General features: G+C 35.7%; 8 protein-coding genes, 1 long non-coding RNA gene and 7 pseudogenes across 26 annotated transcripts; 7 read left to right on the plus strand and 9 right to left on the minus strand.

Moving 5' to 3' along the window:
• The first annotated feature begins 16100 nt into the window (after positions 1–16100).
• PLEK2 (pleckstrin 2) lies at positions 16101–46407 on the plus strand. The gene is made up of 9 exons (XM_079127124.1): positions 16101–16375; positions 29796–29960; positions 35192–35373; positions 36810–36901; positions 37205–37392; positions 37631–37732; positions 40007–40090; positions 42888–42966; positions 43854–46407. Exons 1-9 carry the CDS (start codon positions 16334–16336, stop codon positions 43979–43981), a joined length of 1062 nt encoding a protein of 353 aa, XP_078983250.1. The 5' UTR covers positions 16101–16333; the 3' UTR covers positions 43982–46407.
• On the plus strand, positions 25248–27504 carry LOC306653615 (sorcin-like; annotated as a pseudogene). Its single transcript has 2 exons — positions 25248–25269; positions 26980–27504. The product of its transcript is annotated as a sorcin-like (transcript).
• EIF2S1 (eukaryotic translation initiation factor 2 subunit alpha) lies at positions 44913–69517 on the minus strand. Of its 2 annotated transcripts, none has more exons than XM_079127129.1 (8): positions 69368–69517; positions 65125–65366; positions 59599–59678; positions 57246–57397; positions 51027–51133; positions 49884–49981; positions 49067–49210; positions 44913–48084 (listed from the first exon to the last, which is right to left on the minus strand). In XM_079127129.1, the coding sequence occupies exons 2-8, from the start codon at positions 65363–65365 to the stop codon at positions 47959–47961; spliced, it is 948 nt and encodes a 315-aa protein (XP_078983255.1). In that variant the 5' UTR covers position 65366; positions 69368–69517; the 3' UTR covers positions 44913–47958. The 2 variants fall into 2 exon arrangements, with proteins under 2 accessions (XP_078983255.1, XP_078983256.1); XM_079127130.1 differs by lacking the exon at positions 69368–69517 and adding an exon at positions 69070–69322.
• Positions 69518–69898: 381 nt separating this feature from the next.
• On the plus strand, positions 69899–87236 carry ATP6V1D (ATPase H+ transporting V1 subunit D). The gene is made up of 9 exons (XM_079127162.1): positions 69899–70139; positions 74264–74381; positions 77535–77614; positions 79276–79343; positions 79667–79711; positions 81440–81543; positions 82798–82864; positions 84443–84521; positions 86376–87236. Exons 1-9 carry the CDS (start codon positions 70099–70101, stop codon positions 86515–86517), a joined length of 744 nt encoding a protein of 247 aa, XP_078983288.1. The 5' UTR covers positions 69899–70098; the 3' UTR covers positions 86518–87236.
• Positions 87237–90657: 3421 nt separating this feature from the next.
• On the minus strand, positions 90658–181093 carry PALS1 (protein associated with LIN7 1, MAGUK p55 family member). 8 transcript variants are annotated; one of them, XM_079127104.1, is made up of 15 exons: positions 180934–181093; positions 150659–150752; positions 144145–144432; positions 134525–134733; positions 125188–125265; positions 124463–124609; positions 122460–122621; positions 121701–121778; positions 107556–107739; positions 106828–106899; positions 106420–106491; positions 103839–104006; positions 102867–103069; positions 98076–98186; positions 90658–91919 (listed from the first exon to the last, which is right to left on the minus strand). In XM_079127104.1, exons 3-15 carry the CDS (start codon positions 144407–144409, stop codon positions 91743–91745), a joined length of 1926 nt encoding a protein of 641 aa, XP_078983230.1. In that variant the 5' UTR covers positions 144410–144432; positions 150659–150752; positions 180934–181093; the 3' UTR covers positions 90658–91742. The 8 variants fall into 8 exon arrangements, with proteins under 8 accessions (XP_078983230.1, XP_078983227.1, XP_078983232.1 ...); XM_079127101.1 differs by having other exon boundaries at positions 144145–144687; XM_079127106.1 differs by lacking the exon at positions 180934–181093 and adding an exon at positions 162465–163133.
• Positions 181094–193244: 12151 nt separating this feature from the next.
• Positions 193245–226222, minus strand: GARIN2 (golgi associated RAB2 interactor family member 2). 2 transcript variants are annotated; one of them, XM_079128653.1, is made up of 8 exons: positions 225578–226222; positions 223288–223441; positions 220631–220830; positions 219488–220040; positions 216149–216396; positions 204774–204802; positions 200997–201071; positions 193245–194017 (listed from the first exon to the last, which is right to left on the minus strand). In XM_079128653.1, the coding sequence occupies exons 1-7, from the start codon at positions 225745–225747 to the stop codon at positions 201058–201060; spliced, it is 1368 nt and encodes a 455-aa protein (XP_078984779.1). In that variant the 5' UTR covers positions 225748–226222; the 3' UTR covers positions 193245–194017; positions 200997–201057. The 2 variants fall into 2 exon arrangements, with proteins under 2 accessions (XP_078984779.1, XP_078984778.1); XM_079128652.1 differs by lacking the exons at positions 193245–194017; positions 200997–201071 and adding an exon at positions 202028–202128.
• LOC306654053 (cilia- and flagella-associated protein 97-like) lies at positions 197539–200237 on the minus strand. The gene is given in 5 exon segments (XM_079127271.1): positions 197539–198792; positions 198794–198833; positions 198835–199316; positions 199318–199525; positions 199527–200237. Coding segments are annotated over 5 exon segments (1572 nt in total). The 5' UTR covers positions 200144–200237; the 3' UTR covers positions 197539–198567.
• Positions 226223–238387: 12165 nt separating the features above from the next.
• GPHN (gephyrin) lies at positions 238388–947545 on the minus strand. Its single transcript, XM_079127200.1, is given in 27 exon segments — positions 238388–239301; positions 240370–240466; positions 249070–249173; positions 252620–252684; positions 256898–256971; positions 270943–271030; positions 292916–292934; positions 292937–293036; positions 354175–354328; positions 355290–355348; positions 356857–356976; positions 361505–361560; positions 370453–370545; positions 391017–391154; positions 442338–442380; positions 482716–482757; positions 489401–489472; positions 491659–491715; positions 506475–506609; positions 523370–523642; positions 527819–527885; positions 562462–562556; positions 589372–589410; positions 603612–603704; positions 633651–633708; positions 768805–768883; positions 947341–947545. Coding segments are annotated over 27 exon segments (2418 nt in total). The 5' UTR covers positions 947405–947545; the 3' UTR covers positions 238388–239167.
• LOC306654170 (very-long-chain enoyl-CoA reductase-like) lies at positions 614010–615328 on the minus strand (annotated as a pseudogene). The gene has a single exon. The product of its transcript is annotated as a very-long-chain enoyl-CoA reductase-like (transcript).
• LOC306653616 (transcriptional adapter 1-like) lies at positions 639630–646990 on the minus strand (annotated as a pseudogene). Its single transcript has 2 exons — positions 646985–646990; positions 639630–642152 (listed from the first exon to the last, which is right to left on the minus strand). The product of its transcript is annotated as a transcriptional adapter 1-like (transcript).
• Positions 668850–678891, plus strand: LOC306654001. Its single transcript, XR_013761855.1, has 2 exons — positions 668850–673245; positions 677013–678891. It is a non-coding gene; the product is annotated as an uncharacterized lncRNA (long non-coding RNA).
• LOC306653954 (forkhead box protein N3-like) lies at positions 673485–676005 on the plus strand (annotated as a pseudogene). The gene has a single exon. The product of its transcript is annotated as a forkhead box protein N3-like (transcript).
• LOC306653992 (translation machinery-associated protein 7-like) lies at positions 754558–762727 on the minus strand (annotated as a pseudogene). Its single transcript has one exon. The product of its transcript is annotated as a translation machinery-associated protein 7-like (transcript).
• Positions 822073–838053, plus strand: LOC306653990 (cytochrome b-c1 complex subunit 7-like; annotated as a pseudogene). The gene has a single exon. The product of its transcript is annotated as a cytochrome b-c1 complex subunit 7-like (transcript).
• A 13079-nt stretch (positions 947546–960624) lies between the features above and the next one.
• CCDC196 (coiled-coil domain containing 196) lies at positions 960625–972858 on the minus strand. Of its 2 annotated transcripts, XM_079127146.1 has the most exons (11): positions 972796–972858; positions 972027–972228; positions 971773–971925; positions 970422–970518; positions 969665–969715; positions 967696–967773; positions 967417–967500; positions 966827–966886; positions 966290–966431; positions 961249–961307; positions 960625–960946 (listed from the first exon to the last, which is right to left on the minus strand). In XM_079127146.1, exons 2-11 carry the CDS (start codon positions 972071–972073, stop codon positions 960827–960829), a joined length of 891 nt encoding a protein of 296 aa, XP_078983272.1. In that variant the 5' UTR covers positions 972074–972228; positions 972796–972858; the 3' UTR covers positions 960625–960826. The 2 variants fall into 2 exon arrangements, with proteins under 2 accessions (XP_078983272.1, XP_078983273.1); XM_079127147.1 differs by lacking the exon at positions 972796–972858 and having other exon boundaries at positions 972027–972275.
• An 87325-nt stretch (positions 972859–1060183) lies between these two features.
• On the plus strand, positions 1060184–1061098 carry LOC306653278 (AKT-interacting protein-like; annotated as a pseudogene). The gene has a single exon. The product of its transcript is annotated as an AKT-interacting protein-like (transcript).
• The last annotated feature ends 92335 nt before the right edge of the window (positions 1061099–1153433 follow it).

Consider the following 1153433-nt stretch of genomic DNA (forward strand, 5'->3'; position numbering starts at 1 on the left):
GAGGACTTGCACTCTCTCCTAAAACGGAACATTCCCCACACTATCTACCCAACAAGGCAAGTTCCATCCATTTCCATATAACTAAAGATCTCACAGTCATGGCTCCTCAGTTCTTTACTGAACTCATCATGGAAAACCCCAAGGATGTAACTCCAGTCTTTTCCCTTCTTTAGCAACCAGGCTAGAGATCCTGTTAGACCCAATAATATTCTCCCTTGTGTGGAGAATTTTCTAGAGACCGCTGTTCTGATGATCTGTCTATGAAAGGTAATCTGAGAATCATACTGAATATTTAAAATGTTAGCTATCGAGTGCATTTGGGTTTTTAACGTGTTATTTTGAGAAAACCACTTAGAGATGTTTTGTTTCAGGCAGCATAAACCAGGCATTAAAATGTTCGCATTCCTAGTATTAAACTTTGTTTCCCCAGGCAAGACAAAGCAGTTGAGCTGGGTGGGATGATGTCCTTTCCTTCCAAGTGGGACTTGGGGATATTAAGATAATGAGAGGGAAGTTTCAGGGAGGAGGGAATGGAGGGGCACAAGGCCTGCTCTGCTGGACAGGGTTGGGCTAGGACCACAGGGGAATAGACGTGCAGACATGAGGATCTGCAGTGGGTGCACCCTTGCTGAGTGGATAAGGCCCCAGGGAGCAGCCAGGCCTGTGGGCTTCCTGCCATTGGGAAGCAGAGACCCTGTTCAAGCAGTTCCTGGCCCAGGGCTAAGATTGAAAATGCTAGATACTGAGACCTGGATGATGGGAGGGAAAACAAGGGTGGAGCAGGTGGGTAGGTCCGCTTCCTTCTTTCTTTACTGTCTCCAACATTTTAGATTCTGCGTCCCCTACCTCACCTTTTTTATTTTCATTTTTTAAAGAAAGCACTTAATGCCAGGCACAGTGGTGCATACCTGAATCCCAGCAGCTCAGGAGACTGAGGCAGGAGGATCACGAGTTCAAAGCCAGCCTCAGCAACTTAGTGAGACCCTAAGCAACTCAGCAAAACCCTGTCTCTAAATAAAATATAAAAAAGGTCTGGGGATGTGGCTCACTGGTTAAGCACCCCTGGGTTCAATCCCCAGTACCAAAAAGAAAGAAAGAAAGAAAAAGCGGCTGTTAAGCATTCAGTTCCATCAGACCATGTAGGTGGGAAAAGGGAGGTGGATTTAAAATCCATTAATTTCTCCAGCGATTGCAGGACTCACCAGCAATCCCCAATCCAGGGCTAACTTGCACTTGGATGCCACTGGGTAGGATGACAGCTCGCACTCACACTTGCCGCAAGGAAAGGACACACACTGAGATGGAAAAAAAAAAAAAAAAATAGAATGGGACCTGAAGGAAGCTGTGTGGGACCACACCCTTCCCTTCTGCTCTACCCCTCCAACTGCAGCAGTATTTGCCACAACTCTGTCCCATCTTTTCCCTGACTTACCACTTCCTCTTTCCTGTGCTGTGGGTACCCAAAGCCTACTTCCCTCTGAGTCCCCCAGTTCTGGCCATGGATACAACCCCATCCCATGCCTGTGTTCCCCCCAACTACCCACTCCTGGCTCCTGCAGAGCTTCCCCTGCAGCCAGCACTATAGGTGCCTGGCCTGCGCTAGGAGCTGGTGAGCAGAGCCCTAAGACGCAGCTCTGTTATGAAGACGCTCTCAGCAGAGGGAACTGGAGGAGTGGTTGGAGGTCAGAAAATAATTACAAAACCGTGTTGTAAGTACTATCCTAGTAGTTTGTACAAATGGCCAATTTTTAAAATTCAGTCTCAACAGCAACACGCCTTCCCCCAACCCCTTTTTGTCTTTTTCCTTCTGCTTGGGATAAATGTGATGTTGTTGCTGTGGCAACAATACACTAATAATGGAAGGAAAAAAATGAGAAAAGCCTAGATTTTGAGAGCAGCATAGAACACTGAAACAACTTGGAGATCATCCCCTCGACTTTTTTTTTTTTTTGATTGGGGGCGGTACTGGGTAATGAACCCAGGGCATTTGACCACTGAGCCACAACCCCAGCCCTTTTATATATCTATATCTATATCTATATCTATATCTATATATATCTATATCTATATCTATATTTTTTTTTCTTTTTTTTTGAGCCAGTATCTCACTAAGTTGCTAGGCTGTCCTCAAACTTGCAATCCTCCTGCCTCGGCCTCCTGAGCTGCTGGGATTACAGGCGTGGGCCACCACATCCGGCTCCAACAAGTATTTAATTAGAAGTTGAGCTCAGCAATAAGCAGTTGGAAGAAGAAAGGAGAAGATGCTCGGAGAACATAGGGTGCGGTTGCCCCTCCACATTCTCAGGTTCTCCATCCACAACAGAACAGAAACATTTTGGGGGGGGGGGAAATCTACACTGAACATATACAGAATTTATTCCCTAAACAATACAGTATAACAACTAAACAGCTTGTACATTGAATCAGATATTATAAGTAACCTGGAGATGATTTAAAGCATATGGGAAGAAGTGCATGGATTATATGCAAATATACCATTTTATATGAAGGATTTGAGCAACTGTGGATTTTGGTATCTGCGTAGAGTCCTGGAACCAGACCCCCATGGATATGGAGGGACAACTATTCATATATTGTAAAGGTTGGGAACCAAAAAGACCTGCCTGAGAAAATGAACTTTAAGCTGGGAGCTGAAGAGGGAGGAGGAGGAGGGATGAAGTAGGCAGAAGCTGGCCATAGCTGGGGGTACAGGTAAGAGCCATGCATGCAGAGACCCTGGCACAGGAAACCAAACCCACCGGAGAGCCCCGGAGGAGCAGGACGGATTTGAACTGCTTTAAAACTTGTCTTTGGCGCCTCCCCAAATCTGTCCCCCAGTGCCTCCCACTCTTGACCCTGCTTCCATACCGCCCCCACCCCTGCAGGGAACCCTGAGTTCTGGTAGTGCTTCGATTAAACCCCTGGGGTTCCACCAGACCAGCCTTTCCTTCTGCTCTGCCTTTCAAATGATCCTCCCCCTTTTCCTCAAAAGCTCTGAAGAACTTCACTTCTTTTTGTTTTTTAATTTATCTTATTTATTTATTTCTTAATGTGGGGCTGAGGATCGAACCCAGTGCCTCACCTGTGCTAGGCAAGCAGCTCTGTCACTGAGCCACTACCCCAGCCCCAGAACTTCACTTCTAAAAGAGAGCAAAAACCAACCTGTAATTGGGAGGATTCAGACAGCAAGCAAAGGATTTTAGGCAGAAGGAGGGCCCTGGATATCACAGCTCCCACCCAGCAACTTACCTGCCTCCTTCACAGGAGGCCTGTGGGCTCTACCTGGGAGGTGTCTGGGACAGGTCAGGCAGGTGGGCCAGCTACTCCCTTTCTTCTCTAGATACACCAGGAACCTCTGAAGGGCTCCTTATCCCAATTCCTCACAGCAGTAGTACCTAGGGCTTTGTGGGGGGAGGGGTTCGGTGGGTGCTGAACAGTCTTTCAAGAACTAACTTTAAAAACTCCTAGGCAGGAGCCAGGTGTGGTGGTGCATGCCTGTAATCTCGGTCACTTGGGAGGCTGAGGCAGGAGGATCAAAAGTTTGAGACCAGCCTCGGCAATTTAGGGAGACCCTGTCTCAAACAAAAAGAAGAAGAGGGGCTGGGGATGTGGCTCAGTGGGTAACTGCCCTTGGATTCAATCCCTGGCAGGGGTGGTGGGGGTGTCCTAAGCAAGCCTGGGGCTATAGCTCAGTGGCAGAGTGCTTGTTTACATGCACAGGACTTGGGTTTGATTGCCAACATTGCTACCAAAAACCTATACAAATGAGGGGCAAAGATGAGCTAGAGCTCAAGCACAGATCTTACATATGTAAATGCTCAATCCAGTCCCAATTTCCAGTATTTTGTTCTACATGTCTACTCCTATTCATTAGGTTATGGGGTCCTGAGTTTCAATTTGGAAAGCATGGTGATTCTTAACGGTGGAGATCTGTGTCATCTATTTTGCTAGCCACTGGCCACATGTGGCTAAGTTCTAATTAAAATGAAATGAAATGTATACTTCAGTTCCTCATGCTAGCCACATTTTAATGCTCAATAGCCATTAGTGGTATTGGGCAGAGCAGAACGTTTCCATCAGCAAAGAATGGTTTGTGGGCCAGCACTGAGAGAAATAAGACCACGTGTGAGTAGGAGATCTGTCTATTTTACTGGTCATCCTGTTTAGCTGCTGGGTGAGGCAGGCACCTTTGGGAGTGAACACCTATGTTAACTTTAAGCACCTTCAGTGAACTTTCTTTTTGTTTCAGCTAAAACTTTTTGAAGAAACTTTTGAAGAATCAACCAAGGTCACTGAAGCCACTCTGAATCACTCTTTTAGGTGCCTAGAGTAAACCTGGCTCATTGTGATACTGAGCTGAGCATGCCCAGAAGCATTCATGTCCATCATCTTCTTTTTGAACACACATTTTGTGACCTTGAGCTGAACATGCCCAGAAATGTGTCCACCATCTTTCCTTTATGACCTATGACCTGAAACTGAGCACACTCAGAAGTGTGCCCGCCCCAACATGTGCTTTCCCAATGTAAATATGTATAGCCTCCCTGAACAAAGTCCCCATCTTTTCTTTCTTTGGGGAGAACACTGTTTTGAGCGACCCCAGTGCTCTCTTTACCGTTGTGGGCAATACAACTTTCTTCATTCTTTTATCTTCGGGTCTTCTGGAGGGGAGGAGAGCCAGGGACAAAATATAACCCCTGTTATGGTTTGGATGTGAGTTGTCCCCCAAAAGTTCATGTGTGAGACAATTTAAGAAGATTTAGAGGAGAAATGATTGGGTTGTGAGAGTCTTAACCCAACCAGTGAATTAATCCCCTGAAGGGATTAAATGAGTGGTAACTGAAGGCAGGGAAAGTGTGGCTAGAAGTGGGTCATTGGGGGTGTGCCTTTGGAGTACAAATGTTGTATTTGGCGAGTGGAGTCTCTCTCTGCTGGCTGATCATCATGTGAGCTGCTTCCCTCCACCACACTCTTCTGCCATGATGTTCTGCCTCACCTCAAGCCCTGAGGAATGGAGCTGCCTGTCTATGAACTGAGACTCTGAAACTATGAACCCTCAAATAAACTTTTCCTCCTCTAAAGTTGTTCTTGTCAGGCCTTTTAGTCACAGCAGTAAAAAAGCTGACTAAAACAATCGCCAGAGCACACTCCCAGTGACCTACTTCCTCTAGTCGTGCCCTACCTGCCTCCATTACCAACCAGTAATCCATTCATATTATTAATCCATCAAATGGATTAAGCCACTGATTAGATTATAACTCTCAAATTCTAATCATGTCACCTCTGAATGTTGCTGCATTGGATAACACATGAGCGTTCTGGGAATCACCTCATAACCAAACCCTAACAGGAGGTAATCAGATCATGAGGGTGGAGCCCTCATGAGTAGGATTAATGACCTTATAAGTGGAGACATGGGAGAGATGATCTTTCTTCTTTAGTGTGAGGATACATAAGAAGAAAACCAGGAAGTCTGCCCTTATGAACTGACTCAGCCAAAACCTCAATCCTGTATTTCCCAGTCTCCAGAACTGTGAGAGAGAAATTTCTGTTATTTAAGCCATATAGTCTATGGTATTTTATTGCAGTAACCCAAGCAGATTGAGAGTGGGTAAAAGAAACAGACTTTCCAGGAAGTTTGTTCTACAGAAGATACACAAGGAGGGGCCTGGGACAGTTCCAGGGCCTGCAGCACATCAGGTCTGCTCCTGCTGAGTGCCTGAGTCTCTTGCTGGGATAGCATTCTCTCAAGTTGTTCCTAGTTTTTCTTCTTTTTTTGGGGGGGGGGGGGCGGGGGGGTTGGTACTGGGGAATTGAGCCCAGGGGTGCTTAACCACTAAGTCACATCCCTAGCCGCCCCTCACAACCTTTTTTTTGGGGTACCAAGGATTGAGCTCACGGGCACCCAACCACTGAGCCACATTGCCAGTCCTTTTTTGTATTTTATTTAGAGATAGGGTCTTTCTGAGTTGCTGAGGGCCTCACTAAATTGCTGAGGCTGGCCTCAAACTTGCAATCCCCCTGCCTCAGCAAGTTATTCCTGGTTCTGAGAAATGTAGACTACTCAACACCAGGACCACTTCTCAGAGACCTACACATGGTGGGTGATAGACTTCCTACCCAAGTCTACTTCCAGAAGCCAGTAGTATCCTGAGCAAGGAAAAGCACCCCAAGGTACCCCAGAGTAGTTTAGCCCTGTAGCCCAGGCAGGTCCCTGGAGTTGTCTGGCCCTCTGATATGCCTCTATCTCCTGCAATGATTGATTGATCCAGTCCGTCCTTTGTTTTGTTCAGTTGGAGCACCAGACCAGCTGTGCTCATCTGCCCATTGGGAGATCATCTCCACAGAATACAATGTACTATGTCAGTGCACTTCATAAGAGCCCATAATCTGGAATCAGACCTAACAACCTTGGCAAGTTAGTTCACCTGCAAATGCAAAGTGAAACATCTACCTCACAGGGCTGCTGGGATTCATGGGGAGTTAGCACGGTGTCCCAAATATGGCAGATATTATTACTATTAAATTGCACTGAGCACGACTCTGGGGGTACAGGTAGGGGCTTCAGAAGAGGGGCCCCTGAGGTGGGTCTGAGGAATAAATAGCATCCTGTTGGAGAGGGAAGTGGGCCAGACCGTTCTGGGAGAATGATCGTCATGCTCAGTCCTTGGGGCTCCCTGCTTGGGCTGGACATCTTAATCCTCAACCATCTCTCCTGTCCTAAGCAGATCACCAGACATTTGAGGACTGATAGAGGGCAGGGGGATGCAATGGCCATGCTCCTGGTGCTCTGGTTGGGAGTGAACACAGCTCTGAGGGCTGGATTGCTCATGGTGCCATCGTGCCCCCTGCCACTCCAACATCTTCAGAAAAGTGCAGTTTGGGGCCAAGGGCAAAGTATTGTCCTTGATATAAACTGACTGATGGTGGCTTCTAGAAGGGGAGGTCAACCACCACCACTCTAGCACAGAGTGCCCTGATTTGGAAAAGTAAGAGCTGTTCCGTTTCTCAGAATGAGCTCAGAAATTCTCTGTCAATCTTTGAATAATAGCCATTAAAATACTAACAAGGGTAATACTTTTTTAAACTTGCAGGGTTTTTGCTATCCGTTTCCTTTCACGCTGTAGAGATAACTCATTCATCCAGATTCACTGTCTGGCAATGCCGCTCACAGGCAAACCAAGGCACAGATTCAGAAATCAGGTGACTCAGAAATCAGGAAAAAGCCCGGACCTGAGCATGGTAGCTCACACCTGTTATCCCAGAGATTTGGGATGCTGAGGCTGGAGGATGGCAAGTTCAAGGCCAACCTTGACAACGTAGAGAAACTGTCTCAAAAATTAAATAAAAAGGGTTGGGAGTGTAGTTCAGAGTTACCTCCATCAAAAAAGAAAGAAAGAAAGAAAGAAAAGGAAAGAAAAGAAAACCTGGAGAAGCTGTTTTGTGTGTTTTTCATTTTGTGTGATGATCAGTCAGGTGTGGTCAGGAGAGGAGACACAGAATAGGTGCAGGCAAACAAAGCTCTATAGGCAGGAGGCTCTGAATCACATGGAGCCACATAGCAGATCACAGGAGGCTCAGCAGGCAGAAGACTGTAGTGGGGAAAAGACATAGGCCAATGCTTTTATTAGGGTTCCCACGGGAAAGGCCAGGCAGGCAGGGTACACAGTTTGGGAGTGGCTAGTTTGAATACTTTTAGAGGGTTCTAAACTATAGGGTGTCTCTAGTAGTCTGGTACCTGGTCCTAGGATGATTAAAGCAGAGGGACATTGCCTCCAGGGCGTAGAGGCCAGATAATAGAGGCTGGTTTTGGATTGGTTGGTCTGCATATCAAAGGCATATTCCTTGCTATTTCTAAGAATTGACTAGCCCTGAGAGAGGCTGTCTCTCCACAGGGTTTGGGGTGGGGTGTGTGTGTGTGTGTGTGTGTGTATGTGTGTGTGTGTGTGTATTCAGTGCTGTGGATGGAACCCAGGCCCTCCTGCATGCCAGGCAAGTGCTCCACCACTACACTATACCCCCAGTTTTTTAAGAAGTCAAAGCATTATAACATACAGAAAATTTTTTCAAAAAGGAAACACCTGGAGAGCCTCACACACCTCACACAGATGCCTCATGCAGATGCCATCTATCATTACTTTAAGCACCATTCTAACACTTCAGGTTATTTGTTTGAGTCTATCAGATGGTAAGCAATTTACAGAGTAGCTGCTGGAGGTGGGCACTCTGACAGCAATGAGAAGTGGCAGTTGCAAAAAAGGAGAAGACAGAAAAACTGAAAAGCAGACCAGGGACCCACAAAGCACAACAGCCTGGGTCCACGTCCGAGGTCCAGTGTTTGAGGAGATGGCTGTTCCTGCATAGTCCCATGCTCCTACCGATGGCTCAGAGCACATCTCCAGAAGTCCAAACAGGTGAGTGGTCTGGGTAAGGATCGTTGCTCCTGCAGGGTTACCTTCCATCCATCCATCCAAGTCACACTCTTTCTCGGCACTTCTGAGACATGCCGTGTCACCTCCTAGCTGTCATCCCCTTTTCTTTTTGCCCATTAAGAATGCAGCCCAGAAGGAAGAGCTCTGGCTTGGGTGTCAGGAAGCCTGAGTGTGATCTCAAGTTGCTTCATTCACCCAGCAGTTATTCTTCTACCATCAGGCTCAGTTTCCTCCTATGTAAAAGAAAATGATGCCCCACACAAGCTCACAGCCTGACAGTCAGGATGTTCAGGAGAGGTTGGGCTGGGCAATGAAGATCACAAGCATTTCCATGGATTTACCATGACCCTGGTGCTTTCCAAGTGCTTTAGGTGGCTAAGTTTGTCTAGTCCTTTCAACGGTCCTTTGAGTGAGGCTCAGGCAGTTCCACAGGTTCCTCTCCATTTGCCAGAGTTCCATGCTTGTTTTGATGTGCTCCTGGGGTTTTTTTGGTTTGTTTGGTTTCCCATACTTTTTACTGGTGAATTATAATTATACATAATAGTGGGATTCATTGTTATATATTCATGCATGCACATGATATAACAATATAATTGGGTCACTATTGTGAGAAATAGAAAGTCCAGTAGTCCGTTTTAAGAAGGTTGTATTTAGCCTTAATTGGGACCTAAGATCCAAGGGTGGCCCTTTAAATTATAGCCCTCCCCTTTGCCAGTTCCAATTTTATAACTAGCCAATCGAGTAGATTGTAATCCAGAGCTCCTCCTATCCCAGTAAGGCGCAGAGCTGCTTTAAGAATAATAAACGAGTGATTGCTGGCACACGTGTGCTTGCTTGCCTGACTTTGCAGAAGTAAATCTGCCTTGCAGAGCTACTTCTGAACATGTGTTTGATTCCTTGTGGCACCCGGGTATTTCTAGCACTAGCATTCCCGTTTTTCCTCCTAATTCTCTGCTGTTAATGTCTTGAAATTCTTGAAAATTCAGAACCAGGGGCGAACATTTTCAGTTTGCCCCAGGCCGTACAAGTTATGTAGTCAGTCGGGAGTTCAAGGTCTTTCCTTTAGAGAGCTCGGTTACTTGCCCAAAGGCATTTTAACTCCTTGCCACTCAAGGTGTGGTCTCTGACCAATGGCATCAGCATCACCAAACAGCTTGTCTAAAGTCCCAGGCCGGCCCAGACCTCCAGCATGTCATTCCATCTCTGTATTTACTGGGAGCATATTCTTGTTTGCACGGGAAAGATTTCAATTCCCGATCTTCAAGTGAGATTACCTTCGCCCTACTTGGAGAAGGTGGGCTTCTAAAGGCCACAAGTTGCAGAACAGCTTCAGCGGATGTCCACAGGCAATTCAGAGCCCCAGCTAATTAAGTCCGTCTACTCTCACTAGGGCGGAGACTCGGACGGAGCTAGCAACGAAAATTGAGGGTAAAATTTAAGGAGGCAGTACTCTCCGGGCCTCACCCTGCACCTGCAGGTCTCTGAGAACTTGAGCCTCCCTAAAGTTTGCGACCAGGGCTCCTCTTTGCCTCGCCCGCCCTAGTCGCAGACTTTTGGGGAGAGTGTTGATGTCTCAATTAACTGGCGCTTCTGACCGCTTGTGGGACGCCTGCCCGCGCTGTTCCGCAACTCTGGGTCCTTAGAAGCGTCAGTCTCCAGTTGGGAATTCTTGGTTAGAGCGGCACCTGTAGAGGAACTCCAAGAAAAGGCGTGATTGCTCAAAATCAGAATTCAATTTTCCTGCCCTCTCTTCCCATTCTTAACCCCAGAAACTCTGCGGCTACCTCCACCCCTCGCGCGCGCTGTAGTTCACAGCTCTGCGTTGGACGGAGTTGGTGCGGGCTTCACCCTTTAGATTGCCGGCAGCAAACTGCTCCACCCAGCAACAGGCAGCCCCTCCCATGGGCGGAGCTCGGTGCTCAGGCACCTGGACGCTTTTACAGGCGCCTCAGCGTGCAGGTGGGAGGCCAGCCTGGAGACTGGCTGCGCACCAGATCCTGCTCCAAGCCAGTCACCACAGCCGCGAGGGCGGAGCCTCCCTGGTGAGCCTCCTTGGGGTCCTCCTCAGCAAAGGGGCCGATCTTCACGGGGCTCCAGAGCCCTTTCCTAAGGAGAGCTGAGGACATCAGGGATCTTCTAGGGCCAAAGTTCTCAGCGCCAGCTAACCTTCAAACCTGCCTGGAGAGATTTATTTTTTCTTTGTCTCTACCTCCCCTTCTCCCTCTCTTTCTTCAGTAGTTCACATGTAGGTTATAAGAGAGATGTCTTAAAGTGAGAATTTCCTAACCCAGGAATCAAAATCTCCTGGGAATGGACGCAGTTCCTGCAACCTTGCCATGGCATGGAAAAAAGCTTGTGCTCTGGAAAAATGCAGTCCTTTATGTGCGAAATCCCCTCTTGCTGGGGAACCTAAGAATGCAGCCCTGTGCAGACACACTTCTTGGACTGTGGAGCATGGGCTGCACTTGTTCACCCTCCTACCCGAGTCCCTTTGTGCAGGGAACAAACTGTTTTAAGTGGTGACCTGGGTAGGTCTGGTAAAAGTCCTGCTGGGGATTCTGGCGACCAGCCCCGTGGGAGCCTCCGAAGCCTGGAGAGCAGATGTGACCAGAGGCATACTCTGTGGTCACCACACGTCATCATGGCCACCCCACTCTTGCTCTGGGGTTCTGCATACATCCCCAGGCCAAAGTTCTCCTCCCACTTTTTGTTTTTACCCCCCACAAAATACGCTTCCAGGAATAACATTTAGGGAAGGGTGGAGGAAGTGCAGGGAGGGAAAAGAGTCTGGAAGGAGGGGAGAGGCCGTTATCTATACCCAGCAGTTCAGCCTAGTGTGATCACAGGACTGAGTCACCCAGTCACCCTGCATCCTGCCCCACCCCCTCCACTTGTCCTTCCCAGGAATTTCTTCTTCCTGGCTAGGTTCTGGCGGGGGGGTAGGTAGGGTTGATGACCCTAATGGAGAAGCAGGGATTCTGGGGGTTCCCTAAAGGCTCACTGAGCATTCTGGAAAGTAACCACCTTCTCAAGATGTTCCAGCTCTTTCAATAGAATGGGAAGGAGGGAGATGTTACAAGTCAGGTAGTCCTGCTGGCATTTCCTGTGGCACCAATGTGTAAGTGGGTACTGGGATGGGGAGGTGAGTGGGTCAGTCTGCTTTCACTAAGTTCTGTTGTGTTTACACTGATGTGTGCAACCTGGAGTCCAAGGCCTGTGTATCGCCCATGGCAGTTTGTGCTTTGTACTTAGGACTTACTTAGTGCAAGTCTCCTGCTCTGGCGAATGAATTGATGGACGCTTGAATGGTTATGGATGTCCTTGACTTACAATGGAATTATGTCTGAATAAACCCAGTATAAGTTGAAAATGCATTTAATGCCCTAACCTACCAAACATCGTAGCTTAGGAACACTGTAGAGTATACTCTGTTCCCCTTGTGATGGTGTGGCTGACTGGGAGCTCACTGTGCTGCCCAGCATTGACAGAGTACCCTACTGCACATGGCTAGCCTGAAAAAAGAAAAAAATTCAAAACCCAAAGTGTCTATTTATTGTATATCAGTTCACATCGTTGTAAAGTCAAATAAGCCGAACCATTTTATTTTTTGGCCCAGAGGTGGGGTTCGTTGCTGGGAACTGAAACCTACAGCTTCTGCATGCTAAGCATATGCTTTACCATGGGGCTACACCCTCAGTTCAAGCCAAACCATCTTAAGCTGAGTATGGGCTGTAGATATTTATGCTGTAAAGGGGCAACTTGATGGATGGCCTTGAGCAAAGCCATGAATTAGGCAAATTTCTGTTTCGTGTTTGTGGCACTTCTAGCTCTTCTCCTCGTTGACTGTGCCCTGCTCACCACTCCACACACCTTCCCTTGCTGGGTATTGAAGCAGGGTCTCACACATGTGCTCTACCCCTGTGCTAGACCCTAAGCCCCTGTGAGATTTTCTGTACCTTCAGGGAGCCAGACTCCACACTCCCTCCTTTTCCTGGGGGTGTGCCCTTGTCTGGGACTTCCACTGCCCCTTCTCAGCAGCTTCCCAGTTCCGAGTCTCTTGCAGGAGTCTCCTATAGTGGTTGTCCCTAGGGAGTGGGGCAAGGAAACCAGGTCAGAGGTAACACCACCTATGCAAATAGGAATGGTCCCTGCTGGTTCTGAGAAAATCAGCAAAGGTTTCTAAAAATACTGTACTTGATGCTGGTGTGGACAGTGACACTGGCATCAAACAGCTGTGGGGATATCAGGTGGCATATTTCTAGAAAGTTTAGTGCTAAGCATCAAGGACTTAAAAATGTATACCCTTGAACCTAAAATTATACTTTAAACATTTACCTGAAATAGAGATGTGGCAAAATGTTTATCCATAATATTTATCATAGTATTTTTTACATAGTGAAAAAGGAAACTCAACCCAAATGAAAGTGATTAAATATATTATGATAGTTATAACATAATTTTATGCAGTCATTAAAATTATGGCTTTGGATTATTTTAATGATCTGTTAGGATTCTTATTAGCTGTAAGTGACAAAGTTAGTATTCATTTTTTTTAGAAAGCAAATATAAAAAAAAAAAATGTTCTTATAAAAATACCGATCATCACCAGGCATGGTAGCTGTAATTCCAGAGACTTGGGAGGCTGAGAAAGAAAGATCCCAAGTTGGAGGCCAGCCTTAGCAATTTAGCAACATTCTGTCCCAAAATAAAAAAAGCTGAGGATGTAGCTCAATGGTAAAGTGCCCCTGGATTCAATCCCTAGTAGCAAACAAACAAACAAAACCCTGATCATCTGCATGAGAGAATTTGAGTGGTTTTATCAAATTTTTTGGTATTTTTCTAAATTTTCTATGATAAGCACAAATTTATTTAAGTATTTAAATAGATTGAAGCCAGGAGCACTTTACCACCAAGCTGTACCCCAGCCCTTTTATTATTATCGTTTGAGGCAGGTTGCTGAGGCTGGCCTTGAACTTGTGATCCTCCTACCTCAGCCTCTTGAGTTGATGGAATTATAGGTATGTGCCACTCAGCACAAATTCATTTTTATTGTCTTAGGAATTACAGAAATTTGTTTTGAAGTCTTTTCTGGTTCTGTAGACAGCCCCGTTCCAGGCCTCCATAGCCACCCTCTTACTGCAGTATTTTGAAGCTGTCACTCCTAGGGGAAGTGCCCCTTTTGCTAGGAACCAGCCTTGAAGTACACAGTTCTGGCCCTGGTTTTGTCACTAACTGGATGAAGACCTTGGACAAGTCATTTTATTCCTCTGGGCTTTGAGGGGGGTCCTCCCTTATAAAATGAAGTGTCTGGATTGAATGATCTTAGGGATTAGATTGTGATTCTGGGATTTTGATGAACGTATGGAGTCAAAGTATTCATTGCAAATAAGGTTCCATGATTTACCCTTCTCCACTATATATACCTTAAATTGAGGATGTTCACTTAAAGCTAAAGAAATGACTCTCTTAATGGTGGAATGTAATATCAGTTTGTGAATCATCTTCACCCAAACACTGACCTAATGGCTTTGGACACACAGCCAACACATGCTAGTCATTACTGGTCCTTCATGATAAAAAGGGAGAAGGGCTGAGAGAATCAGGAACCCTTTTAAATCAGTTGCCAGCCTTGAGAGGTGTCTGCCTGGCAGAACAAGACAAGTTCCTGGGTTTGGAACTTCCTTCCCTGCTGTGCTCCCTGTTCACTGCTGTTTGCTTCCCTCTGTCCATCCTCCTCCCTGTGGTTGAGCTGGGCTTATGTCAGCACTGTTCCCCGGTAGGCTGGTGGCCCAGCCACCACAGCCTAGGGAAGGAAGGGGTGTGACTCATGCCCCAAGTCCAGTGAGTCACAGAGTTGGCTGGACCAGGGGCTTCCCTAGGAGGAGAAGCAGGTTCTAGGCATGCAGAGGCCTTAACTCGCTCTTGGTGGGAGGGTGCTTTCTCCCTTTCTCATTTCTGTGAACTCATTTGAAAATTCTTCTTGCCAAAGACACCTTTTGCAAATGCCACCTCTTTTAAGCCTCAGAAAGTGGAACCAGGACAGCTTCTGTGAGGAAGAAGGAGCTGAACAAAGCCAGAGAGGATTAGAACTTCCCAGTCCTGGGCTTGAGCCCAGCCAGCTTTCAGAACTGGGACAATTCCTTGAGAAGCAAATGCATTTGTGGCACCCTGGAGCTGAGTGACTTTGGGCAAGTTTTTTAAGGCTGAAAAACTGAGATGATAAACTCACCACATGGGATTGCTGTGTATTAAATAAAATAAGTAAAACCTAGCACCTACTAAAGAAAACAGAATGGAAACCCTGTTGCTTTTTGACTTGGAGGTCCAAAAGCCAGTAGGTCATTGCCCTAACAACACAGTGCCCTGAACCCTGCCAGCTTTCCCTGGGGCCAGGCTTGAACACATATGTCTGTTACAGACTCACAGGGGCAACAGTGGGGCAGAAGGCCCAGCATGGGAGCATCTGGAGTGGATTTGGAGGCAGCTTGGGGCTGGTTTTGAAAGGTACCCCTGCCCTTCCACAGGCTGGGGCCCCTTCTTCCATAGTCTTCTCTTCCCTTCTGGGCATCTGAGGGCCTTTCCCCTGCCTGGTGAAAAGTTTGACAGGGCCCTTCACACTGGAGTGCAAATGAGTAAAGGTGACTGCTCCAAGACAGGTCCCTGCTACACGTTTCCTTTTGGGGCATTCTGGGGATTGAACCCAAGGGCCCTTACCCCTGACCTACATCCCCAAGCTCTTCCTAACCCTTTTTTTTTTTTTTTTTGAGACAGGGTCTTGCTAAGTTGCCCAGACTGACCTCAAACTTGCCACTCTCCTGCCTCAGCCTCCAGAATAGCTGAGATTACAGATGTGTGCCCCTGCCCTCTGCTTCATGTTTCCTTTTGTTTCTGGTGCCAGCATGGCCAGGTAGGGTATTGTTGTTGATCCTGTTTTGATACTTGATAATCTGTTCATTGCGAATGTTTTTGCTTTTTTTTTTTTTTCCTTCTCGTGCTGGAGGTTGAACCCTGGGATGCTCTGTCACTAAGCTACACCTGTGGTCTTTTTTATATTTCATTTTGTGACAGTCCAAGTTGCCGATGCTAGCCTGGAACTTGCCGTCTTCCTGCCTCAGCCTCCTGAGTTTTTGGGATTGCCATCACCATACATGGCCATTAATTTTGATTTTTAAAAAATTATCAAACTAAATTATTATTTATTTACATTATTGAGTTCCTTGGCTCCTCCTTAAATTTTGTCCCTAATGCTGAATTCTTTGGTTCTCCCTTTTTTCTTTCGGAGAGTGGATGTTGACCCTAACCCTCTCCCGCCCTCAATACTGTGCCAGCTGCCTTAAAGTTGTGACTGTAAGGGGAACTCTCCTGTACCCCCACCAGAGGCCCGGAAAAACTTCCCATATCAGTTCCATCCTATCCATTCTTCCCACTTCCGTGTCCGCTGAGTTCAGGGACTGTTCCAAATCCTTGAAATCCTTTCAGTGCCGTTTGATTGGATAAGTATTAACGGAGCCCACTATGCCAAGTGCCAGGCGAGCGCCGGGTTAAATCTGGGGCGGAGGAAACTGGGCAGAGACTGGAAGAGTTAGGGAGCGCAGGGCACCCCAGGGGCACCCTGCCAGGTCGGAGAAAGCTGGGGCGGGGTTGGCAGACTCTGCACCTAGGACTAATCACCGCCCCCGGAGCACCTCCAGGTGGCAACATCAAGGCAGAGATCCTAACCCGGCCCGACTTCCTGCCCCGGAGGCCCCGCGGTCTCTGGCTCTGGACACGCGCCAGGGAGGCGTCGCCCCGCGGTGTCGGAGCGGCTTCCTGGGCGCAGCGGGCGCGGGCTGCGCGGGCGCGGAAAAGCGCAAAGCGTCGGGACAGCGCACCTGGGGTGGCCCGGGCGAGCGGGCGGCGACATGGAGGACGGCGTGCTCAAGGAGGGTTTCCTGGTGAAGAGGGTGAGTGCTGGTCCGATGCGCCCACCGCGGGCCCCGCTGCTTCTCACCTGAGCCGGTCCGGGCGCGCGCCACCGGACCCGCGTGCCGGGGTCCCCATCGCCAACCCCTGGGGTGGGATCGGTTGACTCGGGCCCTGTTCCGAGAGCTGCAAGTCAGTGGGGACAGTGGGGCGCACGTAGGTTGGACGTTGGCACCAAGGCGGAGTAACGCTTTCCATAGAAAAGAGCGGCCGCGGCAAGGCCAGGCGAGGATCCCGCTTGCTTAGTGCGGTGTGGGGTCCGGCAGCGGGTCGGAAGCGGGAATCTTAAAACCTACCGGATCTGGGAATGTAGCACAGTGTGTTTAGCAAGCACGAGGCCGTGGGGCTCATCCCCAGCACCGCACAAACAACGCAGGACAAAACAAAACAAAACATATTAAAATATTATGAATAAGGGGTGGTGGATGGAGAGAGGATGGTTAACCGATCAGGGGTACAGTTGGAAAAAAGAACAACTTCTAATATTCTATAGCACAATAGGATAACTGTGACTGACAACAATTCAAAATTTGGGAACTTACCAACTGTTCCCAACACAAACAAATGACCCATGATTGAGGTGATGGATAAGCACCGTGATCTGATTATTACACATTGTATGCATGTATTGAAATGTCACGTTGGACCCCATAAATGTGTACCGTTATTATGTGTCAATTTAAAAAAGAAAAAAGTTATGAATAGTGTATTTAAATATAATTTTTTTTATTTGGTACTGGTGATTGGCAACCCAGGCCTTGCACATGCTAAACAAATGATCTACAATTCAGCTACACCTCCAGGGTAAATACAATTTATTAAAACGACATGGACGTGCTCTATAGCTTAACCAGGAGGGATGGGGAATGCTGTGTTTCTTTAGCACTTACTGAACCATTCCTCAGATGTTGTCTTGTTTAATCCTCTGATGGTACTAAAGTGTGAATAGGGCCACATTGCCCACTTTCACCAAGGCGGAAAGCAAAGCTCAGAGTGGTTAAGTAACTTGCTCTGAAAGTAGTGAGTGCTGGAGCCAGGATCACATCCACTCTGGTTGGCCCTCTCTGTCTACTGAGCAGCAAGTACCCTGGGTGTTATGGCAATTGAGGAAAATAAGGATCAGAAAAATGAGTGCTCAGAGCTGGTAGTAGCTGGGACAAGAACAGCCATTCCCCAGTATCACCCCATATGGCCAAACAAAAACAGGATGCTTGGGATCAAGGTGGAAAATTTAGCCACAAGAGGTGGTATCTATTTTGAAGCATTTTTAGGACTGAGGTTGTAGTTCAATGGTAGAGTGCTTGCCTAACATGTGCAGGACCCTGAATTTGATCCTCAGCACCACGCACAAAATTTAAAAAAAAAATTTTAACATTGATATTATGGTAACTGTTCTTGCTAACATAATAACATGCAGATAAATGAATCTGGGACTGAGCATTTTTGCTCTTCTACTGAGTTTTAGCTTTGGGAGGGGGTAATGAGGGATGAAGGAACTTTCCCTCTTATTGCTTTTCCTGGTCCTATCAGCCCTGAAGGCTCAAATTGTTCTCTTATTCCATTTATGGTGTGTCCACCTTGTGTTGCACAGTGTTTGATACTAGAAGGCAGGTGTGTTATTTGCTTAAATATGTAAGGAGGATAGGAGGCTGATGCAGATCAAGGGTCAGACTGGATATGAGCAGTCCCAGAATTCCATGCCCACTTCATACCCCTGTGATTGTGATGACCGACCGGTCCCCTAGGGTCTGGGAGGTGGCTACACAACCTGTGGAGGGACTTCTGCTTCTCCCTGCAGCTTGAGGTGGTGGGATGAGTTGGGTGGTGAGTTTTGGTCCAACTGTTCATCATGGGGCCCTGGTAGGGGCCTATGGAGAGGGGAGTTCACTCAAGGTTAGTCCCCCTCAGACGGGGCTCTGTGCCAGGGATTACCTACATGATTTCCTACCTCTGCCATCACACTGAGTCAGAGGAGGGCTGCAGGGAAAGCCACAGAGCTCACAGGATATGTGGGGAGAAGGATGTGCACGCATTCTTTTCTGGATGGCCTGCTTAGCAAAGCCAGGGTGCAGAGAAGTGAGAACCGAGCTCCCCCCCAACCCCAGCCTACTGAAAGGAAGGAGCTTGGTCGAAATACCCAGGTCTCAGGCCTCATTTCAGCCAAACCCAAAGTCTGGGATTTGAAGTCTGACTCTGAGGGAGTGGAAGCCACACCTTTTCCTGCTCCAAAGAGGGAGGTGGCCTCAATCCCCCTGCTATGGGCACCTCCTGCTGATCTGTCCCAATCACCACTCACCGTGGCCCCTTATCTCCCAGGTGGAGCAGCAGCCCCTGTGTCCACTGAAATGTACAGGACTAGGACACAGGAATCTGAAGGTTTAGCAGGGCTTACAGCCCAGAGGTGGGGCAGGGCCCAGCTAAAAGCCAGAGTGCAGAGTAGTCATCAGCCTTCAGCAGGGGAAGGGCCAAGCTGGAGACAGGCAGGGGCATGATGGATTTGGTTCCTAATCCCGCCCAGACAAGAAGGAAATGCAGGGAGCTCCCAGGGCTTGGCTATCAGGAGAGTGAGGGGGAAGGAGGCAGGAAGCCTGGGCGTTGAGACTGTAGGTAGGCGGCAAGCAGAGTTAGGGACACTTTGAGGCATTGCCACAGGGCTCTTTATCTTGAACAACCGTTGCCTGTTTGTTAACATGTTTTGACCTGGGAATTTTATTTATAGGACTCCATCCCAAGGAAATACTATAAAAGCTCTATGAAGAAAGTCTTAGATATGTTTGAAAAGAACCTAGAAACTACCAATATGTCCCCCTAAATAAACAAATGATTAGTTAAATTATGGTAATGTTGATGTTAAAAAATGTTTATGGTAGGGGCTGGGGATATAGCTCAGTTGGTAGAGTTCTTGCCTTGCAAGCACAAAGCCCTGGGTTCAAATCCCCAGCACTGCAAAAAAAAAAAAAAAAAAAAGTTTATGGTGTTAAAATCCAACAAGTTTTGGACTAAAAAGATACATGATAGGAGAAAAGAAAAGATATGCATAGAAATAAAAAGACCAAAAGGAGTTCTGGAGGCTGGAAGTCCAAAATCAAGGTGTTGGCAGGGCCACACTCCCTCTGAAACCCACTGGGGAGAATCCTTGTCAATTCTTGCTGTTCCTTGGCTTGTAAATGTGTCTCTGCAATCTCTGGGTCATCACATGTCCATCTTCTCCCTGCATGTCTCTCAGTGTCCAAACTCTCCTCTTCCTCTAAATGTCAGTGGGAGTTCAGGATGCCAGGATTGGCAGAGACAGGGTATAAGAGGGATGCCACTGGAGGTCTAGACAGAGAGAGTCATGTCCCTGTTTATGATAAGTTGCATTACCATGAGAGCTCCCTCCCCTGAGGACTTATCACCATGACCATTCCCACCACAGGTTTGGTATTATAAAATGACCAATGAGGGTAAATTAGACAATATGCTAATTAGGTTTTCCAAAGCAACCGATGGGGGAAAATTGAACAATATTCAATCAGGTGCCAATCAGGTCCTTGTAGGGAAGAGAACGCATCACAGCTCAACATTGTAAGACACTTATTTCCAGACATCAGGCCCTCGAGCTTCTCTCTTGCTCGGCCCACTCCGCTCTACCTTACGGAGTGCTATTTCCACCTTCACCTTCAATAAATCTGTACTTTGCCTGTTGCTTGTGTATGTCTTGCTCATTTCTTTTTTTGGGACATCAAACACCTGGACCCCAAATGGACACCTTGATGATAATATAAGGACTCCAGTCATACTGAGTTAGTACCCACCCTCATCTGGTGTGACTTCATCTTAATTTGATTACATCTAGAAAGACTTAATTTCCAAATAAGATCACATTCACAGGTACTAGAGGTTAGAACCTCAAGGTATCTTTTTGAGAGACACAATTCATCCCATAATAAGTACCATCTTTGCTTTGATGGGGAGTTGCAGGGCCTTGGGTAAGACCTTTTGGGGTCCCTGTTTCCTCATCGTTAATCCCATCCTACCGCCCCCTCCTTTCCTCTAGGAGGGCTTATGGAGCTCTGAGCCACCCAAGGCTCCAGCTGGCCTCTGGTCCCAGCCAGCTGCTTGTAAACAAGGTGCCTAAAGAGTAAGGCTTCTCTGTGCTGGGGGACAAATGTGCTGGTAGAGAGAGGCCTGGGTTCTTTCTAAGCTTATACCACTGTTTTTAGCCTGACCCACTTTGTCTAGTGACTTTGGACCAGCTACTTACAACCATACACACTGTGTCACTTACTATAGATCAGGGACACTGATGCCTTCCTGCTAGTTTTGTGCATATTCCAGCAGCTTCCAGCTGAGCTTCTTTCACTTGTCTATTTCTATGCCAGGCTGGAGCAGCGCTGCATGCCTGTAATAATCCCAGAGGCTCAGGAGGTTGAGGCAGGAGGATTGCGAGTTCAAAGCCAGTCTCAGCAACTTAGTGAGGCCCTATGCAATTTAGTGAGACCCTGTCTCTAAATCATCAAATATAGAAAAGGGCTGGGGATGTGGCTTAGTGGTTAAGCACCCCTGAGTTCAATCCCTGGTACCAAAAAAAGAGACCTTGTCTCAAAAAAAAAAAAAAAAAAAAAAAAAAAAAAAGCAACAACCAACAACAAAATGGGCAAAATGGGTTGGGGATGTGGCTCAGTGGTCAAGCACCCCTGGTACCGAAAAAGAAAAAGAAATCAGTGCTCTTTTTCTTTTTTCTTTTTTTTTTCTTTCTTTCTTTTCTGTTTTCTTTTTCTTTCTTTCTTTCTTCTTCTTCTTCTTCTTTTTTTTTTTTTTTTTTTTTTTTTGTGAGGGGAATACTGGGGATTGAACCCAGGGGCACTTTACCTCTGAGCAACATCCCCAGCCCTTTTTATTTTTTATTTTGAGACAGAGTCTAAGTGGGTGAAGCAGACCTTGAACTTGTGATCTCCTGCCTCAGGCTCCTGAGTCACTGGGATTACAGGCTTGTGCCACTGTGCCTGGCCGGAGTGATAGTTTTAACATGAGAATCTAAACCTGTTGTACTTCTGCTTAAATTCTTCAAGAAGTTCCCTCTGGTCCCAATATTAAAATCAAACCGCAACATAGAAACCCTTGATGATGTGGTCCTCATCACTTCCCCTATCCCTTTCCCAAAGGCCTTGGAGCCCAAGATGTATAAGCCTATGGGGAATTTCCCTAAAGCATTAGCATTGGTTTCTCGTTCTGGGGATGGAACCCAGGGCTTTGCTCATTTTAGGCAAGTTCTTTACCACTTAGCGGCACCTTCTTCCTGGCAGTGGTTTTATGCTTAGCCTGGCTGACCAGATGACGCCACACAGCCTTTGAACTCAGCCTCACAAATATTAAACAGACAGTTCTCAAAATAAGAAATACAGATTGTCAACAAATATATGAAAAAATGTTCAATATCATTAGCAGTTAGGAAAATGAAAGTCAAACTACACTGAAATTTCATCTCACACCAGTCAAATGACAGTCATCAATAATACAAATAATAACAAACGCTGGAGAGAATGTGAAGACAAATGAACACTTTTACACTGTTGATAGGATTGTAACTTAGTATAACCACTATGAAAATCAATATGAAGTTTTCCCAAAAGACTGTAATCCCAGTGGCTCAGGAGGCTGAGGCAGGAGGTTTGTGAGTTCAAAGCCAGCCTCAGCAAAAGCAAGGCACTGAGCAACTCAATGAGAACCTGTCTCTAAATAAAATACAAAATAGGACTGGGGATGTGGCTCAGTGGTTGAGTGCTCCTGAATTCAATCCCTAGTACTATCCTCCCCCCCAAAAAAAGACTAGACATGGAATCACCATATAACCCAGCTATATTGTTCCTATGTATGTATCCTAAAGAATTAAAGTCAGTATAATATAATGAATTACACATCCTTACCCATGTTTGTAGCAACACAATTTATAATAACCAAACTATGGAACCAGCTTAGGTGTCCATCAATGGATGAATGGATAAAGAAAATGTGGCATATATACACAATGGAGTTTTATTCAGCCATGAGGAAAAGTGAAATTATGTCATGTACAGGAAAATGATGGAACTGGAGACCATCACGTTAAGTGAAATAAGTCAAACTCAGAAGGTCAAGGGTCGCGTGTTTCCTCTCATATGTGGAAGCTAGAGAGGAAAAGGAAAAGTAAGGTGAGGGAGGGAAATCTCATGAAAATCACAGGGAGATCAGTAGAAGAAAGGGACCAGGGAGTGGGAGGGAGGGAGGCAGGGGGGATGATATTGGCCGAATTATATCATTTTATTATGTACATGTGCAAATATGTAACAACAAATCCCATCATTATGTACAACTCTAAAGCACCTATTTAAAAATGTGGGGCAAAAATCTTTAAAAAATTTAAAAAGACAGCCCCAGCATCAGCAGGGAATGTGACTAACCCCCACCCCACCCTCTTCTGAACTTTCTCGTCCATCTGGACTCCTCCTTGGGGTTAGGCATCTATCAATTGCTTATTGTTTGTAATAAATTACCCCCCAAATTTAACATCTTTAAATAACAAGCATTTATTGTCTCACAGTTTCTGAGGGTCAGGTATCCAGGAAACCTAGGTGTAAGATTTTGGCTCAGGGTCTCTTCTGAGATTGCAAAGTATTGCCCCAATGAGGCAGTCACCTGAAGACCTGACTAGCAGGAAGGTTCACTTCCAAGCTCACTCCCAGGCCTAAGGCCCTCATCTCTCTATAGGGCTGCTCATGACATGGGAGCTACCTGAAAAGAGAGAGACAGAAGTGGGAACGAACTAATAAACTGCAGAGTCTTTTATAACCTACTGTCAGAATGCCCACACATCGTGATTGGTGGGGCATGCCTATGATCCCAGTAACTTGGGAGGCTGAGGCAGGAGGATTCCAAGTTTGAGGCTAACCTCAGCAATTTAGCAAGGCCCTAAACAACTTAGCAAGACCCTATCTCAAAAAGCAAAAAGGGCCTGGGATATGGCCTAGTGGTAAAGTACCCTGGGTTCAGTCCCCAGTACATCATCCTCATCCTCATCCTCATCATTATCATCTATCGTAGGAAATGATTTACACTACTCTGCCATATTCTATTAGTCACACAGACCAACCCTTTAAAATGTGGGAAGAGGGCTGGGGTTGTGGCTCAGTGATAAAGCACTTGCCTCGCATGTGTGGGGCACTGGGTTCAATTCTCAGCACTGCTTATAAATAAATAAAGTAATTAATTAATTAATTTTTAAAATGTGGGAAGATATTCCAGAAGGAGGGAATCACTGCGGGTCTTGTCAATCATTTGACTATTTGGCTGTTCTGCGTTTCTTTGAATTTTAGAATTGCTTTTTATAGTTTTGTGAGGAATGTCATTGGTATTTTAATGGAAATTACATTCAGTCTGTATATTGCTTTTGGTAGCATGACCATTTGACAATATTAATTCTGCCTATCCAAGAACATGCCTTTCCATCTTCCAAGGTCTTCTTCAATTTTTTTCTTTAGTGTTCTGTAGTTTTCATTGTAGAGATCCTTCATATTCATAGTTAGATTAATGTCTAAGTATTTTATTTTTTTGAGGTTATTGTGAATGGAATAGTTTTCCTAATTTCTTTCTCAGCAGATTCATTATTTGAGCATAAGAAAGCCACCAGGTCTCACCAAGTTTCCAAGGCTGGCCTTGAACTTGAGATTCTTCTGCCTCAGCCTCCCAAGTACCTGGATTACAGGCATGTGCCACTGCCCCCAGCAACTCAGGTTTACTTGTGAGGTCAGAGAATTAGGCTGGAATGCTCTACAACCAGGAATAGTGCAGCCAGACACAGCACCTAATGACTCTGTGTTAGTATCATCTCTATAAGAAGATAGTTCTACTAGAAAAGTCATTGCTGAAAATCTTTGACAACTGTAGGATCTGGGTGTCAGAAGAAATGGTCCTACTATTACCCTTGCCAGAAGTTCCCATTTCCCCACATTTGTCTGCTGTCGGCATGTATCAGTGCTCTGCCTCAGATTGACAGAAGCTCGGTCACCTACCTATTCTCTAAGTGCAAGGGATTCTGGGAAGTTTAACATTTTGTCCAGGAATGTACCGCATCTCTCTATCTGCTTTTTTCTGCTCAGCATATGGTTCCATTTTTCTCCCCTTTCATCCTCAGCCTCCTTTCTCTTTTCCCTTTTGTATTAGTTTGCCCTAGCTGCCATAACAAAAATATCCCAAAGCAGGTGACTTAAACAACAGAAATTTTTTTCTCAGAGTTCTAGAGCCTGGAAGTTCAAGATCAAGAGTGTTGGCTGGTTTGATTCCTTCTGAAGATTATCTGCTTGGCTTGCCAGTGGCTGCTTTCTTGCTGTGTCCTCACATGGTCTTTCTTGTGGAGCAAAGATCTCTGGTATCTCTGCGTGTGTCCAAATCTCTTCTCATAAAGACGTCAGTCAGATTGGATTAGTCCCATTTTAACTTAATCAGCTCTTTAAAGGGACTGTCTCCACATACAGTCACATTCTGAGGTACTGGAGTTAGGACTTCAGCATATGAATTTGGAGGCATGAAAGCCAGCATAAAAGACCCCTGTTTTAAGATTTAAGATCATTTTGCCCTTTCTTCTCCACCCGACAATAGCACCTGTACCATCTATTTACATGACGTCCTCCTCTCCCTACCTCAGCTACTACCTTGGGTGACAGTCATTTGCTGCCTTGAATTCTTTTGCATTCAGATGCCCCAGGCCACCCTGGCTAGTGCAGGAGTGTCAAGATCGTCTCAGTCGGAGATCACAGGCAGTGGGATCCAGAGACTGGCCACATAGAGGGAAGCAGAGAGCCCTAAGAGCTGATGTAAGACTTTTTTGTTTCTTTAAACATGTCTGCTGGTGTTGTGTCGGGTAAAACTGCCAATCCTCAGACTGCATATACACATTGTCAGGGATCAAGTGAAGGAAACACCCTTTGGTGATAGGGATTGAACCCAGAAGTGCTCTACCACTGAGCTATATCCCCAGCCCTTTCTATTTAAAAAAAAAAAAAAAATTAAATATTTTTTTTTTAGTTGTAGATGGACACAATACCTTTGTTTTATTTATTTTCGTGGTGCTGAGGATCAAACCTAGTGCCTAACATGTGCTAGGCAAGTGCTCTACCCCTGAGTCACAACCCCAGCCCCCCCACCTTTCTATGATTTATTTGGATGCAGGCTTTCACTGAATCGCCCAGGCTGGCCTTGAACTTTTGATCTTCCTGCCTCAGTCTCCTGAGTAGTTAGGATTATAGGCCTGTGTCACAATGCCTGGCTCCACAACTTTTTTTTTTTTGGTACTGGGAATTAAACTTAGGGGCACTCAACCACAGAGCCACATCCCCAGCCTCTTTTTGTATTTTATTTAAAGATAGGGTCTCACTGAGTTGCTTAATGCCTCATTAAGTTGCTGAGGCTGGCTTTGAACTCTCAATCCTCCTACCTCAGCCTCCCAAGCCACTGGGATTATAGACGTACACCACGGCACCCGGCCTTCTACAACTTTTTGATTACCTGATAGCTCCCATTATGTGCTGAGAGTGGAATGGAATCATAGACCACAGATGTGAGAACTGAAGGGCCTTTGGTATTAATAAATGCTAGGTAAGGGAATGAGTGAATTAGGGAAATGGTCTCTGATCCATATAAAGCTCATCTCTCCAGGTTAGAACATGGCTCTAAATTGAGCTCTGCTTGGAAATATGTCAAGAAGTTGCTCTCCTGTATACCAAACCCTACTTTCCAGTCCCTTAGTAGCCATTCCCCAATCCATTGGCATGATCTAGAAACTAGTTCTCTGCCTGCGCCTGACTATGCTGACCATTGGTTCTATTAACTGCTTGAGAACCTCCAAAACAACCTGCCTTTTATACGTGCCGCAGCTGGTTAGGCTGGACTGTTAGGTCCCTTAGTGGTGTAAAGTGATTGAAGCTATAGCTTTAGAGATTGCCCAGATCCTTTGACTAGAAATATTCTTTCTAGGAATTATATCTTTTTTTAAAACATATATTTTTAGTTGTTGATGGACCTTTATTTTATTATTTATATGTGGTGCTGAGAATTGAACCCAGTGCCTCACACATGCTAGGCAAGCACTCTACCACTGGGCCATAACCTCAACCATAAGAATTGTATCTTAAGGAAAGAAAATCAGAGATGCAATCAAAATTTATATGCGAGATATTCATTGTAGAATGGTTTATAACAGCAAAAAATTTGAAACAACCTCAGTTTCAAACAGTAGGAGATTGGCAAATAAAGAGATTGCACAGTAGTTATAAGGAATATTTCAGGGCACGGTGGCACAGATCTGTAATCTCAACTACTCTGGAGGCTGAGGCAGGAGGATAGCAAATTCAAGGCCAGCCTGAACAACTTTGCAAGATTCTGCCTCAAAATTGAAAAAAAAAAAAAAAAAATTAAAAAGGACTGGGGATGTAAGTCGGTGGTAAAGCTCCCCTGGGTTCAATCCCTAGTACAAAGAGAAGAACAAGAAGGAGAAGGAGGAGGAAGTGGAGGAAGAGGAAGAAGAAGGAAAAGGAGGAAGAGACGAAGAGGAGTTGCTGGGGTGGGGAGGTAGGGCACGGTCTGCACCGAGGCCTCCCTGGTGCCAGCAGTGGGTACTACCCCAGCGGGTATGGAGGGGCACCTGGAGGGCCTACACTTTCCGGACAAACCAAGGATCCTCTGTGTGGTTACTTTGCTGCTATCGCAGGACAATATGAGCAAACAGATGCCAATGAATTGCAGAGATGTCTGCCACAGTCGGACGTTGCTGGAGGATACAAACCTTGTAACCTGGTGACTTGTCAGCTTAGGGTTTCAGTGACGGATAGAGACAGGTTTGGTACAATGGGCTTCGATGAATTGAAAGAACTCTGGGCTGAACAGATGGCTGGAGACAGCACTTCATCCAGGATTTAGGTCACTCCCCAAACTGAATTCAATAGCAAAATGGTACAGCACCCATGGGAAGATCACCTGGGATGACTACATGGCCTCTGTGTTAGGCTGAGGGCTTCCGCAGAGAGCTTTCGAAGACAGGCAACAAGGTGTTGTGATTTTCTTTTAGGACGATTTCATTCAGTGTATCATGACTGTCTAAGAGGAAACTGGACAGACCTAACATTCCCTCTGGAGTTTGCATTTGCTAACTCATTGCCTTCAGTAGTGTGTGAACTTACACGGCCACTCCCCCGACAGCTAATGTACGGGCTTATAACCTTATACACAACTGAGGGTTTGTTTTTCGTTTTGATAACAAATTCTTTGGAACTTGATAAGGTCAAGTCTGTTATACCAACTAGAACTTCCATGAGCCATTATCAGTCATCTCTTATTTTCCTGCTAAAGCTCTTTTATGTAAATTTGAGTGTGCAAAATGTTTAAGTCATATTATAGACTTTTCATTATGAAATGTGAAAAGCTTTAATGAGGCTATAGCTGTTATCTTTCCTCTCCTAGAAGAATGTGGTTGAAAGTTTTGTATATGGAATATTCTTATGAGATGGTGGAGACCCGTTTGGATACAAAAAATAAAAAAATAAACATGGTAATCCATGTCAGGGTTCACCTTAGTAGAAATTTAGCACAGGCTTTGACTGATACATATTTTGATTGCCTTATGAATGGAAAGGGAACATTGAATGATTATTTTCTGTCTCTTTAAAACATGTTGATAATTTGAGTGGCAAATACTGTTCCCAAGTCTGTCTCTGTCATCATCCATTCAAACCTTTGTTAATTAAACTGAAGAATCTTCTATAATATAAACTTAACTGTGTAAAAAGAAAACTGATAAAAAAAGACTAAGGAAGTATATGAAAATATTAGCTATGGTTATTTTTGACTAATGGAATGGTAGATAACTTTAATTTCCTTTATACATTTCAGTATTTCCCAAATTTTCTATGTGTATGCTTCCATTTCAAAGTCAGAAGATGTGTTTTTAAAATGATGATGGTCCATTTTGACATGTCATGTGTTCATGCTTTTAAAAATACATGTCAAAAGGACAGGAATGAGTGTCTCAAAGTGTTGATCTGGCCACCACATTGTAAGGCAGGTCATGGGTTTGTTTTCTTCCTTCCTACTACTTTCTCAAATATTCTCCAATAAAGAGGTTGTTTATATATATATATATATGAAAAAATAAATTTTAAAGAAATTTAATGGTGTGAGAAAATGCTCAGCAAGGCTAAACACGACTAAAATTAGAAAAGAAAACTACATGTAATATGGTCTTTGTGTATGTGTGTGTGTGTGTGTATGTGTGTGTGTGGTACTGGGGATTGAATCCAGGAGCATTTTACCAAGGAGCCACATCCCTAGTCCTTTTTGTTTTATTTTTTATTTTGAGACAGGGTCTCTCTAAGTTGCTTAGTGCCTCACTAAGTTGCTGACGCTGGCCTTGAACTTGCAATTCTCCTGTCTCGGTCTCCCAAGTCACTGGGATTATAGGCATGTGCCACTACATCTGGCTTGCAATATGATATATATTTTCTTCTTTTCAGAACTAGTTGAACCCAGGGCCTTTCACATGCTAGGCAAGTGCTCTACCACTGATAAATATGGTCTAATTTAAAAAAATAAAAAAGGGGACTGTGGTTGTGGCTCAGTGGTAAAGCGCCTGCCTAGCACATGTGAGACACTGGGTTTGATCCTCAGTACCACATAAAATATAAACAAATAAATAAAGGTATTGTGCTGAGCACAGTGACCATGCCTGTGACCCCAGCAGCTTGGGAGGCTGAGGAAGGAGGATTGCAGTTCACAGCAGCCTCAGTGAGGCCCTAAGCAACTCATTGACACCCTGTCTCTAAATAAAATACAGAAAAAGCTGGGGATGTGTCTCAGTGGTTGAGTGCCCCTGAGTTCAATCCCTAATACCCCCCAATTTTTTTTTAAAGTATTGTGTCCACTTATAACTAAAAATATTTTTTTAAAAAAAGAAGTGAAAACTAAGAGGAAAAAGGACCGAAAGGAAATATCAAATGTTAACAATGGCTGTCTCCTAATAGCAGGATGATAGGCAAGTGACTTTTTTTCTTCTTAATACTTTGCAGTTTATCTCAGGATTCATGATCAGGGAGCGGTGGTGGGTGCAGCTCCGTGGTAGAGCACTTACCTGCATGTGCGAGGTCTGGATTCAACTCCAAACACTACACAACACACAGATTCATAACCAGAAAAAGATTAAATGGGAACTGGAAGGTCAGTGCCAACGGTATTTGCTGCATACCCAAAAGAAACGACTGAGATCCAAAATACGGCTGGTCTCTCACTGAACAGCTGTTTCCATAGCGCGTCTGGTGACCTGAGCCACAGCACACGGGGCCCTGAACACGGTATCCTCTCCTCAACCGCCTCACCTCGGGCTCTCCTCTCTGTTCATAGGGCCACATTGTCCACAACTGGAAGGTGCGATGGTTCATCCTCCGGCAGAACACGCTGCTGTACTACAAGCTTGAGGGGGGTCGGAGAGTGGCCCCGCCCAAGGGCCGGATCCTCCTGGATGGCTGCACCATCACCTGCCCCTGCTTGGAGTATGAAAACCGTCCGGTGCGTGAAGGGCCCTGCCGCCTGGCTCCCACCCCAGACACCCCCACCTCAGGCCTCTTTGGGGAAAGTGGTGTGGTGATGGGAAGAGCTGAGTTAAAATGGAAAGACCTGGATTCAAGTCCTGCCTCAACCATCTCCCGGGCCCATGACCTGGGGCAAGTAGTTTGACCTCTCTCAGTCGTCACTGTCATCTGTAAGATGGGAAGAGATAATTACACCCAAACACCTCACATGGTTGTGATGGGGATGTGAAGTAGTGGTCTGTTAAGACTCTTTGTGGGAGAGGAAGCAGGCACTGTGTGAAGGTGAACAGTTACTGCTCTCTTGAGCTTCACTATGAGGGCTTTCATTCCCCCTGAGGTTTGCATGTTCCAGAAATCAGGGGTGGCTTCCACCCGCCCATAAAAACCATATTTCAGGGGCTAGGGGGTGTAGTTTAGTAGTAGAGCATTTTCCTAGTACTGCAAAACAGACTAAAACTTATTAGGGCTGGGGCAGTGGCGCACACCTGTAATCCCAGTCCCTTGGGAGGCTGAGACAGGAGGATCAGAGTTCAAAGCCAGCCTCAACAATTTAGTAGACCCTAAGTAACTCAGTGAGATCCTGCCTCTAATAAAAATACAAAAAAGGGCTGGGGATGTGATGCAGTGGTTAAGCACCCCTGGGTTCAGTCCCTGTACCAAAACAAAACAAAACAAACTTATTAGGAAAGCAAATGCTGTTATATCCTGTGCATGTACAAATACGTGCCAAGAAATCCCACTATTATGTATAATTATAATGCACAATAAAATATGGAAAAAAAGAAAAGCAAATGGTTAATTTTATTTTTATTTATTTAAAACAACTTTTTGTGGTACTGGGAAATTGAAATCAGGACCTCCTGCTCTACTGCTGATCTACATCCCACACCTTTTTTTTTTGAGACGGGGGTCTTGCTTAAGTTGCTTATGCTGGCCTTAAATTTGTGATCCTCCTGCCTCTTGAGTAACTGGGATTATAGGCCTGCACACAACTTGCATAAAAAGGGGGTTTTACCATTTTCTTCTTTCCTTCTTTCTTTCTTTTCTTTTTGGCACTGGGGTTTGAACCCAGGGGTGCTATAGCACTGAGCTATATCCCCAGTCCTTTTTGTCTTTTATTTTGAGAGAGGGTCTTGCTAATTTGCTGAGGGTCCACCTAAAATTGCTGAGACTGGCTTGAACTTGCAATCCTGTCTTTGCCTCTAAATTACTGGGATTAGAGGTGTGCGGCACCAAGCCCAGCTCTTCTTTCTTATCATGTTTTTCTCCTTTGAGGTTTCCATGCTTGCAATGTGCAGAAAAGAAAGAGGCCAGAGGCAATGAAGTCAATTAAGGAACTTTCTTGTAATTCCAGTGACTTGGGAGGCTGAGGCAGTTGGATTTCAAGTTCCAGGCCAGCCTGGGCAACTTAGTGAGACCCTGTCTTGAAATAGAAATTAATAAGGGCTGGAAATGTAACTCAGTGGTAAAGTGCCCTGGTTTCAATTTTCAGTACCCTGTCCCCCGAAAAAAGAACCTTCTAAGTATGAGAAAATATTAATGACAGTTGATTCTGGTAGTGGATTTACTGGCATTTGTGATCTTAACCTCTGTATTACTTTGTAATGTTGAATTTTTCTCAAATAAGAAAATAAAAAGTTATTAAAAAATTCAGAATTGGGCATGCTGGCACATGCCTGTAATTCTAGCAATTCCAGAGGCTGAGATAGGAGGATGGCAAGTTCAAGACCAGCCTCAGCAATTTAGCAAGATCCTAAGCAACTTAGTGAGACTCCCTCTCAAAATGTAAAAAAGTATAAAAGAGGACTTTGGATGTGGCTCGGTGATTAAGCACTCCTGGGTTCAATCCCTAGTTTGAAAAAAAAAAAGAGAGAGAGAGAAGAGACTTTAGGTCTCAGTAAATGAAACCCATGAATTCATAGGTTAACTTGCTGACGTACTGACTCTTTTGTGTATGCGTGGTATGGGTATTAAAGCCAAAGGTGCTTTACCACTGGTCTGTACCCCTAGCCCTTTTAATTTATTTATTTACTTATTTATTTTAGTTGTATATGGACACAATACAAGCCAATTTATTTATTTATTTATTTTTATGTGATGCTGGGAATTGAACCAAGTGCCTTACACATGCCAGGCAAGTGCTCAACCACTAAGCTACAACCCCAGTACCCTACCCTTTTTATTTTTTATTTTGAGACAGGATCTTGCTAATTTGCTCAGGCTGGCCTTGAACTTGCAATCTTCCTGCCTCAGCCTCCCAAGTAGCTAGAATTACAGGCATGTGCCACCATGCCCAGCTAACTTGTTATCCTGCTATCTCTTAATAATCTTTGGGAAACAGTGGAGAGCAGAGGTATTGGTAGATGGAATGTAGATGGGAAAACTTTGGTTTAAGTTTCAAAAAAGAGAATCTGGTTAAATTGGAGTTATGAACATCATGTTAATTCTACAAAAAATTTTCAAACAGATTTGTTATCTGCTTAGTTCGTGAACACTTGGGCTTGAAGAGATTGAGAGTAGTCAACAGATCCACTAAGAACAAATCATAAAGCATGTGTAAAATTAGGGAAGCCATAAAAAAGGTGTGTCTGGATTTTTTTTTTTTTTTAAATTTCTAGTCTCTCCTGAAATTCTTTTCATTAAGACGGTGAACTGCAGACTGACCCTACAGGTTCCAGATCTGACAGAACTCTGTTCTTCGATGATAGTGATGAGTGAATGTTATCTTGGAGGAACATCTTCATGGTGTCCCTGGGCAGTGAGCCAGCTTATTCACCACTCTCACTATTAGTTTAGATGAAGAATATTAAGTTTGTAAGAAAAATAAGTTGGGAGTTAACATTTGGGAAAACAGAATCAGAATGAAATAGAATGTTTCAGAAGTGGTAGACCTGGTCTACTCAGATGATATTCAATGGAGTCAGATTGAAAGATCCCACAATTCATCAAAGAAATTCCTTCGATGCCCATTTAAACTGCAAAGTGCCAGGCCAGGTGCGGTGGAGCACACCTGTAATCCCAGCGGCTCGGGAGCCTGAGGCAGGAGAATCAGCAAAAGGAAGGCACTAAGCACCTCAGTGAGACCCTATCTCTAAATAAAATACAAAATAGGGCTGTGGGTGTGGCTCAGTGGTTGAATGCCCCCGAGTTCAGTCCCCAGTACCAAAAAAGAAAAGAAAAAGAGAGAGAAAAAAAAAAAAAAAAAAAAAAAAAAAAAACCAAAGTGCCAGGTGTTGCAGCCCACACCTGTAATCTCAGTGATTTGGGAGGCTGAGGCAGGAGGATCTCATGTTCAAGGCCAGCTTCAGCAACTTAAATAAAAAGGACTGGAGATGTAGCTCAGTGGTAAGCCCCTGCGTTCATTGCCCAGTTCAAAAATAAATAAATAAAAGATGGAAAAATGACCTGCATGAAAAAATGACCTGCATGAAAGACTCTACACTGAGTATGAGACTGTGGTACCTGGAGCTGCCCACAGCTCTGTGCTCTCAGGCGGTAGCCTCTGGTATGCCGCACCCCTCTGATCCTGGAGCAGCGTATTCCATTCTGTGGAACATCTGTGAGAGTGCTCAATATATGCAGAACATTTAGCAAGAGTGAACTAGTTGAAGGATTGGGGATGTGGCTCAATGGTAGAGTGCTTGTGTAGTATGCCCAAGGTCCTAGGTTCAATCCCCAGCACTGCAAAAACAGAAACTGGTTGAGATGAAGTGTAAACTATATCATATCATAACATGGAGCACAGGGTAGGGTTCTTTATCTCATGGTTTTTGCAGGGAGGGGTACTGAGGATTGAACTCAGGAGCACTGAACCGCTGAGCCCCATCACCAGCCCTGTTTTGTATTTTACTTAGAGTCAGGGTCTCACTGAGTTGCTTAGCACCTTGCCATTGCTGAGGCTGGCTTTGAACTCATGATTCTTCGGTCTCAGCCTCCCGAGCTACTGGGATTACAGGCGTGTGTCACTGTGCCTGGCTGTCTCATGAATCTGAAGAATAAAAATCATGGACACATGCTGGAGCTGGAACTCAGTGGCAAACGTTTGCCTAGCATGTGTGGGGCATTGAGTTCGATCCTCAGCACCACCTAAAAATAAATAAAATAAATGCATCGTATCCATCTACAACAACAACAACAAAAAAAAAAAAAAAAAAAAAAAACCAAAAAAAAAAAAAACAAAAAAACCTTGGACACAAGGGTGAGAGCAAAGTAACAGAATTTATTACAGTAATAGAAAGAAAGCAGAGCTCCCAAAGAGGGAGGGGTCCCAAAGGAGGAATACCAAAGATTGGCCCTTGTCTAGGGGTTTCTATAGATCTATAGGTTTAAGGAAGTCAGCCCCTGCCCAATCTTGGGTAAGGCATTTATTGTCCACGAAGTATTCATGCAGCCTTCAGTCTAATCAAAATATCAATCAGGGACTGGGGTTGTGGCTCAGTGGAGAGCGCTTGCCTAGCACGTGTGAAACACTGGGTTTGATCCTCAGCACCACATATAAAGAAATAAAGGTCTACCGACAACAAAAAAAATCTTTAAAAATATATATCAATCAGGCACTTTTCCCTCGCTGGAGAGGCATGCACCCCAGTCACGTAGGTCCTTATTTAAAAATAGCCTTTTTGTAAGTTTCTTAGCAAATATCTGCAGGTGCTCTTGGTGCTCTGCTGCCCAGGAAGTTCCCCAGGGGCCCTTCTCCCTGTCCTCCCAGCCTTGTCTCTTCCTCCTGACCTGGAGGAATGTGTGAATGACCTGGGAATGTTTAAGTCAGAGAGAAAAGAGGCTCAAAGGGAGTGTCACTAACAGTTTTATTCAAGGTGGCCATTAGTAAGAAACAGACTCAGGTTCATCACTCCGGCATCTGTAGCTAAGGGGCAGAGCTGGGGTTTACGCCCCATTCAGTCTGGCTGTAGAGGCTGAAAGCTGTCATGGAGGAGAGACTGTGTGACCCCAGAGGCAGAATCAGGACAGCGTCCTGAAAATAGTCCTCGTGCTAACTAATCTGCCCCAAGGGGAAAGCCTGCCTTAGGAGGAGACCATCAGCTCCCCATTGCTGGAGGTGTCCAAGCAAAGTCTCAAAGACCATTGGGGAGAAGAGAAGGGGCCAGGGCTTTAGGCAGTCACTGGCCTCCCCAGCCTTGGCCCTCATTTCTGCTGATAGCATTCTCTTGCCGGCTCTGCCTCTGGGGGCTGGTCTGTTTCTTCCCACAGCTCCTCATTAAGCTGAAGACCAGAACTTCCACAGAGTACTTCCTGGAGGCCTGCTCTCGAGAGGAGAGGGACGCCTGGGCCTTCGAGATAACAGGAGCTATCCACGCAGGGCAGCCAGGGAAGGTCCAGCAACTCCACATATTAAAAAACTCCTTCAAGCTGCCCCCTCACATCAGCCTGCAGTGAGTGCTGTGCCCGCCCATCCCTTCACCCTGCCTGGCCTTGCTGCAGCCTCTCCTGTGTGGGGGGCGGGGGCGGGTCTTTCGGAGGGCTCTGTGGTGCCACTGAGGCCTGGCTGGTACTGCTGTGCGCTTCAGGGCTCTCAGCTGTCCCGATTGTACTATTTTCATGACCTGGAAATAGCCTGATCTATGGGCCCCACTCCTATGTCACCGCTTGGAACTTTGCCACTTGTGCCACCTCGGTGAATGAGGTCAAGACCTCCCAACTCCATTTCAGACAGGTGCTCAGGGCTGTGTCACAGCTTCCTAGGAATCTCTACCAACCAACCAGGTCACTAGTCTCATTTGTAGCCTGCTGGCAAGAATGATGTGTTCTGGTAGCAGCTGCAGTCTTGCTGGGTGGGTGTTCCTTGTTCATTCATTCAAAAAAGTGTTATTGAGAACCCCATAAATATGCATAATTACCATGTATCAATTTTTAAAATTAGAAAGAAAAAAATAGCTGTTGAGTGCCAACTACATGTCACGTACGGGTACTTAGCAGACATCAATGGGAATAAAGAGCATCCCATCTCAGCGGTCTTCCAGCCCACATATATACATGGGGAAAGATCTGTTGGTGGCAGTAATTGTTCCATAGAGCAGAAGGAAAGCTGGTCAATGGTGGAGGTGATCAAGTAAGGGTGTATGAAAGGAGATCTGGTTTTGGAAACTTGCCCAGGTAGCCATACTGTTACACCCATCACAGATGAGGGATGTGGCAGTGATCAGTGGTAGAGCAATTGCCTAGCACGTGTGAGGCCTGGGTTCCATCATACACACACACACACACACACACACACACACACACACACACACACACACACAGATGTGATATGAATCCATTCCTGGGCTTTTAACTCCATGCCAGTCATTGAAATCTTGCTTGTGCACCTTCTGTGGGTCTAGGGGCTGCTAAGCCATGGCACCTGGAGGGAGGAATGGCAAATCGGGGTGGGTTGTGGCTGGATTCAGACAGGTGCAGCATAGAGACGGAGCTGGAAGGGTTTGAACTGAATGCAGCAGATCATAGAGAACCAGGTAGGCCTCTGAACACTCCTAGGTTTTGTCTTTGCAGTGCTGGGGATTGAGCGTAGGGTTTTGCACATGCTAGGCAAGTGCTCTACCACTACGCTATACCCCCAGCACTACTTTTGGTTTAGTCTTTAGTCTTACTACAACAATAATACTAGTCTGGTATGGAAATATTAGAATAATTAGGTGCCCAAGAAGAGAAATGTCTGAGAATTCTGCCTGTCAAATTTTGATGCGTAATTGAAGGCCCCCCTCCCCTCTGGGGTGTTTCACCTGCTTTATTCCCTCGCAGTGGCTCTTGGGCCCTCCTTGATGCTCTTGTGTGATGAGGATCTCTTCTCCTTTGCCTTCCTTCCATTTAGCCGCATCGTGGACAAGATGCACGATAGCAGCAGTGGACTCCGGCCAAGCCCCAACACAGAGCAGGGAAGCACCTACAGAAAGACCTTCCTGGGTGAGCCTGTCCATCCCAGGGGTCCGGCTAGGTGGTGGACACTTGGGACACTTGGGACCCGGGGCTCAGTGGAGTGTATGACCAACCCATATTGAAACCAGAGCTATTTGCTGAGCAATGGTCTGGCCTGAGGTGGCCACATGTGGGTATGGCCACAGCTGTGTGGGCAGGTGCAACCTTCAGTCTGCTCTTGGGTAGAGCCCGAGCCTGTCTAGGAGGAGGGCGAAGGTCACGGAACAAGCACCCTGAGGAGGTTGGGTTGTAGCCCACGGTCTGATGGGTGCTGCGCCTGCCCTAACGCAGGTTCCTCCCTGGTGGATTGGCTCATCTCTAGCAGCTTCGCGGCCAGCCGTCTGGAGGCAGTGACGCTGGCCTCTGTGCTCATGGAGGAGAACTTCCTCAGGCCAGTCGGTGTCCGGAGCATGGGAGCCATTCGCTCTGGTGATCTGGCTGAGCAGTTCCTGGATGACTCCACAGCCCTGTACACTTTTGTAAGTTAGGGAGTGGGCTCCTCTTGCCACCAGGGGAGAGGGAAGGAAGCAGAAAGAATGGGCATGGGGTTGCGGGGGGTCCACAGCCACAGGGAGAGGCCCAGGGCTTGGGGGACAGCTGTGTCCCCAGGGAGCATGGGGCTCTGGCATTAAGGAATTCCCTTTCTCCTCGCGGCCCTTGGAACCTGGGCTGAGGCTATTTTTTGTAGCAGGGTCCTTGCTCTCTCCCTCCCATTAGGCTGAGAGCTACAAGAAGAAGACAAGTCCCAAGGAAGAAATCAGCCTCAGCACTATGGAGTTAAGCGGCACAGTGGTCAAGCAAGGCTATCTGTCCAAGCAGGTATGATTGCCTTTGCGCAGGGAGGAGAGGGACACTGAGAAGAGGCAGGAACAAGAGGGAGGGACTGAGAATGCTAGAACGCACCCATTACCAGCAGAGTCTGCGGAAACAGCCACCCAGCACGAACCATGGGAAGCAATTCAATCACGTGCTTACTCACGCACATGCACCAGGGATGAGGGTTATTCTGGAAAAACATAAACACATGTAATTATCACAGCATTAGAAAGCAATTTCTGGGCCCAGTGAGGTGGTGAATGCCTGTAATCTCAACAACTCAGGAGGCTGAGGCAGGAGGAGTGCAAATTCAGAGCCAGCTTCAGCAATTTAACAAGGCCTTAAGCAACAGGGACACTCTTGTCTCAAAATGTGATACACACACACACACACACACACACACACACACACAATGGAATATTACTCAGCCTTAAAGAAGAATGAAATTATGGCATTTGCAGGTAAATGGATGGAGCTGGAGAATATCATGCTAAGCAAAATAAGCCAATCCCAAAAAACCAAAGGCCAAATGTTTTCTCTGATATGTGGAGGCTAATTCACAATAAGGAGGGGCTAGGGAAAAATAGAGGTACTTTGCTTTAGACAGAGGGGAGGGAAGGGAGGGGAGCAGGTATGGGGGTATAGGAAGGATAGTAGAATAAATTAGACATTATTACCCATGTACATATATGATTACATGACCAGTGAGATTCTACATCATGTATAACCAGAAGAATGGGAAATTATGCTTCATTTATGTATGATGTGTCAAAATGCATTCTACTGTCATGTATAACTAATTAGAACAAATTTTTTATAAAAGAGTCTGGGGGTGTGACTCAGTGGTTAAATACCCCTGGGTTCAATCCCTGGTACCAAAAATTGCACAATTGTCTCATTTCACACGTTTGTCACCTGCTTCTTGCACAACAGGATCCCCATCTGCTTTTAGATTGTTTACCATGCCCCAGACCCCTGTGTCTGCTAAGCCTGACAGGAGTCCTTACTGAGGGAGGTAATAAGGCCCTGGAGGAGCATGAAGAGGGTCCAGGAGAGACTGAGTGTGTTTCAGGCTAGAGGCTAAAGCAGGTTTGTGGTCTAGGGTCTGAGGCCAAAGAGAGTCTCTCTCAACACACACATGCAGATTAATACTTCACACATTTAGTTTTTATCATGTGCTATAATGGATCACTTCTTTTTCTGATGCAGAATGGAATGGTGGCTTTGCTGTATAAGTATGCACATGTAAAAAATGCACAAATGTACATGCAGCTTTAGTTTGTTTGTTTGAACTAAGTTGCCCAGTAAAAAGCAGGTGGAGGTTGGTGGCCTTGGGTTCAGGTTGACACTTGCTGCCCCTGTCCCTCTCTTTTGTGCTGAGTGGTGTCAGGATAATGCAGTCTCCTTCCTTTTGATGCTAACTGTCCTTGACTCTGTCAATTAAATATAGGGGTGATTTTACTGGAGGCTCACTTACAGGGGATCATTGTGGGGGGCCTCTCTGCCATGTCCTCCATGGATGAGAAGAGGGTTAATTGCCGGAGGATGATGTTGGCGGTATATCACTCAATTACTCAAAAAAACTTATCTGCTCAATATACACACAAGAGCCAATCCTCTTTTTAAATGAGAAGGGGGCCTGATGGGTCTGGCCATACCAGCTCTGGACTCTAACAACAACTCGTCCAACTCTCCTTCATTTATAATATACAGGTGAAGGGGGCCAGGACCAGGAGGAGCGAAGTTAGGGAAGCCATTCTTTTAGGGAGAAAATTCCAGGAGACAGGGAACTACTCTCATGCAGCGCCACATGCTCCCAGCAGTTCCTAGAAGCCAGGCCTCTGCGTCCCAGGGCTCAACCTAGTCTGATTCTGCTAAATAAGGATGGCTTCCCACAGATCATGTCTTGGGAATCCTGTGACACATTGCAATCTTCTGGTGTCCTGTGGACTGTTTTTATTTACTTTTGTTTTTTTGCAATATTGGGGATTAAACCCAGGGGTGCTTTACCACTGAGCTATATCTTTTTTATTTTTTATTTTGAAACAGGGTCTTGCTAAATTTCTGAGGCTGGCCTTGAACTTGTGATGCTCCTGACTCAGTCTCTTGAGTTGCTGGGAATACAGGCACGTGCCAGTGTGCCCGGCCTACTTTTTTTAAATGTTGTTTCATTGGAGTAGGCTGGCATGTTGGGGTTTGGCATTAGATAGGTGCAAGGAAGTGGGAAGGAGATGTAGAGCTGTTGCCAAGGACCTTTGAACCCTTTCTTTGCTGCAGGGTCACAAGAGGAAAAACTGGAAGGTGCGACGCTTCGTTCTGAGGAGGGACCCCGCTTTCCTGCATTACTATGACCCTTCCAAAGTGAGTGCCATGTGCTCCCTGGGGGCCCTGCTGCTTCCAGACACCTCCCAGCAGAGCAGCAGTGGTCGTACTCCCCCACCCTCACCCCTGCAGGACCAGCTGCTCCTTCCTGAATCACAGGAAGGATCCACTCACTGCACCCACTTTCATCCTGTGGGAGAGGAGCTTCATTATTTTGAGAAGAAAAACATCTTTTCCTTTCCCTAAAACCTGCTTTTTGTGTGTGATTCCCAGCCTCGTCCCCCTTGTCCATCTCGCCCATGAATTCTGTCTTCTTCAACTCCTTGTTCGTACCTATGCTTGTGTGTGTGTGTGTGTGTGTGTGTGTGTGTGTGTGGTACCTGGGATTGAACCCAGGCATGTTGTGCCCCTGAGCTACATCCCTGGCCCTTTTAATTTTTCATTTTGAGATAGGGCCTTGCTAGGTTGCTGAGGCCGGCATCAAGCTTGTGATCTTCCTGCCTCAGCCTCAAGGGTCACTGGGATTGCAGGCATGTGCCACCATTTCTTTTCTTTTGGTACTGGGGATTAACTCACGGGTGCTTTACCACTGGGTTACATCTCTAGCTCTTTTTACTTTTTAATTTTGAGATAGGGTCGTGCTAAATTGCTTAGGACCTTGCTCAATTGCTGAGGCTGGTCTTGAACTTATAATTTTCCTGCCTCAGCTTCCTGAGTTGCTGGGATTATAAGCATGTGCCACCATGTCAAGCTACTACATTTTTTAGGTTGTATGTAAGCCATAATTTACTTGTTTTCTTATTTTTTAATTGATCTAAGAATTGCTTGCTCTGAGTTTCAGATAATAAGTAGTGCCTCATGCTGAATTGATCTAATTCCAGTCAAAAGAAAAATAGAATGTCCTTTTAGTCAGACTGCCTAACCTTGTTTTGGTACATGTAAGATTTTATTGTTTGAGATAATGAAGAGTGGTTGGGAGCAGTGGTTCACACCTGTAATCCCAGCTACTCTCCAGGCTGAGGCAGGGGGATCACAAGTTGTAGGCCAGCCTGGGCGACATAACAAATAAAAAAGTGCTGGGGATAAAAAAGTGCTCAGTGGCAGAGTGCTTTCCCAGCATGAAGCTTTGGGCTCAATCCTTAGTGCCCAAAAAACAAAACACACAAAAAAATAGTGAAGTGTTTCAGTCAGGAACCTGTACCCTAAGCCCAGAGCTGGTAAAAGAGCCCTTGGTACTCTGCCAGGCCACAGGAGGGTCAAGGCTCAAGGAGGGACATGGCAGGAGGACTGCCTGAGGGGTCAACCAATTGAGCCTTCCAAATGCACAGGTTGAAGCTGGGTGTGGTGCACTCACCTGTAATCCCAGAGACTCAGGAAGCTGAGGCAGGAGGATTTCAAGTTTGAGGACAGCCTCAGCAATTTAGTGAGGCCATAAGCAACTTAGCCAGACTATCTCAAAATAAAAAATAAAAAGGGCCGTGGATGAGGCTCAGTGGTAAAGTGCCCCTGGGTTCAATCCCCAGTACCAACAAAACAACACAAAACAAAACAAAACAAAACAAAAAAATCAAAATCAACCAACAAACAAACCTACACACATTGATTTCAAGTCTACTTATAGAATAAAGGTCAAACTTCTTTGTGGCTACTTCAAATCTGGTTTTTTGTTTTTGTTTTGTTTTTTCTGCTGCTGGGAATGGAACCCAGGACCTCAAGCATGTGAGGCAAATGCTCTACCATTGAGCTACACCCTTAGCTCATCAAATTTTTTTCACATGAGGGGGTAAAAAAAATCAACAAATGAATAAAATAAACATGTTGGTTTTGCCTTAACTCAGTCTAGCCCAGCCTACTTTGACCCTTGATGAATTTATAGGAGTCAAGTCAGCATCCCTTAAAGACAATTTAATTTCCTTCACTTTAATTTGCTCCCTGGCTTTGCCTTTACCCTTCCTCCTGCTTGGGCTCTCTGCTCATTCCTGCGCCCAGGGCTCATTTCTCAAGGCTGATCCAGGTCCTCTCTCCATGACTGCTCTTGTTCCGCCCCTCTAGGGGTGGATCTCCTCTTCTTCTGAACTTTCCCTTCCTTGGCAAGTCCAGTATTAACATCTCTGGCATTGTTACTTAACCACTTCATTTTTGCCCTATCTCTTGCTGGACCCATCACTCAGTGTGAAATTGATTATTGATTAATTGAAGGACTCCACGGGGCTGAGGCTCCTGGTGTATAAAATTGCTCTGAATCAGAGATAGGATAAACCAGTTTTGCTTCATACAGTTTCATCTCAACCACATACCAGAGACTTGTATAACCATGTATAATATGCAGGAATATCAGTTTTGCAGAAATAGAACTGTGTTGTTTTCTTTTTTTCCTGATTTCTTGGCAAGATGAACACAAGGGGGTTAAGGAAGTCAGTGCATGCTTCTCCTGGTAGAGTACTGGATCAGAGGCTCTGTTTGGGAGGTCTCCAGGAAAGAGGCAGATTGATATTCAACTCTGCCAGACCTGATGACAGGAACATTGGTGGCTCTGCTGCTACTGGGTATGAAATGAAGAGGCCCAAACTTCCTTACTGGTTCCTGTAACTTGGCCACATGATGCTCAAGTTCAGCCTCATCTTCTATTTCAATTTTTTTCCCCTCCCTCAGTGCTGGGAATTGAACCCAGGGTCTTTTATACGCTAGGCAAACACTCTACCACTGACCTTTTTCCCCAGCCCTACACATAACTTGGAAAGACTTTTTAGCTGGCCTGAGGATGACTACAGGGGAGTATAACTCTTCCTTTTTGTGCATTTACAAAATTCCTAATTAGGTCTCCTTTTCTCTGCAGGAAGAGAACAGGCCGGTGGGTGGGTTTTCTCTTCGTGGTTCACTCGTGTCTGCTCTGGAGGACAATGGTGTTCCCAGTGGTAAGGTGCAACTTCAGTCCTGGCCTGAAGATCTCAGGTGTCTTCTACATTTCAGTAATCCCCCCCAGTATCAACATCTCTGGCATTGTTACTTAACCACTTCATTTTTGCCCTATCTCTTGCTGGACCCATCACTCAGTGTGAAATTGATTATTGATTAATTGAAGGAATTCATGGGGCTGAGGCTCCTGGTGTATAAAATTGCACTCCGTGAAAGACTGGGCTTTGGGTGCTGGGTAGGGCTTTAATCAATGAGACAATGAATGTAGTCAATTTCAGGAGGAAAGGGCACCAAGGGATATTCTTAGAGTTTTAAGAATACAACTCAGTAATTCTCATTTTAAATATTCTTTCCCCTCAGTTTCTGTGCTCATTGCCCATAAGCTCCTACCAATGAATAATATCTAAGGCTCACACAGTGCTTCAGTTAGTAACACTTTCATTTCTGTTATCATATTTACTTCTACGAGAGTCAGCTATGGTAGGAAGATATTCCCATTTTGTGGATGTGGAAGTTGAAGTCATACAATTTGAAGTCAAACACCAAATTCTATGCCTGCTTTTAACTTACACATACTGGATTCTTGGACGATTCTTTGAATGACACTGTTGGTCTATGGCCAGCCTAAGAGGCCAGTGAGAGGGTTTCTAAGAAACCCTGATTAACCACTAGCAGGCCTTAAAGTAATGAGTAGGGAGTAAGAAAGGGAGGGAGAAGGTGAAAGCATGCATCTGGTAGGATTCCCTAATCATATACCTAAGTACATAAGAAATACTTCATTATTTGTGTTCATCCATTTCTCAGCCAACTTTCTTCTGGTTCAAGCTAAAAGTAGACATAGACATTTAATCACTGATTTTTTTTTTTTTTTTTTTTTCCTGTCTAGGGGTTAAAGGGAATGTCCAAGGAAATCTCTTCAAAGTGATCACTAAGGATGACATACATTATTATATTCAGGCCAGCAGCAAGGCTGAACGAGCAGAGTGGATTGAAGCTATCAAAAAGTTGACATGATAAGACACTCAGGGAGCAGGACCAGGATTCCTTCCTCCTACCAGATGATATGGACAGGATCCCTGGAGAATGGGAGTGTGTTAAGACAATGTTGGGCTGGGGATGTAGCTCCATGGTAGAGTGCCTATTTAGCAGGCACAGGGCTCTGAGTTTAATTTCCAGCACTAAAGAAAACAACAAAAGTTTAACATTATATATTTTGCACTGCTTTGGAGTAAGAATGCTGAAGAGTGAATTCCTCAGGTGACAGTGGTGGTGCTATTTCCTCCCCCATCTTCCTGTTACCAACCTGGAAAGCTAGTAAAGCCATTAGGCATCCGTATCTTGACTCCTGCCCATCAGGACAGACAGCTATGTCCTTGGATCCTTTCTGGAACTCTTAACACTGGTCATGATGTAACATTAAATAAAATTCTACTCTCAAAGTAGCTTTCTCTGAAATGTCAACATTTTATTATTTTTTTGGAATACAAATCAACATTTGTTTCTGGTTCTAACTCCTGTACAAAGTTTTATAGTTTTCAAAGGTTTTTCATAAGTATGGAAACATTTCAAGTGATCTGTCATTAAGACTCACTTTTTTTTTTTGCTGCTGTACTGAGGATCGAACCCAGGAACATTCTACCTCTGAGGTACATTACTAGCCTTTTACACTTTTTGTACTGGGGATTGAACCCAGGGGTGCTTTACCACTGAACTATATCTTGTCCTTATTTTTTGAGACAGGGTCTTAGTAAGTTTCTGAGGGTCTAAGTTGCTGACGCTGGCCTAGAACTTGTGATCCTCCTGTCTCAGCCTCCCTGGGGTTATAGGCTTAAACCTCCATGCCTAGATAAACTTTGGATTTTAGAACAAACATTGAGACAAATCAGCACCAACAAATTCCCCAGTTGGTAAATTAACCTAAAATAGTGAAAAGTCTGTATCATAGTATTTTTAAAGAACATTTTTATTATTTTCAAATTTATACAGTGATCCGGCACAAGCCATTGCCAGTGTTCTTGCCAAGTGCAAGTACTTGGACTTCAGTGAATAAATAAAATGTAGCCTATATTTAAGGAGAGTGGATACTTCTGTAGTGCGTAAATAAAAACTTGTCCTCTTGGACTGATCTGTTTCCTCTTAATTTTGTCTAGAATACCTGACGTGAAGGATCAGGGAGTTCAAGTGCTGTTTTTTTTGTTGTTGTTGTTTTGTTTTTTTCCTTATTCCCACCCTTCAAATAAAGCACCACTTTCCATTTGGCATTTTGCCAATATCTAGAGTCCCCAGAATTACTTTTATTGCTTTTTTAAAAAAAACTTTTATTGCTTTTTGAGTATTGACAGGTGCCTATCTGAATTAAACTACATTTGGTTTAATGGCTGCCTGATCTCAAAATTGGCACAACGGTTCCTTACTTTATATGGGAAATAGAATTTCTAAGAACTGGAAAGTAGATGGCCATCAGCTTGAGGCAAATCAGTGAAACTGGTAAGGTACTAGCATTTAAACTTCTTAAAAATCCCTACCATTTAAATAGTTCTTAATGTTAAAATGGGTTATGAATGAAGTATGCCAGCTGAGTAATAACTCTGCTTAGCATGGTGGTGATCAACATGCCTCTGTAGCTACCTAAAGTGCCTGATCATTGTCTTGTAAGAATTATTTGCTATAAAATCGATACCAAAAAAAAAAAAATTTCGAATCTTCTATTTCCTTTTGGACATTTTCAATTAATGTATGCACAAACGAGACCCAACCTGTTGCTAATTTTGTTGTAAGAATTAACCACTTGACTAGAGGTTGAGGGGGAAAAGTAGGTAACTGTGAATATTTTTAATGAAAAGGCTTTGACAGAGCATCAGGATTTGGGTAGGCTGCTCAATTGTCATCGTCAATCCTATTTAAGCTGTTCAGGGCTGTGTTGTTTACCTTGTCCTCATGAACCTTGTCCCTGCTTTTAGGTCAGCATATATATACTTTAGTCTGTTTTCTTCCTCCTATCAGTGAAATACTGATCTTTTCTTTGGCTAGGGTCAACAATTTACAAAATTGTTGCAAAACTGAGCAAAAGGCCCACATAGGATAAAAATCACTCACCACAGAAGCCACCAATATTTTTCTACAGTTATGGCTTTCAAAGTATAAAAATTTCAATAAACAAAACAAATTCAATTTCCATGCATACAGCAAAGGAGCACCTTTTGTATTATGGTAACATTTTGATGTTATGAGTTTTTATAACGTTTTTTGATGTCTCAAATATAGAAATAAAAATTTTGTGTCAATCTTTAGTACATCCAGATTCTCTATTTCCCATGTGGCATGCTGGATGGCAAACCTTGGAATGGGCCATCTGAAGTTCATATAACCTGCTAAATTGAACAAAGGGACAAACCTTCATAATTGGCAGAATAAATTCTTCTAAGAATCTTCTAGTCAGTCCCCCTTTAAAAAAGAGATAGGATCTCACTTGTTGCCCAGGCTGGCCTCAAATTCCCAGGCTCAAGCAATCCTCCTAAAGCAGGTTTGACTACAGGTGCACACCATAGCACCCAACTCCAAAAGCTTTAATGAGTTACATCTACTCCTGGGTCGACTAGGGTGGGTTAAGTTTGATGTATGCATTTTTTTTGGCACTAGGGATTGAACCCAGGAGCACTTTACCACTGAGCCACATCCCCAGTCCTTTTTAATATTTTATTTAGAGACAGAGTCTTGCTGAGTTGCCTAGGGCCTTGCTAAGTTGCTGAGGCTGGCTTTGAACTTGTGATCCTTCGGTCTCAGCCTCCTGAGCCACTGGGATTATAGGCGTGCACCACCACGCCTGACTAATCTATATGTGTTTTAATAGACGTTCCTAGGGCTATCAGTAAAGTTCTATAACTGGTACCTCAAATACCCTAAGAGATTAAATCTACAGAGACAAACACACCAAAGTAACTCAAGATTTTCTACACCTGACTACTGTAACTTCAGATGTGTTACCTGTGAAATTTATTTTGTACATATGCCTTTATAATAACTAGCTCTTAAAGATAAAAATGCTGAAAATGTAAAAAAAAACAATTACAGTAATTGCATTCAGGCAGATCTATATTCTGTTATAAAGAGAACCAAAGATCTAGGTAGTACCTAGCAGATATTTTAAAGGGGATGAAAAAATATCAAAAGTTGGATAATGATATCCAAAATAAGTAAATTGAAGAAGCAGCATCTTTAAAAACAAATATACTTTAGCATCTTGAATCATAAACTCAAGCCAAGTAGCTAGCAGACCAGTAAGGATCCAGTGTCATAAACTCTCATATTACAAGTTGCCATCAATCTCTAATAGGTAAAAGGCACATAACAATGTAATTCTTTAATTGCATTTTAAGGCTTTACACCCCTAATAGTCAATATCACTGTAACTGAAGTTAAAATTACTTTTTCTTAAAAAGATCCTTTGATCTTTTATAGATCCTTTGATTACCTGCTCTTATATTTCTGCATCTAGACTAAAATAAAGATAAAAGAATTAGGGTCTTATCATTTGGAATGCTGTTAACTGGTGACAAGAAGGAAGAGGCCTATAGTTAAATATCCCAGAAATTTATTTGATGTTTGTTTGAATACATTTTTTATAGAAAGATTGGGATTGTTATTATTTGCTTTGGGTGCCCCTGGTAAATCTCAAGGAGACACTGAACCACAAAGAGTGCCAATCTGGAGACATCAGAAATGGAAATCACAAGCCCAATTTTAGGACCTTTCTAGGCTCAAAGATTTTCTCTAGAGAAATTGGGCTGCTCCCTTGAAAAATGTGTTGGGAGTTACTGTGTGAAAACAGCTGACATTTAGGAGGGCATTTCATGTTCTAGTGTGTTGAAACATTTAAATACTTGGAAACAAAAAATATTCAGCTTTGAAGTTTTCAATACTTTCAAGTCTAGGGTTTATAGCCAAGAAGGGCTGCTTCATGTTCCTCAAATTGGACTATGCTTCCCACAAAGTTAATCTTCAGCTTTGGCTTCCATTTCTTCTGCATCATCATCTCCATCCACTTCTGCATTTTCTCTCTCAAGCCTCTCCAGCTGCCTTGCAAGTTCAGTCTCATCTGTATCTGTGACCACTTTGGGCTGTGGAAACAGGCATAATTTCAAAGTGAAGTCATTAAATAGCATACAGATTCAATGTCAATACTATCACTGCTTAGTGTTTTAACTCTTTCCCCGCTCCAGTATTGGGGAGTCAGACCAGGGCCACTCTATCACTGAGTTACATCCCCAGCCCTTTTCTAAATTTTATTTTGAGACATGTTCTTGCTAAGTTTCCCAAGTTGGCCTCAAACTTGTGATTCTCTTGCTTCAGCCTCCTACATAGTTGGGATTACAGGTGTGTGCCTGGCTAATTTTAACTCTTAAAAAAATACTTCCCTTTCTTAACAACTATCATATATGTTTACTTTTGACTGCTGACTTGTAATTAAATTCTACTAGTTAAAAAATAAGAAATTTATGAGGAGTCCAAGAAAAAGAAGTACATATTAAAAAAGAACAGTATTTTCTATCATCTTTATAATCTAAAACTAAAAATTAAAATTAATCTCTGTGGCTATTGCTTTTAAGACCAAAAATATCCTGAAAAACATGCATCTTCTGGACAAAATAAATTACTATTCCTTTCCAGAGAAAGAATACACATGTATATATGTATGGAAATTAGGTCTCATTCATATAGAGCTGACAAAACAGGAGCTTATTCCTATTTTTGATTCTAAGGTTCAATTTTAAACATCCCACACTCAAATTCTAACAATGAATTTCTCATTTCTATTGTCTATTTTTCTCCCTGTGGTAAAAAAAACATCCATTATCATCAGTGAATGTAGTTCTGAATGTCCATCCCAGGATGACATTCCAGTGCTGATAGTTTTTATTTATGTATAAAACCCCCTTTTAGGAATGCTCTGAATCAATGATCATATTTTATATTTAGCATATTTATAATCTTAAATATACTCAAAAGCCAATGATCAGGTATTTTGGAGCACAAATCATTTAAGTGACTTAAGTTTCCTAAAAACTTTAAGAACAAAGTAAATCAAAGCACTGATCTCACCTCCATTTGAACATTGAACACACCCCTCTTTTCCTCGATCTTTTCTTTGATAACGGCCATAGCTTGATTGAGGACAGAGAGGCCTTCTGTCCTCTCCAGGGTTGTCGTAGTCATCACATACCGAGGAGGAGCTATTAGATTAATCTAAAGAAGATAAAAATTCAATTATGAACATACCTGTACAAAGCAACTACTAGGATGTTTGAAGATTCTTTTATTAATCTGCTGCATTAACAAATCATCTCAAGACTCATCTCTCAATTCTGTAGGTTAGCAATTTGGGGTTTTATTAATGTAGCATCCAGGTATGATGATGACATAATCCAGTATTATAAATAGTCCATTATAAGGCTATGAAGAATTAGGATTTGGGGTCTATGGTGGCTGACCTAACTATATTATCATTAGTACAATGGTGCTAACTACCTCTAAACTGATGAAAGAAATCCTTTTAAGAGATTCTGAATAATAGTCATACAGTTTATTTTATTGCTAATGAAAGATGCAGATCAAATCTCATGAAAGCTGTGTGTATGTAGTTGAGATTATGTTACTCTTTTCATGGTGCTAAGAACATTTTGGGCACTGTAACTCTTTACTGTTAAAGAAGTTTAGAATCCCTGGCATTTGTAATAGGAATCCTTGTCCACTACGATACAGTAGCAACAACAAAAAGCCACTATGTAGTAGAAAATATCACCAAGAGAAGTCAACAAGAACCACTGCTCAATTTTAAGAACATAAAACATCATCATCTTTGTGCGTAGTGCTGAGGATTCAACCCAGGGCCTTGGGTGGGAGAAGACTGATAACTCACCTTGATGGGCATTGTTTCTGTAGAACAATTCAAACCTGCTCTCAGGGCTTCTTTTACAGCATCAATACCTTCATAACCATAACAAGCCACTTCAATATCTAAAATTATAAAAATTTAAAAGCTGATACCAAAAAATTTAAGAAACATTTAAAGGTTTAAAGAAATCAGAGATAGAGCAAATGCATTAGTATTCAAATGCTTATGAAAATGTCCATCACCCTATCATTTAGAAATCAATCCCAGCTATAAATTTTCACAATTAAAAATATTTGGATATGCAGTAAAACTATCTTCTCATCTATATTAAGCCATCTAATAACAAAACTATAGAAGACAAATTTAACAAACACTTCAGTAGCAATTTGTCTAGAACTGCTTAGAAATTGCTGTTTGACCTAACAATTCTTAGAATTTAGTCCTAAAGAAAACTATGCAAATAAGTAATTCATCCCTACCCCTGGTATAGGTTCTTATATAGTATTTGTATAGGAAAAATATCTCAAAATAAATATTTCCAACTATTATCAACCATTCAGTCCAGAATCATGGAAGGATACTTTCCTATTGAAATAATTTGCTTTTTTTTCCACTCATGGTACTAGGGATGAAATCTAGGGTCTTGCACACACAGGTAAGTACTCTACTACTGAATTACAGCCCTAGCCTAGTAAAATACTTTAAAGTATGAACTAAAACAACATAATAAATTCCTCCTTTAAAAAGGGGCTAACTTCAAGTTAGATGAACTCATATGACAATATATAGTTTATGTTGACTCTGCAGAAGCAAAAATAACTTCTTGGGCTGGGAATGTGGCTGTGTAGTAGAGTGCTTGCCTAGCGTGCAAGAAACATGGATTTGATCCCTGGTACTGGAGAGGGGGAAAAGCATCCCCCAAACCTCAAACTTTCTTGTTATATATTTAGAAAAATATTTATAGATGTGGAAATACACTCTTTGGTAAGTTTAATTAATTAAGTTTTTTCAAACATGCAAAATATTTTAAAAAATCATTTAGAAAGTCAATGATTTTTTGGGCTGGGGATACAGTTCAGTTGGTTAAGTGCTTGCCTTTGCAGCACAAGGCCCTGGGTTCACTCTCCAGCATTGCCCAAAAAAAAAAGGAGAGAGAAAGTCAATTACCTGCTCGAATTTTGACAGCCTGTGGGGTCAAACGCCTATTAATGTTGTTAATGAGTACTTCCCGTTCATCTTCGTTTAAATCTAAACTATCCAAAATAGATGGATCTCTAATTAAAACAAACAACAACAAAGGTCAAGGTTATAATACTGATAGTTATGAGCCATAACACACTATGCCACAGAATAATGCATGTAACAATAAAGCACTGGCCTCAGTGTCAGAATTAGAGTTGAAAAGCAGGGCATGGTGTTACATGCCTGTAATCCCAGCAACTTGGCAGTCTGAGGCAAGAAGATCACCAAGTTTGAGGCTAGCCTCAGCAACTTAGCAAGATCTTGTCTTAAAAAAAAAAAAAAAGGAAGAAATAATGGCTGTAAGAACGGTAATACCTTAAGAAGTAAAGGGAGAACAGTTACCAGGAAGAGTTATGATACATAAAAAAGGAATGGCATGAGTAAATATCAGGTCTATATAACATGGGATCTGGTTAAAGAACGAGAGGTGACAGAATTTGGGTGCAGGGACCCTTCACTTAGCTAATACAAAGTAACAAGAAGACAGACTAATAAAAATGTCTACAAAGCAACAAGATGACGAAGGAAGACAAATGAATACAAAGTTGGCATATGAGATAGATGTTTCATAGAAGAAACATCAATTATCAATACATTTGAAATGCTGTTAATAACAATTTGCATGCTCACCAATAATCAGGAGCACACAAATCAAGATACCAGCAAAAGGGAAAAAAATCTTGAGACACACCAAATGTTGGCAAGGATGAGAGAATATAGGAATACAAATTAAAGAATAAATCTGGAGAGTAATTTTGAAGATCAAATCAATATAAAGAATGTGTGTGTGTGTGTGTGTGTGTGTATACAAACCCACACCTATACACATGTAATCTGATGACCCGACAATTCCATTCCTATGTACATATCCTAGAAACATGTACACATGGAGACACGTACATGGATATTCATCGCAACATTGTTTGAAAAATGCAATGAAGGGGCTGGGGCTCAGTAGTAGAGTGCTTGCCTCTCACATGCAAGGCACTGGGTTCAATCCTCAGCACCACATAAAATAAACAAATATGGATATTGTGTCCACCTACAACTAAAAAATATTTTAAAAATGCAATGAAAGAGAAAATGAATTAAATATGCTTAATGTGTTTTGATACTGGGGATTGAACATAGGGGTGCTTTATACTGAGCTACATTTCCAATCCTTTTTATTTAAAAAAAAAAAAAATTTTTTTTTTAGCTGGACACAATACCTTTATTTTATTTATTTACTTTTATGTGGTGCTGAGAATCGAACCCAGTGCCTCACACATGCCAGGCAGGCAGCTCTACAACTGAACCACAATCCCAGTCCTTATTTTTTATTTTGAGACAGGATCTCACTAAGTTGTCCAGGCTGGCCTTGAACTTGTGATTCTCCAGCCTAAGCCTCCCAAATCATGAGGATTACCAGGTGTGTGCCATTACGCCTACCTAAATACCTCTTAATAGAGGAACAGATAAAGCATAGTCTCAAAATGAAATATTTATATGGAAATTAATATAGATGTAGAAGGTATACATCTCTAACAATCTGAAGAAATTCTGCTCAGTAACAGCTTTATAAGGCAAAATGTGAGCCACAGAAAGATACAATAGATTAAATGTTAATTCACAAATTATTCTACATAACCTTTATGGATATGTAGAAAAGGTTGCAAATCCCTTACCCAAAATTTTTACATCAGAAGTATTTTGGATTTTTTCAGATTTTGAAATAACTGCATATACAGAATATGGTTTCTTAAGGGAGGGGATCCAAGTCTAAACATGAAATTCAATTATCTTTCATATATATCTTGCACATATATCCTTAAAGGTAATTTTACACGCTATTTTTAGTGTACCTGTGTTTTCACTGCACCCTGTCACAGGAGGTCAAGTGTGAAATTTTCCACTTGTGGCATCATGTCAGTGCTTAAAGTTTCAGATTTTGGGACAGTTCAGATTTTTGGAATGAAGATGCTCAACTTGTATACAGTGACACCATAAAAACAAAATGATAATGATATACACTAATAATTTCAGAATAGTGGTTACCACTGATGAATGAAGGGAATGGGTCTAGAGAGGCAAAACACTTTCAATTATTTCAGAAGTTTAATTTCTTAATTAAAAAAAAAAAAACCTGAAGCACACATTGCAAAGAATCAGCATTAGTTAAACCTGAGCAGTTGCTACACAAGTTGATGAAGCAAGAGAAGGGTAAAAGAGAGTAAAACATGCTAAGGCTTAGTGGTAATGGAGGAGGTGCTGTAGACAAAAGCTAAAGGGTCAAGCTAGAATCAAGTGATGACAGTAAACCAAAACACATGCTGACTGGCTAGGTGTGGTGGTACACACCTGTAATCCCAGCAACTTGGCAGGCTAAGGCAAGAGGATTATAAGTCTGAGACTAGCCTCAGCAATTTGGAGAGACCCTAAACAACTTAGCAAGTCCTATCTTAAAATAAAAAATACAAAGGAGCTGGGGGTGTTGCTCAGTGGTTAGGGTTCAATTCTTAGCCAAAAAAAAAAAGAAAAGGGGCTGGAGTTGTAGCTCAGTGGTCAAGCACTTGCCTAGTACAATGAGGCAGCACTGGGTTTGATTCTCAGCACCACATAAAAATAAATGAAAGTATTAAAAAAAAAAAAAAAGGCGGCTGGGGTTGTGGGCTAGTGGTAGAGTGCTTCTCAGCATTGCACCTAAATAAATGAATAAACTAAAGGTCCATCAACAACGAAAAAATATATATAAAAATAAATAAAAGAAATACACTGACTGGGCCTTGGGGTGTAGCTCTGTGGGGCAGCACTTGTCTGGCATGTGTGAGGCTCTGGGTTTGAATATTCAATAAATAATTAAAATATACAAATAAATAATTTTTAAAAAACGTGGTTGGGCATGGTTGGCATGTTTCTAATCTCTGCAATTTGGGAGCTTGAGGCAGGAGGATTGCAGGTTCCAGGCTAACTCTGGCAAACACAATGAGAAACTACCTGAAAACAACAACAACAAAAAAAAACTCAGTGGTAGACTGTTCCCTGGTTCAATCCCCAGTACACAAATAATAAATAAAAATGTACTGATTGAGGAGTGCAGAGCAGAAGGATAAAACAGTGCTTAATGGTTAACAGAAGAAAACTCTGGATAGAGGCCACAATGCCTGCGGTTGAATATTGGCTCTATGATTTGTTTGCTGTGTGACCCTGAATAAATAATTTATCTTTGCATCAATATCCTCAACTATACAGTTGAGATAACAATGGTACTAAACCATAGATTGTTAGAATTATATGAAGTTAAATTAGCTATTATTATTATTCTTACCTTCCACAATGTGATTAAAAAAAAGTCACATGAAGGTAAAATTGGAATGGTGTGCTTGGGGGCTTCTAATAGACCCAAGTCTTGCTCATCCACTCTGAGAGTTTATAAGATCAGCACTTCTTGGCAGCACAAAGGTTGGGAAGTAATCTTAGAACAGTGGTGAAACAGCTCTAGAGCATTAATATTTAGCAAAGGACAAAGAGGTAAAAGAAGCAGAGACACCAAACTGCAGAGACATCAAAGTGTCTAAAGCACTAAAGAAAACAGTGCTTGTTGTGAGTAGAAGGAAGGTCAAAATGTTGGTTTTTTAGTATAAACCAAAAAAACCAGAAAATATTTTTATGCTGATGAAGCAAAATCAATAAAGGGAAAAGATGAAGATCCAAAAGAGGGAGAACAGATCCTAAGCAGGAGTTGGGAACACGGTTACTAAAGATTAGATTGAGCCAGGAAGGAAATGAATTCTAGGAGCATAGAAGAAAATGACAGGTGGGACAGAGATTAAGTATGTTCAGATAGTGAATCATAAGTAGAGAAGTGTTATGGTTTGGATATGAAGTGTCCCCAAAGACTCACATGCTGAAGGCTTTTGGTCCTCAATGCAGCAATGGAACTTTTGAGAAGTGACTGGATCACAAGGGTTCTGACCTTATCAGTGCAAAATAACTTGAAGACACTATTGGGAACTACAGGAGTGAGACCTGGTTGGAGGACAGTCACTGGGGGGTATGCTCTTGGGGACTGTTTCTTGTCCCTGGCCCCCTCTCTTCTCTCTGCTTCTTTGGCCACCACGAGATGAGCAGCTTTCTTCGCTATAGCCCTCCAACCACAATGTTCTGCCTCACCTCAAGTCCCAAGTCATGGAGACAGTGAACCACTGGCTAAAATCTCTGAACTCCTTCCTCCTCTGTTGTTTTTCTCAGGTATTTGTCACAGTTATGAAAGGCTAACATGAGGAGTCCTTGTGGAATGGCTTCTATTTTCTTTATAAAATAAAATAGGCAGTGAGCACACCAGCTACGAGTGAGGGAAGAGAGGTAAAGTGCGTTTATGACAAAGAACATAGAGAAGCTCTAAAACCATAAAAATGGGAGAACTGACAAGAAACAGAATGTAGGGTAGCAGTGAAGACCCAGCAGAGGTTGGAGACCATGAATATGCAGTGGCACCAACTTAAAACTGATTTTTCCTAGCAGTACCCAGAAGTCTACAAGTATACAGAAAGCAGGAACATCAGTTCATGGCTGGATGTAAGAGAAGGGAAAACAGGGCAAAAGGCAAAAGCTCATGAGATTGGTTCATGGTGTCTACACTGGATAAGAAAGAGAAAGCAGTGTAAAGGGGGGGGTTCAGCCACGTCCAGCATGGATGAGGGAAGCGATATCTGTTGGAGGATGGTGCGGGCTATAAATTAATTAAAAATAAGCACAAGAGCCAATACTCTTATCAAATGGAAAGGGGTGTGACAGACCGGGCCATACCGGATCTGGCCTCCAACAAGATGGAGAAACCTCCCTTCCCTTTATTTATAGTTGAATAGGTAAAGGGGCCAAGACCAGGAGGGGCTTCTTCTGTGAGGAACAGGATGGGGTGGAGTTAGGAAAGCCATTTGCTTAGAGAATTAGCATATTTTCAGACAGTAAACCAACTCTATACAGGGCCACCTACTCCTTGGCTGTCTGAAACAGTCCTCTCATGACTGCCAGTTCCTGGAGTCAGACCTCTGAATCCCACGGCTCAGCCATGCCTGATTCTGCTAAACATGGATGGCTCCCCACAAAGTACAAAAGGGTTAAAAGACAAAAGAAGAAAAAAAAAAAAGGTTTAGAGTCAGATTAATATGTAAGAATTTAAGAAAACTGAGTAGGACTGACTGCATGGGAGCCAGGATAGAAAATTACTAGCCAAAAGAATAGAATGTGCACACAGGCTAAGGTGGTGCACACTTGTAATTCCAACTCTGAGGGAGGTGGAGGCAAGAGAACTGCAAGTTCAAGTACAGTCTGGGCACCTTAGTGAAATAAAATAAAATAAAATAAAATAAAATAAAATAAAATAAAATAAAATAAAATAGGGTTGAGGATGTGACTTAGTTGGCAGGGAACTTGTTTAGTATCATATGTGGGACCCTGGGTTTTAATTCCTTGTAATTAAAACACACAGGTGCACACTAATAGAACATGTGGATTAAAAGTTTTAGAGGCAGAGCAAAGCCTGAAGATAAAAAGGCCCAGAGTGAAGCCACATGGAAGACTGGCTAAAGTGGCAGGGGTTGAAGGTCAAAGAAATGAGGTAAAATAAATAAGAAATTATAGTTTTAGATGAGATATCCACACTGGTCATGAAGTCATCTATGATAATAATGAAATCAGGAAATAAAAATGTATAATGAAGTAGTGTCAGATGAAACCAAATGGACTAAGAACTATATCTATTGTATTTAAAATTACAAAGACTTGACCATGTAGGATTGTCACAATGCATGAGTTTTTGTTTAATTTTTTGGTACCAGGGATTGAACCCAGAGGTGCTTTATCACTTTGCCATATCCCCACCCCCTTTTTAAAAATTTTAGTTTCGAAGCAGGGCCTTGCTAAGTTGCTGAGGCTGGCTTTGAACTTGCAATCCTCCTGCCTCAGCCTACCAAGCTGCTGGGATTACAGGTGTACGCCACCATGCCCAGCTAGCATGAGCCTTTTTGTACATAAATACTTTTATCTAAATATGGAAAGGACTTAATAAATGGATGTTGTTATTAAATGCCAGGTTATCAACCTATATGTATGCCAGACCCAGCAGCTGATGTATCAGTATAAGCAGAATCAACGTGTTCTTACGAGACTGCATGCTTAAACGCATCATAGGCACCATAACCAGGTCTCTTATACTTGTCATCAAAGACCCAAGCAGTCCTCTGGAACAGGCTTTCCAGTTGCTCATCCTTGGTATATTCTAACACCTCAGCAACATGACGAAGAATGCTATAAACCTAGAAACAGAATGAAGAGCTCAACAATTTCAAGAAAAGAAATCTGTAAAAACGTAATTGCTACATTTCAGTAGACAGCAAAATTTGACTATAGTGATTCTTTAACAAAAGTTCTCCATACAAGCTTTCTAGAGTTATAAAGAAATATTTACATGAACTCAAGTGGGTATAATACAGGGAGGAAGTACACAAGTTATGTCCTAAGACTTGGATTAAATTTTGACAATGGGACCAATTAATACCTCTGAATTTGTTTCATTTGGGAAAGGGAGGTATTACACAGAGCTCTTATATGGATCAAATATGTAAAAACATACTCTAAATGGAAAATTGGTATATAAACATAAGTTATTATTCCACATGAAAACACAGAAACCAATTGTAACTTTAAGATTTCTTTTTGCTCTGCTATCATTTAACAATTATCCTTCAGTATCACTCACAAGACCACTTTTCTAATCTCCTAAGAGAATAGAAAAAGTATCTTCAAGGGTTTTCATGTTAGTTACTTGTGAATACTGAGTAAGGAAAGGTACTAATATTGGTTGTTTCATTTATCATCTTATCATCTTCATAACATACTCATTTTATTGAAACAAGATGGAGTCTTGTTGTATTGCCTAGGTTGGCCTTGAACTGGTAAGCTCAAATAGTTCTCCTCTTGAGTAACTGGGACATGCACCTGTGCTGGGCAAATACTTATTTTAATAATATCCTAGGGAGACCAAAAATAAAAATAAAAAAACTGTCCTAGAATGTTTCTCAAACTCAGTGGGACCTGAGATTCTGCATTTCTATTATGCAGTGAGGTAATGCCAATGTTGTTCATCTAAAGACATTATGAATATTAAGGTCCTATTAAAAAGACTTTACTGATGGTATTTTCAAAGATATAAACCATAATAAATTTTACTGATGTGTGAATGCATTAGTAAAACAAAGAGAGAGTAATCTGGATAATAATTTGATGGACATTAGATTTTTTTTTCCTTTTACTGAGATTAACCAAGATTTAAAAAACTCAAGCATTACTTCCTTGGCATTTTAATCTTGAGGACAGGAACACATGGCAGAAAAGAAACAAAAGATACCAGTGAAAGGCACAGAAGAAACTATAAACAATGCTGTTAGGAAAGGAGGATCTGGGGCTGGGGGTGTAGCTGAGTGGAAAGGGTATGGACTTAGCATGAACTAGCCCTGCAGTCCATTACCAGCACCACAGAGAGAGAGAGAGAGGAGAAGAGAGAGAGAGAGAGGAGAGAGAGAGCGAGAGTGAGGAGAGAGAGAGAAGAGAAAATCCTAACAGCCTCATTCCTCATTAACAGGTTCCTGCTTTGACATTTTCTATTTGTCTGTTACCTTTACAGAGAATAGTGTTGAATGACAAGAACTGTATGTTACATCATCTTAATCAAAAATAGGCTAAGCGGGCAACGTGTTGATGGCCACATGACTGTAATCCTGTTACTTGAGAGTCTAAGGCAGGAATATCACTTTTTTCACCCTAGCTGGTGCTGGAGATCAAACCTAGGGCTTCACACATACCAGGAAAGTACTCTACAACTAGGCCACTTCCCCAATGCCAGGAAATCCTAAGAGCAGCCTGAGCAACATAGCAAGACCCTATCTTGTAAAAATAAGATACAGCTGGGAATGTAGATCAGTGGTAGAATGTATGCCTAGCATGTGTAGGGGCCTGGGTTCAATCTTTGCCAGTGCAAAAATTAAAAAATAAGCTAAGCCAGCTGATATCACCTGGAGTTAATTTAACCTAAAATGGTTTCAAAACACTAACTTCCAGTACTAACTTGAGAATATTAGATGGTGATCAATGTTTTCCAGTAGTGGCAAGATGAGATAAATAACACTGTAATTGTACTTTTTTGGAATTAAAACTTCAAATCAATTTCCATGTAACACATAATTGGGAATATAATAGAGTCACAGTAAAATGAAGGTTTTTATTTTTCATTTTCTGCCAAGAATGATACATCCTAGTATTTATTAAACACAGTGGACAAACTGACCAGAAATGGACTTATAGGGGTGGGTTCTAGCTCAGTGGTGGAGTGCTTGCCTGGCATGCTTGAAGCACTGGGTTTGATTCTCAGCACCGCATATAAAGAAGTAAATTAAAAAATAAAGGTCCATCGACAACTAAAAGAATATTATAAATAAAAAAAATTTTTAAATGAACTTACAGTTTTGGATTTTGTGAATTTGTCTTCACATTTGATTGCTTCCTCTGGAGAAACTCTTCTTTTTGACAAATCGATATATCCTATGAGAAAATTTTGAAAAAAAAATCTATGTTTAAGTGCAAGCACACCCTTCTGTCCGATTTTTTATAAAAAAAATTGTTTGATTAATAATCTTACAAGTATTCCCCACTAAAATTGTATAAATAAAAACTGCATAAGAAATAAAAGATGAGATATTCTGATTTGTTTTCAGAAATGCCTTTTAAAATACTCTCTATTACTTTGGTGGAGGAAACTAGCTAGCCAAATGCCTCTCCTTCCCTCTACTTTCTTCCCTAAATTTTGAAAAGCAGAAAGTTACTGATTTGACTTAGTTTAAGAAGTTAACCTCAACACAGCTCACATACAGACACAAAAGGAACATATTAAAATTGTCACCTAGCAAATGACTACTATATCCAAGTAATGATTGGTGCTTTACTTAAGCACTTACTAAACCCTTACAACAATACTAAATAGATCTTTTTTCTATGTTAACTTGTCAAATAGTTAAAATGTGACTGGGTGTGGTGGCACATGACTGTAATTCCAGCAGCTCAGGAGGATGAGGTCCTAAGCAAGATCCTGTCTCAAAATAAAAAAAAAGGGCTGAGGCTGTGGCTCAGTGGTTAAGCACCCCTGGGTTCAATCCCGGTACAAAAAAGAAAAAAAAAATTTATAATGTGGTAGAAACCCACAAACTTGTGCCTTGTTAGGATTTCCAGTGCAATGCCAAATAACAGTGATAAGAGAGAACATTCTTGCCTTGTACCTTATCTTAGAGGAAAATCTGTCCATAGTTTTTTCCTAGACACCCTTTATCTGATTCCCTTCTATTTCTAGATTGCTGACTTTTTGTTAATGAACGGGTATTGGTGTTGTCAAATGCTTTTTTACATTTATTAAAATGAATATGACTGTAATTCCTCTGACATTGTTAATATACATTGACTATTTCAGATTCTGAGCATTTCTTTCATCAACCCCCCCCCAACCCACTTATACATAGTAAAATTCACCACTTTAGTGTACAGTTCTGAATTCTGTTAAAACAAATAGTCATGTAACCACCACAATCAAGAACCATCAAACCTCACATCACTGTAAAAAAACCGAACAGGTTTCGTTGTGAATATAAGTTTTAATTTTATGTGGGTAAATACCAAGAAATGATTGCTGGGTTGTACAGTATATGTACTCATTTTTAACTGCCAAACTGTTTTCTAAAGTGGATGTACCATTTTTGCATTCCCATAAGCATTTCTCATCTATCAGGTCGGTCGGTCTGTCTGTCTGTCTGTCTGTCTGTCTATCTAGTTATTTATTTTTTGAGAGAAGTGTTTCACTGTATTGCCTAAGCTGGGCTCAAACTCCTAGACTCAAGCAAAACTACTGCCTATCTATCTATCTATTTACTTATTATTTTTTGAGAGAAGAGTTTCACTGTATTGCCTAAGATGGGCTCAAACTCCTAGACTCAAGCAAAACTACTGCCTGAGACTCCCAAGTAGCTGGGACTACAGATGCATACCACTACATGCCTATCTTCATTTTGTTTTGTAGTGCTGGATATCAAACCCAGGGTCACTGTTATTAACCTGTATTTCCCTAGTGACTAATAATGTACAACATCTTTTCATGTGCATATTTGCTATTCATTTTCTTCTTTGGTGAACTGCTTATTCAAATCTTTCACTCATTTTTTAAATGAATGACGTAGACAGATATTTTAGGTTGTTAAACAGTTCTTACAATATTCTGGTTTGTCTTTATGCTATTCATCATTTGGTCAAAAAAAAAAAAAAAAAAAAAAAGACAACCCTTTCTCTCTTAAGTCTGTACCTTGTTGATCATCAAGTAATTGTATTAGTAAGAATATACACCAAATTTTTGTCCTTTTTTTTTTCTCTCTTTCTCTCCACTACTGGGAATTGAACCCAGGGATGCTGTTAACACGAAGCTACATTCCCAGCCCTTTTAATTTTTTATTTTGAGATAGGGTCTGAGTTGCTGAGGCTGGCCTCAAACTTGTGATCCACTTACCTGAGCCTCCAGAGCAGACTAGATTATAGGTGTGTGCCACCATGCTCTGCTGAAGTTTTGAGTGTTAAACCAACTGGCATTGCATTCCATATACTCCACTTGGTTATGCTTTACTATCCTTTTACATTTTTATGCATTGCTGGGTCTTTTTTTTTTCTGTTGACTTTCAAAATTTTCTTTGTATTGCTAGGGGTCAAACTCATGGCCCTGCATGTTGGAAAAACACAACCACTGAGCTATGCCCCAAGAGCCCTGTTTATCTTCTTAAAGTCAAAACATAGGTAACTGTAGATCTTTAATCTTTTCTAACACAAGCAATTAAAATTATCAATTTTCCCCAAGACCTTCTTTAATATATGGTTTATTTAGATGAGCTTGTTTAATTCTGCAAATACTTATTTTTTCCACTCAAGATACAATGATATTGATATCAAACTAAGTTCCTGTGTGATCCAAGAACATACTTTGTAGCTAGGTGTGGTGGTACATGCCTGTAATCCCAATGACTCAGGAGGCTGAGAAAGGAAGATGGTGAGTTTGAAGTTAGTCCCAGCAATTTAGTGAAACCCTGCCTCAAACTAAAAAATAAAAAAAGGACTAGGGATAAAGCACAGTTGCAAAGCACCCCTGGGTTCAACCCTCAGTACTCAAACAAAAAACATATTTTGCATGTACTATTTTGACTTTTTTTTGGGTATGATTTCAACACTTCTGGGTACTGAAATCATGGTTCAACTTATCATCTATCTTGATGAATATGGCATGCATGCTTGGAAAAAAATGCATATTCACTTTCTGGATGTAATGTTCTCTCTAAATATCAATTAGGTCAAGGTCTTTACTGATTTTCTTTTTTGGGTGTAGTTGTTCCATCAAGTGTTCAGAGCCTCTTTAAATCTCCAACTTTGATGACAGATTTTGGCTTCTTATTTAAAGAATCTCTATTCAGCACACAGACGCTGATGACTGTGCTGTCATTCTAACAAAATGACCCTATATGATTAAAAAAAGTCCCTATTCACTCTGGAAATACTGTCTTTAAGTCTACTTTACCTAGTATTAACATGAGACACCTGTCTCCTAATGGCATTTTGTACATAGTATTTTTCCAGCCACTTATCTTGAACCAACTACAATTCTTATAAACAGCATTAATGTTGGGTCTTGTCTTACAATTCATTATAACAATCTGTCTTTTAACTGGAATATTTGCTTCATTTAATGTAATTATTGATATAAATGGATTCAGGTCTACATTTTAGGTATTTGTTTACTTTTGTGTTTGTTCCTCTTTTCCTGTAAACTTATATTTTTAGAACAACCATTTTTTTCCTTTGGTTTTTTGATTACTCCTATGGTTTTGTTTTAGTGGTTGTTCTAAAAATTACAATAATGTATTCTTTTTAGTTTTGTTAAGAGTTAATCCTGGGCTGGGGAGATAGCTCAGTTGGTAGAGTGCTTGAGCATAACGCCCTGGGTTCCATTCCCAGCATCACCAAAAAAAAAAGTTAATCCTGCTCCACAGCAGCTCATGCTTGTAATCCTAGCTATTCAGGTAACAGGCAGGAGGAGCACGAGTTCAAGGCCAGCTTGGGTAGAATAGTGACACCTTGTCTCAAAAACAAAACAAAACAGAAATAATCTATTTACCATTCATTATATCTCCTTGCTTTTGTGTTTTAGTTGTCAAACATATTATGTCTACTTTAAACGATGTTCTATGTTTTCTTAGATTCTATATGTCTATTTGGCATCCATAATGAAGCCAATTGTACAATAGTTTCTCCTTATGTTTGGATGCCTGAAACTATGGATAGTACCAATCCTTTAATACATGCACACATTATTTACATACATGTGCCACACAGAGATATTTTGGTCAACATTTGGTCAACTGCACAAGTGGAAGTGATTCCATAAGACTAAAATATAAACTAGGTGTGTAGCAGGCTACAGCATCTAGATTTGTGTAAATCCTGAGAGTACAAATAAGACCAACAACTAAATTCATTTTAAAGAAATTAAGAAGAGGAAAAATAGCATTTTACAATTACGTATTTATCATTAGCCTGAAGAACTTTATCATTTAAAAAAAAAATTTTTTTTTTTTTAGTTGTCAGTGGACAGAATACCTTTACTTATTTATTTTTATGTGGTGCTGAGAATCAAATCCAGTGCCTTACATATGTTAGGTGAGCGCTCCACCACTGGGCCACAACCCCAGCACCACTTTATCATTTCTTACAATGCAGCCCAATTCAGCAATTGAGTCTCTTAGTTTCTATTTACCTGAAAATGTCTTTGACTTTCATTATTCAATATTACCTTAGGATACACAATTCTCATTTGCCAATTTTTTTTTTCTTTCAGTGGCTTAAAAAACATTATTCAATGCCCTGGCCTCTATTATTTCCAACAAGAACACCACAGTAATTTGCATCAGCATTCCCTTGTATGTAATATACTATTTTCTTCTAATTATTGCCAAGATTTCTTTTTCTTTCCTAATTTGGTGTGCCGAGACACAGTTTTATTAGCATTTATCCTGTGTGAAGACTATGAAGCTTCTCTAATTTGAAAATTTTATTTTTCTACACAAATACAGGAAACTTTGGGCTGTTTTTTTTGGCCGGTGGTGGTGGTGGTACTAAGGATTGAACTCAGGGGTACTCAATCACTGAGACATATCCCTAGCCCTATTTTGTATTTTATTTAGAGACAGGGTCTCACTGAGGCAATAGGTGTTGGCATGGATGTGGGGAAAAGGGCACACTTATACATTGCTGATGGAGTTGCAAATTGGTGTAGCCACTCTGGAAAGCTGTATGGAGATTTTCGGAAAACTTGGAATGGACCCACCTTTTGACCCAGTTATCCCACTCCTCGGTTTATACCCAAAGGACTTAAAATCAGCATACTACAGTGACACAGCCACATCAATGTTTACGGCAGCTCAATTCACAATAGCTGGATGGTGGAACCAACCTAGATGCCCTTCAATAGATGAATAGGTAAAGAAACTGTGGTATATATACACAATGGAATATTATTCAGTTGTAAAGAAGAATAAAAATTATGGCATTTACAGGTAAATGAATGGAATTGGAGAATATCATGCTAAGTGAAATAAGCCAATCCCAAAAAAACAAAGGTAGAATGTTTTTTCTGATAAATGGATGATGATACATAATGGAGACAGGGAGTGGGGGGTAAGAGGAGAATGGAGGAACTTTGGATTACATAGAGGGATACGAGAGGGGGTGGGGGTATAAAAGATGGTAGAATGAGAAAGACCATCATTACCCTATGTACAAGTATGATTACTTGAATGGTATGAATCTACATTGTGTACAACCATAGAAACAAAAAGTTGTACTCCATTTGTGTACAATGAAACAAAATGCAGTCTGTAAAAATAAAAAAATAAAAATTTTTCTCACTTACCTTTTTCTTTGTCCACTCTAATAACAACCACACATTCATTCCTGCCAATTCGGATGAGTTTGTTTATAGAACGGATACGCCTTCTGGATAATTCACTGAGAAGAATCATGCCTTCAATGTTGTTGTATTCCAGCAAGCTGACATAAGCTCCCATTTCAGCAATGGACCTTACATTCACCATCACTACATCTTCCACCTCAGGAAATTTGTGTTGATAAAATCTACAACTTAGACCTGGCATTCTGCAATTTAACCAAAAGAATCAAATTAAGTGTCCAGTTAAAGTAAAAATTGACGTCAATTTTCTACATCTTGCCAATGAAAGTAAACAAAAGATACAATAATTATTAGTCTTCTCATCCCTTTGAACTTCTTAAACAGTATCACAAAACAGATGGGTATCCAGGAACTAAGCTTTCATATTTATTTTGCTCCACATTTTTGTAAGGCTTGGGTGAATCTTTGCCATCAGTTTTAGAGGAATCATAAAAAATAATGACCATCTATAAAGTACTCTGAGATTAAAGGATGAAAGGAATACCTCAAGAGTAAAATACTATTTTAACACCACCACTTTAAGGAATATGAAATGATGGGAAGCATCACTACTGTTATAAACTTGTCAGCAAAATCCAAGCTACTCTTTCTTCAAGTCAGCTAAGATTGCATGTTACTATCCAGTAAGTAAAGGGAAGAATTTTCTTATGACTTAACCCTTACCCAATATACCAATGACATACACAATCTTTTTTTTTTTTTTTGTAGTGCTGGGAAATGAACACAGGGTCTCAAGCACACTAGGCAAATGCTTCATTCCTGAGTTAAATCTCTAGCCCATTACTACTTCTTAAAGTCAAAATTAAAGTATCATGTGTCAAGGAAACCAAAACCTAAAACAAAATGTTTGACAATTTTCTTTCTTTTAAAATACACTTGCCCCTCTAATTTATATTTTGTTCAGTATCTAATTTTGAGAACAGGTTTACAAATCTCTATTTACTACAGAGTTCAAGTTTCTCTCAACCTGTAGGCTACTTTCAGTACCACATTTTTTAGGACCCATAAGCTGGAGTCATATCATGGGTAGAAGAATATTTGAACAAAGAGGCTCTCAAATTAATAGTGGCTGATGATTTTCATGTTTTTTGTTAACCTTAACTCATTTACTGTTGCCAGAGTTCAGAAGACAGGCAGTTATAGGACCTAAAAGGCCTAAGAAAAACTGGTGAAAATTTATTTAATAATTTATTTTTGTTAATGGGGAAATATGGCTGCCAATACCTGACTTTAGGCAGACTACCTATATCCAGCATATGGAACTCCACAGTTATGCTATAGTGTAGTATTAGAACTGCCACCTGGATTTCATATATATTCCCCTACCACTGGGAAGAGAACTGTGGGACTTACATTATCTTTCCATTACTTACAGGGTCCTATGTAATCTGGCCACTGCCCATCTCCTTGAGGTACCACTTTCTCCCTTATTTCCCCCATTTTATAAACAAATTGAGGTACAGAAACAACTTCCTCTCTCATATACTGATATCTATAAAATTGGGATACACAGTCTTTGCTTTTATAAATCAGGATACATTTTCTCTCAATATTACTGGTAAATATGTTGCAGTAAGAAACATCTTACACAAATAAAACACATCAATATACATATTCAGTGTTGGTAACATATACCACATATTCCTGCAAACTATTAGTATCAATCTATCCTGTTTAACAAAAACAACATATGTGGCAGAAGTAATTTTCTTGTAGTTTGACAATGTAGGGATGTAGCAAACAAAGGAAGCAGACACTCAATGGCCAGAACTATCCACTAAGAAACAGCTGAAATGGTTGTTTCATTTAAACACAGGGCTCTTTCAGGGTTGGGGGAGAAGCTGTTGTCAAATATCTGTACATAAAGTAATTGTATTTGAGACTTTAGGCTCAAATCACCAAAATGAGTGATGTGGAGCAATTTTTAGAGTTTTAACAGGTGTCAACTACATTTTTTTTAACCAAGTTTCTCCGAAAAGTAAAGGTGATGCTTTTGGGGAAACAAGGTTTACTTTGATGGTTAAAGAACATAGGAAATTAGGAATTGCAACATACAGAATAATATAATACTGCTGATGGTATGTTATTCACAGCAAAGAAGGAAAGTAGCTGATCACTGCATAAGAATCTATATCACAAACCATCTTAATACTGTTTAATAGATTTTGAACATATCATCTTATGAAATGCTAGTAACTTTTAAAAAATGAGTTTAACTAGCTTTTCCCCCTCACTCAGGAAAACAGAAACCACACTAGATATTTACTTAGCCCTTTCTATCATTTTCAAAACATTTACATTTTTGAATTTGGCTTTCAACAGGTGTCAAGTCAGGCCAGCAGCCTTGTGAATTTTGGGAAGAGCCCTGAACATGGGTTCAGTCCTTGTTCTGTCCTGCTTACTATCTGTGGTTGCTTGGGAAAGTCATGCCCTGTGAACTGCTTTTCTCATCTATGCCACCTACTCCACAGATTTGTTGAGGGTATCAATGAAAATATATGTAAAAACATTGTGAAAAGTATATTATACACTAAGATTCAAAAAGGCAAAGGAAATATTGTGTCCATGTTATAACTTAATCTGTTAACTTTTTTCCCTGGCATCTACTATGTAATATGCATTACTGATGTAAGATTCTTATTTAAGGAATTAAATATAAAGTTGGAAACAATCGAGTAAGCAAATAATTACAATATACTATAAAGGGAGCAGAGTGAAGCAATCAATTAACAGGGAGTCAAGGAACAGAAATATTAAATGAATTCCTCAAGGATAAATGCATACCAATTACTAAAACAAAAACTAAACCCAAGTCTTCTGACATTAAATCTGCAAGTGTCTTTAACCCATAAAGTCTAAATAGGCCAAAGTACTATACAGTTGTGTGTTCTAACATAAAAGACATCAACTATCTTCCAGAAGATAATAACCAAACTTCATGTTAATTTCAAATACCTTGCACTGTCAGTAATTTTGCCAAGACCAAAGACAGTTAGGACTTTCCCCTTAAAGGAGGCCATGGTTAAGTTACTACAATGGATACAAGTTGTTCATATTCCTTTCCAGTGTATTGTGTTGGGAAAACTTGTCCACCTCTAAATGCTTACTAGCAATGCTTGGTTTGTAAGTGTTATACAAACAAAACTTTCAATTATTTCAATGTAGTTGAAATAGGAAGTACCACCAAACTCTACAAATATTACTGTACACCAGACAACTATATCTTTTGAGAATCAGCAACTGTAATTTTGCATCACATGAACTAAGAAGCAGCAGTTCAAAGAAGTAACTCCAAACTTAACACACACATAGAGGAAAACAAAAGTTAAAGGGTGTTTTCCTTGAATAATGACTCATTCGAGAGAAAAGTCAAGAGTTCTTTTGTTAACTCCTTTCTCCAAGAAAGATGTTTCTTGCTTAATGAAAACTAAAGCAGCCTAAGTTTGGGGGATAACTAAAGGGACCTTACAACGTATACGCGTTTAACTCTAAAGTATTCCCTAATTTTGGGCTTTTAGTTGTGCAAAACTCTTAAGACTATAGTTCTATTCTCACCGTTTCCAAAATATGACAAACTGATATTAACAATATTCAAGGAATGATTCATTCTACAGAAACGCACAACTAGAGCGCTAAGGCATCTTAAACTTCAATTTTAATTATCAAATTAATAAACTAGTCTACGACCCAGCTCTTTTCCGCATGGGAACCCATTCTACTGGTTGCCTGAGAGTCAAGTCTGAATTCCAGAGAACTGGGAAATTTCTGGTAATATCGATGGGCGGGAGGGGTGAGGAGATAAGAGAATTCTCAGACTAGGAAAAAGGCAAAGCGCTCAGCGCCCCGGGGCGGATGGGGTGGCAGGGCGTTCTCCCGAGGTCGCCCCACCTCAAGGCATGCTCTCTTTAAACAGACTGAAGAGGACGTAAAATCCACTTGGCCCACTTTCCTTCACGCGATTTCTCCGCTGATAGAATGATGGCTCTGCATACAGGAAGACCGACACCGCGCCGGAGAGGAGGCCCTGACGGAATCAGCGGGCGGTGGCGATGGTGTCCAGACACTTCCCGCGCCGGGTCGGGAAAAGGAGGGGGAGTTAGTCCGGGGCCTACCCTCTCGACCACTGCTGTCAGTAGACACAAACTAAAGTGAGTTCTTGGGTAAACCGAACTGCGGGATTAGTCACCTGAGGTATGTGTGTGAATCCCGCACTAAATTTCCGCGCCGAGCTCTTTAGTCCGAGAGATCAGACTTGGTAGACCCACACCAGCCGCCGAGCTGCCGCAGCGTGCGCTTCGCTAAACTTCAACGCGCATGCGGAACCACCTCGCACCACGCAAGCGCCGACGGAAGAGGCCTTTCCTTCTTCACCGATCATAGAGTGTGCATCCTCCAAGGACCAGGGAGAGTGTGAACCACATAAGGTTCTCAAAAGTCCGTTTCCTAGCTAGCTGTAGATTTTTATAAGGAATTTCCGAGGCGTGAGAAACGGGTAGGACTCTGATTCGTTATCCTCGAAGGACGAATCCTCTCCAACTTTTAGCTGACCATGAGATGGCGCTGTGACTAAAGACGACAGATGGAGGAAAGAAGGAGTGTACTCTTTCGCTTAGCACTTGAAGCAATTTGCTCCGCTGCCGGGGAGCTGGAAGGGGCGGGGCTGGGAGGCGAACCGGAATTCCGTGATGCGCGCGCCTTCACATCCGGGCATCGCCTATGTCCAGCCCACTCCCTCAAGTCTCAGACAACTGGAAGCGGAAGTGAAAAATGGGTATCCCTGCTACCTCTTAGCAACACAAGGGGTCATGTGACATAAACGGTGCCTCCGGTAGAGGAAGGCACTGTGGTGGCCAGTACTGGAGCTCTTGCAACCGCAATTGCCCGGCCGGGGACCGGAGCCCAACAGTCATCGTCATAATGTCGGGCAAAGACCGGATCGAAATCTTCCCCTCGCGAATGTAAGTAAAAGAATGAGAGGAGTGGCTCTCTTAGGTTCAGGAACGCCTGCCTGGAGCGCGATCCCTCCATACTCTGGAACACCAGCGAGGTTCCTTGTTCCCCAGGCTAATCCTGAGCTCTTCCCCAGGGTCTTTTCTTGAACCCACAATTCTCCTGAGTGAACCAGATTGAACAGAGCCATCCCAACCGGTAGGAAAAGGCGCCCGGCCTGCTGGCTTTTGTGGAGGTCCGCAGTCTGTTCGTTAGTCGAGTCATTCATTCCCTATACCCTTGTTGAGCCACGCACTGGATTTATGTAACTCAGCTGTCGCCATCTCTGCCCTCACAGAGAACACCGTTTAGTGACGAGACGGAAAAGTCAGGGGGGTTTGATAAATGCTCTGAGAAGGGACGTTTGTGCGTTATGGGAAGCATATAGAGGGTCCCTTAGCCAAAGTCCGGATTGAATCGAGTCGCCCTAGCTCGGACGTCGGATTCAGTCATGAATTCCCTTACTCATTTTCCAAGATCCTGAACTTTCAGCAGCGGTGGGACGATATCTCTTCGTTTCTGAGGCAGTCCTTTTGTACTGTTACCACTGCACCTTTTCAGACCTCTATTAAGATGGCTTATCACGTTGTACGTGGATATTAATTTACTGCATATCGTTTTTATCCCAAAAGCCTGGGGGCTTTTTCTAGGATGAGAGAGCATCTTGATTAAATAGTCCATAGAAGATCCACAGAGAATATTTCTTGAACCAGCCCATGCTTTGAAATCTGTTCAATCCTGCGTTGCCTTTCTCTGTTGCCCTGAAATCTTTGTCAAGAGAAAATGGCATCATATCATATATGTGCTTGGCCAGTTCGTGAAGAACATTTTAAAGTTTTCTCAAACGTGCTTAACAACTTGTGAGAATAAAGATTGTTCTTTGTGCTCTCTTCCTTTCCTTCCTTTTTTGTCAGTGAAGAAGCAGAAAATAAGTTTTGATTCTGACGGATCTTTTCATGATGGTCCTGTCTTTTGGGGGTGTTCTTTCTCATCTTCTTACAGTATATGAGGACCCTCAAACATTTATATTCAAACTCCAAATTTATGTGTCTGCCAGTGTCACTGTAACTCTTAATGAAATGAAGGAAATTTAAATTTGATCTTAACTTTCACCCCACTGACTTCCTTATGGTTGATTGTACTAGGTAGGAAAAGAACTAGTTGTGGAGAAAGGCAATGCCTGTGAAACAGATAAGGATAGTACTACCTTGGGGGAACTGCATAACTGCCAGCACATAATGACTCCTTCCAAATCTGTGCACTGAGAAACAACCATTACTTTGATCGGTATAAGGCCATGCCCTAGGATGACCTCAGCTCCCTATTAAAATACTGGCATGGGGTATAGCTCAATTGCAGAGTGCTTGCCTAGCATGCGTGAGGCTGTGGGTTCCATCCCCAGCACTACAAAAATTAAAAATATGCTTGCCTGAAAAAGCTGAAAGCTGCTAGGAGAATTAAATATTTGTTCTGTCCAACTCCTGATCGATAGATCCATGACTTCCCTTTTTTAAAAGCATTTACTAAAAAGGGTTTATCTGTAAACCTTTAAGAAGTGTCCCTCTGAAGGACCTGAGAGCACGTCTTTGAAATGTAATCATTAGGAAGGATAGGATCTCTTGTCTCCCAGACTCTCTGGACAGAACCCTAATTGTCAGCTAACAGACACACCAGGCCTAATTGCGTTTGCACTGACCAAAACTGTTATTTTTCACTTCTGCCACTCAAGGTCCATTCCCTCATTCTTTTTAACACACCCAGTTACTTATACACAAATCAAAATGTAGCTCAGTGCTTTCCTGCAGTGACACAGTGGTTTCTGAATAAAATCTTCCCCTACTGCTTTAGCTGATGTCTGGCTGTGTTTATCTTTGACAGTAGTCAGAATGTTAGCATGTTGTGTTTTTACTTTGGAACTTTCTGAGACTAAGAGGCAAAAATGGACTTCTTTGGGCCTAGACAAGAAAAATGTTAGGTTTGTGAAGGTAAAAACTGCTATTTGGGAGCACTCAACTTGTGAATTGAGAGGAAAATCATGTGCAGGAAGTAAATATTTTCCCCAAAGCCTGACAGCAAGTTCTTTGTCATGTAGTCAGATGTCTTTGATTCAGCTGAAAACAAAGTCATTGTCCTAGCTGAAGCTGAAGGTCAGACTTTTTTTTTTTTTTTTGTAGTCCTGAGCCGTTCTGAAACATAGAAGAACAGGTTTTAAAAGTCCTAGGCTAGAAAATACACCAGTGACTTCTGTTTCATCAACAGTCCACTTACAGTGTATCCTCTGAAATGTTGCTTTCACTTACTTATGTACCAGAGAAAACAAAACAAGTTTAGAGTGGAAGCAAAAGAGGTATGAAAGATTTGGAGAAGTCAGGCAAATCCAGGTTTTCTACATATCAGTTGTAAGTGCTTGGACAGGTCACTCATAGAGACTTCTGAAATTAAAATTTGCCCCTTTCATAGAGGTGCCGTCATCTAGCAGAATATTAAAAGTAGCAATAAATTAGGATATCAAATTATCATTAAAATTGTAGCTGGGTGCACATCTGTAATCCCAGCAGTTTGGGAGACCAGGACAGGAGGATTGCAAGTTGAGCTCACCAACAATTCAGTGAAGCCCTAAGCAACTTGGTGAGACCTTGTCTAAAAATAAAAAAATAAAAAGGGTGGAGGATGTAACTCTGTGGCAAATTGTCCCTGGGTTGAATTCACAGTTATCCCCCCGTGCCCCGCCCCCCCCAAAAAAAAAAACAAACCTATCAACCAGTTCACCTGTGTACTCTAAACTTATTGGAATCAGCAGTACTAGGATTTTACTTAAATTTGATCCCACTCTTTGAGCCCCAATTCTGGTATGTAGTGTCAACAATACCATGTATTAAATGTACACATTGGTGTGGGTAGCTCCTGTTCAGACTGGAAACTGAACCAGCTTCACTTCAGTCAGTGCAAAATCAGCCACTGCTAACTGCTTTGCAAGGTGAGAACTGTTATTTGCTGTTACTTTGCATCGTTAATGTGGGGCAGGACTGAGGGATTGTAGCTTAGTGATAGAGCACCTGCTTAGCATGTGCAAAGCCCTGGTTCAGTCCCTAGTACCACAGTGGGGGAAAAATTAAGGTAGGGTAGGGTGGTAGTATTTGGGGTAGTTACCTAGGTTTGAGCCTTTTTTTTTTTTTTTTTTTTTTTTTTTAAATGGTACTGGAAATTGAATCCAAGGCTATTCTACCATTGAGCTATATCCCCAACACCTTTTTTAGTTTTTATTTTGAGATAGGCCTCCCTAAGCTGTTCAATCTGGCCTTGAACTTGTGATCCTTCTATCTCAGCCTCCTCAATAGCTGGGATTAGAAGTGTGTGCCACTGCATCCTGCTTGAGCCTTAGTTTCCATTCTTCCACTGTTACAAATAAGGGTGGAGTACTCATCCTTAATCTTGAACTTTATTTTTGTCGGTGCTGGGGATTGAACCCAGGGCCTCGTGCTTGACAGGCAAGCACTCTATGAACTGAGCTATATCCCCAGCCCGTTGAACACGTTTTTGTACACATGTGGGAATAAATCTCTAGGACAAATTCCTCAAAGTGGAACTGTTGGTCTTGAGGGTAATTGCATTCCAAATTTTTTTTTAGGGTGCTGGGGGTTGAACCCAGGGCCTCATGCATGCTTGGCAAGTGCTCTATTATTGAGGTAACCAGCATCCAAATTTTGTATGTATTAGTGAATAGATTTTTTTTCAATCCCTAATACATCTCTAATGGAAACTGAAACATGATTAATTTACAAGTCAAATAAGCATTTAAACTATGCTGTCATAAAATAAATTTCCTGATAGTGCTTATTATGATTTTATTAATACTTATTCCAAATATTGATTATGGAATTGTTTCTGTTGTAAGTGAATGAACTTCTCATTTAAGGAACAGTAATGGTAGAAATTTCTAGTATTGAGAAACCAGTTAAACTTGTAAGCTACAAATTATATATTTTTTCTCATCACATCAAAAGAATAAAGGATTACTTTAATACTATGTTGCAGAGGTATTTTATGTCTTTTAAGTAATGACAATGAATGTTGTTGTTTATAATTTATGTAGGGCACAGACCATCATGAAGGCTCGTTTAAAAGGAGCACAGACAGGTCGAAACCTTCTGAAGAAAAAATCTGATGCCCTAACTCTTCGATTCCGACAGATCCTGAAGAAGATAATAGAGGTAGAATGAACTTTACTTAAGCAGTATTTATTTTATAAATATCTAAGGATAATCGAGTACGACTCTTGGCATTTTCTTGTTTCTTTTTTTCTTTTTTGGAATTGGAAATTGAACCCAGGGCCTCGTGCATACTGAGCACATACTTTACCTCTGAGATACAGCCTTATGCCCTAATTTTTAGTTATTTTAGTTAACTTTTTTTTGCTTTCAAAAGTAAAAAACACCATTATGATGAGTATAATACTAGAGAAATACTAGCATACATACATATAAAGATTTTAGTTTTGTTCATTGAATTAAATCCAAACTCCTTAATAAGCCTGCTAAGCTACAAAACCTCACTTGATCTGATCTGTCCCCTGCCTGCCTCTCTGACCTCATTTGGAACATTATTTCTAATGTCCTTCAGGGCATATTAACTTTTTCTTCTCCCTAAAATACTCTTTCCCCAGAGCTTCTTAGGAGCGGCTCACCTGGCCATTCCAGTCTCTTTGGAGAGGTCATTGCTGATTACCCAATTTGAATGGCCACCATTTTTACTACTGTCACAACTCTGTATTTAATTATATTGTAGCATGTACTACTGCATGGCATTTTCTTACTTGATTGTTTTGCCCCACTAGACAATACAAGTTCCAGAGTGGATGGCCTTTGTCTTTTCAGCACTATATTCCTAGTGCCTGGAATAGTGCTGGCATATAGTAAGTTTTAATTCAGTACTCTTTAGGTGAAAAAATATGAATACATACTTGTATAAAAGAATAAGGGTTCTCTTATATCTTTCCTTTCTCCACAATGATCCTTCCTTTGTTTTCCAGGGGTAGTTCTTGACACTGGTATATGGTCTTTCATCCCCATGTCATCTTTTTGGTAGCATGTACAAAAAGTATCACATGTGTAAAGCACCTTTTAAGAGTATTGTGTATACACATGAATGTTTTCTGATAATAATAAACATGCAGAAGTTATATACATATATAAAATTCTGTGATATTTCCTGGTCTGCTCCCTTCTCTCCCCTACCCCATGGTGGCAGAACATGGACAGCTTTCTGTATCAATACATAAAAATCTGTCTCATTCTTTATGATAGCTTCACAGTACTTCATTTCATGGGTAATGGAATTTAACCTTACTTTTTTTTTTTTTTTTAAAAGGTGCTGGGGGTTGAACCCATGGCCTCATGCATGCTAGCAAGTGCTCTACCACTAAGTTACATTCCTGGCCCTTTTTTGAAGAATGCTATTTTTGTGGCAATGGGGAGTGAACTCAGGTGTGCTTTATCACTGAGCAATATCCCCAGCCCTTTTTGCTTATTTTTTATTTTTTCATAAACATTTTATTTTGTGAATTATTTTAGATTTACAGAAAAGTTTCAGGGATAATATAGAGAATTTCCATGTATCCCTCACTCACTTTTAGTTTCTCTTAATGTCATATTTCTGGATATGTTGGTCAAATCTAGGAAACTAACACTAGTATATTACTATTAACTAAACTCTAGACTTTATTAGGATTTCACCAGGTTTTATTTAATTTCTGGTTTTTGTCCCAGAACCAATCCAGGATACTGTGTCATGTCTTTCAGTTTTCTCAGTCTGGGTTTCCTTTTTTTCCTGACCTCTTCAAATGCTGCTATGAATCAAGCATTCACATACTGGGTCTAGCATTCACTTGGCCACCTGAATGCCTTTCTCTGCTCAGTGGAGCTCATTGTAGTGAATACAGATGTAGGTAGTGAACCAAGGTTTTCAACAGCAGATCTGAGTGGTCAAAATAAAAAATAGCATAGTTGAAGTAGATTGATGTCATCCACTGATTTCAGAGGTTTCAGTCTGCTTTTGTCTAGCTCCAATGCTCTGGTCCTGAAGTGAGACAGAACATTATGGCAGAGGAATGCTGCTCAGCTCAGAGCAGCAAGGGAGTAAAGAACTTTTTAAAAAATTTTGAGATAGGATCTCATTAAGTGACCCAAGCTGGCCTCAAACTCCTGGGCTCATCTGGTCCTTCTGGCTCAGCCTTTTAAGTAACTGGGACTACAGGTGTGAACCACCATGCTTGACTCACAGATTTTTAAAACTTTATTTCTAATATGTCTGGATCATTTTATTTATTTATTTTTGGTGTGGGGGGGCAATGTAAGGGATTTATCTTTATCATTTGTAAATGGATGAACCGTTGAATGGGTATTTATTGTACTATATTCCCATTTATATCTGAGCATCTTTCTTTTTTTCTTTTTTCTTTCTTTTTTTTTTTTTTTTTTGCAGTACTGGGGATTGAACCCAGGGGTGCTGTAGCACATCCCCAACCCTTTATATTTTTTTATTTTGAGACAGCATCTCACTACATTGCCATGACTGGCCTCGAACTTTCAATCCTCCTGCCTCAGTCTCCTGTCTCTTGGATTATAGGTGTGTGCCACCACACCTGGCCTAGGCTTGTTTTCCTATAAAAACATTTTGTTCTATTTCTTATCTGTTCCATACCAGATGTATTTCCTTATTGTAGCTGTAGATTTTTAATACTTGATAAGCCAACTCCCTGCCCATCTGATGCAGTTTTTCTCCTCTTTCAAAACAAATTATTAGGTATTTGCAAGTATTACATTTTCTAGCTGTCCTTTAGAATCAATGTGGCATTAGGATTTTTGACGACTCTTTTTTTTTTTTTTATTGTAAACAAATGGGATACATGTTGTTTCTCTGTACATGGCGTAAAGGCATACCATTTGTGTAATCATAAATTTACATGGGGTATTGTTGTTTGATTCATTCTGTTATTTTTTCCCTTCCCCCTACCCGATTTTTGACTCTTAACTATGGTGAATTTAAAAGATTAATTTGAGCAAATCACATGTACATGTTTAGGAGCAAGATAAGTCCCTCAGTAAATGTACAGTTTTTTGTTTATTAATGCATATATTCTAATGTTTTAATTATAAAACTCATGGTTTTGCAACATTGTTAGTGATCATAACTAAAACTGTTCAAAATTGGAAATTTTTATTTGTTTATCATTATCAAATCAACATTTATTACTGATATTACATACCTAGCATTAAACAGGATGGCTATTAAAGGCACTTAATTTTAACATAATTTTTCCCTATAAAAAACTTGGTTGAATCTGCTGTCGGTTTATACTTTTTCAGACTAAAATGTTGATGGGTGAAGTGATGAGAGAAGCTGCCTTTTCACTAGCTGAGGCTAAGTTCACAGCGGGGGACTTCAGGTAAGATGACATAGCAGGGTGGTTTAAAACAAGTTACTGCTTTCAGCTCATAATTTCATTAATTAAAACCATTCTAAGTTTAAAAATGTATATGCATTAAAGACAAATGACTTAGTAATATTGAGAAACACTTAACCCCTTTACTTTAACTATTACCATCCACAGGTGTCCTATGCAGTTGCAGGCACAAGATACTTGATTTTTATAGTTCATTTTTATTTAATGTGGAATCATAAATATTTTTTCCTTATTTTCACATGGCTCTGTAATCTTTCTCAAGATGTACCGTGATGTATTAAACTTTTGGTGGTTCTTTGGGTTGATTTTCAGTGTTTGGAATATTAGAGAAGATACATGGTTATATATTTTTGTTCTATTGAATTATTTCCTTAGGCTAAATTTTTGAAAATGGAATCTATTAATTACAAGGCAGGAGCATAGCGGGATGTGGGGACACACACCTGTTATCCAGTGACTCAGGAGGCTGAGGCAGGAGGATCTCAAATTTGACGCCAGGCTTAGCAACTTAGTGAGTCCCTAAGCAACTTAGTGAGACCCTGTCTCATAAAAAAATAAAAAGGTCTAGGGATGTGACTCAGTATTAAAGTGCCCCTGGGATTGATTCCCAGTACCAAAACAAACAGCAGCTTTATGACTTTTGTCCTATCAGTATATTCTTTAGAAAGCATACACAGTGGTTTGAAAGTGGGTTATGTCACTTGAAGTATTGGTTATTTTCCAGATAACCTTGTGAGGTAGGTAACCATTGTTATTCTCAGTTTAAGTGAAATGTCTTCCTGAAGTCACATGGCTCGTTAGGGACAAAGGTGGAAGTTGTTTTCAGAACTTTTTATTTAGTTTTCTTTTCCCAATGACATGATGGCTCCTTAAGAAGGCAGCATCCCTGGATGGCAGGCCTTCCAGCCTGAAGGCCGTAAGGCCAAGTGAAGTTGTGGGCTTGAACGTTTGCCAGTGCTGGTAGGATAAACAGCTTGCATTGAATCTTTTCAGGGAGGAAATCAATAGTAAGTATGTTTTAGAATGGATATGGATATCATAAAACTTTATGATAACAGATAGGGAGTCAGCTGGAGCCTGAAGGAAGTTAGGGTAAAGAAATATGAACAACAGCTTAACCAATTACATAGCAAAACTAAAAGGAAAGAAAGTTTTCTTGAAATTACACTAGCGGACTGAGAACCCCTAAAGTCACATATCCATGTACTCACTGAAAATTCAAGAAATCCATGTACTTTAGAATCATCCTTTGTTGTTTTCTTATGCCTAATGTTTTAAGTATTGTTCATTCTCTGCTTTCTGAGGCTTTCCTATGGTAGCAAAGATTTTTCCCCTTTCCTGGCTAAAAGACAATCATCAGAATTTACTTCATTGTGACATCTGGTTCTTGGTCTTATTTAATATTGAGACTAACTCATTGGGTCCTTGCAGATTGATTTTTTTGTTTTGTTTTGTTTGTTTTTTTGGGTACCGGGGATTGAACTCAGGGTACTCGACCACTGAACCACATCCCAGCCCTGTTTTGTATTTTGTATTTCATTTAGAGACAGGGTCTCACTGTGTTATAGTGTGTACCACTGCACCCAGCTTGTAGGTTTATTTCTAAAAGGAAAACCTAATAAAGGCTTTGTCTTCTTCTGCAGCACCACGGTTATCCAAAATGTGAATAAAGCCCAAGTGAAGATTCGAGCAAAGAAAGATAATGTTGCAGGTGACTTTTCAACTCTTTAGAACCCTTGGAGGAGAAAAGGTGACATTTAAAAATTAACCATTTATAAAATAATATCTTGATATGCCATTTTTTTCTTATACTTAGAACAACTTGATTGACTTTACATGTTAAAACTAGGATCAGGTCCTTATCGCTGAGAATTGAGAAGAAAGGTCTCAATTCATTAATTGAAACCAATTACAATTCCATACTTAATCTCTTGACTTTTGAGTATTTGATGAAAAAAGAAATATAGGGAACAGTGGTTAAGAAACAATACTTCAAGACCATATTTGTATTCTTTAATGCTTTGTGTTTAACAGGTGTTACTTTACCAGTGTTTGAACATTACCATGAAGGAACTGACAGTAAGTGTGACACTTTTTTTTAATTTATATATCTGTGATCTCTTGTTTCCCATTTATTTTTTAAATTAAAAAAAAATTTTTTTTTAATTTTTTTCATGGTGCTGGGGTTTAAACCCAGGGCCTTGTGCATGCTAGGCAAACACTCTATCACTGGGCTGCATTCCCAGCTACCTCTTTCCTCTTCAAATGAACCTGGTTCTGGAAATGATATTTGTCAGACCTTCTTAGAGTTCAGAAGTTCCAATATTAGAAACTCTCTTATTTGCTAAGGTCACAAAAGTTAATCAGGTAATCAAAAAAGCACTTGGTAGGAGTCAGAAAACATTGTGCATCTTAGAATATTTCATTTGCCACGTGTGGTGGTGTGTGCCCATAATTAGCTACTTAGGAAGCTGAGGCAGGAGAATCACAAGTTTGAGGCTAGGCTGGGTAACTTAGGCTCACAATCAAAATAAAAAAGAATAAAAAGGACCAGGAATGTAGCTCAGTGATAAGGTCCCTGGGTTTAATCCCCAGTACTAAAAAAATTTTTAATTTTAATTTAGATATTATTTGCCATTTAAAAAATATTAGGCCTTTTCTATGGTTATGAATACACTGATTAGACTTCCGTGATGTCTTTCTGCAAAAATGACACCTATACTGCATTGTTTATAATTTCATTTGCTTCTTTGTAAACTGGAATAAACTCTTAGATGCTATGCTGTAATCTTTTAAGTTGTAGGTAGACACAATACCTTTATTTTATTTATTTTTATGTGGCACTGAGGATCAAATCCAGTGCCTCACATGTGCAAGGCAGGTGCTGTACCACTGAGCTACAGCCCCAGAGCAACTATGATGTAATCTTAATGCTGAATATTTTTTTTTTTTTTTTAACCAGGATTGAACCCACCAGTGCTTAACCACTGAGTCATATCCTCAGCCCTCACTAAATTAGTCTCACTAAATTGCTGAGGCTGGCTTTGAATTTGTGATCCTTCTGCCTCAGCCTCCCAAGCCACTGGAATTACAGGCATGCACCACCGTGCCCAGCTGAATGTTTTTTACAACTCCTTTCCAATATTTTGTACTTGTCTCACCTGTCCCATTTCTGATTTGGTAGCATTTTTTGTCTTTCAAAAGTAAAACTGTTTATTCTTCATAGAAACAGTATTCTTTCTTTTAGTACTCATACCTCAATGGTAGTTATGAAATATGCAGTATTGATTATGGCTTATATGAAGAATTAGAGCATTCCAGAGAGGCCCCTCTTAATGCAGAGTCACTGTACTGTGGGCATCAGGCAGTGTAGTTTCCAAAGGGAATAGGGGGTGTAAATTAATCCAGCAAGCTAGTCAAGTGGAGGGTGGTCAGAAGTTTCTCTTCCAGGACTGGGGTGTAGATGAGTAGAAGCATGCCTGGCGTATGCAAGGCTCTGGGTTCCATTCCCAGCACTGGAAAAAAAAGTGTTCTTCGCTAGCTTTAGATAGACTAGAATCCTTGTGGAAAAACGATTTAGCAGGATGTCTCCACAGCGTCTGGGAGTGAGATGGGCACTTTGTGTTTGCACTTAATAGGAATTAAGAGAATTTGTTTTTCTATGTTTGGTGTTTTTCTGAATTATTTTTTAGGAATTTTTTTGTTATTGTTTTACCTCATATTTTACTTTTATTGTATGTCTTTTAGGAATTTTATGGGAGATTATTTACTGTCTAATTACAAATGTTGTCTGACTGGTTCTTTCAGGTTATGAACTAACTGGTTTAGCCAGAGGTGGGGAACAGTTGGCTAAATTAAAGAGGAATTATGCCAAAGCAGTGGAACTACTGGTAGAACTAGCTTCACTACAGGTAAGTAGCAGCAGAACTAAAGAACTCCTGTATGTTTGTTTTTTTGTTTTAGTGTAGAACACAGTATCTTTATTTACTTAATTAATTTATTCATTTATTTATTTATTTTTACATGGTGCTGAAGATCAAACCCCGTGCCTCAGGCATGGTAGGCAAGTGCTCTACCACAGAGCCACAACCACAGCCCTCCTGTATGGTTTTTACTAGGCTAGTGGAGACATTCAGAGATTGTGCAGGAGCACACTGCCCTTTGTGCTTTCTGCTTTGACTATAATCCTGTGTGAAAAAAGCCTGATGTTTTGATTTCTACAATGGTGGCTTCTGCACAGTTGTCCCTACTTCTCATTATTTACGAAATGTGTGTTTTGTGTTTTGGTTTTACTCTATTGGTGAGAACAGCAATGGTCAATACTAGTTTGTTTTGTTTTTCAAAATACTTTTTAATCGTAGTTGGACACACCACCTTTATTTTTTTTTATTGTGGTGCTGAGGATAGAACCCAGTGCCTCCCACGTGTCAAGCAAGTGCTCTACCATTGAGCCCCGCCCAGTATTTTATTTTTAATTTATTTTTAAATTGTAAACAAATGGGGCACAACTTGTTTCTCTGTTTGTACATGAAATAGAGGCTTTTTTTGTGTGTAATCATACATTTACATAGGGTAATGGTATTTGGTTCATTCTGTTATTTTTTTTCCTTCCCCCCACCCCTCCCACCCCTCTTTTCCCTCTATACAGTCCTCCTTCCTCCATTCTTGCCTCCCTCCCACCCCCCCATTATGTATCATCATCCGCTTATCCGCGAGATCATTCGTCCTTTGGTTTTTTGAGACTGGCTTATCTCACTTAGCATGATATTCTTCAATTTCATTCATTTGCCTGCAAATGCCATAATTTTATTATTCTTTATAGCCCAGTATTTTAAATCCAAGTATAACATGATTTATACCTGAAGCCTTTTTTCTTTTTGTGGCCACTTAATGTACATCTTGGTTATTAGTGAATGAGTCTCTTCTCTTGTCACTTTTGTCTTTATATAGGTGAGTCTGAAGTAAACACATTATAATAACGTGGAAATAATGGTTAACTCTGTGGAAATCTCTCACAAATATTCTGTTTTTTTTAAGCATGTTGAAAAGAAGTTGTCTTTTGGGTTCCTAAATGTTTTCTATAGGTACAGTCTGAGTGGAGCCAAGTGTACAGGTATGATTAGGAAGACTTTGCACTACATTACTTTTTTGTTCTCTTAATTTAGACTTCCTTTGTTACTCTGGATGAAGCTATTAAGATAACTAACAGGCGTGTGAATGCCATTGAACATGGTGAGTCAAAACTCTTGTGAGATGCTTTGTTCCTTCACTGGTCCCTCCCATCTTGTTAGGCAACTGCTAGGACTTGGGCTCAGTACTGAAAATTGCAAGGTGAATAAGACATTGTGCTGCTCACAGCGTGAAGAGAGAAATGTCAGTAGTATCAAAAAGTGTAGTGAAGTGAGAGACCTGTGTGTATGATCTGGGGGAATGACGGAGGAAAGTGGAATTAAAAATTGTAGAATGTCTTATTAATTTTGGGTCACACATGCAGTTGGTAAAAGGCCAAAGCTATTTCTCAAGAGCCTTAATGTTTTCTTTAGTTCCTTCTAATGGTTGAACAGTGTATCTTTTTGGATATGTTAAATATGTAACTTTAAATCCATCTCTTTGGGCTATCCTAAAAGTAAATTTCCCATTTGATGCGTTTATTTTCTGTTTATTTCATTATTTTAAAAACATGATTGCATTGCATTAACAGTGCTTTTTATTCAAGAAACTGTTTCCATTAAATAAATATTCAGTTTTAAGGCAAGAAAGGAGCAAATTTTGAAGCAAAAAGATTCCTTTGGCACTCTGTTAGTGTTTTAAAGGAACATATTTTAAAAATTCAGAAACTTTTTTTGGTGGTGCTGGGGATCAAACCAAGGCCTAGCACATGCTAGGCAAGCACTCTATCACTGAGCTCCATCCCCAGCCTAGAAGTACATTTCTTTACTGCTTGCTAGTGCCAGGGCACATGGAACTGCAAGCAAAACACAGTGGTATGGTTAATAGTTTTCACCTTCAGGCAGTTCCTGTTCTAGAAGTAGAGTAGGCAAATTCTATGTAAAATAGAATTTAATGACTGTTTTGTGGTTTTAGGGATTGAACCCAGGGGAACTCCTACCAATGTGCTACATCCCCAGCCCTTTTTATTTTCTATTTTGCTGGCCTCGAACTTGTGATCCTCCTGCCTCTGCCTCCTCCCCAGTTGCTGGGATTATAGGCATGTGCCACAATTCCCTACTCCTCTGCTCAGTTTTTTTTTCTCTTTTGGTGTTTTTTTTTTCCCTTCTTGGTACTTGGATTAGACCCAGGGGTGCTCTACCACTGAGCTGTATCCCCAACTCTTTTTATTTATTTATTTGTATTTTGAGATGGAGTCTTGCCAATCTGCTTAGGGCCTTACTGAATTGGTGAGGTTGGTCTCAGACTTGTAGTCCCCTTGCTGCAGCCTCCCATGTTGCTGGGACTACAGGTGTGTGCCAGCATGCCTGGACTCTGCTCCGTATTTTTAACAGTAGATTAAAATTATACTTTAAAATAACATCTGTGGTACAGTGTTACCTATTCATGTATATTCATTATATTCATGTTGGGTCTATTATGGTGCAGTGTGTTACCTATATAAAGAAAAGAAAATAGACACCAAAATATTTACAGTAGTTAACTTTTGGGAGGTTGGATTATATTTCATTTTAACTTTGTGTTTTTATTTTCCAAGTTCTCTGCATTAAATGTGTGATAGTTTTATAATTAGAAAACTGAGCACTGATAATTTGAAAAAAGTGACTTTGAATTTCTCACATACGTATTTTTAAACTCTAGTCATCATTCCCCGGATTGAACGCACCCTTGCTTATATCATCACAGAGCTGGATGAGAGAGAGCGAGAAGAGTTCTACAGGTTTGTTGAAACTGGCAGTTACTGATCATTTTTTGTTTTCCATATTCCAAAGGCTCAATTTGTTGATTACCTTGTACTTTATTCTGATAAATAAGAAGCAAAAAATAATACAACATACTTTTAGCTGTGGTTTTACCTTTCATGGTTTCAGGTATCTGTTGTCAATTGCAGTCTGAAAATATTAAATGGAAATTTCCAGAAATGATCTATAAATTCTCAATTGCATGCTGTTGTAAGTTGCATGTAAAATCGCATGCTGACCCACTGTCAGGGGGTGAACCATCCTTAACCCTAACCCTAACCCTAACCCTAACCCTAACCTTACCAAGCTGTCCCTTAGTAGTCATCTCAGTTCTCAGATTGACTGTTGATTGTCCTAGTAGAATAATGCTTGTGTTCTTGTGACCCTTATTTCATTTTATAATGGCCCCAAAGCACAAGGGTGTCAATGCTGTAATTCAGATATGCCAAAGAGAAGCCATATTATTATTTAAGTGAAAAGGTCAAAGTTCTTAGTAAGAAGATCAGTTACTAATTTCTTATTGTACTTAATTCATAAATCAAACTCAATAGGTATATATTTTCAATTCACAATTGGTTTAATCTGTAGATATGAAATTTGTAGACACAAAGGGCCAACTGTGTAAGAAAAAGTATAGTATACAAAGGACTCAGTACTGTCCAGTTTCAGACATCCAATGCATATGTTGGGATAAATGCCCTGCACATAAAAGTGGACTACTGTACTGCCAAAGGCTGTGGAGACAAATCAGTATCAGGTTTTGCATGTATCTTAAATGTGGCATCTCCAGAAATTGAGGCCTTTCAGAGAAACTATTAAGACCTGATTATTCTTTAAAATGAAACAGTGGTTTAGATTGGGTATCTCCTGCTTAAAAACTGAGGAAAGAAACTGGAATTATTTAATCAGCAAATACGTATTACATGTTGAGTAGGTTCAGGAGATGGCATAAAGTATTTGGGGCATTTTCAGATAGAATTAGCAATTTTTGGAGAGAAATGATGCATATTCATGAATTGGTTATGAAGATTTAGAGCCAGTAGGGATAACTATTAAATTGATGGCGTACAGGGTCAGCATTCCTGGTTCAGAGAAGTTGGAGGGGTAGGTAGGTGAAAGGAGTGTTTAGGGAAGACATGCTGGTCTTAAGACCTTGAGCAGCATCTTCGTATGATGTAGACTTACCTCCAGTGATGTTCAGCACTGGGTGATCCAAAATTTTTTTTTAGTATATATATTTAGTTGTAGATGGACACAACACCTTTATTTTGTTTGTTTATTTGGGGGTTCCAGGAACTGAACTCAGGGGCACTCAACCCTTGAGCCACATCCCCAGCCCTATTTTGAATTTTAATTAGAGACAGGGTCTTACTGAGTTGCTTAGCATCTCACTTTTGCTGACACTGGTTTTGAAATTCAATCCTCCTGCCTCCCTCCTGAGCTGCTGGGATTACAGGCCTGCACCACTGCGCCCAGCTTGTTTATTTTTATGTAGTATTGTGGATCTAACCAGTGTCTCACTCATGCTAGGCAAGTGCTGTACCACCGAGCTACTACCCCAACCCCCTCAAATTTTAATACATATCTAAATGCTCAAAATTTGTTCCATTAGGAAATGGGTTTCAAAATTTATTTAACCTGAAGAGGACCTTGTGAAATCAGCTTATACCTTAAGTTAGCATATTATACCCCAAATCTTCTTCAATGGGTTATAAATTACTCATATTGAAATTAATGGTATCAAGTTTTGTCCTACTTAGGGTTATTATTATCTTTGTTACAAAACTAGAAGAAATCAAATCTACTTAATAGTGAAGCAGTTTATCTTACAGATTAAAGAAAATACAGGAGAAGAAAAAGATTCTCAAGGAAAAATGTGAGAAGGACTTGGAGCAACGGAGAGCAGCTGGAGAGGTGATGGAGCCTGCTAACCTTCTGGCTGAGGAGAAGGACGAAGATCTTCTATTTGAATAATCTTTCCTGCTGTTTTTTCAGAAACCCGCACCACTGGTTCCAGCTTAATTCAGTGTGTAGGTTTGATACATGTGGCTGTTTTTTGGCCTAAGAATTTCACTAGTCATTTACTGGGGTGTCCATTTATGGGATTACTTTTGTGGACTCATAATTCAGTATTTGTCACAGGTGAATGGGATTTGTAAAACTTACAGGATTTCTTCTGCTGAAGTGTCACACTACTCCATTTACAGTGTGTTACACATGATCTCTTTACCAAGCACATTAGGACATACCCCTTAGGGAACATTAGTGGTCTTAGGCCATTTACTGTGGAGCTACCTTTGTTCCTACCTACAATCCTTGGCGATGTGCCTGATGTTAGTGCAGTCCTCCTTGTTTCACCATGGTACTTCTCTGCTCAAGCTTTATGAAAACCTTCACTTCCTTGCATGACAGATCTCTTGTCTTGTCTGTCATGGGACAGTTCTGCCATTTAAATGTGTGTTATGAACAGAGTAAAATGATTTAAAAAGTAAGTTGTTCCCCTTTTTTATTATTAATTTACTAAGAATAGTAGCTGCATTCTATGCTGTGATCATGACTATATTGCCATCCATAAATCTTTCTCTGCTAATGTGTATTTTTTTTAACTCCCTCTATATATCGATGTTTTACTAAAAAGTTTCTTTTGAGACAATTTTTGCATTATGCAGTCACTAATAAATGATTGCCAGTGAGTTAAGAGGACTTCATAATGATTCTTTCCTAATCAAGAAAAATACAGATCTCCATTGTGGAATGAATAATGTGACTTTTTACTATTTTATAAGCAATAACAGATCAGGTATGAAGATGAGGTACTTGGCTACCACAGGTGATAACTGAGTTTTTAGTACTGCTTGATTTTGGCCTGTTTATCCATGATTACTCAGCCTTTCAATCAGTTCCAGGCATTTTGGGCATGACATTCATGGAATAATTGTGGCACTAGCCCTATTGTGTTTTAATGAACTATGGTAGGCACTATTTTATTTGTTAGTTCACAATAATCCCCATTTCATGGAGGAAAAAATTGAGGACAGGGAGTTTAAGAAATGATCTTAGGTTAAAAAGCTAGAAAGTGGTGAGGTAGGGTTTTTCCAAGTTGTCCAGGCTGGCCTTGAATTCACCATTCTCCCAGGTCAGCCTCCTGAGTAGCTAGAATTACAGGTGTGTGCCTTGTTTCAGAATTTTTACACCTTAACTTTTACCCTTCATGCCTACCCTGTGTTTAAAACTTAAGCTCTTTAAAGGTAAAATTAGGGCCTGTCCTGGAGATGATTTGTAGAAAATCTGGCTCACAGAATAAAATCTTGAGTGTAAATTCAGGGGTGATTAGAAAACCAGTTACTGAATTCACAAGTATTTTAAAAATAGGCAACACTGGCTATTTAACTTCTAAAATTCCTTGACATCTTGGTGAGGTAAATTCTATATAGGAGATGGGGAAATGGAGGCTTAGATGGGTCAAACAGCATAGCTACAATATAAGTCAAGTGTACCTTTTTGTGTGTGTGTGTGTGTGTGTGTGTGTGTGTGTTTTGTGGTGCTGGGGATGTAACCCAGGGCCCTGTGCTTGCAAGGCAAGCACTCTACCAACTGAGCTATCTCCCCAGCCCCAGTCAAGTGTATCTTGATTTCAGAGGCTTGGTGCTTAAACAGTTTTTCTAGGAGACAAATGAAGATGGGGATAGGGAGCCAGAATTATTTGGTGAATTTTCATTTAGATAAATTCAGTGTTTCTTAAAGCTCTGGAGTTTACTAACTTGATTAAACTGCCTATAAGGACTGCAGATGATCTTATGGATTAGCATTTATTAAAAAGAAATCAAGAGAAAATAGTGGACAATTTGTTGTGTGGAATTTGATCTGATCCATAGAAGGGGATAGATAAGGAAATACGAGTTGAAAGCTAGACATACAGCAGGTGTTTATATGAATTAAACTTTTTGCCCATATATGATTTCTGTCCTTTGGGAATATGGAATGGTCTAGTAGAAAAAGGAAAAATGAAGTATGTTATTATTTGCCACAATTCACATGCTATCCTCAGCTTCCTTAATTCCTTGGTTAGATTTAGGATAAATTTCCCCTGGAAACTTTACAAGTTCACAGCCTTAAGCTGTCAATTTTTTACTATTTACTTTAACTACTTAGGGAACAGAACCTACTTTACTGTGCCAACAGAGGGCATTCCCCCACAATAAGCACAGATTGAAAGGTAATTTGTATTCCACCCAGAGGTTCCAATAGTATTACTTTTGGCAAACACTTGGAAGAAGAAAGCTGTCTTTATATGTGTGGAAACCTTGAATGGAAGTGAATACAAATATTGTAAGACAAAGTACTCAGTGGCTTTTTTAATTTGAAATATAATTTTACTTTTTATTTTTACAATATGGTGTGCAGTATAACATCTCAAAATAACAGTGCGGATACAAGGTACAAGAGTACAAAGGGGGATTAACGACAGACATCAGAATGGTTACCTTCATTAAGGCTATAACCCTGGTTTCTATTTTCCACACATTCACAAAATTACATTCAAATCATTCCTTATCAATACTTATTCCTTAGGCCAGGAGAAATGGGAAAAAAATCCAGACATTAAATTTCATAGAAAGCAAATCTGGATTCATCTAAATACTATTCTTCCACTTGTTCTGACTTAATGAAAATTTAAGAAACAAAGACAGATACTGGTTTGGACTTCCCAAGTATATTTCATTAGCTACTGCCATCATTTCTATAATAAGTGGTTAAGACTTCCATGACTGCACTTTCCGATCAGAACCATGAAGGGACAGAAAATAGAATTGGCTAGAATGGCTGTACAACCAGATGGATAGCACAGCTTTCTTCCATGTTCTGTTGAGGAAGTCAACACAGCAGTTTTCATGATGTTTAAGGACTGTGTTGAATATCAGCACATTTGTATCACTAGGATTTAGGAAAGTTCTAGACAAACATTTCTATCCCTCTACTTTTGCTGATGGAGAAAATTATAGGACTTCACTGATCTGGAAGTATCTGTCAACCTTAGAGCTCCTAGAAGTACAGCATGGTGGCATGGCATGTCCCTTGGGATAGGATCTGCTTATGAAAACCATGTGTCTTGACAACATGGGGTCCTAGTGTGGCCCTACTATCAGCAGTGGCACAACAGCCTCTTACACTACCTAAAACCTTACTCAAACTTTACATGAACTGTCAATATTTTCAATCTTCAGGTTAAAAACAGCTGTCAGTTACAATATGCAGTTTGCAAAACTCCACTGTTGACCACAGACTACCTTTTGTACCTGAGGAGAAAGTAAACTGGAACTGAAAAAAAATTAAGTGCTAAGTATATTCCTTGTTTTTCAATGCAGAAAATGGGTGTGACCTTTGCATTTTTCCTGCTACCAGCTGGAGTGTTTTAGGCCTGAGGAGATAGTATATATAGCATTCCTTCCCTCAAACCAGGAATGTTACTTCTTCCTAAGGAATATTATCTTGAAAGTGTTTTCAGACAGGACACACTCCCCAACCAACTGAAGAGGCCATGCAAATTTGAATAGAAAAAGGCAACATATAAACTGTCTACATTTGTTCAAATAAAATCATGAAGAGAAAAAAAAATCATATATACATGACACCGAGACAAAATTCTTATTAATAACAGTTGCTTATGTTAAATTAAGTGACAAGTCAGTATCATTCCAGTGTTTGTTTAGCTTTGGGAACAGGAAATGCTGTAGCTAACATCATAAAAACAAAAATAAGGCATTCACATTTGAGGTTGTTTGTCACACACCACACTACATTAAAGGCATGAAAAGACTACAAATTAAACTTTCCATGACAATTACAGACACTGAATTTTAAAGCTACAGCTACAAAGACAGTACAAAAATCCCATTAGCTTAAAATTTCTTTTATGCTTTAGCAAGTTGTTCAATTGAGTCCAGCGGGAGACCTTGTTAGGATAAATACCTGTTTCTATGTGCTTAGTAACTCTTCCCCTCCAATGTTATTTTCCTAAAATGTTCGAATGACTTTCAGTTCTTCCTTTCCTTCTGATCTCAAAGTCAAGTGTCATGGTATTCCCCTAGTGTGTGTGTGTGTGTGTGTGTGTGTGTGTGTGTGTGTGTGTGTGTGTGTATATATAAAATTTTATTCCAATGCAGAACAAGTGTTATCAATGACCATTTGTCATTAGTATACCTTACAGCAGCTATAGTCCTCAACAGAATTCCAGTTTGTTACCTATATATGTAACACAGAATAATACTGTGCTCATATATAAAAATGCAAAAAACTCAAATGTACTATGTTCTCCCATGTATATAAAAAATTTCACATCACGAGGAAGAAACTTTTTTTAACAGTCAACAGTTTGAATGTTTGCCATTCATAAAAAGTATAACAGATACACCTATTGTATTCCTCATATCAGAGAAAGGAAGCAAGACTATCAAATCACTTGTGACAATTTAACAAAAAAAATTCAGAAAATTACTATATCTTTAAAAAGATCAGTGTGTTTTGTATACCTTTCACTACATTAGAGTCTGCTGAGTGTGCAGTCTAATTCACAAAGTTTGAGCTAAAAAACTGGTGCTTCTAATGGAATGTTGTTTTTTAAGAATTAAGAGACATATAAAGGAATAAAAACCTAACAAGCAGTTCCAAACCAAAGTGACACGCACCATTTTTCTTCTTCTTCTTTAGGAAAGTATTTCTGATTTCTTAACCAGTCTCCTAAGCAAATACTGCTTCTGCTCAGTGCATAGAAGCATAGGCCCCAAAATATTCCCATGACGTCATTTAAGTTAAATGTTAAATAATGTCAATATTTATAACTATTTGAGACATGGAATACTGTGTATATACATACAAGTTTTTCACAGAAATATGATCAAGCAAGCAGAAAAGATTTAGTTAGGTGAAAACAACAAAGTTTTTACCAGGATAAAATGGAACTGCTCAGTTGAAAGCTTTCATTTAAAATCTCCAAATGAGGCAAGAGTCCCTAAAGCCACGTGTAGAGAATAATGTTGTGCACAAATAGCCTAAGGGGACTTCTCACTAGTTTAAAAAATCTAACAGGTCTGCAGTTTATCCTGCCATCTTCCACCCTTATCCTCAATCTTGAAGTATTGGAGCCATCTTCCTATTGGCAGTTTGCCAGATCAAGTTCAGTCATGCCACAGATGTTTCCTTCATCTCAGCCAAGTGGATGGCACCCACTGAGGTTCAGTATCGAGTTTATTAATTAATCTAAGCAATTCCTGATAAGCTTTATCAAGATCTGAATTCACAATTGCTGTGTCGAAGTAGTGGCCATTGTTCTGCTCCATCTCTCTAGTCTTCTCAATGATTTCTCTCAACTCTTCAGGCTGCAAACAGAAGTAAAAAACCAAACAACAAACAACAAAGAAAACTCTGAGGTCATACAGGATGAGTCAGATGGCCCAAGAACAAGATATGCCCTTAGATCGCTTTCTTTGTTTCTCAAACACTTGACCTCAAGAGTTCCTTTCCAACCTCTCAATGGGCCACCCTGGTTTCCTTTACTCTTCACCTTCAAAACATACACTATGAATTATTTGGAATTCTATATCCCATTTTATACCATAATTTAGGTTTTCATATATTTCTCTCACCCCCCACAAGAAGATAATAATGTATAGAATGTTATTTTGAATTCCCTAGAAACATTCTTTTTTTTTTTTTTTTTTTTTTTTTTAACATTTTTAGGGCATCGTAACTTCTTCCTAAAAGGAATATTTTCTGTAACATATAGTCAACTTTTCTGGGTGGAGCAAGGATTCAAAATCTTTCCACTCCTTTTTTTTTTTTAAATATTTTTTAGTTGTAGATGGATACGATACCTTTATTAACTTATTTATTTTTATGTGGTGCTGAGGATCGAACCTAGTGCCTCATGTGTGCAGGGCAAATGCCCTACCACTGAGCTACAACCTCAGCCCCAAATCTCTCTACTCTTGACTGGTAAAGAGTGCCTGCTTTTTATATCTGAAACAGAGATAGAAAAACATTATGGGGAAAAGAAAAGAACTGATAAAACAGGTTATCTTTTTCTTAAAAAAATCTTGGGTCAGCCCAAGAACTAATATATTTTGGTGATATATATATTTTGGTGATATATATATATATATATATAGTTTTCAATATACAATGGATATATTTAAGATGCAAAAAAGTATCCTAACAGTTTGAGACACTGTTACTTTAAAGAGTAAAGGAACAGCTACTTTAAAGAGTAAAGGAACAGGCTGTTTCACAAGGATAAGCAGGTGGAAAAGCTATGTGCAAAATTCATCAAGAACCCTGTGACCAAGAAAGTGAAACTTCCCACAGATCATCTTTATCAATGAAGATAAACTCGGACCAAATGTCTTAAATACAAAAGTCACACACTAACCTGTTACATCGCATTGTTCTATACAGAAACCTATAAATCCTATAAAAAACATTTTATAGGGTCCCATAAAATTGCTTAAGTTTTTACAGGTGTCCTATGTATAAGACTATGGGACATAATGGGTTAATACTATATTTGAACCCACAAAACAACTTATGTCATTCAACTGAACTAGTTGTAACAGTAGGAAAACTGAAATTACCATTAGCTTGTCCTAAGGCGGCTTTGTGTAGCTCTCTGGAATGCCATGCATCTGAATATGGTACACAGAATCCTTTGTTCCCTATCAAAGGCTTTACTTCACCATCGCAACTGAACGCAATAACATTTTTGCTAAAACTTATATCCACTCAAAGTTTGGGATCACTTTTTAGCAAATTTAAGGCATTATTTCATCTTATGCAAAAAAGGATTATTTAGTACTTTATGTCTGAATTTCTTGTTTAAATTACAATTTATGACCAAGCAGAAATAAAATATTTTAGCTCAAAATGTTCTGAACTGAAAAAATTAGTCTATAGACAAAACTATTTCATACTGTCAGTTAACTACTTTCAACTCCTCCTTTCTAAAACAGATTCAGAAATTCAAAGCACAATTAATTAATAGATTAAGTGGTTACATTTTGCATCACTTTTTAAGCTAGTGCAACTTCATTATGTTAAAGATTTGTTTTCACTCAATACTTCCATCATCTGAGTAACAAAGCACCATTAGAAAATAGCACCACCAAAAAAAAAGAAAGAAAAAAGAAATAGCAAAGAAGATAGAAACGTAAGTGGAATAAAAAGACAATTAGATACACTACCTTCTAACCAGCAACTAAGGAATACACATTTTTATAGGTATGCATGAAACATTCATTAAGACAAAACAGACAATGGGCCATAAAATAAGGCTCAATGAATTTCAAAAGACTGATATCTTTCAGGGCCTATTCCCTGATTACAATGGTTGTAAATCAGTAAGATATTTTTTAAATCCCCAAATAGATGGAAATCGAATAACATACTTCTAAAAAATCCATGGGTTAAAGAAGAAAGTGACAAGGGAAATCAGAAAATATTTCTAACAAAACGATAAAAATGCTGGGGACATGGCTCAATGGTAAAATGCTTGCCTGGCATGCATGAGGCACTGGGTTCAATCCCAGCACTGCCAAAAGAAAGAAAGAAAAAAAAGATAATAATAAGCTTTCATCTTCAGAAACTAAAGCAAGTGCAAATTAAAGTCATAGTAATTATAAGAATAAAATAAAAGCAGAAGTGAATTATATAGATAAAAAAGACAAGCCCTCCAACTCTGTTTTCCTAAGTTTTTTGGTAATTCCATTTAGTTTCTATATCAATTTTAGAATAATCATTTCAATTTCTACAAGAAAGGCCTGTCAAGATTTTTATTGGGGGGGGGGGGGTATAGGTAACAGCTTCTTGAGTTATTAAGCATATACCATACAATTTCATACAATTCACCCATTTAAAGTATCACTTAAAACTATCACTTAATAGTTTTTAGTATGGTCACAGAGTTCTGCAATTGACACCATGATCAATTTTAGAACATTTTACCACCTACCCCTATCCCAAAAACCAAAACCCATAAACCATTAGCACTTCCCCCCACTCAACCCCAATCTCTAAACAGTCACTGATCTACTTTAGGATTCCACAGATTTGCCTTTTCCGGACATTGTACATAAATGGAATCAAATAACACGTGGTCTATTGTGTCTGGATTCTTTCAATTAGTGTAATGTTTGTAAGGTTCATCCATGTTGCAGCATATAGCAGTACTTTATTACTTTTTATTGTCTGTATTTCAAGCCTTAAAATGATGCTACAGTTATAGAGACAGTGTGAGATCAGTGTAAGTACAGAATAGAGTCCAGAAATAACCAGTTCATTTTCAACATAGGTGCCATCATAATTCACAAGGAAAGGACAGTCTTTTCAACAAACAACACCAGAATAACTGAATATACACATGTGATTAAAAATAAAACCTCTACCCTTACCTCAAACTAAAACTAAGATTAATTTAATATACATCACAGACCTAAATATAAAAATTAAAACTAAGAAGCGTTAAGAAGAAAATGTAGGATAAAATCTTTACAATCTTAGAGGTAAATATTCTAGATATGCACAAAAATCATTGACCTTATGAAAAAGAAAAGTGAACTTTATTAACATTTCTGATCTTCAAAGAATACTGTTAAATAAAAACAAAGACCTGGAGATAATAATTGTAATACATACCTCTAATAAGGGACTTACATCCAGAATATATTAAAAATTCTTATCAGAAAAAAAAAATTTAAAAATGAGAAGGTTTGAGGTATTTCACAAAAGAATATGTCCAAATGGCTACATGAAAAGTCATCAGGAAAATGCAAATGAAAACCATAATGATACCATTTCACATCTATTAGAATGGCTAAAATAATTACATATAGCCAGGAATGGTGGTACACACCTGTAATCCCAGTGACTTAGGAGGTTGAGGCAGAAAAACTGCAAGTCCAAGGCCAGCCTCAGCAACTATGCAAGGCCCTAAACAACTCAGTGAGACCGTGTCTCAAAATAATAAATAAAAAGGGCTGGGGATGTGGCTTGGTGGTAATGTGCACCTAGGTTCAATTTCTAGGACAAAAAAAAAAAAATTATATATGATAACAAAATGTGTAAGAATATGGATCAATGGGAACCATCACATATTGGTGTACAGTTTTTTCATATAGTTAAAATATATGCTTATCATATATTTCAGCAATTCCACTTCTAGGTATTTATCCAAGAGGAATAAAAACATGCTCACCAAAAGAGTACATGAATGCTTAGAGCAGCTTTGGTTATACTAACTCAAAACTGGAAACAACTTGAAAGATTTTCAACTGAAAAATGAATAAACACCTTTGGGTATATTTATATCACAGTATATTACTCAGCATTAAGGAGAAATGAACTACTGTTAGATGCAATATGAATGAATCTCAAACCTTATGCTGATCAAAAGCCAGACACAAACTTAAACATATTTTATGGCTCCATTTATATGAACTTCTAGAACAGACAAATCTATAGGAAGAGTAAGCAGATAAATGGTTGCAAAGAGAGGAATGGATGAGTAGTAGCTTCAAAGGGGCATAAGAAAATTTCCTAGAGTGACAGAAATGTTCTAAATCTTGACTGTCATACGTGGGTAAACATTTTGCCAAAACTTACTGATCAAATGAATTATACAATTAAAATACATATGATTGAAGTAAAGTATACATTAATCAATTTAAATTAGGATGTTCTAATTAGAAAATCAAGTATACTACATATTGGCAAAACATTTTGATATTAAGTTCTTGCTTTGAAAACATATATAACGTGGACCTTTCTAGATTTTGCTCAATTTAGGACAAACAATTCAATACAAAGTAGACGAAACTTCCATGAGAAAACTGCCAGAGACCAATCAGAAGAAAGTTGCTTAACCTGCTTTGGAAGTATAAAATCTATAGTATAATGCTGAATCTTTATATATGCTAAAATACAAAGATTAGACCTTGTGCATGTTACACAAGCACTCTATCACTAATCTATACTCCAGCCCCTTAGTGTGCATATTTTCCTTCAGCAACCATAGTGTTCCTGGTCTACCTAAGTAGTTTTTGGACGCTAAATTTATATAGAATTAATAAGTTTATTTCCCTTATTATATTGTGATCCTTCTCTAGAACAGCCAGTAACCACATCTCACATTTTCTTTACTGTTCCAAGTGCAAAGGACAACAGAATTCTGACTCCAATATTTTGAATTTACAAGTATGCTGCAAAAGTGACAAAGGGATGAAGTTCTATTTTAACCAGTTAGCCTACTTAGCCCAGACAAAGCAACCAGAATTATGCTCAACACATAGGAGGGAAAGTCCTGATGTCTATAGCTTAAGACATTAAAAAATACTATGTAACATACAGATTGAATAGAAAATGTTAAGTAGATGTGGAATGGAAAAAAGATATCTTGGGGCTGGGAAAGGAAGATTGGTGATCATGGCAGAAGGCTAAGAATCAAAAGAAAAAAGTATTATAGTACTTTTGATGACTATGTAAGGAGGTTTAGAGGTACAGCAAATGAAATGAGGCAATTTTGGTGATCCCTCTTTCTTTGCAGTGCTGGGGATCAAATCCAGAGCCTCAATATGCCAGGCAAATGCTGGACCACAGAGTTATATCCTCAGCCCATGATCCCTGTCTAAAATAGATATATTTAAGAAGTAAGTACCAAAAAAAAACGAGGGGGGCTGGGGTTGTGGGTTAGTGGTAGAGAGCTTGCCTAGCATGTGTGAGGCACTGGGTTTGATCCTCAGCACCACAAAATAAATGAATAAATAAATAAATAAAATAAAGGCATTGTGTCCATCTACAACTAAAAAAAAGTTGAACAAAAAAAAGAGGAAGAGTATTACTTTGATATACAGCAAGTCACTTGACATAATTTTTATTTTATGTATTTAATGTCATTGCCTTCTGATTGATGTTATCAGTATATTATTAGTCATTTAATTGTTAATAACATTTATTATAACATGGACTACCTACACCATACCAGCACAAATCTATATTAATTAAAATTTTTCTGTTCTAGATTATGTAAAAAGACCCAAAGGAGAATAAAAACAGAACAGAGTTAAAGGGGGAAAAAAAAACAGAAGAGCCTCAACTCTGGTACCCTACAAATGTGGGACAGTGAGTGAGTGACCCCTAAGAATATGCTGAGAGTTTTGGGGTGGAGGAGGATGGCCCACAAATTCCTCTTGGAAGTGTCACGGATTCATATGAAGAAGATTAAAGAAGTTTTAAAAAGAACTTCAGAAGTTACAATACATTTGGAGTTAACAATAGGAAATATCTGGGGAACAAGAGCTTCCTCTGCTTTGGAGGGCTGCCATGGTTTACCAGTGGCAACTATGACAATTTTAGAGCAAGAGATATCCTTGAAAGAATAATCAGTTTGAAGCCTGAAGCTTATATAGCTTTTAAGCACTGGGATAGATGAGATTAGGACTGTTTTGTGTTTATCTTCCATGAAATAATACAATAGTACATAATTTTACCTTTGGATTCTTGCCTTCTTTGGCCAATAATGCCCGAAGTCTTTCTTGTGAAGGAGGTGCAATGAAGATAATATATGGTTTCAAATCTGAATTCCGGAGGGTCTTCAAAGACTGTAAAGAAAAGATACCTGAATTTTAAAAATTATTTTCATCATTGAACTACTTCTTGATAATATACTTGAAACATAATGTGATCTTTTTAAAAAAACATTGATAAGTATTTTTAAATATCCTCATGACAATTCACAGTATTTTAAGATCATATTCACTATAAGACTATACTACATGGTTATAAATTCATACATATTATGTTAGCTTGCTCTTTAATGTAATGAAATATAAGGGAATGATATGTGACACTAAAATATCCTTCTAAGACTGCCTAGAGATTATAACAACCAAATTAAAAATCCATTTTGGAGGAATTAGAATCAAGACAATTGTTTTTCTATGTGCCAGGTACTAAATACAAACAACATCAGAGAGAAAAATTTCAAATATACATGTCAAAAAAAATTCTAGAAAAGCATATCCAAGGAAAAGCAGATTGTTTGAATGGAAAATTTCATTTTATTTTTACCATTGTATCACCATGTATCCTCCACTGAAACATTCTACCAAAATGGAGATAACAGACACATTAAGACAATATGCTTAACTATTCTGAGTTCTTTGGTAAAACCTGTTAACCCAAATAATACAAAGTATTCGGAAGAAATTTAGTAAAAAACATTTATACTTCTCTTAAATCATATATTCACAATCGAAACAGTACTGCCTTAGTGCCTTTGTCCACTAAAGAACAAAGAAAATCTAATTACTGTTTTAGGGTGGCCATTTTAGAGTCAATTTTCCTCTATGAATATCTCTTGAAGACGCCTTGTGGAGTAGGTCTCATGTATCTTCTAGCTGAGGGGCTACCTACCATCAGCCCATCTTGTTGGTTTCTCCAGGTGACTTGCTGCCTGACCTTGCCCAGCTTTCCCTCCTGCTCCTATAGCAGTGCCCCTCCTGACCCTTGTTCTTCCCTGCCTTGGGGCACCTGTGGCCATGGCTAGACAGTGCTGGCACCCACTCAGATGTGCTGGGGAGACTGCCACTATACATACATTGTGCTCCTGGCCGTTTCTTGGTGCTTCAAGCAGAACCCCAACAAGCTATGATCACCTGGATCCTGTGGGTACACAACCAGGGGGCCCAGATCTGTCCCTGAATTCCAGAAAGCTGGCACTGTTGGGTGACCAAACCCATGCCACCATCTCCAACTATATATATTATATTATATATAATATATATTACTGTAAGATGCTGTGGAGTGGCTGCAAGATGCTGTTTACCTGGCTGCTGAAGGCCTTCCTGCACTTGGGAGGCCACTAAACTGCCCTTTTGTCCCTGGACCACCATGGAAGAGGCATCCAGTTGGTGTGCAAGCTTAGCACCCTCACCACCTGCACCTGAGTATGCATCAGCAGAGGATATGCCCTTCACCCAGGCCTGCAGCAGTGCCTACTGACAGCAGCACCCTTGGAGCTGTGGCTCTCATTGGTCAGCCTGCTGGTCAAAGGCATGATGATGCTAGAGGCTGTGATGGAAATCCAGATCATCACTGATGTGGGCTTGCTCTGGTGGCAGAACTAGTTAGGCTGTGCTTAGCTCATGCTGGGGTCCAACCCCACACATTCGGACCTCAAGGGCTGGCTACTCAGTCATAGGGTGCCCAGGGAGAGGGTAGATAAGCAGCCACCAAGGTCCTCCTGGAGCTACAAAGAGGCCAAGTGCAGCCACAGTCAACCAGTCTATGGGTTAGAAGAGGAGCAATTCCCTTCCATCCCCGTATTCTGACCTGGCCTGTGGGAAGGAGTCACTCATGCACCATAACCAGAACCCTCCTGCTGATGGGGGACACCCAGTATTCCCAGTGGGTGGAGTGGGAGGTCAGAATCTAGAAGAGCTCCTTTCAGTCTAGAATTCAGGGGAGGTGAGCAGGGAGCCTGGACCTTGTAGGGGAGACAGAAGCCTTGGCCTGTGCGTTCCCCATTTAAGCACAATTACATGATGTTCAGTGATGCCAAAAGAAAGGGATGTCCTTGTCCCCAGCCATTTCCATGGGCAACAGTGACCAAAGTCATGAGGGGAGTGAGCCACAAAGGTAGCCAATTGGACAGTTAGGCCCTGGAGCAGGTTGTTCCATCTGTTACTCTCAGCCTGGCAGCAAGGTGGCTGGGCACACCAGTGCACCCACTCCTCTGCCATTTGGGCCCTAAAGCACTAAAGGCCAAGTGGAAAACCCCCATGGCCCATAACAAGTACATCTCAAGTTTACTTTTGTAAAAATGTTTTTTTAGACGCAATACTTATACTTAATATTTTAGGTTAAGCATATGTGATACTTTGGTTTTAGCGACGGTCATTACCCTTTGTAATTGTTCCCTCTCAAAGTCCTGTTTTTCTTTAACTTTCTTGGAATGCTTCCTTTTTAAAGTGTGCTTTGCTGAATGCCCCTCAGGGAGAGGCTAGTCTCTCCAGATGAGTCTGGTTTCTCTTATATGTACATGTGGCAATCAGGCCAGTGTCTGAGGTTGAATTTAGGGGTATCTGAGCCAGAACAACTGGGGCAGACAATTCTGGTGGTTCTGCTTTCACAGGCACCCACTAAATGGCAGATGTATTACCTTAAACAAAATATGATGTAGGGTTGGGCCTACTTTTTCTTCTAGTAAGCACAGGGTCTCTGGTTTAATGCTTAGGTCTTTGATCCACTTTGAGTTGAGTTCTATGTAGTGTGAGACATAGGGGTTCAAGTTAATTCTACTGCATATGGATTTCCAGTTTTCCATCACCATTTGTTGAAGAGGCTATCTTTTCTCCAATGTATGTTTACAGCACCTTTGTCTAGTATGAGGTAACTGTATTTATGTGGGTGTGTCTTTGTGTCTTCTATTCTGTTCTACTGGTCTTTATGTCTGTTTTGGTGCCAATACCATGCCATTTTTGTTACTATAGCTCTGCAGAATAATTTAAATCTGGTATTGTGATGCCTCCTGCTTCACTCTTCTCACTAAGGATTTCTTTGGATATTCTAGGCCTCTTTATTTTCCCAAATGAACTCCTAAAGCTCAAAAAGTACAATCAAGAATCAACAAATGGATGGTATCAAATTAAAAAGCTTCTTCTCTGTAAAGGAAATAATCAAGAACGTGAAGAGACAGCCTATAGAATGGCAGAGAATCTTTACCATCTGTACTTCAGAGCATTAATTTCTGGGTTATACAAAGAACTCAAAAACTTAACACCAAAAAAATAAATAACCCAATCAATAAATGGGCAAGGGAACCGAACACACTTCAAAGAAGAAGAAATACAAATGGTCAAAAAATATTAAAATAATATTCAACATCTCTAGCAATCAGAGAAATGCAAATTAAAACTACACGGAGATTCCATTTCACTCCAGTCAGAATGGCAATAATAAAGAATACAAGTAACAATAAATGTTGGCAAGGATGTGGGGAGAAAGGTACTCTCATACATTGCTGGTGGGACTGCAAATTGATGCAACCACTATGGAAAGCAGTATGGAGATTCCTTATAAAACTTGGAATGGAACCACCATTTGATCCAGTTATCCTACTCCTCAGTCTAACCCAACATTTAAAATCAGCATACTACAGTGATGCAGTCACATCAATGTTTATAGTAGATCAATTCCTAATATTCAAGTTATGAAACCAACCGAGGTGCCCTTCAAAAGATGAAGAAAATGTAGTATATATACACAACTGAGTATATACACTTAGCCATAAAGAAGAATTAAATTATGGCATTTGCAGGTAAATAGATAGTACTAGAGAACGTCAAGTGAAATAAGCCAAACCCCAAAAACCAAAGGCCGAATGTTCTCTCTGATATGTGCATGCTAACCCACAACAAGGGAGGATGGGGAGGGGAAGAACAGAAGTCCACTGGATTAGACAAAGGGAAATGAAAGGAAGGAGGGGAGGGGAACAGGAAGGACAGTGGAATGAATCGGACATAGCCCTGTATTTGAAAACATGACCAGGATAACTCTGTATCAAGTACAAGAATAGGATCCCAATTAGAATAAGTTATACTCCATGTTTATATATATTATATGCAAAAATACATTCTACTATCATATATAACTAAAAAGAACAAATAAAATAAAACAAAAAACATCTCTTTAAGGAACCACTATGTGGCCTGAGTTGACATGAGTAAGAGATTCAATCACATTAAAGAAAGTTCTATGTTGAAGCTGAACAGTCTAGAAAAAGTTAAAAAAAAAAAAAAATTCCATAACAAACACAATCTTTAAAACCTAAAATTTCTAAAATTTTAAAAAACAGAAGTCTAAGAATCACTGGTTAGTAAATGTAAGTTTTTGCTTAGTCTCCCAAACAACTGACACTGAGGTTTCATTATTTACCTAAAACCATTCATTGTGACACTTGTTACTACTTGAACAATGGCATTTAAAGCCCTAAGAATGACCTTCAAATTTTCTACTTGTTGTCAGACTGGAATTGAAAAGGATACTCTTTTATAATCTCTAAAATATTCAAAGTACTATCAGTATCATACTCTATTTTAAGTTTCCAAAAATATATATGTACAGAAAATGAATCTATTTGATTTTACATAGCAAACTGCTAGAAAAACAGTGTGAGGACTTAATTGGGCTCTGTCATTCTTGGACCAAAACAGAGTTCTTACTGGATTAGTCTGCAAAACATGCCAAGTTCAACACCCCAAGCCACAATTCTTCCTCACCTGTGTACGAAGACTTAGGAGACATATTTTGCCAGAGTTGATCACTTGCCGTACAGAATCTACGCTGGTTCCATACAAATTTTTCTCAAATTCCCCATGCTCAATGAACTTTCCAGCTGCTATATCTGCCTCAAATGCTTGCCGTGAAACAAAGTGGTAATCTCTACCAGCCACTTCATGATCTCGCCTACTCCGAGTTGTATCTAGGTAAACAAAATTAGATAAGATGATGAGCATGGGTAAGAATGAGGAAGGGGGATAATACATCTAAATCAAAAATAATTTTTACTTTTTAACATAGATTAGGAATTAGTGAATTGAGGAAATAAGAGCCCATGTGTTTAACATTGTTCTTATTCCAGATTGAGTTTATTCAAACATGAATAAAAATGTTTGTAGTATCTTAATAGTTAAATTTAGTTACCTTAATTCATTTTATGTTTACATTTTAAATTACTTCATCTTGTACTTAAAACACTCATTCATCTTCTCCTAAAATTTATTTCCATAAGATTAGACACTACAGTCTTAAAACAATTTTAGTTTTCAGAGATGAAGTCTTAATTTCTACCTTCATAATCAGTTATATAGAACGAGGAGTTGATTATGAAGAGGGAATTGTAAGTGGTCCAAACTGAAATTCATTTAGAAAATAATTACCATAGTGTAAGGAAAATGTAAATTTCTCAAGAATTATATGGAATAAAAATTTGTCAAAATATTTTGTTAGGGGCTGGGGTTGAAGGTTAGTGCTAGAACACTTGCCTAGCATGTGTAAGGCACTGGATTTGATTCTTAGCACTGCATATAAATAAATAAAATAAAGGTCCATCAACAATTAAAAATTTTTTAAAAAAATATCATTGAAGTTCTTCTTTCATTGACATCGTTTCAATGAAATAAATGAAAATTCCCCTAGTTAGGTACTGAGGTGGTAAGCTGACAAGCAAATGGAAATGTGTCCAAACTTACGAGGAACTGCAGATGCAAATCTATCCTTTTCTTTGTTCATGAGCCTTTGACGCAATTCATTCTGGCCACAATTCTGTGGACCAATCAAGATGATAGGTCTTTTCCTATTTGCTGGCTGATGATAAAGTGACATTTCCTCATAAGTTAAGATCTCCTCATTGTCATAATCTTTAGGAAAGAAAAAGTTAAGCCCTTTAGACAGAATTATTGCATGTCATAAAGATATAAATACCTATAGATCGTCCCTCCCAAATTGGAAAGAAGCACAATTTACTGTCATTAAAATGCTTAACTTATTGCATTATGATAGAAACAGAATGATATAATATCATGAGCATTTTCCCATTATTATATTCTTGCCAGGATGCTATGAAAATAAATCAGACAAAAATATATTAATCCTTCTACAAATTTTTACAGCTTGTTTCATACTGTGTTTGAATGTCTAATACAATTCAATATACTGATCCTTACATAAAATCACCAGTTTGGAGTAAACAGTTTGACAGAAGGTAGGGTGCCAAGGGATAAACTAAAGAGAATATCTGTCATTTTTGTAAAATGCAGAAACTAATACTCTACTTAAGGGGGTTGTTTTTAAGATCAGTCATAATGGATATGCTTAGTAGTAAAACAGCAGGCATAAACATTTACATGTAGTGCTAGAATATTTTCCTACAGTTGTATCACTTGCAAGTAAGTCAGGCTTATGCTATCCATACATTCTGCATTTATATCTACTTTATTTTGGAATACTAACCCAGAAAATGACTCAAGATGAGACATAAAATATCATGGGTGGGGTAACATTCCTGAAGTACACAATCCAGATGAAACAGCTATTAAGTGGTACGAAGAGAGGTACACAACTAGCAGCCTACCATGTCTTCACTCATGTTATTTCACCTAACTGGGAAGGGACATCAAATAGGTAGTCAAACTCTTTAGTTATACATTCTATTTTAGATTCAAGGACTATGTTTGTCTTGCAAATGCTCAGTACAGAGCCTGGCACAGGGTGAGAGCTCAAACTATATTTGTTTAAATTCCAGCTCAACTGTTTAAACTGTAAGAATTTAAGTACATCACTCGAATATCTGAACTTCAATCTATCAATTTGTAATCTCAAGGAATTTACTGTGAGAACTAAAGCATATAGATGGATGCTGCCATGGAATAGAGGAGATATTATAAATGGTAGCTATTTATTAAAAATACTAATGATATCATTATGAAGAACAAATGTAATTCCTTCCCTTTTCAAAATGCTTTCTCTACTTTGAGTTCCTTCTAACATGTACAACCAATCGCTACATTTTGATTTACAGCAAAATAAATCTCTATAGGCTTCAGATTTATCAAGTTTTCTACAGTATAGTCGCTCTAAGAGCTAGACCAGTTAATTTTACACTGTTTCAAAAAAATTAAACAGATACTAATCACAACTATAGAGATAAAATAAAAAACTCAATATTTTATTTTAGAAAAAAATTAAAGCTGATTGACTCAGATTTAGTGTAGTATGAAAGAGTTTAGTAATCTATGACACTTTATCTTCATTATTTTATGTCACCCCCCAAAGATTTCACGTTATAAACTGTGTGTAAGGAGTGCTTTCATTATTTGCTTCTTTCTAACATGAAGCAAAGCAGAGGTAGTAAATTCAAATGCCCATGAAGACCAACCAAGAAGGTAATTAAATAAGAAAATAAGATTGCATTTATAAAAAACTAGGAGTGATGGAGATTGCTGAACTAGACAGCAGGTACTCAAATATAAGAACAGCAGCTATCATTCAAGTCCAGCAACTACAGTCAATTAGGAATACAAGCCCAGTGTTAATAGAGCTCTTGATTTTAAGAGAAGCTACAAGTTCCACACTTTTTACTCTTAGTAATCAGTCAAAATTAAAAAAAAAAAAAAAAATTCCCGTGAACCTGACTCAGCCAGCAAGTAGTGGGCTCTGTGAAATGAATTACCTCTGGGATGTGTGCCATGACTGACAAAATATTTATTTTTCACTTTAGACATATTTTGTAAGAATTAGTTACAACCAAGCAATAATTTTGAAAATAATTTAAATTTTAAAAAAATTAAAGAAAACCCATCAATATAACACCATATATGCTTAATATTACTTCACTTTTTGGCAGGTGGTACAGGGATTGAATTCAACGTACTCGATCACTGAGCCACATTCCCAGCCCTATTTTGTATTTTATTTAGAAACAAGGTTTCACTGAGTTGCTCAGCACCTCGCTTGCTGAGGCTGGCTTTGAACTTGTGATCCTCCTGCCTCAGCCTCCTGAGCTGCTGGGATTATAAGCATGCACCACTGCACCTGGTTAATATTCCTTACTTTTTATAACAGTTTTTCCCAGAATTTAAAACATCATATTATTCACAGGACTCTTAAAAGAAAATAATTTATAAATAATGACTTTCTTAAGCACGTTACATTTAGGGTCAATACAGGACTAGGGAAACAAACTTATTGAAAATACCATTTTCATTTCTTTCTAGCATTAGACTTAGACCCCTTTCAGATATAACCCCAGGTATACCTGAGAGTAGAACTTACCATCATTTTTATTGGCATTATATAAAACCTTTTTCCTTTTCTTTTTATTCTTCTTTGCACACCACAGTTTTCCTGTTGAGAAATTATAAGTAAGTGTAAATGTGGTATTTGTTTTATTGAACAAAGGTATACATTTCAACCTAAAGAACTGTTTTTCATTTAAATTTGTACTCATGACACTGTTCCTAGAACTATTTTCCAAAAGTATTTAAAATTTTCTATTAATCACACTTCTCAGAGACAATCTTTAATAACTTATTCTTTACCATTCTAAGATAATCAGTTTTGCCTCTTACATCACACTTCCTATGAATACATGTTTCTTGACAGTTCTGATATGCAAGTTTAAATATGGTTCCAGATGTAAACCAAGACATCTCTTATTAATATCAAGTAAAAATGTCTAACCTGATTTTTCTGGCTCCTTATCTTCTTCTATGGTTTGCTTCATGGCTTCCCTTTGCTGCTGAAAGCTTTTCCCTTAATAGCAAAAGGAAAAAGAAGAATAAGATATTTAAGGTAAAAGGGTAAAATTATTTTTAAATTTTTACTAGAAGTAATTTTTCATATCTATTTCCTTGCAAATCCTTCTGCTACCCATTAGATTAATGATGTTAGCTATCATACATAAGCCTCCAAATGTTTAGTTTGGATCCTACTCAATTAGTCCTAATATATCATTAAATTATTATATCATCTATTATAAAAAATAATAAATCAACATTAGAAAATGTAATAGTTCAACTTCCAAAAAGTTTTGGATCTTATAACGGCTTTGGTCACTTAGGATTATTTCAAAAATTAATTCTAGGCATTAGGTTTATAAAGGAAAATGTGGATATTCCAAGGCATATTCAACACATTCTCTTGCTTTTATTATTTGTAATCCTTCCTTGTGTTTCTATGTATGTGCACAGTAATGATTTTTGCTTTGTACCTTTAAATTACCAGTGATACAAATAATGGAAAACATATTTTCCTCATAGGACAAAGATTTTAGTATAGGAGTCTTTCAAAATGACTGGCCTTCGATCCTTGTTCATGCTAAACACATGTCCTACCACTAAGCTATTCTCTTATCCCCTTAATACTATATATTTTTAATACTATATATTTTCTATAATATTGCTGGTTACCTGGAACGAGACCAGCAAGAGGCTGATTATCTTCATCCCCTTCCCTGTAGGCCTGCCACCAGTTTGGATCTTCTTGACTGATGACATGAAGGATGTCTCCTTTTTGAAAAGACAGTCCTAACTCTCGACATGGAACATAAGGATCATCTGAGGGGTCATAGTCAAAATGAGCTTTAACATGGATCTAAAAAGATAGATAAATAAATAAATAAATAAATAAATAAATAAATAAATAAATAAATAAAAAGCTACAATAATAATAAAATGGCAACACAAAATTCTATAAATATAATTGTTTATCAGTGCACAGAAATGAGTTGAGAGAAGGGTATTTAGTTAAGTAGCCGTATTTTGGGGCAGAATTTGCATCTGTTGTCTTCTCTCTGTGGATTGTGAATACATAGAGTGCCCAAACTACTTTACCATTAGCAGCCAAAAAGCTATTGTGCAAAAGTGCCTTAGAAAGCATGAAAAGCTAAAGAAATGTAATACAAATAGTCTGACCTGTGAGAACAATGAGACTTCAATAAGGTGTGCAATTTCTAAACCACTGCTTATCAAAAAGGTAGATTTAAACCTCACTACCTCTCATATGAGCAAGTGTTGGTTTCCCTGGGGCTGCGTAAATCTCCATCCCACTCTCCGTGCAACTGTACCTTAATCTCTCTGCACTTCTAAAGGTTAATGAAACAAATACCCCAAACTGCTAAAATTACCTATGATTATAATCAATATATGTATGAATACTAAGTAGGCTTGAAATATTATTGAAAGTACAAGCTATGATTTTTGCCAACATGTTTTCTGCATATGAGAATAAGTCAAAGAATTGTGCCATGCTATTTAGCATAAGAGATAGTTAAGAACTCACATGAATTTTATGGAAATATAAGCTATTTCCTAAGCCATTTTTTCCTAAGCCTCTGTAAAACATAACAAAGTACTCTTACTTCTGTGGAGGCATAAAGGAATTAATATTCTCTTTAATTTTTAATTCCTATTTAACCTAAAAATGTGACATTTCCAAAATCTGTAAGAAATGTACCTTCATCTAATGAAATTTAACATCTACACGAAATGAGCGTTTCTGCCCTAGATACGTTAAACTCCAAGTCTGAGCTCAGTAAGCCAAGCAATAGATCAATAGCCTAAGAATTTTATAGTTCCATTTCTATCCAGGTGCTATTTGACTTTTCTTACATCTTTTACCTTTACCATAACTGTGGCTGTATATCATAAAGATATTACTGGTCTGCCTCAAAAACCACTTCAGTGACGTTAGCATCTTTTTAAGCACATGAAACACTGACAAAATTGACTCCTCTCAATCCATGATAACAGACTAAATGAAATTTAACAAAATACCTTTTAGTCAGGTGTGGTGGTACATTCCTGTAATCCTCACAAGTGGAGAGACTGAGGCAGGAAAATGACAAGTTCAAGGTCAGACTCAGAGCATCTTGTCTCAAAAAGAGATTGGGATGCAGTCAGTGGTAGAGTGCCCTAGGTTTAATCCCCAGTGTATCAAAACAAATACTCTTTTTTTTTTTGGTACCAGGGATTGAACCAAGGGGTATTTAACCACTGAACCACACGTTCAACCATTTATTATTTTATTTTGGGGGTTTTGCTAAGTTGCTTAGGGCCTCACTAAGTTTCTGAGGAAGGCCTTGAACTTGCAATCTTCTGGCCTCACCCTCCTGATTCGCTGGGATTACAGGTATGCACCATTATGCCTGACACAAACACACACTTTCTAAACCATAAAGACACACACACATATAAATGTGTATCAGTATAATATCAGTATAATAATGTTTCATATAATTAGTTTAAAAGAAAAACTTTCCGTTCAATTTATTAGAATTATTACAGAAAAATTAATGTTTCTTCTTTATAGCTTTGATAAATTAAGCAATGAAGTGACCCAGTATTGGGTTTTTTTAATGGGGTAATTTGGACTACTGATTCAATTTTGTTAATCATTGTTGGTTTAATTAGTTTTTATATCTCTTCAAAGTTCAGTGATAGTAGGTTGTAAGTACCTGCATTATATAGAGCCTAGAATCCTAATGAAAAGCAACAGCCTCTATTGGCCAAACTATATTGTTAGAATGTATGCATATATCAATATGTAACAACATATCCTATCATCATGTACAACTACAATACACCAGTAAAAAATAATTGGGTGGGGGAAGACATCCTCTTTCAGAAATTTGGTTTGAGGTATCATCAGATAAAGGATATTTCTTAACTATAAAAAGTTATTAACTAATATAAATAGGAGATGAGGAACACTCTGAATATACAAATAGCAACACTGAGAAAAATGTACAATAGGTAACAAGTAGAACTTTTAAATATTCGTCTGCTTTTGGCAGTAACTTTTCTCTGACATATTTATGGAAGTACAAAAAAATAAAAATAATTCTAAGTGTACATGGCACAATAAATTTTCATAAACAGAACACATAGGTAACTAGCACCCAATTCAAGAACCAGAATATCACCAGCATCTCAGAAGTCCCCACCTTCTCTCACGTGGAGTCACTACTCACCTTATCCCCTCTCCAAAGGTAAAAATCATCCTGAGTTCTAGGAACACTGATTCCCTTGTATTTTATTTCATATAAATGAAATTGTGTGTTGTCTCAGGTCAAATATGGTTAATATATCTTAGTATTCTGCTGGTATCTAACTACAGGCCTAAGTAGCCTTATTCTTGATGTGAAAATATTAGAATTTTGATGAAAATCTTGAGCACTTTGTCAGTACCAAAAATGAATTTTAGAAAGTTACGTGGATTAGTAGTAAATTAAAACAGAGTTGGGAGATTCATTAAAAAGAGTATACATTACGCTATGTATATGAATGGTTACATGAATGATGTGAATCTACATTGTGTACAACCACAGAAATGAAAAGCTATACCCCATTTGTGTAAAATGAATCAAAATGCAGTCTGTAAAAATAAAAATAAATAAAAATTTGAAAAAACAAAAGTATATTTATAATCTTGGCATGAGAAAAGTATCTGATACAAGAATGATCTAGAGAGATGCATTTAGAAAACTCTGCTGGAGTCCATTCCTGCCAGTTAATAATGGTTTCAGAATTTAAATAATTACCTTTTAGCTAAAAAAAGCATCACTTGAAGTAGTGGAGGGCTCATTTAAAAAGTTTTTTTAGTAGTTACAGATGGACTGCATGCCTTTATTTGTTTATTTTTATGCGGTAGTAAGGATCAAACCCAGTACCTCACATGTGCTAGGCAAGCAGTCTGCCACCAAGCCACAACCTCAGGCCAGGAAGGATTGTTTTTATCAGGCTTTTCAAAGATCTATCAAGCCTAAGAATTTTATCAAATCACTTTCTGAAAGCAATACCTAGCATGTTGTTTTTCAAAGTGTTTTGCTACATCACATGCCTAAGATATTTATTAAAATGATGAATTCTTATGCCACACTTCAGACTTTTAGATTCTGCATTTTCATCAGATTCCTGAGATAACTATTAGGTAAAGAAATCATTGAGAACTACCATCCTAAGGGAAACTAAAAAGACTAGTGAAGAGGCAACATCTAGGTTTATAATCTTTGCCAGAGGTTAAAAAAAAAAAAAAAAATCCCCCAGAGATACTTTTCCATATGTTCCTGTATAGACAGTTCTCAGCCTATCTTGATTTAAATGGCTTGACACAGAGTCCCTCTTTGTGTCAGGTGGGAAGAGGAGTTCAGAAAACGTGCTTTCCTTATATGACAAGTTTATCTAGTCCCATCTAAAATGTACCCTAAAATTAAGAGCAAAAGCAACACTGAAAAATTAATAATAAGTTCTTAATTTTGTCCCAAGCAAAATTTATTTCAGGTCAGGGAATTTAACTATGTGAATGAGTTAAAGTCTGGATACTGCCTTAATATGTACTATATAATGTCTGCCTACGTATTCCACTGATCAATTCTTATCAGTTGTAGAAGTTACCTCCACCAATGTTCCCTGTTAGTGGCTTATTTTGTTTTCTACACAAAGAAGAACAAAGTCTTTTATAAATGAAAGAGAGAAGCTGAACCCCACAGGAAAACACCAGGGTCTAACAGTACTGTGATAAATTCAGTTCAATGTGTCTGCTCAAAACAGTGTTTTTAAATCAAATGAAATCTTCGGTTTAAATTTCAAACTACAGAACTGTTTGGACAAAATTATCTCTGGCCCAACATTTTATTTCTGTATTTTTTTTTTTTTTAGTACCTGTAAGCTGTTCACAGTTGAAGCCTTAAATGATGAAAGAGAAATAGGGTAAAGGGATAAGGATTCATTTTTTACATCTTTCCTAAGGCACAAATATTTTAAAATAATTTTCTTTGTAATTTTTCTTTCCATATTTCTTATTATAGTAGATTTAGCTTTAATTTTCAAAATTACTTGTAATTTTTTTAAGAGAAAACAGTATAAGCTAGTCAAGAAATGTCTTTGCAGCACCAAGTCACAGTTTTCAATCACCTTCAACTGACTCTGGGATTCCTCCTCCTCATCTACCAAGAAAGAAATTTTCTTTATTATTTGTTATCTTCCTTTTTTTTTTTTAATAGGAAAGTTTGGGCTGTCTGTAGGATATCCAGTTGATATTTACTAGACAAACAGATATATGAACCTTAGAGTAACAGCAAATTTAACAGAGCAACTGTCCTAATCTGAAAAGGAACATTCATCCAATATACATGGAAATTCTCTACATTTTTTATTTTCTGATAAAATTTTCATTCATAAAAATCTTCTTCCAAATGAGAACAAAATTAAAAAGGAGATTGTATAATACTAATACATTTTATTTCTCTGATAGTAAAACAAATGCATCTCAACTAGTCTTTACTACCCACATTATCTTTGTACTGCCAGAGACAAAGTAAATAATATCTAATACTTATTGAACACTCAACAATCTATGAATTTTCGGGTACATATTCCATCATTAATAAGCAGTGTGATCCCTCCTTTATTTCAATTTACTCCTCTGTTGTATAAAGGCATTAAAGTAGATGAAAAAAGTTTCTTATTAAAAAAAAAAAGCAAATTATGTCTTTATATTATTTCAATTATAAGATAGAAAAATCTAAAGTTTTACAGACTTGTTTGGGAAATCTGAACTTTTAATTAAGGCTGTGTGAGAGAAGGAAGCTACACAGTTTGAACAATATGTACATTTTCTAGGACAAATGTGATAGTCACCCAGAAGGGAACTACAAAGCTTCCAGACTCTTGTCCTACACTACTAAAAAAGCAGCCACTGTTTTGCTGTGTGACACAAAATATATTTAACATCTCAGACAGTACTTCTCCTGATCTAGCTTATTCTGGCTATGTATGACATTATAATTTGGCAAGTGATTATACTGAGGTTGTGGATAATGCCTATTTTGTACATCTATGTTAAATACATGCTTCTTTCTAATACCACAAAACATAAAACATAAAGATATCTTTTGCTGTTCTTATTACTGATCTGTACAATAATTTTCAATAAGCTCATTTTAATTTACATAGACACTAATTCCATAGATACTTATCCTGCACATTGACACCAAAATTATGATTTTCTATCATTGTTTCCTTTGTGGAAAAGCTTTTTAATAGTTTTAATAATAGAAGTTTATTTAAGCCAGTTATATTTTGATAAAATCTTGCAAGAGACAGTATAAAATCAGAGTTGAAAAAGGAGGAAAGGAAATATCTTTTATTGGTGAACTATATCTTTAATTCTGATGGTAACTCATATGGAATTCTTTTTCTCACTAATAAATTATAAGAAGTTTAAAAAAAAAAAAGAAAAAGGAAAGGAAGGAAAAGAGTAGAAACACTACACTTCACTCTTTTTACTTTGAAAAGATCCCTATTAATCAAAAGCTATATTTTGAAAGAAGTAAACCTGGCATCACTTCTCTTTTCCTCTTTCCCCATCCTTTCTTTTTATAACTATTTCATTTGTTAGTTAAGTGGCTCCTAAGACTGCTCACAATGAATCTATATTTTCCCACAAACCCTATAATAGACATTTCTTTGATTTTCAGATTAAACAACTCTTTTATTCTAAATAATGAAAGGTGAGAGTTAAATAGTCACTGAAGGATAAGTTACTGTATTCTTACACTGGAGCAATCTGCATCCTAAATTCACTCATTCAATATTCTAATTTTGGATAAAATATCCAAATTAGTATTAATGTAACACTTAGATTAATTTTACATATTAAAGATGTGGCTTTTCTTTTAGAGAATTCCAGGCTGCATGAATTGAAAAAATGTTGATAAAATGTATCTTAACCTCTGATATTCATTCCTAAAAGACAAAAGTTATTTATTCAGGAGGGATAGATTATTATAAACTTTCAAGAAAGAGAATATTACAACCCTCCTCTCTGTGCACAGTTACTTTTGAAGTTTGGGGCTTATTCCCAGGAGAGAGATGTGAAAAGGTACAATGCACAGAGAATCAGACTGTTTGAATTCAAAGAACTCTGTTTTTCTCATTTCTCTTTCTACAAATTGCAAGCAGAAGGTTGGTTGCAGATGCAATACCAACTTCAATATGTTCCATAAAGAATAAGGGGAAAACATGGAATGATAGCCAAAATACAAAGCATGCCTGTGATGAAATACTGAGAAAAAAATGAAATGGTGTTCTTTCTTAAACCATCATGGTTTTATAAAGATAAAAATAACCACAGATGGAATAAATCAGGCTTCCCTGTTAATCAAGCACTTTAACATTTTTAAAGTTTGACATATAGTTCATATACTATACATTTCATTTGTGTAGACAACTGGATGGTTTTCAATATATTCACAGTTACGTAACTATCACCACAAAACAATTTAAAAACATTTTTATCATCCCCACCAGAACAACCTGGTACTGATTGGCGATCATTCCCATTCTCTCCCAACTCCCCAACCTGACATGTAAGGAACCACTAATCTACTTTCTATTTCTTCAGATTTATCTATTCTAGGTATTTCATATAAATGAACCAATACATGGTCTTTTAAAATTTGTTCTAATGAGTTATACATGACAGGAAAATGCATTTATACATTTTGATAAATCATATAAATGAAGTACAATTTTTCATTATTCTGATTGTACATATTGTAGGATCACATCAGTCATGCAGTCATATATGTACATGAGATAATGTCTGTTTCATTCTACTATTCTTCCTACCCCCCTTCCCCTTCCCCTTCCTTCACTCCTCTTTACCTAATTTAATGTAACTATTCCTCCCTAGTGCCCCAACCCTATTGTGAATTAACATCCATATACCAGAGAAAACATTCAGCCTTTGGTTTTTTGGGATTGGCTTATTTCACTTAGCATGATATTCTCCAACTCCATCCATTTACTGGCAAATGCCATAATTTCATTCTTCTTTAAAGCTGAGTAATATTCCATTGCGTGTGCACACATATGTGTTTGTAAATATATATCACGCTTTCTTTATCCATTATCTGTTGAAGGGCACTTCGGTTGGTTCCATAGTTTAGCTATTGTGAGTTGAGCTGCTATAAACATTGATGTGGCTAGGTCTCTGTAGTACACTGATTTTAAGTTCTTTGGGTATAAACTGATAGCTGGGTCAAATGGTGGTTCCATTACAAGTTTTCTGAGGACTCTCCACACTGCTTTCCATAATGGTTGCATCATTTTGCATTCCCACCACAACATATAATGTACCTTACTCCCCATATCCTCGCTAACATTTATTGTTGCTTGTATTCTTGATAATTGCCATTCTAATTGGAGTGAGGTGAAATCTTAGTTTTTATTTGCATTTCTCTAATTGCTAGAGATGTTGAACATTCCTTCATATATTTGTTGATCAATTGCATATCTTCTTCTGTGAAGTGTCTTCAGTTCCTTAGCACATTTATTGATTACATTGTTTTTTGGGTGTTAGGTTTTTCAAGTTCTTTATATATCCTGGAGATTAACGATCTTTTTTCCAATGAATATTTTCGGTGCCTTTGTCTAGTATGAGATAACTCTATTTATATGGGTTTGTCTCTGTCTTTGATCCTGTACATTGGTCTATGGGTCTGCTTTGGTGCCAATACCATGCTGTTTTTATTACTATACTTGGTAGTATAGCTGGAGGTCTGGTATTCTGATGCCTCCTGCTTTTTCTTGCTAAGGATTGCTTTGACTATTCTAGATCTCATTTTTCCAAATGAATTTCAAGATTGCTTTCTGTTTCTATGAAGAATGTCATTGGGATTTTAATAGGAATTGCACTGAATCTGTATAACACTTTTGGTAGTATGGCCATTTTGACAATATTAATTCTGCCTATCCAAGAGCAAGGGAGTTTCCTTCCATCTCCTAAGGTCTTCTTCAATTTCTACCTTTAGTGTTCTGTAGTTTTCATTGTAGAGGAGGTCTTTCACCTTTTGTTAGATTGATTCCCAAGTTTGTTTATTTATTTATTTACTTATTTTGAGGCTACTGTGAATGGGGTAGTTATCTTTATTTCTCTTTCTGTGGATTCATTACTGATGTAAAGGAATGTGTTTGATTTATGGAATTTGATTTTATATCCTGCTACTTTGTTGAGTTCATTTATTAGTTCTTAAAGTTTTTTGGTAGAATTTTTTTGGATCTTTTAAATATAGAATCATGTCATCAGCAAATAGTGCTGAACAGTTTGAGTTCTTTACCTATTTGTATCCTTTTAATTTCTTCTATCTGATTGCTCTGGCTAGAATTTCAAGGACAATGTTGAATAAAAGTGGTGAAAGAGGGGCATCCTTGTCTCGTTCCAGCTTTTAGAGGAAATGTTTTCAATTTTTCTCCATTTAGAATTATGTTGGCCTTGGGGTTAGCATGTATGGCTTTTATGATGTTGAGGTATGTTCCTACTATTCCTAGTTTTTTTTAGTGTTTTGAACATGATGGGGTGATGTATTTTATCAAATGCTTTTTCTGCACCTATTGAGATGATCATATGATTCTTGTTTTTGAGTCTATGGATATGATGAATTACATTTATTGATTTTTGAATGCTGAACCAACCCTGCATCCCTGGGATGAACCCCACTTGATCGTGGTACACTATCTTTTAAATATGTTTTTGTATGTGATTTGCCAGAATTTTATTGAGAATTTTTGCATCTATGTTCACCAGGGATATTGGTCTGAAGTTTTCTTTCCTTGATGTGTCTTTGGTTTTGATATCAGAGTGATATTAGCCTCATAGAATGAATTTGAAAGGGTGTCTTTGTTTTCTATTTCATGGAATAATTTGAGGAATATTGGTGTTAATCCTTCTTTGAAAGTTTGGTGGAACTCTGCTGAGAATCCATCTGGTCCTGGGCTCTTCTTAATTGATAGGTTTTTGATGGGGTTTTCTATTTCATTACTTGAAATTGTTCTGTTTAAATCATGTATGACCTCCTGATTCATTTTAGGTAGGTCATATGTCTCTAGAAATCTGTTGATGTCTTCAATATGCTCTATTTTATTGGAATACAAATTTTCAAAGTAATTTCTAATTATCTTTTGTATTTCAGTTGTGTCCATTTTGATAGTTCCCTTTAAAATCATGTAGTTTAGTAATTTGGGTTTTTTCTCTTTTTCTCTTCATTAACGTGGCTAGGGGTTTATCAATTTTATTGATTTTTTTCAAAGAACCTACTTTTTATTTTGTAAATTTTTTCAATTGTTTCTTTTGTTTCAATTCATTGATTTCAGCTCTGATGTTAATTATTTCCTATCTTCTACTGTTTTTGGTTTTGATTTGTTTTTCTTTGTCTAGGGCTTTGAGATGTTCATTTATTTGTTGACTTTTTATTCTTTTAATAAATTAGTTCAGTGCAATAACCTTTCCTTTTAGTACTAACATCACAGTGTCCCAGAGATTTGGGTATGTTATATCAGTATTCTTATTTACCTCTAAGTATTTTCTTTTACTTCATCCTTGATTTATTCTAGTATCCATTTGTCATTTAAAAGTGTATTACTTAGAGGGAAAAGAGGGTGGGAGAGGTGGGGGGAAGGACAAAATAACAGAATGAATCAAACATCATTACCCTATGTGTGACTACACAAATGGTATGCTGTTACTCCATGTACAAACAGAAACAACATGTATCCCATTTGTTTACAATAAAAATAAATTAAAATTAAAAAAAAAGTGTATTACTTAGTCTTCATGTGTTACAGTAGCTTCTATTTTTCAATTTCATTGTTGATTTCTAATTTCAGTCCATTATGATCTAATAGAATGCAGGGTATTATCTCCATTTTTTTGTATGTACTAAGAGTTGCTTTGTGGAATAAGATATGGTCAATTTTAGAGAAGAATCCATGTGCTGCTGAGAAAAAAGTGTATTCGCTCATTGATGAATGAAATATTCTATATACGTCTGCTAAGTCTAAATTATTGATCGTATTATTTAGTTCTATAGTTTCTTTATTTAGTTTTTGTTTAGAAGATCTGTCCAGTAGTGAGAGAGGTGTGTTAAATTCACCCAATATTATTGTAATGTGGTTTATTTGATTCTTGAAATTGAGAAGTGTTTATTTGGTGTACATAGACGCTCCATTATTTGGGGCATAAATATTTATAATTATTAAGTCTTGCTAACATGTAATTCCCATCAGTAGAATGAAATGTCCTTCTTTGGCCCTTCTGATTAACTTTGGCCTGAAGTCCACTTTTTTCTGATGTGAAGATGGAAACCCCTGCTTATTTACGCAATCCATATGAGTGACATGTTTTTTTCCCATCCTTTCACCTTTAGTCTGTCGATGTCTTTGCCCATGAAGTGCCTCTTTTGGAGAGAGCATATTGTTGGGTCTTATTTTTAATCTAATCTGCAAGTATATGCCTTTTGATTGATGAGTTTAGGCCATTTACATTCAAGGTTATTATTGAGATATGATTTGTATTCCTGGTCATTTTGGATTATTTCTGAGTTTTAATTTGATTTAGTTTTTCCTTTGACTATTCCTTTAGTATAGTTCCCCACTTTACTGATTCCCCCCACCCTTTTTTTTTTCCCACTTCTTCCTCATGGAATATTTCATTGAAATGTTCTGTAGTTCAGGCTTTCCAATTCTTTTAACTTTTGTTTATCACGGAAGGTTTTTTACTTCATCTTCAAACCTGAAACTTAATTTTGCTGGATATAAAATTCTTGGGTTGGCATTCATTTTCTTTCAGAGCTTGAAATATGTTGTTCCAAGACCTCCTAGTTTTGAGGGTCTGGGTTGAGAAATCAGTTGATATCCAGACTGGTTTCCTCCTATATGTAATTTGCTTTTTCTCTCTCATGGCCTAAGATTTTATCCTGATTCTGCATTTTAGTGTGGGTCTGCTGTAATTTTGTAAATTTAGGGTCTTGTAAGCCTCCTGTATTTTATTTTTCCATTTCATTCTTTAGATTTGGGAAATTTTCTCATATTATGTCACTGAAAAGACTGTGCATTCCTTTGGTTTATATCACTGCTCCTTCATCTATCCCAATGATTTTTTTAAAATTTGGCCTTTTCATGTTATCCCATAATTCTTAGAAGTTCCAATCATAGATTCTTACCATCTTCTCTACATGCTCAACTTTATTTTCAATATTAAATATTTTGTCTTCATTGCCCAGGATGTCTTCCAAATGGTCCAGTCTGTTGATGAGGCTTTCCATTGATTTATAATTTGGAATATTGATTCCTTCATTTCAAGGATTTCTGGTTGTTTCTTTTTTTCCCACAATCTCTAACTCTTTATTGAAGTGATCTTTCACCTCCTGTATTTTCTCTTTGATTTCACTCTTTATACCATTTTTACTTCACAGATGAGTTTAACTATGTACATTCTAAACTCATTATTGGACATTTCTTCTACTGTGTTGTCAGTGGATTCTCTTATTGGGGCATCTTGGTTTGTCTGGGGCACTTTATTCCCTGTTTTTTTCATATTGCTTGTGTTTTTTTCCATCTAACTGTATGGATCTGAGACAGTACAGATTCTACCCTGTAGACCTATACTGTCCCTGAAGATTTACAGTACACCACCTTTAAGAGGGAGACCAACGTCAACAGCACCCAGTGTAAATAATACACAGTCCCAAATCTAAGAATAGCTCCCCCCAAGGCATCTACTTTCCTCTAGCTACAAACAGAAATGATGAGTTCAATCACTGTCCACAATATAAACAGAAAATTTGCTAAAAGGGTTTACAATTTCAAATGGTGGATCAAGAGAGAACAGAGATAGTGTATGACATGATATTTATGAGGGAGAAAAGAGAGAAACTAGAAGTAAAAATCCACAGGAAGAATGGAAGAGGAGCCATCAGAGATTGGCCATAGGTGGAAAAAAGGTAGAAAGGGAATCCAGGAAAACAGACGAGTAAGAGAAGGATACACGTAAAGAAAAAAAAATTAAAAATATAAGAATATACAAAAGAACTGCAAAACACCATGCATATATCACCATCCTCAACAAATTGATGCATGAAAAATACCTTGCTCCAAATATGGTGGAGAGAGATGTGAGAGAAGAAAAAAACAGAAATAAAAATAAATCTCAATGGAAAATTGAACAACTGTTTCTGTTGGTATTCAAAAGTTTCTCAGCTCTTTGACTTCTCACAAGATTGCCTGGCCCAGACTGGTCCTGGCAGACCCAGTCACTCTCTCACTGATCTGAGCTTCAGATGTCCTGGGATTGGTCATGTTGCAGTCCCAAGATCTAAATGCCACTGGAATTTGGAGAGAGAACACCAGGGATGAGCAATAATAAAAAATAGCAACCAAATGGTGGCAACAAGCACTCCCAGGAGGAAGACCCCAGGCGCAGACAAATTCGCAGGCACTCTGACACTAAACCTCCAGGTGCTGGCCCATGTCCCCATATAGCAGTGGCTGGGCCCCAAGATGGCAGCAAACCTGCTGGCATCCCAACATCCCAGTCCCTGGCTAGCATCTCAAGATGAATGCAGCTACACGCAACCAAACCTGGAGTCTCCCTGGCAGTGAACCTCTAGGCAGTCGTGGAAATAATAAGTGTCAGGGGTTGGTGGCAGCAAGCAGAGGATCAGCAGCAGCTGCAGTCACTGGTGGCACTGGCAGCAGGTGGGGGATCAGTGGTAGCAGTGGCCTCTAGCACAGAGAGAGAAGACCTCCAGGTGACATTCAGGGGTGAGGGACGGCAGCAGCAGCTATGGCAGCAGCAGTGTAGACGGCAGCAATGCCCGGAGAAAAGATCTCTGGGTGCCTGCGGCAGCAGCATCAGAAACAGCTGTGCCCCTAGAGGAAATTCTCCCGGTGACCGCAGCTGGGCCTGTGGCAGTGGCGCCTCAAAATACAACCTCTGGGTGATGGCAGTGGCATCAATACATGGTATTTTGACTGGCTTCTTTTACTTGGCATAACTTTTTCAAGTTCATTGATGTTGTAGCAAGTGTACTTATTTTAGACTTTTATATTATCAAATAATATCTCGGATGAATAAATCAAACTTTTTTTTACCTTTATCAGTTGGTAGATATCTAGGTTTCTTTTTACTTTCTGGCTATCATGAATAATGCTGCCATGACTATACATATACAAGTTCTTCTGTGAATGTATGTTTTCATTTCTCTTGGATATATACATCAAAGAGTGAAACTGCTGGGTTTCTATGGTAATGAAGTCCATCCTTTAATAGAGCTCAATAAATGTTTAACATACAGAAATATACTCTAAGAGTTACACATAAAAGTACTTTTTCTCCTATACTAAGTTAAATAAACCCACTTATTACTTGAGAAAAAGATAAAGTTCAATGTTAAAAATCATAAAAATTATGGGAAACCGAAATATTTTCTTTTGATTTTAAAAATGTTCAGGGCTGGGGATATAGCTCAGTTGGTAGAGTGCCTGCCTCGCAAGTACAAGGCCCTGGGTTCAATCCCCAGCACCGCAAAAAATAAATAAATAAATAAAAATGTTCAGTGTAAGTTTGAAATGTTGGTTATTTTATACTTATTGAAATAAATACTGAATCTGCCTTTTTTACTTGAGTGTAAGAAATATTTATAGTGAAATTTCTGATATAGGTAAGTAACAATAATCATGAAACAATAAATAATGAACATTAAAAAAATCACTTACTACTGTTTCCTTGGCTGGAGGAGGCTTGATCTGTTGACTGGGAATCAGAACAAATGTCAAAGTACCCTGCATATCAGACTACAATGAAAAGATAAAGTTATTTTTAAAACCTGTATTTATGAAAATCATTCCATAATACTATGATCAATACTGCCCAAACTGAACTATTCTGGAACTCCTCCAAAGTCTTATATGCAAATATCCACAATTTCCAGACGACTTGTCTATGTCATTCATTCTGTTTCTTAACTATATAGAGTTTTACTGCTAGGTTCCCTCTTATTGCCCAGTACAACACTGACCGCTTCATTCAGCAGCAGCCTTCATTGACCTCCAAACCTAACAGGAATCACTATAACTTCTGGTACTTAAACAGCTGTAAGCAGTGCACAACCTAAAGTTAGCCAATAAAATGGGTTAAAAATGATGATAACAGGCACTCTGCACCAGGCATGGTGGTGCATGCCTGTAATCCCAGAAGCCTGGGAGGATTAGGCAAGGAAGATTGTAAGTTTAAAGCCAGTCTCAGCAATTTAGTGAGGACCTAAGCAACTCGGCGAGACCCTGTCTCTAAAAAAGGCTAGGAATGTTGCTCAGTGGTTAAGCACACCTGGTTCAATTTCTAGTACCAAAAAAACCCCAAAACGACAAACAAACAAAAAAAACAAACAAACAAGTTTTATTCTAAGTCTAACAACGACTACAAAAAAACCAGTTTGTTAAGAGGTATCAATTATTCTTTTACCTGTATCAACTTACCAGCAAGTCAAAAACCTCGTTGACATCTTTTCCCCTAATTTCAATGCCATTAATCTCCAGAACTTCATCTCCTTCATGTAAGAGACCACTTTTCTCTGCAGCACCTCCTTTTACTATCCGGCTAATGATGACAGAATCCATTTCATTACGAACTGTGGCACCCTAAAAAACAAAACAAAACAAAACAAAAAAAAAAACCTAATTTAAAACAGAAATGCAATCTTTTTATTAAGAACTTCTTCATTTTTAATGGACAAAGAAAATATGGTACATATACACAATGGAATATTACTCAATCTTAAAGAAGAATGGAATTATGGCATTTGCAGGTAAATAGATGAAACTGGAGAATATCATGCTAAGTGGAATAAGTCCATCCCAAAAAACCAAAGGCCAAATGTTTTCTCTGATAAGTGGATGCAGATTCATAATGGGGGTGGGCAGGGAAGAATGAAGAACTTTGGATTGTACAGAGGGGAGTGTTGGAAGGGGAGGGGAATGACGGAAGGGGAGGCGAGGGCTGGGTGGGGATGGGAAGGACAGTAGATTGAGACAGACATTATTACCCTATATACATGTATAAAAAATTGTTTTAATAAAAAAAAGAATTTCTTCATTTTTAAATTATAATTTTTTTCTTCTCCACAATACTAGCCTTCAATTATCTTGACAAAAAAAATTTACTTACATAACTAGAGTAATAATTATAATTAGATTTGAAAGCAGACTATTTTCCCCACAACATTTCCTGCTTCAGAAACACTTAAAATTCTGAAATCAAGCAAACACTTGAAGCGTACAATAGCAGAAAAAAGCACTTGCTTTAAAAAAAGAGACTATCTATAATTATATTTGTTGTCTATATGCTGGATTTTATTCAAATTGTTTTACTACATGTAGGCATGATTAATGAACATGACTTTTAACTACAAAGAGCTTTTTTAAATTCAAAACATGATGAAGGAATGAACTCCAATCTGGTTGTTAAATGTTAAATACTAAAGCTTCATTCCATTTACATTGATATGTATTAAACAATATTAGTATACAAATTAGAAGCACAACTGAAAAATGTGCTCAAAAACTGGAAGTAAAAGATAAAGAATAAGGTTTGTTCTCCTAGTCTTTTTATTTTATCATTTTCTCATGGCTTTTCCAATTTGTATTCTCTTGGTGGGAGAACTAACTACATAAAATCCTATAAAACTACATTCCTTACTTCATGTGCCACACTACTCAAGACACAATCTCCAGACATCAGGATTCAAGAATATTTCTCTGATTATGACAGAAAGAAGCTTAAGGTAGTGATAGTCTGAGAAAAGATATTTGAAAAGTTTTACATATAAAAACTGTAAGACAAATATTAAGGAATATAGACTTTTTTGAAGAGTAAACAAGAAATTGTTAATAAATTCAATTGAATTAAAAGATTAGAGTCTCTAATTATTGTTTTAAAAAATAAGTTGGGAGAATAATGAAATAAATTACTTACCCCTTCTTTGTTCCTCAACAAATATTTCACAAGCTATCATGTCAATCAAATTATGGATGAGTAAAGTACCATTACTACTAGGTTCAGTAGTGTACACCTGTAATCCCAGTAACCTGGGAGGCCAAGGCAGGAGAATACAAGTTTGAGGTCAAACTGAGCAACTTAGCAAGACCCTTAGCAACTTTTAGTGAGAACCTCTGCAGTTTAGTGAGACCCTGTCTCAACATAAAAATGAAAAAAGGACTGGGGATGGAGCTCAGCAGCAAAGGTTCCTTGGGTTCAATCCCCAGTACCAAAACAAACAAAAAAACTGAACCCACAAAACAAAAAAACCCAAAATACAATTAACAAATTTTTCTCAACTGAATAAGGAGTTTAAGATGGGCCAGAACACAGAAGAACTCCAACGAATTACCTCAAAAAAGAAAAACCACCAAGAATATTTTGGGTTCTTCCAATACTTGCCATATGAGAGATCTTGTGCAGCTCAGAGATGTAGGACACTTACCAATGGAATATCACGAGCCTTTTCTATACGAACTATTTTTACAGTTTCTCCTCCATACTGGCCAATGCTTTCATAAACTCTTTCATCTGAAATGGGTTCTAGCTGCATTTCCTGCTCAGCAACCTTATCATGGGCCAACAAAAGTGCCTGTTTCAAAGAAATCCACAGCATTTTAAGTATTAGCATATTTTATTTCTATAAAGAGATTTGAAACCTTACTATATATGTAGTATTCTGATTATTAATCTTTAAAAGTGCTATATTTAGTTGTATGTGCAAACCTTCCAACTGAAGTATAGATGCAACCCTGTATCTTTTGGAACTGCTGCTATGAAAGATGTGTTAAGTGTATCAGGGCATACTCTGAAATGGATTATGAAAGTCCAAAATGCTTACTAAACTTCATACAAATAAAATTAATGTAAAGGCATAATTACTCTAGATAATTAAAATTTATGGAAAATAACCTAAATTTAAGCTTTTATCCAGTTTTGAAAGAAAAGTTGTTTGGAGAATGATTAATGTTAAATACAAAAATTTATAATCCAACAATATTTATCAATTTGCAGAGGAGGTTGCAGACATCAAGACTGGCAAGATAATGTCTGAGGTCTCTTTCAACTCTAGAAAAGTTTGATTTTGGAAAAAATGAACAAACAAACAAACAGAAAAAACCAGATAAATTCCAGAAAAATCATATATACAGTGCTCTCACTGTTTTTTACCTGAATATGTGGAGTACTCAGCAAAGCAGTTAGTTCTTGTCCTTCCTTCTGATGAACTGGCCTCAAAATGGTTTGTACCTAATAAACAAAAATGGAAAGAAAGATGTTCCAATCTTACAGGTATAATCATCATTCCTTATTTTAAAATAAACACTAAGATTGTGGTATTTCTATCTATGAATAAAGTACTTCTGTCTTGCAATTTCTCCTAACATACTTTAAAACACACTAATAATGATTACATAAGGGAAGAAAACTTTTAACTTTGCTATTTTAGTTTTTTATAACTATATTTAAAATCTGAGATGACAAAGAGTTACAGACGAAAAAGACAAATTTATATGTGTATAATAGAGCAAATACCATAACACAATGAACTGCATTAAAAAAATTTCCCCAAAGTAGGACAATCTTTGAACTCCTAGGATAAGTACCCATCATTATGATAAATTCTAGGGGATGGCAGAACTTCTGTTTCCTCATCTGTAGGATAGTATTTATCATTTAAAGGTTCTTCATAGACTCATGAGATAATCTCAATATGTGTCTGCATTCATGCTCCTTCTTTCTTTCCTAATGCTACTTGTTTTTTTTTGTTGTTTTTTTTTTTTTAATTTATCTAGCTCAATAAACTTTTGTCTATTTTCTTATTCTTTTCAAAGTACCAGCTTTGGAAAGTTGTGAATTCTATTGTTCCTTCCACTTAAATAATTTGCACCTTTTTTTTCCCCATTCTGGGGACTGAATACAGGGCCTTGTGCTTGCTAGACAAGTACTCTACCACTGAGTCACATCTAAATAATTTTAATTCCCTCCTTCTGCTTTATTTCCCTTTTCAGTTTCTAATCATTTGAGCTGTAAGTTCAGTTCATTTCCTCTGCACACTACTTCTTCCCAAAAATTACATCGGGTGCTTACGGTCAAGACCTGATTCTCCCCCCTTTCTATCTCCAAACAGAATTACCCACCAAAAAGAGCATTTTGCAATAATTAGAATAACAAAACCGAAATATCACGATTAATGAAATTATATACAAGTAAATATATATATATATATATAGAATTTTTAAAAAGAGTAAATCATGATTAAAAAAAAAAACAGTAATTCTGTCCCTTTTATGGGACTTTTATCTAAATTCCCATTCAAATCTAAGAGATGATAATTTGGGGATTAATTTTCCCACAGGTATATCAAAGCAATATAGTAGTATCAAAACCAGCCTGTTCTCTAGTTTTGGTACCTAGAAAAACATGTATCCAATAGTGGAGTTCTCTGTGTAAAACCAAAATAGCACTGCAAATATTATCTTAAGCCCATTAAAATCTTATGAATGGACAAAAGCCATGATCTAAAATTATGGATAACTAAAGGCTGATGTTTAAAATACTATGTTTTCCTTTTTAAACTTTATCAAATTTACTTTAATTTAAAAAGAAATCTATAGTCTCTGACTGTATACCTTTTGATTGCTGGAGGAAGCAACTCTGAAGAAGAAAGACAACTTTCCATTTAAAATGTACCAAAGGTATACAAAAGACACAAGTTAATTCAATAATAATATTCTGTACTAGACATATTTTCCAAGCTCTACTTTTAAGTCAGTTCCTAATTTCTATGAGATCTTCTCTTTTGAAGACATTTAGAATTCCTGTAAGTACTCAGTCCCTTCCCCTATTAACCAAATTTACCTATCCTAGTGTCAATGTACATCATCAGACTACTTCTCAAAGGTCTAAGGAATTAATTCTGTTCTTATATCTCCTTTCCATTGGTTTACAAAAATGCTCCAAAAGTTTAACTTAAAAAAATACTCTTCCCTACCTTTGTACTCTTCTGTAGCTGTACTACTATTTCCTATTTTGTTCCAGATGCAAGCTTCTTTTTTTACTTTAGAAATAATTTTTAAATTAGAGAAATGATATATATTACATGTGATAATCAGAAAAGGAAAGATACAAAAGGAAGATCTTTTATTATACCTAGGGATAATCATCTTGGTATATCCTACCTTTATTTTTATACCTGTTTTTACCAAACTATTCACCTTGACATATATATCTGACAAAGGATTATGTATATTAAGAACTCTTAGAATGCAGCAAAACTAACAATTTGATTTTCACAATGAGAAAATGAACCAGTCATTTCACGAAAGACAGGGAAACAGCCAATAAATATATGGGAAAATGCTCAATATCAGTAGTCATTATGGAAATGCAAATTAAAACAAGATATTACTACACAGCACATAGAATGATAAAAAGAACTATACACTTGATAGAATGATAAATAGGAAACAACCCAAATATATATCCCTATAACAGGTAAGGTTAAACAAACTGTAGGATAGCCATACAATGAAATTTTACTCAGTAAGAAGTTTAAAAACTACTGGGGCTAAGGATTTAGCTTAGTAATAAAGTGCTTGCCTAGCATGTGGAAGGCTTTGGGTCAGCGAGGGGGAAAGGGGAGAAACAGTTACAAACTACTAATACATGTACAACATGGATGAATCTCAAAAACATTGTATCAAGCAAAAGAGGTCAGACATAAAAAACTACATACTGTCTCATTCCATTTATATGAAAAGTCCACAGACTGCAAATTCATAAAATCAAAAGATGATCTATGGATGGTAACACGGCCTGGGAAACGGAAGAAGTGGTTATTGTCTACAAAGGGTCATGAGGGAATTTTGTGGAGTAGTGGATGTTTCCATAACTTGATGTGGTGATAGATTTTACAGCTGTGTGTGTGTGTGTGTGTGTGTGTGTGTGTGAGAGAGAGAGAGAAAACACTTTGAACAAAATAAAACAAAGTGTATGTGGACTATATCTCAAGAAAGTTGATTACTATGAAAAGAAAAAGCACCTATGATTTTGAGAAAATCTCTGTCATTCCTTACTCTCATACCAAAATTCAAGGTCATTCAACTCTCTTCTATAAAAGGGCCTATTATTTGTATACAACCTACATACCTTTCTGCCCCGATATTTTAAATCATTTCCAGATTACTTATATTACTTAGGGAATGACAAGGAAAAAAGACTATGTATTCAGTTCAAATGCAAATTTTTTAAATGAGATTGGCTGAAGATGTGAAAGCAGCTGATATGAGAGCTAACTCTGTATTATAATTTCTTTATACTTTTTTTTTTTTTTTTTCCCTGTGCTGGGGATCGAACCCAGGACCCTGTGCCTGTAAGGCAAGCGCTTTACCAACTGAGCTATCTCCCCAGCCCCTTTTTACTTATTTTTTTTTACCAAAGATAATGCTATTCATACTTTCATAACAGTATTTTTAAACTACTTTGACTTGGTACTAATAATTATTAAAACATTTTACTTTCCCATCATCATTAAATATCATTTTCAATTCTAAAATAGAAATTTGATCATTCTAGTTCTCACTGACTCTGTCACTTGCAGGATCACCTCTAATCTCCTTAGCATTAAATATAAGGACTTTCATCATCCGATTCCTCTTTTCCAGCTCTGGCATTACTCATGTCTTAACCTTTTTGTTCCAGAATTAAACTGTTTGGTGTTCCCTATAAATGCATTCTGTCTATCCACAATTCTGTGATTACAAACTAGATGGTTCAGCTACCTGAATTGCCTTATTCTATTTGCTTAGATAATATGTACTCATTTTATAAGACTGAACACATCTGATTTAAAATTTTGGAGAGGACTGTATCCTTACTAGACTGAATTCATTTGAAGATAAAATGGTATTTTATTCCACTTTACATCTGATTGTTGGCAGAATGCTTAGCAAAAACAGCAATCAAGCCAGGCATGGTGGCTCAAACCTATAATCCCAGTGACTCAGGAGGTTGAGTCAGGAGGATTCCAAGTTCAAAGCCAGACTCAGCAATTTAGTGAGACACTGTCTCAAAATAAAAAAACATAAAGAGGGTTGGGGATGTGGCTCAGTGGTTAAGTGCCCCTAGGTTCAGTCCCTGGTACCAAAATTCAAAACCAACAAAATAAATAGCACTCAAATGTTTGATGAATTCAGTGAAAGGAAGAGAGGGCAGGAAGTCCCTCCTTAAGGTCTCCGTTACATTCCCCACATAAGGACAATATGTCCTATTAACTTTCTTTTTAAATATTTCTAATTCCATATCTAAAAAGGTAGTTGAAATCTTATATCTGGACAATGACAAATAGCCTCTCTGCCTCCATTCTTGACTTCACATACCTTCTACAATGTTATTAGAATAATACTTTAAATCAGAAGTCTGTTTATATCCAACTCCAGTTTAAAATTCATCAGTCTGTTTATATCCAACTCCAGTTTAAAATTCATCAGGGGGGGGCATGATGGTTCATACCTGTGATCCCAGCAACTTGGGAAGCTAAGGCAAAGGGATTCCAAATTCCAGGTTAGCCTCAGCAACTTAACAAGACCCTGTCTCAAAATAAAAAATAGAAAGGGCTGGGGATGTAGCTCAGTGGTAGAGTGCCTGTGGGTTCAATCCTCAGCACCACTCCCCACATATATAGCAGTCCTTCAGTAGGTGTGCATACACATACATTTCTCTTTTTTAATTTTTAATTTTTATATGGTGCTGAGGATCGAAACCAGTGTCACACATGCTAGGCAAGTGCTCTACTACTGACCTACAACCCCAGCCCAACATTTCTTGCTCTAAACTTTTCTTTAGTAACATTTTCCTTCTAGAGAAACTCATAAAAATATAAATTAAAAATTATTTATTTATCTACCAATTCAGTGAAAGCCTTAACAATTTATATATCATATCTGACTGGAATATATATGTGCAAATGTACAAATCATACCTATATTTTTCATTATGATACCAAGATTTCTGTTGTTGTGTTCTAAGTAACTAATTCGACTCAATCAAATTGGGACAAATTCCTATACACCTGTCCCTTAACTTTGTATTTCATCACTTCTTCTGGTATTATTGCAGTGGCTATTATCTACAGAAAAATGCTCAATCCTAGTGATGAGTCTGGGTATCTTTAATCTTAATGCAGTCTTAAATGGTAATGTATTGGCTGTTTCACTATTCTCTAAGATGTTATTGGTTTCCAGCATTATTCTTTGTCAAGCTAACAAAATTTGCCTGACCTAAGAATTTTCATTGCAAGGAAAAAGTATTAAATTTTTTCAGATGTCTTTCTTGCATCAAACTGATTTCTCCTTTCAACTAGTTATTTAATTACTTTTAAAAATTTACCAAAGTAGATCAATCATAAGATACAGTTAAATTTATTAATATAACTTACTTGGCCATCAGGACCTAGATTGCATCTTTTAAGATCATATCCTACCCTTTACTCATTTTTTTTTTACACATAAGGGAGTTTATTAAGCAAACAGAGTGTCTCCCTGCAGGGTAAGAGAGAAAATGACAGGAAAAGAGAAAGGAAAGAGAAAGAGCATGCACTAGAGTACTAGAGTAGAAAAGCGAGGAGGAGAAAGAGAGTCGGGCGAGAGAAAAGCAAGAGAAAAGATGGCAGGGATGCTATCCTTAAGCAGTTTAACCCTGCCAGGCTAACAGGGAACCAATAATGGAGAAGGATACTTGCAAGCTAACTGATGAACCAATAGCTAGGTAGGATGTTCACAGACTGACAAGTAGTTGGAATGTGGGGAAAATGGCTGCAGCGGAAAGGGCAGGGAGAGCACTTTCAGACTGACAAGTTAGGTTGTGATGCAAAGGGCAGGGGAACAGCTTTATATTACATTCCCCCTTTTCTGTTTTTATAAGAAAATCTTTTGTTCTCCAGTTCTTTCCCGCCTTATCTCTCCTTCCTGCCTGAATGACTAGGGCTCACGTTTTGCACGTGAGATGCAAAACGTCCATTCTCCCAGGGGCAGTCTTCAATTTCCAGACTTCCAGAGGCAGATGGTTTTCATGGACTTCATTTCCTCAATTTAACTGATCCCCAATTTCTACACTAACTGCCTGTACCCAATTCTGGCTTAACTCCTTTACTGCTATAGGGAAAGGGAGTGATGACCGTTCTGGCTTCTTGGAGCTGGAAGGGGGCAGCATGGGGCAAGCAGTTTGGAGTTCCCTTTTCAGAAATCGGGTTAATGGAGGGGTCCATGGTAGAAGTCTGGATGGGGAAGAGCAGGCTGTAAAGGCATCTGGGGATGGGTGCCTCAATCTGAAGTCCAGTGTTGCATGCAAAAAGCGGAGCGTCCAGGCAAATGGAAGGTCCGTGTCCAGGGACACTGGGGTGTTGGATGGGGTTCCATTTGCCTAAGAGGCAGTGGAAGGACCCATCCCGACTCACAGTACCAATGTAAGAGATCCCACAGAAACCACGCCGGACACAGGAAATCACATAAAGGAGTTTATTAAGCAAACAGAGTGTCTCCCTGCAGGGTAAGAGAGAAAATGAGAGGAAAAGAGAAAGGAAAGAGAAAGGGTGCGCGCTAGAGAGAGTGGAAAAGCGAGGAGGAGAAAGAGAGTGAGCAAAAGAAAAGATCCCCTTTACTCATTTTTAAGAACTATGTCAGGCTTTCTAAATCACTAACACTTATGTGCCTCTTCTTTCTTAGAATTCCTGGTAATTTCTCAATCAACTTTCAGGACTCAGCAAATTAAATCTCCTTCTATGCTTCTTCCTCATTTCTATCATTCTCCTCATCACCAACACACAAAGAATTTGGTACATCTCATTGTGCTACTGGCTTGCACTGTACTCTCTTTAAAGATGTTTTTGGATAAGCAAAAGTTCACTTAATGAAGCCCAAGTTCTTGATCTTTTCTTTATAAAAGCACTATAATAACCAAAAATTATGTTTTGTGTTTATTAAATACCCTAGATCATCAAAGATTTAATCTGGATCTTAATATAATAAGTTTTCCTAGACTTTATTATTATATAATGTTTAACTGATATTTTAAAATTGTAAAAACAAAGAACACTTTCTAATGCCTCACTAAGTCCTTGAGTTTATCACTTAGATTAAATCCATTTTAAAATGATACAACTAAAGTATGAGGTAATTTCTTCTTTTAAATTTCAGATTGTTGTAATTATGAATACTAAAATGTAAAATATGGGCAGATGAGCAGCCTAGTAAATCTTATGTCAGTCACAAAACCTCACCTTTAATATCCAGAAATACAAAATGGGGCAAAGGTAGGGAGCATAAGGTGATAGCTAAGATTTTTTTCCCAGTAAAATAAAGGCAATGGGTTGATTTAAGCTTTAGAACTTTGTTATCAGATTTAATAATCCTGTTTTATGAGGACTGTAAGTATGTGCTTTTCTCATAAATGTAATGTTCTGAAAGTCAGGGCTATTTCACAAGCATGCACTGTACAACTCCAGGGGAAACCATTCACATTTTAGCACAAATATATATTATGGCCCTGACTAGGTTAGTCATTTGAACTCATTTTAAGATTACACCCAGTCCAAGGTCACTATCATTTCCACATATACCATCACCAACAAAAAAATTCTCAAGTATTTTCCATGGTGTAAGTTAACTTTTCTCAATTGGAGCAATTTTGAACTCTCTTGCTTTTCTCATTCTCTCCTCCAACCATTCAGCAAAAACAAAGGCTAGCTAGGTAAACCTTTTTTCACCTAACTGGTGGAAAGGGAATGATTACAATGATTTATCTGGGATTTCTCTCAACTCCACACATTTATTTTTATAATTACATTTATTTGTGAATAATATAAAATCGAAGTAATACTAGTTATTTTAGTCTCTGTAAAAAAAGCTATTTTCAGAAAAACCTTTAAATATGTATAATTTAAAAATAAATAAGTATGATTTTAAAAATAAATAATCTTGCAGATAAGTGGTCATTTTTAAAATAAAAAACTAGTGATAATTCTTTGTGTGTGTGAGATGCTGGGGATCAAACTCAGGACTTCAAGCATGCCAGTTCTCTTCCACTGAGCTATACATCCCAACCTGATAGTTAATCAAACATACTGCAAAATTAATTTCAACAATAAAAAATGAGCGTAAGGAATAAGATTCTAATAGTTCTTTCTTTTAAACTCTGGTGGATGGAAAGTTTCCTCTCTGGGAACAGATCCCTATCATTTTCTCCTAGTTCTGTGTAACACTAGACTTCTCACCACAGCTCTTCATGTTGGGTCTCTGCCATCTTAGACATCTCAATGAGGAAAATACCTCCCTTTAGGACCACTCTGTGCTAATCTGAAAATTATCTCCTAACCTAATGCTTAGGTCTGTAGTTTTGGAAGTCTTACCCTCCCTGCAGTCCACTTTCTGTCTCATGCTTGGATTCAGTGAAACACATTTACTTGACAGGTTTCTAGAATTATTATTTTTACAATATCAAAATAACTTAAAATACAAGAAGAATGACATAATATCCATTCCCCTACAACAAGAGGTGGTTTATTTATATCCTTTTAAAGTCTTTAATTTGAAAGATATTTCAAACACTATCAACTAGTATCAAAACCTAGAATTTAAAGTCAGCATGTTAACAGAGAAAACTTTTACAGTACATTAGAATTTAATAAAATTTGGAATACCCACAAAAGTTTTTGTAGGGAAAAAAAACTTCAAAATATCTACAATTAATAAATCTTAGGAGTTACACATTTATGACTCCTGGTTATCTCAGTTATAATTTTATCTTATCAGTATCAGTATTTTATAAGTATTCCTTTTTCTGAATTTATAATGTACAATGCTCAAGATTAATATAACACACTTTACAGTATTAAAAAGTTGCCCTACAAACGGATGAAATTGGAGAATATCATGCTAAGTGAGATAAGTCAATCTCAAAAAAGGACGAATGATATCGCTAATAAGTGGATGATGACACATAATGGGGGGAGGGAGGGGTTAGTGTTAGGGTTAGAGTTAGGGAGGGGGGCAAGAATGGAGGAAGGAAGGACTGTATAGAGGGAAAAGAGGGGTGGGGGGAAGGGAAAAAATAATAGAATGAATCAAACAACATTACCCTATGTAAATTTATGATTACACAAATGGTATGCCTTTATGCCATGTACAGAGAAACAACATGTATCCCATTTGTTTACAATAAAAAAATTAATTAATTAAAAAACAAAACAAAAAGTTGCCCTATAGTAACTGAAATAATTTTTACTACTACTAGTACTATAATTTTACACACAAAATTAACTTTCTACACAAAACAAAACTCTGACTCTGAACTAAATATACATATTTTTTAGACAAAATGCACAATTTTTCCTATCACAAAAAACATTAAAATGTAATTAATTTAAATAAGCTTTATAGGCACATAAGTTATTTTCCAATAATATTGACTTACTATTACCTTGAGATATCAACAAGAAGTTCAGAATACATACCTCTTGTGCAAGATCTTGTGCATTGGAAATAAGAGGAAACGGAGGACTGGCCTTGTTCATGTGTACTGTGACAGCATTGTGTATCTTAAATGCATTCTGAAAATCTTTATTTTGTACAAGTTGTAAGAGCAGTGAAATATCCTCCTGGCTCTGAGAATCTACTAAAGTATGTTGGATATGTTTAAGTGAAGAAAACAAGTCTTCCACTTCTAGTAGGAGAAAGCAAAGGTATCGAAAAATTAATTGTTTTTGTTTTAATTCAACATGTGTTTTAAGATAAAATTTCTTAAACCAATTTAAATCTTCAGGAAAAAACAAAACCTGCAAACATTTTTGAGTGTTACAACCTATGTCATTTTACTGATTTTTAAGTAAAGCTCTAAAAACTGTACAAGAGATTAACTTGCATCTTTAAAAATGTTTTAATTACAAACTAATATAAACTCATTATAAAAATAAATGAAGGGAAGAAAACAATAAAGTTAAAACCATCAACAGTTCCATCTCCTAGAAATAAATTTTTTTCTTAACATTTGAGATATTTTCCTATTTTCATTTAAAAGTACATTGGAATTGTTTTTTCATATCACTAGTCTTTTGAAACAAATATAATGATTCCATGATATTTTACTTGGCTTAACTATAATTTATAATGACCATTATACAAAAGTTGAACATTTGGGTTGCTTCCATTTTTGCTAGTGTAGATAACAAATATTTCAGCATATACTAATCATTTCTGCACATAAATCTGAAATATTTTATTAAAATAGTTCCTAGAAACGACTTTTACATTAAGATTCTGACATTTTAAAGGTCAAACAGACTTATAGGGAGTTTTTGCTAATTTAAATTCCATTAGTAATATTTTTATAAACAGTCATCATTTTAAAAAACTTTGATTTCTTTGATTAATAGGGAGGTTGAAGTTTATTCACATTTACCAGGCACTTTGTTGTCCCTAAAACTCTAATAAATATGTAAATCTCTTAAAATTGTTCTTGAAGTTCTCAGCATGTGTATGTTTATCATAGGTCTACTAAATAAAAAACATATACATATAAAACATATACATTTTTCCGGGAAATGTTTATTCCAAAATGGTTAAGAATCACTGGTAGTCTCTTCCCAGTGTGTCTATGTAAGAGCATTAAAATAAAAAGTTATTACATTAAAAGTCATCACTTTTAAATTTTTTTCTTGACTTTTAAAATTAATAATTTTTTTCAGTATACCTCCCATTCTCTTTCCCCCATTCTTCAATAAAGAAAAGTCCTACTGAGGTATTGACTGAAATTAAGCCTATAAATAAACCTAGGAAAAAGTATAGTGTGTTCATATACACAGTCATATGGAAAAAGAATCTCCCCATTTAAGTCTTTTTGTTATTTCTTCATATAAAACCTACCGAATGGGGATGGGGAGGATGGTAGTGTGAGACAGACATTATTACCCTATATACATGTATGAAAAAAAAAATTTTAAATAAAAACAATAAATTTAGAAAAAAATAAAACCTACAGAAATCTATTGATTAAAATGTTTAATGAACGAGTAGAACAGATTGTTACCAAACACTCAAAAATGTTTCAAAATAGCATTAAATACAAGGAGATATGAATAAAACCACATGTAGCTGAAACAAATTAATTACTTTAGAGAAAATCTGAATTACCAAATGATACATGCCCTGAGATAAAACTGGTATGTACTGACAAATAAGTCTAGCAATTTTAAAGGACATTAAAAGTGATGTGGCTTCTGTCTTATAAGATGGCATATAAAGTAATAAATACCTATGGCATTAGTCTTAATGCTGATTATGAAAAGTGAAATGAGTTCATTGTTTTTACTCATTAATATATTCTGCAAGGTTTTTTCCCTTTGATATTAAGAATAATGTCATAATGAATATAATTGGTAACACTGATGCAGGGATTCATGTTTTGATATAAATTCTCATTCATATTTTGATTTCATGTAAAAATTCTTAATTTCAAAGGTCAGAATACTTAGTTGTAGATGGAAAACAACTTTGTTCCTAAGAGGTACATCTTATAAAGTACTTCATAAACTGGGCAGGGTGGCTCACACCTGAATCCCAGCAGCTCAGGAGGCTGAGGCAGGAGAATCACAAGTTCAAAGCCAGGCTTAGCACCTTAGCAAGACTCTAAGAAACTTAGCAAGACCCTGTCTCAAAATAAAAAATAAAAAGGGCTGAAGAGCAGTGGTAAAGTGCCCCTGGGTTCAGTCCCCACTACCAAAAATAAATAAATAAATAATAAAAATGAATAAAAAATAGTACTTCATAAATATGCATTATTCCAGAACAGTTAATTTTCCACCCAGAGAAATGTTCCATTTTGATGACTATATTTTTAACTTAGAATAAAAATTCACCTAAGTTCTTCAATATTCTATCTAATTTCAGAGGGAATTTTAAAAATCTAATCAGATCCTACAGTAAATCAGTACTATCAAATATGTACACTCTTCTGTAATTAAGATGAAGACAGGGGACTAGGGGTGTAGCTCAGAGGTAGAACACTTGTCTACTATGCCTGAGGTCCTGAGTTCATTCTCTAGCACCACAAAAGGAAAAGATGAAGACACCCTACACAAAGACAGGACAGACTACCAATAGAAGAGATTCCCTTTCATAAATAACCCCATATACAGACAAGAGACAGAAGAAGAAAGAATCACATACAGAGAAACAGATGCATGGAGAATTGCTGAGTTACCGTGAAATACTGACATAACTAAGTCAGGGAGTGGACAAAGAAGAATGAGGCAGAGAAGCACCAGAGCAAGGCAGGATAGGGATATGTGATAAGAAGCTGAGGCAGGCATAGCAAATTTGCCTTTGGTAAAAAGTTCTAACTACAGCAATTTTCCTACAAAGAAGGTCTTTATATATAGTTTAAATTCCTTGCCCTGCAGTTTGATCTATTTCTTCTTACTTGATTTTCAGTAGAAATTATTCTAGGTTCCATCATGGTCTCTAACATTTCATATAATATTTAAATTCTGATCATTTATGTTCAAAGAAAGGCTAAATGATCTTAAAAAAATCAGTTTTATTGGCTTTGGAGTACAATTAATCAGATAAATATAAACATATGCAGTAGTCTACAAATCCATCCCTTTAATTCTCCAGTCTTGCCCTCTCCAGAGAATCTAAAATGTAAAAGAACGAAGATTCTAAAACAGGCAACAAAAAGCAATCACCAAGAGCTAATCTATATGAAAATTAGATCTTCAAATACATAAGACTCTGAGCAGTCATATGGGAGAATTTTTTGATTATATAGGTAAACACTAAAATTACCTAAGGAAGCTAAGGCATCTCCATCTCTGGAGATGTTTCAAAGCAGATCTATTCTGAAATGACTTCTATTCAATCAAATACAAAAGCTTCATGATTGTTTTCTGGACAAAATTGAAATCCACATGGTAAGGAAAAAGTCCTAGAGTCAGAATGTCTATATCTTAGCAAATGATTACTCTTTAGTTATATTATATGTTACTGCAAAACCCCTCAAGTCTCTGGAACCTTCTATAAGATGAAGGGGTTTGAGGTGGGCATGGTTGAGACACAGCTGTAATCCCAGTAATTTGGGAGACTGAGGCAGGGGAATCTCAGGTTCACTTAGCAAAATTCTGTCTCAAGGTAAAAAATAAAAAGGGGTGGGGATGTAGCTCAGTGGTAAAGTATCCTCAGGTTCAAGCTTCAATACCAAAAATAAAAAATTTAAAACTAAAAACAAATTAAAAGGTTGAAGGGGTTTGATTAGAATAGAATTTCTTAAGCATCATTCACACCTGCATGAAAAAAATATATAATTTATTTCTAAACCCAGTATACACACTCTTCTTTTAAGTAAAAGACTTATGTATTCTAATGTGAATATACTTCCTATTTTCTATTTATTCTAGTTCATAAAAAAGACTGGGTGATAAGATGACAAATATTAAAAAGACACTGAGAAGTGATGGTAAGCATGTAGAGAAACTGGAACATCCATACATTGCTGGTGCAAATATCAAATAGTACAGACACTGTGGAAGAGTACAACAGTTAAACACAGAATTACCATGTGACCCAGCAATCATACTCCTACGTATATATCCAAAAGAATGGAAAATGGCTGTTCAAACAAAAACTTGTATATAAGTATCCCTAACAACACTATTGACAATAGCTAGCTAAAACAAGAAAACCCAGATATTCATCAAAAGTTGAACAGATAAACAAAATATGGTATATCTGTACAATGGAATATTACTCAGACATAAAAAGGGGGAAAAAAAAAAAGGAATGAAGTACTGATTTATGCTACAACTGGATGGACCCTGAAAATATAATGCTAAGTGAAAAGAGGCTAGTCAACAAAGGATACATACATATTGTGTAATTCCACTCACGTGAAATTCCCAGAATAAGTCAGTCCAAGGAGACAGAAAGTATATTAGTGATTACTAGGGGCTGGGAGGAAAGGAGAATGGGTACAGGATTTCTTTTAGGGTGATGAAAATATTATGTAATTATATAGTGGTGATGATTATAGAACCTTCTGAATATTCTATAAGCTAATGAATTGTACAAATTTAAAGTGAATTTTATGACATACAAATTATACCTTAATAAAGCTATTATTTTTAAAATGAAACAAAAAATTACTAGTGAAGGTCAACAAATTAATTTCATTAATGATGATCTCTCTGGTAGCTTCTGGTTCTTATAAAAATTAAATTTTAGGGCTAGAGATGTAGCTCAGCATTTCTAAGGCCCTGGGTTCAATACGCAGCAACACTAAACACATACACACATACATACATTTTCTTCAAAACTGCACTGTGTCACTTACTTGCATATAGTTTTTTCATTTGGTCCTCAAAAAAGTCCTGAAACTGAGGCTCAGAAAAATTAACATGACCAAGGTCAATAGCAATTAAGGGACTGATTAAAAAGTACTCAATTCTGACTCTGACATCCCTACAATGTGATTAAAGTTATGAAAAAGTCTAATTTTTTTTAGCTTTATTCACTCCAGTTTCCTTCCCCTTTGTCTTCTATTTTCTCCCTTATGCATTAATAACCAAAATTCACACATACACACATATAGTCCAATGGATTCTTTTAATGTACGCTTTGGGTTAGCTCCAATTTTAGCAATTTTACTAAATCAGAAAAGTCTTAAATGATCTCAACACTTAAAACATTAAACCTAGTACCAACAGGTTTAATCATTTCACTTTCAGGAAGGAGATGTGTTGGGGGGACCCCATAAAAGTCCCTGAAGGAACAATAAAGTTTGTTTGGAATTATATACAGCAGTTAAGCAAATTCTGATAGGTAATATTCAAGATTTATTGGTTGTGTAATTTTGTTTATTGGTTTTAAAATAAATAAATTTTATTTATTAAAAACAAGTTTATCACAATCAGACAAAATTCCAGTATATTCCATGGTCAATCAAAAATCAAAAGTTAATGTCAGAAAGAAATGTGGAACAGATGTTTTACTTTAAAAATGTCAAGATTCTTTTGAATAGTTTGAAGATCCAGAGACATTTGAGGGGGAAAACGTGTACACTAAGACTAAGACATGTTATTAAAGTTATGAAAAAGTCTCATTCTTTAGCTTTATTCACTCCAGTTTCCTTCCCCTTTGTGTGTCTTCTATTTTCTTCACCCTAAAGTATTTGGTATAAATTAGAAAAAAACCCTAGTCACAAATTTCAAGAATCCCCTTATTAACCACAAAACAGCTCCTCCCTCTATGTGCTCTTCCGGATGTTTCTTCAAAGGTATAATACACATATAAGCATATATATGATAGATGGCATCTCTCCCTGGTTCATTCCCTTTAAATATTCTACTATATCTACTTATCCGCATCCCTGATCCAAAATTACTTAACAGTGAACACAAAACAGTGAAATCCAAACATGGAAGTATTTGATATTTAACCTATTCTATCTCATTCCGCCCTAACTTGAAAAGGTAGTTTGCTTTGATTATGGAAGAAAACAAAGACAATATTTTATTTGCAATAGGGAAGATTTAAAACTAATGCTAATTTTAAGGCAGCCTCCTTAATATATAAAAATTTTATAACTAAGAGTATTATATTATTCATTTGAAATCGCATTCCCAAATCGCAATTTTCTAATTTTTGATAAGATTTTAAGTAAAATTCAGTTTAATACCCTCAACACATTGCCAAGTTTAGCAACCACCATTGCTAAACTTCATTAAAAACCACCCAATGCTAACCATCATTAAAAACCACCCAGTTAGGGTTTGGGCTGTAGCTCAGTGGCAGAGCACTGCCAAGGAGGTGTGAGGCATTGGGTTCGATCCTCAGCACTGAATAAAAATAAATAAAATAAAGGTATACTGTCCAACTACAACTACAAAAAAGAAAAAAAAAAAAAAAACCCCAGTTAAAGTATCTAATCTTGCCAATCATACTTTAAATTCCCAAAAAAGTACTGTGTCTACTTACAGATAAATGATGTACTGTTTGGAAACTGAAGGCTCCCTCTCAAATAAATCAGTTGCCACATCCTTCCCTCATTTAAAACAAGGTTGCTGTTTCTACCGTGAAAAAGCTGAGAAGTTGACTCTTGTCATGTGTGTATTAATCAAAACACTGACAAGGAGACACAATTTTAAGGGAGTACTTCTATGTAGTTTGATGTGTTAGCAGATTATGAACAGGAAAACAGATGTTTGGCAAAAAGGTTTTTTATTTTAAATGAAAACTTAAAACTGAATATATCTAAAAACTGAGGCTATGACTGATAATAACAATCTTCAACTCTAAAACTTATGCTAGTTTTTCTTGTATCCTATAATTAACAGTTTTGTACTGAATAGATTAATAATAAATATATCTTATTTCTCAAAATATTCAATCTTCCATTTAAAAAATGAATTACAAATACCTGGTAATTTCAAATAACTTCAAAGTAAAATATGTAAAACAGCCTCAAGCTCAAGGACCACACAAAAGTATTTATGAAAACCACAGTGGATTATAAATTGGAATAAACAGCTGTCTTCTAACCCTGCAAAAAAAGTCAGCAATGGAAAAATAGAGAAAAGTGGAGCCTGGGGATGTAGTTCAGTGGTATCCCCACTTGTGTGAAGCACTGTGTTTCCATCCCCAGTACCACACAAAGAGAGAAAAAACAACAACAAAAACAAACAAACAACAACCAGAAGAAGATGCTGAGAGGTTTAGTGGTTGCACAATTACATTTGAGAAGCTAAGGTGAGAAGATCACTTAAGCCCCCAAATTTGTGACTAACCTGGGCAACAAAATGAGAATTTCTTTGAAAAATTTAAAAAGAAAAACAAGAACACCAGAAAGAAACAGGAAAAAGAAAAAAAAAAAAAAGAAGACAAAATGATCTTGTTTTCTATGCTTAGGCCAAAAAAACCCCATATTTCCCCTAAGTGAATTTGCTTTTAAGCTATACTTGTTTCTTTACTGTAATTATATGAATATTGTTTATTCGATAAATATTTATGTCCTATTCTGATTCTATGTAATGCAGATGGACAGATGTTAATCTTACAGGACTTAGAAAAGCAGAATCAACCCAGGTTGGATATATTGTACAAATTTCCTTCAATAAAGAATATTTACAGAATATTTTAGGGAGGGAGGGAAAGAGAAAGAAAGGAGTGGTGGAAAACAAAAGCTACTAAGAGGCAATTAGGACTGAGGTATTTTCACTCTTAAAAAAAAAAATCCCTTAGGGAGAAGAACATTTAATTCCTTCATGCCTGTAATCCCAGTGGTTTGAGAAGCTGAGAGAGGAGGATATCCAGTTCGAAGTCCGTCTTAGCAAAAGCAAGACACTAAGCAACTCAGTGAGAACCTGTCTCTAAATAAAATGCAAAATAGGGCTGGGGATGGGGCTCAGTGGCTGAATGCCCCCAGTACCTACCCCCTACCAAAAAAAAAATTCCTTCATATAGGGCTGGAGCTGTAACTCTGTGGTAGGGTCCTTGTCTAGTGTGCACAAGGCCCTATTCTGGGAGCCACAGCTCTGGTCTGGTGAGTGAAGTAAAGGCTCCACTTTTTGCAGTACGTATCAACTCCAGATCTGGTGAATTCATACCTTGTTCTACCACTTATAAACTTTGTGTCTTAAGCAAGTGATTTAACTGAAGTTCAATTTCTTTATCCCTCAAATGGAGATTACAGAGTCCTCGGTTAACAGGATTACCCTGGTTATTAATACGTGGAATGATGTTTGCTACAGTACTTCTTATGGAGCTCAACAGATTTAAATGAATGGCAACATGATAACCATAACAACAAAACTCTCCTTCCACAAAAAAGTGAAAGCATCTCTTTCACATCTAAAAATAGGAAACCACTAAGAAATAAAATATTTCATTTAGCCTAGTTAGCCTAGTTTTAAAGGGAACACGAATTAATGTTTAAGGTGGAGTTTTTCAAACTGACTTAGCTTCTAACACTAGTTCAAGTGAACACCAGTATGTGGAGGAAAACTGGGCAGTAAATTCAATGATCAGTTTGAGAATATATGTTTGATTCAGTTATCAATTTCCCTATATTCATAATGCCTATTAACATTATATAAACTCAAAGAAGTCCTGGAGTGGGAACTATTTAACTTACTGAAGTTTTCTTAAGAATTTGAGTTAGATGGTCACAGAATTTACATATAAATAAGTAAATCCCGGGCTGAGACTGTGGCTCAGTGGTAGAGCACTTGCCTAGCATGTGTGAGGCACTGGGTTCAATTCTCAGCACCACATAAAAATAAATAAAATAAAGGTATAGTGTCCACCTAGAACTAAAGCACTTTAAATAAAAAATAAATAAATCCCACAAAACTAGCTTTATTTTTTCATACAATGAAATTTAGAGACAGTATAAGGAATCTGAGTCATATTTTATGTGTATGATACCACATGAATAGCACTTGTTTATCTTACTGAGTCATTAAATCAAATACAATTTAAGCTGTATTCATTTTACTACTATTTTGCAAACTTTAATGAAATCAGAAATTCAAACTCTGAAAATTGCTTTTAGTATTCTGATGTAAAATTTTGTGAGTCTGATATAAAATATGAGTTTCCAAACTTTAAATATTAACACGTATATAATTTTTTATATCTAAAAACATGTTGTATAGCTAGGCATGGTGGTGCACACCTGTAATCCCAGCAACTTGGGAGACTGAAGTAGGACAATCTCAAGTTCAAGGCCAGACTCAGCAACTTAGTGAGGCCCTTTCTCAAAATAAAAATAAAAAAGCGATGGGGATGTATGTAGCTCAGTGGTAGAGCACCCCTGGGTTAAATCCCTAGTACCACAAAACAAAAACAAAAACACTATACACACACATGTTGCAGCAATTGAACATTTAAGCCACATATTTGCACTCTATGTGACTAAAAGTAAATAATGATGGTTATATGGTCCTTCCAAGGAAAGAACTGATCTTGTCTGGAATTCAAACTGCCAGTGCTTACATTCTCTTAAGCCTTTGCTCTTTCCTACATACACTCATACTAAGGCATATATAAACCAAAGCAAAACATTTCTGTTATGTTTACTTACCTAATATTTTCACAGTATAATGAGGACTTTCTAAGACAATTCCTTCTTCCGTGTCAAATATAGGGTTATCTATTCCAGTCTTCGGAGGAATTTGGGCTAGTTTCTTGAGTCTCATGGAAGAATTAAGGTCAAGTTCTTGCTTTTTCCCTTCTTCCTCTCTCCTACGTCTCATGTCCTCCTGCTGTTGTCGAATACGCTCCAACTGTGCACTTCGTCTTACTGGCATCATCCTGGTGCCCAAATCTCCAGGGCAGTCAACAGCCATCTCTCGATGCTTGTGGTATTCCTCTGGTGATGCAAGACCAACATTTTTTACTTCGCTGTCTGATTCCTGTGTAACATGCCCATTCATATGGGATGTTGTCATGGTTATCTATAAAAACCTGTACCACTTTTTATAAATCAATTTTTCCTATAAAGCCAATTTTCTTGATTCTGTAGTATAAAATCCATGTTACTTCAAAAAAAAAAAAAGAACACACACAAAAAAAAAACTTCTCACATCACATAATAATGCTATGAAAAAGTATCCATGAGGGAAATCTAAGGGGAAAGATGGGGGAGAAAAAGTATAAGAATTACAATATAAAAGCAGACTTTACATAGCCCACTTTCATTTCCACAAAATACAAAAAATGTCTATTAAGTATATAATACTATTTTGCTATGTAGATTAAGTACATTCCTTTCGATTTACAGTTAATGCTGAGAAAATCAAAGTGCTTTAAAAAAAGTCACCTCTCAAGAACTTGAAGTACACTATTCAATCTAATGGCTAAGCAAAATGATATAAATGCAAAGTTTAGCAAAGCAGGAAAGTAAAAAGCTTTGGGTACTAATTTTATAAAGAATAGTTTGCTTAAAGTATAAAGAAGTATTACATTATCTTTTCAAAGTTGCCTCAACATGCTACTTTATGCTCAGTTAATACACATGGAATTAGTTAACTGCTAAAGTCTTTGATAGCAATCAATCAGGCACACAGTAAGTCATATTGGTGGCTCCCTTGGAATATAGGCAGTACTGTGAAGAAAAATTAATTCATTCTGGGGAATTTTTGAGATAAAGAAGTCCCCAAATGAGAAACTTCAATTAGTAGCAAAGGTATCTAAGAATTAAACATTATAGTAGAAAAGAACCAGGTAGATTATCTGTCTTTGTAATTGGCCATATTTATAAAAAGAAGTAGAGTTAACTTTTAACAAAGATTCATTTAGAGAAAAATCTATTAGTACTCAAAAAGTATTTGAAGTCATACTGTACAGGAAAAAGAACATTTTAAACTTGGAGACAAGAAAACTAAATTTTCATTTTGACTCTGCCACTTCATGATTTAAGACCAGTTTTTCTGAATTTCAGATTCACTTAAAAAATTTATTCATAGGATTATTCTTAGTTTTAAATAAGATAAGGTATGTAAGTTATAAAGTGAAGATACATATACTAGTTAGTAGTATTAACTTGTTTCTCCTATTTAGAAAATTGGGGGGGTTGTAGCTCAGTGGTAGAGCGCTTGCCTAGCATGTGTGAGGCACTAGGTTCAATTCTCGGCACCACATAAAAATAAATAAAGGTATTTATTTACAACTAAAAAAAATTTTTTAAATTCCCCAACATACTTTAGATAAGAAAAATATTTTACAGGATGACACTGGCTTTTCATCAAGACATTTCCTGTGCATAAAAGTAGGCAGACTGTTTACACATGTGTAAACCCACACATTAAATCTAATTAGCCTTCTTTCACTCAAGGCTTTAAAAATATTTATAATAATAAACCTACTACCTCCTTGAGTTGAACATCATTTCAGTAAAGAAAATAGTTGGAGCAGAATGCCAACTAAGCAAAAACAGTTTTTAGATGATATTCCTAACATTAGTCAAACTTAATAAAAATATGTCACGTCACAATGAAAATAGGAACAAAAAACAAACTGCTTAAAACAAACCTACCTAGGCTACTAGGACAACCACTAAAGCCAACAATCAGGAAAACAAAGACAAATTACATGTGGCACTAAAATTCCATTTTCACAAGAATTCTGCTATAGTCTTCCATTCAAACTTTAGTTTCTTTATTTATAACTATGTTACCTACAAATAAGTGCCTCATTTACCATTAGTTTATATTATTTTTTTCATTAAAATGAGAGCTATTAGATTTATGCTATGTGATGCTGAGCTTTATGTTGATTATACAAATGCAAATTCAGCTTATTTAATGGTTTCATTACAAGCAAGCAGAAATTTTTATAGGAGTTACCCTAGTGCTATGCTTAATTTTAATTTTTAAAATCTAGGAGTATACCTATTTCCAGAAAATTAACTCCCAACCTTCTTTATTATAATAATTACGAGATTATTAAAAATCAAACTTAATAATGAATAAAATATTTTAACATATATGCTAGTCTATAAAAATTATGATCTTAAATTAAAACTCTTAAAATGTTTAAGAATTTCCTAAAAACTCTTAAGAATGTGTGAATATTCACTATACTAAATCATGAGGGAAATTACAGACCATGCAAGAGAGACTAGGCCAGGTGATCTGGGTCAGAATTTTTATGGGTAAACTATTATTATCATGCTTATCTTTCTGGATCTAGTCTTTTACTCTTAGAAAAATATCTGCAACCTGATATTAATCCACTTAAAATTTCATTTTGGTTATCTCTCTTGGTGTTCACAGTACACTGGGAAAAAGAGTAAAAATAAATAAATAAATAAATAAATAATCATTCCCCTGTTAGTCTCTCCTCACCAGATTCAAATGTGTTTGACAGCTATTTTTATACCTCTAGCACTTAGCATAATCATGTCACATAGAAAATGCTTAAGAAATATTTGTTTAACTAAACTTGGAATGTCACAAATATACAGAGAATATATAGACATCTACAATTTAGTCTGTGGTGAAGAAAGACCGAAAACATAAGGATACATTTTTTTTGCTGCTCCTTTTCAAAGTACAACTAAAAATTAGCCACATAGAGGAGGGGTCTATTCCAGACAGACAGAATCACATGACCAATGGGAAGGAACAATAAGAAACAATGGCACTATCAGAAAATAACAGAATGCAGTAAAGCTGGATGGGACAATGGGAAAACATCCTATACGAATAACAATAGAAAAGGGAAGTAGGAGGGCAGACTGAAAAGTTTTAGAACTAAAGAACTTTATTCTGAAAGCAGTTAAGTAACATTAAAGGATTTTAAGAAGGGGATGATAAAATCACATTCAGTTTTATAGAAATATTACTCCCATAGGATAGAGGGTTGATTGAAAGATGGCAATGAGACTAGTTTGAAAATACCTGTAAGAAAAGGGGTCCTGAATGAAGAGTGAAAATGAAGAAAAATTACATTCAAGAAATATGAAGATTATAAATCAATGGAACTCTGTGTCTACTTCATACAGCAGGACAAAAAGAGAAAAGAAAGAGGTAAGGATGAAAAGGAAGTAGTAGTACCAATTATAACAATAGCAACATTTACTGAATACTTCTTTATGTGTCAGAAATACAGTAGTCTGCCCTTATTCAGTTTTGTAGTCTGTGGTTTCACTTTTTTGTGGTTTGTTACTTGTAGCCTAAAAATATGAAATGAAAAATTACAGAAATAAACAATTGTAAGTTTAAAACTGAATGAATTCTGAGTAGTGTGATGAAATCTTGGACCATCTTGCTTAGTTCTACATAGAATGTAAACTGTTCCTTTGTCCAGCATATCCACACTATATAGCCATGCTACTCACTCATTAGTCACTATTATACACAAAAGAATAAACACAGTATATATAGGGTTTGATATTATCCAGGATTTTAGGCACCTGCTGGGGGGTATCTTAGAATGTATCTCTCAAGGATAAGGAAAGACTACTGTGCAATAAGCATTTCGCACAGTATTCATTCATGTAATCTTCATGACAACTTTATAAGCAAGCCCCAAAATGCACATTTTGTAGATGAGGAATGGGAATTGAAGTAGGCCTTAAAGAGGAGATGGAAGAATAAGGAAGGGCCACATGAACAAAGGCAGGAAGACAAAAGGTAGGCAGGAAAAGTACAAATAAGGCTAGTAAATAACTTATGAAATACCTTAAAACTTACTTCTGAAGACAGCAAGAAAGTCATTAAATGTTTATAAAAGACAGGTGATTTTTACATAAATTTAACTGAACATTTACCCTTGGTTAAGTACCAGGGTTATAAAGATAAAATCCCTGCCTATAACTCTAGCTACCAAAATTTCCAACAGGGACCTAGAAATTAATGTGTACAGAACTAAACTCCTATTTCCCTCTAATTTGTTCATACTTTCTTTGAACCTATTCCTCTGTTTCCAATTCTAATTAATGCTCTAACATCCACCACGCAGTTACTCAAGACAGCATAATATTTAAGAAAACAGTTTCTAAACCTAGCATGGTGGCTCAAGCCTGTAATCTCAGGGACTTGGAAGGCTGAGGCAGAAAGATTGCAAGTTGAAGGCCAGTCTTAGCAACTTAGCAAGATCTGGGGCAACTTAGGGAGAGCCTGTCTCAAAAGAAAAAATAAAAAGAGTTGGGGATGTAGCTTAGCAGTAAAACATTCATCGGTTAAATCCCCAGAACCCAAAAGAAAAAAGAGAAGAAAATGGTTTCCAGAATCAGATTGCCTAGGATCTAGTCTTTGTCTATTCTCCTTTTAAGTCTTAGCTCAAATATATCTGTGGAATTCTACAATCCCTAACACATTCTTAATTAAGATAGATTACAACTATTTATATCTTTGTCTTTCTACTCCATTAGACTAGAAAATCCTTGAGGTCAGGACTAGGCTGATTCAACTCGGGTTCTACAAGACAGCCTATGTCCAGGACAAGCAAATAGAAGACTTCAGGATATAAACTCAGGCAGTCTGACCTCACGTCCATTACTCTTAACCACTATCCATGGGTTGCTAAGGAGGTGATGTCATGAAATATGACAGAGAATAGAGAAGGAGAATTAGACAGAAGAGAAGAAAAATAAAAGGGAAATAGGGGTTTAGTTCCAGACACTTTAAGTCCAAGGTGGCTATAGGTCACACAGATTAAATTATCTAATTAACAGGGATCTGTTTTATTCAAATCTATAGCCATGATAACTAGTAAGGAATAAATGCTTAATCACGTATATGAACAAATCATTCCTCTGTTCAGAACCTCTGGTAGTTTTAATACTATCTAGAGAATAAAGTCTAAACTCACAAGGTAAATCTAAGCTTTTAACAGTCTTTTACTACTTTCCTGCATGAGACTTTTAATTTAGCCTCTTCCTTTATAGCTATACCATACCTTTTTTGTTGTTTCCTGCCCAAATGCTATATGAACTATATCTCCTTTCATTTTCTACCTTCAAGACATACCTCAAGTCCCTAATTTCTTCAAGAAATCTTTCCAGACTTCCTTAGTTAAACCACAAGCTTACCATAAACAATCCAAAAGACTACGTCATGTTCACAAGCTAATTCATGAAGGCCATGAAAGATCCTAAACTTCTTAAAACAAATAGACAAACCATTATGCTGTGATCCATAGTTTTTGCATTAATATCATTATAATTTTTAAGCAGGCAATCCACAAATACTCTAGTTTGTGTACACACACACACACACACACACACACACACACACACATTCAATATATATCAATAAAGAGTAAAAGTCCCAGTCCAAAAGGAACTGCACTCTCCCCATCTCTTTAAAAAAAAAAAAAAAAAAAATCTGTGTGACAATTCAGAGGCTGGTAAATGACCGAACAAGAGAAATACCTCCTGATGGAATTTACAAGTTACTGGCCTAATTCTCCCCTTTCAACCTTCCAATGGTACATTAGATAAAGGAAAGTTTCAAAGGCCTACATTGCAAATTCTCATCAGATTTCCTGCTCCCACTCCCAAAACAAACATAAGAAAAATAAATCTCTACGCAGTTCACAAAGCAAGAAAATAAATTTTCAGGTTGGCAGGCCAAAGCTGTTTCAATGATAACTTCAAACTAGTGGGGGAGAAAGGGCTTTGCTTGCATGAATTGGTTATGGGTAAAAGGAAGTTAAGTTAGTGTCAATAAGTAAAAATGAATCAGATGGTGAGGACTGAAATAGTTTAACCAGAACAGGCCCACTGAAAACTCAGTACCAACAAACAGAATCATTTGAGTATGAGCTGAGAAATAAGACAGGTTAGCAGGAAAACAATTTCCAAAAACTCGGTAACTTAATTTTTAGGCAGGGGCAAATGGAAAAGACATATTCCGTATGTATTATTATGTTCACAGTCTATACAACATCCAGAACTCTTCAAAAATTTTTTAAATTCATCCTTCCTCCACTTCTCCAGCAAATAATGCCCCTTGACCAGCAGCTGGGAAGTCTCATTGTAAGTGATCAGCATTCCTCTGACATTCTAAAAGGCTGGACTATTTGTTTCCATAGAAACAGCTTTGTCAGCTAACACAGGATTCAGGCCAAGAATAGTGAAAAGAACTTACATTATGGAAACTGGAAAAAACCTTGTCTACTATCCTTAGTTTCTTTTCCCTGATTTTTCACAAAACTCAGATTAACCAGATTAATTTTCTTACTCTGTAAAATAAAAAAAAAAAAATCAGATGATTAATCAAGTGTAAAAATCTGTTTTTGAGGGAGAGGGAAAGGAGGAAAAGGTTAGTTCCATATGATATCCAATTCTGTTTGCAGAGAACTAAAATGTCTTAGGACAGAGTTATAAAAATTCATCATCATCTCTATGTCTAACAGAAAATAATTAAAATTAATGCTGTATATTATTAGTGCTGTTGGAAATGTCAAATGATGCATTTATATTGAAAACAGTCTGGCAATTCCTCAAAAAGATAAAAAACAAAGGGAAACCATATGTCCCAGCAATTTCACTCCAGGTAAAAATCAAGAGAAATGAAAATATACTTCTATACATATGCACACAAATTTGTGTAAAAATGTCCATAGCAGTACTATTCATAATAGAAAAGTGGCAAAGATCCAAATGTCCAACTGATAAAGGGATAAATAAAAAGGTATATATTCATACATGAAATATTATTAGGTTAAAAAAGAAAGAAAGAAAGAAAAAAGGTACTGAAACATGCTGCAACCCGAGACGAACTTGAAAACCAAAGTTAAGTCAATCACAAAGGACCGTACATACTGTATAACTGTGAACTGTACACATGAAATAATGGGGGAGCCGTAAGGTATGTGACTTATATTTCAATAAAGTTATTTAAGAAACACAATGAAATACCACTAAAAACAATAAATTGGCACTGGAGAGGATGTAGAGAATCTGGAATCAGAGAATTTAAAATGTAGAGCCTGGTTGGCAGTTTCTTAAAAAGTTAAGTGTATGCTTACTGTATGAACTAGCAATTCCACACAAGAGAAATTAAAATATATTTTTATTTGTAAAAATCACAAAGATCTGTAAGGAATATGCATAGCAGTATTATTAATAAGATCTTAAAAGTGGACACAGTACCCTTTAAATGGTGAATGGATTAACAAAATATGGGATACTATTTAGCAATGAAAAAGGATGAACTACTGAAATAACATGGATGATCTCAAAAACAATGCCAGACACAACAGTACATATGGTATGATTCCAGTTATATAAATTTTCTAGAAAAAGCAAAACTTGTACTTTTATAGAAAACAATCTGGTGGTTTCCAAGGACTAAGGGTCAGAGCAAAGAATGACTAAAACAGCAAAGGGGATGTTTCATGTCAAAGAACTATTCTAAAATTAGATTTTAGTGATGAATGTGAAATTACATAAAATTTATTAAAACTAAAATGGGACCCATGGACATGAAATATTCCTGAAATATACCTGAAAAAAGCTGTTTTATAAAACTCATTAAACTGAACACTTAAAAGCAGTAAATTTTAGTATGTTATACCTATTCATCTGATTTTAAAAGAAAACAAAACCTCAAACTATACACTTAAAATGACATCCTGTTTCATATAAATCATACATCAAAGAAATAATTTTTAGAAGACCATTGCATATTCCAAAAACCAAGATAAATGCTGACATCTTATAAAAGACCCTGTCATTGTGACAACATAGATAAAACTGGAGAATTCTGTGCTAAGTGAAATAAGCCAGGTAAAATATCACATGTATACATAATCTAAAATAACTGACTCAAGGGAAGGTCAGAGGGCAAAGGAATGGGAAGATTATGGTCAAAGGGTAAAAATCTCAGGACTATGAGAGGAATATATATATGATCTATCACATATCACAAAGTATTTTCCATTTCAAAAGAATAAATTTGAAAAGTTTTCACCATTAAAAAAAATGTTAAGTATTTGAGGGGATGGATATGTTAACTAGCTTGATTAATTATTCCATATTGTATTCATAAATCCTAACATCATTTTGTATCCCATAAATACAAATGACTAAATACTGTCAACTTATAATTTAAGAAAATATTGAGCTTAAAGAAAAATTTATTCCCAAATCACCTTCACCTTGGCTTTTCTGAAACATTTTTGGATGCCTACAGTTCTTAACCAGGGTGACTCTGCCTCCCATTCCCAATCCTAGGGAAATTTAATAATGGTTGTACACAATTTTAACTGCCATAACCTGGGGAAGGAGGGATAAAGCCAGAATGCTTAACATGCACAGGACAGCTCCCCACAACAAAGAATTATCCAGTTCAACATGTCAATAATGCCAAACTTGAGAAACTCTGAGTTAAACAAAGGCAACCCGGTCTATATTATATTCACTGAAGCATTCAGTCACTCAATATTTAGGATGTTGCTCACACAAGTTTAGTGAAGTTTCCTTGCTGAACATCTAACAGTGGTATTTTAGCTTATTGTGTTTCAAAATTTTTAAGAAATATTGACTTCCAAATAACTAGTTAACAATGAAACAGAAAGATTCTCAGATATCATTCAATTTAGAAAGGTATTTAATTTAACCATTAAATGTTCAGGAAGGAACTTCAAGGGTCATCTTCACAATGGATGGGAAAATAAGAGCAGAAACTCTTTCATATTTTTAGCCTTTAAGTTTTAAAAGTTGAAGAGAACAAAAGTTCTGCTCACTTAAATGTTTCGAAAACAAAGTTGTTCATGGTGGCACTCACATGTAGTCCCAGCTACTCTGGGGGTTCCAGCAGGAGAATCACTTGAGCCCAAAAGTTCAAGGCCAGTCTGGGCAATGCAGAGGGACCCTGTCTCAAAGAAACTAACAACAACAACAACAACAAAAAAAAACCCTTTAATTAGATTCATTCCTCTTATTTTAGAAATGACAAAGGAAGATCCAGAAATTTTAAGTCATTTGCCAAAATTATACAAATATATAACTATTCTGATCACCAACAGAACAGTTATAAAACAAAGGGAATAAAAACAACTGCCAAATAAATTGCTTTACACTGTCTATTGGGGTCTGAGGAAAAAAGCAAACACACTTTCAGTAACATATTCCAATAAATGATGGCAGTACCCATCAATTGCTTACAATCTGGCTGGAAAGGCAAAACACATAAAATGACAGTTACATTAAGAATGGCCCAAAGAAAAACCAAAAACAGATTTAGACAAAACATTGAAGGTCATGAATGACCATTTTAACACTATCATGAATACTGTGTTATGTACTTTAAATCTGATTAATTCTCAAATAAAACTACACGTTTAAATACTATTAATATCCCAGACAAGTAAGGAGGCAGGTTTAAGGAAGCAAAGTGGTACACAGAATCTCAAAACAAACATTTTACAGTTATAGAAGGTACTTAAATGATTACATGACTATATAAAGGGCTTCATGTCCATTAAACCATATAGCCCTTACTATCTTTATTATACTAATTTTAAAGTAATTATTATCCTTATTTTACAGAGAACAAAAACAGGGTGATCAATTTTAAAGGTTTGAGTGATCAGTGATAAAGGTAGTGGTAGTAAGAAAAGTGAAAATGCAGCAGCAGTAGTTGGCAGGCAATGGTGCCAAGCATTTCCCATATATTCTCTCATTTAACCCTTCCAACTCCTCAATTAATCTCAGTTTACAGATGAGGTTAAGTGCTGGGTATGATGGTACATGCCTGTAATCCCAGGGACTCAGGAGACTGAGGCAGGAGGATCTCAAGTTCAAAGCCTGCCTCACTTAGTGAGGCCCTATCTCAAAATTTTAAAAAAAGGATGGGGATGTGGCTCAGGGTTTAAGTGCCCCTGGGTTCAATCCCCAGTATATCTCTGTCTCACACCACACAAAAAGAAAGAAAGATAGATGAGGTTGTTTCTCAAGGTCAGAATTCTAAGTGGCAGAGCCAAGACTCATCTCAAGTCTGAATGACCCAACAGTAAGATAAAGAAAAAAAAACTACTGATCATTAAGATTAATTCTCAGTAAGATTCTCAGTTCAGTTTTTGATACCATTCTAAAATTTTTTTAGGAAAAAAATATTTAAAGGATAAAATTCCATAACATCTTGCTTTTTAAATTTTTTATTTGTTCTAATTAGTTATACATTATAGTAGAATGCATTTATGCATATTGATATATCATTCATAAATGGCATATAATTTCTCATTACTCTTCTTGCTTTTTAACACTTAAAATTTAACTTTACCGGGAACAATGGGGCTGCACACTGGATCATCCTTCACAAATCTGAACAATAGTACTATGCAATGTAAGAAACAGTGAGGGAACAAAAGATCATGATTCTTTGTCTCCCTTACCCCACTACCCATGCTTGAGATGTATGCAACCACTGTACCACTAAAGTACATCTTCAGCCCCCATGATATTTTTCTTTTTTTAAAACCAGATAATTGGGGCCCCTATATACTATGTGTATTAAAGTAAAATATTTTGCTTTTAAGCAGTGTAAGTTTTGTATTTGTTCATATCAAACACAAAGTTCAAGGTCTTTGGAGATATTAAAGATCACACTCATGGCGGCAATCGGTTAGAAGCAAACAGTACCAAAGGTATCAAATGGCTGGTTACTTGAACTGCCCTATTATCACCTTCAACTCCTCAATAATAAAAGATTTAATGCACCCAAAGGTTAACAAAGTTTATGAACAATATATTAGTACTAAAGGTAATATATAACATTTTTGAATTGCCTAGAAATGAATTTTAAAATGTGGTTTAAAATGACTGCATAGTGACTTTCCATATATGGCTACTAATAAGAATATATAAGGCCTAGTTGGAGAGTTAAAGCAGTCTAAATAAGAACAGGGCCAATGTAAGAGATAGAAGATAAAGCCAGAGTTGACTCTGACTGCTAAGCTAAATTATTAGGATTTTCTCCTGCAAGCAATGGGAGACAACAGGTTTCTGAAAGCTAAATCTACACTGTAACCAGAGTTGACTAGAGGAAAATGTAAACAAAGCAGCCAAAAAAGACAATGTTTTAATATTTTACACATGGGAAGATAAAAGTAATAGTGAAAGGAATAAACATTGTTTCAAACTATTTATTAGAAAGGATAATTTGACAGGACTTGGAAACCAGGAAATATAATGTTCTATCTATATATCTATATACATACATATAGATAACATATATATACACACATAAATATAATTCTAAAGTACTCAGTATAACAACTGAATCTGTGAAAATTATGCAACCTTAAAATAGGAAAATTCAGAAAATCAGATCTCTCCTCTCACCCCCAGGGAGGCAGGAGAATGAGGATAAGAATTAGAAAGGAGATGGTTAATTTCATTTTTAAAGTATTGTATTTAGGGACTAGAGATACAGCTCAGTTGGTAGAGTGCTTGTCTCACATGCACAAGGCCCTTGGTTCAATCCCCAGCACCCCCCCCCCAAAAAAAAAGTGATAAAGCATTGCATTTAAAGTGGGAGTTTTAGCAGGCATTTAATTGCTAGATAGGACACTAAGGACACAGGACAGATATTCTCATTTTCCAAATAGCACAGAAAAGTTAAGTCACATGACTAGAATAGGATATAAACTAAAATCCAGATGGGTGAACCCTTATGTGAATCCATAATACTATGTTACACTTCTATCAAATGATTTCCTGCTCATTACATGCTTCCTTTAAAAATCACATAATCACATCATTTCTTTTGCCTTTAAAATATGATCAATCATTTCCTTAAATGATTCATACTATATGTTAATAGCATGTTTATTTTAGCACCTGATTGCAATAACATCTATTGCTCATTTACTAAAAACTGAGTTAACCAAGTAGCAGACACGAACAAGTGGAGAAATGAAATGTGAACTTTCCTACAGAACATGAAAAGTGAATAAGCTATCAACATTCCAGTTTCCTAGTGATGCTATTTTTAACAATAAACCATTAATTTGTATCTTGAAAAATGAATATCCTGAAAGTACAACAGAACTGCCTGTTAGAGAAATTAGCTATCCTCCTGGTGTAAAATTTAAGTAGCTTGAAAATCATACCTATAATGTCCCTAAATACATTTGTAACTAATTGTATCAACTGACATCAATTCTACCTGATAATCTCTCTCTCTCTCTCTCTCTTTTGGTGGTATTGGGGATTGAACCCAGGGCCTTGTGCATGCTAGGCAAGTACTCTACCAACTGAGCTATATCCCCAGCCCCTGATAATATCTCAATATACCCTAGCTTCTTTGTTCTCATGCCACTACCTTAATCATATAGACATTATTTCTTGCATGGATTTTTTTTTACAAATTGCTTAACTAGTCTTGCCAACCTCAATCTCTCTCTGTCATTTTATATACTATAGCCAGCCATATTAACATTCCTGAAGCACCCCTATTGCCATGGCAATGTTCCAAGTTTTTGTTGCTTTTTCCTTTTGCAAACTACTATTACCAAAGGTTTATTGTGTACCATCCATTCACTGGGTTAAGCACCTGGCATGAATTATCTCATTTAACCCTCAACATATTCCTCTGTTCACTTCTGTACGTTGACTTAGCAAAATATGTGATTTGCCCAATGTCAAAAGCTAAAAGGCACATCTGGTCCTGGAGTGTGTTTACTGCACTTTAACAATTATTCTGTAGGAGAAATTTCAAATTCCTTAGTCTGATGTTCATATGGCTCCTTTTGACTTAGTCCTAGAATACTCTTTCCACTTTATTTCTCCCTCCTCTATCTCTCAAATCAAACCACATTTGCTATTTTCCATACTAGCCCTGCAATTTCCTACCTCCACAGCTTTCATATATTATTTTATACCCAGAAAAACATTCTCTCCATTTCTTTAATGTTAAATTTCCCTCCTCCAGTGTCTTATGAAATCTTCTTCAAACCCACCTGTTCACAATCACAATCTACCCTTCCAGTATACTTAAATATCTCTTCTTCACCATACCATTTATTTTCTACCTCGAAATCAGAATGTTTACTAGTTTTATCCACCCAAGTAGACTGCAAGCCCTCTGGGGCTTAATTTGTGTCTAATTCATATCTAATAAGCTTATACTATGTGCAAAATAGTAGTTCCCCCCTTATCCACGTTTTTTACTTTCTGAAGTTTTGGTTACCCACAGTCAATAAGAAGGGTTAAGTATAGTATAAGATGTTAAGGGAAACAGAAACAGAGATCACATTCATATAACTTTTATTACAGTATACCATAATTTTTTATTTCATTATTATTATTGTTAATCTCCTACTATGCCTAATTTATAAACTAATCTTTATCACAGGTATGCATATATAGGATAAAACAGTATTTATAGAGCCTGATATTATCCACAGTTTTGGGTATACACTGTGGATCTTAGAACATGTCACCAAGGAGGGACTACTGTGCTACAAAATATTTTTCTAAATGAAAATATTTTTGCTCAAAGAATGACTTTTTGTGGGGGAGAGGGGAAGCTTCTGACTATAATTGTTCTCATTCATAATTTTACACACATAGTTAAATCAATGTGATCTGCTGAGGGATAGTAAGTTGGTCATAAAACTTAAAATACGGGTTGGGGAGATAGCTCAGTCAGTAGCACAAGGCCCTGGGTTTGATCCTCAGCACCAAAAAAAAAAAAAAAAAAAAAAAAAAAAACAACTTAAAATACATTCAAAGGTCGAATATTGTTTAACAGAGATATGCACATGAGAGGTTGAGTTATGGCCATTCTTCTCTGATCAAACACGTACTTTCCTTTAAAGCAATGAAGAGCTGATTCCCAGCACAACAAAAATAAATGATGAGGAAGAACAACTGCTTTTGTTTAAATGTCTCTTCTGGAGACAATATTCCCAAGACTGGAAGAAACACAAAATCAGCAAAATGAACTGAAGGTTAAAGTAGAAGAGTCTTAAGGTTTAAATCTATTTATGAAACATAGATATTCCTAAATTAATATGAAGTAGAAGTGCATTTAAAGGATCATACTAATTAGAAATGTGTTTATCCCCCCCCCCCCCAAAAAAAAATAGTCCATTATTTTTTACATTTCTTTACTTTGGCCTAAACTAAACCCAAGACCATAGCAAACAGAAACAGAGTATACATATACAGAAATAAGTTATATGACTGGGAGTGTATCTCAATGGCAGAATACATGACTAGTAAATGTAAGGCACCAGGTTCAATTCCAAACACCAGAAAGAGAAAAAAGGAAGTAAAAAAGAAATAGGGTATAATATTTGTGACAATGTTAAAAGTTAAAACCATACATACCTATTTTCTTTTGAAAGGAAAGAATCACTAAATAATATCAAGGCAGGAGTCTGAAATCATGCAAGTTTAAGGTTCCATGTTGAGCCTCCTACCTATTATCAATATCTTTTCCATACTACTTACAGACAGAGCCTCAGAAGGACCTATTGATGTCTCTGATTTAATAATCAGATTTTAAAGCACTTATTTTCTGTACTACTTACTTTGTGATTAATATGTCCTATGTGGCATTGTCATATATTATTTTTTGCCTATGAGTACCAACCTTATCTACTAGTAGTTGCATATGAGTAACAACCTCAATCTACTACTAGTGGCTCTTCCAGCCCCTGCACAGTGCTGTGTATGCTCACATTATAAACCTGGTACCTGTTGCATTAAATCTGAATGAGTATTTAAACAATGGGTGGGGGATATAAGTATTACTTCAAAATATTTAATAACCCAAGGAGAGTAATGTCTTCAAATTCATTAATGACAATAATAAGGAAGTAAACTGATACAATTAATCACTAGCATGGTAATAACAATGTTTTTCAATTACTTTATATACTCGGACACTGATACTTTAGTATTGTCTGTACAACTGTGTGACACACAACTATATATCCAAATATAGTTTTTGTTAAAAAACAAATATACCCATAAAACTTACTAGAAGACTAATTTAATGCCTCACCCCCTCTACTTGAGTTCTGCCTAGAGAATCAATAATTTTATTTGATGCATTGTAGTTGTACATAATGGTGGGATTTGTTGTTACATATTCATATATGAACACAATAACAATTTAGCCAAAATAATTCCCCACAAACTGCCTGCCTTCCTCCCTCTAGTACCTTTCCTCTATTGATCTCCCTTTAAACTTTCATGAGATTCTCACCTTTCTTTTCCTTTTTACTCTCTAGCTTCCACATGAGAGAAAACATACAACCATACAACCCTTAATTTTCTGAGTTTATTTTCCTTAACATAACATTCTCAAGTTCCATCCATTTTCCTGCAAATGACATTTCATTCTCCTTTATGGCTGACTAAAACTTATTTGTGTATATATACACCACATTTTAATTTTCCATTCATCCACTAATGGACACCTAGGCTGGTTCTACAGTCTGGTTTTTGTGAATGGTTCCGCTGTAAATCTGGGTATGTGCATATACTTATAGTATGACGACTTCAATTCTTTAGGATAAGGGCTCAGAAGCATATAGCTGAGTCATATGGTGGTCCCATGTCTAGTCTTTTGAAGAACCTCCATACTGATTTCTATGGTGGTTGTTCTAATTTACAATCCCACCAACAGTGTAAAAGTACTCCTTTTCAGAAAATCGCTTTTAACTCAGTTATTTTCATCTTGAATTTACCTCATTTCTAGCAACATGCATAGAACAGACCACATGCATGTTATACATATATATACACACACATACATATGTATGTATATGCTACTTCCTGTGACTTTTTCAATCACAGTTAATATCTGCTGACCATATTCTATGAAAGATGAAAATTAACTCTCTTATATTTACCTCATCCAATAAGTTTATTTTAATTCCTTGTTAAAATACTAACATATGCCCACATTCTCTGGTAGAAGAATCAATATTCAAACTAATCAGGTAATCTATCTTCTTTGTGTTTGTATGTGGGATAGCTTTTGAAGCATTCCATCTTCCTTTCTCTACTGGATATTTTCTCTCTGCTCAGATTCATTCATCATCCTTCTCTATCTACTCCAAATTCTAAAAGGCTGCTTTCAAAGACTTTGTAACCTATGTTCTCTTATCTTACAGAGGAAGTACCCATCTACTATGGGACATACTCACTGGAAGAAAGGAAAAAGCAGTTGGGTTCTTCATTCTCCCAGCTTCCTCCTGTGGTCTGGCAAAGGTTAAGTCCTTTAAGGTCACAGTTCCAATCAAGTGGACCAACTTCTATAGTTACAGCTCTAGGTAAATTATAGTAACCATTCCTCCCTTGTTCTTTCAGGATTGAGCTTAATAGGCTTCCTGCTGTTGCTAAGCCTAGGCTGGTTCAGGGTCCTTTGTTAAGTCCCTTATCATCACCTACACCTTGTTGAACAGTCTTTTCATTAAACTCTTCCATTACTGGGGTTGAGTTTACCATCAGTTTACTGCATGGAATCTAACAGAACCAGGCTCCAATCTGAAATCGTTCTCTCAACATATAGCATCATTTCTTGGAGTCATCATTTCTTAATCCTCTCCTGGGAAATTTTCCTCACACATTCCCCTCTTCCTGAGAGTCCTCCAAAAGCTTCCTGAGAAAAGGGTATATGAGGTAAAATTTTTGAGATGTTGATTTACTTGGTAATAGAGAGATAACATCCTTGAGATATGCTTTTGCTTCCTTGCCCCCTACTTGAATTTCTCATCCTTTTGGGGGGTGGGGGGATGGGGAGTGATGCTGGTAGTTGAATCCAGGATCCTGTACACGCTAGGCAAGCACTCCACCACCAAGCTATATACCCTGACTTCTGGCTATCTTTTGTTGTATGTCTCAAGTAAATATAAATAGTGAAATGGCCCTCTACTTTCAACTAGAGAACAAGAAAAAATGGTTGCAAATATAGTTATTCTGCTATAACACCTTGTGTGTCTGTGTGAGTGATCAATAAAGTTCACCCAATACTAGAAACTATACAGGGAAACAGATTTTATATATTGTGGATTTTTTTAATCAATGTATTTTTAGTCTGTAGGGTTTAAATATGCATATTTTAGTTGCAGGTGGACACAATACCTTTATTTTATTTTTATGTGGTGCTGAGGATCGAACTCAGGGCCTCACGAGTGCTAGGCCAGCACACTACCACCAAGCCACAACTCCAGCCAGGTACTGATAATTTTATAAAACAATACAATGTTTTGGGAGGGCAATTTTGAAATACCTATCAAATATTTAAAAGAAACCACTGATAGGTTGGGCATGACAACACATGCCCATAATCCTAGTGACCTAGGAAGCTGAGGCAGGAGGATCACAATTCAAAGCCAGACTCAAAATAAAAAATTAAAATATTAAATAAAACAAATTAAAGGGACTGGGAATGTAACTCAGTGATAAAAGTGCCCCTGGGTTCAATCCCTAGTACCTTCCCGAGTCAATAAAATAAAATAAACCACTGATCAATTCCTTTTCTAGAAATCTGTATAATGTATTTTTATAAGGATATCCACTATACCATTGTTTATAATATCAAGGAGGAAGGCATCAATAGGATATTGGGTAAATTACAGAAACTCTATATAATGGAATGCTGTGTAGTGTTAAAGTTTCATTGTCAACAGCTAACTTGGTAGCTATTAGCCAAATGTGGATGTTGAGCAGATGAAATGTAGCTAGAATAATTGAAGAACTGAAGTTTAAATTTTATTTAATTTTAACTAATTCAACAAATGATACTTTATTCCATTATTAGAAAACTTAAATATTTTTGGAATAATTTGGATGAGTTCACTTTTTCAATTACAAATATAATAAAATCTAAATATAGATCAAGCATTGTCATATTTTAATGAGGGATAGGTTCTGAGAAATGCTTCATGAGGCAATTTTATTGTGTGACCATCACAGAGTATACTTACACAAACCTAGATGATATATATCATTTCAATGTGGCCTTTGGGCTCAGTGGTAGAGCACCTGCATACCATGCACGAAGCCCGGGATTTAATCCCCAGCACCTAAAATAATAGTAATAATCATAATAAAATAAACCTCATCATGGCCCTTTGATGCACTCACCATTCATATAATAAACATGAGGTGCATAAGTCTACTGCCAGTTTAAGATATACTATTTTACAGTAAACTTTTTTATAAGTAGAAGGATATACATTAAAATAAAAATTAAAAATATAGTACACCATAGCAAATACATAAACAGGTAACAGTTGTTTATTCTCATTACCAGCTACTATGTACTGTGTGTAATTGTACATGCTATACTTTCATATGACTGGTAAAACAGATTTGTTTATACTAGTATCACACAAATTCATGAATAATGGGTTGTGTTACAACAATGTTACAACATCACTAGATGATAAGAATTTTTCAGCTCCATTACAATTTTATGGGATTACTGTAATATGTGATTCATACTGACCAAAACATTGCTATGTGGCACATGACAATATTTCTTTTTTTTTTCTTTTTGGTACTAGGGACTCAGTGCCGAAGTACTGATGAGGTCGATCCCTAATCCTAAAGGGGGAAAAAAGATGCAAATTATCTCATTTTTTTTATATTTAATATATGTTGAAAAAGTAATTTTGATACATTGTATTAAATAAAATATATTATTAAAATTAACTTCACCTGCATTTTACTTTTGTGGGGAAAAGGGTCAAGGGACCAAAACCAGGGCCTTACACATGTTAAACACACTCTAGCATTGAGCTCTGCATCCAACTCTTTAGTTTTTTTTTTAAGTAGTTACAGCATGAAGCGCTATATGAACTGACATTAAACAAAAGGAAGCAAAAAAAAAAAGCAAACTTTAGAATAGTATTTGTATATAATTCATTTTGACAAATGCATTTTAAATGTTTGTAAAGGCAATAACAAAAATTGTGGAAGAATATGCACCTTTTAATTAAAATCCCTGAAAAATGAGAATACCAGATCTCATTAGTATCTACTTTCCAACTTGTGTATTATTTCGATAGCTCACACAAAAAAGTAAGTGTTGCCGCCACAACTTTGTGAAAAAACACAAAGACGTTACTTTTTAAAAATGAACATACAAACTTAAATTACAAAGAAATCACTAACACTTTAAAATATGTCAGGGCTGGGGGGTGTGACTGGTGGCAGGGTGCCAAGTGAGGCATTGGGTTTGATATTTAGCACTACAAAAATAATTTAACTTCAGGTTCATGATTCTGACTGTATTTATTCTTTTATCATGTGAATAACTCACACTGACAAAGAATCCTAAATACCCAACTCATACAGCTTTTTTTGTTCTCAATGTATTTCTTACAAATATTTTCCTCCCAATTATTTTTCCCAATACACGTTTCTAAAGTTTTGGACCTCTAAAAAAAGCCTTACAAGATACTCCAACTTCTCGTTTACAGCTTACTAGAGCAAAAAATATGCTCCAAAGGTCAGCAGATTAGTAGATGATTACCTCTACCTAGATGGCTTATTGGTATGCAAATAAAAAAACAGGCAGGGAAATGGGAAATGCTTTGTCACTGATGAAATACAAAATAACTTTAAAGTTAGAACAAGAATATTAAAGAATATTAAGCAAAATTAAAACTAATAAAGATTTTATATCTGAAGTTACCTATAAATTAGACTGAGCAGGGGCAATGTAGGGCTGTGCCACCAGAACAGGAAAGGGAAAGAATCTGACAAGGAAGACTGATGAGAATGCAAATGTCACCAAGTTTAGAATCCAATGAACTTTTATACCGTGGTACTGTGATCACTGAAGATATGAATAATGTTATGTCCTTGACCAGATTTAAAGGGGAGGAAAACATGTGGGGATATCCTCAATAACAAGAGACAAGAATAAAACGTCAATGTACAAAGTTACTAAACTGTAAATCCTTTATGTTTAAAAAAAAGGGGGAGGGATAACTAAACTACATTTTCATTCAACAGTGAAAGTACTCACTTGGCACAAAAAAACCTGGCCCAAGGAAATAAAAAAAAAAGCTCCCAAGGCAATCTTTATACTTAAGAAACTTAAAATCTAGCATGGAAATCAAATTAGTAAATAACAACAAAAACCCAATTCAACTGTAATACTGTTTGATAAGAGCTGTACTAGAACTGTAGAAAATGCCCCAAGGGTTACCTGCAGAGGAAGAGTATCCTATAAGTTGGCCTTATAAAAACTATAAGGCCTAAGAGATAGGAAAGACATTCATTATGAAAAAGAAAAAAATAATACAAATATATTATTAACATTGGTAAAATTCAATGCTTTATCTAAACATAAGATTTAAATCACCACAGTAAACCTTAACTCTGAAACTATGTCATTTTACATGTAAAGAGCAGGCTGGGGTGGAGATCAGGGGCAGAGTACTTATCTAGCATGGATGAAGCCCTGGATTCAATCCCCAGTACTACGAAAAAAGAAAAAAAGGGAAAAAAAAAAATGTGCGGTGAAAACAACCTAATAACAAAACAACTCAGCATAATGCTTGAGAATCAGAGAAACTGATAAAGCTGACTAGAATTTTATCTTGCTACATAAGTAAGTAGTTTAAAGTAAGGCAGCAAACTGCTTTCCCACATTGACTTTCACTATTATTTCAGAGATGAAAAAGGGTTGACCTCAATATACAATTACTATTATTCATCACTCAGACTATGACAACCAATTCCACACTTCTATAAAATTACTAAATCAAAATTACTAAATCCAACAGCTCATCACTACTATTACAGTTTGGATATGAGGTATACCTCAAAAGCTTCTGCATTAATGCAGGATTGTTTGGAAATGAAACCATCAGACTATGAGATATGTAACCTAATCAGTTCATCCTAGTTTGAAAGAACCGATTGGGTGGTAACTGTAGGCAGGTGTGACACAGCTAGAAGAGTGGCTCACTGGGCGTATGCTCTGGAAGGGTTCACCTTTCCTGATACCTCCTCTCCTCTCCCTGCTTCCTGGCTACCATGGTGTAAGAGCTTTCCTCTACCATGCCCTTCCCCAACATCCTGCCTCATTTTGAACCCAGAGCAAGGGTCAGCCATCTGTGGATTAAGACCTCTGAAACCACGAGCCCTAAATAAACTTTTCCTCTTCTAACTTGTTATTGTTAGGTATTTTGGTCACAGAGACATAAGGTTAACTACCTCATTCACAAATCAGGTTTGTTTTCTATCCATCTCTTATCTAATATTTATGATGTGCTTAATATACACCAGATACTATGCCTACCATTCTTTTTTTGCTGCTGTTGTTACTGGGGATTGAACCCAAGGGTGCTGTACCATGGAGGTACATCCCCAGTCCTTTTTATTTATTTTGAGGCAGGGTCTCCCTAAGTTGCTGAGACTGATCTTGAACTTGCAATTCTCCTGCCTCGGCCTCCCAAACTGATAGGATTACAAGCATGGGCCACTACACCCAGCTTATGCCTACCATTCTTGATGCAACATCTCAATAAATTCTCAAAGAAGTCCTACTGTACTAGGCAGTACTAACTCTCTCCATTCTGCAGATAAGAAGTCAAGCTTTGAAAAATTAATTTGCCCAGAGTCGCACACTATTCTACAAGGCATTTCAGCGAAGTGCGACAGCCTCTTCATAGTCTATACAGCCACTACAATTGTACTACAATGCCTCATGGTATGTGCCTGTGGAAAAGCAAGATAAAGCCATTAGCAAATTCACTCTGATAAGTTTATGTCTTTGTAGAAAAATTTAATCTAGAACTAATGAAAGTTAGGTCTTTGCCAGGGATGGTGGCACATATCTGTAGTACTAGCTACTCAGGTGACTGAGGAAGATCACTTGAGCTCATGAGTTCAAGACCAACCTAGGGAACAGAGTGGGACCCCATTCTGCTATGAAAGAAAGGGAGGGAGGGAAGAAAAAGAAAGAGGAAAGGAAAGAGGAAAGGAAAGAAAAAAAAAGTTAGATTTCCTCCCAATTCAATTTACTTACAGCAAACCCAGAATAAACAGAACTGTTTTTAGTCTCAAATTCTCAACTTCCCAGAAGTGACTAAGATACAACAGCCTCTGATATTAAGCTCACAATCAAAGCTAAAGTTTTGGGCTGGAACATAGCACAGTGGTAGAGCTCTTGCCTTGCATGCATAAGGTCTTGATTTCAATCCTTAGTATCTTTAAAAAAAAGTACAAAGCTAAAATTTAAACAAGCAAATGATAAAACTACAAACTAGAACCAAGCATGTGTCAATCTGATCTTCTTTTCACTCTCAATACTTTGGACACTAAATGTGTGGATCCCTCTTCCTCATACTAACTAATCTCCAATCCTGCAAACAGCAACTGGATATTCCACAGTTCAATTCCCCCATTAATGTTCATAATTTACTAGAATGGCTCAGGAACTCAAGAAGGCACTTTACTTACTGTTACTGGTTTATTATAAAGGATATAATTCAGGAATGGCCAGATGGAAGAGATACACAGAAGAATTTTTGGTTGGGGGGGTGGGGGGTGCTTCTTCTATGTATACCACCCTCTCAGTTCCTGATATATGTACTAACCCAAAAGACCTCTAAACGCAATTGTTTAGAGTCTTTTCTGGTAGTCTTCATTTCACAAGTATGATGGATTAAATCACTGGCCATTGGTGACTAACTACCCTAACTTCTTTTACCTCCCCAGAAGTAAGGGATGGGACTCAAAGTTCTAACCTGTAATCATACCTTGATCCTTCTGGCTCCCAACCTGAAGTTATCTAGGGCCCCAGGCAAGAAGCACCTCACCTTGCAACAAAAGATACTCTTATCATTCCTGTCACTAGAGAAATTCCAAGGGTCTTAGAAACTCCATGTTAGGAACAGGGACAAAGACCAAACATATTTCTTACTGCATCACAACCACATTAAACATTAAGATACTAAGATTAAAAAGTTATAGCTCCTACCCTTAAGGAGGTTATTTACAATTTAACTGCTCAATATTCTTCACTTTAATTCAAGTATATTTTAAACACTACGTCAAAGATGATTTTCTTCAAAATGATTCTAATCTTATCAAGAAGACCATGTTAAACAAAGTCCTTGAGGCATGCAATAATACTAAGTAGAAAAACAAGGGCTTGGGGTAAAATAAACTGAATTCTAATCCTTGCTATCACTTACAATAGGACTTTGGGTAAAATACTCTTGAGTCTCAATTTCCTTGCAAAAAGTATAATACTGATAAAGACTTTAAAATGTCATCAGTAATCTTAAGAAATATATACAAAGAATACAGCATAGTGTTTAACAGAGATGAAGCAAGGGATACAATTCTGGAAAAGAATTAGGAGGAAGCAAAAGGTACTGGGATTTGATCAAATGAACTAACAATCTTGCTCTAAAATTTAGTATAAAAGGATAAGGTATAAAGTATAAAAAGATAAGATTTTTTAAAAGATGCCTACAAAAAACTACTGTTTCCTTTTGTCAACTGCTAAGTATCTATTGATTACCCTTAAGTAAATCATTCTGAAAAACATTTGCAGGTCACTTGTATAGGTCCTAGATGAATCCCCTGGTTCAAAGGATCTGCACCTATTTTCATGAACCCATCCCCTGCAACAACATATATATACACACAACTGTGTTGTGTGTTTCAAGAGGAAGGGCCCAAATGACAATCACATTCACAAAATAATCTCTCCTTTTTTTTTTTTTTTTTTAAATGTGGGGTGGGGTACAAGGAATTGAACTCCGGGGGCAGTTGACCACTGAGTCACATCCTCAGCCCTATTTTGTATTTTATTTAGAGACAGGGTCTCGTGGGGTTGCTCGGCACCTCCCCATTGCTGAGGCTGGCTTTGAACTCGCAAATCCTCCTGTCTCAGCCTCCAGAGCCACTGGGATTATAGACTCTCACCACCACACCCAGCACAAAATAATTTTTCAATACTAGAATTTTTTATTAAATTAAAATAGTTAAATTTACACGTCCATTAAGTATAAGGTAGAGTTCATACAGTTTTCAATGTGAGGCCCTTTGATTTCTAATACCAAAAGAAGAACTCCTTTAATGTGTACATTTTCTTCTAGATTTTTGGTCAGGAAACAGACTGTGTCTGGAACATATTTAAGTAAGTTCAAAACAATGGTTATAGCCTTTGATAAGCTACAAATTCATTATGAGGAAGAATATAAAACAATGCATAGTTTTCTAAAGCAATGGCAGGAATGTGAAGGGTTCCTAAAGGGAAAAAGTTTGGACAAGTTGAATTTTAAATGAAATAATGAACACAGATTCCTGAGGAGGAGTTATTCAAGACTATATTCAGTGACTTTCAAGTTGCAGGATATGACACATCTGTGAGCCATGAAATGGATTTAGTGATTCTCAACCAAATTTTTTTAAAAATATTTTTTAGTTGTATATGGACACAATGCCTTTATTTTTATGTGGTGCAGAGGATCAAACCCAGTGCCTCACACATGCTAGGCAAGCGCTCTACCACTGAACTACAACTGTAGCCCCTCTCAAACAACTTTTTTTAAAAACTAAATAGAATATAAAATCAAAATACACCATGTGTAACCAAAGATGTTGTTTCAGGAAAACTTTAATGCAAAAACATAAATGAACTGGTTCCCTATGTAAATATAGTTCTTATTATGGGTCTGGTCAAGAATTGGAATGCCAAAGTTCTAGGTAAAGGGCATGGCATGAACAAAGTCTGAGAAGAAGAAATGACCAATCATACTCAGTCCTCCATATCTGCAGGTTTTACATCCATGTATTCAACCAACTGTAGAAGGAAAATATTTTAAAGAAAAAAAACTCCATCTGCACTAAACAGGTACAAACATCTTTTCTTGTCACTATTCTCTAAACCATACAGTATAACAACTACTTACACAGCATTTACATAGTATTAGGTATAAAAAGTAATATAGACATAACTTAAAGAACATGGGAAGATGTGCAGAGGTTGTACACAAATACAGCACCGTTTTACATAGAAGACAAGCACATCCAGAGATTTTGGATGCTAATCCCTTATAGATATCAAAAAACAACTGTATATGAAAAGAACAAAGAAATTAATTTTGACTGCACATATAAAGGAGCAATCAAAAAAGATGACTTGGCGGGGTGCATGGTAGGGACCCAGATGTTAAGATGTTAAGCTGAGGCTTCAAAAGCTACCACTGGGTCTGGGCCCAGTGGCACACACCTATAATTCCAAACCACTCAGGAGGCTGAGGCAGGAGGATAGCAAATTCAAGACTAGCCTCCACAACTTAGGGAGACCCTGCCTCAAAATAAAAAAAAAAAAAGGCTTGGAGTATAGCCTGGTGGTAGAGCACCCCTAGGTTCAATCCCTCATAATACAATAAAAAATAAAATGAAAAAGCAAACACTAGGCTTTTGAATAGGTTTTAAATTACCTTAACACATTATTAAAAGACAAAAATAGGTTGTTTGATATCTTTGATACCTAAATAATATATGCAATACACTGTGTACTGCAAAACAATAGAAACATGTACACGCTTTAGTTTTAGTTTTGGGACTAAGGATTTAATCCAGGAATGCTTTATCACTGATCTACATTCCCAATCATTTATATTTTTATTCTTTTTTGCAGCAGAGTCTAAGTTGCCCAGGCTGGCCTAGAACTTGCAATCTTCCTGCCTCAGCTTCCCAAGAAGCTGGGATTATAGGCATGTACCACAGCACCTGGTGAAATCTATACTTTCTTAGGTATTTTCGATCATTTTGTTTCTACAACCCTTTGAAGATTTTCTAATTAAATATTTAAATTATCTTTAAATGTTCTGACTTTGCCTAATTCCTGTCACAATCTACAAAAAATAATTTTATAGCAATTGACAAGCTTATTCTAAAATTTATATGAAATCAACCAAAAAATTTTTGAAAAAGAATAAAAGTAGAGAACTCACATTACCTGATTTAAAGAGAAGTAATCAAGGTTATGCAGTATTGGCAGAAAGACGGACACACACATCAGTGGAACACAAGAGTTCATAAACAGATCCACACTGATAAGAGTCAATAATTTTTGATTAATAGATGGGGCAATTCAATGGAGAAAAGACAGCCTTTTCAACAACCAGCTATGGAACAAGTGGACAAATTAAATAAAAATTCAACCTATACCTCACACTTCATATAAGAATTCACTCAAAATGGATCATAAATCTAAATATAAAACTATGGAACATGTAGAAGAAAATATAACAGAAACTCTTTATAACTTTGGGTTAAGCAAACAATTCTTAGATGAAACATCAAAACTGAAATCAATTGAAAAAGTTAACAAAATTGTTCTTCCTCAAAATTTAAACTTCTATACTTTATATACTATAATTATTGTCATTTCCCCTACTAATTTTTTAGCAGAGGTATGTGGGCTGTGGTTGTGGCTCACTGTTAGTGCTCACCGGCATGTGTGAGGCACTGGGTTCAATACTCAGCACCACATAAAAATAAAATAATTGTGTCCACCTAAAAAATATAGGCCAAAAAAAAAAAAAAAAGGCAGAGGTATGGAAACTAAGTTCAAAGGGCAAATCGGTCATGCCCTGTTTTTATAAGTATAACAACACAAGGAAAAGATGTTTCAGTCAAGGACAAACCACATATAAAACAGTGATCCCATAAGACTGTAGTAGAGTAAAATTCCTATAATCTGGTGATGTCACAGTTCAATATATTACAAGTCTATGGGGATGCTTGTGCAAACATAACCTGCATAAAAAGTATAACACATATATATACAGTACTTATTTGAAAATGATAACAAATATCTTTTATGGTTTCTGTACTTACAATGTACTTTTTAATGATTATTTTAGAATGTAATCCTTCTACTTATAAAAGTGAAACAGTACACTGGGTTAAAACTGACAGCAGCCTCATGTATCTCATGTTCTCCACATCTCTTCAATGCCTCAAAAGTGACTTACATCAAGTGACTGACTAACCTATGCCATCTAGATTTTTCTAAGTATACTCTATCACCTAACTACCTAACACATTTCTCAGAACATATCTGTCATTAAGTAACACACAACTGTAAAGTTTAATTAGAACATAATCATGTTCATTTGTCTGGCTACCTTTGTACTCTAAAAGCAGAACTGAGTACTTGCAATAGAGACAATATGCCCCACAAAGCTTAAAATATTTACAGAAAACAGTTCGCTACTGCCTAAAAGGATTAAAAGGCCAAGGAATTAAGGGATCTCAAAACTTCAATATTTAGGGTCTTAGAGACAATTGTTAACTGAAGAACTGTAAAATTATAAACCAAAAGGCCAAACTACATGCATTTTTATAATCTTAATAATAAGCCCAATTTTATAAAAATGATAAAAACTAAACAACTTGATTATAAAGTTTCTAACACTTTATTCTTCATAATTAAACTGTTTTTTATGGGAAAATTTCACAATTCAAAATGTATTTAATGAGAATGCACCCACATTTTTCATGAAGGAACTTATCAAGTATAAAACAAAACACTCTGGCTTTTCTTACAGGCACTTTATTTTATACTTCATTTCACACTTTTTGATTTAATATCATCACTGAAATCATTCCACTCTGACCACGTCAAACATTGATGTGACTAATGAAAGCTCTACAGTTGATTTCCTACTGTAAGGAAGAACGTGTAGTTATAATTATAGAAATCCACATATTCCTTACCAAGTTTTCCCCAACACTAATTTTCCTCCCAGTACTGGGGAATTAACACAGGATACTTTACCACTAAGCTGCATCCTCATCTCCTTTATTCTTTGAGGCAGGGTCTCACCAAATTTCAGAGACTGGCCTCTAACTTGCAATCCTCCAGGGTCCTGCCCAAAGCCTGGCTTACTTCAAAGCTATCAATTTGAAAAACAATAGTACAACATCACAACCAGGGTGCTGAGAGTGATACAGTTAAGATACACTTGCTCCTTTTAAAGTCACACCTACTTCCCTCCCACCTCTACCACCTTCATAACCCCTGGCAGCAACTATCTGTTCAATTCTATAATTTTGCATTTCAAGATGTTATATAAATGTAACCACATATTAACCTTCTGAGATTGGCTTTTTTTCATTCAGCATTATCTCTGGAGATTTATCCAGGTTATATAGCATGTATCAATATTTTGTATCTTTTTACTACAGACTATTATTTAATGGAATGGATACACGGTTTAATCATTCACCCACTAAAAGATATATGGCTTTTTTACTATTATGAATAAAATTTCTATGACATGTATGTAAAACCAAAAGACAGACAATAACCACACAAAAAGATTCACTGAGTCCATTCACATACTTCGTTGAAATAAACTCTGCATGAGCAATGTTTGATTATAGTAATACAAATAACATTTTCTGCCTTCACTCAGTAATTTTATTTATGTTTTTAATTATTTATCCCCAAGCCTATTTTATTTTGAGACAGGGTCTCACTAAGCTGCTGAGACTGGCCTCGAACTTGAGATCCTCCTATAGCAGTCTTCTAAATTGCTGACTGTACCACCTTGTCTGGCCTTTTAAACAAGAATCCTCCAAGTCTCCAAACTCCAATATAGATCAAGAAAATTTAAGTCCTACTAACATGTAAAATTTAGGTACCAGTTATTGAATTATCCTGACTCTTCTCTACTTTAGTTTATAAAAATCTTCAATTTTTGTTGTTTTGTGTTTTTTGGGTTGTTTGTTTTAGTGTTGGGGAACAAACCCAGGGCCTCATGCATGCTAGGCAAGTACTCCACCATGGGAGCTATAATCCCAACCCTCCTTCTTCATTTAAGTATTATTGTATATTTGTTTTTACTTATTCATTCTTGCAGTAGAAGGGATAGATTGCCCAGGGGCAATCGACTACTAGGCTACATTGCCCTCCCCTTTTATTTTTTATTTTGAGTCAGGTTCTCAATAAGTAGCTGAGATGGGCAAGATGAACTTGCAATTCTGCCTCAGCCATCTGATTATGTTAGTTTTTAAAAATCCAAAATGATTTATTTTTAAATAACCTCAGAGTTACTCCCAAAAGCATACAAGGCTAGTTCAACACTGAAAAAAATCTGTATAAATGATCATGGAAAGGGAAAAAATCTATATGATCTGAACAGATGCAGAAAGGGCATTTGAAAAAATTCAACATTCATTCAGGATTAAAACAAAAGCAAACAAACAAAAACTCTCAGTAGTCTGGAGACACAAAAAAACTTCCTTAACCTGGTTAAGAGATTTCACAAAATGATCTACAGTTAACATATTTTAAAGATGAAACACTGAATACTTTCCCTTAAAGATAATAATTAAGATAAGAACTTTTTTTCTCATCATTTTTTTTTTCAACATTTCACTGGAAGTCCTAGCCACTGAAATAAGCCAAGAAAAACAAAAATAAAGAAAATTTAAATAAGGAAATGGAAATAAAAGGTTTATAGACTAAAAAGCAAAAAAGTTTCACGATGGGGCTGAAGTAACTCAGTGGTAGAGCACTTGCCTAGCACATGAGGCACCAGTTCAATTCTCAGCACCACATATAAATAAATAAAATAAAGGTCCATCAACAAAGCCTCTCAATTCATATACAATATGATTATCTACTTAGAGAATCCCAAGAAATCTACAAAACAAAGAAAGAAAGAAAGAACAAAAGAAAGAAAAGAAACCTCCCTAAAGTTCAGTAACAACAACAAAGTCAGGCTACAGGGCATAGGGACACACACATGTAGTCCCAACTATATGGGAGACTGAGGCAGAAGGATTATTTAGGCCCAGTCCAGGTCAGCCTGGGCAGCACTGAATAAAAAATTTAAAAAAAAAAGTCCTTTATAACAAATCAAAATATACCTAATTCAAAAACTGCAGGATCTATATGCTGAAAAATATAAAACCCTCAAGAAAGGAATCAAAGACCTAAAAAAATGAAGAGAAATACTGTGTTCAGACTCAATACTGTTAAAATGTCAGGTTGATCTATGGATCAAACATAATCCCAATCAGAATCCCAACAGATTTGTGTGTTTATCAATAAGGCAGTCTAAGAATTCTGTGGAAAGGCCAAGAAACTAAAATAATCCCAACAGTTTTGAAAAAGAATTAACCTGGAGGGCTCACCTGATGTTAAGACATTACTGGCAAAAGTATAAGTAAACAGATCAACAGAATACAATTGTCCATATCTTATGGATTTTAACAAAGAGACAAGGGTAATTCAGTGAGAAAGGAGGATATTTTCAAAAAAAAATCAGGTAGCAACAGAACAAATAAACAAAGTTCTATTTGTACCTCTCACATTATAAAAAAAAAAATTGACTTATACTGGTACCAAAATAGACAGGTAGATCAATGGTACAGAATAGAGGACACGGACACAAACCCAAATAAATACAACTTTCTAATACTAGACAAAGGTGCCAAAAATATGCAATGGAGAAAAGATAGCCTCTTCAACAAATGGTGCTGGGAAAATTGGAAATCCATATGCAACAGAATGAAACTAAACCCATATCTCTCACCCTAAATAAAACTCAACTCAAAATGGATTAAGGACCTTGGAATCAGACCAGAGACTCTACAGATTATAGAAGAAAAAGTAGGTCCTGATCTTCAACATGTCGGCCTAGGACCAGACTTCCTCAACAGGACTCCCATAGCACAAGAAATAAAAGCAAGAATCAATAACTGGGATAGATTCAAACTAAAAAGCTTTCTCTCAGCAAAGGAAACTATCAGTAATGTGAAGAAAGAGCCTACAGAGTGGGAGAATATCTTTGCCAATCATACTTCAGATAGAGCACTAATCTCCAGAATCTATAAAGAACTCAAAAAACTCTACACTAAGAATACAAATAATCCAATCGACAAATGGGCTAAGGAAATGAACAGACACTTCACAGAAGATGTACAAGCAATCAATAAACATGAAAAAATGTTCAACATCTCTAGTAATAAGAGAAATGCAAATCAAAACCACCCTAAGATTCCATCTCACCCCAATTAGAATGGCGATTATCAAAAATACAAGCAACAGGTGTTGGCGAGGATGTGGGGAGAAAGGTACACTCATACATTGCTGGTGGGGCTGCAAATTAGTGCAGCCACTCTGGAAAGCAGTGTGGAGATTCCTTAGAAAACTTGGAATGGACCCTCCATTTGATCCAGCTATCCCACTCCTTGGCCTATACCCAAAGGATCTAAAATCAGCATACTACAGAGATACAGCCACATCAATGTTCATAGCTGCTCAATTCACAATAGCCAGACTATGGAACCAACCTAGATGCCCTTCAATTGACGAGTGGATATATAGAAACTGTGGTATATATACACAATGGAATATTACTCAGCCATAAAGAATGACAAAATTATGGCATTTGCAGGCAAATGGATGTAATTGGAGAATATCATGCTAAGTGAGATAAGCCAATCTCAAAAAGACAAGGGACGAATGATATCGCTAATAAGTGGAGGATGACACATAATGGGGGGGAGGGAAGGGTTAGTGTTAGGGTTAGAGTTAGGGTTAGGGAGGGGGCAAGTATGGAGGAAGGAAGTACTGTATAGAGGGAAAAGAGGGGTGGGAGGGGTGGGGGGAAGGGAAAAAATAACAGAATGAATCAAACAACATTAGTCTATGTAAATTTATGATTACACAAATGGTATGCCTTTACGCCATGTACAAACAGAGAAACAACATGTATCCCATTTGTTTACAATAAAATAAAAAAAATTTTTAAAAAAATTGACTTAAAACATAAAATACATTTAAATGTAAAATATACAAACAAAATATGTAGAAACAATGTAAGAGAAAATCTGTGACTGTGAATAAGGCAAAAAATTCTGAGCTGCAATGCCAAAAGGCACATTCATAAAACTAAAAATTGGTAATTTGGGCTTCATCAAAACTTAAAACTTCAAAAGACACTACTGAGAGGATGAAAAAGTAAGCCACAGACTGGGAGAAAATCTTGGCAGACTACTTATTTGACAAAAGACAACAAAGAATTCTCAAAATCTGGCACTGGGGCCAGATTTTCAGTGGTAGAGTGCTTGCTTAGCTCGCACAAGACCCAAGGCTTGATCCCCAGGATCCCACCCCGAAAAAGAACTCTTTAACAATAAGAAAACAGGGCTGGGGATATAGCTCGGCTGGTGAGTACCTGCCTTGCAAGCATAAAACCCTGTGTTCAACCCCCCGGGGGGGGGGGGGGGGGCGCACAGGAAAACAACAACAACAACAATCTAAGCTGGGCAAGATGGTGCATGCATATAGTCCCAGCTCAAGAGATTGAGGCAAGAGGATCCCTAGAGTCCCAAACTTCAAGGCCAGCCTGTGCACTGGTGTCAAACGCAATCAATCAACCAACAGAAGATTTGGACACTTCACCAAAGAAGATAAAAGACGGCAAAGAAGCATATGAAAAGCTGCTCAACATCATTAGTCACATGGGAACTGCAATTAAAAACCACAAAGAAATACGTATTATAATAGCTAAAATTAAAAAGATTGACCATAACAAGTGCTGATGAGAATATAAAGTTACTGGAACTCATACATTACTAGTGGGAATGCAAAGTGGTTCAACTGCCTTAAAAAGTTTGACAGTGTTTTCATTTACTATTCTGCTATCACAAATTACCACAAACACAATGTCTTTAAGCAACACAAACTGAGCCAGGCAAGGTAACACACACATGTAATCCCAGGGACTCAGGAGGCTGAGGCAGGAGGACTGCAAGTTCAGGCAGGCCTCAGCAACTTAGTGAGGCTCTAACTTAGTGAGACCCTTTCTCAAAGTAAAATAAAATAAAAGGGTTGGGGATGTGGCTCAGTGGTTAAGTGTCCCTGGGTTCAAGCCCAGGTGCCACAAAACAAAACACCCAAATATTGAGTTTACAGATCTACAGGTTTACAGAACTCTCTATATACAGATCCATAGGTTTACAACTGTGGGCTAACATAAAGGGGTTGCCAGGGGGGCTTTCTCTTCTGCATGCTCTAAGATTAATCCCTTTCCTAGCATTTTCCATCTTCTAGAGATCACCTTAATTTCTTAGGCCTCCTCTCCTCTTCAGAGTCAGCAACGCTCCATCTCGCTGACCCTATTTCCACTGTTACATGTTTTTCCCAGACTCTATTCTTTAGCTTTTCTCTTTCCTTTTTAAAAGACAATTCTGATACTTGGGCCCTCCTGGATCGTCTTCCTATATTAAGGCTGATTAACAACCTTAATTCAATTTTGCCATGTAACCAAACATATTCACAGGTTCTAGTTATTAGAACTTTTTTTTTTTTTTTGGTACAGGGATGGAACCCAGGGGCACTTAACCCCTGAGCCACATCCTCACCTCTTATGTTTTATTTTGAGATAGGGTCTTGATAAATTGCTTAAGCCCTCACTAAATTGCTGAATTTGGCTTTGAACTTGTAATCCTCCTACCACAGACTCCTGAGCCAGCCACTGGGATTACAAGTGTGCACCACTGCACTTGCTAGAACATCTTTAAGGGCTATTATTCTGCCTACCCCAGACTGGGTATTTTGTTTTGTTTTGTTTTGTTTAACAGTTAAGCAACTTTACCCATATGACCAGCAATCCCACGTTCAGGAACTTATGCAAATGAAGACAAGTTCACACAAAAACACTATTCACACAGATTTATAGCAAATTTATTCACAGTCACAAAAAACCTGAAAACAACTCTAAAGTCCTTCAACTGGTGAATGGATAAACAAATGATGGTACATCCATATAAGGAAATACTATACTCAACAATAAAACATAAGGAACTGTGGATTTGCTCAATGACATGGTTGAATTTCAAATACACGCTAAATGAAGAAAAGCAGAAAAAAGGCTAAGTACTGTATAATTCCATTTCAATGATATTCAAGAAAAAGAAAAATCATAAGGAGAAACAGATCACTGGTTCCCAGGGATAAATAGTTGGGGAAAGTTGAATACAAAAGGGTAACACAAGGGAATTTTGGGTGATAGAACTATTCTGTATGTTGACTGTGGTAGTACAAAGTCAAACATCTTTTTTAAAGGAAGGAAACATAATTTCTCATTCAAATTGGCAGAAATTTTAAAATCTGACAATACCAGTTGAAGGCAAGGATGAGAAACCACTGCTGGTAGGAATGAAAGTCACTACACCTTTAGAGGGTAATTTGGCTATAACCAGTAAAGTTGGAAATGAACATCAACCCATTATGAGAAATTCCCCTTACAAATGGCATGTATTTCCACCACACATGTGCTCAAGGAGACGTGCATAAGAATATTCATTTGAAACTGTTTGAAATACTGAAAAAAGGAAAAGGAAGCCAGCATGGGGACACACACCTGTAATCAGTTACTGTGGAGGCTGAGGCAAGAGAATCTCAAGTTAGAGGCAGACCTCAGCAACTAAGGGAGACCCTGTCTCAGAACAGAAAGGCCTGGGAATGTAAACCAGTGTAGAGCACCCCTGGGTTCAATCCCCAGTACTCCACTTAAAAAAAAAAGGGGTGAAGGGGGATGCATAAGGGAAAGAACTGATCCTACCAATCACATTATTTGGAGAAAGTAATATATAAATTTATTAATAAGATAAATTAAGGCCAGCACTGAAGTTGGAATATGGAGACAATTATTTGAGCATTTAGTTCCAAGTCCATCATTAGCTAGCACTCAAACTACAGGCTACTTAATTTCTACAAACCTCAATTTTTTTTTTTTTTTTTTTTTTTTCGGAAAATGAGGATGAACTCTATAACCACTACAAATGCTTCCAACTCAATACTTCTGTGATTCAATAAGTATATAATCAAAAATTATATTCTAAAGCACATATGTCAAGTTACCCTTTTTTTCCAAACACACTAAAATCAGAAAACATAAAAGAAATAGAACATCTTAGTGTACTGATACATAAAACAGACCAAATTTCTCAGTATAACTCTGAGATTTTTTAATAAAGATAATTCAGGAAGGTGATACAAATAGGTGACTCACCTGAGTCACCCTCATGTAGAATTTATATAACCTCTCTTATTTTAACATTCTAAAACGAGTTAATATTATTAATGAGCCCCCCTTTACTTGTCAAGTTCAAGTCTGTCTTAGCCAAGTCATTCAAGCAAGCCATACATGGTAAGTCACTCAACTTTTTTAAAACAATAATAAAATAATCCTTTTCATATTTTTGCCTGTTTCATATATAAAGTGTTTACATTTTAATAATTTCTGTATACTCCAATAGTTCAGACAGACTTTTAAAAGCTGTATATGTTATGTCCACAGAAATCTCATAAAAAATTAGTAGTTCATATTCAAGAAAGCTTATTTAATAATTTTCATTATCACCAATACTTAGGCTTCAAAGACACCAATAACCAACACATCATTTGTTCCTATCGCAGAATTTAATAGGTTATTAATGTCTGGTATAATTCAAAAGGGTAATTAGGATACGCTCATTAAAACATGATATTGTTTTTAATTAGAAATATTAACACATGTCATCTTATGGGTCAGATCAATACTTCAATCAATTTTTGTTATACAGGCTTTCCAAATCTAAATTCTTAGACTTCTAAAAGAGAATCAGGACGAAACACATATTATATAGTACTTCATAAAGGGCCTGGAAAAACCTTTCGACCGAAACTTAAATTCCACACGCCTTACTGTATCAATCAACTAAACAGAAGATGAGTTATCATTAGGAAGTTACATAATTTACAACAGAGATCGTCTAAAGCGCCTTTCAATGAAAATAGCTTACGATTTACAGGCTTCAAAGTTTAATTTACAATCTCAGAGTAAATTATCAGAAAGCATTAAGGAAATTGTTTTTCTTTCAAAGTGGTCACAAGGAAGCAGGAACTGTTTATCTGTTTCAAGAACGCCAGGAGTAGCAGAATACCAGGAGCTGACTCAGTCTGTGGAACGCTGGCTACATTCCGTCTTCTAAAGGAAAGTGTTTCCCCAGCCGATTTCCCGACCCGGCCAGGAAGGCGTCCCGGGAGTCGCCAACTCCTGGCCGGGGCTCAGCGCGCAGACGACTCAGCCGCGCGCCCCCCAACTCGCCGGGGCCGGCTGGAGCCCGCGCCAAGGTGCGTCCCTGGCCAAGGCACAGGGAGCCGGCACCGCGCAGGCAGCGTTCCTTTGAGGGACAAAGGTTGGGCTCGCACCCGCCGCAGCCGCGGATCCCACTGCCAAGAGCGGGCGGCCGGTCAGCCTGGGATCCAGCCCCAGCCCGAGACCTCGGTGGGCGTGGGGGAGGGAACGAGAGGACCAGCTCTGCCGCCCCTCCCCCTCCGCGCTCCAGCGGACCTGTTGATTAAGATCTCCACAACCCAGCTGCCACCGGTCCGCCTCTTACCTCCGCGCCACGGCGCCGCCAATCCTCGCGCCCCAGCTCCTCCTAAGCACTGCAGAAGCCACAGCCTTCCAGTGGCCCTTAAAATACCGGATAAAGAATCCAGAAACTCCCGATTCCCCACCTCAGGATCTTTAGTCTCCACCCCCTCCCCACCGCCAGCCTCCTCCGTCGCGGCCGTCGCCGCCGCCAGCAACTCCAACTCGAGACCGCGCGAGACCGGCCCCCGCGGCCGCCGCGAGACCGCGCACGCGCCCCCGGGCCTCTGGCGCAACGGACGCGCCTATCCCAGTTCCTCCCCAGCGCGCCCCGCCCACTGTCAGGCTGAGAGGCTGGCGCGGTTCGCCCAATCCGGAGCCCGCGCGAAGAGAGTGTCCTCTCATTGGTCCGCTCTGTGACTCCGTGCGGTCGGTCGCGCGCACTCGCGCGCCTCTAACTATAAAACGCGAACCGTGTCGCGCTCTCAGGAATTGGGAAGCCACTTCGAGGTTGAATCCGCGGTTAGGTTATGTGAGAACTTGCTGTTTTCCTGAGGCGGAGTCGGGAGCGGCTAAAGCGCTACAGCCCTGTGGCCATTCTGTCCCCGGATGATAGTCATCTCCTGAGGAAAATCCGATCCCCCTTGAGGCGACTTCTCACGTCCTGTCAGGCACGTCGCAACACTGGCTTAAACACAACCACGACACGTACACCTGGATGTGGGTAGTGTCCCACGGAAGAATTCCCTGATTCCACAGACGACTCCGAAAAGCTGCTAGCTGGGACTGAGCTCTGCAAACCAGAAAGGAAGGATGCCAAGGGCCACAGCTGTTTCACAAAAAGTCTGTGGAGTGGATTTAGTTACGTAGGCCAGAGCGTGCCTGCGCCGCCCTCTGAGTAGGGCGGGACTCGGGAAGGGGCTGTGAAAGCCAGTCCGGGGGAAACGGGATTCCGAGCAGACTGAAATCGGGTCTCGGCAGAAACACCGTACCAGAATACTTGCTTTAGCACTAATTTTGTTGTTGTGGAGATGAGGTCTCACTATGCTGCCCAGGTTGGTCTCAAACTCCTGGGTTCAAGCGACCTTCCCACCTCTGTCTCCCTAGTAGCCGAACCGCAGGCGCACGTCAGCCAGCTTGCCTCAACGCTTCTAATAAAAGCCTCCAGCTTGCTTCAGCTCTTCTAATAAATACCATAAAGTGTGTTTTGATAATAAGCAAGAACTCTACAAAGCATCTGATCCGACTTTGAATAGTTCTAATATTTGCTAATCAAACTCCTATTAAGCCAAAATCTGCCTGTTACTTCAGATTGATTCCAGATTTCCCAAGGGTCACACCATGCTTGCATAACCCTCACTGGAAGCCTTCTGAATAACAGTTATCATGTCTTTCCTCATTTTTTCTTACTGTGTTTTTAATTGCCATTTCCAATGTCCCCAGGTCCTTCCCAATTCTTTCACATTCTTGCCCTTAACTCTCTTCTGGACACCTGTGGGTTGTTAGTGTTCTAGTGAACTGATGTGCTCTGAATGTAGCAAACCATGTCTTTTTTCAAGTTGCTTATAAATGTCAGGTAATACAGAGCCAAAGACAGAACTCTGCTGCAATGCCACTAAAGACCTTAATCATCCTGCCATCAAACATTCCTCAATAGACTTTGAGTACAAAGGGACAACCAACTCCAAATTTATTCAACTGAACTGTCTCTTCATCTATATTCCTCCACAAAGATGCCATGAGAATTTGAAAACTACAGGTAAAAGTTCTCCAGGTTTTCTTAGAAACTGTTAGCCACATTCAAATAGGAAAAACAACAACGAAGATTAGTATATGTAACTTATTTGTTTTTCCTAGTTTTTTCATTTTCTTTTTTTAAATTTATTATTATTTTTTGTATTAGAGACGGGGTCTGCTGAGTTGCTTAGGGCCTCACTAAGTTGCTGAAGCTGGCTTTGAACTCCCTATCCTCCTGCCTCAGCCTCCCAAGCCACTGGGATTACAGTGTCTTAAATACATAAAATGCATTAAAAATACATAAATTTAAATATATAAAATAAGCCAAGAAGCTTCCTCTAGCTCCTCAATGACTTTTTCTCCCTCTAGTTCACAGTTTCTCAACCTTGGCCCTATTTACATTTAGGCTGGATTACTCATCTTGTGGGAGTTGTCCTGTATGTTGTAGAATGATTAGCAGCATTCTCAGCCTCAGACCTCTAGATGCCAATTGTGTGTTCCTTTCCCATTGTAACACAAAAGATGTTTCCAGACCTTGCCAGAGGTCAAAATCACTTCCTGGGGGGTCAAAATCACCTCCATAGGTATGGATCTCTGATCTGTTGAAAGAATGATCTCTTTAGATAATATCTCTTCCTCACACCTTCCAATATCCTGGTCCAGGCCTTTTTCCAAATCACCTCCATTCAAATGAACCCCTAGGTAACTAGCCTTGCTGCCCCAGTTGCTTAGATTCCCAAGTTATAGGATCTCATTCTAATAAAATGATGATCACTTACTAGTGAGAAACAGAGCAGCTACTGATCCAAATTTATGGAAATTTCCTTTATAAAGTGCCATAAAATATTTTTACCTCCTAAAGGTCTTTTCATTTTAAAAGATGAATCAGTAATCCACTCTCTGGTGAAAAGCCATTCCAGAATTCCCAAATCAAACTGGTGTTGTATGAAACAAACAAAAAATGAGGCTGGAAGAGTGGAAGGTAGAGAAACTAGAGGCAAGGTGATTGGAGTTTCGGCTCGTTGCTAATAGTTCTGTGATCTGGATGTGTGATAATCTTCCCAGGCCTCAATTTTATCATCTGTAACGTAACATAGGTTTTGTTTTGTTTTGTTTCTGGTTTTAAGATTCTGGTACCCTCTGCATTTGAAGTATAACATGGATAGCATAGGAGGTTAAGAGACTATAATATTCACACCAAAATAGAATGAAATGGGTCAATCAGTGGTTTAAAAACCTCCTGTCTAAAGTGTTGTTTATCCTTGTCACAAGGCAATTGACCTGCTGATTCACCCTAGCAAATTTGTAACCAAGTATTATGGGTGACTAATGAAAGCCAAACTGTAAAATCAAGTGAATGAAGGGCAGTAACCATAGTAAAAAACTTTCTTCCTTCTGGGCAATTGCTTACCTGTCATCTGCCAATATCCCTTATTAGATATTTATGTAGTAAAATGTCATGCTGTTTTACTTCATTAAAAGTTGGACAGAGCTGGGAGCATGCGTGTAATCCCAAGAGGCACTAAGCAACTCATTGAGACACTGTCTCTAAATAAAATACAAAATAGGGCTGTGGATGTGGCTCAGTGGTCAAGTGCCCCTGAGTTCAATTCCTGGTACCAAAAAAAATAAAAAAATAAAAAAAAAAAGAAAGTAAGTTGAGAGAACATATTAAGATTCAAGATTCTACCATTCACTGTTATTGGCGAAATCTTTCACCAAACTATTATATCTCCTCTTTATGACTAAATTCATAGCCAAATCATTTATAATTGTATGAACCAGATAATCAGAGATAATATGAATTAAAAGCAGAGTATTCACTGCTTCATATATAAGAGAAGTTATGAAACAACAAATTGACAGGTATAAAAATTAGTAAATAAATACTTAAATTTTAAAATAACAAATTACAAAAAGCAAATCATAAGCTTTTCTAATTTAATTGGATTTAATTAGCATTGTTAGTTCAATATTTTATAATAGTATCTAACCTTTTCTAGATTTAGCTAAAAATATTATGTCTCTAAGCTAAGAACATTACACAATATTACATGGAATAGAAAGTTCCACTGTCTACAGTTAACATCAGTAAAATTTAGTACAGGTTAGTGTTATTCAACTGAATTGACTTTAATACATGTTCACTCATTAGTAAAAAATATGCTGGGTTTTTTGTTTGTTTGTTTGTTTTTGTTGTTTTGTTTTATTTTGTTACTGGGAATTGAACCCAGCAGCACTCAACCACTGAACTAGAACTTCAGTCCTTTTGATTTTTTTTGTTTTGAAATGGGATCTTGCCACATTACTGAGAGTCTTAATAAATTGTTGAGGCTGGCCTTGAATTTGTTATCCTGCCTCAACCTCCTGAGTCACTGGGATTACAGGAATGAGCCACCTACCCAGCTATACTGAACACTTTTTTGTGCTAAGTATGATGCTGTACGAATTGAAACATGTGACAAGGGACAAGATAAGGCAAATAAAATACAAGGGAAAGTATGACAAATATAAACCAGGTGCTCTATGGAGTCAAAGATAAGGTCTTATATCAAGAGGAACCTTCCTAGCTAATTGGGAGGGGAAAGGTAAAAACAGAATAAACTGCAGTGAAACTTTATACATGGCTTTAAAAAAAGAGAGAGACCTGAGGGCAGGGTGAGTTGGGAAGGTATTGGTCAAAGGATACAAAATTTCAGTCAAATAGCAGGAATAAATTAAATAGGAGGAATAAATTAAAGTAATATATTAAAGGAGGAATAAACTAAAGAGACAACATGGTGACTATTATTAATATTGTGTAGTATACTTGAAAATCACTGAGAGTAGATTTTTGTCAATTTAAAAATTTTTTTTTAATTAAATTTGAAATAAAGACACAAACCTTTTTCTGAATTTCAATGGCATGATAAAGATATAGCTCAGTGGCAGAGTGCAGTGTGGTCAATCTCCAGTACCAAAAAAAAAAAAAAAAAAATCTAAAATTTTAATAACACGTACACATAGAAAAGATACTTGGGCTTATAATGGGAAAATAAGTCAATAACCACCTCAGGACAGTATATAATACTTAAGATGTCACTCACTTTTCACACTTTTATCAGTTTCTGAGTGGTCCTTTTCCAGACTGGGAATATTTAGATATATAACATATGGTTCATGGGAATTTTATTTGGGAGAGAAGGGTAGATAAATTTGGAACTCTGAAACTTTTCAAATGAAGAAAAGATCAAGACTGAATGTCAGAAAAGAGGAAATGTCAAAAAAGAGGAAATTAAAGTTTGTTGTTGGAAAAGACTGCAAAATTGCTTGTGTTTTTTTCTCACCAAGCTCCCAAGCAAATTTCCATTTTATTTGTGTGGAAAAAAATCTCAACTACTGCTTTAACTCATATTTATATGTGAATACCTGTAAATGAGTTTGAGTGTATCTGGCCTGACTGCTAAAGAATGGGACTGTAATGCCTCTTCTATTCCCTCTTGAACCCATTATGATTGAAATTTAACTCCACTAATGCTTCACAACAGCTTTTGTGCTGGGCATGGTGGTATGTGCCTGTAGTTCCAGCTGGAACTACAGGCACATACCACTACAGGCACATACCACAAGCTGAGACAAGAGGTTCATTTGATTCTAGGAGTTCAAAACCAGCTAAGCAACAGGGTGAGACCCCCTCTCTCAAAACAAACAAAAATCAGCTTTGTTGGGCTGGGGGTGTGAAAAGGTGCTTTTTTAATTTGTATGAAGCCCTGGGTTTTCCATCCTCAGCACTGCATAAAACGAACAACAGAAAAAGGTCACCAATTTGGTAAATACAATGGTTAATTTGGTATCCTGACCTGACGTGATCTGTCCGCAGTATCTGATACAGTTGATCATTTTTTCCATTTTCTTCTCTGAGCTCCGATACAGTTGATCATTTTTTCGATTTTCTTCTCTGAGCTCCTGAAAAGACTCATGTTTCTCACTGGAACTTCCTTCTCAGATTCCTATTCTGGTTGTTCATCTCCTTGAATGCTGAAAATTTGGGATGTCTCAGAGCTCTACCATTAAATAATTTACTTCTGTCTGCCTTCATTTGAATCCCACTCACTAGCTGTCCGATCAGAATAAAGTCACTTAATTTCTCAGAGATTCAGTTTCCTCACTTGTAAAATGAAAATAATAAAAGTAGCTATTATACTAAGTGAATTTATATGTGAAAAGTGATTAGAAGGAGCTGGATGTGGTGGCACATGCCTGTAATCCCAGCAACTGGGGAAGCTGAGGAAGTATTGCAAATTCAAAACCAGCTTCAGCAAGACCCTTGGCAATTGAGTGAGACCCTGTCTCAAAATTAAAAATAAAAAGGACTGGGGATGTAGTCCCATTGGGTTCAATCCCAGTACCCCAAGGGGAAAAAAAAAAAAGTAAATATAATGAAGTGATTAGAACAGAATCCAGCAAAATGTGCATTAACTATTTTTATCATCCTATTTTGTTCTTTTGTGTGTGTGTGTGTTTTTTTTTTTTTTTTTTTTTTTTTTGTATGTGTGTGTGTGGTGCTGGGGATTGAACCCAGGGTCTTGCACATGTTGGGCAGGTGCTCTACCTTTGAGCTATATCCCCAGCCCTATCATTGTGTTATCACTTACTCTTTCAGTGATTTCACTTGGTCTCATGATCTCATGGTATACACTGTTAACTCCAAATTTATCTCTAGTCTGAACTTCTGCTCCAAACTCCAGAATCATGTGTTCAATTGTCAGCTTAAGTTCTCCATTTGAATTTCTAATGAGCACTGCAAATTTAACTGTCAGAACTATTGCTTTTTGTCCCATTTCCAGATGATCAGGCATACTTTCACACTGCACAAACAAATTCATCAGGAAATATATCTATCATCAAAATATATCCAGATTTTAACCACTTCTCCCTAACCCATAATCATCTTTTGACTGAATTACTGCAATAACTTCCTTTCCAGTTCAACATAGCAGTCCCAGTGATTTCCCCAGCCTCAGCTCTTTCTTCTCTTTCCTTTTCTCATTTCACATCAAACACACAACCATCATTGTTTCTTCTCATATGTTCCAGTAGCTTCTGCCTCGAAGCCTTTGAATTTGCTCTTTCTTATGTTTGAAATGTCTAGTCTCCACATGGCTACTCCTTCTCTTCCATTAGGTCTCATTCCAAATGTTATCAGTGAAGCCTGTCCTGCTCTAGATAAATAGCGACATCTCCCACACCCTACCTCCCAGCACTCTCTCACACCCCTATCGAATTTTATTTTTCATTGGACTTATTAACCACCTAAATACTATATGTTTATTATCTATCTCCCAAACTAGAATGCAAGCTCCATAAAGGCATGAACTTTGTCTATTTTATTCAAAATTATTTATTTTTATATTCCTTGGCATCCAATATAGTACCTGATACATGGATGGTAATCAACAAATATTTGTTGAATGAATTATGAGTGAAATAGAACATAAGTAGGTAGAATAGGAATGATGAAAGGGTCAAAGGGAAGCTTCAGCTTTGTCAAATATTTGACCTATGACTATCTCATTTTAGGAACATTTTCTACACAAGGAGTATTGCTGTTGTCCCCTGGTCCCCTTCTCCCATCCAAATACTTACCAGATGTAGACCCAACTTATCTTCTGAGGTTAAACAAGATTGAGTGCATTCAGACTGATATGTAGACTGTACCCTCATGTGACAGGAAGGAGATGGACATTGGCAAATGCAAACAAAAAACTATTTGTCCTTTACTACCTCTTTCCTATGCTTCACAGGTCACACCAGCTACTATAATAATTCCTCATCTAATTGATTCAGCTGAGAATTAGAAAGCAAAATATCCCCTCAAAAGACAAAAATAGATATTAGTTACTTACACTTAACTCGTACTTCAGAACTTACACAAGTTTTTGACACTTAACAGATTATAAAGGCTTATGTATGAGAACCTTTAATGACTGTGTGAGATTGGAGCATATACCTGTATCATGGGAGAGACTGGGGGATCAGCTGGAGGATGAGAATTTCAGATTACAGAGTAGGTATAGGAAGTACTTCTAACTAGGAACTTCTAAGAACTGTCAGTGGAAGCAGATATATAAGAACTCACAAATCTTTTACAGAAAAGTTCTAACCTTCCCATGTGGTAGATTCCAGTGGAATTGGAATAGATAAGCCTTGGCCCCCAACCAGGTTTTTAAAAGTATATTTGTGGAGTGAGGGGTCTGGAGCATCAAAGTGGATCCCTTTAGAGCCATTAAGGGAAAAGGACACTGGTTTCTTTTCCTTTTTTTCAGAGTAATTTTGAGAAGAATGCTTCAAACCATATTTGGGAATATAAACTGTTCTAAATCAAATAAATGTAAACAACATACCAGGGTCTAATTAACCAAGTACTTATTGAAAGCTTTCAGGCCTCATGGCTTTTGGGTAACATTTCAGGCAAACACAGGAAGGCAGAACAACAAACAAGTCTCTCAAGCCTTGTAATCTCAGTTCAGGGCACTGGTGAGCTAAGAACAACTTGGCACCAATAATAAAAATACACCAGTTTTTCCTTTTAAATTTAGAATGAATATAGGAGATGAATATACCTAGGATCTTGGTAAAATGTGTGAATTTGATTTAATGAAGAAATGGAGTGGCTTCAAAGGGCATCCTAAACTTCAGTTAACATCATTTTATAAAACATTTGGAAGTTCTCATGTAAAATTTATCATATTAGAATTAGGGATAAATGAGATTTTGTGTTACAAAATTATGTACATACAAATGTAAGCTCTCCATTTGTGTGTGTCAGGAAACCAGAAGCAATTTAATTGGGTGACTCTGCCTTAGGGTTTCTACTGTGGTTACAAACAGGATGTCAACTGGGACTGCAGTCATCTGAAGGTGTGACTGGGACTGAAGGGTCAGTTTCTAGGGATGCTCACTTACACGGTGGTTAGCTTAGGGCTGTAATTCCTGTCATTTGACCCTTCCTGCAGAATGTAACAGCTGGTTTCCCCCAAAAGAATCCAAGAGTGATCCAGACAGAAGTAACAGGTATTTTTTAAAATTTATTATTTATTTTTTATGATTTAGTCTCCACAAAGTTACACACCACCATTTCCACTTTATTGGTTAGAAGCAAATTACTAAATCTAGTAAACAGTCAAGGGAAGGTGAATAGGCTTCACCTATTGCAGTGAGGAATGTCAAGTATTTGTGCACATATTTTTTGTTTAGTTGTTATTTTGTCTTGCTTTCGTGGTCCTGGGGATCCACCCCAGGGCTTTACACATATAAGGCTAGGCATTAGATTTGAACTACATCCCCAACCCTGAGGATTATTTTTATCTGTGACTTTATAGCTTTTTACTCTTCTCTACATAAGAAACCACTAGGATTGGGTAGATAAAATCAAATAATGCCCAAATCATTATCACAATCCATTGTCTGTGTCCACATTCATGTCTAATAAGATCTGTATTATCTACTTTCTTCCCAAACCCTCCCATCCCCATCTAATTTGCCCATTCCAATCTGTTAGGAAATATATTCAAAATTGAAACCTCACACTGGGATTTGATTGACAGCAGTGTATACTCATGCTGTCTATCCAGCCATAAAGTGTAGGACACCCCTGCTTTCTCCTGTTACCATGCAGTGCTGGCAGCAGCATTTCTAGTACTGGGAAAATAAGCACTGTCTCTGTGGCATAGGATCCTGTATCAACAGTGGTGACTGAAGAAGAGTGTTCTGCTAATGTCTTAGACTGTTTATATCCCAGGGCTCTTCTAACTCAAGTACTTTACATTTAAGGAGTGATTTTATATCTAAATCATGAAGATCTACTTCCTGGGATGATAACACTTTGCATCCATATGCAACAGTCATGTAATGGGCTTATTGGTCTTTAGTTGAACTTTTCTACAGTACTGACATTATCAAGACCATTCCACCTCATCTGATAGATACATGTAACATTAATATCTGGTGTTTGTATGTATCACTCATTTATACATTCATGTGGAAAATATCTGCATTTTATTTAAAGATTTTCAAAATATAGTTCTAATTTTTGTTTTTAAAGTAGAAAAGTAATGAATATATTTCCCTTATAGTATTGTCTCATGAATTATATTTTAAAGCAATAATTGTGTATATTGGGCAGCACAAGTATTAATCATTTCACAAGCACACATAATCTATAACACAGTACTGGTCTAAGAAATCAGTATGCTGGGCTGGGGAGATAGCTCAGCTGGTAGTGTGCTTGCCTCACAAGCATAAGGCCCTGAGTTCGATCCCCAGTACTACAAAAAAAAAAAAAAAAAAAAAAAAAAAGAAATCAGTATGCTACCCCATGAATTACTTTTATAATAGGCTGATGTGAGAAATATAAGTAACATAAAGGGGTATCAGTATAAGATTTACAAGCTTAGGTAAATTAAATGGAAAGTGTAATGAAACTGTCCTGTGAATTGAATTGTTAAAAAGAATAATGAATATTTCAGAAAGTTATGGGATATTTATGAATTTTCTTTGAACACAAAACTTTTAAGAAAAATATACAGTATATTATTAAGATGAGCAGGTTTGTATATTATTTTTTAAACCTGATGAAACTATTTGTCAGCTTCCTGTCATTGTGACAAAATACCTGAGAAAAGTCAAAGGAAAAGGCCGATTTGGGCTTACAATTTCAGAGTATTCAATCTCCGTTTGCTTGGACCTGTTGCTTTGGGCCTGTGATGACACAGTACATCATGGTGGGAGTATACAGCAGAAGAAACTGCTCACCTCCTGATGGCCAGGAAGCAAAGACAGAGAGGGAGGGGTGGAAGTGACCAAGGTTTTACTGTCCCCTTCAAGGGTGCTCCTCCAATAAATTTAGGCCTAACCTCCTAAATGTTGTACTACCTCTCAGTAGCATCATAGGTGAGGACATGAGTGAGCCTTTGGGAGACTTTCATGATCCAAACTATAGAACTTCAAGATTAGTCTATGAATATATGGTATTGGCTTTTAAACAATTTATTGAGGTATAAATTAAGTGCAATAATACCACCCATTTTAAAGTATTTAGTTTAATAAATGTATACACCAATGTAACTACTCTCCCAAATAAGAGATAGAATGTTTCCATATCCTTAAAAAGTTTCCCTATACTACTTTGCAGTTAATATCCTCCCTCCCACCCCCTTCAGTCACTAATTTATCAGTTAGTTTTATGTCTAAATCTTCATACAAATCATATAGTATATACTCTTTTTGTATCTAGCTCTTCTTTCACTCAACATGTTTCTAAAATTCACTCATGTGTTATAGCATTTATTAGCAATTTGTGGCGAAGTAGTTTCACTGTATGAACGTTCCACAATTTGCTTAATTACTTATCTGTTTGATGGTCATTTGGATTGCTTCCAGTTTTTTTTTTTTTTTTTTTTGCTATTATAAAACTGTATGACCATTTCTGTGTGAGTCTTGTTATAAATGTTTTCATTTTTGTTGAGTAACTGCTTAGGAGTAGAATTGTTTGGCTGTATATTAAGAATGTCTTAACTTTGTAAGAATCTCCCAAACTTTTCCAGAGCACTTATACACCTTCCTTTTGAAGGATTCTTACTAGATAATAATAATCAGTCATAATGACTGTCATCACTAAAGAATCAATTTGTTACAGATAATCTGTATCAAGTAAGCAGTTTCTACAAGGGGCTACTATCTCCAAATTAGAAACTGTTGGGTTATACATATTCCTGATTTTAAAATGTCCCCAGTGGTAGTCTCTTCTTGGTTTTATGGAAATCATTTTTGTTCCTGATTATGGAGGTGGGAAAGACATTCCTTCCATCTTTGGAGCAGCAGGGAAAGGAGGAAGAGGAATCCCCTAGACTGTAAGCCAAGAAAATGAGTAGAGGATTTTTCTCTTAAACAGTGCCTGTCCAATGGAAATATACCATAAATCACATGTTTTGTTTGTATATGTAGTTTTGTGACAAATTATTTAATAACTATATTTTAAAAGTTTTAAAAAGAAACATGAAATTAATCTTTAAATATTTTAAGCTACTATTTCAGGGCTGGAGAGATAGCTGAGTTGGTAGAGTGCTTGCCTTATAAGCATGAGGCCCTGGGTTCGATCCCTGGCACCCCCCCCCCCCCAAAAAAAAAGCTACTATTTCAAAAATATTTAGTCAATGTACAACTTATTAATAAGGTATTTTATATTCTCTTTTTCATACAAAGATTCAAAAATTTGATGTGCTTTTTACATTTACAGTAAATCTCAAATTAGATGCTAAATTATCAACGGTTGACATGAGAAATGTCATCCTACTGTGCTGGGGATGTACCTCAGTGTTAGAGCACTTGCCTAGAATATGTGAGGCCCTGGGTTCCAGTCCCAGAATGGCAACAATTTTTAAAAAGTAGTCCTACCAATGATAAAGTTGTGTTTAATTGAAAAAATCCTATAATTTTTTTGTTTTCAAATTTAAATTTAAATAATTAAAAGGAATCTAAAATTCAATTTCTCAGTCACACTAGCAACATTTTAAGTGCTAAACAGCCGCATGGGCCTAATGGCTACCATGTTGGGCTGCATAGTTAGTTCTAGAGGGTTGTCTGTGGGACAGAGAAGAGAAGATGAGGTGAGAGATAGTAGCTTTGCAGTTCAGTTCACAATATAAATGCAGTGTTGTGTGAAATTTGAGTTAAATAAATTTCTATAGTCTTTTAAGAATCTAACTACCCTTATCTCTAATTTAAATGAATGAGTTCTAATGTGAATTGCAAATTTACTTTTAAGTTTTCTTTTTTTAAATTTTTCAGTGTTGGGGATCAAATCCAGTGCCTTGAACATGCTAGGCAAACATTTTACCACTGAGCTACATGCCTAGCCATATAGTTTCCTTTTAATTTTTAAAATTGAAAATGACCCTATGGATTCAGTAAATACCACCTCCAAGAACTCAGCTATAACACAAAGATGGAACATAGTCCACACCTTCAAAGACCTCACAGTGCCCAATGTTACAAACAACACAGTGTTGGGCTTATGTTTCAAATGAGAAAAATAAAACCATAGAGAACAATATGTAATAAGTTTTTCTAACAACCTCAAAGAAAAGAAGCCTTATAAAACAAAAGCTGAGTTTATAAATGGAAAACTGTATAGTTTTGCATAGTTCTTTAACTTCATTAAAATAGATATCCACAATTAAAATAGTTAAGAATTAAGAAATTAGATTGACATGAATGTGATTTCTTAATGGTTAGGCGTTGCCTTTATTTCTGCCACTCAGAAGACATTCTGTTTTCCCCTTGCATGGTCTTGTCCTGAGGTGTGCTTGTTTGGTTGGGTGGTTTGTATTTACCTGACCAAAAAATAAAAAGCCAGTTCATTTAATTCAAAAGTTCTGAAATACAGAATTTCTATATTTTAAATGCAGAATATTTTTAAAGTTATTAATTTTAAGACTCAAAAAGTAATACAAGTAAAGTAAGTGATTGAAGAAAAGTATAATTATATTTATAATACAGCTTTTATTTATAGTATAAAAATAAAGCTCCTCTGGCCAGATTAGATTTTAGTTATTTACTTTTAGTGCTGCTTATAAATGATGAACAGGACTCTAATACTGAATGAACTACATAGGCCTCATTTTTTTTTTTAATTTAGAGATTGGAACAATATTTAAAACCTCTTAAAATTTTAATTTCTTAAAAATTTTTTAGAAGCTATGCCCATTCAAGAACCTGAACATTCAAGATATTAAGATTATATGTTTTTGTTCTTTAAAATTTATTTAAATGTTACTGAATTATTTGCAAATTTTTCATCTAAGCTGAACTACATCCTAAAATTTGGTCATGAGATTTACATATATCATAATATGCTTATATAACTTTCACATTATTTCAGCTATAACAAGATGAAGATTTTCTTAGTAATAATTTTTGAGCATTAACAAATTTTGTCTTTTCCCATTTCAGTTTAAGTATTTAGGAGCCACTATTTCAGAAGTCAAAAATGAAGTATGTATGTCATTTTGCCCATTCTTTTTATTTGTGAATTTCTCTCAGTGAGACCTAATCTTCGAAATTTCATTGTTATAGAATATAGCAAAGAAAGAAATCATTGGAAAGTATTGAATTTTGTTTTGAAGATTTCTTTCTAAATTCTGAACTATACTGAGATATGACAGGACTTGGAATTTTCCTAGGTGGATGTGGAGACCACCCTGTATCCTACCCCATCACTGTCCACCAGCACAAAACAAGCTAAAGGGAATATTAAAAGCATTCTTTTTTGCGGGGAGGGAGATTCTTCAGGAGGAAAGAGATGACAAAAGATTAGATACAGACTAAAGAATATCTGTGCAGTCAAGGGATAATTGTGTATGGACATTTGGTTTTGGGCCACATTGTTCTCCTTTAAAGTGCATTCCCTTCAACCCAGGGTGTGTATCTTGATGGAGCTCTGTTAATAAACTGAGTGCTCAAGTGCTAATCTGTTTTGGCAATGAAGTGGCAGAAGAGTGGGCAGAACAGTGGGCTCCTCAATTCCACCAGCTGGACCATGATAAGATGGGCAAGTGGTTCTTGCTGAGGCCATGCCTGGTTTACCAATCTTTTAAATTCTGTGAACTCAGTGCTTAAACATACCTGCTTGCATGCAGGCACACAGAGTATTAGCTATGATAGGGGAGACAGAAAAACCAATGACTTTAAAGTTACATTGCTTCCTCTCTCTGTTCCTAGGTTGCTGCTACCATGGCTAAGAGAAATTTGTAACTTACTGCAAAACTGGTGTTTCAAATCTTAAATACAGCAGAACAGGAAACCACATATACTTGTGTAGGCTATGGATTGTACAAAACTACAGTTTGAATGGTGTGCCCTATGCAATGCAGTATACAAGCTGCACAACTGTACGTGACAACCCTGTTGGTGTTCTATAAGTATTTTCATAATTTGGGTATGACAGGAGGAGGGGGGGTTTTCCTCATATTTTTTACTGGTGCATTATAATTATACACAATGGTAGGATTCATTGTTACATAATCATACATGCATAGGATATAACTATATATTTTTTATTGGCTCTTTTTAGTTACACCTGACAGTAGAATCCATTTTGACATAATTATAAAAGCATGAAATTTATCTTGTTTTAATTCAGTCCCCAGTACCTCTCCTACCCCTTCCATACCCCTAACCCTTCTTCCCTTCCATTTATTGATCTCTAGGTCATTAACCCATAATTATTTTTTAATTGATTTCTTGTGGATGTATACAATGGGGAGATTCACTGTGGTATATTCATGTATGTACATAATAAAGTTATGTCGTATTCATTCCACTTTCTTTTTCCCATCCCTCCCCCCTTCCCTTCATCCCTTTTTCTAATTCAATGAACTTCTATTCTTCCTCTCCACCCCCTTGCTGTGTATTAGCATTCACATATCAGAGAAAACATTCAACCTTTGGATTTTGGAGATTGGCTTATTTCACTTAGCATGATAGTCTCCAGATCCATCCATTTACAGGCAAACGTCATAAAGTCATTCTTTTTTATGACTGAGTAATACTCCATTTTATATATTTACAACATTTTCCTTATCCATTCATCTGTCAAAGAGCACCTAGGTTGGCTCCGTAGTTTAGCTATTGTGAATTATGCTGCTGTAAACATTGATGTGGCTGCATCACTGTAGTAGTACTCTCATTTTAAACCCTTTGGATATATACTGAGGTGTGTGGGGTAACTGGGTCAAATGGTGGTTCCATTCCTATCTTTTTGAGGAATCTTCATACTGTTTTCCATAGTGCTTGCATCAGTTTTCAGTCCCACCAGCAATGTATGAGTGTACCCTTGTCCCCACATCCTCGCCGACATTTATTGTTACTCGTATTCTTGATAATTGCCATTCTGACTGAAGTTAGATGAAAATTTCAGTGTAGTTTTAATTTGCATTTATCTAATTGCTAGAGATGTTGAACATGTTTTCATATATTTGTTGATTATTCATATTTCTTCTTTTGAGGAGCATCTGTTTAGTTCCTGTGTCCATTTATTGATTGAGTTTTGTTTTGTTTTGGTGTTAAGCTTTTTGAGTTCTTTGTATACCCTGGATATTAGCACTCTATATGAGGTGTGGGTGGCAAAGATTTTCTCCCATTCAATAGGCTCTCTCTTTACATTCTTGATTGTTTCCTTTACTGTGCAGAAGCTTTCTAGTTTGATGCCATCCCACTTATTTAAAATTTTTTTAGTTGTCAATGGACCTTTATTTTATTTTATTTATTTATTTATTTATTTATTTATTTATTTATTTATTTATTTATATGTGGTACTGAGGATTGAACCCAGAGTCTCACACATGCCAGGCAAGCGCTCCACCACTGAGCCACAACCCCAGCCCTGCCATCCCGTTTATTGACTTTTTAAATTTTATTTCTTGTGCTTTAGGAATTTTATTAAGGAAGTCAGTATGAGCCAAATGCATTGGAGTGTGGGCCTAATTTTTCTTCTAGCAGATACAGGGTTTCTGGTCTAGTTTCTGGGTCTTTGATTCACTTTGAGTTGAGTTTTGTGCAGGGTGAGAGATAGGGGTTAAATTTTATTCTACTACATATGGATTTCCAGTTTTCCCAGCACCATTTGTTGAAGAGGCTATCTTTTCTCCAATGTATGTTAGTGACACCTTTGAATAGTATGAGATTACTTTACTTATGTGGGTTTATCTCTGTGTCTTCTATTCCATTGGTCTTCATGTCTGTTTTGGTGCCAATACCATGCTATTTTTGTTACTATAGCTCTGTAGTATAATATAAGGTCTGGTATTATGATGCCTTGGTACTTGCTTTTTTTTTTTTTTTTTTTTTTTTTCCTCAACAAAAGTACAATTTATTTTCCTTGTTATTTACATTTTAGTTTTCTATTTCACACTCTATAAAGACTAGCTGGAATTTCTAAAGCATTCTTATTCTAAATCTTCTCCCTTAATAATACTAAATCATTGCACAATATGCTAACAGTATCAATTAAAACACTGTTCTGACATACCTTGGGAACTGCCTTTTGGCTCTTCAAACTGGTGGTGCTACTTTACGGATCTAACAAATCCTTGTTTTAGCTTATGACACAAATGATCTGGTCTGCAGAAAAACTAGTCAGTCACAAGGCAGCAGACTGGATTCTAATGTCCACTGCCTTTGTCAGGATCATTAATAGTATTTTACATAAATGTATAAAATCATAAAACAGGAGCTTCTAAGTCGAACTTTCTAATATTCAGTGTGAGAGGGTTTGGAATGATTACTCAAGTTTTGAAGACAAAACTCAGTACACTTATACAGAATTACTAGGCAATTACTTGTGAATTATTAAGGATTGCCTCAGTACAAGCTTCTCTCAATCTGCTCATCAACTAATTCAGTTCCACCTATGAAAACAAATTTTAGGATGTTTCATAACAAAATGTAACTCTCATACAATCAGGTTGTGACTCATACCATAGAAGTTGGCATAAAAATTGAAAAATAAGTCAAATAAGAGGCAAGCTCATGGCTTAAGGTGTACAAGAAATTAAAACAATACAAAATGAAAACTATATATTGAACATCTCAGGCCCACCATGCAACAATACTATCACTGCTGTTTTATCATCATGACAAGTGAATCAATTTTTATACTGAACATATATCACTAGTATTTCTCTGTTAAATCTGTATACATTTCATATAAATACATACTCAGGGCAAACACTGGTTTTACATTAAATTTTCTTTTTGACAACAATTTTGCACTGGAAAACAAAAAATTGCTGAAAAAGTATAACATATTTATACATAGAATTATAGTAATATACAAAATCTTGTCAAAAATTGGATGAACAATGTTTAAAGTAAAAAAGAATGTTTATAACCAAGCAGTGCGGACATTAGGGGGCTTAGGTCTTAGCAACAGGTTGTTAGTTGTATTAAAAGCTGATCGCTCAGTCTTACAACTGAGACCACTGGTAGCACTGGATGTCTTGGAAGCTCCTCTTAATGGGCTGTATTGACCAAGTGCAGATCTCACTTGTCTAGAGGATGGTGTTGAGCTGAGATAACCCATATTTCGATGATAGTCCATCAGCTGTTCTTGAACGTTTCATACCAACTGTCGGCTTCACAGCTTCAAGACAAATTTTCTCTTTCAATCCTTTGTTGTTCCTCCTGTCTATTGAGAGCACTATGATATAACTTAGGGGTATGACCAACTGATCTTCTGGGAATTGCACTTTTGCTTCCTGGTTTTTCAGCCTGCCTTGACAGTTCTTTCAAAAGCCTCTGATTTTCTCCATCAATCTTTCTCACCTCTTCTCTTGTGAAAGAGTAGTTTTTTCTAGGTACTACTGAGGGCTGATCAAAGTGGTGTTTTTGTGGTACCTTTTTATCTAATTGCAGAAAAGCTTTTAAAAGATGATTCAGATCCATTGTGTCATGTAAGACTTTTTGATTATATCTGTGATCTAAATCAGAATCTAACACTGGTGACTTTGGGGCAAGATTAGGTCCATATTTTTCTTTCCCTTTCTTGGCTGTTTTCAAATATTTTGAACCATTTTTTAAAATCTCAACATCTTCATATACCTCTTGACTCACATTTTCTTGCCTTTTAACTTTTTACTTTTTGGTCATTTGATGCACCCAATTCAAAAGACTGAACAGGGCTAATGTCTGGAGTTGATACAGGAGTAACATCTGTCACAGTATCTTCAGATTCCTCTGGGTAGTCACCAATTTTTGGCTTAGTTCTTGAATGCTGTGTTCCTGCTGATTTTATTCTTGACTTATATTTCTGTTTTGGTGATAAGAGGGTTACACCAGATGTGTTTCCTTGATAATGGACGGGAATGAGATTTACAAATATCTGATACTGCATCTGAACAGTCTGTACCTGAACTTGAAGATGAGGAAGACAAAGAAGAGGAAGAGGAACTTATTTTGGAATACTTTTTGCTCACGCTTTTTTTGAAGTTAGTAGATGATTTAGCTGACCTGGACTTCACATGATGTTTTTTGCCATCATCACTGCTTTCCTCTCTATCAGTATAGTAATCATCTTCACCTTCTTTTACAATTTTGGGGATTTTATTTGGAATGGGCAAGTGTATTTTCTGTCCTGTTGCAGCATCACTCAGTTTTTTCGAGCCTGAAGAAGTGGTCAATGATGAAGAACTGGTATGTAAAATATCATTCTTTACAAGTTGTTCATCTGGAGGAATTTTTGCTTTTCTTTCATTTCCCTTCTCAGTAAGATAACATTTCTTTGTTTGCATTCCAAATTTCAAGTTTTTATTTTCTGTATTCTTATCTATTCTCTCTTCAGGGTCATCATTTTGCTTTTCCACAACTAAGTTACTTTCACATTTCTTTGCTTGTTCTTCAAAGTCACTATCAAAGAAAGAATGGTCTACTTCACCTTCTGATATATCTTCAAACCGATCCATGATGGCAAAAATATATCTGGGAGCCGCCGCTACTACAGCTCTCACGCGGCGCCAGGGCGCTTGCGACCTCGCTTGTTCACTGGCATTCACGCGCTCCCGCGGCGGCGCCGGTACTTGCTTTTCTCACGAGGATTGCTTTGGCTATTCTAGGCCTCTTATTTTTCCAAATTAATTTCATGACTGATTTTTCTATTTCTATGAAGAACACCATTGGTTTTTTTTTTGTGTGTGTGTGTGGTGCTAGGGATTGAACCCAGGGCCTTATGCTTGGGAGGCAAGCATTCTACCAACTGAGCTACATCCCCAACCCCCATCATTGGAATTTTTATGAGAATTTCACTGAATCTGTATAGCACTTTTGGAAGTATGGCCATTTTATAACAATGTAATTTGATCAATGTCATTCCCTAGTGTTTCCCCTTTCTTTCGGCCCCTTCCTTCCTTCCTTCCTACTGGTCATGAGACCCTGCCCCCCATTTCTTTTAAAGGAAGAGGTCTTTAAGAAAAAAGATTGGGAAAGAGCATGAAGTACCAAAGATGTGTGAGTGAATGAGAAGAATCAGTATAGCAGTAGCAGCATGTAATTCTTTTTCAGTGTCTTGCCAAAGCTCCCTCTGCTCCTCCTCATGCTGATGTTACCCTTTTGACCCATAATGAATTCTAAGACAGAAACCACTACAAACTCAACATTGTGTTCCACCTCTTTTGTAAGAGTCACTACTAATATTCACTACTACTATTAAAAGATTCCACTCATTAACAGTTTTTTTCTGAAAGTATCAGGTTTTTTTCTGAAAGTATCATATCTATCATTTAAATCTATAGAGACTCATAATTTTTAAAAGTTACTTACCTTTAGGTTTCCTACACAATTTTTTGGCGACTTTGTCTTTTTCTGTTTTACTTTCCTTTCCTCACATCCATTCCCCTGAGAAAGGGGGAGACAGGTGAGGCACAGGGTCGAGGAATTTAGAAGAGGTTTTGATATGAGAGGATAAAGATGGAAGGAAAATGGGTAATAAAGTGGGGGAAAGTGGAAGAGATCATCAGAGAAGAAGTGAGAAAGAAAAGGTCAAAAGCAGGAGAGAAAAAGGCACAGAAGGAGAAAGAACTTAATTTGGGTCTTAAATTCAAATTATGTTCTAATCACCTCATCAAAAATGTCTTCATTCTTTCTAGTGGTGTTCATTGTTAGATTTCACAAACCTGTTTCCTTTTAGGGGCATCCTTCCCCTTTTTATTTTTAGCCCAGGCTTCATAAACAGGGAATGAACCTGACTGGTTAGTATTCCAAGGAATATGATTTGTAATATTTCAGAGGAAAGTGGAAAAAAGATATAGGGGTGGGAAGGAACCTCCCAATATTTCATAAGTGTTTTTCCTCTCTCTTTATACTTTGTCTCATTTCTATTCATCCTGGAAAAATACCATGGGATCATAGATAAGCCTATTGTTCGGTCTCACTGTAAAGAAATCAGAAAAGCTAAAGAGAAATAAAGCCTACGAAAGCAAGAAACTAAAAGTCAAGAAAGGAGAGAGATGGACTTAGATCCAGAGAGACAAGTTCAGCCTGGGACCTGTCATGTAGGTACATAGTCATGTCATAAAAAGAGTGTGTTTGAAGTATCATTTTACCCAAAACTTTATGTTAAAGAGATAAAAAGTAATTCTCTCATACTGCTGAGTAGTGTGAGAGATTTATTAAAGATCATTGACCCTAACTAGCATTGAATGTTAGTCAGATATGAGTGTAAAACTACCAGAAATTTACTATTTTGGGGAGCAATTATTATTCCAGTTTCTACCTAGAATAGAAATTGGAATTACAGACTCATTTTTAGTCTATACTTAAGACTAAATTTAATGGAATGAAAGATTAAGATTTGGCTTTTGCAAAAGTGTATGAATGGGGAAAATGATTTAGAGGAGGGTGAAAAGGGGGAAAGAAATGCTAAACAGGGGGAAAACTGAAAAACTATACAAGCCTAAATGAGAAAAAAATACAAAGATTGGAAAGAGAGATGGAAAGAAATGAAAAAGTACATGAAAGAAAACAAAACATGGAAAATAGTTAATGCTTTGTGGAAAACCTGTGTGCCAATTTTGTATATTGTACCATCCTTGTTATTTAACAAACTCAAAGTGAAGTTTGCTGTTCATTCATTGTATTTTTGCTTAGCTCCTGATTTCCAAAGCCCTATTTCAAGCTGCCTGCTAGATTTTAAAAGACGGGCCATCAGGGCCACAAACATATTAGCTTAAAATATCAAAACTCCCAAAATGGCCTTGAGACGGAGATTCATGCCCTTTTTATCCCAGCACTTGAGCCATGTGCACACATATTTTATGGTTAAAGAAACTGAGGTCCAGAAAAATTAAATGTTCATGTAACAGAGGAGATACAGTTAGATTTCAAAACTGGGGCTTTTTTCTGACTTCAGTGTTTAATAGCTGATTTTTCATCCTTTCCAACCTTCTGCTGATTTCCTTTCCACAGCTCATTTTATTTACTTACACTTCCTAGTCATGTTGTCACCCAACCATCATCCCCAGTTTTTTTCGCTTGTCCTCACAGGAGGCTGTCAATAACTTTTGTTAACCGTGTATTTTTGCTCTTATTTTCGTTCAGACAGCTTCTTATGTGGTTCAAGACTTTGGCACCCTTCACCTGAACTGTTGTAATAGCTTCCTAACAGGTCTCTGCTTCTGGGCCTCCTCTGACAGAGATTGCAGTCAGTGTGTCATCTTAAACGTGACACCAATTTTAACATTTCCCTATCTTTTAGCAGTTCCTCCTTAGCTACCTAACAGTTGTATAAAATTTCTTAGCAAATATTCCATATCCGGCTCCTGCCTTGCTTTCCAACTGCATGTCTCCCTATTCCTAAACTGAACTGAACTTCCCTGAACTATCCTATTTGTTTCACTTAGCTCACATTATGCCCAATCTGTGGTATCCTCATTTCCCCTTTCTTAATGCAAAAATTGCTGCTTCACAGTTTTGTGTTATTTTTTTCTCCTGAGCTTAAAATAGTCTCTATTTTAAAGTATATACAACATTATGAATTATATTATTTGTACACATCTTAAGGCCAGGTAACATGTCCTGTTATTTTTTAATATCTCCCAGAGCCTACCAAAGTGCCTTGTATGTAATATAGTCAGTCACCAAATACTTGTTCAATTTGAACAAAATTGAGTTTGTGACAGATGATAGGTGAAAGAATTAGTCATATACAGAATAAAGTATCAATATCCTACATTAATTTCAAATTTCCACGGCCAAATAAATGAATGCCTCAGAATGAATATAAATGTACTAAATATAAACAATGTTACTTATAAGACTGCCAAGGAAAATATTTACCTGTACTAGATAACTCTGAAATTTCTAAACATTATCTTGATTCTTTATGAATACAATTTGGACTAGAAATTGACAGATAAAAATTCTATAAACTGCAAAGGAAATTTGTATTTTTTTAATAAACAACATAGTATTTTCCTACCATGTTCTCAGATTCAAACCTATAATTGGAACATAGGCCTCATATTACCATGAAGTTTATCCAGTACTTTTGGACACTAATGTCCAAAGGGAAAGCCTAAAAACAAATCACATTTGCACAAAACCTATCCTATAATCATTTGCTCTTTATTTCTTTTTTGTAGGTCTTATAAATGTGACTACAAATGCCTTCAAATATTCAAGCTTTTTGAAGTATTTTTTTCCTCTCCACTTAAGCCAAGTTAAATGTTACTTTCTTCCATAATATTTGTATATGTGTATGTGTGTGTGTGATACTGGGAATTAAACCCAAGACCATTCTGAGCTATACCCCAATCCCTTTTATTTTATTTTTTTATTTTGAGGCAGAGTCTCGCTGAGTTGCTTAGGGTCTTGCTAAGTTGCCCAGGCTGGCCTTAAATTTGTGTTCTTCCTGCCTCAGCTCTAGTGTGGCTATGATTATAGTCATGCACCACAGCACCCAGTCCTGTACTACTATTTTATATGCATAACTGAAGCTGAAGCCTATTCCATCTCCCTAGTTAGAAAGAAACTTGGAGGTGGGTTAGTAGCCAGCAAATGGAGGGATTCCTACATTTGTCTGTAAGATAACTTTCATGTCAAAAGTTTGTTATTCCAGGTTATCTTATTAGACAAGGGATTATGTAAAGAAAAAACTGCTCTCCCTAGATCATTAAATAGTATCACCTGACAGTGAGTGAAAGGCTAAAGATGTAAGCAGGAGAAGAAGAGTAGCTAACTGATTTTAGATTTACCAAAAATTTAGTTGTGGACAATCCCCCTTTCAAATCTGCAAGGATAGGAGATCCTATTATTATTGTAGTTTGGATTCTTCCTGCTGAACTAGTCTTGGATTAGTTCATGCCTGATGGGTTAAATTCAGGTAAATGGAAAACCAAATGCTACCAGCACAGAATAAGAAATGTGAAGCAATGCCTGCCACTTGAAAAGTAGTGTGAGGATAGGCTTTGAGAAATTTTCTACAGTGTAGGACTCTCAGAATGGATTGCTTTCCTCTTAACTACTCTTTTTATTCAAGAAGCAGAGGCAACTCCTGGACACCAAAGATCACAATGAAACGTGATAGAATTTGTTCCATACCTGAAGGATGTGAATGAGGTCTCGTGCTCCTGTAAAAATAAACAGTACATTTCAAAAATTTTCCGTCATAACCACAAATATTTAGAAAAGAATTACTATGTATAAGATAACTAGTCATTCTCTAAATGCTTCGTGGGTAATAATGAGTCATGTTTAGCAAGCTGAGGCTGTTATTGATTATAATATTAGAGTAAAATTATTTCTTTACAGATTATCAAAACTGTAAAAGCTACAAAAGCATATTTTATGTAATAACATACAATCTTTTTTATTGCATTTCTTTCCAGTCACTCAATGAGGTTGCTGGCATCCCCAGTCCTGCTGCCTATTAGCCCTTCCCTCTGGGCAGAGACAGATACTAACTGCTGCTACTCAGGGGATTAAGTTAATAAATCAGTTTTATTGGGAATATAAGGTCTCATAGAGATCTGAGGAATTCTGGAATGGATGGTCTGAGAAGCCACCAATCTCTGTTAACTTCTTCATCCCTTGCTAGGGGTGACAACAATTGGGAATCTTGTAGGCAAAGAACATACCTTATGTATACTTATTAATATTTCTTATGGCTTATTGGATTAAACAGGAGATTAGTGGTCAGTTTTTCAAATAATTTAACTTTTAGAAATGACTTTGGATAAAGAAACTTCTTTTTTAGTACCCCTGATTTAAAAGAAAAAAAGTAGCAATAGTTAAAATACTTATTTTCTTAATGTCATTAGCATGCTAAAATATAAACCTAAGTCATTTAATTTTATTTTCTTTCCTCCTTGGTTTTTTTTTTTTCTTTTTCTTAGAGCTTTAAGGTTTATAAGTCATTTAATTTTCACCAGATCCTTGTTTATTGGCCAGATTTTCAATAAATATTTTTGACATATGCTGCTTGAGTAAAACACAGAGTTTGGGAGGAAAAGTTACATAATTATGATCCATTTAAGGGATCAGGCAAATATATCCAGTTCATTTTCTACAATTAATCTTTTAGGAAGTAAGTTTAAAATAGTAATTTTCTGAAAGATTCAAGATGGCAGACTAAAGGAAGGCTGCATTCCTAGTTGCTCTGTGGCTCAGGATTCAAGTAGAAGTACTGTACTTCTCTGCAAGGTGGGTGAAAAAGGGATTTCACTAAAATTCAATATTGGATAATTAGCGTGTCTTAGAGACTCAGAAATTTGGGTACATTAAGCAAAGAAGAAAGACTACATTGGAGTCAAGTTGTTTGTGACAGCAGTGGTAGTGGCATTGGTTCAGCACAGAGGGAAGGGGAACAGAGAGCAACACAATGGAAAGATTTACTACAGAAAACCCTGAAATCAGAAAAGCAGCCTGTCCTTAGCTGATCCAGAGGCTGCATTGTGAACTGGTGCTTGAAAAGTGTCCTTTGTTTCCCAGCTGGCTGTTTAAGCTGAGGTGGGAGCCATCCTGAGGTAGCCATGCTACACCGGCTGCTGTGGGAGCTGGGCAGATCTGAGCAAACATGGCTACACTGTCCTAGCAGGTGCCTTCCACCTTCTGTAGAGCCTAGGGAATACCTTGCAGAATGGGAGCAAAACAGGCACAGAGAATATTTTACTCAGGGGGATTCAGTTGGAAAAGTGAAGGGGAGCCCAACTCACTTCTTTTGAGTCTGGTGGCTCACTTGACTAGCTGAAATGGTCAGGTATCCGAATGGGCAGATGTGAATATATTCAGGGACTAAGCCTGGGAAACCTTTAAAGACTGCGTTTGTGGGCAGCAGACGGGTGAAGGATTGGCTCCCCAACCCCACAAGTGGAATTCTTGAGAGGCTCCTGAGATTCAAACTCCCAGCAGAGATTGGCAATTGCCACACCCCAGGGGTTTGTTGATCTAATCTCTCCAAAGCAGAAACCACTCAGGCAAAGCGTCTGAGGCCTTATTAGACCTACGCCTTACCTGTTCGAACTCCACTCATGGAACTCTGCAGCAGCACCCTCCAACCCTCCCTGGAATGCATTGATCTGGTCTCTGCAGACAAAACTCCACCTGACAGTACTTCCCTTCCCATTCTACCTCATACTAGGGAGAAGAGAAGGTGAGAATTATTTGAACTAGTTTCAGTCTTAGGCCACTCCAACTGGCAGGTTGGTGAGCAACACAAAAAAGAGGAAGTGGTTAATAACCTCCAGTCCTTGCTCTCAAGAAGAAATGGAAAGAAAAACAGTTGGCCATAGACAGTGTCCATCTATTCTCATTGACTATTTTAACCACCTCAGTTGAAATGATTCCTTAATTTTTTATTAAAATCTTTTTTCTTTTGTTTGTTTTTGTTTTTGTGTACGTGTTTGCTATGCTGACTTTTGAGGTTTAGGGGTCTTGATTAGTATTTTTTGTTTTGTATTGTTTTTCATTTGTCAGTTTCTCTTGTTTCTCTTTCTCTCTTCTGCTAACAGACAAATTCTATTGTTCTTTCTTTTATACCTCTTTACTTTGTTATTTCTATTTTTTCTTCTCCTTCCTTATAACCATCACGTTACATATTTTTTGCATTCTTTCTGTTCACTTTTTGAATTATGAACTCTTTTCTACCTATCACATTTTCTTTTCTCTTGATTAACTGTATTCTTACCATCTTTCAGCACTAATTAGTTTATATAACTCCTGTCTCCTCCTTAATGTTGTTGCAATTATTACTGCTATGAATGACATAGTTGACACCTGTTATTTACTTTAATGCCGGATATAGTTCATATTTACTGGTTTTGCTGTTGGCAATTTCTGGCCCTACCATTTCTGTTTTGTTTTGGGTTTTTGGCAATTAACATTGTAGATGTCATTGTAGAAACCAAGGATTGAGTTTAATGCTGTATATTCTTTGCATTGGTTGTGGTTATGTTCTTTGCATTGGTTGTGGTTATATTCTTTGCATTGGTTGTGGTTATTGTTTATTTTCCCTTATTCTGTGAGGTGCTAGGAACCTACAGTGTCTCTACAAGTTCACAGGGTAGAAACTTTGCTGCTGAACTAAACTCAACTAAAAGACAGTGCACCTTGCTCTATGCACAAATTAATGACATTCAATCTTCAGCTATACTTTAATATAAGGAATAGAAGACATGAACCCACGATGATGACCAGGCCCCAGGTAGAAACAGCTAGGTGTGAACCCCCAGGTTCTACCTATGGATAGTCATTGCTATAGCAAAAACAGAAAGAAATAACACAAAAGCTCTTGAACACCTATAAGGGGTGTCAATTCAGATCACTCTAGGACACTTTAGGAAGTGAAGACTGTGCCCTACAAAGGTCTACACATAGAGTGGAAGAGAAATCTCTGTCAACAGATGCATAAAACCCACATGAATATAAGAATATAAGAAATATAAGAAATGAATATAAGAAATATGAAAAAGCAAGCTAACCCAATGCATTCTAAAGTTCATAATATACCAGCAAATAACCTCCAAAATATTGAAGAATATGAAATAGCAGATAAGGATTTCAAAAGAATCATTATAGGACTGGGGATATACCTCAGTTGGTAGAGTGCTGGCCTGGCATGCACAAGGCCCTGGGTTCAATCCTCAGCACCACAAAAAAAAAAAAAAAAAAAAAAAAAAGAATCATTATAAAAATGATCAATGAACTCTAAGAGAACACAGAAAAACAACTGAATGAATTAATGAATTAAGGAAGTCAGTACAGAATATGAATGAAAAATTCAATAAGGAGATAGAAATCATGAAAAAGAACCAGACAGTAATCTTGGAAATGATAGACCCAATAAATCAAATAAAATGTCCAGTTGAAAGTCTCTCTAATAGAGTAGACCATGCTGAAGACAGAATCTCAGAGCTGGAAGACATCCTTGAATATTCAGGCAGTACTAAAGGAAAAAAAAGTAATCAGGATCAGAATATACAAGAAATCTGGGACAACATTAAGGGACCAAATTTAAGAATTATTGGAATTGAGGAGGGCTGTGAGATGTGGGCTAATGGAATGGGTAAACTCTCCAGAGAAATAATAACAGAAAAACTTTCAAACCAGAGAATGAGACAGACACCCAGACACAGGAGGCATTCAGAAACCCAAGCAGACAAGATCAAAAAAGGTCTCTATGACACATTATAATTAAAATGCCTAACATATGAAGAAGGATTGATTTTTATAAGCCTCAAGAGAGGTCACATTTAGAGGCAAGCCAACCAGAATCACCTCTGATTTCTCAGCACAAACTCTACAAGCTAGGAGGGCTTGGAATGATATGTTTCAAGTCCTGAAAGAAAATAACTGTCAACCAAGACTATTATATCCAGCAAAGCAATCATTCAAAATTGAAGATGAAATAAAAACCTTCTAAGATAGCCAAAACTAAAAGAATTCATGTGACTACTAAACCAGCACTTCAGAACTTAAAGAAATACTGCGCATAGAACAAATAAAATACAAACCTTACAGCTCACAAAAGAACAAATCTAATTTGAAGTGTAGCTAAGCAATGAGAACAGGACCAAATTAAAATGACAAATAAATAAAAATGGCAGGAATTAATAAACATCTCTCTGTAATAACATTGACTGAATGGTCTCATCCCTCCAATAAAAAGATATAGACTGGAAAAATGGATTAAAAAACAAGACCCAACTATATGTTGTTTGCAAGAGATGAACCTTAAGTGGAAAGGCAGCCACAGGCTGAAAGTGAAAGGATAGAAATTTATATACCATGCAAATGGAGCCCCCAAACAAGCAGGATTAGCTAAAGTAGATTTCACACCAAAACAAATCAGAAGAGACAAAGAGGGTCATTTCATATTGGTAAAGAGAAAAATCTAACAGTAGATATAACAATAATAAATATTTGTGCCCAAAATGTGGGTGCAACTAATGACATAAAAGAGACACTACTCAAATTGAACTCCCAGATAGACTCCAGTACAATAATACTTTGTAATTTCAACATACCTGTCTCATCATTAGATACGTCATCCCTGATATAAACTCAGTAAAGATTCATTGGACCTGAAAAATATTATAAATCAAATGGACCTAACAGACATCGATAGAATATTTCATCCAACAACAGCTGAATATACTTTCTTCTCAGAGGTTCATGGAAACGTCTCCAAAATAGACCTTATTTTAGGCCACAAACTCTTAGCAAATATGAAAAAAACTGATATAATTCCTTGTCTCTTATCAGATCGTAATGGAATGAAATTAGAAATCAACATAACCAAACCCTGCAGAAACTATATAAACACATGAAGACCAAACAATAATCTTGAATAATAAGTGGTGATTGAAGAAATCAAGAGAGAAATTTTAAACTTAGACTGAAATGAGAATGGTGATATAACATACCAGAACCTCTGGGACACTATGAAGGCAGTTCTAAGAGGAAAGTGTATAGCTATGAGTGCCTGCACAAGAAAATCAGAAAGATCCCAAATAAACAACCTAATGGGGCACCTCAAGACCCTTGAAAAGAAAGAACAAACTAATTCCAAAACCAGGAAGGGAGGAAATAATTATGATCAGCTCCCAAATCAATGAATTTCAGAATAAAAAACAATATACAGGATCAATGAAACAAAGAGTTTGTTGTTTGAAAAAATAAACAAGATTGATAAGCTATTAGTTAAACTAACCAAACCAAAAAAAAAAAAAAAAAAAAAAAAAGAGGGGGGGGGAAACCAAATTAATGAAATAATTAGAAATGAAAAAGGAGAAATCACAGAAATCTCAAAAACCCAGCAGATCATTAGGGACTATTTTGAAAACTTATATTCCAATAAATTGGAAAACCTAGAAGAAATTAATACATTTCTTGACACGTATAATCTTCCAAAATTGAATCAAGAAGGCACAGCAAACATAGAAGTGATTCTGCCTGACTTGCTTCTAACAAAAGAAAAAGAAAGAAAAAAATAAATAAAGCAAGCCCAGGAACAGATAGATTCTCAGTTGAATTCTACCTGACTTTCAAAGATGAACTAATCCCAACACTCCTCAAATTATTCCATGAAACAGAAAGGGATGGAACACCTCCAAATTCATTCTATGAAGCCAGCATTATGCTTACACCAAAACCAGAGAAGGACACATCAAGGAAAGAAAACTACAGACCAATATCTCTGATTAACTTAGATGTAAAAATACTTAATAAAATATTACCAAATCATGTTCAAGAATATTTAAGAAGATTGTATACCACGACCAAGTTGGTTTTATCCCAGAGATGGAAGGATGGTTTAATATATGCAAATCAATAAATGTAATTCATTCACATTAACAGAATTAAGGACAAAAATCACTTATTAATCTCAATAGATGCAGAGAATGCTTTCAATAATATTCAGCACCCATACATGTTAAAAACATTGAAGAAACTAGGGATAAAAGCAACACATCTCAACATCAAAAAGGCTATGTATGAGAATTTCAAAGCAAACCTCATCATAGTAAATGGGTAAAAACTGAAAATATTTCCTTTAAAACCTGGGACAAGACAAGGATATCCAACTCTTACCACTCCTATTTAAGAGAGTAGTAGCAGAAATTCTAGCAGAGCAATTAGACAAGAGAAAGAAATAAAATGAATAAAAATAGGAAAGGAAGAAGTCAAATTATCACTGTTTGCAGATGATATGATACTATACCTAGAAGATCCAAAAAAAAAAAAAAAACTCCACTAAAAGACTGCTAGAGCTAATAAATTTGGCAAAGTAACAGGTTAATTTTGTAAAATTAACATACAAAAATCAATAACTTTCCTATATAACAACAATAAAACTGCTGAGAAAGAAATCAGGAAAACAATTCCATTCACTATAACCTCAAAAAACAAAAATAAAAACAACAACAACAACAAAAACACCTAGGAGTAATTCTAACCAGAGAGGTGAAAAGGTGAGAAAAACAAAACAAACAAACAAAAAACTGTATAATGAAAACTATACGGCACTGAAGAAAGAAATTGAAGAAAACCTCAGAGGATGGAAAGACCTCTCATGTTCATGAATAGGCAGAAATAATAGTGTTAAATGGTAGTAGTACCAAATGCAATATACAGTTTCAATTGTAATCCCCATCAAAACACCTATGACATTCTTAACAAATTAGAAAAAACAGTCCTAAAATTCATTTGGAAGAATAAAAGACCCAGAATAGGCAAAGGAATTCTAAGCTAAAAAAGCAATGCTGGAGGCATGACAATACCCTGACTTCAAAGTATACTACAGAACTATAATAACAAACTGCACGGTACTGGCATAAAACCACACACAGACCAATGGTACAGAACAGAAGACAAATAGACAAGCCCATACAGAAGATACAGTCATCTGATCCTTGACAAAGGTGCCAAAAACATACATTGGAAAAAAGACAGCTTTATTTTGGGGGTGGGGGTTGATACCAGGGATTGAACTCAGGGACAGTCAACCTGTGAGCCACATCCCTAGCCCTGTTTTGTATTTTATTTAGAGACAGGGTCTCACTGAGTTGCTTAGCACCTCGCCATTGCTGGCTTTGAACTCGATCCTCCTGCGTGTCAGTCTCTGGAGCCCCTGGGATTACAGGTGTGTGACACCACTCCCAGCAAAAGACAGCCTTTTTAACAGTAGTTCTGGGACAACTGATTATTCATATGTAGAAGAATGAAACTAAGCCCTTAAAAATCAATTCAAAATGACCTCAGAATTAGACAAGAAACGACACAACACCTGGAAGAAAACATAGGTCAACACTCCAGCTTTTAGGCTCAGGCAAAACCTTTCTCAATAGTACACCTAAAACTCCTATTTAAGAGTTAATAATACCAAGAGTTAATAAAGGGGACAGCAAAGGGAACAATTAGGAATGTGAAGAGAGAACCCATCAAATAGGAGAAAATCTTTGCTAGTTAACTCTTCTGACAGAAGATTAATATTTAGAATACATAAAGAGCACAAAAAACTTTACACCAAATAGCAAATAACCCAATTAATAAATGGGCAAATGAATTAACAGACACTTCTTAAAAGAAAAAATACAAATGGCCAACAAATACATGATAAATGTTCAACATCATTAGCAGTTAGGGTAATGCAAGTTGAAACTACACTGAGTCAGTCATGGTGGTGCATGCCTGTAATCCCAGCAATTCCGGAGACTAAGGCAAGAGGATTGCAAGTTCAAAGCAAGATCCTGTCTCAAAATAAAACAAAAAGGGCTGGGAGTGTAGCTCCGTGGTAAAGCACCCCTGGATTCCATCCCTAGTACCAAACCAAACCAAACAAAAAAACCAAAACCTCTAGGGTAAGTGGTATTTACCCTGAAGAATTAAAGTCATCTTATTACAGTGATACATGCATACCATGTTTACAGCAGCACAATTCACAATAGCCAAACTATGGAACCAGCCTAGATGGTTGAATGGATAAAGAAAATGTGGTATATATACACAATGGAGTTTTAGTCAGACATAAAGATAAATGAAATTGTGTTATTTGCAGGAAAATGGGTGGAACTACAGACCATCATGTTAAGTGAAGTAAGTCAAACTCATGTTTTTTCTCATATGAGGAAGCTTGAGAGGAAAAGGAAAACAAAGGTGGGAGTGGCTTTCCTGAAAATCAAAGAGGGATCAGCAAAGGAAAGGGACCAAGGGCTGGGAGGAAGACAGGGAGAGGGAAGTGCTGGGGAGTGATATTGGCCAAATTATATTGTTATACTGTGCCATGTACAAATATGTAACAACAAATCCCAACAATATGTACAACTATAATTCACCAATAAAAAATGTGGAAAAATATAGTAGTAATTTTCTGAAGAGTTTGTAAATGAGTATTCATATAGCCTGTGCCAAAATCGATCTGGTGATTTGAATGAGATTAATAATAAAAGTTTTCAAGAGACTGAGGGTATAAAGTAAGTATACCTTAAAAAATAGGTGCAGATTAAAATGAAGCCTACTATTCTCTTTAAAACAGTCATGTAGCACCATTGTTAAGGTATAAGAAGGAATATAAATGCTTCATAAAGTAAATCCTTCATTTCTAAAAGACCTAAACTGACAGTATAGAAAAGTTTAAGTCTGTATTCTCTTTATCTTGTCTAGATTTAAATTGCTTTATTTACATTCTAAAGACTAGTGAATCTAAGGGCCAAATTGAACAAGCTCATTGTTTAATTTTTTTTTTTTTCAGTTCTCCAAAAGTACACAAAGTGTCATTGAAATTCATGGTCTTGGAAAAGAAAAATAATCTATAGAACTTTTCATCAACCTCTTAGTCCTGGCTAAATCCTAAATCCTATAAATGTCCCTGGAATAGAGTATCAGTGAATTTCATTCTGTTCTTAGAATATTAAATCTTTTATTCATAATTACCATTCTTTTTTGGGGGGAGGAGTACTGGGAATTGAACTCAGGGGGCACTTGTCCACTGAGCCACATCAGACAGGTTCTCACTAAGTTGCCTAGCCTCTCTGAATGGCCGAGTCTGGACTTGAATTGAGATCCTTCTATTTTAGCCTCCTAAGCTGCTGGGATTACAGGCATGGACCATCACACCTATTTTTTTATAATTTTATAATTTCCTTGAAATACCCTATTAAGATGTTCATTGGTTTAATATTAAATACATAAATCAGTTGAGGATGTCTTTTCAACTTTGCTGTCTTAAACTTACTGACCCAGAAAGAAAGCCTCTTTTCCTTTTTCAAGTTGTCCTTTATTTCTAACATTTAAGTTTGTGTTTTTAAAATCAGTCATCTTATCACCCTCACTATTTGATTTTTGTTGCTGTTACTATTGAAAAATACATTCTTTTTTCAGTATTCTTTTTTAATTTTTTACAGACTGCATTTTGATTCATTGTACACAAATGGGGTACATCATTTTGTTTCTATGGTTGTACACGATGTAGATTCATACCATTCGTGTAATCATACAGGTACACTTTTCAGTATTCTTTTGGTTTGTTAATTAAAAAAAACTTGTGAGGCCTCTGTGATAATGCACACACTACTACCAACTACTCTGGAAACTGAAGCGGGAGGATTACAAATTCAAGGTCAGTCTTGGTAATTCAGTGAGACCCTGTCTCAAAATAAAAAAGAAAAAGAACTAAAGATGTAGCTCAGTGGTAGAGTGCCCTTAGGTTTGATCCCTAGTACTGTAAAATGCAAACAAAATATATAAATTTGTTACATATGTCTAAACTACCATAACATTTCTGCTCTGTTATATTTATATGATTAATATTAACCATTTCCTTAATTTTACACTGAGCTTGTTGTGTTTTGCCTGTTGAGATTCTAAGAAATTAGTATTTATTATAAGACTAAACTAGAATTTTCTTTTTTGTATTATTTTTGCCTGGCTTTAAAATCCAAATAGATTGTTTGCTTCATGAAATTGTGAAAACAAGAATCATAATATTTTTTCTATATTTCTATATTAAAAGAAAACAATACATAAAACAGAGACAATTCTTAAAGTGTCTAAAAAACTGTCCAGGAAATGTCAAATTATGTCTTTTACTTAATGAGAGCTTTTTTGATAATTTTTTTCTATTTCTTCAGTTCTCAATTTGATTGCATCAATTTTGCTTTTTAAAAATTTTTAACCTAATTTAGCATTTTCAAGTTATTGAAACAAAATTGTATTTGGCCTTTCTCAATACATTTTACTTCTTACATTTTTCAATTTTATTTTATAAAGGAATTAGCCAATCCAATGGTTAGACAGTTTTGTCCAGTTTTATTGCTCTTTTTGAAGAATCAACTCATCTTTTTAGCACTTCAAATTATTTAAAAGTTTTCTAGTTAATTCCTTTTAGATATAAATATATGAGCGGGGAAAACAGGAAAAAAAATATATATCTACATTCCTCGTTTCATTGTTACTAATAGGGGTCTTGCTTTGTTGCCCAAGCTGGTTTTGTTTTGTTTGGTTGGGTTTTTTTGGCAATCAAGTTTGCAATAAAGCTATTGGAATTACAGTTTTTTCAGATTTTCATTAGTGCAAAGTATAGAGAAATATATGAAATACATAGAGGCTGTATAGAGAAGAAAATATAGAAAGGTATAAAGATAAAAGAAAATGTACCCATAATTCCTCCAGAACTCAATGTCCCAGCTTCAAAATATAAACACTGTGATTCTATTCTATTTTCTAAACACAGGCCACCAGGCCAACAGCCAGAATATCAACTGAGTGGTGTAAGAAACTGGTTTAAAAATAAAAATTATCCAAGGTCAAATCAAATGTGGATAGTTAAGAGTTCACTATTATCATTGGGCAATTACACTGTACCTGTCCCTGAGATTCTTCAGAGACAAATGGCTCAATTACAGGGACTTTAAAGCACGCACCTATTTACATTGCTTTATATCTTAGAAACCCCCACGACATTTTCTTGCCTTACATACCTGGAGTCTTCCGCCTTGAGAGCTGTGTTTTTCAAATCAGTCGTCTTTTCTTCAGAGGTTTTGTCACTCACTTCTTTGGATATGTTTGCCTCACTTCTTACTGGAGTCAAAGTAGTTTGAAAACACCTTTCACCTTGGAAAGTCAGTGTTATGTCTGAGATGGTGACATGTTTTGAGGATTCTTTGAATTCGCTCTTACTTTTCGTATCTCGTAGACATCCAGGCTTCACGATGTTTTCCACTTTTTCCTTTGAAAATGACAAAGCAATAGCAAGTCAGGTAATAGAAGATTATGATATAGAAATATCATGGAGTAGTATCTAGTACAGTAATGTTTCATCCACATTTACCAAGTCTCCACAGGAGTTAGAGGCAGTCAGTGTGAACCAGGGCCTGCCCCACTACAGCCTGACAGTACATTCAAAAGCTCATGTTGTCATGTACACCAATGTTCACCTCACATAAAACAAGCAGCACTTAGAATTATAGCATTTCTTGTCTGTGAATTGGGGGGGCAAGGAATGTTTTCTGGAAATGCCAGTCTATTAGTCTAAGAGCAACTAATAGATGACAGAGGCTTGGGGCTCATAATACTAGGGTTTGTTTTTCAAAAGATTTAGAGCCTGTATCTAAAATCTAATACCCTAAAATCTCTCCCCATTCTCCTAGTTTCCTGGAATCTGTTACTGTACCACTTCTCCCACTCACAGATCACATCAGAACCTCTCATTCAGGCCTCAGAATCATCAGGTTGGTGAGCCCCAAAGCCTGTGTTAACATCCCTCACATCTGCACCTTCTTGCTCCCATTGCCCCTACCTGGTCCATTACCTCTATTATATTTCCTTAAAAATTATGTAGTAATCTTATTTTGAAAGATAACACTTTCTTTTTTCCCCCTGAAAATGAAAGCTATATATATTTATTATAGAATATTTGGAAAATCCTCTAAGGAATAAAGTGAAAGGTAGAAAACCATTCCTTGCATGAAGCCACTGTCCAAAAATAGATGTTCCTCTAGCACAATTAATTCCCATCTTTTTGTTCATTTATTTATTTTTTATATATCTGCTTTTACATCATTTTGAAGTTGTCGCCTATATTTTTCACCTAACATTTCATTACTATAAGCATTTTCTTCCTGTCATGGATAACTGTGTAAAACCACTTGAATTTTTCCTAATTAAAAATTATTAATCTTTAATGTAGGAAACAATTCAAAAAAGCATAAATAAGACATAAGTGGTCCATAATCCTATAATCTAGAGATGAACTGCTTATTTACAATATGGCATATTTTTTCTCTCTCTGTGTGTGTATAAGTGTATTTTCGCATCCTAGAGAATATATTATTCCCTTTTCACCCAAATTTATATCATAAACATTTTTCCAGGTCAAGAAACATTCTTCAACAATTGTAATAACTACAAAATAGTAATTAATTTAACAAATTTTTACTGAGTGCCTATGATCTTGTCAGGTAAACAAGATAAACATGACACCTGCCCTTTGTAAGTTCAAATGTATTTAGCTATTTCTGGTGGATGGTTAAATTGCTTCCATGCTTTCATTATTATAAGCATGGAAAACATAAGAGATGATTAATGTGTGTGTGCATATGTGGGGGACCCAACCCAGAACCATGTGCATGCTAAGTATGCTCTACCACTGAGCTATGCTCACGGCCCATAACTAACATCCTTGTAATTAAATCTTCATTTCTGTCAAAAAGTACAAATATTTTTTTTTTTTTTTTTGGGTGCTGGGGATCGAACCCAGGGCCTTGTGCTTACAAGGCAAGCACTCTACCAACTGAGCTATCTCCCCAGCCCCAAAAAGTACAAATATTTTTAAGGTTCTTGATTCATAATCATTTCAAGAAAACTGACCCAATTCTCATTCACACTTTGAATCTCTACAAATTCCCAGCTCACCACACTTTTACTAATGACGGTTTTTATTCTTTAAATTTTGAACTTTTTTTTGTAGTACTGGGGATTGAACCCAGGGCCTTGAACATGTCAGGCAAGTGCTCTATTCTGAGTACACCTACAGCATTTTTTTTTTTTTTTGAGATAGGGTCTCACTAAGTTGCCTAGACTTGTCTCACACTTGTTATCCTCTGCCTGTCTCAGCCTCCAAAATAGCTGGAATTACAAATGTGCTACTGAGGCTAGGTCTGTGTCTATTCTTTTAATTAACAGTTATATGGGTTAAATATTTTTTTGAGGAGCTCGGTGCATGGAGAAATAGGAGATGCTGGTCAATAGGAGGAGCAAGTTCTGATATTCTATTGTGCAGCATAATGTCTATAGATTGTAAAATAAGCAAAAAAGAGTATTTTAAATATTTCTAGTATTATTTATGCACAACTTCTGTGAAAACATCTGTACTCACCCTTTCATCTATTTCTATTGTGAACCTAGTGGAGAAATTTTAGCAGTTTTCTTCAGACTGATCTCTTTACCTATAATGTATCCTGTCATCAGATTGATCTTCAAAACAAACAAACAAACAAACAAAAAACAAAACACCTCCTTCACTCCCTTATATAGTCCTTAGTTAAGGTTTTCAGAGTGAAGTCTCCATTTCTTAACTTGGCACTCAAGGTTTACAAGCAACTTTTCAATCCTATGTTCTAATATTCTCCACATATATTATGCTCCATCCTACTTGAATTAACCTGGACATGGCTCTGTGTTTTTCAACCTCCTGGACTTTGCCTAGTGAAGTTTCATTCCTTCCTTCAAGTTACTGGCTACTTCTCTAATATTTAAAACATATATTATATTAATATATATAAGTATATATATAACAAATATAAATACATAATATAAATATATATAAAATAAATATATAATATAAATATAAATAAATATATAAAGATATATTATAAATAAATTAAAAATATATAAAACATATATTATATGTATTAAAAAGTCTTTTTTCTTTTAGTAATAGCCTCATTTTAGGGGTGAAGAAATGGAAGATCATGTAGGTTCAGGGAGTTAGCCAAAGTCATACAACTAATATGTAGCAGGTTAAGAATCCAACCCAAGTCTTCTGACTCCACATTCTCAGTTCTTTCCATTACACCATAGCTTTTGGGCACTGGCTTATGTTTGACAGTAAGGATGGTCACTGCCTATTTCAGGAGATTATTACAACTCCAAAGTTTAAAAATGAGGTCTTAGGGATCAGGTCTCATTTTTAAACTTTGGTCACTCAGAGAAGTTTCCATAGCATTTTAACAATTAATGTCACCCAACTGAGAATTATGACCTCATTTATTGCTCTAATGATTGATTATTAAAGAATGAAAGTCTTCCATGTCACGTACCTTTTCCTCTAGTTTGGCCCTTATTATGTCATCATTTTCAAACACCACGGTGACTCCTGAGACATTTGAGGCATCAGAGATGTGTGTGTCTTCTATGGCTTCTATGACTTCTGTGACTTCTGTGACAATTTTTACATCTGAGACCTCTGGGACCTCATTTTCTGGAACATCTGTCACATCTGTGACATCAGTGACGTCTACAAATTCTGAGAAATCTATGCTCTCCATGACATGAATGGCTTCTTTCCATGTGTACACATGTGGGTTCTGTATAGTTGAGAACTCTGTAATGTCCATGATGTCCATGGAACCCGTGATATCTGTGCTATTTGTGATTTCTGAAAAACTTGAGACCTCTGATGCTTTGGGAACTTTGATTTTCTCACGATTCAAGAGGGAGATGAGGTCCACCCACTGAGAAAATAAGGCCTCCTGTTTATATGCAGGAGCACAGAGCTGTAAATAGTAGGCTCGGCCACTCACCAACTTCAATTTGAGGCGCATATTCTTAGCATCGTGCACAGAAAGAGTAACAAACTGCAGAGGGAGAAACCTGCAAATGAATGCAAATGTAACATTATCTGGAGACCTGGTTGAAGACCTATAAAAAAGTCTTTCCTTTTATATTTTATAACAGCTTGAAGAGTGAGACTCAGAATGACAGATTTTTTTTTTCCCAGATAGTTCTGAAGAAGGACTCCTGAGAGTCATCTCATCCTAATCATATGCCTAGACCTCTGATGTACTAAAAATCATAATGTCACCTATTTTTCATGAGAAATTATCCATTTTAATTAACTCCAAAAAAGTTGTGTCTAGTTTAAGTGATTTGCTCAACATTGTAGAGCAAGTGACTGGCTGAGTCAAGACGAAAACTAATTTTGATGGCAGCTAGTATGTTGCGTGGGGAGGAGGCATGTTCTTGGAAGGTTGTTTATTATGAGTCATCAGTTCTTGTTACTTAGGTTTATTTATTTATTTTAAAATTAACAAACCATGTTCCTCAACTTTGAGAACACTTGCCTTAGGGAATGCAAATGAGAGCTACTTTGGAGTAATCCTCATCAGCGTTTCCATTTTCAGCTCCACAGGGATCTTGCATATTTTCTAAGAGACTCTTGACCTCTTCTCTTTGTAACTCACCTTGTAAGCACCAACTTCCCTGTAGAAGGGGATGTCAGGAGACTTTTAAACAGGGGTTCTGAATGTTTTTTAGCAGCAGGTGTCAGATGTGCCAGCAGCATCACATTGGGAGTCTTCTGGGTGGAACTTGAAGAACAAATGCCTACAGTCACCCAGTTGGCTCGATTGTGGAGGTAAATGGATTCGCCTCTTCTGTTGACCTGAGTGCGGAAAACAGAAAGATGAATTTTAGATGAAAGTCAGGACACTGACAGCCTCACTTACTGAAACAAAGAGCAGTCAGGCAACAAAGGGGAAATGAATCATGATATGTTCATTCCTTTGCTCATTTGGGTTAATTTTCGGAGATACCATAGTGAAGAGACACAGTCTCTCATCTGTGGGGATCTCCCAGGGAAGACAAACATTAAACAACTTAAGTAACTAATTATTACTGTAGGAAGTGTTACCAAGAACAAGTTCTGAGAACATTTAACAGGGCTTCATACATGCAGAGAACACACTCTACCACTGAGCTATATCCATAGTAATATAACTTAATTTTTAATAATGGCTGTGTTAAGCCGGGCATGGTGGCATACGTCTGTAATTTCAGCTATTCAGGAAATTCAGGCAGAAGGATTTCTTGAGCCCAGGAGTTTATGGCCAGCTTGGACAACATAGCAATACCTGTTTCTAATAATAAATAAATAAAATGATAATAATGATGATGATGATGATGATGGTGATGATGGCAGGACTTAACAAACCAACTTGTAAACTTCCTGAATACTTACCAATAGGCTCACTCCAGCCCACCCCTGGATGTGGGGTCATGGAAATATCCTCTGAGGAAGGGACTTCTAGCTGACACCTGAAGAATGTGGGAGGTAAACTGACTAGTAGAGTAGAGAAGTTTCTGGGCATAGGAACAGACAGTATATGTAGAAACCCCAAAGTCCAAAAACCTTGGGCAATAACATCTCTGCTAGTTAGCAAAAGAAGAGACTGGAAAAGGGGTAGACAGAGATGTGAAGGAAACCAGAAAGGAGCTACTCTGCTTTCTCAGTTGTATGATAACTGGTTCAATTTAAAAATAAATCACTTATAAGCAAATATATTCTCAAAGAGGTTGTGATCCACACTACTCATGATCTATCCAAAGCTGGGCCTCTTCTCTTCCTGATTAACAGCATCCTGGGTTTGTTCATTATCCACCCCTCAGAGATGGTGAATCATTTCTAGGGTTAAAACCCAATTAACTTAAACTGACTTAGGACCCCCTTCTCCTTGCCCACGACTAATTTCAGCAGGGGCATGTGGAGCAGACCTGACCAGTGAGAAGCAGGTGGGGGGCCTCCTGGTGGCTCTGGGAAGGTTTCCTAGTCCTCACAAGAACACAGCAGGACAAGATTTTTCTCTTGTGTTCCTGGAGGCTGTCACTGCCCTGACTGAATGTGATGTCTTGTGAGAGCAAAAAGGGAACCTAGGTCACCTGGAGTAAGCTGGCACCCTGGGCTCTTTCACTCCATTTGAAATCATTGTGTGTGTGTGTGTTTTTTTATTGTTGTTTTGTTTTGTTTCTTCATTTGAACCCATTAAGTCAGGAAACTAAGTAGCTTGCTGCCAAAGACATGGTGACCAGGAAAGGTTGTGCATCTTGCAGGGTATGACTTTTTACCAAATTATGATGTGGGACTGTGTCTAATCTGTAGACGGCTAACTATTTCCCCAGTGTAGGGCAAGTGTCATGCAATGAGATACGCCAACAGTAATTTGAAAAGGGCGTATGAAAAAGTAAAATAAAATATTATTAGTAGGAAAGAAGTATGTAGAAGGTGAAGAGCATCAGATCATGAGTTGTCACTGAAACAAATGTTTCTGGAGGCTTCACTTCCTGCTGTAGTATACTGGGTCTGGGGAGCGGTCATGCTAGGTCAGGAATCAGTGCACAAAACATGTGTAGGAGAGATGAAGTCTCCTTACCTTTGAAGAAGTGTCTGTTATCCTCCCTGTCACCCCTCTGTGGAATCAGCTGAGTAGCTGCTGGAATGTACTGGAGTTAGAGCTCAGTGTGGACTGTTAGGCATTGACGAGGCATTTCTCTGAAGTTAGAGGTATGGCCCATACCACTGAGCTCCTCTCTCCACTTCTTTGACTGAATATTCTAATGTTGAATGTTAGAGGGGAGTTAGCACAGCTTACAGATGCACTGATAAGCAGTTTCATTCACAATGTAGGCACAGTCTTAGAAAAAAGTAAGCTTTTCTCCCTGATACTAGCTGAGTTTAAGATTCATTTTAATCCCTAGTTTGTTACAGATGTTTTTCTTTAAAACATCTAGTAAGTCTAAGAAAAAAGTAATCTGCATGTTTTCCTGTGACAAAATGTTCTAAAAGTCACCTTAGTGTGACTTTGGGAATATTATGTTAGAATGACAATAATGGCAGCATCAGGACAGAATTACTAAGAGTTTGTTGGGAACATTTGAAATGAATTATCCTTTAACATTGCTATTATTTCAGTTTCTTTGAAGTCCCCAAACTGTTCCCTTTAATATTAGCACACATTCTCTTACCATATTTAAAACAAGTTTCCTCCCAACCTTTTCAGTTGTCTTTGAGAAAATTAAATACTGAGGTTATTGGTACTTAATTCAGGGCCCAGGTTTTATTTACCTGAATAAAATTGCTCTCTAACATGGGAGGAGATACAAAAGGGGCATACTCTCCTCCATCCAACATATTTTGAAGATCTCCTGAACTGCGAGGGGGTGGGGCGCAGAGGGCATCTTGCTCATTGGTGGACTTTCTGTTGATCTTCTTCATTATGCTTATATGCAAACATCAGAAAATTGAGAGAATGTAAGTGCAATTAATGAATACAGAGAGAATACAATATAATTAAGTTAGCTCATTTATTCATTAATTCAGCAAATTTTATCAACATCTGTGATATGCATGGCACTATGCCAGGCACTGTAGTTACATCTAAACAGGACTGGTAAGATCCCCTGCCTTAAAAGAAAAAAACAAAAGATCCCTGCCCTCATGTAGCATATATGCTATGGGTTAACAGAGAATAAGGAAGCTAAAGAGAGAGAAAGAGAGAGGGAGGCGGGGGGGGGGGGGGGAGGAGAAAAGGAGGGATGGGTTGGATAATAGGAACTATAAAGACCATAAAAGAGATACCTGTAATACGACTGGACTCTGTGGCTGGCAACAATACCTATAGGGTGATCTTCTCAATACATGCCATTTCCCACAAACATTATTTCCTACATCTCTAACTAAAGATCCCATTGCACACAGTGTTCTCTAATCCTTTTGTGTGAATCCTTTTGTGTGGCTTCCTGTTCTAAACTGAGAATACTTCTTCCATGCTATTCACACACGACTGAGCCTTAGCTCTTGGTTGAGAAGTAACTGCTGGACATTTGTCTGCTGCCTAACTCTGGCGTGCTCTCTCTCTCTCTTGCTCTCTCTCTCCCTTTCTCCCTCTCTCCCCCTGAAAACAACTTCAACAGACAACAGTGACTCTATGTCATTGGATTTCACCTTTTACCTCTCAGGAATAACAATTCTTAACAGAGTAAGATCCCAGAATGTAGTGTGTTCAGACATTCAAAAATCACCTTTCTCACTTAAACAGAGGTTTCTCCAAAGATACACAAATGGCCAATAACCACATGAATAGATGCTAACTATCACTAATCATTACTTCAATAATACATTATATCCTTAAGGATTATTATAAAAAGAAAAAGAAACAGGACTGGGGGTATAACTCTGTAGTAGAATAGTAGAATGATGGTTGCTGGGGAATAGAGGACGTGGGGAGGATGGGGAGCCAGTTTTTAATGGAAACAGTGTTTCAGCTCTACAAGATGAAGAGAGCTCTGGAGATGAATGGTGGTGATGGCTGCAACATCACTGTCAGTTATTTAATATCACTGAGATATATTCTCAAGTATGGTTAAGATGGTAAATTACATGTTATATGTATTTTAGCACAATAAAAATAACTGGAAAAAAGATTTCTGTCTTCACAAACAACACACCAGTTAGAGGAAGGGTCCTTCCTCAGAGACCCTTTTTTTCTTTCACCCACGTAGTGAGCATCTCTTGTTGTAGTCCCAGCCAGGACTGCGGGACGCAAAGACCTCTGCTGCCAGGTGTGCTCTGAGCAAGGGCTTTCAGCATGTTAAGCTGTGCCCAAGGCACAGTTATTGCCATCAGACTTTCCACTGGTGGAGCATTTAGAAAAAAAGAGTAACAACCACCACCACCTCTAAAAATAAGAGAATGAGAAATAATAATCAACAGAATTTATTTAGTGCTTGTTAAGTGGCAGGAACTAACAGCTTTAATGCACTATCTCATATAATTCAGAAAACACTATAAAACAACACTATTAAAATACTCATTTTATAGGTAAGGCAACTGAGACTTAGAGAAAGTAGCTTTCCCAACATCACATAGACTGGAAGTCCCCAAACCAGGATTCAGACCCTCTTAGCCTGACTAGAGGAGCTGTACTGTGGCCAGTGCTCAGCCCTGCCCGGGGTGCTTGGGAAGATGGGTGTGAGATTTGGAAAGGGTGAGAGGCAGAAAAAGGAAAGGAGGACAAAAGAATACAGGAAGTACCCTTCCCCGCTCCTCCTGCTCCTTCCTCTTCCTGAGCAATATAGTCCTAAATGTGTTGCTCAGACAGAGAGAAGGGTAGGAGTCTGTGCTTGGGGAAGTGTGGCGCCCCAGTTCACAACCTAAGGAAGATCTGTCCCCATCCCTTCCACACATGCCCCACTATCTCCTCTAAAGTCTAGAAAAGCTGACTTTGGTACACTGGGTTCTCAGGAGTGAGGAAAAGGAAAAGAGAGCTTGGAAAATGCAGAAAAGAAAGGGAGAGAAAGGGAGGAAGAGAGCAAAGGGCAAGAGGAGGAGTGGCACACGGGACCACAAATCTTACCGCCACTCAGGACTGAACCACATCCTCTGTTGGAAAAGAAGTTTGTCACTCACTTGAGTTTGGGCTTCCTCCTTTTCATGATGAAACCTTTTTGTGAAAGAAACAAAAAGAAAAGTACTTAGAAAGGAAGCTAATTTCATTCCTACTTCTATTTCATATGCAAGGTCCATGAGTCAGTCTTCTGACTGACTACTAGGTCTACTAGGGTGAGACCTGGTCAGAGGGGGCTGCTGAAGACTGTCTTCTTTATGGTCTGTGAGTAGAACTGGAGTCATGTGTCCCTAGCTCATAGTTGGCCTGAAACTGCCAAACAGTGGAATACTGGGCTCCTGTGGCCAAGGAAGGTATTTGCTAATGTGGCAAAGGAGGAGTAATACAGACTGTACTACCTGGGCTGTGTTTAATTGCCATTAAAATGTGTTCCTGTAGTTTCCTGAAGCTTTTTTTGACATCTTCTGTTAAGACTGAGAATGTCCCAGTACAAAACCAACAGGATGCATGTCAGGGACGTGGAAGAAGGTCCAAGGGTAGCCCTTTAAGGAATGTGCAGAAGATGATGGCAGAGAGGAACAATAGGTAGATATTGTGAGGGAAAAGTCTAAGTATAAGAAAGCATCAAGTTATATGATCAAAAGCAATTTTTCTTTCTTAGTAGTCCAGAAAATAGTGGCATATCTCATAATGACCTTGAGGAAATGCAGCAGTCAGCTTGTTCATCCAGAGGTGGTGATGGAGCTGGGGGCATAAGGTAGTGTCAAAGCACTTGCCCAGCATGTGCAAGACCCTGGGTTCAATCCTAGTACTACACACACACACACAAAACAACAACAACAACAAAACCCAAGAGGTGGGTAATAGAGTACACATTTTTGAAAAAGAAAAAAAAAAAAAAGAAAGAAAGAAAGAAAGAAAAAAAAAAAACCCCACAACCCTCCCAAAAATGAAAACATTGGAGGGTATGTCTACTTTTTACAGATACTTGCGAATCAGTAGGTGCCACATGGTCACTGGGACTAGAAAATGTTTCTTCTCAGTACAGTCATTTATGTGGCCACAGGATCCCTTGAATTCAAGAACAATTCCTCCAGAGAACAGTTGAACAGTTGGCAGATGATATCCCAGGGGAGCTGGCGGACACAGAGAGGGAGGAGAAGATGAGAGGAAGGGAAGCGATGCTGGGGACTTGCCAACACGAGGGGGTCTTCCCCTTTTTTTTTGAACCCTGGAACAAAGGTAAGGTTAGCTAAGGGGCAGGAAAGTTATAGGCTCTTTTATCATTTCTGATGTGATGATTTTTGTTTCTATATTTTTTCCTGGAATTATTTTGACACTTTTGGATTATATGTGTATTGAATTTTGATTAGTTTTGTTTTAGCTATGATTTAATATTATCTATAAATTGTACAACCCGACCTTTCCAATTATCCTAGTTAATTCGTTGAGACTGTACTGTTTTTCATGTGTTTGTTTTATTCCAGTACTGGGTATTGAACCCTAAGACACTACTACTGAGCAACATCCTCAGCCCCTTTCTTCTTCTTCTTCTTCTTTTATATATATACTTTTTATTTTGAGACAGGTTCTTGCTAAGTTGCAGAGGTGGCCTTGACCTTTCTATCCTCCTGAGACTCTGAGGTAGCTGGGATTACAGGGGTGCACCACCATGACCAGCTAGGTCTGTATTGTTCTTAGGACACACAAATGATTCTGTGAAACCAGTTCTGACCACACACACACACACACACACACACACACACACACACACCAACACCAATACACACTTTATGAGTAATTCAGAATTAAAATATTAAATTAACTATTTATTCAGGTTATTCTCAATACCTGGAAACAGTATTTAAATTTTGGTTGTTCCAGCTTCACAAATAGATTTTTCACTTAATTACAAATAATATATATTAATATTAATATTTTCCCATAACAATTTTTTTAAACAGCAGTTACCAATCATGGTGTAGCTCTATTGGGGACATCATAATCCTTATAAGATATGCCAATATTAATTGTGCCCAGAGTTAAATGAGAAATGATTTTCTTTTAAAGAGGTTCATTGTGATAGGTTCCTTGTACTTTGCTTTACCTTCTTGGGGTGCGGGTGTCACAGATGAGAAGCTTGATAGCTCAGCCCTCTACTCTTCTACCTGATAGTAGCACTTACTGACTATTATTAATTCTGGGGGCTCGAAATAATTCTAATTTGTATGGGCTGGAATGTTAAAGATAATTTTGATTTCCTAATAATTTTATCTTTAGATCAGTTATTTTGTTTGCTTGTTTTTCTTTTGAGATGGTGTCTCCCAGACTGGTCTCAAACTCCTAGGGCTCAAGTGATCCTCCCATCTTAGCCTCCTGAGTGCTGGGACCAAGGAGTGTATCACTGTACCTAGCTCAGACCCATTTTAAAAATAGCTTTATTGAGAAATACTTTACAAATTATCCATTCATTTATTTAAAGGATACAAATTCAATAAGTTTTAGTGTATTTATGGTTCTTAGTCAACACTATTATTTAGAACATTTCCACCATTATCTATGTTTACATTTTTAATAAAGATAAATGAAAACATGAATAGTGCTGTCTCACATCATCCTGTGGCCAATACCTGGTCAGGGAGAATTTGACGAAAGCCTTATCATGAGAAGTTAGAGCAGAAAGATGTGCAGGTGAAGTTTGTAATAATGTTATTTATATAAATAAACACATTTGTAGATTCCATATAAATATTTAAAACAACAAAGCAAATCTTATTTATATACATTCTCTATGAACATTCATACTCTCATGCTTCATTAATATTATATGAATGCTGGGCATGGTGATGCATGCTTGTAATCCCTGCAACTCAGAAGGCTGGCAGGAGAATCATTAAGTTCAAGGTCAACCTAAGCAATTTAGCAAGACCCTGTCTCAAAATTTAAAAAATGAGAAGGGTTGGGGATGTAGCTCAGCGACAAAGGACACCTGGGTTTAATCCCCAGTACTGAAAAAAAAAAAAAAAAAAAAATATATATATATATGGTCTACAATATAAAACTCAAAAACAAAAAAACTAAATTTTGATATTAAAAAGAGTAATTACATTTTACATTAAGGGATGACCAATGTATACATAATGGAATTACAATACTTACATGTTGAACAAATTTGTGAATTAAAGTAGAGAAACAAAGCAGGATTGCTACAGACTATTGTGGGGAAGCAGAGCTAGCTTTATTTCATGGATGCACAGAATGTTTTGTTTCTGAGGTGCTGGGATCGAACCCAGAGGCTAATCCCTGAGCTACCCTTCCAGCCCCAGAATCTTTTGTTATAATGTTCTACCAGGATTATGTATTGATTTTCCCAGTCACAGTTTATATTTTTGGAAAAAATTTATGCCTTTTGCTATGTCCATCCAACACCTTATACATTTAATTATGGAGCAAGCAATATGCATAATAATATCATAGATAAGGACTTTAACTGTGCTGTAGAGCAAAGACAGCACAAAGGAATCTGATTTTATTTGAAAGGGACCCTGACTTATCCTTTCACTAGCAGATCCTTTAAAATCTGTTATTTCTTTTAACTAGTGCTTTTCCTCCTCCTCAGTCATTTTTGTTTTTCTAGTTAGAATTGAATGGACATTAATTCGGCCGACAGTAACCATCAGGCTGTACTTTTCTGCAGAATTACAGTATAATTTTTCATCTGAAAAAGCATTGTTGTGTTCTTCAGTTAAAGAAAAGGCAGAGAGAGCCCATATTAAGTATGACTACAGACAAGAAATCATTGCTTGTCATACACTGGAAACCCAGTACAGCTGTGTCAGGAGGGGGCTGCTCCAGCTTTGTCCTAGACTGCCATGCTACTGTCCCCAGGACTTCCCCATCTGTGCTTACTGTTTCAAGGATGACCACCGCCTGTTAAGGACAAGTACAGTATTGTATGGGGTATGTGAATCCTGCATTGATGGTCGGGTGTCTTTATTTTTCCAGAATAAATGCAATCATCAGGAATTTTTTGGAAATGTGATAGGTTGTTAATGGAAATCAGGAAGAGGAGGGAGTGAGAGTCCAAGGAGCCATCATGGAGGTGTTGGGGTTGGGTTTTCTGGTTGCTTTCTTCAGAGGAATGTCAGTACAGGTCCCTAAAATGTTCTCTGCAAATAGTTGCTCTTTATCATCCCCATGGGATTTTCTCCCTTCAGTGTTTTATTACAAATAATTTTCAAGCCTATGGAAAAGTTGAAAAAATTTCTATAGTAAACATCCATATATCTACCACCTAGATTCTCATGTGGACTTTTCCTCTTTATTGTGCTTTTTTTTTTCTTTCTTTCTTTTTTTCCCTGGTGCTGAGATAGAACCTAGGGCTCACACATGCTAGGAAGCCGTCTATCGCTGAGAGCAGCATTGCCAGTCCCTGTTGTGCTATTTCTTGTTTGTAGTTATATGATAGCTCTTAAATGATGGTGTTCATCAGTCATTCATTAAAACTGTTCTCTGCCATAGTTTTCACTTGAGATTAATTCTTCACAGCACTTTGAAGCATACCATTTTATTTATAGGATTTTTTCTGAGATTCATAATATGCTAATAAAAATTAAAAACAATGGTATTCTCACATATTTATTCAATTCATAGTCTCTAATGGAAGAAAAATAGGGTAGCAGTTTGAAAAAACAAAATTTAAAAGAAATCCAGACAGCAAGGTTTCATTTCAAACTCAAACTGTCAATAAAATTATTTTCAAGAAAAAGGAATTAATTCATTCAGGTATTAAGTCTCTGAGTTTCCTGATTGTTCCAGTTGAGGTACAAGAAAGGAAACTAGAAGGAAAAGAGGAAGATGGAAAGAACGGAGACATTCTGCTCTCAAATGATCAGCATTAATAAAACTATCCATTCCCTTGTCCCTCAGGTTCACATCAAAGTTGCAGTAACCAAATAGACACTTACATGGAGATGAGGCTGAAATAGGTCTCTGGAAATCTCCTGGATGTTGAATAGGAGAATAATCTCCCAATACACGTTTCTACTCTTTTTACATTTCTTTTAGCAGGAGGTGTTTATGTCTACTGGGCAGGGAACTAACCACTGGGAAAAGAAGCACAGGCCAGGGTACTCTGGGCATTGTTCTATTGCTCCTGCATCATAATGTGCTGACACAGCTCTGAAGTAAGAGAAGAGCACCATCGAGAAGCAGGCCTGGAGATCAACCACTGAGGTGACTTGTCCTCAGCATTCCTGGGGAACCCAGACAGCTCGCGGTGGAAGTTCTTGTAGCCTGTGACAATTTCAGAGTTTCCTTGGGGAGAAAAGTGAACCTAGCAATAGTATTACTATGGAAAAGATATTATACTGTGAAAGTTGAAAATACTTTACACCATTTATCATTCAATTGATAATTATCATTCAGTCTTCCTATATCCTAATTTTTAGACTTAGACATATTTAAGACACTTTGTGAAGAAAAGCTGCAAAAGGCTATAGCATGCTTATAGTGCAGCTCTGCTTAGAAACAGGGTTGAGGGCCAGATGTAAAACTTGGCTGTTTTATCTTGGTATCTCCAGCATCTACTGTATTCTGGACACTTGCTAAGTAGGCACTCAGCAATTGTTCACCAGATGAATGAATGACTACAAGTAAACTCATAGTATTCTTTCTCTGAAGGAACTCTCTCTCTTGACAATATGTGATTAGGTTGTTTGTCCCTGCCTTTCTGGGATTCTCCCCTACCACAGCATCTTTTACTTTTATGTCTGAGTTGAGTGCTGCAGATGCTCATCTCTCTAGTTTCCTCCTTGCCTGCTTATGAGGATGGACGCCCACCAGGGGCTGCTAGCTAGCTACTCAGGCCTGGGAGCGGGCATAACTTTAGTGAGTTCACTTCTTTTAAGTCTCTATATTCTAGATTCAAGTGCTTGCTTTTGATCAGGCCCAGAGAGTATTTCAGTTTCTCAGAATAAACATGAACAGTGATGGTGTTCCTGTAACAAGAAAGTAACTGCCATTTGGGACGATGTGTGGCTGTCATGGAGCTGATGGCATCCACTCCCTCAGAATATGTACCAGAAGCAGAGTAGAGGGTTGGATGTATAGCTTGAAGAGTTGATGGATCAGGCTTGGGCAAGAGCTGAACACATACAACTGACTGAATCTGCCGAAAAAGCAGGCTCTCCCTGTGAAGGCCCTAGGGGACTGTTGCTTTTGCCTTAGAAGCTCAGTTTTCCATATTTTATGCTGAGTACCAACTTTCAGATGGAGGAATTCTTCCCACAGTCACACCTTAGGACCAGCAACTAGGTTTCTAGTCATGTAGTTCTTTATTCAGCATATTATTTTAATATAGCATAATCAGGATCACTTGCCATTCTTCCTGTTCCATAACCAGGAAATATTTTTGCATAAATCTAGTTTCATTTCCTCAGTGTTGATGATATTAATTTAATTCTGAAATAGCTTGACAAAATCACTTGGTGTGTCTTCTATATTTTTTGAGGCTACTGATATGTTAAAAAGTGAAGAAATACCAAAAAAGGGAAATAAAAATTATCATTTTAATTATTTACTTTTCAAATATTAAAATTTTCTAGCATGCACAAAATATTTAACAATATTTATGACTTTGTTTTGTGATGATGCCATAAATCAAATTTGAAGCACTTTGTCAACATGAGGTCCATGACCAATTAACCCTGTCCTTGCTCCCATGAGCTGGGCCTACTTGTTCTTGCATTGGGTCCTCTCTGCTGTGCATTGTAACCTTTGGATAAGAATGGTCTTCCCATGTTCTGTCTCTGGCTTCCTGGTGAGTGGCTATGCAAGATCAGTCAGAAATGAGCACCTACTATTCACTGGGAACCAAGTCAGGGGAGTCTACAAAGATGAATAGTCTCTGCCTTCAAGGAAGCTGCCATTGAGTTGGGGAGAACTTGAATAATTTGTAAACAAATTTGTAAATAAAATAATTTGTCAACAAATTATTTCAAGGTATAGTGAGACAGAGGGGACTCAGGAGCACAGATGAGAGGCACTCTGTTACAATCTGGGGATTTAGGGAAGGCTTCCTGGAGAAGCTACTGCCTAGGCTAAATCTTTGTGGTAAGCTGGGCAAGTGCTCTGTCACTAGGCTTCATCCCAACCCTCAAACTGAATCTTGAAAGATTAGTGTGCAGCAAAGGCACTGAGGCATCAAATGACAGGGTTTGAGGGAGTAACTAGAGATGGTCTGGTCTTACATAAAGTTGGAGTGGAGAAAAATGAGGTTAGAGGAGGGACGGAGTGGAATGAAGAAGACTTTGAATGTCGTAAGTGGGCACTGGAACCTCATCTGCTGCAGAGATTTTTCTAGTAAAAAGGTTTACATAGGGAGATTTATGTTCCAAATTGATCACTCTGATAGCAGTGAAAGGGACAGATTTGGGGAAAGCAATTCTGGTGAGGCACAGAGACCCACAGTAGTGGCAGCAGAATGGTAAAGATAGAGACAATTTAGGAACTGTTAGTAGAGTCAGAATTTGGTGACTCACTGGATGTGGGGAGTGAGAAGATGATTCAAATTTCTCATTTTGGAAACTGAGTGAATGATGGTGCCGTTAACCAGGAAAGGAAATCTAGGCAGAGGATTGGGTGCGGGAGGCAGAGGGAATGAGTTACTTGTTTAGCATGGCACCTTGCATCCGATTGGTGTTTAGTAAATAATTGATTTCTTTCTTTCTTAAACCCTACTGGCTTCCCAGTGCTCTTAGGTTATATGACATACACCATAAGTTGTGGCTGTCTATTTAATACTACACCCACAAGCCTGGACCCTGGTGAGCATGACCTGACTCCGTCCTGGCTTCGATTTCTCCAGTTGTATTTCAGACCACTTTCCCCTCCCTCATCATACTTCTGTCTCCCTCCTGATGTTGTATTCTTTAAGCTCTTCCCTCTGTCTGAAATGTTCGTCTCTCCCAACTTTGCACACATGGGACTTTTGTCATATTTTAGAACCCAGCTTAAAAGTCACCTGTTTGGAGAGCCCCTTCTCAGTCACTTGATAAGTGATGATCTCTCAGCTCCAAATCCCCTATTGCAGATTGCCATGTGATTTTGTGGCTGGAACTTGGTAAAACTGCCTTTCTCTCTCCATCTGGCTTTCTGTTAGGTTCAACAATGGGTTGCATTAGGCTAGAGGGAGCCTGGAAGACAGTTGGAGGGGAGAAGGGACGAAGCTCCTTCCTGTTGGCCTCCTGTTTCTGTCAGCGTCACCCTGGCAACAGCAACTTGTTCTAGCTTGCATTTGCCACCCGCTTTGGCACTCTGAGAATCAGCATCTGGCAGTGCTCTCTCTTTAGAGGGCTGATCCCTAGCTCCAAAGTGTCTGACCTCTGAGGTTTTAGGTCTGATCACCTTTATCTCTCTTCCTTCTAATTCCCCAGTTCTGACTGTGGTAGGTACTTCCTGTGTTATTATCTCTGATATTCAGTGTTTCCTTTGTGCTTTTCTAGGCCTCCGACATCTATTTAATTTATTCCTATATTAAAACCTTTCTATTGAAATACTTAGCATGTGATTTTTGCCTTTTACAAAATGTATGGGCCCTTACATAACCACTGAATCTGATTTAGGCCACCACCCAGTCACTCTCTAACACATCACTGTATTTTCTTCATACACATTTCCTAGTCTATATTTGCAATAATTTTTCCTTTCCTATCCCATAATCTATCTTCTCCTCTTGAATATCAGAAACTTAGTCTCATTTATCATTATATCCTCAGTGCCTATCATGGAACCTGGCATACTTACTTAATACTTGTTAAATAAATTGAAATATTACAAAAGATCACATGAGAAATTCTGGTAACTGTCCCATACTGCCCCTGCAAAAAAAAAAAAAAGAAAAAAAAAGAAAAAAAAAAAAGTCCAGAATTGAGCAATTTCTAAACTTTTTGATTTTAGAACAAATTATCAATGAACTATGTGATGATGTAAATCTCTTAGAGTCAAGCATAATACTTAAAAACATGTTAGAATGCAATACATTACTTAATCTATATCCATCATTATTAGAATAACAAGATACAATTTATTTGCTCTGAATTCTGTACTTATATAAACCCAACTTTCTGTACCTAGGAATGACTGATAATGACTTACCTTGTTAGGGTTTCATAAAGATCAAGAGGGGGTAATCAGTTAGATCTACAAAGTTCTGTTGGTTAGCAAATAATCTTAAAAATGAAAGTCATTCAAACAATCTACTTGCTGTAACATGCAACATCACTTAGTAACATTTACTTGGTAAACTTTGTTTATGTACTTTTTTTTATTGTGTGATATGGATTGAAACAACCAAAACAGAACCATAAAACTGATTAACTTCTGTACAGTATAGGTAAGAATCTGAAAACATCTTTTGTAGTCTTTAAGTACGAATTGCTAAGACAAAGAAGACTTGTTATTATTTCATATATGCTTAATTCTTAAAAAATTTTGGTCAAATAAATGTGAATAGACTGAATGATATTAATGTTCACCGTGCCAAGTAAAACCATTCTGTTCATCAAGTTTTACATTTCTTTTGTGTCCACTTCAAATATGTTCGTATGTTTTCCAGCTCAGAAGGAAAAAATGTCCCTCTTCTTCCTCAGGTTAATTGGGCTACCAGAATCCTTAAATCCAGCACTTCTTTCCTTTTGCTGTTGTTTCTCCTTTTTCAAACGCTACAAACATCTTCCTTCCACCTTGTCTTTGGCTCAAGTTATCATCTTGTGTCCTTCCTTCCTCAAATTTTACCTCATGCACAAGTTCCAAAGAATTCATATTCATAGTTTCATTTTGCAATCTCTTTTGCTCTCAACCCACTATTGAAACCGTTACTCTTAGAGCTCACAAATGATTGCATAATCAATAAATGTTCTTTAGGCTTCATCCTTCTTGATATTTCTTTTGCATTTGACAGTTGATTCTTTTTCCTTTTTGAGACTCTTCTCCCTGGCTTGTGGAATGCTGCACTTCCATTTCTTCTCTTCTGCAAACTGCTTTCCCCCATTCCATTGATGGCTTTTCCCTCGAATCCCAAGGTCTTTTCTCTTCTCTTGACAAAACTTTCCTTGATCATCCTGTTCATCCACCCATGGATCACTTATGTGAATGATCTCCAGGGTTGTATGCAGCCAGTACCTCTTTGTGCACTCCTAACCTGCACTTTCAAATACCAACAGGACAGGACATGGTCACTTAGTACTCCTTTGGCATCTTAAACATATGTCCAAACTCACCAACTCCTCCACATAATCCATTTTTCTAACTTAAAAAAAAATTAATAGTTTTAACATTTTTCTCAGTCAAAATTGAAGACTTCGATTCAGCTCTCTAATTTCCTTCCCCAAACTTGAAATCAGTCATCTACTTCCTTCCATTCTTACCTTCCGAAGCACTTTTATCTGTCCTGACCTTCCCATTCTCATCACCTCTACCCCTCATCTGCACAACCTTGATTAATGCTTCCTTCCTTCCTTCCGAGGATTGAACCCAGGGTCTTGCACATGATAGGCTAAGCCTTTATCACTGAGCTGCCTCACCAGCCCTTTTAAAATCTTCGAGACAGGGTCTCTCACTAAGTTGTGTGGGCTGAACTTGTGATCCTTTATTCTGTGTCTCAGCCTCCAGAGTAGCTGGCATTATAGGCAGGAGACCTACACCTGACTTGATCATTTAACTGGTTTCTCTCATTTCAATTTCTTCCTAGTCTAACCTGTCCTACTTGATGCTGCTAGAGACTTTCCCCTAAAAGGATAGCTCTGATCATGACACTTCCCTGATCAAGAATCTCTAACAGTTTTATCATCTCTAGAATAAATCTAGACTCCTTGATATTTAAGAACATTATAGTTTGGGCCTTAAATATGTACTTTGTCAGCCTTAAAATATTTCAACTTTCTGTTTCTATAGCCTAATGTTCAAGAGTATGGGCTTTGGAGTCAGAGTGCTTAATTTGAATCCTTGGTCCTCTCCTGTGCTGTGTGACCAGGGACAAGTTTCTTAATCTTTTGGTGACTCAGTTTCCTCATCTGTAATATGGGAATAAGAACCTGTGGGGTATTGTGAAAATTAAACATGAAATAAAGGCTTATAATGGTGCCTGGTATCTAATAAGTTCCATATAATGTATTTACATATATTTACATATGGCAGGACATTTCTAAGGATTTAGGATATCAATGAACAAAATAAACAAAAATCCTTGCCTTTGTGGCATTTGCCTTTTATCATAAAATAATAATTATTATGGTCCTTAATTCTCTGTTTTTGGAACATCCTTTCTGCACCATCGTTTTCAAAATTCTACCCTTCCTTCAAGACTCAATATAATGCCATTTTACAGCTTGAAATTTTACCCTAGAGGAGGTTCTTATTTGAATTCTCCAACCCTTTCAGTCTGTATTATAGCAACTATCACTTTCTACACACTATCATATAGTATCAGATACTGAATATATACAATATTATTGTTATTTGCACGTTTTTGTTATCTCCCCTGATAGAACACAGTATCAGCTGTTCTGTCCTATTCATTTCTATAAATAGTAGCTTAACATACTTTATACCCAAGCATATAGTAGAATCTTAATAGTTTGTAAGTGAATGTAAGTAAAGAACTCTGTACTTGCTTTAATTTGACTTCTATTAACTAGTCTTTTCCTCAATTGTACATACAAAAGAAAATTTAAGGGGCTGGAGAGGTAGCTCAGTGGAGGCTTGTGTATAAAACATCCTGGTTTGATCCCTACCACAAAAAATATAAATACATAAATAAAAAGAAAGAAAGAAGATCTGGGGTTGTAGCCGAGTGGTACAGCATTTGCCTAGCATGTGTGAGGCACTGGGTTCAATTTTCAGCATTGCATATAAATAAATAAAATAAATGTTCATCAACAACTATACATATTTTATATATATATTATATATATACACATATATATATAATATATATATATATAAACATATATGTAAGGAAACTTAAAAATAGAAAAATTTGTTTTCCACTCTGGAAATACTGAGTATTAGTATCCATTATTATCATCTACAACTTGCCTTTATCACTGTCATTTGGTGCCCTTTTTGCCAGCCTTTATAGTTTGCTTTACTAAGTGTACTCTATAACATATACATCTCCGTTACCACCATTTGAAAAGTACCCCTAAGTTCTTATTAAAGGAATCATTATGGATAGAGTCTATTTTATTTGTTGTATTTTTTTTTAATGGTTAGCACAGATTTTCCCTACTTCTTACTTCCTTTCAAACATGATTTGAAAAATTTCCATGTACTTACCTAAAATTTTCTGGTTCATTACTTATTTTTCCCCTTCCTTTCAAAGAACTGTAAATATTTGAAATTTGCTTTTATGGCATCTAAAGTAAATATTTTTTCTAAATCATCAAGTATCTTTCCTCTATAGTGCTTACTATTTGTCAACTATAACCAGCAAGGCTGCACTAACTGGAGGTTCTTTTATTTTCTAATCTATATTTTCACAATGCTATAGATCATGATGCTATTTTTTCCAAATACTGAAGTAAGACATAGAGTTTTATTATGCACATTTTAATTTTCCCTCATGCCACTGAACCTTGGTAGTCCACTTTACTATTCCTTTTATCCCAGTACAACCCCATCAGAATGGTATAGCAATCATCTTTTTTAATAAAAAGGCCAACACAATCAATTTTTAAATAATGATCAAGGATTTTTTTTTATTCATTAAGTTTCAGTATCATTACAGAAAATGTTATGGTACAGAGTTGTTTAACATTATTTTGTCTTTGCTCTTGATTTCCACGTGAATGCTGGTAACACTAATATCTGTACAAGATCAGTCTTTGATTTTTTTTTTTTTTGTTCTGTACAATTTTAAATGTATTGGTTAAAAAGGCTGTCAGCACTTAAGGAAGCATTTTTCCCCCAGTTTGTTTGTTCAAATAAAAGGTATCCAGTTACTGCCCAAGAGTACTGTGCCAGGAGGCTACTAGGGTAAGAATCTTCCCCGATGCTCTGCAGAGGATGGTTCTTGAGGCAGGGCAAGGCCTCCACCCAGTCACTCTTCTTTTGGCACAGTGCACATAAACACGAGATACATGATAAAGAACAAGCAAAAGCTCTCTGTAAAGCAGTTATGAAGCATACTAAGAAGGGAAATCCAAGTGTTGTCTACGCTAGTATAAATAAGCAGACAGCCTTGATTTAAGAGCATAAGTAGTTGTATTTTAAAGATGAGAAAAACACAAGTTCTGCAGGCACCTACTGCTGTCTACTAAAAGCTATCGCTATCAGACCTAGCATTGAACACACAAAGCGATTTGCAAGAAAGGAAAAATTTGCTTTGATATTATCAGAATAGAATTGTCTGTTAAGATTTATTCTTAGGTGTTTTTTTTCTTTAAAAGGTATTTAAATTCATTTGAAATATAGTTCAAGATGTTGACTATACAGATCAACTTTTATCCAAATCAGAAAAACTAGCTGTGCCATTGCATATTACAGGATACAGTCAATGATATGTGGACATGCATCAAAGCTTTCTCCTGATGGTGACCATCATAGCCGTCCAATGACCATGACATCCACCACCTCGCCCTTGTGGAGCTCCACGTACTGCTCTGTCTTTGGAGGTAGCATCAACAATCCATTGGCACTGCGCATGCTCATCAGACGGCTGCTCATCTGATTACCTGGAATGAAATACTCTCATTACAGCAACATAGAAATCATGGTATATACATGTGAAGCCCTTGCAGACCTTTTTTTTCTTTAAAACTGACAAACTGAAATGTAGGGTCACAAGAGGGAGAGAGATGATCAGACTTCCTAGTACCTTTTTCAGTTGGTCATATATTACATCCTACTCCTTCTCTCTAGAACTTCAAAAATAGACATGAGAAATTCCTGTTTAAAAGAATGAAAACCAGGATTTTATAGCATTATGCAAAATGCCACAGATTTTTCCCAATTCAAGTCATAATGTTATGTGTATCTGAAAAGAAGTCTTTTAAAAACTTACTAAAATAATAAGGATAGTAACAGTAGCAGCTATCATTTCTTTACTAAATGCCAGACAAGGTACTAGGCATTTTACTTAACTATCTTATTTGACTTTCACAAGATTCATAACCAGCTTAGGGTCCTGCTAACTGGCCAATTAGAAAGCAGCTTTCTCCGATGGCAAAGTCCATGTGCTTTGCTGATGTTGACACTTGATAAGACCTTTGTTTAAAGGGTAATACAATTTTTGTGGCGTTGCATCAAAGTTAGGCAAAATATGTCCAGAGAATTTGGGGATAAATGTTTACAGTCTAGGGCAGGTAACTATAAAACTCTGAATTATCAGTCCTGATTCTATGCGTAAAATTTACCAAGAATGTCTAGGATATAGTAGAATCTACAGAGATCACATTATAAATTTGGCTTTCATATCACACTTAAGGATGCCCTCCTTTTCCTACAACCAAAATTATGCTCAGAATGTTCTTGAACTAATGGAACGGAATCTTCTATAATTCTAGATATGTATTTCCAGTGTTTAGAAAATATGGCTCAATGAAACAACTAAATTTTTATTAATTTTAAATTCTTGTCCTGTTATGCTATACTGTTTAGGAATGATTTAACTTATCTAACTTTTTGAAAAGAAAAAAATGCATACTAATTTTAAAATCAGGTATAATCAATGAAGATTTTATATAAATTTGTGTTTTAACAGAATGAAGGTACAGGGGTACCTGCAGATCTGAATGACTAACCTGTACTCTGTGCCCAAGGCAGTGGTTCTTGGTGATGCCAAGTCAATATACAACGATGATATTCTGGGCGAGGATCCAGTTTTACATCACATGATAACTACAGATTAAAAAGAAAAAGGAAGCAAACTTGGTCACCTCATCATTTCTCAAAACTACAGGGTGGTGGAGGTTATACAAAGAATACAATGGGAATGGAAGACATCATTGGCATTCTGCTATTTCTGTCACTTCCACTTCATGTTTTTAGTAATGGGAAGTCCAGGGGTTGAGTTGTTCTGATAGAAAGAAAAGACTAAGAAACCAGTTTTATGGCAAGAAGGAGAGATGAAAAAGATAAGGTCTAATTCTGCAGTGGTTTCGTGAGTTGTGAGGACAGAGACCCCTTCCTATGAATTGAGAAACAGAAGTAGTTATAGTGACAATAAAGGAGGTAGACCTAAACAAACACATTCAGTATCTATTCATCCATCTACCCACCCATCCACCCATCCATCCATCCATCCATCCATCCATCCATCCATCCATCCATCCATCTATCCAGTAAATATTTACTGAGGACTCACTATGCACTAGGTACTATTCAGCTACTCCAATTCCAAAGTTGAAATATACAACTATTTTCAACATAAAAGGGATAGGTCCTTTCCTTTTTCTCACTCTTTCACTTCATTGTTTGCACTTATACTGATAGGGTAAACTGTCATTATTCTTAAGTCATCTTATGCTTCTTTCAATCTGTGTGTTCTATAACACTAAACTACAAGAGCTACTCATGTGGATTTTTTTTTTTTTTTGTAGTGGTGGGTATCAAACTCTGGGCTCACTGATACTAGGCAAGTACTCTACTACTTCTCTGGCCTTCACATAACTATTTTATTTGCTAGTGTTTCAGAAAGTATTTTTCCCCCCACACTAGTAATAGCACTATTTGGTTCATGGTGATACTGTGGAATGGACACTGGACTAGAATGATAGCAGATATTAAGTATCTAGGTTCTTTGAGCTCATCTGCTAACTGGTCTTCTGCATTAGCATGCTATTTTGCTTTCCTATATCTGATTGTTCAACTTCAGATGCAATTGTACTACATAATGGTTAAACCATCTTCAAGCTTTATGATCCTATTTTTTAAAAAACTTGTTATTTTTCAGTCCTACTCTAAACATGAAAATTTAATTTTAGAGGAAGATGTTTATGTAAATTTAAGAAACAAAAGTCTAATGTATCAAATTAAAGTGAATGAAAAAATTTTGTTTTATAGTCTCTTTACAAACAGCTGTTTCTAGCTGGGCATGATGGCACGTGTCTATAAACCCAGTTGCTCAGGAGTTTGAGGCAGGAGGATTCTAAATTTGAGGCCAACTTGGTCGACTTTGGGAGACCCTGTCTCAAAATAAAAACTAAAAAGGGCTGGGGATGTAGTTCAGTGGTAGAATGCCCCTGGCTTCATTTCCCAGTATTGAAAAACAAAAACAAAGACACATAAACAGTTGTTCCTTTTGTAGTCAGAAATGAAACTGATTAGTTTTTTTTTAAGGGGAGTACTTTACTGAAATGCAAAATAGTTTATTAACTAATATATATTTTTTATATTCACACTGCTCTGGTCTATTACACTGCTTTAGTTTAAGAAAGCACTTTTTTACTACGAGTTTAAATGCTTTAAAGAATGATGAACCCTTGGTAAACATAGACACATTTTTTGGTGCTCACTCCACAATATTATCATGAACCAAATAGTGCTATTGATAGGGAAGAAATGAAAACCTTGCTGAAACACTAGTGAATAAAATAGCCATGTGGGGGCTGGGGAGATAGCTCAGTCGGTAGAGTGCTTGCCTTGCAAGCAGAAGGCCCTGGGTTCGATCCCCAGCACCCCCCCCCCCACAAAAAAAAAAAGCCATGTGAAGGCTGGGTGTATCGCAGTGGTAGAACACTTGCCTAGTACCCATGAGGACTGTTGAAAATGGTTGATATCCCCCTTCCAGTGACTTTCTTTGTTCATTAAAAAGTGGGCAGAAGGCTGGATGTGGTGGTGCACTCCTGTAATTCCAGAGGCTCGGGAGGTTGAGGCAGGAGCTTTGCAAATTTGAGGCCAGTCTCAGCAACTTAGTGAGGCCCTAAGCAACTTAGTGAGCCTCTGTCTTAAAAAAACAAACAAACAAAAGGTTGGGGATAGTTTAGTGGTAAAGTGCCATTGGGTTTAATCCCTACTACCCTTCATCTCCCACAACCCCCCAAAAAAAAGTGGGCAGAAGGATGTGGACTAAGAGTGTTTCCTCTGCTTTTTTTTTTTTTTTTTCATATGTGCTTGGCACACAGTAATTATTTCTCTTAAATTACTATTTAAGAGAAAAAATTATACTATTTGCTGTAGTATTATGTGGTATGGCCTACATGTAAACATCTAAGGGAAAGAATTAGTTAAAAAAAAAGTCTATGGAATGAGAAGACTAGTCATAGACTGAGAGAAAAATTTTGCATAACACGTGAGAAAAGATTGTTATCCAAAATAAACAAAGAACCCTTGAAACAGTTATAAGAGAATGAATAATCCAATTTCAAAAATGGGCAAAAGATCTGAATAGACACTTCACCAAAGAAGATCTACAGATGGGAAGTAAGCATATGAAAGGATGTTCAACTTAATATGTCATCATGAAATTGCACATTAAAACAACATACATTAACATATATCTATCATAGTGGCCAAAATCTAAACCACTTACAACATCATATCCTGATAAGGATGTGAAGCAACAGGGACTGTCATTCACTGCTCATGGAAATGCAAAATGGTATAGCCAGTTTGGAAGACTGGCAGTTTCTTATAAAATGAACATACCCTTCTCATACAATCCAATAACCACAGTCATTGGTATTTACCCAAATGAAGTGAAAAACTTATGTCTACACAAAAGTTTGCACACGAAGGCTTCATTCAAAATTGCCAAAGCTTGGAAGTAACCAATGTGTCCTTCAGTAGGTGAATGGATAAACTGTGTACATGCAAATGATGATACATTCATTATTCAGTACTGAGAGAAAATAAGCTACTAAGCCATGAAAAGACGTGGAGGAAACTTAAATGCACATTACTAAGTCAAGTCAATCTGAAAAGTGACATATTACATGATTCCTGGAAAAGGCAAAGCTATGGAACAAATAAAATAATCAATGGTTGACAGGAGTTGAGAGAGGAAGGATGAGTAAGCAGAGCATGCAGGACCTGTAGGACAGTGAAACTAGTCTGTATATCAGAATGACAGGTAACATGTCATTATACATTTATCAAAACCTATAGTATATACAACAGCAAGAATGAACATGAATGTAAACTGTGGACTCAGGGTGATCACCATATGTCAATGCAGATTCATCAATTCTAGAAAACGTACCACTCTGGTGCCAGATGTTGATAGTGGGAAAACCTTTTTGTTTATTTCACTTAATTCTGCTAAGAACCTAAAAGTGCTCTAAAAATAAAATTTATTAATTAACAAAAGGGAGAATATTCTGTTTTTCCTATTTGAGAAGTGACCTCAAAGTGTCTTTGAGAAAAGCTTCATAGGGGATATGATGACTGAGTTTTGAGAGTATGAAATTTACCAAGCTAAGAAAGGAATGATGGTAGTCAAGAGAACTTACTAGGAAGGAGAAGAATCATAGGTATAGGCAGGGAACCTAATGTTCTTTCTAGAAGTTGTAAATACCTTGTTATGGTCACAGTGAAGATGGGAAGCAGATGAAGCATGAGAAGAAAACCTGGGCTTTCATATGGAGGTCCTCCTATGCCCTTTAGAGGAGTCTGGATTTAACCCTGGTATCATGGCAAGCACTGATAGATTTTAATTGGAGATAGATTTTAATTACAGTTAGACATAAAAGGGATTTAAAAGTAGTTAAGATTAGAAACCACTAAATATGTCCAAAGTTATAATATTAGTAAATGTTAGACAATCATTCAAACCCAGGTTTATCTGGCTATGAAACTCAGGGGATGTGGATGGGAGACAGGTTTGAGGAGAATGGTGAAGATCTGGAAGATTGCAATAGGGAATGGAAGAAGTTGATCCATAGGATATAATAGGACAGGTAAGGTGAATTTTGGCTTCTGCTGCTAAATTTGTAAACTGGAAGTGGTAATTCAAACAGCTGTATACTCTTTAAGGGCTTAGTGGACTGGAAATAAAAATGAAAGACAAAGAAGAGAAAATTGAACCAAGTTTATGGATTTTTAGAGTGAGTTATAGTAGAAGGAAGAAGAAGAAAAAAAAAGTTGAGAATTTTGGAAAATATTGTGTGGGGTGTTGTATCACACACCCCAGGATTTGGGCTGGAGGAAGGGGATTTACACACTGAGGGAAGAGGGTAGGAGTTATAGGAGTGAATATTTATGCTAGATTTTTCATCTACTGATAAGTAGTTTGCCATTATTACTAAATGGTAGTTTTGAGATGGAGCCATTCAGAATATGAAAAGAATAAACATGTGAGTTGCTGAAGTAGAAATAAAGGTATATGGAATAATGGAGGTAAAATGCCTGATGATCAGAGATAAGATAGACAGGAAGATGTAAGCAACTTCCAGAGATCTGAAGGTCTGTGAGAATGGTGTCTGGAAGGTTTGATGGTAATGATGAGGAGTTGAATGCCCCAGGGATTCAGGGGAACAGGTTGGGACTAAGAGTTGCACAGTGTAGAGGAGAGCGTTTGTGAGAAAACAGGTGTCCAAAGTCGGGTAGAAGCCCAGGATGATGCACTGTGGCACTGGCTGTTGCTGGAGGCCTCACCTCAGCTGGGGTCTGGTTGAAGGTTCCAAAGAGTGGATAAAAGAACTTTATCACAATAACTTTTCGGATAAATGCTATATAAGTTATGAGGTCTATTTCCATTATTCTACCAGAGAGGGCTTTGAGCATCTTTACTTTGTAAATCATCTATCTAAAACTTGTCAGGAAGCTTCAGAATCTTTGCATTTGCTGGTAGGGATCAGTTTCAAGTTCCTGTTTTCAAAGTTTCTATAGCCTAGTTGTACTTCTCATTTCCTAATAAGTTAAAGTCAATGTGCATTTTTTCTAAGTAATGGGTAGTTCTGTTATTTTATTTTATTTATTTAAAAAAATTTAGATGACAATAGGCCTTTATTATTTATTTATTTATATGTGGAGCTGGGAATCAAACCCAGTGCCTTACACATGCTAGGCAAGTGCTCTGCCACTGAGCCACAACCCCAGTCCAGTTCTGTTATTTTAAATATCTATTTTTTTTAAATCCACAGGCCATAATATTCTCATGTAACAGGTGTTTTATAATATATTTTAATGATCAATCACTGATCCTATCACTATAAACAACCATATTTCCCTCTACAAATGCAAACACCTCAGCAGTTTTCAAAGAATAGGAACATTGTGTTGAAATGCTCTGTATTTCACTGCTAATGACATCACTCAGAAAGCCATCATCAAGTTCTTATAGTGTGCAGTTCAGTAATGTTCAAGTGAAATGAAAGGTGGACAAATTATAAGTCTGGTGGAGATGCAACATGCTTACATTCTCCCAGGACTGACTGACTCCATGGGAGATGAAGGTATTTTCCCTGTTTTTATTTTATTCATTGCCTGAGGTGTTAATACTAATGGAAACTACCTCAAGTATGTTTTAGAAGAAAAAAAGTTGAGAACAAGGGCAGTATAGGGTACTTTGTTGGGATATTAAGGATGTTTGTGCGGAAACATTGGGTCAATAATTCTATTTGATAAATTGGTAGGATTCTCTTTCTTACCATGGAGTGAAAATCAGAAGTATTTCAGTTCCAACCATAAGGGGAATATTTATTCTAAGCTGATACTCTTCTGAATGTTTTGATATAAAAGGATAACATTTTCTGTTATGACATTTTGAAAATAATGCAGTGAATTAGTCAGTTTTTTGTTCTGTGACCAAAACACCTGACAAGAACAGCTTAGAGAAGGAGAAGTTTACTTTGACTTCAGAAGTTTAGTCTATGGTCAGCAGGCTCCATTGCTCTGGACATGAGGTGAAGCAAAACACCATCATAGAGGGGTCTGGCAGAGAAAAGCTGCTACACTTGTGGCAATCAGGAAGCAGAGACCAAGCTAGGTCAAGGGACAAAATAATAAACCCCAAAAGAATGCCCCCAGTGACCTACTTCCTCTAGTCATATCCACTTGCCTACAGTTACTACCCAGTTAGTTCATTGAAATTATTAATCCATTAAATGGAAAAAATTCACTGATCAGGTTACAGCTTTCATGATCTAATCATTTACATCTGAACATTCCTGTATTAATGCAGAAGCTTTTGGGGGGTACCTCATATCTGAACTATAACATGCAGCACTGCCCTACTCATAGGATGGTGACAGAAAGTATAGCAGTATGTGACAAAAACCAGCATTAATATTCACCCTACTTCCCCAAGGTAGTAAGACAAAGCAGTAAATGTCTGTGGCATCTATTTTGGAGTGTAGTGTTAAGTGGTGTCTGTAAGCTGCATTTCTTTTCTTTCTTTTTTTTGGGGGGGGGTACCAAGATTGAACCCAGAGGTGTTTAACCACTGAGCCACATCTCAGTCCTTTTTTATACTTGATTTAAAGACAGGTTTTTGCTGAGTTGCTTAGAGCCTCCCTAAGTTGCTGAGGCTGACTGAACTTGTGATCTTCCTGCTTTGGCCTCTTGAGCGGCTGAGATTATAGGAATGCTCCACAGTGCCTGGCTCTAAATTGTATCTTGCGTTGGAAAAGAGAGATAGAGTGATTTATTATGCTTCAAAGAAGTGAATAGTTTATGTACTAAAGTGGCAGTCACGTTAGTGAAGATATGATTTTGTATTACCAAAAGAAAAAAAAAAAAAAAAAGGATAAATAGCTAAGTATACCAATGACCCATGCTGGCAGTTCCAGTGATGCTGCCATGGAAGAAAGGCAGCTAATTCTTGGACCAGTTCTCAGTTCCCTGAATTGATGGGAAATGTGCAGAAGCACATGAACAATATACCAAGCATCAGTTTGATTAGAGAACACAAACTCATCATTACTGTCAGAATGAATGGCTGCCATATGTAGGCTTTAAGGAAGAGGTGGTGGAGATTAAAATGAGAAATAATTGAAAGGATTAAAAAGAGTTTTGCAGAGTCAGAGAAAAGCCATCTTAAGCTATTTTTCTCTCTTTCTTATAACAATGTGGATATTTCTTGTTTCCTTAGTGTTGCAAATATGAAAATAGTGAATTCATTATTACCAGTTTGAATGTCTAAATCTAAGCTTTAGGATTTTGACCTTCTGACTTGATTGGAATACTTTTTGTTCAATGCTGGCTTTTTTTCTTCAATTTAATTTCAAATAAGACCAAAAAACTTCACATGATTATAAAAAAAAATCTAGCTGATTTTTTAATGAAATTTTAAGGAAAGGAGATTTCTACATGCATTTGCCCACAAACTCTCAGTATTTAGAAAGTCAATTATAAGAATATCTAAAGCCTAATTTGCTTTATATTTTGTCCTATGCATTATTATAGTAATCTTTTATTAATTTTTCTTCTTCCTCTTAAATACTTTATGTTCTTTCTGTCAACTAATCATAACATTCTGTCATATCTGAAGTTATTTCAGAATTTTTGTTTTGTACTGGAGATTTAATCAAGAGCAGTTTACCACTGAGTCACATCCCAAGCCCCTTTTTAAAAAAAATTAATTTTGAGGCAGGGTCTCGCTGAGTTGCTTAGGGCCTCACTGAATTGCTAAGGCTGGTCTTGAACTTGCAATCCTCCTGGCTTAGCATCCCAAGCTGCTGGGATTACAGGTGTGAATCACCATACCCAGTTTTTCAGAACTCCTGAAAAGTAATGTTTGGGTATTGTAGTTTGTATTGCCAAGAAAGATGTTCACCAGTAATACAGAAAGTATATAATTAGTTGAGTAATAAGTTAAATTGAGTAATGTTTTTGGAGAAGAGGACTCTAATTTTCAAGAGACTTACTATGCTTCCTCAGCCTCAGTAGTCCTTTTGTAAACAATATAAGTCACCTTTTTCTCCTGAAGCACCAAGGTTGGGTCTCTTTTTAGCTCTTTGATTTTTTTTTTAATTTTAAAAAAATTAAAAAAAATTTTTTTAGTGGAAGATGGACAAAATACCTTTATTTTGTTTATTTATTTTTATGTGGTGCTGAGAATTGAACCCAGTGCCTCACAAGTGCTAGGCAAGCACTCTACCACTGAGCTATAAACCCAGGCCCTCTTTGTTTTTTTCTGAATTGTTTGAAATTCATCAATGACATCACCGAAAAAGTATATTAACTGCCTTTCTGTGTCAGTTTACATTAGAAAAAGATAATTATTTTCCCTCATTCCATACAGGTCTAGTGTGAAGGTTGTGTCAGCTTCATTATCTTGATTGCTTTGTTTTTAAGTATCCATTCAAAAGTTTTAAGTCTTTCTCTCTGGACTCCTTTAGGGACTTCCAGCTATAGCAAGTAATTCACTTCAAAAGTCATGTGGGAGTGGAATAAATGCAACCCTTTCTTCTCCATTTTCTAACAAGAAGGGGTGAATATTACCACATTTGCCAACAAGATTACTATTAAATACTAGATGCTTATTCTGAGCAGTTAGAAAACCCTATTCTTAACTGTTTGTCAGGCATCCACATGGGTTTCTGGTCATTAGAAAACATTACCCTGGCTTTGATGATGGTTGGCCGAGGATCCAAGATGCCTTGCATCTTTCTCAGTGCAGGCACAACAAAGAGATTACAGGTGACCACGGCTGATACAGGATTCCCTGAAAGTCAACCAAACAGTTATTTATAGCACCTCACAAAATTTTGCCCAATAATGGCATCTTATATCTTATATTTTTAGTCATCACTGAATATGACAAGTGACTAAACATTAGTCTTCCTCTTCTGAAACACCTGGAAACCAACAGGATGACCAAATACAGGTATAGTCAACCAAATACCATACAGGGGATAAGCATTTGGAACTTCCAGTAAAATGTATAATTCTGATACCCAGAAGCTCTTTGACCCTACTTATTTCTAGTTTCTTGAGACCCGTGAGTTGAAAGCCATTACTACATTACTAACCTTGATAATTCTTTTTTTTTTTTTGGGGTGCTGTGAATTGAACCCAGGGCTTTGTGTATGTGAAACACATAGTCTACTATTGCCAGCAGCCCCTTAATCTTGTTAAGTTTTAAAGCAGTTAAAGGTTTATCTTCTTGCTATTTTTTAAAGATTTAAGAATTACTGTAGTAATTTTATAGTGTTTTATAAAGATGATTTAAACATGAAAAATTACTGTAGTAATATAAGCCTTGTACCAAAAAATTCAAAAATCTAGATAAGCATAAGGAAATTTACCTATAATCATCTCTACCCAGAAATGTCTTTAATAACATCAAATGATTTAAGATGTGAAGGACTTGAAGATGAGTTCTGTTAGGGACTGAATTGTATCTCCCCCAGTTCATATGAGAAAGCTCTAAACCCCAATGTAGCTATATTTGGAGATAGGGCCTTTATGGAGGACATAAGGTTGTGGTCCTGGTCCAATAGACCCCTATAAAAAGAGGAAGAGACAGACACCAGAGGAAAGGCCATGTGAGGACACAGTAAGAAGGTGACATCTGTGTGAAGGTCTCACCAACCCTGCTGGCACCTTGATTTTGGACTTTCAGCCTCCAGAACTGTGAGAAAATTAATTTCTGTTGTTTAAGGCACTCAGTAATGTTGTGGTATTGTTATGGCAGCTGCAGTGGATTACTACAAATACCAAGTCCTTTTAAAGTTATAAGAAGAATTGGAAAAATTTAACCATACCTCTCCAAGATGAAATCCAGGTGTGTCTTATATTTCAGAGGGAGGTAGAGTGGGTTATGGAAGTGGGGGACTATGAATAATTGATTTGGTTACTTGCACAGCATTATTAATGATCTAATCAAGCTGTACAAACTTGGCAAATTTCGAACCTTTTTGAGTCTAACTTTTACTTATCTATAAAATGAAGGGTTTGGACTACATGATTCTTAATAGTCCTTCAGGGTCTAAAATTCTAATTTTAGTAATCCTTTTATACAGTTTTATGTGAGTATATATGTGTATTATGGAGATGGGGAATGGGTTATCAGATTTTTGGGTTTCCTCACCCTAAGTACTAATTATGTCATCAAAGTAAAAGGCAAGGATCAATTTAGCCTATTATTATATAGAATCATAACTTCATCTCTATTTTACTTACAAAAGTGATTAAGAATAGATTTATTTTTAAGTTGCGGAAAGTGACGAGGGATACTAACATGAATGGGAATGAGTTGCCCAACAACAGAACCTGGGGAGGAGATGGGTGAACCCAAGGTCTCATACATGCTCGGTAAGCACTCTGTCACTGAGCTACATCCCTAGCTCCTTTTATTTTTATTTTGAGACAGGATCTTGCTAATTTGCCCAAACTGTACTCAAACTGCAATCCTCCTCCCTCAGCCTCAGAAGTAGCTAAGACTACAGGTATGTACCCCCACACGTGACTAGAATAGCAGATTTTAAAGGAGAACCCATTACTTTACCCCTTGCCTCAAAAATATATCACCAATGATTATAAAATTCCCACAATACTACTTTATATAAAATTAATGTTAAGAAATGAATTGCTCTTTATAAGAAAAAGTACTAGAAGGAAAACGAACAAAATGTTGTAAATAGTGGTTCCTTCTGGGTGGGTGGGGATTATGAATAACATTTCTTTGCTTATCTGTATTTTCTAATTATTTTTATAGGGAATATGGGTTACTATATTAATTTTAAAAAGTTAGAAAATAGCAAGTAAATACACAAAACTTTTAAATTTGTTAAAATGTGTCAAGGGGGCTGGGGAGATAGCTCAGTTGGTAGAGTGCTTGAGCCCCAGCATCCAAAAAAAAAAAAAAAAATGTGTTTAGATTAGTGACGATCTTTAAATATATGACCTCAAGGAAAGCAGAAATACACCTTAGAAACTGAAAATCCTCAGTGGGGCTGGGTGGATAGCTTAGTGGTAGAGTGCTTGCCTAGCATGCATGAAGCCCAGAGTTCCATCCCCAGCACTGCAAAACAGAAAGAAAAAATGTTTTCGGAAATACTTGTAAATGGAATCACTTTGCTGTTTCTGGAATCTAAACACGTGAGTTGCTGCTGCCCTCTTTTGGTTCTTTCAGGCTGAACAAAGAAAATTTAAAATAAATCATTTATTTCTTTGGCAGATCATCAACACTTTATTAGTAATGATAAAAAGGTTCCCACAATAACATTATTCTACTATCATTGAGGCTCTGTTGGTAAGTCAAGACTTCCATAGACAAAGTAAATAGTCTCTTCCAGGCAAAAGAAAACTTGGAAGAGGAGTCCATTTCTTTTGTCTAGTGGTTCAGAATAGACAAGGGAAGATTAAAGGCCCTATGGAGTTTTATGCTATAGATAAATGGTGAAAAAATAATTTAAAAATTGATTTTTAAAGTCCATGTAAACTGAACCACTTTGCTTTTTCTACAATCTGAACTTGTGAATTTCTACGAACATGGGAGTGGGGGTGGTAATGGTAAAGTTGTCTGACTGAAGATGTGAGGAATCTGGCTGAGATGTACCAGCATTAGTAGCCCCCTCCTCTCTTTCTCATTCCTCCTTTTCCAACCATTCCAGATCTGGCAAGGGTCAGAGGTTGTTTTATTTTTATTTGTTTATTTTTTGTGGTGTTTGGGATGGGCCCAAGGATCTCCTGTATGCTAGGCAAATGCTCTATGACTCAGAGATATCCCCAGCCCTAGCTTTATATTTTTTTATTTAGTATTTGCATGGGTGAGTTAAGCAAAATATTTGTAGTTATGAGAGGTGATTAGACTGCTGATTTTGACCAATGTCCTGTAAGAAAAAGGTGGATGCCCTAGAAACATCTAGTGACAGCTAACACTTGATTATCATCTTAGGGTGTGGAATGTGCTTTGGAAGATACTCTCTAGTTAGACTGTCACACCACCCTGTGGTGTGGACATTAGTCCCATTTTACAGGTGAACAGTCTCAGAGAAGGTAAGTGATTTTTAGTAAAGTTGGGACTTGAATTCAGGACTTTAAGATTCCAAATTGAGTGATCTGATTGAGTACTGATAAATGAGAAATCCAAAACAGTTTTGGTCGGGTTTATTTATTTATTTATTTTTTTCAGAAAAAGCAGAGAATAATTTCAATGATTCTTACCTGGTAGTGCAAAAATAATTTTTCTTACTCCATCAATATCCAAAGTTGCAAATGTAGTTGGCAGGCTAGTGTAAAAAAGAGGTTACTTGTTAGTGATTGCTAAATAACATGATAAGTGAATTAAGTGGTCAGTTTTCCTGTTATGTGACCATCTATATAGATCACTTATCTGTTGACTTACCTGTAAATCTATATACTCTGAAGTATTTCAGGAACATTTAAGTAAATTTGTTTTTAGCATCTTCTGTTTTCAAACTTTCTGGTTTTCTGTAATTAACATTTTTTTCCTCTTGACAGTCCATAGAAATATATTTCAAATACTGGAGTGTCTATTTCACCACCTTTCTAGTCAACAATATCTACACTATTTTTGCTGGATATTTACAACAATCATTCTTTTTATCAGAAGATAACCTGATATGTCTAACTGCCAATTGTTCAAGGTGAGTAGTTCTTATCCTTTTAAAATCATATTCAGCAATATACATAAAACCTCCTTCCTATCAAAGGAGCTTCTGAAATATCCAAGTAAATAAAATACCATGGCTAGGTTAAAACAATAAATTAAAAATATCGTCAAAAGGGCTGGGGTTGTGGTTCAGTGGCAGAGCACTTGCCTAGCATGTATGAGCCGCTGGGTTCGATTCTCAGAACCACATATAAATAAAATAAAGGTTCACTGACAACTAAAAATATATTTAAAAAAATCGTCAAATTATACTTCCTCAATATTCTGACTTTAATTCTTTAATTCTTGCCATAGAGAGTGAAGGAGGGGTGAGTGGCATGAAGGAAGTGGGCAGTTGAGAATGGTGACTTTTAAAAATCAATTACCCTTACATAAAATTTTAGCCATAAACCTCTTTATATTACTGAAAACTGATCAATACAGAATCCCTAGAGAATGCTGAAACTTCCATATGGGTAAAAAGTTATCCTTTTAAGCACCCAAATTATTTTTATTTTTATAGTCAATCATTCAAAACTAAATCACTGAATCCTGATTCATTACTGCAGGATTACTACACATCCTGCAGTAATGTGGTGACACTGGCATTTTTGATCATTTATAGCCATCATTAATTTAACTTATTCTTAATATAATATCATGATGTTAGTTCACAATGGTACCATGGGTTGTTTTCACCTAGAAACCGTAACTCCACAGTGTTGTTTTATTATCCTAGTTTTCTTCTGTATTCCCTTAATGCCAGACTGTTATTTCAAACATTAAAACTGGATTCAGGCATAGGGGTCAAAGAGAAGTAGTAATAGTCACATTGTTGGAATGATAATAGTGATAATATAAATTACTATTTTTAAAGTAATATCTAAGTAAGTCTCACAGTAATCTCAAGAGGTGACAATTATCATCCCATTTCATAGATGAGGAAACAAACTCAGAGATTGTGCAATTTGGCCAAAAAAATCATTCAGCTACTAAGTTAGGAAATAAAGAGTTGAACCAAGGTTGTTTTAACATTATGGTTCATAAATCTTTTGTGGGATGTTCTGTGAAGTGTTAGTACGTAGACTTTGTGACCTCTATTTAGATCCTCTGAGATTTTTTTTGTTTACTTCGTGATTCTTTGCTGTGTTTTAGAAAAATGAGATTAGATTGTCATATCGATTTATAGATAAGCAATTTGGCAATGATTATTACTGTGTGATGAAAATAATTTCTAAGATGTATTCTTGATAATGGGTGTGCTCATTATAGATGACCATAAAAAAATGATTGGTAGATCAGGTTGATAATAATGATTTTCTGAGTATCTTTGTCTCTAAAATGACAAAGGTAATTATATTGGAATGTACTATATGTGGGAAGAACAAAGCTAAACTGTATTTGAGCCTTTTATGTTTCTTTTTCTTCTACTAGTAAGTTACAATTACCTCCACACAAGTATAAAATTCTGATGAATAAAGGAAGCTCACTTAAACTTAAATCACTTTATCGTAGAAAATTACCACCTAGATAATAAGTGTGAGGAGGGAATGCATAATGCTTCTTACTTCTAGTGTATGTAAAGTAAATTTAAATTATAAGGCCACTTTAAATCATCTTTTGCATCTTGCAGATAGGTAATGTGGTTTCTGTAAAGGTACTCACTTTGAAAAGATTCTATTTACAAGGAAACATTTTGCCATTATGCATTTTTAACCCAAGTGTCCTACTGCTAATCTGTGAGATTTGTTTAAGCTCTGCAAAGCTTTTTCCTTGGAAACACTTATTGTTCATTCTGATCTCCTCTTGAGATCAGAGTGTAACAACATTTGTACAATGACTGAGGTGCCAAAGTAGTATGACTTTAGAAGAGAAGAGTAAACATTAGGAATGGAAGAACTTCTACAAGTGAAGCCAGTGGTAAATAATAAACTGGAAAAAAGTATGAAAATTATCACCATTGGTGCTGTATTTTAAATAATACATATTAAATAATAGATATTATACAAATAATTCTCTAGAAGGAAGGGCAAGTAATATCAGTAATATCCTGCCAAAATGGAAAAATTAGTTCAGTTTTTGAGATTAATGAGAAGTACATTGACATGCTTTTGGGATGTGTTCTCTCTTCTAATCAAATTAGTACTGTCTAAAGGAATGGGGGGTGAGGGAAGACCTAGCATAACAATATTTGCTTATGACAAAATATTCTTAATAAGAAGGATACAAATCTCGCTGTTTTAATAACAAAAGGGCTCTGTCAGCAATAGCCACATTGGGGCACATTTGATAGGTAACTACAGAAATATACTGCCAAGAATGGTAAGCTTTCTCAAACTTTGGAAAAAGCTTTAGTAATAATCTTAACTCTATACTAAAAATGACCAAATCATGGAGGTAAAGCTTGATCTCTGAAGATCTGAAACCAGGTACCAATAAGTTGGGCATATTAGAAGGGCTGGCTTGACACTTAAAAGGCTTTGGGAATGTATTGATGCTTCCCATAGATTGCCAATAACAACTGGGAAGTCACTACTCCATTCTCTAAGGACTCATATGAGCATTCAACAACAGAGAATTCTAAGCTAATGCGTCATTACTGTTGCCCCTGACAACGCAGAGGTGTGCTGAAATGCTCACCCATATACTGAGTCTTTGAAGAGGGAATCAGAGGTTCATTGAATAGCAGGGCTCTGAGCAGGTAGACTATGCTTGAAGACATGGCTATACATGTTTCATTAATACCAATGTTCGCCATTCTTTGAGGACTTGCAACTAACTATGGAACTTCCTTTCATAGGTCCTTCCTTAGAGGATTATTAGATTTTAGGAAATATGAAAATCTTAGCATGTGGTTATGTGTTTCTCTTCCTGAGAAACAGTAAGAAACAGTGTGAAATTCCACTTATGAAGTATTCTTGTGAAAGATTAAGAAATTAGATCTAAATTTAATTAAATCTTTAGATCTAACTTTCAATCTATAGAATATATGGGAAACGGGAACATGTTAAACTCAACCCATGGACACAATCAGACAAATCCATTCATGAGGACAAGTGATTCAGTTTCTCCAGCAATTCAGTGGCATAACCAAAGGGGAGAAAAAAGTCTAGGAGGAGAAAATATTCTCATTTAATAGAGACTTAACAACTAAATATAAGGAGTGGAACTTACTTGAACCCTAATTCAAATGAAACAATTATAAAAAGGCATTCTTTTTCTTGATATTTGAATATGATCAGGATATTAGATCCTATTAAAGTATTATTATTTATTTTGTTAGGTGAGATAATACTGTTGTTTATCTAAGAGAATGCTATTGTTGTTATTATTTGAGATCTATACGAAAATGACATGATGTCTACCAGTCTTCCTTGACCCTAAAAAAAGAGGCAGGGTAGGGGGATTAATAAAACAGTTATAGCAAATGTTGATAGGTACTGAAGTTGGGTGAAGGGTACATGGGAGGGGTTCATTGTACTTTTTTCTTTTATATGTGTTTGAGAATTTTCATACTAGACTGCTTAAAAAAAGAGGACAAAGCAGTTTGGGGGGAAAGAAAAAGAGGAAGAATAAACTAGGTGTGGGAATTAAAAAGGAAAACCTGCTTTGCTTTGCTTATTCCAAATTCACTGATTCATAAGGAAGATGAATACTTATTTGAAATAGGAGCTGCGCTTACAATGTAAACTTACAATGTAAAACACTGTAGTACTGGACTTTTTTTTATTATCATAGTTAACCTATAATAGAAGATGTAAAAATAAAGCAATTAAAACTTGATCAGTTAAAGCAATCCAAATCAACCCAAGATAAGATTATTTTCATACCCTGGTTTCATAAAAACCCTGCCAAAATGGATCTGAGCATGAAGATCAATGTCCAGCACCTGCTTGAGATAGTCCTGCAAACATAAAAAAAAAAAAACAAAAAACACTTTACTTTCAAACTCTTAATATCAGATTTTCAACACTTTAATGAAAATAAAATGAATTTAGAAGATTGTAAAGAAACATCTTTTTATTTTAGTGAAGTTGATTTACTTAACAAGTACGACTTTATTCCTCATTTGTTCATTCATTCATTCAATACATGTTTGATGAGTGTCTGCTATATGCTGGGTACCAATCTAGATGCTTGAGGATATAGCTTTGAATAAAAGAGACTTTCTACCTTCATAGAAAGTACATTCTAGTAGGGTAAGTTAGATAATAAGCAAAATAGCTAAATAGTATCTTTACTTGATGGGTTTTTCCCTCTTTTCAGACAGAATTTTATGACTGAGAAAGGCTGTTAACAAATATATCTTATGAAGTTGTACCTAGGCAGGGAAGTCATATCTATGTGTCCTATTCTTTTCTTCTTAATGGATTTAAAACAATATACTTTCATTGAAGAGAGGCTTGGAAATTTGCTCACTGATTACCAAATCTAAGTAAGTCAACTAAAACAAAAAAACAGAAGCAAACTATAAAACAGACATTCTGCTAACAAAAACCCACTCACCCTGTGATTACGACAACCCAGAGTGTTTTGACAGAACCTGATCTTTGGAAATGAAAGGTAATACTGCCCTGCAGTTGATTTTGTAGATAAAGAAAAAGTTACAGGCCTTAAAATTTCTCTTAAGTAAAAACAACTTCTATATCTATTACTGAATTTCTTCTTCTTAGTAGATCACTTAGAGTATCTACCAACTTGCCAAAATTCTTAATGTTTTATAAGCTATGAGATACTTTGTTTTATTTTAAATATCTGTTCCTTTCTACCTCCACCACTTCAGTCAATATCATCTCATGGATTATTGAAATAGGTTCCTTTGCTCTTAGGCCCACTCTTTCCTAGTTCAGTCTCCACCTCCTCAGGAGTAAGAGAGATCCTCTGAGACAAATCTGAATGAATCACTTTGTAATATTCTAATGATTTACCAGTTTTTAGGAAAAGGCCTCATCTTTTCAATATCCTGGAATTCCTGTTTTTTCTAGCCCTCTGTCACCAATCACGGCTCTTTCTGTCAACACTCTTCTCACTCAGCATCCTTCTCTCTCAAACTTGTCTTCCATCCATTCTTGCAAGCCTATACTGCTTTTAGTTCCTTAAGCTCTCTCACCTCCATTCTTTTAAAGTATTCTTTCTACCTTGAATACTTTCTTCCTCTCCCTCTTTTCCACTCTTCCTCATCTCTGTCTTAGTCATCTTCTCAGCCTCCTCTGAACTCCGAAGCAGGGTGACAGAATAATTCACTTTTTTTTTTTTGCTCCTCACTTATTCTTTTTTTTTTTTTTTAACATTACTTTGTAAGTGATGTTTTAGCAACATTCATAAATTTTGCTACATTGTAACTTTATTGTCTTTTTAAAAAACATTTAAAAATTATTATTATTTTTATTTAGCTTTTAATTTTTTACAGACTGCATTTTGATTCATTGTACACAAATGGGGTACATAATTTCATTTCTAATTCACTTATTTTTATTTTGAGGTTAGAGTATTAGATGTAATAAATTTAGAATTTTTACACATTCCTGATGAACTGACCCATTTAAAATGTCAAAATGTCCCTCCTAATATCTAGTAATCCCCCCTTCTTTTTTGTGGTGCTGCGAATTGAATCCAAAGCCTCACACATGCTAAAAAAGTGCTCTACCATGGATACACTCCCAGTCTTCTTTTATTGTTGTTTAAAAAAAGAAAATATAATAATAACAAATTTTAGTTAAGGATTCAGTCTAATTATATTTAGTATAATTACTGCTATATTTGAGTTTAAACTTATTATTTTTTTTACTTTTCTGTTTTTGTTTTCTTTTTTCTTCTTCTATGCCTTCTTTAGGATTCATCAAATAGTTGTCCTTTTATTTTCTTTCCCTTGTATTAGCTTATATATATATTCTTATATTATTATTTATTTTATTTATTTATATATATTCTTATTATTTAGTGTTTATTTTGGAGATTATGCATCCTTGATTTATATAATCTAACATAATTTGGTATTTTTGTAATTTCCCAGGCAACACATGAACTTTAAAACAAGTTACTTACTCCTCTCTACTTTTCAGGATATTATGGACTACATATCTTACCTATACTTTAAGAACATATGTATGTGTTTATATATAGTTCCTATACATATAGATAATATTTATTCTATGTATATATATTTATAAGATTTATATATATTTTAAAACATCACAAGATATTATTTTATGTAATCAACACTATTTACTGTCATATTAACCCTTTCGTTTGCTTCTTAATCCTTTCTGCATTTCCAAGCTTCCAGAATCCTTTTCCTTAAAAAACTCTAGTGTAGATCTGCACAGTTTTTGTTTGGTTGAAAATGTCTTTATTTCATCTTAATTTTGGAAGAAAATATTTCACTGGATATTCAGTTCCATATTGGCAGTTTCCTGACCTTTACAAATGCCAGTTCATTGTTTTATGGGTCCTATCATTTATGCTGAAATTATTTGTTATTTCTCTTGTTCCTCTGAACAAAATATGTTCTGCTGAAACAATTCTCTCTTTGTTGTTGTTTTTTATTTTTTTCTATGATCACCTAGGTGTAATTTCTTTGCATTTGTCCTGTTTGAAATTAGAAGAGATCCCTGAAACTCTGGCTTCCTGTCTTTTCATCAGCTTTGGAAAACTACTAATATCTCTTAAATATGACTCTTTCTTTCACCTCTCTTTAAACTTCAATTATACATGTTAGACCTTTTACCATATTCCCATATGTCTTTTATATACTTTTCTATATTTTCTATTTTTTCTAAAATTTTCATTTGGTTCCTATCAATAGATTTGTTTTCTGGTGAAATCTATCTATAAGAATCAAATAATTGTTATTTTTTGTAAATATACAACAGTTATTTAAAGTCCATGTGAGACAATATAAATACTGGGATCACTTTTAGTGCTCTTCTAGACATTTTTTCTTCCCTTAATTTTTAGTCATTTTGTTCTCTCTCTGGTAATGTCTGGTAATTAAAAAATATATTATTATTAAAAAATCTGCAGAGGCTCTGGATCATGATAAATTTCTTCAAAATGTATTGAATTTATTCTGGCAGTTAGTTAAGGTAAACTCCAATTATATTCATCTTACTGGGGATTGAGATAATTTGATGGTAGATTTCAGTCCCTGTGAAGGCTAGTTTATTTTGGATATGTCCTTACTCCTATAGCACAACCCTTCAAGGGTTTAAACTGATTTCAGTCTCAAACTTTTTGGCAGGTTTTGAACTCCTAAGGTTGATAAAAATTCTGCTTATTTCCTTAGCTTCTTAGTTACTCTTTTATACTTAGCTTCATGTTTCATTACTCTCCCCACCCACTTCACTCTGGTTAGGAAATTAGTAAATTCTTTGAGGGAGAATAGGGTAACCAGGCACGATGGCATACACCTGTAGTCCGAGAAACTCAAGAGGCTAATACAGGTGGATTCCATGTCTGAAGCAGTAAGCAACTTGGTAAGACCCTTTCTCAAAATAAAAATAAATAAAAAGAGCTGGTGATGTAGCTCAGTGGTAGGGCACCCCGGGTTCAAACCCCAGTGCCAATGAATAAATAGATGAATAAACAAATAAGGTGAAATAATTCCAGTTGCATTTCTCTGTGGTTCACTTTTCTCTGATATCTTAGTGACTTGAATTTTGGCTGCCTTGGTTGTTCTCTTCAGATACTCGCCTTTTCTTTTCTCTTCTTTAAAAAGTGTTCTACGGATTTTATAGATGTACTTGGTCTAAAAATGCTGTTTTATCAGAGCAGATTAAAAAATCTCCAGGTATTTCTCATGTGCTCTTACAGCACTATGCCCTTCTGACATTGTGCACGTGGGTTCTACTGCTCTTGCCTGTAGTTTCTTATTAAGACTACAAAGTTTGTGAGCACAGGAACCCTGTCATCCATATATATCCGTGGTGAATAGCACATACCTTTCACTCATTCATTTGTTAGTTCAACAAACATATTTTTGAGTACTTTTTAAGTATAGGAATTCTGTGCTGAGGATTTAAGGGTGAACAAGACAGACATAGTCCCTACTACAAAGAGGTCATTGTATCTTACAAATACACAATATCAAGTAAGCCAACAAATAAAATAATTGCTATTTTTTGTACATGCTATGAAGGAAATAAGCAGGTGCAAGTATAGCAAATAAGTGGTGGGGTGGAGAACCAGGAAAGGTCATTTTAGAAGAGATTGTGATATATCAGCTATTCTTGAAGGATAAGAAGGACCCAGGCATGTGAGGTGTGGAGGAAAGAGAACTCCAGAGTAAGGGAAGTATATAAAAAAGCTTCTAAAGCAGTAAAAAGAGTGTGTCTAGAACTGAAAAGACAACTCCTGGAGGTGGTGAATGAGTAGGACAGAGGCATAAGCTGCAGAGATAGAGGTTATTCCTGCAGGGCTTTAGGTTATGACACAGTTTGAAAAGCAGATGCTTGTTAAGTAGATTTGCTAAATGATTGGGAGTACTTAATTTTTCTTGAAAACAATTCCTGTTTTCAAAAATTATCTTTTTAGATCTTTTGGATCAGGAAGGAGTGCTTCATGTTCCTTGTGGCAGAGGGAAAGTGTGTACCAGATATAGTGATACAGACTGAGGATCACCATTGTTATTAAATTTTTGTCTACTTACTGAAGCAGCAAGCATAGTTTGCTATTCTGAAACCTGGTATCAGATGAGAAGAAGAAAGACAAATAGATGAAGATCTTTTCTTCAGCTCATGTGAGGACGAATACTAGTGTCAGAAAAGTTGTGAAAGACTTAAAATGGACAAAAAAGATTGCTGGGTATCCATTGCAGCACAATCTTCTGGGTTGTGTTTTGAGTTGTTTTACAGCAATTATCTGTAGAAAACTGATAGTAAATGCAATGGACTAAATGAACCCCCCTGCTCTCCAATTCATATGCTGAGACCCTAATCCCCCAATGTGATAGTATGCCTTTGGGAGGTAGGAAGGTCATGAGGGTGGAGCCCTCATAAATGGGATTAGTGCTTTTAGAAAAGAGGCCAGAGGATTAGTTAGCTCTTTTTCTGCCACATGAAGATACAAGGAGAAGTCAGCTGTCTACAACCTGGAGGAGAGCCCTTACCAGGACCCCACTGTACTGCCATTTTGATTTACAGATTTCCATGCTTCAGAACTGTGAGAAATAAATATCTGTTGTTCAAGTCACCTGGTTTATGGTATTTTGCTACAGCAGCCTGAGCTATGACAGTGAACCTAATGTTTAGTCAAAAAAATATACAAATGAACCCTGTCTGATGAATATAACTGAATATGCCCCATGGGTATCAAGCAGTTTTGCATCTATTAGCAAATTTATCTCAGCATTCCTGACTACCTCTATGTGTGTGTTCTTTGAGTTCCCTTTTGAATCAGTTGTAATATCTTACTGGTTTCCATTTATAAAGTTAAATAAATTATTTTATACATGTTCATTTTATATATGTATGAGATACATAGTTTTATCTTTAAAAAACATCATACTTCAATTTTGTATACTCCACTGAGATGCCCCACTGATTTATTTGATAGAATCAGTTAAACTTCATTGCCAGATAAGTGCTTTTTTTGGGTGGGGGCGGGGCCGGGGGTACAGGAATTGAATTCAGGGCACTTTACCACTGAGCCACACCCCCAGAGTTTTGGATACAGAGTTTCACTTAATTGTCCAGGCACTCCTCAAACTTCTGATATTCTTACCTTAGCTTTCTGACTTGCCGAGATTATAGGTATGGGTCATAGTAACTGGCTTAGAGAGGTGTATTGTATGGGTGCTTAAATTTGGACATAACTTTTCTTGGTTCCTGGAGTGAATTCAAAAGAGGAGTATAACTCTGTTTGCTAACTTCCAGGTTCTCTATTTTGAGTTGGTCCTGTTTTTGTTTCTGTGCACAACCAAGAAAGTATTCCCCCATGTGGCAGTGGTGACTAGAAATTTGATTTTATGGCCTAAGCATTTGGTGATCTCTGTAAGTGGATAATACAAAGCTATTCTTAATAGAAGACAGATAATCTGGTTTATTAGTCTTTTTGTTTATTTCTCTTATTGTCCATTTTGAGCCCAAATTAAGAATTCTGGGTCTTCTAGGAAAGAGACTAGCTCTTTATTAGTATACAAATTAATTTAGCAGTGGCAGAAGTGATCACGTTCCTTATGAGTCTAGGTATCTGTATTCCAGAAAGGAACCTACCTTACTTAGTGAGTGTGAGATGTTTACCCATTTCTGGGTGGTATTCATAAATCAAATTATATTGTGTTTTAAAACTACTCTGTTCTGAGCTTAGAGAAATAATAAATGCTTATATAAATAGAATATTTCTAAAATTCCAGATAATAAAGAAATTTACCGATAGTATTTATTTGTTTTTTTTATTTTTAAGAGATGAGATCTAGCTATATTGCCCAAGTTGGCCTCAAACCAAGGTTCAAGGGATCTTCCTGTCCCAGTCTAATGAGTAGTTGGGACTATAGGTACACACCACTGCACCCGGCAAGTTAAAATATTTTAAATGGGCTAAACTAAAAAACAAACAAATCAACAAACAAAAAACCAAAAAAAACCCCACAACCCTACATTTAAGACTCCAAGTTCATATAGTGAAGATAAATCTTTGGCAAATTACACTAGTGCAATAAATTTAGTTATTAAGAAAACCCAGTAATATTCTTTTCTTCATCAGTGTTAAATATAATAAAAAGTATGCATTTTATTTCATTTGGGTGTTCCCCCCTCCCCAATTATATAGCTTTATATACCAAGCGAGCTAACAATATTCCTACATTTTTAAGATTATAAAAAGATTCCTACATTTTTAAGATTATAAAAATGTAAAATTGAGCCAGGCATGGTAGCACAGCATGGTGGCTCACACCTTAATCCCAGTGACTCAGAAGGCTGAGACAGTAGGATCACAATTTCTAGGCCAGTCTCTACAACTTAGAGAGATCCTATGCAACTCAGCAAGACCCTATCTCAGAATAAAAAATAAAAAAGGGCTGTGGCTGTAGCTCAGTGGTTAAGCAACTCTGAACTCAATTCCCTGTACCAAAGAAAAAATAAAATTGAGATCAATGAAGGAAAATAATTATTCTGAGAAACTTTCTTTCGTTATAATTTTTGTTTGTTAGTTTGAGAGAATGGGAATTGAACCCAGGGGTACTCTACCACTGAGCTACATCCCAGTATTTAATTTTTTTTTAATTTTAAAATTTTGAGATTATAATTATGTTTTACAGTATGTTGGTTTGAAAATAATTTTCAAGATTTTTATGTAAGCTGATATTTAATGAACAATCATCAGATAGCTTGATAGTTTCTAAGAATACTAGATCGCTGATTACTAAGTATAATTTTAAGTTAATATGATTTTTTAAAAATTACGCTTTGCTTCTTGTTTTTATATGCTACAGAAAGGCAGTATCTTTGGTTTATTTTAATGAATGTATTTGTTTAACTTTGCTGCAATAAGAAGGTGTAAGAGGATGTGTGTGGCTGTAGAAAATTGTATTCTGTGTGTTTATGAGATTTGCTAGTCTGCTAAAATAATTACATATGACTTCTCAATGTTTTCTCAAAGAAATAGAAATTAGTTATTTTCTTAAATGTTATAATTAATATGGGTGGTTATAATTATACTAGGATTAATAAAGACAGAAGTATAATTATGTGTGTTCTTGAGTTTTTCAAGGGAAAATATATTTTTCTTTTTCTTGTTTTATTTTTTTTAAGTTGTATATGGAGGTATATAATACCTTTATTTTATTTTATTTATTTTTATGTGGTGCTGAGGATTGAACCCAGTGCCTCACAAGTCCTAGGCAAAGCTCTACTCCTGAGCTACAACTGCAGCCCTGATATTTTTTTCTTAAAGTTGACTTCCCCAAATTTTTGGTCTCAGGACCCCTTTACATACTTTTAAATTAAAATTCATTAAGAATCTCTAAGAATTTTTATTTATGTGGGGCTTTAATCTATCAACATTTACTGTGTTAGAAGTTAAAATTAAGAAATAAAAAAAGATTTATTTGTTGATTCACTGGAAAATAGCAATGATGAAGCCCTTTCATGTTAATACAAGTAACTTTTGTGGGGGTGGGTACTAGGGGTTGAACCCAGGGTGTTTTACCACTGAACTGCATCTGAGCCTTTTCAAATTTTTTATTTTTGAGACAGGGTCTCACTACATGGCTTAGGGTCTCCATAAATTGCTGAAGTTGGCCTCAAACTTGTAATTCTCTTGGCCTCAGCCTTTCAGGTTGCCAGGATTAAAGGTGTGCATCTCTCTGCCCACTAAATCACTTATTTTTAATACATTGTTTTATAATTTTGAAAATCTTAAAATTTTTTTTTTGTTTTTGATTTTAGTTGTAGATGGACACAATACCTTTATTTTATTTATTTATGTGGGGCTGAGGATCAATCCCAGTGCCTAATGCATGCGAGGCAAGCACCACAGAGTTACAACCCTAGCCCTTAAAATCTCTTTAATGTTTGTCTTAACATATGTTTGTTAGGCTCCTGTCTGCTGCATTCAATTGGATGAGATATCACACATCCTTTAGCTGCTGGGAAAAACTACACTGTATACTCAGGAAAGAAAAAGAAAAAAAAAAAAAAGGCAAATAAAGACAATATTATTGTGAAAATAGTTTTGATCTTATAGGCTCTCTTTATTTAAAAGTAAAGTGTCAAGTTTTTCCAGAATTTAAAAGAGAAAGATAAAGCTTTGGAAATGACTTTTATTTGCCTTGGTTTATATCTCTGAAATGAAACTGAGAAATGTCTTAAAAATTTTAATGAGTTCACCACATCCCCAGTCCTTTTTTTTTTTTTTTTTGAGACAGGGTCTTCCTCAGTTACCAATGGCCTTGCTAAGTTGCTGAAGCTGGCCTAGAACTTGCCTCAGCTCCTTAAGCTGATGGAATTACAGGTGTATACCACTGTGCCTGGTGAATTTGCTCAGATTTAATGAGCTTTTTTGGGTATTAATTAAGGTCTTCTCTATAATAATGAAAAGCTATTATTTTTGTGAACTCTGCCTTTTGTGCTTTGTCTCTGATTAATTAAGAAACAAAAGAGTAAAGAACAAAGATTCCTCATTTATGCATGAGTCAAACATATTAAACATGTTATTTACAAACATGTTACCTTCTGTGCTTATTTTCAAATACTTCAGTATTCCTTTGAAAAATTAGGTAACCAAGTAATATTTCTCAAATACCTATGATCCTTATCATAATCAAGTGCCCATTTCTCTTTTGATAACTCTTGATTTTGTCTTCTAAAAGTCAGGCCTAATTTAGGGAAAAAAAAGTTCAGAGTATCTTTTATACCTAAAATTATCTTTGAAATTTCCTAGATAAGTTAGGTATGGTGGCACATGCCTATAATTCCAGTAATTTGGGAGGCTGGGGCAGGAGGAATGAAAGTTCTAGGCCAGCCTCAGCAACTTAGCAAGGCTCTGTCTCAAAATAAAAATAAAAATGGCTGGGGATGTGGCCCCGAGGTGAAGCACCTTAGGCTCAATCCCCAGTAGGGGGGCGTGGAAAAGAAAAAAAAAAAACACTTAACCAGAAAAATCACAGATTTTTAAAAGAGATGCTGGAAATAATGAGGTTTGTTTGATGTACTATTTTAAGAACTGTCATTTCTGAGAAGAGATGCCTAGTCTGCCCTAGGTTAGATTCATATAGGTAAAATTGTAATAATATGAAGATTTTGAAATTGTTTGCTCCTTGGAAAGTTTCTGGAGATTTGACAATGTCCTTCCTGTTTTCCTCTCAGAGGAAACTGTGAGCAAAACATTTATGAAATTGGGCTGGAGATTAGCTCAGTGGCAGAGGACTTGTCTAGCATGCATGAAGCTCTGCATCTGATTCCTAGCACTGCAAATACACACACACACACACACACACACACACACACACACACACACACACACTTTTATGAAATAGTTCCTTATTATATCCCAATAGACAATTTTACTTATCTTATATTCTGATATTACTGGTTGCAGTAGTAAATTAAATTAAACACAGTCATTGAGAATTCATTATCTATAGAAAGTTTATGTTTTACTCTGATGATTACCTGAAGGCTATGATAAGCAGTTAATGACCTGTGTCTGGGACAAGACAGATTCAGAGCACTATCAAAAAGGACTATAATAGGTACTTTTAATAGGACTATAATAGGTACAGACATTTCAAAGAATGATAGCCTCTTGGATACACCTTTTGTATTGATAAACTTTGGATAACTTTTATTCCACACCAGTGGACTGAGTCAGGAATTCCAGAGCTCTTTTGTTTGTAAGCAGATGGTTTCATGAGAGTATACTGCTAACCCAAGATCTAGTAGAACAAGCAGACATAGGACTGAATTTTAAACATTTTGTGACTCCCCATTGCTCTAGGTTTGCAAAACAAATAAGGCTTATATGGTTGATTAACATTCTTGTGTTCAAATCAGGCTAAATCTACTGAGATCAGTCCTTTTTGTGCTCAATAATTATTTGAGATATTTTGATCATATGGGTGGTGGAGACATTTTTGGGAAAAATTAAGAGACTTTGAAATGGGCAGAAAAGATTACTGCTGTCAATTTAGACATCCTTCTGGGTAATTGGCATATTTCATTGTCTTTGAACTATTTTATCATTTTGCAGATTGTGGAAAACTTATAGTAATGCATAAGATTCTTTAGTTTTGAAGGCAAAAAGCAGCTATTACTTCATTGAAAACTTTCAGTGTTGTATAAAGATGAAAACTCTTTGAGAAAGCTGTGTGGGGCAGGATGAGATCTTTAGGGAAGCAGTGGTGAAGAGTCATTTCTTCTTGACAGGCAAGAGTACAGAAGGCTGTGGGTTTTGCAAGCAGCAGGGCCTCTCCTTCCACTCTGCTTACCAGGTTATATGCTGGGGAGGTGGCCAGACGTCAGAAGAGATGGCTGTGAAATACACAGAAGGAAGCTGGCTGCCCTGAGGCTCCTAACCTCCCCACCATCCCAGTGTGGCTAGCATGGCCCAAAGTAGCAAAGACCTGAGATTGAAGGGCATGTAAAACCTGAGATTGAAGGGCATGTAAGAACACTCTAGACATATCCAGTGTAGACTAGTGACCAGATGTGTTTCCCTGATGTTTTTGTGCTGCTTAAGCCTCTCCAGATTCCTTGGAAGTAGGTCTCAATTGTGGCTTAAATAAAATCTCCTGCCAGTTCTGTTGCATAGGTGATTAGAGTACAATTTAAATTTAATCTAATAAATTTCTTGCATAACTGTTTTTTTTTTGGGGGGTGGGGTGAGCACTGGGATTGAACTCAGGAGTACTCAACCACTGAGCAACATCCCTAGCCCTATTTTGTATTTTACTTAGAGACAGGGTCTCACTGAGTTGCTTAGCACCTCGTTTTTTGCTGAGGCTGGCTTTGAACTTGTGATCCTCCTGTCTCAGCCTCCCAAGCTGCTGGGATTATAGGCACATACCCTGTGCATACCTGAATTTTTACACTTAAGATTTAGTGTGTCTGCTACAGACTGCCTCTGGATCTTTCCTTGATCGCCCTGCTTTTCTGTGACTGGTTTTCAGGCTCAGTTGAAAGTAGATATTCTACTGAAGTAGATATTCTGGGCTGAAGTAGATATTCTATTTCTTATGCTTTTTTTTTTCTGCTACCAAAGTACAATGAATTTCTTTTTGGGAATATAACTGGCAGGAGTTTGCTGCATGTTTTACTTCTTTCTTCCTGGTTCCTCTATCATCTCATTCTAGTTCAGAAGGTACGAAGGGCAATTATAAGCTCCTAGGGAATATTTTGGCAGGCCCAGGTCCTAAAGTCTCTCTCCTAATAAAGTAAAGGTGTAGTAGTCTAAGTACCTTACTACAAGAATATAACATAAATAAAACCAATATGCTTCATTATGTTGGTCTTATTTACTTGTAAGCAAATCCCTAGGATAACTGACCTCTTCATTAAAAATAATGAAGAAGGTTAGGTTCACAAGTGTTCTGTCCTTACTACAGTTGAGCCACAACTACCAAGCCCATGCATGCTCTAAGTTTCTTGCCTCTCTAGAGGTAGTAGAAAAGACAAACTTTAGGACTGTCAAATGGGTATTATCCCACAATTAAGTTCATTAGGAATTAAGATAAATTCTACATGAAACAATTCCTGAAAATAACAAATTTAACATTTAAATAATCCTGGCTTTAGGATGTGCTCTTGTGATACTGAGAGCTATCTCATGGTAATGAAAATAAACATGTTGCAAATTATTTCTTATAGTCTTATATAATTGGCTCTACTTGGAGCTGAAGACATCTGAGAGACTTGGAGGAAAGACTAACCCAGTCACCTATCTGAGAACACTTACCCGTACTTCAATATTCTCACTCCTGAATGTAATTTGAGATTGTAGTCATGGACTAAGATTCTTTTTCTTCTCTAGTTTTTAGTAGCAAGTACTGTTTTCAAATACTCTAAAACTAAAGTTTGTGAATAGAAGGCAGAAATTCTCTGTTCAGGCGACTGAATTCTGACATTTTCTCTCAAAGTCAGTGCTCTCAAATTCTGACATTTGCTCTCAAAGTATACTGTCCAAAGAGGTAGATTATAAATTTAGGCAGTTTTGTAACTAGAGTGGACAGGAACCAAGAACAAGTATATATATGATAAATTTAAACTACATTTTAAATCTAGCTTAAACTAAATCATATTCTTGGAAAATATGAATCTTAGCAATATTATAATTTTCAGTTTAAGATTAATATGAGATAAAAGAAAATAAGGGAAGGGATTATAGACTGGCAAAGCATTCTGTGATCTGAAATATTTTTGAGCCAAAACATAAGTTGGTTTTTGTAGTAAAGAATGTTTTATTTTAGTAATATTTAGGCTGAGTATGGTGGTACATGTCCTTAATCCCAGCTACTTGGGAGGCTGAGGCAGGAGGAGCACCTGTTTGAGGCCAGCCTGGGCAATGCAGCCAGACTCTGTCTCAAAATAAAATAAATAAAAAGGGATGAGCAAGTGTGAGGCCCTAGGTTCAATTCACAGCATGGGGAAGTGGGGACCATTATTCATAGATCCAATAATCATAATAGTTAACACATATCATTAAGATACATAAACTTAATGATACTAAAATATTCAAATTGGGATTTTTATAGGACTAAGCATATACCATGTACAAATACACTTAGTTTTAAGAAATCATACATATTAGTGTATTTATACATATATACATTATGTTATTATTATATAAAATAGGGCAAGAGGGATGCCTAATTTTTTATTTCTTTCTCTGTTGGGAAGGTGAGCTAAAGGATCTTGTAAGGTCTGGAATATGTGGTGGGTGAGAGGGTTGGTTTTGGGAGGCCACGTTTAAATTTAAGCAGAGGTCTGGGGGAGTAGCTTAGAGGTCAAGTGCATGGCTACTGTGATAGGCCCCAGGTTCAATCCCGAGCACCTCAAAAAAAACAAAAAAAACAAAAAAAACAAAAAACAAACAAACAAAAAAAAAAAACAATTGAGTAGAAGGGAAGATCTTGGAGCTTTACCTTGGTATAAATATCATATAAAAAGGAGGTCCTAATGTAGTAAAACTCATGAAAACCAAAGAAGTCTCTAGGGCAACAGCAAAAAACATTATGCAAGTTGCATGATTCTCTAGGCTGCTCCTGAGGTAAGCTCTCTGACCTTCACACACTGTATTCTTTTTATAGAGACAAGTTATTTCTGAAGGCCCATGGGCTTTCAACTTTATGGGGGCCTGGTGACAAATACCAGACCACAGTTAACCCACCGTAGGCAAGGATGTTAAAGGGGATAGATCTTTATGAGCCCATTTTTCATACCTTTTCCCCCATGGATACACCCCCTGATGTGATGATGACATCAGCACGACTGATACCCTCATTCAAGGCATTGAGTAAGTCATCTGGGCTGGAAAAAATAAAGACAAATAAATTAATACACATGGAAACATTTTAGATATAGTGCCAACTTAAAACTGAACCACCTTATTCACTGAGTAGGCTTTACCATGCATAAAGCAATAGATTTTGTATGAAGTGAGAATCGAAAGAGTCTCTGCTCAATAGTAGCATAAGTCTTATTGTGGGAAAAGGATCTTATAAGTGCTGAAATAGTGACTACTGGTGCTTTCACAGGGTTTTTGTCCCAGCAAGGCAGTTCAATGAGGAGAAAAAGTGAGGTGTTGTAGGATGTCTAACAGTTTGGGATTGTCTAGGAATATCCCAGTTTCAGAGCTAAAAGTCACATGTCTTTGGAAATCCCAGGCAAACCAGGACAGTTGGTCACCTGAGGTGTTGGAAAGATCCCATAAGACTCTTTAGAAGGAGTGATTTAAGTGAGGCCCTGAGAAATGGAGTGGATATTGATAAATAGGAATAGGAAAGGGCTTTGTACGTAAGAGCATCTGCACTAGCAAGAGCTGGCATAGTGATTAAACCTGTTCTGTTATCTAGTTTGATGTGGATGATGGTCTGACTAGAGTAAAGGACTTGACTGGAAATGACTGGGTTAGATAAGATAAGGCATGATTTTGGAGGGCCCTCAGATTCAAGAGTAAGGAGTTCACCTAACAGGAAATAGAGGGAGAGTCCCTAGAAATAGGAAGAGCTCATAGGTATGTTTTAGGAAAAGAAAAGATAGAGAAAAAGAGAAAAAAAGGACAAGGCAGGCAGAGGCTTTATGAACCATTCTGAGGGTAAAAGGTCAGGATGAATATTAGGGATTGATACTAAGCACATTCTTGACTGTCAACTGAAAAGGCAAGTGCACCAGGCCCTTTGATGACATATATAAAAGGCCTGGGGGGAAAAGAGATGAAAAAAAATCAAGGTCCTCATTATTGCATGTTAGAAGGGTTGTAAAAAGCCTATTTTTGGATTGATCACATGAAAATAAACAAAATCAGAATTTAAGGAGGGACTGGATTGCCGGGTGGCAGCTGAAAGCAACTGTTAAACCACTACTTTAAATCCAAATACAGCTACTGGGCAATGTGATCTGCACTTACCATTAACTGATGGAGTATAGAAAAAGTGTCTTTGAGGACTACATATTCAGTCTTTTGTTCTTCTGAGAACTTTTAAGATGGAGGAGAGGAATTTCCCTACTTGACTGTTCTTTTCCCTTCTCCCCCACAGATATCTAACGTGGACATCTGTAAAGGAAGTAATACTGGCTTCTGGTTTTCCAGTTTTTGCTTTTAGACCTTCTTGAGGCTGGGCTGTATTTTTGCTCTTGGGTTCCATGAGATAACCCTTTATCTTCCCATAATCTGAAGTTCCTCTTTTGTTAAAGCTACTTTAGCAGGTGTTTGTTAATTTGAAGTAAAATGATCTCCAAATGAGACAGCATATGTTTTTCCAAATCTCTTGTGACTCTGAAGCTTAATGTCCCTTCACTTAATGCACTACTTGGTAAGAGAGAAAGAAGAAAGTCAGGGACTACAGATGGCAAGAGGAGTAACCAGGATTTCATTTTACTTTTTTATTCAGATATGACAGAGGGGAGGAGAAGAACCTAATATCTATCAAAGACACAACCTTCATAGGCTTTATGAGATAAGCTACTTGGTAGTGTGATTAGCAGTATGAACTCTGGACACAGATTAGTATTGTGAACTTTGGAGTCAGACTGCCTGAGCTTGAATCCTGGCACCACTACTTGCTAGATGTCAAACCTTGAACAAGTTGCTTAAATTCTCTTTACCTCAGTTTCCCTAAGCAAAGTAGGATAATAGAATTGCTATGAAGACTAAATAGGATAATGCATATAAAGCACTTGGAATAGTACCTTGAGCAAATTAAGTTTAAAGACAGCATAGTTGTTGCCATTATTGTTTCAGTTGAACTGACAGAAGTTATGGTTTAGATATGCGGTATCCTCCAAAAGCTTAAGTGTGAGACAGTGCTAGAAAGTTCAGAGGTGAAGTAATTGGATGAGAGCCTTAACCTAATTGACACATTGATCCACTGATAGGGATTAACGGGTGATAACTGTAAGCAGGTAAGTTGTGGCTGGAGGAGGTGGGTTATTGGAGGCATGCCTTTGGAGTATATATATATATATTTTTTTTTTTTTTCTAGTTAAAAGCACTTTTTTCTTCATTTTTGTTGTTTTCTTTTCTAGCAGAAAGAAACCTTTGCTTATCCCAAATAAAATACACTTTGTCTCTGGTGAACAAAGCTTAGTCTCTCAGCTTCCTGACTGTCATGTCCTGAGCTGCTTTCCTTTTCTACATCCTTCTGCCTCACCTTGGGCACAGAAACAATGGAGTTAGCTATCTATGAACTGAGACCTCTGAAACTATGAGTGCCAAATAAACTTTTTCCTCTTCTAAAATTTTCTTGTCATGTTTTCTGGTCACAGCAGCAGAAAAGCAGACTAAAACAGAAGTTAAGCACATGAACATATACATCAACCTGGCAAAATACAACTTCGGTATCTGGGCAGTTTTTATGCTGGAGAATATCTAGGACTAATACCAGAAGAAAATCTTAGATTGGGATGTAAATACTTTCATAGAGGAACACGTGAAAAATCCACAGGGCAAGGGAAGCCATGTCCCACTTGAATAGTTTTATTCACTACAAGATATGAATAAATTTCCTTGTCCTTTAGATTGGCCTGTCCAAGAGTATACTGGAGTTGTTCTGGCTCTGGGAAGCAACCTCCCAAGGAGAAGGGACAAAAGTAGAAGGTTGAAAAATAGCTCACGTAAGATTCAGCCTACCAACATAAGGACCCTTTGGAATCATTCAGTTAATTGCTTATGAAACCACAAATTACCCAGCTATTCACTGAAAGTAAAATCTATGTATAAAATTTAAAAAATTCCTGACATGGATTTCAAAATTAGCTATTGGGATAAAACCCACTTGATCGTGGTGCACTATCTTTTTAATATATTTTTGTATGCGATTTGCTAAAATTTTGTTGAGAATTTTGCGTCAATGTTCATTAAGAATATTGGTCTGAAATTTTCTTTCCTTGATGTGGTCTCTGTCTGGTTTAGGTATCAGGGTAATATTGGCTTCATAGAATGAGTTTGGGAGGGTTCCCCCCTCTTCTATTTCATGGACTACTTTGAGGAGTATTGGAATGAGCTCTTCTTTAAAGGTTTTGTAGAACTCGGCTGAGAACCCATCTGGTCCCGGACTTTTCTTTGTTGGTAGGCTTTTGATGACCTCTTCTATTTCATTGCTTGAAATTGATTTATTAAGTTGTGTATGTCCTCCTCGTTCAGTTTAGGTAATTCATATGTCTCTAGAAACTTGTTGATGTCTTCGAGGTTTTTCTGTTTTGTTGGAGTATAGATTTTCAAAATAGCTTCTAATTATGTTTTGTATTTCACTCGTGTCTGTTGTGATATTCCTTGTTCATTCCGAATTTTAGTAATTGGAGTTTCTCCCTCTTTCTCTTTGTTAGTGTGGCTAAGGGTTTATCAATTTGTTTATTTTTTCAAAGAATCAACTATTTATTTTGTTAATTTTTCCGATTGTTTCTTTTGTTTCAATTCGTTGATTCGGCTCTGATTTTAACTATTTCCTGTCTTCTACTACTTTTGGTGTTGGTCTGCTCTTCTTTTTCTAGGGCTTTGAGCTGTAGTGTTAAGTCGTTATTTGTTGATTTCTACTTCTTTTGTTGAATGCGCCCCATGAAATAAATCTTCCCTCTAAGTACTGCTTTCATAGTGTCCCAGAGATATTGATATGATGTGTCTTTGTTCTCGTTTACTTCTAAGAATTCTTTATTCCCTCCTGATGTCTTCTGTTATCCATTCATTCATATAATAGTGTATTATTTAATCTCCAAGTATTGGAGAAGTTTCTGTTTTTTATCCTGTCATTTTTTTCTAATTCAATCCATTATGATCTGATAGAGTACAAGGTAGTATCTCTATCTTCTTGTATTTGCTCACAGTAGCTTTGTGGCATAATACATGGTCTATTTTAGAGAAGGATCCATGTGCTGCTGAGAGAGAAAGTGTATTCGTTCTTGTTGGATGGTATATTCTATATAAGTCGGTTACCCTGCACAAAACTCAACCTCAAAATGAATGAAGGACCTCGGAATCAGGCCAGAGACCCTGCTCTTATAGAAGAAAAAGTAGGTACAAACCTTCAACTTGTTGGCTTAGGATCAGACTTCCCTTAACAGGGACTCCCATAGCACAAGAAATAAAAGCAAGAATCAACTACTGGGATAGATTCAAACTAAAAAGCTTTCTCTCAGCAAAGGAAACTATCAGTAATGTGAAGAGAGAGCCTACAGAGTGGGAGAATATCTTTGCCACTCATACTTTAGATAGAGACGCTAATTTCCAGAATCTATAAAGAACTCAAAAAACTCTACACCAAAATACAAATAATCTAATCAACAAATGGGCTAAGGAAATGAACAGACACTTCACAGAAGAAGATGTACAAGCAATCAACAGATCTATGAAAAAATGTTCAACATGTCTAGTAATAAGAGAAATGCAAATCAAGACTACCCTAAGATTTCATCTCACCCCAATTAGAATGGCGATTATCAGAACACAAGCAATAATAGATGTTGGCGAGGATGTGGGGAAAAAGGTACACTCATACATTGCTGGTGGGGTTGCAAATTAGTGCAGCCACTCTGGAAAGCAGTATGGAGATTCCTCAGAAAGCTTGGAATGGAACCACCCATTTGACCCAGCTATCCCACTCCTTGGCCTATACCCAAAGGACTTAAAATCAGCATACTACAGAGATACAGCCCATCAATGTCCATAGCTGCTCAATTCACCATAGCCAGATTGTGGCTATTGTGGAACCAACCTAGATGCCCTCAGTTGATGAATGGATAAAGAAACTGTGGCATATATATACAATGGAATATTACTCCGCCATGAAGAATGATAAAATTATGGCATTTGCAGGCAAATGGATGAAATTGGAGAATATCATGCTAAGTGAGATAAGCCAATCTCAAAAACTAAAGGACGAATGATCTCGCTGATAAGCGGATGAGGACATATAATGGGGGGTAGGAGGGGTCAGGGTTAGGGTTAGGTTTAGGGTTAGGGATAAGGAGGGTGGTAAGAATGGAGGAAGGAAGGACGGTATAGAGGGAAAAGAGGAGTGGGAGGGGTGGGGAGGAAGGGAAAAAATAACAGAATGAATCAAACAACATTGCCCTATGTAAATTTATGATTTTTAATAAAAAAATTTAGCTGTTTGGGCAAATACATAAGAAGAATTATACTGAATAGTGGGTATATTGAAAGTATTTTTGAACCAAGTATTTTGAACAGATTTTTCATTAGTCCTTTTCAATTTGTTTTAGGGAAAAAGGAAGATAAAATCATTATATTGTACAGAAATACTATGTGATATACATGTGATAGGTTCCTGATGCCCAGAGTTCTGGACTCCTTGCCCTGCTGGATCATATATCATTGAATTGAGCCAAATGGTTGAACTATGGAGTAAATGGGGAAAGCATCACAAACAGCACTATGTAGACTGTGGTTCAGGTATGTGGATAATGAATATTATCAATAAATATAATTTTCCACTGTTACAAAGAAACATTAACTAATTTCACCAAACTCACAATATATAATTTATAACATCCACTCTACAGGATTATTGTAAAGTCATAGAAACAAAGAAGCAATGATATGTACATCATCATAGTACTAATCTTTGCAGGTGGATAAAGTTTTGTTGTCTAGTTGATGAATGCAAATAAACACACTTTTCAGTGATTTAAAAACATTCATTATTTTCACATTATCCAGAATTTTTTTTCTATTTATAAACTGTGGGGTCATCAAATGTCCACATGAAATTTTCTAATTTGCAAAAATAAATTAGAAGAGATTTCATTCATAATCCTTACTAGAATATGCCATGTTTCAAAGAATATGCTCAGTGCTGCTTTCTACTCTGTGGCCAGTAGATTAACAAAATCATTGACTCTTAAATTGGAAAGGTCATCTTGTCCAGCATCACAGCTGGGCCAATTATTTGGGGGTCCTGCTCTTCTCTCTTCTTATTTGCCCCTCTCTCTTACTCTACTTTCTGCTATATACTCTGGTGTTTGAGGATCTGGTCAAAGATCATGAGATGCTACGGATTGAGATATGACAGCACTCAAGAGGATCTATATCCTCTTGATATAATTTCATTTATGTTGCATACTAGCTCTTCATTCTTACCTCATGGTAAGTCTGTGAAGTAAACTGAGTATTATTATTGTCCATTTAAAAAAAATACTTTTTAGTTGTTGATGGACTTTTTAATTTTATTATTTATATGAGGTGCTGAGAATCGAACCACAGTGCTCACACTGCCAGGTGAATGCTCTATCACTGAGCCACAACCCTAGCCCTTATTATGTCTACTTTATAGAAAAGGAAAGTGATATTCAGAGAGGCAACGTAGTGCATATTAAAATCTATACAAAGCAGTAAGTGGCAGAAACTGGCCAGAACTACAACTTCTACCTCCTCATTAAATGTTATTTTATCCCTCCCTAATTAGAAGTAACTATGCATTTTTCACCCCCCAGGCATATGATATGTAATGAAAGGAAGACCTCATGAAACTGACCCTTGTGTAAGAGCATCAAAAATAGGGACACTGAGGTCACAGGTAGGAATTTGTCTGGATGACAGCAGAAGACTGCAGGTGTGGATATATTAATATAGTTCTGGAGAATAATGAGCGTAATTCTGAATTCTAAATTCAAACAAAAACTATGATTTGATTAAACATAACTTAAGGGCTTGTTCACAGATCATAAATTTACTATTTTTTGGGGAACGCATACTTTGAATTATAAAACTTTTCCAATGTAATAGTATAACAAAGACCCATGTATTCATGTCTTAGATTTGATAAATGCTAATATTTTCCTATATTGACTTTAGTTTCTTTCCCCTGGACTTTTTTTACTTTTAAGAAAGACTGATGTTTTTTTCTAAGACTAAGAGATTACTCTGAATAAGAGGAAATGGGTAATGGATTTTAACCATAAATACATAGTAGAAAGAAAACAGTTCATGATTTTCTCATTTTTATTAAGAGAGCAAAGTATATTAATTTTCTTAAGAATAGGAGGATAAAACTGTAAAAACATAATCTGATCTTTTGTTTGGGACATAACTTTCTACTGACAGGTTAGAGACAGTGTGAGAGGTAGGAACATGAGGATAAGGGGATAAATCTATAGACTGGGCCTACTATGCTGACTACCCACATGCTTTCTTTTAAAAAGCAATTTACCTGAGGCCACTCAGGGGAAACTTTTATGACCTTTATACAGACCAAAGATTCCAGGACTCAGGATTTCACAGGTTTTGTCTCCTTCATAGTTCCTGGAGCCTTCCTTATCACATCAGAAAGGAGGGAGACTTCCCAAGGCCTTACGTCTACATATTCCCCCTTTCCAAATTCACTGGGTTTCAAAACACTTAAAAATCTTGGCTCTGTGAAAATACACCATTCTCTCTAGAAGCATTTGGGTTACTCAGGAGCCTGCCTGTACTGTACTCTTATCTCTTATATTTCACCTTCCCCAATAAACTCACGCTTGAAATCCTCTGCTAGTTTGCAAAAAACCTATGGTCTTCATGATCCAAGGCCTGCTTCGTGGTCATCTAGTCACTTTTCCACAGAGATCAATTGATACTAATTAATGACAAACAACACTCATGTTTTAAAAGAACAGTGTATTTTCATATCTATGTGCTAGTCTCACAATGTATGAGTTAGGAAGGACAAGAGAAGACTCTGAGGTTCATAGAGGTAGTCAGAGGTTCAAAGTCAGCCTGTGTTTTTCTAGTATTTTTCTAAATGACAGTAATATATTGTAAAAGACACTTTGTTATGCACCTTCGGACAAAAGCTATTTACAATTATCTAAATATATAAAGTCTTACTCGTTTATGTAAAATACTGATAGAAAAAAATTGTACCTTTAACATCTGAAATATTTTCTAACCATTGCCACTAGAGGAGCTGCTGAATTAAGTTGATTAAATTATCAAGGTATACACTAGTAGTTTCCATTTGTTTAAATAGCAGCAGATCTTAAAGGAATATTGTGATATATTTAAACTTTCTTTTATTAACAGAGTTTTAATTAAATTTGGATGATTAGTAACCACTTGCTTAAAGATAATTCTACTACTATGATTGATCTTGATTTAGACTTTCTACTCATTTTTTGTTGAACTGTTAAATACCAATGGATATTATATCTCCGTTGCTCTCTTAGAGTACCAGTACACGAAGTGTTCTATGAAAAGGCAGCTTTAGTACTAACTGCTAAGAATGGTAAGTACTAGGCAACAGAAGTCAGAGCCATTATTTGATGGCTTGTCAAGAAATCTAGAATCCAGTTATATCTCCATTGTCAATTACCTTAAAAAACTAACATTTTTGGGAAGGGTCCCACTCTTCATCTGTAAATGAGGACAGGTGGATCAGGTACTTTCTTTTTTTTTAATTTTTATTTTTTTTTAGGTACTTTCCATACTAACATTTCACTGATTATGAACACTTGAAGACTTGTGGGATCTAGTTCAAGTGCAAAGGTATAAATTTTTCTTTTGTACTGGGGATTAAACCAAGGGGTACTTTAACACTGAGCTATATCCCACTTAATTTTTTGATTTTGAGACAGAGTCTCACTAAATTGCTTAGGGCCTTGATAAATGTTGAGGCTGGACTTGAACTCTGTGATCCTCCTGCCTCAGCCTCCTGAGTTGCTGGGATTATAGGTGACCATGGTGCTTGGAGTAAAGGTATGACTTCTTTTTTTTTTTTTTTTTTGGTTTGTCAATGGATCTTTTGTTTTATTTATTTATATGTGGTGCTAAGTATCAAACCCAAGGTATCACTTTTAAGTTGACTCAGGAGTCTACTTAAAATATTAAGACTGTACTATTTCCCAAGGGCTAGGGAAGTCCAGCCTTTACAACTGAACAGTTCAGTAGAACTGTTCTTAGGTTAATACTTCAGTAGAACACTGGCACAGTGTGCCATTGGTGCCTTGCCAATTCAGGAGATGAGACACCTTTTACCACTATGATTCCTCTTTACCACTGTGATGCCATGCACATCAGGTCCCAAGTGCCCTAGCAGCTTCTTGAACCCTTAAGGCAACAGGACTCTCAATAAGAAACAAACAAAACAAACAAAAATGACCCCAAATACTGGGAACATAAGAAGCCAGAAATGGAAGGTAGAAGAATAAGCGCAATATTTTAGTACAACTCCTAATAAGTCTGGGGAGAATAGATAATTAACAACAACAATAATGATAACAGCACATAAAACTCTAATGGATATTCAATTTCAATGTTAGAAGGGTGTTCTAAAACAAAAAAACATGATTTTCCAACTTAGTACATGAAAGTAAGGACCGTTGCCATCAAAAACTCAATTAGTAGCTTAGAAGATCAAGTGTTATATCTCAAGGGTTATACAAAATAAAAAAAGATGGAAATCATGCAAAAAATAATAAGAAACTTGGAGGACAGAGAAGACTGACATAAGACAAACGGGATAAGGAGACAAGTGGGGGGAAACAGGAAAATTTCATTTATTTGGAAAGAGCTGGATGGACTTGAAAATTGAAATGTTTACTAAGTCTAGGTAAGACTGATGAAAAAATACAACGTAAGCATGTTCTGGTAAAATTTTGTAATTTCAAGAATAACGTGTGAAATCTTAAAAGATGCCAGATATAAAGACTGGTTAGTAACAAAGAAAAAATAATATTGGACTTGGATTTCTTTATCTATAATATAAAAAACTGAAAATAGTAAATTAGCATCAATATTTCTCTTAGACTAAAGGTGTGTAAACCCCCAAATCCTGTACCAGGACACCATTCACCAATCAGGATGGAAGAACAATATTTTTTAAAATGCAAACATTCATATAACAAATCAAGTAAATGCTCTAGAAAGTGACTGTAAATGAAAAAGTGAATCAAAATAGAATCTCAAGATAGGGATGATATAGAAGGAGAGAAAGCAAGTAATGAAAGTATAACTGAGACACCCCATTCAGTCATTTATAAAATAAATAGCTAAATCTATATATCTAAATGGATACTGATGAATAAATTAGGTAGTTATAATATGTTTTAATAGAATTCCTGAAGTTATAGAGATTTTATATAAAATAACACTTATAATAATACTCTAGAATTTTAAAACATTTTAATCATTTTAAATAAAGCATTGCTCAGAATTACCTAAAAGCGTGAGGGTTGGAAGGAGATGGAATGTAAAAGTATTCCAAAGATACTATCTTATTGATTGTAGGGGGTGCCCAGGAGAAATGAGTAATCTGTAGGAGGAATACAGTCACCACCCTCTTTTTATGTAACAGTGAATAAATATATATTGGATTATGAGTATCAATAATTGGAAGGAAAAGATGAAGGGAATTAGAAGGGTATAGCAAACTTCAAAATAATAAGGGAGATAAAAGACAGCAAATAGTATCTGAATCTAACCAATAACAGAGAAGGGAAGACAGAAACTAATAAAGTCATATAATTCATAATAGAAAGTAAAATGGAAGCAAAAAACATCATGGGCATCATTTATAGCAAACTTCCTGGTAAAGCAAACAATTTTATGTAGTATCAGAGTTACAGTAATTTAAGGCAAGTAAAAATTGGACTTTTTGTTTTAATCTCAAATCCCATTTTAATGTGATTTAAAAAAACATACTTAAGAATAAAGACAACATGATATTCTCCAACTCCATCATTTACCTCCAAATATCATAATTTTATTCTTCTTTATGGCCGAATAATATTCCACTTGTTATATGTACCACTGTTCTTTATCCATTCATCTATTGAAGGGCATCTAGGTTGGTTCCACAATCTAGCTAATTGTGAATTGAGCTGCCTATTAACATGATGTAGCTGTGTCACTGTAGTATGCGATTTTAAATCCTTTGGGATTAGGCCAAGGAGTGGGATAGCTGGGTCAAACGGTGGTTCCATTCTAAGTTTTCTAAGGAATCTCCACACTGCTTTCCAGAGTGGCTGCACTAATTTGCAGCCTCAACCGCAATGTATGAGTGTACCTTTTCCCCCACATCCATGCCAAACACCTATTGTTTGCTGTATTCTTGTAATCGCCATTCTAATTGGGGTGAGATGAAATCTTAGGGTAGTTTTGATTGCATTTCTCTTCTTAATAGAGATGTCATGTTAAGTGAAATAAGCCAATCCCAAAAAAACAAAGGCTGAATGATTTCTCTGATAAGTGGTTAATGATACATTTACAGGGGCAGGAGGAGGTAAGGGAAGAATGGAAGAAGGAGGATGGATTATGTAGATGGAAAGGAGGGGGGGAAGGAAAGTAATAGAATGAGAAACATCATTACCGTATGTACATGTATGAAAACGCAAAATGGTGTGACTCTACTTCGTGTACAACCAGAGAAATGATACAATGAATCAAAAAACAAAACAAGAAAAAAAGAATAGAATCGCTAGAAAAAAAGAACTCGAGAGCACCCCAACCAGAAGGGCCTAAACAAAAGAGATGGCTATGATTATTTTTAAATATATCAGCAAAAAACTATGGTATTTATGAAAATATTATCAATATATATCTACATGAGTATTTCATTATATACTATTTTCATGTATGCTTGAAAATCTTCCTAATAAATATCAAAAGATAACTAAGTAATAAATGGAATGTCCTCTATAACAACAAAAAGAAATAAAAGACTGGAAAATAAGTAGGGCATCACAGTCACCAGGTAAATGTTAATGAGTAAAAAAAGGAGTGCCAATGTTAATGCTAAAAGGGACTTTTATATCAAAAGAACAAATGTGATAAAAGGTAATTTGTGTAAGATAAATATCAAAGTATATCTCTCTTACAAGATGATTCATCTCATCTCCTTCTAGGCTTGGTAATGTACTGCCAAAATTTTGCACACTGTGGCCACTCTGTAAATGTGTGGGTGAATCCTGATTTCAAGTCAACCTCTTCACAGTAGTTTTGGGAATAAAGAGTGGTTAGTATTACAACTGTAATAATATTGTAGAAAATATTGTCTGAGTATGGAACAGAAGATACTACTAACATTTATGTAATCATAAATAGTTTCTTCTTTGAGAAGAAATTTAATGCAAAACAGAATTGTATATGAACCATATCTGAAAGGTCATCACACAAAGGGTGAGTCAATTTATTTCGTATTGCTTCAGAGGGCAGAATTCAGAATTAGTACTAATGGATGGAAGAAACAGGAATTAAAGACTTTGGTCAAGTGTCATGGAAAATCATCCTTACTAGAATAGCTACCCAAAAAGGAATGTGCTGCCTCGTGAGGAAATAAGATCCTTTTCATGAAAAAACTAAAACAGTCCCCCTGAGTTCAGTCCCCTGGTACTGAAAACAAAACAAACAACAACAAACACAAAGACTCCACCCCCCCAAAAAAACCAAAAAAAACCAAAAAAACCCTGATAACTACCAGGAAGAGATTTTTCTTAATTCTCTACTGAAGTAAAGACTGGACTAGCTGATATCAGAAGTTCCTTTTAATTTTAGATATTTTTAGTCTATGGAATACTGAAAATTATGTAAACACTATTTCTCTTTGCACCTTAAGATAAAGCAAGAAAGAGAAACTGAATTGAGCATTGCAAGATGATACTCTCTTTAGATCAAATTCTTTTTCTTTCTCACTTCTGAACATTAGGGGCATTCCATTCCACTATTTGACTTAAGTGAAGGAAAAAAAATACAAGTCTATTTTTTTCCCTAAAGTCCCATGCCATTAATTTTCAACTTGGGAGATGGCTACCAAACAAGAGTAACAACCTTCCTAGCATTCTAAGTCAGTCCTATGTCAAAGAAGTATAAACTTTATAGGTAGAAAAAAGAGAAAAGAGAAGTGTATCTCAAAATAAATGTATCAGAGAATGTGTGGCTTTTTCAAAACTATATGTACTAATCAGTTTCTGTGAAGGAAGAATATAGTATCTAGAGAATATGCCATATTTTTGCTTTGCAAATCAGCAGATCTGATTGCAAGGGGGGACTACTTCATTAAGAGTTTTGCTTTTTAAAATTTGAATCTGCTTTAAATTTACTATAATCCTGATTCTGGCATAAATTTCTTTTTACTTTACCATGAAGTCTGCTGCAAAATTCAAAACCAAGACAAAGCATTTACCCAAGTTTAGCATTTATAAATTTCAGACAGAGTATTCAGAATGCAAATGCATTTTTATTTTAAAATATTTAATATAAACACACAGATGGACAACAGCTGCTAATTAGTTTTCTGTTTCATCTGTATACCAACTGCAAGCTGTATTATTTTAAGATGAGTGAAGATGACAGTTGAATGGTGAGAAAAGTTCTAGGATTATAGATTAAGGAATGGTGAACCAGGCATGGTGACACATGTCTGTAATCACAGCTACATGGAGGCTGAAGCAGAAGGATCACAAGTTTAAGGCCAGTATCAGCAGCTTAGTGAGACCCTGTCTCAAAATAATTAAAGAGAGCAGGGGGTGTAACTTGGTGGTAGAGCGTCCATGGGTCAATCCCCAGTACCAAAAAAAGAAAAAAAAAAAAAAAAAAGGAACATATACTAATTTCTTCAAAGGTCAAGGATAAATTCCTGAACTACAAATTTTTTTGGGTGTGTCTACTTCATGTATGGAATAAAACTATACATGATATATAGCCATCATTTTGCCCTTCATCAGTTCCACTTGGTGTTCTTGCACTAAGGAGTCATATAAAGAAAGAAGAGAATATGGTCCCAGCCTATAAATTAACAAGCTAGTGTAAACAACATTTGAAAAAAATTTTAGAAAATGAATAAGCAAAGATGACATCATTGATTGAATTAAAATGAAAATACATAAAAAATTATACAAATGGTGAGTGAGACATAATGATCCAAATTGGTTTGGGACAATTAAGAAAGGCTTTCTGGAAGATATTACTTTTATGAGGTGAGGGTAGGAAAATAATTTCTAGAGGTACAGTAATATCTAGAGGTTATTATTAGAAGAAAGAGAAATATCAACTATAATAGCATTTCTTAAGGATTAAGAAAGGTAACTGTAATAGCCACTAAAAAAACTTTAATAGTGGGAAGAATCTCATCATTAAATATGTTTGTTCAGGTAGGAAGAATATTCTTTGTTAACCAAAAGAAAATGAGAGACTTTTGCTGATAAAGTGATCAGAAAATAAACCTATTATTTTGATTCAAAAATTAAAACTTTGCATTTTGAGCATTTGAAAGGAGTGAGGTGTTTATTCCATAAGGGAAGCAGGCAGTTTATAAAGAAGACCAATTAAATTAAAATTTGATTTCTCTTTGATGAAAATTCCTACTTTAAGAACATTAGGTAAGCACTAAAAAGTTAGGACACATTTGGTTCAAAAATTGGAAATTGTAAGGCACTGGCTTTGCCTAAGTAATCACTAAACTGATTAAGTATATCTTGGTAAATCCTGCTAAATGTGCTAGTTTTATAAGAACCCCATTTGCTATCTCGGTACTTGTTAATCTTCTACTTCATGCTTTAACGTGAAGAGGCAGTTTCACAAGTTGGCAGCACTGAGAGCAAGCAATTCAAACCCAGAACACCAAATTTATGACAGAGGCAACCAAGCCCAGAATGATCTGAGCGGTGCAGGCTTCTGTGATGGCAGTTTTCCAGAAGGGGGACCCTTTTTTTAAATTGTGGGAATTTCCCAGTCCTTTGGGTCTTGAGAGGCTACAAGGTCCAAGTCAGCATTGGGTGAGCTACATTACTAAGCTGTTGTAAAGCTGAGGTAGAAACACAAATGACTCAACAGTTAAATCAGTTTTAGGAATGTTTTAAACTCAATTAATGCTGAACTTTATTTTTTAAAAAGTTCCTCAAGTGGTTTCTGTATATTTGGAGTATGATTACTGCTTGTTACATTAAATAGGTAAATGTGTAAGATTTAAGCCGGAGAAAGAGGCTCCCCAATATTTAAAATAGCCTTCTAAAACCATTTTACATTATCCTTCTTTCTCTCCCCAAGATCCTTTTCTTTGGAAATATGAAACAAATCATCCCAGCCACAAAGCTTTTGTGTTGTGTAACTTCTGGGGATTCAGTTTGTTAGTTTCAGGGACACCAAGCTGGCAGAAACAGAGTATTAGAAAGAAGCTGCAGGAGGACAAGACAAGGAGACAGTTTTATCCCTGTTTAAAATAAATTCCATTGCCATGACAACTGAGGACATATCAGCATTACAATTCATGCCACAGGTTCAAATTTTAAAATGACCAACAGGGGTCAAGTGGGCAGTGTTCTAATTAGGTTTTCTAAAGTAACCAATGGGGGTATATTAGAAAATATTCTAATCAGGTATCATATGGTAACCAATGGAAGAAAGTGGGATAAGGTCTTCAATCAGGTCTGGATAGGGAAGAGAATGCCCCACAGTTCAGAATATAAGCTTCCAGAATATAACTTCCAGACACTGAGACTTTGAGCCTCTTTCTCTCTCGCTCAGCCCACTCCACTCTACCTAACAGAGTGCTGTCTTCACCTTCAATCAATCTGCACTTTATCTGTTACCTCTATGTATCTTGCTCGATTCTTTGTTCAAGACCAAGGACCTGGACTTTGGACATCCCAATGGCAACAATTTCACTTACTAATGCAATTCTGTTGTCACTGCCATACTTTCTGGCTTGTTCCTCAGGCTAAAGTTTGTTTTATAAAGTTGTTCTTTGTCTGCTTTTGTTTGTTTTTTGTTGGCCAAGGTTTTTGGGATTACTTTGAAAGGACCCTGTAAGATTCTTATGAACAATTGTACAAAGGAAGTTTCTAGGTTCTATGGATAGAGAAGGTGTTCTAGGAAAAGATGGCAGGGCTCTCTAATCCAGATGTACTCCTGCTAAATGTTGTAGACATAAAGGCAATCAAGACAGTCTTTCTTCCAGTTTTCAAGGAGTTTATTATTACCTGGTGAGAAAGAATATAATATTGGCCCAGTATAGACAAATTCCATTTCTCCTCTGTATAGAATATGTAAGATAGCAATTTCTCAAACAAATTTTTTTCAGGGAGTTAGAAAAAAGGAGGAAAAACAAAAAACAAAAAATAATCAGAGAAGCATGTATATCCAAATGCCCAATATTTTGAGAAGTTTTGGCCTCACCGGATTAGCTGCACATATAGCACTCTGTACTTATGTATTTATCCAAACTTCCTACTTTGTCTTATACTCTTGCTCTTGCTCCTGTAGTAGCTCATGCTGCCTAGGAGGACAAAAAGAGGCTAGTAGGTTACTGAACCAATCACAGGAAAAAGAAAACTAGGACATCTATTGTCCTGTATTCAGGGTAGCCAGAAATGCATTGGACCTTAAAAGAATATAAACTCACAAAATCTGTGCCAATTTGGAATATCTGTCCTTGACTAGTTTCATATTCAGGGTGGGGACATAAGATTTGAGAATCATTGGCATAAACAGAAGGACAGAAAGCTAAGGGTGAGCCATGGGAAGATTTACATTTAGGGAATAAGCACAGGAAGGAAGTTTTAAAGTCAAAAGAGAACAGATTGCAAATGGAGGATAAAGATGTGGAAATAGTGTGTTGCTAAAGGATATACAATTATGGCAAAGAGTCCTAACAGCTGGGTTTTGTGGGCATTTTGTGTTTATAGATACCATTTCAACAAGGTATTGTTACTCAGTTGAAAATAAACCAAAGCTGACCTTATTCTGTAGTATAACACCCTCATGGTTTCTTTTAATATCTCTCTCTCCCTCCCCCACTCCTCTTTTTGGTGGGGACTGAACTCGGGCACTTAACCACTGAGCCACATCCCCAGACCTTTTTTGTTTATTTAGAGATAGGTCTTGCTAAGTTGCTGAGGCTGGATTTGAACTCATGATCCTCCTGTCTCAGCCTCCCTAGCCACTGGGATTATAGGTGTGTGCCACCAGGCATGGTTAATCTCTTCTTTTCCTTTTGATTCATTGTACACAAATGAAGTACAACTTTTCATTTCTCTGGTTGTATACAATGTAGAGTCACGCTGTTTGTGTAATCATACATGTACATAGGGTAATATGTTTGTTTCATTCCACCATATTTCCTCCCCCTGTCCCCTCCCCTCCCCTCATTTCCCTCTACATAATCCATCGTTCCTCCATTTTTCCCTTAACCACCTCCCCTGCTGTTATGTATCATTCATTACTAGAGAAAACATTCCATCTTTGGTTTTTGGGGATTGGCTTATTTCACTTAGCTTGATATTCTCCAACTCCATCTTTCAAATCTGAGATTAAGTGCTGGAACTTTCTAAAATAATTTTACTATTATGGTATAATTATAGCTTAGTGGTAGGATCTATGTTTATTTATTTCAACTTTGTATCTTCAATATGAGTTGGTTTAGAATTCATGGTAAACACGATTGAATTTATTACAGCCTTGCTTCTTCCTGCAATCTGTGGATCAGCAGCTTGGTATCAACTGGTAGCTTGTTAGAAATGCAAAACCTTAAGCCATCCCAGATTTGGGAATCACAATCAGCATTTTCAAAAAGATCTCCAGGTGATTCTAAGAGGAATCAATACTTCCTGATGACTGACAAAACAGTGAATAAACAAATTGTATTGTTCTTATCTCCAGTCTTTCTCATCATTAGCCCATGTGATACATCTCAGTCCAATTATCTTTCTAAAATAATGATTTATTATGTCACTTTTGCTTTTAAAAAAAGCTTCAAATTTGACTGAATTGGATAGTTCTACTTGGATTGCAAAGCCTTTCAAAATCTGGCCTCAAATTTTTACTACATTTACCTGCATTATCCTTCTACTAGAACTTCCTGTTGTAATCATTTGGACTAATCTGAATAGCTACTTATTTTTTTTTCTCTATAATTATTTGTTTCTATATCTCTGTTTTTGATCATTCAGTATTTCCTATTTTGATTAATATGTCATCTTTTCCCATCTAAATCTCACTCATCCTTCTAGTATAACTAAAATTGCACTTTCATAAAACTTCTGACCCCTCCAGTCATAGTGCTATACTCTTCTGACATACTTACATAATATCTTGTCTTCATGATGATAGCAGAGAATTGTGGACTGTTAGTATCAAGAAATTTAGATTCTATTTCTACCTCTGCCACTAACTAGTTGTATAACGTTGGGCAAGTTATTTAACATCTTTTAATTCCAAAATTTGTCTTTCTAAAGAAAAGAACTAGGAGTCCCAACAGTATTATGTTCCATGTATATGTGAAAAATATAACTTAGTAAATGCATTTTAATACACACATAATATTTATAAATAAATGCTTTTCAAATGTAGTTGTTAAGTCTCAGGTATTTGAAGTATCACTTCTGTAATTTTCACCGTACTATTAAATTATTCTCTTTTTAGCTAAAAGGTACAATAAATGAAGGCAAATTTTAGGACAACTTAATCTAAATATGTAATGTCTTACTCTTCTATTTTACATTGTCAAAATTAAGACCAAGACCTGAGAGACTGAATCATATAGAATTTAAAAACCAGATTCAATCCTTTTTAAACTACAAGAGAATTGTCACAGCTTAGTCAGGGTTCTGTGACTGCTTATATTCTTGAGCAATTTCTTTCCCCTGCTTTAAACACAGGGCAGAGTTTCTCCTATGATCCTGCTTATGTTCCTGGAGAGCTTCCTGCAGAGGCTTGTATACAACATTTGCAAAAGGCTATGAGAAAGAATGAAGAGGGAGGCAACGTACACAGATATCAACAGGCTGTAGGGTAAATGTACCTTGTTTCCTTTGCTAAACTCCTAGCACAGATTACCAATAAAATAGTTATGAATTCTTCCCTCCCACATTCCACCTCTGCATTTTAAACTATTCACCCTGGACCTCTTCAAATCTGGCAAGATTTGCAAATTGTTAAAAAAAAAATGGCTATATTCAAGGTACATCTTGGAGTTAAATAAAATAGCAACATTAATTATTGGGAAATGTTCGTAACAAATCAACACTGTGGATTCTATACAATTAAATATTATCATATCAAAATAAGAACATTTCAATGGTGTTTGGACTTTATAGAAAGATGTCAGTATACCATAGTAACTTTAAAAAAATACAAAAGTGTAACAATAGGATTGAGAATGGACAGAATTATAGTCCACAGCAGTTCAGGGTACAGAAGAAAAAGATAAAGAAAGCTCCTTTTACCTTAGAATATTTCTTAGAGCTCATTAATGCACTTGGAGGTAGGGCCAGCACCATTGTTGGGTGGGAAACAACTGTACTAAATCTAGTGAGTTTGTTTCCTATAGTTTTGTGCCTTATCTCTTTGTGCTTTTAAAACTCTTAGATTCATCCTTTCCTCAGAAGTTGAATTTTTGTTCTTTAAAGCTATGTCTGCATCAGTATAAATTTTAGGTGCTTGAAATTTATAAAAAGAACAGGTTATTTCCTTTTCCTTGCAGTTGGTCTTTTCTACTATCTTCTTAGGACTAGGGACATTGATACTGTATAACTTGTATGCTGTTTTCATCAGTATGGGCTCTGAGTTGGCTGGTGAACTTCTTCAGAACTAAAAATTCAGGTAAATAACAATGGTAAAGATTTAGGATTGACACTTGAAAATATATCCAATAACTTCTACTCTGATATCCTCAGAAGAAAAATAACCAGAGGTAAGAAGATAACTTTAAAAGGTGAGATGACATAAAGGTACTACATTTTCAGGTACTGGTAAGTTGCTGTCTGTGTCCAAGGTTTGAACTGTATCCAGTTTGCACCTAAGAAGGAGTTCATAGCATACTTTGTCAGAGCATACCTTGTGAAATGGTTAGGGCAGAGCCTCTTCAAAAACACATTTGACCCTGGGAAAGCACTCTTCTTAAAGGAAGAATCCAAACATACTGAGCTTTACTCAGTGACAAGGTGGTGACAAGCAAGAAAACATGATTAGGGTGAAAGATACATCATGGTATATATCACTCTCATTGATCTCCTAGTTTTGTCCCTACAAGGATGATTCTTGAATATTACTTAATGTCAAGTGCAAGTATACCTCCATTGAGCTGGAAATAGTGTCTGGTGAAAAATGGTTAAGCAGCAGTGTTGTGTTAGTAGTGGGGTGGTCAGAAAGCAGACTTGCTTTTGATCACATGTGAGACACCACTGAAGATTCATAGAAATATTTGGGGAATGTACCACAGGGCTGAGTTAATTGGTAGGCAGGGACAATACACTCTTAAATATGGGCAATAATAGTCAATCTGCCTTTTTTGTATATTTCAGTAGGTGGAGCTGGGAGAAACTTGGGTTACTTAAGGATATAAAAATCAATATAAAAATCTAGAAAGCAATTATATTTAAACTTTAAAAAATAATGAAAATTTTGACCATCTCTCTTACTCTACTCACCTATGTTTTTTTAGTATTTTTTTAGATGTTGATAGGCCTTTATTTTTTATTCATTTATTTATATGTGGTGCTGAGAATTGAACCCAGTGCCTTACACATGCTAGACAAGCACTGTATCACTGAGCCACAACTCCAGCCCCTCACCTATGTTTTTCATGTTTTTCTTGAAACCAATGAAAGTGTGAATAGGAATAACACTATCACTATTAGTTCTGATAGATAACAGATGAATACGAGTAGTGGGAACATGAAGTTAAGGGAATAATTCTATTAACTAGACCTTCTGTGCTGACCCTCTCATGCTTCCTTGCTTGCTTATTTATTTATTCATGGTAATGGAGATTGAACCCAGGGGTGTTGTACTACTGAGCTACATCCTCAGCACATTTTTATTTTTAATTTTGAGAGAGGGTCTCAATAAGTTGCTCAGGGGTACACTAAATTGCTGAGATTACAGGCATGGGCTACCATATGTGGCATTCTGTCTTTAAAAAAGCAATTTACTGCACGTTGCCTGTCTTAAATCAATAGGATATGTTACATTAATCACCAAACAATCTGTTGTATTCAGGAGAAATGCAGCTCTGAAAAGGTGATAAGAAGAACATAAATTACTCTGAAGAGGGGGGCTTTTGTGACCTTATACAGACCAGATTCCAGAACTCAGGGACATCAGGATAATTCCCCCTAAATACTGGTTCCAGTTAGAACCACAAGCATGGGCTAACATGACCCAGAGTTGTCTTGGATCTTTGCCATGCACAGTGGGGACTTGAAACTCTGATGCAATCCCATTGCCAGTCAAAAGTCAGAGATGGACCTGGGTGGGACTCTCTGGAAACTTACTTGGGATTTCCAATAAAACTGGAGAGAAGAAAGGGCATGCTATCTTTTTTTCTCTGAAAGAACCCACTCCCTCCCCTTGAGAGTGTCCCCTTTTCACTTTTCCTATTCCTTCTGATAAGCTCATTCCTGCTACTTTGAGCCACTTTTCTGAAGTCTTTCAGGAGTGATGACAAGAACTAGTAAAAGAGGACTACTGTAACTCCCTTGGCTCAGTGGCAGACTCTTGCTCTTTAACAGTTTCTCTGGCATAAAGCTAACACTATCAAAAAAGATCTCTGTACACTTAATACACCATAGCAAAGTAAAATATTATAATAGCATTCCAAGAAAATATCTATTCTCAAAGGATATAAATACCTCTATATTCTTTAGCTTCTGAAGAATGTGATCAGTGAAAAATTATGGTATTAGATTTGTCTCTTTGGCAGCAATTCCATTTAATTAGTGTTTTAAAAGTTCAATTTGTACAAACAACTTTTCAAAGTAAAATACAATACTTACTTGTCTCCCACAATTCCCAGTTGATTGTGGGGTAACCATGTTCCTGAATTGTTGCTAGGAGGGTTGAACGATTGCTGTCTCGAATCTTTCCTGGTAAGAGGTCATCTTCGGGATTTAGCAGCTAAAAGTCAAAAAACCACCATTATTTTCTTAGAATAATGTTGCCTATTTCTAATGGAAAAATAAACAAAACAGAACAAACCAAGAACCCCAAATATACTAAGCAGAATTTAGCACTCTTAGCACCTATAACTGTTTCTGGCATGTAGAAGGCATATGCTCAAAGGATCTTTGAATAAATATTACAAGTAAAGGATGAGAAAATGTTCTTAGAGAATTTAAAAAACAGTAATTTCCACTGTGTTTAACAGCAGGTCAAATCACACCATCTTTGGCTACAATTTAACAATAATGTTCTGGAGATACAGGGCCTTCCCAGTAATTGGTCCAACTAAATAAGACAATTACCTTTTTCCTCCCATATTATTTTCTAACTTATCTTTCAATGAGAACATCTGAGGTAGAGACTGTGTGACATTAGATTCTCAAGTCTGAAGAGAATAATCATTTCTTCTTTTTTTTTTCCCAAAATTTTATCTCTTTTTCGAAGTAGGATCGACATTAATAAAGAAATTAAATCTTTCTGAAGGAGATAGATGTTTTGTCTCTGAGACAAACAAGTAATGCTTAGTTACACATATTGATAATTCTATTACTCAATTTAGTTGACTTTTAGATATTTAATATTATTATTAGTATGTTTGAAGAAAATCAAAAATGCTATTCTATGGTAGCAAGTTCCAATAAGATATAGCATAATAGGAAGAGCTTTGGATTCAGACCCAAGCTCTTTTTCTTAATTTTCTCATTTATAAAATAATTATAACAACTATCTTCATAGTACTTGTTAGCATCGAGATAATGAGTACTCAGGTTTTTTGCAGATAAATATATAATAAATGTGATTCTTTTTCTTCCTTTATGTTATATGATGTTGAAAGGGCATTTATTTTCCTCCTAGTTGTTCTCATATTATTCTTAGATGCTAATACACATGGATTTAGTTTACAGTGTGAACACAAAGTATTAGATTATAAAATACTTAAGAAAGGGAGTCCTTACCACAGACACATGAAGTATAACTTAAACAACAGGTTTAAGATATAGCTTGATTTCAGAAAGATTGAATATTTTCTCTGATATGCAGAAGCTACTCCAAAATAAAGGGGGGGTGTAAAAAATGAGAGAGAGAAAGAGAGAGAGAGACAGACAGACACAGCATCAGGGGGACAAAAAGGGAGAGGGAATTTCATCAAAATAGAGGAAAGATCAGTAGAATAGACAAAGGGGATTGAGGAGGAGAAAAAAGAGACAGGAAAAGGGAAGAACAGTGGAATGAATCTGACCAAACTTTCATATATGCAAGAATGGATGTGGCATCTGGGTCCCAGCATCTGGTGTATCCATAGGACAATAATTTAAACTTCTCAGCCCCTCGAACTCCGAAGCAGGGTGACAGAATAATTCACTTTTTTTTTTGCTCCTCACTTATTCTTTTTTTTTTTTTTTAACATTACTTTGTAAGTGATGTTTTAGCAACATTCATAAATTTTGCTACATTGTAACTTTATTGTCTTTTTAAAAAACATTTAAAAATTATTATTATTTTATTTAGCTTTTAATTTTTTACAGACTGCATTTTGATTCATTGTACACAAATGGGGTACATAATTTCATTTCTAATTCACTTTTTTTTTTTTGAGGTTAGAGTATTAGATGTAATAAATTTAGAATTTTTACACATTCCTGATGAACTGACCCATTTAAAATGTCAAAATGTCCCTCCTAATATCTAGTAATCCCCCCTTCTTTTTGTGGTGCTGCGAATTGAATCCAAAGCCTCACACATGCTAAAAAAGTGCTCTACCATGGATACACTCCCAGTCTTCTTTTATTGTTGTTTAAAAAAAGAAAATATAAATAACAAATTTTAGTTAAGGATTCAGTCTAATTATATTTAGTATAATTACTGCTATATTTGAGTTTAAACTTATTATTTTTTACTTTTCTGTTTTTGTTTTCTTTTTTCTTCTTCTATGCCTTCTTTAGGATTCATCAAATAGTTGTCCTTTTATTTTCTTTCCCTTGTATTAGCTTATATATATTCTTATATTATTATTTATTTTATTTATTTATATATATTCTTATTATTTAGTGTTTATTTTGGAGATTATGCATCCTTGATTTATATAATCTAACATAATTTGGTATTTTTGTAATTTCCCAGGCAACACATGAACTTTAAAACAAGTTACTTACTCCTCTCTACTTTTCAGGATATTATGGACTACATATCTTACCTATACTTTAAGAACATATGTATGTGTTTATATATTCCTATACATATAGATAATATTTATTCTATGTATATATATTTATAAGATTTATATATATTTTAAAACATCACAAGATATTATTTTATGTAATCAACACTATTTACTGTCATATTAACCCTTTCGTTTGCTTCTTAATCCTTTCTGCATTTCCAAGCTTCCAGAATCCTTTTCCTTAAAAAACTCTAGTGTAGATCTGCACAGTTTTTGTTTGGTTGAAAATGTCTTTATTTCATCTTAATTTTGGAAGAAAATATTTCACTGGATATTCAGTTCCATATTGGCAGTTTCCTGACCTTTACAAATGCCAGTTCATTGTTTTATGGGTCCTATCATTTATGCTGAAATTATTTGTTATTTCTCTTGTTCCTCTGAACAAAATATGTTCTGCTGAAACAATTCTCTCTTTTGTTGTTGTTTTTTATTTTTTCTATGATCACCTAGGTGTAATTTCTTTGCATTTGTCCTGTTTGAAATTAGAAGAGATCCCTGAAACTCTGGCTTCCTGTCTTTTCATCAGCTTTGGAAAACTACTAATATCTCTTAAATATGACTCTTTCTTTCACCTCTCTTTAAACTTCAATTATACATGTTAGACCTTTTACCATATTCCCATATGTCTTTTATATACTTTTCTATATTTTCTATTTTTTCTAAAATTTTCATTTGGTTCCTATCAATAGATTTGTTTTCTGGTGAAATCTATCTATAAGAATCAAATAATTGTTATTTTTTGTAAATATACAACAGTTATTTAAAGTCCATGTGAGACAATATAAATACTGGGATCACTTTTAGTGCTCTTCTAGACATTTTTTCTTCCCTTAATTTTTAGTCATTTTGTTCTCTCTCTGGTAATGTCTGGTAATTAAAAAATATATTATTATTAAAAAATCTGCAGAGGCTCTGGATCATGATAAATTTCTTCAAAATGTATTGAATTTATTCTGGCAGTTAGTTAAGGTAAACTCCAATTATATTCATCTTACTGGGGATTGAGATAATTTGATGGTAGATTTCAGTCCCTGTGAAGGCTAGTTTATTTTGGATATGTCCTTACTCCTATAGCACAACCCTTCAAGGGTTTAAACTGATTTCAGTCTCAAACTTTTTGGCAGGTTTTGAACTCCTAAGGTTGATAAAAATTCTGCTTATTTCCTTAGCTTCTTAGTTACTCTTTTATACTTAGCTTCATGTTTCATTACTCTCCCCACCCACTTCACTCTGGTTAGGAAATTAGTAAATTCTTTGAGGGAGAATAGGGTAACCAGGCACGATGGCATACACCTGTAGTCCGAGAAACTCAAGAGGCTAATACAGGTGGATTCCATGTCTGAAGCAGTAAGCAACTTGGTAAGACCCTTTCTCAAAATAAAAATAAATAAAAAGAGCTGGTGATGTAGCTCAGTGGTAGGGCACCCCGGGTTCAAACCCCAGTGCCAATGAATAAATAGATGAATAAACAAATAAGGTGAAATAATTCCAGTTGCATTTCTCTGTGGTTCACTTTTCTCTGATATCTTAGTGACTTGAATTTGGCTGCCTTGGTTGTTCTCTTCAGATACTCGCCTTTTCTTTTCTCTTCTTTAAAAAGTGTTCTACGGATTTTATAGATGTACTTGGTCTAAAAATGCTGTTTTATCAGAGCAGATTAAAAAATCTCCAGGTATTTCTCATGTGCCTCTTACAGCACTATGCCCTTCTGACATTGTGCACGTGGGTTCTACTGCTCTTGCCTGTAGTTTTCCTTATTAGACTACAAAGTTTGTGAGCACAGGAACCCTGTCATCCATATATATCCGTGGTGAATAGCACATACCTTTCACTCATTCATTTGTTAGTTCAACAAACCTATTTTTGAGTACTTTTTAGGTATAGGAATTCTGTGCTGAGGATTTAAGGGTGAACAAGACAGACATAGTCCCTACTACAAAGAGGTCATTGTATCTTACAAATACACAATATCAAGTAAGCCAACAAATAAAATAATTGCTATTTTTGTACATGCTATGAAGGAAATAAGCAGGTGCAAGTATAGCAAATAAGTGGTGGGTGGAGAACAGGAAAGGTCATTTTAGAAGAGATTGTGATATATCAGCTATTCTTGAAGGATAAGAAGGACCCAGGCATGTGAGGTGTGGAGGAAAGAGAACCCAGGGAAGGGAAGGTATATAAAAAAGCTTCTAAAGCAGTAAAAAGAGTGTGTCTAGAACTGAAAGACAACTCCTGGAGGTGGTGAATGAGTAGGACAGAGGCATAAGCTGCAGAGATAGAGGTTATTCCTGCAGGGCTTTAGGTTATGACACAGTTTTGAAAGCAGATGCTTGTTAAGTAGATTTGCTAAATGATTGGGAGTACTTAATTTTTCTTGAAAACAATTCCTGTTTTCAAAAATTATCTTTTTAGATCTTTTTGGATCAGGAAGGAGTGCTTCATGTTCCTTGTGGCAGAGGGAAAGTGTGTACCAGATATAGTGATACAGACTGAGGATCACCATTGTTATTAAATTTTTGTCTACTTACTGAAGCAGCAAGCATAGTTTGCTATTCTGAAACCTGGTATCAGATGAGAAGAAGAAAGACAAATAGATGAAGATCTTTTCTTCAGCTCATGTGAGGACGAATACTAGTGTCAGAAAAGTTGTGAAAGACTTAAAATGGACAAAAAAGATTGCTGGGTATCCATTGCAGCACAATCTTCTGGGTTGTGTTTTTGAGTTGTTTTACAGCAATTATCTGTAGAAAACTGATAGTAAATGCAATGGACTAAATGAACCCCCCTGCTCTCCAATTCATATGCTGAGACCCTAATCCCCCAATGTGATAGTATGCCTTTGGGAGGTAGGAAGGTCATGAGGGTGGAGCCCTCATAAATGGGATTAGTGCTTTTAGAAAAGAGGCCAGAGGATTAGTTAGCTCTTTTTTCTGCCACATGAAGATACAAGGAGAAGTCAGCTGTCTACAACCTGGAGGAGAGCCCTTCCAGGACCCCACTGTACTGCCATTTTGATTTACAGATTTCCATGCTTCAGAACTGTGAGAAATAAATATCTGTTGTTCAAGTCACCTGGTTTATGGTATTTTGCTACAGCAGCCTGAGCTATGACAGTGAACCTAATGTTTAGTCAAAAAAATATACAAATGAACCCTGTCTGATGAATATAACTGAATATGCCCCATGGGTATCAAGCAGTTTTGCATCTATTAGCAAATTTATCTCAGCATTCCTGACTACCTCTATGTGTGTGTTCTTTGAGTTCCCTTTTGAATCAGTTGTAATATCTTACTGGTTTCCATTTATAAAGTTAAATAAATTATTTTATACATGTTCATTTTATATATGTATGAGATACATAGTTTTATCTTTAAAAAACATCATACTTCAATTTTGTATACTCCACTGAGATGCCCCACTGATTTATTTGATAGAATCAGTTAAACTTCATTGCCAGATAAGTGCTTTTTTTGGGTGGGGGCGGGGCCGGGGGTACAGGAATTGAATTCAGGGCACTTTACCACTGAGCCACACCCCCAGAGTTTTGGATACAGAGTTTCACTTAATTGTCCAGGCACTCCTCAAACTTCTGATATTCTTACCTTAGCTTTCTGACTTGCCGAGATTATAGGTATGGGTCATAGTAACTGGCTTAGAGAGGTGTATTGTATGGGTGCTTAAATTTGGACATAACTTTTCTTGGTCCTGGAGTGAATTCAAAAGAGGAGTATAACTCTGTTTGCTAACTTCCAGGTTCTCTATTTTGAGTTGGTCCTGTTTTTGTTTCTGTGCACAACCAAGAAAGTATTCCCCCATGTGGCAGTGGTGACTAGAAATTTGATTTTATGGCCTAAGCATTTGGTGATCTCTGTAAGTGGATAATACAAAGCTATTCTTAATAGAAGACAGATAATCTGGTTTATTAGTCTTTTTGTTATTTCTCTTATTGTCCATTTTGAGCCCAAATTAAGAATTCTGGGTCTTCTAGGAAGAGACTAGCTCTTTATTAGTATACAAATTAATTTAGCAGTGGCAGAAGTGATCACGTTCCTTATGAGTCTAGGTATCTGTATTCCAGAAAGGAACCTACCTTACTTAGTGAGTGTGAGATGTTTACCCATTTCTGGGTGGTATTCATAAATCAAATTATATTGTGTTTTAAAACTACTCTGTTCTGAGCTTAGAGAAATAATAAATGCTTATATAAATAGAATATTTCTAAAATTCCAGATAATAAAGAAATTTACCGATAGTATTTATTTGTTTTTTTTATTTTTAAGAGATGAGATCTAGCTATATTGCCCAAGTTGGCCTCAAACCAAGGTTCAAGGGATCTTCCTGTCCCAGTCTAATGAGTAGTTGGGACTATAGGTACACACCACTGCACCCGGCAAGTTAAAATATTTTAAATGGGCTAAACTAAAAACAAACAAATCAACAAACAAAAAACCAAAAAAAAAACCCCACAACCCTACATTTAAGACTCCAAGTTCATATAGTGAAGATAAATCTTTGGCAAATTACACTAGTGCAATAAATTTAGTTATTAAGAAAACCCAGTAATATTCTTTTCTTCATCAGTGTTAAATATAATAAAAAGTATGCATTTTATTTCATTTGGGTGTTCCCCCCTCCCCAATTATATAGCTTTATATACCAAGCGAGCTAACAATATTCCTACATTTTTAAGATTATAAAAGATTCCTACATTTTTAAGATTATAAAAATGTAAAATTGAGCCAGGCATGGTAGCACAGCATGGTGGCTCACACCTTAATCCCAGTGACTCAGAAGGCTGAGACAGTAGGATCACAATTTTCTAGGCCAGTCTCTACAACTTAGAGAGATCCTATGCAACTCAGCAAGACCCTATCTCAGAATAAAAAATAAAAAAGGGCTGTGGCTGTAGCTCAGTGGTTAAGCAACTCTGAACTCAATTCCCTGTACCAAAGAAAAAATAAAATTGAGATCAATGAAGGAAAATAATTATTCTGAGAAACTTTCTTTCGTTATAATTTTTGTTGTTAGTTTGAGAGAATGGGAATTGAACCCAGGGGTACTCTACCACTGAGCTACATCCCAGTATTTAATTTTTTTTTAATTTTAAAATTTGAGATTATAATTATGTTTTACAGTATGTTGGTTTGAAAATAATTTTCAAGATTTTTATGTAAGCTGATATTTAATGAACAATCATCAGATAGCTTGATAGTTTCTAAGAATACTAGATCGCTGATTACTAAGTATAATTTTAAGTTAATATGATTTTTTAAAAATTACGCTTTGCTTCTTGTTTTATATGCTACAGAAAGGCAGTATCTTTGGTTTATTTTAATGAATGTATTTGTTTAACTTTGCTGCAATAAGAAGGTGTAAGAGGATGTGTGTGGCTGTAGAAAATTGTATTCTGTGTGTTTATGAGATTTGCTAGTCTGCTAAAATAATTACATATGACTTCTCAATGTTTTCTCAAAGAAATAGAAATTAGTTATTTTCTTAAATGTTATAATTAATATGGGTGGTTATAATTATACTAGGATTAATAAAGACAGAAGTATAATTATGTGTGTTCTTGAGTTTTTCAAGGGAAAATATATTTTTCTTTTTCTTGTTTTATTTTTTTTAAGTTGTATATGGAGGTATATAATACCTTTATTTTATTTTATTTATTTTTATGTGGTGCTGAGGATTGAACCCAGTGCCTCACAAGTCCTAGGCAAAGCTCTACTCCTGAGCTACAACTGCAGCCCTGATATTTTTTTCTTAAAGTTGACTTCCCCAAATTTTTGGTCTCAGGACCCCTTTACATACTTTTAAATTAAAATTCATTAAGAATCTCTAAGAATTTTTATTTATGTGGGGCTTTAATCTATCAACATTTACTGTGTTAGAAGTTAAAATTAAGAAATAAAAAAGATTTATTTGTTGATTCACTGGAAAATAGCAATGATGAAGCCCTTTCATGTTAATACAAGTAACTTTTGTGGGGGTGGGTACTAGGGGTTGAACCCAGGGTGTTTTACCACTGAACTGCATCTGAGCCTTTTCAAATTTTTTTATTTTTGAGACAGGGTCTCACTACATGGCTTAGGGTCTCCATAAATTGCTGAAGTTGGCCTCAAACTTGTAATTCTCTTGGCCTCAGCCTTTCAGGTTGCCAGGATTAAAGGTGTGCATCTCTCTGCCCACTAAATCACTTATTTTTAATACATTGTTTTATAATTTGAAAATCTTAAAATTTTTTTTTTGTTTTTGATTTTAGTTGTAGATGGACACAATACCTTTATTTTATTTATTTATGTGGGGCTGAGGATCAATCCCAGTGCCTAATGCATGCGAGGCAAGCACCACAGAGTTACAACCCTAGCCCTTAAAATCTCTTTAATGTTTGTCCTTAACATATGTTTGTTAGGCTCCTGTCTGCTGCATTCAATGGATGAGATATCACACATCCTTTAGCTGCTGGGAAAAACTACACTGTATACTCAGGAAAGAAAAAGAAAAAAAAAAAAAAGGCAAATAAAGACAATATTATTGTGAAAATAGTTTTGATCTTATAGGCTCTCTTTATTTAAAAGTAAAGTGTCAAGTTTTTCCAGAATTTAAAAGAGAAAGATAAAGCTTTGGAAATGACTTTTATTTGCCTTGGTTTATATCTCTGAAATGAAACTGAGAAATGTCTTAAAAATTTTAATGAGTTCACCACATCCCCAGTCCTTTTTTTTTTTTTTTTTTGAGACAGGGTCTTCCTCAGTTACCAATGGCCTTGCTAAGTTGCTGAAGCTGGCCTAGAACTTGCCTCAGCTCCTTAAGCTGATGGAATTACAGGTGTATACCACTGTGCCTGGTGAATTTGCTCAGATTTAATGAGCTTTTTTGGGTATTAATTAAGGTCTTCTCTATAATAATGAAAAGCTATTATTTTTGTGAACTCTGCCTTTTGTGCTTTGTCTCTGATTAATTAAGAAACAAAAGAGTAAAGAACAAAGATTCCTCATTTATGCATGAGTCAAACATATTAAACATGTTATTTACAAACATGTTACCTTCTGTGCTTATTTTCAAATACTTCAGTATTCCTTTGAAAAATTAGGTAACCAAGTAATATTTCTCAAATACCTATGATCCTTATCATAATCAAGTGCCCATTTCTCTTTTGATAACTCTTGATTTTGTCTTCTAAAAGTCAGGCCTAATTTAGGGAAAAAAAAGTTCAGAGTATCTTTTATACCTAAAATTATCTTTGAAATTTCCTAGATAAGTTAGGTATGGTGGCACATGCCTATAATTCCAGTAATTTGGGAGGCTGGGGGCAGGAGGAATGAAAGTTCTAGGCCAGGCCTCAGCAACTTAGCAAGGCTCTGTCTCAAAATAAAAATAAAAATGGCTGGGGATGTGGCCCCGAGGTGAAGCACCTTAGGCTCAATCCCCAGTAGGGGGGGGCGTGGAAAAGAAAAAAAAAAAAACACTTAACCAGAAAAATCACAGATTTTTAAAAGAGATGCTGGAAATAATGAGGTTTGTTTGATGTACTATTTTAAGAACTGTCATTTCTGAGAAGAGATGGCCTAGTCTGCCCTAGGTTAGATTCATATAGGTAAAATTGTAATAATATGAAGATTTTTGAAATTGTTTGCTCCTTGGAAAGTTTCTGGAGAATTTGACAATGTCCTTCCTGTTTCCTCTCAGAGGAAACTGTGAGCAAAACATTTATGAAATTGGGCTGGAGATTAGCTCAGTTGGCAGAGGACTTGTCTAGCATGCATGAAGCTCTGCATCTGATTCCTAGCACTGCAAATACACACACACACACACACACACACACACACACACACAACACACACACACTTTTATGAAATAGTTTCCTTATTATATCCCAATAGACAATTTTACTTATCTTATATTCTGATATTACTGGTTGCAGTAGTAAATTAAATTAACACAGTCATTGAGAATCATTATCTATAGAAAGTTTATGTTTTACTCTGATGATTACCTGAGGCTATGATAAGCAGTTAATGACCTGTGTCTGGGACAAGACAGATTCAGAGCACTATCAAAAAGGACTATATAGGTACTTTTAATAGGACTATAATAGGTACAGACATTTCAAAGAATGATAGCCTCTTGGATACACCTTTTGTATTGATAAACTTTGGATAACTTTTATTCCACACCAGTGGACTGAGTCAGGAATTCCAGAGCTCTTTTGTTTGTAAGCAGATGGTTTCATGAGAGTATACTGCTAACCCAAGATCTAGTAGAACAAGCAGACATAGGACTGAATTTTAAACATTTTGTGACTCCCCATTGCTCTAGGTTTGCAAAACAAATAAGGCTTATATGGTTGATTAACATTCTGTGTTCAAATCAGGCTAAATCTACTGAGATCAGTCCTTTTTGTGCTCAATAATTATTTGAGATATTTTGATCATATGGGTGGTGGAGACATTTTTGGGAAAAATTAAGAGACTTTGGAAATGGGCAGAAAAGATTACTGCTGTCAATTTAGACATCCTTCTGGGTAATTGGCATATTTCATTGTCTTTGAACTATTTATCATTTTGCAGATTGTGGAAAACTTATAGTAATGCATCAAGATTCTTTAGTTTTGAAGGCAAAAAGCAGCTATTACTTCATGAAAACTTTCAGTGTTGTATAAGATGAAAACTCTTTGAGAAAGCTGTGTGGGGGCAGGATGAGATCTTTAGGGAAGCAGTGGTGAAGAGTCATTTCTTCTTGACAGGCAAGAGTACAGAAGGCTGTGGGTTTTGCAAGCAGCAGGGCCTCTCCTTCCACTCTGCTTACCAGGTTATATGCTGGGGAGGTGGCCAGACGTCAGAAGAGATTGGCTGTGAAATACACAGAAGGAAGCTGGCTGCCCTGAGGCTCCTAACCTCCCCACCATCCCAGTGTGGCTAGCATGGCCCAAAGTAGCAAAGACCTGAGATTGAAGGGCATGTAAAACCTGAGATTGAAGGGCATGTAAGAACACTCTAGACATATCCAGTGTAGACTAGTGACCAGATGTGTTTCCTGATGTTTTTGTGCTGCTTAAGCCTCTCCAGATTCCTTGAAGTAGGTCTCAAATTGTGGCTTAAATAAATCTCCTGCCAGTTCTGTTGCATAGGTGATTAGAGTACAATTTAAATTTAATCTAATAAATTTCTTGCATAACTGTTTTTTTTTGGGGGGTGGGGTGAGCACTGGGATTGAACTCAGGAGTACTCAACCACTGAGCAACATCCCTAGCCCTATTTTGTATTTTACTTAGAGACAGGGTCTCACTGAGTTGCTTAGCACCCTCGTTTTTTTGCTGAGGCTGGCTTTGAACTTGTGATCCTCCTGTCTCAGCCTCCCAAGCTGCTGGGATTATAGGCACATACCCTGTGCATACCTGAATTTTTACACTTAAGATTTAGTGTGTCTGCTACAGACTGCCTCTGGATCTTTCCTTGATCGCCCTGCTTTTCTGTGACTGGTTTTCAGGCTCAGTTGAAAGTAGATATTCTACTGAAGTAGATATTCTGGGCTGAAGTAGATATTCTATTTCTTATGCTTTTTTTTTTTCTGCTACCAAAGTACAATGAATTTCTTTTTGGGAATATAACTGGCAGGAGTTTGCTGCATGTTTTACTTCTTTCTTCCTGGTTCCTCTATCATCTCATTCTAGTTCAGAAGGTACGAAGGGCAATTATAAGCTCCTAGGGAATATTGTGGCAGGCCCAGGTCCTAAAGTCTCTCTCCTAATAAAGTAAAGGTGTAGTAGTCTAAGTACCTTACTACAAGAATATACATAAATAAAACCAATATGCTTCATTATGTTGGTCTTATTTACTTGTAAGCAATCCCTAGGATAACTGACCTCTTCATTAAAAATAATGAAGAAGGTTAGGTTCACAAGTGTTCTGTCCTTACTACAGTTGAGCCACAACTACCAAGCCCATGCATGCTCTAAGTTTCTTGCCTCTCTAGAGGTAGTAGAAAAGACAAACTTTAGGACTGTCAAATGGGTATTATCCCACAATTAAGTTCATTAGGAATTAAGATAATTCTACATGAACAATTCCTGAAATAACAAATTTAACATTTAAATAATCCTGGCTTTAGGATGTGCTCTTGTGATACTGAGAGCTATCTCATGGTAATGAAAATAAACATGTTGCAATTATTTCTTATAGTCTTATATAATTGGCTCTACTTGGAGCTGAAGACATCTGAGAGACTTGGAGGAAAGACTAACCCAGTCACCTATCTGAGAACACTTACCCGTACTTCAATATTCTCACTCCTGAATGTAATTTGAGATTGTAGTCATGGACTAAGATTCTTTTTCTTCTCTAGTTTTAGTAGCAAGTACTGTTTTCAAATACTCTAAAACTAAAGTTTGTGAATAGAAGGCAGAAATTCTCTGTTCAGGCGACTGAATTCTGACATTTTCTCTCAAAGTCAGTGCTCTCAAATTCTGACATTTGCTCTCAAAGTATACTGTCCAAAGAGGTAGATTATAAATTTAGGCAGTTTGTAACTAGAGTGGACAGGAACCAAGAACAAGTATATATATGATAAATTTAAACTACATTTTAAATCTAGCTTAAACTAAATCATATTCTTGGAAAATATGAATCTTAGCAATATTATAATTTTCAGTTTAAGATTAATATGAGATAAAAGAAAATAAGGGAAGGGATTATAGACTGGCAAAGCATTCTGTGATCTGAAATATTTTTGAGCCAAAACATAAGTTGGTTTTTGTAGTAAAGAATGTTTTATTTTAGTATATTTAGGCTGAGTATGGTGGTACATGTCCTTAATCCCAGCTACTTGGGAGGCTGAGGCAGGAGGAGCACCTGTTTGAGGCCAGCCTGGGCAATGCAGCCAGACTCTGTCTCAAAATAAAATAAATAAAAAGGGATGAGCAAGTGTGAGGCCCTAGGTTCAATTCACAGCATGGGGAAGTGGGGACCATTATTCATAGATCCAATAATCATAATAGTTAACACATATCATTAAGATACATAAACTTAATGATACTAAAATATTCAAATTGGGATTTTTATAGGACTAAGCATATACCATGTACAAATACACTTAGTTTTAAGAAATCATACATATTAGTGTATTTATACATATATACATTATGTTATTATTATATAAAATAGGGCAAGAGGGATGCCTAATTTTTTATTTCTTTCTCTGTTGGAAGGTGAGCTAAAGGATCTTGTAAGGTCTGGAATATGTGGTGGGTGAGAGGGTGGTTTTGGGAGGCCACGTTTAAATTTAAGCAGAGGTCTGGGGGAGTAGCTTAGAGGTCAAGTGCCATGGCTACTGTGATAGGCCCCAGGTTCAATCCCGAGCACCTCAAAAAAAAACAAAAAAAAACAAAAAAACAAAAAAACAACAAACAAAAAAAAAAAACAATTGAGTAGAAGGGAAGATCTTGGAGCTTTACCTTGGTATAAATATCATATAAAAAGGAGGTCCTAATGTAGTAAAACTCATGAAAACCAAAGAAGTCTCTAGGGCAACAGCAAAAAACATTATGCAAGTTGCATGATTCTCTAGGCTGCTCCTGAGGTAAGCTCTCTGACCTTCACACACTGTATTCTTTTTATAGAGACAAGTTATTTCTGAAGGCCCATGGGCTTTCAACTTTATGGGGGCCTGGTGACAAATACCAGACCACAGTTAACCCACCGTAGGCAAGGATGTTAAAGGGGATAGATCTTTATGAGCCCATTTTTCATACCTTTTCCCCATGGATACACCCCTGATGTGATGATGACATCAGCACGACTGATACCCTCATTCAAGGCATTGAGTAAGTCATCTGGGCTGGAAAAAATAAAGACAAATAAATTAATACACATGGAAACATTTTAGATATAGTGCCAACTTAAAACTGAACCACCTTATTCACTGAGTAGGCTTTACCATGCATAAAGCAATAGATTTTGTATGAAGTGAGAATCGAAGAGTCTCTGCTCAATAGTAGCATAAGTCTTATTGTGGGAAAAGGATCTTATAAGTGCTGAAATAGTGACTACTGGTGCTTTCACAGGGTTTTTGTCCCAGCAAGGCAGTTCAATGAGGAGAAAAAGTGAGGTGTTGTAGGATGTCTAACAGTTTGGGATTGTCTAGGAATATCCCAGTTTCAGAGCTAAAAGTCACATGTCTTTGGAAATCCCAGGCAAACCAGGACAGTTGGTCACCTGAGGTGTTGGAAAGATCCCATAAGACTCTTTAGAAGGAGTGATTTAAGTGAGGCCCTGAGAAATGGAGTGGATATTGATAAATAGGAATAGGAAAGGGCTTTGTACGTAAGAGCATCTGCACTAGCAAGAGCTGGCATAGTGATTAAACCTGTTCTGTTATCTAGTTTGATGTGGATGATGGTCTGACTAGAGTAAAGGACTTGACTGGAAATGACTGGGTTAGATAAGATAAGGCATGATTTTGGAGGGCCCTCAGATTCAAGAGTAAGGAGTTCACCTAACAGGAAATAGAGGGAGAGTCCCTAGAAATAGGAAGAGCTCATAGGTATGTTTTAGGAAAAGAAAAGATAGAGAAAAAGAGAAAAAAAGGACAAGGCAGGCAGAGGCTTTATGAACCATTCTGAGGGTAAAAGGTCAGGATGAATATTAGGGATTGATACTAAGCACATTCTTGACTGTCAACTGAAAAGGCAAGTGCACCAGGCCCTTTGATGACATATATAAAAGGCCTGGGGGGAAAAGAGATGAAAAAAAATCAAGGTCCTCATTATTGCATGTTAGAAGGGTTGTAAAAGCCTATTTTTGGATTGATCACATGAAAATAAACAAAATCAGAATTTAAGGAGGGACTGGATTGCCGGGTGCAGCTGAAAGCAACTGTTAAACCACTACTTTAAATCCAAATACAGCTACTGGGCAATGTGATCTGCACTTACCATTAACTGATGGAGTATAGAAAAAGTGTCTTTGAGGACTACATATTCAGTCTTTTGTTCTTCTGAGAACTTTTAAGATGGAGGAGAGGAATTTCCCTACTTGACTGTTCTTTTCCCTTCTCCCCCACAGATATCTAACGTGGACATCTGTAAAGGAAGTAATACTGGCTTCTGGTTTTCCAGTTTTTGCTTTTAGACCTTCTTGAGGCTGGGCTGTATTTTTGCTCTTGGGTTCCATGAGATAACCCTTTATCTTCCCATAATCTGAAGTTCCTCTTTTGTTAAAGCTACTTTAGCAGGTTGTTTGTTAATTTGAAGTAAAATGATCTCCAAATGAGACAGCATATGTTTTTCCAAATCTCTTGTGACTCTGAAGCTTAATGTCCCTTCACTTAATGCACTACTTGGTAAGAGAGAAAGAAGAAAGTCAGGGACTACAGATGGCAAGAGGAGTAACCAGGATTTCATTTTACTTTTTTATTCAGATATGACAGAGGGGAGGAGAAGAACCTAATATCTATCAAAGACACAACCTTCATAGGCTTTATGAGATAAGCTACTTGGTAGTGTGATTAGCAGTATGAACTCTGGACACAGATTAGTATTGTGAACTTTGGAGTCAGACTGCCTGAGCTTGAATCCTGGCACCACTACTTGCTAGATGTCAAACCTTGAACAAGTTGCTTAAATTCTCTTTACCTCAGTTTCCCTAAGCAAAGTAGGGATAATAGAATTGCTATGAAGACTAAATAGGATAATGCATATAAAGCACTTGGAATAGTACCTTGAGCAAATTAAGTTTAAAGACAGCATAGTTGTTGCCATTATTGTTTCAGTTGAACTGACAGAAGTTATGGTTTAGATATGCGGTATCCTCCAAAAGCTTAAGTGTGAGACAGTGCTAGAAAGTTCAGAGGTGAAGTAATTGGATGAGAGCCTTAACCTAATTGACACATTGATCCACTGATAGGGATTAACGGGGTGATAACTGTAAGCAGGTAAGTTGTGGCTGGAGGAGGTGGGTTATTGGAGGCATGCCTTTGGAGTATATATATATATATTTTTTTTTTTTTTCTAGTTAAAAGCACTTTTTTCTTCATTTTTGTTGTTTTCTTTTCTAGCAGAAAGAAACCTTTGCTTATCCCAAATAAAATACACTTTGTCTCTGGTGAACAAAGCTTAGTCTCTCAGCTTCCTGACTGTCATGTCCTGAGCTGCTTTCCTTTTCTACATCCTTCTGCCTCACCTTGGGCACAGAACAATGGAGTTAGCTATCTATGAACTGAGACCTCTGAAACTATGAGTGCCAATAAACTTTTTCCTCTTCTAAAATTTTCTTGTCATGTTTTCTGGTCACAGCAGCAGAAAAGCAGACTAAAACAGAAGTTAAGCACATGAACATATACATCAACCTGGCAAAATACAACTTCGGTATCTGGGCAGTTTTTATGCTGGAGAATATCTAGGACTAATACCAGAAGAAAATCTTAGATTGGGATGTAAATACTTTCATAGAGGAACACGTGAAAAATCCACAGGGCAAGGGAAGCCATGTCCCACTTGAATAGTTTTATTCACTACAAGATATGAATAAAATTTCCTTGTCCTTTAGATTGGCCTGTCCAAGAGTATACTGGAGTTGTTCTGGCTCTGGGAAGCAACCTCCCAAGGAGAAGGGACAAAAGTAGAAGGTTGAAAAATAGCTCACGTAAGATTCAGCCTACCAACATAAGGACCCTTTGGAATCATTCAGTTAATTGCTTATGAAACCACAAAATTACCCAGCTATTCACTGAAAGTAAAATCTATGTATAAAATTTAAAAAATTCCTGACATGGATTTCAAAATTAGCTATTTGGGATAAAACCCACTTGATCGTGGTGCACTATCTTTTTAATATATTTTTGTATGCGATTTGCTAAAATTTTGTTGAGAATTTTTGCGTCAATGTTCATTAAGAATATTGGTCTGAAATTTTCTTTCCTTGATGTGTCTCTGTCTGGTTTAGGTATCAGGGTAATATTGGCTTCATAGAATGAGTTTGGGAGGGTTCCCCCCTCTTCTATTTCATGGACTACTTTGAGGAGTATTGGAATGAGCTCTTCTTTAAAGGTTTTGTAGAACTCGGCTGAGAACCCATCTGGTCCCGGACTTTTCTTTGTTGGTAGGCTTTTGATGACCTCTTCTATTTCATTGCTTGAAATTGATTTATTTAAGTTGTGTATGTCCTCCTCGTTCAGTTTAGGTAATTCATATGTCTCTAGAAACTTGTTGATGTCTTCGAGGTTTTCTGTTTTGTTGGAGTATAGATTTTCAAAATAGCTTCTAATTATGTTTTGTATTTCACTCGTGTCTGTTGTGATATTTCCTTGTTCATTCCGAATTTTAGTAATTGGAGTTTTCTCCCTCTTTCTCTTTGTTAGTGTGGCTAAGGGTTTATCAATTTGTTTATTTTTTTCAAAGAATCAACTATTTATTTTGTTAATTTTTCCGATTGTTTCTTTTGTTTCAATTTCGTTGATTTCGGCTCTGATTTTAACTATTTCCTGTCTTCTACTACTTTTGGTGTTGGTCTGCTCTTCTTTTTCTAGGGCTTTGAGCTGTAGTGTTAAGTCGTTTATTTGTTGATTTCTACTTCTTTTGTTGAATGCGCCCCATGAAATAAATCTTCCTCTAAGTACTGCTTTCATAGTGTCCCAGAGATATTGATATGATGTGTCTTTGTTCTCGTTTACTTCTAAGAATTCTTTTATTTCCCTCCTGATGTCTTCTGTTATCCATTCATCATATAATAGTGTATTATTTAATCTCCAAGTATTGGAGAAGTTTCTGTTTTTTATCCTGTCATTTTTTTCTAATTTCAATCCATTATGATCTGATAGAGTACAAGGTAGTATCTCTATCTTCTTGTATTTGCTCACAGTAGCTTTGTGGCATAATACATGGTCTATTTTAGAGAAGGATCCATGTGCTGCTGAGAAGAAAGTGTATTCGTTCTTTGTTGGATGGTATATTCTATATAAGTCGGTTACCCTGCACAAAACTCAACTCAAAATGAATGAAGGACCTCGGAATCAGGCCAGAGACCCTGCATCTTATAGAAGAAAAAGTAGGTACAAACCTTCAACTTGTTGGCTTAGGATCAGACTTCCTTAACAGGACTCCCATAGCACAAGAAATAAAAGCAAGAATCAACTACTGGGATAGATTCAAACTAAAAAGCTTTCTCTCAGCAAAGGAAACTATCAGTAATGTGAAGAGAGAGCCTACAGAGTGGGAGAATATCTTTGCCACTCATACTTTAGATAGAGCGCTAATTTCCAGAATCTATAAAGAACTCAAAAAACTCTACACCAAAAATACAAATAATCTAATCAACAAATGGGCTAAGGAAATGAACAGACACTTCACAGAAGAAGATGTACAAGCAATCAACAGATATATGAAAAAATGTTCAACATGTCTAGTAATAAGAGAAATGCAAATCAAGACTACCCTAAGATTTCATCTCACCCCAATTAGAATGGCGATTATCAAGAACACAAGCAATAATAGATGTTGGCGAGGATGTGGGGAAAAAGGTACACTCATACATTGCTGGTGGGGTTGCAAATTAGTGCAGCCACTCTGGAAAGCAGTATGGAGATTCCTCAGAAAGCTTGGAATGGAACCACCATTTGACCCAGCTATCCCACTCCTTGGCCTATACCCAAAGGACTTAAAATCAGCATACTACAGAGATACAGCCACATCAATGTCCATAGCTGCTCAATTCACCATAGCCAGATTGTGGCTATTGTGGAACCAACCTAGATGCCCTTCAGTTGATGAATGGATAAAGAAACTGTGGCATATATATACAATGGAATATTACTCCGCCATGAAGAATGATAAAATTATGGCATTTGCAGGCAAATGGATGAAATTGGAGAATATCATGCTAAGTGAGATAAGCCAATCTCAAAAAACTAAAGGACGAATGATCTCGCTGATAAGCGGATGAGGACATATAATGGGGGGTAGGAGGGGTCAGGGTTAGGGTTAGGTTTAGGGTTAGGGATAAGGAGGGTGGTAAGAATGGAGGAAGGAAGGACTGTATAGAGGGAAAAGAGGAGTGGGAGGGGTGGGGAGGAAGGGAAAAAATAACAGAATGAATCAAACAACATTGCCCTATGTAAATTTATGATTTTTAATAAAAAAATTTAGCTGTTTGGGCAAATACATAAGAAGAATTATACTGAATAGTGGGTATATTGAAAGTATTTTTGAACCAAGTATTTTGAACAGATTTTTCATTAGTCCTTTTCAATTTGTTTTAGGGAAAAAGGAAGATAAAATCATTATATTGTACAGAAATACTATGTGATATACATGTGATAGGTTCCTGATGCCCAGAGTTCTGGACTCCTTGCCCTGCTGGATCATATATCATTGAATTGAGCCAAATGGTTGAACTATGGAGTAAATGGGGAAAGCATCACAAACAGCACTATGTAGACTGTGGTTCAGGTATGTGGATAATGAATATTATCAATAAAATATAATTTTCCACTGTTACAAAGAAACATTAACTAATTTCACCAAACTCACAATATATAATTTATAACATCCACTCTACAGGATTATTGTAAAGTCAATAGAAACAAAGAAGCAATGATATGTACATCATCATAGTACTAATCTTTGCAGGTGGATAAAGTTTTGTTGTCTAGTTGATGAATGCAAATAAACACACTTTTCAGTGATTTAAAAACATTCATTATTTTCACATTATCCAGAATTTTTTTTCTATTTTATAAAACTGTGGGGTCATCAAATGTCCACATGAAATTTTCTAATTTGCAAAAATAAATTAGAAGAGATTTCATTCATAATCCTTACTATAATATGCCATGTTTCAAAGAATATGCTCAGTGCTGCTTTCTACTCTGTGGCCAGTAGATTAACAAAATCATTGACTCTTAAATTGGAAAGGTCATCTTGTCCAGCATCACAGCTGGGCCAATTATTTGGGGGTCCTGCTCTTCTCTCTTCTTATTTGCCCCTCTCTCTTACTCTACTTTCTGCTATATACTCTGGTGTTTGAGGATCTGGTCAAAGATCATGAGATGCTACGGATTGAGATATGACAGCACTCAAGAGGATCTATATCCTCTTGATATAATTTCATTTATGTTGCATACTAGCTCTTCATTTATTACCTCATGGTAAGTCTGTGAAGTAAACTGAGTATTATTATGTCCATTTAAAAAAAATACTTTTTTAGTTGTTGATGGACTTTTAATTTTATTTATTTATATGAGGTGCTGAGAATCGAACCCAGTGCTCACACATGCCAGGTGAATGCTCTATCACTGAGCCACAACCCTAGCCCTTATTATGTCTACTTTATAGAAAAGGAAAGTGATATTCAGAGAGGCAAAGTAGCATATTAAAATCTATACAAAGCAGTAAGTGGCAGAACTGGCCAGAACTACAACTTCTACCTCCTCATTAAATGTTTATTTTATTCCCTCCCTAATTAGAAGTAACTATGCATTTTTCACCCCCCAGGCATATGATATGTAATGAAAGGAAGATCCTCATGAAACTTGACCCTTGTGTAAGAGCATCAAAAATAGGGACACTGAGGTCACAGGTAGGAATTTGTCTGGGATGACCAGCAGAAGACTGCAGGTGTGGATATATTAATATAGTTCTGGAGAATAAATGAGCGTAATTCTGAATTCTAAATTCAAACAAAAACTATGATTTTGATTAAACATAACTTAAGGGCTTGTTCACAGATCATAAATTTACTATTTTTTGGGGAACGCATACTTTGAATTATAAAACTTTTCCAATGTAATAGTATAACAAAGACCCATGTATTCATGTCTTAGATTTGATAAATGCTAATATTTTCCTATATTGACTTTAGTTTCTTTCCCCTGGACTTTTTTTACTTTTAAGAAAGACTGATGTTTTTTTCTAAGACTAAGAGATTACTCTGAATAAGAGGAAATGGGTAATGGATTTTAACCATAAATACATAGTAGAAAGAAAACAGTTCATGATTTTCTCATTTTTATTAAGAGAGCAAAGTATATTAATTTTCTTAAGAATAGGAGGATAAAACTGTAAAAACATAATCTGATCTTTTGTTTGGGACATAACTTTCTACTGACAGGTTAGAGACAGATGTGAGAGGTAGGAACATGAGGATAAGGGGATAAATCTATAGACTGGGCCTACTATGCTGACTACCCACATGCTTTCTTTTAAAAAGCAATTTACCTGAGGCCACTCAGGGGAAACTTTTATGACCTTTATACAGACCAAAGATTCCAGGACTCAGGATTTCACAGGTTTTGTCTCCTTCATAGTTCCTGGAGCCTTCCTTATCACATCAGAAAGGAGGGAGACTTCCCAAGGCCTTACGTCTACATATTCCCCCTTTCCAAATTCACTGGGTTTCAAAACACTTAAAAATCTTGGCTCTGTGAAAAATACACCATTCTCTCTAGAAGCATTTGGGTTACTCAGGAGCCTGCCTGTACTGTACTCTTATCTCTTATATTTCACCTTCCCCAATAAACTCACGCTTGAAATCCTCTGCTAGTTTGCAAAAAACCTATGGTCTTCATGATCCAAGGCCTGCTTCGTGGTCATCTAGTCACTTTTCCACAGAGATCAATTGATACTAATTAATGACAACAACACTCATGTTTTAAAAGAACAGTGTATTTTCATATCTATGTGCTAGTCTCACAATGTTATGAGTTAGGAAGGACAAGAGAAGACTCTGAGGTTCATAGAGGTAGTCAGAGGTTCAAAGTCAGCCTGTGTTTTTCTAGTATTTTTCTAAATGACAGTAATATATTGTAAAAGACACTTTGTTATGCACCTTCGGACAAAAGCTATTTACAATTATCTAAATATATAAAGTCTTACTCGTTTATGTAAAATACTGATAGAAAAAAATTGTACCTTTAACATCTGAAATATTTTCTAACCATTGCCACTAGAGGAGCTGCTGAATTAAGTTGATTAAATTATCAAGGTATACACTAGTAGTTTCCATTTGTTTAAATAGCAGCAGATCTTAAAGGAATATTGTGATATTATTTAAACTTTCTTTTATTAACAGAGTTTTAATTAAATTTGGATGATTAGTAACCACTTGCTTAAAGATAATTCTAATACTATGATTGATCTTGATTTAGACTTTCTACTCATTTTTGTTGAACTGTTAAATACCAATGGATATTATATCTCCGTTGCTCTCTTAGAGTACCAGTTACACGAAGTGTTCTATGAAAAGGCAGCTTTAGTACTAACTGCTAAGAATGGTAAGTACTAGGCAACAGAAGTCAGAGCCATTATTTGATGGCTTGTCAAGAAATCTAGAATCCAGTTATATCTCCATTGTCAATTACCTTAAAAAACTAACATTTTTGGGAAGGGTCCCACTCTTCATCTGTAAAATGAGGACAGGTGGATCAGGTACTTTCTTTTTTTTTAATTTTTATTTTTTTTTAGGTACTTTCCATTACTAACATTTCACTGATTATGAACACTTGAAGACTTGTGGGATCTAGTTCAAGTGCAAAGGTATAAATTTTTCTTTTGTACTGGGGATTAAACCAAGGGGTACTTTAACACTGAGCTATATCCCACTTTAATTTTTTGATTTTGAGACAGAGTCTCACTAAATTGCTTAGGGCCTTGATAAATTGTTGAGGCTGGACTTGAACTTGTGATCCTCCTGCCTCAGCCTCCTGAGTTGCTGGGATTATAGGTGACCATGGTGCTTGGAGTAAAGGTATGACTTCTTTTTTTTTTTTTTTTTTGGTTGTCAATGGATCTTTTGTTTTATTTATTTATATGTGGTGCTAAGTATCAAACCCAAGGTATCACTTTTAAGTTGACTCAGGAGTCTACTTAAAATATTAAGACTGTACTATTCCCAAGGGCTAGGGAAGTCCAGCCTTTACAACTGAACAGTTCAGTAGAACTGTTCTTAGGTTAATACTTCAGTAGAACACTGGCACAGTGTGCCATTGGTGCCTTGCCAATTCAGGAGATGAGACACCTTTTACCACTATGATCCTCTTTACCACTGTGATGCCATGCACATCAGGTCCAAAGTGCCCTAGCAGCTTCTTGAACCCTTAAGGCAAACAGGACTCTCAATAAGAAACAAAACAAAACAAAACAAAAATGACCCCAAAATACTGGGAACATAAGAAGCCAGAAACTGGAAGGTAGAAGAATAAGCGCAATATTTTAGTACAACTCCTAATAAGTCTGGGGAGAATAGATAATTTAACAACAACAATAATGATAACAGCACATAAAACTCTAATGGATATTCAATTTCAATGTTAGAAGGGTGTTCTAAAACAAAAAAACATGATTTTCCAACTTAGTACATGAAAGTAAGGACAGTTGCCATCAAAAACTCAATTAGTAGCTTAGAAGATCAAGTGTTATATCTCAAGGGTTATACAAAAATAAAAAAAGATGGAAATCATGCAAAAAATAATAAGAAACTTGGAGGACAGAGAAAGACTGACATAAGACAAACGGGAATAAGGAGACAAGTGGGGAAACAGGAAAATTTCATTTATTTGGAAAGAGCTGGATGGACTTGAAAATTGAAAATGTTTACTAAGTCTAGGTAAGACTGATGAAAAAATACAAACGTAAGCATGTTCTGGTAAAATTTTGTAATTTCAAGAATAACGTTGAAATCTTAAAAGATGCCAGATATAAAGACTGGTTAGTAACAAAGAAAAAATAATATTGGACTTGGATTTCTTTATCTATAATATAAAAAACTGAAAATAGTAAATTAGCATCAATATTTCTCTTAGACTAAAGGTGTGTAAACCCCCAAATCCTGTACCCAGACACCATTCACCAATCAGGATGGAAGAACAATATTTTTTAAAATGCAAACATTCATATAACAAATCAAGTAATGCTCTAGAAAGTGACTGTAAATGAAAAAGTGAATCAAAATAGAAATCTCAAGATAGGGGATGATAGAAGGAGAGAAAGCAGTAATGAAGTATAAACTGAGACACCCATTCAGTCATTTATAAAATAAATAGCTAAATCTATATATCTAAATGGATAATGATTGAATAAATTAGGTAGTTATAATTATGTTTTAAATATGAATTCCTGAAGTTATAGAGATTTTCTATAAAATAACACTTATAATAATACTCTAGAATTTAAAACATTTTAAATCATTTAAATAAAGCATTGCTCAGAATTACCTAAAAGCTGAGGGGTTGGAAGGAGATGGAATGTAAAAGTATTCCAAAGATACTATCTTATTGATGTAGGGGGTGCACAGGAGAAATGAGTACATCTGTAGGAGGAATACAGTCACCACCCTCTTTTTATGTAACAGTGAATAAATATATATTGGATTATGAGTATCAATAATTGGAAGGAAAAGATGAAGGGAATTAGAAGGTATAGCATAACTTTCAAAATAATAAGGGAGATAAAAGACAGCAAATAGTATCTGAATCTAACCAATAACAGAGAAAGGGAAAGACAGAAATAATAAAGTCATATAATTCATAATAGAAAGTAAAATGGAAGCAAAAAACATCATGGGCATCATTTATAGCAAACTTCCTGGTAAAGCAAAACAATTTTATGTAGTATCAGAGTTACAGTAATTTAAGGCAAATGAAAAATTGGACTTTTTGTTTTAATCTCAAATCCCATTTTAATGTGATTTAAAAAAACATACTTAAGAAATAAAAGACAACATGATATTCTCCAACTCCATCCATTTACCTCCAAATATCATAATTTTATTCTTCTTTATGGCCGAATAATATTCCATTGTGTATATGTACCACTGTTTCTTTATCCATTCATCTATTGAAGGGCATCTAGGTTGGTTCCACAATCTAGCTATTGTGAATTGAGCTGCTATTAACATTGATGTAGCTGTGTCACTGTAGTATGCTGATTTTAAATCCTTTGGGATTAGGCCAAGGAGTGGGATAGCTGGGTCAAACGGTGGTTCCATTCTAAGTTTTCTAAGGAATCTCCACACTGCTTTCCAGAGTGGCTGCACTAATTTGCAGCCTCACCAGCAATGTATGAGTGTACCTTTTCCCCCACATCCATGCCAACACCTATTGTTTGCTTGTATTCTTGATAATCGCCATTCTAATTGGGGTGAGATGAAATCTTAGGGTAGTTTTGATTTGCATTTCTCTTATTACTAGAGATGTCATGTTAAGTGAAATAAGCCAATCCCAAAAAAACAAAGGCTGAATGATTTCTCTGATAAGTGGTTAATGATACATTACAGGGGCAGGAGGAGGTAAGGGAAGAATGGAAGAAGGATGGATTATGTAGATGGAAAGGAGGGGGGGAAGGAAAGATAATAGAATGAGACAAACATCATTACCGTATGTACATGTATGAAAACGCAAATGGTGTGACTCTACTTCGTGTACAACCAGAGAAATGATACAATGAATCAAAAAACAAAAACAAGAAAAAAAGAATAGAATAGCTAGAAAAAAAGAACTCGAGAGCACCACCAACCAGCAGGGCCTAAACAAAAGAGATGTGCTATGATTTATTTTTAAATATATCAGCAAAACTATGGTATTTATGAAAATATTATCAATTATATATCTACATGAGTATTTTCATTATTATACTATTTTCATGTATGCTTGAAAATCTTCCTAATAAATATCAAAAGATAAATAAGTAATAAATGGAATTTCCTCTATAAAAAAAAAAGAAATAAAAGACTGAAAATAAGTAGGGCATACAGTCACCAGGTAAATGTTAATGAGTAAAAAAAAGGAGTGCCAATGTTAATGCTAAAATGGATTTTAATATCAAAAGAACAAATTGTGATAAAAGGTAAATTTGTGAAGATAATATATCAAAGTATATCTCTCTTACAAGATGATTTCATCTCATCTCTTCTAGGCTTGGTAACTGTACTGCCAAATATTTGCACACTGTGGCCACTCTGTAAATGTGTTGGGTGAATCCTGATTTCAAGTCAACCTCTTCACAGTAGTTTTGGGAATAAAGAGTGGTTAGTTATTACAACTGTAATAATATTGTAGAAAATATTGTCTGAGTATGGAACAGAAGATACTACTTAACATTTATGTAATCATAAATAGTTTCTTCTTTGAGAAGAAATTAATGCAAAACAGAATTGTATATGAACATATCTGAAAGGTCATCACACAAAGGGTGAGTCAATTTATTTCGTATTGCTTCAGAGGGCAGAATTAGTACTAATGGATGGAAGAAACAGGAATAAAGACTTTGGCTCAGTGTCATGGAAAATCATCCTTACTAGAATAGCTACCCAAAAAGAGAATGTGCTGCCTCGTGAGGAAATAAGATCCTTTTCATTGAAAAAACTAAAACAGTCCCCCTGAGTTCAGTCCCTGGTACTGAAAACAAACAAACAACAACAAACAAAGACTCCCCCCCCCAAAAAAACCAAAAAAACCAAAAAAAACCCTTGATAACTACCAGGAAGAGATTTTTCTTAATTCCTCTACTGAGTAAAGACTGGACTAGCTGATATCAGAAGTTCCTTTTAATTTTAAGATATTTTTAGTCTATGGAAATACTGAAAATTATGTAAACACTATTCTCTTTGCACATTAAGATTAAAGCATAGAAAGAGAAACTGAATTGAGCATTGCAAGATGATACTATCTTTTAGATCAAATTCTTTTTCTTCTCACTTCTTGAACATTAGGGGCATTCCATTCCACTATTTGACTTAAGTGAAGGAAAAAAAAATACAAGTATATTTTTTTCCCTAAAGCCATGCCATTAATTTTCAACTTGGGAGATGGCTACCAACAAGAGTAACAACCTTCCTAGCATTCTAAGTCAGTCCTATGTCAAAGAAGTATAAACTTTATAGGTAGAAAAAAGAGAAAAGAGAAGTGTATCTCAAAATAAATGTATCAGAGAATGAATGTGGCTTTTTCAAAACTATATGTACTAATCAGTTTCTGTGAAGGAAGAATATAGTATCTAGAGAATATGCCATATTTTTGCTTTGCAAATCAGCAGATCTGATTGCAAGGGGGGACTACTTCATTAAGAGTCTTTTGCTTTTTAAAATTTGAATCTGCTTTAAATTTACTATAATCCTGATTCTGGCATAAATTTCTTTTTACTTTACCATGAAGTCTGCTGCAAAATTCAAAACCAAGACAAAGCATTTACCCAAGTTTAGCATTTATAAATTTCAGACAGAGTATTCAGAATGCAAATGCATTTTTATTTTAAAATATTTAATATAAACACACAGATGGACAACAGCTGCTAATTAGTTTTCTGTTTCATCTGTTATACCAACTGCAAGCTGTATTATTTTAAGATGAGTGAAGATGACAGTTGAATGGTGAGAAAAGTTCTAGGATTATAGATTAAGGAATGGTGAACCAGGCATGGTGACACATGTCTGTAATCACAGCTACATGGGAGGCTGAAGCAGAAGGATCACAAGTTTAAGGCCAGTATCAGCAGCTTAGTGAGACCCTGTCTCAAAATAATTAAAGAGAGCAGGGGGTGTAACTTGGTGGTAGAGCGTCCATGGGTCAATCCCCAGTACCAAAAAAAGAAAAAAAAAAAAAAAAAGGAACATATACTAATTTCTTCAAAGGTCAAGGATAAATTCCTGAACTACAAATTTTTTTGGGTGTGTCTACTTCATGTATGGAATAAAACTATACATGATATATAGCCATCATTTTGCCCTTCATCAGTTCCACTTGGTGTTCTTGCACTAAGGAGTCATATAAAGAAAGAAGAGAATATGGTCCCAGCCTATAAATTAACAAGCTAGTGTAAACAACATTTGAAAAAATTTTAGAAAATGAATAAGCAAAGATGACATCATTGATTGAATTAAAATGAAAATACATAAAAAATTATACAAATGGTGAGTGAGACATAATGATCCAAATTGGTTTGGGACAATTAAGAAAGGCTTTCTGGAAGATATTACTTTTTATGAGGTGAGGGTAGGAAAATAATTTCTAGAGGTACAGTAATATCTAGAGGTTATTATTAGAAGAAAGAGAAATATCAACTATAATAGCATTTCTTAAGGATTAAGAAAGGTAACTGTAATAGCCACTAAAAAAACTTTAATAGTGGGAAGAATCTCATCATTAAATATGTTTGTTCAGGTAGGAAGAATATTCTTTGTTAACCAAAAGAAAATGAGAGACTTTTGCTGATAAAGTGATCAGAAAATAAACCTATTATTTTGATTCAAAAATTAAAACTTTGCATTTTGAGCATTTGAAAGGAGTGAGGTGTTTATTCCATAAGGGAAGCAGGCAGTTTATAAAGAAGACCAATTAAATTAAAATTTGATTTCTCTTTGATGAAAATTCCTACTTTAAGAACATTAGGTAAGCACTAAAAGTTAGGACACATTTGGTTCAAAAATTGGAAATTGTAAGGCACTGGCTTTGCCTAAGTAATCACTAAACTGATTAAGTATATCTTGGTAAATCCTGCTAAATGTGCTAGTTTTATAAGAACCCCATTTGCTATCTCGGTACTTGTTAATCTTCTACTTCATGCTTTAACGTGAAGAGGCAGTTTCACAAGTTGGCAGCACTGAGAGCAAGCAATTCAAACCCAGAACACCAAATTTATGACAGAGGCAAGCAAGCCCAGAATGATCTGAGCGGTGCAGGCTTCTGTGATGGCAGTTTTCCAGAAGGGGGACCCTTTTTTTAAATTGTGGGAATTTCCCAGTCCTTTGGGTCTTGAGAGGCTACAAGGTCCAAGTCAGCATTGGGTGAGCTACATTACTAAGCTGTTGTAAAGCTGAGGTAGAAACACAAATGACTCAACAGTTAAATCAGTTTTAGGAATGTTTTAAACTCAATTAATGCTGAACTTTATTTTTTAAAAAGTTCCTCAAGTGGTTTCTGTATATTTGGAGTATGATTACTGCTTGTTACATTAAATAGGTAAATGTGTAAGATTTAAGCCGGAGAAAGAGGCTCCCCAATATTTAAAATAGCCTTCTAAAACCATTTTACATTATCCTTCTTTCTCTCCCCAAGATCCTTTTCTTTGGAAATATGAAACAAATCATCCCAGCCACAAAGCTTTTGTGTTGTGTAACTTCTGGGGATTCAGTTTGTTAGTTTCAGGGACACCAAGCTGGCAGAAACAGAGTATTAGAAAGAAGCTGCAGGAGGACAAGACAAGGAGACAGTTTTATCCCTGTTTAAAATAAATTCCATTGCCATGACAACTGAGGACATATCAGCATTACAATTCATGCCACAGGTTCAAATTTTAAAATGACCAACAGGGGTCAAGTGGGCAGTGTTCTAATTAGGTTTTCTAAAGTAACCAATGGGGGTATATTAGAAAATATTCTAATCAGGTATCATATGGTAACCAATGGAAGAAAGTGGGATAAGGTCTTCAATCAGGTCTGGATAGGGAAGAGAATGCCCCACAGTTCAGAATATAAGCTTCCAGAATATAACTTCCAGACACTGAGACTTTGAGCCTCTTTCTCTCTCGCTCAGCCCACTCCACTCTACCTAACAGAGTGCTGTCTTCACCTTCAATCAATCTGCACTTTATCTGTTACCTCTATGTATCTTGCTCGATTCTTTGTTCAAGACCAAGGACCTGGACTTTGGACATCCCAATGGCAACAATTTCACTTACTTATGCAATTCTGTTGTCACTGCCATACTTTCTGGCTTGTTCCTCAGGCTAAAGTTTGTTTTATAAAGTTGTTCTTTGTCTGCTTTTGTTTGTTTTTTGTTGGCCAAGGTTTTTGGGATTACTTTGAAAGGACCCTGTAAGATTCTTATGAACAATTGTACAAAGGAAGTTTCTAGGTTCTATGGATAGAGAAGGTGTTCTAGGAAAAGATGGCAGGGCTCTCTAATCCAGATGTACTCCTGCTAAATGTTGTAGACATAAAGGCAATCAAGACAGTCTTTCTTCCAGTTTTCAAGGAGTTTATTATTACCTGGTGAGAAAGAATATAATATTGGCCCAGTATAGACAAATTCCATTTCTCCTCTGTATAGAATATGTAAGATAGCAATTTCTCAAACAAATTTTTTTCAGGGAGTTAGAAAAAAGGAGGAAAAACAAAAAACAAAAATAATCAGAGAAGCATGTATATCCAAATGCCCAATATTTTGAGAAGTTTTGGCCTCACCGGATTAGCTGCACATATAGCACTCTGTACTTATGTATTTATCCAAACTTCCTACTTTGTCTTATACTCTTGCTCTTGCTCCTGTAGTAGCTCATGCTGCCTAGGAGGACAAAAAGAGGCTAGTAGGTTACTGAACCAATCACAGGAAAAAGAAAACTAGGACATCTATTGTCCTGTATTCAGGGTAGCCAGAAATGCATTGGACCTTAAAAGAATATAAACTCACAAAATCTGTGCCAATTTGGAATATCTGTCCTTGACTAGTTTCATATTCAGGGTGGGGACATAAGATTTGAGAATCATTGGCATAAACAGAAGGACAGAAAGCTAAGGGTGAGCCATGGGAAGATTTACATTTAGGGAATAAGCACAGGAAGGAAGTTTTAAAGTCAAAAGAGAACAGATTGCAAATGGAGGATAAAGATGTGGAAATAGTGTGTTGCTAAAGGATATACAATTATGGCAAAGAGTCCTAACAGCTGGGTTTTGTGGGCATTTTGTGTTTATAGATACCATTTCAACAAGGTATTGTTACTCAGTTGAAAATAAACCAAAGCTGACCTTATTCTGTAGTATAACACCCTCATGGTTTCTTTTAATATCTCTCTCTCCCTCCCCCCACTCCTCTTTTTGGTGGGGACTGAACTCGGGCACTTAACCACTGAGCCACATCCCCAGACCTTTTTTGTATTTTATTTAGAGATAGGTCTTGCTAAGTTGCTGAGGCTGGATTTGAACTCATGATCCTCCTGTCTCAGCCTCCCTAGCCACTGGGATTATAGGTGTGTGCCACCAGGCATGGTTAATCTCTTCTTTTCCTTTTGATTCATTGTACACAAATGAAGTACAACTTTTCATTTCTCTGGTTGTATACAATGTAGAGTCACGCTGTTTGTGTAATCATACATGTACATAGGGTAATATGTTTGTTTCATTCCACCATATTTCCTCCCCCTGTCCCCTCCCCTCCCCTCATTTCCCTCTACATAATCCATCGTTCCTCCATTTTTCCCTTAACCACCTCCCCTGCTGTTATGTATCATTCAATTACTAGAGAAAACATTCCATCTTTGGTTTTTGGGGATTGGCTTATTTCACTTAGCTTGATATTCTCCAACTCCATCTTTCAAATCTGAGATTAAGTGCTGGAACTTTCTAAAATAATTTTACTATTATGGTATAATTATAGCTTAGTGGTAGGATCTATGTTTATTTATTTCAACTTTGTATCTTCAATATGAGTTGGTTTAGAATTCATGGTAAACACGATTGAATTTATTACAGCCTTGCTTCTTCCTGCAATCTGTGGATCAGCAGCTTGGTATCAACTGGTAGCTTGTTAGAAATGCAAAACCTTAAGCCATCCCAGATTTGGGAATCACAATCAGCATTTTCAAAAAGATCTCCAGGTGATTCTAAGAGGAATCAATACTTCCTGATGACTGACAAAACAGTGAATAAACAAATTGTATTGTTCTTATTTCCAGTCTTTCTCATCATTAGCCCATGTGATACATCTCAGTCCAATTATCTTTCTAAAATAATGATTTATTATGTCACTTTTGCTTTTAAAAAAAGCTTCAAATTTGACTGAATTGGATAGTTCTACTTGGATTGCAAAGCCTTTCAAAATCTGGCCTCAAATTTTTACTACATTTACCTGCATTATCCTTCTACTAGAACTTCCTGTTGTAATCATTTGGACTAATCTGAATAGCTACTTATTTTTTTTTTCTCTATAATTATTTGTTTCTATATCTCTGTTTTTGATCATTCAGTATTTCCTATTTTGATTAATATGTCATCTTTTCCCATCTAAATCTCACTCATCCTTCTAGTTATAACTAAAATTGCACTTTCATAAAACTTCTGACCCCTCCAGTCATAGTGCTATACTCTTCTGACATACTTACATAATATCTTGTCTTCATGATGATAGCAGAGAATTGTGGACTGTTAGTATCAAGAAATTTAGATTCTATTTCTACCTCTGCCACTAACTAGTTGTATAACGTTGGGCAAGTTATTTAACATCTTTTAATTCCAAAATTTGTCTTTCTAAAGAAAAGAACTAGGAGTCCCAACAGTATTATGTTCCATGTATATGTGAAAAATATAACTTAGTAAATGCATTTTAATACACACATAATATTTATAAATAAATGCTTTTCAAATGTAGTTGTTAAGTCTCAGGTATTTGAAGTATCACTTCTGTAATTTTCACCGTACTATTAAATTATTCTCTTTTTAGCTAAAAGGTACAATAAATGAAGGCAAATTTTAGGACAACTTAATCTAAATATGTAATGTCTTACTCTTCTATTTTACATTGTCAAAATTAAGACCAAGACCTGAGAGACTGAATCATATAGAATTTAAAAACCAGATTCAATCCTTTTTAAACTACAAGAGAATTGTCACAGCTTAGTCAGGGTTCTGTGACTGCTTATATTCTTGAGCAATTTCTTTCCCCTGCTTTAAACACAGGGCAGAGTTTCTCCTATGATCCTGCTTATGTTCCTGGAGAGCTTCCTGCAGAGGCTTGTATACAACATTTGCAAAAGGCTATGAGAAAGAATGAAGAGGGAGGCAACGTACACAGATATCAACAGGCTGTAGGGTAAATGTACCTTGTTTCCTTTGCTAAACTCCTAGCACAGATTACCAATAAAATAGTTATGAATTCTTCCCTCCCACATTCCACCTCTGCATTTTAAACTATTCACCCTGGACCTCTTCAAATCTGGCAAGATTTGCAAATTGTTAAAAAAAAATGGCTATATTCAAGGTACATCTTGGAGTTAAATAAAATAGCAACATTAATTATTGGGAAATGTTCGTAACAAATCAACACTGTGGATTCTATACAATTAAATATTATCATATCAAAATAAGAACATTTCAATGGTGTTTGGACTTTATAGAAAGATGTCAGTATACCATAGTAACTTTAAAAAAATACAAAAGTGTAACAATAGGATTGAGAATGGACAGAATTATAGTCCACAGCAGTTCAGGGTACAGAAGAAAAAGATAAAGAAAGCTCCTTTTACCTTAGAATATTTCTTAGAGCTCATTAATGCACTTGGAGGTAGGGCCAGCACCATTGTTGGGTGGGAAACAACTGTACTAAATCTAGTGAGTTTGTTTCCTACAGTTTTGTGCCTTATCTCTTTGTGCTTTTAAAACTCTTAGATTCATCCTTTCCTCAGAAGTTGAATTTTTGTTCTTTAAAGCTATGTCTGCATCAGTATAAATTTTAGGTGCTTGAAATTTATATAAAAGAACAGGTTATTTCCTTTTCCTTGCAGTTGGTCTTTTCTACTATCTTCTTAGGACTAGGGACATTGATACTGTATAACTTGTATGCTGTTTTCATCAGTATGGGCTCTGAGTTGGCTGGTGAACTTCTTCAGAACTAAAAATTCAGGTAAATAACAATGGTAAAGATTTAGGATTGACACTTGAAAATATATCCAATAACTTCTACTCTGATATCCTCAGAAGAAAAATAACCAGAGGTAAGAAGATAACTTTAAAAGGTGAGATGACATAAAAGGTACTACATTTTCAGGTACTGGTAAGTTGCTGTCTGTGTCCAAGGTTTGAACTGTATCCAGTTTGCACCTAAGAAGGAGTTCATAGCATACTTTGTCAGAGCATACCTTGTGAAATGATTAGGGCAGAGCCTCTTCAAAAACACATTTGACCCTGGGAAAGCACTCTTCTTAAAGGAAGAATCCAAACATACTGAGCTTTACTCAGTGACAAGGTGGTGACAAGCAAGAAAACATGATTATGGGTGAAAGATACATCATGGTATATATCACTCATATTGATCTCCTAGTTTTGTCCCTACAAGGATGATTCTTGAATATTACTTAATGTCAAGTGCAAGTATACCTCCATTGAGCTGGAAATAGTGTCTGGTGAAAAATGGTTAAGCAGCAGTGTTGTGTTAGTAGTGGGGTGGTCAGAAAGCAGACTTGCTTTTGATCACATGTGAGACACCACTGAAGATTCATAGAAATATTTGGGGAATGTACCACAGGGCTGAGTTAATTGGTAGGCAGGGACAATACACTCTTAAATATGGGCAATAATAGTCAATCTGCCTTTTTTGTATATTTCAGTAGGTGGAGCTGGGAGAAACTTGGGTTACTTAAGGATATAAAAATCAATATAAAAATCTAGAAAGCAATTATATTTAAACTTTAAAAATAATGAAAATTTTGACCATCTCTCTTACTCTACTCACCTATGTTTTTTTAGTATTTTTTTAGATGTTGATAGGCCTTTATTTTTTATTCATTTATTTATATGTGGTGCTGAGAATTGAACCCAGTGCCTTACACATGCTAGACAAGCACTGTATCACTGAGCCACAACTCCAGCCCCTCACCTATGTTTTTCATGTTTTTCTTGAAACCAATGAAAGTGTGAATAGGAATAACACTATCACTATTAGTTCTGATAGATAACAGATGAATACGAGTAGTGGGAACATGAAGTTAAGGGAATAATTCTATTAACTAGACCTTCTGTGCTGACCCTCTCATGCTTCCTTGCTTGCTTATTTATTTATTCATGGTAATGGAGATTGAACCCAGGGGTGTTGTACTACTGAGCTACATCCTCAGCACATTTTTATTTTTAATTTTGAGAGAGGGTCTCAATAAGTTGCTCAGGGGTACACTAAATTGCTGAGATTACAGGCATGGGCTACCATATGTGGCATTCTGTCTTTAAAAAAGCAATTTACTGCACGTTGCCTGTCTTAAATCAATAGGATATGTTACATTAATCACCAAACAATCTGTTGTATTCAGGAGAAATGCAGCTCTGAAAAGGTGATAAGAAGAACATAAATTACTCTGAAGAGGGGGGCTTTTGTGACCTTATACAGACCAGATTCCAGAACTCAGGGACATCAGGATAATTCCCCCTAAATACTGGTTCCAGTTAGAACCACAATGCATGGGCTAACATGACCCAGAGTTGTCTTGGATCTTTGCCATGCACAGTGGGGACTTGAAACTCTGATGCAATCCCATTGCCAGTCAAAAGTCAGAGATGGACCTGGGTGGGACTCTCTGGAAACTTACTTGGGATTTCCAATAAAACTGGAGAGAAGAAAGGGCATGCTATCTTTCTTTTCTCTGAAAGAACCCACTCCCTCCCCTTGAGAGTGTCCCCTTTTCACTTTTCCTATTCCTTCTGATAAGCTCATTCCTGCTACTTTGAGCCACTTTTCTGAAGTCTTTCAGGAGTGATGACAAGAACTAGTAAAAGAGGACTACTGTAACTCCCTTGGCTCAGTGGCAGACTCTTGCTCTTTAACAGTTTCTCTGGCATAAAGCTAACACTATCAAAAAAGATCTCTGTACACTTAATACAGCCATAGCAAAGTAAAATATTATAATAGCATTCCAAGAAAATATCTATTCTCAAAGGATATAAATACCTCTATAATTCTTTAGCTTCTGAAGAATGTGATCAGTGAAAAATTATGGTATTAGATTTGTCTCTTTGGCAGCAATTCCATTTAATTAGTGTTTTAAAAGTTCAATTTGTACAAACAACTTTTCAAAGTAAAATACAATACTTACTTGTCTCCCACAATTCCCAAGTTGATTGTGGGGTAACCATGTTCCTGAATTGTTGCTAGGAGGGTTGAACGATTGCTGTCTCGAATCTTTCCTGGTAAGAGGTCATCTTCGGGATTTAGCAGCTAAAAGTCAAAAAACCACCATTATTTTCTTAGAATAATGTTGCCTATTTCTAATGGAAAAATAAACAAAACAGAACAAACCAAGAACCCCAAATATACTAAGCAGAATTTAGCACTCTTAGCACCTATAACTGTTTCTGGCATGTAGAAGGCATATGCTCAAAGGATCTTTGAATAAATATTACAAGTAAAGGAGAATGAGAAAATGTTCTTAGAGAATTTAAAAAACAGTAATTTCCACTGTGTTTAACAGCAGGTCAAATCACACCATCTTTGGCTACAATTTAACAATAATGTTCTGGAGATACAGGGCCTTCCCAGTAATTGGTCCAACTAAATAAGACAATTACCTTTTTCCTCCCAATATTATTTTCTAACTTATCTTTCAATGAGAACATCTGAGGTAGAGACTGTGTGACATTAGATTCTCAAGTCTGAAGAGAATAATCATTTCTTCTTTTTTTTTTCCCAAAATTTTTATCTCTTTTTCGAAGTAGGATCGACATTAATAAAGAAATTAAATCTTTCTGAAGGAGATAGATGTTTTGTCTCTGAGACAAACAAGTAATGCTTAGTTACACATATTGATAATTCTATTACTCAATTTAGTTGACTTTTAGATATTTAATATCTATTATTAGTATGTTTTGAAGAAAATCAAAAAATGCTATTCTATGGTAGCAAGTTCCAATAAGATATAGCATATAATAGGAAGAGCTTTGGATTCAGACCCAAGCTCTTTTTCTTAATTTTCTCATTTATAAAATAATTATAACAACTATCTTCATAGTACTTGTTAGCATCGAGATAATGAGTACTCAGGTTTTTTGCAGATAAATATATAATAAATGTGATTCTTTTTCTTCCTTTATGTTATATGATGTTGAAAGGGCATTTATTTTCCTCCTAGTTGTTCTCATACTGTTATTCTTAGATGCTAATACACATGGATTTAGTTTACAGTGTGAACACAAAGTATTAGATTATAAAATACTTAAGAAAGGGAGTCCTTACCACAGACAGACACATGAAGTATAACTTAAACAACAGGTTTAAGATATAGCTTGATTTCAGAAAGATTGAATATTTTCTCTGATATGCAGAAGCTACTCCAAAATAAAGGGGGGGTGTAAAAAATGAGAGAGAGAAAGAGAGAGAGAGACAGACAGACACAGCATCAGGGGGACAAAAAGGGAGAGGGAATTTCATCAAAATAGAGGAAAGATCAGTAGAATAGACAAAGGGGATTGAGGAGGAGAAAAAAGAGACAGGAAAAGGGAAGAACAGTGGAATGAATCTGACCAAACTTTCATATATGCAAGAATGGATGTGGCATCTGGGTCCCAGCATCTGGTGTATCCATAGGACAATAATTTAAAAAAAGAAAAAGTAAATGTAAATGGATTGAAGAGAGATCAGTCAATGGAGTGGAGGAAGGGCGGTGGTGGGGATAGTGGCAGATGGGGGAGTGCCGGACTGAACTGGAACATGTTGTATTCCATGCTTTTGTGATGATGTCATGGTATATCCTGGTGTTGTATATAACTACAAAGAATAAATTTGAAAAAAAATAATTTCAGAATGTTACAAAGTTAAAAAATGTATTGTTTTTCTTTCTGTGAGCTGGGGATTAAACCCAGGGCCTTACATAAGCATGTACTCTACTGCTAAGCTGTATTACCAGCCTTCTTTTTAAAAATTTTTTTTTTTTTTATTTTTCCAGGCTGCATTTTGATTCATTGTACACAAATGGGGTACAACTTTTCATTTCTATGGTCGTGCATGGTGTAGATTCATACCATTTGTGTAATCGTATATGTACGTAGGGTAATGATGTCTGTCTCATTCCACCATCTTTCATACCCCCGCCCCCTCTTCCCTCTCATTTCCCTCTATGTAATCTAAATTTCCTCCATTCTCTTCTATTTGATGTGAGAAAATCTGAAATATTTCTTTAGGAGGTCATAGGCAAGCCTCAGAAGCTTAAGCTATTCATATGGTCAATACCTAGGGTTTCATATATCAGTTCTCTCAAACAATAATTGTAAGCCCCTTTCATTTTCATTCTGACTCATTGGTGATACTATGGTCAGACTTTTGGCTTTATATTGCAAAAGTAGCTTTGTGGTCATTTGTCCCCTTATATAGGTTAGAGAAAAACTATGACCTTCTCAGGTAGAATCACCTGGAAGCCTTCTCTGTAAATACTGTGCTGATTTAAGTTAATCAGATGCTGTATGACACAGCAACCCACTTTTATCCTTGGTCATGGGCAATGCTTGAAAAGCATGCTAATGCTGCAATACTAATATATATTAATTTTCTGATCTTAATTAACATGTAGTTATTGAAATCACTCTAATTTTATAAAGTCAAGGCTTGCAGCTCTTTAACTTTTATGGTTACATCTTTTTTTTTCTTTTCCCTCATAGCAGAGTACTTGTTACCAAACTAACTAAGATTCTCTTGATATTAGGGTATTTTATTTGCCATTCACATTTATCTCTCATTTTGCTGCATTTACTTACTTATCCTGGAAATGATGCCTAACATTTATTACAGTTAAAATACAGAAGAGAAAGCAAAAGAAAACCAAAACAGAATAAAACAAAACAAAACCCTCAATATCTCCATTTCCTATCTACAACATATTAAATTTCACTTTCCTATTTTTGGCATTGTCAGTGGTGCCACTATCTTCCAAGCTTTCAAATATTCAACTTTTGAATCTTTCCTCCTCTTTATAGTCTACTTTCTTCCCAAAGGCCTTGATTATTAAGAAGATTCTAACCTATTTCCTCCTTATCCTTACATTTTCAGTCTGTTATTGTTCCCCCCAAATCCCACATAACAGTCTAATCCCGTTCCAAGCATTCGCTATATTATGTCTGAATTTCTGCAAAAGCCTTATAACTGGCTGTCTTACCTACAAATTCTTTTCTTTTGAGAAATAAAATAGACATCAACTTGTAAAACTGAACTGTTACTTGCATAACAAATAAACTGTACCAAACCATGACATGTAACTCAAACTACCTCAAGTTAAAATATTTCAACATAAGTTTATTCAGATCTATATCCTCTAACACAGGACCAAGGACAAACTGATTAACAGTAATTTCATATGAACTTAAGTGTTCCAAAGATAAGACTAATAGTTCTAGCAAGTCACTTACTTTACAAAGTCCAACACGACTTGGACCTTACTTATTACCTTAAAACCGGCCCATAATCAATCCTAGTCCTCAAAATTCTTTAAGTACCCTCTGTAACTTCCTCATTTTGAGACATATTGAGATTTGTTGAAGGGCAGTGGAATATGCCACTTCAAAATATGCCAGTTTGGTAGAAGGATGATATTTGAGCTGATAGCATTTGAGAAGAAAGAAATACAAGAAAAGCTCTGTCTTCCCCTTATTTGCCAAAAAATAGATCATAAATTTCCAAATGTGTCCCTCCTTCCCTTTCCACAATGAAGGACAAACTTATCAGCCTGGAGCTGGCATCAGAGGTATCTACAGAACAAATTTGACTAGTTTTTATCTATCATTAGTTCCCACAAGTCCTTTTACTTTGTCTTGTCACCACTTTAAGAATTATTGTTCACTGTTGAAGATGCAATACAATCCAGACTTATAACCATCTCTTTGAGAGTCACTCATTTTCCCGTGGGTATTGGCTATGTATGTATATATGACGTATACATTAATAAATTTGTTATTCCCTTGTTAATCTCTCTCCTGTTATGGGGGTCCCAGCTAAGAACTCAGAAGGGTAGGTTCTTTTCTTATACTGTCAAGGTGATGTTCTTTCTCTCTTGCTCAGAAACTTTAATTAATGTTCAGCTTGCTATGATCATCAGGTTTCTGGTTGTCTTTGTATTAGGACTAGGATAGTTACGAGGTCTTACTAGGTATTCTTATATTGGTTACATTGCACTTCATTGAATTCTCTGAGACTCTGCTTGGGCTATTCTTTGTTTACACTGATGTAGTAAGTCTAGAACTTACTTTGAACTATGATCCTTTTTTGTTGAGCTCCCAAAGCTAGTTGATATTTGTTTTGTTTGTTTTAAGAATAAGGTTCTCAGGACTTTTTAGTTATTTGATTAGATTTGTACTATTTTTGTTTTCTGTTGGTGGAGCACTGATTTGATACTAACAGTGCTGTAAAATGGCTAAACTTATCTGTAAGAAGTTTGCCCATATTTGAGAAGTTGGCTTTGGGAAAGGGCTCCTCTTAGCAATTCTAGCCTGTTAATTTTTAGGGTCAACTTTCAGTGGTTTTAGTGTTAGCTCATAAGTTGACAGATTCATCAAATAATAAACCTGTAATACCCTCCTGGCATAACTTTGGCTTCTGTTTTTTTTTTTTTCTTTTTAGCATTTATCTTTCTAAAATGCAGGACTGCATCAAGGAAAACTTGGAATTACAGTGGCCAACGGGTCATTTTGGAGCAGGTTTGTTGTTGTTGTTGTTGTAGATGGACAGAATACCTTTATTTTATTTTTATTTTTATTTATTTATTCTTTTAATGTGGTGCTGAGAATTGAACCCAGTTCCTCACACATGCTAGGTGAGCACTCTACCCCTGAGTCACAACCCAAGCCCTTGGAGTAGTTTTGACATGACATGATTATATAACTATTCAAGTGAATAGTTCTATAATTTCTCTTTTCAGAACAAAAGGGAAATAAAATTCTGGGTATTTAATGATTAGCATTTTAAAAATTATTATTTAAAGCTTCAAAATGAAATTCTACAGAAAAGTAAAAGTTCTTTTGTTAACTCCTCTTGAAGAATTTGTCTTATTTGTCTAAAAGAGAAATCATTTAGTTTATTATAAGAGGTTCCCTTCTTCATTTCTGTTCTTCAGAGATTTAATCCTACAGGGTTGATAGCAAGGGCCTAAAGACAGTATCTGAACTGATTGGTCACTTTCTTCTTTTTTCACATACTAATATTTTTCCTCTTTTTCAAAAGGAGAATGATTAAACTTTTAAGAGTGGTCAATAACTCCATATTCATTGTAAGCAGCTCTCTCATACATACTCACTTTCCTTTCTCCCTTTTCTGGAAAATTTAATTTATTAATTAGTCAACAATTCAGATGTTTATAACTTAAATACTCAGATTGTCTAGATAAATAGGTCACACACACACACACACACACACACAAAGAAGAAAAGTCACATTATAAACTCTGATGAAGTATATTACTATTTCAAATAGCTTTTAGTTACACTCTGGAAAAAAAAAAGGTTTAACTGAGAACTATGTTAATTGCCTCAGATACTTGGTTATAAGATAAAGAGGAACATTCAGAACTTTTAGATATAATTTAAGGAATCTTAAAACTTTTGGTTTATAGAGGGTTGGGAATTAGCTCAGAGGTAGACCACTTCCCTAGCATGCATGAGGCCCTGGGTTTGAGACTTGCACTGCAATAAACAAATACCTAGAGAGAGAAAGACATAATTTGGCTTATAAATATAGGGTTTACAAATTATATTAGACAAATAGATATAACATTTATATTAAGATGATTTGATGATTCTTCTGTTTATTTATTATTTTAAAACTTACTTTGATTTTTTTCCTTTTTTGGGGGTGTAGTAGTAGGGACTGAATCCAGGGATACTCTTCCTCTGAGCCACATCTCCAGATCTTTTTACTTTATTTTTGAGACAGGGTCTTGCTAAGTTGCCCAGGTTGGCCTCAAAATTGTGATCCTTCTGCCTCAGTAACCTGAGTTGCTGAGGTGTGTACCATTATAGGTGTGTGCCATCAATGATTCTTTGAACAAATTAGAATGATTTAATAGTTTTGCTTTAAAAATTGTTATGTTCTTCCTACCTTTGTGACCATGTAAGAAAATTATTATTTTTTCAGTTGTAGTTGGATACAAATTTTATTTATTTTTATGTGGTGCTGAGGATATTAGAACAATATTCTAGTTATGCAAGCCTTGGGTTTATTTTCCATACAAAATCTTAATTTGAATAATTTAAATTCTTTAGAGGTTTTGCTAGAAAATAGCAAAATTTATGTTCATCTAAATTGAATAATGTTATGGAATGACTCTGAAAAGAATTTTTTTTCTTTTGCAGTGATACAGATTGAATCTAGGGCCTCATGAATGCTAGATGAGTGCTCTACAACTTAGTTACACACCCAGCGTAAGATGAATTCTTGTAATGCTTCTAAAATCATAAGTTTTTTAAATGAATTTAAATTTTAACCAGATCTTTAGGTAACTCTAAGACCTTAAGTTAACATTGATTTGAGCAAATGATAGTACTCTTGGATATGTAGACAATATAATGTTTAATATTCCAGAGCTCTTCTTAGTACATTATAAAGTAATCATCATTAAAAAGTTAAATAGGATATATGAAGGTAGAGAAATGATTATGTGAGATAACTAATAGGTTTTATGTTTACTTGTAAAAAGGAGAATAATTTCTTAAGTAAAAATTATCTGATTATGCCAGAAAATGAAGGAAGATAATAAAGAATAAATTTGTGGGGCATTATACAGTAAATATAAAAGTTCTGAAGAGAAATGACATTTATTTTTTGGGGAATAATAGCCACTTTTATGGTTTAGAGTTTATCCTCCTAAAGCTCCTATGCTAATGTAGAAATAGTCAGAGGCAAAATGATTGGATTATAAGAACTGTACCCTAATCAGCCCATCCTAGTTTGAATGGACTAGTTTAATTGGATGGTAAATGTAGACAGGTGAGGCATAGGTGGAGGAGGTGGGTCACTGGGGATATGCCCTGGAAGTGTTCATCTTCCCTGTGACCCCTCCTGGATGCTATGAGGTGAGTCATGTCCTTCTGCCATGATGTTCTGCCCAGAGCAATGGACATAGTGGATGAGGGACTAAACCTATGAAACTTGTGCCAAAATAAACCTTGTCCTCCTTTAAATTGTTCTTGTTGCATGTTTTGGTAATAGCACCACAAAACAGACTAATACAATTATGTAAAATTAATTTATATTAAGAATAATACGTCATAATCTAAACATTTGCGTCCCCCCAAAGGCAAATGTTGAAATCCTAACCCTGGAGTGATGGTAAGAGGAGGTAGGCCTTTTTGAGAAGGTAACTAGAATTTGTGAAAGCCCTTATAAAATAGGTCCACAGAAACTTGCTTGCCCCCCTACCATGTGAAGAGGCAGTGAGAAGGTGCTTTGATCCTGGAATGTTTAGCATCCAGAACTGTGAGAAACAAATTTCTGTTGTTTATAAACTGCTTAATTTATAATATCTTATTAAAGCAGCATGAATGGACTAAGACAATGTGTTAAAATTATTAACAAAATTGGTTACATGATATGTCTATTCATAAGAAAAGATGGGCTTATAAATTCTTATAAATTTGGCTTATAAATTATTACTGGAATTTGATTTGTTTTGTTCAAAATGGCCAAGGTATTTTGTGCCCAAATAACAAAGGTCCCTTTTTATAGCCAACACATTCTGTTAATTCTCTTGGTTTATGATATATTCTTGAACTATTTGAAATATAAATTTCCAATAGGGTTACTTTTTGCTGGTTTTAAAAAAAATTTATTTTCTTAAAAACAGCACTGATGCCTATAATCCCAGTATCTGGGAAGGCTGAGGCAGGAGGATTGGGAGTTCAAAGCCAGCCTCAGCGATGGTAGGGTGCTAAGCAACTCAGTGAAACATTGTCTCTAAATAAAATACAAAATAGGGCTGGGGATGTGGCTTAGTGGTTGAGTGTCCCTGAGTTCAATCCTTAGTACTCCTCCATTCTCCTAAAAAATCAGTACTGAGGATTAAACCTAGGACCTTGTACATGCTAGGTAAGCTCCTGACCACCATATCCCCAACCTCTATAAGCATTTCTTGTCTTTATTTATGATATGTTACCTTGCCTCTTCTGACAACTCTTCTTGATTTTACTTTTCCCAAATTCAGAATAATAAAACTGTTAAGATGTCCTTTATGCTTCATCTGTATTTGAATTTCCTGGATGGCTATTAAGTAATACAAAAATTAGCTTCTTTCTCCTTATAAAAAGAGGGAAGCTAAAATATGTGCACACTTTGATGATACTCTTGTTTTACTTTGTGTTTCTATGGCAGTGGTAAATGTGTATTCTATAGATCCTTACCTGTTGCAGCACATCTGTTGTGGAGCTATATAGGTTCAACAAATTATCATGCAGTAAAGAGAATATGAAAGCATGGTGCTTGTAGAGGTAAAGCAACCATAGAACACTTACAACACAATCACAGTATATCAAAAAGTAATATAAATCTTGACTGACTCAGATCTCCAAAACATGATGGTCTAATTTAGCATGAAAAGTGACCAAAAATGGAGGGACTGAAAATGAAAAAGAAATTAACAACTTGCAAAATTATACTATAGGGCTGGGGTTGTGCCTCAGTGGCAGAGCACTTGCCTAGACATGTAAGGCACAGGGTTTGATTCTCAGCACTGCATATAAATAAATAAATCAAATAAAAAGATCCTCTGCCAACTAAAAATATACATATATATTAAAAAAAAACCTGTACAATAACTTACAAAATAGACAAATTGTGCCATACATATTATATGTTCACATATTCACATATATATTTATATACATATTACATATTTCATTTAAAAGCTTTTTACTTTAAAATAGTTATAGATTCACAGGAAGTTAAAAAAATACAAAGATGTCCTTTATCCAGTATCCCCCAATGGTAACATTTTAGGTAACTACAGAATAGTGTTAAAACTAGGAAACTGATGTTGGTGTAATGCATATGCTCTTTGCCATTTTACCACATATACAGATTTCTGTAACTGCCCCTTCAATCACCACAATTCAATCACCACAAAGATATTCCTCATGCTAACCCCTGTGGTAATGCTTTCCTTTCCCTTCCTCAACTCATAGGAACAACTAGTATGCTTTTCATCTTTATAACACTTGCTACATACATATTGCAGATATGTGTAGTAAAGATTAATGAAATAATACTAATTAGGTACTGTTAAATTCCTAGAATAGAGGCACTATATAGATACATTGCAGCTGTTTAGTACAAGTGACTACAACATGATCATCTTTAAGCACCATTATAATAAAAGAAGAAATCTAAATAAGATTCTCTCTTATTATGAGATACATTAAATATAACAACACGAATCATTAATTCAATATAAAACTGGATTTTAAAAATGACTGGATTTTAATGAGAAGAGATGAGCATGGATATGAAGTATGGTTGGATGGCTTATGATAATGTAGTAAATGTCAACAAGTTTGTTGAATGACTGAGATAATGAATGAAGATAAGAACTAAAAAGAAGTCATGAAGGATTAAAACACATTAACAATAAATACTTGAGATATGGAAAAATAAGTACTTCACAGTATTTAAGGGAGGGCTAATCAGTATAACATTTCTGGAGACAATCAGGAAATACATGATCCAAAGTCTTAAAGAAGACATAGCCCTTGACCTAGCAATCCTATGAATTTAATAAAATAATGAAATAGGCAAATTAATGTGAATGTTCAGGTAAAAATGGAAAACAAATTAATGTCTAGGGGCTGGGGTTGTAGCTCAGTGGTAGAGCACTGGCCTAGCATGTCTGAGGCACTGGGTTCAATCCTCAGCACCACATAAAAATAAATGAGTAAATAAAATAAAGGTATTATGGTAATCTACAACTAAAAAAAGTTAAAAAAAATTTAATACCTAACAATAGAGAATTGATTAATTATAAGAAATCCTGGGCTGGAGTTGTGGCTCAATGGTAGAGCACTTGCCTGGCATGTGTGAGGTCCTGGGTTCAATTCTCAGCACCACATATAAATAAATGAACAAAATAAAGGTTCATCAACATCTAAAAAAACAAATAAAGAAATCCATACAACAGAACTGTTATGCAGCCATCCAGATGGATTATAGATAAAAATTACTGACACTGAAAGATAGTTGTGATATTATTTAAGGGAAAAAATAAAGGTAGTAAAATAGTATTTATAGTACTATAATAATGTATTTATAGTCAGTTTTACAAAAGATATATATTTATATGGAAATAGAAATAGGGGGGTGATCCAAGATGGCGGACTAGAGGATGACTGCATCTCCAGTCGCTCCAGAACCCAGGATTCAAGAAGGGGAGGCATTGAGAGACTTGGACTAAAATAGAACCATGGGGTGAGTCTCCCCCACCCGGTGAAGCTCGGCCTGGGCAGCAGGCCCGGATATGGGCGGCTTATTAGAGTAGGGCAGGGCAGCTAGAGTCTTCCCCAGACAGCCCTGAGCACACCGGCGGTGGGCTCCTCCCACCGGGCCAGATTCTCCAGCTTTTCGGAGCAGGCCCCCCAGTGAGAGCCTTTCTGCACAGAACCAGCTCCAAGTCCCCGAACCAGCGTGGCGAACTCCGGCCCACAGGTTGCTTCAGGGACCAGGACAGGACAGCCAGGGACTTCCCCAAGTAGCCCGGCTCCCTCCGGCGGGAAGCGCCTTTCTAGGCTAGCTTCTCGGAGCAGACCGCCCAGTGAGAGCCTTTCTACACAGAGCCAGCCACAAGTCCCCAAGCCAGCGGAGACCTCCGACCCGCAAGCAGCCTCTGGGACCAGGGCAGGGCAGCCAGAGACCTCTCCAAGCGGCCCTACCCCCTCCGGCTGCAGGCTTTTTCCACGGGGCGATCCAAGATGGCGGACTAGAGGGTGACTACATTTCTAGTCACTCCAGAACCCAGGATTCAAGAAGGGGAGGCACTGAGAGACTCAAACTAAAATAGAGCCATGGGGTGAGTCTCCCCCACCTGGTGAAGCTTGGCCCAGGTGGCAGGCCCGGATTCAGGCGGCTTATTAGAGTAGGGCAGGGCAGCTAGAGTCTTCTCCAGAAAGCCCTGCACACTCCGGTGGTGGGCTCCTCCCACACGGCCAGCTTCTCGGAGCAGCCCCCCAGTGAGAGCCTTTCCACACAGAGCCAGCTCCAAGCCCTGGAACCAGTAGTGGGCTAGGGGCAGCTTTCTGTGGAAGCACTGTATTATCAAGTTACTGTAAGACTTCAGGCTACTGAAGGCTGGGAGGTGATATACTGGAAATCTACAGGGACACTATAAGCCAATAGAGGAAATCTGCAATATCACAGAGTCCCACTGACATCTGACCGATATGAGAAAACAAGGGAAGAAAATGTCCCAAACAAACCTAGATACTATATCAATAAAACCCAATGACAGCATAGCAGAAGAAATGTCAGAAAGGGAGTTCAGAATGTACATAATTAAAACAATCAAGGAAGCAAACGAGGAGATGAAAGAGCAAATGCAGGCACTGAAGGAGGAGATGAAAGAGCAAATGCAGGCATTAAATGATTGCACCAATCAACAGTTAAAAGAGCAAATATGGGAAGCAAGAGATCATTTCAATATAAGAGTTAGAGATACTGAAAAAAAAAAACCAAACAGAAATCCTTGAAATGAAGGAAACAATAAACCAAGTTAAAAACTCCATAGAAAGCATAACCAATAGGATAGAACACCTGGAAGACAGAACCTCAGACACTGAAGACAAAATATTTAATCTTGAAAACAAAGTTGACCAAACAGAGAAGATGGTAAAAAATCATGAACAGAATCTATAAGAATTATGGGATATCATGAAAAGGCCAAATTTAAGATTTATTGGGATTGAGGAAGGTTTAGAGAAACAAACCAAAGGAATGAACAATCTATTCAATGAAATAATATCAGAAAATTTCCCAAATCTGAAGAATGAAATGGAAAACCAAGTACAAGAAGCTTACAGGACTCCAAATATGCAAAAGTACAACAGACCCACACCAAGGCACATTATTATGAAAATACTTAACATACAAAATAAAGACAGAATTTTAAAGGCCGTGAGAGAAAAGAATCAAATTGCATTCAGGGGGAAACCAATAAGAATATCAGCAGATTTTTCAATCCAGACCCTAAAAGCTAGAAGGGCCTGGAACAACATTTACCAAGCCCTGAAAGAAAATGGATGCCAACCAAGAATTTTATACCCAGCAAAACTTACTTTCAGATTTGATGATGAGATAAGATCCTTCCATGATAAATAAAAGCTAAAGGAATTTACAAAAAGAAAGCTGGCATTACAGAACATTCTCAGCAAAATATTCCATGAGGAAGAGATGAAAAACAACGATGCAAATCAGCAAAGGGAGGAACTAGCCTAAAGGAATAGCCAAATAAAGGAGAAACCAAATCATGTCAAAAAACAAAAATGAGTCCAATGACTGGGAATACAAATCATATCACAATAATAACCCTGAATGTTAATGGCCCCAACTCATCAATCAAAAGACATAGACTGGCAGATTGGATTAAAAAGAAAAATCCAACAATATGCTGCCTGCAAGAGACACATCTCATAGAAAGAGATACCCATAGACTAAAGGTGAAAGGATGGGAAAAAACATACCATGCACACGGACACAGCAAAAAAGCTGGAGTATCCATCCTCATTTCAGATAATGTGGACTTCAAGCCAAAACTAGTCAGAAGGGATAAAGAAGGACATTACATACTGCTTAAGGGAAGCATAAATCAGCAAGACATAACAATCATAAATATCTATGCCCCGAACATTGGCTCATCCATGTACGTCAAACAAATCCTTCTCAGTTCCAGAAATCAAATAGATTACAACACAATCATACTAGGTGATTTTAACACACCTCTCTCACCGCTGGATAGATCGTCCAAACAAAAATTGAATAAGAAACCATAGATCTCAATAACACAATCAACAATTTAGACTTAACTGACTTATATAGAATATACCATCCAACAAAGAACGAATACACTTTCTTCTCAGCACATGGATCCTTCTCTAAAATAGACCATGTATTATGCCACAAAGCTACTGTGAGCAAATACAAGAAGATAGAGATACTACCTTGTACTCTATCAGATCATAATGGATTGAAATTAGAAAAAAATGACAGGATAAAAAACAGAAACTTCTCCAATACTTGGAGATTAAATAATACACTATTATATGATGAATGGATAACAGAAGACATCAGGAGGGAAATAAAAGAATTCTTAGAAGTAAACGAGAACAAAGACACATCATATCAATATCTCTGGGACACTATGAAAGCAGTACTTAGAGGAAGATTTATTTCATGGGGCGCATTCAACAAAAGAAGTAGAAATCAACAAATAAACGACTTAACACTACAGCTCAAAGCCCTAGAAAAAGAAGAGCAGACCAACACCAAAAGTAGTAGAAGACAGGAAATAGTTAAAATCAGAGCCGAAATCAACGAAATTGAAACAAAAGAAACAATCGGAAAAATTAACAAAATAAATAGTTGGTTCTTTGAAAAAATAAACAAATTGATAAACCCTTAGCCACACTAACAAAGAGAAAGAGGGAGAAAACTCCAATTACTAAAATTCGGAATGAACAAGGAAATATCACAACAGACACGAGTGAAATACAAAACATAATTAGAAGCTATTTTGAAAATCTATACTCCAACAAAACAGAAAACCTCGAAGACATCAACAAGTTTCTAGAGACATATGAATTACCTAAACTGAACGAGGAGGACATACACAACTTAAATAAATCAATTTCAAGCAATGAAATAGAAGAGGTCATCAAAAGCCTACCAACAAAGAAAAGTCCAGGATCAGATGGGTTCTCAGCCGAGTTCTACAAAACCTTTAAAGAAGAGCTCATTCCAATACTCCTCAAAGTAGTCCATGAAATAGAAGAGGGGGGAACCCTCCCAAATTCATTCTATGAAGCCAATATCACCCTGATACCTAAACCAGACAGAGACACATCGAGGAAAGAAAATTTCAGACCAATATCCTTAATGAACATCAACGCAAAAATTCTCAACAAAATTTTAGCAAATCGCATACAAAAATATATTAAAAAGATAGTGCACCACGATCAAGTGGGTTTTATCCCAGGGATGCAAGGTTGGTTCAACATCAGGAAATCAATAAATGTCATTCACCATATCAACAGACTAAAAATTAAGAATCACATGATTATTTCAATAGATGTAGAAAAAGCATTCAATAAAATACAGCATCCCTTCATGCTCAAAACACTAGAAAAAATTGGGGTAGTGGGAACATTCCTTAACATTGTGAAGGCCATCTACACTAAGCCCATGGCCAATATCATTCTAAATGGTTAAAAACTGAAAGCATTCCCCCTAAAAACTGGAACAAGGCAGGGATGCCCTCTTTCACCACTTCTATTCAACATCATCCTTGAGACTCTAGCCAGAGCAATTAGACAAACCAAAGAAATTAAAGGGATACGAATTGGAAAAGAAGAACTCAAACTATCCCTGTTTGCTGATGACATGATTATATATTTAGAGGAACCTGGAAATTCCACCAGAAAACTCTTAGAACTCATAAGTGAATTCAGTAAAGTAGCAGGTTACAAGATCAATGCTCATAAATCCAATGCATTTTTATACATAAGTGATGAATCTTCAGAAAGAGAAATTAGGAAAACTACCCCATTCACAATAGCCTCCAAAAAAATAAAATACTTGGGAATCAATCTCACAAAAGAGGTGAAAGACCTCTACAATGAGAACTACAGAACACTAAAGAAAGAAATTAAAGAACACCTTAGAAGATGGAAAGATCTCCCATGTTCTTGGATAGGAAGAATTAATATTGTCAAAATGGCCATACTACCTAAAATGCTATACAAATTCAATGCAATTCCAATTAAAATCCCAATGACGTACCTTACAGAAATAGAGCAAGCAATTATGAAATTCATCTGGAAGAGTAAGAAACCCAGAATAGCTAAAGCAATCCTCAGTAGAAAGAGCGAAGCAGGGGTATCGCAATACCAGATCTTCAACTCTATTACAAAGCAATAGTAACAAAAACGGCATGGTATTGGTACCAAAATAGAAAGGTAGATCAATGGTACAGAATAGAGGACATGGACACAAACCCAAATAAATACAATTTTCTCATACTAGACAAAGGTGCCAAAATATGCAATGGAGAAAAGATAACCTCTTCAACAAATGGTGCTGGGAAAACTGGAAAACCATATGCAACAGAATGAAATTAAACCCCTATCTCTCACCCTGCACAAAACTCAACTCAAAATGGACGAAGGACCTCGGAATCAGACCAGAGACCCTGCATCTTATAGAAGAAAAAGTAGGTCCAAACCTTCAACTTGTTGGCTTAGGATCAGACTTCCTTAACAGGACTCCCATAGCACAAGAAATAAAAGCAAGAATCAACTACTGGGATAGATTCAAACTAAAAAGCTTTCTCTCAGCAAAGGAAACTATCAGTAATGTGAAGAGAGAGCCTACAGAGTGGGAGAATATCTTTGCCACTCATACTTTAGATAGAGCGCTAATTTCCAGAATCTATAAAGGAACAATAGGTGTTGGAGAGGATGTGGGGAAAAAGGTACACTCATACATTGCTGGTGGGGCTGCAAATTAGTGCAGCCACTCTGGAAAGCAGTATGGAGATTCCTCAGGAAGCTTGGAATGGAACCACCATTTGACCCAGCTATCCCACTCCTTGGCCTATACCCAAAGGACTTAAAATCAGCATACTACAGAGATACAGCCACATCAATGTCCATAGCTGCTCAATTCACCATAGCCAGATTGTGGCTATTGTGGAACCAACCTAGATGCCCTTCAGTTGATGAATGGATAAAGAACTGTGGCATATATATACAATGGAATATTACTCCGCCATGAAGAATGATAAAATTATGGCATTTGCAGGCAAATGGATGAAATTGGAGAATATCATGCTAAGTGAGATAAGCCAATCTCAAAAAACTAAAGGACGAATGATCTCGCTGATAAGCGGATGAGGACATATAATGGGGGGTAGGAGGGGTCAGGGTTAGGGTTAGGTTTAGGGTTAGGGATAAGGAGGGTGGTAAGAATGGAGGAAGGAAGGACTGTATAGAGGGAAAAGAGGGGTGGGAGGGGTGGGGAGGAAGTGAAAAAATAACAATGAATCAAATGATATTGCCCTATGTAAATTTATGATTTTTAATTAAAAAAAAAAAAGAAATAGAAATAGGACTGGATGACCATATAGCAAAATGTTAGCAGTAGTTTCTTTTTTTTTTTTTTTTTTTTTTTGCATTACTAGAAAGTAAGTTTCTTGAGGATAGAGAGGGTTTTTTTTTTTTTTATTCATTTATTACTGCATTCCCTGCTACTAATATATTTTGCACCCATTTGGGACTAATGAATATTTACCTATATTTTCTAGTTTTCATATGACTAAACTCACTACTCTAATTCCTTTACATTAAAAATAGATCAGAAAAAACTCAAAATAATTAAAAGCAGGTACTTTAAGAGATATTTGTATTTTCTAGTATTACTCACAGTAGCCAAAAAGTGTAAGTAACTTTTTTTTTTTTTTTTTTTTTTTTGGTACTAGGGATGGAACCCAGAGGCGCTTAATCACTGAGTGATATCAACAGTCCTTTTTAATATTTTACTTAGAGACAGCACCTCAGTAAGTTGCTGAGGCTGGTTTTGAACTTTAGATTCTTTTGCTTCAGCTTCCAGATTTGCTGGGATTACAGGCATGCACCACTCTCCCCAGAAGAAGGAACATTTTTGAAGAGATATTTGTACTTTCTAGTATTACTCACAATAACCAAAAGGTAGAAGCAACTCAAATGTCTACTGGCAGATGAATGGGTAAGGAAAATGTGGTATAAACATACAGTGGAATATTATTCAGCCTTTAAAAGAAGGACAATTCTGGCACATGCTTGTAACATAGATCAACCCTGAGGGTTTTTACCTAGTGAAATAAGTCAATTACAAAAAGACAAATACTGTATAATTCCACCTATATGAGATGCCTAGCAGAGTCAAATTCATAAAGACATGGTAGAATGGTGACTTTCAAGGACTGGTGGAGGTAGGGAATGGAGAGTTATTAAATGGGTATGAAGTTTCAGTTTGCAAGATAAAAAGGGTTTTGGCAATTGGTAGCAAAGGATGTGAATGTACTTAACACTACTGAATTTACAATAAAAAAGGTTAAGATGATGATTTTTATGTTACATGTATTTTTCCACAATGAAAAGTTTTACAAAAAAATTTAACAATATCACTGATGACCTTGGTAAAAATACTTCCAAAGAATACTGATGACATTGTAAAAAGAGGTAAGTCAGGAAGGAGGTATCTTTGGGTGGTAGGAAGAGAAGATGGTGAGCAAGAACATCAGGTTGGAATGTAAAAATAAAGTTGAAAATGGAATCTGGGGTTTACAAGAGAATTCAGGACTGGGACTACGATATAAGAAATTACCTGTATATATTTGATATGAGAGGAACTCTCTAAGGGAGGGTTCTGACAGTGGAGGACCCAGTAGAGGATAGAATCTTGGGGAATGCTCCATGTAGGTCATGAGAGAAGAGTAACAACAGAAGGAGAAAAGAAGTACTAGTCAGGGCATCAAGAGAGAACAGTCACAGAAGATAAGGAAAAAGACAGTGTCAAGGTGGTGAATAAGAAATATCATTGATATCGAATGGTACCTATAGGTTCAGGAGGTTGAATATTCAGAGGGGAATCTAGAGATTATTAGTGTATGCACAAAGCAGTTTCTATAATAATGTGGCAATAATCAGATTTGTGGATTTTAAGAGTAAGTAGACAGTGAGGAAGAAAAGGCAGTGAGTATAGACCTCTCTATACTAATACTAATCTAATACTGAATATAAAGGGAGAAAATATAATAGTTCAAGGAGGCAATGGGGTGTTTAATATAGGTTTTCTTATGATAATTGTAGTTTTTTATATTTGGACATAGGAAGAGGAACTGTTAGAGGTAAAACAATCAAAAGACATTGAAGATATAGAAAATAATTTAGAAACACAAGTTCCAAAGAAGACAGGAAAGTGGATTCAAAGTTAGAAACAGAGGGATTCTTCTCAGAAACAAGTGCATTTTCCTTTTGGGATAGAAAAAAGAAAAATATCTGAAGGAATGGGAGAAGTTTGAAGAAAAGCACTGATGAGAGAGTCCTCATCTAGCAGTTGGATCAAATATTTTTTAGTTTTATAATTTTCTTCCATAAAGTTGGTAAGAACATGTTCCAAGAGTAGGAAAATACAGAGTTAATGAGGTTTAAAGAGGGTATGAAATGTATGGATGAATTATCCACTGGAGGAATGTGTTAGAAAATCAACAAGATAGTTAATTACAAGATAATTATTGCACAACTTCAAGTGCCAGGTTGACATTAAATGGTGGAAATTGGTAATGGGCCAGGTAATCACAGTTCTGTGAATTTCTTTAGTAATGCTTTTCTGCTTGGGAGCAAATATAGAGAAAGTGGGGAATGGAGTAATTTAGTTTGGGCACTAAGCAAAAGAATAGATTAAAGGAGTTAAATTATCTGAAGTATTAGTGAGGGCAACTTTAAAGTGGTGAACCATGGTCTTTAATCTGGACAAGAAGTATAGCTAGAAGAAAGTAATAGATTACCCAATACAAGTTTTAGAGACTGACATTCAAAAGTTGGAGAAAACAAATTTATGGCAGCTCTATGGGAAGCATTATAGCATAGAGGAAAAAAGTCATTTACAACTTAAAGACTTAGGGGGGAAACTGGTCTTTACTGCTTACATAAGATATATGATGTGGGGGAAGTTGCTTTATTCTTGATTATTAATTTCCTCTTACATAAAATGAGGAATAAGTTATTAATCTTAAGTTGCTTGAATCATAAACTATGTAGCAGTACTGATTGATCACAGTAGACATTTCTATTCCTTCTTTTATTAGTGGAGGCAAAGTTTTAAAGATTACAGTTTTATTTTTTAAACAGAAGTTGCTTGTGGAAACCCCAAAGAAGATCAAAATGGTGATGTAGTTCAGTGGTAGAGTACTTACTTTGCATGTGTGAGACTCTGGATTTGATCCTCAGTAGTGCAAAACCCAAACACAACACTCTTATTTGTACAGGCTTCTGTTACTGACATTGGCCAAGAAAATGATAAAAGATGAAGTGTAATAAACAAAGATATAGTACAGATAATACACCTCTCTCTTTCTCTCTCTCAATATATTCATATTCAAGATATGAATATGATTTCAGAATATGGCTGAAGTGACTGAAACAGTATTTTCAAAACTAGTAGAAGACCCAGAATCCAGTGAAGGAATAATTATTGCTAGTAGTTTGGGGAACTAGATAACAAGCATACAAGTCTGACTTCTTGAAGTTAATGGTAGCTGGCTGACTGATGTACAGTTTAAAGACCTGGAGGTTACCATCTAAAATTTCAAGAGGATCAACATGTATGCTATGAATAGAAAGGTGACATCATCAAGGATCAAAATTAGAAAATAAAACTGGGAAATATAAATGCTAGGGAAAGAGGATGGAGCTGTAACTGTTCTCTAATTGTGAAAGTTGCATCTCCTGTCTCTATTCTCATTTCCTAGGTGACTTAATCTAGTTTCATTTTAAATACTATGAATATGCTGATAACTTTTAAATGTACATCTTTAGCTCCAATTTTTCTTGTTAACTTTAGACTAATATGATCAATTGCTTCCCTAATATTTCTAGTGAAATTTCTACTAGGTGCTTCAAATTCAACATGTTTAAAATAGAATCCCTGATTTCTACTCCACAATCTTTCTATTTGTGTAAACACCTCTTCCTAGACTTGCTCAGGCCAAATCCTTAAGAGTCACATCAACTCCCTGCTTTTTCTTATGTTCTACTTTTAATTCCCTGGTAAGTCCTGTTAGCTTTACCTTCAAAATGTATCCTGGATCTCATTACTTCTCACCATATCTACTATTAACTACTCTCATCCAAGTCTCTCAGCTTTCTAAATAGTCTTCCTGCTTTTCTTATTCTTCCTATGTGACAAGCCATATAAAGTCCAGAGTTCATTTAAAAATTTAAGACATGTTATGTTCCCTTATGTTCCATGTTGTGCTTCCCTTCCTGAAAACTGATCTTTTAGAACAAAATGATCTAGCTTCTGTCACTGCTTCCACCTTATCACCTTTTATTTTGCTTCTTGATATTGACCTGCTTGCTGTTTCTCAAATATGATAAGCATACATCCTCCTCAGGGATTTTTGTATTGTTGCTTTCTCTGTCTAGAACATACTTCCTCCATATGGTATAACCTCACATGTCCACTCCAGTTATACCTACTCAGAGAAGCCTGAATGTTCATCTATAATAGAAGAATTTATCCATCAGGTCTGGACAAGAAAATCAAAACTCTTTTAGGTATTTCAAATGGAGGGAGAAGGAAGAAAGGAGTTTTTAATATTGGGAATTGGTTATAAATATGTTGCAAACGTTGGAGGTGCAAAAGGAGAACATTGTGTAACCAAAGGTCAGTGAGTACAGGCAATCTCCATTGTCTAAAACACTGTCTGGGGAAAGCAATTAGAGTTTGAGGACTTTGTTCTTCTGCTAAAGCTTTTACCATATTTCTACCTACTAATATGTGAATGCATTCTAAGGGCAAACCTAACTAGACCACAGCTGGCAAGAGCGTCTGGACATGAGTTTTTAGGCTTCCAGCTTTATTGTCATAGAGAGGAGTACAGAAGGGCTAATGTAGGATAAGTTTCAATAGAGAATATCTGGCATATATCTTCTCTACTGCCACTTTTTATTATTTTACCTTTATTTTCCTTCATACCATTTATCACCATTTGCTTGTTAATCGACTATCTTCCAATTAGAATATGTTAGAATCTTGTATCTTTCAATTATAATAAATATGAGCAGGGAGTATCTTATATCTTTCAATTTGAATATGAGCAGGAAATCTGTTTTGCTTGCATAATATTAGAACACTGCCTGGCATCAGCAGATAGTGAGTGGGGAGGGGTGGGGAAGGAGTTCATCCCTGTGGAGAGGAATAGTTTATCACTGACTGTAGAATTTCTAGTACGTGGTAACAGTAAAAAGCAGACTGTTTTAGTCAGTTTTATTATTTTCTAATTTTCTACAAATAGTGCATTCTCTAGTTGTTTCTAGTTCTGTTCCCTAGGAAATTTGATAAGGATGAAATGTCATCTTGTTAGTAGGCAACACTTTTTTTCTTTCTTTTTTGCTTTGTGGTTCTGAGGATCAAATTCAAGATCCTGCCATACTAGGCAAGGGATCTACCACTGAGTTATATCCCCAGACATTTTTAAAATTTCATTTTGAGACAGACTGTAACAAAATTGCCCAGGCTGGCCTCCAACTTGTGATCTTCCTGCCTCGGCCTCCTGGGATTATAGGCATGAGCCGCTATGCCTGGCTACTTGGCAATGTTTCTTATGGTAAAAACAATCTCTGATAACTTGGCACATTGAGTAGGAAGCAGTATAAATTACAAATACCTGATGGGAAGTCACAGTTTGGGGCTTCCATGAGAGTGTTCCCACTTGAAACTATGCATTCGCTTTTGGGAACCCTGGAGCTGCCTAAGATTATTATAAGAAATTTTGATTCTCATGTGGGACATGAGGCTTCTAAGTCAAGGTGATTCCCACATCCTACTAGTAGGGCCTTTCCCCCTTGTTCCTGAGCTGTCACTTGAAGAATAAGTAGAATAGCCTCAGATGGTTATGAGGACTGCTACAAGCACTAGTAGCACTGAAGATCTGTTGTGCTGCTGGATGCTGGGTTTCCTTTTCAATACTTTCCAAGTAACTGGTTCAAATATAATTTATTTACATCTTGTCACTTGGATTATTTTTTTCAGTGCTGGGGATCAAATCCAAGGCTTCACACATCCTGGGCACATGCTCTACCACTGAGGACTTGATGCTAAATCCCTATCCTTCCAGCTGAATGTTTAATTAGAGATCTCCTTGGTGGGCATGTAACAGCAATATATACTCATTGAACAAATGTGTGAGATTAGAAATGCATGCCCACAATCACTTACAAGTATTGTCTAAATTTTAATATGTATAGTTTGTTGAAATCAATAAATATCTAAATCTGCCACTCTGTGTTAGAGTTGATAAGTTTATTTCCCTCATTTAAAAATAATTCCTTCAGAGATTTTGATATGATGTGTCTTTGTTCTCATTTACTTCTAAGAATTTTTTAATTTCCCTCCTGATGTCTTCTGTTATCCATTCACCGTATAATAGTGTATTATTTAATCTCCAGGTATTGGAGAAGTTTCTGTTTTTTATTCTGTCATTTATTTCTAATTTCAGTCCATTATGATCTGATAGAGTACAAGGTAGTATCTCTATCTTCTTGTATTTGCTAACAAGTAGCTTTGTGGCATAATACATGGTCTATTTTAGAGAAGGATCCATGTGCTGAGAAGAAAGTGTATTCGTTCTTTGTTGGATGGTATATTCTATATAAGTCAGTTAAGTCTAAATTGTTGATTGTGTTATTGAGATCTATGGTTTCTTATTCAATTTTTGTTTGGACGACCTATCCAGCGGTGAGAGAGGTGTGTTAAAATCACCTAGTATTATTGTATTGTGGTCTATTTGATTTCTGGAACTGAGAAGGATTTGTTTGATGTACATGGATGAGCCAATGTTCGGGGCATAGATATTTATGATTGTTATGTCTTGCTGATTTATGCTTCCCTTAAGCAGTATGTAATGTCCTTCTTTAATGTTCCTTCTGACTAGTTTTGGCTTGAAGTCCACATTATCTGAAATGAGGATGGATACTCCAGCTTTTTTGCTGTGTCCGTGTGCATGGTATGTTTTTTCCCATCCTTTCACCTTTAGTCTGTGGGTATCTCTTTCTATGAGATGTGTCTCTTGCAGGCAGCATATTGTTGGATTTTTCTTTTTAATCCAATCTGCCAGTCTATGTCTTTTGATTGATGAGTTGGGGCCATTAACATTCAGGGTTATTATTGTGATATGATTTGTATTCCCAGTCATTGGACTCATTTTTGTTTTTTGACATGATTTGGTTTCTCCTTTATTTGGCTATTCCTTTAGGCTAGTTCCTCCCTTTGCTGATTTGCATCGTTGTTTTTCATCTCTTCCTCATGGAATATTTTGCTGAGAATGTTCTGTAATGCCAGCTTTCTTTTTGTAAATTCCTTTAGCTTTTATTTATCATGGAAGGATCTTATCTCATCGTCAAATCTGAAAGTAAGTTTTGCTGGGTATAAAATTCTTGGTCATCCCTAACAAGATTATACAGTTACAAAATATTGGGCAGGTTTCAAATATTATGCACAGACTTGTTTTTGAAACCAAGACTTGTTTCCACCTTTGAGATACATCCCTAGTCCTTTTTTTTTTTTTTTTTTTTTCTTTTTAAATCTTGAGCCAGCATCTCACTAAGTTGTACAGACTGGCCTTGAACTTGTGATCCTCCTGCCTTAACCTCCTAAAGAACTGAAATTACAGATGTGTGCTATAATAACTGGTTACTTAGATATCTTATATGATATTCTTTGGGTTGCCTTAAGCAATTGTCCTGCTTACAATGTATCACACTGGATTTGAGAAGTAGACCATATTTATCAAGGGAAATCAGGACCAATACTAAGGGAGCTTATAGTCTCTGTGCAAATAAATCAATTTTTCCTGTTATTGTTTTCTGGGTATCTGAGGGTCTCAAACATTCAGAAGAGACACTATGCTTCATTTATATCTCTAATCACCAATTTCCAGTGTAGTGCCCATTATAAAAGTACCCAGGAAGCATCTGTTGAACTAAACTAAACTATATGGTCATAGAGAATCAATGACAGCTAATTTTGAATGAGATTGGGGGAGAAATGTCAAGCAATAAGGAACCAGAGATTACAGAATGTAGAAGCAAATTTCTTTCTGATGTTAAATAATAGTGCCAATTAGTCTTAGAGATATCGAAATCATCACTATATAGATTAAAATGAAAACAATGTTTATTCTGGATCAACCAATAGTTTTAGAGAATGACTAGTGCACTGATACTGGAGAATAATCAAATCTGTAATGTTGATTTAGCTCTAAATTAGCAAAACCAAAGATTCTATTCTTTCTTTTGCCCTAACCAAAAGAACTATAAGGGTCATAGAGAGACCTGGAAAATTTTCATTTCCAAGACTTCAAGAATTTAAAAATAATTCTAATGAAGGGTTACTTTCAGAATTAGATATTTTAAAAAAAAAAAGAAGTCCTGTTAATCTTTTGTTTAATAGTATGTTCAAACAGAATTATTTTTTTTAAGTCTCAGTAGTTTCTGATTCTATAGGCTTTAAATTTTCAGCAGATTCACTTTTCAGTATTCCTAGTATGACACTAGGGTCCCTAACTGGAGTTTTATACAACATGGGCAAAACAGTGACTAAGAAGTTTTGCAGGTGGTCTCAGAAAAAGATAAACTAAATTCCCTTTTCTAAATTAGACCCAAAATAAAATTTTGGATAGCATCCCACTAGAGATGCTATCAGTAGAGAAAAACAAACAAAGAATAATCAAACCCCTCTTGGAGATCAAAGATTACAAGGAACTTTTAATAAGAAAACAGGTTAGCTATAGCATTTGGATTCATTGATTTATTTCCCACACAGCTGTTGCCCATCATTTCAGCAAAAGGATAGACACAAGTCATTGTCCTAACAGACCAAGTACTGAATATGCACAGCTTGATATCTATAGCTTACAGCTAATATTCTTTGTTTATGTGTACTGAGTATGTAGAAAGGCCATATTGGTGGCAATATTTCATTTTAATAAATAGAAGGAAATATTTCTTAACCTGTAATTACTAGTACTTCCTTTTTATCTTTACCCAAAATTATCTTAAGGCCTACTTATTATTTCCCTGTTACTGGAATGTTACTTCACTGGTAAGATACATAATCTACAGTGTTCTATTTATAACACAAAACAGGTGTCAGAAATACCCTTGAAAGTGTGCATATATATATATTTATTTTTTATCTTTATTTTTTTACCTCATTCCCTGTTGACATGACTGCAACCACTGGAAATTTATTAACTTCAACCTCCGTGACACCTACAGTTGCCAGAAGACCAATCTCTGAAGGGCCCATGTGGGTTCCTTTGGCCAAAACGCATTCCCCTCTTTTAATGTCATGGCCGATGGGTCTGAAAAATCAAAGCAGAACCATAAGCAGTATGCCTAAGAATAACATTTTCTCAAAGAAGAAAGACACTTAAGGGGACAAAATGTCCAGAAATGAAGCAGAAGAAAAACAATGAAGAGATTCTAAAAACTATATGCTTTTTTAATTTTAAAAGTTAGACTCGCAACAGAAGACAGAAATAAGATTTGTATCTATTTATGCTAAACAGGAATGTTACTTTATAGTTGAAAATTATTTTACAAATTACTTTTTAATACACTATAGTTAAAAACATCAATTGCAAACTTTCTCTGATATAAGGCAAAAATTTATATGAAAATATCTAGTGGTATTAATGGAGATTTATAACTGTTTAACATTTGTGATGAGACTATGCAATGAGATTATAGTTATAGAAGTAATTTCCATTTAGGCCACTTAGGTTTGGTTTTGATCTGAGGAAACAGAGGTCTCAGTTAAGTTGCTGAGAGTCTTGCTGAGTTGCTGAGGCTGGCCTTGAATTTATGATCTTCCTGCCGCAATCTCCCAGACTGCTGGGATTACTGTGCCTGGCTTCATTATTTCGCTTTTAAGGGTAGATAGTGGAGGATGTGCTATCAGATAATTATATGAATGCCCAGTTCTGGGATTATCTGTGTTACTACAAATTTGTAGATAACCCAGGGGTGGGATTGAGTAATTCTATATTATCTAGGGGTAGAATTAACTGTGGATTATGTATGCTTATGACTTTACCTTCTCACGTTGGTTTTGACTATTTCATTCACATTTATCATCTTCATTAAAAAGTAGGCAGGGCAGATATAGATACAGAATTTAGATAATTCATTTTGTTTCTTGTTAAACCTTGAAAGCAAATGGCTAATTGGTATAGCTACAGATTTGTAATAGCTATGCTCTCCTGAGTTTATGATCATGTAGAAATGAAAGCTGGCTATATATCCTATATGTGATGAACTTACCTGATATCTTGGCCTGGTCGAGCCTGCACCAGAATTCGCACTTCAAGTTCTTCAGTGCCCTATAATAAAAGCAGTTCTTATAAATTTAAATAGAACAATCTAACATAATTTCAGTAGAATTAAACTTCTCAGACTTTTGCATCAGATAGATCCAGAATATATATAAATAGAGAGAAATGAAACCATCTGCTAACTCTTTGAAAATATTATGAATTTCTAATATAGGTCCCCCAAAATTTAGGAGTTTGGTGTCAATAAGTAAGTAAACATTTTCTATTATTTTCATGCTTCTAAAATATATATCAATTCAAATACTGAATCTTACTTGTGAGTAGCATTCTCAAGGAATGGATATGTAATATTTGTATATATATGCATATATATGATACATGCCTACTCTAATAGGTAAAATGAAGGTGCGTTAAGGGTAATCTCTCTCTCCCCAGTTCCCATGAATCATCAATTCAATACCATGTTGAGGTTCCCAAACACCTGCTGAAATTTCAGTGAAGGACTTATAGTTTGCCTAAGAGTAGATTTCTATAAACTAATACTGATCATCGATTTTACATTTATGGGCTATGAATAATATTGTGATATTGGAAATGTGTCTTGTCATCTGGCAGTCTAAGGATGCATGTGTCCTGGGTTTCAATGCTCTGCTGGTTTTCCTGATGCAAATAAATCCCTTTAACAGCAGGCACTGTGATCTGTATGCCAAGAGTTGAATTTTATGTCTTGCCTGTAGAAGGTGATTAAAAAGAAAATCTCCAGAAAAGTGGCTCTCAGCATGACTGAATTTTACTATCTCACCAATCTAGGAGAATATATATCTATTTTTAACCTCTGATTAAAAATATAAGATACCTTAAACTTCTTCATAAAACAAGTAAGATTGCCAGTAATTAAAACCTCAGTTGAATCTTCCCTACTCATATTAGTGGCTGATAATTTGATTTCCATAATTGCCACTAGTTTCAGTGAGAGAAAGGCCTTCTTAGACCACAGAATATGCCAGCATTCTTGACTTGAGAAAATGAAGGGGGAACTAATATATATTCAATATTTCCAGGCTGTCCTCTGATAGCACAGCTTTTTTCCTGAATTGTAGAAAACCAAAGGAGAAAGGGTCATTTGGTTGAAATGTTTGGCTTAGTGTAATATTCAAGAACTTGCCAAAGGATTCCTTGTTAAATTCTTCCCTACTAAATTCCAATTTCATGAATGCCTTCACATTTTAACAAAACCTAGTCTCAATGACAAATTTCTCAGCTACAAGTTGTATCAACTATTAATATCACTATTTTATTATGAGGCAGTTTCTTTTGTTTGCATGTGAAACTTCTTGGGTTACTCATGGTTCAAATTCTGCAAGATCAATGGCATAAAAGATCCCTCCTATGATAAAGGATTGATTTTTGAACCCTAGAGCAATTTCTTATTTACTGGCGACCCACACATTACATAACCCCAACAACTAGATTAACCTCATCGACATTGCAGAAAATGGGTATGACTTCTAATATTGCCATAGGAACAGTAATAGGGTAACCTGGTAATTACGTACATCATCTGATTCCCTGATAAGTTCAGTATCTTCAACTTGCACTACTGCATCAGCACCGCAGGGGATTGGAGCACCTGTTGTAACTCGCATAACTTGTCCTGGCATTACTGTCTGAGTTGGCTGGAAGTAAAATATGAAAGAGACTGTTGATCATCTTACTGTTGCAAAGGAAAATCTGCAGGGAATGTAATATTTTTGATACAAACCATGAAAAAAAGTCCTGTAGTCTTATTCATTTTGGGCCAATGTAATAAATCTTACCTACAAATTGGTACACTCACACCCAAGCTGACTTTATATATACTAGAAGGTAATAATTATTAGATATCTTTGTTAGTGTCCTGTTCTTTTCTTTAAGAATTGTCATATTTTCCATTATTGTTTCTCATTGAATAATGGGAACTTTCTTAATGTAAAGTGATTTGAGAGTCTGTAAGAAAAAAAAAAAAAGCTAGGCCATATGATATGAACAATTCTGAAATCCTAGCACCTTAGTAATGTCATAAAGTTCTGATGTTTGACAAGTGCAGCACCTTATTATCTAAACTTTCTGGCCAAATAAATGTAAGTCAGAAAATAATTTTAATTATTGATCTAGAAAACTTTCTAAATATATCAGTTCACTTATCAATTGATACTAAACATCTAACAAACATAATTATATTATTTAAAGAATGACCCAGTGTTTGCAATGATCTGTTAGATATTATTTTTGAAATTGAAAAAAAAGATTTTCTCTGAGTTCTCATTTGGATGGTATAAGAGTTAGGACCTGCCCTGCTAACTTCTCTCAGCATGAAGAAAAACATATTTCTGTATGATTTATCTGATAGGTTTGATCAGACCTTAGGAAAATCACTTGTCAGGGGCTATGATTTAGGTCAGATTTAGAAAAATGAATGCTTCAAATTTCCCCTGAAAGAAAATTCTGAGACAATATTAATTTAAAAGATATCTTTTTAAAGACATCTATTTTATAAGTATTTAAAATGTTAGGTCACTATAACATGAATATACTTATCACTATTGAACTATATGCTTAAAAATGGTTAAATGGTACATTTAATGTAATGTTTTTTTCACACACACACAGATATCTCTCTCTCACACACACACACACACACACACACAGACACACACACCCCTTAGGGAATGATTAATGAAAAATGCCACACCACTAAAAGTACAATCAAAGTAAAATCAGACATTTGTTTGTTAGAAAAGACTTAAATCCCTCTATATTATTGCTACAAACTATGCCACCAATTACTAGTATTTGTTGAACTCACAGTTTATGCTAGGTATAGTATTAAATGTACTATATATTGCATAATATGAGCTCTATAAAAGCAGAGATTTCTTTCACTTTGCTTGCCTCTCCAGATCACATCATCTTCTAACCTCTGCTGTGGTCCAAAAGGCTGAACTTGATGGGTTATTTTAACCAGGTTCCCATCACTTTGGCATCTGTTTAGATTCAGCCAGTGGGAATGGCCAACAAGAGACAAGAGGGTAGGAGGAAGAGAAAAGCAGGGTTTTCATTTCCTTTTTCACTTTTCCTGCTGGGTTATAGTTTGGTAATGGTTAAGGCACCTCTACTAAGTGAGAGCCACAGCCCCTTCTGGGCAGTTTTGTCCCATAGCTATGAATCTCTGGAAGTTCAGGTACCACTATTTCACTTTGCTTATTCAGATCTTGAGGTGGTAGAAGAATCTCATTGTTACTAATGCCAAGATGCTTACTTCTCTTTGTTGGGTTCCCTTATCCTTATCTATAGTTTGGAAATAGTTCTTGCATTAATCTTCTTTAACCGCCCCTTTTTCAGACATGTTGCTCTATCATCCCAAGACTTAGAAAGTGTCTGGCACACAGAAGGCAGTCAAGTATTTCCAGAATGAATGAATGTTCATTATCATATCTTATTATCACAACTGCATGAAGTATGTGCCTTGCTCTTGGCTTACAACTCTCCTTGTTTTTCTCTCACAGTCTTGGAGAAAAAGATGCTTGGGATCAGATCTGGCATTAAGCTATGTAACTTATATCCTCTTATTCTTTACTTGAAAAAAGACATTCTAGGCTTATTCAGATTTGTTACATTTTAATGTAATTTTGAACCCACAAATAATGCATAGAATTTAAAATGAAAAGTTGAGGGCCCATCATTTTTTAAAAATTATGGTTTTCAATTCCAGATACCACATATTGTTTGGGACATTTCTTAATCTACTATATATAATTATTTGTGGTATAGTGATTTTTTTGATGAAAAAGCATTTTAAGTTTTGATATAATATATGTGTTGTTTTAGAGGAGGAGTTACTGCCAAAATTATCTTCTGAGACTTTGGAAAAAATGGCATTTAATGGCCTAAAGAGACTCTTGGTGGAAAGTGAATCCTAAAGTGAGTTTCAGAGTAGTTGCTGCTGAACCTGAACTGTTTTAACCTATAGCCCTATCTCAATGAAGTCAGGTTCAATGTGCTTTATTTTGTAAATTTACTTTAAGTTTTATTGTGTGGGCCTCTTTCTCTTTTCTTGGTTTACACCAACTCGTTTTTTTAAAAAGTTTGTTCTAAGTAGTTGTACATGACAGTAGACTTCATTTATGCAATTTGATAAATCATACATAGAGTATAATTTCTCATTTTTCTGATTGTACATTTAAACCAACTCTTATGATTTTTTTTGTGTGATTATATAAAACATTGGCTTTTCTCTAAGATGGGTAATTCTAAATAGTAGTTAAAGGACTCCTAACACCTGACATATATTAACCCCATGTTAGATATTGGATAAATAAAAAATATTTATACATCCACTTAGAGTAGACAATATAAATAGCAACTGAATCAAGTTAGCTGAAATGGTACATTCCAGCAATATGTGAAATATTTCCCTAAATTATTAAGGTTAGCAGTTATTCTCTCTTTATTTTATTTTTATATGCTTTATATAGAGTAAAATGGTTCAAATATGACTTTTCTTTAATGAAAGTACTAAATTTGATTTTTTGAGCTTTGTTCAATGATAGCACTTTATAATCACATAATTGTGCTAACCAATGGGCTCAAATGATAAGTCATTTAAGGTCAAGTATTTTAGTACACCAAGAAATCATTTTATAAAATCACTGCCTCATTGTATATAATGGCATCCCAATGGTCAAGTTTAAATACTTTCAGTAAGTGAGCAGCTTGGCTCCTGTAAGTTCTCCGAGTTTGCTATAAAGTATGTGTGACATATCAATTATAGATAAAGGGCATTACAGGTAATTTAAAGAAAAGCACACTTTTCTAGTAGAGTTTTGATTTTTTTCTCATAAAAGTTTTATAAGAACTTATAAGAAGTCAGCAACTTAAGTTTTACAATTCTTGTGCTCCTAGTTCTCTAGCATAATTGGAGGTCTTAACTACTAGTTAATAAGGTTTAAGAGGTCCAGAAGGCCCTTAATCTGCTGTTATGGCTATCATAAATAATTTGCAGTTTCATAAGCAGTCAATGTAGTTTTTTTTAAATTCACTTCTGAGTCTTTGACTCATGCTGTTCTCTCTATCTAGAATTCCCCTTTCCCATTTCTGCTTTTTTTAAGGTCCGGTTCCAATTCCATCTCCCTACCCCTCCTAGGCTGAAGTGCTCAACTTCTCTTTTGTGGTCTATTGCACTTGGATGATACCATTACCTTAACATTTAATATATTCTCTTACATTTAGTTGTTTTTGTTGTCTTCTTTAGTAAACTTCATAAGAGTAGTGATTATGTATTAATGTAATTCTTATCTCCAGAACCTAGTACCAGGTACACACATAGATGTTCTTGATAAATGATGGATGGACTTAGCTAATGATCAGATAAATATTCTTTGAATAATTCTTGTTTTGTGGCTTTACTACAAAAATGGTTTCTTTAGATGTCCACTGCTGATGGAAATAGGTACTAAGAAGTGAAATAAATTACGAGTCATAAGGTAAGTTATTTATAAAAAAGAATCAAGCCTAGTTGTTCTTTTGTTTGCAAAATGGTCTTAGGGACTACAGTCAGCTGTGTGACTTGGACAAAAATAACTATAGTACCCGGCTTAGCTTCCTTCTCCTAGGCTAGGATACTCAACTGCTAATATGAAGCACTCATAAGCACTACATAAAAATAAAAATGGCAAAAAAGAAAAAAAATATATATAAAGGTAGCAGTTTGACAAAAACTATTGCCATGACTTTTCTTCCTTGGCTTAATGTGCACTTTCACATGTACTAATCATAAAAGGGATTAATAAAATACGTAGAAGGATGATGCTAATAATAATGACCCTAGTTTCTTTATTACAGCATTCAAGCATTGAGGAAATCCATGTAGTTCTAACCAGAAAAATCAATATTTTTACAGGAAGAAAGAATCACTCAATCACAGGGCTGGAAAGTGCTTGAGGAGCACTCTCTGGGGGATATACTAGCATTATGCCATATATTAATATGTATAGATTCTTTAAGAAATAATTCTTTTGGTTTTCCTGGTTACCAATCCTTCAACTCTGATAGTCTTCTGAGTGATATTTCTCTAAGATTTTCACAATGCTGATAGGAATTTAGAATTTGAGCCCTCAAACCCATGAGGCTGAAATTGCTAGTGCCTTTCAGGTCTATAAATCTCACCTGTTCACCAGCTTGGGATTCCCCAATAATGAACCGATCTCCTGGGCCATCAGCAGCTGTGAGATGAAAAAGAGGCAAAAATAAACATTAGTATGGACCTATAGCAAGGAACAAGAACCTAGATCTGAGATTCTAAAATTTCACTCAGATTATGGGATAAAAGTTTCAGTAAAGTGGGATATTTTTCTGATTTCCTAGACTAGATAATGGCGTTGTTCTTATTAGTTTGATTTTTTTATATCTTCAACTCTTGTCCTTTATTGGTGTCATGGGAGACGGTCTTCCTGTCACTCCAATTCCACACTTGTGGTTTTACAGTAGGAGTTTCTTTTAGCTTATTCTTCTAAATAAAGAAATCCCTCAATCACAGGACTGGAAAATGCTTGAGGGGCAGTCTTGAATACACCTCATCCATGTGTATGTATTTGTGATGGGTGTGTGCATACTCATGGGTATCCATGTGAATATATCACTTAACATATCCATACTTTTCCATCTTTCTATAAAATTTTTAACTCCTTAATAATTTCTTATTTATCTGTCATTCTGGTTTTCATAATAACCAAATGAAGTAGAATGAATATATAGTCTTTCTTCATTTTACAGCTGAAGGAAATGACTTAAAAAATGAAGGAATTCAGATAGAAAAGATTAAGTACCTAAAATAAATTCTGGTCAGTAGTAGAAGTAATACTAAAATCCAGTTCGTAATTCCCAGCACAGTATTTTTTAAAATAATGCATCCAAAATTATGCTGTACTGCATCACATTTTCTATTGCACATTTATTTATTTATTGTGGTACTGGGGAGTGAACCCTGAGCTTTGCCAATGCTAGGCAAGCATTCTACCACTGAGCTATACTCCCAGCCCTGGCTATTTATTTTCAAATTGGAAAAGACATTTCCAGAATTAGGGTGGAAACAACTTCTCACCCAATCTTTTTTCCTTGGTACATGCAGGATGGTAGTGGTTGAATGAAAAAAAATATTCCTGGAGACTCAGAAGGGTTTTACTGACATATTATTTGGCCTTCAGACTAACACTACTGGAAAGCAAGTGCCTATCTAATGAGTTTTATGATCATGACCTTACCTTTATGTCATCTGTTTGTACCACGGGTTTGGGGTACATATATGGACAATCCACCTTATGTATGAATATTTTAATTATATTTGCAATAACACTGATTAATAATAAAAGCAATTTCTGTCTTAAAAACATGAAATTGTTTCTTCATAAAACTATAAAGAGGATTTTTTTCTAAAGTTTTAAATACAACACTATTTATAATGAGTGTTTTGCAAAGATAGCTTTGGTTAACTTAATGTGGAGAGGGATAAAAATTAACATTGGGTTCCTTCTATTGCTAGATGTTGTACTCTATAGATATTATCTCAGTTAATAAATTCTTGGATTTCTTGTATTTTCTTGAAATTCTTTTGCATTTTTGGTGTTCATTTGTAAAAACTAGAAGAGTTTTCCCGTGATACTATTATTGTATCATTTTCATGGTTTCTTTTTTAAGAAAATAACTTTTTAAAATGAATTATTTAAAACAGTGATAAGAAGTCAATGCTTCAACAATTATCAACATTTTACCAATGTTGTTTAATCTATTTCCCACTTATTTTTGCAGTATTTTAAAACAAATGATGATTTTCTTATTGAAAACAATTAACACATCATTTATCTTTCAGAATTCCACACTAACTGCATCTCGTGTGAAAAAACTTATTTTTATTTATTTCTCTAATAGAGAAATAATTATCAGCTTGCCACCTCCCATAGTCTAGACATTTTCTCTTTTTATTCTTGTACAAGAGGAAATTAGTATGTTTTTAGATTAAAACAAAACTGAATCTGAATCACGATTCCACCATTGGCTTTAGGATTTTCAGCAAAATTACTAAACATCTTTAACCTTCAGTTTTATTGTTGATAAAAATGAGGATAATCACACTATAAAAGTAATACTTTTTAAAGCTTATTCAATCCTCTTATTTATTTAGTGACTTTCTATTGAGTGTCTTCTGTGCTGTGTCATACTAGGGTCTGGGAATAATGTAGAGTAAAATCAGACATTATATTTCCATTTTAATGTAGTTCCAGTCTGTTTCAAGGTTTTTCAATTTCTGGGTCACAGAGGAGGTGGGCAATAAAATCAACTTGTAAACATTTTTCCAATGAAAAAGCATAGAAAACACATCTTATAGGCTGGGCATGTTGGCATGTGCCTGTAGTCGCAGCTACTCTGGAGGCTGAAGCAGGAAGATCACTTGAGCCTAGGAGTTTGACACCAGCCTGGGCAACAAAGCAAGACACTTAAAAAAAAAAAAAAAAAAAAGAGAGAGAGATCTCTTCATCATGTAAGAATGGTTAATGTTTCATGAAACTTGTTTTTGCTTATATGTATGTGTGTATGAATTGTATATGTTGTGTGTATGTATGTGTGTGTGTGTTTGCGTAGGTGTATACTATTGGCTTCTAATGTAACAAAACTCTTAACTAAAGTCACTGATATTGTGGGAGAGATAGGTATGAACCAAATAATCACATTCATGAATATATAAATACAAATTTGGAAAAACACTCCAAAGGAAAGGAAAATGGTTTTATGAGAGTATACAATAAAAGTACCTGAGCTACCCTGAATGGTCAGGGAAAGCCATCCTGACAAAAGGATCTGTGATGTGAATATGAAGGATGAATAAGAACTAAGCAGGTAATGTGTGAGTATTTGTTGTGGGGAGAGGGAGATGCTCCAGGATTTTGTACAGAGAACATTATGTTCAGAGACCTAGGGTTCATGTGTTATTTATACTGTATATTCTAGCAATTTTTACCTTCTGGTACTGTAGTTCCCTGAATACCAAGATGACTCATATTTCAGCTCCATGGCAGGCCATTTCTATTACTTGCAGTATCCTTTCCTTGTCAGTGTTTCTTGATTAAAGTCTTCTTAGCTTTTAAGACTCAGCTCAAGTGATACCTTCTTTATGTAGTCTTATCTGATTAACCTCCCTTCAAGTCACCTACTTCCTAAGTGTAGCCAAAAATAATTCTAAGCGTGGCTTCAAAATGTATTGTAATTATTTGCTTACTTGTCTCAGGGGAATTCCTACACTTTCCCATACAAGAGATGTTAAATAAATGTTCAGTCACAGTGTAAATTTCAATAAACGAATAAACATAGTTTCTAAGAACCTTTTTAGAGGCTTGGAGTGATGGTATATGTATGTAATCCCAGTGACTTGAGAGGCTGAAGCAGGAGGATTCTAAGTTTGAGGCCAGTCTTAGTGAGGCCCTAAAAAACTTATACAGAGACCCTGTCACAAATTAAAAAATAAAAAGGACTGGGGATATAGTTCAGTGGTAAAGTGCCCCCTGGCTTAAATCACTAGAATCAAAAACAAACAAACAAACAAACAAAAAACCCACCAAAAAAGCCAAAAACAAAAACAAAAACTTTTTAGAAAGATGCAAGCATTAATGAACAATAATATTTTATTTTCCACTGGTAAATGTGTCTATATTGCTGGTTAAGGAAGGTTCAATCAACCAAGAATATAGAAAGTTCTTGTTCCCAACAGGAGTCATTTTTATCATTTTTCCCCCTTTGAACCATGTTTCCTAAACTTTAATGTGCATCCAAATTATCTGGGGATCTTGTTAAAATACAGATTCTGAATCAATAGGCCTGGTATTAAGAAGCTGATGGTGGTCCTTAGACTACCCTTTTTGAGGAGCAGAGAACTACATGATCAATTGAAGGTCAGACTAAAAGAAAACTTAATAAAAATTAGTGAACCACAGAAGACCTGATTTTACATGAACAATAGGGTCAGTATTTTCTTATAGACACAGAAAAACATGATCAACCTATCTAGGTTGATGATAACTGATTTAGAAATATCTTTAAAAGACTTTTTTTAAAAAAAAAAAGTTTCTATTTTCCAAGACAAATCCTATAAGCTTACTTGGGAAGGAACAAAAGTGGAGGTGTGGTGACATGTGAACCTAAAGCTTGGAAAAAATAAACTAACCACAGTCTGCTATCAGAAAAGATAGATGAATTCCAAGGATTTCTGACATCTCTGCTAATGAGTTTTCTTTTCTGCTTTTTAACTTTAGAATTTAATTTGAAGGAAGTAATAAAAGCAACATAAACCAAACTCTAATAGTACATGCATTACATAAATAATTTATAAAGCTTAATGATAGATCTTGAAGTTGTTCCCCTTTCTTCCTCCTGTTTTTTAATGTCCAGAAAAGACTTACATTTTTTTGTACCTTGGATGAACCCAAGGGGGCTTAACTACTAAGCCACATCCTAGACGTTTATATATTTTATATAGAGACAAGGTCTCACTAAGTTGCTGAGGCTGGCTTTGAACTCGAGAGCCCCAGTTTCCAGAGCTGCTGGGCTTACAGGCATGAGCCAACATGTTCTACAATTTTTGTTCACATATTTATTTGAAGAATTTATGTCACTTGACATAAAACTGATACAGGAGGTAACTATTCATTGTGGCACTGTATAGAAAATGATCATCTTCAAATCATTTGCTATAGATTTATCCTTCATTTATTTTTTTCTAGCCATATGTAATCTCTCCTTGAGCCTCTTGAAATACTGTGTAGTTATTGATTTAATTTCAATAATAAAGAATTTCATCATTTCTATGTTAGAACTGAATAAACTGAGGTCTATGTAAATAGCTTAACTTTCAGAGATCCTAGAAAATACCTTAACAGCATTTGAGTATAAACTAAAATCAAGATTACAGGAAGGGTTGGGGCAGGGAAAGTGATAAGAGAAGGTAACAGGTTGGGTGAAAGGATTAAAACAGCAATTATATGAGGGATTAAATCAGGCAAATTGTTTGGAGTTTCAAAAGTGCTGCCTTTTCTTATGGACAAGTGGGAGCTGAGAATAGGATAAAACAGAAGATATTTGGTATTATTTTCCAGGGGAAAATTCCTGTTTATTGTTACTATTGGGAAAGGAAATATTTATTTCCTTAAATATAGTATTTTAACCTATCTGGAAATAACTAAAATTAATTATTCTAAATTATTTATCTGTTCACGTGAAAAATATTCTTTTTCATCCAAGTATCCTACAGTGGAAGGTAGTAACAGGCTACCAAATGAGTTAAAAAGCTAGATGTGTCTGAAGAAGATTCAAATAGAATAGAAACCATGAAACATGAATATCACTGCAAGAATAAGAATTGATTCTAAATCAGAATGGTTGTGAACTGTCCATACTGAATTTCAGTATACTCTAGCATATAGATATGGGTTAAGCACATTAAGTGTTAATAATGGCCAGGCAGTAAGATAATGGGTAGTTTCATAATGTTCTTTTTGATTTTCTGATTGAAGAATTTTAAATCAGAATGTAAAAAAGAAAAAAAACCAAAAATTTTACTCAGATGGCAAGGATTTCTCCTAATATATCCTTTCAGGATTGTATGTTATACATGGTTTTCATAGTAATTCCTCGGTTGTTTAAAAGAGTCCCTTTCTCTAAATGATGCCAACACAAGTTCTGAAGGAATAAATCTTTCAACTTAAACTTTTTGAGGAAGTTAAACTTGGGATTTTGAGGTATTTTTGCCTGTATTAACATCTAGGAAGAAGCTGTGAGACAATAGGCACCCACACCTATACTAGAAGGTGTGAACACATCGAGAGGATGATCAGTGTGATCAGCATTAAGGAAGAAACAAAATTTCAAAACCATGAAGAATAAAAATATATTGATTCTAATTCTTAATATGCCACTTTCATTTTCTTTTTCTATTTTTGTCTTTCAAATTCTCTCCCTCTTGAATATGGTTTTAGGTTTATTAGGTCTTCCTGTTTCTTATGTCATTATCACTTGATTCCTGCATTCTTGCCATTCTGTCCTTTCTTACGTTTAAAAAAACTTTTTCTACTTATTTCTTATTTTCATAGTCACTTCATTACTATCTTGACTGTTCAACCCACATACCTTAAAGCAAGTGATCCTCCAACTGGTTTGGAGTTTTATCCCACATGTTTCTGAAGGATACTGGCTAATGCTTACTGCTCCAGAGCAAGTTAGCAACCTCTTACACCTAGAGGGTTAGCAATGCTCACGAGTGCCACTGGTTATTACTGGAAGGCCTAAGGCAAAGGCAGAGGGGAAGAAAAAAAGGGAGAATAAAGGGAGTGGGGAGAAAGGAACTGAGTAAAGGAAGACAGGTGGAAAGAAGGAGGGACACAAAGTAGAAAGTGGTAGAGAGCCACAACAATTGCCTCAAGGATTTTTTTTTTTCTTTTAAGATCAAAACACTGTCTGGGGTGATTATGTCAGTGAAGATACTAATGAATACAGTTACCTTCAAAGAAATGAAAATCTTCTTAATTACCAATCCTGAACTGAAGACAAGGGTCAGGTAGGTACACACTGAAAAATTCAGCATGGTTAAAAAAAAAAAATGCCACTTTTTCCACCAAGGACTTTTGCTATTTCAATTGTAATGTATAATAGGTATTCCTACTTTGAGATTTAACCAGATCCACAATGGTCATGTTATATGTTATGGTTTTGTCATCAGTTTACATCTTGGAAAACTAGGAAAATTTTGTAAGAAAGAAACAATGTGAATCAGTTGTATGTGAGATAATATCTTGGACTTTTTATATTGTGAAATGTCATTTGAAATTTTTCTTTTTGGGGAAATAACTAAAAATAACACCATTCCAAAACAGAAGAATAAATAAGATACTGAATAGTAATTTTACATAAAAATTAATGGATTCTATAGTAGCAGAAAGGCTCTTTTATGGCTCATGTGGTTTAAGTTTTTGGCAACAAGAAAGGATAAGAGCAATGGTTTCTTTTTAATTGAGTTGCTTTCAATTTCTTCAGCAAAAATCACAGAAAAAAATTTTCTTTGAGAGTAATTTTGCACAAAGAGTTTATTTTCTTACTCTTCTATATATCTTAAGAATGCAAAAAAAAAAAAAATCACTTTCTTTCCTCTTGTGTTTTATCTGCTGTAGTTGTTTGTTCTACTCTGCAACTAAGAATTCTTTGTCATTTTATATTAATCCTCTATGGCCACAAATTTTAAGATTTTATATGGGAATAAGAAACGAGAATAACCAATAAAGCTATGGAAAAATAAAATAATTTCCTTTCTGGACAACATTCATTCTCAAACACTATAGAAGGAATCAATTTGAAAGAAAAAAAATACGGAAGCATTAGGATTTGTTATTTATTTGGCTTTGTCAGTTTCAGAAGTATTCTGATCTAGTGACATCAAGCTAAAGGAGGCACATTCAAGATAGATTTTCAGAGAAAAAGTACACTAGGGGAAACTAAAACATAAAACCAATCTTCCCATTATTTTATTTACATAGAATATGAGAGTAACAATTCAGATAAATATTCTTTTTTCAGAGATGGTCTAAGAAAATGTGTTTATAATAATAATAGTGATAATAGTTATTATCATTAATAATTAAAAAATTAGTGAGTTTTCTTTTTGTGTGTGTCTGGTACTTTACTAACATTTTCTATGGTCTTATTTAATCCTAACATCAACTTGTCAGAGTAAGTGTTGTTATAATTATCACCATTTTATAGATGAGAAAATAAAGGCTTAAAAACTTTAAGTGATTTGCTTAAAGTTATATAGATGACACTAGGAGTAGAACCCCAACTCTGACTTTGGGCAAAGCCTATACAAAGCCTTAACCATTTGCTACATTGTCTTCCCATATAAAAAGATACTGCTAAGAGATGCTAATGGAACATAAAGTAGATTAATGAATATATCTAATTACAAGAAAATATTTACTTAATGGCTAGATGTGGTTAAAAAAAGTAAATAAAGAGAATCCATAACTGATATTAAAAAGGAATTGGCTTATAAGGAGACAGACATGTTTAACTTAATTAAAATATTACAAAATATATATGTGTACTGAAATTACATGGTACTCCATTAATAAATATAATTTTTATGTTTCAGTTAAAAATAAATAACTAGACTTTTAAACAATGCTGATAAATTAAGAAAAATTTTAACATTTCTTTATTATAAGCCTTGAGTCAATAATTAATAATATCATAACAATGTATTGTATTTTGAAGTTGCTAAGAGTAGATTTTAAGTATTTTCATCACAAAAAATAAGTGTTAGGTAGTGCATATGTTAATTAGCTCAACTGAATCATCCTACAATGTATACATATTTCAAAACATCATTCTGTACGTGGAAAAACAAAACAAAACAAAAACCCAAAAATCCAACAAATTGTTTCTAAGCAATTTAGTTTAGTTTCATCTTGGGGTCTTAGATTGGATTTTGGGGAGGCGTGTGTTATTTAGTTTTTGCTTTATGCAATCCTAGGCAACTCTGAGGGCATGAGCTGCCAATACCATCTGGGGCTCCAGAGCTTTGAAATATGGCATCTTTCAGAGAGAGGTTTCCCTCATGCTTGCTTTACATGAAGCCCTTTACTGATGTTTGAGTTTAAAGCAAGAGAACAGACTGCCTCATTTAATCCCTGTGCTCATTTTCCTGGGACCATATATTTATTTTCAACAGAAAACATTAGAAAACTTCTAGACAAAGATTGACTACTGTCTGGCATGTATAGGGGTCAAAAAATAAATTATAGTAATTATATTTTTATTTGATCCCTTATATTATTTGTAAATAAGAATTCTCTTATAAGTATCATATTTTCATTGAAAAGTTTTAATTATGATTGTGACAGAAAATTTATAATTGTAGATAAGCATGATTCTCTGTGAATTTAAGTTATTCTAATGATCACGGGGGGAAATACACGTAATAGTACTTGAGTGCCTGGGCTGAGATAAATAACCAAAAGGAAAAAAAAAAGGAAAAAATACAGTTGTGAGTATGATGAGTTCAAGAAAACCAAAACATTTACCTCGGACAGCATAGCCATCTTTTACTGATGCTGGGAAGGGGGGTAGGTTGTCTTTTGCATATACATCTTGAGCAAGGACTCGTCCCATTCCATCTGAAAGAAAAGAAGGAAAGGTGACTATTGTGAACAGTGGGGTGAGAAAGCAGCCATAAACAAGATGGACATGAGCACTTGTCTGACACTGCTTATAATAGGCTCAGTCAGATTTCCTGATTTCTGTCCCAGGGAATAGGATACAGATGGAAAAGGTGTATCCCAGTACTTAAAATAAAAGATTACATTCAGAAAACCCAGAGTAATGCTTGCAGAGGTTACCTGAATGTGAGTTGCTATACAATCAACAAAGATGTGTTCTGATGATGTGTCATTAATCCTTTAACAACCCAAACATGATGTTCTTTAAAAAGAAAGCCAAATCTTCAACATTTTCATATCCATTGATTTGGTAATTTCCCTTCTAGAAATCTATCCTCAGAAAATGGATTAATTTTGATTCACCTTTATTTTAATTTTTTATTTGTTCTTTTTAGTTATACATGACAGCAGTTATATCTGAAATATTTGTACAAATATGGAATACATCTTATTCTAATTAGGGATCCCAGTCTTGTGGTTGTACATGGTGTGGAGGTTCACTATGGTGTATTTATATATGTACATAGGAAAGTTAAGTGAAATTCATCCCTTGGTCTTTCCTATTCCTGTCCCCACTCTTTTTCCTTCATTTGCCTTTGTCTAAACTCATGCACTTCTAATCCACACCCCCCTTATTGTCGGTTAGCTTCCACATATCAGAGAAAACATTTGACCTTTGTTTTTTTGGGACAGGCTTATTTCACTTAGTATAATAGTCTCTAGATCTATCCATTTTCTGGAAAATGTCATAAAGTCATTCTTCTTTATGGCTGAGTAATATTCCACTGTGTATATATATCACATTTTCTTTATCCAGCTCAGTACATTTCACTGTTTTAGGAATTTTACTGATAATGATGGAGATCATCTGTTGAAGGGCACCTAGGTTGACTCCATAGCTTAGTTATCGTGACTTGTGCAGCTATAAACATTGATGTGGCTGTGTCACTGTAGTAGGCTGACTTTATACTTTGGATATACTGAGGAATGGGATAACTGGGTCATATGGTGGTTGAATTTCTTGTTTTTTTGAGGAATCTCCATACTACTTTCCAGAGTGGTTACAGTAATTTGCAGTCACACCACCAATGTAGGAGTGTACCCTTTTCCCCACATCCTTGCCAACATTTGTAGTTACTTGTATTCTTGATAACTGCCATTCTGACTGGAGATGAAATCTCAGTGTGGTTTTAATTTGCACTTCTCTAATTCTAGAGACATTGAACATTTTTTTCATACATTTGTTGGTGGATCATATTTCTTTTTCTTTAAAGTATCTGTTCAGTTCCTTTGCCCATCTATTGATTGGGTTTTTTTTTTTTTTTTTTTTTTTTTGCTATTAAGTTTTTTGAGTTATTTATATATCCTGGAGATTAGCTCTCAGATGCAGGTAGCAAAGATTTTCTCCCATTCTGTAGGCTATTTACATTCTTGATTATTCCTTTTGCTGTAAAGAAGCTTTTTAATGTGATGCTGTCCTGTTTATTGATTCTTGTTTTTACTTCTTACATTTTAGGAGTCTTATTGAGGAAGTTGGCTCTTAAGCCAACATGATGGAATGCTGAGCTTACAATTTTCTTCTAGGAGGTGCAGAGTCTCTGGTGTAATGCCTAAATCTTTGATCGAATTTGAGTTGTTTTGTGGAGGATGAGAGATAGGGGTTAAACTCAATTCCACTACATATGGATTCTACTACATATGGATTTCCAGTTTTGATCATGATTTTGATTTTGGAAACTAAAGTAAAAATTTGTTCTGGTAGTTTGCAATAATAATTGCTCCCCATCCCCATTCGAATAAACAAACACCATAAAATATTTCTCAAATTTCTGAGGATGCTCAAATAATAATTTTGGTTTGAGAAAAATGCATATACACAATAACAGAGTTATTTAAATGCCCCTGAAACTTTATTAGGCAATAAAATAATAATTGTATCCTAATATAAGAATTTTTCAGTGTTAGCTAAAGAGTCATCTATCACAATATGGGAAATGTTTATACTGAGAATGAACTTTGTTTCTAATAAGCATTGAGTTTTGTTTCTGACAGATGTCTAGTTTCTAAAATAGTATGATTTGTCTTTTTTTTTTTTTTTTTTTGGTGCTGGGGATCAAACCTAGGGCTTCATGCATTCTAACCAAGTAAGGCAAGTGCTCTACCGCTGAGCTACATTCCTGGACTGGACCAGCAATTTGTCATATCTTATACATGCTGGGTTTTTTTCTGGTTTCTGCGCCTTTGCAGATAATGTTGCTTTAGATAAGAGTGCCTTTTTTCTTTTCCCTTTCCTCCTCCTGGTAAATCTCATGCATCTTTCAAAGGTTAGATCAGATGTTACCTCACTGGTTTTCTTTCTTTTGCCAGGGCAAATTAATTAATTGACTAAATTGCTCATTCATTCATCAAATTCTGGGAATCTAGTATATGCTAAACACTAAGGACAAAAATACCAGTAGGACTTAGCTGATGTCCTAAAAGAATTTTATAGTACATGTGAGAAAGAAGAGGAGAAATATGGAGAGGATTATAAGATATGGGCAATCACACAAATAAGCACAGGGTCATACAGAGGCATATAGAAAACAACCCAACCAAGAATCTGTGGAACTTCTAGAAAATTTTCCTAGATGAAATAACACCTGAGCTAAATTTTAAAGGGTAAAAAGCACTAGGTAGAAGAGGGGAGAATTTTAGACAAATGAGACAGGATCAAGGGAGTTCAAACTTAATCTTATAAAACCAGGAATTCAAGAAGGAACTTTAAAACATACTAATGACTTCAAGTTAACTTACCAGCAGAATATAAGCCTCTTACCAAGTAATGAGATCTGTCTTTTAGAAATTTCTCTGGTGAGAAGGTAGAGATCTCGTTTCAGAGGGACTACATTTATTAATATTCTGATAACATTTGTATCCATCTGTTATTATATACTTCTCACATTGTATTATGGTTATCTGTGGAACTTCTTTGACTTCTCCATCAGGCTTTCAATTTCTTATTGTCACAGCATCTATCACTCATCTTCATATACTATGTACTAACACAGTGCCTAGTGCACAGAAAGTATTCAGCAAAGGTTTGTTGAATCACTGAATACATTAATGGTTATGTCTAAGGAAAAAAATCAGGGAAGTGGAGAAAAAGTTCTTAGTAATAAAATATAACCAACTTTAACCAAAGAGAATAAAAATAGGGAAGGATATATTGCAACCTCACCTTTACTCTCATTATTTCCCATCTGGATTCCTCTCGTCAAGTTTTTTTTTTTTTTTAATTGTATAAAGCTTCCTGATCTCCAGACCTATAATCATGACTTCCCTAAATCTGAATTATCATTTTCCTTTTTGCTGCCCAAGGGAACAATATGTTTTCAAGACTTCATTTAAATAGTGAATTCTTGTTGATTACTGCCACTCTGAATATGACTCATATTTTTGTCAACTATGTATTCAACTATTTACAAAACTGATGTGTAAGGACTTTCAAGTTGGTTTGTGTGAGCTGAGTGTGGTGGTGCATGCTTGTAATCCCAGTGGTTTGGGAAGCTAAAGGAGGAGGATTGCAAGTTCAAAGTCAATCTCAGCAATTAGGAAGGCCCTAAGTAACTTACTTAGACCCTGTCTCAAAATTAAAAAAAAAAAAAAAGATTATATATATATATATATATATATATATATATATATATATATATATATATATAAAGAGCTGGGAATGTAGCTCAGTGGTTAAGTGACCCTGGATTCAATTCCTGGTTAAAAAAAAAATAGTTGGCGTGTGAGAAAGTTGATTTCTCAAGTTTCTGAAAAAAAAAGCTATATTTAAATTTTCTTTTTATTTGTTTATTTTTATTTTATTATTCATTTTCTTTGTATCTACTTATAAATCATACTTAAAATGTCTTTTACTAGCCTGGAGTTTCAAAGCAATCATAACGATGATTATTTAAATGTAATTATTCTTAAAAGTCAAGAAAATTCAAGAGAAATAAAAACGTGTTCACATAAAAATTTGTAAATGGATATTTATAGCAGCATTATTCATAGAGGCCAAAAGACAGCAACAACCCAACTGTTCATCAATTATGAATGGACAAACAAAATACAGCATGCCTGTACAATAAAATATTATATACTCATAAAAAGAATGAGGTATTACTGAAAACTATAAAACATTGCTCAAAGAAATTGAAGAAAATATAAATCAATGGAAAAATATCTTTGTTTACATATTGGAACACTTCATATTGTTAAAGTCAATATTACACCCCCCAAATCTACCAGTTCAGTACAATCCCTATAAAAATCCCAATGGTATTTTTTACAGAAATAGAAAAACTCATTCTAAAATTCATATGGAATCTAAAGGGTCCCTGAATAGGCAAAAGAATTTTGAAAAAGAACAAATTTGGAGGACTTACATTTCCTTATTTCAAAGAAAACTACAAAACTCAAAACAGTATGATACATAAAGATGGACATATAGACCAATGGAACAGAATAGAGAGCCCAGAAATAAACCTTCACACCTATTGTCAAAAGATCTTTGATAAGGACATCAAGACCAGTAAATGGAGAAAAGATAGTTTCTTTGACAAAATGTTGTTGGGAAAATTGGGTGCTCATATGCTAAAGAATACAGTTGAACTTCTACCTTATGCCATACATAAAAATTAACTCAAAATCAATTAAAGACCTAAACATAAGTCCAAACATTATAAAATCCCTAGAGGAAAATGAGAAGAGTATGTGATACTCAATTTGGCAATGATTTCTTAGATATCATGTCAAAAAGCACAGGCAAAATAAAAAATAGACAAACAGGGCTATATCAAACAAATATTTTGCTCATCAAAGAACATCATCAATAGAGCAGTCTATGGAATGGGAGGAAAGAATATATACTATATCTCTGATAAAGGAATATATCAACAGCTCTTACAACACAACAACAAAAATAAAATAACCCAAGTAGAAAATGGTCCAACTGTTTGACTAGATATTTCTCTAAAGACGAGATACAAATAGCTAAAAAAAATGAAAAGATATTCATTATCAATAATTATCAGAGAAATGAAAATGAAAACCATAATGAGATATTACATCATACCCATTAGGAGTCTTCTATCAACAAGACAAAACAAAAAATGACAAAACTTGGTGAGAATGCAGAGAAATTAGAACCCATACACACCATTGATGGGAATTTAAAATGTAGCCACTATGGAAAATAGCATGGCAGTTCCTCAAAAAAATCAGAAATATAACTATCATTTGATTCTATAATCCCACTTCTGGGTATATTTCAAAGTAAGATCTTGAAGAGATATTTTTATTTTGAGATGCCCACCTGGTTTTGAACATGTAAACTCAAATGATCCCCCCATCTTAGCTTCTGGAGTGCTGGAACTACAGACACACATCTCCATGCCCAGCTTTTTGAAGAGATATTTGTACACCCATGTTCATAGACATAAGACACACTAGCCAAGAGATGGAAGCAACTCAAATGTCCATGAATGGATGAACAGATAAATAAAATGTATCAGTTTTACCATCCATAAAATGAATATAGTATATACATTGAATGGTGAATTAAAAAATATTCAGCCTTAAAAAGGAAGGAAATCCTGTCACAAGCTATAACACAGATAAACCTTGAGGACTCATACTAAGTGAAATTGATCAATCACCAAAAGACAAATTCTTCATGGTTCCACATATATGAGATATCTAAATAAGCCAAAGAAATAAGAACATAAGGTAGAATGTGGCTGCTGGGCATAGTACTGCACACCTATAGCTACTAAGAAGGGTGAAGCAGAAGGATCTCAAGTTAGAGGTCAGCCTGGGAACATGTTTCAAAGTGAAAAATAGAAAGGTCTAGGGATGCAGCTCACAGTTGTAGAGCTTGGAATGTGCCAGGCACTGGGTTCAATATCCAGAAAAGGAGGACAGAGGAGGAGGATCAGGAGGATGAGAAGAAGAAGAAAGAGGAGGAAGAAGAGGAAAAAAGCAGAATGTGGTAACTTACAACAATGTTAACTGTTTAACAGTACTGAACTGTACCTTTTTTTTTGGAGGGGAGCAGGTAGTTGGGATTGAATCCAGAAGTCCTCTATCACTGAGATGCATCTCCACTACCATCTTCCCTATTTGTTTCTTTGTTACTGGAGATTGAACCAAGCATGCTTTATCAATGTGCTACATCCTCAGCCTTTTTAAAAAAAAATTATTTTCACTATCTAGCTATTGTGAACTGAGCCCTTCAACAGATGAATAGATAAAGAAACTGTGGTTTTATATATATATATATATGTGTATATATATATATATATATATATAATGGAATATTATTCAGCCATAAAGAAAAAGAATATTATGGCATTTGCAAATAAATGGATGGAATTGGAGAATATCATGCTAAGTGAAATAAGCCAATCCCAAAAAACCAAAGGCTGAATGCTTTCCCGGATAAGTGGCGAATGATATATAATGGGGGTGGGGGGTGTGGGGAGTGAGAGAAGAATGGAGGAGCTTTGGATTATGTAGAAGGAAATAAGAGGGAGGTGGGGTATAAAAAATGGTGGAATGAGACAGACATCATTACCCTATATACATGTATGATTATACAAATGGTATGAATCTACATCATGTACAACCATGGAAATGAAATGGTGTACCCCATTTGTGTACAATGAATCAAAATGTAGTCTGTAAAAAATTAAAAAATAAATAATAAAAAAAATATTTTCAGACAGGCTCTTGCTAAGTTGATTAGGGCTTTCCTAAATTGCTGAAACTGACCTCAAATTTGTGATCCTCCTGCCTCATTCTCCCAAATTGCTAAGATTACAGGGGTGTGCTACCATATCTGGCTACCTGTGTACTTAAAAATGGTTAAGGTGTGCTTTTTAATATTAAAAAAAGACAAAGGAACAAAGGACTGATATATGCTACAACATGGTAGAATTTTGAAAATATTATGCTAGGTCAAAGAAGTCATTCAAAAAAGGTCAAATATTATATTACTCTATTTATACAAAACATTCACAATAGGCAAAATAGACTAATAGTTGTCTAGGTTTTGGGGGACAGGTAATCAGAAGATAGGAAGATGATAGCTAAAAGAGATAGGTATTCTTATTAATGTGATGAAAACAATCTAAAATTGGTTGTGGTGATGGTTCACATATCTCTGAATATAGTTAAAACCTTTGGGCTGCACACTTTAAATTAGTGAATTGTATAGTATAGGAATTATTTCTTGATAAAACTATTTGTTTTAAAGGCAAGGATAAAAGATTTTTTGATAAGGAGAACATTTCTCTCATCTCAATATATAACTATATTTAGAAATGTCATAATTGTAGCACACACATAACAGCTTGCTTTTAAAGGCCTTCATATATCATGGGAGAAAAAAAATGAAGCATGTCATCTGTAAAGAAAGGAATGCTTCATACTCAGCTAATAGTATTAATAAACTTAACAATATATATGACTGGTCATCTTTTTATTTTGAATTTATGATAAATATAGGGGTTGCTATCTTTAAGGGAGACTGGATTTCTACTAGATTAGTCCAGCTTTTGGAGTTGGTATTAATATACCAGTACAGTTTAAGTCTCTTCAAAAAGAAAAGCATGACTCACCTCAACTTTTGGTCTAAGAGTCTAACAGAGGGGAAAAATATTTGGAGAAGAATATGCAATCTAGTGGAACATGGTAAGGAATTTCATTTGGCAGCAGACACAAAAGACCAAATGTCAAATGAACAAATGTCAGACATACCTCCTCATTACATAAGCAACTATACCCATGTGTCTCTCATTAGAGTTTAGGACCAAACAATTAAAGGGCCTTTCTATGCAGTCAGTACTAGATTTCATTCAGTGTGTAACCAAATGATCCACTTGAGAATTTCCTGCAAAGTCATATTATTTCACCACATGAGGCAGTCTCTCTTGCATACATATAGGTACTTACATTGATGTTAAACAATCCTTTCCCCTTGCTCATAGGTGCAGCCTAAGCATTAGAGTTGAATAAACTTTGGGAATATGATTTTAGAAAGCTAGGCTTAGTCTTCAAGACTAAATGGGAACAAGAAGCAGTAACTTCTCGCCAGGATATTATGATTGTCTTAAATTTCGAATTTGGTAGAGAAACAATAGTAGGCAGCTGAAGCAGTGGCAAGCAAAGGACTTACTGAAAAATGTAATTTCAGGAAAAATATCAGCAAAATTCCTTTTCTCTAATTGCCCCATTCCAATGAGAACTCCATTTATAATAAACAAAACAGTTTCTCCACTATGTAATTAGTGCAACTAATACACTTACTTAGGAACATTTGGTGGTGGGAGTCTGTAGCCCTTCACAGACTGCACTGAGCTTTTAATTTTGCTGGAGGTTAGGCTGCATGCCAAGAAGCTATGGCCTGCTTTCAGAGTCTGAGGAGATTATGTCCCTTCTGTTCTCCTTTCTGTCACACACTGCATTCCCTAAATTCTGTAAAATAATATCTTCAATTTGATAAAGATGAAGATCATACAATAAATATACAAATTTCTGGGTTATGTAATAAGTGTCAGAAATCCAAAAGGTAGGGCTATGTGTCACTAGGAACCCTAACCATATCCAATAAGTGACCTCAAGAGGCTGATGACAAGGAAGCAGTAGAAGAGACTGACTGGTACACTGTTTTTTTGTGCAGCATGCTTACTTGTGTTGCAAGAAAACAGTGGCAGAGTAGTGGATGAAAAAAGGATAATTTTTTCAGGTTGTAAACAGGACACTCATAAAAGATTTAGCTCCCCATATACCTGTGATTTACAGATTCCCTGCTAGCCTGAGTGCTAGTGTTTTTAAACTGAGATGATTTGCCTAAAAAGTATCTTCAGAAAGAACAGATTCAAATGGCTGACAATGGACATTCACATCAAATTAAGCCAGGTTCTGAAGTGGAGTATGAAAGTGAGTATACACTCAAGTGCATTCTCTAAAGGATAAAAGTTAAATATTTCATTGGTTTGGGTGGGTATTTATTCTGGTCCAGATAAGCTCTTCTTGCTACATTAAGATATTATGAATCAAAATGATTCCACAGTTATAAAAGTTCCCTGTATAGTTAGCTCTAAGAGAGCTTTACAGGAGGAGAAGGGAAAGTTCTATATTCAGTGGTCCCAAAAATGGAGTTCCTGTTCTCATCTTGGCTAACCAAGATTCTATTATTGGTATGAATCAATAGTATAGTAGGTAACAATGTTGATGGAAATATTCTCTGCAGGAGTTTCTAATATAAAACATGGACATAAAATCTTCTGCTATTAATTATAAGTTCCTCAAAAAGTTTATTTATGTCATTGCAACAGCATCAATACTGCAACATTAAAAAAAAAAACACCATCCCACCTAATATATGTGAGAGGTTGCTAAAAGGTCTTTTTTTTTTTTTCTCTTTTCTTACTTATCCCCAACAGCTATTCATTGCACTCACCAAAATAGTTAAAGAAGGCAGTCTTGACATATATACTTATCTGGTCAAAAGACCATCAGTAAGAACAATATTGACTATGGCCAAGGTATAAGAGAGTTACTAAGAAACTGAAGCCCATATAGATTTGAGAGTCTACATCATTCAAAAAACTTTAAAAATGAATATAACATACTTAAAGAAAGCTTAGTGATTACTTGTAAGACACTAAAATAAATGTTTAGCCAGTGATTGTTCTCAAGCATATTCCAACATGATTTATAAACTCAGAAAGACTAAATGATTTAGGGGAAAGGTTTTGTGTTAATAGCTTTCTGTTGCTTTGACAAAATACCTAAGAAAGACAATTTAAAGGAAGTAAGATTATTTTGGCTTAAGATTTCAATGTTAACTCCTAGCTCCATTGCTTTTGGGCTTGTGGTGAGGCAGAGTGTTGTGGCAGAGAGGGCATGGTGGAATAGAGCTCTTCATGTGGCAGCTAGGAAGTAGGAAGTGAAGGGAGTATATTAGAAGAGGTCAGGGAGCTGGGAACAGTATCACACACATATAATCTGAGACATTCAGGAGGCTAAGGCAAGAGGATTGCAAGTTCAAAGTCAGCATAATGAAACCCTGTCTTGAAATAAATAAATAAAAAAAGGGTTGGAGAATGTAGTTCAGTGGTAGAGTGTCCCTGGATTCAATCCCAGTACTGGTAAGGGGCGGGAGGGAAGATCCAGGGACAAGATATATATACCCTTCAAGGATATGCTCCCAAGGACCTGCTTCCTCCAAATAGTCCCTACCTCCCAAAGTCTACCACCTCCCAGTAGAGCCACCAGCTGGGGACCAAGCCTTTAACACACAAACCTTTGGGGGACATTCTAGACCTAGACTATAATTGGCTTCCTTTGGTAAAAAACAGCATATTAATTAATCCATACTTATCCCAGCAATCATGTGTATGAAATAATACAATAAAATTCTCATGCCTGTAAAATATATAGCTTGTTCAATGTGTTAGCATGTTGTACATTTTTATTTTTCCATTTAAGGATGCTTTTTACCTGCTGATGTGATAAGTAAGGGAGAGATCACAGTTCTTTTGCCATTAAAAAAAAAGTCCCAAACTTTTTGTACATTTATAGGATTTGGAATAACAGAAAGATTATGATTATCAGAAATGATTAAGTCATAATTTAGCAATATAAAAAGATGTAATAAAATTGACAATTAGTTCTTGAGTTAGATTTTATGATGTTTATTTCATTGACACAACTTCATGTCTGTTATATTTATTTTTATTTATCAAATGTTAAACTTTTAAAATAATGTGTAAGTATAAAAAAATAGCAGGGCTGGGGATATAGCTCAGCTGGTAGGCCCTGGGTTCAATCCTAAGCGCCAAAAAAATCCCCCCAAAACCCAAAGATTAAAAAATATCTAAAATGTTCTTGAGGTTACAGAAAATGCTTCAACCAAGAGCACGTGCTTGGGCTGGGGTTGTGGCTCAGTTGTAGAGTGCTTGCCTGGCATGTGTGAGGCATTGGGTTCAATTCTCAGCACTGCATATAAATAAATAAATAAAATAAAGGTCATCAAAAACTAAAAATATATATACTTAAAAAAAGAAGAAAATGCTCACTCTTTTCAGTACTAAATAATGGAAATCTTGCCATACTCAGGGTGTAGGGTGTCACTGACAAATGGGTAGCACTATGTCCGAGGTGGGAATTATTTGGTCAGGTTTTGATGCAGACAAAAACCCCAAATGTTTATTTCATTGTTTAAATAATTTAAATTCTTCTTTAATGATAATCTCTCTCTCTCTCTCTCTCTCTCTCTTTTTGGTACTGGGGATTGAACTCAGTGGTACTCAACCACTGAGCCACATTCCCCAGCCCTATATTTTATTTAGAGACAGGGTCTCACTGAGTTGCTTAGCATCTCGATTTTGCTGAGGCTGGCTTTGAACTTGAAATCTTCCTATCTCAGTCTCTTGAGCTGCTGGGATTAAGAGTGTGTTGCCACCATGCCTGGTGATAATCTCTTAATCAGTGCCCTATAAACTGCCGTGTGGTTCACAGGGGCAAATATTTTCTTACTACTCTTTCTGTGATTTTGAACCACAGAATCCAATATTCTAAAATTCCTGACTTTCCTGTCATGGATTGGTCCTATATTAGGATATAAGGCTATTAAAAAAAGAAAGACTCATCTTGGAAATTTTCATCTTTGCAAGAATATGACATTTTGATGCTATTCTTTTTTTGAGACAATTTCCATTTTGTAAAAATTTTAACTACAATATTTTTTTCCACTGCCTATGTTATGAATCCTAAATTAATGCTGTAAATATAGACTATGGCCCTTCAAAATTGACACTGAATAAACAGATTGTTAAATATATGTACCAAATAAGAGATGCATATTGAAAATGTGAAAACCTAATGAGGTACCTAAACAGAATGGAGAAATTAAGAATTGTATTTAAACACTGTACCTTGTTTTAGCCACAGATATATCCTATAAAACTGAGTATTACCTTTAAAAATATTATTGAAAAATTAATTGCCCCTTATTTTCCTAACTAAACATGAATTATGTTCTATCAAAATTGCCTGAAGTGGGATATATTTATATGCTTTATTGTTTATATGGAATTAAGTAATGGTATGCATAGAAGAAAGTACAATATAGAAAGACTAGTCTACCTGGTTGTGATATAGGACAATTAGGCTAAAAATTATAAGTCCAATCTCTATGTGAATAAGTTAATTTTATTTAATTATAAAGCTATAAAAATAAACTTTCTATACAAGGGTGTTTAGTTTGTACTTTGATAAGATCACACATGTGGTACTCACCATAGCAGGAGAAAAGAAGCACCAGAAAGCACATATACAGAAAGCTGGTTGGCAATATCATTTTTGGATATGAAGAACATCACCACAATTACTTACAGATAATCATGATTATACTCACACACACATGCACATGTCGCAAACATACATACAGTAGTTCCCTCTTATCTGTTTTGCTTTCCACAGTTTCAATTCCTGCAGTCAACTGTGGGTTGAAAATATTAAAAGGAAAATTCCCAGAAATAAACGTTTCAGAAGTTTTAAATTGTGTGTTGTTTTGATTAGCATGATAAATCTTGCATCATCCCACTCTGTCTGACCTGGGATGTGAATCATCTCTTTTCCTATTGTATTTACACTGTATGCACTACTTGCCCATTAGTTGCTTAGCAGGTATCTCAGGAATCAGATGGACTGTGAAGATATTGCAGTGTCTGTGTTCGAATAAGACTCATTTTACTTGATGATAACCACAACACAAGAAGGCACCAAACATGGAGGACAGGTTAATTCTGGTACTATGTGGTAATACTAAAAGGTCTATACTATGGAAAAACATAGTATATAGGGTTCAGTAGTATCAGCAATTTCAGGCATCCACTGGGGATCTTGGAACATATCCCACATGGATAAAGGGGAGGACTAATATATAGAGACACTTAATGAAATGTTCATAGCTGAAGAATACTGGGAGAAGTATTGAAGAATTGATGTCATAAGATGCAGAAACAGCAGAATATAATGTGCTGTACATATTTTAGAGGCATAATGAGGCTCATTGGACTAAAGAGATAAGAATAACTGAAAGACCAACAACAAAAAAATAACTGAAAGTAACTGTGAATGAATTCAAGTGGCCACATTCATGGAAAAATGAAAACATCTGTAGCAAATGCCAATGCAGACCAATATCCCAGGAGATATTTGCAAGTATACAGGGTCACTAAAGTGATGACCATACTAGACTGAAGACAGAAATTGGGGGCAGTAATTTGCATAATGAAAACATATTCTTTTACTTGAAAGATTAACCATCTCAGTTCTGTGCTTTGATTTCATAAAGCTCAACCACAGATAAGCCAAAAAATAATGAAAAATTGCTGTTTAAATTTTCTAATGAGACACTGAATAAATGCCTGAATGACCTGAGTGGGTGGAATATAATTGATTAGATCAAAATGCATACAGTATCTAGAGACTATTAATGTGGACCAACAAATGGAACTGAGCCAAGGAATTCTAGCTTTTACTTTGTAATTTACAAGTGATTATCATAGGGCTATGATCTTATGATCCCCAAGAGGAGAGAAGAAAATCAGTTACTAAATACCCAATATAGAAGCTCAGTGAAAAGTAGATTTTTTATATATATTTTTCTCCTTTGTAGTGTCCCACAATAGGCCTGTATTGGGTGGACATTATTTCCAATTTACACAGGAGGTAGATGAGACTCAGAAAGGTTATGTAGCTTGTCTACAGTGGATCAACTTGTCAAAGGCAGAGCAAGGTAAGGAGTGTTTGATGGCATGTCTTCTTCCAGTAAATTTTGCTTCCTTTTTACTTATTCACTGACAGGCCTTGAACAATCAGGAGGAATTAATTAACTCACAGCATGACTTCTGAATCACCTTGATAAGTACTTTCTACTGCTTGGAATTGGGAGTTTCTGAATTTCTCTAAAGGGCAGGGGATTTCTGCTTAAGATAATTGCCCATTTTCAGACAGCTAACTAGAAGTCAGAGACGGGAACATGTGTTTCTGTGCTGTGGTCAGTATTTTAAGAGAAATACTTCATAGCTTCAAACTGAATTCCAGCAGCAAAGCTTAAAGGTTCCATGGCTAGAACTATTAAAGCTTTTTGCAGAAAAACAAAGAACCTAGGTCAGAGATGCTGAAGCCTTTGATCATGTAGTCATAAACAAGAAAGCTTAGCATTTATGATCTAAGATAAAGCTCCCAAGACAGTAGAATCCTTTCTTTTGAAAGCTATCGTTTTTCCAACATGAACTAAGAACGGCAGAGAGTGATGCCATAATATTTTAATTTAACAGTAGCAGTTACCACATGAAATGTGAAGTTGTGATTTATTCATGTCATGCATTTTACCAATAAAGAAGATGAATCATAAATAGTAATCTTACAAATATTATCAGCAATTTTTTATGCCAGGTTTGCCTTTCCCAAGAAATCAAAGGAAAGTTATTTATATCAATAGGGGCTTGCTCCTTAAAAGTATTGATTGTAAATAGGAGCTAAAAACAGAAAATATGCTAAAGGACAGAGGAGAGGCAACAGACAATTCATTCATAAGCCAAAGTGGACTAAACAAACAAAGAAATGAACAAAAACCAGTTTACACACTTATGCGCCTCTAGGCCCTTGCTTCAGAAGAATAATTTTTATACTGATTTGTGAAGCAGTATGGTATATTTGAAATGAACATCAGACTTGGAGTTTAAGTTGTTCTGTTGTTTTAATCATCACTTTTTTTCACTTTAAGAACATCATCATAACTCTTTGGTCATAACTTTCCCCATCTTTAAAATAAGAGAGACCACTTGATTTCCAGGTTACCCTCTTACTATTATGTACTGTATTCTGAAATTCCTTCACAGAGATATCTTATGTCTATGACCTTCACAGCAATTACTTCCGGCATTTCTGTACATGTTACATCCTTAGTCTTCTGATCTTATTGTTGAATTTTCTGAGACACACAAAAAAATCATTTTAGAGATGTCACAGCTCCAAAGTGGCTCAAAGATTCAGTGGCTCCGGACTTGCCTTACAAAAACAGGATTTCCTTTAAGGGCTTTTTAAAAAATATTATGTCACAATAATTGCAGAGGCAAAAGTATTTGAGAGTTCAGAGAACTGTGAAGGTCTTTCAGTCCCCTCAAAATACTTTTCCTATTCAGTATTAATGGATGAAATGAAATAGTTTAGAGCTGCATATGGCTGAAATCAAAATGAACTTTGAAGGTTTGCTCATTAAAATGCAAATGTACTTGGTAAATACAACATTTTAAAGTGCAGTGAGAATGAGAATCTAATCCCCTTTCTGTGGAGAATTCTGTTCCCTTAAGTAAAAAAATAACCGGCCGTATTTCACATTTTCAACAATTGAATTATTAGTGATTCACAGTTGGAACACTCAGATATTTTTATGCCCATGTTATTTATTGGGGGCATTCATGATAGTGAACAAATGTTCAGTCGGTTCTATCATAAAACATAGGAACATGAGGGAACTAATGTCAAGCCAGTTGGGGAAAGGCAGAATTGGATGTGAGGAAAGTCTTCATGGAGAGGCTCCTTAAACTTTGATCTTAAAAGAATATGTGGCAGTTAGGCAGAGAAATAAGATATAGTTTCACGGAAAAGCTAGTATAAGTAAAGACTCAGATGTAAGAATAAGAGGTAAGAAAGTATGTCAGGTTTGGGGAGAAGCAAGTTCTGATGATAAGGAAGTGAGGGAAGAAACTGAAAAACATTAGAAGATAGAAAGTAGATTAGAAAGGATCGTATATAACTAATCAAGGAGTTTGGTTTTATCTTGAGGTTATGGTCATCTTCATTCTACTGAAGTACTATAGGTAGACAGTATTAATAACAAAATTGCCATTTGAACAGATTACCTTTGCATCAAATTGGAGAATGCATCGGGATGATGTTAATTGGAGAGAGCTTGTTACAACAATCCAGGAAGGTAATAATAAAGACTTAAACTAAAACAGTAGCAGTGGGGATAGAGAACAAAGAATAGATTTAAGAGGATACAGAAGAAGCAAGTATCAATGAGGTAGAGAAAATAAGTTTAGTATTTGTCATGTTAAATTTATTAGAAGCAGATATACATGTGGTAAATGAGTTTGGAGCAAAGACAAGTTCTAAAGAGTGACACAGATTTCAAAATCACTTTATAGGTTGTATCTGAAACCACTGGTGTGCATGTGGTCATGTAAAGTAAATGTATAAGATGTGAAAACGGGCAAAGAAAAAACTCTAAAGAAGGCTAAATCAAGGAATTGACAAAAGGTGGCAAGCCTGCAAAAGAGCCAATAAAAGAGACAAGTATCACATTGTATACTTAGCTCTTTCCTGTACTAACCTCTAAGATCTATGGGGCAAGCATTTTATTTTTAATTCATCTATGTATATCAGGACTTAATATTTTGTACATACAGGACTTAGTAGATACACAATCAATATTTGTTGAACAGACAGAATCATATATATTATGCTGTTTTCTAAACACCCAAAATGCCTACAAGTTCTCATTATATTATACTCGCATTAAAAATTGAATTTGATCCAATTCCAAGGTTGAATACAAATCTCATTATTTTTTGTCAATATTGGGAGAAACACTTGATAAAGAAGTTAACCATCCATGATGGGTTTTCTTACTTATGAATGACAACTGTTCTGATGAACAAATGAAGGGGAAACAAACACATGAAGGGAAAAGAGAATGTATATGACAGCATTCTTCTCCTGAGGAAAAAATGAAATGGCCATTTCTAAATCTCTTTTTCCTTAAAATGATTAGAATTTCTAGCTAAACATGACTTGGAATACAGTTTTCTTCTTCCTTTCTTTTTTTCTCCTTACAGTTCTGAAGATAGAACCCAGGGTCATGTACATGCTTGGCAAGCATCCCACTACTGGGTTATACCCCAGCACTTCTTTATTTTTGAGACAGGATCTTGCTAGGTTACCCAGGTTGGCCTTGAATTTATGATCCTCTTGAGTAGCTGGACTGCAGAAGTAAATCACTGTACCCAGCTCATTTGATTTTTCCAAGGACTGATATTAAAGGGAAACTCCTTTGAAATTTTAAGAGATTGGGATGGTTGATTTACTTTTATGATAGGCAAAGTATTAGTAAATTTAGTTTTATAACTTAATTTTATATTTATACTGTCTTAGTTTAGATTGATATCAATAAATAACTTAATATTCTAATTTAATGATAAAGAAAATAATTTCATTAAAGTTTATTTCTGAAATAACATAGTTAATTCTTGACAATTTCCTCACTTCAGTGAGTTTTCTAATCTTTTTCTTTGTTAATGACAAATTAAAAAAAAGAAAAAGTTGAAGTCTAATAATTATTTATCTATCTATCTGTCTATTAAAAGAATGTGAGTAAAAGATGTAGACTTTTTGTCTAAATAGAGTTGGGAACTAAAGAACTAAATCTGGCATCTAATATTTCACTAATTTTAGGTTTTTTTCATATAATTTGTTAGTTTAGCTGGAATAATTTTAAAATATTTTAATGCTGAAAGAAGAGAGCATTATCATGTAGTAAAAAGAATAATGTAGTTGATACCTGAATCCTATTCCTTTTCTCCTTTTCTTAGTTTGAGTTTCCTTGCAGAAAAATTAAGGTGTTTGTACAGATGCTTTCTAATGTTCACTGCAGTTTGAATATTTTATGACTATGAATAAAGTCCTTTATTTATAGAATTTACTTAGTTTCTTTTGTGTTGTTTCTATCTGCATGACAAACACTAGTATGAATATTTTGCTCATACTGCATTTAGCAACTTTTTTTGGGGAAAGGGACTACATATGTTATTGACTTTAAGTTCTTAGTAGCTTTGGCTGCTGAGACTAAATGTATAAATACATCTCCAATGGCAAATTGTTAGGAATGGAAGTTGTTGATTAAGAATTAAAAACACTGGGGAGGGCTGTGGATATAGCTCAGCTGGTAGAGTGTTGCCTCATAAGCATGAGGCCCTGGGTTCAACTCCTAGCATTGCAAAAAAAAAAAAAAAAAAACAAAAACAAACAAGCAAACAAAAAACACTGGGGAAAACTACTATGATTGTTTGGATATTGACTATTCACCAAAGGTCCATGTATGAAAGGCTTGGTCCCCAGGGTGGTACTGCTGGGAGGTGCTGTGAACTTTTAGGAGGAGGAACCTAGTAGGAAGGAGTTCCTTAGGTAAATAGGAATATGCTCTTGAAGGGCACTATAGGGCCTCAGCCCCTTCCTCTTCCTTCTTTTTTTATTTTTTGTTTCCTGGCTTATGAGGTGAGTTGTTTGTTTTGCTATGTGCTCTCACCATGATATGCTGTTTTAATAGAGGCTCAAAGACATGGTGCCACTTGATCAAGGACTGGAGCCTCCAAAACATGAGTCAAAATAAACCTTTTCTCTTTAAAAGCTAATTGCCTCAGGTATTTTGTTACAGTGATGGAAATTGAATAATACAAATTACCTGTCCATTATCTTTCTATAAACTGCTCTCAACATGGTACTAGAATAAAAGCAACAAAAGAAAAGATAGATGAAACAGAAAACTGAGATCAGACTGATTATTTAGTGATTTATGAATAAATTGTGTATTTTTTCACAAGTTATATTAAAATATAGATTCTATTCAAATTACAGTAAGGTTATGTTCTGATAAACCCATTGTACACTGAAAATATCAGTAAGTCAAAAGATGCATTTAGTATACCTAAACTACTGAACATCACAGTTTAGCAACATATTATATTGTTTATCCTGGTAACCATGTAGCTGACAAGGAGCTGCAGAATGCTGCTGCTGCTGATCATTATCACAGGACAGTATCATACTACATACTGCTATCCCAGGAAAATATCCAAGTGTAAGATTCAAAATATGGTTTTACTGAATGTATATTGCTTTTGCTCCATCATAAAGTTGAAAACCTGAAAGTCAAATGATTATAAGTCAGGGACTATCTGTGTTTTCTAAAACTGATAAACATGATTATAAGACATATTAGTTTTTTTGAGATAATCATGCTTATCTGTTTTAGTTTTTTGTTTATTATTTATCTATTTATTATTTTTTTCAAGAAAAACTAGTATGTCTTATAATCATGTTTATCTGTTTTAGAAAACACAGATAGAATATGGGCTAAGGAACTGCACAGACACTTCACAGAAGAAGAAATACAATTGATCAACAAATACATGCAAAAATGTTTAACATCTCTAGCAATTTGAGAAATGCAAATCAAAACTACACTAAGATTTCATCTCACTCCAGCCAGAAAGGCAATTATCAAGAATACAAGCAATAATAAATGTTGGCAAGGATGTGGAGAAAAAGGTACACTTATACATTGCTGGTAGGTCTGCAAATTGGTGCAACCACCATGGAGAGCAATATGAACATTCCTCAGAAAACTTGGAATGGAACCACCATTTGACCCAGCTATTCCACTCCTTGGTTTATACACAAAGGACTTAAAATCAGCATACTATAGTGACACAGCCATATCAATGTTTATATCATCTCAATTCACAATAGCTAAACTATGGAACCAACCTAGTTGCCCTGCAACAGATGAATGGATAAAGAAACTGTGGTATATATACACAATGAACTATTATTCATCCTTAAAGGAAAATGAAATCATGGCATTTGCAGGTAAATGGATGGAGTTGGAGAATAAGCAAAATAAGCCAATCCCCCAAAAACCAAAGGTCAGTATGTTTTCTCTGATATGTGGATGCTAATTCACAATAAAAAGGGGAGGGTAGGGAATAATACAGGTACTATGGATTAGACATAGGGGAGTGAAGGGAGGGGAAAGGGTATGGGGGTAGGAATGACTGTAGAATGAATTGGACATTATCACCCTATGTGCATATATGATTGTACAACTCATGTGATTCAACATCATGTACAATCAGAAGAATGAGAATTTATACTCCATTTATGTATGATGTGTCAAAATGCATTCTACTGTCATGTATAACTAAATAGGACCACAAAAAAGACATATTAGTTATATCCCATTTCTGGGAGAAAAATCATCAGGCAGACTCAGGGTTAATCTATTTTCCTCACTGAACAATGACAGCTCTCTCTTTAGAGTACTGGTATTCTGATTCAAAAACACAGTTGATATTTTTCCTCCCTATGGTGTTATACTTTGTATAATATTAAGGCTGATCCTATAGTTGAGTAGAAATAAAAAACAGAAAGAATGATTATGACAATGATAATTTTTTTCTTTCAGGGAAATTATACCTTTACATTATATGAATCTTGGAAAAAAAGAAGAAAGAAAAATGCAAATATGACAGTACCTCGGTAATTGATGATTTCTGTTCCAAGCACCGGAGTCATCTCCAGGACCGTGATAAAGGCTTTGTCCATAGATGTCAGAGGAAAAGGAGACATGCGGTGTCTTCTAGCCACCTTGGTGATATCAACTGCACTGTGACCTAAACAGGAAGATAATTAACTGAGAATATGATGCTGAAACACTGATCAAAAAGTAGGAATGACTTATAAATATCAATAATTCCTAATTTCAAGTGTCTCCAAATGAATAGTACCAGGTAAGAAACTATCTTTCCTGCTTCCAAAACACAGCTTGCTCTGGTGGAACATTAAATCAAGTTAACATTGTTATACCATATACCAAAACCTGGTGAAATTTAATGATACTGGCTAATACTTTTTGTATCAAGAGAGTGTACTAAATAAACTCATTAATCTTCACAACAATATATGGCGAGACACCATTCTCATCCTCACTTACAGATGAGGGAAGGGAAGCTTTGAGAGGCTATATATCTTTGCCTAAATCTCAGAGCTAGTAACAGAAGAGCCAAGAGTTAAATGTAGGCAGTCTTGACTTTAGAGTTAATGTGCTCTACCACTGTTCTCAACTTGGAACACTAAAGAAACTAGTTAGCAAAATGAAGTTCCAAAATATTAACTTATTTAATAAATTAAATATATAGAAAATTTTCTTTTCCATGTAAAAATGCATGCAAAAATATTATTTTTAATCTACCTACTCACTGTATGACCATGGCATTAATATCACCCATATACTGAAACTACCAATTGTCTATCTTCAATTTCAACCTTTACCCTCAATTCTATATTCATATGTCAACCAATAGCTGAGATGGTATATATTTTCAGACTTGTAACCACTTATCCAGCTTGTGCTTGGATGTTTATGTCAAACCTAAAAAGCCTGAAATAAAATTCTTGATTCTCAACCCTCCTATTCCACCCATAAGATGTCTTATTCTTGAGCAATTATCATATCAATAATTAGCAGTAAATCCATTTTTCCAGCTATTAGGCCAAAACCTTGGAGACAACCTTGAGTCTTCTCTTTTAGTCATAGCCATATCTAAACTACCTTTGAAATATATTTAAAACCTGATTATTGTCACTTCCACTGATAACACAAGAGTTGGAACTATTGCTTATGTCCTAGAAAACTGAATAGCCTCCTAACTGGTCTCCCTGCTTTTATCCTTGTCCTACTTCAATTTCTTCATACAGTAGTTACCATGATCCTTTTACATTTCACATTGGACTGTGCAAATTTCTGCTTACAAGTCTCCAAAGACTTTCTATTTCCCTTACAGTAAAATCTTTGCTAGGACCTATAAGGCCCAACTTATTATCACTTCCACTGTTCTTACCTCCTAATATTTCCTTCCTTGTTCATTGTGCTACAGCCATACCAGAACTGGTATGATCCTTTACATTGATCATGCCAAATTTATCTCCTCACAGGGCCTTTATACTAGCTGTTTCCTCTCTTGAATCATCTACTCCAGATATTATAGCATCATCCATCCCCATTTCTTTCAAGTCTCTGCTCAGATTTTACCTCATCAAAGAAGTATCATCAGTATTATCAGAGAGGTCTTTCTTGAATACCCTATATATAATAGTGCCTACTATCACTCTTCATTCACTTTACCCTACTTTATTTTTTTTTCATGGATACAAACACAGATATTCATAACCATATATAATACATCAAATATTTGTTGAATTAATAAATGAATCATTTAATGACAGAAAATTTCTTGGAGTACTATATCCTCCTCATGCATAAAAAAACTGGTCTTATCCTTGGAACCTTATAAATGTACAGACCAAATGATAAAAAAAGAGAAAGGAATAATACAAACACTATTGCTCAGCTGTCCTAACTGCTTATTCAGTCTCCTTCTTCCCTAGTTTGCAGTTAGAAGTAGTGCTATGATATATGATATTCTGGCCATTAAGCTGTCCCTGGGGTCAATAATCTTATTACACAATAATGAGATGATGAGATAAAGCTTTAAAAGAAAACAGCTTTTGTCCTGCTACTTTCTTTCCACCTGTAACATGGCTGGGTACTGGAAGCCATTTTTCAAGTATGAGAATGTAAGCCCACACAGTAATGGAAACATGAGGACAAAAAGTTTGAGTCTGATGAAAAAGCTGAGCTGCTAGGCAAGCCTTGTGGACTCCTTGCCTTTAGATTTTTGATATGGGAGAACAATAAGCTTTTAATGCTTCAAACCATTTTATAATTACACATATCCTTCAGAAGACCCTCACTGCATCTCATTAAATTTAGCACTTTACTCCAATCCCAGCAGCTGTTCCAGAAATGTTCACTGAATTGGCTTAAAGGCACGATCCCAAAGAGTTTCTAAGACTAATAATATTGTCATAAGTCACCACAAAAGACAGAAAATTGCTTATACTATCAATTTGACATTTCTTTTCATGGACAATCAAGATCACAAGAATTTAAAGCTTGAAGGACCTTATAGATTATTTTGTGGTAAATATATATAATGTTTTCTATTCAGAATAGTAGGTGAACATTTAAAAAAGAATTACGTGTGATCAATCACATATGCTTGAAATGTAAATTTATTTAGAACTCACTTTACTGAGGTCTGGGACTAGTCAATCAAATATCATACAAACACACTGTCACAACAAGTGTAACTGGAAAGAAAGATAGTGACAGCTGTTTCTGCTTTCTATTAGCTATTAGTTCTCAGATCTGATCTTGCTGTGTTATGCTGCACTTAATAGTGCAAATTTTATGTAATCTTATAAAAACTGTCCTTAAAAATGTTTGTATTTTTAGTGTTAAGTTTATTGAGTTCTTTATAAATTCTGGAGATTAGTGCTGTATCTGAAGTGCATGTGGTAAAGATTTTCTCCCACTCTGTAGGTTCTCTCTTCACATTATTGTTTCCTTTGCTGAGAAGAAAATTTTTAGTTTGAACCCATCCCATTTATTGATTCTTGTTTTTATTTCTTGGGCTTTGGGAGTCTTGTTAAGGAAGTCTGGTCCTAAGCTGACATCATAAAAGATTTGGGTCTACTTTTTCTTCTATTAGATGCAAGTTCTCTGGTCTAATTCCTAGGTCCTTGATCCATTTTGAGTTGAATTTTGTGTAGGGTGACAGCATATGAATTTCCAGTTTTCCCAGCACTATTTGTTTGAAGAGGCAATCTTTTCTCCATTGTATGTTTTTGGCACCTTTGTCTAGTATGAGATAACTGTATTTATGTGGGTTTGTCTCTATGTCTTCTGTTCTGTACCATTGGTCTACCTGCCTATTTTGGTGCCAATACCAGGCTTTTTTTGGTTACTATTGCTCTGTAGTATAGTTTAAGGTCTGGTATTGTGATACCTCTTGCTTCATTCTTCCTGCTAAGGACTGCTTTGGCTATTCTGGATCTTTTATTTTTCCAATTGAAGAACTCAAAAAACTTAACACCAAAATTACAAATAACCCAATCAATAAATTGGCTAAGGAGCTGAACAGACACTTCACAGAAGATAAACAATCGATCAACAAATATATGAAAAAATGTCCAACATCTCTAGTAATTAAAGAAATGCAGATCAAAACTACCCTCAGATTTTATCTCACTCCAATTAGAATGGCTATTATCAAGAATACAAGCAACAATAGGTGTTGGCAAGGATGTAGAAAAAGAGGTATACTCATACATTGCTGGTGGGATTGCAAATTGGTGCAGCCAATCTGGAAAGCAGTATGGAGAGTCCTTAGAAAACTTGGAATGGACCCAACATTTGCCCCAGCTATGCCACTCCTTGGCCTATACCCAAAGGACTTAAAATAAGCATACTACATGATGCATCCACATCAATGTTTATAGCATCTCAATTCACAATAGCTAGATTGTGGAACCAGCCCTTCAATAGATGAATGGATAAAGAAACAGTAGTTATATATACACAATGGAATATTACTCAGCTATAAAGAAGAATAAAATTGTGGCATTGGCAGGTAAATGGATGGGGTTAGAGAATATCATGCTAAGTGAGATAAGCCAATCCCCCAAAGCCAAAGGCCGAATGTTTTCTCTGATAAGTGAATGCTGATACACAATGGTGGGCATGAGGGTAAGGGAATAACGGAGGAACGATGGATGTGTAGAGGGAAATGAGGGGAAGGGAGGGGGCAGGGGGAAGGAAAGATGGTAGAATGAGACAAATATCATTACCCTATGTACATGTAAGATTACATGAACGGTGTGACTCTACATTGTGTACAACCAGAGAAATGAAAAGTTGTACTCCATTTGTATACAATGAAACAAAATGCATTCTGCTCTCATGTATAACTAAATAGAACAAACAATTAAAAAATGCATTTTGTGAGTCTTTAGGAAAAAAAAAAAAAAACCAAAATGCATTCTGTCATGTATAAATGGAACAATTAAAAATAAACAAAAAAAAGATAATTTAATGTTTAATTGTGAGGATTAAATGAGATGATATAAAATGAAGTACCCTGTTTTTTTTTTTTTTTTTTTTTTTAATATTTGGTTTCTGAGAACAAATCTATATTTTTTAATTGTATGGAGTTTATCTGTTGAATATGCTTTGTAATGGTATAAAAATAAGTTTTTTTAAAGATCAGATAAGTTTGACTATTAGTGATACATATATCTATCAACAAATATTTATCAAGTGTACTTTATATGAACCAGGAACAGTTAGAGAGGTGGGATACAGAGTAATATATACCCTGCCATGAAGAACATTATAGCTCAGCAGAAAAGAAAGACATGCAAATAAATAAATAATGAGAGCAAAAGGGTAGTAAACTACCTGATGGTTCTCTAACTACAGAGAGATGGTTCTTATTTTTTGTTTGTAATTGCAGTATGAATAGCTACTAGCCAGGAAATATCACTTCCATTTGTAAAATACTTTTGTACCTTGTTTATGATTTCTTCTGGCACTTATCACTTCTCTCCATATTATGCTACAGATATTTAAATATATGCCTTACCTCTGTTAGATTATGAACCTGAAGGCAGAGCCTGTATCATATTAATCTTTGTGTCTGTTGCCACTTTTAGAACAGTGCCTCCCTCATGCTTATGGAAGATACTTGGTTAATTATTGAGGTGTGAATGAAAGCAAATCTTTTAAATAAAGTTCAAAGTTGGGAAGATAAAAGCAAAGTGGTGCTTCCTGCTCTGCTCTTTTACTTCTCTAAGTTGTGAATATTTATAAACTGTGTCACAAAGTGACCACCTTATTGGGTAAATAATCTACACTTTTTTTTATAGACCTATAGGATAATAAACATTTTAATTTACATTGAAATTAAACTTAATTTTAACTGATACATAAAAATATAAAAATTATGCATATTAATGGGATACCATGTGATGTTTCAATACATGTATATACACTGTGTAATGTTTAAGTCAGGTTGAACATGTCTGTCTCCTTACTGGTTCTTTATGGTGAAAACATTCAGAATCCTTTCTTCTATCTTTTTGACATATAAAGCATATTATTACTCTATAGGTACCGCACTGTGCAATAACACACCAGAACATCTTACTTCTATCAAACTTTCACTTAGTATCTATTGATCAAATTTCCCCATCTGTCTCTCCCCAACTACTCTCATTAGTATCTGGTTAGCAACATTCTACTCTCAATTTCTTTGAGATCAGTTTTTTTATATTTCATTTATAAATGAGATCATGTGCCACTCATCTTTTTGTGCCTGGCTTATTTCACTTGAACATAATGATCCAGTTCCATCCATGTTGTTGCAAATGACAGGATTTCATTCTTTTTTGTGGTTGAATAGTACTCCACTGTGCATAAGTAGCACATTTTCTTTATCCATATATCAGTGGATGAGCATTTCAGTTGTTTCCATTTCTTGACTATTTTGGCTAGTGCTGCAATGAACATGGGAGTGAGTGCAAATGTCTCTTGGACAGATTGATTTCATTTCCTTTGGATACATACTGAGTAATAGATTGCTAGATCATATGGTAGTTCTGCTTTTAAATTTTTGAAACTCCATACTGTTTTCTATAAATGGCTGCACTAATTTATATGCCCACCAACAGAGTGTAACAGTTCCCTTTCTACCACATCCTCAGCAGCATTGTTATTGTTAGTCTTTTTGATAATAACCACTCTTACTGGGCTGAGGGGATATGGTGATACTATGGTTTTGATTTGCATTTCTATGATGTCTAGTGATAGTAAACATTTTTTCATATACCTCTTGGTCATCTGTATGTCTGTTTTTGAGAAATGTCTATTTAGTACTATTGCCCATTTTTTTTTAATTTTTAAAAGTTTTAATTAGTGCATTATAGTTAGACAATAGTGAGTTTCATTTTGACATAATTATATATGCATGGAATATAATGTGCTCCATTTTAGTCAGTAGCACTTCCTTTTTCTCTCTGCTCCTTCTTGCCCATTTTTTAATTGGGTTATTTTGGGAGTTTTAGTGCTACTAAGTTTTTGGAGTTACTGTTTTTAACTGAAAAATAAAAACAGTAAATAGTTATGGTATACAATATGTTGTTTTGAAATTCTTATACATTGTAGAATGGCTAAATTGAACTAATGAATATACTTTGAAATCATTGGGTTAATACTGGTCCTTGCCTATAGTATTTGCATGTTAGCACAGGGATCTTCTGAATATATAATAAATTAACTGCCAGGAATGTTTCAAAGGAGGATAACATTAATTCTGAGGCACATTAGCAGGTAGAGGTGCGTGTATGCACATGTATGTATGCATATGTATGTATTTTCAACAAAAACTTATTGAGTACCTTTTATGTGACAGGCTTCTTTGTACTCATGATCTGTCCAAATCACATAGTATGGACAGTCAGCTACGTCACCAATAAAGAAGGTTTAACTTGGTCCCATAAATGTGAGAAAAACTGTTTGTGACTTTCTCCACTTGAGAATAAAATGAATGAAATAGATAACAGCTACACTTTTGAAGCTAAAGGAATGACTAATGTATCTTTGTCATACCCAGTTCTCTTAGATCCCTCACCAAATGCAAGAGGATTATATGTCATTTAAAAAGAGGGATTGGGGATTGACTCAGTGGTAGAGTGCTTGCCTATCAAGAACAAAGTCCTACGTTCAATCCTTAGGGAAAAAAATTAAAGATTGTAACCAAAAAGTTTGAAAATTATTGGTCCAGTGCTCCATTTTCAAATCAAAAGTGGAAGAACAATGCTCCAGGAAATGTCCTAGAGAAAAACACAGAATGGAACTTACAGCTGGAACCCTAGCCTTAGAATGCACAGCATTCAAATGTATGAATCAGGGTCTTTTACCCAGGGCTGGCAAAGGGGCAAAACCATTTTTAGAAGGCATGCACTTCCAAAATAAATTTGGTAAGCAAATAGTTATGTTTCCAATTTGTTCTATTTTAAAAAGAAAAAAATTTCAACTATTTTCTGATGTTGATGTCAGTGATTTATAAGAAGCTTCAAAATGAAAGTTTCAGGGAGGAGGCGGGTTTCAAGATGGCGGCCTAGAGGGTGGCTGCATTTCATGTTGCTCCAGGACTCAGGAGTCAAAAGAGGAGATATTGAGAGACTTGGGACCAACTCAAAGCAGCCGGGTGAGTCTCTCCCATTGGGGAGAAGTCCCGGATGGGGCGGTAGTCCCGGAACGCAAGGAACGTTGTGTGAAGTAGAGCTGCTGGCGAGACACCCCCTCCCCCCGCTGGAGCAGTGAACTCGGACAACTGGGAGCATCGGAGAGGAGGCCGCTCAGCACAGCGCTGGGACTCGGAGCAACCACTGGGGCTCCGGTGGCTGCCCAGGGGAGGAGCGGCGAGGAGAGCTGTTTGGACTCAGAGCGACCACTTCTGAACACTCCTGCCCTGAGGAGGAGGAGGAGGAGGAGTGTGGCCGCTTGGATTCGGAGTGACTACACCAGAGCTACAGGCGGTTGCCAGAGGAGAAGCGGCATGGTGAGCTGTTTGGACTCAGACCACTTCTGAACACCGGGCCTGCCCAGAGGAGTAGGAGGAGGAGGAGTGTGGCCACTTGGATTTGAAGTGACTGCACCAGAGCTACAGGCGGTTGCCAGAGGAGAAGCAGCGCGGCAAGCTGTTTGGACTCAGACCACTTCTGAACACCGGGGCCTGCCTGGAGGAGTAGGAGGAGGAGGAGGAGGAGCGCGGCGGGTCGTTTGGACTCGCAGTAACTGCATTAGAGCTCCAGACAGCTGCTCAGAGGAGAAGGCGAGTGGTGAGTTGTTTGGACTTAAAGCGACCGCTCCTGAACACAGGGGGGCTGCCTGGAGGAGGAGCATGGTGGGTCACTTGGTCTCGAGTGGCCGCACCAGAGGTCCAGGCGGCTGCCCAGAGGAGGCATGCAGAGGGTCACGTGGATTCAGAGCCACTCAGAGCGACCGCTCCTGAACACCCGGGGGGTTACCTGGAGGAGGAGGAGGAACAGGGAGGGTCACTTCGACTCGGAGTCATTGCCCAGGGCTACGGGCGGTTGGTGGGAGGAGGAGGCACACAGTGAATTTCTCGGACTCCTAGTACCGCACCGGAATACTGGGCGGCTGTCTGGAGGAAGAGGCGTGCGGCGGGTCTCTGGGATGCAGAGTGATTGTACGGGCCCCCAGGTGGCTGCTCAGAGGAGGGGCCGCATAGCCAGGCGATTAGGTGCAGAACAGGGCCCCAGGATCTAGGAGGCTTCTTGGTGGAAGAGCCGCACAGAGACACGCTTAGGGCGGAGCAAAGGTTCCAGGCCTGCGGGCAGATTCTCTGAGGAGGGGCGGCCTAAGGAGATTCATCTGCGAAGGGTGAGGCTCCCAGGCCCAGGAGGTAGGGCCGGGCCCCTGGGAACTTTACAGAGGAAGGCAGCCCAGCCCAGGGGGTAGCTGTAAATTGAGGGGAACCTCTAGGAGGGGAACTGACCAGCGAGACCTCCCCACCAGGTGCGTCTTCCTGGCGGGTGAGGTTTCCCCACAAGGATGGTAAAACCAGAGACACAGGCCCAAACAGGCCTTGCCTCAGCCCACAGCCTAGTTCCCCTTTAGACGACCATTGGTCAACAAGTGGAGGCACCTCTGCCCACTAGCAGGGAATATACCCCACCTGAAGGCCACCACTCCTAGAGAGGCAGCTTCTTTGTGGCGCACCACATTATCAACTTCCTCCAAGACTTCAGCCTACTGAAGGCGAAGAGGGGATATATATAGAAATCTTCAAGGACATTGTAAGTCAATAGAGGAAATCTGCAATATCTCAGCGGTCCACTGATACCTGAATAATATGAGAAAACAAGGGAAGAAAATGCCGCAAACAAATCTAGATGTTACATCAATAAAATCCAATGACAGCATGGCAGAAGAAATGACAGAAAAGGAGTTCACAATGTACATAATTAAAATGATCAGGAAAGCAAACGATGAGATGAAAGAGCAAATGCACGCACTGAATGATGAGATGAAAGAGCAAATGCAGGCATTGAATGATCGCACCAATCGACAGTTAAAAGAGCAAATACAGGAAGCAAAAGATCATTTCAATAAAGAGTTAGAGATACTGAAAAAAAACCAAACAGAAATCCTTGAAATGAAGGAAACAATAAACCAAATTAAGAACTCCATAGAAAGCATATCCAGTAGGATAGAACACCTGGAAGACAGAACCTCAGACATTGAAGACAAAATATTTAACCTTGAAAACAAAGTTGAACAAACAGAGAAGATGGCAAAAAATCATGAACAGAATCTACAAGAATTATGGGATATCATGAAAAGGCCAAATTTAAGAATTATTGGGATTGAGGAAGGCCTAGAGAAACAAACCAAAGGAATGAACAATCTATTCAATGAAATAATATCAGAAAATTTCCCAAATATGAAGAATGATATGGAAAATCAAGTTCAAGAGGCTTATAGGACTCCAAATACACAAAATTACAACAGACCCACACCAAGGCACATTATAATAAAAATACCTAACATACAAAATAAAGACAGAATTTTAAAGGCTGTGAGAGAAAAGAACCAAATTACATTCAGGGGGAAACCAATACGGATATCAGCAGGTTTTTCAATCCAGACCCTAAAAGCTAGAAGGGACTGGAACAACATTTTTCAAGCCCTGAAAGAAAATGGATGCCAACCAAGAATCTTATACCCAGCAAAACTTACCTTCAAATTTGACGATGAAATAAAATCCTTCCAAGATAAACAAAAGCTAAAAGAATTTACAAAAAGAAAGCCAGCATTACAGAACATTCTCAGCAAAATATTCCATGAGGAAGAGATGAAAAACAAAGAAGCAAATCAGCAAAGGGAGGAATTATCCTAAAGGAATTGTCAAATAAAGGAGGAACCAAGTTGTGTCAAATAAATAAATAAATAAAATTTAAAAATGAACCATATCACCGGGAAACCAAATCATATCTCAATAATAACCCTGAATGTTAATGGCCTGAATTCATCAATCAAAAGACACAGACTGGCAGATTGGATTAAAAAGAAGGATCCAACAATATGTTGCCTACAAGAGACTCACCTCATAGAAAAAGATACCCATAGACTACAGGTGAAAGGATGGGGGAAAACATACCATGCACATGGACTCAGCAAAAAAGCTGGAGTATCCATCCTCATTTCAGATAATGTGGACTTCAAGCCAAAGTTAGTCAGAAGGGATAAAGAAGGACATTTCATACTGCTTAAGGGAAGCATAAATCAGCAAGATATAACAATCATAAACATCTATGCCCCAAACAGTGGCTCATCCATGTATGTCAAACAAATCCTTCTCAATTTCAGAAACCAAATAGACCATAACACAATAATACTAGGTGATTTTAACACGCCTCTCTCACCACTGGACAGATCTTCCAGACAAAAATTGAACAAAGAAACCATAGATCTCAATAACACAATCAATAATTTAGACTTAACGGACATTTATAGAATATACCATCCAACCAAGAGCGAATACACTTTCTTCTCAGCAGCACATGGATCCTTCTCTAAAATAGACCATATATTATGCCACAAAGCTAATGTTAGCAAATACAAGAAGATAGAGACACTGCCTTGTATTCTATTAGACCATAATGCATTGAAGTTAGAAATAAATGAAAGAGTAAAACACAGAAACTATTCCAACATCTGGAGATTAAACAATATGCTATTATATGATGAATGGATAACAGAAGATATTAGGAAGGAAATTAAAAAATTCTTAGAGGTAAATGAGAACAAAGAAACATCATATCAAAATCTCTGGGACACTATGAAAGCAGTACTTAGAGGGAAATTTATTTCATGGAGCGCATTTAATAAAAGAAGTAAAACTCAACAAATAAACGACCTAACACTACAGCTCAAAGCCCTAGAAAAAGAAGAACAGAACAGCACCAAAAGTAGTAGAAGACAGGAAATAGTTAAATTCAGAGCTGAAATCAATGAAATTGAAACAAAAGAAACAATACAAAAAATTGACAAAATAGTTGGTTCTTCTAAAAAATAAACAAAATTAATAAACCTTTAGCCACACTAACAAAGAGAAGACGAGAGAAAACCCAAATCACTAAAATTCGGAATGAACAAGGAAATATCACGACAGGATTGAAATACAAAACATAATTAGAAGCTATTTTGAAAATCTGTACTCCAACAAAATAGAAAATTTCGAAGACATCAACAGGTTTCTAGAGACATACGAATTGCCTAAACTGAATGAGGAGGACATACACAATTTAAATAGACCAATTTCAAGTACTGAAATAGAAGAAGTCATCAAAAGCCTACCAACAAAGAAAAGTCCAGGACCTGATGGGTTCTCAGCCGAGTTCTACAAAACCTTTAAAGAAGAGCTCATTCCAATACTTCTCAAAGTATCCCATAAAATAGAAGAGGAGGGAACCCTCCCAAACTCATTCTATGAAGCCAATATCACCCTGATACCTAAACCAGACAGAGACACATCAAGGAAAGAAAATTTCAGACCAATATCCTTAATGAACATCAACGCAAAAATTCTCAACAAAATTTTAGCAAATCGCATACAAAAATATATTAAAAAGATAGTGCACCACGATCAAGTGGGTTTTATCCCAGGGATGCAAGGTTGGTTCAACATCAGGAAATCAATAAATGTCATTCACCATATCAACAGACTAAAAATTAAGAATCACATGATTATTTCAATAGATGTAGAAAAAGCATTCAATAAAATACAGCATCCCTTCATGCTCAAAACACTAGAAAAAATTGGGGTAGTGGGAACATTCCTTAACATTGTGAAGGCCATCTACACTAAGCCCATGGCCAATATCATTCTAAATGGTTAAAAACTGAAAGCATTCCCCCTAAAAACTGGAACAAGGCAGGGATGCCCTCTTTCACCACTTCTATTCAACATCGTTCTTGAGACTCTAGCCAGAGCAATTAGACAAACCAAAGAAATTAAAGGGATACGAATTGGAAAAGAAGGACTCAAACTATCCCTGTTTGCTGATGACATGATTATATATTTAGAGGAACCTGGGAATTCCACCAGAAAACTCTTAGAACTCATAAGTGAATTCAGTAAAGTAGCAGGTTATAAGATCAATGCTCATAAATCCAACACATTTTTATACATAAGTGATGAATCTTCAGAAAGAGAAATTAGGAAAACTATCCCATTCACAATAGCCTCCAAAAAAATAAAATACTTGGGAATCAATCTCACAAAAGAGGTGAAAGACCTCTACAATGAGAACTACAGAACACTAAAGAAAGAAATTAAAGAACACCTTAGAAGATGGAAAGATCTCCCATGTTCTTGGATAGGAAGAATTAATATTGTCAAAATGGCCATACTACCTAAAGTGCTATACAAATTCAATGCAATTCCAATTAAAATCCCAAAGACGTACCTTACAGAAATAGAGCAAGCAATTATGAAATTCATCTGGAAGAATAAGAAACCCAGAATAGCTAAAGCAATCCTTAGCAGGAAGAGTGAAACAGGGGGTATTGCAATACCAGATCTTCAACTCTACTACAAAGCAATAGTAACAAAAACAGCATGGTATTGGTACCAAAATAGAAAGGTAGATCAATGGTACAGAATAGAGGACACGGACACAAACCCAAATAAATACAATTTTCTCATACTAGACAAAGGTGCCAAAAATATTCAATGGAGAAAAGATAGCCTCTTCAACAAATGGTGCTGGGAGAATTGGAAATCCATATGCAACAGAATGAAACTAAACCCATATCTCTCACCATGCACGAAACTAAACTCAAAATGGAATAAGGACCTCGGAATCAGACCAGAGACCCTGCAGATTACAGAAGAAAAAGTAGGTCCAGATCTTCAACATGTCGGCTTAGGACCAGACTTCCTTAACAGGACTCCCATAGCACAAGAAATAAAAGCAAGAATCAATAACTGGGATAGATTCAAACTGAAAAGCTTTCTCTCAGCAAAGGAAACTATCAGCAATGTGAAGAGAGAGCCTACAGAGTGGGAGAATATCTTTGCCAATCATACTTCAGATAGAGCGCTAATCTCCAGAATCTATAAAGAATTCAAAAAACTCTACTTTAAGAATACAAATAATCCAGTCAACAAATGGGCTAAGGAAATGAATAGACACTTCACAGAAGAAGATCTACAAGCAATCAACAAACATATGGAAAAATGTTCACCATCTCTAGTAATAAGAGAAATGCAAATCAAAACCACTCTAAGATTCCATCTCACCCCAATTAGAATGGCGATTATCAAGAATACAAGCAACAACAGGTGTTGGCGAGGATGTGGGGAGAAAGGTACACTCATACATTGCTGGTGGGGCTGCAAATTAGTGCAGCCACTCTGGAAAGCAGTGTGGAGATTCCTTAGAAAACTTGGAATGGAACCACCATTTGACCCAGCTATCCCACTCCTTGGCCTATACCCAAAGGACTTAAAATCAGCATACTATAGAGATACAGCCACATCAATGTTCATAGCTGCTCAATTCACAATAGCCAGACTGTGGAACCAACCTAGATGTCCTTCAATTGATGAATGGATAAAGAAACTGTGGTATATGTATATATATATATATATATATATATATATATATATATACATACAATGGAATATTACTCAGCCATAAAGAATGATAAAATTATGGCATTTGCAGGCAAATGGATGAAATTGGAGAATATCATGCTAAGTGAGATAAGCCAATCTCAAAAAGCCAAAGGACGAATGATGTCACTAATAAGTGGATGATGACATATAATGGAGGGAGGGTAGGGTTAGTGTTAGGGTTAGAGTTAGGGTTAGGGAGGGGGGCAAGTATGGAGGAAGGAAGGACTGTATAGAGGGAAAAGAGGGGTGGGAGGGGTGGGGGGAAGGGAAAAAATAACAGAATGACTCAAACAACATTACTGTATGTAAATTTATGATTACACAAATGGTACGCCTTTACGCCATGTACAAACAGAGAAACAATATGTATCCCATTTGTTTACAATAAAAAAATACATTATTAAAAAATAAAATAAAATTTAAAAAAAAAAAAGGAAGTTTCAGAAAACATATTTATCTCTTATTTTTCAAGTTATAAGCCCTTTTTATTGTCTTGGGTCATTAGAAAATTCAGTTGTCAGGAAAAAGGATAAAAAAGTTCTCCTCCACATTTTAACTTTATTCTTCATTCTGAATCTAGCATAGAGTCAAAGAAAAAAGAAAAGAAAAAAAAAAAAGACAAGAAAAGAAACCATTCATTTTTGCCTCTTGAAGACCATGTGATAGTCAGTGGTTCATAAAAATCCATTTAGACATTTTTAAAAAGGTATGAATGTTATAATGAAAGGAAGTTGGATTTTTAATAGAGAAAACAGTTTCCTATAAAGCAAAAATTATTTTTTGGCCACAAATATATTCTGATACTAACTCACAAATGAATACCAATCGTGAGAAAGAGAATCAGTGAGAGCATTAGTTCCATTAAATTCATACTACAAAATGGATCAAAACAAACATGTGAAAACATGTCCTACTGAAAAAATTACAGTGCCCAAGGGAATATTTATTGTAATAAAATTACTTGGTCATATATGGTTGCTACTGACAATTTGTAGGCTGTTTAACTAATTTCGCAAAAAGAAAATACAAAGAGCCTTAGGACATGGGACCTTTTTATGGGCTTGGGGGTGGAGGTGGGAGAGAGTCTAGATATCCTTCCCACTTATGGTCGTCCAAAATGAGATGAGTGACAGGTTGAATTATTATAACATCTAAATTGACACAATTTCTCTGCAGTGGGTTTAATTTTCCAAAGTAGATTTACAGGATTAAAGTTCTTCTAAAATAGCTTAAGAAAAAAAGAAAAAAAAAAAGCTATTCTTATAGCCACAAATTGGTGCTAGAGGTTTCTGTAATAAGCTTAGTTTTCTATAAGTAAAACTAAACTGGTCTTTTTATATTTTGGGGTTCAATCCAAAGGTGGTGTTGATTATATTTTTGTCCATAATCTTGTTAGGGAAAGAACTTGAAATACTACTGAGGTTTCCTATTTTTCATGTAACAGTTATAGTCACTGAAAAGGCTATGTAAGAACTTATGCAAAGAGAATATGAGTTTGCCAGGATTGCCATCATTAAAGACATGGTTAAATACTAACAGTAGCCATCATTAAATACAGGATTAAATACAAACAGTAATGTTTATAGTGTAAAAAAGCTTTTAAAGGGGCACAGAAAGTACAAATGATTCCCTTGTATAGAGCAGGGTCATAACCTTTTTCTGTGGCATAGCTATCTTGAAACAGCGCATTTACATCAATGAAATCATTGTTCTCACTTTCAAATGCATCACTTTTAACCTACTGATTCTTAGTGTATGATGTTTCATCTTGATTTGAAAATCCATTTTTTAAATTAAAAGTAAGTGAAGAAAAGCTTCTTTCAGGTCTTAGGATAGACTATAGCAGAAACAAAATGTTCACAAAGGTTCTTGATTAAATAAAAACCTCAGATGGAAACTTTATTCTTCAAAATAATCAGTAAAAGGGTTTCCTAAACTACCTACAGTGTAAGTCATTATTCATTGTTTAGATATACTGAAACTCTCAAAGAAAACTCAAAGAATAGACTTGTTCTGTCCCTATTAACATTACTACTTCTATTTCACACAGTATTTGCAAATAGCGAATCCCTTGCATTTCTGTTTCCTGGATCTTTTTGAATAGCAAACCACCTCTGACAATGAATAGCTAGGAAACTTAAAGAGTGAAGATGACAGTAGTATGCTCAACTTAAATAGTTAAGACCTTTGGTAATTCAAAGAATGTGTGGTTTAGATGTACAAAGCATTTAGTCTTTCACACAAATCTCTCCAATTAAGAGAAATGGGTTCCAAAGCTCTAGGAAAATGCTGGCGATGGTAGATATATCTGAACATAATTTCTCATATTGTCTTCAACTGATTAGTTTTATACGTTTTCTTATTTGCTTATTTAAGATGAGTCTCTTAGCATGTGTGACAAAACAGCACAGCTTAAGAAGATTACTTATTTTCTAGAGTTGAATAAAAAATACTAAAGAAAGTACATGGGATTCTGTGCATCAAGATTGTAAAACATGGCACTGTTGTCACAAAGTGTTAACTCTGTAATTATGTTAACAGGTTAATATTCATTCACAGGTTAATGTTTCGGTTCCTTAGAAAAATACATAAAATCCTTTTTGTTTCCTTTTTAACCAAATCAGTCATTGCACTATCACTTGGAATTTGGTAATATTGTAGATATCAGAACACACGTTATTATTTCATATTTTCTGCCATAGTATATGATGTTCTCTCTGCTTAGAATGCCTTTTCTTTCAATCTTTTGTTCCCTTGGGAAATTACTATTCTTCCTTCACAACTTGTTTTTTCTAAGTAAGGAAGTATGCAAATAGTGATGGGAACATGTCAAAAGGATCTTGATGCAAGTTTGAAGAGGCTTCCTTTGGTCAAATGTACAACTTGATCACTAAAACAAATTATGATAGTAACAGAGGTTTACCTATTTAATAAGATGAAAATAAGAATTCATGTACATGTAGCAATATAAAAAGAAGTGATTAAAAAACTCTTCCTTACCACAGAATGCCAACATATAAGTGAAGAAATGTTGAAATTAAAAAATTACCTCTTTGGCAACTATTATAGTAATAATTGGTTTAGACAAATCCCATCAACTGATGCTAAGACAAGAAGGCAAAAGTCAAGGAAAACAATATATTCATATGGTCTCAAAGTATATCCCTATAAGATACTTACCAAATATAAAGCAAAAAATTGTATTTTTCAGTGGAGACACCTGGCAGATACCATCTTAACCAAGTGATCAAAGTTAATAAAACCAGTTATGGAACACATTAACATCATAGGTCTTCTGGTATGATGCACTAAAAAGGATATAACATCACATTTGAGGTATTCCTAACAAAATGCATAATGAATTGAATCATTAGAAAGCATCAGAAAAATCTAAATTAGAGGGACATTGAACAAACAGTACAATTGATCTATACTGTTAAAAAATAAGAAGGTCATTAAGGACAAAGAAAAACTTGAGGAATTGTTCTAGACTAAAGGAGTCTAAAGAGGCATGATAGCTAAATGTAATATATGATTCTGGGTTAGATACCATATCAGAACAAAAAGAATGTTTTTCCTTTGTTATAAAGAAAGAACATTATTAGAAAAACTGGCAAATTTTAATGGGAATAAGATTACATAATGATATGTGGCAATGTTCACTTCTTAATTTTTATAATTGTACTAAGGTTATATAAGAGAATGTCTTTTTATTTCCTCCTATTCACCCTGCTTTTTGAAAGAAAATGCACAGTGAAATAGGGTAAAGAAGTATCCTGTTGACATTTGACTCATAAGCAGTTTAGGAGAGAAATGATAAAGCAAATGTGGTTAAATGTGTATATTAGAGGGAGTCTAGTTGAATTCTTTGTATTGCAACATTTGTGAAGTTTGAAATAATTTTTAAAAAATCAAAAAATTTTCTTGAAAAGTACCTCCTTTATAAAGCAATGTATGTACCATAAATATTGTCTTAAGATTTTATTGAACACTGCATTAACCACATATCTCATGGTAATTGCACTTATTTATATACATGTATGTTTACTTCAGTAGATTCTCAGCTTTTTAAGAAAGAAAAGTATTTTAACATCAAGATCCAAAGATGCTATGTACTTAGTATGGACTAGGTTATACAGAAGATGGTCTGTAGAGATAAACAACACTATATAAAACTTCAAACCTTATCCTTGTCAATAACTTCAGTACACTCTGTACTAGAATTGTTCATTTAAAAAAATAGCAAATATTTGTTAACAATAGACTGAAAACTAGGTTTTTTCTTGCTTTTGTTAAATAGTACTGAAAGAGTCAATTTAGGAGGCAGAAGGAAAAGATTAAGATAAGGATAACTTTTATCACAGAAATGAAAAATTAACTTTATTTAAAGTGTATATTACCTAGTTTAAAGATTAAATGGTAACACTGTAAGCAGCACTGTAAACAAATCCTCACAGGTCATATTTGTGCTCTGAAAGTTTATTTATAGAAAACAATAAGGTCAAAAGGAGGAAAGAGCAATTAATTTTCCACGGTTCAGTGTGAAATGTCTTTAAGCTGTCTTCCTTTTGCCTTTATTTTTAACTTAACACATATTAACTAAGCCAAAAATACAATATTAAGTAAAATAGATAAAATTTGCTGAGAGGTCATGGTAAAAAAAAGATGATGTGAAGAAAGAAGATTTTTAGAAGATATTATAGGCTGGGGTTATAACTCAGTGGCAGAGCATTTGCCTAGCATGTGTGAAGCAGTGGGTTCGATCCTTAGCACCACATAAAAATAAACAAACAAAATAAAGGCATTCTGTTCATCTACAACTACAAAAATTTTTTTTAAAAATTAAAAAATAAAAGATCTGACAACACAGATCTACTAAAATTACACAAATAAGGGATAAAATTTTATAAACTATAAATATAAAAGTCAAGTGATAATACTCCCACAAAAAGAAGCCAAGTATTTTGGCCTGAGGTGGCTTTCAATGATTTGTAGGAGGTTTTCATGACTGTCTTTATAGGGTTGGGCTTTACTCTTAAGGACTAAAGTGCCCTAGATCAGAATTCCTGGGCTTTTGTCCTTACTAGCAGCACTAGTAATGCATAAACACATTAATAATTGTGGGTACTGGTTATAGCCACCATGGTAAAAAGACCAACTCGCAGCAAAATCCTCCCCTTTCTTGAGCTCCTCATCAGATCCTTTTTGTCTCTGCTCCTTCTGTAGGTAATAACTTTTTGCTGTGCTGTCATTCTGGCTCAGGAATATAAACCTCAGCACTTATGTATTATCTGATCTGAAGACCATGGTTTGCTTTTATCTGCTGTCTGATTTCCGGTTTGGTACCTTACTTTGGTCTCTAACTCCAGCTTGCTCTGTTATGCTGCCAGAATGCTGCTTCAAACCCTGAACAGCCAAAGACTGCCTAAGATTTCTTATCATCTAAAGAGGCTGTGAAGACATTCAGAGACAGCAACGTAAGTATAAAAATAGGGTTTTTTTTTTTTTTAAAAGTATCTGAAATATTTTAATTGTAGATGCCATTGGTATTAAAACACAAAAATTGGAATTGTGTTTTCTGCAGTAGGCCATTGTTGCAAACATTCTCTAAAGTAATTTTCCTTTCAAAATTATAAGTTATTCTATCACTAAAAGTAGAACCTGACAAGTTTTACATTTTAATGCCCTTTCCGAGTATTAACTTCTAGGTTTCCATAATGCCCTGGAAGATGGACCAAGAGAGGGTCAAAGTCATTTTTTCAGCTAAAGGTATTTTATCAGCTTATAAAAGCTGCATTTCCCTTATTCAACTTTAGTCACCTTACATGATGGTGTTTCTCCTGTTATTTAGCACACAAGGCTTTGACTTCCAGAATGCTTACTCCAAATATTAACATCAATGAAAGACTAATAAAAAAGCAAATTTCAGTTAATATCTTTTGCAAGATGTAAACAATGGGAGAGAAGATGGCAGATTAGAGGAAGGATGCACTGCATAGCAGTTCCTTAGCACCAGACTTACAAAGACTGTTCCGCAGCAGGGTGGGTAAATGAGGGAACTCTCTGAAACTTAATACTGGACTGTAAAAGAAACCATAGATACACAGAAATTCAGAAACTTTGAAGGTAATATAAAAATTATTCATCAGAGATACTGCCATGGCAGTCGTAGCTAGTAGGGGGAAGTGGGAGAGTAGAGAGAGAAACGGGGAAGGGGCAGCATGGCAGATGAAAACAAAAGAGATAAATAAATAACAAAATTGACTGGGGGGAACTCATGGGTTGGGAAGGGAGGTCAATCTCAATGGACACAGAATTGTTGGGGGAAGAACATGAAAACCAGCCAAAAATTGTTTGGGACACAGGTGGATAGTTTTGCTGAGAACTGGAATTACTGGTGCAGAGGAACAAAGGATTGAAGGTGTGGAACCAGTTACCAGCACAGGAACTATGTATTAACATTGCATGGCAGCGAACAGAGCCAAGAGATTGGGAACTCATAATGGAAGTTACCAGCAGTAGCCTATTATAGATCCTCAGACACAAATAGGTGCAAAGAAAATTGTACCTGGAACATACAGGCTATGGATACCTATGTGAGAAATCTCCTTTTGTTGTTGGCACCTCAGAAAAGCTATCAGGAAGATGCTTATAGCAGCCACACAGGAGAATCTGCGCTCCAGGGTGGATACCTGCTAATTCATATTAATAGTGGTGAAGGTGAAGATGAAACCTATGGAGGTTTAGTTCTTATACCCTAAAAGTGGATTTTACCAGAGGCCTTAGAGATCCAGACATCCAGCAGAGACTAGCATCTCCCCAGCAACAGAGGTGGGGATCAAATCTCAAATACCCACTGACAGAATTACAAATGTTAGCCAAGACTAAATCCCAACTATTGGAACTTCCAATTCAGAACTCTGCATCACCCCCACTACAGAAATACACAATTTTCAGCACTTCTCAGTCTATCCCACCCTATACTGGGAGACTGGAAGCTGAGAGCTACTACAAGCAGCTTTGGTTCTTACCCACAATGGCTAGCAGGTGGGTAAGGCACAGAAAGACACTGGACTTAACAACCCCCAGGTCCTGACCAAAGGATCACAGATCCAGAAATAAATATGAAGAATGAAAATATATCCCTACCAACAGTTTTGACCACCTCACGGAAAAAAACCCTGTATTTCTCATTAAGATTTTTTTTTCTTTTTCTCTTTTTATACTGGGGATTGAACCCACAGACACTTAACCACTAAGTCACATTCCCCAGCTCTTTTTTATATTATATTTAGAGACAGGGTCTTACTGAGTTGTTTAGGGCTTTTCTAAGTTGCTGAGGCTGGTTTTGAACTTTTGATCCTCCTGCCTCAGCCTTCTGAGCCACTGGTATTATAGGCATGCACCATCATGCCCAGTTTTTTTCATTTTTCTTTTTTTCCCTCCCTTTTAAAAAATGTTTCACTATTCTTTTTTAAAAATTATAACAATTTTTACAAATATCATTTCACTGTATTTTATTAGTTTTTGCCATTCTGTAAGATTTTTGTGTGTATGTGTAGTGTGTGTGTGTGTGTGTTCTCACTGCACAGAGAACCTATCTGTGTGGTGAGAATATATATATATATACATTGCTTTCACATTAACTGCTTTCTTTTGACAATATAATTTAGCCTTGATTTGACTTAAGTGGGATACAACTATATGACGGCTTGAGTTGCTTTGATCTTACAGGTGCTTGTTGGTACCTCGGTTTTTGTCCCTTTTATTGCCCCTTCCTCACTTTCTTCCCACACTAACAGTCAAATTTTCCTACTCCCCCTTTCTCTCTTTTATTTTTTATTACTTTTAGTTAATATTTTATCCCTTCTTCTTTACAGCTGACATCTGCTACCTATTTCCTGCCTCAGTTCTGCTTACTTTATAAAATATTTCAAACTTTCTCTCACCTTCTTACCCTATTTTCTCTTCACTTAAGAAACTGTACAATTCTACTAAATGATATAATTATCTCTTTATGTTATTCCTACCCCATTCATGTTGTGATTATTAATACAGTGGACAATATACTAGACAAGAGATGTCTAATGCCTGATCTATAGTTAGTGTTGATTTCAATTCTGACCCCACCATTGTGTACAGGTGGCAATTATTGTTATAGATGTCAAAGTAGACACTTGACATTTATATTAAGGTTGCACATCTATTGCTGATATTAGTGTTATTCCAGGATAACACTAATATCTCTAAGAGGGCTAGAAAGTAACTGGGACACTTCAAGGTCACAGAGCAGAGATTCTGCTGCTAAGCAATACTTACACTCAGCCAAGTAATACCAAATCTCACTTCACACATGATCTAGCTCCACTTGAACCTCAACATTACTTCAACTCAAACCTCAAACTGACAACCAGGCCCCAATGAGGAACAATGAGAGGGAGATTTCAGGTCCCAACCCTGCGCATCTAGTCATATATATAAAAGAAAGACGTTCCAGAACAAAAAAAAAGATAACTACACACAAAACAACACATGTGTAAAAGAGAAAGGGTAAACCATCTTGAAGCACAAGTCCAAGACCCCTCCAAACATGAAGAAACAAATTGCCCTCCAAAATTCACAACTCCTCACAAAATGACCTGACAGATATGGAAGTGGATAAAAGTCCACAGAAAGATTATAAAAAAACTAATTATTAAAATGTTCAATGAACTAAGAGGAATGAAGAGAGCAAATACAGACGATAAAAGACCATTTCAATAAAGAGATAGAGATATTGGAAAGAATCCAATCAGAACTCCTGCAAGTGAAAGACACAATGAATCAGATTAAAAATTCACTTGAAAGTATCACCAACAGATTAGATTGCACAGAAAATATAACTTCAGTTCTTGAAGACAGGGTCTATGAACTTGAATATTCAGTATGTAATTGAGAGAAAAAATACAAGAATATGATCAGAATATACAAAAACTCTGGGACAGCATCAAGAGAACAAATCTGAGAGTAACTAGAAGAGAATGTGGAGATACAGTCTAAAGACTTTATGAACATCGTCAATGAGATAGTAACAGAGAACTTTCCTGATTTCATAAGTGAGAGAGACAACCATATATAGTAAGCATACATGACCCCAAATAGACACTATCAGAAGAGAAATTCCCCAGGATACATCACAATCAAAATGCCTCACAGAAAATCAGAAACAAATATTAAAAGCTGCCAGAGAACAATATCAGGTCACAGATATCATTCCACCTCTCAACTTAGATCCAAAAATTAATGAGGGCTTGGAATGAGATATTCCAAGATCTAAAAGAAAATAATAGCCAGCTAAGTTTGTTGTACTCAACAAAGCTCTTTTAAAACTGATGGAGAAATAAAAAACTTTCCATGACAAGGATAAACTCAAAGAATTCATGAACACCACCGCAGCACCATAAAGATATAAAGAATACTCAAAGATAAACTGCACACAGAGGAATCAAAAAACAAACCCAAATCTCCCAAATAAATGAAGATCACTAGAAGAATAACCAACTGAATAAAAATCCAGACAGAATTAAAAGTAGCAAACAAACCAAAATGGCATGAAACAACATATTCATAATAACACAAAATGTAAATGGTCTCACTTGCCCAATTAAAACACACAGATTAGCAGAATGGGTCAAAAAACAAGATCCAACTACATGTTGTTTGCAAGAGACTATCTTCTAAGAAAAGATACCCACAGGCTGAAGGTAAAAGGATGGTAAAAAATATCCCACATAATGGGAGTCTGAAGACAAGTGAGAAAAGCTACTCTCATATCTGACAAAGCATCTTTGAAGCACGTTAATAACAGGCTAAAAAACAAATAACCCAATCAATAAATGGGCCAAGGAACTGAACAGATACTTCACAAAAGAAGAAATACAATCGATCAACAAATATATGAAAAAAAGATCATCTCTTGGAATTAGAGAAAAGCAAATCAAAACTGCTCTAAGATTTCATCTCACTCCAGTCAGAATAGCAATTATCAAGAATACAAGCAATAATAAGTGTTGGCGAGGATGTGAGGAAAAAGGTACACTCATACGTTGATGGTGGAACTGCATATTGGTGCAACCACTCTGGAAAGCAGTATGGAGATTTCTCAGAAAACTTGGAATGAGCCCACCATTTGACCCGGCTATCCCCTTCCTCAGTTTATACCCAAAGGACTTAAAATCAGCGTACTACAGTGACACAGCCACATCAATGTTTATAGCATTTCAATTCACAATAGCTAAACTATGGAACCAACCTAGTTTGATGTCCTACAACAGATGAATGGATAAAGAAATAGTGGTATATATACACAATGGAATATTACTCAGTTATAAAGAAGAATAAAATTATGGCATTTGCAGGTAAATGGATGGAGTTAGAGAATATCATGCTAAGCAAAATAAGACAATCCCAAAACAACAAAGGTCAAATGTTTTCTCTGATAAGTGGATGCTGATACATAATAGGGGGGGTAAGGGAAGGATGGAGGAATGATGGATTGTGTAGAGGGAAACGAGAGGAGGGGAAGGAGCAGGGGGAAGGAAAGATGTGGAATGAGACAAACACCATTACCCTATGTACATGTATGATTACATGAATGGTGTGACTCTACATTGTGTACAACCAGAGAAATGAAAAGTTGTACTCCATTTGTGTACAATGAATCAAAATGTATTCTGCTATCATGTATAACTAAACAGAACAAACCATAAGAAAAAGAAGAGGCTAAGAAAGTCACTATATCTTGTTAAAGGAAAGAAGATACAGATAGCAAATTTATATGCCCCAAAGGTTAGTGTACCCAATTACATAAAAAAATATACTTCTTAATATTAAATCTCAGATATACCCCAATACAATAATACTGGATGATTTCAACACACCATTACCCTCAATAGACACATTATCCAAACTACATCTATAGAATATTTCACCTAAAAAAAGCTGAATTTAGCTTCTTCTCAGCAGTTCACAGAGTCTTTTACAAAATATAGCAGGATCAAGGTCACAATGTAAATCTTAGCAAACACAAAATAATTAACGTAATCCCTTGTACACTATCAGATCATAAGGGAATGAATACAGAAATCAACAGCAAGAAGAATAACAGAAACTAGATAAATACATGCAGATTGAATGACACTTTTTTTTTTTTTTTTTTTTTTTTTTTTTTTTTTTGGTACTAGGGATTTAACTCAGGGGTGCTTTACCACTGAGCTATATCCCCAGCCATTTCTATATTTTCTTTTGAGGCAACGGTCTCACTAAGTTGCTGAGGGCCTTGCTAAGTTACTGAGGCTGGCTTCAAACTTGTGATTCTCCTGTCTCAGCCTCCTGAGTCACTGGGATTATGGTGTGTGCCACTGCAACTGGCTCAACAATACTCTTTTAAATGAAGACAGGATCATAGAAGAAATAAATTCTTAAAAGCAAATGAGAACAGAGATACAACATATCAAAACCTCTGGGACAACATGAAAGCAGTTCTAAGAGGGAGAGTTATGGCACTGGATACCTATATTAAAAAATATATCCCAAATAAATAAGTTTACCTTCCATCTCAAGGCCTTAGGAAAAAAAGAACAATGTCAGTAGAAAACAGGAAATAAATAAGATCATAGCTGAAATTAATAAAATTGAGTATAAAAAATGCACAGGATCATTGCAATGAAGAGTTGGTTCTTCAAAAAGAAAAGTAAGATTAATAAAACCATAGGCAAACTAACCAAAAGAATCAGAGAGAAGATCCAAATGAAAAAAATTAGAGATGAAAAAGGAGATATTGCCAAAGACACTTCTGAAATCCAGAGTATCATTAGAAACTATTTTGAAGATTTATACTCCAATAAACTGGAAAAGAAGACATTGATCAATTTCTAGACACATATGATCTGCCCAAAACAAACTGGGAAGATACAGAAAACCCAAAGAGCCAATATCAAGTAATGAAATTAAAACAGCAATTAAAAGCCTTACAACAAAAAAAGTCCAGAACCAGAAGGATTCTCAGCTGAGCTGTACTAGACCTTTAAAGAAGAACTAACACCAGTCTTTGTCAGAGTATTCAATGAAATTGAAGGGTGGGAACACTTCAAAACATATTCTATGAAGTCAGTGTAAACCTGATACCAAAACCAGACAAAAACACATCAAGGAATGAAAACTACAGAGCAATATCCTTGATGAAAACAGATGTAAAATGCTTAGGAAAATGTTAGCAAACTGCATTCAAAATATATATTAAGAAGATAACCCACTATTATTAAGTGTGTTTGATCCTAGGGATGATAGGTTGATTCAACATACGCAAATCAATAAGTGTACTTCACCACTTGAACATAATTAAGGACAAGAATCATATCACTTCAATAGATGCAGAAAAGACCTCTGATGAAATCCAGCACCCATTCATATTACAAATGCTGGAAAAGCTAGGGATAGAAGGAACTTACTTCAATATTATAAAGGCTTTATATGACAAACCCAAAGTCAACATCATATTGAATAGAGAAAAAGTGAAAGATTTTCCTTCAAAATCCAGAACAAGACAAAGATGTCCACTTCACTTATATTCAATATATTTCTTGAAACTCTAGCCAGAACAATCAGACAAGAGAAGGAAATCATAGGGATACAAATGGGAAAAGAAGTTGTCAAACTATTTCTGGTTGCTATGACCTTGTGCTGTATCAAGAAGACTCCCCCCAAAACTCCACCAGAACACTTCTAGAGCTGATAAATGAATTCAGCAAAATAGTGTAATAGAAGATCAACATTCATAAATCATTAGCTTTCCTATACTCCAACAGTGATTCTGCTGAGAAAGAAGTCAGGAAAACCATCCCATTCAAAATAACCTCAAGAACAAAATAAAATAAAATATCTGGGAATTAATCTAACCAAGGAGTTGAATGATGTCTACAATGGACATTATAAAACACTGAAGAATGAAATTGAAAACCTTAGAAGATGAGACAATCTCCCATATTCTTGAATAGGCAGAATTAATATTATAAAAATTACCATATTGCCAAAAGCAACAAACAGATTCAATGCAATCCCCATCAAAATATTGATGACATTCTTCACAGAAACAGAAAAAAAGTCCTTAAATTAATCTTGAAGAATAAGAGATCCAGAATAGTCAAAGCAATCCTGAGCAACAGAGTGATGCAGGAGGCACCCAACACCTAACTTCAAATTGAATTACAGAGTTATAGTAACAAAACCAGCATGGTATTGGCATCAAAATAGACACATAACTCAATGTACAGAATAGAAGACACAGAGATAAATCAACAAACTTACAGTCATCTGATATTTGACAAAGTATATGTTGCCAAGAGATAGCCTTTTAAACAAATGGTATTTGGAAAATTAGACATCCATATGCAGAATTATGGAACTAGATGTCCTTCTTTCATCCTGAACAAAAGTCAAATCAAAATGTATCAAAGACTTAGGAATTTGGCCAGAAACGTTGCAATTGCCAAAAGAAAACACAGGGTAAATACTCCATCATATTGGTGCAGGCACCAACTTCCTTAACAATATCCTTAAAGCTCAGGAAATAAAACCAAGAATCAACAAGTGGTATGCCATCAAATTAAAAATCTTCTGTATAGCAAAGGAAATCATTAAGAGCATGAAGAGAGAATCTACAGAATGGGAGAAAAATCTTTGCCAGCTGCTCCTCTGACAGGGAATTAATATACAGAGTATCTAAAGACTCAAAAAAACTTAACACTAAAAAGGAAAGAAAAGAACATAAACGAACACAAGTAACTCAATCGATAAATGGGCAAAAGAAATAAAGTTATTTCTCAAAAGAAGAAACACAAAGGTTCAACAAATATATGAAAAAATGTTCACTATTTCTAGCAATCAGGGAAATGGAAGTTAAAACTATATCAAGATCTTATTCCAGTTAGAATATAATTATCAAGAATGCAAATAATAGTAAATGATGGTGAGGTTGTGGGGAAAAATGTATACTCATACACTGTTGGTGTAACTATAAATTAGTATAACCACTCTGGAAAGCAATATAGAGATTCTTCAAAAACTAGAAATAGAACTACCACATGACTGCACTATCCCTCAGTATTTACCCAAAAGAACTGAAATCAGCATATTATAGCAAAATGACCACTTCAATGTTTATAGCAGCACAATTCACAAGAGTCAAATTATGGAATCAGATCAGATACCTGTCAATAGATCTATGGATTTAAAAAAATACATACACATTGGAGTTTTACCTAGCCTTAAAAAAAGAATGAAATTATGGCTTTTGTCAGTAAATGGATAGAAGTGGAGAACATCATGCTAACATCATGAATTAAGCCAGGTTCAGAAAATCAAGGGTTGGATGTTTTCTCTCATATGTGGAAGTTCAAGCAAAATAAGGTAAAGAAGGTGGATGGTGGTAGTAGTGGGAATCAGACAACACAAAGATATAGGGAAGATCAGTGGAGTAGAAGGAGGAGATCAAGAGGAAGGAAGGACAGAAAAGGGGAGGAAATAGAGAATGAATTTTACAAAATCACATTATGTGCATATATAAATATACCACCGGGAATTTCACCTTTATGTATATGTAGAAAGAGCTAATCAAAAATAAAATAAGCGAGTGAAAGTAAGATCAGCAGAGTAGAGGAATGAGAGTAGGAGGAGGGAAGAGGGGAGGGAAAGAGGGGGAATATGGGAACTGAAATTAAATTCCATACATGTATGATTTTGTCAAAATGAACCCAAATACTATGCATGACTGTAATGTTCTAAGACAAAGATGTAAAAAATGTTAAATATGATCGTTAGGCACCGGTAAATATTAATTTGTATAGTAACCAAAGTGAACCTTAGAATGGATAGTCATAGAAAATGAGGTAGAGTCTCTCCCCATAGATACTTAGTTTTTAAGGTATTTCGTACATGTATAAAGTATACAGTTATTTATCCTATATTTATTAGGCCCTGGATATAATCTAGGTCTTTCTGTAGGCTTAAAAATGGAGTTAATATTATAACTAATTTCACTCACATAGTGCTATTGTTAAAAAGCATAAATCATAGTATGATTATAAATGTAAAGAAAAAAATAAATGAATATACGGAAAGGAAATAATAAATATTAGCAGTAGTAGTCTTTGAATAATAGGAATTAAAGTAACTTTTCTGTATGAATCAGATTCAACAATGACACTGTATCACTTTATAATTTAATAAATGCTTTTTAATTCTAAAGAACTGTTTTTCTTAGACAATCCAAGGTCAAGGTCCAAATTTTGGGAACTCTAGGGAAATCAAATTTCTTAATGATATCTGGTTTACTTGTGTGTGTGTGTTTGATTTGAGACCGGGTCATACTTAGTTGCTAAGGCTAGCCTTGCATGAAACTTGCAATTCTGCCTCAGTTTCCCACGTCAGTTGGATCATAGACATGTGCCATTTGGCTTTGTGTTTCTAACCAACAAAAGTTTGCCATTATTGTAGGGAAGAAGTTTAGACTACCTAGAGTGATGTTAGATCTTTACTGATCCAATTTTCTTTTCACCTTCATCTCTCTTTTGCTTTTATACATACCCTTATTCAAGTTACAGTAAACAATAATTTTTCCCCATCTGTTTTTTTCCACATCTTTTTCAACTGTCCTTCTCCTTCCTGACCAACTAGTACCCATATGCTTATCATTTAAGACCATTAAGATAAGATAGAGGTAGGTCTTAGATGAGTACTGAAGGTAATTCATACTGTATGTGCCCAAGTTAGAAACTATGATTCATTCTTGACTTCCTTCCCTTCCACATACAGTTCTCAATTATGTCAGTTCTTGTTTCATAAATCCTACCCTATTTTTCTATTTCTAATGCTCCTGTTTTAATTCAGGCTTCTTCAGATTCCTCTTGCTGATCTTGCCCAGATCCAATTAATGTTCCACACAGTAGCAAATATTCTTTTAAACATTCAGATTTGATCTTTTCATTTCCATATTTAAATTTCTTTACAAAATAAAATCCAAATCCATTAGTATTGCATGTCGGAAGCTCATCTGTATGACTAATTGCAGGTCAAGATCTGGTAACTTCTCCAGTTACATTTTCTGAGCCTGGCTTAATTCATGATGTTAGCATGATGTTCTCCACTTCTGTCCATTTACTAACAAAAGGCATAATTTCTCCCTAATTCATCCTCCTTCAACCATCCCAATGCCTAGAGCATGGTAGCAGTTCATAAATATGACTTCAAATTAATATTTTTTAATTAGATCTTAATATGAGGTATACAGATTTAAATTTAGGTGGGAAGAACAATTTGAATAGTCTGTTTTCTGTATTTACTCCTCCAGATCACTCTCTACTTTTCACCCTGCTCTGTGCCATAAGTAGGTAACATTTATGGATAGGATCAATACTGGCCCTTTCCCTACATCTGCTTGAAGGCATTGACTGGAGAATGGAGAGCAGAATATCACAGAAAAAAAATTTATTCCTTTGGTCTTCTGTCAGTTGGTTGCAAGTTCCCAAGTTAGCATGAGATAGGATTTTTTTTTCTTTTAAAGTTGAATAATATTCCATTGTATGTATACACCTTATTTTGTTTATTCACTCATCTGTTGATGGAAATTTAGGTTGCTTTCACACCTTGGTTATTATGAATAATGTGGCAATGAACCTGGGGGTGCAAAAATATCTCTGAGATCCAGTTTTTGAATATTGTGGATATATTCCCAGAAGTGGTACTGCTGGATCATTCAATAATTCTAATTTTAATTTTTTTTTGAGGAAATTTCCTACTGTTATCAATACGAGGTGTACCATTTTGCAATCCTACCAAAAATGCATAAGGGTTCTAATTTTTCCCCATTATTGCCAAGACTTGTTATTTTTCTTTTTATCTAAAATAGTAGCCTCTTTTAAAATAAATAAGTAGAAGGGACAACAGTAGCATAAAGGAAGGGGAGTATAGGGAGGGGGAAGAGAAGGGAAAGGGGAAATACTGGGAATGAAACTGAGCAAATTTTTATGTGTATGTATGAATGTCATATTGAACCCCACTACTATGTATAATAAGAATGTCCCACTAAAAATGGTAAGCTGGGCACAGTGGTGCATGCTCATAATCCAAGGAATTCAGAAGAGAGGTTGAGTAAGGAGGAGTGTATGTTTCAGCCCAGCCTGGGCAACCTAGGGAGACCCTGTCTCAAAAAAAAGGCGGGGGGGGGGGGCTGGGATGTAGCTCAGTGGTACAGTGCCACTGTGTTAAATCCCAAATACCACAGACACACACACTAAAAAAAAAAAAGTAGCCTCTTAATGGGTGTGTAGTTTATCTTTTATTTTCTTAATGTATATTGCATTTACTGATTTTCATATAATTAATCATCCATGCATCCCAGGGACAAATCTCACATGGCCACAGTATATAATTTTTCTAGTGTGCTGTTCAATTTAGTTTGATAGTATTTTGTTAAGGATTTTGATATCAGTATTCAAAATCAGTTATCTTCTCTTGTAGTATTTTTGTCTGGCTTCGGTTATCAGGGTAATGAGTTTGTACATGTTTCTGTCTCTATTTTTTTTCTCACAGTTTATAAAGGATTGGTGTTAATTCTTCTTTAAATCTTTGGTAGAATCCTCTAATGAAGCCATTTGATTATAGTCTTTTCTTTGTTGGGAGGTTTCTATCTACTTATTGAATAACCTTAGAGAAGTTATAGATACATTTAATTTTCTATTTCTTCATGATTCTGTCTTGGCAGGTTGTAGGAATTTATCCATTTGTCCTAAGTTATTCCATTTTATGTCATATAATTGTTCACGATAGTCTCTTAAAATTTTTATCTCTGTGGCATTGGTCTGCAGTGTCTACTCATTTTTAAATTTCAATTGAGTTTTTTTTCTTAGTCTTACAAAGGGTCTGTCGGTTTTGTTGATATTTTCAAATATCCAACTCTTAGTTCCATTGATTTGTTTATCTTTTTGTTCCATTTCTTGTTTACCTTTTTTATTTGTTCTAATTAGTTGTACAAGACAGTAGAATGCATTAATCACACATAAATTAAGTGTAGTTTCTCATTTTTCTGATTGTACATATTGTAGGACCACATCGGTTATGCTTTAGTTGAGTTTGTTCTATTTGTCTATGTGAGTGGCATATGACCCCAGGACCTCAAGTATAATAGGCCAGCTCTTTATCACTGAGGTGCAACTCACCTCCTTCTGTTTTTTTGAGATAGGGTCTTTCTTTAAAACAACTTTATGATCTTTTTAGGTATACATGTCAGTACAGTGTATTCTAACATATTATACATACACGGAGTATAACTTCCCATTTTTGTTGGTTGTACATGACATGAAGTTACACTGGTCATGTATTCATATATGAACACAGGAAAGTTATGTCCAATTCATTCTACTTCTTTCCTATCCCCATTTCCCTGCCCATCCCTTCATTCCCATTTGTCTAAAGCAATAAGCTTCTATGTCCCCCGTACACCATTCTTGTGTGTTAGCATCCTCATATCAGAGAAAACATTTGGCTGTAGTTTTCTGGGGATTGGCTTATTTCATTTAGCATGACAGTATCCATTTTACCGGCAAATGCCATAATTTCATTCTTGTTTATGGCTGAGTAATACTCCATTGTGTATTTATACACCACATTTTCTTTATCTATTCATCTGTTGAAGAGCATCTAGGTTGGCTTCATAGCTTGGGTATTGTGAATTGAGCTGCTATAAACATTGATGTGGCTGTGTCACTATAGTATGCTAATTTTAAGTCCTTTGGGTGTATGCCGAGGAGTGGGAAAACTGGGCCAAATGGTGGCTTCATTTCAAGTGTTCTGAGGAATCTCCATGCTGCTTTTCAGTGATGTTGCACCAATTTGCAGTCCCACCAGCAATGCAGGAATGTACCCTTTTCCCTACATTGTCAGCAATATATTTGTTTTTACTTGTATTCTTGATAATACAAGCAAAGGAATCTAAGTGTAGTTTTAGTTTGCATTTCTCTATTTGCTAGAGATACTGAACATTTTTTCATCTACTTGTTGATCAACTGTATTTCTTTTTCTGTGAAGTGCCTGGTCAGTTCCTTTGCCCATTTATTGACTGGGTTATTTATTTATTTTTGGTGCTTATTTTTTGAGTTCTTTATATATCCTGAAGATTAATGCCCTATCTGAAGTAAGGGCGGCAAAGATTTTCTCCCTTTCTGTAGGCTCTCTCTTCATGCTCTTGTTTCCTTTGCTGTGAAGAAACTCTTTAGTTTAATACCATCCCATTTATTGATTCTTGCTTTTATTTCTTGTTCTTTAGGAGTCCCGTTGAGGAAGCTAGTTCCTAAGCCAACATGACTGAGATTTGGGCCTAATAGTTCTTCTACTAGTTCTCTGGATCAATGCTTAGGTCCTTGATCCATTTTGAGTTGAGTTTTGTGTACGGTGAGAGAAAAGGGTTTAATTTCATTTTGCTAGATACGGATTTCGAGTTTTCCCAGCATCACTTGTTGAAGAGGCTATCTTTTCTCCAATGTATGTTTATGGCACCTTTGTCTAGTATGAGATAACTGTACTTATGTGGTTGTGTCTCTGTGTCTTCTATTCTGAATCACTGGTCTTCATGTCTGTTTTGGTGCCAATAACATGTTGTTTTTTTGCTACTCCTGCTCTGTAATATAACTTATGGTCTGGTATTGTGATGCTTCCTGCTTCACTTTTCTGAGGATTGCTTCCACTATTCTGGGTCTCTTATTTTTCCAGATGAATTTCATGACCACTTTTTCTGTATCTATGAATAAGACCATTGGAATTTTAATAGAGATTGCATTAAATCTGTATAGCACTTTTGGTAGTATGGCCAGTTGATAGATTGTTATAACTATAAAATGTTTTATTTAAGATTCACATTAACTACACACACAAAACACCTACAAAAAATACAAAGAAGAAAATGAGGAAGAAGTCAGAGCATAACAGTAACAAGGGAAGACAGCAAAACAAGAAACAAGAGACAAAATATTAATTCCGTCTATCCAAGAACATGGGAGATCTTTCCATTAGGTTGGGGTCTTGATTATGTTGCCATGGCTGGCTTTGAACTCATGGACTCAAGTGATCCTTCTGCCTTAGCCTTCTGAGTATCTGGGATTACAAGGCATGCAACACCACACCTGGCTTGTTTGTTCTTTTTCCAGTTGAGATGAAAAGTTATGTTGTTGTCCTGAGATCTTTCTTCCTCATTTAATATAGGTATTCACCATCATAAACTTTCCTCTTAGTACTGGCTTTTCTTGCAACCCATAAACTTTAGCAGGTTGCATTTTTGTTTTTTATTTGTCTCAAGATATTTTCTAATTTTCATTGTGATTTTTATCTTCCACTGGCTGTTGAGATGTATATTGTTTAATTTACAGGAATTTGTGTATATTCCAGTTTTCCTACTGCTATTGATGTCTAATTTTATTCCACTGTGGGAGAAAATGATAACTGGTATATTTCAATCTTACTAACTTTGTTAATATTTGATTTTTAGCCTCCCACATGATTTATCCTGGACAATGGTCCATGTGTGTTGCTGTTTGGTGGTGTTCTGTATATGCTTGTTAGACCTAATTTGGTCTATTGTGTTGTTTAAGTCTTCTGTTTCCTTGTTGATCTCATTGTTCTATCCATTATTGAAAATGGCATATTAAAATTTCCTATTACTGGTCAGATGTGGTGAGGTACACCTATAATCCCAGAGGCTTGGGAGGCTAAGGCAGAAAACTAAGAAGTCTGAAGTCAGTCTTGGCAATTTAGTAAAATCTTGTCTCAAAACAAAAAAGAAAAATAGAGTTGGGAAAGAAGCTCAGTGGTAGTGCACTCCTGGGTTTAATCCCCAGTACTAGAAAAATAAATTCCCTATTATTGTGTTACTGTATATTTTTTCCTTACATTCTGTCAAAGATTGCAACAGATATTTGGGTCTTGTTATGTTAGTTATGTTTATAATTCTTACATCTTCCTGGTAGAATGATCCTTCAATCAACATGTCATTCTTTGTCTCATGATAATTTTTGATCTAAAGCCTATGGCCAATCTATTTTTTTTTTTTTTAATGATTTGCATGGAATGTCTTTTTCCATTCTTTCAGTCTAAATGTGTCTTTCAGAAGGCAAGTGTCTTGTAGATAGCATATAATCCATCCTTTTTCACCCTTTTATCTTCTTGGTCTTTTTTTTTTTTTTTTTTTGGAGGTTGGGTTCTGGGGATTGAGCTCAGGGGTGCTTGACCACTGAGTCACATCCCCAACCCTATTTTGTATTTTATTTATAGACAGGGTCTCACTGTGTTGCTTAGCACCTCACTTTTGCTGAGACTGGCTTTGAACTTGCGATCCTCCTGCCTTCGCCTCCTGAGCTGCTGTGGTTTAAACCATTGAAAGCACTGAGAAGGACTTACTGTTGCCATTTAGTTAATTGTTTTCTGTCTGCCTGTAGCAGATTTTGTCTCTTTTTTTTCACATTTTTCTGTCTTCATTTGTGTTCCTGATATGCTCTGACTCCTTTCTTTTTTTTTTTTTCTGTATTTTCTATAGTTTTTTTTTTTTTTTTTGGTGTGGTTAATAAGAGCCTTACATAAAATATTTTATAGTTATAAAAACCTATCATTTGTGCCAAAAACTCTTTTTACATCTGCCCATCCCACTTTGTTTTTGATATGTAAAGAACATCTTCCCCTTTAAATGATATCTTTATTCATTAACATAATTTTATAGTTATATCTTATGTTTTTATCCTTTAAATTCTAAACCATAATTAAAAGAGCTAAATGTACCACCATTACATTATTACAGTATTCTCTATGAGCCTATATATTCACCCATACTAGTGAGATTTATATTTTTCATATGCTTTCATATTGCTATCTAGTGCCCTTCTATTTTAACTTAGAGAACACCTTTTGATATTTCTTATAAGCCAGGTCTAGTGGTGGTAACTCCCTCCTTTTTGTTTATATGGGGAAGTTTCTACTTCTATTTAACTTTTGAAAGACCATTTTAGTGTATATAATATTCTTGGCTGAAATTTTTTTCTTTCGACTTTGAAAATATCACTCATCTCTCTTCTGGTCTTCAAATGTCTGTGAGATATCTAATGATATTTTTATGGAAACTCCATTGAACATGATCAATCATTTTTCTTTGACTCCTTTTGAGTTTTTTTTTCCCTTGTCCTGGACCTTTAATTTTCTTCTTTTTCTTCTCTCTCTTTTTTTGATACCAGGGATTGAACCCAGGGGTGCCTGACTAACCACTGAGCGGCCTCCCCAGCCCTTTTTATTTTTTATTTTGAGATAAGGTCTTGCTAAGTTGCTTAGGGCCTTATTAAGCAATTGGTCTTGAACTTGCAATCCTCCTGCTCAGACTTCCATGCCAGGATTAGAGGCATGCACCATTGCACCCGGCTATCCTTGATTTTTGACAGTTTAATTATAACATGTCTTGGTGTGGGCTTTTTTTGGATTCATCCTAGTTGTAGTCCTTTGAGCGTCATATGTATTTTCCCCTTAGATTTGATATATTTTTGACTGTTATTTCTTTAAATAAGTTTTGTGTCCTTTTCTCTTCTTCTTCTTTGATAATGTTTATTTTGCTCTGCATGATGGCATCTCATAAATTTCTTTGGCTTTCTTCACTTTTCTTTCTTTCTGCTCCTCTGATTCATAACTTCAAATGAGTTGTCATCAAGTTTACTGATTCTTTCTTCTGCTCTAGTTATTACATTCTTCAGTCACAGAACCTGTTTAATTTCTTTTTTACTAGCTTTAACCACTGTGTTGATATTCTAATTTTGTTCATGCATTGTTTTCCTGATTTCATTTAGTTGTCTATGTTCTCTTTTAGATCACTGACTTTTAATAGATAATTACTTTGGATTCTTTGCTAGACACTCAATTCATCTTTTCATGGGTTGGTTTTGGAGATTTATTTATTCCTTTGCTTGGGTCATGTTTCCCTATTTCTTGGTGTACCGTGCAATTTTTTTTTCTTTCTTTCTGAGTTTTATGCATTTGAGAATGTAGTCACCTGTCCTAATCTTTACAGAATGGCTTTGTACAAAAGAAGACCCTTACCAATCAGTCCCCCAGACTAGAGATTCTGGGGGGCCCTTGAGAACTTTCTTGGGAACATGATTTCTCTGGGCATGGCATATGATTTCTTTCTTCTTAAAAATATTTTTAGTTGTAGATGGACATGATATTTTTATTACTTTATTTTTATGTGGTACTGAGGATCAAACTCAGTGCCAACATGTGCTAGGCAAGCACTCTACCACTGAGCTACAACCCCAGTCCTGGGCATGTGATTTCTAATCAGCAAAATTTGTAGTTTTCTTTTTCAAGAGCTTCTAATTTATTGTTCCTTCTGGTGTTTGTTTAGAGTACCACAACTTCCCTGATGTTGCAGCAAGCTGTCTTGGTTTTGTTTTATCTTCAGTGACTCTCCCACCTGGGCATCCAGTTTGCTGTCAGCACTACAGTTATGCAAGACAGAAAGCAGTCCTCTGAGCAGCCACCCAAAGAGCTGGAATACCAAATGTATGTTCCATTCTCCCTCTGTGAGAAGCCAAGATTTGGGTACCTCCTTCTGATTGTGTTGGGAGGTACTGGCATCTGTGTGTGGCCTATAGACTCTGTGGTGCCAGAGTGAGCCACTCCCATTTTTCCTTGTTTCAGTAATCCACACACATTCAAATTATGCTTGTTTTGTCAATGCAGTGAGACAAAAAGGAGACTTCAGGGCAGTACTATGAAACACTGGAATTTTGGATGCATGTTCCACTCTTCTGATCATGCTGAGCTGTGATGGCTTCGGGGAGAGGCGATCACAGGTAAAGTGAATGAGTTTTTTTTAATTCATTTCAGTGTGTTTGTTCTCAGCTTCTGCCTACTTGGGGTAATGTAACTTCTTATCTGTTTTCTGAAATTCATAAAAATATTGTGGTCCATATATTCTTGTTATGTTATCTCTTATGAGAAATTGGAACCAGAACTTCCAATCTGTCATCCTAAACTTAGTATTTTTAGTTATACCAGTTACCATGTCGATAATAAAGAAGGTAAAAAGATTGAGAAGAAGTAATGAAAGATGCAATTTTCCATATAAAATAAAATGTGGTGCTCTAAAACAATAAGAAAAGAGAGACTAAATTTAAATTGAAGGCACATACTGCTTAGTGAGTTATTAGGTTTCATAAGTGGAAAAATAAAAATATTGGAGAACTTGGTAAATAAAGCTTATAAGGATGTATTACAGAAAACTGATTAAATAAAGTTCTGATTATTTAGGAGATCAGATCAGAAAGTTAAGAGACACAGTGCTTCAATGAATATTTATAGTCAGTTGCTAATTATTTTTAGTTATGTAAAGAAAGTTTGTCTCAAGGATGATAAGCAGCTGTTGTTAGTTCCAGTCAATGTTAATCAAGAAGATAAGGGATTAAATTATAGCAGGAGAGAATTAGGAACATTTTCTAAACTAAAAGGTATAAGAAATTAGTGTCCTTTTCCAAGGATTACTTCAAAATTATCTTTCCTGGGGAATCATAAAAAGAACACGTCTCCTAACAGCAAGCCACATGAACATTAACTAGAAAACCTTTCTGTCAAGGACAGATTATAGGCAAGAGGACTGTAACCAAAAAGTCTGAAAATACGGTCCAGGGAAGAGATAGTAATGTCATGAACCTGATTTGCATTAGTCAGAATAAATTAAGGGAAAAGGGCTATTGTGAAAATATGAAATAAACAGAAGAGAAGTAGGAAAGCCAGTATTTTTAATAAACAGATTATTCATATGCATTGTTTTCCTTCTCTGCTTCCATTCTGGTTTCTTATTCACATGTTCTGTCTCTTGCCTGTTCTGCCTGTGCAAGGTCTTCCTCTCATTTATTTACTCACCCAACGAACCCATTTACTGAGAGAAAGACACTATGCTAGATTCTAGGAATAGTATCACAAACAAGAGAGATGAGGTATTGCAAGAGTAGAGAAGACAGAAAAGTACTATCCAGTAAATATGCTAGCTATAAAGCAGGGAAATCAGAGGGCTTTAGTGAAAAAACATGGGACATTTTGCTTATATTTGGGAGGCAACAGAAAGCCTCTAAGAGGACAGATAACACAAGTTTTAGAAGTGATAGGAAATAAACATTTTAGCAAAGAGGAAACAACTTGTAAATTGAGTTTTGTTTAAAAAAAGAAAAATGATGGTATCACAATGATGATAGTAGTGTTTGTAGTACTACTAGTAGTAATCACAATAATTGTAATTGACAGTTATTGAGTAATGATTATGTATCAAGCATTAAACTTTAATTTACAAAACAACCTTCTTCTTATTCTCATTTTATAGAAGAGACACAGAGATACTTAACCCTAATGAAAGTTACACAACCAGTAAATACAGAAACCAAGATTTGAATGTAGGTACTTGACTCTAGACCATGCGATCTTTTATAACGTATGCCACTGATGATGGGTGTTTGAGATGTGCTGATATTTTCATTGTATCCTAAAAGGTAACCACTTGCTTTGATTATGTGTAGGACTGAATTTGGGCAGCGTACCAAATATAGAGGGTACAAGCTTGTTATATCAAAAGTCTTGGGTAACTGAAAATTGTTTTATTGTTTCCTAAAACAGGGATGAAAATTTGTGACCTGTAATATTTTAAATGCTAAGGAATTTTAATGGATTGGATCTATAATTATAGGTAATGTTCATCATATCTAGTGGTAGTGGAGTGATAAACAGTTTATTAAGGATATTTTAATTCAATAACATTAAAAGGAAGCGGCAAGCAATGGTGCACACCTGTAATCTCAATTACTTGGGAGATTCAGGCAGGAGGACTGCAAATTTAAGGCCAGCCTGGAAAATTTAGGAAGACCCTGTCTCAAAATAAATTTAAAAAGAGCTGGGGATGTAGCTTAGTGGTAGAGCAACCTTGGATTCAATCACCTCTGTCTTGAAGTTCTCTGACTGCTCACTGTTCATGAGCAGGCCTGTGCCCTGCCTTTTCACAAAGGACACAAGAAATCTTAATTGTAACTACACATGCTCCTCAACTTACAATGGGGTTGCAACCTAATAAACTCATCGTAAGTTGAGATTACTATAAAAAAAATTAAGAAAACTTGAATGATAGACTGGAAAACTTGTTAAGAGATGGCAATATTATCCAAAGTAATATTAGATTTACACATTTACTATCAAAATTCCACAACCTTTTTTCTTTCTCCAGAAACAGAAAGGCCAATCCTCAAATTTACATGGAAAGGCAAAGGCCCTGAATGGCCAAAATGATTGGAAGACTCTTAATGTCTTTATTTCAAAACCTTACTAAAAAGCTATGGTAACTAAAAAAGCGTAGTACTGGCATAAGGACAGATATGACACTTACTAGGTATATTCTGAGAAAAAAATTAAAAACAGGTACTCAAAAATTGTTACACACGTTTCCATGAGCACTATTCAAAACAGCCAAAATGTGGAAACAACCCAAATATCCATCATCTGATCAATGAATAAAGAAAATGTGGTGTAAAGTAAAATGAAATATTATACAGGCTTAACAAGGAATGAAATACACAGGCACACTACAACATTATTGAACTTTGAAAAAATTTGGCTAAATAAAAGAATCCAGACAGAAAACATCATATATTATATGAGATATTCAGAATACAGGCATAAATCTCCAGAGATAGAAAACATATTGATTGTTTCCATGGGCTGATGGCAGTGTGGAATGAAGAATATCAGCCTAATGGGCATTGGGATTTTTTCTGAGGTAACAAAAATGTTCTGGAAGTAGATAGTACTGATGGTTGAGCAACATTGTGAATTTATTAAATACAATTGAATTGTTTACTTTAAAATAGCTAATTTTACATTTTGAGAATTTCAACCCAGATTAAAAAAAATCAAAGGGAAGACTGGCAGACTGGCCTCTGTTAACTTTAGCAGCCAATGATAATTTGATGCTTACAAAAAAAAATCCTATGAGTTATATAAATTATGATGCAGCCACATCAATGTTCATAGCAGCTCAATTCACAATAGCTAGATTGTGGAACCAACCTAGATGCCCTTCAACTGATGAATGGATAAAGAAACTGTGGTATATATACACAATGGTATATTACTCAGCCATATAGAAGAATAAAATTATGGCATTTGCTGGTAAATGGATGAAGTTAGAAAATATCATGCTAAGTGAAATAGGCCAAGCCCAAAAAACCAAAGGACGAATGTTTTCTCTGATAAGTGCATGACAATATATAATGAGTGGGGGTGACGGGAAGGAGAAGAATGAAGGAACTTTGGATGGTATAGAGGAAAATGGGGTGGGAGGGGGTGGGGGATGGAAAGATAGTAGAATGAAACAGACAGTATTAACCTTTGTACATGTACGATTATGTGAATGGTGTGACTCTACATTGTGTACAACCATAGAAATGAAAAGTTGTACCCCATTTGTGTACAATGAATCAAAATGCAGTCTATAAAAATAAAAAATATTTTAATAAAAAAATTAAAAAAGAAAAAGAAAAAAAGAAAGAAATTATGAAACTTGTGTTCCTATGGTGACCAGTTCAGACAGCATCTGAAACATTACCTAAAGGCTTCATTCTTGGAAAAGGGATGATGCTTCATCTCTGACTCCAGTGAAATTCAGATGTGAATAAATGAAACGAATTGCTTTAGTCATTTCATATTTGGATTGATTTGCGTTTCTGAAAAATATAGTTTCTTATCCCCATCTAGTTGGTTAGGTTGTTAACAATCATTGACTATCTCATGGTCACTTATGCTGAGTGACACCTGAAGATTGTAACTAAATTGTATATTGAGGTTATACACAAAACCAAACCAAACCATAAAAATTACACACAATCTGTTCAAACCAAAACTTTACCATGTCATCTATATTGTTCGAGATCCCAGCAGGACTTCTGAGAGTTATCATTGCCTCTTTGTTCAATTTAAGTTCTGCTCAGGTCTTAATCAATTTTGTTTACATACAAATCTTATTCTGTAGAGTAGAATGGCAAACAAACAGACAAACCCCCACAACAACCACTCCCTTTACATATAATCCTTGCCTTGTGAACAGTCACTGTTTCTATATTATTTGCTTAATTCTAATCAAGCCACCACACTGAAGAACTCAACTTTGTGACTTTAAAATATCATTAGTATTCCAATGTTGAACCTACAGGGAAAAAGGTTAAGAAGACTGTTAAGAAAGTGTACTTCCTCAGTGTGGTAATCCCTTATTGTTGGGAGCCAGCATTCATAGATCCTAGGAAGACCCAGTTAAGACAAGTTCTTTCCTATGACAGCCTAAGAATCTTGATTTGAAAAATCATGAGCCTCCTGGTTAGGGAAGAGGTAGCACCTATAGTTTTTAATAATGAGATAGTCTGGCATTAGATCAAATTCTGATTTATTTTCTTTGAACTCCCTAAATGTTAAGTTTATTTTGTCTCCTAAGAGTAAGGAATCCTTTATAGGACTTTTTAAAAAAGTTTAATTATTTATTTATTTTTAAATTTTTTACAGACTGTATTTTAATTCACTGGACACAAATGGGGTACATCATTTCGTTTCTATGGTTGTACACTATGTAGATTCATACCATTTGTGTAATCATATATGTACATAGGGTAATGATGTCTGTCTTATTCCACCCTTTTTCATACCCCACTTCCCTCTCATTTCCTTCTAAATAATCCAAAGTTCCTCTATTTTTCTCTCACTCCCCACCCCCCCCCCACCCCCATTATATATCATTCTCCACTTATTAGGGAAAACTTTCAGCCTTTGGTTTTTTGGAGATTGGCTTATTTCACTTAGCATGATATTCTCTAATTCCATCCATTTATTTGCAAATGCCATAATATTATTATTCTTTATGCTGAATAATATTCCATTGTGTATATATACCACTATTTCTTTATCCATTCATCTGTTGAAGGGCATCTAGGTTGGTTCCACAATCTAGCTATGAACAAAGAAACTATAGGACTTTTTAGTCTGATTAAATTTGAAAAAAACTTTTAACCTTGGTGGATATCTGCCTTATTACTAAAACTACACTAATGGTCTTTGTCCATCCTTGTTAATTTTTTGCTTTATCTCCATAAAGTGAAATTTCATGAGGGAGAAGATGGGCATAGGCACCATTAAGTGTTTTTTTGATTTATTTCTGCAAACAAAGAGTTTTAGGTTTCTTCTCAGACTGTGTCTTTTGAATAAACTTTGCCTTGGGTCATTCATTGCCTATAGGTTCCTTTTAGTTATACATGACAACAGAATATATTAAAATTATAAAAGCATGGAATATAATTTGTTCTAATTCAGTCCTCAGTACTTCCCCTTCCTCCCATACCCTGTTCCTTTCCCTGTACTCTATTAATTCTTTTTGCTATTTACTTATAGTTTATTTTAAATGAGTTTTTTGGATGAACATGATGTGAGATTCACTGTAGTGTATTCATATATGTACATAGGAAAGTTAAGTCAGATTCATTCCACTGACTTTCCTGATCCCATCTTGCCTCCCTTTCTTTGATTTCCCTTTATTTACTCCTCTGATCTTCTATTCTTTTTTATCCCTGCCCCCCCTTACTTTGGATTAGTTTCTACATATCAGAAAACATTTGACCTTTGAATTTTTAGAACTGGCCTAGTTCCCTTATAAGTCTCCAGTTCTAGTCATTTACCAGCAAATGCTATAAAGCTATTCTTCTTTATAGCTGAGTAATACTCCATTGTGCATTACTCAATGATGAATAGATATTTTCTTTATCCATTTATCAGCCATTGTGACTTGAGCTGTTATAAACACTGATGTGGCTGTGTCATGGTAGTATAATGATTTTATATCCTATGGATATATATTGAGGAGTAGGATAGCTGGGTCATGTGGTTGTTCCATTCCTAGTTTTCTGAGGAATCTCCATATTACTTCCCAGAGTGGTTGCACCAATTTGTAGTCCCATCAGCAATGTAGGAGTGTACCCTTTTCCACACATCCTTGCCAATGTTAATTGTTACTTATTTGTTACTTGTATTCTCGATAATTGACATTCTGACTGGAGTGAGATGAAATCTCAGTGTAATTTTAATCTGTATTTCTCTAATTGCTAGAGATGTTGAACATTTTTTCATATATTTGTAGGCCATTCCTGTTTCTCCTTTTGAAAAGTATCTGTTGTAGTTCCTTTGCCCATTTACTGACTGAATTATTTTTAAAGTCAATCATGTTCCATAAATCAATAATGTTCCTTTACTCCAATGATGCATCTTCTGAAAAAAAAGTTAGGAAAACTATCCCATTCATATCTGTTTTAAAATAACAACAACAACAACAACAACAACAACAAACAAAAGGAAAAACAAAAAACAAAAACCAAAGCCAAAACCAAAATCATGGGAATCAATCTAACAAAAGAGGTGAAGGAACTCTACAAGGAAAGATCTCCCATATTCTTGGATAGGCAGAATTAGTATTGTCAAAATGGCCATACTACCAAAAGCACTATACAGATGTAATGCAATTCCTATAAATTTCCAATGACATTCTTCACAGAAACAGAAAAAGCAATCATGAAATTCATCTGGAAAACTAAGACCCAGAATAGCTAAGCAATCCTTGGGGAGAAAAGCAAAGCATCCCTCTACTGGACCTCAAGTTATACTACAGAGTTATAGTAACAAAAACAGCATGGTACTTGCACCAAAACAGGAATGGAGACAACTGGAATAGAACAGAGGATACAGAGACAAACCCATATAAATACAGCTATCTTATACTAGACAAAGCTGCCACACGCATTTTGGAAAAAAGATAACCTCTTCAACAAATGGTACTGAGAGAACTGGAAATCTATACGTAGTAGAATGAAATTTAACCCCTGTCCTTCACCCTGCAAAAAACTCAACTCAAAGTGGATCAAAGACTTAGGCATTAGACCAGAAACCCAGCACCTGCTTGATGAAAATGTAGGCCCAATACTCCAACATGTTGGCTCAGGAACATTTAAGGGTCCTTAATAAGACCCTTAAAGTGCCAAGAAGTAAAATAAAAAAAAAAAATCAATAAATGGAATGACAGCAAATTAAAAAGCCTACTCACCACAAAGAAAACAATCAAGAGCATGAAGAGAGAACCTAGAGAATGGGAGAGAATCTTTCCCACTGGCTCCTCAGATAGGGTATTAATATCTAGGACATACAAAGAGCTCAAAAAATTTATTTTGTTTTGTTATTGAAAATCTGGCTATGGGAGACAGCTTCTCTTTAAATCTTACCAACTTATTGGCACTAAAAATGTGTCAGTTTGTATTTGGATGGCCCAGTCATTAGACTGGGGATGCTGATGTATGATATACTCAAGCAACACTTTGGACCAACTATTTCCAAGTTCTCAAGTTTGTCTTAGTTAAAACCTAAATCTATACCTCTTCCAGGTCAGACTTCTATTTCTTACAAGTATTCATGCTGTAACTCAAATTTGTGTACTCATCTTTCTAAATGGCATAATTCCACCAAGGATAATTTAGAATTACAGGGGCCATTTGTGAACCACTGATTTTAACAAATTAGGATAAACTTTATTCCTAGAATATGAACACCTTTGCCAGGGGTAAAGCTGCCCAGATGGCAAAACTCACTGAGGTCACCCAGAGTTTGTCAGTGAAAAAGAAGTGGGTCATTATATGTAGTGATAGCAGAAATGCTTTTGGTTTAGTCCATGATTTTGAATTGCTTTGGAAATAATGAGGATTCTTGACTCAGCAGGAAGGCCAATTAATAGTGGTTAGTATTTAAAGAACTTTTAAGTGCTTTGATGCCTCCTAAGGAAGTAGATATTGTAAAAGTAGAAGCTCAAACACAAGGAGATAATATAGAAGCTAAAGAAAATTTGTGATCTCACATTATGCTAGGTGGGTAGCTCTTACTAAGCTTATAGCCTTTTTAAATCCCAAAAGACTAAATCTTTGGTTTAAAAGCAGTTTGAAAATAAGTTTTACCCTTTTTGTTTACGATGAATCAAAATAAATAAATTATTTTAAAAAAGCAGTTTGAAGCTGTTATTGTAGAATGCCAGTGATCAGCTCCAGAGATATGCTATTATTCAGGGAATAACAGGTGAGTTAGACATTGCCACCAAGGCTAACTAATTCCTCATCTGAAAATTTCATGAGATTAGAAAGGCAGCTTTACATATAATATTCATCTCTTAAAGAATAACATAGGCTGCTGTAGGGTAAGAATCTTGTTTGTAGCCTCTTCAACAAATGGTGCTGGGAAAACTGGAAAACCATATGCAGCAGAATGAAACTAAACCCTATCTCTCACCTTGCACAAAACTCAACTCAAAATGGATCAAGGACCTTGGAATCAGACCAGAGACCCTGCATCTTACAGAAGAAAAAGTAGGTCCAAATCTTCAACATGTCAGCTTAGGATCAGACTTCCTTAACAGGACTCCCATAGCACAAGAAAAAAGCAAGAATCATTAACTGGGATAGATTCAAACTAAAAAGCTCTCTCTGAGCAAAGGAAACTATCAGCAATGTGAAGAGAGTGCCTATAGAGTAGGAGGAAAATCTTTGCCACTCATACTTCAGATAGAGTACTAATTTCCAGAATATATAAAGAACTCAAAAAACTCTACACCAAGAATACAAATAACCCAATCAACAAATGGGCTAAGGAAATGAATAGATACTTCACAGAAGAAGATCTACAAGCAATCAACAGATATATGAAAAAAATGTTCAACATCTCCAGTAATAAGGGAAATGCAAATCAAAACTACCCTAAGATTCCATCTCACCCCAATTTAAAATGGTAATTATCAAGAAGACAAACAACAATAAGTGTTGGTGAGGATGTGGGGAAAAAGGTACACTCATACATTGCTGGTGGGACTGCAAATTAGTGCAGCCACTCTGGAAAGCAGTGTGGAGATTCCTTAGAAAACTTGGAATGGAACTACCATTTGACCCAGTTATCCCACTCCTTAGCCTAATCCCAAAGGACTTAAAATCAGCATACTACAGTGATGCAGCCACATCAATGTTCATAGCTGCTTAATTCACAATAGCCAGATTGTGGAACCAACCTAGATGCCCCTCAATTGATGAATGGATAAAGAAACACACAATGGAATATTACTCAGCCATAAAGAATAAAATTATGGCATTTGCAGGCAAATGGATGAAATTGGAGAATATCATGTTAAATGAGATAAGCCAATTCCAAAAAACCAAAGGGTGAATGATCTTGTTGCTAAGCAGATGATGATACATAATGGAGGGTGGGAGGGAGGCAGAATGGAGGAAGGAAGGACTGTATAGAGGGAAAAGAGGGGTGGGAAGGGTAGGGAGGAAGGAAAAAATAACAGAATGAATCAAACACCATTACCCTATGTAAATGTATGATTACACAAATGATATGCCTCTACTTCATGTACAGAGAAACAAGTTGTACCCCATTTGTTTACAATAAAAATAAATTAAAAAGAAGAATCTTGTTCTTATATCCCTGAAGGTTTCTCTAAAATCCTTGATATTAGTAAAAAGATTCAGAAAATTATCAAAGAAACCATAAAATTAAGTAATTTGGTTAATAACCCTATATCTTATTCTATAGGTCGGCTGCTCAGATTGGGGATGAGATCTATTCTCTTGGTTTTAGAGTCTCTTGGCTCTTGGTTAAGAAAAAGACCATAAATTCTGACCATACTCTTCTTCACATGTGTGTAGCATGGCTCAGATGTGTGCTCTCCACAGTCCTAAATGCTGCTACACAACTGCCGTCTTATCAAATGACTCAATAAATGATCATCCAACAACAAAACTGAAAAACTTCACACTTTGACAACATTCTGGAGACAGTTTATATATTATTGTGATACTTCAAATAGGAGTGAAGGTGTGGACTGATCACATTCCAAGAAGTGATCAGCTTAAGCTGAAGAATGATCATAAGGGAACTCTGGTACCTGAAACCATCTATAAACATGAAGCTTATTGTCTTCATTAGCATAATATTACCATTCCTCTGTCTTTATTGACACAACTTTATCATACCAGAAAACTCTTCCCTTGAACATAACAGTTGTAAATAACCTTACTGTTCACCCCAGAAACTTTTGGAACAAGTCATCAACTCTTAAATAGAAAATATTGAAAGACAGTTTATATACCAACACTACAAAACTGCTTGCCTTGCTCTCACCATCAATCCTAAATGATCCTTATCCAATGCTAGTCAAGACTCCAAACGTCAAAATCTTGTAAATATCCTGACTTTATCCTTTTGTTCCTGAGATTCTGACTTTGAGACTAAGACTTTGTTGAAGGGGCATTCTCTCTTACTATAATAAGAATAAACTCAGCTTTTTATTATTAAAACAATATTTAAGGAGTCAAAGGAAAGTTAACTCTTTCTTTGACAAAGTTACCAAACATTTCTTTATTGGACAATTTAGATAAATTCTATTAAGTTCTAACTTTTTTCCTTTTCCTAGGATCGACTGATATATTATGCTAACATTTTCATATATGTTGAAAAGTTGATTATAGTTTTCTTTATGTTGGTTACACTTTGGAAATGTCTTATTTGAGGATAGTTAGTTCAGTAAATAAGTGAAAAACTAAAGTAGAAGGATTCATCACCTTGAATATAGGAAACTCAGAGGTATCACCAAAGAATCATACCTGAACTGACTCTTAAAGAATAAGTTAGAGTTTTTCAAGAAAACAAGGGAATGGACAATTTATGTAGGGGGAAATTTCTCAAAGGAACAGAGGCAGAAATTAGCACCCATAGAGTGGGGAATTGTTGATAGGTTCTATATAATGGCAAAGGAAGAAAAACAGGGAGATAAAAAATGGCCTAAATAAGCAATGGGGTATTATAGTTAAGAAGTTGTGGACTGGGGAGATAGCTCAGTTGGTAGAGTGCTTGCCTTACAAGCACAAGGCCCTGGGTTCGATCCCCAGCACTGCAAAAAAAAAAAAAAAAAAAGAAGAAGTTGTCAGGAAGAACAGCTTATGGAACTGAGAGAGTTTGGGTGTGGCCACAGGTATGGATATAAGTTAACATGGTATTGGGAGAAAAGATCATAAACCTACAGAACTTACAAAAATATGCAGTTATGATGTTGGAGACGCTCCCTATATGTTACTATGTGGCAATAAGGCGTTTCTAACAACTTAAAGATCCAAGGTAAAAGTGAAAGTTCCAAAGAATCTTTCATTGATAAGAAATCTTTTTTTTTTAGTTACCACAATCACTACCAATGGCTCATCCCCATTTCAGGATCAACATTAAATGGAAAATATGTACTGATCATCATAAAATGTCATTTTAAAGTTCCATTATCTCTGTTGTTTAATTTTAGTGAACTTTTCAATCATTATGCTCTGACCCTTAGGTTTCTCAAACTTATGTCTTAGTTGGGGATTGTATGATTTTATACATAAAGAGCATCCCTCTCATTCACTGATCTGTCAAATGTTGTAAAATCTTGTGAAAGGATAATGTTAAACATCCTGTTTTAATTATTTACTGATTCATTTATTTTTGTGGGTGGTGGAGGATCAAACCCAAGGCCTCTCACATGCTAGGAAAACATTCCATCACTGTGGTACACCCAAAGCCCTGCATTTATTTTTAAAGTAAAAATAAATTTAATACTTAAATGTATTAGTTTTTTAATTTAATAAATAAACAATATAAAGGTCTTTGGAGAACAGTTACAGTGTGGGTTGTCCAAGTGTTTGGAGCTAAGTTAACAGATATACAACACTGAAATGAAACCTTATACTAAATAAAATTAAACAGATTTTCACCGATTTGATTCTCCAATTACTTTTTGATTATGAAATAATACTGACTTTCTATCAGAAATATAAACCATCCCATAAAACTCCCAGTAATACATATAGGTATCTAGTAGACCCATTTCAGTGTGACCTGTACTTACTTCCCTTGATAAAGATTAGGAAGAATATGGGATGATGTCATTAAGCTATTAAGTGACAGAAGGCAATTATGAAATAATTCCCAGCAGTTTTCTCCTGGGAACCCAAAACATTTATGGGAAAACTTTCAATGTAATATAATTATAGGACATAGGTAAGAAAAAGCTATTTGTAGTTTCTTTTTATAAAATAGGAAAATGAATAATATGCAAAGTTAAATGATTATCAAGTTAATGCAATTAATGATCAATCCAAAAAACAAAATAAGGATTATTATTGTTTCAGAATACTACACTCTAAAACACTGTACCTGCCAGAACAATGGTGTACACCTGTAGCCACAGCTACTAAAATAGCTGAGGCAGGAGGATTCCAAGTTTGAGGCCAGTTTGGGCAACTTAGCCAGACCCTGTGTCAAAAAATCCCAAACTCAAAAATTTCCAAAAAACAAAGAAAGAAACAAAAAAGGGGGCTGTGCTCAGTGATAGGCAAGTAGCACTTACCTAGAATGTGCAAGCCCCTGGGTTCAATCCCCAGTACTGCAAAACAGACAAACAAAAAAATCCCCACAAAAACATTTTGCCTACGGAAAGTAAAATCTCTCAGGAATTCATATTCACAAAATGATTATCATGTACCCTCTTAGGAATCATATATATATGACTATATACATACATACATATATATATATATATACACACACACACACACACTCACACACACACATATGTATATTTTTAAGTTAGCCTTCTTTCATGGATTTACTTCATTATTATTTTTAGGTACTCTGTTTTCAAATAACTTTGTGTCAGTGAAGCAATTAAAGGGGGTCTCAAAGTTAGAGTGGAGTTCATTTCTGACCTATTAGAAATGTATCAGTGTTCTGCTGAAAATTAATTTGATTAAAGAAATATTCATTTATATGTTGATATTAATATTTCTAGAAGGTAAAAAACTTAATATTTGTATTGACATAGACTTCTCTCATTGCTCTTCTTCATTCTTTAATCAAAATGTTATTTTTAGCTCTATTTTCTGTTGAACCATAATTTCTAGTTCAGTAGCCTGCCCAAAATGATGAAATACTCACTGGCTCTGAGAATGTTCTCTTTGCTGCTGCACCTGGACTGGACCTGCAGAGAGAGTATAAACTCAGTAATTCAGAGCTTATAACATAAATAGCCAGATATGCAAATTCAATGGGCAAGCTCCTGAGGTCTAGGAGCAAAGGTTTTATATACCTCAGATTTTATAACATATTAATAAAAATGTTACATTTGTCCCATATATATTTTAATTCATCCTTTCTTTACTTAAAGAATGACTTCCATAAAAAATTCCGGCACAGTATTATATACTAGACAGAGATAAAACCAAAGGTAATTTTTTATTAATGTGTATTTGAAATCAGTATAGTTGGATCGCCATATTCACTGGTTTCACATCTATGGATTCAACAAACTATGAATCAGAAATATATAAAAAACTATCTGTACTGAACATGTACAGACTTTTTTCTTGTCATTATTTCCTAATCAATACAGTATAGTCATTATGTAGTATTTATACTGTATTAGGTATCACAAGTAATCTAAAGATGATTTAAAGTATATGGGAAGACTGCATAGGTTGTATGCAAATACTATGCCATGGTATATAAGGGACATGAATAGTAGATTTTGCTATCCATGAGGATTCCGAAACCAATTCCCCCAGAATACTGAGGGATAACTGTAAATGAAAAAATTAAAGTTACTGCATACTCGTGAATACAGATCCTTACATGTAAAGTATTTAGTATATCTCTTGACCAGAATAATGATGTAGTTCAAGTAATAAACTTATAGTAAAATATTCTATTATAGTTATTTTTAATATATATGTTAATGAGAGGAAATAGAAAAATCCTCATGTACATTTACCTTTGATTTAATAACTGTTGTGATTTGTTGATTATAATAATTTATTATAATTATATATTGGTTTTAAAAGATGCTTCTATTGGAAATTAATTCAATTCATTATTTGTCAGCTCTCAATTATGTGTATAATTTAATTAAAAACACTTATGCTCTGACTGAATATTCAGGTCAAAGCAGAACACTCTTTTCAAGGTTTTAAAACATGCAAGGGTCAAGTTGGATGACATTAACATTGCTGTTTATATTAGACATAACTGTATTTAAAGTTCTATACCTCTTTTTCCCACTCCACAGGAGCTTGCCCCAAGTGGATATGTATACAACAAATTAATTTCTATAGCTTAACACAATCTACTACTGTATGAAACAACTTATGAAAGGAATGTTGTAACTTAGGGTGGGTTATGGTTGTCCTCCCCTGAAAAAAAATTGTTAATGTTTAAAGAAACAACAATAAAAAATGTCATAAATATACAGACAGGGGGTGGGAGGTGGGGGAGAAATATCACACACACACACCAAAAAAAAAAAAAAAAAAGAAAAGAAAAGAAAAAAAATAATTTTAAATGTCAAACTTATTCTCTTTTGGCCCAGATTGTTTTTACTAGTTTTAAAAAAACTAAAATGAAGAAGCTAATCAGAAAGATAAAATTCTTACATTATTTTACTTGGAAGTTCAATTGAAGAACAATTCTGGACCAAATGGGAAATAAATTAAGGAATGCTTAAGGAAAAATGAAATATAGAGAAAATGATACCAAAAAAAAAAAAAAAAAAAAAAAAAAAGAAAAGAAAGAAAGAAAGAAAAGGAAGAAAGAAAGAGAGGTCGAGGAAGTAAATCTAGATAATAGAAGAAAGAAAGTATGGGTTTATAGTAGGGGACAATATGTAAATGGAGAATGTTCTGCTATTTCTTACTAAAAATTCATACCAAGAGTTTAAGAATGACTAATGAACTTGCTGCAAAATAAATAAGCAAGTTGCCATACTATGGAATGAAAATAAGTGTAACTATACCACTACAGCTTTAAAGGAGAAAAGAAACACACACTAACAAACAAATTAACAGACAAGCTTAATAAAGAGAGAAACTACTTTTTAAAAAGTGATTCAAAGAACACAAGAGAAAGCTAAAAGTGTGAGAGAAAAATCTGGGAGAGAGAAGGAAAAGAAAGAGGAAAATGTTGAAAGACAAAAACAGTTCAAAGAAGTCAAATGGAAGTCAAGAAAGTCTTCAACAAGATGTGAAACAGAAGGAGCCCAAATCCATAGCGCAAAGCAATGTTTGCGAATGGAAAGTAGCTCCTTTGATCAATAATAGTTACTCTTAAGTCGAAGCCTCTATTCCTCCAGAGTTCATCTTTAAGCCCTTCCAATCTAGAGTGGAGCTAGTGTATGAATAGAAACAAGAGATTTACAATGAACACAGCAGTTCAAGATGAGTAGTTAAAACGTTTCATAAAATGTTCCAACAGATTTACATAATGTCAATTATATACATTACATAATGTATATAATGGAAATGGTGGTGAAGAACCAGTTGGTTTTTACCAAAACAACAACAAAACACTCTCTTTTCTCCCCTGGGTGGCTTAAAAATAAACAACAAATAAATCATTTATAACATGAATTTAATAAGCCTGTATTACTTTGTGACAATTCAGTTTAGAATTATGTTTCAAATAGCTTTAGAGGAGACATTTGGATGATGAAAACAATTCAATATTCTGAATATGAACATTTGTGAGGGTTTGCAAATTGCCAAGAGTAGTATAACCAATGTTTTCTCATTCTTGTTACATTGGCTATTTAGCTAGATTTGAGGGAAACCACTTAAAATTAATTAATTAATTAATTTGGGTACTGGGGATTGAACAGGGTACTTTACTAATGAGCTACAGCCACAGCCCTTTTCATTTTTTATTTTGAGGCAGGGTCTTAGTAAGTTGCCCAGTTTGGTCTCAAATTTATAATTCTCTTGCCTTAGTCTCCAGAGTAGCTGGCTTGAGGGAAATCACTTAAAATTAAAGATTATGAGATTTTTTTACTTCAGTGATTTTGAACACAGATATATTTAGAAAGACATTGAGGAAAATAATAAAACTTTATTATTTACACATGCAGCATATGACATATTATGAAACTGGTCATATTTATAATAATTACTTAGTTTCATAAAATGTTTATATATATACATATATACATGCATGTGTGTGTGTGTGTATATATATATATATATATATATATATATATATATATATATCCTAACTCATAATGTAATGGGATTTACTTGAAAGGATAAAGTTGAGAAGCAACTATTACTCTTATTCTCACATCTATGGACTATGAGGAAGGAAACACACAGGTCTTTCTCAAGTTTTGTGGTTTGTTGTTGTTTTTTTTTTCTTTATGTTACACTGGCTTTAATCAGTGGGGGGAAAAAAGGAAAGTCTGAAAAGCAAAGCAAACCAAACTGAACCCCTAAGATCTTAGACTAATATCAAATTTGTCAGGGATAAAAATGAAGGATTGAATGGAGGGTATGGTATCAGATTACTCACTACTATGTTCTTTTGAGTCATGTTATTTTACTACAGTTAATGTCTGATTGATTTTATGGTGTTGACAAAAAAAATTCCCCTTTCAATTGGAATCAAAACTAAAATAACATGTAGAAACAGTATATAAAAGTCAATGGAGGAAATGAAAAACATAAGAGACTTACTGAAAACACCAGTATTTATTTGCTAATCAAGACTGCTTTGAGGCATCCATCAAATAATTCATTTCAACATGTGTTTACATATGATTTTTGCTGAAGATCACATTGTTCATTAGGAAATATTAGGATATGAAACAGAAAACAAAAGGAGGGAGAGCACATGAGAAATGGTAGAGAAATGAAAATGCCTTAAAAAAAAGCTGAGAACATTTTAACAAACAACCACAATCTTTAGATACAGTTAGAGAAATCACTTACCTTATGCTTAGGTCATAATAAGAATAGCACAGTGTTTAAAGTCAGCTCTTCATTATGGGAGGTACAATTGAAAGCCATAGGTTATAATAACATGAACTGCTACACGGAAATCAAGACTTTTTCAGCCCAACATGAAAAGCTAACTCTTATGGGAGAACATTTCAACTTATATTTAATGTAACATGAAGAACAACTGAGGATACAGACATCAAAACATACTAAAACACAAATCTCACACCAAAACGGGAGAGATGGTCCAATCTCTCAGAACACAGATTTCATGTGATCATAATTCGTGACATATAAGGGAAGGCACATCACTCTACTAACAGTGAAAGATGCATGCATAAAGTATAATCATCCATTTACTTTTTACCCTCAACCCCACTCATACACACACAAGCCCACCAAGATACAGGGAAAGAATGTAGTGCCAAGCTGTTATGAAGAAAGCAGGACACACGGAAGCGCAGCAGTGGTCATGTGATTTGAGAGGTGTTCTTCCCTTAAACCATCCCATCACCATGCTTATTTTAAAGAAGCCAGGAAAAGATTCCCCTTCAATGCTGCAGTAGCTACGAGCCCCCAGCATGAAGCTAGTGTATGGAATTTTGATCACCGTTCCCTGCGATGTCAGGGGCTCTCCAGTGGAAGCCAGATGTGTAACAGCAGTTAGTGGGGATACAAATGTGTGAATAACAAACATCCTTTTCCTTCTGCATTTCACAGAAGTAAGAGGAGAGAAACAAAATAAAACTCACGTTAAAGATAGGTTCATAACAAGATAAGGATGTATAAATATTAAAATGAAGATTACATTTGATTGCTGGTTAATATAATTCAGGTTTCACAAAAACTACCTCTATTTGCTGCTCACCAGGCTAATTCATATTCTTTTTCTTGTAAATTCTACGCAGTATGGTTCATATAAAAAATTTTTGAGCAGTTGATCAGATGGGGTCCTAGTCAAGAACAAAAGTCCTCCTCTTTGATGCACATCTTTAATAAAAATAAAAATAGAAAAATCTTTCATTTTTAGCTTGACTTTACTGACCAATAATCACATTTTAAATTAGAAATTAAAATTCTGTGTGTTGAATTACTTAAGCTATCTGAGAAGTTCTATTGTTTGGAAAGACATTTTGAATTTTTTTTTTTTTTACCTTGTTAAAGGTAAAAAGCAACCAATTTCATTTAGAAATGAAAGTCCTTAGAAATGTACTTTCCTCAAAATAAAACTTACATAATATGGGCTCTTCTTGTCACTAAGACGGTTATATCAACTCATCAGAAAACATTTCAATATTGCTTTCCTGTTATTGATGACAGTAGTTAACTTGATCTAATTTATACTTTTTGTATGAGATGAATTTTAATTCATATATGGCATCTCAAAATTTAATTAGAAGTTTTGTAACTATTCAAAGATGCTGTATTTATATTGCCATTTTCTCTCCCTCATTTTATTCTTAGCAGGCCAGAATAGTTTGACCTTCCCTATTGAATAACTTTAGTATTTTAGGCTATGGGTTTCTTCCATAATCTTTGTTTTCTTATGGGAAATAAAAGATTGTTGTGGAGCTTAAAGAAGATAATGTATGCATCACTGATTTGAAGTAATAAAGATGGAAATGAAAGTCAGTAGTTATGATCAGTGGAGCCACTCACATTTATGAAATAACTCTGTTACCATACACCCTCCTCGTTACAGTTTTCTCATTAGCTCAAAATTGAGACAAGCTTTTATTTTGGACCCCACAAAAGGGGGAAAAAAACCCAATAGGGATTGGTCAGAACTTTTCTGAAATGTCATAGTCATGGCCACAGGTAGGAATGCAAGTAATATAATCTAAGTCCTGGGGCAAAGTCTGAACCAGCTCATCTAGAAAATGGCTTGCATTCTTGAGCTTTTAGACTTTAGGCAAGCTGTTTCTTTTCTCTGGAATACCCTGTTGTTTATTTTCTGACCCAAATTCTACTTGTCCTTTAAGATATCAGCTTAGATTGTATCAGCTGCAAAAAAATATTTTCAAGATCCTCAATCAGAAATATCTTCTTTCTCTAAACTCTTTTTTAACACTGTTGAGCTATAATTTACTTAAAATAAAATTCAGTCATTTTAAATGTACAGTTTGTTGACTTTTAATAAATTTGTGGTTGTGCCACCATCACAACAGTTTGGTTTAAGTTTCCCTAAATTCTTTTAATTTTTATCTTGCAGAACTGGGGATTGAACTCAGGGGCCATCCTCCACTGAGCTACATTCCCAGTCCTATTTATTTTTTTATTTTGAGACAGGGTTTCACTAAGTTGACCAGATGGGCCTCAAACTTTTGATCCTTCTGAAGTCTCAGTCTCCCAATTAGCTAGGATTACAGGTGAGAGCCACAGTGCCCAACTCCTGAAATTCTTAAAGCATCTTATTTAAATTTCTACTATAAGATTTATCATAGTTACTGATATTCCAATTATTGATATGAGCCCCACATAGTCTGTAGGTTCTTGGAAGAACAGGATATATATTTAATTCATTTTATATTTCTACTATGTCAAATATAGTACTTTGTACAGAGTAAACATTTGCCTAAATCTAAATGTTTATTTTACATTAATTATTATTTTTTTCAATTTGAGCAGATGGGAATCATTTTTGTTAATATAAGTATGATCACAGCCATTCCTGTAGTATCTAAAGCTGTTTTATTGGCTTACAAAGGATTTTTGCTTATTTGAGACTGATAGTATTAAGACATGAGATATGAAAAGTGAGTGGATTATGGCTAAGATATATCTGATATTCTATGGAATGATCCCAAGAATTTAGGAAACACATAAAGAAACACGGTTATTTTAAAGTTATAAAAACTTTAGGGTTAAAAAAGATTCTGCTTTACTTGCTCTTTTCCCATTGATTTAGATGATTAATTAAATGGTATAATCATTTAATAGTCATCACATTGAAAATCCTCTAATCAAAGGTAAACTTACACACACACACACACACACACACACACACACACACACACACAATCCATAACTAATCTTTGAAATTTTAGTCATCTATTTAATATCTTTGTAATAACATAAGCCTATGCAGGCACATAGATAATATTTGTAAGTAAAACAATTTTATAAATCTTTTTCAGAGGACAATTCTTGAATGTTTTCCTCCTGTTACATAAACTTTTATTAATTTAAATTCTACTGAGTTTTCCTAAGTCCTCAGTTAATGTGAAGAATTCTTCTTTTTCAATATTAACCTATTCTAAAAAAGGTTAAAACTGTGCAGGCAACACAGTTGGTAAAGTGAATTATAATTATAACTGAAAACCAAAGCTTATTTATGTTCCTTTATTGGTAACCTGATGAGTTACTTATTTGTACTTAAAGGGAATATTATAGTACTAAAATATATGTATAGCATACCTAGGAATAGAATTGGTTATTTCCATGACTCAAGAAAATGTTAATTGATAATTTAATTTGATGATTTATAGTGCTTAATGGTGAATAGTCTTAATGTACTTCTTAAATTTCTAAACTGAGTCATTTTCAATGACCTGTAAAAACTGCAAATCCTGCTAGGGGCAGTGGTATATACTGTAATCCCAAGGACTTGGGAGACTGAGGCAGGAGGATCATAAGTTCAAGGTCAACCTCAGCAACTCAGCAAGGCCCTAAGCAACTTAGTGAGACCCTGTCCCAAAATATAAAATAAAAAGGGCTGGGGATGTGGTTCAATGATAAAGCACCCTGGGTTCAATCCCTAGTACCAAACAAACAAACAAAGCCATGCAAACGCCAGGCTAGTCTCCCTTTGGTACCAACATTTTTCATTTGGTGTTTGTTCTGAGAATTTTAATGGTGATCATAAGTATGAAGAAAAATATGCTACCCAGTTAAACACTTATTTTAAAGCTATATGAAATGTTTTTGCCTAGTAGGAATTTCAGATTATTCATGACACCATTTCCCAATCTTTAGATGAATAATTGATTATTTTATAGAGTAATCTGTCCTCATTCTAGAGGTTAGCAATCAGGGATTATTACTGGTTTTAGGTTACATAGTAAAGTAGTAACAGAACTTAGCCTTCTTGACTTTCAAAATTAATTATCTTTATACCAGAAGTTGGCCCTATCTTTTCCAAATTACTAAGGACAATCATTGCATTTCTTTTCTTAAAATTATATATATTTAATTTATTTTAATTAGTTATACATGACAGTAGAATGCACTTTGACACATCATACATAAATAGAGCATAACTTCTCATTCTTCTGGTTGTACATGATGTAGACTCACACTGGTCATGTATTCATATATGCACATAGGGTAATAATGTCTGATTCATTCTTCTGTCTTTCCTACCCCCATCCCCCCTTCCCTTCCTTCACTCCCCTCTGTCTAGACCAAAGTTACTCTGTTCTTCCCTAGCCCCACCCCCTTATTGTGAATTAGCATCTGCATATCAGAGAAAATATTTGGCCTTTGGTTTTTTGGGATTGGCTTATTTCACTTAGCTCAGTATTCTCCAGCTCCATTCATTACCGGTAAAATTGCATAGAGAGTGAAGGAAAGCCGGTATAATAAAAGCTATTTTGAGAAGTAGTACTCTGGCTTGGCTTCCTGGGTTTGAATCTTGGTTCTATCAATATTAGCTGTATAATACTGTGTAAGTCATAATCTTTCTAGGTCTTTATTTCCTTATGTATAAACTGAATATAACAATAATATCTATTAATACTCATAGATAAATTATGAAAAACCTATATGTAAAATGTTTGCTTAGAATAATATTTCAGAGTGAACAGTATTATAAGTGTTAGTAATTACATTGTTACAAGTCTCTGGATGACATTCTGAATCTGTAATAAAAAATGTTAACTAATTTTGTGATTTTTTACAGCTCTCATAAGTAAGATCAAGTAAGATTAATTTATGTAAGGTCTGAATAGAGTGTTAAAAATACTAATTAAGAAATAGTTCCTAAAGGATAAACATGGGCAATAATATAAAAATCTGAATTATTGAGTATTTGTAATTATTATACACTTTCTGGCACTTCTGGAAGAAAGTGGCACTGGTTTTCATTAAACATGAATTTTAAAATACTGAGTTTCTAACTAGATTTAATATTCTTCTTGGTTTTCATTATTGAATATCATATCACTTATTCATTTATAAAAGAAGAAAAACTAGTGCTTCTACTGAGTACAGTATACTATGTTTTCCTTTATAATATACTATTATTTTCCATTATAGTACACCATGTTTTTCTTTATAGCATACCATTATTTTCCTTTCTAAATCAAAGGTTGCAAAGTCATTATTGGTTAAAAAAGTAGTGACTTTTATTTCTCTAAATGCTTAACTTGCACTTAAAAGGCAAGATATATAATGACAAAGATATGTCTATACTATATTAAAAAAGTAGTAATGATTTAGAAAGTGTGTAAGTTTCTTTAATAACTAGTGGTAGAAGCTTTTCTGATACCCTGTATCATAGCCAACATTAGTTTGTTGCTAATCAAACTCCCAGGATCTTACTAAGTAAACAGTTAACAAATATAGTGTGATATTCTTATTAGACTCTTACATGACACACCTCTTCAGTTTCTCTGAATGCTGAAGTTTTGGGTGTCTGGGTTAAATCAAAAGGAAAGGCAGAAAACCAATTGCCATTCAAACTGTACTTTCAGTGTACAGAGAAGGGTTAACTTCATTAAAAGTTAAATTTTTTAAAAAGATAAACTCAGGACTTTCATACAAATATAAAATGAACATATCAAAAAGTTATCTTAAGTATTACTTAAATCAGTAAGATAGTTCATTTAATTCAAAAGGGAATTAAAATAATGCATACACATGGACCATCAGAGATGTTGAAATGAATTTGATATTGATGAACTCATTAACAGAGGGACAAAAGTCAATTACATTGCCAACTGGATATAATTTGCATTTCTATAAAACAGGATCATTTGTAATACTATCTGTATACCACAACTTATGGTAGTATACTAGCTCCGAAAATAAAAGGAGGAGAGATGACTCAGAGAGTGTCCTAGGCAGGACAGCCAGTAATCTTTTTTGTCTGTTTCAAACTCTTGCACAATTTTATCTGACAGCTTTATGGCTTGGGAGTACCTAACAGAATTTATGTCTGTTAACTGATTCCAGTTTTAGAGTTTGTTCCCTATTATATACCTTTGATTTCAAAAATTGTATGTAATACCTTTTATAGTCACTTTAAATGAACTGAAGTTTGTTTTTACTATATTATAAATGTAGTTTATCATTAAAAATGAAATGAGTTTATAAAACAAATTATTATTTAAAAAGTTTGACTTAAAATATAATTTCAAATGCTAAACACATTTTTTTGCCTCTGTGGTGCTGGGGATTGAACTTAGGATCTTGCACAAGCTAAGCAAGTTCTTTACCAGTAAGCTACATTCACAGTTCTATAACACATTTTTGCAGTTTTCTTTTTCATAAAAGTCTGATGAAAACTCAGTTTGGCTATTAACCTTTTCTTGTCAAGATTCAACCAAGAGAAAGTCCTAAGGGAAAGAGAACAATTTATTAAAATCAAAGAAATATAATATAAAAGATAAATATATGGTCCTTGGGTTACAATATAATTGAGGCATTACATATTTTAGATAAGATTTATTTTAGACAGCTTTAATCCAAAAGGAAAAAGGTAAATAATGACGTAAGAAAAAGAGGAAGGGACATTCTTTCTTAGAACATTGCTTTTGGGTGTTTTGAGGTACTAAAAATTGAATCCAGGGTACTGTCACTGACTGACATAACCATCCCTTTTTATTTTGAGATAGGGCTTTAGTTGGCCAGGTTGTCCTTGAATTTACAATCCTCCTGCCTAAATTCCTGAGTCAGTGGGATTACAGGTGTGGACCACTGTGTCTGGCTTATTAGAACATTGCTAAATTTGAATATGATATGTAGTTTGAATTGTTTCACCCACCTTGATTTTATTAAAAACTTGGCATTTGTGGGGTGGGGGATATAGCTCAGTTGGTAGAGTACTTGTTTCACAAGCACAAGTCCCTGGGTTCGATCCCCAGCTCCACAAAAAACAAAAAAACCCACAAACAAACAAACAAAAAGCTTGCATTTGCTCCATCCACACTCATGGTTCTATTTCCTCATACTAGTGTAAATTCACATTCATATAACTTATTCCCAGGATTAGCAAGATAGGTCAGATTATTTTAGAGGTTTATAAATTGTTTTTCAACTTAAGTTGTATAGCTATATATCCAGAGACATATACTAATTTGACCACTTAAAGCTAAAGTCTTAAATAATTTAATTTTCTAAGCATTAGTTTTTACATCAGTAAGAAATCAGGATAACAATACTATTCATTGATTGAACAAATACTTCTTGAGTACCCACCCAATGCTAGGCTCAGATCTAGAGGCTGAATAAGTATAAAAAAGATTGACCAATGACCTTGCTACATTGGAATTTACATTCTGATAGAAGACAGCTAGTTAGCAGTTCAGCAAGTTAGGCTAGTTTCTGATAGCAATAAGTGTTGAAAAGAAAACAAAACTCAGTAATGGGATAAAAAGTAGGGACAGGATATAGTTATTTTAGATAGAGAGGACAAGAAGACTTCTCTGAATAAGTATTATTTTAGACCTGAGACAGTCAGATGAACATCAATGAATAGAACTCGCAAAGCTGAGGGAAGAGCTAGTAGTATGCAAAAGGCTCAAATGTTAGTTGAGTTTCTAACTTCTATGATTATTGTGAGAATTAAATTAATGCAGGTAGAATGTTTAGAACTACACTTGACATTTAATAAAGGATAAATATGTTACTCTGATGACAACAATGGGGTAACAATGATAATAATTACAATGACTATGACACCAGCTACCAATTTCTAGGTACTAGAACTACTCTCCTCAATTTCTCTGGACCTAGAATGGTTTGCAATCTCTTCTGAATTAAAGAAGATTGTAATTGGTCAGAAAGGCCAAAGATTGGTTAACAAAGAGACACAGGTATTCAGACTTAGGGTTTTATCAAAGAAAGATAAAAATAGATCTTTTGGAAAATTTTGATATTTCATAAAAATCAACAAAGGTATCTATGATTCAAGAGAATACATGGGCTGGGCACACATGCCTATAATTCCAGTTACTTGGGAGGCTAAGGCAGGAGGATTGCAAATTCAAGGACAGCCTGGGCAATTTACTGAAACCCTGTTTCAAAATAAAAAAATGGCTGGGGGTATAGCTCAGTGGTAAAGTGCCCCTGGGTTCAATGTCCAGTGCTGGGGGTGTGGTGGGGGAGAATATAGGCGCTGGGGTATAGTTCAGTCATAGAGTCTAATATGCATGAAGTCCTGGGTTTGATCCCCAGCACTGCAATTTAAACCACACACACACACACACACACACACACACACACACACACACACACACTTTTTTTTTTGTTTATTGAAGTTTTACTATAAATAAATTTTTGCATAAAAGCTACTGTGATAGCATATTGCAGTTGATCCACTTGGTAGAATTTTCCAAACAGATCTGTACTTAGAAATGTTGAGGCATTTCAAAATTTATGGGAAGATAGATCACATGGCATTCAATAATCATCAAACTAGTAAAAGTTTATTCATAAATGATTTCTATTTTTAGCAATCATTAACAACCAACCCCCTCAAATATTTTTTGGGGGTACCAGGAATTGAACTTAGGGGCACTAACCACTTAGCAACACCTCCAGTCTTATTTTGTACTTTATTTAGAGAGAGGGTCTCATTGAGTTGCTTAGTGCCTCCATGTTGCTGAGGCTGGCTTTGAATTCTCAATGCTCCTGCCTCACCCTCCCAGGAGCTGCTGGGATTACAGGCTAAATATATTGAGATGCTTTGATTCATTGTGATGTTTGTTTCCTTTAAATTCCTTTTTTGTTCAATTTGCTTTCCTGTGTATTTCTCATATAGATCTATGACACAATGGCTTGGTCAGGGTCAGCCAGGGTAGTTTTGGGATATTTTGCTTGCTTTCAGGTCAGTTTATTTGCTATCTCAGCACAACAAACAGGAAACTGATCAGGTATGGGTGTGTATATCATATCTCTTTCTCTACATATGATTTGTGTGTTTACATATATAACACACACATATATACATATTTTTGTGTGTATGCATATTCTATCCCCACTAGCACATACCAAATACTAAAGTGGTACTATAAACCAGTAGATTATTTTAAAGATAAACTTAAGCAACCAGGCATGGTGGTGTACATATGCAATCCCAGCAACTTGGAAGGTTTAGGCAAGTTCCAGGCCGACCTGGGCAATTTTAGCAAGACTTTGTCTCAAAATAAAAAATGAAAAGGGCTGGGGACATAGCTCAGTAGTAGAGTACTTGACAAACGTGTGTCAAAAAAAAAAAAAAAAAAAAAAAAAAAAAAATTGTGTGAGTGTGTGTGGATCTGTTAAAAACAGAAAAAGAAAACTGGGAACTGACCAAAGGAGATTTGTATGACAATGCCTAGGAACTGCTCCATTCCATGCTCTAAGCCAGGGCCCTAGGAAAAACTGGCAGGGAATTCTCTCTTCTTAAAGGTTCTTGTTGATAATAAACATTGGGGGTGGGGGTCACATAGGGCTTGTAAGAGCAGGTATCAGTGTGCCTGTGTCAGGTAACATTTACATTGTGGGTGTATTAATGTTATCTCTTACTGGGTGTTTTTCTCCCCATTAATAGTTTTATTTCATGATAATTATAAATCTCAACAACTGAAATAGTTTTTTACATGGAAACCTTAAAAATTTATTTAAAAACAGAATTACCAGCTTATATATACTATTCTTATGAAAAAGTACACCAAGACCTTTTGTTTTGCTCTATATGCTAACAAAAGCCTGGCAAACAGAGAAGGACAGGCATGTGGGGAAGGTTTTTTTTTTTTTTGTGGTGTTGGGGATCGAACCCAGGGCCTGTGCTTGTAAGGCAAGCACTTTACCAACGGAGCTATCTCCCCAGCCTGGGAATGTTTTTAGTTTTTTGATAAGCACATATTCACAGAATTTCGTGTTCAAATATGTTCCATAAACAGATACATTATTGTGTGTTTAGAGATGCAAATAATTGCCAAGTATGGTTGTGTTTACCAAAGAGTTGATACTATCCTAACCTATGCCTCAAGGATCTATCATATATCTGGTATGATTACACTGGGGTATGGGTATTATATTTTACCTATAGACCCTGTAGCTTAGATTTCTCAAATTTAGGATTTAAGATAGGCAGTTTCACTATGCACTGTTTTGCTTTTTCTGCCCCTCAAGGGTTTGTCTGAGATAGCTTTGCTGTGTCTTGCATAGTTCAGGTGCTACTTGAGGAATACAATAAGTCAAACTGCAGAAACTTATTCACCAAAGATTTTCAACTCAAGACTTTTCCACTTCAGCTGTTCTTAAAACTTTCCCACAATTCTTCAATGATACTTCTTTCTTCTATGTGTGTTTTTTTATTCTCTTTTACCTTACATTCTCTATAGAACTCTTTACTTTTTCCTCTTTTCTCCAATTTGCCATCCTTATTTCTTTCTGTTTAAATGTTAACAACAATTAACTTGGGAGGAATTCAAGGGTGATTTTTTAATTTCCTCTTTGCATACCTATGTTTTTTACTGAACATGTGAAGAACAAGACAAAGTTTATTTAAAATGAAAGAAAAACAGAAAATGCTATTGAATATGACAATGTTTAAAATTTTTAATTCTAAAATTCAAAACTTTTACTATAATATACACTTACCCTTATATTATCTGCTCAAATCAGACTTACTCAAGTGTTGATAGATCTAATCTGAACTATCAATAAATATACATCTGTGATAAGAAAGTTGGGATTAGTTTACTATCTATTATCATAGAACAACTGTGAAGTTAACTGCCATTCCACATCTATAATTGTGGAATTAACATCTTTTAAGTCAACTAAGCTGAAAAAGAAATATATTCTATTTATAAATAGTCTGTTGACAGAGTCACTGTATGATTTAGAATTTTTATGGCTAGAAAAAATATTCTTAATTTATTTATACTAGGTTTATCCAGAGTATCTCTTCCAAATTCCTGTGAACCTATATCACCTAGAATTTAGGCACAGTACATTGGAACATTAAAGCGGCCATGTGTATCCCATGGTATTTCTTTGAAGCATCATAAGGCATATATATTTACTTCAACAATAATTATTAGGATTCATCTTCTTTCTCAGTGCCTCAAAAGGGCTACTATTCATCAAAAAAGGGAAAGGAAAAGAAACAGCTAGAAAAGATATCCTGTGATTCCTACTGGAAAAATGTTACTACCACCACCACCACCAACACACACACACACACACACACACACACACACACAGAGAAAAGAAGCACAAGAAAAAATGAAGCATAGGTAATGGCAGTAAGTTGGTGAATGTAAATGAGGTAATAAACAATGGAATGGGTTCTCTTCTTCACCTTTCAAAATACAAGGCAGACTTTTAAAACAACTATCATTGCTGATCTGAAACTGTCTCTTAAACCCAAAGAAGCAATATTCAAAAAGAATAGTTTATAAAACTTGAGAAGGTAATATATGTGTGAAAGAAAAGATGAAAAGGTAGACATTTTGACCCACATCATGGCTATTCTTAAGAGCTATAGCAAAATTTCTTTGTGGGTAGTGTGTTTCACTTGTTTGTTTTTCTTTTGCAGTGCTGGCGATGAAACCCAGGGCTTCACACAGGCCAGGCAAGTACTCTAACACTAACCCTTTTCCCTAGCCTAACAGGATGTTTTAAAAGGAAGTTAAAGAGAGTTCAGACACAGCTTAAAGCAAATTACATAGTATGACTACATCTTCAAGGATATATGACTCTGTGAAGCAATGGTGTAGTAAGTAACTCTAGCTGAGGAACATTTTGGGCTAGAATCTTGAAACGAACAGTTATGTCTAAAAGTTAGGTAACTACAAGTGACAGTATAACAATATAGGTGGCCTGAAAGACTGGTATTTACATGCCTAGGAGCACATTAGAGAAGCTATTATTAGGGATGTGGTGTACTTGGTGTAGTGTGTGCCTTGCATGTGTGAGGCCCTAGGTTTATTTTTGGGAGAGCTGGGGGAAACTATCTGTAACACTGAGAATAGTGACCTATAATAATGAGAACTGTTACAGTTTTTCTTTTATTCCATATGTAGACAGAAGTCCAGCTGATAGAAAATGATAAGCATGTGGGGAACATTTTTAGTATTTTCTATAAGCAGATATTCACAGAATTCTGTTAAGGTTCCAGTATGTCCAAATGTTCGAAAAAAAGATATATCATTGTGTGTTGAGAGATGTAAATAATTGCTTAGTATGGTTGTATTTATCAAAGAGTCAGCACTGCTACTGAGACCTTTACTAAACGGTAGCAGCTGAGGTTGAACAAATAACACTAGATTACTTTAGCCTGTCCTTTGATTATAGAGCTGGGGGCCTTCCAAGAAACTGCAAAGACCCCCTCTTCAACATTCTTGCAATCAAGTCAGATTTCAAACACATCACTCAGAGTAACAGTAATGAGTTTATTGAAGGGACTGGAAAACGAAAAGGGGACACTCTCAAGGGAGAGAGTGTGTCCTCTCAGAGAGACTGAAAGACAATGTACCTATCCTACACTCCAGTTTTATTAGGGATCCCAGAGGAGTTTCCAGAGAGTTCCATCCAGGTTCACCTCTTTACTTTTGACTTTATAGAGGCTGACATCAGGCTTTCAAGTCCCCTCTGTCATGGCAACTCTAGGTCATCTTGGTCCATAGTGACTGGTTCTAATTGGATTCTTAATCACATCTTCCTTCAGACTTTATGATTAGGAAGAACTATCCTTATCTTCCAGAGTTTCAGGATCTGGTCACAAAAGTCCTGGATTTCTTTTATCAACATTATTTTGGGCCTGCATTTCTCTTGCAGTTAAAATGTAGCTTGTTAAGGAATGCGACATACCCTTTTCATTTGGCCAGGCAGGGCTGCAGATAAATTGCTTCTTGGAAAAGAAAGCACTTGGGGGTCAGCACAGTGGGTCCATCTTATAGAATTATTGTTTTAACCTTGTGTTCCCACCATTTTCATCTGTCTGTGCCCTAACACCTAGACTGTTCTATGAATCTAAAACTGATAAATTGTTGCGGTTTTTTGATAAACTTGGTATGTTTAAGGGACATAATAGAGGTTATTTACATGATTGTAAGTTTCTGGTTATATATATATTTTTTGTTTAAACTTCATTAGCCTACATATCAAACTAACAGTTGTGTGATTAATTACACACTTACATAAATTACTTTGGGAAAATTCTGATACAAATTAAGCAAAACTTAGCTAACTCATGGCCTAGGAAAATAGTTTAGAAATATAAGGATTAAATGCCAAATTTCAGATGATTTTCTACTTGGAAGAATAACATTTGGTTTAATTTCTTTTCTAGGAACAAAAAAATGCACACATGAAATAAGATGATACTTAATGGAAATGATGAAGGATACAAATCGTCCGATCATGAAAAGAATGCTCCTGACAAACATTTAAAGTACTGAAGGTGATATAAAGCTTATTAAAAAAACAATTTGTAACTACTAGAGGTACAAAGGAGTTATTACAATTGACATAATTTAAGCTGGATGATTATGCTGGCAAATTTTATGATGACACAATTAAAATCAGTCTTAATTTAACCCAAAGTGCTTCAGACTCTAAGCAAAATATTTGAGACAAAATGCAAATAATTAACATTCCCTTATATAATCTCTTTCAAGTTTTAGTGGCATCCCTTTTTCTCTTTCCTACTTTAACCAAAGCACATTCTTGGCAGGGATGCCAATCTTCACAACACAACTAAGAAGTTCTGGTGACCTACTTAGCAGATTCTGATTGAAAGGCCATTTTTTACCTCAGTTCCCACTTTTATTCCTGGGGAATTCCTTTATTTGTTAGATACTACAGAAACTCTTCATTAATCTATAGCTTTAATATGAAATTCTAAAGGCTTAGATTATTATAAGAATTTTCCTTTTAGTGCATATGCACACAGCAGCATTCTCAAGAGCCATGCATTAGTTCATGCCATGGTTCTCTATAAGAACTTTCAAAACATGGTAGCCCATGCAGAATTAAATTCAACTGCTGTGCTGGTGAAGTTGCCTAAGGGGGAAAAAATAGCAGCAAGATGAATTTTTATGGCTTCAGGCAATGCAGAATGGCATGGAAAATTTTCAAAAATATACCCTTTTCTTATCCTTAGGCTGACTTAGACAAAGAAAATTGTTAATAAATTGAAAACTATGCCTCTAAAAAGTCTGTATGAATCTGGGTTCCATTCAGGGTTTCATGGAACATGAATTAAAAAATATGTTTAATGTCTTTCTGAATTTGCCTTCGTTCTGTAGGTTGCTGTTTATGATCTATAACTATCTTAATATGGGAAAGTCAGGAAAAGTGATATAGTCTTTAAATATTGAAGCAGAAATAGGAATGAAGTTACAGCTAGTTTCCTTCCTTCTTTTTGTTCTCTATCTCTCCCTTCTTTCCCTTTTTGTTCCCTCCTCTTTTTCATTCTTTTATGCCCTTAAATATAAAACACTTGAGTACCCAATACCTACTTTTTTTTCTCCCCTATTACAAGGTGTATGTGCAAAATGAGTCTTTTCAGGCATAATCCACATCCAACTGTTTTTATTATAAAATAACAGTATTTTATATAAGTCTGTCTCTCATAATTTTTGTTTGATGATAAAAGTCAAATGGAAAGTAAGTCAAAAGCACTATAAAAGGTAGATTCATAAATAATATATATTCATAATATATCAAGCACATATATTTCAAAGATGTACATGATTTCAATTTATCAACCACTGTGTTAATATTTCATTCATGGATAAAAAGTCATTAAAAAATTAAACATAGGTCCCCAATATATTTAAGCTAAAGAGAAGTAAGTCAGCATGACAAAAAAAAAAAAAAAAAAAAAAAACAACCCAAACAAAAAAAAAACAACAAACAATGTATCTATGAAATACTTTGATATTATATATATGAAACTATATGTTAGACTTTTCAAAGCCAATGGAAAGAACATCACCATATAGCCTCCATTTTTATATCTAGCTTAACCTATTTCTAATGATGGAGTATCTTGTGGAAAAACCTTGAGCTTCTCTAATTTTGTAATTTTTATTTAAAATGAGAATTAAGAATGCAAATCCTATCTGGAGCAGATGCTGAGAAAAGGCTAAAGGATACAATTATGAATAATAGGTATTGAAGGACATGGAAAAACAACCCCCTTAGGGAGAAGAGGAGGACAATGGGTCCCAGGCAGAGAAAGAAAACAATGGGCACTGAATTTTCATCATTTCCCAGCAACAATGGGCTCTGAACTTCCACAACTGTTCTCCCTGACTGCCCAACTAACATATTCTGCTATGATTCAGTCTCACTGAACCCTATAAAACTCAGACCCCTATTGTAACCAGTTTCCATTTTCTCTCTTGAAAATATGCCTTTCTGGTGCTTAATAAAGCATTGCTGATCCATTGAAGTCTGTCTTCATTTCTTTTTCTTTCTCTTTCATTTTGCATTTATTTTGTGCCAAAACCCAGGAAGAGTTCATAGGTCTTTACCCTATCTAGCCCTAACAAACCTTTACCACTTTTTCATACTTCCCTCCCATTTCTCCCTTTCTCTCTCCACCTTATTCTCAAAGGTTAATAATAATCATGTTAAATGGCCAATGAGACTTGGAAATTGAACACTGATCATTCCTCACTTCTTTGGTTCTGAGGCTGGGGAAGCCCCCAGCCACAACTAGCACCGCTGAATTCCCAGACTGATTGTTTTTTCTCTCTCCTCCTTTCCACCTTATAGGAGAATTTTCACATCCTCTGAGTCCTCTTTGGCTAAACAGGCAGCCACTATGTGACCTGAAACTGACCCCATTCTTGGACTAGGTTTTTGCTGCCTCATTGCTACATGGGTGGAGCAAGGGCCTGTATCGGGTCCTTTATTGGTCTCGGAGGCATCCTCCTTCTAACCTCTCCTCTTCAATTCTTCCCTTCTCTTACACACTTAGACCTCAGAATCTGAGAACACTTTTGGCCATTTTGTTCCTGCATGCAACACTGGCCTTCTCATTCTTCAGAGAGGTGAGATTCCATCCTGTCTCTTGCAGAGGCACCCTGCCTGAGACCAACCCCCCTTTGGCTTGTCTTAACCTTGGGGTTCTCCACCATTGGGATTGTAGAAGAGGACACCCTCTTATTCTCTGGTGGAACTGCTGTCCAGTGATGTGGGAGACAACAAAGGACACTTTGATCTCAATTACCTCCCCATTAAATCTCTCCAACATGGGGATTACTCCCCCTTAGTTTGTCTCATAAATAATTTCAACAACCTTAATACTAGATGCCTCATTAGCCTGAGTACTCAGATCTGGCTGCAATATAAATTAGACAAATGACAGTGATGGTCTGAATTTGGGACCTTTGACCCAAAAAAGACATTGACAATTTCCTCCAATGAAATGGAAAATGGCCTGAGGTTTCTTACCTCCAAGTTTTCTTTAACTTTTGTTCAAGGCCCTTTTTATGCCAGTTTTGCTCTGCTCTAAAATTAATTCTCACTGACTCCCTGCTTCATAAGTCCACTAGATCAGGTCCTGACCCCCAAGCCTGGTCTTCATTTACTGCCCCCCAAATAGCAAATGAACCCCTATCAAAAGTAAGTAAAGTTGGAGGCTATAAAGGAAAGGTTCATAGACAAATCTCCTAACCTCCTACATAGGCAGGCTTGATCTGTTTCTGCATTTGCTAGTAAACGGGCCCACTGTGCTAACCCCAAAATGCTTTCTTGAGATTCTCAAGATAGAGCTCCCTTAGTTTTAAAATTAGACTGCCTTCTCTAGACTCTCACAAGACAGATTTTCTCCTGTAGTCCCCTCAAATTGGCAGAAAAAGACCAAAAAATCTGTCTCAAAACTACCCTCATCTATCCTAGTTCAGGAATCCAAATTATTTATTTTCTCTATTGGAGATATCACCCAGAGCACTAACAGCCTTGTCTCCCACTTCAAATTGAAGAACAAAATATGAAATAATAATCCTGTGAGTATGAGGACCCAAAAGGACAAAGGGAATATGTAAGAAATTTTAAGAGCACAACTAGCTGGCTAATGTCCTCCTTTAAATTAAAATAGTTAACTGCAGTTGAAAATAATTTTCTGCATCCAAACATGGTCTGATTACCAACTGGTGAAATAAAAAATGGTTAAAATGCCCTATGCATTTGAGGTTTTGCTCAAATAGCTTCTGCCAGATCTATATCTCTCCAAGGCTTGTGAAGCTTGCATGACATACAAAACTTGCAGAGAACCAGTTGGGACCAAAGGAAAAACAAAAGTGTTACTTTAAAATCCAGGCAGCTTGTGGACCTACATGGTTGGCTATCTTATCTCCTCTTGGCAATCTACCATGCTGCTTTTGTAACAAGTTTTTCCCTAAACACTCCAGCACAGGGAGGGAAGATGGAAAGATCTCACATATACAAGCCTTCTGCATCTTGAGAATCTTTGCCCAAAGATTTCAGGGCTCTCTCATTCTTTCAATTTCTGAACTGACTCTAATCTGACCCAAAAGTGCATTCTGATCTGATAAAGATGTTCTGCATGCTCCTTTACTAATTATGGCCATCTAATTTTTCTTAGAACTCCTGTTTTTTAAAATTCTATATTTTTGAGCTCATGGTTTTATGGGCAACTCACATTTGATCCTGTGCACTAAAATGAAAATATATTTCTGATCGGTCTTATTTTATCTAACTATAGAGGTTTTTACACTCTGTGTATGTTCAGAGACCAAATTTTCAAGGGTTAGTTTTTTAAAATACATTGGAAAATCTCCTTTTTCCTAAAATCCTAAAAAAAGGACATAGATATGGTGATGTTGGGAATAAATCTGATAGCCATTGAGGACAAGTGGCCATCTCAGTGTCCACCATGGCTGTTAAACTTTACACCTAGCATTTCCAACTGCACAGGCCTCCTGTATTGAAGTCATAATGTGAAAATCTAATAAGCTCTATTTAAATTTCTAATAGTTTAAATCTAATAGATCTACCTACAAACAGCTACAAGATGTCTGTTTCCTGTTTTATGTATGTGTGCACACCTGTGTATTATGTTGTTGTGTCTACATATGTTCTGGTAACCATATATCATGTACATGGTATCAAAACTGGCATATAGATAAATGAGTGCTCACAAATTAAAATTTAAAAGAGAAATGGATCCAAATACTCTTTTCATGTGGTTTTAAAAGTTTAATTTAAATTAAGTAAACAGATGAGAGTAAAGATGTCTTTAAAATGACTAACTCACAAGTTTTTCTAAGTGGCCAGACAATTAACAGAGTGTTGGTTTCTATAAAATGTCTAGAATGTAATATCCATTGTTTCTAGGATTTTTCTTTAACAGGGAGCTAATAGCTAGTACTGTTAAATACATGCATCTGATATCTTGGTTTTTATAGTTAAAAATGAATAAATTAGATTTAACATTAACAATGGGATTAATCATAATATGTTTGTTAGAGGAGACATCCAATTAATTTGCAAAGTCAAAGTGCTAAAAAACATCAAGTGTAAATATAAAATCAAGTAATCTTGACTTTAAATTACATAAGGTAATATATTTAAACATTAAATTTGTTTTTACAAATTGGTAAATGAAAAAAGTTTAAGATTGCTTTGTTTTTGGGTCTTCACTAAAGTAAAGTTATTAAGAGTTAAAGATTCTATCAGGTGTAATATATATGCAAAGAGTGTAAGAAGTTTCAGTTGAGTTTTAATTAAAGTGCCACAAAAATATAAAAGTATTTTACCTTATCAAAGTGTAATAATTTGTCAGAAATTTTATAAGGGTAATTTCAGAATGTGAATTTTAAAAAGGGGTCAACAACTAGGAAAGAGATATAAGAAGGTTCTAGGTATGAAAATATATTTTCCTTACAAAAATAAAACTTACAGGATGTAAAGCTACCTTCCAGCACTAATACTGACCCCAGTTAAAGAAGTGGTTAATAACTAGTTATAGACTTTAAAGGTAAAACCAAACTCTTACTTTAAGACTGCAACTGGTTTGCTGGATGTCTAAGACCAAAACTTGGATACTAAATGTAAGGAATAAAAGAAAGAAAATAGTCAATATTTGGTTCTTGCCCTCTTAGGTCAGTTTGAACCAAGGGAACAGGGGACTTCTCTAAGGGCTTTGGGACTCTGGGCCACATGATCTCCCAATCAGGGAGATTAAAGAACAAAAAGCTGGAGAACAAAAAGCTGAGCAGTGCACATGCTGTAAAGATAAGGGTCATTGGAGGAGACATCCTTGATGTTTCCAAGGAAAGCCACATGGTCAAGGAGACCCTGATCCATCCTGGCATACAGCCCTAAAGGAGCAAAGAGGTTGCTCAAAAGTTCACAAGAGTGACCCCCCTGAGGGAACTCAGCTTTTATTAATAGATAAAAACAGTCTTAAATACCTAGCAAAAACAGTTTTAACCAAAGCACAGCCATATCTGGACATTTAAAAGAAAATAGTTCTTTTAATGGAACTTAAGACATCACTTCTGTCAGTCCCACAGCCCTGGTGTCCCCCAAATCCTGAGTCATTTTTTTCCTTTGGAGGCTCATATTTACCCCTGACTACCAAAAATTGAACAGGTCTCTGTACCTTGGTCTTCCTTACTCCTTAAATTGATGCTTAACCTAACAACCAAAATTTGCCTAACCTCTCGGCATACACCAGACACAAGAGAGCCCTTCTTGCCATGGACTGGCAATGTGACTGCTCCCAATGCTCCCTGTATGAAAAACTAAATATCTCTTGGTCCTAGTAGACACCTTTACTGGATGGGTTGAAGCCTTTCCAACTACCAATTAAAGTTGCAATAGTAGTTTGCCAAGGAATAATCCCACATTTTGGTCTATGTGCCTCCCTCCAGTCTGACAATGGTTCCAAATTCACCTCCTCTATTACCCAAAAATTAGTTAAATTTGTGTGTATAAAATCAAACTTCCACATTCCCTATCTGACTTCAAGGGACATTCATTGATCTGACCCCCACCCAAATCTTCTCCTTATGTTTTCTATATATCATCTTTGACTTTACAAACAGCATACCACCAGATGTAGGAGACTCCTCCAAATTATTTCCTTACTCATGGAACTAGGCATTATCTACTGGGATTATCTGTGGGACCCATTTAGCTCAAACTACCTCCCAGGAACACATCAAAGTCATTCTCCTCCTGTGCTCACAATCTGATTCTCTGAAACTACAAAAAGGTGACTTCACCTAACGATGACCTTGAGGCTCCTTCTATATACCCCTCTTCAGCCTCAACCACCAGGATCTCCGATGCTCGCCCATTCTTTGCCCCAACTCCAATGCCCCTATTCATTATCCCCTTTCAAAGTCTGGAAGGAAAGATTTGGAAAAACATCCCCAACCCCTAGGGAGAAGGAAAACAATGGGCTCTGAACTTACACCATTTCCCAGCAACAGTGGACTCTGAGCTTTCACAACTGTTCCCAAACAACATATTCAGGTATGATTCAGTCTCACTGAACCCTATAAAACTCAGACCCCTATTGTAACCAGTCGCCATTTTCTCTCTTGAAAATGTGCCCCTCCAGTGATTAATAAAGTATCACTAATCCACTGAGGTCTATCTCCATTTCTTTTTCTTTCTCTTTCACTTTGCTTTCAGGTATAGTACATTTAGGATTATTAATACTATAAATACTATAATAGACTTTAGATAATGATAGTTGCAGCTATAAACAGTAACAAGTGTTTATTAGATAACACGAGTAAGTGGTTAAAAATGCATGGAAAAACCTTAATGAATTCTACCCTTCTCAAAAAATGCTGTTAGCTGGGCACAGTGGCGCATGCCTGTGACCCCAGTGGCTCCGGAGGCTGAGGCAGGAGGATTGAGAGTTCAAAGTTAGCCTCAGCAACTTAGCAAGGCCTTAAGCAACTCAGTGAGACCCTGTCTTTAAATAAAATACAAAATAGGGCTGGGGATGTGGCTCAGTGGTCGAGTGTCCCTGAGTTCAATCCCAGGTACCCACCCCCTATCCCCCAAATCAAAAGATGCCCTCAAAGTCAAACTGAGCGGACTTTAAAAAACAATTAAAAAGACAGAATTCCTTTTTACAAACTATATTTCCAATGCCTGTATGAATAATTCTGACATACAAGGCTTACTGGACTCTTCTTTGGGGGATCCTCCTATGCCACCTAATGCATCAGGTAAGTCAGCAAAGCAGAAAAAAATGATTTAAAGGGAAAAATTTGCATTCTCCTTCAACAGTATTTGTTAAGGATAGTATAATACTTTGCCTTGATCTCTCCTTTACAAAGAGATCTTTACTTGGGAAATTATTTAAATAAAATTGACATCATCTCTGATAGAGAAATATTATGGCATTTAAAAAGTTATGCAATAAGGTTACATAAGCTCAAATCTCTTCTAGGAAAATTTGCATTTAGCAAATTCTGTTTTCGGGCTTAATAATATTTTGGTGAATTTTAAAATAACTTCCCCATGACTATTTTGAGAACACAGGACACAAAAATGGTGATTTTCCTACAGAAATTTTCTGATCCTAATGTTAAATAGCTTTGATTTTCAGAGCCAAAGGCATTTCCTTTATTAATTTTAAGAACAATATACAAACATGTAGCCCGAATACATAATGATTTTTTAAAAAATTGACAATATTCCAATTGATAAAATTCTTAAGTGATGTTCCACATTTAACTTTTGCAACATTCTATTTATGCTTAATATGTTAATATCTACTCTATAGTATAAATATTTCTAGCCTACTGGTAGTGTTAGCACAACTGAAACTGTAAATAATCAAGTAAACCAATCACCCAATTGTATCAGTTTTTAATTTTTACATTCACATAGAAATATAGATCGACTTTTGAGCTTAGAACATGTGTTTGTTGGGTTTTAGAAAACAATACTTCAAATATGACTCTTTGACATGCTAAGCACTTGGAATTAAAGAAAAGTGGGAGGCCTTGGATGACACCTTAGAATCAAGGTTTATCTAAACTTCCTTTATTCCCTTCTACCAAAGTGCAGGGAGAGGCTCTCTAAAGTTCCCTTATCTGACTAACGGAAGGTCTTCCAAAAGAAATTTAATCTTGTTGAACTCTCTCTAAAATCTCATTAAGCTCATGGAAAATAAGACTAAAAGTTCTTAAAGTTCACCTATTTACACTAATACACCATCCGACTATTGACATCTCAGAGACTTTTTCGGCATAAGACAATCTTTCTTCCTAGTGCAGTTCTAGTCCTCAACTTTCCAAAACTATTGTCACCTCCCCCAAAGCCCAGTGGATCTTCGTTCCAGGCTTTGGTCTGTTCTTAGAGGGGAGGGGACATTCAATTCTCCTAAAATTGCCTAGAGCCCCTGCCCTCATTTTACCTTCTTATATAAAGAGGGTATTTCAGTTTTAATCATTCAGTCTTTCATTGAGATTTCATATTCAATGTGGCTCCTACACATGTACATATTAATAAATTTATGTGCCTTTTCTTTTGTTAATCTATTGTCAGTTTATCAGACTTAAATACCTTCAAAGGGAAAGGGAGTTCTTTTTGCTCATTTTCATCCACATATTGTCCTCTGAGTTTTCATGTAGAAAGTAAAATACACATGGGATAATCAAGATCCAATTCCTTTATACTTGTATTGCTTTAACAGGATTAAAATATCTTTTGCTACATTCATAATGAATTAGATATTGCATGAATCACTTCCATTTTCTGCAATTTTATCAGAATATATCCTGAGGAACTTAAAGGTCTAATTCATTCCAGTTTTAAAGATGGGTTAGGGCAAAGAGAAATTCAAAAGCGTCTCACCATGTCTCATTACAAGAAGCACAGACCTGGCAGTAGAAGTTATCACCTCTTTTAAGTCAATCATAAATTCAATTTACTTTGCTCAGCCGACTCAAAGGCCTACATCTTGCTTACAAGATACCAAAGACAGAAGGTATTTAATAAGTATCACTAAATAAAGGAATAGAGGACAATTCTGAAAAATCAGCATGTGCTAGTAGGAAGTATCTTATTTATAGGTCTAGAATAATACCATAATATATAAAGCTTATTGAAATTTAACTAGATTGGCATAGAATTCCAATATAAATACATTCATTCAACAAAAATTCACTTATGATGCTGTGGGGAAAACCTTGTACCAAATTTCGTTTCCCCTCTTCCTTTACCATCCACCACAATGAGTATTCTAAGTAAGATTGAGCTTTTAGAGGAAAAAAAAAAACAGGATGTAGATACTATCACCATTTAGAACTTGTCAGATAAAAATATATTAGAGTAGGCTGGAGTCTATTAGAAGTTAAAATGAATTTCCAAGAAATAATGTTACAAGTAGTAGATAGATTCTTGCATTAATCCATACATGTTTATTTAACCCACAATTCAATTAAACTATAGTACAATTATAATTTATTATAGAAGTTTACATAAACTTCTGAACACTAGCCAAGAAATACAGTATAATTTATAAAGTAGTTTTTGTGGGAAACTGCTTTGTCCCACTTACAATCTGGTGATTGCCTATAGAGTATGACACATAATGGAATTCAAGAGCAATATAATAATGATTGACAAAAGAGTACTATTTATATTACCAATTATCTTTAGAAGTGTGTATATATATACATAAATAATTTATAGATTCTAAACCAGAAAGTGATTTTATAGAAAAAGACAATAAAAAAACCATAAAACATAGTCAACTCACAGATGAAAAGAAAGACCTATCTTTTAAATAGATGTTTATATATTTCTTATTCCATATTCTTCACAGTGATTAGGAAAAAGAAGCAAGGGAGGAATGGTGCAAAGGCTGACTTAAATTGATAGCGAAGGTAATGATACTTGATCTTTCAATCAGGTCCTGGCTAATTAAAACACATTTTACTTCACAAAATTGTAGCAGATAATGAATCTGAAAGAGTTCATTTGAACTCAATTTAACTTTATCTTTGGACTTTTGCCATTATTATTGTGGTTATTATTTTGTTGTTATTATTTTGCAGTGCTGGGGATTCAACCTAGGGGCCCTCTAACACTTGGGTAATGTTCCAGTATTTGCTTATTTTGAGACAGGGTCTTGATAAAGTTGCTGACCTCAGACTTGAGATCCTCCTGCTTTAGCCCCTCAGTCACTGGGATGACAGGCATGTGCCACCCTGCCCAGTCCTTACATTATCATGTAAGTCTTGATAATGACAGTTAATACTTATTGATTACTCTGTATACCAGGCATTGCACTAAGCAGTGTTATACTAGGATTGATGATTAGCTAAAGTTGTCTGTAAATCTATGAGAATGAATTACAAAATATGACCATGAGTTGCTTAACATTTGTTAAACTCCTGTAATTTATAGGAAGCTATGCTTCAATTTTTAGGTAGCCTCATTCCCATTTTACAGATATATGAGATACAGAAAAACTTGCTTAAGGTTACAAAGCTAGTAAAGTTTCAAATCTAGAGATAGAATTCAAATTTATCTCCAAATTCAAACATTTAAACACTACACTGAATTAATCTTCAGCAAATTTACATAAGAACCATCAGAAAACCAATAATATATTAATAATTGCCAAAGTATGAAAATCTTTAGAATATAGTGAGAAGCTGATTAAAGTCAATTCTTTCAGAAAAATAGACCTCACATTCTCATATCCTAAGCATAGGCTATTTAGACTATAGATTAAAAAAAAAAAAAAAAAGGCAATATGAAGGATTCCCAAAGAAGAAGAGTAAAAGTGTGGCTCTAAATAACAAATGGTTTCAAGGATTAGTGAGCTACTTAAAATAAAGAATCACTATGTCTTTTTCAATTCCAGGGGGAGAATTAATCCACAGTGCAGTTGTTACTTACATTGTATGAAAAGAATCAGCCTTTCTTCTTATTTTGAAACACGATCTTGCCGATATGCTGTCTTTCTGTCTCAGTTTCCCACATTGCTAGGATTACAGGTGTGAGCTATTGCCCCTGGCCATGAATAAACATCTCTTTTATAAGTCTAGAATGGCACCATCTTTACAAGAACTTAAGAAAATGGTCACACAAATTATTTTTTGTGTTCTATGGTTTGGATGAAGAACACTGGTTGAGAATGAAATACTTTAAAATGGAAAAAATGGTGACTAGAGAAAATGTAATTCTATTTGCTGAAGTTGAGGGTATACACATTTCATTGTACTAAAATGCACATTTTTTTCTGACTAAGCAAAGGAAACTGACATTGCTGCTAGTCAAGAAACTACTTATCTGAATCTTTAAAAATTATACTAGGATTGATGGTTAGCTAAAGTTGTCTGTAAATCTATGAAAATGAATTACAAAATATGACCATGAGTTGCTAAACATTTGTTAAACTCCTGTAATTTATAGGAAGCTATGCAAGAATGCATTGGCATTACCTCCTAGATTGAAGAAACAATGGGTTTATTAAGAAAGAAAAGGAGAAATTAAGACAAAATGCTGGCCTATGGTGCATAAGGGCACATGAAGGAACACAATGATGACTGTTACCATAATGAGGAATAAAAATTTCGTTGATGTCAACTTCTCTCATTATTGGAAAGAGAGTAAAAAAAAAATAATACAAATTTATATGATGGTCCTTCTTTTTCTTTTTTTGGTACTGAGGATTGAACTCAGGGGTACTCAACCACTGAACCACATCCCCAATCCTAATTTGTATTTCATTTAGAGACATGGTCTCACTGAGTTGCTTAGGGCTTTTCTAAGTTGCTGAGGCTGGCTCTGAACTCAAAATTCTCCTATCTCAGCCTCCTGTGCCAGTGGGATTACAGGCATATGCCACAACACACGGCTCTTCTTTTCTTTTAAATTGCCTATGATGTTCTCTGTGTTAGGGTAAGAAAGTCAATTCACCATTTTGAGACTCTCTTCCTTACCATTATATTCAAGGCCAATAAAAAAATTGGAGAGCTAGGAATAACTATTTAGTATTATTTAAACCTAAACAGAAAAAAAAAAAATTGGGCAGGTTACTCCTCCTACTTATTTATTTATAAATGGAATACCAGAGCATAGTGCAGGAAGAGTAAGTCAACATACAGCTAAAAGGTTTTAGAAGCATCACCTAGGTTAAGTATAAGCTTTAGGGATTTAGAAAAATGCATACAAATCTCATAGATACCTTAAACTGGGTTCTAACTCATAATCTAGACAACATGTGTTTATTAAATGCTCACTTTTTTGGTGTGTGTTTTTTGTTAATTATTTATTTTTTAATTTTTTACAGACTGCATTTTGATTCATTGTACACAAATGGGGTACATCAGTTCATTTCAATGGTTGCACACGATGTAGATTCAAACCATTTGTGTAATCATACATGTACATAGGGTAAAAATAAATAAACCAATGCTCACTTGTGTGCTAGATGGGGAAAGGAAATAAAAACCAAAAGAAATTGAGTCAGTATCTTTACTGAACCATATTCTATAATCTATTAGGAGTGTAAACCAACTATATATATATATTGATTTGTGCATAATTTTCATTCAATCATTAATTCAAATCATAATTACTGAATATCTACTGCTTATTCCAAACTGATCTAGTCTGTAAAGTACATAAAAAAAAGCACCCCCTAGTCTCCAGCAGCTCCGAACACAATAAAGAAAGTCAAGTAAACATGTAACATATCATGAGTGTTATTACAGAAATAGTAAACAACTAGAGGAATATGTAAGAGATGACTGGGGTAGAAGTGGTAAAGAAATTATCAGGAAAGGCTTCCTGGAACTGCCATATGTGTTTTCTCTTCTCCTTTTCCTTTTTTTCTTTTTATATGGGGCTGTTTAAAATAACCAAAATTTATTACATCAGTAATGGATGTTAGAAGATCAAAATTAAATCTTTAAAATGAGGGAATCAAAACACCAAATTGAAAATTTAATGGAAAGCATCACCAATAGACTAGACCACTTGGAAGACAGTGCTTCAGGCAACAAAGATGAAGTATATAATTGGGAATAAAAAGTTGACCACTAAGAAAATATGTTAAGAGAACATGAACAGAACTTTCAAGAAATATGGGATAAAATTAAAAGGGCAAAATTTAAGATTCATCAGGATATATGAAGGCTCTGAAATACAAACTGAAGAAATGCACAGTCTTTTCAATGAAATAATATCAGAAAAAAATCCAAACCTTACGCATTAAATGGAAAATCAAATACAGGACTCCAAATATACAAAATTACAATAGACTTACACAAAGGCACATCATTATGAAAATGCTAACATACACTATAAGGTCAGGATTTTAAAAGCCATTAAAGAAAACTGATAGGTCACATTTAGAGGCAAACCAATCTTGATTGCACACAGACCCTAAAAGCTAGAAAGTCTTAGAATAATATATACAAAGCTCTGAAGAAAATAGATGGCAACTAAAAATACTATACCCAGCAAAATTAATCTTCAGAATTGAAGATGAAATAAACCTTCTACGATAAACAGAAGTTAAAAGAATTCACAACTAGAAGGACTGTATTATAAAACATAATAAGATATTTCATGAAGAAGAAATAATAATAAAAAATGAAAACCAGCATAGGGAGAGACTATACTAGAAGAATAGTTAATCAAAAAAGAATTTAACTTAAAAACTAAACTTAATTAATTAAACTTAATTAACTTAATTAAACTTAAAAATAAATCAAATGTAGGCCCACCCAACACACCAACATGTTGCCTTAGGAATTGACTTCCTCTACAAGACTCCTACAGTGCAAGAAATAAAATAAAATATCAATAAATCAGATGGCATCAAACTAAACACCTTCTTCACAGAAAAATAAAGTCAAGAATGTGAAGAGAGAGCCTACAGAATGGGAGAAAATCCTTGCCACTTGCACCTCAGATAGAGCATTAATATCTAGGATATACAAAGAACTAAAAAAAGACAATAGGAAACAAATCTATCAATCTATAAATGGGTAAAGATCAAAACAGACACTTCTCAAAAGAAATAAAAAAGGTCAATAAATATATGAGAAAATGTTCAACATCTCTAGCAATTAGAGAAATGAAAATGACAACTACACTGAGATTTCATCTCACTCCAGTCAGAATGGCAATTATCAAGAATACAAGTAACAATAAATGGAAGTACATGGGTAAAAGGGTACAGTCCTGATGGGACCGCAAATTGGTGCAACCACCCTGGAAACCAGCATGGAGATTACTCAAAAAACTAGGAATGGAACCACCATATGACTCAGTTATTCCACTCCTGGGTATATATCCAAGGATCTAAGGTTAGCATACTACAGTGACACAGCCACACCAATGTTTATAGCTGCACAAGTCACAATAGCTAAGCTATAGAGCCAATCTAGGGGCCTGTCAACAGATTATTGGATAAAGAAATTGTGTTATATATACACAATTGAATTTGTCTGTAAGTAGATGGATGTGGAGACTATTATGCTAAGTAAAATAAGTCAATCCTCCAGAACCTAAGGGTGAAGGTCTTCTGATATATGGAAGCTAACCCACAATAAGGGCAGTGGGGAAGATTAGAAGTTCAGAGGATTAGACAAAGGGAAATGAATGGAAGGGAGTGGGTATAGGAATAGGAAAGACAGTGGAATGAATCTGACCTAAATTTCCTATGTACATATGTGAATATACCACAGTGAATCCCACCATCATATACATCCACAAGAATTGGGCCCTAATTAGAATAAGGTATGTTCCATCAAGTATAATTTTAACAAAATGAATCCTACTGTCATGTATAACTAAAAAGAACCAATAAAAATTAAGTTCAAAATAAGTTCAGATGTCAGCAGGTCCACACTGTCTGAAAACAATAGGGGAATTCCATCTTTGCCCATGAGCAGAATTTTTTAAAATTTATTTTTATTGTAAACAAATGGGATACATGTTGTTTCTGTGTTTGTACATGGAGTAAAGGCATACCATTTGTGTAATCATACATAGGATAATGATGTTTGATTCATTCTGTTAATTTTAAGGGACAATTACAGTTTAGTCAAGTGAAAAGAAATTGACATAATCAGAAAAAAAAAAAAAAAAAAAAAAAAGGCCAGTGAAATTCACAGATGTGAGGGACCCTGACATGTGGGAAACTTCAAATAAAGTTGAAGCTAACTTTAGCCTGATAGTGAATAATGAGAAGTTGTTAAGACTGATAGAGGCCAATTCCTAGGCATAGTGGAGAGCCCATGAAAGAGTATAAATAGAACAGTACAGTGACATTAACATTTTAACAAACTCACTCTGGTGAACAGTGTGAAGCTGGATTATTTATGAAATAAACAATGAGGGAGGAGAAGTAGTTTGGAGATCGGTTTAGTAATCCAGATGAGAAACCCAAATGCATAATTTAAAGTAGTTCTGGAGAGTCTGGTATAGATCTTAGAGAAAGAAAAAAAAATCTGGAAGCTACAGTAGTCTGACTGGTCTGGTGAGATAAAGGTAACTCCTAAATTTCTCATCTGAATAATTGGATAATGTCATAATACAGTGGATATAGGAACAACATTGGGGACCTGAGTAACAATGAAAGTGTTTGTAACTTTGGAGAGAGATGTGGTCTATGGGTAGGAATTTATATACAATGTTCCTAGAACAATCCCTAATCAAAGTAAATATTATACATAGAAGTAAAATCACAATGATGGATTGCAATGACAATAACAACAATGGTTGATCAGAACATTACCACCTGCAAGAATTGCTCATAATAATGAAAGTATTCTACATCTAAAGTTTCTAATGTGGTAATCACTAGATATATGTGGCTACTGAGCACTTGAAAATGGCTATGGCAACTCAGAAATTATAAATTTTATTGTGTTTAAGTTTTAAAATGAGGTTATAGTATTAGTGAAGATCGGTATTAAGAAATGTTACAGAGAGTGGGAGCAAATCAAGATGATTACCAACATGTAAGAAACAGAGAGAAACTAGTAGGTTGACAGGTAAAAAAGCAATATTAGGTAAGACCCCAAGTACAAATGAAATTTTCTTGAAAGGATAATTAGGGTGAATAGGAGTTGTTAAATGTGGCTTTCTGGAGGAAGATGGAACTAACATATGAAGTGGGGGAGGCATTTTTGGCAGACAGAATAACATTAAGTAATGGCCAAGAAGAAAGAAGGAACATAAAATGACAGGAAGATTCACCTTAATCAAGAGTCATGATAGTAAGTGGCCAACTGTCTTAGTTTGCAAGGAATTAAGAAGAGTCCTGGGATGTAGGATTTACAGTTTTATAACTGGACATTCCCAAGATATGGGAGATTCAGTGCTAAAAATCAGTAAAATCCCATGCAAACTAGGAGGAACTGGTTACTAAAAAATAATATTAGAATAATGACCATTTGAAGTATAAAGGACTCATAGAAAGGAAGAAGCATTTATTCTTACTACAGTAAGAAAAGGTATTGTTTGCAGCTTTTTTTTTGTTAGACAACTGAGGGTAATTAAAGCAGTGTTCAGGATGATTAGTCTGGCCTAAGAGGAAAAAGGGACTATGCCAAAAGATCACAATTTTTTAGTTATTGTACTAATTCAAGTCTCAGGTGATTAGGGCTTAAATATGAACAGTAGAGAAGAAAAACCCCTTTGTCTATTGAATGCTTACTATGTCTCAGGTACTATACTAGATTTTCCATAAATTATCAATTCTCCTGACCCTCCAATGCAGAAACTTAATAAATTTTAGAAAAGTTTATGTTTGCTCATGTGTTCTCTCACCATTTCACAAATATTTTAGTGCCTCTTATATGACATGCCAAGTTTATTATCCACTTTGAAATCTACCAATGTTGTCAAGTTTATTATATATTTTCAAATCTACCACTACAAAGTTTACTGCATGTACTAGAAGTAAGAATTAAGAGGACATAATTCAAAGGAATAACAAAAGTGATAAAATTTATAATACACTGGATATCAAAGGTTTAGGAACAGTAATTGATAACTAGAAGATATCTATGCCAGAAAACTTTAAGAACAAGACCTCTGATAGAAACAAGGAATTCAGAAAGCAAAGTTCAACATTTGGTGTCTGAGATCATAAAAGACATTCAAATAGCAACTGGAAATATTAGGTATGAATATGGGTGAGCTATGTCATTTTAACTCATATCATTATTTGATCTCTAACTAGTTATATCTCTAATATATTTCATTTGTAAATAACACAGGGAAAATGTATGACCTCATGATAAGCTGATCTGTATTTATGTAAATAAAGTTGGATTCTAGGTAAGTACTTTATGGATTCTTTGCATCCTTATATCCATGAAGAAGATGATATAGCGCTCTCTTTCCTCTTATCTCTTCCTCCCTTAGATAAACGTAGCTTGTATATTAGTTTTAAGACATTTTCCTCGAAATTTCCTAGATATTCAGGAATTGTTTATCTTAAATTTTAAACTTTGTATGCTAAATAGGCATATGAAAATATCACTGATGACCTACCTCTTTTGTTTTAAATGATCACAGTATATGTGGCAGTATATAAGCAAAAATTCACTAGTGTCAGCTACAATGGTATATTTAAGAAAATATTTTTATTATAGAAATTTAAAAATGTGTCTGAGTAGATAGAAATCATCTTGTTTCAATACTTATCAACCGATTCAAGAATGCTTTAATTAGATAGATTTATCAAACGTACCTGTCAAAGAGAAAGTCATGTATTAATTCATTATCTTTCTGGCTGTCACTTATTTGGATGTCAAAGAAAGGCATGCACTTAATTTTCTTATTTTGACCACAACAATTTATATATTCTAATTCATTCTAAAAATTCAAAAGGGAGGTAAGAATCAAAAGGTGTTAAAAGCAGTACTTGTAGTGGTTTTGAAAGATTATTTCTAACATTTCTTCATGTAATCTCCAATTTCAAAACTCTTGTATATTGATGGCATGAAAATAATACACATGAGTGAAAAGAAAGAGTAGAACATCAGACACAATTATATTGAAATAAATAAATAATAGATCAATTATTAAAGATTTTAAAGTTCAATTTATGAAGTAGGTGATTGCTTGGGGATGCACAGTGAATGTGTAATCTCAGGTGATTGCTTCACTGTGCAGAATATTTTATGGATACAGTATCTTTCACTTTAAACAATTAGTTCTGTGGTGTTTAAGAAATGGTCTTTTTTTTTTTTTTTTTTTCTTAAAGAGGAAATGCTATGGTGTTTAAAGACCAGCTGTCTTCCTTTTCTTTTTCCCTTCCTCTCTTCCTTCTTTGACAAATTTACTATCTGCAATTTTACTGAAACTTTGTTTGCAAAAGCTCCAAACTTATTCAGTCAAGGTTGTTTGGATCAGAGTTGTTATTCTTTATTTTTTACTTTTTTAGTACCAGGAATTTAACTCAGGGGTAATTTACCACTGAGTCATATCCTCAACTCTTTTAATTTAATTTAATTTTTACATTTTGAGACAGGACCTCACTAAGTTGATGAGTGCTTTGCTAAGTAGCTGAGGTTGGTCTGACACTTGCAATCCCCATGTTTTAGCCCCCTGAGTCTTTGGGATTATGGGCATCTGCCATTGTGCCAGGATAGCATTGTTCTCAAAACCATGTTAATTTCAAAGGACAACTGTTTTACATGTTACAACTTTAAAATAGCACCATTTCTTTAGGTAGCTGAAAATTCTTAAGCAGTAAACATAGTTAAGTTTTAGTATTTGTCAATTGAATAAGAAATAATTTATCTTTGAAATTTCAAATTATCCAAATCAACTTTGTGACTCAGAAATCTAAGATAAGGTTTCAAAAGGTTCAATTTGGACTAAAAGCATGACAACTCGAATTTTTTTTTCTTGGTTTAGATACTGTCTTAGGCTTATTATACATATATATATTTGAGAATAAATATGTATACACATATATTGGAGAATGAATATATATATTTATTCATTTATAACATGATGTTATATATAAGTAATATTCAAAGTGAATGTTATTTCTATCAGGAGACAGCTCTTATTCTGTTGCTTTTTAAAAGAGAAATCCTGAAGTAATCTTTTCAAAGTATTTGAAAAAATGAACAGTGCTGGAAAATTGGAAAATGGAGAAGACTGGTTAGAAATATGGAAAGTTAGGTTTTGCTTTTTTTAAACAAAGGGACAATTAAATACATGGAATAACATTTGCCCAGTATTATCAGTCAACTAAGGTTAAAATTTTCTTGTTCTTGTACAACTCATAGATAGGTTCCTTTTTGAGAAAGCCTTATTATTTTTCATCTAACAAATGCCTAAAAGACAGTGATGTACAATTGTTAAAGCCAATGTGCTACATTAGTGGTTGGAGACTTTCTTCAGTAGAGGAAGTAAGTGAAGATGATATAAGCATAGGTGGAAAAAGATACTGAGTCATGAAAGATTTGCTACTTCCACAGGGATGCTATAGAATAAACACTGCACTTTACCAACATGCCTGTCAAGAGGCTTTCATGTGATATTGAAACATGAGGATATTCCTTAAAATTTTAATTATCAAGTTTAAAGTAAAAAATTTGGTGAAACAAACTATCAATTTAAGATTAAGTAGAAAGCAATTATAGGTTATTTCTGTGCATGGGATTATTATGAATATTAGGTTCCTTAATTAGTTCTTAGATTTATTGGTCCTCATAAATTAAACACCACCTACAAAGACCACAGAAACCCTACAACAAATAACAAAAAAAGAGAAACACTTATGACAAAGAAAGCCCACATGTCACAATGAAAGAAACAAACCCAGATGAAGCCAGAGTTCATTTAAGAGCTGAGTGCCATGGAGCAAATGCCACAGCATATGCAACCCCTCCTCCCAAAACCCTCCTCTCCAACCTGAGAACCCTCCTGCACACATGCTGTCAGAAAGAAAGTAATACCCTGATGGATGCTGTAGGCTGTGATTGGAGATGATGCCAATGGTAGACTTCTTATACATTCTCATGGTAAATGGAGAATTGCCTGGATGAAGTGGCAAAAAGAAATGTGTTATATATTTTTTACACTGGAAATTGTAATCCTGGGGAATTAAGAAAGACCTGTGGAAAATGTAATATGAGATGACATTCACCTTCTCTTTCAAAAAGTCTTTGTTGATATCACAAGTAGTTCATTTGCCTTTTAATACTTTGCTTCTCTATCACTAGGTTTTAAGAAGGAACTAACTCTTCATCTTTATGGTAGCAAATAACATGCATATCTAATAATGCCATCAATTTGGGGAAGAAGACTTGTTCCATTGTGCATATTCTTTTTAAGATTACTTTGTGGGTTTAAATCTTCCATACAGATTGAGGCTATGGTTTACTTATAAAAACATTTTATATTGCTCAAGGATCTTTATTTAAATCGCTCTTCAGACTTTTGTGAAATCTCATTATGACAGTGGCACTATATTGAACGCATGCTAAGTGTGTTCCCTATACATTTCAAGCACTATTTGCCACTTCAAATACCGAAATGACAATGAAAAAGTAAAATAAAAGAATTCACATTGTTCCCTTAGAGTTTGTTGTATAAGGATTCTCCTGTAACTATAGAACTTTTCAAAACTCTGCATTATTTTCCTGGCACTTTTCCTGAACTCTTCTATAAATATTTTATATCCTTTTAGAACTGTATTCCAGATATAAACATAAAAGATATTTTTATTTTATTTTAAAAGTATGTTTTGCAAATAACAGAATGAATGCTTTTTCACCTTGAAGAAATAAATTAATTCTTCACAAAACCAGTTTTAAGAGAAAAAAAAATCTGTGACAGTTATAATTTACAAAGTAAAATTGAAGATGGCTATGATTTTACTGATTCAACAAAGTCAACTTTGTAAGGCTATGGATTTAATAAAGCTATTTCTTTCAAAGCGATTTCCTAAAATTTGAAATCTAAAGATGATAATCTACCTGTGGTTCTGTATATACTGCCTGGTATTTTATTTCATTTTAATACCAGGGGTTGAACCCAGGGGCGCTCAATCACTGAGCCACATTCTCAGCCCTTTTTATTTTGAGACAGGGTCTCACTAAGTGGCTTAGAGCCTTGCTAGGTTGCTGAGGCTGGCCTCAAACTTATATTCACTTGCCTTAGTTTCCCAACTCACCAGGATTACAGGCAAGCACCATGGTGCCTGCTGGTATTTTTGATAGGTGTTTCTGGTTTTTTTGGCATCATATTATTCTGAGATAACTTTTTGTGAGCAGAATTAAGTTGACAATACTGGCCTGAATATGGCAGCTACAGTTGCTGTACAAAGTAAATATGTGTAGAAATATGTGATGTTGTAAACTTAGAAACTGAGATCTTAAAATTCATAGAATGTTAAAGTCCTTTTACTAAGTAGTCATATTTTGATGCCTCTCAATTACTCAACAGTGCCTATGCTTTTGAAAGTAGAGTTCATGGATTGAATATTCAAAAGCTTGTTAATAAATAATAAATCTGCTTTATAAATCTGCTTTATAAATATAAGAAAACCTATTTATGCTATGATTTAAAACAACATATATAAGAAATCAAACCTTTACAGTGACAAAGAATATAGGCCAAATTTCATGTTGTATACTTTGTTAAAAACATGATTCTCATGACTGATAAACTCTTTTAGATAATAAGAACCTTATGAAAATAAAAGTGTCAAGGAAACTAAGTAACCTAATAAGTTTTTTAAAAAGGAAATGAATCTTCTATTTCATATAAAAATAGAGAAATTATTTCTTTTTTTCAAATTTTTCATTTAATAATTAACTTTGGATGCTTTCCTATGTCTTTGTTTAATAGGATGGAATCATCACTACTTCCATGCAAATTCTCAGCTATCAGAGAAACACACAAACAGATATGCAAAGTGAAATCTTTGCCTTCAGCTAATGAGCTGAATACATTATCTGATTCAAAGTAATCTTTATGGAATTAAGGTGGTAGGAATAAGTTAGCTATTTGGGCTTTGGTCATTTCATGTGACTTCTTTCTTTTTTTCTTTTTTTCTTTTTTTTTTTTTTTTGGTGATATTAAGGATTGATTGAACCCAGTACCCTTCTAAGCAAGCACTCTACCACTGAGCTACATACCCAGCCTGGCTTTATCCATTTTAATGTGATACAGTGGCTTCCCTCCACCCCAAGTTATTCCAACAACAATGCATAATAAAAATATAGAAATTTCCCCCTAAAAAGTGATTTTCCCCCCTCTGGTACCCTCATCCCTTTCAGCCAAGTGCAAAGTGCAAGGCAAAATAAATTAAGGCAAAAGGAAAATAAAATAAAAATGGTGAGTGCGAGCATGTTGTTGACCATGTAGAAAACACGTGCAAAATATACCTCGGATACACTATAGGTAGATGAGCACGAGGGAAGTCGAGCCTGGTTTTGCAGTGGGGAAAAGAAAACACTGTTAAAGAGGAAATGATAGAACAGTAAGGGTCTCAGAGGCTTAGATGGCTCCATCAACAAACACATTTGCCAGATAACAATACAGCCTTATAAGCAGACACTTGGGTTTGAAAACATCTCAAGCCTCAAGTTACTTGAAGGAGAACCTTGTGATTAAAAAAAAAAAAAAAAAAAGCCTTGCTAAAAAGAAAAAAAAATCCATGACAAAGACGTCCTTTGGTCAGGTAGCATCTGCTCTAATCTTTCTGAGAAGATGCTCACTTAAGGGAAAAAGCAGAAGCAGAACACTGGATAAGTTTTCCTATGGTAGCACACTGATCTTCATTGGCTTCACATTTGGAAACTACAAATGAGGGCATTTTTAATTCTAATGTACAACTTCATATTATTCTCTAAAGAAAGCACTGAGAGATCAGTATTTTGATTTATGATTTCCTGTTTTTACTATTTCGTTTTTGGTATTACTGAATGCCCTCCTTCTTGTTCTTCTTTTCCTCTATATGTCAATACCAACACCACAGAAGGTTTAAGAATTTAAAACATAAAACTCTATTTGAGACATCTTTTATCAAAATGTTTCATTGAATTTTTGAATAGTTATTTTGTCACTGATTTATTAAAGTTATTTTTATACTTAAAAATCATGTTTAACCTTTATGACTTGGCAGATTTCTTTTTTATTTTTTTTTTAAACAGAATTCTGCTTTGTTGTTGCCTGGCTGCTCTCAAACTCCCAGGCTTAAGTGATCTCTCTCCTGAGTAGTTGGGACTAGGAGTAGATCACTGTGCTGGACTAACCTTTATTAATTAGCATTGATAATTTTCTGACCTGTTCTTACTTTCTAGGTTGTCACAGTGGTCTCCCCTCACAAAGGGTTTGTTTTTGTATTTTTTCCCCTTGATTTGGTACTATGGATTGAACTCAGAGGCACTTTACTACTAAGCTACATCCCCAGCCCTTTTTTAAAAAATTTGAGGCAAGGGTCTTGCTAAGGTGCTGAAGGCTTCACTAAGTTGCTGAGGCTAGCCTCTAATTTGTAATCCTCCTGCCTCAGCCTCCCTCTCAAGTAGCTGGGATTAGAGTCATGGGTTACCACAACTGACTCTTTAGTTTTACAATGCCATGCGAGCTAAAATTGTTAAGTATATATTTTCTAGTTATAAATTATGTATGAAATTTCAAGATACAAAGTTATAATGAGGAATTATAGAAGATGACAAAGTGAAGGAATCAGAAACAACTGGTTAGATTTGTTCTTTAACTATATTTCTAGCATCCAACACTGCAGAATATAGTATTCAATATTTATTGAATGAATAAATATATTAACTCTTGCTTCTACTATCCTTAAAAAACTAACCTTATGATTAATATTCAGAACTTTTTAAAGCTTACTATTAAAAATTTGTGATAAGGCTGGGGGTGTAGCTCAGTGGTAAGAGTGCTTGCCTAGCATGTGTGAGGCCCTGGGGTTCAGGCCACACTACTGAAAAAAAAAGTGATTTATTGTGATTTAAAAGTATCACAGCCACTTATTGCTTTGAGGTAACTCCTACAATATGCTCAATTCTATAGATTTTAAGAAATTAAGAATTTTTCCAACCATATGTACCTCTTAGGAAGATAGTTCTACGAAAACTGTGCTGTGTTTGTTCTGTTCAAAACAGTTTGAGAATCTTGTCTTTTCTTCTCAGTTCACCATTTTTTATTACTGGGGAAAGTTACTTATCAAGGAGATTTTTTATTAGTGCCTTATTTTTATATTAAAGTTAATTCTGAAAAGGGAAATTTTGCTTTGAGCATTAAATACCTCATAGATGCATCACTTATTTCAAATGATGTATTATGTTATTTTATAAATATTGGATGATTTGATTTTTTGATTTGAAGAATAGGATAACATATAATAATCTTATGTTTTAGTAGAACCAAAACCTTGGAGAATTGAATTAATTAACTTTTCACATTAAAATTGATTTATTGACATCTTAATCATGATTGTAGTCTGGTCATGTTTAAAAGACACAATCTACCAAGATACTCAGGATGTTACCTAATTACTATGGTAAATGAGTACATTTTTAAAAATACAAGTGAATGCCAAAATATCAAGCAGGGAAGACTTAGGAGGTTCAAACAATGTTCTGCATATAAGAACTGAAAGACATTGAAATTTATCTAAAGAAAATAGACTACAAACAGATGTTTAGAAATCTAAGGACTACTGATTATTTACTCATCTAAGAACTAATGATACAGCTGTTCATCCCTGCTCAAAGTTGGCTGATTCAAAGCAGATTACTTTCAGATTTTAAATGCTATATGTTAAAATGTTTTATATTACCTGATCATGTCAGGATATCTTTCTCAGTTATATAAACTTTTTTTGTAGAGGTTATAAGATTTTAGGTGAGGTCATATAGGCAATTTAGTATAAACCAAAAGTCCATCATGGGCTTCAGGGGAATTATCTTTTATAAAATATAAGGAAGTACTAAACAAAAATACTATATATATATATATATATATATATATATATATATATGTAAACAGTACTCTAATAACACTTTTAAAAAGTTTTGGGTATGAAAAATGAGTTTTAGCTTTATATTCTAAATTCCCATAGGGACTATCCCCCCCATTAAGAGAAGAAGAATCTACAATCTACACTCTGAATGATAATTTTTTCTTTTCTTTCTTTTTCTGTGGTACTGGGGATTGAACCTAGTGGCGCTCTACCATTGAGCTATATATCCTCAGTCACTTTTACTTTGTATTTTGAGAAAGGTCTTGTTAAGTTGCCCTGGCTGGCTTCGAACTTGCAGTCTTCCTGCTTCAGTCTCCTGAGTTGCTGGGATTACAGATGCATGCCACTGTGCCCAGAAATAGTTTCATATTTGAGGCCTCAATAATGGTAATTCCATAGATTTACTTTATGTGTATGCGTGAGTGTGGGGTGGGTGGGAAAGGTAGTATGTGAAGAGAGAATAAAGAAAAAATGTAAAAGAAAAAAAATAAAAATATAAAGGTTGACTATCTCAGGGGACTAACTCTTTTAAATACGTTTCCATGCAGAATAATTTAAAACCATCCCCAGAAAAATGAGCAGCTCTCCTTTCCTCAAGCTCTAAAATGGACATATTTCACAGAGTCTACTATAACCTTTTTTTTTTTTTTTTTTCTTTTGGTGGTGGTACTAGGCATTCAACCCAAGGGCATTCTACCACTGAGCCACACCCACAGGCCTTTTTATTTTATTTGGAGATAGGTCTCTAAGTTGTTGGGTTTGACCTCAAACTTGTATTCCTCCTGCTCCAGTCTTCCTAAAAGCTGGGATTACAGTCATGTGCCATCACACCCAGTTTATTCAATTTATAGATGCACTAGATAGTTACAGCAAAACTTGGCAAACTTTTTCTGTAAAAGATCAGAGAGAAAATATTGTAGGCTTTGAGGGTTGTTGAAATTTCTTCTTCAACTATTCAACTCTCTGTTGTAGTCCAAAAGCTACAACTGAGAGTTGAATACGCAATGAAACAAAAGATGAAGATATAGTTAACAACTGCAAATGAATAAGTATGTCAATGTTTCATTAAAAGTTTATTATTTGGACACTGAAATTTGAATTTCTTATAATTTTCACATGTCATGAAATGTTCTTTTTTTGATCCCCCAATCCCCACCATTTAAAAATGCAAAAATCATTCTTACCTTGTGGGCCTACAGAAGAGTGGGATTTGGCCCACAGGATGGTTTGCTGATCCCTGAGTTATAGCACTCACTTAATGAATATAAAAGTGCAAATACCCCAAAGATAATAACCTATTAATCAAAAATGTAAGAAAGTAATTTAGAACTAAGGATAAAGTGAAAATGCTGATCTTAAAAAACCTAAAAAAAAGTGCAATCATGTAAATCATTGTATTCGCCCTTCTTCCTACTGGTCCTAAATAACTTCCTTATAAATTTACCTTAATTTATATTATCTAACAAAGCATTAGTTTGCATTATCTTATTCTATGCTTTTCTATCTTAACACTGTCTGCACTGTTCTTCAATCTTGTGCATTAATGTTAGTGTTTTCCCTACTAGATTCATATGTTTGATTTAATGGAAAATTCTTTCTTATATGGTTTTATTCTCAGTCATTATTCTCAATACATCATCAGTCTAAGGATTTATAGTAATTTTTGCACTCTTTAAATTAGGCAAATTCTGCTTAGGTATTATTAACAGTTATTAAAATCGCTAAAGACCCATTTAGGGTTCAAAATATCCTGCTTTGTAAATGTAAAGAAAAAGATGATTCATTCTTAACTCAGAAACTAAAAGTCTACTATATCCTTCTTTTTATTATAGAAGTCAATGTAGAAAGAAAAACATATTTTCATAGGAGAAATAAATAAGACAATATTATTCCAAAAATTACAGGACTCACTCATCAAGAGGGTGCAGGGCTCTTTTCATTCTAAAATACATATATATGCATTATATAAATTGATGCATCAATGATTTAATTAAATCCTTATCCCACAGTTCTGAATGATGTGTCACATTCTCCAACTATTAAATAAAATGTTTAATTGGCAACATGGTTCTGAACCTTTCACTTTACTGAAATTATTCTCTTGTGTTTCAATGAATTAAAAGGTATCCACATCCTTGCTCCTGTTGTGTGAACACATGCAATAAATTTTCCCAGAACAGAATGGTCACTGTTTGCCAATTTACTTCATTTTAGAAGCAAAATATGTTTGGGTCTATGGTTCTAAGAATAACTTTATTTTCAAGGAACAATTTTTAATATATATGGCATACTCAAGGTGTACTTGGGTAATACGAATTAAAAAGAAACTGAACACTTAGCTGAGCCTTTGATTTACATGTTTTCTTAGTTGACATCTCTAAAGAGGGTACTATTTGCCTTTTAATAGTTATTTTTTTTTTAAATCTTGTAGTTAATAGAACCCTTAGGATGACATATCCCATATTTAATCTTTTTAGAAAAAAAGGTAAACAAAAGGTAAAAAAAAGGTAAAAAAAAGAAAACAAAGTTTTCTGATTGAAAAGGAACAAAAGACAAAGATGTTGAGACTAGTTATTATACAGCAGCACAGGTGCTTAAAACAGAAATCAAACTTGTAATTTAATCTTAATTTTACACCAACTCCCATCATGTAGACCTTATCAAGTCTTGACTTTCTAGTCTCAATTTGATTAAAAAAAAAATATCAGTTCTCATGACTGGTTAGGGAAGAGCACAACACTAAAATACATGTATCAGAATATTTTAGTAGTTTCTAGTACAGTATTCAGGTATGTTTAGTCATAAAATTCATATTAACTTTTTTTATTTCAACAATTGTGTAACAGATTCTAGGGACTGATTTTGAATGATCTCTCAAATTCTGTCAAGAATATACATAGAAAAGGACTGGCTCAAAAACAGTAGAGAAATGGGACACATAAATTTCTTTTTCTGTTTAGCTATCAGAATTAAAGGCTGGTATTAGTTAACACTAGGGACTTTAATAATCAGAAATTTAATATAGAGACATACATAATTATATATATAATATAATTAAAAAGAGGCTGATATCTCAGAGAATTACCATCTAACTTTTATTCTATTTTTTATAAAAAATTACTATGGCAATATGAATTGCATAGATGGTAATAATCTTTAGAGAAGTATATCAAGTGCTAGATTAATAGGAACATTTTTAGAAATCCCAGGAACAGGAAGTCAGGGTTAAGTCATAAATCATTTATTTTAATAATTTAATTCTTTTGCTGTATTTATATCATATACTATTTTAGCCATTTTTAATTCCACTTTTCTTCAAAAGATACTTTTAAAAGGAAGATCAAGCATTCTAAAAACCTGAATTATCTGTTGTAAAAAATACTGTTGTTAGTACCACCTATATGATACATGTACAGGATTGAGTGGCTGTCAGGCACTGTTTTCCTTCAAAGGTTGTCTTTTGTTTATGAACTTTTAGCTCCAGAATTTAATATGCTACATGAAGGTGTTCTGGGTGAAGAAGATTGCTGCTAATTTTCTTATTTTAAAATAAAAAAATGACAATTATTTTTAAAAATCTGAGTTATGATTAGTCTATTAACTCAGAATATATGTGTCTACTTGACTGATTATCTATGTTGATCATTTTCCTTAAAAACTGAAATTGAATCAACAAAGTTCTATTCTTTGGGTGCAGTCCATAATTTATAATGTTGCTGACACATCCAACAAGGAACAAAATAAATGGTCAATGGAAAAACTCCAAATAGAAGTTCCCTGAAAAGATTCTTTAAAAAGTTTACTACTATAAATGGAGCACTGATTTTGAAAATTTTTATTTTGCATTGGGGCCAAAATGTTATTAAATCAAAAGCAATGTAAGTGTGGTTTAAGGATCCTCTATACTGCCAGTATAATCTTTATTTTACAAATGTGAGCATGATGCTGTAGCTAGAAAAGAAAGAAAGGGGTGGGGGAGAGACAGAAAGTAAAATAGATGGAGATGAGAGGACAAACCAGTCAGATTTGGAATTACCAGTCAGCAGAAGTTTAAGGGGGGAAAAAATCATCAAGTGAAATCGTACATTTACTCTGAGAGAGTATCCTTTCACATTGCCTTCTAGGTGATCTCTGAGCTCCTCCAGCTTTCGATGGAGCTACATGTAAACATCAGAAAATGAATTGAAAAGGCAACTTGTTCTCTTTTCAGTTTTCCTTTTTTTCCTTTTAAAATAAGATCATAGCATTATACATTTCTCACTGCCTTTGGCAAACATTTCAAAGTATCAATGATCTTTGAATAATATAAGAATAAATGTTTAACAAATCCATGACTAGGAAGTCAACATTTTATTTTTTTTTTAAATTAGAGTATCTTGTCTCCTCAGCATTAATGTAAATAATTACTACAACTATCCTTACATTCCCAAGAATGTAAGGATAGTTAATTCACTTAAAATTTTTTTATTTGGTAGAAATACTAAGTAAAAATACTTAAAGATTACGAATTTTTCTCTGTTTCCCAAAAACACTTTTTAAAATTTAAAACTGCATCCATATTTAAATAAACAGTAAATATGTCATATTTGTTCTTAAGCATATATGTGTATATACATAACTATAATGTATATACACTTAAAAGTAATAAACACACTTATAACCTGATAAACCAAAAGATAAACTTGAGATAATTACACACACACACACACACACACACACACACACACTCTTTTACATACAATCCAGTTTAAAGCAGAAGGTTCTACAGTTATGGATGCCATTTTTTTCCCTCAGTTAACTACCATAATTTTAATAAAATTTTGTACTGCACCTTCTCACTTGAATCTGTCATAAATCCATATTCTAAACAATAATGGAATTATCTTCTCTTAATGACAAGCTAAGATATGATACCTCACAAACAGACAGTGAGGAATGCTACTGATAAATCATCACATTTTCCGGAGTGAATAATCTTATGTTGCCTTGTTTTTGAAACAGGCATACAATCAACACTTCCCACTCCCTCTGATTATCCCTAGTGAAATAACATTTTAATATAATAGTTACCCACTATAAAGCAGTGTTAGAGAACAGAGAGGATGGCTTTTTAGGAATAAAGAACACAAACATACAAACACACCTTCATCCATGTGCACTGGTGTGTGCACACACAAATAAATAAACAACAAAAAGTAAAACTAAGAAGACAGAAGAGGCAACGAGAGAAAAGAGTGCAGAGTTTGTGTTTCATAAATTGCTAAGTGGAAATAAATAGGAGGTGTGTAAAATTTTGAGATGACTCAATATTAAGTTTCAAGGTAGTTACCGAATTTTAGGACACTTCAGTGCACTGAATTATTTGGCATTTTGATTAACAGTTACTATTACTGTAGAGGCAAATGGGATTGAGATATAAAAAAGTGGTTAATTTGTGGGTGCTCATTCTGCATATTTTTAGAGTTCAGCAATTTTCTAACTTGCACTTACGGTGGCAGCATTAGAAGTAATCAATGACCATGTCTGTTTCTGAAGGGTAAGAATTTGCTTACCTTTTCATTATGATTAAAGGTTAAGAGAATTGCATAACCAGTATATTTCAATGGTTAAATATACTGATCAAGTGATATTTAACCATTAGCAAATAGCTACACCAGAAATCTATAGGTTGTATATTGGTAGATTGTATACATGAATGGGCAAACATTTAGATAAATCTCTAAATTATTATTATATCAATTTTTTTAAACTTAAAAAAAGGAGATTTAGAGTGCTTAAACACTTAGCTATATGTGGGCCCTTTTTTACTAGCATCTTATAAAATTCCTTTCTAGTTCCTAAGATTACATGTATTCAATACATGTTATTAACTCATAATAATTTTTTTTCTGGACTGAACTACAGCTGATAATGACACTAACATAACATTTAAATTTTTTTTTTTTTTTACAAAAAGTGTTAAAAGGGGAGATAACATTCTAAAAATATATTAGTTCTCTGTGTAACAGGATATTAACACACAATCAGTGACATCAATCAGAGGAACGGTTTATTTACTCTAGAACCCCAAATTATAGGCACCTGTAATAAGGCAGTTGCCCTTTCTCTTGTTTGTGGTGCCATTCAAAGCTAGTTATTTGGCATCTTGCCTTCAGCTGGTTGCTCTATGTGTAGCTGAAACAAAAAGAATAATATGACCCAACAGCCAATAAAAATAATTAAAATAAAAAAAATGGGATGGTGAAAAATGGAAAAAGCCCCCTTCCCCTCCCCCACCCTCCAAAAAGGAAGAAGTGTAGGCTATAGACGAAATCTTGCCAAAAAATGTTAGAAACATATTTACTTTGAGGGATCCAACTCTACTAGCAACTCCTTTGCTTTCATCCGGCCGTCTAATTTGCTACAATGAGGGAAGATGGGTAAAAAAGACAGAATAAAGAAAAAGTGAACTTAAAAATTTTTCTACACATTATTAAGTAATACATGCAAAAACATTAAATGACTCTTTTAGGTACCTATTAGAAGGCCAAGGAGTTAACTAACCCAGAAGGCTATATGACATGCTTTGCAAATAGGCTGATTACTAGAATTAAGTCTGTTATATGGCACTATTCCTGAGATGAGGAAATTGGCACTTACTTTTGGTTATCTTGGGGACTTCTGATGAAGCAGTATCTGCAGTAGTGTTATATTTGCATTTGGCTTACAAAAAACAAAGAATTACAAATATACCTATGTACTTATTCTCTTTTAGTGTTGAAGTGTCTATTCCATTGTAAATACCAGAAAACAACAATGGTATGACTAGAAACAAGAGTGTTCTCTAAGTGAAAGGATCAGTCCTGACAAGCATCATTCTTGATAGGTGACAGAATGAAGCTCCTCTGCTTGCTGACCCAAGCATCGAGGTTGTTCAGCTGTCACTGAGATTCCCAATTAAACAATTGTGCTGCCCAACCAGAAAATTTTAATGCCAGACCAGTGTTAGAAAGAATCACTCCTTCAAGGCTTTCTGTTATTTCAGTTGAATTTTCTTCATGTACGATAGTGGAAATGAAAAGTAAAATTGCTGTTTTTAAAAATTTGTTCTATACCATTCTACAATGAATAAAGGAAGATTCTCAATACCAAGTATCTTAGTACATGAGGTGTTTTTTAAATACAGCTGTAATAAGAACTAATGTTTTGGTGAAAGAGGGAAACAAGTCAAAAGATAAAAAAATATAAAGAGTAGGTATGGGTGTGGAGCTACAGACCGAGTGGTTTTGTCTTCTCCCCTTCATTTTCTATGGTGCTGGGGATTGAACCCTGGGCCTTGCACATGCAAGGCAAGAGACCATATGATTTTGCACTATAAATTCCTGCAACTGCACAATGATGGTCTCAATTCAGACTAGCATAGGTGAAGATATGGTGTTTAGATATGGTGTTTCTTATTTATCAGGAGATAACAGAAGACACATCAGTGTGATGTCAACTACTTAGCATTAAAAGTCTCAGAAAAATAATAATGTCAGAAAACATCAATTTTATGACTAGAAACATGAGTGTTCTCTTAAAAATAAGAAAATTGGCCATAACTACAACATTTTATTTCTTGGAAGCAGGCTATAGATTGTCTCATCCCTTTTGTGAATGTCTCTGATAGCATAAGGAGGTTATTGAAAAAACTGAGAAAATTAAATTTTTGTTTTGAAACAAAAGCATCTTTGACATTAGAATTGCATCAACTTTTGGTTTTACCTGATATAGTTTGTGTTAATTCGTCAGCATTTACTATATGTTATGACTAAAAGACAATAATCAATTCTCACTCTTCTTAAATATTCTTAAATATAATTGCCAAATTTAGAAACAATGCAGGTAAATTAGATCATCAACACTTGAGGACCTCTCAAGGGAGAGTGAATTCAGAGTGAGTTCATAATATTTACTCATTCTCTTTGCTATTTCCTTTTTATCTCAATACCTTTATTTTGAAAGCTATTTCTCATCTTAAAAGGAGACTCACAATATTTGAACTATAGTCTTGGTAGTTTCCTATAAAAACAGAGTCTAATGCCTTTCTAAAGGCTTTTAGAAGCTGTGAAAATTTTAGAATTTTTATGTAGTAACAAGTTCACACTATTTTCTACAACGTCCTTTATTTCTACAAGGCTTAAAATTGTATTAGTCCAGCAACATGATGTGCTTCTTCAAGGTACAGGGAAGGTTAATCACAAATCTAGGAACAACACTCACCATTACTGATTTCTAGTTTGAAGTTGTATTCCCCTAATAGGTCTGGAAATAAATGGGGCTAGGAAAAAAACTGATGCTTATTAGAAGATGTAAATATGTATGTCTATGTATTTCTCCATCTATGGAAAAAAATTTATCTCTTAATATATTTATATATTAAAAAATTTTCCTGTTTCATCTGAGTTCCAAATGTAAGTGCAAGTACAGAAATTTAAAGAATGAATTATAAAAGAAAAAAAAAAAAAAAAAAGACAGTTACCCCTGAACTCTGAGTGTGAAAAACAGATCAAAGAACTGATATAAAGAGACTTTGGGAATAATTTATTAATGCTTGACATCACTTTTGACCACAAGTCTGCCTATGAAACTATTATAAAAGGAAGACTAGAAAACCAATGTGGTTTTTAAAGCCAGAGGTGGTGGCAAGTCAGTCAAATTTCATGTTTTTTTTTTTTTTTTTCCAGTGGCTCCTGAAACAGATAAAAATATCCAATACTGAAAAAATTCAGAAAGAACTAGCAAAAGATTTGTCCATATAAATTTAAATTTGAGTAATGGGGAAAAGTGAAAATAATATGGAATTAAAATGTAATGTTCTCATTTATTCTAGTCAACTTTTAATGGTCAATTAGAATGGAGAAGTATAAAAGAAATTCACAGCTAATCCAAATGTCTAATAATTTTTCAAAAAATAATTTAAGAGAAATCATAGTAGCATTTGGATAAGATGAATTAATTTACTTTATTATAACTGTATAAACCTTGCCTTATTAGTTACTTTTAGAATACTTTTATTGTTAGCCACTTTTAGAATACTTTTCTATAAGGCTAAACATTCTCTGTCAGTAGATACATTGGTATAGCTATAGATTATTTCTGGTAGCTATAATTTGAAGGAGTAGATTTTAAAAAAAGTTTTGCTTAGGAGTACAACATTTAGGGTTGGGGCTGTAGGTCAGTGGTAGAGCACTTGCCCAATATGTTTGAGGACCTGCGGTTGATCCCCAACACTAGGGTGGGGTGGGTTCAGCATTTAAACAAATTCCTATAAATAAAGAAATACTTTAGGGCTATGGTTAATATTACACTTCACTATATTATTCATTTTATATCATTCAACCCTTTAAAAAAAAAACCATGTGGTTCAATGTAAAACAATTGTTGCATTTGTAATTTATTAAAACAAAGTAAAAAAATAGTGAATAAATAAATAAAAGTAAAAAAAATGATGACAAGTGGTCAAGGAAAAATAATTCCTCTATTCTGTAGGAAAGACAATGAGATTATAAAACTAAAGAAAAGTGTAACAAAGATAAAGGAGCATTATAAAGAATAATGAGAATACGAGAAGTAAAAAATTAGAATCTTGGTACAAGTTACAGATTGTCCATACCCTTCCTACTCCCATATACTTTTTTTTGGTATGGGAGATTGAACTCATGGGTACTGGGCCACTGAGCCACATCCCCAGTCCTATTTTGTATTTTAATTAGAGACAGGGTCTCACTGAGTTGTTTAGCATCTCATTTTTGCTGAGGCTGGCTTTGAACTTGAGATCCTCTTGCCCCAGCCTCCTGAGCCGCTGGGATTACAGGCATGCACCACCACCCCAGGCCCATATACTGTTATACTTAGGAAATTGTCTTTTAAAAAGGTTTTCACTACTCATTGTAAACATTAATTTTTATTTTATATAAATTTATAATTTTGATTATTCAATTCTATAATAGCTTTGATTTCAAGAAAATATAGTCTATATAAAATCAGACTTTAAAACAAGTTATTTCCTATGCTTTAGTCAGAAACAATTCAATCATGTATTTAGACAAAATTTTTATCTGTTTAAAAATATAAAGATTATCTTTTGAGGCTGGGGTTGTAGCTCCGTGGTAGAGTGCTTGCCTAGCATGTGTGAGGCACTGGGTTTGATTTTTAGCACATATAAATAAATGAATAAAATAAAGGTCTATCAACATCTAAAAAACTATTTAAAGAAAAAGACTATCTTTTATGGTATGGTTATTAGGCCCCTTAAAATATATAATCTTTAAAGAGTGTATGTTCTTTTAAAAGATTTTATTGGTTATTTGTGTATGAGTCAGAAAAAAAAAGTTTACCTTTGAACTTCCATTGAAATAGGATATAATTTTTTTGCGGGGGAGATACTGGGGATTGAATGTAGGGGCCCTTAACCACTGAGTCACATCTACAGCCCTTTTTATTTTTTATTTTGAGACATGGTCTCTCTAAGTTGCTTAGGATTTCAATAAGTTGCTGAGGCTAACCTCAAACTTGTAATCCTCCTGCCTCAGCCTCCAGAGCTGCTGGGATTATAGGCATGCACCATCATGCCCAGCAAAATATGATATAATTTTCTAACCAGTGGAATTAGGAATATAATGACAGCATGGATATTAAAATGCTTTGGTATAAATACAGTCATAAACAACTTCAGTTGGCTTTAAAAAGATTTGCACAAATCTGAAAAGTAGCCCCCCCCCAAAAAAGAAATTCTGGTTATACCAGGTCCTACCTAAAAAAGAAAAGAAAAGAAAACAAAACAAAACAAAAAACCAAAAACAAAACAATAGAAACATTTTCCTGGTTTCAAAAACACTGAGCTGAACACAGTGGTGCTTGACTGTAATCCAAGATACTTTGGAGGCTGAGTAGAATTAAATTTCTAGAAACAACATGGTATGTTAAAACAAAACTTTTAAGCTTCTCTGTGTATATGAATGCAGTATAAATGAAATTTTAAGCCAATGTATGCTCTTCGCTTGAAAGATTATATAAATTTGCATTCTTAACCAGTGTGACTAGAAATACTCATGTCACTTCTCATTACAGCACTGATAATTATAATTTAAAGACAGTATCAATTTGTAACATTTACATTGTTTTAAGTTTTCAGAAATTTCTAATTAGGGCAATTTTTTCATATATTTCTATATGTATTTCTTTTTCTATTTTTTTTTTTTTTTTGGGCGGGTACTGGGGATTTGCATGTATTTCTTTTACGAAATGTTTCTTCCTGTCCTTTAATCATCCTATTATTTTTTTCTACAGGATTAGAAGAACTCTTTGAATCTATCAATTCTTTATTTGACATATTTGTTATAAATATTTTGTTTTTGTATCAATGCCACTATAAGCTCCTCGAGAGTAGGGTTAATAAGTCTATCCATTGCTGTATCCCTAACACATTACAGTATTTGACATTTAATGTGTACTACAAAATATTCAGTAAACTTCTGAATTAATCTATTTACTCTAATGAAAACAGAATGAATAAGGAAAGCTGATAATCCTGGCATTATATGCTAGAAAATGTCTGGCTAATCTATAAAATATGCATAATTTAAATACACGAAGATCTACAGAATAGTTTGATATATTCTCTAATAAAGTCATCAATGGGTCATGGACAATTAATTATATAGATTTGAATCATGACTATATCAAATCAATTTTGCTGCTGAAATGATGTCACAGGTCATTTTTGTTGGGCTGCTTTTGAAGAAGTATTACCAAATTATTAAAAAAAATTATAGCAATCAAAGCTATTTACACTGAAAACCAATTTTTTGTTTATTTGTTTGGTAGTACTGGGATTGAATCCAGGGGCTTATGCACGCTAGGCAAGCACTCTACCACTAAGATGTATCTTCAGACCTTTTAAAATTTTATTTTATTTTGAGACAGAGTCTTGCTAAATTGCTCAGGTTGAACTAAAATTTGTCTGTTTTATGAGTAGCTGCGATTATAGACATGTTGTACCACACCCAGTTGAAAACTAGAATTTTTAATTTCATTATTTCTTGTACTTTTACAGTTCAATTCCCTATCTTTTTATAACTTGAACAAAAATCTAGGGGGTACCAAGAGAATATTCTGGAGACAAGATTGATTAAAATGAGAAAGATCTTTAGTGAAGTTAGAATATTTTCAGTTGACAATCTCAAACTTTATGTATTAGCATAGAATGCAAAAACTGAAATAAATGTGATTTTTTCTATATTCCTCGGACATTAATAAAATATCAGGAAGAAGGGTTAACAAGAATATTTATTCAGTTGAAAGAACTATGCCAAAATAATAAGATTATAGTCCTATAAGGCTTTAAATCCTATTTCATTTAATATCTTGATGTTGCAGGTGTAGAAACAGAGTTCTACTATCTCTTATGAAGATATAAAAATGGCAGATTAGGACTTGTATTCATTATTTAGTGCCTCACGTATAGTAATTTTGCATACTCAACGTTAGCTTTTCAAACAACTTTGGGTCTATAATTTTTAAGTGGCTGCCAGTAAATGAGTTAAATGCAAGTGCTAGAAACATCTTCTTCTAATAAAATACTAAGTTGAATTCATAAAGAAGCAAAAAAAATATTATTGGTATTCATGTAAGATATGAATTACAAGCCTAGAATTTCTGCATATACTCTCAATAAAGGTAGAATTAACACAAGTTGCTCAGTTTAATTAGGAGACTATTCCAAAATATTTAACTTCCAAGAAATTGCCTATAGTATTGTTTACAAAAGAGGAAAATAGAAAACAACAAAAATATCTAAATTAGAATCTAGTGAAAAAATTAATGCACGTACATCAATTAGAATCAAAAAATCAAAATAATTTTGTAAAAGATTATTTACTTATTTATTGTGGTATTGGGGATTGAACCTGGGGATGCTTTACCACTGAACTATAGCCCCAGTCCTTTTTAGTTATTTTAAAAAATTTTCGGACAGGGTCTTGCCTAATTGTCCAGGCTGATCTTAAACTTATGATTCTCCTGCCTCAGCTTCCTTAGTAGCTGGGATTATACATGTGTGTGCCAATGAGCACAGATGTACAAGATGATTTCAAGTAAACAAAGATGTTCATGACATAAAAAAATGTTTATATTAAGTGAACAAGAGAGGTTAAATATTACAGACAGTTTAGAAACAATAGCTAACATTTATTCAGTACTTTATTTCAAACACTATGCTGATTTATCTGCATTTTAAAATTTAATTCTTAAAATAATAGTATGAATCAAACAGTATTATTATTTTTTTGGTATCAGGGATTGAATCCAGGGGTGATTAACCACTGAGTCATATCTCAAGTCCTTTTTATTTTTTATTTTGAGACAGGGTCTCACTAGGTTGCTTAGGTCCTTTCTAAATTACCCAAGTTGGTTTTGAACTTCTGAGCCTCCGGAGTTGCTGGGATTACAGCTGTGTGACACTACATGGACTGTGGTAAAGAGTATTATTATTTTTCAAATTATGGATGAGATAATTCAGGTTACAGAGGTGAAATAGCTTTCTAAAAGTCACATATGTAGGCAGTGATAAATCTGTGATTCATCACCAGGCCCACAGGACCTGGAACTTGAGTTCTTAATTGTTTGTTGCCTTTCTGTTATGACAAAATATTTGAATGCATAGAAAAAAACATACAGAATGATATATAGCAAAATTTTAACAGTGATTTTTTAAAATGAAAGGCATTTTGTGATCATTTTTTAATATTGAATTTTCTAAATTTTCCAAAGTAAGCATGTATATTACTTTTGTATTTTTATTTTATATTAAAATGAAACCACACCACTTATAGTTTGTCTTAGCTATAAAATTGTTAATTCTATGCTTAATAATTTCTGGTTATATCTTCTGAGGTGTCAAATCTCAGTTACAAATTCAGATTTCATAGTGGTAATTATACATTTCATAGTTAAGTTATATCTAGCTTCAATGATGAGCATAATTCTGCAAACACTGAATAATTATAAAGGGATGGGGACACTCCATTTTAAGATCATTACATATAAAGCATAGGGGACTCAGACAAATGAACAAACAAATCCATGTAAAATCCTATATATCTAGCAGAATGTTATAGAAAAATGAAAATAACTGAAAAACTCAAAGTTAATAGCTAAATATTATTATCTAATTTCAGTTTTATCAAAATACAAAACATTCTACTGTATGGACTATGCACCTTTCTCATTAAAAAGTAAAAGAAATTCTTTTATTTGAAGTCTCAATATTACATTTCACTATCAAACCATAATAAATATAAAACATGTTGTTATAGAGGAGGAGACACTAGACAATAATGAACTAGAGCAGAAGTGGGTTACTTAAATGTTTGTGAAGTAAACAAGTAAAATAATCTAGAGGACCTAATGAGTGCCAGCTATGTATGGCTTTATGTCAGTGCTAGTCCAGCAATGTTGACCTGATTTTTAATAAACTGCTGAAAAACATCTGTCACTTTTACTTGAAATTTAGTCCTTTCTTCTCTCCTTTCTTTCTCTCCTCTCTTTCACTGCCCCCAATCTCACCCCTACTCTTTTCCTGGGGATTGAACCCAGGGCCTTGCACATGCTAGACAACTACTCTACCACTGAGCTACACCTAGCTCTGAAATTTCCCAAATTTTAAATGCTTCAAACTAATTTTGAAAATGAGTCATTCTCACTATGTCCTTAATAAAATCTATGTGTGAACAATAAGGTTATTATTTAAGAAAGGACTTCATGTGTTTCCTGGGGAAACACTAGTTATACTCAAATGTAGAAGGTAGAATCACACTGATAGTGAGTAGGGCTAGCTGGAAATTAGTTTCTTTCTTATCTCTTCAAAAATGTCATGAAGTTTTTTTCTCATTTTGGATCAGAGTAACTTTTTCCTGCCCCAAAACATTCTGGATTACAGAGCCAAAATAAACTATTTATGGCATGATACTGATAGTCATTTACATAAAGAATCAGATCTTTTGGACTGAAAATACAACAGTAACACTGTCTCTACGGAAAATATGAAAAAAAAAAAGATTCAACATACATCATTTTGACTCAGAATATTGTCAAGAAATATATGCCGATTTGCTCATTTCATTCTCCCAGTGGTAGCTAAGTGTGGTTTATGAACCCTTTAGGGTTTCTGAGAAACTTTCAGTAGTTTACGAAATCAAAATTATTTTGCTAATAGTATTAAAATAGTATTTGCCTTTTTTGCTATGTTGACATTTGCACTAGTAGTATAAAACCAATGGTGGATTGGCAGTTTAGTGAAAATCAAGGAAGTGGATCTAAATAGTATGAATAATCATTGTATTATTCACTGTCATGTACTAAGAATTTTTTAAAAATACCTAGTCTCATTTAATATTGTCCTAAATGAAACAGTAAATATTAATCTAATCTACTTACATTAATAAAACTTTATTGTTGAGTATTACAAAATAGGAAGTATGAATAAAATACTTCTACTGCATACCAAAGGGTGCTAGTTGTCTCAGGAAAAAGCACTTTATGCAACTGTTTAAGTTATAAGCTGAACTAATCAGTTTTTAAATGAACATCGGTTTTACTTGAAAGAATTAAAAAAAAACATTTGAATCATGATTATTCAAATTTAGATGTCTGATACACATTTTGTTAAAAAGGAACAAAGTGAACCTGTCAATCTAAGAAAAACTGACAGTATTTGTTACTCTTTTTTTTTTTAACCCGTGATAAAAGTCTAGCTCCTAAGGAAAAATAAGTCATAGAAAATGTGTATCTGTTACTTTAACTGAAGCACTTCTAATACTTTGAAGAGTTTTTAGATAAGCTTGGTGGTTATATTAATGAAGATGTTTTCTTGGTATAATAAAATGAAACAGGTGGACAGTTGAAAGAAATTATACTTTTAAAATGACTGAAATATGTTAGAAAAATCACGCCTGGGTAAAATATCCATTCAAGGTGCAAGACAGATCAAAGTATCAGAGTATGTTTTCACAAAGGCAACATTTTTTTATCAAGAGGATTTTTAAAAAAATTTCATTAACTCAGTGGTTTCTGATCTTTTTGTTGTTGATTCTATTTGTAGAACCCATACATTTCTATGTCATTAATGGCTGAGCAGATACTAGCATGTCAATGCTGAAAGAATTTAAGACAAAAACAAAGAAGGCTCATGTTTAGTACAGTCTTTTCATTTTGTTTAGGCTCTTAAAAATGGTAGAAAATAATTTTTGGGCACAAGTAGCACCTTGATATATGCTAGAATTATAGAAACTAAATGAAATTATCCAGAGACTTGGGAATCTGAGTTAGCCAATGCACTAGTTGATATGATACAATCACTCTGGTATTCAATGGAAAATGGTGACAATAAGGAAGAGTATTTAAAAACTAACATTACTAGTAGAAAATACCAGGGAATATTATGTTGATATTGGACTGATAATGTCATTTTTAGGAGTAAAGGAAATCACTGCCTTTCAGATTCATACATTAAAAACCCTGAGCTTAAGAAAATAGTTTATCCAGTATAATATTTTTTTTCCTCAAAGAACAATAATAGAAATCTGCAAAGAAGTTGTAGTTCTACATTCTGTTTGAATACACAATTAGACGAGCGTACTTAAGGAACATACTCTTCATATAAAGATATTTCAAAAACATACTTTGAAATCACTGCATAAATTTTAGTTGAAGAATATATTAATACAATTTATATTTTTTTCCTCAGACGAAAAAGTCAACTTTCTAGTTAGTCTGGGCACAAAATTCTTTTCCCACTTTTAAGGTATAAGAGAGCATGTGATTATGGACTACATTTACTTAAAGTTAAACTTCAGATGTTTAGGGAATAAAGAATAAAATTAGCCTTAAAAATATTCTCAATTTTAACAAATCTAAAGGGAATGATGAAGTGATTGAAATTTTGTAGTTTTTCTGTTTTTTTCTTATCATTTTTGATCTTAATCTTCTCCTGATTTAATGCTAAATAGAGATGCTGTTGCCCTTCATAATTGAAAATCAGCCAATCATCTAATTTGTGAAACATACTTATTTTATTTTATTTTATTTTTTTTTCTTCTTCTTTTTTTTTTTTATTGTAAACAAATGGGATACATGTTGTTTCTCTGTTTGTACATGGCGTAAAGGTATACCATTTGTGTAATAAACATACTTATTTTAAAAGAGAAGTTACCCATTAGAGAATTATTCTTTCATCATACCTTTTTTGGAAGACTATCATTTTAGAACTTGAGTGCTCTAGGTACTGTTTTAAACTTCTTTAAACAGAATCTACATACCATTTTATTTCTTTTTGCTTAGTCAATGGAAGACTAATATCCCCAGTTTGTAGTCTGAAGATTCTTCATTGTGATAAAGCAAGAGGTGTGAAAGTCATTCATCATTTAAGTCAGATTTTATTAAAAGAGAATGTCTGATTTAAAGAAAATGATATCTTCCCAATATATAATAAAACATGATGCTATTTCAGCAAATAAATATTTGTTGGAGAAAATACCATTCTATGAAGATGTTTAGAAAAGAAAATATATTAGATTGTGATGAGTTTACAACAAGAAAGAAAAAAATCAAAACAGTATATTTTACACAGAGATCTTGCTCTCATAGTTGAAGAATTTTAAAGGATCAAAACACAATCTACATTGCAGTCTGCATGTAAAATGTTAATCTAAGATAATGTTTAGTATTATGGTAGACTCAGAGAAATAGATATACACATGCAAATAAATATGAAGTTTTTCAGCTTAACTACTACCCAGTGATAAAAGCAATAGAAGGAAAAGTTGGAATTGTTAATTTTGAATCATTACTTGGATATTTAGCCATTTTGATTTTCTTTTTGTGTGTGTGCTGCTGAAGATTGAGCCCAGAGTCTTCCGTATGCTAGGCGAGCATACTACCACTGAGCTATTTCCCCAGCACTCTATTTTTAGTTCCTACAGACTAGAAGACTAAAAGCTTCTGAATTTTATTCCCATAATATTCTGTACAGCTGATGATAAATTGTAACATTTAATTATATTTCATTATAATCTCTAGTTGTCTATTTTATCTGTTTGTAAAGGCAGGAGACAATATTTACTTGCTCACCACTACTTGGCAAAGACTTATTTAATAAATTAATGAATCTGTTGGGTAGACAGGGATTGCCAATCTCAGACACAGAGTTCAGAAATGTCAAGGAACTTTCCTTATGTAGTGTGGTTACTAAGTAGAGAAGCAAGCCTTTAAAACTAGACCTTTTATTATCATATCAAGTGCTTTCTAATGCTGATCATTTAAGACCTTCTAGTATTTTTGATGTAAAGAAAAATTCATTTGCACATATATTTCTGTACATGATAGACTGTGCATACTTAATCTGAAATATGGAAAAGGGATTTATGTGGGGTTTGTCTAACACTAATAGGTATTAAATTTAAGTATTATAACCAAGATGCAGAAAAAGATTGAACTGTATTTTCAATTTTGTCTTCAATATCACTACATGGATGGCTCACACATACCTTAGATTAAACACATTCAGAATCAAAATGCATTTCCCCTTTTCTTTTACCCTAAGAAACTGTGCTTCTTTTTAACCTAGAACAGAGATAAATGCTAAAAGATTTATAGTCTTGAAATTTGACTCAGTGGAGAAAAGAAAAAAAAAAAAAAAAGCATTACTTAAAAAATAACCAATATTTGAAATTAGATACTGAAGTCAGTGAATTAAGACTATTCATGTACTAATGAGGTTTTACCCCACAAATTCTTGATTGGTGACAGTGCCTTTTAAGTGGTCATTATTGCTGAAAATAATTCTTAAAACCTCTACCCAGCATAAAGGCTCATGTTTGGTTTTCAAGTATCCTTCACACTTCTGGTAAAATGCTGCTCCTTAGAGGGTCTTCTTTGATTACCAAAATGAGGTTCTCCCACTATACATTTTTATTTCTTCTTGCTGTGTATTTCAATTGATAGTTATTACATTATTGTGAAATTGTAATTATTAAAGTTGTTTTTCTACCTGTTTATTTTAACATACATTTGAATAAAGTATAAACTCCAAGAGGACAGAGAACATACCTGTTCCTGGTATTAAAGCACTTGTAAGAGTACCTACTTTCAGTTAAGCAGTCTTATAAGACTTTCTATTGGACAGATTAATTTGACTTTCTTTACTCCTTTTAAAAAACAGTATTAAATTGGTTTCTTTTACTATAGTAGTATTCTTTTTTAAAAATTTTTATTTTTTACAGACTGCATTCTGATTCATTGTACACAAATGTAGTAGTATTCTAATTCAGCATTAGAAGTTTATTTTAAAAATTACAAAGAGGCAATCATTTTATCTTAAGGTCTGACAGTGTTGGTAACAATTATCTGAAAGTAATACAATCTTATTCCTAAAAAAATACAGTTCTTTATATGAATTCATTGTCAGTTTAAGTAAGGAAAACATGAAGATAAGTCACTTGCTCCCCTAAAGTTTCTCAATAAGCATATTAATTTAATAAATGTTAACTTTTTTATTTTTACGATTTTACTTTGGTGATATAGAAATACAAAGTAATTTGAAAACTGTAACTGACTCCTCTTTGTAACTAAAATATAATTACAAAATTTTAAAACTGCTCAATAATTACTATATATAATTAAATTTAGCTAAAATATGTTCTGAAAATATTTATAATTATCACATTATTAAGGAAAAATTACACTGTGGCTAGTTCTGTATTCCCAACATTTAGGTTCTAATACCTGATGAAATAAACTTTTAGAATGGACTAATTTACTTTTAATTACTTCCTAGACTTTGTAAATAAGTCTAGCTGATAGAGTTGGAATTTAATTCAAATAATAAGTTATTTTGTTTTAATAATATAAGAACACATATGAGATTTTTCTATGCAATTCAGGGTTTGATAACTCCTTTTTTTATTCAGATGAAAATGTAGGTGACTGACACCCAAATGGCATTAACATACATTTTATGTCTAGAATGTTCTTATGGATTTCTTTCATTGAAAATTTACCATCTCAAATTTAAGTGTCTACAAACAATGATACACAACACTAACACTCTGAAGACTTTGCTGAGCAGGTTGTTATCACGTAACGTAAAACAAACTGCACTACCTACATCAAGAACTGTTTGAGATCACTATGAGTCAAATGCAATTATTACACTTTTAAAACTAATAGAAAAGTTGAAGAACACAGCTATGTAGGTCCTTAAGTTTGATGACAGGAAAAAAAGTCACAGTTTGAAAAATTAAATGTCAGAGCTTCACGATAAAGATAGTGTGTAGCCTGATATCTAACACTGTTTTATTAAATAAGATCCATGTTACTTTTAGTCTTTTGATACCAATATTAGATCTATTACACAGAGAACTTAAAAACAAAAATGACTAACTTATCCAGAGAAGGGACATTCCAGGAGAAAAGTTATATTAATAATTAAGTTTTCTAATTAATTTATCTAGACATAAAGATGTGAGGAAGCAAATAAACCCTCTCATCTTGTCCCACCCTGATTCCATGACAGATTATAAAATATAAAGACTAAGAAATTTCCTCCCTTCCCCAAAGGTTGGCATTAAAACTTTCTAATAAATTTAGATTTGTTTCCAAATATTAGGCAGCAACATTCCAAGCTGAATATGTTTGAAAAAATCTGGAATGATACTAGAGCAGGGAGCTACCCCAGCCTGAAGAAAGTTTTAAAAATTCCTTTGGCTACAGTATTTTGCTAATCTTGCTGTTTACAGCCTCAAATACATTTATCCTCAGTATAAACTAATACTTTTACATATATATTCATAAGTGTGCTAAAAAAATAACAGATATGCAGTAAAGAAACAGGAGTTACAAAAAATGATACCCTTAACGGTGATGTTGGAGTAGATATTTTGCATGAAATTTCTATTTCCTACAACTATTGGTCTATCTAATATGACAATCTGTGAAACAATGGGTGCTTACTATATTATATTTCTTTTATTTCTCATAGTATCTTACATGCAATCAAAACCTGATAAGCAGGGGGGAAATATTGGTTAGTTTTCCCAGATTTCATAGTAAAGCAAGTATAAGGTACAAAGAAACTGTACTTACTTTTGGTGTTGGGCAGGAAGCTGTAGAGAGGCGAGACGTAGCTTGAGCACGAGGCGATTCTGAAGGAGTAGTGCTGAGGGACGCTGTGTCTCGTGGGAGCACCTGAACACCACGAGAAATGATGGAGTCTGGAATCTGAACAAGAGGAAGAATTACAGTCTAATATTCTGAAAATCTGAACAATGTATGAAATCAATACTCGCACCTTGTTTAAGTTTTTTTTTTTTTTTTTTTTTTTGGGGCATTCTTTGCTGCTAGGCTCTCATGTAGCTGCTGTTACTTATGGTAAGGTATAATATATACAAAAGTTTGGGACAGGATAGAAACTTTCATATTTAAAATGTTTTCCCTAATAAATAGACCTTTGTTAAAATTTCTTAAAATACCCATGTAACTGTGTTTTCCTACTTCTGGTAGGACACTGATGAATATATTATTTGAATCACCATTTCCTTTATCTGAAAAATGAGGATGACAGTATCTGCCTCACTGGATTACTGTGATAATGTATGTAACATTTAGTGCTTTTGCATAGTAAATAGTAAATAAATGTTGGCTATTATTATTTATACCTACCAATATGGTAAGAATAAAATGTGATATTCCAAAAATACACAAACATAATGACTGATAGTGTATAGCATTTCTAATATTATTATTTTAGTCTATGCATATTTTAATTCGTGTTTTTGGATATTAGTAATAGGCATGGGTCTACTAATATAATAATGGGAACTAGAACAGTTTCAAGTTATGTGCACAAATTTTTAAAAATTTTATACTACTTTATTTATTTATTTTTTTCTGGTTCTGGGTATTGAACCCAATGGCCTCACACATGGGCTCTGTGCATAAGACTTGAAACACATATTGTAAATGAACCTTTGACTCATGGAGATTATAAGATTGTGCATAATTCAATGTCTATCTCTGAGAACTCACCCCTTTGCACATTAAATAGTTGGGATTATTTTAAGGTAGAGGATTAAAGAAAAAAAATTGAATTTTATTCTCTAACATAGTTTGGCCCCAATGTCAATTAGAGAATGGAAGCTTGTTCTGTAAAAATGGGAAGAAAAATGGACAGAGGTCTGACTATTTGGCTCTTTTTCCCCTGCTGTCTTTAAAACAAATAAACAAACTAACAGTTATTCAAGTCTTGTTATTTTAAGCAATTATTCAAGGGCTCTCAAACTCACTTGGGGCTAAAGGAAAGAGAAGAAATCTACAATTTTAGAAGGCCCTAAAGAAGGGGATAAAAGTGGTAATGGTTGAAACATATCTATCTCACAGATGGACAAGTAACAACTGATTCAGTGTCCATCACAATTGATAGAACCTACTGTGGTCATGCCCAACTATACAGGCCTCCTCCATGTTTGTGTCCTCTATTCTACAATCCATTACTTACTGTGTTACTTTCTGGAATTCTAAAACTATCCTGCATTCTGTTTAATGAGCACCTGTAACTTTCTTGTCCCCTATCTGTGGGTACCCAATACCTTATCTATGCTAACTGTTAAAAAAAAAAAAAAAAAAAAAAAAAGCTCTTTTTAACCTGTTTTACAAGATACTTTCTTTTCTGTTCTTTATTAGAGAAGATATCTGACACACTGGTGAATTTCTGTAAAAAAAAAAAAATCTTAGCTTACTTAAGACTCTTGCTCCAAACAAAGCAACAGAGTTCTTAAAAAAAAAAAAAAAAAAAAAAAAGCATTAGGCAGACATTTTATTAACAAGTTTTGGAAAACTTAAAGGAGGTTTTCCCAGGTGCTCTCTGGCCTCTGATTAACATGTTATAAAAGGGATTTCCATTTGTAAGGGGGTCTCCCACTGTTGAGTAAAGATATTAAGTGTGGAGAGTGGTGACTTGGATCATGGTCTCTTACTGCCTTGTGGCTGTGGCTGGGCCTGTGCTTGTGCTGGAAACTTTCTGTGCAAAGGTGCAGGACAAGATTGCCAAGATTGCTATAGTGATGTTCTGCCTGAGGAAGGTCTGTGCAAAGTCACAGAACTGTATTAGTCTTGACCTTGAGCTCAGACACCAGCTGCTAGGGATAGAGAATTCTGGGCATAACAAGATAACCACAATGTCTTACAAGTGCTGCAAACTTCAAGTCTGTCTGCTTTGCAGAAACTTTCCCACAAATAACCTTTTGATGATAAAACCTATATAATAAATGGGCTGTACTAGCTCTGGATCACTATTCCTCCATTAGAGATTGGTGTCCCATCTGGTTCCAGCTTTCTCTCTGTAAGTGTTTGTCTTTCTTAATCCCCCATTGCCCTTCGCCAGGTTCTAGGTTCTACAGTGCAGGTCACGCATATAAGTTTGCATAACAAACATCACCTCTAAAATTTTGTTTTTATTGGACCTGGCCTATGTCCTTCTCAGTGATGTTTAGGCTAATTCTGTGACTTTGAGATGAAAATTTTCTCCTTTGTTTTAAATAAATCATACCTTTGCAAGGTCAGAGTTAAGATTAAGGATTATATAGGACTATGGTAATCATATCAACAAATTAAAAAATCTAGCAAAGGGTAAATCCAGCTGAAAGATATAATCTTGCTTTCTATCTATCTTTGTATTTATGTTTGTATACATGTACATAGTGTATGATGTGTCTACATGGTTGTTGGGGGCTGTGCCATGTTGACCACGCCAGAATGGTGCCTGATCACATCTGCAGTGAGGAGGTTAATTGACATAAGCACACTCAGGTGATTTGTCCTCCATGCACACAGTGTATGCGCATGTGTTCTCAAGCACTCCTAATTGTGCCTGCTCGGACATCAAGCGTCTGGCCTAATCTTTGCGTAAGAGGCGTGGCCCTGCTCTCCTTCTCCTGGAGGTGATATAAGCGTAGGCGGAGCGAGACAGTGCAGCAACTAGAAGAAAACGCGTGGCAGCAGCCAGAAGAAAGGAAAAACACGGCAGCTAGTAGGAGACACGCAGTAGCAGCTAGCAGGAATAGGGCAAGAAGAAAGAAAGGAACACGGTGGCAGCTAGTAGAAAGAAGCAGTGGAAGGCAGATCACAGAGCGGAGAACTGAGACGCATCACTAAAGCACCTTAGGTAGATGCACCCTTAGTTCACAGGATGCAGGACGCACCAGTAAGAAGCAGTAGACCTTAAGTGAGGCGTAGCAAGTCTCTCTTCCTCTAAGCTCTAAGCAAAGCCTGTCCTTCTCTCAAAGTCTCTCTTAAGCAAAATCTCTCTCTCTCTCCTTTCAAAGCAAGTAAGCCTCATTTCCTCTATCCTCTATAAACAAACAAGCAAGAAAAGCAGTGCACTAAAGAGAAAGATAGAAGTAGCTCAGTTTCCAGTCCACCACCCATAAGACCCGTGCAAATTGTTGCTGCAAGTGGTGACAAATATCCACAGATTTTGTACTGCAAAGAGCCAGTGACACATGGTACCAAATCTGCTTATAAATGAGTGTTCATAAATTATAAAAAAATGGATCTAAAGATCTTTTAGTTCTTGTGAATTAAATAAATCTTTGACAAATAATTTAAATTTGTTGGTAAGATTATGAGAAATAGAAAGTCCAGTGGTCCATTTTTATAATATAGTATTTAGCCTTGAATGCAAAGTTACTGGGAATATAAGACAAACAGTTGGAGGAGAAACAGAGCAGAGGAAGGTTACCCACACAATAGCACAACAGCCTGCCTATGTAGTAGACTCAAAGGTCTTGCACTTGAACAGTGCCTTGACCAACAGGATGGAGGTGGGGGACAGGAGAATCAAATGAGAAAGTAAGAACTATCTAAGGTGCCATAATGAACTCACCCCAGGAAGATCTTCCCATTGCAAGAGAACAAAGAGAGGAGAAGACAACTAAAGGTACATGTCTTTAAGTAACCCAAGAGGAGAATGTAAAACCTTTGGAGACTGTGCACACTATAGTAAAGTAGTCAGCCAATGAAGAACCAGGTGTGGGACCATGCAGAGGAGGGGATAAAATACTGGTTGTAACCACTCTGGATGTGCCTGTTCACCAGACATCTGATCTTGCAAGACCTTCAGTAAAGTTTTGCTTCCACTGCACCTCATGTCTCTGAGTCCATCATTTGGTTTGGGTAGGTGAGTATGTTTCTCACAAGATAAAAAAGTAAGGATGTCTTTAAGGTTATTAACATATGCTTTTTTTTTTTTTTTTTTTTTTTTTTGCCTAGGTTATAAAGCAGTTGGAATGTATTTGTCTCTGTTAAGATGTTTAAAGTACAATGCCCATTGCTCTTTGGGTTTTTCTTTACAGGAAAAAAAATGGCTTAAAATGTTAACTATGCTTGTTGACTATCTTAGTTTTCATAGGTAATCTGAAAACAGCTGTTTAAAATGGGTAAATTAGGTTTGACATAAAGGGGATAAATATTTATAAATGTATTTGTTAGAGAAGACAACTGAGACATATCTAAGTTAACACACTTAAACATCAACTACTAAATATAAAGTCAAGTTCTCTTGGCTTCTTAAATTCTGTAAGACAACAATATTTGGGTCTATTAATGTTTTTATAAATTTTTGATATATGGAAAAACAGATTAAATTGCTTTGTCATTGGTTCTTCACTAAAAAGCAAGTATTGAGTTAAAATTCTAATAGATGTAATATTATATACAAAGAATACAAAATTTTAAGTTGCGGTTTGATTAAAATACCACAAAAAGCATAAAGAATTTTGTATTATTGAGAAAAAGGAGTAATTTGTATAAGTTCAGACATTTTATGAAGGTGAGACCAGGGCAAAGAACAGATAGCACAGATAATGAACGACTGAGTTTGGAAGATGAGGGCTAATTCAAAAGGAAATAAAATGCTAATACCTCCAGAATACTTCCCCCTCCTCCCAAACTGTTGTCAGGGTTATCTGCCTCCAGGGAATTGTTCCTACAAGCAAGGAGGTGTTAATGAGTACCCCCTGGGTTGCCCCTTTCCTGCCCTTTGGTCATTCCAACCTTTGGGTAGACAGAGTGGGAGGAGGAGGAGGCATGAGAAGAAAGGAAACCTGAAATCTGTAAAAGGGGTAAGACAGCCCCACACCCTCTGACACCAGCTCTAGACCCTCTTCTCTCTGGAGAAGTTCTCTCTCTCTCTCTCTCTGCCCACCTCTCTCTCTCTCCTCTTTCTGTCTTCTTCTCTACTCTTCTCTTCTCTCCCCCCTCTCCTCTCATTCTCTCCTCTCCCTTTCTCCCCCTACCTCCTCTCTCCCTCTCTCCCTTTCTCTCTCTTCCTCTGTCTCTTTCCTCTCTCCCTCTCTCCCCATCCTCTCCTTTCTCTCCTCTACCTTTTAAATAAAACTTGTTTTCTTGCCTCAGCATTTCTCAGGTGTTTAATCTTCAACACCAGGGGAAGGAAGACCCAATCCTGATTTTCAAGACCTGTTTCAAAGGTTGTTTTAAATTATAAACTTAAGGAAAGTAAAAAGGCAGAAAAGAATCATGTAGAAGAAAGATATATACTAAAGTCATAGGTATGAGGATGTATTTCAAAAAGTAAAGTTAAAAGATAAAGGAAATGATTTTGGATGAAAAAGGATTTTGTATGGTAAAGTAAGATTTTCGTCCTAAAGTCTAAAGTAGGAAAGAGAGGACAAGACTTAGGATGTAAACAATTGTAGACTTAAGTCAGAAAAGGTTTAAGGAAGAAAATTTTAGGAAATTTGCATTTGTGATTAGGTTGACTATAATTAAGTTATTGGAAGATTTTTCTAAGATCAAAATTTAACATATTGATATAAAACTAGAATCTAAAAATCTATGTTTATAGCAATGATGTTTTCTTAAAACATTAATATGCTTTTAATAACACTTATAAAGAATGGGTTTAAAGAATCAAGATTTTGTGTTTTATCAAGATAATTTCTTGTGTCTATTAGGTTTTCATTATTTAAAAAAGCTAAGTATAAAAGAATTAGCATTTGTTCAAGTATGTGTGTTAAAGTCCAAAATGATTATTGTGTAACTTTAACAAACAACTATGATTTGAATTATCTGATTAGAGACATGTATACATCTAAGGGCTAAATATACCATGAATATTTACATAAGTATTATACAAGAGTTTGTAAAGTTACGGTATATAGGTTTGTTTAACACATGGTAACTGATAAATGCTCTCCTTTGTACAATATGAAGCATTTTTTATTGTATGTATGATATGCACTTGTACATCACATAGAAAGTCTATTTGTAGTCATTAAGTCCTAAGCTTATAAGGGTCTAGAGCTATTCTTTGATTTTTGTCAGTGCTATTAACCTATACAAACCTAACACTTCTATGTAGCTGTAATGCTAATTACTACTGGCTTCTATGTATGTTAAACTTATTTGTGCTCCCAAGTGTACAAGTATTCTACAATGCAAAGCTTAGGAAAATATCAAGCTACTGTCCTCCAAACTAAAATTATAGGAACACCCTTTTCCATGTTTAAATTTGTTTAACAGTGGTCTGCTTTATGCTTTGAATATAGCCATTGCTGCTTTGCCACTAGGACTTATTTTTAAAGAGACCTGTTTCTTTCTCTTCCTCTCTCCCTCCCCCTCCGTAATCCTGGGGGAAACTTGATTACTTTCATTCCCATCCTTAGGCAGAATATCTGTTCATCCACCACAGGAATGAAGTAATTCAGACTTTAGAGATGGCATCAAAAGATCTCAGAAATGACTCTCTCCCAAATTAACAAATGAATTACAACTCTGGACAGAGAACACATAGAATGCGGCCTTTGAATGACCTCTTTAAAAAACCCCTGTTTCTCAATCTGCAATGTATGAGTGTACCTTTTTCCCCACTTGGTGGGCAGCATTTATTGTTACTTGTATTCTTGACAGTTACATTCTGACTGGAGTGAGATGAAATATCAGTGTAGTTTTAATTTGCATTTCTCTAATTGCTAGAGATGCTGAATATTTTTTCATGTATTTGTTGATCATTCATATTTATTCTTCTGAAAAGTGTTTGTTCAGTTCCTGACCCATTTATTGATTGGATTGATTTTATGGTTTTAAGTTTTTTTGAGTTCTCTGTGATGATTCCTTATAACCTAAGAATGGAATTACCTTTTAACTCAGTTATCCCACTTCTCGGCATATATCCAAAGGATTTAAAATCAGCATACTGCAGTGATGCAGCCACATCAAAGTGTACAGCAGCACGAGTCACAATAGCTAAGCTATGGAGTCAACCTAGGTGCCCTTCAACAGATGAATGGATAAAGAAATTGTGGTATATATACACAATGGAATATTTTTCAGTCATAAAGAAGAATGACTTTGACATTTGCCAGTAAATGGATGGATCTGGAGACTAACACGCTAAGTGAAATAAGGCAATTCCAAAAAATTAGAAGTCGAATGTTTTTTCTGTTATGTGGAAGCTAAACCACAATATGGGGTAGGTGGGATAGAAGTTCAGAGGATTAGACAAAGGGGAATGAAGGAAAGGGAGAGGAGATAGGAATAGGAAAGATAGTAGAATGAATCTAACATAATTGTCCTATGTACATTACAAAAAATACCTAAATGAATTCTACCATTATATATACCCACAAGAATGGGGTCCTAATTAGAATAAAATATATTCCATGATTATATATTTATATCATAATGAATTCTAGGACTAAAAAGAATAACTAAAAAGGATAAAAAATATCACCTAGAGTGCATATTATTCAAAACCCTCTTTGTCATCAGAGTCTTCTAGAATCATAACTAAAGAATAAAAGAGGTTTACTATCAACAAAAAAACAACAAAAACAACAACAAATGCTGTTCCCCTTGATGGGCAGAATCATAGCCCCAGGGACAGGATGGTGGTGGCATTAATACAACAGTGTGAATGTATTTAATGTGCCAGAACTATATACTCAAAGTGGTTTAAATGGTGAATTTATTTTATGTATATTTTATCATAGTGAAACAAATAATTGTTAGAAATCTGACTTATGATGTGAATATATGGGGAATAATAATTTAATAAAGAACAAAGACTAAAAAAAAACCCCAAAACCTTATTTTTCCTTTTTCTCAAAACTATATTCTTATTGGATTGGCATCAGGAACAAAGACTGCAGTTTTGGTAACGTGTGTGCTCTTAATTGTATTAAAACTATCATGTTTGAGCAAAAATAATTAGCTGTGTCCAAATGTATGGCATTCCAAACTGTGCAACTGTGATAATTAAAAAGATTGACCATTAGTCACCTAGGGAGTACATCTGTAAACAGGGCATTCTGTTTTATTTTTAAAACATTTAATTTATTCCTAAAAGACAAATTAAGTGGAACTTTGTCATTTAATATTTTGCAATTGGATAAAAGTAACCTGCTACTGACAAGTTAATATGGAAAATCATCTTGATCCTTACACTGGGGTGTGAATTTATATGTATTTTTGAAAAGATAATAAGAGCCTGACTCACTTTAGAGGTCAACAACTTAAACCATAAAAACCTTTTGCTACTTTTCCACAAAGAAAGGAAATTAAGAGATCTCTTTCTGTTTGATTCATCTTTTAGATGTGATATTATTATATTAACTGTTCTTAAAATAGACTCCAAAAACAATACATGAGAACTTTGTTTTCTTATACTTCTAAACTAAATTTAGAAAGAGGGCAAGAATTAACTTCAAATATAAAAATTTAAGCTCAGATTTTTGCCAAAAGGCCCACTTCACCTGGGACAAGGCTGTGCCTCTTGCCCTGCTCCATGTTAGGATGGTCCCTCAAATAGGCTAAAATTGAGCCCATTTAAAGTTCTGTTCAAAATGATAAATGTTTACCATACAGATTACTGTGATTCCTCCCCCCCAACAGGTTTAGTACAAAACTAAGTTAGTGTTTGGGTAAATTATAAAAAGTATTAAAAGTTTTAAAAAGAAATACACAATTTCTTTTTAAACAATTTTTTAATGTAAAAATTTCTCACTATAGTTCCATTTTCACTTCTCCTGATTGTTAATGAGAGTGAGCTTCTTTTCATACATTTAATGATAATTTAGATTTAGATTATATTGACAAATTATGGGTTTTTGTAGAAGCTGAACAGATATCAAAGGTACATTAACATTATAAAGGTTATATTTCTTGTTTCAGAGCTATTATACAAACTGAATATATCTTTGTTCTTGTTAATTTTATTTTGTATTTTCCTTGTAAAATTTTAGAATTGTTCCCTGGTAGCAGTTTGCAGAAATGCAACTTCTAGCATAATAATCTGAGTTAATTTGAGATAAAAAGCCATCACTTACAGGATAGATATGATATGACACTATGACACTGACTCCCAATACTAATACTGACCCTAGTTAAATGGAAATATAACTAAAATTACAAAAGTTAAAATTAAAACTGAATAATCCCACTTCAAGGCTGGTAGAACTGGCCATGTGGATATTAAGCAACTGAGAAGTGGAGCCCGTAACCAAAGAAAATAAAAGGTCTAAAAAAAAAAAAACCAGTCAGGGACTTGCTACTCCAGCAAGTCACCTGACTCCTGATCATGGAGACGGTGAGAACACTAGCAAACAGAAAGCCAAACAGTATATACTTCGTAAATATGAGGGTCATTGAAAAGGAAATGTACCTAAGACCAAGGGAAACCACATGTGGACAGCAAGATCCTGACCTATCCTGGTAAAGGAAAAGAATGAGAAGCCCAGAGGCTCCTCAAATATTCCTAACAAAACCCCTGAGGCATCTGGGTTGATCTTAATAGTAAAAAGAAAAGAGGTTAATTTTTGGTCAATATAGGTTTCACCTACTTGGTCTATTTGTGTGTGTGTGTGTGTGTGTGTGTTTTACTGGAGGTTGAACTCAGGGCACTCTGCCACTGAACTACATCCTCAATCTTTTTTATTTTTTATTTTGAGACAGGGTCTCTCTCACTAAGTTATCTAGGCTTGAACTTTACCTCAGCCTTGTAAGTTGCAGGAATTATAGGTGTGCACTGCCTACCTGTGATAACCACCATTCTACTCTCAACTTATATAAGTTTAACTTTTTTTTAAAGATATCATATATGAATTAGATCATGCTGTATTTATCTTTCTGTGCCTGGTTTATTTCACTTAGTGATCTCCAGTTTCACTCATGTTGCTGTGAATGACAAGATTTCATTCTTTTATGACTGAATAGTCCAAACAGACATTCTCAAATTGAAAATTATAATTAAAAGGAAAAATTCACTATAGGAATTCAGAAGCACATTTAGCCAAAGGGGAAAAAATAACTAGTGAAGTTGAAGATAAGTCAATTGAAATTATCTAGTCTGAGAAGCAAAAAGAAAAATTAGAAAAAAGTGAGATTATATATATATACAATGGAGTTTTACTCAGCTAAAAAGAATGAAATTATGTCATTTGCTGGTAAATGAGATAAAACTTAGAAAATAGGAATAAAAAAGATCTCAAGAAAATAGGAGGAAGAACAGAAGAATAGAGCAAGAAGACCATGAGGGAGGAAGGTAGAGAGGGAAGAGGGAGGCATTGGGGAATGAAATTGACCAAATTATGCTATGTGTATGTACAAATATATCACAACAAATCCCACTTTTATGTATAATTATAATGTACCAATTTAAAAAAATGAAAGGTAGACTAATGGAGCAAAGAAAGGATCAGGAGGGTAGAGTAGAGGAAAAGGGGAAGAGCCAGGCAACAAAACTAATCAAATTATGTTATATGTATGTATGTATCAATACATCATAGTGAATCCCACTATTATATATAATTGTAATGCACCAATAAAAACATAAAAAATAAATGAAAGTAAAAAACTAAAACAGGTCTTAAGGAATCTGTGGAATATTGTTAAGTCTGCAAAGATATACATAATGGTGGCGCCAGAAGAAAAAAGAAGCAATAAATATTTAAGGAAATAATGCCTGAAAACTCCCCAAACTTGATAAAAGACCTGATTATACACAAAAAGCCCAACAATCTCAAGAATGATAAATTAAAAATCATGGACACTGAGACACATTATAATCAAACTGTCAAAAGTGACAAAGACAAAGAGAATCCTGATCATCAAAAGACTAACAGAGGGTGCATGGAAGATGGTGGAATGAGACAGACATCATTACCCTATGTACATGTATGATTACACAAATGGTATAAATCTACATTGTGCTCAACCATAGAAACGAAAATTTGTTCCCCATTTGTTTACAATGAATCAAAATGCAGTCTGTAAAAATAAAAAAAAAAAAAGATTAACAGCTGATTTCTCAACCACATTTGCTGAAAACAAGGGAATCAGAAGGGAGTGAGATGATAAACTCAAAATGCTAAACATAAAAAAAAAAGAAAAGAAAAGAAAAGTGTCAATCAGGAATCCTATATCTGGCAAAACTATACTTCAAAAATGAAAGGAAAATTAAAATTCCCAGACACATAAACACTAAGAAAGTTTATTGCTACTGGATCTGTCTTATAAGAATTCTTAAAGGGAGTCCATAAACTTGAAATGAGAGGATATTAGATAGTAACTGAACTTTGTGTGAATAAATAAAGAACTCTACATAGGTTAAGTACTCTATATAGGTAAATATAATTTAAAATAAAACTATATAAAACAATTATAAATCTATGATGATACCAGTACCATGTACAAATGTGTAATTTGTGAAAATACACAAGCAAAAGAAACAGCAAATTCTTTATATAATAATGAAACTAATGTGGTATTAATTCAAACTAGATTGCTGTAAAGTTGTTAACTAATTCCAAGGACAACCACTAACAAAAATAAATAAAAACTGTTGAGTGAAAGAAATGAAAGGAATCAGAATAGTACACTAGAAAGTTAGCTATGATAAAAAAGAAAGCAATGGAAGAAATGAGAAGCAAAAAAGATGACCTATAGAAAACAAATATTAAAACAAAACAAAACAAAAACTGCTGATGTAATTACATTAAGTATAAACCAATTAAACTACCCAATTAAAGGAAATTGGCTGTATAGATCAAAGAAAACATGATTTAACTCTATGTTATCTATAAGAAATTCACATTAGACTCCCAAAAGCAATCAGGTTGAAGGTGAAAGAAACAATAACCAAAAGAGACCTGGAGAGGCTATAGCAATATCAGACAAAAGACTTGAAGATCAAAATTATTACAGGAGAAAAAGAGTCATTAATTACATAATGATAAAAGTTAATCAAGAAAGGAGAACACAAATATACATAAAGCAAAAACTGACAGCACTGAAGAGAGAAAAAGCTCAACAGTAATGACGAGAAACTTCACCATCCTACTTTCAATAATGTTTAGGATAGCTATTCAGAAGATCAACAAACAACATATAAGATTTAAACAATAGTATAAACTAGCCCTATATTGATCATATGTAGACCACTTTTCCCAATAATGGCAAAATACAGATTTTTCTCAATTGAACAATAAGCATCCTTCAGAATATACTTTATATTACTGCCACAAAAGACATTTAAAAAGATTAAAATCTTACAATTTAAAAAAACCACAATTGACATGGATAGAAACAATAAAACCACATATGTGTGCTTCTACATACTTTAATTTTCTGACCCAAACTTTATAATGTATTCCTGGTCATTTATAATAGTGTCATTTATTTCCAGGCAGGTTCTCTCTGATGTTCTTATCAAATGCTCTAGAAAGAGAGATTTCTTCCCAACTTACCATGTGGATTTGACATATGTTTTTCTCTATATCTTTTTACCAAGAGAAAAATCACCAACTCTTCCCAGGGCACACAGAAGATTTTCTTTCATTCAGTGCTGCTTGGGAGAATCATTATTGAACTGGACTTCTTCAGAAGATTTAATTCTGTCCATGAGATGGGATTTCCTATTATTTATCTCCAAGGGTATCTTTTCTCTTTGTCTTAAATTTATACTTTTTCTGTCATGAATTTTGATTTCTGAACCTATCATTTGCCTTCAGACTATAAAACACAAATTGTCATTTTCAGATTTTTATCTAGTCTCAAGGAGAAGAACTTCACATTTAGCATAGAGAGGCAGGAATTTTTTGTTTTTATTTTTTCCTTTTTCTTCTTTCTTTATGTCACATTTCCCTTCCTCTATCCTCTTGAATCAGGTTTTTTACCCAAATATGAAACTGAAGGAAGTCCTATTTGGTATATGTAGCTATTATTAGGTATATTTTTCATCTCTTTGATGAGACAGAAATATTGATGCATATTAGAGAAAAGACTTGGTTATAACAATAGTATACCTATCTACCTCTAATTAGTCTTCTAAAAATTATTTATTAGTTCATAGAACTGGAAAATCAAGAGTTAGATATAGCTCAACAGGGGCTTGGGTGGTTGGTTCAAATAACAGGATCAGGACTCAATATTTCTACCTTCCATTTCTCAGGATTGCTTCTTTACCATTGATACCATTATGTAGGACTTCTTTACAACATCACAAAAAGGCAGTTCTTGGAATTTTACATATTTCTTCATTCATATTTGCCAAAAACCCAGAATTTGTATCCCTAGTACTTCACATAAAGTCTAAGAGACAAGACTTTTTGACTGTGACTGGCTTGAATTAAGTATTCATTGAATTAATAATGGTGGTTGGGTGAAATAGTTATGCTATTTACATTAAGCCAGTCCACCCAAATTATGTGACTGAAGTGCAGTGTAGTATTAGGAGTAGGGAATGGCAAATGGTTGCTTATGTAGCTAATAACAAATATCCATTACATGAGGCATTTCCCAAGTCTTTTATCTCCTGAAATAGTAAGTTCATCAGTTTGACAATAATTAGCAACTAAGAATTAAAGAGTCAGTACATGGATTGTTTTACTTTCTGAATTATAAGTAGAAAATGGAGTAAGGAAAAGTAAATAAGTAATAAAAAGAAAAACTCTAGCTAGGCTGTAAATTCTTTATAGACTAGGACAATCTATTCATATTTGCATTTTGAAGCACTAAGAGTACTAAAGTCTTTCCTTTTCTTTATTTTCTGTTACTATTTCCTCCTTTTCATTCTTTCTTATTCTTTCCTTCCAGGGATCAAGAACAAGAACATTATACTCTTTGCTGTATTACTCTTATTATCATTTATCAAAGGAAGTATAATGATGTTACTACTACTTAGAAAGAATTACTAAACACCAGTTAATAAAGTAGAAGTTCTGGATGATGCCATAGGAGGACACTCAGTGAGAACAGTATAACAGCCATTTTCAACTTGTTCCTCCAGAGAACAAAGTCCTAAAAATTTAAGGCATCCATCATATGTAATAACTAACTTCCCTCCTATGTATCTCAAATGGTACTAGTTATAGGAGAATTGAAAAAAAGAGCCACACAAGTAAATTTTGGTACACTAATCTGAAACTCAGAATATAACTTAAAATCTTGGCTATGAATACAGAAACTTCCAATTACCTTAGTTTGAAAACCCAGAATGATTATTGTAGTGAATATGGCTGCTTTGATGACAATACAAAATGACTGCTTTAATTTTGGTACATTTTGGAATGTTTGCAGCAAAGCTATATCTGGAAAATTCACATGATGTTGTCTATTGGAATTTGCCAATTACTAACAAAGATTTAAATTTTCTACTCAGTCTTTGACTAATTAAAGTTTATTTCCAAATAAATATAAAGGCTAAAGTCTTTTATTTGGTAATGTGTCTCCCAAAAGATTACTGATGCTAAGTTGCTGGAGTTTTTTCCCTCCAAATCTTGGGTGTTTTTTTTTTCCTCCCAAGTACTTAAAAGTTAAATTTCACTTTATTACGTTATTGTTGTTGTTCCATTTTATATCCATATTAAGGATTAAGAAGGATTCTTTTTTCTTTGAGCCATGGTCTAACATCACTACTTATCACTACTGAGTGATTTATATTTGCCACTTTATTATACTTTTCTAATCTGGAATGTTTTGGAATTTTAAAACTATCATTCAACCAGTGCCTGAGAGAACATAAATACTTGAAAGTTTGATTCTAAAGATATGTAAATCAGAGAATTTGCATTAAAATTCAACCCCTTAAATGGTTGTAATGAGAACACAGTGAAGGAAAATAAATGAGATGCAAAATCATGATGGAAAAAAAAATGAGAAAGGTAAATACAAATTAAATATTAGCTTGACTAATCTATCTAGATTTTTTAAGACTCAAAGTGATCCTTTTAAGGGGTTATCTTTAGTCAATTTATTTAAAGATAATCAATAAATATTCTAAGAAAAAATTTTGGAGCAACAAATGTCTTAAAAGTTGTGATGAATGCTCATTGTCACAAACTAAAGAATCAATGATAGCAGAGATCTTTAGGTATAAGACAAACTATTATATTCCTCGATGAATTGTGCTCAGTGTCACTTATACTTTCACAAGACACTGCTGAAGATCCATCAAAATAAAATAACACATCTTCCATGATATGTTATAGCTCACCTCCAAAGAGAAGAAGGATGTGTATTTGCAAAATCATTAATGCAAAAGCCTCTTGTCTTACCCGTTCATCTGTACTGCCTGTTGCATGATGGGGATAATTGATGAGACCAGGGATGGGCTGCTCACCATGTGCCATGATAACAGCAGGACTGGTGTAGAATGGATGCTTCTAATGCACAACACATAACAATTATGAATATAGTGACAGGAAAACATGCAACTACAAAAGCAACATGACTAAAAGGAAAATTGGTGAAAACAAATGGAACAATGATATGCCAAAATTTTCTAAATATGTTGTAACAAAATCAGCTTAGATTTCAAAATCTATAAACTTTCTCCTTAAGACTGAAACTGATGGTACTTTTTTACTCTTTTAATTAAGAGTAAAAGACAAGAAACATCTCAATGATTTAAAAATGTACCTATTGCACCTTTTGTTCCATTAAAAAATCACACACAACTTAAACACTTACTAGTATTAGGTAAGGACTTAATAGATTATTGAATAATCTGGATATAGAATCATCTTATATTCATTGAAGGAACCATTTGCTAGTTGCCTTAACGGACACTTGGAAGGGATTTCTCTGATTTTATTCTCTATTTTCTCAATAAACACCTCACTATGCTCATAGCCAAAATATCTGAATGTCCTATGCAACTCTGCAAATCACTTCATAAAGCAATTAAATTTCAACCTTTGTGCTATTAATCAATGAATAATTATCATTTGTACAAGTGATATGCTGCTTTCTGAAAATATTAAAAGATTAAAATATTAAAAGAATTCTACGAGGTGTGAGTCACAGTGTAAGTCATTTAGTGACTTTAAAATGACTGAATTTACTCTAAATATCTCAGAACTATTCAAAGAGAATTTCCAATATGTTGGTATTAACTAACAATGTTTATTATTTTATTAAGTTAAAAATGCAAGTGTATTATATCCATTTCTTCTCTATACTACTATGGTAATTTGTGTCCAGTAATATTTGAATAAGTGTTTAGTTGAGGAAAATTTGATAATTGCTTAAAAGCCTTGTCTTTAAAAAGTTTTTATTAATTCATCCCAACTTATTTCTTGAATCTTCTAAGGTCTTTTAACTTATTTTCTACAGTTAAGAATTTATTAAGTTTTGATGTTCTTCATATGTAAATATTATATATTTAATATGTCCATAAAATGATACCTTCAAAGAGTTCTTAATAGCACATTATTTGTCATGGAAGCTATGACTTTAATAAGTGGCAGCAGTAACTATAATGCCTCATAGCACAAAATAAACTCCAATGTCTTTAAGGATCTATATCCAGAAGGAAACATAGTAATAGAGTGTAATGGATATTCCAGTTCTTTATTTTTTTAGGACGTTCTAGAGGAAAAATGGAAGGATAAGATGGAAAGAGGGATGAAATCAATACATTCACCTGGGGGTTCTCCAGATCTCAGAGCCTCTCTCAACAGGCTTACCTTGGCAGCAATGGCTGCTGCAGTTATATGTGATGAAGAACTATCTTCTGTTGAAGCAACACCACTGTCTTTCTTCTCTTCTTCCTCTTCCTCACATTGTACCCCTTTGTCTTCTGTCTGTTTATGGGGGCTGGTTGTAGGAGGAGGGGAGAGAGGAGGTGGTGGAGAAGGCAAATCTTCAAGTTCATCGTGCACCTCCTTTACTTTTACAATGGCATCACGTAAAAGGTCAATGGCATGAGGTAGAGCTGGCAGTATGAACTGAAAGCATTCCTGTCCACAAGAAAAATAAAGGAAAAAATGATGCAGCCTTTTTCTACACATATAAAATGGTGTCAATCAAATTGATTCTTGATTTTGGATTTGCATTTCCTTCTATAATCTCAAATACGAATTACATTTAAAGCATTGCTTTTGCAATGTGAAATATAAAGTAAACATGGCATACAGTATTCTCCATGAACTATAGAACTATTAAGCTGGTACTACAGTACTAGATAAGCACATGCTGCATTTTTTTTTAAAGGTTAACATCTGATACAACTTTAAGGTATAAAAATGCATTATGAGAAAGGTGGGAAAGGTAAAAGTTTTCATATTTTCAGTTAGAGCAGGACACTAGAACTGATAAACCACATGAGGACCAGATTATTTTGTTCAGAAAGCTAAAGTTGTGACTATCATAATAAAGTATAACTAGGAAACATTATACAATATGTAAAAATAGAAATGAGCTTATATATTGACTTGCATAAAGTAAACAATCTGTTGCTCAGGTGCTGATATTACCTATATTATATTACCAAAAGAGAAATAGTGAGAAGTTATAACCAAAACAGAGCCAGGTATGTCGGGGAACAGGTAGAAGTCTTTCTCTTTCACATTTAAAGTAACATCTTATAAACTAAAATTTGAAGAAATAACTTAAAAAAATTTGGGGAGATTACTGGCATACCTGGAAGGCTGCCTAATCTTTTGACCTCTTTTTGTATAGCTCAATTAATTTACTGTATAGTAAGAATTTAACCTTGACCAAAAGGCAGTCTAGCCTTTACCCTTAGCTTCTAGAAGGTATCTCTAGACCCTTGGAATGACATGCCTGATAAAAAGTTTTGCCTGTAGACTTTGGCCACCAGGCACTAAGAAATCTGGATACCAAAGGCTCAGGTTAGCATTCTTAGCTGGCAATACTCTGAAAGTACTGTTACACATTGAGGTCAGATTTCCAAGATTTCCACATCCATGATTCCAAGAGGAGAGGACAATGGATCTCTTTGTTTGGTACTTTATATTCTTCCCTATGCACTTTTCTCCTTAGCTGATTTAAATTTATATCCCTTCCTTATAAAAAATAACCATGAGTATAACAGCTCTCAGTGAGTTTTCAGAATCCTTATGAATTATTAAACTTGAGAGTGGCTTTAGAAATACCTTAAATTTTGCAATTGGTATCTAAAGTGAAGGTAGTCTTGTTTTTTTTTTTTTTTTTTTTTTTTTGGTACTGGGGATTGAACTCAGGGACACTTCCCACTGAGCAACATTCCCAGCCCTATATTGTATTTTATTTAGAGACAGGGTCTCACTGAGTTGGTTAGTGCCTCGCTTTTGCTGAGGCTGGCTTTGAACTCGAGATCCTCCTGCCTCAGCCTCCAGAGCCGCTGGGATTACAGGCGTGCGCCACTGCGCCCGGCTTGAAGGCAGTCTTTTGAAGTATTCCAACTTTGTAGTTGGCTGAAAAAGATAAAAGCAATTCAACTTGATGGTCTGAAATACGTTTTTCTTGCCTCTAAATCTGGTTTTTTGCTGACTCATGAGCAGTGTCCAGTGGGCTGGTCATATGGTCAGGCAGAAGGGCAATGAAAATTGATCTGTTAAAGAAATGCCTGCATGGGACACGATCCTAAGGAAATCATTCTGGGAACTTAAGGGGTGCATTAAGTGATGGATATATTAATGTTTGTCAGAAGAACTCCCTTGTAAGATTAGAAGTTAATTAGAAATGGAGAGTAGATGTAACGTGTAATTGCTTGATATAGCTACCTTTGCCCAGGAGATGAGTGAACACTGAGGGGCTACAGCATGTAAAGGTGGGCTGAATCTAGATATGTTTCTCTTGCATTCTCTAAGGCACAAATTGCCAACAGGAACCATTTTATTTGTCAACAAAAGAGAGTCTGCAGAAGGCTATGGGGCACAATCCAATGGGGGAAAGGCTCTGCATGTAATTGGCAAATCAGATGGATACAGGTGGCTGCTGGAGGATACAAATGGGTCATAATATTTTCATTCTCTGAGAAAGAGTTTGACAGAGAATAGAATGGGCAACTGAAATATTTGCTTTTTTTCAGTGAGAGGAGAAAAAGGTATTAGGGCTGGTATGCATGCTTTCATTAGTGTGTGATCACATTCAACATAGGTGGTAGGAAAGGAAGGTCCCAACTACAGAGACACTTTCACTTTTCTGGAAAATGGGTAAGGAAGGATGCTGGAATGTCTATACTTTTTCTTTATGAGTGTTCTTTTTATTTTTCTTCCACGTCACCTCAACTTTCTTTATTTCTACCTGATGCAGTGATTCCAGGATCAGTATACAACCGTAGTTGCCAGAAGAGGGGATGATTCTTAAGCAAGAAAACTGTAGCAATATCTTTAAATTTTTATGTAATAATTCTTAAGGGACTGATGTTATCATCTGACCAAATTAGGGTTGAAAGAATGCAGTTATATTGCCTACTAGGTTAAGGCACTCCACTATCTCTTTATCTTTGTAATCCTACCCTATATGGATAGGAATGGAGTGCATGGGAAGCACTTGCAAAACTAATATTACTGATGACAATCTGGACCACCACAGTGACTGAATCTTGTGTTCCTTTCAAAGATAGAAATGTTTGGTTAAAAATGGATACAAGGAAGAATGGAAGCTGAGGGTGAAGAAATGAATAAAGTTATGGAAAGAGGGAAATAAAACATTACACTGGTGTCTCAAAAGAGGCTTAGAAAAAAGATGATATTGTCTCTTAGCATAATTATATCAGACACTTGAAAGGATGATGCCATATGTTGCTGAGACCACTCCTTTTTTAGAACCTCACAAGCCTGAAAACCTGAGTGGCAACACCGTGGGAGACATTGTGGTCCTCTGATATGATGATAGATGAGCTAAGTGTTAATTTATGAGGAGGACTCTAGTATTATGTCAGTATCTTTTGACTCATTTTTTAAAAAAGGTTTATCTACTTCTATATTAAATGTAATATATGTTGTAATGCAATGTTGTAATAATGGCATTGTTAGTAATATTGCAGTACTAAAATAGATGGCCAAATGTATTGAGAAATTGAGTTAAAAGTCTCCTCAGGATATAATTTCAATGGAAAATGATAGGTCTAATGAAGAACTAATGGAAATTAGTTCAGCTAATTTCTATGTACCATATACAATTTTATGTACTATGTACAATTCTGCACAAATATAGTACAAAAACCATAGATCAAGGTGGAAAATGAGTAAACTACTACAAAAATATGAAAATGTATGTAATGCCTTTAGAGGATGGCTTAGCTGTTTCTCTAAATTTACCCATAGTTTACATTGCCTCCTTCAAATCTTAGGCATATTCACACTGATAATATTGTAGTATATCACATAAATGCTATAGAAAATATAGATGCCCAGACTCTCTTTGACCAACGTTAATTTTTTGCTATGTGAAATTCTTGGGCAAAACACCAGGGGTAACCTGTGTAGTGAAGAAGTAACATTACCTCAAGAGAGTTTGGCCTTTGCCTTCAGCTATTGAGAAGTGATCCTTAGGTCCTCAGAATGTCATGCCTAATAGGAGTGTCTTTGTTTGCCTGGGGCTTTGGCCACCTGACAATCCAATAATGTGATTTATGATGGGGTCTTAGGGTTACAAGGGTACTGGTTTTGCCTCAGGAAGGTAACAGAAAATAAAGATATTAGTCCAATCTCTGGGAAGGGCTAAAGACTAAAGGTCAGCCACATGGGTAGTATGTAATGAGCTAACAACAAGAACAACACCTCTGGATACCAAAAGTGCAGATGAATATCTCTGACTGGCAATATTTCATATGTATTGTCACACAATGATGCCAGGAAAATAATGCATTAATGACTACTGGAAGAGGACAATGAAAAGTCCACATTTGGCATTTTTTCCTTATATTCTGTCACATATACTTCTTCCCTTGGCTAATTTTAATTAGTATTTTTCCCTTATAATGAACTATATCTGTGAGTATAACAATGGTTCAGTGAGTTCTCTGAGTCTTTCTAGTGAATTTTTGAAAATGAAGGTGACTTTGGTAATCTTTGAACTCGCAGTTAGTGCCCGTCATGTGGAATGCTCCAACTTTTTGGTTCACGAACTCTCAATAGTTGGTTTAAAAGTCCTTACACTAAGCCATAAATGTCAAGGATGCTTACCTGAGATCCTTTCTTGCTACCTGGTAGGTTAATTATGAGAGTTTTCCCTCTGATTCCACATACAGGCCTGAAAGGAAAGAAAAAGTGGATGAATACTAAATTGCAATGAATGTTTGGTTTAAATATATTCAACAACAAAAGTCAATCAATTTTTCTTTACACATAAACAACTGTTTCAGGACTAAAATTATTATAGTAAGAGATTTTCCAGTTGCTACACAAATTGGGCATTCTGGTTTTTATAATAAAAATTAGTAAGGTGGATTGGAAAAAGACACTGAATGTGGAATCAGAATAAACACCCTACCTTGAAGCAATTTGACCATATTCAAATTAGCATTTTTCTCCAATGTAAGTTTTTTCATATCTCATACAGTTGTAAGATTTCAATAAGTCTATGCACAAAAATTGTCTAGTATAGTAATATTTATGTTCAAAAGTCTAACACATAAAGCACTGAAGAATTAAATGAGATTTAGATTTGTGTTCCTACTTCTTGAGAAGTCTAGAAGCTTTAAAGTAAAACAAGGTTTTTCATAAATGAATGGTATTAAGGAAAAGGCTGGAGAGCTCAGTTACTAACAGGCTCATTGATGGGTACAGATCATTGAGAGATTGTGATCAATTTCCAGTCTACATTTTAACCAACTGATTAGATAAAAAAGATAAAAAGGTGGAAAAGCCTGCAAGACTATTGCCAAGAGGTGAAGACCTGGATTTTTATATGGCAGTTAGAATCATGCTGTGTCACTAACTTCCTATGTTACTTTGATCTTGTAACATTATTTCATTTTCATCTTTTGAAAACAAAGAAATTACGCTCCTTTAAAAATTTTACAATTAAGATTTTTAGTCATGTAAAAGAAGAATTGTTCACATTTATTTAGAACTTTTATTATATCTGAAAATGACTACTGAATCGCCTTTAGCCTTCTTACTGGAATTCATGATTTCATTAAAAAATTAAAGGCTTTTTTTTTCTTTAATCCTAGTGATATTTCTTCAAAATCTGTTTTTGTTCTAACAGTCAAAATTGGATAAAGTACTTTAGTTAGGGTCAAAATGGCACTGGATAATTATCGTTCTTAATATGCTCCCATTTACTTAGGAATTTTGCCTATCTTTCTTAACCAAAGTGTTATATTGTAGCTTTGTTTATCATTTTGACAGCTAACTGATTATATCAGCAATGTGATTGGAATGCCAACCATTTCTTGCAACTTATTGGATAAATCTAAAATTTCAACTAAGAGCTTTACTATGCCCTGATAGAATACATTGTTAACTAATTCAGAAGGCTTATAGTATCTTGCCTCCTGAGAATTAAAAATATTTCCATAACAGGGCTGGGGAGGTAGCAGAGTGGTAGAGTGCTTGTCTAGAATGCTTGAGATCTGGGTTTGATCCCTAGTTCTGGAAAAAGAAAACACACACACACACACACACACACACACAACACACACAACATATACACTCATTCTCATAATAATTATGGCATGTTATACTCTCAACATTTCTGTGGAAGAAAAGTATCATTTTCTATAAAAATGAACAAATAATCTGAGGTGCAAAGATTTAGATCTATGGCCCTGCAATATTTGTAATTTTACATAGTAAGTTCATCCCACTTGTTTTTCTGTAGTTTCTTTTTCTAAGTATATGTCTATGACATTATTCTGACAATGATGTTCTTTCTATATGTATTTTTAATTTATCAGATATTATGGAAGTTGGCTTTTATTTTCCAAGAAAATCATAACTCCACACCACAATGTTAATGGTAAATGAAACTGCAGTTAATTCATTTTATTTCAGCTGTTTAATTGTCAAGCTCAGACTTATCATATTTCCAACAATACTTCAAGTTCTCTAGGATGGCACCTGAAGAGCAGTTCTAATGTAATCAATGGTTATAATATGACTACTATTTCTGTGTGATATATATATATATATATATATATATATGAGATATAATGGGAGGTTTTGCTGCATAGCAGGAGAGACTATTTGTTGTTCAATTTCTTTGGACTTTTATTTTGCCAAAAAATGAAATCAGTTGTTTTTTAATCTCTGTGTATTCCCTGATCTCCTTAAAGTGTTTACAAATTAATTATGAAAGGTACTTTTTCATGTTAGGAATGCTCAGAGTCATTGCAAGAAAAAAGTACCTTATCTTTAAATAACACTTCATGGTTAACAAAATATTTTTACATGACCTATCATATTTAATAATAAAAAATAAAAGTACTATAGTCAGCATATTCCAGTATTTACTAAGTAATACATGATAAATACAATCTTAGTCCTTAAGGAATCTATAAATGTAATACAGAACATTGAAATATATAAACAAATAGCTACAGACAAGATAGTAAGTGATGATAGAAACTGGAATAAAGTACCATGAGTTCAAAATAAAAGCAGTATATTTTTAGGTGATGACATGAGATAAGACTTTAGAGAAAAATGGGAATTTGAGTGACTTTATAAAGGAAAATACTCCAACAGGTAAGGAAGGGTAAGGGGAAGGGCAAGAAAAAGTAGCTTAATTATGTGTGGGTAAATAATACAAAAGTACAAAGGAAAAAAGCACCAAGTGCATTTTGAGTATCATGTCTTTCAATTGGCAAGAGTGTACTAAACTTTTGGAGGAGTAATGTGAAAGAGGAAGTACAAGAGGAAAAATGTTGCAGTCTGATAGATTAGTAATGTTTCAATGTGTTTTCTCTGAATGACCTTAATATATATAATTTGGGAACTTAGAAATGCAAAATCTCCCACACTGTCCCTACCTCTACCTCTCTGTTACTGATCTATGGGGCAAAAAGTTATGGGGTTAGGATCCAGTAGTGTGTGTATTAAATAGCTCTCTGATTCTGAACCATGTTAAAATTTGAAAACTACTGTGACAGACTGCTTGAGTTTTGATACTAGTTACTATCAGTATGAATGATGCTGGCTTAATTCCTGAGCTTCTCTACTTCTTAGTTTTTAAAACCTAAATTGTTGAAAGGAGTAACATGATTTTTGGAATATAATGTACTAAGTGACTAGTACATAATTGTCCTATCTTGTCTCAAAAAGTACATTGGGATTAGACAGTGGAAGACAAATTCATTGTAAGGAGCTAGAATGAATTCTTAAGGCACTGGGATCATTGATGGATTCTGCTTCGTATTATCAAGCACTGTTTCAGGAATACAGTTAAAGATGAACTGAAAGGGGGAAACAAATGACATAAAGGAAAGAAAATCTAATATTACAAAACATTAAAAACAAGTGGAATGATTTTTGTTTCATGTTCTCTGGGATAACTTGTTCAGCACCTTAAACAATGCCTTGTATTTCCCAGAGATATCCTACCTTCCTTTTCAACTGTTTTTTAACTTTTCCTTTCCTTCCTTTTAGACAGGGTGAGAGATGTGGAGGAACTTTTTCTTCAGTCAATAATATTACAGCAATTTGATTAGGATGACATGTAAATAATTTAACTGGTAACATTTAAGTGTTACTGGACATATACTTAAATGTCATTTTCATATTATTCTCACAATAGCCCTATGAGGTAGGTATTAGTATGATTCCCACTTTATAGATGAGGAAACAGTGTGAATTTGATCAAAATAAAAGTTAAATGTACAACTAGGAAAAGAACTCTTCTAAAATATGACATAATAATACTACTGCCTTGCAGAAAATCAACTCTCCTTGAAATCAATCTATCTCCCTCCCTCTTTTCTCCCTCTTTCTCTCTCCTTTTCTGCCTTTCTCCTTCCTTCCTTCCTTCCTTTTCTTTCTTTCTTTCATTTTCTTTTTTTAAAATTTATTTATTTTAATTAAAAATCATAAATTTACATAGGGCAATATTGTTTGATTCATTCTGTTATTTTTTTCCCTTCCTCCCCACCCCTCTCACCCCTCTATTCCCTCTATACAGTCCTTCCTTCCTCCATTCTTACCACCCTCCTTATCCCTAACCCTAAACCTAACCCTAACGCTAACCCCTTCTACCCCCCCCTTATATGTCCTCATCCGCTTATCAGTGAGATCATTCGTCCTTTAGTTTTTTGAGATTGGCTTATCTCACTTAGCATGATATCCTCCAATTTCATCCATTTGCCTGCAAATGCCATAATTTTATCATTCTTCATGGTGGAGTAATATTCCATTGTATATATATGCCACAGTTTCTTTATCCATTCATCAACTGAAGGGCATCTAGGTTGGTTCCACAATCTGGCTATAGTGAATTGAGCAGCTATGAACATTGATGTGTCTGTATCTCTGTAGTATGCTGATTTTAAGTCCTTTGGGTATAGGCCAAGGAGTGGGATAGCTGGGTCAAATGGTGGTTCCATTCCAAGCTTTCTGAGGAATCTCCATACTGCTTTCCAGAGTGGCTGCACTAATTTGCAACCCTACCAGCAATGTACGAGTGCACCTTTTTCCCCACATCCTCGTCAACACCTATTGTTGCTTGTATTTTTGATAATCGCCATTCTAATTGGGGTGAGATGAAATCTTAGGGTAGTCTTGATTTGCATTTCTCTTATTACTAGAGACGTTGAACATTTTTTCATATACCTGTTGATTGCTTGTACATCTTCTTCTGTGAAGTGTCAGTTCATTTCCTTAGCCCATTTGTTGATTGGATTATTTGTATTCTTGGTGTAGAGTTTTTTGAGTTCTTTATAGATTCTGGAAATTAGCGCTCTATCTGAAGTATGAGTGGCAAAGATATTCTCCCACTCTGTAGGCTCTCTCTTCACATTACTGATAGTTTCCTTTGCTGAAAGAAAGCTTTGTAGTTTGAATCTATCCCAGTGGTTGATTCTAGTTTTTTTTTTTCTTGTGCTATGGGAGTCCTGTTAAGGAAGTCTGATCCCAAGCCAACAAGTTGAAGGTTTGGACCTACTTTTTCTTCTATAAGATGCAGGGTCTCTGGTCTGATTCCGAGGTCCTTGATCCATTTTGAGTTGAGTTTTGTGCAAGGTGAGAGATAGGGATTTAGTTTCATTCTGTTGCATATGGATTTCCAGTTTTCCCAGCACCATTTGTTGAAGAGGCTATCTTTTCTCCATTGCATATTTTTGGAACCTTTGTCTAGTATGAGAAAATTGTATTTATTTGGGTTTGTGTCCATATCCTCTATTCTGTACCACTGATCTACCTGTCTATTTTGGTACCAATACCATGCCGTTTTTGTTACTATTGCTTTGTAGTAGAGTTGAAGATCTGGTATTGCGATACCCGCTGCTTCGCTCTATCTACTGAGGATTGCTTTAGCTATTCTGGGTTTCTTACTCTTCCAGATGAATTTCATAATTGCTTGCTCTATTTCTGTAAGGTACACCATTGGGATTTTAATTGGAATTGCATTGAATCTGTATAGCACTTTTGGTAGTATGGCCATTTTGACAATATTAATTCTGCCTATCCAAGAACATGGGAGATCTTTCCATCTTCTAAGGTTTTCTTTAATTTCTTTCTTTAGTGTTCTGTAGTTCTCATTGTAGAGGTCTTTCACCTCTTTTGTGAGATTGATTCCCAAGTATTTTATTTTTTTCGATGCTATTGTGAATGGGGTAGTTTTCCTAATTTCTCTTTCTGAAGATTCATCACTTATGTATAAAAATGCATTGGATTTATGAGCATTGATCTTGTAAATAGCTCCTTTTGGAGAGCGCTCGCCTAGCATGCGCAAGGACCGTGGTTCAAATCCCCGGCCGCTCAAATGAGAAGGGAAAAAAAAAAAAAAAAACCCACAAAACTCTTTCATTTTCTTTCTCTTTCCTTCTCTCTCTCTCTTTCTTTTCTTTTTCTTTCCTTCAAAAATTAGCATTAAATTTCACTCCCTCAGGTAAACTGAATTAAAAATAAAAAAGATTTGAATTGTAATTTCCTTTTTCTAAACTCTAGACTAATTATACCCAGAAATAATCCAGTATATGACTTCAGATGCAACCAGAGCTGGATAAATAATTAGGTTTTTAAACCCAAAAATTTGGGCTTAAATTTTCAGTGAAATGTTCAGAAAAAGAGAAATAAAACTACCCACTAACTCCGATCTCAAAAACATCATTCCTCATGTGCATTATCTTCCAATTTTTTCACATGTAAATGTAAATAACCATCATCTTGGATAGAGATATTATTTGCCTTTTAGTTCTAGTTTTTAGGTTTTTTTTTTTTCCTATTTCATATTTTTCTGATGAAGATTAAAAGTGATATGTTTGTCAGAATTGTAGTTAGGATAGCAAACATCTTACTCAATGAAAGGTTGAAGCATATTTGCCAAAATTTATACTTATAAACTTCAGATATTAAAAAGGAAAAAGAAGATATAGATTTTTCTTTTTTTACATATCTTCATTTACTATTTATTTCTTTCATTTTTTAAGATACAGATTTCTATGTGTCTCCTTTGACAGGGGTTTCAGCTTCTTTAAACATCAAATTATAGGAGGTATGAACACCTAATATATTCAATATTCAATGTTCATGTAAAAGAAGTTTTTAAAAGCAAAATAAAGAATATATTAAAATCAGGTCAACTAGGCTAGTGCAGAAGCCTGAGTAATAGTTTTAATTGTCAGTAATTTTATTATAAATTGATCTAGTTCACTCAACAAATAGTTATTGAGTACTTGCCATGGGGGTAGGGTAGTGTTAGGAAATGGGGCTGTAAGAATAAAATAGTATTGCCCTAGGGGAATTTACAAATTTACAGAAAAATATCAATAAGTGTTAACATAGTTAAATAAATACTACAGCCATATTATGCAAAAATACTATGGGAAAAATAGGAAAGGCATTTCAGCTATAGGTGAGGGAGGGCTGGGGTGCTTAGAGAAACTTCTTAGAAGAAAGCAAAATATAAGCTAAACCTTATAGGTGTTACAGAGATAGAAAATAAGAAGTATACTATCAGGTGGGGAAAATGGCATGTACCAAACATCCAGAAGCTAGCAAGAGAACCTTCTGTGTGTGGTAACAATAAATATGGGTGGGAGATACTGTTAAAGTAAACAAAGGCAAATTAAATAGAATGTGGAAAGTAATCTTAAATAATTCAGTTTTTATCCATAAACTTTATCCACAGAGGAACATGAAGTTCCACTAAAGAGTTCTGATCAGAGGAATAACATACTATTTATATTTCCAAAAGATATTTCAGGTTGCAATACGGAAAACTGGCTGGACAGTGCAAGTCAGGAAACTAGGAGATCGGTAAAGAGAATGTCGAAATAATATAAGAGGTGAATTAGGTTGGTTACAAAGGCAATGAATGAAATAAAGTAGGCAGGTTATAGCTAAGTGTATTCTGATGTACAGAATATAATTCTGTTAGGTATCTTTTTTTTCAAAAATATTTTTGTAAATTTTAATACATAAAGAATATTATTTTAAAAATAAAATATTTTGATGAAACTAGTCCTGATCTAGATTTGTAGTAGAAGTTTGATATTCTGTGATATACTTGATTATAACAGGCCTGGATATAAGAATATAAAAAAGCATTACTTTCCTCAAAAAAGAAAAATTTAAATATTAAATACACAAAAATTATAATGTGTAAAATATACATAATAACAATAAAACCCCACTGACATGCTTACCATCTAGGTGAAGAAACAGACTATTACTGAAATCTCCAAACACTATGTGCCTTGCTTAGATCTCAAGTCCCTTCTTCCCCAGATAACTATTATCCTGAGTTTTAAAATTATCTTCTTATTTTTAGCAGAATTATTGATATAATTCCCATACAATTAATGGATTTAAACTGTACCATTCAATGGCATTTAAAGTATATACAGACTTGAGCAACCATCTCCACAATCAATTTTCAAACATTTTCATTACTCCTCTCAAAAATGCCATACCCATGTTTTCTCCCAACCCTCAGCCCTAGACAACCACTAATTTACATTCTTGTCTTTACAGATTTGCATATTCTGAACATTTAACAAAAATGGAATTAAATATGACCTTTTGTGACTGGCTTATTTTACTAAGCATGATGTTTTCAAGGTTCATCCATGTGGAATGCACATTAGTCATTTGCTAACTTAAAAAAAAAAAAAACAACAAAAAAAGAACAAAACTTCCTTTTCTTGGAGACAAGGTCTTTTTTATGTTGCCCAGGTTGGTCTTGAATGTTTGAGCTCAAGCAACTCTGCCCTGGCTTCCAGTAGCCAGGACTACATTACAGGCATGCACCATTACAACTGGCACTTAAAAATACTTTTGCACATGTTTATCTAAATATATCATTCAGTTTATCATGTTTTAAAAATTTATACAAAAGAAATCATACAGTATGTGTTATACAACATAGCTTGCTCACTCAACATTGTGTTTGAGATTCCTCCTTACTGATGTGTGCATAGCTATGGAACATTTTCAGTGCTGTGTACCATTCCATTGTTGACTGTATTTCATTTCATTTATTCATTTATCTTGATGGACATTTTTTGTTTTCATCTGTTGCTACTATAACAATGTAGCTATTAACATCACATTTCACCTGAGGCTTTCATTATGGTAGTATTCTTCAAATTATAGGTCAAAACCAATTAATAAGATGGTGTTATGATTTGTATGTGTTCCCCCCAAAAGCACGTTAGAAACTTAATTCCTAATGCAACAATGTTGGGAAGGGGGAGCTAAATGAGTGTTCCATTCTCATGAATGGATTATTGATGATTATTATGAGCTCAACCTGTGGTCTCTGTCAGGCATGCTCTTTCACCCTTCCACCATCTGCTATGGAATAACATAGTAAGAATGTACCAATTTGATTAAGGCCCCTTGACATTGGACTTACCAGCTTCTACAATTGTAATAAATAAACTACTATACTGTATAAACTACTCACCCTCAGATATTGTTATGGCAGCACAAAATGAATTTAAGACAGGCAGTAAAAAAAAAAAAAAAACCAGAAAGTATCAGAAAGCCTTTCTTGAACTTAGGATAAGTATTGTTTCATAAATTTGTGAGCTTTTTATATATGCATGTGGTGTATATGTTTTAAAACATACACACACACCCATGCACACACACACGTACCCACAAACACATAGACACCATATGTGTGGGTACTAGACTAAAATACATATATATGTGTGGGTACATATACATACATATGTGTGGGTACTAGACTAAAATGTGAAATATATTTCTACTATGGTCAAAAGTTTGAAAGCAACTGTTCTAGAGTATCTAGCTAGAAGTAAAACTTATGCATCATGGGAATACGCAGATGTGCAGCTTTAATACATAAAAGCAAATAGTTTTCCATAATGTTTACCAATTTACATACTTATCAGCACCAATGCTATCTGTTCTTGATGATGCTTGAGTTGCTTTTTTAAAAATGCATTTTGGAGTCTTGTTAAGGAAGTTGGTTCCTATGCTGACATTGAAGTGTTGGGCCTACATTTTATTCTAGCTTTTACAGGGTGTACAGCTTCTGGTCTAATTCCTAGTCCTTTGATCCACTTTGAGTTGACTTTTGTGCAGGGGCCAAATTTCATTCTTCTACATATGGATTCCTACTTTTCTCAGTACCATTTGGAAAAAGGCTTTCTTTTCTCCAATGTATGTTTTTGGCAGCTTTTTCTAGTATGAGATAACTGTATGTAGGTTTGTCTCTGGGTCTTCTATTCTATTCTATTGATCTTCATGTCTGTTTTGGTGCCAACATCATGTTATTTTTGTTACTATAGCTCTGTCATATAATGTGAGGAAAATAAGTGGGGGTGGGGGAGATTTTAAAAAAAAAGGAAAGGGATAAAGGGGAAAAAATGGAGAGGGAATTTCATCAAAATCGAGGAAAGACCATTAGAGTAGACAAAGGGGTTGAGGTGGAGGAAGAATGGATGGAAAAAGGAAAGAACAATGGACTGAATTTGAACAAACTTCCATATGTGCATGTGTGGATATGACACAGTCCTGGTTTCAGGTATATCACAGGACACTAATAAGAAAAACAAAGAATGTAACTGTAAATGGATTAAAGAAGGATCAGTGAAATGGAGGGAAGAGAGTGGCAGTGAGGTAGGTGGGAGGGTGGAGAAGTCCTAGGGACTGAATTGTAGTGGGTTGTTCCATGGCTTTGCAATATGTCAGGGTACATGCCAGTGCTGTATATAACTAAAAAGAATAAATTTTTAAAAAGAAAGGGAAAAAATACCTTTTGGCAGAACAGATGTTAGATAAGGAACAAAGCAACAATAATGAGTATAGTCTATGTAGAATCCAGAAGAATATTTACTGTAAAATTCTTTCAATTTGTTATAAGCTTAAAATTTTTCAAAACAAAAGACTGGGGTAAAGCTGCCTCTTTATCTGTAAATTTAAAATTATACTTAAATATTGTTCACTTATATGTATGGCTTTATTATTTTATTCTATAGTTAGTATATCTCCATCTGTTTGTTCAGGATAGCAGAGATAACTTTAAGAGGGGAAAAGTTTGAGGGGGTCCTTTTGTATAGCACCTAATATAATATCAGGATTATTTAGGCATTTAATAAGTCCTTTTTTGTGAAACAAAGAAAGCTTAGAAAATGGGTTCAAGTTAAAATGATTATATCATAAAATAAGAAACATGTAATAACCTTGCAATTAATGCCCTTAAAAATACATTTTGGATAATAGGACTGCAGTTGATATATCTTGATCTTATATCAAATAAACTTGAACTCTTCTTTTAGTACTAAAAGACTACCAACTTTAAAGCAGTACTAAGAGGAAAATTCATTGCATGGAGTGCATTCCAGAAAAGAATGAAAAGTCAACAACTAAATGACCTAACATTACAGCTCAAAGCCCTAGAAAAAGAAGAACAGAATAACAGCAAAAGTAGTAGAAGACAGGAAATAATTAAAATCAGAGCTGAAATCAATGAAATTGAAACAAAAGAAACAACTCAAAATATTGACAAAACAAAAAGTTGGTTCTTTGAGAAAGTAAACAAAATAGACAACCCCTTAGCCACACTAACAAAGAGAAGGAGAGAGAAAACTCAAATTACTAAAATTCGTGATGAAAAAGGAAATATCATGACAGATACCACTGAGATACATAACATAATTAGAAGCTACTTTGAAAATCTGTATTCCAACAAAATAGAAACTACCAAAGTCATTGACAAATTTCTAGAGACATATGCTCCTCCCAAACTGAACCAGGAGGACATACACAATTTAAACAGATCAATATCAAGCAATGAAATAGAAGAAGCCATTAAAAACCTACCATCCAAGAAAAGCCCAGGACCAGACGGATTCCCAGCCGAGTTCTACAAGACCTTCAAAGAAGATCTCATTCCAATACTTCTCAAAGTATTCCAGGAAATAGAAAAGGAGAGTACCCTACCAAACTCATTCTATGAAGCTAATATCACCCTCATACCCAAACCAGGAAAACACATATCAAGGAAAGAAAATTTTAGACCAATATCCTTGATGAATATAGATGCAAAGATCATCAACGAAATATTGGCAAACCATATCCAAAAGCATATTAAGAAAATTGTGCACCACGATCAAGTGGGGCTCATCCCTGGAATGCAAGGATGGTTTAACATCCGTAAATCAATAAACGTAACCCATCATGTCAATAGACTTAAGGATAAGAATCATATGGTTATATCAATTGACGCAGAAAAAGCGTTAGACAAAATACAACACCCCTTCATGCTCAAAACACTAGAAAAAATAGGGATAGCAGGAACAAAACTGAACATTGTAAAGGGTATTTATGCTAAGCCCATGGCCAACATCATTTTTGATGGAGAAAAACTGAAACCATTCCCTTTAAAAATGGAAACAAGACAGGGATGTCCTCTTTCTCCACTTCTATTCAACATTGTCCTCCAAACTCTAGCCAAAGCAATTAGGCAGACTAAAGAAATTAAAGGGATACAAATAGGAAAAGAGGAACTTAAGCTGTCACTGTTTGCTGATGACATGATTCTACATTTAGAGGATCCGAAAAACTCCTCCAGAAAACTTACAGACCTCATCAATGAATTCAGCAAAATAGCAGGCTATAAAATCAACACGCATAAATCTAAAGCATTTTTATACACAAGTGATGAAACAACTGAAAGGGAAATGAGGAAAACAACTCTATTTGCAATACCCTCAAAAAAAATAAAATACTTGGGAATCAATCTAACCAAAGAGGTAAAAGATCTCTACAATGAAAACTACAAAACATTGAAGAAAGAAATTGAGGAAGACCTTAGAAGATGGAAAGATCTTCCATGTTCTTGGACAGGCAGAATTAATATTGTCAAAATGGCCATACTACCAAAAGTGCTATACAGATTCAATGCAATTCCAATTAAAATCCCAATGATGTACCTTACAGAAATAGAGCAAGCAATCATGAAATTCATCTGGAAGAATAAGAAACCCAGAATAGCTAAAACAATCCTTAGCAGGAAGAATGAAGTAGGGGGTATTGCAATACCAGAACTTCAACTATACTACAAAGCAATAGTAACAAAAACAGCATGGTATTGGTACCAAAATAGAGAGGTAGATCAATGGTACAGAATAGAGGACATGGACACAAACCCAAATAAATACAATTTTCTCATACTAGACAAAGGTGCCAAAAATATGCAATGGAGAAAAGATAGCCTCTTCGACAAATGGTGCTGGGAAAACTGGAAATCCATATGCAGCACAATGAAACTAAACCCCTATCTCTCACCCTGCACAAAAATCAACTCACGATGGATCAAGGACCTCAAAATCAGAACAGAGAACTTGCATCTTATAGAAGAAAAAGTAGGTCCAAATCTTCACCTTATTGCTTAGGATCAGACTTCCTTAATAGGACTCCCATATCACAAGAAATAAAAACTAGAATCAACCACTGGGATAGATTCAAACTAAATAGCTTTCTCTCAGCAAAGGAAACTATCAGTAATGTGAACAGACAGCCTACAGAGTGGTAGAATATCTTTGCCACTCATAATTCAGATAGAGCATTAATTTCCAGAATATGTAAAGAACTAAAAAAACTCTACGTGAAGAATGCAAATAACCCAATCAACAAACGGGCTAAGGATATAAACAGACGCTTCACAGAAGAAGATCTATAAGCAGTCAACAAACATATGGAAAAAGTGTTCACCATCTTTAGTAATAAGAGAAATGCAAATCAAAACTACACTAAGATTCCATCTTACCCCAATTAGAATGGCAATTATTAAGAACACAAGCAACAACAGGTGTTGGCGAGGATGTGGGGAGAAATGTATACTCATACATTGCTGGTGGGGCTGCAAATTAGTGCAGCCACTCTGGAAAGCAGTGTGGAGATTCCTTAGAAAACTTGGAATGGACCCAACATTTGCCCCAACTATCCCACTCCTCGGCCTATACCCAATGGACTTAAAATCAGCATACTACAGAGATACAGCCAAATCAATGTTCATAGCTGCTCAATTCACAATAGCCAGACTATGGAACCAACCTAGATGTCCTTCAATTGATGAATGGATAAAGAAACTGTGGTATATATATACAATGGAATATTACTCAGCTATAAAGAATAATAAAATGATGGCATTTGCAGGCAAATGGATGAAATTGGAGAATATCATGCTAAGTGAGATAAGCCAATCTCAAAAATCCAAAAGGCAAATGATCTCACTGATAAGTGGATGATGACACATAATGGGGGGTGGGAGGGGGACAAGAATGGAGTAAGGAGGGACTGTATAGAAGGAAAAGAGTGGTGGGAGGGGTGGGGGGGGAGGAAAAAATAACAGAATGAATCAAACATCATTATCCTATGTAATTGTATGATTATGCAAACGGTATGCTGTTACTACACGTACAATCAGAAACAACATGTATCCCATTTGTTTACAATAAAATAAATTAAAAAAAAAGATTTCAAATATAGCAAAAAAAAAGACTACCAACTTTTAATAAATTTCTATATGGATAATGATTAAGTTATATAAGTTATATGATGCTCTTTTAAATGCTTACACTATTTCTTTTACTTTGTATAATGTGGACTTGAATCAATTATAATAAAATATGGTCTTACAACTCTAAAAAAATATTAATAATATCTAACTATTAACTATATTTGCTTAATTAGATTAAGGAAATTTCTTCTAATCTTAGTTTGTTAAGAATATTTATTAATAGGTATGGAATTTTATCAAATGCTCTTCATGAATCAATAGAGAAGACCATATAATTTTATCCCCTTAGTCTGTTAATATGATCATCTTTATTTCCATAAATAAATCAATTTTGGTCTATATGTATCTTTTTGGCAAGTTAATATTTTATTCCCAAAGCTTATCTATGCTCACAGTAGATATTAGCCTATATTTTTCTTGCTATCCTTTTCGTGGTTTTGGTAATAAGATCATCTTAGATTCATAATGTGAACTGGGAAATATTTATTTTTCTACCATTTTGGGAGATAGTTTATGTAAGACTGGAATAGTTTGTTTCTTGAAAGTTGTACAGAATATGAGCCTAAAACATTAACTGAACCTAGTTTAAAAAAAAAAAACAATTTTAGATTTACAGAAAAATGAGGAAAGTAGTAGAGAGATTTCTCATATACCCTGCACTGAATTCCCCTGTATTTAATGTCTTACATTAGTATGACACATGTGTTTCAATTAATGAACCAATATTAACATATTATTATTAACTAAAGCCCACGGTTTATTCATACTTCCTTAGTTTTTACTTAAAGCCCTTTTTGTTTATTCCAAGATTCATTTGATTACCAAATTACATTTAACTGAAATGTCTCCTTAATACCTCTTTTTGTAGTGATAGTTTCTCAGTTTTCTTTTTTTGATGACCTTGACAGATTTGAGGAGTTGGGGCAGGTTTTTATAGGGTACCTGCAAAAACTGTAGGATAATCTACTAGAGTTTCTGATATTTACTTATGCCAAGTCTAGTGTTATGGGATTTTTAAAGGAAGACCACAGAAGTAAAGTAACATTTCCATGACATAATATCAAAGGTATATGCTTACCTACATGACTTATAAATATTGACACTGATCTTGATCACCTGGCTAACGTGTTTGTCAGACCTCTCCATAGTAAACGTACTCTCCTCACCATGAACCCCATAAAACTACTCTACGGAAGGAAGTCACTGTGGGCAACCCATGCCTAAGGAGTGTGAAATTGTACATTCCCGCTCCTTGAAAGTAGAGAATCTATACAAATTGTTTGGAAATCTCCATGAGAGATTTGTCTCTTCTCCTCCACTAATTAATTTATTCAAAAATGTATCAGATATGGATATTTATTTTATACTTTGGGTTATAATAAAATAGTGCTTTATTTTATTGCTTAAACTTTTTAAACTTGGGTCATTGGGAGATTTGTAAGTTGGCTCCTTTGCTTTTGTAGTTTATTTACTAAAGTCCTTATGTATAGTTGCTTTTACCTTTGATCATACAGCCTCCACTCATATTTAAATACATTGAAGTCAGTACCCTTCCCTGCACCACCTTCCATTGGGTTGTGTCATTTATTTTGTGGTATATTTAGATTCTCTTATTAGAATTTGCATTCCTTTCTGGGATCTGCTAGGTATAATTTGCATATGTGAAGTTTTTTCTCAGTTTTGACAGATGTCTAATGTCATACTTCCATGTTTCTACCTCTAAGTATCATACAGAATAGTGTTAACTGCCCTAACAATCTGCTAAGCTTCATCTATTCATCTATCTACCTTTTCCAAAAAGGCCCTGGCAGTCACTGATCATTATACTCTCCTGATAGTTTTACTTTTTCTAGAATGTTGTATTATTGGAATCATATTTTAGGAATCATTTTCATTCTGGCTTCTTTTACTTAGCGGTATGCATTTAAGGATCTTCCTGTCTTTTTGTAGATTGATAGTTCATTTCTCTTTATTACTGAATAACGTTTTATTGTATGGATGTACCACAGTTTGCTCATCCATTCACCTATCAAAATATATCTTAGCTAAGTCCAACATTTGGCAAATATGAATAAAACTATTACAAATATTTGAATTTAGATTTCTGTTTGAACCTAAGTTTTCATTTGGGAAAACACCTAACATTCTTCATATATTTTGTATTAAATTCATTTTTCAGGTATGCAGCAGACCTGGAAAGCAAATAAAAAAGGAGAGAGAACTAAAACACACGATCACTCATTAGGATAGAAATGACATTTATGAACATTCCACTGGACAGAATAATACACATTTTATCCAATGCCCACTGACAATTCACCAAGATAATATCTTAGACCTCTATATGTTTGTTTAATGTTAATTTTAAATTTTTAATTAATTAATTTTTTTTCAGGTACAGGGGATTGCACCCAAGGGCTATCTACCACTAAGCAACACTCTAGTCTTAATTTTTCTTTTTAATTTTGCAGAGAGTGACTCACTAAGTTGCTAACACCGACCTTGGACTTACTATCCTTTTGCCTCAGCCTCCCAAGTTACAGGGATTAGGAGTGCATTACAACTTCAGCTGGACCTCAAAAAGTTTTTAAAAAACTGAAATCATACAGACTGTCTTCTCTAACCACAGTGGAATCAAATAAGTAAAAAAACTTAATGATAAACAGGAAACTAAACCACAAACTTTAGGATAATCCACAAATTAATGAGCAAGGCTCAAAAGAAATAGAAAAATATTAAAATGAACAAAAATGCAAAGACAACATATCAAATTTATGGTGCATCCTAAGCAGTGCTTCTCATGGTTACAATAGGAAAGTTCAAATCAATAAAATAAGCTTCCACTTCAAGAATGCAGATATGGAGTAAAATAAACCTGACCCAAACAGAAGGAATGAAATAATAAAGATAAAAGCAAAAACCCCAATGAAATTTTACACAAAAAAATAGAGAAAATTAATGAAACAAAATATGGTTCTTTAAAAAGAATCAATAAAACCAAAATAGCCTAAGACTAAATAAAGGAATATAGAAATTACCAATCTTAAGAATAAAACAGGGATTTTAATATAGACTTTGAAGTAAAAAAAAATTGATAATAAGGGAATACTATAAGCAACTTCATACACACAAATTAGACAACTTAAATGAAATGGCCAAATATCTAAAAAGTATGTCACAACAAAATTTAAAAATATATAAATTGCCTATAATTCAATTTCTAGTGGAAAAATTCTAGCCAAGTAAATCTCCAGTCCAGATGGCTTCACTAATGAATTTTATGAAATCCTTAAAGTAAAAATTAAAACAATCTAGTCTTCTAGAAAATAGAAGGAGGGACCTTTTTTAAAATTGTTTGTCCTATTTAGTTGTACATGACAGCAGAATGTAGTTTGATTCATTGTACACAAATGGAGTACAACCTTTCAGTTCTCTGATAGTACATGATGTAGAGTCATATCATTTGTATAATCATACATATACATAGGGTAATGGTGTTTGTCTCATTCTACCATCTTTCCTTTCTCCTCCTCCCTCCCCCACATTTCCCTCTACATAATCCAATGTTCCTCCATTCTTCCCTTATCCCCAGTCACCGGTTATGTATCAGCATCCACTTATAAGAGAAAACATTCAGCCTTTGGTTTTTGGGGATTGGCTTATTTCACTTAGCATGATATTCTCCAATTCCATCCATTTACCTGCAAATGCCATAATTTTATTCTTCTTTATGGTTGAGTAATATTCCATAAAAATATATATAATACACACACACACACACACACACACCACAGTTTTTTTATCCATTAATCTACTGAAGGGCATCTATGTTGATTCCACAATCTGGCTATTGTGAATTGAGCTGCTATGGACATTGATGTGGCTGCATCACTGTAGTATGCTGATTTTAAGTTCTTTGGTTATAGGCCAAGGAGTAGGATAGCTGGGTCAAATGGTGGTTCCATTCCAAGTTTTCTAAGGAATCTCCATACTGCTTTCCATGTGTGATTGATCACATATAATTGAAATGTAAATTTACTTAGAGCTCACTTTACTGAGGTCTGGAACTAGTCAATCAAATATCATACAAACACACTGTCATAAGTTTAATTGGAAAGAATGACAGAGACAGCTGCTTTTGCTTTCTATTAGCTATATAGTTCTCAGATCTGATCTTTCTGTGATATGCTGCACTTAATGGTGCACATTTTATGCAATCTTATAAAATCTGTCCTTAAAAATATGTTTGTATTTTTGGTGTTAAGTTTTTTGAGTTCTTTATAAGTTCTGGAGATTAGTACTCTATCTGAAGTGCATGTGGTAAAGATTTTCTCCCACTCCATAGGCTCTCTCTTCACATTGTTGATTTTTTTTCTTTGCTGAAAAAGCCTTTTAGTTTGGATCTATCCCATTTATTGATTCTTGCTTTTATTTCTTGCACTTTGGGAGTCTTGTTAAGGAAGTCTGGTCCTTAGCCAACATGATGAAGATTTGGACCTACTTTTTCTTCCATTTGGCACAAGGTCTCTGTTCTAATTCCTAGGTCCTTGATCCATTGTGAGTTGTTTTGTGTAGGGTAAGAGCATATGAATTTCCAGTTTTCCCAGCATCATTTGTTGAAGGGCTTTCTTTTCTCCATTGTATGTTTTTGGCACCTTTGTCTAGTATGAGATAACTGTATTAATGTGAGTTTGTCTCTGTGTCTTCTGTACCTTTCTATTTTGGTGCCAATGCTATGCCATTTTTGATACTTCACTCTGTAGCATAGTTTAAGATCTGGTATTGTGATACCTCCTGCATCGCTCTTCCTGATAACAGCTGCTTTGGCAGATGTTACAGATGAATTGCATGATGATTTTCTCTATTTCTATGAGGTATATCATTGAGATTTTAAATGGAATTGCATTAGCACTTTTATGACCATTTTGACAATATTAATTCTGCCTATCCAAGAACATGGGAAATCTTTCTATCTTCTAAGGTTTTCTTTAATTTATTTCTTTAGTGTGCTGTACTTTTCATTTGTACCTCTTTTGTTAGCTTAATTCTCAAGTTTTTTTTTTTTTTTTGAGGTTATTGTGAATGGGGTAGTTTTCCTAATTTCTTTTCCTAAGGATTCATCACTTATGAATAGAAATGCACTAGATTTATGAGTGTTGATTTGATATCCTGCTACCTTGCTGAATTCATTTGTGAGTTCTAGATGTTTTCTGGTGGAATTTTTTTGATCCTCTAAATATAGAATCATGTTGTGGTAAATAGTGATAGTTTGAGTTCTTCTTTTCCTATTTGTATCCCTTTAATTTCTTTGGTCTGTCTGATTGCTCTGGTTAGCATTTCAAGGACAATGTTGAGTAGAAGTGGTGAAAGACAGCATCCCTGTCTTTTTCCACATTTGGAGGAAATGTTTTCAGTTTTTGTTCATTTAGAATGATTTTGGCTGTGGGCTTCATGCAGATAGCCTTTACAATTAATGTTGAGGTCTGTTCCTACTATCCTTATTTTTTCTAGTGTTTTGAGCATGAAGGGATATTGTATTTTATGAAATGCTTTCTCAACATCTACTGAAATAATCATATGCTTGTTAACTTTAAGTCTATTGATGTGATGAATTACATTTATTGATTTCTGGATGTTGAACCAACCTTGCATCCCTGGGATGAACCCAACTTGATCATGGTCCACTATCTTTTTAATATGTATTTTCAAGAGATTTACCAGAATTTTGTTAAGAATTTCTGCATCTGTGTTCATCAGGGATATCTGTATGAAGTTTTCTTTCCTTGATGTGTCTTTGTTTGGTTTTGATATTAGGGTGATACTAGTTTTATAGAGTGAGTTTGGAAGGGTTTGAGGAGGGAACATTAAATAGTTAATTTTACAAAATTAAAATTAAAAGCATGGAGAACACAAAAGAAAACTATACACTGATATTTCTAATAATTGTAAATGTAAACATTCCTCAAAAACTCTCAGAAAACAATGAGTAGTTTGTAGTGGGTACTTCTTCAGTTTGAAAAAAAGTTTTGACAAAAATGAAGAATGATGAATGGATTTCATTCCAGGGATGCAACATTGGTTCAACATATAGAAGTTACTAAATGTAATTCACTACATAAATGGAGCAAATAACAATAATCACATAATTATGCAGAAAAAGCATTTGACAAAGTACGGCACCCATTCATGTTTAAAACACTAGAAAAACTAGGGATAGAATGAACTTATCTCAACATTGTAAAGGCATATATGACAAATTCAAGGCCAACATTATGTGAAAGTGAGAAAAACTGAAAGCATCTCCTCTCAAAACAGTAACAACACTAGGATGGCCACTTTCACCACTTTTAGTTAACATATACCTTAAAACTCCAGTTAGTGCTCTCATGCAAGAAAAAGAAATTAAAGGGATACAGACAGGAAGAGAAGAACTCAAATTATCTGTTTGCTGATGACATGATCTTATATTTAGAAGACTTTTAGAGCTCATAAATGAATTCAGCAAAGTAGCAGGAAGTATGATCAATACTCATAAATCAATCATGTTCCTATACTCTAATAGTGAATCTGCTGAAAGAGAAATTAGAAAAAAATCTATCCCACTCACAATAAGCCAAAAGAAAAGAAAAGAAAAAAGAAAAGAAACTACTTGGGAATCAATCTAACAAAAGAGTCAAAGGACCTCTACCCTGAAAACTAACAGAACACTAAAGAAAGAAATTGAAAAAGACTTGAGAAGATGGAAAGACCTCCCATGTTCTTGGATAAGCAGAATTAATATTAACAAAATGTTCACACTACCAAAAGTGTGATACAAATTGATGTTATCACCATCAAAATATCAATGACATTTTTCACAGAACTAGAAAATGCATTTTGGAAATTCATTTTGAAAAATATGAGACCCAGAATAGTCAAAGCAATCCTGAACAAAAGTGATGCTGGAGGCATCATAATACCAGACCTCCAATTATATTTTAAAGCTATATTAATAAAAACAGCATGGTACTGGCATCAAAACAGGCTTGAAATCCAATGAAATAGAATAAAAGACAAACCCACATAAAGTTTTGATACTAAACAAAGGTACCAAAAACATATGTTGGTAAAAAGATAGCCTTTTAAACAAATGTTGCTGAGAACAATGGTAATCTATTTGTATTAGAATGAAATTTGACACTTATCTCTCAACTTGCACAAAAGTCAACTCAATGTGGATTAGAGTCAGGAATTGGGCCAGAAATTCTGCAAATGATAGAAGAAAATGTAGGCTCAACACGGGAGCATGTCAGTATAGGAATCAACTCCCTTGACAAGACTCCTAAAGCACAAGAAATAAAATTAAAAATCAACAAATGGGATGGTATCAAATTAGAAGCTTCTGCACAGCAAAGGAAACAATCAGGAGTGTGAAGAGAGAGACTACAGAATGGACACAATCATCACCTGCTCCTCAGGTAGTGCATTAACATCCAGAATATACAAAGAACTCTTAGTACCAAACAAGAAAACAAAATAAAACAAAGCAAAACAAACAAAAAACAGCAAAGAACCCAAATAATAAATGGGCAAAAGAACTAAACAGACACTTCTCAAAAGAAGAAATACAAATGGTCAACAAATACATGAAAAACGTTCAACATCTCTAGTAATTAGGGAAATGCAAATCAAAACTACACTGAGATTTCATCTCACTCCATTCAGAATGGCAATTATCAAGAATACAAATGATACTGAATGTTGGTGAGGATGGGAGGAAAAAGATAAACTCCTACATTGTTGGTGGGACTAAAAATTAGTGCAAGCACTCCAGAAAGCAGTATGAAGATTCCCCCCCAAAACTAGGAATGAAGCCACCATATGATCCAGCTATCCAATTCCTTGGTATATATCCAAAAGATTTTAAATCAGCATATTACAGGAATGCAACCACAACAATGTTTATAGCAGCACAATTCACAAAAGCCAAGCTGTAGAATCAACCTAGGTGCCCTTTGACAGATGAATGGAAAAATAAAATGTGGTATATGTACATAATGGAGTATTACTTATCCATAAAAAATGAAATTATGGCATTTGCCATTAAATGCATGGAACTGGGGACTATTATGCTAAATAAAATAAGCCAGTCCCCAAAATCCAAAGGTCAAATGTTCAAATGTTTTCTGCAATATGTGGAAGCTAATAAAAAAACAGGAGAAGAAAATAGAGAGAAAAGAAAAGAAAAAAAAAAAAGGCAGAGGGGAGAGTGAATTCCTTCAAAATAGAGAAAAGATCAGTAGAGTAGATAAAAGGGATCAAGGGAGAAGGAGGGACAGAATAGGGGAGACCAGTAGAATGAATCTGATGCATCTTTTGTATGTACACACATGAATATATCACAGTGAATCTCACTATCAAGTATATCCACAAGATACTAATTTAAAAAACAACAACTACTACAAATTATAGAAAGATCACTAGAATAGGAGGAGGAGAGTAGGGGAAGGGAGTAAATGCTGGGGGCTGAATTAGAGCAAATTGTAGTCCATTCTTCTGTGATTATGTCAAAATGTATAATAATGCTATCTAAAACTAAAAAGAATCCATAAAAATATAAAAAGTAAAAGAATGTACAGATAATGTACTTAATGTAAAAGATTCACTGCATTCCCCCTAAGATCAGGAAAAAGGCATGGACGTCCATTCTCATTGTGGTTATGCACCATAGTTCCAAAGGTTTTAGCCAGCACAAAGAAGAGAATAAAAGACACACACATCAGAAAGGAAATGTGGAGAGCAGATGAAACCCTGGTCATCGGCTGATCCTGTGGTGTTGGCAAAAGCCAAGCCTGGGAAATAGTCCCTGCTCAAAAGTTGAGGATGTTAACAGCCTCAACACTGACTTTGACACTAACAGTTATCAGTCATTCCAGTATAATGGGCTTCCTGGGTGCAGCAGGACAATAGCAGGATGTTTCCAGCACTGTAACAGCAGGAGAACCATAAAAATGTTTCTAGCTCTGTAATTTTTTAGTGCACAAGGAAGCTTCCTGATAACTCACAAATGGTTAACCTCCTGATTATGAGATCCTATATAATAAATTTGTGGAGCTAGTTCTGGGTCACTGTTCCTCCATCAGAGTGCAGTATCCCACCTGGTCCCACTTTTACTTAAAAATATCTCTGTCTCTTTTCCATCTCCAGTCACTCCATGTGAGATCCTTTGATGATGCTGCATGGGTTGTGGCAAGGAAGAAATAAAATCAGCCTATTTTTAGATACAGAAATCCCCAAAGAACAAAAACAAACAAAATAAAACCAACAAATACACAAGACCGAAGAATAACCCCTCCTTAAAACTGATAGTACTATCAGGTAAGAAAGCTGCAGTATAAATATACAATCATGTATACAGTAGCAATGACCATGTGATGGACACTGAAGTGAAAAATGCCACTAACAATGATTCAAAGCAAAATAAAACACATATGTGTAACTCTATGAAAATATACAGAAATTGTGTGCTTAAAACTGCAAAATACAGATTAAAGAAATGAAAGACAATATAAATAAAAGGAGAGACATATCTGCTCATGGATTGGAAAATATACTATTTAAAACACACAGAAAACATACATTTTAATCTATTCAACAGTCGATGGACATTTGGTTCTTCCATCTTTTGGCTTATTTGAATAATGCTGCTATGAATATTGGTGTTCAAATATCTATTAGAGTACCTGTTTCCAACTTCCTTGGATATAAACCAAGAAGTGGAATTGCTGGTTCATGTGGTAATTCAATTTTTTTTTCACTCCCACAAGTGATAAATGAGATTTCCAATTTCTCTACAGCTTCTTTAACACATGTTGTTTTCTTTTTTCAAATATTACCATCTTAATGGATGCAAAGTGGTATATCATCTCAGTTTTATTTGCCATTTCCTAATGACTGGGGACAATGAAGAACTTTTCGGATGCTTTTCTGTCATTTGTATGGTTTCAGAAAATATATATTCGAGTTCTCTGTTCACCTCCCCCCCATTTTTCATTGGTATTACAAATAATAGTGGGATTTGTTGTTACATATTCATATATGACATAATATACTTTGATCAAAATTGTTCCATAGTATTTCTCCTTTCTCTCTCCTCCCTCTTCTACTCATCTCCCTTTAATTTTTATGAGACAGCCTCCCCACCCTTTCTTTTTCTTTTTCCCCACTACCTTCTACATGTGAGAAAACATACGATCCTTGACTTTTTTGAGCTTGGCTTATTTTGCTTAATAAAATGCTTTCAAATTATATCAATTTTGGGGGGCAAATCACATAATTTCATTTTTTATTGTTGAATAAAACTTCATTGCGCATATACACCACCTTTTCTGTATCCATTCATTTGTTGAAGGACACCTTGGCAGTTCCCTAGTTTGGTATGGTGAATTTTGCTACTATAAACATGGATATGCATGTTGCAGTATAGTAAGCTGATTTTAGTTCTTTAGGATAAACACTGAGAAGTATAGCTGGATCTTATGGTGGTGCCATTCCTTAGACTTCTGAGGAAACTCCATACTGATTTCCATCGTGGTCATACTAATTTACAATTCCAACAACAGGGTAAAAATATTGCTTCCCCCCACATCCTCTCCAGTATCTATTGTTTGTATTCTTGATGGGTGCCATTCTGACTGGAGTGAGATGAAATTTCAGTGTGGTTTTGATTTGTATTTCTCTAATTGCTAAAGATATTAATATTATTTCCATGTACTTGTTGGACATTTGAATTTCTTCTTTTGAGAAGTTTCCGTGTAGTTCATTTGCCCATTTATTAATTATTTTTTGGTGGCAAGATTTTTGAGTTCTTTCTGGATTCTGAATATTAATCCTCTGTAAGAAGAGTAGCTAGCAATGATTTTTTTCCCCATTGTGTAGGTTCTTTCCTCTTGCTCTTATTTCCTTTGTAGTGCAAAAGCTTTTTCATTTAATGCTATCCATTTATTACTTCTTGGCACTATTTCCTGAGCTTTAGAAGTCCTATTGAGGATGTTGTTGCCTGTGCCAATAATGTTGGAGGGTTGACCCTACATTTTCTTATAGGAGTTGCAAAGTTTCTGTTCTAATTCCTAGGTCTTTGATCCATTTTGAGTTGACTTTTGTGTAGAGAGAGAGTGATTTATTCTCATTATTCTATATATGGATATCCATTTTTCCCTAATGTATGAATTTGGTGCCTTTGTCAAGAATCAGATGACTGTCTCTGTGTGGGTTTGTGTCTTGTATTGGTTTCAGTTGGCTCATGTGCCTATTTTTATGCCGGTACCATGCTGTTTTTCTTACTATAGCTCCATAGTATAATTTGAAGTTTGGTATTCAAACATAAACAATGGCTCCAGCATTGTTTTTTTGGCTTAGAATTGCTTTGGCTATTCTAGGTTTTTTTATTCTTCCAAATTAACTTTAGGACTGCTTTTTTCTAGTTCTTTCTCTGAAGAATGCCATTGGTATTTTGAAGAAAATTTCTTTGAATCTCTTTATTGCTTTTGGTAATATGGCCATTTTGACAATATTAATTCTACCTATCCATGAACATGGGAGATCTTTTCATCTTCTATTGTTTTCTTCAATTTCTTTCCACAGTGTACTACTGTTTTCATTGCAGATGTCCTGATATCCTTGGTTTTGATTTATTCCCAGATTTTTTATTTTTTTTTCAGGAAGCAGGGTTATTGCAAATGGGATTGTTTCTCAGCAAATTCATTATTGGTGTATAGAAAAGCTATTTTTTTATTTTATTTTGTATCTTGCCTCTGTAAATTTTCAACCTGTGGTTTTTGTTATTGAATTGTAGGGTTGTGTAGATACATATATTTTAAACATTAATTCATTATCAAATATGTGATTACAAATATTTTCTTGAGTCTGAGTGTTTTTTCTTTACTTTGTTGACAGTGTCCTTTGATGTACAGAGATATTTTTTAACTTTCATGAAGTCCAAATTATCTAGTTTTGCTTTTACTGCCTATGCTTTTGATGTTATATTCACTAATCTCATAAATGCCAAATATAATGTCATGAAGCTTTCCCTTATGTTGTCTTCTAAGAGTTTTATAGTTTTGTTAGCTTTTATGTATAGATCTTTGATACACTTTAATTTTTGTGAAAAGTGATTAAGGGTTCAATTTCATTGCCTTGCATGTAGTAGTCAATCTTCCCCAAACTATTTGTTGAAAAGACTGCCCTTTAGCTATTCAAATATCTTAATAGCTCATTAAAAATTATTTGACCCTGTATATAAAATTGTATTCCATTTGTCTATGCATCTGATTTTATGCCAGTATCACACTGTTTTGATTACTGAAGCTTTATAGTAAGTTTGAAATCAAGAAGTATGAATTTGCCAACTTTGTTGTTTTTTCAAGATTGCTTTGACTATTTTGGATCCCTTGAGGTTCTACATAAATTTCAGAATGAATTTTTCTATTTCTGTAAAACCTATCATTTGGGTTTTAACAGAGATTGCATTAAGTCTGTAGATTGCTTTGGGTAGTATGGCATGCTACCAATCATGTCATCCAGTGCATACAAATGGGATGTCTTTCCATTTATTTAGGCCTTCTATAATTTCATTCAGCAAGGTTTTGTAGCTTTAAGTGTGTATGTGTTTAATTTCTTTAATTCCTAAGTACTTAATTCTTTTTGGTGATACAGTAAATGAAATAGATTTTTTTTAGATATACATGACAGTAGAATGCATTGTGACACATTTTACATACATGGAGGATACCTTATTCTAATAAGGATCCCAATCCTGTGGGTATACATAACGTGGAGTTTCACTGGTGATGTATTCATATATGAACATAGGAAAGTTAGGTCCGATTCATGCTACTGTCTTTCGTATTCCTATCCTCCTATTCCTTCACTTCATTCCACTTTGTCTAATCCACAGAACTTCTAACAGTTTCCCCACCTCCCCACTTTGTTGTGTATCAGCAACCGGATATCAGAGAGAAGTTTGAACTTTGGTGTTAGGGAATTGGCTAATTTCGCTTAGCACCCAGATCCATCAATTTACCAGCAAAAGTCATAAAATCATTCTTTTTTATGGGTGAGTAATATTTTCATGTGTATATATAACACATTTTCTTCATCCATTCTTCTGTTGAAGGGCACCTACATTGGTTCCATAGTTTAGCTACTGTTAATTGAGCTGCTATAAACATTGATGTGGCCACATCACTATAATATGCTGATTTTAAGTCCTTTTGGTGTATGCCAACAAGTAGGATAACTGGGTCAAATGGTGGTTCTGTTCCAAGTTTTCTGAAGAATCTCCATATTGCTTTCCAGAGTGGTTGCACCACTTTGCAGTCCTACCAGCAATGTAGGAGTGTACCTTTTCCCACACATTGTTGGCAACATTTGTTGTTACCTGTATTCTTGATAATTGCCATTCTATCTGGAGTGAGATATAATCTCAGTGTAATTTTAATTTGCATTTCTTTAATTGCTAGAGAGGTTGAACATTTTTTTTCATATATTTGTTGAGCATTCATATTTCTTCTTTTGAGAAGTGTCTATTTTGATCCTTTGCCCATGTATTTATTGGATTATTATTTTTCTTGTGCTAAGTTTTTTTTTAGTTCTTTATATATCCTGGAGATTAATGCTCTGAGGTGCAGGTGGCAAAGATTTTTTCTCATTCTGTAAGCTTTCTCTTTGTGCTCTTGATTGTTTCCTTTGCTGTGAAGAAACTTTTTAGTTTGATATCTTCCATTTACTGAGTCTTCATTTTACTTGTTGAACTTTGGGAATCTTGTTGAAGAAGTTGGTTCCTAAGCTGACATGTTGGAGAGTTGGGCCTACACTTTCTTCTAGCAGGTACTCAGGGTTTCTGGTCTAAAACCTAGATCTCCAATCCACTTTGAGTTGATTTTTGTGCAGGGTGAGGGATAGGGTTTAAATTTCATTCTGTTACATATGGATTTCCAGTTTTCCTAGCACCATTTGTTGAAGAGGCTACCTTTTCTCTAATGTATGTTTATGGCAGCCTTGTTTAATATGAGATAACTGTATTTATGTGGGTTTTTCTCTGTCTTCTATTCTATTCCATTGGTCTTCATTCTGTTTGGTACAAATACCAAGCTGGTTTTGTTACTATAGCTCTGTAGGATAATTTTAGGTCTGTATTGTGATGCCTCCTGCTTTACTTTTCTTGCTAAGAATTGCTTTGGCTATTCTGAGCTTCTTATTTATCCAAATGAATTTCATGATTGTATTTTTTATTTCTATGAAGAACATCATTGGAATTTTAATAGGAATTGCATTAAATCTGTATAGTGCTTCTGGTAGTATGGACACTTTGACAATATTAATTTTGACTATCCAAAAACATGGGAGAACTTTTCATCTTCTAAGGTGTTCTTCAATTTCTTTCTTTAGTGTTTTGTAGTTTTCATTTTAGAGGTCTTTCATTTCTTTTGTGAGACTGATTCCCAATATTTTTTTTTGAGACTATTGTGAATGGGGTAGTTTTCTTAATTTATCTTTTCAATAGATTCATCATTGGTATATAGGAATGTAATTGATTTATGTGTGTTAATTTTATATCCTGATACTTTGCTGAACTCACTTATGAGGTCTAGAAATTTTCTGGTAGAGTTTTTTGGGTCTTCAAAATATAGGATCATGTCATCAGCAAACAGGGATAGTTTGAGCTCTTCTTTTCCTATTCATATCCTTTTATTTCTATTGCCTAATTCCTCTGACTAGAGTTTCAAGGACTATGTTGAACAGAAGTGGTGAAAGAGGGCAACCCTGTCTTGTTACACTTTTTGGAGGGAAAGCTTACAACTTTTTCCCATTTAGAATAATGCTGGCCTTGGGTTTAACATATACAGCTTTTACAAGTTCTACAAGTATCCCTAGTTTTTCTAGTGTTTTGAACATGAATGTATGCTGTATTTTGCAATTATTTTCTTACTTTTGTTTTTGGATAGATTGTTCGTATAAAGAATCACAACTGGTTGTATATGTTGTTTTTGTATCCTGGAACATTGTTAAATTCAGTTATTAGTTCTAATGGAAGCTGTGGAAACTTTAGGGTTTTTTACAGAAATGATCATGACAAAGACACTTTGGTATCTCTTTCTAATTTAGCTATTTTAAGTTTCTTTTTCTTGTCTGAGAAGTTCCAACGTAATATTGAATGGAAACAGAAAATACCTGCCTCCTTATCTTGTTACTGATTTTAGACAAACCTTTCAGAATTTCATCAGTGAGTATGATATATGTTTTGGCATTTTCATACAAGGCCTTTTTCATGTTAAGGTAGTTTCCTTCTATTCCTAGTTTGTGGAGTGTTTTTAATCATGAGAATTTTGACAAATGTGTTTTCTACATCAATTGAAATAATGCCAGTTTCTCCCCCTTCATCCAGCTATTGTGCTATATTTTACTGATTTATTTTCATATATTTTATGTAACTATCCTTGCAGTCCAGGGATAAATAACACTTGGTCATGGTGTATAAGCATTTTTAATATGCTGCTGAATTTGTTTTGCTATTATTTTATTAAGTCTTGCATCAATATTCATAAGGGATATTGGTCTGTAGTTTTCTTTTGGTTTCTGTCTTTGGTATCTATCAGACCAGTGATATGGTTTCATATAATGAATTAGGAAGTGTTACTTCCTCTTCGTTTTTTTTTTGTTGTTGTTGTTGTTGTTGGAAGGTTTTGGGAAGAACTGGTGTTTGTTCTTTTTTAAATACTCTGTAGTAATTACCACTGAAGCCAGGTGTGATGTTGCACACCTGCAATCCCACCCACTCTTGAGACTGAGACAGGAGGATGGCAAGTTTGAGGTAGTCTCAGCAATGTAGTGAGATCCTGTATAGAAATAAAAATTAAAAGGGCTGGGGATGCAGTTTAGTGGTAGAGTGATTCTGGGTTCCCAATACTGAGGAAAAAAAAAAAAAAGGATTTACTAATGAAGCCATCTGGTATATATCTATATACCAGATATACTTTGATCTACATATTTTATATGTAGAGAGGTTTCTGATTACTTATTTAATCTCCTTACTAGGAATAGATCTATTTAGACTATTTCTTTTTGATTCGATTTTGGTATGGTTATATTTCCAGAAACTTGTCCAATTCATTTAGGTTATTCAATTTGTTGGCATACAGTTTTTTTTTAACAGTCTTTTCTGTTTCTATGGAATCAGTAGTAATAACTCCATTTCATTCTCAATTTAAACAGTTTGAGTCATCTGTCTCTTTCTCTCTAGTCAATGTAGCTAATGGTTTGTCAGTTTTGTTGATCTTTGTGAAGAATCAACTTTTGGTTTAGTTGATTTTCTATATTATTTTTCTGTTTTCTATTTCATTTATTTTGGCTCTAATTTTTGTTATTTTCTTATTCTAGCTAGCTTTGCAATTAATTTGTTCTTTTAGTTTCTTAAGTTATAAAGATTTTTTTTGAGATCTTTAATTTTTTAATGTAAGTATTCATAGTTATAACAGCATTGCTTTTTCTGAATACAATAAGTTTCAGTATGTTATGTTTTTGTTTTAATTCACCTTTAAGTATTTTTTAACTTCTCTTATGATTTCCTTCGAAACCCATTGGTTAAGAATATTGTTTTGGCCTAACACTTGGTTTAACTTGACGAATATCCAATGTGCACCTGAGAAGGTAAATATTCTGTTGTTTAGATATTTTATGTAAGTGCATTAGTTCTATTGGTTTATTGTGTTGTTTAAATCCTGTATTTCCTTAGTTTATTTATTGGTAGTTGTCTCTCCATTATCAAATGTTAAGTACTAAATTCTTCAACTATCATTGTATAGCATTCCTTTAATTTTGTTAGGCTTTGCTTCATCTATTTGAATGGTCTATTATTAAATACATATATATTTATAAGTATCATAGGTTTCTAAGTATCATATTAGCATGCTATCTTGAAACTTTCAACAACATATATGCTTTGTCTCTTGTAAACTTTTTTGATTAAAGAGATTTAGGGTTTCATGTTCTAAAGGCTTCTATAAGCTGCCCTAGGGACACTAGCCTGCTATGGCACTACGGGGTTGGGAGATAGTAAGTCCTACACTAGGCTGAAAGTGACCAAAATTAACCAAAATTTGCCAGTCAAGACTTCCCCTGAAAGCTGCAAGCCTTTGAATAGATTCCTAAATTCCAAAATAGTTACATCAAAATATTTTGCAGCTTCAACTATTGTACAGGTGGACAGACTGCTGGTGTTCACTACTTTAACCATCTTTTTTTCCCTCCCTATTTTCTTTTATAGGCTAAGTATATTTGGTGTTCGAATGAAAAAAAAAAAGTAGAAATTCTTCATGATAATAGTACTGTTAATGTACATTATTTTAAGTGATCCATTTTGTTTTAACAGTAATTCCTAAGGAAATTTACATAGGAAAAATTATTTTAAACCAATGTTAGTAATGAAACTATTTTTACCTCCCCTCCACAAACAGAAAATGTATTTGTTGGAGTTTTTATATTTCATTTTCACTAGATAAAGCATAAAGACCAAATTGGGAATTACATCAGGTAACAGGATAAATTATGATAAAAATAGATTGGTCCTATTCTATTTCATGTATAAAAAAAACTAATTAAGAACCTCATGTAAATGAACCAAATATTTAAAACATAATTGAAAGATGAGTTTTGGGATTATAAAGGTAGATGTTTCTGTAAAATAAAACACTAGCACTCAGTTTTTCTTTTCATGATTTAGATATTTCTTATGACTTAGATAATATTTCAGTGAATTGACCTATATAAGACATCACAGCATATCTATAAGCTATGTGATGTCCCTGAAAAATTAAGTAGAGAGCAAAATTAAGTTAGTGAAAAAATTGAGAATAAAACCCAGGAGAAATCATACCTTAAAGTATAGCCACAGTGGTTGCTCTAGTATTATTAGTGAAGTTTAGAAAGAAAAAATATTTGAACTTTTTTTAAAAAAATGAGTGAGCTTAAATGACATACTCAGGGGGTTATATGCTGCTATTTTGCAGGAAGCATAATTACCTACTGGTACAGGAAGTGCTAGACCTAGTTAAACAACTTGCCTAAGGTCACACTTAAGGTTAGTAAATGCTAGGATATGAACTGAAGGATTTGATCTTAAGGCTAAAGTTGCTGCTCTTGTTGGGATCTTACGGTGTTGGCCAAGAAGTTAATAATAGCATCTCCTACTGATTGTGGACAGAATACAGAGTATTCTGCCTTACATGCAGAGTCACTACCTAACAACTCTGTGAATAATAGGAAGATTTGAGACTGAAGTCAAAACTTAAATAACAACCCTTTATGGCACTAAGTCCCAGCTGTGGAGCTGTAGTACTATGATGATGATGGTGTGAATACTTAAAAAAGTCCAGAGAAGATATTGATCTCTCTGGCTAGTGGAAGCTGAAAATTGATCCCTACTGTCTACAGAGCTGAGGTGAATAATCTTAGTTTTTTGTTTATTTTTTAAAAATCTTTTGTCCCTTTGTCTCAAATGTGTTCTGGTTGTACAGAAGAACATGATAGTAAAGTAAATTAATGCTCTGCAAGAAACGTGTTCTGCTCAGAATAATTGGGAATGAGGGTCCCTAGAAGTTGGTGTTTGTGGTAAATTCTTAAAGAAGAGAGAGTTAGAGAATATGGATATCTTAATTCTGTGTATGAACTAACTTAAGTCCTGGACACACCTGTGAGTTGAAAATATAGAGAACAAACTCAAAGAAGTATAGAAATACCTTGAAAACATATGTCACTCCTCAATTCTCTAATTCCTTTTGTTTATGTGCACAAAAGTATAAAAAAGTACAAAAAATTCAGGGACATATTTTACAGTTCCTTTTTTCATAGCTAATTTAGACCACCATCCCCATTCTAAAATTTTAAATCAGCAAAGAACAGAAAGAAAAGCCAGAAGAAGTGAAGGTGTGATGTATGTATGTATGTGTCTGTGTGTGTATGTGTATGTATACAGATATATTTAAAATACATATGTAGATTTAAATACATATTATTAAATATATATATGAATATGTATATAAATTTTCAAAACCTTCAGGAAAAAGATGATGGACTTATTCCAAAATACTTAGAAGTAGCTCCTGCTAATTAACTTTTCACTCACACAGAAGTGCAGTGCTTAGTAATTACGGGGCTATAGAAAACAGAGGAGGAACTAACCCAGAAAAGTCTTTTGATAAGAAAAAAAGGTGGTATTTCTATACCACATCAAGAAAGCTATCTTTCTGTTAAGGATTTACCTTAACAGTTGTAAAGAAAAATTTCTTCAGTTAAGCTGTTGAATCCTTAAGGTAAGGATCATGTCTTATTTTTCTTTCTATCTTTAGAATTCCTTGTGTTTATTATGGGACCTGGCAAGTAAGTATATTATTATGCCTACTGAATTAAAATGTTATTATAAAAATAATTAATAAGAGATGAAGTTTAATTATTTCTTGATTATATCCTTGTATAGCAGGAAGAGTTCTTTTTATGTTCCAAAATCTCTACTTAATTACATAGGAAAAAAGGGATCAAATATGACCCTGGATTATAGAGGAGTAGATAACATCAATAAGGATTTTTTTTTAAAGGTATAAAAGAATCACCTTGTGTTCTTTAAACTGGAGCATGGACTTTTACATTTAAAATATCTATGATGCTACTTTAACTCTTGATTTGTTCTTACTAAATTAAATGTTATATAGTACATGTGACAGTAAAGAGAATATAGTTATCAATGAACAATCTACATTCTCCTGCAGCAGATGACATTGATGGAATATAAACTTTAAATAACAGAAAAAACATTCTACATCACATTCCATACAATTAAATGGGTACATTTACCTTTACATCCATACTGCATACGGGATGTAAATGACTATAAATGATTATAAAATTCTGAGATTATAAAGTTGTTGTGTATTTTATGGTTGCTCTGAGATTAACTTTATTAATCAATGGTCATTAAATCAGATGATGAATAAACTGATAGTTCTATCTTAAATATACATTGTACTCAATTAGGAGATTTTAATCTAAGAGTTGCTAAAATAGTAACAACTAAGTCATCACATTGAGGATGGATGTCAACAAAGGTATAATTTTAAATATATTAATTTAATGTAATTACATATTATTAATATAATAATTTAAATATACCAAGTTTGCAAGAGATTATCAACATGAAATGAACTTTTCTTTCATGACTGTACATCAGTGTGTCTATTTATAAATCGGAATAAAAGTTCCTAACTTGTTCTCACAAGTTGTTTTAATGAACTTTGCTGTTTAATTATATTAAATTACTATTTAGTTAGTTAATGAATATCAATAGATTATTATAAACAAAATAAATAGCAACTTCACATCTTATTAAACTAACAACTTTCAGCAGTAATATAACATTCTATAAAGGTTTTAACATAATATGCAAAAGAACCCCTAAAAACAAAAACAAAACCCAGAACTTGAAGAAACTGGCCAAGATCTAGCTAGAAAACATACTAAGGCTTAAACCTGGAAAGAAGGGGTGACCTTAAGTGTTGTGACTGAAGTTTCTTACACTTATCAGTCTGTTGTACTGAATAGTGGACTGGAATTAACTTTCTTTGCAACATGTTGGTTACTTTCTTACCTAGAGAGCATGCCCAGAGGTGTAACATTAAGTGATCCCATCAGCATTGCCAGGGCCATCCCTGGCGCTTCCCGTTCTATTACTTCTTTTGTGGCCTGTAATTAAAGATTAAATAGCAGACTGAGTGAAATAAGCCAAAAAAGGAAGGCAGAGTAGTAAATTCACTAAGAGATAATTATAACCCAGTCTTTCTATAAATCATACTTTGTTTCCCCAAACATTTGTATTTTTCTTTTTTCAGGATCACTGAATAAAAGCTAAGGACCAAAAGAATCCGGATAACTTTTATAGTAGCAGTATTATCGGATTCCTTAGAGTTCAGTAGTATTTGACAGAAATCACATCTTGCTTGATAACCTGAATTCCAAAAATGATGCCTCAGATTTTTATAATAATTCAATAGATTTTTCACAGGGTAAAAAAGCTGGGCATTTTTCCCCCCTAGTACTCTTGAAATAATTGTCCATGAAAACCAGATATCATCTTATACCCCTCCTATCTCTATGATTTCATAACATGATTTAAAGGGACAAGAAGTCATCAAGTTAACTTTTTACCCATATGCAGGCTAGAAGAAAAACTCCATTTACTTTCTTTGATATCTTCAATATAAATTAACCATCTGATTTTTAAAAAAAGAATTAATGAAGTGATAGGCTGTATACATTAGGAAATTTAGGACAGTACATTTTTAGAATAAGGATAGTTAAACCTGGAACAAGCCAGTGAAGGAGAACGGAAAATTACATTTTCTAAGGATTTGTCAAAACAGGTATAAATGCACACCTGGGAGACATTCTAAGTTTGATGCCAGATCACTGCAATAAAGTGAAAGTCATCATAAAATCACACGAAGTTTTTGGTTTTCCAGTGCACATAAAAGTATGTTTACACTATCCTATAATCTATTAAGTGTGAATAGCCTTATGTCTAAAACAGCATATAATTTAAAATATTTTATTGCTACAAATGCTAATGATCATCTGAACATTTTGCTGGTGAGGGCCTTGCACTGATATTGATGGCTGCCGACTGATTAATAGATATAATAATAATGAAAAAATTTGGATTATTCCAAGAATTACCAAAGTGTGACACAGAGATATGAAGTGAATACATAATATTAGAAAAATGGGGCTAGTAGACTTGCTTGATGCAGAGTTGCCACAAGTCTTCAATTTGTAAAACATATAATTTATGAAGCACAATAAATTGAGGTTCCATAAAATGAAGCACAACTGTATGTTGTACTACAATGGTCAAGATCAGTTTAGGCTGAAGTAGCAGCCAAATACATAATCTAATCCTTTTCTAGTTTTGTGTAAGTGAAGCAATTTACAATAAATTGAAAGCACCAACAAAGGAATAAATGTTGCAAAATAAATAAGTGGAAAAGCAAACAAAATATAAAGTAAATTATGGAGGAATATAGAGAAAAGTTGATATCTTAAAATTCACTAGAAGTAGAGTGACAGTTCTAAATAAGACTAGCTCTGGTAAAACATTTTTCTCTGGGCAAAATTTCAGTTAAAATGCATCAAGTATGTATTAGATGCTAATTGGTGTCATAAACAAACTTTTAGAACCCACATAAATTATTACTTCATCCCTTAATATTATATAGAATACAGGACTACTAGAATTGACACAATCTACTGGTTTACTGAATCCCAGCATGTTCAGTATTTAACAACAGCAGAAATTTTAAAGGAAAACTAACAAAGGATGCTTCTTAATAAAACCCGCTTTAAATAGAAGGGGCCATCAGGCAACAGAAAAGGAAACCTTGTTATTATTTTTTTAATATAAGGCTTTTTTTTTTTTCAGTTGTAGATAGACACAATACCTTTATTTACTTTTTTATGTGTTGCTGAGGATCCAACCCAGTGTTTCACATGTGCCATGCAAGTGCTCTACCACTGAGCTACAGTCCCAGTTCAGAAACCTTAAATTTTTAAGTTTGAAAATGAGTTGCTACCATTTAAGTTTGTGTTGAACTAGTATTATCTAAATGTTGTATTAGTAATATCTAATATAATTTTGAGTCTTCCTGAGAAGGAGCACTATTTTTGTGTTATAAGATGCTTTATTAAGGTTTATAATTTCTTAGGAAACCTACAATCTTAGAGCCTTAAAAATCAAGCAAGAGGATTTTATTGAAAATAATATAAAAGGAACTCTCTGCATAGAGTAAATACTTCACTATCTGCTCAAAAATGTCCTTATATAAGCAACGGTTGACATTTGATAAGTTTGGAGTTTGCTATGGACCTCCCTCTTTCCACTCCCAGGGAAGATTCAGAATTTTAAGATCAGTCAAGATTTAAGATGTGGGGTCTAGTGTGAGGAAATTAGGTCACTGGAGGTACTGCTTTCAGAAGGGATTAATGCTGGTCTCCTGGAGTTGTTTCTTGAGAGAATTAGTTATGAAAAGACTAAGCCTGACTACTGGTTTTATGCCTTTTGATCTTGCCATCTGATTCCTTCTATGAATACCTGTTTCTGCTCCTCTCCTGTGTTCTGATGCAGTCAAGGGGGATTTCATCAGAAGCTGAACAGACAGGGTCATCCAATTTGGGGCTTTCAGCCTATAAAACTATGAACCATAAACTTTTCTTCATAAAGTATCCAACCTCAGGTATTTTGCTAAAACAACAGAGAAAAATGACTACAAAGAGCCACATAAAATGATGTACTCCCAGAGTAGCACAATAAAAATTGCAGCTCATTAATTTTTCTAGATCCTCTAAAATATACTATACTTTTTGGTGAGATCACTAGAGAGTGATCTGCATGGAATGTCTCACTTTATTTTTCATAGAATTATTTTATTGGACTTTGATTTTTTGATAGGCAATTGGATCTAGTAAAATGGCTCACTGAAATTCTTATTTACATTATGAATTACTTGAGGTCATTGTTCACGATGTTATACTATGATCCTCCTTAGAAAAACATACAGGTGAAATTTACTTTCAAGTGTCATAACTAGATATGGATGCTCTTCTGTGCTACTAGTTTATCTTTAAATTATGATGCTTGTGAATCAAGGTTACTCTGGTAAACAGAAAAATCTGTGGATATCTTTCAGTAGGCTTATTAAACAACCTAATTTCATTTTATTTTCACTTTTTCTATTTTCCACATTTATATTTAAAAAATTCTGTTGTGTTTATTTGGGTAAGCCATCTTAAATATTTGTCAGGGTATAAAAAACATATGGATGGATGGGTTGATGAATGTATGTATTCTTTACATAGAGTTCTTCATCTTTTTAAAAACGTGTTTCCAGGAGGACTGTTAATTTCGTCTTAAGATCTTCTAGAGAATTTGGGTCTATAGACACAGATATTATGTATTTTAGAACATAAAAGAAAAATACATATTGTAGTGATGCCATTGAAAGGCACTGGTGCTAATAGTGGTGACATGGTGGGAAAAACAGAATGTCAGATCCTCCACAGGACTAGAGACAATAGTGTATTCTTGCAAATAGTCTTCCTTACATCTGTAGCAACTATTTCTTTTCCAGAAAACATTAGAACATTTTGTTTCTATTTTTATTTTCTCTCTGTCTTAAGCTGTCTGGTGTAGTAGAAAGATCACCATCTGTGAAGGCAGACGCAGGTAATGTCCACGAGAGCAAGTGAATCTGCCACAGAATCTAGGGCCATGCCCAACACATAGTATGTACTCAATAACTGTTTGTTGAATAAGGAAATGAATCAACTAATGAACCTATCTAGATCTAAAACCTGGCTTTACTACTTAAGTGCTCTGTGAGCTAAAAGAAAATATATAACTTTTCTGAACTTTAGTGTACTTGTAATTAAAATATAGATATTAATAAAACATATCTACATCATTTAAGAGGGTCTGGAGAACTAAATTAAGTAAGTCACCTAGCATATAGTAGATATTTGATACACGTCAATCTTTCATATGTTTCTACTCTGCAATTCAACTTACCATCTCATAATTTTGATCGTATCAGAGAACAGGAGTAATATAAATATCCACAAACCACCTACAAACAGTTGTTGAGATCCAAAGATGAAGGCATAATAAATGGAGAGCTAAAACCTTAATATATGAGCATTGGTAATTGCTGGGCAGGAAGCAGAACACTGAAATAGTGCAATCTACATTAAGGAAAACCAGTCTAATGAGGTGGGTACCGGAAGACAGACAAGAAAGCCAGAGCAGAGTGCAAAGATCTATAAGCCTTAAATGGGGAGGCACAACCAGAAGAACAAGAAAATAAAACTTAATTTAGAATGAAACAAGAGAAAAATACCTATCTAAATACCTATTTTGTTAATACCTAATAAATATCTATTTTGTTAGAAAATCCAAACAGAAGAATGGTTTTAAAAACATAGCCTTATCTCTTTCAATCACATATATTAGTACATTATAAATAAGAGTTATCTGTGACAGTTAATGTGTAGATAACAAATATTCATTATCAATAGACTATTCATTATCAATGTGAAAGATGCTCTTAAAAGTTTAAAATTATTTTTTCTTAATTAGTTTTAAGTTCTATTTCTTATTTTCTTAATTATACAATATTGATTTTTAAAATTCAGGTATCAGTTTTTTGGAACAAGCAGTGTCCAAAATAGTGAGGTTTAGTTGGATTTGGCTGCTCTCTTTAAATGATACTTATCTTTAACCTCTAAATATTTTCTTAAGTCTGAAAGCTGCAAATGCACGGAAAAATCACATAATTGTGATCTTTTCCTTGATGCTCTGAAAATAACAAGTTAGATTCTTCAAAGAATGCTAAGTTGTAAAAATGGTGTCATAAACAATTTTATAGCTGAGAGATCTTGTTGATGTGATGCAAGTTCATTTTTTAACTTCAGGGGAAAAATTGACCTTAAAAGTTATTGCTAACACGCAATGATGCTTAAATATATATAAAACACACAACAGCTAAATCTAAATGTGTATACATTTCTTACATGCACAGTGATCCTTTGTGAAAACTCATTTAGTATAGTCCTTTACTTAATTATGTAAACATACTTTTATTAACATAGCAGAAGAATTTGTGATTTATATTTATATGTTTGCTACCCAGGTATGTAAATTTAATACAATTTCCTCCCAACAATTATTATAGTGATCTCTATTGATTAAATAAACAGCAAAGATTCTCTTTGAAATGCCAGCTAGTGACTACTAACAACTTTGTTACATTATCAAGGTGAGATATGCTTAGAGCAGTGGTTCTAAAACTTTGTATGCATCATAATCTTCTCAAGGTCTTGCTACAACACAAGTTTTTTGGCCCCACTCCCACATACTCTAATTCAAAATGTCAGACTGGTCCTCAAAATTTGCATTTCTAACACTTTGCCTGGTGATGTTTATGATGCTGATCTTAGGATCACACCGTGAAAGCCATACTGCTGAGGTAAGGAATAAAGTGAATAATGTATATTGCTTGGTCTAATCTTCATAGACACTCTATAAACATGAGAATCCTTTATCAGAGTCAAATATAGACCTAGCCAGAAAAAAATGAGGTGAAAACAGGCAGTTTAATGATGGTTATATTTCATTACTTCTTTCCATCAAGGCAAAAAAATTAATTTTACATTAAAAAAGACCATAATAAACTAACAATTCTGAGGCTGCTCATGCCAGTATCCTATGATACATTGAAGCTATCCTTAAAGTATTTTTTTTTCCTTGGGTCTACACAATGGATAAAATTTACATACATCATAAACTCCAGGAATGTTCAAGGAGTGAACATTCTATAAATGCTGTAAATCTCCTTTCTTTTCTCATTTAGGAGATAAACCAGAATAGAAGAAAGAACCACATTACTACAATACCAGTCTTGAAGCTACTTGAATTTAAACAATTGATTTGTAGATTATTTTTATATTAGTTTTAATCAATTTATATTCTCTTTTAACAAATCATACCACATTAGTGTATCATAACAATATGACTGAATGTTGAAAAACTTCTGCTAGAAAGAAAGAGAAGATACACCCATGAAATCAAGGTAATTTAAAATGATAAAATTTTTGTATGAGATTAAAATATTTGGCTTAACTTAAAAAAAAAAAAGTATCCCAAATTTACTTGGGAGATATAATCTTTTTGCTAATGTTCATCTTTTCTTTGGAGTTTTAGCGTTCTTAAATATTTATATCTTCTGCTCCTGGAAGAAGCAAAAAACTTTTTGTGTGGAGAAACTCGATTTTGTTTTTTAGTTCAAGTTGCACAATATATAAATAAGACTGTAATGAAAGGTCAAAGGAGATAATATAATTGTAGGGAGAAAGCAAGAAAGAGACCAGAAATTTGAATACTGTAGTCAATTTCATCTTATATGCCATTTGATGAACATATTCTATACAGTGAATAAAAGATGATGAGTTAAATCAATTGTTCTCAACATTCGTCTCAGTTCTTAAGGATCAACGAATCACTGTGTTAGGTAAACTTCTTGTGTTTAAAGGTAATTATCTATCTTTATAATTATAGCTTGGTCCTTAAAGCACACCAACTAATTTACTTAGTGCAATAAAACAACTTCAATGTTGGAGTAAAACCAGGTTGTCGGGCTTTCTGTGAAATAATACAGCTTTGTGTGATATGGTAAGGCTGATTAAAATATTTCCAAGTCTGTTTTCACTTTATGAAAAGTCTCACCTTATTTGCTAATGTTTAGATCCCATCCTTTTTTCAGTGACCAACTTGAAAACAGAGAAGTGAACATTCTTTTGCATTACAACAATTCCCTTTAAACATAGAGGTGTCTTTCATATTATTTTATTTCTTTATTTTATTAATTTGGTAATCAAATTATCAAACCAAAAGGCTGGGAACTCAGATGAGCAAATTGTTTTTTATAAGAGATTTTCATGAGACAATTTGTATTCATATTCTGCTTGTATAAATAGCATACCTTATATCTAAATTCAGGAAAAGGTGAAAAAATATTGATATTTCTATGAATTATTAGCATTTACATCATTCATTTTCCATATCATAAAAAACAGCAAAGCTGCCCTTAACAGTATGGTGTTGGCTATGTATGCCTTTTAATCTACATAGAAAAAATGAAAAAAATGTTACTCATTTCCTTAAAAGTTATATATAGGTATGGAAAAAATGTTTGGGACCTTTAATCTACAACAAGGTGGTTATAGTTAATAATACTATATTATATGCCTGCAATTTGCTAAGTGAGCAGATTTCAAATGTTCTCAACACACACCAAAAAGATAAATATGTGAGGAAATGACTATAGGTTAATCAGCTTAACTGTGGGAATCATTTCACAATGTGTGTGTGTGTGTGTGTGTGTGTGTGTGTGTGTGTGCGAGCGCGCGCACATGCTTGCGCACCTGTGTATAAAATCAAAACACATAGAAAAAAACAAAAACAAAAATACATAGTTCACCATAAATATGTGCCCTTTTCATTTGTTAATTATACCTCAAAAAAGCTGTGGTGAAAAAAGAAATAAAAGGTTGATACTATTCTGAATGTGATATGATGTGAAATGATGATGTGATAGTGAATATGATGTGATACTGTTCTGAAAAGCTACTGTCTGATTGGTGAACTGATTAATATATGACCTACCCTTTTTTGCTCTAGGCACTGTGGGGTTTTCTTTTGTTTTGTAATGTGGTTGTAACATTTACTGTAAGTGGCAACACAATGGCTGCCCTAAAAAAATCTATACATTGGATTCTCATTATTTTAATGATCACATAATTACTTGGTTTACTTAAAGCAATGCAAATTTCTCATGTTCATTATAACTTCAAGTTGTGCTTAAACATGTTAATTTAGAAGAAAAGAAAGTCCTTCCTTTAGCTTATAAATACTGTTTGCAGATGGCTTATTGCCAAATGATTTTACAAAATCTAAAACTTTGGTCTTCTGCCCTGAGATGTGGTATATCTAACTGTTGGTCTTTTAAAAGAAATCATCCACACTGAAAAGAGGTAATTATTGCATCTGAAGTTTCCTTTCTGCAAAACTGTATATTAATCAAAATAGGCCCATATGATAAAGTGACAGGAATATTAAATAGATGAGGTAAAGGAAGTGGCATGAGCAGAACTGCTTAGAAGGGAGAAAAATTAAAATATATAATATCTCAAATATAATATTTATTATTATTATTATAAGGTGTTGCATTTTGTCATCTCATACCAGCCTCAGTAGTTTTAAAATTGGGGTCAAGTAACCAAAAGAAAATGGTTACAGTACTTTTTAGAAGCAAGAAAAATGGGCACAGCACTTCTTATCACTTTGAGATAAGCTGAACAAAATAGAAATTCCAATAATGAGGCAAGAGAAAGAAGTATACACATACATATTTGGAGGCTACGACATATTGTAAATTGAATTAAATAACTTGTTTTCTAACAAGTTTTCTCATGGAAAGATTGATTTTAATTCTACTAACCTCTCACTTTGTGATTGGACTTTTTGTTCCTCATTTGTAATTTAATTATTTAATAGTCCATCGTTATTCACATATTATATGACTATCAGTTTTTGTACTTATGTCTCCTGAATTTTTTTCTCAGTTCTGTTTGTAGAAAGAGGGTAACGATATTTGCTACCTCTCTAATAAGTTGAAAGTATTAACACAATAAAGCATTTTTGGTTAACTAAATGTCATAACATTCATGATGCTAGTATGATAACATCACATAAACTTACAATACACTAAAACATTTATTTCTCATTTTCGCTCTATTGGGGAGCTAAATATGAACACTATTATTCAGCTACATAATTTAGTAATAAAAGAAATATTGACATTAGAAGCTTTTACTTTCAGTGTCTCTCTTTAAATATACATGTAGAATTCTTTATTCAAGTAGCTAACATTTCTATTTTGCTCAATACAGAGGTTATGTAATTTATTACTTCTCTCTCTACATGGTGAACAAATAGACAAACTAATAAATTATTTGACTAATACAAAGTCACAGTGTAAATCAACAAAAAATTCTAGAAGGGAATTCAGGCCTATAGACTCCAATTCTTACTTTAATCTGTTAATCTAATATTTTATGCTTTAAGTTTATAAAGCACCACACTCTATTCAGACATAGGAAAGATAATTGTATTTGGTTTAGATGTGTTAGAATACATAAGGACCTTAGTATCTTTCTTAATACATAGCTCAACAATTACTGGGCACAACTATTTGTACTGACACAGATCTAAAGTCACCTCTGTTGTAGAGACTGGTGTTATAAACTGGGGTTAAACCAATTATGAAAACTGATTAATTGTATCAGAAACACTACAGAATAGAAGCTATACAGTTTCTGAGATTATGTAGTTAATTTGAAGATATCTGAAGAATGTATCATGTCAGCAATAACCTTGAAAATTTAATAAAGATTTATGAAAAAGTAGCAATTTTAGAAACAACTGACAGGAACATAGCCCTGGGCATTACTACAAAACCTCTAAATAGGAAGACTGGGAAAAGAATGTGAGAAGCTTAGAAATATCTTGTGAAGAATAACAGCTTTTACGTTAAGCCCAATGGAAAACAGCAATGTAATTACGTACTTGAGTAGAGATGAAAATATATAATCAAGTGTCCATAAGTACTTGTGGTTAAGTAGTTCAAATCAGTAAGCCAAATAAATTCATATCAATTTTTTTTTTTTTCAGGGCTGAACACTGAATTAAGGGCCTTGTGTGTGCTTGGCAAGCACTCTGTCACTGAGCTATATCTCCAATCTCAAGTTTATATCAATTTTTAAATTCTTGTAACAACTATGGACTAAAAGTTACAGCTGTGAAAAAAATAGCAGGCTGGGGGTTTTTTTGTTCCCCTGTGAGGGTGGAAATAAGACTTAAGATACCTTTAAATGGGGGAAACTCAAAGATGCAATGTCCCACTCAGTTCATCAGTGCTCTGCTGCTCACACTAAAGATTATTTATTAACTAAACTAGACCTGTTAGATGAACAACAATCTTTTACCTTTATTTGGGATAGAAATAACAAGGGACTCAAAAATAATCAGAGGCCTAATTTTTAAAAACTTCAAAGAAGAGGAGCACTTAAACTTTGTCACTGAAGAAGGCAAAATACAGAAATGCAAATATAAAAAAAATCTTAAGAAATAAGTTCTTATATATACTCTAATTCAAAAGCTGAAAGGAAAATTTTATCCATAATGAGGATTTACCAAGGAAACAATTTTAAGTGTGTGTGTGTGTGTTATAATATTGATCTGCAACCTCAGAATCAGGAATTTAATCTCTATTATAGGACATCCAGACTATAATGCTTAGAATAAGAATAAGGCAGTTCACTCTTCAAAGAAGGCCTATCTAGTCTTCTAATTGAAACTAGTCTTCTAACTGAGAAATGAAAACAGAGCCCATTCTTGAACAGAACAAATTATATCTCAGAAATGGAGGATAAGGTGTATGGATTGGGTTCTTTAGATGAAACTGAAAAACTGAAAACTGAAAAGTGACTTTATTAGAGCAGAAGACAGGGTGGGAGTAAAGAGGAAGAAACTGGTTGCCCCTATTGGCATTAAACAAATTCTACTTCCTTGTCAGAAAGGATAGAAATAACTATTTCTACTGATAGAGACACACACACAAACACATTTAGACATTTATGGTCACTGATGAGGCTATTCATTTATAACTTTTCTTCCTACTATATGCTTAGACTCATTTTTAATATTTAATATTTAATCCACCTAAAGCTTAATTTTGTTATATAATCAACTATGTCCACTAAAATGGATAGTCACTTTTTTCAATACCTTTTATTAAACAATCCTCCTTTTTCCCAATGATTTGAAATGTCAGATTTACAAATGTTAAATTCTAATATTACATATAGGTATGTTAATGAAATACCATTTGGTTGCATTTATCTACTAGTTCAATTCCTTGAACTGTATTAAAATTTTAATCACTGTGCCTGTACCTTTTCACATCTGATAGAATGAAGCCCTCTCATGGTTTTACTATAAACCCCCCCACCAAAAAAATCCCTAGTTATTTTTATAAATTTGCTCTTTTAAATGACATTTAGGATTACCTTTCTACATTCTTCTCTTCCAAAAACTAGGAATTGTACTAAATTGATCAATAAATTTAAGGCACACAATTTCAAAAGGGTATTTGTGTCTAAGAACATTATGTTACCCTAATCATTCAAGTTATATTGTGTTCATCTAAAAGTTTTATTGAGTTCTGGTAAGTTTCTTAAGTTTAGTCTTAGGTATTGTGAAGTTTCCTTTTTTCTTACTATTGTAAATGAGTTCCATTGTATTTTCTAGTGGGCTACTACTAATTTAAGTAATATTACTATGTGACTTGTTATAAAATAAAATATAGCCACCTTGCTGAACTCATTTTGATTCCAATGCTTTTTCAATGAACTCTTGGGTTTTGTCCTAGGAAATCTTATATATAAATACAGTCTGGTTTCTTCTTTTTTAATATATATATTTTTAGTTGTAGGTAGACAAAATATCTTTATTTTATTTTTATGTGGTCCTGAGGATTGAACCCAGGGCCTCACGAGTTTTAGGCAAGTGCTCTCTCACTGAGCTACAACCCCAGTCTCTGGTTTCTTCTTTCTAACATTCAAATGTCTTCTTTCTTATTAACATATTGTGGATGGACGAACTTTCTAGAACAATTAAATAATGGTGATAGTAACTATCTCTTATTTCTAACTTTAATAAGAATTCATCTCATCTAGTGCTTCAGCTTTATTATATTTGTTGGTTTTTGTGATTAACAATTTTTATTCTTTACAATTTAAAAAAAATTCTAATTCACCATGTTTTTCCAAGAAAAATATACTGAAATTTATACCTTTTTGGCTTACATCAAGATGATCATATTGTTTTTATGACTTACCTAGTAATGATATAAATGGAATTATATTACTGTCCTTGAATTCTTAAAATATACTTGGAAAATTATATGTACTTAAAAAACATGTTGCTATTTCATGTTTGTGTATATTATTTTACTATTTCTACATATATCTTCATATGTGATTAGGACTATAGACTCCTTGTTATCTTTATTTCATGTGTCTTTAAATCCCAATTTTTCTTCATCCTGTGTCACAATATAGTTAAATAACAGAGGGGTAAGGCAGGAATTACCTGTTCTTTAAAGTTTTGATTGAACTTACTCATGATACCCCCACACTTACTTCCTTTCACTCTCCCTCCCTTTCTTCTTTCTTTTCCTAATATACTGTAGTAGCTACTTTTTAAATTGACAGATGCTGGAAATCAAAGTACTCTTGAAATTTTTTTCACTTTAATTTTTAAAAAGTAAGTTAAATCCATAATTACAGAATGTAATATTGACATGTGCAGTATTACATTCTCTTCCTAAGCATCTAATGCATATTTTGATGAAGAATTATTAATTGTTTGAATTTGTATAGAGCAGAGATGAAGCCAATTGTATATCAAATCAAAACCATGTTTCCATTGCTTTTTTAAAACCAAAGACACCTCTCAGTAAAGAAGAGTTAGCTGCCTTATGTCTCAATACTTATAAGGATTTACATATTATATTGTATTCTATTTTATTTTTATCTAATAATATTGTTTGATCAAGGCTCATTAGCTTAAAAGATGTCTCCATTAGGGTTGTTTGGTTGTAGCGAATGCCTGTCAGAATGATTAATAGAAAGCAGTATGGTTTGTGGTTACATTTTGATTAGAATATAATTGTTGGATGAAAGAAAATAACAAGTTTTCTAATATTAGGAAAATGGGTACTTGAGGTATAGAATAACACTTCCAGTAATACCTTCAGGTTGGAAAAAAATTAAATGCTATGTCTTCATAACTAAATAATAAGATTGACCCCTAGCTCACACCATTTACAGAAATTAACTCAAAATGGATCAAGGACTTACATAAAAGCTAAAATCCTACAAATCTTATGCGGTTTGATTCATTAAAATAAAAAACATAGAATTACTATATTATCCAGCACTTCTACTCCTAAATATATAAACAAAGGAACTAAAAGCAAAAGCTTGAATAGATGCATATATCTGAATGTTCATTGCAGCATTATTCCCAATAGCCCAAAGATGGAAAAAACCCGAATGTTCGTCAATAAATAGATAGACAAATTGTGGTATATCCATACAATAGAATATTATTCCACAATAAAAAGGAATGATGTTATTATATACATTACAACATGGGTAAACTAATAAGGCATTATACTAAATAAAAAAAAAACAAAAAACCCCTAAAGAACAAATATTAAATGATTCCACTTTTATGAAATATCTGTAACAGGCAAATTTATGGAGATACAAAGTACATTAGAGGCTATCAGGGTTTAGAGAAGGGACAAATGGGGAGTTATTATATAACAATTACAGAGTTTCTGCTTGGGGTGATGAAAAAGTTCTTTAAATTGGTACTGCTCATAACTGTAAAATATTGTGAATGTAATAAATGCCAATTAATTATATATTTAAAAATGGCTAAAATAGCAAGTTCTTTTGTTATATATAGTACCACAATTAAAAAAATACCAAAATCCCTTGAATTATATATTTTAAATGAATGAATCATATGGTATGGGACTTATATCTCAAGCTCTTAAAACAAAAGAGAAAGGATGATATGCGATGGAAAACTTGCAGATGGTTTAAAAATTACCCTAACAATGAAAAAACATTGAGGTTAGCGATATATGTTAAGATTTGAATAAAACCTTGTACAAAATTTCCATGAAAAAGACACAACTGTCTTAAATAACATTTTCTATGTGGTAATTTGTACTTTAAATTAGTAAATTAAATATTTCACTATTTTATATACATATACATGTATAAGGATAACTCCCCCATTTTCAGATCTTTTCATTGGGAAATAGATGATTCATGTGATAGTTGGTGTAATTCTCCATTAAGGCATATACAGTTAAAGAACAAGGCACATACTATTCTTCCCTATTTCCCATGATTCAGGATAAAAGAGTTGTGAACTTGGAAAGAGGTTTCAATTTTTGTACTGATAACTGAAGGGTATTAAAGTAACAAAATGATATGTAGCTATTCCTGTAGAGACTTAACATTTAGACCACAAAGATCTGGTAGATTATATATTCTTTGAACTGTAGATATCTGGATTCAGGGACTAAATTTTTGCTTTAGGCAATTTATATTAATTCTTTCTTACTTTTTAAATTCAAGGAATGTGTCAATATTCTTCTGACTTATTATAAGATGATTCGAGAATACTTTTAAAAGTTTTTCAGTGGCTGATTACTTCATTTGATGATAATGTGAAATTAGAATATAAGAGATTTGATACAAAACTTAAAAGCAAATATAAGACTAATAGGTCCCTAACCCCCCACCTCTTACAGCATTCTGTTCTTTGAGTATGTGCTGAAGACTAATAGGTATACTTTATTATGCTTCTCTTTTTTTAAAAAAATAAAAGTAATAAGTGATGTCAGAAAAAGAATGCCTGTTTCTTCCCCAAAATTAAAAAAAAAAAAAAAAAAGTGGATGTGCTTTACTCTGTTGGTGCTATTCATATTGTTTCTTAAATCTGAAGTTTTCCAAAAAATTATATATTCCCCTTTACTTGATTGTTAAAAGACTGCAACACACGTGCTGCTTAAAAAATAAAATTTAGAATTTGCATAATTTTGTGTCAAATACAAATGGTTCTAAAATGAAAAATAAACCAATGAAATAACCAAGTGTGAGAATATGCCTGTAGTTCTTAAATTATGGAAGAAAGACTGATGGGTGTATCAGCAATTATAAGTCTTCATTAAATTAAGGTAAACAGCACTGATTATATGATGAATAAATATAAACTTCCATTTATGTGTATTATAATTTTTCTTGAACATAGATGTTGTGATTAATAAGATATAAATTCATTAAAAATCTTACATAAATGATTATAATTTAAAAAATTGTTACATATTTTATTTAATCATCAGACAACAGATATAATTATTATCAGCTCAGAGTTCACTAACTTTCTTGTTAGAATTCTTCACATTTGAAGTCATTTGTAGGTAGTGCTCTGTTTATCAAAAGCTAATTACTCTCAATCTCCAGGTCACAGACAACTAGCTTGACCACTGTCTCAGAGAGTAGTCAACATAGTAATGCCGGGTGATTATGGAGAACTTTCAGAACTTTATTCTCTTTAAAGATGCACACACAAACAAAATTAGAATAGACAGTTATCTCCCTACTTAGTGATAACAACTGGGAACTCATTTAATTACACTTCCGACAACTGCTTTCTTGTTCATACAGATACAATATTTTAATGCCCCCTTTCCTTTCTTTTCTCAACTTTTTCTCTTAACACACACACACACACACACACACACACACGCACCTCTCATTTTCCCTCCCATGACCTCCTTAATCATGGCTCAATAAACAATAACAATTACAATTGAAACAGTAAAAGGGGAAGCTATGTTCTAAATTTAAAAAATAATAGACAGTGACATTAACCTTTTATCTAGACTATTCCCAAGTTCCCTTCAAATTCTTCATAAAGTTATTCTTCAATTTACTCATTCTCAACTAATGATATGTTTTTCTACAAGTTCAAACACTAAATATAAACTTGAAAGTAATTTTGAATTCAATTTTAATTACTGACATTGAATTCTACTGTTTTTCTTTATTGCACACATTTTGTATTTCACTAAACCACATAAGGTCTTAAAGGTTGGCTCAAGATTAATCTCTGTAAATTTCCATATTCAGTTACTCCCAAGGTGCTATTAATTCTATCCAGAGTCAAATGTCCCTTTCCATCCTTGCCTGTATGGCCTTTGGGTAGTGCTTACCACTTTTTTTTTGAACCATTCCAATTGAAGCCAGAATTGGGACAGGCAGTTAGTGTAGAAATAGGAAATCCAATCAGATGGAGGAAATGGAGGCCATGGAGACTGCCCCTGGGAGAATGGAATGTCAAAGACCTCCAGAGCCTATTGGTTACCAAATCTGCAAGCCCTTATTGAGGACTACAGGCAGAGTTGCTAATTAATGCCCCCTGGGCCCTCACCTGCCTGGATACCTTCAGCCCTCCTCCTGCCCATGTGCCTAGTCACTTGGGCAGGAAAGAAGGAGATAAGGGGGAAGGAACAGGAGAATAAAACCTATAAAAAGGACAAGATTTACTCATCCCATGGATTCTGCCTTTGGGTCTCATTCTTCTACCTGGGAGAAGTCTGTTTTTACTTTTCTTTAATAAAGCTTCTTACTTTCTAATCTACACTTGCTTCTCTGGCATTATACTTCAACACCTGAGGAAGCAGAACTCCAAGGTAAATGGCAGTATCACAATGACCTTTGGATTGGTGTTATAACTTAGTTTATGCCCATTAAACCCATTCTCTATTCTGCTGACAAAGTGGTTTTTCTAAAATATAAGTTTCATCAGATTCTTTCCTTGTTTAACATCTTTCAAAAAAAAAATCTCATTTCCCACAAGAAAAAAAAATCTAAATGCTTTTTATATGACAAAGATATCATCCATCCTACCTACTTCTCCAGGTCTCTAATGCAATTTCTCTTTCAAAATTCATTCTGCAGCCCAAGTGACCTACTAGCTAACTTGTTATAGACATTGTGTTTTTACAGTAGAATGGGTTAATAAATATTGATATGGATACAATGGACTACTGGCCAGTAATGGAAATGAATGTACAACTACATGAAACAGTCTATATTACAAAAAAATGTTGAATAAAAGAATCAGAAACAAAATATTACATACTATATGATTCTACTTAGTTAAGTTTAGTAAAAACCAAAAGTGATCTATAATGGTAAAGGTCAAAGAATAGAGTTAACTCTTTTTTTTTGGTACTGGGATTTAACCCAGGGCTTTGTACATGCTTGGCAAGTACTGTACATTGAGTTACATTCCCAGTCTTAAAAATACTGAGACAGGGTCTTGCTAAGTTGCCCAGGCTGACTTCCAACTTGTGAGCCTCCTATTTTAGCCTCCTGAGCTGCTAGAAATACAGGTGTTGCCAGAGTACTGGACTAGTGGTTACCCTTCAGATTTGGGTTGTGACTGTAAGAGCATACTGGGGTTTTCTATGATGCTGAGAATATTCTCATTTCGTGATTTGGATGCTGGCTACATTACTATGTTCAATTTTAAGTTCATTAAACTGTACCTATACTATTTTCATATTTTTCTCATTTAAATAAAGGTAAACAACAATAAAAACAGCTCCAGTGAAAGTGTCCCTGAACTATGTCCCCCAGTCAACTTCATTTTTGTTCTAAAATGTCACATATATACTACTACTGAATCAATTGTTATATTTTATTTATCTAGTTTTTTCTTCTTTTCAATAGTAATGTTGTCCTTAACTATTTAGATCATAATTTTCTATCCATATGACCCCAATCCTCAGCACAGTGTCTGAAGTTTAGTGGGTACTCAATAATATTATGTAAATGACGGTTTCTAAATCTCTATTTTATCAACATTTTGGGCCAGATAATTCTTTGTTGTAGGGGATGCTCTGTGCATTACGGGACATTAAGCAGCATCTCTGGCCTTTACTTGCTTAATGTCAGCAGCCTCCCTCAAACTGTGAAAACCAAAAATATCACTAGACATTGCCAAATGTCCCCTGGTGACCAAAATGGCCCCTGCATGAGAAACACTTGTACATATATGTGTTTCTGTGGAAAAATACAAGTTAAGTTTTAATTTTTTACAAATAAAAAAGTTAGGTTCTGAAATGGTTTGCATGATAAGGATGACTAAAAAGCACTGGAGGGAAAGTTGAGCTCTACATGCTAGAAAATGTTTATAATATGCTTTCAATGTCTAGATAGTAAAATATACTTCATATTAATTGCATCTTAGACCAATGTTTCTTTTGGAATTCCTACACTGAAAAGTGCATTTGCCAAGCAAAACAATTATGTAAATAAGATTCTATATCTGCAATTTAAAAAGTGCTAATAGTATTTATGTATATTTAATGTCCTAATTATAAGTTATCTTCCAAGGTCTATATCTATAAATAGGCCATTCTTTCTACATTATTGAAGTTTAATAAATTTCTGTCAAATATTTAGTAGTAAAGATTCCACAAGAAAAGAATAGTTACAAAAGAAACAAATGCACCAGCAATGGGGAGAAACTCACAAAGAGCAAACATAGCTTATCAGAAAAAAACTGAATTTGTATTTTATTAATTTCATACCTTAGGTTCAAAATGTTTTTGAGTTGTCCTACAGTGTAGGACAAAAAAAATTGAGCATTTTTTTTGTTAATGGAGTTTGAGAAAAGAGAAAATGAATTGGTTTATATTTATGTATTAAAATGATGTAGCAAAAATATAAATCAGACTCAGAAAAAATTATTTCTTGACAAACAATTCCTCAGTCTCCTTCTTGCAATTAGAATAGGTCTTTAAGAAGAGAATATGGATCCAGTTTTATGTATAACTAGAATGCACCAATCAAAAAATAAATATAAGACAGGTCAATAGAGTAGTAGAACAGGATGGGGGGAGAGGGGAGGAGACGGAAGGGAACTAAAATGGAGCCAATTATGTTATATGTATTTATGATTATGTCAAAATAAAAAATAGAATATTGAATCAAAAGAAAACTGTGCAAAGTAAACAGACATTTTAAAAGAAGAAATAAAAATGGACAAATATAAGAAAAGTTTTCATCTCATAATTAATCTACAATATGCTAGTGAAAACAGTTTTTAACCTATCAAATTTTAAGATTAAAAATGTTAATGGACATGCAATCTCATAAACATATATAAATTTGTACATGGATCCTAAGAAGACAATCTGGCTATATGTATTATAAGACCACAATTTTGAGTCAGTTAATCTGTTTTAAGGAAATATTTCTAAAATGATCATCAGAGGTATATATGACAATTTATATACAGAGAATGCTTGTGATACGAAACAGGAAAGAACCTAAATGTTTAATGACAGAGAAATTAAATTATCCAGACCTTGTTTATACTCTGCAGTGACTGAAAAGCCTTTTTTTTTTTTTTTTTTTTTTTGTAGAACAATTATTAAATGGAGAGGAGCTTACATTATGTGAAAAGGAGATAGGTTAAAGCAAAGTTCTGAAGTTATGACTACCTTAATCAAATTCTAGTTGTTTAACCTGCTAGTTTCATGATCCAAGTCAACATATTTAATCTGCTAATTTTTCTAAAACGATCTTTCCATTCTGTGGTACTAGGGATCTATTACTGAGCTACACCTCCAGCCCTTTTTAATTTTTATTTTGAGACAAGGTCTTGCTAGGTTGCCAAGGCTAACCTCAAACTTGTTATCCTGCCAAACCTCCCTAGTTGCTGGCATTACAGGTGTGAGTCACAGTCCCTGGCATTTTAAACCTAATTTTCTCACATATAAAATGGTACCTGTTTTGCAGGTTGTTTTTCAAATTAAATAAGATACTACATATAGTGTTTATCAAAATGATTGACATATAGTTAAGTGTCCAATACAGCTATAGTAACAATTAGGATATTATTAAGAACCTTAAGATATAAAACTGTATATATGATGTATTCCCAATTGTGCAAATTAGCCAACTAGTTGTACATAATAATTGAGGGATGGGATAATTGATGGTTTTTATTTACTTCATTTTACTTTTCCATATTTTCTAAATTGTTTTTTGGCAAAAACAACATATTACTTTTATAATCAGAAAAAGAGTTGTTATTTTAAAAATTTATTAAAAATATAATAGGAAAAACCTCATCTTTTTTCTCCTAAATGACTATGTAATTTTCAGTTAAAATTAGATCTTTAATAAATATCTCAAAAAGATCACCAATTTAGGCTTTTTTGGAATGCCTAAATCTGCAAAATGTGGGTTCCTAATATTCTGACACTAATCAGGAAATATAGAAACTTTTAAAAAAAAACATTTTTATTTGTTCTTTTTAGTTATACCTGACAGTAGAACATATTTTGACATATTATACATACATGGAATACAACTTGCCATTCTTTTGGTTGTACATGATGTGGAATTACATTGGTTAAGTGTTCATATATAAGAACATAGGAAAGTAATGTCTGATTTTTTCTACTATCTTTCCTATTCCCATTCCCCCTCCCTTCTCTTCATTCCCCTTTGCCTAATCCAAAGTACTTCCATTCTTCCCTACCCACCCCTCACATTATGAGTTAGCACCCACATATCAGAAAGAACACTGACCTTCAGGTTTTTGGGTTTGGCTTATTTCACTTAGCATGTTATTGTCTAGTTTCATCCATTTACTAGCAAATGCCATGATTTCATTTCTCTTTATGCCTGAGTATTATGCCATTGTGTATATATACCATATTTTCTTTATCCAGTCATCTGTTGAAGGACATCTAGGTTGGTTCCATAGTTTGGCTACTGTTAACTGAGCTGTTATAAACATTGATGTGGTGGCATCACTGTAATGTGCTGATTTTAAGTCCTTTTGGTGTATGCCAAGGAGTGGGATAACTGGATCAAATGGTGGTTCCATTCCATGTTTCCTGAGGAATTTTCATATTGCTTTCTAGAGTGGTTGCACCAATTTGCAGTCCTACCAGCAATGTAGGAGTGTATGTTTTTTCCCCACATCATGGGCAACATTTGTTGTTACTTGTATTCTTTTTTTTTTGGGGGGGGTGCTGGGGATCGAACTCAGGACCTTGTGCTTACAAGACAAGCACTCTACCGACTGAGCTATCTCCCCAGCCCTGTATTCTTGATAATAGCCATTCTGACTAGAGTGAGATGGAATCTCAGTGTAGTTTTAATCTGCATTTCTGTAACTGCTAGAGATATTGAACATTTTTTTCAAATATTCTTGGGGAATATGGAAACTTGGAGACTTATTTTCTTGTTGATAAAAGAACAGTTTCCTACAGGTGTTTTTTAGTTTTATTTTGTAATTAATTACTAACCTGCACAAGAAGTAGGATATTTAAAGAAGCTCTGCCTTTCACCACTCTCACAAAATCTACCTTAATTTTGATCAGAGGCAGTGGATGAGAAAAAATTAACTTATAAGGGATATTTTCTTTTAGTATCTTCACTTAAGTTTCTATAAGTGGATTATTAACACTGATTGTAAATTAAATACACATGCACTATTGTACTAGGTCCATAAATAAACCAAAGAAACAAGAGGAATCAAACATGAGGAATTCCTGAACATGAAGAATCAAATCTAAGCATTTTTATGTTGCTGATATGAACAGAAAATATTCCCAGTTTCCCTTAAGTACTAAATATTACAAGAAACCTAAAAAGCATTTTAAGATAAGTAAAAGAATTTTGACATTGGCTTGTATTTTAAAACATCTAAGTACCTAAGTAGTTAAGTTTTCAGGCATTGATTTTGATGTTTATGAAATTAAAAAATGTTAAATTTGAATAAAGGAGATTTGTATCAAATAGTTTATTCTTTTGAAGCAATTTATTTTCTTTTAATGATATGACAGTTTTTCATAACACCATTGATAGTAGGAGGAAACATGAACAGAAATCAGAGGATATAGAGAATGGTTATTAGTGTTATGCTATTGTTATTATATTCAAAACCAAAGAGTAAAACTACTTTCACAAACTGTTCATGTAAGGAAACTACATCTTTGACTATATTCCTGGATATGTTCAACTATCATTGAGTAGAGAGGGAGGAAAAAAGAAAAATTAGATGTTGATCTGTTTAAGAGTAGTTGCCTACCAAGAATTGCCTGATTGCAAGGAATTTAGAGGATTTTTGTTAGCAAATATAAAAAGACTTGAAGCCTAACAGTTAGATAGATATATTACCTTTGCAGGTTAACTTTCACACAAAGAAAACACATTATACAACTGTACTTTAAGTTTAGCTTTCCTTGAAATAAAATCAGGAGCTCAGAGATTACAAGAAAAAAAGCATACTTATTATTAATAAATGATGTTATTTATGTTTTCCTTTATCCTAGGCCTTTAAAATATCTGCAAAAACTTTTTTAAACTTTAAAATGCTTTCCAGAATGAACACAAGAATAATCTTTTGAAGTTTTTCATTATTGTTAAGAAAACAAGCTAAATTTGGATGCAATTTCCATTTTAGTGCTTTTCTCTTGACATGAGAACTTTGCTCTTCCCATAACTATGCCATTAAAATGAACAACTTTAGTAGGACAATCAGGAGAAGGGAGAAAAACAGATATTAAAACTTATCCTAAGTGCAGCTTTAAAGAAATCGGTCTGAAGTAGTGAGGAATAGAAACGAAAACTGACAGGCCTCAAGTTTGAGCCCACATCCACACAGAGAGGACAAATTCCAAGTTTAGATGACTAGTTCATCAAGTGTATAATAAAAGCTAATAGGGTTGGAGTTGTAGTTCGGTGGCAAAGTGCTCGCCTAGCATGTGTGAAGCGTGGGACTTGATTCTCAGCACCACATAAAAATAAATAAATAAAATAAAGGTATTGTGTCCATCCAGAACTAAAAAAAAAAAAAAAAAAATTTAAATCTAGTGAATAGTCTGAACCTTCTGACACCAGGAATTCAAGTGAGTTTTAATTGATAAGATAAATTAAATTTCCAAACACTGTCAATATTGATTGTTACAAGAGCTGTACCTTAAGGCAAGAGAATTCTCACTGTGTTTGCAATTACATTCAAGAACAAGTTCATACATACTAGTTATTTATTTATATCTAATCTAACTTTTCTCTACTCTTTCACTGTACAACTAACATGTCTGGTTTTAGCTAATGCTGTTTTTTAGTAGTTACCAGTGAAATCTCTAATCTGTCACTGAAAGCACTAGGCAATAAAATTAAAGACTTCTACTGGCATTTAAATTATTGTCAGAATCCATTGGCTGTGATGAAGATTTTTGTTGGCTTTTTTTTTTTTTTTTTTTTTGGTACTAGGAAAAAACCCAGGGGCATGCACCCACTGTGCCACACCTCCAGCCCTTTTTTTTCATTTTATTTTGAGACAGGGTCTTGCTAAGTTGCTGAGGCTGGCTTTGAACTTGCAATCCTACTGTCTCAGCCTACTGAATTGTTGGGATTACAGGCATGTACCACTGCACCTGGCTTGATGAGATTTTAATATAGAAGACATTCCTATTCCTCAACCAGTGATGTTTAGAAGTGGTAAATGAATTTCCTTATATGCAAGCACTCTGAACATTTCCCTCAAAGAATTAGAAGAACAAAATTTTGTGCAGGACATTAGAAATGTATTTTTTCTTAAATGTCATTTTTCCTGTCCTGGAATGTAAGCCCTTGAGAGCAAGGTCTTAAAACTGTGTCACATACACCTGGCAAACTACATGATATAGAGTAGTGTTTCTCACCAAATTCTAAAAGATTTATTGTATGTAATGAATTAACTTCTCTCCCATGCAAACAGAATGATACTAATTTATGTATCACACTTGGGAGAACTGAGAAAATACTCAGTTTTATATTTAGATGAGGAACCTCAATAGAAAAAGGTAAATGAAATACATAAAAATCATAGAAAAATTATTGAATTAATGTGTGAAAACATACATCCATTCCTCTTTTAACCATTCCACTTTTAAACTTCTTGAAGACAAATGCCAATTCTTTGTTACTTTTGTAATTCCTGTAAGATGTACAACAATATTGTTTTCAATTTAACTCACAATGTATATCTGTTCTCTCTCTCTCCTCTCTCTCTCTCTCTCTCTCTCTCTCTCTCTCTCTCTCTCTCTCTCACACACACACACACACACACACACACACACACACACACACTTTAAACCATACCTCCAACTTACTGCATCAGAATCTCTGGGAGTTGGGCCTATGTTTTTTTTTTTTTTTTTTTTCCAAAGAAAAGTCTATACAGTAGATGGCTGGGTATCTAGGATGAAGGACCACTGAATTAAAAATTAATTCCTGTTCCCACTGATGTTTCCTCTAAATAGCAAGTTTTCTTCATCTCAGTCATTTGAACTCAAGCTGTTCAAATGTGTACTTCTTCTCTATAAAAATCCACATTATTCCATTTCAAAGACATGGCATCATTCTGTTCTAAAGCTGGCATAAAAATGAACCAACAAACTTAACCTTCATCAGAATCATTTCTGCTAACTTTCAATCATCTAAGATCTGTGTTACTTTAACTTAATTTTTCCTTTTATTAGAATATAGCATCTTCAAATTCTTACCATTTGGCCCTTTTAGTCTTCCTAAAAGTGTATAATTTCTTCTGTTCCTAATACAATATCTTGAACTTATTCATCCTTCATGTTAATTATATAACTTCCCTGATCTCTTTGCTATTAATTTAATTTCCTCTGAAACAGACAAAAATATTAAAAGCTACTAAATCTACTCCTACTCACATAATCAAAAGAACTGAAAGAAAAATATACTTGCTCACCAATGTTCATAGCAGCATTACTGATAATAGCCAGAGGGTGGAAACACCCAAGTGTCCAGCAGATGAATTGATAAACAAATTGTGGTATATACATTCAATGGAATTTCAGTCAGTCTTTAAAAGGAATTAAATTCTGATACATGTTCAAACACAAATCATCTTTGAAAACATTAAGGTAAATAAGACACATATAGAAGGACAAAACTTACGTTTCATTTATAAGAGGTACTCAGAATGGGCAAATTCATTAAGAAAGTAAATTAGGGTTTACCAGGAATTGGGGGAGGCAGTAAAAGGGAGTTTTTGTTTAATGCATATGGAATTTCTGTTTGGGATGATGAAAAAGTTCTGAAAAGAGTGGTTATGGCTGTACAAATTGTACTAATGTCACTGAATGTACTAATACCACTGAATTGTACACTTAAAATAGTTTTGTTATGTATTCTTTATATAACAAAAATTAATAAAATGATTTTTTTAAAGTTAGTAAATGAATTTATTAACTTTCCTAAAGTGGTTTTTTCTTCAAACTGACTAATTTTATTTCCATTATTAAAGTAAAATTATAAAAAAATTCTGTCTAGACTTGCTTCTATGTTATTTTTTCCTTTTCCCATTTTTTTTTATAAAAGCAAAATAAAATTTAATATGGTTACTCAGGATTTTTCACACTTTGAAGCACAACAATGTTGTGGATATACATAGAACATCTCACATTTATACATACATTATGTGCATGCACACATACACTCTACTTTATATCTCAGACTCTTGCAAATTAAATTCCCCCCAATTCTCTGCTTCTTGTGTTTGATTTTTTCATTTTTAAGTAAGACTACAAGCTTTACAATGCAGAAAATTTTATATTACAACTTATTTTTAGATGCTAAGTATTCTGTAAATAATGGGAAAATATAAATTTCAAAAGTCTACCCCCACACAAGAAAAGACAGTTTAAAAGGAGAGAAAGATAAATACATCAAAAGGTTCTTCAAAAAACAATATTATGTAAGCTATGGGGAGGCTAAGAAATGATATTCTCAAAGGAAAAAATGGAGCAGGGCTGAAAGTGACTTTAATCTGAACTACAAAGAAGCATAAGATAATTAAATTTATTATTTTTAGAGATGATACTTGTAAAGTTTCAAAAAATTCTTATGGTTGTACTAAAAAGAATAAAATTAATAGGAGTAATTTGTTCTCATGAAACCCTGAAAAGTAGGGTGAAACAAATTAAAAAATAAATTTAGGATATGGAAAATAAGTGAAAGATCTCATAAATAAAGAGTAAATTTACATAACATATGAAGCAAAAAGATAACTGAAGCAAGGGTGATGAATGATTTAGACAAAATAAAAGTTCCTAAACAAAGAGAAGAATGTGAAGTTGTATTTTTTTAAAAAAGCAGGAAGGACAGGTGGTAGTGAGTTTAAAAAATCAGTTTAGGAGTTAACTGGACTGGGCTGTTAAATAGCAAAGCATTTTCCTATTTCAAAGATATGTTTGGACAATACGTAGGCAAAATTTTTCTTGGAGGTAAATTCTGATCAGGGTTACAAGACAACAGAGGCAGAATGCCAGTGATTTACTAGATGCAGGATATTAAAAAGGAGGCAATATGAGCCAATCAGCAAGTTGCCAAGTTTATAGGAGATGAATGCAATGTCTCAAGTAAATTAATGTGGCAGCCATGGGCAGCAAATAGAGAGAGGAGGCCATTGTCAAACAAACTCAGTCAGCAGTCCAATTCAGTGGCACAAGGCAAGTGGAAATAGACAGCAAAGTGCTAAACAATTTGCACCTACTTACAATATTACAGGCATAGGGTTGACAGGGCAAGATCAGGCAGGCAGATGGTAGAGCATTTGGTAGGTCACAGAATAGGTGGATGATAGGAAAGCAGATAGACGATGCTGAGCAGACTAAAATGCTAAAATAGCAGATGGATATGGCAGCGCCCAGGCTTTTGCTGATGGACAAAGAATCAGTGAGTAAAGAATGCAAATTGTTCAGCAGATGAGTGAAGTGGAGGCAAAGAGGGACAAAATCCAAAGGAAGCAACAGTAGAGAAGCAATGGCAGATCATCAGAAGCATTTGCGTAGGGCAGTGACAAGCTGTCAGCAGGGGAACAAAACCATTCAGGAAAAGATGAGATTGAGAAACAGTCTCTGAATTGGGTGTCTTCCATCTAGGAAACAGTAATCCATAAACTGCATATGAGAATCCACAAGAGAACAGCACACAAATGGAAATAGCAGATGGATTTGAACTCTATTGCCCAGGGATATAGAATAACCCTAGAACATAGATACATAACAATCCACAAGGAAATTAAACGGATGGGAAAAATGGGTCCAAGCATTGTTTTTAATGATGATAAAAGAAACCAAAACACTAAAAATTATTAATCTGGAAATGATTGGCTGGGATTGAAGTCTTCGCTTACCCCTTTCTGGAGCCCACAAAATGGGAATGTTGGGAATTTCTGCAGCAGAAAAACAGAAGAGAAAAGGGATTTCTGATTCCCAGTTTGAGGAAAGCAGGTCAAATTTAGGGCTGTATAAACTGGTTCAGGGAAATAAGAACCAGCCTGAACCTTCTCCATTCCTCAGAATCAACCATTTCTGAGGTCTGAGAAAGGTTTAGGAAGCCCTCACCCCATCATTCCCCACAACCTCCCCTTTCACACTTACCTCCAGTGCAAACAGTTTCCAGCAAGGAGGTACTTAGGAAAATTCACTCCCATGTTTACATCATGGCAAAATCTGAGGAATGTCAACTAATGGTACTTTCTGTGCAGGTTGGGTTTCTGATTCAGTGGGACTCGTCCCACTTTTTGTGAGTGAGCAGAGGGTCAATTACTAGAAACTACCTACCTCTTTTAAAGTAGATTAATGAATTGGGGGAAGTAATACCAAATATACATTGTAATACCAGTAAATACCTTGGTGGTCTCATCAGTTGTCTTGAATTTCAATTCAACTTATATGTTGATGACTATAAAAAGTAAAATTTCTGGCCCAGACTTTTCCTCTGAACTCCAGATGCATGTAACTAACTGTAATCCAACATCTCCACTAAGATATCTAAGTCTACATGACCAAAGCAAAACTCCTTATTTCCCTCAAACTTACTCTTTCCACACTGTTCTCTATTTCAGTAAATGGCAACTTCATCCTTTCAATTGCTCAGGTCAAATACTGCATCTTTTATCTGGCTTCACTCTTTCTCTTATTCTGTTTCTTCTACCTTCAAAATGTTCCAATAATCTACTCCTCTTGTCTAAGTCACTATCATTTTTCACCTGGATTATTTTAATAGCTCTCTAACTGGTTTCCCTACTAAAATGTCAGGTCATGCCATGCATCTGCTCCATTATAAGAAATATGTTATAAAATTTTATGTGATCATGGAGTCTTCTCTTTTCTCCTTTAGGTCTTTGCTCAAATGTAACTTCCTTGAAGGATGGCCTACTTAAAATTATAATGCTCTTTCCTGCCTAAACTGTCTAAACTCCTTCCCTAGTTTATTTTTATTCACTGGAATTATCATCTCCAATACTACGCATTTGATCTGTTTTCTTACATTTGTGTTTGTTCTCTCATTAAAATGTAAATTCCATAAAGGTAGGGACTTTTTTTGTTCTAATTAGTTATATATGATATTAGAATGCATTTCCACATATTATACATAAAAGGAATATAACTTCTCATTCTTCTGATTGTACATGATGTAGAACCACACCAGTTGTATAATCATATATATACATAGGTTAATAATGTTCGATTCATTTTACTATCCTTCCTACCCCCATATCCCCTCCCTTCCCTTCACTCCCCTCTGCAGGTAGGGACTTTTGACTTCTTTGTTCATTGTTATATCCCCAACATCTTGAACACTGCCTATCATATATACATAAATATTGCTGTTTATTACATATTTGAGCCCAGGAAATATTAATTTATTGTGGGGTTTCTCATTCCTTAACCTCAAAATTTTGTCACATTCTTTTGAAAGTTCACATATCATGAGCTTTTGGATTAACAGAGAATATAATGCACAGTAGGACAGTAATATTCTAAAGCAGAAGTTGGCAAACTATAGACCATGGGCCAAATCCAGACTAGTGCCTGTTTTTTTATTTTTATTTTTTGTATGGCCCACAAACAGAATAATCTTTACATTTTTAAATCATTTGAAAAAAATCAAAAGACATGTGAGAATTATATGAAATACAATTTCAGTGTCCACAATAAAATTTTATTGAAGAACAGCCAGGCTTATTCATTTATATCATTTATGGCTGCTTTTGTGTTACAGGGCTGGCAGAGTTGCATACTTGTGACTGACTATATGGACCATGAAGATTAAAATATTTACCATCTGATTCTTAAATAATGTTACTAACCCTTCTTCTAAGGTATTTTATATTTATAAGGCAAAGAATAATAACTAAAGCTTGAGCAAAGATAAACAACAGCTTATTAATAATACTGTTGCCACTGTTATCCATGACATATTTCTGAAGGTGCCTATATACTAGGATTTGCTGCCAATATTATGTGAAAGCATCCTTCTCATTCCTCTAAATATTATTTATTCCTGCTGGTTATACTCATCCAAGTATCTATCCAGAGTGGTACCATTTTAAGGGACAGGATATGGTATTGGTAAGTCTTGAAAATGGCAAAAAGGGGAGGGAATGAAAAAGAAAGTAAATAGGCCTAAAAACAGAGCTCATATCAAAGTATCACATAATTATCCAGACTTCAATATACAATGTTTAACAATATTTAACAATAGTGAGAACTCTGCATGAAGTGACTCACTTTTGAACCTCATCAATGGGGTTATTACTAAAGTGATCTTATTATAATAGGGCTTGCCTATACAGGTATTCCTGAATTATAGTAAGCAAGTGACACATTATAATAGGGCTCCATTACATTTACACAATATTTAAAACTAACAATTATTTTCTCATTGGTTCAAATACATTTTGTAGAAAAGCATTTTAAAAATTTGTAAAACTACCCAAAACCACATCCTAATAAAACTGACTTATCTTATCCTTCCATAAAGTCTCATTATGGAGGATTACTATATGTGAGGAAAAATTACATTATTTGCTGTATTCAAACTTATGGGAAGGGGTGAAGAAGCTAAGGGAAGATAAATTATCCCAATAACATCTATCACTGTAATGCTATCCTCATTCTATGCAGAGGAGTATAATTTTTTTCCTTTTTGTATCAATTAGTACTCCCCACATGATCAACTGCTCCTTCCCTATTTTTGCTTTTGATCTTGGTTTCCCCTCTCTCGGTGAAGTTGACAACAGGTCATCTTGAAACTCCATCCAAGAGGTTTACTGATACTTTTTTTTCTAAGCATATTGTGAGAGAACTTGGATCCCTTCTGAAAATTGTCATCTGTGTGTCATTAATGATTATTAATGGTTATTCCCTTCACTGGACATTTCTTCTCCACTCGAACAACCATGCTTTTCCCAGGCTCCAATATAAGCAAATAATACTGATAAAATTATTAGAATAATTCCAAATACTTTATTTTGTCATTTGAATTCACTTTCTGACCCACTACCAGTTTCCTCTTATAGTAGGCAAAAACATAAAGTTATATGTATTCTGCCCTTCTAATACAGTGATATTCTGAGTTCACAGTATCTGACAGATATAAACCTATTTGTTGTCACCTAACTACATTTTGTGTAAAAAGTAACATGGCCATTTTATAGGTGGATATCTAATACACAGAGATGAATTTATATTCTTGCTTTCAGAAAGTAATGAAGAAAGGATATATTAAAATCTTTATGATTAAGACTCTGAGATAAATCTGCCTTTAGCATTTATTCATTTTTAAAATTTTGTTTAATAGTTTGTTCTTGAAAGACATTTAAAAGGAATTGTATAGTATTACCATTGTTTGAAATTGAAATATTTTTAGCATTTAAATTGCAAAATACTTAATTACATTTTATTGTCAATGTGTTAGCATGTATTTTGTAAAACCAAGGTATTCTGGTAGGCAGCCTCCATTCATTTTATAACAGTAGGCTTGGAAGGGTGAGTTGGAATGATGATTTCAAGCGTCTATCAGTGAAAAATCTAAGGTAAAATAAGCATTTATTATTTCCTTTCTGATATTACTTCCTTTTCCACAACTATGCTATTGTCTTTAGTTATAATTCTGCTTTTTTTTTGCCTCCACAGGAAAATCTTTTAATATTTATTAAGCAATTATCCACTAATTTTAAAGCTGAAGCTCTTTTTATATTACAAAGAATAGAAATGTTCAATGGAGGGAGTAATAATGAATGATTATTTCAGATAATCAAAAAATTTTCAAATCTTTATGTAGCATATATGGTTTTTAAAGCCTGCTATGGTTTAGATATGAGTTATTACCCCAAGAGACCATGTGCTGGAGGCTTGGTCCTTACTGGGAAATGGTATGAAACTTAAGAAGTGGGGCCTAGTGGGAGGTCCTCAGATGAATTTATTGGGGGAGCTGCCCTCAAAGTGACCCCTGAGTTCTCTCAAGAGTCTGCTGTTATAAAAGCCTGAGGGTGATGGCTGAATCCCTCTCTGGCTTCTCTGTGACAATGTGACCTCTCCTCACTTGCTCCCACCATGATGATGTCCTTAGTTCTTCAGCAGAGGCTGAACCAGTGAGGCTACCTGATCTTCAGCTTTCAACTTTTAAAACTGTGAACTGAATAAATTTCTTTTCGTTATAAGTTACCCAGTTTCAGGTATTTGTTTTGGCAACAAAAATGGACTGTCTTACTTATATTAACTCACATAACTGTTGTATTAAGTATGTACTCGTACTCCTTCATTTGACATAAGAAAACAAAGAGAAACTTAAGTTTTGTAATGTCAGATTTGGACCTGAAGTTCAAATCCAAAGAGTTTGTGCTTTTAATCACTATATTATATTGCTTCATAAATAGATAGAGAATACTATTTTTCTAGTTAAAACTCCACTTAGAAAGAGAACTTGCCATAATTTGTATTTAATTTATTTGTATGTTTACTCAAGGTATAATCTCTCTTCCCCATAATGGCACCATAAAAGCTGAGAACATATTGTGGTATAGAGTAGGCATGTAATTAAGACATATTTAAAGAATAATTATGATGTGATTTTATTTGTGGGTTTTTCATATATGAAATTTTTAGTTTTGTCTCATTTTCAAAATTCCCAAACTGTGACCTGAAGGAACAATGTACTTTTCTCTTTAGTGTTGGTATGTGGAATAGAACCGTTTCAAATTAACAGTTTTAAATGCAAGGTAACTTATTACCCTAATTATTTATTTAAATGATATAAATTCATGCTTATAATTCCCCCCTAGAACCATTATATGATTGTATTTTTTTAAATGTATAAATATAGTAGAGGGTATGGACATTGGGAAAGTCTGTGGCTGGTGGAACAAAATGAACGTAAAAATAAAAGTAAATGGACTTAAAGGGAAAGTGCAATATTTCACTTCAAATACTTTCTTGTAAAAGAGCAATTTAAATTTTAGTGCATTGCCAAGTGTAGAATAAGAACCAGTAGGCAGAAATATTAAGGTTACAGATTTCAGTTTGATATATTTGGACTCTGAAACAATTAGAATTGTCTGAGCAATGAACTCTCAGATGGAAGAAGGAGTGATTGAGATGTTCAGGTAAAGACTGGGAATGATAAAAAGGGCATGCTAGAGCTTTAAATATGATGGTATTTAGTTTCCTCAAACTCTGAGATATTGTGATTTTCTCTATTATTATAAAGTTTGTAATTTTATATAAAGTGCTAACTATAAGTTAACTATATGCAGCATTATGTAACTATGAACCATTTATAGCACTGACAAAATCTATGATAAAGTATTTCTTGATTGTCTTGATTCTGAGAGAAATATTGGCAAAAGATTCCCAAATGACAAAATTGAAACTTGGTGTGTCACAGCAGTTTAAAATGTGCACCTAAATAATAGTGGGGAGAATTACTTGATTCGTGGATTAAAGCAGAACTCACTGTCCTTTTTTTTCCCACAGTGCTGGGGACTGAGTAAAACCAGGATATGAAACCATCTTCAAGAAGACTGAAGTAAGCTTTGATGAGGAAAGTATTGACATGCCTTTGAAAAATGCTAGATTTAAACAGGCTATTTTAAGTGAGTCTTGTCGACCTGATTTTAGTGACTGTATTGCCTGACAGTGGACTTAGGAGTTGTAGTTTCCAAGGTATCTTTGAATAACAACAATTACTTTTTATCATCTCTACATATGGTACCACCCTACCTGCTATATGAAAGAAGGAAAACAACATAGATCTTGAATCCATCCTTCTATACAAAGGTGAATTTTCTGTTTAGCCAGGAATATTTTACATTTATATTCCTATGTATCTTGCTCATACATTTTTCTTCTCCTTACTCCCATCAGTGATGTCTTCTCTCCAAATGAGAATCCTATTTCTTTCTTTCAATTATTTGTTTAAATTCTACTTTCATAAAATTTCACACTCAATTCTCTTTTAATATTTCCCTTTAAAGAAAAATTTTGGCCTGAATTGGTTGACCATTTCATTACTAGGTTTACATTTTCTTGATTTGTTATTTGACCATTTTAGGAGTACTTTAGCACTATGCTCAATAAAGGGCAAGGTACTTCCTAAGTATTTGTGAAGTTGAACAAAGACAATGAATGATGTTCTTAAAAAACTAGAAGGTTATAAGTATGTGTGTGCTCTGAAACATACATTGCTTTGTAATAGATAATGCAAATGTAATAGATAATGGGGTTGTGGCTCAGAAGTAGAGTGCTTGCCTAGTACATGGGAGGCACTGGGTTCGATCCTTAGCACCACAGAAAAAATAAAGATATTGTGTCCATCTACAACTAAAAAAATTATTTTAAATTATAAACCCTGTATATAGTGAGGGACATTATTTTTTAACCTGGTTTAAAATTATACAATGCATTCATGTTTTAAGATATCATATAAGTGGGCTGGGTTGTGGCTTAGTGGAAGAGCACTTGCTTAACATGTGTGAGACACTGAGTTAGATTCTCAGCACTATATAAAAAATTAAAATAAAGATATTATGTCCATTTACAACTAAAAATATTTTAAAAAGATGTCACATAGTACCCCATAAATATGTATGTTTTATGTTTTTATGTATTAATTAAAAATAAATTTAGTTATAAAAGAGAACTATTACCAAAAGGCTATCCTTTTACACATCCAAGCTCTATCAAACTACATCCAAGAATTTAAAACTACAAAATAAATAGATCTAAAACAAAATTAATAGATTTGGTTGTGATATATATGTTCCTAATTAACTCTGCATACTGAAACCTTTAGAGGTAGGAGGCTACCAGGTCCAAGTGTTTAAATAATCTATATTCTTCATATCACATAATTATAGAAATTTTTACTCTTATAACTTTATTCCATGCCTTAAAGTTGTAGTGGGGAAATGTTGACTGCTATTCTTTTTTTTAATAGACATTTTAATATTTTAATAGATATGTTTACCAGATAGTCTCCAGAAGTACAAGGGTTAGTAGAAGTATTTGAAGCTACTATCTCTAGAGATCATAGGTGCTATTATTAATGAAACAAGGAAGAAAAAAGATAAAAATGAACACCTACTGAGTGTTTGTAAAGTTGAGAGGCATTACATTAGATCTTTGTATATGCCTTATTGTCACTTACTAGCTTGGATAATCTTGGGCATATCTGTATTCAGCTTCTCCATCTTTACAGTAGACATGACAATACTACCTGGTTCATATGACTGTTTTGAAAACTAAATGAGTTAAAATATGCTTAAAACAGCTTTTGATACATGGTGTTATATATGTGCTATTTTTATTATTGGTTATTTTTATTATCTCAATTATTAGAAACAAAAACTCTGAGAGATAGGTATTAAGTTAGCAGATAAGAAAACTAAGGTTTGAAAGGTTAATGTGACTTGGATTTCATAGTAAGTGGTAGAACTGGTTTTCAAATTCAGGTTTGTCTAACCTAATTTTTTCCATTATACCATATTGAATTCCAATATGTTTAGAAAAGGTGTAACATGGTGTTCAGAACTATTTTATAAATATTACAGGAAGAGAGGTTTAAAATGATGTCAACTATAACCATCAAATCTGATCATAGAGGGATGTGTATTTTATTCAATCTAATTCTAAATATTTCAAAAATAAGGGTTTATAGTATTCTGTTTTGCTGGCAAGTTCATATTGTTAAATTCAAATTGTTTAATTCAAATTCATATTGTTAACTCAAAACCCTAGTTCATTATGTTATTTTGAGTTTCACTCTGCATAACAGGTATTTTACTACTTAAAATAATCCTAGAACTATAAAAGAATATTCACAGTATTTCTAGTATAAATATTCTAGCCAGGTATAATGGCACACACCTGTGATTCCAAAACATGGGAGTTTGAGGCAGGAGGACATAAGTTCCAAGCTGGCTTCAGCAACAGAGAGGTGCTAAGCAACTCAGTGAGACCCTGTCTCTAAATAAAATACAAAATAGGGCTGGGGATGTGGCTCAGAGGTTGAGTGCCCCTGAGTTCAATTTCTGGAACTCTGACCCCAATATTTTCTAGTATCAGTATATGACATTTTGCAGGTTAAATAATAAATGTTTTCTAGAGCATTGATATGCAGTTGAAAATAACCATATAATGTAAATGATCTATCTTAGTGATCAAATTTTCTTTCAGAAACAAATTATTAAACATACTGTTTATCCTATGCTTTTGTTACAATATAGGAGAGTTTTTCTGATTATGAAAATGTCTGATGGTAACTTTTAGGTGAACTCTTAAATGTAAATTCTCACTTTTACAAAAGTAACAAATTGAGCATCATTAATATGTAGTTAGTAACAGGTTAGTTTTGACTTTTTCTCAGTGCCTAACACAATATTCTTATTTTTTAAGCATTACAAGAAAGAAAATTAATGACTGAACAAAATTATACCCGACATATAGCATACATACCAAAAATTATGAAAAATATATATATCAACAAATTATTTATAAAATAAATACATTTTCTTTTCTTCATATTAGAAATTTGACATTTACATGAAAAACATTCCTAACTACCTAAATGAAAAATATTAGTAGAAAAGCTAAGATAGGAATCTGTTCTAAAGAAATCTAAAGTAGGTTATAAGCAACATGCCTTTGGGAATTCATAGTCTTTTCCATAGGAATTCACACTTCCTTTTTATAACAATTTGAGTATTTCCCCTACTCACATTGGCCATTTTGTCAGATGACTTTTTGTTTCCATAATATCAGTCATAAGAAACTGTTTTTTTTCTTTCTTTTTCGTTCCTTTGTTTATTTTTGATTGGTGCTTTCTACATATACATAAAGATGAATATTCCTTATATCAAATTTATGGTTTGCTAAAATTTTTGCAATTTCTTCTTCTGTAAGATTACTTTATAATGATCAATTATAGCAACCCACTTTTTTTTTTTTTTTTTTTTTGGTGGTGGGGGTTGAACCCAGGGCCTTGTGCATGTGAGGCAAGCACTCAACCAACTGAGCTATATCCCCAGTCCAGCAACCCACTTTTGTTAGGAGGCAATGCTAAGAAGTTTAGCCTCAAAACTAATGTGTGCAGTGTTATGTAATTAAATCAATTTCGTCAATTTTGAACTTTCAATATTTTATACATTATTTAGAATAAAGGATATTTTATTTTGTTATTTTATACTGTCTATAGAGGCAATAAGGCAATAAACTTCGATAGGGCAAAAAGATATTTTTCCTTTGCTCCATTTAAATTAAAAAAATTTTTTTAAAGAAATCTAACATCATTTCACATTACTAAAGAACAAAAGATAAAAGTAGGAAAATTAAAAAAAAATGAATAAAGATGACTTACTGCCATCTAATAGATCAGGGTCTGCAAACTTTTCTGCAAGGGGTGAGATGGCAAATACTTCAGGTTTCTCTAGTTAAATAGTCCTGTCTGCAAGTACTCAATTCATGTATTAGAATCATAGATAATACATAAGCAAATGAGAGTAGCAGTATCTAATAAAACTTCATTTACAAATACTGAAATTTAAATTTCAAATAATATACACATGTCACAAAATATTCTTTTTACATTTTTTTTTCTAGTCATTCAAAAATATAAAATCCATTCTTAGGTCACAAGTCATGCAGAAAAGGCAATAGGATGGATTTAGCCTATGGCCAGTTGGTCAATCCTTGTGTTAGATGATGAGTTTTTTGAGTACAGGGACCATAACTTACTCACTTTTTAACTCTTGCAACCAGCATGGCATTGGATACATAATAAGGATTAAAAACAAAAAGCTTCAGGAATGAATGAGTACATGAGATATAAGTGTACACTAGGCTTTTATTTAACTAATTTATGATAAAAATAATATATTAGTATATAATCCTTAATTCTGCTATACCCAAGTAACTCTAAAAGTGTTGAAAGTTATTTTTTATCTTGTAAATCATAAACAATTTAATATTTTCTAATTTACTATAAATGTAATCACTTTTTAATAATTATATGTATAGTTCATATATATCTTAATCTTCTAGTCTCTTCTAGATTTATATGACTATAACTAAACTTTTATTTTTTAGACACATTTCTTTTAAGTGATAATCAGACAGAGATAATTTGTATAGCAATGAGTTTTAATGAATTTAACAATTCACAGCATTTCACCAATGTCAAGGAATTTTCGGGCTTTCATCAGATTAGAAAAATGTAATATATTCTTGAAAAATAAAACTTGTATTAAAATAAAACTAAAAAGTTAAGGCACGTGGTTATGCTATCATATAAAAGTTTTGATAGCATCTGAAATTTAGGTATGTATCTATCAATTGAACCATATTCTATGGAAAAAAGGCCTAAAAATAGAAACAAATTTGTAATTTAGGAAAACTAATTCTGACAGCCTTATTCCTAAAACATGTAAACAGGATAAACTTTGCTAAACTTGCTATTCCTTTTTACAAGACCTGGGAAGAAGTCTAAATTGACAAAACTTTTCCTTTAGAGTTCACATTCACTGACTGAGACTTGAGGTCTTTATTTCATTCACTTTATCATTTCTCACCTTCATTTTTTCCTCTAAAACACAAACATCCACAATTGTCATATGTGTTTATAGATCAAACTAGTTATTGACAATTATTGACTAAAATATTAGTACTTTAAGGGAGACTTCTATATTACTTTAATTTTGTCAAATTAATAAGGCAATAACTTCTATCTAAAAATATTTGCAATCCTAAGTTATCTACATGTAAAAGTATCTAGAAAAAGTTTCTTTTATTTTAGGCACAACTGTCAAAGACAGACATGTTGAAGACAACTATGTAATTCATGTCCAGAATTATATTTGTAAATTCCTATCTGACATGTCAGTATTATATTATAAATACTATAATAATTGCAAATACTGAAGGGTATAAAGAAAATGAGAAATCAGTAGAATTATTTTTGGTGACTCTGTATTGCTTTTGTTTATTTTTAACTTTTAAATTGGTGCATTATAATTATACACAACAGTGGGATTCACTGTGACATATTCCTAACACAGGTATTCATACCACATGGACTTATATATGTAAAATGCAAAGTGAAGTAATCCTTTAGCAGAATCAAGTTATTAACAATCAGATAAATTACCTCTTCTCAAACACAGATGGTTAAGAAGACGTATTTATGTATATTTTAAATGCATGTTTAAAAAAACCATAACAACTTTACCCAAGGCATTTAAGGATATAAGAACATCTCTATGATATTCAAGTAATTGAAAAAACTTATGTAGACTCTTATAAAATAATTGTAAACCCCATCCAAAAAAGAAAAAGAGAGAGAGAGAGAAAAAAAAAGAAAAAAGGAAAAATAAACAGATACTAGAACAGCAGAAATTGAAGATTTATATTCAGATGGGAATGATCAACTTTGAAACTTATTCTGAAAAATTAATACATAATTTAACAAGATAGCAAAGATTTTATGAACATACTTTGAATCTATGACTATATTTGTCTTTCTCAGTTACATAAAAAAAAGAACAACTAACAAAATTGGCAGTTACAGAGCAATTAACAAAATGTATTTAACCCTTATAAGTTAACTCTTACATAAAATGCCAGGAATAGTTCTCACAGAATGCTCACAGCCACCTTGTAAGTAAGTACTTTTATTTTCATCATTTTAAGGAAACTAAGGCATAGAGTTGGTTAAATGGCTAGAATACTTTTTACTATTCATATAAATCTCTAAATCATAAGAGGCCCCTAGATAGCCTTAAGATGTTGTTATCATCAGAAATACCAAGTGACAAGAAGGTTGGACCTTTCAATTTCACCCACTAAGGGGGTGGGGCTGAATTGAGCTCTCTAAAACTCTTCCAACAATAACATTTACAGAGCTCATGAATTGGTGAACACATCCAGGTGCTGGAAAGGTACTGAAGAGGGCATGGGACTTCACTAATCCTTTCTTCTTGCCCTATGCATCTTTGCTAACTGGCTGTTCCTGAGTTGTAACCTATAATATACTGCAAAGATAAATTATTTTCCATAGTTTTGTGAACCACTTCAGCTAATTATAAAATCTGATAGGGGGAGGTTGAGGGAAACCCATGGACTTTGTAGTAAAGGAGGACAGAAGTGTGGGTAACCTGGAGACACAATCAATATTTGAGACTAGCCGCTAAGATGAAACCAGCCTTGTGGTATAGTCTTTAAAACTATGGAGTCTGACTGTAACTCTAGGTAGGTAGGTAGGTAGTGTCAGAATTGAATTCAAATACATCAGAGGACATTTGTGCCTGGAGAGTTTAAGTGTTGAAGTGGTTGGTGTTAGAAAAAATCCCATACATTAATTATCCCTAATGTGAGTAAAATCAACAACCTATATATGATCACCTTGTTAGTCTGTAGCAGAGTTAGAATTGAAAGATTTGGATTTTCAGTCTAGCATTCTGGTATTAACTTGAAGCTCACAGGATACAAGATACTTGGTGAGGTAAATAATTTCCCTACGATTAAAAATAATGATGCTATTTGTTTAGAAATGAAATGTACTTTTTTATCATTTTAAATATAAAAATAAGTAGTAGCATAAGAATATCAAACCACATACAAAAACTAGGAGTATATAAACTCAAGGTCATTTACTTCAAACACTGAACAACGGAACTGCAAAAATCAATGCCTTTACATGTGTAGTCTATTTCCCTACAAACCAGATCAAATGAAACCAAACCAGACCAAACCAAACCAAACAAAAACACCTCTGTAGAAGATGGTTTCTCTCCAATGTACATTTTTAGTTAGTCACAATATAAACAAAATGTAAAAATTGGCCAAAGGACCATTTCCCATTAGGACTCAGAAACTCAATAAATGTTAAAAACTGAACTTCTTGTTTATACAGTTGAAGTTAAAAGTCTCCTAGTACATCTTTTGTGATTGCTTTGAAATCAAATCTATCTTATTTATAATCATAATTATAATAATAAAAAATTTATAACATTTTCATAGAACAGAAAATATTTTACTACTTGTTTTAGAAAATTGCTTTTCATATACTACAGTAGTGGTTCTCAAAGTTCAGAAATATACTCTTTTATGAATCAACATCTACATCACCTGGGGTATTGTTAGAAATAGAAATTCTTGGAATCCACTACATTTTTACTGAATTAGAAACTCTAGAGGTGGGGTCCAGAAATCTGTTTTAATAAGCCATCTGGTAGGTTCTCATGCAAGTTAATGTTTTAAAATATATTAGCACAGGGAGGACAATAATTATTGGATCAATGCAAAGAAAAAATATATTGCTGTTAGTAAGACAGTAGATAAAATAATGTACTGATTTGACCATAGAACTTTAATTAAGTTGAAACTGAGCCAAGAAACACTTTTGTGGAAGGGTAAAGGAAACAATGTCCCAAGTCATAATGTAAGTTTCCAAATGCACCTGAAATTTATGGCTTCCTTAAAAGAAACTAAAGGCCTTTTTCCTTCTGTATTAGTGAACACTCTTTCTCTTCATTATTTTCCTAATTTTTCTTCCTGTGCAAAGGTTGAAGGTGATTCTTGTGGCATGAAGCCTAGAAATACTGCTTTTTGTCATATTCAATTATGCATTTAAATGTAGTTCACATTTAAAATTATTAAAAAGGTAACCCATTTTCATCAATAATACTGTCAAATTGGTATATTCTACTGAAGTTATCCTACTATACTTCAAGACAAATGAATAAGATCTAATTTTGAATTGGATCAGATATCATGCTAACAGAATTTTTTAATAACTTTATAATTTTCTTTGGTAATGTGCTTTAAGTTCAGCTGACACTACTGACCACCAAACAAATGAATAATTAACTTTTAGAACTGTCCAGTCTTCCTCATATTCTATCATTTCTAGTGTAAGTCCAAAATTAAAAGTCAAGAAACACTTTTCATAATTCTTCTGTAGCCACATTTTATATTCTTATGTCACTTGTTTTGCCCAGCAAAATTATAAAAATAATATAAAAATAGTAAAAATGATGGAGAATAACATGATTACTCTATTCCTTGAAAATGAAAAAGACATGTACTATCTCACCTCTGGAGTGACATCTCGTGGTGCAAACCCTGTTCCTCCAGTTGTTAATATCAAATTAAGTTCCTTTTCATCACACCAATCTATCAGAGTTTCCTGAAAGAAAGCAACAGTATCGTCACATGCAGAAAGACTTGCTTGCTTGCTCAAAACATCTAAGTCTACATATACTTCATATATAGAGAAGAAATAGATTCTTTTTAACAGTGAACAAGAAAAAATTGAAGGCAATTCATGGAAGAGGCTCACTCCTGATCAAAAACACTATAGTTTGAGGTATTTATTAAATATTGAAAATGAGGATACAAACATCAAATTGTTGAAGTAAGTGACACACAAGAGATACCTTAGAGAGTTTATGACTAATGCTTATTCTGTACTTTAATGGAATATGTGAAATTCTTTTCAACCATACAAAATATAATAAAGTTAAAAAAAATGCCCACTATCTGTTAATATATGACCTGATTACTTACTAAATGTATCAATCCTACAAGCCAAATATTCATACTTCTAATTTTACACACAATGAAACAGACTCATTTTTTCATTAATGGATTCAGAGACATTAAAAACACATGCTCATAACTCACAAACTAGAAGGAGGAAGAGTAGAATTCAAATCAGACCTGTTGAACTCTCAATTAATGTTTTCCTACCTTTTTCCTGTTTTGAGTCAATATTTTATGCTCAACTTCATGTTGTTTTAATCTTTTATATTTTTCAGTATTAATTTTACATGTATTTCTTAAACTCAAGGAGTGGAATAAATGATTGCTTAAGGTTCTTTTTTGTCACATCAATACTGTGACATTTGTAGAGGTTAGGATTATACACATTAAAATTTTGGAGCTGGTAGGGATTTATCAGATTTGCCTTTCTATTTTCTAGATGAGAACACTGAAGTACAAAGTAGTTTAATAATTTACTCAAAGTTACACAGGTAGTTTGTATAGATGTGGAAGTAGGATATGTGCCTGCTTTTTCTACCTATTGCTAATTATATTAAATCCATACTACATTTTTGCTATTCACTTAACAGTGTGAACAGTTATAAAATAAATATAAAAACTGACCCTGATTTCAAAAATCTAATGGTCAACTGAAATCATCCACGAAGCCTAAAAAACCTGTACCTCAGGGGTACAGCTTGAGTTAGCATTGGGATTTTCCTTTTTCTTTTTAGTGCTAATGATTAAACCCACAGCCTTGTGCATGCTAAGTTTGTGCTCTACAATGAGCTATATCTGTAGTCTCAGAGTTCTGAGAATAAAATAAAAAAACTCAGGTATTTCTAAAGTGCACCCAAACAGTTGAGAAATACTAGTCCAAAGAGACAATCTGTATAGTTATCTGAGGTAAATTTCACAACTAACTCAATTGGGTAGGCCTCCCAAGATGTCATACTGCTGTAAATAAGTTGTCACAATAATATTACTTGTTTTCGATTTCTAGAATGAATAACTAGTAACTCTATAAATATATCTCACATAAATAATATTGATATTGTAAACTCAAGTAAGGATTTGAATATACGGGAAGTAATATTTTATTGTCCAAAGTGACTTCATGATTGGTATAATTTTTCATCTGAAATAAAATTTTGTTTCTAGACTTTTAATATTAAAAAGTAATCTTATCATATTACTTAGTTGGTTTCTAAAACAGAAGTAGTCTTCATCATCCACCAATATAGATCCTGTATTCTAGGTCCCTAGTAGCCATGCACTTATGGATTCATTAATTTATTTATTTAACAAGAAAATATGTTGGGGTGTACATTTATTTAGTGCATATCACTAGGTAATAGGAATGCAAACATAAATTATATCACTCCTTGCCTCAAGTTTTTATTCAAGTACAGGAGCTCTGAGTATGTAGTTTTCTAGAACTTTATTAATAAAAGTGTGATTGAATGTTGACAACATTACTACCACCTGGGAGTCTGTTAGGAATAAAGAATTGCGAGTCTCATCCAAGATCTACTGAAATCGGAATCTGCTAGACTTTTAGAAAGATTCCTTAAGGTGATATATACATATATGTACACACACAAAATACTAGATTAAATATCCTTTCTAACCATGTGCCATTCTAGATGTTCTGAGTCTTATTTTTATACCACATTAAGAAACCAATTCATCTTAGCTAGTTATTTTTCTTAGCAATAAATCTTATTTATCTTAGTACTTTGTCATAGCTTAGTCAGAAATCAATTTACCTTATCATATTTAATTCTACACCTTAAGATCTCTTTCATGCTATGCTGGGAAAACCCTTAATGTTTGGATGCCTCACCAGGTAGGATGTTAGTGAGGAATTTTGCATGAAAAAACTTTATGAAAAAATTTTCTGTCTCTTTCTAAACCGGAATTGAAGACATTATCAATTTGCATGATGAATTATGTGCTTATGTGGAATGTATTTCTTTGAAAACTTATTGCCTTGGGTTTAGAGGTTAGTACAGAATAAAGGTATATTTATAGACTTCCTCTTTTTCCCAACAAATAACAAAATGAACAATAAGGGTAAAAACCAGAAAACCTCCAATAGCAATAATCCTGTGAGAAAAGTATCAAGCTTCATGTTTTATATCTCCAAAGTTAGGTGATCAAGGATAGAAACAAAAGCTCTTTAAGCAGCATTGGGGGCTCTTAATGTTCCTCTGGACCCCAGAGAAGCTGTAAAAGTGGATTAGCACTGGGCATGGTGGCACAGGCCTGTAATCCCAGTGGCATGCGATGCTGAGGTAGGAGGATCGCAAATTCAAAGCCAGTCTCAGCAACTTAGAATGGGCCTAGGCAACTCAGTGAGACCCTGCCTCTAAATAAAATATTTTAAAAAGGACTAGGGATGTGTCTCAGTGGTTAAGTATGCTTGGGTTAAAAAAAAAAAAAAATTAGCAAATTCCTAAAAATTCTCACTAAGACTCCAAATTTAGAGAGATGCGAACTGAAATATTCCCCTTATCTTTTTCATCTGGTAAGAAGGTGCTATCAGAAATAGATGTTAACAAGGGGCTAGCTGACTGTAATCAAGATAAAGGTTTTAGGAACAAATACACACTGAACTGGGGAACTAATCTGAAATTTGATGACACTCTGCATATAATCATGAGTCAAATTCTATGAAGAAAAACTCTAGTAATGGACATTTAATAACATTTCATGGAGGAAGAGTGGAGTATTCCAACAAAGAGTGCATATTGTCTCTGGTTTCTTATTTTCCTATTTTTCCCTGTGGAAGTTTCAGATTGGATATAGCTTGGACTGACTTTTAAGCTTTATGCCTACATCATTGCAATGGTTTTGAAATAAAGCTAGTTGGAGGCCTTATTGTTCTGTCAGTCTGAAAATCCTATAATGAACACAAACTTGAAGGTAAGGAGAAGGAAGGTGCAAAGAAATGTAATACTATTAATGCTGTTACTTTTCATAGCAACCAATCTTATATTAGGTTGAAAAGATAATAAAGATTAAAGTAAACATATTATTGAAACCTATTAATGTTTTCCTAAGTTTTTTTTACATTTAGAGGAATTTTATTTAGTGCATAGTATGTTCTGAGAAACAAAATAGTTATTTCAACATCAATATGTTCTTTCATTCAGTTTTTTAAAAAATGTAAATAAAATGCTATGTTGTATTAGATTTACAGAATTATACCAAATTAATATGTATAGCTATGTCTTTCACTCATTTTAATATCCATCTAGTCTATCTATATAACAGGCAAACAAAGATGTTAGAATGTTTTATAATTAAAAGGTTAACAATGGTTACTTCTGGCTAATTACATGTGGAATACATTTTAGTTTTACTCACTTTTTACTTTTTTGGCATTGTTCGAATTCTTTGTAATTTGTATGTATTATTAAAATAGATTTTACACACTGAATTTACTGGTATTTGTCCTTCATTCTAATAGTCAGTACGTTTAATTTTCCTTTCCCTTCTTATTTAGGAAGCTCAGAAACAAATTTTGTGCTCAATAACTAAATGTATATACATATTTATTTTTAGGATAATACCATAATATTATATTTATATATATACACACACATATACATATATATATATGACCATTTTTAAGACACCATAATACTAGGATTATCTTAAAAAATATATATAGTATTATGTTACCTAAATAATATATATATATTTAAAGATAATCCTAGTATTATGGTATCTTAAAAATGGCCATATATTCTAAGTAAATCCTCCTGTCGAGAGGTGGGGTTTATTTTCACAATGTTGCAATTGGGCTGGACTTTCCAAGTAGTATAGGTTCTGTAGGATTTTTGTTGGTTAATTTCTAAGAGTTGTTTTGTGGCCTACGATATGGTTTATTTTGGAGATGGTTCCACAAGCTGCTGTTTTGGAAGAAGTATTTTATAGAAACCTGTTAAGTCCATTTGATTTATAATATTTTTTAGGTCCAAAGAGTCTATTGAATATATGTCTGGATGACCTATCAGTACAAGAGGTATGCTGAAATCATACTAATATTGTACCTGGGTCTGAATCTTTAATTGAAGTAGTGTCTGTTTCAGGTAATTAGGTGTGCCAATGTTTGGGGCATAAATATTTACTATCCTTATATCTTCTTGTTGGATTGTTCTCTTTACCAGTATGAAGTGACCTTCTTTGTCTCTTTAAATATTGGTCTAAAATATGCTTTCTCAGATATAAGAGTAGCTACTCCTACTTGTTTGTGGGCTCAATTTGCATGGTATATAATTTTCCATCCTTTTACTTTCAGTCTGTGGCTATCTTTGCCTGTCTCTTGCAATCAACATATACTTGGGTCTTTTATCTTAATGCATTTTGCCACTAATGTCTTTTAATTGGAGATTTGAAACCATTTTCATTCAATGTTATTGTAGAGAGATATCTATTAATTCCTGCCATTTTCATTTATTTGTAACATTTAATTTGGTCCCTTTTCTCATTTGCTTAACTAGCTTCAAATGAGAATTTTTCATCTGTGAGGTCTTGGGTTTGTTTTTGATTTCTTCTATGTGAAGTATTTCTTTTAACTGTTTTCTGTAGTGCCAGCTTAGTAGTCATGCATGTTTTTAGTTACTGTTTATCATGGAAGATTTTTATTTCTTCTTCGATTCTGAAGGATAGCCTTGCTGACAAAGCAATTGTGGTTGACGGGTATTTTCTTTTAAGATTTGGAGTACATCATTCCAAATCCACCTGAATTTTAAAATTTGTGTGGAGAAATTGGAAGTAATTACAATCAACTTGCCTCTAAACATGACCTGACATTTTTCTCTTAAGGCTTTTGAAATTCTGTCCTTGTTTTATATATAAGGCATTTTATTTATAATATATTGTGGAGAGGTGAGGGTCCCTTGACTCTTCCTACTTGGGGCCTGGTCATTAGGTTGGGGTTCCTGTCTCTCTCATTTTTTGTATTAAAATATAGCTGAAGTTTGAGTGTGGTTAATTTGCATATGGAAAAAAGGTACACTGTCTTTGAGCTGGGTTTAGTTCAGCAGCAGTGTCTCTAGGCTGTGAACTTTTAGTGTCTCTGTAGATTTCTAGCACCTCACAGAAAAGGGAGAAACAAGCAATAACAACAACTGAAGTGAACAATATATAGCATTAAAATAAATACTCGATGCCTACTATGACATCTACAACCAAATAATTACTACAAAAACAGAAATGTTGGGGTCCGCAATTGCCAATGGCAAATACAATAAATAACTGTGAATTAGATCTGGTATTAAAGTAAACAGCAGACATCAACTATGTCATACATAATACTAATAACTATAACAACATAAATGGTGTGGGCAGGAGTTACATAAACCTAATAGTATTAAAAGATGGTAAAAATACAGTTCCTTAAAAGACAATGTGGTAGAAAAGTAGAATAAAGTTTTGAATGTTCATGTGAAAAGATGTAGCAAATGATTGTTATAAAGGAGAAGAAATAAATAACAAAATAAAGGGAGAGAGAAAAAGAAAACAAGAGAATTTGGTATCAGGAAAAGAAACAAGAGAAAGAGAAACAAACAGCAACAATGAAATAAGAGAGAAACATCATCATCATGAACAACAACAACAAAAACAGAAATAAGATAAACCAACCAAGAACTCTAACACTCAGAGGTCAAGACAAGGAAAAAAAAAAACGTTTGTAAAAAGAAACCACTCAGAATAAAAAAAAATAAAGAAACAAATATGCATATGTGTGTGTGTGTGTGTGTGTGTGTATCTGTGTGTATACACACATATGCATGAAAAAGATATTTATCCTTCATGGTGCTGACTTTTAGCATGTTATTTGTGGAATATGATTTCAATGTTTATAAGAGGTGAAACCAAACTATTTTTTCTACCTTCATATAACCCTTAACATAACACTTGTGATACTATGTGTGATGCTATTTCCCTATACACTAAGCAATTTCCCAGCAAGCATTATCTGGATGTCCAATAATCCAATTTAATTGTCACCTTATGTAATGGAGATAATAACAGGCCCCACAGGGCCAGACCAATCAGCAATACAACCATTCTAAATTTGGAATCCCACTAACCATTACTTGGATTGGTTTGTTAAAGAAGCTTACAGAAGTCTAGGATCCAGAAAAATACTGCAAAACCTCCCATGTTCAAGGCTGTAAGATTAATTTTTTTAGGATTAATTTTTTTTAGGATTAATATTATTAAAATGTCCAATTACCCATACTAACCAAAGCAATATGGTACTGGGATAAAAACAAATTCACAGACCAATAAAACAGTCTGGAGATCCGAAGAATAAATCAGTGTGTCTATAGCCAACTGATTCTTGACAAAGTACCAAAAATATATACTGGAGAAAGTACAGTCTCTTCAATAAATGGTGCTGGAAAGTTGGATATTCATCTGCAGAAGAATGAAACTTGACCTTGGTCTCTAATCCTGTACAAAAATCAACTCAAAATGGATCCAAGACCTACATGTAAGTCCTGAAATATAAAACCACTGGAAGAAAATAGGGGAAATACTTCAAGACATTGATATAGGCAATGCTTATTTGGATAAGACCCTCAAAGCATAGGAAACAAAAAGTAAAACTTGACAAATGGGGTTATAGAAAACTAACTAGTTTCTATAAAATAAAGGAAACAATTAGTAAAGTGAAGAGATAACCCATAGAACTGAAGAAAACATCTGGCAAGTCTTCTGATGAAGGATTAATATATAGACTATATTAGGAATTAAAAAGTCTTAGTAGCAGCAGAAGCAACAACAAACAAGCAATTCAATTTAAAAATGGACAGATGATATGAATTGATGTTAATGGTCAATAAATATATGAAAATATGTTAGATATTATTACCCATCAGGAAAATGCAAATCAAAACCATTATGAGATATCATCTCAACCCAGTTACAATTGGTATTATCAAAAAAACAAAAAACCCAAAACAAAAAGCTAGTGAGAATGTAAAGAAAAAACAACTATCATATTTGGTTGGGAGAATGTCAATTAATATAACAATTATGGGAAGCAGTATGGAGGTTCCTAAAAAAAACTAAAAATATAGATATCATATGGTCTAGCTATTCCACTTCTGGGTATGTATCTAGAGCAAATGAAATGAACATATCAAAGAGATACTATATGTCCATGTTTATTATGGTACTAGTCACAATAATCAAGATAGGGAATCATACAAGATGCCTATCACTAGATGCATGAATGAAGACAATGTGGTACATATCACAATGGAATATTATTCAAATAATATTTGCTGTCATCTGCAGCAAAATGGATATAACTTGATAGTATATCAAATGAAAAAAAGCCAGACACAGAAGGACAAGTGCCACACATTCTCTCTCAAATGTGGAAGACAAAAATAAATAAATAAACATAACAAAAAACCTCACACTCCTATCTGAATGTAGAATAATGATTAATAGAAAGTTGGAAGGGGATAACTAAGAGAGGATAAAGGAAGGCTGGGTATGATCAGTGCATGCTGTATGGAAGCACTGAAATATCACATTGGACTCTACCAGTATGTATACCTAATGCAAGGTTAAAAATCTACTGTAATTCTGGGTCCATACCAGAAACTAAAAAAAAGAACTACCTGTCCATACCAGAAATTTTAAAAAAGAAGCATACACGTGCATGCACGCACACACACACATACACACACAAAAAAAATTAAAGAGCAAGGATACCTGGTTAAACCATATTATTTATTATTGACTTTTGTATCCATCAAAACTTGGAGAATGTATCATTAAAATTATACACTTAGTATGAAAAATGAATTTTTGTGATAGTTATAATACTGTTTCTCAAAGGTTAATGACACACCTCTGAAAAAGTTTCATATACAACGTGACTTTTCCTTTGAACATTTTATTCTAGGTTAAATATAGTTACATAACTAATTGGGCATTGCAACATATATTATTTAATGAATTTAATTCTATTTAAAAAACAGAATTTAGTTCTCTGATATATAGTTTTATGGAGAATACAAAGGTCTGATTTCCAAACTTTTTTTTACAAAATATTTTTAGTTGTAGATGGACATATCTCTCTTTAATTAATTAATTTATTTTATGTGGTGCTGAGAATTGAACCCAGTGCGCCTCACACATGCTAGGCAAGCACTCTACCACTGAGCCATAACCCCAGCCCCTCCAAACAACTTTTAATATTATAACTATCACTGTGGTTTAGTATATCAGCAGTTCAAAAAATAACTTTAAGATGTTGCAATAGGCTTTCTGTACAAATAAATGTCATGCTAAGTGGAATAAGCCAATCCCCTAAAACCAAAGAGGGAATGTTTTCTCTGATAAGTGGGAGTTAGCCCACAATAAAGGGGGAGGAGGGAAAGAATGACAGTTCAGAGGATTAGATAAAGGGGAATTGAAGGAAGTGAAGGAAGACAGGAATAGGAAAGACAGTGGAAAGAATTTGATATAACTTTCCTATGTACATATGTGAATATACCACAGTGAATCCCACCATTGTATACATATATCCACAAGACTGGGGGCCTTTACTAGAATAAGATATATCCGGGCATATATAATTTTACCAAACTGGACTCTACTGTCATGTATAACTAAGAGGAACCAATAAAAAGTATCTTTATATGTATGTAAACAATAAGCAGAGGACATTCATCAGAGTTAGGACAAGAAATTAGTAATTTAAAGAAATTTTAGCCAAGACTTTTGTGTGTGTGTGTGTGTGTGTGTGTGTGTGTGTGTATGTGTACATATATGCAATTCTCAGTAAAAGAAACAAAAGGACACTGATCAACTAGGAAGCAAAAACATGGCAGAAAGACGGATGGTTTTAAGCTATCGATTTTGAAGACAGCCAAGAACTGTTTTCTTTACCAGTTGGGAATGTTCTGCTGTTGAGAGGAAAATTACCCACTCCACATTACACAACAGTAATACTAAGTCCTGTTTTTTTTTTTTTTTTTTTTTTTTTTTTTTTTTAAGGTGGATGGTACTAGATGATCAAAAATACCATAGAGAGAAAACACACAGCTATATGATTTTTTTTTTTTTTTCGGTGCTGGGGATTGAACCCAGGGCCTTATGCTTGGTACGATATTGTTAACACTTGAAAGAATTGCATTTTCTCCATCAATCCTCTGGGATATTTTTATTCTGAGAATAAGATATTAGAAAATAGGACTCTCACTTATGTGACTAGTACCCAAAACCAGGGAACATAAAAATTATTTACAAGGAATAAACCAGAAATAGGTATGTTCTTACCTGTATGCCTGAAACACCTCCAACACTCATTTTCCGCCCCCAAATATGCTACTTCTTTTGGATTCCTTAACTCAGGAACTGGGTCTATCTTTCATGAAGTCGTATAAGCTAAAAATACTTGATGTAATCTTTATTTCTATTTCTCAATTCTCAAGTCCATTAGAATCACACCATATGGTTGTCATTTACAGGGCATTTACTATGTAAAGTACTTTACATAATGTCATCATCCTTTAAGGAGCAGAGCTTATTATATGGAGGGTAGGATATGATGTGCCTTCCATATTTTCCATTTCTGTTGTCACTGACATAAGCTTGTTATCTTTTTCGTCATTCATCTTGATTGGTATATGAAGTATCCTAAGCAGTCTGCCTTTATACCTCCTTACAATCCATTTTGATAAGAACAGTAAATTCCCTGAAATAAATCTGAAAATGTTCTTCCTTTGCTTCAAAATCTTCACAAAATTGTCCTGTGACTAACATATAAACCTCTTTTTATTTTTTATTTTTCTTTTATAACAGGGATTGAACGCAGGGGTGCTTAACCACTGGGCCACATCCCAGTCCTTTTTATTTTTTATTTACAGACATGGTCTTGCTAAGTTGCTTAGGGCCTCAATTAAGTTTCTGAGGCTGGTTTTGAATTTATAATCCTCCTGCCTTAGCCTCCTGAGCCACTGGGATTACAGGTATGTGCCACTGTGCCCAGCGACATATACATCTCTTTTACAGTGTGATTCCAGCCTAAATTTTCTTGTTTATCTCCTGTAATTATTCTTAACAATCCCTTAATTTTAGCCAAGCTTACACTTTTGAAAAACACTGTGCTTATGCATCATATTTATTGTCCTCATTCACATTTCCATTTTTTTGGGGGGGGGGCAGGCAGGTTTTATTCCAGGTGCTGCAGAACTGCAGCCACCCCAGCATGACATTGGAGTGTGGGGTGAGAGCCCACTTGACTGAGCCCAGTGGGGTCGTGGCTCAGAGCAGGAAGGGGATGATGGGCATGTGCAGGGGCGCGTAGTCACGAACTCCTTCAGGTAGCTGCGGTGCTTGCCCCTGGCCCAGATGGTCATCTGAGTGAAGCCCACCATGAAAAAGAGGGCCACTGGGAGGCACTGCATCATGATGACAAAGCCAATCCAGGACCCCACCTAGTAGGTAGAGTTAGGACAGGACACCAGCAGGAAGAGCCATGTGAAGGGGATCTTCCTGGTCTTGGACCCAGCTGGACGCAGGTTTCACAGAGCCATGTGGATGGAGAAGTTGTCAAGTTGGCAGATGACAAAGATGGCAAGTGCCAGTTTAACCTGCTGAGCTCCATAGGTGGGGGACATGTAGAGAAGGTGGTTGATGTAATAGGCCATCCATGCAGCAAAGCCCCTATAGTAGGTGCAGTTCTTGAAGATGTTGCACAGAGGCATGGTGCCGTGGAAGAAGTGGTGCACGAACAATGTCTCCAGCAGGTGCTTGACGTAGTGGAATGAATGGCAGATGCAGGCGAGGTGCACCACTGTGTGCCAACTGGACATGAAGTCATATTTGTGGCCGTAGATTAAGGGCACCCAGAAGTAGAAGAGCAGGCAGATGAAAAGGGGCCCAGCACACTCAGTCAAGAAGAACGTCACCAAGCTGATCTGGACCCCAAGGTCCTGAAAGTAGAGTGTGGCTGTGGTGCACATGGGCAGCTTCTGCAGAACATCCTCGTCCTTCAGGGACTTGTCCTTGGGATCCAGGTGGAGGGACTGGCAGGCGGGGTTCCGCTGTGGATGAGTCTTGGTGAAGAGGGTCTGGTTCTCTACAATGGTGGCCTGTGGATCCACCTTGTCCAGGAAACACAGCTTCTCTCTTGTCTGTGCATCCAGAATCTCCACCTCATAATGCTTCATGGCTCCCTCACAGGGTGGCTCCTGCTTCGACTACTGCAGACACAGCTTTCTACCTGCGACAGCCGCACCCACATTTCATTTGTTTTATAAGTCCTCTCTATTAAATTCTCTGTGAATTCTTTGACTCTACAGCCAGCTAATCAGTTTTTGTGCTCTAAATTTTTTTAAAAAAACATAAATTTGATTACATAACTTATATTTCATAATGAAATGATTTTCTTTTGCTCTAGACATTGAACTCCTCAGAATCATTCATTTAATGAACAAATATTTATTCACTAACTGCAATTAAAAGATTGAAAAGCTAACTTATTAAAATTAAACTTATTAGGAATTTCCATTTGGCAGAGATATTTTTATGAAAGGAAAAAAGAAAAAAAAGAGTGAAAGAATAAATAGGTGCGATATATGCACTAAGGTACTTATACTACATAAGGTGTACCTACTAATAAGTGGCATAAATCAGATAACCTAATTTTTAAACAATGGGAAAGCCTTGAAACAGTACTTCATAAAAGAAGATCCAAATGGTCAATAAGGATATGCAAAAATACTCAATAACATTAGTCATCAAGGAAACACTTAAAACCATATTCAGGGGTTACTATTTATTTTCCAAGATGACTACAATGGAAAGATTGATAATACTGTTAGTGAGAATATGAAGCAAACTGGCATTCTTTGTGAAAATGTTAAAGGGAGTATAAAATGGTCACCACTTAGGAGATTTTTGAATCTAGCATGGGACTCTGCCTGAAGCCCTGCATCAAGGACGGGCGCCATCACTGGTCGGTTGCAGTCGCGGAGTGAGCTGGCAGGGGAGTCAGGCTGCCTGCATCACGGAGGTAGCCAGCGGGCACCCAACACGCCTGCCTTGTGGATCTAGGTGGTGGCGGGCAGCCAACCTGCCCAGCCACCAGGCCGAAGACAGACGCCATCACTGAACAACCCCGCCTGAACCCTGCACCGAGGACAGGTGCCATAACTGGTTGGTCGCAGTTGCAGAGCAAGCTAGCAGGTGAGTCAGGCCACCTGCATCGAAGAGGTAGCCTGTAGGCAAACAACCCGCCTGCCTTGCAGAGCTAGGCACCGGGCAGACAACCCGCCCAACCACCAGGCCAAAGACAGACACCATCGCTGAGTGACCCCGCCCGACCACCATGACCAGGTCTGTCGCCATCCTGGAGCAAGCCCATCCCCGAGCAAGCTGGCAGACAAGCCAGCCCGCCTGCATTGTGGAACTAGCCAGAGGCTCCTTTATAGGCTGGTGCAGGCATTTTGAATTATTCCTGAGGGCATGGCATCATCATTGGAAGGGCAGCTCCCTTCCAGAGACACTTACAGGAGGCTAGAGGACCTTCGACAAGACCCAGGAGTCAAGAAGAGGAGATATTGAGAGACTCGGGACCAACTCAGAGCCACCAGGTGGGACTCTCCCAGTGGCCCGAAATGCAGGGAACTTCATGGAGCAGAGTGGCCCAGTGAGACTACCCTGCTGGAGCCGAGAACCCAGTCAATGGGGAGTATTGCAGAGGAGGGCTGCACAGTGAGAGGCTTTGACACAGAGTGAGGATCCGAGGCCCAGACGGTAGCTCCTGACCCCAGGGAACGTAGCAGAAGACAGCTTACCAGTCAGGTGATAGTTCTGGACTGAAGGGAACATCTCGGAGGAGAGCTGCCCAGCGAAAATTCCCCACTGGGTGAGTCTTCCCTGCTCGGTGAGGCTTTCCCACCAGGGCAGTAGAACTAGAGACACAGGCCCAGATCAGACGTGCCCCAGTCTGCAGTCGAGTCCCCCTTTGGCTGACCATCAGTCAACAAATGGAGGCGCCTTGGCCCACTGAGAAGGAATATACCCCACCCGAAGGCCAAAACCCCTAGAGGGGCAGCTTCTTAGTGGAACACCTCATTATCAAGTGCCTCCAAGACTTCAGGCTACTGAAGGCTAAGAGGAGAGTTATTGGAAATCTACAGAGACAATGTTAGTCAATAGAGGAAAAATGCAATATCCCAGAGTTTCACTACTAGGGGGGTAGATACCTGAGCAATATGAGAAAACAAGGGAAGAAAATGTCCCAAACAAACCTAGGTACTATATCAATAAAACCCAGTGACAGCACAGCAGAAGAAATGTCAGAAAGGGAGTTCAGAATGTACATAATTAAAACAATCAGAGAAGGAAACAAGGAGATGAAAGAGCAAATGCAGGCATTGAATGATTGCACCAATCAACAGTTAAAAGAACACATACAGGAAGCAAAAGATCATTTCAATAAAGAGTTAGAGATATTGAAAAAAAAACAAACAGAAATCATCGAAATGAAGGAAACAATAAACCAAATTTAAAACTCCATAGAAAGCATAACCAATAGGATAGAACATCTGGAAGACAGAACTTCAGATATTGAAGATAAAATATTTAATCTTGAAAACAAAGTTGACCAAACAGAGAAGATGGTAAGAAATCATGGAACAGAATCTACAAGAATTATGGGATATCATGAAAAGGCCAAATTTAAGAATTATTAGAATTGAGGAAGGCACAGAGATACAAACCAAAGGAGTGAACAATCTATTCAATGAAATAACATCAGAAAATTTCCCAAATCTGAAGAATGAAATGGAAAATTAAGTTCCAGAGGCTTATAGGACTCCATATACACAAAATTACAACAGCCCACACCAAGGCACATTATAATGAAAACACCTAACGTAAAAAATAAAGACAGAATTTTAAAGGCTGTGAGAGAAAAGAATCAAATTAAATGCAGGAGGAAACCAATACGAATATCAGCAGATTTTTCAATTCAGACCCTAAAAGCTAGAAGGGCCTGGAACAACATTTTTCAAGTCCTGAAAGAAAACGGATGCCAACCAAGAATCTTATACCCAGCAAAACTTACCTTCAGATTTGACGAAGAAATAAAATCCTTCTACGAAAAACAAAAGCTAAAAGAATTTACAAAAAGAAAGCTGGCATTAAAGAACAGTCTCAGCAAAATATTCCATGAGGAAGAGATGAAAAACAACGATGTTAATCAGCAAAGGGAAGAAATATCCTAAAGGAACAGAAAAATAAAGGAGAAACCAAGTCGTGTCAAAAACAAAACAAAACAAAAAAGAGCCAAATGACTGGGAATACAAATCATATCTCAATAATAACCCTGAATGTTAATGGCCTGAACTCATCAATCAAAAGACACAAAGTTGGCAGATTGGATTAAAAAGAAAGATCCAACAATTTGCTGCCTGCAAGAGACTCATCTCATAGAAAGAGATACCCACAGACTAAAGGTGAAAGGATGGGAAAAAACATACCATGCACAGGGACTCAGCAAAAAAGCCAGAGTATCCATCCTCATATCAGATAATGTGGACTTCAAGCCACAGTTAGTCAGAAGGGATAAAGAAGGACATTTCATACTGCTTAAGGGAAGCATAAATCAGCAAGACATAACAATCATAAATATCTATGCCCCAAACAGTGGCTCATCCATATACGTCAAACAAATCCTTCTCAATTCCAGAAATCAAATAGACCACGACACAATAATACTAGGTGATTTTAACACACCTCTCTCACTACTGGACAGATCCTCCAAACAATAATTGAACAAAGAAACCACAGATCTCAATAACACAATCAATAATTTAGACAATGAACATTTATAGACTATACCATCCAAGAAAGATCGAATACACTTTCTTCTCAGCAGCACATAGATTCTTCTCTAAAATAGACCATATTTTATGACACAACGCTAATGTTAGCAAGTACAAGAAGATAGAGATACTGCCTTGTATTCTATCAGATCATAATGGATTGAAATTAGAAATAAATGACAGAGTTAAAAACAGAAACTACTCCAACACCTGGAGATTGAATAATACGCTATTGTATGGTGAATGGATAACAGAAGATATCAGGAAGGAAATTAAATAATTCTTAGAGGTAAATGAGAACAAAGAAACATCATATCAAAATCTCTGGGACACTATGAAAGCAGTACTTAGAGGAAAATTTATATCATGGAGTGCATTCAATAAAAGAAGAAAAAAATCAACAAATAAACGACCTAACACTACAGCTCAAAGCCCTAGAAAAGAAGAACAGAGCAACACCAAAAGTAGAAGAAGACAGGAAATAGTTAAAATCAGAGCTGAAATCAATGAAACTGAAACAAAAGAAACAATTGAAAAAATTGACAAAATAAATAGTTGGTTCTTTGATAAAATAAACAAAATTGATAAACACTTAGCCACACTAACAAAGAGAAGGAGAGAGAAAACTCAAATTACTAAACTTCGGACTGAACAAGGAAATATCACAACAGACATGAGTGAAATACAAAATATAATTAGAAGCTATTTTGGAAATCTATACTCCAACAAAATAGAAAATCTCGAACACATGAACAAGTTTCTAGAGACATATGAATTACCTGAACTGAACCAGGAGGACATACACAATTTAAATTGATCAATTTCAAGTAATGAAATAGAAGTCATCAAAGGCCTACCAACAAAGAAAAGTCCGGGACCAGATGGGTTCTCAGCTGAGTTCTACAAAACCTTTAAAGAAGAGCTCATTCCAATACTTCAGAAAGTATTCCATAAAATAGAAGAGGAGGGAACCCTCCCAAACTCATTCTATGAAGCCAATATTACCCTGATACCTAAACCAGACAGAGACACATTGGGGAAAGAAAATTTCAGACCAATATCTTTAATAACATCGACACAAAAATTCTCAACAAAATTTTAGCAAATCGCATACAAAAATATATTAAAAAGATAGTGCACCACAATCAAGTGGGTTTTATCCCAGGGATGCAAGGTTGGTTAAACATCTGGAAATTAATAAATGTAATTCATCATATCAACAGACTTAAAGTCAAGAATCACATGATTATTGGGATAGATGCAGAAAAAGCATTTGATAAAATACAGCATCCCTTCATGCTCAAAACACTAGAAAAAATAGGGATAGTGGGAACATTCCTCAACATTGTAAAGGCCATCTATGCTAAGCCCATGGCCAATATCATTCTAAATGGTAAAAAACTGAAAGAATTCCCCCTAAAAACTGGAACAAGGCAGGGATGCCCTCTTTCACCACTTCTATTCAACATTGTCCTCGAAACTCGCCAGAGCAATTAGACAGACCAAGGAAACTAAAGGGATACGAATAGGAAAAGAAGAACTATTGCTATTTGCTGATGTCATGATTACATATTTAGAGGAACCAGGAAATTTCACCAGAAAACTTTTAGAACTCCTAAGTGAATTCAGTAAAGTACCAGAATATAAGATCAATGCTCATAAATCCAATGCATTTTTATACATAAGTGATGAATCTTCAGAAAGAGAAGTTAGGAAAACTACCCCATTCACAATAGCATTGAAAAAAATAAAATACTTGGGAATCAATCTAACAAAAGAGGTGAAACACCTCTACAATGAGAACTACAGAACACTAAAGAAAGAAATTAAAGAAAACCTTAGAAGATGGAAAGATCTCCTATGTTCTTGGATAGGAAGAATTAATATTGTCAAAATGGCCATACTACCAAAAGTGCTATACAGAGTCAATGCAATTCCCATTAAAATCTCAATGATGTACCTTACAGAAATAGAGCAAGCAATTATGAAATTAATCTGGAAGAATAAGAAACCCAGAATAGCAAAAGTAATCCTTAGCAGGAAGAGTGAAGTAGGGGGTATTTCAATACCAGATCTTCAACTCTACTACAAAGCAATAGTAACAAAAACGGCATGGTATTGGTAACAAAATGTACAGGTAGATCAATGGTACAGAATAGAGGATACGGACACAAACCCAAATAATTACAATTTTCTCCTACTAGACAAAGGTGCCAAAAATATGCAATGGAGAAAAGATAGCCTCTTCAACAAAATGGTGCTGGGAAAACTGGAAATCCATACGCACCAGAATGAAACTAAACCCCTATTTCTCACCCTGCACAAAACTCAACCCAAAATGGATCAAGGACCTCGGAATCAGAGCAGAGACCCTTCATCTTATAGAAGAAAAAGTAGGTCCAAATCTTCAACATGTCAGCTTAGGATCAAACTTCCTTAACAGGACTCCCATAGCACAAAAAATAAAAGCAAGAATCAATAACTGGGATAGATTCAAACTAAAAAGCATTCTCTCAGCAAAGGAAAACCTTTTTATTTTTAGATAGATATTCTCAGGTAGTTGTAAAAAATAAGACAGAGAAGCCATATACCTACTCTTCAACCAGTTTTCTCCAATGGTAATAACCTGCATAACCACAACACAGTATTGTAAGCCAAAAAATGTGACAGTAACAAAATCTTCCAATCTTATTTAAATTAAATTACAACAATTTTACATGCATTCATTTGTGTATTTATTTCTATGCTATTTTATTACACATGTAGATTTGTGTGAACCCTACCACAGTTAAGATACATAACAGTTCCCTCACAAATATCCTTTGTGCTACCCTTCTATATACACAACAACCTTCCTTCCTATTTCCCCTCCCTAATCCTCTGCTCCACTAGTCTATTTTTCATGTCTAGAATTCTGTCATTTTGAGAATATCATACAAATGAATAGTATACTTTGTAATCTTTTAAGATAGGTTTTATTTCTTCATTCAGTTTGTTCCTCAAGGTCCACCAATAGTTCATTATTTTTCCTTTGGATCACTCAATACTATTCCATAATGTAGATGTAATGACACTTTGTTTAATCATTCAACATTGAAGGACGTTTACGTGGGTTCCTGGTCTTGTTTATTCTGACTAAAGCCACAAGGAAATAATCACGTACAAATTTGTGTGCAAACATAGTTTCCATTTCTCTGGAACAATTGCTAAACAGTGCACTTGTGCTAGTGCATAGTTAGCTTTATAAGGAACTGACATACTCTTTTGCACTGTGGCTGTATCATTTTATTTCCTGTCGTTAATATATTGAGTGTCCAGGTTCTCCATGTCCCTTATAGCATGTAGTGTTATCATTATTTTTAACTTTAGCCATTCTGGTAAGTGTGTAGTAAATCTCATGATTTTGATTTGTGTTTCCCTAATAGCAACTTTACTACAAAGCAATAGTAACAAAGACGGCATGGTATTGGTACCAAAATAGACAGGTAGATCAATGGTACAGAATAGAGGACATGGACACAAACCCAAATAAATACAATTTTCTCATACTAGACAAAGGTGCCAAAAATATGCAATGGAGAAAAGATAGCCTCTTCAACAAATGGTGCTGGGAGAATTGGAAATCCATATGCAACAGAGTGAAACTAAACCCATATCTCTCACCATGCACGAAACTCAACTCAAATGGATCAAGGACCTCGGAATCAGACCAGAGACCCTGCATCTTATAGAAGAAAAAGTAGGTCCAAATCTTCAACTTGTTGGCTTAGGATCAGACTTTCTTAACAGGACTCCCATAGCACAAGAAATAAAAGCAAGAATCAACAACTGGGATAGATTCAAACTAAAAAGCTTTCTCTCAGCAAAGGAAACTATCAGTAATGTGAAGAGAGAGCCTACAGAGTGGGAGAATATCTTTGCCACTCATACTTCAGATAGAGCGCTAATTTCCAGAATCTATAAAGAACTCAAAAAACTCTACACCAAGAATACAAATAATCCAATCAACAAATGGGCTAAGGAAATGAACAGACACTTCACAGAAGAAGATGTACAAGCAATCAACAGATATATGAAAAAATGTTCAACGTCTCTAGTAATAAGAGAAATGCAAATCAAAACTACCCTAAGATTTCATCTCACCCCAATTAGAATGGCGATTATCAAAAATACAAGCAACAACAGGTGTTGGCGAGGATGTGGGGAGAAAGGTACACTCGTACATTGCTGGTGGGGCTCCAACTTAGTGCAGCCACTCTGGAAAGCAGTGTGGAGATTCCTTAGAAAACTTGGAATGGAACCACCATTTGACCCAGCTATCCCACTCCTCGGCCTATACCCAAAGGACTTAAAATCAGCATACTACAGAGATACAGCCACATCAATGTTCATCGCTGCTCAATTCACAATAGCCAGACTGTGGAACCAACCTAGATGCCCTTCAATTGATGAATGGATAAAGAAACTGTGGTATATATATACAATGGAATATTACTCTGCCATAAAGAATGATAAAATTATGGCATTTGCAGGCAAATGGATGAAATTGGAGAATATCATGCTAAGTGAGATAAGCCAGTCTCAAAAAACTAGATGACGAATGATCTCGCTGATAAGTGGATGATGACACATAAGGGGGGGTGGGAAGGGTTAGTGTTAGGGTTAGGGTTAGGGTTAGGGAGGGGGCAAGAATGGAGGAAGGAAGGACTGTATAGAGGGAAAAGAGGGGTGGGAGGGGTGGGGGAGAAGGGAAAAAATAATAGAATGAATCAAACAACATTACCATATGTAAATTTATGATTATACAAATGGTATGCCTTTAACCCCTGTACAGACAAACAACATGTATCCCATTTGTTTACAATAAAAAAAAATCTTTATGTGCTTTTTTGCCATCTGTCTATCCTCTTCAGTGAAATGTTTAATTATTTTATTTTCTAATTATTTTATTACTGCAAAGTTTAATATAAGAGTTCCTTTTAGTGACTGGGCTTGTGGCTCAGTGGTAGAGTGCTTGCCTAGCATATGTAAGGCACTGTGTTCAATTCTCAGCACTGCTTATAAGTGAATAAAGTTACTAAATAAAGTTACTAAAAATCAAGAACTAAATATTTTTAAAAAAGAGCTCCTTATATATTCTAGATAAAAAGACCTTTGTAAGACATGAGGCTTGTAAATAGTATATGCCAGGATACACTCTTGTCCTTTCATTTTCTCACAGGTTCTTTTGCATTGCAAAATTTTTAAATGTTGATGTGCTTCAATATGTAAAATTTTCAATGTAGGGATTATGTTTTTGGTGCTGAGTCTAAGAACTGTTTACCGAGTGGCTAGGTCCTGTTGATATTTTTCTTTTTTTTTTTTTTTTTTTTTCTCTTTTATTTTTTATTTTTTTTGATATTTTTCTTATATTAGTTTTTTATAGTTGTGTATTTGAATCTATTATTAATTTGGGGTTAATTTTTGTATAGGGTGCAAGGTTTATGCTCAAGAATTTTTGTTGTTTTATTTTGTCTATGGATGTTCAATTGCTCCAGCACCACCTTTCGAAAAGGCCTCTATTTACTGAATTACTATTGTAGCTTTATTAAAGATCAGTTGAACTGAAGAAAAAAATGGAAAAGGACCTTAAAGGATAGAAAGAGCTACCACACTCATGCTAGGCAGAATATTGTCAAAATGTCAATCTACCAAAAGTGATCTATAGTTTCAATGCAATCCATGTCAAAATGCCAATAACATTTTTACAGAACTAGAAAAAAGCCCTAAAATTCATATGGAAGAATAAAGACCCAGAATACCCAAAATAATCCTGAGCAATAAGAGCAAGTTCAAAGGCATCACGACACGTGATCTAAAATTATACTACAGAGGTATGGAAGAAAAAACATCATGGCATCAGGACACGTGATCTAAAATTATACTACAGAGGTATGGAAGAAAAAACATCATGCCATTGGCACAAAAACAGCCATAAAGGGTATGGGATATAGCTCAGTTGGCAGAGTGCTTGCCTTGCATGCACAAGGTCCTAGGTTCAATCCCAGCATGACACACACATACGGACACACACACACACACACACACACACACACACACACACACACACACACACAGTAAACATAATGGTCAATAGAAGACACAGATAAATACACACAGATCCAGTCACCTGATCCTTGACAAAAGTACCAGAAACATAAATTAGAGAAAAAACAACCTTTTAAATAAATGGAACTGGGAAAACTGAATATCCATATGTAGAAGAATGAAACTAGATCACTACCTGTCACCCTGTACAAAAATCAACTCAAAGTGAATCAAAGAAGAGAAACACTGAAACTGTTAGATGAAAACAGGGCAACACCATAATATATTGGTACAGGCATTGACCTCCTTAATAAGACTTCTAAAGCTCAGGAAATAAAAAATAGCAATCAGTAAGTGAGACAGTATTAAAGAGTTTCTACACAGAAAAGGAAACAATTAGGAGCATGAAAGGAATCTACATTATGGGAGAAAATCTTTGCCAGCTACACTTCTGATTAATATCCAGAATATGTAAAGAACTTGAAAAACTGAACACCAAACAAAACCCAACTAATAATCTGCTCAAAAATAGGCAAAAGAACTAAATAGTTACTTCTCAAAAAAAAAAAAAAAAAGAAATACAAATGACCAACAAATATATCAAAAAATATTCAACATCCTTATAGTCAGGTAGATGCAAATAAAAAAAACAGTAAGATTTCATCTTATCCCAGTTAGAACGGCCATCATCAAGAATACAAATAACAACAACTGTTAGAAAGGATGTTGGGAAGAGGTACACTTATACATTCTTGGTAAGAGTGAAAATTAGTACAACCACTTTGGAAAACAGTATGGAGATTCCTCAAAAGATTATGAATAGACCACCATATGATCCAGCTATCCCACACTTTGGTATTTAGTCAAAAGAGCTAAAATCAACATACTATAGTGATACATGTATACCAATACAATTCACAGTAGCCAAGTTATGGAACCAGCCTCGGTATCTGTCGACAGATGAATTAATAAAGCAAAGTGGGTGTATACATACAGTAGAGCTCTACTCATCCATAAAGAAACAAATAATGTCATTTGCTGGTAAATGGATGGAATTGGAGAACAACATGCTAAGCCAGACTCAAAAAGTCAAGGGTTAAATGTTTTCTCTCACATGTGGAAACTAGAGAGGTAAAAAAGTTATAAAAAAGGGAATCTCTTGAAAATAAAAGCGAGAGCAGAGAGTAGAAGGAGGGCACTAAGGGGAAGGTGGGAGGGAAGAGAAAGGGAGTGAAGTTAAGCAAAGTACGCTATGTGCATGTATGAATATATCACAATGCAATGAATTCCACTTTTATATACAATTGTAATGTACCAATTCAACATCAATCAATAAAAGGAAAAAGAATAGAGGAAGGGGATCAGAGGAAGGAAAAGACCAAAAGGGGAATTACTGAGAACAGGAATGGAGCAAACTATGCTGTATGCATTTATAAGTATGTCAAAATGAATCCCACTATTATGTATAACTATGATGCACTATTAAATATACTTTTAAAAAGAAAAAAAATCAGTGGAACATATTTGTGTGAGCCTACTTATGGATTCTCTATTCTGTCCCTCTGATCTGTGTCTTTCTCTCTGCCAATACTACACTGTCTTGAGTACTGGAGCTACTTGATAAACCTCATCATTGGGTAAAGCTAATCTTTCCGCTGTTTTCCCCCAAGCTCTCTTAGCTGTTCTAGGTTTTATACCTTTACGTATAATGTTAGAACAAATTAATAGAAGTGTATGTCTATAGAACACCTTGCTGGGGTTTTGATAGGAACTATATTAAACTTACCCAATTAGGGTAAAACTGACATCATTACTATATGAATCTTTCAGTCTCTGGACATAGTATGTCTTTCCCTATCTTTAGGTATCTAATTTCTTTGGCATTTTGTAGTTTTCAGCATACAGATAAAGTATGCTTTTAAGGTATCTTGGCATTTAATTTTCTCTGGAGAAATTATAAATTGTGTAAGTTTTAATATCAGTTTCCAAGTGTTCATTGGTAGTACATGAAAATTCAATTAATTTTTTGGGTATTGGTGTTATATTGTACAAACTAGATAAGCTGACTTATTAATACTTATAAACTGTCCATTTTTCTAAATTTAATTTATGATATGTTATAGTATTCTCTAATTATCCCTTTAATAGTTTGCTCCATTTCAGTTTTGGTAATTTTCTTCATTCCTGACATAGATGATTGAGTCTTCTCTTTATTTCTGTTAGTCTAGCACCCCGTTTATTGGTGTTGTCAAGTGTTTATTTTTATAGCCTTTTTTTAAACATGGATTTTTCCCTATTGTTTTCCTGTTTTGAATTTCATTGATTTCAATTCTTACATTATTATTTTCCTTCTGCTTACATTAAGTATATTTTGCTCTTCTTTCAGGTTTCCTGAGGCATAAATTTAGGTTATTGATATGAGAACTTTATACTTCTTGCATGTAAGCATTTAGTATTATAAATTGTCCTCCCAGCCCTATTTTAGTTGCTTTCCAGATGTTTTAATTAGTTGTATTTTCATTTTCATTTGGTTATATGAATTTTTAAAATTTAATTTGAGATGTCCTCTTTAATCTATGGATTATTTACAGCAATCAGACTTCTAATTCCCATAGGTTAGAAGTTTTCCTTTTATTTTTTGTTATTCATTACTAGTTTGGTTCCATTATGGTCTAAGGACATACTATATATAATTTTCACTTTAAAATATTTGTTGTGGGTCTGGGATCATGGCTCAGTGATAGAGCGCCTTCCTCGCATGTGTGAGGCACTGGGTTCCATCATCAGCACCACATAAAATGAATAAAATAAAGATATTATGTCTACCTACAATTAAAAATTTTTAAAAAAATTTGTTTGGTCTTATAGCCTAGGATATGGTCTTTCTTGGTAAATGTCTCATAAATGGATGAAAAAATGTATTGTTTAATTTTATGTTTTCTGCATATGTCAATATTTGGTACATACACTTGAAAGATTACTGTTTTTTCTAGTGGACTGAACCTTTTGCATAACAGAACTTCCCTACTGACTCGAGTAATCTTTGTTCTGAAGCCTTCTTGGTGTGACATTAATATAGATACTCATGCTTGTCTTTAAAAATAAATCAATGTATACATGGTATATCTTTTTCTATCCTTTCATTTTCATCCTACATGTGTCATTGTCTTTGAACTAAGTTTTGAAAATGGCATTTCTTGGATTATTAAGAAAACCCACATTATGTCAAGCGGTCATATTTGGATTATGTACATTTAGGGTAATTATTGATATTTTAGGGTTTAATTGTGACATTTTCTTTCCATTTTTCCACTTGAGTCTGTTTCTTGTTTCTGTTTATTTATATGCTTACCTTACTGAGGATAACTTGAACATATATTAAGATTCCATCTTTACTTATATATTGATTTGTATAATTTTTCTAGTGGTTTTCTCTGGATATTACCATATACAGTTATAACTTAAGGGTACTGATATTGTAATTTCACCATTTCAAGTACAACATACAAATCTTATTTACCTTTTAAGGGTAAAAGATAAGGTACTTTTACCCTTCCACATTTTAAATATGATTGTGTTAAGTATTTACTCCACATACACTGAATACCACATCATACAGTATTATAATGTTTGATATATTAGAACTTCAAATATGATTTTAAAAAATTATGAGCAAATACTTTTGACCCATTCTATTCTTTTCTCTCTGAAATTTCATGGCTTATTCTGTTATTTCCTTTCACTTTAGATACTTTAGTCATTTTTTCAGGGTAAGTGATCTAGGCAAAGTCTTTTAGTTTTATTTTGTTTGAACATGGCTTCACTTCCTATTCGCCCCTGAAGGATAATTTCAAGGCATATAGAATTTGTGGTTGATAGTTTTTTATTCTACCATTTGAAAAATGTGTTACTTTTTTCTGTTTCTGCTCTGTGAGTTTTCATATTGGTGATTATATTTTTTAGTCCTGTAATTGCCATTTTTTATAATTGTGTCATCAAGATTTCCTGTTTTTTCATTTGTTTTAAGAGAACTCAATTGCTTGTTGAAGTATTTTTATGGTAACTGGTTTAAAATACTTGTCAATTTCAACACTTGCTTAATCTTTGTGTTAATGTCTATTGACCATTTTTTCATATTCAAGTTGTGATTTGCCTGTTCTTGGTATGATGAGCAATTTTTTTTTATTTTACCAGGATGTTTGGGATTTGTATATTCTGAGACTACTTTACCTTCTTTTTAATCAAATGTCTGCTATATTGTGGAGTGGGTTTTATGTTCAGCTTCTTGATGGCTTCACTGATCACCTTGGCAAAACTGAAGCACTGATTCATACTGCCCATTGAAGGTAGGAGGTGGAAGGTCAAGTCCCTTCCTGGCCTGCTAAGAATCTTCTGGTGAAAGTGGGCATCACCTTGCTCCATTGTTGATACTAAAGTAGGGGTGGATGCTGACACCAATGATGGGGAAGAATAAATGGTTGACTCATACTGTGAGTAGACTGCCAACTGGCCCCACCTTATCCAGGCTTCTTGTAGTGAGGGCGAAGGCTTATCTCCCTGCTAGGTGTCTCCGACACAGGAAAGGGAAAATGGAATTGCAGTGTCTGACTCCACCTTGCACTGTCTTGTTTAGCCTTGTTTCTGTCTTTTGGGTGTTTTCATCTGCTTAGTGTTGCTATACCAGAGTACCTGAGACTAGAAATTTAATAAGAGACAGAGGTTTATTTCCCACAGTCATTAAGATTGGAAAACCCAATATCTAGGATCCATATGTGGCATCATCACATGGTAGAAGCGCAAAATAGCACACAAGCCCACATGTGGGCCAAGAGAAAGAGGCAGGGGCAAGAAATAGAACTTATAGCTTCCAGCTATATTATAATTGACATTAATCCACTCATACATGGGGAGACCTCATGACCTCTTATCAGGTTCTATCACCAACACTGATTATTGGAGATTAAGTTTCTAGCACATAATTTTTTGGGAACATATTAAAACCATAATAGTGGGGGTAGAGGCTCTGTTGATCACTGGACACCACTGACACTACCTGGCTGAGGGAAACAGAGCATATCCTATTTCTGTTGGGGTGGTGACGGAAGATCAACTCTTGTTCAGCACTGCCTACAATATTCTGGCCAGAGAGTCAGTGTGACAACTGTTATTCCAGGTGGAAGATGAAAAAATAGCTCCCTAACATCACAAGGAAAGGATAAAGAAACCCGTAACCTGCTTCAGGGGATGGCAGGTGGTAAGGCAGAAGATCAGCTTTCTGACTGGCTCTGCTAAATCTGTGAGAAAAGTAGTTTCACGATTAATGTTTGGATAGAGTAGGGTGAACACTGCTGAGAAGTTTTTCTATTCTGTTAGGTGTCTTATGTCTTGGTCATTTGGCTAGATAAAGAGGCTTTGGAGCATTTTTTTGTCTATGCCTGTTGGTGGTTCCAGGTTGAAGCCTTCTTCAGTACCCTGACCAGAATATATGGGAGACAGTAAGGAAACCCGAGGAACTCACTGCCATGTCATTTCTTAAGTCTTCAGGTTCCTGAACAGTCTGCTATTTTCTTTCCACCTCTTAGAGTTTCTCTAGGTTTATTTGATAATGTCCAGGACATTTTAGATTCCTGATACAAAAAAATGCATATGGAGGAATAAGGCTACCCCATTACAGCTGGCACTGGAAGTCTTTTAACTTTTGAAATTTGGTAAACTTATTATAATATTATCTGGAACAATTAGTACATAAGCCATATATGAACTAAATAATGGTTTCCGCAGTTAAAAATATTGTAAAAGACTACCACCTCTGACAAAAATTGAGTTATATTTCATTAATCAATCATACTACCCTAATAAAGATACAAACATACATTTATTTAAACATGGTATTATTATACAAAGCAAATCAAAGTTAAAATTCAATTGTGTTATTTATATAACAAGATTATTCAGATATTTTCCAACTACACTCAACATTTCATCTGTGTTTCCATTTTCTTGAGACAAAAAAAGATTAGATCTGAAAATACTAATGCTGCCATCAAATGTTGACAAAATATGTGTAACAGTTTTTCTTTCAATATTTTTTAAAATAAGATTGATTCTATATTTTGTATGCTTCAAGGATCAAACTTTCTGAAGTTATTGTGTGTGTGTCTGTATTTGTGTCTGTGTGTGTGTAATTTAAGAAAGTAGAATTAATAGTATTTGATTTGTTAAGGTATTTAGAAAATGAGAAAGTTACTCAGGTTTCTAGTGTGGGAAATCTGAGTATACAGAATGCTAATAAAGAGGACACAGGAGAAGGAATACTTTTAAAGAGGGTAAGTTTTAGTTCTAGTGAATTTGAGGTCCCTTTCAGATAACCAAATATTCACTAAATCATTAGATAAATCAGGCTGAAACTCACAAGAGAGATACAATCCAGTGATTGATACTGGCATTTGTAATCACACAAAAATCAGCTGAGGTCATGCTATTGAATAGAATCACATGTAACAGTTATATGAAGGAATAAAAGCCAACTTGAAGATGTAGCCCTGGTGCACACCCACCCTAAAACCAGAGAATTAATATGTTAGTTTAATTAGTTTAGTTTAATTAATTTGCAGAAATGCTGCTTAACTTTTAAATATGACTTTTCACTAAAAGAGAAATCTTTCATTATGTTTTCTTAAAAAATCTATAGTTATGAGTTATCTCTCAAAAAATTCCTTTAAAAATATGATTTCTGATGATGTATAATGTGCTTTATCCATCAATTAATGGTGTTATATCTCATCTTGGTAGCCCAGGCTGGCCTCAAACCTGTGATCTTTCTGCATTCTACCACTGAGATACATTCCCAGTCCTTTTCATTTTGAGATGGACTTGCAAACTTGCCTAGGCTGGTCTTGATTTTGTGATCTTCCTGTCTCAATGTCTGAGTAGCTAGGATTATAGGGGAGCACCATGACACTTGACCTAAATAATAATTTTTGCATCCTTTTGTATTTCCCTCAAGCATCACTGTCACAGTTTTTGTACAGATATTAATCATTTCACATCTACATTCCTAAAATCTGGTTTCCTTCCTTCTAATCAGAACATCTTCTTTGTTGAAAGTATTTCTTAATCATCATAGAAAAGTTTTAAGAAATTATCAAACTAATTATGTTACTTTTTTCCCTAAACTCACATAATTGTACCTTAGGTTTTCAGGATAAAATTCAAACTTCTTAACATGACATAAAATCACCTCTAGCCCTGTATTTCACCAGAATTTATTTTATATCATTCAATCTGAAGCCATAGTATCTCATATTTATGTTCTCATAAATGTCTCTGCCTGTCTCTCCCAGCTCCCCTCCAACTACTGGGGATTGAACACAGGGCCTCACGTATGCTAGGCAAGTGTTCTACTGCTATATTCCTGTCCCCAAAGTTTACCTCTTGGAACGAGTTTTTGCTGATCACCTTCTGAAATAGCCAGATTCTTTGTTTACCTTTATCACTTAACCTATTTTAATTGTATTATAAGACAGAACCCCTTTAAGATAAATGAATTCCAACTTTATTTCCTTTATATAAATGTTGCCTAATACCTCCCCCCTCGATTTCTCTTTCTTTCTGTACACAAAGATTAAACTTTCTGGAGTTAAACATTTTTTGAATCATTATAAAGAACACATCAAGAAGTAATACAGTAATGTTACTCTCATCTTTAACAACACTTAATTATAATTTCTGAAATAATTATTAAATATCAAATAAATAATTCCAAGTTCATCTTTATGTATTTGCATTTCTAAATCTGTAAAATAGGAATGTGAATTAGAACCGAGGTTCCTCACAGCTGGTTGCTCCAACTATATGAATTTATATGAAGTTGGAATGAGTCTCTTGAAACTGGTTTAATGTTAGAATTTGATATTGAAAAGTTTAATTGAATTAAGCATGATTATTAAAATCTTTATACATGATTACTAACAACTTACCCAGTATTGTTTATCTCTGATTACTGCTATTCAATTATTAAATTTCATATATGAAACAGGAAGTACAGTTCTCAATATATGGTAAACTGCATTTGGATAAGGGCAACATGCTGTGCTAGATGATTACTATTTCATAGAATTTAGTAAAAAGAGACAAAAATATAGTAATGACCTAATTTTTAAAGAATGAGGTCAATTCTTAATTTATTATAACAAATTTTAATTGAAATTATCATTTGTGTTTTGAGAGGAACTAGGAGATATTTACTAAAAGACTGCTATTATTTTATTATTGGTAAAGGCTTATATAGGGAAAAGAAATTCCAAAAAGATTTTTAAAAGACAATCTATCATTTATACTACTACTGCTTATAAGGCTTCTTATGTAGATTTTCAAAGTACTGCATAGAAAAGGTTTCCTTTATGATTTTTCTAATATTTTTCTCAGAAATACATTGGAAATGGTAGATGAAATCTGATAATTTATTTATTATGTATATATTTTTAATTCAAGTAGAATAACTGGGAATTTAATGGTGCCCTAACATACTGAAAGATTCAATGATGTATAAGAAAAACAAGATTTTCCCCACCTCCCCAACAAGATACTAAGCCTTTGTAGAGGTGAAAAGTGTCATACTATACCTTGATTTCTTCTATTTCATCTGGTACTATCTTGTATGCTGATATAGTCCCACCCAACCTGAAATTAGGAGAAGAAAATATTCTCAAAACCAGCAACAGTGTATAAAAATATGGAAGATTTAAACCACTAGTATCAGAGTGCAACCAATAATTGCCGAAGGCCTAGCTCAATAACCAGAGAGAAAAACATTTTGTGGGAAAGTTTTTGATTTATTAGTTTAAAAGAGGTATCTAAAAAATGATTTCTGAAAGATAAACATTATGTTCAATTTTTATCAATCCCTAAACTTCCCTTATTGATAGTTTTGATAATGCTGAAGCTGGCACTTTTACTGATGGATTCAGTCACAACTAACATGTTTCAGGAATCAACAGGAGACATGTTTGTCTTTTTGTTTGTTTAATTAAACTGTACTTCTTAGAGTAGTTTTAGGTTTATAAAAATTGAGCAGAAAGTAGAGATATAGTCTCTCATGCCCCCATTTGCCCCAGTTTTTTGTTCTTAACATCTTCCATTACTGTATGTTTGTCACAATTGATGAACCAATATTGATTCTGCTTCTTTTTAAAAATAACTTAAACAGTGAGATGTGTATACCTTGCACTGTCAAAGGGAACAAGAAAAGAATTTAGGGGTCAAAAATACTTTGATCCCTAAAATATTTTCTTTGCCCTGAGATGGTGATGACATTAATGTTATGTTTATATGTTAGAAGTAATTTTTAGAAAATGACTAAGATTTCTACTATACCATAAGCCAGGCATCTTATACATGCTATTTAATTTATTCTTGAAATTGTCTCTATTGTAAAAATGAGGAAATTGAGACATGGAGATATTCAGCAATTTTTTAAAAGTAACTGAAGTAATTAGTAAGTGAAGTGGTTAGTAGAGATGTATACATAAATGTAAAATACATATTTAGAATTTGAACACTTAGTATAAAAATAATTTGAAAATACTGGTATATGTAAAAACATTCTGGGTATACTGGATTAAATAAGATATATTATTAAAACTAATAATTCCATCTGCTTCTTTTTAGTTTAAAATGTGGCTACTAGAAAAAATTTAAATGACATTCAGAGCATTTGGAGCTCCCATCGTATCTCCTTCAGGTGTTCCAGTCTCTTAAAATACAAGATAATTGACTTGCCTTTGCTCAAATTTAGTGTTTACAAAGGAACCTTCTGATTACTCATCTGAATTTATAATTACCTCAATATCAAAAAAGAGAATCATATATGAGAAAATCTTATGATACTACCTCATACAAATGTAAATTAATAACAACACTCTGGTTCCCACTAAAAAATAAATTCAATAAAATGATTTTCATTGAAATTCTAGTACTTGTTATTCTTGCTAATAAAACTTGTTTAGACCTTGACTACAGAATTATTTCTTATACTAAAAGTGCCATGACTGAATGATAGAAACAAATGAATTTTAACTTAATTTACTTCATATAAGGCCATATAAATAAGACCATGGTAGGATAACTAATAAGAGAAGTATTACCGGTTACTAAAAGGAAAAAGTTACAAAACTTTTTGTAAGAGTTTCAAAATTAGTATTTAAAAACACTGTCTTTGTCAGTTATTAAAAATTACTCAACTAGAAGCTTGTATATATCAGTGAAAACATTAGGACAAAAACTACTGAAATTTCTAGATCTGCAATTCATAAATTTTGAAATTATTTCAAAAGAAAAAATTTTTAAAAATACCTACCACTAAAAAATGAAGTGGCTTTAATTAAATTGTTCTACAAGTGTTACATAAATGAAATAAAAGATTATAGAAAACGGTTTCAATTTGTTAGTAAAATAATGATTCAAAGATGCCATGGTGAAAGTGGCTACTTAAGGGAACAAAAATCAAAACAAAGTTGCTATAATAAACTTCGATTCTATTTCCACAAACAATGTGCTGTTCTTTTGGTTAATACTAATTAATAGTACACAAATACTGACTTTCCTGGAACCTAATTCCAGGAAGATGCTGGAAAGGTAAGCTTCCAGATTAGTATTCCGATATCAACTTCAAAACAATGACAAAAGTTTTGACTGTTAAAAAGGTGGAACAAGTAATGTATATGGCTTAACATATTCCCATTTGGTTAAAATGGACATATGACATACACATACGCATATGAATAGTATAATAATGAAGTAATCACATAACTATATAACTATGTGATCAAGTGGCTAAAAACAGTAAATGTGGAGGGCTCTTATATTATATTAAATGCAGACATGAGAAAGGTAATGAAGGCTTGTGTAAACACCAGGAAAAAAAAAAAAAACCAATGAACAAAACAATCTAGGAAAAAAAAGTCAGAAATAACTCAGTCATAAGCAATTTATATTTTAAAAAACACACTGTTCAAGAATACATTTACTTCAACCACATTTTTTTCTATTCCCTGACTATAACCAAAATCGTAGCAAATTTTCCAATTATGGGTTTTGACTTTTGAGCTGATTTATGAAAATGACATTTTTATGGTATTATTGAATAGAGACATTTAACATGTTATCAGTATTAAATAATTATGAACTCAGATCTAGATCATAAAATGACTCCAAATTACATTATGCCTCACCATTCTTTCCATTATACTACACTGTTCATTCACTGATGAAGAAAGAATACACTCTGGAGGTAGAATTTTATTATACTCTAGTCAACACATAAAAGGTATTATATACTGGAATTGTAGTGGTAATAATACTAGAAATACTACTACAAATAGTATATATACTATATATATAGTGTATGTATATATATATGTATACGTATATTATATGTACTCTAGTCAACACATAAAAGGTATTATATACTGGAATTGTAGTGGTAATAATACTAGAAATACTACTACAAATAGTATATATACTATATATATAGTGTATGTATATATATATGTATACGTATATTATACGTATAATACAAATAGTATACATACGTACAAATAATACGTACAAATACGTATTATACAAATAGTATATATACTATATATAGTGTATGTATATATATATACATACACTATATATATGTATTTGGGATTATTTGCACATATCTATAGAAATATCTTGTGGAATGGATACAATTCTAAACACAAAATTCATTTATATTTCATATACCTTATATACATAACCCAATATATACTATTTTTAGTTTACTTGCATTTGGACCATGAACCATCATCACATTGAAATCAGGTATGAATTTTTCCACTTGTGGCATCATGTTGGTACTCAAAGAGTTTCAGATTTTGAAGCCTTTCAGAATTCAGATAACAGATGCTCAACCTGTATTTAGTATTTAATATGTGCCAAGTATTATGTTAGGTTTTACATGTATTTTCTCATTTAATTCTTATAACCTATAATGATTATGAAACAAATGAGACCAGTAATTTTTCAAAGGACTCATATCTAGGAGTGGTAGAACTGGGCTTAAGAACTCAGATTCAAAGATTGATGACAGAATCATTAAACTTAAATGGAAATTCAAGGGACAGAGAAAACAAACTTGAAAAGATGTTGGAGGATTCCCACTTTCTGATTTCAAGTTACTACAAAGCTGTAACAATCAACAGAATTTACTACCTATGTACAAACAGACATATAAAACAATATAATCACTTTCCCGTCACTGCCACACCTGGGAGCCTCTAATATACCTTTTAGGTTGAAGAATTTGCCTATGCTAAACATTTCAGCTACATATTATATCTGGCTTATTTCACTAAGCATAGGTTGTGCATGTTCTAGCATGCAGCAGAACTTCATTCCTTCCTTAAGGCTGAATAATGTTCCATTGCATGTCTTTACCACATGTTCACCTATATCTGTTGATAAGATGCTTGAGCTGTTTTCTTTCTTTTGGCTCTTGTGAAGAATGCTGCAGTGAACACTGGCATACAAATATCTACTTGAGACCCTCTTTTCAATTATTTTGGGTATATGACTAAGGAGGTAGACTTGCCTGGTCATTCTATATTTAGCTTTTTGAGGAACTATTTTTCACATTCCCACCAGCAACATATGAGGGTCCAATTTCTTCACATCCTTGCTGATGGTGGTTATTTTAATGATCAAGTAGTGTATGTGAAGTGGGATCTCACTGTGGTTTGGATTTGTGTTCACATAATGACTAATGATTCTGGAGATTTTTCATGTGCTTAGTGGCCATTTATATACCTTTGGAGAAATATCTATTCAAGTCCTCCACCCATCTTTAAATATTTTTTTCTGTTGAGTTGTATTTCTTTTTATATTCTGGATTTTAAAATCTTATCAGATATGATTTCCAAATATTGTCTTCCATTTTATAAGTTGTCATTGCACATTTTTGATAATGTTGTTTGATGAACAAAAGTGAAGTCCAATTTATCTGGCTTTTCTTCTGTTGTCTGCATCCTATATAAGAGTCTATTGTCAAATAGAGTGATAAAAATTTATTCTTTTTTTCTTTGAAGACCTTTATGGTTTTGGTCTTATGTTTAGGTCAATGATCCATTTTGAATTAATTTTTGTACATAGTGTGAAGTATATGTTTAACTTAACTTCTTCTGGATGTGGAAATGCAGTTGTCCCAGAGCCATTTATTGAAGAGACTTTTCTATCCCCAAAGCCATTGCCATAGCTATGACTTGGCACTCCTGTTAAAAATCAGTTGTCTTACATTCAAAGGTATATTTCTGAATCTTCACTTTTATTCCATTGGTCTACAGGTATTCTTTTTATTTTCTTTTTTTGTTTGAGACATAAAAATTATATATATTTATGGGATACCATGTGGTATTTCAATACAGATATACACTGTGTAATAGAGGTCATTCTTTGTGCCAGTATCATAAAATTTTGAATACTGTAAGCTTTGTAATTAAGCTTTCCAAATATTGTACTTTTTCAAGATTGTTTTGACTATTTGGGACCCCTTGCAATTTCATACTAAATTCAGGTTCAGCTTTTTCCATTTCTGTAAAAAATGGTTTCTGAAATTTTGATAGGAATTATATTGAGTCTGTAGATCACTTTGGGTAGTATTGAGATTTTAACAATAGAATGTCTTTTACTTCATGAAAAGGATGCCTTTCCATTTGTTTATATTTGTTCAGGTCTTCCTTAATTTCTTTCAGCAATTCCTAGGGTTTTTATTCCTCAGATGCTATTTTAATAATTGTTTAGTAGCTTTTTTGATTGTTTATTGCTGATATTTAGAAACAAATGATTTCTACGTCTTGATCTTGGGCACTGCAACTTTGCTGAACTCATGTATTGGCTCTAGTAAATTCATTTTGGATTTGCTATATATAACATTATGTCATGTATGAATAATTAGAGTTTTGATTTTTCCTTTCCAATTTATTTTTCTTCCCTAACTACTTAGAACTTCCATTATAATGTTAATATTTATGAGTTCCAAATAATGAAAAAACTGATGTATATATAATTTTTAAATGTGATATAAACTATAATTGGAGGGATAGTGAGTAGTGAGTGAATCTTTTTTTTTTATTTTAAAACTATTTTTATTGTAGATGGACAAAATACCTTTATTTTAATTCTTTTTTAAAAAATTTATTTGTATTGTAAACAAATAAGATACATGTTGTTTCTCTGTACATGAAGTAGAGGCATACCATTTGTATAATCATACATTTACCTAGGGTAATAGTTTTTGATTCATTCTGTTAATTTTTTTTCCTTCCCCCCACCCCTCCCACCCCTCTTTTCCCTCTATACTGTCCCTCCTTCCTCCATTCTTGCCCCCTCCCACCCCTCATTATGTGTCATCATCCGCTTATCAGCGAGATCATTCGTCCTTTGGTTTTTTTGAGATTGGCTTATCACACTTAGCATGATGTTCTCCAATTTCATCCATTTGCCTGCAAATGCCATCATTTTATTATTCTTTATAGCTGAGTAATATTCCATTGTGTGTGTGTGTATATATATATATATATATATATATGTATATATATATCACAGTTTCTTTATCCATTTATCAATTGATGGGCATCTAGGTTGATTCCACCATCTGGCTATTGTGAATTGAGCAGCTATGAACATTGTTGTGACTGTATCTCTGTAGTATGCTGATTTCTTAAGAATTAATATTATCCAGCAAAATGGGAAGGTAAGGAAGCAAAATAATGCCCCTCTCCTCCCCCAAGAAACCTAGCACCTGATCCCAAGAACCTATAAATATATAAAATCACATGGCAAAGTGACATTAATATTACACATGTAATTGAGATGACCTTAAAGCAGGGAGTTTATTCTGAGTTATCCCTGTAAGCCCACTTTACTAACAAGGGTTCTTAAAAGTGGAACAGGAAGCCAGATGAGAGAACCAGAGAGATGGCAACGTGAGGACTAGGCCTATCTGATATTACCAGATTTGAAGACAGAGGAAGGGGCTACAAGTCCAAGGAAGGAGGTTGCCACTAGAAGCTGTAAAGGGCAAGAAAACAGATTCTCTTGTACAGCTCCAGAAGGGAATGCAGACCTGATCACACCTTGATTTTAGCTTAGTGAAATCTTTTTTTTATTTCTGTCAACAGTTTTCCTTATGTATGTAATAAACAACAAAAAGGTTTTCTGCCAAAATGTTTGTCACATTTAAAGTATAAAATCAAACACACAGCTTCATATTTACGAACCATATACACATACCTATACAGCCATTCCTGTACTAGACAAACCCATCTACACAATCTAATCTGTTCATCAACACTACTGAGTAAAAAGCATGTGTATCTCCAGAAAAGCAAAGTTGGTTTTCAATAATCTGTCAAAATGGATCATTTTCCAATTCAGGGTAGAAATAGATATTTCCTAGAAATAGAATTACCAAGCATAAATCCAATTTGTAAGATTTCTTAAAACATGTTCTATAGGAATAATTAGTAGATGTGCCTAGAGTCACCTCTGGGCATATTAACACTACACAAACTTGAGCTGTGGGAAGACATCTAAGTATAATTAACAGACATGTCTGTCAGTCATCTTTGGGCATATCAATACTAAACAAACTGGAGCTGCAGGAAGATATTTTATAAAGTAAACTGCATTCTAGGCGAGTTGGTTGTTTGGTTTTAAGTACAAAGGAGGGACTTTATATTTTTTGTGGAGTTGAAATGATGGATCACTTGGGGGCTACCTATAGCTGTTAAAAATTAAAGTCATTAAAGGAGGTAACTGATTTTCAACACTGGATAGGTTATTCCAACAAAAAGCAACAGTGCAGTACTTCAGGACAGGTGGAAGTTTCATCTTGCCAAACATAATATGTGTGCTGTCACTGAATACAAGAATGTCCTGTTAGTGGTGGGGACAAGCAGCAATGGTGCCTTCATTCTAGGATGGTTCACCTTACATGGGGCCTCAGACAGGTGTACCCATTCCAGGCACAGGACTTCATCACTTCATAACTGGGAGCAGGCACAGATGGGAAGTGGCACACATGAATGGCCTCGCAGCAGCAACAGAAAACATACTCAATGTCACATTTCCATAGGAAAGGTCATATGTACACTATACTTCAGCCTCAAAACGTGGACCCAAACACACCCTCTTCAACAGGCGATCCCACACCCTCAAATCCCAGTTAGCAGAGCAAAACCCCCTCCTTGGCTGCCAGGCACTGGCGTTGGACTTGGACTTGCTGCAGCTCCTTGTGATCTGGGTGCCAGAGTTTCATGATGATTCTCTCAATGTTGAAGGCGTACACAGCATGTACGGGGATGACTTCCCTGTGTACCTGCAAAGCCTCAAGGAGGTCATACATGTGTAATGGAGGCAAAGGCACAAGCAGAGTGTCCCCAGGGCAGGCCAGCAGGAGTCAGGTGGACAGCTGGATTCTGACCCACACACGGAGCGGATGCGGCCGGAGGTCCTTCAATCAAGCTGTTGTAGGCTACCAGGCTGATCTAGAGGTACAGATGTGGGGTCATGTTGCTGCGAAGGCATACCGGTGCGTTTTCCTTCTGGACATCACTGATGTCACTATGTCTTTGATGTGGCTCTCCATTGCGTAGACCATGGCTGAAATGGCGTATGCAGCCACATTGTCCAGCCCATACTCATAGGCCTTCATGATCATTCTCTCCTCCAGCTGGCCGCATGTGGGAAGCATCGTCATGTGGGAGCACAGTTTCATCATCATCCTGGGATCCTTTGCCATAAACTGATGCACTCCGGATAGGGGGTTCTGGGGCTGGAATCTAGTCAAACTTCAAACAGAGGAGAGCTTTTTCTTGCCCTTGGGCTTTCCAAGCTTGGCTGTAGAACCCCCACCCTGTCCAGGGCAAAGATCCAGCACCCTCCAGTTTGGAAACCAAAATCTGACAGCAAGTGAGGATGGCCAGGAGAAAATCATTGTAAGCATGCACAATATCCTGTGTGAGAAGTCTATGCACCTCAAGGTCAAACTCCTCCTTGCTGAACTTCTGCTTGAACCACAACTTTAAGTTAGCCCAGCATCTGTTCTATCCAACAGAAGACAGGGACAAGAGAACGACTTCACTGTTTAAAGGCCCCATGCTGACTTCTACCAGATAGAGATTCAACTGTATTAGAAGTAAGTGAAGCTTTCTAGAACCAAGATGAGGCTCTCCCAGGATAGCTTAGTGAAATCTTGTACAGGATTTCCAAACTATAGAATTGTTAGAAAAAAAAAATTTATTTTAAGCTATTAAATTTGTGATAATTTGTTATGGCAGACATAGAAATTAAACAAGTTAGCAAATAATGTATAAAATTGATGCAGTAAAAGACACTTTCTGGAATATGAATATAATACCAGAAGAAGTAGCTGAAACACAATCGTTGCTTTGGGGAAGCAGCACGGTAAAAAAAGAACTGTTTTCGTGTGGTCATGAGTTATTATAGTACCTTTTGATTTTTTTTTCAATTATCAGAGCATATGTATTACTTCTATGAAAGATAAAAACTAAGTTTAAGCAAGGAAAATGACATAAAATAAGGAGGTTGTTTAAGTGGAAGAAAAATCTGATCATCTACTTGTCTAATTTTTGCCAAGAGTGAGAGTGGAGGGTTTAGCTAGGCTAAACTACAGTAGATCTTTTCCCTGCTTTTTATTTTTATCATAATTAGCACTTATCTTTCAAAGTTTCCTGTTCTATATTATATGTATATTATATGTATGTTTATTATATGGCATATACATATATATTATAACACATAGGTGTTTACTGATATATGAGAAAATATAAGACAAAAAACATTTCATTTTATTTATATTTTATCCTGGATGGCATTTATTTGCAAATCTTTTTCTTTACCAGGGGGGAAAAACATTTAAAAAAATATGATAGGGAATGATACTGTATATTCCCAGAACACTGACAAATTTCTTAAAAGTTCTTTCTATCACTTAGACAAGAATCATGTACCTAATTTACACCTTCCATGTTTTTGAAACTCACTCACTACTTATCAGTAACATTAAGCTTTCTTTCAATTAATCCTTTTCTAACCACCTGCTTACAATATGAAGTAATCTAGTACAATATTGGCTTTTCTATTTTTATTATCCAGAAAAGGGGTGAGGAGAACTGAAGGGGAGAAAATGTTTAAATGTTTTAGAATGTTGTTTTTGTCTCTATCACCTAAGAATAGAAAAGATAAAGACAAAGGAAGAAATATTTCTGAAGGAGGGTATGAACAAATAAAAATACAAAGAGAGAAATCAGAAATACATATGTAGAAGACAGAAGGCAGTGAAATGAAGGAAAGTCTTGAAGCTTAGTGGAAAATAAGTACATGTAAATAAGAAGGAAAAATTATAGGAACATATTTTGAAGTTCTGAATGAGACAAAAATAATTTTTCAAAAGAGTAGGATGCAAATGACTTAATTAGTGAAATATTAAGGCAAAGACATGAGAAGGTAATATTCTAAACAGCAGGTGATAAGGGAGTATATAAGGCTAGTAGAAACTAACAAATGGAAAAATATATATATCCCATAATTTACTTCATTTTTATACAAAAAATAATTGTGGGTAGATTTCATAATTAAAGGGAGACCCTTAAAGGTAAATAAAACAGTTCAAAAATAGAAAAACAAGAAAAAAGCAAACCTAGTATCGGTAGAATGAAATAACTAGATTAGAGCACAACAGAGTGAAATAGAGATTAAAATACAAAATATCAATAAAACATAGTTCTTAAAAAAATAGTTACACCTTTAGCTAGCCTAAGAAGGAGAGACATAAGACTCAAATAAATAAAATCAGAAATGAAAAGGGAGACATTACAATTGAAACGACAGAAACACAAAGGATCATTAGAGATTATTATGAACAACTAAATGTCAATAAACTTGGTAATTTAACAAGAGGACAAATGCTTATACACATATACCTCACCAAGACTGAATAATGAAGACTAGAAAACCCAAACAGAACAATAACAAGATTGAATCACTAATAAAATACTTTCCATTGAAGGAAAGCACCAATGGGTTCACTGATGAATTCAATCATTTAAAGAATTAACACCAATTCCTTAAATCATTCCAAAAGATGGAAAAGAAGAAATTCTTCGACATGCACTGTATTGGCCATGATACCAAAATCAGACAAGGATACAATTTAAAAACATTGAAACTATAGGTCAATATCTTTAATGGATATAGATAACAAAAACCTCAAAGAAATTCTAGTCATCTGAATCCAATAGGCATTAAATAGATTCTACACCATGACCAAGTGGGATTCATCTAGGAACACAGGAATGATTCAATACATGCAAATCAATAAATGTGTTATAGCAACAAAATGAAGTTCGGAAACCATAAGATCATCTTAGTATATGCAGAAAAAGCATTCAATAAAATTATATAACCCTTCATGATAAAATCACAGAACAAATTAGGCATAGAAGAAACATACCTTGACATAATAAAGATCTTTTGAAAAATTATTTTTCAGGCTGGGGATATAGCTCAGTTGGTAGAGTACTTCCTTGCAAGCATAAGGCCCTGGGTTCAATCCCCAGCACCGCAAAAAAAAAAAAAAAAAAAAAAAAAAAAAAAAAATTTCATGTTTCCTGCATGCTAAGAATTGCTCTACCACTGAGCCATATCCCAAGCCCCAATGAAAACCATTTATAATAAGCCAGCAACATTATACTGACTCTGAGGGAAAGCTGAAAGCTTTCTCTTTAAGATCTGGAATGAAACAAGGATGTCCAGGTTAACCACTTTTACTCAATATAGGCTCAAAGTTCTAGCCAGAGCAATCAGGCAAGAAAAAGAAATAAAGGGCACCCAAATTAGAACACAAGTCAAATTGTCACTGTTTGCAAATGACATTATCTTATACATAGACAACCCGAAGACCCCACCCAAAACTATTAAAACTAATGAATTAATTCAGCAAAGATGTCGGATGCAAGATCAACATACAAAAAACTGTAGCCTTGCTATATGCCAATAGCAATTTTCTGAATTAGAAATAAAGAAAACAGTTCTATTTACAATAGCAAATAAACAAACATAAAAATAAAATACCTAGGGTTAATGTAGCCAAACAGGTGAACAATATCCACAATTAAAATTATAAAACACTGAAGAAATAAATTGAAGAGGTTACAAAAAACTTGAAAGACATCTGTCTTCATGAATTAGAAGAATCAGTACTGTTACTGTACTACCCCAAAAGATCTACAGATTCAATGTAATCCCTACCAAAAATATTTATGTTATTCTTCATAGAATTAGACAAAAGAAAACTAAAATTGATGTAGAACCACACAAAACACAGAATAGCCAGAGCCAACTTGAGCAAAAAGAACAAAGCAGGAGGCAAACATTACTGGAAATCAAAATGTACTACAAAGCTTTAGTAATAAGGACCGTATGACACTGGCATAATAATTGACAGATAAAGGAATAGAATGAAGAGACCAGATGTAAGTCCACATATCCACAGCAATCTCATTTACAAGTGAAGTGATGAGAACACCTACTGCAGAAAGGAAAGTTTTTTCAGTGAGTGGTGCTTGAAAAATTGGATATCCAAAGGCAGAAGAATGAAAATTATAAAAATCAACTCAAAATGGTTTAAAGACTTCAATTTAAGACTGAAAACAAGAAACTGTAGAAGAAAATATAGGGGAATTGTTTAAGGATATTGGAATAGGCAAGAAAGAAATTTTTCTTTCTTTTCTTTTCTTTTCTTTTTTTTTTTTTTTTTTTTGGACAAGACCCCAAAGCACAGAAAACAAAAACAAAAACAGGCAAATGATTTCATGTCAAAATAATAACTTCTGCACTGCAAAGCAAACAAACAACAGAGTGAAGAAATAACGTATGGAATAGGAGAAAATATTTGCAAACTCTAATATCAACAAGGGTTTGATATCCAGAATATATAAGGAAATCAAAAAACTCAATTGGAAAAAAAATAAAAATTACCTGATTAAAAGACAAGCAGTAGCCCTAAATAGACATCTCTGAAAAGAAAATATAGAAATAGGATTTAGGTACATAAAAAGCAATAAATGTCTCTTATTTTCAGAGAAATGAAAATCAAAATCACAAAGAAATATCATTTCACCCCAGTAAGAATGCTTATTATCAAAAAGATGGAACATAATGTGTTGATGAAGACGTGGAAAAAAAGAATACATGTACATTACTGATGGGAATGTAGATTAGAACAATCTTTGTGGCAGACAGCATGGAGCTTCTTCAAAAAACTAAAAAGAAAATTATCCTATGATTCAGCATTCTCATTGCTGGGTAAATATCCAAAGGAAATAAAGTTAGTCAAGAAACACCTACACTCTCATGTCCCATGCAGCAATATTCACAATAGCCAAGAAATGAAGCCAGTGCCTTCAACCAATGAATGGATAAATAAAATGTGGTACATTTGAAATGGAATATTACTCAGTCATAAAAAATAAAATCCTGCCACCTCTGACAACATGGATGTAACGAGAAGATTCTTGAAATAAGCAAAGTACAAAAAGACAAGTATTACACAATCTCACTCATATGTAGAATCTAAAAAAGTTGATCTCAACAGAAGTCAAGAATAGAATGGGGCTGAGCCTGTCTCCCCCACACAGACCAAGGTCAGACGCCATAGCTGAGCCTGCTCTCCTGCACCCCCATCCCCCCATCCCCCAATTGCCCCACCGCCAAGGGTCACTGTTGCTGAGTCTGCCCCTCCACCCCAAGGGTGTATGCTGCACTGAGCACCCCAGCCCACTCCCATACCAAGGATAGAGGTCGGTAGCTGAGCCTGCCCACCTGCCCCCCTTCTGCTGAGGGACACTGCGCCTACCTCCATGCTGACTCCGCACACCCTCCCTGGGGCTCCCCAGCTTCTTAGGAGGCTGGTGCAGGCATTTTGAATTATTCCTGAGGGCGTGGTCATCATCACTGGAAGGGCGGCTCCCTTTCTGAGACATCTACAGGAGACTGGAGGCCCTTTGACAGGTACCTCAATTTACTCACTTACATCCTAAACCCTTCATCATCCTCTTGTTCACAACTAAAAATACTGTAAATAGTAATCAAACTGATCCTGTTCATTACAATAATGTTAGTCTTTATAGGGGTTATTTTGTTCAGGGCTGCATTTTCTCTGTATTGGGTGCTACTGGTATTGAGCTACCCTTCAAAGAGAGGTAGTGGAAAACTGCAGGGTCATAAAAAGCCTGCAAGCGGGAAACTTCAGTATCTATAATGTTCACTGCTAGAGGGGAATATATAGAAACAATATGAAAAAACGGGAAGAAAGTGTCCCTAACAAACCAAGAGGCTATTGTGATAGAACCCAATAAGAGCATGGCAGTTGAAATGACAGAAAAAGACTTTACAATCTGCAAACTTAAAATGATTCGTGGAGCAAAAGATTACAGAGCAAATGCAGGCAATGCATGACAATTCCAGTAAACAGTTAAAAGAGCAAATGCAGGAAGCAAAAGAATACTTCAATAAAGAGAGATTCTGAAAAAAAAAAAAAAAACAGAAATGCTTGAAATGAAAGTATTAAAATTAAAAACTCAATAGAAAGCATCACCAACAGAATAGATCTCATAGAAGACAGAATCTCAGACAATGAAGACAAAATATTTAATCTTGAAAATAAAGTTGATCAAACTGAGAAGATGTTAAGAAGTCATGACTGGAACCTCCAAGAATTATGGGATATCATGAAAAGATGGAATTTAAGAATTTTGGGGATTGAGAAAGGCACAGAGATACAAACCAAAGGCATGAACAACCTGTTCAAAGAAATAACATCAGAAAATTTCCCAAAACTGAAGAATGAAATGGAAAATCACGTACAAGAGGCTTATAGGACTCCAAATACACAAAATTACAATAGACACACACCAAGGCACATTATAAAGAAAATACCTCACATACAATATAAAGATAAGATTTTAAAGGCTGTGAGAGAAAAGCATCAGATCACATATAAGGGGAAACCAATACTGATATCAGCAGATTTTTTAGCCCAGACTCTAAAAGTAAGAAGGGCCTGGAACAATATATTTCAAGCTCTGAAAGAACACAGATGCCAAACAAGAATCCTATACCCAGCAAAGCTAACCTTCAGATTTGACAATGGAATAAAATCTTTCCATGATAAACAAAAGTTAAAAGAATTTACAAATAGAAAGCCTTCCCTAGAGAACATTCTCAGCAAAATATTTCATGAGGAGGAAGTGAAAAGCAACAATACAACTCAGCAAAGGGAGGAATTACCCTAAAAGGAAAAGCCAATGAAAGGAGAAACCAAGTCAAGTTAAAAACCAAAAATAAGCCAAAATGACCAGGAATACAAATCATATCACAATAAGAACCTTGAATGTCAATGGCATAAACTCAATAATCAAAAGCCATAGGCTGGCAGATTGGATTAAAAAGAAGGACCCAAAAATAGGCTGCCTTCAAGAGACTCATCTCATAGAAAAACACATACACAGACTAAAGGTGAAAGGATGGGGAAAAACATCCCATGCACATGGACCCAGTGAAAAAGCAGGGGTCTCCATCCTCATATCAGATAAATTGGACTTCAAACCTAAGTTAGTCAGGTGGGATAAGGAAGGACATTTCATACTGCTTAAGGGAAGCATAAAACAGCAAGATATAACAATTTTAAATATTTATGCCCCAAACAATGGAGCATCTATGTACAACAAACAAACCCTTCTCAGTTTTAAGAATCAAATAGACCAAAACACATTAATAGTGGGGGACTTTAACACACCGCTCTCACCACTGGATACATCCTACAAACAAAAACTGAACAAAAAAACTATAGAACTAAGTAATACAATCAATGATATAGACTTAATGTATATTTACAGAGTATTTCATACATCATCGAGCGAATATACTTTCTTTTCAGCAGCTCATGGATTCTTCTCCAAAATGGACCATATGCTATGCCACAAAGAAGTGATTTGTAAATACAAAAAAAAAAAAAAAAAAAAGAGAGATCCTACCCTGTATCCTATCAGACCATAATGGAATGCAATTAGAAATAAATGATCAAATAACAAACAAAAACTACTCATACATCTGGAGACTAAATAATATGCTACTGAATGATGCAATGATAACAGAAGACATCAGGGAAGAAATAAAAAAATTCTTAGAGGTAAATGAGAACAATGACACAACATATCAAAATCTCTGGGACACTATGAGAGCAGTACTAAGAGGAAAGTTCATTGCACTGAGCTCATACATTAAAAAAATAAAAAGTCAACAACTAAATGACCTAACATTACATCTCAAAGCCCTAGAAAAAAAAGAACAGATCAACACCAAAAATAGTAGAAGACAGGAAATAATTAAAATCAGAGCTGAAATCAATGAATTGAAATAAGAGAATTCGAAAAAATGACAAAACAAAAAGTTGGTTCTTTGAAAAAGTAAATAAAATTGATAAACCCCTACCACATTAATGAAGAGAAGGAGAGAGAAGACTCAAATAACTAGAATTAGTAATGAAAAAGGAAAAATCACGACAGACACCACTGAAATACGTAACATAATTAGAAGCTACTTTGAAAATCTATACTCTAACAAAATAGAAAATATCGATGACATTGACAAATTTTTAGAGACATATGAATCAGGAACACGTACACAATCTAAACAGATCAGTTTCAAGCAGTGAAATACAAGAAGCCATCAAAAGCCTACCAACCAAGAAAAGCCCAGGACCAGACGGATTCTCAGTCGAATTCTACAAGACCTTTAAAGAAGAACTGATACCAATACTCCTCAAAGTATTCCAGGAAATAGAAAAGGAGGGAACCCTTCCAAATTCATTCTATGAAGCTAGTATCACTCTAATAACAAAAGCAGACAAAGACACATCAAGGAAAGAAAACTTTAGACCAATATCCCTGAAGAACATAGATGCAAAAATCCTTAACAAAATACTGGCAAATTACATACAAAAATATATTAAAAAGATAGTGCATCATAATCAAATGGGGTTTATCCCAGGGATGCAAGGTTGGTTCAACATCCAGAAATCAATAAATGTAATTAATCACAGCAATACACTTAAAGTTAAGAATCACATGATTATTTCAATAGATGCTGAGAAAGTATTTGATAAAATACAGCACCCTTTCATGCTTAAAACACTAGAATAAATAGGAATAGTAGGAATATACCTCAACATTGTAAAGGCTACCTATGATAAGCCCACAGCCAACGTCATTCTTAATGGAGAAAAACTGAAAGCATTCCCTATAAAAACTGGAACAAGACAGGGATGCCCTCTTTCACCACTTGTATTCAACATCATCCGTGAAACACTTTCCAGAGCAATTAGACAGACCAAAGAAATTAAAGGGATACAAAGAGGAAAAGAAGAACTCAAGTTGTCACTATTTGCTGATAACATGATCCTAAATTTAGAAGGTCAAAAAACTCCACTAAAAAACTTCTAGAAGTAATAAATGAATTCAGCAAAGTAACAGGATATAAAATCAATATGCATAAGTCTAATGCATTTCTATTCATAAGTGATGAATCCTCTGAAAGAGAAATTAGGAAAACCACTCCATTCACGATAGCCTCAAAAAAAAAAAAAAAAAAAAACTTGGGAATTAGTCTAACAAAAGAGGTGAAAGGCCTCTACAATGAAAACTACAGAACATTAAAGAAATTGAATAAAACCTTCGAAGATGGAAAGATCTCCCATGTTCTTGGATAGGCAGAATTAACATTGTCAAATGGCCATTCTACCAAAGGCACTATACAGATTCAATGCAATTCCAATTAAAATCCCAATGACATTCCTCCTAGAAATAGAGAAAGCAATCATGAACTTCATCTGGAAGAACAAGAGACCTCGAATAGCCAAAACAATCCTGAGAAGAAAAAGTGAAACAGGAGGTATCACAATACCAGATCTTAAACTATACTACAGAGCAATAGTAACAAAAATAGCTTGGTATTGGCACCAAAATAGACCAGTGGTCCAGAATAGAAGACACAGAGACAAAACCACATAAATACGGTCACCTCATACTAGACAAAGGAGCCAAAAACATACAATGGAGAAAAGATAGCCTGTTCAACAAATGGTGCTAGCAACATACAATGGAGAAAAGATAGCCTGTTCAACAAATGGTGCTAGCAAAACTGGAAACCCATATGCAGTAAAACGAAATTAAAACTCTATCTCTAACCCTGCACAAAACTCAGCTCAAAATGGATTAAGGACATAGGAATTAGACTAGAGACCCTGACCTAATAGAAGACAATGTAGGCCCGAATCTTCATCACATTATCTTAGGAACAGACTTCCTCAACAAGACTCCCAAAGCATAAGAAATCGAAATAAGAATCAATAAATGGGATGGATTCAAACTAAAAAGATTTTTCTCAGCAAAACAATCAATAATGTGAAAAGAGAGCCTACAGATTGGGAGAAAATCTTTTCCACATGCACTTCAGACAGAGCACTAATCTCCAAAATTTATAAAGAACTTACAAAACTTTATACCAAAACTACAAAGAACCCAATCAATAAATGGGCCAAGGAAATGGACAGACATTTTACAGAAGATGACATACAGGCAAGTAATAAATATATGAAGAAATGTTCAACATCTCTAGTAATTAGAGGAATGCAAATTAAAAACTCTGAAGATTTCATCTTACTCCAATTAGAATGGCTATTATCAAGTACACAGACAATACTAGATGTTGGCATGGATGTGGGGAAAAAGGCACACTTTTACATTGCTGGTGGAGTTGCGAATTGGTGCAGCCACTCTGGAAAGCAGTGTGGAGAATCCTCAAAAAACTTGGAATGAACCCACCTTTTGACCCAGTTATCTCACTCCTCCGTATATACCCAAAGGACTTAAAATCAGCATACTACAGTAACACAGCCAAGTCAATGTTTATAGCATCTCAGTTCACAATAGCTAGATTGTAGAACCAACCTAGATGCCCTTCAAAAATGAATCGATAAACAAGCTGTGGTATATATACACAATGGAATGCTATTCAGTCATAAAGAATAATAATAATATGGCATTTGCAAATAAATGGATGGAATTGGAGAATATCATGCTAAGTGAAATAAGACAATCCCAAAAAACCAAAGGCTGAATGTTTTCCCTGTTAAGTGGAGAATGATATATAATGGGGGTGGGGGGTGGGAAGGGAGAGAAGAATGGGGGAACTTTAGAGTATGTAGCAGGAAATGAGAGGGGGGGTATAAAAATGGTGGAATGAGACAGATATCATTACCCTATGTACATGTATGATTACACGAATGGTATGAATCTACATCATGTACAACCATGGAAATGAAATGATGTACCCCTTTGTGTACAATGAATCAAAATGCAGTCTGTAAAAAATTAAAAGATTAAAAAAAAGAAAGAAAGAAAAAAGAGTAGAATGGTGGCTACTAGTGGCCAAGGACTCTGGGATTGGGGAAGGATTAGGTATAGTTTGATAAATGCGTAAGAAGTTACAGTTATCATTAAGAAGTTTTGGCATTCTGCTATTGTACAGTAAGGTGAATACAGATAACAATTGTATACTGAACATTTCAAAAAGCTAAAAGAAATGATTTCAAAAATTTTCAGCATAAAGAGTATGATAAATATTTGAAGAAATAGATTTAACATCATTTAAAATTACACAATGTATACATATACTAAAATATTATATGGTATACTATACTACTAATATGTATAATTTTTGTACCTTTGTGTATCAGCTAAAAGTAAATTTAAAAGATAGCCAGATATATAAAATTTTAATTAACAGGTAGGACTGAATAAAACAGTAGCTCTCTTAAAAACAAAAATGTACATACATTAAACAGTTTTTTTTTTTTTTTTTAAATTATCAAGTGAACCAGAACAGATCTGGAAAAACATATCAAATTGGAGTATCCAAGTAAAATAAATAATGATTACAGTTTTCTTTCATGTAGAAAAATTAACTTGTTACAAGGAATCATTTTTCATTTTAATTACTTGTTGGAATACATAATAATTTCACATGTTAAAAATAAATTCTAAAGTTAGGAAAATATAGTGAAAAATCTTCCTTCCTTACCTACCATACCAGTTTTCTGTGTATCCCTTTGTGCATATAAAGGTAATTGCAGATGGCCTGGTGGCACACACCTGTAATCTCAGTACCTCAGAAGGCTGAAGCAGGAGGATTATGAGTTCAAAGCCAGCCTCAGCAAAGTGAGGTGCTAAGGAACTCAGTGAGACCCTGTCTCTAAATAAAAAAATATATATACAAAACAGGGCTGGGGGTGTGGCTCAGTGATAGGGTGCCCCTGAGTTCAATCCCTGGTACCCTCCCCAAAAGTTATTACATATATATCTCCCATATAGAAAAAATAAATATTTTCCTTTTTTATACAAGTATATACACGACTGTGTATATTTAGCTGTTAGTAATTAAGGTAAGGTTTATATATGTTTTCAAAAAAGAAGATCTTCTATAGTGAATATCTGTGGTTCTTATGGATTCTATTAGTTTTAGTTCAAATAAAACACTGATTTTTTTCAGATGTCCATGGCTTTCCCACCTCCACTTCACATATATCCACTCTTGATTAACATGTCATGTTCTATTTGGTTTCCATTTCCTTTCACATTGTGTATTACTGCTAAATGCATTGATTTTAAAGAAAAAATAATGAGCTGACCTCTGTTATTTGTAGGGCCATGCAAGAAAATAACTAATTTAGGTAATTAAAAGACCACTGTGTGTTATTTCATTAATTGCCAGGGATTTCTATTCTTGCCTAAATGAATTAATTTACAAATATGGCTGCTGTTTTCTTTTATGTGACTCAGATTAAATAAAGACAACCTAGATTCATGAAATTGCAATACTTATTACAAAAATCATTACTTGTCAAATAATAAAAAGTGTTCATTAATTTATTAGATTTTAATGAAAACCAAAGACACCTTAATTTTGTAACCATTCTTTCATTAATAAAGAACTGGGTATATTAAACAAAGTTAAAGCTATAATCCAAGAGATATTAAAAACAAATTATTCAAGTTCAGGATCTATCACTTAAAAATCTATGTGACCTTGGAACAAATAATTTTCTCTATCTACACATCATAAAAATGGAAACAATGCCATCATTTACCTTGCAGTAATACTGTGAAGAACAAATAATAAAAATGTGTGTAAATTTTAAATAAGCAATAAATTACCAAGTTGTCAAAATTGGCATATACACATGCAACGAATATTCATTCACATTTATTACATGCATCCTAAATCTACAAGTCCTCCATAATAAGCACTTTTAAAGTTAATTTGTAAGTCAAACATTCAAATTCATGAATATATTCAACAAATACTTTTTGAGCAACTGCCAAAAAATATACTGTGATTGGACAGAATAACATAGGCGATCCTTGTCCTCAAATAACTTATAATGACAAAAAGGAGACATTATGCAGACAAATGAACAAGTATTAATTATAACTGTGATAAGTTAGCAGGGAGAAATGCTTGAAGGTAAGGACCTGAGGTAAGCTCTGGCATAGATTACCTGTACTTCTCTTATACATTCAACAGCCCAAACATATTTTAGTACCATGCTAACAAGCTCCCTTCTTACTTATTCCTTTCATCTTATCAATTTTAGAGATAAAACAGTAAACAGCATTTAAATCAGAACCCTTCCAATTCTAACTTACACTAGAAATATAAGGAAGAAAGCATGCTGCTTGAATTTATATCATAACATCACCTGAATAGTTTAAAAAATTTTTATAGTTAAAAAAATATGTGATGAGGGCCGGACATGTAGCTCAGTAATAGCTTGCCTGCCATGCGTCACGGCCTAGGTGTGATCCCCAGTCCCCAAAAAAGAATTGACTAATTGTAGTTACACACAAATGTAAGGTTTTACAGAATCATCATAACACAGAAGGAGATCCGAAAATATCACTGGAAAATAATAGTCATATAACTCTATGCTGTCTACTCCTCAAGGGCAAAGAACATATGGAAATTTTGCCAATTAAAAGGGTGTACTTTAAGCAACTTCATGATAAATGTCTATTATTGATGAGTCACTAATGCTCATTTTTATAAGACTTCAAGCACTGAGATACATTTGAAAAAAATAAATCCCAGAGCCAGATTAGTGATAAAAATTTACAGTAACAGAAAGCTTAATTTAAAAGTTATGATTTATACACTTGACATGTTTATATTAAGCAAATATAGTCAATAAAACCAAGCTGACACATTTAATTCCTATTGGGAAACCCCACCAAATCTTTAAAAGTATTTGTTTGCATAAATTCCATGTTCTACCTCTATAATTTCATATTCTTAGTGAAGACAATAACCAAGAGCATTGTTTTGCATAGATCAGAAACAAAAATCACTAATTAACTTGTAAAGTATGAAGACTGCAAATCAACAATTATATTCCTTTATTTAAGGTCTACTGACAAATGTTATCACTTGAGTAGAAGTTTTCATCGTACTGCACTATAGGTGAGAATGCTGATTAATAGGGCCAAAAATTTACTGTTAATGTTATTTCCACAGAAGAGTAGGAAAAATAAACACAAAACCACCCATTTAGGCTTTATAATTGATTCTTAGTAAAATTCATATTCCCACAGGTGCACCTGGGCTATCATGAAAACATTTTTAGAGTCCTGAAAGGTTAAAATACTATTATACATTTACTCTTTTTAAATGGAGGAAATAAATTAGTGTAATTTAATATTTCTGTAGGTACAATATCACTGAGTATAGCACAACAAAAGTACTATAAAAAATAAAATTCAGTTCTTTAATAATTTCATTGGCTACTAGTAGAAAATATATAGATATTATTTATATTATGTATTCTTTATTATTTACTTTATTTAGAAAGCCCTGATAAGATTTAAGATGGTATTTTAAAAGGTCTATTTCACAACTTCTTAAACAGCTGCATAAATTATACAAATATTTACTGCAGAGAGAAGTACATTGAAGTGTGGAAAAACTGGTTATACATTACAGTCTTATTGACACTCCATTCTGTGACGGATCAATTTGAGAAATTCTATAGTGAAAGCATAAACTATATACTATTGTAAATATATTTAAATATATTAAATATAGAGTTCTCATGATGCAGTCAATCCTACATTCAATAATATACAAGTTAGGAAAGTCAAACATCAGGGGGTTTCCTAAAAAATTATAGAAGAAACATTATCCAATCATTAGATAATCTTAAAGGTTTCAATTTTGCTTTTATTAGTTAAGTTACGGTATGAAACAGATTGCACATGCAAACTCACTAACAGTAGTTAGGGAAACCACAAAGGGATAGGATTGTATTCACAGAGCCAGAAACAACAGTGAGCTGTTAAATAAGACTAAAGCGGAAGAAGACAAAATGAAAGCAGTAATTGGAACACAGAAGGAGTAGGAGTAGCTATATAAAGAAGGGCTTTGTGTGTGCGTGTGCGTGTGTGTGTGTGAGCTATGTTCAAACTTTAATTATTGAAGAAATATTGAGTTATATGCATTACACTACCAACCAGGTAGGAGAGTTAAGCTAAACTAATGGAAACAAATATAAAAGGAGTTCATGTCCCTAAAATTTTTAAATAAAGAAATTTTTGACAGAAACTCTGGCAACATCACAAGGAGTGTGCTGGGAGAATAAATGTTTTATTTTAAATCTAAGTCATGAATCTTGGATCTCAGCTGCCAATTGCCATCAAAATCCACTCCAATTTCCAACAGGAGGAAATAAGATTCAGGTTAATTATAGAAACCGAAGTTGTAATTTATTCATTTTATACATATACACGAATGTTTCCCTGAATTTTTTTCAAGTCATTCACTCTTCTCCCTGTCATACGAACCAATAAGTACAGACGTGTGAGACTAAACTAAAAAAATTATTATAAATCAACAGAAAAAACAGGACGGCAAGCTGTCACAAATATATAAATTATAAATAGAAGGAAAAACAAACTAAATATAAAGGATGTTTCTCTGATCATGTGATTTAGAATCAAGAAAGTTCATTTACCACTTATATATAGCTATTAATACGCTACATTATGACAGTAAAGTGTTTAAAAGCACAAATTAATTTTTTTTCTTTTGTTGTATTGGAGATTGAACCCAGGGGTGCTCCACCACTGATCTACATCAGTAGTTCTATTTATTTTACTTTATTTTGAGACAGGGTCTTCCTACTTTTCCCAGGTTGGGAACAAAGATTTATTTTGGGATGATAGGAATGTTCAAACTTGGACTATAGTGATGGTTGCCCAAATCTAAAATTAAAAAAAAAAAAAAACATTGAATTGTGCAATTAAAAAGGGTCAATTTTATGGTACTTATGTTTGAAATTAAACTGTAGACATGAATGTGCAAATCTGTAAATATATTAAAATTACTGAATTGCACACTTAAAATGGATTAATTTTATGGTATATAAAGTATATTTCAATAAAATTTTAAAATTTTATTTTGTTTCTCTTTCTGTGTGATTTGAACACCTCGATGTACCGGTGTCCCATGCTTTCCCTGTCTTTTTGCAGGGCCATTTTTACATCATCTTCTGATTCAAGTTCAACAAAAGCCTCATCACTCTGCCTGTTTTCTCTAGTGTAAATGAAATGGACACCTGCAACCCCATCGTGCAGTCGGAAAGTTTTGCACGACCAGGGCAGGCCATGGAGCTTGACCACAAAAACTTCACCTCCCTCAGGGTCCAGCATCATGGACACTTGACAGGGCAGATGTCAGACAAGCTTGGGCACAGATTTATGGGGCTCAGGGAACAATGGATGCCTTCAGTGGAAGACACTCAAAGTAGGAACAAATTGTCCACTGCGGAAGATATGGCTGATTTCTACTTTCATCAAGCAAGCGTGGCTCCAGTCCAGAGAACCCCAAATTCCACCTGACGCTTAAAAGCGTAGAAGGGTCCAGGCAAAGTTCAGGTGCATCTTTTTTGTTCCTCAGGAAGACACGGCGCAGTCCTGCTTCCAAGACGAAGCCAGAAAGACTCAAGGACCAGTACGGGGCAGAGCCTCCATGGCAGACGTCTGCTGCTGCCGAGACCGCGAGGGCACCATTGTGTCATTGTCTCCTCTCTTTCACCATGGTTCCTGCTTCACTTCAAGGATACCTTACTTAGATAGTAAGTCTCCTTCCTCTAATGTATTAATCCCATCTCTTTCTAGTTCAATATTCATTTTGTTATTGAAAAAATCGTTCTAACATTGTAGTCATTTGTAATTGTCAGTGACCCACTGACTATACAATAAAATCTAAAGCCATCTTGCATGATGTCAAAATTTTCCTGATCCAGTCTTTATCAGCTAACCTATCTTTCTGGCACAAGGTTCACAAACGCAGTGCCAGACTTCTTTTTAATTCTCAAAATGTTATGATGCTCACTTGCAAATACACTGGGAGGCCATATTGAATGTTAAAAGTCCATACTTTGGGAGCCAGATAAAGGTCTAAATCTTATCTGCAACATTTACTAACTTTATGACCATGGGAAAGTTACTTGCCTTCTGAGAATAACTTAATTTTTATATTGCAATTTAACGAGATGTACTCCTTAAAGATCTCTTAAATATAAACATATATGTATATAAAACATTTCTCATTTGTAGCAAATGCTGAATAAATGGTAATTATACTAATGATGATAATCAAAATGCCTAGTGTCACTATTACTGATATCATAACCTAGAATACTCAAGTTTTCAATCCTGAAAACTTTCCATTCCTCTTTGAAGAGTCTTGTCAAATGTTACCTTCTGTAGCACAATCTTCTCTGCCTATAGAAATTCTCAGATTTTTACTCTTTCATTCATTGTCTCATTGCACTTTGTGCATTCCTCTATTTTGTTTGCACAGTGGATTATGATTTTGTATGTATTAATTATCAATGAAGACATAAACATAAGAACATTGACAAAGCTGTGAATTCTTTGATTTCTTATATGCAGTTGTCACAGAGTATGGCATAAATCAGATACTGAATATATGGACACAACTTCACATGACTATTGCCATCTTGAGTCACAGGCAGCATAATTGCCCCTGAGTAATCCTCACTGCTTCTTCCTGCATAGCTTCCCAGTAAACCATAATTAGATAAAAATCATTCCAGTCACAATGGATGGACCCTGGCTCCAGGGTTATGCCTGACTCTTCAATATTAAGATAAAACAGATAAGGTTCTGAAATCACTTTTGTCCAAATCTATAAATGCACCCCTTTTCCAGACCCAAATTGCCGATATCCAACTGGTCTTATTGACAGCTAAGATCATGTTTCTGTCGGCAAGTCCCCCAATAAATTGCACTCTTTGTACAAAGGCACTCATTTAACAGAGGTGCAGTTCACATTTTTTTACCACAAACAGTCATAAGAAAGACATTCTCTCTTACACTATAGTGTATATATACATGTACTTTAAATGCATTCAATGAAACAGCAATTAACCTTTATTATGATGACATTTTTCTACACTAACCCAAAATGCTGGTAGCTACTATGTAATTTCAAGATCCACTAAAAGTCACAGTGCATAATTCATGAAACCCTGCATTAAAACATGTTCAGTTTTGAATATCTAAGATGAAGGTCAAGAAAAGGATTGGCCTTTAACTTTGTGTACAGAATTATATAATATAGGAAGAAAAATGTGATCTCCAAGAATCAATAGGTCTTTTGATCTGAGTTGATTTTCTTCCAGGAATGGGGATATTTAGATATGGTATCCCATTGTGAAATCCAGTTGAGACTTCTCTGAGTTTGGCTTATTTCACTTAACATGATGATCCCCAGTTCTAACCATTTTCCTGCAGATAACATGATTGCATTCTTCATGTGTATATACACCACATTTTTTTTTAACCAATTACTCATTGAGAGTCACATAGACTGATTCCATCAATTGGCAGTTGTAAATTGTGTTTTGATAAACTTCAGTATGCTGTTATCTCTGTAGTAAGCTCTCACTCCTTTGGGTATCTCGCAAGGACTGGCATAGCTGTATCATATGGTACTTCTATCTTTAGTTTGTTGAGGAATCTTCATATTGATTTCCATAGTGGCTGCACTAATTTACATCCTCACCAAAAGTACATAAGGGCTTATTTATTGTTTTTTATACTGTTGATAACCATTGTGACTGGTGTGAGAAGGAATCTCAATGCAGTCTTCGATTTGCATTTCCCTGATAGTCAAAGATGTTGAACATTTTTTGCCTATCGTCAATGGCTATTTGTACTTCTTTTGAGAAGGATCTGTTTAGTAAATTTGCCCATTCATTGATTGGGTCATTCTTATTATATTTAGTTGTTTATTGAGTTCTTTATATATTCTAGATATTACTCCACTATTGGAAAAGTAGCAGGCAAATCTCTTCATTCCCTTGTCTTCTTTGCTGTGCAGAACATTTTAATTTGTTATACACCCATTGGTGTAGTTTTGCTATTATTTCCTAAGCTATTGAACCCTATTCAGGAAGTTGTTTCCTATATTTTAGAAGTGTTTTCTACCAGCAGTTCAAAGTGTCAGGTGTTATATTTAGGATCTTTGATCTATTGTGAGATGAAGTCTTTTTTTTTTTTTTTAATTGGGGGAGGGAGGATGAGACATAGGGATTTAGTTTCAAATCTACAACATATAGATACCTATTTTTCCTAGCACCATTTGTTAAAGAGGCTGTGTTTTTCCTAAAGTATGTTTTTGGCATTTTTGTCAAGAATCAGATGACCATAGCTATGTGGGTTTCTCTCTATGTCCTGTATTTTGTTTCATTGTCAAGGTATCTCTTTTAATGCTAGTATCATGTTGCTTTTGTTACTATGACTCTGAAGTATATTTTGGAATCAGGTCTTATGATACCTTCAGCATTGCTCTTTTTGCTCAGAATAACTTTGTCTATTCTGTGTTTTTTGTGGTTCCTTCTCAATTTGAGGACTGCTTTTTCTAGTTCTGTGAAGTAAGTCATTGGTATTTTGATAGGGATTGCACTGAATCTGTCAGCACTTTTTAGAGTATGACCATTTTAACAATAAGAAGTCTGGTCCATAAATGTGGGAGCTCTTTCCATTTTCTAGTGTCTTCCTCAATTTTTTCTTCAGTGTTCTGTAATTTGCATTGTAGAGGCATTTCACCATTTCACCTTGTTGGTTAGATTTATTCCTTAATTTCTAGTTTTTCTTTTTAAGTTACTGTGAATGGAATTGTTTTCTTGACTACCTCCCCACCTGTAGTAATCATTATTTGTGTATAGAACGCTACTAATTTTTGTATGTTGATTTTGTATCCAACTACTTGGTTGAATTTATCATACCCAAAAGTCGTCTGGTGAAGTCCTTAGGATGTTCAAAGTATAAAATCATATTATCTGCAAATATGGATAATATAACTTGTTTCCTATTTGTATCCCATTTATTTCCTTCTCTTGCCTAACTGCTTTGGCTAAGATTTCAGGTACTAAATTGAATAGGAGTGGTGAGAGTGGACATCCTGTCTTTTTTTTGTTAACTTTTCAAGTACCATCCTACTGTATTACTCCCAGATTAGCTACATTCACACTCTCTTTCTGTTGTCCAGCTGTTTTCATGACAATTTTGTCCCCTATGCCTGTCCCTTTTTCCCTTTTATTACTCTTCCCCTCTCCTGAGTGCTGGTACTGCTTACCACAGGCTCAGTGGGGCTGATGCACTCTTTCTTGCATTCGGTTACAACAACCAGAATTTCCGGATCTCTGCAAATCTATGTCCAATACAGAACTTTAGTGCATTCCCTCAGTTATCCACCTTTCTGAGTAGATGTTATCTAGCTGTTTCGATTCTGAGCTGTGGTGAAGTTGCAAACTGCAGTTTGTTTGTGATTTTGGCTCCTCCCTAAAATGTTAGATCTTTAAAGACTAATAAAATAGATAAATCTCTGGAGAGTTTAGTTGTGCACAAATTTTTTAAAAAAATTAAAAACTAAGAAATCATATGATAAATACTATTAGTAATGAAAATGGGAGATATCCATTTGCCCAGGTTTTAAGTTTAATAAAATAAACTTTTAGAACTGACTTACAAAGAAACAAGAGTATGCTTAGCCATAAACATCATTAACAATTTATTCAATAGTTACAAGTCTTCCCAAAGCATTAGAACCAATTTTCAGAATAAATCATTTTGACACACATTGAAATTGTATAAAGACTTTAAAAAGAATGAAATTCTATCATTTGTGAAAATATGGATGAATCTATAAGCCCATAAATAAGCCAGGTACAGAAAGACAAATACTGTAAGTTCTCACTTCCATCTAAAAACTAAAAGAATCAAACTGATAGAGGGGAGAGCAGAATGGTAGCAGGGGGTTTAGGAGGATAAGGAAAGGGGTGATACTGGTTAAAGGGTACAAAGTTTCAGTCAGGGAGGAGGAATAAGATATAGTGATATATTGCACAGCACAGTAACTATATTAATAATGATGTATTACATATTTCAAAATTGCTAAAATAGATTTTAAGCATTTTAAGCACAAGAAAAAGAGATGAGTACATGCATGAGGTAATGGATATATCAAAACATTCTATTCATCCCATAAATATATACAACTATTTTATTTGAAAATTAAAAATAAAACAAAAACCTAACTATGTATTGAATGCATAAATAATATATATAGCTAACTAGGAGATTTCATAAAGAGAATGGAAATGTGTACATAGATGAAAACAATCAAGAAAAGAACACTTCTAAAATTTGAAAGAGAAATTATTAGGCGCATATGCCTTGTCACATGCTGAGCAGGATGAATTAAAAAAAAAAAAAAGCCATGTGTAGACATACTATCAGACAAAATCTATAAATTTTAGACCAGAATAAAAAAGACTACCTCAAAAGGAATAAAAAATAAGAAACACAGCAATATTAGATTACAGAAGACAATGGAGAAATGTTTAACGTTCTCAGGGAAATTGATTTTGAATCTGCAATTCTATATCTAATAAATATATCAATAAGACCTGGGGAAATATAATAAAATATTTTTAAGGATATAGGAACTCACACATTCTAGCAACTACCATGTATTTAGTAAGTATTACCAGGTAGTTATATTCCACAAAAACTAAAAATCAAGTTAAGAATCAACAAACTCAGGAGTATAATGAAAACATAGTCCATGATAACGACTATGTAGTAGGCCATGAAAGTAATGAGCTTCTGGGCTACAGTCAGAATACTCTGGAAAGAAAAAAATCCAAAGATGAAAACATGCAACAGATGTAATAAATGAGAAGTATAGAAATTTAATGATAGGGTAATAGCATGTGCTATGAGGGAAAAAAAAGTCAATTGGAAACCTCTGAAAAAACAAGCTTATAATAAAAAAGAGCCATGATCCAAATATAAAGCAAATCCAAATGAATTGTTATTTTGAACTCATGGGATGTAGGAAGACAGAATGCATCTCATACTGACAATCTTCTTTGAGTAGCAGAAGGTTGAGTGACATAAAACTACAATTTCTTCTCTCTTAGGTTATAGTTATGCAGTGAAAAATATGTACAAGTTTTGCATATTTAAATACAATGCAGATTATAGGGAGAGAAGTGAAAAGAGAATTCTAAACTTTATAAGAAATGGATGCATGCTATATGAAGTAAAAGGGCTAATCCACCAAAGTGATGAGTCATCGTAATTCCAGGGATGGAGAGAAAAAATTGGATAACATGAGTAAATTCCTCACCTTTTATAGATATTCCATAAACACTTAAAAGATTTAGAAATAAAGAACTGGACTATTGTTTTTTAATTATGAAAGTAAATATCAGAATGACTAAAATTATATGTGAATGTAGTGGGGAGCTGGATGTGGGAAAGAAAGTATCTTCCTTTTAATTTAATATTTTTTTCCTTTGTATTAATTATTCTACTACCTTTATTTAAAAATGAGAAAAAAAATTAGGGTTTCTTAGCAATGCTTGAATGGAGGAATTATGGGAATTTTATTAATCTGTCATTTTGTAGTTGTCTCAGCAGAAATGTAAATTTGTAGGTGACAACTAGTGTGTCCAAACAAGCACTTATCAAACTCTACACACATAAATCCTGATGGGGGTAGATCTGAAATTAAGCATTACTTACAAGAGCTAAGGTAATACCAATACCACTGAACCAAGGACAAACAACAGAAATCAAGTCTACTTTCTGTAGGTTCTAAGAATTTTAAAATTTAAGATTTCAGCATGAAATTAAGACACAGACAATCCTTTTCCTTAAAAGTACATTTCCATTGAAAAGACATGAAAACATAAAGAGTATAAATGGTAAATTTTTTAAATCAATAAAAAAATTAAGTTTTAGGGCTGGAAATGTAGCTCAGTAGTAAAGAACTTGCCCAGCATATGTGAAGCCCTGAGTTTGATCCCTAGCATGTAGGGGAAACAAATCAGTCCTGTCTGTATCCAAGTTAAAAACAACTTAACTATTCAATATGAATTCATCTAACTTCATGACAAGTAAACCTCACCGAACACACACTATAGTGTCATATGATATTAAATTCTGACAACTTTTAAAAACACATTGAACTGTTTCATGTATAACTTGGAAACAAGAAAATTTATGGATGTTCTTACAATCAGCAATATTATCCAAGAATTATCCACTAAGACTTTCTTTTGACAATATCACAAGTTTTGGTAAAAATGTAGATTTCAGGTCAAATTGGTTTGTAATGATTTTGCAGTTAACAATCATAGGAACATTATAACAGATTTTTTTAAGCTCAGTAGCATTTAAGAATTTCTTAGCAGGCTCCTAAAACTGACATCCATCATCTTCCTATTAATCTCACTTATTTATGTTAATCTTGCTCAGTGACATAAAAATCATCAATTCAGATTTCACCTAAATACAATTTATAAACAGGATATGTGCCATCTACATCATTCAGATGAAGAAAGGAATGGGGAATAAGAAGAAGTAGGTGGGAAACTGAGAGTTTCTAATTTCTAGCTCAGTGCTTATCAACTATAGACTAGTGCAGTCCAATGCATTTCTATGACAGCACACTGTAATTTCTGTTTTTCTAGTAGCCACATTTTTTAAAAAGAAAAAAGAAATAGACAAAATTAGTTTTAATGTATTTTATTTAGCCCATTATAATAATATATAATGGTTTTCAACATATGGTCAATGTAAATAATTATTGAGATATTTTATATTATTTTTTTCAATGTCTTCAAAATTGAGCAGTATTTTCCATTTATATTCCAATCTAGAATAGCCAAATCTTGAGTGCTCAAAAGCAACATGTGGCTAGAGGTTACGACAATGAACAGGATAGATCTATATCAATGTTTTAGGATTCTTTTTTAGATTAGGAATTAATTTGTAAAAATATTCAGCACATACTGCTAGAGTATCTATGTATTTACGTATAATTATATTCATATGCTCTTACCCTGAAATAATACCTTAACATAGATAATATTCTTAAAATGAGTAATTCACTGTTTCCTTAATTATTGCCATACTTGGACTGACCTTTAATTAGATATTATTTTAAAATCATTTTTATTATCATAATGTGAATGCAAAAAAAGTTCTGCTAAAAGTAGAAGTCTGAGCTGCTACTTTCTTGTTGCTTATATTAGTACTATATGTAGCAGATGGAATATTTATAGGAATCTTTTAAAGAAACATACTAATCTTAGGAGGTACCATAATGATAACCATACAATAGAATATATAAATCCACTTAACTTGGTTACCTGTGAACTACAAGCAAATAGATGAACACATGAAAGCATCACTGTCAATCACCTTATAATCATAAAGCTTTCTCTTCCCTTGAGATACTCTCCTATGCATACATGCCATTGTCACACTCTATATTAAAATTGGTAAATTTTATATTTCTCTGAAGTTTTAAATGAAAATAAATATGAATGTAAGTTTTAATATTTTCTTCACATCCCCAAACATTTCAATATTATATGTGTAAGTATCCTAAGGTGCCAAAATATCTCTTCCACAATTTAGTAGCTTAAAGAACAAGAAATTTCTTCCTTTTTCATACAACAGTTTAGGCCAGGGCCTCCCAGGGCAATAGTGCTTCTGCTCTATGCAGACATTGAAGCTGACTAAACTCTTGGTTTCAACACTTGGATTCCAAGCTTGTCATAGTCTTCTCAATTCTAACTATAGGAAGAAAGAACATGAAGGAATATACATGCATAGAAGTTCACACACCCAGGCCAGGAAACAAAAAAGTTAAGCTCATATTCCATAGGTTTGCAGTAAACACATGATTATACCTAATTGCAACACAGGGTAGGACATGTAGTCTAATTGTGTGCTAAGTTAATAGGAAAGAATGAATTTTGGTGGCTAGGCTACAGTTTCTTCCATAGGTCTTTAAAATGCTCTACTCCGGCTGGGGTTGTGGCTCAGTGATAAGAGTGCTTGCCTAGCACGTGTGAGACACTGGGTTCGATTCTCAGCACTGTAAAGGAATTGTGTTTATCTAACAACCAAAAAGAATTTTTAAAAAATGCTATATATTGTGTTTACCTACAACTAAAATAAATAAATTAATTTAAAAAACCTCTACTCTGGAGTGTATGCAACCCACCTCAGAGACCAGTGCTCTAGATTAAGTGCATGTGAACTGCGAGAGCCTTCCTAAATTTCATTTCTAAAGATTCTGATTCAAAAGGTTTTAGATAAAGGCTATAAGTAGGCATTTTTAATAAGAACTCTAGATGATTCTGATATAAGTGATCCACCAAAAAAATTTGGAAAAACACTGTTGTTAGACCTCTGCCTCTAAATTTGTGACTCATAAACACCAACAAAATTTTATAGTAGGGAGATATTCTAATAAGCATGGTATCCAAGACTGATCTACTTTAGAACAATGCTTCTTTTAGTAGCCTTTAGACAACCATGAATAAAATGTGAGTGCTACAAATTTTTCAATATCATTTACTGTCCTATTTTAAAATTTTTTATAACTTTTAAAAAATAAGAATACTATAACTACAGTCCTATAAATATAAATACAACCCTAAAATTATACTCAAGTAACATAATTCTCATCCAAATCCCTCCTCCCAAATTAGACCAACCATATGATATCCCAGCAGTATAAATATTTTATGTTTAGGTCAATTGTTGTAGTTTAACTGACTTGCTGAAATTTCTTTTTTCTTTTTTTCCTTTTCTTTTTTTGGTATTGGGGATTGAACCCAGGGGAGCTCTACCTTCGAGCTATATCCACAGTCCTTTTTATTTTCTTATTTTTGAGACAGGGTCTCCCTCAGTTGCTTACAGCCTCACTAAACTGCTGATGTTGACCTCAAACTCGTGGTCCTCCTGCCTTAGCCTCCCACCTTGCTGGGATTACAAGCATGTGCCACCACACCTGGCTGACTTGCTGGAATCAAAGTCAAAGCCACCTAACACAATTAGAAATGAGAGTAAATGCAAAATTCAGACAGAAAAAAGTGGTGAAGTGATAGAACAGGGTCAGTTCAGACTCATTTCATTTATTTTTAATTTAATCATCAGATTATCTGCATAGGTAAAATATAAGAGGGCCAATGATATTTTGAATTTTACTGAACCTTGATAAACTTTAATTTATTTTGTTCCTACTACCAAAAAAGAATTTAAAAAACCTAACAACAAAATGAGGTACATGATATCATACCTCAACCCTACTTAAAAAAAAAAAAAAAAAAAAAACCAAAAAAACAAAAAACAGAGCCACATGTTGTAGCTCACACCTGTAATCCCAGATACTCAGAAGACTAATACAGGAGGACAGCAAACTTTAGGCTAACCTGGTCAACTTACTGTGAGACCTTGTCTCAAACAAAACAAAATGGTTGGGGATGTAGCTCAGTGGCAGAGCGACTGCCTAGCATGCACAGTGAGGTCCTTGGTTTGATCACCAGTACTGTAAAAAATAAATAAGTAAATTAATAATACATAAATGAAAACTCCTAAAAAACTAAATACACTGAGACCACCATTCTTTCTCCCTCTTATCAAATTAATGCACATTTCTCTACTTTTTGAATCTTACCACAATGGCTACTATTTTTATGTAAGGCCTCTTCATACTTCCAGACTCAGAGTATATAGCACTACGATAATAAGACTTATTATAGTATCAGAATACTAATACATGCTGTCAGAGCCAAAATCAGAACCCCAGTCAAGAAATGCCTTCAGAAAGAACTCATAATCTTAAGAGATGACATGCAAAGAAATGAAGATAGAGAACACAGACTTTTCACTCTTCACAAAATTTAGTACAAAATAAATCACAGACCTAAATATAAAACACAAAATTATAAAACTACCAGAAGGAAATAAGAAAAAATATAGATGAACTGGAATCAGAAATGACTTTTGAAATACAATAGCACAGGAATGACCCATGAAAGAAAGAAGTTGAATTTCATTACCTGACTAGAAGACTCACTATAAAGATAGAGTAATCAAGAGAGTGCGGGCTGGGGATATAGCTCAGTTGGTAGAGTGCTTGCCTTGTAAGCACAAGGCCCTGGATTCAATCCCCAGCACTGGGAAAAAAAAAAAAAAAAACAAAACCTCATATAAATACAGTTGGCATGATCTGAATCACTGTGATCCCCTGCCAAAATTCATCTGTGGAAAGCTAATCCCCAGGATGAGAGTTTTTGGGGAAGTGATTAGTTCACGAAGGCTGAGCACTAATGAACTGCATAGTGTCCTTATAAAAGAGATCTGAGAGAAATTCCTTTCCCCTTCAACCATGTGAGGTTATAATTAGAAGATAGCTATATATGAACCAGAAGGTGGGCCCTCACCAGACACTGAACAGGTGGGTCCTAGATCTTGGACTTTCCAGCCTCCAGAACTATGAGAAATAAATTCCTATTATTTATAAGCCACATAGTTTGTACTATTTTGTTATAACAACTCCAATAGACTAAGATCATAATTGAACACTGACTAAGAAGCACCAAACATAAAATGGAACAAAGATGGTCTTTTCAACAAATCGTGCTGGGAAAACCAGACATCTCATTAAAAAAAAAAAAAAAAAAAAAAAAAAAAAACATGAATCTGGAGCAGATCTTACACCATTCAAAAAAATTAACTCAAAATGGATCATTGAGTTGAATGTAAAATGGAAAACTATAAAACTTCTAAGAGAAAAATTAGATGACTTTGGGTATGGTGATACCCTTTTAGCTACAACACCAAAGGCACAATCCACAAAATAAAAAGTGGTTAAGCTGGACTGCATTAAAATGAAACTTTGCTCTTCCAGATATATGTTCGGGATAGTGAAAAGATAATGTAACAAACTGGAAGAAAAATATGTGAAAGAATTTTAATTCAAAATGTAGAAAGCAATCTTAAAACTCAACAGTAAGAAAAATGAACAAACTAAATAAAAATGAAAACCTTATCAAAGAGATATATACATTTCAATAAAGCATATGAAGAAACTTTCCATATCATATGTCATCAGAGAATTAATTCACACAAAGAGAGACACAACTATATACCTATTAGAATGATCAAAATCCAAAACATTAAATGCTGAGGAGGATGTGGAGAAACAGACACTCATACTCATAATAGCCATTCTGGAAGACAGACAGGGATGCAATATGGTAGAGCCACTTTGGAGCACAATTCTGAGGTTTCTTACAAAACTGATTATACTCTTATTACCATACAATCTAGTAATCCCACTCCTTGGTATTTTCAATCCTTTACTTAAAGGATTGAAAACTTACATCCACAAAAAAAAAAAAACAAAACAAATAAACAAAAACTGCACAGATATATGTAGCATCTTTATTTACAACTACCAAAACTTGGAAAGAATCAAGATGTCCTTCAGTGTGTGAATGAATAAATGAACTATGATATCCAGAAAATGGACTGTGGTAAATTCAGAAAATGGAATATTACACAGAGCTAAAAAGAAATGAGCTATTGGGTTATGAAAAGATAAGGAGAAACTTAAAATCCCTATTACTAAGTGAAATAAGCCAATCTGAAAAGTCTTCCACTGTATGAATTCAACTATGTGATATTCTGTGAAAGACAAAACTAAGGGGACAATAAAGAATCAGTGGTTGCTAAAGAGGGTTAGAGGAGAGGAAGATATGAACAGGCTAACCACAAAGGATTTTTAGGGCATATATGATACTGTAATGATGGCAACATGTCATGATACAGTTGTCTAAACCCAAAGAATGTACAATACCAAGAATGAATCCTAATGTAAATGATGGACATTTTGGGTGACAATGATGTGTCAATGTAGGTTCAACTGTAATAAATGTACCACTCTGGTAGTAGTAGTTGATGATTAGAAGGCTATGAATGTGTTTTACTTCTGGGTATTAATCCTAGAGAAATTAAAACTTGTTCACACAAAAACCTATATGAAATGTTCAGGGCAGATTTATCTGTGACAGTCAAGAGCTAGAAGCAATTCAAATGTCCTTAGAACAGAGAAACTATAGTATATTTGTATAATAGAATACCACGTAGCAGTAAAATGAAATAATTTATTAATACACACACAACTTGGATAAGTCTCAAAGACATTATGCTGAAAAACGTAACACTCAAGAAATACATATACTTTATGATTCCACTCATTCTTGAAAAGACAACCTATAGTAATAGAAAACACATGAGTGGTTGACAAAGGTAGAATGAGGATGTGAGAGTGTAACTATGAAGTCACAAAGGGTATTTTGGGGAAAAGTAAACTTTTCAGCATCTTGGTTGTTATGATGATGGTTAGAAGAGAAAAAAAATTGTTTTACTTTACTATTATTTTTAAAAAACAAAAATGTTTAAAAAGAGACAATAAAAATCCAGTTAAAACATCTTGAAGTCTTCTGTATAAATAAATAAATAATCTTTAAGAAATTCAAATCATTCAAATTAATATCATCATCTATATTATAAAAGTTTTACAGTTGTCTGAATTCTAGATAATAAGTTTGGAAAATAAAAATATAAATATATTCTGTTCATAATCAGTAAGACATTTTATAAGTTGCTAAAACATGGAATTGTTTTATATTAAATTTCTAACAATATAAAACAAAATGATGAAGAGCATCACTACTACATACCTGTTATAGTAATTGACAAAATACTGAATCAAAAAAAAAATTTATAAATAATACTGAGGAAGTTAGAGAAATCTAAAAAAAGCTTTATGTTATATATATGTGTGTGTGTGCGTGTGTGTATGTATGTATACATACATTCACAGTGTGTGTGGGTACATGTGTTCAGTTTAGGAACATGTTGAAGTATTCAGGGGTGAACCATGAGGTCTACAACTATTTATAAATGGTACAAGGAGAGAACCATAGATAGGTATAGATAAAACATTTGTTATAAAATATTAATGATAATAAATCTATATGTGCAAAGTAGAGCTACCCATCATACCAAATTTTTTGAAAATTTAAGTATTAAAAATTAAAAATTAAAAAAAAACAGTTGCCTTGTGCCACCTTCAAAGGTGAACAGCAAGAAGGTCATCATCTGATACAAAACAGCAAGAAGGTCATCATCTGATACAGCCCCTCAACTTTGTGCTTCCAAAACTACAAAACAAATCTTTTTTTTTATACAATATCCTACCTTGAGTATTTCTTTACAATAATGAAAAACAGACTAATGTACCTCACAAGAAAGTTTTTTAGAAGTTATTCATGGTTATATTAAATCTCCAATAAAACAACTGCAACTAAAATAATTGTCAAGACAAGGCTGCCATTTTAGATGAAACAGTCTAGAGTCCAATTCAAAGAGGCAGAGTTTTTGTGACTCTGTCTGTAATAACATCTTAACAAAATGTTCTGTCAATTACAATTCATAATCTTTTAGTATTCTGAAACTGTAGTCAATTAATCAATAAAATTTGAGTACCCAGTATATGTCTGGCATCAGATCATGCTTCATTTATTTTTTTCATTTATTCTTTTTAGATATATGTGACAGTATTCTTTGTTCCAAGTATCAGATTTATACATAGCTGCATGCATTGTGTGATTCTGTGGCTGCTATGTAGATTCTTCCCATGTATATGCACAAACACACATACACACACACACAACACAATACCCCAACTAAAACAATGCGATTTCCTTCCTTGTTGAAATTATAGGTACTTCCAGAAGATGAACATATTTCAGACTATTAGTCTATTAAATGTTGGAATAAGCTGGCTGATTAGATTTTCTTTTCCTGAGAAAAGACTTGAAGTGTGAGATCACAAAGTCAACAAGTAAGAAGAGGTTGGTAAGGATAAGATATAGAAAGGAGAGTAATAGCCAGTGGTGGCACCTGCCTGTAATCCCAGCGACTCGGGAGGCTAACACTGGAGAATTGTGAATTCAAAGACAGCCTGAGCAACTTAGTGAGTTCCTAAGCAACTCAGGGAGATCCTGACTCTAAATAAAACATAAAAAAGGGCTGGGGATGTGACTAAGTGGTTAAGCATCTCTGGGTTCAATCCCTAGAACAAAAAAAAAAAAAAAAAGGAAAAGAAAGAAAAAGAAAAAACTAAATTGTGTGGTGTACTACAGTAAATCAGAATGAGGCTCATTCATCCTTTACTTAAATCAATTACATAATCAAGTTACAGATAGAAGGTTACAGAATATCTAGAGCTGGGTGAAATATTATAAACATTACATAGAGATATTCTTATTAAAACCATAAGTTGTGTTTATATCAAGACAGCTGGAAGATAAACAAGGAGACTGCTTGGAGCCTATAAGGTGAAATGATGAGAAGTGATATGTAAATAACAGGCTGAATCCTGAGAGTAAGAATGAAATGAAATCTTTTGACTTAAAATAAGATAAAACGACTACATATTATTTTTCTGATGGTGGTTTATATGGTAATTTGGCAAACATTAAATCCTAAACTTTTCTCCTGAGACAAGACAAAGTAATCAAGAAAAATACAGGCAGTGGAAACAATTTCTCGCCGCTCAGCGCGCCCCGGCCCAACGCGCCGCGGCGGAGGCGAGCGGGAGGCGGGACGGGGCGGGGAGAGCGGCGGGGCTGGCGGGAGGACGCGCGGCGCGCCAGGCGGACGCCGCAGGTCCCATGCAGCGCCGCGACCCCCGCGCCCCTGCCGCCCGCGCCCGCGGCCGCCCCCCGCCGCCCGCCGCCCCGGGCTCGCCGCGCAGCGCCCGCGCGTCCTTAGCGGAGCCACCAAGCGATGCCCGCTGGGCGCCCGCGAAAGTTTGTCGGCTCCGCTGAAGGGCAGCGGCGCCCCCGCGCCCCCGTGCCCTGCTCCGGCCAGGAGCCTTCACGTAAATGGGTCCAGTCATGCCTGCCAGTAAGAAGCCAGAAAGCTCAGGAATTAGTGTGTCCAGTGGACTGAGTCAGTGTTACCGGGGCAGTGGTTTCTCCAAGGCCCTTCAGGAAGACGATGACCTCGACTTTTCTCTGCCTGACACCAGATTAGAAGAGGGGACCATGGAAGATGAAGAGCTGACCAACCTGAACTGGCTGCATGAGAGCAAGAACTTGCTGAAGAGCTTTGGGGAGTCGGTCCTCAGGAGTGTCAGCCCCGTCCAGGACCTGGACGACGACACCCCTCCATCCCCAGCCCACTCTGACATGCCCTACGATGCCAGGCAGAACCCCAACTGCAAGCCCCCCTTACTCCTTTAGCTGCCTCATATTTATGGCCATTGAGGACTCTCCAACCAAGCGCCTGCCAGTGAAGGATATCTACAACTGGATCTTGGAACATTTTCCGTATTTTGCGAATGCACCTACTGGGTGGGAAAAACTCCGTGAGACATAATTTGTCATTGAATAAGCGTTTTAAGAAAGTGGACAAAGAGAGGAGTCAGAGTATTGGGAAAGGGTCGTTATGGTGCATAGACCCAGAGTATAGACAAAATCTAATTCAGGCTTTGAAAAAGACACCTTACCACCCACCTCCCACCTCTCCTCAGGCATATCAAAGCACATCAGGTCCACCCATCTGGCCGGGCAGTACCTTCTTCAAGAGAAACGGAGCCCTTCTGCAAGTTCCTCCAGGAGTGATACAGAATGGAGCGCGGGTTCTGAGCCGAGGGCTGTTTCCTGGTGTCCGGCCATTCCCATCACTCCCATCGGGATGACGGCAGCCATGAGGAACGGCATCACCGGTTGCCGGATGCAGACTGAGAGTGAGCCATCGAGCGGCTCCCCGGTGGTCAGGGGAGACCCCAAGGAGGATCACAACTACAGCAGTGCCACGAGAGCCACAGTGAAACGGAGGAGGACAGGAAGCCCAGCCAGAAGGAGGCCAAGGATGCCCTAGGGGACAGCAGGTACGCTTCCCAGCACAAGAAGCGCCAGCGCTTCGCCAAGGCCAGGACGGTCCCCAGCGACACGCTGCCCCTCAAAAAGAGACGCACAGAAAAGCCCACTGAGAGCGACGACGAGGAGATGAAAGAGGCGGCCGGGTCGCTCCTGAACTTGGCAGGGATTCGGTCCTGTTTGAATAACATCACCAATCGGACGGCAAAGGGGCAGAAGGAGCAGAAGGAAACCACAAAAAATTGAAAACAAGTCATTGATTTGTTTTGAACTTATGGCCATTTGGTTTCAGCATGTCAGGAGATTTCTAATGATTTGTGGCAATATCAGCAATTTTTTTTTTCTTTTTTCTTTATTTCTTTTGGTTTGGTTTTCTTTCTTTTCTTTTTATCTTTTTTTTTTTTTTAATGTGTCCCCCTCTCCTTTGTTTTGGACCCTTAAGAATTTTATTTTTAAAGGAGATTGAAGCCATAGAACTCATATTGACACTAAAAGCTGTTTTACAAAAGCTTTTCATTATCCTAAGACAAAACTGAAAAAAGCCAAAATTACCACTGCTTCCTGCAGCCTGTCAGAAACATGTGCCTTGAACCCACAGGGATGTCAGCATTAATGCCACGGGAATACACATTTGGCACCTAGAAGGCATGTATGCAAAGTAATTGTCATTCAGGCCCAGCCCTTAGGTTTAAAAAGTCAGGATGTCCCTCCAGTTGTGTTCACTGAGTGGAGGCCCATACAGTAATTGGAGAAAAGCAAGAACCCCACGTCCCCTTAGGAACAGACCCAGGTCTGTGCACCCAGCTTCCCATTGGGCCAGGAAAGCCCTGGGCATTGCCATACAGCAAGCACAGGCTCTGCCACCAGTCCTATGTGCTCCAAACCTCGAGACCTGGTGATGTCTTACAAGCTGAGCACTGGACTGTCCAGTTACATCAGGTATCAGTGACCAAGGGGGAGAAATGGGGAGAAATGGAGTAAACTGTAGTGATGTTAGTGATTACTGAACTCTGTTCTGTAGCTGAGAAAATGTTCCAAAAGCCATAAGCCTGAAGGTTGGCCTTGCACATGCACATACACACACACACACACACACACAAATAGGACTAAGAGAAAACTCATGGATAAAAAACAGGCATGTCTTCTAAACTGCCCAAGTGGAAAGCAATCAAGTCAGAAATGTGACATTAGCTGTTAAGGAAGGAAATAATGGTACAGGTCCTTTTTCTGTCTATCAAAACTATTTGATCCAAGTGAAAACAAGAAACCACAAAACAGAAAGCTACGGAACCTGCCATTAATTAGTATTGTGGTGTATTTTTAAATGATTACAGGCACATTGATGGACACTCAAAAAAGTAAAATATGGCAAAAAAATAAAATAACTCCTATACTGCCCTCAAAAAGAAGTCTGCAATTAATGCCAGTCAAGATTCATCTTTGCAAAAAACCTGATTTCCACATTCAGCCAGTGTAGCCAGCAGAAATTTCTGATCCACAATGCATGGATTCCTTTAAAGAAAAAAAAAAAAAAAAAAAAAAGAAAAAGAAAAAAAAAAATCACAAAAACAAACTTTTTTTTATTCAAAAATAACAAAGTTCTTGTAAAGTAAATAATGTATTTAGCATGAAGCATGGATTATTTTCATATAAATATAGAAAATAGAGAAAAGGCTATGCCCTTAGGCTTAGAGGTTCTTTGTTTTTCTCCTTTTTTATTTTCTTTCTCTTTCTTTCCTTTTTTCTTTTTTCTTTTTTTTCCCTTTTTTTCGGGTTTTTTTGTTTTGGTTTTTTGAAGCAGGTGTTTAAGGTTTAATCTTCTTCAGGGACAAATTCTGACTGCTGGGGAACTTATTCTGCAATATAAAAATCTCTTCGTGCTCTGGTAGGGCTTGGATGGTTGACTCAACACTGCCTTGTCTGCACTCCGCCCGGCCCCTCTGATTCTCTACTGGAGAGCGTGTCCTTTCTCTTTGCCTGTACATGTTTAACATGACGCAATAATTCGAGGGCAAACGTAGTAGTGCGTGTGTATGATAGAATCAAGAGAATTATGGGATGCTTACTTGAGAAAACCATGACCATGATTTGGTTCTAGGAAAAAGGCAGTGGATAATTATGCAAATTCACCAGAAGGGGAAACATGCTAATGGGCCTTATTGGGTGAGGGTACGAGATGGGAGGGAGGAAGCAATGCCGGGTGAGAAGGGCCAGCCCCAAGTGTTCATGGGGACAATGCCATTTCAAAGTCAGAAAGAGAGGCCGGCAATCTCTCCCACCTCAGCACACTAACAACCTGGAATCGGACCAGACGATGTCATGCAGACCAGAAACTTAATCTTTGCCTAAAAAAGAAAAAAAAAAAAAAAAAAAAAAAAAAATATATATATATATATATATTAAAAAAAATACAAAGAAGAAAAAAAGGAATAAAGTCATTGTTAGCTATTTTTAAGTAATTAAAGAGTTTTTTTTAATATGGAAAGTTAAGTATTATATGGAGCGTTATATGGTACTTTAGTGAGGGAATCAGAGCCAGCAAGGAGACCAGTTTGGATTCAATGTAAGATAGACTGCTAAACATTGGGCATACATATAACAAAAGGCAAATATTACCTGGGAAAGCAATGAACTTTGTCTCTTTGTTTTCAAATAGATACAATAGCACTATCAGAGTTTAAATTTATAATAGAGCTCACTGGGACTCTGAAGGGAAAATAGAGATTATAAAACAATCAAAAGTAAAAACTAGAGCAATTAAAAAAAATCATAAGGAAATTGTTTTAGAATCCACAGATAAAGGGAGATGTTTCCCCTGGTGTATGTTCCTAAAGAGTGAACACATTAAGCAACACGTAGGGTCTTTCCTAGGTGAAGGTAGTAGTGTTTCAGAATAATTGGTTGTAACAAACATCCAACTCCAACTCTCCAACTTCCTTAAATAAAAATGAACAATAAAATAAAGACACAGAAACTTAGAAATCAAATCATGGCCAGAAAACTGAGCTTAGAGGATATGTGAAACAAAATCGACTCAAAAGGAAGCAAGGAGGAAAGTACTACACAAGTGAAATAGGATGGCTTGAATTCTATCACATATGTCTCCAACTTCAGGTCACTGTCATTGTTGCTAGACATTGTCATCATTGCTTCTGCAAATGAATTCTCATTTGTGAATGGGACACCAGGTAGTAAAAAATCCCAAATTAAAAATGGTAGTGAAAATCCCACTGGAATAAAAATTCCAATAAACTTCTACAATAAGAATTATACAAACTCAGGGGCATATTAAATTCTGTCCAAACAGGATGAAATCCACAATGCAGTGGGTTTCAGATCAAACTGCAAACATATCACTGATACATATAATTATTTACTAGAAAAGAAAATATAAGCTTTTATATAATAAATTATTTTCTTTAGTTTCTAATTTTGGGGCATGCTTAATAATGGATAAAATATATTATTATCACACCACCATGTAATTAACATATAGCAGAAAGTTAAGACCAAAGTGAGATGCTAGATTTTTTACAGAGATGTTATAAGAAATATGGTTTAAACTGTTTTTAACTCTTAGCCATGACACCATCCTAGAGGATATAAAAAGGTTGAAATTGAAAAGAGTAAAGGCAGAGTTCTCAGAAAAAAGTCACTGAAATCCTTTGTCACTTTATGCCACCGCCAATAAGAGGACAGTGACAAGAGGCAGCTTTCAAAAAACCTCCAGAATTTGATATGCATGCTTTTAATTATGAAGAGAAATATTTTTGCTTGAGAACAGGGAAAAAGGACTCATTGAAACAGTGAAGATAATAGGAAAAGAGGAAGGACAGTAATGAAAGAAATTACACTCTGGTTATTTAGCATGGCAAAGATAAATGAATTTTCCAAGACCATCTGAACAACATAGAAGGTAACTGAACCAAAGACAACTCAAAGGACTTCATCCCTTCAAGGGAGGCTTCCAGGCTGAGGAAACACAAGGAGATTGTGGGTTTTGCTATTTCCCTCTATGTTTTCTCTGACCTTTTATGTTAATGGACTTATTATGTTATTGAATCACCTTATATTTCTAAGTGTGTTTGTATTTTGGGGTGGACATTGGGAAAGAATAGAGGATGGAGGAAGAAAAAGAGAGAGATGTATTGAAATATTAACTAATTGATAAATCAAGATAAAAAAGTGTATACTGGTGATCATGGTACTACTCTTCTTTTAATTTTGGTACAAATTAATAAACTATCAAAGTAAAAGGCTGTAAAATGTGGCAGGAAGAGAAAAAGACTTAGCAGCCATTCAGCGATTAAAAAAAAGTGACAGTGACATGTAAGTTGTTAGGAAACAAGAAATGTTTGGGGAAAATTAAATATATAGTAAAGCAAATAAAATATTCAATAGAAAAGATGAATAGTTAAAAGTAATTTTTAGTATATTTCCTCTACTATATTCTAAATTCCATAATTGTATGTGATCAAAGGCCATAATGTATGAGATTTCATGCTTAATCTCCAAAATCTAGTACAATGTGTAGCACATAATAGATATTCAATATTATACAAATAAGTTAAAACAAATTATTTTGCAGATTAGAAATGTCTTTTTTAAAAAGCCAAATTGCATTTATAAATTTTAATATATACAGTAAAACCTCTCTTACGTGCCATGTTCAAGAAAAGATATATTCCATTAGTGAAATATTTTAGATAATTGTAATTCATTACAAGCATGAATAACCTTTTAAAAACCAAAAATACAATAAAATAATAAAGAATAAACATATTATTAATAAAAATAAAATTAAAAAATTAAAAGGACCCTTGAGGATGTGAATAACATTGTAGGATCTTGCATACATTACTGAATAAGCAAATAAAGAAACGCTTCAAAATTGCTAACTAAATTGAAGTATGCCCAGTATACCTCTGCAATAATCCAGAGTTAAGCACACTGCACACATTTAGGCTTTACTCTATAAGTTTTGCATTAACTTTTATTTTTCACCCACTTTCACTTAAATATACTTTAAGAATTTCTAAGATCCATAAATAAGTCTTTCTAAAAAAGTATCAGAACCTATCACAGAAGGGTTCTTTTGAAACACATGATTTAAGTATCACTTTTTAATACTTACTAGCAGCTTTAATTTTGTTCTTTTATATTGGAGACAGAACTCAGAGGTGCTCTATCTTTAAACTACATCTCTAGCCTTTTTATTGTTTATTTCAAGTCATGGGCTTGCTGAGTTGTCCAGGCTACCCTGAATTTATGTGATCCTTTGACCTCAGTCTCTCTAGTAGTGGGATTACAGACATATGCCACCATAAAATAACTGGAAAATATAAAGAGCCGAAAAAATTTTTAAAGTGCCTGTAACATCATATTCAGAAGTAAGCTCATCATTATATAACACATTTTTAAATTCTTTTTGTAGGTATCATATAAATAAAATATACTATTAGTTGTTTTAAGATCAACTTATAGATGTTAAACCCTTAAGATAAACATTTTTCTCATGACATTATTTATAGAAACATCATTTGTACTGAATGATTACCCCTGATTCTTACTCTGTTCCTAGACACTGGTTTTTGCTTGTAGAAAACTGTACAATAGTATATTTGACTATATGTTTCATTATTTTTTAGGCATTTTTGTGATGTATATCAAGTGTGTATTAAAAAATATAATTTCTTGACCTTTCAAAATTTTTTTCTGTCTCTCATGTTTTTTCAGTAATATAACTTATTTTTCACATGACTGTTTCTCTCTTCAACTGGATCTGGTTGGCTGTTACAGTAGTCCACTTGATTTTAAACTTTGATTTTTTTCAGTTCCAGAATTCTAATGGACTATTCTTCAAATTCACTAGATCTATTTTACAATACTTTTGTTCCCTACTGTTATTTATTTATTTTTTTTTTATTGTAGTCTTCCTTTCAGGCTTCTGACTTTCAGTTTTATGTTTTGGAATATAGTAAGCATGGATGTTCTATACATTGTATCCCATCATTCCCATACTGAGTATCTATGCAGGGTTGTTTTTGTTCTACAGGAGTTCTGCTGATTCTCATTCACTGTTACTTATGACTTTTTGTGTTCACTGGGAAATAATTTATGAAATTCTTTGAATTTTAGGATTAAGATACATTTATCAGAGAATCTGCATTTGTTTCTTTTGGGTGACAAAAGGCACCATGAATCACTGACTAGTTTATAAATTTATACATAAGAGGATGTTTTGTGTGATCCAGAGAATATGAATTTGAATTGCAAATCCATTCTGTCAATTTATGGCTACAAATTCTCAGGCACTTTTCTTATACCTCTATTATTTCTAGCTCTGAGACTTCTTTATTACCAGTTTCCAGACCTCTGGAAATAGAAATGGAAAAGAGGGGCAGAGTAGAAAGGCACTAATCTCTCTACACATGTTCAGTAATGCCGTCCAAAAAGAAAAAAAAAAATGAAATAAGCACTCAATAAAATATGTATTTATAATGATTTATATTAAAAATAACTAATTTCCTGGTTTTATGAAGACAGTTTTAAAATAATTTAAATAGGGGTAGCAAATAAATTTTCTTGTTAACAGTCTTAACAAAAACTTTCTTGGTTAATTAAGATAGTGACTTTTTTAAGGTAATGCTTTTAAAAACACAAATATTCTTCAATGCAATTCCAATTAAAATCCCAATTGTGTACCTTACAGAAATAGAGCAAGCAATTATGAAATTCATCTGGAAGAATAAGAAACCCAGAATAGCTAAAGCAATCCTTAGCAGGAAGAGTGAAACAGGGGGTATTGCAATACCAGATCTTCAACTCTACTACAAAGCAATAGTAACAAAAACGGCATGGTATTGGTACCAAAATAGAAAGGTAGATCAATGGTACAGAATAGAGGACACGGACACAAACCCAAATAAATACAATTTTCTCATACTAGACAAAGGTGCCAAAAATATGCAATGGAGAAAAGATAGCCTCTTCAACAAATGGTGCTGGGAGAATTGGAAATCCATATGCAACAGAATGAAACTAAACCCATATCTCTCACCATGCACGAAACTAAACTCAAAATGGATTAAGGACCTCGGAATCAGACCAGAGACCCTGCAGATTATAGAAGAAAAAGTAGGTCCAAATCTTCACCTTGTTGGTCTAGGACCAGACTTCCTTAACAGGACTCCCATAGCACAAGAAATAAAAGCTAGAATCAACCACTGGGATAGATTCAAACTAAAAAGCTTTCTCTCAGCAAAGGAAACTATCAGCAATGCGAAGAAAGAGCCTACAGAGTGGGAGAATATCTTTGCCAATCATACTTCAGATAGAGCACTAATCTCCAGAATCTATAAAGAACTCAAAAAACTCTACTCCAAGAATTCAAATAGTCCAGTCAACAAATGGGTTAAGGAAATGAATAGACACTTCACAGAAGAAGATCTACAAGCAATCAACAAACATATGGAAAAATGTTCAACATCTCTAGTAATAAGAGAAATGCAAATCAAAACCACCCTAAGATTCCATCTCACCCCAATTAGAATGGCGATTATCAAGAATACGAGCAACAACAGGTGTTGGCGAGGATGTGGGGAGAAAGGTACACTCATACACTGCTGGTGGGGCTGCAAATTAGTGCAGCCACTATGGAAAGCAGTGTGGAAATTCCTTAGAAAACTTGGAATGGAACCACCATTTGACCCAGCTATCCCACTCCTTGGCCTATACCCAAAGGACTTAAAATCTGCATACTACAGAAATACAGCCACATCAATGTTCATAGCTGCTCAATTCACAATAACCAGACTGTGGAACCAACCTAGATGCCCTTCAATTGATGAGTGGATAAAGAAACTGTGGTATATATATACAATGGAATATTACTCAGCCATAAAGAATGATAAAATTATGACATTTGCAGGCAAATGGATGAAATTGGAGAATATCATGCTAAGTGAGATAGGCCGATCTCAAAAAGCCAAAGGACGAATGATATCGCTGATAAGTGGAGGATGACACATAATGGGGGGGAGGGAAGGGTTAGAGTTAGGGTTAGGGAGGGGGGCAAGTATGGAGGAAGGAACTACTGTATAGAGGGTAAAGAGGGGTGGGAGGGGTGGGGGGAAGGGAAAAAATAACAGAATGAATCAAACAACATTGCTCTATGTAAATTTATGATTACACAAATGGTATGCCTTTACGCCATGTACAAACAGAGAAACAACATGTATCCCATTTGTTTACAATAAAAAAAAAAACACAAATATTCTAATAGAATTAACAATTCAAGAATCGTTAAATTCAAGAATTAACATATCTTTACTATGGGAATGAACATATTGAGTGGGGTTTTTATTTAGACTTATTTATTTATATAAAGAAATGAATATTTTAATAAAATTTTTTTATCCAGATAGGCAGTCCTTTACATAAGAGGGTTTAAATTTCTTCTTTATGACACTAATGTAATGTTTTACAAGAAAGTTCTCTGCATCAGTGTATTTCTCTTCCAAGCAAAACACGTTATTAAAAAAAAAACAAAACAAAAACAAACACAATCTAGAGTCAACAATGCAAAGGTTTTCAAGTATTTCCATTTTTCAGATTTTACTCTAAAATACTCATGGGTAATTAGCTGAGCAGATGGCTCACAAAGATAAATATCTGTAGTCTATCATTTTAAATAGAGACTATATACCCTTTATGATAAAATAACTTTATAATAGAATTATTTCTGTGTCAACAGAATGTTCTTATGTAAATATTTTGAGGTAGGAAGAAATAAAGTCTATTTTAGACTAACACATTACAATGAAACAGGAAAGACAGTTTTGATTTAACAGTGTTTTCAATTTCTAATTTGAACTGCAGGTTGTTCTTTTCTATTAATGTTTGAGAATGATTATAGAAAACAACTGGTTTTCTATCACCACTACCACCTCAATGTACCTTTTCAGAATTTGTTATAGCCTTTAAGAGTTAGCTCTTGCCTTTAGGCAAATTTCACCATTTTGAAAGTTCCATGGAAGAAGAGAATGACTTGGACACGACCTGGGCAGACAAAGAGTTATAATTCCACTTTGGGATAAGGTAAAAACAAATTCGTATAATAGAGTTTTAAGGTTTATAAGCTGCTTCTGTCTCCAACCAACACAGATACCTATCAGAATTTTCCAGAAAATCAAGTGGATTATCTTTTTGTATTACAGCAAACCATGATATTCAGTAAATGTACCTCCTAGTATTCCACATCTACAGTTTTTGAATAAAATATATATTTTTAACTTATTTAAGTATATGGTTGGATTTATTGGAAATAACGAATTCATAAAAGGCCATAAACAAAAAGGAGTATGAATCTAGACAGAGAAAGAGTTTGGGGACCAATATTTCTTGGACTCTGGTAGCATTTGTGGATTTGTGGCATCCAGACTGGATATTAAAAGGTTCATGCATAAGAGCCAGAAACTTAAGAGTTCAATTTGGTTGTAATGGTTTGTATGTGAGATGTCCCCCAAAAGTTCATGTTGAGACAATGTGAGAGGGTTCAAAGGGGAAATGATTAGGTTGTGAAAGTCTTTAACTAGTGAATTAATCCCTGACAGGATTGAGTGAGTGGTAACTGGAGGCAGATGGGATGTGGCTGAAGAATGTGGGTATGCGGGGGGGTGTGGCTTTGGGGTATATATTTGTTCTGGCTAGTAAAGTCTCTCTCTGTGTGTGTGTGTGTCTGTCTGTCTGTCTGTCTGTCTCTCTCTCTCTCTCTCTCTCTCTCTCCTTCCTGATTGTCAAGTGAGCCACATCCCTCCACCATACACTTCCATATTGTTGATCTGCCTCACATTGAGCCCCAACATATGGAGTCTGCTGTTCTACGGATTGAGACCTCTGAAACTATGAGCCCCCAAATAAACTTTTCCTCATCTACAACTGTGCTGGCCAGGTCTTTAAGTCACAATGGTGAAAAAGCTAACTAAAACAGTTGTGAAGTCACGTTATATAAAATCCAGATGCACTTAATAACTTCCAAAGGATAAACTATGGGGAAAAAAACCCCAAATACCCAAATAGGGTATTAACAGAGATATGTGCGCATGCTTTGGATCTGGGACGAAGAAGAAGGGGGAGGGGAGAGAAAGAAGGGAATGGAGGAGGAAGGGAGGATAAAGAGGAAGAGGAGGAGAAGGAGGCAGTTTCCATGAGAACTAATAAACACAAATTCACATTTAGAGAAAGACCAAAGTATAGAATCCAAATTCTCTATGTATTAGAAGTATTAGATAAGGAACACTGATATGCTTCAGATGCTTAAATAAATAAAAGAAAATTGAGTAGGCAGCTTGAAAATAACCAGGATTATCATGAATGAAACATACAATAATATTTTAGGCTTGGGAGAAAAACGATTTTGCAGGATAGCAGATATAGCTGAAAAGAAATTCCAAATAAACTGGAAGACACATCTCAAGAAGTGGCAGAACATAGCAAAAAGAGCCAAAATAAAATAAAAAAATATTTTAAGAAATATGGAGGTTGACTGAAATAATTCATCTTACTTTAGAAGTTTCAGAAAGAGCTAATACAAAAAATAGAAAGTAAGTAAAAAACATGCCTGTGTATGGACTCCAGATATTTCTTTGTGCTCTGGAAACTTATTGGTATGAATACATTCAAAATGAAAATTCACAACGATAAACCAATTCTGCAGTGCCTGATTTATACAGACTGTGAAACTATGGCTGCCCAAACCATAAATTTTACTATGTAAATTTAAACAATCTTCACTGACTATTATAAAAATGAAACTACCCAACACACTCAAATGTAATAATACTGCAAATGATGCAAAAGATTACAGGTATTATAGGAACTAAAAATTAACATAACAAAATATTAAATTTTAGTGTTTACTTCTGAACTTAAGATCCCCAACATACATTTTCATTCTCTTGAGCCTCCATCAATTACATTTACAAAGTTGAAAATAGTACCTTAAGTAACACCTTAAGAAGACTTTGTTACAGGGTCACCATAAATGGGAAAATCACTTATCTTCAATCACAGAAATAAGTCACTCAAGCAGTAGAACTAAATTTAAATAAGAGTTTCACCTAGAAAGATGTATAACCTTGAGTCAAATATTTAATTGCTTTTGGTTCCTTGACAAATATGGGAATATCATCATTCATTTCAGGATTGCTGAAAGCAGATGAAATATAAAAATCATGGAATGGCTGGAATGGCTGCAAAAGACTACATCTCCAGAAAAAAACATTTAAAACAGACTGAAGACATATTTGAAATTAAAAACAAAAAAGGCTACATAAGAAGTTTCCAAACTTTCTCAGTCAAGGTGCCTTGAATATATCAATAATTGTTTCATGGTACCCCAAGATTAAAGAAGTACCTGAGAGTTCTATGTATTAAGTAAGGTCAGTTTTTATGTCTTGACAACTTAGTAGATGTTGTGGGGTGAAAGAAAAACAAGGACACAAAAATTAAAAGTTAAAATAGTACTTTAATATTTTCTTATTGTTTTTAATTTTTAATTTTTATTTTTAACTTTTATTTATTTTTTATTAACTTTTTTCGACAGTGATAAATATTTTTCTCTTAATAACATTTTTTTAATAAAAAATCATTAAATTTACATAGGGCAATGTTGTTTGATTCATTCTGCTATTTTTTTTCCCTTCCCTCCACCCCTCCCACCCTGCTTTTCCCTCTATACAGTCCTTCCTTCCTCTATTCTCACCACCCTCCTTATCCCTAACCCTAAACCTAACCCTAACCCTAACGGTAACCCTTCCTACCCTCCATTATATGTCCTCATTCACTTATCAGCGAAATCACTCATCCTTTAGTTTTTTGAGATTGGCTTATCTCACTTAGCATGATATTCTCCATTTTCATCGATATCCCTGCAAATGCCATAATTTTATCATTCTTCATGGCGGAGTAATATTCCATTGTATATATATACCACAGTTTCTTTATCCATTCATCAACTGAAGGGCATCTAGGTTGGTTCCACAATCTGGCTATGGTGAATTGAGCAGCTATGAACATTGATGTGGCTGTATCTCTGTAGTATGCTGATTTTAAATCCTTTGGGTATATGCCAAGGAGTGGGATAGCTGGGTGAAATGGTAGTTCCTATCCAAGCTTTCTGAGGAATCTCCATACTGCTTTCCAGAGTGGCTGCACTAATTTGTAGTCACACCAGCAATGTATGAGTGTACATTTTCCCCCACATCCTCGACTTGCTTGTGTTCTTGATAATCGCCATTCTAATTGGGGTGAGATGAAATCTTAGGGTAGTTTTGATTTGCATTTCTCTTATTACTAGAGACGTTGAACATTTTTTCATATATCTGTTGATTGCTTGTACATCTTCTTCTGTGAAGTGTCTGTTCATTTCCTTAGCCCATTTGTTGATTGGATTATTTGTATTCTTGGTGTAGAGTTTTTTTGAGTTCTTTATAGATTCTGGAAATTAGCGCTCTATCTGAAGTATGAGTGGCAAAGATATTCTCCCACTCTGTAGGCTCTCTCTTCACATTACTGATAGTTTCCTTTGCTGAGAGAAAGCTTTTTAGTTTGAATCTATCCCAGTTGTTGATTCTTGCTTTTATTTCTTGTGCTATGGGAGTCCTGTTAAGGAAATCTGATCCTAAGCCAACAAGTTGAAGGTTTGGACCTACTTTTTCTTCTATAAGATGCAGGGTCTCTGGTCTGATTCCGAGGTCCTTGATCCATTTGAGTTGAGTTTTGTGCAGGGTGAGAGATAGGGGTTTAATTTCATTATGTCGCATATGGTTTCCAGTTTTCCCAGCAGCATTTGCTGAAGAGGCTATCTTATCTCCTTTGCATATTTTTGGCACCTTTGTCTAGTATGAGAAAATTGTATTTATTTGGGTTTGTGTCCATGTCCTCTATTCTGTACCATTGATCTACCTGTCTATTTTGGTACCAATACCATGCCGTTTTTGTTACTATTGCTTTATATTAGAGTTGAAGATCTGGTATTGTGATACCCCCTGCTTCGCTCTTTCTACTGAGGATTGCTTTAGCTATTCTGGGTTTCTTATTCTTCCAGATGAATTTCATAATTGTTTGCTCTATTTCTGTAAGGTACATCATTGGGATTTTAATGGGAATTGCATTGAATCTGTATACCACTTTTGATAGTATGGCCATTTTGACAGTATTAATTCTGCCTATCCAAGAACATGGGAGATCTTTCCATCTTCTAAGGTTTTCTTTAATTTCTTTCTTTAGTGTTCTGTAGTTCTCATTGTAGAGGTGTTTCGCCTCTTTTGTTAGATTGATTCCCAAGTATTTTATTTTTTTCGAGGCTATTGTGAATGGGGTAGTTTTCCTAATTTCTCTTTCTGAAGATTCATCACTTATGTATAAAAATGCATTGGATTTATGAGCATTGATCTTGTAATCTGCTACTTTACTGAATTCACTTATGAGTTCTAAGAGTATTCTGGTGGAATTTCCAGGTTCCTCTAAATATATAATCATGTCATCAGCGAATAGGGATAGTTTGAGTTCTTCTTTTCCTATTCGTTTCCCTTTAATTTCTTTGGTTTGTCTAATTGCTCTGGCCAGAGTCTCAAGAATGATGTTGAATAGAAGTGGTGAAAGAGGGCATCGCTGCCTTGTTCCAGTTTTTAGGGGGAATGCTTTCAGTTTTTCACAATTTAGAATGATATTGGCCATGGGCTTAGCGTAGATGTCCTTTACAAAGTTAAGGAATGTTCCCATTACCCCAATTTGTTCTAGTATTTTGAGCATGAAGGGGTGCTGTATTTTGTCAAATGCTTTTTCTGCATCTATTGAAATAATCATGTGATTCTTAACTTTTAGTCTGTTGATATGGTGAATGACATTTATTGATTTCCAGAAGTTGAACCAACCTTGCATCCCTGGGATAAAACCCACTTGATCATGGTGCACTATCTTTTTAATATATTTTTATATGCAATTTGCTAAAAGTTTGTTGAGAATTTTTGCGTCGATGTTCATTAAGGATATTGGGCTGAAATTTTCTTTCCTCAATGTGTCTCTGTCTGGTTTAGGGTATCAGGGTGATATTGGCTCCATAGAATGAGTTTGGGAGGGTTCCCTCCTCTTCTATTTTATGGAATACTTTCTGAAGTATTGGAATGAGCTCTTCTTTAAAGGTTTTGTAGAACTCGGCTGAGAACCCATCTGGCCCCGGACTTTTCTTTGTTGGTAGGCTTTTGATGACCTCTTCTATTTCATTGCTTGAAATTGATTTATTTAAGTTGTGTATGTCCTCCTCGTTCAGTTTAGATAATTCATATGTCTCTAGAAACTTGTTGATGTCTTCGAGGCTTTCTGTTTTGTTGGAGTATAGATTTTCAAAATAGCTTCTAATTATGTTTTGTATTTCACTTGTGTCTGTTGTGATATTTCCTTGTTCATTCCGAATTTTAGTAATTTGAGTTTTCTCTCTCTTTCTCTTTGTTAGTGTGGCTAAGGGTTTATCAATTTTGTTTATTTTTTAAAAGAACCAACTATTTATTTGTTAATTTTTCCGATTGTTTCTTTGTTTCAATTTCGTTGATTTTGGCTCTGATTTTAAACTATTTCCTGTCTTCTACTACTTTTGGTGTTGGTCTGCTCTTTTTTTTCTAGGGCTTTGAGCTGTAGTGTTAAGTCATTTATTTGCTGAATTCTACTTCTTTTGTTGAATGCGCCCCCTGAAATAAATCTTCCTCTAAGTACTGCTGTCATAGTGTCCCACAGATTTTGATACGATGTGTCTTTGTTCTCGTTACTTCTAAGAATTCTTTTATTTCCTTCCTGATGTCTTCTGTTATCCATTCATCATACAATAGCATATTATTTAATCTCCAGGTATTGGAGAAGTTTCTGTTTTTTATTCTGTCATTTATTTCTAATTTCAATCCATTATGATCTGATAGAGTACAAGGTAGTATCTCTATCTTCTTGTATTTGCTCACAGTAGCTTTGTGGCATAAAACATGGTGTATTTTAGAGAAGGATCCATGTGCTGCTGAGAAGAAAGTGTATTCGTTCTTTGTCAGATGGTATATTCTATATCAGTCGGTTAAGTCTAAATTGTTGATTGTGTTATTGAGATCTATGGTTTTTTTATTCAATTTTTGTTTGGACGATCTATCCAGCGGTGAGAGAGGTGTGTGAAAATCGCCTAGTATTATTGTGTTGTGGTCTATTTGACTTCTGGAATTGAGAAGGATTTGTTTGACATATATGGATGAGCCAATGTTCGGGGCATAGATATTTATGGTTGTTATGTCTTGCTGATTTATGCTTCCCTTAAGCAGTATGTAATGTCCTTCTTTATTCCTTCTGACTTGTTTTGGCTTGAAGTCCACATTATCTGAAATGAGGATGGATACTCCAGCTTTTTTGCTGTGTCCGTGTGCATGGTATGTTTTTTCCCATCATTTCACCTTTAGTCTATGGGTTTCTCTTTCTATGAGGTGAGTCTCTTGCAGGCAGCATATTGTTGGATCTTTCTTTTTAATCCAATCTGCCAGTCTATGTCTTTTGATTGATGAGTTCAGGCCATTAACATTCAGGGTTATTATTGTGATATGATTTGTATTCCCAGTCATTGGACTCATTTTTGTTTTTTGACACAACTTGGTTTTCTCCTTTATTTGGCTATTCCTTTAGGCTAGTTCCTCCCGTTGCTGATTTGCATCGTTGTTTTTCATCTCTTCCTCATGGAATATTTTGCTGAGAATGTTCTGTAATGCCGGCTTTCTTTTTGTAAATTCCTTTAGCTTTTGTTTATCATGGAATGATCTTATTTCATCGTCATATCTGAAAGTAAGTTTTGCTGAGTATAAGATTCTTGGTTGGCATCCGTTGTCTTTCAGGGCTTGGTAAATGTTGTTCCAGGCCCTTCTAGCTTTTAGGGTCTGGATTGAAAAATCTGCTGATATCCGTATTGGTTTCCCCTTGAATGTAATTTGATTCTTTTGTCTCACAGCCTTTAAATTCTGTCTTTATTTTGTATGTTAGATATTTTCATAATAATGTGCCTTCGTGTGGGTCTGTTGTAATTTTGTATATTTGGAGTCCTAGAAGCCTCTTGTACTTGGATTTCCATTTCATTCTTCATATTTGGGAAATTTTCTGATATTATTTCATTGATAGATTGTTCATTCTTTTGGTTTGTTTCTCTAAGCCTTCCTCAATCCCAATAATTCTTAAATTTGGCCTTTTCATGATATCCCATAATTCTTGTAGATTCTGTTCATGATTTCTTACCATCTTTTCTGTTTGGTCAACTTTGTTTTCAAGATTAAATATATTGGATTCAATATCTGAGGTTCTGTCTTCCAGGTGTACTATCCTATTGGTTATGCGTTCTATGGAGTTTTTAACTTGGTTTATTGTTTCCTTCATTTCAAGGATTTCTGTTTGGTTTTTTTCAGTATCTCTCTTTATTGAAATGATCTCTTGCTTCCCGTATTTGCTCTTTAACTGTTGATTGGTGAGATCATTTAATACCTGCATTTGCTCTTTCATCTCCTCCTTCAATGCCTGCATTTGCTCTTTCATCTCCTTGTTTCCTTCTCTGATTGTTTTAATCATGTACATTCTGAACTCCCTTTCTGACATTTCTTCTGCTGTGCTGTCATTGGTTTTATTGATATAGTATCTAGGTTTGTTTGGGACATTTTCTTCCCTTGTTTTCTCATATTGGTCAGATGTCAGTGGGACTCTGTGATATTGCAGATTTCCTCTATTGGCTTATAGTGTCCCTGTAGATTCCAGTGTATCACCTCCCAGCCTTCAGTAGCCTGAAGTCTTACAGTAACTTGATACTGCAGTGCTTCCGAAGAAAAGCAGCCCCTAGCCCGCTACTGGTTCCAGGGCTTGGAGCTGGCTCTGTGTGGAAAGGGGGGCCTTTCCGAGAAGCTGGAGGTGTGGGAGGAGCCCACTGCCAGAGTGCCCAGGGCTGCCTGGAGAAGACTCTAGCTGCCCTGCCTACTCTAATAAGCCGCCCGAATCCGGGCCTGCCGCCCAGGTCGAGCTTCACCAGGTGGGGGAGACTCACCCCGTGGCTGTATTTTAGTCTGAGTCTCTCAATGCCTCCCCTTCTTGAATCCTGGGTTCTGGAGTGACTGGAGATGCAGTCACCCTCTAGTCCGCCATCTTGGATCACCCCATGGAAAAAGCCTGCGGCCGGAGGGGGCAGGTCCGCCTGGAGAGTTCTCTGGCTGCCCTGCCCTGGTTCCATAGGCTTCTTGCGGGTCGGAGGTCTCCGCTGGTTTGGGGACTTGTGGCTGGCTCTGTGTAGAAAGGCTCTCACTGGGCGGTCTGCTCCCAGAAGCTAGCCTAGAAAGGCGCTTCACGCCGGAGGGAGCCGGGCTGCTTGGGGAAGTCCCTGGGTGCCCTGTCCTGGTCCCTGAAGCAACCTGTGGGCTGGAGCTCGCTGCGCTGGCTCAGGGACTTGGAGCTGGTTCTGTGCAGAAAGGCTCTCACTGGGGGGCCTGCTCCGAGAAGCTGGAGAATCTGGACCTGTGGGAGGAGCCCACCACCAGAGTGCTCAGGGCTGCTTGGGGAATACTCTAGCTGCCCTGCCCTACTCTAATAAGCCGCCTGTATCTGGGCCTGCTGCCTGGGGCGAGCTTCACCAGGTGGGGGAGACTCACCCTGTGGGCTCTATTTCAGTCCAGTCTCTCAATGCCTCCCCTTCTTGAATCCTGGGTTCTGGAGCGACTAGAAATGCAGTCACCCTCTAGTCTGCCATCTTGGATCCATGATAAATATTTTTAAAAAATTTTTTTCATACATGTATATAGGGTAATAATGACTATCTCAATCTACCATCCTTCCCATCTATCCCACCTTCCCCCCACTTCCCTCTGTACAATCTGAAGTTCCTCAAAAATAGAACTTTAATCTTATTCTTAAATAATTATAATTACTACTGGGATGGACAGGACTGTTGGGTCATGGCATATTCCAAAATTTTGGAAACACATTGGATACAAGTGCCTTCATTTTATGTTCCAAACTAATTTTCTTACAGTACTTACTTTTTATCACCATTACCTGTGGGAACTCCAGTTTCACAAAGATATGGTGTCATAAAGGTGCAATCCAAAGTTTAAATTGAATTCCCTTGAGCTAGTTCTTTCTGCCATGTCTGAGAAATGTGGCTGGTTTCCTTCCAAACATATCCCTTGGGTGCCTACAGGAGTTTTCTGTGGCATCCTAGGGTCTTCTGGGTACAGTGTGGGAAATGTGGGTCTCAATAACGGCTTTATGTAGAAAATAACTACTAAAACTAGTTGACTTTCATGATTTTGGTAATGTGGAGCTTCATTCAACTTCTACACCAGACCTCCAATCGCCTGCCACATTGAGATGCATGTTAACATTTACTGTCCTTTTGCTAAGTTTAACTATTTACACATGGCTGAATACAGTCAGTAAATACTAAATTTCAATACTGATATATTAAATATCTGTTGAACTTTACCCTTAAAACTAAAACTCTTGTATCTCCAGCACCACGCCCACCCCACATAGATCTCCAGCATTGTGCACACCACAGATGTGATGCGCTGTGGCTCCCCACCTACTAACACAATGGGATGCCTCTGCTGCCATCTTGGATTATCCCTGCTGCCACCCCCCACCTTTAGTCAGGGCAGCTTCCATCATGGGACGCATTCTGGAGACTAGAAGCTAGTTAGCTGCTACCACTGCCACCAAATTGGGATGTGGTCACTTAACATTCAGGTGTAACAGCCAGGTCATGAAAGATCATCATCAAGGGCCATGCAGGCTTGGTTATATCTGAGGTATCCCTGCTAGGTGTGCTAATAGCCACCATCTTGCTGCAGAGGCATGAGAGAGCCCTGCAAGGGGTCGACAGGTGGAAAAGGATGTGAGGGCATCTTAATCCAGTCAACCAACTTGGCACCCACCACGATCACAGAGACAATTCAGGCAGCAATTGCTGGGAACCCAACATCAGCCTAGTCCATCACTCCACTGATCAAACTGGTCCTGCCAGTTTGACAATCACCAGAGCCCTCTGGCGCCTCACTCCCCAGTATCCAACTATCCACTAGCCACCAACCTGGCACAGTGCCTGCAACTACATGGCTGGCCCACAGCTTTCAATGCCTGGTCCTGATTTGCCCACTACAACACAGCTTTCCGAGACTACTGTCATAAAGCCTGCAGGGCTTCTGGAGAGAGAGGTTCCTGATTGGGATGTTCAAAGGGCATGGGCAGGAGAGGTACAATTTAGAGAAAAATTATAGAGCAGGAATTGTGGGGTCCACAAGTGAGGAAAGGGACTAAGACCAGGTCTCTACATCACACAAGTGGACCCCAAAAGAGAGTCTTGGGGTGCAGTCTTCAAGAGGGACTGGCAGTTGCTGTACCCTGTCTCCAGGAGTCCTGCCTCCAAGTCTAATCCTCCTACCTTAGTAACTGTCATCATCCTGAGGGTGGAGTTACCAGCAAACTCCAAACAACCCCACCTATCAGAAAAGAAGCGAAGCAGAGAAGATATTGAATTCCAACAGAAACAATTGTTCAATTTTCCTTCAAGACTTTTTGTTCTCCACCCTGCTGCCCATTATTTCTTCTTTTTTCTGTTTTTCTTTTTTTGCTCTCACATCCCCATCATCTTTGAAATCAAGTACCTTTCATGCATCAGGCTACTGAAGATTGGGAGGTTTGAATAGTAGATTTTTTTAGAACATTTTTTGTTTGTTTGTTTACTCACTCTATTTTACGCTTATTATTATTTTCCCCGAAGTCTATTTCTCCCTTATCTCCTGCTAATAACCAACTTCCTTTGATTCTGCTTTCACTTTTCCTATGATCTAGTACCTCTATATTCTCATTTTTTACCTCATTGACGTCACATTTTACACCCCTTCCCCATCCTCTCTTGGTCCACTATTAGAAATTGTAGACATTATTGCAAACCTATTGTTTAACTTTAGATAATAACTGAACACATCATCTATGTTTATTAAGAAAATACCACTAATGTCTTAATAGGGGCTCTTTGGTTTAAGGCTGATTATTGTTTGCATTGGATCCTGTTAATATTGATCTCTCCCTTAAAGGTAAGCTATTGGAAACCTGTATGTACACTATAAATCTATAGCGTGGAAACAGTTCTGCACTAATAGAGGGGGATATACATGAATGACATGAAAAACAAGGGAAGAAGGTGCCCCCAAACAAACCAAAATGCTATATTAATAGAATTCATTGACAGCACGGTAGAATAAATATCAGAAAAGGAATTCAGAATGTACATAATTAAAATGATCCATGAAGTAAAAGATGATATAAGTACAAATGCAAGGAACAAAAGATCACTTCAATGGAGAGTTAAAAGAGCAAATGCAGGAAGCAAAAGATTATTTCAATAAAGAGACAGAGATTATGAAAAAAAAAGAAATTCTTGAAATGAAGGAAACAATAAACCAAATTAAAACTCAATAGAAAACACCACCAATAGAATAGATCACTTGAAAGACAGAACCTCCAGACAATGAAGACTAAATATTTAATCTTGAAAGTGAAGTTGATCACACAGAGAAGAAATCATGAATAGAACCTCCAAGAATTATGCCATAACATGAAAAGACCAACTTTAAGAATTATTGGGATTGAGAAAGGCACAGAGATACAAATCAAAGGAATGAACAATCTATTCAATGAAATAATATTAAAAAATGTCCCAAACCTGAAGAATGAAATGGAAAATCAAATACAAGAGATTTAGAGGACAGCCAATATACAAAATAACAACAGATTTACACCAAGGAACATTATAGTGAAAATGTCCAACATACAAAATAGAGATAGAATTTTAAAGGCTGTGAGAGAAAAGTACCAGATTACATATAGGGTCTCAGTCCAGACCCTAAAAACTAGGAGGTCCTAGGACAATATATCCCAAGTTCTGAAAGAACATGGATGCCAACCAAGAATCATATCCAGTAAGGCTAACCTTCAGATTTGATGATGAAATAAAAACCTTCCATGATAAACAAAAGTTAAAAGAATTTACAAATAGAGAGCCTGCACTATAGAACATTCTCAGCAAAATATTCCATGAGGAGGATATGAAAAACAACAATGAAAGTCAGGAAAGGGAGGAACTACCCTAAAGGAAAAGTCAACAAAGGAGAAACCAAGTCAAATAAAAAGCCCAAAACAAGCCCAAATGACCAGGAATACAAATCATATCTCAATAATAACCCTGAATGTTAAAGGCCTAAAATCATTAATCAAGACATAGACTGACAGACTGGATTTTAAAAAAGAACCAACAACATGCTGCCTTCAAGAGACTCATCTCATAGGAAAAGACATTCACAGACTGAAGGTGAAAGGATGGGGAAAAAACATGCACACAGACTCAGTAAAGTAGCAGAGGCTTCTATCCTCATATCAAATAAAGCAGACTTCAAGCCAAAGTTACTCAGAAAGGATAAAGAATGACATTTCATACTGCTTATGGGAACCATAAACCAACAAGACATAACAATTGTAAATATTTATGCCCCAAACAATGGAGTATCTATGTATGTCAAACAAACCCTTCTCAATTTCAGGAATCAAATAGACCACAACACAATAATATAGGGTCACTTTAACACACCTCTCACCACTGGATAGATCTTCCAAACAAAAACTGAATAAGGAAACCACAGAACTCAATAATACAATCAATAAAGTAGACTTAACAGACATATATAGAATATCCATCCATCAATGAGCGAATACACTTTTTTCTCAGCAGCATGTGAATCCTTCTCTAAAATAGACCATATGTTATGCCACAAAGCAACTCTAGCAAATACAAAAAAACAGACATACTACCTTGCATTCTAAAGGAATGAATTAGAAATCAATGATAAAGTAAAAAACAGAAACTACTCCAACACCAGGAGACTAAATAATATGCTATTGAATGATTCATGGATAGCAGAAGACATCGGGGAGGAGATAAAAAAAATTCTTAGAGGTAAATGAGAACCATGATGCCAACATACCAAAATCTCTGGGACACTATGAAAGCAGTACTAAGAGGAAAGTTCATGCATTGAGTTCATTCAATAAAAGGATAAAAGTCAACAAATAAATGACCCAACATTACATTTCAAAGTCCTAGAAAAAGAAGAATAGATCACCACCAAAGGTGTTGAAGACAGGCAATAATTGAAATCAGAGCTGAAATCAGTGAAGTTGAAACAAAAGAAACAATAAAAAATTCACAAAACAAAGTTGGTAGCCCACACTACCAAAGAAAAGGAAAGAGGAAACTCAAATTACTAAAAATTCGTGATGGAAATAGAAATATCACAACAGACACTATTGAAATACAAAAGATAAATAGAAGTTATTTTGAAAATTTATATAAAGAACTCAAAAAAATGAACACCAAAAATACAAATAACCCAATCAATAAATGAGCTAAGGAAATGAGCAGATACTTCATAGAAGATATATAGCCGATCAACAAAAACATGAAAAAAAATGTTCAACATCTCCAGTATTTAGAGAAATGCAAACCAAAAGTAACATAAGATTCAATCTCACTCTAATTAGAATGTCTATTATCAAGAATACAAGCAACAATAGGGGTTGGTGAGGATGTGGGGAAAAAGGCACCCTTTGTGTAATCATACATTTACACAGGATATATGAAAAAATGTTCCACATCTCTAGTAGTAAAAGAAATGCAAATCAAAACTACCCTAAGATTCCATCTCACCCCAATTTAAAATGGTAATTATCAAGAAGACAACAACAATAGGTGTTGGTGAGGATGTGGGGAAAAAGGTACACTCATACATTGCTGGTGGGGGGTGCAAATTAGTGCAGCCATTCTGGAAAGTGGTGTGGAGATTTCTTAGAAAACATGGAATGGAACCACCATTTGATCCAGCTATCCCACTCCTCGGCCTATACCCAAAGGACTTAAAATCAGCATACTACAGTGATGCAGCCACATCAATGTTTATAGCAGCTCAATTCACAACAGCTAGACAGTGGAACCAACCTAGATTGCCCTTAATAGATAAATGGATAAAGAATTGTGGTATACATACAGAATGGAATATTACTCAGCCATAAAGAAGAATTAAATTATGGCATCTGCAGGTAAGTGGATGCAGTTGAAGCCAATTCCCCAAATCCAAATATCAAATGTTTTCTCTGATATGTGGAAGCTTATACATAACAGGGTGGTGGGGGAAGAATGGAGGAACTTTGGATTGTGTAGAGGGAAATGAGGTGAGGAGAGGAGGCAAGGGGAAGGAAAGATGGTGGAATGAGACAAACATCATTACCCTATGTACATGTATGATTACATGAATGTTGTGACTCTACATTGTGTACAACCAGAGAAATGAAGAGTTGTACTCATTTGTGTACAAGAATCAAAATGCATTCTGCTGTCATGTATAACCAAATAGAACAAACAATAAAAAAAACTAAAGGTCTTTCAACTGTAATAAAAAATATTCAGACTTAAACACGAATAATGGTTCTAAGAAATCATCAACTATCAATATTATTAATTTACATGGGTGAAATTCACTGTTTGCTATGGTTATGATCCTATAGTATAGCTCAAACTACTTAGAGGTCTGAGGAAATATCCATATCAAACTCTATATACAAAGCCCTAAGTGCCAAATGTTTTTCTAGCTAAAACAATGATAAACAGAAGGAATTTACAACTTTCATGGAACTTTAGCACATAAAAATCAAATTAGGGAGTAAATAAATAATACGATAACTTTCAGTCAACCATGTAGTGATAGAAGTTTTTTTGGCAGGTTTATTTCAAAAGGCTGAATAAGCAACATGATTTGATATATATAAGCTAGCCACATAAAAAGAGGAAAAAAATTCTAGGTAGAGGGGCAGCAAAAAGTGAAAAGCACCAAATTAGAACAGGACTTGGTTTCTTACTGAAATAAAAAGGGAAGCCAGTGTACCTTGTATGAAAAGCATGAGAGAAAAAATTGTAATAAGTTGAACCCAGAGAGAACTAGGGTACCAGGGGCTATCTTCAGGAGATTGGGTTTTTTTCCTGATGTGTTATAGAAGTCACTAAGTGCTTTTAGGAAGAGAAATTGCATGATCTGATTTCCTGTTGATAGGGTTTCTCTGGCTGCTATACAGACAATGGATTAGAGGATAACAGGAGCATAAAAAAATATTTAGAACTACTGTAACAATTCAAGAAAGAATGATGTTGGTTTGAACAAGGGTGGTAGAAAAAGGATAATATAGACAGATTTGATACAATTTTGGAAGAGGAACCAAGCGGAATTGTTAATGGACTAGATTGGGTGTATATGATGGTAGTGAAGGAAAGGGATCATAAAACAGAAATATACCTGACATTTGGGGTTGAGCATCTAAGTACATGGTTGTTCCACTTACTGAAATAGTACAGAAAAATGGAGAAAAAGAGACATGAACAATGAAGGAATGAATGGATAAGTAACTGCCATTCAATAATTGATCAAAACAACTCAAAATTGCAACTATCTACTTGAAAATTATTTCATATATGATTTTAAGATTTTTGAAACATATTCATCATCATTTATAGCATGGTGCTATACTATTTTGGATAATTTACCTTCAAAATATAATCTAAACTATGTCTCCTATAATGAATGAGAATTAGTAGGTTATTTAAGTTTTAACCAAAGTTTATCTTTAATTCTGATATACTTATCTCAGTCTGTAGTTAAAGAGAAATTAGAGTAATGATTTGATTAATATGTGCCTTTCCCACAAGTCTACAGGTTACAAAAGATAAGGACTCATGTTGGTCTTTGGTCACTAACTGAAAACTATTAGTAAAGGAGTACACGAATGAATATTTATGTAGATGAATGAATATTTATGTAGACACAAAGTAGATAATCAGAAGCTCTATAGTAACATAATAAAGAGACAAACATAAAGAATATTTTAAAATTGAAAGTATTTGTAATCTAAAATCACATATTTTATCAAATCATTGCTTATTATTATTTTATCACATTACAACTTCTTATATTTCCTGAAAAAAGCTTAGGAAAGAGATAAATATTATGAATTCTATCAAGAATTCTCAGGTGTCAAAATTCCCAAATCTGCTTTGGAGTGAGTCATGTTACAAAAGTAAATTGATAAAATGAGGGGGAAAAAAAGTTTATCAAAACTGGCACCATGCCTTTTATGATAAAATAACTTTATAATAGAATTATTTCTGTGTCAACAGAATGTTCTTATGTAATATTTTGAGGTAGGAAGAAATAAAGTCTATTTTAGACTAACACATTACAATGAAACAGGAAAGACAGTTTTGATTTAACAGTGTTTTCAATTTCTAATTTGAACTGCAGGTTGTTCTTTTCTATTAATGTTTGAGAATGATTATAGAAAACAACTGGTTTTCTATCACCACTACCACCTCAATGTACCTTTTCAGAATTTGTTATAGCCTTTAAGAGTTAGCTCTTGCCTTTAGGCAAATTTCACCATTTTGAAAGTTCCATGGAAGAAGAGAATGACTTGGACACGACCTGGGCAGACAAAGAGTTATAATTCCACTTTGGGATAAGGTAAAAAACAAATTCGTATAATAGAGTTTTTAAGGTTTATAAGCTGCTTCTGTCTCCAACCAACACAGATACCTATCAGAATTTTCCAGAAAATCAAGTGGATTATCTTTTTGTATTACAGCAAACCATGATATTCAGTAAATGTACCTCCTAGTATTCCACATCTACAGTTTTTGAATAAAATATATATTTTTAACTTATTTAAGTATATGGTTGGATTTATTGGAAATAACGAATTCATAAAAGGCCATAAACAAAAAGGAGTATGAATCTAGACAGAGAAAGAGTTTGGGGACCAATATTTCTTGGACTCTGGTAGCATTTGTGGATTTGTGGCATCCAGACTGGATATTAAAAGGTTCATGCATAAGAGCCAGAAACTTAAGAGTTCAATTTGGTTGTTATGGTTTGTATGTGAGATGTCCCCCCAAAAGTTCATGTTGAGACAATGTGAGAGGGTTCAAAGGGGAAATGATTAGGTTGTGAAAGTCTTTAACTAGTGAATTAATCCCTGACAGGATTGAGTGAGTGGTAACTGGAGGCAGATGGGATGTGGCTGAAGAATGTGGGTATGCGGGGGGGTGTGGCTTTGGGGTATATATTTGTTCTGGCTAGTAAAGTCTCTCTCTGTGTGTGTGTGTGTCTGTCTGTCTGTCTGTCTGTCTCTCTCTCTCTCTCTCTCTCTCTCTCCTTCCTGATTGTCAAGTGAGCCACATCCCTCCACCATACACTTCCATATTGTTGATCTGCCTCACATTGAGCCCCAACATATGGAGTCTGCTGTTCTACGGATTGAGACCTCTGAAACTATGAGCCCCCAAATAAACTTTTCCTCATCTACAACTGTGCTGGCCAGGTCTTTAAGTCACAATGGTGAAAAAGCTAACTAAAACAGTTGTGAAGTCACGTTATATAAATCCAGATGCACTTAATAACTTCCAAAGGATAAACTATGGGGAAAAAAACCCCAAATACCCAAATAGGGTATTAACAGAGATATGTGCGCATGCTTTGGATCTGGGACGAAGAAGAAGGGGGAGGGGAGAGAAAGAAGGGAATGGAGGAGGAAGGGAGGATAAAGAGGAAGAGGAGGAGAAGGAGGCAGTTTCCATGAGAACTAATAAACACAAATTCACATTTAGAGAAGACCAAAGTATAGAATCCAAATTCTCTATGTATTAGAAGTATTAGATAAGGAACACTGATATGCTTCAGATGCTTAAATAATAAAAGAAAATTGAGTAGGCAGCTTGAAAATAACCAGGATTATCATGAATGAAACATACAATAATATTTTAGGCTTGGGAGAAAAACGATTTTGCAGGATAGCAGATATAGCTGAAAAGAAATTCCAAATAAACTGGAAGACACATCTCAAGAAGTGGCAGAACATAGCAAAAAGAGCCAAAATAAAATAAAAAATATTTTAAGAAATATGGAGGTTGACTGAAATAATTCATCTTACTTTAGAAGTTTCAGAAAGAGCTAATACAAAAAATAGAAAGTAAGTAAAAAACATGCCTGTGTATGGACTCCAGATATTTCTTTGTGCTCTGGAAACTTATTGGTATGAATACATTCAAAATGAAAATTCACAACGATAAACCAATTCTGCAGTGCCTGATTTATACAGACTGTGAAACTATGGCTGCCCAAACCATAAATTTTACTATGTAAATTTAAACAATCTTCACTGACTATTATAAAAATGAAACTACCCAACACACTCAAATGTAATAATACTGCAAATGATGCAAAAGATTACAGGTATTATAGGAACTAAAAATTAACATAACAAAATATTAAATTTTAGTGTTTACTTCTGAACTTAAGATCCCCAACATACATTTTCATTCTCTTGAGCCTCCATCAATTACATTTACAAAGTTGAAAATAGTACCTTAAGTAACACCTTAAGAAGACTTTGTTACAGGGTCACCATAAATGGGAAAATCACTTATCTTCAATCACAGAAATAAGTCACTCAAGCAGTAGAACTAAATTTAAATAAGAGTTTCACCTAGAAAGATGTATAACCTTGAGTCAAATATTTAATTGCTTTTGGTTCCTTGACAAATATGGGAATATCATCATTCATTTCAGGATTGCTGAAAGCAGATGAAATATAAAAATCATGGAATGGCTGGAATGGCTGCAAAAGACTACATCTCCAGAAAAAAAACATTTAAAACAGACTGAAGACATATTTGAAATTAAAAACAAAAAGGCTACATAAGAGTTTCCAAACTTTCTCAGTCAAGGTGCCTTGAATATATCAATAATTGTTTCATGGTACCCCAAGATTAAAGAAGTACCTGAGAGTTCTATGTATTAAGTAAGGTCAGTTTTTATGTCTTGACAACTTAGTAGATGTTGTGGGGTGAAAGAAAAACAAGGACACAAAAATTAAAAGTTAAAATAGTACTTTAATATTTTCTTATTGTTTTTAATTTTTAATTTTTATTTTTAACTTTTATTTATTTTTTATTAACTTTTTTCGACAGTGATAAATATTTTTTCTCTTAATAACATTTTTTAATAAAAAATCATTAAATTTACATAGGGCAATGTTGTTTGATTCATTCTGCTATTTTTTTCCCTTCCCTCCACCCCTCCCACCCTGCTTTTCCCTCTATACAGTCCTTCCTTCCTCTATTCTCACCACCCTCCTTATCCCTAACCCTAAACCTAACCCTAACCCTAACGGTAACCCTTCCTACCCTCCATTATATGTCCTCATTCACTTATCAGCGAAATCACTCATCCTTTAGTTTTTTGAGATTGGCTTATCTCACTTAGCATGATATTCTCCATTTTCATCGATATCCCTGCAAATGCCATAATTTTATCATTCTTCATGGCGGAGTAATATTCCATTGTATATATATACCACAGTTTCTTTATCCATTCATCAACTGAAGGGCATCTAGGTTGGTTCCACAATCTGGCTATGGTGAATTGAGCAGCTATGAACATTGATGTGGCTGTATCTCTGTAGTATGCTGATTTTAAATCCTTTGGGTATATGCCAAGGAGTGGGATAGCTGGGTGAAATGGTAGTTCCTATCCAAGCTTTCTGAGGAATCTCCATACTGCTTTCCAGAGTGGCTGCACTAATTTGTAGTCACACCAGCAATGTATGAGTGTACATTTTCCCCCACATCCTCGCCTTGCTTGTGTTCTTGATAATCGCCATTCTAATTGGGGTGAGATGAAATCTTAGGGTAGTTTTGATTTGCATTTCTCTTATTACTAGAGACGTTGAACATTTTTTCATATATCTGTTGATTGCTTGTACATCTTCTTCTGTGAAGTGTCTGTTCATTTCCTTAGCCCATTTGTTGATTGGATTATTTGTATTCTTGGTGTAGAGTTTTTTGAGTTCTTTATAGATTCTGGAAATTAGCGCTCTATCTGAAGTATGAGTGGCAAAGATATTCTCCCACTCTGTAGGCTCTCTCTTCACATTACTGATAGTTTCCTTTGCTGAGAGAAAGCTTTTTAGTTTGAATCTATCCCAGTTGTTGATTCTTGCTTTTATTTCTTGTGCTATGGGAGTCCTGTTAAGGAAATCTGATCCTAAGCCAACAAGTTGAAGGTTTGGACCTACTTTTTCTTCTATAAGATGCAGGGTCTCTGGTCTGATTCCGAGGTCCTTGATCCATTTGAGTTGAGTTTTGCTGCAGGGTGAGAGATAGGGGTTTAATTTCATTATGTCGCATATGGTTTTCCAGTTTTCCCAGCAGCATTTGCTGAAGAGGCTATCTTATCTCCTTTGCATATTTTTGGCACCTTTGTCTAGTATGAGAAAATTGTATTTATTTGGGTTTGTGTCCATGTCCTCTATTCTGTACCATTGATCTACCTGTCTATTTTGGTACCAATACCATGCCGTTTTTGTTACTATTGCTTTATATTAGAGTTGAAGATCTGGTATTGTGATACCCCCTGCTTCGCTCTTTCTACTGAGGATTGCTTTAGCTATTCTGGGTTTCTTATTCTTCCAGATGAATTTCATAATTGTTTGCTCTATTTCTGTAAGGTACATCATTGGGATTTTAATGGGAATTGCATTGAATCTGTATACCACTTTTGATAGTATGGCCATTTTGACAGTATTAATTCTGCCTATCCAAGAACATGGGAGATCTTTCCATCTTCTAAGGTTTTCTTTAATTTCTTTCTTTAGTGTTCTGTAGTTCTCATTGTAGAGGTGTTTCGCCTCTTTTGTTAGATTGATTCCCAAGTATTTTATTTTTTTCAATGCTATTGTGAATGGGGTAGTTTTCCTAATTTCTCTTCTGAAGATTCATCACTTATGTATAAAAATGCATTGGATTTATGAGCATTGATCTTGTAATCTGCTACTTTACTGAATTCACTTATGAGTTCTAAGAGTATTCTGGTGGAATTTCCAGGTTCCTCTAAATATATAATCATGTCATCAGCGAATAGGGATAGTTTGAGTTCTTCTTTTCCTATTCGTTTCCCTTTAATTTCTTTGGTTTGTCTAATTGCTCTGGCCTAGAGTCTCAAGAATGATGTTGAATAGAAGTGGTGAAAGAGGGCATCGCTGCCTTGTTCCAGTTTTTAGGGGGAATGCTTTCAGTTTTTCACAATTTAGAATGATATTGGCCATGGGCTTAGCGTAGATGTCCTTTACAAAGTTAAGGAATGTTCCCATTACCCCAATTTGTTCTAGTATTTTGAGCATGAAGGGGTGCTTGTATTTTGTCAAATGCTTTTTCTGCATCTATTGAAATAATCATGTGATTCTTAACTTTTAGTCTGTTGATATGGTGAATGACATTTATTGATTTCCAGAAGTTGAACCAACCTTGCATCCCTGGGATAAAACCCACTTGATCATGGTGCACTATCTTTTTAATATATTTTTATATGCAATTTGCTAAAAGTTTGTTGAGAATTTTTGCGTCGATGTTCATTAAGGATATTGGGCTGAAATTTTCTTTCCTCAATGTGTCTCTGTCTGGTTTAGGTATCAGGGTGATATTGGCTCCATAGAATGAGTTTGGGAGGGTTCCCTCCTCTTCTATTTTATGGAATACTTTCTGAAGTATTGGAATGAGCTCTTCTTTAAAGGTTTTGTAGAACTCGGCTGAGAACCCATCTGGCCCCGGACTTTTCTTTGTTGGTAGGCTTTTGATGACCTCTTCTATTTCATTGCTTGAAATTGATTTATTTAAGTTGTGTATGTCCTCCTCGTTCAGTTTAGATAATTCATATGTCTCTAGAAACTTGTTGATGTCTTCGAGGCTTTCTGTTTTGTTGGAGTATAGATTTTCAAAATAGCTTCTAATTATGTTTTGTATTTCACTTGTGTCTGTTGTGATATTTCCTTGTTCATTCCGAATTTTAGTAATTTGAGTTTTCTCTCTCTTTCTCTTTGTTAGTGTGGCTAAGGGTTTATCAATTTTGTTTATTTTTTAAAAGAACCAACTATTTATTTTGTTAATTTTTCCGATTGTTTCTTTTGTTTCAATTTCGTTGATTTTGGCTCTGATTTTAACTATTTCCTGTCTTCTACTACTTTTGGTGTTGGTCTGCTCTTTTTTTTCTAGGGCTTTGAGCTGTAGTGTTAAGTCATTTATTTGCTGAATTCTACTTCTTTTGTTGAATGCGCCCCCTGAAATAAATCTTCCTCTAAGTACTGCTGTCATAGTGTCCCACAGATTTTGATACGATGTGTCTTTGTTCTCGTTTACTTCTAAGAATTCTTTTATTTCCTTCCTGATGTCTTCTGTTATCCATTCATCATACAATAGCATATTATTTAATCTCCAGGTATTGGAGAAGTTTCTGTTTTTTATTCTGTCATTTATTTCTAATTTCAATCCATTATGATCTGATAGAGTACAAGGTAGTATCTCTATCTTCTTGTATTTGCTCACAGTAGCTTTGTGGCATAAAACATGGTGTATTTTAGAGAAGGATCCATGTGCTGCTGAGAAGAAAGTGTATTCGTTCTTTGTCAGATGGTATATTCTATATCAGTCGGTTAAGTCTAAATTGTTGATTGTGTTATTGAGATCTATGGTTTTTTTATTCAATTTTTGTTTGGACGATCTATCCAGCGGTGAGAGAGGTGTGTGAAAATCGCCTAGTATTATTGTGTTGTGGTCTATTTGACTTCTGGAATTGAGAAGGATTTGTTTGACATATATGGATGAGCCAATGTTCGGGGCATAGATATTTATGGTTGTTATGTCTTGCTGATTTATGCTTCCCTTAAGCAGTATGTAATGTCCTTCTTTATTCCTTCTGACTAGTTTTGGCTTGAAGTCCACATTATCTGAAATGAGGATGGATACTCCAGCTTTTTTGCTGTGTCCGTGTGCATGGTATGTTTTTTTCCCATCATTTCACCTTTAGTCTATGGGTTTCTCTTTCTATGAGGTGAGTCTCTTGCAGGCAGCATATTGTTGGATTTTTCTTTTTAATCCAATCTGCCAGTCTATGTCTTTTGATTGATGAGTTCAGGCCATTAACATTCAGGGTTATTATTGTGATATGATTTGTATTCCCAGTCATTGGACTCATTTTTGTTTTTTGACACAACTTGGTTTCTCCTTTATTTGGCTATTCCTTTAGGCTAGTTCCTCCCGTTGCTGATTTGCATCGTTGTTTTTCATCTCTTCCTCATGGAATATTTTGCTGAGAATGTTCTGTAATGCCGGCTTTCTTTTTGTAAATTCCTTTAGCTTTTGTTTATCATGGAATGATCTTATTTCATTGTCATATCTGAAAGTAAGTTTTGCTGAGTATAAGATTCTTGGTTGGCATCCGTTGTCTTTCAGGGCTTGGTAAATGTTGTTCCAGGCCCTTCTAGCTTTTAGGGTCTGGATTGAAAAATCTGCTGATATCCGTATTGGTTTCCCCTTGAATGTAATTTGATTCTTTTGTCTCACAGCCTTTAAATTCTGTCTTTATTTTGTATGTTAGATATTTTCATAATAATGTGCCTTCGTGTGGGTCTGTTGTAATTTTGTATATTTGGAGTCCTAGAAGCCTCTTGTACTTGGATTTCCATTTCATTCTTCATATTTGGGAAATTTTCTGATATTATTTCATTGAATAGATTGTTCATTCTTTTGGTTTGTTTCTCTAAGCCTTCCTCAATCCCAATAATTCTTAAATTTGGCCTTTTCATGATATCCCATAATTCTTGTAGATTCTGTTCATGATTTCTTACCATCTTTTCTGTTTGGTCAACTTTGTTTTCAAGATTAAATATATTGGATTCAATATCTGAGGTTCTGTCTTCCAGGTGTACTATCCTATTGGTTATGCGTTCTATGGAGTTTTTAACTTGGTTTATTGTTTCCTTCATTTCAAGGATTTCTGTTTGGTTTTTTTCAGTATCTCTCTTTATTGAAATGATCTCTTGCTTCCCGTATTTGCTCTTTTAACTGTTGATTGGTGAGATCATTTAATACCTGCATTTGCTCTTTCATCTCCTCCTTCAATGCCTGCATTTGCTCTTTCATCTCCTTGTTTCCTTCTCTGATTGTTTTAATCATGTACATTCTGAACTCCCTTTCTGACATTTCTTCTGCTGTGCTGTCATTGGGTTTTATTGATATAGTATCTAGGTTTGTTTGGGACATTTTCTTCCCTTGTTTTCTCATATTGGTCAGATGTCAGTGGGACTCTGTGATATTGCAGATTTCCTCTATTGGCTTATAGTGTCCCTGTAGATTTCCAGTGTATCACCTCCCAGCCTTCAGTAGCCTGAAGTCTTACAGTAACTTGATACTGCAGTGCTTCCGAAGAAAGCAGCCCCTAGCCCGCTACTGGTTCCAGGGCTTGGAGCTGGCTCTGTGTGGAAAGGGGGCCTTTCCGAGAAGCTGGAGGTGTGGGAGGAGCCCACTGCCAGAGTGCCCAGGGCTGCCTGGAGAAGACTCTAGCTGCCCTGCCCTACTCTAATAAGCCGCCCGAATCCGGGCCTGCCGCCCAGGTCGAGCTTCACCAGGTGGGGGAGACTCACCCCGTGGCTGTATTTTAGTCTGAGTCTCTCAATGCCTCCCCTTCTTGAATCCTGGGTTCTGGAGTGACTGGAGATGCAGTCACCCTCTAGTCCGCCATCTTGGATCACCCCATGGAAAAAGCCTGCGGCCGGAGGGGGCAGGTCCGCCTGGAGAGTTCTCTGGCTGCCCTGCCCTGGTTCCATAGGCTTCTTGCGGGTCGGAGGTCTCCGCTGGTTTGGGGACTTGTGGCTGGCTCTGTGTAGAAAGGCTCTCACTGGGCGGTCTGCTCCCAGAAGCTAGCCTAGAAAGGCGCTTCACGCCGGAGGGAGCCGGGCTGCTTGGGGAAGTCCCTGGGTGCCCTGTCCTGGTCCCTGAAGTAACCTGTGGGCTGGAGCTCGCTGCGCTGGCTCAGGGACTTGGAGCTGGTTCTGTGCAGAAAGGCTCTCACTGGGGGGCCTGCTCCGAGAAGCTGGAGAATCTGGACCTGTGGGAGGAGCCCACCACCAGAGTGCTCAGGGCTGCTTGGGGAATACTCTAGCTGCCCTGCCCTACTCTAATAAGCCGCCTGTATCTGGGCCTGCTGCCTGGGGCGAGCTTCACCAGGTGGGGGAGACTCACCCTGTGGCTCTATTTCAGTCCAAGTCTCTCAATGCCTCCCCTTCTTGAATCCTGGGTTCTGGAGCGACTAGAAATGCAGTCACCCTCTAGTCTGCCATCTTGGATCCATGATAAATATTTTTAAAAAATTTTTTTCATACATGTATATAGGGTAATAATGACTATCTCAATCTACCATCCTTCCCATCTATCCCACCTTCCCCCCACTTCCCTCTGTACAATCTGAAGTTCCTCAAAAATAGAACTTTAATCTTATTCTTAAATAATTATAATTACTACTGGGATGGACAGGACTGTTGGGTCATGGCATATTCCAAAATTTTGGAAACACATTGGATACAAGTGCCTTCATTTTATGTTCCAAACTAATTTTCTTACAGTACTTACTTTTTATCACCATTACCTGTGGGAACTCCAGTTTCACAAAGATATGGTGTCATAAAGGTGCAATCCAAAGTTTAAATTGAATTCCCTTGAGCTAGTTCTTTCTGCCATGTCTGAGAAATGTGGCTGGTTTCCTTCCAAACATATCCCTTGGGTGCCTACAGGAGTTTTCTGTGGCATCCTAGGGTCTTCTGGGTACAGTGTGGGAAATGTGGGTCTCAATAACGGCTTTATGTAGAAAATAACTACTAAAACTAGTTGACTTTCATGATTTTGGTAATGTGGAGCTTCATTCAACTTCTACACCAGACCTCCAATCGCCTGCCACATTGAGATGCATGTTAACATTTACTGTCCTTTTGCTAAGTTTAACTATTTACACATGGCTGAATACAGTCAGTAAATACTAAATTTCAATACTGATATATTAAATATCTGTTGAACTTTACCCTTAAAACTAAAACTCTTGTATCTCCAGCACCACGCCCACCCCACATAGATCTCCAGCATTGTGCACACCACAGATGTGATGCGCTGTGGCTCCCCACCTACTAACACAATGGGATGCCTCTGCTGCCATCTTGGATTATCCCTGCTGCCACCCCCACCTTTAGTCAGGGCAGCTTCCATCATGGGACGCATTCTGGAGACTAGAAGCTAGTTAGCTGCTACCACTGCCACCAAATTGGGATGTGGTCACTTAACATTCAGGTGTAACAGCCAGGTCATGAAAGATCATCATCAAGGGCCATGCAGGCTTGGTTATATCTGAGGTATCCCTGCTAGGTGTGCTAATAGCCACCATCTTGCTGCAGAGGCATGAGAGAGCCCTGCAAGGGGTCGACAGGTGGGAAAAGGACGTGAGGGCATCTTAATCCAGTCAACCAACTTGGCACCCACCACGATCACAGAGACAATTCAGGCAGCAATTGCTGGGACCCAACATCAGCCTAGTCCATCACTCCACTGATCAACTGGTCCTGCCAGTTTGACAATCACCAGAGCCCTCTGGCGCCTCAATCCCCAGTATCCCAACTATCCACTAGCCACCAACCTGGCACAGTGCCTGCAACTACATGGCTGGCCCACAGCTTTCAATGCCTGGTCCTGATTTGCCCACTACAACACAGCTTTCCGAGACTACTGTCATAAAGCCTGCAGGGCTTCTGGAGAGAGAGGTTCCTGATTGGGATGTTCAAAGGGCATGGGCAGGAGAGGTACAATTTAGAGAAAAATTATAGAGCAGGAATTGTGGGGTCCACAAGTGAGGAAAGGGACTAAGACCAGGTCTCTACATCACACAAGTGGACCCCAAAAGAGAGTCTTGGGGTGCAGTCTTCAAGAGGGACTGGCAGTTGCTGTACCCTGTCTCCAGGAGTCCTGCCTCCAAGTCTAATCCTCCTACCTTAGTAACTGTCATCATCCTGAGGGTGGAGTTACCAGCAAACTCCAAACAACCCCACCTATCAGAAAAGAAGCGAAGCAGAGAAGATATTGAATTCCAACAGAAACAATTGTTCAATTTTCCTTCAAGACTTTTTGTTCTCCACCCTGCTGCCCATTATTTCTTCTTTTTTCTGTTTTTCTTTTTTTGCTCTCACATCCCCATCATCTTTGAAATCAAGTACCTTTCATGCATCAGGCTACTGAAGATTGGGAGGTTTGAATAGTAGATTTTTTTAGAACATTTTTTTGTTTGTTTGTTTTACTCACTCTATTTTACGCTTATTTATTATTTTCCCCGAAGTCTATTTCTCCCTTATCTCCTGCTAATAACCAACTTCCTTTGATTCTGCTTTCACTTTTCCTATGATCTAGTACCTCTATATTCTCATTTTTTACCTCATTGACGTCACATTTTACACCCCTTCCCCATCCTCTCTTGGTCCACTATTAGAAATTGTAGACATTATTGCAAACCTATTGTTTAACTTTAGATAATAACTGAACACATCATCTATGTTTATTAAGAAAATACCACTAATGTCTTAATAGGGGCTCTTTGGTTTAAGGCTGATTATTGTTTGCATTGGATCCTGTTAATATTGATCTCTCCCTTAAAGGTAAGCTATTGGAAACCTGTATGTACACTATAAATCTATAGCGTGGAAACAGTTCTGCACTAATAGAGGGGGATATACATGAATGACATGAAAAACAAGGGAAGAAGGTGCCCCAAACAAACCAAAATGCTATATTAATAGAATTCATTGACAGCACGGTAGAATAAATATCAGAAAAGGAATTCAGAATGTACATAATTAAAATGATCCATGAAGTAAAAGATGATATAAGTACAAATGCAAGGAACAAAAGATCACTTCAATGGAGAGTTAAAAGAGCAAATGCAGGAAGCAAAAGATTATTTCAATAAAGAGACAGAGATTATGAAAAAAAAAAAGAAATTCTTGAAATGAAGGAAACAATAAACCAAATTAAAAACTCAATAGAAAACACCACCAATAGAATAGATCACTTGAAAGACAGAACCTCCAGACAATGAAGACTAAATATTTAATCTTGAAAGTGAAGTTGATCACACAGAGAAGAAATCATGAATAGAACCTCCAAGAATTATGCCATAACATGAAAAGACCAACTTTAAGAATTATTGGGATTGAGAAAGGCACAGAGATACAAATCAAAGGAATGAACAATCTATTCAATGAAATAATATTAAAAAATGTCCCAAACCTGAAGAATGAAATGGAAAATCAAACACAAGAGATTTAGAGGACAGCCAATATACAAAATAACAACAGATTTACACCAAGGAACATTATAGTGAAAATGTCCAACATACAAAATAGAGATAGAATTTTAAAGGCTGTGAGAGAAAAGTACCAGATTACATATAGGGGGAAACCAATATGGATATCAGCAGATTTCTCAGTCCAGACCCTAAAAACTAGGAGGTCCTAGGACAATATATCCCAAGTTCTGAAAGAACATGGATGCCAACCAAGAATCATATCCAGTAAGGCTAACCTTCAGATTTGATGATGAAATAAAAACCTTCCATGATAAACAAAAGTTAAAAGAATTTACAAATAGAGAGCCTGCACTATAGAACATTCTCAGCAAAATATTCCATGAGGAGGATATGAAAAACAACAATGAAAGTCAGGAAAGGGAGGAACTACCCTAAAGGAAAAGTCAACAAAGGAGAAACCAAGTCAAATAAAAAGCCCAAAACAAGCCCAAATGACCAGGAATACAAATCATATCTCAATAATAACCCTGAATGTTAAAGGCCTAAAATCATTAATCAAGACATAGACTGACAGACTGGATTTTAAAAAAGAACCAACAACATGCTGCCTTCAAGAGACTCATCTCATAGGAAAAGACATTCACAGACTGAAGGTGAAAGGATGGGGAAAAAACATGCACACAGACTCAGTAAAGTAGCAGAGGCTTCTATCCTCATATCAAATAAAGCAGACTTCAAGCCAAAGTTACTCAGAAAGGATAAAGAATGACATTTCATACTGCTTATGGGAACCATAAACCAACAAGACATAACAATTGTAAATATTTATGCCCCAAACAATGGAGTATCTATGTATGTCAAACAAACCCTTCTCAATTTCAGGAATCAAATAGACCACAACACAATAATATAGGGTCACTTTAACACACCTCTCACCACTGGATAGATCTTCCAAACAAAAACTGAATAAGGAAACCACAGAACTCAATAATACAATCAATAAAGTAGACTTAACAGACATATATAGAATATCCCATCCATCAATGAGCGAATACACTTTTTTCTCAGCAGCATGTGAATCCTTCTCTAAAATAGACCATATGTTATGCCACAAAGCAACTCTTAGCAAATACAAAAAAACAGACATACTACCTTGCATTCTAAAGGAATGAATTAGAAATCAATGATAAAGTAAAAAACAGAAACTACTCCAACACCAGGAGACTAAATAATATGCTATTGAATGATTCATGGATAGCAGAAGACATCGGGGAGGAGATAAAAAAAATTCTTAGAGGTAAATGAGAACCATGATGCAACATACCAAAATCTCTGGGACACTATGAAAGCAGTACTAAGAGGAAAGTTCATGCATTGAGTTCATTCAATAAAAGGATAAAAAGTCAACAAATAAATGACCCAACATTACATTTCAAAGTCCTAGAAAAAGAAGAATAGATCACCACCAAAAGGTGTTGAAGACAGGCAATAATTGAAATCAGAGCTGAAATCAGTGAAGTTGAAACAAAAGAAACAATAAAAAAATTCACAAAACAAAGTTGGTAGCCACACTACCAAAGAAAAGGAAAGAGGAAACTCAAATTACTAAAAATTCGTGATGGAAATAGAAATATCACAACAGACACTATTGAAATACAAAAGATAAATAGAAGTTATTTTGAAAATTTATATAAAGAACTCAAAAAAATGAACACCAAAAATACAAATAACCCAATCAATAAATGAGCTAAGGAAATGAGCAGATACTTCATAGAAGATATATAGCCGATCAACAAAAACATGAAAAAAATGTTCAACATCTCCAGTATTTAGAGAAATGCAAACCAAAAGTAACATAAGATTCAATCTCACTCTAATTAGAATGTCTATTATCAAGAATACAAGCAACAATAGGGGTTGGTGAGGATGTGGGGAAAAAGGCACCATTTGTGTAATCATACATTTACACAGGATATATGAAAAAATGTTCACCATCTCTAGTAGTAAAAGAAATGCAAATCAAAACTACCCTAAGATTCCATCTCACCCCAATTTAAAATGGTAATTATCAAGAAGACAAACAACAATAGGTGTTGGTGAGGATGTGGGGAAAAAGGTACACTCATACATTGCTGGTGGGGGGTGCAAATTAGTGCAGCCATTCTGGAAAGTGGTGTGGAGATTTCTTAGAAAACATGGAATGGAACCACCATTTGATCCAGCTATCCCACTCCTCGGCCTATACCCAAAGGACTTAAAATCAGCATACTACAGTGATGCAGCCACATCAATGTTTATAGCAGCTCAATTCACAACAGCTAGACAGTGGAACCAACCTAGTTGCCCTTTAATAGATAAATGGATAAAGAATTTGTGGTATACATACAGAATGGAATATTACTCAGCCATAAAGAAGAATTAAATTATGGCATCTGCAGGTAAGTGGATGCAGTTGAAGCCAATTCCCCAAATCCAAATATCAAATGTTTTCTCTGATATGTGGAAGCTTATACATAACAGGGTGGTGGGGGAAGAATGGAGGAACTTTGGATTGTGTAGAGGGAAATGAGGTGAGGAGAGGAGGCAAGGGGAAGGAAAGATGGTGGAATGAGACAAACATCATTACCCTATGTACATGTATGATTACATGAATGTTGTGACTCTACATTGTGTACAACCAGAGAAATGAAGAGTTGTACTCCATTTGTGTACAAGAATCAAAATGCATTCTGCTGTCATGTATAACCAAATAGAACAAACAATAAAAAAACTAAAGGTCTTTCAACTGTAATAAAAAATATTCAGACTTAAACACGAATAATGGTTCTAAGAAATCATCAACTATCAATATTATTAATTTACATGGGTGAAATTTCACTGTTTGCTATGGTTATGATCCTATAGTATAGCTCAAACTACTTAGAGGTCTGAGGAAATATCCATATCAAACATCTATATACAAAGCCCTAAGTGCCAAATGTTTTTCTAGCTAAAACAATGATAAACAGAAGGAATTTACAACTTTCATGGAACTTTAGCACATAAAAATCAAATTAGGGAGTAAATAAAATAATACGATAACTTTCAGTCAACCATGTAGTGATAGAAGTTTTTTTGGCAGGTTTATTTCAAAAGGCCTGAATAAGCAACATGATTTGATATATATAAGCTAGCCACATAAAAAGAGGAAAAAAATTCTAGGTAGAGGGCAGCAAAAAGTGAAAAGCACCAAATTAGAACAGGACTTGGTTTCTTACTGAAATAAAAAGGAAGCCAGTGTACCTTGTATGAAAAGCATGAGAGAAAAATGGTAATAAGTTGAACCCAGAGAGAACTAGGGTACCAGGGGCTATCTTCAGGAGATTGGGTTTTTTTCCTGAGTGTTATAGAAAGTCACTAAGTGCTTTTAGGAAGAGAAATTGCATGATCTGATTTCCTGTTGATAAAGGTTTCTCTGGCTGCTATACAGACAATGGATTAGAGGATAACAGGAGCATAAAAAAATATTTAGAACTACTGTAACAATTCAAGAAAGAATGATGTTGGTTTGAACAAGGGTGGTAGAAAAAGGATAATATAGACAGATTTGATACAATTTTGGAAGAGGAACCAAGCGGAATTGTTAATGGACTAGATTGGGTGTATATGATGGTAGTGAAGGAAAGGGATCATAAAACAGAAATATACCTGACATTTGGGGTTGAGCATCTAAGTACATGGTTGTTCCACTTACTGAAATAGTACAGAAAAATGGAGAAAAAGAGACATGAACAATGAAGGAATGAATGGATAAGTAACTGCCATTCAATAATTGATCAAAACAACTCAAAATTGCAACTATCTACTTGAAAATTATTTCATATATGATTTTAAGATTTTTGAAACATATTCATCATCATTTATAAGCATGGTGCTATACTATTTTGGATAATTTACCTTCAAAATATAATCTAAACTATGTCTCCTATAATGAATGAGAATTAGTAGGTTATTTAAGTTTTAACCAAAGTTTATCTTTAATTCTGATATACTTATCTCAGTCTGTAGTTAAAGAGAAATTAGAGTAATGATTTGATTAATATGTGCCTTTCCCACAAGTCTACAGGTTACAAAAGATAAGGACTCATGTTGGTCTTTGGTCACTAACTGAAAACTATTAGTAAAGGAGTACACGAATGAATATTTATGTAGATGAATGAATATTTATGTAGACACAAAGTAGATAATCAGAAGCTCTATAGTAACATAATAAAGAGACAAACATAAAGAATATTTTAAAATTGAAAGTATTTGTAATCTAAAATCACATATTTTATCAAATCATTGCTTATTATTATTTTATCACATTACAACTTCTTATATTTCCTGAAAAAAGCTTAGGAAAGAGATAAATATTATGAATTCTATCAAGAATTCTCAGGTGTCAAAATTCCCAAATCTGCTTTGGAGTGAGTCATGTTACAAAAGTAAATTGATAAAATGAGGGGGAAAAAAAGTTTATCAAAACTGGCACCATGCCAGATTCAGCACAGTAGGTCACTTTTCTAACCACTAGTTTAGACCATACTTCTAATACCTGATGTCTAGAGCAAGAATGAAAGCTCACATGGCAGAAAGAATAGAAAAAAACTAAACTAATATCTCTAATTCTACTTTCTCCCAAGGCACTAACTAGCACTGGAATTTGCATCTCATTTCTGCTTTAACTGATGAACATTCTTCTACACAAGAATTATACAAGTTTCCAAGCAGTAACAAATTACACATTTCATTGGCTTTCTCAGAAAGAATGCTTACAGAATTACATAAAATCCAAAGGTACAATAAAGTCATAGAAGATGCTATATAATCAAGGCAACTTTGTCTAGTATGAGGTAACTGTAGTTATGTGGGTTTGTCTCTGTGTCTTCTATTCTGTACCATTGGTCTACCTGACTATTTTGGTGCCAGTACCATGCCATTTTTGTTACTATTGCTCTGTAGTATAATTTAAGGTCTGGTATTGTGATACCTTCTGCTTCACTCTTCCTGATCAGGATTGCTTTCACTATTCGAGATCTCTATTCTTCCAAATGAATTTTATGATTGCTTTCTCTATTTCTGTGAGGAACATCACTGGGATTTGAATAGGAATTTCATTGAATCTGTATAGCACTTTTGGTAGTGTGGCCATTTTGACAATGTTAATTCTACCTATCCAAGAACATGGGAGATCTTTCCATCTTCTAAGGCTTTCGTTAATTTATTTCTTTGGTGTTCTGCAGTTTTCATTGTAGAGGTCTTTGACCTCTTTTGTTAGCTTAATTCCCAAGGATTGTATTTTATTTTTTTGAAGTTATTGTGAATGGTTTTTCTAATTTCTCTTTCTGAGGATTCATCACTTATGAAGAAATGCATTAGACTTATGCCTATTGATTTTATATCCTGCTACTTTGCTGAATTCATTTATTAGTTCTAGAAGTTTCCTGGTGGAGTTTTTTGGATCCTCTAAATATAGAATCATGTCATTGGCAAATAGTGATAACTTGATCTTCTTTTCCTATTTGTATCCCTTTAATTTCTTTGGTCTGATTGCTCTGGCTGGTGTTTCAAGGATGATGTTCAATAGAAGTAGTCAAAGAGGGCATGCCAGCCTTGTTCCAATTATTAGAAGGAATGCTTTCAGTTTTTCTCCATTTAGAATGATGTTGGACTTGGGCTTAGGATAGACAGCCTTTACAATGTTGAGGTACGTTCCTATTATCCCTATTTTTTCTAGGGTTTTGAGCATAAAGGGGTGCTGTATTTCATCAAACACTTTCTCAGCATCTATTGAAATACTCTGATGATTCTTAACTTTAAGTCTATTGATGTGATGAATTATGTTTATTGATTTATGGATGTTGAACCAACATTGCATCCATGGAATGAAACCCACTTGATCTTTTTAATGTTTTTGTATGTGATTTGCCAGAATTTTGTTAACAATTTTTGTGTCTACATTCATCAGGGATATTGATCTAAATTTCTCTTTCCTTGATGAGTATTTGTCTGCTTTTGGTATCAGAGTGATACTAGCTTCATAGAATGAGTTTGGAAGGGTTTCCTCCTTTTCTATTTCATGGAATACTTTGAAGAGTATTGGAATTAGTTCTTTGAAGGTCTTGTAGAAGTTGGCTGAGAATCCATCTTGTCCTGGGCTTTTCTTAGTTGGTAGGCTTTTGATGGCTTCTTCTATTTCCATGCTTGAAATGGATCTGTTTAAATTTTGTATGTTGTCCTTGTTCAGACTGGGATGATCTTTTATCTTTAAAAATTTGTCAATGTCTTCAATATTTTCTATTTTGTTGGAGTATAGATTTTCAAAGTAGATTCTAATTATGTTATGTATTTCAGTGGTATCCGCTGTGATCCTTCCTTTCTCATCACGGATTCTAGTAATTTGAGTTTTCTCTCTCCTTTTCTTCATTAGTGTGGCTAAGGGATAATCAATTTTGTTTACTTTTTCAAAGAACCAACTTTTTGTTTTGTCAATTATTTGAATTGTTTCTTTTGTTTCAATCATTGATTTCAGGTCTGATTTTAATTATTTCCTGTCTTCAACACCTTTTGGTGGTGATCTATTCTTTTTCTAGGGCTTTGAGATGTAATGTTAGGTCATTTAGTTGTTGACTTTTTATTTTTTTAATGTATGAGTTCAATGCAATGAACTTTCCTCTTAGTACTGCTTTCAGAGTGGCCCAGAGATTTTTATATGTTGTATCATTGTTCTTGTTTACCTCTAAGAGTTACTTCATACTGAACAAAGGTACCAAAAACATGTAATGAAGAAAAGATAGCCTCTTCAACCAATGGTGCTGGCAAAACTGGAAATCCATATGCAGTAAAATGAAATTAGACCCCCTATCTATCACCCTGCACAAAACTCAACTCGAAATAGATCAAAGACATAGGAATTAGACTGGAGACCCCGCATCTAATAGAAGAACAAGTAGCTCCAAATCCTCATCATGTCGGCTTAGGACCAGACTTCCTTAACAAGACTCCTAAAGTACAAGAAATGAAATTAAGAATCAATAAATGGGATAGTTTCAAACTAAAAAGCTTTTTTCAGCAAAGGATACAATAAATAATGTGAAAATAGAGCCTAGAGAGTTGGAGAAAATCTTCCCCACATGCACTTCAGATAGAGCAATAACCTCCAAAATTTATGAAGAACTTACAAAACTTTACACCAAAAATACAAAGAACCCAATCCATAAATGGGCTAAGGAACTTGGCAGACACTTTACAGTAGAAGACAAACAAGCAATTCACAAATATATGACAATGTGTTCAACATCTCTAGTAATTAGAGAAATGCAAATTAAAACCACCCTAAGATTTCATCTTACTCCAATTAGAATGGCTATTATAAAGAATACAAGCAAGAATAAGTGTTGGTAGGAATGTGGGCAAAAAGGCACACTCATACATTGCTGGTGGAGTTGCAAATTGGTGCAACCACTCTGGTAAGCAGTATGGAAACTTCTCGGAAAACTTGGAATGGACCCACCATTTGACCCAGCAATCCCACTCCTTGGTTTATACCAAAGGACTTAAAATCAGCATACTACGGTAATGCAGCCACATCAATGTTTATAGCAGTCAATTCACAATAGTTAGATTGTGGAACCAACTAGATGCCCTTCCATAGATGAATGGATAAACAAACTGTGGTATATATACACAATGAAATATTAATCAGCCATAAAGAAGAATAAAATTATGGCATTTTCAGGTAAATAGATGGAACTGAAGAATATCATACTAAGTGAAGTAAGTCAATCCCCCCAAAAAACAAAGGCCAAGTGATTTCTCTGATAAGTGAATGATGATACATAATAGGGGTGGGGTGTAAGAGAAGAATGGAGGAACTTTGGATTATGTAGAGTGAAAGGGAAGGGGGTGGGGGGAGTAAAAGGGGAGGGGGTGGGGGAAGGTATAAGGGATTGTAGAATGAGAGAGACATCATTACCCTATGTACATGTATGATTACATGAATGGCGTGAATCTACATCGTGTACAAACATAGAAATGAAAAGTAGTACCCCATTTGTGTATAATGAACCAAAATGCAGTCTGTAAAAATAAAAAAAAAAAAAAATCAGGGCAAATTACAAATACTCATTTACGTAGTAGGCATTCAAAATACTGTATTTCATTAAATTTCTCAGTAATATTATTTCAGATAACATTTTAATGTAAGTCTGAGTGATACTTAAGTTGACTAATTCAAAAACAAAAATAAAGAATACCATGGATATATATGGATATAAAATATGAATATATAAAAATTTCCATTTATGAAGGAATTGCTATTAAATCATATTATCAAATAACTGGCAAATAAATGATCACTTATTGAAAAATCTCAAAAAAAACAAAGTCTTTTTAAAACACAAATTAAAAGATCTTTGTTATGAGGGGTATTCTTTAATGGTTAATTTACTTTATGTAATAACAATAAATACACACATTTCCTAAAAAGGGAAAAACAACAAAATTCATGGCATCTTTAGGGAGTGAAAAATTCAATCCATTACAGCAGCAAAGCTTTAAGTCACCTGCTTTCAAAAGTTCGGTCTATGAATCTCTAAGGCTCCAAGAATCTTTCAGGGGTCTATCAGGTCAAAATACTTTCATAATGACAAAAAAGACATTGTGTTTGCCACTGTATTGAGAGGTATGTATGGACGGTACCAAAGTGTTGGTGGATAAAACTGTTTTGTCTATCAAGAATCAAGACCAACCTCAAATGATTTTGATTCTCATAGTTATTTTTCCCATGATGTACCACATTTGAATGGAAAAACAAAAGGGGCAGTTTCACTTAAGAATGTTGTAATGAAGCAGCAAAATCCTCAATCCTTCAGAGTATGTCTTTTGGAAATTATGTGACAAATAAGGAAAGTACAGAAAATGCACTCTGCTGCATTCTTAAGTACTGTGGTGTCTCCACATGCAACAGTTAAGAAATTGAGTTTGATGTGAAACTAATTGCTTTTTAAATGAAATATTATATTACTTGAAAGAAAAACAAAATACATGTTTGACACCATTTTCTTGAAAAAATGAATAAAATGAGTCTATCACTTGAAGAAAACTGTATTTTACATCGATAAACTTTGAAAATAAAAATCAGGAGATCACAGGAGCCTGCATCTCTAGTTGCTCTCTGGCTTGAGATTTAAGTAATGGGGGATACTTTTTTTCAGCAAGGTAAGTGAAAGAGGGAACTCACTGAAATTCAACACTGGACTGTTGGAGATTCTCAGAATAAAGGTAAATTGAACTGTGATAATTGGTACATGAATAAATAATACATAGATACTTGATTCTTTTTTTTTCTCATTTTAGTATTGTTATATGTTACTTTTCTTTTTCTTGTCTTAAAAGTTAGGTTTTTAAAAAATTTTTGTTTTGATTTTGCTTCTCTTTCTCTTTTCTTCTCCCTTTAAAAGTCAATTCCCCTATTTTCTCTTTCATTCTATTTCATTTATTTTTTTCTCCTTATTAATAGCTTAATCTCTTCTGTTTCTAAATTTTCTCCTACCTTTTTATAACATTTTCTTTTCTTTTAATGAAGTGTATTTTCACCACCTTTTACACCTACTTGGTTTACATAATTGCTGCCCCAACCATTCTTGCATTGCAGTGATCACTGTTATGGATAACACATTTGCACCTGATGTTTAACGTCATGGCTATTTACTGTTGCTGCAAACAATTAACTGACCCCATTATTCCTGTTCTGTGGTAGTGTAGATTTCATAGTAGGTACTGACTATTTATTGTAGTGCTGTATATTTGATACTGCTGTTCATTTCCCTATTTTCTCTTAGGTGCTGCGAAACTCCTGGGCCACTATTAGTTCGCAGAGCATAGACTACTGTTGAACTAAACCAAGCCAAGAGACAGCATACCTTGCTCAACACACAAACCACACTCAAACTTCAACAATACTTTAGTATAAAGAAGAGACAAGACCCCCAAACTAATGATCAGGCCTCTTTCAGGAACAGATAAAGGGAGCCAATCAGGACTGACCCAATGACATTCGCTCCTACAACAACAACAACAACAACAACAGAATTAACACAGACTGAGGATACCACACTTATGAGGGGTCTCAATCTGGAATCACTCCAATACTCTTTTACAATATGGAGTTGTTAAGTAAAAAAGAGCAATCATAGATGTTGCACCCCCATATCCTTCTATATAAAACAAAAATGAAACGGAGCCTGAAAATAAGCAGGAGTAGCTACTCTCATGTCTGAAAAAGGAGATTATATGCCAAAATTAATCAGAGGAGACAAGAAAGGTTACTTCATACTATTAAACAGAATAGTCCAACAAGAAGATATAATGATAAGAAATATTTATGTCCCAAACATTGGTGCACTTAATTACATAAAACAGACAATACTTGAATTAAAGACTCAGACCCCACAACAATACTACTAGGTGATTTCAATGGATTTGTGTCACTACAAGATAACTCATCCAGACATAAACTCAGTAAAGGCTCTTTGGATATAAAAAACAAAATCATACAATAAAAATATTATAAAGTAAATGGATTTAACAGAATATTTTATCCAACTATGGACAAATTCACTTTCTTCTCAGCTGCTCATGGAATGTTCTCAAAATAGACCATATTTTAGGACACAGAGCAACTCATAGCAAATGCAAAAAAAAAAAAAAAAACACCATAATTCCATGCATAAGATGATCATAATGGGATGAAATTAGAAATCAACACCCAGAAAAACTATAGAAACTATATAAACACATGAAGATTAAACAATATGCTTTTGAATGATGAATAAATGGGTGACAGAAGAAATCAGGAAATTAAAAATTCTTAGAATCAAATGAGAATAGTGATATAACATACCAGAACGACTATGAAGGCCGCTCTAAGAGGAAAGTTTACAGCTATGAGTGCCTACATAAGAAAACCAGAAAGATATCAAATAAACAACCTAGAGATGCATATCATGATCCTTGAGAAACAAAAACAAACCAATTGCTAATCAATGAAGAAAATAATAAAGAACAGAGCCAAATTCAGTGAAACAAAGAATTTGGGGATGGGGAAAGGCCAGGCATGAGGGAGCATACCTGTAATCCCAGTAGCTAGGAAGGCTGAGGCAGGAGTACCCTGCGTTCAGCAAGAGGGAGCCACTAAGCAACTCAGTGAGATCCTGTCTCTAAATAAAAAACACAAAATAGGGCTGGGGATGTGAATCAGTGGTCGAGTGCCCCTGAGTTCAATCCATGGTACAAAAAAAAAAAAAAAAAAAAAAATACAAAGGAAAAATGAAATGAAAGTGTTGGTTCATTAAAATGATAAGCCAAATTGATAAGAACTTAGTCAAACTAACCGAGAAAGAGAAGATCCAAATTAGCAAAATTAGAGGTAAAAAAGAAGACATGACAGAAATTCAAAGTCATTAAGGACTATTTTGAAAATTTACACTCCAGTAAATTGGGAAATGTAGACACATATTGTAGCTCAGTAGACACAAACAACCTGCCAATATTGATCCAAAATATTGGATTAACAGATGAAGAAAACCTAAACAGATTCATAAGTATCAATGAGATAGAAGTAGCAACAAGAAGGCTTCCAAAAAAGTCAAGTCCAGGACCACTTGGATTCTCTGCTGAATTCTACTACCTTTAAAAAAGAACTTACTCCAATGTTTCACAAATTATCTCATGAAACAGAAAGGGGTGGACACTTCCAACTATACAGCCAGTTATCACCCTAATACCAAAAAATAGATAGGGACATTTCAAGGAAAGAAAACCACAAACTAAGATCTGATGAACTTAGATGTAAAAATTCTCAAAATATATTAGCAAATCACATTCAAAAATATATTAGGAAGACTGCACATCATGCTCATGTTGGTTTTATCCCAAGGATACAAGTATATTTTAAATACATAAATCAATAAATGTAAATCACCACATAGACATAATTAAGGACAAAAATCACTCATCTCAAAAGATGCACAGAAATTTCAAAATTCAGCACCCATTCACGCTAAAAATACTGAAGAAATTAGAGATAGAAGAAACTTACCTCAACATCATAAGTGTTATACACAACAAACTCAAAGCCAAAAATAAAATAAATGGGGGAAAACTGAATTTCCTCTGAAATAACAAAAAAGAAAAAGATGTGCACTCTTATCACTCACATTCAATATAGGAAAAGAAATTCTAGCCAGAACAATTAGGCAAGAGATGGAAATGAAAAGATATAAAAACAAAAAAAAATAAAGGAAGAAGTCAAATTGTCATTGTTTGCAGATAATATAGTCCTATACTTCCACCAGAAACTACTAGAAGTAATAAATAAATTCAGTCAAGTAGCAGACTACAAAATCAACATTTAAAAAAAGAAATCAACAGCTTTTCTATACACCAATCATGAATCTGCTGAGAAAGAAATTAGGGGGAAAAAACCATTCACAGTATCTTATAATAAAATACGTAGGAATGAGTGTAACCAAGGAGGTCAAAACCTCTATAATGAAAATTGTAGAATACTTCAAAAAAGAAATTTAGAAAACACTAGAAGATGGAAAGCCCTCCCATGTTCATGGATCAGCAGAAATAATATTGTTAAAATGGCCATATTACCAAAAGCAATATATAGATGCAATGCTTCCCCACCAAAATAACAATGACATTCTTCACTGAACTAGAAAAAAAAAAAAGTCCTAAAATTCACATGAAAGATTAAAAGATTCAGAATAGCCAAAGTAAGCCTCAGCAACAAGAGCCAAGGCTGAAGGCATCACAATTACGTACATATTAGAGAAAAGGCAGTCTTTTAACAAACAGTGGTGGGAAAACTGGTTACACATGTGTACATAAAGGAGAATAAATCCTTATGTTTCACCCTGCACAAAATTCAACTCAAAATGGTTCAAAGATTTAGGAATTAGACCAGAAACTAAGCCAATACTAGAAGAAAATGTGGGGTCAACATTGCAACACATAGGCACAGGCAACAACTTTCTAAACTTAAGACATAATCCCACGAATTAATAAATGGAATGGTATTAAATGAAAAAACTTCTGCACAGCAGAGGAAAAAATTAAGAATGTGAAGAGAGGGCTGGGGTTGTAGCTCAGTGATAGAGCGTTTGCCTAGCATATGTGAGGCCCTGAGTAAGATTCTCAACACCACATATAAATAAATAAAATAAAGGTCCATTGAAAACTAAAAAAAAAAAAAATTTAAAGAAAGAATGTGAAGAGAGAACCTACAGAATGGGTGAAAATCTTGGCTAGCTTTCTCCTACTCCAGTTAGAATGACAGCCATCAAGAATAAAAACAATAATAAATACTAGAGAGGGAAAAAGGGAAAAAGGAATACTTTCACATTGTTTGGACGATTGTAAACTAGTACTATCACTGTTGAAATTAGTATACAGGTTCCTCAAAAACTAGGCATTGAACAACCATATGACCCAGATATACCACTTCTTGGTATTCATCCTAAATAATTAAAGTCATCATACTATAGTGATACATGTATAACCGTGTTTACAGCAGCAACATTCACATCAGGAAAACTATGAAACTAGCATGGGTGCCCATCAATTGATGAATATATAATGAAAATGTGGCATATATACACAATGGGATTTTAGGCATAAATAAGAATGAAATTATGTCATTTGTACAAAAATAGATGGAACTTAAAAACATTATGTTGTGAAATAAGTCAAACTCAGAAGGGCAAGGGTCATATTTTCTCTCATATGTGAAAGCTAAAAAGGAAAAAAGAAAAGAAGTGGGGGAGGAGAAATTTCATGAAAATTGAAGAGACCAGTATGGGGATGACAGGAAGGGAGCAGCAAAGAGAATAGGGAAACACTGGGAATTTTATTGGCTAAATTATATTGTGTATACATATAAATATATTGTGTATACATATATTGTGTATACATAAATCCCACCACTATGCATAATTCACCAATAAAAAATATGGAATAAATAAATTAAAATGAAAATCAAATTATTAGGAAACATGTATGCTTGATGGCTTCCCACTATTTAGAGATTTTTCCGATGAGCTCAATTATATTAGCTAATGAAGGAAGTTAATGCATGGAAATTATTCCTGTTAATGTCAATATTTGAAAGGACATAATTTCATTGATTCAATATTTTTCAAATTAACAAAATCATGCATGTGAAAAATATCTACTCACTACAAAGACCAATAAAAAATTTAAATTAAATCATAAATTTGGCTACCTTAGATTTTCATGAAGCTGTAGTAATACAGATACATCCTGAATATCTTTTCCCACAACAATACTATTCTTAAAAAAAATTTTTAGTTGTAAATGTACACAATATCTTTTATTTATTCTTATGTGGTGTTGAGGATCAAACCCAGTGCCTCACATGTGCTAGGCAAGCACTCTACCACTGAGCTACAACCCCAGGCCAATAACACTATTTTGAAAAACAGTAATTCTATCAATATACACTGACACAGTCAAGGTACATTTCTATCAACTTAAGTATTTCATATGCTGTTCATTCAGGCACTTCCATTCTAACTCTATTTACCTTAGCCTTCTGAAAGTCGTTATAGATCATTTTGAAAATCTGGAAAATTTTCAGGCTGTTATTTCCTAAAGTTATCTTTTCACCTCTGTCTTCTTTCTCCTTTCCTTTTGATATTTCAAAAACCTCAAAGTCTGATCATTGTTTTTTACCAGTCTACTGTCTGTCTGTTGTTTACCTTGGGAAATTTCTTATTTTTCTAACTTCAAGTTCATTGTTTCCTTTGTCTTTACTATTCTGCTGCTTAGTGAATCTGTTACCTCTTTAAGTTATTGTATTTCTTATATAATAAATACCTTCTTTTTTATTTATTTTTATTGTAAACAAATGGGATACATGTTGTTTCTCTTTGACATGGAGTAACAGCATACCATTTGTGCAATCATACATTTACATAGGGTAATGATGTTTGATTCATTCTCTTATTTTTCCCTTCCCCCCACCCCTACAACCCCTCTTTTCCCTCTATACAGTCCCTCCTTTCTCCATTCTTGCCCCCCCACCCCCCCATTATGTGTCATCATCCGCTTGTCAGCGAGATCATTCGTCCTTTGGTTTTTTGAGATTGGCTTATCTCACTTAACATGACATTCTCCAATTTCATCCATTTGCCTGCAAATGCCATCATTTTATTATTCTTTATAGCTCAGTAATATTCCATGGTATATACATACCACAGTTTCTTTATCCACTCATCAGCTGAAGGACATCTAGGTTGGTTCCACAGTCTGGCTATTGTGAATTGAGCAGCTATGAACATTGATGTGTCTGTATCTCTGTAGTATGCTGATTTTAAGTCCTTTGGGTATAGGCCGAGGAGTGGGAGAGCTGGGTCAAATGGTAGGTTCATTCCAAGTTTTCTAAGGAATCTCCACACTGCTCTCCAGAGTGGCTGCACTAATTTGCAGCCCCACCAGCAATGTATGAGTGTACCTTTTTTCCCACATCCTCGCCAACACCTATTGTTGCTTGTATTCTTGAAAATCGCCATTCTGATTGGAGTGAGATGGAATCTCAGTGTAGTTTTGATTTACATTTCTCTTATTACTAAAGATGGAGAACACTTTTTCATATGTTTGTTGATTGCTTGTAGATCTTCTGTGAAGCATCTGTTCATATCCTTAGCCATTTGTTGATTGGGTTATTTGTATTCTTCATGTAGAGTTTTTTGAGTTCTTTATATATTCTGGAAATTAGTGCTGTATCTGAAGTATGAGTGGCAAAGATAATTCTCCCACTCTGTAGGCTCTCTCTTCGCATTGCTGAGAATTTCTTTTGCTGAGAGAAAGCTATTTAGTTTGAATCTGTCCCAGTTATTAATTCTTGCTTTTATTTCTTGTGCTATGGGAGTCCTGTTAAGGAAGTCTGATCCTAAGCCAATAAGGTGAAGATTTCGACCTACTTTTTCTTGTATAAGATACAGGATCTCTGATCTGATTTCAAGGTCCTTGATCCATTGTAAGTTGAGTTTTGTGCAGGGTGAGAGATAGAGGTTTAGTTTCATTCTGCTGCATATAAATTTCCAGTTTTCCCAGTACCATTTGTTGAAGAGGCTATCTTTTCTCCATTGCATATTTTTGGCACCTTTGTCTAGTATGAGAAAATTGTATTTCTTTGGGTTTGTGTCCATGTCCTCTATTCTGTACCATTGATCTACCTGTCTATTTTGGTGCCAATACCATGCCGTTTTTGTTACTATTGCTTTGTAGTATAGTTCAAGTTCTGGTATTGCAATACCCCCTGTTTCATTCTTCCTGCTTTAGCTATTCTGGGTTTCTTATTCTTCCAGATGAATTTCATGATTTCTTGCTCTATTTCTGTAAGGTACAACATTGGGATTTTAATTGGAATTGCATTGAATCTGTATAGCACTTTTGGTAGTATGGCCATTTTGACAATATTAATTCTTCCTATCCAAGAACATGGGAGATCTTTCCATCTTCTAAGGTCTTCTTCAATTTCTTTCTTCAATGTTTTGTAGTTTTCATTGTAGAGATCTTTTACCTCTTTGGATAGATTGATTACCATGTATTTTTTTTGAGGCTACTGCAAATGCAGTTGTTCTCCTCATTTCCCTTTCAGATGTTTCATCGCTTGCATATAAAAATGCTCTAGATTCACATGTGTTGATTTTATAGCCTGCTATTTTGCTGAATTCATTGATGAGGTCTAGAAGTTTTCTGGAGGAGGTTTTTGGATCCTCTAAATATAGAATCATGTCATCAGCAAATAGTGACAGCTTAAGTTCCTCTTTTCCTATTCATATCCCTTTAATTTCTTTAGTCTGCCTAATTGCTCTGACTAGAGTTTCCAGGACAATGTTGAATAGAAGTGGTGAAAGAGGACATCCCTGTCTTGTTCCCACTGTTAAGGGGAATTTTTTCAGTTTTTCTCCATTAAGAATGATGTTGGCCATGGGCTTAGCATAAATAGCCTTTACAATGTTCAGGTATGTTCCTGCTATCCCTATTTTTTCTAGTGTTTTGAGTATGAAGGGGTGTTGTATTTTTGCAATGCTTTTTCTGCATCAATTGATACAACCATATGATTGTATCAATGTATCCTTAAGTCTATTGACATGATGGATTACGTTTATTGATTTACGGATGTTAAACCATCCTTGCATTCTAGGGATGAACCCCACTTGATCATGGTGCACAATTTTCTTAATATGTTTTTGGATATGGTTTGCCAATATTTTGCTAAGGATCTGTGCATCTATATTCATCAAGGAGATTGGTCTAAAATTTTCTTTCCTTGATATGTCTTTGCCTGGTTTGGGTATGAGGGTGATATTAGCTTCATAGAATGAGTTTGGTAGGGTACCCTCCTTTTCTATTTCCTGGAATACTTTGAGAAGTATTAGAATGAGTTCTTCTGTGAAGGTCTTGTAGAACTCGGCTGAGAATCTGTCTGGTCCCGGGCTTTTCTTGGATGGTAGGTTTTTAATGGCTTCTTCTACTTCATTGCTTGATATTGATCTGTTTAAATTGTGCATGTTCTCATGGTTCAGTTTGGGAGGAGCATATGTCTCTAGAAATTCATTGATGTCTTTGGTAGTTTCTATTTTGTTGGAATACAGATTTTCAAAGTAGCTTCTCATTATGTTCTGTATCTCAGTGGTGTCTGTCGTGATATTTCCTTTTTCATCACAAATTTTAGTAATTTGAGTTTTCTCTCTTCTTTGTTAGTGTGGTAAGGGTTTGTCTATTTTGTTTACTTTTTCAAAGAACCAACTTTTTGTTTTGTCAATTTTTTTAATTGTTTCTTTTGTTTCAATTTAATTGATTTCAGCTCTGATTTTAATTATTTCCTGTCTTCTACTACTTTTGCTGTTATTCTGTTCTTCTTTTTCTAGGGCTTTGAGCTGTAATGTTAGGAAATTTAGTTGTTGAATTTTAATTCTTTTCTGGAAATGCACTCAATGCAATGAATTTTCCTCTTAGTACTGCTTTCATAGTGTCCCAGAGATTTTGATATGTTGCATCGTCGTTCTCATTGACCTCTAAGAATTTTTTTTATCTCCTCCCTGATGTTTTCTATTATCCATGTTTCATTCAGTAGCATATTATTTAGTCTCCAGGGGTTGAAGTAATTTCTGTTTTTTCTTTTGTCATTGATTTCTACTCTCAGTCCATTATGATCTGATAGAACACAAGGCAGTATCTCTATTTTTCTGCATTTCCTAAGGGCTGCTTTGTGGCATAACATATGGTCTCTTTTCGAGAAGGTTCCATGTGCTGCTGAGAAGAAAGTGAATCTGCTCATTGATGGATGGAATATTCTATATATGTCTATTAAGTCTAGGTTATTGATTGTGTTATTGAGTTCTATGGTTTCTTTGGTTTGTTTTTGTTTGGAAGATCTATCTAGTGGTGACAGCGGTGCATTAAAGTCACCCAGAATTATTGTGTTGTGGTCTATGTGATTCCTGAAATTGAGAAGGATTTGTTTGATGTACAGGGATGCACCATTGTTTGGGGCATAAATTTTTACTATCGTTATGTCTTCCTGATTTATGGTTCCCTTAAGCAGTATGAAATGTCCTTCTTTATCCCTTCTGACTAACTTTGGCTTGAAGTTCACTTTATCTGATATAAGGATGGAAACCCCCGCTTTTTACTGAGTCCATGTGCATGGTAGGTTTTTTCCCATCCTTTCACCTTTAGTCTGTGGATGTCTTTTTCTATGAGATGAGTCTCTTACAGGCAGCGTATTGTTGGTCTTTCTTTTTAATCCATTCTGCCAGTCTTTTGATTGATGAGTTAAGGCCATTAACGTTCAGGGTTATTATTGAGATATGATTCATATTCCCAGTCATTTGGGTTTATTTTTGGTTTTTGACTTGGCTTGGTTTCTCTTTTGAGTGGTTTTCTCTGAGGTAGTTCCTCCCTTTGCTGACCTACATTATTGTTTTTCATTTCCTCCTCATGGAATATTTTGTTGAGAACATTCTGTAGCACAGGCTTTCTATTTGTAAATTCTTTTAATTTTTGTTTATCATGGAAGGATTTGAAGAAATCTGAAGGTTAGTTTTGCTGGGTATAGGATTCTTGGTTGGCAACCATGTTCTTTCAGAGCTTGAAATATGTTGTTCCAGGCCCTTCTAGCTTTTAGAGTCTGGGTTGAGAAGTTGGCTGCTATTTGTATTGGTCTCCCCCTATATGTAATCTGATGCTTTTCTCTTGTGGCCCTCAAAATCCTATCTTTAATTTGAATGTTAGGCATTTTCATTATAATGTGCCTTGATGTGGATCTGTTGTGATTTTGTGCATTTAGTGTTCTGTAAGCCTCTTGTATTTGATTTTCCATTTCATTCTTCAGGTTTGGGAAATTTTCTGATATTATTTCATTGAATAGGTTGTTCATTCCCTTGGTTTGTATCTCTGTGCCTTCCTCAATCTCAATAATTCTTAAATATGGTCTTTTCATGATGTCCCATAGTTCTTGGAGATACTGTTCATGATTTCTTACCATCTTCTCTGTTTCACCAACTTTATTTTCAAGATTAAATATTTTGTCTTCATTGTCTGAGGTTCTGTCTTCCAAGTGGTCTAGTCTTTTGGTGATGCTTTCCATTGAGTTTTTTATTTGGTTTATTGTTTCCTTCATTTCAAGTATTTCCATTTGGGTTTTTTTTTTTTTTTTTTTTTTTTTTTTTTTTTTTTTTTTGAGAATCTCTCTTTGTTGAAATGATCTTTTGCTTCCTGCAGGTGCTCTTTCAGCTTATTGGTATTATCATTCATTGCCTGCATTTGCTCTCTTATCTCATCCTTTGCTTCGTGAATCATCTTAATCATGTATAATCTCAAGTCCTTTTCTGACATTTCTTCTAACATACTGTCATTGGATTCTATTAATATAGGATCTAGATTTGTTTGGATCATTTTCTTCCCTTGTTTTTTCATGTTGTTCATGTATCTTCCCCTCTAGCAGTGCAGATGTGGGGTATTGCAGATTTCCCCCATAGGCGTATAGTGGCCCCTATAGGTTTCCAAAACCTTTTCTTTAAGGAGAGATCAATATTAGCAGTGCCCAATTCAGACAATATACAATCCTAGACCAAATAGCCCCTATGAGGACAATAACAAAATTGTCATAATAAACAGAGAGAATGAGTTCAAATATTCAGTAAAACAAACAGATTTGCAATAAGGTCTGCAGTTTCTAATGGAGGACAAAGAGGATGCAGAGGGATGCAGAATGTGGTTGTTAATGGTATAAGAAAAGAATATACAGAAGTTCTAGATAATAGAAAGGGTGAGAGTGTAATCAAAAGAAATTGGATGTTAGCATGCAAAAAAGGGAGAAAGAGACTCTGAGAGAACTGGTAAACAAAAGGAAAAGAGAGCAAGAAAATTAAAGAAATAAAAACAAAATTTTTCAATAAGGAGAAAAAAGAAAATCTACAGTATAACATTCATATAGTAATGAAACCTCCCAGTGTTCAATAGCCTGATGCATGAGAGGTACCTGACATTGAGCTTCAAGTCTCCAGCAGGCATCTCAGGATGGGATTTGCCCCACCTAAAGATTGGAGCTACAGCTTCCAGGATTATCCAAGATGGCCGCTCTGGTTTCGAAATGTGTTGGCAAATGGGGAGCTGCAGCTCAGGGTGTGGACGTGGTCAGCTGGAGGTCCTGGAGGCGGGGTGTGGTTGGTCAGGCAGGGTTCCTGGAGTTCGGGTGTGTTTGGTGTGGTTGCGGGATCCTGGAGGCCAGGTGCAGTCGGTCTGGGGTCCTGGTGAAAGGGCGCAGTCAGTTGGTCTGGGGGTCCTGGAGGCAGGGAGCAGTCAGTTGATGTGAGTGTCCCAGAGGCAGGGAGTGATTGGTCGGGCTGAGGGATCCTGGAGATGGGGTTGTCAGTCTGGCCAGGGGTCCTATGGGGCCTGGCTGTTGTCTCAAAATGCCGGCAGCCACGTGTAATCAAACCTGCAGGTACTGTAACGGTGAACTTCCAGGCAACAGCAGGCAGCTGGTGCTCCACTGGCAGTTGGCAATCAGTTTGCTGACTGTTGTCGGACAATCGGGAGGTGAACCTTGTGTGTTGGGTGGTGGATAGGTGTAAGGCAGGCGATGGACAGGCAAGAGGCAGGCAAATGGCAGATGATAGGTGGATGATAGTGAGCAATCTGCACTCAAAAAAGGCGTAGATGCTGGCAGACTGCAGGTGGTTGCAGCAAACAAATGGGGTAAACAGCAGGGGATCGAAAAGCAGCAAAAACTGCCTCACCAAGAAACAGATATCCTCTGCTTAAGGAGTGACAAGGAATGCAGCCTCGCACTAGTCTGCCATCTTAGATCCCCCCCCCCCTTATTTCTTATATAATAAGTATCTTTTATTTCTTTGCTGAAATGTTCCTTTTTTTGTTCAAAAATTTTCATAATTAAGATTCTTTTAATAGCCATTTAAAAATCTTTGATGATTCTAGCATATCAGTGTTGGCATCTATTAAGTAATTTATCAGTTTGAGATCTTGCTTGTTGTTGGAATGATAGATGATTTTCAATTGAACCTTGAATACTGTCAACATAATGTTAGGATTCTGTACAAATTATTTAAACTTTCAGGTTTAGCTAGTTTATTCTGACCTTCCTTTTTTTTTTTTGTCCAGGTGGACCAAGTGTCCAGATTTCATACTTAGCCTTTGATTATACCAGTCAGGAGACTCTGAGTTCCTTCCAGAGAGGGCAGAAATTCCAGTTCCCTACTGGGCCTCCAGTGTTACATCCTTGGCTGGCAGGGGTAGCCTTGTGTCATTTCTGCTCCCAAGGGGCCCTCCACTGAGTAGAGGAATTGGTTATTGCTAGACAGTGATAAAATTTCTGACTCTCCAATGTAGTGCCACGAAAACCACTCTGGAGGGAAGGAAAGTACCTCCTTACTGTCATGTGGGCATGTAATCCAGGGCTCCCCCATGTGAACTCCACTAAAAAGACAGATTTTGGGACCTTTCATTACTAATTGGGAGAAAGTCTGTGGTATTTTGTTATGGCATCCTTATAAACTAATGTACCTATAGGTTATATAAACATAAAACTGTTAGGGGTATTAAGTTTATATCTCAATTCAAATATCTGGTTTTATATAATTGTGAGACATGTGAAATTATAGAAAGTTTTGGACAAAACACTTCCCTTTTTCTTCCAGAAAACAAATATCATTCCAAAAAATTTTTCTAAGTTTTTCTTTTGAATTTTCAGTTATGAGGAATTAATCTAAAATATCTGCTGGGTGCAGTGTTGAATGACTATAATCCCATTGGTTCAGGAGGCTGAGGCAGGAGGATCTCAATTTCAGAGCCAGTCTCAGCAAGAATGAGGCACTAAGCAACTCAATCAGATCCTGTCTCTAAATAAATATACAAAATAGGGCTGGGGATATAGATAAATAAAATATCTACACTTAGATTAACTGAAAATTGCCTACTTTTTCTTTTAATATATGAGAATTCTAGAACTTTGTGATTGAATTTTATGTATTTTCTGGAAAACAAAAAAACATATAAAATAACTTTCATATGTGGATTTCGCAAAAAATAAAGAAAAAAAAAAAAGTCCTTACAACCGTCTTGACTTTCTCTTTCAATTGCAAAACAGTACAATGCAGCTGGATCTCATTTATCATGAAGTTGTATGTGATTCAAACTTTTCTGATACATATTTCATGAAATCTTGCTCTTTTGGCAAGATTTACAATCTTATGTTCCAACTGTTTTCCACTGTGTCATTAGGCATAGCAAATATTTGAAAATTAGCAACAACAGTTAAACTGATGCTCTGGGAAGTAAATAAAGTGGAGAGAAATGTTTAAAAAACAATTAATACACTGTCATATATAACGAAAGATTTTACTTGTTATGAATTTTTCTATCCATGAACATTGTTATTTCCAAAAATCTCAATAAGGAAAACTCCCCTAACAAAAAAAACCTGTTTTATTTTCACTGCACAACAAATATTTTGTAAATATTAGATAATTCAATAAATATTTCTGGACAGACTGAATGAGGGAATGATTTAATACTGATTCAAACATTCTAATATAAAAACAATCTCTCTTTCTCCCCCCTGCTTTTTTTTTTTTTTTTTCATACTGAGGATTGAACCCAGGGGGACTTCACCACTGAACTACATACCCAGATTTTTCTTTCTTTCTTTCTTTCTTTCTTTTTTTTTTTTTTTTTTTTAATTTTGGACTAGTATCTCACAAAGTTGCTCAGAGCCTTGCCAAGTTGCTGAGGCTGGCTTTGAACTTGAGATTCTCCTGTCTCAGCCTCCTGAGTCACTACAATTATATGTGTATGCTAATGTACTCAGCTTACATATATCTCTCATACAGTTTCTCAAATTCAAATTCTCTTACATAGTTCATTAAGACCATTTCCCAGGTATTCAAGTCAATCCATCTCATAAGGAAAAGAAAAAAGACTTAGTTGTTAGAAAGACTAAGTTGTAGTTCTCAAAGATTTTACCATCTAAGGAGTGAAAAAAAAAAAAAAGATACAGAGAAAGTTCATATGAAGATTATAAGAAATATTTGGAAGTACAAAGTTCATCAACAGTCAGGAGAAGAAATAAGATCAACTGGTTGGGATACAATGACATAGAACCAGAGGTAAAGAAAAACTAAGATTCTCATTTAGAAAGAAAACTACTGATTAGAAGGTAAGGGAAAAAGTAGGATCCAAATGGAGATGAAGATATGACAAAAGGTATAGGAACAATACTATCTCAAATATGAAATTAATATGTGGCTTGTTCAGAGTTGTTGAAAAAAATTATCTATTTGATATGCAAGGCTTATTCCTTGTCCTTATCCTGTTCAACAATTTTATTAAGGACAAATGAAGTGATTACTAACTTGTTGACTAGACTAGCAAGTTTAGCTGAGTGCATGAGATAATTAGAAGACCAAAAGGTCCCTAGGAGACCAGCACAAAATAACACAACGAAATTATGAAAAGAACTAGTTAAGATTCATCAACAGGGCCTAAAACAAACTGCATAAAGAAGGCAAAGACTAATAGTGACCATTAACACCTACATAAAAGAGTTGGGAGGTTTTCAGATGAAGTAAGAAATTTTAGGTTGAAAGAGAAAGAGGAACAGAGAGAAAGGAGAAATGGAGGGAGGAAGAGAGTTAGCTGGAAAGAGACTATCAACTCCTCCAGTTTGCCCTCTGCTCCCAGTTCAAGGTGGTAGAAACTCTACTCTGGTGGATATAGCCAAGGATACTGTGCTTTCTTGTTACCTCACATACTAGTCTAAGGCTCTGTACATCCCTAGGAACAGCAAGGTATCAACATTTCTATCTCCACGAAGAAGTATTATTCCAACAAAGAGAACATGAAAGGTCTCGTTCTTCTGCATCATTCCTTTCCCATTTCAGAAATGGGAAAATGCTCCATTTAAGGTAGGACACACCAAAAATACTAGGCCATTATTCCCATTAAATTGAAGGATACAGATTTTAAGTCAAGAGAGGTAAGCTAAGAACACAAGAAACTAGCAATTCTTCCCTGTTTCCTGTTCACACAAGTGCACTTCACAAAATGGTGGTCACCATATTTGCCATGAGCTCCAGAGAAGTACTGCAGATGTTTTGATCAGAGAAAGGCAAGTCATAAGTGGGAAAAAAAGTTCCGTAGCTCTCTCTAAGGAGATTCACTTGATTTTGATCGCAGTATGTAGAATTTGAAGCCTAAGGGTGTTGTAGAATGGAAATTTGGGAAGTAAGTAATTAACAGGAGCCTAGTAGCTCCAGAATAGCAATTGTTGAACCTTAGATGAGTGAGAAATTCCAGAGAAATAATCGGGAAAATCAACAGTGAAGAACCATCCTCCCAGGCTGGGACTGAGGATCAGTGGTAGAGCACTTGCCTAGCCTGTGTGAGGCACTGGGTTTGATCCTCAGCACCACATAAAAATAAATAAATAAAATAAAGGTATTATGTCCATCTACAAAAGGGGGGGGGGGGATAAAGCTCAGTTGGTATAGTGCTTGCCTCACATGCACTAGGCCCTGGGTTCAATCCCTAGCACCATGAAAAAAACAACCATCCTCCTATATAAGAAGTAGCTTCAAAGTGTAATCTCAAAATAATTCCTGCAAATGGGCCTGAATTTAATTGATTCTGACCATGGACACATTTAAGTGGATAACTGGATAACCAAAATGGCTAAGTGACTAAGGGGCAAGTATATGTAGCATGGATATGATGGACATATATCATATGGATATATATCCTAGGCAATATGGAACAGGATGGTGTGATATTTCATCATGCTACTCAGAAGAGCACATAATTTAAAACTTATGAATTGTTTATTACTGGAAATTTTCACTTAATATTTTGGAACATGACTGACTTTAGGTAACTGAAATCATGGAAAGTGTAACTGGCATGTAGGGCATGGTGGTACATGCCTGCAATTCAGCTACTTAGGAAGCTGAGTTTGGTGGATCAAGAGTTCAATTTCGGGCTGGGGATATAGCTCAGTTGGTAGAGTGCTTGCCTGGCATGCATAAGGCCCTGGGTTCAATCCCCAGCACCACATTAAAAAAAAGAAAAAAAGAGTTCAAATTCAACCTGGGCAACACAGTGAAACCCTGTCTGAAAAAATAACAGTATGCAGGAAAGTGAAACTGTGAATGAGGGGTAGACTACTGTACAAGCTTAACAAAGTAGGGGAAAGTGACAGAGCTTTCTAATAAAACCACTTTTATCTCAGTGTAACTGTGAATAGGACCTCCAATAAATGACATCAGAAACTGCACATCTGCTAGGAAAACAGATTCACTGAATTGGCTCAGCCAAGTCATTATAAGAAAAAATAACAATCATCCCAGGGAGGGAGAGGGAATCAGTATCAGAATTTTTACAATTGTAACAATTGTTACAGTTCCAGTTTCAACAGTAACAAAATTAAGACACAAAGAATCAGAAAACTGTGAGACCCATAAAAGAAAAAAAAAAGAAAAAAAAAAGAAAAAAGAAAAAAAAGAAAACAAAACGAAAAACAAGCAACGGAATCTGCTTATGAAAGGTCCCACAAGTCACACGTAGCATACAAAATCAAATGAATATGTTATAAAGCTATTACAAATATATTCAAATGCCTTACGAGGAAACCATACCTAAAGAAGTTAAGGAAAGAATGATGATCTATTTCTCATCAAATAGAGAACAATAAATAGACCCAAATTATAATACAAGAACCAAATGGAAATTCTGGAGGTAAGAAGTACAAATGAAAAAAATGAAAAATTAACCAACACATTTGAATAGGAAAAAAAAAATTGAAAATTTGAAGAAAACTTGGTAGATATTATGTAAACCAAAGAACAGAACAAAAACAGAAAACCAAACAAACAAACAAACAAAAAGGAACTTCAGGGAAATGTTGCACAGCACTAGGCACTCCAACGTGTGTGTGTGTGTGTGTGTGTATATATATATATATATATATATATATATATATATATATATGGAATATCTGAAAGGGAGCATAAAGTTAAAGTAGATAAAAATATTTTTAAAAACATAGTTCAAAACTTCTAAAGTTTGATGAAGAACATTGGTCTACATATATGGAAAAATCCAAACAACCCTTAAATAGATACACATAAGAAAATCTACACAGACACATCATAATAAAATGCTGAATCAAAAGACAAAAAGACATCTTGAAAGTAAAAATAACTCATATATAAAGGAATTCTAAAAAGATTAACATCTGACTTCTTATCAGAAATAATGAAGACTAGAGAGCAGCATGATGGATGGCATAAGAAAACTGGTTGAAGGGGGTTAAAGAAAAGACCTGTGTAATGAGAACCTTATATCCAGCAAAACAGTATTTGGAAACTGAACACAAAGTTAAGATATTCACAGACAAAAATGTGGCAGAATTTGTTGGAAGCAGATATATCTTACAAGATACACTAATGTTTTCAAAAGCTAAGTGACACAAGACATTAATTTGAATATACAGAGAAAAGCAAAGGTAATCATGTAATTATTAAAGACAGTACAATTGTGTATTTCTTTTCCTTTCTTAACTGATTAAAAAGAAATTGTGTAAAATAGTACACATATATTTTTGGGTCTGTAATACAAGAGTTTCAATTGGGGAAGATGAAAAAGTTCTGAAGACAGATGGTGATAAGGGTTGAATTACAATATGAATTGAATTAATACTACTGCACCATATATTTAAAAATGGTTAATATGGTAAAATTTATGTCATGTGCATTTTATCACAATAAAAAGGGGGAAAAATGAAAAAGAACTGCCATTAAAGATGAATTTACCATATGATCTTGCGAAACTAGTAGTAGGTCTGTTACCAAAAGCTTGGTCCTTGTTCCCATGCCAATCTAATAAGGAGTACTGGGTTTTGAGAAAATGGAAAAAGACCTTTTATTGCTTTGCTAACAAAGGAGAAACAGGGGATTCCTGTCCCAGAGGCTATGATTCTGCCCATCCTGGGTTACAGGAGGTTTTTAAAGAGGTGATTCATTCCTTTTTGGGTAATGAAGATATTCTACAATTGATAATGGTTATGGTTGTATAACTCTGTGAACATACTAAAGACCACTGAAATACAAACTTTAAAGGGGTGAATTGTAATATGTGATTTACATCTCAATAAGGAATACAACTGTTTAAGAAAGGAAATATAGCTGACCAAGCTTCACATTCATGAAAAATAAGTGATTTATAAAGAACAATTTCAGCAGAAGTCTCATTCTCCTTAATGACAGCCAGGCCACATCTAAAATGCTGCATTCAGTTCTTACTATTTGGTTTAGAGAGATATACTCTAACTATACAAACTATAACTTATTCTGGGTGGCTTTCTTGAGTTCACTTACCTGGACTGAATCTGATACAAATATATCAAAAAAATAATTAAAAAGTTATGAATAATATATAATGAAATTATCTAATTTTACCCATTTTGAAATACAATATACTTTACCAGGATGCACAACTGATCTTTGAATTACATCTTATTAGCAACATTTACCACATTTCCAAAGAGGCATCCTGGGAGCAATAACAGTAATCTGTGTTTGCTTTCATTCAACTTGCCTGAAAATAGTGACAGAGGTCATGCCTCCTTTATTTGTCATTATTTTCCAGGTCATATCATATTACATGACACATAGTAGGTGCTTAGTAAATATTCACTGACTTTTTAAGTTCTCTTGAATATATTGGTTTAGTTACAAAGAAGAAAAAAAGTTTTAATCTAGGTATTTTTAAATACCCTAAGTGTATTTCATTCATCTGTACTAAAAAATGTTAAGACTTATTATGTTACTTCCAGCCTAATTGGACTGTAAGATTTGCACTCAATGCCAGGTAACTAAGTAAAATTCTGACCAGAATACAAATGCCATCCCTATATTCTTACAACTAATATTTTTCCAGGTCTGACTATGTTCTTATTAATTTATAAGAGGGAGAGATAAAATTTTATGAGAATAAAATAAAACACCATATATACTTAAATTATTGCCTTTTAAGAGACAAGATAATTTAGGCCTGAAATACTCAAACATTTTTTCTTCTAACAGAATCATGCTATAATAGTTTTTCTCAAAAGGAGCTGTTCAGAAAATACATTCATCTCTGAAAATACCTCTGATGATCCTTCTTGATTTTATTAGGAAAGGATGGAATTCTTTCTTAGTTATATCTGTTTCTGGGTACTCTGAGCAACACGTGCCTAATGACCCCAAACATAGAGATAAATGAGGTTATTTCTTTTCATGCCCATAGTTAAGGTGCTCATTATGTCATACACATTTATGAAGATGCTGAGATTGCCAAAAGAACAAGGGTTAATTAGAGTTTTAAGTGCAGGCATCAAGTCACCAAAGAACACATTTTTGAACTGAATAAAGAGTGGGGAAAGGGCAAGCTTTGCCACTGTTCCCTATATCTTAAGTCTGTTACTCCTTACTCTGTTACCTATTTTTTCATTTGTTCATTAAATCACTCACTCATACGTTCATCCATTCTGTTTTTCATCCATCTACTTAGAATAATTCTGGTGCCCCTAGTGTGCATTGAACACTAAGATAGGTGGTAGTGACATAGGAATAAACATTAATACAATCTCTGTTCTTAAGAAGATTATAATCCACTGGGAGACAGTATACAGACAATTCCATTTGAGCATAAAAAACTATGATGTGTGCTAAGAAAACACTCAGGAGCAAGACAAGGGAGATCAGTAGAAAAACAAGCCAACTTCAGTCAGTTCAACCAGGCTTCTTTCCTAAATAGATTATGTTAAATTTAAAAGCTAATCTTCCTCCTTCTTTTTTTTTTTTTTTTTTTTTTGGCGGTGCTGGGGATTGAACTCAGGGCCTTATGCTTTCAAGGCAAGCATTCTACCAACTGAGCTCTCTCCCCAGCCCTTGAGCTCTCTCTCCAGCCCTCTAATCTTCCTTCTAAATTTACCTTACATTTAGTTTATCTCAGAGGGCAAAAATATATTATCATAGTAATTTGTCATTTACTATGCTGTCTAGGTAACAGGAAGGGTTGGTGTGTCTCCTTGAAACTATTGTCTAATAGTCTAGTAATATGGAAATTTTCTCAGCTAGGCAGAGGTGATTTAATTCTCTATGATCTCTCAAAATGTCTTAGAAATTCAAAATTCTCAAAACATCTAAAAAATAAATAAGTGGTATCTTCTAGCTTTTCTTTTGTCATTTTCTTCCTAATTAGGGTTGTTATAAGCCAGTGTTCATTACAAAGTGTACTTACACAGACAGTTGATTAGCAAATTTGCCTTCCAACCCACAGCCACTAATCTCTAACTAAAAAATCCATAGTGGAGTTCATATGTAAGACTCAACTGAAATCATTTCTTGATGTTTTTCTTTTGCTATTTTAAATGTCACTTTCAGTCTAACTTTTACTGCCCTTTGCTCAATCTTCAGACATCAAAATATACCAAAACTGAAGAAAATACAAAAGTTTATTCTTTTTACAAACAAAAATATTTTTTAAAGTTTATTTATTGTAAGACACCAAGTAAATGATCTAAAATCAAAGACCTACAAGTTGTATAAAAAATTTTCAAATATTTTTAGGCCTGAGAATCTAGTGATTAGATGTATTCATCACGTTTTTAGTAAATTTAGCAACACAAATTAAAATCAAATATGATAACAAAGAAACAAGAAAGTCAAAAGTGTGGGGATGGAAAGTGCACAATGCTTGGTTGTCAGGTGATCCATTACTATGTAGTTTTATGACTGAGTAGATCACAACTTTGTGAGCTTTAGTTTTTCTATATCTAAACAAAAAGAATTAAATGAATTGAATATGGCTCCTCAGGAGCAAAGAAAATTTCAAGAGTAGTGTGCCTCAAAATCATAAGGTGATACCTAATGCCTGCAACCCCTTTTACTCACACCCTTATATCATCTCCATCCTTGAGTTTGACTTGCTTTTAACCAACAGAATACAGTAAAGTTGACAGTGCAAACTCCCATGATGAGAAACATGACAAAGTTGATAAAAGTTGTGGAGAGCAATTAGACAAAGGCAGCAAAAAGTCCACAGTTATACAACCCCAAAGATATGGGTTCTGCAAACAATGTGAATGTGTCTGCATGCAATTCTTCGCTACATGAGCTTCCGGATCATAAGGCCACTCAACAGAAACCTCTGATGAAATCTTAGGAAATCCTTAGAAGACACAGTTGTGTGCAAAATCATAATTCATTGAAACTATCAGATAATAAAGATGTGAGCTGGGGAGATAGCTCAGCTGGTAGAGTGCTTGCCTCGCAAGCACAAGGCCTTGAGTTCGATCCCCAGTACCAAAAAAAAAAAAAGATAATAAAGATGTTACCTTTTAAGCAAGCAAGTTTGTATATTGCCATTTTTTTATTTATTCGTTGTGATTCATTGTACACAAATGGGCTACAACTATTGTATTTCTGGTTGTACAAGAAGTAGAGTCACACCATTTGTGTAATCATACATGTACATAGGGTAATGATGTTTGTCTCATTCTGTTATTTTTCCTTCCCCCCACCCCCTCCACACCCCTCTTTTTCCTCTATACAATCCATTCTTCCTCCATTCTTGCCTCCCTCCCACCCCCATTTATGTATCATAATCCACTTATCAGAGAGATCATTTGGCCTTTGGTTTTTTGGAACTGGCTTATCTCACCTAGCATGATATTCTCCCAACTTCATCCATTTACCTGCAAATGCCATAATTTTATTCTTCTTTATGGCTGAGTAATATTCCATTGTATATATATATACCACAGTTTCTTTATCCATTCATCAATTGAAGGGCATCTAGGTTGGTCCCACAATCCAGCTATTGTGAATTGAGCAGCTATGAACATTGATGTGGCTGCATCACTGTAGTATGCTGATTTTAAGTCCTTTGGGTATAGGCCAAGGAGTGGGATAACTGTGTCAAATGGTGGTTCCATTACAAGTTTTCTAAGGAATCTCCACACTGCTTTCTAGAGTGGCTGCACCAATTTGCAACGCCACCAGCAATGTATGAATGCACACTTCTCCCCACATCCACACCAATACCTATTGTTGCTTGTATTCTTGATAACAAACTTCTAATTGGGGTGAGATGAAATCTTAGGGTAGTTTTGATTTGCATTTCTCTTATTACTAGAGATGTTGAACAGTTTTTCATATATCTGTTTGATTGCTTGTAGATCTTCTGTGAAGTGTCTGCTCATTTCCTTGCCCATTTATTGATTGGGTTATTTGTATTCTTGGTGCAAAGTTTTTTGAGTTCTTTATAGATTCTGGAGATTAGTACTCTATCTGGAGTATGTGTGGCAAATATTTTCTCCCACTCTGTAGGCTCGCTCTTCACATTGCTGGTAGCTTATTTTTATTTTATTTTATTTATTTATTTATTTATTTATTTATTTATTTATTTATTTATTTATTTATTTTGCTGAGAAAAAGCTTTTTAGTTTGAATTTATCCCAATTATTGATTCCTGCTTTTATTTCTTGTGCTTTAAGGAAGTCTTATCCTAAGCCAACATGTTGGTACAGAATAGAGGACACAGAGACAAACCCAAATAAATAGTTTTCTCATACTAGACAAATGTGCCAAAAACATACAATAGAGAAAAGATAGCCTGTTCAACAAATGATGCTGGGAAAACTGGAAATCCATATGCAGCAAAATGAAACTAAACCCCTATCTCTCACCCTGCACAAAATTCAACTCAAAATGGATCAAGGACCTTGAAATCAGACCAATGACCCTACCACCTTATAGAAGAAAAAGTAGGTCCAAATCTTCATTACGTCGGCTTAGGATCAGACTTCCTTAATATAATTTTCATTGTACAGAACATTTCATCCCTTTGGTTAAATTTATTCCTAGGTACTGTTTATAGCAATTTAAAATGGGATTGTTGTCTTCATTTCTATTTTAGATAATTCATTGTTAGCACATAGCAAACCTACTGATGTTTCTACATTGATTTTGTATCCTGCAACTTTCCTGAATTCATTGATTAGTTCTAACAGTTTATTGATGGGTGGACTGCTCGGGTTTGTGTATGTGTGTGTGTGTGCATATATGTGTAATTATGTCAACTGAAAAGAATGACAATTTGATTCTTCGATTCAATTTGGATGCCCTTTATTTCTTTCTGTTGCCTGATTGCTCTGGCTAGTACTTCCAGCAGTATACCACTTAAAAGTGGTGAAAATAGGCATCCCTTGTCTTGTTCCCAATCTTGGAGAGAAACCTTTCTGTTTTCTCCTATTCAGTACAATGTTATATGTTGGTTTATTATAAATGGTCTTTATTGTATTGAGATATGTTCACTGTGTAATTTGTTCAGTGTTTTTATCATTAAGAAATATTGGATTATATTAAACACCTTTTCTGCATCCACTGAGATGATCTTAGTGACTGTCCTTCACTCTATTGATGTGGTGTATGTTATGTTTACAGATTTGCATATAGTAAACCTTGCATCCCTGGTATAGCTCACATTTGACCATAGTGAATAATATTTTTAATGCAATGCTGGATTCAGGTTGCTAGTGTTTTGAGAATTTGGGATCTATGTTCATCAAGGATACTGGTATGTAGTTTGTTTCTTGTGTCCTTATTTGGTTTGGGAATTAGGGTAATAGTGGTCTTGCACAATGTGTTTGGAAAATTTTCATCTTCTATTTTTTTAATTACTTCAGGAAAACTGATATTAGTTCCTTTTAAAATGTTTGGTAGAATTCATCAGTGAATTGATCTTGTCATAAAATTTTCTTTGATGAAAGGCTTTTTGTTACTGAGTCTCATTACTAATTATTGGTCTGTTCATGACTCAGTCTTGGTAAGATGTGTGTGTCTAGAAACTTATTCATGTCCTTCAGGTTATCAATTTTATTGGCATATAAGTTTTTGTAACAATCTCTAATCTTTTCTATTTCTGTAGTTTATTTATACTGTTTCTCTTTTTGCCTCTCATTTTTATTGAGTCTTCTGCCTCAGTCTAGCTAATGGTTTCTCTATTTTATTTTTTTGAATTTCATTCATCTTTTTTGTTTTTAGTACCCATTTCATTTATTTCTGCTCTATTCTTTATTACCTCTTTCCTTTTATTAATGTTGAGTTTGATTTGTTCTTATTTTTCTAGTTCTGTGAGTTGCATCAATAAACTATTTATATGAGATGTTTCACTTTTTTTTTACAGATTTCTTTGAAATCCATTTTTGAACTTTTTTTTTTTTCAGGTGTTTTTTTTTATTGTAAACAAATGGGATACATGTTGTTTCTCTATTTGTACATGGTGTAAAGGCATACCATTTGTGCAATCATAAATTTACATAGAGTAATGTTGTTTGATTCATTCTGTTATTTTTTCCATTCCCCCACCCCTCCCACCCCTCTTTTCCCTCTATACAGTCCTTCCTTCCTCCATACTTGCCCCCTTCCCTAACCCTAACTCTAACCCTAACACTAACCCCTCCCTCCCCCCATTATGTGTCATCATCCACTTATTGATGTGGGATTGTTATAAATTTTCCTTTTAGTCCTCTTTTTGTTGAATCTCATGTTTGGGCATGATAAATCTGCAAGAAATAGTTTTAATTTCATTCCTGACTTCTTCCTTAGCTCACTAGTTGTGCAAAAAAGCATTTCCATGTTTTTGAATAGTTTCCACAGTTTTTTACTGTTATGGATTTATAGTTTTATTGCATTGTGGTCTAAAAAAGATAATCCGATTTTGATTTTTTTAAAAACTGTAGAGTCTTATTTTGTGGTCTATCATATGGTGTATCCTGGAGACTGTTCCAAAAGCTGATGAGGAAAAAACTACACATTCTTCAGAAGTTGAAAGGAATGTTCTGCAGATGTCTGGTAGGTCCATTTGGTCTTTGCTGATTTTCTGTCTGGATGATCTATCCATTACTGAGAGTGGGTGGTAAAGTCTCTAACTATTACTGTATTAGAATCAATCTCTCCCTTTAGGTCTCTTAATATCTGTTTCATTTATTTGGATGCTCCAATATTGGTTACACATGTACTTAGAACTGTTATTTCCACCTGCTAAATTGACCCCTTTATCATTACTAATGACCATCCTTGTTTCTTTTTATTGCTTTTGATTTAAAGTCTATTATATCTGATATAGGTATGGCTACTCATGCTTTATTTTGGATTTCCTCTGTACAGAATATCTTATTCCATTTCTTCACATGGGTCTATGTGTGATCTCAGAGTTGAAATGAGTAAACAACATACAGTTGGGTCTCATTGTTTCATCTATTCTGTCACTTTGTCTTTTTTAATTGGAATATTTAATCAATTTACATTTAAGATAGTTATTGATAGGTAAGGTCTTACTACAGACATTGTATAATAATTGTTATAATAATTTTATAATAATTGGGTTTTTTTGGAATTACTTTTTTATTTTTTCAAGTATTTTGTGGTTAAGTGATTTATTCTAATACTTATTCTGATTTCAATTATTTTTGCTTTGTCTATTATATATTTTTCCTTTATGGTTATCAAGAAGCTTACAATAAACATCTTTTGATTATAATATGCTACTTTTGAAATTACAGCAACTTAATATGATGATAATGAACAGAAACAAAAGAAAATAAACTAATAAGAAAACAATATTTGCACTCCTTGTCTCCTCACACACTGAATTTTTCATATCCTATTTTACAACTTTCTATATTACCTATCTCAACATACTACAGTAATTATTACTATTTTTATTGTCATATTTTTAGTCTCCATGCTAAAGATATTAAGGATCAAATCACCATGCTTATATAATCAGTACATTTTTATATTTGTGTAATTACTCTTACCAGTGAGTTTTATACCTTTTGTTGAGGGATATCTTGATATCTTCTTCACTTCTGAAGGATAGTTTTGCTATGTACAGTATTCTTGGTTGACAGTTTCCTGCCTCTCACCTTCCAAACCTCCCCCCTGCTTACAATGAAAATCTCATGTCACTCTATCCTTATCTATAAGGTTTCTTTTGAGAAGTCTGTTAGCTAGTGAATTGGGACATCCCTATGAGTTGTTTCTTTCCTCTTGAAGTCCTGGAGAATCTTCTCTATCTTCCAACTCTCTGATTCTAAGTTGGGGTAGATTCAGTTTAATTAAATCTGACTGGTGACTTTTGAGTTCCCTCTACCTGGATATTTGTTTCCTTCTCTATATTAATTATTTCCTTTTATTAATTTTGGGTTTGATTTGTTCTTGTTTTTCTAGTCCTGTGAGATGCTGCAATAGACTCTTTATATGAGATCTTTCACTTTTTGATGTGGATTGTTATAAACTTTCCTCAGTCTTCTTTCTGTTGAAATAATAACAGAAATTTTACTATTTCTTTGAATGTGCTACCTACCTGTTTGACATTTGTGTCCTTCCTGAACCACAACCCAAATATTTGCTCTTATGATACTGCACCAAAGTTCACATAAGCTTTCTCCATCCCTTTTCTTCTCCAACTGTATAATTTCAAATAACCTATTGAGCTCACTAACTTTATCTTCTGTTTTATCTACCCTGCTATTGATGCCTTCTATCAAGTTTTTAGTTTCACTGAGTGTATTTTTAAGCTTGAGATTTTGTTTGCTTTTTAAAAACTGCTTCCATCTCCTTGATAAGTTTCTCTGTTGGAGTACTAAATGTTTGTTTTCTTCAGGCTCACTGAGTTCCTTAAAAAGAGTTGATTTAAAGTCTTTGAGCATTCTCCTATACTGAATATTATCTGGTCAGTTTTTGGAAATTATTCTGAGTATTAGGGGAGGTGATGATTTCTTGGAAGCTCTTAAAGCTTGTTGGGGAGTGATGTCATCCAGGCATTGAAGCATTTGGTATTTATTCCAGTCTTCATAATCTGGCTTTGTTTGGGTCTCTCATTCCATAAATTCTAAGCAGGATTCTTATGATCTTTAGGCCTGCACTCACTTCCACTATTTCAGCACTGTATGATGCTCAGGTCCAGATTTGCCAGGAGTCTGCTCTTGGTGTGTTGTTACTGTTCCAACACTAGAGGACAATCCAAGTACAGGTTCACACAAATACATGTTGATGTATTGCTATTCAGAAAGAAACAGAGAGTACCTATAAAAAATAGTCTATCCCCACAGCTTCATCCTGGGTCTGCTGTTGGCCCAGAAGCCCTGTCCACAGTTACATGCTTGTATCATGAACTGCAGGATTCTTCCTGTGGATGGATCAGCCAAAGGCTCCTATGTCATACCTGTAACCACCAAAGCTGTCAAGTTGTGACACACCCTGAGCCTATAGCCTGCCAAGATCAACAGCACTGTTACAGGACGAAGGCCCACATTGGTATGAACTACCTATTGCTGAGGTAGAATTGTGGCCCAAGAACACTGCAACCAGCCCGACTGGGACTGCATGTCTTCTTCTGGCACTAAAGCTATTCCAGAGTCTGTACTCAGGCAGGTCTGGGAAGGATGCTGTTAGAATCTATTCAGTGTTAGGTTTCATGAGCCTAGTTCTATGTTCCAGGGAAGTCTTGTGCTTATTACCTTGTCCTACCCACAATGAATAGGGTCTTGCACCATGCTATGCTGTCCAAGGTTAGGGTTAGTGAAGGTAGTCACTTGGCAAGGCAGGTTGATGCTAACCTGAGTTACAACTGAATTTCATAGTCACAGGGGCCTACACAGTCTCACAAGAAGGGCATGTGTGCCCCAGGCCCACTTCAAGGCTGGAAATAATGCAGGTCAAAACTGCAGTCTGTCCTACCCCAGATCATGTCTCCACCCGATGCTAGGGCCTATCTAAAGGATTGTTCTGTCTATGAGTCTTGGTCTGTGAACAAGGTCTTCAGTTTCTATACAGTGCTAGTTTTTAACCACAACGGGCCTTCCACTGGGCTTCAAGACAGATCTCTGTGGTAGTTTTCATACCCTACTCACCAGCAGGTAGAGTCTTGCTCCCTACTCTGCCTCCCACATTTGGAGGAGAGATGGTGGTTACAGTCAATTGCCTAGCCTTACATGGTTCCAACAGCTCAGCCCATAAGTATTAGCCTGGTGGCAGAGGTCATAGAGCTTTGCTCAGCACTGGGTTTCACTGTGGCAGGCCTGGTACTATGTTTCAAGAATAGGTCTGGATTTAATTCTTTCTCACTCCTGCAAGCAGCAGACATCTGACTCCATGCCCAGCTGCTTGTGGTTGGAGGAGGGATCACAATAGGCAATTCTCTCCTTGCTGCCTTCTTCATTATGTCATTTTATTTTATTTATAATAAAAGTAGGCATTGGTGTTTCTCATCTGATTTCCTTGGCTTTTGTAAAAAGTTTGGTGCATGAATAACTGTTCAACTCAGTGTTCCTTTTAGAATCTTTGTCAACCATCTTACTCTCCCACCTTATTTCATTTAAATTTTTAAAGAACTGAATTGTCTATGACTCAGTCAGAAAACTTAGATATTATCCATCTTCAATCATATTTTCCTTAATCACAGGAAATAATGTCTGTTTAAACCTAATTGCTAAATATCTAAAGCATGACATACTGATTTTTAATATAAATTCTAAAGTGAATGAGCCATTTAAAATTAAACATATACTCTGAGGAGTAGGTGGAAATGAACAAGTTTTCTAAGAGTACAATTGTGTCTTTCAGTATGTAGTTTTAACATAATACAATAACACCATAGCACCAACCTAGATTAAACTATATTGTATCAATATTTCTTATAAACCAAAATGTATGTAATCCATCAAATAAGAAAACAATTAAAAATAATAAAATTTTATACTTCAAGGTACAAATAAGACAGCTTTGATAGGTCTTTTAGATTTAGCAGAACTACTGGGAGCAGAGCAAAATGAAATTCAATAATGTTTAAAAGAATGCCATTGAAAAAATGAATTTCCATATCAAATGAAATTTATCTACAGGGAAACAAAAGATAACACAAAAACACTTCTATTTTGTTTAATAGATAATGAAGTCCTCAAATATACTCTAAAAATAAAATTTTGTAAATAGTTCATTAAAAATATTAACTAAATTCATCTACCTGAAAATGGAACAGGAGAATGTAATACCCTGTGGAAAATAACCCCTTCAGAAACCAATGTTTATCCTCTGACTGGCATTTTTAAGAAATTCAATTCACCATAGCAACCTGTCTTAACACCAGCAGATAAGTACAAGCTATATTTAGTGAAGATTGCTTTTCAGACAGAAATCCTGCTTTTCCTTCATATTTAATGTCATGATCCAAGGGACTAAAATATCATTTAATCAGACTGTGGTATGATGACAAGTATACTCAGAGGGATAAAGCTGTGTTTCAAAACCACCAAAAGAATAGATTCCACTATAAGTGGTAACTTTTATAATGCACACAAAGGAAAATAAAATGTCCATAGATATAACTAGTTTGTTCTTTAAAATAAAATGTTATACTTAATCACTAATATCTGACATAATCTATTTCAACTAGCAGGTTGCTGGTGGTGTTTTTTAATCAGCGCACTGCACTTCAAGCTGGTATCAATTAATTAAACAATTTTTTTCCAGAAAAGTAAAGGGGGGGGTAGAAATCAGTAGAAAAAAGGAGTGGAACAAGGGAGTGGGAGGAAGGTAAAGAAAAGGGAAGTTCTAGGGAATGACAGACAAATTATATTATTATATAGTGTCCATGTAGGAATATGTACCAACAAATCCCACTATTATGTACAAGTACAAGGAGCCAATAAAAAAATTATGGTGCAGAAAGAAATTTTTCCCTTTATAGGTAAGTTATAAGAACAATGTCACTATATAAATGAGTTATACTAATAGCACCAATGCAAGTAAAACAATACAAAATAGGAAAGATGAATTTATCAAAATGCTACAGTTACAAAATTACTATGGACTTAATTGTGCTTTTATCTTCTTTGCAATGACAGTGAAGAAAATTTCTGTGTTGAACTGACAGTTTTATACAGTTTGCTTCAGAATATAAAACTGTATTATAACAATCAAACACAAAAAACATCCTTTTCCTCCTTTACTCTCTAGAAGAGGTACATCAAAGTCATTATTAAAGACAAGACATAAATAAGTAAAATTCAGTTAAAAATACCAAGAACACATATTGGATTGTTAGATCAATCTTATATACATTAGAATGGCTACTATCAAAAATAAAATATAAAGCTCCACAACCCAGCCCAGCGCCTACGTGCAACTCCAGCCCTGAGACCAGGCCCAGTGCCCCAGCCAAGTGCCCGCAGTCTCCAGTGCCACCCTGGTCCAGCCTGTGGTCTAGCACCCATACCCTGTGCAGTCTAGTGCCTTTGCTGTGGCTGACCATCTGGCAACTGCTGGGGTCACCTCTGCCTAGGATCATGGATTATTCCTGACCTGGAGGGCACCATCCCTAGTCGGGCAGCTCCCTTCTTGGGACACTGCACTATCAAGTACCTCTCAGGCATCAGGTGACTGAAGACCAGGAGGTTTGAACAGTACAGTATAGTTTTATTGCAGAATTTTTTTTAGTACTAGTAGTATTACGATTATTCCTATCACACCTACTATTATTCCTACTGTTCTTTTTTTCATTATTATTTTTCTCATTCTATTTTCCTCATATATCTGTTTCCTTGGAAACTCTTTCACCCTTTTCTCATGCTAACAACTAATGTCTTTTAATTCTGCTTTCACTATTCCCATGATATAGTACCTTTATAGACTCACTTCTTATCTCATTAACATTACATCCTACACCCCTCCCCATCCTCTTTGTCCACCATTAGAAATTGTGGTCATTATTGCAAACCTATTGTATACGCTGTAGATAAAAATCGAGCTCATCATCTCTGTTTCTTAAGATAATTCCATTAATATCTTAATTGGAACTATTTGGGTTAAGGATGCATATTGTTCATATTGTGTGCTAATATTGATCTCCCCCTTAAAGGTGAGGTATTGGAAACCTGCAGGGTCACTGTAAGTCCATAGGGGGTAATGCAATACTTCGATTCGCACTGCTAGAGGGGAAGATACATGAACAAGAAGAAGAAAGGGAAGAAAGTGTCCCAAACAAACCTAGAAGTTATATCAATAGAATCCAAAGACAGCATGGTAGAAGAAATGTAAGAAAGGGAGTTCAGAATGTACATAATTAAAATGATCCAAGGAGCAAAGGATAAGAAAGCAAATACAGGCAACGAATGATAGCACCAATAAACAGTTTGAAGAGCAAATTCAGGAAGCAAAAGATCATTTCAATAGAGAGTCTGAAAAAAAAAAAAATCCTTGAAATGAAGGAAACAATAAACCAAATTAAAAATTCAATAGAAAGCATCACCAACAGAATAGATCACTTGGAAGACAATCTCAGACAATGAAGACAAAATATTTAATCTTAAAAACAAAATTGACCAAACAAAAAAGGGTAAGAAATCATGAACAGAAACTCCAAGAATTACAGGATATCATGAAAAGGCCAAATTTAAGAATTATTAGGATTGAGGAAGGAACAGAGATACAAATCAAAGGAATGAATAATCTATTCAATGAAATAATATCAGATAATTTCCCAAATCTGAAGAATGAAATGGAAAATCAACTACAAGAGGCTTACAGGACACCAAATGTACAAAGTTATAACAGATGCACACCAAATCACATTATAATGAAAATACCTAACATACAAAATATAGATGAAATTTTAAAGGCTGCAAGAGAAAAGCATCAGATTACATATAGTGGGAAACCAATATGGATGTTAGGAGATTTCCCAGTCCAGGCCTTAAAAGCTAGAAGGGGCTGGAACATTTTTCAAGCTCAGAAAGAAAATGGATGCTAACCAGGAATCTCATGTCCAGCAAAACTTACCTTCAGATATAAGTGATGTATGCTCTGAAAGACAAATTTAAAAAACTACCCCATTCACAATAGCCCCAGAAAAAAATTTAAATACTTGGGAATCAATCTAACAAAACAGGTAAAAGATCTCTACAATGAGAACTACAGAACACTAAAGAAGGAAATTAAAGAAAACCTTAGAAGATGGAAAGATTTCCCATGTTTTGCAGAGGCAGAATTAATATTGTCAAAATGGCCATACTACTAAAAGTGCTATACAAATTAAATGCAATTCCAATTAAAATCCCAATGATATACCTGATAGAAACAGAAAAAGCAGTCATCAAATTCATTTGGAAGAATAAAAGACACAGAACAGCTAAAGTAATCCTTAGCAGGAAGAGCAAAACAGGTGGTATCACAATAACAGAACTTCAACTATACTACAGAGCAACAGTAACAAAAATGACATGGTATTAGCACCAAAACAGACAGGTAGACTAATGGTACAGAATAGAGGACACAGAGACAAACCCACATAAATACGGTTACCTCATACTAGACAAAGGTGCCAAAAACATGCAATGGAGAAAAGATAGCCTCTTCAACAAGTGGTGCTGGCAAAACTGGAAATCAATATGCAGCAAAATGAAACTAAACCCCTATCTCTCACCCTGCACAAAACTCAACTTGAAATGGATCAAGAACCTAGGAATTAGACAAGAGACCCTGCACCTAACAGAAGAGAACAAGTAGGTCCAAATCTTCATCATGTCCGCATAGGACCAGACTTCCTTAACATGACTCCAAAAGCATAAGAAATAAAAGCAGGAATCAATAATTGGGATAGATTCAAACTAAAAAGCTTTTTGTCAGCAAAGGAAACAATCAACAATGTGAAGAGAGAGCCTACAGAGGGGAGAAAATCTTTGCCACACGTACTTCAGATAGAGTACTAATCTCCAGAATCTATAAAGAACTCAAATAACTTTACACCAAGAATACAAATAACCCAATCAACAAATGGGTTAAGGAAATGAGCAGACACTTCACAGAAGAAGATCTATAAGCAATCAACAGATATATGAAAAAAGAGAAATGCAAAACTACTCTAAGATTTCATCTCACCCCAATTAGAATGTCTATTATCAAGAATACAAGCAGGCTAGGGCTATAGCTCAGTGGCAGAGCACTGGCCTAACATGTGTAAGGCACTGGGTTTGATCCTCAGCACCATATAAAAATAAACAAATAAAATAAAGGAAAGAAAATTACTAATATACTGCATTCTGAAATGGGCCATTCTTCCATGTATTAAATAATTTTTCCTCTGTGAAAGATAGCATACACCTAAAATGGTCACACCTAAGATAATCTTTAATTGTTAAGAATCTTTGTAAATTAAACACATTCATATACTTGACACAAAATCATATATAATTTCCACCACAGTTATATCAGCATCGTATATAGTACCAACAAATTTTTATAGTTCTCTCTTGTATGTTTTCTTTTGTCTGAGTTCAAATAATTCTTCTAACAAAAATAAGCAATAGGAAATCTAAAACACAAATATGTTAACATGCTTTCTCTTATCTGCAGCATATACTCAAGGGGATTTACAAGTATTGAGAATTTAAGAATTACCTCAATAGAGAATACAACTGTATGTAATTTAAAATCAACAATATAATTTAAAATACTTTACATTATCTTTACATATAGTAGTCATCTCTCCAGAAGAAACAATATAAATTATTTTTACAACTTAAATAGTACATATTTCTATTCTTAAAAATAATTAATAATATGCTATGAATGACTTCTTGTATGGATGAAAATTAAATAGAACATCATATGTTTCTAATGTGAGGACATCAAGTTAAACTTGAAAACACATTTCAATGTACTATTGAGAGAGCACAACAGCAAGAAGAGTACATATAACACAATACAAACTAATAAACTATACACATATCAAGGGAAATCAATCTTAAAAATTCGTAACCATAACAGAAGATAAGCTATCAAAATAGTCATTTATTCGGAAATTTAGTATGCATGCAAATTATTAATTCAAATAAACACTTAGGTACATTAATCAGCTGAAAGTGAATATCAAGTTTTTCTTCTTGGTCTTACTCTTAACACTTTTAGGATTATAACAGAAGCATCTACATGGTCTTACATTTTAACTTACAGAATTGTGATAGAAGTATTTTCAATAACTGAAAGAGCTTGTTAGATACCCCCTTCACCTCACCTTGCCACATGTCGCAGTCAGCTCCCATAATTACAATAAATCTAAAGTTACTTGCAAACTCAGAAATTTTGCATAGACATTCATAACTTACTAAATTTCTGTTCTCCCCTGATATGGCTCCTTTATCATGTTCACCCAATAGCTCACTCAGTTCATTCAAGTCCACTAATTTGTTTTATTACAGTGGAAGCAAAATTTAGGAATAGGTATTATAGAATTTAGAAAAATTACAGAACACCTATGATTATTCCATTAGCTTGACACAGATTTAGAGTATGAAATAGTTTCTTTAAGTTATGCCCCTTTGATCTGCCCTCAGGTAATAAGGACCTCATCTAGCTCAGACTCCTTTTGATGTAAACATCATTTAATGTTTGTGTGTTTGGACACACACATTGTATATGAGTAATTAAATACATATGTACATATACAAGCACATATATATATGCAAATAGATTCAATTTTAATTCTATACTTTGTTCACAGAAATTCTGTACCTGCTGACTTATCTGATTAAGGCAATGAACATATTGCTGTGAGTACTGATATTCTCCAGATAAGCCTGAGTTTTTCTCAGTCCCACTATTTCCTCCATTGTGATTCTTTCTGATATTCTAACAGAATAGTGCTTGAAATATTTAATATTTGTTTACCATCAAGCACCTTCAGTCCCAGCAGCTTAGGTCGGTGAATGATTATTCACATACAAAACATTCATCAAGTGCATATTTTTTCTAATAATTGTTTTTTATTTGGAACATTTATTATAGTAACATATATGATAATTCAATAATCATTATACAAGTCTATGCATATTCTTCAGAGTACGAAGATTACTTAAGAAAGGGATTTTCAAAACAAATGTTTACACAAATATCCTAGTCAATGTTACAACATTTATGTTCACATGGAATCATCTATGACCATATATAACATAAATCAATGAAAAAGTTTAAAAGATTTATGTCAGGAGAATGGAAAAGAAATAAGTGCCTGACTTTAAAAAAAAATCAACATATGAGGTATGCATTAAAAGAATGTTGCAACTGGCAAAAAACTCAGAATAAAATAATTTCCACAATAATAACTGAAGAAAATATGTTGTTTTTTCAATACTGGGCACTTGCTTTGAACCATACTCCCATGGAAAAAGAGTATATCTAAAATATAAATAAAATCATTAATAATGCATATTAACAATTCTTAAAAAGGAAAAAATTATTTGCAAATCCAACTAGGCAAATGCAAAAATCAATTATATTTCTCCAAATTCTAAAATTTTTATGTATCCGTCTAATGCCAAAAGTTAATGCCAAGTTAAGAGAATGATGCTAAAATAAGATCTGGCCATTTTAAAACAGAGATGCTCAGAATTATTTTAACTATCAAATGAAGTTGTTCTACAATGAATTTTTGTTAGAATACTAAGGAAAAAATGTAGAATTTAGTAATGAGTTGAATGACAAATATCCTGTATTCAAAGTAACACCAGATTTTCTCATAATGCTTCAATATGATAATCCATAATTCAAGAGTAATTCTCCTCAGTTTTTTAATCATTAAAGACCAGATGAGCATATTATTTCATTACAATATTGCATTGAGCTTATATAAAAACATTGTACTAAAGTTATATAATGATACTACAGTGGAAAATTATTTTGTTCATAAAAATGGGTAAAATCTTTTGAAGAAATAATACTCTGCTTCCATATCCAAGAGAGAAGAACTCTTCTTGTATGTACATGTCATTCAACATTAATTTACTAAGTATATGTACATGCACAAAGAACAGTTATATTGTAGGTTATTTTATGCACATTGATTTATTTTAATAATTGTAGTGTCATTTTTGAAATGTTTAGACAAACATGGAGTATATTCTGGGAAGCCATCCTTATCTAGCAGCATCAGATGAGGCTGAGCCTCAGGACACAGATGCCTGACTTCTCAGAACTGGCAGACACGGAAGTCTGTCCCAGATTGCCAGGGAGTATGTGGCACTATGGGAGTAATTCCCTGCCTGGTTATATGATAGTTTCCCTGAGCAAATTGACTCCCCTAACTCCACCCCATCCTGTTCATCACAGAAGAAGCCCCTCCTGTTCTCAGTCCCATTACCTGTACAACTATAAATAAAAGAGAGTTGAGCTACTCCATGTAGTTAGAGGCCAGGTCTAGTATGACCCGACCCATACACCCCCCACATTTAAAAAGAGTACTGGCTCTTGTGTGTTTATAGATTAGATAAGTTTATGGGTAATTGATTGACTTATAGCCAACATCATCCTCTGGCAGTTTAACCCTCTTCTCATCCACTCGGGACATGGCAGAAACCCCATCAGTATATGTCAGTCTAATTAGGATCCCAGTCTTCTGGATGCACATGATGTGGAGGTTCACTGTGTTGTATTTGTATATGTGTATACGAAAATTTTGACAGATACAGTCTTCTGTCTTTTTTAATTCCTATCCTCCATGCCTTCCCTTCATTCTCTGTTGTCTAATCCACTGAGTTTCTGCTCTTTTCCTCCCACCATATGTTGTGTGAGTATCAACATATCAGAGAGAACATTCCACCTTTGATTTTGGGGGGATTGGCTTATTTCACTTAGCATGATAATGCCCAGATCCATCCATTTACCACAAGAGTCATAAGGTTATTCTTTTTTATGGTTGAGTAATATTCCCATGTGTAAACATAACACATTTTGTTTACCCATTCACCTGTTGAGGGGAACTTACGTTGGTTCTATATTTTAGCTACTGTGAATTGAGTTGCTGTAAACATTGATGTGACCACAAAACTGTAGAATGCTGATTTTAACTTCTTTAGATATATACCAAGAAGTGGTAAATAGGTCAAATGGTGGATCCATTCCTAGCTATTGAGGAATTTCCAAACTGCTTGCCACAGTGGTTGTACCAATTTGCAGTTTCACTAGCAATATATGAGTATATTCTTTATTCCCTACATCCTCATCAACTTTAGTGTTATTTGTATTCTTGATAGTTGCCATTTGGAGTGAAAAAAATCAGTGTAGTTTTAATTTGCATTTCTCTAATTGCTAGAGACGTAAACATTTTTTCATATATATTTGTGGACTGTATTATTTTTTCTTTTGAGAAATGTCAGTTTAGTTCCTTTGCCCAATTATTAATTGGGTTATTTAGTTTTTCAGTGTTAAGTTTTTTGAGTTCTTTGTATATTCTGGAAGTTAAGGCCTTATCTGAGGTGTAGTTGGCAAAGATTTTCTCCCATTCTATAGACTCTTTTCATGCTTTTCAATATTTCCTTTGCTGTGAAGAAGCTTTTTAGTTTGTTACCATGCCATCATTGATTTTTGATTTTAGTACTTGCATTTTAAGTCTTCTTGAGGAAGTCAGTTCCTAAGCTGACATGATAGCAAGTTCAGACTACATTTTCTTCTAGTAGGCACAGTGTCTCTGGTCTAATGCCTAGGTCTTTGATGCACTTTGAGTAGGGATTTGTGCAGGGTGAGAGACAAGGGTTCAATTTCATTTTACTGCATATGGATGTTCAGTTTTCTTAGCACCATTTGTTGAACAGTCTATTTTTTCTCCAATGTATCTTTATAATACCTTTGTCTAGTAGGAAGTAACTGCATTTATGTGGGTTTGTACCTATGTCTTCTCTTCTGTTCCATTAGTCTTTATGTCTGTTTTGGTGCCAATAGCATACTGTTTTTGTTAGTATAGGTCTGTAACAAGAATTGCATTAAGTCTATAGAGTGGTTTGGTAGTATGGGCATTTTGACAAATTAATTCTTCCTATCAAAGAACATGAGAGATCTTTCCATCTTCTAAGGTCTTCTTCAATGTTTTTCTTCAGTGTTCTGTAGTTTTCATAGTGGAGGTCATAGTCCTCTTTTGTTAAACTGATTTCCCAATTTTTTTTTTTTTTTGAGGCTATGGTGATAGTTTTCCTAATTTATTTTTCAGGTGATTCATCATGATGTATATGAAAACACTTGATTAATGGGTGCTAATTTTATATCCTGCTACTTTGCTAAATTCATTAATGAGTTCTACCAGCTTCGGCTGAAGTATTTTGAGTCTTCTATTCACAGGATAATGTTAGAAAAAAAGGGAGAGTCTGAGCTATTCTTTACCAATTTGTGTCCCTTTAATTAAGTCATTTATTTAATTTGGCCTAATTGTTCTGGCTAGAGTGCCAAGGAATATGTTCAATAAAAGTAGTGAAAAAGGACACCCCTGTCTTGTTCCAGTTAGGAGGGAATGCTTTCAACTTTTCTCTGTTTATAATGATGTTGGCCTGGGGTTCAATGCATATGGCTTTTACAACATTGAAGTATGTTCCTACTATACCTGGTATTTCCACTGTTTTGAACATGAATGGATGCTGTATTTGTGCAATGCTTTTCCTGCATCTATTGAGATAATCATGTGATTCTTGTCTTTAAGTCTATTGATTTCATGTGTTGAGCCAACCTTGTATGGCAATGAAACCCACTTAATCATGATGCACTATCTTTTCTATGCTTTTTTATATGTGATTGCTAGCATAGAACTTCTGCATCTATGTTCATCAGCTTTATTGGTTTGAAGTTTTCTTTCATTGACATACCTTGGTCTGGTTTTGGTATGAGTGTTATAAGAGCTTCATACAAGGAATGTGAATTAGTTCCCTCCTTTTCTTTCCATGGAATAATTCGAGAAGGACTGGTGTTAGTTCTTCTTTAGAGATCTGGTAGAACTTCGGTAAGAATCCCTTGAGTTCTGGGCTTCTCTTTGTTGGTAGGCTTTTGATGGAATCTTCAATTTCATTACTTGAAATTTATCTGTTTAAATTTTCCATGTCCTCCTGATTCAGTTTGGGTAGGTTATATGTCTCTAGAAATTTGTCCACAACTTCAAGATTTTCTATTTTATTGCAGCATAAATTTTTAAATTTTGTTTCAAAGAACCAACTTGTTGTGTTCAAACAAATGACAATTTTTAAAAATTTTTTCTTTCCATTTCATTGATTTTGGCTGTGATTTTAATTATTTCCTGTCTTTTGTTTCTTATGTTATTTGTGCTGCTTCTTCTAGGACCTTGAGATGTATATAATATTATTTATTTGGTAACTTTCCATTCTTTCAATGAATGAGTTCAATGCGATGAACTTTCCTGTTAGAGCTGCCTTCCTATTGTGCCAGAGATTTCAATATGTTGTATCAATATTCTCATTTACCTCTAAGTATTTATCTCATCCTTGATTTCTTCTGCTATCCATTTATCATACTATTGTGTATTATTTAGCCTCCAGGGTTTAGAGTAGTTTTTATTCTCTATGTTATCTAATTTCTTTCCATTATAGCTGAATAGAATGCACGGTATTTTCTCTACTTTTTGTATTTGCTAAGAGTTGCTTTGTGGCTAAAGATACAGTCTATTTTAGAAAATAATTCATGTGCCCTTCAGAAGAAAGTGTATTCAGTCATTGATTCATGAAATATTCTACATATATGTTAACCCTAAATTATTAATTATATTTTTTAGTTCTATAGCTTCTTTATGTAGTTTTTGTTTGGAGATCTATCTAGAGATGAAATAGGTGTGTTAAAGCCATTTAGGATTATTGTGGTGTGGTCTATTTGATTTTTGGTATTGAGAAGGGTTTGATGTATGTAGATGCACCATTGTTTGGGGCATAAATATTTATAATTATTATTTCTTCCTGTTGTATAATTCCCTTAAGCAGTATGAAATGACCTTCTCTGTCCCTTCTGATTAACATTGACTTGAAGTCCACTTTACCTGATATGATGATAAAAAACCTTGAATGTGCACAAGATCCATATAAATGTTTTTTCCCACAGATCTTGTTTCTTAATCCAATCTGCCAGTCTGTCTTTATTTTTATTTTTTTTTACAAAAGTTTATTCTTAAATTTACAACAGACTGCAACACAACACTTCATTCTAGCTATAGGTGGCAAAAGATGTCACGGTGGGGATCCTGATGTTTAAATAGGAATGAAATCAATAGTCATCATTTCTGGCACAAGAAACAGCTTACTTTTTGCCAGATTTCTTAATTCCACCTGTGGTCAGGGTGCCCTTCCCTGTGGCCTTCGCTTTTAGCTCCTCAAGTTTCTTCTGTTCCTCTTTTTGTTTGTTTGAAAGTCTTATCTTCCTCATCCATCTCCTTGGCTTGCTACTTATGCTGTTTCAGGGGCTTCTTCTTGCCACCTTTACAGCCAGACATGGTACCTACTGCCCCTCCAGTCTATCTTTAGATTAATAAGTGTAGACCATTTACATTCAATGTTATTATTGAAAAATTATTTTTTAGTTTATCAATTTCATTTATTTTAGTTGTTAATTTGTATTAATTTTTCCTTTGACTGACTATTCTTCCAATGTAGTTTCTCCATCTGCTGCCTTTCACTTTTATTTTTCATTTCTTCTTCATGAAATATTTCATTGAGTATGTTTTGTAGTGTAGGCTTTATTGTGAAATTCTTTAATGCTTTTTAACATGGAAAGTTCTTATTTCATTGTCAATTCTGAAGCTTAGTTTTGTTGGGTATGGCATTCATGGTTGGCATCCCTTTTCTTTCAGAGCATGGTATTTATTTCAAGTCCTCCTAACTTGTAGGGTTTGGATTTGTGAAATCAGCTGAAATCTGGATTGGTTTGCCTTTAAATGTGACCGTTCATTTTTCTCTAGCAGCCTTTAAAATTCTATCCTTATACTATATGTTAGGCGTTTTTACAATAATGTGTTTGGGTGTGGGTCTGTTGTAATTTTTTATATTTAGAACACTGTAAGCCTCCTGCATTTGATTTTCCATTGTATTCTTAAGGTTTGGGAATTTTTCTGGTACTATTTCATTGAAAAGATTGTGCTGTGCATTCCTTTGGTTTGTATCTCTGAGCCTTCATCTATCCAGATAAATCTTAAATTTGCTCTTTTCATTTTACCTGGTATTTCTTGGAAGTTCCAGTCAAGGTTATCTTAATATCTTTTCTTCCTTTTTTTTTTTTTTTTTTTTTTTTTATTTATTAAAAAAATAAATTTACTTTACTTGCCCCCCTCCCTAACCCTAACTCTAACCCTAACACTAACCCTTCCCTCCCCCCCATTATGTGTCATCCTCCACTTATTAGCAATATCATTCGTCCCTTGGTTTTTTGAGATTGGCTTATCTCACTTAGCATGATATTCTCCAATTTCATCCATTTGCCGGCAAATGCCATAATTTTATCATTCTTTATGGCTGAGTAATATTCCATTGCATATATATACCACAGTTTCTTTATCCACTCATCAATTGAAGGGCATCTAGGTTGGTTCCACAGTCTGGCTATTGTGAATTGAGCAGCTATGAACATTGATGTGGCTGTATCTCTGTAGTATGCTGATTTTAAGTCCTTTGGGTATAGGCCAAGGAGTGGGATAGCTGGGTCAAATGGAGGGTCCCATTCCGAGTTTTCTAAGGAATCTCCACACTGCTTTCCAGAGTGGCTGCACTAATTTGCAGCCCCACCAGCAATGTAAGAGTGTACCTTTCTCCCCACATCCTCGCCAACACCTGTTGTTGCTTGTATTCTTGATAATCGCCATTCTAATTGGGGTGAGATGGAATCTTAGGGTGGTTTTGATTTGCATTTCTCTTATTACTAGAGATGTTGAACATTTTTCCATATGTTTGTTGATTGCCTGTAGATCTTCTTCTGTGAAGTGTCTATTCATTTCCTTAGCCCATTTGTTGATTGGGTTATTTGTATTCTTCGTGTAGAGTTTTTTGAGTTCTTTATAGATTCTGGAGATTAGTGCTCTATCTGAAGTATGATTGGCAAAGATATTCTCCCACTCTGTAGGCTCTTTCTTCGCATTGCTGATAGTTTCCTTTGCTGAGAGAAAGCTTTTTAGTTTGAATCTATCCCAGTGGTTGATTCTAGCTTTTATTTCTTGTGCTATGGGAGTCCTGTTAAGGAAGTCTGATCCTAGACCAATAAGGTGAAGATTTGGACCTACTTTTTCTTCTATAAGATGCAGGGTCTCTGGTCTGATTCCGAGGTCCTTAATCCATTTTGAGTTGAGTTTCGTGCATGGTGAGAGATATGGGTTTAGTTTCATTCTGTTGCATATGGATTTCCAATTCTCCCAGCACCATTTGTTGAAGAGGCTATCTTTTCTCCATTGCATATTTTTGGCACCTTTGTCTAGTATGAGAAAATTGTATTTATTTGGGTTTGTGTCCGTGTCCTCTATTCTGTACCATTGATCTACCTTTCTATTTTGGTACCAATACCATGCCGTTTTTGTTACTATTGCTTTGTAGTAGAGTTGAAGATCTGGTATTGCAATACTCCCTGTTTCACTCTTCCTGCTAAGGATTGCTTTAGCTATTCTGGGTTTCTTATTCTTCCAGATGAATTTCATGATTGCTTGCTCTATTTCTGTAAGGTACATCATTGGGATTTTAATTGGAATTGCATTGAATTTGTATAGCACTTTAGGTAGTATGGCCATTTTGACAATATTAATTCTTCCTATCCAAGAACATGGAAGATCTTTCCATCTTCTAAGGTGTTCTTTAATTTCTTTCTTTAGTGTTGTATAGTTCTCATTGTAGAGGTCTTTCACCTCTTTTGTGAGATTGATTCCCAAGTATTTTATTTTTTTCGAGGCTATAGTGAATGGGGTAGTTTTCCTAATTTCTCTTTCTGAAGATTCATCACTTATGTATAAAAATGCGTTGGATTTATGGGCATTGATCTTGTAACCTGCTACTTTACTGAATTCACTTATGAGTTCTAAGAGTTTTCTGGTGGAATTTCCTGGTTCCTCTAAATATATAATCATGTCATCAGCGAACAGGGATAGTTTGAGTTCTTCTTTTCCAATTCGTATCCCTTTAATTTCTTTGGTTTGTCTAATTGCTCTGGCCAGAGTCTCAAGAACGATGTTGAATAGAAGTGGTGAAAGAGGGCATCCCTGCCTTGTTCCAGTTTTTAGGGGGAATGCTTTCAGTTTTTCACCATTTAGAATGATATTAGCCATGGGCTTAGCATAGATGGCCTTTACAATGTTAAGGAATGTTCCCACTATCCCTATTTTTTCTAGTGTTTTGAGCATGAAGGGGTGCTGTATTTTATCAAATGCTTTTTCTGCATCTATTGAAATAATCATGTGATTCTTGACTTTAAGTCTATTAATATGGTGAATTACGTTTATTGATTTCCTGATGTTGAACCAACCTTGCATACCTGGGATGAAGCCCACTTGATCATGGTGCACTATCTTTTTAATATGTTTTTGTATGCGATTTGCTAAAATTTTGTTGAGAATTTTTGCGTCGATGTTCATTAAGGATATTGGTCTGAAATTTTCTTTCCTTGATGAGTCTCTGTCTGGTTTAGGTATCAGTGTGATATTGGCTTCATAGAATGAGTTTGGGAGGGTTCCCTCCTCTTCTATTTTATGGAATACCTTGAGAAGTATTGGAATGAGCTCTTCTTTAAAGGTTTTGTAGAACTCGGCTGAGAACCCATCTGGTCCCGGACTTTTCTTTGTTGGTAGGCTTTTGATGACTTCTTCTATTTCAGTACTTGAAATTGGTCTATTTAAATTGTTTATGTCCTCCTCGTTCAGTTTAGGCAATTCATATGTCTCTAGAAACCTGTTGATGTCTTCGAAATTTTCTATTTTGTTGGAGTATAGATTTTCAAAATAGCTTCTAATTATGTTTTGTATTTCAATCCTGTCTGTTGTGATATTTCCTTGTTCATTCCGAATTTTAGTGATTTGGGTTTTCTCTCGTCTTCTCTTTGTTAGTGTGGCTAAAGGTTTATCAATTTTGTTTATTTTTTCGAAGAACCAACTATTTATTTTGTCAATTTTTTGTATTGTTTCTTTTGTTTCAATTTCATTGATTTCGGCTCTGAGTTTAACTATTTCCTGTCTTCTACTACTTTTGGTGTTGGTCTGTTCTTCTTTTTCTAGGGCTTTGAGCTGTAGTGTTAAGTCGTTTATTTGTTGAGTTTTACTTCTTTTATTAAATGCGCTCCATGAAATAAATTTCCCTCTAAGTACTGCTTTCATAGTGTCCCAGAGATTTTGATATGATGTTTCTTTGTTCTCATTTACCTCTAAGAATTTTTTAATTTCCTTCCTAATATCTTCTGTTATCCATTCATCATATAATAGCATATTGTTTAATCTCCAGATGTTGGAATAGTTTCTGTGTTTCACTCTTTCATTTATTTCTAACTTCAATCCATTATGATCTGATAGAATACATGGTAGTGTCTCTATCTTCTTGTATTTGCTAACATTAGCTTTGTGGCATAATATATGGTCTATTTTAGAGAAGGATCCATGTGCTGCTGAGAAGAAAGTGTATTCGCTCTTGGTTGGATGGTATATTCTATAAATGTCCGTTAAGTCTAAATTATTGATTGTGTTATTGAGATCTATGGTTTCTTTGTTCAATTTTTGTCTGGAAGATCTGTCCAGTGGTGAGAGAGGCGTGTTAAAATCACCTAGTATTATTGTGTTATGGTCTATTTGGTTTCTGAAATTGAGAAGGATTTGTTTGACGTACATGGATGAGCCACTGTTTGGGGCATAGATGTTTATGACTGTTATATCTTGCTGATTTATGCTTCCCTTAAGCAGTATGAAATAACCTTCTTTATCCCTTCTGACTAACTTTGGCTTGAAGTCCACCCTATCGGAAATGAGGATGGATACTCCAGCTTTTTTGCTGAGTCCATGCGCATGGTATGTTTTTCCCCATCCTTTCACCTTTAGTCTATGGGTATCTTTTTCTATGAGGTGAGTCTCTTGCAGGCAACATATTGTTGGATCTTTCTTTTTAATCCAATCTGCCAGTCTATGTCTTTTGATTGATGAATTCAGGCCATTAACATTCAGGGTTATTATAGAGATATGATTTGGTTTCCCGGTCATTTGGTTCATTTTTTAAATTCTATTTATTTATTTCTTTGACACAACTTGTTTCCTCCTTTATTTGACAATTCCTTTAGGATAATTCCTCCCTTTGCTGATTTGCTGCTTTGTTTTTCATCTCTTCCTCATGGAATATTTTGCTGAGAATGTTTTGTAATGCTGGCTTTCTTTTTGTAAATTCTTTTAGCTTTTGTTTATCATGGAAGGATTCTATTTCATCGTCAAATTTGAAGGTAAGTTTTGCTGGGTATAAGATTCTTGGTTGGCATCCATTTTCTTTCAGGGCTTGAAAAATGTTGTTCCAGGCCCTTCTAGCTTTTAGGGTCTGGATTGAAAAGTCTGCTGATATCCGTATTGGTTTCCCCCTGAATGTAATATCTTTTCTTCTTAACCAACTTTATTTTCAAGATTACCTTTTATTTTTTTTTAATGAATAGCTATTTAGTTTTTGTTATACATATACATATATATATATAAATATATGTGTGTGTGTATGTGTGTATATATATACACATACACACACAAATTACTTGTATGTGGAAACAATACCCTTATTTTTATGTGCTATTGAGGATCAAATTGAGGGTCTCACATATGCTAGGCATGCACTCTACCACTGAGCCACAACCCCTACACAAGATTATTTATTTTGTTTTCCTTGCCTGAAACTCTATCTTCCAAATTGTCTAGTCTGCTGGTGATGCCTTCCTTTGATTTCTTAATTTGATTTATTGATTCCTTCATTTCAAGGATTTCCATTTGGTTCTATTTCAGAATATCTATCTCTTTATTGAAGTTATCTTTCACTTCCTGTATTTTCTCTCTGATTTTACTCCTTACATCATCCTTTACTGCACAGATCAATTTAATTCTGAACTTTCTAACCTTCTCTGATACTTCTTCCACTGTGGTCTTGATGGACTCTGTTATTCAAGTATTTTGGTTCGTTTGAGGTTTGTTCCTTTGCTATTTCACATTGTTTGTGTGTCTATCCATTTATCAGTATAAGTCTCAGGTGGCAGAGCTTCTTCCATATGAATTACAGTGTCCCTGAAGGTATCTAGCACTTCCTGATTTAAGAGGACAAAATAATAACTACCACCAATGCAAAATATAAACAGCATTAAACTAAATACTTAGTTCCTACTGTGACATCTACAAAGTTTATTAGCACTATTAGTAGAAAAGGTATAGTAAGCAATTTCCAAAGGTAAAAACAGTAAGATTGCAAAGGATTTGCTTTTTCCAAAGAGAGAAAGTAGAAGAGATGTTGAATATAATGATTGTGAGGGAGGAGGAGAGAAGATAGAAGTAAAAAATTAAGGGAAGCATGAAAGAGAGAAAAATAGAATTTGGCTATTAACAAAAGAAAATGAGAATCAAGAAAAATTGACAAGAAAAAACAACATGAAACAAAACCAAAATGTATACTAATAAAAAACCAGTCCTCAAAAGAGTCACAAAAAATAACTTCAAAAATGCTAGACATGAGAAAAGTTAGACAAATAAGTACATGTACTAATGTCCATGAAGCATTCAGCACAGTCAAGAAAAAAGTAAATTAAATAATTAAGTAAATAAAATAAGGTTCTTGCTGAAAAATTAAGGAATTGCTTTCATTGCAGTGGTCAAAAATAGTGATAATATATGTTGGTTGTCTGTTCCTATGCCATGTACAGTTTCCTAATTTGGAAAATTAAAACTGCATCCACTATGTTCAAGTACATATTATTATTAAAAATAACCATTCATTTTCTAACTGTGAGCACAAATAAATATTTAAAATATATTCAATGAAGCTTTAAATTGACGTGAACAAATTTGATCTCTTTTCCAAGCAAATCAATCATTTTTCCTCCCCACTATTTACTAGCACACTGGAAAGATAATATCAGCCATTAGATCTGTTTCTTCAAAGGTAAACTTTAATGATGACACCATTCCATCTTCTGATATCTCTTGTATTCCTAAAAAGAAACTATTCCATCAGGGCTTACTACATGTAACACAAATTCTTCAAAGAGAAGAAACTGCTCAACCATAAATTATTTCTCAGTTATAATTCTCCTTAAAAGTTAACACCAATAATAAAGTTTTAAATTATAATAAAAATCAAATACTCACAAAGAAGGATCTTGTACAAGATCTTTGAGATTTATCCCACTGCGGTCTTCTGCAAGATTCCTGAAGCAACTATCACTCACTACACAGAAAAGAGGGGAAAAAAGAAAATTAGAATTTTATTACATTTCATTTAAACTACTGAAAAAAGGGGATTTTCAAAATGAAAATTGGCTTTAAAAATGTTTTTTCAAACTTCAGTATTGGCTATATTTCAGGACTGGTAGATCAAGTAGCAAATATTAATATTAAGTAAATAAGTCAACATTTCAATAAGTACAAATAAAGCATACAGACTACATATAAATACAAGATATAAAATAATACACACAAGATATAAAATAATACACACATTGGTCTAAATTTTATTCTTCTACAAAAGTAATCCACTCCTACATAGTGGCAAGTCACTAGTTCAACAAGAAAAAAATCATTTTTTTAAATAGTAGAGAACAATGACAACTAAAAGGATAACCTAGACCTGCAGAATGGGAAGGTCTCTTCTTGGGTAAACTGAGCCTACTGTTTGTTTTCATTTCTAGGAGAATTTGCCGTTTATTTTTAAGATAAGATTCCAAGACACTATTAGGGACAAAAAACCCCATCAAACCCTACTGATGTATGTAAGCTGGTATAACAGACAGCATCTACTAGAGCAAAAAATTACAAAAGTTTTGGAGGCTGATTAGCAATTCTTAATATTTAATTTGACTGAAAAAAGTAACATTTATGTCAGTTTCTACTGCTTTATTATGAACAATATTTATTATATACAAAAATTACAAATATGAGAAAGAGCAAAATCTGACCAATAATCAAGAAAGAAAGAATAACTCCAAAGAGATCCACAGATGAGTCAGATTTAGAAAACTATTTAACATAAGTCAAAGAAAAGAGAAAAAGAAAATATTCATAGTAGATGAAAAAATAAAAGTTTAGTAAAGAATTAAAATCAATGGAAAAACTACTTATTTTGGACATAATACAACATGAAATTAAGAATTTGGCAGGCAAGTTTCATAGATTATTTCAACACAGCAAAACAAAGGGTTAGTGAACTTAAAGATAAATGAGCAGAAAATGTGCAAATAAGACAGAGCAAGAAAGAATGAAACGACAAAGCATAAGAGATGTGTGGGAATCCAACAATCAAATGTATTAACAGTCATAATACAGTGAAAGGAGAGAATGGAAAAAAAACTGTCAGAAATAATTAAAAATTACTGTAAATACCCAAAATTGATTCAATATATTAAGTAGCCTTAGGAAGTATAGCAAACCCCAACGTTAAGAAAAGTGAAAGAAAGGATTGGGGATGTAGCTAGGTGGCAGAGCATTTGCCAAGCATGTCCTGGTTCCTGGGTTTCATTAACAGAATCTCAAAATAACAATAAAAACAGCAGTAGCAGCATCCACAACAACAAAATAAAGTAGAAAAAGTGAGAGAAAATGAAAAGTAGACATTAAAATGATGAAAATAACTGGGCACTATGGAACATGTCTCTAATTCCAGCAGCTCAGGAGGCTGAGGCAGGAGGATCACAAGTTCAAAGCCAGCCTCAGCAAAATAGTACAGGCCCTAAGCAACTCAGCGAGACCTCGTCTCTAAGTAAAATACAAAAAGAGGCTTAGTGATTAAGTGCTGCCGAGTCCCAAAAAACAAACAAACAAACAACTCAAACTGAATTGTCAAACAGAAACTGTGGAATCCAGAAAGCAAGAAAAAGTATTTTTAAAATGTTGGAGGAAAACTACAAATCCAGAAATCCACTACTTGCTAAAATATCCATCAAAAAACAAAGGAAAAAGAAAACTAATTTACACATATCATTGTTAGTATAAAAATAAAATGATTGTTTTCAATTACAACTGAATGGTTACAATTGAAATATACATAAGAAAAAAGAAGAACACTTTCAGTGTTCCTGTTCAAAGACATAGTGGTCAATATTTTATTTATATTTTATATTCCTTTTTATTAGACCCTTAAAATTACAAGCCTAAAGCTCTCAAAATCTAGATCTGCCTTTGATATAAATGATTAATACATATAAACAATTTTTCATTCAAAATTGGAAGTTGGAAAAGTTGGATTCATTCCTTACTAATTGCAAAAAGATATTCCTCCGTTTTGTAATCAGTGGAGTAATTTAGATTAATACATAAATTTTCAAACTATATTAATAGACACCGAGTCCAAATTATTGATTTGGGACCAATATTTTGCTTTTCAAAATTTGAACAAAAATGCTCTTTACCATTTCCAGAGTAGTGCCAAAAATAAATAAATAAACAAAATGTTGGCACACTCTAAGACTGTAAGAAAAGTTGTTTTCCAGCTGAGCTGAACTAAAATTGAAGGTATATTATACCATAAATTTGTTTTCATAATGTTTCTTGCTCATCTTGGCAAGAAGAATAGCTTAGTTATGAAACTTCAGAGCTTGAGAGAGTTTGAGGTTTGAGAAGCTTAATTAAAATGCAATAAAACTTTTGCTCTTTTAAAGACTTCCTAGTCAGCTATCTGTAAAACAATTTGTGCTAAGAAAGGCATTTTCCTAAAACACAAGTTGCATCCAAAATTTCAGTCAGACCAGAGCAAGAAATCTCCTAAAAATTTCTGAAATATTGGCTTCCTCTTAAAATAAATTTATTGTTTCTACTTAAGATTTATCATCAATGCAAAGGATTTTCTTTTTGAATCACAAGAAAAACACTTCATTTTAGGAAGCTACTAACTATTTTTTCATGTCTACATCACATCAAAATTAATCATGTTTGATCATTACATCTTTCTAGGGGTTTTTTCTTCAGTATATGACATTTACAGGAATTACTAAGATCTTTGCTCCAAAAATTAATAAAAAATTTGCAATAGGTCATCACAGAAATCAGACAAAACAGGAGAAATGGCAAGAGCAGCATGCAGTCCAAATGCACAGTACTAATAGGAAAACTATAATAAACTTGTATCTTAACCTGGTTTATGTTATAGTTAGCTTTGAGGGAAGAAAGGAAAATTCCTTGAAATACTCCATAAAAGATTCTTAAATGTAATTATTAACTAGTTATTTGACTGTAAATGTCCATTTTTCTGATCTATAATCATGAGTTGATATTCATCATATGCTAAGCAGTTCACATTAATTACCTCACTTTAATTAACACAATCATACAACTTTAGACCTACTACTACATATATCCTCATTTTACAAAGGATAAAACTGAAGCCTGGGGAGATTAAGCATTTTACTACTGATCAAATAACTAATAAACAGCAGTACTAGATCACAAGCTCTTTAACTTCTTGTGTCTATAATCTTAATCACTAATCCATACTGACCACGGTTCTCATATATTTCTCATTATTGTGGACTGCCATGCATTTCTATAACTATAACAAAAGTTATTTAACTAAAATTTATTATCATAAATGTCATTCCAAAGTATTATTCAATAAATACAGATATTTATAGGTGGAAGAAACAATACGAATCTTTCAGTCAAGTGGTTTGGTAAGAGTGCTTCATGGTATCTCGTGGGTTCTATGGAAAATCAATGATATTCCTTCCCCCTTTCTAATCAAACAGCTATTTTTATTTGTTTTATATATTAGGATTCCTTAAAAGATTTTACTTGAAGAAATTTTAATCAAGACATTTGACACAAGCTGAGATACATATACACACACATCAAAACTACATTAAGTTCTACACTGCTGTTTTAGTCAGTTTTTTTTGCTACTGTGACTAAAACACCTGACCAGAACAACTGTAGAGGAGGAAAGGTTTACTTAGGAGTTCATAGTTTCAGAGGTCTCAAGCCATAGGCAGTAAACTCCATTCCTTGGGGCTCGAGATGAGGCTGAACATCGTAGTGGGAGAGTGTGGCAGAGGGAAGCAGCTCACATCATGGTTATCAGGAAGCAGAGAGAGAAGTCTCCACTTTCCAGATACAAATATATGCCCTAATTCTCACCTCCTCCAGACACACCTTACCACTTCAGTTACCACTCAGTTAATTCCTATCAGGGGATTAATTCACCAATTGGGTCAAGCCCCTTATAACCCAATCATTTCTCCTATGAACCTTCTTGCATTGTCTCACATGTGAGCTTTTGGGGGACACCTCACATCCAAACCATAACACTTCCCTTACTTTTTATTTATGTATTTATTTTTGTGCCAGGGGTTGAACCCTGGTACAAAACTCAAGAACTAGGCCACATATCCAGCCCTATTTTATATTTTATTTAGAGACAGGGTCTGGCTGAGTTGCTTAGTGCCTTCCTAAGTTACTGAGGCTGGGTTCGAACTAAAGATTGCCCTGCCTCAACCACCCCAGCTGCTCCTTTAATTTATAAATGAGAAATATATATATAAATTTATAAATGAGAATGATGGTTTGTCTATTGTCAGCAAGAATCAGCAGCCAAACTCATGGTATTCTTAGAAATATTTGTAAAACAGACCATTTAGCAGGAATCTTAACTAATAATAAGCATTTTTCTCAATATGTATTCATCTTTCTGGTCTAAAATCAAGGTAATGGTTGATAATCATTATATCCTAAGCATTCAAATATAATGTAGTATTATATATAACCAATATGATTTCTGATGAAGTCATTATATTGCATTTATGGATTATTCCCCATTCGAATATCTGTTTCTCTTTCCAGTGGCAGCGATTGAGCACAGGAATACTGTGCATGCCACGATTTTGTGTCCTTAATCACTAAGCTACATCCCTAGTCCCTCTTTCTTATAGAATGTCATTAATATCCTATCTTTCTGTAATCAGAAAGGATTTTTCTGTAAAAATAAAGTTATTATCTCTAAAAGTTCATGTTAAAACACTATATGGGAAGAACTGAGTACAATATTTACAATCCTGAATGGACAATACTGTCTCATGTTATGACCATGAAAATGAAGCACTTACCAATTTGAAAATTGCTAAGTCAGTAAAAATGAATTCATAACCTTTTTACTCTTCAGTTTCTAAATATTCAGCGAAATAAAATTCAAGTGAACCTGCACAAGCAACTGATAATTCTTAAGTGAAATTTACACTATAGATTTCAACTGATTTATTCAAAGTTAAACTGGATAAGTGAGAGAATAACTTGCAATCTCCCCCAAAGAGGCTATGTTTATAAGGAGTACAAGAATTATAAATGAATTTCATATTTAAAATTGAGTACCATCCCCAAGATATCTATGTATACACACACACACACACACACAAAAAAACTGACATTCAAAACACTTTTGGTTCTAAGCATTTTAGATAAGAGATGCTCAATATTTATTTTTCTCCCATATCTAAATCCAGCCACTCAATCTACTATAAGAAAAGTTTCCTGAAATCCTCTAAAGGGTATGAACTAAATACGAAGAATTATTACTGAACAAATGGAATCAGGTACATAAATAAATAAATGAGGGCTTTCACCTCTGGTAAGAAGCATGAAAGTTAGCATTCAGTCTTAACCACAAGGAAGCAGTCAAACAAACTGAAAGATCAACAACTTCTCTTAGATTCATAAGAGAAGTAAGTTCACACAGCAAACCATGCTTTCACAACTAGAGTCCAACAGGCAGACCACTTACCACTATAGAAACTCAGGAAAGAATCCTCCACAGAAACCAGTACAGCAGTAGAAAAACCTGAATTACCCTTGATAAATCACTGACATTTTGGCATAAACAAGTCTGAAAGTCAAGACTCCAGGAGAAGCCAGTTATGGGTATCAGACACACAAAACTACAACCTGATAAATTTTACCTTCAGGAGCACAATCAGATTCTCATAATAAATATCAAATAAATTGTCCTGAGAATCCAGCAGGGGGAGGGGAAAAAGGAAACATTTTGAAGTACTGCAGAGCACTGTTCTTCATGACAAGGTCTGCACACAGAAGAAATTATTCAAGGGGAGCATAATTTGCTAGGATTTTATCATGTGTTAAATAAACTGGGGGAAGGAAAATGTACACAACTATAACCAATTCTAGTCACCCTGTTCCAACTAAGATGGAGAAACAGAAAAATACTTGTACATTTCTAAGTCCAGAGTAAAAAGGCTGAGTAAAAGACAAACCAAACCACAGGACTTTAGAATACCTTTCCTACCCTAACAATTTACCACAACATTACTAAAACCTATGACCGCAGTTCCTTTTACACAGCAGATCATGACTGCCTACATGAAAAAATTACAAGCATACTAAAAGGCAAAAGAAGAAAATAAAAACATAAAACAATGAAAAATAGAGCAAGTATTAGAACCAGACCCAACAGGAATACTAAATTATCAGATTGGAATTTTTAAAATGACTACAGTTATAATCTAAGGGCCCTCCCTAATTGATAAGGTAGACAGCAATGAAAGAATAGATGGGCAACATAAACAGAGAGATGCAAATCCTAAGAAAGAACCGAAATGCTGGAAATAAAAAGCACTGTAATAGAAAGGAAGAATGTCTTTAGTGAGCTTATTAATAGACTGGACAAAGCTAAAAAAATGATCTGAGTGTGAAGAAAAATCAGAATAACCTCCGAAACTAAAAAGTAGAGCAAACAAGGACAGATTGTAAAAAACAAAAAAGGAGAAAAGAACTTAACATCCAAGAACTATGGGACAACTACCAAAGGGAGGAATGTATATGGGATACCAGTGGGACAGGGAGAAAGATCAGAAGAAATACTTGAAGCAATAATAACTCAGAATTTCATACAAACCAATATAAGACATCGAAATGCAAATCTAAGAAACTCAGAGAATATTAAGCAGGATAAATACCTAAAACCCTACACATAGACATGTTATATTCAAAAATAGAAAATTAAAAGAAAAATTAATAGCTAGAATTCTGTAGTCTACAAGATTATCCTTTGAAAAAGGACAAAGACTTTTTTTTTTTTTTTTTTGGTAACACAGTTCCTCATATATTCTGGCTATTAACTACCTGTCAAATGAATAGTTGGAAAATATTTTGTCCCATTCTGCCTTTTCACTCTGATTATTATTTCCTTTGCTGTGAAGAAACTTTTTTGATGTTATCCCATTTGTCAATTTTATCTTTTATTTTCTGTTCTTTTGGAGTCTTCTCCAGAAATTCATTCATGAACCATTGTCTTAAAGTGTTTCCCTGTTTTCCTCTAATAATTTCAGATCTCACATGTACAGCTTTGATTCATTTTGGATTGATTTTTGTACAAGGTAAGAGAAAAGTTCCAAGTTTCAGCCTTCTGCATGTGAATATTCAGTTTCCCCAGGACCATTTATTGAAGACACTATCTCCAATATAGTAGTTTGGGTGCCCTTTTGTCAAGAACAAGTAGGTTATAGACACATGGATGTATTTCTGGGATCTTTGGTTTTATTATCTGTTTTTATGCCAATATCATGCTGATTGGAATATTATGGCTCTGGAGTATGTCTTGAATATTGTGATAATTATCACAATATTGTGAAAGCTCCAGCTCTGTTCTTTTTGCATGAGATTGAGCTCTTTGAGGGTCTTCATGCATCCATATGAACGTTAGGATTGTTTTCTCTAGTTCTGTGAAGAATATCATTGGTATTTCAATGGGGATTACACTGAATTTGTAGAAAGTTTTGGGTAATACAAACATTTTAATAATATTGATTCTTCCAATCCATGAACATGGGAAATCTTTGCATTTTTAGTCTTCTTCAATTTCTTTTATCAATGTTTTGTACTTTTAATTGTGGAGGTCTTCTCCATGTAAAATATGCATAACATAAAATTCACCACTTTAACCCCTTTGAAGTATACAGTTTAGTAGTATTAAGTATATTTAAAGTATTATACAATCAATCACCAGAACTTTTTCATGTGGGAAAACTAAAAAGTCTATAGTCATTAAACAATAATTGCCCATTTCCTCCTCCCCTTAGCTTGTTAAGGCAACAACTACTCTAACTTTGTTTCTATGAATTTGACTATAGTAGATACCTCACATAGAGGAATAATACATTGTTTTTTTGCTGACTGTCTTATTTAACTTACCATTATATTCTCACTGTTTATTCATATTGTAGCATATGTCAGAAATTTCTTCCTTTGTAAGGCTACATCCTATTCCACTGTATGTTTTATATTTTGTTTATTCATCTGTTGAACACTTGGGTTTCTTCAACCTTTTGGCTATTAAAAATAATGTTTCTATGAGCATGTGTGTATGAATACCTCTTTGATATCCTTTCAATTATTTTGGATATATATTCAGAGTAGGATTGCAGGATCATATATGATTCTTATTTTAAATTTCTGAGGAACTACTAATTTTTTTCTACAATGGCCACACCATTTTACATTCCTAAAAAACAAAACAAAACAAAAAAAAAAAAAAACAAACAAGGGTTTGAATTTTTTATATCCTCACCAATAATTATTATTTTGTTTTATTTTGCATTGAAAATAGCCATTCTAATGGGTGTGAGGTGATACATTATGTGATGCTGATTTGGATTTCCCTACTGATTTGTGATATGGCTCATCTTTCCATGTGTTTCTTGCCCTTTGTCTGACTTTTTCAGTTAAATGGCTAGTCAATTCCTATACCCATTTTTCAACCCAGGTTTGGGTTTGACTGATTGTTTGTTTTGGCTGCATTGTTTTTAATACCTGGTAACCAAACTGTAACTTTTAATAATGTCAGTTTAATCATGTGTAAAAAGTTATTTTTAATCAGATAAGAAGTAACCTGAGGACATACTTAATTTAAAAAGTTAGGTATATGGCACATTTGTAGGCTAATTTTGTACACAGATTTTAATATGATTATCATATACCTTATCTATATAATGGAACAATTACATCTCCCCTATCAGACTTCAGAGGGCTAGTATGAATATCAAATGAGCTATATATGTTAAATTAAAACATGATAAAATAAAAATTGTTGTAAATGAATGATACATACCAAATCAATTTACTAGCTTTCAAACTTTTAAATAACAATTTACCAACCTGGACAGAAGTTGACATGTTTTGGAGATATACACTAAGAAAATCAGAAAAATTCACCTGGATAAATTAGATAGATAAATATATTTTAGATTAGTGTCATGCTTATGCATATCAACTGTCTTTTCTATTTTTCATTAGTTTGGTGGGTTCTTAAGTACCATATTCTTCAGTTAATGCTTGCTTCTAGAATTATAAAGTTCTTAAATATTCAAGAATTCTAAGGAATGACTTAAGAATTCCATATCTACTTCATCACATAAAGATAAATTACTATAGAAAGGTACAAAACAAACTGGTTATTGAAATTGCATGTGCTTTCCTACCTATTTGGCACTTGTACAAGACTCAAGCAAAAATATACATACAATCCATATTCTGAAACTGATACAAGTAAAACAGGAAATTAACTATATTTATTATACACACAAAAAAATTAAAATCACTATTCCACTCAAATGCAAACATAGGGTTGGGAAACAGTATCTAAATCTTTACCTTTTTTATATAAACAATTCCCCTCATACTTTCTTCCAGTCACTACTCTACCCATAATAGGAGAAATTATATGTTAATTTTGTAGTTTTGAGCTTTATACAAATTAATCAAACTTTAGGCATTCTTTTGTTATCTGCTGCCTTTTGTTGAACAATATGTTTATGACATTCTTCTGAGTTTTTAAGTTTAATGATATGTTGTTCATTCTCATTATATAGTATGACAATATGAATTATGATTTACTTATCAATTCTACTACATGTAGACATTTGAATTTTTTCCAACGTAGGCTATCACAAATAGTACCACTATAAACATTCCTGCACTTGTCTTGAGAAATACAGCCAAACTTTTCTATTAGTTATATACTATAAATAAAATTCCTAGGTCATAAAAACTTTGTATATTCAGGTTTAATAAACCCTCTTAGCTTCCCAAAGTGGTATAAATAACCCTGAGCAAATAAAATACCAAAATAAATACGAATTTTTGTATGAGATATCCAATTATACAAATTCCTTACAAACACTTAGAAATAGCATCTTTTTTTAATTCATCTATTCTGGTGCATGTTTAATGCGATTTCATTAGGATTTTTAAATTGCATTTCCCTAATGTTTTTTACATAGAGTACTTTCTCATTTTCACAATGACTATATACTATTTATGAAATACTTTTTTAAGTCTTTTGATCATTTTTTAAAATTAGGATATTAGATTTGAGTCCTTTGTTGAATATGTGTTTTGCAAAATCTTCTTTCTTTTGATGGCTATATTTCAGTCTTTTAAAGTACTTTTCCTAAAGTTCTTACTTTTTTAATTGTGACCCAGTTTATCAATTTTTCACATACACTATTAAAAGAAATTCCTGCCTAACCCCAAATTATGAAGATATTTTCCCTTATTCTAAAAGTTTTAATTTTTTTCTTTCAGAGATATATCTGAAATTAATTTTCCTGTATGATATGAAATAGGAGTCAGTAGTCATATTCCCATAAAGCTATCTGCTATAGTTTATATATGAAATGTTCAAAAAAGCTCATGTGAGTCAATACTGGACTTTGCAGAGGTGAAATTATTAGACTATGGGGATGTGGCTAATCAGTGGATTAATCCACTGATATGGATTAACTGGGCAGTGACTATTGGTAGGCAGGGTGTGGCTGGAGGAGGTAGATCAGTGTGGTTGTGCCTTGGAGTTTATATTTTCTGCCATGTCCTGAGCTGCTTTCCTTTGCTGTGACTTCTGTGTTGATGTTCTACCTTATTGTAGGCCCACAGCTACAGAGTCAACCAACGATGGACTGAAACCCTGAAACCATTAGCCATAATAAACTTTTCCTCCTCTACATTGTTCATATTAAGTCTTTTGGTAACACAGATGAAAATGCTAACTAAAACACTATTCAAGTGAAATAATTATTTTCCCTACTATAGTATAAAAATCAGTCATAAATTCAGGTGATAGTATATGTGTAGATCTGGTCCTAGATGTAAGAGTTTTCTGTTGTGCTGTAACAAATTAGAAAAAAAACTGAGGAAATGAAAACAATACAAATATACTGTTCATGGTTCTATGAGTCATAAGTCCAAGTTAGCTTGTTTGGTATTTCTGCTCCAGGATCCACAGATTCAAAATCAAAACATACGAGCTTGCTGGGCTTGTATCAGAAGGGTTTGAAAATAATCTACTTCTAAAATTATTCAAGTACACAGGACTGACATCTTCATTTTCTTACTGAAGTCAGCTACAGGCTGCTCAGCTAGGGACTGCTCTTAGAAATTAGTGGCCTTTCTCTCTAGTCCTTTTACATAAGCTCCTAAATATCAGAGCCATCAATAGTAATCATATAATCCTTCTCATGCTTCAAATCTCTCTAACTTCAACTTCTGCCACATCTCTATTCTGTTTTCAGCTAGACAAAGTTCTTTGTTTTTAATTATATGATTATACTGGGCCCATAAGATAACTTAGGATCAGTTCCCTGTCTTAACAAATATATGTAATCCTAATCACATTGATAAAGTTCCTTTTGCCTTGTACTGTGACAGAGTCACAGGATATAAAGATTAGGATTGGATATCATTGGAGAGCATTATTCTAACTACCACACTGAACATTCTTTTCCACTAGCCTATTCTTGTACCAATACCATTGTTTTAATAATTCTAGTGTCATGATATGGAAAAGTGGTAATATCTGGTATTCTAATTCTTCCAATTTTGTTGCTCCTAAGGATTGCCTTGTATATCCTTGGTCCTTTGAATTTCCAAATAAATTGTAGAAGTGCTGATCATAAATTTTATCAAAAAGATCACTGCATCTGTATAGCTATTCAACCATATGCTATATTTGGTCGATTTGGTTAATGTTACATATAAACTTGAAAAGAATGTATACTTTATCTTTTTCATGTAAAATGTTCTATAGTTCTCAGTCACAGTCACCTATTATTTATTTTTATCTTTTAGTTGTTGATGGACCTTTATTTTATTTATTTATATGTGGTACTGAGAATCAAACCCAGTGCCTCACACATGCTAGGCAAATGCTCTACCACTGAGCTACAACACCAGCCCACATTCACTAGTTCTTGCTGTTAAGGTGTTCTATCCTCACATCCATCTATTTATACTTATCCACTTATTCTATTAGCTATTGATAGATTGTCATAAATTCTCCCAGAATGACTGGGAATTCATCCAAAAATTGTTTCTATCAATTTCTGCTTTATATATTTTAAAACTATCTCATTTATGCATACAGGTTAAAGACTGCAATAACCTCCTAGTACACTGATCCTTTTATAATAAAATGTCTACCTTTTATATCTAGTCTTTATCTTAAAATCTTCTTTTATATTAGTGTAGCTTTCCTATTAAGCATTGGGTGGCATATCTTTTTCTATCTTCCCTAGGTCTTTATATTTAGGATGCGGCTACCAAATGTAGCATATAACTGGATTTTGTTTTGTTTTAGACTGTCTGACAAGCTTAGTGATTAAACTGGAATATTAGTCCATTCGTATTTAACATAAGTACCAACATGATTAGGACAAAGCAGAGACAGAATGAGCCTTACCATCATGTAACTGAAATATGCCCCCCACATAAACTGCAAAATGGTGATATGTATATTGCTTTTCTTACTACTCTAACAGAATTGAAAATGTGCCACCAGCTACTCCGTTCCACTCAAAACTAAAGTCTCAACATGTAGACTTTGATATCATCAAATACTTACTTGAAAGCCTATATTAAGCCCAAGGTAATACTTAAGATCAAACTTCATCTCTGAATAATCTTTGTCCTAAACACAAGTACAAGAACTCTGGACATTTTATGGTATAATAAGATACTGGTACACTTATAATATCATAAAGGATAAAAATATTTTAAAGTAATTAATATCATTTTATATTAATTTTTAATGACCTAGGAAAACAACTATTGTAAATTCCCTACAAAACCAGTTCTTGGGCTGCGGTTGTAGCTCAGTGGTAGAGTGCTTGCCTAGCATGTGTGAGGCACTGGGTTTGATTCTCAACATGACATACAAATAAATAAATAACTACACACATACATAAAACAATGTCCATTGACAACTAAAAAATATATTAAAAAAAAGAACACCAAAACCACTTCTTGTGCCACAAAGATTGACACAGATACATACAATTCAGGAATATAAAAACAGAATAATACATTATACCTAGGTATTTCATCTTCTTTATCACCAATGCCTTACTAACGTTCATGTGTCATTTCTGATATCTCACTGAATCTCTACACTTAAATATTTTCATGTAAAGGACCATTGCCTAACCACCAATGAAGACTGAGGTAACTTTGTAAACACAAATTTGTGAGCACTATTACTTGTATATATGAAATCTCTGCACTGGAAAACTTTGGTTTTAGATCAAACTGTATACTTGTACATGCACACATATATAGGGCTATATATAAAATTTTATATGTAGTAAATATGTGTCTTATGAACTATGATATATGATTTATAAATTAAGGACTTATATATTAAATATTTGTATATACATGTGTGTGTGCTTATCCCCCAGCTAAGAGGGATGTATCTTAGCTGTATCTTCTATTTGCCAAACTTCAATATATGTTTCAAGATCTAGCTTAACCTGCCATATTCCAGGAAAACGCCATCCCCATTTATCATCTAGGTCACATGAACCACATATTTTTTTATTTTCAAGTCATTTTATGAATAATCTATAAAAGTAAAAATACGGGGAAAGTGGAAATTTTTAGAAAAAATTTTGTGTGTATATGTGTATATATATTTATATATTTGCATACATATATATATACACACAAAAAATAAATGTGTCAACTATCAAGCATGAACTTTGAACATATTTATCTCGTAAACAGTTATTTCAAATGTCATATACATCCTTCACTGGATCTGACTTATCTTTAATTCTGGCTCTTCTTAAACTTGTATCATGAAAATGCAACATACCTGAATGTCAGTTTTTGGAAATCATCACAAACCATACTTTTGTTGAAGAGAGAACAGTCATCTTCTTTGTTCCATATTTATGAAGCATTTTATTTTTATATTGAAACAACTGTCACTAATATTGACCAACTGTCACCAATCTTCTCATTTCTGCATCATATTGCCTTCCAATCACTTCTATATATACATTTACCTTCAGTATTTATGTACTCAGGAATTACATCTAAGAAACCTGAGAACAAAATCATAAAAGATTGAAGAATATGTCACATGTCTTCTTAGCTACATGGGATGGTTCAGGTTCTTGCTGCAAAATATTGTATGATCACGGCCTTTCTGACTTAAGTGGATGAAAAATTTTGTTATTTAGTTCTTGGTCTCAGAAATACACTGCTCACTCATTAACTGTTGTCTGAGAAAATTTATCTAGAATAGTATCATCTGAAGATTTCAGTCTGAGAATTTTCCTTGTAAGATCAATTTTACCACCAAAATTAGTCTAGAGTACTACTGTCTCTATGCATTCTGAATTGACTATTAAATGTTACAGTCTTCTTTTGTTAATTTGCACGTCTGTGTCACCACAGAAAAGTAAATAAATAAATCTATCAGGCACAGTGGTGTGTATCTATAGTCCTTAGCTACACAGGGAGGCTGAGGCAGGACTATTGCTTGAGCTTGCAAGTTTGAAACCAGAGTGGGCAACCACACTGCAATAGTATTCAATGAAAGTTCAGGGCTGGGGTTGCTCAGTGGTGGAGAGCTTGCCTCTCACATGTGAGGCACTGGGTTCAATCCTCAGCACCACATAAAAATAAACAAAATAAAGATATTGTGTCCATCTATAACTAAAAAAGTATTTTTAAAAAAGAGAAAGATCAAAGCAGACTACAAAGATGTGGTCTTTGGTCTTCTATATCCTCTTGAAAGATTATGTAACACTTTGGAGAACTTGATTAAAAAAAACTAAAGGATAGAGGAATAGTGGTCATTTATTCAACTATTGTATCAGCAGACAGTTTCATTATTATTCCATTTTCTTATTTAAATCATTTATGGAGAATTAGATATAGCTCATTATTAATGATGAAATAATTCTAAGGGTAATAAAACAAAAGTTTTTCAAGATGGAAGAAATATAATCATTTTCACTATGATATGAAAATATGTCTTAAATTTATAAAAGATCCCAATAAATCTACATGATAATCACAAAACTAGAAAGATTTAATATTTAAAAAATGGCATTTTCTCTTGGCTCTTTGGAAGGCCTCTAAAAACAATAATAAATACCATAAAATATCAATCCTCACACAAGCTTAGAAATGCTTAAAAAAGAAACTCAAAACTAAAATGAAGTCCAGTAGAACTGGCAGAATATTGTGAATTAAAGGTCAATAACTTTCTATTTTTTTTTCTCAGAGAGGTATAAACAAAATTAAACCCAAGCTTCTCAGTGTTCCCACTGTATTTTATATATGCCTCCATATTACAAACATTAGTGTATTGTACATATTCGTGCTTGATTCTCCAGCTATACTACATTTTTTAGGACTTAGGAAAATGCCTTAAACATGATAGCCCTTTCAAGTATTTGTTTATAGTACTTGTTTATAAACTGTTAGAGAAACCAATCAAATTTTCTGAACTTCAAAAGAATGATAGGAAAATATCTAGTATGGGTTGAATTTAATATAGCAAGTAGAATTTATCTATAGTCTAGCTCATTGCTTATCTATATATTACTATTTGTTACTATCCTGAAGTTATGTTTTCTTATAAAAGTTTTCTCATATCTTCTAAAGAAAAAGAATTAGCTCCCCAAACTTCGTGATGTTACATTATTAAAGTAGAAAGATGTGACAAGGTGGAAAGACATGACAATGTAGAAAGATTAACTTGCAATTTAAAACACAAGGTTATGTATTAGCAAGCATTTTGTATTTTATCCTAAGTACAATAGGATATCATCAGAAAGTTTTAAGTATGTGTAAGCTATTAATTGTAAGTCAGATGATATTCTCTTCTAGAGATGGAAATCTTAATGTAAATATTCAATGAATTGAAGAACAAAGCTAGATAAAAAGACAATATTATCCAATATTACTTTCCAGTTCTTTGGAAAACATGCATATCAGGGTTGCAGCATCAAAGTTATTAAGGTGAATACTTAATGAAACACTTAGATTTGATTAAAAAAAAAAAAAAAAGTCCAGGTCAGGAGACTCCTATAGTCTATTTTTCTTTCTTTTTTTCTCCCCAGTACTTGGGAGATTGAACACAGGTGTTTTACCACTGAACTTCATTCCCAGCTCTATATTTTACTCTAAGATAAAATCCTGTTAAATTGTTAAGGTTGGTCTCAAACATGTGATCCTCTTGCCTCAGTCTGCCAAACTGCTGGAATTACAGGCATACAACACTGTGCCCAGTCTATAAGCTATTTTAAAGTACTGTTTTAAAAGTTTAATTTACCAAAAGTTTAAACAAACACACCTAAGATTAAGAGAATTCCGATTATTTACTCTTTTGATTATATCAACATGCCATACTAAGACCCAGTTATCTTTTTTAGAGTCTTACTATATATTCCATGAAACAGTTTGCTTGCTAATTATTTTTTGCTAAAATGGGTATTGCAAGCATCTTGGTTTCTACAGGAACTTATATAACAATTTTGTATATGTGATTTGTGGCTCATATGAGCACTTGTGGAGCCAAGTGCATGGCACTTAAATAAAGATGTACTTATGTAAAGTACATAAATTTTAAAGATTTTTAAAAATTTTAAGATTTTAAAAAAATCTTAGCTGGAGTTAAATTGATGTCTGTAAAATATCACTATGGTTAAATGTAATTTTTAATTTATTATTTTATTTTTCATCTTCAAGATGTGGACAAATTTTTTTTAATCTACTAAGTATAAATTAGTTTTTTGGTAACTACATTAATTCTATTGGGATATATGACATAGCCACATTGAAAGAATTCTGCCCTACATTTGCTGTATTCTTTTATGGATACCTACCATAGATACCAGAGTTGGCAGATAGAATGGGAAATGCAAATAAATAAAAGATTATAGGAGGTGTCTTCCTGGTAGCTACAGAAAAAGGAAGCAGGTAAGTAGCCACATGCCCATATGATATATAGGCACCAATAATGGGTTACAATATTGTACTTGGTATTTATTAAATGAAACCCAATGGGACTTTGTACCTCATGGAATAAAGAATACCCAGGGAGCAACTCACCAATCAACAAGTACATTTTAAAATAAAATATGAACAGATACTTATTAAACAAGCCTGAGAAGACAAAATCACAGTTTTCTTAATATATAAAAAGCATAAATTTATAAATTGTATATTTTGCATAAAACATAAAAGATTCAAAAACTGACATTTTGAATATCACAGAAGTGGGGATACCAGGTTACCTTATTTCTTCCCTTCATTGAAAAGAGATAGAAAACATAATTTGCATTTGTTGTTTTTAAAGGGTAGACATTAGAATTACACCCACTTAGGCTTCCTTTTTGAGTGTGTCTTCTGTCTTGAGAGACAATAGTGTGGGTTAATTAGTCACATAATCACTCAGAAGGCCAGTTCAAGAATAGTATATAAGTAAACTCATTGCTTTCAATTTGGATTTCCCCTTGGTTCTAGCCTCTAAGAAGTTTTCATAAGGTTAACAATGTAATAAAAGGTATCTGAAAGATTACAGTAGTTTTCCAATATTTCAAAGTAAGTTTCAAAATGTCACTGGAAATTTCAAATGAAGTAAAGTATATTTCTAAAATGGGCCACAATATTACCTCTTCCTTTCTTGGTATGAATTTCCATGTTTTAACTCAGAGGTGAATCTTCTTTTCCTCTCTCTCAAATTGGAAGTAGCTGTTTTTGACTATGTAACATCATTATCTAAGTTACAGTAAGAATGAAATTTTAACTCAGGATTTAACTTTAATTTAGAATTCAGGTGCCATGGAATGAGATGTCCCAAGCAACCATGTAAAGAGGTCTATGTACAGGAGAACAGGCATATAGCCAACAGCTCCAGCAGAGTTCTAGATGGCAGCTGGTCCCTAATGACAATTATGGAAGGCCATTCTGGATCTTCTAGCCACCTCAACAGACACCAAATGAAAGATGGATACATATCACCCACACCCACTCAATCAACCTCCATAACTGTAAATAATAATAAATTATGGTTTTAAGGCACTATTGTTCCTCAGGAAATAAAACAGCAACAAGTTATATATTCAATAGCAGTTAATGGAATTGTTAGGCCCTTCAACAGATGAACAGATAATGAAAATGTGGTATATATACACAATGGATTATTACTCAGAGTTCAATGCTTGCCTCAGTAATTTAGCAAAGCCCTAAGCAACTCAGTGAGATCCTGTCTCAAATAAAATATAAAAAAGGGCTAGGGAGGACAAAATTGATGGCGCAGACCTGTAATCTCAGAGGCTCTAGAGGCTAAGGCAGGAGAATGTGAGTTTGAAGCCATTCGTAGCAAACTAGCGAGGCACTAAGCAACTCACAGAGTCCCTGTCTCTAAATAAAATATTTTTAAAAGAGCTGGGGATGTGGCTCAGTGGTTAAGCTACCCTGGGTTCAATCACCTGTGCATACATACAAACATTCATACATACATACATACATACATAAAACTTGTTCATGTCCCAGGCAATATGCAGGGAAAAGTCAACATAGGTAAATCTCAATCTTTTAGGAATCAAGTCTATCAGAGAGAAAATTATTTAAATTATCTGAAAAATCAGGACTTAGAAGGTAGATAGAATATAACTCTATAAAGATAATAAAATCAGATAGTGGGATATTTTTATATGCTTTTATGTTCTTTACACTGTTCTCAGGCAACTGATGTTAGTAATTGAATTTTCTACAACTTAGATCTCTGATTGTTTACTCCCTCACTGTATTATTCTCCCACTATCATTTAGACAACAGGCCCTGATTTTTCCTTTACAAAAATCTGACACCTTTTAGGGGAGTTGAAAAAAAAAAAAGAAAAGAAAAGCATTTTGTTTTTGTTTTTGTTTTTGATTTAGTTGTTCGGCATAAAATAAACCAAACCAAATGTGGTCAATATAATAGGGATGGTCTATTCCAAGGTGGTGAGAGGAAAGATTTATGATAAAATTACAAACAGGAAAACATAACTAGAAGCATATCACAACTAGTAAAAAACAGAAAAAGAGATCACAAAGGATACGCTCTTTCTTTAAAAACTATTTAATACCAAAAAACTGCAAAACAATTCAACATGGTACAATTTACACACATGAGATTTTCAATACTTTAACAATATCCAAGTTTCAGTGAAACCTAATTGATTGTTGATGAGAGTAAAAATGGATGGGAACCCTCTGGACAAAAATTTTTAAAAATTAGTACATCTGAAAAAATGTATATGCCAGCAATTCTGTACCTAAACACACACACGCACACATACACACACGAGAAATTTTCATATAAGCAAAATTTTTTGAAGAACTATTTCTAATAGTAAAGGTTCTGAAACAACTAAGTAGAAAAATTAGTAAATAATGATACATTCATGCAGTACAAATTTTGGCAGTTAAGATGACGTCAAGAACTAGTTCTATCAATGTGAATATGTCTGAGAAACAATGCTGAAAAACATGTTCCAGTGTACTGTGCAAATATAGTTTAAATTATGCAAAACAAGACTACATTTATTCCAGATATACGGAAAGGTATAAAAAGTACAAACGTAAGTACAGGCATGAAAAACACCAAATTCAAAATAAAGGTTATCTGTGGAAAGGGGATGATGAAAGGTAATAGCATTGGTAAGTGATTCACAGACTACCATTTTATCTATAGTGTTTTATTTAGATTCAGTGATTTAAATGGGTATTCATTAGATTCCTATCCTTGTAAGACAAGATTTATATATTGTTATCTACCCCTTATTCCCACAAACAGGAATGTTTTATGTAAAAAATTGGTAGTAAATTATAACAATGTCAACAGTGAAATAGCAGCATTTCCAATAGAGCAAATCTTTAGTAGTCAAAAACAAAAATCTAAATGATAACTGCAGTTTTCATATTTTCTTAAGTTATAAAAATTTTTACTTATAATATCAGTTATTGAACTTCCATCAGAATCTCTAGAATATCCCTAACACACACACACATTTAGTTACAAGTACATCTAATTTGAATTTTATATCATTCAGCTCATATATATTGACCTCTTAATAACGAAGATACTCTGACACACCTGTGATATGCTTTACTTAAAGGCATGTATATTATATCCATCCTCATTAACTAGTTATAAAGCAGAGGGTCAAGAAAAAACAAATTAAAAATTATTATATACATCAAAAAACTCACAACTAAATCCATGATATTCAATTCAAATTTTTTTTGTTTTTATTTAAAACGCAAATATCCTCAAAATATAAGGTTACCAATATCCGAACATTTTTATCTTAATAAAAATCTACTTAAATATAGTACCATCAGTGATTCCTATTAAATCTTTGTTCTTTGGGGAATGTTTTTATCACAACAATGTGTCATAAAACGAAAGCAATTACTCAAATAATTGCAAGTTTCTTAGAACCAGTTTTATTATGGTTCAAATAAAACATGAAAAATTTTGAAAAAAATTCATCGTGAACAAAGGAGAAAAAAGCAGAATAACTTTTGTGCATTTTAAGCTAGATTCAAATTTCTCATTTACAAGTTAAAACAAAAAATTACTCCATGCCTATTAAGAAGGTAAATAGACTGTGGTGCTCTATAATTATCTAAGTATAGTAAATGGCACATTATGAAAAACGAGGGTCTTAATTAAAAGGTAACATAGTAAATGGTGAGAATTCTGGTCCCTTACACCACATGGTTAATAGAATACTGTCACCAGTTTATATCATCTAAATAGATTAAAGAATTTATTCTAAAGTAATGAGATGAGAATACCCCAATACAATTACATTTATGGATATCTCAACAAAATGGCCCAAATAATCCTACAAAGAAGTCCATTACATTGTAAGGCTAGGCCATCATATAGAAAAGGCAAGTCCTTCTTTTTGCTGCCTATTAATTAAATCTATGCATGAATCACAAGATGTACAATTAAGCTCAATCACAAACAACAGAAATGAAAAGATACAGGCAATAAAAGAAACAGCAGAATATTTAAAAACAAACTGTAATTTTACTAAAGGGGAAAAAAGAACAGGAAATTTTTTTTAAATGAGCAATCAAAGAAAAAGAACTTTTAGTTTTTTTTTTTTTTTATTCATTGCACACAAATGGGACACAACTTTTCATTTCTCTGGTTGTACAAAAAGTAGAGCCACACTGTTTGTGTAATCATACATGTACATAGATAGGGTAATGATGTTTGTCTCATTCCAATATCTTCCCTTCCCTCCACCCCCTACCGACTCCTCATTTCCCTCTACACAATCCATCCTTCCTCCATTCTTCCCTTACCCACTACCCCTGCTACATATCATTATCTACATATCAGAGAAAACATTCAGCCTTTGGTTTTTTGGGATTGGCTTATCTCACTTAGCATGAGATTCTCCAATTTCATCCATTTGCCTGCAAATGCCATAATTTTATTATTTTTTATGACTAATATTCCATTGTGTGTGTGTGTGTGTGTGTGTGTGCATATATATATATACATATCATATATATACACCACAGTTTCTTTATCCATTCATCAATTGAAGGACATCTAGGTTGGTTCCACAATCTGGTTATTGTGAACTGAGCAGCTATGAACATTGATGTGGCTGTATCTCTGTAGTATACTGATTTTAAGTCCTTTGGGTATAGGCAAAGGAGTGGGATAACTGGGTCAAATGGTGGATCCATTCCCACTTTTCTAAGGAATCTCCATATTGCTTTCCTGAGTGGCTGCACCAATTTGCAACCCCACCAGCAAAGAATGAGTGTACCTTTTCCCCCATATCCTTGCCAACACCTATTGCTGCTTGCATTCTTGATAATAGCCATTTTAATTGGGGTGAGATGAACTCTTAAGGTAGTTTGATTTGCATTTTTCTTATTACTAGAGATGTTGAACATTTTTTCATATATCTGTTGATTGTTTGCAAATCATCTTCTGTGAAATGTCTGCTCATTTCCTTAGCTCATTTATTTTTTGGGTTATTTGTATTCTTGATGTAAAGTTTTTGAGTTCTTTATAAATTGGGAGATTAGTGGTCTATCTGAAGTGCATGTGGTAATGATTGTCTCCCACTCTGTAGACTCTATCGTCACATTGATGATTGTTTCCTTTGCTGAGAAAAAGCTTTTTAGTTTGAATGTATCCCATTTATTGATTTCTAAAACTCATAGTACTAAAATTCCTGATGAAAAAGGAAATATCACAACAGATACTATTGATAAACAAAACATAATTAGAAGCTATTTTGAAAATCTATACTCCAACAAAATACAAATTATCAAAGACATCGACAGGTTTCTAGAGACATATGCTCGACCCAAAGTGAATCAGAAGGACATAAACAATTTAAACAGATCAATTTCAAACACTGAAATAGAAGAAGTCATCAAAACCTTACAAACCAAGAAAAGCCCAGGAACAGATGGATTCTCAGTCAACTTCTACAAGACCTTCAAAGAAGAACTAATTCCAATACTCCTCAAAGTATTCTATGAAATAGAAAAGGAGGGAACCCTTCCGAACTCATTCTATGAACCTAGTATCACCCTGATACCAAAACCAGACAAACACACATCAAGGAAAGAAAACTTCAGCCCAATATCCCTGATGAACATAGATGCACAAATTCTTAACAAAATCCTGGCAAATCACATACAAAAACATGTGCACCATGGTGATAGTGCACCATGATCAAGTGGGTTTCATCCCAGGGATGCAAAGTTGGTTCAACATCCAGAAATCAATAAATGTAATTCACCATATCAACAGACTTAAAAGTTAAGAATCATATGATTTTTTTCAATAGATGAAGAAAAAGCATTTGATAAAATACCACACCCTTCATGCTCAAAACACTAGAAAAAATAGGGATAGTGGGAACATACTTCAACATTGTAAAGGTTATCTATGCTAAGCCCATGGCCAATATCAATCTAAATGGACAAAAACTGAAAGCATTCCCTCTAAAAATTGAAACAAGACAGATGTGCCCTCTTTCACCACTTCTACTCAACATTGAAACTCTAGCCAGGGCAATTAGACACACCAAAGAAATTAAAGGGATACAAATCGGAAAAGAAGAACTCAAACTATTGCTATTTGCTGATGACATGATTCTATATTTAGAGGATCCAAAAAATTCCACCAGAAAACTTCTAGAACTCACAAATGAATTCAGCAAAGTAACAGGATATAAAACCAACATTCATAAAGCTAATGCATTTCTATTCATAAGTGATGAATCCTCAGAAAGAGAAATTAGGAAAACTACTCCATTCACGATAGCCTCAAAAAAAAAAAAAAAAAAAAAACAAACTTGGGAATCAATCCGACAAAAACATGAAAGATCCTTACAATGAAAACTACAGAACACTAAAGAAGGAAATTAACAAAAATCTTAGAAGATGGAAAGATCTCCCATGTTCTTGGATAGGCAGAATTAGTATTGTCAAAATGGCCAAACTACCAAAAGCACTATACAGATTCAATGTAATTCCAATTAAAATCCCAATGACATACCTCATAGAAATAGAGAAAGCAATCATGAAATTCATTTGGAAGAATAAGAGATCTTGAATAGCCAAAGCAATCCTGACCAGGAAGAATGAAGCAGGAGGTATCACAATACCAGACCTTAATCTATACTACAGAGCAACAGTAACAAAAAGGGCATGGTATTGGCACCAAAATAGACAGGGAGACCAACGGTACAGAATAAAGGACACAGAGACAAACCCACGTAAATACAGTTATCTCATACTAGGCACAAAGGTGCCAAAAACACAAAATGAAGACAAGATAGCCTCTTCAACAAATGCTGCTGGGAAAACTGGAAATCCATATGCAGCGAAATGAAATTAAAGCCGTATGTCTCACCCTATACAAAACTCAACTCAAAATGGATCAAGGACCTAGGAATTAGACCAGAGACCCTGCACTAAATAGAAGAAAAAATAGACCCAAATCTTAATCATGCTGGCTTAGGACCAGACTTCCTTAACGAGATTCCCAAAGCACAAGAAATAAAAGAAGAATATTTTTAAAAATGTAAATGAAATGTAAAATTTAACAGAAGATTTGAAAACAAATGAGCAGGAAAAAACAAAAAACTATCAGAAATCAAAACAAAACAATAGGAAGACAGCTAATACAACAGAAAAGCTAAGAAAAGTAAAGGATAATAAGAAAATTTAAAAATTTCCTAGAACCAAAAAAAGATGAGTGTCCATACTGAAAAGAACTAATTATCAAGTGCCTAATGGCGAATTTTAAACTCCCAACCAAGATCCCCATCAAGAAACATTCTCAAAAAGATATCCAGAGAATGAATAAATGAATGAATGAACAAACACACAGATATACAAAAGATTAACAATCATATGGTACAATTTATGATTTCAGGCTTGAATGTTAAAAACTTCGTAAAGGTTGTCACTCCAAACCTTACAATTAGGAAACATGGGGTAAACTATAAATCAATGATTTTTCTTGAACCCATCTCAGAACTAAAGTCATAGTGCAAACTGCCACTCCAAAATTTTGAATGTCAAGTACATCCAGAGAGATACCAAACCTAAGAATTGTTTACTTGGACAAAAAGCCACTGTCATCTCTAAGTAGATTACGTATATTTAAACAATAGTTTTAATAAATTTGAGGTAGCATACAAGAACGTAAGAGTAAAAAGTTTCTATTGGTTGTTGTCAAAGTCAGTCTCTCTATTTCTGCAGTGTTTTCATCTAGGAACCTACTGCGACTTACATGGCCATTAATTCAGAAATTGGTGAGGGGGAGATGGGGGAGTAAGAAAAATATAAATATTTAGACAGAAAAGTAGGATCAGGTGGGAAACTAAACTCTTAGAACAATGGCCCAGAGCTGGTTCCATACATTTTTTTATAAAGGTTTTAACATCAAAGGGTTATTTTTTAGAAAGTTTCTGCAAAGCAGGCAGGCTTGAAGGTCACAGCATGAACAAGACATTATGTTTGTTTTTTTTTTGTTGTTGTTTTTTTTTTTTTTTTTTTGGTGTTGGGGATTGAACCTAGGGCCTTGTACATGCAAGGCAAGCACTCTACCAAGTGAGCTATATCCCCAGCCTGACAAAACATTATGGTTATCTTGCTATGCTCAGAAACTTGTATCCTTAGAAATCAGTGTCTGTGTTTCAAGGTCAGAACTGATACCTCTGGGCATTTCTCCTGAGAGACCAAGTGCTGTGGTGCTGCCATAGCAACTGGAAAATGTTAACCATGTACTTTTGCACCGGGGAAATTCCAACACAAGTACACCACAGCCATGAGACCATCAGACACTTGGATCCACACAGGAACTCTGTAGTTATCACAGGGAAGATTTAAGAAGGCTGACATGTAGACCTAGCTGCAATAATGGTAGAGTAGCTATCCTAAAACTCTTCGCAAACTTTGTACCACAAAAGGGCCTAAACTCCAGTAGTCAGGTTTTCCCTAAAAAAGCAATTCTAAAAACACTATTCAAAACAGGGGGAAAAAATTCAGTCCTACTCCAGTACTCTTCAGCCTTCTTTTTCTCACCTAAAGTAGACAGGTAGACAGTTTACAGATTGAACAGATAAATGCCTAGTGAACAGGTAAAGAGCTTTGACAAACAGGTAGGCAAAACTATAACCTGGGAAAAAACTGACAGCAAGGGAGGGTAAAAGTTTTACTCCTGGAAGGGGGGAGGTGGGGAATCTTCAGAAGACTAGAGCCTTGAGACAAAGGCCCATTAAAAGATATCATTAGAAGATTAGTGAATATTTCCCATACAAACAACCTATGACCACATTAGTAAGACTCCAATACTAAAAAAATCATAAATCGGAGACAAAAGAGCAACAAGACACAGACCCCATGTCTGAGGAGTCATACAAAGGGAAGTCCTAAAAGCAAGGGGACTGAATACCAATAGAGGAATTTTAAGTATTGGCTGCCTATGTGTACAATGAACACAAAACACAGACAAATTGCTCACCAAATTAACAGAAACCCTCACACTTGGATGCCTATAAAACCAGGCCTGGAGGTGCATGCCTGAAATCCCAGCTTCACAAGAGGTTGACGTAGGAGGTTCACAAGTTCAAGTCCAACCTGAACAACTTAGACCTATTCTGCCCCATACCACAACCTGTGGTCCTGTGCAATGGACTTGAGTTCTGGCTGACATCACCACTGATGCAATGCAATTCCATCCAACAGAGCAGAATATATTCTTCTCACCTTCATATGTAATATTCTCCAGGACAGATCATCTATTCAATCACAGAACAAATCTTAACAAATTTAAAATCACTGAAATCATATAAAGTAACTTTTTAAAAACTATTTTATTAGTTGTTGATGAACCTTTATTCATTTATTTATTTGTACGTGGTGCTGAGAATTGAACCCAGTGCCTCACACATGCTAGGCAAGTGCTCTACCACTGAGCCACAACCCCAGCCCCTAAAGTAACTTTTTAAAGAACTATATTGATAACAGAAAGAACTTCAGAAATTTTTCAAATATGTGAAAATTAAACATGATCCTGAAAAACTAATGGGTCAATGAATAAATTAAAACAGAAATTTATAAATTTTTTTAGAATATAAAATGCAAACACAATATACCAAAACCTGAGATGCAGCAATATCAGTGCTAAGAGGAGACTTTATTGCCTTAAATGCCTACATAAAAAAAAAAAAAAAAAAGAAGAAGAAAAATTTCCAACAACCTAATGTTTCATCTCAAGGAACTTGAAAAACAAGAATAAACTCAACCCAAAATTAATAGGAAAAGGAAATAACAAAACAGCAAAAATACATGGACTAGAAATAAGGGGGGAAAAAAGCAAAAGGTCAATGAAACAGTTAATTTTTAAAAGATACACAAAATGTACAAATCTTTCACTAGAATAAAAAAAGAGAGAGAAGACTCTCAATCAGAGGGGGGAAAAGGAGACATTAAAACTCAACACAGAAATCAAAAGGTCATGAGAGACTATTATGAACAATTATATACCAACAAATTGGATAGCCTATAAGAAGGAGATAAATTCCCAGGTACATACTATATATCAAGACTGAATTATGAAGAAATAGAAAATCTGAATAAACCAACAATAAGCAATGAGATTAAATCAATAAAAAGTCTCCCATGACAGAAAATCCCAAGACTTAATGTCCTCACTGCTGAATTCTATGAAGCATTAATAAGAATAAATATATATTATCCTCAAACTATTTTAAAAATATGGTAGAAGAAGTACTTCCAGACTCACTAAAAGACCAGCATTACCCTGATAATAAAACCAAACAAAGACACAATAAAAAAAGAAAATTATAGGACAATATCCCTGGTGAACATAGATGCAAAAAATCTCTAGAAAACCAAACCCAACAGCATTTTAAAATCCATTTGCCATGATAAAGCAGGATTCATTGCAGGGATATCAGAGCATTCAATATAAGCAAAACAAGAGTGACACATCAAATTATAAGCAAAACAATGAGAGTGATTCATATGAAAATCATATGATACAGAAAAAATATTTGACAAATTCAATATCCCTTTAGGATAAAAAAAAAAAACCCTCAATAAATTAAGTATAGAGGGAATATACCTAAACACAATATAGGTAATATATTACAAACCCACAGCTAACATACTGAATGGGGAAAAGTTGAAAGCTTTTGAACACTTTTGCCACTTTCATTCAACATAGTACTGGAAATCCTAGCCAGAATAATTAAACAATGGAAAGAAAGAGCATTCGAGCTGGGAAAAGTGAAATTGGCTTTGTTTTCAGATGACACAATCTTATACACAGAAAACTCAAAAGACGCCCCCATCCAAAAACGTTAGAAATAATCAACAAATTCAGTAAAGAGAAAGATGTAAATTCAACATAGGAATATCAGTAGCATTTCCACATACTGTCAAGGAACTATCTGAAAAAGAAATCAAGAAAACAATCCTATTTGCAATAACTGCAAAAAAAAAAAAACAAACAAAAAAACATAAGAATAAATTTACCCAAGGAGATGAAGATCTCTACTGAAAACTACAGAATATTGATGAAAGATACTAAAGATGACAAAATCAAATGGAAGATATCCTGTGTTCACACACTGGAAGAATAAATATTATTAAAATGTTTATACTACCAAAAGCAATCTACAGATCCAAGGCAGAATCCTTATCAGAATTCCAATGGCACTCTTCCCAGGAAAAAAAAAAAAAAAAAATCCTAAAACTCATGTGAAAACACATAAGATCCCAAATGGTCACAGACATATTGAGATAAAAAGGACAAAGGTGGAAACATCAAGGACTTCAAAATATAAAATATAAAATATAAAATATTTATAAAATATAAAATATACTAATCAAAACAACATGGTACTACCATAAAAAACAGATATACAGACCAATGGAAAAGAATAGAGAGCCCCAAAATAAATTCATGCATTTACAGTCAACTGATTTTCAACAAAGGGGGGGGGCTATTATGGTTTGGATATGAAGTGTCCCCTGAAGTTCCTGTGTTGCAGGAATAGTGAAAGATGAAATGATTAGATTATGAGAACTATAAGCTAATCGGTCCATCCTAATTTGAATGGACTGTGTGGTAATTGTAGGTGGGGTGTGGTTGGAGGAAGTGGGTCACTGGGGGCATGATAGGGAAGGATGCATCTTCCCTGTGACCCCTGCCCCTTTCCAGATCCCACCAAGAGTTGAGCATCTTTCTATCAATGCGCCCATCCCTCATGAAGTGCAGTCTCACCTTAGGTCCAGAGCAATGGCTGTCTGTAGACTAAGACCTCTGAAACAGTTGAGTCCCAAATGAACTTTGACTAAGGTGTATTGTCATGTATTTTGGTCGCAGTGATACAAAAGCTGGCTAAATGGGGAAAGGATAATCTCTTCGATAAATGATGCTAGGGAAACCAGATATCCATGTGAAAGTTTTGTCCAAAATCAACTCAAAATAAATAAATAAATAAATATAAACAAACAAACAAATAAATAAATTTTTAAAATTTAAACATAAGATCCAAAACTATGAAACTACTGGGTGACAACATACAGGAAGTGCTCCATGATAATGGTATGGCCAATACTTTCGAGACTTAACATTGAAAGAATAGGCAACGAGGGTTTCAAGATGGCGACCTAGAGGGTGGCTGCATTTCATGTTGCTCCAGGAATCAGGATTCAAAAGAGGAGATATTGAGACGCTTGGGACCAACTCAAAGCAGCCGGGTGACTCTCACCCCCTGGGGGGGCATCGCGGATGGGACGGGGGTCCCGGAACGCAGGAAACTTTGTGAAGTAGAACTGCCGGCGAGACGCCCCTCCCCCCGCTGGAGCAGTGAACTCGGACAGCTGGGAGCGCCGTAAAGGAGGCCGCTCGGCACAGCGCTGGGACTCGGAGCAACCACTGGGGCTCCGGCGGCTGCCCAGGGGAGGAGTGGCGAGGAGAGCTGTGTGGACTCAGGACACCGGGGCCTGCCCTGAGGAGGAGGAGGAGGAGCATGGCCACTTGGATTCGGAGCGACTGCACCAGAGCTACAGGTGGTTGCCAGAGGAGAAGCTGCGCGGCAGCTGTTTGGACTCAGAACGACGCTTCTGAACCCCGGGACCTGCCCTGAGGACGAGGAGGAGGAAGAGGAGCGCGGCCGCTTGGATTCGGGTGACTACACCAGAGCTACAGGCGGTTGCCAGAGAAGGGGCTGCGTGGCGAGCTGTTTGGACTCTGACCACTTCTGAACCCCGGGGCCTGCCCGGAGGAGTAGGAGGAGGAGGAGGAGAAGCGCGGCGGGTCGTTTGGACTCGCAGTGACTGCATTAGCACTCCAGGCGGCTGCTCAGAGGAGAAGGCGAGTGGTGAGTTGTTTGGTCTTAAAGTGACAGCTCCTAAACACAGGGGGGCTGCCTGGAGGAGAAGCGTGGTGGGACGCTTGGTCTTGAGTGGCCGCACCAGAGCTCCGGGCGGTTGCCCAGAGGATCCGTGCAGCGGGTCACGTGGATTCAGAGCCACTCAGAGGGACTGCTTCTGAACACCCCGGGGGTTATCTGGAGAAGGAGGAGGAACGGGGAGGGTCACTTCGACTCGGAGTGATTGATTGCCCCAGGCTACGGGTGGTTGGTGGGAGGAGGAGGCACGAAGTGAGTTTCTTGGACTCCTAGTGACCGCACCGGAATACTGGGTGGCTGTCTGGAGGAAGAGGCCTGTGGCGGGTCTCTGGGACTCAGAGCGATTGTTCGGGGCCACAGGTGGCTGCTCAGAGGAGGGGCCACACAGCCAGGCGATTAGGTGCAGAGCAGGGTCCCAGGATCTAGGAGGCTTCAGGGTGGAAGAGCCGCACAGAGACAGGCTTAGGGCGGAGCGAAGGTTCCAGGCCTGTGGGCAAATTCTCTGAGGAGGGGCAGCCTAAGGAGATTCATCTGCGAAGGGTGAGGCTCCCAGGCCCAGGAGGTAGGGCCGGGCCCCTGAGAACTTTACAGAGGAAGGCAGCCCAGCCCAGGCGGTAGCTGTAAATTGAGGGGAACCTCTAGGAGGGAACTGACCAGCGAGACCTCCCCACCAGGTGAGTCTTCCCTGCTGGGTGAGGTTTCCCCACAAGGACGGTAAAAGCAGAGACTCAGGACCAAACAGGCCTTGCCTTAGCCCACAGCCTAGGTCCCCTTTGGATGACCATTGGTCAACAAGTGGAGGCACCTCTGCCCACTAGCAGGGATTATACCCCACCTGAAGGCCACCACTCCTAGAGAGGCAGCTTCCTTGTGGAGCACCGCATTATCAACTTCCTCCATGACTACAGCCTACTGAAGGCTAAGGGGGGATATATATAGAAATCTTCAGGGACATTGTAAGTCAATAGAGGAAATCTGCAATATCTCAGCGGTCCACTGATACCTGAGCAATATGAGAAAACAAGGAAAGAAAATGCTGCAAACAAATCTAGATGTTACATCAATAAAACCCTATGACAGCATGGCAGAAGAAATGACAGAAAAGGAGTTCACAATGTACATAATTAAAATGATCAGAGAAGCAAACGATGAGATGAAAGAGCAAATGCAAGCATTGAATGATCCCACCAATCGACAGTTAAAAGAGCAAATACAGGAAGCAAAAGATCATTTCAATAAAGAGTTAGAGATATTGAAAAAAAACCAAACAGAAATCCTTGACATGAAGGAAACAATAAACCAAATTAAGAACTCCATAGAAAGCATATCCAATAGGATAGAACACCTGGAAGACAGAACCTCAGACATTGAAGACAAAATATTTAACCTTGAAAATAAAGTTGAACAAACAGAGAAGATGGTAAGAAATCATGAACAGAATCTACAAGAACTATGGGATATCATGAAAAGGCCAAATTTAAGAATTATTGGGATTGAGAAAGGTCTAGAGAAAAAAGCCAAAGGAATGAACAATTTATTCAATTAAATAATATCAGAAAATTTCCCAAATCTGAAGAATGAAATGGAAAATCAAGTTCAAGAGGCTTATAGGACTCCAAATACACAAAATTACAACAGACCCACACCAAGGCACATTATAATGAAAATACCTAACATACAAAATAAAGACAGAATTTTAAAGGCTGTGAGAGAAAAGAACCAAATTACATTCAGGGGGAAACCAATACGCATATCAGCAGATTTTTCAATCCAGACCCTAAAAGCTAGAAGGGCCTGGAACAACATTTATCAAGCCCTGAAAGAAAATGGATGCCAACCAAGAATCTTATACCCAGCAAAACTTACCTTCAAATTTGACGATGAAATAAAATCCTTCCATGATAAACAAAAGCTAAAAGAATTTACAAAAAGAAAGCCAGCATTACAGAACATTCTCAACAAAATATTCCATGAGGAAGAGATGAAAAACAAAGAAGCAAATAAGCAAAGGGAGGAATTATCCTAAAGGAATTGTCAAATAAAGGAGGAAACAAGTTGTGTCAAACAAATAAATAAACAAAATTTTAAAAATGAACCAAATGACCGGGAAACTAAATCATTTCTCTATAATAACCCTGAATGTTAATGGCCTGAATTCATCAATCAAAAGACATAGACTGGCAGACTGGATTAAAAAGAAAGATCCAACAATATGTTGCCTGCAAGAGACTCACCTCATAGAAAAAGATACCCATAGACTAAAGGTGAAAGGATGGGGAAAAACATACCATGCACATGGACTCAGCAAAAAAGCTGGAGTATCCATCCTCATTTCCGATAATGTGGACTTCAAGCCAAAGTTAGTCAGAAGGGATAAAGAAGGTCATTTCATACTGCTTAAGGGAAGCATAAATCAGCAAGATATAACAATCATAAACATCTATGCCCCAAACAGTGGCTCATCTATGTATGTCAAACAAATCCTTCTCAATTTCAGAAACCAAATAGACCATAACACAATAATACTAGGTGATTTTAACACGCCTCTCTCACCACTGGACAGATCTTCCAGACAAAAATTGAACAAGGAAACCATAGATCTCAATAACACAATCAATAATTTAGACTTAACGGACATTTATAGAATATACCATCCAACCAAGAGCGAATACACTTTCTTCTCAGCAGCACATGGATCCTTCTATAAAATAGACCATATATTATGCCACAAAGCTAATGTTAGCAAATACAAGAAGATAGAGACACTGCCTTGTATTCTATTAGACCATAATGCATTGAAGTTAGAAATAAATGAAAGAGTAAAACACAGAAACTATTCCAACATCTGGAGATTAAACAATATGCTATTATATGATGAATGGATAACAGAAGATATTAGGAAGGAAATTAAAAATTCTTAGAGGTAAATGAGAACAAAGAAACATCATATCAAAATCTCTGGGACACTATGAAAGCAGTACTTAGAGGGAAATTTATTTCATGGAGCGCATTTAATAAAAGAAGTAAAACTCAACAAATAAACGACCTAACACTACAGCTCAAAGCCCTAGAAAAAGAAGAACAGAACAGCACCAAAAGTAGTAGAAGACAGGAAATAGTTAAACTCAGAGCTGAAATCAATGAAATTGAAACAAAAGAAACAATACAAAAAATTGACAAAATAAATAGTTGGTTCTTCGAAAAAATAAACAAAATTGATAAACCTTTAGCCACACTAACAAAGAGAAGACGAGAGAAAACCCAAATCACTAAAATTCGGAATGAACAAGGAAATATCACAACAGACAGGATTGAAATACAAAACATAATTAGAAGCTATTTTGAAAATCTATACTCCAACAAAATAGAAAATTTCAAAGACATCAACAGGTTTCTAGAGACATATGAATTGCCTAAACTGAACGAGGAGGACATAAACAATTTAAATAGACCAATTTCAAGTAATGAAATAGAAGAGGTCATCAAAAGCCTACCAACAAAGAAAAGTCCGGGACCAGATGGGTTCTCAGCCGAGTTCTACAAAACCTTTAAAGAAGAGCTCATTCCAATACTTCTCAAAGTATTCCATAAAATAGAAGAGGAGGGAACCCTCCCAAACTCATTCTATGAAGCCAATATCACACTGATACCTAAACCAGACAGAGACTCATCAAGGAAAGAAAATTTCAGACCAATATCCTTAATGAACATCGACGCAAAAATTCTCAACAAAATTTTAGCAAATCGCATACAAAAACATATTAAAAAGATAGTGCACCATGATCAAGTGGGTTTCATTCCAGGGATGCAAGGTTGGTTCAACATCAGGAAATCAATAAACGTAATTCACCATATTAATATACTTCAAGTCAAGAATCACATGATTATTTCAATAGATGCAGAAAAAGCATTTGATAAAATACAGCACCCCTTCATGCTTGAAACACTAGAAAAAATAGGGATAGTGGGAACATTCCTTAACATTGTAAAGGCCATTTATGCTAAGCCCATGGCTAATATCATTCTAAATGGTGAAAAACTGAAAGCATTCCCCCTAAAAACTGCAACAAGGCAGGGATGCCCTCTTTCACCACTTCTATTCAACATCGTTCTTGAGACTCTGGCCAGAGCAATTAGACAAACCAAAGAGATTAAAGGGATACGAATTGGAAAAGAAGAACTCAAACTATCCCTGTTCGCTGATGACATGATTATATATTTAGAGGAACCTGGAAATTCCACCAGAAAACTCTTAGAACTCATAAGTGATTTCAGTAAAGTAGCAGGTTACAAGATCAATGCCCATAAATCCAATGCATTTTTATACATAAGTGATGAATCTTCAGAAAGAGAAATTAGGAAAACTACCCCATTCACAATAGCCTCGAAAAAAATAAAATACTTGGGAATCAATCTCACAAAAGAGGTGAAAGATCTCTACAATGAGAACTATACAACACTAAAGAAAGAAATTAAAGAACACCTTAGAAGATGGAAAGATCTTCCATGTTCTTGGATAGGAAGAATTAATATTGTCAAAATGGCCATACTACCTAAAGTGCTATACAAATTCAATGCAATTCCAATTAAAATTCCAATGACGTACCCTACAGAAATAGAGCAAGCAATTATGAAATTCATCTGGAAGAATAAGAAACCCAGAATAGCTAAAGCAATCCTTAGCAGGAAGAGTGAAACAGGGGGTATTGCAATACCAGATCTTCAACTCTACTACAAAGCAATAGTAACAAAAACGGCATGGTATTGGTACCAAAATAGAAAGGTAGATCAATGGTACAGAATAGAGGACACGGACACAAACAAAATAAATACAATTTTCTCATACTAGACAAAGGGGCCAAAAATACGCAATGGAGAAAAGATAGCCTCTTCAACAAATGGTGCTGGGAGAATTGGAAATCCATATGCAACAGAATGAAACTAAACCCATATCTCTCACCATGCACGAAACTAAACTCAAAATGGATTAAGGACCTTGGAATCAGACCAGAGACCCTGCAGATTATAGAAGAAAAAGTAGGTCCAAATCTTCACCTTGTTGGTCTAGGACCAGACTTCCTTAACAGGACTCCCATAGCACAAGAAATAAAAGCTAGAATCAACCACTGGGATAGATTCAAACTAAAAAGCTTTCTCTCAGCAAAGGAAACTATCAGCAATGCAAAGAAAGAGCCTACAGAGTGGGAGAATATCTTTGCCAATCATACTTCAGATAGAGCACTAATCTCCAGAATCTATAAAGAACTCAAAAAACTCTACTCCAAGAATTCAAATAATCCAGTCAACAAATGGGCTAAGGAAATGAATAGACACTTCACAGAAGAAGATCTACAAGCAATCAACAAACATATGGAAAAATGTTCAACATCTCTAGTAATAAGAGAAATGCAAATCAAAACCACCCTAAGATTCCATCTCACCCCAATTAGAATGGCGATTATCAAAAATACAAGCAACAGGTGTTGGCGAGGATGTGGGGAGAAAGGTACACTCATACACTGCTGGTGGGGCTGCAAATTAGTGCAGCCACTCTGGAAAGCAGTGTGGAGATTCCTTAGAAAACTTGGAATGGACCTTCCATTTGACCCAGCTATCCCACTCCTTGGCCTATACCCAAAGGACTTAAAATCTGCATACTACAGAGATACAGCCACATCAATGTTCATAGCTGCTCAATTCACAATAGCCAGACTGTGGAACCAACCTAGATGCCCTTCAATTGATGAGTGGATAAAGAAACTGTGGTATATATATACAATGGAATATTACTCAGCCATAAAGAATGATAAAATTATGGCATTTGCAGGCAAATGGATGAAATTGGAGAATATCATGCTAAGTGAGATAAGCCAATCTCAAAAAGCCAAAGGACGAATGATATCACTAATAAGTGGAGGATGACACATAATGGGGGGGAGGGAAGGGTTAGTGTTAGGGTTAGAGTTAGGGTTAGGGAGGGGGACAAGTATGGAGGAAGGAACTACTGTATAGAGGGTAAAGAGGGGTGGGAGGGGTGGGGGGAAGGGAAAAAATAACAGAATGAATCAAACAACATTGCTCTATGTAAATTTATGATTACACAAATGGTATGCCTTTACGCCATGTACAAACAGAGAAACAACATGTATCCCATTTGTTTACAATAAAAAAAAAACAATAAAGAAAGATTTCTAGGTAATTTCAGAAGCTTTAATAGAATTTAAAAATTACACGAGCAATATAAACACATTCATTTAAAAGAATAAAGAAAGAAATAATGTTTTTTTTATTATAAAAAAAAAAAAAGAATAGGCAACGAAACCAAAAATACATAAATAGAATTACATTAGCCTAAAAAAACTAATGCAAAACAAAGGAAATCATTAGTGATGAGACAGAACAATATTTGCAAACCATGTATCTGTTAAGGAGTTGTTATGGTTTGGATATAAGGTATCTCCCAATAAGCTCATGGGACAGTTCAGGAATGTTTAGAAGTGAAATGACTAGATTATGAGAGTTATAACCTAATCAATAGATTAATCAATTTGCTGGATTATTAGTTTGAAAGGATAACTTGGTGATAACTGTAGGCAGGTAGGGAAAGGTAGGGAATGGCTGGAGGAGGTAGGTCCTGGAGGTGTGCCCTTGGGAATTACATTTTGTCCCTGGCTCCTCTGGTCTCTCTCTCTCTCAAATTCCTGGCTGCCATGAGTGGTGCAGCTTTCTTCCACCAGGTCCTTTAGCCATGATGTTCTGCTTTATTTTAGGCTCAGAGCAAAGGAGCTAGCCAACCAAGGATTGAACTCGTCAAACCATAAGCCAAAATAAACTTTTCATCCTCCAAGTTGTTCTTGTCAGGTATGTTGGTCACAGAAACAAAAAGCTGACTAACACATAAAATAATATACAAAATATTAAAAAGAACTAAAAAACATCAATAGCAAAACAAACAACCTGATTAATAAATGTGAAAAAGACATAAACAAACATTTCTAAAAAGAAGACATACAAATGGCCAACAGGTTTAAGAAAAAATATTCAATCTAATCATCAGAGAAATGCAAATCAAAACCATGATAAGGTATCAACTCACACCTTTTAGAATGGCTATTATCAATAAGACAAAAGGTAAGTATTGTAGAGAAAAGAGAACTTTTTTCTAATACTGTTGATGGGAATGCAAATTAGTAGAGCCATTATGGAAAACAGTATGAAGTTTCCTTAAAAAAACTAAAAATAGAAATATTATATGATCTAGCAATCTCACTTCCAAGTGTATATTCATAGGAAATCAAATCAGTTTGTCAAAGAGATATCTGCACTTCCATATTCATCACATCACTATTTACAATAGCCAACATATGGACTCAACCTCAGTGTTCACACACAGATGAATGAAAAAAGGAAATGTGAAATCCACTATTGAACATTATTCAGATGCCATAAAATACAAATCTTGACACTTACAACAACATAGATAAACCTGGAGGACATCACTTTATATGAAACAAACCAGACACAGAAAGATAAGTGTCACATTACCTCACTCATGTAGAAGCTAAAGGAAGAAGAAGAAAAGTGGAGCTTATAGAAATTTGAGAAAGCAGGAAGTAGAATGGTAGTTGGCAGACACTAGGATGGTTAGAAGAGATGGAGAGATGAAGAGATGTTGATCAAATATATGTAATCGTAATTAGGAAGAATAAGTTCAAGGAATTTGCTGTAGAGTGTGATGACTACAGTTAATAAGAATATAATTTATTCTCAAAAAATGCAAAGAGAATAAATGTTAAATGTTCTCACCACAAATATGATAACTATTTGCTAGAGATGAGAGAGTTAGAGGCAGTTAGAATGTGGTTGGCATTTGAGGAGTTCGAGTCAGTGCTCAGCAAACAAATTTATCATTCCACAAAGTATATATACTTCAAAACATGTTGTACTCAATAAAACATAGAATTTTATGCTTAAAATTTAAAAACTTTTTAAGATAATTTTTAAAAAGCATGGTCCTTAGCGACTTCTGCCTCAATGTACATAAAGTATTGTCACAGAATGTCACTCTCGTCTTAAAGTCAAGAACGTGTTGAATAAACAACAACAAAAAAATCATTTGAAAATCTACACAAAGCTGGAACACAAAGAAACCTAAATCTGAAACATGCAAGAAGAGAAAAGCTGTTTTCATTCATGGTGGAGCAATAGTGGCAGGGAAAAGTTACCATAAATGGTGTAAGAAAAAACCAAAAAAAAAAAAATCTACTGAGTATTTAAAGAGCAAGTGTCAAATACCATGATGGTCAAAATGTCTAGCACCATAGTCACAAATAAAAGTATGAACTCATTAGTCAACTCTTTCCTTCTTGTGACTAAACTGTCACCCAGAGGGTGTATCATCCAGGTGCCAGGAACTTTTATTAAAGGAAAAGAAGTCTCCTAAGATTTCATCTCACCCCAATTAGAATGGCAATTATCAAGAATACAAGCAACAACAGATGTTGGCGAGGATGTGGGGAGAAAGGTACACTCATACATTGTTGGTGGGGTTGCAAATTAGTGCAGACACTCTGGAAAGCAGTATGGAGATTCCTCAGAAAGCTTGGAATGGAACCACCATTTGACCCAGCTATCCTACTCCTTGGCCTATACCCAAAGGACTTAAAATCAGCATACTACAGAGATACAGCCACATCAATGTTCATAGCTGCTCAATTCACCATAGCCAGATTGTGGAACCAACCTAGATGCCCTTCAGTTGATGAATGGATAAAGAAACTGTGGCATATATATACAATGGAATATTACTCTGCCATAAAGAATGATAAAATTATGGCATTTGCAGGCAAATGGATGAAATTGGAGAATATCATGCTAAGTGAGATAAGCAAGATAAGCCAATCTCAAAAACTAAAGGACGAATGATCTTGCTGATAAGCGGATGAGGACATAAAATGGGGGGTAGGAGGGGTTAGCGTTAGGGTTAGGTTTAGGGTTAGGGATAAGGAAGGTGGTAAGAATGGAGGAAGGAAGGACTGCATAGAGGGAAAAGAGGGGTGGGAGGGGTGGGGGGAAGGGAAAAAATAACAGAATGAATCAAACAACATTGCCCTATGTAAATTTATGATTTTTAATTAAAAAAAAAAAAAAGAAGTCTCATGCCTAAGAATGGTCAAGATAAAATCTCAAATTTTCTAAAACAGGTCTATACAGTCTTGTATCTCTTTTATCCTGATCATTAGCTAGGAATCAGTCAAGTGAACCTTATGGAGGATGGTCATGTGTACCAAGGAATGTGCACAAGGAAGATGTGAGAGAATCAGAGGCAGAGTTTGACTTGATTTGAGGAGTTCAAGCCAGTACTCAACAATCCTGTAGATGCTATGCATCACATAGAACCTCCATCACATGCTTTGACTATTGGCCAATGAAGTTAGACTTTGTGACAAAAGGTACACCATTATCAGATTGTAAATAGGTCAAAAGGCTAAAACCATGACACTTTGATTTCAAGAATCACAATGGTATGCCCTAAGTCAGTTGTTCCAACTGGACATCATTACCATAACCTGAAAAAAGTAAAAAGTGTCAATAATAGTGAAGCACCAACAGTAGACCCAAAATGAAGTCTAAGGCCCTTCACTATGAGAAAAACAAGTCAAAAATTTTTTTTTCAGATGTAATAAGTTGATAGGTAGTAAGAGCTTTTGCATCAGACAGTCCTTTATTTCTGGTCAATTCTATGACAGGGGATATGTTGCCACACTGCATATAGGATATAGTCAGGGTGCCATAGTGGCAATCTGGGTAATAAAGGCTTGATTAGAAGCTTGAACCCAATCAGTCTCATGGGGGGAAAGGCCTTACCCTAGGCATCAACATGAGTAACACAGACTTTACTACTGGCAGGTATGATTTGTCTCCACAGCTTATGGCCCCTTACGGGTGTGTCTGTAATCTATTTTTACTAAGTGAGGCCACTGGCTACCACTCATAACTTGAGAAAAAATATAACATGCTCAGGAATATTGTTGAAGGCAGGAGTTCTCAACCTTTTTTCTGAAAAGGACCAATAGTATAAATTTTAGGTTTTGCAATCTCCATACAGACTTTGGTGCATATTCTTTAAAAATTTTTAAAATGCCAAATCATTAAGAGCAGCACAAAATAAGATGCCGTCAATTTTGGAACACAGGCTTAATTCTGCCCTGATCAACTGAAAGGAAACAGCTTTCAATTCAGTTCATTGTGCTGTATCAGCTTGGTCTTCCAGAGGTGGCCTTGGAACTGGAAGGTGGCTGCCACCCAGTGGACACCATCAGCTTTTCACTTACCTGAACCATCAGTAAATGAAACATATACATTTAAGATAACCTCTGTGTATTACATGAATCAGTCCAAGTGCTTTTATCCAAAAAGTCAATTTAATATCATTTCTCACTGCAAACTTTATTAAAATTTATCAGTTGAATCCAAGCTGTTTATTCTATACCAAAGCATGGACCAAGGTATCTAACAGGCACATGTCAGGGATTAGAGTAACAATCAGAAAATAATTTGTGATACTACCAGGCTGGAAATGTAGGACATAGAGATTAGCATTAAAGGAAAGTGATGGTAGAATACCAGAGACAGAGTGTAAGCTTTTTTCCTCCTTTGGTTTCTCACTCCAGGATTGGTGCTCAACCCTCAGAGGTGCTTCCTCCTTCATGTAGTTTTTGATATTTGGAAAGCACCTGTATTAGTCAGCTCTTTGTCACTGGGACAAAAATACCTCACAAGAACAACTTAGAGGAAGAAAACTTTATTTTGGCCTCTTGGTTTCAGAGATTCAATCCATGGTCAGCCAAATCCACTGCTCTGGGCCAGAGGTGAGTCAGAATATCATGGCAGAAAGACATGGTAAAGGGAAGTTTCTCAGCTTATGGCAGCTTGGAAGCACAGGGAGCAATCAAGGAGCCAGAGACCAAATATAATCCCCAAAGAAGGACCCCAGTGGCCTACTTCCACTAGCCATGCCCCACCAACCTATAGTAATCCATCTAAATTATGACTGCAGCAAACTGATTAATCCATGGATCAGGTTATGGTTCTCACAATCTACTTCTTTCACCTCTGAATACTCTTACACTGACACACGAGCTTTTAGGGGAACGTCTCATATCCTATTCAGAACAACACCTCGGCTCAAGGGGCCTACATATCATTGCAGTTCTTCCCATCAGTTTTCAGCACTTCAGACAATCCTCACTGCCCATATTTTTCTCTCCACAAGGATAAGGAAGGAGGGTGATTTTGGCAACAGTATTTCACAAAGCTGTAAGAGTTTGAGTCCTTCCTTTTTCAAAATTTCCCATGGGTACTTAGTTTTTTTCCTGGAAAGCAGCTGAGGTCAGGTTACATGGGGACACTGAGATGAGGGAATACAGTCTGAGAGACTGGCATAGACCAATAAACATGGCTCTGCATTTACTTTCAGCTTTGAGCAGCCAGTAACATGGTTCAATCAAACCACCTTCTAATGTGGTTGTTTTACTAAAAGGTATTTATCTTCACTGCTGACACAATTTATCTCAGCCTCATTCATTGACTGTGCAGCTGCCATAATACTGTCTTTTCATTAGAGCCATGGGACTTGCTACCACACTGTTTGGATAACCTTCTCTTTGTCTCTAATACAGGTGAGAGTAAACACCAACCAAAGTACCATTTGAGAAGGTTGTGTGAATCAGACTAACTGCTAACTTCTAACCATTTATTAATACGTGGAGCAGTGGGGAAATTCCCTCCCCATACATTCCTCATGCCCAATTCTTTGGCAAAAGAACTGACAATCATGTCCTCTGGAATCTCCTTACATCTCCTAAACTGGTCTATGGAGGTCCTTATACTCCCTTCTTCCACAAAGCCATGTCTCTATCAGCATCCTATCTACAACAAAGTCATATTTACTATATTACTGCAACTAATAAGTTTAATAAGGTTCCAGAACACAGGTTAATATGCAAAAATCAACTATTTCTATATACTAGTAATGAACACTAGGAAAATCTTTAATGTACCAATGACAGTAACATCCAAAATATGAAAAATTTTAGGAAGAAATCTGATAGATGTTAATGGTCTATACACTGAACTCTCAAACTGCTGAGAAAGCTTAAAGACCTAAATAGAGCTATATATCTTCTTTGTTGATCAAGACTCAACATGGTTAATGTCTCATATATCCCCAAATCAACCTATATAGATTCATTCAAAAATCTAAGTAGATGTTATTATAGCATTTGATAAGCTGATTCTAATTTTCCCATGGAAATGTAAATAATACAGAAAATTAAGAATTTTTGAAAAGAACAAAAGTAGGTTAATACTACCTGATTTCAAGAATTATTGTAAAGGAACAATAATCAAAAGAGTGTGGTACTGGTATAAAAACAGATAAATAGATCAAAGAGAGGGGTAAGAAGGAGCTGAAATGGACCTTTATTCATATATATGAAAAAAAAAATTAAGACAACAATACCAGAGCAATTAAGTAGGGAAGAAATATTAGTTTTTTCCTCAAATATTGCTGAGAAAACTGAATAGGCATATGGAATAAATAAATTTCAATCCAAGCCTCATACGAAATACAAAATCTAATTCAAAATCAATTTCAGACCTAAAACCTAAAATTGTTCATCTTCTAAAAATAAACATAGGAGAAAATCTCCAAGATCTTCTTTAAGAATTCGAGAATTTCTTTCAACCAATACCAAAAATATAATCCAGAAGACAAACTAATAAACTAAATTTCATTGTAATGTAAATTTTTATTTTTAGATAATCATATATTCACAGGAAGTTGCAACAATTCTAGAGTCCCATATATTTTCCACTCAGTTTTCCCCAATAGTGACATGTAATAAAGTACTAAATCAAAGTCAGGAAAATTGACATTTGCCCATTGATGTTTACTGCATATACACTTAATTCAATTTTCACCAAGTGTTCATTCATAAACACATGAATGCATGTGTTTATGTGCTTAGTTGTACATAATTTTATATTATAAAAAATTTTTTTTTATATTATAAAAAAATTTTTTTTAAATTTTTTAACCACTACCATAATCATATAATCATGATACAGAACTATAAAATAAATTCAAAACTATAAAATACAAATACAAATACAAAATTATAAAATTATAATACAAAACTATAAAATTACTTCTTGGTATTCATTTGCACCTCCAATATCATCCTTGGCCAATGGCCCTATGGCAACCACTAATCTATTCTTCATCTCTATAGTTTGGTTCTTTTGAGTTTTTATTGTTTTTTTTTTTTTTTGTTCTTTTGTTTTTTTGAGGATCTTATATAAATGGAATCGTAAACTACATAACATTTTGAAACTGACTTTCTTTACTAAACCTAAAATCCTTAAACTTCATCCAGGTTGTTAACATTTATCAATAGATTATTCATTTCCCCATTGCTGAGTACTATTCCATTTTATGGATATAGGGTTTGTTCACCCATTCTCACCCACTGAGAATATTTGTTTTCAGTATCTAGGTTATTACTAATAAAGCTCCTAGCAATATTCATGTAGAGGTTTCCATGTATATAAATTTTCATTTCTCTGAAATAAATGTCCAAGAGTGCAACTGTTGATCCATATGGGAAGTATATATTTTACAAGAAATTGTCAATTCTTTTTCCAGAGTGACTATCATTTTACATTCACATCATTAATGTCTGGGGGATTGAATTTCTCTATATCCTTACAGCATTCAGTATAATCACCATTTTTTATTTTAGTTCTTCTAACAAGTCTGTAGTTGATATTTTACTGTGGCCTTAACTTTCATTTCCCTAAATAAAATGATGCTGAACACCTTTTTTTGTGCCTGTTTGTCAACCAAATTATTCTTTTTGGTGAAAAACCTGTTAATGTCTTTGACCAATTTTAAAGCTGGATCATGAACCCATTTGCTAGGGCTGCCACAACAAAATATCACACATGGGTGACTTAAACAAGGGAAATAAGTTTTCTCACAATTCTTGTAGCTAGAAGTCCAAAAATCAAGCTGTCAGCAGGAATGGTTTCTTTTGAACCTAATTTCCTTGACTTCCAGAATTAGCCTTCTTGTTGTGTCTTCACATAGGCACCCCTTCATCTGTGTGCATCTATATCTAATCTCCTCTTCTAATAAAGATACCAATTATATCAGGTTAGAGCCTACCCACATGACCTCATTTTTACCTTCATCACCCTTCAAAGTCTCTATCTACAAATACAATCACATTCTAAGGAACTGCGGGTTAGAACTTTAACATAAGAATTTGGCAGGGGGGCATTCAGCCCTTAACAGATTTTGTGATATTTTTTAATGTTGAGTTAAAAGGGTCTTTATGTTATAGAGATAAGACTTTCATTAGACATGTAGTTTGCAAATATTTCTTCCAGTCTTTTCTCCTAACACTCTTCTTATAATAAAAAAGATTTTCATTTCAATAAAGTCTAATTATTAACTTTCTATTTTGTAAGTAGTGGTTTTGGTAGGACATCAAAGAAGACTTCATAGATCACTAGATGTCAAAGATAAACTATGTTTTCTTCTAAGACAGTATTTTGTTAATCATAATTTGAAACTGTTGCTCTTTGTAAGACTTAAAATACTGAAAAGACAAGTTACAGGCTGTATGTAAGTATCTGCAAGCATATATCTAACTAGCATTCAGAATATATAAAGAACTCAATAATAAAGAAAAAATAAATTTAAAACAGACAAAAGGTTTGCTTCAAAGAAAATATGATATATAGATAATTTATGATTTTAAAAACTTTTGAAGATGCTAGACATTGTTAGTCAAAGTAAATTAAAACTACAATGAGATACAACTAGCTACCGTTTAGAATGAATAATATTTAAGACTGATCATAAAAACTGTGGGCAAGAATGTAAAGAAACCTCACATACGGCTACTGAGAACCACCACTTCAGAAAAACAAGTTTCTTTAAATATTGAACACATACCTACCAAATAATCCAGTCATTTCATTTCCTAGGTATTTATCAAAATGAATAACAAACTAAAAGACCACACAAACTTATTCATGTACATTTATACCTGTTTTATCCATAATAGCCAAAAGCTAGAAGTAGCCAAATGTCTAAAACAGGTACATGAATACACAAATTCTGGTAACTCATACAATAGAATATGGTAAGCAATAAAATAAACCATTGATACGTATAACATACTATGATCATATTTATATGAATTGCAAAAAAATGAAAACTAATCATTGTGAAAGTAAATAGTTCAATGAGAGACAGAGGTGGGGAAACAGTAGGAAAAGACCACAGAGTCACAAGAAAATGTTTGGAAAACTTTTGGAGTATGATGAATAGGTTCACTACGTTGATTGTGGTGACAGTTTCACAATGAATATATGTATAAAAATATATAATGCTGTACATTTAAAATGTGTCATTTTATATGTACACCCATTGCCTTCAAAAAATTAAAAATACCTTCCAACTCCGATTCCAGTCACAGATAACTTTATTGTTAAATCCTGTCAACTATTTAGCTTCCCAACACATTTTATGAGACACCCTCATAATCCTGATATCAAAATGATCAGGAACAGTACTTGAAAAAACAAATTACAAACAGATTAGTATTTGCCAAGGGTGTAGATGCAAAAATTCTTTTAAAACTGAAAAGGAATACAACAGGGTATAATAGGAATAACACATCATGATCAAATAGAGTTTATCCAACAAATGTAAAAACTGGATTAACATTTTAAAAATCTCTACACACACCAGTAGATAAAATTACATACTCTTCTCAACAGATACATTTGTTTAAAATTTTTTTCCAATTAATAACACCAAATGTTTAAAATTCTTATAATTTTGAGGTACTGAAGGCTTTTCCTGTAATAATTGACAACAAAGCAAAGATATTCACTCTGACCACTTTTAATAAATATTATACTACAGGATCCTGCAAATAATACAAGAAAGGGAAATTATGAGCTAATCTCTCTTATAATAATCTCATAATCATATAAAATTCAAAGCACGTAAAATTCAGATATTATAAAATGTATAATATATTGAGCAAGTTATTGAAAAAAAATGGTTTGTTTAATATTTTAAAAAACAATTCATGTAAGTAATTACATTGCCATTTCTCTTGTAGAGAAAAAACATATGATCATCTCCATACTTAACAAAAAGGTTCTAATAAAATTCAATATCCATTCATGATTTAAAAAAATCTTCAATCAGGAGCATAAAGAAACTTCCTTAATCTGCTAAAGGATTATCTACAAAAATGAAAAGCAAGTATTATATTTAATCATGAAGGGTTAAAATTTTTCCTTTTCCTACCGGGAATGAGATAAAAAGATACAATATGATCTTCTATTTAAGTCTGAACTGGGCTAACCAAAGCAACAAGGCAAAAATATGAAATAAAATGAAATAAAAACTAAAGTAATAGAATAAAAAATATAACTATTATTAATCTTGACCATGCACTATACATAGGAGATGCAAAGAATGCACAAATAAAACTATTAAAATGGAGTGCATTGAGCAAAGTTGAAGGATATAAAGTCAAATAAAAAATCAACTGTAACAAGTAATTACATATAAAGATTTCCATAATGATGGCACTTACAAAAGCATTACAAGATATCACATAACTGGCACTATGTCTAATAAAAAATGTGCAAAATTTCCAAACTGAAATTATGTACTCTTATTCAGAAAAAAAAAATAAAGTACCTAAATAACCTAAGTAAAGGAGGCATACACTTTACTCATGAATTGAGAGGCTCAACATTTAAAGATGTACCTCCATTCATTTGCTTCTTGAAGATAGGAATTTAATGATATACGATAGGTTTCAAGGTGAGATTTAGGTGGCTGTACTGTGTAGAATAGTTTTTTAAGAGTAAAGGCTTTGGGGCTAGGGATATAGTTCAGTTGGTAGAGTGCTTGCCTAGCATGAACGGGTTCCTGGGTTCAATCCCCAGCACCACAAAAAAAAAGAAAAAAACACAAAAAGAGTAAGGGCTTTGCTGGGTGCAGTGGCGCATGCCTGTAATCCCAGCAGCTTGGGAGGCTGAGACAGGAAGATTGCAAGTTCAAAGCTAGTCTCAGCAATGGCGAGGCACTAAAAGCAACACAGTGAGACCATGTCTCTAAATAAAATGAAAAAAAAAAAAAAAAAAAAAATCAAGTGCCCCTGAATTCAATCCCCAGTACAAAACAACAACAACAACAAACAACAAAAAGTAAGGGCTTTAAAGTCAATTAAACCTGGATTTGCCATTTTGTTTAGGAATTCCCTACACATTTGATTTGAGATAAGCTATTTAACTTCAAATAGGCTAGATTTCCAAACTAAAATTTTATGAACAAGACCCAAATTAATATAATTATTAAAAGTTCCTTTACTGGTATGTTATTTATACTGTCCAAAGTTTCAAAACTTGTAAGTAGGAGAACTGAACTTGAATATAAGCAATCTGACCCCAAGATTTATGTGCATAATAACAATTTATATTACCTCTCCAAAATATTAGTTTGGCAAATACAAGTAGTATAGTATAAACTGTACAGTAAAGTATAGATTGTATACAACCATCAGAAAATTTCCAGAAGGGAGAGAGAAGACACCTACAAGTAACTATAGCAAGTAAAAATTAAGAGTACTAAAATGGTTCCAATTAAAGACTGATAATATGAAATGTTAGTAAATATAAGAAACAATTAGAACTCTCATGCATTGCTGGTAGGAATTAAAAACAGTACAATTATTTTGGAAAATGATTATTATCAATAATCAAATCAACTCAATATTTATCCAGAACAATGAAAATATACAATAATGATTCTTCTCATATTTCATATTTTTAATTCACCTATTTGCTAAAATGTATTTGTAACACTAAAATCAATATTTGCAGTGCTATCGCAAACATTTGTAAATAAGGTGGGTGTGCTGGCACATCAAGGTCAAGGTCTGTGAATTTGCATGTATGCTCAAGATCAGCTTGGGCAACTTTAGGAGACCCTGTCTCAAAATAAAATAAATAAGTAAAAAGGGATGGAAATGTAGCTCAGAAATAAAATGCTTGTCTAACATGTGATACCCTGGATTCAATCCCTAGACTGCACCAAAAAAACTGTAAATATGTGCAAAGTGACAAAAAATTGAGTCACCTAATGGATATTACCTCCACTGATGTGAAACATGGCAACATTCTACTTTGTTTCAGCTCTCATACTGTAAAAAAGTGTCTTTTCATGGTCTACTTAGGTGCCATATTTTTCAAGTTATTATTGTTACAAAATTATAATATTTCTGAATGTACTATTTGAAATGGCATAGAGCTTAAATGCTATCTAAAGTTTCTAAGTATAGAAAGCCTATGCTGTGCCTTGAGAAACTTCATTCAAGTATGAGTTACAGTGCTATAGGCTATGGATTCAACATTAATGAATCAACAATGTATATTAAAGAAAGTATTTCTAAACAGAAACATATAAAATAGTTATATGTTGATTGGTTGGCCAAAAATGTTGAGACTAAGAACTAGAACCTAATCCTGTATTTCCTCTCAAAGCAATGGTTCAATATTTGATAATTCAATGTTCATAACTTTATAAAATATGACTACCGTGAAGAATCAACTAAATTCACAAAAAGACATATGCAAATATACATAAAACATTAGTCCCTGGAACACTACTCAGCAATCAAATGGAATGAAATACTGTTTGAAGCAATAATAAGGACTACACCTAAAAAATATCATGCTGGGCAAGAAAGGTTTTATACAAAAAATTTAATTCCATTTACATAAAAAAGAAAATGAGGCACAACAAATAGTGAAAAAAAAATTAAGCAGTGCTTGTCTAAGCACGGGAGGACTGACAGGAAAGGGGAAAGAATTCTTTGAAGACACAAACATTCTACCTGTATTAGGAACAGAACTAATTTATCATGTATGCACTCAACTGTCAAAACTGTTCTGCTAAGATATGTGAAATTTAATATATGTAAATAATACTTCAAAAATATTAACCATAATAATGAGTGGAGAAGGAAAAGTATGGAAAAGCAAAATTTAAACAAAAATGCTATAATGATAAATTTTGTCTGCATGATGGGTATATTGGATTCATTATACTGTAGATATTATTGTGTTAACTGTGTGTGATAGTCATCATTGCATTGCTGAGACCAAAACACCTAACAAGAACAACTTGGAAGAGGAAAAGTTTGTTTTGGCTCACGGTTTCAGAGGTCCACTCCATGGTGAGCTGACTCCATTGCTCTGGGCCCAAGGTGAGGCAATACATCGTGGCAGAAGGGCATGGTGAAGGAGAGCTGCACCATTCATGGCACCCAGAAAGCAGAGAGAGAAGAGGAAGGGATTGCAGGGAAGATAAGCTCTTCCAAGGCATGTCCCCAGTGACTCATCCCCTCTAGCCATGCCCCACCTACCTAAGGTTATCACTTATTTAGCCCATTCAAACTAGGGTGGACCTTTTAGATGACAGCTCTCATAATCCAATCATTTCACACCTGAATATTCCTGCATTAACAAAGGAACTTTAGAGGGACACCTTATATCTAAACTACAACATTTCACTTCACAATACAAACTATATTTAGTCTATCTCCAAGAGTCCCCAAAGTCTTAACAGTTTCATCATTTCCCAGAAGTTGAAAGTCCAGTCTCTTCTGAGACTCAAGGCAAACTCTTGGTTGTAAGTCCCCATAAAAATCAAAAGTAAGTTACATATAGTCAGTACACAATGGCATAGTATAAACATTTCCATTCTAAAAGGAAGGAATAGGGTCACAGAAAAAAAGGGATGGAAAAAAAACTAGATTAAAACCCAGGGCAAACAGGTCCCAAAACTCTGCATACAGCATGTAGGAGCCACAGAGTTAAGATGTGCTCTCCAAAGGGCTTGATCAGTCCCTCTCCTTTGGCCTTGCTAACTGCAGCACACATGGCTTCTCTTTTAGCCTGGCTCTCTGTAGGCAGCAGCTTTTCTTGGCAGATAGTTCCCATTACTGGCAACTCCTACTTTCTTGAGTCTCCATTCCAGCTTCAACTTTACCTTCACAACTTTACACCCTCTCAGGGGCAACCTACTGGGATTCCCACCCTGCTACACTTTACCCAGTCATCTAGGTCTTTGAAATCTCATGGGAAACTTCCATGACCCTTAACTCCAACATCATGCATTTCTGCAGAACCAAAAGCACAGGATGATGCCAAGGTCTACACTGGCTTGATCCAGACTGCAATGGCTTCTCAGAGTCTGGGCAGCTAAACATGGTGAACATGGTAAAATAACACCCTAGTCCCTCCCACTTCCCACCATCCCATGAAATTAGGGTGCCACCACAATCCTTCTCAAAGGAATTTTCCCTTCTACACCCATGAACCTGCAATGGATGTGATCTTGCAAATTCATAAGATGCTCTCAAGCCATCCTTCCCACTGCCTCTGTGCAAATTATCTTTAGCTGTGGTAATGTCAACATCTACACCTTTCCAGGCCTGTTTTATAGGCACTTTTCTGGCCAAACCGCAAGGTTTTAAAATCTTTCCACTTTGCTTTCTACTCTGGAGATTTTCAACGGTCAACCTGACAGATTAGTCAGTCTATCAACTTTAAATTCTGCCTCACATAGTCTCAGGATATGGAAAATTATGTAGACGGTTGTTTTTTTTTTTTTTTTTTGTTTTGTTTTGTTTTTTTGACACAATTTAACATGAATGACCTCTAGTCCAATTACCAATAGAGTTCCAGTTCCCCTCTGAAACCTCACAAATACACTCAAGTAGTCTACATTCCCATCAGCATTCTCGTCTTCTGGGCTCCCACCAGAATTGCTCATTAAACTCTGCTTACAACATTTTAAGACTTCTTCATCCTGCATTTCCAAAATTTTCCAAATTCCTCCCATAAGCTATTTCCAAAGGCTTCTGAACCACATGATCAGGTTACTCACAGCAAGAACCCTACTTCTTGGTATCAATTTCTGTGTTAGTCTGCTTTGCATTGCTGTGGCCAAAATACCTGATAAGAGCAACGTAGAGGAGCAAAAGTTTATTTTGGCTCATGGTTTCAGAGGTTCACTCCATGGTAGGATGACTCCATTGCTGTGTGCCCTAGATGAGGCAGAACATTATGGGGGAAGAGTCCCCATTAACCCACCTTTTCCAGCCATGTCCCACCTGACTATAGTTACTACCCCATTAGTCCCATCAAATGAGGATGAACCAATTAGTATACAGATCTCATCATCTAACCATTTCACCTCTTATTATTCCCACATTAATATAGGAAATCTTGGGGAGGGAGGAGAATACCTCATTTTTAAACCATAACACTTTATACATTCTTTAAATTTTCCAAAATAAAAAGTTAAAACTAAAAGGAAAGAAGTAGAAAGTATGTATAGGACACATGGGAGAATAGAAAGGGATGCATTTTATTAAGAGAGAACACTTGTTTTAAGAAGTGATAACTTGGATTAAAGACCTTCATATAAGTTATTAGTACTGGGCCCATTTGGTAGATTTTAGACATACAAAGGTAAAAAAAGGCCATTTCAGAAAAAAGAAAACAGTGTAAACAAAATGATAAACATACTATTGGTGTTGGACTGCTTAAGTATATAAGGTCAAGGGAAAAAAAGAATAAGTCATAAAAATTAGATGGGGAGAGCACCTAACAATCAAAAAGCCAGAAATGTCAGGCCACAGAAAACATGCAAGGCAACAGGGAATTACTCTATACATTTCAGTATGGGAACAACTGGATAAGAAATAAACTTTAGCAGTAATATGAAGTAATACAAAGTTCATAAATCTCCCTATAACAGATGATGATGAAACAGCAGGACAGGGAGGACAGGGAGTAAAGGACATAGACATTTGAGTAGATATTCAGAGGCTAAGACTTCAAAAGAACAAACATCAAGTTATACAGCTCTAGAGAGGTTTAAACATTGGAAATTCTTCTTCTTAGCACAATATAATACTGAGAAAACTAACCTACTAAAACAAAATATGTTTGATGCCAGTTTTTTAGTCTGATGCCAATTTCCTCAGGATATATGACTGCAAGTGTTAATTTACAACTCAAAGTGTCAATCCAATTAATGTTGGAGTTTCAGTTTTGGATATTTTAAAAATAACCTTGTTATGGAACTACTAGAAAAGCATAAGCAAGGATTCCAGATTTGCCACTAAGTACTCTAAATAGCAATGAATATATTTTCTATGCTTTGTAACTTCAACAGAAATGTTAAAACAAAAGGGACTTATTTTGATGTTAAGGGCTTCTTATTCAGTACATTTCTTTATTCAGTCCTACCACCACCAACACTACTAATGGCATTGGATATGAAAATAATGCTTTATAATCAAGGCAGTTAACTTTAGTTAACAGAAGTCATAACTCCTCTCACATAACTTCTAAGGAATAAAAAAAGGATGGGGCACATAAATCAATTACCAGTAAAAATCACATTGCATATATTTCAACTATATTACCTTATCTAGATTTTATTTAAAGGTTAGACTCAGTTATTAAATCTATTTTTATGATCTGAAAGGCTAAGTGATAAAGATTCTTCACTTAACCAAACTTTAGTCAGGCTATTTTTAACTAGAATCCTGTTAAGTTAGTTAAGCCAGAAACCCCTGCAGTCCTGTCATTTCCCCTTACTAATTTTCCATCCACTGACTCTCAACTTGCTCAATGAGTATAAATTTCCACTTGCCCATGCTATATTCAGAGTTGAGCTCAACCTCTTTCCCCACTGCAGTGGTCCCAATACCTAGGACAATGATGAACAGTCATCATTATAATGCTAACCAAGTATCATTGAGTAATTTTTTTTGTTTAACACAAGGACAAACAACATCATCTATCTTAACAAGAACAAAAACACAGGTTTAAATTTAAAGAATAAGTAATTTTAAGACACACAAGCTCTTCTGAGTATAAGTTGGAATTATTTTCTGAAGATCTAAATTTTTAAAAAATTTTTTTAAATTTTTCTAATTTTTTAAAAAAGATATCTAAATTTATATTTTAAATTTATTCTAATTATAGCCAGAAATAAAATTTTATTCAGGGAGTATTATTCAATAAGGTAGAGTAATTTTTTTGACATCTAATCTTACTAATTTATTACTCTTAAAAATTCTTAAGATTTAGGACCAAACGTGGTGGCACATGCATGTAATCCCAGAGGCTCCAGAGAGTTCAGAGCTAGCATCAGCAACCATGAGGCGCTAAGCAACTCAATGAGACTCTGTCTCTAAATAAAATACAAAATAGGACTGGGGATGTGGCACAGTGGTCAAGGGCCCATGAATTCAATCCCCAGTACTCCCAAAAATTAAAAAATAAAAAAGATTTATAAGTATAAGCTCTCAGAGAAGACAGCCAGCATCTCTTGGAAATCTGTTTCTGGTGCTTTTCTTTGGCTTCCTTCATTCTCTTGAACAAAAGCTTAACACATTCTGCAGTTTTGTAGTGGGTAACTGACCCAGGCTGGGATATAAAGTAAGGACACTCTCTGTAAAAATTAGTACCTGGGGCACTGCACCTGGTGTGTCCTCTAGGACGCACCCAGAAGGCCACGCTTTGCTCCTGGGTCAAAATGGTGACCAGGCCTGCTGTTGCAGCATCAGGCCGGTGGCTGGACCATATTTGAAAATGGTATTATAATGCTGCAGAATTCAATAAACTAGGGTTTATGCGAGATGATATATGAGGATAAAGATGTAAAAGAAGCCATAACAAGGCTTTCTGAGAACCTTTATAATGACAGGATGTTTCACATTAAGAGAGCCCTGGACCTGACCATGAGGCAACAGATCTTGCTTAAAGAGCAGTGGACAAAATACGAGGAGGATAAATTCTATCTTGAACCGGATCTCAAAGAGGTTATCCGGGAAAGAAAAGAAAGAAGAATGGGAAAAGAAGTAATCATGTAGTTGAACTCTGTGGATATAGCTGTCCTCATAGATTTCTATGAAGTTGGTTAAACCTGAAACATAACAATTTAAAAATTATTTCATCTGCATATATATTACTTTAAATAAATATCTATCATAATAAAAAAAAATTAGTGTCTGGGAAAGGGAGAGAGTTCTCCCAGTTCCCACCAGCAGGTTTCCAGGGAACCTAATTAGCACCATTCACTCCTTCCTTTTAGATTATAAAGGACTTTCCCTAGGATCTAACTACTTTCTTTTGAAGTGTAAATGCCTATGTGAAGGTTCCAGGCCCAAGGCTAGAGATTCACCCCAGGCCTTATAAGAGAAGCCCATCTCCCTTATCCAGCTAGGCTTTTGTAAACACACTTCCTGCTTGAAAACCCTTACACACAATCATAATATTGCATTTTGAAACCTTGTGCACAACTATGTATCGTTTTAGAATAGAAAATTTATGACACTAGATAGCCTACAAATGTTGTGAAAAACTGGTAAGGGGCGCTCAGAATTTGGAGCACTAATCTCCTCTGGGCTCACCAGTGTAAAATAAAGTTTGGTTTCTCCCACTCTTCCAGTGCCCTTTGCAGCTTCTTGCGTGATTCCCATTACAGTTTCTTATTTTTCTCAGTATGCTGCTTCTTCAGAGGAATATTCTGGTGTTAATGTGTCAGGTCCTCAACCCTCCTCGGCTTTTGCCTGGCCCCACATTGATACTTGTGTAATGACACAATAAATGTGCTGCCTCCTTGTCTCCAGCCGACTACTCTGGCCTCGGGACACTCTGGCCACAGACTTGGCTGTATCAGTCTCCACCATGGGATCTGGGTCCTCTATTCCGGCAGATTCAACCCTGGGAACCCTTCGCCTGATCCCCGTCTTAAAGCCATCAAAATTTGTTTGTGTACCAAGAGGGCAGATGGAAAGGGATTTCTTATCTTCAAGTCTCTTCTTTATTGCTTCTTGGCTCTTCCTGCAGGCTCAGGCGCCTCAGGCCCCTGCTTCTCCGACTTCCGCTGCTTCTCCATCTCCTTTCCCTCATTCTGTTTCTGCTTCCATTCCCCGGCCCAGCCCACCTAGTTCTCTGCCATGAGGTCCCGCATATGCCGATGTGTAGGGAGTAACCAGCCCAACCATCAGTGGCATGTCCCAGTAAGGAGTATGGTATAGCAGCCCCATTCCCCACAAGTAGTGGGAGATGATGTTTCACAATTTTCTGCATTCAAACCTGAATTGATTACTAACCAGGAAAAAGGGTTAAAATGCCCTAGGCATCAAGTTTCTGCTAGAACCTGTTAGCTCCTTTCACATCTCTGTCAAGGCTTACAATGAAATGTAAATGGAGAAAGTCAGAAGGCGCAGTGGGAGACCAGTCTCAAACCCAAGGGAAAAAAGTGTCCATTTTAAATTTCTCCTGGGCTGCCACACAGAACATTTTATCTCTCCCTCTCACCTCTTCTCTCTGCCCTTCTCTTTCTCATTTTCTCATGCTATAATTAATGGCCATTATTCATTTTTCTTCTAGGACTTTTGTGTTTCTTAAATGCTATATTTTTGAGCTCATAATTTTGATCCTACATACCTAGGTTAATGATTTTTGATCAGTTCTTTTTATCCAACTCTAGAGTTATTTTTGAACATCTGTTAAATTGCAATGGAGATAAGCATTACAAGGCCTTTGCCTTTGTGTTAAATATAAGTGCACATAAAAATTAAAATTTAAAAAAATGGATCCAAATACTTTAATTCACGTGATTTAAAAAGGTTCAATTTAAATTGGGTAAACTAATAGAAGTAAAATGTCTTTAAAATTAACTCAAAGTCTCTAGGTGGTCAAAGTAATAAAATGTTGATGTTTATAAAATGTCTAACATCAATTTTTCTAGGACTTTTCTTCAACAGGAAAAAGACGGCAAATACTGTTGGTACACTTGTCTAAAATATCAGTTTTTTTACACTTGTCTGATATCTTGGATTTTTTAACAATAAGATGAGTGAATATCGTGAAACATGAAAGCATTTTGCCACACAAAAGGAAAGTTAAAAGCTTTCTCAGCCTTTCTTTGATTCATGTTTTAGATATAGTGTTAAATTATGTTAACGAATGTTCATATAGACTCAGGAATCAATATATGTAAACTTCTTAAAATGACATTTAAGAAAAAATGTAATGCACAGTAGCAAAAATGGGACAACAGTAACTGAGATTGGGGTCTCTGACCTCATGACTGTGGCATGTCTGGTGCCTGGAAGTGTTCCTCTGCAGGGGCACAAGATGCCTAACTGCTATGGCAGTACCCTCCCTGGGGACACTCTATATAGAAATCCTATCAGCTCTGATATTGATCTCAGGCACACAGTTCTTGGGCAGGAAGGAATTCTTTTGCTAGATGACCAGTGTTTCATCAGCTCCTTTCTCTGGTTCCTGCCTACCTTGCAGTAACTTTGGGCAGTGGACTTCCTTGAGAGCTACACAGAGCTCCTAACATTGCACTTTGCAGCTGTGAAAAAAAAGTTATGTAGATGTCCTAGTCTCTGTAACTTTCCTGAAAACAAAAAGTAATGCTTACATAGTCTTTAACCTAATAATAAGACATGTATAAAGATTGCTGACATAACTCTTTAGATCTGCATTTCCATCAGAGAACAGAGCTCCTTCTGATCTCAGCTTAATCTTCAAAATCTGTGTTTATAAACCTTAATTTTCTAATACTCCTTTGTCCCTCACTGAACTTAAGAATTTGGTCATGCTGGTCATGGCAAAGGAGAAAAAAATTAGCTTCAGAATTAGAACATTTTACCTAAGATTTGTGAAGAGCCACGCCTTACCTGAGATCAGGCTCTGCCTCCCTTCTCACCCTGCTGCATGTTAGAATGACTCCAAAGTAAGCCAGACTTTAACTCATTTACAGGGGATATAATGAATAACTCAGCCAAAATTCAAGATAGTATTGCACAAACTGAATGTTTTACTGTTGGTGATTCCATTTTGTATTTTCCTTATAAATTCTGTTGCCTGATTAATATTTTGCAGAAGTACACCATAGATTAACTTGAAATAAACAGTAAGCCATCACCTATAGGACAGATAATGTAGACTCCAATTAGAAAAAAGGGGGTAAATAACTGTAAAGTTATAGACATTGAAGTTAAAGCCCAGTACTCTTACTTTATGTCTAGTGAGACTGGGTTGCTGGATGGTTAAGATCAGACTTAGAGATTGAGATTAAATACAGAGGCCAAGAAAAGCCAGTATTTGAGTCTTGCTCAGTCAGCCTGAGTCCAGGGAACAAGAGGACTTCTCTAAGGAGCTTTGAAACTCTGGGTCACACGACCTCCTGAACAGGGAGATTGATGAGGCCACTAGAGAATGAAAAGCCACTCAGTGCACCTGCTGCAGAGGAGGGTCAAGGAAAAAGAGAGACATCCCTGGTGCTTTCAAGGGAAGCCACCTCATTGAGGAGACCCTGCCTAACGGGTGGCACTAAAGCTAAGGCTCTCAAGTTCTCTACGAGTGACCCCTGTGGGAACTCAGCTGACTCTTTAACAGACAGGAACAGGTCACTTTGACCAGATTGATTTTTAGACACCTAGCAAAACAGTTAAAACCTAAATGTAGCCATTCTTGGGCATTTAAAAGAAATAATAGTTAAATGTAACTTAAGATGTACACTTGTGTTAGCCCACTAGAACAAAGACTAAAAGCTACAAAAGAGAGATTCTTAGGCAAATGTGCCTGATAACTACCAAGAGAAACTGCTAGAGTCAGAAATTTTAGTCAGTTTAAGTCCTACAGACCTTCCTAAGCTACACAGGTAGGCTTAATCTATGTTTGCTAGTATGATTATCCAGCCCTAAGTAACAGAAGTATAGAGATCTCTACTAAACACAGGTTATACCAATAAAGGGATATTTTACAAAATCAGATGACATTAAGTAGCTTAACTATATTTTCTGGGGACATCAATGACATTAAGAGTTAAATGTTGTGTTTACATTCCTGATAACCTGGACAATGTTAAAGTTCCCAAATAAAGGCCTTGTCTTCTCCAGCCTTTGCTAGGCCTTGTTATGGGAACAACTTCTCAGTTCTTCCACCCCCTAGTGAGGAATTATTGATTTCTGTCACCTTCATGATATTCATTGGCATGTTCCAGATTCTGCAACATTTATATTGTATTAATCTCATTTCAGTACTCATGTCTTTTTGTTCTCTCATAGAAGCACCCACCCCCAGATGCCTTTATAACCTGCTCTTCCCCAACCATACTTCTACCATGGACCCTTCAATTAACCCGATTTCTAAAAAAGGGAACTCCAAACTGCTTACCCACAATACCCTCTTCCAGCCTGAAGAAGCCAGATTGGTCATCACCCCCTTTCCCTACAGCAGTAAAGGAGTTCCTAAATTAGAGGGGTGAATGAAGCCAGAATTGGGGACAGGCAGTTAGTGTAGAAATAGGGGATCAGTCAAATCGAGGAAATGAAGTCCATGAAAACCATCTGCCTCTGGAAGTCTGGAAGTTGAAGCTGCCCCTGGGAGAATGGACTTTTTATATCTTACCTGCAAAACCAGCCCTAGTCACTTAGGCAGGAAGGAAAGAAAAGGCGGGAAAGAACTGGAGAACAAAAGATTTTCTTATAAAAACAGAAAAGGGGGAACGTAATGTAATATATAAAGCTGCTACCCCACCCTTTCCATTGCAGCCATTTCCCCGCCTCCCAACTACTTGTCAGTCTGTGGGCATCCTAGCTAGCTATTGGTTCATCAGTCAGCTTGCAAGTATCCTTCTCTGTTATTGGTCCCGTTAGCCTGGCGGAATTCAACTGCTTAAGGATAGCTACCCCTCCATCTTTTCTCTTGCTTTCTCTCTCCTACTCACTTTCTTTCTTTCTCCTCCTCGCTTTTCCACTCTCTCTAGTGCACACCCTTTCTCTTTTCCTCTTATTTTCTCTCTTACCCTGCAGGGAGACACTTTGTTTCTTTAATAAACTCCCTTATGTGATTTCCTGTGTCTGGCGTGGCTTTCGTGGGTTTTCTTACATTCAGTACTCAAAGTACAATCAATCCACATTCTTCACAGATTCAGTATTTGTGAATTCTCCTACAAAATAAAAATTTATTTGTAACCCCAACATTAATACTGTCAGCACTTTCACAATCACTTTTGAGTTTGCTCAGCATGGGGAAGAATTTGAATCACCTGACTCACATGCTCTCAGCTAAAGCTGAACAGAATGAAATTCTTACCTTGGTTCAGCTCTCATACTATAAAGAAGTATTCTTTTCACACTCTAGTGCAACACTGTTCTCATTTTTGTGACTTTTTTTGTTTAGAATGGCCTGTTGGTATAGTTTGGAAGAGGTGTCTAGTGTTCTTAAACACAAGATGGTTAAGATATGTCTTAAGAGAAAATGCATGAGTTACAAAAACTTTCTTCAGGCATGAGCCATACTGTTTTTGGACATGAACTCAATGTTATTGAATAAGCGAAGTGTATTAAATAAGTTATCTTACAACAGAAACACATGTTCAACAAGGATATGTATTGACAAGGTTGAAAAATATTATGACCAGAGGTTTGTAGGTACCTGACCCTGCAATTCCCTTATGAGAAATGGTTCAGAATCTGCTAATGTAATATTCACAGCAGCTTCACAGAAGAAAACTACTGCAAGCAACAAGAACCAACTGCACTTAAAATACTGCCAAACACTAAATAATGATTAATTACCTTTTCTATTTTATTGCATTTAATTCATAGGAGGTACTCAAATATCCATTGAAATACTTACCTGAATAAAACAAAAATAAAAAATTGTAAAAAGGAAGACAAATTTCAAATTATTTTTATAAAACAGGTATAACATTGGCCCCCGAACTTCACAAAATTGCACAAACCTTACAGATTAATGGCAATTGAGAATAACAATGTAAATATCTTAAGTAAGATAAAAAACAAAATAAAATGCATACAAAAAGGGGTATGCATACTCTAAAATTAAAGGGTGATTTGATATTTTTTAATACATTAATAAAATCCATATTAACAAAGTCAAGACAAAAATTATACATTCATTTTCATAACTGCTTGAAAACTCAAGTGACAAAATTCAACATCATTCATGTTTAACAAAAAAATAAATAAAAATAAAAAGTATTTAAAATAAAAAATACTTTCTTAACCTGAACATATAATATGTGGGTGTGCACTCAGTTAGCCAGCATCTTACTTAATGAGAAACTGCAGATACTTTCACAATTAATATCCCTCAAAATCTTTTCCTTGAATTAGAATAAGGACAATCAAAATTTTACATTTTTCTGTTCAAAATTTGTACTTCCTACTTCTGTCAAGTAAAAACATTTAAAAACAGTAGTAATGAACACTCCTATCAGATCATACTTCCTAATTCCACTTTCTACAAACGACACTTCTTCCAGGTATAGGATGTATTTTCACAAAAAGAGCCAAGGATGTGTTTCTTATAAATTCCACAAATAAATGGGAGTATGCCTATTTATCTTTCCCTGCCTGGATTATTGAACTTAATATAAAGTCATCCAGGTTCATCCATGTTAACACAAATGACAGGATTTCCTCCTTTATTTTTCTTTTTATGAAGGCTTAATGGTTCTCCATTGCATATAAATACATTTTGTTTCTCCATTCTTTCACTGATGACCTCATAAATTGACTTCATTTCTAATCTAGCCTAACTAATGGTCCAATGAACATGGGAGTGCAGATACCTCTCTGACATACTAATTTCATTTCCTCTGGATGTAAATACATAAATTGAACCACTGGATCATATGGTAGTTCTATTTTAAATTTTTTTTTTTTTTTTTGCAGTGCTGGGGATTTGAACCCAGGGCCTTATGCTTGCGAGGTAAGCACTCTACCAACTGAGCTATATCCTCAGCCCCTCTATTTTTAATTTTTAATTAAAATTATTAATTTTTACTTTTTTGAGGACTCTCCATATCATGTTACATAATGGCCATACTAATTATAAGCCCACCAAGAAGGTAAAGGAGTTCCTTTTTCTCATCATCGTGCCAACACTTATTACTTTCTGTTTTTAATACAGTTATTCTAACAAGTATGAGGTACTCTTTCATTATGGTTTTAATATGTTGGTTACTGATGTTGATCATTTCTTCATAAAACTGTTGGCTCTTTGTTTTTGTTGCCTGTTTGTTGGCTATTTGTATTTCTTTGAGAAATGTCTATTCAGGTCCTTTGCGCATTTTTTAAATCAGATTGTTTTCTTGCTATTGAGTTGTTTGAATTCCTTATCTATTTTGGATATTTACTCTAATGAGATATATGATTTGCAAGTATTTTCTCCCATTCTATTTGTTACCTCTTCTCCCTGTTGACTGTTTCCTTTACTGTACAGAAGTGTTTTTAGTTTGACGTCAATTTTTGCTTTTGTGGTTGTATCCAAAAAAGCCTTTACTTATACCAAACTCATGGAACTTCCCCCTGGGTTTTTTTTTTTTTTTTTTCCCTACTAATTCAATAGATTCAGGTCTTACATTAAAGTCTCATTTATTCTGAATTGATTTTTATACGTGGAATGAGATGACAGTCAAGGTTTGGGTATCCCTCCAGGGTCCATTGTAATTGGTGGCTTGGTAAAATAGGTGGCAGTATTGGGAAGTGCTATGGAACCCTTTGAGAGGGACTGCATATTTAAAAGGTCAGAGGCCTTTAAAAGAATACAGGGTTTGTGCAAAGTTTATTTATTTTCTATTTTAATAATGTGTCCATAGTTGAAAATGGGGTACTAGAGCCTCCAATATCATTGTATTGTAATCTACCACTTTCTTCAGTTCTATTAACATTTGCTTTATAAATATTTAGGTGCTCTGATTTTGTGTGTATATATCTTACAATTATCATATCTTACCATGAATTGGCCCTTTTATCATATATAATTACCTAATTTATCTCTTTTGATAACTTTTTATTTAAAGTCTATTTTATCTGACCTAAGTTTACCTATTCCTTTTCTCAGTTGGCTTCTGTTTGCATGTAGTATCTTCTCCTACCCTTCACCCTTCAATCTGTATGTACTTTAAGGTGAAGCGAGTCTCATAAGCTGCATACACCTATGTATTTTTAGTCCATTCAGTCACTTTATAGCTTATTCTTGAAGAATTTAACCCCTTAACATTATAGGTAACTATGGATAGGATTTACTACGTACCCCATTTTCTTAATTGCTTTCTGATTTTGCAATGTGTGGGTGTGGGTGTATGTAAGGATACTTAGTTGTTTTTCTCTAGCTCTCTTCCTCTGTGATTGGACAATTTTTGCTAGTAGTATGCTTTGATTCTTTTTATCTTTTGTGTATTTATTGGTGTATGTGTATGTGTATGTGTATGTGTGTATGTGTGTGTGTTTACCATAAGGTTTACCTAAAATAGAGCTAACAGGCTTTTAACTCTTTCATTGCATAAAATAAATCTATACTTTTATTCTGTCTTCCTGCTATATTTTAGACATCACAATTTACATTTTTATATCATTTTATATCCTTTAAACAATTTAGTGCACTTATTTTAAATAATTTCCTCTTTTAAACTTCATACCAAAAGTATGAGTGATTTATAATGGGTGGGTGATTATGTTATTAGTCTGAATTTGACAGTATATATAATTTTACAGTAAATTTTATACTTCCACATATTTTTGTTCTTTTTCTATATGACAGTAGAATGTATTTAGATATATCATGCATACATGATAACTTCTCATTTTTGTGGTTGCACATGATGTGGAGTCACACTGGGCATGTATTCGTATATGAATACAGGAAAGTTTCCTATTCCCAACCATCTCCCTTCCCCCCACTCTTCCCTATCCAATCTGGTGAACCTCTGCTCCTTCCACTCACCCCAGCCTATTGTGAGTCAGATCTACATATCAGAGAGAACATTTGGCCTTCAGTTTTTGGGGATTGGCTTATTTCACTTAGCATGATAATCTCCAGTTCCATCCGTTTACCAGCAAATGCCATAATTTCATTCTTCTTTATGACTGAATAACATTTCATTGTTTATATATACCACATTTTCTTTATCCATTAATCTGTTGTAGGGCACCTAGATTGGTTCCTTAGCTTAGTTATTGTGAATTGAGTTGCTATATAAACATTGATGTGGTCACATCAGTACAGTATGCTGATTTTAAGTCCTTTCAGTATATACCAAGGAGTGGGATAACTGGGTCAAATGGTGATTCCATTCCAAGTTTTCTGAGGAATCTCCATACTGCTCTCCATAGTGGTTGCACCAATTTGCAGTCCCATCACCAATGTATGAGTGTACCCTTTTCCCATATCCTCACCAACATTTATTGTGACTTGTATTCTTGATAATTGTCATTCTGACTGGAGTGAGATGAAATCTCAGTGTAGTTTTAATTTGCATTTCTCTAATTGCTATTAGCGGTGATCATTTTTTTCATGTATTTGTTGAATGATCATATTTCTTCTTCTGTGAAGTCTCCAGTTCTTTTGCCCTCTTATTGATTGGGTTATTTTTTTATTTTTATTTTTTGGTGTTTTTTTTTTTTTTTTTTTTTTTTTTTTTTTAGTTCTTTATATATCCTGGAGATTAATGCTCTGAGGTGCAGGTGGTAGAGATTTTCTCCCATTCTGTAGGCTCTCTGTCCACATTCTTGATTGTTTCCTTTGCAGCAAAAAAGCTTTTTAATTTGATACCATCCCACTTATTGATTCCTGATTTTACTTCTTGTGCTTTAGGAGTCTTGTTGAGGAATTCAGTTCCTAAGCTGACACAAACTTCCATGTATTTTCATGTTATCAATTATATCCTTTCTTTTCAGCTTGAAAAACTCACTTTAATACTTCTTGTAAGATAGTCTAATGATGATGAACGTCCTTTGCTTCTGTATACTTGGAAAAGCCCTGAATTCTCCATTTCTGAAGGACAGTTTTGATGGTACAATATTCATGTTTGGCAGTTTTTTCCTTCTGCATATTAAATATATCATCCCATTGTCTTCTGGTGGAAGAATCAACCACTAGTCTTACTGAAATTACATGTTATAGATTTCTTTTCTATTTTTACCTTCAGGATCCTCTTTGCTTTTTGACTATGTGATTATTAACACTTTGATTGTAATGCCTGAAATCTGTCATGTTTGGATTTAGTCTAACTAGAGACTTATTATATTCTTGTATCTTTTATATCTCCTAAATTTGGAAAGCCGTCTTCTATTTCTTTAACAAGTTTTCTACTCTTTTCTTGTCTCCTTTATGACCTCATATAACTTGAGAATTAGCTCTCTTGATGTGGTTCTATAAATTCTATGAGCTTTCTTCATTTTTTTTCTGACCATATATTGCTAAATAACTTCTTACAGTTCAGAGATTCCTCTGCTTAGTCAATTCAGCTAATAATGATCTCCACTGCATTTTTCATGTCATTCATTGTATATGGCAACTCCAAATTTTTTATTTTTTCCATAATTTTAATCTCTATTAAATCTCTCATTTTGATCTTTATTGTATGCCTCCTCTCATGGAATTGCTTCTCTTTATTTTCTTGAAGTAAAGTAAGTTTTCTTAAATCAATTATTTTTTTAATACTTTGTCAAGCAGTTAGTACTTTGCCATTTTCTTGAGTCCACCTTCTGGGAGACTATTGTGCTCTTTTGGTTATCTCTCTCTGGTTTTTCTTATTTCTTATTGCCTTACATCGAGGTCTATGTATTTAATGGAAGGCTCGCCTCATGAAGACTTAACAGATTAGTTTAACTGTGGGAAGACCTTTTAAATTGGGGAGTGCATGGGTATCTTCTTAGTGGAGTTCACTGGTTTCTGTACCAGTGAAAGTATCAGCTGTATAGTCTTGGCAGCTATTTTAGCTGAGGTCAATGCTGACCCTGGTATCTAATTTTATGGATGTCTGCAGTGGCTGCAAGGATTGCTGGGGTCTTTGGTAATAACAATGCCTAAGGTCCTCCCAATCTTTTATCCTCCACCAAGGAAACTGTGGCTGATTGGATCCTTCCTGGCACTGCTGAGACTGGTTTGTGGGCTCACTTGCTCTCAGGGTGACAGTGGTTTGGTAAGTCATACAGTGCTATAGCTATAGAACTGAGGCCTGAAGCATGGACTCACATGGAAAGATTACAGTTCTGGGATCTTGACACTGGTGCCCAGAAAGTGAGCATGTCATGTTGGTAACAGTATGCAAAGTGCTGTTGCTATGCAATAGCCAGGCAGCTATGAATGAAAACATCAGCTCACTCAGAGCTAGAGTAGCTCCAGGATCACAGTGAGGTCTAGCTCTCTATGGTAATTAGCCACTGGTTTGGAGCATGAATACAGGCAGCAAGGGCTTGGCTCTGTGGCCAGGAACTAGTTCACTATGATGACAGTTCTGGTGGAAGTTCCTAAGTAGTCACGAAGACTGGGTCTACAGAGCATGCATTTGCAAAGTAGACACAGCTCCAGGGTCAAAGCACACATAAAACTGAAGGAAGTGATGAAGCTTTTCTTAAAGCAGCAACCACTTCTTAGTGAAGCAGGGGTATATAGCCCTGTCTCCCTCTCAAAGGTGAACTTGGGGTAATGGCTGCTGGTTACCTCAGTGGCAAGAAATATCTAAGTCCTTTACACAGGCAACCACTGGGGACCATGGTGGCTTCAACTTAGTGCTAGTATCAGTAGCTTCCAATTTCTTTGCTTCCAGTCATCTCTTTGTGTATCAGATATGCTAATCTCACCAGTGATCCTTTCAATGTTAATTTTCTCCTGTTTTTTTTTTTTTTCCCCTCCACTATATTGCTAAAGATTCTTTAATGGATCTTTATATTAATCAGCTTTTCACTGCTGTGGCCAAAATACCTGAAAAGAACAACTTACAGGAGGAAAAATTTATTTTGGCTAATGATTTCAGAGGTTCAGTTCATGGTCAATCAGTTCCTTTGCTCTGGGCCTGAGGTAAGATAGAACATCATGATGGAAGGGTATGGCAGTAGAAAGTGCTCAGATTCCTTGTGGTCAGGAATCAGAGAGGGAGAGAATGAGGAATCAAGGACAAAATATAGTCCCTAAAATCATGCCCCAAGTGATCTACTTCCTTCACCATGCCTAACTACCTATAGTTACCACCCAGTAGTTCATTCAAATTACTAATCTACCATGTGGATTAATCCATTCATAAAATAACAGCCCAAGTCACTGCCTAAAGGTTCTACCTCTGAACCTTGCTGCATTATAGATCATGCCTTCAAAACATGAAGTTTTGGGGTAACATTTCTGAACTGAAACCATAACAGCCCTTAAGCCCAATCTCGGCTCTTTTGATTTGTAGGTAGACTTCCATATTTGGTTTTTGTTGGAGAGGATAAAGGCTGGTAACTCCCACATCACCATCCTTAGGGAAACATCCCTTACTACTCTCATAGGCCTAATTTAAACTACTAGAAAAGTTACTTAGCACAGTACCTGGCATAATAAGTGATTAGAACAAATGAAAAAGAAATAGCATACAAAAGAAATATGGTTTAACAGTTTTCCCCAACAGATTAAGCAATCAACAAATGCAGAATGCATGAACTGTGATACCGAGAAATTTATTGTTATTTACGTATGTTTTACTGAATTACAGTATTTTTAAACAAGAGATTTTTTTTAAAAGGGAGCATGAAAAAAAAAGGATCGCTTTCAAAATAGTATCAATTATGCTGATGGATTATTATTCAATAGTCAAAATGAAGTCAGAAGAGAAAGAAGTAATATATCAAAATGCTAACAGAAAATCACTGTCAACCTAAAACGGTTATAGTGTACCAAAAGGTGGAAAGAATCTCATCGCAATAACGAAAGTCAAAACAATGACATTTTCAGATAGACAATAAACAAGTTTGTCACACTTCGAAAGAATTTTTGAATACAGTATGCCAAAAATGAGGGAATATGTCCCTGAAAAGAAAGCTATATATGAGTAGAAATGATAACCAAAAACTTGGTAAATATATAAGAAAAGCTAAACAAACACAGTTAAAAACAACATATTTGCTTTAGGGTACAACGAAAAGAACTAAAAAATTGGAAACAAATAAATGAATTTATTTGTACTTATTCACAAGTGATAATTTTTATTTTTTTAGTGAAAGGATGAAATACATCAGAAAATAAAGTAAATGGAACTAAAACCATATCTGATGTGATAAGACCATATTAGTAGAGTGAAAATTTATATGATCAGTGCTACTAATACAGAAATATATGACAAAGACCAAACTCTTCCATGATAAAAACATTTATTTAAAACTTCAAATTAGAAATAGAAAGGAACTTCCATGGCATAAATATAATTTCATAAATTATATTTTATAGAAAAACAAAAACAAAAAAAGCCAGTTTATTTCTTATTCAATAGAAAAAGGATGAAAACTTTCTTCTTAGCATCAGGAAAATGAAAAAGGATGCCTGCTTTCACTATTTATATTTGAGAAATAATAGGTATTCATAATAGGAAGAAAGAATGATACTACCTGTATTTCCTGAAACATGAAACCTAGAAAGCCCTAAAGAATCCACAATGAATCAGAACTATTAAACTATTATAAAAATAAAAATATATATTAAACTATTAAATTTAGCAAAATCACAGGATGTAACATGAATATACAAAAATTAATTATATTTTATACACTAGCAATGAATAATCCAAAATGAAATTTAGTTAATAGTAACAAAAATATAAAATGTTTAGAAATCATTCTCTTTAAAAAATAAGATACCCACACTGAAGATTACAAAATGACTCCGAAAGTAAAGATTTAGCAATTGGAAGACAATACACGTTCACAAACTGGAAAATATACTACTGCTGAGATAGCATTACAATCCGCTTCAAAATTCCAATAGTGTTTTCTGCAGAAATGAAAAATCTCATCCTAAAGATTATATGTAATTGCAAGACACTTTGAATAGCCAAAACAATCCTGTGAAAGATGAACAAAGTTGGAGCATTCACATTTTCTGATTTCAGAACTTATTAGAAAGCTACACTAATCATAACAGAGTGTTACTGGCCTAAGAATGTACATAAAAATCTATGCAATAGAATTGGCAGTCTAGAAATAAACCAATACATTCATTGGCAGATGATTTTTGAAAAGGGTGCCAGACCATTCAATGAAGAATGTTCTCTCAATGAATGGTACTATAACAAGATATATATATGAAAAAGAACTGAGACCCCTACTTGAAATCATTTACAAAAACTAACTGAAATGAATCAAAGATCTAAATATTAAGAGCAAATTCTATAAAACTTTCAAGAAAATAATAATAATTTTAGCAGTGGTTTCTTAGATTTGACACAAAAATACAAAATAACAAAGTGAGCTTCATCAAAATTAAAACTTTTATTCCACAAAAAAATCTATTAAAACTAATAATGGAATTGAGAAAAGTTACAGGAATATTATGAAAATTCTGAGAAGCAAATCAAGAAAATATTTTCACCTAAGAGAAAAAAATGACAAAAATAAACCTGACCATAGAGGTTAAAGACTTCTGTACTGAAAACTACAAAGAGGTATTGAAAGAAATTACATACAAATACACTAAAAAACAACCACATTGAAGGGTTCAACTTACTGTCGTTACAGTGTTAATACTACTCAAAAAAATCTACAGATTTAATGCAATCACTAACAAAATTCCATGGCATTTACTAAAATAGAGTAATCCACCCTATAAATTTACATGGATTCTCAAGGGCCCCTAAATGATTTTTTGAAAAAGCAAATTTAGATGTTTAACACTTTCTAATTTCAAAACATACTACTAAGCTAGAGTAACCAAGTGATGTGATATTTACATAAAGACATGCACACTGACCAACAGAATAGCATGGCAAGTCCAGAAATAAATCCTCACATATACAGTTAAATTATTTCTGACAAGGATATCAAGACAATCAAATGGGAAAAGGGCAATATCCAGCAAATAGAGTTGAGTAAACCAATGGTGTAGGACTATCCACACTCAAAAAACAGTTGAACCTTTATCTTATACCACAAGCAAAAATTAACAGGAGGAACAGAGCAAGATGGTAACCAAGTACAACCTCTCCAGCAATCATTTCCCCAAACAACATCAGATTAAACAGCAATTTATGCACCAAATCACCTTTAATAAAGCTAAGGAGGTACTTTGGTACCTGAATAGCTGTTCGCAATGATATTTTTTAAAAGCTCACAGCAGGCTAGGAATGTAGCTCAGTGGGAGAGCACTTGCCTGGTAGGTGTGAGGTCTTGGGTTCAATTTTCCACTAATGGAAAAAAGAAGAAAAAATAAATAAATAAAAGCCAAGGAAGCCTGGTAACAGACCACAATATCTGCTTTTAGCATAATTATAAGAAAAACCGCATTGAAGAGGGCAAGAAAAAATTGGTTGCCTGCATCAATCCTCCTGCAACACCAAGCAATGCAGTATAGAGACATATATCCTCCACACAGAGAAAGGAAAGGGTCCTAAGTCCAGACATTAAACTTGATACCCAACACCAAACCCAACATGATGAAATCCAATACAGAGCAGAGCACCACAGTGCCTGCCTCTAGGCCATGCCCACAATCTGAGCCTCCAGTCCCACATTAGACAGAAGGCTGGGTCAAGAGACTGCCTCCACCACCATACCTTCAAACTTGGACACTATATATAGAAAATTCCAAGGATTTTCATCAAAAAACTATTAGAACTAATAAATTCAGTAAAGTTGCAAAATATAAAATCAGCATCCAAAAATCAGTAGCATTGCTATATTTCAATAGCAAATTATCTGAAAAAGAAATCAAGAAAGCAATCCCACTTACAATAGTTATCTCCCCGCCCTGCAAAAAAAAAAAAAATACATAGAAATAAATTTAACTAAGGAGGTGAAAGAGCTCTTCAATAAAAACTATAAAACAGTGATAAAAGAATTTGAAAGGCACACCAACAGAAGGATATTCTGTATAAAGAATTAGAAGACTCAATATTATTAAAATGAATATACTATAAAAAGCAATTCATACAATGTAACTGCTTTCAGAATATCAATGATATGCTCCACAGAATCAAAACCCTTTTTTAAATCCTAAAATTCATATGAAATCACACAAAAAATTCAAAAATCTAAAAAAAGGACATATTACCCTGCCTGACTTCAAAATACACTACAAAGCTATAATAATCAAAACAGCATGAAAGTGGCATAGAAACACAAATAGAACAATGAACAAAATAACCAAGATGGAAACCCCCACATCTATGATCAACTGATCTTTGATAAAGGTGCTAAGAACACAGACTGGAAAAAGAACAATCTCTTCCATAAATGATGCTGGGAAAACTAGATACTCACATGCACAAGAATGAAGGCAGACCCCTACCACTCAATTCAAAATGGATTAAACACTTAAATATTAGACCTGACACTATGAAACTACTAAAAGGAAACCTAGGTGAAATACCTCAGAACATTAGAATGGATGAGAATTTTTTTGGATAAGAACCCAAAAGCACAAGCAATAAAAGCAAAAATTGACAAATGGGGTTATATCAAACTGAAAATTTCTACATAGCAAAGGAGAAAATCACAGAGTTGAGACAACTTGTAGAATGGGAGAAAACTGTCAATCATTTATCCAACAGAGGATTAATACCCAGAATATATAATGGAATTCAAAACACTCATTAGGAAAATAAATCCATCTAATAAATGTGCAAATGATCTAATAGACACTTCCCATTAGATAAACAAATGTTGAACAAGTATATGAAAAAATGCTCAATATCACTAATTACTTAGGAAATGCAAATTAAAACCAAAATGAGCCATCATCTCACTCCAGTCGGAATGACTAATATCAGAAAGACAAAGACAGTACTGTCAAAAGCTAGGAGAAAAGGGAACCCATACACATTGATGGTGGAAATGTAAACTAGTGCAATCCTTATGGAAAACAGAATGAAAATTCCTCAAAAAATTAGAAATAGATGATCCAGCAATTCTACTATTGGGTATAAAGTCAAAGGAAATGAGATCAGCCTGTCAAAGAAACATCTGCTTGTTTATGTTTATTGCAGCGTTACTCACAATAGCCAAAAAATGGAAAATACCCAAGTGTTCATGAAATGATGAATGGATAAAGAAAATGTGATACATAAATGCAGTGAAATACTATTCAGACATAAGAAATGATGAAATCCTGTTATTTTTGACAACATGGATGGAAATGTAGAGGAACTATTAGGAAAATAATTCAGGTACAGAAAGACAAATACCACATGGTCTCACTCATATGTGGAATCTAAAAACATTGGTCTCACAGAAGTTGAAAGTAGAATAATGGTTACCAAATGCTTGGGGAAGTAAGGGAGGGGGAAAGAAGCAGAAGATGTTGATACATGCCGCAACATGGATGAATCTTAAATGCATTTTGCTAATGAAAGGAGCTAGACACAAAAAACCACTGTATGATTTCATGTGTGAAATATCCAAAATATGCAAATCTATACAGACAAAAAGCAGATTATTGGTTGCCAGGGACTGATGGGAAGGGGAATGCAAAATGACTGAAGAATACAGAACAGATACAGAATGTTTTTAAGGATAATGAAAAAGTTTTAGAGGACTTAAAATCAGCATACTACAGAGATACAGCCAAATCAATGTTCATAGCTGCTCAATTCACAATAGCTAGATTGTGGAACCAACCTAGATGCCCTTCAATTGATGAATGGATAAAGAAACTATGGTATATATATACAATGGAATATTACTCAGCCATAAAGAAGAATAAAATTATGGCATCTGCTGGTAAATGGACAGTGTTGGAGAACATCATGCTAAGTGAAATAAGCAAGCCCAAAAAACGAAAGGCTGAATGTTTTCTCTGATAAGTGGATGCTGATACATGACAAGGGGAAGGTGGTGGGGAGGGGCAAGAGAAGAATGGAAGAACTTTGGATTGTGTAGAGGGAAATGGGGCAGGAGTGGTGGGGGTAGGAAAGATAGTGAACTGAGACAGATATTATTACCCTATGTACATGTATGATTATACTAATGGTGTGAGTCTACATTGTGTACAATCATAGAAACAAAAAGCTGTATTCCATTTGTGTACAATGAATCAAAATGCAGTCTGTAAAAATAAAAATTTTAAAAATGGTTTTAGAGCTAGACAATGTTGTTGGTTACACATTATATTACTTAATGTCACTAAACTATATAATTTAACAACAGTGTAGCTAGGGCAGTGCTTAGAGTACAATGTATAACACTAAATATTTACATCAGAAGAATGGGTGGGTCTTAAATGAATCATCTAAGTTCATGCCTCAAGAAACTAAAAAACGAGAAAAATGTACCCAAAGTAAGCAAAAGGAAGAAAATTATTAAAACCCAAAATTAATAAAGTTACAATCAGGAGAAAGTCAATTTGAGTCCATTTTCTGTTCTAATAACAAAATGTCTGATGCTAGGTAATTTATAAAGTAAAGAGTTAACTAGTTGTGTTGGAGTCTGAATGTGAAGACTAAGCAAATCAGTCTGTTCAGCCTCTGGTAAAGGTGTCGTGCTGGACGGCATCACAATTGCAGTAGCATAAGCAGAAGAGATTACATGGTGAGACAAATCAGAGATTCAGGTACTGGTTTGCTCTTTTAATAACAACCTGCTCTTATGAGAATTCACTCATTCTGCAAGAACAGCATTAATCCCTTCCAAGAGTGATGTCCCCATTGATCTAATTACCTTCAAGTAGACTCCAGCTCTTAAAAGTACATACACCACCTAACAACATTGCCACACTATGGACCAAACCTCCAGCACCAATCTTTGGGGGACACTCTCCAACCATATCTAAACCACAGCAGTCAAAACAAAATTCTGTTTTTTTGAAAGGTTAATAAAGCTGACAAATCTCTAGTAAAAAAGAAAAAACAAAACACAGAAGACAAACCATCAAAATCAAGAATGAAACAGAAAAAAACATCATGTAACCATGAAAAAGGTAATAAAGGAACACTACCAACAACTCTATACTCATTAAATCAATGAAATAGAAAAAATGAACTGATTATTCAAAAACTATAAGACTGACCAAAATTCTATCAAGATGAAATAGTCCTGAATATTTGGTTATGTGACTAGTCCCATACAATTAAATTAGAAATTAAGTTCATAATTTAAAAAAAAAATCACAAAAGAGTAATTTCCAGGTCTGGATTTTTTTCACTAGAGAATTCTACCAAATATTTAAAGAAAAATTAACATAGATTTTAAAAAATCACCTTCAGAATACTGAGGAGAAAGAAACACTTCCCAATTTCTTTTAGGAGGCCAATATAACCCTGAACCCAAAACCAGACAAAGAAAGTAAAGTAGTCCCTTATTACCTAATTTTGTTTTCCATGGTCTCAGTTACTCAGTGTGAAAATATCAAATGGAAATTTCCAGAAATAAACAATCTATACATATTAAACTGTGCACTGTTCTGAGGACTGTGATGAAATCTCATGCAGTCCTTCCTGGGACATGAATCATCCTTTTGTCCAGTATATCTACACTACCCATCCATTAGTTACTGAGTAGCTGCCTCAGTAAGTAAATAGATTGTCAGTGTACAGCATTGTTTGTGTTCATATAACCCTTCTTTTATTTAATAATGCCCCTAAAGGACAAGAGTAGAGATGTTGGCAATTCAGATGCCAAAGACAAGTTGGTAAAGTGCTTCCTTTAAGTAAAATGGTGAAAAATTCTTAATTAAAAAAAAAAAAAAAGTCATATGCTAAGGTTGCTAAGATCTATGGTCAGAATGACTCTTTTATTCATGAAAATGTGAACAAGGAAAAAGAAATTTGTGCCAGTTTTGCAATCCTACCTCAAATTGTAAGCTTTATGCCACAGTGTGTGATAACCATTTGGTTAAGATAGAAAAGTCACTAAATCTGTGGTTGAGTGGGAGACATGAACAGAAAAAGTGTTCCCATTTACAGCAATGTTTTGTGCCAAAATGCATAGATTCTTTATGAAGACTTCAGCAAGGAAATACCTAAAACAAGTGATACCAAATCAATACTGCAAGTAAGAAATTGTAACACAGATTCGGGAACAGTTTGGACTTAAAAATATAAAAATTACTGGAGAGGTTGTTTGCTGATGAAGAAGCGTCTACAGCATTTTCTGCACAGTTAAAGAAGTTGAAAGGAGAAAGTATATCATCCAAAGCAAGTCTTCAATTGCAATGAAACCATACTTTTCTGGAAGAAGATGCCCAATATAACCTATAGTCATAAAATGCAAGTAGGTGTTAGGGCATAAAACATGGAAGCACAGATTAATTTTACTACTATGTGGTAATGTTGCAGGGCATATGATAAAGACAGGTAGAGTGTACAAAGTAAAGAACATATGTATTCTTAAAAACAAAAATTATTTGCCCATCTTCTTACAATATAATCAGAACATGTTGAGTGATTGCCATCTTGTTTACAGAATGGTTCCACCAATACTTCATCCCAGAAGTGAAAAACAACACTTGGAGGAGGAAGCATTGGGATTTAAAGACCTCTTAATAAAAGACAACGCACCTGGCCATCATGAATTTGTTGGCTACCAAATGAAAAGGCTGAGGTTGTATTTTTACCTCCATATACAATGTCATTATTTCAATCCCTTAATCAAAGCATCATTCAGTTTGAAAAGGGCAGATACACCCACCTGGTATTGGATCACATTCAATCAGCAATCGATGCACATCATAATATGATCATAATGCAGTGCTGAAAATCATTCACTGGAGCTGACACAGTAATATTTATCAACGCTACAATGGATGAATTAAAACCAAACATGTAAATGCCTGCTGGAAGACTTATAGATTGAAGTCATGAATGATTTTAAAAGGCTTCACAGGAATATGGAGAAGTTAGGAAAAATCATTCAAACAGCATAACAAGTTGGCAGAGGAGGACTGGCAACTTGCTTGATGAAAAAGAGGAAGGACATATTGAAGGCCACTGAGAAGCATTAACAAAGGAGGAATTGGAAGAACCTGCTGAGTCATCTACAAAGGAAGAAGACGAAGAAACTGAAGCAAAACTAGCATCAAGGACAATTCTGAAATTTGCTCAAGGTTTTCACACTGCACAGACGTTAAAAGTTTGAAACCATGGAATATAATCCCTGATGCAAAGAACAGCATTAAAGTCACCTGTATGATTACCAAAGGTTTACAGCCTCAGCAGCAACCCTATTAAGAATAAAGAGACAACAATTTCTGATTATAATGTTCTTTCAATAGGTTTTAGCAAAAATTTCTTCAACTATCAAGGATCTCCAACTGGTATCATCATGGCTCTAAGCAGATGATCCTTCTTCTGACTTATTATCGGAGGGTCAATAGTACTCTTAATACTACATCACAATACCTACATAATTTTCTTGGTTTCATCTCATCACACAGGCACTGTATCAATTCACAGTGCCACAAAATGAAGGGTGAATATAGTACAATAAGATATTTTGAACCACATTCACAAAACTTTTATTATAGTATACTATTATAATTGTTCTATTTGATTATTAGTTATTGTTTCATAGTACCTAATTTATAAATTAAACTTTGTTATAGAATATACAATGTTTGGTCCTATTCACAGTATAAGACATGCACTGGGGATCTTGAAAGAAACACTCCATGGATAAATGGGAGAATACTTTACAGGCAAAGAAAACTACACATCAAAATGTCATTTACTTAGATGCAAAAATCTTTAGTAAATTAACAAATTAAATAACAATGACTAAAAAAGAATTATACACAAAGAGGTAGGATCTATTATAGGTATAGCAAAGCTGATCAATATTCAAAAATTAATCAGTGTAATTCACCATATCAACAAAAAATAGGTATCAATTCATACAGAAAACAATTGTACACCTGGTGTTCCAAAAAGGGAAAATTTAAAAATTGCTATTTTACTAATACCATAGTTGTGCTTACTATGTGCCCAAGAATTTATTTTTACTGAAAAATTTTTATTTTTACACCTAAATTTTGCCCATTTTATTTCTTTTTAATGACTAACTAGTATGACTAGTAATTCCAGTACACATTCTGGTTTCTATATGCATGGAATATCTTTTTCTATCCTTTCACTTTGTGTACTTGTATTTTAAAAAGTGAAGTGAGTCCCTTATTGGCAGCATACAATTGTATCTTGTTTTTTTAATCCATTCAGCCACTCTACATCTTTTGACTGGAGATTTTAACCTATTTATTTTCATGGTACATACTGAAAGGCAAAAACACTCTTATTGGCATTTTTAAATTGTTTTCTGGTAATTTTGTAGATACTTTGTTCCTTTCTTCTGGCTATCTTCCACTGTGGATGTGATGGTTTTCTGAAGTGGAATGCTTTGATTTCTTACCTTCCTGTAGTGTATCTACTAAAAGCTTTTTCTTGGGATTACCATGAGGCTTTTATATGTGATTCTAATAGACTATTTAAAGTTGATAACTTTAATCACATACAAAAACTATACACTTTCATTCCCCTCTCATGTTATTGATGTCACAATTTGTATCTATGATATGTTGTTTATCTCTTAGCAAATTATAACCATAATTATTTGTAATAATTTTTCTTTTGTATTTTAATTTCCATACTAAACATATAACTTAGGTGTATCAACATTATAGTATTACAGTATTCTAAATGACTACTTACTTTTGTGTATTATATATGCATTTTATACTTTTATGTATTTTCCTGCTGCTAATTAGCAACCTTTCCTTTCAGCTTGAATAACTTCCTTTAACAATATTTCTTATAAGGCATACCTGATGGTAGATTATCTCAGCTTTTCTTTTCTGGGAAAGTGTTTCTCTGTCCTTCATCTCTGAAGGACAGTCTTCCCAGGTATACAGTATTCTTCTCTCACAAGCTTTTTTTGGAACACTTTGCCTTCAAGCCTGGTCCATAAGGCTTCTGTTGAGAAAATGTAAGAAATGTGCTTATACTTATCTTATAGCTCTTGATCATGTGATATACTTCTTTTCCCTTGCTGGCTTTTGCAATCTGGTTTTTTGTTTGCTTGCTTGTTTCATTTTTAAAACTGTCTTGTTTTAGTTTTACTTGGACTGAACTTCATCAAATAACTCTAAGTTTCCTGCACCTGGATATTTACATCTTTCCTTGGATTGAGAAGTTTTATTATTATTTCTTTAAATATGCTCACAGTTCCATCCTCTGGTCTACAATATGTATGTTGGCATCTTGATAGTACCATAATTTTTATGGTCTTTGTTATTCCTTTTTAAAAAGTTTTTGTTCTTCTGACTTTCTAATGACTTGTCCTCAAGCTCAATGACTCTTCTGTATGATCAAGTTTCTGCTGAAGTTCTCTATAAAAATCTTCAGTTGAGACATTATGTTCTTCAGTTCCAGAATTTTTTTGGTTTGGTTCTTTTTTATGCTTTCTATTTCTTTAATCAACTTCTCAATTTGATCATGTGTTATTTTTCTGACTTTGTTTAGTTGTCTTTTAATGTCTTATAGCTCAATGAGCTTCTTTAAGATGATTTTTTAAAAATTCTTTGGTAGGAAATTAAAGAAATCTAAATCTCTTTAGGTTTGTTGCTGGTGCTTTAGTTTCTTCTTTTGGTGGTATCATGATTTCCTGGTTATTCATTGTCTCTATGGCTATGCACTGATGTTCACACATTTGAAGAGGTAAGGACTTATTCCAATATTTGCAGACTGGTTTTGATTGGGAAAACACTTCACTGATCAGCCTGTCCAGAGATTCTGGAAGTATATTGTTTGTAGATAGACTTACTTAAGGAATCCTCTAGAAGACTGACCTGGTGCCTGACCATCAGGTGGACAGGCCTAGTGCCTGAGTATATGGCATTGAGCCTAGAGACTATATCTTTTGGGGCAAACTCGGAGCTTGATTCTACTGGGATAGACCTGGTTCTGAGGTTCACAGCGCCAGCTAGAAAATAGGATCCATTGGTGAGGACCTATTGACTATGTCCACTGTGGCAGGTCTTGAGCTTGAGTCTATAAGGGCCTGGCCAGGCACTGGGACTGATACAAGAACTGGGTTCATGGAGGTTGACCTGCCATTGAGATGGACCTGGGTTCTTAGCTGACAAGGGCAGAACTGAAACATAGGAATGCAAGAGAAGGTCTTGAGTCTGAGCCTAGAGGAGCCTCTAGTGGTGGTGTCTACTACAGTGGGTCTAATGGTGTGGTCAGGCACAAAGCTGGTCTGCCACTGAGCAGGCCTGAAGCCTGTACACACAGTTTGACCTATAGATGTGGGTCTATAGATGCCAACCTAGTACCTAAGGCCACAGGTTTCCTCCTTATACTGGGGTGGGGTTAAAAGCTGGTCTATAGGCGCTGAATTAGAAAGTGAAGCTCACAGCTGGAACAGCACTGAGGATGGCCCAAAGCCTGTGGCCAGACTGGTACTGGGGTGGGCCTATAGTCTGGGTCTATAGGTACGAGCTAAGAGTCTAGGGATACAAAAGCCAGCATGGGACTAGGCTGAGCTAGGCTCTGGGTCAGCAGAAGAGTGTGGAGGCTGAGTCAATGGGTTATGGGTTGGAATCTGGTGCTATGGGTTTCTACTTGGAGTCTTGGGCTTCAGATACTAGCCTAGAGCCTGGAGCCATAGCTGAAGGAGCCAGCTGAAGGTTGGGATAAGTTGAGTTCACAGGGACAATCCAGATTTGGGGGGTTCTGGAGCCTGGGACCAGTCTAATGGTGGGAACAGGCCTGGTGCCTAAAGTAAGTCTGGAGCCTCAGTCTAAGGGAGCCTACCTGGCACTGTGGTGAGGCCAGTTTAGCACAGGGAATAGCCTAGAGCCTAGGACCAGCCTGGAATTGAAGTGAGCCAAGAGACCAAAACCATAGATCCGGTCCAGAATCTGGGGTTGCAAGGGCTGACTATCTGCAGAGCAGGATTTAAGTTTATCATCCTGGAGTCTGGGGTTTGTAAGTTTTACTGGGGTGGGCCCAGTGTTGAGGTTGAAGGCAAAGTCCAGTTATCCCTCACCTCTCTTTCCTCCCCCCTGTTAAGGGCATCTTTTTCTGTACTATGCTACCTATGGTGGAAGAGGGGTGATAAAGGGAATATGAAACTCTGTCCTTTCTAGACTCATTAATGTTTTTTATTTTGTTTTGGTTTTTTTTTTTTTTTTTTACTTCTGTGCTGCATCCAAATGCTATAATCTCTCGCTCTCCTCAGTTTTCTGAACATATTTTTGCATGTAGATAGCTGTTTCTCAGAGAATGGACTACTCTAAAATTCTGCTGACACTTCTTGACCCATTGGACTTTTGATAGGACTACCAGTGAAGACTTAACCCAGGCATAACTAACCACTAATCATAATACTCCAACTAGCTGGGTGCAATAATATATCTAGGGGTGAAAAGGTGTTCAAGCTATCAAAGTTCATGCCCACCAACCAACACCATGTTGGTAATAGGTTATCTTTTTTTTTTTTCCCCCTGATACCAGGGACTGAACCCAGAGGTAGTTAACCATTGAGCCACATCCCTAGCCCTTTTTTATATTTTATTTAGAGACAGGGTCTCCATGAGTTGCTTAGGACCATGCTGAGTTGCTGAAGCTGGCTTTGAATTCAAGATCTTCCTGCCTCATCCTTCTAAGCCACTGGGATTACAGATTATCTATCTTTTGTCAGGGAAAATGTAATTCACTAACAGAGGAGTGAGATCAGAGACCTACAGAGGCAGAGAAATTGGCAGAAATGGCCAATTCCCAAGTTCTAGTTCCCCATGTCTTTGAAGTGGCCTTGAATCTGTCCAGTTTTTAAAATGCTGATACCAAGATAACTTATAACAACCTTATTCCAGCAACTCCCTTTTTAAAAACTTAGGTTACATCAGTTGCATACAAAGTAATTTTTTATTTCTCATATATAGCAATGTTGCCAATCCATCTTTTAAATTCATCTGCTGAAGGAGCAGACTCTTTTTGACCTCATATTTAAATCTTTCTATGAACTAGAAAAGTCCCAAATTATGCCATTAAGTCAGGAGTTTACAGACAAAAATATCAGTTCACAGGTCACTCATGTTTTATATTTTTATTGCCATTCTTCTTATCATACACTCAGCTCATGACTGAGGGTGGGGAGTTGAAAGAAAACTTGTTATTATATTTTGGATTTGGAATGTCTCCCAAAAGCCATGTGTTAAATGTCTGGACAATAGTTAGTTCATGGTGCTATTAGGCAGTGGTGGAACTTTAAAGAGGTGAAGCCTCAAATAACAGGGGTGATCTTTGGAAGGGTAGTATGGAACTCCAGACTCTTCCTATTTCTTTCATTTCCCAGTCACATGAGGAGCAGTTTTGCTATGTCATGCACACCCTGCCATGATATACTACGTCACCATAGGTCCCAAAGCAATAGAGCCTATCAATCATGTTCAGAAACCCCCAAAATCATAAGCCAAAATAACCATTTTCTCTGTGCAAGTTGATTATCTCTGGTATTTGTTATAGTACTACAAATCTGACTAACACACCAAAGACATCAAAAAATGTTTGAGATTTCAGGCATAATTCCTAGTATATGGGACAATTCTTATAGCAATAAAGTAAGTTTCAAAAATTCCAATTTAGGCAGGTTCTGGACATAGACACCTTCTTATCTCTGTACTTTAACACAAAAGAATCTTAATGTGAATAAAACTTTGGTTGGATATCTTTTCCTATCTAAGTTTTCTCTTACTACTTCTTTAGGAGCATTTTTGGACAGGTTTTCTCTCTGTATATAGCTCTTCCCTTCTCCCTCCGTGCCAATCTACTGTCTTTCTGACTGATCCTAAATGAAATTTCAACAAGATTCACTCGATTTAAACCATTCATTTGACTACTGTCTTCACGACTGATAGTTATCAACCATGTTAAAACTAATAAATCTCAATTTCACTAAAAACAAGTCTGAAAATTATGCTAGTCTTTAGTCTTTAGAATAATTTCATAGGTTTTTTGGAACTCTAAAAATTGTATAATTCTAAACAAATTGTCTGACTTAATGAGTTTTCAGTTCACTTAAACATATAATTAAGTGCCTACTGTGTACCAGTCACTGGACAAGGTGCTATAGGGAAATAAATTTCATTTCCTGTCCATAGAATTTTCAGGGGTTTTTTTATGGAACTATCCAGATATCAACTGAGAAATAATATGGTGTGCTATGATGTTTTTCAAAATATATGACATTCAGATACTTGGGATGTGTTAGGGAGTACATGGATACTGCATTAAATATCATCAAATTACATGGAAATCTTCCCACCTTTTTAATTCTCTAAGTTCTTCTTACTATGTCCAGAAACATAAGCTATTAACACCTTTGAACACTTATCATTCTCCATTTTTAACAAAGATAGACTCAAAGTTGGAACACTCTATGGGCAACATTATCTAGGAAAATTTAATGACACATATTTACTCTTATTTTTTATTTGTGGTGAGTTACGTTTTCTAAGATGTGACCAAAAAAATGTTTTTATGGGTTTTTGTTTTAAAAGGGAGTTGATTAAAGATAACTAACACTGAAGAGTTGATTATGCTATTTTAAGATATGCCAAAATTAATGTTTTCCTTCTTGTTCTGATTAACTTTTTTCATCACAACAAAATAGAAATTTTAGGAGATGGTTCAAAAAGATTCATTCTTTTACTCTTTATCGTGTGGAGTTTTAACATTTGCATGCTCTTCTTTCTTTCCTGTGTCTCAAAGCAGGTATCTTCACTTGTCCAAAGGATCTTGGTTCTACATATGGTATTATTTGTTCAATGATTAGGGACAGATAAGTAGAAAGGGACTGCACATAACCTTTACTAGGACAGATATTCTGGGTTTTATGAAGAAATTTAGTCACATGGCTGGGGATATAGCTCAGTTGGTAAAGTGCATGCCTGTCAAGTACAAGGCCCTGGGTTCAATCCCCAGCGCCAAAAAAAAAAAAAAAAAATAGTCACAATAATGTCCCATAGTGAAATCCAGTAAGTCTTCTCCACACACAAAATCTTTTTCATTCTTTGTTTTGCTTTATTTAGTGACCCAAAGGGCAAATTTCCCCTAAAATGTATTAGGGAGAGATTTCTCAAAACAGTAAGAATCAGAATTTCTGAAATTCTGTAGAAGATTTGCATATAATATTCATTTTCCCTTAGTATAGATATATAGATATTGATGAGACCTTGGTTAGCAAAGCTTGCCATAATTTATTAATATATAAGGTTACTTGAAGAAGAAACAATTGTTACATAATATATTTCAGGGCTTTCAGGCTTCTTGTAGACATTTATCTGAGTAGCCCCCATAATATACATAAGTAACTGAGACTGAGTGGAGAACACATAGAAACTGTAATTAGGATAAATTGGATTGTCTGTCACTCTTCCACTAGCTTTAGGGACTTTGTCCAAGACACTTAAATTCTGAGTTTTAGCAGCCTCATCCTAAAGCAGAATTATGTGCTTTTTAGACAAATTATCAATTTTGTCAAGTTCCTTTCACCTGTTTGTGATAACCTACTATACTCTCCTATTTTAAGTCCCTTGCTACTTTAAGCATGGTCTATGAACTAGCAACACCACTATCTACCAGTTAGTTAGAAATGTAGAATTCCAGGTTACACACTTAGACATAAGAATCTGTAGATCAACAAAATTCCTGTGCAATTACCTGGAAATGAAAATTTGAGAAGCACTATTATAGACTATCTTTTTAAATTTCTGTCATTACATGTTTGTCCAATTGCCCATCAAAAGAAAAGTGAAGCCACATGCAGTGACACATACCTGTAATCACTAGTCTTAATTACAAAAATGTATTGTTCTGTAAGCAGCACTAAGGGTATTTTCTTCCAATTATTTTCACCAAAACTCCCCCACTTCACCAAATCTTCCAAATAAACACAGAATTGCATGCAGAAACTATACATGCCATGAAAATTAAAATTGTATTTTGGCCTCCTACTCTCCCAGGTAGATTGCTATCTGTATCACTGTACATCAAGAGAAGAAAACAAGCTGAGAGAGATTTATATTAAATTGGCTAAGATCTTTCAACCAGTAAATGACAGACATGATTTTATATCAAAGGCTGAATCTAAGTCCATTTCTACATCTTTTATAAAATAGTGTTTCTCTTTAAAAAAGAAAAATTGAGATTTATTTCAAAACAGTTAAAAGAGCTAAACATTTTCTTTACAAATAATTATACTTCCTTTTAAAAATACTACAAAGCCAGTGTGAGGCAGCCTCTGTGGCCCCAGACTCTATGCTAGCTCCTGCAGCTCAGGATTCATACCAAACACCAAGGAATGGGACTAAAGGCAGAACCCAAATCTCAAGGCTCCAAATCAATCACTGCAACCCCAGGTCCTGCCGTAGTAGCAGGTCAGCCCCATGCATAAGCTGCTCCCTGCAGGCCTGGGTTCCAACAGACCTAGGGCCCAAAACTGCCAAATAGATTCCTATGCTGAATTCACTCTATTAGGTCCAGGGTCCAGCACCTCCCACTTGCACCCACATTTCAGGCACCCTTAGACCCAAGACTTAGATCCACTCCTACAAACTAAAGCTCCAGGCCTGCCTACTATGATTTGACTGTGTTCCCAAAAAATTCAGGTGTTGGAAACTTGATCCCAAGCAAAGTAGTATTGTGAGGTAAGGCCTTTAAGAGGTATTTAGGTCAAGAGGGCACCACTCTCACAAGAAGATTAATGCTGTTATCATAGAAATGGGTTTGTATTGCTGGAGAGAACTGTTTGGATCCCATCTTGCTCTCTCTCACCCATGTGATACCTTCCAACGTGTTAGGATGCAGCAATGAATGAAGGCCCCTAGCAGACATTGGGCCCTTGATCTTGGACTTCACAACCTCCAGAAACATGATCTAATAACTTTGATTCGATTTTAATTGTCTAGTTTATGATATTCTAGCATCAAAAAATGAAATGATACAAGAACCTAGTGCCAGGCAAGCCCCCAAGGACTCAGTGGATTCCTCATGACAAGATAGACCAGGAAACCAAGCATAAAGCAGGCCCCTGAAGACCTAGGCATCAGGCCTACAGAACTGTTAACCCTGGCACCAGACTGGGCCCTATGACCTCAGGCTCCAGGAGACCCAGTGCCGAGACTGCCTAGTTGATACTGGCGTTGGACTTGTTCTAGCAGACCAAATATCCAACAGCAAGACCACCCAGAAACACATGATTGGCTGAAGGATAAATGACTTTCTCTGCCAAAGCTATCTATAAAGGCAGAGTTACCTACCTCTTCGAATGTACAGACATCCATACGAGGCCTTAAGATCACAAATAATCAGAGAAATGTGACACCACAGGAACAAAATAAGGCACCAGTAAACAGCCCTAAAGAAATTCTTGGCTGGGTATGGTGGTACACCCTGTAATCTTAGCAATGTAGGAGGCTGAGGCAGGAGAACCATAAATTTGAGGCCAGCCTCAGCAACTTAGCAAGATCCTATTTCAAAATAAAAAATAAAAAGTATAGCTCAGTGGTTAATCACACCTGGGTTCAATCTCTAGTTAAAAATAATATCCCTGCCTATTAATAGGTACCACAAACGTAAATGGATTAAATTCTCCAATTGAAGGACACAGTAGTTTAACAGATTATTTTTATTAAAAAACATGTGAACTACATGATGACCTATATGCTGGCTATAAGACACTTGTTTCACATTTAAGAACACAAATATGATGGAAAAATATATTACATGCAAAAGAAAATCAAACAAGAACAAAGGTGGCTCTATTCATAAGAGACAAAATTGATCTTACACTGGAGAATGAACCAAGGGATTCTTTAAACACTGCAGTACACCCCTACTTCTGTTTATTTTTTATTTTGAGTCAGAGTCTTGGTTAAGTTACTGAGGGTCTCGCTATATTGCTAAGGCTAGCCTCAAATTTGTAATCCTCTTACTTTAGCCTCCTCAGTCACAAAACAGACTTTAAATTAAAAATTATAAAGAGACAAAACATTCATTATATAATGACAAAGGTGTCATTCAAGAGAATATTATAATTGTAAATATATATGCACCTAACATCAGAGCATCCAAACATGTAAACAAATACCAGCACTGAAAAGAAAAACAGCTATACAAGAATAACAGGTGACAACAATGGCCTATTTTCAGCAACAGAGATCACCCACTCAGAAAATAAAGAAGAGCAAAATTCAACAGCAGAAGAGACTTAATAGACCTAACAGATACACAGAGGGTCCCTGACTTAAGATGGTTCTACATATAATTTTTCAGCTTTATGATGATCCAAAAGTGATAATTCAGTAGAAACTATACTTCGAATTTTGAATTAATTCATACATACTCACATGCTTATTTATTTACTTATTTATATATACATACATGCATACATACATGTATACATATATACTAGGGATTGAACTCAGGGATGTTTACCCACTGAGCCACATCCCCAGCACTAATTATTTTATATTTTGAGATAGGGTCTCACTAAGTTACCTGAGGGCCCTGCTAAGTGGCTGAGACTGGCTTCAAATTTGCAATCCTCCTACCTCTGCCTCCAGAGCCACCAAGATTACTCAAATTTTGAATTTTTATCTTTTCCTGAGCTAACAATATGTGGTTCTGGGCAGGACCAGAAAACCACAATTCCCTGTCAGCCACAAACCATGAGGGTCAACAACCAATACTGTGATGTTCAGTAGATTAGGTGTATTAAATGCATTTTCGACATAATGCTTTCATCTTACAATGGCTTTCCTGGGACATAGTCCATCGTAAGTGAAGAGATACCTGTACGGAATTTTCACTCAAACAGCAGCAGAATACACAGTCTTTATTTACATATATTATATATATTTATATTTTTAGTTGTAGATGGGCAAAATTATTTTATTTATTTATTTTGTAATGTGATGCTGAGGATCGAACTCAGTGCCTCACATGTGCTAGGCAAGCACTCTACCACTGAGCTACAACCGCAGCCCCAGAATACATATTCTTAAAAAGTCTACACCAAGGCCGGACATGGTGGTGCATGCCTGTTAACCACAACAACTTGGGAGGCTGAGACTGGAAGATCAAAAGTTCAAAGTCAGCCTCAGCAACTTAGTAAAAAAATTAAGGGCTAGGGATGTGGTTCAGTGGTTAAGTGACCTTGGGTTCAATCCGCAGTAAAAAAAAAAAAAAAAAAAAAAAAGTGCACACCAAACATTTTATAAGACAGATCATTTGTGAGCCCACATAACAAGTCTTAACAAATTTAAGAAGATTCAGATCACATCATATATCTTTTCCAATCACAAATAATATGAAACTAGAATCAATAACAAGATATTGTGGAAATGCACAAATATGTGGAAACTAAACATGCTTCTGAGTAACTACTGGGTCAAAGAAGAAACAAAAAATGAAATAAAATAATTACCTATAGAAGGACATACCACAGGTATAATAAAGGCCATATATTGCAAGCCCAGAACTAACATCATACTGAACAGTGGAGAGTAGAAAACTTTTCTTCTATGATCAGAAATAAGACAAGGAGCTGCACACAAAGGCACACACCTGGAATCCCAGCAACTCGGGAGGATAAAACAAAAGGATCACAAATTTAAGGCCAGTCTCAGTGACTTAGTGAGACACTGTCTCAAAAAAAAAAAAAAAAGAAAAGAAAGAAGATAAGGATGTGTATTCTTACCACTTTTATTCAACACAGTATGGAAGTCCTTGCAAGAGCAACTAGACAAGAGAAGAAATAAAAACATCTAAATCAGAATGCAAGAAGCTAAACTGTCTGTGCTTGCAGATGACATAATCTTCGATAACAGAAAACTCTAAAGACTCCTCCAAAAGTTAGTTAGAACTAATCAACAAATTCAATAAAGTTGAAGGATGCAAAATCAATATACAAATATCATCAGTAGCATTGTTTTAATAGACCACCTTATATTTTTTTCATGTTTTATTTAGTGCATTATAGCTGTATATAATGGGAGGATTTCTTGTCACATATTCATAAATGCACACAGTAAAACCATATAATTTGGTCAATAATCAGCATTTTTATGCAGTAACAACTTTGAAAAAGAAATGAAAACAACCATATCTGTAACAACTAAAAATAAATAAAACAGGGATAAATTTAAATGAGAAAATAAAAGATATGTACACTAAAATGAATCAAACACTGATGAAAGAAATTTTAAAAAACACAAATATATGAAAAGATATCCCTTGTTCATGGACTGGAAAATTAACATTGTTAAAATGTTTATACTACAAATAGATCCACAGATTCAATGCAATTCCTATCAAAATTTCAGAGGCATTTTTCACAGAAATAGAATAAGCAATCCTAAACTACACCTAGAACCGCAGAAGAACCCAAAGAGACAAAGCGATTTTGAGTATAAAGCATAAAATTGAAGGTATCACATTGCCTGAATTGAAAATCTACTACAAAGTTAGAGTAATCAAAACAGCATGGTACTGGCATCAAAATAGACATGTAGACCCATGAAACGGAATGAGAGTACTAAAACAAATAAAAACTTTACAGTTAATTAATTTTCAAGAAAAGTGTCAAGAACACACAATAAGGAAAGGGCAGTATCTTCAATAATGATGCTGGGGAAAATGGATGTCCATATGCTAAAGATGGAAATTAGACTCTCATACCATATACAAATATCAATTCAAAATGGATTAAAAACTTAAATATAACACCTGAAACTCAAAAAAACACTACAAGAAAGACTAGTGAAATATTCCATGGCATTTGGGCAATGATTTTTTGGATATAAACCCCAAAACAAAAGGCAACAAAACAAAAATAGACAAATGGGATTATATCAAACATCAAGCTTCTGCACAGCAAACACATAACCAACAGAAAGAACTGATAGCCTTCAGAATGGGAGAAAATTTCTGTAAAACACACATATGGTAAGCATGTAACCTAAAATATATAATAAATTCAAAAGAAGAGCAAGAAAACAAATTATCATATTAAAAAGTGAACAAAAGACCTGAGTAGACATTTCTCAAAAGAAGACATCAAAATGGTCAACAGATTCATGAAACAGTGTTCAATATCACAGACTGAAATGGTTTCACTTTTTTTAACTTCAATTTTTTTTTAAGAAAGCACAATAGTGTGTTGGGAGGAAGAGTCTATTAAATAGGTAAAGTTGCTGTTAGAACACCTATGATCAAAAAGACAAAAGACAGTACATACAGATAAGGATAGAGAAAAGAGAAGCATTCATACTACTGATGAGAAGTAAATTAGTACAATAATTATAGAAAACATTATGGAGGCTCCTCAAAAATAAATAAATAAATAAAAATAGAGCTACCAAGCTGGGTGCAGTGGTGCACACCTATACTCCCAGAGATTTAGAAGTCTAAGGTAGGAGGATCACAAGTTTAAAGACGGTCTCAATGCTACCCTGTCTCAAAAATAAATAGATGATAGACAGACAGATAGACAGACAGACAGACATAGATAGAAAGAACTGAGGATATAGTTCAGTGGTAAAGTACCCTGGATTCAATCTCCAGTACCAAAAAAAAAAAAAAAAAAGGAGCTACCATATGACCCAGGAAACCTACTTTTGGGTATATCTCCAATATCTTCAAAATCAGTATATTTAAGATAGCTGTATACTCATGTTCATTTCACCATTATTCACAATAGCCATAATAAAGAATTAACAATTAAATGAAAAAAGAAAATATAGTTAGTATATATACACATTGGAGTATTATTCAGTCTTAAAAAGAATCCTGTTTCCCATGAAAATGTGGATGAACTAGAGAATATTATGCTACATGAAATGATGTGGAATCTAAAAGAGTCAAACTCAGAGGGGAGTAGAATGTTGCTTCACAGGGCCTAAGACTGGGGGTAGAAAGCGGGATCAAGGAGATGTTGCTCAAAGAATACCAAATTTTTTAGAAAAGAAGAATAAGTTCAAGAGATGTATTTCATATCATGCTAATTGTAGTTAATAACAATATATTGCATATTTGAAAATTACTGACAGCAGATTTTAAATGTTTTTCACCACAAAAAAGTATGGGAGGTAATACAAGTTAATTACTTTGTTAGTCAACCTACAATGTATACATATTTCAAAACATCATTTTGTATACCATAATATGTATAATTTTTACTTTTCAATTAAAAATTTTAATTTTTAAGTTAGGAAGAAGAGGGTTTCTTTGATGGGAAACGTTGCTGGGCAAAAAAAAGAGCTATTATATTTTAATGTCACAAATAGTAACAAACAGTTTTCTATTTCAGTAGTATACAACAAATTCTTTAGGATACCAACAAATTTACTGGTGAATGGGGGAAAAAATTTGGTTAGTTCTTGAGAAAGAACAATCTTTTATTGTTCGGGTTTTTAACCATTTACAGAGGAACTTAAACACAGGCTATCAGAATTAATAAATTTTAAAACCACAAATACAAAAGTAAATTATGTACTATTTCATGAGATATGATTTTAATTTAGTTACAGTATACTATACAATATATTGATTCAGAAAGTGTTTCAATGTTGGAAATACATATTTTCAATATACCTTTTCAAGACAAAGTGTAATCATATGTTTATAAAAATGCTGTTAGTTTAATACTAATGATGGAATATTCATATAATCTTCACAACGCACTTAATTACACCTCTGAATTGCAAAGACAGGAATTCAAGCCATTATTCAAAATTATTTTGTCTGGAAAGCAGAAAAGACATGCTTGGAGGAATAGGGAATATAAAAGTAGGAAACATGGGATGATGATAGATAAAGTGATATATACTATAAGTAGTACAAGTAGGTTTTTGATAGAATTCAATCTGTTTAATGTACTAGAAAGAGAATGTATTTAAAGTTCAAATTCAATTGCTATTTCCAACTAAGGAAATTTTTAGAATCAAAGCACCTGCTTAACTCACATTCTTTCATTAAAATTTCTTTTGATACTGAATAAAGAAGCAATTTAAAAATAAAAAGAAATAAAAATAACTGAATAAACATATTTTCCCCTTTTTGCTCTGAAAATAGTTGATGGCATATCATGTTGGTGACTCAGTAGATGGCACTGTTCCCATTATATCAAAATGGATCTAATAATCTGTCTTGAAATACCATAACAGGAAATCAGGCATAAAAGCTTAAGCAAGAACACTAATGTGCTTTTACCAAAAATATAACACAATATTCTGAACTTGAAGAATTAATGTTGTAAACCAATCAAATCTGAATATGGTAAATGATGACTTATAGAATATTTCTTTCCTACTGTAGCTTCACTGGAATTCTGTAAGCTTTCTTTTGGAAATATTAATGAATGATTTATATAATACCTCTAATGAAAAATTAAACTGGTAGTCTCCCCCTATTTAAAGGTGAAATAATAGTATTTCTTCTCTCTTTTACCAGTGTCTTGTTAAAAATAGATAAGTGTTAGAGAATGTTTTCAAAATACTAACTAGGCTGTAGTTATTCAGTTTGAAATATGCAGTTAATAAAAATTTTCTTCTTAAGCAACACTTGTTGCACTCTTTATTTACTGACTAGCATACTTAAGCTAATTTTCTATGAGTTAGCCACCCTAATATATATATATATTTTTTTCTTTTTTCTTTTTTTTTTTTTTTTGTGGTGCTGGGGATTGAACCCATGGCCTTGTATATGTGAGGCAAGCATTCTACCAACTGAGCTATATCCACGGCCCCTATCTACCCTAATTTAATCTCCTTAATGGCAAAGGATAAATCTTACAAGTTTTTATAGACTTCACAATGCATAAGTATACCCATAATACCCTCAAAAAAAAAAGGCACAGAATAAAGTTACTCACTAAACATAATTTGTTCAAAGACAAAAATAAATAATTCTGTGCTGAGTGGGTATATATTTCAGTGAATAAAAGTAACAAAAGAAATAGCAGTAAAACTTATCCATACTGGTAATTTAACCTGCAGATTTTATGTTCAAGTTATAAAATTATTATTCCCTATAAAGGAAATAATTTACATAACTTAAATGGGTTGTATTAATGACCATAGGAAAATTGGAGTGGCCACCTTCATTTATTTATTCAAAATATTTACTGAGAACCTAACAATGTACTACATGGCTTCATAGTTCTGGATCTAAACCTAGGAATTTTAAAAGAAGTCAAGGCAATTCTGTTCAGTATCCCACCTCTTCCACCTTCTTGTTCCATGTTCCAATAAAATGATCAGGCCTCTGCAAGATTCCAATTGAAAGTAATTCAGTATTAAGTAGTCTCATCTACTCATCTTTTAGGATTTAGCTTAGTCACTTTTCGAGATCAAGCACTGACAGAGTCACTCCTGCCAAAGCTGTTTCACCATCCCAAGTCCCCTAGGCTGCAAAAAAGATCTAAAATAGATACCACCTAGAGATTCCAATGTTGCTTTTGAATCTGAGCTTTCTCTAACCCTCCAGTAAAGATTCTACAGTTGGCTCTTGCCTCAGTATCTGCTTTGGTTTTCTTAACAATCCTGGGGAGACTGAAGCCACGCCCTAGAAATCTACTACATGGAAAAAATTCTGCTGAAAGAAAATTATCACACCTCTTCATGATCACCTACACTGAATTTCCTGACATGCCCTGCTCACCTCATTAGTGTTAGCTCCATCTGAAAAACGTTAAGGGCCAACCACACTGTTTTAAAGCCAACCTAGCCTGCCACATCCTTTGGCTATTCTATTCTCTTACATATTCCATCAGTTTAATTTAAAAAGTCAACATCTACATCTAAATCTATATTCCAAAGAAGCTAAGTCTCTTTCAAGTCCAAAGCTCCTAAACTGTGGTGTCCCTTTGCTTATTCAGCAAAAGATTCAGGAGTCAATTAATATTCTTAAGCCTCTAAAACTCAAAATATCTCCAGTTCAGAAAACAAACCAACAAACAAAATGATTACATTTAGTAGGAGAATTGACTAAAAAACAGATGAAGATAAAATGCCTTCCCTCTAAGAACTCAGTCGAGGTTTCAAGATGGCGGACTGGAGGGTGGCTCCATTTCATGCTGCACCAGGACTCAGGATTCAAAAGAGGAGATATTGATAGACTTGGGACCAACCCAAACCAGCCGGGTGACTTTCTCCCGTTGGGGAGGCGTCCCGGATGGGGCGGTAGTCCCGGAACACAGGGAACTTTGTGAAGTAGAGCTGCCCGGTGAGACACCCCTTCCCCCGCTGGAGCAGTGAACTCGGACAACTGGGAGCATCATAGAGGAGGCTGCTCAGCACAGCGTTTGGACTTGGAGGAACCACTGGGGCTTCGGACAGTGGCCCAGAGGAGGAGCAGTGAGGAGAGCTGTTTGGACTCAGAGCAACCAGTTCTGAACACCAGGGCCTGACCGGAGGAGGAGGAGGGGGAGCGCGGCAGGTCACGTGGACTCGGAGCAACTGCACCAGAGTTACAGGCGGTTGTCAGAGGAGGAGCTGCTCAGCGAGCTGTTCGGACTCAGAGCAACCACTCCTGAACACCGGGGCCTGCTCCGAGGAGGAGGAAGAGGAGGGGGAGGAGGAGCGTGGCCGCTTGGATTCAGAGTGACTATACCAGAGCTACGGGCGGTTGCCAGAGGAGGAGCTGCACGGAGAGCTGTTTGCACTCAAAGTGACCGCTCCTGAACACCGGGGGGCTGCCTGGAGGAGGAGCACAGTGGGTCGCTTGGTCTCGAGTGGCCGCACCAGAGCTACAGGCAGCTGCCCGGAGGAGGCGTGCAGTGGGTCACGTGGACTCAGAGCAACTCACAGTGACTCAGAGTGACCGCTCCTGAACACCAGGGGGGCTACCTGGAGGAGGAGGAGGAACGGGGCGGGACACGTGGAATCGGAGTGACTGCCCAGGGCTACGGGCGGTTGGTGGGAGGAGAAGGCACACAATGACTTGCTTGGACTCCTAGTGACCGCACCGGAACACCAGGCGGCTGTCTGGAGGAAGAGTCGTGCAGTGGATCTCTGGGACTCGAAGCTATTGTACGGTGCTCCAGGTGGCTGCTCAGAGGATTAGGTACAGAGCAGGGACCCAGGACCTAGGAGGCTTCTTGGTGGAAGAGCCGCACAGAGACACGCTTAGGGGCAGAGTGAAGGTTCCAGGACTGTGGGCAGATTCTCTGAGGAGAGGCAGCCGAAGGAGACTCGTCTGCGAAAGGTGAGGCTCCAAGGCCCAGGAGGTAGGGCCAGGCCCCTGGGAATGTTGCAGAGGAAGGCAGCCCAGCCCAGGTGGTAGCTATAGATTGAGGGGAACCTCTAGAAGGGGAACTGACCAGCAAGACCTCCCCATCGGGTGAGTCTTCCCTACCAGATGAGGTTTTACCACAAGGACGGTAAAACCAGAGTTAGAGATTTTGAAAAAAAAACAAACAGAAATCCTTGAAATGAAGGAAACAATAAACCAAATTAAGAACTCCACAGAAAGCATATCTAATAGGATAGAACACCTGGAAGACAGAACCTCAGACATTGAAGACAAAATATTTAACCTTGAAAACAAAGTTGAACAAACAGAGAGGATGGTAAGAAATCATGAACAGAATCTATAAGAATTATGGGATATCATGAAAAGGCCAAATTTAAGAATTATTGGGACTGAGGAAGGCCTAGAGAAACAAACCAAAGGAATGAACAATCTATTCAATGAAATAATATCAGAAAATTTCCCAAATATGAAGAATGAAATGGAAAATCAAGTTCAAGAGGCTTATAGGACTCCAAATACACAAAATTACAACAGACCCACACCAAGGCACATTATTATGAAAATATGTAACATACAAAATAAAGACAGAATTTTAAAGGCTGTGAGAGAAAAGAACCAAATTACATTCAGGGGGAAACCAATACAGATATCAGCAGATTTTTCAATCCAGACCCGAAAAGCAAGAAGGGCCTGGAACAATATTTATCAAGCCCTCAAAGAATATGGATGCAAACCAAGAACCTTATGCCCAGCAAAACTTACCTTCAAATTTAATGATGAAATAAATTCCTTCCACGATAAACAAAACCTAAAAGAATTTACAAAAAGAGAGCCAGCATTACAGAACATTCTCAGCAAAATATTCCATGAGGAAGAGATGAAAAACAAAGAAGCAAATCAGCAAAGGGAGGAATTATCCTAAAGGAATTGCAAATAAAGGAGGAACCAAGTCGTGTCAAATAAATAAATAAATGAATAAATAAATAAATGAAATTTAAAAAATGAACCAAATGACCGGGAAACGAAATCATATCTCAATAATAACCCTGAATGTTACTGGCCTGAATTCATCAATCAAAAGACTTAGACTGGCAGATTGGATTAAAAAGAAAGATCCAACAATATGTTGCCTGCAAGAGACTCACCTCATAGAAAAAGATACCCATAGACTAAAGGTAAAAGGATGGGGAAAAACATACCATGCACATGGACTCAGCAAAAAAGCTGGAGTATCCATCCTCATTTTCAGATAATGTGGACTTCAAGTCAAAGTTAGTCAGAAGGGATAAAGAAGGACATTTCATACTGCTTAAGGGAAGCATAAATCAGCAAGATATAACACTCATAAACATCTATGCCCCAAACAGTGGCTTATCCATGTATGTCAAACAAATCCTCAATTTCAGAAACCAAATAGACCATGACACAATAATACGAGGTGATTTTAACACACCTCTCTCACCACTGGATAGATCTTCCAAACAAAAATTGAAAAAAGAAACCATAGATCTCAATAACACAATCAATAATTTAGACTTAACGGACATTTATAGAATATACCATCCAACCAAGAGCGAATACACTTTCTTCTCAGCAGCACAAGGATCCTTCTCTAAAATAGACCATATATTATGCCACAAAGCTAATGTTGGCAAATACAAGAAGATAGAGACACTACCTTGTATTCTATCAGATCATAATGGATTGAAGGTAGAAATAAATGAAAGAGTGAAAAACAGAAACTATTCCAACACCTGGAGATTGAACAATATGCTATTATATGATGAATGGATAACAGAAGATATTAGGAAGGAAATTAAAAAATTCTTAGAGGTAAATGAGAACAAAGAAACATCATATCAAAATCTCTGGGACACTACGAAAGCAGTACTTAGAGGAAAATTTATTTCATGGAACACATTTAATAAAAGAAGTAAAACTCAACAAATAAACGACCTAACACTGCAGCTCAAAGCCCTAGAAAAAGAAGAACAGAACAGCACCAAAAGTAGTAGAAGACAGGAAATAGTTAACCTCAGAGCTGAAATCATGAAATTGAAACAAAAGAAACAATACAAAAAATTGACAAAATAGTTGGTTCTTCGAAAAAATGAACAAAATTGATAAACCTTTAGCCACACTAACAAAGAGAAGATGAGAGAAAACCCAAATCGCTAAAATTCGAAATGAACAAGGAAATATCACAACAGACACGATTGAAATACAAAACATAATTAGAAGCTATTTTGAAAATCTATACTCCAACAAAATAGAAAATTTCGAAGACTTCAACAGGTTTCTAGAGACATATGAATTGCCTAAACTGAACGAGGAGGACATACACAATTTAAATAGAGCAATTTCAAGTACTGAAGTAGAAGAGGTCATCAAAAGCCTACCAACAAAGAAAAGTCCGGGACCAGATGGGTTCTCAGCCGAGTTCTACAAAACCTTTAAGGAAGAGCTCATTCCAATACTTCTCAAAGTAGTCCATGAAATAGAAGAGGTGGGAACACTCTCAAACTCATTCTAAGAAGCCAATATCACCCTGATACCTAAACCAGAGAGAGACACATCGAGGAAAGAAAATTTCAGACCAATATCCTTAATGAACATCGACGCAAAAATTCTCAACAAAATTTTAGCAAATCGCATACAAAAACATATTAAAAAGATAGTGCACCATGATCAAGTGGGTTTCATCCCAGGGATGCAAGGTTGGTTCAACATCAGGAAATCAATAAATGTAATTCACCATATCAATAGACTTCAAGTCAAGAATCACATGATTATTTCAATAGATGCAGAAAAAGCATTTGATAAAATACAGCTCCCCTTCATGCTCAAAACACTAGAAAAAATAGGGATAGTGGGAACATTCCTTAACATTGTAAAGGCCATTTATGCTAAGCCCATGGCTAATATCATTCTAAATGGTGAAAAACTGAAAGCATTCCCCCTAAAAACTGGAACAAGGCAGGGATGCCCTCTTTCACCACTTCTATTCAATATCGTCCTTGAACCTCTAGCCAGAGCAATTAGACAGACCAAAGAAATTAAAGGGATACGAATGGGAAAAGAAGAACTCAAACTATCCCTATTTGCTAATGATATGACTATATACTTAGAGGAACCAGGAAATTCCACCAGAAAACTTTTAGAACTCATAAGTGAATTCAGTAAAATACCGGGATATAAGATCAATGCACATAAATCTAATGCATTTTTATACATAAGTGATGAATCTTTGGAAAGAAAAATCAGGAAAACTACCCCATTCACAATAGCCTCGAAAAAATTAAAATACTTGGGAATCAATCTCACAAAAGAGGTGAAAGACCTCCACAATGAGAAGTACAGTACACTAAAGAAAGAAATTAAAGAAAACCTTAGAAGATGGAAAGATCTCCTATGTTCCTGGATAGGAAGAATTAATATTGTCAAAATGGCCATACTACCAAAAGTGCTATACAGATTCAATGCAATTCCAATTAAAATTCCAATGACGTACCTTACAGAAATAGAGCACGCAATTATGAAATTCATCTGGAAGAATAAGAAACCCAGAATAGCTAAAGCAATCCTTAGCAGGAAGAGTGAAACAGGGGGTATCGCAATACCACATCTTCAACTCTACTACAAAGCAATAGTAACAAAAATGGCATGGTATTGGTACCAAAATAGAAAGGTAGATCAATGGTACAGAATAGAGGACACGGACACAAACCCAAATAAATACAATTTTCTCATACTAGACAAAGGTGCCAAAAATATGCAATGGAGAAAAGATAGCCTCTTCAACAAATGGTGCTGGGAGAATTGGAAATCCATATGCAACAGAATGAAACTAAACCCATATCTCTCACCATGCACGAAACTAAACTCAAAATGGATTAAGGACCTCGGAATCAGACCAGAGACCCTGCAGATTATAGAAGAAAAAGTAGGTCCAGATCTTCAACATGTCGGCTTAGGACCAGACTTCCTCAACAGGACTCCCATAGCACAGGAAATAAAAGTAAGAATCAATAACTGGGATAGATTCAAACTAAATAGCTTTCTCTCAGCAAAGGAAACTATCAGCAATGCAAAGAAAGAGCCTACAGAGTGGTAGAAAATCTTTGCCAATCATACTTCAGATAGAGCACTAATCTCCAGAATCTATAAAGAACTCAAAAAACTCTACACCAAGAATTCAAATAATCCAATCAACAAATGGGCTAAGGAAATGAATAGACACTTCACAGAAGAAGATCTACAAGCAATCAACAAACATATGGAAAAATGTTCAACATCTCTAGTAATAAGAGAAATGCAAATCAAAACCACCCTAAGATTCCATCTCACCCCAATTAGAATGGCGATTATCAAGAATACGAGCAACAACAGGTGTTGGCGAGGATGTGGGGAGAAAGGTACACTCATACATTGCTGGTGGGGCTGCAAATTAGTGCAGCCACTCTGGAAAGCAGTGTGGAGATTCCTTAGAAAACTTGGAATGGAACCACCATTTGACCCATCTATCCCACTCCTCGGCCTATACCCAAAGGACTTAAAATCAGCATACTACAGAGATACAGCCACATCAATGTTCATAGCTGCTCAATTCACAATAGCCAGACTGTTGCACCAACCTAGATGTCCTTCAATTGATGAATGGATAAAGAAACTGTGGTATATATATACAATTGAATATTACTCAGCCATAAAGAATGATAAAATTATGGCATTTGCAGGCAAATGGATGAAATTGGAGAATATCATGCTAAGTGAGATAAGCCAATCTCAAAAAACCAAAGGTCAAATGATATCACTAATAAGTGGATGAGGACACATAATGGGGGGATGGAGGGGTTAGTGTTAGGGTTAGAGTTAGGGTTAGGGAGGGGGGCAAGAATGGAGGAAGGAAGGACTGTATAGAGGGAAAAGAGAGGTTGGAGGGTTGGGGGGGAGGGAAAAAAATAACAGAATGAATCAAACAACATTACCCTATGTAAATTTATGATTACACAAATGATATGCCTTTACACCATGTACAAACAGAGAAACAACATGTATCCCACTTGTTTACAATAAAAAAAATGAAAAAAAAAAAAAAAAAAAGAACTCAGTCTAGGGTGGTTAAAAGACTTCTAGTAGGGCTGGGGGTTACCTCAACCGCAGAGCGCTTACCTAGCATGCACAAGACCCTGGTTTCAATTCCCAGCACTACAAAAACAGGACTTATACGAAGTCAACATGGTGTGAAAAAGTAGACATCTCTGACTAGGAAAATATAGATGATAAGGGTGTGGTAATAATGCACGCCCATAATTCTAGCTACTCCGGAAGCTGAAGGATATTAGTCCCAGACCAACCTGGGCAACTCAGATACCACTTAAAAAAAAAAAAATGCAGGCACACACACACCCACCCACACACACACACACACAGAGAGAGAGAGTGAGAGAGAAAATTAAAAGAAAAAAAGTTATCGACTGCCAATACAATTCCTTAGTATTTTTATTCCTTCAAAAAACAGCAAAACTATCTTCTCAAATTAGCTGCAGAATTTTAAAAATATCCCAGAGCCAAGGATTTAAGTCTCTTATATGCCTACCTATTTGATTAAAATGAAATATCTCCTCAATGCAGGCTATTAAACACTTGAATGGATTACAGGGAAATGGTGGAATCTTTTTCTCTAGGGATTTTTAAAAGTAGGCTATACAAATTCAAATGTCAAAGATGCTTTAAGGTTATTTAAGGCAAGAAGATGAATTATCTAAATTACTAGTAAAATAAAAAAGTAAAGGAAAAGGAATGGAGGGAAACTTTGTGAAAAATGACATAAAATGGTGAGTTCAATAGGTGATAAAATCATTATCATTCCTAATGAAAACAAGAAACTCTTCAAGAATCTGCAGGATTGATAAACAGAATATAACAATGAAATAAAGGGTCCTAAAATGAATAAATAGAAAATAAAAAGATGAATTTTCTTTTTGCTCTTGTTTTGGTATTGTTCTTATTTGGCTTTTTTTCTGAACGTTTTGAAAGAATTTTTCAAATCTAAAACTATTTTTTGGTTTTAAGTCTATGTTACATCCATACCTATTTTAAATATGAGGTTATTTATATTAACATTATAATGATATAACAGTAAAATTTTAAAAGCACAAAATAACAATATCAATTAGTTCACACATATTACATATCTTTTACTATGACTTTTTTTAAAAAATGGAATAGTAATAACCTCTAAGACAGTAATAATCATGAACATTTTATAGTATTATTCTTTTATATTAATTTAATCCTAACAATTATATAAGGTTAACAAGTTTATAATCAAATTATATATAAGTAAACCAAAGCTCAAAATGTTTAATCATCTATCCAAAGATCAGAATCTGAAAAGATATGGAGTTGGAATGAATGACCTCTGAAAGCCCTTATAAGTCCTAACATTTTAATGACTACACTGTTTGGTTCAATCCCTTGTTTTAGTCTTTGCCACTCAGTACTAAAAATAGCATATCGGCTCCTCCTCGACCTCCCCCTCCGGCCCTCTCCCGCTGTCCTCCTCTGGGGCCCCTCCGCCTGGTCCCAGCCATGGTGGCCTGGCGCTCCGCGGTCCTTGTCTCCCTCGCTTTCTTCTTGGCCATCCTGGTCCAGAGAGGATCTGGGGACTTTGATGACTTTAATCTGGAGGATGCACTGAAAGAAACTTCCTCAGTAAAGCGACTCAGGACTCAAGAAGAGGAGATATAGAGAGCCTTTGGACCAACTCAAAGCAGCCGGGCGAGAGTCTCCCACTGGGCAGGCGTCCCGGACGGGGCAGGAGTCCTGGACGGGGCGGTAGCCCCAAAAGCAGGGATCTTTGCAAAGTAGAACGGCCGGCGAGGCGCCCCTCCCCCCGCCGGAGCAGTGATCGCAGACAGCTGGGAGCATTGAAGAGGGGGCTGCCCAGAGGAGAAGGAGAAATACGGGCTCGGCACGTCGCTTGGAATTGGAGCAGCTGCGCCAGGGCTCTGGGCGGCTATCCGGTGGAACAGCGTGGTGAGTGGTTTGGTCCCAGAGCATCCGCTCCTGAACATAGGGGGGTTGTCTGGAGGAGGAGGAGGAGCGCGGCGGGGGCTCGAAGTGACTGCACCAGGGCTACGGGAGGCAGTCGGGACAAGAAGGTGCACAGTGAGTTCTTGGGACTCGTGACGCACCAGATCTCTGGGTGACTGCCTGGTGGAGAAAGTGGTGCGTGGTGGGTCACTTGGTCTTAGAGCGACCGCACGGAACAACAGGTGGCTGCCGGAGGAAAAGGCGTGTGGCGGGTCACTGGGACTCGGAGCGATTGTAAGGGGCTCCAGGTGGCTGCTCAGAGGAGGGGCCGCATAGCCAGGCGAAAAGTGCAGAGCAGGGTCCTAGACGGCTTCTTGGTGGAAGGGCCCCACAGACAAACTGAGGGGCGGAGCGAAGGCTCCAGGACTGCAGGCAGCTTCTCTGAGGAGAGGCAGCCGAAGGAGATTCGTTTGTGAAGGGTGAGGCTTCCAGGCCCAGGAGGTAGGTCCGGGTCCCTGGGAACATTGCAGAAGAAGGCTGCCCAGCCCAGGCAGTAGTTGTGAATTGAACGGAACCTCTGGGAGGAAAACCGACCAGCGAGACCTCCCCACCGGGTGACTCCTCCCTGTTGGGTGAGGTTCTCCCAAAAGGACCGTAAAATCAGAGACACAGGCCCAAACTGGTCTTGCATCAGCCCACAACCTACTTCCCTTCTGGATGACCATTCATCAGCAAGTGAAGGTACCTCTGCCCACTAGCAGGGAACATACCCCACCAGAAGGCCACCACCCCTAGGGAGTCAGCTCCCTTGTGGAGCACTGCATTATCAACTTCCTCCAAGATTTCAGGCTACTGAAGACTAAGAGGGGATATAATAGAAATCTTCAGGGATATTATAAGACAATAGAGGAAATCTGCAATATCACAGCGGTCAACTGATACCTGAACAATATGAGAAAACAAGGAAAGAAAATGCTGCAAACAAATCTAGATGTTACATCAATGAAACCCAACGACAGCATGGCAGAAGAAATGACAGAAAGGGAGTTCAGAATGTACATAATTAAAATGGTCAGGGAAGCAAATGACGAGATGCAAGAGCAAATGCGGGCACTGAATGATCGCACCAATCGACAGTTAAAAGAGCAAATACAGGAAGCAAAAGATCACTTCAATAAAGAGTTAGAGATATTGAAAAAAAAACAAACAGAAATCCTTGAAATGAAGGAAACAATAAACCAAATTAAGAACTCCATAGAAAGCATAACCAATAGAATAGAACACCTGGAAGACAGAACATCAGACATTGAAGATAAAATATTTAACCTTGAAAACAAAGTTGAACAAACAGAGAAGATGGTAAGAAATCATGAACAGAATGTCCAAGAACTATGGGATATCATGAAGAGGCCAAATTTGAGAATTATTGGAATTGAGGAAGGCTTAGAGAAACAGACCAAAGGAATGAACAATCTATTCAATGAAATACTATCAGAAAATTTCCCAAATCTGAAGAATGAAATAGAAGATCAAGTACAAGAGGCTTATAGGACTCCAAATATACAAAATTACAACAGACCCACACCAAGGCACATTATAATGAAAATGCCCAACATACCAAATAAAGACAGAATTTTAAAGGCCGCAAGAGAGAGGAATCAAATTACATTCAGGGGGAAACCAATACGGATATCAGCAGATTTTTCAATCCAGACCCTAAAAGCTAGAAGGGCCTGGAACAACATTTTTCAAGCCCTGAAAGAAAATGGATGCCAACCAAGAATCTTATACCCAGCAAAACTTACCTTCAAATTTGATGATGAAATAAAATCCTTCCATGATAAACAAAAGCTAAAAGAATATACAAAAAGAAAGCCAGCATTACAGAACATTCTCAGCAAAAAATTCCATGAGGAAGAGATGAAAAACAAAGAAACAAATCAGCAATGGGAGGAACCATCCTAAAGGAATTGTCAAATAAAGGAAGAACCAAGTCGTCTCAAAATAAATAAATAAATAAATAAATAAATAAATAAATAAATAAATAAAATGAACCAAATGACCGGGAATACTAATCATATCTCAATAATAACCCTGAATATTAATGGCCTGAACTCATCAATCAAAAGACATAGACTGGCAGATTGGATCAAAAAGAAAGATCCAACAATATGTTGCCTGCAAGAGACTCACCTCGTAGAAAGAGATACACATAGACTAAAGGTGAAAGGACGGGGGAAAACATATCATGCACATGGACTCAGCAAAAAAGCTGGGGTATCCATCCTCATTTCAGATAAGGTGGACTTCAAGTCAAAACTAGTCAAAAGGGATAAAGAAGGACATTACATACTGCTTAAGGGAACCATAAATCAGCAAGACATAACAATCATAAACATCTATGCCCCAAACAGTGGCTCATCCATGTATGTCAAACAAATCCTTCTCAATTTCAGAAACCAAACAGACCATAACACAATAATACTAGGTGATTTTAACACGCCTCTCTCACCACTGGACAGATCTTCCAAACAAAAATTGAACAAAGAAACCATAGATCTCAATCACACAATCAATAATTTAGACTTAACGGACATTTATAGAATATACCATCCAACCAAGAGCGAATACACTTTCTTCTCAGCAGCACATGGATCCTTCTCTAAAATAGACCATATATTATGCCACAAAGCTAATGTAAGCAAATACAAGAAGATAGAGACACTACCTTGTATTCTCTCAGATCATAATGGTTTGAAGTTAGAAATAAATGAAGGAGTAAAAAACAGAAGCTACTCCAACACCTGGAGATTAAACAATATGCTATTACATGATGAATGGATAACAGAAGATATTAGGAAGGAAATTAAAAAATTCCTAGAGGTAAATGAGAACAAAGAAACATCATATCATTACAATAAAAAAAAAAAATCTTTGGGACACTATGAAAGCAGTACTTAGAGGAAAATTTATTTCATGGAGCACATTCAATAAAAGAAGTAAAAATCAACAAATAAACAACCTAACACTTCAGCTCAAAGCCCTAGAAAAAGAAGAACAGACCAACACCAAAAGTAGTAGAAGACAGGAAATAGTTAACCTCAGAACTGAAATCAACGAAATTGAAACAAAAGAAACTATACAAAAAATTGACAAAATAAATAGTTGGTTCTTTCAAAAAATAAACAAAATTGATAAACCCTTAGCCACTCTAACAAAGAGAAGACGAGAGAAAACCCAAATCACCAAAATTCGGAATGAACAAGGAAATATCACAACAGACACGATTGAAATACAAAACATAATTAGAAGCTATTTTGAAAATCTATATTCTAACCAAATAGAAAATTTCGAAGACATCAAGAGGTTTCTAGAGACATATGAATTGCCTAAATTGAACGAGGAGGACATACAAAATTTAAATAGATCAATTTCAAGTAATGAAGTAGAAGAGGTCATCAAAAGCCTACCAACAAAGAAAAGTCCAGGACCAGATGGGTTCTCAGCTGAGTTCTACAAAACCTTTAAAGAAGAGCTCATTCCAATACTTCTCAAAGTATTCCATGAAATAGAAGAGGAGGGTACCCTCCCAAACTCATTCTATGAAACCAATATTACCCTGATACCCAAGCCAGACAGAGATAAATCGAGGAAAGAAAATTTCAGACCGATATCATTAATGAACATTGACGCAAAAACTCTCAATAAAATTTTAGCAAATCGCATACAAAAATATATTAAAAAGATAGTGCACCATGATCAAGTGGGTTTTATCCCAGGGATGCAAGGTTGGTTCAACATCAGGAAATCAATAAATGTAATTCACCATATCAATAGACTTAAAGTCAAGAATCACATGATTATTTCAATAGATGCAGAAAAAGCATTTGATAAAATACAACACCCCTTCATGCTCAAAACACTAGAAAAAATAGGGATAGTGGGAACATTCCTTAACATTGCAAAGGCCATCTATGCTAAGCCCATGGCTAATATCATTCTAAACGGTGAAAAACTGAAAGCATTCCCCCTAAAAACTGGAACAAGACAGGGATGCCCTCTTTCACCACTCCTATTCAATATCGTTCTTGAGACTCTAGCCAGAGCAATTAGACAGACCAAGGAAATTAAAGGAATACGAATAGGAAAAGAAGAACTCAAACTATCCCTATTTGCGGATGATATGATTATATACTTAGAGGAACCAGGAAATTCTACCAGAAAACTGTTAGAACTCATAAGTGAATTCAGTAAAGTGGCAGGTTACAAGATCAATGCTCATAAATCCAATGCATTTTTATACATAAGTGAGGAATCCTCAGAAAGAGAAATTATGAAAACTACCCCATTCACCATAGCATCGAAAAAAATAAAATACTTGGGAATCAATCTCACAAAAGAGGTAAAAGACCTCTACAATGAGAACTACAGAACACTAAAGAAAGAAATCGAAGAAAACCTTAGAAGATGGAAAGATCTCCCATGTTCTTGGATAGGCCGAATTAATATTGTCAAAATGGCCATACTACCAAAAGTGCTATACAGATTCAATGCAATCCCAATTAAAATCCCAATGACGTACCTTACAGAAATAGAGCAAGCAATCATGAAATTCATCTGGAAGAATAAGAAACCCAGAATAGCTAAAGCAATCCTTCGCAGGAAAAATGAAGCAGGGGGTATCGCAATACCCGAACTTCAACTTTATTACAAAGCAATAGTAACAAAAATGGCATGGTACTGGTACCAAAATAGACAGGTAGATCAATGGTACAGAATAGAGGACACGGACACAAACCCAAATAAATACAACTTTCTAATACTAGACAAAGGCGCCAAAAATATGCAATGGAGAAAAGATAGCCTCTTCAACAAATGGTGCTGGGAGAATTGGAAATCCATATGCAACAGAATGAAACTAAACCCATATCTCTCACCCTAAACAAAACTCAACTCAAAATGGATTAAGGACCTTGGAATCAGACCAGAGACTCTGCAGATTATAGAAGAAAAAGTAGGTCCCGATCTTCAACATGTCGGCCTAGGACCAGACTTCCTCAACAGGACTCCCATAGCACAAGAAATAAAAGCAAGAATCAATAACTGGGATAGATTCAAACTAAAAAGCTTTCTCTCAGCAAAGGAAACTATCAGTAATGTGAAGAAAGAGCCTACAGAGTGGGAGAATATCTTTGCCAATCATACTTCAGATAGAGCACTAATCTCCAGAATCTATAAAGAACTCAAAAAACTCTACACCAAGAATACAAATAATCCAATCGACAAATGGGCTAAGGAAATGAACAGACACTTCACAGAAGAAGATGTACAAGCAATCAATAAACATATGAAAAAATGTTCAACATCTCTAGTAATAAGAGAAATGCAAATCAAAACCACCCTAAGATTCCATCTCACCCCAATTAGAATGGCGATTATCAAAAATACAAGCAACAGGTGTTGGCGAGGATGTGGGGAGAAAGGTACACTCATACATTGCTGGTGGGGCTGCAAATTAGTGCAGCCACTCTGGAAAGCAGTGTGGAGATTCCTTAGAAAACTTGGAATGGAACCACCATTTGACCCATCTATCCCACTCCTCGGCCTATACCCAAAGGACTTAAAATCAGCATACTACAGAGATACAGCCACATCAATGTTCATAGCTGCTCAATTCACAATAGCCAGACTATGGAACCAACCTAGATGCCCTTCAATTGACGAGTGGATAAAGAAACTGTGGTATATATACACAATGGAATATTACTCAGCCATAAAGAATGATAAAATTATGGCATTTGCAGGCAAATGGATGAAATTGGAAAATATCATGCTAAGTGAGATAAGCCAATCTCAAAAAGCCAAAGGACGAATGATATCGCTAATAAGTGGAGAATGACACATAATGGGGGGGAGGGAAGGGTTAGTGTTAGGGTTAGAGTTAGGGTTAGGGAGGGGGGCAAGTATGGAGGAAGAAAGTACTGTATAGAGGGTAAAGAGGGGTGGGAGGGGTGGGGGGGAAGGGGAAAAAATAACAGAATGAATCAAACAACATTACTGTATGTGGATTTATGATTACACAAATGGTATGCCTTTGCGCCATGTACAAACAGAGAGGCAACATGTATCCCATTTGTTTACAATAAAATAAAAAAAATAAAATAAAATAAAAGAGCAAAAAAAAATAAAATAAAATAAAATGAATTTAGAGGGAAAAAATAAATAAATAAAATAAAATAAAAATAGCATATCTCACAGTTAAGTGAACACTATTTTTCTTACAGTGGAAAAATTCACTTTGTGGCATTTAACTTAAGTAAATCTGCATCTGGACCAAGAGGGTAAACTTTCACAACAATGAATGAAAAAAAAAAACAGGAACTAACACAACAATATCATTACCTCTCTAATTTTCTATTTAAAAACAAAACAAAACAAAAACCTGACTTTGATTCTTATTTCCTATAGTCAAAACTTAATTCTTTACAATTAAACACCAATATATCATAGGCAAGAACATGGCATTATTCCAACAGTAAAACAACCTTTACCATTTATTCATTTCCTATGACCTACAAACTGTCACGAAAATAAATTTTTATCCACTTTGAAGCTTCAATAATCTTAACACACACTCACCCTCCCTCCCTCCCCAACTCACTGTCTACATACATATACATATACATATACATATATATATATATTTTTTTGAGGGGGTAGGAACTGGAAAATAAACTCAGGGGTACTTTACCATTGAGTTAATCCCCAGCCCTTTTTATTTTTTTTATTTTGAGACAGGATCTCACTAAGTAGCCTCGACCTGGCAGAGTTGCTGAGCCTAGCCTCAAACTTGGGATCCTCCTGTCTCACTCAGTCTCCTGAGTCACTAGGATTACAGACTGTGCCAACCCACCTGGCTTAACTATATTTTTGGGAGAACAAAATTTACATTCTTATATTACTCCACATTACTTACATTTTTCTATACAAATTATTAAATTCACCTTCAAAATAACCTTTCTGGTTAATCAACTTAATTTGCTGATAAGGAAACTAATGTGGAAAGAAGATTCATGATTTCGCTGAAGGCACTTGAATCACTAAGTTAAATTGAGGTATGTGGTATCAATTACAATGCTCTCCCCTTGTGTTAGTCAGTTTTTTGTTTCTGTGACCAAAACACCCCAACAAGAACAACTTAGAGGAGGAAAAGTTTCTCTGGGCTCACAGATTCAGAGGTTCAGTACCTGATCGGCAAGCAAACTCACCGCTTTGAGCCTGAGGCAAGGCAGAAAGGTAGCAGAGGAGAAAAGCTGCTCACCCTGGTAGAGGCCAGGAAACAAAAAAAGGAGCCATGGGGAAAAGATACAAATCCCTAAGGGCACACTCCTAGTGACCTTACTTCCTCCAGCTCCACTCCACCTGCCTAGAGTTATCATCTAGTTAGTCCATTCAAATTAGGGTGAACCAATTAGGCTACAGCTCTCATAATCTAATCATTTCACCTCCTGCATTAACACAGGAGCTCATGGGGATGCCTCATATCCAAACCATAATATCTTTTATGACACAGTAATCAATAATCAGATAAATATAAGACATTATTATTATAAAAGATAATCAATCCCCAAAGGGATCTAAGATCCCTTGTACCACAGTATAATTACTTGTCCTTCTTTTATCAACAAATAGGTTAACAAATCACAACCCATGCTTCTAGGCCAGGTACCCCTTCCAATTGATAAGGATTACATACTTTCCCCTGAGGAAAAATCAATAATTCTGCAAATTCCCTGCTCAAAGATCTCTTATTGTACTTTTTGATATTTGATGTCTTTGCCCTCATAACTAAGGACAAACTTGCCCCCGAGTTTTCCCAAAAAGAACTCAATGTTAACACCATATTTTTTCTATAAAGAAAGCAATATGAAGGGTTCGAATACTTCTTGCTTTTACAGGGACAATCATTTGCTAATATTTATGGATGAGTGGACACAAATTAAAGACGAAACACTTTTATCCAACCTACAATTATTGAGCTAAAAAAGCTAGTTATGAGTGCATAGATTTTTTTGGACAATTGAGAATTCCCACTCTCTAACAGAGGTACTGAAACAATACCAGTATTGTTTGTATTCCACTGAATGGCAAGCAAAAGGTTTAAGAAATCTTTTGGATTTCGATAGCTTCCTGCTTACTGTTGTACTGAAATATTTATCTTGTGATCAGAATAATAAACATACATCTAGTTCAAAAAAATGAAATTTTGCATCCCTAAAATGGGTGATTCCTAGAATAAATGTTTTGCATTAACCCATAGAACAAAGGAATTAAGAGGTCAAACAATAACTCTCAATCCAAACACAAACTGGAATAAAACTGCTAATTAGCCTAATGATTTACATACAGCATCCAAAACAATTGCCCTAGAAGTCTTGCAAGTAAAAATTCTGACAGATATGTATAAAGAAGATTGACCTTTTTGTGCTATACTAGTCAAATAAATTATTATTTTTTAAAACAGGAAACTTGAAGAGTTAAACTTCAGTCCTTACTCCCTAATTCATCATTAACCTGTCACTTTTTCTAGTTCTCTTATTGATACATTAAAATATTTATCCATTGTCTAAAGTCATCTATGGAATTGATCTCATCTTCACCTTTCTTTTCACCTTTGTTAAACATTCTAGAGCTTAACAATTATTCTATCTTCACCTTTTCAATCAATTTCAGTCATTTGTGTAGGCTAATTACAAATGACTTCTCGAGTTTCTTAGGAATGGGTTTCTAATGATCTTGAAACATTCTACTAGGATTTGCTCCCAAATATACCTTTTATATTATTTGTTTATATTTTTTTTGTTTCAACACAATAACTACTACCCTGTTTCCCAATCCACTCTGACCCCAGTACAGCCTCTTTCTCATTTTCCTCTATCCAATCTGGCTATTCCTTTCATTTTCATTTTCTGTACTCACTTTCTTTTCCTAAATTCTCTTATTTGGAAATATTCTAAGATGCTATTATAAATAACTGCATTTCTCTCTAAAATCCATGAGTCAGGGTTTTATTTACTACCAAACATTACCTTAACTTTCTAAATACAAGTATCAAGTATTATGCTATTTTCAGGAAGTGAAAAAGCAAACTTTTAACAATAAAAATGGTTTAACAATTTGAAGATTATGTAATTCATTTGCAAATTTAATGCAGAAATTAAAATGCTATGTAGTTATCCTGATTATACAACTTTTATCCTAATTGACATTCTTTATATAAAGTATTTTTTGCTTTAAGTCATGCAAAACTGTTTATTAAATATCTACTATATGTCAGGTATTGTGCTAGCCACTTAGAATACAGGAGTGAAAAAACAGCCTATTGCTTTTAGTTGAATTGTCACCAATGATTCCATATACTTAAAGGACTGATATTCAACTGTCAGGAAAAATCACATCCTACTCCAGAGAAGAAAGTAAACAGGAACTAGGCCCTTACTATAGGAATGAGGTAATGTATCCCTTAAGTATAGTTTTCTTGCCTTTTATAAAAAAGAAGTTTGGTCAGATGTTTTCATGGTTTATCACTGAAAACATGCCAAATTTTCTTCATAAAGTTTTAAAAACTAAACAGAAAATACATGCAAATGCTAAAGATAAAAACACTATAAACCTCCATTCTAACTTAGGATTCAGTAAACTACAGCTTTGTGAACTGCCACATATCTTTATAAAAGTTTTATTAGAATGCAGAGATGTTAATTCATTTATATACTGTCACTGGCTACTTTTGAGCTACAATGGCAGAGGCAAGTGGTAGTAACAGAACCATATGGTTGACATGCCTAAAACACTTAACTGTGTGGCCCTTTAAGAAAAATTTTGCCCAAGCACCAAAGTAACTGATTGATACTAGTCTCTACTTCAAACAAATACCACTTGCCGAGCATGGTGGCTCATGCCTGTAATCCCAGGGACTCAGGAGGCTGAGGCAGAAGCATCACAAGTTTAAGGCCAACCTCAGCAACTTCCTGAGGTCCTGAACAACTTAGTGAAACCCTGTTTCAAAATAAAAAACTAAAAGGGCTTGGGGGTATCTCTCAGTGATAAAGCACCCTCTGGGTTCAATCCTCAGTACCAAAATAAATGAATAAACAATTTTTTAAAGAAAGTACCACTAACTAATATTTTAAAACATTAAAAAATTTGTGTTAAAAATAAAAACCACAAAGACATGCTTATCCTACGTAAGTACTATATTTATACTACTTAATTTCTAGAATTTTTTTCAACTGGATAGTTGCTGATGTCTGTATTTTAGGTTCTTCATCTGTAAAATGTGTGTAATAACAATTAATCATTATTATAAACTGTTATAACAAAATGTGGTTATTATAAAAATTAAATAAAGATTACATAAGATATAAAAGGTTTAACAAGATGACAAGCACACAGAATTTGTTCCATTGGAAAAACATGATAATACAGCATCCACTTCTGGCCATGACAAAACAAACAGGACCTGACCAGCCCTCTCACCGTCTACAACTATAAAACTGGAAAATACATACAGAACAACACTGATTTTCAGATGTTGTATAAGAGACAGCCTGGGACTGTGATCTCTATGAGATGGAAAAGATGTAGTAAGCTCCACAAGTTTCAAAGCTTCCTGCCTAGAGGCATATTACAAACTAGCCTTCAGAAAGAAAGAGTCCAAGCAAAGGGCAGTGGCCTCAAGGAAATGAGGATATAGAGAAATAAAAGTTTAGGGAAAGTAGAAGTGGATGGAATTTGCAGGGCATATTCCCCCAAATCAAGTAGTTTTACAAAGAAAGAGATCCAGAAGATGGAAAAAGGCCTAAGGCTTTGGCAAATTCTAAGCTACACAAGTACAGGATAAAACCTTTTAAGATCTGATAGACTGTAGTCCTAGGAATCTTGGGCTAAACTAATATCCCTGTGCAACTTTGTAAGGTCAGACAGAATGTAGTCACAGGAATTTGAGGCTAACCTAATATTTCATTAACCATGCAGTAAAGTAGTACAGAAAACTCACTGAACAAATGAGATCCTAGAAAGGTCACTTCTTAATCCAATTACTCTAGATTGGTTTGACTTCAAACAAAACTTCAAAAAGATCAAGTTGCCCAAATAGCATCCATGATTAAAAAAAAAAAAAAAAAGAAATTAAAAAAGGAAAATGTAATTGATAAGAATTAAAAAAAAAACTGACAATAAATATGAGGGAGAAGACAAAAATTTTAAATCAGCTATTATAAATATGTTTAAGATTTAAAGAATGGCATGATAAATTAATAGATGGGGAACTGCAGCATTGAATTTTTTTTTTAAGCAAAAGGGTTTTCAATTTAAAATAAAAAATGGGAGCTGGAAATTGCTTTACTCCCACGAAAAAGAAGAGGAGGAGGAGGAGGAGGTGGAGAGGAAGGGAGGAGGAGGAAGAGGAGGAAGAAGAAGAAGAAATAATAATAATAATAATCTGGAAAATTCTAAATTAGTACCTTTTCTGAGCCCATCATAAAACTAAGGTCACAGGTCAAAAACTAACCTAAAATATGAAGAAAGGCATCTACAGGGGTGGGGTGACAGGATCCAAGATTTTCCTAATCTGGGACAGATGCCACTTAACACTACATAAAACTGCCAACATTAAACTAGAAATCTTAACTTTTCTAAAGGCTGACAGTGAACTATCAAGATAATGTAAAACTCTGGGGTCTACAAACATAGTAGGTCATATATCTTCTTGCACCCTCTTCCTCCTGGAACCCTACTAGGGACACACAGAATACAGAAGGGAATTCTAAGACAATTCCTCATTGCTACCTAAGGGAGAACAGCAGTTGCAATTGAAAGACTACCTCCTCTACAAAACAAAAATCTTACTCTAAACATCTGTACTTGGGAACTCTGGTACCAGTCCATTCAAATTAGGTGAGAAATTCTGCCTAAACCCATCTGTCCTATGTCACCTAAGCAACAAAATCCTTATCTTTAAGGTGAAGGGCCTCACAACCATAGCTTGGTGGAAACTTACTAAAACTTGGAGAGGGAAACCATGGAGGAAAGAGGTAATCCTACTTTTAGAGGAGAAACAGAAAAATCTTAGTTTAGGCATAATACCTGGAAAAGGAACAGAAACACTTATCAAGGCTCATAAAACTGAAATTTAATGATAACATTATTTGATAGTAGAGTGTGTACAAACACATACACATAATAAAAATACATTTACATATTTTAGCTGCTAGAGTGTGGATATACAATGCCCCACAAATGGCCCATATATTAAAGACTTGGTCCCCACACTGTGGCATCATTGGAACCTTTAAAAGGTGGATACTAGTGAAATGAAAGTTCACTGAAGGTGTAATATACTTACCCATCAGCAAAAGAAATGGTCAAAACATTTACAATGAAAATAACCAAATAATTTATGCTGTGACTGATATGATAAACTGCATTTTTATGAATGAACATGGTTGCGAGCATATAATATACCCTCTCCTTATCATAATTAAATTTCTTTTTAAATAAACAAAAATATGGCATATGCATTTTCCCTTTCCTTTTTCCTCCCCATTTTACAGCTGATTCACCCAACACAAAGACTAACCAAAAACATCACATTTTACTTCTTGCACATAACTTTGCTATTATGAATTGGAGAAAAGACCAAGAAAAAATATTTAGTAATGATTTAACTGGTAAAAATTTCTGGCTTATAATCATATCACATGTTGAAATGAAGAAAGTAATTAAACTGCTAAATTAATAATTATCAATCTAGATTTAATTGTATCATATGTATAAATAAAATGTGATACACACACACACACACACAATGGAGTATTACTCAGCCATAAAGAAGAACAACTTGCCGGGCATGGTGGCATACATCCGTAATCCCAGAAGCTCAAGAGGCTGAGGCAGGAGGATATCAAGTTCAAAGCCAACCTCAGCAAAAATGAGGCACTAAGTAACTCAAAAGACCCCATCTCTAAATAAAAATACAAAACAGGACTGGGAATGTGGTTCAGTGGTTGAGTGCCTCTGAGTTCACTCCCTGGTACCCCACCACCACCAAAAAAAAGAACAACTTTATGACATTTGCCAGCAAGTGGATGGATATGAAGACTATCGTGCTAAGTGAAACAAGCCAGTCCCCAAAAGCCAAAGGTCAAATGTTTTCTCTGGCATGTGGAAGCTAACCCACAGTAAGTGGGGAAAGATGAAAGGAAGAATAGAAGTTCAATAAATTAGACAATGGGGAAAGGAGGGAAGGTAGGCAAGGTAGAACAAGGAAAGACAGTGGAATTAATGTGACATAATTTTCTCATGTACATACATGAAAACAACACAGTGAATCCCACCATCATGTACATTCATAAGAATGGGATCCATGGGGCTGGGGATGTAGCTCAGTTGGTAGCATGCTTGCCTCTCATGCACAAGGCCCTGGGTTCAGTCCCCAGCAACACAAAAAAAAAAAAAAAAGAATGGGATCTTAACTAGAATAAAATATATTCCATGCTTGCATGATTATATAAATGAGGTTGACAAATAATGAGGATACAAATACAGAAGCTAAACTTATCTTTCAGTTTGCACATTTCTAAACTACAATGAATACATCACGTGTATCTATTTTAATTCTTTTTTTAAAAAGTCATAAAGTACTAAGCAGACAGGGGGAAAGGATGTTAGATTTCTCCACAACAATAAAAGGTAAGAGAATGTGATTTTTCTTTTTTAAGGAAATGGAGAGAGTAATAAGAAAGGCAAAACGGATAACCTTCTATATACTGTATCAAAATGCTGGATTTGTGTTCCAAGGGAATCACCCTATGGAAAAAAAAAACTACTGCTTCTAAATATCTCCAATGCATGGATTTTGATCAGTGGCTGCTTTTAGGAAGTCAAATACTTCTGAACCTCAGGCTCTATACTTAAATAAGAGGGCATGACTATATTACTGGTACTTTTAAAAATAAGTATTACTCTTTCTTAGTAACAGCAAAGTAAATGAATATTTTTCTATAAAGTTAAATTATTATACTTTTAGAACTATTTTATTCAGTAACTTTTTCTAATTTTTAAAAAATTTTTGTTGGTGAATTATAATCATAATAGTAGGCTTCCTTATGATATATTTATAATAGCACACAGAATAATTTGGACTATTTCATTCCCTGTGCCTTCCTTTTCCTTCCCCCAATCTCTATCCTCTTCTTACTGGTCTCCCTTTTATTTCCATAAGCTCTATTCTTTTCCCTTATTCTTTCTACCTTCCACATGAGATAAAACACAAACTTTCACTTTCTGAGTTTGGTTCATTGCACTAAACATGATATTCTCCAGCTCCATCCATTTTCCTGCAAATAACATAATTTCATTCCTCTTTATGACTAGTAAAACTCTATTATATATTTATACCACATTTCCTTTATCCATTCATCTGTCAACAGAAACCTAGGATGGTTCCATAATTTGGCTACTGTGAAGTGTGCTTCTATAAACATGATTATGCACATAACATTATAGTACACATTCTTTTGGATAAACACCAAGGACTGGTGTAATTAACTAGGTAGGGGGTGGTGTTATACTCCTAGTCTTTTGAAGAATCTCTATACTGACTTCCATAGTAGTTGTACTAATTTACAATTCCACTTACAGTATATAAATGATTCCTTTTCCCCTGTTTGCTCACCTGCATTATTTGTATTCTTGATGATTGCCAATCTAACTGGAATGTGATTAAATCTTAGTGTAGTTTTGATCTGTATTTCCCTGGTTGCTAAAGATGTTTAACTATTTTATATATCTGTTGATCATTTATATTTCTTTTGAAAACTGGCCCTTCAGTTTTATTTTGTTATTTATCAACAGGATTATTTGTTTTCTTAGTGTTAAGGGATTGTTTTTGTTGTTTTTATGGGGGGTAGTTCTTTATATGTTATGGATATTAATCCTCTCACAGAAGAACACCTAGCAAAGATTTTCTCCCATTCTGCAGCTTTTGTCTTCATACTCTTGGCTGTTTTCTTTGTCTCACAGAAGTTTTTTAATTTGATACCATTCCATTCATTAATTCTTGGTTTTATTACCTGAACTTTAGGAGTCTTGAGGACGAAGTTGACACTTGGTCTATACATCGGAGTGCTGACCCTATCTTTTCTTCTAGCAGTTGCACTTTCATCTACTTTGACTTGAATTTTATCAGGGTGAGAGATAATGATCTAGTTTCATCCTTCTACATATAGATATCTTATTTTCCCAGCACAATTTGTTTAAAAGGCTGTCTTTTCTCCAACATGTGTTTCTGGCACCTTTGTCAAGGATTAGCTGACTGTAGTGTGAGTTTGTCTTTGTGTCTCTTATTCTATCCCACTGGCTTACATATCTGGTTTTATGCCACTATTCTAAGTTGTTACTATAGCTCTGTAATATAATTTGAAGTTAGGTGTATGATGCCACCAGCATTACTCTTATTGCTTAAGAACTGCTTGTAGGGGCTGAAATTGTAGCTCAGTAGTAGAGCGCCTAGAATATGTGAGGTACTGGGTTCAATCCTCAGCACCACATAAAAATACAGTTATTATGTTCATCTATAAATTTTTTTAAAAATTTATTTTTGGTTATTCTGGGCCTTTTATTCCTCCATTTGAAATTTAGGACTTTTGTTCCCTAGTTCTGTGAAGAATGTCATTGGCATTTTGATGGGGATTGCACTGATCAGTAGATCAATTTTAGCAATATGGACACTAACTACATTAATTCTGCCTATTCAAGAACATGGGAGGTCTTTCCATCTTCTAATGTCTTTTTCAATTTCTTTCTTCAGTTTTCTATAATTTTCATTGTAGAGGTCTTTCATCTCCTTGGTTAGATTTATTCCTAGGTATTTGTGTATTTGTGTATTTGTGTGTGTGTGTGTGTGTGTGTTGTGGAATGGAATTGTTTTCCCAATTTTTCAAGTGGATTCATTATTAGTATATAGAAAAACTATTATTTTATAATGATATTGTATCCTGCTATTTTTGCAGAATGTGTTTATCAGCTCTAGACATGTGGTGGAGTATTTTTGGGTCTTCTAAGTATATGATCATATCATCTGCAAACAGTGATAATTTCACTTCTTCCTTTCCTATTTAAATCCCTTTTCTTTCCTTCCAGTCTAATGGCTCTATCTAAAATGTCAAGTACTATACTAACTAGGAATGGTAAGAGTGGACATTACCTTGTCTTGTTTCTGATTCTAGAAGAGATGCTTTCAGTTTTTCCCCATTCTCTGTGATGTTGGCTTTGGGTTCATCAAATACAGTCTTTATGATTTTGAGGTATGTTCCTTCTATCCCTAATTCAGTGTTTTTTTTTTTTTTTTTAACATGAATGGGTGCTAGATTTTGTTGAAGGATTTTTCTGTACACATTGAGTAGATCATGTGGTTTTTGTACTTGATTCAATTTATATGATGAATTATGATTACTGATTTGCCTATGTTGAACAATTTTTGCAGCCTTGGAATGAAACCAACTTGATCATGATGCAAAACCTTCTTGTGTTGTTCAATACAACTTACCATGTAGCAAACCCTACACAGGAAGTAATATAGGAAGACTAAAGAAAGAATCACACTTTAACAGACTTTGTCATAAACTATTATTTATCTCCTGGATCTGTCCACTCATTCTTCCAAAGAAAATCATTTATGAACTAGTGTGTTCTCCTGACTAATTCGTCCTCTTAAAAATCACTTACGAGATTCAAGATGGCGGCCTAGAGGGTGGCTGCATTTCATGTTGCTCCAGGACTCAGGATTCAAAAGAGGAGATATTGAGACACTTGGGACCAACTCAAAGCAGCCGGGTGACTCTCACCCGTTGGGAAGGCGTCCCGGATGGGACGGTGGTCCCAGAACGCAGGGAACTTTGTGAAGTAGAGCTGCCAGCGAGACACCCCTCCCCCCGCTGGAGCAGAAAACTCGGACAACTGGGAGCGCCGTAAAGGAGGCCGATCAGCACAGCGCTGGGACTCGGAGCAACCACTGGGGCTCTGGCAGCTGCCCAGGGGAGGAGTGGCGAGGAGAGCTGTGTGGACTCAGAACACCAGGGCCTGCCCTGAGGAGGAGGAGGAGGAGCGTGGCCGCTTGGATTCGGAGTGACTGCACCAGAGCTACAGGTGGTTGCCAGAGGAGAAGCCGCGCGGCGAGCTGTTTGGACTCTAAGCGACCGCTTCTGAACACCGGGGCCTGCCCTGAGGACGAGGAGGAGGAAGAGGAGTGCGGCCACTTGGATTCGGAGTGACTACACCACAGCTACAGGCGGTTGCCAGAGGAGGGGCTGTGTGGCGAGCTATTTGGACTCAGACCACTTCTGAACACCGGGGCCTGCCCGGAGGAGTAGGAGAAGGAGGAGGAGGAGCGTGGCGGGTCGTTTGGACTTGCAGTGACTGCACTGGAGCTCCAGGCGGCTACTCAGAGGAGAAGGCGAGTGGTGAGTTGTTTGGATTTAAAGTGACAGCGCCTAAACACAGGGGGGCTGCCTGGAGGGGAAGCGCGGTGGGTCGCTTGGTCTCGAGTGGCTGCACCAGAGCTCCGGGCGGTTGCCCAGAGGACGCGTGCAGCGGGTCACGTGGATTCAGAGCCACTCAGAGCGACCGCTCCTGAACACCCAGGGGGGTAATTGGAGAAGGAGGAGGAATGGGGAGGGTCACTTCGACTCGGAGTGATTGATTGCACAGGGCTATGGGTGGTTGGTGGGTGGAGGAGGCACACAGTGAGTTTCTTGGACTCCTAGTGACCGCACCAGAATACTGGGCAGCTGTCTGGAGGAAGAGGTGTGTGGCAGGTCTCCGGGTCTCAGAGCGATTGTACGGGGCCCCAGGTGGCTGCTCAGAGGAGGGGCCGCATAGCCAGGCGATTAGAAGGAGAGCAGGGTCCTAGGATCTAGGAGGCTTCTGGGTGGAAGAGCCGCACAGAGACAGGCTTAGGGGCGGAGTGAAGGTTCCAGGACTGCGGGCAGATTCTCTGAGGAGGGGCAGCCTAAGGAGATTCATCTGCAAAGGGTGAGACTCCCAGGCCCAGGAGGTAGGGCCGGGCCCCTCGGAACTTTGCAGAGGAAGGCAGCCCAGCCCAGGCGGTAGCTGTAAATTGAGGGGAACCTCTAGGAGGGAATTGACCATTGACACCTCCCCACCGGGTGAGTCTTCCCTGCCTGGTGAGGTTTCCCCACAAGGACAGTAAAACCAGAGACTCAGGCCCAAACAGGCCTTGCCTCAGCCCACAGCCTAGGTCCCCTTTGGATGATCATTGGTCAACAAGTGGAGGCAACTCTGCCCACTAGCAGGGATTATGCCCCACCTGAAGGCCACCACTCCTAGAGAGGCAGCTTCCTTGTAGAGCACCGCATTATCAACTTCCTCCAAGACTTCAGCCTACTGAAGGCTAAGGGAGGATATATATAGAAATCTTCAGGGACATTGAATGTCAATAGAGGAAATCTGCAATATCTCTGCTGCCCACTGATACCTGACCAATATGAGAAAACAAGGAAAGAAAATGCTGCAAACAAATCTAGATGTTACATCAATAAAACCCAATGACAGCATGGCAGAAGAAATGACAGAAAAGGAGTTCAGAATGTTCATCATTAAAATGATCAGAGAAGAAAACGATGAGATGAAAGAGCAAATGCACGCACTGAATGATGAGATGAAAGAGCAAATGCAGGCATTGAATGATCGCACCAATCGACAATTAAAAGAGCAAATACAGGAAGCAAAAGATCATTTCAATAAAGAGTTAGAGATATTGAAAAAAAAACAAACAGAAATCCTTGACATGAAGGAAACAATAAACCAAATTAAGAACTCCATAGAAGGCATATCCAATAGGATAGAACACCTGGAAGACAGAACCTCAGACATTGAAGACAAAATATTTAACCTTGAAAATAAAGTTGAACAAACAGAGAAGATGGTAAGAAATCATGAACAGAATCTACAAGAACTATAGGATATCATTAAAAGGCCAAATTTAAGAATTATTGGGATTGAGGAAGGCTTGGAGAAACAAGCCAAAGGAATGAACAATTTATTCAATGAAATAATATCAGAAAATTTCCCAAATCTGAAGAATGAAATGGAAAATCAAGTTCAAGAGGCTTATAGGACTCCAAATACACAAAATTACAACAGACCCACACCAAGGCACATTATAATGAAAATACCTAACATAAAAAATAAAGACAGAATTTTAAAGGCCGTGAGGGAAAAGAATCAAATTACATTCAGGGGGAAACCAATACAGATTTCAGCAGATTTTTCAATCCAGACCCTAAAAGCTAGAAGGGCCTGGAACAACATTTTTCAAGCCCTGAAAGAAAATGGATGCCAACCAAGAATCTTATACCCAGCAAAACTTACCTTCAAATTGGACGATGAAATAAAATCCTTCCATAATAAACAAAAAGCTAAAACAATTTACAAAAAGAAAGCCAGCATTACAGAACATTATCAGCAAAATATTCCATGAGGAAGAGATGAAAAACAAAGAAGCAAATAAGCAAAGGGAGGAATTATCCTAAAGGAATTGTCAAATAATGGAGGAAACAAGTTGTGTCAAACAAACAAATAAATAAAATTTTAAAAATGAACCAAATGACCGAGAAACCAAATCATATCTCTATAATAACCCTGAATGTTAATGGCCTGAATTCATCACTCAAAAGACATAGACTGGCAGATTGGATTAAAAAGAAAGATCCAACAATATGTTGCCTGCAAGAGACTCGCCTCATAGAAAAAGATACCCATAGACTAAAGGTGAAAGGATGGGGAAAAACATACCATGCACATGGACTCAGCAAAAAAGCTGGAGTATCCATCCTCATTTCAGATAATGTGGACTTCAAGCCAAAGTTAGTCAGAAGGGATAAAGAAAGTCATTTCATACTGCTTAAGGGAAGCATAAATCAGCAAGATATAGCAATCATAAACATCTATGCCCCAAACACTGGCTTATCCATGTATGTTAAACAAATCCTCAATTTCAGAAACCAGACAGACCATGACACAATAATACTAGGTGATTTTAACACACCTCTCTCACCATTGGATAGATCTTCCAAACAAAAATTGAACAAAGAAACCATAGATCTCAATAACACAATCAATAATTAGACTTAACGGACATTTATAGAATATACCATCCAACCAAGAGCGAATACACTTTCTTCTCAGCAGCACATGGATCCTTCTCTAAAATAGACCATATATTATGCCACAAAGCTAATGTTAGCAAATACAAGAAGATAGAGACACTAGCATGTATTCTATCAGATCATAATGGATTGAAGGTAGAAATAAATGAAAGAGTAAAACACAGAAACTATTCCAACATCTGGAGATTAAACAATATACTATTATATGATGAATGGATAACAGAAGATATTAGGAAGGAAATTAAAAAATTCTTAGAGGTAAATGAGAACAAAGAAACATCATATCAAAATCTCTGGGACACTATGAAAGCAGTACTTAGAGGGAAATTTATTTCATGGAGCGCATTTAATAAAAGAAGTAAAACTCAACAAATAAACGACCTAACACTACAGCTCAAAGCCCTAGAAAAAGAAGAACAGAACAGCACCAAAAGTAGTAGAAGACAGGAAATAGTTAAACTCAGAGCTGAAATCAATGAAATTGAAACAAAAGAAACAATACAAAAAATTGACAAAATAAATAGTTGGTTCCTCAAAAAAAATAAACAAAATTGATAAACCTTTAGCCACACTAACAAAGAGAAGATGAGAGAAAACCCAAATCACTAAAATTTAGAATGAACAAGGAAATATCACAACAGAGAGGATTGAAATACAAAACATAATTAGAAGCTATTTTGAAAATCTAAACTCCAACAAAATAGAAAATTTTGAAGACTTCAACAGGTTTCTAGAGACATATGAATTGCCTAAACTGAACGAGGAGGACATACACAATTTAAATAGAGCAATTTCAAGTACTGAAATAGAAGAGGTCATCAAAAGCCTACCAACAAAGAAAAATCCGGGACAGATGGGTTCTCAGCCGAGTTCTACAAAACCTTTAAAGAAGAGCTCATTCCAATACTTCTCAAAGTATTCCATAAAATAGAAGAGGAGGGAACCCTCCCAAACTCATTCTATGAAGCCAATATCACACTGATACCTAAACCAGACAGAGACTCATCAAGGAAAGAAAATTTCAGACCAATATCCTTAATGAACATCGACGCAAAAATTCTCAACAAAATTTTAGCAAATCGCATACAAAAACATATTAAAAAGATAGTGCACCATGATCAAGTGGGTTTCATCCCAGGGATGCAAGGTTGGTTCAACATCAGGAAATCAATAAACGTAATTCATCATATTAATATACTTCAAGTCAAGAATCACATGATTATTTCAATAGATGCAGAAAAAGCATTTGATAAAATACAGCACCCCTTCATGCTTGAAACACTAGAAAAAATAGGGATAGTGTGAACATTCCTTAACATTGTAAAGGCCATTTATGCTAAGCCCATGGCTAATATCATTCTAAATGGTGAAAAACTGAAAGCATTCTCCCTAAAAACTGGAACAAGGCAGGGATGCCCTCTTTCACCACAACATCGTTCCTGAGACTCTGGTCAGAGCAATTAGACAAACCAAAGAAATTAAAGGGATACAAATTGGAAAAGAAGAACTCAAACTATCCCTGTTCGCTGATGACATGATTATATATTTAGAGGAACCTGGAAATTCCACCACAAAACTCTTAGAACTCATAAGTGAATTCAGTAAAGTAGCACGTTACAAGATCAATGCCCATAAATCCAACGCATTTTTATACATAAGTGATGAATCTTCAGAAAGAGAAATTAGGAAAACTACCCCATTCACAATAGCCTGGAAAAAAAATAAAATACTTGGGAATCAATCTCACAAAAGAGGTGAAAGACCTCAACAATGAGAACTACAGAACACTAAAGAAAGAAATTAAAGAACACCTTAGAAGATGGAAAGATCTTCTATGTTCTTGGATAGGAAGAATTAATATTGTCAAAATGGCCATACTACCTAAAGTGCTATACAAATTCAATGCAATTCCAATTAAAATCCCAATTGTGTACCTTACAGAAATAGAGCAAGCAATTATGAAATTCATCTGGAAGAATAAGAAACCCAGAATAGCTAAAGCAATCCTTAGCAGGAAGAGTGAAACGGGATATTGCAATACCAGATCTTCAACTCTACTACAAAGCAACAGTAACAAAAACGGCATGGTATTGGTACCAAAATAGAAAGGTAGATCAATGGTACAGAATAGAGGACACGGACACAAACCCAAATAAATACAATTTTCTCATACTAGACAAAGGTGCCAAAAATATGCAATGGAGAAAAGATAGCCTCTTCAACAAATGGTGCTGGGAGAATTGGAAATCCATATGCAACAGAATGAAACTAAACCCATATCTCTCACCATGCAGGAAACTAAACTCAAAATGGATTAAGGACCTCGGGATCAGACCAGAGACCCTGTAGATTATAGAAGAAAAAGTAGGTCCAGATCTTCAACATGTCGGTCTAGGATCAGACTTCCTTAACAGGACTCCCATAGCACAAGAAATAAAAGCAAGAATCAATAACTGGGATAGATTCAAACTAAAAAGTTTTCTCTCAGCAAAGGAAACTATCAGCAATGTGAAGAAAGAGCCTACAGAGTGGGAGAATATCTTTGCCAATCATACTTCAGATAGAGCACTAATCTCCAGAATCTATAAAGAACTCAAAAAACTCTACTCCAAGAATTCAAATAATCCAGTCAACAAATGGGCTAAGGAAATGAATAGACACTTCACAGAAGAAGATCTACAAGCAATCAACAAACATACGGAAAAATGTTCAACATCTCTAGTAATAAGAGAAATGCAAATCAAAACCACCCTAAGATTTCATCTCACACCAATTAGAATGGCAATTATCAAGAATACGAGCAACAACAGGTGTTGGCGAGGATGTGGGGAGAAAGGTACACTCATACATTGCTGGTGGGGCTGCAAATTATTGCAGCCACTCTGGAAAGCAGTGTGGAGATTCCTTAGAAAACTTGGAATGGACCCTCCATTTGACCCAGCTATCCCACTCCTTGGCCTATACCCAAAGGACTTAAAATCAGCATACTACAGAGATACAGCCACATCAATGTTCATAGCTGCTCAATTCACAATAGCCAGACTGTGGAACCAACCTAGATGCCCTTCAATTGATGAGTGAATAAAGAAACTGTGGTATATATATATACAATGGAATATTACTCAGCCATAAAGAATGATAAAATTATGGCATTTGCAGGCAAATGGATGAAATTGGAGAATATCATGCTAAGTGAGATAAGCCAATCTCAAAAAGCCAAAGGACAAATGATATCGCTAATGGGGGGGAGGGAAGGGTTAGTATTAGGGTTAGAGTTAGGGTTAGGGATGGGGGCAAGTATGGAGGAAGGAAGTACTGTATAGAGGGAAAAGAGGGGTCGGAGGGGTGGGGGGAAGGGAAAAAATAACAGAATGAATCAAACAACATTGTTCTATGTAAATTTATGATTACACAAATGGTATGCCTTTACGCCATGTACAAACAGAGAAACAACATGTATCTCATTTGTTTACAATAAAAAAGAAAAATCACTTACTATTACTAAAAATTGACTATACTTACCCCACTTTTGTGTTTCCTCTTAAGAAGGGAATATAAGCATCTGAACCTCACTGAATTATTGAGTAATCATTCTCTTAAGATTATCCTCATGCCTTGCTCCTGATTAATCTGTTTATGGTCAATTTATCCCAGCAAACCTTCAGAAGGTTAAATTACATCTTAATACATTGTGTAAAAAATCAGTCATGCTAGTGTAACAGCAACAATGGCTGCACCATTGTTATCTTATGCCTCCCCATTCTAGATTAGTTCTATTTGGCAAATTGCCCCTTATAAAGTTATTCTTTGTTTTTCCACATTGCCCAGCTTGTAAATTCTAAGGAAAACAAACATCAAATGATTGAAACACCAAGTGCTTCAGTCAGCTATAATTGCAGGAAAGGCAACTTAAAAAAAAAATGGTACCAGAACCTCCTAATCAGTAATCATTCTTAAGTTTTTCAAAACGAGGAACATTAATGGCCTTCAGATAACATCAAAATGTGGAACAAGGACATGCCAGTTGTGTTGTTTTATTAAAAGTAGAATCATGTTTAATAGTGTGTTAAACAGGGAAATAGTGTGTTTATCTAAAGAATTACAGGAACTGGTCTAATAGAAGGTCACTTGTTATCATAAGAATATTCTGGCAAAAAAGAAAAGACTTCAAATGATGGAAATACTTGTGAAGACTGGATGCACACCAACATGTACTTTCCTATCTATTATTATTTCTTTACCCTCTCTTCTCCCCACAAAAGGCCCTTCATGTACCTGAGTTCCCTAAGATCATCTTTGATTCAGGGATAGCCACTCCAGATCTTATCAAGGAACCAGTCCTTGAATAAACCTGAGTTCTTTTCCACCAACTCTATTCGCTTGAGTACTGGCTGTTGAGAGGCAAACAGATTTAAATCCATTAACACTAGTGTTACACCCCCTTCTTTAAAACATATTCCTAGCACTCAAGAAATTAAGTTCATTAGTTTATATTTATATATTCTTTGAAGATCTAGAGATTTTACAGTTTAAAAAGAAGTTCTTTCCAAATTATAAATAATATTATCCTATAAGGGAAAAGAACAAGGACCTTGTCTGAATATTTTGTAGGCAAAATGGTATCTCCCTTCCAAAGCTATCACTGCCCTAATCCCCAGGCACCTGTGAAAATGTTACCATACATGTGAAGGAGTTCAGAGTATGTCATTCCAAAATATGCCACTTTGGCATAACGATTATTTTAAGCTGAAACCAACTGAGGGAAAAAAAAAATCACACAAAAATCTCTTACCTTTTCCCCTCACTACCAGAAGGGCAGGGCAATTCTTAAATGATTCTTAATCACCAAAACCAACTCCAGACCCTTATCAACCTAAAGAGACAGTGCCAGAGGAATCTACATAATGAACCTTACTAACTAGCCCTAAATTTTCTATTAACTTCCCTCATTTATTTTCTTTCCCGTAATTTGCTGCCCCTAGAAACTCAGAGTCCCTTTGTTTTGTCCTTATCTATAAAAGTATTTTCTATGGTCAATATGAATGATAACTCCAAATTCTAACTATACCTTTCAGTAAGTACTCATCCCTCAGTACTGCCATGTGAATGAGCAATCCACATGTTAAGTTTATGTTTTTCTCTTCTATTTTCCCACTGTCCCTAGCCTTATTAAAGTATAGCTGACAAATAAAAATTCTATATATTTATGGTGGGCAACATACATATATAGATAGATACACACACACACACACACACAATGTGAAATTAAATCTAGCTAATTAACATATATATCATCTCACATACTTATACGGTAACAACATTTAAGGTCCACTCTAATCAATTTTCAGGTATAATACAATTTTATTAACTACAGTCATCATGCTGTACAATAGATTCCCAGAATTTATTAATTTCGTTTAGCTGAAACTTAATCTGTCATTTGTCAATCCAATTTATTAGGGCCCCAGGTACGAAAATAAAGAGAGCATATGGAAGAAAAAGATTATTGTGCTCCCCTACACATAGCATAATGAATTTTGCAAATGTAATAAAGATCAAGAATTTGAGGTAGGCAGATTATTTGAGATTATCTGTGTGGGCCCACATGAGTCCTTAAAGACAAAAACCTTTCCCAGGTGTTTTCAAAGAAAAACAACAGGACAGTTGGAAGTCCTGGCAGTATGATAAGAACTCAATCCCCTACTACTGATTGTGAAGAAGAAAGATGGAAACTATGATCCAAGAAATGCAGGTACCCTCTAGAACCTGGGAAAGACAGCTTACTTACAGTTACTTTCCTAACCACAAGAAACCAAAGATAACTGCAGACACCTTGATTTTAGTCCTGTGAAGTCTATTAGACTTTTTTTTAAATTCTTTCTTTTGTAATTTATTTTATTGTAAGCAAATGGGATACATCTTGTTTCTCTGTACATGAAGTAGAGGCATATCATCTGTGTAATCATACATTTACATAGGGTAATAGTTTTTGACTCATTGTTATATTTTCCTTCCCCCCAACCCCTCCCACTCCTCTTTTCATTTTCTACAGTCCCTCCTTCCTCCATTCTTGCCCCATCCCATCCCCTATTATGTGTAACCATCCCCTTATCAGCGAGATCATTCATCCTTTGGTTTTTTGAGATTGGCTTATCTAACTTAGCATGATATTCTCTAATTTCATCCATTTGCGGGCAAATGCCATAATTTTATTATTTTTTATGGCTGAGTAATATTCCATTTTGTGTGTGTGTGTGTGTGTTTTGAGCATGAAGGGATGCTGTATTTTATCAAATGCTTTTTCTGCATCTATTGAAATAATCATGTGATTCTTGACTTGAAGTCTATTGATATGGTGAATTACATTTATTGATTTCCTGATGTTGAACCAACCTTGCATCCCTGGGATGAAACCCACTTGATCATGGTGCACTATCTTTTTAATATGTTTTTGTATGCGATTTGCTAAAATTTTGTTGAGAATTTTTGCGTCGATGTTCATTAAGGATATTGGTCTGAAATTTTCTTTCCTCGATGTGTCTCTCTCTGGTTTAGGTATCAGGGTGATATTGGCTTCATAGAATGAGTTTGGGAGGGTTCCCTCCTCTTCTATTTCATGGACTACTTTGAGAAGTATTGGAATGAGCTCTTCCTTAAAGGTTTTGTAGAACTCGGCTGAGAACCCATCTGGTCCCGGACTTTTCTTTGTTGGTAGGCTTTTGATGACCTCTTCTACTTCAGTACTTGAAATTGCTCTATTTAAATTGTGTATGTCCTCCTCGTTCAGTTTAGGCAATTCATATGTCTCTAGAAACCTGTTGAAGTCTTCGAAATTTTCTATTTTGTTGGAGTATAGATTTTCAAAATAGCTTCTAATTATGTTTTGTATTTCAATCGTGTCTGTTGTGATATTTCCTTGTTCATTTCGAATTTTAGTGATTTGGGTTTTCTCTCATCTTCTCTTTGTTAGTGTGGCTAAAGGTTTATCAATTTTGTTTATTTTTTTGAAGAACCAACTATCTATTTTGTCAATTTTTTGTGTTGTTTCTTTTGTTTCAATTTCATGATTTCAGCTCTGAGTTTAACTATTTCCTGTCTTCTACTACTTTTGGTGCTGTTCTGTTCTTCTTTTTCTAGGGCTTTGAGCTGTAGTGTTAGGTCGTTTATTTGTTGAGTTTTACTTCTTTTATTAAATGCGCTCCATGAAATAAATTTTCCTCTAAGTACTGCTTTCATGTGTCCCAGAGATTTTGATATGATGTATCTTTGTTTTCATTTAACTTTGTGAATTTTTTTATTTCCCACCTAATGTCTTCTGTTATTCATTCATCATACAATAGCATATTGTTTAATCTCCTGGTGTTGGAGTAGTTTCTGTTTTTTATTCTGTCATTTATTTCTAATTTCAATCTATTATGATCTGATAGAATACAAGACAATATCTCTATCTTCTTGTATTTGCTAACGTTAGCTTTGTGGCATAAAATACGGTCTATTTTAGAGAAGGATCCATGTGCTGCTGAGAAGAAAGTATATTCGATCTTTCTTGGATGGTATATTCTATAAATGTCCGTTAAGTCTAAAGTATTAATTGTGTTATTGAGATCTATGGTTTCTTTGTTCAATTTTTGTTTGGAAGATCTGTCGAGTGGTGATAGAGATGTCTTAAAATCACCTAGTATTATTGTGTTGTGGTCTATTTGATTTCTGGAATTTGAAAGATTTTTTTGATGTACATGGATGACCCATTGTTTGGGGCATAGATATTTATGATTGTTATGTCTTCCTGATTTATGCTTCCCTTAAGCAGTATGTAATGTTCTTCTTTATCCCTTCTAACTCTGGCTTGAAGTCCACATTATGTGACATGAGAATGGATACTCTGGCTTTTTTGCTGAGTCCCTGGGCATGGTATATTTTTTCCCATCCTTTCGCCTTTAGTCTATGGGTATCTTTTTCTATGAGGTGAGTCTCCTGCAGGCAGCATATTATTGGATCTTTCTTTTTAATCCAACCTGCCAGTCTGTCTTGTGATTGATGAGTTCAGGCCATTAACATTCAGGGTTATTATTGAGATATGATTTGTATTCCCGGCCATTTAGCTCATTTTTTTTTTTTTTTGACACGACTTGGTTTCTCCTTTATTTGGCTATTCCTTTATGCTAGTTCCTCTCTTTGATGATTTGCATCATTGCTTTTCATCTCTTCCCCATTGAATATTTTGCTGAGAATGTTCTGTAATGCCGGCTTTCTTTCTGTAAATTCTTTTAGCTTTTGTTTATCATGGAAGGATTTTATTTCTTCATCAAATCTGAAGGTAAGTTTTGCTGGGTATAAGATTTTTGGTTGGCATCTGTTTTCTTTCAGGGCTTGAAAAATGTTCCAGGCCCTTCTAGCTTTTACGGTCTGGACTGAAAAATCTGCTGATATCTGTATTGGTTTCCCCCTGAATGTAATTTGGTTCTTTTCTCTTGCAGCCTTTAAAATTCTGTCTTTATTTTGTATGTTAGGTATTTTCATAATAATGTGCCTTGGTGTGGGTCTGTTGTAATTTTGTGTATTTGGAGTCCTATAAGCCTCTTGTACTTGATTTTCCATTTCATTCTTCAGATTTGGGAAATTTTCTTATATTATTTCATTGGATAGATTGTTTATTCCTTTGGTTTGTCTCTGTGCCTTCCTCAATCCCAATAATTTTTAAATTTGGTCTTTTCATGCTATCCCATAATTCTTGTAGATTCTGTTCATGATTTCTTACCATCTCTCTGTATGGTCAACTTTGTTTTCAAGATTAATATTTTGTCTTCAATGTCTGAGGTTCTGTCTTCCAGGTGTTCTTTCCTATTGGTTATGCTTTCTATGGAGTTTTTAATTTGGTTTTTTGTTTCCTTCATTTTAAGGATTTCTGTTTGTTTTTTCAGTATCTCTAACTCTTTATTGAAATGATCTTTTGCTTCCTGTGATTGCTCTTCTTTTTTTTTTTTTTTTTTTTGCGGTGCTGAGGATTGAACCCAGGGCCTTGAGCTTGCAAGACAAACACTCTACCAACTGAGCTATAACCCCAGCCCCTGTGTTTGATCTTTTAACTGTTGATTGGTGTGATCATTCAATGCCTGCATTTGCTCTCTCATCTCCTCATTTGCTTCCCTGATCATTTTAATTATGTACATTCTGAACTTCCTTTCTGACATTTCTTCTGCCATGCTGTCATTGGATTTTATTGATGTAACATCTAGGTTTGTTTGGGACATTTTCTTCCCTTGTTTTCTCATATTGGTCAGGTATCAGTGGACCGCTGAGATATTGCAGATTTCCTCTATTGACTTATAGTGTCCCTGTAGATTTCCAATGTATCACCTCCTAGCCTTCAGTAGCCTGAAGTCTTGAAGGAACTTGATAATGCAGTGATCCACAAGAAAGTTGCCCCTCTAGTGGTGGTGGCCTTCAGGTGGGGTATATTCCCTGCTGGTGGGCAGAGGCACCTCCACTGTTGACCGATGTTCAGCCAAAGGGGAACTAGACTGTGGGCTGGGGCAAGGCTTGTTTGGGCCTGTGTCTCTGGTTCTACTGCCTTTGTGGGAAAGCCTCACCCAGCAGACTTACCCGGTGGGGACATCTCCCGGGTCAGCTCCCCTCCTAGAAGTTCCCCTCACTCCAGAACTACTGCCTGGGCTGGGCAGCCCTCCTCTGCAATGTTCCCAGGGGCCTAGACTTACCTCCCGGGCCCTGGAGCCTCCCCCTGCGCTGAAGCATCTCGCTGGGCGGCCCCTTCTCCAAGAAGCTGCCTGGAGTCCTGGAACCTTCGCTCCACCCCTAAGCGTCTCACTAGGCGGCTCCTCCTCTGAGTCGCCACCTACGGTCTTGGGGCAGTCGCTCTAAGTCCAAGCATCTCGCTGGGTGGCTCCTCCTCTGAGAAGTTGCCTAAGGTCCTGGGGCTTTCACTCCACGCCCAAGCCTCTTGCTGAGCGGCCCTCCTCTACTATGCTCCCTGTTGTCTGAGTTCAATGCTCTAGGGAGGTGGGGGGGGGGTCTCGTTGGGCAACTCTACTTCACAAAGTTCCCTGAGTTCCAGGACTACCGCCCCATCTGGGGTGCCTCCCCAATGGGAGAGACTCACCCAGCGGCTCTGAGTTGATTCCAAGTCTCTCAAAACCTCATCTTCTTGAATCCTGAGTCCTGGAGTGACACGAAATGCAGTCACCCTCTAGTCCACCATCTTGAAAACCTCTCTAATAGACTTTGACCATCAGAAGTATAACAAATTTGGACTGTTTAAACCACAAAATTTGTAGTAAGCAAGAGAAAACTAATAGAGTACATATTCTTTAAATTAACCTTATCTTTCTAAATTAAGATATTGTTAATTTACTCTGTAATTTTAGAAACAATAAATACAACATAAACATAGACAAAATCACTAAATTATTGTAGTTATAGTCCAAACATTAAATATCTGTGCAACCTTGGGGAAAATATTTCTTTATCATTTGAATATTAATCTATCTGCATGATGAAATCTAAAAAGCAACTATTATGACATAAAAAAGAAATTGTGGTTACTACTATCTCGACTTTAAGAAACCTGAATAAAACAATATAAAAATAGCTATTAATTCAAGATTATGTTAATGAGAATAGCATTACATAATGCCACTTAAAGAATGAATTCTATACTGAATTATATGAGCAATTAAAATATGAATGATTTAAAATGTACAATAAAACCTTTAGTAGCAGAATCATGTTTCAAGTCTCAGATAACATTAAAGATTTTTTGAAAGAAAGCTTATGATATTAAAAAATATAGAGGTCTGATGAGTGTCATTATCTAAGGTACAGATAATAAAATCTGATTATTTTTTGATACTTTGTCTCTTCATTGTTCAGATTACAGAATTTCACAGAAAAATTGGTTCTTATTTTCAGAGTAGTATTTTTTGTCTTTTTCTCATCAAATTTCAGTACTTTTATACAAAATATCAATTATAACAAGGTATTTGTCATTTCTGAAAATAAATTTCAAGGAAGAGTGTATCCTATCGTGATGTTGTAGAGCTTCTCAGGAAGCTATAAACTAACAGTGCCTTACATAGTGAAGCTTTCTAGGATAGTGTAGTAAAGATGACCAAAATTTTAACTGGGAATCCAAATTTGGCTTGAGAATTTGGGCTCGGAGGAAAAAAATCATTTGCTCTGGTTTCTAAAGACAAAAATATTTTTATTGTGAAACTAAAATAATTTTTCAAATGAATTACTGAACTCTTTAAAATAATATTCAACTACTTAAGACTGTCAAATGTCACCTCAGGTGAAGACTAACTAATACATTGCAAATTCTAGCTACGTCAAAGAAAGGCCCACAGACAAAAATGAGACCTAAGGGTAAACAGATCATCACAATTTGGAATTCTATAACCACTAGATAGACTTATAAATTGCAGAACTGGAAAATAACTCAATTTTTTAAATTAATTTTTATTAGTCTTGTTTAACCACACTAAAACCACAGAATACGGATGATTCACAGGGAAATATACAGAGAATCTGAGAGTTAGCCCTCAACTACATTTCTTGTAATTGAGTACATTCACCTATGTATGAGAAACATGAAGGCTGTGAGAAAGAAATTACATACTGCTTTTAATACCCATATAGTAGTATATTCTACTTTATTGCTTAATGCAAAAAACAAAAACAAACAAACAAAAAAAACTCTTTTTTTTTTTTTTTTCCTTAAAAGGAAATACAGGGTTGGGGAGATAGCTCAGTTGGTAGAGTGCTTACCTTTCAAGCACAAGGCCCTGGATTCGATCCCTAGCACCGCAAAAAAAAAAAAAAGGAAATACAGAAATCCCCTTAAAATCATCATAATTCTGTCAATGCAATTGGAAACAAATTTCTAAAGATGAGTTTCTGGAAGGTAATTCACCATAAGCAGTAGTTGTGTCAAGTGTCTCAGTGGCTGTTCACATTTTTAAACCAGTGATTTTTTTCCTGTATTTTATTTCAAGTTCCTTTGCATTAAACCATCATTTTATCATTATATTCTGAACAAAATTTGGGATAATTTTTTAATACCTTAGCACTAATTAAACATTATTAGTTCATTTTTTGAATTAGGATAGGTAGCAAATGTTTGAAATAATATACAAATATACAAATTCTAGCACCCAAAGATATTGAGAATTGCCATAAACACCAGTTTAAAATCAATCATAAGAAAATAAAACAAGTTAAGTACTCCTATAAATCTTCCATTCAATGCCAAATGTTTAATACACTTAATATAGAACCATATAAATCAGACTTTGAAAACTAGTTTGTAAATGCAGACATAAAACTATGGGACCAAAAACTTTAGCTCCATGGCTTATATTAATCTTCAAAATTAGGTGACCTGAATATAAATGGGTTCATTTCATTTTATAGATCAGAATACGCCTGTAAAAAGGAGTATTAGCAGGATTATTTAGATATTCTCAGTTACTTTGTTCCGTCTCTATTCACATAGTTTTCTGCAATGCTTTAATGTAAGAAATGCTGACTTCAAAAATATTCTACTTTGAACTTCCAATCAACATGGCACAGTGAATATATACTTAAGACTCACCATATCAGTGTCAAATACATGGCAATACCAGACAAAAGAGAAAAAAAAAACAGGGGTGGGGGGGGCAGTGACATATTTGGCTATGCTTAAAAAAACAATAAAATAACCAAGTTAAAAACTGGGTAAAATACTTAAGACACTTCATCAGACAGGATATGTGGATGGTAAATAAGTATATGCAAAGATGTTTAACATCTTTATCCACAAAAGAGAATACGAATCACAATAAGATTCCAGTACATGCCTTTTAGAATGACTAAAATAAAAAATACTGACAACAACATGCTCTAGCAAAGATATAGAGCAACTAGAACTCCCATATATTGTTGGTGGGGATGCAAATTGGCACAGCTACTTGAGAAAACAATTTGGTGACCTCTCAAAGAGTTATACATATATTAGTATTAGGATCCAGCAATCTATTCTTGGAATTTTACCTTAGAGAAACCAAAAATGTATATTCACACAGAAACCTGTATATGAAGTGTTTAGAGTAGCTTTATTTAAAACCTAAAAAGAAAATGAAAGAAAAGCACCCCAAAGTTCTTCAACCAGTGAATATTCATATATGGGAAACTACATAAGAATGAAGTATTAATGCTTGTACCGACTTGAATAAATCTTAAAGATATGCAAAATAAAAAAAGTAAATGTGACAACATTATTACCTTATATACATGTATTATTCCACTTCTGTTGTGACTCAGCACCATGTACAGTCAGAAGAATGAGAAGTTATGCTCCATTTGTGTACAATGTGCCAAAATGCATTTTACGGTCATGTGCAAAAACAAAATAAATAAATAAATAAAAATCACAAGTTCAAAGCTAGTCTCAGCAGTGGAAAGGTGCTTAGCAACTCAGTGAGATCCTGTCTCTAAATAAAAAATACAAAACACATCTGGGGATGTGGCTCAGTGGTCAAGTGCCCGTGAGTTCAATCCCCAATACCAGAAAAAAGAAAGAAAGAAACAAGCAGGTAAATAACAGATAACTAGTATGTAAAAATTGTTATTTCATATCATTCTCTGTATCTTTAGATATGCATCCTAAGTTAAAAAACCATGTAATTATATTTGAAAAGAAAATTTAAAATGTCAAAGAAAATCAATAATAAAAACTCACCTTAATGTGGTTCAAAAAAAAAAAAAAAAGAACAGTGATACAAAAGATTAAAGACTATGTTTCATTGATATCACATTTTTGAAAAGATGAAACTACAGTGACAACAGATCAGTGGCTACCAGAAGTATGGGTGGGTAGAGAGTGTGATTATAGAGATAACACAAAGGAGATTTGGGGGGATGAGGGAACTGTTCTGTAACCCAATTATGGTCATGGCTATGTAAATATATATGTGTTAAATTAATAGAACTTACTTCTAAAATATATGAGAGAGTAAAATCTCAAGAATGCCAGCAGAAAAAGGCAGCGAGGAAGCTGAAGATCTGAGCACAGATTTCACAGTCACACAATTCTTGTGAGAACTGTAATTTAAACCCTGTTAAGTTAAAAAGATCTTAATAAAACACCCAGGGTTTTAAGTTAAACATGTCAGAAAGGCCTGGGTCTAGAACTATAAGTCCCAGCAAAGTATAATAGAAAAAGTTAAACAATTCAGCCCTGACAAAGCCTAAAATGAATCTTCAAAAGGATTACAGAAGATGACTCAAGAAACAGGCACAGATTTGACATTAAAATGTCATTCCTCTTTTCTTAAGTATAAAACTTAAAATACTTATGTTTGTATTTTGTATTATTTAAAATAGCTAATTCAGGTGAAGGCAGTTAATGTCTTATACCAATGTATTCTTATAGCTGTTGTTCTGATCTCTCCACTAACAAACTTGTTTAGCTTCCCTTCCGTTCTTTCTCTTTCCTGACTTCCTCATGACTGCAGCTGGTAAAAATTCAGCTTACAAGCTAAGTCAACCTCATGAAATCTCATTAGAAATTTGTTGGCTAGTCTACAGATTAGGCATCTCTTTAATTTAAAGTGTCCTCTCCTAAGTCCAAACGGCTACAGTTGGAAAGAATGATATTGAGAGATACAAAATATATACCTACCTTGGCACACCTCTTTGTAGGAGCAAAGAGTACTTGAGCTGATTGCTGTAGAAAGATAAGCCTATGGAAGAACCATTAGACTTGAGATTCTTTTAGGCTTATTGATCAACAAAGTCTCAAATATAATTTCACTCAATAGTTATTGACCATCAACTACATGAATAATACTATGTGCTTTATTCAGCTTTTTCACTGCTTTGACTAAAAGATCTGACCAGAACAACTTTAGAGGAAAAGATTATTTGGGCGCTCACGGTTTCAGAGGTCTCAGTCCATAGACAGCTGGCTCCAATCCTCAGGGCTCAAGTGAGACTGAACATCATGGCGGAAGAGTTCAGTCAAGGGAAGCAGCTCATATGATGATCAGCAAGGAGAGAGAGAGATCTCCACTTGCCAGTTACAAATACATATCCCAAAGCCATGTCCCCAATGCCCCAACACCTCCAGCCACACCCCACCTGCCTGCAGTTACCACTCAAATAACCCAGTCATTTCTTTTCAGAACTTTCTTGAACTGTCTCATACATGAGCTTTTTGGGGACACCTCACATCCAAACCATAACACTATGCTACACAGCAAACAGTTGTATAAAATTAGCTATTTAAGAAACATGAAATCTAAGCAAGGAACAGTGGCACACACTATAATCCCAGCTACTCAGGAGGCTGAGGTAAGAGGTAAGACATTGTCTAAAAATAAAATAAAGTAAAATAAAATAAATAATAAAATAAAATAAATAAAAATAAATAAAATAAAATAGGCTGGGGATGTAGCTCAGAGGTAAAGTACTCATGGGTTTTTGTGATCCACAGTACCACAAAGAAAAAGAAAGAAAGAAAAACTACAAAACCTAGTTGAATTTATTTACATTCACTAAATAATATAATAAACAATAAAATGTAGGTGATTAAATGCCAAAATAAATGGAAAACAGTTGCGGGAAGGGATAAAAAATGTCTCCTGGTAATGTTAGTTTCTCAGCACATAAAAATACTTTACTTGTTACCTGTTCATTAGTTCATTAACAGATAAGTTAATGTTCATTTAAGGAAAATCAGGAGAAATTCCAAACACGAAGAATCACACGTTTGGGGGATAACAGCTCTGTTCCAGAGGCTTTCGTTTTGGCTCATCCCTAAATTTCACAGTGATAATATATTTGGTAGCACAGTCAATATAAAAAGGAAATCTATGTATGCACTCTTCCAAAAACATTATTCTTTCAAAAGGGGGTATGTTAGTCAGCTTTTGGTCACTGTGACCAAAACACCTTACAAGAACAACTTAAAAAAGGAAAAGTTTATTTTGGATCAGAGTTTCAGAGGTTCAGTGCATGGTGGGCCAATTCCATTGCTCTGGGTCCAAGACAGGGTACAGCGTCATGGCAGAAGGGCACAGCAGAGGAAAGCTGCTCAACTCAAGGTAGCAAGGAAGCAAAAAGAGAGCAGGAAGAGCCAGAAATGAAATATATGTTCTCTAAACCACTCCTCCACTTACTGGAGGGCTCAACTGTTTGACTCTTTCTATTATTCCATGCTGGGTATCTACTTCCTCCAGACATGCCCTACCTGCCCACAGTACCACTCAGTAATCCACTCAAAGTATTCATCCAAATGGATCAATACACTGATCAGATCAGAACTCTCATGATCTAATCCTTTCACCACATACATTAACACAGGAGTTTTTGGGGAACACCCCATATCCAAACCACAACAGAGAAAAAAATCTACAAATTCAACAAATATTTATTACACACCTACCATATGCCAGACACTGTGATAGATGGTAACAAGATATACTGATAAACAACATGGACAAGTACTGATATGGGCTGATTTGAAAATTTGCTCAGACTTACCCCATTTTGTTCAGACACCTCACCTTGTATGAAGTTGAGCTTTATATAAATGAGCTCACTTGCATAGAAGCTAACATCTCCACCCTCACCCACTGGCACCTGACCACAATATCCTTGAACTATGGAACTAATGGAAGCTTGTTTTTCTGAGAATGAACTGAAAATGTAATTTCTGAAGAATGTAGCTTGGTACTTTTCCACTTTATGAAGTGTACCTTTTGATTATAATTATATCTCCTGCTCCCCCTTCTTTGTGTTTTTAGTCCTGATAAGCTGGTTCCTACCTGCAATCATGGTTGAGGGTTGCAGAACTGCTTGGTTCTCTGCACACTCTGCCCCAGCCAGAAATAAAGCTTTTGTCTTTACCTTCAAAGGACTTGGAGAATTATTTGGAAATTTGGGAATAGCACCTTAACAGTACAACAGTCACTCATTCCCTATTTGTTTGTTTTGGTACTGGAACTTGAACCCAGAGGTGCTTTACCACTGAGCTGTACCCCCAGCCCTTTTTATGTGTTACTTTGAGATATGGTCTCATTAAGTTCCTGATGGTGGCTTTGAACTTGCCATCCTCGTGCCTCAGCCTCTGGAGTCACTGGGATTACAGGCATGCACCACCATGCCAGGCACTTCATTCCCCCTATTGACAAGCATTTATGAATCCTGTGTCAATAACAGGAAGATGAAATTTTTTTTCTGGTAATACAGAACTTAATGCAATTTAGGCATATGTGTACATAAATGTGTATGTTATACACGTCAATATATGCATATATTTTATATATCATATGTGTAATATATTATTCTATGGAATCTACCATACATTCAGGATCTACTGAATTTTTTTTCTGTAATACAATAAAAAACATTACATGGTTATGCACTTATTTTGTTTGGGGGAGGGGGGCATTTTGTTTCTGTTTTTAACTGGTAACTTGCTTAACCTGAAAATTATGAATTCACTTCTGTTCCAATATTCTAAAGCTATATGTTAATATTACCTGTCATATATTAGCTGGGAACTATTGAATTCTTTATGTTATACCATTACTGATATAACAATCTGCATTGGAAGAATCCATTACCAATCCTAGCATACACGTAACAGAATGAAAATGAGTTTATCAGACTCATTTCTGAAGTTCAAGTACTAAAAGTCTATGATTCCTGATGATATAACTGACAGTATAAAAACAAAACACTGGAAAAATCCAGCAATCTACTGAGGACTGTACCAAATTTAAGACTTATTAAAGCCATAGTCCCATTTGTTACATTGCCTATTCTACAGAATCAAACAATCTAAATTCTATTCACATCTCTGCCTTTGATCACACACCTATCATTGTAGTTTACAAACTTAAATCCCATAGATGTTCAGGAGAGTTGAAAAAAAAATCCCTAAATGTAAACTTTTAAATAAGTAATCCAATTTTTAAAATTTATAATAAATTATATATATTATCATTTTATAATCAAGAAAAAATGAGAAGGATTTCTAACTAAATTAAAACTAAAGGAGTCAAGGAATTATTGAATGGTAAAAATCAATAATTGAGATTAAGAAATTAACAAAATGAAAATCACAAAAGAGAACCATGTGAAAATTTGAGAACTTTAACATACAATAACTATAATCAAACTTTACTAAAGAGGCTTAAGAATATGACAGACATGGTGTAAGAATAGGAATGTTAAAGATGAATCAATCAAAATTCTTCAAACTAACAAAGAATAAAAGAACTGAAGAAAAATGAATAAAGTTCTAGGGATGAGTGGTACAATTTCATATGATTTAAAATACAGATAATTGTGATCCCAGAGGAAAAAAGAGTAACTGGGATGGAAAAATATTTTTAAAAAATAGCCAAAAAGTTCTGAACTATAATGAAAAACACCAAATCCCATTTTAGCCAATCTCAATCAGGATAAATATAGAGATAAACACATGTAAATATAAAGGAAACCAATCATAGTCAAACTGATAAAAACCAAAAATGAAGAGTCTTTAAAGCAGCTAGAAAAAGGGAGGGACGGAGGTAGGGAGAGATACCATGTACTAGAGAAACTAGGATAAGAATAACTGCCAACTTCTCATTAGATGTCAGAAAACAATGACATCTTGTAAGTACTGGAAAGGGAAATCTCAACCTAGAATTCTATATTCAATAATAATATCCTTAAAAAATGAAGATGAAATAAAGACATGTTCAGCTAAACAAAATCTTAGGAAATGGGTTGTGGCTCAGTGGTAACCTGCCTAGCATGTGTGAGGTACTAGATTCGATTCTCAGCACCACATACAAATAAATAAAGTAAAGGTCTATCAACATCTAAAAAGGTTTTTTAAAAAATAAAAGCTTAGGAAATGGTACTGGCATGAAACTGGACACACAAATGAATGGAACAGAAGAGAAAAACCAAAAATAAATACATGCATTTACAGCCAATGGACTTTCAACAAAAGTACCAAGAACATATACTGGAGAAAGGAAAGTCTCTTTAAGATCTGGTGCTGGGAAAACTAGAAAACCATATGCAGAAGAATGAAATCTGACCCCCACCTCTAACCACATATAAATATTGACTCAAAATGACTCAAAGATTTAAATATGAGGCCAAAAACTATGAGTCTACTGGAAGTAACAGGGAAAATATTTCAGGGTTTGGCTTGGGCAAAGAGTTTTGAGATACGACCGCAAAAGCATAGGCAATAAAAGCAAAACCTGACAAATGGGATTACATCAAACTAAAAAGCGTCTGCACAGTACAGGAATCAATCAAAAGAGACAACCTCTAGGGAGCTGGGAATGTGGCTCAGTAGTAGAGTGCTTATCTGGCAAGAATGAAGACCCAGATTCAATTCCCAGCACTGTTAAAAAAAAAAAGAAAAAGAAAAAAGAAAAAACCTACAGAATGGGAGAAAACAACTGCAGTGGTAGAGCAATTGCCTAGCATGTGTGAGGCCCTAGGTTTGATCCTCAGCACCACATAAAAATAAATCAATAAAATACAAAAGAAAAAAAAAAAGTACTAACAGCCAGGATATATAAGGAACTCAAACAACTCAACAGCAAGTAAAAACAAATAATCTGACTTTAGAAATGAGTAAATGATCAAACAGATAATTCTCAAAAGAAAATGTATCAATAGCAAATAACATAGGAAAAAATTTTCACTGGGTGTGGTGGTGCAAAACTGTATCCCAGCAACACGGGAGGCTGAGGCAGGAAGATCACAAGTTCGAGGCCAGTCTGGACAACTTAGCAAGACCGTGTCAAAATAAAAAGCACCAGGGCTGGGGAGATAGCTCAGTCGGTACAGTGCTTGCCTTGCAAGCACAAGGCCCTGGGTTCAATCCCCAGCACTGCAAAAAAAAATAAAAATAAAATAAAATAAAAAAATAAAAAGTACCAGAGATGTAGCTCAGTAGGAGAGTGCTATAGGGTTCAATTCTCAGTACCAAAAAAGTTTAAAAAAAAAAAAAAAAAAAAAATCAAGTTTTCATAATTATAGAAATTCAGACCCTCTTAACACAGTGAAAATTTTTCACAGAAAAGGGCTGAGTCCTACTTTGGGCATGCAGAGGTATCTACAAGATAGAAAATCTGGAAAGAGGACAAAGAATAGATTTTAAGTATCTGGAGGGCAACTGTTATGGTCTGGATATGAGGCACTCTCCAAAAGCTCACAAGACAACACAAGAATGTTCAGAGGGGAAATTATTATGAGAACTATGATCTAATCAGTAGATTAATCCACTTACTGGATTAATACCTTGAAAGAACTACTGTACTAAGTGGTAACTGTGACAGGTGAGGTATGGCTGAAGGACATAGGTCACCATGGAAGTGCCCTTGGGATTAGATTTCATACCTGGCTTTCCTCCTACTGACCTCTGCTCCCTGGCTCCTATAAGCGGAAAAGTTTTCCTAAACCACAGCCTTCTGTCATGATGTTCTGCTTCATCTCAGGCACAGAGGAATGGAGTCATCAGACGATGGTGAGAGACCTCTGAAACCATGAGCCCAAATAAACTTTTCCTCTTCTAAATTGTTCTTGTCAGGTATTTTGGTCACAGCAATAAAAAACAAGACTAACATAGGAAAAAATTTTACAGCTCAAGACTTAGATATGGAAGGCAAGAATATAAAAGTAGTAAAGTAACAGAGTTAAAAAAGGTTATCTAAAAATGTTATCTAGGGTAGGCCAGGTGGTGGTGTATTCTTGCAATCCCCACAGCTCAGGAGGCTGAGGCAGGAGGGTTATAGGTTCAAAGCCAGCTTCAGCAATTTAGTGAGTCCCTGAGCAACTTAATGAAACCCTGTCTCAAAATTAAAAATTAAAAAAAGGGCTGGGAGTGTGGCTCAGTAGTTAAGCCCCCCTGGGTTCAATCCCCAGTCCCCCCGGCAAAAAATAATGTTATCTTAGGGTAGAAATGGAGAAGGATCAAGGGACAAAACTACAATTACCACAGATATTTAAGATAATACAGAGGAAGATAAAGCTCTCAAAGAATATGTAGCTATAAAAATAAATGGTAAACAAGGAAAGAGTATTATCACTGAAAGAAGGGGTAAAAGAGTTTTAAGGAACAACTAGTTAGTCAGCAGATCAAATCCTATGAAGACTTTTTAAGTCAAGAAAACTGATGAATATGAAAGAAAGAAAAGTAAATCTCCAGGTGCCAGAAGCAAGAATGGAACTCAAACCAACAGTACTGAGTAGGATTCACATTTAACAGTCCCTAGTCTCAGATATATATCTTAGGGACTACTGCTATGGTGTCTAGCCTCAAAGGATTGGCAGTTGGAGTTAAGAATAGCTGGAACTGGGCTGGGGTTGTAGCTTAGTGGTAGAGTGCTTCCCTGGCACATGTGAGGCACTGGGTTTGATCCTCAGCACCACATAAAAATAAAAATAAAATAAAGGTATTGTGTTCATATACAACTAAAAAGATATTAAAAAAAAAAAAAAGTTGGAAATGGCCTTCCTGCACAAAGTCAAGAGTCAGAAAGAAGCTATCCCATTCATTAAAAAAAAAAGACTAGAAAAACATTCCTCATTGGCTCTCAGATAGGACACGGGAGCTGGCGTTTAACTGGGGTAAAAACAAAAGACCACCTTAAAAGTAATCAGAGATTGAGCACAAAATGAAGGGAGGAATTTAACAAAATTTAAAAGACTAAGCATGTGTATTTATCTTTTTCTACATAACAAACCACTTTAAAATGTAGTGGCTTAAAAATACCATTTATTTAGCTCATAATTTTGTGTATCAGAGATTTATCCCAGTAAGTCCCCATTATTCAAATCTGTGAAACTGACATATATGTAGTAAAAATAGGTTAGAAATCATAATCTAGAACTTACATACTTTACCATAATAACATTATTATAATAATTATGTTATATACTATATAAAATATTTAAGATTATATTGGTGTTCCACATTTAGGAGGATGAGTAATAGTGGGTTAAGGTAAAAACTATAGGGATAGTTATACAGCTCAGTTAATTTCTCCTGGGTTTGCTCATATATTAGCTGGTGTGTCAGCTTATGCCTGGATGATGGCCTTACTGACATCTTTATCAGTGTCAGTTGGTGCACAGGAATGACTAAGTCAAGTGTGTATCTCTCACCATTATGGAAGTTATTCCCAGTTTCTATACATAATGGAGAAGAGAGGTTCTAAATACAGCAAAAGAGGAAGCTATAAGGTCTCCTAAAGCCAAGGTTCAGGACTTACAAAACATCTCTTAGTCATATTCTCTTGCAAAGCAAGTAACAAGACAAACCCAGATTCAGGGGTAGGATAACAGATTCTACCTCACAAATCAAAGGAAATGCAAAAAACTGTGGCCATTTTTTTGCAACTTACCAAAACACATTTAATAATGAAAAGAGGCAATTCATTTAACAGTGAAGCCAAAGAGTTAATGATCACTGGAACACAAAGTAAAGCTAACAGATTACACAAACTGTAAATTAGGTATCAAGTAACAACAAAACAAACTTGGGAAAAGTTGAAATGTGATAGAATTATTTCTTTAGGAAATTAAAGTAGGGTCATGGAAATGGCCTACCATCTATCCTTACTACTAAAGAAATCATCATGAAAAAACTCAATTGGGGTTGTCTAAACTTCTATTTTTATTAAAAACTAGTTTATTTTAATTAAGCTTAATTCAAGAAGGAAACTGAAACCCTATCTCTCAACCTGCACAAAACTCAACTCAGAGCAGCTCAAGGATCTAGGCTAATATTAGACTACAGACCCTGCACCTACTAGAAGGAAAAGTAGGTCCAATTCTCTATCATGTCAGCTTACAAATCAAATTCCTCAACAAGACTCCTAAAGCATAAGCAAAATCAAGAATCAATAAAGGGGATGATATCAAACCAAAAACCATCTTCAGAGCAAAGGAAACAATCAAGAACACAGAGAGGCTATGGAATGGAAGAAAATCTTTACTACCTGCACCTCAGATAGAACATTAATCTCCAGGATATAAGATCTAAAAAAACTTAACACACACACACACACACACAAATAATCATCATGATCATCATCATCATCAACCAATCAATAAATGGGCAAAGGAACTGAACAGACACTTCACAGAAAAAATACAAATGGTCAAAATATATGAAAAAATATTCAACATCTCTAGCAATAAGAGAAATGCAAATTCTTTTTTTTTTTGGGGGGGGGGGTGGTTGCTGGGGATCGAACCCAGGGCCCTGTGCTTGTAAGGCAAACACTTTACCAACTGAGCTATCTTCCCAGCCCTGAAAAATGCAAATTAAAACTACAGAGAGTCTATTTCACTCCAATCAGAATGGCAATTATCAAGACTACAAGTAACAATAAATGTTGGCAAAGATGTGGGGAAGAGAGTACACTTATACATTACTGGTGGGACTACAGATTGGAGCAGCCATTATAGAAAACAGTATGGAGACACCTTAGAAAACTTGGAATGGAACCACCATTTGACCAAGTTATTCCATTTTTCAGTTTATACCCAAAGAATATAAAATCAGCATACTACAGTAGCACAGCAACATCAATGTTTACAGCAGCTCAATTCATAATAGCCAAGCTATGGAACCAACATAGGTGCCCTACAACAGATGAATGAATAAAGTGTAGTACATATACACAATGGAATATTACTCAGCCTTAAAGAAGAAGGAAATTATAGCATTTGCTGGTAAATGGATGGAACTGGAGACTATCATGCTTAGTGAAATAAGTGAGTCCCTAAAAACCAAAAGTCAAATGCTCTGATATGTGAGTGATAACCCACAACAAAGGAGAGTAGGGAGGAGATGAATAGAAGTTCATCGTATTAGATAAAGAAGAACGAAGGGAAGGGAGGGGGAATGGGAATAAGAAAGACAGTAGAATGAATCAGACATAACTTTCCTATCACTTTCCTATAACTTTCCAGGATCACTCCATGTCATGTACAACCACAAGAATGGGATTCTAATTAGAATAAGTTATACTCCGTGTGTGTAAATATTTCGAAGTATACTCCACAGTCATGTATATCTAAAAAAGAACAAATAAAAAATTTTTTTAAAAAATTTTAAAATATGGCAAGGGAAAAAAGAATTCATGCAAATGTAAATAACACCTCTTTTCAAAATAATTGTGAAGTTTTTCAATTAACTTTGCACAGTAATTGTTTTCAATATTTTGATATGGCAAATGTCTATCTTCTTTAATCATACAAAGTTACACATTTTAGACTGCTTTCTGCTTTTATATAGTTTTGCTGAAATTTGTCACTTTGTTTCAGTTGGTTGCACTATAAAAATTGACATTGCAAAAAACTTTATTAAAGTTATATTCTATTATATACATGGACTATTTTTGTAAATTTTTCTATTCCATTAATCCATATATATTTTTGAACCAACATATTTCACTCCATTAATAAAATGTGAAAATTTTAAAAAAAACTTCATCAAATGGTACCTAAGTCAATCAGATGATTCATTAATATTAGCATACTTGGAGAACTGAGCAGACACTCCACAGCAGATGTACAATCAGTCAACAAATATGTGGAAATAATATTCAACATCTCTAGTAATTACAGAAATGCAAATCAAAACTACTCTAAGACATCATCTCACTCCATGCAGAATGGCAATGATCAAGTATAGAAGCAAGAGTAGGTGTTGGCGAGGATGTGGGGAAAAAGGTATACTCATACTTTACTGGTGGGACTGCAAATTAGTGTAACCTCTGTGGAAAACAGTATGGAGATTCCTTAGAAAACTTGGAATGGAACCACCATTTGACTCAGTTATCTCACTCCTGGGTCTATACCCCAAGACTTAAAATCTGCCTACTGTAGTGACAGCCACATCAATGTTTATAGCAGCACAATTCACAACAACTAAGCTATGGCATCAACCTAGATGCCTTTTAATAGATAAATGGATAAAGATACTGTGGTATATATACACAATGGAATATTACTCAGCTGTAAAGGAGAACAGAATTATGGCATTTGCAGGTAAATGGATAGACTGAGAATATCATGCTAAGCGAAATAAGCCAATCTCCAAAAACCAAAGGCCAAATGTTTTCTCTGGCATGTGGATGCTGATCCATAATGTGGGGGAGGGGTGAAGGAACACTGGATTAGGCAGAGGGGAGTGAGGGGAGGGGAAGGGACAGGGGAGTGGGAAAGATGGTGGAATCGGATTGACATCATTACCCTAGTTACATGTATGATCACACAAATGGTATGACTCTACATCATGTACAACCAGAGACATGAAAAGTTGTGTTCCATTTGTGTACAGTGAATCTAAGTGCATTCTGCTATCATGTATAACTAATTAGAATAAAAAATAAGAAAAATAAATACAATTTTTAAAAATATTAGCATGCTTGTAAATAATTTAGCATTATTTTATACAAATACACTATGAGTGCCAGGGTTGTGGCTCAGTGGTAGCATGTTCACCTAGTACACATGAGGCCCTGGGTTCAATCCTCAGCACCACATAAAAATAAAAGTATTGTGTCCACCTACAACTAAATATATATATAAATAAATTTAAACAAAAAAAAAAAAAAAAAAACTGTGACCAGCAAACCATCTATTGCTGATTCTCTGCCTAACTATATTTTATCCCCTTGAACCATGCATCATAGGGCAATAATCGGTCTTTACTCAACACTTGGCAGCAACTCCATAGTTCTCAGATTGTTTTACTTCTTGTAATCCATTAAAGAGACCAGGCTTGTTTGGAAAGACTGATTCCACTGAACAGGAGAAAATACAGTCATTCAAAAATGTGTTGAGCATTAACTACATGCCAGGAATTGTGACACAGAAAATCATATAAGGCAAGGAGAGACCTACTAAAATGAAAGAAAGATCACTACAAGTTGAAGTCTCACCAGTTCTTCACCTATTCACAATAAGCTCAGATATCAGAGAAAAACTCCTCTCTTTTTAATTCTAACTCTTTCTAATTCTTATGTGGAGTAGAGGAAGGAAGCAAAAAGAATGAGGGAAAGCTGAAATCGGCTGCAAAGGCTACTACAAGAATGAGATGAAATATTCTAGAAATCTACAGCATTCCCAATACTTCCAGGTATCTCAAGTAAATAAGAAACAAATTAATCAAAATTACTGAACATGTACAAAATGCCAGTCATTACTTAAAGTTCATACAGTGCATTAGCATATTTAATATCAATACAACCCAGGAAGATAGATTTTCTTCTTTCACTCAACAAAAATTCACTGGACACCTAATAAGTTCTAAGCACTGTTCCAGGAACTTGAATATATCAGTAAACATACACAAACATACACAAAGATCTATTCCTGATGGAACTTATTCTAACAAAAGGAAAAAGACAAATATTAACACAATATAAATAATTATGTTAAAGGTCAATAAACACTGTAGGACAAAATAAAGACAGTAAAGGGGGTTATTAGAAGGATATAGGAAAAAGTATGTGTGAAAAAGAAGAGGAAGTTGCAATTTTTATTAGAGTGGTTTGAAGTGACATTTGAGGAAGTTGGTCATGTGGTTCCTGGAGGGAGAGTAGTCTAAGTAAATGGAACCATAGTGCAAAAATCCTAAGATCAATTCCTACCAGGAATAGCAACAAAGCCAGTGTGGTTGCAGAAGGAAGAATTAGGAAGAGTAAAAGAGGAAGGTAACAAATTTTGTAGGACCCTTTTGGGCCACTGGATTTTACACTAATTGATATAGTAGTCACTGGAGAAGTCAAAGAGAAATAGTTCGCTTAATTTTTGAAGGAATTGTTCAAGCTACTGTGTTGGGAAAAGACTGTAGGAGGATGTACAGTAGGGTAGCTGAGAAACAAGTTAGGGAGTCACTGTATAATCTAGGTGACAACAGTAGTTTGGAGCAGGGTGGAAACCTTGACAAGATTTTGATGACAAATTGGTTGGGGAATAAGCAAGAGAAAAATCAAGGATAGTTCCTGCTACAATTTGGATCTTGAATGTCCTTCAAAGCCTCATGGGTTGAAGGCTCAGTCCCCAGGATTTTACTGTAGGGAGGTATTGGAACTTTGAGGAGATAGGGACTTGTGGGAGGACCTCAGTTCACTGGGGACATACTCTCAATGAGGAATCTGTATGTACCCCTGGCCTCCACCTTATTCTCTCTACTCCCTGGCTCATGATATCAACACTTTTGTTCCACCATGCATTCCCACCATGATGTGCTGACATGCCAGAGGTCTAAAACAATTAAGTAACTGATCATGGACTGGAACCTTAAATATTTATTATAGTCATGGAAAGCTAGTACAGTTCCACTTAGAAAAAAATAGAATAGACACATTTACTAAGCTGATAAATACTTTGGTGAGAAGGACTTTTAGGCAGGTAATCAATAATATGGTTTAGGACTTACTTTTTTAATAAGACACCTACATGGCAATGTTAAGTGGGCATTCATACAGATGGGTATGTGTATGTGATTCAGGAGAGTGATCTTTTGTGAATATGTAAGTTAAGAGATGTCAGCATATATTTAGAGTCATAATCATTAAAGGAATGAATACACAGAAGAGAACCAAAAACAAATACTCCATTTTTTGGGTGCTTCCAAAACGAATATTCCATATTTTGGGTGCTCCGAAAACAAATACTCCATTTGTGTTTTGGGTTTTTTTGTTTGTTTGTTTGTTTGATTTTGTACTGAGGATTGAACCAAGGGGCGCTTAACCACTGAGCCACATCCCCAGCCCTTTTTTGTATTTTATTTAGAAACAGGGTCTCACTAAGTTGCTGAGGCTGGCTTTAAACTCATAATTCTCCTGCCTCAGCCTCCTGAGACACTAGCATTACAGGCCTGTGCCACTGTGCATGGCTACTCCAGCTTTTAAGAGACTGAGGAGAACAGATGGGCAAATGACATAGGAAGGAAGAATTTTATAAAGTATAATGTTCTGGAAGCCAAGAAAAGGAAGGTATATGGAAGAAGGAATGATGAACTATATCAAATACTGTTGCTAAGTCAAAGAAGATAATGAACAGTAAAAAACTAACAGGAGATTTAGCATGAGAAGGCATTGGTGATATTATGAAGAGTAGTTCCAGTGCAGTGATAAAGGCAAAAGCCTAACTCTACCGGGCTTATGAGGAAACAGTGAACAGGGAATTGGAACCAGGCACAGTAGTGACTTGAGAGGCTAAACCAGGAGGAGGATCACAACTTCAAGGCCAATGTCAGCAACTTCCTAAGACTCTGTCTCAAAATAAAAAATGAAAAGGATTGGGGATACAGCTCAGTGGTAAAACATAACTGGGTTCAATACCCAGTATCTCTCTCCCACCTGTTGGCAGTCAAATAAAAGGAATTGGAAATTGCATACACAGTTCTTTCAAGGAGTTTGTTACCATTGGGAGACAAATAATATTACCTGGTTAGAGAAATATGTTTGAATAAACAGCAGTAGAAACAGAAGTAGGTTTCAAAGGTAGGAAGAGCAAGTAGGTTTGTCTTCTTATGGCAATGATGCAGTACTGAGAAAACTATGACATAAGAGTGAAAGGAGAACTGCAGAAGCAACATCCTTAAGTTGGTATAAGGAAAAACAATATAATGAATATAAAGAATAATTGAAGGGACTGGTTTTAGAAAGGCAGAAAGTAATAGAGAAGACAAAATAAATGGATGAAAGAAGCTGCTAGGTGGGAAGATACAATAAGGAGCCTATGAAAATTTTGTTCTGATTGCTTGAATTTTTCAGTGAGGTAAGAAGCAAAATGATCATCTCAGGGAGAGATTGGGGAATGAAATGTTGGGAAATTTGATAAAAGAAAACATGAAAAACATCATCTAAGAAAACAGAAGAATAAATGATCTAGAAAAATATTCTATGAATGCCAAATAGTATTAAAGACTTGCTTAACATATTTGTGACTATGCATTAAGTAAAACTAGAAAGCACGATTTTGCAGTTTTCTCTAAACCAATACAGCTACACAGGTACAGAGAGTAAGAGAAGACTAGATTAAATCTGGGTTACATTTTTCAAAGTGGGTATGACCAAGTGAGACTAAAACAAGAACGTTAAGGGCATATGCAAGGGAGTTGAAAAGACATGTCACATATAATGAAGGACCGTGAAATTATGTTGGATGAAAGAGATGATTTAGGGAACAGAGGAACAAATAATAAAAGATGGTAGGATCCAAAAGTTAATTATTATCTCCATTTCAAAAACAAAACTTAAGTACATTGCCCAAGTAACAGAGCATTTCAGTGACAACAAAAATATAATCTGAACCTAGATCTTCTTCATTCAAGTCATTCTGTCTATGAGAACCACAGTGCCTAGTTACCTTGCAAATTTGATTTTCACTGGCATACCAACTTCTGAAAGGATAGACCTAAAGCAAAATTAGTTTTTCAAATGCTTCTTTCAACTTTCTCTCCATACATGTTCCAATGCTCAGAAACCCTCAGAATCCAAACTCCCAAATGATACTTGCACTCATCTGTCATGTACATAATTATGTTCACTTTTCCCTACAGATGGACCTTCTTCATGAAAACCTGAACCACTTAAGAATTGTTCTGAATAGAAAAATATTTACATATTAAATAAATAAATTAATTCTCCTACTGGGTATTTTCATTGTAACAGGGAGTCTGGTTAACCCACTTTAATCTCTGGGAAATATATTAGATAAAAATATCAAAGCTGGATCAATAACTTTTTGTTCTTGACTTTTATTAATTTTAGCACCCTTAGCCTTAAAATTATATCCTAAAAATAAATAAAATTTAAATATATATTTAAATATATATGCATATATATTTAAATATATATATCCTTTACAAAATCCTAGAGTTCTCATTTTTATCTTCTCTCAGAAAATGAGACAGTGATGACATTAACATGCCATGGATCAGAATCAAAGTTTTGCTAAAGGTATTTTACATTTAGAACTGTAAACTGAACATTATAGTAGGTCTAGGACTACCTGATAAATCAAGAACTGAATGTAGCCCATTCAAGTACTCCACTGTTCTTATGAGCAAATGGTTGAAAAAAATAAGTCTTATTCATAATTTATGTCAACATAATTATTTTTAAAGAAACATTAAGTGAATACAATTATTAAGTTTTAACACTACATATACACCAAACTGTATATGAATCACTGATTATCCTGGAAGTCAGAAGGTAGAATTCTATAAACAATACACATATCCGCATTTAATTCATTTTCAATTAGTATGTGTGGTAGATTTTATTAAAATTTGCAATTATTAAATCTACCTTCCTTCAAAAGGATAAGTTCCCCCACTTCTTCCTGTGTATTACAGTATTCCTCCTGTAAGAATAAATATCTTTGTCCAGTTCACTTTGGCCTTAGCTACTGATTTGCTCTGGTCAATCACATATAAACAATCATTCAAGCAAAAATTTTAAAAGCCACTGTGTATTTATGCCAAATCTCTTTCTTTTTCCCGCTGTTACAAGAACAACATGGCCCAAATAGGAGTTGTTCATCAGATCTCAGAATTAGAAGATATGTGGAGCAAGGGCAAAGCCACTGCCAACCGTCAGCTAACATGTAGCAATAACAGAAAATAAGCTATTGTAAGCTGCTGAAATATTGAGGTCATCTGCTATGCAGCATAATTTGGTAAAAGTTAATACAGTATAATACATTATAATCAGAAAAAAATATACTTCACTGTTTTAACCTTTAAGGACCTTTAAGCTGTTATTACAATACTTGAAAAACAACTAGAAAAAAATGAAATGTAATCACATTATTAAGACATCAGAGTACCTGTGAAGTAACATGAAATAGATGAACTAAAATTCTAGAAAAAGGCAAGCCTTCCTATGTATCAATTACATGACATTTTCTTTCCTAGGAGAATTTAAAGTTCTGGGCATAGATTAAGCATTGAGATTGGCCCAGACAGAAGGACTCTACTGGTCAAAATAAGAAATAGTGGTGTTTTTTAATGTGGTAGTCTGCAAACCAAAAAGCCCCCATTACAAGGTTGAAAGGAGCATTTGCTGAATTCCACCTGATGCTGGAGGCTGCAAATTTGATCTTGTAGATTAAAAGACATGACAGAGTGAAAATTTTGCTAGAAATAGGGGACTAACCACAAATAACTTATGAAAGGTCTCCAACATTTGCCTGAATTTGAAACTGTTTAGCAAGAGAACAAAGAGCTAACTTCAAAACCTGCAAAGAACAGAAAAGAAACCCCTGCATTCTTCAGGACTATGGAGAAGAAATCTGACAGTTTTTGATCAAAAACCTTGTAAGTAAAGGGAGACAAACCATGGTTAGACTAAATCTTAGTAAAGTTGCAATTCAGACTAAACCTAATAAACTCCAACTAACTTCTAATTAAATTGAAGTGACAATACTTCACTCACTTAGCATAACAGTTGAAAAGAGGAATAGCCTCTAATGGAAGATCTTTAGCCTCTATGTAGCTGAATTATACACAATGTTTAGTACATAATTAAAAATTACAACATGTGAAGAAACAAAAAAATGTAAACCAATAATCAACAAAAATCAGAAAACAGAAGCAAATCCAGAGATGATGCAGATAGTCAAGTTAAGAGATGAGGGCTTTAAATTGGTGATTATTAACTCACTGATATAAAAGAGAAGAAATGATGACAAAATGTATGAAAGGATGCAGATATTAAACAAAAAAGTACCAGACTCTCTAGAGCTGAAAACCTAAGATACTGTATTGTAGTACATGAAATACTAAGGCAAAGAAATTCTATAAGGGATTTTAAAAAATGATCTTTCATAATGGCAAAAAGATCAATTCAATAAGTTATAATAACCCTAAATTTTTATTTTAATAATAAAATTAAATTTATTGGGTGAATTTAATATTAGGTTAGCATAACAGAAAACTAATACATTTTAAAAACAGAGACTATTCAACTCGAATGACAGAGAGAAAAGGGCAAGAAGAACAAACTATAAAAGATACCCAACTGAACCACAGACAGAAAAAGAATAGAGAACAAACAAGAGAGACGTATGGGATATAGTTAAAACATGTAACAGTTAAGTAGGGGAAAAAAAATAGACTGAGATAAAAGTAAAATTTAAAGAAATAAAAGAAAAAAAAATGTTTGTTTGCAAAGTTGAAAAACATCTACCCAGGATAAATGCAAAGAAGGATAAATGCAAAGAAAATCATGCAGAGATGCCATATTGTCAAACCACTGTAATTCAAAACAAAATCTAAAAATCTAAAAAAATCTAAAAATCTTAAAATCTAAAAAATGATCAAAATGTATATACATCTTTCCAGCTGGGGTTGTGGCTCAGTGGTAGAGTGTTCTAGCATGTGTGAGGAACTGGGTTCGAGTTTCAGTACCACATATAAATAAATGAATAAAATAAAGATCTATCAACATCTAAAAATTTTTTTTTAAATATCTTTAAAGGAGCAATAACAAGTCTAAAGGCTAACTTTTCAACAGATATGATGGCAGCAAGAAAACAATTACATATTTTAAGAGCTGAAAGAATAAAAGATGCCAATACAGAACTGCATGCCAGAAAGGTTTTTCTTTAAAAAGAAAATCAAAATAAAAACATTCTCAGACAAACAAAAGCTGAAGAAATCTGCCTCTAGCAGACTGGAACTATACAGAAAGAGTAAAAGAAGTTCCTCAGGCTAAAGGAAAATTATCCCAGAAGGTGCCAACAACTGTAAAATGAATGAAGAACACTAGAAAGTGTATATATGTGAATAAATATAAAAAGAAATTGTCTCACCATCATCTCACCAACTATACAATCATGTATATCCACAAACACTAACTTAAAAAAAGAAGAAAAGAAAAAGTAAAAGTAAATAGAAGAAAAATCAGTGTAGGGGAGAGAATGGGGTTGGGGGGAGGGTAGGAGGGAAAGGGGAAATAAATACTGGAGACTGAATTACAGCAAATTACATCCCATGCCTTTATAATCATGTCAAAATGAATCCCAATGTTATGCATAACTAAAAAAGAACCAATAAAAGAAAAACAATGATTTTTACAAAAAAAAATGTGGTTTAAATCATATACCAAAGTAAAAAAGTATGAAATAACACCATAAAGAACAGAAAGGAATAAATGAAGTTAAAGTGTTTTTGGTTTGGCATTTTTGGGGAAATAGTCAAGTATTAATTTAACAAATCAATGATGTTTATTAAAATCTTCAAGATGGCTATATACAGAAGAATGTATAACTGAAAAGCTAATGAATAAAGATGGAATTCAGAAAAATTGAAAATAAATAACAAAAGAATTTTTAAAAAGAACAGATAGGACAGAAGAGAAATATTGATATGACAAATTTAAAACTAAGATTCCATCTCACCCCAGTTAGAATGGCGATTATCAAGAACACAAGCAACAGCAGGTGTTGCAAGGATGTTGGGAAAAAGGTACACTCATACATTGCTGGTGGGGTTGCAAATTAGTGCAGCCACTCTGGAAAGCAGTGTGGAAATTCCTTAGAAAACTTGTAATGGAACCACCATTTGACCCAGCTATCCCACTCCTTGGCCTATACCCAAAGGACTTTAAATCAGCATACTACAGTGATGCAGCCACATCAATGTTCATAGCTTCTCAATTCACAATAGCCAGATTGTGGAACCAACCTAGATGTCCTTCAATTGATGAATGGATAAAGAAACTGTGGTGTATATATATATATATATATATATATATATATATATATATATATATATATATATATATACACACAATGGAATATTACTCAGCCATAAAGAATAATAAAATTATGGCATTTGCAGGCAAATGGATGAAACTGGAGAATATCATGCTAAGTGAGATAAGCCAATCTCAAAAAACCAAAGGACGAATGATCTCACTGATAAGCCGATGATGATACATAATGGGGGGTGGGAGGGAGGCAAGAATTGAGGAAGGAGGGACTGTATAGAGGGAAAAGAGGGGTGGGAGAGGTGGGGGAAGGAAAAAATAGCAGAATGAATCAAATACCATTACCCCATGTAAATGTATGATTACACAAATGGTATGCCTCTACTTCATGTACAAACAGAGAAACAAGTTGTACCCCATTTGTTTACAACAAAAAAATTTAAAAATAAAAAAATTAACTGTATTAGTAATTACATTAAATGTAAATGGAATAAACATTCCAATTAAAAAAAAGGTTATCAAACTGGAAAATACAAACATGACCTGTCAATATGAGATATCCAAAAGAAATACCTTAAATACAAAAATACAGAAGGGTGAAATAAAAATAAAGGAAAAATATACAACTCATATTTTGAACAGTATTGGGAAATATTGATAAAAAAGAAAGGTAAAGATATTATATTAATAGAAGTTCAAAGTAGACTTTGAGGTAAGAAATACTATTAAAGATAAAGAAGGTCTTTCATAATGGCAAAAAGATCAATTCAACCATAATTTTAACAACCCTAAATTTTTATATACCCAATAAGAACTCCAAAATATAGTAAAGAATAGCTGAACAGCTCAAAGGAAAAACAGATAAACCTACAGTCATCGTAGGTGCTTTTAAAACATCTCATAACTGAATGAACAAAAAAATATATATATAAAACAATCATCTGAAGATCTAAACAGCTTGATTAACCAACTGGGCTTTGTTGAAACTGAACACTAATACCAACAACTACAGAATAAACAATCTTGTCAAGTACACATGAAATGTATCAATTTAAAAAACTCTTAGAGAATAAAAGGAAAAAGATTTCATAATTCTTTGAGGAAGGTCAACAGACCTTAATATTAAAAAGTTCACAAAAATAATAGAAGAAAGGAAAATTACAGGCCAATATTTCCCATAAAAAGATGTAAAAATCCTAAACAAATTATCAATGAATTAAATTAACTCATCCATAAAAGGAATTATACACTTTCACAAAGTGTTTATCCTCCAAGTACAAGGTTGGTTTAATATCTGAAAATGAATCAGTATAAGTGACCACATTTCAAAATTAAGGACACAAATCATATGGTTTATCTCAATGAAAGCAGAAAAAATATTTGTTTAATTTAACACTCATTCATGATTTTTAGAAAACTCTCAATAATCTGGGAATAAACAAGAATTTCTTTAATTTGACAAGGGGTGCCTCCAAAAATCTAGAGTTAACATTATAATTAATGATGAACATTTTTTCCTGATTTTAGGAATGAGATTATCATTACTTCTACTAAACATCATTCTGGAAATCTTGGCCACTTTAATAATAAAAACAAAAAAATAATTATAAATGCTGGAAAAGAATAAGTAAAATAGTCATTATTCTCAAATGATATGGTCACAATATAGGGAATACAGAAGAATCTATAAATTATTAAATATTAAAATAATCAAATTTAGAAAGGTTGCTACTTATCAAATCAAAATACAAAAATCAATTGCATAGCTATGTATTAGTTTGAAACAACTCAAAAATGAAATTTAAGTAAACAATACCATTTACAATGGCTTTTTAAAAGTCAACAAATACCTAGTAATAACTTTTAAAAGATGTGCAAGACCTCTATGGTAAAACCATAAAACATTACCAAGAGAATTTAAAGCTCCCAAGTAAATGTATCCATGGTTACAGACTAACAGACTATCTTGTTAAGATGCCAATTTTCCTCATACTGATCTGCACCTTCAATGCAATCCCAATCATATCAATAGTATCTTTAAAACTGCAGTATGATTCTAATGAATATAAAAACACAAAGGATGCAGTGTAGACTTCAAAACAATATTGAAGATTAAAAAATTGGGGGAACTTATAATATCAGATAATAAGACTCATTATAAAACTATAGATATTAAGTCAGGGCAGGGGCTGGGGGTATAACTCAGAGTTGGAGTGTGCTTATTAGTATGCACAAGACCCTGGATTTAGTCCCCTATGCCAAAAAGAAAAAAGGCAGTTTGGGGGTGGAGTATTGAACCAATGGAAGACTCTAGGAACTAACTCAAGTGATTTATATCAAATGTACTCTACAATCCAGAAGTGAAAAGGCAGTTTTTCAAACTATGGTGCTAGATCAACAGAATATCCATGTTAAGAAAAAAAAAAAATGTGGGCTGGGGAGATGGCTCAGCTGGTAGAGTGCTTGCCTCGTAAGCACAAGGCCCTGAGTTCGATCCCCAGTAATGCAAAAAAAAAAAAAAAAAAAAAAAAAAACAAAACCAGAGAGAGAGAGAATATGAAAGGAAGGAAGGAAGGAAAGAAGCCTCAATCTCTAGTATGATAAAGCTTTGAGTAAAAGGGATAACAATAAAATTTCTAGAAGAAAGCATTGAATATTCATGTTCATGATCCTGCATTTGGCAAAGGTTTTTTAAATATCTTATTTAAAAAATGACAATAAACTGACCTTCACAAAATTAAAAATTTTTGTTTATTACAAGATACTATTAGCCAAAAGTGCTGTAATCTAAGAGACCCAGGAGGCTGAAGCAGGAAGACTGAAAGTTCAATACCAGCCTCACAACTTAGCAAAGCCCTAAGTAACTTAGTGAAATTCTCTCTAAATAAATAAATAAATAAAGCTGGGAATGTGGCTCAATGATTGAGTACACTCCCACCCAAAAAAAAAAAGATACTTTGAGAGTAAAAAAACTCATCACAAACCAGAAGATATTTGCCCTACAAAGTTCTCATATTCAGAATATATAAAGAATTTCAAAATATCCATAAGACAAAGACAGCCCAACTTTAAAACATATTTTAAAATATAGTAAAAAGTGCTCACTATCTTTACTCACCTAGGAAATGAAAATAAAAGGCCACTACACACTGACTAGAATGTCTAAAATTAAAAAGACTGACAATTTCCAACCTGAACAAGAATGTAGAGTAGCTCAAATTCTCCTGCATTGCTGTTAGGAATGTACAATGGCACAACAGCTTTGGAAAACAGCCTCCCAGAAATTTTGTTTCTAGGAATGATTCAATATGTTCAACAAATGACATATGCAAAAATATCCATAGCTGCTTTATTTATAATAGTAGAAAACTAGACATAATCCAAATGTCCATTAACAGAAGAATATTCTATTCATTCAATGAAATATTATACAGTACCAAAAAGAATCTATAAAATATCATGGATAAATATCATACACATATTGCTAAGTGAAAGAAGTCATTCCACTTATATAATATTCAAGAAAGGCAAAACTAATAATGATAAAAATCAGGCTAATGAGTACTTGGGGGTGGAAGGGAAGTGATGACATTGGTTACTAAAAGGCATAAGGGAGGCTTCCAAAGTGCTGGAAATACTGATCTTAATCATTAATCATCTTGATCTAGGTTGCACTTACCAGGGTGTGTGTATGTATCATCCTTGTGTTTGTATACCTCTATCCTATATATACATGCACATATAAGCACATATGTGTGTGTGTGTGTGTATGAAAAACTCATGCTGTATAATTAATACTTGTACATTTTAATACATGCATGTTGTACTTTAAATTTTAAAAGTGCTACTACAGCAATAGGTGTGTATTTGGAGCAAATCTTTTAACTACAGAGAATACACTACATAATTCTTCTAAAATACCAAGACAGGGAGTAAGGTTGCTTGAGTTTAAGCCCCAGTTCTATCATTTAGATGTTATCTTAGGTTGTCTGGAGTGGCAATAAGAAAATGCCTGAGACTGAATAATTTCTAAATAAAAGAGGTTCATTTTGTTCATGATTCTGATGGTGACTGGAAAATCCAAACAGCACGGTTCAAGGTGAAGATCCCCTGGCTGTGTTACAAGCATGGGACAGAAAGAAAAAGGGAAACAGCTTCATGCCCCTTCTGGACAGGTATAAGCAAGAAAGCAAAAATGTGAGAGGGACTGAGCTCACTCTCAAAACAACCGTTCTCAAAGGAAACTAACCCACTCATGCAGGATTTAACCAACTGGCAGGACCAGCATTACTTCCGTCCTAAGGCAGTCATGACCCAGTCACCTTCCAGTAGGCCCCTCCTTTTGAAGGTTCCACCACCTTTCCATACTGTTACATTGGAGAACAAGCTTGGACCTTTGGGGAACAAACTATATCCAAACCAGAATAGATGTATAACTTCAAGTAACTCATTTAACTGGATCTTAGTTTCTTTACCCACAAGAAAGGGTAAAAGTGTGGATAATCCTTTAAAATTCTTTCTGTACCCAAAAATCTTGTCATCAAAATAAACTGTTTAACTAAAAAACTGAATTTTCAAATTTCAAACTATCATATAGTCACCAAAGGCTTAAATGTACTTAAATGTAGCAAAACCGCATTAGCTCTTGTAATTCTAATTCAAGAAGGTTTAAATCAGATAACTACAGGCTGCTGTTGATCCTGAATTCTCAACACCTATATTTAAACTCATCTACTTTAGCCTAGACACTCTGGTGCCACCCCTTCAGCAGCCAAGAAAACTGACAGTTAGATTACCTTTCTTTCCTTTTCTAAAGATGGGTTATTCATGCTTCCAAACTTTACTCAAACACTACCTTCTTTAAAATGCCATCCCTCCTACAGCCATTCAGTCAAAATTAATTGTTCCTTCCTCTATGCACCCACAGCATGTTGACTGTACTTTTATCACAGTTCTTATTTCATTCTATATTTTAGTTATATATTTATATAAAATATTCTATATTTTATATTCTATATTTTGCATTCATGTATGCAAAGGAAGTATATACTTAGCCAGTCAGACAGATCAGCCAAATCAATCTTGGAAATCAATGGGTAACAACCCAATAAGAACAATTTCATATTTGATTCTATGTTAATAGTGGCAAAGTAAGATAGTAGATGCCAAAATGCTGTGCCACTTGAGATGTAACAGTGAACACAAAATAATCTCCTATAATCTCATCTTTCAGAGGAAGCATTATTAACAGTTTAGTTCAGTTTGTTCAGCTTTACATGTATATGGATTCTAACCCATGTTATATGTCTGTAGTCCCTGGCCCTGCTGCTGAGAGTCCCAGTTTGGGAATCAGTGCTATACAGGTCTTAGAGGGAATGTCTAACTTCATAGTTGCTGCCTCTGAACTACATCCTACTGATAGTCAAGAATATGTGGGAGTACTCTTGATAAGAGTATCCTCTTGCAATGGAATTCAAAGCCAATACTACTCTAGAGTTGACTCCTTCTCTTTCACAAACACTTCTAATGTTGGGAGCCATTTTCCTGGGAACAGTTACAAAAGCAAGTTAAGATAAACATTTCCTGTTGTCCATTTCATCAGATGTTGATAAATGGGGAAAATATCCTACTTTAGTTCCAAAGCAGCCAACAGGGATTTGATCAGTTATTATCTTGGAGTCTTACCCAGTGAAGACTGAACACTGAGCTCAACATTCCAGTTGGATGTGAAAGGAGTGGATGTTTCATGTTGTTCTTACAGAGGAATTTACTGGAGCAGGTACATATCCACACAGCTTTGAAGACATCTCTGACGTCAGCATACTCTTCTCATGTCAGAGATACTTGGGGAAGTGTGCTAGGTGGAGCAGGGTGCAGCAACTAGATTAGCTCACTCTCATTACACCTTGAGTTTTGTGTTATCTCTTCAGTTTAATGATAGGCTGGGACACACAGTTTACCATACAGCTTCAGGTAGCTAGCTATGAGATCAATTTCTCTGGCTGTTTTCATTTCTGGAATTATAACTAAGTTAGATCTTCTTTAGAGATGCTTGAATTGGGAATTTTAGTCTAAATTTAATGCAAGAAACATTTTTCATGGGGAAAAGATCAAGGAAGGTAACTTTTACAATATATATATGTTGACAGTTTTGATTAAATGTATTATTTATGCCAAAAAAATAAATAAAACTGCTGTGCCCTTACTCAAAGCAAGAAGAGATTATGATGACTAAACTAATACCAGTACATATTTTAGCTTACTCTCCAAAAGAATAATGAAACAACCAAAGACAAAGAGCTGAATAAATTTAGTCAGACCTGTAATGGAGAAATATATTATTTATTAAAATAACTAAAAAATTTATGTCAATAAATAGATGGTTAGGAAAGATAAAATTGGACTACTTAGAGGCTATACTTTCAGTAACCCTTTTCTGTTAACTGAACCTGCTTCTATCACTGAACCACAGCTGATATACTATAACTTCTACTTCCTGATCACAGATGATTGGTTTAGGACAACCAGATTTCTTCCTCAAAAACTTTAGAAACTGCTGGACACAGGAGCACATGCCTGTAACCCCAGCAATTGTGGAGGCTGAGGCAGAAGGATTACAAGTTTGGGGCCAGCCTCAACACGGAGCAAAACCCTGTCTCAAAATTTAAAAACATAAAAGAGACTGTGGATGCAACTCAAGTGATAAAAAAAAAAAAAAAAAAAAAAAAAAAAAAAAAAAAAAAAAACTTTAAAAACATTGCAAAAATAAAATCAGTTATCTGAATGGTTGAGATGGCAGATGTAAAAGCTGTTGATGGCACTATTTTTCCCAGCATGAACAAAGCAAACCTGTGATAAGAAAAAATGAAACTCACATAAAGCAAAGGCGAGAAACAGTACTTAAGACCTTCGACCCTAAATCCTATAATCCTACAGCCTCATCCTATATTTGGGTTTCGTGAGATTGATACTATAATGCTCGGTGGGCTACCTGGAGCAGCGCTGCAAGTACGGAGCTGCTGATGCAGCGCTCTGCCTGGGTGAACCCGTCAGGTGTCAGCTGGCCATGGCTGGTAGCAGGCGGGCACTAGGTTTGCCCTACAATCTGGCCTCAGGCTGCCTATGACCAGCGCACTCTACCACCTCGCGGGGCTCCTTCTTGAGCAGTCCAGCAAAGGACAGGCCTGCGGGGGGAAGCAAGGTGTCATGAGAGCACCCCCAGCTTCAATCTGAGTTCCTAGCCAGTCATTTGTCCACTTGTCAGCTTGTGCTCGGCAGCCATTGGCTTAATCCCTAGCCCGTGAATTTTCAACTGCCCAGCAATTGGACAAATCGACTTTATCTGGGGAAATTCAACTAAAGAGAAGCTCCCGGCCATGCTTTCTCTCTCCGCTCTCTAGACTCTCTCTCTTCAGGGCAGACACTGTTCATCTGCCTAATAAAATCTCTTCCGTGAGTTCCCACGTCTGGAGTGGTTTGGGCACCTTTTCACTTTTCAGATACCTTAATTATCTTACAATAAGTGTTCTGTTACTAAAGCTTGGTTGAATTGTCACTTGTAACCAAAGTAACCCTGGATATATTATTAACTTGATGAACCCTAACTAACAGCTTCCACCTTGTATAGTCTCTTCCCACAAGGACTGTGGGCTAAGCATGTAACTATATGACCACAAAAAGAATGGGGTGCAAGTTTTAGGCCTAGCCCTCAATTGGCCTGGCAATTAAAGCAACTACTCTTAGAATACTTCTTGGAAACAAGCTACCACACCATGAGAATAATGAATTAGTCACATAGAAAGACCCATGTGTAGGAAAATAAAAGACCTGGATAATACTCCCAGTCAAGTCTCCAAATGACTGCAAGTTCATCACATCCCCAAACAATAACACCTGTAGCAAAAACAAAGTTAATCCACAGAAATGTGAGTGCTACTAAATTGCAGTTTTAAGTAGTTAAGTGGATTTTTTTTTTTTTTTTTTTTTTTTTTTTTTTTGTGCTGGGGATTGAGCCCAGGGCCTTGGGCAAGCACTCTACCAACTGAGCTATATCCGCAGCCAGTAGCTAAGTTTTATAGTGTTCTAAAGTGCAATTTTTTGGACTGGGGCTATAACTCAGTGGCAGAGTACTTGACTAGCACGTGTGAGGCACTGGGTTCAATCCTTGGCACCACATAAAAATAAATAAATAAAATAAGGCATTTTGTCCATCTACAACTACGAAAAAAAAATTTAAATAAAAATAAAGCGTATTTTTTTAACTAATATAAAAGTTCAATCCACACACAGATAACTTGGAATTATATTTTTGTAATACACTCTATGTCTTAGAAAAGGGGTGGAAAACTATAGCCCTTAAGCCAACTCTGGTCTGCCATTTGTTTTGTTTTGTTTGTTTTTTGGGGTACTGGGGTTGAAATCAGGGGCACTTGACCACTGAGCCACATCCCCAGCCCTTTTTTGTACTTTATTTAGAGACAGGATCTCACTGAGTTGCCTAGCACCTCAATGCTGCTGAGGCTGGCTTTGAAGTTGTGATCCTCCTGCCTCAGCCTCCCAAGCTGCTAGTATTATGGGTATGAGCCACCACACCCAGCTCTGGTTTGCCATTTGTTTTTGAAAATAAATTTTTATGGGGCCACAATCATGGCCATTCATTTACATATTTTCTATGGTCCCTTTCATGCTACAAGGGCAAAAGCTGAGGAACTGTAACAGAAATAGCATAGTTTACAAAGTCTAAAACATTTACTATCTAATTTTTACAGAAAAAGTTTGGCAAACCCTCTTATATAGTATTTAGCAAGTGTTTTAATATAATAAATAAGTTAAAATGTAAAACAATTTTACAATCAACTTCTTAGTACATCACAAGGTACATACCAAACTGAATTGTATTTTTTTAACAAGTGAAGCTATGGTCAAACTAATATACTTCTCATGGACAGGAAAACAATAGAATAATAAAATTAGATCCATTCCTATTTAGCTGCTTAAATATTTCTATTATCATGGACAGAGAATCTCCATTATTCATCTTTGGGTTTCTCTGGTATATTAGATATGACCCACTTTGAATGATACTAGGAATCAGAAAAGAATGAATGTTTTATGATGATGCATAAATGACATTTTTAAGTTAATACTTCACAAACCCATCTACAGAAGAAAATTTTAAAAACCCAAGTCCAGTATTAACCCAAGTTAATGATTACCAAACTTTCCCACCAAAATATCTTTGGCAATGCTCTAAATTCTACACATTTTCTTTTGGCATCTTGCCATGTCATAAAGTATCCCTCCCATTTTATACATAATGTTCTTTTTCATTAGGCCGAAGTCATTGTTTATTCAACCCCAAACACAGTGTAAGACCCAGCTTCTTATCCATGGAGCTTACTATTTTCATCAACTAATTAAAAATTCCTCTACTATAAGTCAACATTTATATAAATTTGTCTTATTTGCTACTGCTTTATCACCCTTCATTACTGTACTACATGTATAAAACTTCAAATTTTCAAAACACTCTCTAAACTATAGTAGATTGTACTCCATAACTAAAGTACCCATAGATATGTATGTGTAGGCAGTTTTCTCCACTGATCTTAACAAGCCTTAGAGAATATCAGAAGGAATTTATTGTTTATACTTTACTTTAAACCTATACCTCAAAAATATCAAATATTCTTGCCCCTAGTGACTACACTGAAAATAGTATTTTCTGACAGTAACTGACCAAAATTTAAGCTGGAAGATAAGAATTCAGATCAAGCAGAAACTAATAGAACCCCAGTACTGATCCTTAATTATACTCCTACAATAAGACTAAATAGTGGGCAAACAGCATGGGAATAAACCAAGATCAAGGTCAGATACATAAAAGATGTATTAGTTGTTTTCTGTAGCCATAATTTTTAAAGGTAATTATATTCAAATTTACTACAATACACAACATTTACTGAATACTTATTATATGTGAGCACACTCATTAAATGTTTATCTCACTTATCACAACAACCATTGAAAGCAGGTATTTGTTTTATTTTCCATTTTACAGATGAGAAAATTAACACTTAGAGAAATAACTCTAAAAACTTAACTTAGATATAAATCCATGTGGTCTAATTCAAAGCCCACCTACTATTCTGAGTATATTTGTGAACCTAAAATGTAATATTGTTCATGAAGGGTATTGGTTTCATTTTTACAACAGCTTTATTTTAAATATAGAACAGCAAAATAATCATAACTTTTTGGGGGAAAGCATTAATTTTTGCTTTTCAGTTCTGTTATATCAATATATTTTAAGTTTTAAAAGAAAAGTAATTCTTCAAATACTCCTAAATAACTATTATTCTTCTAAGTGTGATTATAGGAATCAGTCATTGTACTTACATGCATGTAATTTTTATTACAATCCTTTTGAACTCTGTAAGGTACAGAATACTAAATGAAATAAAATCAGACATATTATGTAGTAGAAGTAACAGACATTTATTTCTATTTACACTTGGTATGAAAGTGTCTTTTTCTAACAATTTTTCCTGTTTGATTGATGATATTTTGGATCAAAACTCTGCTGTCAGTAACAGACAGTAGATAATATGAATGTAAGCAATCACAGAATGGTAAACACAAGGTACATTGATATGATTGGGATTAATAAGACTTTAGAGCTAGGATATTTTAGAGATCCTTTAGTCAACCTCCCACTTTACAAATGATCATACTAACTACCACAGAACTATCTAAATTAGGGCTTCATCCAGCGTTTTTTCTCCATGTAGCAATAACTGAATCAAGACTGGTTAGTTTCTAGCCTTTGCTATTATAGACTTTCTGAATCAAATAATATATTTGGTCAATATTTTAATATAAAAAGGAAATAGAAAAATGGGAGGTGGTGATTGGGAAAAATATATTTTTAAAAGTAAGTCCAAGAGACTGAGGTTATAGCTCAGTAGTAGAATGCTTGCCTAGCACACGTGAAGCCCTGGGTTCAATTCGCAGCACCACGTAAAAATAAATATAATACAGGTATTGTGTCCATCTACAACTGAGATGATTTTTTTTTAAAGTAAACCCAAGAGAAGATAATTTTCACAGTAGACATTATTACAGGAAACCAGCATTTCTACAGCAAAAAATTAAAATATAAAGGTCTTAAACTGACTCCCAAAAGATCATTTGCAGAGGAAAGACCATCATTTCCTAACAAATTGTTGCACAGAACTCTGGTGTGTCTTAAAATAGTATTTCATTTTAAAATGAAATTTAGATAAAAGGTTAAACTAGACTAAAAGGTTAAAAGGATCCATAATTGTAATATTACATCTTTAATATGTAAATGTTTTAAACTCCAAATGAAGGGATATATTATGTAGTACTCCCCATATTTATTTGACCACATAAAAACCTTTTCAGACTATACCTATTTTAACATCACCCAGGCAAATGTTGGAGAGCGAAATTTAGAAAAGAATGGAAGGCACTATTTGTTTAAAACACACACACACACACAGACTCATGAATTCGAAATAAAGCAATAAAAAGGTTTGGAAACCTTAAACCTTACTCTCTATTACATGTATACTACTATTCTAAAATGCTCTTAGATAACCATTCTCACAGAAAGTATGAAAAATGTGGAAGTCGATCACTGTGCTACTGATAAATAACCACAAATTAATCACTCTAGTTATTAGGGAGCTCTAGGTTGAAGTCACTAATTGTCATACCCTAACATACTCTGTTTTTAATTTAAAACTATCTGCCAGATGAGCGTTTTCATGGAAAAAGCAAGACAAAAAGAGGTAAGAGGGGAAAATGTAATTAATTAACTATATGCTTTGGGGAATAAAAAAAAAAAAGAAAAAAGCATCAAGACTTCAGACTGGGGTTGTAGTTCAGTGGTAAAGCACTTGCCTAGCACAGTGAGGCACTGGATTTGATTCTCAGCACTATAGATAGATAGATAGATAGATAGATAGATAGATAGATAGATAGATAGATAGATAGATAGATAGATAGATCTGTATCCATCTACAACTTTAAAAATAAAAAGACTTCAAGGAACCTCTGGAAAGGAAACTATCTGCATACTTTTCCTCTTCTAGTGGCAGAAAAGCTTCACTTCTTTTTCCCCACTGCTATGGTATGAATGTTCTTCCAAATGTTATGTTCTTCCAAATTCCTATAATGAAACCTAAGATTGAAAAGTAATAGTACTTAGAAACAAAACCTGTGGGAAATGATTAGCTCATGAGGTCTCTACTTTCTTGGTGGGATAATGTCCTTATAAAAAGAAAAGGAAGGAAAGCCTTTTGCCTTTCTGCCACAGGAGGACAAAACCAGAAGGCACTACTCCTGATGAATAGACCCTGAGTAGACATCAAATATGCTGGTGCCTTGATCTTAGACTTCCAGCCTCCAGAACTGTAAGAAATACACTTATGTTGCTTATAAATTACCCAGAGATATTTTGTTATTGCAGTCCAAGCAGAATAAGGTACACTTTCTGTGTGATTCTGGCTACCAATTTAAGTGTTCCTCTCCCAAGGATAGAGACACACCTGGCCAACCACAGTTCTCACCCTTCTATTCAAAATGATTGGCCCAAAGATGAACATAAACCAAACCAGGTGAGGGAACATCCTATAATTTTACATATAAATGTCATGAGAAGGAAAATATTTCCTCTTGATTCACTAGTTATAAAATAATTTCATTACTATATTATCCATTACTATAACTTCCCAAATTGTCCCTCCCCTCCTAATTCTGACTACAAGAAGGAAGTCAGCCTACAATACACGGAAAAACAGAGCATTAAAATGAAGAATAAGAGCCCATAATTACATTAATTTCCTGGTCACAGTGTTTGAGTCCCTAAACTCAGCTCCTTCTCTTTAAGAAAGTCAATGAGTTCCCCTTTTCACTTAAGCTAAGTGTTGAGTTCAGTATCTGTCATTTGCAATAAAAGGGTTCTAATATACCTATATAAGCCAAGAAAGAGTTCTCAAAAGAACTTGTAAATATTAAAAAGTTAATAAAAGTAGAAATATTAATAAGTACATCTTTTTGGAAGGCAAGTTGGTAATTTCTATCAAAATTTTAAAATTCATAAACCCTTTACCTAAAAAAAGTACTTAATTAATCTTACATTATTTTTTAAAAGTTCACAAATATGTAATGAAAATGTACAATATTATCATCTATGACATTTGTCAAAGTGAAAAATTAGAAACCTCAATGTCTATTGATGAGGGAAAATTAAGTATAAGATAATCTACAATGTAATAAATAGAGCCATTAAAAAAGATATATATGACTATACTTAAAAATCTATATGAAATAATTTTATATGCCAAGAAGGAATATAATATAGAAGGAATACAATCTTATTGCAGTAATTTGAGCAATTTATTTAATCACTCTTGGTTATACTTTCTCAATTGTAAAAATGTGATATCAATATTATTATGAGAATTAAGTCAATTAATAGGCTTTGTAAAAAGCTCTATTTTGTTTTTTTGTTTTTGGTGCTGGGGATCAAACCAGAGCCTCCTGCATGTTAGGAAAGCACTCTACCACTGAGCTACACTCCCAGCCCTCCTAAAAAGTAATTTACACTTGGAAAGTTATCAAGTTAACTATTATATGCTTATGGGGATCAGGCAAATAATATATTAGGTTAAATGGAAACTATGGACTCAAGAGGATAGCCACTCTAACCAACTACCGTCATGTCAGAAGCAAGTCATGGTGTTGTTAAATCTTAATAAGCTACAAATAAAAGTTTTATATGAACTATATCTTTTTTTAATGTTAGAAACTAATACTTCTTCTAAAAATATAATGTAGACATAACAAAACATTTGTTCATCAATTATCATCAATGGTCCATCAACTAGCGAACTCTGATGTATGATCCCACATATACATATTCAAATATATGATTATATATTTAAACACCAGAATTTTTAAAAGTGGTAATACCCAAGAGACTGGAGAAGTAAAGTAACTGAGTTTAATTTCATACTTTACCATTCCATATTATTACATTTTCTTTGCAACACACAAATTAGTAAGTTTTTAAGCTAATTAAAATCATGACTTAAGAATTTATGAGCTTTCCCACTTACAATTCAATTCAAATGTAACTTATGCCACTTGGATATTATTTTATGAAAGCATAATTTTTTAAAGTGTGCATTACAATCAAAATGTTCAATACTAACTCTTAAGTGGATGGAGGAGTGGTTCATACTCTTGAAATGTTTCATCTTTGTGATATCTGAATGTACTTTTCGATGTCTGAATTTACTGTGTTCAACTTATTATGACCAAGATATTCAATAGTTCTTAACCTGAATAAGACTCTAAAGATCATTAATTTCAAGTATACCTTTTTCTTAGTGTTAAAAAAAAGAACAGTAGAGAATTGTTTTTTAATTTAATTTCTACTGAGCACTTAGGTTGTACTTGTTCTTTCCTTCTAACAAGATTCTGCACTTTTATTAACATTTTCAGCATCATGCAGGCACAATCAGTCATGATTCTGAAATCATCAATTCAAAGAAATAAGTAAAACCACTTACTACAGTAATACTCATTCATCTTCTGATTCTCTAAATACAAAAGTAAATATACTTGTTTTTTAGATCCTCACTTCAAGTTTAACTGACTACAATATCATATAATTATGAGTAAGTTTTGAATGTGCTTCCCAATATGGTAGGTTAGAAACTAAAAGGGGAAGATTGAGTACATAAAGTCACAACTGAAAAGCAAATACATTACAGAGCTATACTCCACAATAAAATATTTAGACTGAAATATAGAAATGAAATTGCTAAGAGTACAGGCCGAGCTGTATTTGAATCCTAGAACTTTCACTGGTATAATCCTTAACTTACTTACCTCTCCACTCCTCAGTTGGAATAAGAGGAATAGATGGAATTTTGTAAAAGTTATAAGGTTTAAATAACATATCCAAAGCACTTAGCACAAACAAAATATAAATATATGATTAAATATTTGCCATATTACTTAATCCCCCCACAAAAAGTGATGTTCAATATCTTTTTAGAAAGCAGGGAAGGTATAGAAGTTTAAATATTTGTATGGAAAATGGCTAGTTGTAAAACCAGCTTTGCAGCTTATACTTAAGTTTTATCTATATAAAAATAACATATGGCTATACTTTATTCTTTGAAACACAACATAAATGAAGCATGAATCTGTCAACATCCAAGTTGACTGAATAACATTTTCATGATTGTGCTAGAATACAAGATCTAAGAGGATAAGGACTGATCCTGTCTTATTCACTACTACACTCTCACTTAGCAGAAGGCTAGCACATAGTAGGTACTGAATGTTGAATGCATTATTTCATTTGTTTCTCATAGTAATCTGACAAGGTAAGCTTAATTATCCCATTTAAATCTAAGATCACCTAAGTAAAATGTAACTAAGAGTCTTAAGTGGTAGCAGAAACATAACTTTTAACCCCTATCAGTGCTATTTTACTCAGTAGAATTAAATACTGATTATGAGGTATCCCCAAAAGCTCCTGTTAATTCAACAATCTTCAGAGAAGAAATGCTTAGAATAGGAGAGCTATAATCTATTCATCCTAGTTTGAATGGACTGACTGGGTGGTGACTATAGACAGGTGGCATTGCTGGAGGAGATAGATCACTGGATGTATACCTTGCAAGGGTGCATTTTCCCTATTAATCCTTCCCCTCTTTCTCTGTTTCCTGCTTCCACATGAACAGAGTTGAGTAGCTCTCCTCCTCTGGGTCTTTCCCCCTTAACATGCTGACTCAACTTAGGTCCTCTGAAATCAAAAGCCCCAAATAAACTTTCCCTACTCTAAGTTGTTTTCATCAGGTATTTTGGTCATAGTAATAAAAACTAATTAAAATAGAAATTGGTACCAGAAGTGGGATGCCTACCCTGACCATATAATTCAGAGATTTTTGAGCTGTTTTGCAGGAAAAATTTTGAAAAGTTTAAAGATGCAAGTTGTAAAAGTTTTAGAATGCTATAAGTGGAGCTTAATGGGTAATTCTGGTGGGAGCTCAGAAGACCAGGATATAAGAATGAGGACTACACTTATAAGGCTTCAGAGGTAAATGAGGATTCTTATTGGCCATTTATGTTATAATCTGGCAAAGAACTTGGTTATTTTGCCCATGTCCTGAGACTGTGTGAGGCTGAATTTAAAAGTGATGAACTCATTAATCTGGTGGAAAAAATTTCAAGGAAGCACAGCATTCAGTCAGTGGCATGAACTTTGCTGACAGCTTTTAGCCAGGTGAGAAATGGGAACAGAAAACAGGGCTTATGGATTTGAAAAACTTGCAGTTTAGTCAGAAAAGTGCATGTAAAACTGGGCATTACAGCTAAGTACTTAAAACAGAGACAGTAAGAAAGATGGCTTGAGAGCATCTCAGCAATTTGAAAGATCACACCACTGCAGTCTCCAGGATACAAAACAGAAAATTCCTTTAAAAAGAAAAAGAGTTCATGAGGGCACCCAGTTAACTCACATGATGGAGGCAGGGGGGTAGTGGCTAGGAAATTGTTTCACCATGCTGTGCCCCACTGGCACTCAAGAGGTCATTGCCTCTGTGATTCTAGAAGGCCCAGATACTGCACAGGCTGGCAGCACACTTTGGCATCATCCACATGGTGCTGGTTCTGCAGGAATGCAGGATGCTGGAATTATGGACTCATGGAGGCTTCCTCCGAGATTTCAGAGGAAGGCCTAGGAGGCCAGGCAAAATATAGCAGAGTCCAAATCCTTATGAACTGCCCTTTAGAGGACAATGTGTGAAGTTGTAAAGGTAAAGCTGATGCTGGAATGCAGACCCCAAGAATTAAAAGATGCCAACAACATGGACTGTCTGCTGAGAAAAGCTGCTAACTTCAGAGAGGGTCAAGCTAAAAAAGACTAAGAAGATTAGATTATGAGAGCTATAACCTAATCAGTCCATCCAAGTTTGAGTGAAGATTATCTACTCTAAGATTTACATGCTAGTCATTTTCACATATATCAATTCTTAAAACTTTACAAAATAGGCACTGCCATTGATTTGGGAGAAGTAAGGTAAAATGTAGAGAGATTAAGTACTTCCCAAAATAAAGGACAAATTAGGGTCTATCCAAGACATCCAAGTGTATCCAACTCGAAGTCCTTTTTTTTTTGGAGGGGGGGTGTTTAACTACACCATGTAACCTCCTTTATATACATGATTAAAGAGTACAGCCAACATTTATAAACACTGTAGGAAAACAAAAATATCACTAAAAAGAACAATTTCTAGAAAGGTTTTATTGAAAAAAAAGGTTGAAACTACTAACAACAGAAAGAAAATTAATATCATAAAAATTTCTAAGTAAAGGTCTGAATTTTTCTTTGGTTTACAATTATACAACACAATCAAGAAAAGTTTGCCTTTTTTTCCACTTCTTATTCTCTTGCATTTTTTATGTATCATCTACCCCTCCCCCCAAATCATTCCCATTACAAAGACAGAAAAAAACTGTCTACTATCCTGTATTTCTCTTTTTAGCTGTTAGAAACATATTGTTATTAAAGTCTACAATAAATGATTCCTTCATTTCAGTGGTGAGAAAAGCTAAGAGAGTTAGGTACTATGCTCAAGCCTATAAAATTAAGCCAGACTAACATTAAAATATGGGTCTTTAAGCATTCTTTCTGTGAATCCTGCTCCTTAAACATTTGCACCAAAATACCAGAAAGGAATGACAAGGTCAGAAGTTATATAATGGGTTCACTTGAAATTTCTTTGAAATATCTGATTTCATTTTAAAAGTCCATGTCAATACTTTACTCTGTGCCTAATTCACTTATTCTTACTTACTATCAGAGTGATTTAACATGAATACTTGCGTAAAACTGATACTTCAAAAAATATTGTTTGTTTCCATATCTTAAAGTCTAAGTCACAGAGTATTCCTTGATGCAATGCCATGTATGCAAACTGAGAAGCGGGGCACAAATGAGGGTAACACTTTTTCACATCTCATTTCCTTGCTCCTTTACTTTTCAAGTTAAGAATTTTTTAAAGTACAGTAGATTTAATCTTACTCTTTCGAGGTGTATAAATACTGGCAAAGTTATTGTGCAAATTACTGGAGTTCTTTATTTTAATTACAAAACTTTCAAGAAGTTCTACTTACTTAGTTAAATTAACTGATTAAATACATGTTAACTTGTGAATTCATCAAACAACCTGGATGGACTTTCCACTTGGCAATATTTCATTAGACATTTACTTTTGGAGAGGTCACTCAAAAATTTATTTTAATGAATATAAAATTACATGCTATTCATATTGACTATAGTTCCAATTACTTTTATGCAATTTAAGTAAACATCTTTGGTATTTTTCTTTTCAGTCTAGATGTAAAGGAAGAAATCCTTTGTGGTTACATTACTTTTTTCAGAATTTCTTTTTGTAACATTTCAAATTCCAAATAAACTTTATTGTTGTTCATCAATCCTTTTTTTGTTTTGCTTTTGTTTTTGTTTTTTTGCAGTGCTGGGGATTTGAACCCAGGGCCTTGTGCTTGTGAAGCAAGCACTCTACCAACTGAGCTATATCCCCAGCCCCCATCAATCCTTTTTACAGAAGCAAAATAAAGATTTTATCTGTTTTACTGACTTCTAAAAAAGCATGCTGTTCAACTTATTCAGGAATCTATCAGCAATAAGAGTAAAATAGACTCTTAGTCATCACTTCCTCCCCAGTAGCATACTGTTGATCTTTACTACATACTCAGTTTGAAGTCAAATAGTTATAGTCATATGTGTTTTTAATAAAGTTAAAATTCTTACTACATAGCAACTAACAGTCTACAAAGTCTCCAGCCAATGATGATAGCATTGATTAGAAATTAATTTAACATTTTCTTACTCTGAATACACATTTAATTCTCTAATACATTGCTTCCAAACAAAAATTAATGAAAGAATAATCAAATTGGAGAAATAGGTTTCTTTTTAACAAGTAATACAGGTTAATACTAAAAAAAATTTTTTTTAAGAGGTAAGTTTAACAGAACATAGAATTCCATTTGGCAGGATACATTTGTTTGTAATAATGAATTGCCCACTTGTGACAACATTTATCCTCAAAACAAAGATATGTTGTTTATATACCCTTACCAGTAAATGAGCTTTTCAGAAAATATTGGGACTACAGATGTAGCTCAGTGGTGGTCCACTCACCTAGAACATGCAAGGCACTGGGGTTTGATTTCCAGTACAGAAAAAAGGAGGAGGAGGAGGAAGAAGAGGGGGGGGGGGAAGGAAGGAGAGGAGGAAGAAAAGGATAATGGAATAACATACAAGGTAAATTTGAGGAATAAAACAAAATAAATGCTTGAACAATTCCAGAGTTCTAAGAGTAGCATCTCCTTGCCTTTAGAACATGGTTTTGATTTTGAATGACTATGAATAACTAAAATACTCTCTGTAACTATGTAACTGTAACACTTCTGATGTTCTACTTTGCATTTAGCCTTTAATCTAATCTCTACTCCCAGTTTTATATTTGTTCCAATACCTCTTACTGATTTCAAATCCATAGGTTAGTGCAATAAACATATCTATTACTATAGCAAAAATACTATTTTTAAATATGCCCTTTCCTAAAATTTGCATCTTCTTACCCATGACACTATTAGTGAAAACTAACAGATTATCATCCTTACCTTGGTACCAAACATTAGCCACGAATAGCAGCTATACATTAAATAGCCAATGCAACATAAATAATTCTATATTACATACATTATTTTCCTGGTAATATTTCTGTGAGGCTTTTATAGTAGTTGAACTAATGTGCTGCCTTCATAAATAGCTTCATATAAAATACAAAAATTAGGTGAAAAGTGACACATTCAAGATATAATGAGCCTGCTACATAATAGTTCAGACTGACCATAATTACTATGGAAGCTGTTTAAAAAAAAATTCTATATCTGCCCTACATCTTATCTCTGGTTTAAAAGAAGCAGATACTGGTTTATTTGTCTCACTTCATCATCAAATCATCTTTAGTCTCCACTATAAATAGTAATACAAACAGAGAACATTAGAAACAGAAATATTAAAAACTAGATTAGGTCACAAAAACCACATAACTTACATTCTGGCAAATGAACAAAAGATAGCTATTAATAAAGATAATGCTCTTAGAAAGGAACAATAATCTTCGCCACAAAATGTTTCCACCTACAACCTAATAAAAAATTAGTATAACTAAATATCCATACAACATTATAGTCTGACATTATAGTCTGACTTCTAGGTCTTAAATGATTCAAGATAGTTAAGCAAAACAAGAAACATCCTAAATATTTCACTTTCTGCTGTCATTTTTTCAAAATTATAACACAGTTAAGTTTACATAGTGAGAAACTTCCAACGACTATGTACTATATTTGCAGAATTCACAACCGAAATGAAAATAACAAAAACATCTAGAGAACGAAGTTTCCAAAATACAAATATCTTTCAACAGGTAATCGAATTGTCACAAAAAAGTCAATTAGGAACTTTTAAAAATAACAATACAATTTCACCAAAATATTAAACAAATTGTAAAATGTATATATGTTGGTAGACATACTTTCCACTACTTTGGAAAACAAATTTAGATAAAAATACCTAAAATTACTACTGTGAAAAATGCCAAGGAGATTTTATAAACAAGCCCTCCACCTATAAGAAAGTCACAAATTATAACCTGTAAAAACTACATTTAAGTTTGGCTTGTTAATTCAATTTTCTTCTTCTTCTTTTTTTTTTTTGTCTTGCTGATTAAACCCACTGTGAATGCTGGGCAAGCATTCTACCACTGAGCTATATAACCCAAACCTTAACTCAGTCTTTTGGGTTTTTGTTGTTGTTTGTTTGTTTGTTTGTTTGTTTTTGTATAAGGGACTGAACCCAGGGAAGCCACATCCCCAGCCCTTTTTTATATTTTATTTAGACACAGGGTCTCATTAAGTTGCTCAGGGCCTTGCTAAATTCCTGAGGCTGGCTTTAAACTTTCGATCCTCCTGCCTTAGCCTCCGCAGTCACTGGGATTACAGGTGTGCAACACCGCGCCCAGTTTCAACTCAGTGAAATTATAATACTTAAGTTCAAAACAGAATAATTTTACATGGTGATATTGCTAGCACCCGAAGATCTAGAATACACAAAATTCCAAAATATAACTTTAACTTTTTTTCCCCCAAAAAATCACAAGGAACGTCAAGACTACAGAAATTAAGCTGTGTGTAATAAATGCACTGTTCACAGACTGATAGGTAGTGCTCTTTCCTGATACTTCTCTAGGCTTTTAGGTTTCATCATAGTAGATAAGACTGTGTTTACTATTCTCTTGAATAACTTGAAAGTTATTTTGTAACTTTTCAAGAAAAGGCCCTGGAGTAACTTCTGAGCTTAAATATTCATTTTATCACCAAATTCTATTGTCCTCTATTACTTCTTCCGCATTTCGCAGCTTCCTTTTTATTCTTTCAGGTACATTCTTATTCCTGACCTATAGTTCTCCTGTTAGACTTCTGTACCTCATTCTCATGATACAACTTCTCCAAACTGTCTTTAATTCCACTGTCAAAGTTATCTTCTCACCTTGACAATATGCCACCCTATCATTTCCACCTGGGTTTTTCAAGTTGCATTTTTATCCTGCTCAAGAAACTCAGTTTCAACTACATATTATTCATAAAGTTGCTACTGACTTCCTTAAAAATGTCAGTTTCTTCTTGACCCTGGTAAATGTACTAAATTCTCCCTTCAGGTAATTACATTCGATGCTAATCCATCTGAGTACAGAATTCTTTTGCATTTAGTTCCAAAATGCATATGTAACATATTTAGACAATTATTATACAGTAATTACATACTGTTCAGTTGTTTGCTTATCAATGTTATTTCTATTGAATTGTAGTTATATACCAAGTAAGGGCTATTTCTTATAAAACACTCTTTACAATACCTACCTACTGTGTCACTTGACCAAGGTATGATTCATTAAATAAAAATATTAGGGAAAGCTTAAACAAACAAAAAATGCTCTTTTAAAAAATCTCTAGAGTGTATCCTAATAAATATCTATGCTTTTCATTTCATGGACAACTTACATATTTTGGTGCCTATTAAACTTCACTGTTATTATTCTTCACTATTATAATTTTCAAATCATGGCTAAAACTTAAAGTGTGAGTTAAGGACTGATATAGAGTATACACTTTTACATACCATGATCGGATTCTTTGAAAATCAGCAATGTCAACTCTGAGAATTCTGAGATACAACTGAATCCTCACACAAGAAAACACTTTCAGTATCAAAACAGAAACATGCATCTTCTGGATTTAAGGTGTTCCCTTTCCTACAACTGGTTTAGACTAGTTTCTGTATCCCAGGGCTCTGAATTAGGAAAATCCAATAAATCACTCTTATGTCTGCAAAGAATGCCAATGAAGGGCAATCGGTTTCCTTAAGAGAGGAAAGGGGGCAGTGGGTATCCTCCTTTCATAAAACTCAGTAGCTACATTAAACTCAGCATCTTCCCGCAGTCCCAGAAATATTTTTTCTACCTAATAATAAAATCAGCTCTCATTCAGTTTAGTCCCTTCTCGAGCACCGTCTCAACCTGTCAGAATTTGACAAGGAAAAAAAATTAAAAAAGAAGTGGGGGAGACACTAGGATTCCCATCCACATTGCTTCTTTTTCCGAAATCACAGCACTGAGTCTAGAATCTCCTTCACTCCAAACTAAGCCCTCGGATTCCAAATATAGTTCTTTAACCCCCGCCTCGCCACTCAATTACACACAAACCCTGCCAATTACAGAACTACAGCAGAAACCCCTACAATCGGCTTGCTATTCATCTTGGAAGTCGTACCCTGCAGCAACTGCCTATCGCCAAACTGAGGGATGTTACCCAAATACAACGCAACGGAATCAGACATGCAGAGCACACACGATTTCCGCGAGGGAGGGAAACGCCACCCGGGAAAAGTGCGCTCCTAACCAGCCTCGGGACCATCCACCGGGGGGTGGGGGGTGGGGGGTTCCCAGAAGGGAGGGGGAGAAAGGAGCCCGAGCAGGGGAATCCTTCCACCTCGGTGAGAAGGGCCGGGTCTCCGGCCGCAGCCTGCAGCCGGTCCTCGCTAAGGAGCTGGAGGCCGGCAGCCGGCCCTTCGCTCTGACAGGCGGAATGCAGGCACTTTCCGAGGTCGGGACCCAAGCCCATTTCCCAGCCCCCGGGGGAGGCGAGGGGTGTCCCATGGGTGGCCGAGAGGGTACCCGGCCCGAGAGGGGCAGCCTGAGGAGAAGCACAGTTCTCCTGTGAACACCGGAGTCTTGTCCGGCCGCTACCCAAAGCAAGCTCAGCGAGAGCGGCCTGGGGCCGCCGGGTGGGGGGAGGGGAGAAGGGGGTGGAGATGGGATTCCCCCCTCTGAAGAGCGTTAGCTGAGGATGCGCCTGGCCAGCCCGAGCGGCGTGCTCCTGACTGCGGAGCCGGGATCCCGCCGCCTGCACAGGCAGCGCGGAGCCCCGCAGCGCCCGCCGCACCGGCTACTGGGTCCCCGGGGGCCAGGGACTTCGGCTGCCTAGGCGCTGGGGCCTGACACCCCACGGGGCCTGCCCCAGCTCTCAGGGGAACACGCGGAAACACTCCAACCTCCAGTAGCTTTCGGCGGTTGTAAAATGTACCCCCAGGTCGCCCTCCTCAGCCTTCCCTCTTCCCGAGGCCACAGAAGGGCCACCACATGCGAGAAGCCCAAGGCAAGTCGGGGACAGCGGCTGCGGCGGTCCCGGACCTCCTCCCCCGGTTACCTGTGAGGACTCCGACACGGATTTGATGGTCGTGGTTAGTGAGGATCATTCCCTCGGTCGCCATGTTTCCCAGCGCAGTCACCGCACTGACAGGAGCCGGGAGAAGCCAGAGCCCGGAGCGCGCGGGCCGGGAGCGCGCTCGCCTCGGAGAGCGCGAGAGCGAGGGCGCCCGGAGAGCGCTAGGCGAGCGGGGAAAGGGGGGAGGCGGCAGAGCACCAGTGGCCTGCGTGGGGAAGAGGCCGCGCCAGGAATGCGCGGGTCCGCGGAGGGGGCGGAGCTAGGGGCGCGACCCCGAGAACAGCTGAGAAGAGGCGAGCGGTGGTGGGGGACGCGGTGGCCGTACTGGGGGAGCGCGCGGAGGCGGCGAAGCGGGGCTAGAGATACGCGTGCAGTTCTGCGGGGCGTGAGACCCAAGGCGCCTAGCTGTCAAGAGTCTGAGGGAAAAGGGAGCACACGCTCTGGAGGTTGCGGAGGCGGACTCGGGGACAGGGCGGAGCTACACCCCGAGGCGTGCAACTCGTGGAGAGTGAGGGGAGGAGTGAGAACACAGATGCGGAGTACTGGGAGCGGGAAGGAGCCGGCCCAGCCTGAGTAGGACCGGAGAACGCTTCTGGGCGCGCGAGTAGCGCCGGATTGGCTGGGAGAACGCGGAGCGAGTGCGCGCGAGGCACGAACGCAGCTTCAGCCGGGCCCCAGACAGAAGCAATCCCCTGCCGAGTCTGGCCCCGCTCCGTTATCCGCCACCTCTGGCCGCCTCTCCCAAGGCGGCGGAGCCACTGGGGAGCTAGGCAAGCTCAGCCTTCCGGGCCTCTCTCCGCAGCTCGTGGGAGAAACCGGCCGCTCCGCTGAAGGCTCGAGGGAACCTCGAGGTGGCTTAGAAAGCTACGTGGGTGGCAGAACGGCGGCTACAGTGACAAGAGTCCGCTGTGGGCGGTGAGAGAGGTATACTGTCCCGCCTCATAGCCGCTAGCTTCCTCCGTCACCTTGCCCTAAGGGAGGATTGCGGCCTCACCTTGCTTTAGGATCCCATCTCCACGACAGTACCTACAAGAGGGTCCCCACAAATGAAGCTTAGGCGTCTGCCGCTGGGCACTGGAATGGAGAAACTGGCTTCTCTTTCTCCCGCTCTCGTATGGTCGTATGGCTTTATGCTTCCTGGACCCAACCTCAGCTTTTAGATGAAACACATCAGTCTACTTGGAGGACGAGAAGGTTGTTTCTCACACCTGAAATTGTTTTTCAATTGTTTCTGACTTGAGAATGCCATGAGAACAGCCTTTGTTGCCATTTATTTCCATGTGCCTTTTATAAAATATTAGTCACCTGTGGCTATTTTATGTAGGTTCCCTAGTTACCTTTTTCTGCCTTTTTTAATATCGGAAGGAAAAAATTGTATATGAATGTGTATATCTGTATATATTTTGCGTGTACACACATAAGTTTTTCCTTCATTTCTCAGCCATGATTAAAACCCGGAAACAAACATGAAGAGCAAAATATCAAAAAAAAAAAAAAAAAGTATAATCACCAGCGTTTGTACACAATTAAAATCTCAGGGTCCATTTGATAGTTAACGAGTTTTATATTGATCCTGGAACGTAAAATTTCGCATCCTATTCACTGTGAAGGTTCAGACTGTTGGCCCAGCAGAGTGGCTCAGGCCTATAGTCACAGCGACCTGGGAGCCTGAGACAGGAAGATGGCAAATTAGAGCCCTGTTTCAAAATAAATTTTAAAAGAACTAGGGATGAATCTCGGTGGTAAAGCCTCCCTGGATTTAATCCCCAATACTCCCTTAGCCCCCAAACCGTTGAGTGTTTTGTTTTAAATAATGGAGAGTTCAAAGAAAAAAGATGAAGAGCAAGTAGTTATTTATATTGTTACCTTTCTAACTTATCTTTTTTCTCTACAGCACATTCATATTTAAAATAATTAGGAAATAATAGGCTCACTAACAGGCCCTGTGATCCTAAACAAGTTTGGGCCTTCTCCTTCACACACTAAATAAGTTGCAGATTAAACATGTACTTTAAGTAAAGGGTACACAAAATAAGCAGTCCTTCAATTTAGAATATAATTATTCATGGGAAAGAAACTAGCACTCGTTTCCTAAATCAATAAGAGATCAAGGGACTTTATGCATCTTTAAAAGTAGTAATGACAAAATTCATGAACATTTAATTGAGAAATATTTTAGTCAGCTTTGCAGAGCTGTGACAAAAGTCCCAACAAGAACAACTTGGAGAAGAAAAAGTTTATTTTGACTCATGATTTCAGAAGTTCAGTTTGGCCCACTCCATAGCTCTGGGCTCAGGATAAGGCCCAACATAATGGCAGATGGGCATGGTGGAGGAAAGCAACTCAGAACATGGCTACCAAAAAGAGAGACCTGTGCTCACCAGGGACAAAATATAAACCCCAAGGCATGACCTACTTCCTCCAGCCACAACCTACTTGAACATAGTAACTACACAGTTAATCCCTATCAGTGGGTTAATCCACTGATTAAGTTAAAGCTGTCATAATCTGATCATTTTACCTCTGAACATTCATGCATTATTTCACACATGAATTTTGGGAGTATACCTCTTATCTAAATGATGACAGGGCAAATGTGAACCCTGAATTACACAGAAGTTTGTTGACATTTATTTATACTTTGTTAAATATTAATACTAATTTAAAATAACAGGGTTATAATAGATACTTGTCAAATGCCTTTATTTCTCTCAAACTCAGCAAGTTGTAACAAGTAACATTTACACAGGAAGAACTCATCGAACTTATTGTCTAGTTTGATCTTTTATTGCCAGTTTTTGAATGAATACAGTAGTACCCCATTATCTGTTTGTTTTTACTAGTTTCAGTTACCTGCAGTCCACTGTGGTCCAAAAGTATTCAATGGAAAATTTCTAGAAATAAACAATAAGTTTAAATTGCATGCTATTCTTAGCATAATGAAATCACATTTCATCCCACTTAGTCCTACCAGAGATGTGAACCATCTCTTTGTCCAGCTATTAGTCATTTAGGAGCCATCTCATCAAGTCTCCATATCACAGTGCTTATGTTCAGGTTAACCCTGACTAAATGATGTTCCCAGATCAGAGTAGGAATGCTAGATATGCCAAAGAGAAGCTGAGAAATGCTTCCCTTCAGTGAAAAGGTGAAAGTTCCTGACTTAACAAGGAAAGAAAAAAAAAAAAAAATCATGTGTTGAAGTTCCTAAGATCTATGGTTAGGATGAATAGGGAAAGATTAGTAACTATAGGATTTGGTACCATCCGAAATTTTAGGCATTCACTAAGGGCTTGGAATGGTAAAGGGGGATTACCATATTACAGCATGTTCACTTTTACGCCTATTATGATGTGACTTTTTTTCAAAATTTATCCTGGAAACAAATGATAAAATTTTCTCAAGGGAAGGAGGAATGTAGCATTTACAAATATTGACAAATGTCTCAGAAAACATGGGGCCAAGGGAAGAGAGGACCAGAAGTGAAAAAGTTCAGTTTCTATGTAAAGTATTAGAAGTGCCCAGGGATTACTCTATCTGTTCTTAAGGTTTTAGTAATTAAAACTACAAGAGTTTACATTAACCATCTGAGGCAACATAAAAGATAAGTAAACATCCAGCTTTCATAATGTTTTCATTATGAAAATGACATGCTGTATTTATCAATAGAAATAAACTTTGGAGTTTTTTCTAGTAGTGGTATACTTTTTCCTCTGGTTAACTCTTAGTTTTCCTATGGTTATCAGAATTTCGTTGTAAATATGGCAAGATATTACTGGGCTTCCTCTAAGGTTTATTCCATGTCAACATCTTTTCTCATTGGTTAATACCCACAACTAAAACAAAGTCCATTAAAAATGAGTGCGAGAAAACTTTTGAATATATTTAATGCCACTGAATTATACATTTTCAAATAGTTAAGATGGTGAATTTTGTGTATGTACATTTTACCACAAAAAATAAATAAATAAAACAAAAGAGGCATGCGAGGTGAAGTTTTGGTTGATTTTAGCCAAAAACTTTTCCCAAAGCTAGATTATACCTGGAGAATATTCTATATGCTGTTGAGAAAAATATGTATTCTGCATGCAGCTGTAGGGTGGAATATTCTATAATATGTTGGGTCCATTTAGTTTAGAATAAGGTTTAAATCCAGTTTCCTTTTTTTATTTTCTGTCTGGATGATCTGTAAAACACTGAGAATTGATATTTGGCATTCCTTACTAACATTATATTGCAGTCTGTTTACATATAATAATTGCTGTATATATTGAAGTGCTCTGGTGTTAGGTGCATACATATTTTCAATTGTTATATCCTTTTGTGGAATTGACCCTTTGTCATTGTATAATGACCTTCTTTGTCTCTTTGTATGGTTTTGGCTCAAAGTCTGTTCTATCGGATATTTAAGCATACTTTGTCTTCTTTTGATTTTGATTTGCATGTAACATCATTTTCTGTTTTTTCACACTTAGTCTGTATGTTCTTGTAGATGAAATGAGTTTTTGTAGGCCCCATATTGTTGGGTCTTGTGTGTTCATTCATTTAGTAACTCTGTATCTTTTAATTGGAGAGTTTATTTCATCTAGATTCAAAATTTTGTTGGTTTTTGATTGTTTTGTAGATCCTTTTTTTCTTTCCTCCTCTTTGATTGTTTTCCTTTGTCATTTAGTGGGTTTTGTAATGATAAATTTTGATTCATTTTTCTTTTTCTTTTCTGTATTTTCTGTAATTTTTTTTTCCTTGAAGTAACTCTGGGGTTTATGTTTAAAATGTTACAGTTGGGGCTGGGGTTGTAGTTCAGTGGTGGCACCCTTGCTTAGCATGTGTGAGGCATTGTGTTTAATTCTTAGCATCACATATAAATAAATGAAATAAAGGTCCATGAAGAAATATATGTATATATATATGTATATATATAATATTAATTATATAGTTGGGCTGGGGATGTAGCTTATTAGTAAGTACTTGCCTAGCATGATTAAAGCCCTGGGTTTGATCATCCACCCCCCCCCCACACACACACACACATGTTGTAGTTATTATAGACTATTTTAAGTTCCTAACAACTTAATTTTGATCACATATAATACTCTAGCTGTCATACAAACATGCACATACATGCAAAATTTATGATTTTGTTGTATTAACTTAGATCTATTCTTATCATGTATTTCTCAATAACTTATCACTGATAGAGTTATCATTGATCATTTTCACTTTTAACCTTCATTCTTGCAATTTGAAACATTATATTCTATCCTTACAGTAAGGTACTGATCTGAATTTGATCATTAATTAACCTCTCCTTGTGAGATTTATACTTTTATATGTTTTCCCATTAATAATTATCATACTTTAGCTTCTGATAGAAGCACCTCCTCTAGAATTTCTTGTAAGTTAGTTTAGTGGTAATGAATTTCCTTAGCTTTTACTTGTCAGGAAAGACTTTATATTTCCTTTATTTCAGAAGGATAGCTTTGCTGGGTATAGTATTCTTTGCTGGCATTTGTTTCTGCCAGCACTTTGAAGATATAATCCTATCCCCTCTTAGCCTGAAAAAAGTTTCTGCTGAGAAATCTGATAGTCTCATGGAGATTCATATATATATATAAATTGATGCTTTTCTCTTGCTGCTTTTAGAACTTTGTGTTTGACTTTTGATAGTTTGATTATAAGGTGCCTAAGAGCCTCAGAGTGGACCTCTGGGTCAAATCTATATGAGATCCTTTGAGCTTCATGGGTAGGGATGTCCATATCTCCCCCAGGACTTGAGAAATTTTCATCCTTTTTTTCATTAAATAAGGTTTTCATTCTCTGGAATTTCCAAAATGTGATTGTTTGTTTGCTTAATTATATCTCATAAGTCCAGTGGGCTCTGTTCACTCCTTTTCATTGTTTCTCTTTTTTCTTCTGACTGGATTATTTCAAAAGACCTGTCTTAAAGTTCCAAAATTCTAAAATTCTTCTTTCTGTTTGATCTAGTCTGCTATGGAGACTCTTGATTCTGTTTTTTTGTTTCATTCATTGGGTTCTTCAGTTTGAAGATTTCTATTTGGTTCTTTTTCATGATATCTATTATTGGATTTCTCATTCAGGAAATGAATTTTCTGATTTCATTTTTTGGGTTTTCAAGATATCGGACTAGAGGGTGGCTGCATTTCAGGTTGCTCCAGGACTCAGGATTCAAAAAAGAATTGTCTTTTTTGTGTAATCTTGTATCTCTCTGAGTTTCCTTGTGATGATTATTTTGATTTTCTTTTTAGGAAGTTCATAAATTTCCATTTCTTTGGAATCAGTTACTGGAGAATTGTTTTTGTTGATGGTGTCATGTTTCTTTGCTTTTTCATCTGTATTGTGTCCCTGTGTAAATTACTATACATCTGGTGTAATGTTAATCTATTCCAGTTTTATAGAGTGGCTTTCATAAAGAAAGATTTTCATCTGTAGATGTGTCTTAGGGTATCAGTTGGGTAGGATGAATTGACTTTGGTTTCAACAGCATAGTCTTTGTGCTGTTTTGTATTTTTTTTTTCCTTTGGTTTTTGCCTCAAATGATCTACTGCTGAGCATTCAGTCATGCAATTATGCACGAAGACTCTGAGTCTTAAAATTGACAATTTGTTTATTGGGTGGAGGTAGGGAGCCTGCAAAGCTGCAGACTGCTTTGTTCTTGCACAGCACATTTTTTTAAAATTTATTTTTATTTAAACAAATGGGATACATCTTGTTTCTGTGTTTGTACATGAAGTAGAGGCATACCATTTGTGTAATCACACGTCTTTTATAGGGCAACATGAGGTTAAATCTTAACTATGGCATAACATATTGAAAACAACTGACTTGTTTATACTATGACATTTTCCCCAGTAACAAAACAGAATATGTTCTCATAAAATGCCAAGAAACATGCACCTAAAGTACATACCAGGTAGTACAGTTGGAGCCTAAATAATGGTCATCATGCCCCACAAGTATTAGCCCAGGGTGAGGAGTTATTGCTGTCCTGCATTCCAGCCTCCTTGACTTCTACTAATAAACTCCATGTTTGGATTCTTCAGGGTTCATGACTTCAGCAGATCAGGCCTTACCAAGTTTTAGTCAAAAGAAGCTATGCCTGCAAACATGTTGTTGGCCTAGGCCATAGGAGTTTGTGAGACTGATCTGCCAGTTCTGAGTGAGGCTCCCCTGTAGTAACACATTTAGCTGGTGGGCCTGCCCACTTTGTGTATAGCCAGTCTGGTCTCGTCTCCCATGCTGGGCAGAACTGCCTGTTCCCTGGGGACAGGATGCTTTGTGGGTCAGTGCCAGGATTGAGTCACTGGATCACCATAGTCTCTGGGATGTGGAAAGCAGAATGCATTCTAGGCAGTTTGTTTCCAGGGCATAGGGACTTAAATTAGTTCAGTTGGAGAATGGTACATTATCACATGTAAGCACAGTGTAATGAAAGCATAGCCAGTGGCTACTAGTACCGGAGTAGGACATTCTCTCCTTGTGGCTTCAATATTAAGGTGGTACTGTACGGCTACAGCTTGGATTGGGGTTTGGGGGATGGTGCACAATGTGAGCTCCTTCTCTAGGGTAATATAAATGTGAACTACTCTCTAAACTGGGCTCAGGGAAAGGGGCAGGATTCTCTAGCAGCAAAGACTACAGGTGTCCATGATGTTAATGGGGGCTGCTATGAACTTCCTTCTTACCTTATCACTATAGGGGAAGTGTGTCCTTTTTCCAAGCCAACCCTAACTGGGAATACAGTGTGACAAAGAGTGTTTTATTCCATTCTCTATGAGGTCATCCTTAACCTCTCTACTTCACTAGGTCTTCACTATTTCCCTGCTGTACTCCAGTGATCTCCCTGAGATACATCAGCCCAGATGTGGTTGTTGATTCATTGTTTTGGTCCTTTTGTGTGTATGTGTGTAGAACACAGGTATTAGAAATCTCTAATCAGCCATCTTGCTGATATCTTAATTGTTGTTACTCTTTGATTTCTTAAAAGGACACTGTCTACATTGCCTTCAGTTTTTAAGATTCAGTATATATAAGTCAAGAAAATATAATCCCAATTGTAAAAATAGACATGGATTGAATTTAAGTGAACCTTTTTAAAAATCAAAGCATCATGCTTTTCTTAAATTAGTAATTGTTTCAGTGTGACCAAAACTTAAAGTTCAACTTCCCAGAAAAATATTTTCTGTATAAAACAAATGTACAGAAAGAAAATAATTTTGTTAACCTAAGCAATCTTATTTTCTACCAGACCAACTAATAACTGGAAACTGGTGTATAAGAATGTTTATATTGTGCTTTCTGCTTGAAATGAACCTTAAATAAAAGTTTTATATGTTCGGCAGCATAAGTGAATTTGTGAAAGCAGCAGAGAAAATGGATTTTTAGTTTTCATGAAAATTCTCTTTTTACCAAGTAATAATTATATTCCATATTTATCTGCCTGAGTATCTCCTGTTCTGGGGCTGATTGGTTGCAATCTTCCTTTCTAACATGGAACTTTGTTCTCTTCCCATTTCCCAAAGTTTGCTTAGTAAATGCAAAATATGAAGCAATGGGGACTTTGAAATAGAAGCAATGCAGATTCCTTCCAAAGTACCAGAGGGGCTGTCAGAAATTTATCTGAACATGCAACATATTGCAGAAGTCTCTACCTATATAATGAGACACTGTCTATGATGGCCATAATTCACATAATATTAAAACTGGATTTTATGTCTGGATCTACAAGTTTAGGGCAAAAATGTTGTCCACTGTCACTTTCCCTCTTCGATGATTGCAATTTCAGATTAAAGATGAAAATATGAAGCTGTTGGACTTCTTTCATTTCGGAAAGTGTGACAAAATCACTTTGTGACCTTTGCAAAAAGACAACATTTGCAGGTGAGATATTAGCAAATAGCCTCTGAATAGGTAAGAAGTCAAGATAATACAACCATTTCACAAAAAAAGTACCACCCTATGTTATGGTTTATAAATATATTGCCAATACGACAGGGTTTTTCCTCAACGGGACTGGAAATTAAAAGTATCTCCCAGGTCAAGGATATCAAGGGTTTTATCCACAGAGAAGTGTAACAAGTGTACATAAAACTGTAATAATGATGTTTCAACCCCAAATACTCCCTGCTTACTAATTCAGTTCCATATTAGTTGATTTAGAGATGAGAATGCCCTAAGATATAAGCACATTTTTTAACTGAGAAAAGCATTTTATAAATTCAAATGAATGTTATTTTATGGTTGCTTTTGCTCTAGTCATACACAAAATAACAAAGTCAGCACTATATACAGGATCTATTAATTCTTTGGAGAATTCAAAGTAGTCTCACCTATGCCCTTCATAGATTGTTGGACTCCTTCCTCTGGATTCTGTTTCCTTATCTACATATGAAGCCTGTGAGCCTGCTCTCCCAGGAGCATTTGAGGTGTGATGTTCTTTGTTGTTTCTGAGATATTCTAGATGATTGTTTAATCTTTAACAAGAATTGCAGGGTTGTACAAACTATGGAGAATTTATCAGTCCAAATTAATGACTTGAGAAGTTTGATGACAGAATTGTGAGGCTCATTTCAATCCCCTATTAATATCTTATCATTAAAAGGGTCTTTCTCAAGGAGTGCAACCTAGGACCCCATCTTAGAGTTCCTGAAAATGAGTGTGAGATATAAAATGCTATTGCTTCTCTAGTGATATTGGACTGGTCTTGCCTCCCATGTGTCATCCTTATTACCTTTTTTTGTGTGTATGTGGTACTGGGGATTGAACCCAGGTTCTTGTGCATGTGGGGCAAGCACTCTACCAACTGAGCTATATCCCCAGTCCCTTATTACTTTTCAATTACCTTGTGAACTTATTGACTCTGACAGATTTAAGTCTTTATAAAAGACAATTTAAGTATGTTACCTTTATGATGTTGCCTAAAAGTGCAGCCTAAAATACATCTGACTTTAATAGAATAGCTAAATTTGGTGTTCATTTTTTGGCATTGTCTCTCTTCTTTTTTTCCTCACTCTCTTCTCCCCATTCCTCTTTTTGTATGAACCATAAATTATAATAGAATTTCTCACTAAACATTTATGAAATGTTCAAATCTATGATGCTCCACACAGAGAGAACTATTTTGTCATAAGAAGATTTAGCAAGCATGGATTGGTATTATGAAACTTGATCCCTTCCCCAGAGAGTGTGCATAAAATCTGTGTTGTCAGTCACTCATTACTTTTGCTTAGGCAGCTTTTGCCAGCACTCTTGAACATGCTAAAATGAGAGAATTCCATTTGTCTCTTCATCCAGGTGCATTCTCTGACTTTTCCAAAGGGTGGCAGAAAGGACTTTGGTGTCCCTCAAAGTTTCTGTTTATCAGTCAATCCATCTTTCTGGATGTGTGCTCTATTTCTTCAATTCCATCAATCATCAGATGGTGTGATTGGTTCATCATGTACACTTTCAGTTTCTGGAAGTCCAGTGTAGTTCTGGCTGACTTGCACCATAAGAAATGCATGTCACCAAGGTCTCTGCCAAGAAGACCAAATTTCTGTAATTTTCTAACATCACATCTCTATTTAAGTTTTTCTGAGCAGGCTGTAGGAATTTCCACTCCTCTTTGGTGGAATCAATGGCCACATCCCAGAATGTCAACAGTTCCATTTCTTGGTGCTCAGGAACCAGACCTGCTCCCTGGGGATCCTTCAGCAGCCACACAGCAGAGCAACCAGGGATTCCAAAAGGTCAGAGTGAATCCTAGCACCGAGTGGCAGGAATCAATACAGGCATATTTTAATCATATTGGAGAAATTTACATTAATATTTGGTTTATCTCAAGTTTCTGGGTAGTTTGAATGAGTATCTCATCTTTTGGATAATTTGACCTAATAAATTTGTACCTGTAAAGCTAAGATCCATATCCATGATTCAATAAACTTTAGACACCAGTTTGGTGACGAGCCAGGCAATCTAACTGATAACTTTGCATGACCATAAGCAAAAATCTGAATTCAATCTGAAATCTTTAAAAAAAAGATAAAAGGCTACAATATTTCAGTTTCATGTTTGAAGAAATTGAAAGGTTTGCAACATTTGAAGGAAAGATGGTAAGCCTGAGTGATGATGAATTTATAATTTAAATACTTTGACAATAATAGGATTCATTTTTAAATAAATTAAAACCTCTAATAGCAAGTAACCTAGCTTAGGTAACAACCAAAAAAAGTTGGAGGCAGATATATGGTAATCTAAAACCTTTCTAGTAGTAAAAATTAACATGATTTTAAAAACATTCAAAGGTGCTCTTTTAATCCAGTCTTAAAATTAGAAATCTAAGACCCTTAGGTTAAGCAACTATTTCAAGGTAGTCAGCAGTATGGTCAGATTTTGTGTTCCTTTGGTTTCTCTTCATTGCTCTGCCTAATTCAATTGATTTGGAAAGTCTCAGGATTTCCAAGTCTCTCAGGTACTAAATATGCAGAGGTGGTTTTCTTGGAACAGAATGGGGATTACATACTCAACTAACTGGGTTGGCAGAACATGAAATTAATCATCCCATGGCTTTCAAGATTTATTTTTGTAATCAGGAATGGACTGATATGTGTTAGACTGATATATGAACTGGCTGTGGTAATTAGCTCTGTCTCAAATTAACTGTGGGGCTCAAACACCCTTTCAATGTATCTGGACTCCAGTTTCTTCTTTTGTAAAGTGAAGGAAGTTGCTTATGTAAAGTTCCTTCTAATGCCAAAATTCTGTGTTATAAACTTTTCCCACTCCCTAAGTACACTTACATTTAGAATTTTCCTTCAAAGTACACGTTTAAGGATTTTTAAATGATGTTGAGAAAAAGATTTTGCATTGGTTGACATACTTGTTACCAGAAAAGTATAAGAGACTCTGATGAATTACAAAGCATTTTTTGAAAAATTAACTTTCCATATTAACATGAGATAGGAAATTAATAACTTAAAGAGAAGAGCTGAAGATCTTAGGAACCACAATGTAACATAGCATCTTACTTACACAAGATGGCATCAAGTGGGTCATGGTGGCCCATGCCTGTAATCTCAGCAACTTGGGAGGCTGAAACAGGAGGATGGCAAATTTGAGGTCAGCCTTAGCAACTTAGCAAGGTCTTATCTCAAAATTAAAAGGACTGGGAATATAGCTTAGTGGTAGAGTGCCCCTGGGTTCAATCCCAAGTACCCCAAACAAACAAAAGATACAATACTGGGGACATGGCAATTAACTTTCTATGTTTTTATACACTATCATTTACTGAGCTTTTGTTAAATTCCAGGCACTGTGTTGATTAAAATGAAAAAATGAATAAGATATAATCCTGTGCCTCAAAGAGCTCACCATTTGGTGAGAGAGATAGCTGGATAAATCAGTAATTGCAATATAAATTTATAATTGCAATTAAATGCTATCATAGGAGAATAAAAGCCTATCGTAGTTATTCTCAAATTGGGTTCACCCTAGAATTTCCTGGGAAGCTTTTTTAAAAGACAGGTGTTTTGTAATGATTTAATGGTCTGGGGAGGTATGCAGTGAAATGCTGTTTTTCAGAGCTTTCAAGGGGATGATAATCCAGAGCTAGGATTGAGAATGACTGGGATAGAAGGGCACTGAACTCATCCCTTAAGAAAAATAGGCAATGATCAAGCAAACAAGGCCAGAAAAATCTTTCAACTTTGTGCATGGACATAATAAAACTTGTGGTATATCAAAGCCACTGTAATAGTTCTGTAGAGCTCAATGTATGATAAATGAGGGAAGGGGGACAGTGAATGATAAATCTGGACAGGTAGGCAGGAGGCAGAGCATTTATGGTCTGTGAAGGAGTCCATGAGAACACAGTAAGGAAGGTAACATGATCTAATTTTTCTTTCAGTCAGAAAAGATAGCTTCAGAGGTACTGTGAAAGATGGATTAGAGGAATAGGAAACAGGAAAACCAACTGAGAGGCTATGGGAATCCAGGAAGGAAAGAGGGCCTGAACTGAAACAATGGTTCTGGGAAGGTGGAAGATACTTAACACAATAACAAGCAGGCAGAATCAACAAGGCAATTGGATGTGGTTGGTGAGAGAATAAGATCAGTCTAGCAAATATAATTCTATTTATTTTGTACCTATTGCTCACTCTTGCCATTAGTGAATCTTACCCAGAAGTAAATACCTCAGAAATAGAGAACTACTTATGAATTTGAACTACATAAAATGTGGTTTAAATCTAGTCATTTCAAATCCAACAGCAATCGAAATAATAAGAGACTGTTTACAATCCCTAAATGACTAAATTCCTGACATACTGAAAACGAAGCATCTAACAATTCTACCTAGATCGGTGAGGGGAGAAAGGGAAAACAGCACTAAAACAAAGGTTTGAGAAATTTTAATTAACACAAATGGCTGTGCCTAGTCTTTAAATCTGTCCAAAGCAAATGGAGTGAAAGCCTTTTAATCCTTCAGAGCTTCATCTGGCAGTGACCTCAGAAATAAGAGCCTCCCTCCTGCATCATCAGACTGATTTTCTTTAGCTCCTTGTTGTGCAATGTAGGTCTTTGATCCCAGAATTCTCTAAAATAGGAGGAGAAAAAAAGAGAAAAAGATAGCTAAAACATGGAGGGCCCCAGTTCTCACTTTGTGAATCCTCTTAAAAAATAATAAATTAGAACGTATGTTAAATACATTAGAGGGCTGGGGGGTGTTGCTCAGTAGTAAAGAGCGCTTTTCTAGCATGCATGAGGGTCCTGGGTTCAGTTCCCAGTGCCACAAAAATAAACCAACAAACAAATAAACAAATGCATTACAAAAATTTACACCTTCTATCCACTCTGGTGTTTAAAATAGGGAATTTTTAAAAAGAAAGTCATTCTCACCATATTGAGTTCATTTCTGCCAGTAGTTGCTCTTCCCATAGTTGTAGTGCCCTTAGAACCTAGATTTTGAGTTATAAGGCTATTAACATTCATCACAATATCATATAATTGTATTACTATAGGACTAACTGATATTAGTTTTATTATGAATTTTATGATTATTATTTCAGAAAATAAGTTCACTAAACAATATTTTTAAGTTTAGAGTAGTGGATCTCTTTCTTCTGTTAAAAGCTCTTGTCCCACAGTGGGCAGCAAGAGGCAGGGGAATCATTTGGGAATGACATGCAAGTTAAACATCTTTGTGAGTCTGCAAAATGTACTCTAATACAACATTTAAGAAGTAGAAGAATAAAACATTTACATATATACACACACTTAGATAGCCCAAGCAGAGATTCCACAAACTTGGTCATTTGCGAATAGCAGAAAACAACCAAAAGATAAAAGTGGGGTCGGGGAAGAAAAAGAGGAGGGAGGGAGAATGACAGGCACAGGTTAAGGGGAGGGGAGGCAGTAAAAGACGGAAAGAAGAATTATAGGGGCTGTATGTAGGCACCTTAGTGAACCTGTCCTAGGTTAGAGTTGCCAAACTAAAATATAAGACACCCAGTTTAATTTGAATTTCAATAAATGCCAATAATGTTTAGTATAAAAATGCCCCATTCAATATTTGGGACATACTGGTACTACAAATTATTGTTTTTCTGAAATTCAAATTTAACTGGGTATCCTCTTTTCATTTGCCAAGTATGATGGTCACCCTGTCCTAGACACTCTACTGCTCTCCTGGGGGTATGATGCAAACAAGGTGAATCTATTGTCATTCATTACAATAATCCTAACATTAATAAAGGTACAGTTTAATGGTTTTAATTTTCAAAATTTATATTTAGGGGAATAAAAGGATTTTATTCTCCTCTTGGACTTTTGTGAGATTTTATGGGAACCAAAAGAATGACCTTAGCTTAGAAATTAGCTGCATAACCTACTAATATTATAAACCTAACTTTGACATTGAAAAGGTTGAGGTTGCCTCAAAGCTTTAAAAAACCTATACTTGAGAGCAATACTATTTATCAAGGACCCAGATTTGAGCTAGCCATGATTTTCTGCTCCAGCCTTTCAGCATTTTAGCTCAACACTACTATTTTCCCTTCAGCAGCACCTGCAGAAGCATATTTCAGCCATTGGGAAGAATAATACTAAAGGCAAACCAAAGGTTAAAGGTAGGAGAAATGACTTGCTTTCGGAACAGAAGGTTATTGAGTAAGGAAGGTCTCAAGGGTGTTCATTTCCCATCTTGCTGGGCTTTTATCTGAATTTATAAGTGTAGGAAAATATCCACATCCAACCTTCAGGTTCTTCTCAAAGGAGAACCTCTGTCTCAAAGAGCCAAAGAAAGTGCTAAGAGTTGGGGGCAGGTTACAGAAAAGCCAGACTGTCAAAATCAAATGTCTTATCACGAGTTATATTCTTACTGAAGATAAATCTCTTCCTTAAACACCAGCAGTTTGATGGGAAATTCAGCTGAATTTAGAGATTGCTTAGTATATGACTTCCAAAGAAAACAAACTGCTCTCTTGACACCACAAAAGCCAGGAAGGATCTGTCATGCACCCTGTGTCAAATTGTAATTTTTTATTGGCTGGGGAAGTAAATTCCTTCAAAAGTGAGCTGTCTCTGGAAAGGCCAAAAGGAAAGACTTCACCCTAGATATGAGCAACAGAAAAATATTTTTCTCTTTTAGAAAACTAGGTGATATAGCATACTAACAATAAAACAGCCAATGGTAATGTTACGTCCTAGGCCTCAAGGAGTGCTTGAAGTGTAACTAAGTCAGTAGTATTTGCCAGCCAAATAGATCACACCACTATAACTTAGCCTAGCAGCATATTAGACAGTGGGAAAAAAGACTCTTGGCCAAGAGCAGTGTTGTAAAACCTCCCTTTATTCAGAAATACCTAGAACAGAAGGGCCTGTGCCCTGATTTCTCTGGGAGTATGACCAAAATTACATTCAAACCTCTCTCTAAGACAGGTTTATTCAATTCAGTTCATTTGAAAGCAGAGGAAAAGCAACACCATCCAAGAGCACTATCAAGTATTTAAACTTAAAATAGTCCTGGTGCAATTGCCCATCCCATGTTTCACTTCATAGTCCTAATTGCCTGATTTACTGTGGTAGAGAGAAACAGTATAAGAATTGTGGAAGAAATAAGAGACTTTTTTTTTTTTTTTTGGAATGGAGAGAACTGAAGATCAGGGAATAGAATAATAATTAGGTGTGTGGCACAACAGAATACTGAGTTTAATATGGTTTAATCAAGGCTGCCAGTAATTCATCTTGGTGCCACAGAGCATGATACATTTTTCTTTTTTCACTTTATATATAAATATGACACATTTTGTCCTAAGGGTAATAGAAAGCTAGGGCCTTCCGCAACATTTCCTATTTCCTGAATTACCACTATTTGTGGTGGACTTGAAGCCTAGATGTGGTTGGTGCCACCTACTGGGATAAACATTGAATTACAAATATCTCATTACATTTCGTAACCATATTTTCTTCACTACAGAAAAATTAACCTTAATTAGAAGGATGGTACATTAAACAGTTGGTAAGTTTGGATTCAAATCACTGTTTTAGGAATGGAAGAGGCATGAGAAATCACACATTTTAATTTCCATTTTAACGCATAGTTCAGGAACTAAGCTTTAAATATGGAATCAATAGCCTGACTTTCCTAAGTTTGTTTTTTGTTCTAGAATTCCTATTCCATAGAGTCATTGTAAGGGTTACAAAGAAGTGAGGATTTTTCAACTCCCACTATAAAATATTATGGTTGTTTTAGGAAAAGAAAAAAATTGAAAACTAAATGACTTGCCTAGGTCATATAACTAGTAGATTTGAATAAGGCCTATAACTCACGTTTGTGATTCTATATTCATTGAATTACAACTTCTCAAAATCTGATGGTGAGATGATTTTAGGTGGAAATTTGGATAAATTTAGGAGATGTTGTAATACAGCATTAAATACTAAAAATCACAGTGAGAAAATTGTTCCCTTTTCAATGCTTTTAATTTAATGGCATCAAGAAGAAAGTTCCAAGTTGCTGATGGTTTTCTTTAAAATTCTCTATGTCTTACTAATTTCAGTTTCTAATTTAAAAAATAGGTCTCAGCTTTAAGCATCTTGCTAAAACTTTAAAATTTGGGGCCAAATATGATGGTGCCCACTTGTAAGCCTAGTAGGAGACTGAGGCAGAAGGATTACAAGTTCAAGGCCAGCCTCAGCAACTCAGCAAGGTCCTAAGCAACTTAGTGAGACCCTGACGTCTCAAAACAAAAAATAAAAAGGGCTGGGATGTAGCTCAGTGATAAATTGCCCCAGGTTAAATCCCCACCCCAATTTTTTATATTTAAAAGGAGAGAGGAATGTGTTGATCTGTAAATTGTTCAAATGGATTCAGTTCAAATGGATTCAGTGTTCTGTAGGCAAGGTGGGGGGAAACCCACTGAGACAATTGAGTTGAATGGAATTCTTCACTACTTAACTAATCTGGGCTTGACTTGAATCTGGAAAGACTTTTGGATCCTTGCTCTGTGGATCTCTTGAGATGACCTTTGGTTAATGTTGCATGAGGTGAACAGGGGTCCGTCTTCCTCATAACCCTTCTCTCTATCTTCTTAGTTTGTATCTTAATAACTTTATATTGCTTCTGGTTGCATTCTGGGTTCTTTATTTCCAGCTTTCAGTTGTCCAGTTCTTCTCAAGACATAAGTTGAAAGAAAAATATGTGTGGCACATTACCTGGAGTAGGGTAGTCCTTCTATTCAGTTTTCTGATTTTCTACAATTTAACCTATGGATCAAGGCAGAGTGCTATGTGCCTGCACCAAATCATCTTGAGTTTATATATCCTTTTTAAATTTTTCAAAATAATAATTTGTTATTATATTATGCTGAAGAACAGATGATAAACCACCTAAAAAGTTTACATTTTTTAAATCATTTAAAAATATCATTGAGGATATTGATATTATTAGATGTATAGGGTCCTATCTTCATTATGATGATATAGAGGAGAAATTTCTCACAGGTCTGAGTATCTACCAGGAAAAGCTATGCTTCTCCTGAGCAATTCGTTTGCTATTACTTTGTGGACACCACACATTCATATTTCTTTTTGCCGGGGAATTCAGAATCAAATTTATAGTCTACTGCTACCAACTACATAGTACTTCCATCATGTGTTTTCATGTATTTACCTAGTTTCAACTAATTTTATCTTCCCTTTGATTTATCCATCTATTTATTTAATCATATGTGCTGTGCTTTTCTAAAATTTTCAAGCCTTTTATGAAATAAGACAGAGAAGAAATTAGAGACTAACATACTGACACTGATAGAACGTTGTCATTCCTTGGTTATGATTTCCCATTGTATGCCCTTTTTAAAACTGCAGAGTTTAAGTTCATATATACTTGAAAATGTATGAATTCTTTTCCTGGCCCTCAGAGTCATTCCTTTATTCTATTTTTTATGGAAAATTGTATGACTTCCTGTAATGATGCCATAGATTCCTTAGAGGAAATCAATGAAACTCCCAGAGGAACTTCTGGATTAGTGAAACTCAACAACCATCATCAGATATCTATCTCCTTGGCCTTCTGCTCTGCAGAAACACAATCTATTTCAATAAGATTCATGAAATCAAATGATTCTGATTCTTAGGTGAGGGGAAAAGAAGAGAAAACTAATATTTTATTAAGTGCTATGTTATTTACATATACTAAGAACATGACATATTACTTAATCTGTACAAAGAAAACTTAATTTCCTCCAGAGAAAATACTTACCTTGATACAAGAGCTTCTGAATAATACTAATATGTATGATAGTGAAAACAATTATTATTACACCACTAACATTTAATTTACCATGTAACTAGACAATGTTTTTCATTTTACAAGTAATGGGATCCCCGATGTTAACAACAACAAAAATCCTCCAACTGTATATGATACTTTACCTACCTTGGGACCCTGGAAGATTTAAAAATGTTTGCTTTGGTGCAAAATTCTGCTGTAAGTACAGTGATAATTTCAATTCATTGGCCTTCTGGTAGTTCTTCAAGGCTTCAATTCTCAGCTCAATCACTTTGCCATGAAAGTCATTCTGAAAGAGGACATTTTTTTCAAAACTACTCATATACTATTAACTTCTCTACATCCACTGTTACCTGAATGTTCTTCACACAGAAATTAAAAAATAATCCCCTCTCATGTTCAGTCTTTTAAAATTGGATAGATAGTATTTAGTATTTGTCCCACCCTGCCCATTTCTAATAGAACAAAATGAAGAATTTAGGATGAAATACTACTTATTCCAAGTTATTCAAGGTGAAGCCAGAGATAGGTCACTTCAGCCATCTCTCCAGGATACATTCCTTTAGCAGGACAATTGGCAACCCAGGACAAAGGAATTGGGCTTAAATAATATAAAGCTATAAAAGCCTTTATATTATATGAATGAAATTGCTTCCCATGTCCAGGCTTGGAAGACCTTGGTACCTGAAGGATGTTGGCTTGTTCCTGATACTTGACCCATTCCATTTTCCTCTGTTGCTTTTCCTGGTGGAAGAAAGAGCCTCTGGGTGACAAAGTAAATTGAGATCAAAAATCAGTTTTCTCAATATGCTTTGGTAACCTTATAGCAAAATTATGGTGTCATAGATTCACTATTCGCTTGGTTTCAACTGCACAGTCCTCTTAGTTGGCCTACCCTGTGTAATCCACACTCTCAAAGTTAAAAGATAAATGAACAGGCCATTTTTTTGTGAATGAGTCAATTATGAGATGATGATATACAAATATAATCTCTAAATGCATTCTCTAAGACAAACTAACAAGTGTCAGACATCAAATAGCTGTTGTGGAGTTGTCATTGTTAGTATAGCTTTTCTTACTTTGTCCTTGCTAACATAATTTTCCAGAAATTTGTGATGTCACTCTAACTCAAATATAATATCTCACAGGAACTGGATTGCTTATAAAACTGCATTGGTTCAGGAGTATACCATACCTTAGGCAGATAACTGCTACATTAAAGATACCTAATTTATTACCTCCAAAGCTACTACCATTCAGAGTGATTGTACTACCTTCCTTATCTCCTTCACTTTCTCTGCAAATAATATCTCCAATTCATCCTTGATCTTGCTAGATGATGAGGGGAATTTGGGAGCCTGAGATGAGAGAAGAGAGCTAAAGAAATAGGATCCCATGAAAAAAGTGTAGTATCTGACAGACCATAATATCCAATATACCCTAAAAGCTCAGATCTTACCTATCTGTCTACCCAAATTAGGCTTATTAGCAACAGGCTGTCTAGTATATGGCACCAACAATCTTGAAATTCTAAGTACATGCCATCCACTTGCCTTTCCATCCTGTAAGTCTGCCCTGGTTTTTATCTGTGGTGCCTTTTGTTGATCTCGGAGTTCTTCTGTCTCTAATGTCTGTGGAGAAACATTTTGCCAGATCTTTAAGTTAGAAGGAATTAATGAGGGAAGTGAGTCAAGGATTTTGGTTCCTGCAAGTCAGCAACTTCTCAGGGCCCAACTTGAAAACTGTTCTACCTACCAAAGAGGATTCATAAAATATTGAGTTCTTTCCTTTGGTTCCCTGAGTGTAATATATATATTATTGTGTGTGTGTGTGTGTGTGTGTGTGTGTTTGATATATAAATTTTTGGTACTGGGGATTGAATCCAGGGGCACTTTATCACTGAGCCACATCCCCAGCCCTTTTTATTTTTATTCTGAGACAGGGTCTTGCTAAGTTGCTAAGGCTGGCCTTGAACTTGCAATCCTCCTGCCTCAACTTTCTGAGTTGCTGAGATCACAAACATGCACCACACCAAGCCTGAATAACCTTATAATCAAAAAAATACCAGTTCAGCCCTTATTATGTGCCAATCACTACTCTAAGCTACTTACAAATTATTTTCAGTACTGTATTACAATCATTCTCACTTAATTCACACAGCTCTTTGGTTACTAATTTTATTTCCATTTTATTGATGAGAAAATAGAGACTTGAAGAGGTTAAGTCATTTATTTAGGGTCACACAGCTAGAAAAGTACAAAGCTGCTATTTGAACCATATCTACTTTCAAGCCTGTATTCTTAGTCACTAAGCATGCTGCTTGTCTCCATTTCCCCCTGTCTGAAGAATGGGTAGAGAAAGTTGATCATAAGCTAAGGAATATAGACATTCCCTATAAAAAGTACTTTGGTAGCTCTGGAGAAGCTGTATTTTCATAGAGGAATTGTGCTGGCATGTTTTCTATCACAAAGACTCAAGAACTTAGAAACTAAAAGTTTTCCAAACTCATAGAAGTGTTTTGTAGCTGCCGCTGAGAAGTAGGAGCAGATCTTACTTCAAGATGCAGGTCTTAGAGTTATCCTGATTATTTGTGGAAAGGTGAGAGGAAAAAAAGTAGTCAGATCATACCACACACCTGTTTTATGTCAGAAGACACTATCTGCCCTTTCAGTTGTGTGATCTGCGAAATAGTACTATGGTTCCAAGGGCTAGTCCACAAAGGTATTTCCCCTCCTGATTTTCCAGGAAAGCGTTCTAATAATATTATCTTAATGCAATGATTGTTGTAAAATCATATAGGCATTAGAATTAGGTATTCCTTTGTTCATTCATTCAACTTATATTCACTGATTCTCTACTTTTGTTCCAGACATTGTGATAGGTGTTAGGGATTTGGACAAAGCAATCAAGATACTGAAGGAGTTTTTATCCCAGAAGCGGGTAAGGGGTCAAGAAGGGAGTAAAAAATAATAATAATAAAATAAAAAGTAATAAGTTAATATCATAAAAGTACTATTGACGACATTAACAGGAGGGGTGCTCTACTTTAGATGGACTACACAAGGAGGGCCTTTCTAAAGAGGTGATATTTAAGCTGAGATCTGAAGAATGAGGATGAGCCAACTATGAGAAAATAGCATTACAGACAGGGAGTAAAACAAGAACAAAGACCATGAGATAGGAAAAGGCTTGTCACATTGAGAAACCACCATGAGCCAGTAGGGTGATTACATAGAAAGTATAGGGAAGACTTCTATAAGAGGAGACTATAGCGAGGTAGACATGAGCTAGATTATACCATAATGAGGCGGCTATAAAGGATTTTCATAAGAAGAGTGACATGCTTTGATTGTTTTGAAAAGATCACTTTGACTACTGTACAAAAAAAAAAAAAAAAAAGGATTGAAATGATGCATGGGTGGAAGTAGGGGCATTAAAAAATGAGGAAGGGCCACAGGAATTAGGGATTCTTTGCATTATGATCTGCAGGGCAGTACTTTCAAGAGATCCTTAGAGGCACACCTTGTTCCATAGCAACTCCATTTCCTTCCGAAGCATCTTGTTTTTCCTTTCCTGTTGGAGGGGGGGGACCAAATAAACAGAGACATGTGTTTGTCTAGCCATTAAAGTGAGGTTTGAAGAAATTACTAAGTTAAGGGTGGAAAAGGGGTCAGGGACATAGTAAACCACAGAGAAGGCAATAAATGGAGCTACCCTCAAATCCAAGAACATGAGAGATAAGTTTGATGATGATGATGATTAAAAAATAAGTTATTATTTTAAGTAATAACATTAATTATGGGGATTATGAGCTGGTATTAGTAGAAATTAGTTCCTAACACTTAAGATGTTTACATCATGACAATTTCTCTGGGGCTTAAACCACTAATTTCTAATATTTAAGATCCTTTTACATTGATGATTTCTAAAAGATTTTCTAAGAATCTCAGAGTAAATTATTTCTTTTCATTTACTTTAATACATACATCCTGTTCTTTAGATATATGAATGGTTAATGCACTTATATCCATTAATGCATAGATGAAAAGTTATTTTTAAAGTCAAAGAAATAGAATTTTGCTAGCTAGTCTTTGTCCTTCCCAATGTTCCATCTAACTCCCTTGGGATTATCTTGGACTTTCTAGATCAAAGAGATAAGAATGTTAAAGCATCAGATGCTGGAAATGAGCACTATGTGTTTCCTTTTACATTTGACAAAAACAGTGGAATTGAGCACTGTTTAGAAGGCTATTCCCCATAGTACCCACCAACCTCTTACCAGGTTCTGTTTCATCTCCTCTGCTTCTTTAATGAGCTCCATGACTGAGGATTCATCACATCCTTTCCCTGCCATGATCTGCCTCATGATCTGCAAACTGAAGGAAAAGATATATCATAAAACATACAGACCTCCAAAAGAATAATATTAGTATTCTGCAACCAGTCAGAAAATACTCTACTATAGAAGTTAGATAGGGAATAGAATCTCAAGGATTTTGGAAGTCCTTTGGGACATAGAAAGTCTCTATAATTGGGATTATTCCATTCCCTATTTACGTTTGCCATAGCTATGTGCTCAGTAATGAGTTCTATGCTCTTTAATGCTCAAAACTTTGGTTTTTCAATAGCCAACAAGATTCCTCTCTATCCCTTCAGAATAATATTTTGGTGTATGTCTTTTGGGGAGGAAGAAGCAGTTCTGCCCCTATAAAGGAGGAGGTTGTAAAACCTGATGTCTTCAGGATAAAATTTCAGAGTTATTTCCTACCCTTCTCTGTCCAACTCCTCCTCCTCCTTGAGTCTCCAAATAAAGACATTTGACTTTGTTGGTGAAACCATATATCCTTGGTAGCCCCCAAAGAATGCAAGCCTTTAAGAAGTTCCTAACAAAATCTGAATCAATATCAAGTCTTTCACTGTAAGAGAGAATATTCTTTGAAGGCATTGATTGTATTTCTGTTCCTTGCCCTTCTTCTTCCTAAGGCCTTTGTTTCTGTTGCCCTGAGAAAATTTTGCTGTTTTAAGTAGCTGGTGTAAGCAGTGGTGCTTGACCACAATTTTTTGTCTGGTTTTTGTTCTCCAAAATTCCAAGCTCCTTGAAAGGCTTATGATAAGGGTATCTCAATTGACGTGAGATTTTCTGAGACTAGAAAGGAAACAGTTTGTGGATCCCAGGAACAGTGAGTGTTCTAGCAAAAAGTTATGACTTTCTCATATGTTTACAGAGGCAGGATTCTAATCCAGAGGGCTCCTAGGTTCAGAAAAGATCAGCAGTTCACTGCTTGAATAGAAAAAGCAGAATAGTTTTTCCTATAATGATTTCATAAACATGAATAAGGAAGCTATGAGTGTAAACATGAAAGACTGAAGTCATTGAAGTCTGTTACCTGTTTCTTGAGTAGGCATTCTACAAAGGAAAAGTAACAATTATAGCCTCATGAGATGAGCGTTGAGTCATATTTAATTTTACCAAAAAATTAAGGATTCATCTTCATCCCTTTGTGATTGCATATTCTTTACATTTTACTAGGCCTATTTGTCCGAATTTGAAAACAAAAACCAAGCAATATAAATACTCACTGCTAGTGTTACGGAGATTAAATTCTCCAACCTGAGTAGAGAGTCCTTACCTTCTTTGTTTTTCCTCCAAGTTAGACATTAACTTCTGGAATAAGAGGTTGTTCTTATTTTCTAGAGGTTTTAACATCTCTAAAAGTTCCTGCTTCCTTAGTTTTAAGTCCTCATTCAATTCCTTCAAGTAGTTGTCCTCTATTTTAGAACTTCTGTGGGAAGAGACATCATAATATTTGTCTTTAGCCTGGGTTAATACAGACTTTCCTTTCCCTCCTGGGTGGTTGCCATTTGGCTTCTTCCAAACACTCACCTTTTTGAGGACAAGTAAGATCCTGAGGAGTTTGCACCACTTGTCATCTTGAAGGGAAACTTCTACTTCAATAATAAAGAGGCCTTCTTGAAAATATGTGCCTTCTTTTCCCATCCAGTTAAGACATCATTTTTGTGCTGCTGTTCTTGAAACTCCTGTTGCATTGGACTGATTTTAGTTACAGTTTGAGGTCACAATAGCCCTAAGACCACAAAATCAGGAGGACTTTTAAATAGCGCCAGTGGTAACTTGTTGACCAAAAAAAAAAAAACAACTACATCTGATCAATTCTTGTCTTAGCTTTAGAAAAATGCCAAAAGTTTTATACTGAAGTCTTTGAATGAGTAGGATAGAATCACCATCTATCTACATTATGGAATTCCTATTGTGTTAGAAAATGATGACCTATCAAAAATAACTCATCAACACCATGGCAACAAGCCTCTGTGAAATGCCTATCTGTACCAAGTGCTGGATTCTTTGAGAGTGGAAAAGATAAAATGGCACAGTACCTACTTCCAGGGGCTTTAGGAGAAGTCCCTTCTATTTAAAAATAATAGAGGTCAAACTGGCAAATGAAGGGTATGAATATAACAGAGTAATATATGAGCCATTGTCATTATTTTCCAATCTTTAAAACCTGATATAACATCAAGATTAAAAAATATTGGTTATGTAGCAAGAGGATATAATTTGTGAAAGATCCACACTGTCAGTATGTCCTTCTATAGCCAGACTCTTTCTTAGAAAGCTGTAATTCTAGGCTTACCTCCAGATTCTGCTGTTTTCCTCTTTTTTTTAGAACCACATTGTCTTCTGAACCCTAAGATCTTCCTGTTGTTTAGGGAGGGGAAGATAATCAAGAGTTAAATATTTGTGTTTTCATGCCCTTTAACCACAGATTTAGAGCAGTATGTTCAGGGAAGTTCTCAAATGTAAATTAAATCATGTCAATTTCAAGTACTGACTTGAGCATTTCCAGCCGTTTTCTAGGGGTATTGTTCTCCAAAATAACTTAAACCTTTTATCTTTTGGGAAACCGTAATGGCAGAGTATTGTATTGAGAAAATGCTAGATTTAGTTTGTCAGAACTTGGATTAGACCTCAGCTTCACTGTGAGCAGGGCTGCCTGTGAGCAAGTCACTAAAATCTCTGATCCTCCATTTTTACTTTACAAAAAGAAGAATGGTAAATAAGTTTGTTGTGAGCATGAACTGTGATATGTAAAATGCCTGGCTCATGTTAGATATTTTCAGTTCATGAGTTTTTGTTTGGTTTAGGTTTGTTTAATGACCCCATTAAATGGTCAGATTAAAAAAAAAAAAAAAGCCTGATTAATATGAAGCTAATAAAGCTTAAGCTTCAGAGCCCTTCATTTTCAAGATTGTTTCCAAAGGTTCTGACCCGATTTTGTATTTATAATTTCATATTCTTTTGAAAAGACAAACTTCCTCAAACTACATATGATTGGATTCCCACAAAATCTGGGTCTGCCCTGGGTTAAACTAGAACTCCTTTAAGCTTCCTCTGCATCAAAGCTTCTTTTTAGACAGGTTCTACAAATACTTTTACTAAAGCATACATGTGTCCCTTGAAAGTTTTGTGTGATATCTGGTTTAGTAAGATATCAAATTTAAAGAACCATAAAAAGCCAACCACAATTCCCTTTGGTTTCCCTAGGAAAATTCTTTCTATGAAAAATTTGGAATGAATGAAGGTGAGTAAACTCCTTGCAGTGAAAAGAGATACTGGGTGGACGAGTTATCATTAATAATATCTTAAACTGTACATGCAGCAGGTGGTAGCAAACAGTAGGTGACAAAAATGGCATTGATTACTAAAGCACAACCTCTTTAAATTTCAATTGGTGACATTTGGCTGACTGAACTATGATAGAGTTTTAAAACATTTAATGGGAAGGCAGCATCCCAACTGACCATCCTTTCTTTCCTTGCTTTTTGAATGATTCAAAGAGGAAGAACACTTATTATTCTGATGTGGTCTTTTCTTAGCCAATCAACAATGTTTATTTCCTAACATTCCAATGTCCATTTCTTCAACTTGGAATATGATTTCCAAGGAGAATATTTGCCTTACACAGATATTTTAGTGAAGAGTTTTAAAACCAACGAACAAAACCCTAATGGTATTGAGAGGAGGCAATTGATGCACAGCATTTCTCCTGGGACAGAGAGAGAGGATCGTGACGCTGTAGATGACCGTTAGAAGAAGAAGGAAAAGAAGTTAAACACTAATTTTTTCCTGCAAAATAGAAAGTTAGATCATCCATTGGTTAGGGAGGTATGGTACAAAACCTTGGAAAGTGATGATTGGAACAGCACCTGAGCAGTAGGAGAGGAAGTCAACTAGGCAAGAGTGAAAGGACTGACATGTAGTGCTAAGGATCAAGGTGAGTTTGAAAACTGAAGATTTCTCATGCTGTGAATCAGCAGTTATACAATTTTCTCAAACAGTCTTTGACAAACTAGCAATAGTAAAGAGAACAGATGGTTGGTTGACTCTGGGCTGGGACTTGGCAAAACAAATAAGTTCAAGGGAGTAAGAGGACTGAGAATGATGGTGAGGGTATCAATCAAAAGGTTGATCATGGGAATATTCCTCAGCCATAAAGAATGATAAAATTATGGCATTTGCAGGCAGATGGATGAAATTGGAGAATATCATGCTAAGGGAGATAAGCCCATCTCAAAAAACCAAAGGACGAATGATATCGCTAATAAGTGGATGATGACACATATTGGGGTCGGGAGGGGTTAGTGTTAGGGTTAGAGTTAGGGTTAGGGAGGGGGGCAAGAATGGAGGAAGGAAGGACTGTATAGAGGGAAAAGAGGGGTTGGAGGGGTGGGGGGAAGGGAAAAAATAACAGAATGAATCAAACAATATTACCCTATGTAAATTTATGATTACACAAATGGTATGCCTTTATGCCATGTACAAACAGAAAAACAACATGTATCCCATTTGTTTACAATAAAAAAAAAAAAAAAGGTTGATCATGGTGCTGAGGCTGTGTGGGGAAGAAAATGAAGAGACCGATGGCTTAGAGAGGGGAAACCAGAAAGCGTTTATGGATGAAGAGTGTGGAGAAGGAAGAACAGAGGTTTTGGTTGGTCAACATGCTTCTTATGAAATAACTTGTGGAACTTCATCACTACTTGGATAAATTATAGTAGCAATTCATAATTTTTTTCTGCAGCAAACTTTGTATCTTGTCACTGCATAACATTCACAGAAAATCATGTGGAACTTCAAAATAGGCCTTATAACAAGTTATTCACTATGACCTCATCCAACATTATAGCATTTGGTTTTAGTATCTGTTAAAAAAAAAGTGTGATTGCTCTATAATTAGAGAACTCAGAGCAATACCATTTTAGTGTTAGTTTTGCCAGCAGAAAATCAGATTAGTCTAATTAAGCCAGGTCTCCAAGAGCAGAGGCAATTATTTTCATATTAAAGTAATGAGAGAGAGAGAGAGAGAGAGAGAGAGAGAGAGAGAAAGAAAGAGAAAGAAAGAGAAAGGCACTAAGACATTTTTATCCTCGCTTCCCCCAGCTTCAATGTAACAACAAAATTACAGAATTCCTCACGGAGGAAACCTGAAGTACCTTCTGGTCCTTTCTGACCCACAGCCAATTCAACCCTTGAGGGGATTATACAAATTTCATTAACTAAAATAAAAAAAAGTACTGGCAAAATCTTAATATCAATAACTTGTCAGCTCTTAAAAATCACATCTTCCTTTGGTGTTTGTTATGATCATTTTGTTGATTCTTTCTCCTTAACCCTTTGTTATAACCATCCAAACTTAGTCTGTACACACATTTGGAGGGAACCTGAGAAGATCAAGATACATTTTGGGACTCCTAAATTATTTTATTGAGGTTTTTTGTTTGTTGTTTTGAAAGTAATGCATTTGCTTAATGTATTCAGATAATTAGTAAGATGACCTTCAAACAGAGGTTTGTGAACTTTCACAAAGACTTTGTAAGAAACATGGAAGCAAGGGTAGTTCTTAAAGAATCTTTTTAGGATCCTCAATTTTCACAAGTATTCTTTACTAAAAAGGTTCTACCTGAGAGTGCCCCTTGTTTCTTTTCCACCTCCCCTTTCCCAATCACTTTTTACCTACTTATTAAAAGAATGGAGTATCTTTTAACCATCTGGATACTTACTTAAGTGATTACCTTTTGGGGTGTATAACATCCTGAAAGGCATTAAACTAATACTGTTGTTGGGGTTAAAGAGGGTGAAAGATTGTTAATGAATGGATTACATATTCTTTATAGCTCCAATGGTCTAATTCTTTGCTTTCAGCAAAATTGAAGGAAGACATAAAATTATTACCTTAAATTTATTAAAATTAAATTTTGATAATAAGTTATATATGAAATTTGGTTTATAATTCAGGAGTTTCAAAATTTGAGTGACACTGCTATTACAAAACATCTTCTGTTCCCATCTACTAACTTGTGTAAGAAAGTTTTCTCAGTGACTATTATATGTAATACAAAGAATAAGAATAAAATAGATTGTGAAACCCTGTCTTATTCTAGCAATAAGTAAAGTTCATCTATGAATATATTAACTAGAGGGACTATAGCCCATCTATCAGATTAAAAGAAGTATTTCCAAAACATTATTCTACTTAAAAATTTTTATAAAACATATATGACGTATGTTTTGTTTCTTGTATACTACTAATAATTATAATATTAATGTGATTCTGAAGAAATTTTAACACTTGGCACTTTAAGGTCACAGAAAATAGAAATAAAATTTCAATGTACATGCACATCATTTTGCAGAGAAGTATAATAGAGCCAGATATAAGCATTTAAGATTCATTGACCTTGCAAGCATGAGACCCTGGGTTCGATCCCCAGCACCGCAAAAAAAAAAAAAAAAAAAAAAAAAAAGATTCATTGAATACATATTAAAGTGATATGAGCCAGGTGTGGTGGTGCAATCTATAATTCCATTGGCCTGGGAGGCTGAGGCAGGAGGTTTGCAAGTTCAAAGCCAGCATCAGCAACTTAGGGAGGACCTAAGCAATTTAGCCCTAAACAAATTAGCAAGACTTTGTCTCAAAATAAAAAATAAAAAGGGATGGGAATGTGGCTCAGTGGTTAAAAGCCTCTGGGATCAATCCCTGGTACCAAAAAAATTGAGTAAAATAAAGTGGAGTGAAATATTTATTTAAAATGTCAATATTAGAATATACCAGAAATTATATTTCTTGTGCCTATTTAAAATTAGAATGAAAAATTTTAGGTGTCAACTTAAAAACATGAGAAATGGTACCTACCTTTTCAAAATTCTTTTCGAAAACACAAGCAAAATTTCCAGAGACCACTGCTCTAGGGCAGAGGTTCTCTGGCTCTGATGGGATTTAAAAATCATTGGGGAACTTGTAAAAACTGCAGATTTTCAGGCTTATCCTCCAGAGATTCCTACTCTATAGATCTGGAGAAAGTGTGGTTTTAACCAGCACTCCCTGGTGATTCTGTGTGAGATCTGCAGACCTGTCTTTGAGAAATACTGCTTCAAGATTTCTTCTCAGATCACAATGTATCAGCAGAAACCTGCTTACTTGAATTATTTTCTTTTTTTGTTTTTAGTTTTCTGGGCCATCTGTGGAACTGCCTTTTGTGAGTCATATTTGATATAACACCTTCACCTTTCACTTAGAATACCCTGAGAACCTTTTATGAATGAGAATACAGCCATTCCTGCATTCGTAAAGGAAATTATTCAAGACACTATTCCATGACAAAGCCCCCACCACCCATCACCACTGCTGCCCATATGGCCCCATATCACACATTTCTTTCAGAATTAGGTAGTAAAGAAAACGTTGCTTCTCTGGGAGAAATATTGGCATGTGTTTTTCTTTGGGGGCAAATCATTAACCTAGTTTTGTTTTTCTTCTGATTTACTAAGGATCTCAAAAGCAGTTTTGTGACTGCACTTTTGTGTCCTGACTCCTGATTATGACCTAATCTAAGTAATATTTTTTTTGGTCTTGATTGTTGTCACATCTTTTTTCTTATTTTTTTCCTGCTTTCATAAACCACCTAATCCTTTGCAGATAAGAAAAGAAATGAGCAAAAATTAAATTATCTCTGTAATATATTTTTAAAATATATGAATATCATATATTAGAAACAAAAAAATTTCTAGTTTAATGTGTGTGTGTGTGTGTGGTGTATTCGTAGAGAATATTTGCTTTGCTTGTGGAAGTAGAGAATGATTGATGGGAATTTAGTGCACGCTACTGGAAGGCATATTGGGATTTCCAGCGCCCAGTGGTAAAGGAAAATAGAAGAGACTAGATGGACTTGGGATTGGGGTGACTGGATGCCCAGGCCTCAGTCTCATCAGGGAACTCTAGTACAAGGCAAGTGGGAAGAGGAAGTGGAATCTCAACTAGTCAAAGTTGAACAATTCAACTAGTCAATAAGTTTACAGGTCCACAAAATTCACCTTAAAGGAAGCCCAGAAACTACAAGCTAGAAACTATGAAGGTGCCAATACTTCCCAAATATATCCTAAGTCTTTTGAGAGTCCTTAAAAATAATTTTTGGTAGAAGGTAGAAACATATATTCAAGATCATTTATTTGGCTTACATTTCTTGAATCCTATTGTATGTATCAGCCTTGCCTAGTCCTAAGATTATAAAGTCAAATGAGACAAATAAGACAATTCTTTTTTTTTGGTGGGGGCAAGTACCAGGGATTGAACTCAGGGGCACTCAATCGCTGAGCCACATCCCCAGTGCTATTTTGTGTTTTATTCAGAGACAGGGTCTCATTGAGTTGCTTAGCACCTCACTTTTGCTGAGGCTGGCTTTGGACTTTGATCCTCCTGTCTCAGTTTCATCTGGGATTATAGGCATGTGCAACAATTCTTGCTCTTAGGATTTTCCAAGCTCAGATCAGAACCTGCAAGGGCTGCTAGTACCCGTTTGTAAATTACAAAAGAAGGCCCCCTCTAGGCAATAAGGCCCCTAGGTGCAAGGCCTGTCAAGAGGAGGGGAGGAGGGAAGCCCCAATTTTCCCCTTTAGTGAGAGGGTCCTTATCAGGAAACCACCTAACAATGTGCAAGTTAGGCACCTTAAATGTGAGAAATTGGCAGAGTGTGGTGAGGGTTGTACAGGGTTAGAAGGCAGCAGAGGCCCTTTTTGCAATGGGATGTAAGAATGGGGAGTTAGCTGCAGCTGAAAATACAAACTCTGTCCTGCTAGTTTTTAAGATTTTCAAGAGAAGCTAGAAATCTCTCTCTCTCTCTCTCTCTCTCTCTCTTTCTCTCTCTTTCTCTGTGTGTGTGTGTGTGTGGTATGTGTGAGAGAGAGACAGAGACAGACAAGACAGAGACCGACTGACCTCCTATCCTGGCTTTTAAGTGTGTTGTGTACCAAATGTGTATTTGTGGGCTCCATTTGGCCTGCAGTCTGCTAATTTGGAAACTGATTATAAGATCAACTAATTTTTTGTGTGTGTGTGCTAAGCTTTTCTTTTTCTTTTTGTATTGAAATGCTCATTAAAAAAAACTTTTAAATCCATATAATTTAAGTAGTGTTTTGCTTATGTGAAATGCCAGTTTGATCTAATTTCTTAATTTGATAGCTTCAGATTCAGTGTGTTTGATAATGAATGACAGAGGTAAACCTTTCAAAACAAAATGAAAAGCCAAACCCAAAGCAACAGATATTTCTTGATATGTATTGTTATGGGAACCATAGGAAAGCATTAAACAGATAAAATGTAAACTCAGTCAGAGCTTGGGGATATAAAGTATCTCAAATTAGACAATCTAGTCATTGCATAAACAATCAAAAATAGGCTCAATAGTCTAACTAGAGCAAAGAAGTCTCTAGATCTGCTTTAACTCTTCCTATATGCTCCCATGCAGCCCCAACTGAAATGATTGGATAACCTAAAGTATTCCACTGCTACAATTTTCTTAATTTAGTAATAGCCATCTATAATTTGAAAATAAAAATAAATACCTAATTATGTACTCCTGTCCTCTACACTTGCTTCAGTGATCAAAGGCTAAAAGAGATGACATTTATCATATTATTAAAACTTTCTTCTGTACAGCAGTATTTTTCTGGGCTTTTGCATTTACATTTGCAAATAAATAATTAGATGAGTATAAATGATAATTAGGAACATATAGAGAAGCAGAATCAGAGCAGGGATTGTTTTTTTAAAAAACTATGTAGTCCTGAGAATTTTCTAGTTTTATATTGCTCTTTACCATGCCTCCAATTTTTTTTTTTATTCAGAGACTTGTTTAATATACTAAGTCATACTCCTTTCTTTCCAATTTTAGTTGAGTGTATTATAGGAAACTTTCTGAATGTTACAAAATAAGCTATCAAATAAAGAATTATTTATGAACTACAGAGCCATTTTAAATGAATTCATTTTAAATAAATGAAATTTTATTATTTGGGTCCATGTATTATAAACTAATCTATAAACTAAGCATCACTTACTAATAAATAAAATGAAACATATTACTTAGTAACATATCATGATAATAGAAGATATGAATTAGGACAGAGACCCAACATTTTTTTGACTCGTTTTGAACTATTCATTCTTGTATCCAAATGTTCATAAAGTTTGATTTAAAGAGTTCATATTAATTAAAATTTCTATGGAAGTTATGTTATGAATCAACATTTAAAAATATGATTCCCCTCAGATCATTAAAAAGTATAAAAAGATTATGTATATTAATGGCTAGGCTGCAAGTCCCCTATAAAGCCACTCTTGGACATGTGCTCATGATGAAAGAGAGACAGATAACATTCTTTTGTCTTGCCTCTTGAACAGACTCAATAATTATCAAATCAAATCAGAGTTAATGGTTGAAAGCATCCTCATTTTTTCAGTTTGAAACTTCCTTATGTTTAGCAGACAATGTCATTTGTGTACATCAGTACTGCTTCCTTTCACCTCCTTATGTGTGGTTCAAAGTAAGAATCACAATTGGTTTAGCTCATGGTGGCAATTCAGATATTCTTTGCCAGAAATAAAGAAGTAGGACTAAGGATGGACATGTGATTCAGGGCTTGTTGATGAAACAGCAGAGAAAGAATTCTGGGGTTTCTGGGCAAAATTTTCCCTTTTTAATAAAAGGAGAGGGAAAAAGTATATTTACTTTGTACCTTTGCTTTCCTACTTTGGGCACTGCCCCCAAAGGACAAAAAGCTACTCTAGCCATTTTGCACCAAAGAAGTAGAGGACCAAGAAAATTGTAAGGAAACTGACCCAACACCTTGAGATGGTGGAGTTTTTGAAACAACATTTGAACCACTTTCTCTATCTCCAGGTTTCTTACTTAGGAAAAAAATTAAATGCCTTTATTGTTTGAGCCACAGATGACTGAATTTTCTGTTATCTGTAGTTGAATGTATTCTACCTGCAATACCATAGCGTTGAGCCAGAGCTAGCTCACACTGGCTTGTGAGATGATTGTGTTTAGTTCTTTCCAAGTCTACATTCGGTGAGTTCAAATTGGTAGCTTTAAATCATAGAGAAGTGAAAATATTTACTTTGTGGGTTGAGGTCAAAGATATATATCAATTTTTTTTTCTTCAGAGAACTGGTTGTTAAATATCTATCAGCAACACACCCCTTGGTGACAACCTTACTCTTTACATAACATAATAACAACTACTATGATAGCTATCATCTTTCAAAGTGCATATTGATAGTAAATGTCAATGAATACATTGACATTTTTAAGTTGTAGAATTTCAGAACTAGAAGACACTGTAAATTCAAGAAAAGCAAAATTCAATATCAAGTCATTTTAAAATTAACCTAACATTATATAACTAGTTGATAGCAAAATTAAGTCTACAATTTGACTCTTTATTCCCATTTTAGTGATCTTTCAACAAAACTATGGAGTTATTATATAATTTTTTTATTGTAAACAAATGGGATACATGTTATTTCTCTGTTTGTACATGGCATAAAGGCATACCATTTGTGTAATCATAAATTTACATAGGGTAATGTTGTTTGATTCATTCTGTTATTTTTTCCCTTCCCCCCCACCCCTCCAACCCCTCTTTTTCCTCTATACAGTCCTTCCTTCCTCCATTCTTGACCCCCTCTCTAACCTGAACTCTAACCCTAACACTAACCCCTCCCACCCCCCATTATGTGTCATCATCCACTTATTAGCGATATCATTCGTCCTATGGTTTTTTGAGATGGGCTTATCTCACTTAGCATGATATTCTCCAATTTCATCCATTTGCCTGCAAATGCCATAATTTTATCATTCTTTATGGCTGAGTAATATTCCATTGTGTATATATATATATATACACACCACAGTTTCTTTATCCATTCATCAACTGAAGGGCATCTAGGTTGGTTCCACAATCTGGCTATTGTGAATTGAGCAGCTCTGAACATTGATGTGGCTGTATCTCTGTACTATGCTGATTTTAAGTCCTTTGGATGTAGGCCAAGGAGTGGGATAGCTGGGTCAAATGGTGGTTCCATTCCAAGTTTTCTAAGGAATCTCCACACTGCTTTCCAGAGTGGCTGCACTAATTTGCAGTCCCACCAGCAATATATGAGTGTACCTTTCTCCCCACATCCTCGCCAACACCTGTTGTTGCTTGTGTTCTTGATAATTGCCATTCTAATTGGGGTGAGGTGGAATCTTAGGGTGGTTTTGATTTGCATTTCTCTTATTACTAGAGATGTTGAACATTTTTCCATATGTTTGTTGATTGCTTGTAGATCTTCTTCTGTGAGGTGTCTATTCATTTCCTTAGCCCATTTGTTGATTGGATTATTTGCATTCTTGATGTAGAGTTTTTTGAGTTCTTTATAGATTCTGGAGATTAGTGCTCTATCTGAAGTATGATTGGCAAAGATTTTCTCCCACACTGTAGGCTCTTTCTTCACATTGTTGATAGTTTCCTTTGCTGAGAGAAAGCTTTTTAGTTTGAAACTATCCCAGTTATTGATTCTTGCTTATATTTCTTGTGCTATGGGAGTCCTGTTGAGGAAGTCTGGTACTAAGCCGACATGTTGAAGATCTGGACCTAATTTTTCTTCTATAATCTGCAGGGTCTCTGGTCTGATTCCGAGGTCCTTATTCCATTTTGAGTTTAGTTTCGTGCATGGTGAGAGATATGGGTTTAGTTTCATTCTGTTGCATATGGATTTCCAATTCTCCCAGCACCATTTGTTGAAGAGGCTATCTTTTCTCCATTGAATATTTTTGGCCCCTTTGTCTAGTATGAGAAAATTGTATTTATTTGGGTTTGTGTCTGTGTCCTCTATTCTGTACCATTGATCTACCTGTCTATTTTGGTATCAATACCATGCCATTTTTGTTACTATTGCTTTGTAGTAGAGTTGAAGATCTGGTATTGCAATACCCCCTGTTTCACTCTTCCTGCTAAGGATTGCTTTAGCTATTCTGGGTTTCTTATTCTTCCAGATGAATTTCATATTGCTTGCTCTATTTCTGTAAGGTACGTCATTGGGATTTTAATTGGAATTGCATTGAATCTGTATAGCACTTTAGGTAGTATGGCCATTTTGACAATATTAATTCTTTCTATCCAAGAACATGGGAGATCTTTCCATCTTCTAAGGTGTTCTTTAATTTCTTTCTTTAGTGTTCTGTAGTTCTCATTGTAGAGGTCTTTCACCTCTTTTGTGAGATTGATTCCCAAGTATTTTATTTTTTTTGAGGCTATTGTGAATGGGGTAGTTTTCCTAATTATTCTTTCCAAAGATTCATCACTTATGTATAAAAAAGCATTAGATTTATGTGCATTGATCTTATATCCCGTTATTTTACTGAATTCACTTATGAGTTCTAAAAGTTTTCTGGTGGAATTTCCTGGTTCCTCTAAGTATATAATCATATCATCCGCAAATAGGGATAGTTTGAGTTCTTCTTTTCCTATTCGTATCCCTTTAATTTCTTTGGTCTGTCTAATTGCTCTGGCTAGAGTTTCAAGGACGATATTGAATAGAAGTGGTGAAAGAGGGCATCCTTGCCTTGTTCCAGGTTTTAGGGGGAATTCTTTCAGTTTTTCACCATTTAGAATGATATTATCCATCAGCTTAGCATAGATGGCCTTTACAATGTTAAGGAATGTTCCCACTATCCCTATTTTTTCTAGTGTTTTGAGCATGAAGGGGTGCTGTATTTTATCAAATGCTTTTTCTGCATCTATTGAAATAATCATATGATTCTTGACTTTAAATCTATTGATATGGTGAATGACATTTATTGATTTCCTGATGTTGAACCAACCTTGCATCCCTGGGATGAAACCCACTTGATCATGGTGCACTATCTTTTTAACATATTTTTGTGTGCGATTTGCTAAAATTTTGTTGAGAAGTTTTGCGTAGATGTTCATTAAGGATATTGGTCTGAAATTTTCTTTCCTCAATGTGTCTCTGTCTGGTTTAGGTATCAGGGTGATATTGGCTTCATAGAATGAGTTTGGCAGGGTTCCCTCCTCTTCTATTTCATGGAATACTTTGAGAAGTATTGGAATGAGCTCTTCTTTAAAGGTTTTGTAGGAATCGGCTGAGAACCCATCTGGTCCCGGACTTTTCTTTGTTGGTAGGCTTTTGATGACTTCTTCTATTTCATTACTTGAAATTGGTCTATTTAACTTGTGTATGTCCTCCTCGTTCAGTTTAGGCAATTCATATGTCTCTAGAAACCTGTTGATGTCTTTGAAATTTTCTATTTTGTTGGAATATAGATTTTCAAAATAGCTTCTAATTATGTTTTGTATTTCAATCGTGTCTGTTGTGATATTTCCTTGTTCATTCCGAATTTTAGTGATTTGGGTTTTCTCTCGTCTTCTCTTTGTTAGTGTGGCTAAAGGTTTATCAATTTTGTTTATTTTTTCGAAGAACCAACTAATATTTTGTCAATTTTTTGTATTGTTTCTTTTGTTTCAATTTCGTTGATTTCAGCTCCGAGTTTAACTATTTCCTGTCTTTCTACTACTTTTGGTGCTGGTCTGTTCTTCTTTTTCTAGGGCTTTGAGCTGTAGTTTTAGGTCGTTTATTTGTTGGGTTTTACTTCTTTTATTAAATGCGCTGCATGAAATAAATTTTCCTCTAAGTACTGCTTTCATAGTGCCCCAGAGATTTTGATATGATGTTTCTTTGTTCTCATTTACCTCTAAGAATTTTTAATGTCCTTGATATCTTCTGTTATCCATTCATCATATAATAGCATATTGTTTAATCTCCAGGTGTTGGAGTAGTTTCTGATTTTTACTCTTTCATTTATTTCTACCTTCAATCCATTATGATCTGATAGAATACAAGATAGTGTCTCTATCTTCTTGTATTTGCTAACATTAGCTTTGTGGCATAATATATGGTCTATTTTAGAGAAGGATCCATGTGCTGCTGAGAAGAAAGTGTATTCGCTCTTGGTTGGATGGTATATTCTATAAATGTCCGTTAAGTCTAAATTATTGATTGTGTTATTGAGATCTATGTTTTCTTTGTTCAATTTTTATTTGGAAGATCTGTCCAGTGGTGAGAAAGGCATGTTAAAATCACCTAGTATTATTGTGTCATGGTCTATTTGGTTTCTGAAATTGAGAAGGATTTGTTTGACATACATGGATGAGCCACTGTGTGGGGCATAGATGCTTATGATTGTTATATCTTGCTGATTTATGCTTCCCTTAAGCAGTATGTAATGTCCTTCTTTATCCCTTCTGACTATCTTTGGCTCGAAGTCCACATTATCTGAAATGAGGATGGATACTCCAGCCTTTTTGCTGAGTCCATGTGCATGGTATGTTTTTCCCCATCCTTTCACCTTTAGTCTATGGATATCTTTTTCTATGAGATTAGTCTCTAGCAGGCAACATATTGTTGGATCTTTCTTTTTAATCCAATCTGCCAGTCTAAGTCTTTTGATTGATGAATTCAGGCCATTAACATTCAGGGTTATTATTGAGATATGATTTGGTTCATTTGGTTCATTTTTTAATTTTATTTTTTATTTGACACGACTTGGTTCCTCCTTTATTTGACAATTCCTTTAGGATAATTCCTCCCTTTGCTGATTTGCTTCTTTGTCTTTCATCTCTTCCTCATGGAATATTTTGCTGAGAATGTTCTGTAATGCTGGCTTTCTTTTTGTAAATTCTTTTAGCTTTTGTTTATCATGGAAGGGTTTTATTTCATCATCAAATTTGAAGGTAAGTTTTGCTGGGTATAAGATTCTTGGTTGGCATCCATTTTCTTTCAGGGCTTGAAAAATGTTGTTCCAGGCCCTTCTAGTTTTTAGGGTCTTGATTGAAAAATCTGCTGATATCCGTATTGGTTTCCCCCTGAATGTAATTTGGTTCTTTTCTCTCACAGCCTTTAAAATTCTGTCTTTATTTTGTATGTTAGGTATTTTCATTATAATGTGCCTTGGTGTGGGTCTGTTGTAATTTTGTGTATTTGGAGTCCTATAAGCCTCTTGAACTTGATTTTCCATTTCATTCTTCAGATTTGGGAAATTTTCTGATATTATTTCATTGAATAGATTGTTCATTCCTTTGGTTTGTTTCTCTAAGCCTTCCTCAGTCCCAATAATTCTTAAATTTGGCCTTTTCATGATATCCCATAATTCTTGTAGATTCTGTTCATGATTTCTTACCATCTTCTCTGTTTGTTCAACTTTGTTTTCAAGGTTAAATATTTTGTCTTCAATGTCTGAGGTTCTGTCTTCCAGGTGTTCTATCCTATTGGATATGCTTTCTATGGAGTTCTTAATTTGGTTTATTGTTTCCTTCATTTCAAGGATTTCTGTTTGGTTTTTTTTTCAAAATCTCTAACTCTTTATTGAAATATCTTTTGCTTCCTGTATTTGCTCTTTTAACTGTTGATTGGTGCGATCATTCAATGCCTGCATTTGCTCTTTCATCTCATCATTCAGTGCCTGCATTTGCTCTTTCATCTCATTGTTTGCTTTCCTGATCATTTTAATTATGTACATTGTGAACTCCTTTTCTGTCATTTCTTCTGCCATGCTGTCATTGGGTTTTATTGATGTAATATCTAGATTTGTTTGGGGCATTTTCTTCCCTTGTTTTCTCATATTGTTCAGGTATCAGTGGACTGCTGAGATATTGCAGATTTCCTTCATTGACTTATAATGTCCCTGAAGATTTCTAGTAAATCTGCTTTTAGCCTTCAGTAGGCTGAAGTCTTGGAGGAAGTTGATAGTGCGGTGCTCCACAAGGAAGCTGCCTCTCTAGGGGTGGTGGCCTTCAGGTGGGGATTCCCTGCTAGTGGGCAGAGGTACCTCCACTTGTTGACCAATGGTCATCCAAAAGGGAACTAGGCTGCGGGCTTAGGCAAGGCCTGTTTGGGCCTGTGTCTCTGGTTTTTCCATCCTTGTGGGAAAACCTCACCTGGCAGGGAAGACTCACCCGGTGGGGAGGTCTCACTGGTCAGTTCCCCTCCTAGGGGTTCCCCTCAATCTATATCTACCACCTGGGCTGGGCTGCCTTCCTCTGCAACATTCCCAGGGTCCCAGACCTACCTCCCGGGCCTGGGAGCCTCACCGTTTGCAGTCGAGTCTCCTTAGGCTGCCTCTCCTCAGAGATTCTGCCTGCAGTCCTGGAACCGTCGCTCTGCCCCTAACCGTGCCTCTGTGAGGCTCTTCCACCAAGAAGCCTCCTAGGTCCTGGGACCCTGCTCTGCACCTAATCGCCTGGCTATGCGTCCCCTCCTCTGAGCAGCCACCTGGAGCCCCGTACAATCGCTCTGAGTCCCAGTGACCTGCCGCACGCCTTTTCCTCTGGACAGCCGCCCGGTGTTCCAGTGTGGTCACTAGGAGTCCAAGCAACTCACTGCATGCCTCCTTCTCCTGCCAACTGCCTGTAGCCCTGGGCAGTCACTCTGAGTCCAAGTGACCAGCCCCGTTCCTCCTCCTCTGGCCAGCCCCCAGTGTTCAGGAGCGGTCGCTTTGAGTCCAAACACCTCACCACTTGCTTCCTCCTCTGAGCAGCCGCCTGGAGCTCTGATGCAGTCACTCCGAGTCCACGTGACCTGCTGCGCTCCTCCGGGCAGCCCCCCCACGTGTTCAGAAGCGGTCACTCTGAGTCCAAACAGCTTGCCACGCAGCTCCTCCTCTGGTAACTGCCTGTAGCTCTGGTTGCAGTCACTCCCAGTCCAAGCAACCCGCTGTGCTCCTCCTCTTCAGGGCAGGCCCCAGCGTTCAGGAGTGGTCGCTTTGAGTCCAAACAGCTGTCCACGCAGCTTCTCCTCTGGGCTGTCGCCCAGAGCCCCAGTGGTTGTTCCGAGTCCAAGCGCTGTGCTGAGCGGCCTCCTCTATGATGCTCCCAGTTGTCTGAGTTCACTGCTCCAGCGGGGGGAGGGGTGTCTCGCCGGGCAGCTCTACTTCACAAAGTTCCCTGCGTTCCGGGACTATCGCCCCATCCGGGACGCCTCCCCAACAGGAGAGACTCACCCAGCTGCTTTGAGTTGGTCCCAAGTCTCTCAATATCTCCTCTTTTGAATTCTGAGTCCTGGAACAACATGAAATGCAGCCACCCTTTAGTCCGCCATCTTGAAACCCCCTTATTATATAATTTTTATAATGATCATAACAATACTTTGCTTGCCGATAGTGAGCTAGTGAAATACTAAATTTTTCTATAAATATATCAGCCTAATTTTGATAATGTATATAATAAACCATGTTAAATTACATATTCTAAGTTTTGGTCTATTTAGCAAAGATATAGACCTTGAAGAAGGCTGACATATGGAAACTGTTAGCTTGGGATTACAGGCTGCCAAACAACCTTTAATCATCATTATTCACAGTAAATCCTGATGAGTAACCGGATGATCAGATTTGGGCTTGGGCTGCCCCAGCACACCAAGGATACTCTCACAGAGGGGGATCAACTGCCCATATCCTTTCTCCAAGAGGTGAAGAACTGTCAGTTGATGTCTGAGCTCCTCTGCTCAAGTGAAGATAGTTAGACAATCTTGAAAGATAAAAATTGCATTGTTAAATGAAATGAATTCTCAAAGGATCTTGAATGGACTTGTGGAACAACGTTGGGCTGGATTCTGACAACTTAGGTTTGAAATAGCTAGTCAAATTTGCCAGTAAAGATCAGCTATTGAAAATGCTTCATACTTGTTAGAGTACTCGTAAGATCCTCACAATGTTGGTGAAAGTAAAAATTGGTACATCTTTAGAAAGTACTTAGCAACATACTGCATATTAACCTAAAAAATAAAGTTGTTACAAAATTTTGATACATTGATTATGCGATAATATGTATAAGGGAATTATGTACTGATCTATTTTGGGGTATGGTTGAAATTTTTCATAAAATTTAAAGAAATGTTTATGGTATTTAGCTGAGGAACTCTAAGTTTTGTGATGTATTTTAAGGAAATATAGGTGCAAAGATTAATGAACATTTATTATAGAGTTGTGAAAATTATAAATAATTTAATTTTTATCAATGGAAATAGATGAATGAATTATGATATATTCATACAACAGAATGTGGTGGAACCATTTGGATAATATAATTTAAGATATTTAATAAGAAAGCATTCAAAATACAATGTCAAATGAAAAGGAATACAGAGCAGTATAGTGTATATATGTGTGTGTTTAGAACACTGAAAGAAAAAAAGTGCTTTAAAATGAAGATGTTCTTAATGATTGTATTATTCATCTATTTTTCTGAAATTTTCAAGTTTTCTTTAATGGGCATACATAAACATTTAAAATGAAAATAACTTTTTTCTTATAAAATCAACCTGAGTATTACAAATAGAAAGTATATTGAATAAGAAAATATAGAAACACCTGTACTTAGAAAAATAATACAAAATTTAAAAATAGAAACAAAACTCCTTAAGTCACTTGAATGAAATTCTGACAGTAAAGGACAGCTGTCCTAATCAGCATTGAAGTGTAGAAAGGAAGGAACCTTGTACCCTAAAACAAACACCCTCCAAGACAAGGTAGGTTGGCTTACAATGACATCAGTGAGGTAGGGAAGAAAAGAGATAGATATCCTGGTTGGGTGTGGGATAATGTTTCTAATGAGTCAAGAAGTGAGAGAATGCTTTCAAGAGCAGCTGCCATATGTATGAAGCTATAGGGGTAGGAGTGGGAAAGGGACTTAAAAGAGTTTTGCTCTGCATTCAGAATGCACTTTTCTATTTGGAGTTATCAAGAAACTACGTCAAAAAATAAAGAGTAAAGAGAGAATTGTATTAATAATTACTGTGATTCCCCAACTGTGTATCTCCAAATATGAGAATGAGCCAGGTGAGGCTCAACCCAATTTATTTGGGTTATATCACAATCCCTGAACTTAATCTTGGTTGCCCCAGATATGTAGTTACATAGTTCTAGAAATCTGAATAACTTTCTCACATGACTGCAAAAGCCCTAGTCCAGACCAGAGGTTGTCAACATTTTCCCCCTTTGGGAACACAAGAGACAGATGACATTCCTATGTGCAACATATATCCATGACACATTCAGGGTTGAGAAATTTCTCTATTGCCAATTCTTTTCAAATTAAGAAAGTAATACTAGTGAATGTAATTTATTAAAAAGATACCCTTGACTGCACTTTGATCTGTATTTGAAAATGATGATTCACCCATAAACTCTGGCTGTCTTTAACAGGCTCATTCTTTGGGTAGGGCAACCAGGGTAGTTGCCCTGAAGACTCATTCTTAGAGGCAGGGCCATGTAGATGTTGTACCTTATTCCTCTTTTCTAAATGTAATTAAAATCACTTTCAAAATTTCTGTCTAAAGTGATACCTAAAGAAGCTTATTAAAGTTGCTGACAGTGCAGTCTCCTTTCAAGTGAGATTATCTTGAGCAGGCAAAACAGGTTGAGTTGCCAGGATTCTATACCCACCTGGGGGTGGCCTTAATCTTTAACTTTTCTCCAAAGCAAATTACAAATAATCTCACTTGAAAGAAGGCCACACTTTCATCTTAAATAGGCCTTAGAATTAGAATTATGGGACAGAGGGAAGTAAGGATGGCAGATTATTTTTATTCATTTATTAACAAATTATTTAAGCATTTACTATGTGTGGCAGTAAATTAAGACAGACTGTTCTCTGGGCTGGGAATGTAGCTCAATGGTAGGGCTCTTACCTACCAGGCATAAGGCCTTAGGTTTGACCTGACCCCTATCATGGCAAAAAAAAAAAAAAAAAAAAAAGAAAGAAAGAAATAAAGAAAGAAAGAAAAAGAAAAATATTAACCTCTACGTTCAGAAGGATCTAATTCTAACGGGTAGAGACAGATATTGGACAGGAAACAAATTTGCAAGTATTGTTGGTTCATGTGCTCCTTCATTCAGTTTACTTATTTAGCTAGCATACTAAAAACATTTAATATGTGCCAAGTATTCTAGATGCTTTTACATAGATTATCTCATTTAATTTTTGCAACCACCCTGACAAAAGATATATTATCTCTTTTTATAAATCTATAAATAACATAATTCATTGAAATAGTAAAAGATAGGAGTCAATCAGTATGTCCAATACAGAAGACTTTTAAGTAAATCAGGGTAACCCATACAATAAAATATTGTATAGCTATTATGAAGACTTCCATGTGCTAATATAGAAAGATGCCCAAAAGTGTTAACTTGAAAAAGAGGCAAAATGCAGAACAAGTTTCAAAATCAGCTCCTCTTTATGCTTTTTTGAAAAAGATACACAAACATATATGTATATGAAAAGTATGAGAAAGATCACAAAAATAATTCAGTAGCAATCACTTCTCAGAAGGGAGACTGATGATTTAGGATAGGAAGAATACAATATATATATCCTTTTGAAAGTCCAAACTGTTAACAACTTACTTTAATTACTTTTTAGTTAAAATTCTTATTAATAATGTTTTTTAAAATAATGTTTGGCCTTTAGAGATGCGAATAGTTTATTCAGGGTCATGAGAATTTAGTTTTTAGGTACTCAATTTAGGAATGAAGATAGAAAAATGTCATGTTAGAGAAAACCTTTATTTGTATGCTTGTAGGTAAATGATATACCTATGTTTGCACAGAAATGTGTTGAAGGGTAGGTGGGAGCCTGACTTAAAACTACGGGTCCCCAGATGAATGGGAAAATTTAGACAAATGCTGATGTTTCGTTCTTTTGTATTCATACTACCTAATACAGTGCTTGGTACTACTTGGTAATTAATGTTTGTTAAAAGTAAATAAGATGATCTGCTGATATTAGAATGAGAATGCAAAGCAGGTGATTTGCATGAAGTTAAAGTAGTTTCTGGGTTTTATAATATGGTTTGATCATCTTGGCAGGATAAAGATGCAAGAGAAAACGTGATTCAGAATATGAATTACTAGTGCCTTCATATCCTCAGTGGAAAGACATATCCCCCAAGTCTGCTGATTTGGAAAAATCCTATTTTTGCAAGGACTGAATTCTCTTGCTTGCTATTTATCAACATTCTGCTGACAAGTCTTGTTCCTTCTCTGTCCTTAGACCCCTTTTAAAACTTTTTTTAATTAAAATGTCTTTTTTTTTTTTTAAAAAAAGCAGTTCAGTAGCCTATTTCAAAATCTCATTTCATTACATTTGTCGTTTATTAATGGGTCTATTTTCTTTCCAGTCTTTCTTATTCCCCAGACATATTTGAGGAAACTCTTTAAAATTCCTGGGGCTATTATTACATCACTAGTTCTTTTCACTGCCTTTAAAAAAATTAGATTCAAATTTTAATCACTCTCTATATTATCATCCCCGCCCCCACTTTTCTATTTCAAGTGCTGTGTGCGAGCATGTGAGCATGCGTGCACGTGCGTGCATGCGTGTGTGTGTGTGTGTGTGTGTGTGTGTGTGTGTGTGTGTGTGTGTGTGTTTTCTTCTAAATCTAGTACTCTGAGAAATTCCTAATGAGTCCAGCCTGGATGTATTTTGTTTCAAGAAATTCATCAGATGAATTATAATTTATACTGATTACCTCTAGGTTATTTAAGGATAGTCTGACTTTTTTTTAGCTAACAATTTCTCATGTCTTCTATCATTAGGGTACATGAAGATGCAGCTTGTTTTGTGGGCATTTCATATTTCCCCCTAATTTTGACTTGTATTGGTTTCTTCATTTTTAAAACTAGGCTCATTTAAAATCTGTTTATAATAAATCGTGCCTTCTAAACATGTCTCTTGCCTGCGTCCAATTCTGAAGGCCATTTTAATATTTTCCCCTTTGCTTTTCATTCTTCACTTGGTGCTCTGAATAGCAGATTCACAAAAAGAATAAACCCCTTTGCTACCAGAAGGATAGTGGAAAGAACATTAGGTTTAGAGTCAGGAGTCCACTGTTAAGCTTTCTGTCTCACATTTATTTATTTATTTATGGGATTCAACCTTTACCTATCCCTCTTTTCCCATCTAGAATCAATCATCTCCTCTCTCTTTTTATCTAATATTGAGAACATGCATAAGAAATTTTTGCAAAGTACCATGAATGCCTGTGAAAAGGGGCATTATGTAAATGTCCAATATTATTATGCTGGAGTTTTGCCATTACTCTGTATTCAAAAGGATGAGATGTAGAATAATATTAGCTCCTTTCAATTTCTACTCCAAGGTGGTTCCATTACCAAAATACTAGGAAAATCTCTTACATAGTGGGTTCACAGAAAAGTTCCAGAAGACACTAGATTTATGCTAATATTTTTTCCATGGTTATTACTATCCTTAATATTACATTTACTCTATTAGGACAATCATGACACTGGAGGAATGTGTTCTGCCTTTATTTTGCTTTGATGAGGGAAAAGTCAACAAAGACATGGGTCCTAGATGAGGTCCAAATGGTCTAAAATACCTTAGTTTAAATGCAAGGGAATGGGATACAAAGATATTTCATAATGCAAATGAAATTTGTCTCAATACTGACACTGTGTATATAGGATATAAGAATATATACTGCTTCTAGAGTCACTTGAAGGTACAAGGTGGGACTAGACATTCCTGGATTTCAGGGAGTCAGTGTCCTATAATGAGCAATTTAAGGACGTAGAGAAGCTGGTCAGCCTCAAAACACCTCTTGCTTCCTAAGTACCACAGTCTGAATTCCCCACCATGAGATCCAACTCACTGAATAGCATTTTTAGCTAACTATTCTATTAGGAAATCATGCATGAGATTAGGAACCCCTGTATAAATGCTACTAGCGTTTAATGCAACTAGCAAATAATTGACTATAAGCATGCAAAGAATTGGTTCTCAGACCTTTGTAGAAAAGATGACATTTAGATGGGATCATGAGGATGAGAAGAGGCCACAAGCTCAAGTGCCTTGTGAAATTAACATAAATATGAAAAGTACACTAGGTAGCAAATAATAGGCACTAAATTGCTTTTGTTGCTGGGTAAGAATATTATCTACCTCATTCCCCACTGAAAGTCAAATGAAATGACAGAACAAAACATATCTGGGTCCTGTAGGAATCCTTGGCTGCTGTTTGAGACCCCTGATTTTTAATAGGTGGAGGAAGGATAGTGAATTATAACAGATTGAAAGAGTAATATGGGGGGGAAAAAAGTCACTGTGACTTGCATGTTACTTAAGAGATCCCTATTGACATTGATTAATTTACCACAGGGACTGGCAATATTTCAGAAGCAGGGGTATAAGAAATGACCTCTATTCTTATGAAGAGATAGAAACTGGTAGAATAAGATCTGGTAGCCTGGTGAGCAAAGATCATCTTAATGGTCCCAGGGTTCTGAAATACTTCCTATGAATCTTTCACTATTTATGCTAACATATTCTTCTTTAAAATGTAGATGTCAGTCAGACACATTTAAATCAGATAACCTTGTATAACCTAGCTGAGATTAACCCCAAAAGGGAATGGAAATTTATATGGGGGAGAGAAAGGGGAAAAGTTTATATCTTGAGGCTTGGGTGGAAGTCAAAACTGTAGGTGGGAGTGAATGCTGTGGCAGGCTGAAGGCAGTTGAAGGACGCCTGCAGGTACAGGGGGTGGGTACTGCAGAAGAGGGAGGAGGCAAGCTTTGCCTACTGTGCAGTTTTGCCAAGGGCAGCTAATTGCTTGTGCCAGAAAATTGCTTCTGAAAGCCTTGGGCAATATGCAGTAGGTTTTCCCTGTTGCCTAGTTTATCAGGTTAAGTTGAAATTTGGTGGGGAGCAGTGGGGGGATGATAAGCTGAAAGAATTTCTGAGCTGAAAGAAACCTCAAAAGGTCACTAACTTTCTCAGCAACATATCTCTGATGAGACAGGGAACTTGAACCCCCAGGAATCTGGGGCCATGTTTTTTTCTGTTTGTTTTCAGTATAAAGAGATTTTAAATTACCATACTCAACTCACCAATTTCCAAATAAAATTGTCTAAGGCGATATCTTGAATGGCTTGGTTGAGATATAGAGCTTGTGATAGAATAAGAACTTGGTTCTTCAGGGCACCACCCATGGTCTGCAGGAAAACCAAGCTTGGTTAGACTCTTAGGGAAATCTGGTCTCAAGGAACTCACAATTATGAAAAATTGTCCAGATTGCCTGAGTCATGTGGTTTCCCTGCGTTGGTTCACTGTGGAAGTTTGAATGCAGGTCCTGGATGTGGGAATGACCCACTAGAGCCAAATGACTTGCTTAACTCCACCTCTTTATCAGTTTTTTTTTTTGCGGAAGAAGCTCCTTCAGGCCCCCTTTTGATCTGCACCTCTATAAATTAAGGAAACGTGGGCTCCTTCATTTGTTAGAGCCAGTCCCTTATGGACTGCTCAATCGGGCATGCCCCTGCTTCAAAGAAAATTCTGTCTTGTGTCGTCATTTATGATTAAAAAAAATTTCTTACCTATTATTTCACAGCCAGCCCATCCCTTCTACAGAAACCCTTTCCCTTGCCCACATGGGACATGTGGCCAGAGGTTCTGACCCCTCTGCCCTATCTTAGTAATGTACCAACCGAGAATGATCATGGTATAAGGTGAAGACAGTGAATGACTGGGGAGGAGGGTACTAAAAGGGAAAGTGGAAAGGGACTTTGCTTTCTAATTTTTTCTAGGACTGACTCTGGTATGAAAACTACATAAAGGAAGGGAAGGGATCTAACATTCATTGAGCCTCTGTTGTGTGCCCATACTTTGTATTGGACACCTTCATTTTATCATCTTAATTTGCATAGCAAGTTATCACCATCATACAATACAGGATAAACAAATCCTGAGATTAACAATTTTGCATATGACTGCTCAACTGGTGAAAGGAATAGTTAGAATTTAAATCCAGAAGTATTTGACTAGGTTAGGCTGCCTTTTTTCCACAGGCATTTGTTAAATTTAATTGTCTACTATATGCAAAGTACTATGCTAGGTATTTTAAGAATGGCAAGAGAGCTGATTAGGGATATAAATAAAGAGCTCTTAATTTTCTTGTTCTTGGAGTTTATAGTCTAAAGAAAAAACTCTTTAACTGGTCATCTTATTTTCTATTTAATGTCTCAGTCTGATGAAGAAGTATGTAAAATCTTTCACAGTCACATAAATTGGAAGATATTCTCAGTGTTCATAAAATCTCTTTAAAAAATTAAGCAATATGCCACCTGTGACAAAAGGCCTTTTTATTAATCCTTAATAGCTTTGCATGGCATAAAGAACAATGCCACAAAACTGTCCTAAGATATTTATAGGTTCAGCAAAACACAAAAACAAAAAACTTGGTGTTAGCAATATTTTCTTCAAAAGTGTGTTTATTTTTAATTTTTTATTATTATTTTATTCATTGTGCACAAATGGGGTACAACTTTCATTTCTCTGGTTGTATACAAAGTAGAGTCTCACGGTTTGTGTAATCATGCATGTGCATAAGGTAAAAATGTTTTTCTCATTCTATTATCTTTCCTTCCCTCCCACCCCCTCTTCACACTTCATTTTCCTCTGCACAATCCATCCTTCCTCCATTCTTCCCTCCCCCCCCCCAATTATGTATCATCATCCACTTTTCAGAGAAATCATTCAGCCTTTGGGTTTTTGGGATTGGCTTATTTCACTTAGCATGATATTCTCCAACTACATCCATTTACCTGCAAATGCTATAATTTTATTCTTCTTTATGGCTGAATAATATTTCATTGTGTCTATATAACACAGTTTCTTTATCCATTCATTTACTGAAGGGCATCTAGGTTGGTTCCACGATCTAGCTATTTTGAATTGAGCTGCTGTAAGCATTGATGTGGCTGTGTCACTGTACTTGCTGATTTTAAGTCCTTTAGGGTATAGGCCAAGGAGTGGGATAGCTGGGTCAAATGGTGGTTCCATTCCAAGTTTTCTGAGGAATCTCCATACTGCTTTCCAGAGTGGCTGCACCAATTTACAACCCCACCAGCAATGTATGAGAGTATCTTTTTCCCCACATCCTTGCCAATACCTGAGTATTGATAATAAAAAAATGGAAGAAAAATCCTAAGCACCTTTCTTTTATTCTTATTATACAAAATTCTGTCTTCAAGAAATGTTGGGCAATCCTCAGAGCAAAGGAAGTTTCATGTGTTATCTTAAAGATAAATGACTGGTGCTCAGTTTGTTAGTCAATTCAGAGTCAGGTTTTATCATTTTATCAGCTTATTCTAAACTTTCATGTAGGTCCACTATTCCATGATCTTCAGCCTTTATTATGCATATTTGTGATATAGATCAAATTTTGATCATGTTTTATAGCAGTTACATTTACCTTAAGACCATTTTTATTGACTCCTTTAATCCATATGCCTACTGCATTTTGTGAGCTTATATTTATCTTTCATCACCACATTGTAATGTGTCTTGAGATCAAACATGTTTGGGAAATACTGATTTAAAACCTGCTGCCAAGTTGGTACCATGCTCTGATTGCCAGTTTCCCAAAGGATATGCTGATCTTCTTTATTTGGCTTCCTACTTTTTGAATTTTTGGTACACCCTTAAAAACATCTTCAGTGTCCAAAGCACAAACATATGCAATTTTAAATGTACATATACTTAACATTTTCCTTACATACTCTATAATAAGAAATATATAACCAGAATGGTTAAAGAAGAAAATTTTATGTAATATGTATTTTTTTACAATAGAAATGTAATGGAATAATAATGTTACATAGAGAAGAACATAAACTTACAAATTGCAAAAAATAATATTTTGGTGTCATAAATAAAACAATGCTAATATTTTATTAGTGTGAGGAAAAAAAAAACCACCAAGAGCTAAATGTCCTCTAGGATCTACACAATAAATATACTCATGAGAATATTTATATAAAGTTAAGGAAAAAAATTGGGCCATAATTTTCATGAGGAAATTGTTCATCAGTATGTTCTCAACACTTGGCATAATGTCTGACACATAGTATGTGTTCAGTACATATTTTTATGATGTATAAGGAATGTATAATATTATTATTTCAGGTCTGGAGTTCTTTCCCTAGTTGTCCATTTAACTGTTTACTTCCTAGAGCAGATTATAGAATTTGTACCTTAGAAATAATGAGGCTAAACTAGTGTGATTATAAAACTCTTGGTAAATATCATATTAAAAACAAACTGTTATATGTAACAAATATATGTGGGTAAAAATATTTTTAGGAAACTTTAAAAATCATTTGCATACCTTTATTACCCTATTAGGATGAATTATGGAATTCTGAATTTTTGTAGGTTACAAACTGGCAATTTCACATCTTTATAAATTCTTGGCTAGTGTGTGCCTCCAGTTTCAAATGATGGAGACATTGAAACTTGGAGAAAATGTACTTTAATGTTCATTAAAAGGACTCTTCTTTGCTTCCAAATGCCAGGGACTGAAAAGTGATCTCAGAAATAAGAACAAATATTACGGCACCTTCATTAAAATATGTGAAGCTGACACTTTTACTGCTAGCTTTTATGGTTAATCACAAATCTCCTACCAGAGACTGTGGAATGACCATCTGAATGTATTGTAAGACTTAATGGTCTTAAATATTGATCACCTTAACACATAACATTCCCTTCCATATCTGACATTAAAGCAAGCACTCCCAATTACTATGATTAAAATATAATAATAAAGTGGATCTGTAATTTGTTTTTTAAAATATTAATGGTAAGAGGCATGGAAATTAATTTTGATCATTCATTACTTGAATAATTCTAAGTTGTTAAATGATTATGATCACTTGAATGACCCCTAGAGCCATAGCATTGACCATGTACCATCTAACATGGGAAATATTATAACTCTTTGCTTTTGTCATTATCCATGACACTCTTAGCTATTTGTGATACTGCCACATGAGAGACTTCAGGGGGAAAAAAACTTCAAAGCTGAGGTATAAAGGGGAGAATTAGATTCAGATGACCACTATTCCTACATTCTAGGAGTAAGCACTTATAAGCAGTGTGCCCACTTTCTTTTCTCAGTTTCTGCTTAGCAAGAGTTTTAGGCTGAAATTATTAAGAATGACCAGTTACTTACACTTACTAGTAGACTTTCCTGCTGGTAGTAGGAGGGGTGAGTGTTTTACATTTTGATGACTGTAAAACACTCCAGAGATATCTTATGCTTATATTTGCATAAACATTTGAAAAAATATTATCACATGAAATATCCTACATCATACTGCTTTTTAAAAATTAAAAAAAATATGTATTATAAACTTTCTTCATTTTCTTTTTTCTTTGGAGTGAGGGATTAAACCTAAGGGTGCTCTATCACTGAGCTATATCCCCAGTACCCACCCCCTGCTTTATTTATTTATTTATTTAGAGACAGGATCTTGTTAAGTTTCCCAGATTGGCCTTGAACTTGCAATTCTCCTGCCTCAGCCTCCCCAGTTGCTGGGATTTAGTGAACCATTGTGCACTGCAGAACTCTCTTTCATCATTATTCCTATAAAACATCCTTTTTAGAATGCCTTAAAATGTTATTGTACATGTGGTCTTCTATAATTTATCCAATCAACCCCTTATTGCTGGTAGCTAAGTTTTTCTTAATTCATTTCTTTGCTGTTGTTAACAACATTACAGCTAAATCTGAGCAGCAATCCTTAATACTTCCTTTAGAATTGGAATTTCGGAATTGACAATGGGGGTTTTGAATGATTTCTTGGAGAAAAGCTCCCAAGAGCAGAGATATGGATGCAATAGAGGCAAAAGGATGGACCTTTTCATACCAGGAAAGCTTTTGAAGAGAGTCTAGCCTAGGCAGACTAGAAATATAATATATAGATTAGCCACTTTATAGGCAATTATTTCAGACTAAGACTAGAAAGATAGGAGGTAGGTTAATCTGAAAATGGTTAATATTTTTTGAGTATTTATTACTTGTCAGGTGGTACTTTGAGCACTTTCCATGTATATGGTAAGGAATGGAGATAAGAAAAACTAAGCAATTTCCCCAATGTCCCACACGTGGTATGTGTCTGGGGCTGGCCATGCTCTTAACACACCCATGTCTTGTTGCCTACCTTCCAACACACTGGACTGTCTAGGCAGAGAAGCTGGGAACCCCAGAGTTAGACTCCACAGTGCACATGATCTAAAGTTTCCTACTTTTCCCTTTTTCAAAAGTTTTCTTTTTTTTTTTTTTTTAACCAGTGTAAGATTCTCTTTTGCTAATATATGTGAATATAAACTTAAAAATTGTACAATTTGCAGCTAATTTGGATAAGTACCTTTTTGAGGGGGATACTGAGGGTTAAACTCAGGGGCACTCAACCACTGAGCCACATTCCCAGACCTATCTTGTATTTTGTTTTCAAGACAGGGTTTTGTTGAATTGCTTAGCACCTCAATTTTGCTGAGACTGGCTTTGAACTCCGGATCCTCCTGCCTTAGCCCCCTGAGCTGCTGGATTACAGGCATGCATCACCACCCCCCATTGGATAAGTAATTTTTAAAAATGAATCTATGCTAATAATAAGGTACTGTGTTAACTGTTGCTGTATTTACTGAATTCTAAAAAAAAAAGTACTGAATTCTAAATAGTTGGTGAAAGTAAATAATTTGTATAGTATTTGATCAGTATATTGCTTAATTCTCATAGGATAAATTCATTATGTTTCACTTAGACTGAAAGTCAATCACGGTTGCAGATACAACAGGGAAGATTGTAGTACTATCCTTTTTAGGGGGTAATTCTTGGCAGTCTTTAATTGTCACATAGTACTTTAAAACTTTTATTCCAAGCCAACATATTCTGCAGAAAACATGGACTCCCATAACACTGTCTCCCCCTTTAAAATGACTGAAGATATGTACCCATTGACACTGAAGAGTTTCTCAAAGCGCATTTGAATAAATGAGAATTATGATTATATTGAAGTACAGTGATCAACTGGAACAGATGTTTTCTTTGCTCCTATTGCTGCTTTCTCCCTCCTTCAAAATTCTCAACTCCTTTTAAGTCCCAGTGAATAGTACTACATATCCATTAAATGTATGGATTCTGGAACCAGACAACCCAGGTTTCAATCTCAGCTCTGCCATATACTAACTGTATGACTTGGGGAGCATTCCTTAGCTTCTCTGTATCATAGTTTCTTCATTGGAATCTCCATACCTCCATCTCCACATTTGACTACACCTTACAACTGTAGATTTTTATGTACAATTGCCTAATTGGTATCTCAACTTGGCTAAGAAGCCTCTCAAACTTCAGATCATCAAATACAGCCTGAATTATTGCTACTCTTCCCTCTTGAATAAATGGCAACAACCATCACCATTTGCTCAAAACACAAATCTAGTCGTTATCCTTGATTATTCCCCTTCCTCACTCTCACACCCATTACACCATCACCTTTATCTCTGAAACAAATCTCAGACCTGCCCACTTCCACCAGCATTGCTTTTACCAAGTCATGTCTTCTCATGTTTGGGCTCATCCAACGGTTGCTTTTCTGGTCTTTGCTTCTTCTACTCTTACTTCTCTAAAATCCAATTTTCCCACATCTAGAATGATTTTTCAAAAGTATAAATGACATTGGCCATTCCTTTGCTACAAATCCTCCAGTGGCATCTTACCTCACTTAGAATAAATCAAACCCCTTAATCTCATCCTCAAAGTCTTAAAAAATTAAGTTCTGCAAGTGGGTTTCAGTCTCCCCAAAATTCCTGTCCACCTGGAACCTCAGAATTTGACCTTATTTGGAAATTGGATTTTAGATGTACTTAAGAAGAGGCCATAGAGGATCAGGATGTACTCTAAGTTGAATGGTGTCTTAGAAGAAGTGGAAAGGATACAGAAACAAAAGAAATATAGAAAAGAAGGCCATGTGAAGATAGAGTCAATGACTATAGTAATGTGGCCACAAGACAAGGAATATTAGGGTTTTCTAAGAGCCACTACAAGCTAGAAGAGGCAAGAACCCAGAGCCTAGAACCTCAAACCTTCAGAGAAAGTGAGCCCTGCTGATACCTTGCTTTTAGACTTCAAGTCTCCAAAACTGTGAAAGAACACATGTATGTTATTTTAGGCCAGCAAGTTTGTGGTATTTTGTTGTAGCAGCTTGAAGAGCTAATACAGTTATATTTATAATTCTCCAGCTTCAATTCTATTGTTCTCCCCTTGCTCTCTACTCTCTAGTCACACTGTTCTCTTTTCTATTCATGGTGTTGGAACATTAAGTTTGTTCCCAACTGTTGGGGTCTTAAGCCCCCTTGCTCTTCTTGACCAGCAGACAAGGGAAGGGGACACTCCCCAACAAGTCCAGACTGGGATAGGTAGGGCCGACTGACCGCCCGCTCCCAGCCCTCCGGGGGGAGGACAATCAGACGCATCAGGGAGACAGGTCACAGCAGGAACTCTTTTATTGAGGAAGTCACACAACTTTTATGTAGGGTGGAGTCTAGGCGGGAACCAATCAGCTTAAAGGTCAGCAAGACATGGGGGGGTTCATTCAGGTGAGAGTCCCATAGGACTATATGGCAAGCACGAGCTGATCACGTTCGCGGAGCAATTGTTAACCAGTCCCTGAAGGTGGTCCGATTTATCATCATTAACCTTTGAAACCATCTTTGAGGCCTTGATCTTGCTCACTCACCAGGGAGTAAGGAGTCAGCCTGAGTTAGTTAATGTGTCATGAGTCCCAACACCCAACTTAGGACTTTTGTACTAGCTGTTCCCTCTATTTGGAATGCTCATCCCTAAATCTCTTGGATCTTTCTTCTTATCATTCATATCTCAGTTTAAAATCACTTTTTTTAGGGAGACTTTTCTCAACTACCCATTCTAAAGCATCCTTACAAACAATATCTATCATAGCAACCTATGTTGATTTTCTATTTTTCACTTAATACAATCTGATGCTTTTATTCATTCATGTATTTACAGAGTGTGTTGCTATCCTCTCAGTACATACACACAGCATGTACTTTGGCACTTACTAGAACAGCACTGCCTAATGTGGTAGCCACTAGCCACATGTGGCTTCTTAAATATGAATTTAAATTAATTAAAATTAAATAAACATTTAAAATACAATTTCCAAACTTTAATAGCCACATTTCAAGTGATCAATAGCCACATGTAGCTAGTGGGCACCATAATGGACAGCATAGATGTAAAAATTTTTATCATTGTAGAAAATTCCTATAAACAGTACTGCTCTAGAATATAAACTCCAGAAAAACAAAGAATCTTGTATCCTCAGTACTTTGAATTTGTCTGGTACTTAATATATTTTGGATGAAAAATGAATGAGCTTTCAAGAAATCATTGGGCATTGATGTAAATGAACTTTGTAAAAGGAAATGACCATGATTGCTCCTGGAAAGCAATATGGTTTTAGGGGGAAGAGGACTTCTACTCACCTGGGCAGAGTTCCTATAACCACATCTGTCATTGATTTTCTTTTTGTTTGTTTACTTAATAAATATTCAAAAGTATCTCTGGTTGTAAAGAGAATTTCAACAAATTCCATTTCCCTGAGTGGTGGCTTCTTTGGCTTATAAATAATTTTTTCCCCTAATGATCCACTGAGAAGTAGGAGGAGGGCAAGTGGGGGGTTTGGGTTGAAATTAACTTCTATGCAGTACAGCATTTGCTCTAGATGTTGAGAGACAGTATTATCAATCTCATATCTCTAGTAATCATTTCTCTATGCTTTGATTAATGTGGGTGTAAAATGTGTCTGATGTAGCAGCATGTGTCTGAAACATTCTGAGGCAAGAAGAATAAAAAATATTTTAATTTTAAAACTGAACTTTAAATAGGCTAAAAGGGATAAAATTACTTAATACAACAGGTAAAATATGATATTACTACATTAGAAAAAAAATTATGGAAATATATCTTTGTCAGACATGCAAGACAAATATATTTAAAAACCATTAAATCCTTGGCTATCAGTACCCTGTTCTGTTTTCAAATCATTAACATGAGAGTAAGATTAAAATTACTGAGTATCTGATACTGTACATATAAAAAATCAATGTTGGTATAACTATAATGCATTAATTTTAAAAAGTCAGTGTTGGTTTTTCTTCTTCATCTCATGCTTCTAGTTTATGCTAAAATACATATAAAATCTCTTACTAGGAAGCTCATTAATTAGCTAATTGAGAATTATTAATGATTAGCTAATGGAGAATTATTACTTTGGGAACATGTTGATTGAAAAACTAGGGACTAAAAAGTAATTTGAAGACCAGTTACAAATGAGTGAACTTGTGTAGTATTTAATGAAATGTACCCATTTCCCATTATGAAATTGACCACAGAGTAAGGTTACGGTGCTGTGGAAGCGCAGAAATCATAACTTGGTCTGAAACCTTGTACAGTTGTCCCGTGTATTATTACATAATTTCATACCATTATATGATAATATTTCTAAATAATGAATTTCATGACTTTAGAATCATTGCTGATGATTTCACATGCAATTGAAATGGAAGAAAATACAGGAAACCAGCATAAGACTTCTTTGCTGTAAAATAAAATAAGGAGGCAAGAAAGGTTTTGGAAATCAAGAAAACAGAACATAGAAAGAGTTCACAAAGTTTGGTTCATATGCTTGATGATTTTCTCCTCTAAATCTCCAACTCAAAGGAACATCTCAGTATTTCTCTGTCTCTGTGTTGTGTTCAGTGGCCAGAAACGTATGCCTGAGTAAGGTGAATTTACCTCATCACCATTGGAGTTCTGGCAAGAAAGAAGCATGAGGATTGTAGCACTATGATTCTTGAAATCTTGATGAAAGGTGCCATAGTTAAAGTGACCCAATTTAGATCTATCAATGTAGAAAAGAAGGGAGCCCTTCAGTCATGGACAAAAATGATGATGAAACAAGTGTCCCATTTGGGGATTCCTCTGTACAGACTTTTTCAGAAAACAGATCTCCCTCTCTTAGAGTCATATTTCTTCAAGGAAGTCACCATATATTCCCTTTCTCTGTGTGTTTTTCTGCTTTAAATAGGAGAAGACAACAAGGAGAGTAGATCCAGAGAGGAAAGGATGGGGAAAAGAAGGAAGGACAAAAAATGGCAGAAAAGAACATTTTTGAGGATCCTGGATGACTGAATTCTGAGCAGAACCACTTTATCTCCACGCTTCCTATTTACTGCTTCTCCCTTTTCCTTCCCACCTCTCTTTAGTGATGTACAGAGACAAGTTGCTGTAGCAGCTCTCATGTTGTTCCCATCTGCCTTTGGCCTCCCAGGAAAAGCTTTGAGAACCCCACAGAACTCCTGACCCTATTTCATCTCTGCCAGGCAATCGCCATGTCTGAAATTGAAGGAAAGAAAAGGATTGATGGCTTTTTTTTTTTTTTTCCTGACTGATTTAACTCAAGCTAGAACTAAAAAGTATATAGGAGGAAAGTGAAGAAATAAAGGTTGAGCAAATAAACAATGGTTCTGTTTTTGAGAAAATCTTCACATGGCAATTTTTAATTAAACAAGAAGGAATAGTACTTTATATTGCTTAAACCATCTGTTACTATAGGTTTAGTAAATCAAATAGCATAAGTGATATGTTACTCTATAAATTATAAGAGCAATATCTGTGAATTGGATGTTGCAGAAATAGATATATAGGATCCAACTGATTATAGTTGCTGCATCCTAGTCAATATACCACTACCAGATATCCACTACCAATATCCTTTAAGTGTCTTTTATCACATCTGTTTCCTCCTCCCTCTCTCTCTCTCTCTCTCTCTCTCTCTCTCTCTCTCTCTCTCTCTCTGTTTTGTGTGTGTGTGTGTGTGTGTGTGTGTGTGTGTGTGCATGTGTGTGTACCAGGAATTGAACTCATAGGTGCTTTACCACTGAGCCATATCCTCAACGCTTTTTATTTTTTATTTTGAGACAAAGTCTTGGTAAGTTGCTTAGGGCTTCCCTAAGCTGCTGAGGCTGGTTTTGAACATGTGATCCTCCTGCCTTAGCCTCTCAAGCTGCTGGGTTTACAGGCATATGCCACTGTGCCCAGTCCAACTCTAGTTATTTCAGCCTCTTCCTATTTCAAATATTTTCCGTCTTCCTACACACTTTCTTCTAAAATGACATTTGGGCAAATTTTTAATTGAGCTTTCAAAGTCCACCTCTAGTTTCCCATCATCTGTCTGTAAGACCTCTGTTTCAGTACACATCCCTTTTTGGGTCTCATCACTTTCATCAGGAATGTGCTGTTTTCTATACAATTTCACCTGCTCCACAATAGCACAATGTCTTGGCTCAAATTCTTTAACTTCAATGCAGCTATCCCTGAATGTTGCCTAATTAATATCTTTCCCCTCCAACCTTATATAGTTCTACACAGGCTAGCTTTAAATTATATATGCTTGCTCACTCTTAAATAGCCTAAAATGCAAAAAAGAGTCTTATAGTCTAAAAAACTTGATAGTGTCTGGCATAGAGTAGTCACCCAATAAATATTTATTCATTCATGCATTCATTTATTTGTGTTTATTATTACCAAATAAACCAATTTTTTTTCCCCAGCAAGAGTTGCAGCTAGTTGAAGGAAGTGATCACTTTTATATGTTTCCTACAGGGTCTAGCACCCTGAAGAGCACACAGTAGATAATCAATAAATACTTATTGAATGATTGACTAACGCAGTTGCATTTGGATTTCAAGTAAAGTAGCCCTTGAAGACGCCCTGATTTTCCTCTAGATGATTTAAATTTGACCTCCAATGCATGATAGAAAGTTCATTGATCTTTTGCAGATGGGAAAGTTGAAATATGAAGAGAGGATTAAAAACCTCTCAAGGTCAAACAAATTAGTGATAACTGTGAACTGGAATTCAAGGCCAAACATTTTGACCACCACTTCATTGAATTTAAAAGTCATTGAACTGTGCTTTTTTTTTTTTTTTTTTTTTTTTTTTACATAAGTAGCTTTTTTCCTGATAATCTCTGATGTATAAGCTGTGTCATGCTGCTATGTGAGTCTGGTTCTCCTTTTTTTGTTTTGTCTATTTTTTTAACATTTAAAAAAATTTTTTTTTAGTTATAGATGGACACAGTACATTTATTTTATTTATTTTTATGTGGTGCTGTGGATCAAACCCAGTGCCTCGCAAATTGCTCTACCACTGGGTTCAACCCCAGCCCCTGTTTTGTCTATTCTTCAGTGACTCTTACATGTCAAAATATATCAAATTGTCTAACATGGTGATTGCTTTTTTATGTTTGTTTCCTTTTTGTTTTGCAGAGACACAGACAAATTGATTTAGGAAAGAAGATACCCATTCAAGGGGGAATGTGGGCTATTTCAAGAGAAAGATGACTTCTGGGGATAAGGCAAGAAATACATTCAAGAGAGAATGTAGGCTGGATCAAGAGAAACAGCCTGTTTTTTGTTTCTTAGTTGGCTTTTAAGGTCATAAACTCTACCTCATGTGTCCTTAGAATTTTGGTTTAGCACAGTACTTGGTACATAATAGATGCTTAATAAATATTTGTTGAATGGATGAATATTATCAAATAAAATTATTTTTGGAGTACTGATAAATTAACCTACTTAAACTCCCTTTATAGCACTGAGGTGAGTTCAATGTATAAACTGTCTTAATTAATTCATAGCAACCTATTCTTAGGTCAGATGGTAATTCTTTTGCCTAGTTATTGTCCTTTAGGGATTAAACAAGAATTTAAAGAATTAAAGAAAGAAAATAACTCTTCCATATGAAATAAGAGGCGATTTGAGGCAATAGAATTATTGGTCCCAAGTTAGCAAAAAAAAGGTTTTAAACCTGACTCATCTGTGCCTTATGGATTTCATAACTGATGATTAGCTTCCCTTAATCAGTTGATCATCCATTTAAGGGACAAATTGATTAACTTCTTGCATAATTAACAGAACATTAAGTACCATCACTTTAAGTTGAAAAAATTGTTTTGATTAATGATAAATATGCACAGTTTAACATTAAGACATTAAAAGGCACTTTCTCATATCATTATTACACTGTTTTCCCCCAAAAATTTCAAGGAGGTGTGTGTATCTAGTTCAGTGGCCAATGCTTGCAATTCTCAAAGTATTTTTATTTTTCTGGCTGGCATTAAATTTAATGTCTTTTCCACAGAGAATGAAAGCATAATATATAAATAATAACCAATATTACTATGTGAGAAACTCAATTTGTACTAACTCTTAGAGAACTGGTAAACAACATGATTCCAAGGCATATAACAATGAGAATAATTAAATATTAAAATTTACAAATAATTTTAAAAAGAACTGGTGAGAAATTAGAGGATAATTGATAGGAATGCTAAAATTGAGAGAAGGGTTATTAAAAGTGCCAGTAGTGATAAAGGACAAGATTCATGAATCAGTAGAAATTACAGTGTTGAACAATGTATAAATTAAAAAAAAAAAAAAAAAGAAGAAGAAGACGTGAACAAGGCATTAGAAAAACAAAAGATTCAAAAGGTTCTTCCTGCCTAAATCAGGCCCAAGGAGATATTCAAATGGAGAAGAACAACAGAAAAATAGATCTTGCAATCCACAGGGGATCAGCAAAGTTGTTCAAAGATGTGCTATGTCAGTAGTCCATAGAAAATTGCATTAGAATACACAAACACGTAATTAAAGCTAAACATTCAGAATGTTAGGCAGCACCATTCTGAGTCAGATGGTAGTTGATTCTGACTACATCTTGGGCACGGAGGACCTAATTAGTCTTTGCAAGAAGGTGTGCAGGTGTCAGTCAATTTTGGAGTTTGTGCTGAGCAGGACAGGTTAATGGAGAAACTGGAATATTTGAAACTGATGAGGCCTGAGGCAGGTTTCAAATACTATTTGCAGAAGTTTAGAAACTTAGAGAACATATAGGAAATTTGGTCTAGGCCTGTTCCTCAAAGTCTACAAGTATGTGCTATATGTGTCTTTTTTAATTCTTCAGGTCAAATCACTAGTCCCAGTAAGGATTAGTTTAAAAGAAGGCTCCAATGAATAGAATACTGAACAGCTAATTGAAAATGATCATGTTGTTTGTTTATTTGGTACTGAGGACTGAACCCAGAAGTGTTTAACCACTGAGTTACATTCTTAGCCCTTTATCTTTTTTATTTTGAAACAGGGTCTCACTAAGTTGTTTAGGGCCTTGCTAAATTGCTGAGGCTGGCTTTGAATTTGGGATCCTTCTGCCTCAGCCTTCTGAGTCACTGGGATTACAGGTGTGTGCCACTAGGCCCAGCTGATCACATTATTTAATGCTATTGCGTTCTATCCATTCACTAAGGGATATGTGGGTATGACAATGCAAATATTACCTGAATGGTAACAGAGACCACATAATTCCTGAGAAACAGTCAATTAGCTTGAGTTCTGCTAGATCAGATTCTCAAATGTTAGTAAGTGTTGTCTGGCTGACAAGTTGAAAACCCAGGTTCAAGGATGGTCCTCAGTGACTCTGATTTAGTAAGCTTGGAATGAGAACTGGGAATCTACCTCAAATACTGATAGGAGACTATATTTTGAAAGTAACACACAAATCAGAGTTCCTTGAGAGATATGACAATTACTAAGTTATTTTTTATAACTGCTTTATTACTAATGAGATAAGGCTTAGCAATAGTAATGATTTTCTGAATGAATAAATAAGTAAATGAGTGGATGTCATGTCTCATGATTATTTCTCACTTGGCCTTATTCTCAATATAAAAAAAATATTTTCAGGTTCTTCAATGTTTGACTAGAAATTCCAGTCTTGTGGCTGGGAGTATAACTCAATGGCGTAAACTTTGCCTAGCATGTGTAAGACCCTGAGTATGATCCCCAGCACTGAAGGAGAGAGGGATCCTAGTCTTAAATTTTTCATTCTAAGCAACAAAATCATGTTTTGTAGTTGGGGGTTCCTGTGCATTCAATCATTCAACATTCAAAAAATATTCATTGGGCTTATACTACATGCCAGGGACTGCTTTAAACACTTGGGATATATTAGTGAAACAGACAAAGATATCTCCTTCATGGAGTTTACATTCTAGAAGTATGCATGCATCATACTTCTAAGTCTGAGGTTTAAAATTGTTTTCTGGGAATGTAATTATATGTTATAAGTTCTTCACACCAAATAGTCTTGAATTAAGTAAAAAATTCATTTTGGAAACTTTCAAAGCTCACTGAGAAGAAGAGAGATTGGCTTAAAGCACCAGGGAGTTTTATTTTTGCACATAAATATTTATGTGTGTAAAGGGGTGTGTGGTTAATTATAAGCGACGGAAAGAGAATGACAGATGCTTAGATCCTCTGTCCCCATGGAGAGACAGACCTTGCTTGTTGGAGTGTAGTGGCACATCGTGTGGTCTGTGTACTGAATCACTGATTTAAATATTGCAGCAGCTGGAGTGCAAAGTATATCAGCAAATACTACAGGAGGAGGAGGAGTGCGTGTGTCCTGAATACAAAGCAAGAATGAAATAGGTTTGCATTGTTGCATTAAGCAGAGCCATGGATGGCTCTTTCTTTTTTATGTTTCAGTTTCAAAGTAGAACTAGGGAAGGGCAACTGGACAGTCCAGGGAACACAAGCAGGTAAATGAATAGAAAATCTGATGCTGTTTTGTAAATCCTAAATATCTGGAGTGGGGGGGGACTCATTCTGCCAGGGAAAACCTACTCAGAGAGTTCATCTCCATAATGAAAGCATTAAGCCAATTCAGTATTGTTCCTACTTTAGCACTCATGGGGAAAATGAGGAGAAATTGCTGTTTTCTTTAGCCACTTTAATTTTATTATCTTTACTTGGGGTGTGACATGAAGTTCAAAATATTTTTCTAAATTTTCCTTAAATAAATAACGCCTTTAAGGGTTTTCTAGTTTTTACAGACCAACCCTTACATCCTTTACTAATTATTTTCCCCATTTTATAAATTAGGAATCTGAGACACAGTGTGCAAATAATATTACACAAAGATCACTTGTTCAGATGAAGCAGAACAAAGACTAAATTTAGATTCTCTAATTACGAAATCTGTTTCCACCATCACATTTCCCTTCTTACACTTACTCCTATTCCCTCCCTCTCCTCTCTCTCCCTCTCTCTCTCTCCCTCTGCCCTTCTCTCTCTCGCTCTCTCTCCCCCCTCTCTCTCTTTCTCTCTCCCCCACCCCCCCGTCCCTCTCTCTCTCTCTCTTCCTCTGCCTCTCTCTCTCTCTCCCTCTTCATTATTGTCTTTTCCCTTTATAATTCCCAAAGTCAGAAATGACAGAAAAGCTGGAGGAGTGAGGCTGCGGGTGGAAGACAAAGAAAATGGTTAATGCTGATTGGTAAAACATTTCTCCTTACAGACATGGTGTTGAAAAGGGGTAGAAAAAAAAAAGCAGATTTAGAAATATGAATTCAAAGAGCAAATGAATAGATACATTTCATACATGAAACAATGGGATAACTAAAAATGCTAACTCCTCAATATTCTAGAATTCTGCTACATGTACTGAAGATTTCATGTTAGCTGGTGAACTTCTTGGAGAGATCACCTGACTGAAAATAACCCCCAAAGTTCCAAGATATTAGAAGAAAAGGCACCTCAATCTCAACCTGAAAATGTCTATGATGGTCATCAGAAATTATGGCCTAAAGTCACTTAACATGATAATTCCTCCTAAGTCTGAGACACAGCTTACTATCCATGTTGATGCCAGTGAGTTTTGAAATGTTCATGTGGAAACATCAGGGAACAGTGAACTAGATTCCATTCTGCCTTGTGCCTCATCAACCAGATGGTTGACTGTATCAAAGCCAGTAATGCTGATGTCAGAGGCGAGAGAACACAGCTGGATTTTCAGGTTCAAGGGGAAAGAGGGAATCTATAATGCTTAAAGTTTGGGAGGAAATTGCCTTTGGATTAGTAGATAGAGCCAACTAGAACTGATGGAGAGTTTTTAATGTTAAGTCCTACAGCAACATTTCTGTGTAATTGCTTTTTTGGCCATGGTAGGATTTGAATCTTCTTTTTCTCACACCTGCTAACAGGCCTACTGGTGCCAGTTAGAGAGCTATTGTGTACCAGATCTAGAGGAGATTTCAGCATAGACATATTAGACTCCCACCAACTCTTGGCTACTATTGTGTATCTTCTGTCACTCCTGGGATTGATGACTAGCTTGAAACTAAAAACTGCAAGGATGGAAAATAGTTCAGAAGGCCAGCTCATAGGAACTTGTTGATGAAGATTTTATTTTTTATAAGGATATTAGTATAATTTTACATTTTGGCTAGGATGCGAGAAAGATAATACATGTTCTTATTTTCTGGCTCTATCATGCTAGGACTAGCAGAAAATGTAATTGCAGGCATATGGGACAAGGAAGAGGGAAATGGGCTTATCCCCTACCAGGGTTTATACAATGTAGGAAACTTAGAGAAAGGGCCTCAGGTCTATAATAATTACTACTCAAATGCTACCTGGTCCATTTAAATAAGAAAACTCCTATGTAGCAAATTTGGCTACAGCTCCAAAGGCCTGCTATCCATGTGTTGCTACATTAGAGGTCTTACTATCCCAGGTTACTGCATGGGAATGGGGTCCAAGTCTTCTTCTATATCTGAAACATATCTCCTCCAAACCTCCATATGCCTCCTACTCTATGGGAATACCTCTCTCTTTCTTTCTCTCTCTTTCATTTAGGACATTAATTCATTATTTTCCAAGCATCAACTTCTTCCCAAAGATCTAGGGATGAGGTAGGGGGTAGTGGAAGGGGTATTACATTCAGAGTCTCTTCTGCAAAACAAAGAAGCTACTGCAATAATTTCCACAAACCAAAGAAGACTGGTCACAGGGTCATGGTTATTCTTCTTGGAAGAAAGGTAGGATGAGAAAAATTTCCCCTTCATTTCTTGTGTTCTCCTACAGCAGCAAGAACAATGTAAAATTAGTATCTCAATAAATTATGCTGCCATATAGAAATAGGTGACTTGGAGGTTACTGAGCTTCAATGAAGACTTGTGGGATATTCAGGCACTATTTATGATTGAATCAAGTTTGGGAATGTAGGACTAGAGAATGATTGAGCAATGATTTGCAAATAAGTGCTTGATCCTGGAAGGTTTAGGCAGTACTTCACTGGGACAATAAATGTGACATTTGGTGTTGGGAGAGTAACATATCCAAGGAGTCAGGGCTGTTAGGACCTGAATATACAAGAGCAATAAACAGTATTTCTGTTGACAAGAATGCCCGCATATAAGTGTGCATAAAATGCTTAAGCAGTAATCCCTCTGTGATGCTGCAGAAAAGGCTCTCCCATAGCTGCTGCAGCAAAAGGGGTACTGTGGATTTTAACCCCCAGGAATTAACATATAAATGACTTCTTGGTAGTAGGGAAGATTTTTTCAAAAAGCACTCAACCCAGAAGTAGCTCTTTTCTTGCCAGCATCCTGAGTGATTTATACAAGTGTTCCTACTGAAGAGTGCAGAGAAGGAATTTTGCAGCAGAATGTGATTGTAGAACCAGAGGCAAGAGGTGTCTCCTGAAGTTGTAACTAGCACACTGAAGCAGAGTGAAAGAGTTGGATCAAGACAGTACATTTATTTAAGTTATAACAGTATACTAATGAAACAGCATTAACAGTCAACTCCTCAGCTACATGATTCTTATTTTTGCCTTTTACTTGTAAATAGTAACAATTACATGCTTGTTGATATATTACAATAAAATAAAGAAAAAAAATTAAATTTTAAGAGTTTTACTAAATGTTTATGGTAGATTGCAAAAATGTGTACAAATCTGTCTTCTCACCCATATCCATACAACCGATGGTGCTCTCCTACCCTGACTCTGGGCTAGGTCATATGACTTGCACTGGTAAATGAGAAATTAGCAAGTGTGAAGCTGGTAGGCTTCAAAAGTGCTTGAGTAATGCACTTGCATTGTTGTTGTGCTTAGAACCCTGAACATTCATGTGCTCAAGCCCAGGATAACCGTGGGAAAATGAGGGACAAACAGTCCACTTAGCCCCACTAATCAGCCAACAATGAGCACTACTCCAGAAGGAGAATGAACTAGTTGATCAGTCACTATTGGAGGTGTGTAAGTAAGCTGGGTTGAGACCAATAAAGAATTGCCTAGAGAAACCCAGCCCAACTTGTGAGCTACATAAATGGCTCTCCTTTTATGCCACTAACTTTTGGAATATTTTGTTATGTAGCAATAGAGAATATGGTTCTCTATACTATGGCTCACTTAATGTCTGCACCAACCCTATAAAATAGTTTTATTATCACTCATTTTATAGATGAGAAAACAGTGGAAAAGAGGGAATAAGAACATAGACCAGTCTCACACATCTTGTAAATGGTGGAAGCATGACTGAGGCATTCAGATTTCAGCATCTACGCACTTAACTACTATGCATTATCAAACATTAACCTAGGTCTGAGAGAACAGAATAAAACAAAACAAAACACTTGACTTTAAAAAATGGTTTAACTATTTTTGTTTTTTAAAAGGCACTTTTTATGTATAATTATTTATTATGTAAGTATGATTGATATATAAAAAGTTATACATGTTTCATCTACACTACTTCATGAGTTTGGAGATATGTCCTTGTGATACCATCACCACAATCTATACAAGAACATATCCATCACCTCCAATAGTTTCCACCTGCCCTGTTTATTTATTGTTATTATTATCATTATTTTGTGATAAGAACACTCAATGTCAGATCTACCCTTTTAGCAAAATTTTAAGCATTTAATGCAGTATTATTACTATAGGTACTACAATGTATAAAAGATTTCTAGGACTTATTCATCTTATATAACTGAAACTTTGTACTCTTTGGCTAATATCTTCTCAATTCCCCCTCTCCTTGGCTCCTGGTAGCTACTATTCTACTCTCTGCTTCTATGAATTTGACTATTTTTAATTTCTCATGTAAGTGGTGTCATATAGTGTTTATCTTCTGCTTCATCCACTTGTTGCTAGTGGATAGTTTTCCTTCTTTTTTTTTTTTAAGATTGAATGGTATTCTATTGTATGTATATAACACTTTAAATTAGCCCTTTCATTTGTCTCAGAACATATCTTTAATTGAAAGGAACCCCTCAGGAAATACTGGGGAAAGATATTGGCCAAATCATATTGTTATATTATGTGCATGTATGAATATGTAACAACAAATCTCACCATTATGTACAACTATAATGAAACAATTTTAAAAATGGGAAAAAGGAGCCCCTCAGGGAAGTCCTGGCCATGATGATGTAATAAGGCACATATTCACTCACTCTTTTTAATCTAGGGTTAATTTGGCCCCACTGTTAATACTTCTCTGAGGATTCTACTTTATGCCTTTACATAAAAGAAGGTCTTACAGTTGGACTCAGAACACCAAATATTCCTAGGCCTATATAATCTATGTACTTATTTCCAGGGTTCTGGAAACAACTATAAAACCAGATACAGTAGGTTTCAGGCTTTGGACAACAGATGACACAGGTCTGTAATTCCTGAGATGAGAAAAACAAGTGAGATGAATCCTACAATTCTAACTGTTCATTACCTAGTGAGCTTTCAGACCAAAGCATGGGGAAATGGATCCAAAGTAAGACTAAGAGCTATGCTGAGTTGAAAATATGTAATTGTTAGAGGGCTAGAATTTCTAGGGCAAAATATAGGAGAGGCAAGAGCTACACACACACACACACACACACACACACACACACACACGGGTGGGGATGCAGAGATCATCAGTTATCTGCAAAGTGAAACTTTGAATCTTTGACTGAGTAATTATCTGCTTATCCATGTGAGAAAATTATCTGAGGTCTTAGAAAGAACCCTGGAAAGAAGTACATAGATTATATAGACCTGGGAGTAGTTGGTGTTCTGAGTCCAACTGTAAGACCTTCTTTTATGTAAGGCATAAAGTAGAATCCTCAGAGAAGTATTAACTTAACGTTGGGGCCAAATTAACACTAGATTAAAAATTACTTGGAATCCATACTAACAAAACATAAGAGCAAAGCCTGAAGTGATCCAACTGATTTCAATACTTTAATCATGTCCCAGAACAAAGCTTAATGATAGTTAAAGGAATATGACAAATCTAGCACCCAACAACATAAAATTAAAAATGTTCCACATTCAGAAAGAGTTTCAAGGCATCCGAAGAAGCAGAAAAATATGAACCATAGTCAGGATAGAAGCATATCCTGAAACAACAGAGATGATGGAATTATCTGACAAAGACATTAAAACACCATCCCCATATGTTTGAGAAAAAATAGGAAGGCATAAAAATGATGAGATAAAGGAAAGATATAACAAAGACCCCAAATGAACTTCTATAAATGAAAAATACAAAGTCAGAAATGAAAAATAAGTCAAATGGTACTAATGGGCAATTAGAATTTTGCAGAACAAATGTAAGTGAATGTGAAGCCCTCACAACATAAAACATCCAAAATGAAACATACAGAGAAAAAAATGTAAGTAGCAAGAAAATCAGTGATTCATGTAGCTGTCAGGTGGTATAATGTACATATAATTGGGTCTCCAGAAGAAGAAAACAAAAAGAAGGGATACATATTTCCAGAAATATTAATAAAAGTGTTTTTCCAAATGTGAAGAACCCAGGACCTCATTCAGATCCAAGAAGTTTAATAGATCCCAAGCACATGAAACAGAAGAAAGGCACACCAGGTACTGCTCATGTCTAGAGATGGAAACAAAAATCTTAAGGCAACCAGACTCAAAAAACACACTACATGAAGAGGGAGAAATTTATGAATGACAATGTACTTTTTGATAAAAACCACGAAAACCAGAAGACAAGGGAATAATATCTTTATAACATGGAAGGGGAATAAAATCTAAATATCTAGGATTTTATACCCAACAAAAACATCCTTCAAAAAATAAAGTGAGTTGCATCTTCATAAACACAAAACCAAAACAAACTCATCACTAGCAGACTATGTGGCAAGAAATGTAAAACAAAATTCTTTAAGCAAAAGAAAAATGATAGATGGCATAAGGTAGATGGAAATATTCTATGTGAAGAATGAAAAAGAATGGACATGCAACTATATGCATAAATATATGACTTTTTATCATTAAAAACTTTAAAATAAGAACAATATATTTTGTGATTAATAACATACAGAAATAAAATATAGCACTACAATAGCACAGTGGACAGGGGAGAAATAGAAGTATACTGTAATAAGATTCTTATGCTATAAGTCATGGCATAATTTTATTTGAAGGTAGAGATGATAAATTATAGAGATATATTTTAAACATGAGAAGTTTCAAAAAGTTTCTATAAACTTAGGAAAAGGTTTTAACCATGATAACATAACCACCAAAACCAATATTATAGCTGTTTAATCAATCAATAACTCACCTCAGTGAACATGCTTTTTCAAGCCAACCAATCAATGTCAGCCTCTCAGTGCTAAAGTCAGTCAATTCAGGATGGATTAATGCCCATAAACATGCCACTGAGTGCCAGCTAATCAATGATAGTTTCACCTGAATAACCACACTTTCACAGATATCAATCTACTTATACCTCTCAAAGTCTATCAGTGCCTGAACTCCACACCTCCCTCAAACAAATATAAAATCAATTTTCTCTTCTGCTCAGATACTATGCCTGATCAGCATGGCTCTTCCTTTCTATTATTATTTTTTTTTTTTGGAGATATGGAGTGGTGGTCTCATTATCTTTTGACAAATCCTAGACAAAGAGGTATAAACCCATGATGAACATAAAAATAGAATCGTAGAAAAATATTTAAAAAGTACAAAAGAAGGGAAGATAAAAAAGGACAAAGAAGAGAATGGACAAAGAAGAGATGGGGCAGGAAAAAAATGATAAGTTCATAGATATATAAAGCTAACCACATCAACATTCATATTAAATGTAAAGGATTTAAACTGTCCAACTAAAAGGAAGAGATTATCAGATTAGTTTAAAAAGAAAGTCCCAACTATATGCTGTTCATTAGCAACATGCTGAACTCTGAAAACAGATAACTTAAAAATAAGAACAGATAAAAATATAACCCCGAAAATACTATTTTTTAAAGGGTGAAGTGAATATATTAATACCAGAGAAAATAAATTTCAGAGCAAGGACTGTTACTAGGGACAATGATCAACTGATCAGTTAATGAAGAGGACATAATTCTAGATATGCATATGTAAAATAATAGAGATTCAAAATGCATGATGCAGAAACTGAGAGAACTGCAATAAGAAGGAAAAATCCATGATTATAGTTCGAAATTTCAACATTTCTCTCTCAGTAATTGATAGTAGAAGCATACAGGAAATCAGAGTATAGTAAATTTTGCAGAGTACAGGATCATCTATGTGGAAAATCCTAAAGCATTTCTAAATGGCTACAAAAACTTGTAAGAAAATAGCAAGATCACAGAATACAAGGTTAGTGTCAACTGTATATTTGAAAAATCATTTGTATTTCTATATACAATCAGTTCTCATTATTCAGAAATTCTGTATGTGTGAATTTACTTACTTGCTAAAATTTATCTGTAAACCCCAAATCTATACTTATGGCACTGTTATAGTAATTTGTGGATATGCATAGAGCAGGGGAAAATTTAAGTCATCTGAACCTTGCATTGCCTGCTGAGGATGAAAAAGGTGAGACTTTGTCTTCTTATTTTAGTTCATGTGCAGCAAACAAGACTCCTTTTTGTAGTCTATTTTAATGTTACTTTTTTTTTTTTTTGCATTTTTGTGCTTTCTGCTGGTGACTTTGCTATTTAAAATGGCCTTAAATCATATTGCTGAATACTGTCTAGTGTTCTCTAGAGCAAGAAAGCTATGATGTGCTTTAAAAAGAAAATATCTGTCAGATAAACTTTTTACAAGTAGGAATTATAGTACCATTATCTGTGAGTTTAATGTTAATGAACCAACAACATTTATTAAATAAAGCACTTTTTAAAATTTTTTTTAGTTAGAGATGGACACAGTACTTCATTTTATTTATTTTTATGTGATACTGAAGCTCAAACCCAGTGCCTCACACATACTAGGCAAGCACTTTACCACTGAGCTACACACCCATTTCCTTAAATAAAGCACCTTTAAACAGAAATACATAAAAAACAAGATTGTGTATTGATCAGATGATTAAAATGTGACCTGCAGGAATATAATCCTGTATTTTCCCTAGGAGCAATGATAGTTCTGTATCTGCTAATTCGTTTGCAGAGACTTTTTTGAACATAATAATAAATGAATAATACAATCACCTATACTTGCAATGAACAATTAGGAAATAAATTTTAAAATAATATTTATAATAGCATCAAAAATGTGTAATATTTAGAAATACATTTAGCAAAATATGTACTAGATCCGTACACCAACAACTATAAAACATTACTGCAAGAAATTAAAGACAACCTAAATAAATAGATATTCTGTCTTCTTGAATTACATGATCAGTATTGTTAAGTGTTAGGCCACCTGCAATTCCCCTCAGTGCTTGACAAGGATTCCGCTGAGTAATAAAGGTGTTTGCAAAGTCTCATCTCATTGGGGATTTGGGTTGTGGGCTTTCCTTCCTTGCTTGCTTAATATGTGTAGGTTTACTATTAATGTTTTATGTGTTTTCCCTGAAAATAGGAGTCTTAACAGAACCAGGGTTAGAACATAAAAACCAGACTTCTTATGGAGCAGTGATTTCAGATTTACTCATTTGCTATGAAACTCTGAGTAACCAAGATTGCTATGAGAAAATACAAAAACAGATTCTAGCTGCCGATCCCCTGTTGACTACTCTCAGATGCCCTGAAACACATAGGCAAATAACTCCAACCCCATCAGGAAGGAATAACAGGAACAGAAGAAATAAAGTGTTCCTCAATGTTAAGTTCACACAGTATAAGATGATATCATATATCTGTTAGCTTAAAATGTCTAGCATTTATTAACTACAGCAGGAGTCACACGACTGACGTTTATTCAACCCTACTGAACTTGCTTTAACCTTTATGATCAGTAAATATTAATATGTCTTATTGTTTAGTTATAGGTTATCATAAGTAAACAATTACTAGAATACTTAGAATATTTCATTGTCTAGTCTAGTAATGATCATACAAAATATTTTTGTTTTTCTCCTTGTGACTTTTTCCTGTTCTGAAAAAACATGTGTAACTGCCTACCTTTTAATGTATAAAAAGTTGGCTGGGAAAAATAAAATTTAGAACTTAGCATCCATTCCTTGAGTTTGTGTAGCTTTGTTCTCCAACTCGCCGACGCCTACTCCATCACCTGTGATCACTACGACCCCTGCTGGGGCTGGACCCCGGCAGTTAAGATGTAAAAATCCTAGCAGAATCCTGGTAGATATAGGCAAGTCATAAGATTTAGTATAGACAAATCAATTTTGAAAATAAAAACAAAGTTGGAGAATTTACAGTATCTAGTTTTAAGACATTATAAAGCTAGACTCATAAAGATGGTATGATTTTTGGCATAAAAACATGTAAATCAACAGATCAGGATAGAGGATCTTAAATCTCACATTTGAATCCCCACATATTACCTATCTAATTTTCTTTTTGATAATAATCTCAACAGATTCTTAAAATTGAACTTTTATTCTGAAGTAGCTAATATTTAGCTACTTCAAGTCAAGTTTAGTCAAGTCAAGTTTAGTCAAGTTTAGTCAAGTTTACTAATTTAATTTTGGTTCTTTTCTCATTTCCATTTTTACCTTTGGGAAGTCAATTGGTTAGAACCCAGATTGCAGGAAGAGTTGCAAGGCAGAAACATCTAACAAGAACTAATTGGTTGTATGGGGAAGGTTGCCTTAGGTGAGGTACTGTGTTGAACTCTCTGTAGGAAAGGAACTGATGACAGACAAATCTCAGGATTTCCAGATATGATGCTGGATTACAATATTGACAGGCCACTAAAAGGGAAATACACAATCTATGTATATTACACACAATGCCAGCTGGATCTGTGGTAAAATCTGTAATCAAATATATGTGAAATGTGTAAGGACTATAAATATCATCCCAGTCATGTTTGTGGACAAATGAGTTATGAAAACCTTTCAGTTTTAAGAGCACTTTATGTTTCGTAACTGTAGATAAAATTGTATAGTTTTAATGAACTGTGTTGGTATCTTTCTTGAGTTGAATACATGAAATATTAAAAAAAACTAAAAGTGAATTTAGGTGTCATCTTGTAGGAAATAAAAGTATTAAATAAATACTTAAGATGCTAACCCTGTATTACCTCATTTTAATCTTGCTTGACCATCACATTAACTAATGTCAGTACTAGCCTCTAATAGAAGATCAGACTTAGACTCAGATAATATTTTTTAAATATAGTTTTTAGATGTTGACAAAGCTTTATTTTATTCATTTTTTAATATGTGGTGCTGAGAATCGAACCCAGTGCCTCACACATGCTAGCAAGTGCTTTACCGCTGAGCCACAACCTCAGTCCCTCAGATAATATTTGAGGAAATCAAACAAGGTTACTTACTTATTAAATGACACAGCAGGAAATAAGCATGGCAGAAAATTCTCCAAAGAAACAGAAATCTAAGTTTTCAGGATTTGCTCTAAAGGGCCACACATGCACACACACACACACACACACACACACACACACACACACACACACCCCCAGTGGAAAGGCAGCAGTTGACTGTTTAGTCTGAATGACAGCACCATAGAGACATTCATGAAAGCAGTTCTTCCTGAATAGTCCACTTAAAAATAATTTTCTGGCAGAGGGGAGTGAAGGGAGGGGTGCGGGGATAGGGATAGGAAGGATAGTAGAATGAATCAGACATTATTTCCCTATCTGCATGTATGACTTCACGACTGGTGTGATTCTACATCATGTAGAGGGGAGTGAAGGGAGGGGTGCGGGGATAGGGTTAGGAAGGATAGTAGAATGAATCAGACATTATTTCCCTATCTGCATGTATGACTTCACGACTGGTGTGATTCTACATCATGTACAACCAGAAGAATTAGAAGTTATATTCCATTTATGTTTGAAGTGTGAAAGTGCATTCTACTGTCATGTATAACTAATTAGAATGAATTAAAAAAATAATTTTCCAGGTTTACTTATGATTCAGCTTCTTCAGCCTCTTCATTTCTATTAGAAACTGATTATAAAAGCCAGACTTGATGAAGTGCACACTTTCTGCCAGGAATTCTCACAACACTCAAGGTGGATACTTTCACTGCCATTAACAGGTAAGGAATAATTAAAATTATAAATTATTATAAAATATTAATACTTTATGACCAAATTTCATTAGTTAGCAACATTTCTTTAAATCACTGTTTCCTTGGCACATTTTGTTTATTGGTCATTAAATAACTTGGGTCTTGAGAACCACTGCCAAATGTTGATCAATCAGAAATGAAGATAAAGAATTTCTGAAGTACTAAAGAAAATCACTTGGAAAGTACAGCTAAATATATTCCCTTTTTTTCCATAAATACATACATCCTAGAAGTGGATTGATTTGAGCTGGAAAGATATTCTTCCAAGGTATTTAGAAGATGAATTTTAGAAATCCTGAATTTAAAAGAATCCTGTTCAATGTCATTAAGAGATTCACTGAGCTGAACTGAAAACTGGAAACAAGATTCCTATTTGTGAAATGAGCAGGCCAGATAAATAGTTTATCCTAAATGCTGTTAAAAACCCAACCAAAAATATTACAAGTTATTTTCAGTCTACCAAGATCTTTAAACTTAAAGATTCACTATCCCCTCCTGTTAATTATTTTTATTTCAGATATTACACATAGAAAAGTCAAGTACTAGTCAAGGGGCATATTGACTAGGACCACAGAAAGTCATTTAACATCACAAGTAAGGGATTAGTGGAGGAGATGTGACAGAGTTCATAAGCATATTTTGAGTAAACAAAAATTAGCTTTCTTGAAGAGGACTCTACAGAATGAAAAAGTGACAAGATGAAAATGATGTGAAGGGAAATTGAAAAATAAGCTTCTGCTTTAATAAGCACCTATGATTAGATAACAAGATATTTGCATGATTAAACAGGACCCAACCACTAAGACGTTATACTGATTCAGGAAAGCAGTTCTTCCTGAATACCCCATTTAAAATAATTTTCCAGCTTTACTTCTTCAGTTTCATCAATCTCTTATTTTGTATTGTGTCATTGCTTTTCAAATCTAAGCATTTGATTTTAGCATCATATTTATCTTAAGCACATCTCATTTCTCCATTTTTACAGTCTTCTCCACATTTTGATTGCACTGCCTCTATGAGATACTTCAGTAATTTCCTTCATAACAACAATAATAGCATCTGCTATTTGTGGGCTTCTTTTTTGCTATTGGGTATACTTAGTGCTGTATGTGATTTATTCTCATTTAACCCAAATATCCTAATGAGGAAACTGAGATTTAGAGACATGATGCAATTTGTTCGAGGTCACACAGTCTAAGTGGTAGAGCCAGAATTTTAAGATAAGGGTCTACTTGACTTCAGTCTTTGATCTGAACTATTGCATAGCACCTGCTATCTCTGCAGGTTTTTAAGGCTGTGGCATCCTTGGTTGTGGTGTGGCTACAGACCTGAAACCTTGAGGCCCTATTTTAGTCAGGGAGGAAGGGTTCTCCAAGAAACTGTAGGCTCTGTCATCTGATGACTGAGCAGTAACTATTTGGTCCCTTTATCTTCTTATCTATGACTCTTTTTTTTAAAAAAAATATTTCTTAGTTGTCAGTGGATCTTTTATTTTATTTGTTTATTTTTATGTGGTGCTGAGAAGGGAACCCAGGGCCTCACACATGTCAGGCAAGCGCTCTACCACTGAACCACAACCCCAGCCCATTATCTACGACTCTTAATTCCTAATTATTCTCCAATCTTTGGAAGAGTAAGTGGATAATTAGAATTTTATATCTCAAAGTTAGGTCAAGAAAGAGACCTAGTCAAAGATTAAGTGACTTGCCAGTGGAATCGAATCTAAGTATTGAGCCAACTATGTGGGACATGGGGTGAAGCTCTGCAGGAAAGAGAAAAGCAAGCCAGATGGAGTAATTGCCCATACCCTGGGGTTCCTGATCTAATGGAGTTCAGAGATAGAACTCTTGGTTCCCTCTCCGTTCTAGCAGTGGTGTTTTTTTTTTTTTTTTCACTACTAATCTTTGCTCTAACAGAAAGTTTACATGGTTTATCTCAGAGAACCTCGAACCTCAAGACTACTCCTGGAATGCTGAAGTCCATGTTTCTGTAATGGATGAAAAGGCAACAAAACAACTAATTATTTTAAATGTGATTTTAATTCTCCTTAAAAATAAAGCAAATGGCATGATAGCTTGGCAGCTTTTTGACAGCACCCACATTTGATTTGGTGAGATGTATGCTCTTATTTGAATTGTGTCCAAAAGAGGGCAGACAGATGGAAGGCTTTTACAAAAGGGGGGGAAAAAAAAACAAAAAACAAAACTCTGGTTAGTGTGAGCTTGGAATTCCTAATTTGCTTTTATTTATTTATTTTTTTTCTCTTAGGAAGCAATAAATAGGTCTTAACAGATGGGCTAACACTTGAGTTAAAAGCATCCTTTGAAAAATTACAAGCAATGAGTGCCTTATACAGATGTGGAGAGTTCACATACATGCGAATCATAGCAAACCACACAGGGAGAGGCTAGAGATACAGAAACTTTCTGAGAAAGGAGACTTAGAGAAATAAATACAGACTCAGAGCTATAAAACCATCATCTATGACCCTGAAGCATAGTTTTTCAAACTGTGAGTTGTGACTCATTAGTAGGTTATGAAATCAATTTAGTAGGTTGTAAACCAGAATTTGAAAAAATGCTAGTGGTGGTGGTGGTCAGCAGTGGGGACAGGAACAAGAACAATTTAGTGTACCATGCATAGTAAGAATAAATACTGTTTCATGGTGGTTTGTTTCTCTTACACAGTGTATATTGGGTCATGGTGTATTTCTTACTATATATAGGTCATAGTTAAATATATATATTTTAAAGATGCAGGTCTAGCAGATGACTAATACAACTCTATTGCTTCATTCATGAATAACCACACTTTATTATGTAGTATAAACACTTGAGTTGTGCTTATGAATGTGCCAAGTATAGTCAAGAAAATGCTAGTTGGCTTGAGAAGGGCTGGTTTGGGTGGTCTGTGAAAATGTCCTACTTACCAGATGTCTCTTGGAAGCCTTGTGTCTCGTTAACATGAAGTGAACACACAGAGAGCAGGTGATCAGTTGCCTTTGTTTTGTAGACTCAACTCATAGAGATACTACTTTCAGATCTGGTATGAATGGTGTAATTAAGCATGTGATAATGAGAAGCTGAGCTTGTGAAGAATAAGAGTAACAGCTTGTTTCTTTGTAAGTAATTTTTAATGAAAATAATAATGACAATCTAATAAATAGTAGTCATTTATTGAACAGTTACTATATACTACTATTTATGTTAAGCATTTTACATGAATTTCCTTGTAACAATGCTAGGAGACAGGCACTATCATCATTGTTCTATAAATGAGGAAATACATATTCAGAGATGTAGGAAAATTTGCCAAAAATTGCCTAACTATTATTGAAGAAACCAGAACTTAAATTTAGGCTTATTGCCAAAGCCTGAATCTTTCCTAAATCTGTATACTGCTTTGATTGCTTTGATTTACCGTATCCATTTACTAGGCTTAAAGGTATCCCTCACCAATTTGGACAAGAAAAATTAGCTCTTTGAATTATACTTGAGTGCCTTTTTTCTGCCACTCTCCACATCTTGGCCTTTAGCTCTCGTCCATAATATGAGCTATGCCCTATCTGTCCACGTCTTCCAATTTCTACTGCTCTCATTCTAGCCCAAGCCATTATCCTGTCTCATTCTAGGCTATAGAATGCTCTTCCAAGTGTTCTCTGGCTGTCATTCGTGCTGCCCTGCAATTCATTCTCCGTGCTGCAACTAAAGAGATCTTTTAAAAACAAATAAAACAAATCACTCTTCTGCCTAAAATGCTATACTGGTTTTCCTTTGAATTCAGAATAAAATCTAAACCTCTTAGCATATGGAGGCTACAAAGACTGGACCTGGCCCTTTTCTCCAGCTTCAGCTCCTGCTGTCCTTCTCAGTCTCTTACTTGGTTCAACCTCAGGGTCACACATCTGCTCTTTTCTTTGCCTGGAAAGAGCTTTGCCTGGATTTTAGCAATGCTGACTTTCCCCACATCTATCCTGTCGATGATGTGGTTCTCTGACCCATCCTCCTCAGGCACTGAAAACCCTATCACTTTCCCTATGCCAATTGCCCCAGACTTACCTTCTTTGTAGCACTTAACTGCCGTCTGAAAATATCTTATTAGTTTACTTGTTTATGGTCTGTCTCTTCCTCTAAGCACCAAAGATATGTGACCTTGTCTGTGCTGTCTTTGGCTTTATCCTCAGCTTTTAGGACAGGGCCAGCCTGACAATATCATGTACTAAAAATTATTTGTGAATGAAGGAATGAATTCATTTTAGAATTTTTCAAAGGTCCACAATATATTTTTCTAATTTTTTTTACTATTAATTGAAAAATAATCTTAAACATTTATAGGGTTTAATATGATGATTTAATATATTGTGGAATGATTATGTCAAGTTAATGAACTTATGTATCACCTCACATACTTAAATCTTTGGTGGTGGGAACATTTAAAATATTTCTCTAATAGTACTGAAATATATGATACATTATTATTAACTATGGTCATTATGCTGCGTGGTAGATCTTGAAAACTTATTCCTCCTGTCTAATTGATAGTTTGTGGTAGATCTTGAGAACTTACTCCTCCTGTCGAATTGATAGTTTGTGTCCTTTGATCATCTTTTCCCTTTTTCCCTTTCTCACAGCCTCTTTCTACTCACTACTTCTATAGTTGTGACTTTTTAAAATTCTACATGAGATCATGCAGTCATTTGTCATCCTATGTTTGGCTATTTCACAATATGCTCCAGATTCATTCATGTTGTCACATATGACAGAATTTCCTCCTTTTTAAAGGCTGAATAGTATTCCATTCTGTAGCTGTATCACATATTCTTTATCCATTCATCTGTTTATAGACAACTTAGGTTAATTCCATATACATTCTAAGAGCATAGAACCTATACAAACTGTGAAAAGAATGAAGGTAAGATTTCTCCTTGTACTGCCAAATGGATGTGGCATTGTTTGTGTATGTATGTATGTGTGTGTGTGTGTGTGTGCGTCTGAGGATGGAACCCAGGGATTTGGGCACACTAGGCAATGAATGTGGCGTTTTGAAACCACAGGTCCTATTTGAACTCTAGACCAGAGTTCCTCTGGGTACAGCTTTCTTAATTACTACTATATTTGGTTTTCCTGTCCCAAAACATCAACTGCCGTGACCCCGATAGACTTGAAACTGCTCATTATGTGGTGTCAGAAAGCCAGAGTTCTGTGATGTCTCAGGATCTCAATTCCTGTATCTGTAAAGGTAAAAATAAATCTACCAAAGTAGGAATGTTTTGAAAGTTAAATAAGAAAGATTTGATAAACAAATGTTGGGGATTAAATTCTTTGAAAAAAAATTGTTTTCAGTGCTGGGTACCCAGGCGTTGCACATGCTAGGCAAGCATTGCACCACAGAGCTATACCCGCATCCCACTACTGTGATGACCAGTCTTCACATATTTTAGTGAAATAAGTGAATGTGGAAGTACTTTTTGTTAATTCCAAATGTGAGGAAGTAGCTTTATCCCCTAGAGCTCTCATCAGAAATTGGGGTGTCATCCTCAAGGCTTCGTTTCCCTTCATCCTCATGTCCAGTAGCTTCCCAGTTTCTATTAATACTTCTTCCTCTCTATAAAGTGGGGGCACCTCCCATTTCCATTTGTGGTCTAGTGTGAGGCCCAAGAACTTGATTTGCTGAACCAACATGCCTTGAGCACAGAGATCATCTTAAATATTAGTTTTCTTCCTTTTTATGAGTAAAATCTATCAGTTCCTTTGCTAAGGTACCCTGCTTTTTGGTGCCTCACAAGTCTGTCCTGCACTATGTAGATGGAGGTGCTTTCTTGGGCTTGTCAATGCTCATTTGCTATCACCCTCTTATATAGATGCAGAAGGAAGGGGTACATCCTCCTAGTTTCCCTCTCACATTCCTCATGTGATTAAAACAGTTGCTGAAAGCTGGTCTGATTCCACCAAGGGAACTCAGCTGTTCTTCCTTCCTCCTAACTTCTAACTGGCCAAAGTGATCACCTACTTTCACCAAACCAGTCACAGGCCCAGAGTCTTCCTTCATGTTTTTGTCAGAAGGCACTTACATTTTTATTGCTTGCCTTGCATTTGTGCTGGTAATAAACCACCTTAGTTTATTATGATTTTTTTAATAAACTTAATTTCCTCATTCTTTTTTCCCTTCTCATCTAATTATTTATCAGTTGGACTACTGTAATGGCCACTAAGTGGTTTTCCTGCCTTTAATCTCACACCCCTCCAATCTAACTTGCTGTTACTGTTATTATCTCATCCCCTTAGGACCATCTTCCAACTTTCACAGTGACAATTAGTCAGTCTGGGAAACAAATTAAAGCCAGAGCGATGGAGCTGGTGATGCATGACTCCTACCTTTCTTATCCATCTCAAAGGAGCTACTCTAAGTGTGCTAACTGTGGACCAGATAAAAGGGTAGTGACCCAACGGATCAATTTCAGGTCTGAGTGTGTACTAAATTGCTGGTTAACCTGGGCAGCTCACATCTTGTCTCTGAGTCTTAGTGTGCTCATCTGAAATAATGACAATAGACAACAGTAATGATTGAAATTTCTTTTAAATTTACCAAGTGTCAAGCTCTGCTTGAAGTGCTACACATTGCATCTATTTATCTTTCCGATAACCCTTTGAGGTAAATACTACTGTTGTCTGCATTTTACAGATCAGAAAAAATGAGGCACAGGGAGGTTAAGGAACCAAAGTGTTGGGATTACAATTCAAACCCAGGTTCTAAAGTTTGCACTTAGATGCTGCAAAAAGGAGTTGAACCAGATGAGCTTCTGGGGTCTCTCTAGCTATAAAACACCTAGAGAAGGACTGGTTCCCCAAACAGAAAGAGTAGGAAGAGAGCGATGTAAAGGTGTGACACTGCAGCCAGTACAGTTCATCCTCAGGCTGGGAACACTGTCTAAATATAGAACCTCCCTTTCCATTGGAAGGTCTGACTAAACTGGGTTAGTTGCCGGGCGGGAGAGGTGCTAGAGGCAGTGCGTGCAGAAAGGTGTGCCAGCTGCGCAGCAGCGCTGCATAACAATGTAGGGCAAGATTCTTCCCTGAGTACTGCCCGGCTCGCATCACGGTTTTCATTGCGTGTCCTTTAGCAAGATTATATAATGCTGATTAAGGTTGATTACTTTATGAATCAATCTGCCTCTTAGAGAAACAATGGCATTTTGCCAAACCCTTTTCCGCCAGGATGACAATTTCTTGCCTTTGGGTTGATTACCCTTCTATGTGTTTTCATTTGTAAGGGAAACTCTGGCATGTGTCTGATCCATGCACAGCTGGACTGTTTTGGACATGCAAACCTTCCAACAGTGTTAACTTCCTCTTCTGACTTACTACTCTCTGGGAGATGTTTCCAGATCCTTTATGTCATGTGTTGAATTGTGTCCCCCTGCCCCACCCAAAAGAGGTTTAAATCTTAACCCCTGCAACTTGTCAAAGTGACCTTATTTGGAAATAGGATCTTTGCAGATGTAATCAAATTATGAAGAAGTCATACTGGATTCAAGTGTGCCTCATCCAATATCTTGTGTCCTTCGAAAAAGAGGTAATTTGGATATAAACACACTGACACATTGGGAGAATGCCATGTAATGATGGAGGCAGGGACTGGAGTGACGCATTTACAAGTCAAGGAGTGCCAAGGGTTGTGAACAAAACACCAGAGGCTAGAAAGAGGCAAGGAAGGTCCTTCCCTAGAACCTTCAGAAGAAATATGGTCCTGCTGACACTTTGATTTCAGATTTCTGACCTCCAGAACTGTGAAAGTAGTGATGATGTAGAAGCTGAGGGAAGATGCTATTTCAAAAATGCTTCAAAACTTATTACACGGAAGAGAGGAACAATTGTTAAAGCAATTAACTCAGTTCACATGCTGCTGACTGGTGGAGTTAGGCCAGCACTAAGTTGTTGTTTAGTGTGGCACTTTGGAGGTGATGAATAAGTAGCCTTCACAAAAGCAGTTAAGGTGCAGGTGGGACAAAATCCTGATGGCAGTGGATTCAAGGGAAAGTGAAGGGAGGTACAGTACAAACCCTTTGGAGGAATTTTTTTTTTCTGCAAAGTGGGCAGAAAAATAGTGTAGTAGCTGCAGGGTAATTTGATGTCAAGGGAAAGGAAGGTTTGTTTACTTATTAAACAGGGAAATACTCATGTTATTGCTAACACTTTCTAGAAAGAAGAAAATTATGTAGGGGATAGAAGGGAGAATTGCTATGGTAATGTCCTTGGGTCAGTGAGGGAGAGTCTATGAACGACAAGGAAGGGCTAGCCTGAGAAAAGAGCAAGGAGATTCACTGTCACAGGAGGGAAGTCAGAATATATGAGTGCAGACACTGGTAGGTTGTTTGTTATACAAGTGAGAACTCATGGGATTTTTTTTTCTGATTGCTATTTTCTCAGCAATGTGGGAAGCAAGGTCATGAGCCAAGAGTGAGAAGGGGGAAGAGGTGTGACATCTGGAAGAGTTAGAGAGTGAATGGACTAAAGAAATGTAGTCCTAGAATTTCCAAGCAGCATTGTCTAAAAATGTAAGAGATTATATAGGTGAGTAGAAAACAAGGACTGAGAATTTCATACATTTGTCAACAGCCCAACCATGAAAGCTATACTACAGGCTTTGAGAATCAAAGAATTCTGACCTCAAGGAATTTAAAACCAAGTGTAAGCAACAAATAATAAATACATGAAAGGTCCAAATAATAATTTAAGACGATAGAGGAGATATATGTGACAAGGAAGCATATAAAACTGCTGAATAGGTTTAAAGAAAGGTGATCTAAAGTGATATGGTTGAGCCTGGTAGAAAAGATAAATTCAGAGAAGGACAACGAGGATAAAGGAAATAATAGGAACAAAGTCCAAAGACTGAAGGAAAAGAGGCAGAGGTCTATCATCACCAACTAGGATTGCCAGACAAAATATAGAACACCCAGTTAAATTTGAATTTCAGATAAACAACAAATAATGTTTAGTATAAATATGTTCCATGCATACTTATCTGAAATTCAATTTAAATGAATGCCCTATAGTTTTATTTGCTAAGTTTGACAGCCATACCACTAAAGTCAAGGAAAACTGAAAGAATAGTCCCTTCTCCCAAGAGAAGGGAGAATTTGAAAAATGAAAAATGTATTGAGTTGTGGCAGATGCTTCAATGAAGATACAGAAATGAGGTTTTGTCAACAAGACAACATTGGTGGCTTTGGATAGAGCAACAAAGGCAGAAGCTCAAATCAATAGATATGGAACACCTAATGGAGAGACTTGGCAGTAGACAGAGAAATATATACTCTAAGGCCAAATGAAGAGCTCAGTCCCAGGCCCTTGTCATGCAACCACAGTGATGCTGCATATATTTAGATACTGTGTGAATTACCAACATTCCATCTTTATTTATAGATGGACACAATACCTTTATTTTATTTATTTATTTATTTTTACATAGGGCTGAGGATCGAATCCAATACTTTCCAATGAGCTACAACCCTATATCCCTCAATATTGCATCTTTAAGATAGTCTGGAAAGGCTACAATATCTGGCTAAACAATGAGGTCACAGCTTAGCTAGTTTGGTAATCTAGGGATCTGGTATCCCCTGTTAAGAAGCAAGACAAAGAAAGGAGGCACATTTTGGCAAATAAAACAGAAAAGAAAAAAAAGAAAGGACAGAAGTCCTATTGTTGTAAAAATGTTGATTTGTATTCATTGGTAGGCCAAATTCAGATACTCCCAGATGAAAATCAGATTGTGAATTTCAGATTGTAAGTCATATTAAAAAAATATACTCTTTTGCCCAAGGACGCCTGCTCTACAGTGGATTTTGTTTCTGTATCATTGGGTAGACGAAAGTGTCAAAGGGATTACATGAGAGTCAAGCACTGCTGTGAAAAGGTAAGGGCAGAAGTTTTCCTGTTTTGCTGCCAGTTTTTGGGGACTTGGTCACTGAGGATGACATGTCCAAGGGCTGTGAACTATCAGTGGGTGGAAGTGTTGACAGTGACACATACTTCTATAGCAATGTTTTATCCTTGGGGGCCTCAAGGTTCTATAATATCATTAGAGAATATTTATTGTTGAAATGCCTGTCCCCAGGAAGAAAAGGTGATAACTTTTGGAAGGGATTTTAAAAAATGAGGGTTAGCAGAGAGACCTTTGACAATAACTGCTAATGGATTAGGGTCAGGGACAGCTCAGTGCTCTCAGATCTTAAAAATATTGTCATCTATCTTTCTCCCTGAATGGAGTGTTCATCTTGCCAGTTCCTATAGTTAATTAGATTGTTAACTCTATTTATAGCAGCAAACACTTCACTGGCATGTAGCAAACGCTGATTATTAATCAGGAGCCTCTACTGACTCAGGGTAGAATGAAATGTAATTATTCAAATTAGATTTAGGCCAAGGTCCAATGACCTCACAGACAATATCCTGATTTTTCAAGTTCTAGTTTCCGTAAGCTATGTCTCTGGAAGATGTGGAGATTTCAGTCTTTGGAAGCCTTGGGATAAATAGTAATAGCATTCATTCCCCCTCGTCCTTAAAACGACTGTACTCTCTTTTATAAATGTACCTGTGCACCTGCCAGCTCATGACTCAAAATCAGCATTACTGAATAAATCATTATACAAAGTAGTTATGGATGTAGAATTTTAATAGCAAATCAATGAAAGTTAATTTTCATGGATGCTATTAGAGAGGGTGTTCACCACATCTGTCTCCTATCATATATCACATTACTTTATACTCTGGGAGAAAAGATATTACATAGGTGATTTTAACGAAAGACAGACATTTGAATAGCTTAACCTTCTTGACTAGATTTGGCCAAGTGTCCTCCCCCAAATTAACCATTTATGTCTTTAGTGGGAAATTAGGACACTCTCAGGGTTGGAAGGGGGAAGGAAAAAAACTTGAGAGGAATTCTCAGGGCAACTTGCTGCTGCTCTGAAGGGGGGCTTTCCTCAAACACTGATAGAGATCAGCAGCTGCTGTCCCCTCTATGCCACTGCCCCTCAAGTTACACATATTTTACTATAAACTCCTGCCCTGTTTGGCCCTCAGATTTTCAAGTCAAGATGTGCTGACCTAGTCAAAGCGAGCTTTCTTTTTCTTCAGGAGAATCAGGTGTTTGGCTCTTAAGCCTCTTTTCATTTTCATCCAAGGTTCTGAGAAACCTAGAAAATACTTTTAACTTTTTGATGGGGTAGGGAGGGGAGTAAGTATTGACTGCATTTCCATTTACCTTGTGCCTGTCATAAACAGGAATTGTTTGGTTGGAAGTAACAGGAATGATCTCAAGCAATCTTAAGCAAAAAAAAAAAAAAAAAAAAAATGGAGACTCTGTTAAGTGTGTCCATGCTTATTCAGCTGGGTCTTGAAAAGATTCCTATTAGGACTTGGGGAACTTTGTTCTGCAGGGCTGCTAGTTGTCTTGTCTCTGCTGCTCTATTATCTGTTCCTTCTCTTTGGCAGACTAACTTTCTCTGCTTAGTTTGTGTATTGTTCATCATGGATGCCCTTAATGCACAGTTCAGTGGGTTTTAGTATATCCAGTCACCACCACTATCTAATTCCAGGATATTTTCATTACCCCCAAAGGAAACTCCATACCTATCAGTAGCTACTCCCAATTACCCATTTTCCCCATACCATGTGCAACCACTAATCTACTTTCTGTCTCTATGGATTTTCCTATTCTGGACATTTCATATAAATGGCATAATACAATATTTGGTGTCTTACTTCATTCACTTAACAAAATGTTTTCAAAGTTCATCCACACTGTAGCATGTAACAGTACTTCATTACGTTTTATGACAAAATAATATTCCATTTATGGATATACCACATTGTATTTATCTATGCACTAATTAATGGATATTTAGGTGTTTTTACTCTTTGACTATATTAAAAATGTTGCTATGAACACCAATTTTTAAATATTTAAATAGTTTTAATTAACAAAAAACCAAGTTATATATATTTATGTGTATAATATGATATTTTGACATGTGTGTTCATTGTGGAATTATGGTTGATTATCATATCTATCACCTCACATACTTATTATCTTTGTGATGAGGACCTTTAAAATCTATTCTCTTAGCAATTTTTAACATGCTTTATGTCATTGTTAATTATAGTCAGTCACCATGCTGTGCGATAGGTTTCTAGAATTTATTCTTCATATCTAACTGAAACTTTGTATACTTTAGCTGACATCTCTCATCCTTACTCTTCCTACTACCCATCTCCTGGTAATTATCATTCTACTTTGTTTCTATGAGTTTAAATTTTTTAGTGGGATCTTACATATAAGATCACAACAATTTTTTTCTTTCTGTGCCTGGCTTATTTCACTAAAAATAATATCCTCTAGGTTCATACATGTTGTTGCAAATGACATTTTCCTTTTTTATGGATGAGTACTATCCCATTGCATATATGTTCCACATTAAAAAAATTCATCTGTGGATGGATACTTAGGTTTATTTACATATCTTGGCAATTAATGAATAATGCTGCAGTGGACATGGAGTGCAGACATTACTTTGGAATATTGATTTCAATTCCTTTGGTGTATACCCAGTAGTGAGATTTCTGCATTACACGGTAATTCAATTTTTAGCTTTTTGAGAAGCCTCCATAACATTTTCCAAAATGGCTGCAATAACTTACAGAACCACCAACAGTTTATAAGTTAACAATATCACCAACACTTCCCTTTTCTCCATATCCTCCACATTACTAGTTACCATTCATTGTTTTGATAAAAGCTAATCTAAGAGAAGTGAGGTGATACCTCACTATGGTCATATTTTGCATTTTTCTGATGATTAGAGATTTTGAATGTTTTTATATGTACTCCTCAGTCATGTGTATATCTTCTTCTGAGAAATGTCCATTCAAGTCCTTCATTCATTTAAAAACATGATATATTACATTTAGTTGATTTGCATATGTTGAACCATCCTTACTTCCCAGCATTATGATCTCATTTGATCATAATAATTGATCATTTTGATGCACATTTGAGTTCACTTTGCTAGTACTTTGCATCTATATTCATCAGGGATATTGATCGACCTGTAATATTATTTACTTACAGTGTTTTTGTTTGGCTTTGGTATTAGGGTATGCTATGACCCTGTAAACAAATTTTGGTGAAGGCATACATATGTTTTCATTCTCTTGGACACACACTTAGGAATGGAATTGCTGGGACATATGCTAATTCTGTATTTAACTTTTTGAGGGACTTCCATACTGTTTTTCACAGTGGCTGCAATCTTTGATGAGGCCCACTGCTTCTTCACTCCAGATTTTTAGGAGTCAGTCTAACTGCCCATTGCAATCACAGATTGAGTTTCTTTGGGTAATATTGGTGCTCTGTTCACTATAGCTCAGGATGAGGGTGGATGATCGGGGCACATATGTAAAAGCCATCGTGTAACGGTTCTCAGAGAGGAAGGAGTGGTTTGTGTATTTTGTATTTATCCCTAACTTCCACCTCATCCCTAGGATATATCACCTTTTATTTATTTATTGGTACTAGAGGTCGAACCCAGGGACACATTACCACTGAGCTATATCCTCAGTCCTTTTATATTATTTTTAAAATTTTGAGACAGGGTCTCGCTAAGTTGCTTAATTCTTGCTAAGTTGCCCAGGCTGACCTCAGTCTTGAGATCCTCCTGCCTACGCCTTTCAAGTCACTGGGATTAAAGGTGTACCACAATGCCTGGCTGTGCACTTTTAGAACCATGGAAGGGGTCAGTTGATGACAATTTATTATTTTTAAATTGAACTGATCCTTGAACTTTTCATTAGGACCAGGCAGAAAACTCTGTAGTGGCTAGTAAAAAGTAGCACATTCACTTTGAATAGATGTTTGTTATCTCAACCTGTGAGGCAATTGGAAGTTGCCACCCAATTTGGAGCTGTTAACTGACATACGTAAGATTGTAAAGTGAGTTGATGCCCATCCTGGAATTAGCATTTGGAACCTTAGTGCTATTGATTGGATTCTCAAACTGCTCTTTGAATGGAACTTTAATTATTGTCCTTTGTTATTTTGAGGCCCAAACTCCCATTCTTTATTCATTCCTTTGTGGAATTTGTAGACAAATTCTCACATTTTCCAAAGTGAATTGCTTTATAAAAAAATCCCAGAATGCAGTCAAATCCATCTGTTTTCTTTTCTGCATTAACTTATTTGCCTCCGTAAAGCCCTAGACAGTCCTCAGAGAGATTCAGTTATAGGAAAGAAAACTGATTATGAGAGAAAGATTTTTAGGGTCATTGAAATTTATTCCCTCTATATGCAAAGTGTGCTGTGTAATGTGTGCAATAGCCTGAGATCACCTTGGCATAAACTATTGCTCACGTTTGAGAAGCTAATCATGCAGCCTGTACATGATGGGAATGGTAAGCAAAGGATTCCCACTACAGAAGGTTTAACAATCAGGAGCCTCAGACATTGCAATGGAAATGAGGCTGGTGGCGCAGCATTTTAACTGAGCTTTACTCTGGAGCTTGTCTCCTAGTATTAAGATTCTCAAAAACTGTTGATTTGGATCCAAATGTGGAGAAGGATTTAACATTTGCCTTGTTTTCTCTGAAAGTCAAGATAAATGTACAGCAACAAAGTTGCACCCGAGTTGGATTCTGTGTGTGTGTGTGTGTGTGTGTGTGTGTGTGTGTGAGAGAGAGAAAGAGAGAGAGAGAGAGAGAGAGAGAGAGAGATTAAATAATAGATGTAGAGATCTGAGTGTGGAAGCTTAGATATAAACCTTACATAACTTTGATTTATTTTATATATTTGATAATTTTTATTTACTCCAAATTATTATTTACCATCATTTGAAGTTAGCTACATGAATCCTGATGGAGTGGCAATTCAAATGTTATGTGAGTCTGCTTCTTGGCTTATGGATTGTGGGTCATGTTGTTTCTCCCTTACTCCTGTTTCTAAGAGAGCTTCCAGACACAGCAGGTGACACTGATGGATGGTCCCTACCTGGCTCTTTATTGAAACCCCACATTGTACACAGAAAGGGTAAGATAGTTGATGCCTCAGTCAGGAGTAGACAGCTAACAGGTCAATAGAAACTCAACCTGAAATTGCTGTCACAGCAGCTTGTTATAGCTTTTGGCTTTGATGTACAGCTACTCCACTTTGTAATTCAGCAAGCGTGGTGCTTAGGTGCTTAGGGACTGCTCCAGTAGGTGCAGCTGTAACCACAAGTCAGGTGATCTGGAGCCCAGCTCCAGCTAGAGCTCTGTGACCTTGAGAAAATTTCTTAATGCCTCTAAGTTTATTCATCTGCTAGAGCAGTGGGATGAATGCTGGACTTCCTTAGTCAGGACCAACCAAGATAATGCGTGTGAAAGTACTTTGAAAAAAGAAAAGAAAAGGTATTGTCAATACAAGAAAGCTAAGACAGCCTGATTCCCTCAGGGACATTTCCTTTTATAGGGTGAGGAGAGTGGGGGAAGAGAACTAATGTAATTTTGAAGCAGGCGTCACATATTTGAACTCTTTTAACCCTACCAAGGTAGGTGTTGATTATTCCCATTTCGAAGAGAAGTTAACTGAGGCACAGAGAAGATAAGTAACTTGTTCAAAGTTTCTCTGTTTTTGGTACTTAGTAGAAGTAAGACTGGAATAAGTGTGTCTGACTGTAAAACTCTGTCTAGGAAGATGATCCCTATCCCATTGTTCATTTACTATTTACTTCTACATGAACAACCCATCTGCTTTCCCCTACTTCTGGCACTTATTTTTTAAATATATATGTATATATATATATATATATATATATATATATATATATATATATATATATATATAATTTTTTTTTTTTGGTTGTAGATTGACATAATACCTTTATTTTATTTATTTATTTTTATGTGGTGCTGAGGATCGAACCCAGTGCAAGGAAAGCACTCTGCAAATGAGCTACAACCCCAGCCCCTTCTGGCACTTCTTAAAGGATCTTGGCCAAAGGACTCCTTTGAGCCTGGCTTCTCATCTTTAAAAAGAGAATTACATTTCTCTTTTGGCAGGCTTGTGTGAGGATTAAATGAGTTAGTCTATACACAGTGCCTGGTCAGGTGTGAGCACAAAAAAGATGTCTCATGTCTCTGCACATCCAGGCTATGTGCCTCATCCAGGCAGCTGACTCTCCAGTGCTCCCTAAGTTCAACCTGTGCCTGAAGGCTTCCCTTCTCCCTTCAGCAAGAAGAATAAGAAAATGTCACTGCATATTATCTTTCCATTTTTACTGACATTAAAACATTTTTTGAGAAATACCCTTAAATATCCTTTAAGCTAGGCACCTAAGCAAGTTCTCTGGGGGAGGATCACTCTTCAGTGGAGGGGAAGAATGTGCCTTTAGCTGATGCTCAGTGACAGATGACTCAGGGCAGGGATTTTTGACATCGCTGGTCATTTTATCTGTATTTTCTTACTAACTGAAAGTCGTGGCACCATTATTTCTTCTAGTTCCCATTATTAATCCCACTTAATATATATCAGTAAGTGAGATATTAATAAAGCTTGTGAAATAATATTATTTTACTCTAAGATGTGATTTGAATTCACACACTTAACTCCTTTCCTTCTACCCAAATCATTTGAAATGACCAAAGTAATATTGAGCACATCTGTAGTAAAGCTAGAGAACAAAACACCATCATCGGACCAGAAACTTCAAGAACTTTCTATAAGACACCATTTACATAAAACTAGATTTAGGGTCTTACTGTATAGTAATGAGAAACTCTTATGAAATTATTGTTAAAACTTTGTTGTGGGTTGAATTGTGTCCCCCAAAATGATACATTCAAGTTCTTACTCCCAGTATAGCTGAATGTGGTCTTATTTGGAAATAGGGTCTTTGCAGATACAATCACACTGAAATGAAGTCATGCTGGATTAGGGAGACTGGTGCCCTTATGAGAGATGGAAATTTTGGACACAGACACACAGGAAAAAAACTTGTTTGATGATGGAGGCAGAGATTAAAGTGATCCTGCAAGCCAAGGAATGTCAATAATTGTTGGCCACCATTGGAAGTTATAGAAAGGCAAGGAAATAACCTTCCCTAGAGCCTTCAAGGGAGTATGATCCTGCTGAACCCTTGATTTTGGACTTCTATCCTGCAAAACTATGACTATAACTGTTTTAACTCACCCAGTTTGTAGTAATTTGTTATGGTAGCCCTAGGAAGCTAAGACAAGCTTGACTTGGAATTTTAAATAGTGGATTCAGGGAAGTATTGATACAACTGTAATCCAACCATGTGAAGGAAAGACCTATCTGGAGAATAAGTGCTCCTTAGCAGAGCTGCAGGTAATTTCCAAATTCAGAGCCACAGAGGCTTAAGCAAATATGGAACAAATCTGAATTCTACAAATGGCCTTGGGAAGTTGGATCTTGACTCTAAACAATGTACCTGGCCGTGACATGCTATGTCAAATACATCAGAGGCATCATTACAGCAAATTCCTGTTGAAGGCAAGTAGGCAAGTCAGATAAGGGGCTGGTGGAGGGATCACAGCATATGCATGAAAGCATCCACTAAGCACAGGAGTAAATTTTTTTGCATATGCTTTCTCCTAACTTGAGGGTACACACTAAACTGCCAATGTCAAAATAGAACTATAAAAATATGAAAGTTTCAGACAAAGGAAAAGGGAAAGTTTTCATATTTTTATAGTCCTCTTTTTTCATTAAACTCAAGTTTTCATCGAGCACTTACTAAGTGTTAGATAGCACACTAGGATGAGGGTTTAATTCAGAAGTAACATCATATGCAAAGATCTGAGGTCAAGACAGAAAGAGTACATGGCACAATCAAGGAGCTGTGAGAATGAGTAACAGGGAGAAACCACTGAATGGAAAATTTTCAATAATTATTCAAATTATTCATATTAAGGAGGCCAGGTGGAGCAGTCAGAGGAAATGACCTCTGAAATGGACTTATTCCAAAATACTGGAAAAGAAAAAATTTAGGTGAATCACCAATTCTTTTTAACATTTCAGTACAAGATTAGAGAGGACACTATTTACAAAAATAAGACAATCTGAGACCAGGAAATGTTGTCATAAGATCAGAAATAAAATCCTTAAATTAAAATATTAAAAAAGGCAATAAAGAGAAAACTGAATCCTGTGGTAAATTGAATTGGTGAATTAGATGATTAGGTTTAGGTTGAGAAATTCTTCCAGAACATGGAGGAAAATATGCAAGCATAGCTATATGCTTATAAAGGAAAGATATGGAGAAGACAAATCCAACAGATCCAATATAGTTATAATAAAAAAGTACCAGCAGGAGAGAACATCTAGAGAAAGATCTCAACAAAGAAAATTTTAAAAAAGAATCCTAAGCTTAAAGAAACACTTGAGTTTTCAGATTCCTACTAGCTATTAAATAAAATTAGTGTACGGACTCCCACACTGAGATACAGCCTAATGCACTTTCCTTCTTGCACTCAGGCAAAACTAAAAACAAACTAAACAGATTTTCTTGAAAGGGGAAAAATAAATGTTTCTGTATACTGCTTTTTCACCACACTAAGTGTTAGAAGACAGAATAGAAAATTTTGAGAGAAAAGATTGTTACCCAAGAATTTCTTATTTGGTTTGTTCATGAGGGCAATACCACATATCTATTCACAGACATTCAAGAACTCATGGTTGTCCTCTTCTGAAGAAAAATTCCTTGAAAAAGTCCTATAATAATTAAGAGATAAATCACAATAAATAATTCAAATTGGAGGAAGTCAGAGCATCACAGAACATTTTGTAAGGAATGAAACAAAATTTAATATCAGTGTATAAATAATTACTGTTAACATTATTAAATTTAGCAAAAAATAGGAAAAATGATAAATTCCCTAGGTACAGTGGCACACACCTATAATCCCTACAACTGAAAGACTGAGGATCCCAAGTTTGAGGTTAGCCTGGGCAACTTATTGAGACTGTCTAAAATAAAAAATAAATTGGGAATGTAGCTCAGGGTTAGAGTGCCCCTGAGTTCAAACTCCAGTACCAGGGAAAAAAAGGTAAATTGGATTCACATTTTAAATACTTTTTGCTAAATTTCAATTAGCATAAATGACTCATGAGTCAATAATAAAAGACAATCCAATAGGATCTAATAGAGGATGAAACAAAGACATAATTTACAGGCCATCTGAAAAAATTAAAACTCAAAGGGAAAAAAATAGATAAAAAAGAAAAAAAGGAAGAATGGGGAAATATAAATTAAAATAACAAACATATACCAATTCCCATCCATCAGTCTAATTGTTAAAGATCAATATATCGAACATTACCAAGTGTTGGTGACTGAGGAAATAGGAACTCAGTCTATTGGTGGAACTTTAAATTAGTACTAACATGATGGAGAATCTGGCAACAACAAGCAAACTTAAAGATGTGCACACCCTATGATTCAGCAATTATAGTTTTAGGTGTCTACTCTAAAGAAATTTGCATATGTGGTCCACATGACTCCTCTCCAAGAATGCTCATTAAGCATTGTTTGTAATAGTTTAGAGTTGGAAGCAACCTGTTTAGCAAAAGGGTCCCATATAAGCAAGCAGTGGTTAGTTCATACAACTGAACATACATCACTTAAAATTAGTAAATTACATTTGTGTTTCTACTGAATATAAAAAATGTAAAGATAGTAAGAAATCAGCAAATTCTGTAATGGATATGTATATTATGGTTGCATCATGTATAGTTAATAAACTCTCAAAACCATACATGCGCTACTATGAATTGCATATAGAAAACTAATAACTGTAAGAAACAAGAACCAAAACATACACCAAATTCAGGATAGTGTTTGCCTCTCGGGAGGCAGGGTAAAGGGAGTTTTGAGATTTATGGATTTAAACATAGCATTTTAGCTTTGTAATGTTTTATTTCCTTTATTAAAAAAACAACTAATGCCAAGAGACAGAATATTAGCATTAGTTAATTCTGAATAGTGGGTACCAGGGTATTTGTTTTTTATTATTCTTTTATTTTATTTTTAAAATCTTTCACACTGTCCCCATGGTGCAATAAATATCTAACCTTATGTTCTTTAAAAAAATTTTTTTTAGTTGTCAGTGGATCTTTTATTTTATTTATTTATATGTGGTATTGAGTATTGAACCCAGGGTCTCACATATGCCAGGCAAGTGCTCTACCACTGAGCCACAACTCCAGCCCCTAACATTATGTTCTTACAACAATGATTTCACTGGAAGATGGACTAATGAGTTTCTAGAAGGGAGATAGTGGGTAACTTCTGAAACAATATTAACAACAACAACAACAAAACTTATGTGTATGTTTTGTGTGTGTGATTTTTGGAGAGGGTACAACATTATGTCTTTCAAAGGTATGTCAGGAAGATTTTGATTTACTTCAATAATTGAAGTAAAATTGGTGCTACTGGTGCTTAGCACTGGGGCTGGGGATGTGAAATATCCTGCAGTTTGCAAGTCTTCCCACACACAATAAACAATTGACCAACTCCAAATGTCAAGCATATACCTTTGAGAAATAACAAGTTAGTAATTGAATTCTACTAAAAATAACAGAAAATACCCACCATTAGTTGTTTAAATGCATAAGCACTTTCTTTTCCTTATGTAACAGGAAGGCTGAAGGTTGCTGGCATTGTTTCAGTGGCTTAAGCATGTCAGGGTCCCTGTTACTGTGTTCTGATTTGCCTTTTCTTCATAGTCTCACAAAGGCTGCCGAAGCTGTAGGCACCAAGTTCAGTGTCCAAACAGGAAAAAAGAAGGACTGGAGGAAGAAAGGGTAATATCTATATTTGGAAAGCAAGACTCTTCCAGAAATCCTCAGTAGACTTCTACTTAGTTCTGACTGTACCATAAGGCCTTGCTTGCTACAAAAGTTCAATTTTTGCTTTTGTGGGCTTTAGATTAGAAGAATAAAAGGAAAAAAAAAAAAAGGTGTTGGAATGAGTGTTGACTAAAACTAACAATATGTGCTGCAAAGGTGAATAGGCTACATTTTCATACTAAAATAAAAAGAATGGTTGTATCAAGGTTTACTGAGGAATAACACTCTTAATATTTAAAACGAAGGGAATTTAATGCAGGAAATCAATCACACAGGTGTTAGAAAAGCAGTGAAAATAAATAGGGTCTGTGAAGTAGCCCAAAGAATATAGCCTCAAGAAGCCACTGCCTGCTCAATACTAGAAAGACAAAAGGGGAAGGCAGGATGACTAGGGTCACTTGGCAGAAGCTGGAGCCAGGACAGGCCTATCCATCAGGAGCTGGAACCAGAGATGAGGCGCAGCTATCACACAAAGCCACATACAGAGAAAGGGGGAAGGAAACAGGCTGGCTGCAACCTTTCTCCCCCTGGTTTCTCCTGTTGGCCAAACCCAGCTGAAGCCAGCTGAGTCAGTCTGCAGAGACCCCACTGGTATGTAGAACAGAGCAAGAAAGGTACCCAGGTCCAGGACCACGTACATTGGGCCAAAATACAAAACGCTTCTATGTAAAGTCAAGGAAGGTATATATGGACTATAAATCATGAGTGACAAAATTAATATCGGATGGTGGTGCAGAATTTAAGGAGATCATTAAATAAGATGAAAAAGAACCACAGTCTTAGAGGGTGGTTTTAATTCCTTTGATAGATCAAGCCAACAAAGGTAAATAAGTATATTTATAAAAGTTCATGTTAAGACACATGGGAAAAGCCAAACCTAAAAATGAGATATTCATAGCTTTAAGTGCTTTTATTAGTACACAAGAAAAATGAAAATAAATGGATTCAATTATGGCCTCCATTCAAGAGGACATAAAAAACCAATATAACTTTGGGAAAGCAAGAGAAAGGAATCAATAAAAATAAAAACAGAAATCAATACATTTAAAAGAAGTAGAATTGATCAATTTACCAAGAGCCCATTTAACAAAGATCAATAAAAAAAAACAAAAACTCTTGGAAAACTTCATCACAAAAAGTGAGACTAAAACCAAATACAGCATTAAGAAAAAATGGTAATAAAATTGAAGATATTGAGATAAAAAAATTATACCAGAAGAGTTATACTATGTATGACTTATATACTTGAAAATCTCATGATAAGGATGTTTTTATAGTGAAAAAGAAAAATTACAAAATTGAAAGAGGCTTTATGATTGTTAATTTCAGTTACAATCTGGCATGGAACCAGTATTTCTTCTATATGACATGTATCATGATCTATCAGTAAGGTTTTCCCCATTAGAATATAAGCTTCCTGAAGGAAAGAATTTTGCAACTCTGGTATCCAGCTAAAGGATACCCTGAGGATGCTCAGGGGATATGTGTTGAAAAAAAATTTCTTCTTTCCTCCCTCCCATCCTTTCTTTCTCCCTCTGCCCTTATGTTCCTCCATTTTTCTTTTCCTTCTCCAACATCCCATAAAATAATAAACAAACAATATCCATTCAGTTTAGAATACAGTGGGCCCTATTGTCATTCTTTGTGATCTATCAATTATCTATTCTTTTTAGATCCTGCTGCCCTATGAAGGAAACAGACTTGCAGGTTCTGATGTGGGACCCACAGAGGGTTCCTCTGCAAACCACGCAGTTTAGAAGTTTATGGGGGCTGCCCTGAGCTGGTGACTCATAGAATGGCCCAGCAGGCTCTGGCTGTTGCTAGGAAACTGTGGTTCCCTTGTGGAACCCAGCACCACACTTGCAGGTTGCCCCTGATAACTTAGAGGAAATGAAGAGCTGTCAGAAAAGGTAGGGGGAAAAACAAAAAGCTAAAATGAAGAAAGTAATTTTCCTTGCCCAGCACTAAATGACATATCTATGGTGATTAGAGACAAAAATAGTGAAAAGATATATTGGCATCATTAACCAAAAACACTTTTGTGCTTGCTACTTTTGATATTGTAAAAATGCGCTGTGAAAACAGAGCCAAAAAGATATCTGTTCTGCAGAGAGTCTCAGGGCTTTCTGGAAATTTTGGCCATTTTTAGGGTCTGGGAAGTGAGAGGCTTCTCCCTCAGAATCCCTGTCCACACACTGATTTGAATCTCTCTGGCTTCCTAGTCAGCTGACTTGTCAGTGCCTTGGCCTCTGACACCTTTGACCCATTCCATATCAGTGCTGCCAGGTACAATAGGCCAGGAAGCAGGAAAATAAAAAAAAACTTTACTGCAGTGGTCCTCAAATTTGTGCATCAGAATTACCTGGAGGGTTTCTTCAACACAGATCTTCAGGTTTTAATCTCAAAATTTCTGATTCATGAAACCTAGGTGGGAGGTGAGAATGGACATTTCTAGATTTCCTCTTTATGCTGATGTTACTGGTCCAGTGATCACACTTTGGAAACCTCTGCCCTTGATTATTAAATCGTGCCAAATCACTTAACTGATGAAGAAACCGAGGTCCAAGGTCCAAGGAAGGGTAGTGGGTCTACTAAGGTCATTTAACTATGTGGTGGTTAAACCCTAGGATTCCCAAATTGAACACCAGTTCTTTCTCCACTAAAAAATGCTTTCCAAGCAGGGCCTCTTTAAAAATCCTCCAAAAGACTCCAGATGGCTGCCAACAGGGGTGGTCCTACCAAGCGAATGCCAAGTTGCTAAATCCAACCCTGATAGCGACAGCTTTGAAAATGAAGCCAGAGACGGGTTGCAAAAACCTTTGTGTTCTTCGCAGCGTCGTCTCTCATATTTCTAAATACTGTAGATAGAAAAGGAAGCATGTTGGGGAGGCGCAGACACAGCTAAGCAGGGCTCTGCCACGTTTCCAAAGAGGCATGCCTCCAGGCCGCGCTGCCAAGCAAGGGCTGCCGGCGGGAAGCTCCATCCGCTTTGGACTCAAACCACAAAGCAGATACCCTCCTACCCGCCCCCACCCCCAGCCTCCGTGGGTGTTGAGATAGCTTCAGAGATAAATTTAAAATGTAGAACATACACATTCCTTCCACTTTTGCTTGAATTCGGGCTCCATCAGTCATCCAGGCTGATTGTAAGCTGTAGAATAGAGAAAGTCAGCCAAACATTTTTCCCCCCTTACAAGGCCTGACTGATGCAAAACTAGGAAAAGTATGGAGTTTATCTTTGCCTCCACTGGTTCTCCTCTTTGACCTCATGATCCCCAAGGTCCTCCACTCTTCCCTGCCCTTCTTGATTTCTATTCTTGTGAGTTCTTGCTCTTTATTTATCATCAGCTAAACTCAGTTAAGAAACAAAAGAGATTTGCCTATGAGTCTTTTAATTTTAATAAAAAAAATTCCAAGATTAAAAACCCTCCTATGTTTGAAAAAAAATTTGAAGCTCTAATGAGAAAACTTGGGATGTGATGGTGTGGAGTGGGAGAGGATCACCAAAAACCAGGCCTTTCCCCAAATTCTTTATATTGTGCTTTCTAGATGGCCACAATTTGTCTCCTGCTGAGACTAATGTTAATGATAACACTGACAGAGGTTGATGTTCTATGAACCACTACTTGTATTTGTAGTAGTTCTGTTCTCACAAGAGCTGTATGTCCACTAGATGGCATTCAGATAGAGCTGGTGGACAGATTACTATTTCTATAGCTTCATGATGCTAAGAAAATTGACAGCAGAGGGTTCCTCCATCCTGCCAGGGTTTTAGCCTAGTTCCCATTGTCTTTGCCTCAGGGTGAACTCCCTTTATGACTACTCTGCTCTGTTGAGTGACTGCAGAAATACATGGCATTTTACCTGTGCATGACACTTGGTAGCTTTTGATGTGCTTCATATACATTATTGTCTTTGAGCTCACTCCTTGAATTTGTAGAAATTTTCTTTTTCATTAACTTTTGGGGACACCGAGGTTCAAACACTTTGGCTAGAAAGTAACAGAACTAGAAATTGATTCTAAATCTTCTGATTTCTGATTCTAAATAGACCATGATTTGTCTCCAAACAATAAATCAGGGATGTTTCAGAGAGGAGTTGGAAGTTGGTTAATTGGGCAGAAAGGCCCTGGGAAGACTGACTGTAGTGGGGAAGTACGTCTGACCAGCCTATGAAAATACAGAGAAGGGGGACATTGTGGCAGCAGCCTTCCCTCTGGCGATACCAGTAGAGGCTGAGATCTGTGTGCTTTAGGCCCAGAGCAGTGGAACACATACCATCAGTGTAGCTGTGACTTTCAAGAAGGCAGGAGAGTATGAAAATGTAGGTTGGGCTGGTGGAGAGGAAAGACTCTGCAGTAAATGGAGCAGAGAATTTTCCCAGTGACTTCTGAGATTCTACTTGCGCAGTCAAGACAAATCCTGAGAAGGTGAAGAGGCTGCTTCCAAATCACATTCCAGCTGGGAATGCAAAAATGACTGTGGGCCCATAGAAGGGCTTATGCTGACCAAGGTCCCTCAGTAATTATCTGCATGTTGTCTACTTACTTAATGCTGGATATAAGTGTTATACAGTGGTGTATTTAATTAATATTGTCTTGTCGTAGCATGCCTGACCTACATTTTGGATATTCCCAGGGAGGCTGGGAGAAGGGATTATGTTAACCAGCAATATTCCATGCATTTAGTTACTCCTGGGAAATTAATATAGCAATAGCTTTGACTAAGGAGGGAAGAGAAAGAGAGCGTTTCAGGTATGTAGCTGAAAAGGAACGAAGATACTAGAGGGGAAGAAGTTTAATCTGTGGGGAATGATAAAAAGTCACGTTGAACAGGTAAAGATAACTGGAGACTGGATTATAGTGTCCGGTGTATCATATTGCCAAAGGGCTGCCTTGATTGTGGGCATTTGGACATCACTGAAGGTTTTTAGTGTCATTCTAGGAAGATTATTCCAGAAAGGCACAGGATGACTTGGAGTAGGAAGAGTGGGAGAAAAGACATAAGGCTTCTGGAATAATTTGTATATGAGGTATAAAAGACTTACCTAGTGTGGAAATAGAGAGAAAAGACAGATATGAAAGATACTAAGGTGTGAATCCCTTTTACTTGCCAGTTAAAAACTCAATTGTTTGTTGAACACATTGTTCCCACTGGGATATTGTGGGTATGAAGCAAAATTTCCTGATATTCTCTTAACCTCACATTCTTGCTGCTTGTTTTCTCAATGTGGTCCCCTGTTGTCTTAATAGAGCAGCAGAGCCCTGCTCATTAAAATTGTGCAGCACATTACAAGTATCACTCATTTTAAGTAACTGATTTTATAGCTTTTCAAACCTGCCAAGTTGATAAATTAGGCACTGTACATTTTACACAATCTGGAGCCTCAGATGTAGGGACTTTTGAAAATTATCAAATCCTGTGGCAAATGGCAGCACCTGCTGGCAAATATGATATTACAGGCTAACTCTACATAGCAGACAGTTCAATGACCCAGAGAAAGATGAACAAAGAGTTTAAATTGCAGAAGGGGAATTGTAGACTTTAGAGAAAGTAAATGTTCTGAGGAAATGACAGGAAAATCAGTGATGGCAAGAAAATTCCAAATTTGGGCAACTCAATCCAGAGAAATTTTTATGTGTCTATCACTATCCTAGGTGTTTTGAACAATATAAATGTGAAATCACACAAGATTTCTGACCTTGAAGGTGATTATACATTTAGAATGATACAGTCTAAAGAGCTAAATGTTGCATACAGTTCTTTTAGGTTAGCATTGCAACTAGCATTTCAAGTCTGACAACTCTCCCCAACCCTTTTTTAAAAATGACTTTGAATTTAATGTGTGTGAGAACTATTTTGGGGAGAAATGTTTTCCCTATGAAAAAACACTTTAAATATCATATTGGAAATTGGTGTGTGGAGATGGGGGAACAGATTCACTTTACAGCCCTTACTACTAGAATTCATACATTCTAGCAGTCAGGTTTTCCAGACTATGATTCAAAGAAGATGATAAAAATCTTCATAAGGTCTAATTATAGATTTTCATAAATATTGGTGTTCAAAAAACCTCCAAAACTTATTTCTTTATATTCTACCCCCTCCAGTCCCAGAGAGTATTTAAGACAACTTTAAGGAAGATGCGATCAATAGATCATAAAGAACTGACCATGTGCATAACATTACACTAGTTATGGGAAGGGATAAACTGAGACAGGAGACAGGGATCACCCTTAAAGATCTGGCTGGGAAGATAGGAATAAGCACAGTTAATGGATAATAAGAGATTAGCTATCAAATATGTAGTATGTTTCAAAAGCATAATTTCTGGTGCTAACTGGGTCAAAATTCTGACTCCGTAGTTCTCTAGCTGGGTAACCGTGGGCAAGTTACATAAACTCTCAGTGTCTGATCTTTAAGAGAGGAATAATAATAGCACCTGTCCCATAAGGTTGCTGTGAGTTTAAAAATAGGTTAATATGTGAAAATAGTATAGAGAGCCTGGCATATAGTAAGCACTATGTGTTAGCTGCTATTATTATGGCAGGTGGTAAATGAATGGCATATTCAACAGTCTTTTCAGGAGTTAGCTATAATTCTCTTGGGAAATGGTGACATAAATAAAGAAATAGTGTTTATTTATTTCTCTTTTAGTGCTGGTGATTGAACCCAGGGCCTCACACCTACTGAGCACATACTTAAACACTGAACTACATCCCATCTGGGGCAATTTCAATGAAGAGGCTTAGACCAATGTCCTCAGTATTTCTAAGTAGAGAGGCCCCTTAAGTATAGATACATCCCTAGACAAAAAAAAAAAAAAAAAAAAAATCCCAATAATTTTCTCAGCTTTTCATTTTAAATATATGTAATGTCATTATAGGATTAGTGATTTTAACGCTTTTAGGCTGACTCTGGGTAACGTTTGTCCGAGCTCCTCAAAAAGTGCTTGAGCAATGTACTATTTTCATCATTATTAGCACTAGCTCTGGCCCATCCATCCTGGCTAATTCACAGTTAGCCTTTTGTGCTGACTTTCTGCCTGAGGACCCCAAGGTCTCACCTTCCAATTTAGCATTAGTATTAATGGTGACTGCTGGAGTAGAAAATAGATCAGCATGCAAAGTCATAGATCTACTCCCTGAAGGTTGCCAGTTCACCCAAATACAAAGGTCTGGGATATTTTGTACTTCAGGTGAAGTCTGGTAAGTGATGAGAACTCTTTTCCTCAAGTGAAAAGCCAATGCCATTAGAGATGGTTCACTCTTTGCAACCTCATTTAGCAGCGCACTAAACAGTGGTTCATTAAGCTGTAAGCAGCTGTGTAGTGGCACCAGAGACTTCGGAGGGCACTGGGCTGAGATGGTGACTTCACTGCTCAACTTCTGAGTCTAAAGCCATCTAGAGCTCTGAAAGAAAACAGAGTAGCGAATGCAGTGAAATTGAACATGATCAGATATACCCTAACACTGAATTAAGGCTATAAGTTCTGAGATCCAGAAATAGTAATGTTACACATAAAACAATTTTGGGGTAAATTTTGCAAGGGATCTTTCATTCATTTCCCTGCTTGAATGGCCAGATGTAATGGGAATAGGAAGTAAAGTAGAAATAAAAACTGTAATCTATAGCTTGTCCCTGTTGCCAAATTGTGGTTAAGTGCATTTTTGTATGTCTTAAGTTTTTACCTATATATTTTTTCTTACGTGGCATCATAGATGGGTTCAAAATTACCTTCAGGTTGTAGAATTTCTCCAGCATGCAATCTGTTCACCTGTTCTCCTTTCACTTGTAAGTCAGCAATGCCCCTAGAGGCAGTGAGCACAAATAGCTCAATATGCTTTGAGTCATACTTTCCATTTTTATAACTTTTGCTTGTTTATGATCTAATGTTAGCCCTGACTTATTTTTTCTTTCTCGCCTTAACTGTTACAAAGAGTTTAATATTTATTGGATGACCATTTTATAATCATGATAGGCAAGAAAGAGCTCAGGGAGAAAGCTGTCCCCCAGCTTCGTTGATACAATTATGCAGGCAGTATAGGCATGAGTAAGGCACGCTCAGGTTCCAGTCCTATGTGACTATAGCAATTACTTAAAGTATCTGTGTCCTAGTTTCCCTATCTGCTAAATGGGGGTGTCTGACCTTCACAGAATCCTTGTGAGGAATGGAGAGGTAATATATAAAAAGTGCCTACCAGAATACCCAGTACATTAATAGAAAGTCTTAGAAAGTCTTTGCTGAAGAGATGAATAACTCCAAGGAAAAATTGCAGAGGCCAGGGACAATCTTCCAAATATAGCAGTTTCTGAAGCGTCATACTGATGACATAACGTCCATTATGGTGCTAACGTCGTATTATAGTCTACTCTTTCTGTATACGTTTTCTAATTGTGAAATTTGTGATGAAAGCGAACTTTCGTATTTCCTAAAATGATATGAATTTTTATAAGGCGATTTTAAAGTCTTTATGCTTTACTTTTAATAATGTAAATGAAGAGCCAAAATGGGTCCCGTGACGTGCATCCCAGTTTCTATGAGACCTTAAGATTGCTCAAAATGATGAATAAACAAAAAAGAATGAGTGTGAAGTGAGCTGCATGAAAATTTCAGTTTCTTAAAAGAGAATTTGCAGAAAATACACTGGTACCATGGCCTGAAGATTGGACTGTTCCTCCTGAGAACCTGTGTGTTCATGGACTTCCCAGATCATTTTGTGAGTATCAGCATCTCTAACCATCATAAAGAAGGATAGTATAATGGACCTATTTTTGGTTTAGGGCTCAATTAATATTTCTTTGCAAAGCAGTGAAGTAGAATTACTTCTGGGAAAGAAGTAGAGCTTCATGTTGAGAGTACTGGTAGATAATTTGGTCTTTCTTATTAGCAATATGTAACTCAAGTGATCAGAGAAGAGAGACAGGCTTAGAATTAGTAAACAAATCAGTCAACAAAAAAATCAAGTAAAAATGGAAGCCCACAGGTTCTTTTCCACCAAACTTAACGTTGGCAATGGAAACTGAGCAGGTAGTCCTCAGGGGGACTAACTCCATGGGTTTCAAAGTCAGCAGGTACACCCAAATGTTTTAACCTAAACCCCATCTTCCACCATTTTTTAAAGTTTGGCACCCTTTCCAGTCATGCCAACTTTTGGATTCCAAATCTTAATCCATGTTGCCTCTCAAAGGGAGAAAGTTATCATTTCATGATTTTAAACACACATATGCAAAGCTGTCTTATCAGGAAAAGGTCTTAAGCTTTTATGAGAAATCACCTTATAGTTGTCACCTAGAGTGCCTGTTTTCTAGCTGCCACTCGAAATTCCTGGAAAGGGCTATGAGGCAGTAACCAACTTACTTGTAACTCTCTTCAGATATGACAATGGGGAACTCCTGAAGATGGCAGCAGCACTTTAAATTTCGCCAGCCTGGGCAGGGCTTGTGGTCAAAACGACCAGAAAGGGACCGTGGCAGTCAGTCTCCTGTTTGTTCTCCCCATTCCCTCACCAACATTTTCAGCCACTCTATCAGGTTTCAACTTTACCTTGAACAGCATAGAACATAGAGAGGGACTTAAACCTGGAGAACTGTGAGTCAACTGCTTTTTATCAAAGGAGGGGACTTTTCACTTTTCAATACCCAGCCCTCCATTTTCTTCCCAAATGTGCATTCTCTCTCCATTTGGGTGTGAAACTGAAGGAATAGAAATGGGAATTGTAGATCACTGATTTTTTTTTCATGCACTGATTTTTAAAATGATATTACTCTCTCCTGGCTAGTTATCCTATTAGACAAAGAATGAACAAATTATTTCTTCTGCTTTTTGTTGTCAGAAATTCCCATTAAAGAAAATTAATGTTTATTCTGTAATTGCTGAAAATTATAAAGTGTAATGCCTGTATGTAAGAGGTCTCCATGAATATAAATAACTCTTCACATTTGATTTGAAAAGCTATATTATTCATATAATTTTCTATGTGGAACTGAGGATGTAAGGCACATTTTATATGCTGATTGCTGCATTTACATTTATAATTATTTTTAACTCAATTAGATATTTAAATTGTAAAGACTTTCCACACTTGTATAAACATCAAACACTTCATTAATATATATAGAAAAAGTTAATAATACCTCTACTCTATCCTATTTCCTCAGTTTATTGTTAAATATGCTCAAAAACATATTCCCCCCCACACCCTCAAACGGGACTATACACAATATTGCAGCCTTGTCTAGATCAATAGATACTGATTGAACTCTTATGTAACAGTTATTCCATACTGTGAATTCAGCATAATTTATTCAACCACAGCTCCTGTGATGGACATTTGTTCTGTTTCAAGTGTTTTAAAAAATGTTTTTAGTTGTAGATGGACACAATGTCTTTATTTTATTTACTTATGTGGTGCTGAGGATCGAACCTGGTGCTCCATGCATGCAAGGCAAGTACTCTACCACTGAGCCACAACTGCAGTTCTCAAGTTTTTTCATCACTATAAGAAATCCTGCAATTTCATGGATAGCCTTATATACTGGTGCTTTTGTTATTGCAGGCCAGAGTTCCCAAGGTTGTATAGAGGGATTTCTGTACTGTAAATTTCCATGAATTGTTGGATTGTCTTCTGAAAAATTTGCAACAATACATGGGTGTTCATTTGCCACATCCTTAGCCAAGCTTGTTGGTATTAATTTATTTGTGGGGGCAGCAATCTCATGAATAGAAAATAGTATCCTGATTGAATCTGCATTTCCCTGGCAAGATCTCATGACATACCACCTAAGAGCATGGACCTAGAGTCCAACTGCTTGGCTGTGCATCTTATTAATTTTGTGATCTTAGCAAGTTACTTAAGTACTTTGTGACTCAGTTTCATCACTCCTACTAAAAATGGAAAAAACAATCATACTTGCCACATAAGAGTATTACTTGAATCGATTGAATTACTATATGTAAAGATTTGAAATGCTGTCTGGTGCTTAGAGCAGTGCCTGACCCATAATAAACCCCACAAGAACTAAATAAATACATTCTGGTGATGCTGAACATCTTTTTATATGTTCATTAAGCATTTGCATTTATTTTGTTGAATATGAATGTCAAAATATTTAATTTTTAGTGTAAAACAGTTGATGGATATTTTCTTCACTTTTGAAATCCTTCTAGGGAAAAGTTCAGCAATCTCCACCCTCACCTCCCCTCTCTGGGAAATACTCCACTACTTGGAAATGACAGATGTGGAGAATTTTTCTGAAATGTTTGAGAAGGAAAATTGAAAGGTTCCAGAAAGCAGAAGGATAATTATCTAAATAAAAGAACATGACAGGATTAACCCCTACTAATATAAAAAATGACTAACTTTTCTTCTGAAATAGGCAGAACCTCAGTTTACCTGGGTAGAGATTTAAATCAGGGGTGGGGGGGAGAGAGAGAGAGAGAGAGAGAGAGAGAGAGAGAGAGAGAGAGAGAGAAAGAGGAAAGAGGAGAGAGGACAGGGGAGGTATTGATTTGAGGCAGTTGCAAAGCTATTTAATTGCCAAGAGTGCAATGTTACAGCTGAAAAACAGTCATTTGATATCTTGGATTTCAGGAGAGCTCAGCTTTTTCTGTTGAGATTACTAACCACATACCTCTCTTCTCAATTGGGTATTTTTCACTTGGATTTGTCCTCTACAGGGAATCTTGTATTATTTATCAGTCACAAAAATCTAAAAACACCCAGCATCAGGCTTACTTAAATGTCAGAGACAACTATTTCTTGTGTTCTTCCTCTCGGCTTCTATCAGCAACATGCTCTTTTTATGTTTCTTCTACATCTTCAGTACGAATAGAGGAGAGACACTTTTTCATCAGGGGTTGGTTTTCATCTGTTTCAGTTAAATTCACACTTGATCAGTTATATTTTATTTCAGAATCGAGTTGGGGAGGGAGCTTCAAGGAAGAGTGGGGGAGATGAGGTGTTGGTGAGGAAAAAGTGGGTAGAAAAGGAAGGGAAAGAGGTAGGGGAGACTTTCTGAACCACACTGACATTTGTGCAGCATACCTAGGCAGTGTCAAACTGATTTTTATTGAGCTTTTTAATGGCAAGTAATGGGAATGATAATGGAAATGCACCCTTTCATAATTTCATCTCTAAACATCCTGTCTGCTTCTGTCGTCTCTTTCCCTAGCTCATTCCCTCTATAACTTAGCTCTTCCACCCCCTCCAGGACCTGGACCCCATCACTTTTGCAGTGATCTTTGCCTTCCCTCATGTTTTTCCTTCCCTCCTTAACAGGATGGGTTAGACCAATTTGGGTGTTATAACAAAATACTCTAGACTGAGTTATTTATAAATTACAGAGATTTATTGCTCACAATTCTGGAGACTGGGAAGTCCAAGAGAAAAGTATCAGCAGATTCAGTGTCTGGTGAGGGCTGTCTATTGGCTTCATAGATGGTACCTTTTTTGCTTGGTCCTCACATGGTGGAAGGGGCAAACTAGCTCCCTCAGGCCTCTTTTATAACAGTATTAATCCCATTCATGAGTGCTCTGCCTTAATGACCTAGCTACTTCTCGAAGCACCACCCCCTTAATAGCAACACATTGGAGAGCAGGTCTCAACAAGAATTTTGAGAAACACAGGATTAGAGTCTATTGCCCACTACCTAAATAATTTCTTTCATGTATCCTCAATTCACTTACTCCTTTCTTTTTCCACCATCCTTCTCTGAATTAATTACCACAGTCCTCAAGTGGATGGTAGAGTCAGCCAATTGCACAGCATTGCCCTAGTCAACTCCTCCCTCCCTCCTAGACCATCTTGTCATATTTTCTCCTCTCTGCCTCTAACACTCCTACTTACTCTTCATGCTCAGTTCCTGGTCTTATTTCTTCTTTCATTGGGAAGAGATAAGCAAGCAGAAGAGAAATTCCACAGTCTTTCACCATGAGAACTCACAACCTAGCCACATCTCTATTCACAAACTAGCTTTGCTATTGCAGTGGAACTATTCCTGCACCTCTGAAGCAGAGTCCTCCCACTTGACACCTTGCAACCTCACTTACACAAGGACAGCGCTTTGCAATTTAACATTCTCTTTCCTGCATGATCAGTTTTCTTCTCTTTCCTTAATCATCTCCATTAGAATACAAGCACGTTGCAAGATCCCATTTTTTACATACCTTTCAACATAGGTGTCGATCATAAAGCTTCACAAACACATAAAATCCACAAGGGGAAATGTTCTCTGAACAGGTACAAAATGTGAAGCAGGCTCCTTTCTCTTAGTGAAATATAAAACATTTTATTCAAAACCCAAATTAGTGACATTGTAAATAGATATTCATTAAGTAGGCCAACAAAAACTTTGTTGTTATATTAAAACTGGATTGATGCTAATACAGAGTATAAACTGGAGCTATATCAAGTTTCTGTGAAAGAATTAATAAAATGGAAATTGATTAACCACCAATTTCTAGTAAACTTACAAAACCATAAAACTTTGGTATAGAAAATGTTATAATTAGATCTGGGGTAGTATAATTTAGATTCTCCCACTCCCAAGAAAGCACCAGAAAGATAATATACATATTCTTAAATGTGAAACCTGTTTAGACCATTAATAAAATGCATATATATTGCCTAAGGATACTGAACACTCCTGTTCAACTCTTGAACTGCATTTATAAGCACTGATAGAATACATTGTCTGGAAGGATCAAGAGGTCAGGTGCCTTATGTCAAATCAGTCATCAGTCCAGGTCACTGGACTCATTGGTGCCTCTCATCTTACACTGTTGAAATTTCTGGTTTCATTACTCATGGAGTACCTGCATGCCAACTCTGCTGCTGATTTTCTTTTATTGGATTTTGATTCATCCCCTTCATCTTGGTCAAGTCCTCTGTCCCTATCACTGAAAACTGCGAGGACATTCCTACAACCCAGTGTTGGCTCCTTGAAACCCTAAACATTTGAGCAGCAGAAATATGTATAATACCAGATTCATGATGGCTGTTCCTATCCAGAAACAAAATCCTACTACTTAGCAAGACCCTGTCTCAAAATACAAAATGAAAAGGACTGGGGACTTGGCTCAGTGGTTAATGCCCTGGTTTCAATCCCCAATACAAAAGCAAAAAAAAAAAAAAAAAAAAAAAAAACCAAAAACCAAAAAAACAAAAAAAAAAAAAACCAAAAACAAAACAACAACAACAAAAAACAACAACAACAAACAGAAATAAAAGCCCTAATTGCTAAAGAGACAACTAGCCATGGTTTTAGATTTCTCTGGTTTTCCAGAAGTTATAGGAAGCAGCATCCTCTGTGCTCAGTACATGGTTCCACCAAATGCCCCAGGACAGGGGACCCACTAAGTGCAGAAGCTCTTTTCACCCCAGAGACAGTGGGATAAAGTTATCTTTGTGTCTACTACATGCTTCTTGGACACTCATTATGGGGCCCACCGTGGCTCTACCACACTTACCTGGCTGTTGAAACTCCAGGTTTGCATACCAGGAGACAACCAGTTTCTTGGTGCTAAGTACCCAGCTCTTCTAGGGACAGGGTGTCATTTCAATCTCCTGCCTCAACTGATGACCACTGTCTAAACAGAACAAAACAAAACAAAAACTAAAAAAACCCCACAACTCCTTTGACCCCAAATCACCCTCCAGTTACTGACCCATGTATATGCTCCCAGTAAAGTAAAACCCTAAAAGAATTGTCTGCCTTTGTTCTCACTAGTTTCTCTCCTCCCATTTTTTTTTTCTTGAATCTATTCCAATCGGACTTTCCTTTCCCTTTTGCCACCTGCATTTTGTAAATCTAGTGCTCTTAGGTGCAGCTGGCACAATCACCCCCTCCTTGGAACACTTTCATCTCCTGGTTCCTAAACACTGTGTTTTCTGGTTTTTCTTTTAGTTCCTTCACTTGTTCCTCTTCTTCTTTCTGATCTCTCACTATTTTAGTCACCGCTGCCCCACCGTAGGGCGACGGCATCAGCATTCTCATTCTCTAAGTTGATGTAGTTGTCTTTGACGCCTCTCTTCTGTCTTGCTCCACACCTAGTCCATTAGCAAACTCCTGGAGACAGTGTCTTTACAATAGAATCAGAATTTTAACTTTTGGGGCTGGGGTTATGGCTCAGTGGCAAAGGGCTTGCCTAGCATGTGTGAGACACTGGGGTTGATTCTCAGCACTGCATATAAATACATAAGATAAATGTCCATTGATAACTAAAAAATATTTTTAAAAAAGGAATTTTTAAAACTTTTGACACTTCCTCTGCTTCCATGTGAATCCTACCAATTATCACTTGTCACTGTAGTCCAGATTACAATGACCTCCTAATTGTTCTCCTTGCCTCTACCCTTGCTCCACTCCCTCAATATATACTCCTTGGAGGAATCTTTTAAGCATATAAATCAGATCATGCCATTCTTCTGTACAAAACCCTATAATCTCTTCTCACTCTGAGCGAAATGTGTAATCCTGTATTCTCACTGTGGTCTGCAAGACTCCACACCATCTGGCCCTCTGCTACCTCCTTGACCTCATGGCCACCATTGTCCCCCTTGCTCCAACTGCTCCAGGCACACTGACCTCTTGGCCCTTCCTAGAACATGTCAAGCACCCCTATCCTCCAGGACTTCATTATTGTTCCTTCTGCTTGGGCTATGCTGTCCCCATAAGCCTGAATGACTTGCTGCCTTGCTCTGTTCAATCCTCTGCTGAAAAATTACCTAAAAAGAAAGGCCCACCGATCATGCTGTCTAATGTGGCTGTCTCTCCCAACCTTCATCCTGCTGTGCTCCCCGAGCCTGCTTTCATTTTCTTTTACTACTTAGCACCACCTGTGCTTGCTTATTGTCTGTTCCCCCCACTCCCATGACTAGAACCTAAACTCCATGACAGCAGGGTGTTGGTTTTTCACTTCCACACATCTGGGGGCAAGGACGCTGCTTGCAATCATGATGAACTGAAATTTGAAACCAGGCAGCCTGGCTCCAGAGTCTGTGACCCTTTCACCACACCACACAACCTTACCCATGTGTTAGGAAATGACTGTTGGTGAGACAGTTCCCCAGTTATTTGTTCAATGACGAAGCTAGGCAAGCAATGTGGGGGATATGGTGAGGGTTAGAAGAGAGGCAACATCATGAGTTAAGGAAATATATACTTGAAGGTAATGATGCAATGGGTATTGCACCAGAAAGGAGGGCCTCTGGCGCTCTGGGTGTAGCTCAGTAGTAGAGTGCTTGCCTAGCACATGTGAAGTACTGGGTTTGATCCTCAGAACCACATAAAAATAAATAAGTAATACGCTCCTGCCATTGCCACCTGCCACAAGGTGACACAGTCAAGGGGAGCCCTCATCCAAGTCAGTGCCATGCTGTTTGCATTTTGCCTCCAGAACAGTAAAGTGAATGCTTAGAACAGAAGACTTTGATGACATGGACCTCTGAACTTCTCTGGATTACACATTATGAACCCTTTCTGGAGCTTGTGTACAAGCTCCGTATGCAAACCATCTGGTGGTGAAGAGAAGATATTAACAGGGGATGTGAAAACCAGTCCTCCACGAACTGCACCAAAAAACCCAGCTAATTTCTATTCCCCCAAATGCTTTGCCCATAACTAAGCCTACATCTTCTGCCCCAGCAGCACAGTGAGCAAATGGCACACATGCTTCTTACCAACCCTTCTACCTGGAATACTCTCCTCTTGCACAATTTACCTTGGTTGTGAAGCAGAAGTTGCCAGGCATCTATGTGCAGCCATCTTATTGCTCTGCATTAATGTGGTTTGGAGTAATATTCATATGGCATGGCTTTATCAGGATGGTGTGTTCAAGTTCACAGTTTACATTCCCAATAACTATCCAGACAGTGATTGTCCATGCTTGGTGTTTGATATTCCCGTCTTTCACCAGCTAGTTGATCCCACTTTAGGTGAAGTGGATGCGAAGAGAACATTTGCAAAATGGAGGCAGAACCATAATCATATTTGCAAGTGTTATTAATGTATGCAAGGAAAGTTTTCTACAAGATTGATACAGCAAGCCCCCTAAACCCAGAGGCTGCAGTATTGTTTGAAAAGGATGTTCAGCTTTTTAAAAGAAAAGTGATTGACAGTGTTAAGGTATGCACTCCTCGTTTGTTTGACCAACCTAAAATAGAAGACCCCTATGCAATTAGCTTTTCTCCATGGAATTCTTCTGTATATGATGAAGCCAGAGAGAAGATGTTGACTCAGAAAAAATCTGAAGAACAGCACAGTAAAAGTGTTCATGTTGCTGGCCCGTTATGGATAAAGCCTGGCTCAGTACAACCCCTCAGTAAAGAAGAGAAAACAGTAGCAACTTAAGAGATGGTGAATATGGTGCACCAGGTACTTATCTGCTGGACTCTGGCCTAGTTAAAGGAGACTAATGGAAAAGGGCTGCCTGAAGAGTAAACTATGTGAGTCATAACTGGGTGTCAGTGTTTTCCATGTCTGTAGGTTCTAACAGGAGGTTTTGGAAACCTGTCTTACTTTTATCAGAAGTGGTAATCTAGGGTGGTGATCTGTCTCAGTACTCCAAGTTGTCGGGAACCTTGAGGTTTATGTATTTTTCTGAATATAATGCTAACAGTAAGTTGCATCAATTTAAGTTGGGCAGATAGAAATCAACACTATTTAAAAGCTTTTAAATCAGTGGTTTCGGTCATACACGTATATGGAGAGGACAGGTATCGGTATAGAGAGAGCAGATTCTAGAGCTTGGCACTTTTAAGTAGAAGATTGTTTCAGTTTTCAGCCTACTGTCTTACTGATTTAGAGACTGCTCTGAGAAATGTATTAGAGAGGAAACCAGAACACTTGTTCTCAGCTGTTTTTTTTTTTTAAAGGCAAATTACTTAACTGTATTTTTATGGCAGGAGGGAGAAAAAGTGTTAAAATGGTTTCTAATTAAGTCAGATATTTAAATGATGATTAATGTGTTTAGTAGAGATAAAAAACAATAAATGATAAAAATAAAAAAATAAAATAAAGGTATTGTGTCCATCTAAAACTAAAATAATTAAAAAAAATTTTGTTAGTTGCAGATGGACAGCATGTCTTTATTGTATTTATTTTGATGTGGTGCTGAGGATTGAACCTAGTGCCTCACACATGCTAGGCAAGCACTCTGCCACTGAGCTATGGCCCCAGCCCCCAACAGCTAAAAAAAATTTTTTTTAAAGAAAAGAGGACCTCTGGATGGGGTGAAGGTGCTCTTTGCATGCTCTTTGGGATAATTTAGGCTATCTCTACAGATACTATAGAAACAAAATGAAGAAAGAAGCCAGAAATAGCTATTTGCAGCTTTTTGTCTGGTTTCCTCTCGGCTTGAGGTACATGAGTTAGTGCTTATTTTCATGATTGCTGCAGAATTTCAGATAGGAACTCTTTAATGGGTTGTAATCTGAGTTCAAAATGTTCATGTTTTGTACTTGGCTAAAATCACTGCAGGTTATTGGATGTTCTGATTCTGAAAAGGAACTAGATGTCTTCAGTGTCCTTTGCTTGAGAAAAGAACAAGTTAGTCTCATGTCATTTCCAGTTAAATTTTATGACATTCTGGATTTTTCTACCATTTAATATATTCTAAGATTAAAGGATAGGTAAGTGACTGAACTCCTGTCACCCCAATAAAATGTATGTTCTGTGATCAATATATCCCTAGTCAAGAGGTTAGACTTTTCAGATCAGGCAGGCAACTGTATTGTATCTTTGTCATTTCCAAAACCAGTTTGGTGTTAGTCAAGGGTGATTATCTGTGTGATTGAAAGTTAAGGACCAGAAATGAACCTCAATGCTTCTCTCTGGATATAACAATAATCTCATCATCTTTGTCACCTTTATCACCATTAACAATAAATAACATTTATTTATATGGTGTTCCACAATTGACAAATCTTGACAACAATTTTGAGTTTCTTGTTCTTTAATTTTCTCTTTTACACTGAAGGCTAATACTAAATTACTGAAAAGTTGAAATTGTTTCTTCCTTTTAAAACTGTGTGACTGTTTTAAATAACCACCTCTTACTTATCTAAAATAGTTAAACAATGGTTCAAAATGTGGCATAATTAGGTTACAATCAGACAAAGATGATTCGGCCTTTGAATGTTAATTAAATAACACCATCAGGTTTTGTAAAGCCAATATATGAGAGGATAATTCCAAGTATATAGTCTTTTACATTAATGTTATTTCATATTCAAAATTCACCTTAGAAGCACCTAGAGCTGATTGCAATGATAAATTAAAAAAAAAAAAACATATTAGGACTTGAGTATTAAAATTGCTACAGGTTTGACCTGAAATGTCTTAGTGGACATTACCTAATTGATTCACAACTGGGATTGGGAATATGATGACTATATAACTATTTTCAGTACTTGCTTAAGAAGTATGTTCTCATGTGTTGTTTCTTCATTTAAGATGCTAGGCAAATAACTTAACCTCTTTGTGTCTCATTTACAAACTGACATTCTCTGGCTTGATCTCTCTAAGAATGTTACTGCTGAAGCCAACTGATGGGAATGCTTATGAAGAGCAGAGCTATGGAAATGTCAAAACCAATGATAATGATATAGAGTCGTGGAAAGGTGAACTGTCTCCTTTACTTAAAGCTGTGTGCAGCTTGACCTCCAGGAAAGTCACAGTTTGTGAGCATCTTTGCATATGTGCATACATTTAAACTCTCATGGAATATAGACTTAATAATTTTTCAAGTCAGGTTTTTATTTTTATCTCAATGCCTTCAAGAATTTATGACTGTCAAGTCAGTAACATAATCAAATTTGTAAAATGAAGGCATTTTTCTACACAATTTTCCTTTTGTATTTGAGTTCAGATGTCTAGATGGAAACACTGAGTTTTCTTTGTCATTAACCAACTTTCAAGGCAACTTCAGTTTAATAGGCTGTAGCTCAGTGCTCCCAGCCCAGTCGGCCTCTCTCTGCTTGAGTGCAGGCAAGAGTAATTCATTCTCAGTGGGAAGCAGAAAGGGCATGTACTATTTTCCTAAGAAACCAAAGTAAAAGCTGTGTGTCTGACAGGCAGTGACATCCTCCCTCCCACCCGTAGTGGCAGTTTCACTGCAAGTCTGTTGAGAACATTTCTCAACTGTTGTCACTGAAATGTGTGGATTTATTTCCTGGAGGGATTCTTCCCTGAAACAGTCTTCCTGGTATAACTGCCCTCCCAGAGAGATCTCATCCTAATTTTGCATTTTGAGGGTTACTTGCTGAAAGAGGGTCTGAACCCAATTAGAAAGCACAAGGTTAATTGTAACCAAGTCCCAAATATTATAAGAAATGGGGATATGGTATTCTAATGAAATACCTCATTTGAGAGAGCTTGGTGCTCCCTTGAAAACTTAATTGGGCTGTATGATTTTTGGTTATTTAAAATTCAGCAATATTTGCTTTTGTTGTATGAAAAATACTTGAAAACTGTGCTATAAAGAAGTGCTTCATTTCTGAAATGCTTTTATAATTAAGATAAGATTTCTATGGCATAGGCGTCACAATGTTTGGCAGTATTCAAAACTACCTCCTGTTTTTCTGCTCTTATTGGAAAATACATTTGGGCTTATAACCTTGAGTCTATAAAAGACATCTACTGTTTCACCAAGTTCTTTTTGGGAGAAATCTATTATTCCTTTCTACTTGGCACTTGGCCTTGGAGGCCACGTGGAGAAAGATCTTTTCTTGCATGGACCTTAATTGCAATGCTGAGTCTGCTATGAATCTGTATCCAGCCCCATCCTTCATAGCATGCTTTCTGTTTCTGAAGGAAATGCAGTGGAAAGTTGTCCATCAGTCATAGTTTTGACCTTCATCATGATGTTTCTTTTCTGCTGATCTGTCTATAATCTGTGATGAGGGCAAACTCAATTTGCATCTGGCATTCAAGAATAGGTAAACCAAAATCAAACTTCTCTTCCTCCACTTCTTGGGGTACCTACTACACTCAAAGCAGTGTTTGTGTTCAACACTTACTGCTATCCTGCAATTCAGTGGGAGAAACCATCAGACAAGAAATATGTAAATCAACTGGCACTTCCTTGCTCCTGAGCTTTCTGTCTTTTCTTCCAATTGTATCTCAGTGGTTCATTCCTTCAAACATGACCTCACAGAATAGAGATTAGATCTAATTATATATTGTGTAATATCTTTGCTGGCATTCAATGTGTTACCTTTTATGAAGAGTAAGAACTGTGAACATATTTTTGGTTGCCAGCTAGAGTTGTCCTAGGAAATGAAGGAAGAAGGATTCAGGATTTTTGTTGCGTCTCAAAAGACTGTAAAGTCTCAGAGATCTTGATTTTCCTTCCTCCCTTCTTCCCTTTGCGTATTATTTGATGTACACCTACAAAAAGGGGTGAAGTTTGTGTCCTGTGGTGCAGTCTCCAGGGTATGGACATAGGACATGACACCTAGCCAACTCCATGGAGTTCTAGCTTTGATGTATGTTCCTTTGATCTTGCTCAACTGTTACGGATTTGTTTTCAGACACCTGACAATAAGGATACTCAGCAGAAACAGCCTTAAGACTTCATCTCCCACCCACCCACCCAGGGAAGTCATCAGCTATGACCTTTCATCTCTTTCACAAAAACCAGATTGTGACTCTGGCCTGAACTTGATGAATTGGTATTAGGGCTTTACACTTGCTTCACTCTTTGTTTTGTTTTATTTTTATAACTCAAACAAGACAATTGTTGCTGAACTTTTGGTCAAATTGAATGAAACTGAGACCAAAGTTCAATAACTCTTTAGAGGACTCTGGTGCCTGGGGAGGTATGAAAGGGGAGATGTGGGCAGGATTTCTTATAAAACCTGTCTCTTATTTCCACCCACTTCTATGCTTCTCCTGGGCTAATGAATCTCAATGCTGAGCACAATTGAAATGTGGAGGGTGACGTGCACAACTAGGACAAGGACTGCCAGGCTATAGATGGCACAGGCAGGAAAAGAACAGTGATTAACTATATAGTAGGGAAGAAAGTGTTTATTTTAGGGTCCACCAATGAAAAGCATAACTGAATGGAAATATGTCTGGGTCAATTTGAAAAAGAAAAATAAGGGAAAGATTTGGATTTTTCAGGTATAGTTATAAACTACTTACTCAAAATGGCTTATAAAAAACACCCCACTCATGCTGCTAAGTGATCGGACTTAATGATGATGGAGGAGTTTAGTTAGCAGGACACTTCTTGGAAAAAGAGCATACCAGGTCATACATTGTCAAATAGATTTTTTTTTTTTTAATAGTACCTTGGCCAAATTTTTGATAAAAATGTTAGGAGCAAGGTAACATTTTAGCAGCCGGGTGAACTTGACAACAATTTAAATAATACAGAGAATTTACACCAGAGGTATGGAGAGAAAAGAGAGATTACTGTAAGAAGGGCTGGTAAGGGAAGGATTTGGGAAGAGATGGTGATAAGCTATTGGAGCTTATGTGGGGATTTCTTTCTCTATAAGCTTCTATATTCACACACTTCTTGAAAAGAGGCATGATTACCTCCATTTTACAAATCATAAAACAGAGCATCCCAGATGCTTTCTTGGTCCTCAGTGGTAGAGCTGAGATTTGAACTGAGGCAATTAAGGATCTAATACCTTCCTCTATGCCACATTGCCTTTGCTTGGACTGACCCTGAAAGATGGATGTGATTTATCTATAAGGTAGAGCAGCTTGGTAAGAGCGTTGGAGGGGAGTGGCCATGGAGAAGGTAAGACGACTGAACACCACTCCTCACCATGCATGCCATCCTGTTGTATTTGGATGTGAGAAAGAGACTAGTGTAGAGATGAATGTCGAACCTAGATTCATAAACCCCAGTCCCTGACACCAAGTAAAATGCTCTTTTTACTATGTTTTACAATAAAATATTTTACTCCACAGTTAGAATAAAAGATAATAGGTTTTTAAATGCTCAAGCATAACATTGTGAATCAGTTTGTTAATGTACAAAAGAATAATGGGGCAGGACAGTTTGAAGGCCAAGTCCTTAAAATGAGGTAGGGAGAAACTGAAGACAATAGCATTTCTTCCTTGGCATTACTTCAGGGTCCTGTGTGTGTGTGTGTATGTGCATATGCATATGTGTTGGTGCACAATTAGAGATTCTCAGAGATACTTCCTGCCCTGTTTGGCAGTGGGCCCACCTATTCTCCAAAGGCAGAACTAATTGTTTCAAGATAGAGATAACTTTCTCTATTTTGTCACTGGCAAGACTTTCTATTTTATTTTATTATTCAACTCCTAAACAAAACAGTCTCCCCTTCCCCCTTCTCCAGGCTGGCAGCCAGGTTGTGAATGGGCTCCCACCACAGCAAGAACTATTCATGATGATTTTAGCTGGGGTGAAATTTTGTCACACTGTCCCAGCTTTATGTCTACTGGTTCTGAAATCAGAAATGTCTGATTTCTGAGTTTCTCCCATTACTGAGCAGCAGCTTGCTTTCATCGTTTCTCTTGCAATATCTCTGCATTAGTTGTAAAGATAATAAATTTACTGGCATCATCTTTATATATGAGATGTCACTAATAAGGAAATGCAGATCCAGAGAAATTCTGAATAGCCTGAAGCTCCCAGGAACTTCCTAGATGGAGCTCCTAGAAAGGCACAAGATCTTTCCTTTTAGTCCTGTTGTAGATCGCCTGCTCTGGGACCTTGTAGTGGATATCCACTGTTTTTGCCTGCCCTGGATCCTTCCCTCTGGCTACTAACAACTACCCACCCCAATTGTGTGCAACTCTTGGTGAGACTTTCAACTGAAGTATCATGTCATCTTCTAGTGCACTCATATACACTCACACATGCATGAAAACACATTAAAAGCCAGGCCAGTCATATACTTTCTTGTGGAGTATAAATCTTAAACATATTGATGGAAGTATAGAAAATGTTGGAAGAATGACCTGAAGTTGACCGTCCATTGGTTCTGCTATTGACATTGCCTAAGATGCCTTTGTTTCTGACTACTTTAAGGACAAAGGTTCTGTTTTTCTATAATTATTGTGAACTGCCTCATGTCCTTCACAGTTTCTTTTTTATTTTTTTTTCTAATTAGCTATCATCAGTTTCTGTTGTTTGTAAACAAAAACTTTAATCAATACAAATTCTTACTTATTTCGATCACAACCATTCAAGGACTATTGGCCCTTACAGAGGTGACAAAGTCCTTTCTCTTTGAGTCCTAAGACTGCTCACGAGAGTGTTAGATGAAATTGTTCTCTTTGTGATCCCTGGAACCTGCAGTAGCAGCGCTATGTTCTGTCCTCTTGGTTCAAGCTAGAGTTGGTCTTTCGGTGATCTATCTTAGGTCAAATTGCCTCTTTTTTACCACCTGTTTTAGCATTAAAAGCTTCTACATTTCCTTTTTTCTTTTTTTTTTTTTTTTTTTTTTTGTGGTGCTGGGGATCGAACCCAGGGCCTTGTGCTTGCAAGGCAAGCACTCTACTGACTGAGCTATCTCCCCAGCCCCAAGCTTCTACATTTTCTATCTCAGGTAGTTACCCTATAAATTCTGCAGCATGTCCAGTGGGGTTTCCAGTCTCCCTTCCTAGGAATTCACCATTTTAGGAAGTCCTCCCTTCCAAATAATAAAATAATGCTCAGGCAATAGAGTAGTGATAAAGGGGAGAATCTGGGAATGGGACATACCTGGATTAGCATCTCGTTTCCACTACTTATGGTTGGTTTTGGGTCAATTACTACATCTTTCTGAGCCTGTGTTGTATAGAAATAAATGCCTTTTATGGCTTCCACCTCAGACTCTGTAGATTTGTAATACATTTTGAAATCAGGAAGGAAGTGTAAAATGTATATTTTTACGGCCTTATTTAACTTACTCAGTTGTCTATTTTTTTGGTGTATACTTGTTCACAGTAATTTCTTACAATTCTTTTAATTTCTGTGTCATCAATTGTAATGAATTTAAGACAATTGGTGTGAATTGAAGACAAAGGTTTCTGGGCAAAAGAGTGCAGACAACTCAATAAAAAACATAATTTTGATGGGGGGAATATCTCTGCATTAGTTGTAAAGATAATAAATTTACTGGCATCATCTTTATATATGAGATGTCACTAATAAGGAAATGCAGGTCCAGAGAAATTCAGTTACTTGACTCTGGGTAGACCTAATTAGTCATAAAACCATATCTGAAATTCACCCCTGCTAATTTCCAATGCAGAGCTTTAAAAAGCAGATCCATGATTGAAGTTGCACATGATGTCATGTGTGCATGATTTTTGATTGGTTAACTCCAGTGCTGAGTTCTGTCACTGGAGAGATTCTGCCACCTATTGTGGGTACTGGTAAAGGTCTAAACATAGAAGGTGAAGGAGTTTTCCCCATCATAAGGCATAGGACAGGGCCCTGTTTGGCTAATCAGGAAAGTACAGGCTTTCTATAACTGAGTATGAGACTCTAGTTCTGAGCCTTTCTCTATAACAGGTGTACTTCAGAATACTTGTATTGCAGGATGCGGAAGGCCCAAGAACGAACTCTTCTTCCTTTGGATAAAGCTCTTTGCTGGAAGTTAATCTATAACCTTCCTATTTGAAGTCTTTCCAGTGGTTTTTCAGAACAGTGTTAGGTCTTCCAACTCCAGCCAGCAGGGATAGTTTATATGACTGGATTGTGTCTGAACAGAGAAAGAACACCAGCATGGGTGACCTAGTCATTTTGAACTTGCACACTTGATTTGGCCAAGAGATACATACAGTCCTAAAGAGTCAGCTGAGCTGCTCTGCCAGCTTCTCATCACTTATGAGTCTGGGCAGGCTTCCCAGGCAGGGGGAGGACTGTTGAGTTACATCAGACATAAATGAATCAATACAAACCAATTCTTTCACAAAAGAAAACCTAATTAGTCACACTGCTGCCCCAATCAACGACTTCTCTCTCCTAGCACTTAACATTCCAATTCCTGCATACAACTGCATTCTGACTTCTATTAATGAAAATACATGTCCATTTTGTTATTGTCAAGTTCCTAAGACTTGCCAAGTTTGTTTTCCAAAGCACAACCAATAATGAAAACTTTTCTTAGAAGAGTTTCCAGTTTAGAGAAAAGCCAGGTTCTACATTAGAGAAGAGAGTAAGTTCACAGAAGATGATAATCCAATCAGAGGTGGATTCTACCCTGGCTACCTTTGCAAAAGGAAGATGCAGAACTGGGGAATGAAGTAAAGGATGTGACTTCATGGAGTACCCTGGAAGATGTTGCAACCCAACTCTACCTTCTAGGAAAAATAGGCCCACTTACTCTTCCTGTTCACAGATGTTTTGTATCACTGCAGAGGAACCAATGACATTGAAGGTCACTGATCAAGAGACCTTCATTCATTCATCATTTATCACTCTTCCCAGCAACACCAGCAATCAAAAAGAGACTGCAACATTCCTGGACCAGTGCAGAGCATTCATTACAACACTGGCAACTCAGAGTGAGTGGGAATAACCTATGGAAGGCGGTTCTGCAGATAGCTGGGAACGCGGGTTTACACTCCAATTCCTGGGTTCAAATTCTAGTTCTGCCAATTATAAGATGTAAGACTTTGGACAGGTTTATTTACTTCTTTATTTTCATTTTCCTTATCTGCAAAAAATGCAACTGATACTGTGTTTCCTTTTATCTAGAGAGTACAACTAAAGAAGAAAATTGCTGCCAATTAAACTATGACACAACATTGATTGTGAAACTCATCAATTTTAGAGCTATTAAAATGTAAAAAAAAAGCATATGGCAATTGAGGAAATAGGATAGCACTTACCTCATGGTACTGATGTGAAGACTAAGTGATATAACTCATATAAATGCCTAGCATTTTGTCTGACACCAGGAAATCCTAATAAATGATTACTACTATTTTTACTACCAGAAGGTGGTGATTTGGGTAATTCCAGCAAATCACTTAACCCTCTGTGCTTTATTCTCTTCATCTTTAAAATGAATGGGCAACCATATGGCTCTGCCACACAGAATTAGGAAGAAAAACTAATTAAAGAACGTTTTTAGGTCCTTAGCAGTTCTAATTATGCAACACTATCAGACTCCTTCCACTATTCATCTTCTACATCTGAAAACTCAGGAAATATTTTCTGTATATTTTTATGTATGCATCTATTTAGTCGAAATTCCAAAGCCAATTTAAAGTTTTAACTTGAAGAATTTATCTCTATTGTAATTATTGAAAAGGAGTTTTTAAGTTTTTCTTTATCCTCCTCAGTGTAACACTTACTATTTTTTATGAATTGTTTTGTTTTATATTGACAGGAAATTTATAATACTCTCAAGGATATAATACTCTCAAGGTTGGGCAAATCTAAAGAAATAATAGGCGATTACAAAATTTTGCAGATGTGTGAGCTCCCACAAATTTTAGAACACTGATGGAGTTAGTCTGTTAATTGGTTAGGTGGAAAAGATAAGTTGTAGGTTACTGCAAATGATTGTGAACACAAAAGAGATTCATTTAAAGCAAGTCCCAAATATTAGTCACATAGAACACTTACCACTTTGAGTAGTAAGAGACAAGACCAAAAGGGCCACCAGTTGTGTAAAAGAAGTTCAACTTAATTCAGCTTTCAGTTATTGAACCATTAGTACAAAGGAGGCATGATGTTAGGTTATAGAGATGAGAAGAAATTTAAGATGAAGTTCTTGCCCTTTCATAATTTATATTTGGATAAAAAAATGACGAGACAACTACTGTAAAAGTGATATGGAAAGTAGCAACCAATTCTACCTGGGTAAGCAAAGGAAGGCTTTGAATGTTGTATAGGACTTTCTAAAACAGGTTGGGAAAGAGTACTGCCTGCAAGAGAAGTGTTTGTAAAATCTATAAAGAAACATGGCTTTCCTGTAGCTTTGCATGGTCACAATGTAATGTATATTGCCTATGGGTGTTTATATGATGTGGAGTCTGGCACAAATTAAATGCTTATGTAAATGTTATCATCATCATCATTCTTATTATTATCATAATTTTAATTTTTAGATTATAAACTGAATTGGGGTGCCCCATGGTTCCCCCAGGAGTAGCTGTTTTCCATGTCAGTGACTTTGTTCAGTTCTGTAAAGACAGTCCCTTATTCAGTTGGGTTCCTTCCACTGATGCATTCCACAGGCCAGTGAAGTCATGGACCGTGGCTAGCCTCTGAAATGGCTCCTCTGTATTAAACAAGATATCTTTCTCCCCCAGATTCTGTGTGGGAGGCTGATGCATTTGGTTTGGTAATGAGTTTGCTTTCTGAGCCAAAGAAGAGAAGAGAATAAGAGAGAAGGCGTGAGAGGCAATCATAGAAACCTGGAGGCTCAGATCCTTTAAAACGAAAAGGGAGCCTGCATTTCTGCAGAAACAAAGAGAGAAACAACTAACAATCTCAAAGCTCATTATGATTTAACTTTGAGATAGCACAAAGTGACAGTAATGTGACTACTGAAGCCTGTTTTAACCATAAGCAGGACAAAGGAGTGGAAATGGAGTGTATTAACAGCAGCATAAAGATCAACTCCTAGCTTACGGGCTGTGCATACATAAGTGTGCGAATGCACCGCTAAATGCTACTCAATCTCACTAAAGTGGCCATTTCCCTTTCTTTGGCAAGTGATTGAAAAATCTTTGTTGTATATTTACTTGAACAAAATTCTTGGAACCTTTTAAGACACTCTCTGTTAGAAGAATGCAAACTGATGCTGATGGCAGAAACAGACAGGAAGGAATGATGACCTCAAAGGGCACATTTCATTGTAAAGCTCAAAAGAGTAAAGTATACACTCAATTTTTTTCCCTGAAAATGAGCATTTCCTTTTGTGTCAAAGTGTTGTAGAAGATTGAGAAATAAAAGAATCTGAGCACCATATTTTCCCATTTGACTGATGGTGTTGTGCTCCTTTCCCTCACCATATATCTGTTATTCCTAAGATGATGGCTATTATCTTTCTTTGACTTTTGCCATCTGAGAAGTAGAAATTATCTTCAGCATCATATTTTAAGACAGAAGTCTGAATGCAAGAGCTAGACATTGGTGTTTGGATTAATTGCTTAAGTTGGGAACTTTATGGTTCGATTTTGGGTATTAGAGAAAGTTAGCATTCATAATTCTTTAACTTAACTTAATCAATATACATCATTCTAAGGGAAGTTTTAAGGACACTGATGGATCTAAAGAATTTTAAAAGTCTCAAACTAACTGAGGCAGCTCACTAAATTTTGCACTTCAAAATGATATCAAGAGGCAACTGCACAATTGCACAGCAGAACCACTGGTCTATAAATGTCATTCAGTTAGCTATACTTGCTAGATTCAAATGAGAGTATTGAGCTCTGATAGTAAAATGCAAATGAAAGAGACTTTGTTTGTTTTGTACCCATGAGGTGTTTACTCTATTTTGGTATTGTGACTTTTTGTGTATGATAAAGTGGAAGATGGTATGAATCAGATTATCAGGGGTCAATGCCCCTCCCTGGCTTGTTGTGACTTTGAGCAAGTCACTATAAATCCTTGTGGGCTGAAGTTTCTGCATTTACAAAAGGAGAAAGCTACAAAAGATATTTTCTATTATTTCTTTCAGTTCTAAAGTGTATGATTCATAGAGAATGTAAATTAACATGGTGTGAACAAGATGTTTGTTCACTTATTTGCAATGCTGAGAGCAACCCAGGAGCTAAGTACTCTAACAGGACTGTAGATGTAAAAGACAGGAACACTTAGTCCTGCTTTCCAGAAGCTGGTAAAAGGAGAAGGAAGACTGACCAACTAACAATCATAATGCACTGTGCTCAGTGTGGGTGGACTTAAGCTGTGGGGGTCCAAAGAGCAGAGCTAGCTCTGGAGTTGAGCTGAGCAGCCCAGGTTATAACTGTAAAATTTGTGATCCACATGAGCAAAAAATTATCAGGTAGAGACAGGAGAGGATGCTGCTGACAAAAGGAACAGCATTAGCAAGACTTGGAAATGCAAGCCTATGCCCGGTGCTTGAAGGGTTAACTCACACAGGGATATACCAATAGTGGGAAGTGAGGGCTATTTGAGACTTGATTGTGAAGAGTCTTGAATGCTATGCTAAGAGTTTTTGAGTTTATCCCAAAGGAATTGGGATAAAAATTTCTTTCAGAAATTTCACTTAGGTGGCACTGTGGAGTGTGACTAAAGGGATAATGGAAGGGAGAGGAGGAAGCTCTTAGGAGAAATGTTTAAGGGTTCATGGGAGGAATAATGAGAGGGTCTGAGGCCATGACAGTGAGACAGGGATGAAGGGACACCTTTGAGAGATGGCTCGGAGACAGAATCCATAGTCCACTTATTTATTCATGACTCAATAGATCTTTATTCAGCACCTGCTATATATTAGCCAGTGTGAACCTGGCACTCCACAGAGAGAACAGAAACACTGTTGAAATACTGGGGCAGGAGGGCCAGAGTGGGTGAGTAATGTGATGCTACTTTGAGTTGATTCCTTACAGGAGGTAAGGTCTGACCCAGGTTTGCAAGAAAGGAAAAGAGATATGAATTTGTAGAGAGAGGCAGGGGAACATTTTAATGCCTGACCATATAAAGGAAAGAATGAGGAGATGATGGGCAGGTACACTTGGCTAGCAGAGAATTGTCAATGCTGGAAAAGATGGACAGGAGGATAGGGAGTCTAAGTAGAAATATTTAAGTTTGATATGTTAAGTCATAGGAAAGCATTGTGGGTTTTAGAAGGAAAAGGGTTATATGATAAAATAGAAAAAGAGACTGAATTAATGCTTGAAGATCTGGCTTATACTGCTGTCTAGCAGGGTTGACATTCTAGTCATTTCATATCTCCTGGACTCAGATTTGTGTAGTTAAGATGAGAGCAGAAAAGGTGTTAAGATGGAAACCCAGTCAAGAGTCAACTACAGTAGCTCACTTGAAAATGCACGTAAAGTCCATTTTCTACTGTACAAACCACTGGACTGATGTTGTATAGAATGTGCAAACCCCAGAGAAGACTTTATACAGACAGTGGAAAAACAGGAAAGAATTATCAGTCTACTGGGTACCTTGGGGCCAGAGATATTGTCCAGGAATAGCTGAATACCTGCTTCTCCTTTCTGCTGTCCCATCTCATCTTACTTCTACCTCTGGATGTGGCCTTGCCAGTAACAGGTTTGACTTTGGAACCAAAAAGATGACTTTTTGGAAATATTTTCTTCAGAAATATTTTCTATCAAAGGCTTATATTGTATGCACATATTCTTTTTTCTTCTTGTACTGGGAATTGAACCCAGGGAAGCTTTACCACTGAGTTATATTTCCCATCCTTTAAAACTTTTATTTAGAGATTGGTTCTTGCTAAGTTGCCCAAACTGTTTTTGCGTTTATGATCCTACTGCCTCAACCTCCTGAATAGTTGGGATTACAGATAGGTACCTCGATGCCCTGCTTTTATCACATATTCTTGAACAATGATGCAAATCCCAGGGATGAAAAATTATGTCTAGCTCCAGGTGCTATGGGCACCAAGGGCAACTCTGCTGAGAACTGCTGCCTCTGCTTCTGATCTGGGTGGTTGCCCTGATGCTTCTGGCATCTTGGCCAAAGAAACCAGGCATATGATCTTACAGATTAAATGAATGTGGTCTCTTCCTGCCAATTAGAACCTACCTGAGTGTCTCATCAGTCTTTGTCCTCAATGGATTACTTTCTAATAGGAAGGTAGACACATAAACAAATAAATTACAATGTGACAAGTGGCTTTTAGTTCTGTAGCTGACAGGGTGGTGCTAGGGACCCAAAGTAAAATCATGTAGCTGAGTTTGGCTGTATCTTGATTTAAATTGGTGTTTCTATTACTTTCTAAAATATCTCACAGAGTCCTAACAAGTGGAGATGCCCTAGCTGCTTAGTAGAGAATTTCTTTCAGGGGCTGGGCAGTGGCTTGAACCAAGGGCATGTGATTTCCCTTGCCCTTCCAAGTTAAGCTGGATTTTTCTGCCTAGAGTTACACTGCCTGATCAGCCCATTGCCTTCCCGTCTTTCTCTGTTCTGTCCCTTCCTGGGCTACTGACCTTGGGAAACTGATTGATGAAAATTCTTTTGCTTTCTGTAGATGCTCACCAAGCGGCTTGGTGAGGCAAGAAACTTGGTCTCTAGAGGCTCACTGGAAGGGGCCCCCAGAGGTCACTGAATCCATTTCCCCAAGACATGTAAACCTGCGGTCATTATGTAGGTATGCAAAGTAAGGCAACTCACTTACCCTTTTGGGTCTAATTTTCTTAGTTAAAAAGAGACTATCCTTCTTATTCAAAAGGCAAAAATGAGGATGAAATGCTATTTGGGAAGACATTTTTGCAAAATAGGAAATCACTAAATATAATGCACCTTTTAATTATCAATCCCTTCTACAGCTTCTTCTACACTGTAGTATCTACTAGCAATTTTTAGTTTCATCAGTTGTCTTTAAGTGTGTCCCTTACAGTCTTTCAATTGCAGTCAAACTACTGATGGGCAGCCCTAATTTGTGCTCTTCCTGAGGGACACCTGAAATCAGTTTTCATTCCTAACCAGGTATCTAAAGCCAGATTTTTCTTTCTTTTTAAAAAAGGCAAATGAAAGACTCAATAGAGAGGTTGTCTGGCAACCAGATAAAGAAAGGAATTTCTTTCAGACTTTCCAAGAAAACAGAATGGAAATCTTGAAATATAAATTACTTTTTAATGGTGTCTTGAAAAAGGTGTTATTCTTCATTATTTGCTTCTCTTTCCCTGCTTCCTGAATGTGGCCTAGGCAAGCAATTAAACAATTGTGTATCTTTAAAATTAATAAAAGTAGAGATATTTTGGGAGATGGAAGGAAACAGAGATGTCCTGGTTTATCCATCCATTTTCTGAAGTAAGGAAATGGGATTTAGAATAGATTAAAGATTTCCTTCTTTCTACTGATGAACCAAGACCATCAGGGTTTCTATCTCCCAGTCCAGGTTTTACCACTGGCACAGAGGTAAAATGAACACAAATAACTACACTTGAGAAGGGTATTCTAAGACTGCTACCAAGGCTCCATGTCCAGCCCACGGGAAAGAAGCAGTCGAAAGACCCCTGGTCAAAATGACATCAGCATTTGGGACTGAGATCATCAGTGACATTTCCCATGTTTACCTTGGAGTTAAAAATATCTGCTTTATTGAATTTGAATTGTCCATATTTCACAGAGAAGGACAATTGATTAGTTTTCTTTCTTCTGACTCAGAATTGTTCAAGTTATTCTTATTTTTCTGTTGTGGTTTGAGTTCCTCTCTGGAACTCTGCTTCAGTGGGAAGCCAGTAGCTTTCATTGAGTGCCAAGTCACGTATGTTTAGAAATAGAGAGAACTTTCTTTGGTTGAATCCCATGATAGTGACCCTCCATCCCCACTGCCTAAATTCTCTGGGTGATATACACAAATGAACCCCAGTGGAATAGCATAGGATAATGCCTGGGGTTTAGAAATGGAGTTTCACATGATTTCACTGTGACAAAGATTCTCTCTCCCCTGCCCCCCATCTTTCTCATAGAAATGAATTTGTGATAAGGAAAGAGTTTGCATGGTGAGGGTGGGCCTGGTCCCTTCTTTGTCTCTTTGGCCTGACCCTGGGTGACACAATTCTCCATCCTTTGCAGTGCAGGATCTGTCATGTGGTAACTTTCTCTTTTGTCTCTCAGGGCCTTTTTTCCTATTTCCTAGTGGCTAATGGGGGTCTTCCTAGATTCCTGAGGGTCTCACCTCTGCAGAAATGAGATTTTTAGGGGATTATTTACAGTTATGTAACTTCAAGGTAGGGCAGCACAGCATCTCCTAGACTGGGAAATTTAAGGGTTAAAATATTCTTTGCATAGGGGATTCTGGGCACAGGGTACCATACAATCCTAGAGCTGGAAGGAGTTTAGGATTATCTATGTCAGTGGAGATGGATTTGGGCAGGAGGCACTTTGGCGTCTGGCTACAGTACAAGATCACTTTGGAGGCAAAGAGTTGGCAGAGAAAGGTATGTTTGCTCATGGGGATCTTGCAGTGCAGATTTTGGGGAAAAAGTAAGCAAGAGAAAAGAGGCAGGTGCTCTTACCCCTGAGAGATGAAGCGACTTGGCTAAGGACATGTCGGTAATTCTCTTTCCTATACTGTGAATCTGGTGGATCTGCTTTCCTGAGCAGCTGGTTCAGGAAGGTGAGGGGAACTGATCTTCATTAAATGAGTCAAAGAGAGGCCAGATGTTTGCAGCTGGAGTTAGGCTGCATGATTTCTGCCACCTGCTGCTGCCAATTTGTTCTTGGGCTGACCATCTAATGATTGATTGCGTCCACAGAATGAAGCAGTGAAATGCTTCTTTTGCCAATGAAATAAGGGAATCCATCTTCCTCCCACTGTTCCATGATAAAGTAGCATATCTGGTGATGGTTATTGTTTGAAAATGCCAGTTAATTATGCCATGTGCCATCTGGATTCTGAACCAGTTCAGAACCAGGTATAGAAGTCCAAAAGGGCTCAATGTATTGACTTTATTCCTATCTAGAGAGAACTGTGCAGATTTCAGGACAAAATGGACTTTTGAATTGAGCTGATGAGCCCATCACAGGCAGAAAAGCTAGATTCCACAAGGCATAAAGATCGATGTTTACAGCATGGAAGCCTGGAGTGTATGGAGGCCTGCTCAGGCTCGGGCCAAGGGACAGCTAGTGAGAGCTAGCCACAAGCTCAGGACACTTCCCTGTTTCAATCAATGAGACATGAAGAGAGTAGAGAAGATGAAGGTAGAGAAGGATTTTCTCACATATCAAGAGGACACATTTTTAAAGAACTGATGCAGGAATGGGATAGAAAATATCTCCACTACACTGGCTTCTCTTTCTCAGTAAAACCTACTTATCTCTGTACCTTCAATCCAAGTCCTCACCTGCTGCCATTCTCAGAAATTGTCTTCTGTTCATTGTGTTTCCTCTCAGCCCACATGGTGGTGAACCCAGAGTAGATTTCTTAGTAAATCCATGTTCTACACTTTGGTGAAGCAGGGACAATCCCGTACAGCAAGCAGCTGTCCCTGGCTGGGTTCTCTCTGAGACAAGGGTTGGGATCTAGTAACTCCCTGGGGAGGTGACACCAGGGAATAGCACTAGAGGAGGAGGGAAGTGAACTGAGATGGGAAGGGAAAGCAACCAGTAAAGGGTGTCATCAAATAAGTGATCATTTGAAACTGGCTTATGACCCTGGGCTCTCTCCCTCTGTCCTATTGACATGTCCATCTCCAACTTCTAGCTTCCAGGACTCTGAGATGATAAATTTTAGTTGCATAAGCTACCCCGATTTCAGTGGCTGTTCTGGGAGCCTGGTAAACTAATACAACACTCAATTTTTCCTTTTCATTGATCATGATAAACTTGATCTTGCCAATTCAGAGCAAATTGCAGTCTTTGGTTGAACTTAGTCTTTTTTTTAATAAACACTCAGGCAATTCAGATTTTCTTCTCCTTTCCCTTTCTCTCTCTCTAGGCTGTAGACCAAGGCAGAGGTGTCTGTTCACTCTGTATTCTGCTGATATGTCTCTGTTTCTCCTGTGGGATTGGTTGTAAATGGTCCATACATATTGCTGAAGTGTTCACCCCTCATACCTCCCCTGGCTTCGGGTCATTGGGTCCAACTAGTTAGTTTCAACACTCTCATTTTACCCGGGTCCACCAGCTCATTCTCAGCCTCATCTGTACCTGTCTTGAGAGACATGGGGTGGGATGGTGTTAGGCAGAGGTGAGGGAACCTTTAGATGTTGTCTTCAGCCTGTCTCTGGGCTGTGAGGTCCAGAGGAAAAAGACAGGTTTATGCCAGGACATGCCTCTGCAATTGAAGACCTATTCCATCACCTCTTTGCCTTTCCTTGGGCTGCCCATACATCAAGGGATTGTCTGTGGAGTCAAGGTATATGAACCAAAGTATCGTAGCATTTAGAAACTGGGAACACTTTGAAAGTCCATCAGTGGGAAGATGACTAAATAAGTAAAAGAGTGTCCCTTTCATGGAATATTATGCAATTGTTAAAAGTACAGGGTGCTCTCTTTATCTCTACATAGAAAAATCTACAAGACATGAATCGTTTTGTTATGGTTTGGATTTTAAATCTCCCTAAGGGTCCATATGCTAAAGGTTTGGTTGCTAACCCATGACACTATAGGGAGATGTTGGAACCATTAGGAGGGGGGATCTACTGGAAGAAAGTTAGGTCATTGGGAGCATGCCCTCAAAGGGGAGACTGGGACCCTGGTCCTTCCTCTCTCTCTCTGCTCCCAGTTGCCATGAGGTGAGCAGCTTTGCCCTACCTTTTGTTCCTTGTATGATGCTCTCTTTGCCGCAGGCCCAAAGCAACAGGGCCAAGCAACCTTGGACTGAAACCTCTGAAACCATGAGCAAAATAAAGCTTTCCTTATAAGTTGATTATTGTTGGATGTTTTGCCACAGTGATAGAAAGTTGACTAACATAGGTCTGATTCCATTTGTTCAAAAACAAAACGATATATGTGTATATGGACGTAAAAACACAGAAAATCCTGAACATATATCTATGTGTTAGGTCTACCAATGGGGACATATGGATTAGGAGAGAGATGCAGGTATGTGAGAGAGGATGTTCCCCTTTTTCTCAAAATGTTTTTGTTTTATATAAAATATAAAATTTATATAAAGTACTAACTGGACTGTATCAAGGAATTATGAAATTTTAACCAATAAAAAAACCTAACAAATAACATGAATCATACTGAGAATGGCCTGACTATCCTTTTCTCTCAGTGCCTCTAAAGTAAGCAGCTCACTCTTTATTAAGTCTGAAAAGGTTCAGGCATACCTGTGGGCTTTCACTGAATTCTCTTTTTTCACTGAGATATTGTTAGCTCAAAACTTTAATGAATGAATAAATAAAGGACCAGAAAATACAGCTCCCAATTGCCCTCCAGACTACAACCTATGTTGTCACAGAGGCCTTTGGCAATCCGCAGGAATGAAGTCGAATCAAGTAACAAGGGGAAATCAATATCTTATTCATGTTAAACCTGCCCTAATGCCCTCTGTTATGTGATTAGCCACAAGGAAAATTGATCTGTTTCTCTGCTGGTGAACATGGGGGGCTCTAAAATTTTCATTTACATATATTAATTTTTAGGAAGACGACTTCAATTCATGGAACTGTTTCCTCCCTCTGGAAAATGAGTGGATTAATAGCAGAGTTTCAGAACCCCTCATGTTGGGACTCTAGTTCTGCATACTAAGTAAACATTCTTGAGGGAATAGTCTTTGGGTCAGGACAAGGATAATAATGGTCATTAATAATCATCACTCATTACAAGGCTCTTCTTCCCCTGAGCCCTTCAAACCTACTGTTTATAAATGTTTTTAATGTGACAAATGCAGTTCTGGCCCTTCTCTCCCCCTCAAGCACATACACACTTGGAAGGAGGTTAATTGCTGCTGTCTTTATAAGCCCTGACCTGTGTAGACAGCATTCTTGGATCACTTCTCCTACCTCTGGGGTAGAGGTTAATGGTCACTGTGCAATATTGCTAGGGATAAGGAATTGGTAGAATCTAATTACTGCCTCTTGTGGGGTGGGCCCATGAGTGTGTCTTTATGAACAGGATGAGCTGAAGTAATCTCCAAGTCTGCATGCTAAGTACCTTCTGGAAGCTATTGTTATTTTGAAGACCCTAAGGAAATGATATCTTAATTGTGAATTTAAAATGTCCTCTATTAACTCTCTGTTTGTTGCTCTTACCTGATTCTTACTGCTCTGAAATCTGCTTGATCCAGATGCCACCAAATGACTTCCTCATTTTGTCTAAGAAAACCTAGTTTATTTTTGTTTGTGTAACTACTGTTCCCAGTGTGAATCCTTGTCCTTATTTGTTTCTTGCCTCCCCTCTTCAGGGGCCCCTCCCCAACTGGTAGATTATCCATGGGTATCAGTGCATAATTCTCTTTTGAAACAAGTTGGAACTTATTTTCTGTTTTCCACTTTTTGAAAATGGGGCTGGACACATTAAAACAATCTATGTTTTAAGAATTTTCTTGCATCTGCATTTTCTTGAGTATTTTAGTTGGTGACTGAGTCATAAGAAGTAAGAAAGAAAAGGCAGGATTGATGGTAGACATTATAATTATAACTGAAACTTGAAACGGTATTTGTTAGCTATAGTTAATATGGTTTCATCCCTCTGATTTGTGTGTGTGTTCTAGTAATATATATCAACATTTATTTTGTCAGTGGGTAAATTATGTATTGCCTGAGACCCCTGGAAAACAACATTACTCTGTTGTTAACACGCAGGTGAATATTCTGCACATATATACATCTCCCTGTTGTGAATCGTTCAGGCAGACATTTTTTCTGTGAGGGCAGAAACTAAAATTTAAAAGCACCTCACCTGACAAATGATTAGAGAATTATTCTTCTTAAACCAAATGAATGACAAAACAAATCAGCTCCCTAAAGTGATGTGAGATCTCCTCAAGCTGTGCCTGGGAATATTAATAAATGAAGAGACGCCTCTGCCTACAGCTTGTCATTTCAGTGTGTCCGCAACCCTGCAGGCTGCAAAGACTGGAAGCTGTGGGGCTCCTTTAGGAGGTTAAAGCTTGCCATCTTGTGACAACTGTGTAGAATTACACCAACATTTCATAAAGTTTAAGAATAGCATCTGTTGAAATTTGCCAAAGGCGTTACTAACACGTGCTCACAAATGGCATCTGAATTTGGGGTGTGCTTGTTCTTTGATAGGTACCGAGAGCTCAAAGGCTTGAAAACCCTCAACAGGAAGTTTTTGATATCTTGCTTTCAGGTTGCAAATGAGAAGGTCAATGCTGAGGTGTGAGTTCTATTATACTGTCAAGTTCTTCCAGGATCTGTAATGCTGAAAAGAGGTACCATCTGGGATGGCAGTGACTGCAGCCGCCTCCAGTTCTAGACAAATGGGTAATTTCTTAAAGAGCCCTTCTGATGAGTAGAAAAACTTTAGGCTTGTTAGCTAAAGTGTCATTTTCAGATACACCTGGAAAGATCATGGCAGGTGGTGCATGGTGTGCCCAATTCGAGAGACTGATCCATCCATTGGGTGCTCATCAAATGAACACCAATGTCTGCTAGTGGTTGAGGGATTTTCCTTCCACCTGGACAAATGGGGATTAAAAAAACGAGAGCATCTTTTAAGTGAGTCCCTCTGGCATGTGCTTTTTTTAAGGTTGGAGAACATCTGGAGGGTTTGCTTTTTAAAAACTATTGGTTGGATTTTGATAATGTTTCCACATCCTGCTCCTGCTTTCTGCAGATTCTAGGATTTGAGAAATTATATGGAATGATTGGTGTTAGGATGTATACAGTCCATCTGGAGATTGGAGCCTGAGAGAAAGGAAATTATGCTTATTGGGATAGCCAGCTCCCTCCAAAAGTTAAACCCAGTTTGAGGGGGCTGAGTAACTTACACATTTTCCCACACAGCTGCCTGCTTTTCGGTTTTCTGTCTGTGAGCTGAAATGACAGGAATGATCAAATTTGCCAACTGTTTTTCTTTAAGGACGTGACTGCAGCGGGACAAACTCTGGGATGTTAGTGGAGCAGTTAGTATACTCTGTTAAAAGGGGTGCGCTGACAGATTAAATTTGAGGGTTTTTTTCCTTTTTTTTTTAAAGTGCTATCTGATTCACAGTCAAGTTGGGAACAGAAAATCATCTTGAAGTAAATGTTCCTTGTTCTTCAACGAACGCTTGAGTAGGTTCCCGTGGTTATGTAAATGTCAGAGGAGTAGATCTCCTGGTCCCCAGAAGATGTGTGTGCTTTGAGTGGTTTAGAAAAGGTTGCCTCTGGTCTCGTGGGAGGAATTGGTGGTGCTGGGCAGTGGGGCGGGCAGGTGTTGCAGGGAGTTGTGTGGTCAAGTGAAATGAAAAATTAACTATGCCTCTGGGATTTAGTGGATCACTCCCCTTTCCCCAAACCCCTATATTACCTTGACTTTTGTGCCCGTACACTCTGCTTCTTTCCCTGCTTCACTGGTTGCCTTTGCCTCCATCCCCTCTGCGAGAACATGCTCCTCTGATTGTTCTGTTGCTTTTCCTCCAGGGCTTGGTCCTGCTAAAGTATAATTTTCCGAAAGGTAAAAATCAAGAATCATACACAGACACGGAGGGAACACATCAAAGACATTATGTAACTCATTAACAAAGAAACCAAAAATACATTAAAAATCAGGTCAAAGCAAAATTTAAAGCACAGACATAGTTACTCAGGAGTGCTGAAGTGAATTTGCTAACAGATGCAAAATGGTTAATATTTTATAGATATAAAATATGATGCTTGGGGTCATTGTTTCTACAAGGTAAAAATCAATTGTATCTGTATGGGAACAAAATCCATTCACAGTGCTATGGACAACAATCATCTGCATTTCTATCAGTTTTCTACAAATTAACTTCTACCCTAGAGAATTGTAAATAAGTGTAGTCAACAGGAAGACAATCAATGATGGGCAGCTCTGTAGAATAAGAACTTCCAGAGAGCGTGCTAGACAGTGCCCAGAACTCTCAGTAATCTCTATTGCCCTTGATCAAGTTTTTGAGTTTTTTCCTGAGCTTTCTAGCCACTATATACTCTGGGCAAGCTCACCTAAACCATGTCTTCGACTAACTCCATTAACAGCTAACTTAAGTTTATATCTTCCTTCTAATTCTCTCAGCTCCAAGCCCGTGTGTGTATCTAAAAACTTGCCTTAGATGTTTTGGAAGCAAAGAGAGAAGGCAATTTGCTTAAGGTATTTTATCTTGGTAGAAGAGCAGAAATCTGAACTAAGCATTTTCCAGTTTCAGAACTGGAATCCAAAGCCTCCAACATTGATAGGAGGATGTCCTTTGGGAGGTGCCCAAACTTCAGGGACTGGAACCTCTATGGTAGTTCTCTTCTCCTTCTGTCTTAAGGAAAGACAGGGTTTTTTCCTAGGGAGGAGGAGGCTGGAGGATGAACCTCATCATTTTTCTAGCTGAGTTACAGATAAACTTCTGTGCCAGGGTGGGTGTTGCTGTTCCCTGTTGATGAAGCAGGGGTTGATGACAATCCTTTTTTATCCTTGGGTTTGAGAGGCTGGCGGATTTCAATCTTCTGTCCTTGATCTGGCTATCTCCTTTTTTCCTCCAGCCAGGGCTTTGGGTGGTAGGGAGTTGGAATTTTCCCAGAGGGATGCTGTCCAAATTTTCTGGTGGTTTTCTACATCTGCTACCTTGCCCTGTGGACTGTGGTTTCTGCTCTCCTCTGCCTTTAGCTCATCCCTCCTTCAGTGTCCACACTTTTCCTTTAGGAAGAGTGACATTTCAAGCCCCAGCAGTGCCTGGTGGTCTACAAGCTTAGCAGCAAATTTTGTCCTCTGCAGGAGCTTATTCCCTCCTCTGTGGTCTCTTTTTCTTTTCGTTCTGACTTTGTAGGCTTAAACCCAGAGATGTTCAATCTAATCAGATGAAAGCAAATGACCAAATCTTCTCAGTTGGCTTTATTTTGCATATGGTGTAAGGATCTAAGTTCATTCTTGTAGTTACTCAGTTTTCCTAATACAATTTATTGAAGAAACTGTCCTTACCACATTGTATAGCCTGGTCACCTTTCCAAGAATCATTTGACCATACACATTGGTTTATTTCTGGCCTCTCTTCTGTTCCATTGGTCTGCCTTTATGCCATTACCATAATGTTTTGATTACAGTAGATTTGTAATAAATTTTGAAGTCAGGAAATGTGAAGTATAGTTTTTAGGACCTTATTTAATTTTCTCTGTTGTCCATTTTGTTTGTGTATACTTGTTTCAGTAATTTCTTATAATTCTTTTACTTTCTGTCATCAATTGTAATGTCTCCCCTTTCCTTTCTGATTGTGTCTTTTTTCTTTTTTGAACTAACTAATGGTTTGTCAATTTGTGGCTCTTTTTTAAAAAAAGACTCTTAGTTTTCTTGATTTTTAATGTTGTTTTCTTTTCTCTATTTTCTTTATTTTGGTCTAATCTTATTTCCTTCCTTTAGCCACTCTTGGACTTTGTTCTTGCATCCTGTAAGTTTTGTGTTTGTTTTCATTTATCTCAGTATATTTTATTTTATTTTTGATTTCTTTTTTGATCCACTGGTTGTTCAAGAATATGTTGTTTCATTTCCATGTTTGTGAATTTTACAGATTTCTTTTAGTCATTAAATTCTAGTTTTATTCCCCTGTGTCTGGAAAATATACTTGGTATGATTTTGATCTTAAATTTGAGATTCGTTTTATGATCTAACATGTGATCTAGCCAGGGGAGTTTTCTGTGTATCCTTGAGAAGAATATGTATTTTGCTGCTGTTGGGTGGAAAGTTTGTATGTGTCTACTAGGGCCAAATGGATCTAGTAGTGTTTTTCAAATCCTTTGTTTTCTTTTTGACATTCTATGTGAATGTTCTATGCATTTTTGAAAGTGGGATATTGAAATCCTCTATTATTATTTTGCTGACTCATTTTACTTCCAGTTCTATCAATGTTTGCTTCATATATTTGGGTGCCTCATGTTTGATGCACATATATTTATCATTGCTGTATGTTCTAGTAAATTAACTCTTTTGTCATTTTATATAGTCTTGGTCTTTTATGACTTACACTCTATTTTGTCTGGAATAAGTCTTGCCTCTCCTACTCTGTATTGGTTACTGATGGCATGAAATATCTTTTCACTTTCAACCTATGTGTGTTTTTAAATTTAAAGTGAATCTCCTTTAGGCAGCCTATGTTTAAATGTTTTCCTGTTGTTGTTAAATCCATTCAGTCATTCTATATCATTTAATGAGGGTAGGGTGTTAATTCACTTCTATTTAAAGTATTTATTTGGTATTATTAATAGGGTTTAATACTATCCTTTTGTTAATTGTTTTTCTGTCTGCCTTGTAGCTTTTTTGTCCTTCTTTCTCTCTTGCTGTCTTCTACTTTGAATTTTTGATGACATTGGGAATTGAACCAAGGGATGCTCTACCCCTGAGTTACATCCCCAGCCCCTTTATTTTTTATTCTGAGGCAGGTTCTTGGTAAGCTGCTGAGGCTGTCCTCGCACTTGTGATCCTTCTACCTCAGCCTCCTAAGTTGTTGGTATTACAAGTGTGCATTACCATGTCTGGTGCTTGCTGCCTCCATTGATTTCATTCATTGTTTCATTGATTTTTTTTTTTTTTTTTGGTTGACATGCTTTGATCCACTTCTCATTTTCTTTTGTGTATTTTATGTATTTTTTCTTTGTGGTTATCATGGGGCTTACCGCAAAATCCTACAGTTATAATAGTACATTTTTTCACTAATTTAGAATTTGGTTATAAGTTTAAAAAAGTGTAACAATAATAATTTAACTTCAATTTCATACAAATACTGTGCACTTTTACTTCTCCCTCATACATTTTTATAGATGTCACAATTACATCTTTTTATATTGTGTATCATTAATATATTTTTATAATTATTTTTAATATTTTTGTCTTTTGACCTTTAGATCAGAATTAAAAACATATTTGCCTGAATATATATGTTTGCCAATAAGCTTTACATTTTTGTATGTTTTCATGTTGTTGTTCAACATTCTTTTTAACTTGAATGATTCCCTTTAGTATAAGGCAGGTCTAGTGGTGATGAACTCCTTCAAATTTTGTTTATTGGGAAAGTTTTTACTTTTTCTTCATTTTTAAATGATAGTATTGGTTGATATAGTGTTCTTGGATGGTAGTTTTTTCTTTCAGCACTTTGAATATATTATCCATTTTAGTCAGCTTTTTTGATGCTGTGACCAAAAGACCTGACAAGAACAGTTTTAGAAGAGGAAAAATTTATTTGGTGCTCATGGTTTCAGAGGTCTCAGTTCATAGATGACTGACTCCATTTCTCAAGGCCCAAGGTAAGGCAGGGCACCATGGCAGAAGAGTGTGGTGGAGGAAAGTTGTTCAGGAGAGCAGGGGAGAGAGACGAGAGCGCTCCCTTCACCACAGACAAAATATAAACCCTGAAGGTACACCTTAAGTGACCACCTTCTCCAACCACACCCTACCTGCTAACAGTTACCACCCAGTTAATCCCCATCAGAGGATTAATGCTCTGATTAGATTAAGGCTTTTATAACCCAATCATTTCACCTCTAAACTTTCTTTTATCATCTCATACACGAGTTTTTGGGGGAACAACTTATATCTAAACCATAACATTATCCTACTCACTTCTGGTTGGCAAAGTTTCTTCTAAGAAATCTACTGATCATCTTAAAGGGGTTACCTTACATGTAACAAGTTATTTTTATTTCTTGTTGCTTTCAAAAGTTTCTCTTTGTCTTTTGACAAATTGATTATATATTTTAGTATAGAGTTCATCTAATGGAAAGTGTCGCTTTGTATGTAACTTTTCTTCCTGATTTGAGAGGTTTCCTTCTATTATTCCTTTAATAAGCTTTCTGCTCTTTTAAAAAATTCTCCCTCTGAGACTCCCATAATGCATACATTGGTGTGCTTGATAGTACACCATAAGTCCCATAGATTTTCTTTAGTACTTTTATTCTTTTTTTTTGTTGTTGTTGTTGTTATTCCTCTGACTGGATAATTTCAAATGGCTTATCTTCAAGTGTGCTGATTATTTCTTTGGCTGGAGTATATCTACTGTTGAAGCCCCCTAGTGCATTTCTTAGTTATTGATTGTATTATTTTGGATTATTTGTCAAGTAATTAATTTATATCTTTCCTTTAGTCTTGGTATCTTAGTTTGTTTTCTGTGGCTATAATGAAATACTTGAGACTGGGTGGTCTATGAAGGAAAGAGGTTTACTTGACTCTTGGTTCTGTAGACTGGAAAGTATAAAAACATGTTATCTGAATTTTCTCAGCCTCTGCTGAGGGCCTTCTCATTATATCATAATATGGCAGAGGGCATCATGTCATGAAACAGAACAAGTATGCAGAGTAAGAATATTCTTCTTATAAAACTCCTACTCTTCTTATAATGGTATCATAGGGGCCCCACCCCGATGACTTCATCTAATCTTAATTATTTCCCAGAAGCCACATATCTAAATTCCATTAATATATAAATTTGGGAATTAAGCTTATAACATATGAAATTTGGGGGGGACACCCTCAAGACATAGCAATCAATTCTGGGGATTAATTTTGTTCCTTTATACAGGTTTCTTCAAACATCTTGTAACTTTGCATTCAGATTTTTACATTTTAAAAAAAGTTACCTCTCTGTCTTTATAGAGTGGCTTTGTACAGGGCAAGACCCTTACCAATAAGCTTGCCTGAGATTATTGAGATCTCTAAAACCATGTTTTTGGGGAAGGGATGCAACTTTTTTGGGTATGGTGTGTACAGTTTCTCATTTAGAGAAGCTCACTGATTTCTGTTCCAGGAGCTTGTAATCTTCTGCTCTTTCTGGTGTCTGTGGCACTTTGGTTCTCTGGCTCTAGAGCAGCAAGATATACCACTCTTTGTTCTCAAAGATACCAGACATCCAAATTGTGCCATCTCTCCATCAGTGTTCTGAGTTAGGCAAGATAGAAGCAAGTCCCTTGGGAAATCCTCTGAGAAGTCTGAATGCTGGACATATGTTCTACTTCTCTCCTTCCCTCCTGAAGGAAAAACCTCAAGTTGTACAAATTTTTATGATCACACTGAGCCATACTGGCTATAGGAAGCTACCTCTGCTTTTCTATTTTTTTCCCCCTCAGCAGCCTCTAGAGATCCAAACCATGCTGATAGCATCAGTGCTTCAAGTGAGAAGAAACAGAATCCGGTCTTTTAGGTAGCTATCCCAAAATCTGGGATGTTGGGCACATGCTATACTCTTCCCTTCCCCTCAAGGGAGAAATTTCCCTCTGGGATGTTCTACCTGGTGCTAAGTTGTGCTGGGGGAGAAGCTATGCAGGTAAATTGAGAATGTTCTTCTTACACATTTCAATGCAGCTGTCCTTGGCTTTGTGTTAACCTGGGATATTTCAAATTCTTAATTGGATTTGGATTTTGAAATTCCCATAGAGATACTTTGGTTCATGTACAATGTGTAGTTTCATTTTACTGATCTTGCACTTCTTTTATTACATTTATTCTTAAGTTTCTTGCTCACTCTGAATCTGATGTTTCATAAATGGAATTGTTTTAAAAATTTCAGTTTTGGATTGCTCATTGCTGGTATGTAGAAATACAATTATTATTATTTTGTATATTGATTTTATATCTTATAACTGTAGAATTTTATATTAGTTTTTGATAGTTCTATTGTGAACTCCTTCAGATATTCTGTATATAAGAACATTCTGTTAATAGAGATGATTTTGCTAATTTTACAATCTCAATGATGCCTTTTATTAGAAGATTTATTTTTAAGAGTGGCCTTCCATCCCTGGAACCTATTCCTCCCCAACCCTTCCATATTGTTTCCATTAGAGCTACTATCCTTTCCCAGGATCACACAGCACAGCAAACAATATTAAATTTGGTATTGGACCTCACAGTCTCTGTGGCCATTGATACCCCAATCTCTTCCTCACCAATTCTCTTCTTATGTTGCAATGTTTGGACATGTTGGGCTCCCCTTCTCTCTCTCTCTCTTTCCCCCTGCCCCCTCTTTCTCTCTGAATTGTGTCATTTCCCAAATTCTTATGTTAAAGCCTTTACCTTCAATGTAACTGCATGTAGAAATAGGGCTTTTAGGAGTCAACTAAGTTTAAATGAGGTCATAGGGCTAGGGTTCCAATAATGACAGGATTGTAGGAAAAGGAAACGAGATATTTTTCTCTTTCTACCTGTGCATACACAAAGCAAAAACCATGCAGAACACAGACACAGTGAGAAGGTAGTTGCCTACCAGCTAGAAAGTCCTTATCCAAGGTACAATACTATCAGAACTTGATCTTGAATTCCAGGCTCCAGAACTGTGAGAATATAAATTATTTTGGCTTAAATCACCTAATACATGACATTTTAAAAATGGGAGCCTGAGCTGACTAGTACATTTATTTTCACACTGCTTCCATTTACAACCATTCCAAGCTTATTCTCTCTCATAAAAAAAATATTTATTTTTTTAGGTACATTATAATTATATACTAATGAGAGTCATTGTGATTGCCATATATGCACAATGACCTTATTGTGTCTCTTTAGGATGCCTTCAACATTTCCTTCACTTTATTATCTACAGCAGTTCAACCATCATTCTCTCACACAGTCCCATTCATTTTTGCTCAGGTACCTCTTACCAATAGACTAGACCATTTGGAAGACAAGAGTTTCAGGCAATGAAGACAAAATATATTATCTTGAAAATAAAGTTGACCATGGGGAGAAGAATATTAAGAGACCATGAACAGAACTTCCAAGAAATATGGGATAACCTTAAAAGACCAAATTTAAGATTTATTTGGATAGATGAAGGCCTAGAGATACAAACCAAAGAAATGCACAATCTTTTCAATGAAATAATACCAGAACATTTCCAAAACCTAAAGAATGAAATGGAAAATCAGATACAGGAGGCTTATAGAACCCTAAATATACAAAATTACAACAGACCCACACCAAGGTACATTATGATAAAAATGCCTAACCTGCAAAATAAGGATTGAATTTTAAAGGCTGCCAGAGAAAAAAGACAAGTCACATTTGGAGGGAAATTCAGATTTCAGCTTGTTTCTCAACCCAGACCCTCAAAACTAGGAGGTCTTGAAGTAATACATATCAAGCTCTGAAAGAAAATGGATGCCAACCAAGAATACTATACCCAGCAAAATTAAGCTTCAGAATTAACAATGAAATAAAAACTTTCCATGACAAACAAAAGTTAAAAAAATCCATAACTAGAAAGCCTGCTCTATAAAACATACTCAATAGAATATTTCATGAAGAAATGAAAAATAAAAGAGAAAAGAGAGTGGCCATTGCATTGTACTTGAGCACCTTTCTCCTGCTATATGTGAAGCCTGATATGGCAGCTTAACTCAAATGCAGCACATGTGGAAAACAGGACAAAAAGGCATGTGATATAACTTTTGTGATAAGAAAGAACACTTCCATTAAGTAGAAACTCACTTTTTATGTTTAAAGTAGAGAAAGTAGAAAATACAAAACAGAGACTCCTTGAATTATTTCTGTTCATCTGCAGAATGAATTTTTATATCTATGTTGAAGAGAAGCTTATGAACTGTGAATTCACAGAATTTCAAGCATAATAATGACACGAAACCCTGCACAGTTTGTCTTCAGTCTGCAAATTCAGTCCTTCCAGCTTCCTTCTTTATGCTGTTGCAATGCTTCAACCTCTCTTCAAGCAGGTATAGGGACTTAAGATAAAAGTGATTGATTGGTAGCTTAGAAACACAGCTTCTCCCACTTGCTTACAGAAGAACATATGGCCTTTAAACTAACCTGGAAATTACCTTCTTGTTTCTGAACAAGGTTTACTGTTTGTCTGACTCCTACCTGGGGAAGAATGGAAAAAGAGGGAATAGACTATATTCCAGAGGCAAAATCTCACTTTCTTACAACTCCATTCTGTGGGATGTCCTGTGGACCTTCATATGAAGTAGCTGAGAATATTTGTTATTATCTGTAATGAGTCAGTTCTGGTATGTTAATTTCTCAACCATTGGAGTCTTCAGTGTGATTGTTAAGTTGGCTGAATTACTGAAGAAATATACCTGCAGCCTGTTGTGTAATTATCTCAGGAATTATAAAGGCAATAAATGCATGATTGTTTTTTTATGAATACATTAAAGCAGAGATGTATAATTGGCACTTTAATGATCTAGTGGCAGCAGATTATATATTAATGTGATTACAAAATGATAATTGCTTCTGGCAATTAATTGGCATCACCTTTCAGTAGCCCTTTCAGTACATTGTCAGGAATTCTTATTGCCAATAAGAAAAGGGAACATGCTAAGGCTGAGTGGAAGCTCTGGGGGAAGAATAAGTTAATTACTTAACAAAACAAGTGGTTGATCTTTATATTCTCAACCAATGGGTCTTTGGGGTTTAATAACAGCAGTAACATATTATATCTTTTTTCCTGAATGGTGCCCAAATGATGTATAAACTTTTTGTAATGTAATTACCACCCATAAATCACTTCATTTTTGAAATATGGTGGCTTCTGAGGAAATGAGATTGCTTCTCGCAATGTCATTAATTTAAGAAGAAAAGAGAAGAAAAAAAAATCTTGCTTCTAATAGAAAGGCAGGTATGGATGGGAAGGTGATTTGGTTACATGTTACCTGCAAACTGGCCGAGAAACAAATAATGGCATTATATGTATACTTGATTGTTTGCAAAGCATTTCACATATACAATTAAATTTAATCCTCACAGTTCTGTGTTTGCAAATTGTTCTAGAAAGTGTCTCCAAGATAAATTTAAATCTTTTAGTTTTTCTTTTTGGTGGGTCTAGGTATCAAATCAGGGTTTAATGCATGCTCTCCCATTAAGCTACACCCCTAGTCCCCCAAACATAAATTTAATGGTTTGTATCAACATTCTAAGACAACCAGGAGAATTTTCTGTAGCCTTTCTATATTTGATAGGACATTTGACTTATTTTTCACAGATTAAAAATGTTAATAATCAGTATATAAAAAGCAGATATTTCTGCAATGTTTTGATTAAATAGTCACAATTATTGATAGGTAAGCTGATGTTGAAATTGGTAATTGAAACATTATTCTGTTATCTGTTGCTAACTTATCCTAACCCTATCTGTTGCTATTTATATTGTCTGTATTGACTTTCACCACATGCCTCCTGTTCTCTCCTGAAACTGAATAATGAGATTAAGCATCTCTCAATAATGAGAGCAGACACTATATTGACTGATTTCTAACTGCTCAGCTTTATCTTTGATTTTTCTTTTGCATGTATCTCAGTCTCTAAACAGTTCTTTCTGCATTTTAATATCTGGCACCAGAACTGTGTTGTAAAGCAACTGAGAACACTGGCACAATGAGAGCTGAAGTTGCGATCACCCCACAGGAACCTCAAATCATTTATTTGAAAAAGCTATCTTTTGGGGCCAGAGAGATAAGTCATAGCCACTAGGCGCAAACTGAGAGTTGCTCCTATCTGGAATTGTGATTCCAAATGCTGAGATAATGCATGAAAGCAGTCCTTTGTGTTTTTTGTGTTCTTGGTTGCAGAGTGAATATTTATGACTCTAGAGATATATGCAGCATTCATTCATTTATTCATTTTCACATTCAACAATTATTTATTAAATACCATTGATGTTTCAGACACTGTACTAACTAGTGGGCACACAGAAGTGAGCAAAGCAGACAAGATCTTCACCTTCACAGGGAATATAACAGAAAGGAGGAGACAGATGGTTCCAGATGAAGTGCCCCCCATCTCTTTCTATATCTTTCTTTCTCTTCCCTTTTTTTCCTCCCCTCCCTTCCCTTATAGCCCTTTTTCTTCTCCTTTCCCTCTCTCCTTTTGGCATCTTTCCCATAGGGTTCCAAAAATTATTCTCAGTTTAATACTGAGCTGATATCACTAGTTTAGTAGATAAAGCTAATTTGAAAATGTGAGAGAAAGTTCTGGGGACCTGCCATCTATCAATGTAGCTCACATTCTTTTCATGATGATTTTTAGGTGTCTGGCAGTATTAAATGCCCCTGGGAGGAACATTAGTATTTATGAATACCCTTTGCTAGTTCTTATTTCCCTTTTCTTCATTTATTTTTATGAACAATGAATAAAAAGAAAGGCCAGTATCTATTCCACTGAATAACTATCATTTATTAAATCACTGTGTGCCAGATAATTTCTATAGATAATTCTAATTTCTCACAGGAAACTATTGAGTTGGCATTGTTATCTTTTTATAAATGAAGAAGTTGAAGTTGAGCAAGGTTTGGTAACTTGTTTAGGGTCTCACAACTTGTAGGTGACAGAGCTGGGATTTGGACTTAGAACCATGGAAGGACAAAGCCCTTGTTGCCCTCTTCAGTTCTTACTGCGTCTAGTGCTCTTCAGCATCCTTCATATCCACAGCCTGGTTTTTATTTAGATTCTTGTTTTCTTTAAGTAGGGAGACTTTTCCTTTTCCTTTGTCTGTAAGATTGCTGTAGCTACCTTTCTGTTTATTTCACTTAAATTTATTCCTAGAAAGAGCTTTAGTTTTGACTTGGTTCTAATCATGATACATAGTTTGATTATATCTTTCAACCAGTTACAAAAGAAAAAAGGAGACTACCTTTTCTGGGATAACAAAGGAGCTGACCCCATCATTAAAGTATATTAAGAACATGGGTTCTCTCCTTAGATAGTATCTTCACATAGCATTAGCAGTCACTTTTGCAGGTAGAAAAAATGAGGTGTAAAGGCATAAACAGATTCATTTTGTATCTCTCGGAGTTAAAGATTAGTTCTGAGAATAATAAAGATTGTTTGGCTAGGGACATCATGTGAAGATAATCATTTTAGCAGAAAGATTGTGTGGGTTATGCTGGTGGCTTTTGAAATTCTACCATCACTTAGCATTTCTTAGAAGGTGGTCATAGGGCATTTGCAAATAAATATCACTGGTTGCACATTTTATTTTAGGAACATTATTTGCTCACCACTAAAATGGAGGCTTTAATTTGACTTTGAAGTCTGCTCAGCTAGAAGACTGTATTTCTAACGGAATAAAAGCCTTTCACTATTGATACATTGCATTTGGTTTCTTTTATGCATTCTTGTGATAACTTCTCACAAGGTCCATGTGTAGCAAACCCTAGTGTCAGTAGATAAGGGTTTTTAGGAGTTAAAATTAATTGCAAGGGTCTAAGTGAGACATAGTGCTCATTTGCTAGGGTTTCAAGGTTTGTCTGGAAGCTCAAGGTTAAATGAAACTGCTTATGGTCACAATTACAAGCAATGGTGGTTTCAAATGCATACACTGGAAGGAGTCTACTGAAAAATTTGGTATTCCAAATATTTGTTCATTCATTTATTATTTCAATTATTATTGAATGCTTCTGTGTACCTCTTTAAAATAGAGAGAAAAAAAAAAAAAAAAAAAAAAAACAAACCAAACAGTCATGATGTTATTTGTTCTGAAACATTTTGTGGAATTCACAGTAAAACAATCTGGGCCTATCGGCTTTTTCCATGGTTTAATATTACTTATATCATTTCTTCTTTGGTTCATTGATATTTAGAAGTTTCCTTTGGATATCCTAAACTAGAGATTTGTTTTTCTAGTTATCTAGCTTAATTCCACTGATGTCAAATAATATACTGTGCTTTGATTTTGATTTTTTAAAATTATGATGAGACTTCCTTTATAGCTGCAAATATTGCAATTTTGGCAAATGTTCTGGGTGTTCTCACAAAGAATATGTCTTCTGTAGTCATTAAGTGCAGTTTTCTCTAATATATATCAATCATGAAAAGTTTATTAATTGTTTGGTTGGATCTGTGCACCCACTAATTTTTTGACTGCTTGTTCTAATTATGAGAGAGGTGTATTGAAATCTCCCACTGTCTAGTTGTAAATTTGAACATTTATCTTTCTGTTATTTTTGCTTTATATATTTTGAAGATATGTTACAAGATGTAAGCAAATTTAGCATAGTTATAGCTTTCTGGTGAATTAACATTTTTATTATTATGATATGTTTTTCCTCAATTCTAATAATTGAGGAAATTATTAGAGGAAATTATTAGAGGAAGTTCTTGTTCTAAAGTCTTTTTATCTAGTAGCCTAATGGCAACTGTAGTTTTTTTTTTTTTTTTTGGTTAGTGTTTTTATAGTATATCTTTTTCTATCCTCTTAGTTTCAGCCTTCTGTATGCCATATAGCCTATTATATTTAAATGCATCTCTTTAATCAGTGTGTATGTGTTCTAAAATTTTAGTCCTGTCTTATAATCCATTTTTACTGAAATATTTGGTTCATTTACATTGAGGGAAATTGCTGACATATTTGTGCCTATATCTGTCATCTTACTATTTGTTCTAATTAGTTATACATGACAGTAGACTGCATTTCAATACATTGTACATAAATGAAGTATAACTTCTCATTCTTCTGGTTGTACATGATGTAGATTCACACAGGTCGTGAAGTCATATATGCACATAGGGTAATAAATGTCCAATTCATTCTATTATCCTTTCTATCCCCATACCTGTCCCCTCTCTTCCCTCTACTCTGCTAAACCAAAGTACCTCTATTCTTCCATAGCACCTGCCCATTGTGAATTAGCATCCAAATATCAGAGAAAACATTCAGCCTTTGGTTTTTTGGGATTAGTTTGTTTCACTTATTGTGATATTCCCCAGCTTCATCCATTTACCTGCAAATGCCACAATTTTATTCTTCTTTATGGCTGAATAATATTCCATTGTGTATATATACCACAGTTTCTTCAGAAATTAAAGGGATATGAATAGGAAGAAAAAAGGACTCAAACTATCACTATTTGCCAATGACATGATTTTATATTTAGAGGATTCAAAAGACTCCCCCAGAAAACTTCTAGAACTAATAACAAATCCAGCAAAGTAGCAGGATGTAAAATCAATACTTATAAATCTAATGCATTTCTATTCATAAGTGATGAATACTCTGAAAGAGAAATTAGAAAAACCACTCCATTCATAATAGCCTCAAAAAAAAAAAAAAAAACTTGGGATTCAATCTAACAAAGGAGGTGAACTGTACATGAAACTATAGAACACTAAAGAAGGTAATTAAAGAAAATCTTATAAGATGGAAAGATCTCTCATGTTCTTGGATGGGCAGAAAGATCTCTCATGTTCTTGTCAAAATAGCCATACTACCAAAGGCACTATACAGATTCAATGCAATTCAAATTAAAGTCTCAATAATGTTCCTCATAGAAACAGAGAAAGCAATCATGAAATTCATCTGGAAGAATAAGAGACCCAGAATAGCCAAAACAATCCTTGCAGGAAGAGTGATGCAGGAGGTATCACAATAGCAGAACTTAAACTATACTACGGAGCAACAGTAACAAAAATGGCATGGTACTGGCACCAAAATAGACAGGTAGACCAATGGTACAGAATAGAAGACACAGAGACAAACCCACATAAGTACAGTTATCTCATACTAGACAAAGGTGCCAAAAACACATAATGGAGAAAAGATAGCTTCTTTAACAAATGGCGCTGGCAAAACTGGAAATCCATATGCAGTAAAATGAAGTTAAAACCCTATCTCTCACCCTGCACAAAACTCAACTCAAAACGGATCAAGGACCTAGGAATTAGAGCAGAGACCTTGCATCAAATAGAAGAGAAAGTAGGTTTGAATCTTCATCATGTTGGCTTAGGACCACACTTCCTTAACAAGACTCCCAGAGCATAAGAAATGAAAGCAGGAATCAATAAATGGAATGGATTCAAACTAAAAAGATTTTTCTCAGCAAAACAAACAATCAATAATGTGAAAAGAGAGCCTACAGATTGGGAGAAAATCTTTTCCACATGCACTTCAGACAGAGCACTAATCTCCAAAATTTATAAAGAACTTAAAAAACTTTACACCAAAAATACAAAGAACCCAATCAATAAATGGACTAAGGAATTGGGCAGACAGTTCACAGAAGAATATGTGAAAAATTGTTCAACATCTCTAGTAATTAGACAAGTGCAAATAAAAACCCCTAAAATCTTATCTCACTCCAATTAGAATAACTGTTATCAAGAATACAAACAATAGTAGGTGTTGGCGTGGATGTGGGAAAAAAGGCACACTCAAGACATTGCTGGTGGAACTGCAAATTCGTACAGCCACTCTGGAAAGCAGTATGGAGATTCCTTAGAAAACTTGGAATGGAACCACCATTTGCCCCAGTTATCCCACTTCTCAGTTTATACCCAAAGGACTTAAAATCAGCATACTACAGTAACACAGCCACATTGATGTTTATAGCAGCTCAATTCACAATAGCTAGATTGTGGAACCAAACTAGATACCCTTCAATAGATGAACGAATAGAGAAACTGTGGTATATATACGCAAACTATTTCTAACAGAATAAAAAACTTAATTTCTAATGAAATAAAAACCTTTAATTCTTGATACATTGCCTTTGGTTGCTTTTATGCATGTTTGTGATAGTTTTCAGTGAGTTGAAAAGCTTAAACCAGAATGTAAATTAACTATATCACTAAGCATGCTATTTATTTCAATGACATTGTAAAAAATATACTTTATATATGATATACATTTGTGTATACACACACACATACACACACACACACACACACACACACACGTATTTTTTCTCTATGCTGGGGATTGAACCCAGGGCCTCATTCATGCTAAGCATTTACTCTACTACTGTGCTACACCCTGAGACCAAATGATTTATTTTCTAAATGAAAGAGGTATTCATGGATTTACATTCTGGAGCAATTCCTTATTTTGCTGTGGAATGAGGCTTTTAGTAGCAATGCCTCAGACACTCTGACACTATTTAGACCAACTTCCACAAACAGACATGCTCTTTTGTCATATATTGTGATTCTCTATATATTTTAAAGTACATGACACATTATTATTATGGCTTTAAAGAGCCAATATATTTCATATTTACCCACATATACAAACTTTCTTTATTATTTATTCCTTTTTGCACCTCTAAAGTATCATATGGGAACTTCTGCTTTTAAAATATTCTTTGGTGGGCTGGGATTGTGGCTCAGTGTTAGAGCATTTGCCTACCATGTGTGAGGCACTGGGTTCAATTATCAGCACCACATTTAAATAAATGAGTAAAATAAAGGTCTATCAACATATGAAAAAAATATATTTCAAAAATACTCTTTAGTAAGTTCTGTTAGTGATAAATTGTCTTTGTTTTTATTCATCTGAAAATATCTGTTTTCCTTCATTTTTGAAGAATGATTTTCCTGAGTAAGTAATGTATTCTAAGTACTGTAGTCTATTATTTTCTTTAAGCACTTTAAGATAGCAATCCATTGTTTTGGCTTCCCTGGTTTATAAACTGCTAAACTGATAACTTCTCCTGTGAAAGTAATAAACTCCCTTCTCCCAGTCATTTTCAACACTTTCTCTTGGTCTGTTTTATCAACTCCATTATCTGGATCCTCTAAGTGTCTATTTTTATAGTTTCTTGCTTCTTTTAGTTTTTGATCATGATTCCCTGCTTCCTTATATGCATGGTTATTTTACAGTATGTTCCAAATATTATATATGAAAATTAAAAATATTGTTTGAGGTCTATGATACTATTACCTCCCTTTAGAGAAGGAACACATTTACTTTTGGAAGATACTGATCAGGAAATCAAACTCAAAATGGATCAAGGACCTAGGAATTAGACCAGAGACCTTGCATCAAATAGAAGAGACTCCACTCTAGGATTGAGAAGATTGGGACTTCAGTTTCTACAAGTGATGGCTTTTTCTTCTTTACCATTACTTTTAGGTATATTCCCTTTGTGATCTATAGATGATGAAAGGTAGAATTCTGGAGATAGAATTTCTTCTTTCTTAGAGGACCTCTGTCTTTTCTCTTAAGGTCTCTGACATTGAATGATGGCCACTCATTATGGAAGGTGATCTGTTTTTCTAAAAGACTACTAATTTAAATGCCAATCTCATCTAAAAAGGGGGAAAAAAAAAACTTCACTGCAATATCTATACTGGTATTTGGTGTAGTATCTAGGTACAGTGGCCTGGTCAAGTTGCCACATGAAATTAACCATCTGTTCTTTCTTCATCTCATTTCTACATGAACTGGAAATTTTCCTAGGAAAAAGTGATCTCAGATGCTGGGCTTATTAATCTGTCTTTCTTTTCTTAAGTCTGGGCCTCGTATTTATTTGCCATCTCAGTTCTTTGATGCTTTTGAATGGATTTTGAAATATTTTCTCAGTTTTTCTAGTTGTTCTCAGTGAGATAGTCTGATTAATCTAGCCTATCATTTCCAGAAGTGATTCTCCTGGGATAAGTGACAGTCCTTGAACAAAATCTTTGCAGGAAATCAGGTGAGGATTTCAGTTTTGTTTTTTGTTTGTTTTTGAGGCATCTAAGGTAAAGTAACAGGAAAGTAATTGGATTAAACAAATCTAGAACTAGCAAAAAAGATCTCTGTAGGGAAGAATTTTAGCATCATACAGATAACATTTAAAATGATGAAAATGAATGAGATCACTCAGGGAGAAAATCTAAATGGAAGAAGAAATAGGGACTGAAAAGCTCTTATTAAGAATTCAACAATTAGACATTAGAAGAGGAGGCCCAGGTGAAACTTTGGAGAGTGTTGTCAGAATAAGAGTATGGTGTGTGAGAGAAAGAGAGAGACAGAGACAGAGAGAGAAACAGAGGATTTAAAGAAGTAGAGAATGATCAAATATGATTTATGTGATGAAAAGTCTGACAAAACAGGACCTAAAAAGTTTCTGAGTATTTGAGCCTCAGAAATATTCTAGAGAGACTTGATAGATGGGCATACTTGTGCTGTAGTGTGGGTGGACAGCCTCAGGAAGAGTGATTCAGGGATGTGGGAGGCCTGCCCAGCAGCAATCACCCTGGTGGCTTTCATTCTCTAATCTGTTAATGAGTTCTCTGCTACCTCAACCTGAAAGGCTTATTTGAAACCTGTGCTCTGTCCTTTTGGCAAATGATTTGGGTAATACCTGTCAAGAGCAAAGAAGGATAGCTGTGTTCCTACTTCTTTCCAATACTTGCCAGCTCTTCAGGGGGCAAACCTGTACATCTTCACTTTTCTAATCCTGCACACAGCTGCACCTCCTGAGGTGAGCTTGCACTCAACTAGATGTGCCACAGAACTCCAATTAGATGCCTCGTCAGAACTAGGAGGCAGTGGTAATGCTGATCTCTCATCCTAAAGATGTGTGCTTTTTCAAAGCAAGTTTTTACTCTTTTGAGGTCTTGGTGTAACTTTCTTTAGTCTTTGATCCAGAGGAAAATTAGACTAAAGAGAAGCTATTGTAGCTGCCAATATTTCAGAAAAATCTAGTGCCCAAAATTAAAAAAAGTGGCAGTAATATGCATGACACATCTTGCTATGGTCTCCTTATTTTTCTAGAAAAGATTAAAAAATGTTTGCTTATATTGGTGGTAAGTTTGTATCCAGAAGAGCATCTGGGTAGTGAGGAAAGCAGTGATCCCAAAGGCCATTGCCCTGGAGGGTTAAGTATGGGGTAAAACAGAAGTCCTCCTTCTGGGCCTATTGAGTTGGAACCCACTGTAAAATGAATTTACTTATTTCTTTAATTTATCTGACTTCTAATTGATGAGGCAAGTAGAGCCCAGGAGTCAGGCATGAAATTATAGCAAACTGGTTCGCTCAGTGAGAGTGCTTTAGAGAGATACCATTTTGCTGCATTGGGGAAAAGCTATTTGGATATAGTTTAAGGCCCCATTAAGTCTGATCTTTAATCAGTGCAACCCCAGCCAAGCTATTCTACACATTTGGTGGACCTTGATAGTTATTAAAGAGGCTCTACTCATATATGGTAATATTTCCATGAATGAGATTAAATAATTGGTTGAGTGATTGGACAGATGATACAACTCTGGAATGTGTTCATTCTGTATAATTGAGTTACTTAGTCTCTCTGATTTTGATCCTTAAATTTAAAGTGGGAATAATAGTATTTGTTCTGCCTATATCACTAGGTTATGCAGAAGATCAAACAGGATAATGTATGGAAGGCCCTAGATATATATAGGACTTTGCTTACCATAATATATTCATTTTCTTTCTGGAACTAGTGACCATGGCTTCTCCTCCTGTCATTCACTGAGTGTTGGGAAGTCTCTGTGTGGCATCACAACAGCATCTGGGACTCACAGTTACTGCAAACCCTTGGGAAACTTTATAATGTATAAGCCCTGAGGAAAATAGCCAAGGGATTAAGCTGAACATGTCATAGATGATGCCTTATAATTTGTCATTTTACCATCTCAAAGGAAAAATATATTTTCATTGACTTGTGATGTCTATAATAGACAACTCTGCTAACACCAAAGCCATGAAACAGGAATGTGTGGTGTGTGTGTTTGTGTGTGTGTGTGTGTGTACGCGTGTGCATGTGTATGGGGGGGGGAGAGAGAGAGAGAGAGAGAGGGAGAGGAAGAAGAAGAAGGAGGAGGAGGAGGAGGAGGAGGGGGATGATGATGATGATGATGATGATTGGGGAGGGGGAGGAGAAGGATGATTTAGGAAAGAATGGCATAAGTAGCAACAACAACTGAAAGTGATAATGAGAGCAAAAATAAGCCCCTAGATAAGTGGAGAAAGAAATCGTAAAGTTTTTAGTTTTGGAAGGACTAAGAGATCATTCAGTCCAGGGGCGGCAAAGTCACAGGTGATATGGGGCAAATTTCCCATCTTGTGTCCTTGGCAGATCATACTGATCAATCATCATACTCTTCCTATAAAGATAATCAAGGCAAAGAGTGGTCTTAAAGCTGAAGTGCCTGCTATGTGGGAATAGGAGATGTCTGACCTCCAGTCTGTTGGAACAGGGTGTGAAAGGGATCAACAGAACTCATTAAGTGATCTGATTCTCCACTGATGAGGTGAACAGTCAGTAGGTCAGTCACAGAGATGTAGGGATCTGATCCAACTAGAGGGGTCAAGATAGTGGTCTCTGCAAATTAATTGAAATAGGCATGAGCTGTGAATTTTATTTAACCTTCCCATATTACAATTAGAAAACTATGTTATAGAGATGTAATATCTCTTGCTCAAGTTCACACAATTAGTCAACCAGGACTAAAACCCAAATTCTCTTTTCTAGTTGGGAACTCATGACCAATCTCCATTTAGAATTATTTTACTGAAGACTGATTCCTAAAATGGTTGGGCAAAGAAGAGAAAGAACAATTTTTAGATATTAGGGTTTAATCCAATGGATACTGAGTCAGAATTTTGAAGGTGAATAGATCATTTCCTGAGGCTGCTGTAATAAATTAGCACAAAATGGGTGTCTCAGACAACAGTTTAATAGTAATGTCTCACAGTTTTGGAGAAGTCTGAGATTAAGGTGTTGGCAGGATTGATTTTTTCTGAAGGCTGTGAGAATCTGTTCAGTGCTTTGCCCCTACTTTCTGGTGGCTTGCTGGCAATTTTCAACATTGTTTGGCTTGTAGACAAATCACTTTATCACACTTCATGTTTATGTGGTATTCTCCCTGCACCCCTATGTATACTGTTGTCCACATTTCCATACTTTATAAGGACACCCTAAGAATGTCATCTTAACTAGATCATCTTCAAAAACCTTATTTCCAAATAAGATCATAGTCTGTAATACAAGGGGTTAGGACTTTGTCAGGGTCTTAAGTCCCCCTGCTCTTCTCGACCAGCGACAAGGGAAGGGGACTCTTCCCAACAAGGTCAGTCCGGGATAGATAGGGCTGACTGACCGCCTGCTCCCAGCCGTCTGGGCGGAGGACAATCAGATGAGTCAGGGAGTCCAGTCCCAGCAGGAACTTGTTTATTGAGGAAATCACACAGCTTTTATGTAGGGTGGGGGCTAGGCGGGAACCAATCAGCTTAAAGGTCAGCAAGGCACGGAGGATTCACGCAGGTGAGAGTCCCATAGGACTATATGGCAAGCACGAGCTGATCACGTTCATGGAACTGTTGTTAACCAATCCCTAATGGTGGCCCGATTTATCGTCATTAACCTTTGAAACCGTCTTTGAGCCTTGATCTTGCTCACTCGCCAGGGAGTAAGGAGTCAGCCTGAGTTAGTTAACGTGTCATTAGTCCCAACAAGACTTCAATACAATCTAGTCCTCAACAGTGAGATTCAATTTTCTCTAAGTGTTGGGTCTCTGGCTTTGGGAGCTAGCTAGCTAGAATCTAGTCTAATGGTTTCCTTAATAAAGTTGCATTTAGCATTAGGGTTGATTCTTCAAGAAATTGCCAGTAACAACCTTGAAAATGAATTCATAAGCCATTATGAATCCTATGTTTATTGTATGATGTGAAAAATGCGTATTACAGTGATTTAGAGGAAGGGGGAGGGTCAGATGGAGATGATACCTTGTAGCAGAGAATGAGTCCTGTGACCTTTGGAGTGAGGTTATGATATCCTGTTGTTAGAGGAGTGGGCAAAACAATCACAGAATGATCTCCTCTAAAGATCAGATGGTTAATGTGAATCAGGAAATGCCGAAAATCTACCATATTCTCTGCTACTGGACAGAGCACAGAAGCATGCGAGGTCATCAAAGCTCTTTGCTGTCTGAGAGTCATGCTCACCAAGAAAAATGACATTTGTCTTTGGTGCTCATTCTATGCTTCCTATCTTCTCCTCAGTTACTTGGCTCTATGGTGGCACCTTATTTTAACCTCTCTCAAACACTCAGTCTGGGCTTTGTCCATCTTTTCCTCATGAAAGCTATTTTATAAGGGGAGTTCTAAAACATATTAATGTTCATTTAGATCTAAGCAATAAGAGTTTAAAGTGGGCTCCGTGTTTGCAAGTGATTGTCAAGGCTCATAGCAGAGGAGTAAAGCCTGGAAGTAGGGGACCCTTCAGTTCTAAATAGGACATTTTGTATTAGCTAATCAGCCCCTAAATTAAAATGCCATGTTATTAATTTAGCCTCTGCAATTATCAGTGACCCAGGAATTTGCTGATTGCATTAGCAATTTTCTTTAGTTCCAGAAAGATGCAAAATAGAAAGTTATGAGGATATAAACCTGAATCTATCTTGTTTTCAGTACTTAACTCACCTGCATTTGTGCCAGCAATCTCCATCTGATTTTTCCAGAATATGAAAGGATATGCCAGTCAGTCCTTGTTTCAATCCCTCTCTTTTCAGCTGGCTTGGAGGTATAAAATCCAATCCTGTTTGTTATTTGGCAGTCAGAAAGTTCTCTGCACCATGGACTCCTTGATGATGGTAATAATGCAGAACCACTTTAAGAAAAGAGCTCCACCTACTTCTTTAAGAATGAAATTTACCAGTCTTCCCTTTCATTTGACTATATTCAATCTCCCTCAGTCTTTTGACTGAGTCAAAGGTTATGTCTTGGAGCGATGCGAGGGACCTGACAGAATCTGTGAGAGGTGAGGAGAGTCTTGAATTGATACTGGACCCTTCTTGGATCCTGACTTAATTCCCTGATATCCCTCACTGACTTTGATGATGTATGGCTTGATCAGCCCTGGAAGGTGGTCATCGACTGCCGTGGGCCTCCCTGGCAAAGAGCCAACACCCTCTTCCCCACAGGAGAGTTCACAGTGTCCTCAGAGGGGCAGACAGGATCACTCCAAGGGATTAAGGCAAAAACGAAAAATGGTGCTTTTCTCTCTTACTCTAGAAATTAACCTAACAACTTTGTAGGCTATATTGGCAAGTGGTGGTATACAGGCAACAGGATCAGCAGATAATACATAATTCAGTGAGAAATACATTCTAGAAAACCAAGTTATGTGATTGGAGAGTTCTTGACAAACATAACATGTTTACAAACACTTTTTATATTGTATTGTTACCACAAAAGCTGATTTATTCTATTTAAAAAAATATTTTCCATGAAAAGAATGTTTAGGGAAGCTAAAAGTTCTGGGAATACCAATCCCAAAATTATATCTACATAGCTTCTCTGGAACAAATGCATTTTAAAGTTGATTATTGGCTCACTGAGTTTCTTTGGCCTTGGAATCCAGCGGATGGCATTATGTACTTTGAGGTTTCACTCTCAGAGGATGGAAGGGCGAAGATTCAATTCCTATGAAATAAGTCATGTTCTCAACAGACACCCCAGGGCATGAAATTCTTGTTCAGTGGATGAATTCTTTCAGGGGCATGCTGAAATTGATTGATGACTTGCTTGACTGTCTGCCTGCCTGCCTATCCACACCCTTTTCTTTAGTATATAATTATGCTTACTTAATTTTTGAATAAAAAGCTTAAACACATCAGCCCATCCCAACATGACAGCTTCAAACAGTGCCAAATAATACCTTAAGAAGTTGTTCTACTTCCACTATTGACCAGTTTCCCTGGTTCTGTTATCTAAAGGCAGCTGCAGTTAACACTTTCTTGTATTTCTACAGAAATACAAGATCTACTAAGATCTACTAAGTAGATATTAATATATTCATTGCTCTCTTTCTGTGTATATAAAGGAATACTGTACATGAGATACTATCCCTTGCTTTTTTTAGTTAAACAATATCTCTTGGTCATTGTTATCTATTAGCCATTCTTCCATCTATCTATATATCTATCAATCAATCATCTATCTACTTGTCAATTTATCTATAATTAATCTAATTCTTTGTAATGACTTCATTGCATTCACTATTTATTTAGTCAGTTTCCTATTGACGTTTGGGTGATTTTGTTTTTGCCAGAGTGATTTCTACCATGTAAGTGGAGAAAGCACGCAGCAACTCCTTGCTTTGTTTTGATGGTAAAGAATGATCTCCTAGGTTGTTGAGACAGTTGAGGGATAGCTGTGGAGGCTCAGGTGGGAAAAGGACAAAAATTAGATCCAGAACAGTCGTCTACCAAGAGACTAGATGATGTTTTGCTGTGTGGTATAACTTCATTCTTCCCTTCCATTTCCCTAGGAAATTTTTAGAAAAACAGTCATCACTGACAAATGCATTTAAAGTTTATTTATTCAGCAAATATTGTTGTGTACCTTTTATGTTCTGGGCACTGTTCTAGGTGCTGGGGAGATAGCAGTGAACAAAACCAAGTTCCTGCCATAAAGGTGTTTACATTCAGTAAAAAGAAAGTTAAAAGCAAAGAAATATATAGTTCTGAAGACAAACAAAGCAGGGTGGGGAGCTTGAGAGTAACGGAGGGTGAGGATGCCTCACACAAGGTGGGCTCAGTGTGGGTGTTGAGACACCAGGCAAGCACTACAGTGTTTGCATTACCTGGATTTCTGGGGGCTTCCTACACTGGGAATTCCCATTGCTGCCTCTGTTGCCAGGAATGAAGTACCATCCCCTTTTCAGGCATGTGATGGAAGTTGTTGGGGAGGGAATGGTGAGAAGGTGGAGAGATTGAGAATTAGGGGTTTGGTGGCCTTGGGGAAAATGCGGATATTCTATCAATAGATTAATTCAACATCGCTAAATTACCAAAGGGCTTCTCATCCTTCACTGTTTAGCAGGGGCAGGGGAAATTATTCATTATTCAACATGAGCTGAAATGAAAGTACCACACTTTGTAAAACATGCAAGGTTACCTACTATGGTAACTGCTTGCAGAGTTTTAATGTGTCTGCAGCATGGCTAATTAATTTTCTCTGAGCTTCACTGGCATTCTTATTTGAGATGATTGTCTTGGTAACTGAATGCACCACAGAGAGCAAGAATGTTAGAAATGCCATTTGGGGCTGCTGTAACAATCTGAGCTGTTCTGAGGATTTTCTCAGCCACCACCAGCAGGGACTTCCTTATGCCTCTGTCCAGCTCCCTCAGACTTGCTAGTTGGGCAGGGTTTACCAGAAGTTTCATCATCTATAGGGACATCCAGTGTGTAGTTTGGAACCCAGTATATAAAGTCAGACCAGTCTGGGATTTCATATTTACTAGCAGCCACTTACTGTGTGACCTCAGACATTTAATGTCACTGTTACCTCACTGGTAAAGTCAGAATAATAATTTTAGTACCTACCTCAAAGAAATGTTGCAATCTTTTCTCATGCTTTTCTCTCCCCCTGACTCACTTTCTTTCTCCTCCTCGCTTTTCCACTCTCTCTAGCGTGCCCTTTCTCTTTCCCTTTCTTTTCCTCTCATTTTCTCTCTTACCCTGCAGGGAGACACTCTGTTTGCTTAATAAACTCCCTTATGTGAAAAAAAAAAAAAGAAATGTTGCAAAGATTATAGATATTATAGATATATTTGCAAATATTTAGTCCAGCTCCCTAAATAGAACTGCTTTCTTCTTCTCCTTCTCTCTTTTCTTCCCCTTCTTCCTCCTTTTCCTTCTTCACCATACCCTTACCACATCCACTATAATCATTTTTTTCCTTTCTGTCATATTTTGAAACTGTGTGTTGGGATTTGAACTATTGTGTCCAAAGTGGCAAACTATAAAAGACAGTATTGGCACTACTGAACAATCTTCTAATGCATCCAAGAAGTGTGAAACTGAATAACCCAAGTCCTGGTCTGGATTTTGCTGAGGCCATGTGACTTAGTCACTCCCTTCATCTATCTGGGGTCCATCCTCCTCTCAGTAGGAGAAATTGAAATTAATAATCTCTAAGTCCTGTTCCACTCTGAAGGAAGTGGTGTCTAAAAGATCACAGCCAGGTAAATTAGGGTGTGTTTGGCTGCAAGTAGCAAAGTACAAGGAATAGTGGCTTAAATAAATGGCATACCTTTAAAAAAATTCCAAATAAATGTTAACAAACTAAATCCAGCAGTTTGTAACAAAGATTTTATATTACAACCAAGCTGGAGAAATTTGTCTTTGTATCCTCTGAAGACAGTTCATTTAATAATTCACTGACATGTAGATAGCGTCCTTAATGACATTGAATGTTTCCCAAGGACAGAGTGGTATCTTATAAATCTTTATATCTCCCAGAGTGTTTAGCTTAGTATTTTGCCAAATAAATACCTGTTGAGATAAATGAAAAAAAATTAGAATGCCACAAAATCCTGGATAATCATCAGAACGTTCAGTACTTTACCACCTTTAGGTCTCAGGTCTTACAACTTGTAGATTAGTTGATTGTTGAGACTTCTGTTTTAAGTCCAATGGTTTGCATGTATAATTCCTTGGAAGCTCTGAATTCATCATAAGAATATTATTAAACAACAATTAACCTTGTGAACAAAAGAGAAGTCACTAACATTATTGATTACTTTGCCAGTTTCAATAAAGATCTAATGTGCAAATAGTTTTTCATGGAGACAGCTGCCATCAGTTAAGTAAAAACATCATTAAGTTGCAACTGTAAGTATCAATAGAGGCAGAAGCTACTAGTGTTCTGATTGCTGATGGGCATTAACTGGTTTATGGCTATCCATTTCTATAACTTTCTGTTGAATTGTGTTATTTTATGACTGTTAAACATGTTCATGCCCACATGCATTTATTGAATGTTACAGCTGAGAGGCACTTTAAGAATGCCTTACCCAACATTTTTCAAACTGTGGTCAACTGGGAGTCTTTTAAGATACTCTTTGGGTATTGGAAGGTCAGGGACAGTGGACACTTCTCTGGGGTGAAACGGGAGGACATTTTGACTTGGCTGTCTTAAAGTAAGGTTCATATTGGCTCAGTCTTATTTATTTATTTATTTATTAATTTTTTAGTTTTAGATGATACCTTAATTATATTTATTTATTTTTATGTGGTGCTGAGGATCAAACCCAGTGCCTCACACGTTGCTAGGCAAGTGCTCCACCACTGAGCCACAACCCCAGCACCGGCTCAGTCGTTTTGATGCAGATATTTTGTCATATCACAGCTGCACAAATGTATCTTGTAAAAATCACAAAATTACTGGTCCTTATCAGAAATAATTTGTGCAACAGCTACCCTTGATCCTTACTTTATGCCAACCCCTACCTCTGTTATGTTGATTTTCATTTTCTATTTTATTTGCTTAGACTATTGTTGAATTTTAATGCATATTTATTACTTTTACTCTGAAAAAATATTAAAAACACTTCTTAGAAGTCTGGTTATATTGAAATACATTCTGAGGAGCATCAGGCTTATCTCCCCAAACCAGCATTACCCAGGAATATTATGAAATGAAACTGTATATTGCCAAAAGTTCTGAGAGAACTGCTAGAAATGTAATTGGCAATTTCCTTGCATTCTGTGGCTGAGAACAAGAAGCTTGATCCCCATAAACAAAGTGTCTTTAACTCTGATGAATGAATGAGAGAATTTGATACTCAGACTAGTCAAGGTGTAAGTAAATTCTTAGAGAATTCCTGGGCCTCACTCCATTCCCTCATCCCCTCTCACTGAATCTTTCAAGTTGACTTTATCTCCAATTCTCCATCCTGGATTGGTGTTGTAGTGCAGAAATCTCAGGTATACAGTAGGTTTATTTATTTATTTTTTATGTTACTTGAAATATAAAGTTCTTATAGCTGCTGAAACAAGCATGAATTTGTAGCTTAAACAACAGTTTAGTCACTCACATTTATGGAGGCCATAATTCCAAAATCAAGGTATCCTCAGGGCTGTGCTTTTCCTGAAGGCTGTAGGGGAGAATCTCTCCTTGTTTCTTTCAGCTCTGCTGGATTCTAATAGTCCTTGGCTTGTGTCTGAATAATGCTAATTTCTGCCTTCATTTTCAAATGGCCTTTTCCTCTGCATCTTTTCCTCTTTTGTGTCATATAAGGTCACTTGTCGTTGGATTTATGGCCTTCCTAGCTAACCCAAGATCATCCCATCATCTCCTTAACTTAATTGAATCTGCAAAGATTCTTTTTATAAAGAAGGTAACATTCAGTCTTTTATTGGATAAGACAATATTCACAGGTTCTGGGGATAGGGGGCAGACATGCTTTTGGTATATAGGGGTTACCATTCACTTCTTATATTTGGTTGTTAAAATAAAATTGGCAATTTTTAAAAAAAGATGTGTTTAATATATTGTATTTTCTTCTGAGTCAAAATGTTCCTTGGTCAAAACATCTGCCAGTATCAAAATGTCATGTACCTGACTCGGGAGACCACCTCTGCTGTAGCAAGAGCCACTTCTCTGCCTCTGGCTTTGACTAGAATAAAGCTTCTATAACAAAATGTAACTTTGAACATTCTTACATCTTATAAAATAACTTCATTTGCTGTGAAGAAAACAGAGACCCAGAGATTGAGAAAAACATGACCCTCAGAGTTCTGAGACCACAAGCTTTACCTCATCTCCCTCCCAACACTTCTGAGACCAAGGTGGTGTGGTACCATCTTTACTCGTTAGCTCTTTCATTTATAAAGAGATGATAATACTTCTGCTACAAAACCCGTTAGAATTGTTATGAGTGTAAAATTTTTTGAAAATAGGTATTAAGTTCCATTTATGAATTGTACTAGAAATTGCTCCTAAAATGCGTTTATGTCCCTAAATTAAAAGAGAACAGGAAAAACAAGTAATTATGAACTCTAAGTGAGAAAAGATTCACTCTTCCATTATAACCTCCAGCCACCTAGGGAGCTATTGGGAGCACACCCAAAAATTATATCCTAAAGTTTCAGAAAGGGAAGTAAGGAGGCAGTTATGAATAATGGGTCCCATTTAGAGCAGAATTGGCAGTCTCACAAGCTAAAGAGGCCAGGCAGGTAATATAAACAAGTAAAGCATAGTAAGAGGAAGAAAGATAGGAGCAGAAACACAATGAAAAATAGTAACTGATAAAATAATAAGGCAGCAACGATAGGGAGTACTAGAGATTGTAGGAAACAGGGAACTAGGGAACAGTTTTTGGCTCAGTCTATGAGAAACTGTGGCTCTTTAGTGGCTCACTGATGGTTGCCATGCAGAGATACAAGTCCCACAGGGAAGATCACCCAAAGAATAAACCTGGATTTTTGCATAAAATATTTTCTATATTGTTATGTGACTAGGCTAGGCTTTGCTGTGATAGCAAATCCCAATGACTTAACAAAAGTTTTTTTCTTCCTCATAATGAAGTACTTGTAGAGCCTGGGCAGCTCTCTGGGGCATCTTTCCTCTGTGGATCAACTCAGTCATTCAGATTCTATCATCTTAACACTAGGTCTCCAGGTTCTCAGTACTCAAGGGCAATGGGTTGAATTAAATCCCTCCCCCAAGATCCAATGAAAATCAAAGGGAGATCAGTAGAGCAAAGGAAAGGAACCAGGAGGAGAGAGGAGGGGAAGGAAAAAGGAAATACTGGGGAATGATATTGGTCAAATTGTTACATTGTGGGCATATACAAATATGTATCATCAAATCCCACCATTATGTACAACTATAATGCATCAATAAAAAGCATGAAAAAAATAATTGTATCCCTCCAAAAGAACTTTGAAGACTTAATCCCAAGTTCCTCAGACTGTGATCTTACTTAGAGATCAGGTCTTTAAAGAGATTATCAAATTTAAATGTGATCAAGGGGGCTTATATTATTCCATTTTACATTGCCAATAATAGAATACCACAGATGGTGAGTTATAAAGAAAGAAGGGGTTTATTTTGTGTAATGATTCGGGAAGTCCATCCCTACCAAACATTGAAGGGCCATTCTAGGTGATGGTCTTTTTGCTAGTAAAGTTGCAAGGTGGCACTGGGCATCCCATGGTGTGTTAGCTTTTCACTGTAGTGAACAAAATACCTGACATGAACAACCTGAAGGAAGGTTTATTTTGGCTCATGCTTTCAGAGATTTAAGTCCATGGTCATCTGGCTCCATTGCTTTGCAGCTGAGGTGAAATAGAACATCATGGTAGAAGGGCATGGTAGAGGAAATCTGCTCAACTTATAGCACTTGGGAAGCAGAGAAAGAGAGAATGAATGTGGAAAGGACTGGGTACAAGAAATACCCTTCCAGGGCATGCCCCCCAAATGACCTGCTTTCTTCAACAAGGTCCCTCTTATAATAATTACCCCTGCCTCCCAGTAGTTCATTCAGCTATCCATAAATTAATCCACTGATGAGCACATGACCCAATCACTTCCCAAAAGCTCTACCTCTGAACATTGCTGAATTGGGGACCAAGACTTCAACACATGAATCTTTGGGGATCTTTTCCTGTCCAAACCTTAACACAGGGCAAGAGATAGGGAATGTGCATGTGTGTCTTCTGGTCTCTTTCCCTCTTGTTATAAAGCCACCAGGATTCAATTATGGGAGCTGCACCTTAATGATGTTGCCTAAATCCAATCAATGCCCAAAGACCCACCTCAAAGCATGGTAGTTGGACTAAATTTCCACCATCTTAACACTTCAAAATAGGGATTAAATTTCAACCCATGAGTCTTTGGGTATTCACTCAAACCATATCCAAACCATAGTAAGGGCCCTAATCCAAAGTGATTGCTGTTCTTTAAAAAAACTGTCTCTGTGTCTGTCTCTTTAAACACAGAGAAAGGCACACATGCCATGTAAAGTTTGGAGTTATCTCCCACAAGCCAACAAATTATAAGAAGAGCCAGGACAGAGGCCTGGAACAGGACCTTTCCTAGTGCCTTCAGAGGGAACATGGCCATCTGACCAATATCTCCAGTTTCAAACTTCTAGCCTCCAGAACTGTGAGACAATGATTTTCTGATATTTAAGCTACTTAGTTTGTGGTACTTTGTTATAGCACCTCTAAGAAACTAATACATAAGAATCAGAAAGATTGGGTAAGTCATATATAGGGACTTTTCCCTGCCTCAGCCTCAAAGATATATTTTATTTTTGCTTATGTCTATTGGTCAGAAGCAGTCATCTGGCTCCACCTACTACTAGGGGACTGGGCAATATGCCCAGAATAGGATAAGTGAATGTTGGTGTGCCTTCATAATATCTACTTCAGTTACGATTTTAAGAATATTTGCAACTAAATCAGTTTGGAAATAAAGAAAAATAACTTAGCAAGCCTACATTGAAGGATCTAAACAAACTCTACCTTGGTCTGGACTCACCAGTATATTCCAAACTAGGGTCTGCTTCTAGGGCAGAATCATACACAATGCTGGCCTTCCTGTGTAGTGATATTTGTGGGATGTAGAGCAACAGTGGAGGTCTTAGGGAGAGGAGGATGCAAAGACTACCTTTCACTAACAGGTTTCGACTGGGGCTGAGTTTTTCAGTCCTCTTCTCTCCTATCTTCCTCCCCTCTTCCCTTTTGGAGATACCCCACTGTCCCCGAGAATCAGACCAGTCCTACCTAGTTTATCAGAATTATAGGTGAAGTTGGTTTTTGGAGATGACTCTGGGAAGCTGCCATCACTTATGCATGATTTCTAGAAACATACAGTCCAAATTTCAAACAAGCAACTTAGAAAATAATTATTATAAAACAGCTCACTGGCAAATTTGGAACATTGTGAGTGTGTGTTTGTGTGTGTGAACGTATTTATAGCCTTGATTTATATGCAACCTAGCAACAACAGTATGCAATATACTTTACTCATGAGCATATAATTTGAAAATAATTTATCTAGGTTCTTCCAACTGAATTTGTCTTATAACATATCAGAATACTTGGCTATGGATTGTGCTCAAAATTATTCTTAAAGAATATGCTTGGCTGGTTTCACTGAGCTAAAAATTTTTTTGAATAGTCTAAAAAGTAAGAAAAAGAAATGAGACAAATTGTACTTTTCATGTGCTGTGACACAAACTAGAGAAATATAATTGGGCTTCAGGCCAAATTCTGAAGGCAATTGGAGCTGCTTATGTCAATTGGGCATAATTATTCCTCAGCTCCCGTTGACAGAAAGAAAAATTGGTAGTGATCTGCTTTCCCATGCTGAGGATTCAGAAAGAATACTTGGGCTCCAGATCACAGCAGATGGGTGCATGTAAAAGTCGCTGATTTGTCATTTGTGGGGAGTAGGGAATCCTCCAGTTTAGAGGAGTCTTCGTGTATAAGTTGCCTTGGGCCATCTGTTCTACGGCTGAAGGCAACACCATACGCTCAGTAAATGTTTGTGGAATGAATAATGAATCTTTCCTAGAGAGCTTCCCTGCAAGTGTGTCTGCTTTTTCTTTTCACCTAGCACATGGCCCTTCCTCTGGTTGTTATGGGAGGCAGAAGGTCTATACTGAAAAGGCTAAGGCATTGTACCTTGATTTATTTGTTCAGTAAGTATTTATTGAAGCTATTAGGCACCAGCACCTGTCTCAGATGTCTAGGTAATGATAGCCCAACCTGGAAAAATATGTTTGTCCCTAAGAACAGGGAGATGTCTGAGCAGGATAGAGACTTCCACTAAAGCAGAAGTGGCAACATGAAGAATTTAGTCCCAAACTTGTGTGTTAATGGGAGGGAGAGGTAGAAGCCTGATCATTCTGATTTTCTGCTTTAATCTCTCGACATAATCCGTCCATGCAAGACAGATTATGGGCTGGACCCTGGATTGCTAATTCTTTGGGATTCTTTGGTCATCAATTTTACTTTATTATTTTTCAACCTACCTGTTAACTGGCACCTGCCACTCAGCATGTAAATATGCCACTTAAGTCTTTCACCTGAACAAAACTAAATTCCTAATTTACTTAAAAATGCCCCTTAGGTTTTTATTCTTTCCTTGTCATTTCTTTCCAGGCAAGCAAACTGAAAGGGTGAGTTTACTTAATGTCTCCCCTTCCTCATCCCTCTTGTCCCACACTTCCCCAGTGGGCTTTGGTCTTTTCTGCCGTGCTGCAACTCTTCTAATGGAGGTCACTTATATCTTCATGCATAATCCTTTTTTAAATCCACATTGTTAGGTTTTGATGATTTTTGACCCAGCTCACTAGGCCTTTCCTGAAATCCTCTCCCCCACTGCCTTTAGTGACTTCAAATGTTCTTTATTTTTCAATTCCTTTCCTGATTCTTTTCCTCAAGCACTTTCACTAGAATCTGTCCGCCCACTTTTTAAATGGTATTTTCTGAAGTCTGGATTTGGGCCACCTCTTCTTTTCACTCCACTTACTTGCCTTGGGTGACTTCATCCACTTTTAGTCTTTAGCCAGCCTCTATCTAGGCTGATAATTCCCAAATCTGTATTTCTAGCCTAGATTCATTCCTGAGCCAGACCATATACCTGCTATATGCTTAATTTCTCCACTGATATGTCCCCAAAGAACCTCAAAACCAACAGCTAAATAGTGAGCACTTCATTTCCCCCTACATTCTGCTGTCCCTTCACCCTCCACCTTGTGAGCGGTGTTCATTCCTTCTGTTGTTGCCTCAGTTATGTTGCTATTCGACCAGTTAGCATGTCTCATCAATCCTTACAATTTTTTATTCTTCATTTTCCCTGCCTTTGCATCATCCCTATGCCTACTAACTCAGTGCAGGTCACAGAATTTTTTTGCTTGGATTGTGGCAATTTTCTCCCCTTTGACTTGCCTGCTACCAAGTTGGAAGCTGTCCCACTTTTATAGACTGAATGAAATCCCAAGGGTGGGTCCCTAAACCAATATGACTGCTGCCCTTATCAGGAGAGAAAGACACCAGGAGTGGAACCAATGAAGGAAAGGCCATGTGAAGACACAGAGAGGAGGCAGCCATCTGAAAACCAAGGGAAACTTGATTCTTGCTACTGTTTTGATCTTAGACTTCTAACCCTGAGAACTGTGAGAGAAAAAAATTTTGTTGTTTAAAACACCCAGTCCATGGCTATTTTGTTATGGAAGCCTTAGCAGATAAATAGTTTCTTTCAAAATAAAATTTGATTGTGACACTGTCCTGCTTAAGCTATTCTTTATGTAGAAGTTCCCTCCAGTTCCATCTTCATCTCCTTCCCCTCCACTCTGCTCTGGCCTTGCTAAATGCCCCAAGCTCTACCCATACATTGTCAAATGTTCTTTCTGTGGCTGGGTTTTTCTCCCTTGTCCAGGCTATCCTCTTCCTGATAACTTCCATTTGCCCTTCAGTCATAATTTCTTCCATGAAACCTTTTGTGACCTGAATCTTCACTCCCTAGTCTGCTGGGTGCTGTCCCAGAGTTCCCTTATACCTCCCTCTTCCCCTAGGCTGAGAGCTCTGCAGGAATAGGACTAAGGTCATATCCATCTTTCTATTTAACACTTACATAATAGTTAGACCATAGTAGGTATTCAAAAACGATTTTTGGTGAATGATCAAAAGTAAAGACTATTCTTGATGGTAGAGAAGAAAATTTTATAAATCATCGTGTTACCACAGTGGTAAAAAGCCAGTCTGGGAGAAGTCTCTAGTTGGGTCTACTTTGTCTTTTGATTTATTGAACCTATACATGCCGGTGGCTCAAGAACAAAACATCATTAACAACAACACTGTCACCATCATTGTAATAATACTAGCAGTTTTTGTATATTCAGCCTGTACAATATGCCTGAAGTATGTCATGGATCCTATGTAAAACATTTCACTTAATGTTCACAACCACTCCACGAAGATTTAATATTTATTTTTATTGTCATTTTATATATGAAGAAGCAGAGGCTTAGAGAAATTAAATAACTTATACAGATTGTAGGTGGTAACGTTGGAATTTAAACTTAGCTAATACTCTGTTTGTTCTCTTGAGAAATCTCTAGTCATGCTTGCTGTTATTTCTAGTCCAGATGGGGCTGTGTGACTACTTATGGCCTAAGAACCATGAGCAGAAATGACTTGTATTAATTCTGGACTGAGGCCTGCTTCTTTGGCATCTCTTTCTCTCCTGAGGTGAATCCTAAAGCCCCATCTTGAAATGGTAAGACATTGATCAGTCTGGGTCCCTGAAGGACTAGCAGGAATAAAACCCCCTACTAGTCTGCAGTAGAGATATAGTGTAGGTATGCAAAGCAATCTTGTAGTTTTAAAGCCACTAGGATTTTGGAATTGTTGTCCATGTTTTATTCTACCCTAACTACTCCTCATTCCACCTTCCAGGGGCAGCTCTGGGATCCATTGTGGCAATACTACTCTCTGTACAAGAGAATATGTGGAGCAAAAGGGAAACTGTTAATGGTTTAGATATGTCCCCCAAAAGTTCATGTGTTAGAAATGTGATCCCCAAGTTCACATTGATGATATTTGGAAGTAGAGACTTTGGGAAGTAATTAGAATTAGATGATAGGTTAGCTTTCTGGCACTGTGATAAAATCCCTGAGGAAAACAATTTAAAAGGGAAAAACATTTATTTTGATACATGGTTTCAGTCTGTGGTTAGATAAATGCATTGCTTTTAGGCATGTCCTGAGGCAGATACATCATGGTAAAGACTTATGGCAGAGGAAATCTCACTTTCTAGCAACCGGAAGACAGAGAGAGAGAGAGAGAGAGAGAGAGAGCGCATGCCAGCCCACCTCTGCAGTTTCCACCACTTCCCAATAGTCTATTCAATGATGGCTCATCAATGAATTAATCCATTGATGTGATCAGAGTTCTCATGATCCAATCACTTCCCCAAAGCCCCACCTCTGAACACTGGCATTGGGGACCAAGTCTTCAATACACGAACTTTTGTGGGACATTTCACATCCTAACCATAACAGGTGAGGTTTTGAAGGTGGGACCCCCATGATGGCATTAGTAGCTGCATAAGAAGAGGAAGGAGACTTGAATGTGCATACTTCTACTCTTTCCACATGGTGTCTTCCACCACATTATGGCACAATAATAAGGTCCTCACCAGACATGGCCCCCTGATCTTGGCCTTCAACTTCCAGAACTGAGAAATAAACTCCTATTATTTAGAAATCACCCAGTCTCAGGTATTATTTTACAGCAACAGAAAGAAACTAAGAAACTTAGTACTTCTTAGCAGTCTAAACAGTATCTGTCAACACAGAGAAAGACTGCCAGACGCCAGTTGCTTAACCAGATTTTATTGGGTTACTAAGTATATATTAAGTATGCTTCATTTCCTTGAAGACCTTAAATACCGAAGTCGGAGAGACAAGAACCTGTAATCAACAAAATACATACAAATACATGCAGTAATTATGTGAGTGCATTGTGGAGGTGGTTAGCAACTGAATAATATTAATCAGGGATGAGGGATGTAGACCTTGAACTGTCAATTCCAAGTTGGAAGGTTGTTATTTTTTCTTTTGTTTGCACAGTTTATAAATCTCAGCAGTATGAACATTCTAGGCCAGAGAATTCTTTGTTGTGGGGATGATCATGTGTGTTGTGGGGATGACTGTGTGCTTTGTGGGATGTTTAGGATGTTAACAGCATCCTGGGCCTCTATTTACTAGCTACCAGTAGATTACCGTTGCATTCTGGGGCAAAACCCAAAACTGTCTCCAGACATTACTCTCAGGTAATGTCTGGGAGCAGATTGTCCCCACTAAAGTAAACTTGTCTACTGAATGAACCTGTGATGTTGGTTTCTCATATATTTCTACTAGAACCTAGGCAAGTTTAGTTTGGTAGAAATGGCAAGTAACTTACACCTCAGGTTTAGGGAGTTCCAGGAATGTCAACCTACAAATGTCTTCTCTAAAAATACATTGCTGGAGACCTGATTAGTGATTCCTTGTCACAAGTCAAATCAGGTCTTGTTTTTCCTTCCAGTGTCCAATATCCTTGGGAGGTATTTGCAAATCATCAAAGGGAAGATCTGAGAATAAATTTTAACCAACAAAGAAAAAAAGTAGCAAGACTTTTCACAATGAAAAAACAGTACAGCCAAAGAGGCAGAGGCAGCGCCGTGGGAGGAAGGGAGAGGGGCTTGAGAAGAGTGTTGCTGCAGGCTAGCCAGGAGGAGAGGTATTTTCCTGGGGAAGAAGGAGGAGTGAGAGGATTTTAAAATGCATGAGAAAAGTGAGCAAAGCTGTCAGATGCAAGCTTAGGGGAACTCTGAGAACACTAGGATCTGGGATGAAGGGATTAAGGATGTCCTCAGGGGCCTGGAATATGTACAAGGACCTGCTGATGCAGCCATGACCTCCTTTTGTGGTCTCATCTTGATGTACTCCCTCTCATGCTTGGGACTCAGCCAACTGGCTTTCTTCTAGTTCCTTAAATGCCCTGTGCTTCTTTCTGCTTTTCCACGTGCTGGCTGGCCCACCTGCTTGGAACCAGTCCCTTCTACCCCGACCCAGTTTCTTCTCTAACTGCCTCTGCCTACTTAGCTGTTACTCATGCTTCAGAACTCAGCTCAATCTGTTATATCTTCTGGGATGCTTCACAGTATCCTGCTCTTCATAGCACACTTCCTAATTGATAATTAGACCTTGATTATTGAGATTATTTTGTTACTAACCATTTATTACTTGAAGTTTGAATGATGGCAGAAAGTATACCGATTTTGCTTATCATGGTGTCCATAGGACTTAACTTTAGGACCGGAATGTAGTATATACTTAGTAAAGGTTTGAGGGTCCAGATTTTTTCTACTTAATTATTCCTATTTGGGTGGAGACAGGATCCAGGATGGGAGGGAAAATGATAGGAGGAGTAAAGAAAAAAAAAAATCACAACAAAAGGTACCAGTAGATTTATCTGCTATTTGAAAAGGCTTGTTTTCCTGTTGTTTTTGGGTTTGTGTTTTTGGTTTTTCTGGTGCTGGGGTTTGAACTCAGGGGCACTTTACCACTAAGCCACATTCCAATGTGAGACAGGATCTCTCTAAGTTGCTTAGGTTCTCACTCAGTTGCTATGGTTGGCCTCAAACTTGCAATCCTCCTGCCTCAGCTTCTTGAGTCAAATACTTGTTCTTGATCAAAGTCAAGGTCACCAAAATATGACATTCCTGGCCTGTATAATCAAAGTTATCCTGAAAAGGGGTCAACAATTAGATTATGGAACTGCTTGAGTCAAACCCCAAATTCTTATTTTATTTAGAGTTGAACTTATTGATCAAAGAAGTTCTGTGTATGAGAGTTCAATAAATCTGAATCTTAGGCAGAAAGGGGTTTATGTTTCTAGATCTACCTTTCAGAATTGAGCCAAAGATGAGGAATCAGTCCCAGAACCTCTTAGATTGCTCAGAGAATGTTTGGATCCTGAACATTTTATTCTATAATGACTTCCAAGGGGAGGTTTAACTTGAGTTTGAACAACTGTGTTTGGATGGCCTATGTTTAGGATTAGCTGGTAATACTGAAGTTCTCTGTGTTGCCATGTGACAATTCCTTTTCTTTACTTCAAGGTGATTCATACCATGAAAATCAACCTCGAATTTAGTTCCTTCTAAATGTTCCCTTATTGAATGGGTTAGCAAATACCAGAAAAGAAATGAAAAGAAAATTTTCTATGAGTCATTACTTAAAAAGTCAGTTCTGATGAAGATCATAGACAACACAAACTTTTTAAAGTGCTGATTATATACCCAACATTGGGCTAGGAGCAGAGGTTATGGTGTTGAACTGTACAGGCATGGAGTTTAAAGACTAGATTTCTAAAATCTTGAAATAGTGGGATTTATTTATCATCTGTCCATCTATCATCTCTCTGCCTATTCTAACAAAGAAAATACTCAGAAATTAAATAATAAAAGACTCCAATTCATTGACAATTTAAGCAAAAGTACTAAACTCTTAACAATAAAAACTCATTAAAAGGAAAGAAAATTTTGCCTGAATACAGGCAGGAGAACAAAGGTTTAAAATATTTAATTACTTTATTTCTTCAGGAATGGAGGTTATTTTTCTTGACAAAAATTAACAGTGCAATGTCCTTTTAAGAGCTGTTGCTCCTATATAAGCCCCCATAAATACATATATAAACACACACACAGAAAAATGAATGTGTGTGTGTGTGTGTGTGTGTGTGTGTATGTATACATATATGACTTTTAGGAAATCAAGTGAATTTTCATCTGTATTTGATATGAATATGTTTTATAAACCCAAAAAGGTACATGAGGTCTGGTGATGGGCCAGAAAATTCGAAATGGAACAATCATGAAATTTCAAGTCACAGAGTAGTCATGTTTCTCTGCTAGCCCTTCCTGGTTCTTCTCTGGTTCCCTCTTCTCTAATGAATGAAACCTGTTCTCCTGAGAGATAAAATATGTGTAAAATATGATTCCTTTGCCTTTGGAAGAGCCTACTTTGTGTGGTCTCATAATGATCCTCTTATCTCTTCCCTCATCATCCTATTAACATACTTGGGAATGGGACGTTAAAAATCATCCATAAGGCTTCTCTCAGCATGACTTGTGTGTTAATCCAGGTCTTCTAGGAGGTAGGTGCCAAGACAGAATTTTGTTAGGGGAGATGCTGACAAAATAAGAAGGGAACTGGGTGAGATTTGGGAGAACCATCAGATCATGACAAAATCTGACCACGAGTGAAGGAGACAGTAAATAAAGATTTTGGTAAAAACATTCTAGACTGCTGATAGGGCTAAGAAAAGTTGTAAAGGAAGTTTGGTAAGACTATTTGGGGAGTTCTCAAGCTAAAGTCACCCCTCAGAGGAGTCCTCTATATCCCAGAAAAGGGCCTGCCTTAGAGGCCCTGCCATGCTTAGCCATGCTTAGTTGCAGCTAGAGGGAAAAGTAGCATTAAAGCCAGAGCACTCATAGATTTCAACAAATGTCAGAGCTCAGCAGCAGCCTGAAGTCTTGTCATGACATTTTCTGCAGTTGGAAGTCTGTGAGGTACATTCACATGGCTGCTATCGCTCACATGTTCATTCAGAAGTTGGTCTGGAAAACAGGTCTGCTCTATGCAACAGTGGGAAAGCTTTCAAGATTCCACAAAAACATTTAGTAAGATGTATACCAGTTTCAATTTCTTTCCAGAAAGTCAACTGTCTTGTTTATGGGTGAAGTAATAAAAGAAACAATATTTGGGGAGTGGGGTAAATTCTGTTCTTCTGTATCTAATGTGAGCAAGTTTTACAGACCCAAAAATGTACAAGGGGTCTGAACATAGGTTGTAATATTTGAAATTTTAAAAATCCTAGAGAATCAAGGCCATAGTATGATCCCATTTATGTCTTAGCCTTCTTGTTTCTTCTCTTGTTTCATCCTCTCTCGTGACTGGAGCCTATTCTCTTGTTAAATTAAAAGAACTTTGCCACATGGATTGGCTCTTTTAGGCTTCATTCTACTCTCTTTCTTGTTTGGAATGTTAGAAAGCTAAAAGAGCTACGTGCCTCAGACTCACAGATGCCAATCTCATTCTGCCAATTAAAGGTACTCAGGCTGAGATTTGGAAGAAAGGAGGCAGATGCCATTGTCCTACAGCTTTTGTTGCAAGCTCGGTCATGACTTTGTAGATGTTGGAAGAGATGTGATGGTGGGACCAGGATCCCTGTCTAGTCACCAGCTTTGTGGGATGAAGGCTGGTCATGGCCACAGCCAAAATAGCAGCTTCTGGATCTGTGAATAATTAAATGGACAAATAAACATTTGTTAAGTAAATATACATGTGAATGAATGAACAAAAAAAGAATTATGAAAAACCACCTTCCTTTCTGGGGAGTCACATTAGTTTGACCTTGAAAACTGTAGTTGAATGGCAGCTCTCTAGGTGACTGGGGGCTCTGTGCCTGATGCTCCTCTGGTCCTCCCAATGTCCTTTTCCCCTTTTTTATTCTTTTGAGTATTGGGGATGGAACCCAGGGATTCATGCATGTCAGGCCAGCCCAGCCTTTTTAAAATTTTATTTTGAGACAGAATCTTGCTAAGTTGCTGAGGTGACTTTGAACTTGTGATCCTCCTGTCTCAGCCTCCTGAATAGCTGGGGTTATAGGCATATGTCAACATGCCCAGCTTCCATTGTCTTTTTTGGCCCCTCATGCACATAATTAAGCCCTGTACTTGAACTACCTGGAGTAGATTTTTTTTTTATTCTCAATCTGGACTATATGGAATAAGAAAAGGAAGATGTTATTCTCATTAATTCACTTATTCATTTGTTCATTAAGTCATTCATCCATTTATGCATGCATTCATTCAACAGATGTTTATTTTTACATTTAGTGTTGACTACTGGCCTTGTACCAGGTACTGTGTGAGGTACTGAGGATTTCTTGGTGAACCAGACACATGTTCTGCTCTTATAATTTACAACTGAATGCCAGGGCCTGTGAGAGGGCCAGGGAGAGAATTATTAATGGCTGAAAAGGCTAGTGTAGCAATAGTTCAGCTATGAAACCAATCTAGGTGCTCTTCAACATATGAAATGGATAAATAAAATGTGGTACACATACACAATGGAATATTTCATCCATAAAGAAGAATGAAATTATGGCATTTGTAGATAAATGGATGGAACTGAAGACTCTCATGTAAAACTAATCCCAAAAACCAAAGACTGAATGTTTTCTCTGATATGCAGATGCTAACACACAATCAGGGAGTGGGGAGGGAAGAATAGAAGTTCAATGGATTGGACTAAGGGGAATGAAGGGAAGGAAGGGGGAATGGGAATAGGAAAGAAAGTAGAGTGAATTGGACATAACTTTCCTGTGTTCACATATGAATACACAATCAGTGAAATTCTACATCATGTACAACCACAAGAATGGGCAATTGTACTCCATGTATGTATAATATGTCAAAATACATTCTGCCATCATGGATAACTAAAGAACAAATTTAAAAAAATTTAAAAAGGCTAATGTAGGATGCTCAATTTGAGGAAAAAGGGATAACTAACATGAATTGAGCATCCATAGTATATCAGGTTTTGTGATGGAATTTTATATATTTCATTATATTTAGTCATCACAACAATCCAATGAAACAGATTATCAGTCCCATTTTGCATATGTACAAAATAAAACAAAAAATTAAGTGCTTCACCAAAGGATCTGAAGCAGGATCTGCCTGACCCCAAAGTCCACATTCTTGGAAAGTACACATTGGTAACTTTGGACAATACTTTGTAATCACTGTGTTCCCTGAAGACTTGTAGTAAGGACAAGACATCAGTGCCTCATAGGGTTCTCTGTGTCTCTGCAGCCCACCTGCATTATTTAAGTCATCTCTACTTTCCCCTTTCATTTGGTTCTTATTGGTTTTCCTTTCCTTTTTGTTTCTTTTGGCTTGCTGGTCAAACGCCTTCTCTACCTTTCATTCTGCTTTTTATTTTCCCTTTGCTACTTTGCACCTTTATTTTTTTAATTTAAAAATTTTTAAAATTTATTTGTATTGTAAACAAATGGGATACATCTTGTTTCTCTGTTTGTACATGACATAGAGGCATACCATTTGCGTAATCATACATTTACCTATGGTAATAGTTTTTGATTCATTCTGTTAATTTTTTTCCTTCCCCCCACCCCTCCCACCCCTCTTTTTCCTCTATACAGTCCCTCCTTCCTCCATTCTTGCCCCCCTCCCATCCCCCATTATGTGTCATCATCTGCGTATCAGCGAGATCATTTGTCTTTCGGTTTTTGAGATTGGCTTATCTCACTTAGCATGATATTCTCCAATTTCATCCATTTGCCTGCAAATGCCATAATTTTATCATTCTTTATGGCTGAGTAATATTCCAATTTATATATGCCACAGTTTCTTTATCCATTCATCAATTGAAGGGCATCTAGGTTGGTTCCACAATCTGGCTATTGTGAATTGAGCAGCTATGAACATTGTTGTGTCTGTATCTCTGTAGTATGCTGATTTTAAGTCGTTTGGGTATAGGCCGAGGAGTGGGATAGCTGATCAAATGATGATTCCATTCCAAGTTTTCTAAGGAATCTCCACACTACTTTCCAGAGTGGCTGCACTAATTTGCAGCCCCACTAGCAATGTACGAGTGTACCTTTTTCACCACATCCTTGCCAACACCTATTGTTGCTAGTATTCTTGATAATCGCCATTCTAATTGGGGTGAGATGAAATCTTAGGGTAGTTTGATTTGCATTTTTCTTATTACTAGAGATGTTGAACATTTTTTCATATATCTGTTGATTGCTTGTACATCTTCTTCTGTGAAGTGTCTTTTCATTTCCTTAGCCCATTTGTTGATTGGGTTATTGGTATTTTTGGTGTAGAGCTTTTTGAGTTCTTTATATATTCTGGAAATTAGTGCTCTATCTGAAGTATGAGTGGCAAAAATTTTCTCCCACTCTGTAGGTTCTCTCTCAGCAAAGGAAACTCTCAGCAATCCACTTTTGCATTTATGTGTACCCATTTCTCTCTCTCCTTCATCTTTCCTGTATCATATCTTTTCTGTCTCATTTCTCCCTCTGGTTCCCTCAGGTTCTTTGTCTCTGTCTGTCTGCCTGTCTGTCTGTCTCTGTATCATTCACTCTCTGTCTGCCCATGATAGAGCCCCAAAACAGTCCCTGACTTGGAACCCTTACCTCTGTATTCTGGTTCCATGTTCAGGTTGAGAAGATAGATAATTCTACCCTTTTTCTTGGTTCTGGCTTTGGATGGGAGAGTTAAAGAATTCTTAGTACCTAGTTATCAGTGAATATGCTCCTTACCTCATACATCCTTGTCATAATTTGAAACCTGATCTGTTTTGGGCATATTGCTCTTGCTCTCAGAAAAGTCATCCCAATAGAACCACTCCTCCTTCTTCTTTCTCCTGACTCTGTAGAAGAGGAATGGCTTTGAAGGTGAGCCAGCTGCAAAATACTGCACTCATATAGGGATGGCATGGAGTGTATAATTCCATGCCAGATTTTTAAAAGTACTACTATTGACTTGAGAAATAGAAAAATCTAAATGAATATTGCTCCCAGTTAATCTTCTCTTATGTGCTATTATCAAGTACAGTAATTGTGGGCTTTTTGCTGGAAATTCCCTCTCTGCTGATAGGCAGTGTGTCTGATCAGAAATCTTTAGGAAGGAGTTATGGTGGCTTAAAGGACAAAAGGGCAAAAGGATCATCTTTAGAAAAAGATAAATCTCATCCTGTTTTCTTTTTTAAAGGTAGTTTTGCCTTTTGAAAAGATCTACAATTTCTCTTGTTTTCTTTTAAACTATAAAGGTGAAATCTGTTAAATTATGGATTAATTTACTCTTTATCTTCATTTGCTTTGATTGTCAGACTTCATTTCAGTACTCTGCTTGTCTCCCAATACTCTAGCAGAATGGTTGCCTTCCAAAATTTCCAAATCTCTTTCTCAAAATTTCAGTAGTAAAGATGCAAATGACAGTTTTATATTTTGTGGTAAGCATGTTAACCTTTTCAAAGAATGTAATAATCACAAATGAATTATATAATTCAACATCTCATTTCCTTTCCATTTAATAAAAACTTAAATGGGTGAAGTTAGGTGGTTTCTTCCAAATAAATCACTGTTTCATGGCCCTTGGGCTAGAAGGGCCCTTTCCCATCCCTGTGTAGAATGGTTGTTGAAAAGTTAATGGGACTTGGAACTGCATTTGTGAGCAAGTTATCCAGTTCAATGGAAATAAAAGCCCCATTGTACTTTGTAATGGTGAGCTTGGTGTTCAGCCTTGGAAGTCATACTTTTTTGAAAATAACCTACAAACTGGAATTTATGGAGGATAATTGGGATGATGAGGTGGCAGAAACATACACTATGTAAAGACTGGAGAATAACTGTTGGCAAAAAGAAGGGGACTGGAGTGAGAAATGGGGGAGAGGCAAATAGAAGACAATGCTGTATTTATCATAGTGTGGAATTCATCTTTTAATTTAAAACATAGGTGTCACATCCACAGTCCAGTTGGGCCACATCAGTGGGGCAGGTTGCAGAAAAGCCAAAGAAAGTGCCTGGAGACAGTATATAAGACATATGATTTATTGGGAAGAAAATCACAGGAGATTGGTAATTGTTCTAAAAAGAGTTCAGTGGTGATAGACTGAAAAGATAGCACCTCTGTCCCTCAAAGTGTTTCACCAAGTACTGTCTTCTCTGCTTCATGGCGTTTAGTCTAGTGGCAGCAGGCTGGATAAAGTGACATGTATCCTTTTCACAGTGCCCTCAGTTCTGCATCTCCACTCAGAGAGGGGTTTTATATGTGAGGCTGCAGAAGCAGTGACATCATCAATGTTAACTTGCTAAGTTAGCTTGTATAAACAGCATCCCAGGGAGTTTTCATGGTGTACATGCAAGACAGCAGCCTCTACAGGTAGCACTAACTTGCCCTCATTCCCAGTGTGCCTAAGAGAAAGCCAGTGTCTTTTAAGATAATATGAATCTGGATTTTCTTGCCCAGACTTATTCTCATTGTTTCCTTAACTTGACTAGGTTTTTGGAAATAGAAAGAGTATATTAAGGACAGGATGTTTTACTGACCTCCTTTTCTTTAGGGAAGATACACTGTACCTACCATGTGCCTGAATGTCTTTGTAATCTTATTGTGCCTGTCTTCCACGATGTCCCTCAGGAGGCACATAAGGATGTAGATTGTAACCAAGACCCAAGATAAAAATACAGACAGCAACAGAATGTGGTAAGCCCTGCTCTAAGAGCAAGTGGACTGAACACAACATAGGAGGAGATTGTAACTAAGCATAAAAATCTTGCTTATTGTCATCATAGGGGTTTACAACGTGTAGAGCCAAAGACACACTATGATAATTTTCAGGGATACACACACAACAATGTGTTTTAATGAGGGAACAGGTGCAGTTATCATATCAAACACCTTCTACTCTGAAGTACCACCTTCCACAACTGGGTAGTTTCTTCATTAAGCCAAGTTATGGTTCTATGAGTATTAAGGCAGCAGCAGTGTGTTTAGAGAAAATCTCAATCAGGAACCCAATGCTTACTGCTTGAGGAGAAAGTAGTAAAGCCACAACTTGCTCTTCTAGCTTTTACTAAGTCCTAATTAGTAGGGTTGTAGACAAAGTGGGAAGTATGCAGGCTGGTGTAAAAGTCTTTTACAAGTGCATCAACTAATCTAGTTATATGACAGATACGTCCACCCACAGGTGCCACAGTCCATAACCAACCCTAAAGGGAGGGATTGCTCCCTCACATGTTGTCTTGTTTTGCTATCCTAAGTAGTCAGTGTCTTTGAGTATAACTGTTAATTTCACTTGATCAACAGGAGTCTAACTCCTATTCACAGTGGACAGAGAGGTGTCACTGCCATTGTTTCTTCATTGTTTCTTTCTTTACTGACAGGAATTTTCCTTCTCATCTCCACCTGTGTTGTGCTTAGCCACCATGAGGTGTAAAATACAGCAAAGAACCTCAGCAGAGGGTTAGCCAGGTCTATTTGTTCCCTGCTAAGCAGAAGACATGATACTTAGTGTCCTTAAAAGAGGGTGAATTTAAGTTCAAGTCCATAGGGCAGTTGTCCCCCTGCAGCCATGAGTAGTGGGTGTTGCTCCACCTTAACATTCACTTCCATTGCACCAAGGTAACCAGTTGTAGGTGCCATGGGAGACTGGTGGAAAAGGATAGAGGCAGCTTGTTGTATATCCCTAAGTCTCTTCTATTCTTCACCTATACAATGGGGTTCTTGCCCATTCTGCACATAGATTAGCTCTGAGGATGAAATATCAGATATTTTTAACAGATGTCAATATAGTCAAATCTTGATTATTCAACACATAAGCAGCCTTATCATTTTTATTGAGAATGGTGCTGGCCTGTGACCTATCTCCAGGTTTACAATACTATATTTTTGACCCCATTTGTCATTTTCCTCATGGGCTTGGGAGATCATTCACATCACCAATAGACTTTGTGGGTCCCCTGTGGCAGGTCTTTTGGTAGCAGCAATAGCAAATTATTCTGTGTTTCCAATCATGGAGTACAGGTGTCTTTCTTAAGCATCATCATTTGGATCCAGAAAGTGATATTAGTTTATCATGCTGACATCAGGCAGGTGTAAGTGGAATTGCAAATGTTTGCCCAAAATCTAAGCCTATTTTTGCACCATGTCTGTGGCAGTAGCACACATGAAGCCAAGCAATTGAAGGCCATTTATGGTTGCCTTCTGTGATGCCCTTCTGCAAGCGTATGCCCATAATATTCCAGCATACATGTCCATCCATGTTAGGGTAACCTTGCAGCCTTCCAATGGGAGCAAGGTCTGAGGAAGTCAAACTGCTACTGTTGTGCTGTTTACCTGACTCAAGCTATACACTCCATCACATAAAGCAATGGCCATAGATGCTTCATGGAACAGGCAGAGCAAGAGTCACATACACATACAACAGCTTGGTGGGAGCCAGCATTACTTTGCTATGGGTCAGAGAGCTTTTCTTTTCTTGTGGTCTATCTTCATCTTCCTATATAGCCAAGAAACTACATCTTTAATGACATATCTTCCAGCCATTTACCTTTAGTTAGTTTATCTGTTTCTTAATTTCCTGGAGGAGAAGCATGGTGTATTCTGTCACATGATATATCGTCAATTCCTAGTGTGGCAATTTTTTCTGAATGCCTTTCCATATCTTTGCCTTCTTCCATAGCTGTGACCAGGGTCTTAAGGGAACTAATTTATTGCCCTGTTCTTGCTACAGGATCCACTCAAACTTATCAGGGCAGCTAAAATCATCCAGTTCATGGGGTTGCTTTTGGACTAATATACCCAAGGTTTGTAACTGCTCTATAAATATTTTTGCTTGGGAAGAGGCTTTGAGGTTCTTAAGTTCCCAGTCCCATGAGGCTTTCCTTCTTATTAAATCATTATAGTGGTTTTAACATTTGCAACAAGTATAAAATTGAGGGATACCAGCATTTCAACACTCCCAAGAAGATCTATGACTACTTGGGAGTAGGAAAAACTTGGGCTTTATCTATAATAGCAGGATCCAACCAGATAACCCCTGAGTTCTTGGCAGACAGTCCAGATTCTTGCAATTTGGAAGAGTTGACAGCCTATCCTTTCACTTGGAAATGTTCCACCATTTGAGCTGCTTCCTCTAGGTGGGGAAAGGACTGAGAAGTTAACATCACATTATTAATAGAATGAAACAGCTATTCTGTCAGGTTTTGTTAACAGACCAGAACACCACCACCACCCCATGACATATAGTTGGGCTATGCAAATAATATTGGAGAAAAACACTGCAAGTTCATTGTGCACTTCCCATATGAAAGCACATTGCTCCTGGCTTTCCTTATTGGACCCCTTGTGTTTCCCTTGCCCACTCTCTTCTACCTCCTATTTCCCTTGATTCCTAATCTTTTCAGCTACAGTACAAGCATCTTGAGAAACAGGAAAACCCATTAAAGGGATAAGGATTGATACCAGAGCTTCATAATATTGCCCAGGAGCCATTTGGAGAATGGTGTCCTTCATTCCCACTGTGACTGTTTCGTTATCAGGACCAGTGTGGTTTACTTTATAAACAGCATGCTTCATCCTAACTCTCTTAAGATGTCATGCAGTTCTTCCATGTATTGCCATCATGGGGGCACCATGGACAAATGCCCAACATTGAGCCAAATAGTTTTACAGGCAGCTATCAGTCATGACAATAAAGAGACAGCGCAGTTCTCATTAACAGCTAAATATAATGTTGCCTCAGAGTAGGGCGTGTGTGGTGACTGAGACAATTTTATCCCATTTTACTTCCTGACAAGAGCATGTCTTCAGCACCAGTGTTGCAAAGTTACAACAGCCTCATTCCACTACATTTTCCCTGGCTTGTTGCCTAAAATGCCCTACCAATTTAGCAGCAGTATGATCTCTCATGCAGGCATATGTATGCCCATTGGGGTGGGCAGATTTTCAACATCTGCTCCCGCCAGCCATGGCTGATCTGCCTTTACCTTTGGAGTTATGACCTGTCTGACCCCTGGCACTGGCACCTTGACCAGCTTATCCCAGTCCTTATCCTCTTATTTTGAGGTACTGTGTTCACAGGGTTCCATTTATGGGGTTTCCATTCTTTTTGAGTAACTATGATCCTTACACTAGCTCATTGTAAACCTTTACCTTTTAGTTCAGAAAAATGGCAGGCTAGAGTTTCCAAATTTTCATCAGCACTCTTCACATAAGCAAGTAATTGCTCAGTAGTCCCCACTTGAGTTAAAGGGGCTTCATGTTTCAGCTTTAATCCTTCCTACAATTGCTTAGCACTCAGGTTTGCAGCTCTGCCTCTTTTGTTGCCCACCATGCTGTGAGGAGGAGCCACCCCACAGCTGCTGCTATCTTCCAGAGCTCTTTCTTTTTCTTTAGACCATGTTGCTTTCCCATGAGCAACAGTATTTCCCCTAATCCTTGAGGTGTTTGGGGGACATCACTATGCTCATATGAAGGCCTCCAGGCACTTATAGCTGCTGCTCCAAGAACAGTTCAGTGGCAACAGGCTGAACAGATAGCAAAGCGTTTCACCAAAGTGTCTCATGGTGCTGTGTTCAGTGGCTGCTGGATAGACAAGTGACACACATTCATTCCACAATGTCCTCAGTTCTGCACCTGTCCCCACTCAGAGCGGAGGTTATATGTTAGGCTGCAGAAACAGTGACATCATCAGCATTAGCTTGCTTAGTTAGCTTGTGTGATCAGCATCCCAGGGAGCAACTGTCCTGGCATACATTCAAGAAAGAAGCTTTCTACAGATAACTCTGACTTGCCCCAGTTCTCAGTGTGCATAAGAGAAAGTCAGAGACCTTCAAGATAATATGTATCTGGACTTTCTGGACCAGGATTGTTTTCATTGCTTCTTTAAATTTGCTAGGTTTTGGAAAACTGAAAGGGGACATTTGGAAACATGGTACTTTATTGTCCCACTTTTCTTTAAGGAGGATACAACAGACATTGAGATCTAACAGTACTAAGAAGAACCCTTTAAACTATCAGCAATGCGAAGAGAGAGCCTACAGAGTGGGAGAATATCTTTGCCACTCATACTTCAGATAGAGCACTAATTTCCAGAATATATAAAGAACTCAAAAAACTCTACATGAAGAATACAAATAACCCAATCAACAAATGGGCTAAGGAAATGAACAGACACTTCAGAGAAGAAGATGTACAAGCAATCAACAAACATATGAAAAAATGTTCAACATCTTTAGTAATAAGAGAAATGCAAATCAAAACTACACTAAGATTTCATCTCACCCCAATTAGAATGGCAATTATCAAGAACACAAGCAACAATAGGTGTTGGCGAGGATGTGGGAAAAAAGGTACACTCATACATTGCTGGTGGGACTGCAAATTAGTGCAGCCACTCTGGAAAGCAGTGTGGAGATTCCTTAGAAAACTTGGAATGGACCTACCATTTGACCCAGCTATCCCACTCCTCGGCCTATACCCAAAGGACTTAAAATCAGAACACTACAGAGATACAGCCACATCAATGTTCATAGCGGCTCAATTCACAATAGCCAGACTGTGGAACCAACCTAGATGCCCTTCAATTGATGAATGGATAAAGAAACTGTGGTATATATATACAATGGAATATTACTCAGCTATAAAGAATGATAAAATTATGGCATTTGCAGGCAAATGGATGAAATTGGAGAATATCATGTTAAGTGAAATAAGCCAATCTCAAAAATCCAAAAGAGGAATGATCTCACTGATAAGCGGATGATGTCTCTTAATGGGGGGTGGGAGTGGGACAAGAATGGAGGAAGGAGGGACTGTATAGAGGGAAAAGAGGGGTGGGAGGGTTGGGGGGGAAGGAAAAAAATAATGGAATGAATCAAACACCATTACTCTATGTAAATGTATGAATATGCAAATGGTATGCTGTTACTCCATGTACAAACAGAAACAACATGTATCCCATTTGTTTACAATAATAATAAATTAAAAAAAATAGCTTACAGAACAAGGATAAAAAAAAAAGAAGAACCCTTTATTGATTATTTAGTACTATTCTTAGTGCATTATATTCATTTTGTTTTAGTCATTATAACAACCTCAAAGAATGGCATTGTTATTTCCATTTAACAGGTGAGAAATCTGACTCAGAAAGTTAAGAATCTAGCCCAAGTTTAGGCAGTTAAAGGCTGAAACCAGAATTGATACACAGGTTCCTCTGACTTTAAAGACAATGCCCGTAAAAATAGTACAAGTATGCTTCAAAAGGAAGGGATGGTAAGCAAACAGTTGCTTGAATAGAGAGGGGAAAAAAGTGCTTTGTTTTATGCATGGCTGCATCTTTACAGCTTCCCACTAGGTACAGTGAAAAATGGCATTACCTCTTATTTCCATATATTAGCAAGGTGAATGCACCTCACTCATCTCTATTTACAGAGCAAATGCCATGGCATGGGTTCAATGAAAATTTTCTCCCTTGTGTTCCAATCTACTGCTGATGTGACAAGGACAGAATTGTCAGAGCAACTCCTAATTAAATAGTTCAGAGCTTCATTAGGAAGATGTGGCTGAATGCAGGACTCACCAGGCAAGTGTGGACCACAGTTGACACTAATTGGTCCCTTGGCTGCCAACCTCACTCAGCAGGGAACTAGACACTGAGGAGTGGGGAGGAGCACCAGGCTTGCTGAAACCACTTTTGAGGTAGATTCAGGGACCATCACCATTGGTCAGGAAGGGAATTCCTGTAGGTACAAACTAAGGATCAGATTTGAGAATGTCACCTTGACTTTTTCTCCTTCAGAGAGTCAGTGACCTTCTAGACCCAGGGCATTTTCATTGTGGTTGATACACTTTCAGTGCATGCATGTGCATGTGCGAATCAGAGACCACAGAGAATGAAACATAGCAGAGTTGTGTCATCTCTGTTAGACAGGCAGTACCAACCTATTTAATTAATCTTCTACCTTTTGGGGTGTGGTAAGTATTCAGGAGACCAGTCCTTCTTAGGAGTCTTCCTGTAAAAAACAAAATGAATTATTGCCCCTAAACCTTAATAACTGGGGTAGGTGAAAAGATGTGAGCACCCATTTGTTCAGTTCTAGCTTTCAGGGCAGAAGTTCTGTGCTGGATTCTCACTGCACTGGGGGACCTTACTAACTCTCAGACCAAGGGAATGATTCTTTTTTTCATGCTCAGGATTGTATAGGCCTCTCTGAGACTAGAAAATACTAATACAAACAACAGATTTTCAAAAAAGACTACAAAATCTGTTAAATATCAGGATTCTGGGTGTATCACTGATTTCCTTTATACTTTGCTCTCTCCTTGAGATCCTGAATGGAAAAATCCAATATTTTGATCCCACAAGGGACATTTTATTATTTTCTCAATTTTGTAGGTGATGAAACTGAGTCTTAAAAGAGTAAAACCTTATGCAAGTTCTGAGCATTGGAAAGAGGCAGAGCAATGACATGTTATAATTCTTTAGACCTTAAATTTAATTACTTTTCTGCAATGTAGCTTCCTCTATAACTTTTTATTCTCTTTCCCATTTGTTCTACTGTAGACTTCACCAGAGTAGACTATATACACTTTCAGCATTCTCTGCCCTGTCTCCAAATAATTTCAATCAAATTTCTACATGTACTTGATATGTAGGCATTTAGGGTACACACATGCCCTGTAGAAACACAGGTAAATCAAAAACAATTTAGAGGTGGTTAACCTGATCCCCAGACAGCACACTAGCTCACGCTGTAGGGACACTTCACAAGAAGTTTGTGTCTGTAATATCTTCCCTGTGACCCTGAGAAAAGCAAAAAGAGCATTGTGGCTGCCATTTCCCCCATCAGTCTACAAAGGCTCAATGGACTAGACTTTAGAAGTAATATGTGTCCTGTGAAATGAGGGGTACATTCCTAAGATTAGAGAAATACCGTGACAGTTCCTCTACAGATTGTTTTTGATTACTTCTTCATCTATAACTTAGTATTGAGCAATGCATTTTTGAAAGTGCTTCTTTTTAAATGACCCTATAAATCTTTCATTTGTATCTGCCTTTCAGCTCCAATGGAATTCTGTCAAAGGAGAGGAAACATGCTTTTGTTGTTGTTGTTTTCTGTTGGAACTTGAAATACAACTTTAAAAGTCTGGATTCACAAGCAGTGGTAATCTTTTTAGTTGTATAAAGCTCTTTCTTTTATGGACTTAATAAGTTCATGTGTTTCTGAAGAGGACATTGTTACTCTTCTTAAACCTAGTCTGGGGAGTTTGAATTCTGTAATGTAGCATATTTTGGTTTCCTAATCTGTTCCAAGTAGCTTAACCCATTCTCTTGCTACTTTTTAATGTTCATTAGTCACTGATATAGCTGGCATTGTCATGGTTCCTCCTGAAACTTTCCAGTTGATTGTACTGTGGCCCTTTTCTTCTTCCTCTACCATTAGCCAAGGGTATGATCTCGTCCCTAGGGCTTGCCTCAGGGCGCACTTCCTCTGCTTTGGACTTGGCTGTCTGAGTAAAGGAGCACTGAGTGGGTGAGATTTCTCTATCTTCTAACTCTGAGAAAAGCATATAAGGGGGTTTGTTTTGAGAAGGAAAAGGATTCACCCAGTGAGCTCACTGACATTTTGATACCATGTCCACCAGGCACCAGGGCCCTCTGCACTGCAGCCTTTATCTCTGATTTATTCTTAAACAATGCCATCTTATTTTCTCAGGTCAAAGTGACTGTAGCTTCTTTCAGAGGGACCCATGGTCTTTGCATTCAGGAGGAGCAGTGTCTCTGACTTTCAGGTGTGCCATCTTGGGTGAGCAAGGGCATCTTTCCCTCCCTGGGTCTCACTGGCCAGCATGGCTGTTGTAGAAGCATTTCTGAGCTGCTTTCAACACTGATGCATAAGGGCTATTATGAATGAAAATTTCTAGCTTGGGGAAAGGAAAGGAAAACACTTCTCATATTTAAAGGAAAGAAAATATAGCAATTAAATATTACTTTTGATTCCTTTTTAGTGTTACTTTTTGCCTCAATCAATAGTTGCTTTTAAAAGGTTTTTTTTTTTAAATACACTCATTCAGTGGACACTTAATTTGTCCCTTCTATTTTTTTAATGGTAATTACAAAGATTAAGTTGTTACTTTGTGCCAGGATTGTGCTATCTTACAAGCAGTATTTTATTTGAGCCTCTCAAAAATTCTATGAAGAAGGCATTACTATCAATCCCATTCATTAAATGAGGAAAGAGACTGTTAAGAGGTTAAAGAAAAGTAAAGGAAAATAGCTAAGTGTTATGGGAGATGTTAAAAAGACACAATTCTTGCCTTAGAAGAGATGTCAGAATGAGAAGGAACCTTAGAGATCTCTCACAACACCATCTCATTTCAGAGATAAAGCCCATCACTTGCCCAGGCAGAGGAAGAGCCTGGTGGGAACCAAGGCCCTCATCCCAGTGCATGTGCCAATATGTGCTTCCTTCCTCCAAGAGTTCAGAGTGTTGTTAGGCATAGCACACCCACCTCTACTTTTCAGCATCATAACTCTGGAAGTCGCCATGTTCTCAATGTATGAATAAAGGTTGCAGATAAAAAGTTCTATAGGTGCTGAGAGAAGAAGACCTTTTGGAGGCTGCTGGTGTTCCTGGAAGCTTTGACACAGAAGACAGCCTTTAGCTCAATCCCAAAGGATATGAAGGATCTGAACCCATAGAAGGAGAAGAGAATGGATGCTTCAAGAAACTTCCTGAACAAAAGTTCGAGTTTCAAGAGACTTGTCTGGTAGGCAGAAGATTCCTGTAAGCAGGTAATGGGAGACAAAGAAGCAGGTCATTCTGAGCTTTGCTTGCCAGATATATGAGGGACAGACCCAGAAGTGGTTAGTGGAAATAATCTAGATGTGAATTGATGAGGTCCTGAGCAAAAGCGGAGACCAAAGAGGAAAGGAAATTTTCATGTTGCAACAAGACTAAGGACATTTTAGGGTCTAAATATACGTTCAGATAAAGAGGCCATTGCTATAGGGAGGAGGTGAAGAGGAGTGAGAGAAGCTGTCTTCGGGAAGCAGGAATGAGGTGGTTCGATTCTGGGGTCAGATGGAGATGCAAGGCTACAGGCTTGAGTGCAGTTGATTTGCACCCTATTGATTTTCCTGAGCAGACCATTTTCACCCCATCGATTTTCTTGGTTGATTGGGCTGTGTTTTCTTGTTGGTTAGAGGTCACTTTGTTCCTTTTAGATTAATTTTTAGCCTCTTGCTACTTCTCTAGTTAGTGTGTGCTGCTCCAGTAGTGACTGGCAGCTGTTGACCAAATATGACATTTCCACTTGGTAGTTTTGTTTGGTGAAAAGTTGAGGATGCAACAGGAAGTTGAACTTGCAAAGGAGTTTGGGCTTAGCTCAGTCAACTGTAAAGAGGTGTCACCATGGCTATCATGGTAAGACTAGGATTACAGAAAGCTACATTGTTCGCTTATGCTAGATGCTTGGGTAGAAACTCATGGGAAAGTGCCTGGAGTTGCCTCTCCTGCTTCAAACCTCATCACAGCTGAGCCAAGCTTGTGGAAGACAGCCTTGAAATAACCCTGGGCAGATTCCTCCATTGCCCTAGGCTCCATTTTCTTTCCTCCTCTGTAAAGTTAGAAGTTGGTATTGATGCGTGAGGATTTTGTGGACAAAGTCAGGATTTATAGTCAGAAGACTTAAAACTTTGCATCTCAGCTCTCTCCTTGGCATGTCTCTTGTCATATCTGTATTCCTTATTTGTAAAGTAAGGATGCAGATATCTGCCCAACATACTTCACTGGATGAGATAATGTGCGGCAATGTTGGGCACACTTTTAAAGCTCAGTTCCAGTCCATCAATTCAGCCACAGGACTGCCCCGAAGCAAACCCCACTCTTCCCAGCAATTCAAGGGGGTTAGTGACACAGGGGGAGCCAGCCTGGGCTTGTGTCAGTGGAATCTCTCAGGGCACAAACACTGCCCTTAACAAATGGCCAGGAGATAGAAAAGGTTGAAACAAAAGCCTGGTCTGGACCTGGGAACCCTGTACTTCTTGTTTTATTTACAAAGCTTATTGCCAAATGATAAAGAAAATAAATTGATTTCTATCTTTACTGATGTGTAGAAATTGCTGCAACACCTCATATTACCAAATAGATTTACTGTATAAATTGGAACATAATTGGTACTTCAGGCAGGTCACAAATCTACTTTGGCAGGAGCGTATCGCTCACAGTACATTGATTATAAAAATTAGTTAATTCAAGACAAACATTACATTCTCTGATTCCTGGCACAAATCCTTCCAAATCTTCCATGCATTACTGCTATAGCGCTAAAAGATAGATATCTATCAGGTCACTGATTCTCTGCAGGTCTGATTTAGATGGTACTTATGCTAGTGCATCCACCAAGAAGAGATAGATCTCATTTATTAAATCTGCCAGGCGGGAGCTTAAATGATGGGATTTAGTAATATTGTACTAATCTGTTGCTTTTATTTACTGCTTCCTGTCTTACTGGTGTAAATCTTCTCATGGAAGAATGTCTCCTAATTCATTCAATTTGACTTTCCTCATGAGGAACAGGGGCAAGGTATATCCTCATGGGAACTAGCATTTTCTGAGTGCCTCTGTGTAGATAATATTGGTGCTTCTTCACCCAGATTCCCTTCAATAACGTTGCAATAGTGTGGTGGGGGCAAAAGGGGCCGCAGCCTGGGTTTTTGTGTTTTCACCTGCAGCTCTTTTTTGAGGCTACCTCCTTCAAGCTACTGGAAGTTGCTTTGCCACACAGAGAAGCAGAAGTGCCTGGGCATCTGTGTTTCCCAGGGTGGCCCATAAGTAATGACTGATGGGTTCTCTTCCCACAGGTGTAACTTACACTCCAGAATTCTCCTGAAGGAGCATGCTAAAGTCAGTCTCTATGAACTTGACCTGAAACTGCATCTTTGTGTGGCTTCTTCCATGCCTATTCTCCCCAGACCCTTAGCAGATCCCCACAAAAGGGTACTTCCTTGATAAATCATTTGTATATGAATCCCTGTCTCAGGTTTGGCTTCTGGGGGGGATGTGATTTGAGACACGCTCAATGCTAGATAAAGGCTGGGCACTTCAAGTCTCCTATCTCACTTAATCCTTGTGATAAACTGAGTTAAATTCATTTCTAGTATCTCATTTAACCTTTGTCATGAACCCTAGGAGTCAAGTACTATTATCACACTCATTTTGTGGGAGAGTACCGAGGATTGAACTTAGGGGCACTCGAACACTGAGCCACATCCCCATCACTATTTTGTATTTTATTTAGAGACAGGGTCTCACTGAGTTGCTTAGCACCTTGCTTTTGCTGAGGATGGCTTTGAACTTGTGATCTTCCTGCCTCAGCCTCCCGAGCTGCTGGGATTACAGACGTGTACCACTGTGCCTGGCATCACTCTCATTTTATACATGAGGATATGAAACTCAAAGAAGCTTAAAGAATTTGACCACTGATGTTCCAGTTATCTATTGCTGCAGAGCAAACTACACCCAAACTTAGTGACTTGGAACAACAACCTTAATTTTGCTCACATATCTGCAGTTTGGGCAGGAATGGTGGACCAGCTCATCTAAGTGTCAGTTGGAGCTGCTCCATTGGGACTGGATGATCTACTTCCAGCATGGCTCACCCACACAGTTGGCAAGTGGTTGCTGGTTCTTGACTTCTTTCTTCTCTATGAGGTGGCTTAGTCTTTCTCACAGCATAGTGGCTGAGGTCCAAGATTAAGCAACTTAAGAGACAGGAAGATGATAGTTTCTCAAGGTCTGGTTCTAAAAACTGTTATAGACTCACTTCTACTGTATTCTAGTGATCAAGAAGTGATAGAATCCAGAGCATAGATCTACCTCTTGATGGGAGGGGTGTCAAAGAATTTTGGGACCATGTTTTTATTAATTTCAGAAACTGCACATTTAATATATGCCTTTTTATAAGTTTGGACAGATGCATCCACCTATGAAATCACTACCCAATTGAAAGCAATAAATATATCCATTGCCTCCAAAAGTTTTCTTGTGCCCCTTTGAGGTTTTGTTGTTGGTTTTTTTTTTTTCAGTTTAGTTTTTCCTCTGGTAAGAATATTTAGCATGAGATCTACCTTCTTAACAAAACTTAAAGTGAGCAATACAGTGTTGTTAACTATAGGCAGTTCTCTAGAACTCATTCATCTTGTATAAATGAAACTCTATACTCATTGTACTAGTCAGTTTTCTGTTACTGTAACAAATATGTGAGATAAACTTTTAAGGAGAAGAGGTTTATTTTAGCTCATGATTTCACAGATTTTAGTTCATGGTCTCTTGGCTCCATTGTCTTTGGGCCTATAGTGAGGCAGAGCATCATGGCTAGGAACATGTGGTAGAGGAAACTGCTCACCTCATGGTGGCCAGGAAGTGGGTGAAGAGAAGAGGTCAGGGTCAAAATATCTGCTTCTTGGGCATGTTCCCAGTGACCTAACTTCCTTCCACTGGGCCCTACAACCTAAAGGTTCTACCACCTCCCAATAGTACCATGGACTGGGGACCTAGCCTTTAACACAGAGGCCTTTGGAGAACACTCCAGATCCAAATACAGTACCCATTGAGCAATACTCCCCATTTCTTCCTCCCCTGAATTCCTGAAAACCTTCATTCTACTCTGCTCTATGAATTTGATTATTTCAGATACTTCATAAAAGTGGAATTATGTAATATTTTTCTGCCAGTGTCTGATTTACTTCACTTACCCTAATATCCTCCAGACTCTTCCATGTTGTCACAACTGGCAGGATTTCCTTCTTTGTAAAGGCTATATAATATTCCTTTGAGTGTATATACCACATTATTGATCCATTCATCTATCAAGAAATTTAGGTTGTTTCCATATCTTGATTATTTGAATAATGCTGTAATGAACAGGATTTTGAACAGGTCTTGATTCTAATACTTTTTGATATCTACTCAGAAGTGGGGAGGAGGAGGGATATTTTAATTGCCATAGTAGTGGGCTAGTAAACAGGATTCAAACCCAGGCCTACCTAAATTCACAGCTAATCGTTGGCTTCTGAATGTTCTTAGCATTTAACATTTATTCCTTCTACTTAATGGCTTAGCTCCTTTCTTGTGTGATGGTTTTCCCTTCATAAAACATACACTTTAAGAAAATCATCTAGCACCTTAAAGATAGTCTACACTGGTGTGTAGGATTCAATAAGTCACCTCATTATGACTAGAAAAGGGGAAAATAAATTTGTACCTGAAAATTATAACCCAGTTTGGGATGTTAAAATATTTTAATGGTAAAGATTCACTTTTTAAAATTTGTATTAAGTAATCCATAGTTAGAAAGAGGTTAGCTATGGTTAGGTGGCAGACAGGAATGTGTGAACAGAATATGTTTGGGTTCTGGAGAAGGAATAAGCCTGAAACCTGGGGCTGGTTGATACCACAGCCCAATGATTATGTGACTTCTTTATTGAGAAAGAAACAGCAGGACATGGTGGTAGTCAAGGGCAGACATCTGGAAGCTGGCAGCCATTTGTGGAAAGAAGGAAAAAAGGGATATATTGAGGAACAATATATCCTAATTTGACTCCTTAATAGTAGATACAGGGACCTGGTCCTGAGGTTGTAGTACCAGACAGGTATTGGTAATAAGGTAAGAGATAAGTGGGTAAAATTAGGATATATGGTCAGAAAGAGACTAGAGAGTGAGTTGGTTAATGATGGGCCATTAAGCCCTTGTCTTGAAGACTTCCGAAATTTACCAGGTCCAGAATGACACTAGTTTCAGAGCACTGGCATGACCACAATGGGAAGGAGGCATATATAAGTCATTATTTCAGGGGTTCTGGTTGATACGACAGACTTAGGCTTTATATAATGACAAATTTTATTTAAAAAATCAGCCCCATTACATTTGCTGTGTGATTTTAGGCTCTTATCTTAAAATTCTTATCCTTAGTTTAGCAATCTGTAAAATGGGGATAATAATAGATATTTTGTAATATTTTCGAAAATAATATCAATATGCATACCAAATTCTCTGTACATTTCAGGTGCTACTATATAGTAGCTAATCTGAATAGTCAAGGATAGCAGGAATAATTTTCATGGGAGTGAAATGAATGCAGCAAAAAATGAAGTTGGACATTTGTGTTAGAAGGAACCAAGCTGTGCCTTGCATCTAAATTAGGTGCCTATTTTAGTCAGCTTTTTCACTACTGTGACTAAAGGACCCAACCAGCACAACTGTAAAGGAGGAAGGGTTTATTTGAGGGCTCATGATTTCAGAGGTCTTAGTTTCTAGAAGGCCGGTTCCATTCCTCAGGGCTCAAGGTAAGGATGAACATCATGGCAGAAGAATGTAGCAGAGGGAAGCAGCTCACATTATCAGGAAACAAAGAGAGAGACTCCACTCTCCAGATACAAAATATATACTCCAAAGCCACGCCCCAGTTCCCACCTCCTCCAGACACACCTACCATTTCAATTAATCCCATCAGAGATTAATTCACTGATTGGTTTAAGACTCTTACAACCCAGTCACTTTCCTGCATTGTCTCACATTCACATGGTTTGGATATGATTTTGGGTGACACCTCACATCCAAACCATAACTGCCAAAATAACCTCCTGGGAAAGATTCTGTGCTCTGAGATTCCTTATTTGCAATAGACTAGTCCTTGTTGTGTAGTCAATTGGATCTGGGTAGTATGACCTGGATGTCTTAGTGTGGGGGCATGGTTCAAAACAAATACCAGGGACTAACTTTGGGGGATAGAATTATAAAATTTTAGAGTGAAAAGAAATCTGATATGGTACCATCATAGATAGTTGAGGCCCAAGAAAGAAAAAAAATCTTACTTAAATTCTCCCAGCTACTTGGTGAAAGAGGAAGAACTGTAACCTGGTGGTTGACTCTCAGTTATCTATGGTGGCCTTTCAGTTAGTACCACTGAAGCAGAAGCTACTCCACGTTTATTCAATATTCCACTATTATTCAATAGTAATAATAATAACAATGAAACTATAATGATAATTTTTATTATTCACAATGTTTATTGAATTTTTATTATGAATCACACTGTTTATAGTGCTTTATATTTATATTTCATTAAATCCTCACAACTTTATGAGGTTGATACTGTGATTATCTCCATTTGTTGGTAAGAAAGCTGAGGAACAAAAAACTTGGAATGGACCCACCTTTTGACCCAGTTATCCCACTCCTCAGTTTATACCTAAAGGACTTAAAATCATCATACTACAGTAACACAGCCACATCAATGTTTATAGCAGCTCAATTAACAATAATTAGATTGTGGAACCAACCTAGATGCCCTTCAATAGATGAATGAATAAAGAAACTGTGGTATATATACACAATGGAAAATTATTCAGCCATAAAGAAGAATAAAATCATGGCATTTGCAGGTAAATGGATGGAATTGGAGAATATCATGCTAAGTAAAATAAGCCAATCTCAAAAACCAAAGACCAAATGTTTTTTCTGATAAGTGGATGATGATACGTAACAGGGGATGGGTAAGAGAAGAATGGAGAAACTTTGGATTGTGTAGAGGGAAATGAAAGGGGGATGGGGTGGGGGTAGGAAAGATAGTGGAACGAGACAAACATCGTTGTCCTATGTACATGTATCATTATACAAACGGTGTGATTCTACATTGTGTACAATCACAGAAATGAAAAGTTGTTCCCCATTTGTGTACAATGAATCAAAATGCAGTCTGTAAAAATAAAAAATTAAAAAAAGAAAGCTGAGGAAAACTGCCCAAGGAGCTTGCCTAAGATTATGGAGTTAGGAAGTGGTAGCTCCAAGGTGTGGCTCCGGACCCCCTGCTCTTGACCCTCGGCCACACTGCTTCCTGTGCATTTCAGTAGTTGTGAAGATAATGACTATGCAAAATGGAAGGTGACTAGTGGGTGTTCAGTCCTATGTTGTGGCCTTCTTGTTCTCCTTTACTATTGTTTCTGGGTCCCGAGTGACCTGCAAGGTTTACTCGCCACTGCTCTTTAGAATAATTGTGATAATCTTTTGTTGCTACTTACTGTATTTTGGATCTTGAATGTCCCCCAAAGGCCCATGTATTAAAGGATTGATCTCTAGCCTGTGGCACTATTAGGAAGTGGTGGAACCTTTAGGAGGTGGGGCATTGTGGGAGGAAGTTAGATCATGGGGGAATGCCCTTGAAGAGAATATGAGAACCTTGGCCTCTTCCTGTCTATCTCTTTACTTCCTCCCTGACATGGGGTAGACAGACATGTGCTCTCACCTTGATGTACTGTGCTTCCACAGGCCCAAAGCAACATAACCAGGTGACCACAGACTGAAACCTCTGAAACTGTGAGCCAAAATAAACCTTTCCTTCTTTCAAGTTGATTACCTTGAGTGTTTTGTCACAGTGAAGGAAAGCTGACTAGCATATACTAGGAAGTTAGATGACTGGGGGAATGCCCTTGAAGAGGATATGAGGACCCTGGCCTCTTCCTGTCTATCTCTTTGCTTCCTCACTGACATGGGGTAGACAGGAATGTGCTCTCGCCTTGGTGTACTGTGCTTCCACAGACCCAAAGCAACATTGATCCTATTCAAGTTACATTTCCAGATCCTTCATCTATACCCTAGCAGTTTTACCTCATTTTACATAAGGTTATTTTAACTAAAGCCTTTGACGTTTAGATCCTCCAGCTATACACTAACACAGCTTTCTTTTAATTTTACATAATGTTATTATAACTAAGCCTTTGCTGTCAGGGCATACTATTATCTTCCAATAAAAAGGAAAGGTCAATAACAACTGAGAAATTGAGAGCCACCAGTTCAAGTTTCCTCTGAGTTCTACGTGTTCAGGTTAAAAACCATAAACTATCTCTGTAGTGAGCTGAATGAGGGACTTCTTAAACTGTTTAAAGATTGTTCTGGATAGAGAAAAAGAAAAGAAAAAGAGAAATTAATTTAATAACAAAAACAACAAGAGACGAGGGTAACCAAACACATGAAAACTAACACTCAATTTCCCAGCATTTCTTGCTGCAGAGGTGATCCCATGAACTACTTCGGGCAGTAAGGTATCTGACAGAAGGTATAGGCAGGGGAAGAGAATATCTATCTCCTTTAACTTGTCTATGATGCCAGGTGTGGTTGTCATCTTGTGACCATAACAGAACACACATGAAGATGAAAAGTTAACATGCTGAGATTAGTGGAGCAGAATTACAGGATGAAACTGAGTCCTTGATAACATTTTTGAACAGTTAAACAATATCAGCAATAGCCTACCTGTGGCCTTCTTGTATTGTCAGAAAAATAAAACCCTCTTTGTTAACAACAACAACAACAACAACAAAGTACTGTGATGTTTCTTAAGTGAAAAAAGGTTAAAAAAAATTCCAAGAGATTTGAAATAAAAATTACAGAAAGAATAAATTAGTTGTAAGGGTAGTCAGATACTAACAGCTTTGATTAAAAAGGCAGGAGCAAGCTATTGGGAGAATTTGAAGAATGCAGTCAGTTGGACAGCTGGATTTCATGTTGAACTTGTTTCTGTTTCTGCAGTTCCAAATTGGAAGTCTCAGACAAACGATTGCTTACCCCTCTGGGGACCAGTAAAAAAACAAAACAAAACAAAACAAAACAAAAACAGCAAGATAAGCTCTGTGAACATTGTCTCTGGATTTTCACAGTGCACAGTGAGAATTTTCCACTGCTTTGCTGAGAGGCAGATTCTAACTTGATTTTCAGAAACTGGCTTCGGAAACACCACCCTGTGCACAGCTCCCTCACTGCACACACCAGTCTGCATTGGAATGTGCTGTTGTGTAGCTGGCATCTTCTGCAGGGTAAGATGCTAGAGGACCTGGTCTGATCTGTATTTGTAGCTCCAGAGATTAGCATAGCGCCAGGCATGTGGGTGGTGTTTGAATCAGTAGTGTCCTGGCAGAAAGCAGATGGTGCACTCAAATTCAGTTTACTGAAATGACTATTTACAAAGGTGTGAGCAGGATGTAGGGAACTAGATGGTATGGTGCAGCACACTGGGTTACTGAGAGTGTGGAGCTGTTATCACCCCAAGTCTAAAGGATGCCTAGGGAAGAGGTTGCTATAACCCCTGAACACAGGCAACTGTGTGCATAGTGCTGCTATCTTCAGGGCTGCAGCCTGCTCACAGCAGCCCCTTAGAGAGGAATCTGGAAGAGTCAACTCTGTTCTTGTTTCCTCCCTCCTTTGATCAACTGCTGATGCTTCCCAGTAACTGACTCAAACTGGGTGCCAGGGAACAAGGGTGCCCAACTGATGCAGTTGGTAGAGTTTGGTTTCCTGAGACACAGTGCTGGATGGACAGGGTGAAGAATGGATATAGAGAGGTGAAAGGAAGATCTCCTGCCACCACTCATAAATATCTGTTGAGTGAGTGACTGGTATGTTTTCTTAACATGCTCCCTTAGAATGGACTGTATGCTGAACACATTCTTCCCTTGCTCCTTCCTTCCTCTTTCCTTCCTCTGTTTGCATCTCTTTCACTCACCCATTCACTCACTCAATAATTATCACTTGTTTTGTACCATATGCCAAACCACAGTGCTAAACATCGGGAATATAACAATAGATTCCATTGTTAGAAAGAACATGTTGGGGTAATTTTATGACAATATTATGATAACATTTGTTCAGAAGCACAGAAATATCCACTTTCTGTGCTTCTCCAGCCACACTTCCATGCAAGGTTCCTGATGGAGATACATGTGTGGAGAATGGAGTGATATAAAGCAAAGTACCATTGTTGGTGGAGACTGGGAAATTATGCTGGAAAATGTGGAGAGTCTCTTCTTGTCTCTCCAGGAAGGCCCATGTAGCTTAAGCCAGAGAAGACCAAAGGCCTTTCCTTTCCACCCATAACTGCAAAGCCAAATCTTGACATAATCATTCTTACTGGAGCAAAAGCTGCTTAATTCTATCTACCCTGGAATTCAGTCTGATTCTTATTTAGGGATTTTTCCTTCTCTACTGCTGAGGAGTTTTAGTACTACTTAAAGGTCATCTTGTTTCTTCCCATGCCAAGAGCATCGATAGGAAGATTAGAAGATAACCTGTATTGTAGTCTGATTTTAGGAGGGATGGCAAGACCTTTTGATCCCAGCTCTCAAAACCTCTCTCACCTTGTAGTTGATACTTGAAACTCCATCTTCATTGCTCATTTCCTTGGTTTGATTTTGTTTAGAAGGCAATGCCAGCAAGGAAGAAGAGAAGGTTCTGGGGGATAACAAGATAAGGCTAAGCATACAAAGCACTGTGCCTATACAGAGTTTGCCCTCCTTCTGGTCTGACTGAGGTGCTATTCTATGACCCTGATGACTCAAGAGTTCACCTTTGCCTCCTTCCTTCCCTTCCTTTATCATTTCTTTTTTGTGGTTCTGTGACTTTAAATGCAGGTATAGGTTTGTGTAACCACCACTACGATCAGGATATAAGCCGATTCCTTCATTCCTCAAAACTTTGCTCTACCCCTTTATAGTTCCACTCATCCCAAACCCTTGCAGCTGGGAACCACTGATCTGATCTATATCACTGTCTTTTTTGTCTTTTCAAAAGTGACATATAAATGGAATCGTACCATGTATAACCTTTTGAGACTGGCTTCTTTCACTCAGCACAATACCGTTGAAATTCATCCAAGCTGATGTGTGTTAAACCACCGGGTTTTGGTTTTGTTCTCCCAGGGATTGAATCTGCCCTCATGCAAATGCACATTGCCTGCCATTTAGAGACTAGATCATTGTTCTGTCTGTTGTTCAACTCTTATTAAAAACCTGTGTTTTAATCAGGCTCATTTGTTTGCAGGGAATACTTCAGCTTTACCCAAGAAAATGGGAGTTTATCATAAAGATTCAGGGGTCCCCTGGGAATCCAAAAAAAGAAGGCTTTTATCATGGTCAGTTTTGGAAATGGGAGGTGGTTTTGGATCCAAGACAGCTTTTGTGGAGAGTTTGTGACCACTGTATCTCCCTTAGAAGATGCATGGATTCCCTCCCACACTGTTTCTCCCTTTGTGTCTTTGTGCTCTGTTCTCACTCTTCTCCTGATTATATGCTGTACTTCCCTCTTTCTTACATTCAGCACATGGTCCACCTTTGCCCTATGATTGTTTGACAGCAGTCTGTGCTTCCAGCTGGGACTTTAGATTCAAATTCCTGAGATTCAACAATCTGATTGACTCCGCTTATCTTTTGAGTCAGATATTTTTCATGTCTAAGGTTATCTGATGGGCTCTGGTCTGCTTGGTTCTAACCACCTGTGTCCAGTTCAGGTAGAGTCATGGTGGCCTGGTAGAGTAGATTCTTTAGAATGGGGGGAATTGAGGGTGGAGTGGGCAATGGTTCATGGTTCTAGTATTTTCCACTAAGAAAATACTCTTATGGAGGATTTGTTCCTTTTTCAGATATTCTGTTGTTCATTTGACCAAATTAGATCATAGGAATAGTGTATTTGGGTCATCTGGGTTACCCTCCAGCCAACTGCTTTCACTGAGCTGTGTTTTATTACTCTGCTGACTCTTACCAAGAGAAATTACAAGAAAGAGTCTTATTGAAATTGTGACTTCATTTTCTGTTTTGAGGACATTAGCTATGTAGTGTTTCTAACAAGAAGCTCCATGTGAGAAATTTGTTTATGTATAAACTTAAACTACTTTCTTTAAGGAATTGGCATGTTTCCTTTATTTTGAACAAGGAATACTGCATAATTAATTCAGTTTCCCTCCATTGGTGCTCAGAAAACTCATTCCCAATAAATGAAACTTGAGCTACAGCAGCTGCCCAACTTCTTATTGTCTGAATATCTGTGTTCTTGGCCTTGTCTTTAAAGACACTGATAAATAAATAAATAAAACCATACAAGAGAGAGCACTGGGACACAAAGTGTAGTTCTTGGACCCAGGCTGCCATTTTGACCTGTTCCATTTGGTTTTTTCCAATGATAAATGTTCACTGAGCTAATAATAATAGTCACAGACTTTTTGAGGTACAGAAAAACCTAGCCTATCATGAAATATATATTGGGAATTATATTAAGAGTTCTAAGAACTTACTTGTATCATCTCATCTAATCCTCACAATTATTGTAGGAGATAGATATTAGGATAGGTAATGATGAACTTAAAGTTTTGTCTTCTCCTGTAGCCTTTAGTGGGATTTCTGTGTCTTACATGTGATGTCAATGCTGAGTTTTCTAAACTAGGTATCCTTTTAGTGCCTTGGTTCTCTCATCTACAAGTGCTTGACTTATTTATCTATAACCAGGGCAGGAATGGTGCCTAACTCCTTTGCCTGGTGTAAAGAATGGAAAGATAGTTCCTAGGAAATTAATTTTTTTGATAAAGATGAGATTTTACCTGTGGAAATGTATACTCCCCTTTCGAGCCAGGCATTGGTTAAGGAAAGGTTTGTTTTCTGCTAAAATGTAGGGCTGGATCTGGTAGACCCTTCAGCTTTCTTTTGAGGGAGTGGGACCTGAGAAGGGGGCTGTGCTTGAAGTGGCTCTGGAGTCATTATTGCTGACCTGACCTGCACGTATCCATGAAGGGACTTATCCATGCTTCTCTGATAGCAACTACTCCTTGCACCGTGGGACAGTTGGGAGCCATTAGGCCTTGGCTGAGACTTTATAGTCTTTATTATAATCTACCATGGGGCCTATAAATATTTAGCCAGAGAGACTGCCCCTGAGCACCAGTGACAGAGCAGGTCAATAGCAGGTCAATTGTTTTATAAAGCCACAAGGGGCTGCTTAACACAGTAATGCTTGACAAGGCATCACTGCCAGGCAGATCTTAAATGGACACTGTGATCCTCTGTGCACAAAGCTCAGTGCAGGGAGTCCAAGAGTCTAGGGTATTTCCTTTGTCTCACCTCTACCTGCAACCCCTTGAAGGAGATACAATTTTGTCATTGAGAGAACAAAAAAGAACATTTATGCAAAGTCCAAGAGATTTCACTTATATTTCACATCCTTTAAATAGACTGTGGCTTCTAGGAACAATGCTTTCTCATTATTAATAATTTCCTGGACACTATTCCAAACTGAGCTGTCCTCAGACCAGGATGATAGGAAAAATTAGGATGCCACATCTTGAGTTTTCACCCAGATGATTTAGAATTAAAGGTCTCAGTCAAATGTTTTCATCAGCCTTCATCTCAGACATTGAATGACTGGAAATCTGATAAATCAGAGAGCTTCATTTTCTGGTCAATGACTTTGACTTCAAATTTTGAATTACACAGACAGTCAGATATTGTGTTCCCAGGAGGATCAGGAAAAGGCAACAATAGGAAATCTGCCTAAGAAGTCTCCAGAATCATGGAATTCTTTCCAGTCAGATTGTCTTACCTTCTTAAACTTGAACTAGTGGGTGCAGGAGCATCCCTTCTTTGGGGACAATGGTTTTGAGCAATAGGTTGGACACCCTAGTTCTAAATTCTCTTACCAAATTTTTATTTCTTGTATGGCTTTAGATGATTTCTCTTAGACAGAAATCTTGGGAAACTAAATGCCACCCCCATTTCCCTCAAAATAGGCTTCTTCCAGGAGAACCTTATTTGAAGACTTAGGGCATAGTTTCATTAGTCACCTCCCTGCAAGAAGAGGGTGGGAGAGCCAGAGATGTAAGTAATTGCAGCCCTGTCCCTCCCAGACAATGACACTATTGTCCCTAATCTCTAGGGTCTTCAGTACCATCCTAACTAAACTTTCAACATTCTTTGTTTTTTCCCTTTCAGGAAACCAGATGCCATAAACTTACCATGCCCTGTAATTCTATTCAACACCTTGACACCTTCCCTTCCTTCAGAAAGCCCCTCTGTTATAGCCACCAGAAGCCTCCCCAAGAAAAGCAGATGCTGAACAAGTGAGAAATGGAAGGAAAGGATAAGAACTCCTGGTCTAAGGGGATGGACACCAAAGGGGAAGAAGAAAGTCTAACCACAACCAAAACAAACAACAAAAGCAGCGAATATCTAGGAACTATAGTAAAACTCCATTATAATTTATCATGTGAGGCTATAGTTTTAAGCTAGGCTTCAATCATGTTTGACTGTGTCCCATAGTAAGAAATAAATTTTATATTACCAGTGGGTACACATACATAGTTTTACAAACAACATTCACCCTTAACTACAAAGAAAGAGATGTATACTGACTTTTTTCCCATTTTATCTTTCTCCATTTTATCTCACCCTTATCTTACCTTATCTATTTAAGCCTTTTTTGTTCTATTTCATTAAAAAAGGGGAATGGTGGCTATCCATTAAATTAATTTCATGATTAGCTAATAGAACATAACAGGCAATTTAAAAATAGTAGTTTGTTAAAATTCATGGATACAGACTTCTGGGTTCATAGGCATTCAGAACCGTGGATCATTCATTTCTAATGTAACCTCATTTTACAAATGAAGACACTGAACCTTTTTGAGAGGATATAATTCATCCTGGATCATATAGCTGGTTGATAGCAAGACCTGTGTTCTTTCCTGAATTCACATGATGTTACCAGAGGGAGTGTGGTGTGGGGCATAGAGCCTGGGTAGGTTTAAGGATGTGATCTGCTTAGAGCTCTTTGACCTTATGCACATCACTAAAACCATTTGGCCTCAGTTTCCAGTGAAGTGGACTGTTATGAGGACCAATTAGTTAAGACACAGAAGAGCCTGCCGTGAAGTTCACAGGCAAAGACCACCTCCTTCTTTTCCTTGTCTGTCTCTGATAGGCAGCCATGCATGTGCTATATGTATTCCTCAACATCAGTGCTATAGTAGAGAACCCTGCCTATTCTGGAGCCTCCCATAGACAGAACAGGAAGGAAAAATGTAGGTGTGGAAATCAGCTTCTTCTCTTCACCATCCAGAGACCCCCTGCCCCACAATTCCCCTACTCAATCCTCTCCTTTTTTTCCCTGATATGCTTTTACTTCTTGGTTTATCTTTATCATTTCTTGCCAGTTTAAAAAAAATAGATTTTTAAAAATATGTCTTGATTTTAGGGACCTCTTAAATTAGTCAAGACCAATGTATGGATAGAAATAAGCAGTCCACAGAGAAATAATAAACATACTCAAAAGTGCCTGTGTGGGTCTATAACAACCTGTAGTCCCCAGTGTGGGATCTCAATGTAGGAAATGGGAAGGAAGCATATTTTACATCTGGAAATTCATCTAAGATGTTCCACCTGGGCCTTAAGTGGATGACAAGCCACAAAATCAGGCATGTGGAAATTGCCCTCAGTTGTCCTTGGGGCATCCAGATTCATGAGATTTTCTGTGATGTGAATGCAAGCAAAAGTGAATAGACTCATGCCAGGAGAACTCATTCTTTCACATGAGGCTT

Source organism: Sciurus vulgaris (genome assembly GCF_902686455.1).
Source record: "Sciurus vulgaris genome assembly, chromosome: 2".
NCBI lineage: Eukaryota > Metazoa > Chordata > Mammalia > Rodentia > Sciuridae > Sciurus > Sciurus vulgaris.

What these genes read in the sequence shown, in the direction of transcription:
- PLEK2 (XM_079127124.1), top strand. Translation starts at nt 16,334, where the DNA reads ATGGAGGACGGCGTGCTCAAGGAGGGTTTCCTGGTGAAGAGG. An exon ending in TGGAGTATGAAAACCGTCCG is followed by an intron (nt 29,961 to 35,191) that starts GTGCGTGAAGGG and finishes TTCTTCCCACAG; the next exon opens with CTCCTCATTAAGCTGAAGAC. An exon ending in AAGGCTATCTGTCCAAGCAG is followed by an intron (nt 37,733 to 40,006) that starts GTATGATTGCCT and finishes TCTTTGCTGCAG; the next exon opens with GGTCACAAGAGGAAAAACTG.
- EIF2S1 (XM_079127129.1), bottom strand. Translation starts at nt 65,365, where the DNA reads ATGCCAGGTCTAAGTTGTAGATTTTATCAACACAAATTTCCTGAGGTG. An exon ending in TAGAGTGGACAAAGAAAAAG is followed by an intron (nt 59,679 to 65,124) that starts GTAAGTGAGAAA and finishes ATTTTCTCATAG; the next exon opens with GATATATCGATTTGTCAAAA. An exon ending in GGCTGTCAAAATTCGAGCAG is followed by an intron (nt 49,982 to 51,026) that starts GTAATTGACTTT and finishes TTATAATTTTAG; the next exon opens with ATATTGAAGTGGCTTGTTAT.
- ATP6V1D (XM_079127162.1), top strand. Translation starts at nt 70,099, where the DNA reads ATGTCGGGCAAAGACCGGATCGAAATCTTCCCCTCGCGAAT. An exon ending in TTCACAGCGGGGGACTTCAG is followed by an intron (nt 77,615 to 79,275) that starts GTAAGATGACAT and finishes CTTCTTCTGCAG; the next exon opens with CACCACGGTTATCCAAAATG. An exon ending in AAAGAAAGATAATGTTGCAG is followed by an intron (nt 79,344 to 79,666) that starts GTGACTTTTCAA and finishes TGTGTTTAACAG; the next exon opens with GTGTTACTTTACCAGTGTTT.
- PALS1 (XM_079127103.1), bottom strand. Translation starts at nt 144,511, where the DNA reads ATGACAACATCCCATATGAATGGGCATGTTACACAGGAATCAGACAGC. An exon ending in CTCCAGCCAAGGAAACAGTA is followed by an intron (nt 107,740 to 121,700) that starts GTAAGTGATTTT and finishes CTATCTTTTTAG; the next exon opens with ATCCATGTTAAAGCTCATTT. An exon ending in AAGAAGGCAAGAATCCAAAG is followed by an intron (nt 91,920 to 98,075) that starts GTAAAATTATGT and finishes TTCTGTTTGCAG; the next exon opens with CCTGAAGAGTTGAGAGAAAT.
- GARIN2 (XM_079128652.1), bottom strand. Translation starts at nt 225,747, where the DNA reads ATGGACCTTGCATATGAAATAGAAGTAGGAATGAAATTAGCTTCCTTT. An exon ending in TGGTTCAGTCCTGAGTGGCG is followed by an intron (nt 223,442 to 225,577) that starts GTAAGATTTGTG and finishes TTTGCATATAAG; the next exon opens with CATAATGAAGAAGATCAACA. An exon ending in GGGAAGTTGGTGCTTACAAG is followed by an intron (nt 220,041 to 220,630) that starts GTGAGTTACAAA and finishes ATTCATTTGCAG; the next exon opens with GTTTCTCCCTCTGCAGTTTG.
- CCDC196 (XM_079127146.1), bottom strand. Translation starts at nt 972,073, where the DNA reads ATGACAAGTGGTGCAAACTCCTCAGGATCTTACTTGTCCTCAAAAAG. An exon ending in AAGTGAAGGAGATAAGGAAG is followed by an intron (nt 966,887 to 967,416) that starts GTAGTACAATCA and finishes TTCTTCCACCAG; the next exon opens with GAAAAGCAACAGAGGAAAAT. An exon ending in AACAAGCCAACATCCTTCAG is followed by an intron (nt 966,432 to 966,826) that starts GTACCAAGGTCT and finishes GTCCTCTTTCAG; the next exon opens with AATGACTTTCATGGCAAAGT.